This window comes from Lactuca virosa, chromosome 8 (genome assembly GCF_052849685.1).
Source record: "Lactuca virosa cultivar CGN04683 chromosome 8, Lactuca_virosa_CGN04683_v6, whole genome shotgun sequence".
NCBI lineage: Eukaryota > Viridiplantae > Streptophyta > Magnoliopsida > Asterales > Asteraceae > Lactuca > Lactuca virosa.
In genome coordinates, this window is record NC_136433.1 from 246,389,214 (window position 1) to 247,542,646 (window position 1,153,433).

General features: G+C 37.5%; 5 protein-coding genes, 1 non-coding gene and 1 pseudogene across 7 annotated transcripts; 1 reads left to right on the top strand and 6 right to left on the bottom strand.

Annotated features, from left to right (window-relative positions):
* Nucleotides 1–264,566: 264,566 nt before the first annotated feature.
* LOC145133438 (basic leucine zipper 23-like) lies at nucleotides 264,567–266,583 on the bottom strand. The gene is made up of 4 exons (XM_079068385.1): nucleotides 266,342–266,583; nucleotides 266,117–266,157; nucleotides 264,877–265,767; nucleotides 264,567–264,767 (listed from the first exon to the last, which is right to left on the bottom strand). Exons 3-4 carry the CDS (start codon nucleotides 265,670–265,672, stop codon nucleotides 264,742–264,744), a joined length of 822 nt encoding a protein of 273 aa, XP_078924511.1. The 5' UTR covers nucleotides 265,673–265,767; nucleotides 266,117–266,157; nucleotides 266,342–266,583; the 3' UTR covers nucleotides 264,567–264,741.
* A 16,154-nt stretch (nucleotides 266,584–282,737) lies between these two features.
* LOC145131396 (cyclin-L1-1-like) lies at nucleotides 282,738–284,069 on the top strand. Its single transcript, XM_079066085.1, has 5 exons — nucleotides 282,738–282,889; nucleotides 283,070–283,151; nucleotides 283,286–283,426; nucleotides 283,504–283,676; nucleotides 283,781–284,069. The coding sequence occupies exons 1-5, from the start codon at nucleotides 282,738–282,740 to the stop codon at nucleotides 284,067–284,069; spliced, it is 837 nt and encodes a 278-aa protein (XP_078922211.1).
* A 72,199-nt stretch (nucleotides 284,070–356,268) lies between these two features.
* Nucleotides 356,269–359,106, bottom strand: LOC145128503 (putative late blight resistance protein homolog R1A-3). Its single transcript, XM_079063300.1, has one exon. It carries the CDS (start codon nucleotides 359,066–359,068, stop codon nucleotides 356,429–356,431), a length of 2,640 nt encoding a protein of 879 aa, XP_078919426.1. The 5' UTR covers nucleotides 359,069–359,106; the 3' UTR covers nucleotides 356,269–356,428.
* Nucleotides 359,107–437,928: 78,822 nt separating this feature from the next.
* LOC145129736 (putative late blight resistance protein homolog R1A-10) lies at nucleotides 437,929–441,012 on the bottom strand. The gene has a single exon (XM_079064515.1). The coding sequence runs from the start codon at nucleotides 440,843–440,845 to the stop codon at nucleotides 438,215–438,217; it is 2,631 nt and encodes an 876-aa protein (XP_078920641.1). The 5' UTR covers nucleotides 440,846–441,012; the 3' UTR covers nucleotides 437,929–438,214.
* A 288,263-nt stretch (nucleotides 441,013–729,275) lies between these two features.
* On the bottom strand, nucleotides 729,276–729,382 carry LOC145135262 (small nucleolar RNA R71). The gene has a single exon (XR_013719724.1). It is a non-coding gene; the product is annotated as a small nucleolar RNA R71 (small nucleolar RNA).
* Nucleotides 729,383–946,913: 217,531 nt separating this feature from the next.
* On the bottom strand, nucleotides 946,914–947,738 carry LOC145131397 (uncharacterized). Its single transcript, XM_079066086.1, has one exon. The coding sequence runs from the start codon at nucleotides 947,736–947,738 to the stop codon at nucleotides 946,914–946,916; it is 825 nt and encodes a 274-aa protein (XP_078922212.1).
* A 58,550-nt stretch (nucleotides 947,739–1,006,288) lies between these two features.
* LOC145132090 (uncharacterized) lies at nucleotides 1,006,289–1,012,047 on the bottom strand (annotated as a pseudogene). Its single transcript, XR_013717874.1, has 13 exons — nucleotides 1,011,790–1,012,047; nucleotides 1,011,365–1,011,517; nucleotides 1,011,241–1,011,299; nucleotides 1,010,990–1,011,035; nucleotides 1,010,534–1,010,709; nucleotides 1,010,278–1,010,445; nucleotides 1,010,056–1,010,188; nucleotides 1,009,810–1,009,979; nucleotides 1,009,287–1,009,746; nucleotides 1,009,020–1,009,216; nucleotides 1,008,164–1,008,235; nucleotides 1,007,028–1,008,058; nucleotides 1,006,289–1,006,944 (listed from the first exon to the last, which is right to left on the bottom strand). The product of XR_013717874.1 is annotated as an uncharacterized LOC145132090 (transcript).
* Between the last annotated feature and the right edge of the window lie 141,386 nt (nucleotides 1,012,048–1,153,433).

The following is a 1,153,433-nucleotide window of genomic DNA, read 5'->3' on the forward strand; positions in this document are numbered from 1 at the left end:
CAAAAAAATCAATAACAATTCTTTTTGGTGCTTGTGTACCAAGTCTATACACAATATAAAGTTAATTGATGGCAAGGCTATGGCCAAAAAAATCAATAACAATTCTTTTTGGTGCTTGTGTACCAAGTCTATACACAATATAAATTTAATTGGTGACAAGACTATGGCCAAAAAAATCAATAACAATTCTTTTTGGTGCTTGTGTAGCAAGTCTATACACAATATAAAGTTAATTGATGGCAAGGCAATGGCCAAAAAAATCAATAACAATTCTTTTTGGTGCTTGTGTACCAAGTCTATACACAATATAAAGTTAATTGATGGCAAGGCTATGGCCAAAAAAATCAATAACAATTCTTTTTGGTGCTTGTGTACCAAGTCTATACACAATATAAAGTTAATTGCTGGCAAGGCTATGGCCAAAAAAATCAATAACAATTCTTTTTGGTGCTTGTGTACCAAGTCTATACACAATATAAATTTAATTGATGACAAGACTATGGCCAAAAAAATCAATAACAATTCTTTTTGGTGCTTGTGTAGCAAGTCTATACACAATATAAAGTTAATTGATGGCAAGGCAATGGCCAAAAAAATCAATAACAATTCTTTTTGGTGCTTGTGTACCAAGTCTATACACAATATAAAGTTAATTGATGGCAAGGCTATGGCCAAAAAAATCAATAACAATTCTTTTTGGTGCTTGTGTACCAAGTCTATACACAATATAAAGTTAATTGATGGCAAGGCTATGGCCAAAAAAACCAATAGCAATTCTTTTTGGTGCTTGTGTACCAAGTCTATACACAATATAAAGTTAATTGATGGCAAGGCTATGGCCAAAAAAATCAATAACAACTCTTTTTGGTGCTTGTGTACCAAGTCTATACACAATATAAAGTTAACTGATGGCAAGGCTATGGCCAAAAAAATCAATAACAACTCTTTTTGGTGCTTGTGTACCAAGTCTATACACAATATAAAGTTAACTGATGGCAAGGCTATGGCCAAAAAAATCAATAACAATTCTTTTTGGTGCTTGTGTACCAAGTCTATACACAATATAAAGTTAATTGCTGGCAAGGCTATGGCCAAAAAAATCAATAACAATTCTTTTTGGTGCTTCTGTACCAAGTCTATACACAATATAAATTTAATTGATGACAAGACTATGGCCAAAAAAATCAATAACAATTCTTTTTGGTGCTTGTGTAGCAAGTCTATACACAATATAAAGTTAATTGATGGCAAGGCAATGGCCAAAAAAATCAATAACAATTCTTTTTGGTGCTTGTGTACCAAGTCTATACACAATATAAAGTTAATTGATGGCAAGGCTATGGCCAAAAAAATCAATAACAATTCTTTTTGGTGCTTGTGTACCAAGTCTATACACAATATAAAGTTAATTGATGGCAAGGCTATGGCCAAAAAAACCAATAACAATTCTTTTTGGTGCTTGTGTACCAAGTCTATACACAATATAAAGTTAATTGATGGCAAGGCTATGGCCAAAAAAATCAATAACAACTCTTTTTGGTGCTTGTGTACCAAGTCTATACACAATATAAAGTTAACTGATGGCAAGGCTATGGCCAAAAAAATCAATAACAACTCTTTTTGGTGCTTGTGTACCAAGTCTATACACAATATAAAGTTAACTGATGGCAAGGCTATGGCCAAAAAAATCAATAACAATTCTTTTTGGTGCTTGTGTACCAAGTCTATACACAATATAAAGTTAATTGCTGGCAAGGCTATGGCCAAAAAAATCAATAACAATTCTTTTTGGTGCTTGTGTACCAAGTCTATACACAATATAAATTTAATTGATGACAAGACTATGGCCAAAAAAATCAATAACAATTCTTTTTGGTGCTTGTGTAGCAAGTCTATACACAATATAAAGTTAATTGATGGCAAGGCAATGGCCAAAAAAATCAATAACAATTCTTTTTGGTGCTTGTGTACCAAGTCTATACACAATATAAAGTTAATTGATGGCAAGGCTATGGCCAAAAAAATCAATAACAATTCTTTTTGGTGCTTGTGTACCAAGTCTATACACAATATAAAGTTAATTGATGGCAAGGCTATGGCCAAAAAAATCAATAACAATTCTTTTTGGTGCTTGTGTACCAAGTCTATACACAATATAAAGTTAATTGATGGCAAGGCTATGGCCAAAAAAATCAATAACAATTCTTTTTGGTGCTTGTGTACCAAGTCTATACACAATATAAAGTTAATTGATGGCAAGGCTATGGCCAAAAAAATCAATAACAATTCTTTTTGGTGCTTGTGTACCAAGTCTATACACAATATAAAGTTAATTGATGGCAAGGCTATGGCCAAAAAAATCAATAACAATTCTTTTTGGTGCTTGTGTACCAAGTCTATACACAATATAAAGTTAATTGATGGCAAGGCTATGGCCAAAAAAACCAATAACAATTCTTTTTGGTGCTTGTGTACCAAGTCTATACACAATATAAAGTTAATTGATGGCAAGGCTATGGCCAAAAAAATCAATAACAACTCTTTTTGGTGCTTGTGTACCAAGTCTATACACAATATAAAGTTAACTGATGGCAAAGCTATGGCCAAAAAAATCAATAACAACTCTTTTTGGTGCTTGTGTACCAAGTCTATACACAATATAAAGTTAACTGATGGCAAGGCTATGGCCAAAAAAATCAATAACAATTCTTTTTGGTGCTTGTGTACCAAGTCTATACACAATATAAAGTTAATTGCTGGCAAGGCTATGGCCAAAAAAATCAATAACAATTCTTTTTGGTGCTTGTGTACCAAGTCTATACACAATATAAATTTAATTGATGACAAGACTATGGCCAAAAAAATCAATAACAATTCTTTTTGGTGCTTGTGTAGCAAGTCTATACACAATATAAAGTTAATTGATGGCAAGGCAATGGCCAAAAAAATCAATAACAATTCTTTTTGGTGCTTGTGTACCAAGTCTATACACAATATAAAGTTAATTGATGGCAAGGCTATGGCCAAAAAAATCAATAACAATTCTTTTTGGTGCTTGTGTACCAAGTCTATACACAATATAAAGTTAATTGATGGCAAGGCTATGGCCAAAAAAACCAATAACAATTCTTTTTGGTGCTTGTGTACCAAGTCTATACACAATATAAAGTTAATTGATGGCAAGGCTATGGCCAAAAAAATCAATAACAACTCTTTTTGGTGCTTGTGTACCAAGTCTATACACAATATAAAGTTAACTGATGGCAAGGCTATGGCCAAAAAAATCAATAACAACTCTTTTTGGTGCTTGTGTACCAAGTCTATACACAATATAAAGTTAACTGATGGCAAGGCTATGGCTAAAAAAATCAATAACAATTCTTTTTGGTGCTTGTGTACCAAGTCTATACACAATATAAAGTTAATTGCTGGCAAGGCTATGGCCAAAAAAATCAATAACAATTCTTTTTGGTGCTTGTGTACCAAGTCTATACACAATATAAATTTAATTGATGACAAGACTATGGCCAAAAAAATCAATAACAATTCTTTTTGGTGCTTGTGTAGCAAGTCTATACACAATATAAAGTTAATTGATGGCAAGGCAATGGCCAAAAAAATCAATAACAATTCTTTTTGGTGCTTGTGTACCAAGTCTATACACAATATAAAGTTAATTGATGGCAAGGCTATGGCCAAAAAAATCAATAACAATTCTTTTTGGTGCTTGTGTACCAAGTCTATACACAATATAAAGTTAATTGATGGCAAGGCTATGGCCAAAAAAACCAATAACAATTCTTTTTGGTGCTTGTGTACCAAGTCTATACACAATATAAAGTTAATTGATGGCAAGGCTATGGCCAAAAAAATCAATAACAACTCTTTTTGGTGCTTGTGTACCAAGTCTATACACAATATAAAGTTAACTGATGGCAAGGCTATGGCCAAAAAAATCAATAACAACTCTTTTTGGTGCTTGTGTACCAAGTCTATACACAATATAAAGTTAACTGATGGCAAGGCTATGGCCAAAAAAATCAATAACAATTCTTTTTGGTGCTTGTGTACCAAGTCTATACACAATATAAAGTTAATTGCTGGCAAGGCTATGGCCAAAAAAATCAATAACAATTCTTTTTGGTGCTTGTGTACCAAGTCTATACACAATATAAATTTAATTGATGACAAGACTATGGCCAAAAAAATCAATAACAATTCTTTTTGGTGCTTGTGTAGCAAGTCTATACACAATATAAAGTTAATTGATGGCAAGGCAATGGCCAAAAAAATCAATAACAATTCTTTTTGGTGCTTGTGTACCAAGTCTATACACAATATAAAGTTAATTGATGGCAAGGCTATGGCCAAAAAAATCAATAACAATTCTTTTTGGTGCTTGTGTACCAAGTCTATACACAATATAAAGTTAATTGATGGCAAGGCTATGGCCAAAAAAATCAATAACAATTCTTTTTGGTGCTTGTGTACCAAGTCTATACACAATATAAAGTTAATTGATGGCAAGGCTATGGCCAAAAAAATCAATAACAACTCTTTTTGGTGCTTGTGTACCAAGTCTATACACAATATAAAGTTAACTGATGGCAAGGCTATGGCCAAAAAAATCAATAACAATTCTTTTTGGTGCTTGTGTACCAAGTCTATACACAATATAAAGTTAATTGATGGCAAGGCTATGGCCAAAAAAATCAATAACAATTCTTTTTGGTGCTTGTGTACCAAGTCTATACACAATATAAAGTTAATTGATGGCAAGGCTATGGCCAAAAAAATCAATAACAATTCTTTTTGGTGCTTGTGTACCAAGTCTATACACAATATAAAGTTAATTGATGGCAAGGCTATGGCCAAAAAAATCAATAACAATTCTTTTTGGTGCTTGTGTACCAAGTCTATACACAATATAAAGTTAATTGATGGCAAGGCTATGGCCAAAACAATCAATAACAACTCTTTTTGGTGCTTGTGTACCAAGTCTATACACCATATAAAGTTAATTGATGGCAAGGCTATGGCCAAAAAAATCAATAACAATTCATTTAGGTGCTTGTGTACCAAGTCTATACACAATATAAAGTTAATTGATGGCAAGGCTATGGCCAAAAAAATCAATAACAATTCTTTTTGGTGCTTGTGTACCAAGTCTATACACAATATAAATTTAATTGATGACAAGACTATGGCCAAAAAAATCAATAACAATTCTTTTTGGTGCTTGTGTAGCAAGTCTATACATAATATAAAGTTAATTGATGGCAAGGCAATGGCCAAAAAAATCAATAACAATTCTTTTTGGTGCTTGTGTATCAAGTCTATACACAATATAAAGTTAATTGATGGCAAGGCTATGGCCAAAAAAATCAATAACAATTCTTTTTGGTGCTTGTGTACCAAGTCTATACACAATATAAAGTTAATTGATGGCAAGGCTATGGCCAAAACAATCAATAACAACTCTTTTTGGAGCTTGTGTACCAAGTCTATACACAATATAAAGTTAATTGATGGCAAGGCAATGGCCAAAAAAATCAATAACAATTCTTTTTGGTGCTTGTGTACCAAGTCTATACACAATATAAAGTTGATTGATGGCAAGGCTATGGCCAAAAAAATCAATAACAATTCTTTTAGGTGCCTGTGTACCAAGTCTATACACAATATAAAGTTAAGTGATGGCAAGGCTATGGCCAAAAAAATCAATAACAATTCTTTTTGGTGCTTGTGTACCAAGTCTATACACAATATAAAGTTAATTGATGGCAAGGCTATGGCCAAAAAAATCAATAACAATTCTTTTTGGTGCTTGTGTACCAAGTCTATACACAATATAAAGTTAATTGATGGCAAGGCTATGGCCAAAAAAATCAATAACAACTCTTTTTGGTGCTTGTGTACCAAGTCTATACACAATATAAAGTTAACTGATGGCAAGGCTATGGCCAAAAAAATCAATAAAAATTCGGTTTGGTGCTTGTGTACCAAGTCTATACACAATATAAAGTTAATTGATGGCAAGGCTATGGCCAAAAAAATCAATAACAACTCTTTTTGGTGCTTGTGTACCAAGTCTATAGACAATATAAAGTTAACTGATGGCAAGGCTATGGCCAAAAAAATCAATAAAAATTTGGTTTGGTGCTTGTGTACCAAGTCAATACACAATATAAAGTTAATTGATGGCAAGGCTATGGCCAAAAAAATCAATAACAATTCTTTTTGGTGCTTGTGTACCAAGTCTATACACAATATAAAGTTAATTGATGGCAAGGCTATAGCCAAAAAAATCAATAACAATTCTTTTTGGTGCTTGTGTACCAAGTCTATACACAATATAAATTTAATTGATGACAAGACTATGGCCAAAAAAATCAATAACAATTCTTTTTGGTGCTTGTGTAGCAAGTCTATACACAATATAAAGTTAATTGATGGCAAGGCAATAGCCAAAAAAATCAATAACAATTCTTTTTGGTGCTTGTGTACCAAGTCTATACACAATATAAAGTTAATTGATGGCAAGGCTATGGCCAAAAAAATCAATAACAATTCTTTTTGGTGCTTGTGTACCAAGTCTATACACAATATAAAGTTAATTGATGGCAAGGCTATGGCCAAAAAAATCAATAACAATTCTTTTTGGTGCTTGTGTACCAAGTCTATACACAATATAAATTTAATTGATGACAAGACTATGGCCAAAAAAATCAATAACAATTCTTTTTGGTGCTTGTGTAGCAAGTCTATACACAATATAAAGTTAATTGATGGCAAGGCAATGGCCAAAAAAATCAATAACAATTCTTTTTGGTGCTTGTGTACCAAGTCTATACACAATATAAAGTTAATTGATGGCAAGGCTATGGCCAAAAAAATCAATAACAATTCTTTTTGGTGCTTGTGTACCAAGTCTATACACAATATAAAGTTAATTGATGGCAAGGCTATGGCCAAAAAAATCAATAACAATTCTTTTTGGTGCTTGTGTACCAAGTCTATACACAATATAAAGTTAATTGATGGCAAGGCTATGGCCAAAAAAATCAATAACAACTCTTTTTGGTGCTTGTGTACCAAGTCTATACACAATATAAAGTTAACTGATGGCAAGGCTATGGCCAAAAAAATCAATAAAAATTCGGTTTGGTGCTTGTGTACCAAGTCTATACACAATATAAAGTTAATTGATGGCAAGGCTATGGCCAAAAAAATCAATAACAACTCTTTTTGGTGCTTGTGTACCAAGTCTATAGACAATATAAAGTTAACTGATGGCAAGGCTATGGCCAAAAAAATCAATAAAAATTCGGTTTGGTGCTTGTGTACCAAGTCAATACACAATATAAAGTTAATTGATGGCAAGGCTATGGCCAAAAAAATCAATAACAATTCTTTTTGGTGCTTGTGTACCAAGTCTATACACAATATAAAGTTAATTGATGGCAAGGCTATGGCCAAAAAAATCAATAACAATTCTTTTTGGTGCTTGTGTACCAAGTCTATACACAATATAAATTTAATTGATGACAAGACTATGGCCAAAAAAATCAATAACAATTCTTTTTGGTGCTTGTGTAGCAAGTCTATACACAATATAAAGTTAATTGATGGCAAGGCAATGGCCAAAAAAATCAATAACAATTCTTTTTGGTGCTTGTGTACCAAGTCTATACACAATATAAAGTTAATTGATGGCAAGGCTATGGCCAAAAAAATCAATAACAATTCTTTTTGGTGCTTGTGTACCAAGTCTATACACAATATAAAGTTAATTGATGGCAAGGCTATGGCCAAAAAAATCAATAACAATTCTTTTTGGTGCTTGTGTACCAAGTCTATACACAATATAAATTTAATTGATGACAAGACTATGGCCAAAAAAATCAATAACAATTCTTTTTGGTGCTTGTGTAGCAAGTCTATACACAATATAAAGTTAATTGATGGCAAGGCAATGGCCAAAAAAATCAATAACAATTCTTTTTGGTGCTTGTGTACCAAGTCTATACACAATATAAAGTTAATTGATGGCAAGGCTATGGCCAAAAAAATCAATAACAATTCTTTTTGGTGCTTGTGTACCAAGTCTATACACAATATAAAGTTAATTGATGGCAAGGCTATGGCCAAAAAAATCAATAACAATTCTTTTTGGTGCTTGTGTACCAAGTCTATACACAATATAAAGTTAATTGATGGCAAGGCTATGGCCAAAAAAATCAATAACAACTCTTTTTGGTGCTTGTGTACCAAGTCTATACACAATATAAAGTTAACTGATGGCAAGGCTATGGCCAAAAAAATCAATAAAAATTCGGTTTGGTGCTTGTGTACCAAGTCTATACACAATATAAAGTTAATTGATGGCAAGGCTATGGCCAAAAAAATCAATAACAACTCTTTTTGGTGCTTGTGTACCAAGTCTATAGACAATATAAAGTTAACTGATGGCAAGGCTATGGCCAAAAAAATCAATAAAAATTCGGTTTGGTGCTTGTGTACCAAGTCAATACACAATATAAAGTTAATTGATGGCAAGGCTATGGCCAAAAAAATCAATAACAATTCTTTTTGGTGCTTGTGTACCAAGTCTATACACAATATAAAGTTAATTGATGGCAAGGCTATGGCCAAAAAAATCAATAACAATTCTTTTTGGTGCTTGTGTACCAAGTCTATACACAATATAAATTTAATTGGTGACAAGACTATGGCCAAAAAAATCAATAACAATTCTTTTTGGTGCTTGTGTAGCAAGTCTATACACAATATAAAGTTAATTGATGGCAAGGCAATGGCCAAAAAAATCAATAACAATTCTTTTTGGTGCTTGTGTACCAAGTCTATACACAATATAAAGTTAATTGATGGCAAGGCTATGGCCAAAAAAATCAATAACAATTCTTTTTGGTGCTTGTGTACCAAGTCTATACACAATATAAAGTTAATTGCTGGCAAGGCTATGGCCAAAAAAATCAATAACAATTCTTTTTGGTGCTTGTGTACCAAGTCTATACACAATATAAATTTAATTGATGACAAGACTATGGCCAAAAAAATCAATAACAATTCTTTTTGGTGCTTGTGTAGCAAGTCTATACACAATATAAAGTTAATTGATGGCAAGGCAATGGCCAAAAAAATCAATAACAATTCTTTTTGGTGCTTGTGTACCAAGTCTATACACAATATAAAGTTAATTGATGGCAAGGCTATGGCCAAAAAAATCAATAACAATTCTTTTTGGTGCTTGTGTACCAAGTCTATACACAATATAAAGTTAATTGATGGCAAGGCTATGGCCAAAAAAACCAATAACAATTCTTTTTGGTGCTTGTGTACCAAGTCTATACACAATATAAAGTTAATTGATGGCAAGGCTATGGCCAAAAAAATCAATAACAACTCTTTTTGGTGCTTGTGTACCAAGTCTATACACAATATAAAGTTAACTGATGGCAAGGCTATGGCCAAAAAAATCAATAACAACTCTTTTTGGTGCTTGTGTACCAAGTCTATACACAATATAAAGTTAACTGATGGCAAGGCTATGGCCAAAAAAATCAATAACAATTCTTTTTGGTGCTTGTGTACCAAGTCTATACACAATATAAAGTTAATTGCTGGCAAGGCTATGGCCAAAAAAATCAATAACAATTCTTTTTGGTGCTTCTGTACCAAGTCTATACACAATATAAATTTAATTGATGACAAGACTATGGCCAAAAAAATCAATAACAATTCTTTTTGGTGCTTGTGTAGCAAGTCTATACACAATATAAAGTTAATTGATGGCAAGGCAATGGCCAAAAAAATCAATAACAATTCTTTTTGGTGCTTGTGTACCAAGTCTATACACAATATAAAGTTAATTGATGGCAAGGCTATGGCCAAAAAAATCAATAACAATTCTTTTTGGTGCTTGTGTACCAAGTCTATACACAATATAAAGTTAATTGATGGCAAGGCTATGGCCAAAAAAACCAATAACAATTCTTTTTGGTGCTTGTGTACCAAGTCTATACACAATATAAAGTTAATTGATGGCAAGGCTATGGCCAAAAAAATCAATAACAACTCTTTTTGGTGCTTGTGTACCAAGTCTATACACAATATAAAGTTAACTGATGGCAAGGCTATGGCCAAAAAAATCAATAACAACTCTTTTTGGTGCTTGTGTACCAAGTCTATACACAATATAAAGTTAACTGATGGCAAGGCTATGGCCAAAAAAATCAATAACAATTCTTTTTGGTGCTTGTGTACCAAGTCTATACACAATATAAAGTTAATTGCTGGCAAGGCTATGGCCAAAAAAATCAATAACAATTCTTTTTGGTGCTTGTGTACCAAGTCTATACACAATATAAATTTAATTGATGACAAGACTATGGCCAAAAAAATCAATAACAATTCTTTTTGGTGCTTGTGTAGCAAGTCTATACACAATATAAAGTTAATTGATGGCAAGGCAATGGCCAAAAAAATCAATAACAATTCTTTTTGGTGCTTGTGTACCAAGTCTATACACAATATAAAGTTAATTGATGGCAAGGCTATGGCCAAAAAAATCAATAACAATTCTTTTTGGTGCTTGTGTACCAAGTCTATACACAATATAAAGTTAATTGATGGCAAGGCTATGGCCAAAAAAATCAATAACAATTCTTTTTGGTGCTTGTGTACCAAGTCTATACACAATATAAAGTTAATTGATGGCAAGGCTATGGCCAAAAAAATCAATAACAATTCTTTTTGGTGCTTGTGTACCAAGTCTATACACAATATAAAGTTAATTGATGGCAAGGCTATGGCCAAAAAAATCAATAACAATTCTTTTTGGTGCTTGTGTACCAAGTCTATACACAATATAAAGTTAATTGATGGCAAGGCTATGGCCAAAAAAATCAATAACAATTCTTTTTGGTGCTTGTGTACCAAGTCTATACACAATATAAAGTTAATTGATGGCAAGGCTATGGCCAAAAAAACCAATAACAATTCTTTTTGGTGCTTGTGTACCAAGTCTATACACAATATAAAGTTAATTGATGGCAAGGCTATGGCCAAAAAAATCAATAACAACTCTTTTTGGTGCTTGTGTACCAAGTCTATACACAATATAAAGTTAACTGATGGCAAAAGCTATGGCCAAAAAAATCAATAACAACTCTTTTTGGTGCTTGTGTACCAAGTCTATACACAATATAAAGTTAACTGATGGCAAGGCTATGGCCAAAAAAATCAATAACAATTCTTTTTGGTGCTTGTGTACCAAGTCTATACACAATATAAAGTTAATTGCTGGCAAGGCTATGGCCAAAAAAATCAATAACAATTCTTTTTGGTGCTTGTGTACCAAGTCTATACACAATATAAATTTAATTGATGACAAGACTATGGCCAAAAAAATCAATAACAATTCTTTTTGGTGCTTGTGTAGCAAGTCTATACACAATATAAAGTTAATTGATGGCAAGGCAATGGCCAAAAAAATCAATAACAATTCTTTTTGGTGCTTGTGTACCAAGTCTATACACAATATAAAGTTAATTGATGGCAAGGCTATGGCCAAAAAAATCAATAACAATTCTTTTTGGTGCTTGTGTACCAAGTCTATACACAATATAAAGTTAATTGATGGCAAGGCTATGGCCAAAAAAACCAATAACAATTCTTTTTGGTGCTTGTGTACCAAGTCTATACACAATATAAAGTTAATTGATGGCAAGGCTATGGCCAAAAAAATCAATAACAACTCTTTTTGGTGCTTGTGTACCAAGTCTATACACAATATAAAGTTAACTGATGGCAAGGCTATGGCCAAAAAAATCAATAACAACTCTTTTTGGTGCTTGTGTACCAAGTCTATACACAATATAAAGTTAACTGATGGCAAGGCTATGGCTAAAAAAATCAATAACAATTCTTTTTGGTGCTTGTGTACCAAGTCTATACACAATATAAAGTTAATTGCTGGCAAGGCTATGGCCAAAAAAATCAATAACAATTCTTTTTGGTGCTTGTGTACCAAGTCTATACACAATATAAATTTAATTGATGACAAGACTATGGCCAAAAAAATCAATAACAATTCTTTTTGGTGCTTGTGTAGCAAGTCTATACACAATATAAAGTTAATTGATGGCAAGGCAATGGCCAAAAAAATCAATAACAATTCTTTTTGGTGCTTGTGTACCAAGTCTATACACAATATAAAGTTAATTGATGGCAAGGCTATGGCCAAAAAAATCAATAACAATTCTTTTTGGTGCTTGTGTACCAAGTCTATACACAATATAAAGTTAATTGATGGCAAGGCTATGGCCAAAAAAACCAATAACAATTCTTTTTGGTGCTTGTGTACCAAGTCTATACACAATATAAAGTTAATTGATGGCAAGGCTATGGCCAAAAAAATCAATAACAATTCTTTTTGGTGCTTGTGTACCAAGTCTATACACAATATAAAGTTAACTGATGGCAAGGCTATGGCCAAAAAAATCAATAACAATTCTTTTTGGTGCTTGTGTACCAAGTCTATACACAATATAAAGTTAATTGATGGCAAGGCTATGGCCAAAAAAATCAATAACAATTCTTTTTGGTGCTTGTGTACCAAGTCTATACACAATATAAAGTTAATTGATGGCAAGGCTATGGCCAAAAAAACCAATAACAATTCTTTTTGGTGCTTGTGTACCAAGTCTATACACAATATAAAGTTAATTGATGGCAAGGCTATGGCCAAAAAAATCAATAACAACTCTTTTTGGTGCTTGTGTACCAAGTCTATACACAATATAAAGTTAACTGATGGCAAAAGCTATGGCCAAAAAAATCAATAACAACTCTTTTTGGTGCTTGTGTACCAAGTCTATACACAATATAAAGTTAACTGATGGCAAGGCTATGGCCAAAAAAATCAATAACAATTCTTTTTGGTGCTTGTGTACCAAGTCTATACACAATATAAAGTTAATTGCTGGCAAGGCTATGGCCAAAAAAATCAATAACAATTCTTTTTGGTGCTTGTGTACCAAGTCTATACACAATATAAATTTAATTGATGACAAGACTATGGCCAAAAAAATCAATAACAATTCTTTTTGGTGCTTGTGTAGCAAGTCTATACACAATATAAAGTTAATTGATGGCAAGGCAATGGCCAAAAAAATCAATAACAATTCTTTTTGGTGCTTGTGTACCAAGTCTATACACAATATAAAGTTAATTGATGGCAAGGCTATGGCCAAAAAAATCAATAACAATTCTTTTTGGTGCTTGTGTACCAAGTCTATACACAATATAAAGTTAATTGATGGCAAGGCTATGGCCAAAAAAACCAATAACAATTCTTTTTGGTGCTTGTGTACCAAGTCTATACACAATATAAAGTTAATTGATGGCAAGGCTATGGCCAAAAAAATCAATAACAACTCTTTTTGGTGCTTGTGTACCAAGTCTATACACAATATAAAGTTAACTGATGGCAAGGCTATGGCCAAAAAAATCAATAACAACTCTTTTTGGTGCTTGTGTACCAAGTCTATACACAATATAAAGTTAACTGATGGCAAGGCTATGGCTAAAAAAATCAATAACAATTCTTTTTGGTGCTTGTGTACCAAGTCTATACACAATATAAAGTTAATTGCTGGCAAGGCTATGGCCAAAAAAATCAATAACAATTCTTTTTGGTGCTTGTGTACCAAGTCTATACACAATATAAATTTAATTGATGACAAGACTATGGCCAAAAAAATCAATAACAATTCTTTTTGGTGCTTGTGTAGCAAGTCTATACACAATATAAAGTTAATTGATGGCAAGGCAATGGCCAAAAAAATCAATAACAATTCTTTTTGGTGCTTGTGTACCAAGTCTATACACAATATAAAGTTAATTGATGGCAAGGCTATGGCCAAAAAAATCAATAACAATTCTTTTTGGTGCTTGTGTACCAAGTCTATACACAATATAAAGTTAATTGATGGCAAGGCTATGGCCAAAAAAACCAATAACAATTCTTTTTGGTGCTTGTGTACCAAGTCTATACACAATATAAAGTTAATTGATGGCAAGGCTATGGCCAAAAAAATCAATAACAACTCTTTTTGGTGCTTGTGTACCAAGTCTATACACAATATAAAGTTAACTGATGGCAAGGCTATGGCCAAAAAAATCAATAACAACTCTTTTTGGTGCTTGTGTACCAAGTCTATACACAATATAAAGTTAACTGATGGCAAGGCTATGGCCAAAAAAATCAATAACAATTCTTTTTGGTGCTTGTGTACCAAGTCTATACACAATATAAAGTTAATTGCTGGCAAGGCTATGGCCAAAAAAATCAATAACAATTCTTTTTGGTGCTTGTGTACCAAGTCTATACACAATATAAATTTAATTGATGACAAGACTATGGCCAAAAAAATCAATAACAATTCTTTTTGGTGCTTGTGTAGCAAGTCTATACACAATATAAAGTTAATTGATGGCAAGGCAATGGCCAAAAAAATCAATAACAATTCTTTTTGGTGCTTGTGTACCAAGTCTATACACAATATAAAGTTAATTGATGGCAAGGCTATGGCCAAAAAAATCAATAACAATTCTTTTTGGTGCTTGTGTACCAAGTCTATACACAATATAAAGTTAATTGATGGCAAGGCTATGGCCAAAAAAATCAATAACAATTCTTTTTGGTGCTTGTGTACCAAGTCTATACACAATATAAAGTTAATTGATGGCAAGGCTATGGCCAAAAAAATCAATAACAACTCTTTTTGGTGCTTGTGTACCAAGTCTATACACAATATAAAGTTAACTGATGGCAAGGCTATGGCCAAAAAAATCAATAACAATTCTTTTTGGTGCTTGTGTACCAAGTCTATACACAATATAAAGTTAATTGATGGCAAGGCTATGGCCAAAAAAATCAATAACAATTCTTTTTGGTGCTTGTGTACCAAGTCTATACACAATATAAAGTTAATTGATGGCAAGGCTATGGACAAAAAAATCAATAACAATTCTTTTTGGTGCTTGTGTACCAAGTCTATACACAATATAAAGTTAATTGATGGCAAGGCTATGGCCAAAAAAATCAATAACAATTCTTTTTGGTGCTTGTGTACCAAGTCTATACACAATATAAAGTTAATTGATGGCAAGGCTATGGCCAAAACAATCAATAACAACTCTTTTTGGTGCTTGTGTACCAAGTCTATACACCATATAAAGTTAATTGATGGCAAGGCTATGGCCAAAAAAATCAATAACAATTCATTTAGGTGCTTGTGTACCAAGTCTATACACAATATAAAGTTAATTGATGGCAAGGCTATGGCCAAAAAAATCAATAACAATTCTTTTTGGTGCTTGTGTACCAAGTCTATACACAATATAAAGTTAATTGATGGCAAGGCTATGGCCAAAAAAATCAATAACAATTCTTTTTGGTGCTTGTGTACCAAGTCTATACACAATATATAGTTAATTGATGGCAAGGCTATGGCCAAAAAAATCAATAACAATTCTTTTTGGTGCTTGTGTACCAAGTCTATACACAATATAAAGTTAATTGATGGCAAGGCTATGGCCAAAAAAATCAATAACAACTCTTTTTGGTGCTTGTGTACCAAGTCTATACACAATATAAAGTTAATTGATGGCAAGGCTATGGCCAAAAAAATCAATAACAATTCTTTTAGGTGCTTGTGTACCAAGTCTATACACAATATAAAGTTAATTGATGGCAAGGCTATGGCCAAAAAAATCAATAACAATTCTTTTTGGTGCTTGTGTACCAACTCTATACACAATATAAAGTTAATTGATGGCAAGGCTATGGCCAAAAAAATCAATAACAATTCTTTTTGGTGCTTGTGTACCAAGTCTATACACAATATAAAGTTAATTGATGGCAAGGCTATGGCCAAAAAAATCAATAACAATTCTTTTTGGTGCTTGTGTACCAAGTCTATACACAATATAAAGTTAATTGATGGCAAGGCTATGGCCAAAAAAATCAATAACAACTCTTTTTGGTGCTTGTGTACCAAGTCTATACACAATATAAAGTTAACTGATGGCAAAGCTATGGCCAAAAAAATCAATAACAATTCTTTTTGGTGCTTGTGTACCAAGTCTATACACAATATAAATTTAATTGATGGCAAGACTATGGCCAAAAAAATCAATAACAATTCTTTTTGGTGCTTGTGTACCAAGTCTATACACAATATAAAGTTAATTGATGGCAAGGCTATGACCAAAAAAATCAACAACAATTCTTTTTGGTGCTTGTGTACCAAGTCTATACACAATATAAAGTGAATTGATGGCAAGGCTATGGCCAAAAAAATCAATAACAATTCTTTTTGGTGCTTGTGTACCAAGTCTATACAAAATATAAAGTTAATTGATGGCAAGGCTATGGCCAAAAAAATCAATAACAATTCTTTTTGGTGCTTGTGTACCAAGTCTATACACAATATAAACTTAATTGATGGCAAGGATATGGCCAAAAAAATCAATAACAATTCTTTTTGGTGCTTGTGTACCAAGTCTATACACAATATAAAGTTAATTGATGGCAAGGCTATGGCCAAAAAAATCAATAACAATTCTTTTTGGTGCTTGTGTACCAAGTCTATACACAATATAAAGTTAATTGATGGCAAGGCTATGGCCAAAAAAATCAATAACAATTCTTTTTGGTGCTTGTGTACCAAGTCTATACACAATATAAAGTTAATTGATGGCAAGGCTATGGCCAAAAAAATCAATAACAACTCTTTTTGGTGCTTGTGTACCAAGTCTATACACAATATAAAGTTAATTGATGGCAAGGCTATGGCCAAAAAAATCAATAACAATTCTTTTTGGTGCTTGTGTACCAAGTCTATACACAATATATAGTTAATTGATGGCAAGGCTATGGCCAAAAAAATCAATAACAATTCTTTTTGGTGCTTGTGTACCAAGTCTATACACAATATAAAGTTAATTGATGGCAAGGCTATGGCCAAAAAAATCAATAACAACTCTTTTTGGTGCTTGTGTACCAAGTCTATACACAATATAAAGTTAATTGATGGCAAGGCTATGGCCAAAAAAATCAATAACAATTCTTTTAGGTGCTTGTGTACCAAGTCTATACACAATATAAAGTTAATTGATGGCAAGGCTATGGCCAAAAAAATCAATAACAATTCTTTTTGGTGCTTGTGTACCAACTCTATACACAATATAAAGTTAATTGATGGCAAGGCTATGGCCAAAAAAATCAATAACAATTCTTTTTGGTGCTTGTGTACCAAGTCTATACACAATATAAAGTTAACTGATGGCAAAGCTATGGCCAAAAAAATCAATAACAATTCTTTTTGGTGCTTGTGTACCAAGTCTATACACAATATAAATTTAATTGATGGCAAGACTATGGCCAAAAAAATCAATAACAATTCTTTTTGGTGCTTGTGTACCAAGTCTATACACAATATAAAGTTAATTGATGGCAAGGCTATGACCAAAAAAATCAACAACAATTCTTTTTGGTGCTTGTGTACCAAGTCTATACACAATATAAAGTGAATTGATGGCAAGGCTATGGCCAAAAAAATCAATAACAATTCTTTTTGGTGCTTGTGTACCAAGTCTATACACAATATAAAGTTAATTGATGGCAAGGCTATGGCCAAAAAAATCAATAACAATTCTTTTTGGTGCTTGTGTACCAAGTCTATACACAATATAAACTTAATTGATGGCAAGGATATGGCCAAAAAAATCAATAACAATTCTTTTTGGTGCTTGTGTACCAAGTCTATACACAATATAAAGTTAATTGATGGCAAGGCTATGGCCAAAAAAATCAATAACAATTCTTTTTGGTGCTTGTGTACCAAGTCTATACACAATATAAAGTTAATTGATGGCAAGGCTATGGCCAAAAAAATCAATAACAACTCTTTTTGGTGCTTGTGTACCAAGTCTATACACAATATAAAGTTAATTGATGGCAAGGCTATGGCCAAAAAAATCAATAACAATTCTTTTTGGTGCTTGTGTACCAAGTCTATACACAATATAAAGTTAATTGATGGCAATGCTATGGCCAAAAAAATCAATAACAATTCTTTTTGGTGCTTGTGTACCAAGTCTATACACAATATAAAGTTATATGATGGCAAGGCTATGGCCAAAAAAATCAATAACAATTCTTTTTGGTGCTTGTGTACCAAGTCTATACACAATATAAATTTAATTGATGGCAAGACTATGGCCAAAAAAATCAATTACAATTCTTTTTGGTGCTTGTGTAGCAAGTCTATACACAATATAAAGTTAATTGATGGCAAGGCAATGGCCAAAAAAATCAATAACAATTCTTTTTGGTGCTTGTGTACCAAGTCTATACACAATATAAAGTTGATTGATGGCATGGCTATGGCCAAAAAAATCAATAACAATTCATTTTGGTGCTTGTGTACCAAGTCTATACACAATATAAAGTTGATTGATGGCAAGGCTATGGCCAAAAAAATCAATAACAATTCTTTTTGGTGCTTGTGTACCAAGTCTATACACAATATGAAGTTAATTGATGGCAAGGCTATGGCCAAAAAATCAATAACAATTCTTTTTGATGCTTGTGTACCAAGTCTATACACAATATAAAGTTAATTGATGGCAAGGCTATGGCCAAAAAAATCAATAACAATTCTTTTTGGTGCTTGTGTACCAAGTCTATACACAATATAAAGTTAATTGATGGCAAGGCTATGGCCAAAAAAATCAATAACAATTCTTTTTGGTGCTTGTGTACCAAGTCTATATACAATATAAAGTTAATTGATGGCAAGGCTATGGCCAAAAAAATCAATAACAATTCTTTTTGGTGCTTGTATACCAAGTCTATACACAATATAAAGTTAATTGATGGCAAGGCTATGGCCAAAAAAATCAATAACAATTCTTTTTGGTGCTTGTGTACCAAGTCTATACACAATATAAAGTTAATTGATGGCAAGGCTATGGCCGAAAAAATCAATAACAATTCTTTTTGGTGCTTGTGTACCAAGTCTATACACAATATAAAGTTAATTGATGGCAAGGCTATGGCCAAAAAAATCAATAACAACTCTTTTTGGTGCTTGTGTACCAAGTCTATACACAATATAAAGTTAATTGATGGCAAGGCTATGGCCAAAAAAATCAATAACAATTCTTTTTGGTGCTTGTGTACCAAGTCTATACACAATATAAAGTTAATTGATGGCAAGGCTATGGCCAAAAAAATCAATAACAATTCTTTTTGGTGCTTGTGTACCAAGTCTATACACAATATAAATTTAATTGATGGCAAGACTATGGCCAAAAAAATCAATAACAATTCTTTTTGGTGCTTGTGTAGCAAGTCTATACACAATATAAAGTTAATTGATGGCAAGGCAATGGCCAAAAAAATCAATAACAATTCTTTTTGGTGCTTGTGTACCAAGTCTATACACAATATAAAGTTGATTGATGGCAAGGCTATGGCCAAAAAAATCAATAACAATTCATTTTGGTGCTTGTGTACCAAGTCTATACACAATATAAAGTTGATTGATGGCAAGGCTATGGCCAAAAAAATCAATAACAATTCTTTTTGGTGCTTGTGTACCAAGTCTATACACAATATAAAGTTAATTGATGGCAAGGCTATGGCCAAAAAAATCAATAACAACTCTTTTTGGTGCTTGTGTACCAAGTCTATACACAATATAAAGTTAACTGATGGCAAAGCTATGGCCAAAAAAATCAATAACAATTCTTTTTGGTGCTTGTGTACCAAGTGTATACACAATATAAATTTAATTGATGGCAAGACTATGGCCAAAAAAATCAATAACAATTCTTTTTGGTGCTTGTGTACCAAGTCTATACACAATATAAAGTTAATTGATGGCAAGGCTATGGCCGAAAAAATCAATAACAATTCTTTTTGGTGCTTGTGTACCAAGTCTATACACAATATAAAGTTAATTGATGGCAAGACTATGGCCAAAAAAATCAATAACAACTCTTTTTGGTGCTTGTGTACCAAGTCTATACACAATATAAAGTTAATTGATGGCAAGGCTATGGCCAAAAAAATCAATAACAATTCTTTTTGGTGCTTGTGTACCAAGTCTATACACAATATAAAGTTAATTGATGGCAAGGCTATGGCCAAAAAAATCAATAACAATTCTTTTTGGTGCTTGTGTACCAAGTCTATACACAATATAAATTTAATTGATGGCAAGACTATGGCCAAAAAAATCAATAACAATTCTTTTTGGTGCTTGTGTAGCAAGTCTATACACAATATAAAGTTAATTGATGGCAAGGCAATGGCCAAAAAAATCAATAACAATTCTTTTTGGTGCTTGTGTACCAAGTCTATACACAATATAAAGTTGATTGATGGCAAGGCTATGGCCAAAAAAATCAATAACAATTCATTTTGGTGCTTGTGTACCAAGTCTATACACAATATAAAGTTGATTGATGGCAAGGCTATGGCCAAAAAAATCAATAACAATTCTTTTTGGTGCTTGTGTACCAAGTCTATACACAATATAAAGTTAATTGATGGCAAGGCTATGGCCAAAAAAATCAATAACAACTCTTTTTGGTGCTTGTGTACCAAGTCTATACACAATATAAAGTTAACTGATGGCAAAGCTATGGCCAAAAAAATCAATAACAATTCTTTTTGGTGCTTGTGTACCAAGTGTATACACAATATAAATTTAATTGATGGCAAGACTATGGCCAAAAAAATCAATAACAATTCTTTTTGGTGCTTGTGTACCAAGTCTATACACAATATAAAGTTAATTGATGGCAAGGCTATGGCCAAAAAAATCAACAACAATTCTTTTTGGTGCTTGTGTACCAAGTCTATACACAATATAAAGTGAATTGATGGCAAGGCTATGGCCAAAAAAATCAATAACAATTCATTTTGGTGCTTGTGTACCAAGTCTATACACAATATAAAGTTAATTGATGGCAAGGCTATGGCCAAAAAAATCAATAACAATTCTTTTTGGTGCTTGTGTACCAAGTCTATACGCAATATAAAGTTAATTGATGGCAAGGATATGGCCAAAAAAATCAATAACAATTCTTTTTGGTGCTTGTGTACCAAGTCTATACACAATATAAAGTTAACTGATGGCAAGGCTATGGCCAAAAAAATCAATAACAATTCTTTTTGGTGCTTGTGTACCAAGTCTATACACAATATAAAGTTAATTGATGGCAAGGCTATGGCCAAAAAAATCAATAACAACTCTTTTTGGTGCTTGTGTACCAAGTCTATACACAATATAAAGTTAATTGATGGCAAGGCTATGGCCAAAAAAATCAATAACAATTCTTTTTGGTGCTCGTGTACCAAGTCTATACACAATATAAAGTTAATTGATGGCAAGGCTATGGCCAAAAAAATCAATAACAATTCTTTTTGGTGCTTGTGTACCAAGTCTATACACAATATAAAGTTAATTGATGGCAAGGCAATGGCCAAAAAAATCAATAACAATTCTTTTTGGTGCTTGTGTACCAAGTCTATACACAATATAAAGTTGATTGATGGCATGGCTATGGCCAAAAAAATCAATAACAATTCATTTTGGTGCTTGTGTACCAAGTCTATACACAATATAAAGTTGATTGATGGCAAGGCTATGGCCAAAAAAATCAATAACAATTCTTTTTGGTGCTTGTGTACCAAGTCTATACACAATATGAAGTTAATTGATGGCAAGGCTATGGCCAAAAAATCAATAACAATTCTTTTTGATGCTTGTGTACCAAGTCTATACACAATATAAAGTTAATTGATGGCAAGGCTATGGCCAAAAAAATCAATAACAATTCTTTTTGGTGCTTGTGTACCAAGTCTATACACAATATAAAGTTAATTGATGGCAAGGCTATGGCCAAAAAAATCAATAACAATTCTTTTTGGTGCTTGTGTACCAAGTCTATATACAATATAAAGTTAATTGATGGCAAGGCTATGGCCAAAAAAATCAATAACAATTCTTTTTGGTGCTTGTGTACCAAGTCTATACACAATATAAAGTTAATTGATGGCAAGGCTATGGCCAAAAAAATTAATAACAATTCTTTTTGGTGCTTGTGTACCAAGTCTATACACAATATAAAGTTAATTGATGGCAAGGCTATGGCCGAAAAAATCAATAAGAATTCTTTTTGGTGCTTGTGTACCAAGTCTATACACAATATAAAGTTAAGTGATGGCAAGGCTATGGCCAAAAAAATCAATAACAATTCTTTTTGGTGCTTGTGTACCAAGTCTATACACAATATAAAGTTAATAGATGGCAAGACTATGGCCAAAAAAATCAATAACAATTCTTTTTGGTGCTTGTGTACCAAGTCTATACACAATATAAAGTGAATTGATGGCAAGGCTATGGCCAAAAAAATCACTAACAATTCTTTTTGGTGTTTGTGTACCAAGTCTATACACAATATAAAGTTAATTGATGGCAAGGCTATGGCCAAAAAAATCAATAACAATTCTTTTTGGTGCTTGTGTACCAAGTCTATACACAATATAAAGTTAATTGATGGCAAGGTTATGGCCGAAAAAATCAATAACAATTCTTTTTGGTGCTTGTGTACCAAGTCTATACACAATATAAAGTTAATTGATGGCAAGGCTATGGCCAAAAAAATAAATAACAATTCTTTTTGGTGCTTGTGTACCAAGTCTATACACAATATAAAGTTAAATGATGGCAAGGCTATGGCCAAAAAAATCAATAACAACTCTTTTTGGTGCTTGTGTACCAAGTCTATACACAATATAAAGTTAATTGATGGCAAGGCTATGGCCAAAAAAATCAATAACAATTCTTTTTGGTGCTTGTGTACCAAGTCTATACACAATATAAAGTTAATTGATGGCAAGGCTATGGCCAAAAAAATCAATAACAATTCTTTTTGGTGCTTGTGTACCAAGTCTATACACAATATAAATTTAATTGATGGCAAGACTTTGGCCAAAAAAATCAATAACAATTCTTTTTGGTGCTTGTGTAGCAAGTCTATACACAATATAAAGTTAATTGATGGCAAGGCAATGGCCAAAAAAATCAATAACAATTCTTTTTGGTGCTTGTGTACCAAGTCTATACACAATATAAAGTTGATTGATGGCAAGGCTATGGCCAAAAAAATCAATAACAATTCATTTTGGTGCTTGTGTACCAAGTCTATACACAATATAAAGTTGATTGATGGCAAGGCTATGGCCAAAAAAATCAATAACAATTCTTTTTGGTGCTTGTGTACCAAGTCTATACACAATATGAAGTTAATTGATGGCAAGGCTATGGCCAAAAAATCAATAACAATTCTTTTTGATGCTTGTGTACCAAGTCTATACACAATATAAAGTTAATTGATGGCAAGGCTATGGCCAAAAAAATCAATAACAATTCTTTTTGGTGCTTGTGTACCAAGTCTATACACAATATAAAGTTAATTGATGGCAAGGCTATGGCCAAAAAAATCAATAACAATTCTTTTTGGTGCTTGTGTACCAAGTCTATATACAATATAAAGTTAATTGATGGCAAGGCTATGGCCAAAAAAATCAATAACAATTCTTTTTGTTGCTTGTGTACCAAGTCTATACACAATATAAAGTTAATTGATGGCAAGGCTATGGCCAAAAAAATCAATAACAATTCTTTTTGGTGCTTGTGTACCAAGTCTATACACAATATAATGTTAATTGATGGCAAGGCTATGGCCGAAAAAATCAATAACAATTCTTTTTGGTGCTTGTGTACCAAGTCTATACACAATATAAAGTTAAGTGATTGTAAGGCTATGGCCAAAAAAATCAATAACAATTCTTTTTGGTGCTTGTGTACCAAGTCTATACACAATATAAAGTTAATTGATGGCAAGACTATGGCCAAAAAAATCAATAACAATTCTTTTTGGTGCTTGTGTACCAAGTCTATACACAATATAAAGTGAATTGATGGCAAGGCTATGGCCAAAAAAATCAATAACAATTGTTTTTGGTGCTTGTGTACCAAGTCTATACACAATATAAAGTTAATTGATGGCAAGGCTATGGCCAAAAAAATCAATAACAATTCTTTTTGGTGCTTGTGTACCAAGTCTATACACAATATAAAGTTAATTGATGGCAAGGCTATGGCCAAAAAAATCAATAACAATTCTTTTTGGTGCTTGTGTACCAAGTCTATACACAATATAAAGTTAATTGATGGCAAGGCTATGGCCAAAAAAATCAATAACAATTCTTTTTGGTGCTTGTGTACCAAGTCTATACACAATATAAAGTTAATTGATGGCAAGGCTATGGCCAAAAAAATCAATAACAACTCTTTTTGGTGCTTGTGTACCAAGTCTATACACAATATAAAGTTAATTGATGGGAAGGCTATGGCCAAAAAAATCAATAACAATTCTTTTTGGTGCTTGTGTACGAAGTCTATACACAATATAAAGTTAATTGATGGCAAGGCTATGGCCAAAAAAATCAATAACAATTCTTTTTGGTGCTTGTGTACCAAGTGTATACACAATATAAAGTTAATTGATGGCAAGGCTATGGCCAAAAAAATCAATAACAATTCTTTTTGGTGCTTGTGTACCAAGTCTATACACAATATAAAGTTAATTGATGGCAAAGTTATGGCCAAAAAAATCAATAACAATTCTTTTTGGTGCTTGTGTACCAAGTCTATACACAATATAAAGTTAATTGATGGCAAGACTATGGCCAAAAAAATCAATAACAATTCTTTTTGGTGCTTGTGTACCAAGTCTATACACAATATAAAGTGAATTGATGGCAAGGCTATGGCCAAAAAAATCAATAACAATTCTTTTTGGTGCTTGTGTACCAAGTCTATACACAATATAAAGTTAATTGATGGCAAGGCTATGGCCGAAAAAATCAATTACAATTATTTTTGGTGCTTGTGTACCAAGTCTATACACAATATAAAGTTAAGTGATGGCAAGGCTATGGCCAAAAAAATCAATAACAATTCTTTTTGCTGCTTGTGTACCAAGTCTATACACAATATAAAGTTAATTGATGGCAAGACTATGGCCAAAAAAATCAAGAACAATTCTTTTTGGTGCTTGTGTACCAAGTCTATACACAATATAAAGTGAATTGATGGCAAGGCTATGGCCAAAAAAATCAATAACAATTCTTTTTGGTGCTTGTGTACCAAGTCTATACACAATATAAAGTTAATTGATGGCAAGGCTATGGCCAAAAAAATCAATAACAATTCTTTTTGGTGCTTGTGTACCAAGTCTATACACAATATAAAGTTAATTGATGGCAAGGCTATGGCCGAAAAAATCAATAACAATTCTTTTTGGTGCTTGTGTACCAAGTCTATACACAATATAAAGTTAAGTGATGGCAAGGCTATGGCCAAAAAAATCAATAACAATTCTTTTTGGTGCTTGTGTACCAAGTCTATACACAATATAAAGTTAATTGATGGCAAAGCTATGGCCAAAAAAATCAATAACAATTCTTTTTGGTGCTTGTGTACCAAGTCTATACACAATATAAAGTTAATTGATGGCAAGGCTATGGCCAAAAAAATCAATAACAATTCTTTGTGGTGCTTGTATACCAAGTCTATATACAATATAAAGTTAATTGATGGCAAGGCTATGGCCAAAAAAATCAATAACAATTCTTTTTGGTGCTTGTGTACCAAGTCTATACACAATATAAAGTTAATTGATGGCAAAGCTATGACCAAAAAAATCAATAACAATTCTTTTTGGTGCTAGTGTACCAAGTCTATACACAATATAAAGTTAATTGATGGCAAGGCTATGACCAAAAAAATCAATAACAATTCTTATTGGTGCTTGTGTACCAAGTCTATATACAATATAAAGTTAATTGATGGCAAGGCTATGGCCAAAAAAATCAATAACAATTATTTTTGGTGCTTGTCTACCAAGTCTATACACAATATAAAGTTAATTTATGGCAAGGCTATGGTCGAAAAAATCAATAACAATTCTTTTTGGTGCTTGTGTACCAAGTCTATACACAATATAAAGTTAAGTGATGGCAAGGCTATGGCCGAAAAAATCAATAACAATTCTTTTTGCTGCTTGTGTACCAAGTCTATACACAATATAAAGTTAATTGATGGCAAGACTATGGCCAAAAAAATCAATAACAATTCTTTTTGGTGCTTGTGTACCAAGTCTATACACAATATAAAGTGAATTGATGGCAAGGCTATGGCCAAAAAAATCAATAACAATTCTTTTTGGTGCTTGTGTACCAAGTCTATACACAATATAAAGTTAATTGATGGCAAGGCTATGGCCAAAAAAATCAATAACAATTCTTTTTGGTGCTTGTGTACCAAGTCTATACACAATATAAAGTTAATTGATGGCAAGGCTATGGCCAAAAAAATCAATAACAATTCTTTTTGGTGCTTGTGTACCAAGTCTATACACAATATAAAGTTAACTAATGGCAAGGCTATAGCCGAAAAAATCAATAACAATTCTTTTTGGTGCTTGTGTACCAAGTCTATACACAATATAAAGTTAATTGATGGCAAGGCTATGGCCAAAAAAATCAATAACAATTCTTTTTGGTGATTGTGTACCAAGTCTATACACAATATAAAGTTAATTTATGGCTAGGCTATGGCCAAAAAAATCAATAACAATTCTTTTTGGTGCTTGTGTACAAAGTCTATACACAATATAAAGCTAATTGATGGCAAGCTATGGCCAAAAAAATCAATAACAATTCTTTTTGGTGCTTGTGTACCAAGTCTATACACAATATAAAGTTAATTGATGTCAAGGCTATGGCCAAAAAAATCAATAACAATTCTTTTTGGTGCTTGTGTACCAAGTCTATACACAATATAAAGTTAATTGATGGCAAGGCTATGGCCAAAAAAATCAATAACAATTCTTTTTGGTGCTTGTGTACCAAGTCTATACACAATATAAAGTTGATTGATAGCAAGGCTATGGCCAAAAAAATCAATAACAATTCTTTTTGGTGCTTGTGTACCAAGTCTATACACAATATAAAGTTGATTGATGGCAAGGCTATGGCCAAAAAAATCAATAACAATTCTTTTTGGTGCTTGTGTACCAAATCTATACACAATATAAAGTTGATTGATGGCAAGTCTATGGCCAAAAAAATCAATAACAATTCTTTTTGGTGCTTGTGTACCAAGTCTATACACAATATAAAGTTGATTGATGGCAAGGCTATGGCCAAAAAAATCAAGAACAATTCTTTTTGGTGCTTGTGTACCAAGTTTATACACAATATAAAGTTAATTGATGGCAAGGCTATGGCCAAAAAAATCAATAACAATTCTTTTTGGTGCTTGTGTACCAAGTGTATACACAATATAAAGTTAATTGATGGCAAGGCTATCGCCGAAAAAATCAATAACAATTCTTTTTGGTGCTTGTGTACCAAGTCTATACACAATATAAAGTTAATTGATGGCAAGCTATGGCCAAAAAAATCAATAACAATTCTTTTTGGTGCTTGTGTACCAAGTCTATACACAATATAAAGTTAATTGATGGCAAGGCTATGGCCAAAAAAATCAATAACAATTCTTTTTGGTGCTTGTGTACCAAGTCTATACACAATATAAAGTTAATTGATGGCAAGGCTATGGCCAAAAAAATCAATAACAATTCTTTTTGGTGCTTGTGTACCAAGTCTATACACAATATAAAGTTAATTGATGGCAAGGCTATGGCAAAAAAAATCAATAACAATTCTTTTTGGTGCTTGTGTACCAAGTCTATACACAATATAAAGTTGATTGATGGCAAGGCTATGGCCAAAAAAATAAATAACAATTCTTTTTGGTGCTTGTGTACCAAGTCTATACACAATATAAAGTTGATTGATGGCAAGGCTATGGCCAAAAAATTCAATAACAATTCTTTTTGGTGCTTGTGTACCAAGTCTATACACAATATAAAGTTGATTGATGGGAAGTCTATGGCCAAAAAAATCAATAACAATTCTTTTTGGTGCTTGTGTACCAAGTCTATACACAATATAAAGTTGATTGATGGCAAGGCTATGGCCAAAAAAATCAATAACAATTCTTTTTGGTGCTTGTGTACCAAGTCTATACACAATATAAAGTTAATTGATGGCAAGGCTATGGCCAAAAAAATCAATAACAATTCTTTTTGGTGCTTGTGTACCAAGTCTATACACAATATAAAGTTAATTGATGGCAAGGCTATGGCCAAAAAAATCAATAACAATTCTTTTTGGTGCTTGTGTACCAAGTCTATACACAATATAAAGTTAATTGATGGCAAGGCTATGGCCAAAAAAATCAATAACAATTCTTTTTGGTGCTTGTGTACCAAGTCTATATACAATATAAAGTTAATTGATGGCAAGGCTATGGCCAAAAAAATCAATAACAATTCTTTTTGGTGCTTGTGTACCAAGTCTATACACAATATAAAGTTAATTGATGGCAAGGCTATGGCCAAAAAAATCAATAACAATTCTTTTTGGTGCTTGTGTACCAAGTCTATACACAATATAAAGTTAATTGATGGCAAGGCTATGGCCAAAAAAATCAATAACAATTCTTTTTGGTTCTTGTGTACCAAGTCTATACACAATATAAAGTTAATTGATGGCAAGGCTATGGCCAAAAAAATCAATAACAATTCTTTTTGGTGCTTGTGTACCAAGTCTATACACAATATAAAGTTAATTGATGGCAAGGCTATGGCCGAAAAAATCAATAACAATTCTTTTTGGTGCTTGTGTACCAAGTCTATACACAATATAAAGTTAAGTGATGGCAAGGCTATGGCCAAAAAAATCAATAACAATTCTTTTTGGTGCTTGTGTACCAAGTCTATACACAATATAAAGTTAATTAATGGCAAGGCTATGGCCGAAAAAATCAATAACAATTCTTTTTGGTGCTTGTGTACCAAGTCTATACACAATATAAAGTTAATTGATGGCAAGGCTATGGCCAAAAAAATCAATAACAATTCTTTTTGGTGCTTGTGTACCAAGTATATACACAATATAAAGTTAATTTATGGCTAGGCTATGGCCAAAAAAATCAATAACAATTCTTTTTGGTGCTTGTGTACAAAGTCTATACACAATATAAAGTTAATTGATGGCAAGCTATGGCCAAAAAATCAATAACAATTCTTTTTGGTGCTTGTGTACCAAGTCTATACACAATATAAAGTTAATTGATGGCAAGGCTATGGCCAAAAAAATCAATAACAATTCTTTTTGGTGCTTGTGTACCAAGTCTATACACAATATAAAGTTGATTGATGGCAAGGCTATGGCCAAAAAAATCAATAACAATTCTTTTTGGTGCTTGTGTTCCAAGTCTATACACAATATAAAGTTGATTGATGGCAAGGCTATGGCCAAAAAAATCAATAACAATTCTTTTTGGTGCTTGTGTACCAAGTCTATACACAATATAAAGTTGATTGATGGCAAGTCTATGGCCAAAAAAATCAATAACAATTCTTTTTGGTGCTTGTGTACCAAGTCTATACACAATATAAAGTTGATTGATGGCAAGGCTATGGCCAAAAAAATCAATAACAATTCTTTTTGGTGCTTGTGTACCAAGTCTATACACAATATAAAGTTAATTGATGGCAAGGCTATGGCAAAAAAAATCAATAACAATTCTTTTTGGTGCTTGTGTACCAAGTCTATACACAATATAAAGTTAATTGATGGCAAGGCTATGGCCAAAAAAATCAATAACAATTCTTTTTGGTGCTTGTGTACCAAGTCTATACACAATATAAAGTTAATTGATGGCAAGGCTATGGCCAAAAAAATTAATAACAATTCTTTTTGGTGCTTGTGTACCAAGTCTATACACAATATAAAGTTAATTGATGGCAAGGCTATGGCCAAAAAAATCAATAACAATTCTTTTTGGTGCTTGTGTACCAAGTCTATACACAATATAAAGTTAATTGATGGCAAGGCTATGGCAAAAAAAATCAATAACAATTCTTTTTGGTGCTTGTGTACCAAGTCTATACACAATATAAAGTTGATTGATGGCAAGGCTATGGCCAAAAAAATAAATAACAATTCTTTTTGGTGCTTGTGTACCAAGTCTATACACAATATAAAGTTGATTGATGGCAAGGCTATGGCCAAAAAATTCAATAACAATTCTTTTTGGTGCTTGTGTACCAAGTCTATACACAATATAAAGTTGATTGATGGCAAGTCTATGGCCAAAAAAATCAATAACAATTCTTTTTGGTGCTTGTGTACCAAGTCTATACATAATATAAAGTTGATTGATGGCAAGGCTATGGCCAAAAAAATCAATAACAATTCTTTTTGGTGCTTGTGTACCAAGTCTATACACAATATAAAGTTAATTGATGGCAAGGCTATGGCCAAAAAAATCAATAACAATTCTTTTTGGTGCTTGTGTACCAAGTCTATACACAATATAAAGTTAATTGATGGCAAGGCTATGGCCAAAAAAATCAATAACAATTCTTTTTGGTGCTTGTGTACCAAGTCTATACACAATATAAAGTTAATTGATGGCAAGGCTATGGCCAAAAAAATCAATAACAATTCTTTTTGGTGCTTGTGTACCAAGTCTATATACAATATAAAGTTAATTGATGGCAAGGCTATGGCCAAAAAAATCAATAACAATTCTTTTTGGTGCTTGTGTACCAAGTCTATACACAATATAAAGTTAATTGATGGCAAGGCTATGGCCAAAAAAATCAATAACAATTCTTTTTGGTGCTTGTGTACCAAGTCTATACACAATATAAAGTTAATTGATGGCAAGGCTATGGCCAAAAAAATCAATAACAATTCTTTTTGGTGCTTGTGTACCAAGTCTATACACAATATAAAGTTAATTGATGGCAAGGCTATGGCCAAAAAAATCAATAACAATTCTTTTTGGTGCTTGTGTACCAAGTCTATACACAATATAAAGTTAATTGATGGTAAGGCTATGGCCGAAAAAATCAATAAGAATTCTTTTTGGTGCTTGTGTACCAAGTCTATACACAATATAAAGTTAAGTGATGGCAAGGCTATGGCCAAAAAAATCAATAACAATTCTTTTTGGTGCTTGTGTACCAAGTCTATACACAATATAAAGTTAATTAATGGCAAGGCTATGGCCGAAAAAATCAATAACAATTCTTTTTGGTGCTTGTGTACCAAGTCTATACACAATATAAAGTTAATCGATGGCAAGGCTATGGCCAAAAAAATCAATAACAATTCTTTTTGGTGCTTGTGTACCAAGTATATACACAATATAAAGTTAATTTATGGCTAGGCTATGGCCAAAAAAATCAATAACAATTCTTTTTGGTGCTTGTGTACAAAGTCTATACACAATATAAAGTTAATTGATGGCAAGCTATGGCCAAAAAATCAATAACAATTCTTTTTGGTGCTTGTGTACCAAGTCTATACACAATATAAAGTTAATTGATGGCAAGGCTATGGCCAAAAAAATCAATAACAATTCTTTTTGGTGCTTGTGTACCAAGTCTATACACAATATAAAGTTGATTGATGGCAAGGCTATGGCCAAAAAAATCAATAACAATTCTTTTTGGTGCTTGTGTACCAAGTCTATACACAATATAAAGTTGATTGATGGCAAGGCTATGGCCAAAAAAATCAATAACAATTCTTTTTGGTGCTTGTGTACCAAGTCTATACACAATATAAAGTTGATTGATGGCAAGTCTATGGCCAAAAAAATCAATAACAATTCTTTTTGGTGCTTGTGTACCAAGTCTATACACAATATAAAGTTGATTGATGGCAAGGCTATGGCCAAAAAAATCAATAACAATTCTTTTTGGTGCTTGTGTACCAAGTCTATACACAATATAAAGTTAATTGATGGCAAGGCTATGGCCAAAAAAATCAATAACAATTCTTTTTGGTGCTTGTGTACCAAGTCTATACACAATATAAAGTTAATTGATGGCAAGGCTATGGTCAAAAAAATCAATAACAATTCTTTTTGGTGCTTGTGTACCAAGTCTATACACAATATAAAGTTAATTGATGGCAATGCTATGGCCAAAAAAATCAATAACAATGATTTTTGGTGCTTGTGTACCAAGTCTATACACAATATAAAGTTAATTGATGGCAAGTCTATGGCCAAAAAAATCAATAACAATTCTTTTTGGTGCTTGTGTACCAAGTCTATACACAATATAAAGTTAATTGATGGCAAGGCTATGGCCAAAAAAATCAATAACAATTCTTTTTGGTGCTTGTGTACCAAGTCTATACACAATATAAAGTTAATTGATGGCAAGGCTATGGCCAAAAAATCAATAACAATTCTTTTTGGTGCTTGTGTACCAAGTCTATACACAATATAAAGTTAATTGATGGCAAGGCTATGGCCAAAAAAATCAATAACAATTCTTTTTGGTGCTTGTGTACCAAGTCTATACACAATATAAAGTTAATTAATGGCAAGGCTATGGCCAAAAAAATCAATAACAATTCTTTTTGGTGCTTGTGTACCAAGTCTATACACAATATAAAGTTAATTGATGGCAAGGCTTTGGCCGAAAAAATCAATAACAATTCTTTTTGGTGCTTGTGTACCAAGTCTATACACAATATAAAGTTAATTGATGGCAAGGCTATGGCCAAAAAAATCAATAACAATTCTTTTTGGTGCTTGTGTACCAAGTCTATACACAATATAAAGTTAATTGATGGCAAGGCTATGGCCAAAAAAATCAATAACAATTCTTTTTGGTGCTTGTGTACCAAGTCTATACACAATATAAAGTTAATTGATGGCAAGGCTATGGCCAAAAAAATCAATAACAATTCTTTGTGGTGCTTGTATACCAAGTCTATATACAATATAAAGTTAATTGATGGCAAGGCTATGGCCAAAAAAATCAATAACAATTCTTTTTGGTGCTTGTGTACCAAGTCTATACACAATATAAAGTTAATTGATGGCAAAGCTATGGCCAAAAAAATCAATAACAATTCTTTTTGGTGCTAGTGTACCAAGTCTATACACAATATAAAGTTAATTGATGGCAAGGCTATGACCAAAAAAATCAATAACAATTCTTATTGGTGCTTGTGTACCAAGTCTATATACAATATAAAGTTAATTGATGGCAAGGCTATGGCCAAAAAAATCAATAACAATTATTTTTGGTGCTTGTGTACCAAGTCTATACACAATATAAAGTTAATTTATGGCAAGGCTATGGGCGAAAAAATCAATAACAATTCTTTTTGGTGCTTGTGTACCAAGTCTATACACAATATAAAGTTAAGTGATGGCAAGGCTATGGCCGAAAAAATCAATAACAATTCTTTTTGCTGCTTGTGTACCAAGTCTATACACAATATAAAGTTAATTGATGGCAAGACTATGGCCAAAAAAATCAATAACAATTCTTTTTGGTGCTTGTGTACCAAGTCTATACACAATATAAAGTGAATTGATGGCAAGGCTATGGCCAAAAAAATCAATAACAATTCTTTTTGGTGCTTGTGTACCACGTCTATACACAATATAAAGTTAATTGATGGCAAGGCTATGGCCAAAAAAATCAATAACAATTCTTTTTGGTGCTTGTGTACCAAGTCTATACACAATATAAAGTTAATTGATGGCAAGGCTATGGCCAAAAAAATCAATAACAATTCTTTTTGGTGCTTGTGTACCAAGTCTATACACAATATAAAGTTAACTAATGGCAAGGCTATAGCCGAAAAAATCAATAAAAATTCTTTTTGGTGCTTGTGTACCAAGTCTATACACAATATAAAGTTAATTGATGGCAAGGCTATGGCCAAAAAAATCAATAACAATTCTTTTTGGTGCTTGTGTACCAAGTCTATACACAATATAAAGTTAATTGATGGCAAGGCTATGGCCAAAAAAATCAATAACAATTCTTTTTGGTGGTTGTGTACCAAGTCTATACACAATATAAAGTTGATTGATAGCAAGGCTATGGCCAAAAAAATCAATAACAATTCTTTTTGGTGCTTGTGTACCAAGTCTATACACAATATAAAGTTGATTGATGGCAAGGCTATGGCCAAAAAAATCAATAACAATTCTTTTTGGTGCTTGTGTACCAAATCTATACACAATATAAAGTTGATTGATGGCAAGTCTATGGCCAAAAAAATCAATAACAATTCTTTTTGGTGCTTGTGTACCAAGTCTATACACAATATAAAGTTGATTGATGGCAAGGCTATGGCCAAAAAAATCAAGAACAATTCTTTTTGGTGCTTGTGTACCAAGTTTATACACAATATAAAGTTAATTGATGGCAAGGCTATGGCCAAAAAAATCAATAACAATTCTTTTTGGTGCTTGTGTACCAAGTCTATACACAATATAAAGTTAATTGATGGCAAGGCTATCGCCGAAAAAATCAATAACAATTCTTTTTGGTGCTTGTGTACCAAGTCTATACACAATATAAAGTTAATTGATGGCAAGGCTATGGCCAAAAAAATCAATAACAATTCTTTTTGGTGCTTGTGTACCAAGTCTATACACAATATAAAGTTAATTGATGGCAAGGCTATGGCCAAAAAAATCAATAACAATTCTTTTTGGTGCTTGTGTACCAAGTCTATACACAATATAAAGTTAATTGATGGCAATGCTATGGCCAAAAAAATCAATAACAATGATTTTTGGTGCTTGTGTACCAAGTCTATACACAATATAAAGTTGATTGATGGCAAGGCTATGGCCAAAAAAATAAATAACAATTCTTTTTGGTGCTTGTGTACCAAGTCTATACACAATATAAAGTTAATTGATGGCAAGGCTATGGCCAAAAAATCAATAACAATTCTTTTTGGTGCTTGTGTACCAAGTCTATACACAATATAAAGTTAATTGATGGCAAGGCTATGGCCAAAAAAATCAATAACAATTCTTTTTGGTGCTTGTGTACCAAGTCTATACACAATATAAAGTTAATTAATGGCAAGGCTATGGCCAAAAAAATCAATAACAATTCTTTTTGGTGCTTGTGTACCAAGTCTATACACAATATAAAGTTAATTGATGGCAAGGCTTTGGCCGAAAAAATCAATAACAATTCTTTTTGGTGCTTGTGTACCAAGTCTATACACAATATAAAGTTAATTGATGGCAAGGCTATGGCCAAAAAAATCAATAACAATTCTTTTTGGTGCTTGTGTACCAAGTCTATACACAATATAAAGTTAATTGATGGCAAGGCTATGGCCAAAAAAATCAATAACAATTCTTTTTGGTGCTTGTGTACCAAGTCTATACACAATATAAAGTTAATTGATGGCAAGGCTATGGCCAAAAAAATCAATAACAATTCTTTGTGGTGCTTGTATACCAAGTCTATATACAATATAAAGTTAATTGATGGCAAGGCTATGGCCAAAAAAATCAATAACAATTCTTTTTGGTGCTTGTGTACCAAGTCTATACACAATATAAAGTTAATTGATGGCAAAGCTATGGCCAAAAAAATCAATAACAATTCTTTTTGGTGCTAGTGTACCAAGTCTATACACAATATAAAGTTAATTGATGGCAAGGCTATGACCAAAAAAATCAATAACAATTCTTATTGGTGCTTGTGTACCAAGTCTATATACAATATAAAGTTAATTGATGGCAAGGCTATGGCCAAAAAAATCAATAACAATTCTTTTTGGTGCTTGTGTACCAAGTCTATACACAATATAAAGTTAATTTATGGCAAGGCTATGGTCGAAAAAATCAATAACAATTCTTTTTGGTGCTTGTGTACCAAGTCTATACACAATATAAAGTTAAGTGATGGCAAGGCTATGGCCGAAAAAATCAATAACAATTCTTTTTGCTGCTTGTGTACCAAGTCTATACACAATATAAAGTTAATTGATGGCAAGACTATGGCCAAAAAAATCAATAACAATTCTTTTTGGTGCTTGTGTACCAAGTCTATACACAATATAAAGTTAATTGATGGCAAGGCTATGGCCAAAAAAATCAATAACAATTCTTTTTGGTGCTTGTGTACCACGTCTATACACAATATAAAGTTAATTGATGGCAAGGCTATGGCCAAAAAAATCAATAACAATTCTTTTTGGTGCTTGTGTACCAAGTCTATACACAATATAAAGTTAATTGATGGCAAGGCTATGGCCAAAAAAATCAATAACAATTCTTTTTGGTGCTTGTGTACCAAGTCTATACACAATATAAAGTTAACTAATGGCAAGGCTATAGCCGAAAAAATCAATAAAAATTCTTTTTGGTGCTTGTGTACCAAGTCTATACACAATATAAAGTTAATTGATGGCAAGGCTATGGCCAAAAAAATCAATAACAATTCTTTTTGGTGCTTGTGTACCAAGTCTATACACAATATAAAGTTAATTGATGGCAAGGCTATGGCCAAAAAAATCAATAACAATTCTTTTTGGTGGTTGTGTACCAAGTCTATACACAATATAAAGTTGATTGATAGCAAGGCTATGGCCAAAAAAATCAATAACAATTCTTTTTGGTGCTTGTGTACCAAGTCTATACACAATATAAAGTTGATTGATGGCAAGGCTATGGCCAAAAAAATCAATAACAATTCTTTTTGGTGCTTGTGTACCAAATCTATACACAATATAAAGTTAATTGATGGCAAGTCTATGGCCAAAAAAATCAATAACAATTCTTTTTGGTGCTTGTGTACCAAGTCTATACACAATATAAAGTTAATTGATGGCAAGGCTATGGCCAAAAAAATCAATAACAATTCTTTTTGGTGCTTGTGTACCAAGTCTATACACAATATAAAGTTAATTGATGGCAAGGCTATGGCCAAAAAATCAATAACAATTCTTTTTGGTGCTTGTGTACCAAGTCTATACACAATATAAAGTTAATTGATGGCAAGGCTATGGCCAAAAAAATCAATAACAATTCTTTTTGGTGCTTGTGTACCAAGTCTATACACAATATAAAGTTAATTGATGGCAAGGCTTTGGCCGAAAAAATCAATAACAATTCTTTTTGGTGCTTGTGTACCAAGTCTATACACAATATAAAGTTAAGTGATGGCAAGGCTATGGCCAAAAAAATCAATAACAATTCTTTTTGGTGCTTGTGTACCAAGTCTATACACAATATAAAGTTAATTGATTGCAAGACTATGGCCAAAAAAATCAATAACAATTCTTTTTGGTGCTTGTGTACCAAGTCTATACACAATATAAAGTGAATTGATGGCAAGGCTATGGCCAAAAAAATCAATAATAATTCTTTTTGGTGCTTGTGTACCAAGTCTATACACAATATAAAGTTAATTGATGGCAAGGCTATGGCCAAAAAAATCAATAACAATTCTTTTTAGTGCTTGTGTACCAAGTCTATACACAATATAAAGTTAATTGATGGCAAGGCTATGGCCAAAAAAATCAATAACAATTCTTTTTGGTGCTTGTGTACCAAGTCTATACACACTATAAAGTGAATTGATGGCAGGGCTATGGCCAAAAAAATCAATAACAATTCTTTTTGGTGCTTGTGTACCAAGTCTATACACAATATAAAGTTAATTAATGGCAAGGCTATGGCCGAAAAAATCAATAACAATTCTTTTTGGTGCTTGTGTACCAAGTCTATACACAATATAAAGTTAATTGATTGCAAGCTATGGCCAAAAAAATCAATAACAATTTTTTTTGGTGCTTGTGTACCAAGTCTATACACAATATAAAGTTAATTGATGGCAAGGCTATGGCCAAAAAAATCAATAACAATTCTTTTTGGTGCTTGTGTACCAAGTCTATACACAATATAAAGTTAATTGATGGCAAGGCTATGGCCAAAAAAATCAATAACAATTCTTTTTGGTGCTTGTGTACCAAGTCTATACACAATATAAAGTTAATTGATGGCAAGGCTATGGCCAAAAAAATCAATAACAATTCTTTTTGGTGCTTGTGTACCAAGTCTATACACAATATAAAGTTAATTGATGGCAAGGCTATGGCCAAAAAAATCAGTAACAATTCTTTTTGGTGCTTGTGTACCAAGTCTATACACAATATAAAGTTAATTGATGGCAAGGCTATGGCCGAAAAAATCAATAACAATTCTTTTTGGTGCTTGTGTACCAAGTCTATACACAATATAAAGTTAAGTGATGGCAAGACTATGGCCAAAAAAATCAATAACAATTCTTTTTGGTGCTAGTGTACCAAGTCTATACACAATATAAAGTTAATTGATGGCAAGGCTATGGCCAAAAAAATCAATAACAATTCTTTTTGGTGCTTGTGTACCAAGTGTATACACAATATAAAGTTAATTGATGGCAAGGATATGGCCAAAAAAATCAATAACAATTCTTTTTGGTGCTTGTGTACCAAGTCTATACACAATATAAAGTTAATTGATGGCAAGGCTATGGCCAAAAAAATCAATAACAATTCTTTTTGGTGCTTGTGTACCAAGTCTATACACAATATAAAGTTAATTGATGGCAAGGCTATGGCCAAAAAAATCAATAACAATTCTTTTTGGTGCTTGTGTACCAAGTCTATACACAATATAAAGTTAATTGATGGCAAGGCTATGGCCAAAAAAATCAATAACAATTCTTTTTGGTGCTTGTGTACCAAGTCTATACACAATATAAAGTTAATTGATGGCAAGGCTATGGCCGAAAAAATCAATAACAATTATTTTTGGTGCTTGTGTACCAAGTCTATACACAATATAAAGTTAAGTGATGGGAAGGCTATGGCCAAAAAAATCAATAACAATTCTTTTTGGTGCTTGGGTACCAAGTCTATACACAATATAAAGTTAATTGATGGCAAGACTATGGCCAAAAAAATCAATAACAATTTTTTTTGGTGCTTGTGTACCAAGTCTATACACAATATAAAGTTAATTGATGGCAAGGCTATGGCCAAAAAAATCAATAACAATTCTTTTTGGTGCTTGTGTACCAAGTCTATACACAATATAAAGTTAATTGATGGCAAGGCTATGGCCAAAAAAATCAATAACAATTCTTTTTGGTGCTTGTGTACCAAGTCTATACACAATATAAAGTTAATTGATGGCAAGGCTATGGCCAAAAAAATCAATAACAATTCTTTTTGGTGCTTGTGTACCAAGTCTATACACAATATAAAGTTAACTAATGGCAAGGCTATAGCCGAAAAAATCAATAACAATTCTTTTTGGTGCTTGTGTACCAAGTCTATACACAATATAAAGTTAATTGATTGCAAGCTATGGCCAAAAAAATCAATAACAATTTTTTTTGGTGCTTGTGTACCAAGTCTATACACAATATAAAGTTAATTGATGGCAAGGCTATGGCCAAAAAAATCAATAACAATTCTTTTTGGTGCTTGTGTACCAAGTCTATACACAATATAAAGTTAATTGATGGCAAGGCTATGGCCAAAAAAATCAATAACAATTCTTTTTGGTGCTTGTGTACCAAGTCTATACACAATATAAAGTTAATTGATGGCAAGGCTATGGCCAAAAAAATCAATAACAATTCTTTTTGGTGCTTGTGTACCAAGTCTATACACAATATAAAGTTAATTGATGGCAAGGCTATGGCCAAAAAAATCAGTAACAATTCTTTTTGGTGCTTGTGTACCAAGTCTATACACAATATAAAGTTAATTGATGGCAAGGCTATGGCCGAAAAAATCAATAACAATTCTTTTTGGTGCTTGTGTACCAAGTCTATACACAATATAAAGTTAAGTGATGGCAAGGCTATGGCCAAAAAAATCAATAACAATTCTTTTTGGTGCTTGTGTACCAAGTCTATACACAATATAAAGTTAATTGATGGCAAGGCTATGGCCAAAAAAATCAATAACAATTCTTTTTGGTGCTTGTGTACCAAGTGTATACACAATATAAAGTTAATTGATGGCAAGGATATGGCCAAAAAATCAATAACAATTCTTTTTGGTGCTTGTGTACCAAGTCTATACACAATATAAAGTTAATTGATGGCAAGGCTATGGCCAAAAAAATCAATAACAATTCTTTTTGGTGCTTGTGTACCAAGTCTATACACAATATAAAGTTAATTGATGGCAAGGCTATGGCCAAAAAAATCAATAACAATTCTTTTTGGTGCTTGTGTACCAAGTCTATACACAATATAAAGTTAATTGATGGCAAGGCTATGGCCGAAAAAATCAATAACAATTATTTTTGGTGCTTGTGTACCAAGTCTATACACAATATAAAGTTAAGTGATGGGAAGGCTATGGCCAAAAAAATCAATAACAATTCTTTTTGGTACTTGTGTATCAAGTCTATACACAATATAAAGTTAATTGATGGCAAGACTATGGCCAAAAAAATCAATAACAATTTTTTTTGGTGCTTGTGTACCAAGTCTATACACAATATAAAGTTAATTGATGGCAAGGCTATGGCCAAAAAAATCAATAACAATTCTTTTTGGTGCTTGTGTACCAAGTCTATACACAATATAAAGTTAATTGATGGCAAGGCTATGGCCAAAAAAATCAATAACAATTCTTTTTGGTGCTTGTGTACCAAGTCTATACACAATATAAAGTTAATTGATGGCAAGGCTATGGCCAAAAAAATCAATAACAATTCTTTTTGGTGCTTGTGTACCAAGTCTATACACAATATAAAGTGAATTGATGGCAAGGCTATGGCCAAAAAAATCAATAACAATTCTTTTTGGTGCTTGTGTACCAAGTCTATACACAATATAAAGTTAATTAATGGCAAGGCTATGGCCGAAAAAATCAATAACAATTCTTTTTGGTGCTTGTGTACCAAGTCTATACACAATATAAAGTTAATTGATGGCAAGGCTATGGCCAAAAAAATCAATAACAATTCTTTTTGGTGCTTGTGTACCAAGTCTATACACAATATAAATTTAATTGATGGCAAGGCTATGGCCAAAAAAATCAATAACAATTCTTTTTGGTGCTTGTGTACCAAGTCTATACACAATATAAAGTTAACTAATGGCAAGGCTATAGCCGAAAAAATCAATAACAATTCTTTTTGGTGCTTGTGTACCAAGTCTATACACAATATAAAGTTAATTGATTGCAAGCTATGGCCAAAAAAATCAATAACAATTTTTTTTGGTGCTTGTGTACCAAGTCTATACACAATATAAAGTTAATTGATGGCAAGGCTATGGCCAAAAAAATCAATAACAATTCTTTTTGGTGCTTGTGTACCAAGTCTATACACAATATAAAGTTAATTGATGGCAAGGCTATGGCCAAAAAAATCAATAACAATTCTTTTTGGTGCTTGTGTACCAAGTCTATACACAATATAAAGTTAATTGATGGCAAGGCTATGGCCAAAAAAATCAATAACAATTCTTTTTGGTGCTTGTGTACCAAGTCTATACACAATATAAAGTTAATTGATGGCAAGGCTATGGCCAAAAAAATCAGTAACAATTCTTTTTGGTGCTTGTGTACCAAGTCTATACACAATATAAAGTTAATTGATGGCAAGGCTATGGCCGAAAAAATCAATAACAATTCTTTTTGGTGCTTGTGTACCAAGTCTATACACAATATAAAGTTAAGTGATGGCAAGGCTATGGCCAAAAAAATCAATAACAATTCTTTTTGGTGCTTGTGTACCAAGTCTATACACAATATAAAGTTAATTGATGGCAAGGCTATGGCCAAAAAAATCAATAACAATTCTTTTTGGTGCTTGTGTACCAAGTGTATACACAATATAAAGTTAATTGATGGCAAGGATATGGCCAAAAAAATCAATAACAATTCTTTTTGGTGCTTGTGTACCAAGTCTATACACAATATAAAGTTAATTGATGGCAAGGCTATGGCCAAAAAAATCAATAACAATTCTTTTTGGTGCTTGTGTACCAAGTCTATACACAATATAAAGTTAATTGATGGCAAGGCTATGGCCAAAAAAATCAATAACAATTCTTTTTGGTGCTTGTGTACCAAGTCTATACACAATATAAAGTTAATTGATGGCAAGGCTATGGCCGAAAAAATCAATAACAATTATTTTTGGTGCTTGTGTACCAAGTCTATACACAATATAAAGTTAAGTGATGGGAAGGCTATGGCCAAAAAAATCAATAACAATTCTTTTTGGTACTTGTGTATCAAGTCTATACACAATATAAAGTTAATTGATGGCAAGACTATGGCCAAAAAAATCAATAACAATTTTTTTTGGTGCTTGTGTACCAAGTCTATACACAATATAAAGTTAATTGATGGCAAGGCTATGGCCAAAAAAATCAATAACAATTCTTTTTGGTGCTTGTGTACCAAGTCTATACACAATATAAAGTTAATTGATGGCAAGGCTATGGCCAAAAAAATCAATAACAATTCTTTTTGATGCTTGTGTACCAAGTCTATACACAATATAAAGTTAATTGATGGCAAGGCTATGGCCAAAAAAATCAATAACAATTCTTTTTGGTGCTTGTGTACCAAGTCTATACACAATATAAAGTGAATTGATGGCAAGGCTATGGCCAAAAAAATCAATAACAATTCTTTTTGGTGCTTGTGTACCAAGTCTATACACAATATAAAGTTAATTAATGGCAAGGCTATGGCCGAAAAAATCAATAACAATTCTTTTTGGTGCTTGTGTACCAAGTCTATACACAATATAAAGTTAATTGATGGCAAGGCTATGGCCAAAAAAATCAATAACAATTCTTTTTGGTGCTTGTGTACCAAGTCTATACACAATATAAATTTAATTGATGGCAAGGCTATGGCCAAAAAAATCAATAACAATTCTTTTTGGTGCTTGGGTACCAAGTCTATACACAATATAAAGTTAATTGATGGCAAGGCTATGGCCAAAAAAATCAATAACAATTCTTTTTGGTGCTTGTGTACCAAGTCTATACACAATATAAAGTTAATTGATGGCAAGGCTATGGCCAAAAAAATCAATAACAATTCTTTTTGGTGCTTGTGTACCAAGTCTATACACAATATAAATTTAATTGATGGCAAGGCTATGGCCAAAAAAATCAATAACAATTCTTTTTGGTGCTTGTGTACCAAGTCTATACACAATATAAAGTTAACTAATGGCAAGGCTATAGCCGAAAAAATCAATAACAATTCTTTTTGGTGCTTGTGTACCAAGTCTATACACAATATAAAGTTAATTGATTGCAAGCTATGGCCAAAAAAATCAATAACAATTTTTTTTGGTGCTTGTGTACCAAGTCTATACACAATATAAAGTTAATTGATGGCAAGGCTATGGCCAAAAAAATCAATAACAATTCTTTTTGGTGCTTGTGTACCAAGTCTATACACAATATAAAGTTAATTGATGGCAAGGCTATGGCCAAAAAAATCAATAACAATTCTTTTTGGTGCTTGTGTACCAAGTCTATACACAATATAAAGTTAATTGATGGCAAGGCTATGGCCAAAAAAATCAATAACAATTCTTTTTGGTGCTTGTGTACCAAGTCTATACACAATATAAAGTTAATTGATGGCAAGGCTATGGCCAAAAAAATCAGTAACAATTCTTTTTGGTGCTTGTGTACCAAGTCTATACACAATATAAAGTTAATTGATGGCAAGACTATGGCCGAAAAAATCAATAACAATTCTTTTTGGTGCTTGTGTACCAAGTCTATACACAATATAAAGTTAAGTGATGGCAAGGCTATGGCCAAAAAAATCAATAACAATTCTTTTTGGTGCTTGTGTACCAAGTCTATACACAATATAAAGTTAATTGATGGCAAGGCTATGGCCAAAAAAATCAATAACAATTCTTTTTGGTGCTTGTGTACCAAGTGTATACACAATATAAAGTTAATTGATGGCAAGGATATGGCCAAAAAAATCAATAACAATTCTTTTTGGTGCTTGTGTACCAAGTCTATACACAATATAAAGTTAATTGATGGCAAGGCTATGGCCAAAAAAATCAATAACAATTCTTTTTGGTGCTTGTGTACCAAGTCTATACACAATATAAAGTTAATTGATGGCAAGGCTATGGCCAAAAAAATCAATAACAATTCTTTTTGGTGCTTGTGTACCAAGTCTATACACAATATAAAGTTAATTGATGGCAAGGCTATGGCCGAAAAAATCAATAACAATTATTTTTGGTGCTTGTGTACCAAGTCTATACACAATATAAAGTTAAGTGATGGGAAGGCTATGGCCAAAAAAATCAATAACAATTCTTTTTGGTACTTGTGTATCAAGTCTATACACAATATAAAGTTAATTGATGGCAAGACTATGGCCAAAAAAATCAATAACAATTTTTTTTGGTGCTTGTGTACCAAGTCTATACACAATATAAAGTTAATTGATGGCAAGGCTATGGCCAAAAAAATCAATAACAATTCTTTTTGGTGCTTGTGTACCAAGTCTATACACAATATAAAGTTAATTGATGGCAAGGCTATGGCCAAAAAAATCAATAACAATTCTTTTTGGTGCTTGTGTACCAAGTCTATACACAATATAAAGTTAATTGATGGCAAGGCTATGGCCAAAAAAATCAATAACAATTCTTTTTGGTGCTTGTGTACCAAGTCTATACACAATATAAAGTGAATTGATGGCAAGGCTATGGCCAAAAAAATCAATAACAATTCTTTTTGGTGCTTGTGTACCAAGTCTATACACAATATAAAGTTAATTAATGGCAAGGCTATGGCCGAAAAAATCAATAACAATTCTTTTTGGTGCTTGTGTACCAAGTCTATACACAATATAAAGTTAATTGATGGCAAGGCTATGGCCAAAAAAATCAATAACAATTCTTTTTGGTGCTTGTGTACCAAGTCTATACACAATATAAATTTAATTGATGGCAAGGCTATGGCCAAAAAAATCAATAACAATTCTTTTTGGTGCTTGGGTACCAAGTCTATACACAATATAAAGTTAATTGATGGCAAGGCTATGGCCAAAAAAATCAATAACAATTCTTTTTGGTGCTTGTGTACCAAGTCTATACACAATATAAAGTTAATTTATGGCTAGGCTATGGCCAAAAAATTCAATAACAATTCTTTTTGGTGCTTGTGTACAAAGTCTATACACAATATAAAGTTAATTGATGGCAAGCTATGGCCAAAAAAATCAATAACAATTCTTTTTGGTGCTTGTGTACCAAGTCTATACACAATATAAAGTTAATTGATGGCAAGGGTATGGCCAAAAAAATCAATAACAATTCTTTTTGGTGCTTGTGTACCAAGTCTATACACAATATAAAGTTAATTGATGGCAAGGCTATGGCCAAAAAAATCAATAACAATTCTTTTTGGTGCTTGTGTACCAAGTCTATACACAATATAAAGTGAATTGATGGCAAGGCTATGGCCAAAAAAATCAATAACAATTCTTTTTGGTGCTTGTGTACCAAGTCTATACACAATATAAAGTTAATTAATGGCAAGGCTATGGCCGAAAAAATCAATAACAATTCTTTTTGGTGCTTGTGTACCAAGTCTATACACAATATAAAGTTAATTGATGGCAAGGCTATGGCCAAAAAAATCAATAACAATTCTTTTTGGTGCTTGTGTACCAAGTCTATACACAATATAAAGTTAATTTATGGCTAGGCTATGGCCAAAAAAATCAATAACAATTCTTTTTGGTGCTTGTGTACAAAGTCTATACACAATATAAAGTTAATTGATGGCAAGCTATGGCCAAAAAAATCAATAACAATTCTTTTTGGTGCTTGTGTACCAAGTCTATACACAATATAAAGTTAATTGATGGCAAGGCTATGGCCAAAAAAATCAATAACAATTCTTTTTGGTGCTTGTGTACCAAGTCTATACACAATATAAAGTTAATTGATGGCAAGGCTATGGCCAAAAATATCAATAACAATTCGTTTTGGTGCTTGTGTACCAAGTCTATACACAATATAAAGTTAATTGATGGCAAGGCTATGGCCAAAAAAATCAATAACAATTCTTTTTGGTGCTTGTGTACCAAGTCTATACACAATATAAAGTTAAGTGATGGCAAGGCTATGGCCAAAAAAATCAATAACAATTCTTTTTAGTGCTTGTGTACCAAGTCTATACACAATATAAAGTTAATTGATGGCAAGGCTATGGCCAAAAAAATCAATAACAATTCTTTTTGGTGCTTATGTACCAAGTCTATACACAATATAAAGTTAATTGATGGCAAGGCTATGGCCAAAAAAATCAATAACAATTCTTTTTGGTGCTTGTGTACCAAGTCTATACACAATATAAAGTTAATTGATGGCAAGGCTATGGCCAAAAAAATCAATAACAATTCTTTTTGGTGCTTGTGTACCAAGTCTATACACAATATAAAGTTAATTGATGGCAAGGCTATGGCCAAAAAAATCAATAACAATTCTTTTTGGTGCTTGTGTACCAAGTCTATACACAATATGAAGTTAATTGATGGCAAGGCTATGGCCAAAAAAATCAATAACAATTCTTTTTGGTGCTTGTGTACCAAGTCTATACACAATATAAAGTTAATTGATGGCAAGGCTATGGCCAAAAAAATCAATAACAATTCTTTTTGGTGCTTGTGTACCAAGTCTATACACAATATAAAGTTAATTGATGGCAAGGCTATGGCCAAAAAAATCAATAACAATTCTTTTTGGTGCTTGTGTACCAAGTCTATACACAATATAAAGTTAATTGATGGCAAGGCTATGGCCAAAAAAATCAATAACAATTCTTTTTGGTGCTTGTGTACCAAGTCTATACACAATATAAAGTTAATTGATGGCAAGGCTATGGCCAAAAAAATCCGTAACAATTCTTTTTGGTGCTTGTGTACCAAGTCTATACACAATATAAAGTTAATTGATGGCAATGCTATGGCCGAAAAAATCAATAACAATTCTTTTTGGTGCTTGTGTACCAAGTCTATACACAATATAAAGTTAATTGATGGCAAGGCTATGGCCAAAAAAATCAATAACAATTCTTTTTGGTGCTTGTGTACCAAGTCTATACACAATATAAAGTTAATTGATGGCAAGGCTATGGCCAAAAAAATCAATAACAATTCTTTTTGGTGCTTGTGTACCAAGTCTATACACAATATAAAGTTAATTGATGGCAAGACTATGGCCAAAAAAATCAATAACAATTCTTTTTGGTGCTTGTGTACCAAGTCTATACACAATATTAAGTGAATTGATGGCAAGGCTATGGCCAAAAAAATCAATAACAATTCTTTTTGGTGCTTGTGTACCAAGTCTATACACAATATAAAGTTAATTGATGGCAAGGCTATGGCCAAAAAAATCAATAACAATTCTTTTTGGTGCTTGTGTACCAAGTCTATACACAATATAAAGTTAATTGATGGCAAGGCTATGGCCAAAAAAATCAATAACAATTCTTTTTGGTGCTTGTGTACCAAGTCTATACACAATATAAAGTTAATTGATGGCAAGGTTATGGCCAAAAAAATCAATAACAATTCTTTTTGGTGCTTGAGTACCAAGTCTATACACAATATAAAGTTAATTGATGGCAAGGCTATGGCCAAAAAAATCAATAACAATTCTTTTTGGTGCTTGTGTACCAAGTCTATACACAATATAAAGTTAATTAATGGCAAAGCTATGGCCGAAAAAATCTATAACAATTCTTTTTGGTGATTGTGTACCAAGTCTATACACAATATAAAGTTAATTGATGGCAAGGCTATGGCCGAAAAAATCAATAACAATTCTTTTTGGTGCTTGTGTACCAAGTCTATACACAATATAAAGTTAATTTATGGCTAGGCTATGGCCAAAAAAATCAATAACAATTCTTTTTGATGCTTGTGTACAAAGTCTATACACAATATAAAGTTAATTGATGGCAAGGCTATGGCCAAAAAAATCAATAACAATTTTTTTTGGTGCTTGTGTACCAAGTCTATACACAATATAAAGTTAATTGATGGCAAGGCTATGGCCAAAAAAATCAATAACAATTCTTTTTGGTGCTTGTGTACCAAGTCTATACACAATATAAAGTTAATTGATGGCAAGGCTATGGCCAAAAAAATCAATAACAATTCTTTTTGGTGCTTGTGTACCAAGTCTATACACAATATAAAGTTAATTGATGGGAAGGCTATGGCCAAAAAAATCAATAACAATTCTTTTTGGTACTTGTGTACCAAGTCTATACACAATATAAAGTTAATTGATGGCAAGACTATGGCCAAAAAAATCAATTACAATTCTTTTTGGTGCTTGTGTCCCAAGTCTATACACAATATAAAGTGAATTGATGGCAAGGCTATGGCCAAAAAAATCAATAACAATTCTTTTTGGTGCTTGTGTACCAAGTCTATATACAATATAAAGTTAATTGATGGCAATGCTATGGCCAAAAAAATCAATAACAATTCTTTTTGGTGCTTGTGTACCAAGTCTATACACAATATAAAGTTAATTGATGGCAAGGCTATGGCCAAAAAAATCTATAACAATTCTTTTTGGTGCTTGTGTACCAAGTCTATACACAATATAAAGTTAATTGATGGCAAGGTTATGGCCAAAAAAATCAATAACAATTCTTTTTGGTGCTTGAGTACCAAGTCTATACACAATATAAAGTTAATTGATGGCAAGGCTATGGCCAAAAAAATCAATAACAATTCTGTTTGGTGCTTGTGTACCAAGTCTATACACAATATAAAGTTAATTAATGGCAAGGCTATGGCCGAAAAAATCTATAACAATTCTTTTTGGTGCTTGTGTACCAAGTCTATACACAATATAAAGTTAATTGATGGCAAGGCTATGGCCGAAAAAATCAATAACAATTCTTTTTGGTGCTTGTGTACCAAGTCTATACACAATATAAAGTTAATTTATGGCTGGGCTATGGCCAAAAAAATCAATAACAATTCTTTTTGATGCTTGTGTACAAAGTCTATACACAATATAAAGTTAATTGATGGCAAGGCTATGGCCAAAAAAATCAATAACAATTCTTTTTGGTGCTTGTGTACCAAGTCTATACACAATATAAAGTTAATTGATGGCAAGGCTATGGCCAAAAAAATCAATAACAATTCTTTTTGGTGCTTGTGTACTAAGTCTATACACAATATAAAGTTAATTGATGGCAAGGCTATGGCCAAAAAAATCAATAACAATTCTTTTTGGTGGTTGTGTACCAAGTCTATACACAATATAAAGTTAATTGATGGCAAGGCTATGGCCAAAAAAATCAATAACAATTCTTTTTGGTGCTTGTGTACCAAGTCTATACACAATATAAAGTTAATTGATGGCAAGGCTATGGCCAAAAAAATCAATAACAATTCTTTTTGGTGCTTGTGTACCAAGTCTATACACAATATAAAGTTAATTGATGGCAAGACTATGGCCAAAAAAATCAATAACAATTCTTTTTGGTGCTTGTGTCCCAAGTCTATACACAATATAAAGTGAATTGATGGCAAGGCTATGGCCAAAAAAATCAATAACAATTCTTTTTGGTGCTTGTGTACCAAGTCTATACACAATATAAAGTTAATTGATGGCAAGGCTATGGCCAAAAAAATCAATAACAATTCTTTTTGGTGCTTGTGTACCAAGTCTATACACAATATAAAGTTAATTGATGGCAAGGCTATGGCCAAAAAAATCAATAACAATTCTTTTTGGTGCTTGTGTACCAAGTCTATACACAATATAAAGTTAATTGATGGCAAGACTATGGCCAAAAAAATCAATAACAATTCTTTTTGGTGCTTGTGTACCAAGTCTATACACAATATTAAGTGAATTGATGGCAAGGCTATGGCCAAAAAAATCAATAACAATTCTTTTTGGTGCTTGTGTACCAAGTCTATACACAATATAAAGTTAATTGATGGCAAGGCTATGGCCAAAAAAATCAATAACAATTCTTTTTGGTGCTTGTGTACCAAGTCTATACACAATATAAAGTTAATTGATGGCAAGGCTATGGCCAAAAAAATCAATAACAATTCTTTTTGGTGCTTGTGTACCAAGTCTATACACAATATAAAGTTAATTGATGGCAAGGTTATGGCCAAAAAAATCAATAACAATTCTTTTTGGTGCTTGAGTACCAAGTCTATACACAATATAAAGTTAATTGATGGCAAGGCTATGGCCAAAAAAATCAATAACAATTCTTTTTGGTGCTTGTGTACCAAGTCTATACACAATATAAAGTTAATTAATGGCAAAGCTATGGCCGAAAAAATCTATAACAATTCTTTTTGGTGATTGTGTACCAAGTCTATACACAATATAAAGTTAATTGATGGCAAGGCTATGGCCGAAAAAATCAATAACAATTCTTTTTGGTGCTTGTGTACCAAGTCTATACACAATATAAAGTTAATTTATGGCTAGGCTATGGCCAAAAAAATCAATAACAATTCTTTTTGATGCTTGTGTACAAAGTCTATACACAATATAAAGTTAATTGATGGCAAGGCTATGGCCAAAAAAATCAATAACAATTTTTTTTGGTGCTTGTGTACCAAGTCTATACACAATATAAAGTTAATTGATGGCAAGGCTATGGCCAAAAAAATCAATAACAATTCTTTTTGGTGCTTGTGTACCAAGTCTATACACAATATAAAGTTAATTGATGGCAAGGCTATGGCCAAAAAAATCAATAACAATTCTTTTTGGTGCTTGTGTACCAAGTCTATACACAATATAAAGTTAATTGATGGGAAGGCTATGGCCAAAAAAATCAATAACAATTCTTTTTGGTACTTGTGTACCAAGTCTATACACAATATAAAGTTAATTGATGGCAAGACTATGGCCAAAAAAATCAATTACAATTCTTTTTGGTGCTTGTGTCCCAAGTCTATACACAATATAAAGTGAATTGATGGCAAGGCTATGGCCAAAAAAATCAATAACAATTCTTTTTGGTGCTTGTGTACCAAGTCTATATACAATATAAAGTTAATTGATGGCAATGCTATGGCCAAAAAAATCAATAACAATTCTTTTTGGTGCTTGTGTACCAAGTCTATACACAATATAAAGTTAATTGATGGCAAGGCTATGGCCAAAAAAATCTATAACAATTCTTTTTGGTGCTTGTGTACCAAGTCTATACACAATATAAAGTTAATTGATGGCAAGGTTATGGCCAAAAAAATCAATAACAATTCTTTTTGGTGCTTGAGTACCAAGTCTATACACAATATAAAGTTAATTGATGGCAAGGCTATGGCCAAAAAAATCAATAACAATTCTGTTTGGTGCTTGTGTACCAAGTCTATACACAATATAAAGTTAATTAATGGCAAGGCTATGGCCGAAAAAATCTATAACAATTCTTTTTGGTGCTTGTGTACCAAGTCTATACACAATATAAAGTTAATTGATGGCAAGGCTATGGCCGAAAAAATCAATAACAATTCTTTTTGGTGCTTGTGTACCAAGTCTATACACAATATAAAGTTAATTTATGGCTGGGCTATGGCCAAAAAAATCAATAACAATTCTTTTTGATGCTTGTGTACAAAGTCTATACACAATATAAAGTTAATTGATGGCAAGGCTATGGCCAAAAAAATCAATAACAATTCTTTTTGGTGCTTGTGTACCAAGTCTATACACAATATAAAGTTAATTGATGGCAAGGCTATGGCCAAAAAAATCAATAACAATTCTTTTTGGTGCTTGTGTACTAAGTCTATACACAATATAAAGTTAATTGATGGCAAGGCTATGGCCAAAAAAATCAATAACAATTCTTTTTGGTGCTTGTGTACCAAGTCTATACACAATATAAAGTTAATTGATGGCAAGGCTATGGCCAAAAAAATCAATAACAATTCTTTTTGGTGCTTGTGTACCAAGTCTATACACAATATAAAGTTAATTGATGGCAAGGCTATGGCCAAAAAAATCAATAACAATTCTTTTTGGTGCTTGTGTACCAAGTCTATACACAATATAAAGTTAATTGATGGCAAGACTATGGCCAAAAAAATCAATAACAATTCTTTTTGGTGCTTGTGTCCCAAGTCTATACACAATATAAAGTGAATTGATGGCAAGGCTATGGCCAAAAAAATCAATAACAATTCTTTTTGGTGCTTGTGTACCAAGTCTATACACAATATAAAGTTAATTGATGGCAAGGCTATGGCCAAAAAAATCAATAACAATTCTTTTTGGTGCTTGTGTACCAAGTCTATACACAATATAAAGTTAATTGATGGCAAGGCTATGGCCAAAAAAATCAATAACAATTCTTTTTGGTGCTTGTGTACCAAGTCTATACACAATATAAAGTTAATTGATGGCAAGGCTATGGCCAAAAAAATCTATAACAATTCTTTTTGGTGCTTGTGTACCAAGTCTATACACAATATAAAGTTAATTGATGGCAAGGTTATGGCCAAAAAAATCAATAACAATTCTTTTTGGTGCTTGAGTACCAAGTCTATACACAATATAAAGTTAATTGATGGCAAGGCTATGGCCAAAAAAATCAATAACAATTCTGTTTGGTGCTTGTGTACCAAGTCTATACACAATATAAAGTTAATTAATGGCAAGGCTATGGCCGAAAAAATCTATAACAATTCTTTTTGGTGCTTGTGTACCAAGTCTATACACAATATAAAGTTAATTGATGGCAAGGCTATGACCGAAAAAATCAATAACAATTCTTTTTGGTGCTTGTGTACCAAGTCTATACACAATATAAAGTTAATTTATGGCTGGGCTATGGCCAAAAAAATCAATAACAATTCTTTTTGATGCTTGTGTACAAAGTCTATACACAATATAAAGTTAATTGATGGCAAGGCTATGGCCAAAAAAATCAATAACAATTCTTTTTGGTGCTTGTGTACCAAGTCTATACACAATATAAAGTTAATTGATGGCAAGGCTATGGCCAAAAAAATCAATAACAATTCTTTTTGGTGCTTGTGTACTAAGTCTATACACAATATAAAGTTAATTGATGGCAAGGCTATGGCCAAAAAAATCAATAACAATTCTTTTTGGTGCTTGTGTACCAAGTCTATACACAATATAAAGTTAATTGATGGCAAGGCTATGGCCAAAAAAATCAATAACAATTCTTTTTGGTGCTTGTGTACCAAGTCTATACACAATATAAAGTTAATTGATGGCAAGGCTATGGCCAAAAAAATCAATAACAATTCTTTTTGGTGCTTGTGTACCAAGTCTATACACAATATAAAGTTAATTGATGGCAAGACTATGGCCAAAAAAATCAATAACAATTCTTTTTGGTGCTTGTGTCCCAAGTCTATACACAATATAAAGTGAATTGATGGCAAGGCTATGGCCAAAAAAATCAATAACAATTCTTTTTGGTGCTTGTGTACCAAGTCTATACACAATATAAAGTTAATTGATGGCAAGGCTATGGCCAAAAAAATCAATAACAATTCTTTTTGGTGCTTGTGTACCAAGTCTATACACAATATAAAGTTAATTGATGGCAAGGCTATGGCCAAAAAAATCAATAACAATTCTTTTTGGTGCTTGTGTACCAAGTCTATACACAATATAAAGTTAATTGATGGCAAGGTTATGGCCAAAAAAATCAATAACAATTCTTTTTGGTGCTTGAGTACCAAGTCTATACACAATATAAAGTTAATTGATGGCAAAGCTATGGCCAAAAAAATCAATAACAATTCTTTTTGGTGCTTGTGTACCAAGTCTATACACAATATAAAGTTAATTAATGGCAAGGCTATGGCCAAAAAAATCTATAACAATTCTTTTTGGTGCTTGTGTACCAAGTCTATACACAATATAAAGTTAATTGATGGCAAGGCTATGGCCGAAAAAATCAATAACAATTCTTTTTGGTGCTTGTGTACCAAGTCTATACACAATATAAAGTTAATTTATCGCTAGGCTATGGCCAAAAAAATCAATAACAATTCTTTTTGATGCTTGTGTACAAAGTCTATACACAATATAAAGTTAATTGATGGCAAGGCTATGGCCAAAAAAATCAATAACAATTCTTTTTGGTGCTTGTGTACCAAGTCTATACACAATATAAAGTTAATTAATGGCAAGGCTATGGCCAAAAAAATCAATAACAATTCTTTTTGGTGCTTGTGTACCAAGTCTATACACAATATAAAGTTAATTGATGGCAAGGCTATGGCCAAAAAAATCAATAACAATTCTTTTTGGTGCTTGTGTACCAAGTCTATACACAATATAAAGTTAATTGATGGCAAGGCTATGGCCAAAAAAATCAATAACAATTCTTTTTGGTTCTTGTGTACCAAGTCTATACACAATATAAAGTTAATTGATGGCAAGGCTATGGCCAAAAAAATCAATAACAATTCTTTTTGGTGCTTGTGTACCAAGTCTATACACAATATAAAGTTAATTGATGGCAAGGCTATGGCCGAAAAAATCAATAACAATTCTTTTTGGTGCTTGTGTACCAAGTCTATACACAATATAAAGTTAAGTGATGGCAAGGCTATGGCCAAAAAAATCAATAACAATTCTTTTTGGTGCTTGTGTACCAAGTCTATACACAATATAAAGTTAATTAATGGCAAGGCTATGGCCGAAAAAATCAATAACAATTCTTTTTGGTGCTTGTGTACCAAGTCTATACACAATATAAAGTTAATTGATGGCAAGGCTATGGCCAAAAAAATCAATAACAATTCTTTTTGGTGCTTGTGTACCAAGTATATACACAATATAAAGTTAATTTATGGCTAGGCTATGGCCAAAAAAATCAATAACAATTCTTTTTGGTGCTTGTGTACAAAGTCTATACACAATATAAAGTTAATTGATGGCAAGCTATGGCCAAAAAATCAATAACAATTCTTTTTGGTGCTTGTGTACCAAGTCTATACACAATATAAAGTGAATTGATGGCAAGGCTATGGCCAAAAAAATCAATAACAATTCTTTTTGGTGCTTGTGTACCAAGTCTATACACAATATAAAGTTAATTGATGGCAAGGCTATGGCCAAAAAAATCAATAACAATTCTTTTTGGTGCTTGTGTACCAAGTCTATACACAATATAAAGTTAATTGATGGCAAGGCTATGGCCAAAAAAATCAATAACAATTCTTTTTGGTGCTTGTGTACCAAGTCTATACACAATATAAAGTTAATTGATGGCAAGGCTATGGCCAAAAAAATCTATAACAATTCTTTTTGGTGCTTGTGTACCAAGTCTATACACAATATAAAGTTAATTGATGGCAAGGTTATGGCCAAAAAAATCAATAACAATTCTTTTTGGTGCTTGAGTACCAAGTCTATACACAATATAAAGTTAATTGATGGCAAGGCTATGGCCAAAAAAATCAATAACAATTCTGTTTGGTGCTTGTGTACCAAGTCTATACACAATATAAAGTTAATTAATGGCAAGGCTATGGCCGAAAAAATCTATAACAATTCTTTTTGGTGCTTGTGTACCAAGTCTATACACAATATAAAGTTAATTGATGGCAAGGCTATGACCGAAAAAATCAATAACAATTCTTTTTGGTGCTTGTGTACCAAGTCTATACACAATATAAAGTTAATTTATGGCTGGGCTATGGCCAAAAAAATCAATAACAATTCTTTTTGATGCTTGTGTACAAAGTCTATACACAATATAAAGTTAATTGATGGCAAGGCTATGGCCAAAAAAATCAATAACAATTCTTTTTGGTGCTTGTGTACCAAGTCTATACACAATATAAAGTTAATTGATGGCAAGGCTATGGCCAAAAAAATCAATAACAATTCTTTTTGGTGCTTGTGTACTAAGTCTATACACAATATAAAGTTAATTGATGGCAAGGCTATGGCCAAAAAAATCAATAACAATTCTTTTTGGTGCTTGTGTACCAAGTCTATACACAATATAAAGTTAATTGATGGCAAGGCTATGGCCAAAAAAATCAATAACAATTCTTTTTGGTGCTTGTGTACCAAGTCTATACACAATATAAAGTTAATTGATGGCAAGGCTATGGCCAAAAAAATCAATAACAATTCTTTTTGGTGCTTGTGTACCAAGTCTATACACAATATAAAGTTAATTGATGGCAAGACTATGGCCAAAAAAATCAATAACAATTCTTTTTGGTGCTTGTGTCCCAAGTCTATACACAATATAAAGTGAATTGATGGCAAGGCTATGGCCAAAAAAATCAATAACAATTCTTTTTGGTGCTTGTGTACCAAGTCTATACACAATATAAAGTTAATTGATGGCAAGGCTATGGCCAAAAAAATCAATAACAATTCTTTTTGGTGCTTGTGTACCAAGTCTATACACAATATAAAGTTAATTGATGGCAAGGCTATGGCCAAAAAAATCAATAACAATTCTTTTTGGTGCTTGTGTACCAAGTCTATACACAATATAAAGTTAATTGATGGCAAGGTTATGGCCAAAAAAATCAATAACAATTCTTTTTGGTGCTTGAGTACCAAGTCTATACACAATATAAAGTTAATTGATGGCAAAGCTATGGCCAAAAAAATCAATAACAATTCTTTTTGGTGCTTGTGTACCAAGTCTATACACAATATAAAGTTAATTAATGGCAAGGCTATGGCCAAAAAAATCTATAACAATTCTTTTTGGTGCTTGTGTACCAAGTCTATACACAATATAAAGTTAATTGATGGCAAGGCTATGGCCGAAAAAATCAATAACAATTCTTTTTGGTGCTTGTGTACCAAGTCTATACACAATATAAAGTTAATTTATCGCTAGGCTATGGCCAAAAAAATCAATAACAATTCTTTTTGATGCTTGTGTACAAAGTCTATACACAATATAAAGTTAATTGATGGCAAGGCTATGGCCAAAAAAATCAATAACAATTCTTTTTGGTGCTTGTGTACCAAGTCTATACACAATATAAAGTTAATTAATGGCAAGGCTATGGCCAAAAAAATCAATAACAATTCTTTTTGGTGCTTGTGTACCAAGTCTATACACAATATAAAGTTAATTGATGGCAAGGCTATGGCCAAAAAAATCAATAACAATTCTTTTTGGTGCTTGTGTACCAAGTCTATACACAATATAAAGTTAATTGATGGCAAGGCTATGGCCAAAAAAATCAATAACAATTCTTTTTGGTTCTTGTGTACCAAGTCTATACACAATATAAAGTTAATTGATGGCAAGGCTATGGCCAAAAAAATCAATAACAATTCTTTTTGGTGCTTGTGTACCAGGTCTATACACAATATAAAGTTAATTGATGGCAAGGCTATGGCCGAAAAAATCAATAACAATTCTTTTTGGTGCTTGTGTACCAAGTCTATACACAATATAAAGTTAAGTGATGGCAAGGCTATGGCCAAAAAAATCAATAACAATTCTTTTTGGTGCTTGTGTACCAAGTCTATACACAATATAAAGTTAATTAATGGCAAGGCTATGGCCGAAAAAATCAATAACAATTCTTTTTGGTGCTTGTGTACCAAGTCTATACACAATATAAAGTTAATTGATGGCAAGGCTATGGCCAAAAAAATCAATAACAATTCTTTTTGGTGCTTGTGTACCAAGTATATACACAATATAAAGTTAATTTATGGCTAGGCTATGGCCAAAAAAATCAATAACAATTCTTTTTGGTGCTTGTGTACAAAGTCTATACACAATATAAAGTTAATTGATGGCAAGCTATGGCCAAAAAATCAATAACAATTCTTTTTGGTGCTTGTGTACCAAGTCTATACACAATATAAAGTTAATTGATGGCAAGACTATGGCCAAAAAAATCAATAACAATTCTTTTTGGTGCTTGTGTCCCAAGTCTATACACAATATAAAGTGAATTGATGGCAAGGCTATGGCCAAAAAAATCAATAACAATTCTTTTTGGTGCTTGTGTACCAAGTCTATACACAATATAAAGTTAATTGATGGCAAGGCTATGGCCAAAAAAATCAATAACAATTCTTTTTGGTGCTTGTGTACCAAGTCTATACACAATATAAAGTTAATTGATGGCAAGGCTATGGCCAAAAAAATCAATAACAATTCTTTTTGGTGCTTGTGTACCAAGTCTATACACAATATAAAGTTAATTGATGGCAAGGCTATGGCCAAAAAAATCTATAACAATTCTTTTTGGTGCTTGTGTACCAAGTCTATACACAATATAAAGTTAATTGATGGCAAGGTTATGGCCAAAAAAATCAATAACAATTCTTTTTGGTGCTTGAGTACCAAGTCTATACACAATATAAAGTTAATTGATGGCAAGGCTATGGCCAAAAAAATCAATAACAATTCTGTTTGGTGCTTGTGTACCAAGTCTATACACAATATAAAGTTAATTAATGGCAAGGCTATGGCCGAAAAAATCTATAACAATTCTTTTTGGTGCTTGTGTACCAAGTCTATACACAATATAAAGTTAATTGATGGCAAGGCTATGACCGAAAAAATCAATAACAATTCTTTTTGGTGCTTGTGTACCAAGTCTATACACAATATAAAGTTAATTTATGGCTGGGCTATGGCCAAAAAAATCAATAACAATTCTTTTTGATGCTTGTGTACAAAGTCTATACACAATATAAAGTTAATTGATGGCAAGGCTATGGCCAAAAAAATCAATAACAATTCTTTTTGGTGCTTGTGTACCAAGTCTATACACAATATAAAGTTAATTGATGGCAAGGCTATGGCCAAAAAAATCAATAACAATTCTTTTTGGTGCTTGTGTACTAAGTCTATACACAATATAAAGTTAATTGATGGCAAGGCTATGGCCAAAAAAATCAATAACAATTCTTTTTGGTGCTTGTGTACCAAGTCTATACACAATATAAAGTTAATTGATGGCAAGGCTATGGCCAAAAAAATCAATAAGAATTCTTTTTGGTGCTTGTGTACCAAGTCTATACACAATATAAAGTTAATTGATGGCAAGGCTATGGCCAAAAAAATCAATAACAATTCTTTTTGGTGCTTGTGTACCAAGTCTATACACAATATAAAGTTAATTGATGGCAAGACTATGGCCAAAAAAATCAATAACAATTCTTTTTGGTGCTTGTGTCCCAAGTCTATACACAATATAAAGTGAATTGATGGCAAGGCTATGGCCAAAAAAATCAATAACAATTCTTTTTGGTGCTTGTGTACCAAGTCTATACACAATATAAAGTTAATTGATGGCAAGGCTATGGCCAAAAAAATCAATAACAATTCTTTTTGGTGCTTGTATACCAAGTCTATACACAATATAAAGTTAATTGATGGCAAGGCTATGGCCAAAAAAATCAATAACAATTCTTTTTGGTGCTTGTGTACCAAGTCTATACACAATATAAAGTTAATTGATGGCAAGGTTATGGCCAAAAAAATCAATAACAATTCTTTTTGGTGCTTGAGTACCAAGTCTATACACAATATAAAGTTAATTGATGGCAAAGCTATGGCCAAAAAAATCAATAACAATTCTTTTTGGTGCTTGTGTACCAAGTCTATACACAATATAAAGTTAATTAATGGCAAGGCTATGGCCAAAAAAATCTATAACAATTCTTTTTGGTGCTTGTGTACCAAGTCTATACACAATATAAAGTTAATTGATGGCAAGGCTATGGCCGAAAAAATCAATAACAATTCTTTTTGGTGCTTGTGTACCAAGTCTATACACAATATAAAGTTAATTTATCGCTAGGCTATGGCCAAAAAAATCAATAACAATTCTTTTTGATGCTTGTGTACAAAGTCTATACACAATATAAAGTTAATTGATGGCAAGGCTATGGCCAAAAAAATCAATAACAATTCTTTTTGGTGCTTGTGTACCAAGTCTATACACAATATAAAGTTAATTAATGGCAAGGCTATGGCCAAAAAAATCAATAACAATTCTTTTTGGTGCTTGTGTACCAAGTCTATACACAATATAAAGTTAATTGATGGCAAGGCTATGGCCAAAAAAATCAATAACAATTCTTTTTGGTGCTTGTGTACCAAGTCTATACACAATATAAAGTTAATTGATGGCAAGGCTATGGCCAAAAAAATCAATAACAATTCTTTTTGGTTCTTGTGTACCAAGTCTATACACAATATAAAGTTAATTGATGGCAAGGCTATGGCCAAAAAAATCAATAACAATTCTTTTTGGTGCTTGTGTACCAAGTCTATACACAATATAAAGTTAATTGATGGCAAGGCTATGGCCGAAAAAATCAATAACAATTCTTTTTGGTGCTTGTGTACCAAGTCTATACACAATATAAAGTTAAGTGATGGCAAGGCTATGGCCAAAAAAATCAATAACAATTCTTTTTGGTGCTTGTGTACCAAGTCTATACACAATATAAAGTTAATTAATGGCAAGGCTATGGCCGAAAAAATCAATAACAATTCTTTTTGGTGCTTGTGTACCAAGTCTATACACAATATAAAGTTAATTGATGGCAAGGCTATGGCCAAAAAAATCAATAACAATTCTTTTTGGTGCTTGTGTACCAAGTATATACACAATATAAAGTTAATTTATGGCTAGGCTATGGCCAAAAAAATCAATAACAATTCTTTTTGGTGCTTGTGTACAAAGTCTATACACAATATAAAGTTAATTGATGGCAAGCTATGGCCAAAAAATCAATAACAATTCTTTTTGGTGCTTGTGTACCAAGTCTATACACAATATAAAGTTAATTGATGGCAAGGCTATGGCCAAAAAAATCAATAACAATTCTTTTTGGTGCTTGTGTACCAAGTCTATACACAATATAAAGTTGATTGATGGCAAGGCTATGGCCAAAAAAATCAATAACAATTCTTTTTGGTTCTTGTGTACCAAGTCTATACACAATATAAAGTTAATTGATGGCAAGGCTATGGCCAAAAAAATCAATAACAATTCTTTTTGGTGCTTGTGTACCAAGTCTATACACAATATAAAGTTAATTGATGGCAAGGCTATGGCCGAAAAAATCAATAACAATTCTTTTTGGTGCTTGTGTACCAAGTCTATACACAATATAAAGTTAAGTGATGGCAAGGCTATGGCCAAAAAAATCAATAACAATTCTTTTTGGTGCTTGTGTACCAAGTCTATACACAATATAAAGTTAATTAATGGCAAGGCTATGGCCGAAAAAATCAATAACAATTCTTTTTGGTGCTTGTGTACCAAGTCTATACACAATATAAAGTTAATTGATGGCAAGGCTATGGCCAAAAAAATCAATAACAATTCTTTTTGGTGCTTGTGTACCAAGTATATACACAATATAAAGTTAATTTATGGCTAGGCTATGGCCAAAAAAATCAATAACAATTCTTTTTGGTGCTTGTGTACAAAGTCTATACACAATATAAAGTTAATTGATGGCAAGCTATGGCCAAAAAATCAATAACAATTCTTTTTGGTGCTTGTGTACCAAGTCTATACACAATATAAAGTTAATTGATGGCAAGGCTATGGCCAAAAAAATCAATAACAATTCTTTTTGGTGCTTGTGTACCAAGTCTATACACAATATAAAGTTGATTGATGGCAAGGCTATGGCCAAAAAAATCAATAACAATTCTTTTTGGTGCTTGTGTTCCAAGTCTATACACAATATAAAGTTGATTGATGGCAAGGCTATGGCCAAAAAAATCAATAACAATTCTTTTTGGTGCTTGTGTACCAAGTCTATACACAATATAAAGTTGATTGATGGCAAGTCTATGGCCAAAAAAATCAATAACAATTCTTTTTGGTGCTTGTGTACCAAGTCTATACACAATATAAAGTTGATTGATGGCAAGGCTATGGCCAAAAAAATCAATAACAATTCTTTTTGGTGCTTGTGTACCAAGTCTATACACAATATAAAGTTAATTGATGGCAAGGCTATGGCAAAAAAAATCAATAACAATTCTTTTTGGTGCTTGTGTACCAAGTCTATACACAATATAAAGTTAATTGATGGCAAGGCTATGGCCAAAAAAATCAATAACAATTCTTTTTGGTGCTTGTGTACCAAGTCTATACACAATATAAAGTTAATTGATGGCAAGGCTATGGCCAAAAAAATTAATAACAATTCTTTTTGGTGCTTGTGTACCAAGTCTATACACAATATAAAGTTAATTGATGGCAAGGCTATGGCCAAAAAAATCAATAACAATTCTTTTTGGTGCTTGTGTACCAAGTCTATACACAATATAAAGTTAATTGATGGCAAGGCTATGGCAAAAAAAATCAATAACAATTCTTTTTGGTGCTTGTGTACCAAGTCTATACACAATATAAAGTTGATTGATGGCAAGGCTATGGCCAAAAAAATAAATAACAATTCTTTTTGGTGCTTGTGTACCAAGTCTATACACAATATAAAGTTGATTGATGGCAAGGCTATGGCCAAAAAATTCAATAACAATTCTTTTTGGTGCTTGTGTACCAAGTCTATACACAATATAAAGTTGATTGATGGCAAGTCTATGGCCAAAAAAATCAATAACAATTCTTTTTGGTGCTTGTGTACCAAGTCTATACATAATATAAAGTTGATTGATGGCAAGGCTATGGCCAAAAAAATCAATAACAATTCTTTTTGGTGCTTGTGTACCAAGTCTATACACAATATAAAGTTAATTGATGGCAAGGCTATGGCCAAAAAAATCAATAACAATTCTTTTTGGTGCTTGTGTACCAAGTCTATACACAATATAAAGTTAATTGATGGCAAGGCTATGGCCAAAAAAATCAATAACAATTCTTTTTGGTGCTTGTGTACCAAGTCTATACACAATATAAAGTTAATTGATGGCAAGGCTATGGCCAAAAAAATCAATAACAATTCTTTTTGGTGCTTGTGTACCAAGTCTATATACAATATAAAGTTAATTGATGGCAAGGCTATGGCCAAAAAAATCAATAACAATTCTTTTTGGTGCTTGTGTACCAAGTCTATACACAATATAAAGTTAATTGATGGCAAGGCTATGGCCAAAAAAATCAATAACAATTCTTTTTGGTGCTTGTGTACCAAGTCTATACACAATATAAAGTTAATTGATGGCAAGGCTATGGCCAAAAAAATCAATAACAATTCTTTTTGGTGCTTGTGTACCAAGTCTATACACAATATAAAGTTAATTGATGGCAAGGCTATGGCCAAAAAAATCAATAACAATTCTTTTTGGTGCTTGTGTACCAAGTCTATACACAATATAAAGTTAATTGATGGCAAGGCTATGGCCGAAAAAATCAATAACAATTCTTTTTGGTGCTTGTGTACCAAGTCTATACACAATATAAAGTAAAGTGATGGCAAGGCTATGGCCAAAAAAATCAATAACAATTCTTTTTGGTGCTTGTGTACCAAGTCTATACACAATATAAAGTTAATTAATGGCAAGGCTATGGCCGAAAAAATCAATAACAATTCTTTTTGGTGCTTGTGTACCAAGTCTATACACAATATAAAGTTAATTGATGGCAAGGCTATGGCCAAAAAAATCAATAACAATTCTTTTTGGTGCTTGTGTACCAAGTATATACACAATATAAAGTTAATTTATGGCTAGGCTATGGCCAAAAAAATCAATAACAATTCTTTTTGGTGCTTGTGTACAAAGTCTATACACAATATAAAGTTAATTGATGGCAAGCTATGGCCAAAAAATCAATAACAATTCTTTTTGGTGCTTGTGTACCAAGTCTATACACAATATAAAGTTAATTGATGGCAAGGCTATGGCCAAAAAAATCAATAACAATTCTTTTTGGTGCTTGTGTACCAAGTCTATACACAATATAAAGTTGATTGATGGCAAGGCTATGGCCAAAAAAATCAATAACAATTCTTTTTGGTGCTTGTGTACCAAGTCTATACACAATATAAAGTTGATTGATGGCAAGGCTATGGCCAAAAAAATCAATAACAATTCTTTTTGGTGCTTGTGTACCAAGTCTATACACAATATAAAGTTAATTGATGGCAAGTCTATGGCCAAAAAAATCAATAACAATTCTTTTTGGTGCTTGTGTACCAAGTCTATACACAATATAAAGTTGATTGATGGCAAGGCTATGGCCAAAAAAATCAATAACAATTCTTTTTGGTGCTTGTGTACCAAGTCTATACACAATATAAAGTTAATTGATGGCAAGGCTATGGCCAAAAAAATCAATAACAATTCTTTTTGGTGCTTGTGTACCAAGTCTATACACAATATAAAGTTAATTGATGGCAAGGCTATGGTCAAAAAAATCAATAACAATTCTTTTTGGTGCTTGTGTACCAAGTCTATACACAATATAAAGTTAATTGATGGCAATGCTATGGCCAAAAAAATCAATAACAATGATTTTTGGTGCTTGTGTACCAAGTCTATACACAATATAAAGTTAATTGATGGCAAGTCTATGGCCAAAAAAATCAATAACAATTCTTTTTGGTGCTTGTGTACCAAGTCTATACACAATATAAAGTTAATTGATGGCAAGGCTATGGCCAAAAAAATCAATAACAATTCTTTTTGGTGCTTGTGTACCAAGTCTATACACAATATAAAGTTAATTGATGGCAAGGCTATGGCCAAAAAATCAATAACAATTCTTTTTGGTGCTTGTGTACCAAGTCTATACACAATATAAAGTTAATTGATGGCAAGGCTATGGCCAAAAAAATCAATAACAATTCTTTTTGGTGCTTGTGTACCAAGTCTATACACAATATAAAGTTAATTAATGGCAAGGCTATGGCCAAAAAAATCAATAACAATTCTTTTTGGTGCTTGTGTACCAAGTCTATACACAATATAAAGTTAATTGATGGCAAGGCTTTGGCCGAAAAAATCAATAACAATTCTTTTTGGTGCTTGTGTACCAAGTCTATACACAATATAAAGTTAATTGATGGCAAGGCTATGGCCAAAAAAATCAATAACAATTCTTTTTGGTGCTAGTGTACCAAGTCTATACACAATATAAAGTTAATTGATGGCAAGGCTATGACCAAAAAAATCAATAACAATTCTTATTGGTGCTTGTGTACCAAGTCTATATACAATATAAAGTTAATTGATGGCAAGGCTATGGCCAAAAAAATCAATAACAATTATTTTTGGTGCTTGTGTACCAAGTTTATACACAATATAAAGTTAATTTATGGCAAGGCTATGGTCGAAAAAATCAATAACAATTCTTTTTGGTGCTTGTGTACCAAGTCTATACACAATATAAAGTTAAGTGATGGCAAGGCTATGGCCGAAAAAATCAATAACAATTCTTTTTGCTGCTTGTGTACCAAGTCTATACACAATATAAAGTTAATTGATGGCAAGACTATGGCCAAAAAAATCAATAACAATTCTTTTTGGTGCTTGTGTACCAAGTCTATACACAATATAAAGTGAATTGATGGCAAGGCTATGGCCAAAAAAATCAATAACAATTCTTTTTGGTGCTTGTGTACCACGTCTATACACAATATAAAGTTAATTGATGGCAAGGCTATGGCCAAAAAAATCAATAACAATTCTTTTTGGTGCTTGTGTACCAAGTCTATACACAATATAAAGTTAATTGATGGCAAGGCTATGGCCAAAAAAATCAATAACAATTCTTTTTGGTGCTTGTGTACCAAGTCTATACACAATATAAAGTTAACTAATGGCAAGGCTATAGCCGAAAAAATCAATAAAAATTCTTTTTGGTGCTTGTGTACCAAGTCTATACACAATATAAAGTTAATTGATGGCAAGGCTATGGCCAAAAAAATCAATAACAATTCTTTTTGGTGCTTGTGTACCAAGTCTATACACAATATAAAGTTAATTGATGGCAAGGCTATGGCCAAAAAAATCAATAACAATTCTTTTTAGTGCTTGTGTACCAAGTCTATACACAATATAAAGTTGATTGATAGCAAGGCTATGGCCAAAAAAATCAATAACAATTCTTTTTGGTGCTTGTGTACCAAGTCTATACACAATATAAAGTTGATTGATGGCAAGGCTATGGCCAAAAAAATCAATAACAATTCTTTTTGGTGCTTGTGTACCAAATCTATACACAATATAAAGTTGATTGATGGCAAGTCTATGGCCAAAAAAATCAATAACAATTCTTTTTGGTGCTTGTGTACCAAGTCTATACACAATATAAAGTTGATTGATGGCAAGGCTATGGCCAAAAAAATCAAGAACAATTCTTTTTGGTGCTTGTGTACCAAGTTTATACACAATATAAAGTTAATTGATGGCAAGGCTATGGCCAAAAAAATCAATAACAATTCTTTTTGGTGCTTGTGTACCAAGTCTATACACAATATAAAGTTAATTGATGGCAAGGCTATCGCCGAAAAAATCAATAACAATTCTTTTTGGTGCTTGTGTACCAAGTCTATACACAATATAAAGTTAATTGATGGCAAGGCTATGGCCAAAAAAATCAATAACAATTCTTTTTGGTGCTTGTGTACCAAGTCTATACACAATATAAAGTTAATTGATGGCAAGGCTATGGCCAAAAAAATCAATAACAATTCTTTTTGGTGCTTGTGTACCAAGTCTATACACAATATAAAGTTAATTGATGGCAAGGCTATGGCCAAAAAAATCAATAACAATTCTTTTTGGTGCTTGTGTACCAAGTCTATACACAATATAAAGTTGATTGATGGCAAGGCTATGGCCAAAAAAATAAATAACAATTCTTTTTGGTGCTTGTGTACCAAGTCTATACACAATATAAAGTTGATTGATGGCAAGGCTATGGCCAAAAAAATAAATAACAATTCTTTTTGGTGCTTGTGTACCAAGTCTATACACAATATAAAGTTGATTGATGGCAAGTCTATGGCCAAAAAAATCAATAACAATTCTTTTTGGTGCTTGTGTACCAAGTCTATACACAATATAAAGTTGATTGATGGCAAGGCTATGGCCAAAAAAATCAATAACAATTCTTTTTGGTGCTTGTGTACCAAGTCTATACACAATATAAAGTTAATTGATGGCAAGGCTATGGCCAAAAAAATCAATAACAATTCTTTTTGGTGCTTGTGTACCAAGTCTATACACAATATAAAGTTAATTGATGGCAAGGCTATGGCCAAAAAAATCAATAACAATTCTTTTTGGTGCTTGTGTACCAAGTCTATACACAATATAAAGTTAATTGATGGCAAGGCTATGGCCAAAAAAATCAATAACAATTCTTTTTGGTGCTTGTGTACCAAGTCTATACACAATATAAAGTTAATTGATGGCAAGGCTATGGCCAAAAAAATCAATAACAATTCTTTTTGGTGCTTGTGTACCAAGTCTATACACAATATAAAGTTAATTGATGGCAAGGCTATGGCCAAAAAAATCAATAACAATTCTTTTTGGTGCTTGTGTACCAAGTCTATACACAATATAAAGTTAATTGATGGCACGGCTATGGCCAAAAAAATCAATAACAATTCTTTTTGGTGCTTGTGTACCAAGTCTATACACAATATAAAGTTAATTGATGGCAAGGCTATGGCCGAAAAAATCAATAACAATTCTTTTTGGTGCTTGTGTACCAAGTCTATACACAATATAAAGTTAAGTGATGGCAAGGCTATGGCCAAAAAAATCAATAACAATTCTTTTTGGTGCTTGTGTACCAAGTCTATACACAATATAAAGTTAATTAATGGCAAGGCTATGGCCGAAAAAATCAATAACAATTCTTTTTGGTGCTTGTGTACCAAGTCTATACACAATATAAAGTTAATTGATGGCAAGGCTATGGCCAAAAAAATCAATAACAATTCTTTTTGGTGTTTGTGTACCAAGTATATACACAATATAAAGTTAATTTATGGCTAGGCTATGGCCAAAAAAATCAATAACAATTCTTTTTGGTGCTTGTGTACAAAGTCTATACACAATATAAAGTTAATTGATGGCAAGCTATGGCCAAAAAATCAATAACAATTCTTTTTGGTGCTTGTGTACCAAGTCTATACACAATATAAAGTTAATTGATGGCAAGGCTATGGCCAAAAAAATCAATAACAATTCTTTTTGGTGCTTGTGTACCAAGTCTATACACAATATAAAGTTGATTGATGGCAAGGCTATGGCCAAAAAAATCAATAACAATTCTTTTTGGTGCTTGTGTACCAAGTCTATACACAATATAAAGTTGATTGATGGCAAGGCTATGGCCAAAAAAATCAATAACAATTCTTTTTGGTGCTTGTGTACCAAGTCTATACACAATATAAAGTTGATTGATGGCAAGTCTATGGCCAAAAAAATCAATAACAATTCTTTTTGGTGCTTGTGTACCAAGTCTATACACAATATAAAGTTGATTGATGGCAAGGCTATGGCCAAAAAAATCAATAACAATTCTTTTTGGTGCTTGTGTACCAAGTCTATACACAATATAAAGTTAATTGATGGCAAGGCTATGGCCAAAAAAATCAATAACAATTCTTTTTGGTGCTTGTGTACCAAGTCTATACACAATATAAAGTTAATTGATGGCAAGGCTATGGTCAAAAAAATCAATAACAATTCTTTTTGGTGCTTGTGTACCAAGTCTATACACAATATAAAGTTAATTGATGGCAATGCTATGGCCAAAAAAATCAATAATAATGATTTTTGGTGCTTGTGTACCAAGTCTATACACAATATAAAGTTAATTGATGGCAAGTCTATGGCCAAAAAAATCAATAACAATTCTTTTTGGTGCTTGTGTACCAAGTCTATACACAATATAAAGTTAATTGATGGCAAGGCTATGGCCAAAAAAATCAATAACAATTCTTTTTGGTGCTTGTGTACCAAGTCTATACACAATATAAAGTTAATTGATGGCAAGGCTATGGCCAAAAAATCAATAACAATTCTTTTTGGTGCTTGTGTACCAAGTCTATACACAATATAAAGTTAATTGATGGCAAGGCTATGGCCAAAAAAATCAATAACAATTCCTTTTGGTGCTTGTGTACCAAGTCTATACACAATATAAAGTTAATTGATGGCAAGGCTATGGCCAAAAAAATCAATAACAATTCTTTTTGGTGCTTGTGTACCAAGTCTATACACAATATAAAGTTAATTGATGGCAAGGCTTTGGCCGAAAAAATCAATAACAATTCTTTTTGGTGCTTGTGTACCAAGTCTATACACAATATAAAGTTAAGTGATGGCAAGGCTATGGCCAAAAAAATCAATAACAATTCTTTTTGGTGCTTGTGTACCAAGTCTATACACAATATAAAGTTAATTGATTGCAAGACTATGGCCAAAAAAATCAATAACAATTCTTTTTGGTGCTTGTGTACCAAGTCTATACACAATATAAAGTGAATTGATGGCAAGGCTATGGCCAAAAAAATCAATAACAATTCTTTTTGGTGCTTGTGTACCAAGTCTATACACAATATAAAGTTAATTGATGGCAAGGCTATGGCCAAAAAAATCAATAACAATTCTTTTTAGTGCTTGTGTACCAAGTCTATACACAATATAAAGTTAATTGATGGCAAGGCTATGGCCAAAAAAATCAATAACAATTCTTTTTGGTGCTTGTGTACCAAGTCTATACACACTATAAAGTGAATTGATGGCAGGGCTATGGCCAAAAAAATCAATAACAATTCTTTTTGGTGCTTGTGTACCAAGTCTATACACAATATAAAGTTAATTAATGGCAAGGCTATGGCCGAAAAAATCAATAACAATTCTTTTTGGTGCTTGTGTACCAAGTCTATACACAATATAAAGTTAATTGATTGCAAGCTATGGCCAAAAAAATCAATAACAATTTTTTTTGGTGCTTGTGTACCAAGTCTATACACAATATAAAGTTAATTGATGGCAAGGCTATGGCCAAAAAAATCAATAACAATTCTTTTTGGTGCTTGTGTACCAAGTCTATACACAATATAAAGTTAATTGATGGCAAGGCTATGGCCAAAAAAATCAATAACAATTCTTTTTGGTGCTTGTGTACCAAGTCTATACACAATATAAAGTTAATTGATGGCAAGGCTATGGCCAAAAAAATCAATAACAATTCTTTTTGGTGCTTGTGTACCAAGTCTATACACAATATAAAGTTAATTGATGGCAAGGCTATGGCCAAAAAAATCAGTAACAATTCTTTTTGGTGCTTGTGTACCAAGTCTATACACAATATAAAGTTAATTGATGGCAAGGCTATGGCCGAAAAAATCAATAACAATTCTTTTTGGTGCTTGTGTACCAAGTCTATACACAATATAAAGTTAAGTGATGGCAAGACTATGGCCAAAAAAATCAATAACAATTCTTTTTGGTGCTAGTGTACCAAGTCTATACACAATATAAAGTTAATTGATGGCAAGGCTATGGCCAAAAAAATCAATAACAATTCTTTTTGGTGCTTGTGTACCAAGTGTATACACAATATAAAGTTAATTGATGGCAAGGATATGGCCAAAAAAATCAATAACAATTCTTTTTGGTGCTTGTGTACCAAGTCTATACACAATATAAAGTTAATTGATGGCAAGGCTATGGCCAAAAAAATCAATAACAATTCTTTTTGGTGCTTGTGTACCAAGTCTATACACAATATAAAGTTAATTGATGGCAAGGCTATGGCCAAAAAAATCAATAACAATTCTTTTTGGTGCTTGTGTACCAAGTCTATACACAATATAAAGTTAATTGATGGCAAGGCTATGGCCAAAAAAATCAATAACAATTCTTTTTGGTGCTTGTGTACCAAGTCTATACACAATATAAAGTTAATTGATGGCAAGGCTATGGCCGAAAAAATCAATAACAATTATTTTTGGTGCTTGTGTACCAAGTCTATACACAATATAAAGTTAAGTGATGGGAAGGCTATGGCCAAAAAAATCAATAACAATTCTTTTTGGTGCTTGTGTACCAAGTCTATACACAATATAAAGTTAATTGATGGCAAGACTATGGCCAAAAAAATCAATAACAATTTTTTTTGGTGCTTGTGTACCAAGTCTATACACAATATAAAGTTAATTGATGGCAAGGCTATGGCCAAAAAAATCAATAACAATTCTTTTTGGTGCTTGTGTACCAAGTCTATACACAATATAAAGTTAATTGATGGCAAGGCTATGGCCAAAAAAATCAATAACAATTCTTTTTGGTGCTTGTGTACCAAGTCTATACACAATATAAAGTTAATTGATGGCAAGGCTATGGCCAAAAAAATCAATAACAATTCTTTTTGGTGCTTGTGTACCAAGTCTATACACAATATAAAGTTAACTAATGGCAAGGCTATAGCCGAAAAAATCAATAACAATTCTTTTTGGTGCTTGTGTACCAAGTCTATACACAATATAAAGTTAATTGATTGCAAGCTATGGCCAAAAAAATCAATAACAATTTTTTTTGGTGCTTGTGTACCAAGTCTATACACAATATAAAGTTAATTGATGGCAAGGCTATGGCCAAAAAAATCAATAACAATTCTTTTTGGTGCTTGTGTACCAAGTCTATACACAATATAAAGTTAATTGATGGCAAGGCTATGGCCAAAAAAATCAATAACAATTCTTTTTGGTGCTTGTGTACCAAGTCTATACACAATATAAAGTTAATTGATGGCAAGGCTATGGCCAAAAAAATCAATAACAATTCTTTTTGGTGCTTGTGTACCAAGTCTATACACAATATAAAGTTAATTGATGGCAAGGCTATGGCCAAAAAAATCAGTAACAATTCTTTTTGGTGCTTGTGTACCAAGTCTATACACAATATAAAGTTAATTGATGGCAAGGCTATGGCCGAAAAAATCAATAACAATTCTTTTTGGTGCTTGTGTACCAAGTCTATACACAATATAAAGTTAAGTGATGGCAAGGCTATGGCCAAAAAAATCAATAACAATTCTTTTTGGTGCTTGTGTACCAAGTCTATACACAATATAAAGTTAATTGATGGCAAGGCTATGGCCAAAAAAATCAATAACAATTCTTTTTGGTGCTTGTGTACCAAGTGTATACACAATATAAAGTTAATTGATGGCAAGGATATGGCCAAAAAAATCAATAACAATTCTTTTTGGTGCTTGTGTACCAAGTCTATACACAATATAAAGTTAATTGATGGCAAGGCTATGGCCAAAAAAATCAATAACAATTCTTTTTGGTGCTTGTGTACCAAGTCTATACACAATATAAAGTTAATTGATGGCAAGGCTATGGCCAAAAAAATCAATAACAATTCTTTTTGGTGCTTGTGTACCAAGTCTATACACAATATAAAGTTAATTGATGGCAAGGCTATGGCCGAAAAAATCAATAACAATTATTTTTGGTGCTTGTGTACCAAGTCTATACACAATATAAAGTTAAGTGATGGGAAGGCTATGGCCAAAAAAATCAATAACAATTCTTTTTGGTACTTGTGTATCAAGTCTATACACAATATAAAGTTAATTGATGGCAAGACTATGGCCAAAAAAATCAATAACAATTTTTTTTGGTGCTTGTGTACCAAGTCTATACACAATATAAAGTTAATTGATGGCAAGGCTATGGCCAAAAAAATCAATAACAATTCTTTTTGGTGCTTGTGTACCAAGTCTATACACAATATAAAGTTAATTGATGGCAAGGCTATGGCCAAAAAAATCAATAACAATTCTTTTTGGTGCTTGTGTACCAAGTCTATACACAATATAAAGTTAATTGATGGCAAGGCTATGGCCAAAAAAATCAATAACAATTCTTTTTGGTGCTTGTGTACCAAGTCTATACACAATATAAAGTGAATTGATGGCAAGGCTATGGCCAAAAAAATCAATAACAATTCTTTTTGGTGCTTGTGTACCAAGTCTATACACAATATAAAGTTAATTAATGGCAAGGCTATGGCCGAAAAAATCAATAACAATTCTTTTTGGTGCTTGTGTACCAAGTCTATACACAATATAAAGTTAATTGATGGCAAGGCTATGGCCAAAAAAATCAATAACAATTCTTTTTGGTGCTTGTGTACCAAGTCTATACACAATATAAATTTAATTGATGGCAAGGCTATGGCCAAAAAAATCAATAACAATTCTTTTTGGTGCTTGTGTACCAAGTCTATACACAATATAAAGTTAATTGATGGCAAGGCTATGGCCAAAAAAATCAATAACAATTCTTTTTGGTGCTTGTGTACCAAGTCTATACACAATATAAAGTTAATTTATGGCTAGGCTATGGCCAAAAAATTCAATAACAATTCTTTTTGGTGCTTGTGTACAAAGTCTATACACAATATAAAGTTAATTGATGGCAAGCTATGGCCAAAAAAATCAATAACAATTCTTTTTGGTGCTTGTGTACCAAGTCTATACACAATATAAAGTTAATTGATGGCAAGGCTATGGCCAAAAAAATCAATAACAATTCTTTTTGGTGCTTGTGTACCAAGTCTATACACAATATAAAGTTAATTGATGGCAAGGCTATGGCCAAAAAAATCAATAACAATTCTTTTTGGTGCTTGTGTACCAAGTCTATACACAATATAAAGTGAATTGATGGCAAGGCTATGGCCAAAAAAATCAATAACAATTCTTTTTGGTGCTTGTGTACCAAGTCTATACACAATATAAAGTTAATTAATGGCAAGGCTATGCCCGAAAAAATCAATAACAATTCTTTTTGGTGCTTGTGTACCAAGTCTATACACAATATAAAGTTAATTGATGGCAAGGCTATGGCCAAAAAAATCAATAACAATTCTTTTTGGTGCTTGTGTACCAAGTCTATACACAATATAAAGTTAATTTATGGCTAGGCTATGGCCAAAAAAATCAATAACAATTCTTTTTGGTGCTTGTGTACAAAGTCTATACACAATATAAAGTTAATTGATGGCAAGGCTATGGCCAAAAAAATCAATAACAATTCTTTTTGGTGCTTGTGTACCAAGTCTATACACAATATAAAGTTAATTGATGGCAAGGCTATGGCCAAAAAAATCAATAACAATTCTTTTTGGTGCTTGTGTACCAAGTCTATACACAATATAAAGTTAATTGATGGCAAGGCTATGGCCAAAAATATCAATAACAATTCGTTTTGGTGCTTGTGTACCAAGTCTATACACAATATAAAGTTAATTGATGGCAAGGCTATGGCCAAAAAAATCAATAACAATTCTTTTTGGTGCTTGTGTACCAAGTCTATACACAATATAAAGTTAAGTGATGGCAAGGCTATGGCCAAAAAAATCAATAACAATTCTTTTTGGTGCTTGTGTACCAAGTCTATACACAATATAAAGTTAATTGATGGCAAGGCTATGGCCAAAAAAATCAATAACAATTCTTTTTGGTGCTTATGTACCAAGTCTATACACAATATAAAGTTAATTGATGGCAAGGCTATGGCCAAAAAAATCAATAACAATTCTTTTTGGTGCTTTTGTACCAAGTCTATACACAATATAAAGTTAATTGATGGCAAGGCTATGGCCAAAAAAATCAATAACAATTCTTTTTGGTGCTTGTGTACCAAGTCTATACACAATATAAAGTTAATTGATGGCAAGGCTATGGCCAAAAAAATCAATAACAATTCTTTTTGGTGCTTGTGTACCAAGTCTATACACAATATGAAGTTAATTGATGGCAAGGCTATGGCCAAAAAAATCAATAACAATTCTTTTTGGTGCTTGTGTACCAAGTCTATACACAATATAAAGTTAATTGATGGCAAGGCTATGGCCAAAAAAATCAATAACAATTCTTTTTGGTGCTTGTGTACCAAGTCTATACACAATATAAAGTTAATTGATGGCAAGGCTATGGCCAAAAAAATCAATAACAATTCTTTTTGGTGCTTGTGTACCAAGTCTATACACAATATAAAGTTAATTGATGGCAAGGCTATGGCCAAAAAAATCAATAACAATTCTTTTTGGTGCTTGTGTACCAAGTCTATACACAATATAAAGTTAATTGATGGCAAGGCTATGGCCAAAAAAATCCGTAACAATTCTTTTTGGTGCTTGTGTACCAAGTCTATACACAATATAAAGTTAATTGATGGCAATGCTATGGCCGAAAAAATCAATAACAATTCTTTTTGGTGCTTGTGTACCAAGTCTATACACAATATAAAGTTAATTGATGGCAAGGCTATGGCCAAAAAAATCAATAACAATTCTTTTTGGTGCTTGTGTACCAAGTCTATACACAATATAAAGTTAATTGATGGCAAGGCTATGGCCAAAAAAATCAATAACAATTCTTTTTGGTGCTTGTGTACCAAGTCTATACACAATATAAAGTTAATTGATGGCAAGACTATGGCCAAAAAAATCAATAACAATTCTTTTTGGTGCTTGTGTACCAAGTCTATACACAATATTAAGTGAATTGATGGCAAGGCTATGGCCAAAAAAATCAATAACAATTCTTTTTGGTGCTTGTGTACCAAGTCTATACACAATATAAAGTTAATTGATGGCAAGGCTATGGCCAAAAAAATCAATAACAATTCTTTTTGGTGCTTGTGTACCAAGTCTATACACAATATAAAGTTAATTGATGGCAAGGCTATGGCCAAAAAAATCAATAACAATTCTTTTTGGTGCTTGTGTACCAAGTCTATACACAATATAAAGTTAATTGATGGCAAGGTTATGGCCAAAAAAATCAATAACAATTCTTTTTGGTGCTTGAGTACCAAGTCTATACACAATATAAAGTTAATTGATGGCAAGGCTATGGCCAAAAAAATCAATAACAATTCTTTTTGGTGCTTGTGTACCAAGTCTATACACAATATAAAGTTAATTAATGGCAAAGCTATGGCCGAAAAAATCTATAACAATTCTTTTTGGTGATTGTGTACCAAGTCTATACACAATATAAAGTTAATTGATGGCAAGGCTATGGCCGAAAAAATCAATAACAATTCTTTTTGGTGCTTGTGTACCAAGTCTATACACAATATAAAGTTAATTTATGGCTAGGCTATGGCCAAAAAAATCAATAACAATTCTTTTTGATGCTTGTGTACAAAGTCTATACACAATATAAAGTTAATTGATGGCAAGGCTATGGCCAAAAAAATCAATAACAATTTTTTTTGGTGCTTGTGTACCAAGTCTATACACAATATAAAGTTAATTGATGGCAAGGCTATGGCCAAAAAAATCAATAACAATTCTTTTTGGTGCTTGTGTACCAAGTCTATACACAATATAAAGTTAATTGATGGCAAGGCTATGGCCAAAAAAATCAATAACAATTCTTTTTGGTGCTTGTGTACCAAGTCTATACACAATATAAAGTTAATTGATGGGAAGGCTATGGCCAAAAAAATCAATAACAATTCTTTTTGGTACTTGTGTACCAAGTCTATACACAATATAAAGTTAATTGATGGCAAGACTATGGCCAAAAAAATCAATTACAATTCTTTTTGGTGCTTGTGTCCCAAGTCTATACACAATATAAAGTGAATTGATGGCAAGGCTATGGCCAAAAAAATCAATAACAATTCTTTTTGGTGCTTGTGTACCAAGTCTATATACAATATAAAGTTAATTGATGGCAATGCTATGGCCAAAAAAATCAATAACAATTCTTTTTGGTGCTTGTGTACCAAGTCTATACACAATATAAAGTTAATTGATGGCAAGGCTATGGCCAAAAAAATCTATAACAATTCTTTTTGGTGCTTGTGTACCAAGTCTATACACAATATAAAGTTAATTGATGGCAAGGTTATGGCCAAAAAAATCAATAACAATTCTTTTTGGTGCTTGAGTACCAAGTCTATACACAATATAAAGTTAATTGATGGCAAGGCTATGGCCAAAAAAATCAATAACAATTCTGTTTGGTGCTTGTGTACCAAGTCTATACACAATATAAAGTTAATTAATGGCAAGGCTATGGCCGAAAAAATCTATAACAATTCTTTTTGGTGCTTGTGTACCAAGTCTATACACAATATAAAGTTAATTGATGGCAAGGCTATGGCCGAAAAAATCAATAACAATTCTTTTTGGTGCTTGTGTACCAAGTCTATACACAATATAAAGTTAATTTATGGCTGGGCTATGGCCAAAAAAATCAATAACAATTCTTTTTGATGCTTGTGTACAAAGTCTATACACAATATAAAGTTAATTGATGGCAAGGCTATGGCCAAAAAAATCAATAACAATTCTTTTTGGTGCTTGTGTACCAAGTCTATACACAATATAAAGTTAATTGATGGCAAGGCTATGGCCAAAAAAATCAATAACAATTCTTTTTGGTGCTTGTGTACTAAGTCTATACACAATATAAAGTTAATTGATGGCAAGGCTATGGCCAAAAAAATCAATAACAATTCTTTTTGGTGCTTGTGTACCAAGTCTATACACAATATAAAGTTAATTGATGGCAAGGCTATGGCCAAAAAAATCAATAACAATTCTTTTTGGTGCTTGTGTACCAAGTCTATACACAATATAAAGTTAATTGATGGCAAGGCTATGGCCAAAAAAATCAATAACAATTCTTTTTGGTGCTTGTGTACCAAGTCTATACACAATATAAAGTTAATTGATGGCAAGACTATGGCCAAAAAAATCAATAACAATTCTTTTTGGTGCTTGTGTCCCAAGTCTATACACAATATAAAGTGAATTGATGGCAAGGCTATGGCCAAAAAAATCAATAACAATTCTTTTTGGTGCTTGTGTACCAAGTCTATACACAATATAAAGTTAATTGATGGCAAGGCTATGGCCAAAAAAATCAATAACAATTCTTTTTGGTGCTTGTGTACCAAGTCTATACACAATATAAAGTTAATTGATGGCAAGGCTATGGCCAAAAAAATCAATAACAATTCTTTTTGGTGCTTGTGTACCAAGTCTACACACAATATAAAGTTAATTGATGGCAAGACTATGGCCAAAAAAATCAATAACAATTCTTTTTGGTGCTTGTGTCCCAAGTCTATACACAATATAAAGTTAATTGATGGCAAGGCTATGGCCAAAAAAATCAATAACAATTCTTTTTGGTGCTTGTGTACCAAGTCTATACACAATATAAAGTTAATTGATGGCAAGGCTATGGCCAAAAAAATCAATAACAATTCTTTTTGGTGCTTGTGTACCAAGTCTATACACAATATAAAGTTAATTGATGGCAAGGCTATGGCCAAAAAAATCAATAACAATTCTTTTTGGTGCTTGTGTACCAAGTCTATACACAATATAAAGTTAATTGATGGCAAGACTATGGCCAAAAAAATCAATAACAATTCTTTTTGGTGCTTGTGTCCCAAGTCTATACACAATATAAAGTGAATTGATGGCAAGGCTATGGCCAAAAAAATCAATAACAATTCTTTTTGGTGCTTGTGTACCAAGTCTATACACAATATAAAGTTAATTGATGGCAAGGCTATGGCCAAAAAAATCAATAACAATTCTTTTTGGTGCTTGTGTACCAAGTCTATACACAATATAAAGTTAATTGATGGCAAGGCTATGGCCAAAAAAATCAATAACAATTCTTTTTGGTGCTTGTGTACCAAGTCTATACACAATATAAAGTTAATTGATGGCAAGGCTATGGCCAAAAAAATCAATAACAATTCTTTTTGGTGCTTGTGTACCAAGTCTATACACAATATAAAGTTAATTGATGGTAAGGCTATGGCCAAAAAAATCAATAACAATTCTTTTTGGTGCTTGTGTACCAAGTCTATACACAATATAAAGTTAATTGATGGCAAGGCTATGGCCAAAAAAATCAATAACAATTCTTTTTGGTGCTTGTGTACCAAGTCTATACACAATATAAAGTTAATTGATGGCAAGGCTATGGCCAAAAAAATCAATAACAATTCTTTTTGGTGCTTGTGTACCAAGTCTATACACAATATAAAGTTAATTGATGGCAAGGCTATGGCCAAAAAAATCCGTAACAATTCTTTTTGGTGCTTGTGTACCAAGTCTATACACAATATAAAGTTAATTGATGGCAAGGCTATGGCCGAAAAAATCAATAACAATTCTTTTTGGTGCTTGTGTACCAAGTCTATACACAATATAAAGTTAATTGATGGCAAGGCTATGGCCAAAAAAATCAATAACAATTCTTTTTGGTGCTTGTGTACCAAGTCTATACACAATATAAAGTTAATTGATGGCAAGGCTATGGCCAAAAAAATCAATAACAATTCTTTTTGGTGCTTGTGTACCAAGTCTATACACAATATAAAGTTAATTGATGGCAAGACTATGGCCAAAAAAATCAATAACAATTCTTTTTGGTGCTTGTGTACCAAGTCTATACACAATATAAAGTGAATTGATGGCAAGGCTATGGCCAAAAAAATCAATAACAATTCTTTTTGGTGCTTGTGTACCAAGTCTATACACAATATAAAGTTAATTGATGGCAAGGCTATGGCCAAAAAAATCAAACACAATTCTTTTTGGTGCTTGTGTACCAAGTCTATACACAATATAAAGTTAATTGATGGCAAGGCTATGGCCAAAAATATCAATAACAATTCTTTTTGATGCTTGTGTACCAAGTCTATACACAATATAAAGTTAATTGATGGCAAGGTTATGGCCAAAAAAATCAATAACAATTCTTTTTGGTGCTTGAGTACCAAGTCTATACACAATATAAAGTTAATTGATGGCAAGGCTATGGCCAAAAAAATCAATAACAATTCTTTTTGGTGCTTGTGTACCAAGTCTATACACAATATAAAGTTAATTAATGGCAAGGCTATGGCCGAAAAAATCTATAACAATTCTTTTTGGTGCTTGTGTACCAAGTCTATACACAATATAAAGTTAATTGATGGCAAGGCTATGGCCGAAAAAATCAATAACAATTCTTTTTGGTGCTTGTGTACCAAGTCTATACACAATATAAAGTTAATTTATGGCAAGGCTATGGCCAAAAAAATCAATAACAATTCTTTTTGGTGCTTGTGTACAAAGTCTATACACAATATAAAGTTAATTGATGGCAAGGCTATGGCCAAAAAAATCAATAACAATTCTTTTTGGTGCTTGTGTACCAAGTCTATACACAATATAAAGTTAATTGATGGCAAGGCTATGGCCAAAAAAATCAATAACAATTCTTTTTGGTGCTTGTGTACCAAGTCTATACACAATATAAAGTTAATTGATGGCAAGGCTATGGCCAAAAAAATCAATAACAATTCTTTTTGGTGCTTGTGTACCAAGTCTATACACAATATAAAGTTAATTGATGGCAAGGCTATGGCCAAAAAAATCAATAACAATTCTTTTTGGTGCTTGTGTACCAAGTCTATACACAATATAAAGTTAATTGATGGCAAGACTATGGCCAAAAAAATCAATAACAATTCTTTTTGGTGCTTGTGTCCCAAGTCTATACACAATATAAAGTGAATTGATGGCAAGGCTATGGCCAAAAAAATCAATAACAATTCTTTTTGGTGCTTGTGTACCAAGTCTATACACAATATAAAGTTAATTGATGGCAAGGCTATGGCCAAAAAAATCAATAACAATTCTTTTTGGTGCTTGTGCACCAAGTCTATACACAATATAAAGTTAATTGATGGCAAGGCTATGGCCAAAAAAATCAATAACAATTCTTTTTGGTGCTTGTGTACCAAGTCTATACAGAATATAAAGTTAATTGATGGCAAGGTTATGGCCAAAAAAATCAATAACAATTCTTTTTGGTGCTTGAGTACCAAGTCTATACACAATATAAAGTTAATTGATGGCAAGGCTATGGCCAAAAAAATCAATAACAATTCTTTTTGGTGCTTGTGTACCAAGTCTATACACAATATAAAGTTAATTAATGGCAAGGCTATGGCCGAAAAAATCTATAACAATTCTTTTTGGTGCTTGTGTACCAAGTCTATACACAATATAAAGTTAATTGATGGCAAGGCTATGACCGAAAAAATCAATAACAATTCTTTTTGGTGCTTGTGTACCAAGTCTATACACAATATAAAGTTAATTTATGGCTAGGCTATGGCCAAAAAAATCAATAACAATTCTTTTTGATGCTTGTGTACAAAGTCTATACACAATATAAAGTTAATTGATGGCAAGGCTATGGCCAAAAAAATCAATAACAATTCTTTTTGGTGCTTGTGTACCATGTCTATACACAATATAAAGTTAATTGATGGCAAGGCTATGGCCAAAAAAATCAATAACAATTCTTTTTGGTGCTTGTGTACCAAGTCTATACACAATATAAAGTTAATTGATGGCAAGGCTATGACCAAAAAAATCAATAACAATTCTTTTTGGTGCTTGTGTACCAAGTCTATACACAATATAAAGTTAATTGATGGCAAGGCTATGGCCAAAAAAATCAATAACAATTCTTTTTGGTGCTTGTGTACCAAGTCTATACACAATATAAAGTTAATTGATGGCAAGACTATGGCCAAAAAAATCAATAACAATTCTTTTTGGTGCTTGTGTCCCAAGTCTATACACAATATAAAGTGAATTGATGGCAAGGCTATGGCCAAAAAAATCAATAACAATTCTTTTTGGTGCTTGTGTACCAAGTCTATACACAATATAAAGTTAATTGATGGCAAGGCTATGGCCAAAAAAATCAATAACAATTCTTTTTGGTGCTTGTGTACCAAGTCTATACACAATATAAAGTTAATTGATGGCAAGGCTATGGCCAAAAAAATCAATAACAATTCTTTTTGGTGCTTGTGTACCAAGTCTATACACAATATAAAGTTAATTGATGGCAAGGCTATGGCCAAAAAAATCAATAACAATTCTTTTTGGTGCTTGAGTACCTATAAAGTTAATTAATGGCAAGGCTATGGCCGAAAAAATCTATAACAATTCTTTTTGGTGCTTGTGTACCAAGTCTATACACAATATAAAGTTAATTGATGACAAGGCTATGGCCGAAAAAATCAATAACAATTCTTTTTGGAGCTTGTGTACCAAGTCTATACACAATATAAAGGTAATTTATGGCTAGGCTATGGCCAAAAAAATCAATAACAACTCTTTTTGATGCTTGTGTACAAAGTCTATACACAATATAAAGTTAATTGATGGCAAGGCTATGGCCAAAAAAATCAATAACAATTCTTTTTGGTGCTTGTGTACCAAGTCTATACACAATATAAAGTTAATTGATGGCAAGGCTATGGCCAAAAAAATCAATAACAATTCTTTTTGGTGCTTGTGTACCAAGTCTATACACAATATAAAGTTAATTGATGGCAAGGCTATGGCCAAAAAAATCAATAACAATTCTTTTTGGTGCTTGTGTACCAAGTCTATACACAATATAAAGTTAATTGATGGCAAGGCTATGGCCAAAAAAATCAATAACAATTCTTTTTGGTGCTTGTGTACCAAGTCTATACACAATATAAAGTTAATTGATGGCAAGGCTATGGCCAAAAAAATCAATAACAATTCTTTTTGGTGCTTGTGTACCAAGTCTATACACAATATAAAGTTAATTTATGGCTAGGCTATGGCCAAAACAATCAATAACAATTCTTTTTGGTGCTTGTGTACAAAGTCTATACACAATATAAAGTTAATTGATGGCAAGGCTATGGCCAAAAAAATCAATAACAATTCTTTTTGGTGCTTGTGTACCAAGTCTATACACAATATAAAGTTAATTGATGGCAAGGCTATGGCCGAAAAAATCAATAACAATTCTTTTTGGTGCTTGTGTACCAAGTCTATACACAATATAAAGTTAAGTGATGGCAAGGCTATGGCCAAAAAAATCAATAAGAATTCTTTTTGGTGCTTGTGTACCAAGTCTATACACAATATAAAGTTAATTGATGGCAAGACTATGGCCAAAAAAATCAATAACAATTCTTTTTGGTGCTTGTGTACCAAGTCTATACACAATATAAAGTTAATTGATGGCAAGGCTATGGCCAAAAAAATCAATAACAATTCTTTTTGGTGCTTGTGTACCAAGTCTATACACAATATAAAGTTAATTGATGGCAAGGCTATGGCCAAAAAAATCAATAACAATTCTTTTTGGTGCTTGTGTACCAAGTCTATACACAATATAAAGTTAATTGATGGCAAGGCTATGGCCGAAAAAATCTATAACAATTCTTTTTGGTGCTTGTGTACCAAGTCTATACACAATATAAAGTTAATTGATGGCAAGGCTATGGCCGAAAAAATCAATAACAATTCTTTTTGGAGCTTGTGTACCAAGTCTATACACAATATAAAGGTAATTTATGGCTAGGCTATGGCCAAAAAAATCAATAACAACTCTTTTTGATGCTTGTGTACAAAGTCTATACACAATATAAAGTTAATTGATGGCAAGGCTATGGCCAAAAAAATCAATAACAATTCTTTTTGGTGCTTGTGTACCAAGTCTATACACAATATAAAGTTAATTGATGGCAAGGCTATGGCCAAAAAAATCAATAACAATTCTTTTTGGTGCTTGTGTACCAAGTCTATACACAATATAAAGTTAATTGATGGCAAGGCTATGGCCAAAAAAATCAATAACAATTCTTTTTGGTGCTTGTGTACCAAGTCTATACACAATATAAAGTTAATTGATGGCAAGGCTATGGCCAAAAAAATCAATAACAATTCTTTTTGGTGCTTGTGTACCAAGTCTATACACAATATAAAGTTAATTGATGGCAAGGCTATGGCCAAAAAAATCAATAACAATTCTTTTTGGTGCTTGTGTACCAAGTCTATACACAATATAAAGTTAATTTATGGCTAGGCTATGGCCAAAACAATCAATAACAATTCTTTTTGGTGCTTGTGTACAAAGTCTATACACAATATAAAGTTAATTGATGGCAAGGCTATGGCCAAAAAAATCAATAACAATTCTTTTTGGTGCTTGTGTACCAAGTCTATACACAATATAAAGTTAATTGATGGCAAGGCTATGGCCGAAAAAATCAATAACAATTCTTTTTGGTGCTTGTGTACCAAGTCTATACACAATATAAAGTTAAGTGATGGCAAGGCTATGGCCAAAAAAATCAATAAGAATTCTTTTTGGTGCTTGTGTACCAAGTCTATACACAATATAAAGTTAATTGATGGCAAGACTATGGCCAAAAAAATCAATAACAATTCTTTTTGGTGCTTGTGTACCAAGTCTATACACAATATAAAGTTAATTGATGGCAAGGCTATGGCCAAAAAAATCAATAACAATTCTTTTTGGTGCTTGTGTACCAAGTCTATACACAATATAAAGTTAATTGATGGCAAGGCTATGGCCAAAAAAATCAATAACAATTCTTTTTGGTGCTTGTGTACCAAGTCTATACACAATATAAAGTTAATTGATGGCAAGGCTATAGCCAAAAAAATCAATAACAATTGTTTTTGGTGCTTGTGTACCAAGTCTATACACAATATAAAGTTAATTGATGGCAAGGTTATGGCCAAAAAAATCAATAACAATTCTTTTTGGTGTTTCTGTACGAAGTCTATACACAATATAAAGTTAATTGATGGCAATGCTATGGCCAAAAAAATCAATAACAATTCTTTTTGGTGCTTGTGTACCAAGTCTATACACAATATAAAGTTAATTAATGGCAAGGCTATGGCCGAAAAAATCAATAACAATTCTTTTTGGTGCTTGTGTACCAAGTCTATACACAATATAAAGTTAATTGATGGCAAGGCTATGGCCAAAAAAATCAATAACAATTCTTTTTGGTGCTTGTGTACCAAGTCTATACACAATATAAAGTTAATTTATGGCTAGGCTATGGCCAAAAAAATCAATAACAATTCTTTTTGGTGCTTGTGTACCAAGTCTATACACAATATAAAGTGAATTGATGGCAAGGCTATGGCCAAAAAAATCAATAACAATTCTTTTTGGTGCTTGTGTACCAAGTCTATACACAATATAAAGTTAATTGATGGCAAGGCTATGGCCGAAAAATCAATAACAATTCTTTTTGGTGCTTGTGTACCAAGTCTATACACAATATAAAGTTAAGTGATGGCAAGGCTATGGCCAAAAAAATCAATAAGAATTCTTTTTGGTGCTTGTGTACCAAGTCTATACACAATATAAAGTTAATTGATGGCAAGACTATGGCCAAAAAAATCAATAACAATTCTTTTTGGTGCTTGTGTACCAAGTCTATACACAATATAAAGTTAATTGATGGCAAGGCTATGGCCAAAAAAATCAATAACAATTCTTTTTGGTGCTTGTGTACCAAGTCTATACACAATATAAAGTTAATTGATGGCAAGGCTATGGCCAAAAAAATCAATTACAATTCTTTTTGGTGCTTGTGTACCAAGTGTATACACAATATAAAGTTAATTGATGGCAAGGCTATAGCCAAAAAAATCAATAACAATTCTTTTTGGTGCTTGTGTACCAAGTCTATACACAATATAAAGTTAATTGATGGCAAGGTTATGGCCAAAAAAATCAATAACAATTCTTTTTGGTGCTTCTATACGAAGTCTATACACAATATAAAGTTAATTGATGGCAATGCTATGGCCAAAAAAATCAATAACAATTCCTTTTGGTGCTTGTGTACCAAGTCTATACACAATATAAAGTTAATTAATGGCAAGGCTATGGCCGAAAAAATCAATAACAATTCTTTTTGGTGCTTGTGTACCAAGTCTATACACAATATAAAGTTAATTGATGGCAAGGCTATGGCCAAAAAAATCAATAACAATTCTTTTTGGTGCTTGTGTACCAAGTCTATACACAATATAAAGTTAATTGATGGCAAGACTATGGCCAAAAAAATCAATAACAATTCTTTTTGGTGCTTGTGTCCCAAGTCTATACACAATATAAAGTGAATTGATGGCAAGGCTATGGCCAAAAAAATCAATAACAATTCTTTTTGGTGCTTGTGTACCAAGTCTATACACAATATAAAGTTAATTGATGGCAAGGCTATGGCCAAGAAAATCAATAACAATTCTTTTTGGTGCTTGTGTACCAAGTCTATACACAATATAAAGTTAATTGATGGCAAGGCTATGGCCAAAAAAATCAATAACAATTCTTTTTGGTGCTTGTGTACCAAGTCTATACACAATATAAAGTTAATTGATGGCAAGGCTATGGCCAAAAAAATCAATAACAATTCTTTTTGGTGCTTGTGTACCAAGTCTATACACAATATAAAGTTAATTGATGGCAAGGCTATGGCCAAAAAAATCAATAACAATTCTTTTTGGTGCTTGAGTACCAAGTCTATACACAATATAAAGTTAATTGATGGCAAGGCTATGGCCAAAAAAATCAATAACAATTCTTTTTGGTGCTTGTGTACCAAGTCTATACACAATATAAAGTTAATTGATGGCAAGACTATGGCCAAAAAAATCAATAACAATTCTTTTTGGTGCTTGTGTCCCAAGTCTATACACAATATAAAGTGAATTGATGGCAAGGCTATGGCCAAAAAAATCAATAACAATTCTTTTTGGTGCTTGTGTACCAAGTCTATACACAATATAAAGTTAATTGATGGCAAGGCTATGGCCAAAAAAATCAATAACAATTCTTTTTGGTGCTTGTGTACCAAGTCTATATACAATATAAAGTTAATTGATGGCAAGGCTATGGCCAAAAAAATCAATAACAATTCTTTTTGGTGCTTGTGTACCAAGTCTATACACAATATAAAGTTAATTGATGGCAAGGTTATGGCCAAAAAAATCAATAACAATTCTTTTTGGTGCTTGAGTACCAAGTCTATACACAATATAAAGTTAATTGATGGCAAGGCTATGGCCAAAAAAATCAATAACAATTCTTTTTGGTGCTTGTGTACCAAGTCTATACACAATATAAAGTTAATTAATGGCAAGGCTATGGCCGAAAAAATCTATAACAATTCTTTTTGGTGCTTGTGTACCAAGTCTATACACAATATAAAGTTAATTGATGGCAAGGCTATGGCCGAAAAAATCAATAACAATTCTTTTTGGTGCTTGTGTACCAAGTCTATACACAATATAAAGTTAATTTATGGCTAGGCTATGGCCAAAAAAATCAATAACAATTCTTTTTGATGCTTGTGTACAAAGTCTATACACAATATAAAGTTAATTGATGGCAAGGCTATGGCCAAAAAAATCAATAACAATTCTTTTTGGTGCTTGTGTACCAAGTCTATACACAATATAAAGTTAATTGATGGCAAGGCTATGGCCAAAAAAATCAATAACAATTCTTTTTGGTGCTTGTGTACCAAGTCTATACACAATATAAACTTAATTGATGGCAAGGCTATGGCCAAAAAAATCAATAACAATTCTTTTTGGTGCTTGTGTACCAAGTCTATACACAATATAAAGTTAATTGATGGCAAGGCTATGGCCAAAAAAATCAATAACAATTTTTTTTGGTGCTTGTGTACCAAGTCTATACACAATATAAAGTTAATTGATGGCAAGACTATGGCCAAAAAAATCAATAACAATTCTTTTTGGTGCTTGTGTCCCAAGTCTATACACAATATAAAGTGAATTGATGGCAAGGCTATGGCCAAAAAAATCAATAACAATTCTTTTTGGTGCTTGTGTACCAAGTCTATACACAATATAAAGTTAATTGATGGCAAGGCTATGGCCAAAAAAATCAATAACAATTCTTTTTGGTGCTTGTGTACCAAGTCTATACACAATATAAAGTTAATTGATGGAAAGGCTATGGCCAAAAAAATCAATAACAATTCTTTTTGGTGCTTGTGTACCAAGTCTATACACAATATAAAGTTAATTGATGGCAAGGTTATGGCCAAAAAAATCAATAACAATTCTTTTTGGTGCTTGAGTACCAAGTCTATACACAATATAAAGTTAATTGATGGCAAGGCTATGGCCAAAAAAATCAATAACAATTCTTTTTGGTGCTTGTGTACCAAGTCTATACACAATATAAAGTTAATTTATGGCTAGACTATGGCCAAAAAAATCAATAACAATTCTTTTTGGTGCTTGTGTACCAAGTCTATACACAATATAAAGTGAATTGATGACAAGGCTATGGCCAAAAAAATCAATAAAAATTCTTTTTGGTGCTTGTGTACCAAGTCTATACACAATATCAAGTTAATTGATGGCAAGGCTATGGCCGAAAAAATCAATAACAATTCTTTTTGGTGCTTGTGTACCAAGTCTATACACAATATAAAGTTAAGTGATGGCAAGGCTATGGCCAAAAAAATCAATAAGAATTCTTTTTGGTGCTTGTGTACCAAGTCTATACACAATATAAAGTTAATTGATGGCAAGACTATGGCCAAAAAAATCAATAAAAATTCTTTTTGGTGCTTGTGTACCAAGTCTATACACAATATAAAGTTAATTGATGGCAAGGCTATGACCAAAAAAATCAATAACAATTCTTTTTGGTGCTTGTGTACCAAGTCTATACACAATATAAAGTTAATTGATGGCAAGGCTATGGCCAAAAAAATCAATAACAATTCTTTTTGGTGCTTGTGTACCAAGTCTATACACAATATAAAGTTAATTGATTGCAAGGCTATAGCCAAAAAAATCAATAACAATTCTTTTTGGTGCTTGTGTACCAAGTCTATACACAATATAAAGTTAATTGATGGCAAGGTTATGGCCAAAAAAATCAATAACAATTCTTTTTGGTGCTTCTATACGAAGTCTATACACAATATAAAGTTAATTGATGGCAATGCTATGGCCAAAAAAATCAATAACAATTCCTTTTGGTGCTTGTGTACCAAGTCTATACACAATATAAAGTTAATTAATGGCAAGGCTATGGCCGAAAAAATCAATAACAATTCTTTTTGGTGCTTGTGTACAAAGTCTATACACAATATAAAGTTAATTGATGGCAAGGCTATGGCCAAAAAAATCAATAACAATTCTTTTTGGTGCTTGTGTACCAAGTCTATACACAATATAAAGTTAATTGATGGCAAGACTATGGCCAAAAAAATCAATAACAATTCTTTTTGGTGCTTGTGTCCCAAGTCTATACACAATATAAAGTGAATTGATGGCAAGGCTATGGCCAAAAAAATCAATAACAATTCTTTTTGGTGCTTGTGTACCAAGTCTATACACAATATAAAGTTAATTGATGGCAAGGCTATGGCCAAAAAAATCAATAACAATTCTTTTTGGTGCTTGTGTACCAAGTCTATACACAATATAAAGTTAATTGATGGCAAGGCTATGGCCAAAAAAATCAATAACAATTCTTTTTGGTGCTTGTGTACCAAGTCTATACACAATATAAAGTTAATTGATGGCAAGGTTATGGCCAAAAAAATCAATAACAATTCTTTTTGGTGCTTGAGTACCAAGTCTATACACAATATAAAGTTAATTGATGGCAAGGCTATGGCCAAAAAAATCAATAACAATTCTTTTTGGTGCTTGTGTACCAAGTCTATACACAATATAAAGTTAATTAATGGCAAGGCTATGGCCGAATAAAAATCTATAACAATTCTTTTTGGTGCTTGTGTACCAAGTCTATACACAATATAAAGTTAATTGATGGCAAGGCTATGGCCGAAAAAATCAATAACAATTCTTTTTGGTGCTTTTGTACCAAGTCTATACACAATATAAAGTTAATTTACGGCTAGGCTATGGCCAAAAAAATCAATAACAATTCTTTTTGATGCTTGTGTACCAAGTCTATACACAATATAAAGTTAATTGATGGCAAGGCTATGGCCAAAAAAATCAATAACAATTCTTTTTGGTGCTTGTGTACCAAGTCTATACACAATATAAAGTTAATTGATGGCAAGGCTATGGCCAAAAAAATCAATTACAATTCTTTTTGGTGCTTGTGTACCAAGTCTATACACAATATAAAGTTAATTGATGGCAAGGCTATGGCCAAAAAAATCAATAACAATTCTTTTTGGTGCTTGTGTACCAAGTCTATACACAATATAAAGTTAATTGATGGCAAGGCTATGGCCAAAAAAATCAATAACAATTCTTTTTGGTGCTTGTGTACCAAGTCTATACACAATATAAAGTTAATTGATGGCAAGGCTATGGCCAAAAAAATCAATAACAATTCTTTTTGGTGCTTGTGTACCAAGTCTATACACAATATAAAGTTAATTTATGGCTAGGCTATGGCCAATAAAATCAATAACAATTCTTTTTGGTGCTTGTGTACAAAGTCTATACACAATATAAAGTTAATTGATGGCAAGGCTATGGCCAAAAAAATCAATAACAATTCTTTTTGGTGCTTGTGTACCAAGTCTATACACAATATAAAGTTAATTGATGGCAAGGCTATGGCCAAAAAAATCAATAACAATTCTTTTTGGTGCTTGTGTACCAAGTCTATACACAATATAAAGTTAATTAATGGCAAGGCTATGGCCGAATAAAAATCTATAACAATTCTTTTTGGTGCTTGTGTACCAAGTCTATACACAATATAAAGTTAATTGATGGCAAGGCTATGGCCGAAAAAATCAATAACAATTCTTTTTGGTGCTTGTGTACCAAGTCTATACACAATATAAAGTTAATTTATGGCTAGGCTATGGCCAAAAAAATCAATAACAATTCTTTTTGATGCTTGTGTACAAAGTCTATACACAATATAAAGTTAATTGATGGCAAGGCTATGGCCAAAAAAATCAATAACAATTCTTTTTGGTGCTTGTGTACCAAGTCTATACACAATATAAAGTTAATTGATGGCAAGGCTATGGCCAAAAAAATCAATTACAATTCTTTTTGGTGCTTGTGTACCAAGTCTATACACAATATAAAGTTAATTGATGGCAAGGCTATGGCCAAAAAAATCAATAACAATTCTTTTTGGTGCTTGTGTACCAAGTCTATACACAATATAAAGTTAATTGATGGCAAGGCTATGGCCAAAAAAATCAATAACAATTCTTTTTGGTGCTTGTGTACCAAGTCTATACACAATATAAAGTTAATTGATGGCAAGGCTATGGCCAAAAAAATCAATAACAATTCTTTTTGGTGCTTGTGTACCAAGTCTATACACAATATAAAGTTAATTTATGGCTAGGCTATGGCCAATAAAATCAATAACAATTCTTTTTGGTGCTTGTGTACAAAGTCTATACACAATATAAAGTTAATTGATGGCAAGGCTATGGCCAAAAAAATCAATAACAATTCTTTTTGGTGCTTGTGTACCAAGTCTATACACAATATAAAGTTAATTGATGGCAAGGCTATGGCCAAAAAAATCAATAACAATTCTTTTTGGTGCTTGTGTACCAAGTCTATACACAATATAAAGTTAAGTGATGGCAAGGCTATGGCCAAAAAAATCAATAAGAATTCTTTTTGGTGCTTGTGTACCAAGTCTATACACAATATAAAGTTAATTGATGGCAAGACTATGGCCGAAAAAATCAATAACAATTCTTTTTGGTGCTTGTGTACCAAGTCTATACACAATATAAAGTTAATTGATGGCAAGGCTATGGCCAAAAAAATCAATAACAATTCTTTTTGGTGCTTGTGTACCAAGTCTATACACAATATAAAGTTAATTGATGGCAAGGCTATGGCCAAAAAAATCAATAACAATTCTTTTTGGTGCTTGTGTACCAAGTCTATACACAATATAAAGTTAATTGATGGCAAGGCTATAACCAAAAAAATCAATAACAATTCTTTTTGGTGCTTGTGTACCAAGTCTATACACAATATAAAGTTAATTGATGGCAAGGTTATGGCCAAAAAAATCAATAACAATTCTTTTTGGTGCTTCTGTACGAAGTCTATACACAATATAAAGTTAATTGATGGCAATGCTATGGCCAAAAAAATCAATAACAATTCTTTTTGGTGCTTGTGTACCAAGTCTATACACAATATAAAGTTAATTAATGGCAAGGCTATGGCCGAAAAAATCAATAACAATTCTTTTTGGTGCTTGTGTACCAAGTCTATACACAATATAAAGTTAATTGATGGCAAGGCTATGGCCAAAAAAATCAATAACAATTCTTTTTGGTGCTTGTGTACCAAGTCTATACACAATATAAAGTTAATTTATGGCTAGGCTATGGCCAAAAAAATCAATAACAATTCTTTTTGGTGCTTGTGTACAAAGTCTATACACAATATAAAGTTAATTGATGGCAAGGCTATGGCCAAAAAAATCAATAACAATTCTTTTTGGTGCTTGTGTACCAAGTCTATACACAATATAACGTTAATTGATGGCAAGGTTATGGCCAAAAAAATCAATAACAATTCTTTTTGGTGCTTGACTACCAAGTCTATACACAATATAAAGTTAATTGATGGCAAGGCTATGGCCAAAAAAATCAATAACAATTCTTTTTGGTGCTTGTGTACCAAGTCTATACACAATATAAAGTTAATTAATGGCAAGGCTATGGCCGAAAAAATCTATAACAATTCTTTTTGGTGCTTGTGTACCAAGTCTATACACAATATAAAGTTAATTGATGGCAAGGCTATGGCCGAAAAAATCAATAACAATTCTTTTTGGTGCTTGTGTACCAAGTCTATACACAATATAAAGTTAATTTATGGCTAGGCTATGGCCAAAAAAATCAATAACAATTCTTTTTGATGCTTGTGTACAAAGTCTATACACAATATAAAGTTAATTGATGGCAAGGCTATGGCCAAAAAAATCAATAACAATTCTTTTTGGTGCTTGTGTACCAAGTCTATACACAATATAAAGTTAATTGATGGCAAGGCTATGGCCAAAAAAATCAATAACAATTCTTTTTGGTGCTTGTGTACCAAGTCTATACACAATATAAAGTTAATTGATGGCAAGGCTATGACCAAAAAAATCAATAACAATTCTTTTTGGTGCTTGTGTACCAAGTCTATACACAATATAAAGTTAATTGATTGCAAGGCTATGGCCAAAAAAATCAATAACAATTCTTTTTGGTGCTTGTGTACCAAGTCTATACACAATATAATGTTAATTGATGGCAAGGCTATGGCCAAAAAAATCAATAACAATTCTTTTTGGTGCTTGTGTACCAAGTCTATACACAATATAAAGTTAATTTATGGCTAGGCTATGGCCAAAAAAATCAATAACAATTCTTTTTGGTGCTTGTGTACAAAGTCTATACACAATATAAAGTTAATTGATGGCAAGGCTATGACCAAAAAAATCAATAACAATTCTTTTTGGTGCTTGTGTACCAAGTCTATACACAATATAAAGTTAATTGATGGCAAGGCTATGGCCAAAAAAATCAATAACAATTCTTTTTGGTGCTTGTGTACCAAGTCTATACACAATATAAAGTTAAGTGATGGCAAGGCTATGGCCAAAAAAATCAATAAGAATTCTTTTTGGTGCTTGTGTACCAAGTCTATACACAATATAAAGTTAATTGATGGCAAGACTATGGCCAAAAAAATCAATAACAATTCTTTTTGGTGCTTGTGTACCAAGTCTATACATAATATAAAGTTAATTGATGGCAAGGCTATGGCCAAAAAAATCAATAACAATTCTTTTTGGTGCTTGTGTACCAAGTCTATACACAATATAAAGTTAATTGATGGCAAGGCTATGGCCAAAAAAATCAATAACAATTCTTTTTGGTGCTTGTGTACCAAGTCTATACACAATATAAAGTTAAGTGATGGCAAGGCTATGGCCAAAAAAATCAATAAGAATTCTTTTTTGTGCTTGTGTACCAAGTCTATACACAATATAAAGTTAATTGATGGCAAGACTATGGCCAAAAAAATCAATAACAATTCTTTTTGGTGCTTGTGTACCAAGTCTATACACAATATAAAGTTAATTGATGGCAAGGCTATGGCCAAAAAAATCAATAACAATTCTTTTTGGTGCTTGTGTACCAAGTCTATACACAATATAAAGTTAATTGATGGCAAGGCTATGGCCAAAAAAATCAATAACAACTCTTTTTGGTGCTTGTGTACCAAGTCTATACACAATATAAAGTTAATTAATGGCAAGGCTATGGCCGAATAAAAATCTATAACAATTCTTTTTGGTGCTTGTGTACCAAGTCTATACACAATATAAAGTTAATTGATGGCAAGGCTATGGCCGAAAAAATCAATAACAATTCTTTTTGGTGCTTGTGTACCAAGTCTATACACAATATAAAGTTAATTTATGGCTAGGCTATGGCCAAAAAAATCAATAACAATTCTTTTTGATGCTTGTGTACAAAGTCTATACACAATATAAAGTTAATTGATGGCAAGGCTATGGCCAAAAAAATCAATAACAATTCTTTTTGGTGCTTGTGTACCAAGTCTATACACAATATAAAGTTAATTGATGGCAAGGCTATGGCCAAAAAAATCAATTACAATTCTTTTTGGTGCTTGTGTACCAAGTCTATACACAATATAAAGTTAATTGATGGCAAGGCTATGGCCAAAAAAATCAATAACAATTCTTTTTGGTGCTTGTGTACCAAGTCTATACACAATATAAAGTTAATTGATGGCAAGGCTATGGCCAAAAAAATCAATAACAATTCTTTTTGGTGCTTGTGTACCAAGTCTATACACAATATAAAGTTAATTGATGGCAAGGCTATGGCCAAAAAAATCAATAACAATTCTTTTTGGTGCTTGTGTACCAAGTCTATACACAATATAAAGTTAATTTATGGCTAGGCTATGGCCAATAAAATCAATAACAATTCTTTTTGGTGCTTGTGTACAAAGTCTATACACAATATAAAGTTAATTGATGGCAAGGCTATGGCCAAAAAAATCAATAACAATTCTTTTTGGTGCTTGTGTACCAGGTCTATACACAATATAAAGTTAATTGATGGCAAGGCTATGGCCAAAAAAATCAATAACAATTCTTTTTGGTGCTTGTGTACCAAGTCTATACACAATATAAAGTTAATTGATGGCAAGGCTATGGCCAAAAAAATCAATAAGAATTCTTTTTGGTGCTTGTGTACCAAGTCTATACACAATATAAAGTTAATTGATGGCAAGACTATGGCCGAAAAAATCAATAACAATTCTTTTTGGTGCTTGTGTACCAAGTCTATACACAATATAAAGTTAATTGATGGCAAGGCTATGGCCAAAAAAATCAATAACAATTCTTTTTGGTGCTTGTGTACCAAGTCTATACACAATATAAAGTTAATTGATGGCAAGGCTATGGCCAAAAAAATCAATAACAATTCTTTTTGGTGCTTGTGTACCAAGTCTATACACAATATAAAGTTAATTGATGGCAAGGCTATAACCAAAAAAATCAATAACAATTCTTTTTGGTGCTTGTGTACCAAGTCTATACACAATATAAAGTTAATTGATGGCAAGGTTATGGCCAAAAAAATCAATAACAATTCTTTTTGGTGCTTCTGTACGAAGTCTATACACAATATAAAGTTAATTGATGGCAATGCTATGGCCAAAAAAATCAATAACAATTCTTTTTGGTGCTTGTGTACCAAGTCTATACACAATATAAAGTTAATTAATGGCAAGGCTATGGCCGAAAAAATCAATAACAATTCTTTTTGGTGCTTGTGTACCAAGTCTATACACAATATAAAGTTAATTGATGGCAAGGCTATGGCCAAAAAAATCAATAACAATTCTTTTTGGTGCTTGTGTACCAAGTCTATACACAATATAAAGTTAATTTATGGCTAGGCTATGGCCAAAAAAATCAATAACAATTCTTTTTGGTGCTTGTGTACAAAGTCTATACACAATATAAAGTTAATTGATGGCAAGGCTATGGCCAAAAAAATCAATAACAATTCTTTTTGGTGCTTGTGTACCAAGTCTATACACAATATAACGTTAATTGATGGCAAGGTTATGGCCAAAAAAATCAATAACAATTCTTTTTGGTGCTTGACTACCAAGTCTATACACAATATAAAGTTAATTGATGGCAAGGCTATGGCCAAAAAAATCAATAACAATTCTTTTTGGTGCTTGTGTACCAAGTCTATACACAATATAAAGTTAATTAATGGCAAGGCTATGGCCGAAAAAATCTATAACAATTCTTTTTGGTGCTTGTGTACCAAGTCTATACACAATATAAAGTTAATTGATGGCAAGGCTATGGCCGAAAAAATCAATAACAATTCTTTTTGGTGCTTGTGTACCAAGTCTATACACAATATAAAGTTAATTTATGGCTAGGCTATGGCCAAAAAAATCAATAACAATTCTTTTTGATGCTTGTGTACAAAGTCTATACACAATATAAAGTTAATTGATGGCAAGGCTATGGCCAAAAAAATCAATAACAATTCTTTTTGGTGCTTGTGTACCAAGTCTATACACAATATAAAGTTAATTGATGGCAAGGCTATGGCCAAAAAAATCAATAACAATTCTTTTTGGTGCTTGTGTACCAAGTCTATACACAATATAAAGTTAATTGATGGCAAGGCTATGACCAAAAAAATCAATAACAATTCTTTTTGGTGCTTGTGTACCAAGTCTATACACAATATAAAGTTAATTGATTGCAAGGCTATGGCCAAAAAAATCAATAACAATTCTTTTTGGTGCTTGTGTACCAAGTCTATACACAATATAATGTTAATTGATGGCAAGGCTATGGCCAAAAAAATCAATAACAATTCTTTTTGGTGCTTGTGTACCAAGTCTATACACAATATAAAGTTAATTTATGGCTAGGCTATGGCCAAAAAAATCAATAACAATTCTTTTTGGTGCTTGTGTACAAAGTCTATACACAATATAAAGTTAATTGATGGCAAGGCTATGGCCAAAAAAATCAATAACAATTCTTTTTGGTGCTTGTGTACCAAGTCTATACACAATATAAAGTTAATTGATGGCAAGGCTATGGCCAAAAAAATCAATAACAATTCTTTTTGGTGCTTGTGTACCAAGTCTATACACAATATAAAGTTAAGTGATGGCAAGGCTATGGCCAAAAAAATCAATAAGAATTCTTTTTGGTGCTTGTGTACCAAGTCTATACACAATATAAAGTTAATTGATGGCAAGACTATGGCCAAAAAAATCAATAACAATTCTTTTTGGTGCTTGTGTACCAAGTCTATACACAATATAAAGTTAATTGATGGCAAGGCTATGGCAAAAAAAATCAATAACAATTCTTTTTGGTGCTTGTGTACCAAGTCTATACACAATATAAAGTTAATTGATGGCAAGGCTATGGCCAAAAAAATCAATAACAATTCTTTTTGGTGCTTGTGTACCAAGTCTATACACAATATAAAGTTAAGTGATGGCAAGGCTATGGCCAAAAAAATCAATAAGAATTCTTTTTTGTGCTTGTGTACCAAGTCTATACACAATATAAAGTTAATTGATGGCAAGACTATGGCCAAAAAAATCAATAACAATTCTTTTTGGTGCTTGTGTACCAAGTCTATACACAATATAAAGTTAATTGATGGCAAGGCTATGGCCAAAAAAATCAATAACAATTCTTTTTGGTGCTTGTGTACCAAGTCTATACACAATATAAAGTTAATTGATGGCAAGGCTATGGCCAAAAAAATCAATAACAATTCTTTTTGGTGCTTGTGTACCAAGTCTATACACAATATAAAGTTAATTGATGGCAAGGCTATGGCCAAAAAAATCAATAACAATTCTTTTTGGTGCTTGTGTACCAAGTCTATACACAATATAAAGTTAATTGATGGCAAGGTTATGGCCAAAAAAATCAATAACAATTCTTTTTGGTGCTTCTGTACGAAGTCTATACACAATATAAAGTTAATTGATGGCAATGCTATGGCCAAAAAAATCAATAACAATTCTTTTTGGTGCTTGTGTACCAAGTCTATACACAATATAAAGTTAATTAATGGCAAGGCTATGGCCGAAAAAATCAATAACAATTCTTTTTGGTGCTTGTGTACCAAGTCTATACACAATATAAAGTTAATTGATGGCAAGGCTATGGCCAAAAAAATCAATAACAATTCTTTTTGGTGCTTGTGTACCAAGTCTATACACAATATAAAGTTAATTTATGGCTAGGCTATGGCCAAAAAAATCAATAACAATTCTTTTTGGTGCTTGTGTACAAAGTCTATACACAATATAAAGTTAATTGATGGCAAGGCTATGGCCAAAAAAATCAATAACAATTCTTTTTGGTGCTTGTGTACCAAGTCTAAACACAATATAAAGTTAATTGATGGCAAGGTTATGGCCAAAAAAATCAATAACAATTCTTTTTGGTGCTTGAGTAGCAAGTCTATACACAATATAAAGTTAATTGATGGCAAGGCTATGGCCAAAAAAATCAATAACAATTCTTTTTGGTGCTTGTGTACCAAGTCTATACACAATATAAAGTTAATTAATGGCAAGGCTATGGCCGAAAAAATCTATAACAATTCTTTTTGGTGCTTGTGTACCAAGTCTATACACAATATAAAGTTAATTGATGGCAAGGCTATGGCCAAAAAAATCAATAACAATTCTTTTTGGTGCTTGTGTACCAAGTCTATACACAATATAATGTTAATTGATGGCAAGGCTATGGCCAAAAAAATCAATAACAATTCTTTTTGGTGCTTGTGTACCAAGTCTATACACAATATAAAGTTAATTTATGGCTAGGCTATGGCCAAAAAAATCAATAACAATTCTTTTTGGTGCTTGTGTACAAAGTCTATACACAATATAAAGTTAATTGATGGCAAGGCTATGGCCAAAAAAATCAATAACAATTCTTTTTGGTGCTTGTGTACCAAGTCTATACACAATATAAAGTTAATTGATGGCAAGGTTATGGCCAAAAAAATCAATAACAATTCTTTTTGGTGCTTCTGTACGAAGTCTATACACAATATAAAGTTAATTGATGGCAATGCTATGGCCAAAAAAATCAATAACAATTCTTTTTGGTGCTTGTGTACCAAGTCTATACACAATATAAAGTTAATTAATGGCAAGGCTATGGCCGAAAAAATCAATAACAATTCTTTTTGGTGCTTGTGTACCAAGTCTATACACAATATAAAGTTAATTGATGGCAAGGCTATGGCCAAAAAAATCAATAACAATTCTTTTTGGTGCTTGTGTACCAAGTCTATACACAATATAAAGTTAATTTATGGCTAGGCTATGGCCAAAAAAATCAATAACAATTCTTTTTGGTGCTTGTGTACAAAGTCTATACACAATATAAAGTTAATTGATGGCAAGGCTATGGCCAAAAAAATCAATAACAATTCTTTTTGGTGCTTGTGTACCAAGTCTAAACACAATATAAAGTTAATTGATGGCAAGGTTATGGCCAAAAAAATCAATAACAATTCTTTTTGGTGCTTGAGTACCAAGTCTATACACAATATAAAGTTAATTGATGGCAAGGCTATGGCCAAAAAAATCAATAACAATTCTTTTTTGTGCTTGTGTACCAAGTCTATACACAATATAAAGTTAATTAATGGCAAGGCTATGGCCGAAAAAATCTATAACAATTCTTTTTGGTGCTTGTGTACCAAGTCTATACACAATATAAAGTTAATTGATGGCAAGGCTATGGCCAAAAAAATCAATAACAATTCTTTTTGGTGCTTGTGTACCAAGTCTATACACAATATAATGTTAATTGATGGCAAGGCTATGGCCAAAAAAATCAATAACAATTCTTTTTGGTGCTTCTGTACGAAGTCTATACACAATATAAAGTTAATTGATGGCAATGCTATGGCCAAAAAAATCAATAACAATTCTTTTTGGTGCTTGTGTACCAAGTCTATACACAATATAAAGTTAATTAATGGCAAGGCTATGGCCGAAAAAATCAATAACAATTCTTTTTGGTGCTTGTGTACCAAGTCCATACACAATATAAAGTTAATTGATGGCAAGGCTATGGCCAAAAAAATCAATAACAATTCTTTTTGGTGCTTGTGTACCAAGTCTATACACAATATAAAGTTAATTTATGGCTAGGCTATGGCTAAAAAAATCAATAACAATTCTTTTTGGTGCTTGTGTACAAAGTCTATACACAATATAAAGTTAATTGATGGCAAGGCTATGGCCAAAAAAATCAATAACAATTCTTTTTGGTGCTTGTGTACCAAGTCTAAACACAATATAAAGTTAATTGATGGCAAGGTTATGGCCAAAAAAATCAATAACAATTCTTTTTGGTGCTTGAGTACCAAGTCTATACACAATATAAAGTTAATTGATGGCAAGGCTATGGCCAAAAAAATCAATAACAATTCTTTTTGGTGCTTGTGTACCAAGTCTATACACAATATAAAGTTAATTAATGGCAAGGCTATGGCCGAAAAAATCTATAACAATTCTTTTTGGTGCTTGTGTACCAAGTCTATACACAATATAAAGTTAATTGATGGCAAGGCTATGGCCAAAAAAATCAATAACAATTCTTTTTGGTGCTTGTGTACCAAGTCTATACACAATATAATGTTAATTGATGGCAAGGCTATGGCCAAAAAAATCAATAACAATTCTTTTTGGTGCTTGTGTACCAAGTCTATACACAATATAAAGTTAATTTATGGCTAGGCTATGGCCAAAAAAATCAATAACAATTCTTTTTGGTGCTTGTGTACAAAGTCTATACACAATATAAAGTTAATTGATGGCAAGGCTATGGCCAAAAAAATCAATAACAATTCTTTTTGGTGCTTGTGTACCAAGTCTATACACAATATAAAGTTAATTGATGGCAAGGCTATGGCCAAAAAAATCAATAACAATTCTTTTTGGTGCTTGTGTACCAAGTCTATACACAATATAAAGTTAAGTGATGGCAAGGCTATGGCCAAAAAAATCAATACGAATTCTTTTTGGTGCTTGTGTACCAAGTCTATACACAATATAAAGTTAATTGATGGCAAGACTATGGCCAAAAAAATCAATAACAATTCTTTTTGGTGCTTGTGTACCAAGTCTATACACAATATAAAGTTAATTGATGGCAAGGCTATGGCCAAAAAAATCAATAACAATTCTTTTTGGTGCTTGTGTACCAAGTCTATACACAATATAAAGTTAATTGATGGCAAGGCTATGGCCAAAAAAATCAATAACAATTCTTTTTGGTGCTTGTGTACCAAGTCTATACACAATATAAAGTTAAGTGATGGCAAGGCTATGGCCAAAAAAATCAATAAGAATTCTTTTTTGTGCTTGTGTACCAAGTCTATACACAATATAAAGTTAATTGATGGCAAGACTATGGCCAAAAAAATCAATAACAATTCTTTTTGGTGCTTGTGTACCAAGTCTATACACAATATAAAGTTAATTGATGGCAAGGCTATGGCCAAAAAAATCAATAACAATTCTTTTTGGTGCTTGTGTACCAAGTCTATACACAATATAAAGTTAATTGATGGCAAGGCTATGGCCAAAAAAATCAATAACAATTCTTTTTGGTGCTTGTGTACCAAGTCTATACACAATATAAAGTTAATTGATGGCAAGGCTATGGCCAAAAAAATCAATAACAATTCTTTTTGGTGCTTGTGTACCAAGTCTATACACAATATAAAGTTAATTGATGGCAAGGTTATGGCCAAAAAAATCAATAACAATTCTTTTTGGTGCTTCTGTACGAAGTCTATACACAATATAAAGTTAATTGATGGCAATGCTATGGCCAAAAAAATCAATAACAATTCTTTTTGGTGCTTGTGTACCAAGTCTATACACAATATAAAGTTAATTAATGGCAAGGCTATGGCCGAAAAAATCAATAACAATTCTTTTTGGTGCTTGTGTACCAAGTCTATACACAATATAAAGTTAATTGATGGCAAGGCTATGGCCAAAAAAATCAATAACAATTCTTTTTGGTGCTTGTGTACCAAGTCTATACACAATATAAAGTTAATTTATGGCTAGGCTATGGCCAAAAAAATCAATAACAATTCTTTTTGGTGCTTGTGTACAAAGTCTATACACAATATAAAGTTAATTGATGGCAAGGCTATGGCCAAAAAAATCAATAACAATTCTTTTTGGTGCTTGTGTACCAAGTCTATACACAATATAAAGTTAATTGATGGCAAGGTTATGGCCAAAAAAATCAATAACAATTCTTTTTGGTGCTTGAGTACCAAGTCTATACACAATATAAAGTTAATTGATGGCAAGGCTATGGCCAAAAAAATCAATAACAATTCTTTTTGGTGCTTGTGTACCAAGTCTATACACAATATAAAGTTAATTAATGGCAAGGCTATGGCCGAAAAAATCTATAACAATTCTTTTTGGTGCTTGTGTACCAAGTCTATACACAATATAAAGTTAATTGATGGCAAGGCTATGGCCGAAAAAATCAATAACAATTCTTTTTGGTGCTTGTGTACCAAGTCTATACACAATATAAAGTTAATTAATGGCAAGGCTATGGCCGAAAAAATCAATAACAATTCTTTTTGGTGCTTGTGTACCAAGTCTATACACAATATAAAGTTAATTGATGGCAAGGCTATGGCCAAAAAAATCAATAACAATTCTTTTTGGTGCTTGTGTACCAAGTCTATACACAATATAAAGTTAATTTATGGCTAGGCTATGGCCAAAAAAATCAATAACAATTCTTTTTGGTGCTTGTGTACAAAGTCTATACACAATATAAAGTTAATTGATGGCAAGGCTATGGCCAAAAAAATCAATAACAATTCTTTTTGGTGCTTGTGTACCAAGTCTAAACACAATATAAAGTTAATTGATGGCAAGGTTATGGCCAAAAAAATCAATAACAATTCTTTTTGGTGCTTGAGTACCAAGTCTATACACAATATAAAGTTAATTGATGGCAAGGCTATGGCCAAAAAAATCAATAACAATTCTTTTTGGTGCTTGTGTACCAAGTCTATACACAATATAAAGTTAATTAATGGCAAGGCTATGGCCGAAAAAATCTATAACAATTCTTTTTGGTGCTTGTGTACCAAGTCTATACACAATATAAAGTTAATTGATGGCAAGGCTATGGCCAAAAAAATCAATAACAATTCTTTTTGGTGCTTGTGTACCAAGTCTATACACAATATAATGTTAATTGATGGCAAGGCTATGGCCAAAAAAATCAATAACAATTCTTTTTGGTGCTTGTGTACCAAGTCTATACACAATATAAAGTTAATTTATGGCTAGGCTATGGCCAAAAAAATCAATAACAATTCTTTTTGGTGCTTGTGTACAAAGTCTATACACAATATAAAGTTAATTGATGGCAAGGCTATGGCCAAAAAAATCAATAACAATTCTTTTTGGTGCTTGTGTACCAAGTCTATACACAATATAAAGTTAATTGATGGCAAGGCTATGGCCAAAAAAATCAATAACAATTCTTTTTGGTGCTTGTGTACCAAGTCTATACACAATATAAAGTTAAGTGATGGCAAGGCTATGGCCAAAAAAATCAATAAGAATTCTTTTTGGTGCTTGTGTACCAAGTCTATACACAATATAAAGTTAATTGATGGCAAGACTATGGCCAAAAAAATCAATAACAATTCTTTTTGGTGCTTGTGTACCAAGTCTATACACAATATAAAGTTAATTGATGGCAAGGCTATGGCCAAAAAAATCAATAACAATTCTTTTTGGTGCTTGTGTACCAAGTCTATACACAATATAAAGTTAATTGATGGCAAGGTTATGGCCAAAAAAATCAATAACAATTCTTTTTGGTGCTTCTGTACGAAGTCTATACACAATATAAAGTTAATTGATGGCAATGCTATGGCCAAAAAAATCAATAACAATTCTTTTTGGTGCTTGTGTACCAAGTCTATACACAATATAAAGTTAATTAATGGCAAGGCTATGGCCGAAAAAATCAATAACAATTCTTTTTGGTGCTTGTGTACCAAGTCTATACACAATATAAAGTTAATTGATGGCAAGGCTATGGCCAAAAAAATCAATAACAATTCTTTTTGGTGCTTGTGTACCAAGTCTATACACAATATAAAGTTAATTTATGGCTAGGCTATGGCCAAAAAAATCAATAACAATTCTTTTTGGTGCTTGTGTACAAAGTCTATACACAATATAAAGTTAATTGATGGCAAGGCTATGGCCAAAAAAATCAATAACAATTCTTTTTGGTGCTTGTGTACCAAGTCTATACACAATATAAAGTTAATTGATGGCAAGGTTATGGCCAAAAAAATCAATAACAATTCTTTTTGGTGCTTGAGTACCAAGTCTATACACAATATAAAGTTAATTGATGGCAAGGCTATGGCCAAAAAAATCAATAACAATTCTTTTTGGTGCTTGTGTACCAAGTCTATACACAATATAAAGTTAATTAATGGCAAGGCTATGGCCGAAAAAATCTATAACAATTCTTTTTGGTGCTTGTGTACCAAGTCTATACACAATATAAAGTTAATTGATGGCAAGGCTATGGCCGAAAAAATCAATAACAATTCTTTTTGGTGCTTGTGTACCAAGTCTATACACAATATAAAGTTAATTAATGGCAAGGCTATGGCCGAAAAAATCAATAACAATTCTTTTTGGTGCTTGTGTACCAAGTCTATACACAATATAAAGTTAATTGATGGCAAGGCTATGGCCAAAAAAATCAATAACAATTCTTTTTGGTGCTTGTGTACCAAGTCTATACACAATATAAAGTTAATTTATGGCTAGGCTATGGCCAAAAAAATCAATAACAATTCTTTTTGGTGCTTGTGTACAAAGTCTATACACAATATAAAGTTAATTGATGGCAAGGCTATGGCCAAAAAAATCAATAACAATTCTTTTTGGTGCTTGTGTACCAAGTCTAAACACAATATAAAGTTAATTGATGGCAAGGTTATGGCCAAAAAAATCAATAACAATTCTTTTTGGTGCTTGAGTACCAAGTCTATACACAATATAAAGTTAATTGATGGCAAGGCTATGGCCAAAAAAATCAATAACAATTCTTTTTGGTGCTTGTGTACCAAGTCTATACACAATATAAAGTTAATTAATGGCAAGGCTATGGCCGAAAAAATCTATAACAATTCTTTTTGGTGCTTGTGTACCAAGTCTATACACAATATAAAGTTAATTGATGGCAAGGCTATGGCCAAAAAAATCAATAACAATTCTTTTTGGTGCTTGTGTACCAAGTCTATACACAATATAATGTTAATTGATGGCAAGGCTATGGCCAAAAAAATCAATAACAATTCTTTTTGGTGCTTGTGTACCAAGTCTATACACAATATAAAGTTAATTTATGGCTAGGCTATGGCCAAAAAAATCAATAACAATTCTTTTTGGTGCTTGTGTACAAAGTCTATACACAATATAAAGTTAATTGATGGCAAGGCTATGGCCAAAAAAATCAATAACAATTCTTTTTGGTGCTTGTGTACCAAGTCTATACACAATATAAAGTTAATTGATGGCAAGGCTATGGCCAAAAAAATCAATAACAATTCTTTTTGGTGCTTGTGTACCAAGTCTATACACAATATAAAGTTAAGTGATGGCAAGGCTATGGCCAAAAAAATCAATAAGAATTCTTTTTGGTGCTTGTGTACCAAGTCTATACACAATATAAAGTTAATTGATGGCAAGACTATGGCCAAAAAAATCAATAACAATTCTTTTTGGTGCTTGTGTACCAAGTCTATACACAATATAAAGTTAATTGATGGCAAGGCTATGGCCAAAAAAATCAATAACAATTCTTTTTGCTGCTTGTGTACCAAGTCTATACACAATATAAAGTTAATTGATGGCAAGGCTATGGCCAAAAAAATCAATAACAATTCTTTTTGGTGCTTGTGTACCAAGTCTATACACAATATAAAGTTAAGTGATGGCAAGGCTATGGCCAAAAAAATCAATAAGAATTCTTTTTTGTGCTTGTGTACCAAGTCTATACACAATATAAAGTTAATTGATGGCAAGACTATGGCCAAAAAAATCAATAACAATTCTTTTTGGTGCTTGTGTACCAAGTCTATACACAATATAAAGTTAATTGATGGCAAGGCTATGGCCAAAAAAATCAATAACAATTCTTTTTGGTGCTTGTGTACCAAGTCTATACACAATATAAAGTTAATTGATGGCAAGGCTATGGCCAAAAAAATCAATAACAATTCTTTTTGGTGCTTGTGTACCAAGTCTATACACAATATAAAGTTAATTGATGGCAAGGCTATGGCCAAAAAAATCAATAACAATTCTTTTTGGTGCTTGTGTACCAAGTCTATACACAATATAAAGTTAATTGATGGCAAGGTTATGGCCAAAAAAATCAATAACAATTCTTTTTGGTGCTTCTGTACGAAGTCTATACACAATATAAAGTTAATTGATGGCAATGCTATGGCCAAAAAAATCAATAACAATTCTTTTTGGTGCTTGTGTACCAAGTCTATACACAATATAAAGTTAATTAATGGCAAGGCTATGGCCGAAAAAATCAATAACAATTCTTTTTGGTGCTTGTGTACCAAGTCTATACACAATATAAAGTTAATTGATGGCAAGGCTATGGCCAAAAAAATCAATAACAATTCTTTTTGGTGCTTGTGTACCAAGTCTATACACAATATAAAGTTAATTTATGGCTAGGCTATGGCCAAAAAAATCAATAACAATTCTTTTTGGTGCTTGTGTACAAAGTCTATACACAATATAAAGTTAATTGATGGCAAGGCTATGGCCAAAAAAATCAATAACAATTCTTTTTGGTGCTTGTGTACCAAGTCTATACACAATATAAAGTTAATTGATGGCAAGGTTATGGCCAAAAAAATCAATAACAATTCTTTTTGGTGCTTGAGTACCAAGTCTATACACAATATAAAGTTAATTGATGGCAAGGCTATGGCCAAAAAAATCAATAACAATTCTTTTTGGTGCTTGTGTACCAAGTCTATACACAATATAAAGTTAATTAATGGCAAGGCTATGGCCGAAAAAATCTATAACAATTCTTTTTGGTGCTTGTGTACCAAGTCTATACACAATATAAAGTTAATTGATGGCAAGGCTATGGCCGAAAAAATCAATAACAATTCTTTTTGGTGCTTGTGTACCAAGTCTATACACAATATAAAGTTAATTTATGGCTAGGCTATGGCCAAAAAAATCAATAACAATTCTTTTTGGTGCTTGTGTACCAAGTCTATACACAATATAAAGTTAATTGATGGCAAGGTTATGGCCAAAAAAATCAATAACAATTCTTTTTGGTGCTTGAGTACCAAGTCTATACACAATATAAAGTTAATTGATGGCAAGGCTATGGCCAAAAAAATCAATAACAATTCTTTTTGGTGCTTGTGTACCAAGTCTATACACAATATAAAGTTAATTTATGGCTAGGCTATGGCCAAAAAAATCAATAACAATTCTTTTTGGTGCTTGTGTACAAAGTCTATACACAATATAAAGTTAATTGATGGCAAGGCTATGGCCAAAAAAATCAATAACAATTCTTTTTGGTGCTTGTGTACCAAGTCTATACACAATATAAAGTTAATTGATGGCAAGGTTATGGCCAAAAAAATCAATAACAATTCTTTTTGGTGCTTGAGTACCAAGTCTATACACAATATAAAGTTAATTGATGGCAAGGCTATGGCCAAAAAAATCAATAACAATTCTTTTTGGTGCTTGTGTACCAAGTCTATACACAATATAAAGTTAATTAATGGCAAGGCTATGGCCGAAAAAATCTATAACAATTCTTTTTGGTGCTTGTGTACCAAGTCTATACACAATATAAAGTTAATTGATGGCAAGGCTATGGCCGAAAAAATCAATAACAATTCTTTTTGGTGCTTGTGTACCAAGTCTATACACAATATAAAGTTAATTTATGGCTAGGCTATGGCCAAAAAAATCAATAACAATTCTTTTTGATGCTTGTGTACAAAGTCTATACACAATATAAAGTTAATTGATGGCAAGGCTATGGCCAAAAAAATCAATAACAATTCTTTTTGGTGCTTGTGTACCAAGTCTATACACAATATAAAGTTAATTGATGGCAAGGCTATGGCCAAAAAAATCAATAACAATTCTTTTTGGTGCTTGTGTACCAAGTCTATACACAATATAAAGTTAATTGATGGCAAGGCTATGGCCAAAAAAATCAATAACAATTCTTTTTGGTGCTTGTGTACCAAGTCTATACACAATATAAAGTTAATTGATGGCAGGGCTATGGCCAAAAAAATCAATAACAATTCTTTTTGGTGCTTGTGTACGAAGTCTATACACAATATAAAGTTAATTGATGGCAAGGCTATGGCCAAAAAAATCAATAACAATTCTTTTTGGTGCTTGTGTACCAAGTCTATACACAATATAAAGTTAATTTATGGCTAGGCTATGGCCAAAAAAATCAATAACAATTCTTTTTGGTGCTTGTGTACAAAGTCTATACACAATATAAAGTTAATTGATGGCAAGGCTATGGCCAAAAAAATCAATAACAATTCTTTTTGGTGCTTGTGTACCAAGTCTATACACAATATAAAGTTAATTGATGGCAAGGCTATGGCCAAAAAAATCAATAACAATTCTTTTTGGTGCTTGTGTACCAAGTCTATACACAATATAAAGTTAATTGATGGCAAGACTATGGCCAAAAAAATCAATAACAATTCTTTTTGGTGCTTGTGTACCAAGTCTATACACAATATAAAGTTAATTGATGGCAAGGCTATGGCCAAAAAAATCAATAACAGTTCTTTTTGGTGCTTGTGTACCAAGTCTATACACAATATAAAGTTAATTGATGGCAAGGCTATGGCCAAAAAAATCAATAACAATTCTTTTTGGTGCTTGTGTACCAAGTCTATACACAATATAAAGTTAATTGATGGCAAGGCTATAGCCAAAAAAATCAATAACAATTCTTTTTGGTGCTTGTGTACCAAGTCTATACACAATATAAAGTTAATTGATGGCAAGGTTATGGCCAAAAAAATCAATAACAATTCTTTTTGGTGCTTCTGTACGAAGTCTATACATAATATAAAGTTAATTGATGGCAATGCTATGGCCAAAAAAATCAATAACAATTCTTTTTGGTGCTTGTGTACCAAGTCTATACACAATATAAAGTTAATTAATGGCAAGGCTATGGCCGAAAAAATCAATAACAATTCTTTTTGGTGCTTGTGTACCAAGTCTATACACAATATAAAGTTAATTGATGGCAAGGCTATGGCCAAAAAAATCAATAACAATTCTTTTTGGTGCTTGTGTACCAAGTCTATACACAATATAAAGTTAATTTATGGCTAGGCTATGGCCAAAAAAATCAATAACAATTCTTTTTGGTGCTTGTGTACAAAGTCTATACACAATATAAAGTTAATTGATGGCAAGGCTATGGCCAAAAAAATCAATAACAATTCTTTTTGGTGCTTGTGTACCAAGTCTATACACAATATAAAGTTAATTGATGGCAAGGCTATGGCCAAAAAAATCAATAACAATTCTTTTTGGTGCTTGTGTACCAAGTCTATACACAATATAAAGTTAATTGATGGCAAGGCTATGGCCAAAAAAATCAATAACAATTCTTTTTGGTGCTTATACACAATATAAAGTTAATTGATGGCAAGACTATGGCCAAAAAAATCAATAACACTTCTTTTTGGTGCTTGCGTACCAAGTCTATACACAATATATAGTTAATTGATGGCAAGGCTATGGCCAAAAAAATCAATAACAATTCTTTTTGGTGCTTGTGTACCAAGTCTATACACAATATAAAGTTAATTGATGGCAAGGCTATGGCCAAAAAAATCAATAACAATTCTTTTTGGTGCTTGTGTACCAAGTCTATACACAATATAAAGTTAATTGATGGCAAGGCTATGGCCAAAAAAAGCAATAACAATTCTTTTTGGTGCTTGTGTACCAAGTCTATACACAATATAAAGTTAATTGATGGCAAGGTTATGGCCAAAAAAATCAATAACAATTCTTTTTGGTGCTTCTGTACCAAGTCTATACACAATATAAAGTTAATTGATGGCAATGCTATGGCCAAAAAAATCAATAACAATTCTTTTTGGTGCTTGTGTACCAAGTCTATACACAATATAAAGTTAATTGATGTCAAGGCTATGGCCGAAAAAGCAATAACAATTCTATTTGGTGCTTGTGTACCAAGTCTATACACAATATAAAGTTAAGTGATGGCAAGGCTATGGCCAAAAAAATCAATAAGAATTCTTTTTGGTGCTTGTGTACCAAGTCTATACACAATATAAAGTTAATTGATGGCAAGCCTATGGCCAAAAAAATCAATAACAATTCTTTTTGGTGCTTGTGTACCAAGTCTATACACAATATAAAGTTAATTGATGGCAAGGCTATGGCCAAAAAAATCAATAACAATTCTTTTTGGTGCTTGTGTACCAAGTCTATACACAATATAAAGTTAATTGATGGCAAGGCTATGGCCAAAAAAATCAATAACAATTCTTTTTGGTGCTTGTGTACCAAGTCTATACACAATATAAAGTTAATTGATGGCAAGGCTATAGCCAAAAAAATCAATAACAATTCTTTTTGGTGCTTGTGTACCAAGTCTATACATAATATAAAGTTAGTTGATGGCAAGGTTATGGCCAAAAAAATCAATAACAATTCTTTTTGGTGCTTCTGTACCAAGTCTATACACAATATAAAGTTAATTGATGGCAATGCTATGGCCAAAAAAATCAATAACAATTCTTTTTGGTGCTTGTGTACCAAGTCTATACACAATATAAAGTTAATTAATGGCAAGGCTATGGCCGAAAAAATCAATAACAATTCTTTTTGGTGCTTGTGTACCAAGTCTATACACAATATAAAGTTAATTGATGGCAAGGCTATGGCCAAAAAAATCAATAACAATTCTTTTTGGTGCTTGTGTACCAAGTCTATACACAATATAAAGTTAAGTGATGGCAAGGCTATGGCCAAAAAAATCAATAAGAATTCTTTTTTGTGCTTGTGTACCAAGTCTATACACAATATAAAGTTAATTTATGGCTAGGCTATGGCCAAAAAAATCAATAACAATTCTTTTTGGTGCTTGTGTACAAAGTCTATACACAATATAAAGTTAATTGATGGCAAGGCTATGGCCAAAAAAATCAATAACAATTCTTTTTGGTGCTTGTGTACCAAGTCTATACACAATATAAAGTTAATTGATGGCAAGGCTATGGCCAAAAAAATCAATAACAATTCTTTTTGGTGCTTGTGTACCAAGTCTATACACAATATAAAGTTAATTGATGGCAAGGCTATGGCCAAAAAAATCAATAACAATTCTTTTTGGTGCTTATACACAATATAAAGTTAATTGATGGCAAGACTATGGCCAAAAAAATCAATAACACTTCTTTTTGGTGCTTGCGTACCAAGTCTATACACAATATATAGTTAATTGATGGCAAGGCTATGGCCAAAAAAATCAATAACAATTCTTTTTGGTGCTTGTGTACCAAGTCTATACACAATATAAAGTTAATTGATGGCAAGGCTATGGCCAAAAAAATCAATAACAATTCTTTTTGGTGCTTGTGTACCAAGTCTATACACAATATAAAGTTAATTGATGGCAAGGCTATGGCCAAAAAAAGCAATAACAATTCTTTTTGGTGCTTGTGTACCAAGTCTATACACAATATAAAGTTAATTGATGGCAAGGTTATGGCCAAAAAAATCAATAACAATTCTTTTTGGTGCTTCTGTACCAAGTCTATACACAATATAAAGTTAATTGATGGCAATGCTATGGCCAAAAAAATCAATAACAATTCTTTTTGGTGCTTGTGTACCAAGTCTATACACAATATAAAGTTAATTGATGTCAAGGCTATGGCCGAAAAAGCAATAACAATTCTATTTGGTGCTTGTGTACCAAGTCTATACACAATATAAAGTTAAGTGATGGCAAGGCTATGGCCAAAAAAATCAATAAGAATTCTTTTTGGTGCTTGTGTACCAAGTCTATACACAATATAAAGTTAATTGATGGCAAGCCTATGGCCAAAAAAATCAATAACAATTCTTTTTGGTGCTTGTGTACCAAGTCTATACACAATATAAAGTTAATTGATGGCAAGGCTATGGCCAAAAAAATCAATAACAATTCTTTTTGGTGCTTGTGTACCAAGTCTATACACAATATAAAGTTAATTGATGGCAAGGCTATGGCCAAAAAAATCAATAACAATTCTTTTTGGTGCTTGTGTACCAAGTCTATACACAATATAAAGTTAATTGATGGCAAGGCTATAGCCAAAAAAATCAATAACAATTCTTTTTGGTGCTTGTGTACCAAGTCTATACATAATATAAAGTTAGTTGATGGCAAGGTTATGGCCAAAAAAATCAATAACAATTCTTTTTGGTGCTTCTGTACCAAGTCTATACACAATATAAAGTTAATTGATGGCAATGCTATGGCCAAAAAAATCAATAACAATTCTTTTTGGTGCTTGTGTACCAAGTCTATACACAATATAAAGTTAATTAATGGCAAGGCTATGGCCGAAAAAATCAATAACAATTCTTTTTGGTGCTTGTGTACCAAGTCTATACACAATATAAAGTTAATTGATGGCAAGGCTATGGCCAAAAAAATCAATAACAATTCTTTTTGGTGCTTGTGTACCAAGTCTATACACAATATAAAGTTAATTTATGGCTAGGCTATGGCCAAAAAAATCAATAACAATTCTTTTTGGTGCTTGTGTACAAAGTCTATACACAATATAAAGTTAATTGATGGCAAGGCTATGGCCAAAAAAATCAATAACAATTCTTTTTGGTGCTTGTGTACCAAGTCTATACACAATATAAAGTTAATTGATGGCAAGGCTATGGCCAAAAAAATCAATAACAATTCTTTTTGGTGCTTGTGTACCAAGTCTATACACAATATAAAGTTAATTGATGGCAAGGCTATGGCCAAAAAAATCAATAACAATTCTTTTTGGTGCTTATACACAATATAAAGTTAATTGATGGCAAGACTATGGCCAAAAAAATCAATAACACTTCTTTTTGGTGCTTGCGTACCAAGTCTATACACAATATATAGTTAATTGATGGCAAGGCTATGGCCAAAAAAATCAATAACAATTCTTTTTGGTGCTTGTGTACCAAGTCTATACACAATATAAAGTTAATTGATGGCAAGGCTATGGCCAAAAAAATCAATAACAATTCTTTTTGGTGCTTGTGTACCAAGTCTATACACAATATAAAGTTAATTGATGGCAAGGCTATGGCCAAAAAAAGCAATAACAATTCTTTTTGGTGCTTGTGTACCAAGTCTATACACAATATAAAGTTAATTGATGGCAAGGTTATGGCCAAAAAAATCAATAACAATTCTTTTTGGTGCTTCTGTACCAAGTCTATACACAATATAAAGTTAATTGATGGCAATGCTATGGCCAAAAAAATCAATAACAATTCTTTTTGGTGCTTGTGTACCAAGTCTATACACAATATAAAGTTAATTGATGTCAAGGCTATGGCCGAAAAAGCAATAACAATTCTATTTGGTGCTTGTGTACCAAGTCTATACACAATATAAAGTTAAGTGATGGCAAGGCTATGGCCAAAAAAATCAATAAGAATTCTTTTTGGTGCTTGTGTACCAAGTCTATACACAATATAAAGTTAATTGATGGCAAGCCTATGGCCAAAAAAATCAATAACAATTCTTTTTGGTGCTTGTGTACCAAGTCTATACACAATATAAAGTTAATTGATGGCAAGGCTATGGCCAAAAAAATCAATAACAATTCTTTTTGGTGCTTGTGTACCAAGTCTATACACAATATAAAGTTAATTGATGGCAAGGCTATGGCCAAAAAAATCAATAACAATTCTTTTTGGTGCTTGTGTACCAAGTCTATACACAATATAAAGTTAATTGATGGCAAGGCTATAGCCAAAAAAATCAATAACAATTCTTTTTGGTGCTTGTGTACCAAGTCTATACATAATATAAAGTTAGTTGATGGCAAGGTTATGGCCAAAAAAATCAATAACAATTCTTTTTGGTGCTTCTGTACCAAGTCTATACACAATATAAAGTTAATTGATGGCAATGCTATGGCCAAAAAAATCAATAACAATTCTTTTTGGTGCTTGTGTACCAAGTCTATACACAATATAAAGTTAATTAATGGCAAGGCTATGGCCGAAAAAATCAATAACAATTCTTTTTGGTGCTTGTGTACCAAGTCTATACACAATATAAAGTTAATTGATGGCAAGGCTATGGCCAAAAAAATCAATAACAATTCTTTTTGGTGCTTGTGTACCAAGTCTATACACAATATAAAGTTAATTTATGGCTAGGCTATGGCCAAAAAAATCAATAACAATTCTTTTTGGTGCTTGTGTACAAAGTCTATACACAATATAAAGTTAATTGATGGCAAGGCTATGGCCAAAAAAATCAATAACAATTCTTTTTGGTGCTTGTGTACCAAGTCTATACACAATATAAAGTTAATTGATGGCAAGGCTATGGCCAAAAAAATCAATAACAATTCTTTTTGGTGCTTGTGTACCAAGTCTATACACAATATAAAGTTAATTGATGGCAAGGCTATGGCCAAAAAAATCAATAACAATTCTTTTTGGTGCTTATACACAATATAAAGTTAATTGATGGCAAGACTATGGCCAAAAAAATCAATAACACTTCTTTTTGGTGCTTGCGTACCAAGTCTATACACAATATATAGTTAATTGATGGCAAGGCTATGGCCAAAAAAATCAATAACAATTCTTTTTGGTGCTTGTGTACCAAGTCTATACACAATATAAAGTTAATTGATGGCAAGGCTATGGCCAAAAAAATCAATAACAATTCTTTTTGGTGCTTGTGTACCAAGTCTATACACAATATAAAGTTAATTGATGGCAAGGCTATGGCCAAAAAAAGCAATAACAATTCTTTTTGGTGCTTGTGTACCAAGTCTATACACAATATAAAGTTAATTGATGGCAAGGTTATGGCCAAAAAAATCAATAACAATTCTTTTTGGTGCTTCTGTACCAAGTCTATACACAATATAAAGTTAATTGATGGCAATGCTATGGCCAAAAAAATAAATAACAATTCTTTTTGGTGCTTGTGTACCAAGTCTATACACAATATAAAGTTAATTGATGTCAAGGCTATGGCCGAAAAAGCAATAACAATTCTTTTTGGTGCTTGTGTACCAAGTCTATACACAATATAAAGTTAAGTGATGGCAAGGCTATGGCCAAAACAATCAATAAGAATTCTTTTTGGTGGTTGTGTACCAAGTCTATACACAATATAAAGTTAATTGATGGCAAGCCTATGGCCAAAAAAATCAATAACAATTCTTTTTGGTGCTTGTGTACCAAGTCTATACACAATATAAAGTTAATTGATGGCAAGGCTATGGCCAAAAAAATCAATAACAATTCTTTTTGGTGCTTGTGTACCAAGTCTATACACAATATAAAGTTAATTGATGGCAAGGCTATGGCCAAAAAAATCAATAACAATTCTTTTTGGTGCTTGTGTACCAAGTCTATACACAATATAAAGTTAATTGATGGCAAGGCTATAGCCAAAAAAATCAATAACAATTCTTTTTGGTGCTTGTGTACCAAGTCTATACACAATATAAAGTTAATTGATGGCAAGGTTATGGCCAAAAAAATCAATAACAATTCTTTTTGGTGCTTCTGTACGAAGTCTATACACAATATAAAGTTAATTGATGGCAATGCTATGGCCAAAAAAATCAATAACAATTCTTTTTGGTGCTTGTGTACCAAGTCTATACACAATATAAAGTTAATTAATGGCAAGGCTATGGCCGAAAAAATCAATAACAATTCTTTTTGGTGCTTGTGTACCAAGTGTATACACAATATAAAGTTAATTGATGGCAAGGCTATGGCCAAAAAAATCAATAACAATTCTTTTTGGTGCTTGTGTACCAAGTCTATACACAATATAAAGTTAATTGATGGCAAGGCTATGGCCAAAAGAATCAATAACAATTCTTTTTGGTGCTTGTGTACCAAGTCTATACACAATATAAAGTTAATTGATGGCAAGGCTATGGCCAAAAAAATCAATAACAATTCTTTTTGGTGCTTGTGTACCAAGTCTATACACAATATAAAGTTAATTGATGGCAAGGCTATGGCCAAAAAAATCAATAACAATTCTTTTTGGTGCTTGTGTACCAAGTCTATACACAATATAAAGTTGATTGATCCCAAGGCTATGGCCAAAAAAATCAATAACAATTCTTTTTGGTGCTTGTGTACCAAGTCTATACACAATATAAAGTTAATTGATGGCAAGACTATGGCCAAAAAAATCAATAACAATTCTTTTTGGTGCTTGTGTACCAAGTCTATACACAATATATAGTTAATTGATGGCAAGGCTATGGCCAAAAAAATCAATAACAATTCTTTTTGGTGCTTGTGTACCAAGTCTATACACAATATAAAGTTAATTGATGGCAAGGCTATGGCCAAAAAAATCAATAACAATTCTTTTTGGTGCTTGTGTACCAAGTCTATACACAATATAAAGTTAATTGATGGCAAGGCTATGGCCAAAAAAAGCAATAACAATTCTTTTTGGTGCTTGTGTACCAAGTCTATACACAATATAAAGTTAATTGATGGCAAGGTTATGGCCAAAAAAATCAATAACAATTCTTTTTGGTGCTTCTGTACCAAGTCTATACACAATATAAAGTTAATTGATGGCAACGCTATGGCCAAAAAAATCAATAACAATTCTTTTTGGTGCTTGTGTACCAAGTCTATACACAATATAAAGTTAATTAATGGCAAGGCTATGGCCGAAAAAATCAATAACAATTCTTTTTGGTGCTGGTGTACCAAGTCTATACACAATATATAGTTAATTGATGGCAAGGCCATGGCCAAAAAAATCAATAACAATTCTTTTTGGTGCTTGTGTACCAAGTCTATACACAATATAAAGTTAATTTATGGCTAGGCTATGGCCAAAAAAATCAATAACAATTCTTTTTGGTGCTTGTGTACAAAGTCTATACACAATATAAAGTTAATTGATGGCAAGGCTATGGCCAAAAAAAACAATAACAATTCTTTTTGGTGCTTGTGTACCAAGTCTATACACAATATAAAGTTAATTGATGGCAAGGCTATGGTCAAAAAAATCAATAACAATTCTTTTTGGTGCTTGTGTACCAAGTCTATACACAATATAAAGTTAATTGATGGCAAGGCTATGGCGAAAAAAATCAATAACAATTCTTTTTTGTGCTTGTGTACCAAGTCTATACACAATATAAAGTTAATTGATGGCAAGGCTATGGCCAAAAAAATCAATAACAATTCTTTTTGGTGCTTCTGTACCAAGTCTATACACAATATAAAGTTAATTGATGGCAAGGCTATGGCCAAAAAAATCAATAACAATTCTTTCTGGTGCTTGTGTACCAAGTCTATACACAATATAAAGTTAATTGATGGCAAGGCTATGGCCAAAAAAATCAATAACAATTCTTTCTGGTGCTTGTGTACCAAGTCTATACACAATATAAAGTTAATTGATGGCAAGGCTATGGCCAAAAAAATCAATAACAATTCTTTTTCGTGCTTGTGTACCAAGTCTATACACAATATAAAGTTAATTGATGGCAAGGCTATGGCCAAAAAAATCAATAACAATTCTTTTTGATGCTTCTGTACCAAGTCTATACACAATATAAAGTTAATTGATGGCAAGGCTTTCGCCAAAAAAATCAATAACAATTCTTTTTGGTGCTTGTGTACCAAGTCTATACACAATATAAAGTTAATTGATGGCAAGGCTATGGCCATAAAAATCAATAACAATTCTTTTTGGTGCTTGTGTACCAAGTCTATACACAATATAAAGTTAATTGATGGCAAGGCTATGGCCAAAAAAATCAATAACAATTCTTTTTGGTGCTTGTGTACCAAGTCTATACACAATATAAAGTTAATTGATGACAAGGCTATGGCCAAAAAAATCAATAACAATTCTTTTTTGGTGCTTGTGTACCAAGTCTATACACAATATAAAGTTGATTGATGGCAAGGCTATGGCCAAAAAAATCAATAACAATTCTTTTTGGTGCTTGTGTACCAAGTCTATACACAATATAAAGTTGATTGATGGCAAGGCTATGGCCAAAAAAATCAATAACAATTCTTTTTGGTGCTTGTATACCAAGTCTATACACAATATAAAGTTGATTGATGGCAAGGCTATGGGCAAAAAAATCAATAACAATTCTTTTTGGTGCTTGTGTACCAAGTCTATACACAATATAAAGTTAATTGATGGCAAGGCTATGGCCAAAAAAATCATTAACAATTCTTTTTTTGCTTGTGTACCAAGTCTATACACAATATAAAGTTGATTGATGGCAAGGCTATGGCCAAAAAAATCAATAACAATTCTTTTTGGTGCTTGTGTACCAAGTCTATACACAATATAAAGTTGATTGATGGCAAGGTTATGGCCAAAAAAATCAATAACAATTCTTTTTGGTGCTTGTGTACCATCTCTATACACAATATAAAGTTGATTGATGGCAAGGCTATGGCCAAAAAAATCAATAACAATTCTTTTTGGTGCTTGTGTACCAAGTCTATACACAATATAAAGTTAATTGATGGCAAGGCTATGGCCAAAAAATCAATAACAATTCTTTTTGGTGCTTGTGTACCAAGTCTATACACAATATAAAGTTAATTGATGGCAAGGCTATGGCCAAAAGAATCAATAACAATTCTTTTTGGTGCTTCTGTACCAAGTCTATACACAATATAAAGTTAATTGATGGCAAGGCTATGGCCAAAAAAATCAATAACAATTCTTTTTGGTGCTTGTGTACCAAGTCTATACACAATATATAGTTAATTGATGGCAAGGCCATGGCCAAAAAAATCAATAACAATTCTTTTTGGTGCTTGTGTACCAAGTCTATACACAATATAAAGTTAATTTATGGCTAGGCTATGGCCAAAAAAATCAATAACAATTCTTTTTGGTGCTTGTGTACAAAGTCTATACACAATATAAAGTTAATTGATGGCAAGGCTATGGCCAAAAAAAACAATAACAATTCTTTTTGGTGCTTGTGTACCAAGTCTATACACAATATAAAGTTAATTGATGGCAAGGCTATGGTCAAAAAAATCAATAACAATTCTTTTTGGTGCTTGTGTACCAAGTCTATACACAATATAAAGTTAATTGATGGCAAGGCTATGGCGAAAAAAATCAATAACAATTCTTTTTTGTGCTTGTGTACCAAGTCTATACACAATATAAAGTTAATTGATGGCAAGGCTATGGCCAAAAAAATCAATAACAATTCTTTTTGGTGCTTCTGTACCAAGTCTATACACAATATAAAGTTAATTGATGGCAAGGCTATGGCCAAAAAAATCAATAACAATTCTTTCTGGTGCTTGTGTACCAAGTCTATACACAATATAAAGTTAATTGATGGCAAGGCTATGGCCAAAAAAATCAATAACAATTCTTTCTGGTGCTTGTGTACCAAGTCTATACACAATATAAAGTTAATTGATGGCAAGGCTATGGCCAAAAAAATCAATAACAATTCTTTTTCGTGCTTGTGTACCAAGTCTATACACAATATAAAGTTAATTGATGGCAAGGCTATGGCCAAAAAAATCAATAACAATTCTTTTTGATGCTTCTGTACCAAGTCTATACACAATATAAAGTTAATTGATGGCAAGGCTTTCGCCAAAAAAATCAATAACAATTCTTTTTGGTGCTTGTGTACCAAGTCTATACACAATATAAAGTTAATTGATGGCAAGGCTATGGCCATAAAAATCAATAACAATTCTTTTTGGTGCTTGTGTACCAAGTCTATACACAATATAAAGTTAATTGATGGCAAGGCTATGGCCAAAAAAATCAATAACAATTCTTTTTGGTGCTTGTGTACCAAGTCTATACACAATATAAAGTTAATTGATGACAAGGCTATGGCCAAAAAAATCAATAACAATTCTTTTTTGGTGCTTGTGTACCAAGTCTATACACAATATAAAGTTGATTGATGGCAAGGCTATGGCCAAAAAAATCAATAACAATTCTTTTTGGTGCTTGTGTACCAAGTCTATACACAATATAAAGTTGATTGATGGCAAGGCTATGGCCAAAAAAATCAATAACAATTCTTTTTGGTGCTTGTATACCAAGTCTATACACAATATAAAGTTGATTGATGGCAAGGCTATGGGCAAAAAAATCAATAACAATTCTTTTTGGTGCTTGTGTACCAAGTCTATACACAATATAAAGTTAATTGATGGCAAGGCTATGGCCAAAAAAATCATTAACAATTCTTTTTTTGCTTGTGTACCAAGTCTATACACAATATAAAGTTGATTGATGGCAAGGCTATGGCCAAAAAAATCAATAACAATTCTTTTTGGTGCTTGTGTACCAAGTCTATACACAATATAAAGTTGATTGATGGCAAGGTTATGGCCAAAAAAATCAATAACAATTCTTTTTGGTGCTTGTGTACCATCTCTATACACAATATAAAGTTGATTGATGGCAAGGCTATGGCCAAAAAAATCAATAACAATTCTTTTTGGTGCTTGTGTACCAAGTCTATACACAATATAAAGTTAATTGATGGCAAGGCTATGGCCAAAAAATCAATAACAATTCTTTTTGGTGCTTGTGTACCAAGTCTATACACAATATAAAGTTAATTGATGGCAAGGCTATGGCCAAAAGAATCAATAACAATTCTTTTTGGTGCTTCTGTACCAAGTCTATACACAATATAAAGTTAATTGATGGCAAGGCTATGGCCAAAAAAATCAATAACAATTCTTTTTGGTGCTTGTGTACCAAGTCTATACACAATATAAAGTTAATTGATGGCAAGGCTATGGCCAAAAAAATCAATAACAATTCTTTTTGGTGCTTGTGTACCAAGTCTATACACAATATAAAGTTGATTGATCCCAAGGCTATGGCCAAAAAAATCAATAACAATTCTTTTTGGTGCTTGTGTACCAAGTCTATACACAATATAAAGTTAATTGATGGCAAGACTATGGCCAAAAAAATCAATAACAATTCTTTTTGGTGCTTGTGTACCAAGTCTATACACAATATATAGTTAATTGATGGCAAGGCTATGGCCAAAAAAATCAATAACAATTCTTTTTGGTGCTTGTGTACCAAGTCTATACACAATATAAAGTTAATTGATGGCAAGGCTATGGCCAAAAAAATCAATAACAATTCTTTTTGGTGCTTGTGTACCAAGTCTATACACAATATAAAGTTAATTGATGGCAAGGCTATGGCCAAAAAAAGCAATAACAATTCTTTTTGGTGCTTGTGTACCAAGTCTATACACAATATAAAGTTAATTGATGGCAAGGTTATGGCCAAAAAAATCAATAACAATTCTTTTTGGTGCTTCTGTACCAAGTCTATACACAATATAAAGTTAATTGATGGCAACGCTATGGCCAAAAAAATCAATAACAATTCTTTTTGGTGCTTGTGTACCAAGTCTATACACAATATAAAGTTAATTAATGGCAAGGCTATGGCCGAAAAAATCAATAACAATTCTTTTTGGTGCTGGTGTACCAAGTCTATACACAATATAAAGTTAATTGATGGCAAGGCTATGGCCAAAAAAATCAATAACAATTCTTTTTGGTGCTTGTGTACCAAGTCTATACACAATATAAAGTTAATTTATGGCTAGGCTATGGCCAAAAAAATCAATAACAATTCTTTTTGGTGCTTGTGTACAAAGTCTATACACAATATAAAGTTAATTGATGGCAAGGCTATGGCCAAAAAAATCAACAACAATTCTTTTTGGTGCTTGTGTACCAAGTCTATACACAATATAAAGTTAATTGATGGCAAGGCTATGGTCAAAAAAATCAATAACAATTCTTTTTGGTGCTTGTGTACCAAGTCTATACACAATATAAAGTTAATTGATGGCAAGGCTATGGCGAAAAAAATCAATAACAATTCTTTTTTGTGCTTGTGTACCAAGTTTATACACAATATAAAGTTAATTGATGGCAAGGCTATGGCCAAAAAAATCAATAACAATTCTTTTTGGTGCTTGTGTACCAAGTCTATACACAATATAAAGTTAATTGATGGCAAGGCTATGGCCAAAAAAATCAATAACAATTCTTTCTGGTGCTTGTGTACCAAGTCTATACACAATATAAAGTTAATTGATGGCAAGGCTATGGCCAAAAAAATCAATAACAATTCTTTCTGGTGCTTGTGTACCAAGTCTATACACAATATAAAGTTAATTGATGGCAAGGCTATGGCCAAAAAAATCAATAACAATTCTTTTTGGTGCTTGTGTACCAAGTCTATACACAATATAAAGTTAATTGATGGCAAGGCTATGGCCAAAAAAATCAATAACAATTCTTTTTGATGCTTCTGTACCAAGTCTATACACAATATAAAGTTAATTGATGGCAAGGCTTTCGCCAAAAAAATCAATAACAATTCTTTTTGGTGCTTGTGTACCAAGTCTATACACAATATAAAGTTAATTGATGGCAAGGCTATGGCCATAAAAATCAATAACAATTCTTTTTGGTGCTTGTGTACCAAGTCTATACACAATATAAAGTTAATTGATGGCAAGGCTATGGCCAAAAAAATCAATAACAATTCTTTTTGGTGCTTGTGTACCAAGTCTATACACAATATAAAGTTAATTGATGACAAGGCTATGGCCAAAAAAATCAATAACAATTCTTTTTTGGTGCTTGTGTACCAAGTCTATACACAATATAAAGTTGATTGATGGCAAGGCTATGGCCAAAAAAATCAATAACAATTCTTTTTGGTGCTTGTGTACCAAGTCTATACACAATATAAAGTTGATTGATGGCAAGGCTATGGCCAAAAAAATCAATAACAATTCTTTTTGGTGCTTGTATACCAAGTCTATACACAATATAAAGTTAATTGATGGCAAGGCTATGGGCAAAAAAATCAATAACAATTCTTTTTGGTGCTTGTGTACCAAGTCTATACACAATATAAAGTTAATTGATGGCAAGGCTATGGCCAAAAAAATCAATAACAATTCTTTTTTTGCTTGTGTACCAAGTCTATACACAATATAAAGTTGATTGATGGCAAGGCTATGGCCAAAAAAATCAATAACAATTCTTTTTGGTGCTTGTGTACCAAGTCTATACACAATATAAAGTTGATTGATGGCAAGGTTATGGCCAAAAAAATCAATAACAATTCTTTTTGGTGCTTGTGTACCATCTCTATACACAATATAAAGTTGATTGATGGCAAGGCTATGGCCAAAAAAATCAATAACAATTCTTTTTGGTGCTTGTGTACCAAGTCTATACACAATATAAAGTTAATTGATGGCAAGGCTATGGCCAAAAAATCAATAACAATTCTTTTTGGTGCTTGTGTACCAAGTCTATACACAATATAAAGTTAATTGATGGCAAGGCTATGGCCAAAAAAATCAATAACAATTGTTTTTGGTGCTTGTGTACCAAGTCTATACACAATATAAAGTTAATTGATGGCAAGGCTATGGCCAAAAAAATCAATAACAATTCTTTTTGGTGCTTGTGTACCAAATCTATACACAATATAAAGTTAATTGATGGCAAGGCTATGGCCAAAAAAATCAATAACAATTCTTTTTGGTGCTTGTGTACCAAGTCTATACACAATATAAAGTTAATTGATGGCAAGGCTATGGCCAAAAAAATCAATAACAACTCTTTTTGGTGCTTGTGTACCAAGTCTATACACAATATAAAGTTAATTGATGGCAAGGCTATGGCCAAAAAAATCAATAACAACACTTTTTGGTGCTTGTGTACCAAGTCTATACACAATATAAAGTTATTTGATGGCAAGGCTATGGCCAAAAAAATCAACAACAATTCTTTTTGGTGCTTGTGTATCAAGTCTATACACAATATAAAATTAATTGATGGCAAGGCTATGGCAAAAAAAATCAATAACAATTCTTTTTGGTGCTTGTGTACCAAGTCTATACACAATATAAAGTTAATTGATGGCAAGGCTATGGCCAAAAAAATCAATAACAATTCTTTTTGGTGCTTGTGTACCAAGTCTATACACAATATAAAGTTAATTGATGGCAAGGCTATGGCCAAAAAAATCAATAACAATTCTTTTTGGTGCTTGTGTACCAAGTCTATACACAATATAAAGTTAATTGATGGCAAGGCTATGGCCAAAAAAATCAATAACAATTCTTTTTGGTGCTTGTGTACCAAGTCTATACACAATATAAAGTTAATTGAAGGCAAGGCTATGGCCGAAAAAATCAATAACAATTCTTTTTGGTGCTTGTGTACCAAGTCTATACACAATATAAAGTTAATTGATGGCAAGGCTATGGCCGAAAAAATCAATAACAATTCTTTTTGGTGCTTGTGTACCAAGTCTATACACAATATAAAGTTAATTGATGGCAAGGCTATGGCCAAAAAAATCAATAACAATTCTTTTTGGTGCTTGTGTACCAAGTCTATACACAATATAAAGTTAATTGATGGCAAGGCTATGGCCAAAAAAATCAATAACAATTCTTTTTAATGCTTCTGTACCAATTCTATACACAATATAAAGTTAATTGATGGCAAGGCTATGGCCAAAAAAATCAATAACAATTCTTTTTGGTGCTTGTGTACCAAGTCTATACACAATATAAAGTTGATTGATGGCAAGGTTATGGCCAAAAAAATCAATAACAATTCTTTTTGGTGCTTGTGTACCAAGTCTATACACAATATAAAGTTAATTGATGGCAAGGCTATGGCCAAAAAAATCAATAACAATTCTTTTTGGTGCTTGTGTACCAAGTCTATACACAATATAAAGTTAATTGATGGCAAGGCTATGGCCAAAAAAATCAATAACAATTCTTTTTGGTGCTTGTGTACCAAGTCTATACACAATATAAAGTTAATTGATGGCAAGGCTATGGCCAAAAAAATCAATAACAATTCTTTTTGGTGCTTGTGTACCAAGTCTATACACAATATAAAGTTAATTGATGGCAAGGCTATGGCCAAAAAAATCAATAACAATTCTTTTTGGTGCTTGTGTACCAAGTCTATACTCAATATAAAGTTAATTGAAGGCAAGGCTATGGCCGAAAAAATCAATAACAATTCTTTTTGGTGCTTGTGTACCAAGTCTATACACAATATAAAGTTAATTGATGGCAAGGCTATGGCCGAAAAAATCAATAACAATTCTTTTTGGTGCTTGTGTACCAAGTCTATACACAATATAAAGTTAATTGATGGCAAGGCTATGGCTAAAAAAATCAATAACAATTCATTTTGGTGCTTGTGTACCAAGTCTATACACAATATAAAGTTAATTGATGGCAAGGCTATGGCCAAAAAAATCAATAACAATTCTTTTTAATGCTTCTGTACCAAGTCTATACACAATATAAAGTTAATTGATGGCAAGGCTAAGGCCAAAAAAATCAATAACAATTCTTTTTGGTGCTTGTGTACCAAGTCTATACACAATATAAAGTTGATTGATGGCAAGGTTATGGCCAAAAAAATCAATAACAATTCTTTTTGGTGCTTGTGTACCATCTCTATACACAATATAAAGTTGATTGATGGCAAGGCTATGGCCAAAAAAATCAATAACAATTCTTTTTGGTGCTTGTGTACCAAGTCTATACACAATATAAAGTTAATTGATGGCAAGGCTATGGCCAAAAAATCAATAACAATTCTTTTTGGTGCTTGTGTACCAAGTCTATACACAAGATAAAGTTAATTGATGGCAAGGCTATGGCCAAAAAAATCAATAACAATTCTTTTTGGTGCTTGTGTACCAAGTCTATACACAATATAAAGTTAATTGATGGCAAGACTATGGCCAAAAAAATCAATAACAATTCTTTTTGGTGCTTGTGTACCAAGTCTATACACAATATAAAGTTAATTGATGGCAAGGCTATGGCCAAAAAAATCAATAACAATTCTTTTTGGTGCTTGTGTACCAAGTCTATACACAATATAAAGTTAATTGATGGCAAGGCTATGGCCAAAAAAATCAATAACAATTCTTTTTGGTGCTTGTGTACCAAGTCTATACACAATATAAAGTTAATTGATGGCAAGGCTATGGCCAAAAAAATCAATAACAATTCTTTTTGGTGCTTGTGTACCAAGTCTATACACAATATAAAGTTAATTGAAGGCAAGGCTATGGCCGAAAAAATCAATAACAATTCTTTTTGGTGCTTGTGTACCAAGTCTATACACAATATAAAGTTAATTGATGGCAAGGCTATGGCCGAAAAAATCAATAACAATTCTTTTTGGTGCTTGTGTACCAAGTCTATACACAATATAAAGTTAATTGATGGCAAGGCTATGGCCAAAAAAATCAATAACAATTCTTTTTGGTGCTTGTGTACCAAGTCTATACATAATATAAAGTTAATTGATGGCAAGGCTATGGCCAAAAAAATCAATAACAACTCTTTTTGGTGCTTGTGTACCAAGTCTATACACAATATAAAGTTAATTGATGGCAAGGCTATGGCCAAAAAAATCAATAACAACACTTTTTGGTGCTTGTGTACCAAGTCTATACACAATATAAAGTTAATTGATGACAAGGCTATGGCCAAAAAAATCAATAACAATTCTTTTTGGTGCTTGTGTATCAAGTCTATACACAATATAAAATTAATTGATGGCAAGGCTATGGCAAAAAAAATCAATAACAATTCTTTTTGGTGCTTGTGTACCAAGTCTATACACAATATAAAGTTAATTGATGGCAAGGCTATGGCCAAAAAAATCAATAACAATTCTTTTTGGTGCTTGTGTACCAAGTCTATACACAATATAAAGTTAATTGATGGCAAGGCTATGGCCAAAAAAATCAATAACAATTCTTTTTGGTGCTTGTGTACCAAGTCTATACACAATATAAAGTTAATTGATGGCAAGGCTATGGCCAAAAAAATCAATAACAATTCTTTTTGGTGCTTGTGTACCAAGTCTATACACAATATAAAGTTAATTGAAGGCAAGGCTATGGCCGAAAAAATCAATAACAATTCTTTTTGGTGCTTGTGTACCAAGTCTATACACAATATAAAGTTAATTGATGGCAAGGCTATGGCCGAAAAAATCAATAACAATTCTTTTTGGTGCTTGTGTACCAAGTCTATACACAATATAAAGTTAATTGATGGCAAGGCTATGGCCAAAAAAATCAATAACAATTCTTTTTGGTGCTTGTGTACCAAGTCTATACACAATATAAAGTTAATTGATGGCAAGGCTATGGCCAAAAAAATCAATAACAATTCTTTTTAATGCTTCTGTACCAAGTCTATACACAATATAAAGTTAATTGATGGCAAGGCTATGGCCAAAAAAATCAATAACAATTCTTTTTGGTGCTTGTGTACCAAGTCTATACACAATATAAAGTTGATTGATGGCAAGGTTATGGCCAAAAAAATCAATAACAATTCTTTTTGGTGCTTGTGTACCAAGTCTATACACAATATAAAGTTAATTGCTGGCAAGGCTATGGCCAAAAAAATCAATAACAATTCTTTTTGGTGCTTGTGTACCAAGTCTATACACAATATAAAGTTAATTGATGGCAAGGCTATGGCCAAAAAAATCAATAACAATTCGTTTTGGTGCTTGTGTACCAAGTCTATACACAATATAAAGTTAATTGATGGCAAGGCTATGGCCAAAAAAATCAATAACAATTCTTTTTGGTGCTTGTGTACCAAGTCTATACACAATATAAAGTTAATTGATGGCAAGGCTATGGCCAAAAAAATCAATAACAATTCTTTTTGGTGCTTGTGTACCAAGTCTATACACAATATAAAGTTAATTGAAGGCAAGGCTATGGCCGAAAAAATCAATAACAATTCTTTTTGGTGCTTGTGTACCAAGTCTATACACAATATAAAGTTAATTGATGGCAAGGCTATGGCCGAAAAAATCAATAACAATTCTTTTTGGTGCATGTGTACCAAGTCTATACACAATATAAAGTTAATTGATGGCAAGGCTATGGCCAAAAAAATCAATAACAATTCATTTTGGTGCTTGTGTACCAAGTCTATACACAATATAAAGTTAATTGATGGCAAGGCTATGGCCAAAAAAATCAATAACAATTCTTTTTAATGCTTCTGTACCAAGTCTATACACAATATAAAGTTAATTGATGGCAAGGCTAAGGCCAAAAAAATCAATAACAATTCTTTTTGGTGCTTGTGTACCAAGTCTATACACAATATAAAGTTGATTGATGGCAAGGTTATGGCCAAAAAAATCAATAACAATTCTTTTTGGTGCTTGTGTACCATCTCTATACACAATATAAAGTTGATTGATGGCAAGGCTATGGCCAAAAAAATCAATAACAATTCTTTTTGGTGCTTGTGTACCAAGTCTATACACAATATAAAGTTAATTGATGGCAAGGCTATGGCCAAAAAATCAATAACAATTCTTTTTGGTGCTTGTGTACCAAGTCTATACACAATATAAAGTTAATTGATGGCAAGGCTATGGCCAAAAAAATCAATAACAATTCTTTTTGGTGCTTGTGTACCAAGTCTATACACAATATAAAGTTAATTGATGGCAAGGCTATGGCCAAAAAAATCAATAACAATTCTTTTTGGTGCTTGTGTACCAAGTCTATACACAATATAAAGTTAATTGATGGCAAGGCTATGGCCAAAAAAATCAATAACAATTCTTTTTGGTGCTTGTGTACCAAGTCTATACACAATATAAAGTTAATTGATGGCAAGGCTATGGCCAAAAAAATCAATAACAATTCTTTTTGGTGCTTGTGTACCAAGTCTATACACAATATAAAGTTAATTGATGGCAAGGCTATGGCCAAAAAAATCAATAACAATTCTTTTTGGTGCTTGTGTACCAAGTCTATACACAATATAAAGTTAATTGAAGGCAAGGCTATGGCCGAAAAAATCAATAACAATTCTTTTTGGTGCTTGTGTACCAAGTCTATACACAATATAAAGTTAATTGATGGCAAGGCTATGGCCGAAAAAATCAATAACAATTCTTTTTGGTGCTTGTGTACCAAGTCTATACACAATATAAAGTTAATTGATGGCAAGGCTATGGCCAAAAAAATCAATAACAATTCTTTTTGGTGCTTGTGTACCAAGTCTATACACAATATAAAGTTAATTGATGGCAAGGCTATGGCCAAAAAAATCAATAACAATTCTTTTTAATGCTTCTGTACCAAGTCTATACACAATATAAAGTTAATTGATGGCAAGGCTATGGCCAAAAAAATCAATAACAATTCTTTTTGGTGCTTGTGTACCAAGTCTATACACAATATAAAGTTGATTGATGGCAAGGTTATGGCCAAAAAAATCAATAACAATTCTTTTTGGTGCTTGTGTACCATCTCTATACACAATATAAAGTTGATTGATGGCAAGGCTATGGCCAAAAAAATCAATAACATTTCTTTTTGGTGCTTGTGTACCAAGTCTATACACAATATAAAGTTAATTGATGGCAAGGCTATGGCCAAAAAATCAATAACAATTCTTTTTGGTGCTTGTGTACCAAGTCTATACACAATATAAAGTTAATTGATGGCAAGGCTATGGCCAAAAGAATCAATAACAATTCTTTTTGGTGCTTGTGTACCAAGTCTATACACAATATAAAGTTAATTGATGGCAAGGCTATGGCCAAAAAAATCAATAACAATTCTTTTTGGTGCTTGTGTACCAAGTCTATACACAATATAAAGTTAATTGATGGCAAGGCTATGGCCAAAAAAATCAATAACAATTCTTTTTGGTGCTTGTGTACCAAGTCTATACACAATATAAAGTTAATTGATGGCAAGGCTATGGCCAAAAAAATCAATAACAATTCTTTTTAATGCTTCTGTACCAAGTCTATACACAATATAAAGTTAATTGATGGCAAGGCTATGGCCAAAAAAAATCAATAACAATTCTTTTTGGTGCTTGTGTACCAAGTCTATACACAATATAAAGTTGATTGATGGCAAGGTTATGGCCAAAAAAATCAATAACAATTCTTTTTGGTGCTTGTGTACCAAGTCTATACACAATATAAAGTTAATTGCTGGCAAGGCTATGGCCAAAAAAATCAATAACAATTCTTTTTGGTGCTTGTGTACCAAGTCTATACACAATATAAAGTTAATTGATGGCAAGGCTATGGCCAAAAAAATCAATAACAATTCGTTTTGGTGCTTGTGTACCAAGTCTATACACAATATAAAGTTAATTGATGGCAAGGCTATGGCCAAAAAAATCAATAACAATTCTTTTTGGTGCTTGTGTACCAAGTCTATACACAATATAAAGTTAATTGATGGCAAGGCTATGGCCAAAAAAATCAATAACAATTCTTTTTGGTGCTTGTGTACCAAGTCTATACACAATATAAAGTTAATTGAAGGCAAGGCTATGGCCGAAAAAATCAATAACAATTCTTTTTGGTGCTTGTGTACCAAGTCTATACACAATATAAAGTTAATTGATGGCAAGGCTATGGCCGAAAAAATCAATAACAATTCTTTTTGGTGCTTGTGTACCAAGTCTATACACAATATAAAGTTAATTGATGGCAAGGCTATGGCCAAAAAAATCAATAACAATTCATTTTGGTGCTTGTGTACCAAGTCTATACACAATATAAAGTTAATTGATGGCAAGGCTATGGCCAAAAAAATCAATAACAATTCTTTTTAATGCTTCTGTACCAAGTCTATACACAATATAAAGTTAATTGATGGCAAGGCTAAGGCCAAAAAAATCAATAACAATTCTTTTTGGTGCTTGTGTACCAAGTCTATACACAATATAAAGTTGATTGATGGCAAGGTTATGGCCAAAAAAATCAATAACAATTCTTTTTGGTGCTTGTGTACCATCTCTATACACAATATAAAGTTGATTGATGGCAAGGCTATGGCCAAAAAAATCAATAACAATTCTTTTTGGTGCTTGTGTACCAAGTCTATACACAATATAAAGTTAATTGATGGCAAGGCTATGGCCAAAAAATCAATAACAATTCTTTTTGGTGCTTGTGTACCAAGTCTATACACAATATAAAGTTAATTGATGGCAAGGCTATGGCCAAAAAAATCAATAACAATTCTTTTTGGTGCTTGTGTACCAAGTCTATACACAATATAAAGTTAATTGATGGCAAGGCTATGGCCAAAAAAATCAATAACAATTCTTTTTGGTGCTTGTGTACCAAGTCTATACACAATATAAAGTTAATTGATGGCAAGGCTATGGCCAAAAAAATCAATAACAATTCTTTTTGGTGCTTGTGTACCAAGTCTATACACAATATAAAGTTAATTGATGGCAAGGCTATGGCCAAAAAAATCAATAACAATTCTTTTTGGTGCTTGTGTACCAAGTCTATACACAATATAAAGTTAATTGATGGCAAGGCTATGGCCAAAAAAATCAATAACAATTCTTTTTGGTGCTTGTGTACCAAGTCTATACACAATATAAAGTTAATTGAAGGCAAGGCTATGGCCGAAAAAATCAATAACAATTCTTTTTGGTGCTTGTGTACCAAGTCTATACACAATATAAAGTTAATTGATGGCAAGGCTATGGCCGAAAAAATCAATAACAATTCTTTTTGGTGCTTGTGTACCAAGTCTATACACAATATAAAGTTAATTGATGGCAAGGCTATGGCCAAAAAAATCAATAACAATTCTTTTTGGTGCTTGTGTACCAAGTCTATACACAATATAAAGTTAATTGATGGCAAGGCTATGGCCAAAAAAATCAATAACAATTCTTTTTAATGCTTCTGTACCAAGTCTATACACAATATAAAGTTAATTGATGGCAAGGCTATGGCCAAAAAAATCAATAACAATTCTTTTTGGTGCTTGTGTACCAAGTCTATACACAATATAAAGTTGATTGATGGCAAGGTTATGGCCAAAAAAATCAATAACAATTCTTTTTGGTGCTTGTGTACCATCTCTATACACAATATAAAGTTGATTGATGGCAAGGCTATGGCCAAAAAAATCAATAACAATTCTTTTTGGTGCTTGTGTACCAAGTCTATACACAATATAAAGTTAATTGATGGCAAGGCTATGGCCAAAAAATCAATAACAATTCTTTTTGGTGCTTGTGTACCAAGTCTATACACAATATAAAGTTAATTGATGGCAAGGCTATGGCCAAAAGAATCAATAACAATTCTTTTTGGTGCTTGTGTACCAAGTCTATACACAATATAAAGTTAATTGATGGCAAGGCTATGGCCAAAAAAATCAATAACAATTCTTTTTGGTGCTTGTGTACCAAGTCTATACACAATATAAAGTTAATTGATGGCAAGGCTATGGCCAAAAAAATCAATAACAATTCTTTTTGGTGCTTGTGTACCAAGTCTATACACAATATAAAGTTGATTGATCCCAAGGCTATGGCCAAAAAAATCAATAACAATTCTTTTTGGTGCTTGTGTACCAAGTCTATACACAATATAAAGTTAATTGATGGCAAGACTATGGCCAAAAAAATCAATAACAATTCTTTTTGGTGCTTGTGTACCAAGTCTATACACAATATATAGTTAATTGATGGCAAGGCTATGGCCAAAAAAATCAATAACAATTCTTTTTGGTGCTTGTGTACCAAGTCTATACACAATATAAAGTTAATTGATGGCAAGGCTATGGCCAAAAAAATCAATAACAATTCTTTTTGGTGCTTGTGTACCAAGTCTATACACAATATAAAGTTAATTGAAGGCAAGGCTATGGCCGAAAAAATCAATAACAATTCTTTTTGGTGCTTGTGTACCAAGTCTATACACAATATAAAGTTAATTGATGGCAAGGCTATGGCCGAAAAAATCAATAACAATTCTTTTTGGTGCTTGTGTACCAAGTCTATACACAATATAAAGTTAATTGATGGCAAGGCTATGGCCAAAAAAATCAATAACAATTCTTTTTGGTGCTTGTGTACCAAGTCTATACACAATATAAAGTTAATTGATGGCAAGGCTATGGCCAAAAAAATCAATAACAATTCTTTTTAATGCTTCTGTACCAAGTCTATACACAATATAAAGTTAATTGATGGCAAGGCTATGGCCAAAAAAATCAATAACAATTCTTTTTGGTGCTTGTGTACCAAGTCTATACACAATATAAAGTTGATTGATGGCAAGGTTATGGCCAAAAAAATCAATAACAATTCTTTTTGGTGCTTGTGTACCAAGTCTATACACAATATAAAGTTAATTGCTGGCAAGGCTATGGCCAAAAAAATCAATAACAATTCTTTTTGGTGCTTGTGTACCAAGTCTATACACAATATAAAGTTAATTGATGGCAAGGCTATGGCCAAAAAAATCAATAACAATTCGTTTTGGTGCTTGTGTACCAAGTCTATACACAATATAAAGTTAATTGATGGCAAGGCTATGGCCAAAAAAATCAATAACAATTCTTTTTGGTGCTTGTGTACCAAGTCTATACACAATATAAAGTTAATTGATGGCAAGGCTATGGCCAAAAAAATCAATAACAATTCTTTTTGGTGCTTGTGTACCAAGTCTATACACAATATAAAGTTAATTGAAGGCAAGGCTATGGCCGAAAAAATCAATAACAATTCTTTTTGGTGCTTGTGTACCAAGTCTATACACAATATAAAGTTAATTGATGGCAAGGCTATGGCCGAAAAAATCAATAACAATTCTTTTTGGTGCTTGTGTACCAAGTCTATACACAATATAAAGTTAATTGATGGCAAGGCTATGGCCAAAAAAATCAATAACAATTCATTTTGGTGCTTGTGTACCAAGTCTATACACAATATAAAGTTAATTGATGGCAAGGCTATGGCCAAAAAAATCAATAACAATTCTTTTTAATGCTTCTGTACCAAGTCTATACACAATATAAAGTTAATTGATGGCAAGGCTAAGGCCAAAAAAATCAATAACAATTCTTTTTGGTGCTTGTGTACCAAGTCTATACACAATATAAAGTTGATTGATGGCAAGGTTATGGCCAAAAAAATCAATAACAATTCTTTTTGGTGCTTGTGTACCATCTCTATACACAATATAAAGTTGATTGATGGCAAGGCTATGGCCAAAAAAATCAATAACAATTCTTTTTGGTGCTTGTGTACCAAGTCTATACACAATATAAAGTTAATTGATGGCAAGGCTATGGCCAAAAAATCAATAACAATTCTTTTTGGTGCTTGTGTACCAAGTCTATACACAATATAAAGTTAATTGATGGCAAGGCTATGGCCAAAAAAATCAATAACAATTCTTTTTGGTGCTTGTGTACCAAGTCTATACACAATATAAAGTTAATTGATGGCAAGGCTATGGCCAAAAAAATCAATAACAATTCTTTTTGGTGCTTGTGTACCAAGTCTATACACAATATAAAGTTAATTGATGGCAAGGCTATGGCCAAAAAAATCAATAACAATTCTTTTTGGTGCTTGTGTACCAAGTCTATACACAATATAAAGTTAATTGATGGCAAGGCTATGGCCAAAAAAATCAATAACAATTCTTTTTGGTGCTTGTGTACCAAGTCTATACACAATATAAAGTTAATTGATGGCAAGGCTATGGCCAAAAAAATCAATAACAATTCTTTTTGGTGCTTGTGTACCAAGTCTATACACAATATAAAGTTAATTGAAGGCAAGGCTATGGCCGAAAAAATCAATAACAATTCTTTTTGGTGCTTGTGTACCTAGTCTATACACAATATAAAGTTAATTGATGGCAAGGCTATGGCCGAAAAAATCAATAACAATTCTTTTTGGTGCTTGTGTACCAAGTCTATACACAATATAAAGTTAATTGATGGCAAGGCTATGGCCAAAAAAATCAATAACAATTCTTTTTGGTGCTTGTGTACCAAGTCTATACACAATATAAAGTTAATTGATGGCAAGGCTATGGCCAAAAAAATCAATAACAATTCTTTTTAATGCTTCTGTACCAAGTCTATACACAATATAAAGTTAATTGATGGCAAGGCTATGGCCAAAAAAATCAATAACAATTCTTTTTGGTGCTTGTGTACCAAGTCTATACACAATATAAAGTTGATTGATGGCAAGGTTATGGCCAAAAAAATCAATAACAATTCTTTTTGGTGCTTGTGTACCATCTCTATACACAATATAAAGTTGATTGATGGCAAGGCTATGGCCAAAAAAATCAATAACAATTCTTTTTGGTGCTTGTGTACCAAGTCTATACACAATATAAAGTTAATTGATGGCAAGGCTATGGCCAAAAAATCAATAACAATTCTTTTTGGTGCTTGTGTACCAAGTCTATACACAATATAAAGTTAATTGATGGCAAGGCTATGGCCAAAAGAATCAATAACAATTCTTTTTGGTGCTTGTGTACCAAGTCTATACACAATATAAAGTTAATTGATGGCAAGGCTATGGCCAAAAAAATCAATAACAATTCTTTTTGGTGCTTGTGTACCAAGTCTATACACAATATAAAGTTAATTGATGGCAAGGCTATGGCCAAAAAAATCAATAACAATTCTTTTTGGTGCTTGTGTACCAAGTCTATACACAATATAAAGTTGATTGATCCCAAGGCTATGGCCAAAAAAATCAATAACAATTCTTTTTGGTGCTTGTGTACCAAGTCTATACACAATATAAAGTTAATTGATGGCAAGACTATGGCCAAAAAAATCAATAACAATTCTTTTTGGTGCTTGTGTACCAAGTCTATACACAATATATAGTTAATTGATGGCAAGGCTATGGCCAAAAAAATCAATAACAATTCTTTTTGGTGCTTGTGTACCAAGTCTATACACAATATAAAGTTAATTGATGGCAAGGCTATGGCCAAAAAAATCAATAACAATTCTTTTTGGTGCTTATGTACCAAGTCTATACACAATATAAAGTTAATTGATGGCAAGGCTATGGCCAAAAAAAGCAATAACAATTCTTTTTGGTGCTTGTGTACCAAGTCTATACACAATATAAAGTTAATTGATGGCAAGGTTATGGCCAAAAAAATCAATAACAATTCTTTTTGGTGCTTCTGTACCAAGTCTATACACAATATAAAGTTAATTGATGGCAACGCTATGGCCAAAAAAATCAATAACAATTCTTTTTGGTGCTTGTGTACCAAGTCTATACACAATATAAAGTTAATTAATGGCAAGGCTATGGCCGAAAAAATCAATAACAATTCTTTTTGGTGCTGGTGTACCAAGTCTATACACAATATAAAGTTAATTGATGGCAAGGCTATGGCCAAAAAAATCAATAACAATTCTTTTTGGTGCTTGTGTACCAAGTCTATACACAATATAAAGTTAATTTATGGCTAGGCTATGGCCAAAAAAATCAATAACAATTCTTTTTGGTGCTTGTGTACAAAGTCTATACACAATATAAAGTTAATTGATGGCAAGGCTATGGCCAAAAAAATCAATAACAATTCTTTTTGGTGCTTGTGTACCAAGTCTATACACAATATAAAGTTAATTGATGGCAAGGCTATGGTCAAAAAAATCAATAACAATTCTTTTTGGTGCTTGTGTACCAAGTCTATACACAATATAAAGTTAATTGATGGCAAGGCTATGGCGAAAAAAATCAATAACAATTCTTTTTTGTGCTTGTGTACCAAGTCTATACACAATATAAAGTTAATTGATGGCAAGGCTATGGCCAAAAAAATCAATAACAATTTTTTTGGTGCTTCTGTACCAAGTCTATACACAATATAAAGTTAATTGATGGCAAGGCTATGGCCAAAAAAATCAATAACAATTCTTTCTGGTGCTTGTGTACCAAGTCTATACACAATATAAAGTTAATTGATGGCAAGGCTATGGCCAAAAAAATCAATAACAATTCTTTCTGGTGCTTGTGTACCAAGTCTATACACAATATAAAGTTAATTGATTGCAAGGCTATGGCCAAAAAAATCAATAACAATTCTTTTTGGTGCTTGTGTACCAAGTCTATACACAATATAAAGTTAATTGATGGCAAGGCTATGGCTAAAAAAATCAATAACAATTCTTTTTGATGCTTCTGTACCAAGTCTATACACAATATAAAGTTAATTGATGGCAAGGCTTTCGCCAAAAAAATCAATAACAATTCTTTTTGGTGCTTGTGTACCAAGTCTATACACAATATAAAGTTAATTGATGGCAAGGCTATGGCCATAAAAATCAATAACAATTCTTTTTGGTGCTTGTGTACCAAGTCTATACACAATATAAAGTTAATTGATGGCAAGGCTATGGCCAAAAAAATCAATAACAATTCTTTTTGGTGCTTGTGTACCAAGTCTATACACAATATAAAGTTAATTGATGACAAGGCTATGGCCAAAAAAATCAATAACAATTCTTTTTTGGTGCTTGTGTACCAAGTCTATACACAATATAAAGTTGATTGATGGCAAGGCTATGGCCAAAAAAATCAATAACAATTCTTTTTGGTGCTTGTGTACCAAGTCTATACACAATATAAAGTTGATTGATGGCAAGGCTATGGCCAAAAAAATCAATAACAATTCTTTTTGGTGCTTGTATACCAAGTCTATACACAATATAAACTTGATTGATGGCAAGGCTATGGGCAAAAAAATCAATAACAATTCTTTTTGGTGCTTGTGTACCAAGTCTATACACAATATAAAGTTAATTGATGGCAAGGCTATGGCCAAAAAAATCAATAACAATTCTTTTTTTGCTTGTGTACCAAGTCTATACACAATATAAAGTTGATTGATGGCAAGGCTATGGCCAAAAAAATCAATAACAATTCTTTTTGGTGCTTGTGTACCAAGTCTATACACAATATAAAGTTGATTGATGGCAAGGTTATGGCCAAAAAAATCAATAACAATTCTTTTTGGTGCTTGTGTACCATCTCTATACACAATATAAAGTTGATTGATGGCAAGGCTATGGCCAAAAAAATCAATAACAATTCTTTTTGGTGCTTGTGTACCAAGTCTATACACAATATAAAGTTAATTGATGGCAAGGCTATGGCCAAAAAATCAATAACAATTCTTTTTGGTGCTTGTGTACCAAGTCTATACACAATATAAAGTTAATTGATGGCAAGGCTATGGCCAAAAAAATCAATAACAATTCTTTTTGGTGCTTGTGTACCAAGTCTATACACAATATAAAGTTAATTGATGGCAAGGCTATGGCCAAAAAAATCAATAACAATTCTTTTTGGTGCTTGTGTACCAAATCTATACACAATATAAAGTTAATTGATGGCAAGGCTATGGCCAAAAAAATCAATAACAATTCTTTTTGGTGCTTGTGTACCAAGTCTATACACAATATAAAGTTAATTGATGGCAAGGCTATGGCCAAAAAAATCAATAACAACTCTTTTTGGTGCTTGTGTACCAAGTCTATACACAATATAAAGTTAATTGATGGCAAGGCTATGGCCAAAAAAATCAATAACAACACTTTTTGGTGCTTGTGTACCAAGTCTATACACAATATAAAGTTAATTGATGGCAAGGCTATGGCCAAAAAAATCAATAACAATTCTTTTTGGTGCTTGTGTACCAAGTCTATACACAATATAAAATTAATTGATGGCAAGGCTATGGCAAAAAAAATCAATAACAATTCTTTTTGGTGCTTGTGTACCAAGTCTATACACAATATAAAGTTAATTGATGGCAAGGCTATGGCCAAAAAAATCAATAACAATTCTTTTTGGTGCTTGTGTACCAAGTCTATACACAATATAAAGTTAATTGATGGCAAGGCTATGGCCAAAAAAATCAATAACAATTCTTTTTGGTGCTTGTGTACCAAGTCTATACACAATATAAAGTTAATTGATGGCAAGGCTATGGCCAAAAAAATCAATAACAATTCTTTTTGGTGCTTGTGTACCAAGTCTATACACAATATAAAGTTAATTGAAGGCAAGGCTATGGCCGAAAAAATCAATAACAATTCTTTTTGGTGCTTGTATACCAAGTCTATACACAATATAAAGTTAATTGATGGCAAGGCTATGGCCGAAAAAATCAATAACAATTCTTTTTGGTGCTTGTGTACCAAGTCTATACACAATATAAAGTTAATTGATGGCAAGGCTATGGCCAAAAAAATCAATAACAATTCTTTTTGGTGCTTGTGTACCAAGTCTATACACAATATAAAGTTAATTGATGGCAAGGCTATGGCCAAAAAAATCAATAACAATTCTTTTTAATGCTTCTGTACCAAGTCTATACACAATATAAAGTTAATTGATGGCAAGGCTATGGCCAAAAAAATCAATAACAATTCTTTTTGGTGCTTGTGTACCAAGTCTATACACAATATAAAGTTGATTGATGGCAAGGTTATGGCCAAAAAAATCAATAACAATTCTTTTTGGTGCTTGTGTACCATCTCTATACACAATATAAAGTTGATTGATGGCAAGGCTATGGCCAAAAAAATCAATAACAATTCTTTTTGGTGCTTGTGTACCAAGTCTATACACAATATAAAGTTAATTGATGGCAAGGCTATGGCCAAAAAATCAATAACAATTCTTTTTGGTGCTTGTGTACCAAGTCTATACACAATATAAAGTTAATTGATGGCAAGGCTATGGCTAAAAAAATCAATAACAATTCTTTTTGGTGCTTGTGTACCAAGTCTATACACAATATAAAGTTAATTGATGGCAAGGCTATGGCCAAAAAAATCAATAACAATTCTTTTTGGTGCTTGTGTACCAAATCTATACACAATATAAAGTTAATTGATGGCAAGGCTATGGCCAAAAAAATCAATAACAATTCTTTTTGGTGCTTGTGTACCAAGTCTATACACAATATAAAGTTAATTGATGGCAAGGCTATGGCCAAAAAAATCAATAACAACTCTTTTTGGTGCTTGTGTACCAAGTCTATACACAATATAAAGTTAATTGATGGCAAGGCTATGGCCAAAAAAATCAATAACAACACTTTTTGGTGCTTGTGTACCAAGTCTATACACAATATAAAGTTAATTGATGGCAAGGCTATGGCCAAAAAAATCAATAACAATTCTTTTTGGTGCTTGTGTACCAAGTCTATACACAATATAAAATTAATTGATGGCAAGGCTATGGCAAAAAAAATCAATAACAATTCTTTTTGGTGCTTGTGTACCAAGTCTATACACAATATAAAGTTAATTGATGGCAAGGCTATGGCCAAAAAAATCAATAACAATTCTTTTTGGTGCTTGTGTACCAAGTCTATACACAATATAAAGTTAATTGATGGCAAGGCTATGGCCAAAAAAATCAATAACAATTCTTTTTGGTGCTTGTGTACCAAGTCTATACACAATATAAAGTTAATTGATGGCAAGGCTATGGCCAAAAAATCAATAACAATTCTTTTTGGTGCTTGTGTACCAAGTCTATACACAATATAAAGTTAATTGAAGGCAAGGCTATGGCCGAAAAAATCAATAACAACTCTTTTTGGTGCTTGTGTACCAAGTCTATACACAATATAAAGTTAATTGATGGCAAGGCTATGGCCGAAAAAATCAATAACAATTCTTTTTGGTGCTTGTGTACCAAGTCTATACACAATATAAAGTTAATTGATGGCAAGGCTATGGCCAAAAAAATCAATAACAATTCTTTTTGGTGCTTGTGTACCAAGTCTATACACAATATAAAGTTAATTGATGGCAAGGCTATGGCCAAAAAAATCAATAACAATTCTTTTTAATGCTTCTGTACCAAGTCTATACACAATATAAAGTTAATTGATGGCAAGGCTTTCGCCAAAAAAATCAATAACAATTCTTTTTGGTGCTTGTGTACCAAGTCTATACACAATATAAAGTTAATTGATGACAAGGCTATGGCCAAAAAAATCAATAACAATTCTTTTTTGGTGCTTGTGTACCAAGTCTATACACAATATAAAGTTGATTGATGGCAAGGTTGTGGCCAAAAAAATCAATAACAATTCTTTTTGGTGCTTGTGTACCAAGTCTATACACAATATAAAGTTGATTGATGGCAAGGCTATGGCCAAAAAAATCAATAACAATTCTTTTTGGTGCTTGTATACCAAGTCTATACACAATATAAAGTTGATTGATGGCAAGGCTATGGGCAAAAAAATCAATAACAATTCTTTTTGGTGCATGTGTACCAAGTCTATACACAATATAAAGTTAATTGATGGCAAGGCTATGGCCAAAAAAATCAATAACAATTCTTTTTTTTGCTTGTGTACCAAGTCTATACACAATATAAAGTTGATTGATGGCAAGGCTATGGCCAAAAAAATCAATAACAATTCTTTTTGGTGCTTGTGTACCAAGTCTTTACACAATATAAAGTTGATTGATGGCAAGGTTATGGCCAAAAAAATCAATAACAATTCTTTTTGGTGCTTGTGTACCAACTCTATACACAATATAAAGTTGATTGATGGCAAGGCTATGGCCAAAAAAATCAATAACAATTCTTTTTGGTGCTTGTGTACCAAGTCTATACACAATATAAAGTTAATTGATGGCAAGGCTATAGCCAAAAATTCAATAACAATTCTTTTTGGTGCTTGTGTACCAAGTCTATACACAATATAAAGTTAATTGATGGCAAGGCTATGGCCAAAAAAATCAATAACAATTCTTTTTGGTGCTTGTGTACCAAGTCTATACACAATATAAAGTTAATTGATGGCAAGGCTATGGCCAAAAAAATCAATAACAATTCTTTTTGGTGCTTGTGTACCAAGTCTATACACAATATAAAGTTAATTGATGGCAAGGCTATGGCCAAAAAAATCAATAACAATTCTTTTTGGTGCTTGTGTACCAAGTCTATACACAATATAAAGTTAATTGAAGGCAAGGCTATGGCCGAAAAAATCAATAACAATTCTTTTTGGTGCTTGTGTACCAAGTCTATACAGAATATAAAGTTAATTGATGGCAAGGCTATGGCCGAAAAAATAAATAACAATTCTTTTTGGTGCTTGTGTACCAAGTCTATACACAATATAAAGTTAATTGATGGCAAGGCTATGGCCAAAAAAATCAATAACAATTCTTTTTGGTGCTTGTGTACCAAGTCTATACACAATATAAAGTTAATTGATGGCAAGGCTATGGCCAAAAAAATCAATAACAATTCTTTTTAATGCTTCTGTACCAAGTCTATACACAATATAAAGTTAATTGATGGCAAGGCTTTTGCCAAAAAAATCAATAACAATTCTTTTTGGTGCTTGTGTACCAAGTCTATACACAATATAAAAGTTAATTGATGGCAAGGCTATGGCCATAAAAATCAATAGCAATTCTTTTTGGTGCTTGTGTACCAAGTCTATACACAATATAAAGTTAATTGATGGCAAGGCTATGGCCAAAAAAATCAATAACAATTCTTTTTGGTGCTTGTGTACCAAGTCTATACACAATATAAAGTTAATTGATGACAAGGCTATGGCCAAAAAAATCAATAACAATTATTTTTTGGTGCTTGTGTACCAAGTCTATACACAATATAAAGTTGATTGATGGCAAGGCTATGGCCAAAAAAATCAATAACAATTCTTTTTGGTGCTTGTGTACCAAGTCTATACACAATATAAAGTTGATTGATGGCAACGCTATGGCCAAAAAAATCAATAACAATTCTTTTTGGTGCTTGTATACCAAGTCTATACACAATATAAAGTTGATTGATGGCAAGGCTGTGGGCAAAAAAATCAATAACAATTCTTTTTGGTGCATGTGTACCAAGTCTATACACAATATAAAGTTAATTGATGGCAAGGCTATGGCCAAAAAAATCAATAACAATTCTTTTTGGTGCTTGTGTACCAAGTCTATACACAATATAAAGTTAATTGATGGCAAGGCTATAGCCAAAAATTCAATAACAATTCTTTTTGGTGCTTGTGTACCAAGTCTATACACAATATAAAGTTAATTGATGGCAAGGCTATGGCCAAAAAAATCAATAACAATTCTTTTTGGTGCTTGTGTACCAAGTCTATACACAATATAAAGTTAATTGATGGCAAGGCTATGGCCGAAAAAATCAATAACAATTCTTTTTGGTGCTTGTGTACCAAGTCTATACACAATATAAAGTTAATTGATGGCAAGGCTATGGCCGAAAAAATCAATAACAATTCTTTTTGGTGCTTGTGTACCAAGTCTATACACAATATAAAGTTAATTGATGGCAAGGCTATGGCCGAAAAAATCAATAACAATTCTTTTTGGTGCTTGTGTACCAAGTCTATACAGAATATAAAGTTAATTGATGGCAAGGCTATGGCCGAAAAAATAAATAACAATTCTTTTTGGTGCTTGTGTACCAAGTCTATACACAATATAAAGTTAATTGATGGCAAGGCTATGGCCAAAAAAATCAATAACAATTCTTTTTGGTGCTTGTGTACCAAGTCTATACACAATATAAAGTTAATTGATGGCAAGGCTATGGCCAAAAAAATCAATAACAATTCTTTTTAATGCTTCTGTACCAAGTCTATACACAATATAAAGTTAATTGATGGCAAGGCTTTTGCCAAAAAAATCAATAACAATTCTTTTTGGTGCTTGTGTACCAAGTCTATACACAATATAAAAGTTAATTGATGGCAAGGCTATGGCCATAAAAATCAATAGCAATTCTTTTTGGTGCTTGTGTACCAAGTCTATACACAATATAAAGTTAATTGATGGCAAGGCTATGGCCAAAAAAATCAATAACCATTCTTTTTGGTGCTTGTGTACCAAGTCTATACACAATATAAAGTTAATTGATGACAAGGCTATGGCCAAAAAAATCAATAACAATTATTTTTTGGTGCTTGTGTACCAAGTCTATACACAATATAAAGTTGATTGATGGCAAGGCTATGGCCAAAAAAATCAATAACAATTCTTTTTGGTGCTTGTGTACCAAGTCTATACACAATATAAAGTTGATTGATGGCAACGCTATGGCAAAAAAAATCAATAACAATTCTTTTTGGTGCTTGTATACCAAGTCTATACACAATATAAAGTTGATTGATGGCAAGGCTGTGGGCAAAAAAACCAATAACAATTCTTTTTGGTGCATGTGTACGAAGTCTATACACAATATAAAGTTAATTGATGGCAAGCCTATGGCCAAAAAAATCAATAACAATTCTTTTTTTTGCTTGTGTACCAAGTCTATACACAATATAAAGTTGATTGATGGCAAGGCTATGGCCAAAAAAATCAATAACAATTCTTTTTGGTGCTTGTGTACCAAGTCTTTACACAATATAAAGTTGATTGATGGCAAGGTTATGGCCAAAAAAATCAATAACAATTCTTTTTGGTGCTTGTGTACCAACTCTATACACAATATAAAGTTGATTGATGGCAAGGCTATGGCCAAAAAAATCAATAACAATTCTTTTTGGCGCTTGTGTACCAAGTCTATACACAATATAAAGTTAATTGATGGCAAGGCTATAGCCAAAAATTCAATAACAATTCTTTTTTGTGCTTGTGTACCACGTCTATACACAATATAAAGTTAATTGATGGCAAGGCTATGGCCAAAAAAATCAATAACAATTCTTTTTGGTGCTTGTGTACCAAGTCTATACACAATATAAAGTTAATTGATGGCAAGGCAATGGCCAAAAAAATCAATAACAATTCTTTTTGGTGCTTATGTACCAAGTCTATACACAATATAAAGTTAATTGATGGCAAGGCTATGGCCAAAAAAATCAATAACAATTCTTTTTGGTGCTTGTGTACCAAGTCTATACACAATATAAAGTTAATTGATGGCAAGGCTATGGCCAAAAAAATCAATAACAACTCTTTTTGGTGCTTGTGTACCAAGTCTATACACAATATAAAGTTAATTGATGGCAAGGCTATGGCCAAAAAAATCAATAACAACACTTTTTGGTGCTTGTGTACCAAGTCTATACACAATATAAAGTTAATTGATGGCAAGGCTATGGCCAAAAATATCAATAACAATTCTTTTTGGTGCTTGTGTACCAAGTCTATAGACAATATAAAGTTAATTGATGGCAAGGCTATGGCAAAAAAAATCAATAACAATTCTTTTTGGTGCTTGTGTACCAAGTCTATACACAATATAAAGTTAAATGATGGCAAGGCTATGGCCAAAAAAATCAATAACAATTCTTTTTGGTGCTTGTGTACCAAGTCAATACACAATATAAAGTTAATTGATGGCAAGGCTATGGCCAAAAAAATCAATAACAATTCTTTTTGGTGCTTGTGTACCAAGTCTATACACAATATAAAGTTAATTGATGGCAAGGCTATGGCCAAAAAAATCAATAACAATTCTTTTTGGTGCTTGTGTACCAAGTCTATACACAATATAAAGTTAATTGAAGGCAAGGCTATGGCCGAAAAAATCAATAACAATTCTTTTTGGTGCTTGTGTACCAAGTCTATACACAATATAAAGCTAATTGATGGCAAGGCTATGGCCGAAAAAATCAATAACAATTCTTTTTGGTGCTTGTGTACCAAGTCTATACACAATATAAAGTTAATTGATGGCAAGGCTATGGCCGAAAAAATCAATAACAATTCTTTTTGGTGCTTGTGTACCAAGTCTATACACAATATAAAGTTAATTGATGGCAAGGCTATGGCCAAATAAATCAATAACAATTCTTTTTGGTGCTTGTGTACCAGGTCTATACACAATATAAAGTTAATTGATGGCAAGGCTATGGCCAAAAAAATCAATAACAATTCTTTTTGGTGCTTGTGTACCATCTCTATACACAATATAAAGTTGATTGATGGCAAGGCTATGGCCAAAAAAATCAATAACAATTCTTTTTGGTGCTTGTGTACCAAGTCTATACACAATATAAAGTTAATTGATGGCAAGGCTATGGCCGAAAAAATCAATAACAATTCTTTTTGGTGCTTGTGTACCAAGTCTATACACAATATAAAGTTAATTGATGGCAAGGCTATGGCCGAAAAAATCAATAACAATTCTTTTTGGTGCTTGTGTACCAAGTCTATACACAATATAAAGTTAATTGATGGCAAGGCTATGGCCGAAAAAATCAATAACAATTCTTTTTGGTGCTTGTGTACCAAGTCTATACAGAATATAAAGTTAATTGATGGCAAGGCTATGGCCGAAAAAATAAATAACAATTCTTTTTGGTGCTTGTGTACCAAGTCTATACACAATATAAAGTTAATTGATGGCAAGGCTATGGCCAAAAAAATCAATAACAATTCTTTTTGGTGCTTGTGTACCAAGTCTATACACAATATAAAGTTAATTGATGGCAAGGCTATGGCCAAAAAAATCAATAACAATTCTTTTTAATGCTTCTGTACCAAGTCTATACACAATATAAAGTTAATTGATGGCAAGGCTTTTGCCAAAAAAATCAATAACAATTCTTTTTGGTGCTTGTGTACCAAGTCTATACACAATATAAAAGTTAATTGATGGCAAGGCTATGGCCATAAAAATCAATAGCAATTCTTTTTGGTGCTTGTGTACCAAGTCTATACACAATATAAAGTTAATTGATGGCAAGGCTATGGCCAAAAAAATCAATAACAATTCTTTTTGGTGCTTGTGTACCAAGTCTATACACAATATAAAGTTAATTGATGACAAGGCTATGGCCAAAAAAATCAATAACAATTATTTTTTGGTGCTTGTGTACCAAGTCTATACACAATATAAAGTTGATTGATGGCAAGGCTATGGCCAAAAAAATCAATAACAATTCTTTTTGGTGCTTGTGTACCAAGTCTATACACAATATAAAGTTGATTGATGGCAACGCTATGGCCAAAAAAATCAATAACAATTCTTTTTGGTGCTTGTATACCAAGTTTATACACAATATAAAGTTGATTGATGGCAAGGCTGTGGGCAAAAAAATCAATAACAATTCTTTTTGGTGCATGTGTACCAAGTCTATACACAATATAAAGTTAATTGATGGCAAGCCTATGGCCAAAAAAATCAATAACAATTCTTTTTTTTGCTTGTGTACCAAGTCTATACACAATATAAAGTTGATTGATGGCAAGGCTATGGCCAAAAAAATCAATAACAATTCTTTTTGGTGCTTGTGTACCAAGTCTTTACACAATATAAAGTTGATTGATGGCAAGGTTATGGCCAAAAAAATCAATAACAATTCTTTTTGGTGCTTGTGTACCAACTCTATACACAATATAAAGTTGATTGATGGCAAGGCTATGGCCAAAAAAATCAATAACAATTCTTTTTGGCGCTTGTGTACCAAGTCTATACACAATATAAAGTTAATTGATGGCAAGGCTATAGCCAAAAATTCAATAACAATTCTTTTTTGTGCTTGTGTACCACGTCTATACACAATATAAAGTTAATTGATGGCAAGGCTATGGCCAAAAAAATCAATAACAATTCTTTTTGGTGCTTGTGTACCAAGTCTATACACAATATAAAGTTAATTGATGGCAAGGCAATGGCCAAAAAAATCAATAACAATTCTTTTTGGTGCTTGTGTACCAAGTCTATACACAATATAAAGTTAATTGATGGCAAGGCTATGGCCAAAAAAATCAATAACAATTCTTTTTGGTGCTTGTGTACCAAGTCTATACACAATATAAAGTTAATTGATGGCAAGGCTATGGCCAAAAAAATCAATAACAACTCTTTTTGGTGCTTGTGTACCAAGTCTATACACAATATAAAGTTAATTGATGGCAAGGCTATGGCCAAAAAAATCAATAACAACACTTTTTGGTGCTTGTGTACCAAGTCTATACACAATATAAAGTTAATTGATGGCAAGGCTATGGCCAAAAATATCAATAACAATTCTTTTTGGTGCTTGTGTACCAAGTCTATAGACAATATAAAGTTAATTGATGGCAAGGCTATGGCAAAAAAAATCAATAACAATTCTTTTTGGTGCTTGTGTACCAAGTCTATACACAATATAAAGTTAAATGATGGCAAGGCTATGGCCAAAAAAATCAATAACAATTCTTTTTGGTGCTTGTGTACCAAGTCAATACACAATATAAAGTTAATTGATGGCAAGGCTATGGCCAAAAAAATCAATAACAATTCTTTTTGGTGCTTGTGTACCAAGTCTATACACAATATAAAGTTAATTGATGGCAAGGCTATGGCCGAAAAAATCAATAACAATTCTTTTTGGTGCTTGTGTACCAAGTCTATACACAATATAAAGTTAATTGATGGCAAGGCTATGGCCGAAAAAATCAATAACAATTCTTTTTGGTGCTTGTGTACCAAGTCTATACAGAATATAAAGTTAATTGATGGCAAGGCTATGGCCGAAAAAATAAATAACAATTCTTTTTGGTGCTTGTGTACCAAGTCTATACACAATATAAAGTTAATTGATGGCAAGGCTATGGCCAAAAAAATCAATAACAATTCTTTTTGGTGCTTGTGTACCAAGTCTATACACAATATAAAGTTAATTGATGGCAAGGCTATGGCCAAAAAAATCAATAACAATTCTTTTTAATGCTTCTGTACCAAGTCTATACACAATATAAAGTTAATTGATGGCAAGGCTTTTGCCAAAAAAATCAATAACAATTCTTTTTGGTGCTTGTGTACCAAGTCTATACACAATATAAAAGTTAATTGATGGCAAGGCTATGGCCATAAAAATCAATAGCAATTCTTTTTGGTGCTTGTGTACCAAGTCTATACACAATATAAAGTTAATTGATGGCAAGGCTATGGCCAAAAAAATCAATAACAATTCTTTTTGGTGCTTGTGTACCAAGTCTATACACAATATAAAGTTAATTGATGACAAGGCTATGGCCAAAAAAATCAATAACAATTATTTTTTGGTGCTTGTGTACCAAGTCTATACACAATATAAAGTTGATTGATGGCAAGGCTATGGCCAAAAAAATCAATAACAATTCTTTTTGGTGCTTGTGTACCAAGTCTATACACAATATAAAGTTGATTGATGGCAACGCTATGGCCAAAAAAATCAATAACAATTCTTTTTGGTGCTTGTATACCAAGTCTATACACAATATAAAGTTGATTGATGGCAAGGCTGTGGGCAAAAAAATCAATAACAATTCTTTTTGGTGCATGTGTACCAAGTCTATACACAATATAAAGTTAATTGATGGCAAGCCTATGGCCAAAAAAATCAATAACAATTCTTTTTTTTGCTTGTGTACCAAGTCTATACACAATATAAAGTTGATTGATGGCAAGGCTATGGCCAAAAAAATCAATAACAATTCTTTTTGGTGCTTGTGTACCAAGTCTTTACACAATATAAAGTTGATTGATGGCAAGGTTATGGCCAAAAAAATCAATAACAATTCTTTTTGGTGCTTGTGTACCAACTCTATACACAATATAAAGTTGATTGATGGCAAGGCTATGGCCAAAAAAATCAATAACAATTCTTTTTGGCGCTTGTGTACCAAGTCTATACACAATATAAAGTTAATTGATGGCAAGGCTATAGCCAAAAATTCAATAACAATTCTTTTTTGTGCTTGTGTACCACGTCTATACACAATATAAAGTTAATTGATGGCAAGGCTATGGCCAAAAAAATCAATAACAATTCTTTTTGGTGCTTGTGTACCAAGTCTATACACAATATAAAGTTAATTGATGGCAAGGCAATGGCCAAAAAAATCAATAACAATTCTTTTTGGTGCTTGTGTACCAAGTCTATACACAATATAAAGTTAATTGATGGCAAGGCTATGGCCAAAAAAATCAATAACAATTCTTTTTGGTGCTTGTGTACCAAGTCTATACACAATATAAAGTTAATTGATGGCAAGGCTATGGCCAAAAAAATCAATAACAACTCTTTTTGGTGCTTGTGTACCAAGTCTATACACAATATAAAGTTAATTGATGGCAAGGCTATGGCCAAAAAAATCAATAACAACACTTTTTGGTGCTTGTGTACCAAGTCTATACACAATATAAAGTTAATTGATGGCAAGGCTATGGCCAAAAATATCAATAACAATTCTTTTTGGTGCTTGTGTACCAAGTCTATAGACAATATAAAGTTAATTGATGGCAAGGCTATGGCAAAAAAAATCAATAACAATTCTTTTTGGTGCTTGTGTACCAAGTCTATACACAATATAAAGTTAAATGATGGCAAGGCTATGGCCAAAAAAATCAATAACAATTCTTTTTGGTGCTTGTGTACCAAGTCAATACACAATATAAAGTTAATTGATGGCAAGGCTATGGCCAAAAAAATCAATAACAATTCTTTTTGGTGCTTGTGTACCAAGTCTATACACAATATAAAGTTAATTGATGGCAAGGCTATGGCCAAAAAAATCAATAACAATTCTTTTTGGTGCTTGTGTACCAAGTCTATACACAATATAAAGTTAATTGAAGGCAAGGCTATGGCCGAAAAAATCAATAACAATTCTTTTTGGTGCTTGTGTACCAAGTCTATACACAATATAAAGCTAATTGATGGCAAGGCTATGGCCGAAAAAATCAATAACAATTCTTTTTGGTGCTTGTGTACCAAGTCTATACACAATATAAAGTTAATTGATGGCAAGGCTATGGCCGAAAAAATCAATAACAATTCTTTTTGGTGCTTGTGTACCAAGTCTATACACAATATAAAGTTAATTGATGGCAAGGCTATGGCCAAATAAATCAATAACAATTCTTTTTGGTGCTTGTGTACCAGGTCTATACACAATATAAAGTTAATTGATGGCAAGGCTATGGCCAAAAAAATCAATAACAATTCTTTTTGGTGCTTGTGTACCATCTCTATACACAATATAAAGTTGATTGATGGCAAGGCTATGGCCAAAAAAATCAATAACAATTCTTTTTGGTGCTTGTGTACCAAGTCTATACACAATATAAAGTTAATTGATGGCAAGGCTATGGCCGAAAAAATCAATAACAATTCTTTTTGGTGCTTGTGTACCAAGTCTATACACAATATAAAGTTAATTGATGGCAAGGCTATGGCCGAAAAAATCAATAACAATTCTTTTTGGTGCTTGTGTACCAAGTCTATACACAATATAAAGTTAATTGATGGCAAGGCTATGGCCGAAAAAATCAATAACAATTCTTTTTGGTGCTTGTGTACCAAGTCTATACAGAATATAAAGTTAATTGATGGCAAGGCTATGGCCGAAAAAATAAATAACAATTCTTTTTGGTGCTTGTGTACCAAGTCTATACACAATATAAAGTTAATTGATGGCAAGGCTATGGCCAAAAAAATCAATAACAATTCTTTTTGGTGCTTGTGTACCAAGTCTATACACAATATAAAGTTAATTGATGGCAAGGCTATGGCCAAAAAAATCAATAACAATTCTTTTTAATGCTTCTGTACCAAGTCTATACACAATATAAAGTTAATTGATGGCAAGGCTTTTGCCAAAAAAATCAATAACAATTCTTTTTGGTGCTTGTGTACCAAGTCTATACACAATATAAAAGTTAATTGATGGCAAGGCTATGGCCATAAAAATCAATAGCAATTCTTTTTGGTGCTTGTGTACCAAGTCTATACACAATATAAAGTTAATTGATGGCAAGGCTATGGCCAAAAAAATCAATAACAATTCTTTTTGGTGCTTGTGTACCAAGTCTATACACAATATAAAGTTAATTGATGACAAGGCTATGGCCAAAAAAATCAATAACAATTATTTTTTGGTGCTTGTGTACCAAGTCTATACACAATATAAAGTTGATTGATGGCAAGGCTATGGCCAAAAAAATCAATAACAATTCTTTTTGGTGCTTGTGTACCAAGTCTTTACACAATATAAAGTTGATTGATGGCAAGGTTATGGCCAAAAAAATCAATAACAATTCTTTTTGGTGCTTGTGTACCAACTCTATACACAATATAAAGTTGATTGATGGCAAGGCTATGGCCAAAAAAATCAATAACAATTCTTTTTGGCGCTTGTGTACCAAGTCTATACACAATATAAAGTTAATTGATGGCAAGGCTATAGCCAAAAATTCAATAACAATTCTTTTTTGTGCTTGTGTACCACGTCTATACACAATATAAAGTTAATTGATGGCAAGGCTATGGCCAAAAATATCAATAACAATTCTTTTTGGTGCTTGTGTACCAAGTCTATACACAATATAAAGTTAATTGATGGCAAGGCAATGGCCAAAAAAATCAATAACAATTCTTTTTGGTGCTTGTGTACCAAGTCTATACACAATATAAAGTTAATTGATGGCAAGGCTATGGCCAAAAAAATCAATAACAATTCTTTTTGGTGCTTGTGTACCAAGTCTATACACAATATAAAGTTAATTGATGGCAAGGCTATGGCCAAAAAAATCAATAACAATTCTTTTTAATGCTTCTGTACCAAGTCTATACACAATATAAAGTTAATTGATGGCAAGGCTTTTGCCAAAAAAATCAATAACAATTCTTTTTGGTGCTTGTGTACCAAGTCTATACACAATATAAAAGTTAATTGATGGCAAGGCTATGGCCATAAAAATCAATAGCAATTCTTTTTGGTGCTTGTGTACCAAGTCTATACACAATATAAAGTTAATTGATGGCAAGGCAATGGCCAAAAAAATCAATAACAATTCTTTTTGGTGCTTGTGTACCAAGTCAATACACAATATAAAGTTAATTGATGGCAAGGCTATGGCCAAAAAAATCAATAACAATTCTTTTTGGTGCTTGTGTACCAAGTCTATACACAATATAAAGTTAATTGATGGCAAGGCTATGGCCAAAAAAATCAATAACAATTCTTTTTGGTGCTTGTGTACCAAGTCTATACACAATATAAAGTTAATTGAAGGCAAGGCTATGGCCGAAAAAATCAATAACAATTCTTTTTGGTGCTTGTGTACCAAGTCTATACACAATATAAAGCTAATTGATGGCAAGGCTATGGCCGAAAAAATCAATAACAATTCTTTTTGGTGCTTGTGTACCAAGTCTATACACAATATAAAGTTAATTGATGGCAAGGCTATGGCCGAAAAAATCAATAACAATTCTTTTTGGTGCTTGTGTACCAAGTCTATACACAATATAAAGTTAATTGATGGCAAGGCTATGGCCAAATAAATCAATAACAATTCTTTTTGGTGCTTGTGTACCAGGTCTATACACAATATAAAGTTAATTGATGGCAAGGCTATGGCCAAAAAAATCAATAACAATTCTTTTTGGTGCTTGTGTACCATCTCTATACACAATATAAAGTTGATTGATGGCAAGGCTATGGCCAAAAAAATCAATAACAATTCTTTTTGGTGCTTGTGTACCAAGTCTATACACAATATAAAGTTAATTGATGGCAAGGCTATGGCCGAAAAAATCAATAACAATTCTTTTTGGTGCTTGTGTACCAAGTCTATACACAATATAAAGTTAATTGATGGCAAGGCTATGGCCGAAAAAATCAATAACAATTCTTTTTGGTGCTTGTGTACCAAGTCTATACACAATATAAAGTTAATTGATGGCAAGGCTATGGCCGAAAAAATCAATAACAATTCTTTTTGGTGCTTGTGTACCAAGTCTATACAGAATATAAAGTTAATTGATGGCAAGGCTATGGCCGAAAAAATAAATAACAATTCTTTTTGGTGCTTGTGTACCAAGTCTATACACAATATAAAGTTAATTGATGGCAAGGCTATGGCCAAAAAAATCAATAACAATTCTTTTTGGTGCTTGTGTACCAAGTCTATACACAATATAAAGTTAATTGATGGCAAGGCTATGGCCAAAAAAATCAATAACAATTCTTTTTAATGCTTCTGTACCAAGTCTATACACAATATAAAGTTAATTGATGGCAAGGCTTTTGCCAAAAAAATCAATAACAATTCTTTTTGGTGCTTGTGTACCAAGTCTATACACAATATAAAAGTTAATTGATGGCAAGGCTATGGCCATAAAAATCAATAGCAATTCTTTTTGGTGCTTGTGTACCAAGTCTATACACAATATAAAGTTAATTGATGGCAAGGCTATGGCCAAAAAAATCAATAACAATTCTTTTTGGTGCTTGTGTACCAAGTCTATACACAATATAAAGTTAATTGATGACAAGGCTATGGCCAAAAAAATCAATAACAATTATTTTTTGGTGCTTGTGTACCAAGTCTATACACAATATAAAGTTGATTGATGGCAAGGCTATGGCCAAAAAAATCAATAACAATTCTTTTTGGTGCTTGTGTACCAAGTCTTTACACAATATAAAGTTGATTGATGGCAAGGTTATGGCCAAAAAAATCAATAACAATTCTTTTTGGTGCTTGTGTACCAACTCTATACACAATATAAAGTTGATTGATGGCAAGGCTATGGCCAAAAAAATCAATAACAATTCTTTTTGGCGCTTGTGTACCAAGTCTATACACAATATAAAGTTAATTGATGGCAAGGCTATAGCCAAAAATTCAATAACAATTCTTTTTTGTGCTTGTGTACCACGTCTATACACAATATAAAGTTAATTGATGGCAAGGCTATGGCCAAAAATATCAATAACAATTCTTTTTGGTGCTTGTGTACCAAGTCTATACACAATATAAAGTTAATTGATGGCAAGGCAATGGCCAAAAAAATCAATAACAATTCTTTTTGGTGCTTGTGTACCAAGTCTATACACAATATAAAGTTAATTGATGGCAAGGCTATGGCCAAAAAAATCAATAACAATTCTTTTTGGTGCTTGTGTACCAAGTCTATACACAATATAAAGTTAATTGATGGCAAGGCTATGGCCAAAAAAATCAATAACAACTCTTTTTGGTGCTTGTGTACCAAGTCTATACACAATATAAAGTTAATTGATGGCAAGGCTATGGCCAAAAAAATCAATAACAACACTTTTTGGTGCTTGTGTACCAAGTCTATACACAATATAAAGTTAATTGATGGCAAGGCTATGGCCAAAAATATCAATAACAATTCTTTTTGGTGCTTGTGTACCAAGTCTATAGACAATATAAAGTTAATTGATGGCAAGGCTATGGCAAAAAAAATCAATAACAATTCTTTTTGGTGCTTGTGTACCAAGTCTATACACAATATAAAGTTAAATGATGGCAAGGCTATGGCCAAAAAAATCAATAACAATTCTTTTTGGTGCTTGTGTACCAAGTCAATACACAATATAAAGTTAATTGATGGCAAGGCTATGGCCAAAAAAATCAATAACAATTCTTTTTGGTGCTTGTGTACCAAGTCTATACACAATATAAAGTTAATTGATGGCAAGGCTATGGCCAAAAAAATCAATAACAATTCTTTTTAGTGCTTGTGTACCAAGTCTATACACAATATAAAGTTAATTGAAGGCAAGGCTATGGCCGAAAAAATCAATAACAATTCTTTTTGGTGCTTGTGTACCAAGTCTATACACAATATAAAGTTAATTGATGGCAAGGCTATGGCCGAAAAAATCAATAACAATTCTTTTTGGTGCTTGTGTACCAAGTCTATACACAATATAAAGTTAATTGATGGCAAGGCTATGGCCGAAAAAATCAATAACAATTCTTTTTGGTGCTTGTGTACCAAGTCTATACACAATATAAAGTTAATTGATGGCAAGGCTATGGCCAAATAAATCAATAACAATTCTTTTTGGTGCTTGTGTACCAGGTCTATACACAATATAAAGTTAATTGATGGCAAGGCTATGGCCAAAAAAATCAATAACAATTCTTTTTGGTGCTTGTGTACCATCTCTATACACAATATAAAGTTGATTGATGGCAAGGCTATGGCCAAAAAAATCAATAACAATTCTTTTTGGTGCTTGTGTACCAAGTCTATACACAATATAAAGTTAATTGATGGCAAGGCTATGGCCGAAAAAATCAATAACAATTCTTTTTGGTGCTTGTGTACCAAGTCTATACACAATATAAAGTTAATTGATGGCAAGGCTATGGCCGAAAAAATCAATAACAATTCTTTTTGGTGCTTGTGTACCAAGTCTATACACAATATAAAGTTAATTGATGGCAAGGCTATGGCCGAAAAAATCAATAACAATTCTTTTTGGTGCTTGTGTACCAAGTCTATACACAATATAAAGTTAATTGATGGCAAGGCTATGGCCAAAAAAATCAATAACAATTCTTTTTGGTGCTTGTGTACCAAGTCTATACACAATATAAAGTTAATTGATGGCAAGGCTATGGCCAAAAAAATCAATAACAATTCTTTTTAATGCTTCTGTACCAAGTCTATACACAATATAAAGTTAATTGATGGCAAGGCTATGGCCAAAAAAATCAATAACAATTCTTTTTGGTGCTTGTGTACCAAGTCTATACACAATATAAAGTTGATTGATGGCAAGGTTATGGCCAAAAAAATCAATAACAATTCTTTTTGGTGCTTGTGTACCATCTCTATACACAATATAAAGTTGATTGATGGCAAGGCTATGGCCAAAAAAATCAATAACAATTCTTTTTGGTGCTTGTGTACCAAGTCTATACACAATATAAAGTTAATTGATGGCAAGGCTATGGCCAAAAAATCAATAACAATTCTTTTTGGTGCTTGTGTACCAAGTCTATACACAATATAAAGTTAATTGATGGCAAGGCTATGGCTAAAAAAATCAATAACAATTCTTTTTGGTGCTTGTGTACCAAGTCTATACACAATATAAAGTTAATTGATGGCAAGGCTATGGCCAAAAAAATCAATAACAATTCTTTTTGGTGCTTGTGTACCAAATCTATACACAATATAAAGTTAATTGATGGCAAGGCTATGGCCAAAAAAATCAATAACAATTCTTTTTGGTGCTTGTGTACCAAGTCTATACACAATATAAAGTTAATTGATGGCAAGGCTATGGCCAAAAAAATCAATAACAACTCTTTTTGGTGCTTGTGTACCAAGTCTATACACAATATAAAGTTAATTGATGGCAAGGCTATGGCCAAAAAAATCAATAACAACACTTTTTGGTGCTTGTGTACCAAGTCTATACACAATATAAAGTTAATTGATGGCAAGGCTATGGCCAAAAAAATCAATAACAATTCTTTTTGGTGCTTGTGTACCAAGTCTATACACAATATAAAATTAATTGATGGCAAGGCTATGGCAAAAAAAATCAATAACAATTCTTTTTGGTGCTTGTGTACCAAGTCTATACACAATATAAAGTTAATTGATGGCAAGGCTATGGCCAAAAAAATCAATAACAATTCTTTTTGGTGCTTGTGTACCAAGTCTATACACAATATAAAGTTAATTGATGGCAAGGCTATGGCCAAAAAAATCAATAACAATTCTTTTTGGTGCTTGTGTACCAAGTCTATACACAATATAAAGTTAATTGATGGCAAGGCTATGGCCAAAAAATCAATAACAATTCTTTTTGGTGCTTGTGTACCAAGTCTATACACAATATAAAGTTAATTGAAGGCAAGGCTATGGCCGAAAAAATCAATAACAATTCTTTTTGGTGCTTGTGTACCAAGTCTATACACAATATAAAGTTAATTGATGGCAAGTCTATGGCCGAAAAAATCAATAACAATTCTTTTTGGTGCTTGTGTACCAAGTCTATACACAATATAAAGTTAATTGATGGCAAGGCTATGGCCAAAAAAATCAATAACAATTCTTTTTGGTGCTTGTGTACCAAGTCTATACACAATATAAAGTTAATTGATGGCAAGGCTATGGCCAAAAAAATCAATAACAATTCTTTTTAATGCTTCTGTACCAAGTCTATACACAATATAAAGTTAATTGATGGCAAGGCTTTCGCCAAAAAAATCAATAACAATTCTTTTTGGTGCTTGTGTACCAAGTCTATACACAATATAAAGTTAATTGATGACAAGGCTATGGCCAAAAAAATCAATAACAATTCTTTTTTGGTGCTTGTGTACCAAGTCTATACAAAATATAAAGTTGATTGATGGCAAGGCTATGGCCAAAAAAATCAATAACAATTCTTTTTGGTGCTTGTGTACCAAGTCTATACACAATATAAAGTTGATTGATGGCAAGGCTATGGCCAAAAAAATCAATAACAATTCTTTTTGGTGCTTGTATACCAAGTCTATACACAATATAAAGTTGATTGATGGCAAGGCTATGGGCAAAAAAATCAATAACAATTCTTTTTGGTGCATGTGTACCAAGTCTATACACAATATAAAGTTAATTGATGGCAAGGCTATGGCCAAAAAAATCAATAACAATTCTTTTTTTTGCTTGTGTACCAAGTCTATACACAATATAAAGTTGATTGATGGCAAGGCTATGGCCAAAAAATCAATAACAATTCTTTTTGGTGCTTGTGTACCAAGTCTATACACAATATAAAGTTAATTGATGGCAAGGCTATGGCCGAAAAAATCAATAACAATTCTTTTTGGTGCTTGTGTACCAAGTCTATACACAATATAAAGTTAATTGAAGGCAAGGCTATGGCCGAAAAAATCAATAACAATTCTTTTTGGTGCTTGTGTACCAAGTCTATACACAATATAAAGTTAATTGATGGCAAGGCTATGGCCGAAAAAATCAATAACAATTCTTTTTGGTGCTTGTGTACCAAGTCTATACACAATATAAAGTTAATTGATGGCAAGGCTATGGCCAAAAAAATCAATAACAATTCTTTTTGGTGCTTGTGTGCCAAGTCTATACACAATATAAAGTTAATTGATGGCAAGGCTATGGCCAAAAAAATCAATAACAATTCTTTTTAATGCTTCTGTACCAAGTCTATACACAATATAAAGTTAATTGATGGCAAGGCTTTCGCCAAAAAAATCAATAACAATTCTTTTTGGTGCTTGTGTACCAAGTCTATACACAATATAAAGTTAATTGATGACAAGGCTATGGCCAAAAAAATCAATAACAATTCTTTTTTGGTGCTTGTGTACCAAGTCTATACAAAATATAAAGTTGATTGATGGCAAGGCTATGGCCAAAAAAATCAATAACAATTCTTTTTGGTGCTTGTGTACCAAGTCTATACACAATATAAAGTTGATTGATGGCAAGGCTATGGCCAAAAAAATCAATAACAATTCTTTTTGGTGCTTGTATACCAAGTCTATACACAATATAAAGTTGATTGATGGCAAGGCTATGGGCAAAAAAATCAATAACAATTCTTTTTGGTGCATGTGTACCAAGTCTATACACAATATAAAGTTAATTGATGGCAAGGCTATGGCCAAAAAAATCAATAACAATTCTTTTTTTTGCTTGTGTACCAAGTCTATACACAATATAAAGTTGATTGATGGCAAGGCTATGGCCAAAAAAATCAATAACAATTCTTTTTGGTGCTTGTGTACCAAGTCTTTACACAATATAAAGTTGATTGATGGCAAGGTTATGGCCAAAAAAATCAATAACATCTCTTTTTGGTGCTTGTGTACCAACTCTATACACAATATAAAGTTGATTGATGGCAAGGCTATGGCCAAAAAAATCAATAACAATTCTTGTTGGTGCTTGTGTACCAAGTCTATACACAATATAAAGTTAATTGATGGCAAGGCTATAGCCAAAAATTCAATAACAATTCTTTTTGGTGCTTGTGTACCAAGTCTATACACAATATAAAGTTAATTGATGGCAAGGCTATGGCCAAAAAAATCAATAACAATTCTTTTTGGTGCTTGTGTACCAAGTCTATACACAATATAAAGTTAATTGATGGCAAGGCTATGGCCAAAAAAATCAATAACAATTCTTTTTGGTGCTTGTGTACCAAGTCTATACACAATATAAAGTTAATTGATGGCAAGGCTATGGCCAAAAAAATCAATAACAATTCTTTTTGGTGCTTGTGTACCAAGTCTATACACAATATAAAGTTAATTGAAGGCAAGGCTATGGCCGAAAAAATCAATAACAATTCTTTTTGGTGCTTGTGTACCAAGTCCATACAGAATATAAAGTTAATTGATGGCAAGGCTATGGCCGAAAAAATCAATAACAATTCTTTTTGGTGCTTGTGTACCAAGTCTATACACAATATAAAGTTAATTGATGGCAAGGCTATGGCCAAAAAAATCAATAACAATTCTTTTTGGTGCTTGTGTACCAAGTCTATACACAATATAAAGTTAATTGATGGCAAGGCTATGGCCAAAAAAATCAATAACAACTCTTTTTGGTGCTTGTGTACCAAGTCTATACACAATATAAAGTTAATTGATGGCAAGGCTATGGCCAAAAAAATCAATAACAACACTTTTTGGTGCTTGTGTACCAAGTCTATACACAATATAAAGTTAATTGATGGCAAGGCTATGGCTAAAAAAATCAATAACAATTCTTTTTGGTGCTTGTGTACCAAGTCTATACACAATATAAAGTTAATTGATGGCAAGGCTATGGCTAAAAAAATCAATAACAATTCTTTTTGGTGCTTGTGTACCAAGTCTATACACAATATAAAGTTAATTGATGGCAAGGCTATGGCCAAAAAAATCAATAACAATTCTTTTTGGTGCTTGTGTACCAAATCTATACACAATATAAAGTTAATTGATGGCAAGGCTATGGCCAAAAAAATCAATAACAATTCTTTTTGGTGCTTGTGTACCAAGTCTATACACAATATAAAGTTAATTGATGGCAAGGCTATGGCCAAAAAAATCAATAACAACTCTTTTTGGTGCTTGTGTACCAAGTCTATACACAATATAAAGTTAATTGATGGCAAGGCTATGGCCAAAAAAATCAATAACAACACTTTTTGGTGCTTGTGTACCAAGTCTATACACAATATAAAGTTAATTGATGGCAAGGCTATGGCCAAAAAAATCAATAACAATTCTTTTTGGTGCTTGTGTACCAAGTCTATACACAATATAAAATTAATTGATGGCAAGGCTATGGCAAAAAAAATCAATAACAATTCTTTTTGGTGCTTGTGTACCAAGTCTATACACAATATAAAGTTAATTGATGGCAAGGCTATGGCCAAAAAAATCAATAACAATTCTTTTTGGTGCTTGTGTACCAAGTCTATACACAATATAAAGTTAATTGATGGCAAGGCTATGGCCAAAAAAATCAATAACAATTCTTTTTGGTGCTTGTGTACCAAGTCTATACACAATATAAAGTTAATTGATGGCAAGGCTATGGCCAAAAAATCAATAACAATTCTTTTTGGTGCTTGTGTACCAAGTCTATACACAATATAAAGTTAATTGAAGGCAAGGCTATGGCCGAAAAAATCAATAACAATTCTTTTTGGTGCTTGTGTACCAAGTCTATACACAATATAAAGTTAATTGATGGCAAGGCTATGGCCGAAAAAATCAATAACAATTCTTTTTGGTGCTTGTGTACCAAGTCTATACACAATATAAAGTTAATTGATGGCAAGGCTATGGCCAAAAAAATCAATAACAATTCTTTTTGGTGCTTGTGTACCAAGTCTATACACAATATAAAGTTAATTGATGGCAAGGCTATGGCCAAAAAAATCAATAACAATTCTTTTTAATGCTTCTGTACCAAGTCTATACACAATATAAAGTTAATTGATGGCAAGGCTTTCGCCAAAAAAATCAATAACAATTCTTTTTGGTGCTTGTGTACCAAGTCTATACACAATATAAAGTTAATTGATGACAAGGCTATGGCCAAAAAAATCAATAACAATTCTTTTTTGGTGCTTGTGTACCAAGTCTATACAAAATATAAAGTTGATTGATGGCAAGGCTATGGCCAAAAAAATCAATAACAATTCTTTTTGGTGCTTGTGTACCAAGTCTATACACAATATAAAGTTGATTGATGGCAAGGCTATGGCCAAAAAAATCAATAACAATTCTTTTTGGTGCTTGTATACCAAGTCTATACACAATATAAAGTTGATTGATGGCAAGGCTATGGGCAAAAAAATCAATAACAATTCTTTTTGGTGCATGTGTACCAAGTCTATACACAATATAAAGTTAATTGATGGCAAGGCTATGGCCAAAAAAATCAATAACAATTCTTTTTTTTGCTTGTGTACCAAGTCTATACACAATATAAAGTTGATTGATGGCAAGGCTATGGCCAAAAAATCAATAACAATTCTTTTTGGTGCTTGTGTACCAAGTCTATACACAATATAAAGTTAATTGATGGCAAGGCTATGGCCGAAAAAATCAATAACAATTCTTTTTGGTGCTTGTGTACCAAGTCTATACACAATATAAAGTTAATTGAAGGCAAGGCTATGGCCGAAAAAATCAATAACAATTCTTTTTGGTGCTTGTGTACCAAGTCTATACACAATATAAAGTTAATTGATGGCAAGGCTATGGCCGAAAAAATCAATAACAATTCTTTTTGGTGCTTGTGTACCAAGTCTATACACAATATAAAGTTAATTGATGGCAAGGCTATGGCCAAAAAAATCAATAACAATTCTTTTTGGTGCTTGTGTACCAAGTCTATACACAATATAAAGTTAATTGATGGCAAGGCTATGGCCAAAAAAATCAATAACAATTCTTTTTAATGCTTCTGTACCAAGTCTATACACAATATAAAGTTAATTGATGGCAAGGCTTTCGCCAAAAAAATCAATAACAATTCTTTTTGGTGCTTGTGTACCAAGTCTATACACAATATAAAGTTAATTGATGACAAGGCTATGGCCAAAAAAATCAATAACAATTCTTTTTTGGTGCTTGTGTACCAAGTCTATACAAAATATAAAGTTGATTGATGGCAAGGCTATGGCCAAAAAAATCAATAACAATTCTTTTTGGTGCTTGTGTACCAAGTCTATACACAATATAAAGTTGATTGATGGCAAGGCTATGGCCAAAAAAATCAATAACAATTCTTTTTGGTGCTTGTATACCAAGTCTATACACAATATAAAGTTGATTGATGGCAAGGCTATGGGCAAAAAAATCAATAACAATTCTTTTTGGTGCATGTGTACCAAGTCTATACACAATATAAAGTTAATTGATGGCAAGGCTATGGCCAAAAAAATCAATAACAATTCTTTTTTTTGCTTGTGTACCAAGTCTATACACAATATAAAGTTGATTGATGGCAAGGCTATGGCCAAAAAAATCAATAACAATTCTTTTTGGTGCTTGTGTACCAAGTCTTTACACAATATAAAGTTGATTGATGGCAAGGTTATGGCCAAAAAAATCAATAACATCTCTTTTTGGTGCTTGTGTACCAACTCTATACACAATATAAAGTTGATTGATGGCAAGGCTATGGCCAAAAAAATCAATAACAATTCTTGTTGGTGCTTGTGTACCAAGTCTATACACAATATAAAGTTAATTGATGGCAAGGCTATAGCCAAAAATTCAATAACAATTCTTTTTGGTGCTTGTGTACCAAGTCTATACACAATATAAAGTTAATTGATGGCAAGGCTATGGCCAAAAAAATCAATAACAATTCTTTTTGGTGCTTGTGTACCAAGTCTATACACAATATAAAGTTAATTGATGGCAAGGCTATGGCCAAAAAAATCAATAACAATTCTTTTTGGTGCTTGTGTACCAAGTCTATACACAATATAAAGTTAATTGATGGCAAGGCTATGGCCAAAAAAATCAATAACAATTCTTTTTGGTGCTTGTGTACCAAGTCTATACACAATATAAAGTTAATTGAAGGCAAGGCTATGGCCGAAAAAATCAATAACAATTCTTTTTGGTGCTTGTGTACCAAGTCCATACAGAATATAAAGTTAATTGATGGCAAGGCTATGGCCGAAAAAATCAATAACAATTCTTTTTGGTGCTTGTGTACCAAGTCTGTACACAATATAAAGTTAATTGATGGCAAGGCTATGGCCAAAAAAATCAATAACAATTCTTTTTGGTGCTTGTGTACCAAGTCTATACACAATATAAAGTTAATTGATGGCAAGGCTATGGCCAAAAAAATCAATAACAATTCTTTTTAATGCTTCTGTACCAAGTCTATACACAATATAAAGTTAATTGATGGCAAGGCTTTTGCCAAAAAAATCAATAACAATTCTTTTTGGTGCTTGTGTACCAAGTCTATACACAATATAAAAGTTAATTGATGGCAAGGCTATGGCCATAAAAATCAATAGCAATTCTTTTTGGTGCTTGTGTACCAAGTCTATACACAATATAAAGTTAATTGATGGCAAGGCTATGGCCAAAAAAATCAATAACAATTCTTTTTGGTGCTTGTGTACCAAGTCTATACACAATATAAAGTTAATTGATGACAAGGCTATGGCCAAAAAAATCAATAACAATTCTTTTTTGGTGCTTGTGTACCAAGTCTATACACAATATAAAGTTGATTGATGGCAAGGCTATGGCCAAAAAAATCAATAACAATTCTTTTTGGTGCTTGTGTACCAAGTCTATACACAATATAAAGTTGATTGATGGCAAGGCTATGGCCAAAAAAATCAATAACAATTCTTTTTGGTGCTTGTATACCAAGTCTATACACAATATAAAGTTGATTGATGGCAAGGCTGTGGGCAAAAAAATCAATAACAATTCTTTTTGGTGCATGTGTACCAAGTCTATACACAATATAAAGTTAATTGATGGCAAGGCTATGGCCAAAAAAATCAATAACAATTCTTTTTGGTGCTTGTGTACCAAGTCTATACACAATATAAAGTTAATTGATGGCAAGGCTATGGCCAAAAAAATCAATAACAATTCTTTTTGGTGCTTGTGTACCAAGTCTATACACAATATAAAGTTAATTGATGGCAAGGCTATGGCCAAAAAAATCAATAACAATTCTTTTTAATGCTTCTGTACCAAGTCTATACACAATATAAAGTTAATTGATGGCAAGGCTTTTGCCAAAAAAATCAATAACAATTCTTTTTGGTGCTTGTGTACCAAGTCTATACACAATATAAAAGTTAATTGATGGCAAGGCTATGGCCATAAAAATCAATAGCAATTCTTTTTGGTGCTTGTGTACCAAGTCTATACACAATATAAAGTTAATTGATGGCAAGGCTATGGCCAAAAAAATCAATAACAATTCTTTTTGGTGCTTGTGTACCAAGTCTATACACAATATAAAGTTAATTGATGACAAGGCTATGGCCAAAAAAATCAATAACAATTCTTTTTTGGTGCTTGTGTACCAAGTCTATACACAATATAAAGTTGATTGATGGCAAGGCTATGGCCAAAAAAATCAATAACAATTCTTTTTGGTGCTTGTGTACCAAGTCTATACACAATATAAAGTTAATTGATGGCAAGGCTATAGCCAAAAATTCAATAACAATTCTTTTTGGTGCTTGTGTACCAAGTCTATACACAATATAAAGTTAATTGATGGCAAGGCTATGGCCAAAAAAATCAATAACAATTCTTTTTGGTGCTTGTGTACCAAGTCTATACACAATATAAAGTTAATTGATGGCAAGGCTATGGCCAAAAAAATCAATAACAATTCTTTTTGGTGCTTGTGTACCAAGTCTATACACAATATAAAGTTAATTGAAGGCAAGGCTATGGCCGAAAAAATCAATAACAATTCTTTTTGGTGCTTGTGTACCAAGTCCATACAGAATATAAAGTTAATTGATGGCAAGGCTATGGCCGAAAAAATCAATAACAATTCTTTTTGGTGCTTGTGTACCAAGTCTGTACACAATATAAAGTTAATTGATGGCAAGGCTATGGCCAAAAAAATCAATAACAATTCTTTTTGGTGCTTGTGTACCAAGTCTATACACAATATAAAGTTAATTGATGGCAAGGCTATGGCCAAAAAAATCAATAACAATTCTTTTTAATGCTTCTGTACCAAGTCTATACACAATATAAAGTTAATTGATGGCAAGGCTTTTGCCAAAAAAATCAATAACAATTCTTTTTGGTGCTTGTGTACCAAGTCTATACACAATATAAAAGTTAATTGATGGCAAGGCTATGGCCATAAAAATCAATAGCAATTCTTTTTGGTGCTTGTGTACCAAGTCTATACACAATATAAAGTTAATTGATGGCAAGGCTATGGCCAAAAAAATCAATAACAATTCTTTTTGGTGCTTGTGTACCAAGTCTATACACAATATAAAGTTAATTGATGACAAGGCTATGGCCAAAAAAATCAATAACAATTCTTTTTTGGTGCTTGTGTACCAAGTCTATACACAATATAAAGTTGATTGATGGCAAGGCTATGGCCAAAAAAATCAATAACAATTCTTTTTGGTGCTTGTGTACCAAGTCTATACACAATATAAAGTTGATTGATGGCAAGGCTATGGCCAAAAAAATCAATAACAATTCTTTTTGGTGCTTGTATACCAAGTCTATACACAATATAAAGTTGATTGATGGCAAGGCTGTGGGCAAAAAAATCAATAACAATTCTTTTTGGTGCATGTGTACCAAGTCTATACACAATATAAAGTTAATTGATGGCAAGGCTATGGCCAAAAAAATCAATAACAATTCTTTTTGGTGCTTGTGTACCAAGTCTATACACAATATAAAGTTAATTGATGGCAAGGCTATGGCCAAAAAAATCAATAACAATTCTTTTTGGTGCTTGTGTACCAAGTCTATACACAATATAAAGTTAATTGATGGCAAGGCTATGGCCAAAAAATCAATAACAATTCTTTTTGGTGCTTGTGTACCAAGTCTATACACAATATAAAGTTAATTGAAGGCAAGGCTATGGCCGAAAAAATCAATAACAATTCTTTTTGGTGCTTGTGTACCAAGTCTATACACAATATAAAGTTAATTGATGGCAAGGCTATGGCCGAAAAAATCAATAACAATTCTTTTTGGTGCTTGTGTAGCAAGTCTATACACAATATAAAGTTAATTGATGGCAAGGCTATGGCCAAAAAAATCAATAACAATTCTTTTTGGTGCTTGTGTACCAAGTCTATACACAATATAAAGTTAATTGATGGCAAGGCTATGGCCAAAAAAATCAATAACAATTCTTTTTAATGCTTCTGTACCAAGTCTATACACAATATAAAGTTAATTGATGGCAAGGCTTTCGCCAAAAAAATCAATAACAATTCTTTTTGGTGCTTGTGTACCAAGTCTATACACAATATAAAGTTAATTGATGACAAGGCTATGGCCAAAAAAATCAATAACAATTCTTTTTTGGTGCTTGTGTACCAAGTCTATACACAATATAAAGTTGATTGATGGCAAGGCTATGGCCAAAAAAATCAATAACAATTCTTTTTGGTGCTTGTGTACCAAGTCTATACACAATATAAAGTTGATTGATGGCAAGGCTATGGCCAAAAAAATCAATAACAATTCTTTTTGGTGCTTGTATACCAAGTCTATACACAATATAAAGTTGATTGATGGCAAGGCTATGGGCAAAAAAATCAATAACAATTCTTTTTGGTGCATGTGTACCAAGTCTATACACAATATAAAGTTAATTGATGGCAAGGCTATGGCCAAAAAAATCAATAACAATTCTTTTTTTTGCTTGTGTACCAAGTCTATACACAATATAAAGATGATTGATGGCAAGGCTATGGCCAAAAAAATCAATAACAATTCTTTTTGGTGCTTGTGTACCAAGTCTTTACACAATATAAAGTTGATTGATGGCAAGGTTATGGCCAAAAAAATCAATAACAATTCTTTTTGGTGCTTGTGTACCAACTCTATACACAATATAAAGTTGATTGATGGCAAGGCTATGGCCAAAAAAATCAATAACAATTCTTTTTGGTGCTTGTGTACCAAGTCTATACACAATATAAAGTTAATTGATGGCAAGGCTATAGCCAAAAATTAAATAACAATTCTTTTTGGTGCTTGTGTACCAAGTCTATACACAATATAAAGTTAATTGATGGCAAGGCTATGGCCAAAAAAATCAATAACAATTCTTTTTGGTGCTTGTGTACCAAGTCTATACACAATATAAAGTTAATTGATGGCAAGGCTATGGCCAAAAAAATCAATAACAATTCTTTTTGGTGCTTGTGTACCAAGTTTATACACAATATAAAGTTAATTGATGGCAAGGCTATGGCCAAAAAAATCAATAACAATTCTTTTTGGTGCTTGTGTACCAAGTCTATACACAATATAAAGTTAATTGAAGGCAAGGCTATGGCCGAAAAAATCAATAACAATTCTTTTTGGTGCTTGTGTACCAAGTCCATACAGAATATAAAGTTAATTGATGGCAAGGCTATGGCCGAAAAAATCAATAACAATTCTTTTTGGTGCTTGTGTACCAAGTCTATACACAATATAAAGTTAATTGATGGCAAGGCTATGGCCAAAAAAATCAATAACAATTCTTTTTGGTGCTTGTGTACCAAGTCTATACACAATATAAAGTTAATTGATGGCAAGGCTAAGGCCAAAAAAATCAATAACAATTCTTTTTAATGCTTCTGTACCAAGTCTATACACAATATAAAGTTAATTGATGGCAAGGCTTTTGCCAAAAAAATCAATAACAATTCTTTTTGGTGCTTGTGTACCAAGTCTATACACAATATAAAAGTTAATTGATGGCAAGGCTATGGCCATAAAAATCAATAGCAATTCTTTTTGGTGCTTGTGTACCAAGTCTATACACAATATAAAGTTAATTGATGGCAAGGCTATGGCCAAAAAAATCAATAACAATTCTTTTTGGTGCTTGTGTACCAAGTCTATACACAATATAAAGTTAATTGATGACAAGGCTATGGCCAAAAAAATCAATAACAATTCTTTTTTGGTGCTTGTGTACCAAGTCTATACACAATATAAAGTTGATTGATGGCAAGGCTATGGCCAAAAAAATCAATAACAATTCTTTTTGGTGCTTGTGTACCAAGTCTATACACAATATAAAGTTGATTGATGGCAAGGACATGGCCAAAAAAATCAATAACAATTCTTTTTGGTGCTTGTATACCAAGTCTATACACAATATAAAGTTGATTGATGGCAAGGTTGTGGGTAAAAAAATCAATAACAATTCTTTTTGGTGCATGTGTACCAAGTCTATACACAATATAAAGTTAATTGATGGCAAGGCTATGGCCAAAAAAATCAATAACAATTCTTTTTTTTGCTTGTGTACCAAGTCTATACACAATATAAAGTTGATTGATGGCAAGGCTATGGCCAAAAAAATCAATAACAATTCTTTTTGGTGCTTGTGTACCAAGTCTTTACATAATATAAAGTTGATTGATGGCAAGGTTATGGCCAAAAAAATTAATAACAATTCTTTTTGGTGCTTGTGTACCAACTCTATACACAATATAAAGTTGATTGATGGCAAGGCTATGGCCAAAAAAATCAACAACAATTCTTTTTGGTGCTTGTGTACCAAGTCTATACACAATATAAAGTTAATTGATGGCAAGGCTATAGCCAAAAATTCAATAACAATTCTTTTTTGTGCTTGTGTACCAAGTCTATACACAATATAAAGTTAATTGATGGCAAGGCTATGGCCAAAAAAATCAATAACAATTCTTTTTGGTGCTTGTGTACCAAGTCTATACACAATATAAAGTTAATTGATGGCAAGGCAATGGCCAAAAAAATCAATAACAATTCTTTTTGGTGCTTGTGTACCAAGTCTATACACAATATAAAGTTAATTGATGGCAAGGCTATGGCCAAAAAAATCAATAACAATTCTTTTTGGTGCTTGTGTACCAAGTCTATACACAATATAAAGTTAATTGATGGCAAGGCTATGGCCAAAAAAATCAATAACAACTCTTTTTGGTGCTTGTGTACCAAGTCTATACACAATATAAAGTTAATTGATGGCAAGGCTATGGCCAAAAAAATCAATAACAACACTTTTTGGTGCTTGTGTACCAAGTCTATACACAATATAAAGTTAATTGATGGCAAGACTATGGCCAAAAAAATCAATAACAATTCTTTTTGGTGCTTGTGTACCAAGTCTATACACAACATAAAGTTAATTGATGGCAAGGCTATGGCAAAAAAAATCAATAACAATTCTTTTTGGTGCTTGTGTACCAAGTCTATACACAATATGAAGTTAAATGATGGCAAGGCTATGGCCAAAAAAATCAATAACAATTCTTTTTGGTGCTTGTGTACCAAGTCTATACACAATATAAAGTTAATTGATGGCAAGGCTATGGCCAAAAAAATCAATAACAATTCTTTTTGGTGCTTGTGTACCAAGTCTATACACAATATAAAGTTAATTGATGGCAAGGCTATGGCCAAAAAAATCAATAACAATTCTTTTTGGTGCTTGTGTACCAAGTCTATACACAATATAAAGTTAATTGAAGGCAAGGCTATGGCCGAAAAAATCAATAACAATTCTTTTTGGTGCTTGTGTACCAAGTCTATACACAATATAAAGTTAATTGATGGCAAGGCTATGGCCGAAAAAATCAATAACAATTCTTTTTGGTGCTTGTGTACCAAGTCTATACACAATATAAAGTTAATTGATGGCAAGGCTATGGCCGAAAAAATCAATAACAATTCTTTTTGGTGCTTGTGTACCAAGTCTATACACAATATAAAGTTAATTGATGGCAAGGCTATGGCCAAATAAATCAATAACAATTCTTTTTGGTGCTTGTGTACCAAGTCTATACACAATATAAAGTTAATTGATGGCAAGGCTATGGCCAAAAAAATCAATAACAATTCTTTTTGGTGCTTGTGTACCAAGTCTATACACAATATAAAGTTAATTGATGGCAAGGCTATGGCCAAAAAAATTAATAACAATTCTTTTTGGTGCTTGTGTACCAAGTCTATACACAATATAAAGTTAATTGATGGCAAGGTTATGGCCGAAAAAATCAATAACAATTCTTTTTGGTGCTTGTGTACCAAGTCTATACACAATATAAAGTTAATTGATGGCAAGGCTATGGCCGAAAAAATCAATAACAATTCTTTTTGGTGCTTGTGTACCAAGTCTATACACAATATAAAGTTAATTGATGGCAAGGCTATGGCCAAAAAAATCAATAACAATTCTTTTTGGTGCTTGTGTACCAAGTCTATACACAATATAAAGTTAATTGATGGCAAGGCTATGGGCAAAAAAATCAATAACAATTCTTTTTGGTGCTTGTATACCAAGTCTATACACAATATAAAGTTAATTGATGGCAAGGCTATGGCCAAAAAAATCAATAACAATTCTTTTTGGTGCTTGTGTACCAAGTCTATACACAATATAAAGTTAATTGATGGCAAGGCTATGGCCAAAAAAATCAATAACAATTCTTTTTGGTGTTTGTGTACCAAGTCTATACACAATATAAAGTTAATTGATGGCAAGGCTATGGCCAAAAAAATCAATAACAATTCTTTTTGGTGCTTGTGTACCAAGTCTATACACAATATAAAGTTAATTGAAGGCAAAGCTATGGCCGAAAAAATCAATAACAATTCTTTTTGGTGCTTGTGTACCAAGTCTATACACAATATAAAGTTAATTGATGGCAAGGCTATGGCCGAAAAAATCAATAACAATTCTTTTTGGTGCTTGTGTACCAAGTCTATACACAATATAAAGTTAATTGATGGCAAGGCTATGGCCAAAAAAATCAATAACAATTCTTTTTGGTGCTTGTGTACCAAGTCTATACACAATATAAAGTTAATTAATAGCAAGGCTATGGCCAAAAAAATCAATAACAATTCTTTTTGGTGCTTGTGTACCAAGTCTATACACAATATAAAGTTAATTGATGGCAAGGCTAAAAAATAAATAACAATTCTTTTTGGTGCTTCTGTACCAAGTCTATACACAATATAAAGTTAATTGATGGCAAGGCTATGGCCGAAAAAATCAATAACAATTCTTTTTGGTGCTTGTGTACCAAGTCTATACACAATATAAAGTTAATTGATGGCAAGGCTATGGCCGAAAAAATCAATAACAATTCTTTTTGGTGCTTGTGTACCAAGTCTATACACAATATAAAGTTAATTGATGGCAAGGCTATGGCCGAAAAAATCAATAACAATTCTTTTTGGTGCTTGTGTACCAAGTCTATACAGAATATAAAGTTAATTGATGGCAGGGCTATGGCCAAAGAAATCAATAACAATTCTTTTTGGTGCTTGTGTACCAAGTCTATACACAATATAAAGTTAATTGATGGCAAGGCTATGGCCAAAAAAATCAATAACAATTCTTTTTGGTGCTTGTGTACCAAGTCTATACACAATATAAAGTTAATTGAAGGCAAAGCTATGGCCGAAAAAATCAATAACAATTCTTTTTGGTGCTTGTGTACCAAGTCTATACACAATATAAAGTTAATTGATGGCAAGGCTATGGCCGAAAAAATCAATAACAATTCTTTTTGGTGCTTGTGTACCAAGTCTATACACAATATAAAGTTAATTGATGGCAAGGCTATGGCCAAAAAAATCAATAACAATTCTTTTTGGTGCTTGTGTACCAAGTCTATACACAATATAAAGTTAATTAATAGCAAGGCTATGGCCAAAAAAATCAATAACAATTCTTTTTGGTGCTTGTGTACCAAGTCTATACACAATATAAAGTTAATTGATGGCAAGGCTAAAAAATAAATAACAATTCTTTTTGGTGCTTCTGTACCAAGTCTATACACAATATAAAGTTAATTGATGGCAAGGCTATGGCCGAAAAAATCAATAACAATTCTTTTTGGTGCTTGTGTACCAAGTCTATACACAATATAAAGTTAATTGATGGCAAGGCTATGGCCGAAAAAATCAATAACAATTCTTTTTGGTGCTTGTGTACCAAGTCTATACACAATATAAAGTTAATTGATGGCAAGGCTATGGCCGAAAAAATCAATAACAATTCTTTTTGGTGCTTGTGTACCAAGTCTATACAGAATATAAAGTTAATTGATGGCAGGGCTATGGCCAAAGAAATCAATAACAATTCTTTTTGGTGCTTGTGTACCAAGTCTATACACAATATAAAGTTAATTGATGGCAAGGCTATGGCCAAAAAAATCAATAACAATTCTTTTTGGTGCTTGTGTACCAAGTCTATACACAATATAAAGTTAATTGATGGCAAGGCTATGGCCAAAAAAATTAATAACAATTCTTTTTGGTGCTTGTGTACCAAGTCTATACACAATATAAAGTTAATTGATGGCAAGGCTATGGCCGAAAAAATCAATAACAATTCTTTTTGGTGCTTGTGTACCAAGTCTATACAGAATATAAAGTTAATTGATGGCAGGGCTATGGCCAAAGAAATCAATAACAATTCTTTTTGGTGCTTGTGTACCAAGTCTATACACAATATAAAGTTAATTGATGGCAAGGCTATGGCCAAAAAAATCAATAACAATTCTTTTTGGTGCTTGTGTACCAAGTCTATACACAATATAAAGTTAATTGAAGGCAAAGCTATGGCCGAAAAAATCAATAACAATTCTTTTTGGTGCTTGTGTACCAAGTCTATACACAATATAAAGTTAATTGATGGCAAGGCTATGGCCGAAAAAATCAATAACAATTCTTTTTGGTGCTTGTGTACCAAGTCTATACACAATATAAAGTTAATTGATGGCAAGGCTATGGCCAAAAAAATCAATAACAATTCTTTTTGGTGCTTGTGTACCAAGTCTATACACAATATAAAGTTAATTAATAGCAAGGCTATGGCCAAAAAAATCAATAACAATTCTTTTTGGTGCTTGTGTACCAAGTCTATACACAATATAAAGTTAATTGATGGCAAGGCTAAAAAATAAATAACAATTCTTTTTGGTGCTTCTGTACCAAGTCTATACACAATATAAAGTTAATTGATGGCAAGGCTATGGCCGAAAAAATCAATAACAATTCTTTTTGGTGCTTGTGTACCAAGTCTATACACAATATAAAGTTAATTGATGGCAAGGCTATGGCCGAAAAAATCAATAACAATTCTTTTTGGTGCTTGTGTACCAAGTCTATACACAATATAAAGTTAATTGATGGCAAGGCTATGGCCGAAAAAATCAATAACAATTCTTTTTGGTGCTTGTGTACCAAGTCTATACAGAATATAAAGTTAATTGATGGCAGGGCTATGGCCAAAGAAATCAATAACAATTCTTTTTGGTGCTTGTGTACCAAGTCTATACACAATATAAAGTTAATTGATGGCAAGGCTATGGCCAAAAAAATCAATAACAATTCTTTTTGGTGCTTGTGTACCAAGTCTATACACAATATAAAGTTAATTGATGGCAAGGCTATGGCCAAAAAAATTAATAACAATTCTTTTTGGTGCTTGTGTACCAAGTCTATACACAATATAAAGTTAATTGATGGCAAGGCTATGGCCGAAAAAATCAATAACAATTCTTTTTGGTGCTTGTGTACCAAGTCTATACACAATATAAAGTTAATTGATGGCAAGGCTATGGCCGAAAAAATCAATAACAATTCTTTTTGGTGCTTGTGTACCAAGTCTATACACAATATAAAGTTAATTGATGGCAAGGCTATGGCCAAATAAATCAATAACAATTCTTTTTGGTGCTTGTGTACCAAGTCTATACACAATATAAAGTTAATTGATGGCAAGGCTATGGCCAAAAAAATCAATAACAATTCTTTTTGGTGCTTGTGTACCAAGTCTATACACAATATAAAGTTAATTGATGGCAAGGCTATGGCCGAAAAAATCAATAACAATTCTTTTTGGTGCTTGTGTACCAAGTCTATACACAATATAAAGTTAATTGATGGCAAGGCTATGGCCAAAAAAATCAATAACAATTCTTTTTGGTGCTTGTGTACCAAGTCTATACACAATATAAAGTTAATTAATAGCAAGGCTATGGCCAAAAAAATCAATAACAATTCTTTTTGGTGCTTGTGTACCAAGTCTATACACAATATAAAGTTAATTGATGGCAAGGCTAAAAAATAAATAACAATTCTTTTTGGTGCTTCTGTACCAAGTCTATACACAATATAAAGTTAATTGATGGCAAGGCTATGGCCGAAAAAATCAATAACAATTCTTTTTGGTGCTTGTGTACCAAGTCTATACACAATATAAAGTTAATTGATGGCAAGGCTATGGCCGAAAAAATCAATAACAATTTTTTTTGGTGCTTGTGTACCAAGTCTATACACAATATAAAGTTAATTGATGGCAAGGCTATGGCCGAAAAAATCAATAACAATTCTTTTTGGTGCTTGTGTACCAAGTCTATACAGAATATAAAGTTAATTGATGGCAGGGCTATGGCCAAAGAAATCAATAACAATTCTTTTTGGTGCTTGTGTACCAAGTCTATACACAATATAAAGTTAATTGATGGCAAGGCTATGGCCAAAAAAATCAATAACAATTCTTTTTGGTGCTTGTGTACCAAGTCTATACACAATATAAAGTTAATTGATGGCAAGGCTATGGCCAAAAAAATTAATAACAATTCTTTTTGGTGCTTGTGTACCAAGTCTATACACAATATAAAGTTAATTGATGGCAAGGCTATGGCCGAAAAAATCAATAACAATTCTTTTTGGTGCTTGTGTACCAAGTCTATACACAATATAAAGTTAATTGATGGCAAGGCTATGGCCGAAAAAATCAATAACAATTCTTTTTGGTGCTTGTGTACCAAGTCTATACACAATATAAAGTTAATTGATGGCAAGGCTATGGCCGAAAAAATCAATAACAATTCTTTTTGGTGCTTGTGTACCAAGTCTATACACAATATAAAGTTAATTGATGGCAAGGCTATGGCCAAATAAATCAATAACAATTCTTTTTGGTGCTTGTGTACCAAGTCTATACACAATATAAAGTTAATTGATGGCAAGGCTATGGCCAAAAAAATCAATAACAATTCTTTTTGGTGCTTGTGTACCAAGTCTATACACAATATAAAGTTAATTGATGGCAAGGCTATGGCCAAAAAAATTAATAACAATTCTTTTTGGTGCTTGTGTACCAAGTCTATACACAATATAAAGTTAATTGATGGCAAGGCTATGGCCGAAAAAATCAATAACAATTCTTTTTGGTGCTTGTGTACCAAGTCTATACACAATATAAAGTTAATTGATGGCAAGGCTATGGCCGAAAAAATCAATAACAATTCTTTTTGGTGCTTGTGTACCAAGTCTATACACAATATAAAGTTAATTGATGGCAAGGCTATGGCCAAAAAAATCAATAACAATTCTTTTTGGTGCTTGTGTACCAAGTCTATACACAATATAAAGTTAATTGATGGCAAGGCTATGGGCAAAAAAATCAATAACAATTCTTTTTGGTGCTTGTATACCAAGTCTATACACAATATAAAGTTAATTGATGGCAAGGCTATGGCCAAAAAAATCAATAACAATTCTTTTTGGTGCTTGTGTACCAAGTCTATACACAATATAAAGTTAATTGATGGCAAGGCTATGGCCAAAAAAATCAATAACAATTCTTTTTGGTGTTTGTGTACCAAGTCTATACACAATATAAAGTTAATTGATGGCAAGGCTATGGCCAAAAAAATCAATAACAATTCTTTTTGGTGCTTGTCTACCAAGTCTATACACAATATAAAGTTAATTGAAGGCAAGGCTATGGCCGAAAAAATCAATAACAATTCTTTTTGGTGCTTGTGTACCAAGTCTATACACAATATAAAGTTAATTGATGGCAAGGCTATGGCCGAAAAAATCAATAACAATTCTTTTTGGTGCTTGTGTACCAAGTCTATACACAATATAAAGTTAATTGATGGCAAGGCTATGGCCAAAAAAATCAATAACAATTCTTTTTGGTGCTTGTGTACCAAGTCTATACACAATATAAAGTTAATTGAAGGCAAGGCTATGGCCGAAAAAATCAATAACAATTCTTTTTGGTGCTTGTGTACCAAGTCTATACACAATATAAAGTTAATTGATGGCAAGGCTATGGCCGAAAAAATCAATAACAATTCTTTTTGGTGCTTGTGTACCAAGTCTATACACAATATAAAGTTAATTGATGGCAAGGCTATGGCCGAAAAAATCAATAACAATTCTTTTTGGTGCTTGTGTACCAAGTCTATACACAATATAAAGTTAATTGATGGCAAGGCTATGGCCGAAAAAATCAATAACAATTCTTTTTGGTGCTTGTGTACCAAGTCTATACAGAATATAAAGTTAATTGATGGCAGGGCTATGGCCAAAGAAATCAATAACAATTCTTTTTGGTGCTTGTGTACCAAGTCTATACACAATATAAAGTTAATTGATGGCAAGGCTCTGGCCAAAAAAATCAATAACAATTCTTTTTGGTGCTTGTGTACCAAGTCTATACACAATATAAAGTTAATTGATGGCAAGGCTATGGCCAAAAAAATTAATAACAATTCTTTTTGGTGCTTGTGTACCAAGTCTATACACAATATAAAGTTAATTGATGGCAAGGCTATGGCCGAAAAAATCAATAACAATTCTTTTTGGTGCTTGTGTACCAAGTCTATACACAATATAAAGTTAATTGATGGCAAGGCTATGGCCGAAAAAATCAATAACAATTCTTTTTGGTGCTTGTGTACCAAGTCTATACACAATATAAAGTTAATTGATGGCAAGGCTATGGCCGAAAAAATCAATAACAATTCTTTTTGGTGCTTGTGTACCAAGTCTATACACAATATAAAGTTAATTGATGGCAAGGCTATGGCCGAAAAAATCAATAACAATTCTTTTTGGTGCTTGTGTACCAAGTCTATACACAATATAAAGTTAATTGATGGCAAGGCTATGGCCAAATAAATCAATAACAATTCTTTTTGGTGCTTGTGTACCAAGTCTATACACAATATAAAGTTAATTGATGGCAAGGCTATGGCCAAAAAAATCAATAACAATTCTTTTTGGTGCTTGTGTACCAAGTCTATACACAATATAAAGTTAATTGATGGCAAGGCTATGGCCAAAAAAATTAATAACAATTCTTTTTGGTGCTTGTGTACCAAGTCTATACACAATATAAAGTTAATTGATGGCAAGGCTATGGCCGAAAAAATCAATAACAATTCTTTTTGGTGCTTGTGTACCAAGTCTATACACAATATAAAGTTAATTGATGGCAAGGCTATGGCCGAAAAAATCAATAACAATTCTTTTTGGTGCTTGTGTACCAAGTCTATACACAATATAAAGTTAATTGATGGCAAGGCTATGGCCAAAAAAATCAATAACAATTCTTTTTGGTGCTTGTGTACCAAGTCTATACACAATATAAAGTTAATTGATGGCAAGGCTATGGGCAAAAAAATCAATAACAATTCTTTTTGGTGCTTGTATACCAAGTCTATACACAATATAAAGTTAATTGATGGCAAGGCTATGGCCAAAAAAATCAATAACAATTCTTTTTGGTGCTTGTGTACCAAGTCTATACACAATATAAAGTTAATTGATGGCAAGGCTATGGCCAAAAAAATCAATAACAATTCTTTTTGGTGTTTGTGTACCAAGTCTATACACAATATAAAGTTAATTGATGGCAAGGCTATGGCCAAAAAAATCAATAACAATTCTTTTTGGTGCTTGTGTACCAAGTCTATACACAATATAAAGTTAAATGAAGGCAAGGCTATGGCCGAAAAAATCAATAACAATTCTTTTTGGTGCTTGTGTACCAAGTCTATACACAATATAAAGTTAATTGATGGCAAGGCTATGGCCGAAAAAATCAATAACAATTCTTTTTGGTGCTTGTGTACCAAGTCTATACACAATATAAAGTTAATTGATGGCAAGGCTATGGCCAAAAAAATCAATAACAATTCTTTTTGGTGCTTGTGTACCAAGTCTATACACAATATAAAGTTAATTGAAGGCAAGGCTATGGCCGAAAAAATCAATAACAATTCTTTTTGGTGCTTGTGTACCAAGTCTATACACAATATAAAGTTAATTGATGGCAAGGCTATGGCCGAAAAAATCAATAACAATTCTTTTTGGTGCTTGTGTACCAAGTCTATACACAATATAAAGTTAATTGATGGCAAGGCTATGGCCGAAAAAATCAATAACAATTCTTTTTGGTGCTTGTGTACCAAGTCTATACACAATATAAAGTTAATTGATGGCAAGGCTATGGCCGAAAAAATCAATAACAATTCTTTTTGGTGCTTGTGTACCAAGTCTATACATAATATAAAGTTAATTGATGGCAGGGCTATGGCCAAAGAAATCAATAACAATTCTTTTTGGTGCTTGTGTACCAAGTCTATACACAATATAAAGTTAATTGATGGCAAGGCTATGGCCAAAAAAATCAATAACAATTCTTTTTGGTGCTTGTGTACCAAGTCTATACACAATATAAAGTTAATTGATGGCAAGGCTATGGCCAAAAAAATTAATAACAATTCTTTTTGGTGCTTGTGTACCAAGTCTATACACAATATAAAGTTAATTGATGGCAAGGCTATGGCCGAAAAAATCAATAACAATTCTTTTTGGTGCTAGTGTACCAAGTCTATACACAATATAAAGTTAATTGATGGCAAGGCTATGGCCGAAAAAATCAATAACAATTCTTTTTGGTGCTTGTGTACCAAGTCTATACACAATATAAAGTTAATTGATGGCAAGGCTATGGCCGAAAAAATCAATAACAATTCTTTTTGGTGCTTGTGTACCAAGTCTATACACAATATAAAGTTAATTGATGGCAAGGCTATGGCCGAAAAAATCAATAACAATTCTTTTTGGTGCTTGTGTACCAAGTCTATACACAATATAAAGTTAATTGATGGCAAGGCTATGGCCAAATAAATCAATAACAATTCTTTTTGGTGCTTGTGTACCAAGTCTATACACAATATAAAGTTAATTGATGGCAAGGCTATGGCCAAAAAAATCAATAACAATTCTTTTTGGTGCTTCTGTACCAAGTCTATACACAATATAAAGTTAATTGATGGCAAGGCTATGGCCAAAAAAATTAATAACAATTCTTTTTGGTGCTTGTGTACCAAGTCTATACACAATATAAAGTTAATTGATGGCAAGGCTATGGCCGAAAAAATCAATAACAATTCTTTTTGGTGCTTGTGTACCAAGTCTATACACAATATAAAGTTAATTGATGGCAAGGCTATGGCCGAAAAAATCAATAACAATTCTTTTTGGTGCTTGTGTACCAAGTCTATACACAATATAAAGTTAATTGATGGCAAGGCTATGGCCAAAAAAATCAATAACAATTCTTTTTGGTGCTTGTGTACCAAGTCTATACACAATATAAAGTTAATTGATGGCAAGGCTATGGGCAAAAAAATCAATAACAATTCTTTTTGGTGCTTGTATACCAAGTCTATACACAATATAAAGTTAATTGATGGCAAGGCTATGGCCAAAAAAATCAATAACAATTCTTTTTGGTGCTTGTGTACCAAGTCTATACACAATATAAAGTTAATTGATGGCAAGGCTATGGCCAAAAAAATCAATAACAATTCTTTTTGGTGTTTGTGTACCAAGTCTATACACAATATAAAGTTAATTGATGGCAAGGCTATGGCCAAAAAAATCAATAACAATTCTTTTTGGTGCTTGTGTACCAAGTCTATACACAATATAAAGTTAATTGAAGGCAAGGCTATGGCCGAAAAAATCAATAACAATTCTTTTTGGTGCTTGTGTACCAAGTCTATACACAATATAAAGTTAATTGATGGCAAGGCTATGGCCGAAAAAATCAATAACAATTCTTTTTGGTGCTTGTGTACCAAGTCTATACACAATATAAAGTTAATTGATGGCAAGGCTATGGCCAAAAAAATCAATAACAATTCTTTTTGGTGCTTGTGTACCAAGTCTATACACAATATAAAGTTAATTGAAGGCAAGGCTATGGCCGAAAAAATCAATAACAATTCTTTTTGGTGCTTGTGTACCAAGTCTATACACAATATAAAGTTAATTGATGGCAAGGCTATGGCCGAAAAAATCAATAACAATTCTTTTTGGTGCTTGTGTACCAAGTCTATACACAATATAAAGTTAATTGATGGCAAGGCTATGGCCAAAAAAATCAATAACAATTCTTTTTGGTGCTTGTGTACCAAGTCTATACACAATATAAAGTTAATTAATAGCAAGGCTATGGCCAAAAAAATCAATAACAATTCTTTTTGGTGCTTGTGTACCAAGTCTATACACAATATAAAGTTAATTGATGGCAAGGCTAAAAAATAAATAACAATTCTTTTTGGTGCTTGTGTACCAAGTCTATACACAATATAAAGTTAATTGATGGCAAGGCTATGGCCGAAAAAATCAATAACAATTCTTTTTGGTGCTTGTGTACCAAGTCTATACACAATATAAAGTTAATTGATGGCAAGGCTATGGCCGAAAAAATCAATAACAATTCTTTTTGGTGCTTGTGTACCAAGTCTATACACAATATAAAGTTAATTGATGGCAAGGCTATGGCCGAAAAAATCAATAACAATTCTTTTTGGTGCTTGTGTACCAAGTCTATACAGAATATAAAGTTAATTGATGGCAGGGCTATGGCCAAAGCAATCAATAACAATTCTTTTTGGTGCTTGTGTACCAAGTCTATACACAATATAAAGTTAATTGATGGCAAGGCTATGGCCAAAAAAATCAATAACAATTCTTTTTGGTGCTTGTGTACCAAGTCTATACACAATATAAAGTTAATTGATGGCAAGGCTATGGCCAAAAAAATTAATAACAATTCTTTTTGGTGCTTGTGTACCAAGTCTATACACAATATAAAGTTAATTGATGGCAAGGCTATGGCCGAAAAAATCAATAACAATTCTTTTTGGTGCTTGTGTACCAAGTCTATACACAATATAAAGTTAATTGATGGCAAGGCTATGGCCGAAAAAATCAATAACAATTCTTTTTGGTGCTTGTGTACCAAGTCTATACACAATATAAAGTTAATTGATGGCAAGGCTATGGCCGAAAAAATCAATAACTATTCTTTTTGGTGCTTGTGTACCAAGTCTATACACAATATAAAGTTAATTGATGGCAAGGCTATGGCCGAAAAAATCAATAACAATTCTTTTTGGTGCTTGTGTACCAAGTCTATACACAATATAAAGTTAATTGATGGCAAGGCTATGGCCAAATAAATCAATAACAATTCTTTTTGGTGCATGTGTACCAAGTCTATACACAATATAAAGTTAATTGATGGCAAGGCTATGGCCAAAAAAATCAATAACAATTCTTTTTGGTGCTTGTGTACCAAATCTATACACAATATAAAGTTAATTGATGGCAAGGCTATGGCCAAAAAAATTAATAACAATTCTTTTTGGTGCTTGTGTACCAAGTCTATACACAATATAAAGTTAATTGATGGCAAGGCTATGGCCGAAAAAATCAATAACAATTCTTTTTGGTGCTTGTGTACCAAGTCTATACACAATATAAAGTTAATTGATGGCAAGGCTATGGCCAAATAAATCAATAACAATTCTTTTTGGTGCTTGTGTACCAAGTCTATACACAATATAAAGTTAATTGATGGCAAGGCTATGGCCAAAAAAATCAATAACAATTCTTTTTGGTGCTTGTGTACCAAGTCTATACACAATATAAAGTTAATTGATGGCAAGGCTATGGCCAAAAAAATTAATAACAATTCTTTTTGGTGCTTGTGTACCAAGTCTATACACAATATAAAGTTAATTGATGGCAAGGCTATGGCCGAAAAAATCAATAACAATTCTTTTTGGTGCTTGTGTACCAAGTCTATACACAATATAAAGTTAATTGATGGCAAGGCTATGGCCGAAAAAATCAATAACAATTCTTTTTGGTGCTTGTGTACCAAGTCTATACACAATATAAAGTTAATTGATGGCAAGGCTATGGCCAAAAAAATCAATAACAATTCTTTTTGGTGCTTGTGTACCAAGTCTATACACAATATAAAGTTAATTGATGGCAAGGCTATGGGCAAAAAAATCAATAACAATTCTTTTTGGTGCTTGTATACCAAGTCTATACACAATATAAAGTTAATTGATGGCAAGGCTATGGCCAAAAAAATCAATAACAATTCTTTTTGGTGCTTGTGTACCAAGTCTATACACAATATAAAGTTAATTGATGGCAAGGCTATGGCCAAAAAAATCAATAACAATTCTTTTTGGTGTTTGTGTACCAAGTCTATACACAATATAAAGTTAATTGATGGCAAGGCTATGGCCAAAAAAATCAATAACAATTCTTTTTGGTGCTTGTGTACCAAGTCTATACACAATATAAAGTTAATTGAAGGCAAGGCTATGGCCGAAAAAATCAATAACAATTCTTTTTGGTGCTTGTGTACCAAGTCTATACACAATATAAAGTTAATTGATGGCAAGGCTATGGCCGAAAAAATCAATAACAATTCTTTTTGGTGCTTGTGTACCAAGTCTATACACAATATAAAGTTAATTGATGGCAAGGCTATGGCCAAAAAAATCAATAACAATTCTTTTTGGTGCTTGTGTACCAAGTCTATACACAATATAAAGTTAATTGAAGGCAAGGCTATGGCCGAAAAAATCAATAACAATTCTTTTTGGTGCTTGTGTACCAAGTCTATACACAATATAAAGTTAATTGATGGCAAGGCTATGGCCGAAAAAATCAATAACAATTCTTTTTGGTGCTTGTGTACCAAGTCTATACACAATATAAAGTTAATTGATGGCAAGGCTATGGCCAAAAAAATCAATAACAATTCTTTTTGGTGCTTGTGTACCAAGTCTATACACAATATAAAGTTAATTAATAGCAAGGCTATGGCCAAAAAAATCAATAACAATTCTTTTTGGTGCTTGTGTACCAAGTCTATACACAATATAAAGTTAATTGATGGCAAGGCTAAAAAATAAATAACAATTCTTTTTGGTGCTTGTGTACCAAGTCTATACACAATATAAAGTTAATTGATGGCAAGGCTATGGCCGAAAAAATCAATAACAATTCTTTTTGGTGCTTGTGTACCAAGTCTATACACAATATAAAGTTAATTGATGGCAAGGCTATGGCCGAAAAAATCAATAACAATTCTTTTTGGTGCTTGTGTACCAAGTCTATACACAATATAAAGTTAATTGATGGCAAGGCTATGGCCGAAAAAATCAATAACAATTCTTTTTGGTGCTTGTGTACCAAGTCTATACAGAATATAAAGTTAATTGATGGCAGGGCTATGGCCAAAGAAATCAATAACAATTCTTTTTGGTGCTTGTGTACCAAGTCTATACACAATATAAAGTTAATTGATGGCAAGGCTATGGCCAAAAAAATCAATAACAATTCTTTTTGGTGCTTGTGTACCAAGTCTATACACAATATAAAGTTAATTGATGGCAAGGCTATGGCCAAAAAAATTAATAACAATTCTTTTTGGTGCTTGTGTACCAAGTCTATACACAATATAAAGTTAATTGATGGCAAGGCTATGGCCGAAAAAATCAATAACAATTCTTTTTGGTGCTTGTGTACCAAGTCTATACACAATATAAAGTTAATTGATGGCAAGGCTATGGCCGAAAAAATCAATAACAATTCTTTTTGGTGCTTGTGTACCAAGTCTATACACAATATAAAGTTAATTGATGGCAAGGCTATGGCCGAAAAAATCAATAACTATTCTTTTTGGTGCTTGTGTACCAAGTCTATACACAATATAAAGTTAATTGATGGCAAGGCTATGGCCGAAAAAATCAATAACAATTCTTTTTGGTGCTTGTGTACCAAGTCTATACACAATATAAAGTTAATTGATGGCAAGGCTATGGCCAAATAAATCAATAACAATTCTTTTTGGTGCATGTGTACCAAGTCTATACACAATATAAAGTTAATTGATGGCAAGGCTATGGCCAAAAAAATCAATAACAATTCTTTTTGGTGCTTGTGTACCAAATCTATACACAATATAAAGTTAATTGATGGCAAGGCTATGGCCAAAAAAATTAATAACAATTCTTTTTGGTGCTTGTGTACCAAGTCTATACACAATATAAAGTTAATTGATGGCAAGGCTATGGCCGAAAAAATCAATAACAATTCTTTTTGGTGCTTGTGTACCAAGTCTATACACAATATAAAGTTAATTGATGGCAAGGCTATGGCCAAAAAAATCAATAACAATTCTTTTTGGTGCTTGTGTACCAAGTCTATACACAATATAAAGTTAATTGATGGCAAGGCTATGGGTAAAAAAATCAATAACAATTCTTTTTGGTGCTTGTATACCAAGTCTATACACAATATAAAGTTAATTGATGGCAAGGCTATGGCCAAAAAAATCAATAACAATTCTTTTTGGTGCTTGTGTACCAAGTCTATACACAATATAAAGTTAATTGATGGCAAGGCTATGGCCAAAAAAATCAATAACAATTCTTTTTGGTGTTTGTGTACCAAGTCTATACACAATATAAAGTTAATTGATGGCAAGGCTATGGCCAAAAAAATCAATAACAATTCTTTTTGGTGCTTGTGTACCAAGTCTATACAATATAAAGTTAATTGAAGGCAAGGCTATGGCCGAAAAAATCAATAACAATTCTTTTTGGTGCTTGTGTACCAAGTCTATACACAATATAAAGTTAATTGATGGCAAGGCTATGGCCGAAAAAATCAATAACAATTCTTTTTGGTGCTTGTGTACCAAGTCTATACACAATATAAAGTTAATTGATGGCAAGGCTATGGCCAAAAAAATCAATAACAATTCTTTTTGGTGCTTGTGTACCAAGTCTATACACAATATAAAGTTAATTAATAGCAAGGCTATGGCCAAAAAAATCAATAACAATTCTTTTTGGTGCTTGTGTACCAAGTCTATACACAATATAAAGTTAATTGATGGCAAGGCTAAAAAATAAATAACAATTCTTTTTGGTGCTTGTGTACCAAGTCTATACACAATATAAAGTTAATTGATGGCAAGGCTATGGCCGAAAAAATCAATAACAATTCTTTTTGGTGCTTGTGTACCAAGTCTATACACAATATAAAGTTAATTGATGGCAAGGCTATGGCCGAAAAAATCAATAACAATTCTTTTTGGTGCTTGTGTACCAAGTCTATACACAATATAAAGTTAATTGATGGCAAGGCTATGGCCGAAAAAATCAATAACAATTCTTTTTGGTGCTTGTGTACCAAGTCTATACACAATATAAAGTTAATTGATGGCAGGGCTATGGCCAAAGAAATCAATAACAATTCTTTTTGGTGCTTGTGTACCAAGTCTATACACAATATAAAGTTAATTGATGGCAATGCTATGGCCAAAAAAATCAATAACAATTCTTTTTGGTGCTTGTGTACCAAGTCTATACACAATATAAAGTTAATTGATGGCAAGGCTATGGCCAAAAAAATCAATAACAATTCTTTTTGGTGCTTGTGTACCAAGTCTATACACAATATAAAGTTAATTGAAGGCAAGGCTATGGCCGAAAAAATCAATAACAATTCTTTTTGGTGCTTGTGTACCAAGTCTATACACAATATAAAGTTAATTGATGGCAAGGCTATGGCCGAAAAAATCAATAACAATTCTTTTTGGTGCTTGTGTACCAAGTCTATACACAATATAAAGTTAATTGATGGCAAGGCTATGGCCAAAAAAATCAATAACAATTCTTTTTGGTGCTTGTGTACCAAGTCTATACACAATATAAAGTTAATTGAAGGCAAGGCTATGGCCGAAAAAATCAATAACAATTCTTTTTGGTGCTTGTGTACCAAGTCTATACACAATATAAAGTTAATTGATGGCAAGGCTATGGCCGAAAAAATCAATAACAATTCTTTTTGGTGCTTGTGTACCAAGTCTATACACAATATAAAGTTAATTGATGGCAAGGCTATGGCCAAAAAAATCAATAACAATTCTTTTTGGTGCTTGTGTACCAAGTCTATACACAATATAAAGTTAATTAATAGCAAGGCTATGGCCAAAAAAATCAATAACAATTCTTTTTGGTGCTTGTGTACCAAGTCTATACACAATATAAAGTTAATTGATGGCAAGGCTAAAAAATAAATAACAATTCTTTTTGGTGCTTGTGTACCAAGTCTATACACAATATAAAGTTAATTGATGGCAAGGCTATGGCCGAAAAAATCAATAACAATTCTTTTTGGTGCTTGTGTACCAAGTCTATACACAATATAAAGTTAATTGATGGCAAGGCTATGGCCGAAAAAATCAATAACAATTCTTTTTGGTGCTTGTGTACCAAGTCTATACACAATATAAAGTTAATTGATGGCAAGGCTATGGCCGAAAAAATCAATAACAATTCTTTTTGGTGCTTGTGTACCAAGTCTATACAGAATATAAAGTTAATTGATGGCAGGGCTATGGCCAAAGAAATCAATAACAATTCTTTTTGGTGCTTGTGTACCAAGTCTATACACAATATAAAGTTAATTGATGGCAAGGCTATGGCCAAAAAAATCAATAACAATTCTTTTTGGTGCTTGTGTACCAAGTCTATACACAATATAAAGTTAATTGATGGCAAGGCTATGGCCAAAAAAATTAATAACAATTCTTTTTGGTGCTTGTGTACCAAGTCTATACACAATATAAAGTTAATTGATGGCAAGGCTATGGCCGAAAAAATCAATAACAATTCTTTTTGGTGCTTGTGTACCAAGTCTATACACAATATAAAGTTAATTGATGGCAAGGCTATGGCCGAAAAAATCAATAACAATTCTTTTTGGTGCTTGTGTACCAAGTCTATACACAATATAAAGTTAATTGATGGCAAGGCTATGGCCGAAAAAATCAATAACTATTCTTTTTGGTGCTTGTGTACCAAGTCTATACACAATATAAAGTTAATTGATGGCAAGGCTATGGCCGAAAAAATCAATAACAATTCTTTTTGGTGCTTGTGTACCAAGTCTATACACAATATAAAGTTAATTGATGGCAAGGCTATGGCCAAATAAATCAATAACAATTCTTTTTGGTGCATGTGTACCAAGTCTATACACAATATAAAGTTAATTGATGGCAAGGCTATGGCCAAAAAAATCAATAACAATTCTTTTTGGTGCTTGTGTACCAAATCTATACACAATATAAAGTTAATTGATGGCAAGGCTATGGCCAAAAAAATTAATAACAATTCTTTTTGGTGCTTGTGTACCAAGTCTATACACAATATAAAGTTAATTGATGGCAAGGCTATGGCCGAAAAAATCAATAACAATTCTTTTTGGTGCTTGTGTACCAAGTCTATACACAATATAAAGTTAATTGATGGCAAGGCTATGGCCAAAAAAATCAATAACAATTCTTTTTGGTGCTTGTGTACCAAGTCTATACACAATATAAAGTTAATTGATGGCAAGGCTATGGGTAAAAAAATCAATAACAATTCTTTTTGGTGCTTGTATACCAAGTCTATACACAATATAAAGTTAATTGATGGCAAGGCTATGGCCAAAAAAATCAATAACAATTCTTTTTGGTGCTTGTGTACCAAGTCTATACACAATATAAAGTTAATTGATGGCAAGGCTATGGCCAAAAAAATCAATAACAATTCTTTTTGGTGTTTGTGTACCAAGTCTATACACAATATAAAGTTAATTGATGGCAAGGCTATGGCCAAAAAAATCAATAACAATTCTTTTTGGTGCTTGTGTACCAAGTCTATACAATATAAAGTTAATTGAAGGCAAGGCTATGGCCGAAAAAATCAATAACAATTCTTTTTGGTGCTTGTGTACCAAGTCTATACACAATATAAAGTTAATTGATGGCAAGGCTATGGCCGAAAAAATCAATAACAATTCTTTTTGGTGCTTGTGTACCAAGTCTATACACAATATAAAGTTAATTGATGGCAAGGCTATGGCCAAAAAAATCAATAACAATTCTTTTTGGTGCTTGTGTACCAAGTCTATACACAATATAAAGTTAATTAATAGCAAGGCTATGGCCAAAAAAATCAATAACAATTCTTTTTGGTGCTTGTGTACCAAGTCTATACACAATATAAAGTTAATTGATGGCAAGGCTAAAAAATAAATAACAATTCTTTTTGGTGCTTGTGTACCAAGTCTATACACAATATAAAGTTAATTGATGGCAAGGCTATGGCCGAAAAAATCAATAACAATTCTTTTTGGTGCTTGTGTACCAAGTCTATACACAATATAAAGTTAATTGATGGCAAGGCTATGGCCGAAAAAATCAATAACAATTCTTTTTGGTGCTTGTGTACCAAGTCTATACACAATATAAAGTTAATTGATGGCAAGGCTATGGCCGAAAAAATCAATAACAATTCTTTTTGGTGCTTGTGTACCAAGTCTATACACAATATAAAGTTAATTGATGGCAGGGCTATGGCCAAAGAAATCAATAACAATTCTTTTTGGTGCTTGTGTACCAAGTCTATACACAATATAAAGTTAATTGATGGCAATGCTATGGCCAAAAAAATCAATAACAATTCTTTTTGGTGCTTGTGTACCAAGTCTATACACAATATAAAGTTAATTGATGGCAAGGCTATGGCCAAAAAAATCAATAACAATTCTTTTTGGTGCTTGTGTACCAAGTCTATACACAATATAAAGTTAATTAATAGCAAGGCTATGGCCAAAAAAATCAATAACAATTCTTTTTGGTGCTTGTGTACCAAGTCTATACACAATATAAAGTTAATTGATGGCAAGGCTAAAAAATAAATAACAATTCTTTTTGGTGCTTGTGTACCAAGTCTATACACAATATAAAGTTAATTGATGGCAAGGCTATGGCCGAAAAAATCAATAACAATTCTTTTTGGTGCTTGTGTACCAAGTCTATACACAATATAAAGTTAATTGATGGCAAGGCTATGGCCAAAAAAATCAATAACAATTCTTTTTGGTGCTTGTGTACCAAGTCTATACACAATATAAAGTTAATTGAAGGCAAGGCTATGGCCGAAAAAATCAATAACAATTCTTTTTGGTGCTTGTGTACCAAGTCTATACACAATATAAAGTTAATTGATGGCAAGGCTATGGCCGAAAAAATCAATAACAATTCTTTTTGGTGCTTGTGTACCAAGTCTATACACAATATAAAGTTAATTGATGGCAAGGCTATGGCCAAAAAAATCAATAACAATTCTTTTTGGTGCTTGTGTACCAAGTCTATACACAATATAAAGTTAATTGATGGCAAGGCTATGGCCAAAAAAATCAATAACAATTCTTTTTGGTGTTTGTGTACCAAGTCTATACACAATATAAAGTTAATTGATGGCAAGGCTATGGCCAAAAAAATCAATAACAATTCTTTTTGGTGCTTGTGTACCAAGTCTATACACAATATAAAGTTAATTGAAGGCAAGGCTATGGCCGAAAAAATCAATAACAATTCTTTTTGGTGCTTGTGTACCAAGTCTATACACAATATAAAGTTAATTGATGGCAAGGCTATGGCCGAAAAAATCAATAACAATTCTTTTTGGTGCTTGTGTACCAAGTCTATACACAATATAAAGTTAATTGATGGCAAGGCTATGGCCAAAAAAATCAATAACAATTCTTTTTGGTGCTTGTGTACCAAGTCTATACACAATATAAAGTTAATTGAAGGCAAGGCTATGGCCGAAAAAATCAATAACAATTCTTTTTGGTGCTTGTGTACCAAGTCTATACACAATATAAAGTTAATTGATGGCAAGGCTATGGCCGAAAAAATCAATAACAATTCTTTTTGGTGCTTGTGTACCAAGTCTATACACAATATAAAGTTAATTGATGGCAAGGCTATGGCCAAAAAAATCAATAACAATTCTTTTTGGTGCTTGTGTACCAAGTCTATACACAATATAAAGTTAATTAATAGCAAGGCTATGGCCAAAAAAATCAATAACAATTCTTTTTGGTGCTTGTGTACCAAGTCTATACACAATATAAAGTTAATTGATGGCAAGGCTAAAAAATAAATAACAATTCTTTTTGGTGCTTGTGTACCAAGTCTATACACAATATAAAGTTAATTGATGGCAAGGCTATGGCCGAAAAAATCAATAACAATTCTTTTTGGTGCTTGTGTACCAAGTCTATACACAATATAAAGTTAATTGATGGCAAGGCTATGGCCGAAAAAATCAATAACAATTCTTTTTGGTGCTTGTGTACCAAGTCTATACACAATATAAAGTTAATTGATGGCAAGGCTATGGCCGAAAAAATCAATAACAATTCTTTTTGGTGCTTGTGTACCAAGTCTATACAGAATATAAAGTTAATTGATGGCAGGGCTATGGCCAAAGAAATCAATAACAATTCTTTTTGGTGCTTGTGTACCAAGTCTATACACAATATAAAGTTAATTGATGGCAAGGCTATGGCCAAAAAAATCAATAACAATTCTTTTTGGTGCTTGTGTACCAAGTCTATACACAATATAAAGTTAATTGATGGCAAGGCTATGGCCAAAAAAATTAATAACAATTCTTTTTGGTGCTTGTGTACCAAGTCTATACACAATATAAAGTTAATTGATGGCAAGGCTATGGCCGAAAAAATCAATAACAATTCTTTTTGGTGCTTGTGTACCAAGTCTATACACAATATAAAGTTAATTGATGGCAAGGCTATGGCCGAAAAAATCAATAACAATTCTTTTTGGTGCTTGTGTACCAAGTCTATACACAATATAAAGTTAATTGATGGCAAGGCTATGGCCGAAAAAATCAATAACTATTCTTTTTGGTGCTTGTGTACCAAGTCTATACACAATATAAAGTTAATTGATGGCAAGGCTATGGCCGAAAAAATCAATAACAATTCTTTTTGGTGCTTGTGTACCAAGTCTATACACAATATAAAGTTAATTGATGGCAAGGCTATGGCCAAATAAATCAATAACAATTCTTTTTGGTGCATGTGTACCAAGTCTATACACAATATAAAGTTAATTGATGGCAAGGCTATGGCCAAAAAAATCAATAACAATTCTTTTTGGTGCTTGTGTACCAAATCTATACACAATATAAAGTTAATTGATGGCAAGGCTATGGCCAAAAAAATTAATAACAATTCTTTTTGGTGCTTGTGTACCAAGTCTATACACAATATAAAGTTAATTGATGGCAAGGCTATGGCCGAAAAAATCAATAACAATTCTTTTTGGTGCTTGTGTACCAAGTCTATACACAATATAAAGTTAATTGATGGCAAGGCTATGGCCAAAAAAATCAATAACAATTCTTTTTGGTGCTTGTGTACCAAGTCTATACACAATATAAAGTTAATTGATGGCAAGGCTATGGGCAAAAAAATCAATAACAATTCTTTTTGGTGCTTGTATACCAAGTCTATACACAATATAAAGTTAATTGATGGCAAGGCTATGGCCAAAAAAATCAATAACAATTCTTTTTGGTGCTTGTGTACCAAGTCTATACACAATATAAAGTTAATTGATGGCAAGGCTATGGCCAAAAAAATCAATAACAATTCTTTTTGGTGTTTGTGTACCAAGTCTATACACAATATAAAGTTAATTGATGGCAAGGCTATGGCCAAAAAAATCAATAACAATTCTTTTTGGTGCTTGTGTACCAAGTCTATACAATATAAAGTTAATTGAAGGCAAGGCTATGGCCGAAAAAATCAATAACAATTCTTTTTGGTGCTTGTGTACCAAGTCTATACACAATATAAAGTTAATTGATGGCAAGGCTATGGCCGAAAAAATCAATAACAATTCTTTTTGGTGCTTGTGTACCAAGTCTATACACAATATAAAGTTAATTGATGGCAAGGCTATGGCCAAAAAAATCAATAACAATTCTTTTTGGTGCTTGTGTACCAAGTCTATACACAATATAAAGTTAATTAATAGCAAGGCTATGGCCAAAAAAATCAATAACAATTCTTTTTGGTGCTTGTGTACCAAGTCTATACACAATATAAAGTTAATTGATGGCAAGGCTAAAAAATAAATAACAATTCTTTTTGGTGCTTGTGTACCAAGTCTATACACAATATAAAGTTAATTGATGGCAAGGCTATGGCCGAAAAAATCAATAACAATTCTTTTTGGTGCTTGTGTACCAAGTCTATACACAATATAAAGTTAATTGATGGCAAGGCTATGGCCGAAAAAATCAATAACAATTCTTTTTGGTGCTTGTGTACCAAGTCTATACACAATATAAAGTTAATTGATGGCAAGGCTATGGCCGAAAAAATCAATAACAATTCTTTTTGGTGCTTGTGTACCAAGTCTATACACAATATAAAGTTAATTGATGGCAGGGCTATGGCCAAAGAAATCAATAACAATTCTTTTTGGTGCTTGTGTACCAAGTCTATACACAATATAAAGTTAATTGATGGCAATGCTATGGCCAAAAAAATCAATAACAATTCTTTTTGGTGCTTGTGTACCAAGTCTATACACAATATAAAGTTAATTGATGGCAAGGCTATGGCCAAAAAAATCAATAACAATTCTTTTTGGTGCTTGTGTACCAAGTCTATACACAATATAAAGTTAATTAATAGCAAGGCTATGGCCAAAAAAATCAATAACAATTCTTTTTGGTGCTTGTGTACCAAGTCTATACACAATATAAAGTTAATTGATGGCAAGGCTAAAAAATAAATAACAATTCTTTTTGGTGCTTGTGTACCAAGTCTATACACAATATAAAGTTAATTGATGGCAAGGCTATGGCCGAAAAAATCAATAACAATTCTTTTTGGTGCTTGTGTACCAAGTCTATACACAATATAAAGTTAATTGATGGCAAGGCTATGGCCGAAAAAATCAATAACAATTCTTTTTGGTGCTTGTGTACCAAGTCTATACACAATATAAAGTTAATTGATGGCAAGGCTATGGCCGAAAAAATCAATAACAATTCTTTTTGGTGCTTGTGTACCAAGTCTATACACAATATAAAGTTAATTGATGGCAGGGCTATGGCCAAAGAAATCAATAACAATTCTTTTTGGTGCTTGTGTACCAAGTCTATACACAATATAAAGTTAATTGATGGCAATGCTATGGCCAAAAAAATCAATAACAATTCTTTTTGGTGCTTGTGTACCAAGTCTATACACAATATAAAGTTAATTGATGGCAAGGCTATGGCCAAAAAAATCAATAACAATTCTTTTTGGTGCTTGTGTACCAAGTCTATACACAATATAAAGTTAATTGATGGCAAGGCTATGGCCAAAAAAATCAATAACAATTCTTTTTGGTGCTTGTGTACCAAGTCTATACACAATATAAAGTTAATTGATGGCAAGGCTATGGCCAAAAAAATCAATAACAATTCTTTTTGGTGCTTGTGTACCAAGTCTATACACAATATAAAGTTAATTGATGGCAAGGCTATGGCCAAAAAAATCAATAACAATTCTTTTTGGTGCTTGTGTACCAAGTCTATACACAATATAAAGTTAATTGATGGCAAGGCTATGGCCAAAAAAATCAATAACAATTCTTTTTGGTGCTTGTGTACCAAGTCTATATACAATATAAAGTTAATTGATGGCAAGGCTATGGCTAAAAAAATCAATAACAATTCTTTTTGGTGCTTGTGTACCAAGTCTATACACAATAAAAAGTAAATTGATGGCAAGGCAATGGCCAAACAAATCAACAACAATTCTTTTTGGTGCTTGTGTACCAAGTCTATACACAATATAAAGTTAATTGAAGGCAAGGCTATGGCCAAAAAAATCAATAACAATTCTTTTTGGTGCTTGCGTACCAAGTCTATACACAATATAAAGTTAATTGATAGCAAGGCTATGGCCAAAAAAAATCAATAACAGTTCTTTTTGGTGCTTGTGTACCAAGTCTATACACAATATGAAGTTAATTGATGGCAAGGCTATGGCAAAAAAAATCAATAACAATTCTTTTTGGTGCTTGTGTACCAAGTCTATACACAATATAAAGTTAATTGATGGCAAGGCTATGGCCAAAAAAACAATAACTATTCTTTTTGGTGCTTGTGTACTAAGTCTATACACAATATAAAGTTAATTGATGGCAAGTCTATGGCCAAAAAAATCAATAACAATTCTTTTTGGTGCTTGTGTACCAAGTCTATACATAATATAAAGTTAATTGATGGCAAGGCTATGGCCAAAAAAATCAATAACAATTCTTTTTGGTGCTTGTGTACCAAGTCTATACACAATATAAAGTTAATTGATGGCAAGGCTATGGCCAAAAAAATCAATAACAATTCTTTTTGGTGCTTGTGTACCAAGTCTATACACAATATAAAGTTAATTGATGGCAAGGCTATGGCCAAAAAAATCAATAACAACTCTTTTTGGTGCTTGTGTACCAAGTCTATACACAATATAAAGTTAATTGATGGCAAGGCTATGGCCAAAAAAATCAATAACAACACTTTTTGGTGCTTGTGTACCAAGTCTATACACAATATAAAGTTAATTGATGGCAAGGCTATGGCCAAAAAAATCAATAACAATTCTTTTTGGTGCTTGTGTACCAAGTCTATACACAATATAAAGTTAATTGATGGCAAGGCTATGGCAAAAAAAATTAATAACAATTCTTTTTGGTGCTTGTGTACCAAGTCTATACACAATATAAAGTTAATTGATGGCAAGGCTATGGCCAAAAAAATCAATAACAATTCTTTTTGGTGCTTGTGTACCAAGTCTATACACAATATAAAGTTAATTGATGGCAAGGCTATGGCCAAAAAAATCAATAACAATTCTTTTTGGTGCTTGTGTACCAAGTCTATACACAATATAAAGTTAATTGATGGCAAGGCTATGGCCAAAAAAATCAATAAAAATTCTTTTTGGTGCTTGTGTACCAAGTCTATACACAATATAAAGTTAATTGAAGGCAAGGCTATGGCCGAAAAAATCAATAACAATTCTTTTTGGTGCTTGTGTACCAAGTCTATACACAATATAAAGTTAATTGATGGCAAGGCTATGGCCGAAAAAATCAATAAAAATTCTTTTTGGTGCTTGTGTACCAAGTCTATACACAATATAAAGTTAATTGATGGCAAGGCTATGGCCAAAAAAATCAATAACAATTCTTTTTGGTGCTTGTGTACCAAGTCTATACACAATATAAAGTTAATTGATGGCAAGGCTATGGCCAAATAAATCAATAACAATTCTTTTTGGTGCTTGTGTACCAAGTCTATACACAATATAAAGTTAATTGATGGCAAGGCTATGGCCAAAAAAATCAATAACAATTCTTTTTGGTGCTTGTGTACCAAGTCTATACACAATATAAAGTTAATTGATGGCAAGGCTATGGCCGAAAAAATCAATAACAATTCTTTTTGGTGCTTGTGTACCAAGTCTATACACAATATAAAGTTAATTGATGGCAAGGCTATGGCCGAAAAAATCAATAACAATTCTTTTTGGTGCTTGTGTACCAAGTCTATACACAATATAAAGTTAATTGATGGCAAGGCTATGGCCAAAAAAATCAATAACAATTCTTTTTGGTGCTTGTGTACCAAGTCTATACACAATATAAAGTTAATTGATGGCAAGGCTATGGCCAAAAAAATCAATAACAATTCTTTTTGGTGCTTGTGTACCAAGTCTATACACAATATAAAGTTAATTGATGGCAAGGCTATGGCCAAAAAAATCAATAACAATTCTTTTTGGTGCTTGTGTACCAAGTCTATACACAATATAAAGTTAATTGATGGCAAGTCTATGGCCAAAAAAATCAATAACAATTCTTTTTGGTGTTTGTGTACCAAGTCTATACACAATATAAAGTTAATTGATGGCAAGGCTATGGCCAAAAAAATCAATAAAAATTCTTTTTGGTGCTTGTGTACCAAGTCTATACACAATATAAAGTTAATTGAAGGCAAGGCTATGGCCGAAAAAATCAATAACAATTCTTTTTGGTGCTTGTGTACCAAGTCTATACACAATATAAAGTTAATTGATGGCAAGGCTATGGCCGAAAAAATCAATAACAATTCTTTTTGGTGCTTGTGTACCAAGTCTATACACAATATAAAGTTAATTGATGGCAAGGCTATGGCCAAAAAAATCAATAACAATTCTTTTTGTTGCTTGTGTACCAAGTCTATACACAATATAAAGTTAATTAATAGCAAGGCTATGGCCAAAAAAATCAATAACAATTCTTTTTGGTGCTTGTGTACCAAGTCTATACACAATATAAAGTTAATTGAGGGCAAGGCTAAAAAATAAATAACAATTCTTTTTGGTGCTTGTGTACCAAGTCTATACACAATATAAAGTTAATTGATGGCAAGGCTATGGCCGAAAAAATCAATAACAATTCTTTTTGGTGCTTGTGTACCAAGTCTATACACAATATAAAGTTAATTGATGGCAAGGCTATGGCCGAAAAAATCAATAACAATTCTTTTTGGTGCTTGTGTACCAAGTCTATACACAATATAAAGTTAATTGATGGCAAGGCTATGGCCGAAAAAATCAATAACAATTCTTTTTGGTACTTGTGTACCAAGTCTATTCACAATATAAAGTTAAATGATGGCAAGGCTATGGCCAAAGAAATCAATAACAATTCTTTTTGGTGCTTGTGTACCAAGTCTATACACAATATAAAGTTAATTGATGGCAAGGCTATGGCCAAAAAAATCAATAACAATTCTTTTTGGTGCTTGTGTACCAAGTCTATACACAATATAAAGTTAATTGATGGCAAGGCTATGGCCAAAAAAATCAATAACAACTCTTTTTGGTGCTTGTGTACCAAGTCTATACACAATATAAAGTTAATTGATGGCAAGGCTATGGCCAAAAAAATCAATAACAACACTTTTTTGTGCTTGTGTACCAAGTCTATACACAATATAAAGTTAATTGATGGCAAGGCTATGGCCAAAAAAATCAATAACAATTCTTTTTGGTGCTTGTGTACCAAGTCTATACACAATATAAAGTTAATTGATGGCAAGGCTATGGCAAAAAAAATCAATAACAATTCTTTTTGGTGCTTGTGTACCAAGTCTATACACAATATAAAGTTAATTGATGGCAAGGCTATGGCCAAAAAAATCAATAACAATTCTTTTTGGTGCTTGTGTACCAAGTCTATACACAATATAAAGTTAATTGATGGCAAGGCTATGGCCAAAAAAATCAATAACAATTCTTTTTGGTGCTTGTGTACCAAGTCTATACACAATATAAAGTTAATTGATGGCAAGGCTATGGCCGAAAAAATCAATAACAATTCTTTTTGGTGCTTGTGTACCAAGTCTATACACAATATAAAGTTAATTGAGGGCAAGGCTATGGCCGAAAAAATCAATAACAATTCTTTTTGGTGCTTGTGTACCAAGTCTATACACAATATAAAGTTAATTGATGGCAAGGCTATGGCCGAAAAAATCAATAACAATTCTTTTTGGTGCTTGTGTACCAAGTCTATACACAATATAAAGTTAATTGATGGCAAGGCTATGGCCAAAAAAATCAATAACAATTCTTTTTGGTGCTTGTGTACCAAGTCTATACACAATATAAAGTTAATTGATGGCAAGGCTATGGCCAAATAAATCAATAACAATTCTTTTTGGTGCTTGTGTACCAAGTCTATACACAATATAAAGTTAATTGATGGCAAGGCTATGGCCAAAAAAATCAATAACAATTCTTTTTGGTGCTTGTGTACCAAGTCTATACACAATATAAAGTTAATTGATGGCAAGGCTATGGCCAAAAAAATCAATAACAATTCTTTTTGGTGCTTGTGTACCAAGTCTATACACAATATAAAGTTAATTGATGGCAAGGCTATGGCCGAAAAAATCAATAACAATTCTTTTTGGTGCTTGTGTACCAAGTCTATACACAATATAAAGTTAATTGATGGCAAGGCTATGGCCGAAAAAATCAATAACATTTCTTTTTGGTGCTTGTGTACCAAGTCTATACACAATATAAAGTTAATTGATGGCAAGGCTATGGCCAAAAAAATCAATAACAATTCTTTTTGGTGCTTGTGTACCAAGTCTATACACAATATAAAGTTAATTGATGGCAAGGCTATGGCCAAAAAAATCAATAACAATTCTTTTTGGTGCTTGTGTACCAAGTCTATACACAATATAAAGTTAATTGATGGCAAGGCTATGGCCAAAAAAATCAATAACAATTCTTTTTGGTGCTTGTGTACCAAGTCTATACACAATATAAAGTTAATTGATGGCAAGTCTATGGCCAAAAAAATCAATAACAATTCTTTTTGGTGTTTGTGTACCAAGTCTATACACAATATAAAGTTAATTGATGGCAAGGCTATGGCCAAAAAAATCAATAACAATTCTTTTTGGTGCTTGTGTACCAAGTCTATACACAATATAAAGTTAATTGAAGGCAAGGCTATGGCCGAAAAAATCAATAACAATTCTTTTTGGTGCTTGTGTACCAAGTCTATACACAATATAAAGTTAATTGATGGCAAGTCTATGGCCAAAAAAATCAATAACAATTCTTTTTGGTGTTTGTGTACCAAGTCTATACACAATATAAAGTTAATTGATGGCAAGGCTATGGCCAAAAAAATCAATAACAATTCTTTTTGGTGCTTGTGTACCAAGTCTATACACAATATAAAGTTAATTGAAGGCAAGGCTATGGCCGAAAAAATCAATAACAATTCTTTTTGGTGCTTGTGTACCAAGTCTATACACAATATAAAGTTAATTGATGGCAAGGCTATGGCCAAATAAATCAATAACAATTCTTTTTGGTGCTTGTGTACCAAGTCTATACACAATATAAAGTTAATTGATGGCAAGGCTATGGCCGAAAAAATCAATAACAATTCTTTTTGGTGCTTGTGTACCAAGTCTATACACAATATAAAGTTAATTGATGGCAAGGCTATGGCCAAAAAAATCAATAACAATTCTTTTTGGTGCTTGTGTACCAAGTCTATACACAATATAAAGTTAATTGATGGCAAGGCTATGGCCAAATAAATCAATAACAATTCTTTTTGGTGCTTGTGTACCAAGTCTATACACAATATAAAGTTAATTGATGGCAAGGCTATGGCCAAAAAAATCAATAACAATTCTTTTTGGTGCTTGTGTACCAAGTCTATACACAATATAAAGTTAATTGATGGCAAGGCTATGGCCAAAAAAATCAATAACAATTCTTTTTGGTGCTTGTGTACCAAGTCTATACACAATATAAAGTTAATTGATGGCAAGGCTATGGCCGAAAAAATCAATAACAATTCTTTTTGGTGCTTGTGTACCAAGTCTATATACAATATAAAGTTAATTGATGGCAAGGCTATGGCTAAAAAAATCAATAACAATTCTTTTTGGTGCTTGTGTACCAAGTCTATACACAATAAAAAGTAAATTGATGGCAAGGCAATGGCCAAACAAATCAATAACAATTCTTTTTGGTGCTTGTGTACCAAGTCTATTCACAATATAAAGTTAATTGATGGCAAGGCTATGGCCAAAGAAATCAATAACAATTCTTTTTGGTGCTTGTGTACCAAGTCTATACACAATATAAAGTTAATTGATGGCAAGGCTATGGCCAAAAAAATCAATAACAATTCTTTTTGGTGCTTGTGTACCAAGTCTATACACAATATAAAGTTAATTGATGGCAAGGCTATGGCCAAAAAAATCAATAACAACTCTTTTTGGTGCTTGTGTACCAAGTCTATACACAATATAAAGTTAATTGATGGCAAGGCTATGGCCAAAAAAATCAATAACAACACTTTTTGGTGCTTGTGTACCAAGTCTATACACAATATAAAGTTAATTGATGGCAAGGCTATGGCCAAAAAAATCAATAACAATTCTTTTTGGTGCTTGTGTACCAAGTCTATACACAATATAAAGTTAATTGATGGCAAGGCTATGGCCAAAAAAATCAATAACAATTCTTTTTGGTGCTTGTGTACCAAGTCTATACACAATATAAAGTTAATTGATAGCAAGGCTATGGCCAAAAAAATCAATAACAATTCTTTTTGGTGCTTGTGTACCAAGTCTATACACAATATAAAGTTAATTGATGGCAAGGCTATGGCCAAAAAAATCAATAACAATTCTTTTTGGTGCTTGTGTACCAAGTCTATACACAATATAAAGTTAATTGATGGCAAGGCTATGGCCAAAAAAATCAATAACAATTCTTTTTGGTGCTTGTGTACCAAGTCTATACACAATATAAAGTTAATTGATGGCAAGTCTATGGCCAAAAAAATCAATAACAATTCTTTTTGGTGTTTGTGTACCAAGTCTATACACAATATAAAGTTAATTGATGGCAAGGCTATGGCCAAAAAAATCAATAACAATTCTTTTTGGTGCTTGTGTACCAAGTCTATACACAATATAAAGTTAATTGAAGGCAAGGCTATGGCCGAAAAAATCAATAACAATTCTTTTTGGTGCTTGTGTACCAAGTCTATACACAATATAAAGTTAATTGATGGCAAGTCTATGGCCAAAAAAATCAATAACAATTCTTTTTGGTGTTTGTGTACCAAGTCTATACACAATATAAAGTTAATTGATGGCAAGGCTATGGCCAAAAAAATCAATAACAATTCTTTTTGGTGCTTGTGTACCAAGTCTATACACAATATAAAGTTAATTGAAGGCAAGGCTATGGCCGAAAAAATCAATAACAATTCTTTTTGGTGCTTGTGTACCAAGTCTATACACAATATAAAGTTAATTGATGGCAAGGCTATGGCCTAAAAAATCAATAACAACTCTTTTTGGTGCTTGTGTACCAAGTCTATACACAATATAAAGTTAATTGATGGCAAGGCTATGGCCAAAAAAATCAATAACAACACTTTTTGGTGCTTGTGTACCAAGTCTATACACAATATAAAGTTAATTGATGGCAAGGCTATGGCCAAAAAAATCAATAACAATTCTTTTTGGTGCTTGTGTACCAAGTCTATACACAATATAAAGTTAATTGATGGCAAGGCTATGGCCAAAAAAATCAATAACAATTCTTTTTGGTGCTTGTGTACCAAGTCTATACACAATATAAAGTTAATTGATGGCAAGGCTATGGCCAAAAAAATCAATAACAATTCTTTTTGGTGCTTGTGTACCAAGTCTATACACAATATAAAGTTAATTGATGGCAAGGCTATGGCCAAAAAAATCAATAACAATTCTTTTTGGTGCTTGTGTACCAAGTCTATACACAATATAAAGTTAATTGATGGCAAGGCTATGGCCAAAAAAATCAATAACAATTCTTTTTGGTGCTTGTGTACCAAGTCTATACACAATATAAAGTTAATTGATGGCAAGTCTATGGCCAAAAAAATCAATAACAATTCTTTTTGGTGTTTGTGTACCAAGTCTATACACAATATAAAGTTAATTGATGGCAAGGCTATGGCCAAAAAAATCAATAACAATTCTTTTTGGTGCTTGTGTACCAAGTCTATACACAATATAAAGTTAATTGAAGGCAAGGCTATGGCCGAAAAAATCAATAACAATTCTTTTTGGTGCTTGTGTACCAAGTCTATACACAATATAAAGTTAATTGATGGCAAGTCTATGGCCAAAAAAATCAATAACAATTCTTTTTGGTGTTTGTGTACCAAGTCTATACACAATATAAAGTTAATTGATGGCAAGGCTATGGCCAAAAAAATCAATAACAATTCTTTTTGGTGCTTGTGTACCAAGTCTATACACAATATAAAGTTAATTGAAGGCAAGGCTATGGCCGAAAAAATCAATAACAATTCTTTTTGGTGCTTGTGTACCAAGTCTATACACAATATAAAGTTAATTGATGGCAAGGCTATGGCCAAATAAATCAATAACAATTCTTTTTGGTGCTTGTGTACCAAGTCTATACACAATATAAAGTTAATTGATGGCAAGGCTATGGCCGAAAAAATCAATAACAATTCTTTTTGGTGCTTGTGTACCAAGTCTATACACAATATAAAGTTAATTGATGGCAAGGCTATGGCCAAAAAAATCAATAACAATTCTTTTTGGTGCTTGTGTACCAAGTCTATACACAATATAAAGTTAATTGATGGCAAGGCTATGGCCAAATAAATCAATAACAATTCTTTTTGGTGCTTGTGTACCAAGTCTATACACAATATAAAGTTAATTGATGGCAAGGCTATGGCCAAAAAAATCAATAACAATTCTTTTTGGTGCTTGTGTACCAAGTCTATACACAATATAAAGTTAATTGATGGCAAGGCTATGGCCAAAAAAATCAATAACAATTCTTTTTGGTGCTTGTGTACCAAGTCTATATACAATATAAAGTTAATTGATGGCAAGGCTATGGCTAAAAAAATCAATAACAATTCTTTTTGGTGCTTGTGTACCAAGTCTATACACAATAAAAAGTAAATTGATGGCAAGGCAATGGCCAAACAAATCAATAACAATTCTTTTTGGTGCTTGTGTACCAAGTCTATTCACAATATAAAGTTAATTGATGGCAAGACTATGGCCAAAGAAATCAATAACAATTCTTTTTGGTGCTTGTGTACCAAGTCTATACACAATATAAAGTTAATTGATGGCAAGGCTATGGCCAAAAAAATCAATAACAATTCTTTTTGGTGCTTGTGTACCAAGTCTATACACAATATAAAGTTAATTGATGGCAAGGCTATGGCCAAAAAAATCAATAACAACTCTTTTTGGTGCTTGTGTACCAAGTCTATACACAATATAAAGTTAATTGATGGCAAGGCTATGGCCGAAAAAATCAATAACAATTCTTTTTGGTGCTTGTGTACCAAGTCTATACACAATATAAAGTTAATTGATGGCAAGGCTATGGCCAAAAAAATCAATAACAATTCTTTTTGGTGCTTGTGTACCAAGTCTATACACAATATAAAGTTAATTGATGGCAAGGCTATGGCCAAAAAAATCAATAACAATTCTTTTTGGTGCTTGTGTACCAAGTCTATACACAATATAAAGTTAATTGATGGCAAGGCTATGGCCGAAAAAATCAATAACAATTCTTTTTGGTGCTTGTGTACCAAGTCTATACACAATATAAAGTTAATTGATGGCAAGGCTATGGCCAAAAAAATCAATAACAATTCTTTTTGGTGCTTGTGTACCAAGTCTATACACAATATAAAGTTAATTGATGGCAAGGCTATGGCCGAAAAAATCAATAACAATTCTTTTTGGTGCTTGTGTATCAAGTCTATACACAATATAAAGTTAATTGATGGCAAGGCTATGGCCGAAAAAATCAATAACAATTCTTTTTGGTGCTTGTGTACCAAGTCTATACACAATATAAAGTTAATTGATGGCAAGGCTATGGCCAAAAAAATCAATAACAATTATTTTTGGTGCTTGTGTACCAAGTCTATACACAATATAAAGTTAATTGAAGGCAAGGCTATGGCCGAAAAAATCAATAACAATTCTTTTTGGTGCTTGTGTACCAAGTCTATACACAATATAAAGTTAATTGATGGCAAGGCTATGGCCGAAAAAATCAATAACAATTCTTTTTGGTGCTTGTGTACCAAGTCTATACACAATATAAAGTTAATTGATGGCAAGGCTATGGCCAAAAAAATCAATAACAATTCTTTTTGGTGCTTGTGTACCAAGTCTATACACAATATAAAGTTAATTGATGACAAGGCTATGGCCAAATAAATCAATAACAATTCTTTTTGGTGCTTGTGTACCAAGTCTATACACAATATAAAGTTAATTGATGGCAAGGCTATGGCCAAAAAAATCAATAACAATTCTTTTTGGTGCTTGTGTACCAAGTCTATACACAATATAAAGTTAATTGATGGCAAGGCTATGGCCAAAAAAATCAATAACAATTCTTTTTGGTGCTTGTGTACCAAGTCTATACACAATATAAAGTTAATTGATGGCAAGGCTATGGCCGAAAAAATCAATAACAATTCTTTTTGGTGCTTGTGTACCAAGTCTATACACAATATAAAGTTAATTGATGGCAAGGCTATGGCCGAAAAAATCAATAACAATTCTTTTTGGTGCTTGTGTACCAAGTCTATACACAATATAAAGTTAATTGATGGCAAGGCTATGGCCAAAAAAATCAATAACAATTCTTTTTGGTGCTTGTGTACCAAGTCTATACACAATATAAAGTTAATTGATGGCAAGGCTATGGCCAAAAAAATCAATAACAATTCTTTTTGGTGCTTGTGTACCAAGTCTATACACAATATAAAGTTAATTGATGGCAAGGCTATGGCCAAAAAAATCAATAACAATTCTTTTTGGTGCTTGTGTACCAAGTCTATACACAATATAAAGTTAATTGATGGCAAGTCTATGGCCAAAAAAATCAATAACAATTCTTTTTGGTGTTTGTGTACCAAGTCTATACACAATATAAAGTTAATTGATGGCAAGGCTATGGCCAAAAAAATCAATAACAATTCTTTTTGGTGCTTGTGTACCAAGTCTCTACACAATATAAAGTTAATTGAAGGCAAGGCTATGGCCGAAAAAATCAATAACAATTCTTTTTGGTGCTTGTGTACCAAGTCTATACACAATATAAAGTTAATTGATGGCAAGTCTATGGCCAAAAAAATCAATAACAATTCTTTTTGGTGTTTGTGTACCAAGTCTATACACAATATAAAGTTAATTGATGGCAAGGCTATGGCCAAAAAAATCAATAACAATTCTTTTTGGTGCTTGTGTACCAAGTCTATACACAATATAAAGTTAATTGAAGGCAAGGCTATGGCCGAAAAAATCAATAACAATTCTTTTTGGTGCTTGTGTACCAAGTCTATACACAATATAAAGTTAATTGATGGCAAGTCTATGGCCAAAAAAATCAATAACAATTCTTTTTGGTGTTTGTGTACCAAGTCTATACACAATATAAAGTTAATTGATGGCAAGGCTATGGCCAAAAAAATCAATAACAATTCTTTTTGGTGCTTGTGTACCAAGTCTATACACAATATAAAGTTAATTGAAGGCAAGGCTATGGCCGAAAAAATCAATAACAATTCTTTTTGGTGCTTGTGTACCAAGTCTATACACAATATAAAGTTAATTGATGGCAAGGCTATGGCCAAATAAATCAATAACAATTCTTTTTGGTGCTTGTGTACCAAGTCTATACACAATATAAAGTTAATTGATGGCAAGGCTATGGCCGAAAAAATCAATAACAATTCTTTTTGGTGCTTGTGTACCAAGTCTATACACAATATAAAGTTAATTGATGGCAAGGCTATGGCCAAAAAAATCAATAACAATTCTTTTTGGTGCTTGTGTACCAAGTCTATACACAATATAAAGTTAATTGATGGCAAGGCTATGGCCAAATAAATCAATAACAATTCTTTTTGGTGCTTGTGTACCAAGTCTATACACAATATAAAGTTAATTGATGGCAAGGCTATGGCCAAAAAAATCAATAACAATTCTTTTTGGTGCTTGTGTACCAAGTCTATACACAATATAAAGTTAATTGATGGCAAGGCTATGGCCAAAAAAATCAATAACAATTCTTTTTGGTGCTTGTGTACCAAGTCTATATACAATATAAAGTTAATTGATGGCAAGGCTATGGCCGAAAAAATCAATAACAATTCTTTTTGGTGCTTGTGTACCAAGTCTATATACAATATAAAGTTAATTGATGGCAAGGCTATGGCTAAAAAAATCAATAACAATTCTTTTTGGTGCTTGTGTACCAAGTCTATACACAATAAAAAGTAAATTGATGGCAAGGCAATGGCCAAACAAATCAATAACAATTCTTTTTGGTGCTTGTGTACCAAGTCTATTCACAATATAAAGTTAATTGATGGCAAGACTATGGCCAAAGAAATCAATAACAATTCTTTTTGGTGCTTGTGTACCAAGTCTATACACAATATAAAGTTAATTGATGGCAAGGCTATGGCCAAAAAAATCAATAACAATTCTTTTTGGTGCTTGTGTACCAAGTCTATACACAATATAAAGTTAATTGATGGCAAGGCTATGGCCAAAAAAATCAATAACAACTCTTTTTGGTGCTTGTGTACCAAGTCTATACACAATATAAAGTTAATTGATGGCAAGGCTATGGCCGAAAAAATCAATAACAATTCTTTTTGGTGCTTGTGTACCAAGTCTATACACAATATAAAGTTAATTGATGGCAAGGCTATGGCCAAAAAAATCAATAACAATTCTTTTTGGTGCTTGTGTACCAAGTCTATACACAATATAAAGTTAATTGATGGCAAGGCTATGGCCAAAAAAATCAATAACAATTCTTTTTGGTGCTTGTGTACCAAGTCTATACACAATATAAAGTTAATTGATGGCAAGGCTATGGCCGAAAAAATCAATAACAATTCTTTTTGGTGCTTGTGTACCAAGTCTATACACAATATAAAGTTAATTGATGGCAAGGCTATGGCCAAAAAAATCAATAACAATTCTTTTTGGTGCTTGTGTACCAAGTCTATACACAATATAAAGTTAATTGATGGCAAGGCTATGGCCGAAAAAATCAATAACAATTCTTTTTGGTGCTTGTGTATCAAGTCTATACACAATATAAAGTTAATTGATGGCAAGGCTATGGCCGAAAAAATCAATAACAATTCTTTTTGGTGCTTGTGTACCAAGTCTATACACAATATAAAGTTAATTGATGGCAAGGCTATGGCCAAAAAAATCAATAACAATTATTTTTGGTGCTTGTGTACCAAGTCTATACACAATATAAAGTTAATTGAAGGCAAGGCTATGGCCGAAAAAATCAATAACAATTCTTTTTGGTGCTTGTGTACCAAGTCTATACACAATATAAAGTTAATTGATGGCAAGGCTATGGCCGAAAAAATCAATAACAATTCTTTTTGGTGCTTGTGTACCAAGTCTATACACAATATAAAGTTAATTGATGGCAAGGCTATGGCCAAAAAAATCAATAACAATTCTTTTTGGTGCTTGTGTACCAAGTCTATACACAATATAAAGTTAATTGATGACAAGGCTATGGCCAAATAAATCAATAACAATTCTTTTTGGTGCTTGTGTACCAAGTCTATACACAATATAAAGTTAATTGATGGCAAGGCTATGGCCAAAAAAATCAATAACAATTCTTTTTGGTGCTTGTGTACCAAGTCTATACACAATATAAAGTTAATTGATGGCAAGGCTATGGCCAAAAAAATCAATAACAATTCTTTTTGGTGCTTGTGTACCAAGTCTATACACAATATAAAGTTAATTGATGGCAAGGCTATGGCCGAAAAAATCAATAACAATTCTTTTTGGTGCTTGTGTACCAAGTCTATACACAATATAAAGTTAATTGATGGCAAGGCTATGGCCGAAAAAATCAATAACAATTCTTTTTGGTGCTTGTGTACCAAGTCTATACACAATATAAAGTTAATTGATGGCAAGGCTATGGCCAAAAAAATCAATAACAATTCTTTTTGGTGCTTGTGTACCAAGTCTATACACAATATAAAGTTAATTGATGGCAAGGCTATGGCCAAAAAAATCAATAACAATTCTTTTTGGTGCTTGTGTACCAAGTCTATACACAATATAAAGTTAATTGATGGCAAGGCTATGGCCAAAAAAATCAATAACAATTCTTTTTGGTGCTTGTGTACCAAGTCTATACACAATATAAAGTTAATTGATGGCAAGTCTATGGCCAAAAAAATCAATAACAATTCTTTTTGGTGTTTGTGTACCAAGTCTATACACAATATAAAGTTAATTGATGGCAAGGCTATGGCCAAAAAAATCAATAACAATTCTTTTTGGTGCTTGTGTACCAAGTCTCTACACAATATAAAGTTAATTGAAGGCAAGGCTATGGCCGAAAAAATCAATAACAATTCTTTTTGGTGCTTGTGTACCAAGTCTATACACAATATAAAGTTAATTGATGGCAAGGCTATGGCCGAAAAAATCAATAACAATTCTTTTTGGTGTTTGTGTACCAAGTCTATACACAATATAAAGTTAATTGATGGCAAGGCTATGGCCAAAAAAATCAATAACAATTCTTTTTGTTGCTTGTGTACCAAGTCTATACACAATATAAAGTTAATTGATGGCAAGGCTATGGCCAAAAAAATCAATAACAATTCTTTTTGGTGCTTGTGTACCAAGTCTATACACAATATAAAGTTAATTGATGGCAAGGCTATGGCCAAAAAAATCAATAACAATTCTTTTTGGTGCTTGTGTACCAAGTCTATACACAATATAAAGTTAATTGATGGCAAGGCTATGGCCAAAAAAATCAATAACAATTCTTTTTGGTGCTTGTGTACCAAGTCTATACACAATATAAAGTTAATTGATGGCAAGTCTATGGCCAAAAAAATCAATAACAATTCTTTTTGGTGTTTGTGTACCAAGTCTATACACAATATAAAGTTAATTGATGGCAAGGCTATGGCCAAAAAAATCAATAACAATTCTTTTTGGTGCTTGTGTACCAAGTCTGTACACAATATAAAGTTAATTGAAGGCAAGGCTATGGCCGAAAAAATCAATAACAATTCTTTTTGGTGCTTGTGTACCAAGTCTATACACAATATAAAGTTAATTGAAGGCAAGGCTATGGCTGAAAAAATCAATAACAATTCTTTTTGGTGCTTGTGTACCAAGTCTATACACAATATAAAGTTAATTGATGGCAAGGCTATGGCCGAAAAAATCAATAACAATTCTTTTTGGTGCTTGTGTACCAAGTCTATACACAATATAAAGTTAATTGATGGCAAGGCTATGGCCAAATAAATCAATAACAATTCTTTTTGGTGCTTGTGTACCAAGTCTATACACAATATAAAGTTAATTGATGGCAAGGCTATGGCCAAAAAAATCAATAACAATTCTTTTTGGTGCTTGTGTACCAAGTCTATACACAATATAAAGTTAATTGATGGCAAGGCTATGGCCAAAAAAATCAATAACAATTCTTTTTGGTGCTTGTGTACCAAGTCTATACACAATATAAAGTTAATTGATGGCAAGGCTATGGCCGAAAAAATCAATAACAATTCTTTTTGGTGCTTGTGTACCAAGTCTATACACAATATAAAGTTAATTGATGGCAAGGCTATGGCCGAAAAAATCAATAACAATTCTTTTTGGTGCTTGTGTACCAAGTCTATACACAATATAAAGTTAATTGATGGCAAGGCTATGGCCAAAAAAATCAATAACAATTCTTTTTGGTGCTTGTGTACCAAGTCTATACACAATATAAAGTTAATTGATGGCAAGGCTATGGCCAAAAAAATCAATAACAATTCTTTTTGGTGCTTGTGTACCAAGTCTATACACAATATAAAGTTAATTGATGGCAAGGCTATGGCCAAAAAAATCAATAACAATTCTTTTTGGTGCTTGTGTACCAAGTCTATACACAATATAAAGTTAATTGATGGCAAGTCTATGGCCAAAAAAATCAATAACAATTCTTTTTGGTGTTTGTGTACCAAGTCTATACACAATATAAAGTTAATTGATGGCAAGGCTATGGCCAAAAAAATCAATAACAATTCTTTTTGGTGCTTGTGTACCAAGTCTATACACAATATAAAGTTAATTGAAGGCAAGGCTATGGCCGAAAAAATCAATAACAATTCTTTTTGGTGCTTGTGTACCAAGTCTATACACAATATAAAGTTAATTGAAGGCAAGGCTATGGCCGAAAAAATCAATAACAATTCTTTTTGGTGCTTGTGTACCAAGTCTATACACAATATAAAGTTAATTGATGGCAAGGCTATGGCCGAAAAAATCAATAACAATTCTTTTTGGTGCTTGTGTACCAAGTCTATACACAATATAAAGTTAATTGATGGCAAGGCTATGGCCAAATAAATCAATAACAATTCTTTTTGGTGCTTGTGTACCAAGTCTATACACAATATAAAGTTAATTGATGGCAAGGCTATGGCCAAAAAAATCAATAACAATTCTTTTTGGTGCTTGTGTACCAAGTCTATACACAATATAAAGTTAATTAATGGCAAGGCTATGGCCAAAAAAATCAATAACAATTCTTTTTGGTGCTTGTGTACCAAGTCTATACACAATATAAAGTTAATTGATGGCAAGGCTATGGCCGAAAAAATCAATAACAATTCTTTTTGGTGCTTGTGTACCAAGTCTATACACAATATAAAGTTAATTGATGGCAAGGCTATGGCCGAAAAAATCAATAACAATTCTTTTTGGTGCTTGTGTACCAAGTCTATACACAATATAAAGTTAATTGATGGCAACGCTATGGCCAAAAAAATCAATAACAATTCTTTTTGGTGCTTGTGTACCAAGTCTGTACACAATATAAAGTTAATTGAAGGCAAGGCTATGGCCGAAAAAATCAATAACAATTCTTTTTGGTGCTTGTGTACCAAGTCTATACACAATATAAAGTTAATTGAAGGCAAGGCTATGGCCGAAAAAATCAATAACAATTCTTTTTGGTGCTTGTGTACCAAGTCTATACACAATATAAAGTTAATTGATGGCAAGGCTATGGCCGAAAAAATCAATAACAATTCTTTTTGGTGCTTGTGTACCAAGTCTATACACAATATAAAGTTAATTGATGGCAAGGCTATGGCCAAATAAATCAATAACAATTCTTTTTGGTGCTTGTGTACCAAGTCTATACACAATATAAAGTTAATTGATGGCAAGGCTATGGCCAAAAAAATCAATAACAATTCTTTTTGGTGCTTGTGTACCAAGTCTATACACAATATAAAGTTAATTGATGGCAAGGCTATGGCCAAAAAAATCAATAACAACTCTTTTTGGTGCTTGTGTACCAAGTCTATACACAATATAAAGTTAATTGATGGCAAGGCTATGGCCAAAAAAATCAATAACAACACTTTTTGGTGCTTGTGTACCAAGTCTATACACAATATAAAGTTAATTGATGGCAAGGCTATGGCCAAAAAAATCAATAACAATTCTTTTTGGTGCTTGTGTACCAAGTCTATACACAATATAAAGTTAATTGATGGCAAGGCTATGGCCAAAAAAATCAATAACAATTCTTTTTGGTGCTTGTGTACCAAGTCTATATACAATATAAAGTTAATTGATGGCAAGGCTATGGCCGAAAAAATCAATAACAATTCTTTTTGGTGCTTGTGTACCAAGTCTATACACAATATAAAGTTAATTGATGGCAAGGCTATGGCCAAATAAATCAATAACAATTCTTTTTGGTGCTTGTGTACCAAGTCTATACACAATATAAAGTTAATTGATGGCAAGGCTATGGCCGAAAAAATCAATAACAATTCTTTTTGGTGCTTGTGTACCAAGTCTATACACAATATAAAGTTAATTGATGGCAAGGCTATGGCCGAAAAAATCAATAACAATTCTTTTTGGTGCTTGTGTACCAAGTCTATACACAATATAAAGTTAATTGATGGCAAGGCTATGGCCAAAAAAATCAATAACAATTCTTTTTGGTGCTTGTGTACCAAGTCTATACACAATATAAAGTTAATTGAAGGCAAGGCTATGGCCGAAAAAATCAATAACAATTCTTTTTGGTGCTTGTGTACCAAGTCTATACACAATATAAAGTTAATTGATGGCAAGGCTATGGCCGAAAAAATCAATAACAATTCTTTTTGGTGCTTGTGTACCAAGTCTATACACAATATAAAGTTAATTGATGGCAAGGCTATGGCCAAAAAAATCAATAACAATTCTTTTTGGTGCTTGTGTACCAAGTCTATACACAATATAAAGTTAATTGATGGCAAGGCTATGGCCAAATAAATCAATAACAATTCTTTTTGGTGCTTGTGTACCAAGTCTATACACAATATAAAGTTAATTGATGGCAAGGCTATGGCCAAAAAAATCAATAACAATTCTTTTTGGTGCTTGTGTACCATGTCTATACACAATATAAAGTTAATTGATGGCAAGGCTATGGCCAAAAAAATCAATAACAATTCTTTTTGGTGCTTGTGTACCAAGTCTATACACAATATAAAGTTAATTGATGGCAAGGCTATGGCCGAAAAAATCAATAACAATTCTTTTTGGTGCTTGTGTACCAAGTCTATACACAATATAAAGTTAATTGATGGCAAGGCTATGGCCGAAAAAATCAATAACAATTCTTTTTGGTGCTTGTGTACCAAGTCTATACACAATATAAAGTTAATTGATGGCAAGGCTATGGCCAAAAAAATCAATAACAATTCTTTTTGGTGCTTGTGTACCAAGTCTATACACAATATAAAGTTAATTGATGGCAAGGCTATGGCCAAAAAAACCAATAACAATTCTTTTTGGTGCTTGTGTACCAAGTCTATACACAATATAAAGTTAATTGATGGCAAGGCTATGGCCAAAAAAATCAATAACAATTCTTTTTGGTGCTTGTGTACCAAGTCTATACACAATATAAAGTTAATTGATGGCAAGTCTATGGCCAAAAAAATCAATAACAATTCTTTTTGGTGTTTGTGTACCAAGTCTATACACAATATAAAGTTAATTGATGGCAAGGCTATGGCCAAAAAAATCAATAACAATTCTTTTTGGTGCTTGTGTACCAAGTCTATACACAATATAAAGTTAATTGATGGCAAGGCTATGGCCGAAAAAATCAATAACAATTCTTTTTGGTGCTTGTGTACCAAGTCTATACACAATATAAAGTTAATTGATGGCAAGGCTATGGCCGAAAAAATCAATAACAATTCTTTTTGGTGCTTGTGTACCAAGTCTATACACAATATAAAGTTAATTGATGGCAAGGCTATGGCCGAAAAAATCAATAACAATTCTTTTTGGTGCTTGTGTACCAAGTCTATACACAATATAAAGTTAATTGATGGCAAGGCTATGGCCGAAAAAATCAATAACAATTCTTTTTGGTGCTTGTGTACCAAGTCTATACACAATATAAAGTTAATTGATGGCAAGGCTATGGCCGAAAAAATCAATAACAATTCTTTTTGGTGCTTGTGTACCAAGTCTATACACAATATAAAGTTAATTGATGGCAAGGCTATGGCCAAAAAAATCAATAACAATTCTTTTTGGTGCTTGTGTACCAAGTCTATACACAATATAAAGTTAATTGATGGCAAGGCTATGGCCAAAAAAATCAATAACAATTCTTTTTGGTGCTTGTGTACCAAGTCTATACACAATATAAAGTTAATTGATGGCAAGTCTATGGCCAAAAAAATCAATAACAATTCTTTTTGGTGTTTGTGTACCAAGTCTATACACAATATAAAGTTAATTGATGGCAAGGCTATGGCCAAAAAAATCAATAACAATTCTTTTTGGTGCTTGTGTACCAAGTCTGTACACAATATAAAGTTAATTGAAGGCAAGGCTATGGCCGAAAAAATCAATAACAATTCTTTTTGGTGCTTGTGTACCAAGTCTATACACAATATAAAGTTAATTGATGGTAAGGCTATGGCCGAAAAAATCAATAACAATTCTTTTTGGTGTTTGTGTACCAAGTCTATACACAATATAAAGTTAATTGATGGCAAGGCTATGGCCAAAAAAATCAATAACAATTCTTTTTGGTGCTTGTGTACCAAGTCTATACACAATATAAAGTTAATTGATGGCAAGGCTATGGCCAAAAAAATCAATAACAATTCTTTTTGGTGCTTGTGTACCAAGTCTATACACAATATAAAGTTAATTGATGGCAAGGCTATGGCCAAAAAAATCAATAACAATTCTTTTTGGTGCTTGTGTACCAAGTCTATACACAATATAAAGTTAATTGATGGCAAGGCTATGGCCAAAAAAATCAATAACAATTCTTTTTGGTGCTTGTGTACCAAGTCTATACACAATATAAAGTTAATTGATGGCAAGTCTATGGCCAAAAAAATCAATAACAATTCTTTTTGGTGTTTGTGTACCAAGTCTATACACAATATAAAGTTAATTGATGGCAAGGCTATGGCCAAAAAAATCAATAACAATTCTTTTTGGTGCTTGTGTACCAAGTCTGTACACAATATAAAGTTAATTGAAGGCAAGGCTATGGCCGAAAAAATCAATAACAATTCTTTTTGGTGCTTGTGTACCAAGTCTATACACAATATAAAGTTAATTGAAGGCAAGGCTATGGCCGAAAAAATCAATAACAATTCTTTTTGGTGCTTGTGTACCAAGTCTATACACAATATAAAGTTAATTGATGGCAAGGCTATGGCCGAAAAAATCAATAACAATTCTTTTTGGTGCTTGTGTACCAAGTCTATACACAATATAAAGTTAATTGATGGCAAGGCTATGGCCAAATAAATCAATAACAATTCTTTTTGGTGCTTGTGTACCAAGTCTATACACAATATAAAGTTAATTGATGGCAAGGCTATGGCCAAAAAAATCAATAACAATTCTTTTTGGTGCTTGTGTACCAAGTCTATACACAATATAAAGTTAATTGATGGCAAGGCTATGGCCAAAAAAATCAATAACAATTCTTTTTGGTGCTTGTGTACCAAGTCTATACACAATATAAAGTTAATTGATGGCAAGGCTATGGCCGAAAAAATCAATAACAATTCTTTTTGGTGCTTGTGTACCAAGTCTATACACAATATAAAGTTAATTGATGGCAAGGCTATGGCCGAAAAAATCAATAACAATTCTTTTTGGTGCTTGTGTACCAAGTCTATACACAATATAAAGTTAATTGATGGCAAGGCTATGGCCAAAAAAATCAATAACAATTCTTTTTGGTGCTTGTGTACCAAGTCTATACACAATATAAAGTTAATTGATGGCAAGGCTATGGCCAAAAAAATCAATAACAATTCTTTTTGGTGCTTGTGTACCAAGTCTATACACAATATAAAGTTAATTGATGGCAAGGCTATGGCCAAAAAAATCAATAACAATTCTTTTTGGTGCTTGTGTACCAAGTCTATACACAATATAAAGTTAATTGATGGCAAGTCTATGGCCAAAAAAATCAATAACAATTCTTTTTGGTGTTTGTGTACCAAGTCTATACACAATATAAAGTTAATTGATGGCAAGGCTATGGCCAAAAAAATCAATAACAATTCTTTTTGGTGCTTGTGTACCAAGTCTATACACAATATAAAGTTAATTGAAGGCAAGGCTATGGCCGAAAAAATCAATAACAATTCTTTTTGGTGCTTGTGTACCAAGTCTATACACAATATAAAGTTAATTGAAGGCAAGGCTATGGCCGAAAAAATCAATAACAATTCTTTTTGGTGCTTGTGTACCAAGTCTATACACAATATAAAGTTAATTGATGGCAAGGCTATGGCCGAAAAAATCAATAACAATTCTTTTTGGTGCTTGTGTACCAAGTCTATACACAATATAAAGTTAATTGATGGCAAGGCTATGGCCAAATAAATCAATAACAATTCTTTTTGGTGCTTGTGTACCAAGTCTATACACAATATAAAGTTAATTGATGGCAAGGCTATGGCCAAAAAAATCAATAACAATTCTTTTTGGTGCTTGTGTACCAAGTCTATACACAATATAAAGTTAATTGATGGCAAGGCTATGGCCAAAAAAATCAATAACAATTCTTTTTGGTGCTTGTGTACCAAGTCTATACACAATATAAAGTTAATTGATGGCAAGGCTATGGCCGAAAAAATCAATAACAATTCTTTTTGGTGCTTGTGTACCAAGTCTATACACAATATAAAGTTAATTGATGGCAAGGCTATGGCCGAAAAAATCAATAACAATTCTTTTTGGTGCTTGTGTACCAAGTCTATACACAATATAAAGTTAATTGATGGCAAGGCTATGGCCAAAAAAATCAATAACAATTCTTTTTGGTGCTTGTGTACCAAGTCTGTACACAATATAAAGTTAATTGAAGGCAAGGCTATGGCCGAAAAAATCAATAACAATTCTTTTTGGTGCTTGTGTACCAAGTCTATACACAATATAAAGTTAATTGAAGGCAAGGCTATGGCCGAAAAAATCAATAACAATTCTTTTTGGTGCTTGTGTACCAAGTCTATACACAATATAAAGTTAATTGATGGCAAGGCTATGGCCGAAAAAATCAATAACAATTCTTTTTGGTGCTTGTGTACCAAGTCTATACACAATATAAAGTTAATTGATGGCAAGGCTATGGCCAAATAAATCAATAACAATTCTTTTTGGTGCTTGTGTACCAAGTCTATACACAATATAAAGTTAATTGATGGCAAGGCTATGGCCAAAAAAATCAATAACAATTCTTTTTGGTGCTTGTGTACCAAGTCTATACACAATATAAAGTTAATTGATGGCAAGGCTATGGCCAAAAAAATCAATAACAACTCTTTTTGGTGCTTGTGTACCAAGTCTATACACAATATAAAGTTAATTGATGGCAAGGCTATGGCCAAAAAAATCAATAACAACACTTTTTGGTGCTTGTGTACCAAGTCTATACACAATATAAAGTTAATTGATGGCAAGGCTATGGCCAAAAAAATCAATAACAATTCTTTTTGGTGCTTGTGTACCAAGTCTATACACAATATAAAGTTAATTGATGGCAAGGCTATGGCCAAAAAAATCAATAACAATTCTTTTTGGTGCTTGTGTACCAAGTCTATACACAATATAAAGTTAATTGATGGCAAGGCTATGGCCGAAAAAATCAATAACAATTCTTTTTGGTGCTTGTGTACCAAGTCTATACACAATATAAAGTTAATTGATGGCAAGGCTATGGCCAAATAAATCAATAACAATTCTTTTTGGTGCTTGTGTACCAAGTCTATACACAATATAAAGTTAATTGATGGCAAGGCTATGGCCGAAAAAATCAATAACAATTCTTTTTGGTGCTTGTGTACCAAGTCTATACACAATATAAAGTTAATTGATGGCAAGGCTATGGCCGAAAAAATCAATAACAATTCTTTTTGGTGCTTGTGTACCAAGTCTATACACAATATAAAGTTAATTGATGGCAAGGCTATGGCCAAAAAAATCAATAACAATTCTTTTTGGTGCTTGTGTACCAAGTCTATACACAATATAAAGTTAATTGAAGGCAAGGCTATGGCCGAAAAAATCAATAACAATTCTTTTTGGTGCTTGTGTACCAAGTCTATACACAATATAAAGTTAATTGATGGCAAGGCTATGGCCGAAAAAATCAATAACAATTCTTTTTGGTGCTTGTGTACCAAGTCTATACACAATATAAAGTTAATTGATGGCAAGGCTATGGCCAAAAAAATCAATAACAATTCTTTTTGGTGCTTGTGTACCAAGTCTATACACAATATAAAGTTAATTGATGGCAAGGCTATGGCCAAATAAATCAATAACAATTCTTTTTGGTGCTTGTGTACCAAGTCTATACACAATATAAAGTTAATTGATGGCAAGGCTATGGCCAAAAAAATCAATAACAATTCTTTTTGGTGCTTGTGTACCAAGTCTATACACAATATAAAGTTAATTGATGGCAAGGCTATGGCCAAAAAAATCAATAACAATTCTTTTTGGTGCTTGTGTACCAAGTCTATACACAATATAAAGTTAATTGATGGCAAGGCTATGGCCGAAAAAATCAATAACAATTCTTTTTGGTGCTTGTGTACCAAGTCTATACACAATATAAAGTTAATTGATGGCAAGGCTATGGCCGAAAAAATCAATAACAATTCTTTTTGGTGCTTGTGTACCAAGTCTATACACAATATAAAGTTAATTGATGGCAAGGCTATGGCCAAAAAAATCAATAACAATTCTTTTTGGTGCTTGTGTACCAAGTCTATACACAATATAAAGTTAATTGATGGCAAGGCTATGGCCAAAAAAATCAATAACAATTCTTTTTGGTGCTTGTGTACCAAGTCTATACACAATATAAAGTTAATTGATGGCAAGGCTATGGCCAAAAAAATCAATAACAATTCTTTTTGGTGCTTGTGTACCAAGTCTATACACAATATAAAGTTAATTGATGGCAAGTCTATGGCCAAAAAAATCAATAACAATTCTTTTTGGTGTTTGTGTACCAAGTCTATACACAATATAAAGTTAATTGATGGCAAGGCTATGGCCAAAAAAATCAATAACAATTCTTTTTGGTGCTTGTGTACCAAGTCTATACACAATATAAAGTTAATTGAAGGCAAGGCTATGGCCGAAAAAATCAATAACAATTCTTTTTGGTGCTTGTGTACCAAGTCTATACACAATATAAAGTTAATTGATGGCAAGGCTATGGCCGAAAAAATCAATAACAATTCTTTTTGGTGTTTGTGTACCAAGTCTATACACAATATAAAGTTAATTGATGGCAAGGCTATGGCCAAAAAAATCAATAACAATTCTTTTTGGTGCTTGTGTACCACGTCTATACACAATATAAAGTTAATTGATGGCAAGGCTATGGCCAAAAAAATCAATAACAATTCTTTTTGGTGCTTGTGTACCAAGTCTATACACAATATAAAGTTAATTGATGGCAAGGCTATGGCCAAAAAAATCAATAACAATTCTTTTTGGTGCTTGTGTACCAAGTCTATACACAATATAAAGTTAATTGATGGCAAGGCTATGGCCAAAAAAATCAATAACAATTCTTTTTGGTGCTTGTGTACCAAGTCTATACACAATATAAAGTTAATTGATGGCAAGTCGATGGCCAAAAAAATCAATAACAATTCTTTTTGGTGTTTGTGTACCAAGTCTATACACAATATAAAGTTAATTGATGGCAAGGCTATGGCCAAAAAAATCAATAACAATTCTTTTTGGTGCTTGTGTACCAAGTCTGTACACAATATAAAGTTAATTGAAGGCAAGGCTATGGCCGAAAAAATCAATAACAATTCTTTTTGGTGCTTGTGTACCAAGTCTATACACAATATAAAGTTAATTGAAGGCAAGGCTATGGCCGAAAAAATCAATAACAATTCTTTTTGGTGCTTGTGTACCAAGTCTATACACAATATAAAGTTATTTGATGGCAAGGCTATGGCCGAAAAAATCAATAACAATTCTTTTTGGTGCTTGTGTACCAAGTCTATACACAATATAAAGTTAATTGATGGCAAGGCTATGGCCAAATAAATCAATAACAATTCTTTTTGGTGCTTGTGTACCAAGTCTATACACAATATAAAGTTAATTGATGGCAAGGCTATGGCCAAAAAAATCAATAACAATTCTTTTTGGTGCTTGTGTACCAAGTCTATACACAATATAAAGTTAATTGATGGCAAGGCTATGGCCAAAAAAATCAATAACAATTCTTTTTGGTGCTTGTGTACCAAGTCTATACACAATATAAAGTTAATTGATGGCAAGGCTATGGCCGAAAAAATCAATAACAATTCTTTTTGGTGCTTGTGTACCAAGTCTATACACAATATAAAGTTAATTGATGGCAAGGCTATGGCCGAAAAAATCAATAACAATTCTTTTTGGTGCTTGTGTACCAAGTCTATACACAATATAAAGTTAATTGATGGCAAGGCTATGGCCAAAAAAATCAATAACAATTCTTTTTGGTGCTTGTGTACCAAGTCTATACACAATATAAAGTTAATTGATGGCAAGGCTATGGCCAAAAAAATCAATAACAATTCTTTTTGGTGCTTGTGTACCAAGTCTATACACAATATAAAGTTAATTGATGGCAAGACTATGGCCAAAAAAATCAATAACAATTCTTTTTGGTGCTTGTGTACCAAGTCTATACACAATATAAAGTTAATTGATGGCAAGTCTATGGCCAAAAAAATCAATAACAATTCTTTTTGGTGTTTGTGTACCAAGTCTATACACAATATAAAGTTAATTGATGGCAAGACTATGGCCAAAAAAATCAATAACAATTCTTTTTGGTGCTTGTGTACCAAGTCTATACACAATATAAAGTTAATTGAAGGCAAGGCTATGGCCGAAAAAATCAATAACAATTCTTTTTGGTGCTTGTGTACCAAGTCTATACACAATATAAAGTTAATTGATGGCAAGGCTATGGCCGAAAAAATCAATAACAATTCTTTTTGGTGTTTGTGTACCAAGTCTATACACAATATAAAGTTAATTGATGGCAAGGCTATGGCCAAAAAAATCAATAACAATTCTTTTTGGTGCTTGTGTACCAAGTCTATACACAATATAAAGTTAATTGATGGCAAGGCTATGGCCAAAAAAATCAATAACAATTCTTTTTGGTGCTTGTGTACCAAGTCTATACACAATATAAAGTTAATTGATGGCAAGGCTATGGCCAAAAAAATCAATAACAATTCTTTTTGGTGCTTGTGTACCAAGTCTATACACAATATAAAGTTAATTGAAGGCAAGGCTATGGCCGAAAAAATCAATAACAATTCTTTTTGGTGCTTGTGTACCAAGTCTATACACAATATAAAGTTAATTGATGGCAAGGCTATGGCCGAAAAAATCAATAACAATTCTTTTTGGTGCTTGTGTACCAAGTCTATACACAATATAAAGTTAATTGATGGCAAGGCTATGGCCAAAAAAATCAATAACAATTCTTTTTGGTGCTTGTGTACCAAGTCTATACACAATATAAAGTTAATTGATGGCAAGGCTATGGCCAAATAAATCAATAACAATTCTTTTTGGTGCTTGTGTACCAAGTCTATACACAATATAAAGTTAATTGATGGCAAGGCTATGGCCAAAAAAATCAATAACAATTCTTTTTGGTGCTTGTGTACCAAGTCTATACACAATATAAAGTTAATTGATGGCAAGGCTATGGCCAAAAAAATCAATAACAATTCTTTTTGGTGCTTGTGTACCAAGTCTATACACAATATAAAGTTAATTGATGGCAAGGCTATGGCCGAAAAAATCAATAACAATTCTTTTTGGTGCTTGTGTACCAAGTCTATACACAATATAAAGTTAATTGATGGCAAGGCTATGGCCGAAAAAATCAATAACAATTCTTTTTGGTGCTTGTGTACCAAGTCTATACACAATATAAAGTTAATTGATGGCAAGGCTATGGCCGAAAAAATCAATAACAATTCTTTTTGGTGTTTGTGTACCAAGTCTATACACAATATAAAGTTAATTGATGGCAAGGCTATGGCCAAAAAAATCAATAACAATTCTTTTTGGTGCTTGTGTACCAAGTCTATACACAATATAAAGTTAATTGATGGCAAGGCTATGGCCAAAAAAATCAATAACAATTCTTTTTGGTGCTTGTGTACCAAGTCTATACACAATATAAAGTTAATTGATGGCAAGGCTATGGCCAAAAAAATCAATAACAATTCTTTTTGGTGCTTGTGTACCAAGTCTATACACAATATAAAGTTAATTGAAGGCAAGGCTATGGCCGAAAAAATCAATAACAATTCTTTTTGGTGCTTGTGTACCAAGTCTATACACAATATAAAGTTAATTGATGGCAAGTCTATGGCCAAAAAAATCAATAACAATTCTTTTTGGTGTTTGTGTACCAAGTCTATACACAATATAAAGTTAATTGATGGCAAGGCTATGGCCAAAAAAATCAATAACAATTCTTTTTGGTGCTTGTGTACCAAGTCTATACACAATATAAAGTTAATTGAAGGCAAGGCTATGGCCGAAAAAATCAATAACAATTCTTTTTGGTGCTTGTGTACCAAGTCTATACACAATATAAAGTTAATTGATGGCAAGGCTATGGCCGAAAAAATCAATAACAATTCTTTTTGGTGCTTGTGTACCAAGTCTATACACAATATAAAGTTAATTGATGGCAAGGCTATGGCCGAAAAAATCAATAACAATTCTTTTTGGTGCTTGTGTACCAAGTCTATACACAATATAAAGTTAATTGATGGCAAGGCTATGGCCGAAAAAATTAATAACAATTCTTTTTGGTGCTTGTGTACCAAGTCTATACACAATATAAAGTTAATTGATGGCAAGGCTATGGCCAAAAAAATCAATAACAATTCTTTTTGGTGCTTGTGTACCAAGTCTATACACAATATAAAGTTAATTGATGGCAAGGCTATGGCCAAAAAAATCAATAACAATTCTTTTTGGTGCTTGTGTACCAAGTCTATACACAATATAAAGTTAATTGATGGCAAGGCTATGGCCAAAAAAATCAATAACAATTCTTTTTGGTGCTTGTGTACCAAGTCTATACACAATATAAAGTTAATTGATGGCAAGTCTATGGCCAAAAAAATCAATAACAATTCTTTTTGGTGTTTGTGTACCAAGTCTATACACAATATAAAGTTAATTGATGGCAAGGCTATGGCCAAAAAAATCAATAACAATTCTTTTTGGTGCTTGTGTACCAAGTCTATACACAATATAAAGTTAATTGAAGGCAAGGCTATGGCCGAAAAAATCAATAACAATACTTTTTGGTGCTTGTGTACCAAGTCTATACACAATATAAAGTTAATTGATGGCAAGGCTATGGCCGAAAAAATCAATAACAATTCTTTTTGGTGCTTGTGTACCAAGTCTATACACAATATAAAGTTAATTGATGGCAAGGCTATGGCCAAAAAAATCAATAACAATTTTTTTTGTTGTTTGTGTACCAAGTCTATACACAATATAAAGTTAATTAATAGCAAGGCTATGGCCAAAAAAATCAATAACAATTCTTTTTGGTGCTTGTGTACCAAGTCTATACACAATATAAAGTTAATTGAGGGCAAGGCTAAAAAATAAATAACAATTCTTTTTGGTGCTTGTGTACCAAGTCTATACACAATATAAAGTTAATTGATGGCAAGGCTATGGCCGAAAAAATCAATAACAATTCTTTTTGGTGCTTGTGTACCAAGTCTATACACAATATAAAGTTAATTGATGGCAAGGCTATGGCCGAAAAAATCAATAACAATTCTTTTTGGTGCTTGTGTACCAAGTCTATACACAATATAAAGTTAATTGATGGCAAGGCTATGGCCGAAAAAATCAATAACAATTCTTTTTGGTACTTGTGTACCAAGTCTATTCACAATATAAAGTTAATTGATGGCAAGGCTATGGCCAAAGAAATCAATAACAATTCTTTTTGGTGCTTGTGTACCAAGTCTATACACAATATAAAGTTAATTGATGGCAATGCTATGGCCAAAAAAATCAATAACAATTCTTTTTGGTGCTTGTGTACCAAGTCTATACACAATATAAAGTTAATTGATGGCAAGGCTATGGCCAAAAAAATCAATAACAATTCTTTTTGGTGCTTGTGTACCAAGTCTATACACAATATAAAGTTAATTGAAGGCAAGGCTATGGCCGAAAAAATCAATAACAATTCTTTTTGGTGCTTGTGTACCAAGTCTATACACAATATAAAGTTAATTGATGGCAAGGCTATGGCCGAAAAAATCAATAACAATTCTTTTTGGTGCTTGTGTACCAAGTCTATACACAATATAAAGTTAATTGATGGCAAGGCTATGGCCAAAAAAATCAATAACAATTCTTTTTGGTGCTTGTGTACCAAGTCTATACACAATATAAAGTTAATTGATGGCAAGGCTATGGCCAAATAAATCAATAACAATTCTTTTTGGTGCTTGTGTACCAAGTCTATACACAATATAAAGTTAATTGATGGCAAGGCTATGGCCAAAAAAATCAATAACAATTCTTTTTGGTGCTTGTGTACCAAGTCTATACACAATATAAAGTTAATTGATGGCAAGGCTATGGCCAAAAAAATCAATAACAATTCTTTTTGGTGCTTGTGTACCAAGTCTATACACAATATAAAGTTAATTGATGGCAAGGCTATGGCCGAAAAAATCAATAACAATTCTTTTTGGTGCTTGTGTACCAAGTCTATACACAATCTGAAGTTAATTGATGACAAGGCTATGGCCGAAAAAATCAATAACAATTCTTTTTGGTGCTTGTGTACCAAGTCTATACACAATATAAAGTTAATTGATGGCAAGGCTATGGCCAAAAAAATCAATAACAATTCTTTTTGGTGCTTGTGTACCAAGTCTATACACAATATAAAGTTAATTGATGGCAAGGCTATGGCCAAAAAAATCAATAACAATTCTTTTTGGTGCCTGTGTACCAAGTCTATACACAATATAAAGTTAATTGATGGCAAGGCTATGGCCAAAAAAATCAATAACAATTCTTTTTGGTGCTTGTGTACCAAGTCTATACACAATATAAAGTTAATTGATGGCAAGGCTATGGCCAAAAAAATCAATAACAATTCTTTTTGGTGTTTGTGTACCAAGTCTATACACAATATAAAGTTAATTGATGGCAAGGCTATGGCCAAAAAAATCAATAACAATTCTTTTTGGTGCTTGTGTACCAAGTCTATACACAATATAAAGTTAATTGAAGGCAAGGCTATGGCCGAAAAAATCAATAACAATTCTTTTTGGTGCTTGTGTACCAAGTCTATACACAATATAAAGTTAATTGATGGCAAGGCTATGGCCGAAAAAATCAATAACAATTCTTTTTGGTGCTTGTGTACCAAGTCTATACACAATATAAAGTTAATTGATGGCAAGGCTATGGCCAAAAAAATCAATAACAACTCTTTTTGGTGCTTGTGTACCAAGTCTATACACAATATAAAGTTAATTAATAGCAAGGCTATGGCCAAAAAAATCAATAACAATTCTTTTTGGTGCTTGTGTACCAAGTCTATACACAATATAAAGTTAATTGAGGGCAAGGCTAAAAAATAAATAACAATTCTTTTTGGTGCTTGTGTACCAAGTCTATACACAATATAAAGTTAATTGATGGCAAGGCTATGGCCGAAAAAATCAATAACAATTCTTTTTGGTGCTTGTGTACCAAGTCTATACACAATATAAAGTTAATTGATGGCAAGGCTATGGCCGAAAAAATCAATAACAATTCTTTTTGGTGCTTGTGTACCAAGTCTATACACAATATAAAGTTAATTGATGGCAAGGCTATGGCCGAAAAAATCAATAACAATTCTTTTTGGTGCTTGTGTACCAAGTCTATACACAATATAAAGTTAATTGATGGCAAGGCTATGGCCAAAGAAATCAATAACAATTCTTTTTGGTGCTTGTGTACCAAGTCTATACACAATATAAAGTTAATTGATGGCAATGCTATGGCCAAAAAAATCAATAACAATTCTTTTTGGTGCTTGTGTACCAAGTCTATACACAATATAAAGTTAATTGATGGCAAGGCTACGGCCAAAAAAATCAATAACAATTCTTTTTGGTGCTTGTGTACCAAGTCTATACACAATATAAAGTTAATTGATGGCAAGGCTATGGCCAAAAAAATCAATAACAATTCTTTTTGGTGCTTGTGTACCAAGTCTATACACAATATAAAGTTAATTGATGGCAAGGCTATGGCCAAAAAAATCAATAACAATTCTTTTTGGTGCTTGTGTACCAAGTCTATACACAATATAAAGTTAATTGATGGCAAGGCTATGACCAAAAAAATCAATAACAATTCTTTTTGGTGCTTGTGTACCAAGTCTATATACAATATAAAGTTAATTTATGGCAAGGCTATGGCTAAAAAAATCAATAACAATTCTTTTTGGTGCTTGTGTACCAAGTCTATACACAATATAAAGTTAATTGATGGCAAGGCAATGGCCAAACAAATCAATAACAATTCTTTTTGGTGCTTGTGTACCAAGTCTATACACAATATAAAGTTAATTGAAGGCAAGGCTATGGCCAAAAAAATCAATAACAATTCTTTTTGGTGCTTGCATACCAAGTCTATACACAATATAAAGTTAATTGATGGCAAGGCTATGGCCAAAAAAAATCAATAACAGTTCTTTTTGGTGCTTGTGTACCAAGTCTATACACAATATGAAGTTAATTGATGGCAAGGCTATGGCCAAAAAAATCAATAACAATTCTTTTTGGTGCTTGTGTACCAAGTCTATACACAATATAAAGTTAATTGATGGCAAGGCTATGGCCAAAAAAATCAATAACAATTCTTTTTGGTGCTTGTGTACCAAGTCTATACACAATATAAAGTTAATTGAAGGCAAGGCTATGGCCGAAAAAATCAATAACAATTCTTTTTGGTGCTTGTGTACCAAGTCTATACACAATATAAAGTTAATTGATGGCAAGGCTATGGCCGAAAAAATCAATAACAATTCTTTTTGGTGCTTGTGTACCAAGTCTATACACAATATAAAGTTAATTGATGGCAAGGCTATGGCCAAAAAAATCAATAACAACTCTTTTTGGTGCTTGTGTACCAAGTCTATACACAATATAAAGTTAATTAATAGCAAGGCTATGGCCAAAAAAATCAATAACAATTCTTTTTGGTGCTTGTGTACCAAGTCTATACACAATATAAAGTTAATTGAGGGCAAGGCTAAAAAATAAATAACAATTCTTTTTGGTGCTTGTGTACCAAGTCTATACACAATATAAAGTTAATTGATGGCAAGGCTATGGCCGAAAAAATCAATAACAATTCTTTTTGGTGCTTGTGTACCAAGTCTATACACAATATAAAGTTAATTGATGGCAAGGCTATGGCCGAAAAAATCAATAACAATTCTTTTTGGTGCTTGTGTACCAAGTCTATACACAATATAAAGTTAATTGATGGCAAGGCTATGGCCGAAAAAATCAATAACAATTCTTTTTGGTGCTTGTGTACCAAGTCTATACACAATATAAAGTTAATTGATGGCAAGGCTATGGCCAAAGAAATCAATAACAATTCTTTTTGGTGCTTGTGTACCAAGTCTATACACAATATAAAGTTAATTGATGGCAATGCTATGGCCAAAAAAATCAATAACAATTCTTTTTGGTGCTTGTGTACCAAGTCTATACACAATATAAAGTTAATTGATGGCAAGGCTACGGCCAAAAAAATCAATAACAATTCTTTTTGGTGCTTGTGTACCAAGTCTATACACAATATAAAGTTAATTGATGGCAAGGCTATGGCCAAAAAAATCAATAACAATTCTTTTTGGTGCTTGTGTACCAAGTCTATACACAATATAAAGTTAATTGATGGCAAGGCTATGGCCAAAAAAATCAATAACAATTCTTTTTGGTGCTTGTGTACCAAGTCTATACACAATATAAAGTTAATTGATGGCAAGGCTATGACCAAAAAAATCAATAACAATTCTTTTTGGTGCTTGTGTACCAAGTCTATATACAATATAAAGTTAATTTATGGCAAGGCTATGGCTAAAAAAATCAATAACAATTCTTTTTGGTGCTTGTGTACCAAGTCTATACACAATATAAAGTTAATTGATGGCAAGGCAATGGCCAAACAAATCAATAACAATTCTTTTTGGTGCTTGTGTACCAAGTCTATACACAATATAAAGTTAATTGAAGGCAAGGCTATGGCCAAAAAAATCAATAACAATTCTTTTTGGTGCTTGCATACCAAGTCTATACACAATATAAAGTTAATTGATGGCAAGGCTATGGCCAAAAAAAATCAATAACAGTTCTTTTTGGTGCTTGTGTACCAAGTCTATACACAATATGAAGTTAATTGATGGCAAGGCTATGGCCAAAAAAATCAATAACAATTCTTTTTGGTGCTTGTGTACCAAGTCTATACACAATATAAAGTTAATTGATGGCAAGGCTATGGCCAAAAAAATCAATAACAATTCTTTTTGGTGCTTGTGTACCAAGTCTATACACAATATAAAGTTAATTGATGGCAAGTCTATGGCCAAAAAAATCAATAACAATTCTTTTTGGTGCTTGTGTACCAAGTCTATACACAATATAAAGTTAATTGATAGCAAGGCTATGGCCCAAAAAATCAATAACAATTCTTTTTGGTGCTTGTGTACCAAGTCTATACACAATATAAAGTTAATTGATGGCAAGGCTATGGCCAAAAAAATCAATAACAAGTCTTTTTGGTGCTTGTGTACCAAATCTATACACAATATAAAGTAAATTGATGGCAAGGCTATGGCCAAACAAATCAATAACAATTCTTTTTGGTGCTTGTGTACCAAGTCTATACACAATATAAAGTTAATTGATGGCAAGGCTATGGCCAAAAAAATCAATAACAATTCTTTTTGGTGCTTGCGTACCAAGTCTATACACAATATAAAGTTAATTGATGGCAAGGCTATGGCAAAAAAAAATCAATAACATTTCTTTTTGGTGCTTGTGTACCAAGTCTATACACAATATAAAGTTAATTGATGGCAAGGCTATGGCCAAAAAAATCAATAACAATTCTTTTTGGTGCTTGTGTACCTAGTCTATACACAATATAAAGTTAATTGATGGCAAGGCTATGGCCAAAAAAATCAATAACAATTCTTTTTGGTGCTTGTGTACCAAGTCTATACACAATATAAAGTTAATTGATGGCAAGGCTATGGCCAAAAAAATCAATAACAATTCTTTTTGGTGCTTGTGTACCAAGTCTATACACAATATAAAGTTAATTGATGGCAAGGCTATGGCCAAAAAAATCAATAACAATTCTTTTTGGTGCTTGTGTACCAAGTCTATACACAATATAAAGTTAATTGATGGCAAGGCTATGGCCAAAAAAATCAATAACAATTCTTTTTGGTGTTTGTGTACCAAGTTTATACAGAATATAAAGTTAATTGATGGCAAGGCTATGGCCAAAAAAATCAATAACAATTCTTTTTGTTATTGCGTACCAAGTCTATACACAATATAAAGTTAATTGATGGGAAGGCTATGGCCACAAAAAATCAATAACAATTCTTTTTGGTGATTGTGTACCAAGTCTATACACAATATAAAGTTAATTGATGGCAAGGCTATGGCCAAAAAAATCAATAACAATTCTTTTTGGTGCTTGTGTACCAAGTCTATACACAATATAAAGTTAATTGATGGCAAGGCTATGGCCAAAAAAATCAATAACAATTCTTTTTGGTGCTTGTGTACCAAGTCTATACACAATATAAAGTTAATTGATGGCAAGGCTATGGCCAAAAAAATCAATAACAATTCTTTTTGGTGCTTGCGTACCAAGTCTATACACAATATAAAGTTAATTGATGGCAAGGCTATGGCCACAAAAAATCAATAACAATTCTTTTTGGTGATTGTGTACCAAGTCTATACACAATATAAAGTTAATTGATGGCAAGGCTATGGCTAAAAAAATCAATAACAATTCTTTTTGGTGATTGTGTACCAAGTCTATACACAATATGAAGTTAATTGATGGCAAGGCTATGGCCAAAAAAATCAATAACAATTCTTTTTGGTGCTTGTGTACCAAGTCTATACACAATATAAAGTTAATTGATGGCAAGGCTATGGCCAAAAAAATCAATAACAATTCTTTTTGGTGCTTGTGTACCAAGTCTATACACAATATAAAGTTAATTGATGGCAAGGCTATGGCCAAAAAAATCAATAACAATTCTTTTTGGTGCTTGCGTACCAAGTCTATACACAATATAAAGTTAATTGATGGCAAGGCTATGGCCAAAAAAAATCAATAACAATTCTTTTTGGTGCTTGTGTACCAAGTCTATACACAATATAAAGTTAATTGATGGCAAGGCTATGGCCAAAAAAATCAATAACAATTCTTTTTGGTGCTTGTGTACCTAGTCTATACACAATATAAAGTTAATTGATGGCAAGGCTATGGCCAAAAAAATCAATAACAATTCTTTTTGGTGCTTGTGTACCAAGTCTATACACAATATAAAGTTAATTGATGGCAAGGCTATGGCCAAAAAAATCAATAACAATTCTTTTTGGTGCTTGTGTACCAAGTCTATACACAATATAAAGTTAATTGAAGGCAAGGCTATGGCCAAAAAAATCAATAACAATTCTTTTTGGTGCTTGCGTACCAAGTCTATACATAATATAAAGTTAATTGATGGCAAGGCTATGGCCAAAAAAAAATCGATAACAATTCTTTTTCGTGATTGTGTACCAAGTCTATACACAATATGAAGTTAATTGATGGCAAGGCTATGGCCAAAAAAATCAATAACAATTCTTTTTGGTGCTTGTGTACCAAGTCTATACACAATATAAAGTTAATTGATGGCAAGGCTATGGCCAAAAAAATCAATAACAATTCTTTTTGGTGCTTGTGTACCAAGTCTATACACAATATAAAGTTAATTGATGGCAAGTCTATGGCCAAAAAAATCAATAACAATTCTTTTTGGTGCTTGTGTACCAAGTCTATACACAATATAAAGTTAATTGATGGCAAGGCTATGGCCCAAAAAATCAATAACAATTCTTTTTGGTGCTTGTGTACCAAGTCTATACACAATATAAAGTTAATTGATGGCAAGGCTATGGCCAAAAAAATCAATAACAAGTCTTTTTGGTGCTTGTGTACCAAATCTATACACAATATAAAGTAAATTGATGGCAAGGCTATGGCCAAACAAATCAATAACAATTCTTTTTGGTGCTTGTGTACCAAGTCTATACACAATATAAAGTTAATTGATGGCAAGGCTATGGCCAAAAAAATCAATAACAATTCTTTTTGGTGCTTGCGTACCAAGTCTATACACAATATAAAGTTAATTGATGGCAAGGCTATGGCAAAAAAAAATCAATAACATTTCTTTTTGGTGCTTGTGTACCAAGTCTATACACAATATAAAGTTAATTGATGGCAAGGCTATGGCCAAAAAAATCAATAACAATTCTTTTTGGTGCTTGTGTACCTAGTCTATACACAATATAAAGTTAATTGATGGCAAGGCTATGGCCAAAAAAATCAATAACAATTCTTTTTGGTGCTTGTGTACCAAGTCTATACACAATATAAAGTTAATTGATGGCAAGGCTATGGCCAAAAAAATCAATAACAATTCTTTTTGGTGCTTGTGTACCAAGTCTATACACAATATAAAGTTAATTGATGGCAAGGCTATGGCCAAAAAAATCAATAACAATTCTTTTTGGTGCTTGTGTACCAAGTCTATACACAATATAAAGTTAATTGATGGCAAGGCTATGGCCAAAAAAATCAATAACAATTCTTTTTGGTGTTTGTGTACCAAGTTTATACAGAATATAAAGTTAATTGATGGCAAGGCTATGGCCAAAAAAATCAATAACAATTCTTTTTGTTATTGCGTACCAAGTCTATACACAATATAAAGTTAATTGATGGGAAGGCTATGGCCACAAAAAATCAATAACAATTCTTTTTGGTGATTGTGTACCAAGTCTATACACAATATAAAGTTAATTGATGGCAAGGCTATGGCCAAAAAAATCAATAACAATTCTTTTTGGTGCTTGTGTACCAAGTCTATACACAATATAAAGTTAATTGATGGCAAGGCTATGGCCAAAAAAATCAATAACAATTCTTTTTGGTGCTTGTGTACCAAGTCTATACACAATATAAAGTTAATTGATGGCAAGGCTATGGCCAAAAAAATCAATAACAATTCTTTTTGGTGCTTGCGTACCAAGTCTATACACAATATAAAGTTAATTGATGGCAAGGCTATGGCCACAAAAAATCAATAACAATTCTTTTTGGTGATTGTGTACCAAGTCTATACACAATATAAAGTTAATTGATGGCAAGGCTATGGCTAAAAAAATCAATAACAATTCTTTTTGGTGATTGTGTACCAAGTCTATACACAATATGAAGTTAATTGATGGCAAGGCTATGGCCAAAAAAATCAATAACAATTCTTTTTGGTGCTTGTGTACCAAGTCTATACACAATATAAAGTTAATTGATGGCAAGGCTATGGCCAAAAAAATCAATAACAATTCTTTTTGGTGCTTGTGTACCAAGTCTATACACAATATAAAGTTAATTGATGGCAAGGCTATGGCCAAAAAAATCAATAACAATTCTTTTTGGTGCTTGCGTACCAAGTCTATACACAATATAAAGTTAATTGATGGCAAGGCTATGGCCAAAAAAATCAATAACAATTCTTTTTGGTGCTTGTGTACCAAGTCTATACACAATATAAAGTTAATTGATGGCAAGGCTATGGCCAAAAAAATCAATAACAATTCTTTTTGGTGCTTGTGTACCTAGTCTATACACAATATAAAGTTAATTGATGGCAAGGCTATGGCCAAAAAAATCAATAACAATTCTTTTTGGTGCTTGTGTACCAAGTCTATACACAATATAAAGTTAATTGATGGCAAGGCTATGGCCAAAAAAATCAATAACAATTCTTTTTGGTGCTTGTGTACCAAGTCTATACACAATATAAAGTTAATTGAAGGCAAGGCTATGGCCAAAAAAATCAATAACAATTCTTTTTGGTGCTTGCGTACCAAGTCTATACATAATATAAAGTTAATTGATGGCAAGGCTATGGCCAAAAAAAAATCGATAACAATTCTTTTTCGTGATTGTGTACCAAGTCTATACACAATATGAAGTTAATTGATGGCAAGGCTATGGCCAAAAAAATCAATAACAATTCTTTTTGGTGCTTGTGTACCAAGTCTATACACAATATAAAGTTAATTGATGGCAAGGCTATGGCCAAAAAAATCAATAACAATTCTTTTTGGTGCTTGTGTACCAAGTCTATACACAATATAAAGTTAATTGATGGCAAGGCTATGGCCAAAAAAATCAATAACAATTCTTTTTGGTGCTTGTGTACCAAGTCTATACACAATATAAAGTTAATTGATGGCAAGGCTATGGCCAAAAAAATCAATAACAATTCTTTTTGGTGCTTGTGTACCAAGTCTATACACAATATAAAGTTAATTGATGGCAAGGCTATGACCAAAAAAATCAATAACAATTCTTTTTGGTGCTTGTGTACCAAGTCTATATACAATATAAAGTTAATTTATGGCAAGGCTATGGCTAAAAAAATCAATAACAATTCTTTTTGGTGCTTGTGTACCAAGTCTATACACAATATAAAGTTAATTGATGGCAAGGCAATGGCCAAACAAATCAATAACAATTCTTTTTGGTGCTTGTGTACCAAGTCTATACACAATATAAAGTTAATTGAAGGCAAGGCTATGGCCAAAAAAATCAATAACAATTCTTTTTGGTGCTTGCATACCAAGTCTATACACAATATAAAGTTAATTGATGGCAAGGCTATGGCCAAAAAAAATCAATAACAGTTCTTTTTGGTGCTTGTGTACCAAGTCTATACACAATATGAAGTTAATTGATGGCAAGGCTATGGCCAAAAAAATCAATAACAATTCTTTTTGGTGCTTGTGTACCAAGTCTATACACAATATAAAGTTAATTGATGGCAAGGCTATGGCCAAAAAAATCAATAACAATTCTTTTTGGTGCTTGTGTACCAAGTCTATACACAATATAAAGTTAATTGATGGCAAGTCTATGGCCAAAAAAATCAATAACAATTCTTTTTGGTGCTTGTGTACCAAGTCTATACACAATATAAAGTTAATTGATGGCAAGGCTATGGCCCAAAAAATCAATAACAATTCTTTTTGGTGCTTGTGTACCAAGTCTATACACAATATAAAGTTAATTGATGGCAAGGCTATGGCCAAAAAAATCAATAACAAGTCTTTTTGGTGCTTGTGTACCAAATCTATACACAATATAAAGTAAATTGATGGCAAGGCTATGGCCAAACAAATCAATAACAATTCTTTTTGGTGCTTGTGTACCAAGTCTATACACAATATAAAGTTAATTGATGGCAAGGCTATGGCCAAAAAAATCAATAACAATTCTTTTTGGTGCTTGCGTACCAAGTCTATACACAATATAAAGTTAATTGATGGCAAGGCTATGGCAAAAAAAAATCAATAACATTTCTTTTTGGTGCTTGTGTACCAAGTCTATACACAATATAAAGTTAATTGATGGCAAGGCTATGGCCAAAAAAATCAATAACAATTCTTTTTGGTGCTTGTGTACCTAGTCTATACACAATATAAAGTTAATTGATGGCAAGGCTATGGCCAAAAAAATCAATAACAATTCTTTTTGGTGCTTGTGTACCAAGTCTATACACAATATAAAGTTAATTGATGGCAAGGCTATGGCCAAAAAAATCAATAACAATTCTTTTTGGTGCTTGTGTACCAAGTCTATACACAATATAAAGTTAATTGATGGCAAGGCTATGGCCAAAAAAATCAATAACAATTCTTTTTGGTGCTTGTGTACCAAGTCTATACACAATATAAAGTTAATTGATGGCAAGGCTATGGCCAAAAAAATCAATAACAATTCTTTTTGGTGTTTGTGTACCAAGTTTATACAGAATATAAAGTTAATTGATGGCAAGGCTATGGCCAAAAAAATCAATAACAATTCTTTTTGTTATTGCGTACCAAGTCTATACACAATATAAAGTTAATTGATGGGAAGGCTATGGCCACAAAAAATCAATAACAATTCTTTTTGGTGATTGTGTACCAAGTCTATACACAATATAAAGTTAATTGATGGCAAGGCTATGGCCAAAAAAATCAATAACAATTCTTTTTGGTGCTTGTGTACCAAGTCTATACACAATATAAAGTTAATTGATGGCAAGGCTATGGCCAAAAAAATCAATAACAATTCTTTTTGGTGCTTGTGTACCAAGTCTATACACAATATAAAGTTAATTGATGGCAAGGCTACGGCCAAAAAAATCAATAACAATTCTTTTTGGTGCTTGTGTACCAAGTCTATACACAATATAAAGTTAATTGATGGCAAGGCTATGGCCAAAAAAATCAATAACAATTCTTTTTGGTGCTTGTGTACCAAGTCTATACACAATATAAAGTTAATTGATGGCAAGGCTATGGCCAAAAAAATCAATAACAATTCTTTTTGGTGCTTGTGTACCAAGTCTATACACAATATAAAGTTAATTGATGGCAAGGCTATGACCAAAAAAATCAATAACAATTCTTTTTGGTGCTTGTGTACCAAGTCTATATACAATATAAAGTTAATTTATGGCAAGGCTATGGCTAAAAAAATCAATAACAATTCTTTTTGGTGCTTGTGTACCAAGTCTATACACAATATAAAGTTAATTGATGGCAAGGCAATGGCCAAACAAATCAATAACAATTCTTTTTGGTGCTTGTGTACCAAGTCTATACACAATATAAAGTTAATTGAAGGCAAGGCTATGGCCAAACAAATCAATAACAATTCTTTTTGGTGCTTGTGTACCAAGTCTATACACAATATAAAGTTAATTGAAGGCAAGGCTATGGCCAAAAAAATCAATAACAATTCTTTTTGGTGCTTGCATACCAAGTCTATACACAATATAAAGTTAATTGATGGCAAGGCTATGGCCAAAAAAAATCAATAACAGTTCTTTTTGGTGCTTGTGTACCAAGTCTATACACAATATGAAGTTAATTGATGGCAAGGCTATGGCCAAAAAAATCAATAACAATTCTTTTTGGTGCTTGTGTACCAAGTCTATACACAATATAAAGTTAATTGATGGCAAGGCTATGGCCAAAAAAATCAATAACAATTCTTTTTGGTGCTTGTGTACCAAGTCTATACACAATATAAAGTTAATTGAAGGCAAGGCTATGGCCGAAAAAATCAATAACAATTCTTTTTGGTGCTTGTGTACCAAGTCTATACACAATATAAAGTTAATTGATGGCAAGGCTATGGCCGAAAAAATCAATAACAATTCTTTTTGGTGCTTGTGTACCAAGTCTATACACAATATAAAGTTAATTGATGGCAAGGCTATGGCCAAAAAAATCAATAACAACTCTTTTTGGTGCTTGTGTACCAAGTCTATACACAATATAAAGTTAATTAATAGCAAGGCTATGGCCAAAAAAATCAATAACAATTCTTTTTGGTGCTTGTGTACCAAGTCTATACACAATATAAAGTTAATTGAGGGCAAGGCTAAAAAATAAATAACAATTCTTTTTGGTGCTTGTGTACCAAGTCTATACACAATATAAAGTTAATTGATGGCAAGGCTATGGCCGAAAAAATCAATAACAATTCTTTTTGGTGCTTGTGTACCAAGTCTATACACAATATAAAGTTAATTGATGGCAAGGCTATGGCCGAAAAAATCAATAACAATTCTTTTTGGTGCTTGTGTACCAAGTCTATACACAATATAAAGTTAATTGATGGCAAGGCTATGGCCGAAAAAATCAATAACAATTCTTTTTGGTGCTTGTGTACCAAGTCTATACACAATATAAAGTTAATTGATGGCAAGGCTATGGCCAAAGAAATCAATAACAATTCTTTTTGGTGCTTGTGTACCAAGTCTATACACAATATAAAGTTAATTGATGGCAATGCTATGGCCAAAAAAATCAATAACAATTCTTTTTGGTGCTTGTGTACCAAGTCTATACACAATATAAAGTTAATTGATGGCAAGGCTACGGCCAAAAAAATCAATAACAATTCTTTTTGGTGCTTGTGTACCAAGTCTATACACAATATAAAGTTAATTGATGGCAAGGCTATGGCCAAAAAAATCAATAACAATTCTTTTTGGTGCTTGTGTACCAAGTCTATACACAATATAAAGTTAATTGATGGCAAGGCTATGGCCAAAAAAATCAATAACAATTCTTTTTGGTGCTTGTGTACCAAGTCTATACACAATATAAAGTTAATTGATGGCAAGGCTATGACCAAAAAAATCAATAACAATTCTTTTTGGTGCTTGTGTACCAAGTCTATATACAATATAAAGTTAATTTATGGCAAGGCTATGGCTAAAAAAATCAATAACAATTCTTTTTGGTGCTTGTGTACCAAGTCTATACACAATATAAAGTTAATTGATGGCAAGGCAATGGCCAAACAAATCAATAACAATTCTTTTTGGTGCTTGTGTACCAAGTCTATACACAATATAAAGTTAATTGAAGGCAAGGCTATGGCCAAAAAAATCAATAACAATTCTTTTTGGTGCTTGCATACCAAGTCTATACACAATATAAAGTTAATTGATGGCAAGGCTATGGCCAAAAAAAATCAATAACAGTTCTTTTTGGTGCTTGTGTACCAAGTCTATACACAATATGAAGTTAATTGATGGCAAGGCTATGGCCAAAAAAATCAATAACAATTCTTTTTGGTGCTTGTGTACCAAGTCTATACACAATATAAAGTTAATTGATGGCAAGGCTATGGCCAAAAAAATCAATAACAATTCTTTTTGGTGCTTGTGTACCAAGTCTATACACAATATAAAGTTAATTGATGGCAAGTCTATGGCCAAAAAAATCAATAACAATTCTTTTTGGTGCTTGTGTACCAAGTCTATACACAATATAAAGTTAATTGATAGCAAGGCTATGGCCCAAAAAATCAATAACAATTCTTTTTGGTGCTTGTGTACCAAGTCTATACACAATATAAAGTTAATTGATGGCAAGGCTATGGCCAAAAAAATCAATAACAAGTCTTTTTGGTGCTTGTGTACCAAATCTATACACAATATAAAGTAAATTGATGGCAAGGCTATGGCCAAACAAATCAATAACAATTCTTTTTGGTGCTTGTGTACCAAGTCTATACACAATATAAAGTTAATTGATGGCAAGGCTATGGCCAAAAAAATCAATAACAATTCTTTTTGGTGCTTGCGTACCAAGTCTATACACAATATAAAGTTAATTGATGGCAAGGCTATGGCAAAAAAAAATCAATAACATTTCTTTTTGGTGCTTGTGTACCAAGTCTATACACAATATAAAGTTAATTGATGGCAAGGCTATGGCCAAAAAAATCAATAACAATTCTTTTTGGTGCTTGTGTACCTAGTCTATACACAATATAAAGTTAATTGATGGCAAGGCTATGGCCAAAAAAATCAATAACAATTCTTTTTGGTGCTTGTGTACCAAGTCTATACACAATATAAAGTTAATTGATGGCAAGGCTATGGCCAAAAAAATCAATAACAATTCTTTTTGGTGCTTGTGTACCAAGTCTATACACAATATAAAGTTAATTGATGGCAAGGCTATGGCCAAAAAAATCAATAACAATTCTTTTTGGTGCTTGTGTACCAAGTCTATACACAATATAAAGTTAATTGATGGCAAGGCTATGGCCAAAAAAATCAATAACAATTCTTTTTGGTGTTTGTGTACCAAGTTTATACAGAATATAAAGTTAATTGATGGCAAGGCTATGGCCAAAAAAATCAATAACAATTCTTTTTGTTATTGCGTACCAAGTCTATACACAATATAAAGTTAATTGATGGGAAGGCTATGGCCACAAAAAATCAATAACAATTCTTTTTGGTGATTGTGTACCAAGTCTATACACAATATAAAGTTAATTGATGGCAAGGCTATGGCCAAAAAAATCAATAACAATTCTTTTTGGTGCTTGTGTACCAAGTCTATACACAATATAAAGTTAATTGATGGCAAGGCTATGGCCAAAAAAATCAATAACAATTCTTTTTGGTGCTTGTGTACCAAGTCTATACACAATATAAAGTTAATTGATGGCAAGGCTATGGCCAAAAAAATCAATAACAATTCTTTTTGGTGCTTGCGTACCAAGTCTATACACAATATAAAGTTAATTGATGGCAAGGCTATGGCCACAAAAAATCAATAACAATTCTTTTTGGTGATTGTGTACCAAGTCTATACACAATATAAAGTTAATTGATGGCAAGGCTATGGCTAAAAAAATCAATAACAATTCTTTTTGGTGATTGTGTACCAAGTCTATACACAATATGAAGTTAATTGATGGCAAGGCTATGGCCAAAAAAATCAATAACAATTCTTTTTGGTGCTTGTGTACCAAGTCTATACACAATATAAAGTTAATTGATGGCAAGGCTATGGCCAAAAAAATCAATAACAATTCTTTTTGGTGCTTGTGTACCAAGTCTATACACAATATAAAGTTAATTGATGGCAAGGCTATGGCCAAAAAAATCAATAACAATTCTTTTTGGTGCTTGCGTACCAAGTCTATACACAATATAAAGTTAATTGATGGCAAGGCTATGGCCAAAAAAAATCAATAACAATTCTTTTTGGTGCTTGTGTACCAAGTCTATACACAATATAAAGTTAATTGATGGCAAGGCTATGGCCAAAAAAATCAATAACAATTCTTTTTGGTGCTTGTGTACCTAGTCTATACACAATATAAAGTTAATTGATGGCAAGGCTATGGCCAAAAAAATCAATAACAATTCTTTTTGGTGCTTGTGTACCAAGTCTATACACAATATAAAGTTAATTGATGGCAAGGCTATGGCCAAAAAAATCAATAACAATTCTTTTTGGTGCTTGTGTACCAAGTCTATACACAATATAAAGTTAATTGAAGGCAAGGCTATGGCCAAAAAAATCAATAACAATTCTTTTTGGTGCTTGCGTACCAAGTCTATACATAATATAAAGTTAATTGATGGCAAGGCTATGGCCAAAAAAAAATCGATAACAATTCTTTTTCGTGATTGTGTACCAAGTCTATACACAATATGAAGTTAATTGATGGCAAGGCTATGGCCAAAAAAATCAATAACAATTCTTTTTGGTGCTTGTGTACCAAGTCTATACACAATATAAAGTTAATTGATGGCAAGGCTATGGCCAAAAAAATCAATAACAATTCTTTTTGGTGCTTGTGTACCAAGTCTATACACAATATAAAGTTAATTGATGGCAAGTCTATGGCCAAAAAAATCAATAACAATTCTTTTTGGTGCTTGTGTACCAAGTCTATACACAATATAAAGTTAATTGATGGCAAGGCTATGGCCCAAAAAATCAATAACAATTCTTTTTGGTGCTTGTGTACCAAGTCTATACACAATATAAAGTTAATTGATGGCAAGGCTATGGCCAAAAAAATCAATAACAAGTCTTTTTGGTGCTTGTGTACCAAATCTATACACAATATAAAGTAAATTGATGGCAAGGCTATGGCCAAACAAATCAATAACAATTCTTTTTGGTGCTTGTGTACCAAGTCTATACACAATATAAAGTTAATTGATGGCAAGGCTATGGCCAAAAAAATCAATAACAATTCTTTTTGGTGCTTGCGTACCAAGTCTATACACAATATAAAGTTAATTGATGGCAAGGCTATGGCAAAAAAAAATCAATAACATTTCTTTTTGGTGCTTGTGTACCAAGTCTATACACAATATAAAGTTAATTGATGGCAAGGCTATGGCCAAAAAAATCAATAACAATTCTTTTTGGTGCTTGTGTACCTAGTCTATACACAATATAAAGTTAATTGATGGCAAGGCTATGGCCAAAAAAATCAATAACAATTCTTTTTGGTGCTTGTGTACCAAGTCTATACACAATATAAAGTTAATTGATGGCAAGGCTATGGCCAAAAAAATCAATAACAATTCTTTTTGGTGCTTGTGTACCAAGTCTATACACAATATAAAGTTAATTGATGGCAAGGCTATGGCCAAAAAAATCAATAACAATTCTTTTTGGTGCTTGTGTACCAAGTCTATACACAATATAAAGTTAATTGATGGCAAGGCTATGGCCAAAAAAATCAATAACAATTCTTTTTGGTGTTTGTGTACCAAGTTTATACAGAATATAAAGTTAATTGATGGCAAGGCTATGGCCAAAAAAATCAATAACAATTCTTTTTGTTATTGCGTACCAAGTCTATACACAATATAAAGTTAATTGATGGGAAGGCTATGGCCACAAAAAATCAATAACAATTCTTTTTGGTGATTGTGTACCAAGTCTATACACAATATAAAGTTAATTGATGGCAAGGCTATGGCCAAAAAAATCAATAACAATTCTTTTTGGTGCTTGTGTACCAAGTCTATACACAATATAAAGTTAATTGATGGCAAGGCTATGGCCAAAAAAATCAATAACAATTCTTTTTGGTGCTTGTGTACCAAGTCTATACACAATATAAAGTTAATTGATGGCAAGGCTATGGCCAAAAAAATCAATAACAATTCTTTTTGGTGCTTGCGTACCAAGTCTATACACAATATAAAGTTAATTGATGGCAAGGCTATGGCCACAAAAAATCAATAACAATTCTTTTTGGTGATTGTGTACCAAGTCTATACACAATATAAAGTTAATTGATGGCAAGGCTATGGCTAAAAAAATCAATAACAATTCTTTTTGGTGATTGTGTACCAAGTCTATACACAATATGAAGTTAATTGATGGCAAGGCTATGGCCAAAAAAATCAATAACAATTCTTTTTGGTGCTTGTGTACCAAGTCTATACACAATATAAAGTTAATTGATGGCAAGGCTATGGCCAAAAAAATCAATAACAATTCTTTTTGGTGCTTGTGTACCAAGTCTATACACAATATAAAGTTAATTGATGGCAAGGCTATGGCCAAAAAAATCAATAACAATTCTTTTTGGTGCTTGCGTACCAAGTCTATACACAATATAAAGTTAATTGATGGCAAGGCTATGGCCAAAAAAATCAATAACAATTCTTTTTGGTGCTTGTGTACCAAGTCTATACACAATATAAAGTTAATTGATGGCAAGGCTATGGCCAAAAAAATCAATAACAATTCTTTTTGGTGCTTGTGTACCTAGTCTATACACAATATAAAGTTAATTGATGGCAAGGCTATGGCCAAAAAAATCAATAACAATTCTTTTTGGTGCTTGTGTACCAAGTCTATACACAATATAAAGTTAATTGATGGCAAGGCTATGGCCAAAAAAATCAATAACAATTCTTTTTGGTGCTTGTGTACCAAGTCTATACACAATATAAAGTTAATTGAAGGCAAGGCTATGGCCAAAAAAATCAATAACAATTCTTTTTGGTGCTTGCGTACCAAGTCTATACATAATATAAAGTTAATTGATGGCAAGGCTATGGCCAAAAAAAAATCGATAACAATTCTTTTTCGTGATTGTGTACCAAGTCTATACACAATATGAAGTTAATTGATGGCAAGGCTATGGCCAAAAAAATCAATAACAATTCTTTTTGGTGCTTGTGTACCAAGTCTATACACAATATAAAGTTAATTGATGGCAAGGCTATGGCCAAAAAAATCAATAACAATTCTTTTTGGTGCTTGTGTACCAAGTCTATACACAATATAAAGTTAATTGATGGCAAGGCTATGGCCAAAAAAATCAATAACAATTCTTTTTGGTGCTTGTGTACCAAGTCTATACACAATATAAAGTTAATTGATGGCAAGGCTATGGCCAAAAAAATCAATAACAATTCTTTTTGGTGCTTGTGTACCAAGTCTATACACAATATAAAGTTAATTGATGGCAAGGCTATGACCAAAAAAATCAATAACAATTCTTTTTGGTGCTTGTGTACCAAGTCTATATACAATATAAAGTTAATTTATGGCAAGGCTATGGCTAAAAAAATCAATAACAATTCTTTTTGGTGCTTGTGTACCAAGTCTATACACAATATAAAGTTAATTGATGGCAAGGCAATGGCCAAACAAATCAATAACAATTCTTTTTGGTGCTTGTGTACCAAGTCTATACACAATATAAAGTTAATTGAAGGCAAGGCTATGGCCAAAAAAATCAATAACAATTCTTTTTGGTGCTTGCATACCAAGTCTATACACAATATAAAGTTAATTGATGGCAAGGCTATGGCCAAAAAAAATCAATAACAGTTCTTTTTGGTGCTTGTGTACCAAGTCTATACACAATATGAAGTTAATTGATGGCAAGGCTATGGCCAAAAAAATCAATAACAATTCTTTTTGGTGCTTGTGTACCAAGTCTATACACAATATAAAGTTAATTGATGGCAAGGCTATGGCCAAAAAAATCAATAACAATTCTTTTTGGTGCTTGTGTACCAAGTCTATACACAATATAAAGTTAATTGATGGCAAGTCTATGGCCAAAAAAATCAATAACAATTCTTTTTGGTGCTTGTGTACCAAGTCTATACACAATATAAAGTTAATTGATGGCAAGGCTATGGCCCAAAAAATCAATAACAATTCTTTTTGGTGCTTGTGTACCAAGTCTATACACAATATAAAGTTAATTGATGGCAAGGCTATGGCCAAAAAAATCAATAACAAGTCTTTTTGGTGCTTGTGTACCAAATCTATACACAATATAAAGTAAATTGATGGCAAGGCTATGGCCAAACAAATCAATAACAATTCTTTTTGGTGCTTGTGTACCAAGTCTATACACAATATAAAGTTAATTGATGGCAAGGCTATGGCCAAAAAAATCAATAACAATTCTTTTTGGTGCTTGCGTACCAAGTCTATACACAATATAAAGTTAATTGATGGCAAGGCTATGGCAAAAAAAAATCAATAACATTTCTTTTTGGTGCTTGTGTACCAAGTCTATACACAATATAAAGTTAATTGATGGCAAGGCTATGGCCAAAAAAATCAATAACAATTCTTTTTGGTGCTTGTGTACCTAGTCTATACACAATATAAAGTTAATTGATGGCAAGGCTATGGCCAAAAAAATCAATAACAATTCTTTTTGGTGCTTGTGTACCAAGTCTATACACAATATAAAGTTAATTGATGGCAAGGCTATGGCCAAAAAAATCAATAACAATTCTTTTTGGTGCTTGTGTACGAAGTCTATACACAATATAAAGTTAATTGATGGCAAGGCTATGGCCAAAAAAATCAATAACAATTCTTTTTGGTGCTTGTGTACCAAGTCTATACACAATATAAAGTTAATTGATGGCAAGGCTATGGCCAAAAAAATCAATAACAATTCTTTTTGGTGTTTGTGTACCAAGTTTATACAGAATATAAAGTTAATTGATGGCAAGGCTATGGCCAAAAAAATCAATAACAATTCTTTTTGTTATTGCGTACCAAGTCTATACACAATATAAAGTTAATTGATGGGAAGGCTATGGCCACAAAAAATCAATAACAATTCTTTTTGGTGATTGTGTACCAAGTCTATACACAATATAAAGTTAATTGATGGCAAGGCTATGGCCAAAAAAATCAATAACAATTCTTTTTGGTGCTTGTGTACCAAGTCTATACACAATATAAAGTTAATTGATGGCAAGGCTATGGCCAAAAAAATCAATAACAATTCTTTTTGGTGCTTGTGTACCAAGTCTATACACAATATAAAGTTAATTGATGGCAAGGCTACGGCCAAAAAAATCAATAACAATTCTTTTTGGTGCTTGTGTACCAAGTCTATACACAATATAAAGTTAATTGATGGCAAGGCTATGGCCAAAAAAATCAATAACAATTCTTTTTGGTGCTTGTGTACCAAGTCTATACACAATATAAAGTTAATTGATGGCAAGGCTATGGCCAAAAAAATCAATAACAATTCTTTTTGGTGCTTGTGTACCAAGTCTATACACAATATAAAGTTAATTGATGGCAAGGCTATGACCAAAAAAATCAATAACAATTCTTTTTGGTGCTTGTGTACCAAGTCTATATACAATATAAAGTTAATTTATGGCAAGGCTATGGCTAAAAAAATCAATAACAATTCTTTTTGGTGCTTGTGTACCAAGTCTATACACAATATAAAGTTAATTGATGGCAAGGCAATGGCCAAACAAATCAATAACAATTCTTTTTGGTGCTTGTGTACCAAGTCTATACACAATATAAAGTTAATTGAAGGCAAGGCTATGGCCAAAAAAATCAATAACAATTCTTTTTGGTGCTTGCATACCAAGTCTATACACAATATAAAGTTAATTGATGGCAAGGCTATGGCCAAAAAAAATCAATAACAGTTCTTTTTGGTGCTTGTGTACCAAGTCTATACACAATATGAAGTTAATTGATGGCAAGGCTATGGCCAAAAAAATCAATAACAATTCTTTTTGGTGCTTGTGTACCAAGTCTATACACAATATAAAGTTAATTGATGGCAAGGCTATGGCCAAAAAAATCAATAACAATTCTTTTTGGTGCTTGTGTACCAAGTCTATACACAATATAAAGTTAATTGATGGCAAGTCTATGGCCAAAAAAATCAATAACAATTCTTTTTGGTGCTTGTGTACCAAGTCTATACACAATATAAAGTTAATTGATGGCAAGGCTATGGCCCAAAAAATCAATAACAATTCTTTTTGGTGCTTGTGTACCAAGTCTATACACAATATAAAGTTAATTGATGGCAAGGCTATGGCCAAAAAAATCAATAACAAGTCTTTTTGGTGCTTGTGTACCAAATCTATACACAATATAAAGTAAATTGATGGCAAGGCTATGGCCAAACAAATCAATAACAATTCTTTTTGGTGCTTGTGTACCAAGTCTATACACAATATAAAGTTAATTGATGGCAAGGCTATGGCCAAAAAAATCAATAACAATTCTTTTTGGTGCTTGCGTACCAAGTCTATACACAATATAAAGTTAATTGATGGCAAGGCTATGGCAAAAAAAAATCAATAACATTTCTTTTTGGTGCTTGTGTACCAAGTCTATACACAATATAAAGTTAATTGATGGCAAGGCTATGGCCAAAAAAATCAATAACAATTCTTTTTGGTGCTTGTGTACCTAGTCTATACACAATATAAAGTTAATTGATGGCAAGGCTATGGCCAAAAAAATCAATAACAATTCTTTTTGGTGCTTGTGTACCAAGTCTATACACAATATAAAGTTAATTGATGGCAAGGCTATGGCCAAAAAAATCAATAACAATTCTTTTTGGTGCTTGTGTACCAAGTCTATACACAATATAAAGTTAATTGATGGCAAGGCTATGGCCAAAAAAATCAATAACAATTCTTTTTGGTGCTTGTGTACCAAGTCTATACACAATATAAAGTTAATTGATGGCAAGGCTATGGCCAAAAAAATCAATAACAATTCTTTTTGGTGTTTGTGTACCAAGTTTATACAGAATATAAAGTTAATTGATGGCAAGGCTATGGCCAAAAAAATCAATAACAATTCTTTTTGTTATTGCGTACCAAGTCTATACACAATATAAAGTTAATTGATGGGAAGGCTATGGCCACAAAAAATCAATAACAATTCTTTTTGGTGATTGTGTACCAAGTCTATACACAATATAAAGTTAATTGATGGCAAGGCTATGGCCAAAAAAATCAATAACAATTCTTTTTGGTGCTTGTGTACCAAGTCTATACACAATATAAAGTTAATTGATGGCAAGGCTATGGCCAAAAAAATCAATAACAATTCTTTTTGGTGCTTGTGTACCAAGTCTATACACAATATAAAGTTAATTGATGGCAAGGCTATGGCCAAAAAAATCAATAACAATTCTTTTTGGTGCTTGCGTACCAAGTCTATACACAATATAAAGTTAATTGATGGCAAGGCTATGGCCACAAAAAATCAATAACAATTCTTTTTGGTGATTGTGTACCAAGTCTATACACAATATAAAGTTAATTGATGGCAAGGCTATGGCTAAAAAAATCAATAACAATTCTTTTTGGTGATTGTGTACCAAGTCTATACACAATATGAAGTTAATTGATGGCAAGGCTATGGCCAAAAAAATCAATAACAATTCTTTTTGGTGCTTGTGTACCAAGTCTATACACAATATAAAGTTAATTGATGGCAAGGCTATGGCCAAAAAAATCAATAACAATTCTTTTTGGTGCTTGTGTACCAAGTCTATACACAATATAAAGTTAATTGATGGCAAGGCTATGGCCAAAAAAATCAATAACAATTCTTTTTGGTGCTTGCGTACCAAGTCTATACACAATATAAAGTTAATTGATGGCAAGGCTATGGCAAAAAAAAATCAATAACAATTCTTTTTGGTGCTTGTGTACCAAGTCTATACACAATATAAAGTTAATTGATGGCAAGGCTATGGCCAAAAAAATCAATAACAATTCTTTTTGGTGCTTGTGTACCTAGTCTATACACAATATAAAGTTAATTGATGGCAAGGCTATGGCCAAAAAAATCAATAACAATTCTTTTTGGTGCTTGTGTACCAAGTCTATACACAATATAAAGTTAATTGATGGCAAGGCTATGGCCAAAAAAATCAATAACAATTCTTTTTGGTGCTTGTGTACCAAGTCTATACACAATATAAAGTTAATTGAAGGCAAGGCTATGGCCAAAAAAATCAATAACAATTCTTTTTGGTGCTTGCGTACCAAGTCTATACATAATATAAAGTTAATTGATGGCAAGGCTATGGCCAAAAAAAAATCGATAACAATTCTTTTTCGTGATTGTGTACCAAGTCTATACACAATATGAAGTTAATTGATGGCAAGGCTATGGCCAAAAAAATCAATAACAATTCTTTTTGGTGCTTGTGTACCAAGTCTATACACAATATAAAGTTAATTGATGGCAAGGCTATGGCCAAAAAAATCAATAACAATTCTTTTTGGTGCTTGTGTACCAAGTCTATACACAATATAAAGTTAATTGATGGCAAGGCTATGGCCAAAAAAATCAATAACAATTCTTTTTGGTGCTTGTGTACCAAGTCTATACACAATATAAAGTTAATTGATGGCAAGGCTATGGCCAAAAAAATCAATAACAATTCTTTTTGGTGTTTGTGTACCAAGTTTATACAGAATATAAAGTTAATTGATGGCAAGGCTATGGCCAAAAAAATCAATAACAATTCTTTTTGTTATTGCGTACCAAGTCTATACACAATATAAAGTTAATTGATGGGAAGGCTATGGCCACAAAAAATCAATAACAATTCTTTTTGGTGATTGTGTACCAAGTCTATACACAATATAAAGTTAATTGATGGCAAGGCTATGGCCAAAAAAATCAATAACAATTCTTTTTGGTGCTTGTGTACCAAGTCTATACACAATATAAAGTTAATTGAAGGCAAGGCTATGGCCAAAAAAATCAATAACAATTCTTTTTGGTGCTTGTGTACCAAGTCTATACACAATATAAAGTTAATTGATGGCAAGGCTATGGCCAAAAAAATCAATAACAATTCTTTTTGGTGCTTGTGTACCAAGTCTATACACAATATAAAGTTAATTGAAGGCAAGGCTATGGCCAAAAAAATCAATAACAATTCTTTTTGGTGCTTGCGTACCAAGTCTATACATAATATAAAGTTAATTGATGGCAAGGCTATGGCCAAAAAAAAATCGATAACAATTCTTTTTCGTGATTGTGTACCAAGTCTATACACAATATGAAGTTAATTGATGGCAAGGCTATGGCCAAAAAAATCAATAACAATTCTTTTTGGTGCTTGTCTACCAAGTCTATACACAATATAAAGTTAATTGATGGCAAGGCTATGGCCAAAAAAATCAATAACAATTCTTTTTGGTGCTTGTGTACCAAGTCTATACACAATATAAAGTTAATTGATGGCAAGGCTATGGCCAAAAAAATCAATAACAATTCTTTTTGGTGCTTGTGTACCAAGTCTATACACAATATAAAGTTAATTGATGGCAAGGCTATGGCCAAAAAAATCAATAACAATTCTTTTTGGTGTTTGTGTACCAAGTTTATACAGAATATAAAGTTAATTGATGGCAAGGCTATGGCCAAAAAAATCAATAACAATTCTTTTTGGTAATTGCGTACCAAGTCTATACACAATATAAAGTTAATTGATGGGAAGGCTATGGCCACAAAAAATCAATAACAATTCTTTTTGGTGATTGTGTACCAAGTCTATACACAATATAAAGTTAATTGATGGCAAGGCTATGGCTAAAAAAATCAATAACAATTCTTTTTGGTGATTGTGTACCAAGTCTATACACAATATGAAGTTAATTGATGGCAAGGCTATGGCCAAAAAAATCAATAACAATTCTTTTTGGTGCTTGTGTACCAAGTCTATACACAATATAAAGTTAATTGATGGCAAGGCTATGGCCAAAAAAATCAATAACAATTCTTTTTGGTGCTTGTGTACCAAGTCTATACACAATATAAAGTTAATTGATGGCAAGGCTATGGCCAAAAAAATCAATAACAATTCTTTTTGGTGCTTGTGTACCAAGTCTATACACAATATAAAGTTAATTGATGGCAAGGCTATGGCCAAATAAATCAATAACAATTCTTTTTGGTGCTTGTGTACCAAGTCTATACACAATATAAAGTTAATTGATGGCAAGGCTATGGCCAAAAAAATCAATAACAATTCTTTTTGGTGCTTGTGTACCAAGTCTATACACAATATAAAGTTAATTGATGGCAAGGTTATGGCCAAAAAAATCAATAACAATTCTTTTTGGTGCTTGTGTACCAAGTCTATACACAATATAAAGTTAATTGATGGCAAGTCTATGGCCAAAAAAATCAATAACAATTCTTTTTGGTGCTTGTGTACCAAGTCTATACACAATATAAAGTTAATTGATGGCAAGGCTATGGCCAAAAAAATCAATAACAATTCTTTTTGGTGCTTGTGTACCAAGTCTATACACAATATAAAGTTAGTTGATGGCAAGTCTATGGCCAAAAAAATCAATAACAATTCTTTTTGGTGCTTGTGTACCAAGTCTATACACAATATAAAGTTAATTGATGGCAAGGCTATGGCCAAAAAAATCAATAACAATTCTTTTTGGTGCTTGTGTACGAAGTCTATACACAATATAAAGTTAATTGATGGCAAGGCTATGGCCAAAAAAATCAATAACAATTCTTTTTGGTGCTTGTGTACCAAGTCTATACACAATATAAAGTTAATTGATGGCAAGGCTATGGCCAAAAAAATTAATAACAATTCTTTTTGGTGCTTGTGTACCAAGTCTATACACAATACAAAGTTAATTGATGGCATGGCTATGGCCAAAAAAATCAATAACAATTCTTTTTGGTGCTTGTGTACCAAGTCTATACACAATATAAAGTTAATTGATGGCAAGGCTATGGCCAAAAAAATCAATAACAATTCTTTTTGGTGCTTGTGTACCAAGTCTATACACAATATAAAGTTAATTGATGGCAAGGCTATGGCCAAAAAAATCAATAACAATTCTTTTTGGTGCTTGTGTACCAAGTCTATACACAATATAAAGTTAATTGATGGCAAGGCTATGGCCAAAAAAATCAATAACAATTCTTTTTGGTGCTTGTGTACCAAGTCTATACACAATATAAAGTTAATTGATGGCAAGGCTATGGCCAAAAAAATCAATAACAATTCTTTTTGGTGATTGTGTACCAAGTCTATACACAATATAAAGTTAATTGATGGCAAGGCTATGGCCAAAAAAATCAATAACAATTCTTTTTGGTGCTTGTGTACCAAGTCTATACACAATATAAAGTTAATTGATGGCAAGGCTATGGCCAAAAAAATCAATAACAATTCTTTTTGGTGCTTGTGTACCAAGTCTATACACAATATAAAGTTAATTGATGGCAAGGCTATGGCCAAAAAAATCAATAAGAATTCTCTTTGGTGCTTGTATACCAGGTCTATACACAATATAAAGTTAATTGATGGCAAGGCTATGGCCAAAAAAATCAATAACAATTCTTTTTGGTGCTTGTGTACCAAGTCTATACACAATATAAAGTTAATTGATGGCAAGTCTATGGCCAAAAAAATCAATAACAATTCTTTTTGGTGCTTGTGTACCAAGTCTATACACAATATAAAGTTAATTGATGGCTAGGCTATGGCCAAAGAAATCAATAACAATTCTTTTTGGTGCTTGTGTACCAAGTCTATACACAATATAAAGTTAATTGATGGCTAGGCTATGGCCAAAAAATCAATAACAATTCTTTTTGGTGCTTGTGTACCAAGTCTATACACAATATAAAGTTAATTGATGGCAAGGCTATGGCCAAAAAAATCAATAACAATTCTTTTTGGTGCTTGTGTACCAAGTCTATACACAATATAAAGTTAATTGATGGCAAGGCTATGGCCAAAAAAATCAATAACAATTCTTTTTGGTGCTTGTGTACCAAGTCTATACACAATATAAAGTTAATTGATGGCAAGGCTATGGCCAAAAAAATCAATAACAATTCTTTTTGGTGTTTGTGTACCAAGTCTATACACAATATAAAGTTAATTGATGGCAAGTCTATGGCCAAAAAAATCAATAACAATTCTTTTTGGTGCTTGTGTACCAAGTCTATACACAGTATAAAGTTAATTGATGGCAAGGCTATGGCCAAAGAAATCAATAACAATTCTTTTTGGTGCTTGTGTACCAAGTCTATACACAATATAAAGTTAATTGATGGCAAGGCTATGGCCAAAAAAATCAATAACAATTCTTTTTGGTGCTTGTGTACCAAGTCTATACACAATATAAAGTTAATTGATGGCAAGTCTATGGCCAAAAAAATCAATAACAATTCTTTTATGTGCTTGTGTACCAAGTCTATACACAATATAAAGTTAATTGATGGCAAGGCTATGGCCAAAAAAATTAATAACAATTCTTTTTGGTGCTTGTGTACCAAGTCTATACACAATATAAAGTTAATTGATGGCAAGTCTATGGCCAAAAAAATCAATAACAATTCTTTTTGGTGCTTGTGTACCAAGTCTATACACAATATAAAGTTAATTGATGGCAAGGCTATGTCCAAAAAAATCAATAACAATTCTTTTTGGTGCTTGTGTACCAAGTCTATACACAATATAAAGTTAATTGATGGCAAGGCTATGGCCAAAAAAATAATAACAATTCTTTTTGGTGCTTGTGTACCAAGTCTATACACAATATAAAGTTAATTGATGGCAAGGCTATGGCCAAAAAAATCAATAACAATTCTTTTTGGTGCTTGTGTACCAAGTCTATACACAATATAAAGTTAATTGATGGCAAGGCTATGGCCAAAAAAATCAATAACAATTCTTTTTGGTGCTTGTGTACCAAGTCTATACACAATATAAAGTTAATTGATGGCAAGGCTATGGCCAAAAAAATCAATAACAATTCTTTTTGGTGCTTGTGTACCAAGTCTATACACAATATAAAGTTAATTGATGGCAAGGCTATGGCCAAAAAAATCAATAACAATTCTTTTTGGTGCTTGTGTACCAAGTCTATACACAATATAAAGTTAATTGATCGCAAGGCTATGGCCAAAAAAATCAATAACAATTCTCTTTGGTGCTTCTATACCAAGTCTATACACAATATAAAGTTAATTGATGGCAAGGCTATGGCCAAAAAAATCAATAACAATTCTTTTTGGTGCTTGTGTACCAAGTCTATACACAATATAAAGTTAACTGATGGCAAGTCTATGGCCAAAAAAATCAATAACAATTCTTTTTGGTGCTTGTGTACCAAGTCTATACACAATATAAAGTTAATTGATGGCAAGGCTATGGCCAAAAAAATCAATAACAATTCTTTTTGGTGCTTGTGTACCAAGTCTATACACAATATAAAGTTAATTGATGGCAAGGCTATGGCCAAAAAAATCAATAACAGTTCTTTTTGGTGATTGTGTACCAAGTCTATACACAATATAAAGTTAATTGATGGCTAGGCTATGGCCAAAAAAATCAATAACAATTATTTTTGGTGCTTGTGTACTAAGTCTATACACAATATAAAGTTAATTGATGGCAAGGCTATGGCCAAAAAAATCAATAACAATTCTTTTTGGTGCTTGTGTACCAAGTCTATACACAATATAAAGTTAATTGATGGCAAGGCTATGGCCAAAAAAATTAATAACAATTCTCTTTGGTGCTTGTGTACCAAGTCTATACACAATATAAAGTTAATTGATGGCAAGGTTATGGCCAAAAAAATCAATAACAATTCTTTTTGGTGCTTGTGTACCAAGTCTATACACAATATAAAGTTAATTGATGGCAAGTCTATGGCCAAAAAAATCAATAACAATTATTTTTGGTGCTTGTGTACCAAGTCTATACACAATATAAAGTTAATTGATGGCAAGGCTATGGCCAAAGAAATCAATAACAATTCTTTTTGGTGCTTCTGTACCAAGTCTATACACAATATAAAGTTAATTGATGGCAAGGCTATGGCCAAAAAAATCAATAACAATTCTTTTTGGTGTACCAAGTCTATACACAATATAAAGTTAATTGATGGCAAGGCTTTGGCCAAAAAAATCAATAACAATTCTTTTTGGTGCTTGTGTACCAAGTCTACACACAATATAAAGTTAATTGATGGCAAGGGTATGGCCAAAAAAATCAATAACAATTCTTTTTGGTGCTTGTGTACCAAGTCTATACACAATATAAAGTTAATTGATGGCAAGGCTATGGCCAAAAAAATCAATAACAACTCTTTTTGGTGCTTGTGTACCAAGTCTATACACAATATAAAGTTAATTGATGGCAAGGCTATGGCCAAAAAAATCAATAACAATTCTTTTTGGTGCTTGTGTACCAAGTCTATACACAATACAAAGTTAATTGATGGCAAGGCTATGGCCAAAAAAATTAATAACAATTCTTTTTGGTGCTTGTGTACCAAGTCTATAAACAATATAAAGTTAATTGATGGCAAGGCTATGGCCAAAAAAATCAATAACAATTCTTTTTGGTGCTTGTATACCAAGTCTATACACAATATAAAGTTAATTGATGGCAAGGCTATGGCCAAAAAAATCAATAACAATTCTTTTTGGTGCTTGTGTACCAAGTCTATACACAATATAAAGTTAATTGATGGCAAGGCTATGGCCAAAAAAATCAATAACAATTCTTTTTGGTGCTTGTGTACGAAGTCTATACACAATATAAAGTTAATTGATGGCAAGGCTATGGCCAAAAAAATCAATAACAATTCTTTTTGGTGCTTGTGTACCAAGTCTATACACAATATAAAGTTAATTGATGGCAAGGCTATGGCCAAAAAAATTAATAACAATTCTTTTTGGTGCTTGTGTACCAAGTCTATACACAATACAAAGTTAATTGATGGCATGGCTATGGCCAAAAAAATCAATAACAATTCTTTTTGGTGCTTGTGTACCAAGTCTATACACAATATAAAGTTAATTGATGGCAAGGCTATGGCCAAAAAAATCAATAACAATTCTTTTTGGTGCTTGTGTACCAAGTCTATACACAATATAAAGTTAATTGATGGCAAGGCTATGGCCAAAAAAATCAATAACAATTCTTTTTGGTGCTTGTGTACCAAGTCTATACACAATATAAAGTTAATTGATGGCAAGGCTATGGCCAAAAAATCAATAACAATTCTTTTTGGTGCTTGTGTACCAAGTCTATACACAATATAAAGTTAATTGATGGCAAGGCTATGGCCAAAAAAATCAATAACAATTCTTTTTGGTGATTGTGTACCAAGTCTATACACAATATAAAGTTAATTGATGGCAAGGCTATGGCCAAAAAAATCAATAACAATTCTTTTTGGTGCTTGTGTACCAAGTCTATACACAATATAAAGTTAATTGATGGCAAGGCTATGGCCAAAAAAATCAATAACAATTCTTTTTGGTGCTTGTGTACCAAGTCTATACACAATATAAAGTTAATTGATGGCAAGGCTATGGCCAAAAAAATCAATAAGAATTCTCTTTGGGGCTTGTATACCAGGTCTATACACAATATAAAGTTAATTGATGGCAAGGCTATGGCCAAAAAAATCAATAACAATTCTTTTTGGTGCTTGTGTACCAAGTCTATACACAATATAAAGTTAATTGATGGCAAGTCTATGGCCAAAAAAATCAATAACAATTCTTTTTGGTGCTTGTGTACCAAGTCTATACACAATATAAAGTTAATTGATGGCTAGGCTATGGCCAAAGAAATCAATAACAATTCTTTTTGGTGCTTGTGTACCAAGTCTATACACAATATAAAGTTAATTGATGGCTAGGCTATGGCCAAAAAATCAATAACAATTCTTTTTGGTGCTTGTGTACCAAGTCTATACACAATATAAAGTTAATTGATGGCAAGGCTATGGCCAAAAAAATCAATAACAATTCTTTTTGGTGCTTGTGTACCAAGTCTATACACAATATAAAGTTAATTGATGGCAAGGCTATGGCCAAAAAAATCAATAACAATTCTTTTTGGTGCTTGTGTACCAAGTCTATACACAATATAAAGTTAATTGATGGCAAGGCTATGGCCAAAAAAATCAATAACAATTCTTTTTGGTGTTTGTGTACCAAGTCTATACACAATATAAAGTTAATTGATGGCAAGTCTATGGCCAAAAAAATCAATAACAATTCTTTTTGGTGCTTGTGTACCAAGTCTATACACAGTATAAAGTTAATTGATGGCAAGGCTATGGCCAAAGAAATCAATAACAATTCTTTTTGGTGCTTGTGTACCAAGTCTATACACAATATAAAGTTAATTGATGGCAAGGCTATGGCCAAAAAAATCAATAACAATTCTTTTTGGTGCTTGTGTACCAAGTCTATACACAATATAAAGTTAATTGATGGCAAGTCTATGGCCAAAAAAATCAATAACAATTCTTTTATGTGCTTGTGTACCAAGTCTATACACAATATAAAGTTAATTGATGGCAAGGCTATGGCCAAAAAAATTAATAACAATTCTTTTTGGTGCTTGTGTACCAAGTCTATACACAATATAAAGTTAATTGATGGCAAGTCTATGGCCAAAAAAATCAATAACAATTCTTTTTGGTGCTTGTGTACCAAGTCTATACACAATATAAAGTTAATTGATGGCAAGGCTATGTCCAAAAAAATCAATAACAATTCTTTTTGGTGCTTGTGTACCAAGTCTATACACAATATAAAGTTAATTGATGGCAAGGCTATGGCCAAAAAAATAATAACAATTCTTTTTGGTGCTTGTGTACCAAGTCTATACACAATATAAAGTTAATTGATGGCAAGGCTATGGCCAAAAAAATCAATAACAATTCTTTTTGGTGCTTGTGTACCAAGTCTATACACAATATAAAGTTAATTGATGGCAAGGCTATGGCCAAAAAAATCAATAACAATTCTTTTTGGTGCTTGTGTACCAAGTCTATACACAATATAAAGTTAATTGATGGCAAGGCTATGGCCAAAAAAATCAATAACAATTCTTTTTGGTGCTTGTGTACCAAGTCTATACACAATATAAAGTTAATTGATGGCAAGGCTATGGCCAAAAAAATCAATAACAATTCTTTTTGGTGCTTGTGTACCAAGTCTATACACAATATAAAGTTAATTGATCGCAAGGCTATGGCCAAAAAAATCAATAACAATTCTCTTTGGTGCTTCTATACCAAGTCTATACACAATATAAAGTTAATTGATGGCAAGGCTATGGCCAAAAAAATCAATAACAATTCTTTTTGGTGCTTGTGTACCAAGTCTATACACAATATAAAGTTAACTGATGGCAAGTCTATGGCCAAAAAAATCAATAACAATTCTTTTTGGTGCTTGTGTACCAAGTCTATACACAATATAAAGTTAATTGATGGCAAGGCTATGGCCAAAGAAATCAATAACAATTCTTTTTGGTGCTTGTGTACCAAGTCTATACACAATATAAAGTTAATTGATGGCTAGGCTATGGCCAAAAAAATCAATAACAATTCTTTTTGGTGCTTGTGTACCAAGTCTATACACAATATAAAGTTAATTGATGGCAAGGCTATGGCCAAAAAAATCAATAACAATTCTTTTTGGTGCTTGTGTACCAAGTCTATACACAATATAAAGTTAATTGTTGGCAAGGCTATGGCCAAAAAAATCAATAACAATTCTTTTTGGTGCTTGTGTAGCAAGTCTATACACAATATAAAGTTAATTGATGGCAAGGCTATGGCCAAAAAAATCAATAACAATTCTTTTTGGTGCTTGTGTACCAAGTCTATACACAATATAAAGTTAATTGATGGCAAGTCTATGGCCAAAAAAATCAATAACAATTCTTTTTGGTGCTTGTGTACCAAGTCTATACACAGTATAAAGTTAATTGATGGCAAGGCTATGGCCAAAGAAATCAATAACAATTCTTTTTGGTGCTTGTGTACCAAGTCTATACACAATATAAAGTTAATTGATGGCAAGGCTATGGCCAAAAAAATCAATAATAATTCTTTTTGGTGCTTGTGTACCAAGTCTATACACAATATAAAGTTAATTGATGGCAAGTCTATGGCCAAAAAAATCAATAACAATTCTTTTTTGTGCTTGTGTACCAAGTCTATACACAATATAAAGTTAATTGATGGCAAGGCTATGGCCAAAAAAATCAATAACAATTCTCTTTGGTGCTTGTGTACCAAGTCTATACACAATATAAAGTTAATTGATGGCAAGGCTATGGCCAAAAAAATCAATAACAATTCTTTTTGGTGCTTGTGTACCAAGTCTATACACAATATAAAGTTAATTGATGGCAAGTCTATGGCCAAAAAAATCAATAACAATTCTTTTTGGTGCTTGTGTACCAAGTCTATACACAATATAAAGTTAATTGATGGCAAATGCTATGGCCAAAGAAATCAATAACAATTCTTTTTGGTGCTTGTGTACCAAGTCTATACACAATATAAAGTTAATTGATGGCTAGGCTATGGCCAAAAAAATCAATAACAATTCTTTTTGGTGCTTGTGTACCAAGTCTATACACAATATAAAGTTAATTGATGGCAAGGCTATGGCCAAAAAAATCAATAACAATTCTTTTTGGTGCTTGTGTACCAAGTCTATACACAATATAAAGTTAATTGATGGCAAGGCTATGGCCAAAAAAATCAATAACAATTCTTTTTGGTGCTTGTGTACCAAGTCTATAGACAAGATAAAGTTAATTGATGGCAAGGCTATGGCCAAAAAAATCAATAACAATTCTTTTTGGTGCTTGTGTACCAAGTCTATACACAATATAAAGTTAATTGATGGCAAGGCTATGGCCAAAAAAATCAATAACAATTCTTTTTGGTGCTTGTGTACCAAGTCTATACACAATATAAAGTTAATTGATGGCAAGGCTATGACCAAAAAAATCAATAACAATTTTTTTTGGTGCTTGTGTACCAAGTCTATACACAATATAAAGTTAATTGATGGCAAGGCTATGGCTAAAAAAATCAATAACAATTCTTTTTGGTGCTTGTGTACCAAGTCTATACACAATATAAAGTTAATTGATGGCAAGGCAATGGCCAAACAAATCAATAACAATTCTTTTTGGTGCTTGTGTACCAACTCTATACACAATATAAAGTTAATTGATGGCAAGGCTATGGCCAAAAAAATCAATAACAATTCTTTTTGGTGCTTGCGTATCAAGTCTATACACAATATAAAGTTAATTGATGGCAAGGCTATGGCCAAAAAAATCAATAACAATTCTTTTTGGTGATTGTGTGCCAAGTCTATACACAATATAAAGTTAATTGATGGCAAGGCTATGGCCAAAAAAATCAATAACAATTCTTTTTGGTGCTTGTGTACCAAGTCTATACACAATATAAAGTTAATTGATGGCAAGGCTATGGCCAAAAAAATCAATAACAATTCTTTTTGGTGCTTGTGTACCAAGTCTATACACAATATAAAGTTAATTGATGGCAAGTCTATGGCCAAAAAAATCAATAACAATTCTTTTTGGTGCTTGTGTACCAAGTCTATACACAATATAAAGTTAATTGATGGCGAGGCTATGGCCAAAAAAATCAATAACAATTCTTTTTGGTGCTTGTGTACCAAGTCTATACACAATATAAAGTTAATTGATGGCAAGGCTATGGCCAAAAAAATCAATAACAATTCTTTTTGGTGCTTGTGTACCAAGTCTATACACAATATAAAGTTAATTGATGGCAAGGCTATGGCCAAAAAAATCAATAACAATTCTTTTTGGTGCTTGTGTACCAAGTCTATACACAATATATAGTTAATTGATGGCAAGGCTATGACCAAAAAAATCAATAACAATTCTTTTTGGTGCTTGCGTACCAAGTCTATACACAATATAAAGTTAATTGATGGCAAGGCTATGGCCAAAAAAAATCAATAACAATTCTTTTTGGTGATTGTGTACCAAGTCTATACACAATATAAAGTTAATTGATGGCAAGGCTATGGCCAAAAAAATCAATAACAATTCTTTTTGGTGCTTGTGTACCAAGTCTATACACAATATAAAGTTAATTGATGGCAAGGCTATGGCCAAAAAAATCAATAACAATTCTTTTTGGTGCTTGTGTACCAAGTCTATACACAATATAAAGTTAATTGATGGCAAGTCTATGGCCAAAAAAATCAATAACAATTCTTTTTGGTGCTTGTGTACCAAGTCTATACACAATATAAAGTTAATTGATGGCAAGGCAATGGCCAAACAAATCAATAACAATTCTTTTTGGTGCTTGTGTATCAACTCTATACACAATATAAAGTTAATTGATGGCAAGGCTATGGCCAAAAAAATCAATAACAATTCTTTTTGGTGCTTGCGTATCAAGTCTATACACAATATAAAGTTAATTGATGGCAAGGCTATGGCCAAAAAAATCAATAACAATTCTTTTTGGTAATTGTGTACCAAGTCTATACACAATATAAAGTTAATTGATGGCAAGGCTATGGCCAAAAAAATCAATAACAATTCTTTTTGGTGCTTGTGTACCAAGTCTATACACAATATAAAGTTAATTGATGGCAAGGCTATGGCCAAAAAAATCAATAACAATTCTTTTTGGTGCTTGTGTACCAAGTCTATACACAATATAAAGTTAATTGATGGCAAGGCTATGACCAAAAAAATCAATAACAATTTTTTTTGGTGCTTGTGTACCAAGTCTATACACAATATAAAGTTAATTGATGGCAAGGCTATGGCTAAAAAAATCAATAACAATTCTTTTTGGTGCTTGTGTACCAAGTTTATACACAATATAAAGTTAATTGATGGCAAGGCAATGGCCAAACAAATCAATAACAATTCTTTTTGGTGCTTGTGTACCAACTCTATACACAATATAAAGTTAATTGATGGCAAGGCTATGGCCAAAAAAATCAATAACAATTCTTTTTGGTGCTTGCGTATCAAGTCTATACACAATATAAAGTTAATTGATGGCAAGGCTATGGCCAAAAAAATCAATAACAATTCTTTTTGGTGATTGTGTACCAAGTCTATACACAATATAAAGTTAATTGATGGCAAGGCTATGGCCAAAAAAATCAATAACAATTCTTTTTGGTGCTTGTGTACCAAGTCTATACACAATATAAAGTTAATTGATGGCAAGGCTATGGCCAAAAAAATCAATAACAATTCTTTTTGGTGCTTGTGTACCAAGTCTATACACAATATAAAGTTAATTGATGGCAAGTCTATGGCCAAAAAAATCAATAACAATTCTTTTTGGTGCTTGTGTACCAAGTCTATACACAATATAAAGTTAATTGATGGCAAGGCTATGGCCAAAAAAATCAATAACAATTCTTTTTGGTGCTTGTGTACCAAGTCTATACACAATATAAAGTTAATTGATGGCAAGGCTATGGCCAAAAAAATCAATAACAATTCTTTTTGGTGCTTGTGTACCAAGTCTATACACAATATAAAGTTAATTGATGGCAAGGCTATGGCCAAAAAAATCAATAACAATTCTTTTTGGTGCTTGTGTACCAAGTCTATACACAATATAAAGTTAATTGATGGCAAGGCTATGACCAAAAAAATCAATAACAATTCTTTTTGGTGCTTGCGTACCAAGTCTATACACAATATAAAGTTAATTGATGGCAAGGCTATGGCCAAAAAAAATCAATAACAATTCTTTTTGGTGATTGTGTACCAAGTCTATACACAATATAAAGTTAATTGATGGCAAGGCTATGGCCAAAAAAATCAATAACAATTCTTTTTGGTGCTTGTGTACCAAGTCTATACACAATATAAAGTTAATTGATGGCAAGGCTATGGCCAAAAAAATCAATAACAATTCTTTTTGGTGCTTGTGTACCAAGTCTATACACAATATAAAGTTAATTGATGGCAAGTCTATGGCCAAAAAAAATCAATAACAATTCTTTTTGGTGCTTGTGTACCAAGTCTATACACAATATAAAGTTAATTGATGGCAAGGCTATGGCTAAAAAAATCAATAACAATTCTTTTTGGTGCTTGTGTACCAAGTCTATACACAATATAAAGTTAATTGATGGCAAGGCAATGGCCAAACAAATCAATAACAATTCTTTTTGGTGCTTGTGTACCAAGTCTATAGACAATATAAAGTTAATTGAAGGCAAGGCTATGGCCAAAAAAATCAATAACAATTTTTTTTGGTGCTTGCGTACCAAGTCTATACACAATATAAAGTTAATTGATGGTAAGGCTATGGCCAAAAAAAATCAATAACAATTCTCTTTGGTGATTGTGTACCAAGTCTATACACAATATGAAGTTAATTGATGGCAAGGCTATGGCCAAAAAAATCAATAACAATTCATTTTGGTGCTTGTGTACCAAGTCTATACACAATATAAAGTTAATTGATGGCAAGGCTATGGCCAAAAAAATCAATCAAAAGTGTTTGACTTGATATTTCTCAAGTCGAGTCGAAGTTTGGTGGAAAATGTATTAAGTTAACCACGCTGTTTAATAGGGTGATTGGTTGGGGAACAAAACGCACTTTTGGAAGAATGTGTGGTGTGGTGACCTTTCTTTCACAGAGCTATTCCCTAACTTATATGCTACTGAGACCTACAAAGACTGTTTAATAAAAGATATAGTTAATATTGGGGCTGATTTAGATAAATCTTACTGTTGGGGATGGTCTAGAGAGTTGAGAATAGGTCGAGAAGTGATATAATTTTCAGTTTTGACCAATATGATTGAATGATTTTCAATTCCGCGAAATCCTTAAGGCAAATTCTAGATAATTTCAATTCAGATGGCATGACCTCGTTTCAATGGAGTAAGATGGATTCCCTTGAAGATTAACTGCTTTGTTTGGAGATGATCAAAAATAGAATTATGTTATTTCCGAATCTAATGAGGTGTGGTGTCCTTGTTGCTTCCAATCTTTGTCATTGATCATGTTTTCTTCACTTGTACTTACGTTTCTAGTATATGGAATTGGTTGGTGGAGTGGTCGAAGGTTTTACAAGGGCAACCTTCTCCATGCCTTGATATGGTGAAGATGATCACTTCGAATGCTAGTGACAAGAAAATTCACAAGTTGAGGTTGGCCTTAGATTATTATTGTATTGTGTGGTTGATATGGAAAGCTAGAAATGCTTAGGTTGCTTTTCTCATCTTCTCTTTGGTGTTTCGTTGGACAATTCTACCCCTGTGATCTCTAGTGTTTGATGTTTGGCTTTTCTGGATCGTGGTTCCCTCGCTTCTTTCTCCTTCACCTTGCTAGTTGATGCAGCTGTTGTCTTCCTTTTGATTTGGCTTCTTCTTGGTGTTTTGTCGTTTTTGCCCCTGGTGTGTTTTTTTATTGATTGAGGTTGTCTGTTTGTTTAAGTTTTTTGGTAGAGGTGTTTTTATTAGTTCTTTGTACTTCTTGTTGCTTTGTTGTCTTGTACTCTCTGTTTTTTGTCCAGTCTCCACCTGGATCACTAATCTCGTTTTTGCTCCTGGTGTGCTTTTTTATTCTCACATACCCACTTACCAAATTGTTCTAAAAAACATCACTGAATCTCCCAACACATTGCAATTGAAGAATGTAACAAATTTATTATTTAAACTACTTAAAGAAGTTCACATCACTAAAGCAGGAGTTATCTTTTTCTTCCATGGGTTTTCTAAATTCCTCAAATCAAATCTACGATATAAAAAACTTCTGAAAAAACATAGAAACAAGATCAAATCAACTCCTTATATCATCATCATCATCACTAGAGAGGGAGAAAAAGAGGATGGGTGGCAATTGCCAAAGAAGCATTTTCACAAAACATCAGATACCCCAAAAAGAACCAAACACATGCAAGCATCATAAAAAAAACATTTTAATTTCACAAAAACATTATTTAAGCACATGACACATCAAGAAGCATTTTCTTCCATTATGTTTGACTAAACAGAACAAAAACGATACCTACTACTCATAAACCCAACTAACAGAACAATCCATCTTCAAAACCAGAACACTGAAATAATGGCAGATCACTTCATTTAGACACTGCTGTACGAGAACCTGTAGTGAAAAAGTACCTTATCAAAAACTCCTTATTTAAGTCGATAAGTGTTTTAATATTCTAATATCCAAACACTTAAACTAGCTTATTATTCATTTATTCTTTTACCTTTTCGTTTAGTTCGTCCACCTGGCGGATTCGGATTGGCTACAGTAAAACCATCTTCATTTCCACACCCTGGAAGTCCATTCAGCAACGAATTTTGGTTCCCCAAACATTGCAAATTCTCAAACTCACACCCATTAACACCTGGATCATGTATTGAAGCATCTTCTGCACTTTTTCCATCAGGATGAAGGCAATAAACCTGATCCCCACATTGCATATTACAAGGATTCATCACATACCCCCCACCCAAATTAACACTCCCCACATTATTCCCAACTGGATTCTGCTTCTGATAAGGAAAAGACCCGATTTCACCTTCAATTCTCCCTCTAATATCCACAAGCAAACACTTCAATCTTGCCACCTCACCTTCCAACCCTGCTTGACTCTGAATCCTCTTCATTAATTGTTGATTCAAAGCTCTTAATCTAACCACTTCATCTTCCAAAGAAGCAGCACGTGCTTTCTTTTTTTCCCGATATTTTCTTACAGCTTCACGGTTTCCTATAGGTCGTTTTTTACCTTTCTTTTCTGCTGACTCAGCAGTGTCATCTGTGGGGGTTTTGTCATCATCTCCACTAATGGCGGGAACGATTTTGGTGTGGACATGGTAGCAGGTGTGGGTGTGGGAGGAATCAGGGCCTGGTGGGTTGCATGTGTGGGTGTGGGTGCATGCATGTGCGTCCTTGAAAATCTCATCAAAGAAACTGCCCATTGAATCATTGCTGGGAATGTCACCGATGTTTGCAGCTGGAAACATTTCTTGGGTTGAGAAATCGAGTTCTCCGTCCTCCATTGTTGAATTTGGTGATTTGGTTTTATAACTTGGATAAAAGTTTTAACCCATTTGTCTCGATGAATTTCAGTTCTTCTTGTGTCAGAATTGAAACCCTATGAGTTCAAGAAAGATGAATCAACATGTTAGATATTTGAGATAATTCGTGTAAAACAAATTAACTGAAAATCTCGAAAGGGTCGGAATGCGATCAATCAAAAAGTTGAAGACTTCAAACGGATTGTCAGATTAAAAGAGGTGGAAGGAAACCCTAGAAATCTAGAAACCATGGATAATTGCAAAACCAATAACAGAGATAGTAACTCTAGAGTGAAGAATAAGAAAAGCAAAAATTTGCAAAAACAAAGTATGTAAAAGGTCTTGAGCCACGCAATTGTAATGCGTTTCTCAATAATCGAGCTTTGGTCGAATAAAAAAAGTTGAGGGATTAATTAAATGATTTACCTGTAAACAAACCCTACAATCCGGAGAATTGCTCGACTGACCTGTAAATTCAGAAAATAGAGATAATAAGTTTCGAGGAAAAAGAAGGAACGCTAAAAATCCACAAACATTGATTAAAGAACTCGAATAACACCAGTGCTATGCGATTTTCACAAATCGAAGAGAATTTGATTAAAAGTCTGAAGAATTTAAACAGAAATTCGTAAATTGAAAGAGCAAAGTTACCTTTAAGAAACCCCTAGAATTATCAGAATCGCTCAACCGAGTTGTAAGACCTGAAACCAGAGATTGTAAGTGTGCAAGGGGAAGAAACCCTAGAAAAGGGATTGATAATTTGATATCAATGGCGAGATGAAAACGATCGAAGAAGGACCATTCGTTTAAGGAATCTGCAGAAGTACAAAGAACGGGGGAGACTTTTTTTAATAATTGTACGATCAAAAATGTCGATTTAGCGAATTTTAACGAAGGTAAAGGAAAGGGAACGAAAAGAAATTGATGCCGTCTTCAGGGTTATTTTGTTTATCTTAATCTTTATTTTTTAATAGAAAAGTGGTTTTAGCTTAATCTAAGAAAATTTTAAAAAAAATCTCCATATTTTAAGAAAAATTTTAATAAAATCCTAAAAAAAGAAAAGTTCGACTATTTACATTTTTTAATAGAAAACTTCAAAAAAAAATGTTTATTTTTTTTACTTTAGTTCTTTTTGACCTATTCAGCAGGTCATAAGACCAAATCATTAATTTTTCCAAAATAATGGGATGTACAGATTTCGTCAAAATTGTATATATAATGTATAAACATATTTTTTATGTATTTATATCTATTTTTTCGTATTTATGTATTTCTTTTTAAGTTTTTAAATGTATATGTTTACATATTTTTATATATTTTAAATGTATAAATGTATTTATATGTATTTTTAAATATTTTACATATTTTTATGTATTTTTATGTGTTATTTTTTGATGTATTATGTATTTATTGTTGGATTAGGTGTCTAAGCTCATAACTATATTTGATATGTACTTGATCCGATAGTAGCATGGTTTTTTTGGGTTGCCTTCACCAAAGCAACTTGATTGGATGAATAATTGAGAAAGAGGATAAATGTGATTTATTAATATATTATGAGAATAATATATTAAAAGAGAAATCATATTATTTCATTAATATTGGTCAAGAATTAATTTAGAATTAGTTTTGTTGTCAAAAGATGTTAATTAAATTAAGGGGACTGATATTGTGATTATAAGATAATTGAAATATGGGCTGAGGAACCCTTAGGAAAGGGGTGGGCGAAATCTTATGGAAGCCCATAAGGATTTCGTCCAAGACTAGGTGTTGTAGAAGATTCCTATGGGCTGCTTAGGGCTTAAGCAACCAGATTAGGTATTTGACTGAACTCTTCACATATATAAAGACCCCCTTGGTATCTGATTTTCGGCTACACTAAACCCTAAGGATCCCTAGAGCCGAAATTAGCCTTCCTCCTATCTCTCTAATATTCTCCAATTGCTTTTGGTGTTTGTGATCTATTAGAGGCATCACATTTGAGGTGTTAAGTTCTCAAAGGTTTAAGGTTATCAAGCTACAATTGAAAGGTATGTTTCTAACTTGTTTTAGTCATAGTTTTCGATTTATATATGATAGATTTAGGGTTTACAAGCTTTGGATGATTGTTGTATGTACAACTAGAAAAACTTAGATCCAAAGCTTTAGGGTTTGCATGTGCACCATAAGATTGATGTTTTGCTCAAAACCTATCAGTTGTATCAGAGACTAGGTCGTTTTTCTATTATATTTGATGCATAGTTAAATTGTTCAAAGTTGAAAAAGTCGAAAAATCTGCTTCTGCCTGATGAACTCGTCGAGTCCCCTGATGAACTCGACGAGTCAGTGTTGTGACTCGACGAGTCGGCTCGTCTGTTAGCAGATTGTTCGGGATTTTGACTTGAATGGGGTTGGGATAATTACCATAAACATTTTTAACTGATAAAATTCGATTTTTCAATATAGTATTGGTTATCCTCATCTAATTAGAAGATAATTGTTAAATAATAAGATAATTACTTGTTTATATGATAAAATAAATTATTTGTATTATTTAATATGAATTATCTTGCCATAAATTGAATTAGGTCAAATTTAGATAATCACAAGTTATTTGATTAATTAAATTATTTGAAATTTGATCTAGAAGGTTTTGAAAAGTTTCAAAACTTGCCCTCAAGTTTTGGAATTTAAATTTTTGATTAATAGTTTTAATTTTGAAATATTTAAATTCTAAACCCTAGAATTTTACAAATTTAAAATTCAACCCTTATACTATTATAATATTATAAAATTAATATATATATATATATATATATATATATATATATATATATATATATATATATATATATATATAAGATGAGCTGCTCTTACCGTTAGTAAGCCTCATTCACGAAGTTGGTCTATAAGGGTGTTTGAAGAAGCGGCCTATAAAATGACCGTCATTGGGTATCCACTCTTACCCACCGCACTCTTGACTAGTGGAGGGTTGTAACATCCCAAAATTCAAGGCCAAAAATTTCATTTTTAATTAGGTTATTACATAAAACAAAGTGTGAATAATCAAAATATAATATTATGAAACCATATCAGAGTATAATCCCAAGGATCTCGTGTGCGGAAAACATAGTGTGATGCGCTGCGATCAAGCCGGCTCATTTCCTTTGCAAACAAAGCACCTGAAACCAAAACTGTAAACCGTAAGCACGAAGCTTAGTGAGTTCCCCCATCATACCACATACCACATAATACCATCGGTATCTTTCAACCGGTAACTACCATCGGTATCTTTCAACCGGTAACCGGGGACTATTTCACCCCTAGCATTATCACATAGTAATATATCATAAACATACTGATCACGTACTAACATCATAAACATGTTGATCACATACTAACATCATAAACATGTTGATCACACACTAACATCATAAACAGACAAATAAGCATTGTATGGGTTCTGTATACCCCTTCGGTATCTTTCAACCGGTATCCACCATCGGTATCTTTCAACCGGTATCCGCCATCAGTATCTTTCAACATCGGTATCTTTCAACCGGTATCCGCCATCGGTATCTTTCAACCGATATCCGCCATCGATATCTTTCAACCGGTAACCGGGGACTAATTCACCCCCACCACTATCATATAATAACATGTCATAAACATATTGGTTCCATGATAACATAACATAAACATACTGAATCACATAATGGCATATCATAACCATACTGGTCAATTAATAACATATCATACATGGGTTCTGTCTACCCCTTCGGTATCTTTCAACCGGTAACTGCCTTCGGTATCTTTCAACCGGTAACCGGGGACTATTTCACCCCTTACCACTATCACATAATAACATATCATGATCATACTGCTAGGCATGCATGGGTACTATCTACCCCTTCGGTATCTTTCAACCGGTAACTATGGGCTATATCACCCCTACCACTACTAACACATATGTCATAGCATCCTAGCACATAAAGCATATCAGATAACAACACACCAGATAATTATCACAAAGACAATCATCTAACAAATAACTCCTACTAGTGGGTCGGCATTCTGGCCGTAGACCCACTCCTACTGGAAGGTAACTCACCTCACACTGCTGAAGTCCCGTAGACACAATCCCACATTGCTAAAGTCCCGCAGACTCAACCCCAGCTGCTGGCTGACAGATTCCCAAACTGTCCACACCAAAATAACACCCAATTAATAATCGGGTTCCACTACATAACCATGAGTACATACTTTGGATAATTACTACATTACCCCAAGCTTGGCTTTATGCAAGCCCAAGGCCCAATTCATAGGCCCAAAGTCGACTAGGACTCAAAGCCCAACATATGGCCTAATTTTCCAAATTGGGCCCAAGCCTATACATGGTCTCATTCTAAGGCCCAACATCATATAATCATTTAGGCCCAAACTATGGCCCCTCTATGGCCCAATTTTCCAAATTGGGCCCAAACCCCTTACATGGGCCTTACCCTAGGCCCATTAAATATTCTAGTCCATTTGCTTGACTTTGGATGGCCCATTAATAACGCAATCATCAAGGCCCAATAGAAGGCCCAACAATACACCCATGTGAAATTAAGGTTTCACATAAAATGACGATTAGGGTTAAGTGTTTCTCACTTAACCCATTAAGGACTTAATCCATTAAGTCCATCATTCTTCTAAATAAGTCATATGGTGTGATTGAGCTTAATCACACAATTCCATTATTCCAATGGCCCACAAGTGGGTCTCAATAAGTCCAAGCCCATAAATCCAATATTAGGGTTTTCTAAACCCTAATTAGGGTTTCCAACCCATCTTAGCCCAATAGGCCCATTATTTAAGTCCTTGGATCCATTAGGGTCCATTAAGCCCATTAGACACATGTTTGGGCTTTTATGCCCATTAAGCCTCATTGGGCCCATTAGGGTTTTAGTCCCTTGACCAAACATCCCCAAACTAGCAATCCCAACACAACTAAGCACACCACCACCCGACACGGCGGCCGGTGGCGGCAGGAGGCGGCAGCCACCACCCTAAGGTGGTGGTTTTCAATTTCTTTTCATTATACTTTAGCTAATTACACTTTACAATGCCTTAACCAACCATAAACAAACACTAACTACATTAAACATACACAATGGTGGTTCATGGCGGCGGCCACCACCCTATGGTGGTGGTGATGCCATTTCCGAGAACTTCAACTACACACACACACCAACAGTGGAAAAACACAGCCACACACACATGCTCTGGTTGTAAAAGGACCCAGCCACCTTCTTGGTGGCGTATGGCAGCCGGCAACGAAGGTTTGGCGATGACAGCCACCACCTCACGGTGGTGGCAGTGGTTTCTCTCAGTTTCCCGTCAAGCAGCAACACACCCCGTGAATCTAAAACAACAGCGCCCTTGAACCCACGTGAGACATGAACTCGACCGCCTCTCGGGTGGCAACGGTGACCGGAGCAACAACACATTGCACAGGCGGCGCTCTAGCGGCAGCAGCGACGACACCGGCATCCCTTGCTCGGAAAACGAACCCAACACCCACCTGTGGTGGGCGGCGATGGCCGCAGCAACTCATGAAGGCGACAGCAGTGATGTAACCGCCGGAAAGAAACGGAGAAAAAAAAGGTGGTGCGAGACCCACAACCAAACTATGGCTGTCACACGCAGTTGGAGCCCCAACGGTGGCAGGTAGACTTCAGAAAACGGTGGCTTCGTCTTCTCGTCGGAAGTTACCGCAGCGGCAGCAGCGAGGCGGGAAGGCATCAGCCTAGAACAACGGCGTCTGGCTGTCTTGCTCGATCGGAAACATGAGTTAGATGAGTGGCGATAGCAGGCCGGCGGCTAGGAGGTATAAGGTGGTGACATCGGTGGAGAGGATGTAAGGGGGTGAAGTTGGCGGCTGTCATAGTTCTCTAGGGTTAGGGTTAGGCAACGATTATATACTCCCAAACCCCATAAGCATTATTTCCATAATGACCGAATTAGCCCCTCCTTCCACCTTTTCTTTCAAAACGAATCCATAACTTACCGTTTAAACCCTCATCATTAAAATTCATTACAAATCAAGTACAATACTTACCAAACAGCCCTCCGTTCTTGATTTTCTTTGCAAAGCCGGTCCAGAAGTTACCCTTTAAGCCCCCAATATCTCAATTATGACATAATCAGCCCTTCCACCTCATTTCCTTTTAAATTAAATTCAAATAATTATCACGGAGCCCCTGCCTTCATAAATAATTATAAACTGAGTCCGAAAATTACACTTTTAACTCTCAACTTCTAAATTATGCCAATTAACTCCTCGAAAACAACACCCTGCGTATATAATTGTTTATTTTAGGGCTACCATTCGTTCACTAATTTATTTATTTAACTAATAAATAAACGGGTGTTACAACTCTCCCCCACTTAAATTAGATTTCGTCCTCGAAATCATTCCTTACCATTACTTATGCGCCAAACCACTCAGGTAGCATGGTCACCACCCTGGGCACACCCTAGTCTTCCCAGGGTAGATGTGACCAATCTTTGCAAAGCCCTAATATCCTCATATGAACGAATTCCTTGCAACAGGGTCACATCTGCTTCGTCTGAATCTACTATCTCGAGATGGTCTGATTCCCTGACAGACCACTCATATTGATTCATCATCGACGAATCCAGTTAGTTTATCCCTCGACCGACTACTCAACATTTAATAGCTCGAAGCTCCCACTATAAAATAGGTTCACAGACCTAATTATCCTTGCAGACCACTAATACTTGGCCAAGGCTCAGATACTCCCGCTGTGAGTGACTTGTCACTCCCCAAATCATCTAACCATCCGTGTGTACTTGCAACCTAAAACACGGATACTAACACTGCCCAAACGCAGAAATTGCTTGAACACTGAACTGCCTGAGGCAGTATGTTGCCACATGGCTACTTCCAAAATCTAACGAGACCTCCCTAGTCTCTATTCGTTCACCCATTATCTGAAATACCGGGTCCCGGCCCAGCTACGGAGTCAAAGGACTCTCACTTAGTCGCCTCACACGACTTCTGAACGAAATCCTTCTCTGAAGCTAGTTGCCACTAGTTACCCTGCCACTGCGACTCTAACAACTTTCTAATCTAACCGATCGGGTCCATGCGTCGAATCCTGTCATCATCAAATCCAAGGCTAAAAGTGATTGCCACCTAACCGATGGTAGCCTTATATCACAAGCAATCTTATACAGTCCATTGCTTTCCTGATCCCATAACTGTAGTGGCGCTAATACAGTCTTATCACTGGCTCAAACAGATCTAATCCATCTGGGTAACACCGAAATCCAATCTGTGGATTTCCATATCCTCACTGCTGCACCCGAACTGGTGGGTACTACTATTCCTTCCGTGTTCTAACAACACGCTCATTCCATCTACCAACCTAGTGAATGCTACGGCTACACCCGCAGTCTCACGACACTCTATCACTATCTGACCGCTAGTGAATGCTACGGCTACCCCCGTAGTCTTACAACACTTCCCATGCTAACTAACCACTGGTGAATGCTACGGCTACCCCCGTAGTCTTACAACACCTCCCATACTAGTTGATCGCTAGTGAATGCTACGGCTACCCTCGTAGTCTTACAACACTTTCCATACCACCTGATCGCTAGTGAATGCTACGGCTACCCCCATAGTCTTACAACACTTTCCATGATACCTAATCGCTAGTGAATGCTACGGCTACCCCCGCAGTCTTACAACACTTTCCAAACCGGGTCGAACACGCACCCGACCTAACCCTCAACTGAAATTGAGTCCTAACCAGAACTCTAACCTGGTTCCCGAAACCTGCTATCACGTGACCCCACTGTATCAATACCGCACCCATGTCCGTGATCGAAGCGTCACGGTAAACCATGAAATCATCTACACCCTCTGGCAGGGTGAGAATCAGTACCTCGCACAACTGCTGTCTGAGAGCCTCGAAGGCTGCCTGTTGCCCAGGCCCCCATCGAAGGGCCGTCGACTTCTTGGTCAGTCGGGCCAAAGGACCTATAATCTCGGAGAAGTCCCGTAGAAACCTCCAATTATAACCCGCTAGACCCAGGAAACTCCGAATCTCGGTTGGAGACCTCGGAATCTCCCACTGCATCACTGCCTCTATCTTGGCCGGATCAACGAGAATGCCCTTCTGGTTGACAAGGTGCCCAAGAGATTGCACCTCGCGCAACCAGAACTCACAGTTGGAGAACTTTATAAAAAGTCTCTCCCCCACTTAGATTCGACTAAGCCTTCACATTACATGAGAATTGAGAGATTCCCAATCCTCCTCGCTTTCTAATATCCCACTGATGACAACCTGTGCCTGCCCATGCTAGCGTTTAATCACCGATTAAACCTTGAGATCTCCCATCCTTGGAAATCTCGATGAGTACTCTTGAAATCTGATCCTCTTCTGCTGACATGACCAACCCCGCTACCCTGTAGCAGCCTAAACCCTTGGAGTGACAAACTCCCTCGTGTACCTTCTCGTACGCGCTACACTAACTTAGGCCCTGTTGGCCTTTCACCCGATGATCAGAAGTCATGGGTCTCTTCCCGGGACCCTCTACTATACGCACCTGGCACGCACCTCTCTTTCCAGGGTGCTCCCAAATCGATCCCGCATCTGCAACTCTTGGAAATCATATCCTTCAGGGTCTGACACCTTGTCACGCTCACTAGCTCGCTTGCCAATGGCTAAGCTGCAACAACTGGAACATCCTCTGTCCCCACATTGGGTCACAAACTCTTCCCTGAAGCTTCTTAGATTCTCCAAGACTCTCACTGATTTGAGTATGGATCCTGTGCTTTCAGTAGTACGGGCCTAATACTACCTTCCACACCTATCCATACTTTCCTCAGCAATCCTCCCGAATCCTCCAAGTCACTTCCTCAACTGGTACAACCAAGTCTCACTGAACCTCACTACTAACCCACTGAGCATATCCTAGGATTTCCTAGGTTCCCGTACTCACCCAGTCCTCAGCTGCTAAAGAACTTCCCACTAATGTCAACTAGCTACCTTATGAATATAGCCATTCGCGACTTAGCATATTCACTTAGTAGCTAGCTCACATTACTAAGAGTCCCTCAAAGCACCAAGCAAGCAGCATTCAGACAATGGAAAATCTCACCAACATATTCCAATCAGATTAGTCTATCCTCTTGTTAGGGATCTATACTAGCATGCGATTCTAAGGCTCACACAACCAGGCATAACCTAAACAGGCTATCCTATCACTAACTGATCAGCACTATCATGCAGCTCAGCAAGCACATACAGCAGGCATATAAGGCATCTTCCTAGATCCTTAGCCCTAATCTAGCATGCAGTTATCATAATCATATCATATCATAATGCAACATGTATGGGTATCTTGGGGAAAACTTACTTGAGCTCGGCTGATTGCACGCATCACACACCTTGTTCTTTTCAAAGTTCTTTTCTCCTTCCAAATTCTTTTTATAAAATGATTTTCACCTTTGAAAATTTTCATACGAAGCCCTTAGTTTGAGTTCAGATACACCCAAGAGTGTGCCCGAATCCCTCAAACCAAGGCTCTGATACCAACTTGTAACATCCTAAAATTCAAGGCCAAAAATTTCATTTTTAATTAGGTTATTACATAAAACAAAGTGTGAATAATCAAAATATAATATTATGAAACCATATCAGAGTATAATCCCAAGGATCTCGTGTGCGGAAAACATAGTGTGATGCTCTGCGATCAAGCCGGCTCCTTTCCTTTGCAAACAAAGCACCTGAAACCAAAACTGTAAACCGTAAGCACGAAGCTTAGTGAGTTCCCCCATCATACCACATACCACATAATACCATCGGTATCTTTCAACCGGTAACTACCATTGGTATCTTTCAACCGGTAACCGGGGACTATTTCACCCCTAACATTATCACATAGTAATATATCATAAACATACTGATCACGTACTAACATCATAAACATGTTGATCACATACTAACATCATAAACATGTTGATCACACACTAACATCATAAACAGACAAATAAGCATTGTATGGGTTCTGTATACCCCTTCGGTATCTTTCAACCGGTATCCGCCATCGGTATCTTTCAACCGGTATCCGCCATCAGTATCTTTCAACCGGTATCCGACATCGGTATCTTTCAACCGGTATCCGCCATCGGTATCTTTCAACCGGTATCCGCCATAGATATCTTTCAACCGGTAACCGGGGACTAATTCACCCCCACCACTATCATATAATAACATGTCATAAACATATTGGTTCCATGATAACATAACATAAACATACTGAATCACATAATGGCATATCATAACCATACTGGTCAATTAATAACATATCATACATAGGTTATGTCTACCCCTTCAGTATCTTTCAACCGGTAACTGCCTTCGGTATCTTTCAACCGGTAACCGGGGACTATTTCACCCCTTACCACTATCACATAATAACATATCATGATCATACTGCTAGGCATGCATGGGTACTATCTACCCCTTCGGTATCTTTCAACCGGTAACTATGGGCTATATCACCCCTACCACTACTAACACATATGTCATAGCATCCTAGCACATAAAGCATATCAGATAACAACACACCAGATAATTATCACAAAGACAATCATCTAACAAATAACTCCTACTAGTGGGTCGGCATTGTGGCCATAGACCCACTCCTACTGGAAGGTAACTCACCTCACACTGCTGAAGTCCCGTAGACACAATCCCACATTGCTAAAGTCCCGCAGACTCAACCCCAGCTGCTGGCTGACAGATTCCCAAACTGTCCACACCAAAATAACACCCAATTAATAATCGGGTTCCACTACATAACCATGAGTACATACTTTGGATAATTACTACATTACCCCAAGCTTGGCTTTATGCAAGCCCAAGGCCCAATTCATAGGCCCAAAGTCGACTAGGACTCAAAGCCCAACATATGGCCTAATTTTCCAAATTGGGCCCAAGCCTATACATGGTCTCATTCTAAGGCCCAACATCATATAATCATTTAGGCCCAAACTATGGCCCAATTTTCCAAATTGGGCCCAAACCCCTTACATGGGCCTTACCCTAGGCCCATTAAATATTCTAGTCCATTTGCTTGACTTTGGATGGCCCATTAATAACACAATCATCAAGGCCCAATATAAGGCCCAACAATACACCCATGTGAAATTAAGGTTTCACATAAAATGACGATTAGGGTTAAGTGTTTCTCACTTAACCCATTAAGGACTTAATCCATTAAGGACTTAATCCATTAAGTCCATCATTCTTCTAAATAAGTCATATGGTGTGATTGAGCTTAATCACACAATTCCATTATTCCAATGGCCCACAAGTGGGTCTCAATAAGTCCAAGCCCATAAATCCAATATTAGGGTTTTCTAAACCCTAATTAGGGTTTCCAACCCATCTTAGCCCAATAGGCCCATTAGTTAAGTCCTTGGATCCATTAGGGTCCATTAAGCCCATTAGACACATGTTTGGGCTTTTATGCCCATTAAGCCTCATTGGGCCCATTAGGGTTTTAGTCCCTTGACCAAACATCCCCAAACTAGCAATCCCAACACAACTAAGCACACCGCCACCCGACACGGCGGCCGGTGGCGGCAGGAGGCGGCAGCCACCACCCTAAGGTGGTGGTTTTCAATTTCTTTTCATTATACTTTAGCTAATTACACTTTACAATGCCTTAACCAACCATAAACACACACGAACTACATTAAACATACACAATGGTGGTTCATGGCGGCGGCCACCACCCTATGGTGGTGGTGATGCCATTTCCGAGAACTTCAACTACACACACACACGCCAACAGTGGAAAAACACAGCCACACACACATGCTCTGGTTGCAAAAGGACCCAGCCACCTTCTTGGTGGCGTATGGCGGCCGACAGCGAAGGTTTGGCGATGACAGCCACCACCTCACGGTGGTGGCAGTGGTTTCTCTCAGTTTCCCGTCAAGCAGCAACACACCCCGTGAATCTAAAACAACAGTGCCCTTGAACCCACGTGAGACACGAACTCGACCGCCTCTCGGGTGGCAACGGTGACCGGAGCAACAACACATTGCACAGGCGGCGCTCTAGCGGCATCAACGACGACATCGGCATCCCTTGCTCGGAAAACGAACCCAACACCCACCTGTGGTGGGCGGCGATGGCAGCAGCAACTCATGAAGGCGACAACAGTGATGTAACCACCGGAAAGAAACGGAGAAAAGAGAAGGTGGTGCGAGACCCACAACCAAACTATGGCTGTCACACGCAGTCGGAGCCCCAACGGTGGCAGGTAGACGTCGGAAAACGATGGCTTCATCTTCTCGTCGGAAGTTACCGCAGCGGCAGTAGTGAGGCGGGAAGGCATCAACCTAGAACAACGGCGTCTGGCTGTCTTGCTCGATCGGAAACACGAGTTAGATGAGTGGCGATAGCAGGCCGGCGGCTAGGAGGTATAAGGTGGCGACATCGGTGGAGAGGATGTAAGGGGGTGAAGTTGGCGGCTGTCATAGTTCTCTAGGGTTAGGGTTAGGCAACGATTATATACTCCCAAACCCCATAAGCATTATTTCCATAATGACCGAATTAGCCCCTCCTTCCACCTTTTCTTTCAAAACGAATCCATAACTTACCGTTTAAACCCTCATCATTAAAATTCATTACAAATCAAGTACAATACTTACCAAACAACCCTCCGTTCTTGAATTTCTTTGCAAAGCCGGTCCAGAAGTTACCCTTTAAGCCCCCAATATCTCAATTATGACATAATCAGCCCTTCCACCTCATTACCTTTTAAATTAAATTCAAATAATTATCACGGAGCCCATGCCTTCATAAATAATTATAAACTGAGTCCGAAAATTACAGTTTTAACTCTCAACTTCTAAATTATGCCAATTAACTCCTCGAAACCAACACCTTGCGTATATAATTGTTCATTTTAGGGCTACCATTCGTTCACTAATTTATTTATTTAACTAATAAATAAACGGGTGTTACAAGGGTCGTTAGCCGAACGGGTATGATAGGGAAACTAATTTCTCATTAATAAGTATAATGATATATAAAGTAACTAAATGTTTTTATAAATTCTCAATCTTAGTTACTTTAGGAAAAATGTGAAAAATGTTCCAACCCAACATACAATCATGATCCTAGTCTTGGGGCCCATCCTTGGGGTGTATTTCAACCCAAACATGCAATAATGGGCCCAACCCTAGGGTATATCTCAACCCAAACATAAAGTAATGGGCCCAACCCTGGGGTGTATTTCAACCCAATCATACATGCAAGAGTCACAAAGACAACTAACATTCTACATAACACAATCCAGTGTGTTGGTGCCTTCGACCCACAAGTACAGTGAGAAGACTCACCTCAATCTGAAGTCAGGTAACGAATCACACACACCCGAGTCGCCTAGACTGGAACTCCCCACCTTATACAACACATCATAAAACCCTAATTAGAGTTAGGTAACAGCCCTAAACAAAAGTCTTGGTTTTTGATTGACCTACTTGGATAAAAGACCATTTTACCCTTCTATGGCTAAGACCCACCCCTCTTGACCTAACATACACCTTGACCAAAAGTTGGTCTTTTGGAGCTACGCCATGCGTACTCTTGCTCTATACACCGTGTAGAGCCTTTCAATGGAAAAAACAAGGCAAAGCTAGGCTACACTGCGTAGCCAGGATTACGCCCTCATAATCATTCTGTTTGCCAACTTTCATATTGAGACCTTAATACCATAAGACCAAACGTCCAACTCTCAGATTTGAACCTAAAGGACGTCTTAAATGATAAAGTCACAAACTTTTATGCCTTTGCACGACTTAAAAGGGAACAAAACCAAACCCTGGGTCCAAAAACCACTCAAGAGCTCAGGAGTTCATGCATGGATGGATGGGAGTGACAAAGCTCCCATTTTTATGAATTCTCAAACTCAAAACTAGCAGAACATGGTGCTCATAGGGCCTGAAGTAGTTCATACTCCATAAAGCCAAGGTCTTGGGACCAAAAGTATAACAAATCATGAGCTAACTTAAGATCTATAAAAAAAGAACCTAAAGGTTCAAGCTTTATACCTTTTGGGGCTGAATAATACAAGGTAGACTCTGGATCTACAAGCTTGAGCTTCACCAAGCTTCACAGATGGGCTCCTCCTTCTTCAAAATAAACCACAAACACACAAGAGGCTCAAATCTTAGTTAAAGGAAACTAGGGTTTCGAGATGGCTGGTTGGGAAAGTGGAGGCTGATGATAAGAAGGGCCTCAAGGGGTTAGAGTCCTTAAATAGGGCTCAAAACCCCGAAATTAGGGTTTCCTCATTACGCGTCTATGCAGGGCGTACCTTGCCTTACGCCCCATGTAGGGCACTAAACTCCCGCTTTGACTTTGTTGACCTACGCCATGCGTAGGTGATTACCTACACCCTGTGTAGGACCTATTTTCCAAAAATAAAATGAAATTAAAGTTTTAGGAGATGTACCTGCAGAATGGGTGTTACACCAAACTTTTATATGGTTCTTTGAGAGTGATGGCACCACCAACATTAAGCAGCTTGTTCGGCCACTAGAGCCACCATAAGTGAGCCACCGCCCTCCCTCTTATTCTTGGCCACCAAACCCTTCAAAAGTGTATACAATTAAGTGTGTTTTATTAATATATGGATCTCAGAGAGAGAGAGAGAGATTTAAGGGTTCGATTTTGGGAAAATGAAAATTGGTGGCGGTGGTTGAGGTGCGGTTTCCAAAGACGAAATCATAAAAGACGCTATGACAGGATGGGTTTTTTAGAATGATCTTCAATAGTGTATAAAACAACAAAAAAGAAACAAGAAAAGTAAATTGGTCTTTTTACATGTATTTAATGGTCTTGTTAACGATATTAGCCGTAAGACCAACTACGCAAGAAATTGAAAATAGAAGGACTATCCGTGTTAGAAAGTTCCAATAAAAAACTTGTGATGGTATATTATGCCAATTACATGGACCATTTGTGTAATTTTGTCTTGTCTTTATGATTGGATCCTTTTAGCTCTTGTGTTTTACATTAAAAATGATCACATTTGTCTTCCTCAATGCTAATATCTTATGTATCATCTATCAGACATGTAATTTAATATTTTTTATAATTTAAGGAAAATCAGGTAAGATCATGTAATTTACTATTTATTAATAATTTAAGGAAAATCAGGTAAGGAACAATTTTTCATACGTCAGTATTTAAATTCCAAATTAGACAAAGGTACTAACCAAACAAAAAAAAAATATAGGAAGAACATTAAATTGAAAATCATTCGTTCTGTGATCATATGATAAAATTAATAAAATTGAATTTATTAAGATTTCAACATCCCTTTAAAGTATTTGGTATAATAAAATTATTTAAGAAATAACATAGTTGATAAGATCATGAAACTAGTCGGCTCCCATGGCCATAAAAGTTCACTCACAGTGATTTCAGGATTAGGCGGTGTGCTCGAAAACATTTGTTAGAAAAGTTAACTTTCAAGAAAAAAAAAATCAACCATTTATGATTTATCACTTCTTATGAAACAAAATTCCTTTTTATTCGTTAATTCACAATACTTTTACCTTTTAATATTAACTTAATAATAATATATTTATGTTATTACAATATTACTTCAAAACTAGAAAGGTTACCCTCGCTACGCGGGGGCCAGAAGCTTTCAATGTTGTTTCCGAATTGATAAATATGACAGACATAGAAAGTGCAAGGATGAAAAGTCCGGGCTTTGCTTCGGACAAAAAATATAAAAGTTTTGACTGCAAGGACCAGAAGTGTGAAAATGGCTAAAGAATTAAAGGGGTAGGAATTATCAACTTTTTAGAAAAGGGATCAAAGTTGTCAAACCGTTAAAGTTTTGTGGCCAAACTTTAAATATTAAAAGGTTCCAAAAAAGTGTAAAAATATTGATTGCAAGGACCAAAAGTGTCAAAATGAGTAAAGAATAATGACCAAAGTTGCCAAAATACATCCAAATTTAGTATTCATAACTTCCAACAATAATACAGGGACCAATTCTGCCAAAAAAATAGGAAGTTGAATGGAACACAAACAAAAGGACATGAATAAATTAATTAAAGAAGTACAGGGACGGATATGTAAATCAAGAGACCAAACTTGGACAAAGTATCCCAAGTTTACAATTTATTTCTTCCACAACTTTAATATATATATATATATATATATATATATATATATATATATAATATCAGCACAAAAATATATACAAATCAATACACTTATGATCAAATTCGTTTACATATAAATAGGATAATAAAAAGGCGTTATTTAAAATTTCAAAGCTCAATTGGAGGCAGGCGGGCAGCGGGTGGCAGTGGCACTACTGCTAAAATTAAAATTTTCCATCACCAACGATAATCTTAAAAAGCAAATTCATGAATCGGCATCCTCTTCTTTGTTCTTCATCATCGTCGGACGTTTTATACGTTTCTTCAATAACGTAAGTGTCTAACTCTGATTTTTTCCTTTTTTTGTGATTCTTTGTTTACAATTAGCGTTTTGAGTTCTTTTATCAAGGGTTTTAGGGTTTTATTGCAGATCAGATACTTGAGTTTTAACCTCAGTAGGCGTCATACGACGAAATTTACAATGTAAGTGTAACTCTGCTACTTTTTTGTGGTTTTATACTTCGGATTTGTGTTTTTTGTTCTTTTACTCATCTTTGTCATCATAGGAAGTGTCCACCTTTCTTCCTAGGGTTTTCTATCTGTATAGTTAAAATTCACCATCCAAACATAAGGCATTGTATTTATTGGTTCATATGATAAATGTTTTTTGTGTTTATCTTAGAATATGAGTTGAAATATTGATCTTAAAGATGAACAGGAGGCCTAGAGGGCCATTAGTAGTTGGGTTTTTTTTTTCTTGGTGGAACATCATATAACTTTAGTAATTTTGAAAGTCGTCATTCTGAATCTTAAATGTTTGTTGGTGTTCTTGTGACAGTGTGAGCAATGATCAGTGCAGCTGTCGATACCTTCTATCTGACAGATGAACAACTCCATACCAGTCCTTCTAGAAAAGATGGAATAAATGAAGCCACAGAAACAACACTTAGAATCTATGGGTGTGATCTTATTCAAGAGAGTGGCATTTTGCTTAGGCTGTATCCTTTTGACAATTGATATTGTGTTTCTTCGTATAGTAAGTAAATACATTGTCAATGGGGGATGTTGTCATCATTCTAACTTCTAAAAATTTAGCTGTAGACTCTTTATTTCTATGTTTGCTGAATAATTGGACGAATGATAAACATTCTTAACTATATTTCATGTATAATATACAGACCACAACATGTGATGGCAACAGGTCAGGTTTTGTTTCATCGATTCTATTGCAAGACATCATTCGTTCGTTTCAATGTGAAGGTATGCTTGTTAACACTTTTGATGATGTGATTTCAAATTTTGAAAGAGTTTGTAACTTTGTATGTATTGAAACTTTAGCTTAAAATGAGGAAAATTTGTTTGTTTTCTTGTGAGTAACATGTTCCTTATACCAGAGAATTGCTGCTGCTTGTATTTGGCTAGCATCACGACAAGGTGAAAATCCAAGGAGAGCAAGAGACATGATCAATGTATTCCAGAGAATGGAATGTAGGAGGGAGAATCTTACTCTAGATCATTTGGATGCCTCTTTAATGGTAGTTTAGTCTTTTTGCTTTAGTTGAAGGAGGCTGGAGTTTTAATGTTTTATCTTTGATGCTTATATGTTGTGCAGAAAAAGCTACCAGAATTGAAGATGGATTTGATCAGATGCGAAGGACATATCCTAAAGGGGTTGGCTTTCTCATGCCATGTTGAAATTCCTCATAAACTCATGGTAAGTTACATTTTAGTTTTGGGGACAAATCCAAAGTTGATGCAAGAAGCATGGAATCTTGCCAATGATAGGTATGCGATTCAGTATTCCCTATATTGTTGTTATCATCAATTCTTCACATTCTTGTTTGATGAAATGAAGTGACTCTTGTTTTTTCTTTCTTGTGAACAAACAGCTTGCGATCAACTTTATGTGTGAGGTTGAAGGCCAAGGTTGTGGCATGTGGTGTTGTATATGCTGCTGCCCGAAGAGTACATGTTCCCCTGCCCGAAAATCCTCCATGGTGGGAAGCATTTGAGGTTGAGAAAAATGGTATAGATGAAGTGTGTAGAGTTGTAGCCCACTTATATAGTCTACCCAAGGCAAAATATTTACATGTATGCAAAGAAGATGGGTCCTTTACTACAGTTTCTCTTGTCACAACTGTTGTTCATGATTCAAAAGCCAAAGAAACTCTGTTTTAGTTTGACTTTAGTAGATGTTTGTAGGAGGCCTTAGTGAACATAGATCAAACCTATTAGTTGGTTGTTGACTGCCTAGTTGTACCTATTGTTACTTTTTTGGGGTCAATATCAGCAATTTGGTTCATACAAAGAAATCTAATCTAAATTATAGAGCTACAAAACAATCAAACCCAAACAAACATTGTGTAGGTATGACTCCTAAGTAGTATACACTGTAACACCATATCACTGTTTTCTCAATGTACACATAGGTTACTCATAAACAATGTGAAACACATAAGGCATAAGCATTAACCATGCATGATACATATATACTAATAATTAATATGGACTTCTTTAATCCAAACCATTATAAGTTAAGCCTATGTGATAGTGATACATATACATTACTGTACTAAGGCCATCTATACCAATGCAATACGCCTGTCTTTTCAAATATAACATATCAACTTTTGTAGTTACCTCTACAAAGGTGGTCCCCACTGCCACATCAATAACTATATTATACTACTTTTTAGATAATATTATTCATAATTAATAATTATTTAATAATAAATTAATATAGATATAACTATTTATACTTTACTTACCAAAATAACTATTAAATATTTACTAATTGAATAATAATATATTGGTAATAAATTGAAAATAAAAAAGAAGAATGTGGACACTCTGGTTGCGGATGAGGTGGCATTGCAAATTTGTATTTACAGTCAAAAATCGTGGGTTTACATCCAACTTGAGTTGTGCTTTGTGATCAGATGGTTGAAATCAATATTGTGCATAATATATAATTATGCATTTGTATACATGTATGATATGTAATTATGTATGTTCTGTAATTTTCGTGTAGTTGTAACTGGTCCCTTTTGGTTCCATCTTAGGATCCAATTCCATGTTATGATCATAATATTGCAAATCTAAATATCATTTTACGTTGGATCCCAATCTTGACTAATCTTGACAATTTTGAGCTGAATGTTCAAGATTTGGTAGAATTTTGAGCACCTTGATGATAAAGATGGCAAATAATAGGCCCAATGTGGTAGATGTTTGAGGTAGTTTACAGTACATAGAAAACAATGCTTTCAAGACATTGAGTTGTAAGTATTTCAATACTTTGTTTCGGTTGATTTTAATGCTATGTAAATATGTTCTAATTTTTTATTTTGTAATTAGGTCGCATGTAAAAAATGTAGGACAATTTATTGGGACAAGCCCACATGCATGGAAATTTGAACCTTTTCATTTCGATAATGACATAACACGAAAGTTGTTCATAAATTTGGTGCTTAAGAAAGTGCTACTATTTGATTTCTTTAGTGGATCAAACATGGTTAAATTTATTCAAGGAAAACAACATTCCTTGCGTTTTTAAAGAGATAATGTTACTTATGTTGCTTCTTTTGATTTGGTTCATTCCGATTTACTTAGATATAGACAAAGAAAAACTTTATAGACTGCCTTTTATATACAAGAATTTTGCACGCATGATTTAAAAACAATTTGTTAATTACATAAAATTATTTCATGCCTGCCATGGACTACAATGAATGTTATTTCCTTGAATTCCTCAGCCTACAAGGTGCCATATCTGAATACTATTGTCCACACACTTCCCAAAAACATGGTGGAGTTGAGCGAAAACATTGTTATATCCTAGACACTGTCTGTACGTTACTCATCTCCATTCAATGCCCATACATTTTTGGGGTGAGGCTGCTCTTTTAGTAGTCTACACTATCGATATACATCCCTTATCCTTCTGCATAATCAATGTTCACATGAAGCTCTATATGGAAAACCCCTAATTGCAATATTCTTTTTTTTTTGGAAAGGGAACTTCCCTAACGAGGGTTTCCGGGCCAGCTTTCGCGCACCGACTAATCCCCCACTACAAACATAAAGCTTTGCCTCATGCCCTGGAGTCACTGCAGGCGAACCTCCATGACCACAAGGGCTGAGTGGTGCCAGGATTTGAACATGGGTCAATAGGTTATCCACCATATCTTCCACATGCCTTACCAAGTCACCACAACCCAAATGGTTTAATTGCAATATTCTTAAAGTTACAATATTCTTAAAGTTTGGGGTTGTGCTTGCTTTGTCATAGGAAGACACAAAAGTTCAAATTCTTTATAGCATGTGTTGTTTTTGATGGGTTTTGAGCATTACAACATTCCTATGTGCACATGCAACCCTAATTGTTTTGGATATACGTTTTTCTCTATTGAACATACAAATATGAACACTAAAACAATAACCCTAGATCTAGCATATACAATTCGAAATTCACACATAAAATTAGGGTTTGATCATTACCTCACTTGTTATGTAGTAATAACAAGAACCACCTTGACTCTTGAAAGCTTAGTGCCCCAAGTGTTGCACCTCTAATGGAGTGACAAACACCTAATGCAAAGGATGAAGAAGGAGAGAGGTGAAAATCGGCTATACTAGGGTTTCATAAGCATAGGGCCGATTTTACCAAGTATGAGGGTCTATTTGTAGCTGTGGCTACTAGGGTTTTCAGGTGGAAACCCTAATACCTTGCTTAGGCACCAAACAACCCATGGACACTCCTTTAGAAGCCCTTGGATGAAATCTATTGGGCCTCCTAATAGGATTTCGTCCACTCCATACCAAAGGAGTCCAACAGCCCAATTTTGCAACTATCAATGATTTGCAAAACAATCCCTCTATTATTAATCAGTTCATTTAATCCCAAAATTAATATCAAATTAATTTCTGATTAATCACTAATTAATAATATGATTTCCAAAAAATATATTAATCTTGTAATATATTAATAAAATCATTATGAGTACCAATTTTTTATTTCACATAATAAATTCTACTCTCTCTCCACTAGTCATCCTGTCAAGTTGCATGAGTGAAGGCAACCCAAAAGGACCATGCTACATATCAAATCAAGTACATACCAATTATAGTTATGGACTTAGACACCTAATCCAACAGTCTCCCACTTGGATAAGTCTAATAACTATTATTGCAAGTATGACTTCAGAATTTGACTAGCAATCGTAGCTTTCAAAAGCCGCTGTTGAACTCTGATCTTATCAACAGCACGCCCTTTAGATAAGGGATAAAATATTCCTCCGTTCTACAAGATATCGTATGGAAATGAGACATGGATTATAATCATTCTCTCTGTCCATGTGTTGTTTCCCGATTTCCGATTTATGAAGACGGACTAATTGAACAAATCAAATCAGTCCAGGCTTGGCCAAACGCTTCAAGTGTCATCACTAAATCATCGAGGGGCCCATAAATATCGCTTTTATCCCATTTAGGTTAAAGGAATGGATAAACTTCGACTCATATGCTTGTACAATTTACTCATCAAATCACACACAACAATACGTTTTATAATATTAAGTTACTGATGCGTTTACGTATCATCAATGCGCAACCGACTCGTAAACAACAACTATATGTCTCCGTTTCAAGAATATAAGATATTATTGTCTCACAATCACTCGTGATAAAATCCATGAAGTGATTCAAATGAGTGTGGGTTTAATCCAATACTCAAATCCTATTTCAGGAGTACTCATGAACACTACAGCAAACTTGTGCTATATCTAAGAACTTAGGCAATCTACAGTCAGATTCATGACAGTCTAACCTCATTACTTACTTCCATGTGGATGTTTGAATAATCATATTATTCGGGAAGTAAAACATGCGAAGTGAAACACAAGAATAACCTAATCCAATATGGTCTCAAAACGTTTGAATATAAATAAAACACTTGTTATTTAATCACCATATTAATCAGACCTTACTCATTGTATAATGTTTCGACTAATCAACTTAATACTTGAATTAGAACAACAGTTGTCCCATGCTCCAAGCATACACACCATTTTTATCTATAGTCTTCTCTTTGTGAAATAGATCAATTGAACACATTTCCAATTATGCTTATTTCACAATTTCAAATCCTTATCACAAGTGTAAGGATACCAAATTCTTACCACTTCAGGAATCTGTTAGATTTAAACCTATATGCAATGATCCTTTTGTAATGTCAAGGCACTAAAGTCACAAAGACTTTGCCAATGATATTACAAAGCATTTTACTGGAGATTTGTTACAAAACAATTCCATGGAAATGAAGTCTCACATTCAAAGATGTCACACCCCCAAACCGGAACGGCGGAAACGTTTGGGGGCGGAGGACGTCATGTACAGTATCACAACAATTGTATAATAGTAATCAAAACAAACACAACCATTACATTGATAAAATATGGTATTTACATATGTTCATAACATAGCTGGTATGACATCAAAAAGTATAGCAAAAGTATAAAAGACGCGACTCTAAAAGGATCCTTCTTCTCAAAATCCTGCGGGTGTACCTATCTACTAATTCCCTGAGACAACAAGTGATTTTGAAAGTGTATCAACATTTAAGTTGGTGAGTTCATAAGTATGTTTTAGTGATGGAAAACTTGTCTTTGAACTTTAAAAATGCTAGCGTGTTACTCAAGAAAATCCAATATTTTCTATAGTGAATATAATGTAGTCATGTGGGTTCCTTATCTTTGTATACTGTATTAGTGTACTATATGTTTGAAAACAGCGTATTGTATCTGTATTTGTATGAAAGTCTTTGTATGTATATCTGGATACCACCAGTTGTAGTGAAAATAGTGTACTGTATTAGTATTTGCATGAAAACCATGTATGAATGCCTGATTACTACCAACTGTAGTGTAAAGTAGTGTACCATAGTTTTATAAATGAAAGTAAAACCATTTAAGTAGTGTTAATCCCGTAAATAAATGTTTTAGTTATACTGTTGTGAGTTTCATATAACCATGCTAATATAACCTAGTGGCTTCTACGACGTTCTTCAGGCGTCAGTAATATGACATTTGTCACCCCCAGACATGCATGCCTAACTGTAGCTAGCAGTTTGGGTGTGGGATTGTCAATCCCGTATAGATCTATACACAAACCTCACGCTCTCCATCCGGGAGACTCTGGTTATAATTTATAGGACTTGAACCTGTACCCTGGTGGGTACCCGAAGTAGTGCCTCACAACCCTGTATTAACTAGTTTGCGTGTAGTATTGTAGTGTTCTCTTGTACTTTGTAAATGTACGTATAGCCTTGTGGTAATGAACTTTGTAATGTAAAATAATTATACTTAAATAATTATTTAGTAATGCATCCCTTATACTCGGGAAAAATAGTATTGTGTTCCATAAACTAAATCTATGATAGTTTATATGTTCGTTTCTGTATAAAGCTCTTGAGTTAGTGGAATCGTGTAATGTATCCCAAACTATACCTATTATAGTTTGTATGTATATTATGTATTGCATTGAAAACTTTGCAATTATAGTTGTATGTTGTAAACTACCCTTATGCTCAGCATGTTACAAAGGGATAAAAATATCTAAATGTTTTTATAAAATGTAGTGATTTCCCGATTTGTATTAATTGCAAAAGTTTTAAGTCTGTATGAAATCATTTGTATAAAAACACAAAAATTCTTGTGTTTTACTTGTATTCCCCCTGAAAGCATTAAAAACACTAAAAATGTAGGGGTATGAACTCACAGTTGTTTTAGTGTATGTGCTGGACAGCGAGACTGGAAAGATGACCCTCGAGTTGATGTACGCAGAATTAACGGTATCCTAATGATAATTAAACACATAATTGTATTTAGATTAACGAAACCATTAATTAAAGTGTTAGAAAACACTTTTTTTATGCTAGGAATAGTTACCAAGAGTGTTTGAAGTGAAAGGGAGGGTTTTCGGTCAAGGATCAATCCGAGAACCAAGTTCTCGATCCAGAAGAGTTTTCGGTCGGAAACTGGTTTTCGGCCGAACACAGGTTTTCGGCCGAAATCCGGTTTTCGGTTCTGCTGGTGTTTTTGGCCACTTGAAGATATGAAGGCTGTTCTTGGTGGAAAATATGAAGATTTGAAGATTTCCTCTTGAAGACGTGGGTGTTCTTGGATGATCATTGGGAGCAAAATGAGAGAGTTTTCGGGTGAAATGAGTGAGAAATGATCAAGTTTCCGAGGAAAAACCTTTATAGCGGTTGGGTTTTCGGCCGGAGATGGGTTCTCGGTTAAGATCAGTTTTCGGCCCGAAGGTTTTCGGCCGAAAACGATGTGCTGAACGAGTTCGGCTGATTTTCGAGGAAAAATCTTGGTTTTTCGAGTGTTTTTGGTTCCGAAATTTATATAAACTTTATTTATATATTTTAATTTATTTTCTAACCCTTATGAACTTAACGGAAATACACGAAATTCGAAAATTAAATAATCGGGTTTGACTGGGAAAGCATCGGGTTGTCACACCATTCCCCTGTTAGAGGGAATTTCGTTCCGCAATTCTTCTATAGAAAATAATCATGGACTAGGAAAAAGATGCGAATACTTCTGTTGCATCTGGTCTTCTCGCTCCCAAGTGAATTCAGGTCCCCGCTTGGCATTCCAGCGAACCTTCACTATCGGTATGTGACTTTGTTTCGTTCGTTTGACTTCCATATCCATGATTTCGACTGGTTCTTCCACGAAGTTAAGACTCTCGTTTATCTCGATCTCGTCGAGTGGAATCACAAGAGTCTCGTCGGACATACACTTCTTTAAATTAGACACGTGGAAGACAGGGTGTATGTTGCTAAGTTCTTGTGGTAGACGGAGTTTGTAAGCCACTGGGCCGATTCTAGCTAGGATTTCGAACGATCCTATGTACCTTGGGTTTAGCTTCCCATGCTTTCCAAAGCGTATCATGCTTTTCCAGGATGAGACCTTCAACAGAACACGGTCACCCACCTGGAATTCCAAGGGTTTTCGCCTCTTGTCTGCGTAGCTCTTTTGCCTGTCTCTAGAGGCTTTTAGTAGTTATCGAATTTTCACGATCTTTTCGATGGTTTATCGAATGATTTCCGGGCCAGTGAGAGTGCTATCAGGTGCTTGTCTCTTAGCTAGCTGTGTGTCACCTACTTCATCCCGACACAGAGGGGATCTGTACTTACGACCATAGAGGGCTTCAAATGGAGCAGCCTTGATGCTGGTGTGATAGTTGTTGTTATATGAAAACTCGACCAGGGGAAACCATCAATTCTGAGTAAGAGTTACCTCTTCTCAGAACATGTCAATATGGTCCTTCCAAAATTATACTATACTTCCAACTGTCCATAAGAAACCAATCACAAGCAACCAATCTTTGGTAAACCTTAGATTGTTCCTGACATTTTTTTTAACAACATCAGTCATATCCGGTTCTGGTCCTTTTTCCCTCTTAATTCCGTAGAGGGCTTCAAATGGAGCAGCCTTGATGCTGGTGTGATAGCTGTTGTTATATGAAAACTCGACCAGGGGAAACCATCAATTCTGAGTAAGAGTTACCTCTTCTCAGAACATGTCAATATGGTCCTTCCAAAATTATACTATACTTCCAACTGTCCATAAGAAACCAATCACAAGCAACCAATCTTTGGTAAACCTTAGATTGTTCCTGACAGTTGTTTTAACAACATTAGTCATATCCCGTTCTGGTCCTTTTTCCCTCTTAATTCCATAGGCATTTCGAAAATTAGAACGAGTGAATATTATAGCATATGTGATTAATCCTATATTTGAAGCATATGGGATTCGATACATAATGTCTTACATAAAGACATGATACTTTACCTGTCTCTTGCTATAATATTTCCATATATAGAATTTCCAATGTTGAATCATTTCAACATGATATTCATATATGTTCATGACTAAGTTCCATTAAAATTTTCAATCTAAACTTTTAGATTTGAAATGAAGTATGAGTTCCTCTCCCTTAGACTTTCTATAGCGAAACAATATCCAAACTCTGCAACTTTGCAAATTTGTAACCTTTGTTTGCTATAAATAGTATTGCCTACTTGCAACACTTAGTACAATAATTATGCTCCCACTAGCACAACAATTATACTCTTGTTAGCATAACAATTATGCTCCCACTAGCTTTGACATGTACCCAGAAATCAGCTGGACTTCTAGAAATCAATACTTATTGACTTTCTTACCAAAGTTCAGATTTCTGATTGTGGTGCTTCGATAAGTCTTTATCTTGACTTCTCAAGCTCATACACCCTTCATTAGATAGCTTTTATGTGTGTCTAAACCTTTTCAGAACTTATAGTAATAAGTGCTAAATGTTCAAACTATTTGCCATTTCTCATAATTCGAACTATGAAAAGGGATGCCGTAATCATACTCGAATTTGAGAACGCAATTATCACAATTGATAACTCTAATCCTTTAAAATCTACTTAGTTAAAGCGTTTCCTCACAATCATTTTCATGAAGTGGAGAGAAACCTATTGCCACTTATATTTTATGGTGTATGTGTTCCTGTTATCCATGTGAATTTGTCATTTCCAACAATTATCATAAGACAAGGTCTATGACAAATTCAAACTCCTATGGACTGAACTTGTTTAATCTTAATTTCTTGCCATCTAGTAGCACAAGGGCCTACCATTGCTTCCAGGTTGTTGAGAAGCTCACCTATATGGATCAATGTACTTTCACTGATCAAGGTGTTTTGCTTTATACAGTCAAATGAGAACTCATAGAACTCACATGCATAGTCAACTTAACTGGAATGGGCATGGAAATAAGAATATGTCAACACGATAGGTTATCAACCTCAAGTTGTGTGCTAGTGATAAACTAAAAGGTTTATTCTTGATTAGTTCTTGAAACTATTCAAGATCATTTAGACTCCCACTGACCTCTTGACATATAAGATTCTCTGTCAAGAAACATTCCCTGACAAACAAATATTCAAGAGTTAGTGTGAGTTCTTATCAAGAAAACACTTAATGTAATTGGTCTTAGTTGGTCTTTGTTTTATCCAAAACATCACAACTACCAATTTCAAATGTGCAAGAGTAAGAAAACATTTCTACTCCACATTTCATGAGGTTTCATAAACCTACTTAGAATATGTTACTCAAGGTACAAATTGAAGTAACTAGAGACTGACTCTAACCTTGATTTTGGAACGAAGTACAACTCATCCTTTTGATTTAACCATTTCAACAATTCCCGAACCTCTTCTTAGTCATATAAATGCACTAAGGTGTCCTTGAAGGATCAGTTGTGACATGGTTCCATAATCATTAGGATGATCATATTACATGATACAAAAGTACTCTCCTTTCCTTTCAGATTGGAGAAACTTTTATCTTTCTGCCTAGTTTGATTCTTCTTATTCATTCTGCTATACTTTGAAACTTTTCAAGGCATCAGAATTATACTTAATCTTATAAGCATAACCATATTTACTGAATCATCAGTAAATCATGACGAATAGATTTATTATCCTTTGTAGTGGATCTGACCAGTTCACATCAATGTGTACTAGATCCTTTAGTCCTTCACTTGACTCACATACATATGCTAACAAGGAATGAATCCTAATTTCCCAAGGATCAAGATTCTCATACATCACACAGTCAATTGTATGATTCCAAGTTTCTGTCCAATTGAAACTTGGGTGATGAGAGTGTTTCCTTACTTGGTAAAATATGACACTACCACAAACGATATAACTAAGAATCAAATCTATTTTCAACATTTCTAATAATATATAAACACTAATTTTCACAAATGCTATTGCAAGGAAACATAAAATAAGACAAAATCAAAATTTTTTCTTTATTTATAAATGCGGAAAACTTGTCCTTACAATGCAAATTCATATGAAAACTATATTTCTAAATATGCCTAAGCAATTTATCATAACTTCTAAGCAGCAGCTCCAAACCCTGATCAATGAACCATGTGACCGAAATCCATTTCTTCAGATCAGAATTTTCCTTTACTTCTTCTCAAGCTTCCTTAAAGTTAGATATTGGATATACCTGAAGTAGAGCCATACAATTTGACTTTACCATCTCTTAGATCTCTCAGGTAGTTAGGGCAGCTTCGCTTCCAATGTCCCTTCAAATGACAGTAGAAACATATGGCTTCTTTTGCATCGGCGCATGAGACTATCTCAGAACTGGCCTTTCTCTTATGGTCAAACTTTTTGATTTTGGCCAATTTCTCTCCCTTAGGAGAAGAAATAGTTTCTGGACTATCAATGTTGTCATTGCCTATGTCCATGGAAATTTGGGAGGTAGATCTTCCAATCAATTTTGCTTTACCAGTGCGCCAAATCATTGCTGATTTAACAGGAATTAGCAAATATGTTAGATCAATAAGGGTCACGTCGTGGTCTGTCATATAGTAGCCCTTAACGAACTGACTATACGACTTAGGAAGCGATTGAAGAACCAAGTCAACAGCCAGCTTCCTTGGGAATATGACACCCAACATTCCCAGTTTGTCAATGTGCAGCTTCATCTTTAGAACGTGTGCAAACACAGGACTTCCATCTCGATGCTTGCATGGCAATAGGGCTTGAGTGACCTTGAACTTTTCAAGTCGACGAAAACGTGGGTCAGGGAGAATCACTGGAGGAGGTGGAGGAAGTGAAGTATGATTTCCAGTTCCACCAATGCACGAAGAAGGGATTGATCTTTCACCTCAATGGATACGTGGAACATCATCTTCATGAGGAAAGCTTTTTCCAAAAGGATGAGGAAAACCATAGTTGTCAGAACTAGACATCTACAAAGGGAGAAAATTCAGGTTAGTTGATTTAATCCTTAATATATCACCCAAATGAAATATTAAGGCTAGGACCCAACACAATAATTTACAATTCAGAAGAGGGATGCCGTAATCCAATTGCAAATTATTTGAAGGTAGGTAAATGACGATTTACCAATTCCACCACAAAACGAAATATTAACGAATTAGGTTTGAGATGAAATTCCTAGATCTTTTGAGATTCATTGAACTTTTCAATGGCATGTTTAATCTCGATTATGCCATTCAAGTTTGTGACTGGGATACTGAGGATCACAAACAAGCTGTGAATAACCATGCAAATTAGCTTGGTACTCTCGATGTTATTTATCACCTAATCAATTTGCCGGTTAGCCACACACGCTCCATCGATCTATGATAATTTACGAGCTACCCATCGCCATCCTTCATTAGTCCACATTAGTGTTCCGGTTAACCACACATGCTCCACTAACTGGCCAATAAGGTGCAATGTGCAATTTCATGGATTAGCATCAAATTCACATTTTCCTAAAGTAACTAAGATTGGGAATATATAAAAGCATTTAGTTACTTTGTATTTTCATTATACTTATAATGAGATTTAATGTCCTATTAAACCCTGTTCGGCTAACGAACCTCCACTGGTCAAGGGTGCGGTGGTTAAGAGTGGATACCCAATGCCGGTCATTTTACAGGTTGCTTCCTTAAACACCCCTTATAGACCAGCTTCGTGAATGAGGCCTACTAACGGTAAGACTGACCTTTTATCTTATACATATATAATATATTAGACTTTTAATTTTATATAATATAAGGGTTTATTTTAAACATTTAAAATACTAAGTGGTTTAATCCTTTAATAAATTAATCTTTTAATTTAGTTAAATTTAAACCATATTATGGATTTATTAATTCTCTCTTTTAATTAAACACTTAATTAATTTTTATTAATAAAATCCGTGAGGGTGTATTTTTAAACTATTCAAAAAATACTAGGGTTTAACCATTTAAATTTCCAAAAACTAAATCTTTTAATTTCAAATTTAAACTATAAAAGCAAAAGGATGTATTTTAAAACTTTTCAAAATCTAGGTTAAATCTTTGAATCAAAATAATATATATTATCCATATTTAACCAAATCCTTCTATTTTGATAAGTATATGATGATACCAATCATAAAAATCGATTTTAGGCATTAAAACGAATTATGGTAATTATCCAAATAAAAATATGATCAGAAAATCGAAATTTTAGGTAACAGACGAGTCAACTCGTCGAGTTGGGCTCTGAACTCGTCGAGTTCACCCAACTCGTCGAGTTCATGTGTCAGACAGCAAAAAATTCGATTTCTTGTTCTTTGGACAATTCACTCTTGCACCAATTCAATTGAAAAACATCCTAGTCTCGGATACCACTGATGGGTTTTGAGCATTACAACATTCCCATGTGCACATGCAACCCTAATTGCTTTGGATCTAAGTTTTTCTCTATTGAACATACAAATATGAACACCAAAGCAATAACCCTAGATCTAGCATATACAATTCGAAATTCAACATAAATCTAGGGTTTGATCAATACCTCACTTATTATGTAGTAATAACAAGAACCACCTTGACTCTTGAAAGCTTAGTGCCCCAAGTGTTGCACCTCTAATGGAGTCACAAACACCAAATGCAAAGGATGAAGAAGGAGAGAAGTGAAAATCGGCTATACTAGGGTTTCATAGGCATAGAGCCGATGTTACCAAGTATGAGGGTCTATTTATAACTGTGGATGCTAGGGTTTTCAGGTGGAAACCCTAATACCTTGCTTAGGCACCAAGAAGCCCATGGACACTCCTTTAGAAGCCCTTGGACGAAATCTATTGGGCCTCCCAATAGGATTTCGTCCACTCCACACCAAAGGAGTCCAGCAGCCCAGTTTTGCAACTATCAATGATTTGCAAAACAGTCCCTCTATTATTAATCAGTTCCTTTAATCCCAAAATTAATATCAAATTAATTTCTGATTAATCACTAATTAATAATATGATTTCCAAATAATATATTAATCTTGTAATATATTAATAAAATCATTCTGAGTACCAATTTATTATTTCACATAATAAATTATACTCTCTCTCCACTAGTCATCCTGTCAAGTTGCATGAGTGAAAGCAATCCAAAAGGACCATGCTACATATCAAATCAAGTACATACCAATTATAGTTATGGGCTTAGACACCTAATCCAACAATTTTATGGGATAGGGTATTAAATACAAAGGATATCAGTGTTAGGATCCTATATCTAAAAGAATTCGTATATCCAATCATTTTGTGATCTAGAAAAACAAAATGTTATCCTCCAACATATCAATTATAATGTGATTTTTTGCATTTGTTCTTTACCGTCTATTCAGCTATTTCTAGACCAACTGTAACGCCTTGTTTCGAATCGTTTCCCATTGTGGGGTGGTGATCAAGGAGTGGGTATTAGCAGACTTAGAACCCTTAACGAATTGAGTTTGGGCTCATTTGGAGGTTGATGATGTAGTTTAGATGATCCAGGTATTTGGTCTGTGTTTTGGAGCCCAAGGGTATCGGTAAAGGCGTTGGTTCGGTCCTTTTTTGAATTTTGGATTTAATTTTGGTTGGGTTTTAGACTCAATAAAGTTTATAGAAGTGTGGGGCTTCTCGTTACCTTTTCGTGGATTTAAAGAACGTCGAAAATGGATAATGGATGAAAAAGTTATGACCATTTGAAGTTAGAGGGGTGTTGGGCCAAAATGGGTACGCATGACGTACAAGGGAGGTATGCATGGCGTACACAAGAATTTGGACGTGAGTACATTTGGGAACGCCTTGCGTTCCCCAAGGGAACGCACTGCGTTCGTCAAGCCAGATTAACACCCTAAATTAGGATCTTGGACCCTATTTAAAGACCTTAACTCACCTCCAACCCTCATTTCCTTTAGCTTCCATCCTCTCTAACCCTAAGAACGAAACCCTAGCCTCCATTTGAGTGATTCTTGAGCTTCAAAGTGATTTATGTGTGTTTTTGGTGCTTGAGGAAGAAGAAGGAATTTATTGAAGAGTCATTGCTTGACTTGGAGCTTTTGGATCCAGGCTTTGTGCACCTAGATCTATCTTCTGGAGGTATAAAGTCTCAACCTTGACAACTATTTCATGTAGATTTAGCTAAGTGGTATTTTTTTATGGTTTTGGTCCCTTTGAGGTGGTTCTTGTGAGTAGAAGTTACTCCAAAACCTTTGAGCTTCATATTTTGTCCTTGTTGAGGTTTTGGAGTCATAAAGTTTGGATCTTGATGGGTATAAACCTTCCATGCATGATTTGGTAGTTATTTGATGAAGTTTGGGACTTAGGGTTTTGATTTAGGTCCCATTGAGTTATGTTAAGTCATAAAGTTGGAAAATTTATGACTTAAGAAGTCCCTTGAAATTAGATCTGGAAGTTTGGATTGAGGTCTTAAGTTATTAAGAAGTTTTTAAGACATTTTGGGGTGATTTTGACCTTTGGGGTTCATCTTTGGTGTTGGGCTTCATTAAGCTATGCAAAGGCTTAAAGCCTTCGACTTTATGGATCAAGTCACATATATTTAGCTATTCTGAGGTTTTGGACGTTTGGCTTAAGGATTAAGTCAGTGGAATGACTTTTGGGTGGCCGCCGGGAACGCCGTGTGTAACACTGGGGAACGTCGCGCGTTCCGACATTGATGCCCGTTTTTGGACCGGCGACGTACGCCGTGCATACAATCTATGTACGTTGTACGTACGTCTGATCAGATGGGAATTGGGCTTTTTGACTTGGACTCTTTTGGTATGGGCTTCGGTTGGGCTGAGTTGTTTCTTTTGGGCTTAGTTAACTTGGGCTCTGTTGGGCCATTAGGTTTTGGGCTGCTAATTATTTTTAGAAGGCCTACTATGGGTTTGGGCCTAATTTGGAAAATTGGGCCATGGGTTGGGCCATGGATGGTCGTTGGTATTTGGGCCTTTTGGATTATTAGGTTTGGGCCTAAGTCTTTGTCCAAACAAGGTAAGGGGTAAATTGGTCATTTACCCTAGTAATGGATTTATGGTTATGGATTGGAACCCAATTGTTGCTTGGGTGTTGTTTTGACTTTGTTAGTTCGGGGATCTGTCAGCCAGCAGCCATGGATTTTCTGTTTGATTCGGCAGTGCGGGGTAAGTCTTCTCACTATATCCATGGGTTAAAGGCACGAATGTCGACCCATTACTTGTTATGTGGAATGCTAGTTGTCTCTGTGATGCTCGCATGAAAGACCATGGGGGGAGCCCATGACATTCCAAGTATGTTATGTTTGGGTTGAAATATAACCCAGGGCGAGCCCACTATGTTATGTTTGGCAACTGTTTGTATGTGCAAGATATTATGTGGTTACATGTTATGTGCTATTTTGGGTAACTCATTAAACTTTGTGCTTACAGTTTCCATTTTATGTTTCAGGTACTCCAGTGTTCAAATGAAAGAGCTCGGGACGATTGCAAGGCACACACCACATGTTTCCGCATTCTGTGAATTAGTCTGATTTGATGATGTTTTTGCTAACTCTTGGTTACCTTGATTTTATGAGAAAGAAATGTATTAACGATTTATTAATCTAAAAACAAAAAAAATTTATGTCATGGTTTTCGAGACATTACACCAACCTTTGTTTATGTCCTATCTTTTGAGATTATTGTCCTTCCTTCGTCTCCATATATAGACATGTTTTCTAAAACACTATCTATTGTCCACCCTCTGTCTCCATCCATACATTCTGATCTTTCACCATTGTCTACCCGTGAATTTACTCCTAACTCTTCCTCTATGGACTCTTGCGAAATTTCTAAAATGCATGAGGATTCTATGACAAACAACCGTCGATCCAAGCAAGTAAAAGATATACCTTTTTATATTCATGATTACAAGTATTACTTTACTCTATTTTTTCACATACCCATCTTCATACAAAGAAGAACTACCAACCCACTTTGGTAGAAAGCTATATCTACAGGATTGTGAGCTCTTAATAAGGATTAACCATGGGATGTTGTCCCTTTACCTTCAGGAAAGATCATCATTAGCTCTAAACGGGTGTTCAAAGGTAATATAACTTTGATGGCTCTACTGATCGATATAAAGCCATGTTAGTTGCAAAATGTTATAGTCAGGAGTATGAACTTTAGTATAAGGAGACTTTTTACCATATAGAAGTTAAATGCTTTTTCTCCGTAATGGTTTCGTTAAGGAAGTTTATATGAAACTCCCTCTAGATTTTTCTAACAAATGTGATCATATTTTTCGTCAAAAAAACGTTCGTTATGATATCAAATAGTGACTGAGAGTTTGATTTGAGAAATTGACCACCGCCGTTCAGTCTTTGGGTTTTAGTGTTTTACCGCTATCAACTATGACACGAGACAGCTCGTTAAAATAGTTACCTCAAGTACTATTCTTATTGTCATCTATGTGGATGACATGATTATTTTAGGTAGCAATGTTCATGATATAAAAAAGTTGGTTAGTTTTCATTTTGAGCCAGAGTATATGGGTTTATTTTTTTTGGTATGACAGAGGAATATATTAAAAAAATAACTCTTACAAGAAGCTAGAGAAAAACCATTGCAAACCGGTGCAAGTTAAAACTGGGTTATGAAGGCAATCAACCTAGTTAATTTTAGCATTTCTACTCATATTACAATTCCAAAAATACGCCCTATCAACAACATTATAAAACAAATCAGATTTAGATTTTCAAGGAGTAGAAGATCTAAAAAGCAGAAAATTTCGATAATTGCATAAACTCCATAAAGAAGTCATCACCACCGCATCAAAAGCCTTCCAATGACCTCCTGTCAACCGATTCAAATTTACCCAAAGAAATGGGAGTGAATAGAAAGACATTTAGGAACCCTAAACCCCACCGAATACCTATTCTCACCCTCAAATCAATCGAGAGGGAGCAACCTGAAAAAATGGCCAATCGTCTCAACAAGATTAGAACATCACAAACAAAAAATTGAGTCCATTGTAATTCCCTATATGAAAGCCTCTCCCTCATCGAGATGTTGTCCAATATGATGGGCCATAAGAGAATGTTCAACTTGATAGGAACCCAATTATTCCACCGAGTCTCCACCCCCTTTTTCCTTAGCATAACGTTGTCCAAGAAGGCACGAGCGTACGAAACTGAAAAAGAATGATTAACATCCAACAACCACCCGACTTGTCATTCCAATCAAGAAGTGAAACGCATTGCATTAGAGAACCAAAGTCTGACTACTGCTCCTGCTCTACTTCGGCCCTAGGAGACCGCTTAAGGGTATGAAACTCCCAACCAATGTTCACCCGATCTTTAACCAAGACTTCCTTATGCAAGTCCACCGAAAACCCCATGGAAGATTGAGGAAAGGGATTGACGTCCAATCCATGCATCACGCCAAAAAATCCGTGAATACCTCATTACCAACCCGAATAGGCAAAAAGTCCTGCAAATCTGTTGAAAAGTATTGAAACAAGTTTTTCCCAACATCAACGATTCTTATATCATTTAAGGACAAAGAACAAGAATGTTTTCATGTACATACAAAGGAAACCTTAATAGAATCACCTATTCTACTCTCTGAACAAATCACTCAACCTAATCTATACATATTATCAAGAATACATCATAATATCGACGAACCCTAATTTTTGAGAGATGAAAAAAATGAGAGAGAAAGTTACAGAGGAATGTGTATATGTAAAAGAAAAAATGAATCTAATTCCCCAAAAACGTAGCTGCCCTTCCTTTATATCGCCGGGTCAAGATTATGGTTCGGATCCCAAAATCTTTGTGTCCAATTCTGCACAAGTTTGATAAAACGAGCCGCAGCCTAGAAGAACGCCATAATAACATGAACATTCCCTTGAACCAGATTAATAACAAAAAGTGCCACAACAAGGAATAACAATATGTACACAAATAACCCTCTAATAAAAATACACACAAAACTAATCCATAACTAATAAATAACGAGATTGAATGTTAAAAAGAAAAAACACCAAATATTTTCCACAAAATCAAAACCCCGACCTGGTAAATGGGCTAAGGAACAAACAACACCATTCCAATGATGTATGCAGGAAGGCAAAGGAACACGCAAACCCTATCTCCGTTCTGATCCATACATAACATTCAAAGCCTAAACCACAATGCATTCGAACTATGAAAAAAAAATCAACCTCCACTTAAAAAGCATAGCCCTATTAAAGACAAAGAGGCTCCTAACACTCAGACCACCTTCACCTGACTCACCAATACCTTATCCCACCAAACGTAATGCACCTTCCTATCCTGGATCCGCTCCCCAGAAAAAAGTGCTCGAAAAGACTTCAGATTCCTTATAACGGTAAATGAAATCAAAAATATGGACATGAAATAACTCCCTAGACAACCGAGAACTGACTTAAAAAAAGTCAACAAGCCCCTAACAGAAAGAGTCTTCCCTTTCCACACCGAAAGATTGTTAATGAAATAATGAACCATAGGTCTCCAAGCCTCAACTTGACCTATATTCCGCCCCACTGAGATTCCAAGATGCATGAAAGGTAACATGGAAGCATCACACCTAACCAAATCAACGATCATAACCCGATGAAACTGCACCCCAACTCTTTCTTGGTCTTAAAGTGTTTCCTCATGACACTCGTATTTATTTGTCTCAAGCAAAATATGCATATGCTTTTCTTTCATGTGCCGACATAATAGATTTTTAAGGTTTCTAATACACCCTTAGATCTAAAATTTCATCTCTCACATGGTGATAGTTATCTCGTCTCTGATCTTACCGTTTACCATCAACTCGGCGGTTCTATATACCTCACAATTACTTGTCATGATCTTGCCTTTGCTGTTTACATTGTTAGCTACTTCTTGGCTTATCCTTAGATAAATCATTATGTTGTAGTGTTGTGTATCCTATGATACATTAAAGCTACCATACTTCATGGTCACATCTTCTCATACTCCTCATCCCTTGAGCTTCTGAAACATCCAAAAAATATGACCCAAAAATTTCGTTTTCAAATCATTATTAAAATCATAAACCATCCAAAGTCATAAATAAAATCATAAATCATGTATCATAAAACATCGTAGTATCTGTCTCAAATCAAAATCTCATAACAAAACATCAGAGTAAACTCCCAGGCTGTGACTGTGGTGTATGCCATGCGATCATCCCGAGCCCTTCCCTTTGCTAGTGGAAGTACCTGAAACCAAAACTGAAAACTGTAAGCACGAAGCTTAGTGAGCTCCCCCAAACTACCACATACCATACAATAACATATATAACACATATTGGGCCTTGCCCATTGCATCGGGCCCCACCCGGCATCGGACCGAATTCCGACATAAATTGGGCCCCGCCCACTGCATCTGGCCCCGCCCAACATCGGACCGAAGTCCGGAATAACTTGGGCCTTGCCCACTGCATCGGGCCCCGCCCGACATCGGACTGAAGTCCGGAATAAACTGAACATAACATAAACATGAACATATAACATAATCACATATACTGCATCGGGCTTGTCCGTCATCGGACCGGAGTCCGGAACATATAACACATATCATAAACATGCATGAATCATGAAGACATCGAGCATACATAACTACTTATGGGGACCGCCCCGGACTCGGACCGAAGTCCGGAACTACTATCATCTAAAAGGGCCGGCATTGTGGCCGTAGACCCGTTCTTACTGGAAGGAAACTCAGCTCACACTGCTGAAGTCCTGCTGACAAAACCCTAGCTGCTGGATGACACATTCCCGAATCTGTCAACATCAAAATAACACCCAATTAATAATCGGGTTCTAACACTTATCCATAAATCCATGCTTGGGGTAAAAGACTACTTTACCCCTAACTTAGCTTGACTCAAGCCCAAGGCGCAATCCAAAGGCCTACAAGTCTAATAATGAACCAAGGCCCAACTATGGCCTAGTTTTCCCAATTGGGCCCAAGTCTCTACATGGTCTTGCCTTAAGGCCCAACCATTTATTCTTGGTCCAATACTTGACATTCTGATAGTCCAATATCTCATAATCATCAAGGCCCAAACTATGGCCCAATTTTCCAAATTGGGCACAAACTCCTCACATGGGCCTTACCCTAAGTCCATTAAATTATTCTAGACAATTTGCTTGCTCTTGAATGGTTCATTATTATCCCAATCACCAAGGCCCAATAGGAAGGCCCAACTCAAAGTCCAAGTGAAATTAGGGTTTCACATAAAATGACAATTAGGGTTAAGTGTTTCTCACTTAACCCATTAAGGACTTAATCCATTAAGTTCATCATTCTTCGAAATAAACATGGTGTGATTGGGCTTAATATACAATTCCATTCCAATGGCCCAAATGTGGGTCCCAATAAGTCCAAGCCCAAGAATCCAATATTAGGGTTTTCTAAACCCTAATTAGGGTTTCCAACCCCATCTTAGCCCAATAGGCCCAATAGCTAGGTCTTTTGATCAATTAGGGTTCATTAGGCCCATTAGTCATATGTTTGGGCTTTTAGGTCAATTAGGGCTTTATTGGGCCCATTAGGGTTTCATTCGGCCTACTAGGGTTTATTAGGCCCATTAGGGTTTAATCCTTTTATCCAAACATCCCCGACGAGTCACCTTACAAACGAGGCACACCGCCACCCGACACGGCGACAGGAGGCGGCAGCCACCACCCTACGGTGGTGGTTTTCAATTTTCTTTTCATTATTCCAAATTCTAATTACATTTTACTAGGCTAAATCTCAATTAACCACACACACACACACACACTAACATAAGCACACACATACATCCACTCTAATGGTGGCTGGTGGTGGCACACGGCGGCAGAAAAGGTATAAACAGCGACAACCACCATGGTTGGCTGCCATGGTGGTGCACCTGCTTTCCGGCGATGCAACCATTCCATACACACACACACAATAGACATAAAATGATATGAATTCTTCCGAGCGCATACATGTGTGAAACCCACAACCAAGCTGAGGCTGCCACACGCCGAAGTACTTGACAGAGCGCACCAACCGCAAGGCGGCAACAGTGGCAGCGAGCCACAACGACAGCAGCGGCGGGCGGCGGTTCGTGACTGTGGTCTAGCGCCGAAATGACGGAGGAGAAGGGATGAAGCAAATAACATCAACAGCAGCTACGAAGGAGGGCATCCGCTCGGTCTTCATTGACGGCACAAGGGCCACCGACGTCGCTGGGAGATGCGGTGTCCGGCGGTGGCTTCGTCTTCTTCACAGAGGCGGTGCAGCGGCGACTCCGGTCGTTCAAGACCCTTTCGTCAACGGCGACAGCACTCCGTCATCGGTCTTGGGCGGTCCTTCTTTGGCTGTTCATGACTTCACCGGCTACGGGTTATGGTGGCCGACCTTGACTAGGTGGTGGCTGCTGAGGAGGATTGTGAGATAGTGGCGGCTGAAAAACGTAGCTAGGGTTAGGGTTTGTTTCGTTATATATGGACGCTGCATGAGGGGGGGGGGTGACGGGTGAACCCGTGTTTCATCAAACTTATGTCCATTTTAACAATATCGGCCCCTCCCCACTAGATCTTTTTAAATTTAATCCAATATTTACCCTTTTACCCCTGATTCCATAATTTCCTTTCATTTTAGGTCTAAAACTTACCAAATAGCCCCCGTCCTCAGAAATCTTTACAATTTAGTTTCGGAAATTACCATTTAGCCCTTGCCCTCATAAATCTTTACAAAAGGGCTCCAAACTTTACACTTAACCCCACAATCCCAACAATTATGACAATTAACTCCCATGGCTAACATCCCCAAATTATTATGGATTTAGGGCTCGAATAAAATAATATAAAAATACATTTCTCATCCCGAGGTTCATTTATTTATTTAATAAATAAACGGGGTGTTACAACTCTCCCCCACTTAAATTAGATTTCATCCTCGAAATCATTTCTTACCATTCCTTACACGCCAAACTACTCAAGTAACATGGCCACAATCTTGGGCACACCCTAGCCTTCTCAGGGTAACCGTGACCAACCCTCGCAAGGTTGTAAAATCCGCAGATAAATGAATTCCTCACAACAAGATCACATTTACTACGTCTGAAATCTGCTGTCTCGAGATGGTCTGAATCCCTGACAGACCGCCCATATTGAGTCATTATTGCTGAAACGAGTCCACTTGTCTCTCAGCTGCTTACTCAACTTCTGATAACTCGAGGCTCCCACTAGAAAACAGAATCACAACTCCCCTTATCCCTGCGATCCACTTATACTTGGCCAACGCTCCGATAATCCTGCTATGAGTGACTCTCTACTTCCCAATTGATCCGTTACTCCGTCCGTATATGAGGTCCTAAAATACCATTACTGATTGAGACACCGATCTGTCTGAAACAATATGTTGCACCATGGCTGCCTTCCAAAATCTATCGAGACCTCCCTGGTCCCAATTCGTTTACTAGTCATCTGGATACCGAGTTCCTACCTGGTTACTGAACCCAAGGCTCCCATACATCCGTCCCTCGTGACTTCCGAACACACTGCTCGTCTATCAATAGTTTCCATTACTTATCTTGCCACTATGGCTCTAACGACTTTCTGATCTAACCGATCGGGTCCATGCTTCGAATCCTGACGTCACCAATCCAAGGCTAAAAGTGATTGCTACATGACTAATGGTAGCCTTATATCACCAACGACCTTTAGCAATCCATTGCTTCCTTGATCCCATAACTGTAGTAGCGTTCCTATGATCTCATCACTGGCTCAACCAGGTCTAACTCATCTGGGGAAATCCGTAAGCCAATCTGTTGATTTTCCACGCCCTCACTACTGCACCCGTAATGGTGGGTACTACTGTTCCTTACGCGATCTAACAACACTCCCGTGCTATCTACCAACCTAGTGAATACTACAGCTACACCCGTAGTCTTACAACACTCTAGCACTATCCGGCTGCTAGTGAATGCTATGGCTACACCCGTAGATTTACAACACTCTAACACTATCTGGCTGCTAGTGAATGCTACGGCTACACCCGCATACTTACGGCACTCTAACACTATCTGGCTGCTAGTAAATGCTACGGCTACACCCGTAGACTTACGACACGCTAACACTATCTGGCTGCTAGTGAATGCTACGGCTACACCCGCAGACTTACAACACTCTCCATACTGGGTCGAACACACACTTGACCTAACACTCTACCGAGCTCATGTCCTGACTGGAATCCCCAACCTGATTCCCTAAGCTCTGCTATCACATGACCCCGTTACATCAGTACCGCACCCATGCCCGTGATCGAAGCGTCACAGTAACCCACGAAATCATCTACACCCTCTGGCAGGGTGAGAATCGGTGCCTCGCACCACCGCTGTCTGAGAGTTTCGAAGGCTGCCTGCTACTCAGTCCCCCAGCGAAAGGCCACCGACTTCTTGGTCAGTCGGGTCAAAGGAACTGCAATCTTGGAAAAGTCCCGTATAAATCTCCGGTAATAACCAGCTAGACCCAGGAAGCTCTGAATCTCAGTTGGAGACCTCAGAATCTCCCACTACATCACGACCTCTATCTTGGCCGGATCGACTAGAATAATCTTTTGGTTGACAAGGTGCCCAAGATGTTGCACCTCGCGTAACCAGAACTCACATTTAGAGAACCTTGCAAAAAGTCTCTCCCTCCTCAAAGTCTCTAGCACCTCCCTCAGGTGCTTCTCGTGCTGCTCCTCAGTCTTGGAATAAACCAAGATGACGTTGTACTCTCCCAATCTCGCAAGTGCTGCACCGAATCTGGCCCTGAGGCCTCTCAAAAGCTGATATGAAATATAAGCAACTGATCTGGTTCTCTCTTCCCAATGTGCTCCAAGTCAATACCTCATTCTCGTGCTCTAGAAATCATATCATTCAGGGTCTTTCACCTCGAGATACTCGTGATCTCCCTGCTATCATTCTAAGTATGTCTTGATACCTTATCTTTTTCGTTTCCTCATATGTTGCATACTGTGGTACCAAATAAGCTCTTTCCCGAGACTTGGCAGTGATCTCTGCCACAGTCTCAGTCGTCTGGTGGAGATCTAACAACTCTTGCACCAACTGCTGCGCCTCAATCGCCTGGGCACACTATGCCCAGAATCTGGTCTAAAAGTCATCCCATGACATAGCATCAACCGCCTCATCACTCAACCTTCTACCAACCTCTTTCCATCAATCACATGCCCTGTCCTTCTGGAGGCAGGAAGCAAGTCGGTCCTTGTCCCCTTTCGAGACTATGACTGGTACGAAAATATTGGCGACATCCGCCAATCACCTTCTGCTAGCAATGGGGTTCCTAGCCCCATGATAATCTGGAGCTTCTCATGCTCTGAACTCCCGAATCATCAGCGTACACATCCCTATCATGGTTGTTATCTCAGTGCAGAATGAACTCTTCCTCTCATCACAAATCTCTAGAATGCCCTCCTTGATCATACTGAAGATCACAGGAGTCTGGTAAATGATACTGTGCGTACTATCAGATGGAATGAACTCTCTCATCTGACCATCAAGCTGCCCGACTCCAGAGTCCGATCCTGATCCCTCGCCGGCACCAGAACTGCCATATGCTCTACCACGTAGCGTCACTATACTCAGTAATATACCATCACTAACATCACAATACTCATCATAACTCGAGGGATCTCACACACTACAAGTTTCCTGGATTCATCTCAACCTTCCTTGATTCAAGTACGGATCCTCTGCTTTCAGTAGTACGCGCCCATACTACCTTCCACATCTATCCGTACTTTCCTCAAGAACTGTCTCGACTCCACCAAGTCCCTTCTACTGCTACTGCTCTCTGCTACTCTCATCCTAGGCTTGTCCTAGGGTAATCACCATCCCACTCTCCGCCATCAGCTGCATAAGAAATCCCTGCTATCTTCCCCTAACTAGCTTGCGAATACTATTACATATCACTCAGACTAGATAATTCTTCGAATGATAGGTTCCACCCTACAACAGTTAGACTCAAACGAAAGCTGCGAAATAAGGCTAAACCTAACCTTCTGAAATTATTTAGTCCTTGCAATATGTAACTTAACATATTCGTTTACTAGTTAGTAAAAGATAGCTAAAACTCCTAAAAGCACAAAGCAAGCACCATTTGGGCATTGAGTACACATAATCAAGCATATACTACTCTGGCTATCATACTGACTAATCTGTACTAGCATGCAGTTCATAAAGCTGCTACACATATAACATGCACATAAGACATCCTTCCTAGATCCTTAGTCCTAATCTAACACGTTGTTCTCATAAAGCTGATAAACATATCATAACGTAAACTTGTATGGGTAATTTGGGAGTACTTACTTGAGCTCGGCTGATTGCATGCACCACACCCTTTTCTCCTTTTCAAAATTCCTTTTTGCTTTTTCTAAAACTCTTTTCTTTTCTCAAAATCCTTTTTCAAACATGATTTTTCTTTTGAAAACTTTTATACCAATCCTTAGTTTGAGTTCAGACATAACCGAAAGTGTGCCTGAATCCCTCAAACCAAGGCTCTGATACCAACTTGAAACATCCCAAAAATATGACCCAAAAATTTCATTTTCAAATCATTATTAAAATCATAAACCATCCAAAGTCATAAGTAAAATCATAAATCATGTATCATAAAACATCATAGTATCTGTCTCAAATCAAAATCTCATAACAAAACATCAGAATAAACTCCGAGGCTGTGACTCGGTGTGTGCCATGCGATCATCTCGAGCCCTTCCCTTTGCTAGTGGACATACCTGAAACCAAAACTGAAAATTATAAGCACGAAGCTTAGTGAGCTCCCCCAAACTACCACATACCATACAATAACACATATAACACATACTGGGCCTTGCCCACTGCATCGGGCCCCGCCCGGCATCGGACCGAAGTCCGACATAAATTGGGCCCCACCCACTGCATCGGGCCCCGCCCAACATCGGACCGAAGTCCGGAATAACTTGGGCCCTGCCCACTGCATCGGGCCCCGCCCGGCATCGGACCAAAGTCCGGAATAAACTGAACATAATATAAACATTAACATATAACATAATAACATATACTGCATCGGGCTTGCCCGGCATCGGACCGGAGTCCGGAACATATAACACATATCATAAACGTGCATGAATCACGAAGACATCAAGCATACATAACTACTTCTGGGGACCGCCCCGACATCGGACCGAAGTCCGGAACTACTATCATCTAAACGGGCCGGCATTGTGGCCGTAAACCCATTCCTACTGGAAGGAAACTCACCTCACACTGCTGAAGTCCTGGTGACAAAACCCTAGCTGCTGGATGACACATTCCCGAATTTGTCAACATCAAAATAACACCCAATTAATAATCGGGTTCCAACACTTATCCATAAATCCATACTTGGGGTAAAAGACTACTTTACCCCTAACTTAGCTTGACTCAATCCCAAGGCCCAATCCAAAGGTCCAAAAGTCTAATAATGAACCAAGGCCCAACTATGGCCCATTTATTGCCCAATTTTCCCAATTAGCCCCAAGTCTCTACATGGTCTTGCCTTAAGGCCCAACCATTTATTCTTGGTCCAATACTTGACATTCTGATGGTCCAATATCTCATAATCATCAAGGCCCAAACTATGGCCCAATTTCCCAAATTGGGCCCAAACTCCTCATGTGGGCCTTACCCTAAGTCCATTAAATTATTCTAGACAATTTGCTTGCTCTTGGATGGTCCATTATTATCCCAATCACCAAGGCCCAACTCAAAGTCCAAGTGAAATTAGGGTTTCACATAAAATGACAATTAGGGTTAAGTGTTTCTCACTTAACCCATTAATGACTTAATCCATTAAGTTCATCACTCTTCGAAATAAATCATATGGTGTGATTGGGCTTAATACATAATTCCATTCCAATGGCCCAAATGTGGGTCCCGATAAGTCCAAGCCCATAAATCCAATATTAGGGTTTTCTAAACCCTAATTAGGGTTTCCAACCCCATCTTAGCCCAATAGGCCCAATAGCTAGGTCTTTTGATCAATTAGGGTTCATTAGGCCCATTAGTCACATGTTTGGGCTTTTAGGTCAATTAGGGCTTTATTAGGCCCATTAGGGTTTCATTGGGCCCACTAGGGTTTTTTAGGCCCATTAGGGTTTAATCCTTTTGTCCAAACATCCCCGACGAGTCACCTTACAAATAAGGCACACCGCCACCCGACACGACGGCCAGTGACGGCAGGAAGCGACAGCCATCACCCTACGGTGGTGGTTTTCAGTTTTCTTATCATTATTCCAAATTCTAATTACATTTTACAAGGCTAAATCTCAATTAACCACACACACACACACTAACATAAGCACACACACCCACAACCACTCTAATGGTGGCCGGTGGTGGCACACGGCGGCAGAAAAGGTATAAACGGCGACAACCACCATGGTTGGCTGCCATGGTGGTGCACCTGCTTTCCGGCGACACAACCATTCTATACACACACAATGGACATAAAATGATATGAATTCTTCCGAGCGCATACATGTGTGAAACCCAATGCCAATATGAGGCTGCCACGCGCCGGAGTACTTGACAGAGCGAACCAACCGCAAGACGGCAACAGTGGCAGCGAGCCACAACGACATCAGCGGCGGGCGGCGGGTCGTGACTGTGGTCTAGCGCCGAAATGACGGAGGAGAAGGGATGAAGCAAATAACATCAGCAGCAGCTACGAAGGAGGGCATCCGCTCGGTCTTCACTGACGGCACAAGGGCCACCGACGTCGCTGGGAGATGCGGCGTCCGACGGTGGCTTCGTCTTCTTCACAGAGGCGGTGCAGCGACGACTCTGGTTGTTCAAGACCCTTTCATCAACGGCGACAACACTCCGTCCTCGGTCTTCGACGGTCCTTCTTCGGCTGTTCATGACTGGCTGCAGGTTATGGCGGCCGACCTTGACTAGGTGGCGGCGACTGAGGAGGATTGTGAGATAGTAGCGGCTGAAAAACGTAGCTAGGGTTAGGGTTTGTTTCGTTATATATGGAGGTTGCATGAGGGGGGGGGGGGTGACGGGTGAACCCGTGTTTCATCAAACTTATGTCCATTTTAACAATATCGGCCCCTCCCCACTAGATCTTTTCAAATTTAATCCAATATTTACCCTTTTATCCCTGATTCCATAATTTCCTTTCATTTTAGGTCTAAAACTTACCAAATAGCCCCCGTCCTCAGAAATCTTTACAATTTATTTTCGGAAATTACCATTTAGCCCTTGCCCTCATAAATCTTTACAAAAGGGCTCCAAACTTTACACTTAACCCGGCAATTCCAACAATTATGACAATTAACTCCCATGACTAACATCCCCAAATTATTATGGATTTAGGGCTCGAATAAAATAATATAAAAATACATTTCTAATCACGGGGTTCGTTTATTTATTTAATAAATAAACGGGGTGTTACAACTTCATGCCTTCTCTTATGTGGATTGGGATGAGGATATCACATCGTTCTACCATGGGGTTTTGTTTCTTTCCTAGTGATTTGATCATTTCATGGTGATCTAAGGAAGAATGTCTAATGGCCGGATCTAGCATATTGGGATCTTGCAGACACTACTCAAGAGCTCGTATGGTTATGTTGCCTTCTATAATATATGGGTCTTTCTCTCCCACCGGCTGTCATCTGATGTTATAATAAAAGTGTCACTAATATTCTCCGAAATGTCTTGTTTCATGAACACCCCAAACAGAGATTTATTGTCATTTTGTTTGGTGACATGTGACTTGTACTCATATATCCTTAGCGTTTCTCCCATCTCAGGACAAACTCTTTGACTTTTACTAAAACTCATCACCTAAAACTCAATTTGGCCATTCATCAACCATCTTGATTCTGGGGTGAGGGTATTAATACATATAATTGATGGACTCGATATATAATTAGTAATAGAGTTTCTTACAGGTAACCAGAAGGATATAATGTTGATCCATCTTCTTTTACGGAATTTTGCTGCCATGTTACAAATTTTATTAAATTCTTTTATCATTTAATGACAGTTATATATATATATATATATATATATATATATATATATATATATATATATATATATATATATATATTATCAAAATAAGTTTGTGAGGGCAATTTACTATTCATTTCAAATGAACTTCATCTGTTGGATTTGAGACAATGATACCTGCAAGCAAATCAACCGTCCTCTTTCATTTTGTAGTTTTCAATTTTCTCCCTTCAGCTTCATTTGGTTTTACATTCTTATGCCAAACCTAATTTTGAGCGGTCGATTTGAGAGAGTGTACGTGGTAAGGAAGGAGCCGAACTGCAAGATTGGTCCATGTGGTATTTAAAAAACTTTGAATAGGGTCCAAAAAGTTTTCAACTTGAATGGAAGGTCCAAAATCAAAGTTTTTCTAGGTTTTTGGTCCCTGATACACTTGAAAAGTCGATTTTGCCATTTTTTTTTTCTATTTTCTTTATTTATTTTGGTATTTAAATATTTAAAAATAAAAAATAAAAAATAAAATCTCTCTCTCTCTCTCTCTCTCTCATCAAACTCAAAACTTTAGCTTTGCGAATCTCATCTCAAACGAAATACATCCTTTCTGTGTTCAAAAAATTTACTCATCGCAACAACAAATTCTTTTGACCAAGTGTCGATAATCATTAGTCCATATGAAGCTGCAATCAAAGTTTTTCTAGGTTTGTCGGTCTGTGTCGTCTCAAGAACAATTTCAAACAAAGTCAGCAACAACAATCGAGATGGAAGAAGAAGAGGGAAAGAAACATAACAAACACAAGAGCAATAAATTTCTTGGAGTCTAATTTTGAGACTCATAAGAGCATATATACACAAATTTCTTGATTTCTTCTAAAAGTCCTTTTTTTGGACCTCCGATTTTGGATCGGCGTGTTCTTGGACCTCTGATTTTGCTCTGTAACTCAACTCTAGATTTCATCTCCTCCCATAGAACCCCGACGAATAGAATTCGGTTCAAAACTCGATTTCAGAAGTTCAAGCCTTCCAGATCAAAAATCGATTAAAAAAATAGGTTGGAGATTTCAAGAAGATGATAGTGTTGTATATTTGGCAATTGATGTTCCTGAATCGAGGAGGAGGTAGACGAAGACAAAGTTTTGTTGAGAAATCGATATCTTGCCTTCAAATTTCATTTCGTTTTCAGGGTTTTGTTGAGATATAGGCTTTGCAGCACCGCCTGCCATGGAGGTTATCTTCGGATTTGCAGAGCTAGGGTTTACAGCGATGATGAAATAGTTATGATTTTTTTGCTTCATCGTTGTTTCCCAACGCTAAGTAAATGAACGCGACGACGACAAGACGAAGGTGTGGATCGGAAGAGAGGAAGGTATTATACAACTAATTACAAAGCAAATCCTCGCCGGAGCCGGAGTCGAGAGGGGATGTAAGCGAAGAAGATACAACGGTGTTCTTGAATGTTGAAGAACAAAGCAATAAATGTGAGTGTTATTGGTTACTGACGAGAGAGAGAGAGAGAGAGAGAGAGAGAGATTTTATTTTTTATTCTTATTTATTTAAATACCAAAATAAATAAAAAAAATATAAAAAAGAAATTAAAATGGCAAAATTGACTTTTCAAGTGTATCATTGACCAAAAACTCATAAAAACCTTGATTTTGGACCTTCCATGCAAGTTGGAAACTTTTTGGACCTTATCCAAATTTTTTTTGAATACCACAGAGACCAATTTGTCTTTTTTTTTTTACTTCCATTTTTCTACTTTCTCTTTCATTTGTGTTTTCATTTTCAGCCCCTAAGTTTCATTTACTTTTACATTTTTACCTAAACTAATTTTGATCTAACAGTTTTATACTTATAATTTTAAAGTTAAAATGTTCGTATTTTGTAAGTTATAAATTTGATCACTTACACTTACTGTATTTTTAAGTTAGTTTTTGTCTCTTATATAATTTATTTTTAAAGTTTTCGTTTTTATAAATATTACTTTTTAATATTATAATTTTTTAAATAATTGTTATTTTTATAGTGTACCAATCAAAATACAATATCAAAATTTATTTTTACATGCATACTCTATACATAATTGTTTCGGTCAAAATTTTATTTTATATTTTTATGGTTTACACTGCAAAGATGTTCTCCACACCACGGGATTACACAATACTAATTTCAAAAAAATATTTACCTAAATCCTGTAGTTTTCAAATTATTTAAAAGATGCAGTGAAAAGTATTTTCAAATAGAAAATGGACCCACTTTATTATAATAAAATAAAAAACTAAATAAATCCATATCTTTCCTAGTTCTTCATGAATCATAATATGCTCGTCGGAGACCAAGGCCGTCATCATTTTGAAATCTTGTACAAAAGATAAAAGCGACTAACAAGTAATATTCTCAAACGTTATTTAACTGTTGGGGCGACAGAGGAAGAGGCAAGGATTCGTAGGTGATGAGTATGGGCAAGGCGGAATTCACCGACGATGAGCAGAAATGGGTTTCAATGGTACACGAAAGGTTCTTCTAAAGATAATACAAGGAGATCGTTCACCGACCGTTCATCACCTGCTGCGCCTGTGGGGGAAGGGTAGTTCAAAACTTGTTGGAGACTTGGAGGGTTTATCTCCGACGATCTGAACGATGAAGATGGGACCCATGTGCTTTCTCCTTTTCGGTTATTGAACGATCAAGATCAACATCATGGAACTTTATTTTTTCTTGATGATCAAATATCAAGATAGGGAAAAATAAAAGGGAAACCAGGACGAGAGTTACCTTTGTAGCCTCAAGGGCAACCCGTACACCACCGATGAACTTCATGTCCCCCGCTCTCACAACCGATGAACATTCGTCTCCCCATGATCGCCACATGGATCGTCGGTGAATACTTTCTTCTCGCTCCGCTCCACCAACAAATGAAGCTATCAGAAATCAGTCGATTCATATTTCCGTATATTATTTCTGTTTCCGGCGAATGGAGATGGTAACCGGGAAGGAAACAAATAGGTTTATTTATTTTTTATTTTCTTATCAAGTTATGGGGCCCTCATCCATAGAAACTACTTTTACTATCTTTGTGTAAATACTTTTGATCTTTGTGTAAATACTTTCAAAAGTTCCATACTTTGGTATATATTTTTTAAAAATACAAGCCATATGTAGAAAACTCGAGTAGTGAGTAGTGTGAGTTGTAATAATTAAAACATATAACTTGTTGCATAACTAAATAAAATAATAAATAACATGTATTATAGATAGCAATACATATTTACCTATTTGGAAGATAATATATTAAATGGTATCATTTCATCTGCTAGAATATGTTCTTGCCAAAAGAAGTCCGCCGGCTGTCAAAAAAAATGTCAGTGATCTTTTTTTTTCCAGAAAAGATGATAACACATGCCTTTTCCAAAAAAGCTTACTCAGTGCATCATTAATTCATTATAATGAATCAGTTGGCGAATATAGGTTTAACACAGATAATTATTTTTCAAAACTACATACACAATCATAACGAACCTGCACGTCGAACAGTTTTCACACTAAGAAGTCACAGACCGAATAGAAGGGCCGACGTTCGGCAAGAAAAAGTATCATGCGCAATCCAGACTCCACTACATATACAATTCCATGATAGGAGCATCCTCGTTGGAGTGTGGAATTCCAAATAAAAGGTCGAGGTTCAAATCTTGATATATCTACTATCTAGAATATTGTTAACAGTTGACAAGTGACCTCCTAAATAATATATAGGTCTAGGACAGGTTCAATCGTAAGCCTCTAAGATGATATATTTTTCTACTATACTGATCTACACAACCACCGTGAGTGCCGGAAAAGCTGGACTCTCTTAAGAGCGGTGTATCTTTAGACGCACACAGCGTGGCACCATAACCATGAAGACTGCATAGCATGATTAGTATGGTTCCACACTTGTATGCGTCTAAAAAACATCCTCTTAAGCTTCTCTCGTTCTCGGTGCATGTACTTGCCAAAACTTACCTCGATATTCTACGAAACGAGGCCAGATATAACTCTCTGGGAAAACTGAATATGTCTATAAGATGAAGCCATATATATAGCGCACGGATTTGTGACAAGCGTTTGTTCCTGAGGGTGAAGCACCCAAAATCGGTGTTTGCCACGTGACATAATATTTGGAGCACACATATGTTGGCTACGTGGCATGAACAACATTTAAATATTCTAACAAAAGTATACTAAACTTATATATTATTCTTATTTTATAATATTTTTATAAATATATCATATTGTTCTTGACTTTATATTATTTCGATAAAAAAATCTGAAAGTATAATAAAATATACAATTTTAATAAAAAATCTCAATAATATAATTGAAAAAATACAGAAGTTTTTCAAATGTTTTGAGAAATATGGGTTTTCATGTATGGGAACATGATATAAGGGGGCAACTTATTTAAAAAATACCATCACATTTAGCTTTCAATTTTGCATCTCTTATCTTTCTAAAACGTGTGGGGTGTGTGTGGCCACGAATACAATTCATTTTTTCTTTCCAAAGAAAAATTAGGTTTTTTTATTTTATTATTATTATTATTATTATTTTTATTTTATCCATCTTCTTATATTTTTTTAAATAATGATAAGGATAATAAAAATTTATTAATCTTATTAAATATAATAAATGTCACAACCTTAAGTGTATAAGAAAATAATAAAAAGAAAAAATAAGAAATTATTTGATTTCTCATTTCCAAATATATATTCTCTTACATGAGACGTAGGAGAAGGGGTAATATATATATATATATATATATATATATATATATATATATATATATATATATATATATATATATATATATATAGGGAAGGTTATTTGGAAAACAAAAAAACCCTAAAAAAACCTTAAAAATCATAAAAATGCATAAAAAAAATATTTAGAGATCACAACTTTTTTTTGAAAAAATCGCAGCTTTTTATACAAAATCGGTGAAAAAAATTTTGAATTTTTTTTTTTTACAAAAGAAAAAAAAATTGATTTTTTTTTCAGCGAATTTTAACAAAAACCTGCGATTTTTTATAAAAAAAATTCAAAAATATTTTTTGTGATCTCTAAGTATTTTTTTTATGCATTTTTATGATTTTTAGGGTTTTTTTTAGGGTTTTTTTGTTTTCCATAGAACCTAAACCTATATATATATATATATATATATATATATATATATATATATATATATATATATATATATATATATATATATATATATATTGATGACGTGCCATTGACACAAATGAAGAAGAGTTGCGTTTAGATGCGACAGAAAATGCTCCCAGACACGTCACGCATGGTGGATCGAGCCCGACGGAACTTAGCGTTCGCTAACGCCCTTAAGAGCAGGGCGCCCATAAAGAAGGCCCGACCCAGCCAGGGGTGCCTTCCACTCTGCGAAAAAAGTATAACGGCTCCAGGCGACAAGGCAAATGCTCAAAACATTACCACATGAACCAATCAGATTAAGGAGCACGATTATCTAATCAACATCCCTGATCTTGTTGGGACTGACGTCCTTGTCCCGTACAGACTAACAGAAGGGTTCAGTATAAAAAGCCAACCCCGGTGTCTTGGAAAGTAAGTGGCTCTCTCCTGTTTTATCCCATATACTCCCACGTCTATCAACTGACTTGACCGTCAGAGCATTTTCCCGGGAGTTGCCTCCCAGAGAACGACTGACGTTTTTCTCTTGTTGTGACCTCGCAGGCTCATCAGAATCATCATAGACTTACGACGTTATCGTTCGGTGACCAAGTCACATCACACACACACACACACACACACACATATATATATATATATATATATATATATATATATATATATATATATATATCAAGGTTGTAAAAAACGCTCAACGTTAGCTAGTCGGTAGACTGTGGTTAAGGGATTAATGGGCTAGGCGGAGATTAATCGGGGACCATTTGTAACGTTCCAAAAATAAGACCCAAAAATTTCATTTTTCAATTAATAAAACAACATCCCAAAACATCATCACAAATCCCAAGTAGAACAATTGTATAAAACACATCATAAAATATCAGAGTTATCATAAAAAGCAGAACAATATTGTGTGTACACTACAATCATCCCGAGCTCTTTCCTTTTGCAACAAAAGTACCTGAAACATAAACTAAAAAACCATAAACATGTAGCTTATTGAGTTTCCCCCAAATACCCCATACCACACATATCAAACATATAATGGGCCCCACCCGATGAGTGTAACGGGCCCCGTCCTGACTCGCCTAACGGGCCCCTCCCACTGAGTATAACGGGCCTCGCCCTAACTCGCATAACGGGCCCCGCCCAGTGAGTATAACATGCCTCGACCTAACTCTCACAACGGGCCCCGCCCAGCATACAATCATACAAGTATAACAAGTAATGACATACAGGTTACCCATTGGGCCTCGCCCGTTAAGCATACATACACATGCAAGAGTCACACATACATCTAACACACTAACATAATAAACCATGGGTCGGTATTGGTGCCTTCAACCCGCTAAACACATTGAGGAAGACTCGCCTCAGACTTGCTGAATCTCAAAGATAAATCTCTGGATGTTGGCTCGCTAAAATTCCCGAGTTATTACCAAAAAAATAACATCCAATTAATGATTGGATCCCGACTCACACTAAGAGTCTAAACTAGAATAAAAGACCTTTTTACCCTTTTCCTAACTTGGCCCAAGGCCAAGGCCCAAACTAACTGTCTAAAGGACTAAACTCCCAAAATTATCATCCAAGGCCCAAATATGGCCCAATTTGCAAATCCCTTCGTGGGCCTTCAACCAAATGAGTCCAAACTAGAAATATGATGGCCTAACAAAGCCCCAAAACTCGTAAGGTCCACACATGGCCTAAAATCGAGAAGCCCAAAACCAAAGCCCATCTGCTGAGTACGCTGGGTGTACTCAGCTCGTACGCTTAGCGTACACACTCTGGGGCTAGTACGTGTGTGGACTCAACTGATATTTCAACCTTAGTTTGAGAGCTAGTGCCAACTATAGATTCATTGTCGGTCATATCTCGAATTTCTTCAAGGTCAACATGACTCCCACTGACTTCTTGATATGTATATGTTCTTTCTCTCAATGAACACTCCTTTCGAGCTACAAGCACCACATTCTCATAGGTCTTTAAAAAAATATCAAAAGTCTTTAGTGAATACCCGCCATGGAACAGTTATCAGATCTCAATTCAAGCTGGCCATTGGTTTCTCATCTAACGAATGACCTCACAACACTATATCTAAATATGAGGAAAATTTCCAAGTCCACATTTCATGATGTGTTGTTAGCAACACCATTACTTTATGGTGTTCTTGGAGAAGCCAATTATGGAAACCATTCCACAATCTCTAAGATGATCATATAACTTGATACTAAGTTATTATCATTTTCTTTCGAATCAGAGACCCTTTATCTTCTTGCCCAATTGATTCCCCTATTTGTTCTAATATTATATGAAACTTTTCAAAGTGTCATACTTATGCTTAATCAGATAAACATAATCACATCTACTAAAACTATTAGTAAATAACTAAATATGACGTAGTAGTGTTTGCCGTTCCTTGTGGCGGATCTGAAGGGTCCACACACATCATTATGCACAAGATCCAATAATCATTCACCTCCTTCACGTTTCCATGTGAATGGTGATTTAGTCATCTTGCCAACAAGATTCATATACATCATTCAACTCGAAGTTGAATGATTCCAAGTCCGGTCCAATTGGAGCTTAGCGATGTGATTCTTATTTATGTGACCAAGGCTATTATTGTTAGATTAGGTGTCTAAGCTCATAACTATTTTGGTATGTACTTGATCCGATTATGAGCATGGTCATTTCGGGTTACCTTCACTCATGCAACTTGATAGGATGATGCGAGGAGAGAGAGTAGAATTTATTAAATGAATAATAAATTCATACTTAAAATGGTTTTATTAATATATTACAAGATTAATATTTTATTTGGAAATCATATTATTTAATTAGTATTGGTCATAAATTAATTTGGTGATCAAAAGAGACTGATTAAATAAAGGGGACTAATATTGTAATTATTTGGTAGTTGCAATTGGGCTAATGGATTACCTTGGAATAAGGTTGGACGAGTTCTATGGGAAGCCCATAAGGAATTCATCCAAGGGTTGTTCTAGAAAGGGTCCATGGGTTGCTTAAGGCCTAAGCAGTCACATTAGGGTTTCCACCTAAAACCCTAGCAGCCACAAGTATAAATAGACCCCATTACAAGGGATTTTAGTCAAAGGGTTTTAAGAAACCCTAGAGTGGTTGAAATCCTCGTCTCCCCTCCATCATCCTTTGCATAGAGTGTTTGTGACTCCATTAGAGGTGTAACACTTGGGGCACTAGGCTTTCAGAAGTCAAGATCAAGAAGGATTAAATTTGTTATTGCTACATAACAAGAGAGGTAAAGATTCTAACCCTAATCATATGTCAATTTCGAAATATGTATGCCAGTCATAGGGTTTATTGCTTTGGTATTCAATGTTGTATGTTCAATTTAGAAAAAAAACTAGATCAAAGCAATTAGGGTTGCATGTACACCATAGGAATGATGTTATGCTCATAACCCAACAGTGGTATCAGAGACTAGGTCGTTTTTCTATTGAATAGATGCAAATGTGAACTACCAAAGATCAGAAAATCGAAATTTTTTGTCTGACTGGCTGACTCGTTGAGTCCATGTATGGAATCCATGAGTTGCATGAACTTGACGAGTTCCATAGTGGACTTGACGAGTCCAGGGCTCTGGTGCTGGGATTTTCGATTTTCTGGACAGATTTAGATGAAGATAACTACCAAAACTCGTTTTTCTTGCCAAAATTCGATTTTTTTCAGTTTGGTATGGATATCCTTATCCAAATTGGTGGATTTGGATAAATATGGATAATATAGGATTATTATGATTCAAATTGAAAGAACCTGAACTTTCTAAACTTTCGTATTTCTGAAAGACCCAAACTTTCATACTTCACAATATTGTTACTCCAAAACATGCTACATGCATATTCATAAAACAATATTTTACATTGATAGTTTATTTACATAGACTGGATACAAACCGACTATTAAGATTTTTACAAAGTTTTATATATGTTACATACATTCCCATGAATACAATACAAAAGTTATAATATTATCTATTCTACATCTTCTACCACTACAAAACTATATTGGATGCTTATCACCTGCAATAGTTTAAACATTGAGAGGGATAAGCGGGTGACGCTTAGTGAGTTCAATAACAGTTACAATATAACATTATGCCATATACATATCAATATGATAGAAGCAAAGAGGGACAAGGAACAAGAAAGGCAAAATGAGTATCATATGACAGGCTTTCCATATCAACGAATAATCAGATTCAAAGATTTGTAATCAATGAGACATAACAATTTCAATACTTGATATACATCAATAAGACTTCAGCCAAAGTGGCGCAGAAAATATAATTTCAGAATGTCATTTTGCTAGAATACACAGGCTTTCAGCCTTGTCTTTGTATTCTGCTAATGCCAAAGTGATGCTTATGTCATACACTTCATGGCCAAATGCTACATACCAGTACCCAAGTGATGCTTATGTCATACACTTCGTGGTCAAAGGAATAGCCCATTATCATAATAACATGGGAAAGCACATTGAACATATAACACATAACATACAATTGTCCATATATTGAACTCACCGTGAAATAACCGGAGGAATAAATGATAATTTGGGCAGCACTTCGGCTCTAAATATGACTTTATGTGACGAAACCGGGGATTTTAGTTGAAAACCAGCCTTACACGGGCAGAGTTTCGACTCGAAAATATAATTTTCTCGGGAAATTCAGAGCGTCGGGAATGATACCAGGGCTTCGGGGGTGTTAGGGTAAATTGGGAGAGAGTGGGAGGTGTAAAAGTGTGAAAGAAATGAGATTTTCTAAACAAAAATATGGCAGCCTCAGATTCTATTTATAGGGCAGCGAAGCTGCTGACTACGCTGGGCGTAAGTCCTCGGTACGCTGGGCGTACAGCGAGGTGGTCTTCTACGCGGGGCGTACCTGCGAGGTGTCATCTGATCGGAACTCGGGCTCGGACGTGGCAATCCAACTTGATACGTTTGCTTCGTGCGAAGAGAGAAGGACGTGGCCGACTTCTGATCCTGCATGTGCGAAGTACGCTGGGCGTACTCTTCGGATAATCCTTGGATTTTTGATTTATTTTTATTTAAAAACTTTAAAAATTCGTATCTTTTGCATACGCTCTCCGTTTTTGACGTTCTTTATATCCACGAATAGGTGAGATTATGCTCTACAACTTTCGTTTAGACTCCGTTCGCTAAATTTGATTTCATCTTTAATATTATATTTTTTAACGGGCCGTGACAGAAAAAGTCCGTTAAAAAATTCATAACTTCTTCATCCGATGTCCGTTTTCGTCTGTCGTTTTACCGTTGTACTACTATTGACGAGAACTTCGATTCTCGTTTAGGTTGTGTCGGCTAAAAATCACTCGATCTTTATTTCGAGTTTTTAACTGTCTACTGCTATTCCGAAACTTAGAAAAATCATAAATTCCTCATACGAAGTCCGATTTGGAAGTTATTTTTTTGAAAAATTTCGGTTTAACAAGTACTACGACTTTCGTTTAGATCACTAATGCTGAAAAGTAGTTTATCGAAAACTCACTTTTTACGTCATTCGATGTTACGCTGGTTCTGTCGCGAAACTTCAAATAGTCATAACTTCTTCGTTATAACTCGGATTTCGATGAGGGTTTCGCCTAAATGTTTCTAACGAGATTCCCTACAACTTTCAATAATAAAACTTTACTTATTTCAAATTTTATATTTTCGTTAAATTTCAATATTTGACATTAGATTGGAATCTCATAAGACTTCCAATATTTTCTGAGTGATTCTAAACATAGTTTTACTTCAATTCTAGTGAAAACTATCTGTTGGAACTCAACACTCAATATTACATATATTTCATAATATTATCTACTTTTAACATTTATAAAACACGATTTCAAAACGTGTATGTTACAAATACCTCCTCCTTTTGAGGATTTCGTCGCCGAAATTACATTGATTAAAATAAATGGGGATATTTCACTCTTATCTCATTCTTATTTTCCCAAGTATAATTTGGGCCTCGATGGTGTTTCCATTTGACAAGCACCAACTCTACTTCTTTATTATGTAGCTCAGTCGTTCTTTCGTTTACGATCTCTTCAGGCTCTTCTACATAAGTTAACTTATTATCCAGTTTCACCTCGGATAACGGAACTGCTTCATCATATATGCTTAAACATTTACGCATATAGCTCACATGAAACAAATCATGAATACTTGCCAAATCTTCCGGCAATTCCAAGCGGTATGCTTGTTTACCGATTCTCTGGATGATTTTGAAAGGTCCAACAAATCTGGGACTCAACTTTCCTTTCTTCCCAAATCGCATAAGGCCTTTCCATGGGGATACCTTTAGCATTACAAAATCACCCACCTGGAATTCTATGGGTCGTCTCCTCTTTTCTGCATAAGACTTTTGTCGATCCTGAGCCGCTTTCATTCTTTCTCGTACAATTTGAATCTTGTCGGTGGTGTCTTGAATCATTTCAGGGCCTCCAAGGATCTTCTGTCGTACATCACGCCAACATAATGGCGTACGGCATTTGCGACCATATAATGCTTCATATGGTGGCATTTTGATTGAAGTGTGGTAACTGTTATTATACGAAAATTTGACAAGAGGTAAGTATTTATCCCAGTTACCACCAAACTCTAAGACACATGCACGAAGCATATCTTCTAATGTTTGGATTGTTCTCTCTGTCTGACCGTCTGTCTGGGGATGATAAGCTGTACTAAGAGCAACTCGAGATCCCAATTCACGTTGCATACTCGCCCAAAAGTGAGAAGTGAAGCGAGTATCACGATCGGAAATGATCTTTAGTGGCACGCCATGTTTCGCAACAATTTCATCCAAGTATACTTGTGCGTATTTCTCCATTGGAGCCGTTTCACGCATGGCGAGAAAATATGCATTCTTAGTCAGGCGGTCGGCGATTACCCAAATGCTATCATGCTGTCTAGCAGTCTTTGGCAATTTGGTAATAAAATCCATGGACATCTCTTCCCATTTCCATACAGGAACACTAAGACTTTCTGGGGTTCCGTAAGGCTTTTGGTGTTCTGCTTTGACTTGTAAGCATACTAAGCATTCCTGTACATATATTCCAATGTCTCTCTTTAATCCAGGCCACCAATAATCAGCTCGTACATCATAGTACATTTTACTTGTACCAGGATGTATTGACAACTTAGACTTATGGGTTTCATCTAAAATCTTCCGTCTTAATCCACCAATCTTTGGAATCCATAGCCGATTCTTAAATACCTTCAATCCTTGTGGATCATCAAGTAAAACATCAGTATAATGTATCATCCTTTCTTTGTTCACATTTTTCTGGCTTTAAGGCCTCTACTTGTTATTTCTCTAGTTCATCAAGAATAGTGAACTCTACTGTAGTGTGAGTAATAGTATAACACACGCTGTTATGATAAACCTTTCTGCTGAGTGCATCGACAACTACATTGGCCTTTCCGGGATGGTACAAGATTTCACAGTCATAGTCTTTGATCAGCTCCATGGCTCGCTATTGTCTCATATTAAAAGTTTGCTGACTGAATATATACTTGAGACTTTTGTGGTCGGTAAACAATTGGCATTTTGTACCAAAAAGATAATGCATCCAAAATTTTAGGGCAAATACCACTGCAACGAGTTCGAGGTCATGGGTGAGATAATTCTTTTCATACTCCTTCAGTTGTCTTGAGGCATAGGCTATCACTTTACCACACTGCATCAACACGCAACCTAGTCCTAACCTTGAAGCATCGCTATATACAGAGAAATCATCATCACCTTCTGGGAGTGATAAGATTGGAGCATGAGTCAAAAGATCTTTTAAAGTTGAGAAATCTTTTTCTTAGGCTTCACCCCATTCGAACTTCACTTCCTTCCGTGTAAGACTCGTGAGAGGTACAGCTATACGAGAAAAGTCTTTAATGAATCTCCGGTAATAACCCGCGAGACCCAAGAAACTGTTAATTTTAGAAGCATTACGGGGCGCTTACCAATTTTGAATGGCTTCGATTTTGGTAGGATCTACGGATACACCATCACCAGAAATAACATGGCCGAGAAATTGAACTTGGCGAAGCCAAAATTCACATTTCGAGAATTTAGCATATAATTTCTCCTTTCAAAGAAGTTCTAATACTACACGAATATGAATGGCATGATCAACTTCAGACTTGGAATAGATTAGAATATCATCAATGAATAAAATGACAGATTTATCGAGCATTGGGCGACACACGCGATTCATCATATCCATGAATACAGCAGGAGCATTTGTCATACCGAATAGCATGACAAGGAATTCATAATGTCCATATCGAGTACGAAAAGCAGTCTTCGGTACATCCTGCTCATGTACTTTCAACTGATGATAGCCAGATCTCAAATCAATCTTTGAGAAATAGCTAACACCCTGAAGTTGATCAAATAAATTGTCAATGCGAGGTAGTGGGTACTTGTTCTTGATAGTCACCTTATTTAGCTCACGATAATCAATACACATTCGCATTGATCCGTCCTTCTTCTTGACAAACAACACCGGAGCACCCTAAGGAGAGGTAATCGGCAGAATAAAGCCTTTGTCAAGTAATTCATGTAGTTGGATCATCATTACTTTCATCTCTGGCGCAAGATAATAAGGAGTCTTCGCAATCGGAGCAGCACCAGACACAAGGTCAATTCAGAATTCTATTTGCCTATCCGGAGGAAGTCCAGGAAAATCTTCTAGGAAAACATCAGGATATTCATTGACAACAGGAATGTCATTCACAATTTTATTCTCCTCTTTTAAGATATCAATCGTGTTAGCTAGATAGATAGAACACCCCTTCGATATGAATTTACGAGCTATTAGGAAAGAGATTATTTTTAAGTTTCTTTGTTCACCGTAGACATAAATAGGATTCTCCCCTTCAATAGGAATACGTACTATCTTTTCATAGCATAAGATTTCTCCATGGTTCTTTGACAACCAATCCACGCTCAGAATAATATCAAAGTTGGGCAAGGAGATAAGAATCAGGTTTGCAAGAAAATTATAGCCTTCAATTTCTACGACACAATTCCTATAGATTTTATCAGCAAGTAATGATATACTTCCCGCAGTATCTACGTGCAATGGTTGCGCAAGTGCATAACAAGCAATTTGAAAGGAATGCGCAAATTCATGAGACACAAAAGAATCTGAGGCACCAGAATCAAATAAGATGTGAGCAGGTCTAGAGTTGACAAGAAATGTACCCGTCACAACATTCAGGTCCTCACGTGCCTCCTATGTGGTAATCTGGAATGCACGGGCCTTACCTTTTGGCACATCCTCCTTTTTAGTTGGAGTACTCTTTGATTGTTGAACAGGAGCTTGACTTCTCACTGGTTATTGAACAGAAGCTTGAGTCCCCGTCACCTGACTAGTAAGAGTAGGACATAAGCGCTTTCTGTGGCCAGTAATACCACAAGAAAAACATGTAACATCCTTCATTGGACAAACGGGCTTCTTGTGGCCTATTTCTCCACATCCAAAACAGACCACTGATCCTTTTTCTAGTCTGCATTCGCCCGGATGATTCTTTCCATAATTTCGACATGATGGCGGCCACGAGAGGTATTATGAGATTGCACTTGCTTGCTAGGTTCAGTTTGAACGGGTTGAGCTGGTGGAATAGAGGAAACAAGAATAGTTCGATCGATACGTGGATGCTTTGAGACAGAAAGAGTGGCACCACGTATCTCCAAGTCATGCTCGCATTTTCGAGCATACTCAACAACTTTATCAAATGATAGAACATCCTGATTACTCACGAAATTATGGATTTCATATCGTAATCCTTCCATGAATAACTGAATTTTATTATCTTCAGTTGGAATATACTTTGTAGCAAACCGTGCTTTTTGATTGAATTGCGTTTCATATCATTCACGGTCATTCCTCCTTGTTTAAGTTCAAGGAACTCCTTTTCCAATCTTCTTCTCATATCTATAGGACAATACTTTTCAAGTAAGCGAGTTTTGAACATTCCCCAAGACAAATTCTCCTGATCATACTCTTTAAGAGCTTCAAATGTTGCTTCCCACCAGACCAGGGCCTCTCCGGTGAACATTGCGGAGGCATAATTAAATTTGTCTTCATTTATCACATGAGATATACGAAATACTTTTTCCGTATTCTGTATCCAGGTAAGAACAACAATAGGATTAATGTCACCTGAAAACTCCATAGCACCACTACTCTTGAAATCTTTGAACGAGGGACGCTTCACCTCTCATTTTGAAGATTCTCCAGTGGCTTTCTCTTTGCCTTTATCATTATTATTCTTGTGTTCTTTGAGAGTTTGCCGAATAATACCAGTGAATTACCCAAGAGTCGCTCTTCACGAGGGAATACTAGAGTATTTACTTCCTCAGGAAGAGGATCTCCACCCACTTCTGGTGTATGGATACCTTCCTGTTCAACCATTCTTCTGAAAATTTGGAGCAACATAGTATTTAGAATATTAGGATTTATTATTACCTAATACTTTACTTAAATCTTTCCTATGGTTTGTATCCATATACTCCTAATGAATCCGTTCATATATTGAACTTCCAACGGTTTAAGTCTAAATACCAATCCGTGATATTTAGTTCACTTAAACTATTGCTCTGATACCATGATTGAAAGAACCTGAACTTTCTAAACTTTCGTATTTCTGAAAGACCAAAACTTTCATACTTCACAATATTGTTACTCCAAAACATGCTACATGCATATTCATAAAACAATATTTTACATTGATAGTTTATTTACATAGACTGGATACAAACCGACTATTAAGATTTTTACAAAGTTTTATATATATTACATACATTCCAAGGAATACAATACAAAAGTTATACTCCTTCAGTTGTCTTGAGGCATAGGCTATCACTTTACCACACTGCATCAACACGCAACCTAGTCCTAACCTTGAAGCATCGTTATATACAGAGAAATCATCATCACCTTCTGGGAGTGATAAGATTGGAGCATGAGTCAAAAGATCTTTTAAAGTTGAGAAATCTTTTTCTTAGGCTTCACCCCATTCGAACTTCACTTCCTTCCGTGTAAGACTCGTGAGAGGTACGGCTATACGAGAAAAGTCTTTAATGAATCTCCGGTAATAACCCGCGAGACCCAAGAAACTGTGAATTTCAGAAGCATTACGGGGCGCTTCCCAATTTTGAATGGATTCGATTTTAGTAGGATCTACGGATACACCATCACCAGAAATAACATGGCCGAGAAATTGAACTTGGCGAAGCCAAAATTCACATTTCGAGAATTTAGCATATAATTTCTCCTTTCAAAGAAGTTCTAATACTGCACGAATATGAATGGCATGATCAACTTCAGACTTGGAATAGATTAGAATATCATCAATGAATAAGATGACAGATTTATCGAGCATTGGGCGACACACGCGATTCATCATATCCATGAATACAGCAGGAGCATTTGTCATACCGAACAACATGACAAGGAATTCATAATGTCCATATCGAGTACGAAAAGCAGTCTACGGTACATTCTGCTCATGTACTTTCAACTGATGATAGCCAGATCTCAAATCAATCTTTGAGAAATAGCTAACACCCTGAAATTGATCAAATAAATCGTCAATGCGAGGTAGTGGGTACTTGTTCTTGATAGTCACCTTATTTAGCTCACGATAATCAATACACATTCGCATTGATCCGTCCTTCTTCTTGACAAACAACACCGGAGCACCCTAAGGAGAGGTAATCGGTCGAATAAAGCCTTTGTCAAGTAATTCATGTAGTTGGATCATCATTTCTTTCATCTCTGGCGCAAGACAATAAGGAGTCTTCGCAATCGGAGCAGCACCAGACACAAGGTCAATTCAGAATTCTATTTGCCTATCCGGAGGAAGTCCAAGCAAATCTTCTGGGAAAACATCAGGATATTCATTGACAACAGGAATGTCATTCACAGTTTTCTTCTCCTGTTTTGAGATATCAATGGTGTAAGCTAGATAGATAGAACACCCCTTCGATATGAATTTACGAGCTATTAGGAAAGAGATTATTTTTAAGTTTCTTTGTTCACCGTAGACATAAATAGGATTCTCCCCCTTCAATAGGAATACGTACTATCTTTTCATAGCATAAGATTTCTCCATGGTTCTTTGACAACCAATCCATGCTGAGAATAATATCAAAGTTGGGCAAGGAGATAAGAATCAGGTTTGCAAGAAAATTATAGCCTTCAATTTCTACGACACAATTCCTATAGATTTTATCAGCAAGTAATGATATACTTCCCGCAGTATCTACGTGCAATGGTTGCGCAAGTGCATAACAAGCAATTTGAAAGGAATGCGCAAATTCATGAGACACAAAAGAATCTGAGGCACCAGAATCAAATAAGATGTGAGCAGGTCTAGAGTTGACAAGAAATGTACCCGTCACAACATTCAGGTCCTCACGTGCCTCCTATGTGCTAATCTGGAATGCACGGGCCTTATCTTTTGGCACATCCTCCTTTTTAGTTGGAGTACTCTTTGATTGTTGAACAAGAGCTTGACTTCTCATTGGTTATTGAACAGAAGCTTGACTCCCCGTCACCTGACTAGTAAGAGTAGGACAGAAGCGCTTTCTGTGGCCAGTAATACCACAAGAAAAACATGTAACATCCTTCATTGGACAAACGGGCTTCTTGTGGCCTATTTCTCAACATCCAAAACAGACCACTGATCGTTTTTCTAGTCTGCATTCGCCCGGATGATTCTTTCCACAATTTCGACATGATGGCGGCCACGAGAGGCATTATCAGTTTGCAGTTGCTTGCTAGGTTCAGTTCGAACGGGTTGAGCTGGTGGAATAGAGGAAACAAGAATAGTTCGATCGATACGTGGATGCTTTGAGACAGAAAGAGTGGCACCACGTATCTCCAAGTCATGCTCGCATTTTCGAGCATACTCAACAACTTTATCAAATGATAGAACATCCCGATTACTCATGAAATTATGGATTTCATATCGTAATCCTTCCATGAATAACTGAATTTTATCATCTTCAGTTGGAATATACTTTGTAGCAAACCGTGCTTTTTGATTGAATTGCGTTTCATATTCATTCACGGTCATTCCTCCTTGTTTAAGTTCAAGGAACTCCTTTTCCAATCTTCTTCTCATATCTATAGGACAATACTTTTCATGTAAGCGAGTTTTGAACATTCCCCAAGACAAATTCTCCTGATCATACTCTTTAAGAGCTTCAAATGTTGCTTCCCACCAGACCAGGGCCTCTCCGGTGAACATTGCGGAGGCATAATTAACTTTGTCTTCATTTATCACATGAGAGATACGAAATACTTTTTCCGTATTCTATATCCAGGTAAGAACAACAATAGGATTAATGTCACCTGAAAATTCCGTAGCACCACTACTCTTGAAATCTTTGAACGAGGGACGCTTCATCTCTCCTTTTGAAGATTCTCCAGTGGCTTTCTCTTTGCCTTTATCATTATTATTCTTGTGTTCTTTGAGAGTTTGTCGAATAATACCAGTGAGTTTACCCAAGAGTCGCTCCTCACGAGGGAATACTAGAGTATTTACTTCCTCAGGAAGAGGATCTCCACCCACTTCTGGTGTATGGCTACCTTCCTGTTCAACCATTATTCTGAAAATTTGGAGCAACATAGTATTTAGAATATTAGGATTTATTATTACCTAATACTTTACTTAAATCTTTCCTATGGTTTGTATCCATATACTCCTAATGAATCCGTTCATATATTGAACTTCCAACGGTTTAAGTCTAAATACCAATCCGTGATATTTAGTTCACTTAAACTATTGCTCTGATACCATGATTGAAAGAACCTGAACTTTCTAAACTTTCGTATTTCTGAAAGACCAAAACTTTCATACTTCACAATATTGTTACTCCAAAACATGCTACATGCATATTCATAAAACAATATTTTACATTGATAGTTTATTTACATAGACTGGATACAAACCGACTATTAAGATTTTTACAAAGTTTTATATATATTACATACATTCCAAGGAATACAATACAAAAGTTATACTCCTTCAGTTGTCTTGAGGCATAGGCTATCACTTTACCACACTGCATCAACACGCAACCTAGTCCTAACCTTGAAGCATCGTTATATACAGAGAAATCATCATCACCTTCTGGGAGTGATAAGATTGGAGCATGAGTCAAAAGATCTTTTAAAGTTGAGAAATCTTTTTCTTAGGCTTCACCCCATTCGAACTTCACTTCCTTCCGTGTAAGACTCGTGAGAGGTACGGCTATACGAGAAAAGTCTTTAATGAATCTCCGGTAATAACCCGCAAGACCCAAGAAACTGTGAATTTCAGAAGCATTACGGGGCGCTTCCCAATTTTGAATGGATTCGATTTTAGTAGGATCTACGGATACACCATCACCAGAAATAACATGGCCGAGAAATTGAACTTGGCGAAGCCAAAATTCACATTTCGAGAATTTAGCATATAATTTCTCCTTTCAAAGAAGTTCTAATACTGCACGAATATGAATGGCATGATCAACTTCAGACTTGGAATAGATTAGAATATCATCAATGAATAAGATGACAGATTTATCGAGCATTGGGCGACACACGCGATTCATCATATCCATGAATACAGCAGGAGCATTTGTCATACCGAACAACATGACAAGGAATTCATAATGTCCATATCGAGTACGAAAAGCAGTCTGCGGTACATTCTGCTCATGTACTTTCAACTGATGATAGCCAGATCTCAAATCAATCTTTGAGAAATAGCTAACACCCTGAAATTGATCAAATAAATCGTCAATGCGAGGTAGTGGGTACTTGTTCTTGATAGTCACCTTATTTAGCTCACGATAATCAATACACATTCGCATTGATCCGTCCTTCTTCTTGACAAACAACACCGGAGCACCCTAAGGAGAGGTAATCGGTCGAATAAAGCCTTTGTCAAGTAATTCATGTAGTTGGATCATCATTTCTTTCATCTCTGGCGCAAGACAATAAGGAGTCTTCGCAATCGGAGCAGCACCAGACACAAGGTCAATTCAGAATTCTATTTGCCTATCCGGAGGAAGTCCAAGCAAATCTTCTGGGAAAACATCAGGATATTCATTGACAACAGGAATGTCATTCACAGTTTTCTTCTCCTGTTTTGAGATATCAATGGTGTAAGCTAGATAGATAGAACACCCCTTCGATATGAATTTACGAGCTATTAGGAAAGAGATTATTTTTAAGTTTCTTTGTTCACCGTAGACATAAATAGGATTCTCCCCCTTCAATAGGAATACGTACTATCTTTTCATAGCATAAGATTTCTCCATGGTTCTTTGACAACCAATCCATGCTGAGAATAATATCAAAGTTGGGCAAGGAGATAAGAATCAGGTTTGCAAGAAAATTATAGCCTTCAATTTCTACGACACAATTCCTATAGATTTTATCAGCAAGTAATGATATACTTCCCGCAGTATCTACGTGCAATGGTTGCGCAAGTGCATAACAAGCAATTTGAAAGGAATGCGCAAATTCATGAGACACAAAAGAATCTGAGGCACCAGAATCAAATAAGATGTGAGCAGGTCTAGAGTTGACAAGAAATGTACCCGTCACAACATTCAGGTCCTCACGTGCCTCCTATGTGCTAATCTGGAATGCACGGGCCTTATCTTTTGGCACATCCTCCTTTTTAGTTGGAGTACTCTTTGATTGTTGAACAAGAGCTTGACTTCTCATTGGTTATTGAACAGAAGCTTGACTCCCCGTCACCTGACTAGTAAGAGTAGGACAGAAGCGCTTTCTGTGGCCAGTAATACCACAAGAAAAACATGTAACATCCTTCATTGGACAAACGGGCTTCTTGTGGCCTATTTCTCAACATCCAAAACAGACCACTGATCGTTTTTCTAGTCTGCATTCGCCCGGATGATTCTTTCCACAATTTCGACATGATGGCGGCCACGAGAGGCATTATCAGTTTGCAGTTGCTTGCTAGGTTCAGTTCGAACGGGTTGAGCTGGTGGAATAGAGGAAACAAGAATAGTTCGATCGATACGTGGATGCTTTGAGACAGAAAGAGTGGCACCACGTATCTCCAAGTCATGCTCGCATTTTCGAGCATACTCAACAACTTTATCAAATGATAGAACATCCCGATTACTCATGAAATTATGGATTTCATATCGTAATCCTTCCATGAATAACTGAATTTTATCATCTTCAGTTGGAATATACTTTGTAGCAAACCGTGCTTTTTGATTGAATTGCGTTTCATATTCATTCACGGTCATTCCTCCTTGTTTAAGTTCAAGGAACTCCTTTTCCAATCTTCTTCTCATATCTATAGGACAATACTTTTCATGTAAGCGAGTTTTGAACATTCCCCAAGACAAATTCTCCTGATCATACTCTTTAAGAGCTTCAAATGTTGCTTCCCACCAGACCAGGGCCTCTCCGGTGAACATTGCGGAGGCATAATTAACTTTGTCTTCATTTATCACATGAGAGATACGAAATACTTTTTCCGTATTCTATATCCAGGTAAGAACAACAATAGGATTAATGTCACCTGAAAATTCCGTAGCACCACTACTCTTGAAATCTTTGAACGAGGGACGCTTCACCTCTCCTTTTGAAGATTCTCCAGTGGCTTTCTCTTTGCCTTTATCATTATTATTCTTGTGTTCTTTGAGAGTTTGTCGAATAATACCAGTGAGTTTACCCAAGAGTCGCTCCTCACGAGGGAATACTAGAGTATTTACTTCCTCAGGAAGAGGATCTCCACCCACTTCTGGTGTATGGCTACCTTCCTGTTCAACCATTATTCTGAAAATTTGGAGCAACATAGTATTTAGAATATTAGGATTTATTATTACCTAATACTTTACTTAAATCTTTCCTATGGTTTGTATCCATATACTCCTAATGAATCCGTTCATATATTGAACTTCCAACGGTTTAAGTCTAAATACCAATCCGTGATATTTAGTTCACTTAAACTTTTGCTCTGATACCATGATTGAAAGAACCTGAACTTTCTAAACTTTCGTATTTCTGAAAGACCAAAACTTTCATACTTCACAATATTGTTACTCCAAAACATGCTACATGCATATTCATAAAACAATATTTTACATTGATAGTTTATTTACATAGACTGGATACAAACCGACTATTAAGATTTTTACAAAGTTTTATATATATTACATACATTCCAAGGAATACAATACAAAAGTTATACTCCTTCAGTTGTCTTGAGGCATAGGCTATCACTTTACCACATTGCATCAACACGCAACCTAGTCCTAACCTTGAAGCATCGTTATATACAAAGAAATCATCATCACCTTCTGGGAGTGATAAGATTGGAGCATGAGTCAAAAGATCTTTTAAAGTTGAGAAATCTTTTTCTTAGGCTTCACCCCATTCGAACTTCACTTCCTTCCGTGTAAGACTCGTGAGAGGTACGGCTATACGAGAAAAGTCTTTAATGAATCTCCGGTAATAACCCGCGAGACCCAAGAAACTGTGAATTTCAGAAGCATTACGGGGCGCTTCCCAATTTTGAATGGCTTCGATTTTAGTAGGATCTACGGATACACCATCACCAGAAATAACATGGCCGAGAAATTGAACTTGGCGAAGCCAAAATTCACATTTCGAGAATTTATATAATTTCTCATTTCAAAGAAGTTCTAATACTGCACGAATATGAATGGCATGATCAACTTCAGACTTGGAATAGATTAGAATATCATCAATGAATAAGATGACAGATTTATCGAGCATTGGGCGACACACGCGATTCATCATATCCATGAATACAGTAGGAGCATTTGTCATACCGAACATCATGACAAGGAATTCATAATGTCCATATCGAGTACGAAAAGCAGTCTGCGGTACATCCTGCTCATGTACTTCCAACTGATGATAGCCAGATCTCAAATCAATCTTTGAGAAATAGCTAACACCCTGAAGTTGATCAAATAAATCGTCAATGCGAGGTAGTGGGTACTTGTTCTTGATAGTCACCTTATTTAGCTCACGATAATCAATACACATTCGCATTGATCCGTCCTTCTTCTTGACAAACAACACCGGAGCACCCTAAGGAGAGGTACTCGGTCGAATAAAGCCTTTGTCAAGTAATTCATGTAGTTGGATCATCATTTCTTTCATCTCTGGCGCAAGACAATAAGGAGTCTTCGCAATCGGAGCAGCACCAGACACAAGGTCAAGTCGGAATTCTATTTGCCTATCCGGAGGAAGTCCAGGCAAATCTTCTGGGAAAACATCAGGATATTCATTGACAACAGGAATGTCATTCACAGTTTTCTTCTCCTCTTTTGAGATATCAATGGTGTAAGCTAGATATATAGAACACCCATTCGATATGAATTTACGAGCTATTAGGAAAGAGATTATTTTTAAGTTTCTTTGTTCACCGTAGACATAAATAGGATTCTCCCCTTCAATAGGAATACATATTATCTTTTCATAGCATAAGATTTCTCCATGGTTCTTTGACAACCAATCCATGCTGAGAATAATATCAAAGTTGGGCAAGGAGATAAGAATCAGGTTTGCAAGAAAATTATAGCCTTCAATTTCTACGACACAATTCCTATAGATTTTATCAACAAGTAACGATATACTTCCCGTAGTATCTACGTGCAATGGTTGCGCAAGTGCATAACAAGCAATTTGAAAGTAATGCGCAAATTCATGGGACACAAAAGAATCTGAGGCACCAGAATCAAATAAGATGTGAGCAGGTCTAGAGTTGACAAGAAATGTACCCGTCACAACATTCAGGTCCTCACGTGCCTCCTATGTGGTAATCTGGAATGCACGGGCCTTAGCTTTTGGCACCTCCTCCTTTTTAGTTGGAGTACTCTTTGATTGTTGAACAGGAGCTTGACTTCTCACTGGTTATTGAACAGAAGCTTGACTCCACATCACCTGACTAGTAAGAGTAGGACAGAAGCGCTTTCTGTGGCCAGTAATACCACAAGAAAAACATGTAACATCCTTCATTGGACAAACGGGCTTCTTGTGGCCTATTTCTCTACATCCAAAACAGACCACCGATCCTTTTTCTAGTCTGCATTCGTGCAGATGATTCTTTCCACAATTTCGACATGATGGCGGCCACGAGAGGCATTATGAGATTGCACTTGCTTGCTAGGTTTAGTTCGAACGGGTTGAGCTGGTGGAATAGAGGAAACAAGAATAGTTCGATCGATACGTGGATGCTTTGAGACAGAAAGAGTGGCACCACGTATCTCCAAGTCATGCTCGCATTTTCGAGCATACTCAACAACTTTATCAAATGATAGAACATCCCGATTACTCACGAAATTATGGATTTCATATCGTAATCCTTCCATAATAACTGAATTTTATCATCTTCAGTTGGAATATACTTTGTAGCAAACCGTGCTTTTTGATTGAATTGCGTTTCATATTCATTCACGGTCATTCCTCCTTGTTTAAGTTCAAGGAACTCCTTTTCCAATCTTCTTCTCATATCTATAGGACAATAATTTTCAAGTAAGCGAGTTTTGAACATTCCCCAAGACAAATTCTCCTGATCATACTCTTTAAGAGCTTCAAATGTTGCTTCCCACCAGACCAGGGCCTCTCCGGTGAACATTGCGGAGGCATAATTAACTTTGTCTATATTTATCACATGAGATATACGAAATACTTTTTCCGTATTCTGTATCCAGGTAAGAACAACAATAGGATTAATGGCACCTGAAAACTCCGTAGCACCATTACTCTTGAAATCTTTGAACGAGGGACACTTCACCTCTCCTTTTGAAGATTCTCCAGTGGCTTTCTCTTTGCCTTTATCATTATTATTCTTGTGTTCTTCGAGAGTTTGCCGAATAATACCAGTGAGTTTACCCAAGAGTCACGCCTCACGAGGGGATACTAGAGTATTTACTTCCTCAGGAAGAGGATCTCCACCCACTTCTGGTGTATGGCTACCTTCCTGTTCAACCATTCTTCTGAAAATTTGGAGCAACATAGTATTTAGAATATTAGGATTTATTATTACCTAATACTTTACTTAAATCTTTCCTATGGTTTGTATCCATATACTCCTAATGAATCCGTTCATATATTGAACTTCCAACGGTTTAAGTCTAAATACCAATCCGTGATATTTAGTTCACTTAAACTATTGCTCTGATACCATGATTGAAAGAACCTGAACTTTCTAAACTTTCGTATTTCTGAAAGACCAAAACTTTCATACTTCACAATATTGTTACTCCAAAACATGCTACATGCATATTCATAAAACAATATTTTACATTGATAGTTTATTTACATAGACTGGATACAAACCGACTATTAAGATTTTTACAAAGTTTTATATATATTACATACATTCCCAGGAATACAATACAAAAGTTATAATATTATCTATTCTACATCTTCTACCAATACAAAACTATACTGGATGCTTATCACCTGCAATAGTTTAAACATTGAGAGAGATAAGCGGGTGACACTTAGTGAGTTCAATAACAGTTACAATATAACATTATGCCATATACATATCAATATGATAGAAGCAAAGAGGGAGAAGGAACAAGAAATGCAAAATGAGTATCATATGACATGCTTTCCATATCAACGAATAATCAGATTCAAAGATTTGTAATCAATGAGACATAAGAATTTCAATACTTGATATACATCAATAAGACTTCAGCCAAAGTGGCGTAGAAAATATAATTTCATAATATCATTTTGCTAGAATACACAGGCTTTCAGCCTTGTCTTTGTATTCTGCTAATGCCAAAGTGATGCTTATGTCATACACTTCATGGCCAAAGGCTACATACCAGTACCCAAGTGATGCTTATGTCATACACTTAGTGGTCAAAGGAATAGCTCATTATCATAATAACATGGGAAAGCACATTGAAATATAACACATAACATACAATTGTCCATATATTGAACTCACCGTGAAATAACCGGAGGAATAAATGATAATTTGGGCAGCACTTCGGCTCTAAATATGACTTTCTGTGACGAAACCGGGGATTTTAGTTGAAAACTAGCCTTACACGGGCAGAGTTTCGAATCGAAAATATAATTTTATCGGGAACTTCAGAGCGTCGGGACTTTCTTCGGGTGTCGGGAATGATACCAGGGCTTCGGGGGTGTTAGGGTAAATTGGGAGAGAGTGGGAGGTGTAAAAGTGTGAAAGAAATGAGATTTTCTAAACAAAAATACGGCAGCCTCGGATTCTATTTATAGGGCAGCGAAGCTGCTGACTACGCTGGGCGTAAGTCCTCGGTACGCTGGGCGTACAGCGAGGCGGTCTTCTACGCGGGGCGTACCCCTCGTACGCGGGGCGTACCTGCGAGGTGTCATCTGATCGGAACTCGGGCTCGGACATGGCAATCCAACTTAATACGTTTGCTTCGTGCGAAGAGAGAAGGACGTGGTCGAATTCTGACCCTGCATGTGCGAAGTATGCTGGGCGTACGAAGCGAAGTACGCTGGCGTACTCTTCGGATAATCCTTGGATTTTTAATTTATTTTTATTTAAAAACTTCAAAAATTCGTATCGTTTGCATACGCGCTCCGTTTTTGAAGTTCTTTATATCCACGCGTATGTGAGATTATGCTCTACAACTTTCATTTAGACTCCGTTCGCTAATTTTGACTTCATCTTTAATATTATATTTTTTAACGAGCCGGGACAGGAAAAGTCCGTTAAAAATTCATAACTTCTTCATCCGTTGTCCGTTTTCGTCTGTCTTTTTACCGTTGTACTACTATTGATGAGACCTTCGATTCTCGTTTAAGTTGTGTCGCTTAAAACTACTCGATCTTTATTTCGAGTTTTTAGCTGTCTACTGCTATTCCGAAACTTAGAAAAATCATAAATTCCTCATACGAAGTCAGATTTGGAAGTTCTTTTTATGAAAATTCTCGGTTTAACAAGTACTACGACTTTCGTTTAGATCACTAAGGCTGAAAAGTAGTTTATCGAAACTCACTTTTTACGTCATTCGGTGTTATGCCGGTTCTGTCGCGAAACTTCAAATAGTCATAACTTCTTCGTTATAACTCGGATTTCAATGAGGTTTTCGCCTAAATGTTTCTAACGAGATTCTCTACAACTTTCAATAATAAAATTTTACTTATTTCAAATTTTATATTTTCATTAAATTTCAATATTTGACATTAGATTGGAATCTCATAAGACTTCCAATATTTTCCGAAAGATTCTAAACATAGTTTTACTTCAATTCTAGTAAAAACTATCTGTTAGAACTCAACACTCAATATTACATAATATTTCATAATATTATTTACTTTTAACATTTACAAAACACGATTTCAAAACGTGTGTGTTACACAAATAATTGACCTAGTAAGTTTGAAAAATTTCAAATTGCACCCTTTTGGTTTTATAATTTAAATTTGAACTTAAAAGTTTTAGTTTTTGAAATTTAAATAGTTAAACCCTAATATTTTGAAAAGTTTCAAAATTTGTCCTCAAGTTTTAGAATTTAAAATTTAATTAAAAATTATTAATTTTGAAATATTAAATTCTAGAACCCTAGTATTTTGAAAAGTTCAAATTACACCCTTATGAATTTTATTAAATTAATTAAGAGTTTAATTAAAAGAGATAATTAATAAATCCATAATAATATGGTTTAAGATTAATCAAATTAAAAGTCTAATTTATTAATAGTTAAAACCACATAGTATTTTAAAAGTATAAAATACACCCTAATACTATATAAGATTAAAAGTTTAACATATTATATATGTATAAGTAATGTGAGTTTTACTGTTAGTAGGACTCATTCACGAAGCTGGTCTATAAGGGGTGTTTAAGGAAGCGGCCTGTAAAATGACCGCCATTGGGTATCCACTCTTACCCACCGCACCCTTAACTAGTGGAGGGTCATTAGCCGAACGGGTAAGATAGGACACAATCTTCCATTATAAGTATAATACGAACTAACTAAACACTTTTATAAACTCCCAAATCTTAGTTACTTTAGGAAAAATATGGAGTTGGTGCTAATCCATGAAATTGCACATTGCACCTTGTTGGTCGTTAGTGGAGCGTGTGTGGTTAACCGACACACTAATATGAGACCAATGAAGGATGGAAATGAGTAGCTCGTAGATTATCATAGATCAATGGAGCGTGTGTGGTTAACCGGCACATTGATTAGGTGATAGACATCTTCAAGAGTACCAAGCTAATTTGCATGGTTATCCACACCTTGTTTGTGATCCTCGGCATCCCAGTCGCAAACATGAAGGGCGTAATCGAGATTAAACATGCCATTGAAAAGTTCAATGAATCTCAAAAGATCTAGGAGTTTCAATTCATTTAAAACCTAATTTTCAATTTTCGTTTTTCATGGTAGAAATTGGTAAATCGTCATTTACCTACCTTCAAATATTTTGCAATTGGATTACGACATCCCACTTCCGAATTGCAGAATATTGTGTTGGGTCCTAGCCTTGATATTTCATTTGGGTGTTATATCAAGGATTGAATCAACTAACTTGAATTTCTCCCGTTTTGTAGATGTCAAATTCTAACAACTATGGTCTTCCTGAATCCTTTGGAATACATTTTCCACATGAGGATGATGTTCCACGATTGGATTGTGGAAATGGAAATCATGCTTCACTTCCTCCACATCCTCCAATAATTCTCCGTGACCCACGTGTTCGAAGACTTGAAAAGTTCAAGGTCACTCAAGTCCTGTTGGCAAGCAAACACAAAGATGGAAAGTCTGTGTGTGCACACGTCTTGGAGATGAAGTCACACATTGACAAGTTGGGAATGTTGGGTGTCGTTGTCTCAAGGAAGCTGGCTGTTGACTTGGTTCTTAAATCACTTACCGAATCATATAGTTAGTTCATTAAAGATTACTATATGATGGACCACGACGTGACCCTCATTGATCTTACCTATTTGCTTATTGTTGCTGAATCAGCAATGATTTGGCGCACTGGTAAAGCAAATTTCACTGGTAGATCAACCTCCCAAACTTCCATGGACATTGACAATCGCAACATTGGAAGTCCGGAAAAGTCTTCTCTTCCCAATGGAAAGGGATCGACCAAGGTCATACCGTTTGACCGGATGGTAAAGAGAAAGGCTGAATATGAGATTGTCCCATGTGCTGTTAAAAGGTCCATTTGATTCTATTTCCAAGAGAAGGGGCATTGGTTACGAAGCTGCCATATCTACCTGAAGGATCGCGAAGATGGGAGAGTTAAGATGTATGACTCTGCTTCAGGCAAATCCACTATCTAACTCTATTAAGTTCCTATTTGTAGATTCTTAATACATGATGTGATAGGATTGCATTTTGATGTTTTTTAGGATCGAAGAAAAGAAAGGAAGCTTAAAGGAAGAGTGAGCTGAGTCTGATCACGAAGATATGGATTTTGATCACATGGTTTGAAGATCGAATTTTTGATCTACTGTTTAAGAGTTAGAATAGATTGCTTAGAAATATTTAGTAACATAGTTTTCATTTGTAATTGCGTTGCAAGGACATGTTTTTCCGCATTTTTATAAATAAAATAAATTTTGATTTTTGTCTTATTTATATATATCCTTGCAATGACTTTTGTGAAAATTGATGTTTGTATGTTTCTATTGTTAGCAATATTGTAATGGATGTAATTCTTTATTATGTTGTTTGTGGTAGTGTCGAAAATTTACCAAATAAGGAATGATTCTCATCACCCAAGTTTTAATTGGATAGAAACTTGGAATCAACTTGTTTTGTGTGATGAATGAGAACCTTCGTATTTGGGAAATTTAGACTAATTCCTTGTTCACATAAGTATGTGAGTCAAGTGAAGGACTAGGGGATCTAGTACTCATTTTTGTGCACTAGGTTAAGTCCACCACAAAGAACGATAAGAACATTCGTCATGATTTTCTAAAAGTTTAGTAAATATGGTTATGCTTACAAGATTAAGTGTAATTCTGAATCGTTAAAAAAGTTTTCAATGTGAAGCATAACGAATAGGAAGAATCAATTAGGCAGAAAGATAAAAGTTTCTCCAATCTAAAAAGAAGGGAGAGCACTTAAGTATCGTGTTTTATGATTAACTTAATGGTTATGAAATCGTGTCACAATTGATCATCTAAGGACACCTTAGTGCACTAGTATGGCTAAGGAGAGGAATCAGAAATTATTGAATTGGTTAAATCAAAAGGTGAATCATGCTTCGTTACAAAATCGAGTCTTAGAGTCATACTCCAATATTGTGACTTGAGTGACACGTCTTAATAAGGTTTATAACACTCATCAAATGTGGAGTAGAAATTTTCTTACTCTCGCGCATTTGAAATTGGTAAGTTGTGATGTCTTGAATAAGACAAAGACCAACTAAGACCAATTGTGTAAAGTGTTAGTCTTGATAAGAATCCACACCAACTCTTGAATATTTGTTTATCAAGAAATGATTCTTGAAAAGAGAATCTTATATTTAAGATGTCAGTGGGAGTCTTAAAGATCTTGAAAAAGATTTCAAGAACTTATCAAGAATTAACCTATTGTTTTACACTAGCACACAACTTGAGGATTGTAGCCTATCGTGTTGACATATTCTTGTTTCTGTGCCATTCCAGTTAAGTTGAATATACGTGTGAGTTCTATGAGTTCTCATTTGGTTGCATAAGGAAAAGCACCTTGATCAATGGAAAGTACATTGATCTGTTTGGGTGGTCTTCTAAACAACTTGGAAGACATGGTAGGCCCTTGTGCTGCCGCCAGATGGCAAGAAATTAAGATTAGATAAGTTCGGTCCATATGGTTTTGGATTTGCCACAACCATGTCTTATGATTATGGTTATGACAAATTCGCATGGATAGGAACGCATACACCATAAAATCTAAGTGATAAGGTTTCTCTCCACTTCATAAAAATGATTGTGAGGAAACTCTTTCACTAGGAAGATTTTAAGGAGATAGCGATTGTGTAAATTGCATTCTAAAAATTCGATTATGATTACGACATCCCTCTTCATAGTTCGGATTGTGACATTTGGCAATTAGTTTGAACATTCGAGACTTACTGCTATGAGTTCTGAAATAGTTTAGACACACATATGAGCTTTCTAATAAAAGGTGTATGAGCTTAGATAAAGTCTTATCGAAGCATTACGTATCAGAAATATGAATCTTGGTAATGAAAGTCAATAAGTATTGATTTCTGGAGGTCCAGTTGATTTCTGAATACATGTCAAAGCTAGTGGGAGCATAAGTGTTATGCCGGTAAAGATATAATCATCATGTTTGTGGGAGCATGATTATTATAACTGTTGCGAGCTAGCAATATTAATTATAGAAAACAAAAGTTTCAATTCGCAAAGTTGCAGAGGTTGAAAAGTTGTTTTGCTATAATTAAGGGAGAGGAACTGATACTTCATTTCAAATATAAAAGCTTAGATTGATAAATTTTAATCAAATTTAGTCAAAGAACATATATGAATGTTATGTTGAAAAGTTTCAACATAAGGAAATTCTTTATATGCAATATTATAGCAAGAGCTGGTAAAGTATCATGTCTTTATGTAAGACATGATGTATCATATCCCATACGCTTCGGGTATAGGATCGATTACATATGCTTTAATATTCGACCGTTCTGTCTATACCAAATGCCTAGGGCGTTAAGAGGGAAAAGGACAAGAATTGGATATGACTAGTAGTTAAACAACTGTCAAGGACGATCTAAGGATCGCCAAGGATTGTTCACTTGTGGGCAGTTGGAAGTATAGTAATGAATGGACCATATTGACATTATTATTATAGATAGGATTCTATTAGGAATGAGTTGTCGTATGGAAAATATGGAAATGTTTCCATAATGGGAGTTGGATATTAAGAATCTATGTGTAGATTAGAAACTTTTATGCAAGAAGGATGTTCGAAGGAATGTACTTTGAATATGCGACTTCGTATCTATGGAGTTGTCTTGTAACAATCTCTAATAGAATACTTTGTAATTTAATTGGCAAAGTTTTGGTGACTTTGGTGCTATGACGTTACAAAAGGATCACTGCGTAAAATATTAGAATCTAACATATTCTGTTAGTGGCAAGAATTTGGTATTCTTACACTTATAATAAGGATTAGGAATTGTGAAATGAACATCATTGGAAATGTGTTCAATTGATATATTTCACAAAGTAACGATCGTAGGTAAACATAGTCTGCATGCTTGGAGCATGGGATGACTATTGTTTCATTTGAAGTATTAAGTTGATTTTCCAAAACATTATTCATGAATAATGTGTAATCGATATGGTGATTAAATAAGTTTTTTATTTATAATCAAAAGTTTTGAGGCCATATTGGATTCGATTATTCTTGTGTTTCATTTCGCATGTTTTGACTTCCCGAATAACTAGGTTATTCAAACATCAATAGTCGATCATACGTTGGAAGTAGGTAATGAGGTAAGACTGTCATGAATCCGAATGTAGATTGTCTAAAGTGTTTAGACATAGCAAAAGTCTGCTCCAGTGTTCATGAGTGCTCCTGAAATAAGATTTGAGTATTTGATTAAACCCACTCTCACGTGAATCACTTCATGGATTTTATCACGAGTAATTGTGAGACGATAATATCTTATATTCTTGAAACGGAAAGATATGAGTTGTTGTTTGCGAGTCGGTTGCACATTGATAATACGTAAACACATCAGTAACTTGATGTTATAAAACGTATTGTTGTGTGTGATTTGATGAGTAAATAGTGGAAGCATATGAGTTGACGTTTATCTGTTCTTTTTACCCAAAGTGTGATAAAAGCAATATCTGTGGGCCCCTCAATGATTTAGTGATCACACCCTAAGCGCTTGGCCAAGCCTGCACTAAGTTGATGTGTTCAATTGTAGTCTGTTGTCAGTCGTCATAAATCGGAAATCGGGAAACAACACGTAGATAAAGAGAATGATTATAATCCATGTTTCATGTCTATACGATATCTAGAATGGAGGAGTATATGATCCCTTATCTAAAGGACGCGTTGCTGATAAGATCAGAGTTTGACAACGGCTTTTGAAAGCTATGATTGCTAATCAGGTTCTGAAGTCGTACTTGCAAAATAGTTATTAGACTTATCCAAGTGGGAAACTATTGGATTAGGTGTCTAATCCCATAACTACTTTGGTATGTACTTGACCCGATTACGAGCATGGTCCTTTTGGGTTGCCTTCACTCATGCAACTTGATAGGATGACGTGAGGAGAGAGAGTAAAATTTATTATATGAATAATAAATTCATACTCAAAATGTTTTTATTAATATATTACAAGATTAATATATTATTTGGAAATCATATTATTTAATTAGTATTGATCATATATTAATTTGGAATTAATTTGGTGATCAAAAGAGACTGATTAAATAAAGGGGACTAATATTGTAATTATTTGGTAGTTGCAATTGGGCTAATGGATTACCTTGGAATAAGGTTGGACGAGTTCTATGGGAAGCCCATAAGGAATTCATCCAAGGGTTGTTCTAGAAATGGTCCATGGGCTGCTTAAGGCCTAAGCAGTCAAATTAGGGTTTCCACCTAAAACCATAGCAACAACAAGTATAAATAGACCCCATTACAAGGGATTTTAGTCAAAGGGCTTTAAGAAACCCTAGAGTGGCCGAAATCCTCCTCTCTCCTACATCATCCTTTGCATAGAGTGTTTGTGACTCCATTAGAGGTGCAACACTTGGGGCACTAGGCTTTCAGAAGTCAAGATCAAGAAGGATTAAACTTGTTATTGCTACATAACAAGAGAGGTAAAGATTCTAACCCTAATCATATGTCAATTTTGAAATATGTATGCTAGTCATAGGGTTTATTGCTTTGGTATTTCAATGTTGTATGTTTAGTTTAGAAAAACCTAGATCAAAGCAATTAGGGTTGCATGTACACCATAAGAATGATGTTATGCTCATAACCCAACAATTATGCCACAAACACGTTCTTATCTAAACTATTAGAGGAATCAAAATGAAAGTCATGCTTACTATTATTAGAAACACAAACTACAATTTCACGAATGCCAATTGGAATAAGATGTTATAAACATAAAACAACCATCTTTATAAATTAGAATATTACCTTTCCATTATCAAATGAAATTAATATGCATGTTTATACAACACATAAAATGGAATTTGGTTGTAGACATCTCCAAAAAGTAATATCAAATAACTAGATTTATCCTAACTTCATTACTAAGCACAAGTTTGGAATCCTCAATCATCGAGACATGCAACACTCATCCATTCCAATGATTAGTTTTAGCTCTGGATGCTTAACTTCCTTCATTCCTTAAGATCCTACAATAATATCCAAATGTGATTACCACATCATGCACAAAGGATCCACAAATTGGATGTATCTGGAGTTTGATTATTCAAGTACTTGATGTAGAGTCAAACATTTGACTTTACCATTTCAAGCACTTAGCGTAGCTTCATTTCTTATGATCCTTGTCATTGCATTGATTGCAATTTGCCTCTTTCAAATCATGGTTTCATAGAATATAGGACATACCAATTCCATTCTATCATAATGGGAAGTTCCGGTCGAAACCGTTCCTTTCTATTTTGGATTTGAACATTTCCTCTTCTTTCCGCCAACATTCAGAAATATGATAACTGGAACTGGATAAAAAAATCTAATTTCTTTTTTGTTTCCACGTTTTGGAGAAAGTTTAAGAATTCCATCAATGTCTTCTCCATACTATTCATATGATAAATCATGTTGAAATTATCATAAGAACTAGTGAGAGATGCAAGCACAAGATTTATAGCAAGACTCTTGTCACGGGCAACATTGAGATTCTCATGTTTATCTATGTAGCTCTGATTGAGCACATACAAAACGTTATCCTTTAGCTTGCATGCAATTAGGAACTTTTTAATGGTTTTCAAATCATTATTTCCTTGCCTTTTGGTGAAACATTTCACTTAATTGCAAATCCATTTCATAAGTTCACATGTTCACAAAAGATCCTTTTGGAACATCAAGGACATAAAAATAATGATGCAAGAGACCTTATTTGACAAATCTACATGTTTATGGGAATACCAACTTCTTCAAAGTTGACCCATTATTGATTTGAGGGATATGCTCATTGAGGACATCTTTGATAATTTTTAATCGAGGATGATTCCATAGCCAATAACCTATTCTCGATGGAGAACATAGAGAAGATAGAATTTGAAAGTATGGGAGTAGGTGGCGGAGGATTTCCATCTAATCTATGGAAGAAGGTTTAAAGAAGTTGATTCAATCCTTAATTATTAACCCAATTTTAAATTAAGGCTACAATCCATATTTTTGATTTGAACTTTAAAGAGGGACGTCGTAATCAAATTACAAATCTATTTTAGGTAGGTAGGACTTTTGAAAAATTTCAGTTTATTTTGAAACTCCGAGATCTTTTAAGATTCATTGAACTACCAATGGCATGTTAATCTCATATTATGCTCTTACATTTGTGACTGGAATGCCGAGGATCACAAACAAGATGTGGATAACCATGCAAACATGTGTGACACCCTCGATGTTTATGATATCATATTGACGTGTCGTTTAACCACACATGCTCCATCAACTTTGTAGTCCCAAATTAGTGTGCCAGTTAACCACACACGCGCTACTAACGACTCACAAAGAAACGATATGCGTTTTCATGGATTAGCATACAATTTCACATTTTTTTCCTAAAGTAACTAGAGTGAGATTTTAATGTATATTCTAGTACTTATATGTTATACTTTTAAAGTGATTAGTGTCCTATCAATACCCTTTCGGCTAACAAAAATACACTATGAAAAGAAGTGGTGGGTGAAAATGACACTCATTCGACGTTCATTTTATAGGCCTTCTTATATTTCTCTCTTACAGCATAGTTTTATGAATGAGGCGTAGTCTTGGTTTGACTAAAATTATTAATCTAATACGTAGATTATTATAAACTCTTATAATATATAATGATGTATTTTAAACATTTCAAACTTACAAGGTTTGAATCTAATTAATTTATTTAACTATTCAACTATTAATATTCAAATGAGATAATGTCATAAAAAGCCTTAATTTTTCAAGAAAAAGTCGGTTTTACCCTCCGGCAGGTTTTTGGGTCGTTAATGCCGCATACTTGTCTCATTTTTTGCGTTTATGCCAAATAACCGGTTGCAAGAGGGTTTACCGGTTACCCCTCCACTTACCCCTCAACTGTAGAAGACTTTTCCCCTGTTTCTTAACCAACGACGAAATTAACCCCGTTTGGTAAACGTTAGACATAGAGCTCCACACCCTCTCTCTGAAACGTCAACTCAATCTCAGTAAATCGTACTCTAAAAATATTTGGATTTTGGGAGGGAATCATCACAAAATTTGGGTATTTGAAGAGGATTAGGTCTACATTGTTGGTATCGTTGTTCAAGCAAGAAGAAAGTTGGGTGATAGTCTCGTTGAGTTGTTTGTAAAATCTGTTTGATTTTGTAGGTAACTGTAATGGCTTCATCGGATGACGTTTTCAAAGAACTCTTTGCTAGTATATACGAGCCCTTCTTTGGACTAAATGAGATGGATTATGAGCTCCATGGTATTTATATGGATCACGAACCAGAGCATGAGTTCGTGACTGCACTTGATAAATGTAGGGATGTCTTTCTCAATGTTCTACTTAGTGATGAAAACTTAAGGAATTCAAGCATGGATGATGAAATCAGAGCACACGTTTATCATGCTAATGAATGGCAAAGTGATGACGAAGGTGAACAAGAGGCGATGAAGAATAAGTACAAAATTCATGATCCAAACACACCATGGGATAAGATGGAACCTAAGGTAGGTGATATGTTTCAGTCTCCTGCACAACTTAAGTTTTGTATTCAAAATTATGGGGTGTCAAATGGATATCAGATATACTTTGAAAAATGTGATAAAACTAGAATAGTTGCAAGATGTGGGAAGAGGACAGAGATGAATGATTGTCCTTTCATATTGTATGCTGGATGGATGTACAATGAAAAATCATTTCAAGTTAAAAATTTGGTTGGAGAGCATCGTTGCAGTAGGAAGTTCAAATTTGGAAGTCTTGTTTCCCCTGAATGGATAGGTAGGCATTACATTATTGAAATTGCAAACACACCTAAGATGGAACTTAGGGACATGATTGCTGATATCAAACAAAGGTTGAGATGTGTAGTATCCATTGGGCAAGTCCGTAGGGCAAAAAAATGGGCTACTGAGTTAATTGAAGGAAAACTAACTGAACATTATGCTAGGGTATGGGATTATGCTGATGAATTATTAAGGTCCAACCCAGATTCTACATGAAAAGTTAGTGTCACTGTCAATCCAGATGTGAAGAACTACTTCCACAGATTTTACATAGGTTTCAAAGCTCTAAGTGATTGATGGAAATTAGGGTGTAGAAGAGTAATTGGGTTGGATGGATGCTTCCTGAAAGGACAAGTGAAGGGTGAGTTGTTGACTGCCATTGGTAGAGATGCTAATAACTAGGTATATCCTATAGCATGGGCTGTTGTTGATGTTAAAAACAAGCCTAACTGGACTTGGTTTATTGAGCTTCTTAGAGACAGTCTAGACCTTCATGATGGAAGAGGATTGGTTGTGATATCTGACCAACATACGGTTTGTTTTCAATACTCCATTTTATATAAATGTTAACACAATTTAAAAGGGATGCATATTGAGTTGAATGTTCTTGTCTTGTAGGGATTGGTTGAAGCTGTAAAAGATATACTCCCAAATGTTGAGCACAGACAATGTGCCAGGCACGTTTATGCCAATTTCAAAAAAGCATACACAGGGCTGGAGTTCAAGAAATTATTTTGGGTTGCATCAATGAGTTGTGTAGAAAGTGACTTTATGAGGCACATGGAAACCATCAAGAAGTTGAGCCCATCTGCATATGAGTACTTGATGTCAAGACAACCAAAAACATGGTGTAGAGCTTATTTTGATAGGGGTTATGCATGTGAAGCAGTTGAGAATGGAATCTCTGAGTGTTTCAACTCAATCATTGTTGATGCTAGGAAAAAACCCCTTATCACAATGCTTGAGGATATCAGGATATATATAATGGACATGTTTTCCCACATGACAGAGGAAAATGTCAAATGGAAATCAAATGTTTGTCCTGCTATACTTAGGAAAATGCAGTTGTTTGGGAAAAATATGAGGTATGCATCAAAGAAATTTAACATTTGTTGTTTCTTTTTATTATTCTTACTTACTATACCAATTTATGTAGGTTATAAGTTGTAGTTCATAGTGAAGGACATGTTTTTGAAGCTAGAAGAGGATGTGACAGCTATATGGTGGACTTGGACAGTAGGGCTTGCAGTTACAGATTATGGGATTTGTCTGGGATCCCATGTGTACATGCAAATGCAGCCATCAACTACATCAATCAAACACCAGATGTATATATTGATAGGTACTTTTCAAAGGAAAATTTTAAACAGTCTTACTCCTCTAATATCAAACCAGTTAATGGGAGTAATCTTTGGAGCCAAACTGGATTCATAAAGCCATTGCCTCCTTTGGCTAGGAGAATGCCAGGTAGGCCTGCTACAAAAAGGAAGAGGCATACTAGTGAACAAGAGGGGATGTTTTCATCAACAAGGGTATTTGTACCAAGAACAGTAAGATGTGGGAAGTGATTAGAGTATGGCCATAATAAAAAAAGTTGTAAGAATGAGAAAAAGCCAGTAGTACCCTTGCCATCAAAGAAAAGAGGCAGACCAAGGAAAGATCCATTGTTAACTGAATATGATGAATCATTAAGAGCTTCTTAATCCAGTCAGCCTCCAAAGAAGAAAAACAAGTCAAAGAAAGAAGCATCAAGTTCCAAGGTTTTAAAAGCATCAAGGTCCAAAAAAGAGGCTACTGAATATGATGAATCATTAAGAGCTTCTCAATCCAGTCAGCCTCCAAAGAATAAAAACAAGTCAAAGAAAGAAGCATCAAGTTCCAAGGTTTTAAAAGCATCAAGGCCCAAAAAAGAGGCTACTTCAACTCAGAAAGAAGATGTTTCTCCAACTGAAAAAGAAGTTGTTGTTGATGGTATTCAGATTGGGGAATGTGATGGTATTTAGATTGGGGATCATGGTGATAGTATTGAGACTGGGGGATCATGGTGATGGTATTCAGATTGGGGATCATGGTGATGATATTCAGATGGGGGAAGGTGATGGTATTGATACTGGGGATCATGGTGATGGTATTGAGACTGGGGATCATGGTGATGATATTCAGACTGGGGATGTTAATGATGTTATTGTTGAAGATGGTCATATTGTTGAAGAAGTTGAAGTGGTTGATGTTGGAAAAGAAGATGTTTTGCTTCCAAGGGTTGGTTTAGAGTCACACAAGGTACTTGATGAGGTTGAGCAGCGGTTGGACGAAATATTAGGGGAGGGTAGTTTTCAACAACAAATTAGAAACCTATGATGCTACCCAATCAGATTATGGGGGTAATGTTGAGTTTAATGATGGAAAAGATGATGGTGTCCTTGTAGATAAGGTAAAGCTGGATGTTGAACAGATTGCATTGATGTTGGAAGCAGGATATAGCATGGAAGAAATTGAAGGTATGGAAGGGTTAGAACTGAAACTGGATGACATGCCACTCGTTGAGTTGGTAAGAAATTACTTTTTTGTAACTGTTTTTCATTATTTTTCTCCAATTTAATTTATTTATGTAATTATCAATAACATGATATGGAAGATGTACTGGATCATCCATCTGATAATGATGATGATGCTATTATTGATGATGTTGATGGTATTGTTGATGATGCTATTATTGAGGTTGATGGTGGTGGTGAACAAGAAGAAGGAGGTGATGATGGTCACTTGGGTGATGATGAAGGTGAACAAGAAGAAAGAGGTGATGATGAAGGTCCTGATGATGTCCCTAGAGTGACAAAGTTGAGAAAACCCTCTGAAAGGATCATTTTGCAGAAGTTGAAGAAGACGGTGTTTTACAAAAAATGGAGGTGGTTCATCTGCTAGAAATCCAGTTAGGTTGGAGTAGTTGGTTAAGTGCTTTGGGGGTGGAGTGGGGAGGGTAAACACGGGCAGATGGAGCCCTTTTTGCTAAATCTTATTGTCATTCCACCCACTAAATGCAACATACATCCACTTGTTTTATGTTATAAACCTGGTTGCCTTTTTTGATAATCTATTTAGGCTTTTGGATACAATTAGATGGCTGCTACGTATTAGTGAAATGTAAAAACCCTTATGCAATTAATACACCCCCTTTTATTTGTGTTATGATGAATGTGTTATCTATTGTTGTCAATTTTTATTACCATATAAGAATCTTACTTTTCATTTATGTTATGTTGAATATGTTTACCAGTATTGTCAACTTTGATAACCATTTATGCATCTTACTTCCCATTTGTGTTATGGTGAATATGTTTACCATTATTGGCACATTTGATTACCAATTTATGCATCTTACTTTGCATTTGTGTTCTGCTGAATGTGTAGTTACCATTTTCACAAAACCATTCATAAAATAGATCATAACCATACAAACTTTAATACCATTGCACCATTCAAACTTTTACAAATTCAATACATCTACCAATGTAATAAACTACACTACAAACTAGTTATCAATTCATCTAACTTACATCTTAATAACCACAACAACAAGATATACCAAAATACTCACTAGCAGCCCTACAATCAATTTGAGCAACATCACATATTCGACATCTTTATGTTGAAGGTTCAATTGCTTCTTAAAAGCCCTAAATTCGTCTTCTTCATCAACCCATTTGAAATGACCACAACCACCATCTTCATCCTACAAAAAGAAGAATAAAATTACATAAAGAGGGGACGATAGTAGAGAGAGCATAATTAGGGCAAACATCACAACAATTACCTGGTAATTAGGGCAGCCACGAAACTTTCGTCCTGGGTTTTCTGGAGTGCGTGAAACATAAATAGGGCAAATATCACCACAGCTACATCGGATTATCTCCCGATTTTTCCTTCTTGATGTGCCGCTCCAGCTTGAATTTGATTTCGACGTTGTCATTTGGTGTAGAAATCTGATTTTGTTTTGGTGATGTTCTTCTTCAAAAACCCAACTTCGCCGTTTGGTAAATGGGGTTAAGAAACGGGGGAAAAGTCTTCTACAGTTGAGGGGTAAGTGGAGGGGTAACCGGTAAACCCTCTTGCAACCGGTTATTTGGCATAAACGCAAAAAATGAGACAAGTATGCGGCATTAACGACCCAAAAACCCGCCGGAGGGTAAAACCGACTTTTTATTGAAACATTAAGGCTTTTTATGACATTATCCCTATTCAAATATTTGGATTAATAATATTTTATGGACTATAATTATCTTAATAAAACAATTAACTTAAATAATATTAATTCCATATTTATCTTCCTTTATTTTCGAATTTTGATATATCTTATTACATAATTAAATTTCATATTGTAAACGATTTAAGATAACTATTAATTATCAAGTAATTATCATCAAAGACGAAAAAGGAAAGTAAATATGGATCTGGTAGAAAATGAGGCGCGCCACACCAGGTAAAGGGCGTGGCGCGCTCGACAAACATAAGAGTTATTCGATTTTTCCAGTTTTGATTCCAGTTTCAATTATACACTTATAATAAAAAGAACCCTAGGTTCTGATATCACTGATGAGTTTTTTAGTTTACATTAAACTTTTTTGCACAACGGAAACATCATAAAATCTAATTATGAGAACATACAACCTATAGATCTATGTCTTTTCTCATTATAACAACATAATATTGAAACTATCATAAGCCGTAGCCCATATCAAAATCAATAGATTGAATTACATACCTTTAGTGCTATGATCGTATATAAACTCTTAAATCCTCCGACCTGCTTCAGAAGGTAGCACCAAAAGTATGGTTGCCTTTAATGACTCACACCTAAAACCCTAAAATACTAGAAATCAATAGGAGAAAGAATGTGACTTGTGAATTTCGTTTTCCACCTTGTGGGAAGTAAGAACCATGAAATTTGATGCCCAAAGGGTCCTATTTATAGCTATGAAATCATTAGAATAAACCCTAATTTAAATAATAAGATAATTTGATTTTATCTATTCAAGGTAATGTATCCTTATCAACTCGAGGAGGCTTCCGAAACCTTAAAATCGTCCATACCATGGATAATTCCAGATTTGCCTTTTTTTGCTCGGTTATGAACAATTACAATTCAGTCTTTGTACCTTTAATTAATTTCAATTAATCTCAAATTAATTCCAAATTAATTCTGATTAGTAATTAATTAATTGCAATTATTTTCTAATTAATTTATTAATCATATAACAAATTAACAAATCATTTTATCTCCCTCATAAAGTCATTTTAGCTATTTCTGGATTTTGAGGGCAACCATCAATGACTTTATTTTTATTCCATTAAGTTATACCAATTTAGTTTTCACTTTGACCAATTTAGTTATGCATTTGGACACCTATTCTAACATAAACTTCAAAATTTATTGACATAACAAAATATTTTGTCCATGTAACATTACATCATAATAGGCATTGTTGCGCCTGGAGCCCCATTGAAAGTAGAGGGTTGTTTAGGAGCTAAATATTAGGAAAGATTGGTTTGACATGAGCCTTGGTGACAATGAGGGAAGAAGAGGAAGTACAAACAAGAATAGAAGCAAAGGATGACTTAGGAGCACATTGGGGAATGATTTGAGTTAGTCATGTGGAAATTTTCTTCTGATTTCTTTGGTGTTTGTACAAAATGACCTTTAAAAAATCTTAAATAAACACCCAATAAACCGAAAAATTGGAAAATTTATAGAATTACTATCCGAATCAGAATCTGAAAAATTGGATATACAAAAATTTGGATAATGTCAAACACCCCTAAATATGTGTGCGTGTCGGCCAAGGAAGGTGGGGACGGGATGATTAGGTCGACACCGTGTCGAAACAGCGGAATGAATTTTTGGTGGGAGCCCTTTACAGCTCTGCGACCATATTAGGGTTTAATATATTTTCTCAATTAGTATAAATACATGTACAGTACAATGGGCTAGCATTGGGCTACTCTATAATGGGCTGAGATACAAACAATACAAATAATAATTTACTACTTTGGGTATTGAAACTCACCATTGTCACTTGATTCAATAAGGACAGCGTTCTAATTTACATTTGAGTGTTCATCTTCTTCCCCATTTTTTCGTTTACAGAACACAACATAATTAAAAAATACAAGTATTTACATACTTTCTTGCTGCCTATCCAGAACAGTAGAAATCATCTTATTGATGTCAAAAAACCTATCACATTGATCTTCAACTCATAATTTCCCATTTCATGCTGCTTTTCCTGTATTCTATTAGCAGATTTGACGACAGTGTGGTTCCGTTTATCAATATCAATCATCTCAAGCGTGGGGATGTCTCCTATATTCTCTGGAATACCCTTAAGATAGTAGCATTCTAGCAACACCAATCTTTTAAGGCAGGGGAAGTTGCAGCTATAGGCGTCCCATTGATGAACATCCAGATTCTGCAATTTCAAGAACTTTAGTTGGCGAAACTGCCCCTCACCAGTGTCCCACGAGGGTCCTTCAAAAGCATAGTTTAGCAACTTGAGAACTTCAAGGTTAGGCAACCATTGAATATTTGACATACAAAACCAAGGAAGACGACATCCTGATAGAGTAAGCTTTTTTAGGGTTACTGGGAAACTAAAGTATTTATTTGACAACAGTGATTCCACCTGCAGAACTTCCGGCTGGATCACCTTTAATGTTTCAAGATGATCTAGTAAGGAAAAATTCGGGAATGAGTATTCTTTTTGATCCCCATAGACAGCACAACCAAGCTTCCTGATATTTGGAATCCTTTTCAACAAACTTTCAGCTCTACCATCTAATCTTACCATGGAAAGAGTTTGCAAGTTGGAAAACACATCAGATTTGGTTGGGTTGTGAATATCAGGAATAGAAATGATCATTTCAATCCACAAATGCCTCAAACTAATCATCTTTGGAATGTTTTCAGGTAAGTTCATGAAACCAGAGTAATTTTCTTTAAGAATGAGAGTTTGAAGTTTCCACAGATTACACACTGCGGAGGGGAGCTTTGTGACCTCAGACCAAAGAGCTAAGTGCCTAAGATGAACTAGAAATTCTAAAGCAAGAGGAACTGTGGATGTGTGAATAGTTTGTAGATCAAGTACTCTGATAAGTAGAAAGGGATGGAAACACCTTTCAACTCCTAAACTGAAGTACCATTCCTTGTTAAAGCACAAAAACGAGCGAATATGTGGGGCAGAATTGTCAGAAGAAATCTTAGATAAAAATTTAGAGTCCGCAAATAAACGCCGTTGCTTATCTCTACATGAAATAAACTTAGATGATGAAAGGTAACCTGACCTTGAGAAAAAATTCTCTTCTGTAGCTTTTTTCAAACATAGCTCCCTCAGTAGATCATGGATACGACAAGCCTTGACCCCACCATTGGACCTTCTTTTTGCAACAATCAGTAGACTTCTATCTATTAAATCCATCAAGTATTCTTCAGCCACTTCTTCCATGAGTTTAGGGCAATCTTCATGTATAAATCCCTCAGCCACCCATAACCAGATTAACCTTCGCACTGGGATTTTATAGTCCTCTGGGAAACCCCCTACATAGAGAAAACAGTCTCTTAAATGCCTAGGTAAATGGTCGTAACTCAAAGCCAATGTGTCCAAGTATCCATTCGGATCCCCAACAATGTATGAAGTTACACTTTCAGCAACTTTTTCCCACAAGTCTACGCTCTTCTCTCCCTTTACTAACAATCCAGCTATGACAACTACTGCTAGTGGTAATCCCTGGCATTTCTTGGCAATTTTAATTCCAGACTTGATCAATCTTTGAGGACAGCCATCTTCCTGAAACACTTTCTTGCACAATAGCTCCCAACTCTCCTCTTCGGTCAGAAATTGTAGGTGGTGTGTGAAGCCATCTGGTTTTGCGTAAAAAGCTATTTCGGAGAGGCGAGTGGTTAGCAGAATTCTACTCCCGGTGTTGTCATTTGGGAAATAAAGTTTCAAATCATCCCACGCCTTTGCACTCCATACATCATCAATGACAATTAGATATCTCTTCCCTTTCAAGCTCTTGTACAGCAATTCTGAGATTTTATGATCCTTCAACTTATCAAGATCTTCTGGCTCTAGTTTACCAATGGATGTTAAAAGGGAAATTAACAGATCCTTTTTATCATATGCTTGAGACACTGTAACCCATGCACGAACATGGAAATGATAGACAATATACCGATTATTGAAAACTTTTGTTGCCAATGTAGTCTTACCTAGTCCACCCATACCAACAATGGACATGACATCTAATTGCTTTCGATTTCCCGTAAGTCTGTCGAGTAAAACCATTGAGTCGTCTTCAAGACCCACTATGATTTCTTCCTTTAGTACTCCACTATATTTTCTGGTAGGCGAAGTTCCTGCAGAAGTTGGCTGCAGGCCTTGAGTTTGATGAGACTGCATCTTGGTATCCATAATCTCTCTCTTAATTGACTTGATCTCTTGTATAGCACTATCAAGGTTTGGGGAGAGATCACAGTTGTCAGCTACACACATCGTCATGCTTGCATTGTTTCTGATGATAGCACTGGTGAGGAATAGATCGACAATGTCCTCAGCATCATCTACCACATCTTTGAGCCTTCTCTTCAAGTTTCTAGTCTTTTCGAGCTCAAGGGGTTCCTTTGTGACCTCCATATCAATAACAAAGTTTCTCAGGGACTCAAGTTCCTCATACAAAGACTGGATCTGTGACCTCTTGTCCTGAACAAATGGGTTCTCATTGATCGATGGGTTGTGGTCACAGTATATTAGTTGCTTCAAGTTCTCCATTAATAATTCTAGACCGGTGTTTTCCATCTTATTTTCTTTATTTCTGTCTCTCTCTAAACACAATTCTTAAGTTCTCAATTACTCAAAAGTAATGATTTTAAACGAGACCTTTTTCGTGTAAAATCTTATTGATGGGGACTTGTTAGAATTAAATTAGTCTATTTAGAAGATAATGGTTTTTTATTTTTCGAATTGACGATTAACAGATTCTCAAATAAGCTGATGTCGGTTTGAGTCAGAAAATAGACTAATAAAAGTATTCTAACTGTTAGCTATATTTTAGTTCACATTAGACGATGTTTACACAATGTTTTAATAATCCAGGTGGAGTCTTCACAATGAGGTGAAGACAAGAACAATCAAAACATGGATCTTTCTTGGTAACTCCTTGTTTGATGTTAAGTTTGCATGCATACTTTTCTTTCTCAGGAAGTTAAACTTAATTATTACAATAATGTATCAATGTTGACTTTGGTTTAGGTGTAAATAGACGTTAAAAGTATCGGATGGGCATATTCTATACCCATATACTGTTAGTTCATTGGATATTTGAGTTCATATGCACATCCGGTGGATATTTCAAAGTGACATTCGTATCTTCATCCAACAATTGTTAAATCGATTATTTCTACTTTTACAAATCAAAACTAGTAATCAACTAATTTTGAGGGAGGTAGAAACTATTATTTATTGAACCGTATTATTGTTAATTTTGATGATGCGGTAGTAAGATTTTTTATTTTGTTCTATTGAATGACATTTAAGAAGTAAGATTTTTTATTTTGTAATGTTTCTTTTCTAGCTCCTTGCTAGGTTTTTAATAATACCCCTGCCCTTCAAAAAAAATACCAACTAATACTTATTAGTAAGGCTATAAACGAACCAAACGAACATGAACGAGGCTTGTTCATGTTCGTTCGTTTAAGTTAACCGAACAAATAAACGAACACGAACTGTTAAACAAACGGGTTTTCTTGTTCATGATCGTTCATTTAACAAATTATATTGTTCATGTTCGTTCGTTTATGTTCGTGGACATGCTAAATGAACATAAACAAACGAACATAAACGAAAAAAGATAAACAAACATATTTATGAAAATAAATAAACATATAATATAACAATGTAATCAAACATAATTAAACATATATGAAGACAAAATGAACTTATATGAATGAACATAAATAAACGTAAATGAACAACATAAACGAACGTTCACGAACATAACCGAACGAACGAGACAATTGTTCATATTCGTTCGTTTAACTAAACTAATGAGAATTTGTGTTCATGTTCATTCATTTATTAAATAAATGAACACAGGCCGACCTTGAGATTTTGAAGACCCTGTGCGATTTAACAAAAAATAGACCCTAAAATTTGAAAAATCTCAAAATTTAAACAAAAAAAATTATAAATTATAATTTTCTATTGCAAATACATAAAATTATCAGCAACAGATTAGAAAATTGTAGATTTCTTCTTAGAAACTTGGTTCTATATGTTGAAACTCAAGCAATAAAGGGTATGAAAACTATAAAAGCAGCAGATCAGAAATTTATCAGATAACAAATTAGAAACATATCAGAAACGAATAAAGGGTGCCTTCTGAATTTTGTCACTTAAAATCAGCAAGAAAGAATATCAAAAACTGTAAAAAAACAGAATTCAAATACGAACTTGATCAGAAATACAGAAACCAAAAAGAAACTGATTTACATCTTAAAACTTGATCATAAACGAAACAGAAACAAATGTTCTCGTTCAAAACTTATCGGATAACATATTAGAAATTTATCAATTATCAGTTAGCAAAAGGAAATTTATCAGCAACAGATCAGAAATTTATCATACATCAAATCAGAAGCGAATAAAGGATACCTTATGATTCTGATTTTCGTCACTTAGCTTCATAAATGGACCTCCTCAATGCCTTTCCTTCTAATTTTCTAAACTGATGTGCTCAATGTTCTTGTTCCTTTTTATTTTCAAAACTCAATTCTTGTTCCTTCATAAATTAGAAATAAAAAAATTAAGCAGAAGAAAAAGAACACATGAAGAACATGAAACCACAAGTCTAGAAATTAGAAATACCTTAATCCCTATCTTCTATCATTCTCCTTCTGATTTCGAAACCACAAATCCACAACATGAAATCTGATTTTCGAGAAGAGAGAGAGATTGTAGGATCATTTGTATTTTGTAACTTTGTTTCGGAAATTAGAATTTTGTGAAGAAGGGTGAAAGAAGAAGATTGTTCATAGCTTTGCAGATTTAATTCCTTTGCAAATTTAAGCAAACAATATCGTTGCAGATTTAATTCCTGGCCCATGCGTAAACAAAGAAGAAATCGAAGCGTTTTCCTTTTCCCGAAATTTTCTTTTTTCCCGCTACTTCTTACGTGATTACTGATGCGTCACTCGCAGGAGCCAGGAGGTGATCCAACCGAACCTAGGGTAACATAAAAGCTATAATAATTTTGGGCCCTCCGATTTTTTGGGCCCTGTTCTTCAGCACCTTTTGAACTTGGCAAGGGCCGGCCCTAAATGAACATAAACGAACTTTTGCCGAACGGTTCACGAACAGTTTGTTGAATGATCAGTTCATTTACAGCCCTACCTATTAGGATTTAGTTATTAAGGTTAGGCTAATACCCATTGTCATTTGAGTCATTAACATTTTATAACATAAAATGATATAGCTTTAGGTTAAAACCTTACTGGTGACTACAATCCCCAACCTTCGCGAAGGGCGAGGCTATGTATAAGTAAGGTGGGTCCAAGGACCCACCTAATTTTATAGTTTATTTAGTGACCTATCTTAAAAAAATTTAGCCCTTCCTAATTCATAAATTTTTTGATTTTGTATAGAGAATTTTCTATAGAAAAATAAGTGAACCATGTAGTTTTCTATTCCAGACTCGCCACTAAATGCCGCCTTCCACCTTCGACGATCACCGTTAATAGTCGTTGGATGTGCATTCTTTATGCTTCATATTTCCTCCTTTCTTCTTTTTCCTTCTAAATATAAAACAGATGTCGGCACCAAACAATAGCTCGTTCATCTGCTTCTTCCACTGCCTTGTCTACTTCTGCCTCATCCTCAGATAACCCCTGCCTCCGAACCTTATGGCTTATCCCCGACTGGCCTCTTCTTCTTCATATCTCTTTTTCGAGTCAGCCTTTTCCATTGATGTTGCTGCCTCCCTCCAACGACTTTATCACTAAAATTGTTATATGGTATTTATATACCAACTAAAGTAATTAATCTAAGCATACAACTACAATTTGAAACTATACATATTGATGTGTCAACGAGTTGATGTGTTAACGAGTAGTGTTGGAACACTTATTTACTTTTAAAGACTATTGAGAGTATCTAAATTAGTATATGAACATTCACTCAACCATCAAATGCAACATAAAAGTTAACGTAACTGAATATGGTGAACTAAAGACAAGTTACATTTTTTTTTTGAAAATATGTTACAAAATGGTCATATCTCAGACATCAATGGTGATGATTTATCCAACAAACTGGATTTATTACAAAAAATTACAAATTGAACCTAACATAACTAACAAAATACTAAATCTCTTACGAAAACAATTATTTAGCATAAAGAATATTGTTCATTTTTTCGATTATATATAGTTGAATTAGTGGAAGAAAACTCTTCAAAATTAAAACTTTTAAAATATTGTTTGCAATCTACCATGCCTTAAGAGAGATTAAACACTTTGGATTTTATTTTGATTAAACATATTGATTATGAAGTTGTAATCGATATATTTGCTTCTAAAAATGCTAGATTAATGTTTAGATGATAACAAGGTTCTAAATAACATTAGGCGTGACTTGGCGGCAATGTCAATGTAAAACGAATGATAGAAGATAATGTAGAATAGTTTGAATTATAAGTTTGTTATATAGATAATAACAATTGAATGTAACCTTATCAAGTAACGATCGTATATTTATGATAATGATACCTACGGGTTTTGTGTGGAAAATATTTTGTCTCACTTGGTATCAGAGTCCTATCTTTCTAGGGTTCCACTTCCTACCCTCTCTATCTTCTTCCTGTTGGTGTTCTAATCATTCCTATTTTAAATCGCATCTCCATGGCACCCTATTTTTTTAATTCATCCAAACTGGCCACTGCAATCATATGCAAGCTAACCCGCACAAACTTTTTGATGTGAAAAGCCCAACTTATCCCCATTCTACTAGCTGTTAAACTCTATGGGTATCTTGACGGTACCATTGCAGCTCCTGCTGCAAAAGTAACTATTGGAATAGGTAATGATGCAAGAGAAGCTCCAAACCCATAATACGAAACCTGTTCAGTTCAATATCAGGCCATTATCGATGGGTTGCTATCTTCAATGACGGAGGACGTATTAGCCCAAATCACCCGCTACATTGATATGTCGATCTAACTCTCGACATCCCTTCACACTACGTTCTCTTCTCAACATAAAAGGTAATTCTATCCAGATAAGTACACAACTCTCAACTACGAAAAAGGGTGATATGAGTGCCTCAGAATACTATCAAAATATGACAAGATTAGCGGATACTATGGCCAATATCGGACATCCTATGACCGATGAAGAGGTCATAGGCTACATTCTTTTTGGCCTAGGACCTGGTCATGGTGATCCTTTCACAGCTATTACAGCAGTCAGTAACCAACAAGACATAACTCTACCAGAGTTCTATTTGTATATCATTCCATACAAAGCACAAGCCACTGCTATGAATGGTTCAGTGGAGTTCTCATCCTCTGTTAACAATGTTGCAAAACAAGAAACAACCGGTTCAAGTTCACCTCGTCGAAATTTCAACAACAATAGATATAACGGGTCTAATAATCAGCAACAAAGTAATTATGGTAGTCGTAACAGTCGTGGTTGTGGTAGAAGTTATGGTGGAGGACCACATTGTCAAGTATGTGGTATTCCTTGCCACACAGCTTTGAGTTGCAGAAATTGATTCAATCACGCATACCAGTCAGAAGAATATTGTGGTAGCCACAACACCACTTCTTGGAATTACAATAATGAACAAAACTTGTATCTTGATACTGGAGCAACAAAACATCTCACAAGTGATCTTGCTCGTTTGACTATGCAAGACTGTTACCATGGAAAAGATCAGGTTTAAGTGGCCAATGGTGCAAGTTTGCATATTTCTCATATCGGTCATTCTATGATTTCCGGTTTAAATAATCACTCACTTGATCTTAGAAATATTTTACATGTTCCTAAAATCAATAAGCATTTGCTTTCTGCTCACAAACTTGCATCTAACAATAATGTATTCATTGAAATTCATCCAAGTGCTTTCTTTGTTAAGGACAAGGTCATGAAGAAAACTCTTCTATTTGGTAGAAGAAAAGGAGGTCTCTATCCAGTGCTTATTCGCCATTCCTCTAGTTATGTTGTAGCTAATGCTAAAGTGTCTCCATCCTAGTAGCATCAAAGGCTTCATCATCCTACTCTAACAGTTATCAAGTCCATTTTAAAGTCAAATAATTTAGTTCATTCTTTTAATAACAAGTCTTCTGTCTGTGATGCATGTGAGTGTGCAAAGAGTCATCAACAACCTTATAATAAGTATGTTCATGTCACTTCATCTCCACTCGAGCTTTTCAAACGTATGTGTTGAGACCTGTTCAATTGTCCATTGGAGGTTTTAGATATTATGTTAGTTTTGTGGATGATTAGAGTCGATATACATGTATCTATTTAATTAAGCATAACTCTAATTTTGAGCAAATCTTTTATAATTTTCAAAATCATGTTGAGTGTCTCCTGAATGCAAAAATCTATGTAATTTAATCTGATTGGGATAGTGAATACCACAAACTTCATAAATATTTTCAACAAACAGGTATATCTCATTGAGTTTCATGTCCACATACATCACAACAAAATGGAATGGTTGAATGAAAGCATCTCCATATTGTTGAAACAGGTTTAGCTCTTCTAGCACACTCTTTTCTTCCTCTTCGATTTTGGGATGAGGCATTTTTAACTGCATGTTATTTAATAAATTGCATGCCTAGTCGTGTCACAAAGAATTCTACACCCATTACTCATCCTCTCAATATTCAACTATATTATTCCTTTCTTCATAACTTTATTTGTGTGTGTTGGCCAAGTCTTTGTAAGTATAATTATCGAAAACTTGAGTTTTGATCCAAGATATGTGTCTTTATATGGTACAACTGTTGGGTTTTGAGCATTCTAACACTCCTAAGATGTACATGCAACCCTAAATACCTTGGATCTATGTTTTTTCTATTATAAATGCAAATATACATTTTCCAAGGTATTACCCTAACTAGCATACAATCATATGTACTAGGATAACAAAACTAGATAAAATACATACCTCTTTGTTGTAGCTGGATTCCATGGAGCTTAAGAGCCTAGTGCCCCAAGTGTGACACCTCAAATGGTTCACACAACATCATCAACATTTGGAATAACCTTGAGAAGAGATACTTGGCTCCTAGAAATCGGCTTGCCCTCTTGTGTATTCACTAGTGCCCATTTCACCAACTAATGGGGTCTTTATATAGTGTGCACATTAGGGTTACACCATGTAACCCATATCTTTACCTATTCCTTATGCTCCATGGGTTTTAACCTCCATGGAGTATCCATGGGTCACCCCATGGATATAGCCCAACATAAGGAATCATGGATCATAAGCCCACATATATAAGAATGAATGATTTACACAATCAATCCCCATATATTTAATTAGTCTCTTTTGATCACAAAATTAATTCCAAATTAATTCTTGATCAATACTAATTAAATAATATGATTTCATATTAATATATTAGAACTTATAATATATTAATATGTCACAAATATCCTTTTCTCACAAAAGGTCTATCCAAATGTTCCGATGCCATGCAACCCAAATGGACCATGCCGGGTCGGGTCAAGTATATACAAATTATAGTTATGGACTTAGACACTAATCCAACAGTCTCCCACTTGGATAAGTCTAATATCTATTATTGCAAGTACGACTTCATAACCTGACCAACAATCGTAGCTCTTAAAAGCCGCTGTCGAACTCTGAACAAATCAATGACACGTCCATTAGATAAGTGATAATATATTCCTCCATTCTAGATATCATATGGACTGAGACATGGATTATAATCATTCTCTCTGTCCATTTGTAATTTCCCGATTTTCGATTTTTGATAACTGACTAATTGAAGAAATCAAATCAGTCCAGGCTTGGCCAAGCACTTAGGGGTGTCATCACTAAATCATCGAGGGGCCCACAGATATCACTTTTATCCTTATGAGGTAAAAGGAATGGATAAAATTCGACTCATATGCTTGTACTAACTACTTGTTGAATCATACACAAAGGCATGTTTTATAACATCGAGTTACCAATGCGTTTTCGTGCAATCAATGTATAACCAACTCATAGTGATTACTCATTATTCATTGTATACTGTGTCGAATTTATCAACTTTATACTTGAATTAAAACACTAGTCGTCCCATGCTCCAAGCATGTACACTATGTTTTCTAAACAATAGTTATGTCATACACCAAGTATGCACACTATGTTTGTCTATGATCTTTGCTTTGTGGAATAGATCGATTGAACATAATTCCAATGATTCTCATTTCACAATCCCAAATCCTTATCGTAAATGTAAGAATTCCAAATTCCTACCATTTATCGAAATTTGTTAGATTTTAAACTTATATGCACTAATCCTCTTGTAATGATTATGCACAAAGTCATAAAGACTTGTCAACAGTCATTACAGAGTATTCCAATGGAGATTAACTCCATGGAAACAAAGTCTCATATTCAAAGTACATTCCTTTGAACATCCTTCTTGCATTAAGTTTTCCAACTTTACACAGATTCAAAGAATAACTTCCACCTATGGAAACATTTTCATATGCCCATTTTGACTATCACTTGTGAACAAAAGTTGCCTATTTTCAGAGTATGTAAATATGGTTCTATCTCAATACTTCCAACTATCCATGAGCAACCAATCTTTGGTAAACCTCAGATTGTCCTCGACAATTGCTTAATCATTTTAGTCATATCCAATACTAGACTTTTTCTCCTCTTAATGCCCCAGGCATTTGGAAAATTTAGAAAGGATAAATATTATAGCACATGCAATCGATCCTATACCCGAAGCATATGGGACACGATTTATGCTATAAATTTTTTTATTTGCCATGTTCTTACAATTCGAACTATGAAGAGGGATGCCGTAATCATAATCGAATTTTGAGAATGCAACATATATAGAATTTTCTTATGTTGAACCATTCCAACATAACATTTATATATATCCTTGACTAAAGTTGATTAAAATCTCAATCTAAGCTTGTAGTTTTAGAATGAAGTATAAAATCATCTCCCTTAATTATAGCAAAACAACTTTTCAAAGCGAATTGAAACTTTTGTTTTCTATAATTAACATTGCTAACTTGGAACACTTAACATAATAATCATGCTCCCGCTAACATGATAACTATAATCTAACTAGCATAACACTTTATGCTCCCACTAACTTTGACATGTACCCATAAATCAGCTGGACTTCTAGAAATCAATACTTTATTGACTTTCTTTCCAAAGTTCAGATTTATGATACGAGATGCTTTGATAAGATTTTATCAAAATCATGCACCTTTCCTTAGATAGCTCACATGTGTGTCTAAAAAATTATGAAGAGGGATGCCGTAATCATAGTGTTTAGACCTTTTGCCATTCTCACAAGTCCATGTTAGTGTGCCGGTTAACCACACGCGCTCCACTAATGACTTTGAGAATGCAAATATCACAATTGCTATCTACTTAAAATATACTTAGTGAAAGTGTTTCCTCACCATCATTTTCATGAATCGGAGAGAAACCTTATGAAACTTAGATTTTTATGGTGCATGTGTTCCTATCCATGTGAATTTGTCAAAACCATAATCACACGACAAGGTTAGTGACAAATCCAAACTCATATGGACTGAACTTGTTCAATTTTTATTTCTTGCCACCCGGCAGCACAAGGGCCTACCATTGCTTCCAGGTTGTTATGCAACCAATTGAGAACTCATATAACTCATATGCAAAGTCAACTTTCAACTGGAATAGACACATAAATAAGAATATGTCAACACGATAGGTTACAAACCTCAAGTCGTGGCTAGTGATTAATAATACTCTTGATTAGTTCTTGAAACTATCTCAATATCTTTTAAGACTCCCACTGAGCTCTTGACATATAAGATTCCCTTTGTCAAGAATCATTTCTTGACAAAACAAATATTCAAGAGTTAGTGCAGATTCTTATCAAGTTAAACACTTCACACAATTGGTCTTAGTTGGTCTTTGTTTTATCCAAAACATCACAACTTACCAATTTCAAATGTACAAGAGTAAGAAACATGTTACTCTACATTTGATAAGTGTTATAAACCTTCTAAAGATTATGTCACTCAAGTTACAATCTTGGAGTATGACTCTCAGACTTGATTTTGGAACGAAGTATGATTTATCTTTTGATTTAACCATTTCAACAATTCACGATTCCTCTCCTTAACCGAACAAATGCACTAAGGTGACCTTAGAATATCAATTGTGATATGGTTTCATAATCACTAAGATAATCACGAAACGAGATACTCAAGTAGTTTCCCATCTCTTCAGATTGGAGAAACTTTCATCTTTCTGCCTAATTTGATTCTTCTTTTTCGTTCTTGCCAATCATTGAAACTATTCCAATGTTTCAGAATTACACTTAAACTTGTAAGTGTAACCATATTTACTAAACTTTAGTAAATCATGACGAATAGTCTTATCGACCATTGTGGTGGATCTGACCAGCGCACAACCTAGTGTACCCAATCCTTCAGTCCTTCACTCGACTCACACATACATGTGAACAAGGACTTAGTCTTAATTTCCCAAAAATGAGAATTCTCATTCATCATTCAATACAACTTGCATGATTCCAAGTTTCTATCCAACTGAAACTTGGATGATGAGAATCTTTCCTTATTTGGTAAATTATGACACTACCACAAATGAAAGAATCAAATCCATTTTCCAATATTGCTATAAATGGAAACATATAAACAACAATTTTTCACAAATGTCATTGTAAGGATACTTAAAACAAATAAAATCAAAACTTTTTTTTCTTTTATTTTAAAACTTGCGGAAAAAACTTATCCTTACAATGCAAATACATATGAAAAACATATTGTTGTTAATTCCTAAGCAATCTATCATAACTCTTTAAGCAGCAGCTCAAAATTTTGATCACTGAACCATGCGTTTGAAATCCATCTCTTCACGATCAGAATCAACATACTCTTCTTTTACGCTTCCTTTGATTCTCCAAAACATCAAAATGCAATTACATTACATCGCGTATTAGGAATCTCCAAATAGGAACTTAATAGAGTTAGATAATGGACTTTAACCTGAAGTAAAGTCAAACCCTTTTTGACTTTTACCATCCTTATGAACTTTCAGGTAAATTCGGCAGCTTCGCAACCAATTCCGCTTCTTTTGGCAAAAGAAACATACGGACTCTTTGGAAATAGTACACTTGATTGTTCATACTTAGCCTTTCTCTTTACCGTTGAGTCAAACGACTTGACCATGGCCGATCCCTTTACATTGGGAAGAGAAAGCTTTTCTGAACTTCTAATGTTACCATTGTCAATTTCCATTAAAGTTTTGGGAAGTGGATCAATCAAATTTGCTTTACCAGTGCTCCAAATCATTGTTGATTTAGCAGCATCAAGCAAATAGGTAAGGTCACTAAGGGTCATGTCGTGATTTGTCATCAGGGAGTGACTGAAGAACCAAGTCAACTACCAGCTACCTCGAGACTTTGACGCCCGACTCTCCCGGCTTGCCAATATGTGACTTAACCTCCAAGATGTAAGCACATATAGTCTTTGCGTGCCAATAGGGATTGAGTGACTTAGAACTTTTCAAGTCTTGAAACTTGTGGGATAGAGAGAATTATTGGAGGAGGTGGATGAGGTGAAGTATGATTCCAGTCCTATTAACGCACAACAAAGGTATTAATCTTTCACCTTGATTGCCATGTGGGATATCATCTTCATTAGGAAAGCTTGTTCCTAAAGATTTGGGAAGACCATAGCTGTCTAAACTAGACATTTATAATGGGAGAAATTCAAGTTAGTTGATTTAAAGTCCTTAATATAACACCCAATATGAAATATTAAGGCTAGGACCCAACAAACTATCTATAACTGGAAGAGGGATGCCGTAATCCAAGTTATAAAATATTTGAAGGTAGGTAAGTGACGATTTACCAATTTCCACCATGAAAACGAAATATAATTAAGTTTTAATTGGATTTGAAACTCCTAGATCTTTTGAGATAGATTGAACTTTCATTGGCATGTTCGAATCTCGATTGTGCCCTCTCAAGTTTGTGACTGGGATGCCGAGGATCACAAACAAGGTGTGAATAACCATGCAAATTAACTTGGTACCTTTAACTTTATCACCTAATTGATGTGCCGGTTAACCACACGCGCTCCACCAATCTATGATAAACATTAAGTTACCCTTTGCCACACATTGTCAGTCCCAAGTTAGTGTGCCGGTTAACCACACACGCTCCACTAACGACTTAACAAAGGTGCAAAGTGCAATTTCATGGGTTAGCACCATTTCACATTTTCCTAAGTAACTAAGATTGGGAATTTATAAGTGTTTAGTTACTTAGTATTTATCATTATACTTTTAATGAAGGGAGAATTATAGTCCTTTCCTACCCGTTCGGCTAACGACCCTCCACCAGTCAAGGAAGCGGTGGGTGAGAGTGGACACCCATTAAACTGCCATTTTATAAGCAGTAACGTTATACGCCCCTTAGAGACTGACTTCGTGAATAAGGCCTACTAACGGTAAGATTGACTTTATCTTATACATATCTATATAATTAAAATTATAATAATAGTATAAGGGTTGAATTTTAAACTTTTTAAAATTCTAAGGTTTAATTTGGAATTAAAGTATACATGGGGAGGTAACTTTGCAAATTCCAAAACTTGAGGGCAAGTTTTTGAAACTTTTCAAAACTCTTAGATTTTCATAACTTATGAGTTTAATTAAAGTTTTAAAGACTTAAATGAAGAGACTCTTGAACATCCATAACTTGAGGACAAGTTATGGAGTTCATAAAACTATTTATGACAAAAAGACTCTTCATTTTGTAACCTATGGCAATTTTATGAGTTTTAAGATTCATAAATGTGACTTTTCATATAACTTGAGGACAAGTTACAAAAAAAACACATTTTATGAACTACTTTTAGATCAATTTGGATTGAAAGCAACTAACACATAATTTTTTTCATCAATCTAAATTAACTCATAAAACAAGGTAACACAAAAAACTTTTTGGTAATCCATAACTTGAGGACAAGTTATGGAGTCCATACAATTTCATTAAGATCAAGATTTACACTAACAAACAGTTTGCATATAATTCCTATGATCTACCAATACTCATAAGCATGAATAATTCATATCAACAATTTTCAAGAATCATATAAACATATATAAAACTTGAAACTTTGATAATAACTTTGAAATTGGTTTACCATAATCATTACCACATCAAAACCATGTTTTATAAGTCCACAACAGTTTAAGTTAATGATTCTAGACCAATTCCAACCTTAAAACTCGAAGATATGTTGTCTGGGGGTCCAACTCGTCGAGTGCATGAACCAACTCGACGAGTTGGATGATTTTACACATGGATTTGTCGAGTCCATCAGTCGACTCGGCGAGTCCCCAGCCCAAAACAACAAAAACTTTGATTTTCAGCAAATATAAGCAAGTATAATTGAAAACAAGCCTAGGCTCTGATATCACTGTTGGGTTTTGAGCATTCTAACACTCCTAAGGTGTACATGCAACCCTAAATACCTTGGATCTATTTTGTCTCTATTATACATGCAAATATCAATTTTCCAAGGTATTACCCTAACTAGCATACAATCATATGTACTAGGATAACAAAACTAGATAGAATACATACCTCTTTGTTGTAGCTGGATTCCATGGAGCTTAAGAGCCTAGTGCCCCAAGTGTGACACCTCAAATGGTTCACACAACATCATCAACATTTGGAATAACCATGAGAAGAGATACTTGGCTCTTAGAAATCGGCTTGCCCTCTTGTGTATTCACTAGTGCCCATTTCACCAACTAATGGGGTCTTTATATAGTGTGCACATTAGGGTTACACCATGTAACCCATGTCTTTACCCATTCCTTATGCTCCATGGGTTTTAACCTCCATGGAGTATCCATGGGTCACCCCATGGATATAGCCCAACATAAGGAATCATAGATCAAAAGCCCACATATATAAGAATGAATGATTTACACAATCAATCCCCATATATTTAATTAGTCTCTTTTGATCACAAAATTAATTCCAAATTAATTCTTGATCAATACTAATTAAATAATATGATTTCATATTAATATATTAGAACTTATAATATATTAATATGTCACAAATATCCTTTTCTCACAAAAGGTCTATCCAAATGTTCCGATGCCATGCAACCCAAATAGACCATGTCGGGTCGGGTCAAGTATATACCAATTATAGTTATGGACTTAGACACTAATCCAACAACAACTCCATTCATAAGGGGTACAAATATCTATATAAAAGTTCTGGTCGAATTTATATATCACGAGATGTGATCTTTGACGAGTCATGATATCCTTTTGCAGTCTCAACTGTTTCCAACTCCCCATCATCCATATCTAAAATTGGATATTTTCCTCAAAGTAAACCGCCAATTATAAATGATCATATGCAGAATTATGATTTATCCTACTTGTGCATTAATGTTTCTAATGTAGTTGTTGCACCACTTGCTCTTATTCCTGCTCAACTGATACAAAATCAAGGATCAAATGCAGCCGAACAACAAGGTCCAACACTGCCAATACCTCCAACAACATCTCAAGATAATCTACCTGAGCTGATACTTCAGCTCCTGTTACAACACCTATTACTGCCGACAGTGGTGCCTCGGCTAGCACTGATGAACCGACAACTTCGCCTCCACCACCACAAGAAGTTGTGAAACATGCCCAAACTAGAAAGGTGTTTCCAAAAACATATGCTGATGGAACTGTTCTATATGACACCAAGAAGTAAGCATTTTTTGCTGATCATATCTCTCATTGTCAAGTCTCTCATACCTAATATGGCGACTAGCCATGAAAGCTGAAATCGATGCACTTCACAAAACACACACCTGGGTTCTATTCCCCCGGCCTTTTGGTGTTAATCTTGTCAGTTGTAAATGAGTTTTATGCTCAAACGACATCCGGATGGCTCTATTGACAAACATAAGGCTCGTCTATTTGCTCGTGGATTCACTCAACAACATGGCATCGATTATCATGACATGTTTAGTCCAGTTGTAAAACCAGCCACAATGTAATGTCTCGATTTCCATGTATTTTACATTTTGACCCTGGACATGAGTATTGTTTGCAAATTTGGTCCCGTATGAAAATTTTGTAATATTTGGAAGCTGCTTGCGTATGCTAGGCGTACCCAAGCGTACATCGGGCGTACGTGGCCTAGACCGAAAACCCTAATATTTAGGGTTTTTGCACTATTTATTCACCCTTAACTCTCAAGGCTCCCTTCATTCATCATCCTCCAGCCTCATATTTGACCCTTGCAAACCCTAATCCATTTTTAGAGCATCTTTGAGCCTTGAGTGTGTATTTTGTTGATCTTGAAAGAGGAAGAAGGAAGAGGAGACCATCTTAGAAGAGTGAAGCGCTTTGGATCCAGAAACACATCATCATTTGGCACTACTTGGAGGTAAAAAGCTCTGATCTTGATGAAGTTTTGCTTAGATCTTGATTGTCCATGGATTGTGTTCATTTTGGTCCCATAAGCTTGATGTATTTGAGTATGGGTTACTCTAATTTGTTTGAGTTGTCCTTTTAGACATTTTGGAGTGTTTAGAGCCATAAAAATGTAATATTGGTACTTAGCTTTCCCCCATGCATTGACTATGATGTCTTAATGAGTTAAGAAGTTAAGGTTTTTGGTATTGAGCACCTTATAGCCATGCAGGATCATAAATTTGGAAACTTTATGATTAAGGACATCATTTGAGGACTAGATCTAGATTTGGATGAAAGGGCTTAAGGGATTAAGCTCTTAATCGAAGATGTAGCTTGTTGGTACATACATTGGGGGTACGTTGGAGTATGTCACGTGTACATGGTTAACATCCTAACTTTAATCAACCCTTGTGTACACTGAGCGTACAAGTTGGTACGTTCGGCGTACTCAGTTGAGTCAACTCGGCTAACTTTTTTTTGACTTTTGACTTTGACCCAGTTTGTCCTAGCAGTATTTTGTGTGTTTTGAATTGTAGTTGAGTTTGGTTATTTTCATGAATAGGCGACCGATTAAGCTAATATTCAAAGCATTGACCTGTTCAGCTAACTTGTGGGACGAAGGCACCAATGTCAGCCTACTAGGTTATCTGTATCATGGTATATAGGATGTTGCTATATGATTTTTTAGATCTATATCCTTGTATATAGGATGTTGTTATGTTTAGTAATCTGTTAGATCAGTATCCTGGTATATAGGATGTTGCTATGCGGCAGTGATCTGTAGATCTACCTGTTTTGCCCACTGACTGGTTATATGTTATTCTGTTGTTTATGTCAACATAATATGTTTTGGGTTAAGGTTTTACTACTATGTGCGTGAGCCAACAGACCGGGGGTAATCCAGCCCGATGGCTATGGACCCGAGGATATTTCAGTCTGATGTCTGAATGGACTCGTTATATGTTGGCATTCTAGTCCGATGACTGATTGGGCCGAGAGTAATCCAACCCAATGGTTGTGATCCCAAGGGTATTCTAGTCCGATGACTGAGTGGACCCCGTATGGATGATTGTATATGTTATATGTTGTGTGGTGGTAATTTGGGGGAACTCACTAAGCTCTGGCTTACAGTTTCAGTTTATTGTTTCAGGTACTTCAGATGACCGTGGCAAGGCGAAGGTGTGATTGTACACATCCTTCGATGACATGTTTTTGGGATTTATAATGTATTGATCTTGGGGATATTTGTATTTTATACTTGGTTTTGTTATGGGTTGTTTTTAAACAATGGTTTCCTTGATTTAAAAATGAAAATTTTTATCGTGATTTTTGGGATGTTACAAGTTGGTATTAGAGCCCTGCTTTGAGAGAGCTGGATGAGCATTCGTGCGAATCCATACTCAAACTAAGGATCTGTAACAGTTTTCAAAATGATTTTCAAAGTAACCAAAGAAGGATGAGATGTGTAGGATCAGTTGGAGCAAGAAAGTATACCCCAAGTTACCCACACTTTTATTCGTAATTGATGATCATGATAGCACTGCATGCTAGTGATAGGCTATAGATCTTCAGGGATTGCATGATAGAATTAACTGATGTATGATGCCAGATAGCCTAGGAGGATTTCTTGTATGTTATATTAAACTGGCATCATTAATGTAGTTGCTTAGTGTGTGCATCATAGTCGTACATAACTAAGATTCTATAGCTTGTGAATGTTTGATTTAACCTTATTTCATGTTCTTGTCTGATTCAGTGAATCAAGTTTTCAATTATTTATTGGATCCAACGTTATGTATGATTAACATGCATGAGTAGCTATAGGGTTGGTGGAAGTTTCATAAGTGAGTATTGTTGGGTTTTAAGTACTATAACACTCCTATGGTGCACATACAACCCTAATGCTTTGGATCTATGTTTTCTCTAGTTATACATGCAATTTCATTTTATCCAAGCATATACCCTAGCTAGCATGTAATTGGAGATATACAACATAAAAACTAGTTAGAAGAATACCTCTTAATTGTAGCTTGTAGTTCTTGGCCTTTCAAGAGCTTAGCACCTCAAATGTGATGCCTCAAATGTGTCAAAAACATCAAGAACAATGGATGAATATGAGAGAGAGGCTAGGAGACACCAAAAATCGGCTAAGGTTACTTTTAGGAACACAAGTGCCGATTTTTGGATGATCAGGGTTACTTTTATAGTGTGGAATTCCTAGGGTCTCTTACATGTAAACCCTAATTCACCATGACCCTTTACATTTGATAGGCCCTTTGGATTAAAACTTCATGGACTCTCATATAGGTTTAGTCCATCCCTAATCAACATGGATCATTAGCCCAACCTATAAGTATTACTAATTTACCTAATTAGTCCCTGTATATTTAATCAGTCTCTTTTGATCACTAAATTAATTCCAAATTAATTCTTGATCAATACCAATTAAATAATATGATTTATCAATTAATATATTATTCTTATAATATATTAATAAATCACAAATAACCTCTTTCTCAAATATCCATCCTATCAAATTACTCTGGTGAAGGCAACCCAAAATGGACCATGCTACTGTCGGGTCAAGTACATACCAATTATAGTTATGGGCATAGACAGCTAATCCAACAAGTATGTGGGTGTAAAAGGGCAAATGAGAATGGATTTTCCACTCTCGAGAGAGTGAGGATAGGGTTTATGAGTATTCTATTTGTGGATTTGTTTTCGGGCAGTTTGTGATGGTCCATATATACAAATACGGGTATGTGTGGAAGGTTGTATGAGCACGTACAACTGAAAGCACAGGACCCGTATGCGTAGCAGGGAACTCACCAACCCCCGAGGGTTAGTGTTGTCGTGAAGGTTATAGTAGTATTAATTGTGGCCTTTCTGAGGTATATCTTGGTTTATTTTTCAGTATGGCAATTACAAGAGGTTCTGGTTCGGGAGCTGGTAGCTAGGATAGACCGAGACTAACTGATGATGACATTTGAGATTCGATCGCTACTGTGGTAGCTGCTGCTGTCCGGAGCTCTATTTTCGGAGCTGTTTGGGTCTATCAAGACCGCTATGATTGAGCTTTTTGATGACCGCTACACTACAATCACTGATGTTGTTGTTGCTACAGTTACCGCGGCTGTTGTTGGGGTTCGAGCGGAGAGATCATTTCATTATCGGGACTTCGATAATATGAAGCCCCCACAGTTTGATGGGGTCAAGGATGTGATTGTGGCAATGAGATGGTTTTTTGATGTGGAGGGTTGTTTCTTCACATGTTCTTGCTCGGATAACCAGAAGGTCAAGGGCGTCGTGAACCTTCTCCGGTTAGGGGAGAAGGACTGGTGGAGATTGGTGACTGGTTCGTACACTCTTAAGTAGAGGGCTGTTGTTAATATGGGTGCTTTTCGATCTTCTTCTGGGGGACAGAGGGGCCACACTTGTGGCAAGTGCATAAATGTTAATATGCATGCTTTTCGATCTTCTTCTGGATGCCACAAATATGGCAGGGAGGGCCTCATTGCTAGGGACTGTCGTCAGCGGGCCCTATCGTTGTGCACCAGGATTTATTACCATTGTGTGCAGGTTGGCCATGTGAAGGCCAGTTGTCCCTTGCTCCATGCGAGACCGACGCAGGATCCAGCACCAGCTACTTTGAGGATCACAGATGGACGTCGGGGTAGGGCGGAGCCCCTGAGGGCTCGGGGTCGTGCTTTCCATCTCACTACAGAGGAGGCCAGAGCGGCGTCGGAGGTCGTTGCTGGTATGTTTTCATTTTCTATTATGTCAGTTATTTTATAGTAAGCTTATGTTTATGATTCTACTAGGTACCTTCTTATTGAACTCCTTGCCTGCTCTAGTGCTTTTTGACTCGGGTGCAAGTCGGTCTTTTGTATATCAGTCTTTCAGCAGGAGTTTTGATATGGCCCTGGAAGAGTTGGAGTGTGCTTTGCATGTTCTATCGGCAATGAGCACGAGGTTTCTGCATTGAGCATTTATCGTGGTTATGTCATGAAGATTTTCGGGGTGCCTTATCTGATTGACCTGATCCCTTTTCCTATAGGGGATGTATGCGTGATTGTAGGGATAGACTGGCTGAGTTTGTTTTTTGCGATGATTGATTGCGAAGGCTTCGGGTGATAGTTCAAACCCTAAGTGGGTGAGAACTGGTTATTTATGGAGAGGGCACAATGATTGGATCAACCTTTCATTCTACTGCTAGGGCCCATGAGTATCTACAACATGGGTGTATGGGTTATCTCGTGTATGTGGTTGACACTCGGGTTGAGAAGGAGGTTTCAGTTTTGGATGTATGTATAGTTAGGGAGTTCCCTAATGTGTTTCCAAAGGAGTTACCTGGTGTGCCTTCTGAGAGGCAGGTGGAGTTCAGGATCGATTTGGTCCCCAGTGCGGCCCTAATTGCTAAGGCGTCGTACCGTTTGGCATCACCAGAGATGCAGGAGTTGTCCTCTCAGATTCAGGAGCTATTGTGCAAGAAATTTATTATACCGAGTAGTTCGCCGTGGGGAGCACCGATCTTGTTCATGAAGAAGAAGAAGGATGGGTCTCATCGCATGTGTATTGATTATCGGGAGTTGAACAAGTTGACGGTGAAGAACCACTATCCACTTACACGGATTGATGACCTCTTCAATCAGTTGTAGGGTGCATCTTGGTTTTCCAAGATTGATTTGAGGTCAGGGTATTATCGGATGAGGGTTAGAGAGGAGGACATAGGTGAGACCACATTTTGGACTCGTTATGGTCATTGCAAGTTCGTGGTGATGTTGTTTGGGCTCACCAATGTGCTGACATCATTCATGGATTTGATGAATCGAGTGTTCAGGCTGATGCTCGATCGTTCAATCATTATTTTCATTGATGATATCTTGGTCTATTCCAAGACCAGAGAGCAGCATGAGGAGCACCTTCGAGAGCTTCTGGGATTTTTGAGGTGGGAACGACTATATGCCAAGTTCTCGAAGTGTGATTTTTTGTTATGGAAGGTCCAGTTCTTGGGACACCACATTAACCAGAACAAGATTTTGGTCGACCCCGCCAAGTTCGAGGCGGTAATTCAGTTGGAGGTTCTGAAGTATCCCTTGAAGATCAGGAGTTTTATGGGATTAGACAGGTATTATTGGAGATTTATTTAGGATTTCTCCAAGATAGTTTTACCCCTCACTTGTCTGATGAGGAATGGCGTGGATTTCCACCGGGGCGCTGAGCAGCAGGCTGCATTCGAGACTCTAAGGCAGAAGTTATGTGAGTCCCCAGTGTTGACCCTCCCTGAGGGTGTTGAGGATTTTGAGGTATTCTTTGATGCATCCAACACTGGCTTAGGGTTAGTTCTTATGCAGTGATGGAGGGCTTTTTCTTATGCTTGTCAACAGCTAAAGCCGCATGAGGTTCGTTATCCGACTCATGAGTTGGAGTTGGGAGCAGTGTCGTTTGCTCTCAATATTTGGCAGCATTATTTGTATGGGTTTAGGTATACTATCTACACAGATTACAAGAGTTTGACATATCTTATAAATCAGCTGAATCTGAACATGAAACAACGGAGGTAGCTTGACGTGGTCAAGGATTATGATTGTGAGATTCTATAGCACCCAAGAAAAGCGAATATGGTCGCTGATGCTTTGAGCCGCAATTCGGCTAGTTCCTCGGTTGGGAGTTTATGTATGAGGATTTTGATTGTATCGCCACTTCTGGATTTGATTAAGGAGGAGCAGGCCGAGGGGGTCAAGAAGGAGCACTGGAAACAGGAGAGGATTAGGGGCGAGATTGATAGTTTTTCAACCAATAGTCATGGATAGTTGACCTGATGTGGTTAGATTTTAGTACCGAATTTTAGTGGGATCAGACAGACTATGCTGGAGGAGTCACACAAGTCCAGATTTTTGATACACCCTGGTGCTACCAAGATGTATCGGGATTTGTGACTTAACTATTGGTGGTCGTGTATGAAGAAGGAGATAGCCTGGTATGTTGAGAGGTGCTTGACCTGCCGGATGGTCGAGGCCGAGCACAAGAGGCTGCATGCCAAGCTTCAGCCCTTGGAGGTTCCCATGTGGAAATGGGAACTTATCACCATGGATTTCATCACCAAGCTACCTCCGACGACTAATGGGTTCGATGTGATTTAGGTAATAGTGAACCGTATAACCAAGAGTGCTCACTTCTTAGCTATTTGAGAGAGTTCCTTGGCTGAGAAATTGGCCGATATTTATGTGCACAACATCTTCGCCCGTCATGGTGTTCCAGTTTTTATTGTTTCGGATCCAGATGTTCAGTTCACTTCCTGGTTTTGGCAGAGGTTCCACGAGGAACTGGGTACGAGGTTGCCTTTTAGCACTACTTATCGTCCACATACTGAAGGTCAGAGCTAGCGAACTATCCAGACACTTGAGTACTTGGTGCGAGCCTATGTGATCGATTTCAGTGGGAGTTGGGACTCCTAACTTCCCATAGCTTAGTTTTCATATAACAATAGTTATCACTCTAATATCCGTGCACCGCCATTCGAGCTTCTCTGTGGGAGGAAGTGTCGTACCCTAGTCTGTTAGGGAGAGGCCGGTTACATGATTATGGGAAGGACCAAATTAGTCTATCAGACGACAGAGCTTATTCAGTAGATCAGACAGAGGTCGCAGACAACTCAGAGTCGGCAGAAGAGTTATGCCGACAGACGTCGATCGGAGTTGGAGTTCCAAGTCAGTGATATGGTTATACTAAAGGTATCACCCTGGAAGGGTGTAATACGCTTCAGGAAGAGGAGCAAGTTGGGGACTAGGTTTATTGGTCCGTTTCGAGTGATTTCCAGGGTTGGCAGGGTAGCTTATCGGTTGGATTTCCCATACGAGCACAGTCAGATCCACAACACCTTCCATATTTCCAAGAATTAGAAGTGTGTGACTGATGATTCAACAATTGTTCCTTTAGATGATATTCAGGTTGATGATTGCCTGAATTATGTTGAGAGACTAGTGGCGATTTTGGATAAGAAGACGAAGGCCTTGCACAACAAGGTGGTATCATTGGTCAAGGTCCAGTGGCAGCATTGGAAGGGTTCTGAATGGATTTCAGAACCCGAGACAGAGATACAGGAGCATTACCCTGAATTGTTCACAATATTGGACTTTGAGGATGAAGTCTAATTCAAGTGGGGGAGAATTCTAACCGCTCGATTTCTAGGTATTTTACATTTTGACCTTTGGCATGAGTGTTGTTTGCAAATTGGGTCCCGCATGACATTTTTTTAATTTTTGGGAGCTTCTTGCGTACGCTGGGCATACCCAAGCATACATCTGTCGTACGTGGCCTGCACTTATAACCTAATAATTATGCTTTGTGCACTATTTATTCATCCTTAAGTCTCAAGGATCCCTTCATTCATCAGCCTCCTAGCTCATATTTGACCCTTGCAAACCCTAATCCAATTTTAGAGCCTCTTTAAGCCTTGAGTGTGTATTTTGGTGATCTTGAAGGAGGAAGAAGGAAGAGTAGACTGTAACATCTTGATTTTTATGTATTTCACATTTTGACCCCTAGCATGAGTATTATTTGCAAATTTGGTCCTGCATGGCATATTTGCAATTTCTGGGAGATGCTTGTGTACACTGGGTGTACCCAAGAGTATGATGGGCTTACTTGGCATGGGCCTAAAACCCTAATATTTAGGGTTTGTGTACTATTTATTCATCCTTAATTCTCAAGGCTCCCTTTATTCATCAACCTCCAGCCTCATATTCGACCCTTGCAAACACTAATCCTTTTTAGAGCATATTTGAGCCTTGAGTGTGTATTTTGGTGATCTTAAAGGAGGAAGAAGGAAGAGGAGACCATCTTAGAAGAGTGAGGCACTTTGGATCCAAAACACATCAACATTTGGCACTACTTGGAGGTAAAAATCTCTAAGCTTGATGAAGTTTTGCTTAGATCTCTATTATCCATGGATTGTGTTCATTTTGGTCTTATAAGCTTGATGTATTTGAGTATGGGTTACTCTAATTCATTTGAGTTTCCCTTTCATACATTTTGGAGTGTTTAGAGCCATAAAAATGTAATCTTGCTCCTTAGTTTTCCCCCATGCATGGACTAGGATGTCTTAATAAGTTAAGAAGTTAAGGTTTTTGGTATTAAGCACCTTATAGCCATGCAAGATCATAAAGTCGGAAACTTTATGATTAAGGAAATCATTTATGGACTAGTACTAGATTTAGGACGAAAGGGCTTAAGGGATTAAGCTCTTGATCGAAGGTGTAGCTGGTTAGCACGTACATTAGGCGTACGTTGTAGTACGTCGTGCATACGTGGTCAACATCCTGACTTTGGTCAAGCCTTGTGTACGCTGAGCGTACATGCTGAGTCGCTAGGCATACTCAGCTGAGTCAACTCGGTTGACTTGTTTTGACTTTCGACTTTGACCAGATTTGTGACCAAGTTTGACCTAGGGTATTTTGGGTATTTTGAATTGTAGTTGATTTTGTTCATTTTTCATTAATAAGTGACCGGTTAAGCTGATATTTGGAGCAACATCCTGTTCAACTATCTTTTTAGACTGAGAGGTGCGTTTTCCTCACTATACTTGTGGGTGGAAGGCACCAATGTCAGCCCACTAGGTTATCTGGTTCTTGGTATATAGGATGTTGCTATGTTATCTGTTAGATATGTATCCTCGTATATAGGATGTTGTTATTGTCACACCCCCAAACCAAGGATGGCAGAAACGTCCGGGGGTGGAGGACTTCATGTATAGTATCACAACAACGAGTATAATAGTGCTCAAAGTAAATACAACCATCATAAATATAATTGAAAAGGTTACACCATAGTATATGTTTACATGTTTTAAGATCAATTACATTATGATGACAAAATGAACTGTTCGACGATTTAACGTCCCATCCTCAAAATGCTGTTGATTTCCTGTTTCACTGATTTCCTGAGAATACAAGTAGTTTTGAAAAGTGTCAAAAATTAAGTTGGTGAGTTCATAAGAGTTTTGTTTGAGAAAGAAACCGTTTTCCTTGTAAAAGCGACATAGTATGTTTCCAGAAAATCTAATATTTTCTTTATTAAGTGTGAAATGAATGCTCCTATGTTATACGATAATGTACCCTAGAAGGACCCATAGATTCCTTCTATAATCGCCCAGCGTATATAAGTTATATAAAATTTAAGTTAAATAAACCGTTGAATATAATGGGTCTGCCCTAGGTCCACAACCAAACAAGGAACAGGAGATAAGGCGGGCCCACCAATTCTAAGTCGATTGAGACTAGATTCTTATATAACTCTAGCATATACACTTAGCAATTATAGCTGAAGTCTAACAATTGTAGATGAAATGTAGTATTAATAGAAATATGTTTCCAAAGAAAATCCAATATTTTCCTTACAAAATTGATGTGTACTCTTTAATTCCAAGACCGAAAGTGCACAGTAATATCCATACTTATTGATATAAAAAGTGATTTTAAATCGACATAAAACCCTTTTTGATTTGAGAAAAATCCCCGCTAAATTTATGTGTTGTTAACTCCCTATGTGTGTCGCTATAACCATACTATGACTATGAACCTGCCACGACGTTTCTCAGGCGTCGAAAAAGATAATGACACTTGTCACCTCAGACCTGCCGGTCTAGCTGTAGCTAGCAGCTCAGGTGTGGTTTGTCAAACCCAATATAGATCTATACACAATTATCACGTTCTCTCTACAAGAGACTTTGGTTATAACTACTAGGAATTTTAACCCGTACTCTAGGAGTACTAAGAAGAATGTCTCACAATTTACGTTAACAAGTTTACGTGTAGTGTGCGTGAGTGTAAAACCTTTTTCGTCTAGTAAAAATCCATAAACTATGCTTATTGTAGTTTATTATATGTGTTCGAAATGAATGAAGAATCATTATCATGAATGACTAAATTTCAGTTTATGATGATAAACTAACAAGAAAATACATTGATATTTAGAACTTATTGCTATACACTGTGCTCAACATACTACAAAGTGTAATGAAAGTTGTAAGCTATTAACTAGTTTTTAACCTTTCTGCACTGTCTTAGAAAAATCATAGAAAAATCATACGAAGTCGAAAACTAAATCCGTAAATTCCGAGAGTTTAGAAAATGTGTCTAGTTTATTCATAATTTTTATTATGATTTTAGAAGTCTTTAACTTGTGTTAAAATGTTCACGTTCACAGACTGGTCCGAATTCGTTTTTGAAATGATAGGCAGTTTTGTAAAAATCACCATAAATCGTAGAAAAATCGTATAGTGATGTGCAAGTAGTCATTTTAAAGGTATGAACCTGAACTATTTTCATATTAAACAGTTTTGAAATATATTAAGTTTAAGATAGTAAAAACAAGTCCGTGAATAAGACTCAACTTTTCTGATGAAAGCTGTTGTTTGAGTTTAGTTAAGTTTTTGTTGTTTTAACTTGTAACCCCCCCCCCCCCCCCTAAAACTTGAAGAAAACATGAAAATGTAGGGGTATGAACTCACCTTGAGTGATTTCAGTAGATGGATGATGGAGAAAAGAAGTGTTCAACTCAAGGACACTTGGGAGATGCTTGAAGATTTGAAGATCTAACACAAATATGACGATATTTGTGTAAGCAATCTATGATTTGGATGAAGGATAGAAGAATATCTAAGTGTAGGAGGAAGATACTTACCAAATGTGGGGGAAAAACCCAAGACCAGCCTTTGAACCTCGAATTTTTAGAGAGAGAAAGTGGAAGAGAGGTGTTTGTTCTTCTTGAGAAAGAGTGAATAAAGTGGGAGGAGAGATAAGGATATCTCCAGCTTTTGTTCAAGATTATGGCTGAAAAAGAGTGGGAAAAAGGACAATGATTGACTAGGTATGGATGAATAGTGACTAGGGGTTGTACTATGAAGGTATGGGGAGGTTGCTTGTGTCCTTGTCCAAAGGATAAGTCAACACTCCACCTAAATATCTCACCAAATAGATTTTATTCTTAGGCAAGGATTTTCCCCAAAATATAGTTAAAATATGAATATTTGGGGTTTATTATGTTAAAATTCGAGTTTGGGTGAAAAACTCGCATTAAAATCTCGAAAAACGGGCTTAAAACGAAGTTTGGGTCAAAAACCGACAATAGGGACCGAACCTGCGAGGTTCGGCTCTTAGGAGTATGAGAACCGAGAGGAGGGGAGAAGGAACCGAGAGAAGAAGGAGAAGACCGAAGGTGCGAGGGGGAGGGCCGAAGGTCAGGCCTCGGTCCGAAGTAGCTAGGGAACCGAAATAGACCGAACCCTCGGTCCATTTCGGTTGAGAGGGTTTCGGTTCTGATGCATGTTCGGTCCGAGAATGGGAGGTTCGCTTCTGACAGGTTCGCTTCTGACAAGTTCGGCTCCTAAGTGGTTCGGTTCCTAAGAGGGTTTGGCTCCTTAAGAGGGTTCGGCTCCTTAAGGCTGTTTTTCGCGTAGACTTCCGTTTTCGAGTTGTTTTTGTCTAATTCGAGGGTCGGGATGCCCCCGAGTGATTATAAGAAGTTGAGAGAGATTTTGAGAGAGATTTGAGAGAGATTTGACATACTTGGAGAGATTTGACATACATAGAGAGATTTGGGAGAGATTTCACATACTTGGAGAGATTTCTCATACAGAGAGAGATTTGGGAGAGATTTCACATACTTGGAGAGATTTCTCATACAAAGAGAGATTTGGGAGAGATTTCACACACTTGGAGAGATTTGGGAGAGATTTCACATACTTGGAGAGATTTCTCAAACAGAGAGAGATTTGTGAGAGATTTCACATACTTGGAGAGATTTCTCATACATAGAGAGATTTAGGAGAGATTTCACATACTTGGAGAGATTTGGGAGAGATTTCACACACTTGGAGAGATTTCTCATACAGAGAGATATTTGGGAGAGATTTCACATACTTGGAGAGATTTGGGAGAGATTTCACACACTTGGAGAGATTTCTCATACAGAGAGAGATTTGTGAGAGATAGAGTGAAGGTTGAGAGAGACTTCGTTTGCGATCTTTTTAAGTGTTTGGCTTCATAACGCAAGGTTTGTACATCCCGTTAAGTCTCGTTATGATTGTTATATGCCCCCGAGGGTTAAGGAATAAGGTTTTATCGAATAGATTCATCACTTGCCCTGATTAGGGTTTAGAATTTCCGAACACGTGAAAACTCTAAGTGATACTTTGTATTAAGATTGCGAGTAGTACAATATGAATCATATTGGAAACCCTGATATACAAGGGTTAGATGAATTGATCGGTTTGACTTGTTGACTTTGGTTGACTTTGACTTGACCAAAAATTGACGGTTGTCACAGTTATGATGTAATTATATGTTAGATCTATATCATGGTGTATAGGATATTGTTATGCGATAGTGATCTGTAGATCTACTTGTTTTTCCTACTGCCTGGTTATATGTTATTTTGGTTTTTATGTCAGCATAGTATGTTTTGGGTTGAGGCTTTACTACTATGTATGTGAGCCAACAGACCGGGGGTAATCCAGCCCGATGGCTATGGAGTTAAGGGTATTCCAGTCCGAAGACGGAATGGACCCGTTACATGTTGGCATTCCAGTCCGATGACTGATTGGGTCGGGGGTAATCCAGTCCGATGGCTGTAGACCAGAGGGTATTCCAATCTGATGACTGAGTAGACCCCACATGCATGATCGAATATGTTATTTGTTGTGTGGTGGTACTTTTGGGGAACTCACTAAGCTTTGGCTTACAATTTCAGTTTATTGTTTCAGATACTTTGAATAACCGTGGCAAGACGAAGGCGTGATCGTACACATAATGCGATGACATGTTTTTTTGGGATTTATGATATGTTGATCGTGGGGATATTTGTATTTTATACTTGGTTTTCGTATGGGTTTTGTTTGAAAACAATGGTTTCCTTGATTTGAAAATGAAAAATTTTATCGTGATTTTTAGGATGTTACAAGTTGGTATCAAAGCCCTGGTTTGAGAGAATTGGATGAGTGTTTGTGCGAATCCAGACTCAAAGTAAAGATCTATAAAAGTTTGCAAAATGATTTTCAAAATTGTTTTCAAAGTAACCAAGGAAGGATGAGATGTGTACGATCATTCGGAGCAATAAAGTATATCCAAAGTTACCCATACTGTTATTTGTTATTGATGATCATAATAGCACAAAATGTTAGTCATAGGTTAGGGATTTTCAGGGACTGAATGATAGAACCGGATGACGTATGATGCCTGATAATCTAGGAGGACCTCTTCTATGTTAGATTAAACTGATATCATTATTGTAGTTGCTTAGTGTGTGCATCATAGGCGTACATTCTATAGCCTGAGAATGTTGTATTTAGCCTTAATTCCTGTTCTCTTCTGATTAAGGGCTTAGGGTAGAATAAAGTATTTGACTGTCTACAGGATCTAGCGTTATGTATGATTAGCATGTACAAGTGGCTGCAGGTTTGGTGGAAGGTTCATAAGTGAGTACGTGGGTGTAGCATGCTAGTTTAGAAGGGATTTTCCACTCCTGAGAGAGTGAGGACATGGTTTATAAGTTTCTATTTGTTGGTTTGTTTTGAGGTAGTTTGTGATGGTCCATTGTTACAAATACGAGTAGGTGTGGAAGGAAGTATGGGCCCGTACTATTGAAAGCACAAGACCCATACACGTAGCAAGGAAGTCACAAATACTGATAACAGTATGAATTGTGACATTTTCGATGTATATCTTGGTATTGTGATTACGAGAGGTTCCAATTCGGGAGCTGGTGGCCAGGATAGGTCGAGACTGACCGATGATGACATTCGTTTGTTAATCACTACTAAAGTAGTTGCTGTTGTTCAGAGCTCTATTATGGAGCTATTTGGCTCTATCAAGACCGTTACGATATCTCTTTTTGATGATCGCTACGTTGCACTCACTGATGTTGTTGATGTTGCAGCTACCATGACTGTTGCTATAGTGGAGATTCATGGGGAAAGATCAGTTCAGTATCGATACATTGATAATATGAAGCCCCCACAGTTTGATAGGGTCAAGGACCCGATTATGGTGATGAGATGGTTGTCTGATGTGGAGGTTTGGTTCTTCACATGTTCTTGCCCAGATGACCAGAAGTTCAAGTGCGCCCTGAACCTTTTACGGTTAGGGGCGGAGGATTGGTGGAGATTGGTGATTGGTCAGTACAGTCCTGAGAAGAGTGTTGCTATTACTTGGGAGAAGTTCTCGAAGATGTTCTGTTTAAGATATGTTCCCTTGGTGGAGAGGGAGAGATTGGCTCATGAGTACTTGGATCTGAGATAGATGACTGAGACGGTGACGGAGATCACCAAGATGTTTCTAAAAAGGGCCTTTTTTTGTCTTGAGTTCGCTGCTTCAGAGCAGGCGTATATGACGCGGTACTTAAGTATGCTCAAGACCGAAATCCGGCAGTTCGTGTCGCCACAAAGTTATGGTACCCACACCAAGCTTCAAGATGTTGCGAGGAGGCGAGATCGAGATAGATCTTCAGAAAAGGGAGCAACGGGAGGCTCCCATTCAGTCACAGCCCGCGATAAAGCGGTTCAAGCCTGTTGATTATTGTTCTGGGGGACAGAGGAGCCGCACTAATGGTAAGTGCAACAAGGTTCATGAGGGTGTTGTTCGATATTCTTCTGGATAGAACAAATGTGGCAGGGAGGGACACATTGCTATGGACTTTTGTCAGTAGGCCCTGCCTGTGAGCAACAGAATTTGTTACCACTGTGAGCAAATTGACCATGTAAAGGCAAGCTGTCCCTTCCTCGCTGCGAGACCGGCATAGGCTCAAGCACCGACTACTTTTAGGATCACGGATAGACGTCATGGTAGGGCGGAGCCCCCGAGGGCTCAAGCTTGTGCTTTCTAGCTCACTGCATAGGAAGCCAGAGCTGCACCGGATGTCGTTGGTTGTATGTTTTCATTTTCTATTCTGTTAGTTATTTTATAGTATGCGTATGTTTATGATTCTGCTTAGTACCTTCTTAGTGATTTCCTTGCATGCTATAGTGCTTTTTGACTCGGGTGCGAGTCAGTATTTTCTATCACAGTCTTTCAGCACGAGTTTTGATATGACCCTGGGAGAGTTGGAGTGTCCGTTGTGGGTTTCTATCGCCAAATAATATGGGGTTTATGTATTGAGCATTTATCAGGGTGGTGTCTTAGAGATTTTCGATGTGCCTTATCCGATTGAATTGATCACTATTCCAATGGGGGATGTATGAGTGATTGTAGGAATGGACTGGATGAGTAGGTTTGGTTGATGATTGACTGCAAAGGGAAGCGGTTGATAGTTCAAACCCCAAGTGGGGGAGAACTGGTTATTTATGGTCACGGCACCAAGATTAGATCAGCCTTTTGTTCCACTGCTAAGGCTCATCAGCATCTATAACATGGGTGTATAGGTTATCTCGCATAAGTTGTTGACACTCGGGTCATAAACGTGGTTTCAATTTCAGATGTACCAATAGTTAGGGAGTTCCCTGATGAGTTTCTAGAGGAAAAACTCAGTGTGCCACCTTAGAGGCAGGTGGAGTTCTGGATCGATTTGGTCCCCGGTGCGGCTCCGATGCTAAGGCATGTACCGTTTGGCACCACCGGAGATGCATGAGTTGTCCTTTCAGCTTTAGGGGCTGTTGGGCCAGCATTTTATTAGAACAACTAGTTCTCCATGGGGAGCACCGATCTTGTTCCTAAAGAAGAAGGATGGGTCTTGTAACTCCCCGACTTTCAGGTATTGGTTATGTGAGAATTTTCTTGATTTCAAGGTCTACTCGACGAGTTGGCTGCCCTACTCGTCGAGTAGCAGCGGGTTGGTCCGGGTGTTTTAGTGATCTACTTGCCGAGTCCAAGAAGGGACTCGACGAGTAGGAGCTAGCAGATGAAACCCTAAATCCCGGGGGTTTGCACCATATTTAAAGGATCATTGGCCTTCCCCAGCCTCCCCTTTACAGCTTCTTGGCACCCTTAAACCCTAATCATGTGTGTGTGTGTGTTTCTTTGGTGTGATAGAGATTTAAAGAGAGATCTTGGTGAGGAACACTTGGGGAAACAAGTAAATCGAAGCTAGGAACTCGTGGGAAGCAAGGATATACATCAGTTGACATTCTCTGGAATGTATTAAGCTATCTCTTTGGCTCATCTCATCTTTAATCTCTTTTTGGGTGGGTTTTAGGAAAGCCTTTTGTGTTTGAGCCAAGATCTGAAGCTGAAACTTCAGACTTGGACTCCCTTTGGTCTCTAGATCCATAAAGGTATCAGTTTTGGCAAGTATGAGCCTTCCCTTAAGTGTTGGACTTCATTTCAAGCTTAGTTTTGTCATTTTAGGGCCTTAAAGCTTTGTATGCATGTAAAGTTTGCAACTTTACGTGATAAGCAGGCCTTGGAAGGTTGGTTCTACAATCTGGAGTCTTTGCATGGCTTAAAAAGCATCTGTATGGATGAAGGTTTGAAGGGACTCGGCGAGTGGCAAGGTCGACTCGGCGGGACCGATGAAGTTGGTCGTGGGCTCGGCGAGTCGGATGAGTAACTCGACGAGTCCGATGAAGATTGCCTTGTACTCGACGAGTCAGTGAGTGACTCGGCAAGTTGGTAAAATTAGACAAGAACTCAGCGAGTAGTTGAGGATGCTCGACGAGTTGAGGTCAACATGGACTGTTGACCTTGACAGTTGACTTTGACTTTGATCAAGGGTTGACCAGTTGACCTCTGGGGGTATCTCGGGAATTTATGAACTTTGGATGTGTTGGATATAGGTGGTGGCGTTGGTGGCGGTGATCCGAGACTTGAGCTTTCTATTTCCAGTCGGCAGTTGCAAGGTGAGTTATCCTCACTATAGTTAAGGGTTTAAGGCACCAAGGCCGGCCCTTTGGATTGTTATCTGGTTATGTTATGCTAGTATGATCTGTTAGATCGGTATCCAAGAGGGTAGGATAATATTATGTGGTATGTGGTATGATCTGTTAGATCGGTATCCTAGAGGGTAGGATAATATTATGTGGTATGTGGTATGATCTGTTAGATCGGTATCCTAGAGGGTAGGATAATATTATGTAGTATATGGTATGATCAGTTAGATCGGTATCCTGGTAGATAGGATGGTATTATGCGTTATGTTGTATGATCTGTTAGATTGGTTGTTGTCTATAGACTGATATATGATTATTTGTTATATATATGTGTACATGTTTGTTTGGCGGTTGAGGCTTATCTGCTTTATGCGGAGGCCAATAGACCTGGGCATTCCAACCTGTTGGTTGTGGACCGTGAGTATTCTATCCCGAGGATGATTGGACTCATAGTATGTGGGCATTCCAACCTGTTGGTTGTAGGCCTGAGGTATTCCATCCCGAGGATGATTGGACCCATAGTATGTTGGCATTCCAACCTGTTGGTTGAGGGCCTGGGGTATTCCAACCTGATGGTTGACTGGACCCATAGTATGTTGTTTATGATTCTATGTGTATTACTGTGAGTATGGGTATTTTGGGGGAGCTCACTAAGCTTTCGGGGTTACAGTTTTAGTTTATTGTTTCAGGTACATCAGGGGATCGCGGCAAGGCGAAGGCGTGATCGTACAGCTCCTCATATTTTGTTATGGTTTCTGGGAAAAACTCTGATATAGACTATTTGGAAACAAAATTGTAATAACTATTGGCTTTAAATGTTTTTGAAAAGTTTAAAATTGGCTTGAAATTTTTAGGTGTTACAAGTTGGTATCACAGCCTTGGTTTGAGTGAATTGGAGGAACACTTGTGTGAATCCAGTCTCAAATCGAGGAAGGATTTTCAAAATAAATTCTAAATGGTTTTCCGAAATAAGTAAAGGAGGATGCAGAGTGTACGATCAGCCAGAGCCAGTAAGTAAACCCCAAAATTGTTGGATAAGGTGTCTAAGTCCATAACTTATTTGGTATATACTTGACCCGACCCGGCATGGTCCATTTGGGTTGCATTTCACCCGAACTATTTATATGGATAACATTATGAGAAGAGTATATTTGCGGCCTACTAATATATTATAAGTTATAATATATTAATATGAAATTGTATTATTTAATTAGTATTGATCTTAAATTAATTATGAATTAATTTAGTGATCATAAGGTGACTAATTAAATAATGGGCTATTGTACTTATATAGTGTGGGCTAACACTCATTAGGGAATGGGCTAAGCTTAAATGGGAGTCCATGGATGATCCATGGAGCTTTTAACCCATGGATCCTTGGAATAGGAAAAGACATGGGTTATTAGGGTTTGCATGGTTCATAACCCTAATCATCTACACTATATAAAGAGGCTTATGGTGCTTGAGAAGACATTATGTGTGTGTGCATAAGGTGTGGCCGATTTCTAGAGTATTAGAGTGCTCTCTCATAAGTTTTCCAAGTTTGTGGTGATTTGTGATTTCCATTTGAGGCATTCACATTATTGGTGCTTGGCTCTCAAACTCCCAAGGAATCAACTCACTAACAAAAGGTATGTAATTCTTCTAGTATCTTTTATGTTTAAAAGTACCCCATGTATGCTAGATAGGTTATGAACCTTGGAAAATTATTTTGCATGTATTTTAGACAAACATAGATCCAAGGTTTCTAGGGTTGCATGAACACCTTAGGAGTGTTAGTTTGCTCAAAACGCAACAGTGGTATCAGAGCCTAGGCTTGTTTGTTTGATACTTGATGCAAACTTGTTGAAAAACTCAAGTTTTCTGCATTCTGCAGCATGAACTCGCTGAGTCCATGGGGGGACTCGCCGAGTCCATGAGTAAATTCATCCTACTCGCCGAGTAGGTTCGTGCACTCGACGAGTAGGAGCCTCAGAATGCAGATTTTCGAGTTTTGCTGCTGGAAATGGACTAGAAACATTACCCTAAACTGTTTTGGTGTTATAAAACCTGTTTTAGATGGTGTAATGTTTATGCTAATCCATTTACAATGGCTTATATCAAAATTGCATGATGATATGTGTTCATATGTTCTTGGAATTTTTGATATGATGTTCATGTTCTTATGAATTATTGTTAGATCATAGGAATTATTTGCTAAATTGTTTATTGATAATTCTTGATCATTTATGTGTTTTAATGGAGTCCATAATTTGTCCTCAAGTTATGGATTTCCAAAGGTCACTTTCATTTATGCACACTTAAAACACATAAGTTACATGAAAATGAAGAGTCTTCATTTTATGAACCTTTAATTCATAAGTTATGAAATGAAAAGATTTGAATAGTTTCAAAACTTGTCCTCAAGTTTTGGAATTTGTAAAGTTACACACACTTTAATATACTTTAATTCCAAACCCTTAGAGTTTTAAAAGTTAAAATTCAACCCTTATACTATTTATAACATTAATGGTTAATTATTATATATATGTATAAGATTAAGTCGTTTTACCGTTAGTAGGCCTCATTCACGAAGCCGGTCTATAAGGGGGTATAAGGTTGTTGCCTATAAAATGGCAACTTAATGGGTGTCCATTCTCACCCACCGCTTCCTTGATCGGTGGATGGTCGTTAGCCGAACGGGTAGGACAATGACTTTAAATTCTCATTAAAAGTATAATGAATATTATAAAGTAACTAAACCTTTAATAAATTCCCAATCTTAGTTACTTTAGGAAAATGTGAATATGGTGCTAACCCATGAAATTCACACTTTGTACCTTACCAAGTCGTTGGTGGAGCGTGTGTGGTTAACCGGCACACTAACTTGGACTAGTAAGGATCACGAAGGGTGACTTAATGTTTATCATAGATCGGTGGAGCGTGTGTGGTTAACCGGCACATTGATTAGGTGATAATATTAAGGGTACCAAGTGAATTTGCATGGTTATTCACACCTTGTTTTTTGATCCTCGGCATCCCAGTCACAAAATTTGAAGGGCACAATCGAGATTGAAACATGCCATTGAAAAGTTCAATGAATCTCAAAAGAATCTAGGAATTTCAAAACCAATTAAACCTAATAATTCATTTCGTTTTCATGGTGGAAATTGGTGAATCGTCATTCACCTACCTTCAAATATATTATAGCTTAGATTACGGCATCCCTCTTCTAAGTTATAATATATTGTGTTGGATCCTAGCCTTAATATTACATTTGGGTGTATTATTAAGGATTCAATATATCTAATCTAAACTTGTTTTCTTCTTTTCAGATGTCTTCCACCAACAAAGCTTCGGGCTCTAACCCTACTGGCTCCTTTTCCCTCATGAACCTTTGTGGGAGGGTCATCTTTGATGGTTCCAACTTCATGGATTGGATCCGGAACATCAGGATGGTCACTCGTTACGAGGACAAGGAATATGTCCTCGATAAGGAGCTAAAGGAGCTTGATGAGTCCACTGCTACTCCTGAGGAGGTCGCTGAGTATCAGGCACATGAAAGAGATGCCACCAAGGTGGCATGCATCATGATGGCCACCATGACAGCTGAACTCCAAAAGTCCTATGAGGACTATTACCCTTTTGAGATGCATCAGGATCTGATGGAAAGGTACCATCAGAGTGCTCGTCAAGAGCGGTATGAAATAATCTCCTCCATGATCACTACCCGTATGAAGGATAGCGAACCAATCACGAGCCACATGCAGAAAATGCAAAGGTATGTGGACCGTCTAATGAAACTGAATGTGAACTTCCCTGAGGAGTTGGCAATTGATATCATTTTGCACTCCTTGCCATCGTGTTATGATCAATTTCGTATGACATACCACATGAACAAGGAGGAAGTCACACTCAGTAAGCTTCAAGGACTTCTGAAGACTACCGAAAGTGGTCTTAAGAGTAAGTCGGTTACTACTCCTACTCCTACTACTACCCCTGTTGGCTATCGGGCAAGGCAAAGGGAAGAAGAGGAAGCACCCTTCGAAGGGTACCAAGGGAAAGTCCCTTGAAGGCTCCTCATCTGGAACCAAAGTTGGTTCTATCACTCCTTCTGCCATCCCTAAGGATGCTGAATGCTTCTACTGTCAAAATAAGGGGCACTGGAAGCGAAACTGCCCAAAGTACTTGCAGGATGTCAAGGATGGGAAAGTGAAACCATCCCATGCAGGTGATTACACTATATTGTCTAATAACTCACCATATTCTAATTCTTGGGTTCTTGATACAGGTTGTGGTATTCACATCTGTTGTGACATTCAGGGCCTAAGAAGAAGTGAGGATGTGGAGCACGGAAAGATAAACTTAATCATGAGGAACAAGAAGGTTGCACCTGTTGCCAAGATTGGAGTTTATACCTTGTTGCTAGATAGTGGGTTAAAGTTAGATTTGAACAAATGTGTGTACTCGTCTGAAATGGCGAGGAATATTATTTCCTTTCATGCTTTGTACAAACAAGGTTTTACCTTTTCTTTTGATAATGAAGTTCGTAGTATTAATGCTTTCTTTAATAATGTTCTTTATTTTAAAGCAATACCTTGTGATGGTGTGTATGAAGCTGTATCGGTTGTAGATAATTTAGGAAATAATGTATTATGTATTGATTCTTCTACTAGCTTGGATAAAGCATCTTTGTGGCATTGTCGTCTTGGACATGTAAGCAAGAAACGCATAGGCCAGCTCCAAAAGGATGGAGTCTTGGAGTCGTTCGACCTCAAGTCGGATGATAGTTGTGAGTCTTGTCTACTTGGAAAAATGACAAAATCACCCTTCACTGGTACTTGTCCAAGGGGTGAGGGTTTGTTGGACCTTATACATACTGATGTATGTGGACCATTCAAAACCGCCACAAGGGATGCTGATCGCTATTATGTGACTTTTATTTGTGATTTTAGTAGATATGGTTATGTCTACTTAATCAAACATAAGTCAGAAACTTTTGAAAGGTTTAAAGAGTTTAAACAGGAATTAGAAAAACAACTGGGCAGGAACATTAAGATGCTTCGATCCGATCGAGGTGGTGAGTATCTTAGTACTGAGTTCCTCGACTATCTTAAGGAGTGTGGGATTCTCTCACAATTGACACCTCCCAGGACACCACAGCTGAATGGTGTAGCTGAGAGGCGTAATCGAACTTTGTTGGACATGGTTCGCTCTATGATGAGTCGAGCTTCGCTACCAATCTCTTTTTGGGGGTATGCCTTAGAGACTGCCGCCCACATCCTTAATCTAGTCCCTACAAAGAAGGTTGCCAAAACACCTCATGAAATGTGGACTGGGAAAGTTCCCAATTGGACCATATCAAGATTTGGGGTTGCGAGGCTTTCGTGAGGCGCGAGACTCATGACAAGCTCGAACCTCGAAGTGAAAGGTGTATTTTCATCGGCTACCCACAAAAATCCTTTGGTTACCTCTTCTACAGACCCAATGAGAATGTGGTCTTTGTGGCTAGGAGAGGGGTCTTTCGAGAGAGAGAATTTATAAACCAAGGAGACAGTGGGAGGCAAATTGACCTTGAAGAAATTCAAGACTCAATTGGTGAATGAACCTCAGACACTAGCAATCTACTTGAGGAGGAAATTCTTGTTGATCCAGCTGACGAGTCTATACTTCCGAGGCGTTCCACAAGGGTTAGGAACACACCTGAGTTTTATTATGGATTTCATATTACTACGGAAGGTGATACATTTATCAGTGACAGTACACTGGTAAATCTGGATGAACCTAATAGTGTTAAGGAAGCCATGGCAGGCCCAGAGTCCGCTAAATGGAAGGAGGCTGTGGACAGCGAGATACAGTCCATGTATGACAATCAAGTTTGGAACTTGGTTGACAATGTACCAGGCCGTAAAACAGTCGGGTGCAAATGGATCTTCAAGAAGAAGACCGACATGGATGGAAAGGTGCACACTTATAAGGCTCGACTGGTTGCGAAGGGTTTTACTCAGACTCAGGGTATTGATTATGATGAAACCTTTTCACCAGTAGCAAAGATTAAGTCTATTAGGGTTATGCTAGCCATTGCTGCATTTCATGATTATGAAATATGGCAAATGGATGTCAAAACCGCTTTCCTTAACGGAAAGTTGGTTGAGGATGTTTACATGAATCAGCCAGAAGGTTTTGTCAGTGCAGAGTACCCCAACAGAGTGTGCAAGCTTGATAAATCCATTTATGGATTGAAACAAGCATCTCGAAGTTGGAATCTTTGTTTCGATGAGAAGGTCAAAGAGTTTGGTTTCTCAAGAAGTGAAGATGAGTCCTGCGTGTATGTCAGAGCTAGTGGGAGTATAGTTAGCTTTTTGGTACTGTATGTGGATGACATACTACTCATAGGAAATGACATCCCAACCTTGCAGGAGGTTAAGTCTTGGCTTGGGAAGTGCTTTGCTATGAAGGACCTTGGAGAAGCTGCCTATATCCTAGGGATAAGGATATTAAGAGAAAGGAGTAAAAGACTAATTGGACTTAGTCAGAGTATCTACTTGGATAAGGTGTTGAAAAGGTTCAACATGTAGAATTCCAAGAAAGGAGAATTACCGATCCAAAGCAATGCCAAACTGAGCAAGGCTTAGAGCCCGAGTACAGAAGATGAGATAGCTGAGATGAGTCGATTACCTTATGCTTCCGCTGTTGGTTCGATCATGTATGCTATGACTTGTACCCGTCCTGATGTGGCCTTCGCTTTGAGCATGGTCAGCAGATATCAGGGGAATCCTGGCAAGGCTCATTGGACTGCGGTAAAGAATATTCTCAAGTACCTGCGGAGGACTAAGGATTGGATCCTTACCCTTGGTGGGAGTGATGACTTGAGAGTAGTAGGGTATAGTTATGCTAGCTTTCAGACTGATAGGGATAACTTCCGCTCTCAGTCGGGCTGGGTCTTTACCTTAAGTGGAGGGGCAATCACTTGGAAGAGTTCCAAACAGGAGACTGTAGCTGATTCAACTTGTGAATCAGAGTACATAGCAGCGAGTGAAGCGGCAAAGGAGGCGATATGGCTGAGGAACTTCATCGGAGACCTTGGAGTTGTACCAGCTATTAAGGAGCCTATGGAGATTTTCTGTGACAGCAATAGTGCGGTTGGCTTAGCCAAGGAACCAAGAGATCATGGCAGATCCCGACACATTGACAGAAAATATCACTTCATAAGACACAAGATAGAAGAGGGACTCCTCGTGGCAAAGAGGGTATCGTCAGATGAGAACCCTGCGGATCCCCTTACGAAGGGACGGACGAGGGTGAAGCATTTGCAGCATGCGAGATGCATCGGGCTGAGGGACGATATTAGTTTTACAGATTAGATAGTTATTACTGAAACTTGTAAAATGTAATCGACGTTTGATGATGAATAAAAGTTGTGATTTATTTATGAGTAAAGTGTTGCTATCATTGTCAATTATTTACTATTGTTTCAGCTTTGCATGTTTTGACTTCCAGAATAATAAGTTTATTCAAACTCTCCACAGTCGGTCATATGTCGGAAGTAGGTATGAATCAAGACTGTCATGAATTGGGATTGTAGATGACTAAAGGTGTTTAGCCATAGCAATGGTTGCTACAACATTCATGAGTACTCATAAGTTATGAGTATTGGAATAAACCCACGCTCACTTGTATCACTTCATGGAATTTATCTCGAGTGATCGTGAGACGGTAATATCATATATGTCTTCAAACCTAGAGATATGAGTTGTTACCTATGAGTTGGTTGTGCATTGATTGCATGTAAACGCATCAGTAACTTGATGTTATAAAACGTGCCTTTATGTGCAATTCAATAAGTAGTAGAACAAGCATATGAGTCGAAGTTTATCTGTTCCTTCTAGAAATAGAAGCGATATATGGGCCCCTCGATGATTTTGTTTTGACCCATGTACCGGGCCCGGTCAGAACTAAATTGATGTGTTCGATTAAGTTCTTTGTCAAACAAATCGGAAATTGGGAAACAAACTGCTGGACAATAAGTAAGACATTGTTCCATGTATTTGTCCGGCTGATATCATGAGAGCATAGGATTATGTGATCACTTATCTAAAATGGCGCTTCATAGTTCAACAGAGTTTTCGAGAGCTACGATTGTCGGTTGGTTCCTGAAGCTATATAGGCAAATATAGTTATCAGACTTATCCAAGTGGGAGACTGTTGGATAAGGTGTCTAAGTCCATAACTTATTTGGTATATACTTGACCCGACCCGACATGGTCCATTTGGGTTGCACTTCACCCGAACTATTTATATGGATAACATTATGAGAAGAGTATATTTGCGGCCTACTAATATATTATAAGTTATAATATATTAATATGAAATTGTATTATTTAATTAGTATTGATCTTAAATTAATTATGAATTAATTTAGTGATCATAAGGTGACTAATTAAATAATGGGCTATTGTACTTATATAGTGTGGGCTAACACTCATTAGGGAATGGGCTAAGCTTAAATAGGAGTCCATGGATGATCCATGGAGCTTTTAACCCATGGATCCTTGGAATAGGAAAAGACATGGGTTATTAGGGTTTGCATGGTTCATAACCCTAATCATCTACACTATATAAAGAGGCTTATGGTGCTTGAGAAGACACTATGTGTGTGTGCATAAGGTGTGGCCGATTTCTAGCGTATTAGAGTGCTCTCTCATAAGTTTTCCAAGTTTGTGGTGATTTGTGATTTCCATTTGAGGCATTCAAATTATTGGTGCTTGGCTCTCAAACTCCCAAGGAATCAACTCACTAACAAAAGGTATGTAATTCTTCTAGTATCTTTTATGTTTAAAAGTACCCCATGTATGCTAGATAGGTTATGAACCTTGGAAAATTATTTTGCATGTATTTTAGACAAACATAGATCCAAGGTTTCTAGGGTTGCATGAACACCTTAGGAGTGTTAGTTTGCTCAAAACCCTACAAAAATACCATACAATTATTTGATTATATGATATGTTAGAACAGCATGCTAGTACTAGGCTAGGGATCTTCAGTAATTGCATGATAGAATTGCCTGATTACGTGATGCCTGCTAGCCTAGGGTTTTCCTTATATGAGATTGACATCATTACTGTAGTTGCTTGTGTATGCATCACAGCTGTATGTAATTAAGATCTTATAGCCTGAGAATGTTTGATTTTGACTTATGTTCTGTTCTTATTGATTAGGGATTAGGGTAGGATTGGACATTCGAAAGTCTATAGGGTCCAACATTATGTATGGCTAGCATACATTAGTGCTACAGGGTTGGTGGAAGTTTCATGGGTGGGTTGCGAGAGGCCCGGGGGCCAATTATGAGATAGTTATTCCTCTAGGGGTGAGGATTGAGCGTTCTCTATGTTTGTGTATATGGATAGGGTGTTGTGGTGATACTTGAGACAAATAAGGGTAGGTGTGGAAGGTAGTATGGGCCCGTACTACTTAAAGCACAGGACCCATACGCGTAGCAAGGAAGTCACAACCCCTAGGGTTTGGTCGGGATTTAGTCCCCAGTTATTTGTGCGGACTATCTAATGTCTTCCTGTTGTATTTTCAGTATGGTGGTTACGACGCGTTTTGTGTCAGGATCCGGATCGGGATCAGGGCAGGGTGATCAGGAGGCCCCAATAGCCCCTGAGGTTATCAGTCGGGAGGAGCCAGTGTTGGCAGAGGATCGAGTCAGGAAGATCATCCACCAGGAGGTGGTTGAGATTGTCCGGGATCAGATTCCGGAATTGTTTGGGACTACTAAGTCCGCCATGATGGAGTACTTTGATGACAAATACGCGGCCCTTGCGGAGACAGGTGCCGCTGCAGCTACATCAGCTGTAACAGCGACAGGAGGTAGAGTTGGAGTCGGTCGGGGTTTCCAGTACAGGGACTTCGACAATACGAAGCCCCCAACTTTTGATGGGACTTAGGACCCCATCAAGGCTATGAGATGGGTTTCCGATGTGGAGGGATGTTTCTTTACCTGTTCATATCCTGCTGACCAGAGGATCAGATGTGCCCTGAACCTGCTCAGGCTCGGGGTCAAGGACTGGTGGAGGCTGACGATAGGGTCGTACACTGATGATCAGAGAGCTGTTGTTGTTGGGTTTTGAGCAAACTAACACTCCTAAGGTGTTCATGCAACCCTAGAAACCTTGGATCTATGTTTGTCTAAAATACATGCAAAATAATTTTCCAAGGTTCATAACCTATCTAGCATACATGGGGTACTTTAAACATAAAAGATACTAGAATAATTACATACCTTTGTTAGTGAGTTGATTCCTTGAGAGTTTGAGAGCCAAGCACCAATAATGTGAATGCCTCAAATGGAAATCACAAATCACCACAAACTTGGAAAACTTATGAGAGAGCACTCTAGTACTCTAGAAATCGGCCACACCTTATGCACATACACATAGTGTCTTCTCAAGCACCATAAGCCTCTTTATATAGTGTAGATGATTAGGGTTATGAACCATGCAAACCCTAATAACCCATGTCTTTTCCTATTCCAAGGATCCATGGGTTAAAAGCTCCATGGATCATCCATGGACTCCCATTTAAGCTTAGTCCATTCCCTAATGAGTGTTAGCCCACACTATATAAGTACAATAGCCCATTATTTAATTAGTCACCTTATGATCACTAAATTAATTCATAATTAATTTAAGATCAATACTAATTAAATAATACAATTTCATATTAATATATTATAACTTATAATATATCAGTAGGCCGCAAATATACTCTTCTCATAATGTTATCCATATAAATAGTTCGGGTGAAGTGCAACCCAAATGTACCATGCCGGGTCGGGTCAAGTATATACCAAATAAGTTATGGACTTAGACACCTTATCCAACAGTCTCCCACTTGGATAAGTCTGATAAATAGATTTGCCTATATAGCTTCAGGAACCAACCGGCAATCGTAGCTCTCGAAAACTCTGTTGAACTATGAAGCGCCATTTTAGATAAGTGATCACATAATCCTCTGCTCTCATGATATTAGCCGGACAAATACATGGAACAATGTCTTACTTATTGTCCAGCAGTTTGTTTCCCGATTTCCGATTTGTTTGACAAAGAACTTAATCGAACACATCAATTTAGTTCTGACCGGGCCCGGTACATGGGTCAAAACAAAATCATCGAGGGGCCCAGATATCGCTTCTATTTCTAGAAGGAACAGATAAACTTCGACTCATATGCTTGTTCTACTACTTATTGAATTGCACACAAAGCCACGTTTTATAACATCAAGTTACTGATGCGTTTACGTTCAATCAATGCACAACCAACTCAAAGGTAACAACTCATATCTCTAGGTTTGAAGACTTATATGATATTACCGTCTCACGATCACTCGAATAAATTCCATGAAGTGATACAAGTGAGCGTGGGTTTATTCCAATACTCATAACTTATGAGTACTCATGAATGTTGTAGCAACCATTGCTATGGCTAAACACCTTTAGTCATTTACAATCCCAATTCATGACAGTCTTGATTCATACCTACTTCCGATATATGACCAACTGTGGAGAGTTTGAATAAACTTATTATTCTGGAAGTCAAAACATGCAAAGCTGAAACAATAGTAAATAATTGACAATGATAGCAACACTTTACTCATAAATAAATCACAACTTTTATTCATCATCAAACGTCGATTACATTTTACAAGTTTCAGTAATAACTATCTAATCTGTAAAACTAATATCGTCCCTCAGCCCGATGCGTCTCGCATGCTGCAAATCCTTCACCATCGTCAGTCCCTTCGTAAGGGGATCCGCAGGGTTCTCATCTAACGATACCCTCTATGCCACGAGGAGTCCCTCTTCTATCTTGTGTCTTATGAAGTGATATTTTCTGTCAATGTGTCGGGATCTGCCATGATCTCTTGGTTCCTTGGCTAAGACAACCGTACTATTGCTGTCACAGAAAATCTCCATAGGCTCCTTAATAGCTGGTACAACTCCAAGGTCTCCGATGAAGTTCCTAAGCCATATCGCCTCCTTTGTCATTTCACTCGCTGCTATGTACTCTGATTCACAAGTCGAATTAGCTACAGTCTCCTGTTTGGAACTTTTCCAAGTGATTGCCCCTCCATTTAAGGTAAAGACCCAGCCTGACTGAGAGCGGAAGTTATCCCTATCAGTCTGAAAGCTAGCATCACTATACCCTACTACTCTCAAGTCATCGCTCCCACCAAGGGTAAGGATCCAATCCTTAGTCCTCCGTAGGTACTTGAGAATATTCTTTACCGCAGTCCAATGAGCCTTGCCAGGGTTCCCCTGATATCTGCTGACCATGCTCAAAGCGAAGGCCACATCAGGACGGGTACAAGTCATAGCATACATGATCGAGCCAACAGCGGAAGCATAAGGTAATCGACTCATCTCAGCTATCTCATCTTCTGTACTCGGGCTCTGAGCCTTGCTCAGTTTGGCATTGCTTTGGATCGGTAATTCTCCTTTCTTGGAATTCTGCATGTTGAACCTTTTCAACACCTTATCCAAGTAGATACTCTGACTAAGTCCAATTAGTCTTTTACTCCTTTCTCTTAATATCCTTATCCCTAGGATATAGGCAGCTTCTCCAAGGTCCTTCATACCAAAGCACTTCCCAAGCCAGGACTTAACCTCCTGCAAGGTTGGGATGTCATTTCCTATGAGTAGTATGTCATCCACATACAATACCAAAAAGCTAACTATACTCCCACTAGCTCTGACATACACGCAGGACTCATCTTTACTTCTTGAGAAACCAAACTCTTTGACCTTCTCATCGAAACAAAGATTCCAACTTCGAGATGCTTGTTTCAATCCATAAATGGATTTCTCAAGCTTGCACACTCTATTGGGGTACTCTGCACCGACAAAACCTTCTGGCTGATTCATGTAAACATCCTCAGCCAACTTTCCGTTAAGGAAAGCGGTTTTGACATCCATTTGCCATATTTCATAATCATGAAATGCAGCAATGGCTAGCATAACCCTAATAGAATTAATCTTTGCTACTGGTGAAAAGGTTTCATCATAATCAATATCCTGAGTCTAAGTAAAACCCTTCGCAACCAGTCGAGCCTTATAATTGTGCACCTTTTCATCCATGTCGGTCTTCTTCTTGAAGATCCATTTGCACCCGACTGTTTTACGGCCTGGTACATTGTCAACCAAGTTCCAAACTTGATTGTCATACATGGACTGTATCTCGCTGTCCATAGCCTCCTTCCATTTAGCAGACTCTGGGTCTGCCATGGCTTCCTTAACACCGTTAGGTTCATCCAGATTTACCAGTGTACTGTCACTGATAAAAGTATCACCTTCCGTAGTAATATGAAATCCATAATAAAACTCAGGTGTGTTCCTAACCCTTGTGGAACGCCTCGGAAGTATAGATTCGTCAGCTGGATCAACAGGAATTTCCTCCTCAAGTTGATTGCTAGTGTCTGAGGTTCCTTCACCAATTGAGTCTTGAATTTCTTCAAGGTCAATTTGCCTCCCACTGTCTCCTTGGTTTATGAATTCTCTCTCTCGAAAGACCCCTCTCCTAGCCACAAAGACCACATTCTCACTGGATCTGTAGAAGAGGTAACCAAAGGATTTTTGTGGGTAGCCGATGAAAATACACCTTTCACTTCGAGGTTCGAGGTTTTCATGAGTCTCGCGCCTCACGAAAGCCTCGCAACCTCAAATCTTGATATGGTCAAAATTGGGAACTTTCCCAGTCCACATTTCATGAGGTGTTTTGGCAACCTTCTTTGTAGGGACTAGATTAAGGATGTGGGCGGCAGTCTCTAAGGCATACCCCCAAAAAGAGATTGGTAGCGAAGCTCGACTCATCATAGAGCGAACCATGTCCAACAAAGTTCGATTACGCCTCTCAGCTACACCATTCAGATGTGGTGTCCTGGGAGGTGTCAATTGTGAGACAATCCCACACTCCTTAAGATAGTCGAGGAACTCAGTACTAAGATACTCACCACCTCGATCGGATCGAAGCATCTTAATGTTCCTGCCCAATTGTTTTTCTACTTCCTGTTTAAACTCTTTAAACCTTTCAAACGTTTCTGACTTATGTTTGATTAAGTAGACATAACCATATCTACTAAAATCATCAATAAGAGTCACATAATAGCGATTAGCATCCCTTGTGGCGGTTTTGAATGGTCCACATACATCAGTATGTATAAGGTCCAACAAACCCTCACCCCTTGCACAAGTACCAGTGAAGGGTGATTTTGTCATTTTTCCAAGTAGACAAGACTCACAACTATCATCCGACTTGAGGTCGAACGACTCCAAGACTCCATCCTTTTGGAGCTGGCCTATGCGTTTCTTGTTTACATGTCCAAGACGACAATTCCACAAAAATGCTTTATCCAAGCTAGTAGAAGAATCAATACATAATACATTATTTCCTAAATTATCTACAACCGATACAGCTTCATACACACCATCACAAGGCAATGCTTTAAAATAAAGAACATTATTAAAGAAAGCATTAATACTACCAACTTCATTATCAAAAGAAAAGGTAAAACCTTGTTTGTACAAAGCATGAAAGGAAATAATATTCCTCGCCATTTCAGACGAGTACACACATTTATTCAAATCTAACTTTAACCCACTATCTAGAAACAAAGTATAAACTCCAATCTTGGTAACAGGTGCAACCTTCTTGTTCCCCATGATTAAGTTTATCTTTCCGTGCTCCACATCCTCACTTCTTCTTAGGCCCTGCATGTCACAATAGATGTGAATACCACAACCTGTATCAAGAACCCAAGAATTAGAATATGGTGAGTTATTTGACAATATAATGTAAATACCTGCATGGGATGGTTTCACTTTCCCATCCTTGACATCCTGCAAGTACTTTGGGCAGTTTCGCTTCCAGTGCCCCTTATTTTGACAGTAGAAGCATTCAGCATCCTTAGGGATGGCAGAAGGAGTGATAGAACCACCTTTGGTTCCAGATGAGGAGCCTTCAAGGGACTTTCCCTTGGTACCCTTCGAAGGGTGCTTCCTCTTCTTCCCTTTGCCTTGCCCGATAGCCAAAACAGGGGTAGTAGTAGGAGTAGGAATAGTAACCGACTTACTCTTAAGACCACTCTCGGCAGTCTTTAGAAGTCCTTGAAGCTTACTGAGTGTGACTTCCTCCTTGTTCATGTGGTATGTCATACGAAATTGATCATAACACGATGGCAAGGAGTGCAAAATGATATCAATTGCCAACTCCTCAGGGAAGTTCATATTCAGTTTCATTAGACGGTCCACATACCTTTGCATTTTCTGCATGTGGCTCGTGATTGGTTCGCTATCCTTCATACGGGTAGTGATCATGGAGGAGATTATTTCATACTGCTCTTGACGAGCATTCTGATGGTACCTTTCCATCAGATCCTGATGCATCTCAAAAGGGTAATAGTCCTCATAGGACTTTTGGAGTTCAGCTGTCATGGTGGCCATCATGATGCATGCCACCTTGGTGGCATCTCTTTCATGTGCCTGATACTCAGCGACCTCCTCAGGAGTAGCAGTGGACTCATCAAGCTCCTTTAGCTCCTTATCGAGGACATATTCCTTGTCCTCGTAACGAGTGACCATCCTGATGTTCCGAATCCAATCCATGAAGTTGGAACCATCAAAGATGACCCTCCCACAAAGGTTCATGAGGGAAAAGGAGCCAGTAGGGTTAGAACCCGAAGCTTTGTTGTTGGAAGACATCCGAAAAGAAGAAAACAAGTTTAGATTAGATATATCGAATCCTTAATAATACACCCAAATGTAATATTAAGGCTAGGATCCAACACAATATATTATAACTTAGAAGAGGGATGCCGTAATCTAAGCTATAACATATTTGAAGGTATGTGAATGACGATTCACCAATTTCCACCATGAAAACGAAATGAATTATTAGATTTAATTGGTTTTTTGAAATTCCTAGATTATTTTGAGATTCATTGAACTTTTCAATGGCATGTTTCAATCTCGATTGTGCCCTTCAAGTTTTGTGACTGGGATGCCGAGGATCACAAAACAAGGTGTGAATAACCATGCAAATTCACTTGGTACCCTTAATATTATCACCTAATCAATGTGCCGGTTAACCACACACGCTCCACCGATCTATGATAAACATTAAGTCACCCTTCGTGATCCTTACTAGTCCAAGTTAGTGTGCCGGTTAACCACACGCGCTCCACCAACGACTTGGTAAGGTACAAAGTGTGAATTTCATGGGTTAGCACCATATTCACATTTTCCTAAAGTAACCAAGATTGGGAATTTATTAAAGGTTTAGTTACTTTATAATATTCATTATACTTTTAATGAGAATTTAAAGTCATTGTCCTACCCGTTCGGCTAACGACCCTCCACCGATCAAGGAAGCGGTGGGTGAGAATGGACACCCATTAAGTTGCCATTTTATAGGCAACAACCTTATACCCCCCTTATAGACCGGCTTCGTGAATGAGGCCTACTAACGGTAAAACGACTTAATCTTATACATATATATATATAATAATTAACCATTAATGTTATAAATAGTATAAGGGTTGAATTTTAACTTTTAAAACTCTAAGGGTTTGGAATTAAAGTATATTAAAGTGTGTGTAACTTTACAAATTCCAAAACTTGAGGACAAGTTTTGAAACTATTCAAAACTTTTCATTTCATAACTTATGAATTAATGGTTCATAAAATGAAGACTCTTCATTTTCATGTAACTTATGTGTTTTAAGTGTGCATAAATGAAAGTGACCTTTGGAAATCCATAACTTGAGGACAAATTATGGACTCCATTAAAACACATAAATGATCAAGAATTATCAATAAACAATTTAGCAAATAATTCCTATGATCTAACAATAATTCATAAGAACATGAACATCATATCAAAAGTTCCAAGAACATATGAACATATATCATCATGCAATTTTGATATAAGCCATTGTAAATGGATTAGCATAAACATTACACCATCTAAAACAGGTTTTATAACACCAAAACAGTTTAGGGTAATGTTTCTAGTCCATTTCCAGCAGCAAAACTCAAAAATCTACATTCTGAGGCTCCTACTCGTCGAGTGCACGAACCTACTCGGCGAGTAGGATGAATTTACTCATGGACTCGGCGAGTTCATGCTGCAAAATGCAGAAAACTTGAGTTTTTCAACAAGTTTGCATCAAGTATCAAACAAACAAGCCTAGGCTCTGATACCACTGTTGCGTTTTGAGCAAACTAACACTCCTAAGGTGTTCATGCAACCCTAGAAACCTTGGATCTATGTTTGTCTAAAATACATGCAAAATAATTCTCCAAGGTTCATAACCTATCTAGCATACATGGGGTACTTTTAAACATAAAAGATACTAGAAGAATTACATACCTTTGTTAGTGAGTTGATTCCTTGGGAGTTTGAGAGCCAAGCACCAATAATGTGAATGCCTCAAATGGAAATCATAAATCACCACAAACTTGGAAAACTTATGAGAGAGCACTCTAATACTCTAGAAATCGGCCACACCTTGTGCACACACACATAGTGTCTTCTCAAGCACCATAAGCCTCTTTATATAGTGTAGATGATTAGGGTTATGAACCATGCAAACCCTAATAACCCATGTCTTTTCCTATTCCAAGGATCCATGGGTTAAAAGCTCCATGGATCATCCATGGACTCCCATTTAAGCTTAGCCCATTCCCTAATGAGTGTTAGCCCACACTATATAAGTACAATAGCCCATTATTTAATTAGTCACCTTATGATCACTAAATTAATTCATAATTAATTTAAGCTCAATACTAATTAAATAATACAATTTCATATTAATATATTATAACTTATAATATATTAGTAGGCCGCAAATATACTCTTCTCATAATGTTATCCATATAAATAGTTCGGGTGAAGTCCAACCCAAATGGACCATGCCGGGTCGGGTCAAGTATATACCAAATAATTTATGGACTTAGACACCTTATCCAACAGTTGTTACTTGGGAGCAGTTCAAGGATATGTTTTGCGCCCGATACATTCCGCGGGTTGAGTGGGAGCGTTTGTCACAGGAGTTTCTGAGTTTGAGACAGGAGGGGGAGTCGGTGACGGAGATCACCCGCATGTTCACAGAGAGGGCGATGTTCTGCCCAGAGTTTGCTTCAGAGCAGGATCAGATGACCCGTTATCTGATCATGTTCAAGACTGACATCCGTCAGTTTGTGTCTACCCAGCAATGTGATACTCTTTTGGAGTTATAGGATGCCGCTAGGCGGCGTGAGTTGGAGATAGAGCTGCAGTTGAGGGAACAGCGGCAGGCCCCAGCACAGAAGCGGTCCAAGACCGCCGTGTGACATCCCGAAATTCACGACCAGAAAATACCGGTTTAATTTATGCTTTTAAAATAATTTCAGAGTAATCCTTTGATTAAAAGAGTTGCGGAATTTGTTCCCAAAACACAATATGATAAAATAAAGTTTATCAAAGCATTTCTTAAAGAAATGTATTTTCATATATAACAAAACTCGGGATGTCATGTTCCGATACAGACCAAAAGCATAAACAGTACAACATAGACCTTTCAACAGTTATTTACAACTACCGGTCTATAAACAAAATATCTTCACAAGTTGTCCAACTTATGCTCTTGCGCCACTACCTGTAATTCAAAGAAACTGAGTGGATCAGGCTTGGGAGCCTGGTGAGCATATAGGGTTTTCAACCCACAATAAATATTTATATTTAATTTCACCAACCAACAATAACCCGATTACCCATTCCCGTTATCCTCACTTTACGTCCCTAAAACAACAACTATCACAAGGGACCTAGTCTAAGATTTTCATCGGGATGGACATTACTGCAAAAGGGTTTCCTCAATAATAGATGTCCTAAAGGCAACCATGAGGGGGATAGAGTACACCGGTGAACACATCGTTCACAACACCTGTAGGTTATGAACCTGCCAGCGTTCCACTGGACAGTCTAGAAAGAGTCTGTGGTCATCATCCATACTCCGCTAGATGACTAGATCAACAACAACATCGAGGTCTCTCATCATTTTATTTCATCACACATCAACTATCTACCCATGTTATACCCAACAGTTTTGTAGATAACATATATATATATATATATATATATATATATATATATATATATATATATATACACATACTTATACAACTTTAAAAACCTGTATAATATATCCATTCAATACTCATTCCAGATAACAGATAATATATAAACACGTAGCACGTATTTTATAGAGGATAATTCATATCTATGTGTTAGAAGAAAGCAACTACACAATCACTCAAAACGTATAATTAATACATTCAAACAATACTTGTATTAAAATCGTGTTTATGAAAGAGACTATGCACTCACATGATAAGACGATTATCGGACAGCACTACAGCTCTTCGAGTAGTGTGCTTCGATGAAACCGGGATATCTTCACACACTGGGCTTCTCGCCGGCAGAGCTTCAACTTAAAACTCTTTTCTTCTCGGGATCTTCGGAGCTTCGGGACTGGCTTCGGGTGTCGGGATGATACCGGGGCTTCGGGGGTGCTTCAAGAGGGTGAGAGAGGTTATCGGGAGTGAGAGAGTAAGAAAGTAGCAACCAAAATCGGATGCCCTTCGATTTCTATTTATAGGGCTGATTTTCTGGATTCACGTCGTGAATCTCAAACATTCACGTCGTGAGTTTGGTCAGGAATAGGTCATTGCGTTCGTCATCAGACCACTTGCTCTGGAACGCGTCCATCACCTGTTCACGTCGTGAACACTATGTTCACGTCGTGAACTCTGACACATGCCTCGAAGTTTGTGTTCCGAACTTCAGACTTTCATATCTCTTGTATACGAGCTCTGTTTTTGACGTTCTTTATATCCACGCGTAGGTGAGATTATTCTCTACAACTCTCATTCAGACTCCGTCGGCTAATTTTGATTTTATTTTTATTATATTATTTTTAGTAGGCCGGGACAGGAAAACTCCGTTAGAAATTCATAACTCCATCTGACGTCCGTTTTCGTCTATCTTTTTACCGGTGAACTACTATCGATGAGATCTTCGATTCTCGTTTAGATTGTTTCGGCTAGAATTCACTCGATCTCATATTCGAACTTTGGGCTGCATACTGCTAAGTCGAAACTTAGAAAAATCATAACTTCCTCATACGAAGTCAGATTTAGACGCTCTTTTTAAGTATGCTCTCGGCTTAACGTATTCTAAGACTTTTGTTTAGATCACTAAGGCTAAATATCGCTCTATCGTAAATTCACTATTTACGTCACACAGTGTCGTATCGGTTCTGTCGCAAAACTTCGACAGGTCATAACTTCTTCGTTATAACTCGGATTTCGGCATTCTTTATATTTTCAGAATCCTCGTCACGACCACTACAACTTCCTTCATAGATAACGGGTTTATCTAATATTTTATTTTATCGCTTATTTTTATTCTTAATACATTTAAGTCACACAATTAAGCATAAAACACATAATACTCAAATAATACATTTTTATTATTTCAAAACGGGTTACAAAGGTTAACCTAGACTATAACATCAACATTAATGCCTAGCCTAGAAACACAGGTGTTACACGCCGATACTAGGATTGGGGGACAGCCAGGCCCCACTTGTGGAAAGTGCGGAAAGGCTCATTCTAGGACGTGTCGATCAGGGAGTGTGTGCCATCGATGTGACAAGCACGGCCATTTGGCCAGGGATTGTAGACAGCAGACTCCGGCCTCCGGAGTCCGACTTTGTTATCACTGTGAGCAGGTGGCCCATATGAAGGCCCAATGCCCTCTTTTAGCCGCCAAGTCGACGCAGGCTTTAGCGCCGGCTACTCTGAGGATTGCAGACGGGAGGCCAGTCAAGGTAGAGCCTCCAAAGGCTCAGGGTCGTGCCTTCCAGCGTATGTCCGAGGAGGCCAGGACAGCATCGGATGTGGTTGCTGGTATGTTTCTATCCTTTACCTCATTTATTATATATGTGTTATGCTTATCTGTTATACCTGTGTTTAGGTACGTTTTTAGTGAACTCATTGCCCGCTTTGGTTCTATTTAACTTGGGGGCGAGTCGGTCTTTCGTATCTCAGTCGTTTAGTAGTGAGTTCGGTGTGCTAGAGGGCGAGTTAGAGTGTCCGTTGCGAGTCTCTATCGCCAACGAACACGGGGTTTCTGCTTCTTCGGTCTACCGAGGGTGTGAGTTGGAGATTTTTGGGGTATCCTTTCTGATAGATTTGATTCCGATCCCCATGGGGGAGGTGTGTGTGATTGTGGGCATGGATTGGCTCAATCGGTGCGGTGCTATGATTGACTGTGAGGGCCAGGGCTCGGCAGTACATTCAGCACGGGTGTGCGGGTTTTCTGGCGTATGTGGTGGATACGCGAGCCAGGGATAAGATTTCAGTTTCCAAGGTCCCTGTAGTTACGGAGTTTGCAGACGTGTTTCTGGAGGAGTTGCCAGGGATCCCTCCGGAGAGGAAGGCCGAGTTTAGGATCAACCTGGTGCCTAGCGCGGCCCCTATCGCCAAGGCGTCGTACCGGTTGGCACCGCCTGAGAGTGCAGGAGCTGTCGTCGCAGCTGTAGGAACTGTTGGGCAAGCAGTTCATTCGACTTAGCAGTTCTCCATGGGGAGCACCGATCCTCTTCGTCAGGAAGAAGGATGGTTCGCACCGGATGTGCATTGATTATAGCGAGTTGAACAAGTTGACGGTAAAGAACCGTTATCCACTCCCGAGGATAGATGACCTCTTCGATTAGTTACAGGGTGCATCTTGGTTCTCCAAGATTGATTTGAGGTCGGGATATCATCAGGTCCGGGTCAGAGAGGAGGACCTGGAGAAGACTGCGTTCCGGACTCGTTATGGTCATTTTGAGTTCGTGGTGATGCCGTTTGCGCTCACCAACGGAACGGTAGTATTCATGGACCTGATGAATCGGGTCTGCATATCGATGCTTGATCGCTCGGTTATCGTTTTTATTGATGATATCTTGGTATATTTTAAGACCCGAGAGCAGCACGAGGAGCACCTCATGGAGTTATTGGAAGTTCTGAGACGAGAACGGCTGTATGCTAAGTTCTCAAAGTGCGAGTTTTGGTTGCGAGAGGTCCAGTTCCTAGGACATCTCGTCAATCAGGCGGGGATTTTGGTCGACCCATCCAAGATCGAGGCAGTCATGCGGTGGGAGGTACCGAGATCTCCCTCCGATATCAGGAGTTTTCTGGTTTTAGCAGGGTACGACCGGAGATTTATTCGAGATTTCTACAAGATTGTGGAGCCCCTCACTCATCTGACGAGGAAGGGGGTGGATTTCCGGTAGGGCCCTGAGCGGCAAAGGGCGTTTGAGACCCTCCGTCAGCGGTTGTGCGAGGCCCCAGTTTTGACACTCCCAGAGGGAGTAGAGGATTCTGTGGTGTTCTGTGATGCATCCATCACAGGTTTGGGGGCAGTCCTCATGTAGAGAGGACGGGTGATAGCCTACACGTCACGGTAACTGAAGCCGCATGAGATGAGATATCCTACTCATGATCTGGAGCTGGGAGCGGTGGTGTTCGCTCTCAAGATATGGAGACATTACTTATATGGGGTTCGTTGTACCATATACACGGATCACAAGAGCTTGAGACACATCATGGATAAGCCAAACCTGAACATGACGCAGCGCAGGTGGCTGGATGTAGTCAAGGACTACGACTGCGAGATCCTTTACCACCCCGGTAAAGCGAACGTGGTGGCGGATGCTTTGAGCCGCAAGGCAGCTAGGTTTTCCACCCCAACAGTATGTATGAGGATAGCGTTGGATTCTCTGCTTATGAGCTTGATCGGGGATGCTCAGGTTGAGGGCATGCGACCGTAGAATTGGAAGTTGGAGAGGATCAAGGGTGAGAACACCTGGTTTGTGCAGGATAGCCGAGGATTATTGACCCGATGCGGCCGGGTATGGGTTCCGATGTCTGGTGGGGTCAGACAAATAGTCATGGAGGAGGCTCATAAGTCTAACTTCTCTATTCACCCGGGAGCCACCAAGATGTATAGGGATCTGAGTTTGAGTTACCGGTAGCCATCTATGAAGCGAGAAATCGCTTGGTACGTCGAGAGGTGCTTGACCTGTAGGATGGTCAAGGCCGAGCATTAGAGGCCGCATGGTATGCTGCAGCCCCTAGAGATTCCCATGTGGAAATGGGAGCAGATCACGATGTATTTCATTACCAAACTACCAAGGACGGCAAAATGGTTTGATGCTATATGGGTCATCGTAGATCGATTGACCAAGAGTGCCCATTTCTTGGCTATACGGGAGAGTTCTTTGACTGAGAAGTTGGCCTACATGTACGTTCGCGAGGTCATCGCTCGCAATGGGGTTCCGGTCTCTATTGTTTCTGACCGGGATGCTAGATTTACCTTTCGTTTCTGGCAGAAGTTCCACGAGGAACTGGGCACACGGTTGCATTTTAGTACTGCATTTCATCCTCAGACCGATGGTCAGAGAGAGCGAACCATTCAGACCCTCGAGGATATGTTGAGGGCATGTGTCATTGACTTTGGTGGGAGTTGGGATTCCCACCTACCGTTTGTAGAGTTTTCCTACAACAACAGTTATCATTCCAACATAGGCGCCCCGCCTTTCGAGCTGTTGTATGGGCGGAGATGTCGCACCCCGGTTTGTTGGGGTGAGGTTTGACACAGGGTGATGGGACGGACGGAGGTGGTTCTGCATACTACCGAGAAAATTCAGCAGATTAGGCAGCGATTGCAGACCGCCCAGAGTCGGCAGAAGAGTTACGCCGACAGACGCCGATCAGAGTTAGATTTTTGAGGTGGGTGACATGGTACTCCTGAAGGTCTCACCCTGGAAGGGTGTGATCCGCTTCAGGAAGAGGGGGAAATTGGGTCCCCATTTCATTGGTCCATTCAGGATCCTTGCCAGGGTTGGTAAAGTAGCATATAGGCTAGAGCTACCGGAGGAGCTTAGCCGAATTCACAACACTTTCCACATTTCGCAGTTGCAAAAGTGCATTATGGATCTGGAGGCAGTAGTGTCATTGGATGATATTCAGGTCGATGAGCGCCAGAATTATGTGGAGAGGCCTGTGGCCATTCTGGAGAGGAAGATGAAAGTTCTACGGAACAAGGAAATACCTTTGGTGAAGGTGCAGTGGGAGCATCGGAGGGGATCCGAGTGGACATAGGAGCCAAAGGTAGAGATGCGGGAGCACTATCCGGAGCTGTTCGCCACGGAAGACTTGAGGACGACGTCTAGTTCAAGTGGGGAAGAATTGTAATGCCCCGAATTTCAGGTATTGGTTATGTGAGAATTTTCTTGATTTCAAGGTCTACTCGACGAGTTGGCTGTCCTACTCGTCGAATAGCAACGGGTTGGTCCGCGTGTTTTAGTGATCTACTCGCCGAGTCCAAGAAGGGACTCGACGAGTAGGAGCTGGCAGATGAAACCCTAAATCCCGGGGTTTTGCACCCAATTTAAAGGATCATTCGCCTTCCCTTTACAACTTCTTGGCACCCTTAAACCCTACTCGTGTGTGTGTGTGTGTGTGTGTGTTTCTTTGGTGTGATAGAGATTTAAAGAGAGATCTTGGCGAGGAACACTTGGGGAAACAAGTAAAACGAAGCTAGGAACTCATGGGAAGCAAGGATATACATCAGTTGACATTCTCTGGAAGGTATTAAGCTGTCTCTTTGGCTCATCTCATCTTTAATCTCTTTTTGGGTGGGTTTTAGGACAGGCTTTTGTGTTTGAGCCTAGATCTGAAGCTGAAACTTCAGATCTAGACTCCCTTTGGTCTCTAGATCCATAAAGGCATCAGTTTTGGCAAGTATGAGCCTTCCCTCAAGTGTTGGACTTCATTTCAAGCTTAGTTTTTATCATTTTAGGGCCATAAAGCTTTGCATGCACATAAAGTTTGCAAATTTACGTGATAAGCAGGCCTTGGAAGGTTGGATCTACAATCTGGAGTTTTTGCATGGCTTAAAAAGCATCTGTATGGATGAAGGTTTGAAGGGACTCGACGAGTGGCAAGGTCGACTCGGCGGGTCCGATGAAGTTGGTCGTGGGCTCGGCGAGTCGGATGAGTAACTCGACGAGTCCGATGAAGATTTCCCTGTACTCGACGAGTCAGTGAGTGACTCGACGAGTTGGTAAATCTAGGCAAGAACTCAGCGAGTGGTTGAGGGTGCTCGACGAGTTGAGGTCAACATGGACAGTTGACCTTGACAGTTGACTTTGACATTGACCAAAGGTTGACCAGTTGACCTCTGGGGGTATCTCGGGAATTTATGAACTTTGGATGTGTTGGATATAAGTGGTGGCGTTGGTGGTGGTGATCCGAGAGTTGAGCTTTCTATTTCCAGTCGGCAGTTGCAAGGTGAGTTATCCTTACTATAGTTAAGAGTCTAAGGCACCAAGGTCGGCCCTTTGGATTGTTATATGGTTATGTTATGCTAGTATGATCTATTAGATCGGTATCCAAGAGGGTAGGATAATATTATGTGGTATGTGGTATGATCTGTTAGATCGGTATCCTAGAGGGTAGGATAATATTATGTGGTATGTGGTATGATCTGTTAGATCGGTATCCTAGAGGGTAGGATAATATTATGTAGTATGTGGTATGATTTGTTAGATCGGTATCCTGGTAGATAGGATGGTATTATGCGTTATGTGGTATGATCCGTTAGATCGGTGGTTGTCTATAGACTGATATATGATTATCTGTTATATATATGTGCACATGTTTGTTTGGCGGTTGAGGCTTATCTGCTTTGTGTGAAGGCCAATATACCTGGGCATTCCAACCTGTTGGTTGTGGGCTGTGAGTATTCCATCCCGAGGATGATTGGACTCATAGTATGTGGGCATTCCAACCTGTCGATTGTGGGCCTGGGTATTTCATCCCGAGGATGATTGGACCGATAGTATGTTGGCATTCCAACCTGTTGGTTGAGGGCCTGGGGTATTCCAACCCGATGGTTGACTGGACCCATAGTATGTTGTTTATGATTCTATGTGTATTATTATGAGTGTGGGTATTTTGGGGGAGCTCACTAAGCTTTCGGGCTTACAGTTTCAGTTTATTGTTTCAGGTACATCAGGGGATCGCGGCAAGGCGAATGCGTGATCATACAGCTCCTCATATTTTGTTATGGTTTCTGGGAAAAACTCTGATATAGACTATTTGGAAACAAAATTGTAATAACTATTGGTTTTAAATGTTTTTGAAAAGTTTAAAATTGGATTGAAATTTTTGGGTGTTACAGGTCTCATCACATGTGTATTGATTGCCGGGAGTTGAACAAGTTGACGATGAAGAACCGTTATCCACTTTCGTGAATTGATGACCTCTTCGATCAGTTGCAGGGTGCATCTTGGTTTTCTAGGATCGATTTGAGGTCAGGGTATGATCAAATGAGGTTTAGATAGGAGGACATGGAGAAAACCATGTTTCAGACTTGTTATCGTCATTATGAGTTCGTGGTGATGTTTTTTAGGCTCACCAATACGCCTGCAACATTCATGGAATTGATGAATCGATTATTAAGGCCGATGCTCGATCGTTCACTCATTGTTTTCATTGATTTTATCGTGGTCTATTGCAAGACTAGGGAGCGGCATGAGGAGCACCTTCGAGAGATTCTCAGAGATTTGAGGCGGGAAAGGCTATATGATAAGTTTTCGAAGTGTGAGTTTTGGTTATGGGAGGTCCAGTTCTTGGGACACCTTGTTAACCAGAATGAGATTTTGGTCGACCTGGACATGATCGTGGCGGTTATGTAGTGGAAGGTTCTGAAGTCTCCCTCAGAGATCAGGAGTTTTCTGAGATTCGTTGGGTATTATTGAAGATTTATTCAGGGCTTCTTCAAGATTGATGTACCCCTCACTCGTCTGACAAGGAAGGGCATGGATTTCCATTAGGCCCTGAGCAGCAGGCTACATTTGAGACTCTAAGGAGAAAGTTATGTGAGGCCCCAATGTGGACCCTACCTGACGGTGTTGAGGATTTTGTGGTATTTTGTGATGCATCCATCACTGCCTTGGGGACAGTTCTTATGCAATGAGGGAGGGTTATTTCTTATGCTTCTCGGAAGCTGATGTCGCATGAGGTTCATTATCTGACTCATGTCTTGGAGTTGGGAGCAGTGGTGTTTGCTCTCAAGATTTGGAGGCATTATTTGTATGGGGTCCGGTGTACTACCTACACGGATCACAAGAGTTTGATATATCTCATGGATTAGCCGAATATAAACATGAGACAACATAGTTGGCTTGACATGGCCAAGGATTATGACTGTGAGATTTTGTACCACCTGAGAAAAGAGAATGTGGTCACTGATGCTTTGATCTGCAAGTTGGCTAGTTCCTCGGTTGGGAGTTTATGTATGAGAATTTTGATTGTCTTGCTACTTCTAGATTTGATTACGGAGGCGCAAGCCAAGGGGGTCAAGAAGGAGCATTGGAAATAGGAGAGGATCAGGGGCGAGATTGACAGGTTTTCCACTAATATTCGTGGATTGTTGACCCGGTATGGTCAGGTTTGGGTACCGAACTTTGGTGGGATCAGACAGAATGTGATGGAGGAGGCACATAAGTCCAGATATTTGGTGTATCGGGATTTGCGAGTTAGCTATTGGTGGTTGTGTATGATGAGGGAGATAGCCTGGTACATTGAGAGGTGCTTGACCTATCGGATGGTAAAGGACGAGCACCAGAGGTCGCATGCAAAGCATCAGACTTTGGAGGTTCCCATGTGAAAATAGGAACAGATCACCATCGATTTCATCACTAAGATACGTTAGACAACTAAGGGGTTTGATGCGATTTTGGTAATATTGGATCGTTTGACCAAGAGTGCTAACTTATTAGCTATTCGAGAGAGTTCCTCTGCCGAGAAAATGGCCAATGTTTATTAGCTATTTGAGAGAGTTCCTCTGTCGAGAACTGGGTATGAGGTTGCGTTTTATCACGGCTTATCATCCGCAGACTAGCGGTCAGAGCGAGAAAACCATACAAACACTTGAGGACATGTTGCAGGCCTATGTGATCGATTTCAGTGGGAGTACTGTGACATTCCCATTTTCACGGCCATAAAAGACCGGTTTTGTTTATGCTTTGTTTGAAAATCAGAGTAACATTTTAAATAAAAGAGTTGCGGAATTTGTTCCCAAAATAAAATATGATAAAGATTTATCAAAGCATTTCCGTAGAAATGTATTTCATTAAAAAACCTCGGGATGTCATGTTCGATACATATCAAAAGCATAAACAGTACAATACAAGCCTTACTACATTTATTATATCTATAGGCCTATAATTTGTAATCCCTCATCCAAACATCATAACTATGCTCGGGCGCCACTACCTGTAATACACGAAACTGAGTAGGTCAGGCTTGGGAGCCTGGTGAGCACATTGGGTTTTCAACCCACAATAAATAAGTTTATTAATTTCATCAACCAACAATAACCCGATTACCCATTCCCGTTATCCTCACTTTACGTCCCTAAAACACCTATCATAAGGGACCTAGCCTAAGGATCATCATCGGGATGGACACTACTACCAAGTGGGTTCCTTAGTAATAAATGTCCTTAAGGAAACCATGAGGGGGATGTAGTACACCGGTGAACACATTGTTCACAAACACCTACAGGTTGTGAGCCTGGTAGCGTTCCACTAGACTGTCTAGAAGAGTTCGTGGTTGTCATCTATACTCTGCTAGATGACTGGATCACCAACAACATCGAGGCCTCTCATCATTTTATCACACATCGTCTTATTACATCTACCCATGTTTTACCCCAACATTTTTGTAGATATAAAATACATATACAGTTTAAATCATTTAAAATGTGTATAAAAATCATTCATCCAACATAGACAGCAAGTATTCAGATAATATGCACACATAGCACGTAATTTATATAAAATACTTCATATCTATGTGTAAGATGAAAGTAACTATGCACTCGCCTGGTAAGGTGGTGACTTGGTACTCGGACAGCACTTCGTTACTCTTAAAACATTTTTCCTTAGACAAAACCTAGTATCATTACCACTAGAGTTTAGTCTAATATTCACCGAGACTAATTAATAGTCTAGCTATTATTACTATTATACAAGCGTTAAACAATACTCTTCACCCACTATGTACAGACAGGGGCCAGACATGAAACACTGGAGGGCAGGATCATTTTGGCATATAGCACTTCTGAATCCAGCAACCCAAGCGGCCCTCCAAACCGGATTCCCCGTACCACATGTGGTTAAAAAGATATCATAACGACACTTATATAACCCATAATAATATCCCAAATAATTATTCTAAGGTCCTAATAACATTACTATAATTTAATAAAAGATATATTAAAAATAGCGTAGGCGTAGCTCACTTACAGCGGGTTTTTTTCTAGAAAACCAGGCTTCGCTCGGAGCAGCGTTTCCGAGCCGAAAGGCTCTTTATTCGGGGCTTCGGGAGCCTTAGGGCTTCCTTCGACTGCTAGGGGGTTTACCTAGGCTTTAGGGGGGTTAGGATAGGCTAGAGAGAGAAAGTAGTGAGAGAGTGAGAAGATTTTGGTGTAAAAAACTGGGACAATTTCGCACCCTATTTATAGGTGCTCATCCTCGGACGTACGCTGGGCGTACTTCAGATATGCTGGGCGTACTGCGGATACGCTGGGCGTACATCGAGGTTCGTACGACACGTGTCATCGAGCTGCTGGGGCGACGTGGCTTAAGGTAGACCGAGGAAGCTGAGATCGTTGGGCGTAACCGAGCCTCGTACGCGAGGCGTACTCGGATGTTGGGCGTACTTCGGATACGTTGGGCGTATGCGAGGCCAGGTGTCCGAATCCGAAGGCTCATCCATGATCAGCAAGCGACGGCCCAGATGCGGCCACGTCAGCACATCTCGTATCAGCTTCGCAAATCGCATGCTCAACTTTTAAAATTCGTAACTTTCGCATACGAGCTCGATTTTCGACGTTCTTTATATCCACGCGTAGGCGGGATCGTAATCTATAACTTTCGTTTAGACTCCGTCGGCTAATTTTGACTTTATTTTTAAAGTTATATTTTTAACAGGCCGGGACAGGGTTGGTCCGTTAAAAATCCATAACTTCTTCATCCGACGTTCGTTTTCGTCTGTCTTATTATCGTTACGCTACTATTAACGAGGTCTTCGATTCTCATTTAGGTTGTGTCGGCTAAAAACCTCTCGATCTAATATTCGAACTCCGGGCTGCATACTGCTAAGCTAAAACTTCGAAAAATCATAACTTCCTCATACGAAGTCAGATTTGGGCGTTCTTTTTATGCATGCTCTCGGTTTAACGTGTTCTACGACTTTTGTTTAGATCGCTAAGGCTAAAAATCGCTCTATCATAAATTCACTATTTACGTCACGCAGTGTTGTGCCGGTTCTGTCGCGAAACTTCGATAGGTCATAACTTCTTTGTTATAACTCGGATTTCGGCGTTGTTTATATGTCCGAAATCCTTGTCATGACCACTACCACTTCATGTATCGATATCGGGTTCATTCAAAACTTAAATTTTGAAGCTTATTTTTATTATTTCTTTATAAACGAATATATAAGCATATAATTCACATAATACTCAAATATTTCATCTTTATTACTTCAAAAAGAGTTACAATAGTTGACCTAGACTATTACATCATCTACCAATGCTTAGCCCCGAAACACGGGCGTTACAGTTGGGAGTCTTAGCTTCGCTTAACTGAGTTTTCATACAACAACAGCTATCATTCCAGTATCGGTGCACCGCCATTCGAGCTTCTTTATGGGAGGAAGTGGCATACCCTAGTCTGTTGGGGAGTGGTCGGTCACAGGGTTATGGGAAGGACTGAAGTAGTCTTTCAGATGACAGAGACTATTCAGCAGATTAGGAATTGGTCGCAAACAGCTCATAGTTGGCAGAACAGTTATGTCGATTGTCGCCGATCGGAGTTGGAGTTTTAGGTCAGCGATATGGTTCAACTGAAGGTATCACCCTGGAAGGGTGTATACGCTTTAGGAAGAGGTACAAGTTGGGGCCTGATTTATTGGGTCGTTTCGAGTGATTTCCAGGGTTGGCAGGGTAGCTTAACGGTTGGATTTGCCTGAGGAGCTCAGTTAGATCCACAACACCTTCCATGTTTCCCAGCTTCGGAAGTATGTGACTGATGATTAAGCAGTTTTTCCTTTGGATGATATTCAGGTTGATGATCGTCTAAATTATGTTGAGAGACCAGTGACGATTTTGGATAGGAAGATGAAGGCCTTGCGCAACAAGGTGGTATCTTTGGTCAAGATCCAGTGGCGACATCAGAAGGGTTCTGAATGGAACTGGGAACTCAAGGAAGATATGTGAGATCATTACCCTGAGTTGTTCAGAGTAGCGGACTTCGAGGACGAAGCCTAATTTAAGAGGGGGAGAATTTGAGGAACTCGAGGAATGGAACTGGGAACTCGAGGAATGGAAATGGGAATTCGAGGAACTCAAGGAACTCAAGTGGGGGAGAACAACAAGGTGGTATCTTTTGTGAAGATCCAGTGCCAACATCGGCAGGATTCTGAATGGAACTGGGAACTCGAGGAAGAGATGCGAGATCATTACCCTGAGTTGTTCACAGTAGCAGACTTCGAGGACGAAGTCTAATTCAAGTAGGGGATAATTGTACCATCTCGATTTGCAGGTATTTTACAATTTGACCCTTGGCATGAGTATTGTTTGCAAATTTGGTCCCGCACGACATTTTTTTAATTTTTCGGAGTTACGCTGAGCATACCCAAGAGTACGCCAAGTGTACGTGGCCTGGACCTAAAACCCTAATATTTAGGGTTTGTGCACTATTTATTCATCCTTAACTCTCAAGGTTCCCTTCATTCATCAACCTCCAGCCTTATATTCGACCCTTGCAAACCCTAATCCATTTTTAGAGCATCTTTGAGCCTTAAGTGTGTATTTTGGTGATCTTGAAGGAGGAAGAAGGAAAAGGAGACTATAAAATCTTGATTTCCAGGTATTTTACATTTTGACATGTGGCATGAGTATTGTTTGCAAATTTGGTCCCGCATGACATTTTTTGTAATTTTTGGTAGATGCTTGTGTATGCTGGGCGTACGTGGTCGGGACCTAAAACCCTAATATTTAATGTTTTTGCACTATTTATTCATCCTTAACTATCAAGGCTCCCTTCATTCATCAGCCTCTAGCCTCATATTTGACCCTTGAATACCCTAATCCATTTTGAAAGCATAGTTGAGCCTTGATTGTATATTTAGGATGAAGAAGGAAGATGAGACCATCCTAGAAGAGTGAAGCACTTTGGGTCCGAAAACACATCTTCATTTGGCACTACTTGGAGGTAAAAAGCTCTGATCTTGATGAACTTTTGCTTAGATCTTGATTAGCCGTGTATTGTGTTCATTTTGGTCCCATAAGCTTGATGTATTTGAGTATGGGTTACTCTAATTCGTTTGAGTTGTTATTTCATACATTTTGGATTGTTTAGAGCCATAAAAATGTAATCTTGGTCCTTAGTTTTCCCCCATGCATGGACTAGGATGTCTTAATGAGTTAAGAAGTTAGTTTTTTTTTGTATTGAGCACCTTAGAGCGATGTTAGATCATAATGCTAGAAAGTTTATGATTATGGACATCATTTGATGACTAGGTCTGGGTTTTGGACGAAATGGATTAAGGGGTTATGTTCTTAATCGAAGGTGTAGTTGGTTGGCACGTATGGTGGATGTACGCTGGAGTACGCCGTGCATATGTGGTCAACATCCTGACTTTGGTCAAGCCTTGTGTACGATGAGCATACAAACTGAGTATTTTGGGAGTACGCGGCTAACTTTTTTTGACTTTCGACTTTGACCAGATTTTTGAACAAGTTTGACCTAGGGGTACTTTTGGTATTTTGAATTGTAGTTGAGTTTGTTCATTTTTCATGAATACACCACCTGATGAGCTGGTATTCAGAGGAGTGTCCGGTTTAGCTATCTTTTCAGACTGAAATGTGAGTTTTCCTCACTGTACTTGTGGGTGGAAGGCACCAATGTAACATCCATAAAATTCAAGCCAATTTAAAACTTTTTAAAACATTTAAAAGCGTTAGGTTATTACAGTTTGTTTTCAAAATAGTTTAAACATCAGAGTATCCCCATAATCAAATCATAAAATCATGAAATATGAGGAGCTATACGATCACGCCTTCACCTTCCCACAGTCATCCGAAGTACCTGAAACGATAATCAATAAATGTAATCTCGAAGGCTTAGTGAGTTACCCCCAAAATACCGATACACATACAGTCCACATAACGATATCAACAATATAGTAACATCACAAACCGAATAGCATGCAATGGGTCTATAGCTTTAGAGACTGGATTACCCATGAGCCCACAATATGAGTCTGGTTTTCCTTCCGGGCCCACAGCTCACATCTGGATTGCCACTAAGTCCACCGTACGAGTCTAGTATGCCCTGGCCGGCCCTCAGCTCATATCTGGAATGTCCCTAAGCCCACAGTACGAGTCTGGCATGCCCTTCCCGGCCCTCAGCTCGTATCTGGAATGCTCTGAGTCCTCAGTATGAGTCCGGCATGCCCTGTACGACCCTCAGCTCATATCTGGAATACTCCAGGGTTTGTTGGCTACTGCACAGAGCAGTACAACCTCAACCCATCCCACATAACAGGTCGACATATAACTTAACCAATGCACATACAGATAATCAGATAGTAACATAGGTAGTCCTACAGATCTACCAAACTGGCATAGCAACTAGCATGCATAACTAATTCATACTCAACATATCACCAACTACTAGGATATCAGATCCAATGGGCCGACATTGGTGCCTTAGACCCCTTAGTATAGTGAGGACAACTCACCTGGAATACAAAAGCTTTCTGAAGGAAATCCTTAGCTGACGCCCAGTCCACTTCCTGAGCTATCAATATCAAATCAATATACCCAATTAGTAATTGCGTCTCAAACCATAATCCTTAATCCATGCATGGGGTAAAATGACCATTCTACCCCCGACCTAGTATGATAAAAAACTAAGGTCCAAACCCAAAACAAGAGCCCAACACAAAAATGTCCATAAATCCATCAATGGCCTAATTTTCCAAACTAGCCCAAACCCTCCCAATGGGCCTTAACCTAAAGCCCAATAATTTCCCTAGTCCATAATCTTGTTTCCAATCGGCCCACGAAGGCCCACAATAACCTACTCTAAGAATTGGCCCAAACCGAAGCCCACAAATATGAAGACCATTTCTATATTAGGCCACAAGGTCCAATAGGCCCAACTATTCCAATATTGGCCCAAAGATACATTCAGGCCCAACTATCAGCAAATCCAGACCCAAAGGTCTGAAGTACACTAAAGCCCAAGTCCTCCTGAGAGCGTATGCCTAGCGTACCTCCTCTGTATGCTTAGCGTACTGGGAAAATGGGTTGTACGCGCAGCGTACTACATAGTACGCCCAACGTACAAACAACTCATGCACAAAATCCATTAAGTGCTTAATACTCTATCCAACATGTCCAAATCACAGATTCGAGCTCTACTTGACGTCTAAACCCATAAAGTCACTGACTTGGTGACTTTGCATGCCCCAAAAAAGCCCAAATTCCAAAAATGGCATTCTTCTTCCATAAAAGCGACCTTAACTCATGCATGAACCCATTAAGACCTTTAAGATGGCAACTTTCTATCTTAGGGACTAAAATAGAACCAAGGGTGGCAACCCTGAGCCTAAGAATCAGATTTGAACCATAAAGCTTCATCCTTGGGACCAAAAAGGAACCAAAACCCATAAATGGTAGATCTAAGAGATGAATGAACAAGTTCCAAGCTTTTTACCTTTATGAAGGTGAGAATGAGTCCCAAAATCCAGATCCATAAGCTCCTCCTTGATTCCTATCTTTGCAACAAGCTCCATCTTCTTGAATATGGGCCAAACATCCCAAAAAATGGACTTCATAAGCTCAAAAACGTCACCATAGATATTATATGACGATTTATAGGGTTTAAAGGGGTGGAGGCTGAAGGTATTAGGGTTAGGTTATGAGATAACGAGCTTAAATAGGGTCCAATACCCTAAAATAGGGTTTTATCTGTCTGACGTACGCCCAACGTACATATGGTACGCCCAGCGTACTCCGAAGAACCTTCGCGACCATCCTAGTCAGTACACCCAGCGTACTCCAGGGTACACTCCGCGTACTGCCTTCTTCACTAGTACGCCCAACGTACTATTTTTGTACGCCCCGAGTACTCGGCTAAGCCTGAAAACCATGAAACTTCCGAAGGCCATAACTTCTTCGTTATCAACCCGATTCCGACGATCCTTATATCCACGGAAAGGTAACGAGAAGCCCTACACTTCTATCAAGTCAAACTTTTCTCAAAACCTTCCAAACAAAAATCCATTTTCCACAAAAACCCAAACTGACACTTTACCGAAATACCCCTAGGCTCCAAAACATGAACCGAACACCCGGATCACTTCTAATACATCACCCACACCCAAATGGGCCTATATCTTACCTTTTCAAAAGCCCTAATCCTTATGATGAATGATCTTCGGGCCTCAATCTCAAAATAGGAATCGATTCAAAACATGATGTTACAACTCTCCCCCACTTGAATTAGATTTCGTCTTTGAATTCCGTTCTTACCTTCCCATCACATCCAACAATTTGGTCCATACCTCCACAATCCGGAATAACAAACCCTTCCCAAGGCAACTTGATACCAACCCTAAATGAACTTACCTGCCTGAAAAAGAAAGAACCTTAAACCCTCTTGCATAAAACCACCTTTATCCTTCCGAAACTCGAAACTTCAAATTGACCTAGCTTTCCGACAACTGCCCACACTGAACCATCATCGAACTTATTCCATAAGAAAACCCGCCTAAACAAGATAGTTTCCACCCATAATACTCTGAGGCTTCCAAAAGAACAAAATCACTGACCAAATGTGGCTGCATGACGCCCAACTTGACAGGAGGCTCAAATAATACTTCGAGTAAAAGATTCAACCCTGCAACGGTTAGACTCCGACGAGAGCTGCGCAACAGGGTCGAATCAGCCACTCTGAGATTATTTAATCCAACTGCAAACAAATTAGCCTATCTCCCTGAATAACAAGCAACTCCACACACGAATCCCAAGTCACTGAACCCTCTTCGACTCATCTTGCTACCACATAGCTGATTTTCAGAAGCGGTCGAAACTTCTCTGATCCCACCTTATGTGACAACCACTCGAAACATCGGACACCTAACCGATGCTGGGCCAAAAACACACACCACAGCCCCGCACTTCTCCCGAGAATATAACTAACTGGCCGGGCTCGCTTACACACCTTGTCATCAAACTTCTGCTATCAGAATAAACGCTACATGACCCACTGCAATTTCATTTCATACCCGGTCTCCAACAACCCATCCTTTACCCTCGAACCTTGTGATTGATACTCTTAGTGTATAAATATCTCCATCCTTATCCCGATGGTATGAAAATTCATGCACAAAACATGTGCGGTACCCGACTCGGGATCTTACCCAAAAATGATTCGATACCCGCTCATAACCCTACATCTACGAATCTGCACCTGCATTTCACACCACATCCTCTTGATTTCCAACCCTTTTACCTAACTGATGGATTGGTATACCCAACTGTCTTCGAGATTTCCAATCTCACACCTGGTCCAACCATCAAGTTCCCTAGAGATCAAAATCAAGGCTACCCAGCCTAAACCGTACTGCGTCCCATACTAATTATCCATATGATCCTGCACTCAATTCATGACTGGAACCCCAACCTGATTCCCAAATTTTGCTATCAAGCACCGAGAAGACGCGATTCACATGCTGGGGAGTTTTATTGAACCCCCAACTCTCACAATCCTAAAACCAAACAGCCACTTGGGCCGCCTTCCTCCCTGACAGGAATGCGAAACTTATCCCAGTTTCGAACCGCTCCTGTTTCTGCATTCTGGGACGATTCTCCCCCACTTAGATTTGACTAAGTCTTCACAGTACATGAAAATTGGAGAATTCCCAATCCTTCTCACTTTCCAACGATCGATCCGATGACAACCAGCTCTTTCCAAATTGTGCTCTATTACTAGTCATTCCCAAAAGATCACACTCTTCTAAGAACCAGATGAACACTTCTTGAATCCCACTGAAACCGACAGTCCCTAATGCTCGAGTGATCCAACTAATACCTCAGCACGAACTACTTCCTGTGGCGCTCTCATCCGCCAATCAAAAACGGTTACTAAGACCATCGAATCCTGACAATGCTGAATAACCATCCTATAGGACCCTGTCCGCAGACCTCTCACATAATATCCCTCTTCCCAAGTTGCTCCCAACAAAACTCCCGCTCTCGAGTCTAGAAATCATATCATTCAGGGTCACGCACCCTGACTCACTCACCAACTCAATCATCCACAACTGAACTGCAGTAGTTGAAACAACCTCTGCCCAAAACCGGGCTACAAATACTCCCAAGACATAGTCTCCAATCCCGAAAGTGCAATAAGCCATACAATCAATCCTTGTCGCCTGATACAAGAGATCCAAGGCGAATCAGATCTTAGCTCCTATGGGTTGGAACGGTAATCGTGTACGCCTCATAAGCTACTCATGCCACATCGACCCACCTGCGCTCACCAGCGCTGAAATACTATCGTCCATCCCTGCGACCAACTGACCCTGAGCTGGAATACAACTTGACCCTGAGGTCACAAGCCTGCTCGCTCCTTCGAGCTCGAAAAACTGAAAGGGCATAACCCTTGCCCTAGAAAACGACATTCCACTCCATCATTAACCATTCTACCTCTAATTATAAAACTCCAGCTGATCATAACCATCACTCCCTCCCAGAGTCCCCGCGACTCGAATCCCAGCCTCGAACAAAAGCCCCGAAGCCTCAAAACAGAAACTCCTATGCCAACCTCTCCCGCTCAACCCGCGGAATGTAATAAACACGAAACTTCTCCCTAATCCCAAGTAACTGCATCCCTCTGCTCATCAGAATATGTCCTAGTAACAAGTCCCGGTACTGGAAAGCTCAACCATCTCCTCCCCCTGTCGCCGTTACAGCTGTTGCAGCTGCCGCGGCAATCGTCTCAGTAATGGCTACATAACGATCATCGAAATAACCAACCAGGGCGGTCTTAATAGACCCAAACATCTCCGGCAACTATCCCCGGACAATCTCGATCACCTCCTCCCAGATGATCTCACTGACACGATCTTCTGATAATACTGGCATATCCTGGCTGCCAGCTCCCGATCCTGACCCGGATCCGGTCTCAAGACGTCTCGTAACCACCATTCTGATAATACACCAGAAAGATCTTTGATAACCCATATGATGCCATGGAACCAACTCCCAACCAAACCCTAGGGGTTGTGACTTCCTTGCTACGCGTATGGGTCCTGTGCTTTCAGTAGTACGGGCCCACACTACCTTCCACACCTACCCATATTTGTCTCAAGTATCACCAACGCCCTAACAATATACCTAAATATAGGGAGCGCTCAATCCTCACTCCTAGAGGAATGCTAAATATCTCATAATTGGTCGGCTGATCCCGCACAACTCATCCATACCACACTTGCCACACGACCCTCCATTGGTGGCAGGTAACTATTGTATGAATACAATCACATGTCGCACAGCTTAAACAACCTTAGGCTAAGAGATTTAACCCTACAACGGTTGGACTCATACAAGAGCTACGCAACAGGACCAAATCCCTCATCCTAATATCATTTAACCCATGTAGCATGTGACTTGGCGCATTCACCCAATAGCTAATTCACACGTGAAAGAGTCACGCAACAGTCAAACAAGGAATCACTATATGAACTAAGGCATCACATAATCAGGAAATTCTATCATGCAATTCCTGAAGATCGCTAGCCTATCACTAGCATGTTGTTCTAATATATCACCATATCAGATAATTGTATGGTATTTTAGGGTCTACTTACTGGCTCCGGCTGATCGTACACTTCGCATCCTCCTTTGTATTTTGAAAACCATTTGAAAATCATTTTAAAATCCTTTTTCCTTAGTTTGAGACTGGATTCACACGAGTGTTCCTCCAATTCACTCAAACCAAGGCTCTGATACCAACTTGTAACATCCATAAAATTCAAGCCAATTTAAAACTTTTTAAAACATTTAAACCCGTTAGGTTACTACAGTTTGTTTTCAAAATAGTTTAAACATATGAGTATCCCCAGAATCAAATCATAAAATAATGAAATATGAGGAGCTGTAAAATCACGCCTTCGCCTTCCCACGGTTATCCTAAGTACCTGAAACAATAATCAATAAATGTAAGCTCGAAGGCTTAGTGAGTTACCCCCAAAATACTGATACACATACAGTCCACATAACGATATCAACAATATCATAACATAACAAACTGAACATCATGCAATGGGTCCACAGCTTTACAGACTGGATTACCCCTGAGCCCACAGTATGAGTCTGGTTTGCCTTCCAGGCCCACAACTCACATCTGGCTTGCCACTGAGTCCACAATACGAGTCTGGTATGCCCTATCCGGCCCTCAGCTCGTATCTGGAATTCCCCTAAGCCCACAGTACGAGTCTGGCATGCCCTTCCCGACCCTCAGCTCGTATCTGGAATGCTCCTGAGTCCTCACTATGAGTCTGACATGGCCTGCCCGGCCCTCAGCTCATATTTGTGGAATACTCCATGGTTTGTTGGCTACCGCACAAAGCAGTACAACCTCAACCCATCCCACATAACAGGTCGACATATAACATAACCAATGCACATACAGATAATCAGATATTAACACAGGTAGTCCTAAAGATCTACCAAACTGGCATAGCAACTAGCATGCATAACTAATTCATACTCAACATATCACCAACTACTAGGATATCAGATCCAATGGGCCAGAATTGGTGCCTTAGACCCCTTAGTATAGTGAGGATAACTCACCTCGAATACAGAAGATTTCTGAAAGAAATCCTTAGCTGCCGCCCAGTCCACTTCCTGAGCTATCAATATCAAATCAATAAACCCAATTAGTAATTGCGTCCCAAACCATAATCCTTAATCCATGCATGTGGAAAAATGATCATTCTACCCCCGGCCCAGTATGATCCAAAACTAAGGTCCAAACTCAAAACAAGAGCCCAACACAAAAATGTCCATAAATCCATCAATGGCCCAATTTTCCAAATTGGCCCAAACCTTCCCAATGGGCCATAACCTAAAGCCCAATAATTTCCCTAGTCCATAATCCTGTTTCCAATCGGCCCACGAAGGCCCACAACAACCTAGTCCAAGAATTGGCCCAAACCGAAGCCCACAAATGTGAAGACCATTTATATATTGGGCCACAAGGTCCAATAGGCCCAACTATTCCAATATTGGCCCAAAGATACATTCAGGCCCAACTATCAGCAAATCCATGCCCAAAGGTCCGAAGTCCACTATAGCCCAAGTCCTCCTGAGAGCGTACGCCCAGTGTACCTCTTCTGTACACTTAACGTACTGGGCAAACATGCTGTACATGCAGCGTACTACATAGTACGCCCAGCGTACAAATAGCTCATGCACAAAATCCATTAAGTGCTTAATACTCTATCCAACATGTCCAAATCACATATCTGAGCTCTACTTGACGTCTAAACCCATAAAGTCTCTGACTTGGTGACTTTGCCTGCCCCAAACAAGCCCAAACTCCAAAAATGGCATTCTTCTTCCATAAAAGTGACCTTAACTCATGCATGAACCCATTAAGACCTTCAAGATGGCAACTTTCTATCTTAGGGCTCAAATAGAACCAAGGGTGGCAACCCTAAGCCTAAGAATCGGATTTAAACCATAAAGCTTCATCCTTGGGACCAAAAAGGAACCAAAACCCATAAATGGTAGATCAAAGAGATGAATGATCAAGTTCCAAGTTTTTACCTTTATCAAGCTGAGAATGAATCCCAAAAGCCAGATCCATAAGCTCCTCCTTGATTCCCATCTTTGCAACAAGCTCCATCTTCTTGAATATGGGCCAAACATCCCAAAAATGGACTCCATAAGTTCAAAAATGTCACCATAGATTATATATGACAATTTCTAGGGTTTAGAAGGGTGGAGGCTGAAGGTATTATGGTTAGGTTATGAGATAAGGAGCTTAAATAGGGTCCAAGACCCTAAAATAGGGTTCTGATCTGTCTGGCGTACGCCCAACGTACTCCGAAGAACCTTCGCAACCATCCTGGTCAGTATGCCTAGCGTACTCCAAGCTACGCCCCGCGTACTGCCTTCTTCACTAGTACGTCCAGCGTACTATTTATTTACGCCCCGCGTACTCTGCTAAGCCTGAAAACCATGAAGCTTCCGAAGGCCATAACTTCTTCGTTATAAACCCGATTCCTTCGATCCTTATATCCATGGAAAGGTAACGAGAAGCCCTACACTTCTATCAAGTCACAATTTTCTCAAAACCTTTCGAACAAAAGCCCGAACTGACACTTTAGCGAAATACCCCTAGGCTCCGAAACACAAACCGAACACCCATATCACTTCTAATACATCATCCACACCCAAATGGGCCTAGATCTTAACTTTTTAAAAGCCCTAATCCTTATGATGACCGATCTTCGGGCCACAATCTCAAACTAGGAATCGATTCGGAACAGGATGTTACAACCAATGTCAGCCCACTAGGTTATCTGTATCTTTGTATATAGGATGTTGCTATGTTATCTATTAGATTTGTATCCTGGTATATAGGATGTTGTTATGCTATAGTGATATGTTAGATCTATTTCCTGGTATATAAGATATTGCTATGTAGTAGTGATCTATAGATCTATCTGTTTTGCCTGCTGACTAGTTATATGTTTATCTGTTGTTTATATCAACATAGTATGTTTTGGGTTGAGGCTTTACTACTATGTGCGTGAGCCAACAGACAGGTGGTAATCTAACTCGATGGCTATGGACCCGAGGGTATTCCAGTCCGATGATTGAATGGACTCGTTACATGTTGGCATTCCAGTCCGATGACAGATTGGGTCGGGGGTAATCCAGCCCGATGGTTGTGGACATGAGGGTATTGCAGTCCGATGACTGAGTGGACCCCGTATGCATGATTGTATATGTTATCTGTTGTGTGGTAGTACTTTGGGGGAACTCACTAAGCTTTGGCTTACAGTTTTAGTTTATTTTTTCAGGTGCTTATGATGATCGTGGCAAGGCGAAGGCATGATCGTACACATACTTCGATGACATGTTTTTGGGATTTATGATATATTGATCTTGGGGATATTTGAATTTTATACTTGGTTTTGTTATGAGTTTTGTTTGAAAACAATGGTTTCCTTGATTTGAAAATGAAATTTTTATCATGATTCGTGGGATGTTACACACAGTGCATCTCGTTCTTGCTCTTGGTGTCCCTTGGGGATGGAACCTATGCCAAATCGATGTCAGTAATGCTTTCCTTCATGGTTTTTTTGATGAGGAATTTTATATGCAACAACCCCGGGGTTTGAGAATCCTCTACGACCACATCATGTGTGCAAATTATAAAACATGATTTATGGGCTAAAACAATAACCACGTGCATGGTTTTCCAAACTAAGTAAGAAATTACATAAGCTTTGTTTTCAATCGTCCAAAGCTGAAACATATTTGTTTTTATTTTGTTATGCAGACATTACTATCTATGTGATTGTTTATGTAGATGACATTGTCATGGTTGGTTCTTCACAACAAGTTGTTGATCAGTTGATTCATAATTTGTCTGTTTCATTTCCAATAAAGGATCTTGAAAAAATGAAACCCTTTTTGGGAATTGAAGTCGCTCACAATTCAGGGGAATAACCTTGTTGCAACACAAATATGATTTTGATCTCCTTCGTCGTGTTCACATGGAGAATTGTAAGAGCGTTTCAACTCCCATGTCAGTTACAGATAAACTTACCCGTGATTATGGAAAAGCTCTCAGTGATGATGATACCTGCAGATACAGAAGCATGGTTTGTGGTTTACAATATCTTACACTAACACGACCAGATATCTTCTTTGCGGTCAACAAGGTTTGCCAATATATTTCAAGACCTACTGACATTCATTGGGAAGCAGTCAAACATATCTTGAGATATATAAAAGGCACGATAACTACTTGGATCCACATCAGAAAATCGATTTCTAGATTGTTAAGTATATTCACAGATGCAGAGATGCGGACTGAGCATGATGTTTGGATAATTGCAGATCTACTGGTGGGTTTGCAGTGTTTCTAGGACCAAATATGATTTCATAGAGGTCGCATAAGCAACCTACTGTGTCTCGATCAAGCATAGGGGTTGAATACAAAACTTTAGCTAATGGTACAGCTTAAGCAATATGGGTACTATCTATTCTCAAGGAATTAGGTGTGTGTTTGCCTCGCCCGCCGGTACTATGGTGTGATAACTTGGGAGCCACTTACTTGACAACTAATCCGATATTTCATGCTCAAACTAATCACATAGAAGTAGATTTTCATTTTGTTAGAGAAAGGGTAGCCATGGGTGCTCTTGATGTTCGATTTATAGCCTCTAATGATCAGGTAGCAGACGGGTTCACTAAGCCAGCAACTTGTAACATGCTTCACCGTCTAAGATACAATTTAAACATTGTTCCGGTTAAGATTGAGGGAGAATGTAAAACGAAGGATAGAAGATAATGTAGAATAGTTTGAATTATAAGTTTGTTATATAGATAATAACAATAGAATGTAACCTTGTCATGTAACGATTGTATATATATGATAATGATACCTACGGGTTTTGTGTGCCAAATATTTTGTTTAACTGTCAAGCCTCAAGCTTTACAATTCGTGATGAGTCATGTCGTTTGTAAGGCCTGACGGTCAAAGGCGGCAATTTTGTATTATTTGTATATGAATTTATTACTATTATTCATAAATGTATACATATATGACTTAAAACGACATTTTGTTAAAGTTTGACATCAAGTACAAGCCTTGGAGTCATGTCGCGCCATGACGAACTTTTTAGAACCTTTGATAATAGTAATATGTTGTTTGTTTATCATATTTTGGGAATTTGTTAGTAACATTTTCAATATATTATTACTAAGTAAAAACATGTAATGGTTCTAAGGTATGAAATTTACAAGATGATCAACTTTAATTTTGAATTTAACCGTAGATAATATAGTTAATAAAATTATATAAAAATATTTTAAAGCTTCAATTTTAACTTTCACACAAGGTCTCTGAAATGTGAAATATCATCTGCTATTGAATGGGAGGAGGAGGTAGTAGTTGTAGTGTTGGATATAATTTTCTGAACATCAAAATGAATGATATTATTAAATGTACAAAAGCTAGCAAGAAGATAGGATTAGATTTGGCTTATTGTTTGTTAATTAATAATGATATTTTTTTAACGGCAAATCTAATCTACTCCTAAACTACTCCTTAATCCATCTATGTCTCAGACGATACTTGAACCCTCGACCTCAAGGGAGAAGGAGCATCACCTGATACAACTGAGCTAAAAACTCTTTGGTAATAATGATATTATTAAAGATGTGACTTTTAATGTTTGATATGATTAGATTTGGTTTATTTGATTGGCAATGGAGTTTTCGTTATCAGTTTAGCAATTTTAATTAGATAAATAAATAATTAGTGAACGTGAGTTGGTTAACTTATGTATATTATGTTGAATGACACTTCCATTGAGGACATATGTTAATATTTGTTTTCGAATAGTTTGGCATTTAAAGTCACGATTTATCACCATCGAAGAAAGGTGGGGATGTGGGATTGATGTTATTATATGGTGATTATCTTTTAATCATTTAGCTAATTAGTCAGAAAGGTTAAATGTAATCAATAATACTGTAATTTCATTTATTTTTGTATTATAAAATTTTATTTCTATTTCTTTCTATTACAACATTATAACATTGTAAATGACAGACTTCCCGTGAACCATACCCTATGCTAGGTATCGTATTACAAAAAAAAAAATGAAGAAAAATCAAACTAGCCCCGCAACGACACCACTATTAAGGCTTCTTTCTCTTAGTGCACTCTAACATATTTACTAAGGTACATGACAAAAATGCATCAAAAGGTTGTAGCTAAGGATTAGTTAGTCATTATTAATTTATTATCACATTCTAGCAATCAACACAACATACATAAGAATCTAGATAGGGTGTAGATTTCCTAACATTAAAATGTACATTGATAATTGTTTTGTTAGAGTTTTTAGTTTTTTAACGATGATACCAAATTGCACAAAAGTCATTATATTTTGGATCTTAGTTTCCTTAATCTAAAATATTTTCCCATCATGTCATTTCTTTCAAAGGGTAGAAGATTGAGAACCATTCTCTCTCTCTCTCTCTCTCTCTCTCTCTCTCTCTCTCTCTCTCTCTCTCTCTCTCTCTCTCTCTCTCTCTCTCTCTCTCTCTCTCTCTCTCTCTCTGTGTGTGTGTGTGTGTGTGTGTGCATGTCCTTCTCTTCATCACAAAACGGTTGATCAATTGTAGGAAGTAGGTCACTAGAATCACCCCATAATATTCAAAAATGTTGATTTACTTATGACACAGTAACATGTTGATCTGGAATAAATAAAATAATAAATTAATTATTCAACTAAACCCATAATTATATGCAAGCTAATAACAACGTTTTAAACATGGAAAATAGAGAAGAATTGAAGTGAATGATTTAATTAAGGTAAATTATTACAACAATTCTTCCATTTCAGAGGGTATGCTCGACACTTAACCAAAGTTTTAAGGTAAATGACTAAAATACCCTTATCTAGGTATCTTATTATACAAAATCAAACAAAGTCAAACTTCTCGCCACCCCCCATAAGGACACCACTACTAAGACTTTTTTCCTACTGTACTTTAAATGACTTAGTAATATACATGATTAAAATACCCTCATCGTTTGAACTTATTTTTTTATTTATATACAAAGGGACAAACCATGGTTCGAGCTCATGTTCATGTGAATCAAGAAAAGTTTTGGGTATGGGGAAATCATGATGCATGAAAGGGTTGTACATAAGGACTAGTTATCCATTATCATCACAATATAACAATCAACACAATACACATAAGAAGGCCATATACATGTATATTGTCTAACATTAAAAACATAAGGACTAGTTATCCATTATCATCACAATATAACAATCAACACAATACACATAAGAAGGCCATATACATGTATATTGTCTAACATTAAAAAGTACACCGATGATTTGTTTTTTTGGAATTGTCATTATTTTTATGATGAGACTAAATTGAACAAAAGTCATTAAATTTTGGATATCACAAAGTCCCTATATTTTAATTGTTTTGTCGATTTTGACACCCTCAATATGATGTCAACAAATAGTGACACATCAGCATGCCACTTCATAAAAAGAGTGTCATGTTAGCAATCCCGCGTCAATTGGAAATCGGGTGACCAAGTAAGTGGTAAAGATTGAAACAAAATGGAAAAATTACTATTTTAATTGAAACAAAAAACGTAGTGTAAAAATCGAAAAAAATAAAATAAAAACATAATAACTTTTATGCAATTTACTATTTATTTTTTATGGAGATAAAGCAATATTTTCCAAATAGTGAATCCAACATCATTGAAGACAGTAGCAACAAGAATTGAATTTGGATTAGTGGAAGGTCCAAGTAGAAAGGACTTGGAACATATAGGTAAAATACATGCACGATACAATGGCCCAAACTATAGACTATACACAATGGGCCTAATACAAACAAAATACAGTAAATACAATCGAAATATAATGCTATGCTAACAACTGGAAGTCAATTCATCAGATCAGACATGACATGATGAAAGTGATTGAATTTGAAGAGGGTTAAAGAAAGGATCAACAAGAATTACGAATATGATACCATGTAGGGAATCCAGATGAGAGAAAGATGAAAGAAAGATCTCATTGATTGAAAGAAAACGTACATGAGAAATACAGGCTAGTAAAATACATACACAAGATCTAACCAACTATACACAAAGCTCATTACTAGCATAACTAACTCTAACAACCCTTATAACGACTTCCTAAAGAACCACGCAACAGAAATGAATACTTAAGCAAAAAACTTTTGCTTCCATTTATCACAACACAACGTACAAAGAAAATAGTACAGAATTGTTACTAGATATCTATAACTAGTCATGGTAGCATCCATTGAAGCTCAACTTTGATTCTCTTGATCTGGAGGGAAGACAAGAAGCTTAAAATTCTTTTGAAGCAGACGTGCAGATGCAACAGCAGAACGACAAATCCAAGACAACTCCACAACCTGAAGTGTCGACATGTCCCCTAGACCCGAAGGCATGGCCTCAAGCTGTTCACAGTGCTTCAAACTAAGTCGTTGAAGTTGAGGAAACTGATTGCCAGCTGCCTCCCAATGCACCAAATCCGTCTTCCCAATTTGAAGAACTCTTAGCTGAATAAAACTCCCATCAGGTGTCACCCAACGTTCACCCATGAATGAATTGTCACCTAACTTCAGAACCTCCAAACCTGGCAACTTCCCAAGAACTGACATGTGTTCCCAATCGAGCATCGTGTCAGAAAGAGTCAGTTTCTTAAGTTTTGGTGGGAATTTATACCATTCAGGAAGGGCCCGCAGTTTACCATCTAATGGTGGAGTAGGGTATGTATCATTCGACAATTTCAAATTCTCAAGGTGAGTTAGCCTCGTAATGTTATCAAACTTACAACTACCCTTTTTCTCTTCCAAAAGCAAGAGCAATTTCCCACGAATGCCTAGTTTTTGAAGATTAGGCGTCCGAGTTAAGATCACATCCGTACAACTACTTGGCGACACTTTTGACATGGTTATTAGGTTTTCGTTAACCAAAGGATCTGTAACAGTCTTTCGTGATGATTTTGAAGATGGAGTGGGCAAATCACTAGCTGCACTTGTGTAAACATGTCGCAACTGCAATAATTTCCAAAGATCGGCTTGAACTGTAATGTTACGAGAGGATGTTTCTACAACAAGCGTTTGAAGGTTCCAGAGGTTAGAGATGGCTGAAGGAAGAACCTTGAAATTTCCTACTAATGCAACGTATCTCAAATGAACGAGTTGGATGTTAGGGAAACGAGGGAAATTGATAGAGCGAACATCTAACACTCTAAGCAATTTAAAGCTCCCTGGAAAGTATGTTATGAGATCGTTGGGTAAAGCCTTTTCTTCTTTTGAGTAACATAAGAAAGAGCGAACATGTGAAGCGTCAGGCTTTGAAGAAATGTAATCAATAACTCGAGAATGGACACAAAGACGACGAAAGACGTTTGGATCAATAGATACGTAAGAAGATGGTTCTAAACCCTTGATGTCCTTGAAGAAGTTTTCTTCTTCGGCTTGTCTGATACACATGTCATGCAACATATCATGGATTCGACATGTTTTCATTCCACCATCGGCCTTTCTCTTTTCAACCAAAACCAGGTTCCTGTCCACAAGATCCTGTAAGTTCTCTTCTGCCATTTCTTCTGGGCTTGCATCACCAATTCGCTGAATAAACCCCTCAGCAACCCAAATATGGATCAGTTTCCAAACGGGTATCTCGAAATCCTCAGGGAACACACCAAAGTAGAGGAAACAAGCTTTTAAATCGTAAGGTAAATGGTTATAACTTAATGCTAATACATCCATACATTGCTCTGATTCCATGGCTACATAAGTACTCACCTTCTCCTTTACTTTCTCCCACCACCCACGTGTTTTATCTTTCTTTCGAAGGATTCCTGCAATCACCACAAGTGCAAGAGGTAATCCGTAGCATTTTTTTGCAATTTGCTTCCCTAGAATCTCCAGTTCACTTGAGCAACGGGATCCTTTAGGGAAGACCTTCTTCTCCAAAAGCTCCCAACTTTCATCATCAGTCAAGAACCGAAGCTGATAAGGAGGGAGATTTGTGTTCGCGTGTAGGGCTACATCCTTGTTTCGACTGGTCAACAAGATTCTACTCCCGTTCTTGGTGTTGGGAAACACCATTTTTAGATCATTCCATGCCGTTTTGGTCCAGACGTCATCTAAAACGATTAAGTACCTCCCATCTGTCAATTGCCTACGGAGTTCATCAGCTATGGTGTCAACGTTCCACTGTGATGTATCTTTGTTTTCTCGAGTAACATCATACAAGATTTTTGAAAACACTTCCCTCCTACTATACACTTGAGAAACATAAACCCAAGATCGAATGAAAAACTCATATTGAATCGCTGAGTCATTAAAGACTTTCTTAACAAGAGTTGTTTTACCTAAACCGCCCATACCCACGACGGAGATAACCTCCAGCTCCTCTGTCTCCGCCTTGAGCCACCCGATGACTTTTTCCGCTTCTTTTTCGAAACCCACAACGTTTTCCTCCTCCACAGATGGAGGAGACCTGGTAAAAGACTCTGTTTTCCTGAAAACCTCATTTGCGAACAATTTATTATCGTAGATCTCCTTCACGCGCCGCCGTATATCTTCAATCTCTTTTCCAACAGTTCTTAGTTTCAGGGGGTAGTCTGTGAAGTGAATTGCTCTTTCGAAACTGCTTCGAGATTTCTGGATCGATGCGTGGAAGACGTACATATCCACAATGTCTTCAGCTTTATAGACTTCGATTCTGATGCGTCTAACGAGTTCTTTGACGATGGCGTGCTTGCTCCGGCTCTCGGTTGTTTCCTTGACGAAAGCTGCAAGTAGACGGAGGTCGTTGCACAGAGAGTCAACTTGGTCTTTGACGCTTGAGATCAAATTGGCGTTGTAGACTAATAGTTGTTTCAGATTACCCAGCAGGAATTCCACAGCCGCATCCGCCATTGAAATCTCGAAAGTATAAACTTCAGGGAGAAAGAAGATTGAAATCTCGAAAGTATTAACTTCAGGTAAAAGAAGATTGAGAGCTCGAATTGTTTCGGCTGATAAATTGTTGAATTACTTGGAAGAAATGTGGAAGCATTCCCCGAAACTGCAGTTGACCGTTGACTCTGGTTATAGTCGTCCTAATGGTTCCTCCTAAATTTTGTGAAAAATAATTGTTACCTTCTCCGATTCAATTTCATTTTTTATTTTTTTTCCGATTCTTTTCAAACCCTTTCACATTTAGGGTCCGTTTGATAGTTGCTGTCTGGGAAAGTGCTGTATGAGAAAGTGCTGTCTGGGAAAGTTTTCTGACTGGTAAAGAAACAATGCTGTTTGATTGTACATATGACTGACTGTGCTGAATGATGAAAAATGACCATATTATCCTGTTGTTCTATTCTGTGATGGATGAAGTTGCTGAATGATTATAAAAACATATAAATTATCATACAAAATCAAAATTACACAATAATCATTTAAAAATCCGAATACAAATTGTCTTACAAAGTAATTAAACATAAATCAATCAAAATCCAAATAGAAACATACTGAAATTGAAAATAACATACTAATTTGCATACATCTCTAAAGTAAACCGGGTGAAAGTAGTTGATTAGCAATCTGCTCACGCAAAGTAGCCATGTATTCAACGGCTTCTGAACCCCATTTTATGTCTTTTGTGTTTTCGTCTTCAATTCCTCCACCGTGCACATCAAGATTAACCATAACGTTCTCTTCAAAATTTTCAAATAACTCATCTTGGATATTGTATTTCCTTATAAAATTATGGACCGCGACACAAGCAATGACGATGTCTCTTTGTATCGGAAAAGGATAAGGAGCCATTTGTTTTAAGATTGGGAATCTCGCCTTCAATACACCATAAGCACGCTCAATAACATTTCTAAGTTGTGCATGAGCAAGATTGAATCTTTCTTCTTTAGTTAAAGGTCGACGTCCTCGAAAATCGGCTAACCAATACCTAGTGCCACGGTACGGAGCTATGGACCCACGAGTGTTGGTATATGCGGCATCACAAATATAATATGTATCTGTAGGCGAGTGACATTTATTATATAAAGAATATAGATAATAAAACTTATATAAAGAATATAAATAAACTTATATAAATATTAGAAACCTGGTGGAGGGAATGGAAATCCGGAAGACGGATTGAATGCAACTTCTTTCAAAACTCTTGAATCATGTGCTATGCCTTCCCATCCAGCCCATACAAAGGTGAATATCATATCAAAATCACAAATTCCTAATACATTTTGATAACATTCACCTTTTCCTCTTCCCCTATACCTCGTTTGTTGATCAACGGGCACAACTGCATGTACAAGAGTTCCATCTAGTGCACCTATTGCTCCGGAAAATATAGCTTTTAACCGTCTTTGTCGTTCTGAGGCATGTCTTGTTGGATTAGGATTTGTTGGTACTATAATTTCTTTTGCAAAACACATCATTGCATTTAAGACCTCATGAAAACATTGATGAATGGTTTGTGTGGAGTGATGAAATCTTCCTTTAACCGCTCGAAAACATTCATTATGTCCTATAACATGTAAAAACATAGCCATCTTCTCTTCAATGCTTATCGTTCTACTAGCTTGCAACCAACTTCTTTGCGTAAAATGATTGCATAATAATACAAATGCCTCTTGTGTAAGACGCATCATATCGTAACATTCGATAGGGTCCCCGTGTATCAAATCTTGCGTATACGCATAATCTCTCGAATCGTTATCTCTTATTCTATGAATTTTTTTAGCCTTGGCCGGTTTAACCTCAACCAATACAAGACAAGTAAAAGAAAAACTAAAGCTTCACCATTAGAAATCATACTTGACCTGTAAAATACAATTACATATAACATGTCAAATATAAAATAAACAACCAAAATATTTATAACATGACAAGTATAAAGTAAATAACAAAAAAATATTTATCTAATAACACAAAAGTGATGCATCAAAAATTATCCAATAAAAAAACTCATGCATATAAAATTCATCAAACGTAACATAACAAAAGTCATAGAAAAAGCCATCAAACCTAACATCCAAAAGTCATGCAAAAAAGAAATAGTAAAAGTAATCAAATGTAACATCTAAAAAGTCATCAAAGGTAACCAAACTTCATTCCTGCACTCCTCACCCACGACTCACAAGTAGTAGGCGTAAGTCGTAACCAAACTTTCCTAATATCGGCACTTTCAGCAAATAACAAAAGAGCGGTCTTGTGTCTTTCATCTTCTTCTCCCCATCCCATTTTTGCCAATTTCTCCATACATGCATCTATGTCCTTATCCATTTCACTTCTTTGGTTTTGTTCCACAAGCGTCCTTGCAAACTTGATGATTTCCTCCTCAACTTCTAGTACCCTTGCGTTTCTCTTGTTTCCACCAGCTCTTTTGTTTCCACCCACTCTCCTATTTTTCGAATGTCCAGAGGATTCTTCACTTGCAGCTACGTGTTGGGTTGAGTCGGGAGTTTCCGTTTGGGTGCATTGAACCTCATCAAAGTCATGCTCAGTGTATTCAGGAGTAGGACGGGGGAGTGTAGAAGATGACCCCCAACTATCAAAGCCGGTAGAGGTTGAACCTTCAAATAATTGTGTGCACAGATCAGGGAAAAGGAGGGGCACAGTTTTCAAAGCTCCTACAATCTTGTTCAACTGTTTAACATTTTGAAATTATCAAACCATTAAAAGAAAATAATCATATTTCTACTATTTTGTTTTATAATTAGACGAATATATATTACCTTCGTCTCCGTCTCCCATTGTTCGTCAGTCAAATTAAATTTATTTGTTAGAGGATCATATATATTTCCGGTTTTGCTTTTAAGTTTCACCCAAGCTTGATACTTTCCTTTGTAGTAGTCGTAGTGGTTTCTCATCTGTTTTTGGTCAACGACTAAACCGTGTTCCTTTAATAATTTTTCGGCTACAGTTTTCCATGAATTTGGTTTTAGGGCACTACCCTCACGACCATATGTGGTTACTTCTTGGATACAAGCATAAAGAAAAGTTTTGTCTAAACTTTGGTCCCAAATGATTCTAGATTTTCTTTATGACATGTCTATAATAAAAAATAGCAATAACTATGAAATTTCAGCATATATATTCAAAAAAAACAGCATGTATATACACAATTCAGCATATATATTCAAAAAAAAACAGCATGTATATACACAATCAACATATATATTCAAAAAAACAGCATGTATATACACAATTCAGCATATATATGAAATTCAACATGTATATTAAAAAAAACAGCATATATATACACAAATCAGCAAGTATTTTCAAAAAGCAAAAAACAAAAAACAAAATCAACATGTATATACACAAATCAGCATGTATTTTCAGCATCTATGTAAAAAATACATCATATATCGGCAGAAAAAAAAACAAAAAACAACATGTTTCAACATTTTTGTTCATCTTTCCGAATCAACACGTATTTTCTTCACCTATGCACGAAAATCAAAAGAGAAAAGAAAACAAGATGAAAAACATGAAACAAATTCTGATTTTGATACAAAAAGATGAACAAAAATCAGATTTCTAACATACAACTGAAAGAGATGAAGCATAAAAATCAGAAGAAAAAAAACATAACACAAATGAAACATACAATCGAAATACAATCAAAAGAAATCATAATTTCTGATTTTAATCCCCAAAAGAAATCGACAAGAAATCGGCAGAAAAAAAGGAAGAAATTACCTGTGGGAGGAGCTGCAGGGCGGAGCCGGTGGCAATGGAGGCTGCTTGGCGGGGGGAGGCTGACCGGAGAAGACGAGTGATGAAAATCGACGAAGGGAAGACGATGATGACGGATGGAGGCGACGCAGGGAAAGGGAATACGCTTCTTTTTTTTGCTAGGGCATAATTGTCCAACGCCTTTTCTTTTCCATACAGACTTGGGTTTATTGCTTTGTGGGAAAGACGCATCTTAGCAAGAAAGATGATTTTTTTGGTCCAAATCAAACGGTCTTTCCGGCCCATTCAGCTGGAAAGATCTTTATGAGTCGGGAAAGACGTTTATCAAACGGGACCTTATTGGATATCAATAATATTTTAACGGCAGTTTGACAATCTATGTAAAAAGAAATTATAAATGATATAATCTTATTTATTTATTATTATTATAATAAAAAAATTATAAATTATATGTTTGTTAAAACCAAATTAATATAAACTATGTGATTGACAATCTATGTAAGTTGGAAGATTGAAATATACTAGGAATATACTTTTTGGAGAAAAATAGAGTAACAAATAGAATAGGGTTGGAGATGAAACACTATTTACCCTATTTTTTATTCCATTTTTTAAGGAAAAAATAGAAATAGGTTGGAGATGGTCCAATGAATAACGACGTTTGTGATATTCTAAAGTCACAGATTAAGTTAATGAGATGATAACATAGTTTTCCTTTTCTTGTAAAAATAAGTCATTTAACATATTTTTTTTCACATTTAGTTCTTATTTTTTACACATATAATCACTAATGTTCTTTATTTATTTATTTTTTTCCAAATAAGTCATTTTTCATCCTACGTGGGACAATAACTAATAATGTATTCTCATACGTGACTCATCTGAATACTGAAATCATGTGTTACTTGTCCCAATGTTAGTAATAGCATTGTACGATTGATATTAGTAACTATGATAGTATAATAACAATTATATTTAATACCAATACAAATATAATTTAATAGCAATACCAACTACATTATATTAGCTGAAAAAAAATACATTAGCCATAATGATTAATTGTTGGAAATGATGTTAACATTTATAATTGTTGCTTATGCTATTAATAATAATAGTAGAGTCATTTTGGGTTACACATAAAGACATAAAACCTCATCTTGAATAGTTGCAACCCCATCTTTAAAATTTACGATAACTTTAAAAAGAATTAAAAAAAACTTATTTGTTGAAAAATTGTCAAAATCGATATACCAAGGAATTATGGAAGACTCTAAATTTTTTTTTCAAGATGTTATTTTGTCTTGGAAGTCCAAATTCAAGTTCGGAGAAAGCAATTACAAATTTCAAAAATTACAACTTAAGTTCGGAGAAAGCAATTACAAATTTCAAAAATTACAACTTAATCTAGGTTGTATGTAATAATGAATTAATTAGATAAGTAAAATAATAATAATAATAATACTTCAACATAGATATTGAAATACTTCCTTGTACATGATTGCTACAAATTTCAAAGTAGGTTGTTTTTTTGATACATTATTGAAGTTGTTCAATATGTGAAAAGAGGAACATACTTTGAGAATATATATAGAGAAGGTTATAAATAAAAACAATTAATGAAATTGCATAGTAAACAATGATTACATGCAAATTAAGTACCTTTCTTTCCGAATCACATATTATTTTCTCATCATTTGTTACCATTGAGGTCAAGTACACAATATTTTTAAATCTTATATTATATTCGATAACATTCACTTTAAAAGCTATTGTTTATTTTTTTTTTAAATTAAGCTTAAGCGGAAATAAAGATTAACTAAATCTAATCTGAAAAAATAGCAAAATTAATGATTCCATAATCCTTCCTAATAAATGAAAATAATTTTGTCACTTGTCAATCTCTCATGAGTTTTGACACTTGTGATTTTATGGTACTTTTAAAATAAATATTATCCACTTGTCAATTTCTGATTTGTTTCAAATTTTAAAATTAAAGTCATATACTTATATATGTAAAGTATTATATATATATATATATATATATATATATATATATATATATATATATATTAGGTTATTCTATTTTAACTAATTATTGTGTGAATGTATGAATCATTGTGAGCCAATCATTTTACTTATTTTAAGAAATTGATTTACCTATTATTAAATAAAAGAAAAATAGAATAATGTCATTTTATTAAAAGAAGGGTAATATTGTACATTTGCATTGCCTTAAAATTAGGAAAACCAAATTTAAAAAACAAATTTTTAGATTTTAATGGATCTTTGATTATCTTAATTTTTGAATTTTGATTTTTTTTAAATTAATTTAGTTTAAATAATTCTAACATAATTTTTAATCATACCCGGTTTATTTTGTCAGAATGGCATTCTTTTTATAATGATATTCTATGAAAATGCAAGCCATAAACTAATAAAGAGACTTACTTCTCGCAGAATAAACAAATTTTTAGATACAAGTTAAACTTTTTCTATCACATCCTTGAAAAAATAAAAAACTTTAAATTTTATTCCATAATAATGTAACACTCCCTAATAACAAACAAATATAATGTGTAGATTATTCTATTGGAATATACTATTACATATACTCTTATCATTCTATTATAGATTAATCTAACAGAATATGTCAATGAGTAGTGCATTTTTGTGGAAGATCAGTGACTATTGAGGATTGTTCATGTCTATCCGACACACATTCATCCAACCTTCGGGTCATTGATCATCATGTACTTCATTCATTCTATAAGAATAACTGTGATGAAATTGAATTATGTAAGTATAAAACTATGTGAGAATGCTTTTATACGACAAAAATAAAACAAATTTTAGTAATTCTAAGAGAACTCATACTACATGTTAAAATCAAGTAACACAAATAACGAACTCATAAATTATTTTTGTGTTCTTCAAGAATTTAAACATCAAGTTCTCTTTCAGGCATTTCTACAAACACTTGGTGTGCAATATTCTCATAGAATTATTTTTGTGTTCTTTAAGATTTCTGAACCGCCATGACTTGTTAGAATCACATAATTACTGTTCACGAGAAATATTTCCACGAAAAAAATCAAAAAAAGAAGATGAAAATACTTGCAAAATCAGAACATGACAATACGAGAAATCTTACCATGTATTTCGATCCAGGGAGAAAACTTTCAAGAGGTAGAGTGGAGGTGATTTGGAAGAATCAGAATCAGAGATGTGATTCAGATAAAAGGCAGGTAAAATTGAAGGGCAACGAGATAAAAAACCGACTTTTTAAGCTTATTTAATGATCTGAATCAGAAGCATGATGATCTAATGCCATGTACAGATGAACTAAAAACGATTTCAGAAAAAAAGGAGAAAAAAACGATCTCTGTTAAGAAAAGTCGATTACCTAAATCTGTCGGAGTCGATGGCAGAGGAGTGTGTACGAGAGTGAAATGAGAGGGAAAAGCTTGAGGGCGACGATGAATAGAAGAGAAGAGGGAAGAGGCGGACATGTGGATATATATACAAGAAATTGGGTTTTAAAACTGATATTCCTAAATTAAAGGGATATTAGTTGATTTATATATTTACCATATTTAATCAAATGTAAGATTACATATTTACCCTTTTGAAATGTTTGGCCTACATTGATTCATACATTCACACAATAACTGCTTAGAATACATGAACCTAGCTATATATAGGCCTGTCGAAAAAACCCGAAACCCGTTCTACCCACCCGACCCGTTCCGAATTCGGGTAGAATGGGTCGGGTAGAACGGGTAACGGGTATGAACATTCGGGTAATAGGTTAACCCGATAATAGTATAGGTCGGGTTTTAGGTATGAATATTTATTTTCGGGTATACCCGAATACCCGAATTCGTTTTTTAAGTAATACCAAATATACAATGCAGTCACGTACGCACACTTCAAATAAAACAAAACCCTTCGTTTCCTTCTTATGAACGACAGCTCGACAGTCGACGCAAACTTGCAAAGGGAATACGACGCTGAAGCTGAAGTCCTGAACCGTCATCACAATTCTCAGTTTCTCACTATCGCACGGAATGGAATTAAAAAAATACATAACATATTATAATGATTTGTATTGTTATTATATATGTACTTGTTAATTGTATGAAGTATTTTCTACCCAATTCTTTATTAAACCAACCAACATGTAAAAATAAAAAATAAAAATTATCAATAAGTGTCATTTAAGAAATTTTCGGGTATACCCGATAATTACCCGACCCGACCTCAAACCCGAATACCCGAAACCCGAAAATTTTACCGTTCGACACCCCTATATATATATATATATATATATATATATATATATATATATATATATATATATATATATATATATATATATATATATATATATATATATATATATATATATATATATATATATATATGAAATTAAATTGCAATGAATACTTTTCTTCATTTCTTAATTTAAAGTTTTATATCAAAAAATATTTACTGCTTACACTTTACTGTTTAATATTTTTTTTTAAATTAACACGTATAATATACGGGTCTCACGCCTAATAATAATAAATTTGATAAAAACGATAGTGTTTTTTAGGAAAATAAAAAAAAATACACAAAACAGTTTAAATAAGTAATTGCTTACAAAACTATATTTGGATGAAATGGTAAATATAATTATATATAAAAAATGTAGATTATACATACTGGAGTGTGTTTTCGGCTAAATCTCCGAGAGCCCCACTACTTTCCGATCAAACATAATTAAGACTATAGATGCAGACGCATCTTGTACACACTGGAATCATGAATCTAAGTTAAAATAAAAAAAAGTATTACTTAACATGTAAAACCAAATGTGTAAGGTAAAATGTAAACAAATAAACCGTGGAACTACGAATCTACTGGACTTCTTCAATTAAAACTTTATACATTCAAAAAACTTTAGTTCTTCATTTCTACCTAATGCATCACTATAATTCGTTACCTATATTTCTATTGCTTTTGAGTGACAGTCTGAAGAACTTTAGTAAACCAATGTTTGTTTTAGCGGATTTCAATTGTAGTACTAACAATTATGAAGTTTTAAACTTATATAAAAGAAAGTAAGATAATAAAAAATGACTTTTTATATAAAGATTTGTTATACAAAATTCTTTAATTTACCCGAACTAGTTCCAAAATTTTTAAAATTGTTTTAACCTCATGATAATTTAGGAAATCATTATGGATTAAAACTTGTTTAAACGGAATTATGTTGATAATATTGGATGACTGTGAAGCTCCATTTTATTTAGTCGGTCTGATTAAATTGTAAATATAAAGATGTACATGTTGAAGTAATTCCATTTAACTATTATATGTAAACGAAAAAATTACCAAAATAAAAAAATCAAAACATTTTTTTTTTCTGAAAAGTAAGAAAATAAACCTAAAAATAGCAACATAGTTTGGTTAAAATGTAGAAACATGTTATTTGAATATTTTTCAAAGTAGGTTACTAATTTTACACATTTCCATGGTTGGATTATACTGAAAAAAATAGAAAATAAAGTAACCAAGTGTTCTCTAAACTCATTGATTTCATCAATCTCATTGTTGATGAACATCGTTGTCACGGACGGTTTTTGATAAGATAAAAACAATTTTTTTATAAAAACAATTATAACTGCAAACTAAAGCTTTTTGCAATAACTACTTTACTTTTAGATCATTTTAACAAAACCACCAAGATGATCCAAATACGTAAAGTAGAAAGATAATAAGAACCATATGAAGTTAAGTAGATAACCTTTGAAGCCTTTGATCCCACTTGTAATTGGGGAGTTGATGAAGATAGCAAAAGAACAAGAAGCTTAATCTTCTTTATAATGTATCTACCATCAAGATTAAGACACTTGGAATGCTAGTTCCTATCTTGTATTTGAAGTACTTCTTAATCCTTAATTTCTTAACACAATTAAGAATTAATGATAAGCACTTTTGCATCACTTGAACGTGCAACTAGCTTCAAAAGGGAGCAAGGGAGGGAAAGAAAGAAAGCCATACTTTTGGGAGTTCTTTTTAAGATAAAGAGTAGTGATTTTGCAAGGATCACTCTCTTTTATTTAATATCATGCAAATTCAAAGTCTACACATTATTAAATTATAAAGTATTGGTGTTATCTAAAGTAAGAGACAAAATGATTTTCTAGTTTCTCCAACTAGTTAGAAGCAACCAATTAGTTAAACCAAAAGGTAACCGATGTGTCCAAAACATTATACACAACTTACTAAAGTATACCATATTATATAATAACTTGCTTTCCTTTCTTTCATTATTATTTTTCATAAAATAATAATTCTTCTCTAATTAAATACAAGAGTTGATAATATTTATTAATAATCATATTAATAATAAACATTTAGAATGTGTCAACTTGTTAAAGGTGTGACCCTATAAGATCATATGTTATTAACAATATCATTTAATAATGATTCTTGAGCATATAGATCCAAGATCTCTCACTTTCACAAGATTCATTACAGATCAACATAGATAGTAGATGGCGTCTAGCAATGGGGTACTGCCCCAAAGAACACACGAAGGGTGTCATCTTATCAACAGCCAATTCCAGGAGCTCAAAGCTATAATTGTTACTAAATGTGTGGTATAAATTATTCATTTATCTTATACATCATGTTGAACATGAGATATGAATCGCGATCAATCCCATGTGGTGTTCAACTATTAGTAACGCCTTAGTGTTGTTTTTATTCAAAAATTGTTTCAAAATATACACAGAGCAATGAAAGACTTAAGATTTGAACAAAATATAACTAGTTTTATTCCTACAAAAAGATAATTTTGCAAGACTTAGAAATATTAAACATAACCAAAGAGGAAGAAAGTGAAACAACCGTCGAAGACTTTGGTTCCTTTTTGTAATTAGGAAGTTGATAAAGATAACTTTAAGCTCCAAGGAAGAAGCTCTTTAAACGTATCCACAAACATTTAGTGAACTTGATAAGATGGTATTCTTCATCGTGTAATAAAAATACTTTCTTAAGCCTTTAAGAACAAAACAAGGATTTTGATCTAAATGAGAGTTTCAAGTAAAGTATCAAAATTCTTCTTACTTTGATCTTAACACTTTAAAAGACAAAACAAGAGAGAATATGGAGAAGGGAAGGCTCAATTTTCTTGGTTTTGGCTTAGTCAAGGAAGGAAGAGAGATAACTAGTTTATATGCTCTTAACTTTATGTCTTTATCCCATGGGTCTTAACCTTTAAGAACCCGACTTCGTCAAATCAACTAGCCTTGCTTTCTAAGAGCATGTTGTATTGAATAAATTAATTAAAAGCAAGTCTTATTTCTTCTTAAATATAACACTTAGATATGGTATTAGCTAAATGTTGGATTAGGTGTGTAAGTCCATAATTGTATTTGGTATGTACTTGATTTGATTATGAGCATGGTTCTTTTGCGTTGCCTTCACTCATGCAAGTTGGTAGGATAACAAGTGGAGAGAGAGTAGGATTTATTATATGAATAATAAATTGGTACTCAGAATGATTTTATTAATATATTATAAGATTAATATATTATTTGGAAATCATATTATTAATTAGTAATTAATCAGAAATTAGTCTAGTATTAATTTTGGGATTAAAAGGAACTAATTAATAATTGAGGGATTATTATGCAAATCATTGATAGTTGCATAATTGGGATGATGAAGTCCATAATTGGGATGACCTCTCACTCCTTTGGTGTTAAAAAACTTTTTCCAGATCTTCTCCTCTGCTAAAATTCGTCTTTTGGAAACCCTTTCTATCTCCCAAAAGTTTTTCACGTCGTAATGGACAAGGGTATTTATAATAAACACGAAATTTGTATTTCTCGTCGTGGAAGGGTGCTCCATGTCGTGGTTTATGAGATATCCTTATTCGGCACGAAATCTTTCTTCGCACATATTTTTCTTCTGGAAGATTCATGCCACGTCGTGGGCTTATTATTCACGTCGTGGATTAGGTTGAATCCGTGAATTTCTTCATCTTTTGTACTCCAAGTCTCGAATGTTCCAAGTATTGTCAGTTTTGGTCCCTTTCTTCGAAAATGCTTCACTTTGGCTGCAAATAACAATTTATCCTTAAAAGTACCATAATTCTATGCAAATAACCAAAATATTAATAAAAATGTAAGTAAATATTGCCTAAAAATATGTATAAATATGACAATATCAAAATACCCCACACTTGTGCTTTGCTTGCCCTCAAGCAAATCTACTTAATTTAAACTTAAACCTTCATCACCAACATCACATAGAACAATCCAACTCCAGCTCAGCCATTATGCCAAGACCTCAACGCATGCATTTGTGTCTAAAATTTTTCCTAAGGAACCCCCCATACTCAAAATACTCATAATCTTCATAAACACTCACCCACTTCATTCGAGCAATGCTCATTTTATGCAACCCTTCGAATCCATCCCCAGAAATCTTACTAACCTCAAGGTATTTTTCTAAAGCTACCTAAGCATACATAATCTAGAAATTACAACTTTTGATACCATTACTTGGAGCTCTTGAATTCTTCACTTTCCTTGATATTTGATCTTTAACTTCTTTGAATTCACCACCTTTTGGATTTTTGGAATCTTCAACTTTTTGATTGTTGGAATTTTGATCATTTGATCTTCAAACTTGATAGCTCCAAAATTCTTCAATTTTTACTTTTTTTTTAGTAATTTTTCTCTCTTTTTTTTACTCAAAACCCTACATGCTTAAGCAGGGGCGCTTAACTTCAACCTTTATTGGTTAAGACATAGCTTCCCTGGATAGATTTATGGTTTAGGCGGCTAAACATATCGCATTCCTTAAACTAAGCGGGGTTGTGTTTTTGTTCCATTATTCCACTAAAATAAGGGAGGCCACAAATGTACTATAACGTGTAACGGCTCAACTAAACATTTGAGCTCTTATCGGATTACCCCGTATAACATTAGCAACTACAGTTCAAATTATTATGAAAATTTAAAATTTACCAAATTTCCTAGTAATTTTACTTTTTCTACCTCCTACCCCACACTTATTACATTCAATGCCCTCATTGTATGCGTAAAATAAATTAAAAGCATAAAAGGGAGAGAAAGGAACAGACTCCTTTGGAATAGTGGTGTGATCGAACTCCATAAGTTTGGATAAAATGTGCATCTCGAATTTGGACCTCTTCTGAACAGGAAATCGGACCTTCAACTCGATAGATAAATAAATGAGCCATCAAGCAATGAATTGAAACTTCAATCTTCAATAAAAGTGGATGAAAATGTGTAAAACGTGTAGAATAATGTGGGAAAGCATACACCACATTATATAGTCGAGGAAACAAGCCATAAAAGTCTCCATAATGACCCCAAGAAGAAACGTGGCAAGCCATAAAGTAGAGTATGCCAATGCTCTTCAAATTTGAGAAAAAAATTAGAAACCACATCGTAGCGAAGACGACCGCGTCGTGGTGTCGCACAAAATCGCGTGTAATATTTCTCATTTATACCAGCTCACGACATGAAATGAGGCGCCACGTCGTGAAAACTGGGCAATCCATAACTAAGATTTCCCACTTCTTCATTCAGCTTGAGGTTTTGACCAATGTCTTAAATAGCTAAGACACTTCTTATTTAGTATTCTAAAGACCCTTCATGACTCTATCCTCTCTCTTTGACGCACCCCACACTTATTTCCAATTGTCGGTTTCAACTCTTGACTCTAGAATCTAACCGACTCTTGGGTAGACGTATTTACTTTCGACTTGACTCTACTCCCGATACTCCTTAGCAATCTGAAATTAAACCACCAAAAAGAAATAAAAGGGTAACATAATAATCAAACAAAGTCTTACAAACCATAAGTTTAAAAACAATTTAAAAACCACACAAAACAATACCAAATAAAAACTAAATAAAAACTAAGAAAAAGGAAATCAATCATCATCGGCATGTCCTTGTACTCCACTAGGTCATTCTCTATCTCCCCTCGGTATCCAAAGCTCCTCCCAAGTAGGTATGTACGGGCACTGTGGCGACACGGCAGCTGGTCGGACCACGCCCATGTGAGAAAACATGGTCTTTAACATCTGCGTGTTGTAAGTCATCCCACCACGAAGATTATCCAAATAGGACCCAACCCGGCTTTGAAATGGATCGGTGGGCATTCCCCCCTCATGCTGTTGAGCAGCACGTCCTCTCTCAACTTCTCCCTGGTCTCTGACATTTCGTCTACGGGGCCTCGCTGGAGGTTGATGCTCCGGTTGCTCCTCCTCTTGCTTTCCATCCTACAGGGGTATAACATAGACGCCCCCGACATTTACCACAATCCGCATAACTCCCAACATTTGACTCGACAATTCATTGTCGGGAAGACGTGTAAGATTCCGCACAAACTCATGAGACAAAATACCATACGACCGAGCAAGGCGGGTGACCAAATGTCCACCCGTTATCGGAATCCCTTGCCTAGAACCGGCCGCTTTCTTCCCCATGAATCTCGCAAGCATATATGGAAAATCACAACAAACCCCGGGAGTAATGATAATCCATAGACAGAACAAATTCTGAATGGAAACTTTATCACCATGGTGCTTGTGATTGATAGAAAAGGTGACAAGGCGATGAAGAAAATGATACACAAGATTCCGAATTTTCGCTTCACTAGAGTCACGATAATTGTACTCATGACTTGAGATAGTCCGCCAAAACTAAACATCAAAAGTGCCGTGAGTAAAATCCGAGCACACCCAAGTAGAAAAGGCACAAAGAATGGGGATTGAGTCTCCACTTTTGTATATAACCCCATGCGCCAAGCGAACTCACGAAGACTGCACTCTCGATAAACCCCACCTAATCGGAATACTAGCGCCTGTCTGTAATCAAAGTCCACAATACTCTCTTCAAAACTAATGGTAGCAAAGAACTGTACCGATAATTCCCGATAAACGCGTTCTTCAAGTGCAAACAGGTTCCTCCACCCATGACAAGTAAAAGAAAAATCATTCCCTTCATATACCATCGTCCAAAAACACTCCAATTCTGAAATCATACCCACACCCCTAACCCAATTCCAATTCACAATGGGTGCTATTGCAAACTCCCGATTGTATAACCATCCTAACCGGTTCTCATATGTGTTCAATAATGCTCGCGAGATGTTTTGAGGAAACCGATACAATGGATGAATACTTGCCACATCAATCGGGTCATTCTCCTGTTGAACAGCACGTCTAGGAGCCATGCCTGAAATCAGAAATGAACCAAAACAAACAAAAGCACCCAAAGCATTATAGAAAAGACGAAAATGAATTATGTATGCCCAGAATACACGACGTGGTTTGGCGCTCCACGTCGTGGGACGTAGTCGGGACGTGGGGTACAGATCGAGTAACATACTGTCAATATCCGACAAAAACAACACTTGGGGTTTGTTTAATCTACTAATTTTATTATTTATAACCTAACTAACTTAACTAACTAAATGCACCTAGGCAGTGTACCTAGTCGATTTATAGAATAGTTTGGTAAGTCGGGTGTCGATCACAGGGAACGGTGTTACTAATTAATCTATTTACTACTAAATTAACCTACTTATTAATAAGCTAAAAGGGTTTTATCTGATTTTGCAAGATCAGACGAACTTAACTCAAATTCAATCAATAACTAAAAACACTCTTGCTTAGTTCGAATCCACTTCTTCTTTATGGTTAGTTATCAACTATGGATTATCAAAGTTGGTTGTCTAATTTATATTATATTAGTAATTTAGGTCTAAATTTACCAATATTTAACCTATTCATGTAAAACTATGCATGGTCACACAATCAAACACATAATTAGTTATGATTATGAAATTGCTATGTAAGATTTATTATGCAAACAAAATTATGGTCATAATTTATGTTCTCTAGCATAGCTAAACTTATTTACTTCAATTACTATCTAGAATTTTGGTCGATCCTAGCTCTAGCAATTCAATGTTCATTAAATCACTAGGTAAACAAGTTCATGCAGTTTAATGGTCACTAAGCTACACAGAACATGAATTCAAGTAACTAAAGAAACAAATGTTAACATGCTAGGTGGTAACAAATCAAACATAAGCAATTTACCAACTAAGGAAATCCATTATCAATAAGCTAATCCATAAGTCAAAAGCTTCATCTAGCTAAACAAGAGTAGCTAGATTCAGCTGCTCATAGCAACTAAAAAGCAATTACAAATCAAATAACAAGACATGTTCAAGTATCAAACAAATAAACTTAATTATGACCTCTCACTCCTTTGGTGTTGAAAACCTTTTTCCAGATCTTCTCCTCTGCTAAAATTCGTCTTTTGGAAACCCTTTCTATCTCCCAAAAGTTTTTCAAGTCGTAATGGACAAGGGTATTTATAATAAACACGAAATTCGTATTTCACGTCGTGGAAGGGTGCTCCACGTCGTGGTTTATGAGATATCCTTATCGGGCACAGAATCTTTCTCCGCACGTATTTTTCTTCTGGAAGATTCATGCCACGTCGTGGGCTTATTATTCACGTCGTGGATTAGGTTGAATCTGTGAATTTCTTCATCTTTTGTACTCCAAGTCTCCAATGTTCCAAGTATTATCAGTTTTGGTCCCTTTCTTCGAAAATGCTTCACTTTGGCTGCAAATAACAATTTATCCTTATAAGTACCATAATTCTATGCAAATAACCAAAATGTTAATAAAAATGTAAGTAAATATTGCCTAAAAATATGTATAAATATAGCAATATCAAAATACCCCACACTTGTGCTTTGCTTGCCCTCAAGCAAATCTACTTAATTTAAACTTAAACCTTCATCACCAACATCACATAGAACAATCCAACTCCAGCTCAGCCATTATGCCAAGACCTCAACGCATGCATTTGTGTCTAAAATTTTTCCTAAGGAACCCCCATACTCTAAATACTCACAACCTTCATAAACACTCACCCACTTCTTTGGAACAATGCTCATTTTATGCAACCCTCCGAATCCATCCCCAGAAATCTTACTAACCTCAAGGTATTTTTTTAAAGCTACCCAAGCATACATAATCTAGAAATTACAACTTTTGATACCATTACTTGGAGCTCTTGAATTCTTCACTTTCCTTGATGTTTAATCTTTAACTGCTTTGAATTCACCACCCTTTGGATTTTTTGGTATCTTTAACTTTTTGATTCTTGGAATTTTGATCTTTTGATCTTCAAACTCGATAGTTCCAAAATTCTTCATTTTTTACTTTTTTTTTAGTAATTTCTCTCTCTTTTTTTACATGTATACCTCACTTTTTTTTCCTCAAAACCTACATGCTTAAGCAGGGGCGCTTAACTTCAACCTTTATTGGTTAAAACATAGCTTTCCTGGATAGATTTTTAGTACATGCTGCTAAACATATCGCATTTCTCAAACTAAGCGGGGTTGTGTTTTTGTTCCATGATTTCACTAAAATAAGGGAGGCCACAAATGCACTATAACGTGTATCGGCTCAACTAAACATTTGAGCTCTTATCGGATTACCCCGTATAACATTAGCAACTACAGTTCAAATTATTATGAAAATTTAAAATTTACCAAATTTCCTAGTAATTTTACTTTTTCTACCTCCTACCCCACACTTATTACATACAATGCCCTCATTGTATGCGTAAATTATATTAAAAGCATAAAATGGAGAAAAAGGAACATACTCCCTTGGAATAGTGGTGTGATCGAACTCCATAAGTGTGGATAAAATGTGCATCTCGAATGTGGACCTCTTCTGAACAGGAACTCAGACCTTGAACTCGATAGATAAATAAATGAGCCATCAAGCAATGAATCGAAACTTCAATCTTCAATAAAAGTGGATGTAAATGTGTAAAACATGTAGAATAATGTGGGAAAGCATACACCACATTATATAGTCGAGGAAACAAGCCATAAAAGTCTCCATAATGACCCCAAGAAGAAACGTGGCAAGCCGTAAAGTAGAGTATGCCAATGCTCTTCAAATTTGAGAAAAAATTTAGAAACCACGTCGTATCGAAGAGGACCGCGTCGTGGTGTCGCACAAAATCGCGTGTAATATTTCTCATTTATACCAGCTCACGACGTGAACTGAGGCGCCACGTCGTGAAAACTGGGCAATCCATAACTAAGATTTCCCACTTCTTCATTCAGCTTGAGGTTTTGACCAATGTCTTAACTAGCTAAGACACTTCTCATTTAGTATTCTAAAGACCCTTCATGACTCTATCCTCACTCTTTGATGCACCCCACACTTATTTCCAATTGTCGGTTTCAACTCTTGAGTCTAGAATCTAACCGACTCTTGGGTAGACGTATTTACTTTCGACTTGACTCTACTCCCGATACTCCTTAGCAATATGAAATTAAACCACCAAAAAGAAATAAAAGGGTAACATAATAATCAAACAAAGTCTTACAAACCATAAGTTTAAAAACAATTCAAAAACCACACAAAACAAAACCAAATAAAAACTAAATAAAAACTAAGAAAAAGGAAATCAATCATCATCGGCATGTCCTTGTACTCCACTAGGTCCTTCTCCATCTCCACTTGGTATCATAAGCTACTCCCAAGTAGGTATGTAAGGGTACTGCGGCGGAACGACAGGTGGTCGAACCACGCCCATGTGAGAAAACATGGCCTCCAACATCTGCGTGTTGTAAGTAATCCCACCACGGAGATTATCCAAATAGGACCCAAGCCGGCTTTGAAATGGGTCGGTGGGCATTCCCCCCTCATGCTGTTGAGCAACACGTCCTCTCTCAACTTCTCCCTGGGCTCTAACATTTCGTCTATGGGGCCTCGCTGGAGGTTGTTGCTCCGGTTGCTCCTCCTCTTGCTTTCCATCCTACAGGGGTATAACATAGACGCCCCCGACATTTACCACCATCCGCATAACTCCCAACAATTGACTCGACAATTCATTGTCGGGAAGACGTGTAAGATTCCGCACAAACTCATGAGACAAAATACCATACGACCGAGCAAGGCGGGTGACCAAATGTCCACCCGTTATCGGAATCCCTTGCCTAGAACCGGCCACTTTCTACCCCATGAATCTCGCAAGCATATATGGAAAATCACAACAAACCCCGGGAGTAATGATACTCCATAGACAGAACAAATTCTGAATGGAAACTTTATCACCATGGTGTTTGTGATTGATAGAAAAGGTGACAAGGCGATGAAGAAAATGATACACAGGATTCCGAATTTTCGCTTCACTACAGTCACGAGCATTGTACTCGTGACTTGAGATAGTCCGCCAAAACTAAACATCAAAAGTGCCGGGAGTAAAATCCCGAACACACCCAAGTAGAAAAGGCACAAAGAATGGGGATTGAGTCTCCACTTCTGTATATAACCCCATGCGCCAAGCGAACTCACGAAGACTGCACTCTCGATAAACCCCACCTAATCGGAATACTAGCGCCTGTCCGTAATCAAAGTCCACAATACTCTCTTCAAAACTAATGGTAGCAAAGAACTGTTCCGATAATTCCCGATAAACGAGTTCTTCAAGTGCAAACAGGTTCCTCCACCCATGACAAGTAAAAGAAAAATCATTCCCTTCATATACCATCGTCCAAAAACACTCCAATTCTGAAATCATACCCACACCCCTAACCCAATTCCAATTCACAATGGGTGCTATTGCAAACTCCCGATTATATAACCGTCCTAACCGGTTCTCATATGTGTTCAATAATGCTCGAGAGATGTTTTGAGGAAAACAATACAATGGATGAATACTTGCCACATCAATCGGGTCATTCTCCTGTTGAACAGCACGTCTAGGAGCCATGCCTGAAATCAGAAATGAACCAAACAAACAAAAGCACCCAAAGCATTATAGAAAAGACGAAAATGAATTATGTATGCCCAGAATACACGACGTGGTTTGGCGCTCCACGTTGTGGGACGTAATCGGGACGTGGGGTACAGATCGAGTAACATACTGTCAATATCCGACAAAAACAACACTTGGGGTTTGTTTAATCTACTAATTTTATTATTTATAACCTAACTAACTTAACTAACTAAATGCACCTAGGCAGTGTACCTAGTCGATTTATAGAATAGTTTGGTAAGTCGGGTGTCGATCACAGGGAACGGTGTTACTAATTAATCTATTTACTACTAAATTAACCTACTTATTAATAAGCTAAAAGGGTTTTATCTGATTTTGCAAGATCAGACGAACTTAACTCAAATTCAATCAATAACTAAAAACACTCTTGCTTAGTTCGAATCCACTTCTTCTTTATGGTTAGTTATCAACTATGGATTATCAAAGTTGGTTGTCTAATTTATATTATATTAGTAATTTAGGTCTAAATTTACCAATAATTAACCTATTCATGTAAAACTATGCATGGTCACACAATCAAACACATAATTAGTTATGATTATGAAATTGCTATGTAAGATTTATTATGCAAACACAATTATGGTCATAATTTATGTTCTCTAGCACAGTTAAACTTATTTACTTCAATTACTATCTAGAATTTTGGTCGATCCTAGCTCTAGCAATTCAATGTTCATTAAATCACTAGGTAAACAAGTTGATGCAGTTTAATGGTCACTAAGCTACACAGAACATGAATTCAAGTAACTAAAGAAACAAATGTTAACATGCTAGGTGGTAACAAATCAAACACAAGCAATTTACCAACTAAGGAAATCCATTATCAATAAGCTAATCCATAAGTCAAAAGCTTCATCTAGCTAAACAAGAGTAGCTAGATTCAACTGCTCATAGCAACTAAAAAGCAATTACAAATCAAATAACAAGACATGTTCAAGTATCAAACAAATAAACTTAATTATGACCTCTCACTCCTTTGGTGTTGAAAACCTTTTTCCAGTTCTTCTCCCCTGCTAAAATTCGTCTTTTGGAAACCCTTTCTATCTCCCAAAAGTTTTTCAAGTCGTAATGGACAAGGGTATTTATAATAAACACGAAATTCGTATTTCACGTCGTGGAAGGGTGCTCCACGTCGTGGTTTATGAGATATCCTTATCGGGCACGGAATCTTTCTTTGCACGTATTTTTCTTCTAGAAGATTCATGCCACGTCGTGGGCTTATTATTCACGTCGTGGATTAGGTTGAATCTGTGAATTTCTTCATCTTTTGTACTCCAAGTCTCCAATGTTCCAAGTATTATCAGTTTTGGTCCCTTTCTTCGAAAATGCTTCACTTTGGCTGCAAATAACAATTTATCCTTATAAGTACCATAATTCTATGCAAATAACCAAAATGTTAATAAAAATTTAAGTAAATATTGCCTAAAAATATGTATAAATATAGCAATATCAAAATACCCCACACTTGTGCTTTGCTTGCCCTCAAGCAAATCTACTTAATTTAAACTTAAACCTTCATCACCAACATCACATAGAACAATCCAACTCCAGCTCAGCCATTATGCCAAGACCTCAACGCATGCATTTGTGTCTAAAATTTTTCCTAAGGAACCCCCATACTCTAAATACTCACAACCTTCATAAACACTCACCCACTTCTTTCGAACAATGCTCATTTTATGCAACCCTCCGAATCCATCCCCAGAAATCTTACTAACGTCAAGGTATTTTTTTAAAGCTACCCAAGCATACATAATCTAGAAATTACAACTTTTGATACCATTACTTGGAGCTCTTGAATTCTTCACTTTCCTTGATATTTAATCTTTAACTTCTTTGAATTCACCACCCTTTGGATTTTTTGGTATCTTTAACTTTTTGATTCTTGGAATTTTGATCTTTTGATCTTCAAACTCGTTAGCTCCAAAATTCTTCATTTTTTAATTTTTTTTAGTAATTTCTCTCTCTTTTTTTACATGTATACCTCACTTTTTATTCCTCAAAACCTACATGCTTTAGCAGGGGCGCTTAACTTCAACCTTTATTGGTTAAAACATAGCTTTCCTGGATAGATTTTTAGTACATGCTGCTAAACATATCACATTCCTCAAACTAAGCGGAGTTGTGTTTTTGTTCCATGATTTCACTAAAATAAGGGAGGCCACAAATGCACTATAACGTGTATCGGCTCAACTAAACATTTGAGCTCTTATCAGATTACCCCGTATAACATTAGCAACTACAGTTCAAATTATTATGAAAATTTAAAATTTAGCAAATTTCCTAGTAATTTTACTTTTTCTACCTCCTACCCCACACTTATTACATACAATGCCCTCATTGTATGCGTAAATTATATTAAAAGCATAAAAGGGAGAAAAAGGAACAGACTCCCTTGGAATAGTGGTGTGATCGAACTCCATAAGTGTGGATAAAATGTGCATCTCGAATGTGGACCTCTTCTGAACAGGAAATCGGACCTTCAACTCGATAGATAAATAAATGAGCCATCAAGCAATGAATCGAAACTTCAATCTTCAATAAAAGTGGATGCAAATGTGTAAAACGTGTAGAATAATGTGGGAAAGCATACACCACTTTATATAGTCGAGGAAACAAGCCATAAGAGTCTCCATAATGACCCCAAGAAGAAACGTGGCAAGCCATAAAGTAGAGTATGCCAATGGTCTTCAAATTTGAGAAAAAAAATTAGAAACCACGTCGTAGCAAAGAGGACCACGTCGTGGTGTCGCACAAAATCGCGTGTAAAATTTCTCATTTATACCAGCTCACGACGTGAAATGAGGCGCCACGTCGTGAAAACTGGGCAATCCATAACTAAGATTTCCCACTTCTTCATTCAGCTTGAGGTTTTGACCAATGTCTTAGCTAGTTAAGACACTTCTCATTTAGTATTTTAAAGACCCTTCATGACTCTATCCTCTCTATTTGACGCATCCCAAACTTATTTCCAATTGTCGGTTTCAACTCTTGACTCTAGAATCTAACCGACTCTTGGGTAGACGTATTTACTTTCGACTTGACTCTACTCCCGATACTCCTTAGCAATCTGAAATTAAACCACCAAAAAGAAATAAAAGGGTAACATAATAATCAAAAAAAGTCTTGCAAACCATAAATCTAAAAACAATTAAAAAACCATACAAAACAAAACCAAATAGAAACTAAATAAAAACTAAGAAAAAGGAAATCAATCATCATCGGCATGTCCTTGTACTCCACTAGGTCCTTCTCCATCTCCCCTCAGTATCCAAAGCTCCTCCCAAGTAGGTATGTACGGGTACTACAGCGACACGACAGGTGATGGAACCACGCCCATGTGAGAAAACATGGCCTCCAACATCTGCGTGTTGTAAGTCATCCCACCACGGAGATTATCCAAATAGGACCCAACCCGTATTTGAAATGGGTCGGTGGGCATTCCCCCCTCATGCTGTTGAGCAGCACGTCCTCTCTCAATTTCTCCCTCGGCTCTAACATTTCGTCTACGAGGCCTCTCTGGAGGTTGTTGCTCCGGTTGCTCCTCCTCTTGCTCTCCATCCTCCAGGGGTATAACATACCCGCCCCCGACATTTTCCACCACCCGCATAACTCCTGACACTTGACTCGACAATTCATTGTCGGGAAGACGTGTAATATTCCGCACAAACTCATGAGACAAAATACCATACAACCGAGCAAGGCGGGTGACCAAATGCCACCCGTTATCGGACTCCCGTGCCTAGAACCGGCCGCTTTCTTCCCCATGAATATCGCAAGCATATATGGCAAATCACAACAAAACCCGGGAGTAATGATACTCCATAGATAGAACAAATTCTGAATGGAAACTTTATCACCATGGTGCTTGTGATTGATAGAAAAGGTGACAAGGCGATGAAGAAAATGATACACAGGATTCCGAATTTGCGTTTCACTAGAGTCACGAGAATTGTACTCGTGACTTGAGATAGTCCGCCAAAACTGAACATCCAAAGTGCCGGGAGTAAAATCCCAAAGACGCCCAAGTAGAAAAGGCACAAAGAATGGGGATTGAGTCTCCACTTTTGTATATAACCCCAAGCGCCAAGCAAACTCACGAAGACTGCACTCTCGATAAACCCCACCTAATTGGAAAACTAGTGCCCGTCCGTAATCAAATTCCACAGTCCTCTCTTCAAAACTAACGGTAGCAAAGAACTCTACAGATAATTCCCGATAAACGGGTTCTTGAAGTACAAACAGGTTCCTCCACCCATGACAAGTAAAAGAAAAATCATTCCCTTTATATACCTTCGTCCAAAAACGCTCTAATTCTGAAATGATACCCATACCCCTAAGCCAATTCCAATTCACAATGGGCGCTATTGCAAACTCCCGGTTATATAACCATCCTAACCGGTTCTCATATGTGTTCAATAATGCTCGAGAGATGTTTTGAGGAAACCAATACAATGGATGAATACTTGTCACATCAATCGGGTCATTCTCCTGTTGAACAGCACGTCTAGGAGCCATGCTTGAAATCATAAATGAACCAAAACAAACAAAAGCACCCAAAGCATTATAGAAAAGACGAAAATGAATTCTGTATGCCCAGAATACACGACGTGGTTTGGCGCTCCACGTCGTGGGACGTAGTCAGGACGTGGGGTACAGATCGAGTAACATACTGTCAATATCCGACAAAAACAACACTTGGGGTTTGTTTAATCTACTAATTTTATTATTTATAACCTAACTAACTTAACTAACTAAATGCACCTAGCCAGTGTACCTAGTCGATTTATAGAATAGTTTGGTAAGTCGGGTGTCGATCACAAGGAACGGTGTTACTAATTAATCTATTTACTAGTAAATTAACCTACTTATTAATAAGCTAAAAGGGTTTTATCTGATTTTGCAAGATCAGACGAACTTAACTCAAATTCAATCAATAACTAAAAACACTCTTGCTTAGTTCGAATCGACTTCTTCTTTATGGTTAGTTATCAACTATGGATTATCAAAGTTGGTTGTCTAATTTATATTATATTAGTAATTTAGGTCTAAATTTACCAATAATTAACTTATTTATGATGGGGTCAATGTTATGACAAGGCAACTTCTTGATTCTCAAGGACCGTTGACAAAGAAAAATCCAAGGGAGGTCAAGGAGTTAGTTGAAGAATTCGCAAAACACTCTCATGAGTATCACAACCCGAGGCAAGATGGCACAAAAGGCAGTGGAGGCACGCAGTCTGAAGAAATAGCTGCTATGATGGCAATGCTGGATAATATGGACCGAAGGTTGACACAAATGGACTAATCAATTCATGCAATTAGAGTTGGGTGTGAACGATGTAATGGTCCATACTTGACTAAAGATTTCAACTTGGAAGAGTATGGGAACAAAAGAGCTCAAGTTTGCTACTCGAATGGGGATAAGTATGATGAATACTGGAGAAAGCCAAAGAAGGAGTGGCTGCCATATGATGAATACAAGAAGCAAAAGGAAGAAAAATTCAAGCAGACATGCAGAGGCTTCTACCAAAAAGAGCAACCACCAGCTGAGAAAAAAGTAGATTTGGAAAACATGTTGACCCGATTTCTGGAAGCTTCCGAGAAAAGACATGATGATACTGATGTAGTGCTAAAGGAACACATGAAAATGATGAAAGAACAGCAGACAGTGATGCTTGACTAGCAAGCTTTATTAAAAAACTCATTAAGCATCAATCCATAATCTTGAAGTCCAAATTAATCAACTAACTACTTTGGTGAGTAATAAATTATCTTCACAGTTTCCCGAGAAGAAGACTCAACCGCAAGTGATGGCCATTGATACTGAAGAAGAGGCAATCTCTGAGTTTTTAGAGGCACTAGAAGTGGAGCCACAACAGTCCGATCCAAGGCCGAAGAAGCAAAAACTCGAAAACGCGAATGTTGCTGGAATAACGAGACCATGTCGTGAGACGTATTTGTCCACGTCGTGGGCCATGTGTGAACAGAAAAATTCAGAATCCGTCCCGGCTTACCGAACGCCTTTTCCATTCCTGTCTCGAGCTAATCTTAGTCCACTGGAAAGGGAACATCCGGAGTTTATCAAGCAAGTAAAGGGTATTCCTATTAATACCCCTTTTATCGAGTCACTGTCAAAAATTCCAGAATACACAAAGTTTCTTCAAGATTTAATAGACACTCGTCAGCAACTAAACAAAAATTCTAAGGTCATTCTTAGTGAACAAAGCTCAAGAGCTGTATTGGGAGAGTTGCCAAAGAAGATGGGAGATCATGGACGCCTCACTCTCCTATGTGAATTTGGAAACAACTTGAAGACTTATGCTTTAGCCGATTCTGGAGCTAGCATAAATTTAATGCCTTACACATTCTATGAGAAGTTCAATATTCAGAAAATGAAGGCTACAAAGATGACAATTCACATGGCCAATCGTTCAGTGACTCATCCAAGAGGGATTGTAGAAGACATCCTTGTTAAAATTGGGAAATTCTTTTTCCCAGTTGACTTTGTTATTATGGAGATGAAGGAGGATACTAATGTCCCAATCATTCTTGGTCGCCCCTTGCTAAATACTACTGGTGCTTTAGTGGATGTTCGTGAATCCAAGCTTACGTTGAGGGTTGGTGATGATAAGGAAGATTTTGGTATACAAGATGGGTTACAAGGAAGTGATGTTCAAGATGAAGTGTTCAATATTGATGAAGACAATGAACTTGAAGAATTGGAAAAGCTAATGGAGGAAGAAATCAAGACAATTAATCAAGTCAAACGCACTAAACCAAGAGCATCTGTTCCATTTCTCGTTGAAGTCATTGCCTACACAACACCAACATCTTTGATAAGCGAGGAAAGCAGTGAGTTGTCAAGTGATGAAGACGAGGCTACTTCGAAGGAGACAGTTCCAATGGTCAAGGAAGAAAAGGTCCCTATTGAGCTAAAGCACAATGAAGAAAGATTGGGAACAAAAAGGAAGCTTGATATAGATGAGACGAGGGCTAAAAAAGAAAATTCAAAAAAGGCATACAATCGACGTGTTCAAGCATACAAGAGGCGATGGAAGGAGCAGAAAATCCAGCTAGTGATGGACTCATCTGAAGAATCAATGTAGGAAGCACGGAGTCCGGCGCACGACTCCATAAAAAAGAAGCGCTTCTCGGGAGGCAACCCGAGTTTGGTTTGCATTTTCTTTTCTTTTTAGTTTTTGAGTTTTTGATTAGGAAAGTTATCAAGTCATCATCCAAAAACTATTAATTGGTAAAAAAATTAGTTGTGGGGTACTTTGGAATTAGGTGAAAAACAATTAAAATAAAAAATATAATTAATTGAATCAATTTTATGTACAGACTAAAATCACGTCGTGGCTGTGTTCTCCACGCCGTGAACCTAGATAGATCATTATCATTTTTGCTTATTATAAAATCACGTCGTGGTATAGCCTTCCACGACGTGGCCTTTAAAAGCCAGGGGGAGTCCATAAACACTTTGACCACAATTCTTTTTCCCCATTTGTTTACTATCGCACGAACGGAAGCAACCCCACAGTTGATTTCTTCCATTTTTCTTCCATTTTTCTTCCACAATTCTTGCATTTTCTTGTCTTCTAACTCAATTTGGTATGTATTTCATCTTTTAGGTGTTGGCATTGCTCCAATTTTTATGCATTTTGATGGTTAGGGTTTGTATATAAATTAGAAGTCCCCAAATTGATTAAATTAGTTGGTGTTATATGGATGCATGGTCTTAGATTAGTAGATTAAACAAACCCTAGGTGTTGTTTTTGTCGGATATTGAATTTATGATACTCGAACTGTACCCCACGTCCCGATTGCGTCCCACAACGTGGAGCGCCAAACCACGTCGTGTATTCTGGGCATATAGAATTCATTTTTTTTATAATGCTTTGGGTGCTTTTGTTTGTTTCGGTTCATTTCTGATTTCAGGCATGGCTCCTAGACGTGTTGTTCAACAGAAGAATGACCCGATTGATGTGGCAAGTATTCATCTATTGTATCGGTTTCCTCAAAACATCTCTCGAGCATTATTGAACACATATGAGAACCGGTTAGGATGGTTATATAATCGGGAGTTTGCAATAGCGCCCATTGTGAATTGGAATTGGCTTAGGGGTATGGGTATGATTTCAGAATTAGAGCGTTTTTGGACGAAGGTATATGAATGGAATGATTTTTCTTTTACTTGTCATGGGTGGAGGAACATGTTTGCACTTCAAGAACCCATTTATCGGGAATTATCGGTAGAGTTCTTTGCTACCGTTAGTTTTGAAGAGAGGACTGTGGAATTTGATTACGGACGGGCACTAGTTTTCCGATTAGGTGGGGTTTATCGAGAGTGCAGTCTTCGTGAGTTCGCCTGACGCATGGGGTTATATACAGAAGTGGAGACTCAATCCCCATTCTTTGTGCCTTTTCTACTTGGGTGTGTTCGGGATTTTACTCCCGACACTTTGGATGTTTAGTTTTGGCGGACTATCTCAAGTCACGAGTACAATTCTCGTGACTCTAGTGAAGCGCAAATTCGGAATCCTGTGTATCGTTTTCTTCATCGTCTTGTCAGCTTTTCTATCAATCACAAGCACCATGGTGATAAAGTTTCCATTCATAATTTGTTCTATCTATGGAGTATCATTACTCCCGGGGTTTGTTGTGATTTGCCTTATATGCTTGCGAGATTCACGGGGAAGAAAGCGGCCGGTTCTAGGCAAGGGAGTCCGATAACGGGTGGACATTTGGTCACCCGCGAGGCCCCGTAGACGAAATGTTAGAGCCCGGGGAGAAGTTGAGAGAGGACGTGCTACTCAACAGCATGAGGAGGGAATGCCCACCGAGCCATTTCAAAGCCGGGTTGGGTCCTATTTGGATAATCTCCGTGGTGGGATTACTTACAACACACAGATGTTGGAGGCCATGTTTTCTCACATGGGTGTGGTTCGACCACCTGTCGTGCCGCCGCAGTGCCCGTACATACCTACTTGGGAGGAGCTTTGGATACCGAGGGGAGATGGAGAAGGACCTAGTGGAGTACAAGGACATGCCGATGATGATTGATTTCCTTTTTCTTAGTTTTTATTTAGTTTTTATTTGGTTTTGTTTTGTGTGGTTTTTGAATTGTTTTTAAACTTATGGTTTGTAAGACTTTGTTTGATTATTATGTTACCCTTTTATTTCTTTTTGGTGGTTTAATTTCAGATTGCTAAGGAGTATCGGGAGTAGAGTCAAGTCGAAAGTACATACGTCTACCCAAGATTCGGTTAGAGTCTAGAGTCAAGAGTTGATACCCACAATTGGAAATAAGTGTGGGGTGCGTCAAAGAGAGAGGATAAAGTCAGGAAGGGTCTTTAGAATACTAAATGAGAAGTGTCTTAACTAGTTAAGACATTGGTCAAAATCTCAAGCTGAATGAACAAGTGGGGAATCTTAGTTCTGGATTACCCAGTTTTCATGACGTGGCGCCTCATTTCACGTTGTGAGCTGGTATAAATGAGAAATTTTACACGCGATTTGGTGCAACACCACGACGTGGTCCTCTTCGCTACGACATGGTTTCTATTTTTTGTCAGATATTGACTGTATGATACTCTTCCCCAACAACGGCGCCAAAAACTTGATGTGAACAATAGTACCCACTAATTTTATTATTGATAACCTAACTAACTTAACTAACTAAATGCATCTAGGCAGTGTACCTAGTCGATTTATAGAATATTTTGGTAAGTCGGGTGTCGATCGCAGGGAACGGTGTTACTAATTAATCTATTTACTACTAAGTTAACCTAATTATTACTAAGCTAAAAGGGTTTTATCTGATTTTGCAAGATCAGACGAACTTAACTCAAATTCAATCAATAACTAAAAACACTCTTGTTTAGTTTGAATCCACTTCTTCTTTATGGTTAGTTATCAACTATGGATTATCAAAGTTGGTTGTCTAATTTATATTATATTAGTAATTTAGGTCTAAATTTACCAATAATTAACTAATTCATGTAAAACTATGCATGGTCACACAATCAAACATAGATCATTAGTTATGATTATGAAATTGCTATGTAAGATTTATTATGCAAACACAATTATGGTCATAATTTATTTTCTCTAGCACAGCTAAACTTATTTACTTCAATTACTATCTAGAATTTTGGTCGATCCTAGCTCTAGCAGTTCAATGTTCATTAAATCACTAGGTAAACAAGTTCATGCAGTTTAATGGTCACTAAGCTACACAGAACATGAATTCAAGTAACTAAAGAAACAAATGTTAACTTGCTAGGTGGTAACAAATCAAACACAAGGAATTTACCAACTAAGGAGATCCATTATTAATAAGCTAATTCATAAGTCAAAAGCTTCATCTAGCTAAACAAGAGTAGCTAGATTCAGCTGCTCATAGCAAGTAAAAAGCAATTACAAATCAAATAACAAGACATGTTCAAATATCAAACATATAAACTTAATTATGACCTCTCACTCCTGTGGTGTTAAAAACCTTTTTGCAGATCTTCTCCTCTGCTAAAATTCGTCTTCTGGAAACCCTTTCGATCTCCCAAAAGTTTTTCAAGTCGTAATGGACAAGGGTATTTATAATAAACACGAAATTCGTATTTCACATCGTGGAAGGGTGCTCCACGTCATGGTTTATGAGATATCCTTATCGGGCACGGAATCTTTCTTCACACGTATTTTTCTTCTGGAAGATTCATGCCACGTCGTGGGCTTATTCTTCACGTCGTGGATTAGGTTGAATCCGTGAATTTCTTCATCTTTTGTACTCTAAGTCTTGAATGTTCCAAGTATTGTCAGTTTTGGTCCCTTTCTTCAAAAATGCTTCACTTTGGCTGCAAATAACAATTTATCCTTATAAGTACCAAAATGTTAATAAAAATGTAAGTAAATATTGCCTAAAAATATGTATAAATATGGCAATATCAATATCTAAACCCTAGTTTACTTATCAATTTTGAAAATTGTATGCTAGTCATAGGGTTATTGTTTTGGATTATTATTTGCATGTATAAGTTGAGAAAAACCTAGATCCAAAACATTAGGGTTGCATGTACACCATATGAATGCTGTAGTGCTCAAAACTCATAAGTGGTATCAAAGGATAGGGTGTTTTTCTGTTATATTTGTTGCATTAATGAATTGTTCAAAGCAAAAGAAAAATCGTTTTTTGGTTCTGCCTGATGATCATGATGTGGTCATATTGGACCACAACGTGATGGCTCTCTCGACGTGAAGTCGGATGGCTCTCATGACCGTGAAGTCGAGTGTGATAGCAGTTTTTCGGGGTTTTGGCTTAAATTAGGTTTGGATAATTACCATAAGTTGTTTTACTAATTAAAAATTCGATTTTTTGATATGGTAATTGATATCCTAATCTATTTAGAAGATAATAGTCAAATTTTAAGATAATTACAAGTTTTTGTGATAAACTAATTATTTGTAAAAATTGATTTGTATTTATCTTACCAATTAAAATTGGATTATGTCAAATTTAGATAAAGATAAAATTATATGATTATTTTAATTTTTTAAATTTGATCTAGAAGTTTTGAAAAGTTTCAAAACTTGCCCTCAAGTTTTAGAATTTAAAATTTGATTAAAAGTTTTAATTATGAAATATTAAATTCCAAGTGTTTTAAAAGTTTTAAAAATACACCCTCATGGTTTTATTAATAATTTAATTAAAAGATTAATTAAGAGACAATTAATAATTTCTTGACATGGTTTAAAATTAATTAAATTAAAAGCTTAATTTAGTAAAAGATTAAGCCACCTAGTATTTAAATGTAACACCCAATTTAAAATATAATAATTAAATAATAACTTGGGACCCGAGAAGCAATTTGTACTATTATTATATGTTGGGTGTTGGCTTCGGGGTTCCAAATGATATATTTTTGATTCCGAGGGTTAAAGAGTAGATATCGGACTTATTCTGGGAAGGATTCTTGAAGCCAGAGTGGAAATGGAAATTCATCGATCTTAATTGAGAATAATTTGTAGAGGAAGGATTGTTTTGTGACTATTGGACTTATCTTGAAAAGAATTATGAGGACAAGGGTTGAAAGGGTAAATTAAGGATTTGTTTTGATAAAAAAATAAAGGAGGAGGGACCATTCTTGTTATTATGGGAAAAAGGCTAAGAGAGCTGGGGGTATATAAACCCGCTACCATCATTCAAACCCTAACCCTAAAACATTATGTTCAGCCGCCATGAGTAGCTTCTAGCCGCCGTCGATTTGCTGCTGTGAACCACCGAGGCAACTACCTCCTCCCTTGCTACACCGAGTTATAGATCAATTGCGGCTACCTTCCTTCTGGCGACTCGAGTGAGCATCCATTCTAGTTACCTTTTTCTCCCTCTCTTTCTCCAACCGCTATATTAGAGCCTTAGCCGCCACTGCTGTCAAGTCATACTCCGGTGGAGGCGCATCCTCCCTTCCCCATTTGCAGCGGCCTTCTTTTATGACTTCTATTGCCACTGTGAAGCCATAAAAATCACCAATAAGCCGTCGTGTTGTCTCACCGCACCACCATAGTCGCCACTGCCGCCAGAAACGCCGCCATCATTGTTTAATGTCACCAGATGGGGTGGCTGGGCTCGTGTTCGATCAAAAGAGTGTGTATGTGTTCTGGTGGCTGGTGTGTGTAGCTGCGTGTTTGGAAACCAAAAGAGACCACTGCCACCACCGTAAGGTGGTGGCTGCCATCGTGAGACAGACGTTGTCGCCGCCAAACGCCACCAGGAGGGTGGCTGAATCCATTGCAAGCAAGAAATGTGTGGGTGTTTGTTTCTGCTGTAGTGTGTGTTATGTGTGTAGTTTATTTGGCTGGAAAACCAAGAGCCACCACCACCACCACCGTGAGGTGGTGGCTGCCACCATGCACCACCGTGGGTGTGTGAGGTGGTGGCTGCCGCCTCCTGCCGCCGTGTCAGGTGGCGATGTGCCTTGTTTGGTTTGTGACTAATTTGGATGTTTGGTCAAAGGGACTATTAAACCCTAATGGGCCCAAAGAAACCCTAGTAGGCCCAATGAGACCTTAATGGGCCCAATGAAGCCCTAATAGACCTAAAAGCCTAACCATTTGATTAACGGGCTAGTATTGGGTTGGAAAACCCTAATGGCTTCAAACCCTAATTTTGGGGAATTATCGGGACCCGCACTTGAATTAATTAACAAACTCAAAATATTAAATTATAATCATTGGCAAATTCACCTAAGACAATAATGGACTTAATGGATTAAGTCCTTAATGGGTTAACTAGGAACACTTAACCCTAAATGTCATTTCATGTGAAAACCCAAATTTCACTTGGGCCTTGAGTTGGGCCCTTCTATTGGGCTTTGGTAATGGGATTATTAATGGGCCATCCAAGAATAATCATATGGACTGGAATATGTTGATGGGCTTAGGGGAAGGTCCATAAGAGGGTTTGGACCTAATTTGGAAAATTGGGTCGTAGATGGGCCATAGTTGGGCCTTGATGATTATATGATATTGGGCCATTGGAAATGCCAAATGTCTAGACTGGACTAAGTCGTTGGGCCTTTAATTATGACCATGTAAAGGTTTGGGCCCAATTTGGAAAATTGGGCCATATGTTGGGCTTTGGCCATTACTTGACTTTTGGGTCTTTGGAGTGTGAGTTGGACCTTGGGCTTGGAACCCAATTATTAATTGGGTATTGTTTGATGTTGATAGTTCGGGAATTTGTCAACAAGAAGCTGTAGTTTTATCTGCGGGACTTCAGCAGTGCCAGGTGAATTATCCTCACTATACTCAAGGGTCTAAGGCACCAAGCCGACCCTTTGGATTGTTATCTGGTCATGTTATGCTGTTATGATCTGTTAGATCAGTATCCTAGTAGATGGGATGTTATGTGCTGTTATGATCTGTTAGATCAGTATCCTGGTAGATAGGATGTTATATGCCGTTATGATCTGTTAGATCGGTATCCTAGAGAGTAGGATAATATTATATGGTATGCGGTATGATCGGTTAGATCGGTATCCTAGTAGATAGGATGGTATTATGTGTTATGTGGTATGATCCGTTAGATCAGTTGATGTCTGTAAATTGTTATGTGATTATTTGTTTTATGTGCACATGTTTGTTTGGTGGTTGAGGCTTATCTGCTTTGTGTGAAAGCCAATAGACCTGGGCATTCCAACCTGTTGGTTGTGGGCCGTGAGTATTCCATCTCGAGGATGATTGGACTCATAGTATATGGGCATTCCAACCTTTTGGTTGTGGGCCTGGGGTATTCCAACCTAATGGTTGATTGGACCCATAGTATGTTGACATTCCAACTTGTTGGTTGAAGGCATGGGGTATTCCAACCAGATGGTTGATTGGACCCATAGTGTGTTGGCATTCCAACCTGTTGGTTGAGGGCCTAGGGTATTCCAACCCGATGGTTGATTGGACCCATAGTAAGTTGTTGGTGATTATATGTGTATTGTTGTGTGTATGGGTATTTTGGGGGAACTCACTAAGTTTCGTGCTTACGGTTTTAGTTTATTGTTTCAGGTACTTCAGATGACTTGGCAAGGCGAAGGCGTGGTCGTACATTGTCACACCCCAAAACCAAGAACGGCGGAAACGTTCTGGGGCGGAGGACATCATGTAAAGTATCACAACACAGTATAATAGTAAACAAGTAAACAACATCATCCATTGCATTAAATATATATAATTTTAATACAAGTGTGTTCTGAACAGTTATAGACACCAAAATGTGAATCAAAACATAAGATGAGTTTTGTATGCGCTCCATCTTCTCAAAAACTGGCATCGGTACCTGTCTACTGATGACCTGAGAATACAAGCTCGCATCGGTACCTGTAGCTAGCAGCAAGGTGTAGGATAGTCAATCCAGTATAGATCTATACTCAAACTCACGCTCTCCCTCCAGGAGATTCTGGTTATAACTCGGGCAACGATAATGAAGGCGTGCTCCGATACAGTGGATCACATTTATGTTATAGTATACTTGTATATGTAATGTATGTACTTGTGTAATGAATGTATTGTTTCTCGTCATAGTATCGTTGTATATGTTCTCATCATAGTATAGTTGTATATCTTCTCATCATAGTATAGTTGTATATGTTCTCATCATAGTATGGTTGTATATGTTCTCCTAGTAGTAAGTAATGGCTCATGAATGAACTGACTCTTGTATGCTTCATTGGACTAGAAGTAGTAAGTAGTATAACCCTAAACTATACCTATTATAGTTTATTAGTAGACCTGTTCGTATGACTGAATGTACTGAACTGAGATAAAAGTCTTTATATTTATACATATACATATATATATATATATATATATATATATATATATATATATATATATATATATATATATATAATATAACTAAGGGTTCAACGATACTCGGACAAACAACCGGGTACTTTAAGTCCACAACCAAACAAGGAACAGGAAGTAAAGTGGGTTATCAGTTCTAAGTCCTTCAAACCTTATTTATATAACTATATATGTAGTAGACATGGTTTTAACAATATATAAGTTTGAAAACTGTAAAAGAAAGGTTTAGTATACAAAAGTGAATTTGATAAAGAGTTTGACATGTAAAATAGTTTGATAAACAGTTTGAAGTCATTTGTTTGGTAAAACAGTTTAAAGTATAGAAAATCCATTAGTATGCTAGTTATTAATCACATGTGATTGATCCAATAACTAACATGGTTCAACTTGTATTCCCCCCCTAAAAGCATTTAAAAACATTTCAAAGGTTAATTAAGGGGTAAGAACTCACCTGTAGTGAGTGGTTTGGATGAACGGATTGTATAGGATGTTAAGTGTCAAGTGAAGACTTGAGCACACACACGGATCCTATATAACATATGATAACACATATATGTAACCAATTAATCATTTAACAATTAATTAACCAAGTTAAGACACCCTAGGACATGGAAAACACTTTGATTCAAGTGTTAGAAGTACCAAGGGTTGCATCTAAGGGTTTTATAGCTACCAAATGGAGCTTTCGGTCCAAGTGGTATTCGGTCCTAATGACCTTTCGGTCATGGAGGGTTTCGGTCCAAATGACCTTTCGGTCATGGAGGTTTTCGGTCCAAATGACCTTTCGGTCATGGGGGTTTTCGGTCTCAGGATATTCAACTGAAAACTCCTCCAATCTTGTAAAAACGATGTTCTTCAAGGAGCCTTGCTCAATGGGATCGGTCTCTAGGGTTCACGCTTAGCCTTAGGAAAGGTTTAAGGCCATTTTGCACCCTTCATGAGGGTTTTCGGTCTATGGAGATTCACTAGACCGAAAACTCCTCTTTTTCATGGATCTTGATGATTTCTAGGCCTTTAAACATGTGATTGAACTAAATAACAAGTTTAAGCAAGTGATACTTACACTTTCGAAGCTAGAAGAGTTGATTTTCGGCCAAAACACAAGTGTGTGTTCTTGGTGTTCTTGGTGAAACTAAGAACACTTGAAGATCTACATGAATGGAATGATTTCATGGATGAAATCATGTAAAAACACTTGAATATGGAAGGAATCAACTAGATAGGGTAAGAAACACTTACATTTTGAAGATTTAGAAGGAAAAATCGGATGATACTTGAGAGGATTTCGGTTCTTGTTCTTGAAAGAGTGAAAAGTGACAAATATAGCTAAGTGTCATATATATATATATATATATATATATATATATATATATATATATATATATATATATATATATATATATATATACTCATGGGGGTTTTCGTTCCAAATACTATTTGGGCCGAAAACTCCTAACTCTTGGAGTTTTTGCGAAAATGATGCACAATGAACCTAGGGCATCCTCTCTCCTGTTATTCCTTGAAGTACTAAGCTTCAAAACACTTAAACTGACTCCAAAAATGCTTAACAGATAACAAGAACAGTTCTGATTTCTATTGAAGTGAATGATTGTTCATAATAGAAATTTCGGGTTGTCACATCATCCCCCCGTTAGAAGGAATTTCGTCCCGAAATTAGAGTTTAAGCAAATAAGTAGTTACAAATAACTAAGCAAATAGATAAGGATATTTCAGTTTCATCTGATCCTCTCGCTCCCAAGTGAATTCAGGTCCTCGCTTGGCGTTCCAGCGAACCTTCACTATCGGGATACGGCTTTGTTTCGTTTGCTTGACCTCTCGGTCCATGATCTCTACAGGTTCTTCCACGAAGTTGAGGCTCTCGTTGATTTCGATCTCATCGAGTGGAATTACAAGAGTCTCGTCGGACAGGCACTTTTTCAAGTTCGAGACGTGGAAAGTAGAATGTACGTTACTGAGCTCGCGGGGTAAGTTAAGTTTGTAAGCTACGAGGCCGATTCTAGCAAGAATCTCGAAAGGCCCTATGTATCGTGGATTGAGCTTCCCACGTTTTCTGAAGCGTATCAAGCCCTTCCAGGGTGAGACTTTCAATAGAACACGGTCTCCCGCCTGGAATTCCAAAGGTTTTCTTCGTTTGTCTGCGTAGCTTTTCTGTCGGTCTCTAGAGGCTTTCAATCGTTCACGAATTTGAACGATCTTCTCTGTCGTTTCCCGAATGATCTCCGGACTAGTGAGAGTGCTCTCAGGAACTTGTCCTTTAGCTAACTGTGTGTCACCCACTTCAGCCCAGCACAGAGGGGATCTGCACTTCCGGCCATAGAGGGCTTTAAATGGAGCAGTCCTTATGCTCGTGTCGTAGCTGTTGTTATAGGAAAATTCGACAAGGGGTAAGTGAGTATCCGATGCCTTCCCAAAATCAATCACATAGGCTCTCAACATATCCTCCAGTGTTTGTATCGTTCTCTCACTTTGTCCGTCGGTTTGTGGATGATATGCTGTAATCATGTCCAGCCTCATTCCAAGGGAGCTTTGTAGCGACTGCCAGAACCTCGAAGTGAACCTACTATATCTATCGGAGATAATGGATATAGGAACACCATGCAGTCGTACGATTTCCCTAATGTATGTTCTCGTAAGCTTCTCCATCTTGTCAGTTTCTTTGATAGGCAGGAAGTGTGCAGACTTGGTCAATCTTTCGACGATGACCCATATGGTATCAAGTCCACCCGTTGTCTTGGGCAACTTGGTTATGAAATCCATAGTGATCCGCTCCCACTTCCGTTCTGGTATCTCTGGTTGTTGTAGTAAACCTGATGGTTTCTGGTATTCGACCTTAACCTTTGCGCAAGTAAGGCATTACTCACGAAGGTAGCAATCTCTGCTTTCATGTTAGGCAACCATTATTGCTTTTTAAGATCCAGATACATCTTATCTGAACCTGGGTGGACGGAATACCGAGTGTTGTGCGCCTTGGTCATGACCAAGTCTCGGAAGCCACTGTGTTTCGGTGTCCAGATTCGGTCTATGAGAAATAAGGCTCCGCCACCCTTGACTTCCAAATTCTTCTCCATCCCTCGCAGGGATTCGCTTGCCACATTTTCGGGTTTCAAGGATTCAAGTTGAGCCTCTTTGTTTTGTGTGGACAGATGCGAATGGATAGTCATAGTCATTGATTTGACTCTTTGACCAGAATATTCCTTCCGACTTAGGGCGTCTGCTACTACATTGGCTTTACCCGGATGATAACGAATTTCACATTCGTAGTCATTGAGTAGCTCGACCCACCATCGTTGCGTCATATTGAGTTCCTTCTGGTTGAAGATATGTTGTAGGCTTTTGTGATCTGTAAATATCGTACTTTTTGTACCATACAGGTAATGTCTCCAGATCTTCAGAGCAAACACAACTGCTCCTAGCTCAAGATCGTGGGTGGTGTAGTTCACTTAATGTGTCTTCAGCTGTCTAGAGGCATAGGCGATGACCTTACCTCGTTGCATCAGAACACATCCGGGCCCTTGGTTTGACGCATCGCAGTAGACTACGAAGTCTTCTATTCCTTCGGGAAGGGATAGTATCGGTGCAGTGCACAAAGCTCGTTTCAACGTTTGGAAAGCCTTTTCTTGTTTCTCTTCCTAGTCAAAGGCCACGCCCTTCTGGGTCAGTGTTGTAAGAGGCTTCACAATTCGAGAGAAGTTCTGTATGAATCGGTGGTAGTAGCCAGCGAGGCCTAGAAATTGATGAATTTTGGTAGGAATCTTCGATGCTGACCAATTCTCGATGGCCTTAATTTTGGATGGGTCCACGTGGATTCCCTCTTCTCTAACCACGTGTCCTAAGAATTCGACTCTTCGGATCCAAAATTCGCATTTCAAGAACTTCGCGTAGAGCTTCTCCGTTCGTATGGTTCCTAGGACTTGCCGCAGATGGTCACTATGTTCCTCCTCACTTCTGGAGTAGATAAGTATGTCATCGATGAAGACGATGACGAACTGATCTAAGTAAGGACGACATACTCGATTCATTAGATCCATAAATACTGCGGGTGCATTCGTCAATCCGAATGGCATCACTACGAACTCGTAGTGTCCGTAACGAGTTCGAAAGGCTGTCTTCGGGACATCCTCCTCTAATACTCGCAACTGGTGATACCCAGATCTCAGATCAATCTTTGAAAAGTAATTCTCCCCTTGCAGTTGGTCGAACAAATCGTCTATGCGAGGCAGAGGGTAACGATTTTTAATCGTTAGCTTGTTGAGCTCTCTGTAGTCGATACACATACGGAACGATCCGTCTTTCTTCTTTACAAACAAGACCGGTGCTCCCCATGGTGAGAAGCTTGGTCTAATAAAATCCTTGTTGAGCAGTTCGTTAAGTTGACCGGACAGTTCCTGCATCTCGGCTGGTGCTATACGATAGGGCGATTTGGCTACTGGGTTAGCTCCTGGGACTAAGTCGATTCGGAACTCGACTTATCGTTGCGGAGGTAAACCCGGTAGTTCTTCTGGAAAGATGTCGGGAAAGTCGCATACTACTGGGATGTTCTTCAGGTCTTTGGTTTCTTGGCTCGTATCAACAACGTGTGCAAGGAATGCACGATATTCCTTACGCAGGTACTTTTGAGCTTGAATACTTGAGATGATGCTAAGGCTCATGCCGGGTTTGTCGTCGTAGATAATGAGAGTTTCGTTAAACGGAAGATTAAGACGTACGACCTTTTCGAAACATATAATGTCGGCACGATGAAGACTCAACCAATCCATGCCGATGATAACGTCGAAGCTCTTAATCGAAACTGGCATGAGATCGATCGGAAATGAATGGCTATCTAGAGTTAGAGTACATCCTATGTATATACTACTAGTGCTCTTAGTTTTCCCATTTGCCATTTCTACAGTGAATGGTTCTTTAAGTGCGCGTGCTTGTTGTTTAAGTAAGCGTGCAAATTTCTGGTTTACGAAACTTCTTTCTGCCCCACTATCAAATAGTATGCATGCATAAGAGTTTTCAAGGAGAAACATACCGGTCACCACCGTAGGGTCAGCAATTGCTTCCCCGTGGCCTATGGCCAGTACCCTTCCCGCTCCACCTGCATTTCCTGCTTTAGGGCAGTCCCTTTTGTAGTGGCCCACCTCGCCACATCCATAGCAAGCCAGGCCTAAACCAGTGCCGGGAACTTGAGTGATCGGCCTTGCCGGAGATTTGCAGAAACGAACAGTGTGTCCTTTCTTGCTGCAGTTGGAGCACTGCATTTCCCGGCAGGGGCCGTTGTGGTGGAAGTTGCATTTGTTGTACTTTGGCAAACTTCCAGCATACTGCTTTACCGGAGCAGCAGCGGCGGGTGCTATCGCGGCATGAACTGCCACAATCATCTGCTTTTTGGCAGCTTTCTGTTTCTTCTTGTCATCCCATAATTTCCGCTTGTTGTCAGCGGGTTTGGAGGGTTCTGAGATGGCCAGGGTTGTTGTTGATGATGGAGATTGGACTCCATGATCAATGAGTCGCTGTGCCAGTCGCTTGGCACTGTCGAAGGTACTAGGGTTTGAAGATAGCACATTTCCTTGATACGGAGGCACCAGCCCCCAGATGTACCTCTCGATTTTCTTTCCCTCGATGGGAACCATGTTGGGACAGAGGGCCACCAGTTCGGTGAACCTGGCGGTATAGGCGACTATGTTGGAGCCGTTCATTTTTAGGCCCCATAGTTCCTGTTCCAAATTCTGGATCTCGCCCCTCGGGCAGTATTCCTCTATCATGAGGTCTTTCAAAGTTTCCCAACCCATGTCGTTTGCCACTACGAGAGTTAGTTACTTGACATGGCTATTCCACCATGTCAGGGCTTTTTCCTCAAATTTGCAAGCGGCAAATTTGACCTTGCTCGCTGCAGGGCAGGAGCAAATCTCGAAGATCGACTCCGTCTTTTCGAACCATTGCGAGAGGGCAATGACTCCGCCAGTCCCTTTGAAGGACTTTGGCTTGCAGTTTGTGAAATCTTTGTAGGAGCACTCTCGCGAGTGCACAGGGATTTCACCATGAGTAGAATGAACCGGCGTTCTACCTCCGCTGGCACTGGTGGAGTGATACTGAGCCATGGCTGTTGCCACAACCGCAGCTACTGCAGCATTCAGGGTTGCTGTGTCGATTACCGGAGGAGGAGGCGGTGGTGGTGGTGGAGGGTTATGTCTTGTTGATTTGCAAGGAGGCATCTTTCAGCTATAAGTTTACAAAGATGAACACAATGGTAATAATCAATTGTAAGCAGAGTGAGAGTGACCCATGGACTAAATCACCATAGTCCAACAATTAAATGAGAGTATGTTTTGAAATAGCAGTATAGTAGGAGAGTAGGGAAAACACAAGAGTACAAATTTTTCCAACAGACTAGATAACTGTCAATATTACTGGTATTATTGATGCAACAAGTTCAGGAAAATTGACCTAACAGTAGGTTTTACATCATACCATAAGGGAAAAAGGTTGACAGTTCTTAGATTCCTAGTTAGAGTACTTAGGACGTAGGAATATTTTACAGACAAAAGCTTCATAGAGCATAGTTAAGAAGGCTATTCCTTGAGTTAAAAGAAAAGATGCACTAAACATCTTCTAACGGTGATGAGAATTTCTCGGGTGAACCCTCAGGTCTGCCAGTTGGTGAACCACTTCTTGAAGGTGTCGCTCTTGATCCCTCTGACGAACTCGAAGTTCTATGACTTCGGCTCGGGATGCGGTTAACTGTTGCCGCAGTGTGTCATTGGCTCTTCTCGTCCCTTCGACTGCTTCTTCCAGATGTCGAATGCGGACGGTGTTAACGCCTTAGTTGGCATCAATTTCCATGACCCAGTCGATGGCTGCTCGACCTTGTTCGACGTTACGAGCAATTCTGCGGACCATGACAGGCAGAGCTCGATCCGCAGAGCCACCTTCGCTAAGGTTGTAAAAGCCTCGGTCCCCATAGTAAGGTAAGGGTTGACCCTGTTCGTCGCTCCAGCGATTCAAGTTGGTTGCCCACAAGGGTGTGGGGCTTGGAAAAGCTGGTCGGGGGTTGTTGTTTGGGGCTTGACCTACTTGGAGTAGGTTGTTGACTTCAGGCTCAGAGTCGGAACTATCAGAAAAACCTTCAGCATGGTGATCATCCAAAGGGATTGGGTGATCATCTTCTGGTTCTTCCTCCAGCCATCCAACATTGCCTTCGTTGGGAAAGTACGGGTCGCCATGATGGAATCCAGCCATGATATCTACGCGAGAAAAAGGGGTATAAGAATCTTATATTAAATAGACGTACTATTTAAGATAATTATAAGATGATCTTTACCAGTTATTCCAATACTTGTATAGTGTATACTAATTATATGAGGTCAAAAGTATGACAGACCTTCGAATAGGTGATCCTAACTCCAAATCCACAACCAAACAAGGAACAGGAAGTAAAGCAAAGACCACAGATTCTCAGTCTATGACACCTTAATTTCATATAACCTTAGTGTATACACATAACAACTATCGACCTACTTGATAAAGACCTTTTTAGTTTTCAAAAAAGTAATTATAGTAACACAAAATACTCCTATAGTATTTTTAGATCTATGTTTTGTTCTAATGTTTTCATTGTAGTAGTGTTGGTAAGTTTTTAGACTTGTTGCCATATCACAACCATTCTTGGGCATATGCTAATCACTCCTCGGACCAGCATAGTTGATCAGGCTATGCCACTCCCAGGACTGACCATACATCCCCGAGCTTACTTGTGATATTCAACAATCGTAATACTTTTGTTCTTGTCATTGTGGCACTGATTTTAGTATGAATGCAGTTATGGATACTTAGTTAAATATTTTATTATTTAAAAGTATAAACTCTTGGTCAGAGTATTTTAATCCCATTGTGTTTATAGTTAGTATATCTTTTATGGGTTGATATACTAGATTCACTATAAACGATGCTCTTATACCAATCTGTCACACCCCAAAACCAAGAACGGCGGAAACGTTCTGGGGCGGAGGACGTCATGTACAGTATCACAACACAGTATAATAGTAAACAAGTAAACAACATCATCCATTGCATTAAATATATATAATTTTAATACAAGTGTGTTCTGAACAGTTATAGACACCAAAATGTGAATCAAAACATAAGATGAGTTTTGTATGCGCTCTATTTTCTCAAAAGCTGGCATCGGTACCTGTTTACTGATGACCTGAGAATACAAGTTATTTTGAAAGAGTTTATCAGCATTAAAGCTGGTGAGTTCATAAGTATTTAGTGTCTATGTTTGTATCAAAATGTTTGAAACAATGTTTGGAGTACGAATTTGTAAAGGTTTGTAGTAAAAGTATGAATATGTTTGTAAGTGTTTGTAAAAGTTTGTAACTCCTAGAAAATCCTATATTTTCTACTAAAAGTAGCCTTCTACCAAGGCACAACTGTTTTGTATGCTTGTTTCTTGTAAAAGTGTGTAATTTTCCCAAGTGTAACTATCATTATCAAAATATAGTTTGTACATTAATGTTTAAGTGAAGTAATCCCCAAATAAATGTAAAGGGTAAATTAATGTAGTACTGTAGTGTTGTATTATAGGAACTACTGCTGTACTAACTACCTTAAAACGGATTTATATCAAGGTATTATGTGATAAATTGTACCATACTATCGACTATGAAACACGACTATGTAAGTCGTCGAAAGGTATGACATTTGGCACCCGAAGACCTGCCGGTCCCACTGTAGCTAGCAGCAAGGTGTAGGATAGTCAATCCAGTATAGTTCTATATGCAAACTCACGCTCTCCCTCCAGGAGATTCTGGTTATAACTCGGGCAACGATAATGAAGGCGTGCTCCGATACAGTGGATCACATTTATGTTATAGTATACTTGTATATGTAATGTATGTACTTGTGTAATGAATGTATTGTTTCTCGTCATAGTATCGTTGTATATGTTCTCATCATAGTATAGTTGTATATCTTCTCATCATAGTATAGTTGTATATGTTCTCATCATAGTATGGTTGTATATGTTCTCCTAGTAGTAAGTAATGGCTCATGAATGAACTGACTCTTGTATGCTTCATTGGACTAGAAGTAGTAAGTAGTATAACCCTAAACTATACCTATTATAGTTTATTAGTAGACCTGTTCGTATGACTGAATGTACTGAACTGAGATAAAAGTCTTTATATTTATACATATACATATATATATATATATATATATATATATATATATATATATATAATATAACTAAGGGTTCAACGATACTCGGACAAACAACCGGGTACTTTAAGTCCACAACCAAACAAGGAACAGGAAGTAAAGTGGGTTATCAGTTCTAAGTCCTTCAAACCTTATTTATATAACTATATATGTAGTAGACATGGTTTTAACAATATATAAGTTTGAAAACTGTAAAAGAAAGGTTTAGTATACAAAAGTGAATTTGATAAAGAGTTTGACATGTAAAATAGTTTGATAAACAGTTTGAAGTCATTTGTTTGGTAAAACAGTTTAAAGTATAGAAAATCCATTAGTATGCTAGTTATTAATCACATGTGATTGATCCAATAACTAACATGGTTCAACTTGTATTCCCCCCCTAAAAGCATTTAAAAACATTTCAAAGGTTAATTAAGGGGTAAGAACTCACCTGTAGTGAGTGGTTTGGATGAACGGATTGTATAGGATGTTAAGTGTCAAGTGAAGACTTGAGCACACACACGGATCCTATATAACATATGATAACACATATATGTAACCAATTAATCATTTAACAATTAATTAACCAAGTTAAGACACCCTAGGACATGGAAAACACTTTGATTCAAGTGTTAGAAGTACCAAGGGTTGCATCTAAGGGTTTTATAGCTACCAAATGGAGCTTTCGGTCCAAGTGGTATTCGGTCCTAATGACCTTTCGGTCATGGAGGGTTTCGGTCCAAATGACCTTTCGGTCATGGAGGTTTTCGGTCCAAATGACCTTTCGGTCATGGGGGTTTTCGGTCTCAGGATATTCAACTGAAAACTCCTCCAATCTTGTAAAAACGATGTTCTTCAAGGAGCCTTGCTCAATGGGATCGGTCTCTAGGGTTCACGCTTAGCCTTAGGAAAGGTTTAAGGCCATTTTGCACCCTTCATGAGGGTTTTCGGTCTATGGAGATTCACTAGACCGAAAACTCCTCTTTTTCATGGATCTTGATGATTTCTAGGCCTTTAAACATGTGATTGAACTAAATAACAAGTTTAAGCAAGTGATACTTACACTTTCGAAGCTAGAAGAGTTGATTTTCGGCCAAAACACAAGTGTGTGTTCTTGGTGTTCTTGGTGAAACTAAGAACACTTGAAGATCTACATGAATGGAATGATTTCATGGATGAAATCATGTAAAAACACTTGAATATGGAAGGAATCAACTAGATAGGGTAAGAAACACTTACATTTTGAAGATTTAGAAGGAAAAATCGGATGATACTTGAGAGGATTTCGGTTCTTGTTCTTGAAAGAGTGAAAAGTGACAAATATAGCTAAGTGTCATATATATATATATATATATATATATATATATATATATATATATATATATATATATATATATATATATATACTCATGGGGGTTTTCGGTCTAAATACTATTTGGGCCGAAAGCTCCTAACTCTTGGAGTTTTTGCGAAAATGATGCACAATGAACCTAGGGCATCCTCTCTCCTGTTATTCCTTGAAGTACTAAGCTTCAAAACACTTAAACTGACTCCAAAATGCTTAACAGATAGCAAGAACAGTTCTGATTTATATTGAAGTGAATGATTGTTCAAAATAGAAATTTCGGGTTGTCACATACATCTCCTCATGTTTTGGACTTATGGTTTATGGGATACTCTAATAGTAAACTATTTTGAAAATATTTTGTAATAACTAATGGCTTTTGGGTGTTTGAAAAAGTTTTAAATTAGCTTGATTTTTATGGGTGTTGCATTAAATGTTTAAAATACACCCTTATACTATTATAACATTAAAAGTTTAATTTATATATGTATAATAAAAGAGCAGTCTTACCGTTAGTAGACCACATTCACGAAGTTGGTCTATAAGGGGTATTTGGAAGCGGACTGTAAAATGACCGCCATTGGGTATCCACTCTTACCCACCGCACCCTTAACTAGTGGAGGGTCGTTAGCTGAACGGGTAGGATAGGACACTAAGCTCTCATTAAAAGTATAATGAAAATACAAAGTAACTAAACCTTTTATAAATTCCCAATCTTAGTTACTTTAGGAAAATGTGAATTTGATGCTAACCCATGAAATTGCACATTGCACCTTATTGGTCGTTAGTGGAGCGTGTGTGGTTAACCGACACACTAATTTGGGACTAATGAAGGATGGCAATGGGTAGCTCCTGAATTATCGTTGATCAATGGAGCGTGTATGGTTAACCGGCACATTGATTAGATGATAAATGACATCAAGAGTACCAAGCTAATTTGCATGGTTATTCACACATTGTTTGGGATCCTCGGTATCCCAGTCACAAACTTGAAGGGCATAATCGAGATTAAACATGCCATTGAAAAGTTCAATGAATCTCAAAAGATCTAGGAATTTCATTTAAAACTTAATTCGTTTAAAAATTTGTTTTCGTGGTGGAATTGGTAAATTGTCATTTACCTACCTTCAAAAATTTTGTTTTCGGCATCCCTCTTCCGAATTGTAAATTATTGTGTTGGGTCCTAGCCTTAATATTTCATTTGGGTGTTATATTAAGTACTTAATCAACTAACTTGAATTTCTCCCTCTTGTAGATGTCTAGTTTTGACAACTATGGTCTTCCTCAATCCTTTGGAAAAGGCTTTCCGTTCAAAGATGATATTCCACATGTCGATCAAGGTGAAAGATCAATCCCTTCTTTGTGCAAAGGTGGAATTAGAAATCATACTTCTCCTCCTCCACCTCCTCCCATAATTCTCACTAACCTACAATTTCATCGACTTGAAAAGTTCAGGGTGACTTAAGCCCTATTGGCAAGCAAACACCAAGATGGAAGGTATTTGTGTGTACACGTCTTGAAGATGAAGTCACACATTAATAGACTAGGAATGTTGGGTGTCGTGTTCCCGCAGGAGCTAGCTATTGACTTGGTTCTTCACTCGCTTCCTGAGTTATATACTCAGTTCGTTAAAGACTACTATATGATAGACCACGATGTGACCCTTAATGTTCTGATATATTTGCTAATTGTTGCTGAATAAGCAATGATTTGGCGCACTGGTGAAGAAAAATTGATTGGAAGATCTACATCCTAAATTTCCATGGACATTGGTGATGACAAAGGTGATAGTTCAGAAATGGTTTCTCCTCCTAACGGAGAGAAATCGGCCATGGTGAAAAAGTTTGACCGGAAGAGAAAGGCTGATTCGGAGACAATTCCACGTGTCACTCCTAAAGAGTCCATTTGTTTCTACTGCCAATTGATGAGGCATTGGAAGTGAAGCTACCCTGACTACCTGAGAGATCTAAGAGATGGCAAAGTCAAGTTGTATGGTTCTACTTCAGGTACATTCACTATCTAACTCTATTAAGTTCCTATTTATAGATTCTTATTACATGATGTAAAGTTACATTTTGATGTTTTGCAGAATCGAAAGAGAAAGAAGGAAGCTTAAAGGAAAAGGTAAGTTGAGTCTGATCATGAAGAAGTGGATTTTGGTCGCATGGTTCAATGATCATATCTTGAGCTGCTGTTTAAAAGTTATGATAGATTGCTTAGTACTATTTAAAAACATAGTTTTCATATGTATTTGCATTGTAAGGACAAGTTTTTTCGCACACCATTAGTAAAATTGTTTTATTTACTTTATGTTTCCTTGCAATGGCATTTATGAAAATTGGTGTTTATATTTCTATTGTTAGCAATGTTGAAAATAGATTTGATTCTTAGTTATATCGCTTGTGTTAGTGTCATAATTTACCAAGTGAGGAAGGATTCTCATCACCCAAATTTCAAATTGGACAGAAACTTGGAATCATACGATTTAAATTGTGTGGTGTATGACAATCTTGATCCTTGGGAAATTGGGACTGATTCCTTGTTCACATATGTATGTGAGTCAATTGAAATGCTAAAGGATCTAGTACACATTGATGTGCACTGGTCAGATCCACCACAAAGGACGATAAAGTCTATTCATCATGATTTACTGATAGTTCGTAAATATGGTTATGCTTACAAGATTAAGTGTAATTATAATGCCTTGAAACGTTTCAAAGTATAGCAAAATGAGTAAGAAGAATCAAATTAGGCAGAAAGATAAAAGTTTCTCCAATATGAAAGGAAAGGATAGTACTTTAGTATCATGTTTTATGATCATCCTTCCTATTGATTATGGAACCATGTCACAATTGATCCTCTAAGGACACCGTAGTGTATTTATATGACTTAGAAGAGGAATCGGGAATTGTTGAAATGGTTAATCAAATGGATGAATCATACTTCATTCCAAAGTCGAGTTTAAATGTTGTACTCTAGTTACTTCAAGTTGTACCTTCAGTAACATGTTCTAAGTAGGTTTATAACATCTCATGAAATATGGAGTAGAAATGTTTCTTACTCTTGCATATTTGAAAATGGTAGACCAACTAAGACCAATTACATGAAGTGCTGTCTTTATAATAATCTACACCAACTCTTGAATATTTGTTTGTCAAGGAATGTTGCTTGAAAGAGAATCTTATACGTCAAAAGGTGAGTGGGAGTCTTAATGGTCTTAAATAGTTTCAAGAACTAATCGAAAATAAACCTTTTATTAATCACTAGCACATGACTTGAGGTTGAACACCTATCGTGTTGACATATTCTTATTTTTGTACCTGTTCCAGTTAAGTTAACTATGTATGTGTGGGTTCTATGAGTTCTCATTTGATTGCATAAGGCAAAGCACCTTGATCAGTGAAAGTACATTGATCAGTGTAGGTGAGCCGATCAATAACTTGGAAGCAATGGTAGGCCCTTGTGCTACCAAATGACAAGAAATTGAGAATAAACAAGTTCAGTCCATATGAGTATGAATTTGTCATAAACCTTGTCTTTAAGATAGTGGTTGGAAATGACGAATTCACATGGAAAGGAACACATACACCATAAAATTTAACTAGTAAGAGGTTTTCTCTCTACTTCATGAAAATGATTATGAGGAAACGCTTTCACTAGTAGATTTTAAAGGATTAGAGTAAGCAGTTGTAGTATTTGCGTTCTCAAATTCGAATATGATTACGACATCCCTTTTCATAGTTTGAATTGTGAGAAATCGCAAATTATTTGAACATTCGGGACATATTGCCATAAGTTCTGAAAAGGTTTAAACATACACATAGGATATCTATTGAAAGGTCTATGAGCTTGAGAGGTCTAGATAAAGACTTATCGAAGCACCACATATCGCAAATCAGAACTTTGGTAAGAAAGTCAATAAGTATTGATTTCTAGAAGTCCAATTGATTTATGAGTATATGCCAAAGCTAGTGGGAGCATAATTGTTATGTTGGTAAGAACATAATTGTTATGCTAGTGGGAGACTGATTATTATGTTAAGTGTTGCAAGTTAGCAATGCCATTTATATAAAATAAAGTTCTAAATTTGCAAAGTTGCAGAATTTGGAAAATTGTTTCTCTATAGTAAGGCTTAAAGGAGAGGACATTTATAATTCATTTCGAATCTAAAAGCTTAGATTGAAATTTTAATAGAACTTAGTCATTAACATATATGAATGTCATGTTGAAATGTTTCAAAATAGGAAATTATATATATAGAAATATATAACAAGAGACTGGTGTAGTATCATGTCTTTATGTAAGACATTATGAATCGTATCCCATATGCTTTGAGTATAGGATCGATTGCATATGCTATAATATTAACTTATTCTAATTTTGAAAATGCCTAGCGCATTAAGAGGAAAAATGACTAGAACCAGATATGACTAAAGTTGTTAAACAACTGTCAAGGACAATCTAAGGTTTACCAAAGATTGGTTACTTGTGGATAGTTGGAAGTATAGCAATTGATGGACCATATTGATATAACTATGAATAGATAGGATTCTATAAAGAATAGATTGTCATATGGTTATTATGGAAATGTTTCCATAATGGGAGTTGGATATTAAGAATCTAAGTGTAAGTTAGAAAGTTTTATTCAAGAAGGATGTTCAAAGGAATCTACTTTGAATGTGAGTCTTCATTTCCGGGGAATTGCCTTGTAACAATCTCCAATGAAACGCTTTGCAATATCGTTGTCCAAGTCTTTGTGACTTTGGTGCCTCAACATTACAAAAGGAACATTAAGTGAAAGTTTAGACTCTAACGGACTCTATTAGCGGAAAGAATTTTGTATTCTTACACTTATAATAAGGATTAGGGAATGGTGAAATGAGCATCATTGGAAGTGTGTTCAATTGATCTATTTTACAAGGAAAGGACCATAGATAAACATAGTGTGAATGCTTGGTGCATGGGATGACTATTGTTTTAATTCAAGTATTAAGTTGATTGTTTGAAACATTATACAATGAATAAAGTCTAATCAATATGGTGATTAAATAATAAGTTTTTTATTTATATTCAAAAGTTTTGAGACCATATTGGATTAGGTTATTCTTGTATTTCACTTCGCATGTTTTACTTCCCGAATGACTAGGTTATTCTGTTGGGTTTTGAGCATTCTAACACTCCTATGGTGTACATGCAACCCTAAATACCTTGGATCTATGTTTTCTCTATTATACATGCAAATATCAGTTTCCAAGGTATTTATCCTAACTAGCATATTATGAAGTACAAGTAATATAGAAACTAGTAGAAATACATGCCTCTTTGTTGGTGCTTGATTCCATGGAGCTCAAGAGCCTAGTGCCCCAAATGTGACACCTCAAATGGTTCACACAACATCATATGCACTTGGAATAACTCAGAGAGAAATTATCACTTCATGAAATCGGCTTGCCCTCACTTGTTTCTTCTAGTGGTCGATTTTGCACAAATAAGATGCTTATATAGTTGTTACAATTAGGGTAAACCCTAATTGTCATGGCTTTCCATTTCCTTGGATCCATGGGTTCAAATACACCATGGAGCATCCTAATGGGTTTTAGCCCAACTTGATAATCCATGGAGCATTAGCCCACTATATAAGTATGGATGATTTACACAATCAACCCATATATTTAATTAGTCTTCTTTTTATCACTTAATTAATTCTAGATTAATTCTTGATCAATACTAATTAAATAATCTTATTAATATATTAGAACTTATAATATATTAATAAACCTTAAGTGTTATTTCTCTCATTTTAGTCTATCCAAATGCACGATGCCATGCAACCCAAATGGACCATGCCGGGTCGGGTCAAGTATATACCAATTATAGTTATGGACTTTGACACTAATCCAACAGTCTCCCACTTGGATAAGTCTAATAACTATTATTGCAAGTACGCCTTCACAACCTGACCAACAATCGTACCTCTTAAAAGCTGCTGCCGAACTCTGAACAAATCAATGACGCGTCCATTAGATAAGTGATCATATATTCCTCCATTCTAGATATCATATGATCTGAGACATGAATTATAATCATTCTCTCTATCCATTTGTTGTTTACCGATTTCCGATTTATGACGACTGACTAATTGAACGAATCAAATCAGTCCAGGCCCGGCCGAGCACTTACGTTTTGTCATCACTAAATCATCGAGGGGCCCACATATATCGCTTTTATCCCGAAGGTAAAAGGAATGGATAAACTTCAACTCATATGCTTGTACTGACTACTTGTTGAATCATACACAAAGGCACGTTTTATAAGATCGAGTTACCAATGCGTTTACGTGCAATCAATGTATAACCAACTCATAGTCAACAACTCATATCTCTAGGTTTGAAGAATATAAGATGTTATCGTCTCATGATTCACTCGTGATAAATTCCATGAAGTGAATCCAAATGAGCGTGGGTTGAATCCAATACTCAGAACTTATGAGCACTCATGAATGTTGTAGCAACCATTGCTATGTCTAATGCACATTAGACAAATCACACAAGCCAAATTCATGACAGTCTTGATTCATATCTACTTCCAACATATGACCGACTGTGGATGGTTTGAATAACTTAGTCATTCGGGAAGAATGACCTAGTTATTTTGGAAGTCAAAACATGCAAAGTGAAACACAAAAATAATACTAATCATGTATGGCCCCAACACTTTGAGTGTAAATAAAAACCCATTTTATCTAAGCACCATATTGATTACTCATTATTCATGTTTCGATTAATCAACTTAATACTTGAATTGAAACAATAGTCATGCCATGCTCCAAGCATGCACACTATGTTCGTCCAAACAATAGCTATGCCATACTCCAAGTATGCACACTATGTTTACATGTGGTCCTTTCTTTGTGAAACAGATCGATTGACAATATTTCAATGATGCTCATTTCACAATCCAAATCCTTTACAATAAATGCAAGAACACCAAATTCTTGTCATTTAACGTAATCTTGTTAGATTCTAAACTCATATGCAATGATCCTCTTGTAATGACTGTACCCAAAAGTCACAAAGACTTGGCAACAAACATTACAAAGAATTCCAATAGAGATCAATTTCATGGAAACGAAGTCTCAAATTCAAAGTACATTCCTTTGAACATCCTTCTTGCATTAAGTTCTCTAATCTTACACATATTCAAAGAACAACTTCCACCTATGGAAAAATTCCACATTACCATTTTGACCATCACTTTTGAACAAGAGTTGCTTCTTTTCAAAATATGTCAATATGGTCCTTACTCTATACTTCCAATTGTCCATGAGTAACCAATCTTTGGTAAACCTCAAATTGTCCTCGACAATTGCTTAATCATTTTAGTCATATCCAGTTCTAATTCCTTTTCCCTTATTAATGCCCTAAGCATTAGGAAAATTTAGAAAGGATAACTATTATAGCTCATGAAATCGATCCTATACCCGAAGCATATAGGACATGATTCATGCTAAAAATTTTTATTTGCCATATTCTCACAATTCGAACTATGAAGAGGTATGCCACAACCATAATCAAAATTTTGAGAACGCAACATATACAGAATTTCCTTATGTTGAACCATTCCAACATAACATTCATATATATCCTTGACTAAAGTTCATTAAAATCTCAATCTAAGCTTGTAGAATTGGAATGAAGTATAAAATCCTCTCCCTTAATTATAGCAAAACAACTTTTTCAAGGCGAATTGAAACTTTTGTTATCTATAATTAACATTGCTAACTTGCAACATAATCATCCTGCTCCCACTAGCATAATGATTATTATCTTACTAGCATAACACTTATGCTCCCACTAGCTTTGACATGTATCCAGAGATCAGCTGGACTTTTAGAAATCAACACTTTATTGACTTCCTTACAAAAGTTCAGATTTCTGATACACAATTGCTTTGATAAGACTTTATTAAAATCATACACCTTTCCTTAGATAGCTCACTGGTGTGTCTAAACAATTATGAAGAGGGATGCCGTAATCATAATGTTTAGACCTTTTGTCATTCTCACAATTGCTATCTACTTAAAATCTACTCAGTGAAAGAGTTTCCTCACCATCATTTTCATGAATCAGAGAGAAACCTTATGACACTTAGATTTTATGGTGTAAGTGTTCCTATCCATGTGAATTTGTCATAACCATACTCACAAGACAAGGTTAGTGGCAAATCCAAACACATATGGACTGAACTTGTTCAATCTTAATTTCTTGCCACCCGGTAGCACAAGGGCCTACCATTGCTTCCAGGTTTTTATGCAACCATTTGAGAACTCTCAGAACTCATATGCAAAGCCAACTTTAATTGGAATGGGCACAGAAATATGATATGTCAACACGATATGTTACAAACCTCAAGTCGTGGGCTAGTGATTAACAAAACTCTTGATTAGTTCTTGAAACTATTTCAGGATCTTTTAAACTCCCACTGTCCTCTTGACATATAAGACTCTCTTGCCCAATATTCAAGAGATAGTGCGGATTCTTTTACAAACACTTCACACAATTGGCCTTAGTTGGTCTTTATTTTATCCAAAACATCACAACTTACCAATTTCAAATGTACAAGAGTAAGAAAACATTTTACTCTACATTTGACAAGTGTTTTAAACCTTTCAAAAGACTATGTCACTCAAGTTACAATCTTGGAGTATAACTCCAGGATTTGTTTTTGGAACGAAGTATGATTTATCTTTTGATTTAACCATTTCCACAATTCACGATTCCTCTCCTTAGCCAACAAATGCACTAAGGTGTCATTAGAGGATCAATTGTGATATGGTTTCATAATCACTAAGATAATCATAAAACAAGATACTCAAGTACTCTCCCATCTCTTCAGATTGGAGAAACTTTTATCTTCCTGCCTTATTTGATTCTTCTTATCCGTTCTGTCATATATTGAAACTTTTCCAATGTTTCAACATTACACTTAAACTTGTAAGCATAATCATATTTACTAAAATTTAGTAAATCGTAACGAATAATCTTATCAACCTTTGTGGTGGACCTGACTAGTGCACAACCTAATGTACCCGATCCTTTAGTCCTTCGCTTGACTCACATGCGAATGTGAACAAGGAATTAGTCTTAATTTACCAAAGATGAAAAATCTCATTCATCACACAATACAACTTGCATGATTCCAAGTTTCTAGCCAACTGAAACTTGGGTGATGAGAATCTTTCCTTATTTGATAAATTATGACCCTACCACAAACGAAAGAATCAAATTCATTTTCCAATATTGCTTATCAATGGAAACATATAAACAACAGTTTTTTCACAAATGCCTTTGTAAGGATACTTAAAATAAATAAAATCAAAACTTTTCTTTTATTTTAAAACTTGCGGAAAAACTTATCCTTACAATGCAAATTCATATGAAAACTTTGTTGTTATCTATTCCTAAGCAATATCTCATAACTATTATGCAGTGGCTCAAAATTCTGGTCATCGAACCATGCAATCAGAATCAGCACACCTTTTCTTTAAGCTTCCGTTGATTCTTCAAAAACATCAAAATGTAATTACATTACATCATGTATTAAGAATCTCCAAAAGAGACTTAATAGAGTTAGATAACGGACTTTACCTGAAGTAGAGTCAAACTTTTGACTTTACCATCCTTATGAGGTTTCAGGTAAATTCGGCAGCTTCGCAACCAATTCCCCTTTCCTTTGGCAATAGGCACATATGGACTCTTTGGGAATGGTACATGGGACTATCTCAGACTTAGCCTTTCTCTTTACCGTTTGGTCAACCGAGTTGACTATGGCCGATCCCTTTCCATTGGGAAGAGAAAGTTTTTCTGGATTTCCAGTGTCACCATTGTCAATGTCCATGAAGTTTTGAGAAGTCGATCTTCTAATCAAATTTTCTTTTCCAGTGTTTCAAATCATTGCTGATTCAGCAGCACCAAGCAAATAGATAAGATCATTAAAGGGTCATGTCGTGATCTGTCATCAGGGAGTGACTGAAGAAACAAGTCAACAGCCAGCTACCTCGAGACTTCGACACCCGACTCTCCCGGCTTGTCAATATGTGACTTAATCTCCAAGACCTAAGCACATATAGACTTTGTTTGCCAATAGGGATTGAGTGACTTAGAACTTATCAAGTCTTGAAACTTGTGGGATAGGGAAATTTATTGGAGGAGGTGGAGGAAGTGAAGTATGATTTCCAGTCCCACTAATGCACAACAAAGGGATTGATCTTTCTCCTTGATTGCCATTTGGGATATCATCTTCATTAGGATAGCTTGTTCCTAAAGATTTGGGAAGACCATAGTTGTCTGAAGGAGACATCTATAAGGGAGAAATTCAAGTTAGTTGATTTAAAGTCCTTAATATAACACCCAATATGAAATATTAAGGCAAGGATCCAACAACCTATTTATAACTGGAAGAGGGATGCCGTAATCCGAGTTATAAAATAGTTGAAGGTAGGTAAATGACGATTTACCAATTTCCACCATGAAAACGAAATATAATTAAGTTTTAATTGGATTTGAAACTCCTAGATCTTTTGAGATACATTGAACTTTCAATGACATATTTGAATCTCGATTGTGCCCTCTCAAGTTTGTGATTGGAATGCCGAGGATCACAAACAAGGTGTGAATAACCATGCAAATTGACTTGGTACCCTTAACTTTATCACCTAATCGATGTGCCGGTTAACCACACACGCTCCATCGATCTATAATAAAGTCAAGTTACCCTTCGCCACTCTTACTAGTCCTCATTACTGTGTCGGTTAACCACACACGCTCCACTAACGACTTGGTAAGGTACAAAGTGTAATTTCATGGGTTAGCACCTATTTCATATTTTCCTAAGTAACTAAGATTGGGAATTTATAAGTGTTTAGTTACTTAGTATTTTTCATTATACTTTTAATGAAGGGAGAATTATAGTCCTTTCCTACCCGTTCGGCTAACGACCCTCCACCAGTCAAGGAAGCGGTGGGTGAGAGTGGACACCCATTAAACTGCCATTTTATAGGCAGTAACCTTATACCCCCCTTATAGACCGGCTTCGTGAATGAGGCCTACTAATGGTAAGATTGACTTGACCTTATACATATCTATATAATTAAAATTATAATAATAGTATAAGGGTGTATTTTAAACATTTAAAATACTTGGTGGTTTAATCTATTAATTAAACTATACTCTTAATTTAATTAAACTTAAACCATGTCTTTATGGAATTATTAACTCTTTTAATTAAACACATTAATTAATTTAATGAAGTCCATAAAGTTTGAATTTTAGCTTTTAAAATTCTAAGGGTTCAATTTTGGAATTAAAGTATACATGAAGAGTAACTTTACAAATTCCAAAACTTGAGGGCAAGTTTTGAAACTATTCAAGACTTTTCATTTCATAACTTATGAGTTTTATGTACATTAAAATGAAGACGCTTCATTTTTATGTAACTCCTTATCTTTTAATGACATCTTTTAAAGTAGTGACCCTTTAACATGAATAACTTGAGGACAAGTTATGGAGTCATAATACTATTTAATGAAAAAGACTCTTCACTTTTATGTAACCTATGACACTTTTATGAGTTTTAAGATTCATAAATATGACTTTTCATATAACTTGAAGACAAGTTACAAAAACATATTTTATGAACTAACTCTAGATTAATTTGGATCAAAAACAACTAAAACACAATTTTTTTCATTAATCTAAACTAACTCATAAATCAAGGAAACATAAAAAACTTTTGGTAATCCATAACTTGAGGACAAGTTATGGAGTCCATACAATTTCATTGAGATCAAGAATTATAATAACAAACAATTTGCACATAATTCCTATGATCTACCAAAACTCATAAGCATGAACATTCATAATCAACATTTTTCAAGAATTACAGAAACACATATAAAACTTGAAACTTTGATTATAGCATTGAAATTGGTTTAACCTAATCATTACCACATTAAAAACATGTTTTATAAGACCAAAACAATCAAAGGTAATGATTCTAGACCAATTCCAGCACAAAAACTCGAAGATATGCTGTTTGGGGGTCCAACTCGTCGAGTGCATGAACCAACTCGGCGAGTTGGATGCATTTTGTCTTGGACTCGTCGAGTCCATCAGTGCACTCGGCGAGTCCACTGTCCCAGCAGCAAAAAACATCGATTTTAAGCAGTTTACATCAAGTATAAGTGAAAACAAGCCTAGGCTCTGATACCACTGTTGGGTTTTGAGTATTGTAACACTCCTATGGTGTACATGCAACCCTAAATACCTTGGATCTATGTTTTCTCTATTATACATGCAAATATCAATTTCCAAGGTATTTATCCTAACTAGCATATTATGAAGTACAAGTAATATAGAAACTAGTAGAAATACATACCTCTTTGTTGGTGCTTGATTCCATGGAGCTCAAGAGCCTAGTGCCCCAAATGTGACACCTCAAATGGTTCACACAATATCATATGCACTTGGAATAACTTAGAGAGATATCATCACTTCATGAAATCGGCTTGCCCTCACTTGTTTCTTCTAGTGGCCGATTTTGCACAAATAAGATGCTTATATAGTTGTTACAATTAGGGTAAACCCTAATTGTCATGGCTTTCCATTTCCTTGGATCCATGGGTTCAAATACACCATGGAGCATCCATGGAGCATCCTAATGGGTTTTAGCCCAACTTGATAATCCATGGAGCATTAGCCCACTATATAAGTATGGATGATTTACACAATCAACCCATATATTTAATTAGTCTTCTTTTGATCACTTAATTAAATCTAGATTAATTCTTGATCAATACTAATTAAATAATCTTATTAATATTAGAACTTATAATATATTAATAAACCTTAAGTGTTATTTCTCTCATTTTAGTCTATCCAAATGCACGATGCCATGCAACCCAAATGGACCATGCCGGGTCGGGTCAAGTATATACCAATTATAGTTATAGACTTAGACACTAATCCAACATATTCAAACATCCATAGTCGGTTATACTTTGGAAGTAAGTAATGAGGTAAAAATGTCATGAATCTGACTGTAGAATGTCTAAGAGCTTAGACATAACACAAGTTTGCTGAAGTGTTCATGAGTACTCCTGAAAAAGGATTTGAGTATTGGATTAAACCCATGCTCATTTGAGTCACTTCATGGATTTTATCACGAGTGATTGTGAGACGATAATATCTTATATTCTTGAAATAGAGAAATATAGTTGTTGTTTACAAGTCGGTTGCATATTGATAATACGTAAACAGATCAGTATCTTGATGTTATAAAACATATTGTTGTGTGTGATTTGATGAGTAAATAGTACAGGCATATGAGTTGAAGTTTATCCATTCCTTTTTCCCTAATGGGAAAAACGATATCTGTGGGCCCCTCGATGATTTAGTGATGACACCCTAAGTGCTTGGCCAAGTTTGGACTAAGTTGATGTGTTCAATTATAGTCTGTTGTCAGTCAGCATAAATCGGAAATCGGGAAACAATACATGGACAGAGAGAATGATTATAAATCCATGTCTCATGTCCCTACAATATGTTGTAGAATCGAGGAATATTTGATCCCTTATCTAAAGGACGTGTTTCTGATAAGATCAGAGTTCGACAGCGGCTTTTGAAAGCTACGATTGATGATCAGATTCTGAACTCATACTTGCAATTATAATTATTAGACTTATCCAAGTAGGAGACTATTGGATTAGGTGTCTAAGCCCATAACTATATATAGTATGTACTTGATTTGATTATGAGCATGGTCCTTTTGGGTTGCCTTCACTCATGCATCTTGATAGGGTGGCAACTGGAGAGAGAGTAGGATTTATTATATGAATAATAAATTGGTACTCAGAATGATTTTATTAATATATTATAAGATTAATATATTATTTGGAAATCATATTATTAATTAGAAATTAATCAGAAATTAGTCTACTATTATATTTGGGATTAAAAGGAACTAATTAATAATTGAGGAACTATTATGAAAATCATTGATAGTTGCATAATTGGGATGATGGAGTCCATAGAGTGGAGTGGATGAAATCCTAAGGGGGAAGCCCTATAGATTTTGTCCAAGGGCTCTAAGGAGGGAATCCATGGGCTTCTTGGTGCCTAAGCAAGGCATTAGGGTTTCCACCTGAAAACCGTAACAACCACAGCTATATAAAGACCTCATACTTGATGAAATCGACCCTAAGCTTCAGAAACCCTAAGGTGGCCAATTCTCACCTCTCTCCAAGTCTTCCTTTGCATTGAGTGTTTGTGACTCTATTAGAGGTGCAACACTTGGGGCACTAAGCTTTCAAAGGTCAACGATTTTCAAGGTGAACTTGTTATTGCTACATAAGAAGAAATATAACATCTAAACCCTAGTTTACTTGTCAATTTTGAAAATTGTATGCTAGTCATAGGGTTATTGCTTTGGATTATTATTTGCATGTATAACTTGAGAGAAACCAAGATCTAAAGCAATAGGGTTGAATGTACACCATAGGAATGTTGTAGTTCTCAAAACCCATCACTAAATTCCCTAATTTTTTGTATTTTCAATGGGGATTCGACGAGTTGGAAGCTCCAACTCGTCGTGTCGAGGGGTTTTTGGCCGCGGGCATTTTTGGGCGAACTCGGTGAGTCGGGGTGTCTCAACTCTGCGAGTTGATGGCTGTGAAGAAAACCTTTATTTTAGGGTTTTTCACCATATTTAAAGACCTTAAATCCCTTGGATGGCCTCCTTACTAGCATCCTCTTTCTAGAAACCCTAATTTCGTGTATTATCCTCCAAGATTGAGTGTGTGAGCTTGTGGTGAGCTTGAAGAGTTGGTTTTTGGTATTCATGGGAAGAAGTTTTATGTTGAAGGTGCGTAGTTTGGAAGGAAGGCTTTGGATCCAAATACTCTCCATTTGTTCCATTTATTTTGAGGTATAAAGTCGATTCCGTGTGTTGTTATCTTCTACATCTCTTTGTTGGAAGTTTTATCTTGATTTTTGGGTTTATGGTTGGTTTGTCCAAAAGGTTGAGGGTTCTAGGGGTTATTATGTTAGATCTGACCCTTTCATGACCTCTTTTGGCTTAAAGTTTCAAGCTTTGCTAGGTCCTAAATCCCATCCATGCAATAAGTCCTTTATTAAGCCATTTTGGGTCTTAGGGTTCCTTTTCAGCATGCATGGACGTAAAGTTGTAAACTTTATGTAACGACCAAAAAATCAAGGGTAAAATTTCATTTTTATTAGAGTCAAAACATAGATGTCGTTTAATACAAACATTCCAAAAACATTGCTAATTAAAAACATTTATCACAGTTCATCCCAAAATATCATATAGCGAAAAACAAGGGTGTGTGCATTGCGATCAAGCTGGGCCCTACCTTTCCACACCGGTGATACCTGAAACCATAAACAAAACTGTAAGCAAGAAGCTTAATGAGTTTCCCCCAAAAATACCACATAGTATACAATCACAGAATAACGTCCACAAAATATCATCCATAGTATATCATGTAACATACATATAGTTGCTGTAACACCCGTCAAAATTAGGTCAATAACAATCACATGTGATTATGCCAATCATGTAATGTGATTTTGTTAAAACTATTAAAGTGAAAAACTGACTATGTAATTCGTGATAAATTCTAATACAATTATGAACTTTTATGATACAACTCAAAGTATACGTCCATGCGATTCCAAAAATATAGAGAACGTCTAAATCTGACTTCGCGTGAAGAAGTTATGATAAACCGAACACTATAAATCTCTATAATAAGAGGAATTTAAAATAGACTTAGAATAAGCTGTTGGAGTCTAAACGAGAGTTGTAGTGCTCGTAAATACATACACGTGGATATAAAGAACGTCAAAAACGGATTTCGTATGCAAAAGTTTTGGCCTTCCAAAGACGTCGCTGTCAGAAACCCTAATTTGACTGAACTCACGATGTGAGCATAAAAACTCACGACGTGTGGAGTCAAACCGCCACATTTTGAAGCTAGAAGTCTACGGAACGATAACCCAAAAGCTGACGACGTGAGCAAGGTTTTCTCACCACGTGAGGACGCTGCAGGACACAAATCGGGGCTAGAAAATACGTGTTAAAGCTATGGGATAACTCTTACCATAATTCACGACGTGAACCTATCATTTCTCACGTCGTGAGGGCCAAAAATCAGCCTATAAATAACCATTTCGTCCCTAAGCTTCCTTACACCTTAACTTCTTTCCTTCTCTCTCGTTTGCTGAAGCCATTTTGCTTCTCGAGCCCGGTGATCGCGAACCGCTTACTGTTTTCAGTTAGATTCTATCGAAGCACGATATTAAGGTGATTTTCACGTCCCCACTTTCTAATATTTTCGGGGGAAAACGCATGCTAAATATTGTATATACGTTACTATTATGTCTATATGATAGTATATTAGTATCAACGTAAATAGTTATATTAACCGAGATATAGTTGTTCTAAAAATAATATTTTGAATATATACAACTATTATCAACTTATTAGCATGTTATTAAACTAATGTAGATCATGAGTTATACTTAAGATTCTCTCTCTCTCTCTCTCTCTCTCTCTATATATATATATATATATATATATATATATATATATATATATATATATATATATGTATGTATATATTTATTGATTGTGTGCGATATAGTTCAAGAGTTATACTCGGAAGTTCTATATGTTAATTGATATGTATGTTGTTATTATAGATTTTATGTCAATATAAAGCTAGGAATGTTATATGTTGTTATTATTGGTTTTATGTTAAGATAAAACTTGGTTTTTCCACAAGTTATGGTTGTTGTACTGCCTAAAAGTATTATGAATTTAGGAGTAAAGTTTAAAAGCATAGTCTAGTAACTTATGGTTTTAGACACGAAAATGTTTTTGTTGTTAGAGCTATAAGAAGTCGTTGAAGTCTACATGAGTTATTATATTCATCAACTAAGATTGGAAATCTTAGTGAAAGTCCTCTGACCTGTATTCATTAATCCCGTGTGAGCGTGACAACCCTACCCGTGGTTGTTAGCTACAACCAATATTTGGCGGGTGACGAACATGCCTAATTTACTACCTTCCGACGTCAATGAAGCGTATGGAAACTACCATAAGGTGTGATCCTTGTACTACCGCAAGGTGCGATCCTTGTACTACCGCAAGGTGTGATCCTTGTACTACCGCAATGTGTGATCATTGTAACTAACACAAGGTTTGATCCTTGTAATAATAAAAAGAGGTATAAAACTAAGTCAAACAGTCGCAACTACAGACTTATGGTAGCACAACCTTAGAAGCATTATACTTTTTTGATATACAAGTATGAATGTTAAGTATAAGTTTCCCAAAGACTTATACTCTAAGTATAAGAATCTAGTAGGTATATTACTTGTATATTAAGTAGACCACTATACCTATTCTACTTACTCGTATAGAATTGAAATAGATTTATACGTAGCGGTTTTACTCATATAGAATTGATATGAGATTTATACGTAGCAACTTAGTTTGTATGGAATTTCAAACATTTATATTTTTAATATATAAGAATTATAGGTATATACTTATTTGGTAAGTAAACCATTATACCTAGGATATATATATATATATATATATATATATATATATATATATATATATATATATATATATATATATATATATATTAATTGTTTGAGAGTCAAAATGATACTTTCAAAATTAAACTTTTGAACTTGGAATATGTATTATTTTATAGGGAGTCAAAACCTGTGAACTCACCAACTTTATGTTGACGTATTTTTAAAAGCATGTGTTTTCAGGATATTGATAAGTATGATACAAGAAATGAAGTTACACCGCCCGGTGTTTCCGCCGACGGCCGGGGTGTGACAGATTGGTATCAGAGCTATTAACTATAGTGAATTAGTACTATCTTAGGAAAGCACGACTATAGTTTAGGGCTTACTCTGTTATGTTTAGGTATATCCCTTAACCTACAATATAAACTATTATTAAATATTCTACTGAAGGACTACTTACGGGAGCGGTGACAGGATAGACATGTCGATTTGGGTTGCTGGATTTCAGAACGGCTATATGCTAAAATGATCCTGCCCACCGACTGTCCTGACTGGTCGGTGCCTTATCAGCTAGACCTGAAGTAACAAACAATAATTAATAATACTCGGGAATACAACAAACACAAAGATATAGAGTTATGTATGAACTCAGTCCCACGATGAGAACACATGTATATAACCCAAAAATATAGAAAACCCAAACCCTCGATAAGAATTCAACGCAAGGTTTTAGGTCAAACTATTTAGTTGAGTTTTATTGTACATGGTACGAACCACAACTAAACATAGACTGATCACCTATGTTTAATTTTGGTCAGACCAATTCATGACTAAACTTGGATACGGTGGTTGATAGACTAAAACACGTGAAGATTTTAGAAGATTAAAGATAGATCTCAGATCAGGATACCATCAACTCGGAGTACAAGAAGACGATGTTCCGAAAACAACATTTAGGACTTGATATGGTCATTAAGAGTTCCTAGTTATGCTTTTGGATTGACCACCTCCCCAACAATATTCATGGATCTCATGAATCATGTTTGCAAATCGTACTTGGATAAATTTGTGATAGTAGTAATCGATGATATATTGATATATTCACAAACCAAGGAAGAACACAGTCAAAACTTGCAAATAATCTTGGAACTACTAAGAAAAGAAAATTTGTATGCCAAATTCTCCGAATGTGAATTTTGGATTAGAGAAGTACAAATTTTTAGAACATGTAGTTAGTAACAAAGGGATTCATGTCGAACCCTCCAAGATTGAAGCAATTAAGAATTGGGAAGCACCAAAGACCCTAACAGAGGTGCGTCAATTCTTAGGACTTGCTGGCTATTACCGTAGATTCATAGAAAATTTCTCCAAGGTAGCCAAGCCACTTACAACACTAACCCAGAAGGATATGAAGTTCAACTGGGAAGATAAACAAGAAGCTACTTTTCAGAAACTAAAGCAAATATTTATTATTTTATATGGAGTCAAAACCATTATACCAAGGATATATATATTAATTGTTTGAGAGTCAAAATGGTACGTTCAAAACTAAACTTTTGAACTTGGAAAATTTATTATTTTATATGGAGTCAAAACCTGTGAACTCACCAACTTTATGTTGAGGTATTTTTAAATGCGTGACTATGATACAAGAAATGACGTTACACCGCCCGTTGTTTCTGTCGACGGCCGGGGTGCGACACTTGCCATTGGCTCCCCCTTGGCCTTAACCAGGAATGCGATGGGTTCCCCCATGGTCTTATATCCAAATGCAATGGGCTCCCCCCATGGTCTTATATCCAAATGCAATGGGCTCTCCCCATGGTCTTGAAGGGTTTTGAGCATTCTAACACTCCTATGGTGTACATGCAACCCTAGAAACCTTGGATCTATGTTTTCTCTAAAATACATGCAAATAATAATTTTTCAAGGTTCTCATCCTAACTAGCATGGCAAGAGGAACTTGAATCATAAAATACTAGTAGAATGACATACCTTTTGTTTGTGATTGGTTGCTTGGATTTTGAGAGCCTAGCACCAATAATGTGGATGCCTCAAATGAAATCACAAATCACCAAAACACTTGGAAATACTTTGAGAGTGTATGTGCACACTTAGAAATCGGCCCACTCTTGATTCACACACACTAGTGTCATTTCATGTGCCAAGGACCTCTTTATATAGTGTGGTGGATTAGGTCACATTCATGTAAACGCTAATAACCATGACCTTTCATTTCCATAAGATCCATGGCTTAAACATAGATGGACTAGCCATGGACTTCCATACAAGCTTAGCTCATTCTAAATAAGCATTACCCACTCGATATATATATATATATATATATATATATATATATATATATACATAAGAGTCCTTATTTAATTAGTTACTTTTGATCACTAATTTAATTCCAAATTAATTCTTGATCAATACTAATTAAGTAATATGATTTCATATTAATATATTATACCTTATAATATATTAACAAACCATAAGTATACTATTCTCAAAAGACTATCCAAATTGTTATGGTGAAGTGCAACCCAAATGGACCATGCCGGGTCGGGTCAAGTACATCCCAAATATAGTTATGGACTTAGACACCTTATCCAACAGTCTCCCACTTGGATAAGTCTAATAACTATAGTTGCAAGCATGACTTCAGGAACCGACCAACAATCGTAACTCTTAAAACTCTGTTGAACTAGGAAGCGCCATTTTAGATAAGTGATCGTATAATCCTATGTTCTCAAGATATCAGTCGGACAAATACATGGAACAATGTCGTACTTGTTGTCCAGCAGTTTGTTTCCCGATTTCCGATTTGTTTGACATAGAACTAAACTGAACACATCAATTTGGTTCTGACCGGGCCCGGTACATAGCTCAAAACAAAATCATCGAGGGGCCCAGATATCGCTTCTAATCCTCCGAGGACTAAAAGGAACATATAAACTTCGACTGATATGCTTGTTCTACTACGTGTTGAATAATACACAAAGGCACGTTTTATGACATCAAGTTACTGATGCGGTTTCGTACAATCAATGCATAACCAACTCATAGGCAACAGCTCATATCTCTAGGTTTGAAGAGTTATGATATTACCATATCACGATCACTCGAGATAAATTCCATGAAGTGATACAAGTGAGCGTTGGTTTAATCCAATACTCAGAACTTATGAGCACACATAAATGTTGTAGAAACTCTTGTTATGTCTAATACCTTAGACATCTACAAGCCAACTTCATGACAGTCTTGATTCATACCTACTTCCAACATATGATTGAGTGTGGAGAGTTTAAATAACTCAGTCATTCAGAAAGAATAACCTAGCTATTCTGGAAGTCAAAACATACAAAGTGAAACACAATAATAATCGAATCCAATATGGTCTCAGAACTTATGAATATAAATAGAACACCTTTTATTTATCACCATATTGATTACACATTATTCATTGCATAATGTTTCAAATAATCAACTTAATACTTGAATTAAAACAACAGTTTTCCCATGCTCCAAGCATGTACATTGTGTTTTTCTAAACGATATTTATGCCATACTCCAAGTATGCACACTATGTTTGTCTATGATCCTTACTTTATGAAATCGATCAATTGAACATGATTCCAATGATGCTCATTTCACAATCCGAAATCTTTATTGCAAGTGTAAGAATTCCAAACTCTTGTCACTGCTCGAATTTGTTAGATTCTACACTATTATGCAATATTGTTTTGTAATGTCCAGGTACCAAGAGTCACAAGGACTTGACCAATAATATTACAATACATTCCACTGGAAATTGTTACAAGATAATTCCAAGGCGACGAAGTCTCAAGTTCAAAGTACATTCCTTTGAACATCCTTCTTGCATAAAAGTTTCTAACTTTCTCATAGATTCTTAATATCCAACTCCCAATATGGAAAACATTTCCATATTCTCATTTTGAGTATCATTTATGAACAAGAGTTGCCTCCTTTCAGAATATGTCAATATGGTTTCTCTCCAAAATTTAGCACCAATCTTTGGTAAATCTCAGATTTTCCTCAACAATTGCTTAATCATTTTAGTCATATCCAATTCCAGACCTTTTCCCCTCTTAATCCCCTGGGCATTTGGAAAATTTAGAAATGATAGATATTATAGCACATGTAATCGATCCTATATCCGAAGCATATGGGACACGATTCATGATGTCTTACATAAAGACATGATCCTAGGTCAGTCTTTTGCTACAACATTTTTTTATTTGCCATGTTTTCATAATTTGACTATGAAGAGGGATGCTGTAATCATAATCGAATTTGAGAACGCAATATATATGGAATTTCCTTATGTTGAACCATTCCAACCTAAAATTCGTATATATATATATATATATATATATATATATATATATATATATATATATATATATATATATATATATATGCATGACTAAAGATGATTAAAATCTCAATTTAAACCATTTAGAATTGAAATGAAGTATCATTTCATCTCCTTTAATTATAGCAAAACAACTTTTCCCAAATGGAATTTTTGTTTTCTATAATTAACATTGCTAACTTGCAACACTTATCATAATTGATTATGCTCCCACTAGCATAACAATTACTTAGTATAACAATTATGCTCCCAGTAGCTTTGACATGCACCTAGAAATCAACTGAACTACTAGAAATCAATACTTTATTGACTTTCATTACCAAAGTTCAGATTTCTGATATGAGATGCTTCGATAAAACTTTATCTAGGATTCTCATACTCATACACCTTTTCTTAGATAGCTTACATGTGTGTCTAAACAATTATGAAGAGGGATGCCATAATCATAATGTTTAGACCCTTTTGCCATTTCTCACAAGTCCATGTTAGTGTGCCGATTACCCACACGCGCTCCACTAACGACTTTGAGAATGCAAATTTCACAATTGCTATCTACTTAAAATCTACTTAGTGAAAGCATTTCCTCACCATCATTTTCATGAATCAGAGAGAAACCTTATGACACTTAGATTTAATGGTGTATGTGTTCCCATCCATGAGAATTTGTCAAAACCATAATCACAAGACAAGGTTAGTGACAAACTCAAACTCATATGGATTGAACTTGTTCAATCTTAATCTATTGCCACTTGGTAGCACAAGGGCCCACCATTGCTTTCAGAACACACATGCATAGTCAACTTAATTGGAATAGGAACAGAAACAAGAATTATGTCAACACGATAGGTTACAAACCTTAAGTCGTGTGCTAGTGATAAAATACAGGTTTTATTCTTGATTAGTTATTGAAACTCTTTCAATATCTTTAAAACTCCCACTAATCTCTCGACATATAAGTTTCCCTTGTCGAGGACCATTCCTTGACAAACAAATATTCGAGAGTTGGTGCAGATTCTTATCAAGATAAACACTTCACAAAATTGATTCTAGATGGTATTTGTCTTATCCAAGATATCACAACTTACCAATTTCAAATGTTCAAGAGTAGGAAACATTTTACTCTTCATTTGATAAGTGTTTCAAACCTTCCTTTATGTCACTCAAGGTTACAATCTTGGAGTATGACTCTAAGAGTTGTTTTTGGAACGAAGTATGATTTATCTTCTTGATGTTAACCATTCCAACAATTCATGATTCCTCTTCTTAGCCATACATTAGCACTAAGATGTCCTTAGAGGATCAAATTGTGATATGGTTCCATAAGCATTAAGACGATCATAAAATATGATACTAAAATACTCTCCCATCTCTTTAGATTGGAGAAACTTTTATCTTTCTACCTAATTTGATTCTTCTTATTCGTTCTGCCTTACATTGAAACTTTTCAAATGTTCCAGAATTACACTTAAACTTTTAAGCATAACCACATTTACTAAACTTTAGGAAATCATGACGAATAGTATTATCGTTCTTTGTGATGGACCTTAACCAGCACACACCCAGTGTACCCGATCCCTAGTCCTTCACTTGACTCACATATACATGTGATCAAGGTATTAGTCTTAATCTTTCCAAAGATGAAAATTCTCATTCATCATACAACACATCCTGCATGATTCCAAGTTTCTGTCCAATTGAACCTTGGGTGATGAAAATATTTCCTTATTTGGTAAATTTAGACACTAACATAAATGAGAGAATCAAATTCATATTTCCAATATTGCTAGAAACATACAAATATCGATTTTTCATAAATGCCATTCTAAGGAGATATAAAATAAAACAAAAACATTTATTTCTTTATAAAGTGCGGAAATTTTTTTTCCTTACAATGCAATTACAAGTGAAAAACTATGCCATTACATATTTCCTAGCAATCTATCATAACTCCTAAGTAGTAGCTCAAAAATCCAATCTTCAAACCATGCGATTGAAATCCATCTTCGCGAGCAGGTTCATCATACTCTTCCTTTAAGTTTCCCTCCCCTTGCTTGACCCTGCAAACATAAAAATGCAACCTAGTCACATCATGTATTAGGGATCAACAATTAGGAATTTAACAGAGTTAGATAGTGGACTTAGCTGAAGTAGAGTCAAACATATTGTCTCTACTTGCTTTCAAATCTTTCAGGTATTCAAGGCAGCTTCGCTTCCAATGTCCCTTCTCATGACATTAAAAACATATAGACTCTTTGGGAATGGTACACGAGGCTATCACAGACATAGCCTTTCCCTTTACCTTTTGGTCAACCGGGTTGACCAAGGCTGATCCCTTTCCATTGGGAAGAGAAAGATTTTTTGTACTTCTAATGTGACCATTGTCAATGTCCATGGAAGTTTGAGAAATTGACATTCCACCCAAATTTACTTTTCCGGTGCGCCAAAACATTTCTGATTCAGCAGCAATAAGAAAATAAGAAAGATCAATAAGGGTCATGTCATGATCTGTCACATAGTAGTCCTTAATGAACTCACTATACGACTCAGGAAGTGACTGAAGAACCCAGTCAATAGCCAACTTCCTTGGGACAATGACACCTAACATTCTCAACCTGTCAATATGTGATTTCATTTCTAGGACATGAGTACACACAGGTCTTCCATCTTTATGTTTCATTGCAAGTAGGGCTTGAGTGATCTTGAACTTTTCAAGTCTTCGATCTTGTGGGTCAGTGAGAATAATTGGAGGAGGTGGAGGAAGAGAAGTACGATTTCGACGATCCAATCGCGGGACATCATCTTCATTAGGAAAGCTTGTTCCAAAAGATTTCGGAAGATCATAGTTTTCTAAACCAGACATCTACAATGGGAGAAATTTAAGTTAGTTGATTTAAGCCCTTAATATAACACCCAATATGAAATATTAAGGCTAGGACCCAACATAATATTTTATAACTTGGAAGAGGGATGCCGTAATCCAAGCTATAAAATATTTGAAGGTATGCAAATGACGATTCACCAATTTCCACCATGAAAAACTAAATAAAAATTAGGTTTTAATTGGTTTGAAACTCCTATATCTTTTGAGATTCATTGAACTTTTCAATGGCATGTTTAAGTCTCGATTGTGCCCTCTCAAGTTTGTGACTGGGATGCCGAGGATCACAAACAAGGTGTGAATAAACATGCAAATTAACTTGGTACCCTTAATTTTATCACCTAATCGATGTGCCGGTTAACCACACACGCTCCACCGATCTATGATAAACATTAAGTTACCCTTCGCCACTCTTACTAGTCTATGTTAGTGTGCCGGTTAACCACACACGCTCCACCAATGACTTGGTAAGGTACAAAGTGTAAATTTCATGGGTTAGCACCAAATTCATATTTTCCTAAAGTAACTAAGATTGGGAATTTATAAAAGGTTTAGTTAATTTATATTTATCATTATACTTATAATGAGAATTATAGTCCTTGTCCTACCCGTTCGACTAACGACCCTCCACCAGTCAAGGAAGCGGTGGGTGAGAGTGGACACCCATTAAGTTTCCATTTTATAGGCAACAACCTTATACCCCCTTATAGACTGGCTTCGTGAATGAGGCCTACTAACGGTAAAACTGACTTGCTCTTATAGATATATATTATTAATTTATAATACTATAATGTATAAGGCTTGAATTTTAACTTTTAAAACTCTAGGGTATGGAATTAAAGTTTGTGTGAGTCTTTACAAATTCCAAAACTTGAGGGCAAGTTTTGAACAATTCAAAAAATTTTAGATTTTCATAACTTATGAGTTTAATTAAGGTTTTAAAAAAAACTTTAATGAAGAGAGTCTTGGACATCCATAACTTTAGGACAAGTTATGGAGTCCATTAAACTATTTATGAGAAAAACTCTTCAATTGTGTAACCTATGACTCTTTTTAGAGAAAAGACATTTGGAATTCAATAACTTGAGGACAAGTTATGGAGTCCATTCAATCTCATCAAGATCAAGAATTACACTAACAAACAATTTGCACATAATTCCTATGATCTACCAAAACTCATAAGCATGAATATCCATAATCAACAACTTTCAAGAATCATATAAACATATATAAAACTTGAAACTTTGATTATAACTTTGAAATTGGTTCACCATAATCATTACCACGTCAAAAACAGGTTTTATAAGTCCAAAACAGTTTAAGGTAATGATTCTAGACCAATTCCAACACCAAAACTAGAAAAATCTGCACTCAGGCCTGCCAACTCGTCTAGTGCATGAACTGAATCGGCGAGTTGGTTGAATATATGCATGGACTCGTGGAGTTCCATGATGGACTTGGCGAGTCAACTGGGCAGTGTGCCGAATTTCAACATTTTTAAGCATTTTTCATCAAGTATCAAGAAAACAAACCTAGGCTCTGATACCACTGAAGGGTTTTGAGCATTATAACACTCCTATGGTGTACATGCAACCCTAGAAACCTTGGATCAATGTTTTCTCTAAAATACATGCAAATAATAATTTTTCAAGGTTCTCATCCTAACTAGCATGGCAAGGGGAACTTGAATCATAAAATACTAGTAGAATGACATACCTTTTGTTTGTGATTGGTTGCTTGGAGTTTGAGAGCCTAGCACCAATAATGTGGATGCCTCAAATGGAATCACAAATCACCAAAACACTTGGAAATACTTTGAGAGAGTATGTGCACACTTAGAAATCGGCCCACTCTTGATTCACACACACTAGTGTCATTTCATGTGCCAAAGACCACTTTATATAGTGTGGTGGATTAGGGTTACATCCATGTAAACCCTAATACTCATGACCTTTCATTTCCATAAGATCCATGGGTTAAAGATCCATGGACTTCCATACATGCTTAGCCCATTCTAAATAAGCATTAGCCTACTCTATATATACATACATAAGAGTCCATATTTAATTAGTTACTTTTGATCACTAAATTAATTCCAAATTAATCTAGATCAATGCTAATTAAATAATATGATATCATATTAGTATATTATAACTTTTAATATATTAACAAATCATAACTATACTATTCTTAAAAGACTATCCAAATTGTTACGGTGAAGTGCAACCCAAATGGACCATGTCGGGTCGGGTCAAGTACATCCTAAATATAGTTATGGACTTAGACACCTTATCCAACATGTCTTATATCCGAATGCCATGGGCTCCCCCATGCTCTTATATCCAAATGCCATGGGCTTCCCCAATGGTCTTTCATGCAAGTATCAAAGAGACAATTAGCATTTCACATAACAAGTAATGGGTCGGAATTGGTGCCTTCGACCCATGGATATAGTGAGAAGACTCACCTCACACTGCCGAATCACACAGACGAACCCCGGGTGCTGGCTGACAGCTCTCCGAACTATCAATAATAAAACTACACCTAATTAACATTTGGGTTCCAATACATAACCATAAGTCCATACTTGGGGTAAAAAGACCATTTTACCCCTAACCTAGCTTGGTCCACGACCAAGGCCCAAACTCACACTCTGAAGGCCCAAAAGCCAAATATTCAACTAAGGCCTAATTATGGCCCAATTTTCCAAACTGGGCCCAAACCCCTTACATGGGCCTTACCCTAAAGCCCATCCAAATATCCTAGTCCATATACTTGTTCTCAGATGGCCCAACGAGAACCTAAACACCTAAGCCCAAAATAAAGGCCCAACTTGTAGCCCAAACACAATTAGGGGTTTCACATAAAATGACAATTAGGGTTAAGTAAGAACACTTAACCCATAAAGGACTTAATCCATTGATCCCATCACTCTACTAGGCCAATCATTCAACGTGGTCTGGCATCACTCATAATTCCAAACTAACAGTCCAAAATGCGGGTCCCGACAGGTCCAAAGTAAAAGTCTCCAAGATTAGGGTTTTGTAAACCCTAATTAGGGTTTCCAATCCAAACACATGCCAACTAGATCCAAAGTTCGGTTTTTAGGTTAATTAGGGTTTCACTAGGTCGGGCACCACCCACTACCACTTCGGGCGGTGGTGGTCAACGGTGGTTCATGGTGGTAGCCACCACCTCATGGTGGTGGTGGTGGTTTTCAAGTTAGAATCCGACTAAGCAAGCTTCTACTGCATCAACCACTTAAAATATATACACCCATACAATGATATACTCACAAAACCACCACCTCACGGCGGCTAGTGGTGGCAGAAAATGGTATCAAGGAAGCAACCACCATGGTCGGATGCCATGGTGGGTTTTTCCTTCATTCTCCAGCCAAGCAATTACACACACACACACACGACATACACAATTAGCAACATCATCACACGTCTAAAAATGCAAAAAACTAACGCAACCATCCACCGGGCGGCGTACGGCGGCAGGAGGATGACAACGGGTGGAACAGTTGCTGGAGAAGCGATAATGAGTGCGGAAAGGCAACGTCAAAACGAAGACGGTGGAAGGAAGCAGTTTGTGCCGCTACCGGAGGGGACAACGGCAGCCATAGACCCGCTCTTCACCTTCGTTGACATCAACAGCGTTGGCCTCAACTTGATTCCTGATCTCCAAACTGAAACGACGTCCAAACGTCGGTATTCGTCCTCAGACGTAACAAAAATGACGACAGCGGTGTTAACCTGGTGGTTCCCGGCTTCGACAGCGGTGGCGACGGTTGGAAAGTCACGAGCGGTGGCTTCCATAAGGGTAGGGTTAGGGTTTTGAGGGATAATGGTGAAAGGTTATAAGCCCCCATTTAAATTCAAACCTTTAACCATATGAACACTTTTATCCCCTCCATCTATTTTTCTTTTCAATTCAAATCTAGTAATTACCCAATAGCCCCGCCTCTCCAAAATATTTCACATTCCAGATCCTAATGTAACAGTATAGACCCCAATTTCTGGAATTATATCATTTAACTCCCTTGGCTAATGATGACACACAGTTTATTTGACTTACTCTAGTCCAATGTCATTGGCCGTGTACCAACAACATCATACTGGGGGACTAGAGGATATATGTGATGGTTTTTGAGAAATATAACATCCCTATGGTGCACATACAACCCTTATGCTTTGGATCTAAGTTTACTCTAGTTATACATGAAAATGACAATTTTCCAAACCATGAAGCCTATCTAGCATACAACTTGATATATGAATCATAGAAACTAGTTAGAACATTACCTCTTGTTGTAGTTTGTTGAATTTGGCATTTCAAGAGCTTAGCACCTCAAGTGTGATGCCTCTAATAAGTCACAAACACCACCAACAATTGGAGGACTTGAGAGAGAGCTTCTAGGCACCTAAAATCGGCTATACTCTTGCTAGAATACTTGAGTGTACAGATTTTGGCCCAGGGGTTACATATATATAGTGTAGAATTCAAAGAGTCATATGTAACCCTAATTCTTACACTTAGGCTTATGATCCATAACTCATGTGGACTAACTCTTCATGGACTCTCACATAAACTTAGCCCATCATGGATTAATAGTCTCTTTTGATTACTAAATTAATTCCAAATTAATTCTTGATCAATACTAATTAAATAATATGATTTCTCCATTTATATATTATTCTTATAATATATTAATAAATCACAAATAACCTCTTTCTCAAATATCCATCCTATCAGATGGTTCTAGTGAAGGAAACCCAAAAGGACCATGCTACTATCAAGTTAAGTACATACCTATTATATTTATGGGCTTAGACACCTAATCCAACAGTCTCCCACTTAGATAAGTCTAAGAACTATAATTGTAAGTAAAACCAATTAGCAATCGTAGCTCTCAAATGCCGCTGTTGAACTCTGACGCGTCCTTTTGATAAGGGATCATATAATCCTCTATTCTTCAAGGTGGACAAATACATGGAACGTAGTCATACTTATTCTCCTGTAGTTTGTTTCCCGATTTCCGATTGGTTTGACATAGAACTTAACTGAACACATCAGTTGAGTCCTGACCGGGCCCGACATATAAGTCAAGACAAAATCATCGAGGGGTCTAACATATCGCTTTCAATCCTCCAAGGATTAAAAGGAATAGATAAACCTCAACTCATATGCTTGTACTAACTACTCGTTAAATCACACACAACAACACGTTTTATAGCATCTAGTTACAGATGCGTTTTCGTACTATCAATGCACAACCATCTTGTAGTCAACAACTCATATATCTTTGTTTGAAGACTATACGATATTATCATCTCACAATCACTCGTGATAAATTCTATGAAGTGATTCATGTGAGCGTGGGTTTAATCCAATACTCAAATCTTATTTCAGGAGCACTCATGAATGTTGTAGCAAACGTTTGCGGTGTCTAAACACTTTAGACAATCTACAAGCCAAATTGATGACAGTCTTGCCTTAATACCTACTTCCAAACTATGATCGATTGTGGATAGTTTGAATAATCTTATTATTCTGGAAGTCAAAACATTCAAAAAGAAACAGTAGTAAACAATTGACACAAGATAGTAACTTTACTCATAAATAAAAATCCTTTTATTTAATCATCAAATATCAATTACATTTTATCTATTACAAGTTTCTAAACAACTATCTAATCATTAAAACTAATATCGTCCTTCAGCCCAATGCTCTTCGCATGTTGCAAGTACCTAACCCTACCCAGTCCCTTCATAAGGGAATCTGCTGGGTTCTCCTCTGAGATACCCTCTTTACTATGAGGACTCTTTCTTATACCTGATGTCTTATGAAGTAATATTTTCTGTCGATGTGCCTGGATCTTCCATGATCCCTTGGTTCCTTGGTTAAGGCGACTACACCCTCGTTGTCATAGAAAATCTCCACAGGCTCCTTTACAGCTGGTACAATTCCAAGGTCTTTGATAAAGTTCTTCAGCCATATCGCCTCCTTCGACGCTTCTCTTGCTGCTATGTTCTCTTATTCGCATGTTGAATCAACTACAGTCTGCTGTTTGGAACTTTTTCAAGTTATTGCTCCTCAATTCAGAGTAAATACCCAGCCCAACTGAGAACGGACATTATCTCTGTCGGTATGAAAGCTGGCGTTACTATACCCTGTCACTCTTAAGTCATCACTCACACCGAGGGTAAGGACCCAGTCCTTAGTCGTTCGCAGGTACTTAAGAATGTTCTTTACCGTAGTCCAGTGAGCTTTAATAGGATTCCCTTGATATCTGCTGACCATGCTCAAAGAAAAGTCCACATCAAGGCAAGTACAAGTCATAGCATATATGATTGAGCCAACTGCGGAAGCATATGGTACTCGTCTCATCTCTGCTATCTCGGCCTCTATACTCGGACTCTGAGTGTTACTCAGTTTAGTATTACTTTTTATAGGTAAGTCACCTTTCTTGGAATTCTCCATGTTGAAACACTTCAACACCTTGTCCGAGTAGGTACTTTGATTAAGTCCTATTACTCTTTTACTCTTGTTTCTCAATATCCTAATCCCTAGAATATAATCAGCTTCCCCAAGGTCCTTCATAGCGAAACACTTCCCAAGCCAGGACTTAACCTCCTTCAAGGTTGGAATGTCATTTCCTATGAGAAGTATGTCATCCACATACAACACCAAAAACCAAACTATACTCCCACTAGCTTTGACATATACACAGGACTCATCCTCGCTTCTCGAAAATTCAAACTCTTTGACCTTATCATCGAAATAAAGATTCCATCTGGGAGATGCTTGTTTCAATCTATAAATGGATTTCTCAAGCTTACACACTCTATTAGGGTACTTTGCATTGACAAAACCCTCTGGCTGACTTATGTAAACATCTTCAACTAACTTCCCATTAAGGAAAGTGGTTTTGACATCTATTTGCCATATTTCATAATCATGAAATGCAACTATGGCTAGCATAACCCGTATAGATTTAATCTTCTTTACTAGTAAGAAAGTATCATCATATTCAACTCCATGTGTTTGAGTAAAGCCATTCACAACTAGTCGTGCCTTATATGTGTGTACTTTCCCATCCATGTCGGTCTTTTCTTGAAGATCCATTTGCACTTGACTGTTTTACGACCTAGTACATTGTCATCAACCAAATTCCAAACTTGATTATCATACATGGACTGAATCTCCATATCCATAGCCTCTTTCCATTTTGTAGACTCAGGTCCTGTCGTGGCTTCCTTGTAGTTATTAGGTTCATCAAAATTATCAATGTACTATCACTGATAAACATATCACCTTCAACTGTTATATGAAAACCATATAACACAGGTGGAATACTAATTATACTGGAACGTCTCAGAGGTACGGACTCGTCAATTGGATCTAATGGTTTTTAAACAAAACAACATCCTATGTGTTCATGCAAACTCTAAAGCTTGGATCTAGGTTTCTCTATTGTACATGCAATTCATCCAAGACTTTCTAACCCTAGATCTTGCATATGAAATTCGAAATTAACATAATAAACAGATCTAGATGTTTACCTTGTTGTTGATTGAAGATCTTGAAGCCTTGAGAACTTTAACACCTCAAGGGTTGTGCCTATAATGAATCACAAACACCAATAGCAATTGGATGGAACAACAGAGAGGGGGAGAGGAGAATTTTGGCTCTAGGACTTCTAGGGTTCAAGTGGCCGAAAATCCCATGCCCAAGGGTCCATTATATAGGTGTAGGAATTAGGGTTTCAGTCATTATCCTTATCTGATTACTTAGCCATCAAGCAGTCCAAGGATAATTATAGAATCCCTATCATGGACGAATTCCTAAGGCTTTATCCTTAGAATTCGTCCACCCTATCGATTAGGGTTTCCTTGCCCTACTTTGTAACTATTACATAATTACAGTTCAGCCCCTTAAGTTCAATTAACTTCTTTTGATCACAAAACTAATTCTTAATTAATTATTGATCAATGTTGACTAAACATATATGATTTCTCCTTTAATATATTATTCTTATAATATATTAATAAACCATAATAACCTCTTTCTATATTATTCCTCCAGTTAAGTAGCTTTGGTGAAGGCAACCCAAAAGGACCATGCACACCCGAGTCAAGTACATACCAAATATAGTTATGGACTTAGACACTAATCTAATAGTCTCCCACTTGGAAAAGTCTAATAACTATAAATCCAAATGCTACTTCTCGATCCGATTCGTAATCGTAGTTTTTAAAACTCTTGATCTTATCAATAACCTGTCCTTAAGATAAGGGATCCTATAATCCTCTATTGTAGATATCGTGTGGACAATTACATGGAACATAGTCATACTTATTGTCTAGTAGTTTGTTTCTCGATCTCAGATTCATTTGACATAGAACTTAATTGAACACATCAATTCAGTCTTGACCGGGCCCGACACATAAGTCAAACCAAATCATCGAGGGGCCCTAATATCGCTTTTACCCTCTTAGGATAAAAAGAACAGATAAACTTCGACTTATATGCATTTACTATCCACTAATCAAATCATACACAACAATGCATTTTATAACATCAAGTTACTGATGCGTTTTCGCATTATCAATGCACAACCAATTAGCAAAAAATAAACCATATATCTAGGTTTTAAGACCATATGATATCATCGTCTTGCGATCACTCGTGATAAATTCCATGAAGTGATTCCAGCAAGCGTGGGTTTATTCCAATGCTCAAAACTTGTTCATAAGCACTCATGAACGTTGTAGCTAACTTTTGTTATGTCTAATACACTTTAGACAATCTACACACCAATTCATGACAGTCTTCATTCATACCTACTTCCAACATATGAACGACTGTGGACCATTAGAATAATGTTAATTATTTAGGAAGTTAAAACATGCAAAATGAAACAATAGGTAAATAATTAACATAAGACAGTAACTCTACTCATAAATAATACCCATTTATTTAATCATCAAATGTCAATTACATTTATCTATTACATGTTTCTAAACTATCTAATCTAAACTAATATCGTCCTTCAGCCCGATGCTCCTAGGGTGCTGCAAGTGCTTAACCCTACTCAGCGCCTTCGTAAGCGGATCTGCTAGGTTATCCTCCGACGATACCCTCTTCACTACGAGGAGTCCTTCTTCTACCCGATGTCGAATAAAGTGATATTTTATGTCGATATGTCGAGATCTACCATAATCCCTCGGTTCCTTGGTCAAGGCAACCGCTCATTCGTTATCACAGAAAATTTCCATAGGCTCTTGTATGGCCGACACAACTCCAAGGTCTCCACTACGAGGAGTCCTCCTTTGACGCTTTGCTCGCTGCAATGTACTCTGATTCGCACGTTGAATCAACCACGGTCTCTTGCTTGGAACTTTTCCAAGTCACTGCTCCTCCATTAAGGGTAAAGACCCAGCCCGACTCCGAACGGTAGTTGTCCCTGTCGGTCTGAAAACTAGTGTCACTGTACCCTCACACCTTTAAGTCATCACTCCCACCGAGGACTAGAAACCATTCCTTGGTCCCCCTAAGGTACTTAAGTATATTCTTGACTGCGGTCCAGTGTGCTTTGCCAGGGTTCCCTTGATATCTGTTGACCATGCTCAAAGTGAAGTCTACATCAGGGCGAGTACAAGCCATAGCGTACATGATTGAGCCAACTGCGGAAGCGTAAGGTACTCGACTCATCTCTGCTATCTCAACTTCGGTACTCAGACTTTGAGTCTTACTCAACTTGGCATTACTTTGGATTGGTAACTCCTCTTTCTTGGAATTCTCCATACTAAAACGTTTTAGTACCTTATCCCAATAAGTATTTGGACTAAGTCCTATTAGTGTTTTACTCCCGTTTCTCACTATCCTTATTCCCAAAATATAGGCAGCCTCTCCGAGGTCATTCATAGCGAAGCACTTCCCAAGCCAGGACTTTACTTCCTGCAGCGTTAGGATGTCGTTTTCTATGAGTAGTATATCATCAACATACAATACGAGGAAGCTTACTATACTCCCACTGGCCTTGACATATATGTTGGGTTTTGAGCATACTAACACTCCTATGGTGTACATGCAACCCTAGAAACCTTGGATCTAGGTTTTTTCTCTAAAATACATGCAAATTTGATTTCCAGGGTTTACAACCTAACTAGCATGTGATGGGGTACTTGTAATAAAAAACTTTAAGTAGAATAACATACCTTTCTTTTGTGCTTGATTGCTTGGAGTTTAGAGCCTAGCACCAATAGTGTGGATACCTCAAGTGGTGTCACAAATAACCCAAAAAAATTTGGAAATACTTGAGAGAATCTAATGCTTGCTAGAATCAGCCCACCCTTTGTTTCTCACACACACTAGTGCCAGTTCAAGGACCTCTTTATATACTATGGAGGATTAGGGTTAAACCCTAATACCCATGACTCTTCATTTATCTAGGATCCATGGGTTAAAAGCTCCATAGGCTATCCATGGACTTCCATATACTCTTAGCCCATCCTAAATAAATCTTAGCCCAATCCATATATATGTAAGAGTCCATATTTAATTAGCCTCTTTTGATCACTAAATTAATTCTTGATCAACACTAATTAAATAATATGATTTAATATTAATATATTACAACTAATAATATGTTAGTATATCATAAACATCTTATTCTAAAAAAGATATCCATACAAATTGTTAGATGAAGTGCAACCCAAATAGACCATGCCGGGTCGGGTCAAGTTCATACCAAATATAGTTACAGACTTAGACACCTTATCCAACAGTCTCCCACTTGGATAAGTCTGATAACTATAGTTGCAAGTATAAGTTAAGGAACCAACCAGCAATCATAGCTCTTTTAAAACTCTGTTGAACTATGAAGCGCCATTTTAGATAAGTGATCATATAATCCTCTGTTCTTAAGATATCACCCGGACAAATACATGGAACAACTTAGTCTATTGTGCAGTAGTTGTTTCTCGATCTCTGATTTGTTTGACATAGAATTAAATTGAACACATCAATTAGGTTCTGACCGGGCCCGACACATAAGTCAAAACCAAATCATCGAGGGGCCCAGATATCGCTTCTATTGCTAGAAGGAACAGATAAACTTCAACTCATATGCTTGTACTAACTACTAGTTGAATTATGCACAAAAGCACGTTTTATGACATCATGTTACTCATGTGTTTTCGTACAATCAATGGATAACCAACTCATAGTCAACGACTCATATCTATAGGTTTGAAGGTATATATGATATTACCGTCTCACGATCACTCGAGATAAATTCCATGAAGTGATACAAGTGAGCGTGGGTTTAATCCAATACTTAGAACTTATGAGCACTCATGAATGTTGCAGCAACCATTACAATGCCTAATGCACCTTATAAAAATCCTACAAGCCAAATTCATGATAGTCTTAATTCAATACTTACTTCCAACGTATGATCGACTGTGGAGAGTTTGAATAAAATAATTATTCTGGAAGTCAAAACATGCAAAATTGAAACAATAGTAAACGATCAACATAGGATAGTAACATTTAACTCATAAATAAATAACTACTTTTATTTAATCATCAAATGTTAATTACATTTTACAAGTTTCAGAAAGCTATCTAATTATTAAAACTAATATCGTCTCTCAGCCCGATGCTCCTGGCAAGCTGCAAATGCCTAACCCTAGTCAGTCCCTTCGTGAGGGGATCTACAGGGTTCTCTTCTGACGATACCCTTTTTGCCACGAGGAGTCCTTCTATTTTGTGTCTTATGAAGTGATATTTTCTGTCAATGTGTCTGGATCTGCCATGATCTCTTGGTTCCTTGGCTAAGGCAACCACACTATTACGGTCACATAAAATCTCCATAGGCTCTTGTATAGCTGGTACAACTCCAAGGACTCCAATGAAGTTCTTCAGCTATATCACCTCTTTTTCCGCTTCACTTGCTACTATGTACTCTGATTCAGAAGTAGAATCAGCTACTGTCTCCTGCTTGGAACTTTTCCAAGTAATTGCTCCTCCATTTAGGGTAAAGACCCAGCCTGTCTGAGAGCGGAAATTATCCCCATCAGTCTAAAAGCTAGCATCACTATACTCTGCTACTCTCAATTCATCATTCCCACCGAGGGTAAGAACCCAGTCCTTAGTCCTCCATAGGTACTTGAAAATATTCTTTACCGCAATCCAGTGATCCTTGCCAGGGTTTCCCTGATATCTGCTGACCATGCTTAAAGCAAAGGCCACATCAGGACGAGTACTAGTCCTAGCATACATGATCGAGCCAATAGCGGAAGCATATGGGAATCGACTCATCTCAACTATCTCAGCCTCTATACTCGGACTCTGAGTCTTACTCAGTCTGGCATTGTGCTGGATTGGTAAGTCTCCTTTCTTGGAATTCTCCATGTTGAACCTCTTCAACACTTTATCCAAGTAGGTACTCTGACTAAGTCCAATTAGTCTTTTACTCCTGTCTCTCAATATTCTTATCCCTAGGATATAGGAAGCTTCTCCAAGGTCCTTCATAGCGAAACACTTCCCAAGCCAGGATTTAACCTCCTACAAAGTTGGGATGTCATTTCCTATGAGCAGTATGTCATCCACATACAGTACCAAAAAGCTAACTATACTCCCACTAGCCCTAACATATACACAAGACTCATCCTCGCACCTCGAAAATCCAAACTCTTTGACTTTCTCATCAAAGCAAAGATTCCATCTACGAGATGCTTGTTTTAATCCATAAATGGATTTATCAAGCTTACACACCCTATCAGGGTAGTTTGCATTGACAAAACCCTATGACTGAGCCATGTAAACATCCCTAGCCAACTTCCCATTGAGGAAAGTGGTTTTGACATCCATTTGCCATATTTCATAATCATGAAATGCAGCTATGGCCAGCAAAACTCTAATAAAATTAATCTTTTCTACTGGTGAGAAGGTCTCATCATAGTCAACTCCCGGAGTTTGAGTAAAGCCCTTTGCCACCAATATTGCTTTGTAGGTGTCTACCTTCCCATCCATTAGGTCTTCTTTTTGAAGATCCATTTGCACCCAACTGTCTTACGACCTGATACATTGTCAACCAAGCTCCAAACTTGATTGTCATACATGGACTGAATCTCGCTATCCATGGCCTCCTTCCATTTAGCAGACTCAGGGCCTGCCATGGCTTCCCTGTATTTATTAGGTTCATCCAAATCTATTAGTGTACTATCACTAATAAATGTATCACCTTCAGTAGTGATGTGATAAACATAATAAAAATCAGGTGTGTTCTTAACTCTAGTGGAATGCCTCGGAGGTACGGAGTCATCTATCGTCTCAACAGGAGTTTCCTCCTCAGGGTGGTTGATAGTGTTTGAGGTTCCTTCACCACTTGAATCTTGAAGCTCTTCATGCTTACACACCCTATTAGGGTACTCTACATTGACAAAACCTATTAGGGTACTCTACATTGACAAAACCCTCTGGTTGAGCCATGTAAACATCCTCTGCCAACTTTCCATTAAGGAAAGGGGTTTTGACATCCATTTTCCATATTTCATAATCATGAAATGCAGCAATGGATAGCAGAACCCTAATAGACTTAATCTTCGCTACTGGTGAGAAGGTGTCATCATAGTGAACTCCTAGAGTTTGAGTAAAGCCCTTCGTCACCAGTCGCACTTTGTAAGTGTGCACCTTCCCATCCATGCAGATCTTCTTCTAGAAGATCCATTTGCACCCAACTGTCTTACGACCTGGTACATTATCAACCAAATTACTAACTTAATTGTCATAGATGGACTGAATCTCGCTGTCCATAGCCTCTTTCCATTTAGCAGATTCGGGGCCTGCCATGGCTTCCCTATAATTATTAGGTTCATCCAAATTTATCAAGGTACTATCACTGATAAATGTATCACCTTTAGTGGTGATATGATAACCATAATAAAAGTTAGGTGCGCTCCTAACTCTAGTGGAACGCCTTGGAGGTACGGACTCATCTATCGGCTCAATAGGAGTTTCCTCCTCAGTTTGGTCGCTAGTGTTTGAGGTTCCTTCACCACTTGACTCTTGAAGCTCTTCAAGGTCAGTTTTCCTCCCACTGTCTCCTTGGGTTATAAATTCTCTCTCACGAAAGACTCCTCTCCTTGCCACAAAGACCACATTCTCACTGGGTCTGTAGAAGAGGCAACCAAAGGATTTCTGTGGGTAGCCGATGAAAATACACCTCTCACTTCGAGGTTCGAGCTTGTCGTGAGACTCTCGCCTCTCGAAAGCCTCGCAACCCCAAATCTTGATGTGATCTAGATTTGGAACTTTCCCAGTCCACATCTTGTGAGGTATTTTGGCAACCTTTTTAGTAGGGACTAGATTAAGGATGTGGGCGACAACCTCTAAGGCATACCCCTAGAATGAGATTGGTAACGATGCTTGACTCATCATGGAACGAACCATGTCCAACAAGGTTCGATTGCGCCTCTCAGCCACACCATTCAGCTGTGGTGTCCTAGGAGGTGTTAATTATGAGACAATCCCACATTCCTTAAGATAGTCAAGGAACTCAATACTAAGATACTCTCCTCGCCGATCGGATCAGAGCATCTTGATGTTCCTGCCCAGTTGATTCTCCACTTCTTGCTTAAACTCATTGAACTTTTCAAAGGTTTCTGACTTATGTTTGATTAAGTAGACATATCCATATCTACTGTAATCATCAGTAAAAGTCACATAGTATCTATTAGCATCCCTTTTGGTGGTTTTGAAGGGTCCACACACATCTGTGTGTATGAGGTCCAAGAAACCTTCACCCCTCTCACAAGTAATAGTGAAGGGTGCCTTTGTTATTTTTCCAAGTAAACAAGATTTGCAACTATCATCTGATTTAAGGTCAAATGATTCCAAAACTCCAGACTTTTGGAGTTGGCCTATGCGCTTCTTGTTGACATGTCCAAGACGACAATGCCACAAGGATGCTTTATCCAAGATAATCAAAGAATCAATATGAAGTACATTATTCCCTAAGTTGTCTACAATCGACACAGTTTCATATACACCATCACAAGGTAATACTTTAAAATAAAACACATCATTATAATAAGCATCAACAACACCAATTTTATTATCAAATGAAAATGTGAATCCTTGCTTGTACAAACTATGAAAGGAAATAATATTTCTCGCCATTTCCGACGAGTAACAACATTTATTCAAATCTAAAGTTAACCCATTATTAAGCAATAAATAATAAACTCCAATCTTGGTCACAGGTGATGCTTTCCTATTGCCCATGATTAGGTTTATCTTTCCGTGCTCCACTTCTCCACTACTTCTTAGGCCCTGCAAATCAGTACACATGTGAATACCACAACCTGTATCAAGCACCCAAGAGTTAGTATGCAATGAGTTTTTAGACAATCTGGTATAAATACCTGCACGGGAGGGTTTAACTTTCCCATCCTTTACATCTTGCAAGTACTTAGGGCAACTTCGCTTCCGGTGCCCCTTTTCGTGGCAGTAGAAGCATTGTGCTTCCTTTAGGTTTGGAGGAGGAATTGAACCTTTCTTGGTCCCACTTGAAGAGGAGACATCAAAGGACTTTCCCTTGGCACCCTTCGAAGGGGTCTTCCTCTTCTTCCCTTTTCCTTGCCTAATTGCTAGAACAGGGGCTGTTGTAGGAGTAGGAGTAGAAGTAACAACCGATTTACCTTTAAGGACATTTTTAGCGGTCCTTAAAAGTCCTTGAAGCTTGCTAAGTGTAACTTCCTCCTTGTTCATATGATAAGTCATACGAAACTGATCATAACTTGGAGGTAAGTAATGGAGAATGATATCGATTGCCATGTCCTCAGGGAAGTCCACATTAAGCTTTAGCAACCGGTCCACGAACCTTTGCATTTTTTGCAAGTGACCGGTGATGGGTTCACCATCCTTCATCATGGTTTTTATCATGGAGGAGATGATTTCATACCTATGTTGACGCGCTCTTTGATGGTACCTTTCTATCAGATGCAGGTGCATCTCATAGGAGTAGAAATCTTCATAGGATTTCTGGAGTTCGGGAGTCATGGTAGCCAACATAATGCAGGACACTTTAGTAGCATCCCTCTCATGTGCAACAAACTCCGCAATCTCCTCAGGAGTAGCAGTGGACTCATTGATAACCTTAAGCTCCTTGTCAAGGACATATTCCTTGTCCTCATAGCGAGTAATCATTATGATGTTCCTAATCCATTCATTGAAATTAGAACCATCAAAAGTGACTTTCCCACACAAGTTCATGAGGGAAATGGAGCCTGTAGGGTTTGAGCCAGTAGTAGTGTTGGAGGACACCTAAAAGAAAGAAGGACAAGTTTTGATTAGATAAGAAATCCTTAATAAGTCACCCGAATGAAGTATTAAGGCTAGGATCCTACAAACCATTTCATAACTTGGAAGAGGGATGCCTTAATCCAAGCTATAAAATATTTGAAGGTAAGTAAATGACGATTTACCAATTTCCACCATTATAAATGAAATAAATTATTAAGTTTTAATTGGATTTGAAACTCATAGATCTTTTGAGATACATTGAACTTTCAATAGCATGTTTAAATCTCGATTGTGCCCTCTCAAGTTTGTGACCGTGATGCCAAGGATCACAAAAAAGATGTGAATAACCATGTAAATTGACTTGGTACCCTTAATTTTATCACCTAATCGATGTGCCGGTTAACCACACGTGCTCCACCGATCTATGGTAAAACTTAAGTCATCCTTTGCCACTCTTACTAGTCCAAGTTAGTGTGCCGGTTAACCACCCACACTCCACTAACGACTTTGTAAGTTACAAAGTGTAATTTCATGGGTTAGCACCTATTTCACGTTTTCCTAAAGTAACTAAGATTCGGAATTAGTAAAGGTTTAGTTACTCTATAATTTCATTATACTTTTAATGAGGATTAAGGTTCTATCCTACCCGTTCGGATAATGACCCTCCACCAGTCAAGGAAGCGGTGGGTAAGAGTGGACACCCATTAAACCACCATTTTATAGGCAGTAACCTTATACCCCCCTTATAGACCGACTTCGTGAATGAGGCCTACTAACGGTAAGACTGACTTATTCTTATACATATATATAATAATTAACCTTTTAATATTATAGAAGTCTAAGGGTTGAATTTTAAACTTTTAAAATTCTAAGGTTCAATTTTGGAATTAAAGTATTAATGTGTGAGACTTTACAAATTCCAAACTTGAGGGCAAGTTTTGAAACTATTCAAGACTCTTCAACTTCATAACTTATGAGTTAATGGTTTATTAAAATGAGAGACTTTTCCTTTTATGTAACCTATGTGTTTTAAATGGACTTTTAAAAGAGTGAATTTTGGTAATCCATAACTTGAGGAAAAATTATGGATTCCATTAAAACACATAATTGATCAAGAATTAATCATTAAACAATTCAGCAAATAATTCCTATGATCTATCAAGAACTCATAAGAACATGAATATTTATATCAAAATTTCTAGAACATATGAACACATATAAACATGGAATTTTGATATTAGCCATTGTAAATGGATTACAACAACCATTACACCATCTAAAACAAGTTTTAAAACACCAAAGCAGTTTAGGGTAATGTTTCTAGTCCATTTCCAGCAGCAAAAATCGAAAATCTGCACTCTGCATGGCCAACTCGTCGAGTGCAAGAACTGACTCGCCGAGTTGGTTGAAGATACGCTCGGACATGTCGAGTCCCCCCATGGACTCGGCGAGTCCCCTGTGCAGACAGGAAGAATTTCGACTTTTTCAGCTATTTTGCATCAAGTATCAAGAAAACAAGCCTAGGCTCTGATACCATTGTTGGTTTATGGGCATATTAACACTCCTATGGTGTACATGCAACCCTAGAAACCTTGGATCTATGTTTTCTCTAAAATACATGCAAATTTGATTTCCAGGGTTTACAACCTAACTAACATGTTACGGGGTACTTGTAATACAAAACTTTAAGTAGAATAACATACCTTTCTTTTGTGGTTGATTGCATGGAGTTTTAGAGCCTAGCACTAATAGTGTGGATGCCTCAAGTGGTGTCACAAATCACCCAAAAAAATTGGAAATACTTGAGAGAATCTAATGCTTGCTAGAATCGGCCCACCCTTTGTTTCTCACACACACTAGTGCCAGTTCTAGAACCAAGGACCTCTTTATATAGTATGGAGGATTAGGGTTAAACCCTAATACCCATGACTCTTCATTTACCTAGGATCCATGGGTTAAAAGCTCCATGGACTATCCATGGACTTCCATATACTCTTAGCCCATCCTAAATAAATCTTAGCCCAATCCATATATTTGTAAGAGTCCATATTTAATTAGCCTCTTTTGATCACTAAATTAATTCCAAAATTAATTCTTGATCAACACTAATTAAATAATTTGATTTCATATTAATATATTACAACTAATAATATATTAATATATCATAAACATCTTATTTTCAAAAATATATCCATACAACTTGTTAGATGAAGTGCAACCCAAATGGACCATGCCGGGTCGGGTCAAGTTCATAACAAATATAGTTACGGACTTAGACACCTTATCCAACAATATATACATGACTCATCTTCGCTTCGCAGAAAATTCAAACTCTTAGTCTTTCTCATCAAAACAAAGATTCCATCTGGGAGACGCTTGCTTAAGTCCATAAATGGGATACTTCGAATTGACAAAACCCTCTGGCTGAGCCATGTAAACATCCTCAACCAACTTTCCATTAAGGAAAACGGTTTTGATACCCATCTACCATATTTCAAAGTCATGAAATGCAACAATGGCGAGCATCACCCTAATAGACTTTATCTTCGCAACTGGTGAGAAGGTCTCATCATAGTCAACTCTGGGATTTTGAGTGAAACCCTTCGCAACTAATCGCGCCTTATAAGTGTGCACAGTCCCATCCATGTCGGTCTTCTTCTTGAAGATCGATTTGCATCCGACCGTCTTATGACTTGGTACATTGTCAACCAAATTCCAAAATTGGTTGTCATACATGGACTGAATCTCGTTGTCCATCGCCTCTTTCCACTTCGTAGACTCCGGGCCTGCCATGGCTTCCTTATAGCTGTTAGGTTCGTCCAACTTTATTAGTGTACTATCACTAATATACGTATCCCCTTATATAGTAATATGAAAACCATATAATTAGGGTTAAAACCTAACTCTTTCGGAACGTCTAAGAGGTAAGGACTCAGAAATTGGTTCAACTGGAGTTTCCTCCTCGGGTTGAGCGCCAGCGTTAGAGGTTTCTTCATCATTCGATTCTTGAAGCTCTTCAACATCGATTTGCCTCCCACTTTCCCCTTGGCTTATGAGTTCTCGTTCTCGGAAACCCCTCTCCTTGCAACGAAGACAACATTGTCACTCGGTCTATAGAAGAGGTATCCAAAGGACTTCTACAGGTAGCCGATGAAAATACACCGCTCACTACAAGGCTCGAGCTTGTCGTGAGTCTCTTGTCTTACGAAATCCTCGCAACCCCAAACCTTGATATGTGCCAACGAGGGAGCTTTCCCTGTCCACATCTCGTGAGGTGTTTTGTCAACCTTCTTAGTAGGGACTAAGTTAAGGATATGGGCGGCAGTCTCTAAGGCATACCCCCAAAATGAGATAGGTAGTGAAGCACGACTCATCATGGAACGAACCATGTCTAGCAAGGTTCGATTACGCCTCTCAGCCACACCATTCAACTACAGTGTCCTAGGTGGCGTCAATTGCGAAACGATTCCGCATTCCTTGAGGTAGTCGTGGAATTCAAGCATCTTGATTTTCCTGCCCAACTGATTCTCGATTTATTATTTAAACTCTTTGAACTTTTCAAAGGTTTCTGACTTGTGCTTGATTAAGTAGATATACCCATATCTGTTATAATAATCAGTAAAAGTCACATAGAAGCGGCTTGCATCCTTTGTGGCGGATCTAAGGGGCTCATACATATCAGTGTGTATGAGATCCAATAAACCCTCACCCCTTTCACAAGTGCCAGTAAAGGGTGACTTGGTCATCTTTCCAAGTAAACAAGACTCACGCCCGTCATCGTCCCAAAGGTCGACTGACTCCAACACTCCATCCTTTTGGAGTTGGGCTATGCGTTTCTTGTTGACATGTCCAAGACGACAATGCCACAATTATGCCTTATCAATACCATTGGAAGTATCAACACACAACACATCATTTCCTAAGTTATCTATAACCATCACAGTCTCATATATTCCATTACAAGGCAATGCTTCAAAATATAAAACACTATTAAGATAAGCATAAATAGAACCCTTTTCATTATCAAATGAATATCTAAATCCTTGTCTATATAAACTATGAAATGAAATGATGTTTCGTGCCGTATCTGGCGAATAGCAACAATTATTTAAATCTAAACCTAATCCATTACTAAGCACTAAGAATAAACTCCAATCTTGGTGACAGGCGACGATCTTCTGTTTCCCATGACTAGGTTTATCCTTCCACGCTCCACATCCCTATTTCTTCTTAGTCCCTGCAAATCAGAACATATGTGAAAACCACATCCTGTATCAAGAACCCAAGAAACATCATATGATGAATCATTAGATTTAATAGTGTAAATACCTGCGAAGGACGACTTGATCTTGCCTTCCTTGATAGCTTGCAGATATTCTAGGCAACTTTTTTTATAATGCCCAATCTTGTGGTAGAGGTGGCACTCTGCCCCCTTAGGGTTTGAGTTGGGTTTAGTAGAACCAATTTGGTTCCAATAGCAGAGGTACCATCTTGGGACTTTCCCTTATGGTTGCTCTTTGAGGGAGCCTTCCTCTTTTTACCCTTCCCTTGCCCAATTGCTAAGACAGGGGCAGCAGTGGGAGTAGGAGTCGGTGCAACAGAATTATCCTTGAGATTGCTCTCAGCAGTCCTTAAGAAGCCTTGAAGCTTGCTCAAGATGACCTCTTCCTTATTCATGTGGTAGGTCATGTGGAACTGGTTGTAGCAGGGAGGCAAGGAGTGAAGGATGATGTTGATTGCCAGCCTGTCATCGAAGTTAACATTTAGCTTCAGCAGGCGATCAACATATCTCTGCATCTTTTGCAGATGTGCGGTTAGGGACTCTCCATTACCTATTTTGTCAGTGATCATTGAAGTGATGTTCTCATACCTTTCTTGCCTCGCGCTTTGGTGGTACCGGTCCAGCAAGTCTTGATGCATTTCATAGGGATACATGTCCTCATAGGACTTTTGGTGTTCTACAGTCATGGTCGCTAGCATGATGTAATTGACTTTCGTGGCATCACGCCCATGGGCCTCAAAGGCAGCGATCTCTTCAGCAGTAGCAGTGTTGATGTTGATCTCCTTTAGCTTTTCATCTAGGACATACTCTTTGTCTTCATAACGAGTGACCATTCGAATGTTTTAGATCCAATCATTGAAATTGGACCCATCAAATATCACTCTCCCACATAAGTTCATGAGTGAGAATGAGCCGGAGGAGTTCGAGCCGGAAGCATTGTTGACGTTCGACATCTGAAAAGGAAAAAGAACAAATTTTGATTAGAAATGAATACCCAATTTAACACCCAAATGAGAAATTAGGGCTAGGATCCAACAAAATTATTTACAAATTAGAAGAGAGATGTCGTAATCTAACAAGTAAATAATTTGAAGGTAAGTGAATGATGATTCACTAATTTTCCATCATGAAAAACGAAAAAAAAGATTAAGTTTTAAATGTATTGAAAATTCCTAGATATTTAGAGATTCATTGAACCTTTCAATGGCATGTTTAAATCTCGATATGCCCCTCTAGTTTGTGACTGGGATGCCGAGGATCACAAAGCGGGTGTGAATAACCATGCAAATATACATGGTGCCCTCATTGTTACAGTCACCTATTCGATGTGCCGGTTAACCACACACGCTCCATCGAACTATGACAAACAATGAGTCACCCTTTGCCACCTTTGCTTAGAACCAATTAGTGTGCCGGTTAACCACACACACTACACTAACGTCTTAGCAAGGGTACAAAGTGTAATTTCATGGAATTGCATCAAATTCACTTTTGCCTAAAGTAACTAAGATTGGGAATTTTTTGAAAAACATTTAGTTACTTTTATAGGTCATTATACTTATTAATGAGGAAAGGGTTGCCATATCCTACCCGTTCGGCTAACGACCCTCCACCAATCAAGGAAGCGGTGGGTGAGAGTGGACACCCATTAAACGGCCATTTTATAGGCCATAACCTTATACCCCCCTTATATATATATATATATATATATATATATATATATATATATATATATATATATATATATATATATAAATCTTGTAGTAATATAATAGTATAAGGTGAATTTTAAACTTGTAAAATTCTAGGGTTTGAAATTTAAATAATTCAATTAAACTTTCAAGCAAATAATTTAAATTTCAAAACTTGAGGACAAGTTTTGAACTTTTCAAAACACATAGGATCAAATAGCAAATAATTTAAAATTAAGCATTTAATTTAATGATTATCTAAATTTGATCTAATCCATTTTATTTACAAGATAATTCAACAATTCATTTAAGTAATCAAATATTATCAAATAAGGAATTTATTATTCAAACAATTGGTAATTATCTTTAGTTTTGGCACGGATAATCATATACTAACATTAAAATTCGGATTTTATTAGATAAAAACGATTTAGCCAATTATCCTTAAGCAAAACATCAAGAAATCTCGAAAATCCATCTGCCAGACGCTCCGACTCACCAAGTCACAAACTGGACTCGCCGAGGTGGACTGACTCGCCGAGTCCAGATAGTGACTCTCCGAGTCAGGTCGGGCAGAAGGCTCAAAATCGATTTTCAAAGAGGATGAACGTACAAGGCATCAATACAAAATAACATCCTATGTGTTCACGCAAACCCTAAAGCTAGGATCTAGGTTCTCTCTATTGTACATGCAATTCATCCAAGACTTTCTAACCCTAGATCTAGCATATGAAATTCGAAATTAACATAATAAACAGATCTAGATGTTTACCTTGTTGTTGATTGAAGATCTTGAAGCCTTGATAACTTTAGCACCTCAAGTGTTGTGCCTCTAATGAATCACAAACATCAATAGCAATTGGAGGGTACAAGAGAGAGGGGGAGAGGAGAATTTCGTCTCTAGGACTTCTAGGGTTCAAGTGGCCGAAAATCCCATGCCCAAGGGTCCTTTATATAGGTGTAGGAATTAGGGTTTCAGTCGTTATCCTTATCTGATTACTTAACCATCAAGCAGTCCAAGGATAATTCTAGAATCCCTATCATGGACGAATTCCTAAGGCTTTATCCTTAGAACTCGTCTACCCTATCCATTAGAGTTTCCTTTCCCTACTTTGTAACTATCACATAATTACAGTTCAACCCCTTAAGTTCAATTAACTTCTTTTGATCACAAAACTAATTCTTAATTAATTAGTGATCAATGTTAACTAAACAAATATGATTTCTCCTTTAATATATTATTCTTATAATATATTAATAAAAAATAATCACCTCTTTCTATATTATTCCTCCAATCAAGTTGCTTTGGTGAAGGCAACCCAAAAAGACCATGCACAACCGGGTCAAGTACATACCAAATATAGCTATGGACTTAGACACTAATCCAACAGGATCAACAGGAGTTTCCTCCTTAGGTTCAACGCTAGTGGTTGAGGTTCCTTCATCACTTAACTCTTGAAGCTCTTCAAGGTTAATTTTCCTCCAACTGTCCTCTTGGCATATGAATTCTCTTTCGTGGAAGACCCCTCTCCTAGCAACGAAGACAACATTGTCACTCGGTCTATAGAAGAGATATCCAAAGGACTTCTGTAGGTAGGTGATGAAAATACATCGCCCACTACGAGGTTCGAGCTTATCCTGAGTCTCTCGTCTTACGAAAGCCTCGCAACCCCCAAACCTTGATATGTGTTAACAAGGGAGCCTTCCTTGTCCACATCTCGTGAGGTGTTTTGGTAACCTTCTTTTTTGGGACTAGATTAAGGATATGGGCGACAGTCTCTAAGGCATACCCCCAAAATGAGATAGGTAACGAAGCTCGACTCATCATGGAACGAGCCATGTCCAACAAGGTTTGATTGTGCCTCTCAGCCACACAATTGAGCTGTGGTGTCCTAGGTGGCGTTAATTGTGAAACAATTCCACATTCCTTAAGATAGTTGTGGAACTCGATACTAAGATACTCATCAACTCATTCCGATCGGAGCATCTTTATCTTCCTGCCCAACTGATTCTCCACTTCTTGTTTAAACTCTTTGAACTTTTCAAAGGTTTATGACTTATCCTTTATTAGGTAGATATAGCCATATCTGCTATAATCATCAGTAAAAATTACATAGAAGCAGTTAACATCCCTTGTGACGGATCTGAAGGGTCCACACGCATCAGTGTGTATGAGATCCAACAGACCCTCACCTCTTTCACAAGTACTAGTGAAAGGTGACTTGGTCATCTTTCCAAGCAAACAAGATTCGAAAGTGTCATCCGAATTTAATTCGAATGACTCCAAGAATCCATCCTTTTGGAGTTGGGCTATGTGGTTTTGTTCACATGTCCAAGACGACAATGCCACAAGCATGTTGTAGCGCTAGCAGATTCGGACTAGTCAATTTAGAGACGATAAGCGTCAAAATTGAATTTTTTTATAGACGATTATTTAGAACAAATAATCTTAACTAAGTTCTAGTATATATATTACAAGGTTTCTGTACATATAACGAACGTTGAAATCTGAGTTATAACGAAGAAGTTATGACCAGTCAAAGTTTCACGACAAAGCCGGCACGACACCAGGAATCATAAAAAGTGAGTTTATGATAGTGTACTTTTTAGTGTTAGCATTCTGAATGAAAGTTGTAGAGTATGTCTCCACCTTCGTGTGGATATAAAGAACGTAAAAACGGAGCTCTTATGCAATAGTTATGGCGTTCTGAAGATGTAGCTGTCTCAGAGCATGACACGTGTCAGAAACCCTAATTTGACTGGATTCACGACGTGGGCATTATTTGTCACGACGTGAGGAGTCAAAAGAACACTAATCGAGGCTAGAAAACACCTGGTAAGGCCACAGGATGACTCATGGAAGCTCACGACATGAGCATGTGAGGCTCACGACGTGAGAGGGCTCCTAGCAGTCTATAAATAGAAACGCACGCCCTCTTCATTCCTCACACCTTACCCATTATTTCTTCACTCTATACACTCTCTAATACTCCCTAAACCCCCTAAAAAGCCTAGGGAACCCCCTAGCATGAGAAGGAATCCCCGGAGCTCCCGACGGCTCCGAGAAGAAGAGCTTTCGGCTCAGAAGGTCTGCTTCAGCGAACCCCGGTTTTGAGAAAAATCTGTTGTAAGTAAGCTACGCCTAGCCTTCCTTAAGTATAGCTTATGTTTAAATTTAGTAATGTTATTAGGACCATATAATGAGTATTTGGGCTATTATGATGAGTTATATAAGTTTCGTTAAAATATCTTTTTAACCACTCGCGGTACGGGGAATCCGGTTTGAAGGGCCGCTTGGGTTGCTGGATTCAGAAGTGTTATATGCCAAAATGATCCTGACCTCCATTGTTTCATGTCTAGCCCCTGTCTGTACATAGTGGGTGAAGAGTATTGTGTTAACACTTACATAATAGTAATAATAGCAAGACTATTAGTTAGTCCTGGTTAATATTAGACTAAACTCTAGTGGTAATAATACTATGTTTTGTCAAAGGAAAAAATTGTTTTAAGAAGCGAAGCCCTGTTTGAGTTCGGAATCACCACATTATCAAGTGAGTGCATACTTACTTTCATCTTACACATAAATATGAAGTATTTTATATAAATTATGTGCTATGTGTGCATATTGTCTGAATACTTGTTGTTTATGTTGGATGGATGATTTTATACATGTTTTAAATGATTTAAAATGTATATGTATTTTATACCTACAAAATATGTTGGGTAAAACATGGGTAGTTGAAATATGAGTTGGATGATGAGATGAGAGGTGATATAGACTATGAGATAAGGGTGAGAGGTGAACAATGAGAGAAGCCTTTTACCCAAGTGTTGGCCCCGTCATCTAGCAGAGTATGGATGACAACCACAGACTATTCTAGACAGTCCAGTGGAACACTAGCAGGATCGCAACCTGTAGGTGTTGTGAACGATGTGTTCACCATGTGTACTCTAAACCCAGGTGACTTTACAGACTTAGTGCCTAAACCCTGGCGACTATGCAGACTTAGTGCCTAAACCCTGGCGACTAAGCAGACTTAGTGCCTAAACCCTAGAGACTATGCAAACTTAGTGCCTAAACCCTGGCTACTATGCAGACTTTATGCCTAAACCCTGGCGACTATGCAAACTTAGTGCCTAAGCTCTGGAAACTATGCAGACTTAGTCATTATTGTGTAAGCCGTGGCAACGATATATTTCATGCCTATTCCTTAGGATTACCCTTAGGGATGAATGAACGAGGAATAGCTGATTCTTAGGGTAGAATAAAGAAGATACTGGGGATGGGTAATTGAGTTGATTGTTTGATGTTTAAACATAATAATTTTATTATTGTGGGTTGAAAAACCTATGTACTCACCAGGTTTCCCATCTTGACCCACTCAAGCTTATTTATATCACATGTGTCGATATGAAGTTACATTACACTGAGAGATTAAGGAGATATAAATCACTAGTGATAATAAATGTATGTTCTGTTTATGCTTATGTTTCTGTATTGACGATGACATCCCAAATGTTTTAAATTGAGTAAAAATACATTTCTTCGAAAATGCTTTGATAACATATTTATCATGTTTTACTAGGAACAAATTCTGCAACACTTTTATTTAAAATGTTACTCTGATTTTCAAACAAAGCATAAACAAAATCAGTCTCTTTCTGGCCGTGAAAATAGGGATGTCACAGTTGGTATCAGAGCAATAATTTAAGCGAACTAGGAATTTGTAGGATTTTTAGACTTAAACTTAAAATGCTAAGTGATGATTGTGAGATAAGTGTCTACTATATTTTAGACACAAACACTAGTTTATTTTAGGAAAGATGTCTAAAATGTTTTATGTTATAGCTATAAAGATGCCTTATATGCTATTATTTGTTTGGATCTATGGTCTGTTGCCGACCTGTTCTGGAAATTTTATGTGTTCAGATTTCTAAATGTTTGATTACGGTATTAAAGCTGGCATATAAGTTTTCGGGGTGACTAGGAGATTTATACGTTTATCGTAAATAAAATCTTTCCTATCTTAATTCTCTTCATTACACACCGAGCGTATGATTTGGTGTATAGATCGAAATGGAAAGAACCCGAAGTGGAGTTGGAAACATGAAAGAAATAGGAGTCAAAAACCTCAACCCCAAGTAATTGAGCAAGTACCAGTCGCAGCAGCTGGACCTGAGCCAATCACAATGGCTGGAGTGCAAGCCATGATTCAGGCTATGTTAGCCGAACAAAAGGAAGAGATGAGGCAGATGTTTCATGAGAACAATAGGGATGAACCCACGATGCCTGTCTAACAGCCAAAACTGAATGATGGGCAATCAGAAGAGGGGAACTATAGCAGGACCATTGGTCAAGGTGATCCGCCAGTGGTTAGACGGAATAACCCAGACGGAGGAAATGACGGATGTGGATGTAAATACAAGGATTTCATGGCATCCAAACCACCGTGTCTTTCTGGAATCCCAACACCGGTGCAAGTTATGGAGTGGATCTATGAGATGGAGACAATGTTTGATAGTTGCGAGTGTAGCAACAGACAGAAGACCGCTCTCGCGGTTCCTCTGTTAAAGTCTGGAGTACTGAGCTGGTGGAAGCTACTAGCTAATACGATGCTCAAGGGAGAAGCAAGCAAGATGTCTTGGGAGAATTTCCTGGTGCAACTAAAAATACAGTACTACTCTGAGCAGGATCTTCTACAGATCAACAATGTATTCCAGAATCTGAAGAAGGGAAGGATGAGTGTCACTGAGTATGCTGTGAATTTTACAGAGACGATGAAGCTTGTTCCTTACCTAGTTGCAACTGAGCTCTCCAAGGTTAAAAAGTTTTCACATGCATTACCAGCGGACTTTGGTCAAATGGTCAAGCAAGCAACCACTTTAAAAGCCGCCATCTGGGCAGCCATGAATGTTGAGACCCAGATCAGGGAAAAGGGTCTGGAGAGAGCTGAAGTTGGTGAGAAAAGGAAGTATGAAGGATCTTCAAAGTCCAACAAAGAAAGAAAATTCTCAAAGTTTGAAGGAGGAGGATGAGGAGGAGGAGGTGAAGCTAAGTGTTGCGAGAAGTGTAAAAAGAAACACTTTGGGAAATGTTGTGAGGAAGTGACTTTCTACAAATGTGGAAAGACAGGGCGTTACGCATGCAAGTGTGCGTCCAACAAGAAGGTGTGCTACGAATGTAATAAAGAAGGGCATATTTCTAGAGACTGATAAAAGAAAAACGAGGCAGCAAGGCAAAACACACTACCAAGGCCAAGGGGATTCCACGTGATCCTCGACGAAGCAGAAAACAACGCGGGGAATCGAGGATGAGGAATTCATATCCAAAGATCGACTTATGCAGTAACCATGTGGATAGTATCGTATAGTGTAGCCTATTAGAGTCATAGTCTAGGGTAAACTTGAACACCTATGTAATCGTTTCAACGAATAATATAAAACCTTCGTTTTGTTTTATGGTATGTTAAGTTGTTATGTGATTTTCTTATATGGTGACTTGGAAATCTGCGAGACAATAGCTGGGACGAGTATGGGTAGGTGTGAATGTTAGTAGAGGCCTATTCTACTAAAAGCACAAGACTCGCACTTGGATCAAGGAAAGTCACAAGGTTACCAAGAAGCTAGTAATTGATTCTGTTTTGTTCAAGGATGTCGTTACCATCGTTTCGGTAATGACTAAGAAGATGATTGATATTCCGACCCTAGTGGTCATATCAAATCGAGTTTGACTAAGACGAGTATGTTACGTGGTTCAGAGAACCAAGTTCAATGTAGCATTCGACTTAAGCTAGAAGATTGAAGTGAAAGATAATCGAAGCGATCAATAGAAGCATCGCTATCACTATTAAGTAAGAAGATTTTAGCTAGAAGTGCTACATGCTAGAAAGTGATTATATCACATTAGAACATGAAGGAAGGTATATTCCATTCTGGAATTTGACTATAAGAGTCCTGAGTCAAAGCGTTGCATCGTACAATGAGAGCTCATTAGAAAATGACCCATCGGTCTGTTATGATAATCGAAGTAAAGAACTTCTCCTAATTTAAGTCTGTTTAAGAAGAAGTATGATTCTCCAATAAGGATCGATTTTGTAACTCGAAGGTTATGATTGAATGTCCAATATAGGATAAAGAGCGGGTGCAAGATTGAGCATCGCATGCCGTTAATAAGTCCAAGAGTTAGAAACTCATTCAAAGGAACATAAAAGTTACAGTTATTACCAAGGATGAAGATAAAATGCATGGAGTCATTAACAAGCCCTGTTTGTTTATGATTCCGGTACGTAATCATCCTAAGGGGGAGATAGTTGTAGTGCCCACAGATTCAGGCTAGTCAATTTAGAGACGATAAGCGTCAAAAATGAATTTTTTATAGATGATTATTTAGAATAAATAATCTTAACTAAGTTATAGTATATGTCACAACGTTTTCGTACATATAAAGAACGCTGAAATCCGAGTTATAACGAAGAAGTTATGACATGTCAAAGTTTCACGACAAAACCGGCACGACACCAGAAATCATAAAAAGTGTGTTTATTATAGAGTACTTTTTAGCCTTAGGTTTCTAAATTATAGTTTTAGTGTACGTCTCCACCTTCGCGTGGATATATAGAACGTCAAAAATGGAGCTCGTATGCAAAAGTTATGGCCTTCCGAATATGTAGCTGTCTGAGAGCGTGACACGTGTCAGAAACCCTAATTGGACTGGACTCACGACGTTAGCATTATTTCTCACAACGTAAGGAGTCAAACAGACACTAATCGAGGCTAGATAACACTTGATAAGGCTAGGGGATGACTCATGGAAGCTCACGACGTGAGCATGTGAGGTTCAAGACATGAGACGGCTCCTGGCAGCCTATAAATAGAAACGCAAACCCTCTTCATTCCTCAAACCTTACCCATTCTTTCTTCAATCTATACACTCTCTAATAACCCTTAAACCCCCCAAAAAGCCTATGGAACCCCTCTAGTACGATAAGGAAGCACCGGATCTCCCGACGGATCTGAGAAGAAGAGCTTTCGGCTCAGAAGCTCTGCTTCAGCGAAGCCCAGTTTTGAGAAAAACCCCTTGTAAGTAAGCTACGCCTACCTTGCCTTAAGTAAAGCTTATGTTTAAATGTAGTAATGTTATATGACCTTATAATGAGTATTTGGGTTATTATTATGAGTTATATAAGTGTCGTTATAATATCTTTTTAACCACTTGCGGTACGGGGAATCTGGTTTGAAGGGCCTCTTGGGTTGCTGGATACAGAAGTGTTATATGCCAAAATGATCCTGCCCTCCGATGTTTCATGTCTGACACCTGTCTGTACATAGTGGGTGAAGAGTATTATCTTAACACTTATATAATAGTAATAATAGCAATATTATTAATTAATCTCGGTTAATGTTAGACTAAACTCTAGTGGTAATAATACTAGGTTTTGTCAAAGAAAAAAATTGTTTTAAGAAGCGAAGCACTATCCGAGTCCGGAATCACCGCCTTATCAGGTGAGTGCATAGTTACTTTCATCTTACACATAGAAATGAAGTATTTTATATAAATTACGTGCTATGTGTGCATATTGTCTGAATACTTGTTGCCTACTCTGGATGAACGATTTTATACATGTTTTAAATGATATAAACTGTATATGTATTTTATATCTACAAAATATGTTGGGTAAAACATGGATAGATGAAATATGAGTTGGGTGATGAGATGAGAGGTGATATAGACTATGAGATAAGGGTGAGAGGTGAACAATGAGAGAAGCCTTTTACCCAAGTGTTGGCCCCGTCATCTAGCAGAGTATGGATGACAACCACAGACTATTCTAGACAGTCCAGTGAAACACTAGCAGGCTCGTAACCTATAGGTGTTGTGAACGATGTGTTCACTCGGTGTACTCTAAACCCTGGCGAATATGCAGACTTAGCGCCTAAACCCTGGCGACTATGCACACTTAGTGCCTAAACCCTGGCGACTATGTAGACTTAGTGCATAAACCCTGGCGACTATGCAAACTTAGTGCCCAAACCCTGGCGATTGTGCAAACTTAGTGCCTAAGCTCTGGGGAGTATGCAGACTTAGTGCTTGTTGTGTAAGCCGTGGAAACGATGTATTTCGTGCCTATTCCCTAGGATAACCCTTAGGAATGAATGAACGAGGAATAGCTGATTCTTAGGGTAGAATAAAGAAGATAATGGGGATGGCTAATTGGGTTGATTGTTTGATGTTTAAACATGATAATTATATTTGTGGGCTGAAAACCCTATGTACTCACCAGGTTTCCCAACCTGACCCACTCAAGCTTATTTTTATCACAGGTGTCAATATGAAGTTACATTAAACTGAGAGATTAAGGAGATATAAATCACTAGTGATAATGAATGTAAGTTTTGTTTATGCTTATGTGTCTGTATTGACGATGACATCCCAACTGTTTTAAAATGAATAAAAATACATTTCTTCTGAAATGCTTTGATAACGTATTTATCATGTTTTACTGGGAACAAATTCCACAACACTTTTATTTAAAATGTTACTCTGATTTTAAAACAAAGCAAAAACAAAATCGGTCTTTTCTGGTTGTGAAAACGAGGATGTCACACATGCCTTGTCCAAACCATTGGATGAAACGATGTGCAATGCATTATTTCCTATGTTGTCTACAACCATCACAGTTTCATATATACCATTACAAGGAAATGCTTTAAAATAAAATATACCATTATAAAAAGCATTAATAGAACCAATTTCATTATCAAATAAAAATCTAAAACCTTGTTTATACAAACCATGAAAATAAATAATGTTTCTCGCCATATATGACAAGTAGCAACAATTATTCAAATCTAGTTCTAACCTACTACTAAGCAATAACGAAAAACCTCCAATCTTGGTGACAGGCGACACTTTACTATTCACCATGATTGAGTTTATCTTCCTGTGCTCCACATCCCTACTTCTTTTTAGTTCCTACAATCAGAACAAATTTGAAAACCACTGCCTCTATCAAGGACCCAAGAATTAGCATATGATGAGTTATTAGATAGAGTAGTATAAATACATGCATGGGTAGGATTTATCTTCCCATCCTTTATGTCTTTCATGTATTTGGGGCAGCTTCGCTTCCAATGCCCTTTGCCATGACAGTAGAAACACTCTACTTCCTTTTGGTTGGAAAAGGGAGTAGCAGTTGCTTCATCAATCTCCTTAAGCTCTTTTTCGAGGACATATTCCTTGTCCTCGTGACGAGTGAGCATCCTAATGTTCCGAATCCAATAATTGAAAATCGAACTATCAAAGATGACCCTCCCACACAAGTTCATGAGGGAGAAAGAGCCAGGAGGGTTTGAGCTAGAAGCGGTGTTGGAAGACATCTGAAAAAGAAAGACAAAGATTAGATTGGATAAGAATCCTTAATATAACACCCAAATGAAATATTAAGGCTAGGACCCAACACAATATTTTACAATTCGGAAGAGGGATGCCATAATCCAATTGCAAAATATTTGAAGGTAGGTAAATGACGATTTACCTATTTCCACCATGAAAAATGAAATTGGTTAGTAAATTTTAAATGAATTGAAATTCCTAGATTATTTTTAGATTCATTGAACTTTTCAATGGCATGTTTAAATGTCGATTATGCCCTTCAAGTTTGTGACTGGGATATCGAGGATCACAAACACGGTGTGAATAACCACACAAATATACTTGGTACTCTCGATGCTAATTATCACCTAATCAATGTGCCGATTAACCACACACAGTCAATTGATTTATGACAAACATCAAGCTACCCTTTGCCACCCTTCTTAGTCCAAGTTAGCGTGCCAGTTAACCATACACGCTCCACTAACGACTTGGCAAGGTGCAAACTGCAATTTCATGGAATAGCATCATTTTCACATTTTTCCTAAAGTACTAAGATTGGGAATTTTATAAAAACATTTAGTTACTTTATAATTATCATTATACTTTTTAATGAGAATAAATGTCCTATCCTAGCCGTTCGCCTAACGACCCTCCACCAGTTAAGGAAGCTGTGGGTGAGAGTGGACACCCATTCAATAGCCATTTTATAGGCAATTTCTTTATACCCCCCTTATAGACCGGCTTCGTGAATGAGGCATACTAACGGTAAGACTCACTCGTCTTATATATATATATATATATATATATATATATATATAGGTATTAACTTTTAATATTATAATAGTATGAGGGTTGAATTTTAAACTTTTAAAATTCTAAGGTTTGGAATTAAATGTTTCATAAGTGAGACTTTACAAATTCCAAAACTTTAGGGCAAGTTTTGTAACTCTTCAAAACTTTTGGTTTCCATAACTTATGAGTTTAATGTTCATGAAAGAGACTTTTCATATTTCATAACTTGTGGACAAGTTATGAAAGTGTCTTCAAGAATCATTCAGATCAAATATAACTAATTCAATTATCACATAATTTATTATTTACCAAGTTCATCTAATGTAACTCACATAGCAAGGAAATTCAAATCAAATAATACAAATAATCAGCTTGTTATCGTAAAACTTGATAATTGTCCATTAATTGGATGAGGATAATCACTACCATATAAAAAACGAATTTGTTGATACAAAACAGTTTGTGGTAGTGATCCTAATCCAATTCTGGCCAAAAATCTCGAGAATCTGTTGGCAAAAGATTCTACTCGTCGAGTGCATGAACTGGACTCGTCGAGTTGCCAGTCTGTGAGTGAACTCGTCGGGTCAGATCATTGGAATCGTCGAGTCTATCAGTTAGAGGCCATAAATGTGACTTTTTCATCTTTGATGTCTTGTAAGTATTTGGGGCAGCTTTGCTTCCAGTGCCATTTGTCATGACAGTAGAAACACTCTACTTCCTTTTGGTTGGAAGAGGGAGTAGCAGTTGCTTCATCAATCTCCTTAAGCTCTTTATCGAGGACATATTCATTGTCCTCGTAACGAGTGACCATCCTAATGTTTCGAATCCAATCATTGAAATTCGAACCATCAAAGATGACCCTGCCACACAAATTCATGAGGGAGAAAGAGCCAGAAGGGTTTTTGAGCCAGAAGCGGTGTTGGAAGACATCTGAAAAAGAAATATAAAGTTTTGATTAGATAAGAATCCTTAATAAAACACCCAAATGAAACATTAAGGCTAGGACCTAACACAATATTTTACAATTCGGAAGAGGGATGCCGTAATCTAATTACAAAATATTTTAAGGTAGGTAGATGACGACTTACCAATTTCCACCATGAAAAATGAAATTGATTATTAAGTTTTAAATGAATTGAAATTCCTAGATTCTTTTTAGATTCATTGAAATTTTCAATGACATGTTTAAATCTCAATTATGCCCCTCAAGTTTGTGACTGGGATACCGAGGATCACAAACAAGGTGTGAATAACCATGCAAATATACTTGGTACTCTCGATGTTAATTATCACCTAATCTATGTGCCGGTTAACCACACACGGTCAATTGATTTATGAAAAACATCAAGCTACCCTTTGCCACCCTTCTTAGTCCAAGTTAGTGTGCCGGTTAACCACACACGCTCCACTAACGAATAGACAAGTTGCAAACTATAATTCCATGGAATAGCATCGTTTTCACATTTTTCTTAAAGAAACTAAGATTGGGAATTTTATAAAAACATTTAGTTACTTTATAATTATCATTATAATTTTTAATGAGAATTAATGTCCTATCCTACCCGTTCGTCTAACGACCCTCCACCAATCAAGGAAGCGGTGGGTGAGAGTGGACACCCATTCAATCACCATTTTATATGCAATTTCCTTATACCCCGCCTCCCCTTATAGACCGACTTCGTTAAAGAAGCCTATTAACGGTAAGACTGACTCGTCTTATATATATATATATATATATATATATATATATATATACAGGTATTAACTTTTAATATAATAATAGTATAAGGGTTGAATTTTTAACTTTTAAAATTCTAAGGTTTGGAATTAAATGTTTCATAAGTGAGACTTTACAAATTCCAAAACTTGAGGGCAAGTTTTGGAACTTTTCAAAACTTTTGGTTTCCATAACTTATGAGTTTAATGTTCATGAAAGAGACTTTTCATATTTCATAACTTGAGGACAAGTTATGAAACTCTCTTCAAGAATCATTTGGATCAAATATAACTAACTAAATTATCATATAATTTATTATTTACCAAGTTCATCTAATCTAACTCACATAGCAAGGCAATTCAAATCAAATAATACAAATAATCAACTTATTATCTTAAAATTTGATAATTGTCCATTAATTGGATGAGGATAATCACTACCATATAAGAAAATAAATTTTATGATACAAAACAATTTGTGGTAATGATCCTAATCCAATTCTGGCCAAAAATCTCGAGAATCTGCTGGCAAAAGATTCTACTCGTCGAGTGCATGAACTGGACTCGTCGAGTTGCCAGTCTGTGAGTGAACTCGTCGAGTCAGATCATTGGACTCGTCGAGTCCATCAGTCAGAGGCCATAAATGTGACCTTTTCATCTTTGAAAAACAACCATGCATCAATATAACAGCAAACTACCCTAGGCTCTGATACCACTGATGGGTTTTGAGCACTATAACATCCCTACGGTGTACATACAACCCTAATGCTTTGGATCTAAATTTTCTCTAGTTAAACATGCAAATTATGATTTTCCAAAGCATGAAGCCTATCTAGCATCCAACTTTATATATGAATCATAAAAACTACTTAGAAGATTACCTCTTGTTGTAGCTTGTTGATTTTGGCCTTTCAAGAGCTTAGCACCTCAATTGTGACGCGTCTAATAAGTCACAAACACCACCAACAATTGGAGGACTTGAGAGAGAGCTTCTAGGCACCTAAAATCGGCTATACTTTTTCTAGAATACTTGTGTGTACCGATTTTGGCCAAAGGGTTACATATAAATAGTGTAGAATTCCACGAGTCATATGTAACCCTAATTCTTAAATTTAGGCTTATGATCCATAACTCATGTGGACTAACTCTACATGGACTCTCACATAAACTTAGCCCATCATAGATCAATAGCCCAAACCATATGTATCACTGATTTACATAATCACTCCCCGTTAATTTAATTAGTCTTATTTGATCACTAAATTAATTCCAAATTAATTCTTGATCAATACTGATTAAATAATATGATTTCTCCATAAATATATTATACTTATAATATATTACTATATCTCAAATAACCTCTTTCTGAAATATCCATCCTATCAGATTGTTTTGGTGAAGGCAATCCAAAAGGACCATGCTACTATCAGGTTAAGTAAATACCTATTATAGTTATGGGCTTAGACACCTAATCCAACAGTCTCCCACTTGGATAAGTCTAATAACTATAAATGTAAGTAAAACCGATTAGCAATCGTAGCTCTTAAAAGCTGATGTCGAACTCTGACAAGCCCTTTAGATAAGGGATCATATAATCCTCTGTTCTTCAAGATATCATGCGGACAAATACATAGAACATAGTAATACTTATTGTTTAGCATTTGTTTTGCGATTTCTAATTTGTTTGACATAGAACTTAACTGAACACATCACTTGAGTCCTGATCGGGCCCGACACATAAGTCAAGACAAAATCATCGAGGGGCCCAACATATCGCTTTCAATCCTCCAAGGATTAAAAGGAACAGATAAACCTCAACTCATATGCTTGTACTAACTACTCGTTAAATCACACACAAGAACACGTTTTATAGCATCTAGTTACAGATGTATTTTCGTACTATCAATGCACAACCAACTTGTAGTCAACAACTCATATATCTTTCTTTGAAGACTATACGATATTATCGTCTCACAATCACTCGTGATAAATTCTATGAAGTGATTCATGTGAGCGTGGGTTTAATCCAATACTCAAATCTTATTTCAGGAGCACTCATGAATGTTGTAGCAAACTTTTGCTACGTCTAAACACTTTAGACAATCTACAAGCCAAATTCATGACAGTCTTGCCTCAATACCTACTTCCAAACTATGATCGACTATGGATAGTTTAAATAATCTTATTATTCTGGAACTCAAAACATGCAAAAAGAAACAATAATAAACAATTGACACAAGATGGTAACTTTGCTCATAAATAAAACTCCTTTAATTTAATCATCAAATATCAATTACATTGTATCTTTTACATGTTTCTAAACAGATATCTAATCATTAAAAATAATATTTTCCTTCAGCCCAACACTCCTCGCATGCTGCAAGCGCTTAACCCTACTCAGTCCCTTCGTAAGGGGATTTGTTGGGTTCTCTTCTGACGATACCCTCTTTACTATGAGGAGTCCTTCTACCCGATGTCTTATGACGTGATATTTTTTGTCGATGTGCCCGGATCTGCCAAGATCCCTTGGTTCCATGGTTAATGCGACTGCACCCTCGTTGTCATAGAAAATCTTCATAGGCTCCATTACAGCTGGTACAACTCCAAGGTCTCCGAAGAAGTTCTTCAACTATATCACCTCCTTTGACGATTCACTTGCTGCTATGTACTCTGATCCGCATGTTGAATCAACTATAGTCTCCTGTTTGGAACTTTTCCAAGTTATTGCTCCGCCATTAATAGTAAATATCAAACCCGCCTGAGATCGGAAATTATCTCTGTCGGTCTGAAAGCTGGCGTCACTATACCCTGTCAATCTTAAGTCATCACTCCCACCGAGGGTAAGGGCCCATCCTAAGTCCTTTGCAGTTACTTAAGAATATTCTTTACCGCAGTCCAGTGAGTTTTACCAGGATTCCCTTGGTATCTGTTGACCATGCTCAAAGCAAAGTCCACATCAGGGCGAGTACAAGTCATATCATACATAATCGAGCCAACTGCGGATGCATATGGTACTCGACTCATCTCTGCTATCTTGGCCTCTGTACTCGGACTCTGAGTGTTACTCAGTTTGGTATTGCTTTGGATAGGTAAGTCACCTTTCTTGGAATTCTCCATGTTGAAACACTTCAACACCTTGTCTAAGTTGGTACTTTGACTAAGTCCTATTAGTCTTTTACTCATATTTCTCAATATCCTAATACCAAAAATATAAGCAGCTTTCCCAAGGTCCTTCATAGCGAATCACTTCCCAAGCCAGGACTTAACCTCCTGCATGGTTGGAATGCCATTTCCTATGAGGAGTATGTCGTCCACATAAAACACTTGAAAGCTAAATATACTCCCACTAGCTTTGACATATATACATGACTCATCCTCGCTTCTCGAAAATCCAAACTCTTTGACTTGCTCATCAAAACAAAGATTCCATCTGCAAGATGCTTGTTTCAATCCATAAATGGATTTCTCAAGCTTACACACTCTATTAGGGTACTTTGCATTGACAAAACCCTCTGGCTGACTCATGTAAACATCTTCAGCCAACTTCCCATTAAGGAAAGCGGTTTTGACATCTATTTTCCATATTTCATAATCATGAAATGCAGTTATGGCTCACATAACCCTTATAGATTTAATCTCTGCTAGTAGTGTAAAGGTATCATCATAGTCAACTCCATGGGTTTGAATAAAGCCATTCGCAACCAGTCGCGCCTTATATGTGTGTATTTTCTCAACCATGTCGGTCTTCTTCTTGAAGATCCATTTGCACCCGACTGTCTTAAGACTTGGTACATTGTCAACCAAATTCCAAACTTGATTGTCATACATGGATTGAATCTCACTGTCCATAGACTCTTTCCATTTTGCAAACTCTTGGCCTGCCATGGCTTTCTTGTAGTTATTAGGTTCATCCAAATTTATCAATGTATTATCACTGATAAATGCGTCACCTTCAACTGTTATATGAAAAACATATAACACAGGTGGCACACTAATTCTAATGGAACGTCTCAGAGGTACAGACTCGTCAATTGGTTCAACAAGAGTTTCCTCCGTAGGTTGAGCGCTAGTGGTTGCAGTTCCTTCATATCTTAACTCTTGAATCTCTTCAAGGTTAATGTACCTCCCACTCTCCTCTTGGCATATGGGTTCTCTTTTGAGGAAAACCCCTCTCCTAGCAATGAAGACAACATTGTCACTCGGTCTATAGAAGAGATATCAAAGGACTTTTGTGGGTAGCCGATGAAAATACATCGCTCACTACGAGGTTCGAGCTTGTTGTGAGTCTCTTGTCTTATGAAAGCCTCGCAACCCCAAACCTTGATATGTGCTAATGAGGGAACCTTCCCTTTCCACATCTCATGAGGTGTTTTGGTAACCTTCTTAGTTGAGACTAGATTAAGGATATGGGCGGCAGTCTCTAAGGCATACCCCCAAAATGAGATAGGTAACGAAGCTTGACTCATCATGGAATGAACCATGTCCAATAACGTTCGATTGTGTCTCTCAGCCACACCATTGAGTTGTGGTGTCCTATGCGGCGTCAATTGTGAAATAATTCCACATTCCTTAAGATAGTCGTGGAACTCGATACTAAGATACACACGACTTCGATCGGATCAGAGCATATTTATCTTCCTATCCAGCTGATTCTCCACTTCTTGTTTAAGCTCTTTGAAAAGTTTCAAAGGTTTCTGACTTATGCTTGATTAAGTATATATAGCCATATCTGTTGTAATCAACAGTAAAAGTCACATAGAAGCAGGTAGCATCCCTTGTGACGGATCTGAAGGGTCCACACACATTAGTGTGTATGAGATCCAACAGACCCTCACCCCTTTCACAACTACCAGTGAAGGGTGACTTGGTCATCTTTCCAAGCAAACAAGATTCGCAAGTGTCATCCGACTTTAAGTCAAATAACTCCAAGACTCCATCCTTTTGGAGCTGGGCTATGTGCTTCTTGTTGACATGTCCAAGACGACAATGCCACAAGCATGCCTTGTCCAAACCATTGCACGAATCGATGTGTAATACGTTATTTCCTAAGTTGTCTACAACCATCATAGTTTCATATATACCATTACAAGGCAATGCTTTAAAATAAAATATACCTTTATAAAAAGAATTAATAGAACCAATTTCATTATCAAATGAAAATCTAAAACCTTGTTTATACAAACCATGAAAAGAAATAATGTTTCTCTCCATATAGGACGAGTAGCAACAATTATTCAAATCTAATTCTATACCACTACTAAGCAATAAAGAATAAACTCCAATCATGATGAAAGGCGAAACTTTCCAATGCCGCATGACTAAGTTTTTCTTCCCGTACTCCACATCCATACTTCTTTTTAGTCCCTTCAAATTAGAACAAATGTGAAAACCACAATCTGTATCAAGGACCCAAGAATTAGCGTGTGATGAATTATTAGATAGAATAGTGTAAATACCTGCATAGGTGGGATTTATCTTCCTATCCTTGATGTCTTGAAAGTATTTGGGGCAGCTTCGCTTCCGGTTCCCTTTGTCATGAAAGTAGAAACACTCTACTTCCTTTTGGTTGGTAGAGGGAGTAGCAGTTGCTTCATCAATCTCCTTAATCTCTTTATCAAGGACATATTCCTTCTCCTCGTAATGAGTGACCATCCTAATGTTACGAGCCAATCATTGAAATTTGAACCATCAAAGATGACCCTAGCACATAAGTTCATGAGGGAGAAAGAGCCAGAAGGGTTTGAGCCAGAAGTGGTGTTGGAAGACATCTGAAAGAAAGACAAAGTTTAGATAGGATAAGAATCCTTAATATAACACCCAAATGAAATATTAACCAAATGAAATATTAAGGCGAGGATCCAACACAATATTTTACAATTCGGAAGAGGGACGCTATAATCCAATTGCAAAATTTTTAAAGGTAGGTAAATGACGATTTACGAAATTCCACCATGAAAAATGAAATTGATTATTAAGTTTTAAATGAATTCAAATTCCTAGATTCTTTTGAGATTCATTGAAATTTTCATTGGCATGTTTAAATCTCAATCCCTTCAAGTTTGTGACTGGGATACCAAGGATCACAAACAAGGTGTGAATAACCATGCAAATATACTTGGTACTCTTGATGTTAATTATCACCTAATCAATGTGCTGGTTAACCACACACGCTCCATTGATCTATGAAAAACATCAAGCTACCCTTTGCCACCCTTGTTAGTCCAAGTTAGTGTGTCGGTTAACCTCACACGCTCCACTAACGACTTGGCAAGGTGCAAAGTGCAATTTCATGGAATAACATTATTTTCTCATTTTTCCTAAAGAAACTAAGATTGGTAATTTTATAAAAACATTTAGTTACTTTATAATTATTATGTTACTTTTTAATGAGAATTGATGTCCTATCCTACCCGTTCGGCTAGCGACCCTCTACCAGTCAAGGAAGCGGTGGGTGAGAGTGGACACCCATTCAATAGCCATATTATAGGCAATTTCCTTATACCGTCCTTTTAGACCGACTTCGTGAATGAGGCCTACTAATAGTAAGACTGACGCGTCTTATATATATATATATATATATATATATATATATATAGGTGTTAAATTTTAATATTATAATAGTATAAGGGTTGAACTTTAAACTTTTAAATTTCTATGGTTTGGAATTAATTGTTTCATAAGCGAGACTTTACAAATTCCAAAACTTGAGGGAAAGTTTTCTAATTCTTCAAAACTTTTGGTTTCCGTAACTTATGCATTTAATGTTCATGAATGAGACTTTTCATATTTCATAACTTCAGGACAAGTTATAAAACTCTCTTCAAGAATCATTTAGATCAAATATAACTAATTCAATTATCATATAATTTATTATTTACCAAATTGATCTAATGTAACTCACATAGCAACGCAATTCAAATCAAATAATACAAATAATCACCTTATTATCTTAAAATTTTATAATTATACTTTAATTGGATGAGGATAATCACTACCATATAAAAAATGAATTTTATGATACAAAACACTTTGTGGTAATGATCCTAATCCAATTCTGGCGAAAAAAGCTCGAGAATCTGCTGGCAAAAGATTCTACTCGTAGAGTGCATGAAGTGGACTCGTCGAGTTGCCAGTGTGTGAGTGAAATCGTCGATTCAGATCATTGGACTCGTCGAGTCCATCATTCAGAGGCCAGAAATGTGACTTTCTCAGCTTTGAAAAACAACCATGCATCAATATAACAGAAAACTACCCTAGGCTCTGATACCACTGATGGGTTTTGAGCACTATAACATCCCTATGGTGCACATATAACCCTAATGCTTTGGATCTAAGTTTTCTCTAGTTATACATGCAAATTACAATTTTACAAAGCATGAATCCTATCTAGCATACAACTTGATATATGAATCATAAAAACTAGTTAGAAGATTACCTCTTGTTGTAGCTTGTTGAATTTGGCCTTTCAAGGGCTTAACACCTCAAGTGTGATGCCTCTAATAAGTCACAAACACCACCAACATTTGGAGGACTTGAGAGAGAGCTTCTAGGCACCTAAAATCGACTATACTCTTGCTAGAATACTTATGTGTACCGATTTTGGCCAAGGGGTTACATATATACTTATATAGTGTAGAATTGCAAGAGTCATATGTAATCCTAATTCTTACACTTAGGCTTATGATCCATAACTCATGTGGACTAACTCTTCATGGACTCTCACATAAACATAGCCCATCATGTATCAATAGCCCAAACCATATGTATCATTGATTTACATAATCAGTCCCTGTTAATTTAATTAGTCTCTTTTGATCACTAAATTAATTCCAAATTAATTCTTGATCAATACTAACTAAATAATATGATTTCTCCATTAATATATTATTCTTATAATATATTAATAAATCACAAATAACCCCTTTCTCAAATATCCATCCTATCAGATTGTTCTAGTGAAGGCAACCCAAAAGGACTATGTTACTATTAGGTTAAGACATACCTATTATAGTTACGGGCTTAGAAACCTAATCTAACAATATAGTCCATTAGCATGGCCTCGACTGCTCTAGAGTGCCAGCTTGGCCTGGCGCGCTCCTGCCAGCCCTGCCTGGTGTTCCCTTGCCAGCCTTACCTGGCGTTCCCTTGCCAGCCGTGTTGGGGACTCCCATGCTAGCCCGGCCCAGCGCTCCCTTGTCGGCATTTCCTTGTGCGCGCCCGCCAGCCTTGCCTAAGGCACGCCCGCCAGCCCCGCCTGACGCCTCCGGGCGGTCTTGCCCAGCTCCTTTCCAGTTGGGCCTGAATTATGCTGGCCCAAGTCTTGACCCAATTCCCCTTGACCTAATTGTCCCCTATAAATAGAATAGTGCCTCCTCCATAGCGGGGGGGACTCTTCCTGAAGAGGCTTAGCCGCCACTAGACTTCCCTCATGGCTCAGCCACCACACTATACACCACCACCAACACCATGATGGTTCTCTCCAGTCATGGAGGACCATCTCAGATCTACGAGCTGATCTAACTTGTTCGTCGAAGTCCGCTCCCGGGACACAGTCCCTTGGGCGGCTCTAACGACTTTGCTTTGTGATGTCTAGATCTCCGCCGCAGCAGAAGATTAAAGGAACCATGCTAGAGGTCGATGTCGCATCATTTGGCACCATCCTGAACTCGAACGAGCAGCCATCATCTTGTTTTTGCCTAGATCTACTCAGATCTGTCGTTTTAGCTTAGGTTTTCCTTAGATCTGTTCATTTCTAGCACCATTTGGTTCATATCCATTTGGCTTTTGCCAAGATCTGTTCAGATCGATTTGGTTCTTGACAAGATCTCTTCAGATCTGTTTAACCATCATTTAGATCTTTCAATCTACTTATTTTTTCGTTCAAATGTCTTGATATGTTGAGTTTTTCTACCTCAGATCTTAAGATCTGCCACATTTTTTGCTCAGATGTCTAGATATGTTCCGTTTTAGTTCATTTGAGCAACTCTCAAGTTTTAAAAGACTTTATCAGATCTAATTTTTGTCTATATTTTGATGGGTTTTTCAGTAAACGGATGAAAAAGAGTCTCTTATGAGTTCTTAACCCATCTTTGTTTATATTTGTGTTTTAACAAACAACTTGAGAAGAAGAGAAATTTTTTGTGGTTATTTATCTTATCTCTAGTTATTTTTTATCAAAGAAACCACTCTTATTTTGCAATTTTATGTGTACAACTTCATTCAGGTTGTTTATTTGGTGTTTCCTTTAGAGGCTCCGAAAAAAAAACGAAAATTCATCAGATCTGTGTCTTTTTCATATTTTAATGGCTTGTTAAGTGAGCTGAAGGTAAAAGAAAGTTTTATAAGAAGAAAAATTTGTCAAACCCGTTTCCTGTTTATATTTTGGGGTTTTCCCAGTAAGTTGAGAAGAAAATAAGTGTTTTATGAGTTTTACCCTATCTTTTGTTCATACATTATCAGAAAACTCTTCCCTAGTTGTGCATTTTCGTATACATTTTTATCCACTGTAAAAACTATTTGTACACACAACCATATGGCTTGTACATTTTACAACACCTTCAACAAGAGAGAGAGAGAGAGAGAGAGAGAGAGAGAGAAGGGATGAGAAGTTTTGATGGATTTTAACCCACTTTCAGTTCATATATTTTCAGAAAATCTCATTTAGTTCATGATTTTCTGTAGAAAAATTTACTAAAGTTGTTTAAAAGTTTGAAGAAAGAAATAACTTATTTTTGAGCCTTCTCAAACTTTCAGAAAACTCATGTTCCATTTGAGCATGAATTTTTACCATCTGTTTCAATTCATATTATAAAAAATTCATTTCAGCAATGATTTGTGAGTACAAATGTGTTTAAGTTGTAAACATAGTTGTGTTACTTGTACTATTCAAAACCTATCAGATGGCATTTTTACCTCAAGATGTACCCTATCCTTTCCATGGTTTACTACTCAGTAAAAAAATGGTGGAAGATGGAAGTATTCAGTGTATACGTTAATCTACAAGACCCTCTCAGATATGTCTTGTTTATGCTTTGGGATTTGTCCAACAAGATTGAGGAGGAAATAAGTTTGTTTAAATCAAGAAACAGATGAAAGTTATCTTTACCCTATACTTTTACCATTTTAGTTAATGGTTTCAAAAAAAGGGAGAGGAGTAGAACCGACCAAAACACAAATACAAAAAAAAGGGGGAAAATGACTTAAAACCCAACGAAGTTTTCAAACCATTCAAAAAACCCCAATTATGTTTTGTCTGTTTAAAAAAACCCAATAAACTTAACATTTTGTCTAAAAAGCCCAACTAAGTTACACTTTCCTGAAAGTCAAATTAGAGAAACAGATGACGTGGCTTATTACCGTATCAGAAAAATGACTTGTTAGGCCAACAAAGTTTTCAAAACGTTTAAAAAACTTAAATCATGTTTTGACTGTTCAAAAAAACCCAACGAACTTAAACAAAACAAAATTAGGATTTTTTGAACGGTTTGGAACTTTGTTGGACTTTTTAGACAAAAGGTTAAGTTCGTTGGGTTTTTTTGAATAGACAAAACATAATTGGAGTTTTTTGAATGGTTTGGAAACTTGGTTGGGCTTTTAAGTCATTTTCCCAAAAAAAAAATGAAAAATCTAGTGCCCTATAGCATAGGATACACAAAATGCCAAAATGCACAGTCCTAGTAAAATTTACAGTTAATAAGCGTATAAATCTGATATAAAGATTACAATAATGATCAATATATGGTTGTCTTCACCAGACAACGGTACAAAATAGAACGTAGATGGGGACCATCTGTATACGGTACCATAGAAAAAAAACGTGATATGTCGTTTGGAGAAGACAAAAAACAATGTGTGTGGCCCCACCTCGTTAATCTCTACCCGTCGTACCTCTTGACCATCTTAAATCGACGAGTGTTTTCTCCAAAGCCTATCCCGCCGCCGACAACCCAAGACCATCGACAACGACCTCCAAAATTCAACGGACTGAAGATGATAGAAGTATCCGCTCCAATCTCCGACCTTAGTTCGTCAACGGAAATCAAAACCACAACATCACTGGCCATCCCGGTCACCGCCGGCCAGTTTCAATCGACGACCCACCATCAACAAAAGCTTCAACTCCTATCATCATCAACACCGCCCACCGAATGATACCGAATCGCCAGACAACCATCTGCTGCTTCGATCCGCCATCTCTTGTCACCGAACAATTTCAACGGCAACTAAACGGCTCCACGACGCTGACGAAATCCCACCGGAGTTCTACTCCACAGCCGGCGACGAAAAAGAGCCCCACGCCGCCAGTTCTTAATTTCTCTTTGTTCGCCCTTGGGAAATATAGTGAGAGCATAGTCTAATGGGAGTGGGGGTCGCCAAGACCCTCACTAGCCTCGCTAGCACAATGCAAACACCACCCCTTAGCATGTGCTAAAGGAGGTGTCAAGAAAAACTCGCTATTTGCTTAGCGTGAAGAGAGAGAGGGAGCAACAGAAAAATGAAAGCTATTATTAGTCCATTCCTTTTGTATTTGTTTTTTATTTTTTTTTCTAAAAACAAATGGTTCTCATTGGTTCTTCTCCATTTATTTTTTTTGTTTTTTCTTTTTTTATAATCCAAGTTTTTGTGTTTTTTAAGAAAAGCTTAGGTGGAAAATAAAATGTATGATGTGGCATGTTTTAGCATGGTGTTCACCACTCCCCCTAGCCTAAGGGGGAGGCGGCTGCAAGATGAAACAAAAACAAGCAGACCCCCGCATGATACCCTTTGCACGTTCAGACGCACAAAAAATAGAATTTGGGCCTACAGCTCCAAAACCCTAATGGGCTGCATTGTTGTATTTGGTCTATAACAATCAGTTTGAGCCTCTCATACATTTTGGTATCAAGGCTGCCTAAAAAACAATTAAAATAGCCTAGTTATTGTAAAAATAAATTAGCCTATTAGTCAATGCTCAAGTAATGTGATTTCGCTCAATTATTTATGAGGCCAAACAAAACAAAAATGATTTTGGGCTGTAACACATTTGGGCTCCTCCTACGACATAGGGGATATGACACTTCAGATGGACTCTTTTAAGTTGTCGGGCCACATCAACAAAACATGTGTCAGTTCTACAAGACAAGAATTAGCAAGTTAATACTCGCGCACCACAAGCTCCGCTCAACAGAATACGTTGCAACTCGAACTCTCGCGATATTAAAAAAAAAAGAGGAAGAGAATATGAATTTGGGCTGATTATTGGCAGGCTCTAACAAAAAATGATAGCAATATTAGGTTGTAGCAATTCGGGCTTCATATAAATTGGTGTTTAATGGGCTACCTACATAAAAAAATGACACATTTTTGCAAGACAAAAATCAACAATTTAGTACTCGCGTGCTGCAAGCCTCGCTCAGCAGATACGCTTTTACAACACGCGTTGCGACCCGAATCACTCGATATTTTCAAAAAGAATAAGAAGAAGAAGAAGAAGAAGAAGAAGAAGAAGAAGAAGAAGAAGAAGAAGAATTGGAGGGAGAAGAGTAGTACGCTGCTACTACTACTCATGAAATGTTCTTAAATAACCCTCAACAGCTGTGCTGTCCAGCTACTAGTAGCTGTGTTGACCAACTTCAGACAGTCTCGCTACTCAGCCCTCACCATTTATGTTGACTGGCCACCACTAGTCTCGTTGCTCAACTCTCAACACTCGCGTTGTCTGGATCTCAACAGTCGTGCAACTCGTCCCCGGCAGCTGTGTAACCCAGCTCAGCTGTCGCGAAGCCTAGTCATCAGCAGTTACGTGGTCCGAATCCCAGTAGTTGCACTGCCTAGCTCTCAGCAGCCGCACTACCCAGCCTTTGTCGACACTTGTGTCGCCTAGCTTTTCCAACAACTATGTCGCCCAGTTTCTAACAGCTATACATCCATTGTTCCCATCCTCTACCCCCTTAAGGAAATAGGAGGGAGAAGAGTAGTGCATTATTACTACTATTACTACACGCGAAGCATTTCAAGAGCATCACAATTTTAATCAGTTTATTATTGCAAGAAAGTATACTAACTACCAAATCTGAATGTGTTTTCTTTTCAGATAATTGCTCTGGTCCCGCGACAATCAGAGCTCATTGACGGAGCAAAGCTCGGTCTGTAAGACATGAGCAGGGAACTTGCAGACCTATACAAACGAATGAGACTCGAGCGTATGAACAACAAGCCAATATACTATATCCATTTGTTTTCACTCCTCGTATTTTCTAAAAAGCGTGGGGTAGGAGGGTTAACACGACATTATGTGAAAGTGTTGTTTCTAATTTGAGTATAGAGCGTAACTACATAACGAGTTGACGTTATATACGATTGTGCATCCCTGGGAAGAAATTGGTGTTATGAATAAAGAAGAAGCTCCATGGCCCAATACCAAATGTCAACCATGTTGTCTGGCTATTAGCAGCCGTGGTCACCGGCCCCAGGCAGTCTCGCGGACCAGCTCTCAGTGGTCGTGTTGCTTGCATCCCAACAGTTATGATGTCCAACTCTTCTTAGTAACCATGCAGCCCAAATCCCAGCAGCCATGCTGCCTAACTCTCATTAGCTATGATGTCCAACTTTTCCAAGCAGTCGTGCTAACTGGTCCTTGGCAGTCTCCTCGATAACTTCCAGCAACCGCACCACCCGGCTATCAGCAGCCGTGTTGACCAGTTTTAGGCATTCTCACTACACGTCTCTTGGCAACAACTCCATAGTCTAGCTCTCAATAGCCTCGTTGCATAGCTCTCGACAATATCATTAGAAGAAGAGGCATGAATCATCGCTACAGTTAGTGATACGGCAGAGCACCATGTGTTATTACATTTCAACTGCTCCTGATAACCTGGTCCGAACACATAGATTGTCGGCCGCTGCGCCCAATCATGTAGGGTTTAGCACCCTTGCCTTGAGTCACTTGGCTTCTTAGCCCGACTCCATTATAGCGGTAAGCTCCACCGAAAAAGTTCAGTACCTTTTCCTTGAGTCGACTGGCATCTTAGCCCGAGTCCATTATAGCCACGCTCCGTCGGCAAAGTTCAGTACCTTTGCCTTGAGTCGTCTGGCTTCTCAGCCCGACTCCATCCTAGCGGCAAGCTCCGCATGCAAGGTTCAACACCCTTGCCTTGAGTCGCCTGGCTTCTCAGCCGGACACAATTCTAGCGGCAAGCTCCGCATGCAAGGTTCAGCATCCTTGCCTTGAGTCGCTTGGCTTCTCATCTCGACTCCATTCCAAAGGCATGCTCCGCCGACGAGGCTCAAAGGTTTGCAACCTCTGCCTATATGATTCTACGCGATGCTCTCCTGCGTGATGTTTCTACGATCACTGGCAGCTAAGCTTGTTCCATTCCACGCTATGCTCTCCCGCGTGATGCATCTACGATTGCTGGCAACTAAGCCTGATCCATTCCACATGATGCTCTCCCGCGTGATGTATCTACGATCACTGGCAGCTAAATCTGATTTGTTCCACGTGATGCTCTCCCGTGTGACATCCCCATGATAGCTAGATGCTAAGCCCGAATTATTCTTCTAAGCCACGCTACATTAGTCGTGTATCGTCGCGCGTCGTAAGTCGCGCATCATAAGTTTATGTCATGCTTAGTACCACATTTGGTGTCTCTTCTCTTATAATCAACACGGTTTTCCTATGCTCGGATGATCAATAAGGCGTTTCCTACATTACATCTTGCTATATCAAGGTTACTCTTCAAGAAGAATGCTATCTACAACAACACTATCACTAATAATCTATCAACATCTATGTTGTCTGGCTCTTAGCAACAGTCTGGTCGTCTATTATCATAGAAAACAACCTCGTTGTGTATTCTTTTAATAGGCTTGCCATGTGCACCATAGTCTGATACGACTACCTACGCTACCCACATCAGACTAGGGGGAATCCAGCTAGGTATAGCTCGAGTAAGAAATACCTTCAAAATGGTTATCAGTGCTCATCCAAAACAGACTACGAAGATAATTATCGATGACATTTCCCCAAGATGATAGAAATGTCGTGACATCATTGTCGCGTAACACTCTTTAGCAGCCTCGCTCTGCATAACATTGCCAGTAATAGTTATGATTCATCTCACAGAACGGATCACACTACTCTCAATGAAGGAGTATCAAGTCAGCTCAAGCTACATAAGCAATGTTTGGCTCATCGGTGTTGAATCATGGAAGTGACCCTCTTAAAATTTGTCACAACTAGGAATTCTATACCTTGTAACAACAACAATGATAACATTTGTGAACCAAAAATGTGAAAACATGTATGATGCTTATTCAATAACAACAAAAATTTCCATTAAACACCCTATTCAAACTTTCAAATAGTCAACGAAAGTTGGAAACCCTAAAAATCTTGGTTTAAATCCATTTTGGACTAGGACTTCCTTATTGGGCCTAATGGGCCAATATGTTTCCAATTTGACTATTTTGGGCTTAGAACCCTTAAATGGACCCTAATTGGACCCATTTGCATGAAACTTAACATTCTGGGCCTCATAAGCCTAGAATGGACTAGTTATCTTTAATGGGCCTTATTGGGCCATAACAAATATAATTAGCCCTAATGGGCCATAAAACTCATACTTGATGAATATTGGGCCGTGAATTTCTCTAAAAGGGCCAATGGGCCGAAAACCATCAAATTGGGCCCATATTATGGACTCAAACACAAAAAGGCCCAAACATTCCTCTCCTTAGCCCATTCTCGGCCAACATATATATATATATATATATATATATATATATATATATATATATATATATATATATATATATATATAAAAGAGGGAAATGGAGGCTGACTTTGGAGGTGTCACCTCCATATTACACGACAAATAATAAAACAATTACATCCCATACTACCATGCAAGACTCATGTATCCATGAAACTCTCTCTCTTCTCCCCTCTCTTTTTCTTCTTCTGTCGAGAACACAAGGAGAACACACCCACACCAGTTTAAACTCTCATTCCAAGTTCTCTCAAGAACACTTTCCTTTCCTCCACCAAAAGTTCGAGATCTAGGGCTTTTCAAGAAGGTTATTCCACAATAATCATCATCATTGGTAAGTTATTGTTTAGATCCATAACCTAGACTCTTTACTTCATCAAAACTTCTTCCTAACTCACACAATTTTCATGATCTACTCCTTAGAAGCTTCTTAAGTTTGACATCAACCCAAGAAAGCTTGCTAGGGCTGAAAAATAGCATCAAACTCTTCCTTTTCTCCTTCAAATCGAAAACAACAAGCAAAGGTGAGTTCATACCCCTCTATTTTCGGTTTTCACATGTTTTATGGGGGAGAATACAAGTAAAATGTGTAGATCTATGTGTATATGTATGCTATGTGTGATTTCATGTGTTTATGTGGTAAATGTGTAACAAAAAGAATAGAAATTCGAGATCTATGGCTTTAAGAGAAAGATAAACATGATCTAAGATGTATTACACAAAGACAAGTCAAGAAAAAATACCCTCTAAGATTAAAGTATACTTATTGCAACATAAAACTCACTTTTGGGCTAAAATTGTCAAACAAACAGAAGTTGGGTTGAAAAATTGCTATTCACGGTTTTCTCAAGGATTAAAAGAGTCAAAACAGTAAAAATAAGTGTTTTTATGAATGTCATACTCTTTTAAAGGTTAGAAATGAAATTTATGGCTTAATGGGCCAAATTTTGGGCTTTTCGGCCCAATGAGCCTAAGCATGCGAAAATTACAATTTTCAAGGGGTCGAAATGATAAACTTCTCAAAACAGGGGGGTAAAAGGGTAAAAAAACTATTTCAAGGGTTTAAAATGATTTCTTTTCAAACAAGGATCAAAAATGTAAACTTTTTGGATTTTGGGCCAAAATTGTAAAAGTTGCAAAAAGTTTGGGCTTTACCCGAAAAATACTTTTCTGGAAGGGCTGAAACTGCCAAAGAATAAGTTTTGAGCTAAAAATATCACTTGAACAAGTCTTTGGGTCAAAAGTGTCAAGAAAATGGTTTAAGGGCTTAAAATGTCTTTTTTATATATAAAGGACTAAAATTGTCAATTTTACCAAAGGGCTGAAAGGGGTTCAAACCAAGATTTATGAGTCAATTATTTTGTTTTTAAGATATTTGAGTTAGAATAAAAATACCGAACTACAATTCATGAAAATGGAAAGATGAAAATACGTAAAATTCCAAACATCGTTAAAAATAACCGACCGGCCTTGTTCCGGTGTGAAATTAACAATCACCCAATGAAACTTTCCAACAATTAAACTATACCTAAAACAAGTAAACATTCAAATCTTTGGGCTTGAAAGTTCCAATCATGCTTGTTGGGCCTTTGTGACCCATTAACATGATTTTTGGGCCCAAGGGATAATAATAAATGTTATTGGGCCTTCTATGACCCAATTTCATATATAAGGGACCCTCAATGGCTTTTAAGTGCTTGTAACGGTCGACTTCTAAGGTATAAATTAATTTAAATTCTTAAGTTTTATTTGGGCTACGATTGGAATTATGCATATTGGATTGGACCTCTTTGGCTTTTGGGCCGAGTAGTAGGCTGCCCATAAGCTGTACGCGGGGCGTAATGCCTAATGATACGCGGGGGATTAGAAGCATACACGCAGCGTACCATAAGGTACGCCCAGCGTACGCGGCCAGATGCAAACCCTAATTTCCGGGGTTTAAGGGCTATATAAACCCCATAATAGCCTCCCTCCCTGGTTTCTCACCAGTCTCCTCACCCACAAGAAAACCCTAACTTGTTCTTATCCTCTCTTTTGTGTGTGAAGTAGCTTTTGTGAGTGTTTTAGTGAAAGGAAGTGGTGGATAAGGAAGAGAAAGGTTGGAGAAGAAGCTTGAGCTCAGAGATCTGGACTAAACACACACTTGGTCATCAAAGGAAGGTATAAAGTTCTGAACTTTCTTCCTTTTCATTCTAGATCTAAGGTTATGGAAGTTTGGACCTTTTTAGGTCCAAAGGTTGAGTCTTGATTTTGTAAATCGGTTTTGGAGCTTGGGTTGCCATCCTTAGGGCTCAAAAACACTTTCCTAGCAATAAAGTTTCAATCTTTGAAGCTTACATGAAGCCATGCATGAGATCTAGTTAACTCCATAGAAGTAGAATGTTATTTGTGGGAGTTTGAGCCTTTATGAGACTTGTAAGCCATCAAGTAAGCAACATTATGGCTTAAGTCATGGAATAAGCTTAGGATATGGGTTTGTAGCTTCTGGATCGAGATATTAAGCACTTAATGAGAAAGTGGCTTAACAGGGCTGTACGCTGGGCGTACAAGGAGGTACGCGCCGCGTACAAGCCAGCAGCCAGTACGCTTACCGTACCTTGGTGTACGCCCCGCGTACGCTGCCAGTATGGGCTTCGAGTGTCTTAGGCCTCGGTGTGGGCTGAGTTTTAGACTTAGGGTCTTTGGGCCTTAGTGGCCATCATATTTCAGTTGCTATGGACCAAGGATTTAGTATTGGGCTTGAGTAAGGCCCAATAAAAGGTTTTGGGCCCAATATAGAAAATTGGGCCATTAGTGGGCCTGTAGTGGGGCCATTGATGGACTTAGAGGGAATTGAGGGTTTGGGCCATGTTGTGACCCATGCCATAGCAGGGGTAAAAGGGTCATTTTACCCATAGGAGAATCCCTATTCTGATTTAGTGTTTTATTTCCCATGATAGCCGGGAAGCAGCCGGAGCAGCAGTCAGGGATTTCTCATTCAGGAGTTCAGCAGTCAGCATCACGAGGTGAGTTTCCTTCCAGTAGGAACGGGTCTACGGCCACAATGCCGACCCTTTTAGTTAGCAGTAGTTCCAGACTTTGGTCAGATGCAGTAGTTCAGGATGCTTGGTGTCTTTGTGATTCAAGCATGTCTATGTGTTATGTGTTCCGGGCTTCGGTCCGATGCAATATGCAGTATATGTGTTTATGTTAGTTGATATGTTATGCTATGCTATGTTCAGCCAGTTCCGGACATCGGTCCGATGCAGTTAGTTCCGGACTCCGGTCCGATGCGGTTAGTTCCGGACTCCGGTCCGATGCGGTTAGTTCCGGACTCCGGTCCGATGCGGTTAGTTCCGGACTCCGGTCCGATGCAGTTTCTGGACTTCGGTCTGATGCAGAGGGCAAGGCCCTGGTTAGTTTCCAGACTTCGGTCCGATTCAGTTTCCGGACTTCGGTCTGAGGCAGTGGGCAAGGCCCAGTATGTGCTTTATATGTTATTGTATGGTATGTGGTAGCTTGGGGGAGCTCACTAAGCTTCGTGCTTATAGTTTCAGTTTTTGGTTTCAGGTACTTCCGCAAGTAAAGGGAAGAGCTCGGGATGATGGCATCGCACACACACATCTTCAGTTTTTGTCCTGGGAGTTGATTTAGCTTTTCATAGATATCATTTGATACAGTCTTGATATAGTTTTTCTCGTGATACTTTATTATGGTTTTGAGATATTGACGTATGGGTTTTTATTTTATGATACTGATATAATGATTTTAGTAATGATTAAACAAAAAATTTTGGGTCGTATTTTGGGATGTTACAAGTTGGTATCAGAAACCTTGGTTTGAGGGATTCGGATACACTTGCGAGTGTGTCTGATCTCAAACTAAGGACACGGTAAAAGATTTTTAAAAGAAAACATTTTCGAAAAGGATTTTTTAAAAAAGAACTTAGAAAGAAAAAGAGTCTTTATAAAGAGAAAAGGGTGTGGTGCATGCTATCAACCGAGCTCGAGTAAGTACTCCCAAATTACCATACAAGTTTATATTATGATTATCTGTTTCAGTTTCAGTAGAACAACATGCTAGAATAGGACTAAGGATCTAGGAAGATGCCTTATGTGCCTGCTATATGTGTTCCAACTTTATGAGAATTTTATGCTAGTTTTGAGTAGACAGCAGTAGGATAGCTTGTTTAGGTTATGCCTGATAGTATGAGCTTAGCATGGTATGCTAGTACAGTTTCTTGTTATGAGGATAGAATTGCTTGAGTAGTTTCCTGTGTCCGAATGATGCTTGCTTTGTGCTTTGTGGGACTTCGAGTAATGGGAGTTAGCCATTAGGTGAATACGTCACATCACATGTGATCAGGGTTGAATAATCTTAGAGTGCTGGATTTGGCCCCACTGCGCAGCTCTTGTTTGAGTCTAACCGTCGTAGGGACGAGTCTTTTACTCGAAGGATTATCCGAGCCTCGTCACATGTGATGGTATTCAGGTAATGGCTAATTGGCATTAAAAGGAGGCCTTCAGCGGCTGAGGACTGGTTTTGGTTGAGTCAAAGATTTCCCTAGGGCAAGCCTAGGATGAGAGTAGCAGAGATAAGCAGTAGTGGTAGTGGCTTGGTGGAGTCGAGGCGGTCCTTGAGGAAGGTACGGATAGACATGGAAGGTAGTAGGGGCCCATACTACTGGAAGTAGAGGATCCGTACTTGAATCGAGGAAGGCTGAGACAAGACCGGAAAGCCTGTAGTAGTAGTGATCCCTCGAGATATATCAGTGTTTCTGACGTTTATCGTAATGTGTTTTTCAGAATGGTGGTTTTACACCCTAGACCAGCAGGCGGCAGTTCAGGTGTCGGGGAGGGATCAGGATCGGCTCGGGGGCCGAGCAGTTGGATGAGGAGACTAGAGAGTTCTTCACTTCAGAGGTTACTCGTATCATTCTTGAGCAGACTCCAGTGATCTTTGGTTCGATCAAGGAGGGTATACTAGAGTTGATGGAGGAGAAGCTAGGCACATTTCGTGCTGAGGTGGCGGCTATGGTGGGGTCGCACACGCTTACTTTCAGGGAGTTCCGGGCATGTGGAGCTCCAAATTATCACGGGGCGCGGGACCCCATAGCGAGTACCAGATGGTTGGCGGATGTGGCCAACGCATTCCGCACCAGCAGGTGTCCCGAGGGGGACAAGGTCAGATTAGCGTCCTGTCTCCTGAAGGACAGGGCACGAGATTCGTGGGAGGAGGTTGGACATGTCATTGGAGATGACACAGCTTTGGATGCTATGACTTGGGCTGACTTTACTGCCAGGTTCAAAGCTGAGTTCGCACCAGTTATTGAGGTGCAGCAGTTAGCCAGGGAGTTTCAGGACCTCACCCAGACTACAGAGACAGTGGCAGAGATTACCGCCAAGTTCAGGAGAGGGCACTTCTCGTTCCTCAGTACGCAGCTGATGAGGAAATGAAGAAGGCTCGTTATCACGAGATGTTACAGAGTGATATCCGCCAGTTTGTGAGCCGGTCCAGCTGTAAAACGCTGGATGACATGATTGCTAGGGCTCGAGAAAGAGAGATTGACCTTGAGATGGAGAGAAAGAGGAAGTCGGAGGCGGCTTCGGGTACAGGGAGTTCGGGCAAAAAGCCCAAGGTTTCAGATCACAGATCCAGGAGTCAGTAGAGCCACGGTCGGTGTGGCAAGTGTGGGAGATTACACGATGGGGCGTGCAAGGCAGGGAGTGCCAGCTGCTATAAGTGCGGTCGGACTGGGCATATAAGCAGAGATTGTACAGCGACTACTACCGCCACCGCGGCAGCTGATCTGATTTGCTTCCATTGCAATCAAAGGGGACATAAGAAGTCCCAGTGTCCGAGTTTAGCTGCAGCAGAGAAGGTGTCAGCACCTGCCCCTGCTACCTTGAGGATTACAGACGGCCGCCACGGCCGAGTTGAGACGCCAGTGGCGAAGAGTAGGGCTTTTCAGCTGACAGCAGAGGAGGCGCGAGCGACTCCTGATGTGGTGACCGGTATGTCTTTTTTCTTATCTCTGCATTTATTATTGATTGTTTCTTATGGTTATATGTTTTGTATAGGGTCGTTCCTAGTGAACAGAATTTCAGCCACAGTATTGTTTGATTCGAGGGCTACCCGATCATTCGTTTCGCTTGCGCTTAGCAAGAGGTTTAGCAGAGCTCTAGGGGAGCTGGATTGTCCACTTGAGGTCGAGATCGCAGATGACAGGACCGTTAGGGTTGCGAGAGTACACAGAGGATGTTCTCTTCAGGTATTCGATGAGCAGTTTTCGGTGGACTTGGTCCCTATTCCCCTGCGAGGGAATAAGGTCATAGTAGGCATGGATTGGCTGAGCCCCATTGAGGCGATGATTGATTGTGAACTACAGTTAGTGAGGGTTCGCACTCCCAGTGGGGGAGAGTTAGTGATTCAGGGCGAGAGGCCACAGCGCGGACCAGTTCTTTGTTCAGCAGCGAGAGCGAGGCGCTACTTCCAACAGGGTTGCGCCGGTTACATTGCCTATGTTTTAGATGCCCGGGAAAAGGGCAAGACGACAGTTGACGATGTTCCGGTAGTGTGAGACTACCCGGATGTATTTCCAGAGGATTTGCCGGGAGTACCCCCGGAGAGGCATGTTGAGTTCAGGATTGACTTGATTCCTGGTGCGGCTCCAATAGCCAAGGCACCATATCGGTTAGCTCCCCCAGAGATGCAGGAGTTGTCTATGCAGCTGCAAGAGCTACTGGACAAGGGTTTTATCAGGCCGAGCAGTTCGCCCTGGGGAGCACCGATTTTCTTCGTAAAGAAGAAGGACGGGTCGCACCGTATGTGTATAGATTACCGAGAGTTGAATAAGGTGACGGTGAAGAACCGTTACCCACTCCCAAGGATAGATGACTTGTTTGATTAGCTTCAGGGAGCATCTTGGTTCTCCAAGGTTGATTTGCGCTCTAGGTATCATCAGATGCGGGTTAGGGATAAGGATGTGCAGAAGACCACTTTCAGGACCCGCTATGGTCATTACGAGTTTGTGGTGATGCCGTTTGGGCTCACCAACGCTCCAGCCGCGTTCATGGACCTCATAAACCACGTATGCAGGCCGATGCTGGATCGGTCTGTGATAGTATTCATAGACGACATCTTGGTTTATTCCAAGATGCAGGAGTAGCATGAGGAGCACCTGAGGGAGGTGCTAGAGACCTTGAGGAGGGAGAGGCTTTTCGCGAACTTCTCCAAGTGCGACTTCTGGTTGCGCGAGGTGCAGTTCCTTGGGCATCTCGTCAACCAGAAGGGTATACTGGTAGATCCGGCTAAGATAGAGGCCGTGATGCAGTGGGAGGTCCCGAAGTCTCCATCTGAGATTCGGAGCTTCCTAGGTTTGGCAAGGTACTACAGGAGATTCATCCAGGATTTCTCCAAGATAGTTGTACCGCTCACCCGACTGACTAAGAAGTCGGTGGTGTTTCGCTGGGGGCCTGAGCAGCAGGCAGCATTCGAGACCCTCACGCAGAGATTGTGCGAGGCACCGATTCTTACCCTGCCAGAGGGGGTAGAGGATTTCGTAGTCTACTGTGATGCTTCGATCACAGGTATGGGAGCAGTGTTGATGCAGCGAGGCCATGTGATAGCTTACGCCTCTAGACAGTTAAAGCCTTGCGAGGCTAACTATCCGACGCATTATTTAGAGCTGGGAGCACTAATGTTTGCTCTCAAGATTTGGAGACATTACCTCTATGGGGTCCGTTGTACCATCTACTCGGATCATAAGAGTCTGAGGTACCTCATCGATCAGCCGAATCTTAACATGAGGCAGCGGCGGTGGTTAGATGTGGTAAAGGATTACGACTGTGAGATCCTTTATCACCCGGGGAAGGCCAACGTGGTGGCCGACGCCCTGAGCCGCAAGGCGGCAGCAGCCTCGATCAGGGATATATGTCTGAGGATAACAGTGATTACTCTATTGTTGGAGCAGATCAGAGAGGCACAGGTCGAGGGCCTCAAGGAGGAGAGGCAGAAGTGTGAGAGAATCGTGGGCCGAGTAGCTTCATTTGACTATGACAGTCGAGGACTGTTGACCCTTCATGGGAGAGTTTGGGTACCGTACTGGGGCGGTGTGCGGCAGGTATTGATGGACGAGGCCCATAAGTCTCGATTTTCCATCCATCCAGGGGCGACGAAGATGTATAGGGACCTTCGAGCCTATTATTGGTGGCCCTGCATGAAGCGGGATGTCGCCTGGTATGTAGAGAGGTGCCTGACCTGCAGGAAGGTCAAGGCAGAGCACCAGAGGTCCCACGGCAAGATGCAGCCGTTAGACATTCCAGTGTGGAAATGGGAAGATATCACCATGGATTTCATCACTAAGCTTCCCACGACCGCACGTGGAGTGGATTCGATTTGGGTTATTGTGGATCGGTTGACGAAGAGTGCTCATTTTATATCGATCCAGGAGAGCATATGGGCTGAGAAGCTAGCCGATATTTATGTGAGAGAGGTGGTGGCACGGCATGGAGTTCCTATTTCGGTGGTGTCAGACCGAGACGTCTGTTTTACTTCCAGATTCTGGAAGCGGTTTCACGACGAGATGGGTACTCGTCTCCATTTCAGCACCGCTTTCCACCCTCAGACGGACGGGCAGAGCGAGAGGACGATTCAGACTCTCGAGGACATGCTTCGAGCGTGTGTCCTAGACTTCGGTGGCAGTTGGGATACGTATCTTCCATTAGCGGAATTTTCGTATAACAACAGTTACCATGCGAGTATTGACCGTCCTCCTTTCGAGATGCTCTACGGGAGGAATTGCAGGACCCCTATTTGTTGGGGCGAGGTCGGTCAGCGAGTCATCGGGAGCACCGAGGTGGTGCTCAAGACCACAGAGATGATACAGCAGGTTCGTAGTAGACTGCAGACTGCTCAGAGTCGGCAGAAGAGTTACGCCGACAGGAGGCGTTTAGACTTGGAGTTTCAGGTGGGCGATATGGTCCTCCTGAAGGTGTCACCCTGGAAGGGTGTTATTAGGTTCCGTAAGAGGGGGAAGCTGGGCCCCAGGTTCATCGGTCCTTTTAGGGTTTTGGCCCGGGTGGGTCGGGTCGCTTATCAGTTGGATCTTCCGGCAGAGCTTAGCCAGATCCACAACACTTTCCATGTTTCCCAGTTGAGGAAGTGTTTGGTGGACGAGTCAGCAGTTGTACCCTTGGAGGATATTCAGGTTGATAGCAGCCTGAATTATATTGAGGGACCGGTTGCGATTTTGGATCGGAAAACAAAGACCTTGAGGAATAAGGTGATTCAGCTAGTGAAGGTGCAGTGGCAGCACCAGAAGGGTTCAGAGTGGACGTGGGAATCAGAGGAGGAGATGCTGGAGCATTATCCGGAATTGTTTTCAGATTCAGTAGCAGCAGACTTCGAGGACGAAGTCTGATTGAAGTGGGGGAGATTTGTAACGGTCGACTTCTAAGGTATAAATTAATTTAAATTCTTAAGTTTTATTTGGGCTACGATTGGAATTATGCATATTGGATTGGACCTCTTTGGCTTTTGGGCCGAGTAGTAGGCTGTCCATAAGCCGTATGCGGGGCGTAACCCGTTGTACGCGGGGCGTAATGCCTAATGATACGCGGGGGATTAGAAGCGTACGCGCAACATATCATAAGGTACGCCCAGCATACGCGGCCAGATGCAAACCCTAATTTTCGGGGTTTAAGGGCTATATAAACCCCATTAGAACCTCCCTCCCTGGTTTCTCACCAGGCTCCTACCCCACAAGAAAACCCTAACTTGTTCTTATCCTCTCTTTTGTGTGTGAAGTAGCTTTTGTGAGTGTTTTAGTGAAAGGAAGTGGTGGAGAAGGAAGAGATAGGTTGGAGAAGAAGCTTGAGCTCAGAGATCTGGACTAAGCACACACTTGGTCATCAAAGGAAGGTATAAAGTTCTGAACTTTCTTCCTTTTCATTCTAGATCTAAGGTTATGGAAGTTTGGACCTTTTTAGGTCCAAAGGTTGAGTCTTGATTTTGTAAATCGGTTTTGGAGCTTGGGTTGCCATCCTTAGGGCTCAAAAACACTTTCCTAGCAATAAAGTTTCAATCTTTGAAGCTTACATGAAGCCATGCATGAGATCTAGTTAACTCCATAGAAGTAGAATGTTATTTGTGGGAGTTTGAGCCTTTATGAGACTTGTAAGCCATCAAGTAAGCAACATTATGGCTTAAGTCATGGAATAAGCTTAGGATATGGGTTTGTAGCTTCTGGATCGAGATATTAAGCACTTAATGAGAAAGTGGCTTAACAGGGCTGTACGCTGGGCGTACAAGGAGGTACGCGCCGCGTACAAGCCAGCAGCCAGTACGCTCAGCGTACCTTGGTGTACGCCCCGCATACACTGCCAGTTCGGGCTTCGAGTGTCTTAGGCCTCGGTGTGGGCTGAGTTTTAGACTTAGGGTCTTTGGGCCTTAGTGGCCATCATATTTCAGTTGCTATGGACCAAGGATTTAGTATTGGGCTTGAGTAAGGCCCAATAAAAGGTTTTGGGCCCAATATAGAAAATTGGGCCATTAGTGGGCCTGTAGTGGGGCCATTGATGGACTTAGAGGGAATTGAGGGTTTGGGCCATGTTGTGACCCATGCCATAGCAGGGGTAAAAGGGTCATTTTACCCATAGGAGAATCCCTATTCTGATTTAGTGTTTTATTTCCCATGATAGCCGGGAAGCAGCCGGAGCAGCAGTCAGGGATTTCTCATTCAGGAGTTCAGCAGTCAGCATCACGAGGTGAGTTTCCTTCCAGTAGGAACGGGTCTACGGCCACAATGTCAACCCTTTTAGTTAGCAGTAGTTCCAGACTTTGGTCAGATGCAGTAGTTCAGGATGCTTGGTGTCTTTGTGATTCAAGCATGTCTATGTGTTATGTGTTCCGGGCTTCGGTCCGATGCAGTATGCAGTATATGTGTTTATGTTAGTTGATATGTTATGCTATGCTATGTTCAGCCAGTTCCGGACTTCGGTCCGATGCAGTTAGTTCCGGACTCCGGTCCGATGCGGTTAGTTCCGGACTCCGGTCCGATGCAGTTAGTTCCGGACTTCGGTCCGATGCAGTTTCCGGACTTCGATCCGATGCAGAGGGCAAGGCCCTGGTTAGGTTTCGGACTTCGGTCCGATGCAGTTTCCGGACTTCGGTCTGAGGCAGTGGGCAAGGCCCAGTATGTGCTTTATATGTTATTGTATGGTATGTGGTAGCTTGGGGGAGCTCACTAAGCTTCGTGCTTACAGTTTCAGTTTTTGATTTCAGGTACTTCCGCAAGTAAAGGGAAGAGCTCGGGATGATGGCATCGCACACACACAGCTTCAGTTTTTGTCCTGGGAGTTGATTTAGCTTTTCGTAGATATGATTTGATACAGTCTTGATACAGTTTTTCTCGTGATACTTTATTATGGTTTTGAGATATTGACGTATGGGTTTTTATTTTATGATACTGATATAATGATTTTAGTATTGATTAAAGAAAAATTTTTGGGTCGTATTTTGGGATGTTACAGTGCTATTGGGCCTTAGTGGCCCATTAGCATTGCTAGTAAGATCCAAGTAAATCAAATGTGAAATGGGCCAACGTGTCCTTCATATACCCAATAGCCATAAATAATACGTGGGATTAGTAGGACCTTGTAATCCTCTTCTCCTCGTTTATTAGGCATATCGTCAATCCAAGTAAACAAATACAGGTCGATAATCAATAGTAATCAAATTCAGTTGGGATTTAGTGAGTAATAACGGGTGGCACCAACGTGTTTCGGTCGTAGTCTGTAGTTATAATCAAAGTCTCCTGGATGGAGAGCGAGAGTTTGTGTATAGATCTATACGGGGGTGACTCCCCCACACCTCAGCTGTTCGCTACAGTTAGACTCGGCCAGTCTAGGGTGACAAAAATCTTAAGACCAATTCTGGCATTCACCAGAGTGCCAAGACAGACGAACTAGTCATTATCATGCATGGTTATAATGACTCACATAAATAAATCCAATACTAATCGAGTAATCAAGGCAAATCAAAATCATTCACGTGATGGAATAACAATTAGAATAGTTATATGATATTTTTGTTATCGGAAAACATCGGGTTTTCCGGGGAAGTTCAACATTTTTCACTGGTACTTTTAATACAAAGCTTTTCAACTATACACGTTTGGAAATTATCATGCATATATTTACGGATCTTCACACTTTTATATAAACAATGGTCTTTTCAGAAAAGATCGGATTTTCTGGGTTGTTTTCTTTCAAACTACACAAAACATTTTCATATCAAACCTGCTTATGAACTCACCAACATTCCATATGTTGACCGTTTTCAAAATAACTTGTATTCTCAGGTAACAGGTAAGCTGAGGAGTAGTACCAAGTATGTTAGGGTGTTGTTCTTTTGAAAACTATCAAATAATTTATGTTGTGGATTTTTAATGTTAAAACAATGTACTTGATGTGAACAATGTCAGTTGTAATATATTGATGCATGGTGATGTTTATGTTATGATTCATGTATATTCATTGTGATGATATTCAATTTAAGTCACGCGAGCCCTCGGACGTTTCCGCCGTCCGGTTCGGGGGTGTGACAGGTTGGTATCAGAGCACTGTTTATAGTGAACTAGCATATCTAACCACACATTGATGTGCAACTATAAACCAAAGAGGGGCAAAACAACTCTGAACAAAACAAACAAATAACAATAAAACGTCTTTACTTGTACGATATAGGGAAAATAACATAATACCAAATCAAATAAGATAATGCTAGCATCTCGGTTAAGCCGGGACTGTTCATAGTCGTATTAAGGAGTGAATGTAGCCTGATCAACTACATTTCCTCTGAGGTACAACTATCACATGCCCCGAGGAAATCACGATGGTTGGTAAACCTAAAAACATACCCCTTTATTACCAAGAAGAGAACATCAACTCATTTCATATTGCAATTAAAACGTCTTAGGAATAATATTAGTATATTTATACACTCTCGCAGACAGCATGGCCGACTTCCATCACCCTGGAGAGCCGTATTTCCCTAATCAGGGGAATAACGGATTGTTGGAGGAATCTGAAGAGGAACCTGAAGAAGACCCTGAGGAGCAGTCTGAAGAGGAACCTGAGGCGGAAGCCGAGGGCGGACCTGCCGAGCCAGTGGTGGACCCGGGGGAAGAGGGAGCTAAAGAAGACCTCAAGGAGGAACCCATCGATGACGATGACGGTGATTCGGACGTCGAGTCCGAAGTCATCAACCCCCTTTACCCGACCAGGATGCACGCTCATCGGATGGGCCCGACTGGTCCTACACCACCCTGGGGTATCGACCTTTGGAGGTGGAGCAGACAGCAGGGACAACAACCCCCGTACGGCATGTCACGCGAGTTCTACGACTTGAGGGAGGGAGGACCGGCCGATCGCACGCTCCCGATCATGGTGAGACGATTGCGGAACACAGGTGATCTAGCTCAGAGCACCGCTGATCAGATACACCAGATGCGGACTAGGGCTGAACATGCAGAGCAGGAGACGTGAGAGGTTATCCGAGAGTTCCACATGAGGCAGGTGGGAGGCTCATCTCCGAGACACAGAACGACAGGTGGCTCGCCTTCAGGGAGCATCCACTTCCTCAGCACCACCCCCTAGCACATCCCACCATGACTAGGACTAGTCGTACCCTCCTTTAGTATTATGTTACTATGATCTATGCTATGTACCACCGAATCTATGTTTAAGTGATTACACTACTCGTAGATTCGTTATGCTGCCGAACTTATATCTTATATGTATGCTCTCTCGAGCAAATTTTCATGTATCAAAGTACGAATATTATTAATGTAAAATATATGTGTTCGATTGTGATGTTGTTATCTGTTATGTGCTATGCTTCTATGATTATATGTTGATATCCAAAACTACTTAAATACATGATATAAACCTAGTCATAAGTCCACGAACCCATAAAATTTAGGCACTCAACATCTTTCCGTTTCGTGACAGAAAGATGCCTCAACGACCAACCCGTGGAAACCCTGGGCCAACCCCACCCGAAGTCAACTCAGTTGCATTCCAGGCAGTTGTATCTGCTGCGGTAACCACAACCATGGCACAAATTCACCAAGGGAACAATGGAGGAGGCAATGGACAAGGGGCTGGAAGTTCGAACAACGGAATAAATCAAGGACCTACCAAGACATGCTCCTACAAGGATTTCACCAATGCCAAGCCACGAACCTTTAATGGCACCGGGGGAATGATAACCCTAAAAAGATGGATTGAGAAGGTGGAATCAGTGTTCGAGATATGCGAGTGCCCTGAGGAGATGAAGGTGAAGTTTGCCGCATTCACGTTCGTTGATCAAGCTCTCACCTGGTGGAACGGACACGTGGAAGCCATGACTCTCCCCGTGGCAAGCGTCATGCCCTGGGTGGAGATGAAAGAAATGCTGATGGCCGAGTATTGCCCACGAGGCGAAATTTAGAAGATGGAACAGGAGTTGTGGAATCTCACCGTCCGAAATTCCGACATTGACGCATACATATCAAGGTTTAGCGAACTGTCTCTGTTGTGCCCTCGCATGATTACTTCGGAGGGAAAGAAAATCGAACGATTCATCTGGGGATTAACCTCCCAAATCCAAGGAAATGTGATAGTTGCAAATCCTGAAACCTTCGACAGTGCCAAGAGATTGGCCAAGAAGCTGTACGACCATAACAACAAGAAGGGCGAGAAGCCCGGAGAAACCGAAAACAAGAAGGAGAGTGACAACAAGAAGGGAAAGAATAACAAGTGGAAGGGACGACAAGGCTCGGAGTCGTCAAAGAAGCAACAACCAGTGACAGTCAATGCAGCAACCACCCAAGTTCCATCCAAACCACATGCTCCAGTCTCGGCTACTCCAAGTGCTCCTGGGCAGTGTTTCGGAAATCTCCCAAAGTGCAACAAGTGCAGTCTCCATCGTAATGGCGAATGCAGGGAGATGCATTGTACCAGTTGCAATCGAAAGGGTCACACGGCAAAATATTGCAGTACCTGTCCTTCACAGAACCAACAGCAAGGAAACAACAACAACAACAACAACAACAACCGCAACAGCAACAACAACAACAACAACAACGCCAACAACAACGGCAACAATGCAGGACCAAGCCCCACCTGCTATGGATGTGGAAAGACTCGGCATTTCCGTCGAAACTGCCCCAACAACAGCAACCCTGCGAATGGAGGAACAGGAAGAGTGCTGACCATGGGTCAGGGAGAAGCGGTTCAGGATCCTGCTGTTGTCACCGGTACATTTCTCCTAAACCAAACTTATGCATGCATCCTATTTTATACCGGAGCAGAACGAAGCTTTGTGAGCAATAGATTTAAACACTTGTTAAAACAACAACCCCAGAAGCTTAATGAAACCTTTACGGTGGAAATGGCCAATGGAAAAACAGAATCCACTGGGGAAATCTATATCGGATGTACCCTAACCTTGAACCAACATGTCTTTCAAATAAACTTAATGCCTGTTTCTATTAGGAGTTTTGATGTGATTATTGGCATGGATTGGTTAAGCCCCCACCATGCTGAAATTATGTGTCACGAGAAGGCCGTTCGCCTTCACCTTCAAAATCGCGAAACCCTAATTATATACGGAGACAAACCCAACATGAACCTTCGTCTTATCTCGTGCATTAAGGCACAGAAGTATCTACGAAAGAAAGACTTGACGTTTATGGCTCATATAGTGGATAAGTCCAAGGAAGAGGTCAGTATTCGAGACATTCCAGTAGCTTGTGAGTTCCCGGATGTATTTCTTGAAGATATTCCGGGGATACCCCTAAAAAGACAAGTCGAGTTTCGAATTGATCTTGTGCCAGGAGCTACACCCATTGCCAAATCGCCCTACAGATTGGCTCCTGCGGAGATGCAAGAATTGTCCAGCCAACTCAGTGAGCTTTTGGACAAAGGATTCATCCGACCCAGTTTCTCACCCTGGGGAGCTCCGGTTCTCTTTTTTAAGAAGAAAGACGGATCCTTTAGGATGTGCATTGACTACAGGGAACTAAATAAGCTCACTGTCAAAAATCGATATCCACTTCTGCGAATCGAAGATCTATTTGACCAACTTCAAGGCGCAAGCTATTTCTCCAAGATAGATCTGCGATCTGGATACCATCAACTCAAGGTCTGGGAAGAGGATATCCCCAAAACCGCTTTCCGAACTCGTTATGGACATTATGAATTTGTCGTAATGTCCTTCGGTCTAACGAATGCCCCTACCGCATTCATGGACCTAATGAATCGAATCTGCCGCCCATTCCTCGACAACTTTGTCATCGTTTTCATTGACGACATTCTAGTTTATTCTCGAAGCAAAGAGGAGCATGGCCAACATCTCCAACAAATCCTGGAAACCCTGCGAACCGAAAAGCTATACGCAAAACTCTCTAAGTGTGAGTGTTGGCTTCGTAGTGTGAACTTTTTGGGTCATGTTGTTAGTCAAGAAGGGATACATGTGGATCCTTCTAAGGTCAAAGTCATCGAAGGATGGGCGATTCCAACGACACCCAAAAAAATTCGCCAATTTTTAGGTCTCGCATGCTATTACAGGAGGTTCATCCAGAACTTCTCTAAGACAGCCAAGCCACTTACCATGCTTACACAAAAGGGAGTACCCTTTGAATGGTCAGATAAGCAAGAAGCTGCATTCCGAACTCTGAAGCGAGCACTCTGTAGTGCACCGATACTATCGCTACCAGAGGGGACAGAGGACTTCGTAGTTTACTGCGATGCGTCGAATCAGGGTTTAGGTTGCGTACTCATGCAACGTGGGAAGGTGATAGCTTATGCATCCCGACATCTAAAGACACATGAGGTGAATTATACAACCCATGATCTAGACTTGGGAGCTGTGGTCTTCGCCTTGAAAATTTGGAGGCACTACCTTTATGGTACAAAGTGCACCATTTTCACGGACCACAAGAGTCTCCAACACATTTTAAATCAAAAAGAGTTGAACCTGAGGCAACAAAGATGGGTTGAGCTACTATACGATTATGTGTGTGAAATCAAGTACGACCCAGGCAAGGCTAACGTGGTAGCTGATGCCTTGAGTTGGAAAGAATACTCAAATCTTCGTGTAAAGACTCTCTCCATAACCATTCAATCCCACCTGACCTCACAAATCAGAGCGGCCCAGTCTGATGCCATGAAGACAGAAAACAAAACAAGTGAAGCATTACGTGGGATGGAAAAGAATTTCGAGGTGAAGGAGGACGGAGCATATTATTTCGTGAACCGCATTTGGATCCCTAAACTTGGGGGATTCAGAGAAGTAGTCATGAATGAAGCCCACAAGACACGATACTCAATCCATCTGGGTTCAGATAAAATGTACTTGGATATCAAGCAACATTATTGGTGGCCCAACGTGAAGGCAGAGATTGCCACCTATGTTAGCAAATGCCTTACTTGTGCTAAGATAAAAGTGGAATACCAGAAGCCCTCCGCATTACTACAACAACCAGTAATTCCCGAGTGGAAATGGGAAAGGATTGCTATGGACTTTGTGACCAAACTACCCAAGACGACAGATGGTTTGGATACCATATGGGTAATAGTCGACAGGTTGACAAAATTCGCTCATTTCCTGCCAATTAAAGAGTCATACAAAATGGAACGTTTGACAAGAACCTACATCAAGGAAATCGTGAGACTTCATGGAGTGCCCATATCTATCATCTCCGACCGAGATAGTAGATTCACTTCATGTTTTTGGCAATCACTTCAAAAGGCTATGGGAACACGTCTCGACATGAGCACTGCTTATCATCCGCAAACGGATGGTCAAATTGAGTGGACCATTCAAATGCATGAAGACATCCTTCGCGCGTGTGTGATAGACTTTGGAAAGTTGAGGGATACCCACTTGCCTTTAATCGAATTCTCATACAACAACAGTTATCACTCAAGCATCAAAGTTGCTCCTTTCGAAGCACTATACGGGCGTAAATGCAGATCACCGTTGTGTTGGGCTGAGGTAGGTGATACTCAGCTAGCATGAAGACAGACATCAAGAAATGCATTAACGAGACCAGAGATCATACGCGAAACAATAGAGAAGATAATTCAAATCAGAGCTCGACTACAAGCATCACGAGACCGGCAGAAGAGCTACGCTGATAAACGACGAAAGCCCTTGGAGTTTCAAGTCGGGGATTGGGTGTTGTTAAAAGTCTCTCCCTGGAAAGGGGTTATTCGTTTTGGAAAACGGGGAAAACTGAACCCACGATATATTGGACCCTTCGAGATCCTTGCCCGAATCGGTCCAATGGCTTACAGACTGCAGCTACCCGTTGAGCACAGTAGTGTACACCCTGTGTTCCATGTTTCCAATTTGAAAAAGTGTTTATCCGACGAAACCCTTTTCATTCCACTTGAAGAAATTGAAATCAACGAGAATCTCCTGTTCGTCGAAGAACCAGTCGAAATCATGGACAGGGAGGTGAAGCGTACTAAACAAAGCCGCATTCCGATTGTGAAAGTACGGTGGAACGCGAAGCGTGGGCCAGAATTCACAGGGGAACGCGAAGACCAGATGAAGCAGAAGTACCCTCACCTATTCTCACATTCTTGAATCTAGCTTTACAAAGAATTTCGGGACGAAATTCCCTCTAACAGGGGGATGATGTCACAACTAGGAATTCTATACCTTGTAACAACAACAATGATAACATTTGTGAACCAAAAATGTGAAAACATGTATGATGCTTATTCAATAACAATAAAAATTTGCATCAAACACCCTATTCAATCTTTCAAATAGTCAACGAAAGTTGGAAACCCTAAAAATCCCGGTTTAAATCCATTTTGGACTAGGACTTCCTTATTGGGCCTAGTGGGCCAATATGTTTCCAATTTGACTATATTGGGCTTAGAACCCTTAATTGGACCCTAATTGGACCCATTTGCATGAAACTTCACATTTTGGTCCTCATAAGCCTAGAATGGACTAGTTACATTTAATGGTCCTTATTGGGCCATAACAAATCTAATTAGCCCTAATGGGCCATAAAACTCATACTTGATGAATATTGGGCCGTGAATTTCTCTAAAAGGGCCAATGGGCCGAAAACCATCAAATTGGGTCCATATTATGGACTCAAACACAAAAAGGCCAAAAACATTCCTCTCCTTAGCCCATTCTCGGCTAACATATAAAAAATGGGGAAATGGAGGTTGACTTTGGATGTGCCACCTCCATATTACACAACAAATAATAAAACAATTACATCCCATACTACCATGCAAAACTCATGTATCCATGCAACTCTCTCTCTTCTCCCCTCTCTTTTTCTTCTTCGGACGAGAACACAAGGAGAACACACCCACACAACTTCAAACTCTCATTCCAAGTTCTCTCAAGAACACTTTCCTTTCCTCCACCAAAATTTCGAGATCTAGGGCTTTTCAAGAAGGTTATTCCATAATAATCATCATCATTGGTAAGTTATTGTTTAGATCCATAACCTAGACTCTTTACTTCATCAAAACTTCTTCCTAACTCACACAATTTTCATGATCTACTCCTTAGAAGCTTCTTAAGTTCGAAATTAACCCAAGAAAGCTTGCTATGGCCGAAAAATAGCATCAAACTCTTCCTTTTCTACTTCAAATCGAAAACAACAAGCAAAGGTGAGTTCATACCCCTCTATTTTCGGTTCTCACATGTTTTATGGGGGAAAATACAAGTAAAATGTGTAGATCTATGTGTATATGTATGCTATGTGTGATTTCATGTGTTTATGTGGTAAATGTGTAACAAAAAGAATAGAAATTCGAGATCTATGGCTTTAAGAGAAAGATAAACATGATCTAAGATGTATTACACTAAGACAAGTCAAGAAAACTTACCCTCTTAGATTAAAGTATACTTATTGCAACATAAAACTCACTTTTGGGCTAAAATTGTCAAACAAACAAAAGTTGGGTTGAAAAATTGCTATTCACGGTTTTCTCAAGGATTAAAAGAGTCAAAACAGCAAAAATAAGTGTTTTTATGAATATCATACTCTTTTAAAGGTTATAAATGAAATTTATGGCTTAATGGGCCAAATTTTGGGCTTTTCGGCCCAATGAGCCTAAACATGCGAAAATTACAATTTTCAAGGGGTCGAAATGATAAACTTCTCAAAACAGGGGGGTAAAAGGGTAAAAAAACTATTTCAGGGGTTTAAAATGATTTCTTTTCAAACAAGGATCAAAAATGTAACTTTTTGGATTTTGGGCCAAAATTGTAAAAGTTGCAAAAAGTTTGGGCTTTAACCGAAAAATACTTTTCTGGAAGGGCTGAAATAGCCAAAGAATAAGTTTTGAGCTAAAAATATCACTTGAACAAGTCTTTGGGTCAAAAGTGTAAAGAAAATGGTTTAAGGGCTTAAAATGTCTTTTTTTATATATAAAGGACTAAAATTGTCAATTTTACCAAAGAAGGGCTGAAAGGGGTTCAAACCAAGATTTATGAGTCAATTATTTTGTTTTTAAGATATCTGAGTTAGAATAAAAATACCAAACTACAATTCATGAAAATGGAAAGATGAAAATACGTAAAATTCCAAACATCGTTAAAAATAACCGACCGACCTTGTTCCGGTGCGAAATTAACAATCACCAATCAAACTTTCCAACAATTAAACTATACCTAAAACAAGTAAACATTCAAATCTTTGGGCTTGAAAGTTCCAATCATGTTTGTTGGGCCTTTGTGACCCATTAACATGATTTTTGGGCCCAATGGATAATAATAAATGTTATTGGGCCTTCTATGACCCAATTTCATATTTAAGGGACCCTCAATGACTTTTAAGTGCTATTGGGCCTTAGTGGCCCATTAGCATTGCTAGTAAGGTCCAAGTAAATCAAATGCGAAATGGGCCAACGTGTCCTTCGTATACCCAATAGCCATAAATAATATGTGGGATTAGTAGGACCTCGTAATCCTCTTTTCCTCGTTTATTAGGCCTATCGTCAATTCAAGTAAACAAATAAAGGTCGATAATCAATAGTAATCAAATTCAGTTGGGATTTAGTGAGTAATAACGGGTGGCACCAACGTGTGTCGGTCGTAGTCTGTAGTTATAATCCAAGTCTCCTGGAGGGAGAGCGAGAGTTTGTGTATAGATCTATATGGGGGTGACTCCCCCACACCTCATCTGTTCGCTACAGTTAGACTCGGACAGTCTAGGGTGACAAAATCTTAAGATCAATTCCGACGTTCACCAGAGTGCCAAGACAGACGAACTAGTCATTATCGTGCATGGTTATAACGACTCACATAAATAAATCCAATACTAATCGAGTAATCAAGGCAAATCAAAATCATTCACGTGATGGAATAACAATTCGAACAGTTATATGATATTTTTGTTATCGGAAAACATCGGGTTTTCCGGGGAAGTTCAACATTTTTCACTGGTACTTTTAATACAAAGCTTTTCAACTATACACGTTTGGAAATCATCATGCATATATTTACGGATCTTCACACTTTTATATAAACAATGGTCTTTTCAGAAAATATCAGATTTTCTGGGTTGTTTTCTTTCAAACTACACAAAACATTTTCATATCAAACCTGCTTATGAACTCACCAACATTCCATATGTTGACCGTTTTCAAAATAACTTGTATTCTCAGGTAACAGGTAAGCTGAGGAGTAGTACCAAGTATGTTAGGGTGTTATGCTTTTAAAAACTATCAAACAATTTATGTTATGCATTTGTAATGTTAAAACAATGTACTTGATGTGAACAATGTCAGTTGTAATATATTGATGCATGGTGATGTTTATGTTATGATTCATGTATATTCATTGTGATGATATTCAATTTAAGTCACGCGAGCCCTCAGACGTTTCCGCCGTCTGGTTCGGGGGTGTGTCAAACTTCGTCTACCGCAACCCTCAAGGATCCGCAGTCAAACCCTCTTCAGCAACCTCATCCAAAGTCATCATCCAACCACAATCTTACTTACTCTTTACTTAGTTTAGCTTTATCTACTTTTCTGTAATACTCTCTATTGTCCAGTATGCCTTGCATGGCTACTCTTACAGATTTGATCCAATGTAATTCTTGAGTCTCTATATATAGAGCTCATTCTTTCTCAGTTAATACAATCTTCAAGACTATAAATTACATCTCTCTATTACGCATCTCATATCTCTCCTTACTCTCAAAATCCTCTAGAACATAACTGAATATTATTTCTCTTCGGAGCAAGTCATTCTTGACTTAATCACTAAGCTTGATCTCGCTTACTAACTTAGTCTGAATGCATTCCAAGTTATGAATCAACTTATGTGTATACTTGATATATCACCTGTTGTCATTTATATTTCCTTACATTTTCGCAACTAACTCTCTAATTATCTAATTCGTTAACTTATTATTGTTGAGCTTTTAGGTCCTTTGAGATTAACTATTCCACAACTATACTTGTTCTAACGTCTGTTCAAGTGTGTCTCAAGTTTTTCTCCTAACAATCGCACAACCCCACGGCTCTCGTGGGCGAGGTTCGATCATTCTTTCTATTATTTAATGTATTAGTGCTTTATCTAGTCCGATCCGATTGTTAACAATTCAATCACATCGGAATAGGGGGACTTGATGACACACATTTGATTTGACTTAGTCCAGTCGAATGTTATTGGACGCATACCAATAACATCAGACTGGGGGGACTTGATGATATATGGTCAATTAGCAAGGCCTAGACTGCTCTAGAGCGCCAACTTGGCTTGGCGCGCTCCTGCCAGCCCTGCCCGGCGTTCCGTTGCCAGCCTTGTCCGATGTTCACTTGCCAGCCGTGTTGGGGACTCCCCTACCAGCCCGGCCCGCCGCTTCCTTGTTGACCTTTCCTGGAGCGTGCCCACTAGCCCCGCCCGGCAACTCCCGGCGGCCTTGCCCAGCTCCTTTCTAGTTGGGCCTGAATTAGGCTGGCCCAAGTCTTGACCCAATTCCCCTTGACCTAATTGTCCCCTATAAATAGAAGAGTGCCTCCTCCATAGAGGGGGACTCTTCCTGAAGAGGCTCAGCCGCTACTAGACTTCCCTCATGGCTCAGCCGCCACACCATACTCCGGCCGGGTGGCTTAACCGCCATCCGCAACCGTCAACCACCATACATCACCACCAACACCATGATGGTTCTCTCCAGTCATGGAGGACCATCTCAAATCTACCAGCTGATCTAACTTGTTCGTCAGAGTCCGCTTCCGGGGCACGGTCCCTGGGGCGGCTCTAACGACTTTGCTCTGTGATGTCCAGATCTCCGCTGCAGCAGAAGACCAGAGGAACCACGTCGGAGGTCGATGTCGCATCAGCTAACACTGATCAATTATTTCGGATTCATACCTAAAAATAAATAAAATGTAAAATACATCCAGGGTTTTTAGGGCTTATTAATTAGACAAAATTACAAAAATGGTCATTGTGGTTTACTAAAAGTCACAAACTCAGTCCCTGTAAATTTGTTTTGATGCAAATGGTCATTATGGTTTGCAAAGCTTGTGTAGATGTCCCTTTTTACTAGGGGTGAACATGATGCGGTTCGGTGCGGTTTTCGGCCAAAATCGAATCAAAAACCGCAACTTCAGTTTTTTCAAATTTAGAAACCGCGCCGTTCGGTTTTATGCGGTTCGATTTTGGCGGTTTTTTATTGCGGTTCGGTTAGTTTTTTGCGGTTTTTTGTTGGTTTTTTTTTTGTTTTCGTTTTGCCTTTTTACTAAAACTCAAGTAACTCAGCAAGTTACTTTGATTCAAATGAGGAGTGCTAATCATTTATTGGAGATAAACCGATACCACCACCTCTTGTTTTGAAATCAAATTACATAACCACTCATCCAACATTTTTCTAATGCTTGAATATAATACAAATTTAATATAATATTTGTTTCACAAGTGCATACGATAATATCAATTAATGTATTAATAAAAATGATACTATATCACTAGTACTCTTCATATTTAAATGTTAAAAAATGTCATAAACATTATTTATTATTGTAAATACCAATGAATGTATGCTTTTATATATATATATATATATATATATATATATATATATATATATATATATATATATGCAGTGCGGTTCTTTGTGGTTTTTGAGAGACTAGAAACCGCACCGCACTGAGTATTTTTGGTTTTTGCCAAACTAAAAAGCGCACCATCGGTTTTCATTTCGGTTTCGGTTTATACGGTTTTTTCGGTTTGCGGTTCGGTTTTTGCTGACCCCTACTTTTTATTAACTAGGTCAAAATTTTGCCGTTAGTGCTTCCCATGTGGAGGTATTTTAGTTTGGTTACATTTAAACCACAAGGATAATTTTTTATCTTTGCCTTAAAAAGTAAATATTCTAAGGTGATGAGGTTCGAACTCAATACCCGACCTTTGAATAGGAAATGCCTTAACCAATTACAGTGAACAGTTCTTTATTTTTATTTTCCTAAAACTAGTTTATATGGTAATAAAATCGTTAAAATATAAATAATAATAATAATGCACTAACATATTTTGACATGAAACGTTTTCTTTAAATAAAACAAATATATTTTTGACGTATTATAAAAAAAAATTATACAAATATTTTTTATGTTTTTTATGTATGTTTTTATGAAAATATGTCTTTTTATGTATTTAAAAATACATTTTCATATAATATGTTATTACGTTGTATTGGAACGTAAAATCAGTTGAATTGTTTTAAATATTAAAATATATTGCATTAATTTTGGACAAACCACATTTTCTTAAATGTTTCTTTACATATATTTGACAATAGTAATCCGGGTATTGTTCCGTTGGTATTATAATAACATATTTCCAATTTATGATGAAAAATATACTTATATCCTTACTAAGCTAACGCTTATAATAAAATTTATTTTTTATTTTTCATTTTTATAAACATAAACAAAATCTCATAAACTCCGTCAAAAAAATAAGTTATGTTTTTTTAATACGTATTTTTTATACCAAAAAGCAGTTTTTAGAAAATTGAATGCAAAATCGTTCGAATAAGTTATGTTTTTTTTAATACGTAATTAGAAATATATTAATATAATACCAGCGAAACAATACCCAAATTACTATTGTCAAACATACATAAAGAAACATGTAAGAAAATGTGGTTGTTCAAAAATTAATGTTATATATTTTAATTTTTAAAACAATTCTAACGATTTTGCACTCCAATACAACGTAACAAAATATTATGTGAAAAATGTATTTTCTAAATACATAAAAAACATATTTACATAAACAACATAAAAATTATTTGCATAAATTTATTTATTTTATAATACGACAAAAATATATTTTTTTTATTAAAAAAAAGTTTCATGTAAAAGTATGTTTTTGCATTTTTTTATTATTTATGTTTTAACGATTTTCTTAGTATATAAATAAGTTTTAGGAAATATTAATAAAAAAATGTTCAGACCACTTGGTTAAGCTATCTCTTAACCATAGGTGAAGGTCGTGAGTTCGAACCTTACCACCTTCAAATCTTTATTTTTCAAGGCAAATAAGAAAAATGGTTCCTCTTGTTCAAATTTAATGAATTGAGTTCCCTCCTATACTTGAAAAGACTAAAATACCCCCACATAGGAGGCGCTAACTGCAGAATTTTGACGATGTTAGTAAAAATGGTCATCCATGCAAGCTTTACAAACCACAAGGACCATTTGCATCAAAAAAAATTACAGGGACTGAGTTTGTAACGACCCAATTTTTACAAAGAAAATTTTCATTTTTCAATAATCAAACCATTTGCATAAACCATAAATTCCCAAAACATCTGTTTTCAAATTCACATTCATTACATCAATATCTTCTTTTTAAAACATCAGAGTGTCCCGAAACACTCTAGTAAAGGAGAGATAGAGTGTACGTTGCGCCATCACGCCTTGTCCTTGCCCTTGGGCTCAGATGTACCAGAAAAAAATCCACAAACGGTAAGCTTGAAAGCTTAGTGAGTTCCCCAGAGCACACCTACACAAACACGTATAACATAACATACTAGCTAAATAGCTAATCAAAACACATAAACCATGCATGTCAATCACATAAGGAAGCCCTGGAAACCCTATAGGGTCTTACTCGGGGTGTCATGGGAACCCCCACATGTTCTTAGCCCAATGCCTCGGGAACCCCCTGAGGTCTTTGACCTAGGATGCCAAGGAAACCCTCCAAGGTCTTATACCTATGTGCTTCAGGAACCCCCTGAGATCTTTCATACAAACACAATCACATAACATATCAAATCACAGGATGTCTAACACGTGTATCATAATCACATAATAGGTCGGCCATGGTGCCTTAGACGCATTGGTATGGTGAGGAGACTCACCTTTGTCTGTCGAATACAATAGCTGCTCTTTTAACAGTCCAAAACCTCATAAGTTGAATGATAATATTAATCAATGTTAGAACTTTGGTTAACCAAAGGAACCTAGCTCCCAACCTTTCCACAAGGCCTAATGTCCATCCTTTGCTAATGGGCCCAAAGCCCAAGTCCAAAATCCTTAATGGGCTTCTTGGCCTAATAAAGGCCCAACACTAATTCCATGGCCCGCAACAATTATATGACTCATAATTCCCAGATTACACCAGGCCCAATAATCAAATGAGGCCCAAATAACCTAAGGGCCCAAAATAGGTTCGACCCATCTGTATTGCATATGCTCGGCGTACCATCTTGCTACGCACAGCGTACTCGGACATGGGACTAATCCCCACGTACACTGAGTTACGCCCAGCATACCCTCAGTTTAAGCACTTTCCCCATTAAGTGCTTAATACTCGAGTCATTTACGTCCAAAAGCCAGATCTAAGTCTGTAAAGATGTCCTAAGGCATAAAGTTGGCAACTTTATGCCTTTCCATGACTCAAACACCCCCAACTTCTCCATTAAGACCTTTCCAAGGTCTTTAACCCATGCATGAGGCCAAAGCTCTCATCAAGCTTCCATTTTATGGTACTAAATGACCAAAGGGCCTCAGATCTATCTATCCCTTCTCCTGGAGTTGCTTAACTCTCAAAGGAGGTACAAAATCATCCAAAAAGGGACCAAACAAGAAACCCTAGCTAGATCTAGAGATTAAGATGGAAACGTGTAAGCTTTATACCTACAGAAGCTTTGCAAGATGACTAAGATGCAGAATCTTGAAGCACCAACTCGTTCCAAGCTTGTAAAACCACTTCTTCTTCTTGGAATGGACACTAAAAGAGTCACAAAGCACTTCTCTAAGCTCAAAATGGTCTCACACAAGTTCTCTGGAGTATAAGGGCATTCTAAGGCAGTGGAGGCTCTCTAGGGCTAAGTCCAAGGGACTTAAGGTTGCTTAAATAGGTCTCAAGCCCGACAATTAGGGTTTTGACTCTCTGACGCGTATGCTCGGCGTACCCTCATGTACGCCCAACGTATGTGAGGCTCCTCCACGATCAATCATGCAGAGTACGCTAAGCGTACCCATAGGTACGCCCAACGTACTCGAGGGACCAATTATGCTCATAAGTAAAATCTTGAGGGTTTCAAGACATACCAGATTTAGGGTGTTACGGAGTTTATGACTTTTAGTAAACCACAAGGACCATTTTTGTAATTTGTCTATTAATTATTTACTTATTTTATTTAATTTCAAATGGAATGCTACATTTTACATGATATTCCAGCCTTGAGATGTCAGATCTGTGTTTTGGGACTATGTTTTGATAGTTTAAGGGCTTAATGGGTTAAGCCTCACTCTATCGAGTCTAGGATTCGGGTTTGGGTTCATTTTGGTGGTTTTTAAGGGTAAAGTTGAAAACTTTACCCTTCTAGACATCAATTTGGAGGAGATCTGAGATTTGGAGTTACTAGATTTGATGGAAACAACTTAATGCATTAAGCCGTTGTATTTATGGCCAACTCGACGAGATCATTAGTGAACTCGACGAGTTGATAGAAGTTTTCACGATTCGTGTAGTTAAGGGATGTGTTCGACGAGATGAAGTAAAACTCGGCGAGTTGGGTCAACTTGGACCGTTGACTTTGACCTTTGACTTTAGTCCTTGACCAAGTTTGGCTTTTAAGGGGTTTTAGGGCATTTGGAGTTGTATTTAAGGAATTGTTTCGGTTTAGGGGTTGATTAGAGCTGATATTGGGAGCCGAGACCTAGTCAGCTATCGTCCGATATTGAGGTGAGTCTTCTTACCACACTCATGGGTCGAAGGCACCAAGGCCAACCCATTATTAATTATGAAATGTTTCGTATAGGAATATGTAATTGTTTGTTAGTGGAATTGTATGTGGACTTATGTGTAGACCATGGGGGGGCCCATGACATTTGGCAAGACCATTGGAGGAGCCCATGGCACGGGGACACAAGACCATGGGGGTAGTCCATAGCATTCCATTGAAGACCATTGAGGGAATCCATGGCAAACTTGTATGTATATATGTGTGCATGGTATTAGTGATTATATGATTTGTGTGTTTGGGAAGCTCACTAAGCTTGTGCTTACAGTTTTATTAAATGTTCTCCTAATGATAAGGGCAAGGGCCCGCCTTGACGGTGTGGCGTGCATTCTCTATTGTTTTCACATTTAGCATTTTTGTACTCTGATTTTTAAAATAATATGGCTATGTAATGGTATTTTTGTACTCCTTATGAATGATGTTTATGAAATTAAAAGTTTACAAAATTTCTAAAAATTGGGCTATTACATTTAAGGTCTCCTTGAATAATTATAGAAAGATGAAGCTAGTTCAATAAAAAATCTTCTCTTTTTTAAAACTTAAAACATATAAATTCATATAAGACAAAAAAACATTTTTGCTCCAAAAAGATGTACATGACATAATAAATCATAACTTATGATATATTATGATATATTTTGATACTTAACATTGAAAATTAATATTTCCATGAAATAAATAATTACAGTTAATTACAAGATATATATTTATTTATCAAGAATCAAATTCTTATAAATAATGTATTTGCATCAAGTTTTTGTTATTGTGACCCTTTAGGATCATAAATTATCAAGCAATATCATTCTATAATGACTTCTGGGCATATAAATCTTTCAATATCCTACTTGCACAAGACTCATCATAGTTTGATATAGACGGTGGTGAATGTCTAGCAACATTTCACTACCCCTAGAAATATATGACTTGGTGTCAATCTATCAACATCCAATTCCAAAAAGCTCAAAGCATCAATTGATGTATAAGGTAAGTTTATCAGTTATCCATTTGTTAGAGACATTTTGTTGAACATGAGCCTTGGATCGTAATCAATATCATTTGTAATTCAACTTTGGCTAACGCACATTAGATGTCTAACTCTCAACATATAAGAGGAACAAATCTCATCTTGACTACATAAGCCTCTTGCATAGTTCACATCATATCTGAAAACAAATTTTATAACTGCCCGGTTAAGGATTAGTATTTGACCATATCAAAGCACAACACTTCATACACTTAAGTCTTACTATGTACCTCAGGTGTTAAGGATACAAACATAGTACCTTTTAATAAAGTATCTCTCATAATTGCGATCTATGAATTGATCTTGATGTGATTCAGTTCAGTATTAGTTCTCTGACATGTACCTATGAACTTGGTTACAACCATTTGCCTACTTTCATCTAGTGAGACTCTACCAATCCAATTCATATTAGTCTTACTTCATAATTGCTCCCACAATTATAACCGACTATGAACTTTTAGAACAAAAAGATTATTCATGGATTAAACATGTTAATATAGAACACAACAAGTACTAATGTGATGATCATATCCCAATGTATCAAAACATTATGTAATAGTTGTTGTTACAATGTTCAAATATCCAAATACTAAATCCAAATCAAAATCCCATTTCTAAAATAATAAAGTCCAATAGTTAAAGGAGGACTACTCATACTTAGCTTAAAGAAAGACTTTATTAATGGGTTTGACTAAATTTAGTTTGTGTTAATTCTGCAAATACGATCATCTCAATATTTTGACTTTACTCCAGGTATAATTAAATATCTTAGAGAATATGATTCGTGTTCTTTCATGATATAGAGTCTCTTAGCTTGATTAGGTATACTCTCGAAGTCACAAAGATTTCTATGTGATCCTTGAACGGCAGAAATCAACACAAATTTTCAATGAACTCATTTATCCAATCATATTTGACTTCAACTTCTAAATTATTGTATTCCTATTTTGTAGTAGATTGTGTCATTGTGTTTTGCTTGGATCTCATTCCAACTAAATTTACTCTTCATTCCATAATGAAGTCATAATCAAGTTAGAATTCATAATTATCTGTATTTGTTTAGAAAGCATAATCATATGTAGCACTTTAAATGAAGATTTTATTATAAACTATTTATCTCATATACATTTTGTAACGCCCGCAGATTCAAGCTAGTCAATTTAGAGATAATAAGCGTTAAAAATGACTTTTTGATAGAACATTATTTAGCATAAATAAACTTAACCAAAGTTATAGTATATGTCACAAGGATTTTGTACATATAAAGAACGTTGAAATCCAACTTACATCGAAGAAGTTATGACCCTTTGAAGTTTTGCTATTAAACCGGCATGGCTTCGCCTAACGTAAAAAGTGATTTTTTGATAAATTAATTTTTAGCCTTAGTGATCTAAACAAAAGTCGTAGTAGATGTTAAACCAAGAGCATGCATATAGAGAACGTCCAAATCTGGCTTCGTTAGAGGAAGTTGTAAAATTTCTAAGATTTTGCATAGTAGTACACAGCCCATAAATCGAATTTTAGATCGATCGAATTTTAGCCAATCCAACCTTAACGAGAATTGAAGATCTCGTTAATAGCATCTCAATGATATAAAGACAGTTGAAAACGAACATCAGACGACAAAGTTATAAGTTTTTAATGGACTGTAACTGTCTAAGACTGTTAAAATATAACTTTAAAAATAAAGTTGAAATTAGCCAATGGAGTCTAAATGAAAGTTGTAGATCTTGTCAATACCTACGCGTGGATATAAAGAATGTCAAACACGGAGCTCGTATGTAAAATTGATGAATTTTTTAAAATTGGTTGTTTTGCCTACGTCTTACGCCATGTGTCAGCACCAGGCGAAGCCGTGGTGCCTACGCAAGGTCACAACGCGAATGTAAATTTCATGACGCAAAGCGCCCCTGGACAGCCTATAAATAGAATGCGCAAATCATCAGTTCCTCACACCTTTCTAACCAACTCTCTCCTAAACACCCCCAAACTCTCTAAGCCTTTCTCCCTTTCCCTCGCACCTCCTAGGTTTTAGTAGCAAATCCCGAAGCACCGGAAGGCCCAAAGAAGAAGAGATTTCAGCTTAGAAGTTCTGCCCATGCAGATCCCAATTTCTTGCTAAACCACCTGTATGTAACGCCCCGATTCACAGCTTGGAAGAGGGATTTTTGGAGTAAAAAGCTTGGAGTTCAAGAAGTTGGAGGAATGGGCTGTTGTAGATCCGGATTCTTCTCTGTCTTGGCATCATTTTGGAGGTAACAATTTGTTACCTTGGCTCTCTTTTAGTTAGATCTCTTCATTTATGGGTTTGGGGCCCTTTTTAGGGTTTTGTGTGGTGGTTCTCCGATTTAGGTCAAGATCTGAGGTTGTAACCTCAGATCTGGACTCCTTTAGCCCCTCCCTATCATAAAGTTTCAGTCTTTGCCAAGCTATGATCTTTCCCTTACCTTAATCCACTCCTTAAGCTTGTTTTGGGCCATTATCATATTGGATGCACGTAAAGTTTGCAACTTTACCTGATAAACATGCCCTAGGAGCTTAGATTTGCAGTATGGAGCCTTTGCGTGGCTTAAAAAGCATCTGTATGGATGAAGGATTGAAGTGACTCAGCGAGTCGCATGGTCGACTCGGCGAGTCATATGAAGATGGTCCTGAACTCGACGAGTTGGATGAACAACTCGCCGAGTCCGATGAAGATTGCCGTAGACTCGGCGAGTCAATAGAGTGACTCGGTGAGGGTTTTTCCCAACCGTTGGATGCGTGAGAACTTGTCGGGTTGCAAGGGGGAAAACTCGACGAGTGGCCAAGGAGCTTCGACTGCGAGCCTTATGAACTCGACGAGTCACTCTGGTGACTCAGCGAGCAAACGAGTTATGTAAGGAACTCGGCGAGTGACTGGTTTCACTCGACGAGTTCAGGGAAACATGGACTTTTGACCCTGACATTTGACTTTGACTTTGACCAAGGGTTGACCAGTTGACTTCTGGGGGAATCTGGGAATTTATGAACCTTGTGATGTGTTGGATATATGTGGCGGAGTTCGTGGCGGTGATTCGAGAGCCGAGCTTTCTATTTCTGGTCGGCAATTGCAAGGTGAGTTATCATCACTATATCAACAGGGTCTAAGGCACCAAGACCGACCCTTTATGGATTGTATTTGGATTATTGCATGTTATGCTTACTTTTTTACATCCGTGTAGTTAGGATGGTGATGTACTATGCTTTAGTGACCCGGTTGGGTTGGTATCCTGGTATATAAGATGATGCTATATTAGTGACATGTTAGGTCGGTATCCTAGTTATAGGATTATTGTTATGCTTTGTGATCTGTTGATCAGTTTGACTGCCATGTCTGCTAGCATATGATATTTGTGTGCACATGATTATTTGTTTGGGGGTTGGGTTGAGGCGGTCCTGCTTCGTGCTGAAGGCCGACATACCCAGGGCGGTCCGGACAGACTACAGGCCCAGGAGGGACGTTAGTCAGACCGAAGGCCCAGCGAGCGGTCCGGATAGGCTGAAGGCCCTGCGAGGCGGTCCAGACGTGCCTAAGGCTCGGAGAGCGGTCCAGATAGACTGAAGGCCTGCGAGGTGGTCCAGCCAGCCTGAAGGCTCATTATACATGCCATTATGTATTTGATGATATGATATGATATGATTATGATTTTATGAGAATGATATTTTGGGGGTAGCTCACTAAGCTTTTGGGCTTACAGTTTTAGTGTAATGTTTCAGGTAATTCTAGTAATCGTGGCAAGGCGAATGCATGATCGTACCGCTCCTCCTGCTGTTATGATTTTGTGAATTGATACTGGGATATTCTGATACTTATTATTTTGAAAACAAATTATGTAACGTTAAATGGTTTTAAGTGTTTTGAAAAGTATAAATTTGGCATGAGTTTCATGGGTGTTACAAGTTGGTATCAGAGCCTTGGTGTGAGTGAATTGGAGGAACGTTCGTGTGAATCCAGTCTCAAATCAAGGAAAGATTTTAAAAATCTAGTGATATCTTGTCAATGACAATGACAATCAATCTAACCATAACATGGATATCTAATGCTCTCTAACACAATCAAAGTCTCAGGCATACCAGTCTAATGATCATAGATTCATATGATTCAAGCACATCAAGATAGAATGATCATCTAATCCTAATAATACTCAACAATATATAATAAAAATCATAACTTTAACATGAAAGGTAAAGCAATCAATCAAACACAAGTAAAAACCAAAATTCAGTTAATCCTACTAACGAAATCAAAGCATATCAAGTAGGGTTCATCAATATCTAACAAAATCAAGCACAAGAAAACCCGAAGTGAAATATCGATTCAATAGTGCTTGAATCATCAAATCCTTGCTCCAATTGAATCTCTAGCTTCAAAATCGACCCTTAGAGGGTTTTTCCTCTTGAATAATCGCAACCCTAAGGCCTCAACCTCTTGGACACAACCTAATGATTGGAATATATATACTTGCCAAATTATGATCACCACGTTGTGGTTAATAGGCACCACGCCGTGGTCTTCATGGATATCATGTATTCTCCAAGTCGGCTTAATAATCGAGAAGATTCCATTTACCATGTCGTGGTGGTTGGATTTCACATTTTGGATGAAACACGAAACTCGTCCGAAATTTATCTAGTTTTCAGAACATTTTAAATCTCGTCAATCAGAGTTATGAGTCATGAGATATGACTAAAACACCGACGAGGGGCAAGTTGTCTAGCAACATCGTTTTTGCGTCGTTTTAGCTCATTTCTCCTCCTTTTGCATTCCAGCTCCCATTTTAACTGTAACTGAACATTTCAAAGCATATTGAGTATCATATATCTTAAAATATAACATGTTTACTCAAATACATTAGGATAATGGCATAAAATATATAGTTAAATATGACCATATCAAAATACCCCACACGATTCTTTTGCTTATCCCCAAGCAAACTAGATTGTTATTATGTTATATCAAAACTTTGCCCACCAACATCAAATCGAGTAACCCAATTTAAATTTGCAAATTATGTATCGCCTCAATGCATATATTTGTGCCTAGACCCTAATTACTTCCCATGTCCAAAATACTCACAGTCCTCATAAACGTTCCCCACTTATTTTGAACAACACTCATTTTTGCGTCCCTCCAAATACATATTTAGAAAACATTTTCTTAACCATAAGGTAATTTTTGTTATGTTCCTAAGCATACTATGATAAAATAACCTAGAAAGAAAAAATAGAAATCAAATAATCCCTTGGCAATTTTCCTTATTCTTCACTTCATAAAGATCTTCATACTTTGCAAACTTTTATTAACTCAACTTTTGACAATCTTTTTTCTTTTTTTTTCCTTTTATAGTCTAATATGCAATGAATAAATAAGCTTTCCTAGATACATTTCACGTACATAATGCAAAACATATTATGTCCCTAAACTACATAAGTTTGCGTTTTTGTTTCATGATTTCACTAGAACTGGGAAGCCAGAAATATACTATAACTGTAACACATTGTTTTGAGTTGTTTCTTAATTCGGAGTCATGACTTGAAGATCAGTTGTTATAAGTATTCGGTCCTTGGGGAAAGAGAGAATTAGACCTTTTATTGAATCTAAAGATTTTAATTCGATTTGTTTTAAGTCAAAAGTAAATAGATAAGGTTGTAGACTCCTCAACGCCTTTCTGAGGATATAAGGATTGCCGAACACAGACTTGGGACACAGAAGTTATGGCCTTCGGAAGTTAGAATGTTAAAAGGGCTAGTCGGGAACGATGGGCGTACAAGGAATGTACGATGGGTGTTCGTGGCTGGGGGATCACGAAGGTTCCTTCGGGAACGCTAGGCGTACCATATGAACGATGGGAGTTCGCGACTTAAACTCAAACCCTATTTTGAGGTCTTGGACCCTCTTTCAAGGCCTGAACTCATTTCAAAACCTCCTTACCTTCAGCGTCCACCCTCTTAAGTTGTTTCCTCGAAACCATAGCCTCATATGGAAGATTATTGAACCATTGAGTGACTTGGGTGGGTTTTTGGTGCATTTGGAAGAAGAGCTCATTGGAGAATAGTTGGATTTCTTAGAGCTTGTAGATCCAGACTTTGTTCACCTTGATCCTTATTCTAGAGGTATAAGGCTTGAATCTTGATGATGCATATGTTAGATCTAGCTACTTTTGGGTGCTATGAGCTTTTGGTCATTTTAGTGCATAAAGTTTAGATCTTGAAAGTTTGTGAGCTTGTTATGGATAAAGTTGGAAACTTTATCCATCTAAACGTCATATTGATTGAGATCTAAAGGTTGGAGTGTAACGTTCCAAAAATAAGACCCAAAAATTTCATTTTTAATTTAATAAAAAGAATATTAAAGACATCATCACAAATACCAATTGGAACAATTGTATCAAAACATCACAAATATAAGAGTTATCATGAAATGTGGAATAATAATGTGTGTGCATTGCGATCATCCTGAGCTCTTCCGTTTTGCACCAGGAGTACCTAAAACATAAAGTGAAAACCGTAAGCACGAAGCTTAGTGAGTTTCCCCCAAATACTACATACCATACGTATCATACATATAATGGGCCCCACCCGATGAGTATAACGGGCCCCGCCCTAACTCGCATAACAGGGCCTGGCACACTGAATATAAAGGGCCCCACCCACAGAGCTTAATGGGGCCCACCCAAACTCATATAATGAGCCCCACCCAACATACAAATCATATAAGCATACCAAGATAATAATATACAAAATAATCATCGGGCCCCGCCCAGTAAGCACACTGTAGAGACCCATTTTTGTAACGAACGGTGAGTGCGGAAGAAGGATATCTCGAGATTAATCGTGTTTTTGGAAGTATGAACACGAAGAACATATTATGAGTTCATAAGAAAATAATAAGAATAAAGAGAGATAATAATATTGATGCATGAAGAACTTGGTGGGAGAGAAACTCTCCCTGGGTGGGAGAACCCACCAACTTTTTCTCTCTAGAATTACATTGTGAGAAAAGTAACTCTAACTAAGAAAAGAAATGAGCTAGCTAAAAAGGAATAAATGACCAACTCTCCCTTTATATAGGAGGGAGAGTTTTTACACCATAAATACAATAAAGGGAAAATACAACCTAATAAACACTCATTATTTGTGGAGCATTTCCATGCACCAACATTCTCTCCCTAAATGCTTACAAATGATGAGAGATACAATAAGTGATACAAGGCTATAATACAGTAATCCGACTAGCAAGTGTGGTGATAAAATGAAACCAAGTGCTGAAATGTCTCTGAAACTCTGAAGTGTCTGTGAAGTCTGAAACTGGCCATGAATCTCTAACAATGAAGGTCTTCGGCTTCAAAGCATAACCAATGAAGCAGAAAAAATATAAGATCCAAATCTTCAAACCAGTCATAATCACCCGAAGAAGGAGGTCACCATGAGCAAGTAGAAGATTCAAGAAAAGAAAAACTTCGGCTTCAAAAGTCTGAAGAACATCTCGAGTTCTCGAATCATAATACACCGAAATTCTTCAAAGAATAACCTGCTAAAAATGTGAAGCATCCATAAAATGAAGTCCGGATAAAAATAATGTGAGTCCAAAAACATGGTCTAGCAATGCCGAAAATTTGATCCAAGGACCAAAAATAAGTGCCACGTCACATTGCCAAAATAATCTTCATCTTCAACATATCACAAATCCAAACTCGTGAAACCATAAGATCTGAACCAGATGCGAACACAAAATCATCCTGTGGTAGAGTCCGAATAATAAATAATCTGAATCGGAAAAGATCGAGTAATGCCAAAAATTTGATCCGTAAGACCAAAAAGAAGTGTCACATCACATCACTAAATAAATAATCATCTTCAGAAGTCTTCAAAATCCAAACTCAAACAATCATAATAACCAAATCCGGATGATATTCTCTCCCTATTTTTGATAACCAATGACCGGATATCAAAAATCAACAAATCATCGGATGGAGAGTGTCGGATACCAAGAGCTAACAGAGAAGCTCTCCCTAGATGTATGAAGGGTCTCCATAAGAAACGAGACAGAGTAAAAGAGATACTCTTGCGGTCATGAGGAGGTGGGTGACATAGTTGCTGAAGCTGTGCTGAGAATAATCTGTTGTGCCAAAAATATATGCAAATATCCAAACTGCGGTGCCGGAACACTTGAAGTGGTCTTCAATAGAGAATAAAGTCCACATGCTCAAGATACATGATTCGTCAACCAAAAATCAAGAGCGACAAGTCATAAAATCCCATAATGTGAAGAGTGCGAAACAACTTTGTTGATTAATCGTCGTTGCGGTGCAAGCATCACAAAAATAATATGAAGTCCGACTGCGGTATGAGTATTCTTCCAATAATAATAACCGGCATGAAATGAACCAATGTGACAATCCAAGGGTGCGGTTGTGGCAAAAATTGGTGTTAAAAATAATTGGCGTAATCAAAAAATTGGTTTTTTTTTAAAAAAATGGCTAAATTAAATAATTGGCTAAAATAAAAAAATTGGTGTTAAAAAAAATTAATCAGCTAAATAAAAAAAAATTGGCTGAAAAAAAAATTACTTAAAAAAAATAATGCAGAAAAAAATCTGAATAAAAAAAATAATTCTAGAAAAAAAAGGGTTTAAAAAAAAGAAGGGAAAAAAAGGGGGGGGGGGAGGGGAGGAAAAAAAAGGAGGAAAGGAGGGGGGAGGAGGAGGAAGAAGGAAGAAGAGAGGGGAGGAGGGGAGGGGCTGAAGGAGGGTGGAGAAGGGAGGAGGGAAGGTCTGGTCGAAGGAAGGAGGAGGGTGCTGATGGAGGATGGTTGCGGGTGTAGTAGCTTGCGGATGAGAGGAGATGGTTTGGGTGGGAGGAGGTTGCGGTAGGAGGTGATTCTTGGGTGCAAGGGCTGGGTGCGGGTCTAGGCTGAGTGCGGATGAAGCGAAGGCTGGTTGCGGTAGTAAAGGATGACATTGCGGTAGCAGCGATGCTATAGGTAACTGTGGTATGCGAGGTGCAGGCTGCTGCGGATGCGAAAGAAGCTGGTTGCGGTAGGCGCGCCTGCGGTTCGAGCCAAGAAGGAATCCGAACCGAGGTTGCGGTACAGCTGATGGACTTCGGTCAGCAGGGACTGTGGTCCGAGACTTTTGACTTCGGTTCAGCAGTCAGGAAGAGTTGGTTGCGGTCTCTTGGCTGCTGACCTCGGCTACGGATGAGACCTGAGAGGACCGCGGATCATGGCTAAGAAGTGGCTGCGGGTAGGCTTCTAAGGGGACTCCGGTAGGCAGTTTTTGGCTGCGGTTCTAGGGTCCGGAAAGGGCTGAACAGGTGACGAAAAATGCTATTTTTCCATGAAAAATGGTACCGCAAAGGCCATTTATTCATATTTTAATAAGGGAATCTTTTTATAAAGCATTTTAAGTCAAAGGTGGGTCTTGGGAAGGCAAAAAGAAGAGTGTGCAGGGGGTTTTTAGGGACAAAAGGTGATGGGAAAGGACAATGTCACATGGTTTTTGTCTTTTTGAGGGAGTAAATAGTGGAGTACTCTTTACCCAAAAGAGTAACAAGGACAATATGCTTTTCACAAACACAATTTACGTCCAAATTTCTTCAATTAAAGATCTACAGCAAGAGTAAATGAGGAGTAAAAGTCTTCATACCTCAAGAAGATTTCAAGCTGCTGGGTAAAAAAAAGCACCACTTCAATGAAAATAAGCCCATAATTGTGTCTTCTCATTTCCAAGGCATAAATAAAATGCCTGGAGCAAATTCTTCAACAAATTGGAGACCACAAAAGTAATTTCTCTTCCCATTTGCTAAGATAGAATCACCCGGAAGATAGAAATAAGAAAGAACATCATAAAAAAAATTCCGGTTTGCAACCCGAAATTTTTTTCTTGCAGAAACACGGAAAAATCACAAGATAATCACCGAACGGGAGTCGTTCCCTTGAAATAATCGTGAGATCTTCAAGGTACGGCTCTGATACCAATTGTAGAGACCCATTTTTATAACGAACGGTGAGTGCGGAAGAAGGATATCTCGAGATTAATCGTGTTTTTGGAAGTATGAACACGAAGAACATATTATGAGTTCATAAGAAAATAATAAGAACAAAGAGAGATAATAATATTGATGCATGAAGAACTTGGTGGGAGAGAAACTCTCCCTGGGTGGGAGAACCCACCAACTTTTTCTCTCTAGAATTACATTGTGAGAAAAGTAACTCTAACTAAGAAAAGAAATGAGCTAGCTAAAAAGGAATAAATGACCAACTCTCCCTTTATATAGGAGGGAGAGTTTTTACACCATAAATACAATAAAGGGAAAATACAACCTAATAAACACTCATTATTTGTGGAGCATTTCCATGCACCAACACACACAAGCACATACATAACAAGAGTCACACATACATCTAGCATCCTAACATAAAAGATCATGGGCCAACATTGGTGCCTTAGATCCGCTAAGCCCAGTAAGGAAACTCACCTCGAACTGCTGAATCACACTGATAAATCTCTGGCTGCTGACCTGACAAATCCTTGTGCTATTAATACCAATAACATCTATTTAATAATTGGATTCCAATACATAATCATCAAACTAAATAGGGTAAAAAGACCATTATACCCTTTTTCCTAATCTGGCCCAAAGCCAAGGCCCAAATCAACTATACAAAAGGCCCAAATCCAACATGGTTACTTAAAGCCCAATTATGACCTAATTTTTAGAATTGGGCCTAAATCCATTTGTGGGCCTTTAACAAAGTGAACTCAAATAAAAACATTAGCCCAAAATAAAACTTGATGCCCCAACAAGGCCCTAATCACCTAAAGTCCAAACATGGCCCAACACCGAGAGATTAAATAATTTGAAGCCCATGTGCTGAGTACGCGGGGCATTCTCAACGTACACGTCCTTGGGCAAGTATGCGCAACGTACCATCTTGGTATGCCTAGCGTACTCATAAGTTTTCTAACCCAATCAAATAAGCACTTAATCCATTTAGTCCCTACTCCATACTCTCAGATCTAGTCGCAAAAAGATGATTTATCACGTAAAATTGGCAACTTTACATGCATGCATGGCTTAACGGGGCTATAGAGCTCAAAAGAGATTAACAAATGTCTTAACACATGCATGACTTCATAAAAACCATAAAGTTTGCATCTTCATGCTTAAGGAACCCTTAATATGTCCAAATCTAAAAGGTTAGACTCCAGAAACGGCCTTAGCTCACAAGGACCAACTAAAAAGGACCAAAATGACCATAAACAAGCCAAAGAGTAGATCAATGTAAAGAGTTGATAATGTATGAACTTTATACCTCCAAATTCATGAAATGATGAAGCTAAAGCTGGATATCTAAGCTCTTTTCCAAAGAATGAGTCTTCAAGCTTCTTCTTCTACCACTTCAAGATGCACTAAACCCACTAAGGTTCAAAACAATAGCTCAAAAACCCCACACAAGGCAAATGGGTGAACTAGGGTTTTAAAAGTATGGAGATTGGTGTAAAATGTCCAAGAGGTGGGTTAATCATGCTTAAATAGGGTACAAAACATAAAAATTAGGGTTTGCCCCTGGACAACGTACGCCCAACGTACGTGGTCGATGCCCGCGATCAGACTTCAGCTAGTACGCCAAGCGTACTCATAGAGTACGCCCCACGTGCTAGACAAAAGGGACAACCTGAAATGTTTTGTAATTCAAGGGTAAAAAGGGAACTAACAATGGTCCGAATGTTACATGGATACTTGGACTTAAATAGATTAAGTTGGAAAAAGATGCACTTTTGGTCGCTTTGAGACTTAAAGACTAGATCTTAGTGGTTTGGACCATTCCAATGGGTAAATTTCGAAACTTTATCCATTATGGAGTTATCTGGAACCAATAAAATGTGACCTTGGTTGTTAGTTTTCCTCCATGCATGAGTTACAAGGTCTTAATGGGTTAAGTAGTTAGAGTTTTTATGCTTGGACACTTTATGGCCATGCAAGACCATAAAGTTGCAAACTTTATGGTTAATGACGTTTTTTTATGGTTGGAACTGGATTATAGATAAAAGAGCTTAAGGATTAAGCTCCTAATAAGAAAGCAATGAAGCCCTCGCAAATGTTGGGTGTTCCCCAGGAACATTGGGCTTTCGTGGTCAACCATCCCGTTTCTTTTTGGTCAAGCCGTGTAAGCTTAGCGTACAAGCTTAGTACGTTGGGTGTACCCATATGGGTTGACCATGTTCAACTTTTTGGCTTTTTGACCAAGTTTGACCAAAGGTTATTTTGGGTATTTTGTGTTATAGTTGAGATTGGTCACTATTTGATGAATAGGTGACAGTTAAAGCTAATATTCGGAGCAGTGTCCTGTTCAACGACATTTTTAGATTGAAATGTGGGTTTTCCTCACTATACTTGTGGGTTGATGCATAAAATTTATTATGCTAGTTTTAACCAACTAATTAACTAACTATTACGTCTATGGTAGTTGAACTAATCACAAATAGTATATCACAAATAGTCGGGTATCGAACTCAGGGAATGGATTTAGTATACTAAAGTAACTACTAAAAATTAATCTAAAAGCAAGCAATAATTAAAAAGGGGTTTTATCTGATTTTTCAAGTTCAGAAAACCTTAAGAATTAAACTAAAAATGGTTTTACTCAATTTATTAAAAACACTTTCTTTTCATTTCGAATCCAACTTTTTCCTATGGTTGGTTACTATTTATGGATTAATAAAGTTGGTTACCAATTTATATGTCAATAGCAATTTTGGTCCAATATACTAATATTTTCACCAATTCATGTACTACTATGTATGTTCATACACAAGAAAACACATAATTAGTGATTAGTTATAATTCGGACACGTAAGATTTATCTAAGGCAATTAAGCAAACACAATTGTGATCACAATTATGTTCTCCAACACAACTAGGTTTGTTACTTTTATTACTTAATCTAAATGTGGTCACTCTTAGCTATATCAATTTAATGGTCACTAAATTACTAGGTGAACAAGTTCATGTAATTTAATGGCCACTAAACTACACTAAACATGAATTTAAGCAACAAAGATAAAACTTTAACATGCTAGGTAATGATAATCAAACACAAGCATAGATCCTACTTCATAAAATCCATAGAATAATAAATTAAACCATAGTTATAAGGTCTCATCTAGCTTAATGAAAGAACACTAGTTTAGCTACTCATAGTTGAAAGTAAACACACAAGTTCATAAGAAATTGACATGACTAAATTAATGCAAACCGAATGTAGAGTTATAGTCTTCAAATTCTTGATCTTTAATAAAGCTCTCCTTGCAAATATATTTTTCGTAGGTTTTTGACCTCCAAATTCGAGTATCGTAGAATATCCCTCCTCCCCAAAGCTTCCTCAATCGATAAGCAAAGGGATATTTATAGTTTTCACAAAATCGTGACTCACGTCGTGAGCTTGGTGTTAATCATATCGTGCAAGGATTCTGGCTTCCGCATACTAGTCTTCTAGAAACACTCTCCTCACGTCGTGAGAATTGGTGGCTCACATCATGAGCTTGGTATTTTTCTGAAGTCTTATTCTTTTAAGCTTCAATCCTCCAAAGTTCCAATGCTTGTCACTTCTAGTCCTTATCCTTCAAGTGTGTCTTGATTGGCTGCAAAATGTAAGTTAATTCAATAAGTATCACATATCTTTAACCAAAATATTACATAAATGTATTAAAATATTGCCTAAAAATATGTATAAATATCGCAATATCATGGGTCGAATGCACCAATGCCGGCCCACTGAGTTACGTATCCTGGTTTAGAGGATGTTGTTATGTTGTATTGATTTATTAGAACCGAGTCCTAGTATATAGGATGTTGTTATGCGATAATGATTTGTGGATCTGCTTGTGATTCTGTTGACTGGCTATATTATGATATATTTCATGAATATATGTTATATGTTATATGTCGACTTAGTATGATTGGGTTGAGACTATACTAATTCGTATAACCTGTAAACAAACCCAGGGCAATCCAACTGGGAGGTTGTGGACCAGGGTAATCCAATCAGGAGGTTGTGGACCCAGCTCATTATAGTATCATAACACATGAGTGTAATAGTGAATTCATGTATAGTATCATGTGTAGTATCATAACACATGAGTATAATAGTGAAGAAAGAGAACACAACCATCATAGATGTAATTTAAAACGTTACATTGTTTCATGTGTTCCATGTTTCCAAATAAATTATAGTATGATGACAAAATTATGTTTTGAACTAACGCCTTAGCGTCCCGTCTTTTAAAAGCTATTGGTTACCTGTCTACTGATTTCCTGAAAATACTAGTTTTGAAAGAGCATCAACAATTAAGTTGGTGAGTTCATAAGAGTTTTGTTTAGGAAAAATGTCGTTTTCCTTGTAAAACTAATAGTGTGTGATTCCATAAAATCCAATATTTTATTGTAAAATGTTTTGTAGTCTTAGATACCCTAAGACCAGTAAATGTATGAATGCTACTGTGCTTGAACGTAGTATGATTACATTTTTCATTTGATTAAAACTCATTGTATGTATGTTTTCCTGAGTTACTAGTTGAGTGGTAGTAGTAAGTAATATAATATATTCATTGTAATGTAACAGAGTGTACTCCTAGAAATCCCATAGCTTCCTTCTATAACCCCTTAGTGTATACAAGTTATATATAATTAAGGTTAAATAAACCGTCGAATATAATGGGTCTGCCCTAAGCCCACAACCAAACAAGGAACATGATCTAACGCGGACCCACCAATTATAAGTTGATCGTGTCTTAATTTTATATAGCTCAAACGTATATACATAGCAATTATAGACGGAATCTAACAATTCTAGAAGAAATGTAGTCTTAGCTACCCTAAGACCGATATGTGTGAAAGTTGTACTTGAATATAGTATACTGTAGTTTTGTATAAATAAAAACCCCTTTTTACATAATTCTAAGTTCCTGTAACCATATGTATTGTTAATACCCCATGAGAGTTATTATAACCATGCTATGACCCAGTCGGCCTGTAACGATGTTCTTCAGGCATCAGACACGTTATGACATATGTCACTCCAGACCTGCCGGTCTAACTGTATGTAACATCCGGAATCCTAGGTATACTAATGGTGTGTTTATTTTGGGGTTTGTTAAGTGACTCGACGAGTAGAGTTGAGATGACTGCGTTGGTTTAATGAGCGCACTGGACGAGTCGGAGAGTCGACTCGCCGAGTAGGTGCTGTGTAGTGAAACCCTAATTACCCGGATTTGGGGCCTATATAAGGGAACTTATAGCCTCCTTTGCGGCCCATGAGTTGCCCAACTTCACTAAGAGAAACCCTAGTCGCCTTTTTGTGCTAAAAGAGAGAATGTTGAGCTTATATTGAGTATTTTGGTGCATTTTTGGAGGGGAAGAGATGGAATTCAAGCAAGGAACGAGAAGAGGCTGTTATATATGTTGCTTGTCATCCAAGAGCTTCTGTAAAAGGTGAAAAGTTCATACCTTTATCATTCTTATGGATAGATCTCATGAATTTGGAAGGTTAGGGTTTATGCCACCTTTATTTGGGGTTTTGAGCTTACAAAGTTGTCTTGAGCTTTAGACCTCAGATTTGGACCTTGCGAGGTCCCTAGAGTCCAAAGGTCCCAACTTTATTCACCTATATGAAGGATATTGTGCTTGGCACATTGTGAGAGCATGTTTTGGTATGTTGGAGCAAAAAACTACCATGAATGAACGTAAAGTTGTTGGTTTTTGAGCATACTAACTCGCCTATGGTGTACATGCAACCCTTGAAACCTTGGATCATTGTTTTCTCTAAAATACATGCAAATTTGATTTCCAAGGCTTACAACCTAACTGGCATGTTATGGGGTACTTGTAATACAAAACTTTAAGTATAATAACATACCTTTCTTTTGTGGTTGATTGCTTGGAGTTTATGAGCCTAACACCAATAGTGTGGATGCCTCAAGTGGTGTCACAAATCACCAACACAAGTTGGATGCTCTTGATAGAATAAGAATCACTATAGAAATCGGCTCACACTTATGCTCACACACACTAGTGCCAATTCTAGAACCAAAGACTCATTTATATAGTATGGATGATTAGGGTTAAACCCTAATACCCATTACTCTTCATTTTCCTAGGATCCATGGGTTAAAAGCTCCATGGACTATCCATGGACTCCATGTACTCTTAGCCCATCCTAAATAAATCTTAGCCCAATCCATATATATATGCAAGAGTCCATATTTAATTAGCTCCATTTTGATCACTAAATTAATTCTAAATTAATTCTTGATCAATACTAATTAAATAATTATGATATCATATTAATATCTTATAACTAATAATAGATTAATATATCATAAACATCTTATTCTCAAAAGTATATCCATATAAGTTGTTAGGTGAAGTTCAACCCAAATGGACCATGTCGGGTCGGGTCAAGTTGATACCAAATATAGTTACAGACTTAGACACCTTATTCAACAGTCTCCCAATACTCAGGACTTAGGTGCACGCATGAATGTTGTAGCAACCATTCCTATGTCTAATGCACCTTAGACATATCTTACAAGCCAAATTCATGACAGTCTTGATTCATATCTACTTCCGACATATGACCGACTGTGGAGAGTTTGAATAAAATAATTATTTTGGAAGCAAAACATGCAAAATTGAAACAACAGTAAACGATCAACATATGATAGTAACACTTTACTCATAAATAAATAACAAATTTTATTTAATCATCAAATGTCAGTTACATTTTACAAGTTTTAGAAATCTAATTATTAAAACTAATATCGTCTCTCAGCCCGATGCTTCTTGCATGCTGCAAATACCAAACCCTCGTCAGTCCCTTCGTGAGGGGATCTGCAGGGTTCTCTTCTGACGATACCCTCATTGCCAGGAGGAGTCCGTCTTCTATCTTGTGTCTTATGAAGTGGTATTTTCTGTCAATATGTCTGGATCTACCGTGATCTCTTGGCTCCTTGGCTAAGGCAACCGCACTATTGCTGTCACAAAAAACCTCCATAGGCTCTTGTATAGCTGGCATAACTCCAAGATCTCCAATGAAGTTCTTCAGCCATATTGCCCCCTTTGCCGCTTCACTCGCTGCTATGTACTCTGATTCACAAGTAGAATCAGCTACTGTCTCCTGCTTGGAACTTTTCCAAGTAATTTCTCCTCCATTTAGGGTAAAGACCCAGCCTGTCTGAGAGCGGAAATTATCTCTGTCAGTCTGAAATCTAGCATCACTATACCCAATCACTCTTAAGTCATCACTCCCACCAAGGGTAAGGACCCAGTGCTTAGTCCTCCATAGGTACTTGAGAATATTCTTTACCGCAGTGCAGTGCGCCATGCCAGGATTTCCCTGAAACCTGCTAACCATGCTCAAAGCAAAGGCCACATCAGGGCGAGTACAAGTCATAACATACATGATCGAGCCAACAGTGGAAGCATATGGAAATCGACTCATCTCAGATATCTCAGCCTCTGTACTCGGACTCCGAGTCTTACTCAGTTTGGCATTGTGCTGGATCGGTAAGTCCCCTTTCTTGGAATTCTGCATGTTGAATCTTTTCAACACCTTATCCAAGTAGATACTCTGACTAAGTCCAATTAGTCTCTTACTCCTATCTCTCATTATCCTTATCCCTAGGATATAGGCAACTTCTCCAAGGTCCTTCATAGCGAAACACTTCCCAAGCCAGGACTTAACCTCCTGCAAAGTTGGGATGTCATTTCCTTTGAGTAGTATGTCATCCACATACAACACCAAAAAGCTAACTATACTCCCACTAGCCCTAACATACACACATGACTCATCCTCGCTCCTCAAAAAGCCAAACCCTTTGACTTTCTCATCGAAGCAAAGATTCCATCTACGAGATGCTTGTTTTAATCCATAAATGGATTTATCAAGCTTACACACCCTATCAGGGTAGTTTGCATTGACAAAACCCTATGGCTGAGCCATGTAAACATCCATAGCCAACTTCCCATTGAGGAAAGCGGTTTTGACATCCATTTGCCATATTTCATAATCATGAAATGCAGCTATGGCCATCAAAACTCTAATAAACTTAATCTTTTCTACTGGTGAGAAGGTCTCATCATAGTCAACTCCCAGAGTTTGAGTAAAGCCCTTTGCCACCAATATTGCTTTGTAGGTGTGTACCTTCCCATCCATTTAGGTCTTCTTTTTGAAGATCCATTTGCACCCAACTGTCTTACGACGTGATACATTGTCAACCAAGTTCCAAACTTGATTGTCATACATGGACTGAATCTCGCTATCCATGGCCTCCTTCCATTTAGCAGACTCGGGGCCTGCCATGGCTTCCCTATATTTATTAGGTTCATCCAAATCTACTAGTGTACTATCACTAATAAATGTATCACCTTCAGTGGTGATGTGATAAACATAATAAAAATTAGGTGTGTTCTTAACTCTAGTGGAATGCCTCGGAGGTACGGACTCATCTATCGTCTCAACAGGAGTTTCCTCCTCAGGGTGGTTGATAGTGTTTGAGGTTCCTTCACCACTTGAATCTTGAAGCTCTTCAAGGTCAATTTGCCTCCCACTGTTTCCTTGGCTTATGAATTCTCTCTCACAAAAGACTCCCCTTCTTGCTATCCCACATTCCTTAAGATAGTTAAGGAACTCAATACTAAGATACTCTCCTTCCTGATCGGATCGGAGCATATTGATATTCCTGCCCAACTGATTCTCGAATTCCTGCTTAAACTCTTTGAACTTTTCAAAGGTTTCTGACTTATGGTTGATTAAGTAGATATATCCATATCTGCTATAATCATCAGTGAAAGTCACATACTACCGATTAGCATCCCTAGTGGCGTTTTTGAAGGGTCCACATACATCTGTATGTATGTGGTCCAACAAACCTTCACCCCTCTCACAAGAACCAGTGAAGAGTGACTTCGTCATTTTTCCAAGTAAACAAAACTCGCAACTATCATCCAACTGTAGGTCAAATGATTCCAAAATTCCATCCCTCTGGAGTTGGCCTATGCGCTTCTTGTTAACATGTCCAAAGCGACAATGCCACAAGGATGCTTTATCTAAGCTCATCGAAGAATCGATATGATATACATTATTTCCTAAGTTGTCTACAATCGACACAGTTTCATATACACCATCACAAGGTAATGCTTTAAAATAAAACACATTATTATAAAAAGCATCAATAGCACCAGTTTTATTATCAAAACAAAATGTGAAACCTTGTTTGTACAAACTACGAAGGGAAATAATATTCCTCGCCATTTCTGACGAGTAACAACATTTATTCAAATCTAAAGTTAACCCATTATTAAGCAATAAAGAATACACTCCAATCTTGGTCACAGGTGATGCTGCCCTAATGCCCATGATTAGGTTTATCTTCCCGTGCTCCACTTCTTCACTACTTCTTAGGCCCTGCAAATCTGTACAAATGTGAATACCACAACCTGTATCGAGCACCCAAGAGTTAGTATGCTATGAGTTACCAGACAATATAGTATAAATACCTGCATGGGTGGGTTTAGCTTTCCCATCCTTCACATCCTGCATGTATTTGGGGCAGCTTCGCTTCCAGTGCTCCTTTTCGTGGCAGTAGAAGCATTGTGCTTCCTTTGGGTTTGAAGAAGGTGGAATGAGTCCTTTCTTGGTCCCACTTGAAGAGGAGCCATCAAGAGAATTTCCCTTGGTACCCTTCGAAGGGGTCTTCCTCTTCTTCCCCTTTCCCTGCCCAATTGCCAGAACAGGGGCTGCTGTAGGAGTAGGAGTAGAGGTAACAACCGACTTACCTTTAAGGCCACTTTCAGCGGTCGTTAAAAGTCCTTGGAGTTTGGTAAGTGTAACTTCCTCCTTGTTCATATGATAAGTCATACGAAACTGATCATAACTTGGAGGTAAGGAATGCAGAATGATATCAATCGCCATGTCCTCAAGGAAGTCCACATTAAGCTTCAGTAACCGGTCCACGAACCTTTGCATTATTTTCAAGTGACTTGTGATGGATTCACCCTCCTTCATTCTGGTTGTTATCATAGAGGAGATGATTTCATACCTCTCTTGACGCGCGGTCTGATGGTACCTATCCATCAGATCCAAATGCATCTCATAGGGGTAGAAATCATCATAGGATTTTTGGAGTTCGGGAGTCATGGTAGCCAACATGATGCAGGACACTTTGGTAGCAACCCTATCATGTGTAGTATACTCCGCAAGCTCCTCAGGAGTAGCAGTGGACTCATTGATGACCTTAAGCTCCTTATCAAGGACATATTCCTTGTCCTCATAGCGGGTAATCATCCTGATGTTTCCAATACATTCATTGAAATTAGACCCATCAAAAGTGACTTTCCCACACAAGTTCTTGAGGGAAAAGGAGCCTATAGGGTTTGAGCCAGCAGCAATGTTGTTTGACATCTGAAAAAGAAAGAAGGATAAGTTTAATTAGATAAAGAATCCTTAATAAGTCACCCAAATGAAATATTAAGGCTAGGACCCTACAAACTATTTCATAACTTGGAAGAGGGATGCCGTAATCCAAGCTATAAAATATTTGAAGGTTGGTAAATGACGATTTACCAATTTCCACCACGAAAAACAAAATGAATTATTAAGTTTTAATTGGATTTGAAACTCCTAGATCTTTGAGATACATTCAACATTCAATGGCATGTTTGAATCTCGATTTTGCCCTCTCAAGTTTGTGACTGGGATGCCGAGGATCACAAACAAGGTGTGAATAACCATGCAAATTGACTTGGTACCCTTAATTTTATCACCTAATCGATGTGTTGGTTAACCATACGCACTCTACTGATCTATGATAAAACTTAAGTCACCCTTTGTCACTCTTACTAGTCCTTGTTAGCGTGCCGGTTAACCGCACGCGCTCTACTAACGACTTGGTAAGGTACAAAGTGTAATTTCATGGGTTAGCACCTATTTCACATTTTCCTAAAGTAACTAAGAATGGGAATTTATAAAGGTTTAGTTACTTTATAATTTTGTTATAATTTTAATGAGGATTTAGGTCCTATCCTACCCGTCCGGCTAACGACCCTCCACCAGTCAAGGAAGTGGTGGATGAGAGTGGACACCCATTAAACTGCCATTTTATAGGCAGTAACCTTATACCCCCTTATAGACAGGCTTCGTGAATGAGACCTACTAATAGTAAGATTGATTTATTCTTATACATATATATAATAATTAAACTTTTAATATTATAGAAGTATAAGGGTTGAATTTTAAACTTTTAAAATTCCAAGGATCTATTTGGAATTAAAGTATTAATGTGTGAGACTTTACAAATTCCAAGACTTGAGGGCAAGTTTTGAAACTATTTAGGACTCTTCAATTCATAACTTATGAGTTTTAATGGTCCATAAAAATGAGGACTCTTCATTTTACGTAACCTCTTATTCTTTAATGACACTTTTAAAAAAATGACTTTTGGTTATCCATAACTTGAGAACAGATTATGGACTCTATCATTAGCCATTAAGATCAAGAATTATACTACAAGCAAATTACACATAATTTCTATGATCTTCTAAAAACTCATAAGAACGTAACCATTCATATCAAAATTTCAAGAATCATATTTACACATATAAAACATGGAATTTTGATATTAGCCATTGTAAATGGATTAGCACAACCATTACACCATCTAAAACAAGTTTTAAATCACCAAAACAGTTTAGGGTAATGTTTCTAGTCCATTTGCAGCAGCAAAACTCAAAAATCTGCATTCAGGGGCTCAAACTCGTCGAGTGCAAGAACCTACTCGACGAGTAGGTTGAAATATCACATGGACTCGTATAGTCCCTCCATGGTCTCGGCGAATTCATGCAGCAGATAGCCGATTTTTGAGCTTTTTCAACAAGTTTGCATCAAGTATCAAGAAATCAAGCCTAGGCTCTGGTACCACTGTTGGGTTTTGAGCATACTAACACTCCTATGGTGTACATGCAACCCTAGAAACCTTGGATCTATGTTTTCTCTAAAATACATGCAAATTTGATTTCCAAGGCTTACAACCTAACTAGAATGTTATAGGGTACTTGTAATACAAAACTTTAAGTAGAATAACATACCTTTCTTTTGTGGTTGATTGCTTGCAGTTTATGAGCCTAGCACCAATAGTGTGGATGCATCAAGTGGTGTCACAAATCACCAACACAAGTTGGAAGCTCCTGAGAGAATAAGAAACACTATAGAAATCGGCTCACACTTATGCTCACAAACACTAGTGCCAATTCTAGAACCAAAGACTCCTTTATATAGTATGGAGGATTAGGGTTAAACCCTAATACCCATGACTCTTCATTTTCCTAGGAGCCATGGGTTACAAGCTCCATGGACTCCATGTACTCTTAGCCCATCCAAAATATATCTTAGCCCAATCTATATATATAAACAAGAGTCCATATTTAATTAGCTCCATTTTGATCACTAAATTAATTATTGATCAATACTAATTAAATAATTATGATATCATATTAATATATTATAACTAATAATATATTAATATATCATAAACATCTTATTCTCAAAAGTATATCCATACAAGTTGTTAGGTGAAGTGAAACCCAAATGGACCATGCCGGGTCGGGTCAAGTTGATACCAAATATAGTTACGGACTTAGACACCTTATCCAACAAAAGTTTGAAGCTTTACGTGACAATGGAGTATTGGGATGCTAGATCTAGTGTTTAAAGTAGTAGAGCTGCTTTGAATCGTCTGAATGAGAAATAAGATTGAAGGGACTCGCCAAGTCTATGAGCTGACTCGACGAGTCGGCTGGGGTGTCTCCCCGATGTGTTTGGATATGGGTGACTCGGTGAGCTGGTGAGACAACTCGATGAGTCAAGGTGGATTTTCGCGATATGACAGAAGAAAACAAAGGGACTCGACGAGTCACATAGATGCACTCGATGAGTCGGGTCAAACATGGACTGTTGACTCGAGTTTGACTTCTGTTGACTTTAGGGTTTGGTCAAACATGAGTAATGGAGACCATGGAGGGGTAAAATGGTCTTCTACCCAACCAGGATTTAGAAAGAAAAAGAGAGGGAAACCTTTTGGTATTGAGAATGAATAGAGTATTAATTAGAGATATTTATCCTATGTGATAGCCGGAGGCTAGTTCGAGATTTTCGTGTGTGAGATTATTACTTGTAAGCTTTCGAGGTGAGTCTTCTCACTATAATTACCATGTGCGGTATCTTTGTGCGAACAAGATGTATTATGTGTTTATTTGTATATCATGATAGCACAAACAAGATGTCTTATGTGCTTATCTGTATATCGTGATATTCTGCATTATGTATTTGTGATTTATGCTGAGTATTATTATTATGAGCTTCCTGAGTTAGGACCGGAGAGTCCACCCGAGTTATGGGACCGGAGAGTCCCACTGAGACACATTGACCGGAGGGTCTTATCTGAGTATAGTCACGAGAGGCTACAAAGATGTGTGTGGTATTTTGGGGAACTCACTAAGCTTCACGCTTACCGTGTTAGGTGTTATGTGTTTTAGGTACTTTTCATGATATCGGGAAGGCGCCGACTTGATTGTACACACGAGAGAAAGAGTTATGTTTGGAGGATCCTGGATTTGTGGTAAACAATTTTAAATAAAAATATGTTGAAAATTTGTTACTAGTGATTTTGAGGAAAAGTGAAATATGTTTATTGTGTTTTGAAATGAAAAATTGGTTTTAATTTTTACAGTGTTACAAGTTGGTATCAAAGCCTTGGTTTGAGATACTCGAATGCACCCTCGGGTGTGTCTAGACTCAAACTGAGGATTTGAGAAAAGTTTTCAAAAGAAAAGATTTTTTTGAAATGAGTAAGAGTTTTAAGAGAAAAACGAGAAGAAGTAGTGTGTACAATTAGCCAGAGCCCGAATGGTGATTTCCCAAAATACCCTTACCTACTTATTTGTGTTATGAGTTATTATTGAGATATTAGTGATGCATAGTAGAAGATAGGCTAGGTATTTCATATATTAGGGCTAGAGTTACCTGATTTGTGATGCCTTAGCCTATGGATTGTTGTTATGTGTTATGTGCCTTTAGTATGTGCTGAGTAAGAGTATCTAGAAGGAATCACTTAGAGAGAGAGTTCTGAGTCGAGAGATAGTCTAGGAGAGATACCTAGATGAGCATTGAGGAGTTTGTTGAGAAGAGTAATTAGATACCATGAGAGGTGAGGTAGCTTGAGTTCAGTGATGCCTTTTTGAGAGAAAGTTGAGCAAATATAGTTCTAACCTAGAGTGGTTTTACGTGTTGGTGGAGATTATTCAACGCCCGAATGCTGCTTGCTTTGTGCTTTGTGGAACTCTTCATGATGGGAGTCAACTACTAAGTGAATATGACGATATTCAGGAGATAGATGGCTGGCATCATAAGGAGTTCTTCAGCAACTGATGACAGAGAAGTGTGAGAACCTAGGAAGAGCCTAGGGAGTGTCTCTAGTCAGAAGAGCATGCTGATAGAGGAGAGTATTCACTGGGTAGCGACCAAGTATATCAGGATTGGTGATCGAGAATGGTTGAGTAGCTACTTAGGAAATCTGGGACGATCCGTGTGGAAAGTATGAGTAGATGTGACAGGTAGTATGGGCCCATACTATTGAAAGCAGAGGACCCGTACTCGAAACAGGGAGTATTCCATAGGTTCTAAGTAGCGAATTGAGAGGTGATAACATGGTTCGGGTACCATGATTCGTGGCAGATTGAGAGGTGATAACATGGTTCGGGTACCATGATTCATGGCAGATTGAGAGGTGATAACATGGTTCGGGTACCATGATTCGTCGCAGATCGAGAGGAGATAACATGGTTCAAGTACCATGGTTCGTGGCGATTAGTGCTTCAGATTTTATCAGTTATTCCATTGTGATTGATCAGACTGAGAGCATATATGATAGAGTGTGGGGCCAGAGGGCCAATTCGAACAAGTGTCAATGGAGCATACCTTGAGAGGGAAATCAGGTTAGTTTCTGAGATATTTTTGGAAGTGCCAGTTAGAAATGCAAGACTGAGGGATGAGTAGAGTTGATGCTTATTAGAGGATCGCGATCTGAGTTGAGCAAACGATCGATAGATGAGACATCACCTTCTGTGACAAAGGTTACATTGTCCTCGTTTTAAGGGAGAAGCAAAAGGGATAGCGAGTTCCGGTTTCAGATTTTGGAGGCAAGCTTTGTGGGGTAGTATAGGGTTGCAACCTTTCCGCCAGAGTATTTGGGTAGTATGTTGCTACGAGGTATTTCGTATGCCATGAGAGAGCCGTTAGTGAGACTGAGATGGGAGAGACTAAAAAGGTGCCTTCGTGCGTGAGGCATGTTTTTAGCAGTAGTTCTAGGCGATCAAGAGGAGTACATCGGGGCAGTGGCCCTCATTGTTTACTTTATGTATCGACTGTGAGAGTGAGGTCTCTTGCTTTTGTAATTTCCCACGATGGGAGGCTGTCGAGGAATCAGAGATGAGGTGCGTGATACTGCATTCTTTCTAGATTGAGAGTCATGACTGTTTCAGAACAGTCGGGGTATCCGGCGGTGTATCAGTCTGAGGCATTCGAGATGACTAGAGGCAGTCACGTTGGAAGGATTCTAAGGTTTTGTCTGAGATACGGGATATTTGGAGTTGCTTGGCTTCCATCGGGAATATCATTGAATGATGGCGTGGTTCATTTCAAGAATCGAGTGTGATGTACCTGGTGAAACAATCTATGGAGTAGATTGTTGGTATGCCTAGGGTGATGGTTCGAACCCTAAGTGGGGGAGATCCATGTATTTTATTGAAAGGATTAGAGATTTGTTCAAGGGCGGTTAAAGAACTGTATATAAAGACCTGTGGTACGAATACATAAGACCAGGCTTTATTGGTGGTCGAGGCGAGGTGCAAAGCAAGATAATGTATGTGATACGTGTTCGATAAAGGACAAGTGTCTCCATGGTAGGTGGCCGTTGGTCTGAGACCTTGTGGTGGTTAGGAATTTTTCAAGGTTGTAATGGTAAATTCGAGGTGGTTGGCTCGAAGGGATAGTTTCGGCGGTTGAGAACTTCGGGCTCAACGTATTAGTTGTTATATGCACCTTGGGAAAGGGCAGAAGTTGATTAGGCAACCAACTTCAGGGTTGGTATGAGTATTCTTGCATGGGTTTTTGAGCAATAGACGAGTGAGTCTCGGACTGTCGTCAAATGTTATGGGTCATTCATGATTCCTCCGTTTTTCAAATTGAGAGTTGGGATATTTCGAAGTTACGAGTTGTACGAGAGGAAAATCTGTTGTGAGGTTCTGAAAGGATGCATTGCGGTATCTGAGTATGGTGCCGTAAGTAGGAGGTCAGTGGTTGAGGTAAGACATCATGAGTTTCTGTGATGGTGTACCTAGGTATCCGCGTATGATGCCCTGAATTCCGGATCATTCTGAGACTTGAGTTATGGGATGGCAAGAGGAGCATCAAGTGACTATGGCTCCAGCGTGAGCCCTTCAGTTATTGTCATCAAACGGGAGTATCCAAGAGTGTAAACTTCAGCAAGAAAAGTGTTTGGTCACGACGGTCGTCGTCAGGAGTGGTGATGCTTAACCTGGGTGGGTGTATGTACCTATCTATGTTGGACCGTGGATTATTTGGTAGTGAAATCAGTGGGGTGATGACTCGAGAATTAGATTATAGGGTGATAAGAGGGTGAGTGGATTTGAGTGGGAGTAATCACTTTGGGTTTTCAAGAAAGATCATGGAGTGAGCCCATGGTGAGTCAACGAGAAAGTGTTGTGATACTGCAGGGAGCCGTAGTATTCACCAGTCAGCGAGAAAGTGTTGTGATACTGTGGGGAGCCGTAGTATTCACCAGTCAGCGAGAGAGTGTTGTGATACTGCGAGGAGCTGTAGTATTCACCAGTCAGCGAGAGAGTGTTGTAATACTGCGGGGAGCGGTAGTATTCACCGGTCAATGAGAGAGTGTTGTGATATTATAGGAAGCATTAGTATTCCTGAGTTAGCTAGATAGTGACGTAGGCCTGCTAGGAGTCGTAGTCTTCTCGGGTTAGTGAAAGGGAATGTTATGATACTATGGGGAGACGACTTATTCTCTAGTCAGAGCATGATGCAAAAGAGTTTTTAGGCTTGGGTAGCCTTATTATTTGAGTTTTCGGGAACTTGGTGGTCAGACCAGGGGGACGAGACTGGGGTCTCCATATTGGTCCAGAATCGTCATAGGTTGAGTTGAGGCGTGGTTATCGAAAATGGAAGGAATTGGAGAAGTGATCTACGTGTGGATAGCGGGTCATGGGTCATGGTTTGAGTGCTTCATTGGGACGAGTGGTTCCAATTCTGTGTCAGATCAGACTCTCGAGTTTGAGTTTGACTCTAACAGTGTATTGAGTAGGCGAAATGAGATTCCGGATTCAGAGATGGGTCTCCTTTTTTTGGAGGTGTATTGTTTATCATCTAACGTGTTAGACCTGAGTGGGTCAGTTCGTTGGTATGTGAAGGACTGAGACACGCATGTAACTTATGAGTAGTAGACGACAAAGGTCAAGGATGAGACGATTTCAATTGGGATTTCAGTATTCTCTTGGGGTAAAGCGGACTTCGTAGCTCGTGTGACAGAGTGGGCCGAGATAGTTATTGTGAGAAGGAAGCCAATGAGATGTTTTGGGAATGCTTTGGGTAACCTTTAAAGGTTCAACTGTTGAGTCCGGAGTTGACCTGGTGCTCAAGTGTTGAATGGAATATTTGAAAGGAAGCTTGGGATTATGATTATAGATATCATTGGATACGTCCGAGCGAGCATGATCATTTTCTTATGTCTGAGGACAGGGTGTTGGGAGTTTATTGTTCAGACGGGTTCCGATAGCATTTCAGTGGATGAGTCCCCGGTGGAATGTGACCACCCTTTTGATCCTTTGGAGTATGGACTGGATTGATTAGTATATCTGGTATGAGTGATTGGTAGCTAATTATTGGCCATAGGATTCTATCAAGTTGCAGCAAGAGAATCAGAGGGACAGTGAGTTATCTGGGTCTATTATTCTAGGAGCGATAAGCATGGTGATATCGTGCGAGGGCGGTCTGACAGGGAGATAGACCACTAGAGTTTTTCCAGGTTCTGGAGAGTCAGATAGGGTATCGTAGCGGCAGAGGAGTCTGTGCTTATTCGGGATTAGGAGCTCTTATTTGGGTTTAGGTGTCATTGGAGGAAGATATTTGTGTGGTATGAGATCCTTTCGGTGGTGTTTGCGGGTTTTTGGATTTGATCTATGTGTCGCTAAGGAGCGATTTCGAAGGCGAAATCTAAAGTGGGGGAGAATTATAACATCTGGAATCCTAGGTATATTAATGGTGTGTTTATTTTGGGGTTTATTGAGTGACTCGATGAGTTGTGAGTCAAACTCGTCGAGTAGAGTCGAGATGACTGCATGGGTTTAATGAGCGGACTGGACGAGTCGGAGAGCCGACTTGCCGAGTAGGTGCTGTGTAGTGAAACCCTAATTCCTCGAGTTTGGGGCCTATATAAGGGAAATTATAGCCACATTTGCGGCCCGTGAGTTGCCCAACTTCACTGAGAGAAACCCTCGTCGCCTTTTTAAGCTAAAACAGATAATGTTGAGCTTATATTGAGTATTTTGGTGCAGTTTTGGAGGGGAAGAGATGGAATTCAAGCAAGGAATGAGAAGAGGCTGTTAGATATGTTGCTTGTCATCCAAGAGCTTCTATAAAAGGTGAAAAGTTCATACCTTTATCATTCTTATGGATAGATCTCTTGATTTTGGAAGGTTAGGGTTTCTGCCACCTTTATTTGGGGTTTTGAGCTTACAAAGTTGTCTTGAGCTTTAGACCTCAGATCTGGACCTTGTGAGGTCCCTAGATTCTAAAGGTCCCAAATTTATTCACCCATATGAAGGATATTCTTCTTGACGCATTGTGAGAGCATGTTTTGGTATGTTGGAGCAAAAACCACCAAGCATGAGCGTAAAGATTGAAGCCTTACGTGACAATGGAGTCTTGGGATGCTAGATATAGTGTTTGGAGTAGTAGGGCTACTTTGAATCGTCTGAATGAGAAATCAGATTGAAGGGACTCGCTGAGTCTATGAGCTGACTCGACAAGTCGGCTTGGGTTTTTTCCCGATGGGTCTGGATATGGGTGACTCGACAAGTTGGCAAGACAACTCGACGAGTCAAGGTGGATTTTCGCGATATGAAAGAAGAAAACAAGGGGACTCGATGAGTCACATAGATGCACTCGGCGAGTCGGGTCAAACAGGGACTGTTGACTCGAGTTTGACTTCTGTGAATTTAGGGTTTCGTCATACATGAGTAATGGAGACCATGGAGGGGTAAAATGGTCTTTACCCAATCCAGGAGTTATAAAGAGAAAGAGAGGGAAACCTTTTGGTATTGAGAATGAATAGTTTATTAATTAGAGATATTTATCCAATGTGATAGGCGGAGGCTAGTTCGAGATTTTCGTGTGTGAGATTATTACTTGTAAGCTTTCGAGGTGAGTTTTCTCGCTATACTTACCATGTGTGGTATCTTTGCGTGAACAAGATGTCTTATGTTCTTATCTGTATGTTGTGATATTCTGCATTATGTCTTTGTGATTTATGATGAGTATTATTATTATGAGCTTCCTGAGTTAGGACCGGAGTGTCCACCCGAGTTATGGAACCAGAGGGTCCCACTGAGACACAATGACCGGAGGGTCTTATCTGAGTATAGCCATGAGAGACTACTGAGATGTGTGTGGTATTTTGGGGAACTCACTAAGCTTCGTGCTTACTGTGTTATGTGTAATGTGTTTCAGGTACTTTTCTTGATATCGGGAAGGCGCTGGCTCGATTGTACACACGAGAGAAAGAGTTATGTTTGGAGGATCCTGGATTTGTGATAAACAATCTTAAATAAAAGTATGTTGAAAATTTGTTATTAGTGATTTTGAGGAAAAGTGACGTATGTTTAGTGTGTTTTGAAATGAAAAATTCGTTTTAAATTTTATAGTGTTACATTGTAGCTAACAATTTAGATGTGAGATTGTCAGTCCTGTATAGATCTATACACAAGTATTATGCTCTCCCTACAAGACATTCTGGTTACAATTACATGACTTTAAATGCAGTACATTAAAAGTACTATGAAGCCAAAAGTGTCACAAATTTATTCATTAACATGTTTATGTAAAGTGAAATGAAAACCCTTTTCGTTGTAGATGTAAGTATTACCCTTTCCTAGTGTTCGTATAGTATGAAAATAAATTTATTTTAATATAACCATTTCTTAGTCCCGAAAGGGTAAAATAATGTAATATCTCTCCAAACTATACCTATTATAGTTTATATGTGTATGTTTCATCGAAATGAAAAACTTTGCGTTTTAACAACTTCTGCATGTAAACGTTTTTAATTGTGGTAGTAATGTCGTTTTACATATTTGATATTTTCACGTAAAAGATACATAGAATGTAAGAAAACAAAAATAATGGTTTTTATTTTAACACAATTTTCCTTGTTGTTTACTTGTACCCCCCTTAAAACATAGAAAAATCATTGAAAAATGTAGGGGTATGAACTCAACTTATGTGCGGTTGCGACTAGATATCGAGATGAAAACGGTGACCTTAGAGACTAGAATATGGGAAGCTAGTCGTATCCTAATAGTTAGAACACATATTAATGTTTGAATATATGGAACTAGAAATGCAAGTGTTTCATAACCCTAGATAACATAAGAAGTTATAATGATCTTATAATATATACTGCCTGAAGAAAATAAAGCTCCAGGAGATGTTGATCTTTAAGTTTGTAAAGGAATGAGGTTTGAGATTTGAGAGAGAATTGAGGTGACGTTGTTCACTGGAAAGTGTTGAATGATCCCCATTTCTTAACTTAAATAGGAAGGACATGATAGGAGTATGAGGTAATATTTTCCTTGGTTTGTGTAATTATCACATTGGGAAATTAAATCAGCCAATCAAGTTGCATAAATATCTAAATCTTTAAGGAGATTTCAGCCTAACTATGGGTGATTTCGGCCAAGGTGTGACCGAAATCACCTAGTACACACTCACAATAGTTGATTTCGGTCTAAATGGCTTCAAACAATGAGATTTCGGTCCATGTATGAAGGGATTTCGGCATTAGTGGGCTTTAGCTAGGTATTTTCGGTCATGTTGTGGTTTTAGCATTGTGTTTTCGGTCTTAGGTTATTCCATGAAGGAGATTTCGGTCCTATATGACCAAAAACTCAAAGGTGGTGACCTAGAAATCGAAAACACTCAAACAATGTAGTTCATTAGGCTTTTGTTGACCCTTTTGACTCTTTAATGTCTTCTTAACTTGTATTAACTTCAAAGGTTTATTACTACATAATTTTTCAATATATACTTATATATAATTTATATAAGCATGGTTTTCAATTTATATATACATAATAACATATATATATATATATATATATATATATATATATATATATATATATATATATATAAACATGCCCTCATGGCTAATGGTGATTTAATGTAACAAGGTTACAATATGGTTTTCACTTATACATGGTACATCTTTTGACTTGGTTTGATCGAAGAATTTTCCAATTGTTACATCATCCTGTGACAACCCGATGTTTTTCCAATCAATGTAGCATTCAAAAAGTCAAATATAATGAACTATTTAGAATCAATGAAATCAGCGTAAAAAATGAAGGGTTCTAAAATCTAAATTGGGATGCATAAAGTGTTAGATATCGTGCCAAGGTTTCCAAAAATATAAAGAACACTCAAATCCGAGTTATAACGAAGGAGTTATGACCAATCGAAAATCCACGACACACCCGGTAAAACACTGCTAAACATAAAAAGTGAAACTTCAATAAAATACTTTTTAGCCTTAGGTATCTAAACGAAAGTCATAGATTACGTTAAACCACGAGCATGCATAAGAAGAACGCCCAAATCTGACTTCGTATGGGGAAGTTATGATTTTTCGAAGTTTCGGATACAGCGGTAGACAGCTAAAAACTCGAAATAAAGATCGAGCGATTTTTAGCCAACGCAACCTAAACAAGAGTTCAAGGTCTCTACAATAGTAGTACAATGGTAAAAAGACAGACGAAAACAGACGTCGGATAAAGAAGTTATGGATTTTTAACGGAACTATCGTGTCCCGGCCTATTAAATAAAATATAATTAAAAATAAAGTCAAAATTGGCCGACGAAGTCTAAACGAAAGTTGTAGAGTATTTTCTCACCTTCGCGTGGATATAAAGAACGTAAAAACGGAGCTCGTATGCGAAAGTTACGCATTTTTGAAGTTTTTGGCACACATTTCAAAGCTTATCCGAAGGAGTACGCCCAACGTACGCGATGCACGGACTCGGACCGGCCACGTCGTCCCTACACCCTCTACGGCAGTCCCATCCAAAGACCAGAGATCGGAGACGTCATTGCTGACGTACGCCCCGCGTACGAGGGTACGCCCAGCGTACGAGGTACGCCCAGCGTACGAAGCCTGGCAGCTCACCTATAAATACCTTGCGAGACCTCCGACTTTCCTTGCTCATTTCTCTCTTCTCTCTCACATTTACTTCCCGTTTAGCATCCTGAGACGACCCTGAAACCCCGGTTTCATACCCCAGCCACGACGAAGGTCCGAAGCCCCGAGATTCCGGAGAATCTCGCCTCTTTCCGGTCGAAGTGCCGCCCGAGAACAAGCTCGCTTTCTTCGAATCGTCACACTTTCCAAGTGAGTTCATACCCCTACATTTTCACGTATTTTTCATGTTTTAGGGGGGGGGGGGGGAAATACAAGTGAAACACGAGATAAACTTATACTGAAAATACACGTCGTTAGAAATGTTTTCAAATACTTTATCTAGATTTTTGTTATGGATAATACACAACATTTATACTAATATTACACTTCACATGCAAAGTTGATATTACACCAATTTTATGTTATCAAATGGAATACGCTTTTAATAAACTATAATGGGTATAGTTTACGGGTTATTCATTTCATCTTTACGTAAACATTGTGAAAAATGAAATACTTTCATCTACATGAAATATAGACTTTTCCTTTCGTAAATCTATTAATACTAAGTGTTGTGAGATATTCAACTTCAACGTACTCACAAGTACGCATTTCAAGTCCTGTATTATAAACCATAATCTCTTGGAGGGAGAGCGTGATACTTGTGTATAGATCTATACGGGATTGACAATCCCGCACCTAAACTGTTAGCTACAGTTAGACCGGCAGGTCTGGGGTGACAAACGTCATAACACTACAACGCCTGAAGAACGTTATTACAGGCAGTCTGGGTCAATAGCATGGTTATAAAACTCACACGGAAGTATTAAAATAAGTTTGATTTACGAGACTTTTGAATGCATTCAGTAAATACATTATTCGAGTATAAATACACATTCACCATTTTAGCACGAAAGATACTATTGCACTCCAGCCTTTGGAACTTTTCAAACTATATGTAGAAAATATTGGATTTTCTGGGAAACACGTTCGGTTATTTTTACTAAAGGACATACAAATTTCAGTACAAAAACGCTTATGAACTCACCAACTTAATTGTTGACACTTTTCAAAACTACTTGTATTTCTCAGGGAATCAGTAATACAGGTAACCATCAGCTTTTGGAAAAGGAACGCTAAGGCGTCTATTATTAAAACATTTTGAATCATCATATTTGTAATATTCTTTTGAAACATGTAATACACGCAACAATGTAAGTTTTTATTATATTTATGATGGTTGTGTTACTTTCTTTACAATATTCAACTGTTATGGTACTACATGAAGTCACCCACCCCCGAATGTTTCCGCCATCCTGGTTTGGGGGTGTGACAGAATGGTATCAGAGCATTGTTTATAGTGAACTAAGTATATCGAACCACATAAGATATACAAACTATAAATGCAAAGGGACCAAAAACCCTCTGACAAAACATTTTCATAAACGATACTTTTAATAAAATAAAGTGATATACATTTTTTTTATAAAAGTATAAGTACACGCATGCATCGGTCTCGTATCATAGCAAAATTTTATAAAAAGTATTAAGGCAAGTTGCGACACTACGACTAGGCCTCGGGGTATGTAATCAAATCGAGAATAAATATAGCCTGATCAACTATATTTATCCTGGATGTGACCAACGTATGTCGTGGAATGGTCGTAGTAAGCAACAAGTCGAAAACTTACCAAATTAAATACTAGAATCAAACTTACAAATTTGAAATACTATAGGATTATTTTGTAAAAACAAAAGGAACTATTATAATCATGCGAATCTCGGTATTTAATTAGAAATAGGAATCGTCGAATAAAATTTATCCTTATCGAAAATTTCCTTTCTTACTCCAAAGTTTTTATAAAATTCTCTTACCTCTATTTCTCGACTAGACAAAATGGCAGGATTTCACATTCCCGGGGACCCCTACTACCCCAACCAAGGAAATGGAGGTTGGATTGAGGACGACCCAGAAGAGGATTCCGAAGAGGAAATTCTCGAGGAAGAACCAGAAGAAGAATCCGAAGAGGATCCCGAGGAAGACCCAGACGAAGATACAGAAGAGGAAGGAGATGGTGGGAGCACAGACTCGGAGCCTGAGGTCCACAATCCTCCCCGAGTTGCAGCAATTCCCCCAAGGAACTTTCAGGGCCCGACACCCCGCTGGGCTGTGGATCTGAAGCGATGGAGCAGGGAACAAGCGCAACGCCCACCCTACGGCATGGCACGAGGCTTTTATAACCTCCGCAACGGGGGTTCGGCTGACCGGGCGCTTCCTGTCATGGTCCGACACATTGCCAACCAAGGCGAGCAAGCAAGAGCAAATGCCAACCAAATCTTGGACATTGGGGTCACCGCTGCTGTCACCGCGGTACGTCTTCGTCGTCTGGACGAAGAACATGAGCGAACAATAGAGCACACCTTTTCCCTGCAGAAGGACATCACTGCTACTAGAAACGAAGTGAGGGAGCTCCATAGGAACCAAGTCACAATGGAGAGGCGCGTCATCGAGGCTGAACGTCAAGTAGCCCGAGCTAAGGCTTCCACAACCACATACCATGGTCCGCAGCGTGCCACCTGCTCAGAGTAGAGCGCGTACTTCTGGCGCTATGTATATACCTATTAAATAAGTGTTGGTGCTACTCTTTCCTTTAAGAATGTAAACCCGACGAATTGTGAGAACGCAGTTCGGGGGTCGGAATGCGGTCAAATTTTCCCATTTTCATTGATGTACTCTAGACCTATAAAAAGGTCAAATTTTCCTGATCGTTGTATCATATACTAATATCAATGAAATTGACACGTTTTTATTATTTCCTTGAGTATTCCATTAAATTCTTAAAAGGATCATACACTTATTTTCTTTTGAAAGTTTCCATTGACATGCAAAACCAGAAATATTCAGGACTAAAACTAATAATACTAAAACCTTCCATAATCATTTCTAATAACTTATCAAAATTCGTCTCTTAACTTGTGGCAGAATCATGCCACCAAGGAGAAATCCCCGACGTTTCAATACAAACGAAGCACCAGCACCACCTCCACCACCCCCTCCATCAATGGATGCTGCTACCTTTCAGGCTGCTGTAACAGCTGCCGTAACCGCAGCAATGGCACAAGTAAGTAACAATGGGTCAGGAGGAGGAATAAATAGCTCTACTAATGGCCAAAACCAAGGTCGCTCCGGGGAATGTACTTACAAAGACTTCTCCAACAGCAAACCCATCCCCTTTAATGGAACTGGGGGAGTGATGGTTCTATCCCAATGGATAGAGAAAACGGAAGTTGTGTTCGAGATATGTTCATGCCCCGAAGAAAGCAAAGTAAAATTTGCCGCCTGTACTTTCTCCGAGCGAGCCCTAACGTGGTGGAATGGCCACGTCAAGTCACTAACCCTGGTGGTGGAAAACTCATTGGGTTGGTAGAACCTGAAACGGATGCTACTACAAGAGTATTGCCCAAGGGGCGAGATTCAGAAGCTCGAGCAGGAGCTTTGGGGCCTTACGATGGTAGGCTCGGACATCACCAGCTATACGAATAGGTTCAGTGATTTAATGATACTTTGCCCAGGAATGATGATTCTGGAAAGCCAAAAGGTGGAAAGGTATATCTGGGGGCTGTCGCCCCAGCTTCGAGGAAGTGTGCTAGCTTCCAAACCCACGACGTTCGACAGCGCCAAGGAACTGGCACAATCTCTCGTTGATCATGGGGTCTGCCAAGGTATCACGACCGTCGTCCCGGAACCAACCAAAGGAAGCAACAACAATGACAGCAATGCCAACAACAACAAGAAGAAGAAGTTTTGGAACAAGAGGAAAGGTCAAACTTCGCAAGAACCATCAAAGAAACAAATGGTGGCGGTCCATGCCGCTACAACCCCCACTGCTGTTCCCGCTACCCCCGCGCCGACAAAACAATATGCGGAGAATCTGCCAAAGTGCAACAAATGCAATTACCATCACCACGGTAATTGCCGGGAGATGCACTGTAAAAACTGCAACAGAAAAGGGCACACTGCCTGTTTCTGTAAGGCACCGACGCGACCAATCACCCAAGTTCCTGGTACTGGAGTAAGCCAGACATGTTATGGGTGTGGGGAAAGTGGCCACTTCAAGAGGGATTGCCCTAAGGCGAAGAATGTTGGCGGTGTAGGAAGAGTGCTAGCAATAGGGCAGAACGAAGCAATAGCCGATCCCACGGTGGTTACGGGTATGTTTCTCCTCAACGACATTTATGCATGCATACTCTTTGACTGTGGTGCGGAGAGAAGTTTTGTGAGTCTTAAGTTCAAACACTTACTTAATCAAAAACCCCAAACACTCAATAAAATATTCACGGTAGAAATGGAAAACAGAAAAACGGAAAGCACAAACGATATGTACATAGGCTGTACGTTAAATTTAAATGAACACTCATTTCAAATCGACCTTATGCTGATTACTATAAGGAGTTTTGATGTCATCATCGGTATGGACTGGTTAAGCCTTCGCCAAGCCGATATACTTTTTCACGAAAGGGCCGTTCGCCTCAATCTGCCAAGCGGCAAAACTCTTGTCATTTATGGTGACAAACCCAGTACAAATTTACAAATCATCTCATGCGTCAAAGCCCAAAAATACCTTCGCAAGGAATATCATGCCTTTCTAGCCCACGTGGTAGACAAGAAACGAGAAGTGAAGGACATTAAAGACATTCCGGAAGTCTGCAATTTCCCCGACGTTTTCCCTGAAGATCTTCCAGGAATCCCACCGGAACATCAAGTCGAGTTCAGAATCGACTTGATTCCCGGAGCTACCCAAGTAGCAAAATCGCCGTACCGTCTAGCATCGGCTGAAATGCAGGTGTTATTTAGCCAACTGAATGAACTTCTAAGAAAAGGATTCATTAGACCAAGCTTCTCACCATGGGGAGCACCGGTCCTGTTCGTAAAGAAGAAGGACGGATCCTTCCGCATGTGCATTGATTACCGAGAGCTGAACAAACTCACGATCAAGAACCGATATCCCTTACCATGCATAGACGATCTATTCGACCAACTACAAGGAGCGAGCTACTTCTCAAAGATCGATTTACGGTCTGGGTATCACCAGCTGCGAGTCCTGGAAGGAGACATTCCCAAAACGGCATTCCGAACTCGCTATGGTCACTACGAGTTTGTAGTGATGCCCTTTGGATTGACAAATGCACCGACGGTGTTCATGGACTTGATGAACCGAGTATGTCGTCCTTTCCTGGACAAATTTGTAATCGTTTTTATAGATGATATACTCATCTATTCAAGGAGCAAGGAGGAACATAGCCAACATCTCCGACAAGTCTTAGAAACATTAAGGACAGAGAAGCTTTACGCAAAATTCTCCAAGTGCGAGTTTTGGATTCGGAAAGTAGATTTCCTAGGTCATGTGGTCAGCAAGGAGGGGATACACGTGGACCCTTCCAAAATCAAGGCGATCGAGAACTGGACAACTCCAAGGACTCCCACGGAGATCCAACAATTCTTGGGCCTCACCGGGTATTACCAAAGGTTCATACAAAACTTCTCAAAGATTGCTAAGCCACTTACCACCCTGACTCAGAAGGGTGTAACCTTCAGCTGGGGAGAGAAACAAGACGTTGCATTCCAAACATTAAAGCGAGCCCTGTGTAGTGCACTTATATTATCTTTGCCAGAAGGAACAGAAGACTTCGTGGTCTAATGTGACGCGTCAAACCAAGGACTTGGATGTGTCCTGATGCAACGAGGGAAGGTCATCGCCTACGCCTCAAGACAACTGAAGACGCACGAGGTAAACTACACCACGCACGATCTCGAACTAGGAGCCGTCGTTTTCACTCTAAATATCTGGAGGCACTATCTCTACGGCACAAAATGTACAATCTTCACTGATCATAAAAGCCTTCAACACATCCTCAATCAAAAGGAACTCAACATGAGACAAAGACGTTGGGTAGAACTACTAAACGATTACGAATGTGAAATTCGTTATCATCCTGGGAAAGCTAACGTAGTAGCTGATGCCCTCAGCCGAAAGGAATACTCGAGCCGCCGAGTGAAATCCTTAACCATGACTATCCATTCACACCTGTCCACACAAATCAAGGAAGCCCAAATAAAAGCCTTGAAATCCGAAAACGTGGCAAGTGAAGCCTTAAGAGGAATGGATAAGAATCTTGAAATCAAGGATGACGGAGTTCGTTACCTCATGAATTGGATCTGGACGCCGAAGTTTGGCGGATTCAGAGATGTTGTCATGGAGGAAGCCCATAAGACACGATACTCAATACATCCCGGTTCAGATAAGATGTATTTGGACCTCAAGAAATTGTACTGGTAGCCGAACATGAAAGCCAAAATTGCTACCTACGTAGGCAAATGTTTGACTTGTGCCAAAGTCAAGGTGGAATACCAAAAGTCCCCGGGATTGTTGCACCAACCATAAATACCTGAGTGGAAGTGGGAGCGGATAACCATGGACTTCATAACCAAGTTACCCAAGACGACAAGCGGACTCGACACCATCTGGGTGATCGTCGATAGGTTAACCAAATCCGCGCACTTCCTACCAATCAAAGAAAAGGATAAACTGGAGAAACTAACTAGAACATACATCAGGTAGATTGTAAGACTGCATGGTGTGCCAATATCCATCATCTCGGACCGAGATAGTACATTCACCTCGAGGTTCTGGCAGTCGCTACAGAAATCTCTAGGAACGAGGCTAGACATGAGTACCGCCTACCACCCACAGACCGACGGCCAGAGTGAGAGAACCATACAAACCTTAGAAGATATGCTAAGAGCTTGTGTGATCGATCTTGGTAAGGCGTGGGACACCCATTTACCATTGGTCGAGTTCTCGTACAACAATAGCTATCACACTAGCATCAAAGTTTCCCCATTCGAAGCCCTCTACGGCCGTAAGTGCAGATCACCTCTGTGCTGGGGTGAAGTGGGTGACACACAACTAGCAAGAGGACAAGCAACCGACAACACTCTCACTGGACCATAAATCATAAGGGAAACTACGGAGAAGATTGTTCAAATCCGGGAGCGACTGAAAGCTTCAAGTGACAGACAAAAGAGTTATGCGGATAAAAGACGGAAACCCTTGGAATTCCAGGTTGGAGACCGAGTACTACTAAAAGTCTCTCCCTGGAAGGGATTAATACGTTTTGGGAAGCGTGGGAAACTAAACCCAAGGTATATCGGGCCATACGAGATCCTTCCCAGGATCGGCCCAGTGGCGTACAAACTTCGATTACCGCAAGACCTCAGTAACGTACACCCTACCTTTCACGTATCGAACCTAAAGAAGTGCTTGTCCGATGAGACCCTCGTTATCCCTCTGGACGAAATTGAAATCAATGAAAATCTCCAATTCGTAGAAGAGCCAGTAGAGATCATGGATCGGGAAATTAAAAGAACTAAACAAAGTCGCATACCTATTGTGAAGGTCCGCTGGAACGCCAAGCGAGGACCTGAATACACCTGGGAACGCGAAGATCAGATGAAACAAAAGTACCCGCATCTTTTTCCTAACCCATAAACTCTGTCTTAGATTAAATTTCGGGACGAAATTCCCTCTAACGGGGGGATGATGTGACAACCCGATGTTTTTCCAATCAATGTAACATTCAAAAAGTCAAATATAATGAACTATTTAGAATCAATTAAATCAGCGTAAAAAATGAAGGGTTTTAAAATCTAAATTGGGATGCATAAAGTGTTAGATATCGTGCCAAGGTTTCCAAAAATATAAAGAACACTCAAATCCGAGTTATAACGAAGGAGTTATAAAAAGTGAAACTTCAATAAAATACTTTTTAGCCTTAGGTATCTAAACGAAAGTCATAGATTACGTTAAACCCCGAGCATGCATAAGAAGAACGCTCAAATCTGACTTCGTATGAGGAAGTTACGATTTTTCGAAGTTTCGGATACAACTGTAGACAGCTAAAAACTCGAAATAAAGATCGAGCGATTTTTAGCCAATGCAACCTAAACAAGAGTTCAAGGTCTCTACAATAGTAGTACAATGGTAAAAAGACAGACGGAAACGGACGTCGGATACAGAAGTTATGGATTTTTAACGGAACTATCGTGTCCCGGCCTATTAAATAAAATATAATTAAAAATAAATTAAAAATTAGCCGACGAAGTCTAAATGAAAGTTGTAGAGTATTTTCTCACCTTCGCGTGGATATAAAGAACGTCAAAAACGGAGCTCGTATGTGAAAGTTACGCATTTTTGAAGTTTTTGGCACGCATTTCAAAGCTTATCCGAAGGAGTACGCCCAACGTACTTCGGAGTACGCCCAGCGTACGCGATGCACGGACTCGGACCGGCCACATCGCCCCTACACCCTCTACGACAGTCCCATCTGAAGACCAGAGACCGGAGACGTCATTGCTGACGTACGCCCCGCGTACGAGGTACGCCCAGCGTACTTCGGAGTACGCCCAGCATACGAAGCCTGGCAGCTCACCTATAAATACCTTGCGAGACCTCCGACTTTCCTTGCCCATTTCTCTCTTCTCTCTCACATTTACTTCCCGTTTAGCATCCCGAGACGACCCTGACACCCCGGTTTCATACCCCAGCCCCGACGAAGGTCCGAAGCACCGAGATTCTCGAGAATCTTGCCTCTTTCCGGTCGAAGTGCCGCTCGAGAACAAGCTCGCTTTCTTCGAATCGTCACACTTTCCAAGTGAGATCATACCCCTACATTTTCATGTATTTTTCATGTTTTAGGGGGGGAAATACAAGTGAAACACGAGATAAACTCATACATAAAATACACGTCGTTAGAAATGTTTTCAAATACTTTATCTAGATTTTTGTTATGGATAATAAACAACATTTATACTAATATTACACTTCACATGCAAAGTTGATATTACACCAATTTTACGTTATCAAATGGAATACGCTTTTAATAAACTATAATGGGTATAGTTTACGGGTTATTCATTTCATCTTTACGTAAACATTGTGAAAAATGAAATACTTTCATCTACATGAAATATAGACTTTTCCTTTCGTAAATCTATTAATACTAAGTGTTGTGAGACATTCAACTTCAACGTACTCACAAGTACGCATTTCAAGTCCTGTATTATAAACCATAATCTCTTGGAGGGAGAGCGTGATACTTGTGTATAGATCTATACGAGATTGACAATCCCGCACCTAAACTGTTAGCTACAGTTAGACCGGCAGGTCTGGGGTGACAAACGTCATAACACTACAACGCCTGAAAAACGTTGTTACAGGCAGTCTGGGTCAATAGCATGGTTATAAAACTCACACGGAAGTATTAAAATAAGTTTGATTTACGAGACTTTTGAATGCATTCAGTAAATACATTATTCGACTATAAATACACTTTCACCATTTTAGCACGAAAGATACTATTGCACTCCAGCCTTTGGAACTTTTCAAACTATATGTAGAAAATATTGGATTTTCTGGGAAACACGTTCGGTTATTTTTACTAAAGGACATACAAATTTCAGTACAAAAACGCTTATGAACTCACCAACTTAATTGTTGACACTTTTCAAAACTACTTGTATTTCTCAGGGAATCAGTAATACAGGTAACCATCAGCTTTTGGAGAATGAACGCTAAGGCGTCTATTATTAAAACATTTTGAATCATCATATTTGTAATATTCTTTTGAAACATGTAATACACGCAACAATGTAAGTTTTTATTATATTTATGATGGTTGTGTTACTTTCTTTACAATATTCAACTGTTATGGTACTACGTGAAGTCACCCACCCCGAATGTTTCCGCCATCCTGGTTTGGGGGTGTGACACATCCCCCCGTTAGAGGGAATTTCATCCTGAAATGTAAATTTGAGTGTGACTTCAAGTATTGGGGGAAAGATGTGGGTACTTTTGTTTCATTTGGTCTTCTCATTCCCAGGTGAATTCAGTTCCTCGCTTGGCGTTACAACAGAGCTTTAGTATCGATATACGACTTTGTTTTGTTCTCTTATTGTCTCTATCCATGATTTCCACTGGTTCTTCTACGAAGTGTAGACTCTCATTTACCTCGATTTCATGGAGTGGAATTATAAGAGTTTCATCGGATAAACACTTCTTGATATTGGACACGTGGAAGGTAGAGTGTGTTGGATTAATGTATAAGTCCATAACTATAATTGGTAAGACTTGACTCGACCCTGCATGGTCCATTTGGGTTGCATGGCATTAGGACAATTGGATACACAAGATGAGGAAAAAGGATACTAGTGATTTATATTAATATATTATAAGTTCTAATATATTAATATATAATCATATTATTTAATTAGTATTGATCAAGACTTAATTTATAATTAATTTAGTGATCAAAAAGAACTAATTAAATATGGACTCTTAGATATATATGTGTGATGGGCCAAGTTCATTTAAGTTGGGCTAAGCTTTCATGGATAGTCCATAGAGTGTTTAACTCATGGATCATAAGAAATGAAAGGTCATGGGTATTAGGGTTTAACCCTAATCTCCACACTATATGTGACAACCCGAAATTTCTTGTAACAATCGTCTTCCGAGGTATAAATTTATTTAGATTCTCAAGTTTTATGTTGGGCTAGAATAGAATTGTATATGGGATTGGGCCTCTTTGTTTTGGGCCGAGCCATTAGTCTGCCCATAAGCCGTACGCGGGGCGTAAACCCGTCGTACGTTGGGCGTAGCGATTAAATGAAACGCGGGAGGAGGAGCGTACGCGCATCGTACCATATGGTACGCCCAACATACGCGGCCAGAGGAAAAACCCTAATTTTAGGGGTTTAAGGCTATATAAACCCCATTATAGCCTCCTTCCTTGTTTTCCCATCAACCTCCTCACTCTCAAGGAAACCCTAATTCGTTCTTATCCTCTCTTTGTGTGTGAAGAAGCTTTTGTGAGTGTTTCAAGGAAAGGAAGTAGTGTAGAAGGAAGGGAAGAAGTTGGAGAAGAAGCTTGAGCTCAGGGATCTGGACTTAGCACCCTCTTGGTCAGCAAAGGAAGGTATAAAGTTCTGAACTTTCTTCCTCTTTCCTTCTAGATCTAGGTTATGGAAGTTTGGACCTTTTTAAGTCCAAAGGTTGAGTCTTGATCTTGTAAGTCGGTTTTGGAGTTTGGATTGCCATCCTTAAGGCTCAGAAACATCTTCCTAGCAATAAAGTTGCAATCTTTGTGGCTTATATGGAACCATGCATGAGATCTAGTTAGCTCCATGGAAGTAGAATGTGTTTTATGGAAGTTTGAGCCTTTATGAGACTTGTAAGCCATCAAGTAAGCAACTTTATGGCTTAAGACGTGGAACAAGCTTAGTATCTGGATTCGTAGCTTCTGGATCGGATTATCAAGCACTTAATGAGATTTTGTCTTAACAGGGTTGTACGCTGGGCGTAGAAGGAGGTACGCGCCGCGTACAAGCCAACAGCCAGTACGCTCAGCGTACCTTGGTGTACGCCCCGCGTACGCTGCCAGTTTGGGCTTTGAGTGTTTTGGGCCTCGGTGTGGGCTGAGTTTCAGACTTAGGGTCCTTGGGCCTTAATGGTCCATCAGAATTCAGTTGCTAAGGACCAAGGATTTAGTATTGGACTTGAGTAAGGCCCAATAAAGGGCTTTGGGCCCAATATAGCATGTTGGGCCATTAGTGGGCCTATAGTGGGGCCAAGGATGGACTTGGAAGGAATTGAGGGTTTGGGCCATGTTTTGACCCATGCCATAGTAAGGGTAGAATGGTCATTTTACCCATAGGAGAATCCCTATTCTGATTTAGTATTTTATTACCCTTGATAGTCGGGAAGCAGCCGGAGCAGCAGTCAGGGATTTCTCATTCAGGAGTTCAGCCGTCAGCATCACGAGGTGAGTTACCTTCCAGTAGCGGTGGGTCTACGACCACAATGTCGGCCCACCAGTAGGGATCGTATGTTAGATGTTTGTCTTTGTGATATTCATCTGTGTTGCTACTACCTGATATGTTATATGCTAGCGTGATATGATATGTGATAGTGATAGAGTTCGGTTGTTAGGACCGAAGGGTAGGTTAGGCACCCCAGATATGCCTAACAGTATGTTATGATATGTTTAGCAGCTAGCATGATACGTTACATGAGCTAGAGGTAGTAGGAGGGGGAAAAGTCCCCGAGATTCGGTTGTTAGGACCGAAGGGTAGGTCGGACACCCCAGATATGTCTGACAGTAGATTATGCTATGATATATGTGATAGTAGTGGTATGGGGTGAAATAGTCCCCGAGGTTCGGTTGTTAGGACCGAAGGGTAGTCAGCACCCCAGAATGGCTCGACATGGGTAGGTCAGCACCCCAGAATGGCTTGACATGGGTAGGACGGCACCCCAGAATGGCCGCATGGGTAGATCGGCACCCCAGAATGGCCGTACGGGTAGGTCGGCACCCCAGAATGGTCGTACCGGGTAGGTCGGGCACCCCAGAAATGCCTGACAGTATGTATGCTATATGATTGTATGGTATGAGGACGATGGGGGAACTCACTAAGCTTTGTGCTTACAGTTTACAGTTTTGTTTTTAGGTACCTCTTCTTCGAAGGGGAAGGAGCTGGCGTGGTAGCGGCACATCATACACACACATTGTTTTCCGCATCATGAGTTATTCTGGGATTTTGTACTCTGACATTATGGTTGTATGTGTATGTTGGATTTCAGACACGAAATATGTTTATGAAATGATATGATCAGGCGATGTTTATTCACTATTGTTTTTCCAAAACATTGATTTAAAAATGAAATTTTTGGCCTGTATTTTTGGGATGTTACAAGTTGGTATCAGAGCCCTGGTTTGAGGGATTCGGACACACTTTCGGGAGTGTCTGGTCTCAAATCGAGGGATTAAAAGATTTTTATAAAGAAATGAATTTCTAAAGGATAAGTAAAAGAGTTTTGAGAAAGAACGAAGTGTGTGATTTGCGCGACCGACCGAGCTCAAGTATGTTTTCCCCAAAGTACCCATACAAGTTTATGTTATGATTATCAGTTTCAGTTTCAATAGAACAACATGCTAGAATAGGACTAAGGATCTAGGAATGATGCCTTATGTTCCTGCTTTATGTGTTTCAGCTTTATGAGAACTGTATGCTAGTACTGAGTAGACAGTAGTAGGATAGCCTGTTTAGGTTATGCCTGATAGTATGATCTTAGCATTGTATGCTAGTACAGATCAGTCAGTATGATAGCCAGAGTAGTATATACTTGATTATGTGGACTCAATGCCCGAATGCTGCTTGCTATGTGCTTTTAAGAGTTCTAGTTGTCTTTCACTAACTAGTAAACGAATATGTTAAGTTACATATTACAAGGACTAAATAATTTCAGAAGGTTGGGTCTAGCCCTATTTCGCAGCTCTTGTTTGAGTCCAACCGTTGTAGGGTAGGACCTCTCATTCGAAGAATTATATAGTCTGAGTAATATGTAATATTATTCGCGAGCTAGTTAGGGGAAGAAAGCAGGGACTTCTTACGCAGCTGATGGCAGAGAGTGGGATGGCGATTTCCTAGGGGAAGCCCAGGACGAGAGTAACATGAGATCAGTAGTAGTAGTAGAAGGGACTTGGTGGAGTCGAGGAAATTCTTGAGGAAAGTACGGATAGATGTGGAAGGTAGTATGGGCCCGTACTACTGAAAGCAGAGGATCCGTACTTGAATTGAGGAAGGCTGAGGCGAGACCAGGAACCTTGCAGTAGATGTGATCCCTCTAGATATATCAGTACCACTGACAGTTGTTGTCCTGTATTGCAGAATGGTGGTACTACGTTCGAGGCCAACAGTCGGCAGTTCAGGAGAGGGGTCGGGTTCGGGTTCAGGTTCCGAACCAGTGGGCGAGAGGCTACGCGAGTTTATCGCGTCAAAGATCACCAGAGGCATCCTTGAGTCGACCCCCATCATTTTCGGGTCGATCAAGGAAGGGATAGTTGAGCTGATGGAGGACCGCCTCAGGACGTTCAGGAGTGACATGGCATCTGGCCAGTCAGGATCTCGCACACTGTCCTTCAAGGACTTCAGGAGCAGCGGTGCGACGGATTTCCATGGGGTGAAGGACCCCATTGTGGCCAGACGATGGATCGCAGACATTGAGTCTGCACAACTGACCAGCTTCTACCCTGAGGGGTCGAAGGTGAGATATGCAGCAGGGTGTTTGAGTGACCGAGCTAGGGATTGGTGGGAGTCTGTTGGTGACTCATTGGGAGCCTCGGCTGTGGAGGCTATGACATGGCCAGACTTTGTGACCCGGTTCAGAGCGGAGTTCGCACCTGCGGTGGAGCTCCAACAGTTAGCCAGAGAGTTTTTGGACATGAGACAGACGACGGAGACTGTGGCGGAGATCACCGCCAAGTTCCGGGAGAGGGCGTTACTGGTGCCCCAGTATGCGGGTGACGAGGATATGAGGAGGACCCGCTACCACGACATGATGCGAGCCGACTTTCGGGAGCATGTCAGTTTTTCAGCTTGCCCTACCCTGGATTCTATGATTGCCAGGGCGAGGGAGAGGGAGATAGATCTGGAGCACATCCGGAAGAGGAAGGTAGAGGAGGGACATGTGACTGGGGCTTCGGGGAAGAAGCCCAAGGGATCAGATGGTAGGCCGAAAGGCCAGTCAGGATCAGGCCGCTGCAGGAAATGCGGCAGGCCACATGAGGGGGCATGTAGGTTGGGATCGTCAGGCTGCTTTAAGTGCGGCAAGACAGGGCACTTCAGCAGGGATTGTACCACCCTTGCACCTGTGTTACAGACGTCAGAGTTGCTGTGTTTCCACTGCAACCAGAGGGGCCACAAGAAGGCCAATTGCCCCCAGTTGACAGCAGCAGCGCCAGTGAAGGCGCCGACTCCAGCGATCCTGCGGATTACAGATGGCCGGCAGGGAAAGGCAGAGGCTCCAGTGGTGAGGAGCCGGGCTTTTCAGTTGATGACCGAGGAGGCACGCACCGCACCCGATGTGGTGACGGGTATGATTCCTTCCCTCTGAATTATTTATATGATGTTTATGATATTGATATGTGCTCTGTTTAGGATCGTTCCATGTGAACGGTATCCCTGTCCAGGTATTGTTTGATTCGGGTGCTACCCGATCGTTTGTTTCTCTTGCGCTTAGCAAGAAGTTTTCTGAGTCTTCGGGCATGTTGGATTGCCCTCTAGAGGTCGAGATTGCGGACGACCGGTCAGTGCGAGCATCTGAGGTCTTCAGAGATTGTGTGCTGAGATTATTTGAGGAGCGCTACTTGGTAGACTTGGTTCCCATTCCGTTGCGTGGGAACAAGGTGATTATAGGCATGGATTGGCTCAGCCCCAATGGGGCGGTGATAGATTGCGCACAGCAGCTAGTGCGAGTCAGGACCCCAGGTGGGGGAGAGTTAGTGATTCAGGGCGAGAGGCCACATCGAGGACCAGCTTTGTGTTCAGCAGCGAGAGCTAGGCGTTACCTTCAGCAGGGTTGCGCAGGTTATGTCGCGTATGTTATGAATACCCGGGAGGCGGGTAGGGCGACGGTGGGTGATTTGCCCGTAGTGCGAGAGTTCGCGGATGTATTCCCCGAGGAGTTGCCAGGGATACCTCCGGAGCGACAGGTAGAGTTCAGGATCGACCTAGTTCCTGGTGCGGCTCCGATAGCCAAGGCACAATATCGGTTGGCTCCTCCTGAGATGCAGGAGTTGTCTACACAGCTGCAGGAGCTGTTAGACGAGGGTTTTATTAGACCGAGCAGTTCACCCTGGGGGGCCCCGATTCTGTTTGTGAAGAAGAAGGACGGGTCGCATCGTATGTGTATAGACTATAGGGAGCTGAATAAGGTAACAGTGAAGAACCGTTACCCACTCCCGAGGATTGACGACCTCTTTGACCAGCTACAGGGAGCATCTTGGTTCTCCAAGATTGATTTGCGTTCAGGATATCATTAGATGAGGGTCAGAGAGGAGGATGTACAGAAGACCGCGTTTCGGACGTGTTATGGCCACTATGAGTTCGTGGTGATGCCTTTCGGGCTCACCAATGCTCCTGCCGCATTCATGGACCTCATGAACCGCGTGTGTAGACCGATGTTAGACTGGTCTGCAATAGTTTTTATTGATGACATCTTGGTTTACTCCAAGACGCAGGAGGAGCACGAGGAGCATTTGAGAGAGGTTTTGGAGACTCTGAGGAGGGAGAGCTTGTACGCCAAGTTCTCCAAGTGTGAGTTTTAGTTACGCGAGGTGCAATTCCTTGGGCATCTTGTGAACCAGAACGGTATTCTGGTCGACCCGGCCAAGGTAGAGGCCGTGATGAGATGGGAGGTTCCGAAGTCTCCATATGAGATTCGGAGTTTCCTGGGATTAGCGGGCTACTATCGGAGATTCATTCATGATTTCTCCAAGATAGTCGTACCCCTGACGCGGCTGACTAAGAAAGCTGTGGTCTTTCGATGGGAACCTGAGCAGCAGGCAGCGTTTGAGACTCTGAGACAGAGATTGTGCGAAGCGCCAATCTTAGCCCTGCCAGAGGGCGTAGAGGATTTTGTAGTATATTGTGACGCGTCCATTTCAGGTTTGGGCACGGTACTGATGCAGAGAGGGCATGTCATTGCCTACGCTTCGAGGCAGCTGAAGCCTCACGAGGCGAACTACCCACCGCACGATTTAGAGTTGGGGGCGGTTGTCTTCGCCCTCAAGGTTTGGCGGCATTACCTCTATGGAGTCCGGTGTACCATTTACACTGACCACAAGAGTTTGAGGTACCTCATGGACCAGCCGAATCTAAACATGAGGCAGCGTCGGTGGTTGGATGTGGTGAAGGATTTCGATTGCGAGATCCTGTACCACCCGGGGAAGGCCAATGTCGTGGCCGATGCGCTTAGCCGCAAGGTAGCACCGATCAGGGATATTTGTCTGAGGATGACAGTGGTGACTCCACTTTTGGAGCGAATCCGGGAGGCTCAGCAGGAGGCTATGAAGGAGGAACATCGAAAGAGCGAGCGGATTGTGGGACAGGTTTCCTCCTTCGACTATGATAGTCGGGGGTTGTTGACCCTTCACCGTAGGGTGTGGGTCCCTTATCATGGAGGCGTGCGCCAGATCCTGATGGAGGAGGCGCACAAATCCCGATTCTCCATTCATCCCGGGGCAACGAAGATGTATAGGGATCTTCGTCTGGACTATTGGTGGCCCTGCATGAAGCGGGATGTGGCATGGTATGTGGAGCGGTGCTTGACCTGCAGGAAGGTCAAGGCCAAGCATCAGAGACCATACGGCAAGATGCAGCCGTTGGATATCCCGCTGTGGAAATGGGAAGACGTCACGATGGATTTTATCACCAAGCTTCCCAGGACCGCGCGGGGAGTGGATTCGATCTGGGTCATCGTCGATCGTATGACCAAGAGCGCCCACTTTATCCCGATTCAGGAGAGCATCTCGGCCGAGAAATTAGCCGATATCTATATCAGGGAGGTGGTGGTGCGGCACGGAGTGCCAGTTTCGGTGATTTCGATAGGGATGTACGGTTCACTTCCAGGTTTTGGAAGAAATTCCACGACGAGTTGGGTACTCGTCTGCATTTCATCACCGCCTTTCACCCGCAGACGGATGGCCAGAGCGAGCGGACCATCCAGACTCTGGAGGATATGCTGCGGGCATGTGTTTTAGACTTCGGAGGTAGCTAGGATACCTACCTTCCGTTGGCGGAGTTTTCATATAATAATAGCTATCATGCGAGTATCGACCGTCCTCCCTTCGAGATGTTGTATGGGAGGAGGTGCAGGACCCCGATATGCTGGGGCGAGGTTGGCCAGAGGGTCATGGGGAGTACCGAAGTAGTGCTCAAGACGACAGAGAAGATTCAACAGGTCCGGAGCAGGCTTCAGACTGCTCAGAGTCGGCAGAAAAGTTATGCCGACAAGCGCCGATCAGACCTGGAATTCCAGGTCGGGGATATGGTTCTCCTAAAGGTGTCGCCATGGAAGGGCGTCATCCGATTCAGGAAGCGGGGCAAGTTGGGCCCCAGGTACATTGGACCCTTCAGGGTTGTAGCCCGGGTGGGCAAGGTGGCGTACAGGCTGGATCTGCCAGCCGAACTCAGTCAGATCCACAACACGTTCCATGTTTCCCAGTTACGGAAGTGTTTAGTGGACGAGTCAGCGGTTGTACCCTTGGAAGACATTCAGGTTGATAGCAGCCTGAATTACATTGAGAGACCAGTTGTGATTTTGGATCGGAAGACAAAGACCTTGAGGAACAAGGTAGTTCAACTAGTGAAGGTGCAGTGGCAGCACCGGAAGGGTTCAGAGTGGACGTGGGAATCTGAGGAGGAGATGTTTGAGCATTACCCAGAATTGTTTTCAGATTTAGTAGCAGCAGACTTCGAGGACGAAGTCTGATTCAAGTGGGGGAGATTTGTAACAATCGTCTTCCGAGGTATAAATTTATTTAGATTCTCAAGTTTTATGTTGGGCTAGAATAGAATTGTATATGGGATTGGGCCTCTTTGTTTTGGGCCGAGCCATAAGTCTGCCCATAAGCCATACGCGGGGGGTAAACCCGTCGTACGATGGGCGTAGCGATTAAATGAAACGCGGGAGGAGGAGCGTACGCGCAGCGTACCATATGGTACGCCCAGCGTACGCGGCCAGAGGAAAAACCCTAATTTTAGGGGTTTAAGGCTATATAAACCCCATTATAGCCTCCTTCCTTGTTTTCCCATCAACCTCCTCACTCTCAAGGAAACCCTAATTCGTTCTTATCCTCTCTTTGTGTGTGAAGAAGCTTTTGTGAGTGTTTCAAGGAAAGGAAGTAGTGTAGAAGGAAGGGAAGAAGTTGGAGAAGAAGCTTGAGCTCAGGGATCTGGACTTAGCACCCTCTTGGTCAGCAAAGGAAGGTATAAAGTTCTGAACTTTCTTCCTCTTTCCTTCTAGATCTAGGTTATGGAAGTTTGGACCTTTTTAAGTCCAAAGGTTGAGTCTTGATCTTGTAAGTCGGTTTTGGAGTTTGGATTGCCATCCTTAAGGCTCAGAAACATCTTCCTAGCAATAAAGTTGCAATCTTTGTCGCTTATATGGAACCATGCATGAGATCTAGTTAGCTCCATGAAAGTAGAATGTGATTTATGGAAGTTTGAGCCTTTATGAGACTTGTAAGCCATCAAGTAAGCAACTTTATGGCTTAAGACGTGGAACAAGCTTAGGATCTGGATTCGTAGCTTCTGGATCGGGTTATCAAGCACTTAATGAGATTTTGGCTTAACAGGGTTGTACGCTGGGCGTACAAGGAGGTACGCGCCGCGTACAAGCCAGCAGCCAGTACGCTCAGCGTACCCTGGTGTACGCCCCGCGTACAGTGCCAGTTTGGGCTTCGAGTGTTTTGGGCCTCGGTGTGGGCTGAGTTTCAGACTTAGGGTCCTTGGGCCTTAATGGTCCATCAGAATTCAGTTGCTAAGGACGAATGATTTAATATTGGACTTGAGTAAGGCCCAATAAAGGGCTTTGGGCCCAATATAGCAAGTTGGGCCATTAGTGGGCCTATAGTGGGGCCAAGGATGGACTTGGAAGGAATTGAGGGTTTGGGCCATGTTGTGACCCATGCCATAGCAAGGGTAGAATGGTCATTTTACCCATAGGAGAATCCCTATTCTGATTTAGTATTTTATTACCCTTGATAGTTGGGAAGCAGCCGGAGCAGCAGTCAGGGATTTCTCATTCAGGTGTTCAGCCGTCAGTATCACAAGGTGAGTTACCTTCCAGTAGCGGTGGGTCTACGGCCACAATGGCGGCCCACCAGTAGGGATCGTATGTTAGATGTTTGTCTTTGTGATATTCATCTGTGTTGCTACTACCTGATATGTTATATGCTAGCGTGATATGATATGTGATAGTGATAGAGTTCGGTTGTTCGGACCGAAGGGTAGGTTAGGCACCCCAGATATGCCTAACAGTATGTTATGATATGTTTAGCAGCTAGCATGATACGTTACATGAGCTAGAGGTAGTAGGAGGGGGAAAAGTCCCCGAGATTCGGTTGTTAGGACCGAAGGGTAGGTCGGACACCCCAGATATGTCTGACAGTAGAATGGCTCGACATGGGTAGGTCGGCACCCCAGAATGGCTTGACACGGGTAGGCCGGCACCCCAGAATGGCCGCATGGGTAGATCGGCACCCCAGAATGGCCGTACGGGTAGGTCGGCACCCCAGAATGGCCGTACAGGGTAGGTCGGGCACCCCAGAAATGTCTGACAGTATGTATGCTATATGATTGTATGGTATGAGGACGATGGCGGAACTCACTAAGCTTTGTGCTTACAGTTTACAGTTTTGTTTTCAGGTACCTCTTCTTCGAAGGGGAAGGAGCTGGCGCGGTAGCGGCACATCATACACACACATTGTTTTCCGCATCATGAGTTATTCTGGGATTTTGTACTCTGACATTATGGTTGTATGTATATGTTGGATTTCAGACACGAAATATGTTTATGAAATGATATGATCAGGCGATGTTTATTCACTAATGTTTTTCCAAAACATTGATTTAAAAATGAAGATTTTGGCCTGTATGTTTGGGATGTTACATTTCTATTCTGTACAACATTTCAATTCAATAGAAATCAGAACTGTTGCTGCTAATTTTCAAGCTTTTTGGAATAAGTTTGAGTATTTTAGGATTAGCACTTTAGGAGATATCAGGAGAGAGGATGCTCTAGGGTTTATTGTGCAACAATAATACCCCAAAGATCCAAGAGTTTGGAGTTTACGGCCTAAACAAAGGTGTTTACGGTCGTAAACCCTAAATTGAGGGTATATAAGTTACACTTAGTCATTATTTACCACTTTTTCACTTTTCAAGATCCAAAACCCAATTCTCTCTCAAGTATCTTCGACTTTTCTTCTTGATCATCAACATTGTAAGTGTTTCTAACCCTTTTAAGTTGAGATATTACTTAATCTAGTGTTTTAACACACTTCCACCCGTGAAATCATTCCAAAAGGTTAGATCTTCAAGTTTCACCAAGAACACCAATAACACACACTAGTGTTCTTGGACTTTTAGCACCTTTTCAAGCCTCTATCTTGTAAGTACTTCTATCCTAGAGTATCTTAAGGCTTGTTACACTTCCATATATCAAGAAATCACCCAAGAAACACCAAGATCAAGGTGTTTACGGTCCAAGATGTTCTTGAACCGTAAACCCTAAAAAGGGTGCCAAAGTGTGCCCTAGTCCTTCCTAAGCCTTGGAAACTTGCATAGATCCCTTCCTTGATGAGTTAAGGGCTTGAAAACATCAAAAGACCATAAACCATATGGGTTTACGGTCGTAAACCCAAAGGAAAATGGTCTAAGGACCGTAAACTCCATTTAGGAGTGAAATGGTGCCCTAATCACTTCCATAGGCTTATACTTCAAGTAGAAATGCTTCTAAGGACTTGTAGAGCTTCAAAACAACACATGGTCAAAGAAGCATGAGTTTACGACCGTAAACTCAATGGGTTATGGTCATAAAACCGTAAACTCAAATAAGGGGTTCCCTTGAACCCTAAACTCAATAGCAATATCCTACAACACTTGGATGCAATCCTAGGGACTTTTAACAGTTATATAAGGTGTTTAACATGTCCTAGGATGTCTTAACTTTGTTGATTAGTTGTTTAAAGACTAATTGAGTACACATATGTGTTATTATATGTTAACTAGGATCTTTGAGTGTGTACAAGTCTTTACTTGACACTTAGCATCCTATACAGTCCGTTCATCCAAACCACTCACTACAGGTGAGTTCATACCCCTTATTTAACCTTTTAAATGTTTTTAAATACTTTTATGGGGGGGGGGGGATACAAGTTGAACAATTATAGTTATTATGTCAATCACATGTGATTAATAGCTACCAATCAAGTGGTTTTCTTACTTTTCAAACTGTGTTATCAAACTGTTTTGCTTCAAACTATTTTACAAACTCTTTTGCTTGTCAAATACTTTTACTTAAACTCTTTTACACTTTGATATTGTCAAATGCATGCCTATATATGTATAGTTATATAAGAAATGTTTAAAGGACTTACAACGACTAGCTCGCCTTATTTCCTTTTCCTCGTTGGGATGTGGCCTTAGGGTATCGGTTATCCGTCCGAGTGTCGTCTAAATATTAGTTATATATCATGTATACCTATATAGACATAAAAGTTCCTAATTTCATTCAGTTCATTACCTTTCGGTAGCAAAGGCATACATATATGTTTATACATTCAAATCATATTACTAGTAAGCTACTATAGGTGTAGCTTAGGGAGTTACTAATGTTAGAACAATGAATCATACAGTGAGTCAGTTCATACATGAGTCAATACTTGCTAGATAGGAAGAGAACACACAATACAGCTAGCACGCACAGTACATTACAATACAGGCTAGACAGAGGGAGAACATACATTACAGCTAGCACATTCATTACATATACAGTTTTGCAGTTATGTGAGCCACAATCTGGGGCATGGCACTACCTACCATGGCCGTTCATGTATCTAGAATCTCCTTGATTGGGGAGCGTATGAGTTTGCGTATAGCTATACTGGATTGACTATCCTACACCTCGCTGCTAGCTATAGTAAGACTTACAAGTCTATAGGTGCCAAATTTCATTTTTCTCCGACATCTTACATTGTCGCGTACTATAGTCGGTAGCAGGATACAGGCCGATCAATGGTACTTTAAATTATAATTAATTTAAGGTAGTTAGTACAGTAGTGGTTACCTATTACAATACTACAGTACTATTTCATTTTCCCATTGCAATCACCTTGTGAGTTTCACACAATATACAAAAATGTGAAAACTATATTTTTGATAAATGATAGTCAGATTTGGGAAAATACACACTCTTACAAGAGACACACACATATACTAGATGCCTTGGTAGAAGGCTACTTTTAGTAGGAAACATAGGGTTTTCTAGGAGGTTCAAAACTTTTACATACTTATACTTCACATACTTACAAATACATTCTTACAAATACAGACACTAAAATACTTATGATCTCACCAACTTTAAAGCTGATAAACTCTTTCAAAATAACTTGTATTCTCAGGTCACCAGTAGATAGGTACGATGACCAGGTTTTGAGAAGACGGAGCACAGACAAGACTCGTCTTTTATTTTGATTACATATTTTGGTGTCTTATTACAATGAAAGAACACTCTTGTATTAAAATTATATTATTAATGCAATGGATGATGTGTTGCTTGTTTACTACTATTCATTGTTGTGATACTGTACATGACGTCCTCCACCCCCGAACGTTTCCTCCGTTCCAGTTTTGGGGTGTGACAGATTGGTATCAGAGCATTGTTTATAGTGAATTGAGTATATCAACCCATAAAAGATATACACAGACTATAAATACAATGGGATTAAAACACTCTGACCAAGAGTATATGCGTTTAAATAATAAAATATTTAAATAAGTATACGTGCCTGCATTCATACTAAAATCAGTGTCACTAGGACAGAACAAAAGTATTACGATTGTTGGGCAGCACAAGTAGACATAGAGACATATGGCCAACCCTGGGAAGATGTAGCCTGATCAACTACATTATCTGAGGAGTGACTAGCATGTGCCTAAGTGTGGTTGTGATGTTGCAACAAGTCTAAAAACTTACCAACACTACTACAATGAGAACAATACAACAGAACCTAAACTTAAAATACTATAGGAGTATTTTGTGTTACTATTAATTACTTACCTGAGAACTAAAGGTCTTTATCAGTATATCAATGGTTGCTTAGTGAATACATATAACTGCTATGCTCTAAACAAGTATTGGAATAACTGATAAAGATCATCTTATAATTATCTAGTTAGTTCGTCTATTAATTATTTCCTTATCCCTTTTCTCGCGTAGATTTAATGGCTGGATTCCATCTTCCCGGAGACCCGTACTACCCCAACCACGACAATGCTGGATGGCTGGGAGAAGAACCAGAAGAGGATCACCCAATCCGTTTGGATGATCATGAAGCTGAAGGCTTTTCTGATGGTTCTGACTCGGAGCCGGAAGTCAACAACCTACCCCCAGCGGTTCAAAACCCAAACCACCGTCCCGCATTTCAAGGACCCACACCTTTGTGGGCCACAAACTTGAATAGGTGGAGTTAGGAACAGGGGCAGCCTATACCCTACAATGGAGACAAAAGCTTCTACAACCTCACTGAGGGAGGTTCAGCTGACAGAGTCCTACCCATCATGGTTTGTAGGATTTCTCGGAACACTGAGCAGGGTCGAGCAGCTATCAACCGAGTCATGGAGATTGACGCCAACTCTGGCGTTAACACAGTCCGTATTCGCCAGCTAGAATCTGCTCATGAAAGGACTCTGGTCCACAATACAGCTCTTCAGAGGGAACTCACTGAAACCCAAACTGAAGTCAGGGAACTTCGAGCTCAGCAAGCAAGATCTGATAGGCGCGTAAGGGACATAGAACGCCTGCTGTCGGGATCGAGAACTCCCTCTAGTAGTTCTCGTCGCCGATAGAATCTCATCGACTTCTCTTTTGGATATAACCTAGTTATGTAAAACTCTGGTCTAATTCCCTATCTTTGTAAATCTTAGACCAGTTAGGTCAAGGTTAGGTTGTAGTCCTGTCAAAATTTTCCCATTTTGGTTGATGTAAGGCCTCCTTCTGTTGGCCATTTTTCCCGAACTTGTTACATCTATAATTCCAGTAATATTGACAGGTACCGAATCTCATGGGAATTATTATCCAAATGCTATCATTTGTTAGTTCTAGATCTGCATTCAATCATACTGTTGGGCTATGAAGAGTTAGTCCATGAATCATTCTCATCAAGTTTTCCTATCGATTTCTTACCAATATCTTCATCTTTGTAAACTTATAGTTAAAAGATGCCTCCTCGTAAATCCACAAGCCGCAATCCTCCCGCACCAACACCACCTACTCCTCAGTTCGACGCGGCAGCCCTAAATGCTGTTGTAGCTGCAGTTGTGGCTACAGCTATGACTCAATATCATTCATCGGGTTCCACTGGAGGAGGAACCCCTGTCCTATCTACTCATGGTGAAATCCCTGTGCGCTTGAAAGAGTGCTCCTACAAGGACTTCACTAACTGCAAACCATTATCCTTCAAAGGTCAAGTTCGCCGCTTGTACCTTTGAAGGCAAAGCCCTGACATGGTGGAATAGCCATGTCAAGTCACTATCTCTCGTAGTAGCTAATGCTATGGGCTGGGAGACTCTGAGAGATTTAATGATAGAAGAGTACTGCCCGAGGAGCGAGATCCAAAAGCTGGAGGAGCAACTATGGAGCCTAACCATGAAGGGCTCCGACATAGTATCTTATACCGCCAGATACTGTGAGCTAGTGGCCCTCTGTCCCAACATGGTTCATACCGAGGGAAAGAAGATCGAAAGATACATATGGGGGCTGGTGCCTCCATTCCAGGGAAATGTGTTGGCTTCAAACCCCACTACATTTGATAGTGCCAAGCGATTGGCACATCGGCTCATAGATCATGGGGTTCGTACCTCGGCCGCAACAACAACCCTGGCCATCTCAGAACCCGCCCGAACCGCTGATTCCAAGCAGAAGGTCTGGGAAGACAAGAAAAGGAAGAAGGCTGCCAAAAAGCAGCGGGTCGTGGCAGTTCATGTTGCGATAGCACCTGCCACTGCTGCTGTTGCTCCGATAAAGCAGTACTCCGGAAGTTTGCCAAAGTGCAACCAGTGCAACTTCCACCATGTGGGAGCCTGTCGTGAAATGCAGTGCTCTAACTGCAGCAGGAAGGGGCACACTGCCCGTTTCTGCAAGGCTCCAGCAAAACCAATCACCCAAGTCCCCGACGCTGGTGTGGGCCAAGCTTGCTACGGTTGTGGCGAGGCGGGCCACTACAAGAGGGACTGCCCCAAGGCAGGAAATGCCGGTAGAGTGGGAAGAGTTCTGGCCATAGGCCACGAGGAAGCTGTTGCCGACCCCACAGTGGTCACTGGTACGTTTCTCCTCTATAACTCTTATGTATGCATACTATTCGATATTGGAGCGGAGAGGAGTTTCGTGAACCAAAAGTTTGCTCATTTACATAAGCAAAAATCACGAGCACTTAAAGAACCGTTCACTATAGAAATGGCTAATGGCAAGAAAGAGAGCACTAGCAGTATATTCATAGGGTGTACCCTAACTTTAGATAGCCATTCATTTTCGATCGATCTCATGCCGGTCTCAATTAAAAGTTTCGACGTCATTATCGGCATGGATTGGTTGAGTTTTCATCGTGACGACATCATGTGTTACGAAAAGGTTGTTCGCCTTAATCTGTCTTCTGGCTAAACCCTAGTAGTTTATGGCGACAAACCCGGCACGAACCTTCGTATCATCTCAAGCATTCAAGCTCAGAAATTCTTGCGAAAGGAATGTCGCACATTCCTTGCTCATGTGGTCGATGTGAGCCAAGAAATGAAGGACATTCAGAACATTCCAGTAGTACGCGACTTTCCCGACATCTTTCCAGAAGAACTCCCAGGATTACCTCCGCAACGTCAAGTCGAGTTCCGAATCGACTTAGTTCCAGGGGCTACCCCCGTAGCCAAATCGCCCTATCGTCTAGCACCTGCAGAGATGCAAGAACTGTCCTGTCAACTTAACAAACTGCTCAGCAAGGGCTTTAGAAGACCAAGCTTCTCACCCTGGGGAGCTCCAGTCTTGTTCGTCAAGAAGAAAGATGGATCGTTTCGTATGTGCATCGACTATAGGGAGCTCAACAAACTGACCGTCAAAAATCGTTATCCGTTGCCTCGTATCGACGATTTATTTGACCAACTGCAAGGGGCGAATTACTTTTCCAAAATTGATCTAAGATCCGGATATCACCAGTTACGAGTGCTAGAGGAGGATGTTCCAAAGACAGCCTTCCGAACTCGTTACGGACACTACGAGTTCGTGGTGATGCCGTTCGGATTGACCAATGGGCCTGCAGTGTTCATGGACTTAATGAATAGAGTATGTCGTCCTTACTTGGATCAGTTCGTCATCGTCTTCATTGATGACATCCTGATCTACTCTCGAAGTAAGGAAGAGCATGGCGATCACCTGCGACAAGTTCTAGGAACTTTACGAACGGAGAAGCTCTATGCGAAGTTCTCTAAATGTGAATTTTGGATCCAAAGATTCGAATTCTTAGGACACGTGGTTAGCGAAGAGGGAATCCACGTGGACCCATCCAAAATTAAGGCCATTGAGAACTGGTCAGCACCGAAGACGCCTACGGAAATTCGTCAATTTCTAGGTCTCGTTGGCTACTACCGCAGATTCATACAGAACTTCTCTCGGATTGCGAAACCTCTTACTACACTGACCCAGAAAGGAGTGGCCTTTGACTGGGAAGAGAAACAAGAAAAAGCATTTCAAACGCTGAAGCGAGCTTTATGAACCACACCGATACTATCCCTCCCCGAAGGGATAGAAGACTTCGTTGTATATTGCGATGCATCCAACCAGGGGCTCGGTTGTGTTCTGATGCAACGAGGTAAGGTCATCGCCTACGCCTCGAGACAGCTGAAAACACATGAGGTCAACTACACGACCCATGATCTTGAACTGGGAGCAGTTGTGTTTGCTCTGAAGATCTGGAGACACTACCTGTACGGTACAAAAAGCACCATCTTTATAGACCACAAAAGCCTACAACACATATTCGACTAAAAGGAGCTCAACATGAGACAACGATGGTGGGTCGAGCTACTCAGTGATTACGAATGCGAGATTCGTTATCATCCGGGTAAAGCCAATGTAGTAGCTGGCGCCCTCAGTCGGAAAGAATATTTTGGTCGTAAAGTCAAATCATTGACTATGACTATCCATTCACACTTATCCACGCAAATTAAGGAGGCTCAGCCCGACGTTTTGAAACCTGAAAACGTGGCGGGTGAATCCATGAGAGGGATGGAAAAGAATTCGGAAGTCAAGGGTGGCGGGGCCTTATACCTCATGGATCGGATCTCGACACCGAAACACGGTGGCTTCAGAGACTTGGTCATGACCGAGGCACACAACACTCGTTATTCCGTCCACCCAGGTTCAGATAAGATGTATCTGGATCTTAAAAAGCTATACTGGTGGCCTAACATGAAAGCAGAGATTGCTACCTTCGTGAGTAAATGCCTTACTTGCGCAAAGGTAAAGGTCGAATACCAGAAACCCTCCGGTTTACTACAACAACCGGAAATACTGGAATGGAAGTGGGAGCGGATCACTATGGACTTTATAACCAAGTTGCCCAAGACGACGGGTGGACTTCATACCATATGGGTCATCGTTGATAGATTGACCAAGTTTGCACACTTCCTGCCGATCAAGGAAACAGACAAGATGGAGAAGCTTACAAGAACTTACATACGAGAGATTGTACGACTGCACGATATTCCCATATCCATTATCTCGGATATAGATAGTAGGTTCACTTCAAGGTTCTGGCAGTCGCTACAAAGTTCCTTAGGAACTAGGCTGGACATGAGTACAGCCTACCATCCACAGACCGACGGACAAAGTGAGAGAACTATCCAAACCTTGGAAGATATGTTGCGAGCCTGTGTGATCGACTTTGGGAAAGCATGGGATACTCATTTACCCCTTGTCGAATTTTCCTACAACAACAGTTATCACACGAGCATAAAGGGTGCTCCATTCGAGGCCCTCTATGGCCGAAAGTGCAGATCCCCTCTGTGCTGGGCTGAGGTGGGTGATATCCAGTTAGCTAAAGGACGAGTTCCTAACAGCACTCTCACAGGTCCGGAGATCATACGGGAAACGACAGAGAAGATCGTTCAGATTCGTGAACGATTGAAAGCCTCTAGAGACCGACAGAAAAGCTACGCTGATAAACGAAGGAAACCATTGGAATTCCAGGTTGGCGACCGCGTTCTATTGAAGGTCTCACCCTGGAAGGGCTTGATACGCTTCAGAAAGTGTGGAAAGCTAAATCTAAGGTACATAGGGACTTTCGAGATTCTCGCAAGAATCGACCCTGTAGCTTACAAACTTAACTTACCAAGCGAACTCAGTAACGTATATTCTACCTTCCACGTCTGGAACTTGAAAAAGTGTCTGTCTGACGAGACTCTTGTAATCCCACTCGACGAGATCGAGATCAACGAGAGCCTCAACTTCATGGAAGAACCTGTAGAGATCATGAACCGAGAGGTCAAGCAAACGAAACAAAGCCGTATCCCGATAGTGAAGGTTCGTTGGAACGCCAAGCGAGGACCTGAATTCACTTGGGAGCGAGAGGATCAGATGAAACTTAAATATCCTCTTCTTTTTACTTAGTTATTTGTAACTACTTATTTGCTTAAACTCTAATTTCGGGATGAAATTCCTTCTAACGGGGGGATGATGTGACAACCAGAAATTACTATTGTGTACAACATTTCAATTCAATAGAAGTCAGAACTGTTGCTGCTAATTTTCAAGTTTTTTGGAATAAGTTTGAGTATTTTAGGATTAGCACTTTAGGAGATATCAGGAGAGAGGATGCTCTAGGGTTTATTGTGCAACAATAATACCCCAAAGATCCAAGAGTTCGGAGTTTACGGCCTAAACAAAGGTGTTTACGGTCGTAAACCCTAAATTGGGGGTATATAAGTGACACTTAGTCATTATTTACCACTTTTTCACTTTTCAAGATCCAAAACCCAATTCTCTCTCAAGTATCTTCGACTTTTCTTCTTGATCTTCAACATTGTAAGTGTTTCTAACCCTTTTAAGTTGAGATATTACTTAATCTAGTGTTTTAACACACTTCCATCCGTGAAATCATTCCAAAAGGTTAGATCTTCAAGTTTCACCAAGAACACCAATAACACACACTAGTGTTCTTGGACTTTTAGCACCTTTTCAAGCCTCTATCTTGTAAGTACTTCTATCCTAGAGTATCTTAAGGCTTGTTACACTTCCAAATATCAAGAAATCACCCAAGAAACACCAAGATTAAGGTGTTTACGGTCCAAGATGTTCTTGAACCGTAAACCCTAAAAAGGGTGCCAAAGTGTGCCCTAGTCCCTCCTAAGCCTTGGAAACTTGCATAGATCCCTTCCTTGATGATTTAAGGGCTTGAAAACATCAAAAGACCATAAACCATATGGGTTTACGGTCGTAAACCCAAAGGAAAATGGTCTAAGGACCGTAAACTCCATTTAGGAGTGAAATGGTGCCCTAATCACTTCCATTGGCTTATACTTCAAGTAGAAATGCTTGTAAGGACTTGTAGAGCTTCAAAACAACACATGGTCAAAGAAGCATGAGTTTACGACCGTAAACTCATGAGTTTACGACCGTAAACTCAATGGGTTATGGTCATAAAACCGTAAACTCAAATAAGGGGTTCCCTTGAACCCTAAACTCAATAGCAATGTCCTACAACACTTGGATGCAATCCTAGGGACTTTTAACACTTATATAAGTTGTTTAACATGTCCTAGGATGTCTTAACTTTGTTGAGTAGTTGTTTAAAGACTAATTGGGTACATATATGTGTTATTATATGTTAACTAGGATCTTTGAGTGTGTACAAGTCTTCACTTGACACTTAGCATCCTATATAGTCCGTTCATCCAAACCACTCACTACAGGTGAGTTCATACCCCTTATTTAACCTTTTAAATGTTTTTAAATACTTTTATGGGGGGGGGGGGATACAAGTTGAACAATTATAGTTATTATGTCAATCACATGTGATTAATAGCTACCAATCAAGTGGTTTTCTTACTTTTCAAACTGTGTTATCAAACTGTTTTGCTTCAAACTAGTTTACAAACTCTTTTGCTTGTCAAATACTTTTACTTAAACTCTTTTACACTTTTATATTGTCAAATGCATGCCTACACATGTATAGTTATATAAGAAATGTTTAAAGGACTAAGAACGGCTAGCTCGCCTTATTTCCTTTTCCTCGTTGGGATGTGGCCTTAGGGTATCGGTTATCCGTCCGAGTGTCTTCTAAATATCAGTTATATATCATGTATACCTATATAGACATAAAAGTTCCTAATTTCATTCAGTTCATTACCTTTGGGTAGCAAAGGCATACATACATGTTTATACATTCAAATCATATTACTAGTAAGCTACTATAGGTGTAGCTTAGGGAGTTGCTAATGTTAGAACAATGAATCATATAGTGAGTCAGTTCATACATGAGTCAATACTTGCTAGATAGGAAGAGAACACACAATACAGCTAGCACGCACAGTACATTACAATACAGGCTAGTTAGAGGGAGAACATACATTACAGCTAGCACATTCATTACATATACAGTTTTGCAGTTATGTGAGCCACGATCTGGGGCATGGCACTACCTACCATGGCCGTTCATGTATCCAGAATCTCCTTGATTGGGGAGCATATGAGTTTGTGTATAGCTATACTGGGTTGACTATCCTACACCTCGTTGCTAGCTACAGTAAGACTTACAAGTCTATGGGTGCCAAATGTCATTTTTCTCCGACATATTACATTGTCGCGTACTATAGTCGGTAGTAGGATACAGGCCGATCACATGGTACTTTAAATTATAATTAATTTAAGGTAGTTAGTACAGTAGTGGTTACCTATTACAATACTACAGTACTATTTCATTTTCCCATTGCATTCACCTTGTGAGTTTCACACAATATACAAAAATGTGAAAACTATATTTTTGATAAATGATAGTCAGATTTGGGAAAATAGACACTCTTACAAGAGACACACACAGATACTAGATGCCTTGGTAGAAGGCTACTTTTAGTAGGAAACATAGGGTTTTCTAGGAGGTTCAAAACTTTTACATACTTATACTTCACATACTTACAAATACATTCTTACAAATACAGACACTAAAATACTTATGATCTCACCAGCTTTAAAGTTGATAAACTCTTTCAAAATAACTTGTATTATCAGGTCACCAGTAGACAGGTACGATGACCAGGTTTTGAGAAGACGGAGCACAGACAAGACTCGTCTTTTATTTTGATTACATATTTTGGTGTCTTATTACAATGAAAGAACACTCTTGTATTAAAATTATATTATTAATGCAATGGATGATGTTGTTGCTTGTTTTACTACTATTCATTGTTGTGATACTGTACATGACGTCCTCCACCCCCGAACGTTTCCGTCGTTCCGGTTTTGGGGTGTGACACTATATAAAGAGGTCCTTGGTTGGTGAAATGGGCACTAGTTCATGGTGTTGTGTGAACCATTTGAGGTGTCACACTTGGGGCACTAGGCACTTAAGCTTCATGAAGACAAGTTACAACAACAAGATATGTATTCTATCTATTTTATTACCCTAGTATCAATGTTTTGGTATGCTAGTTAGGATAATACATTGGATATTCATATTTGTATGTATAATAGAGAAAACATAGATCCAAGGTATATAGGGTTGCATGTATACCTTAGGAGTGTTAGAATGCTCAAAACCCAACAGTGGTATCAGGGCCACAGGTTGTTTTCTGTTTTATTGATGCAAATGTTTTATTTTCAAAGTTGAAAAAAAAGGGAAAAAAACATGACGTTTGTCAAATTTTTAGATAATTACTTGTTTTTTTGAAAAAATAATTATTTGTAAAATTTGAATCATTTGCTATATGAGTTGAATTAAGTCAAATTTAGTAAAAAATAAAATGATATGATTATTTTATTAGTTTTAAAAGTTTGATCTAAAGAGTTCTTTTTTTGAAACCTCCATAAGTTATTGATATGAAAAGGTTTTAAAAAAATTGATTCAAAGTTTTTATGGAGTTACAAAATTTGGTGTTAATGTTTTAAAGAATTCCATAACTTATTCTTAAGTTATGGAACATGAAAAGTTTCATCATAAAACAAGCATTTAACTCCATAAGTTATGGATTACCAAAAGTTTTATGTTTCCTTGATTTATGAGTTAGTTTAGATTAATGAAAAAAAAAATTGTGTTTTAGTTGTTTTCAATCCTAATTAATCTAGAGGTACTTCATAAAATGTGTTTTTGTAACTTGTCCTCAAGTTACATAGAAGGTCACATTTATGAATCTTAAAACTCATAAAAGTGCCATAGGTTACGTAAAAAATGAAGAGTCTTTTTCATTAAATAGTATTATGACTCCATAACTTGTCCTCAAGTTATGAATGTTTAAGAGTCACTTCTTTAAAAGTATTATTAAAGAATAAGAGGTTACATAAAAAATGAAGAGTCTTCATTTTAATGAACCATTAAACTCATAAGTTATGAAATGAAAAGTTTTGAATAGTTTCAAAACTTGCCCTCAAGTTTTGGAATTTTAAGAAGTTTTCACTTATGAATACTTTAATTCCAAGTTAAGCCCTTAGAATTTTAAAAGTTAAAATTCAACCCTTATACTTTATAATATTATAAGTTAATAATATTTATATATATGTATAAGAGTAAAGTCGTCTTACCATTAGTAGGCCTCATTTACGAAGCCGGTCTATAAGGGAGGAATAAGGTTACTGCCTATAAAATGACAGTTTAATGGGTGTCCACTCTCACCCACCGCTCCCTTGACTGGTGGAGGGTCGTTAGCCGAACGGGTTGGACAAGGACTATAATTCTCCCTTCATTAAAAGTATTAATGATAAATACTAAGTAACCAAACTCTTATTAATACCCAATCTTAGTTACTTAGGAAAATGTGAATTTGGTGCTAACCCATGAAATTACACTTTTCACTTTGCTTAAGTCGGTTAGTGGAGCGTGTGTGGTTAACCGGCACACTAGCTTGATTTAACAAGGTAGGCAAAGGGTAACCTAATGTTTATCATAGTATCAGTGAAGTGTGTGTGGTTAACCGACACATCGATTTAGGGGTAAATATTAAGGGTACCAAGTATATTTTTATGGTTATTCACACCTTGTTTTGTGATCCTCGGCATCCCAGTCACAAAACCTGAAGGGCACACTCGAGATTGAAACATGCCATTGAACAGTTCAATGAATCTCAAAAGAAACTAGGAGTTTCAAAACCAATTAAAACCTAATAATACATTTCGTTTTCATGGTGGAAATTGGTGAATCGTCATTCACCTACCTTCTAATATTTTATAGCTTGGATTACGGCATCCCTCTTCCAAGTTATAAAATAGTTTGTAGGGTCCTAGCCTTAATATTTCATATTGGGTGTCATATTAAGGACTTTAGATCAACTATCTTGAATATCTCCCAAAAGATGTCTAGTTGAGACATCTATGATCCTCCCAAATCTCTTGGAACTTCACTTCCTCCACCTCCTCCAATTATTCTCCCTATCCCACAAGTTCAAGGTCACTCTAGCCCTATTGGCAAGCAAGGTCAATGTGTGCACACATCTTGGAGATGAAGTCACATATTAACAAGCTGGGAGAGTTGGGTGTCAAAGTCTTGAGAAAGTTGGATGTCCAATCACTTTCTAAGTCACATAGTGAGTTCCTTTGGGACTCCTATGAAACAGACTATGACAAAACCCTTAATGATCTTATCTATTTGCTAAGATCAACTTCCCAAAACTTTATGGACATTGACAATGATAACATTGGAAATCCATAAAAAACATTCTCTTCCCAATGGAATGGGATCGACCATAGTCAACTCGGTTGACAAAATGGTAAAGAGAAATGCTAAGTCTGTGATAGTCCCATGTACCATTACCAAAGAATCCTTACGTTAAATTGCCAAAGGAAGGGGCATTGAATGCGAAGCAGCCTAGTTTCCTAAAAGATCATAAGGTTGATCAAGTCAAGAAGATTGACTCTACTTCAGGTAAAGTCCACTATCTAACTCTGTTAAGTTTCTATTCTGAGATTCGTGTTACATGATGTGACTGGGTCACATGTTGATGTTTTAAGAATCAAAGAAAAGTGAAGAAACTTAAAGAAAGAGTATGTTGAATCTGATCGCGTAGATAGATTTCTATCGCATAGTTTGAAGATCAGATTCTTGAGCTACTTCTTAGGAGTTATGATATATTGCTTAGGAATAGATAACAACAAAGTTTTCATGTGCTTTTGCACTGTGAGGATAGTTTTTCCGCAAAGTTTTTAAAAATAAAAGGAAATTTTTTTTGATTTTATTTATTTTAAAATATCCTTACAATGACATTTGTGAAAAAATTGTTGCTTATATGATTCCATTAATAGCAAGAGTGGAAATATGAATTTGATTCTTTCATTGGTGGTAGTGTCTAAATTTACCAAATAAGGAAAGTTTCTCATCACCCAAGTTTCAATTGGACCGAAACTTGGAATCATGCAAGTTGTATAGTATGATGAATGAGAACTTTAAAGCATTGGAAAATTAGGACTAAATACTTGTTCACATGGATGTGTGAGTCAAGTGAAAGGACTAAGGGATCGAGTACACACTCTTGTGCACTGGTCAAGTGCACCACAAAGATCGATAAGACTATTCGACATGATTTACTAAAGTTTAGTAAATATGGTTATACTTACAAGTTTAAGTACAATTCTGAAACATTGGAAAGATAAAAGTTTCTCAAATTTGAAAAGATGGGAGAGTACTTTAGCATCATGTTTTGTGATCATCTTAATGATTTAAAAATCATGTCACAATTAGTCCTCTAAAGTCATCTTAGTGTATTCTTATGACTAAGAAGAGGAATCTTGAATTGTTGAAGTGATTAAATCAAGAAGATGAGTCATGCTTCATTCCAAAAACAATTCTTAGAGTCATATTCCAAGATTGTAATTGAGTGACACATCTTAAAGAAGGTTTATTAACACTTGTCAAATGTAAGAGTAAAATGTTTTCTACTCTTGTACATTTGAAATTGGTAAGTTGTGATGTTTTGGATAAAACAGAGACCAATTAAGGCCAATTGTGTGAAGTCTTTGTCCTTATTAGAATCCACACTATCTCTTGAATATTTGGCAAGGAAGTATTATAGGTCAAGAAGACAGTGGGAGTCTAAAAGATCCTGAAAGAGTTTCAAGAACTAATCAAGAATAAAACCTGTATTTCATCACTAGCACACGACTAGAGGTTTATAACCTATCGTGTTGACATTTCTGTGGCCATTCCAGTTGAAGTTGGCTATACATTTGAAGTTCTACATGTTCTCAATTGTTTGCATAACTACTTGGAAGCAATGGCAGGCCCTGTACTGCCAGGTGGAAAGAAGTTAAGATTGCATAAGTTCAGTCCATATTAGTTTGGATTTGTCACTAACCTAGTCTTGTGATTATGGTTTTGACAAATTCTCGTGGATAAGAACACATATACCATAAAATCTAAGGGTCATAAGGTTTCTCTCCGATTCATGAAAATGATGGTGAGGAAACACTTCCACTAAGTAGATTTTAAGTATATAGCAATCTTTGCATTCTCAAAGTCGATAGTGGAGCTTGCGTGGTTAACCGGCACACTAACATGGACTTATGAGAAATAGAAAAGGTCTAAACAATTGAGACTATGATTATGGCATCCCTTTTCATAGTTCTGAAATTAGACACACCTGTGAGCTATCTAAGATAAGGTGTATAATTTTGATAAACTATTATCAAAGCAATCTCATATCAGAAATCTTAACTTTGGTAAGAAAGTCAATAAAGTATTGACTTCTAGAAGTCCAGTTGTTTTCTGGATACATGTCAAAGCTAGTGGGAGCATAAGTGTTATGCTAATAATCATCATGCTCGTGGGAGCATGATAATTATGATAAGTATTGCAAGTTATCAATGTTAATTTTAGAAAACAAAAGTTTCAATTCGTGAGGTTGCAGGGGTTGAAAAAGTTGTTTTGCTATAATTAAGGGAGAGGAAATTATGCTTCATTTCAATTCTAAAAGGCTTAGATTGAGATTTTAATCATCTTTAGTCAAGAATGTATATATGAATTTTTATGTTGGTTTGGTTCAACTTAAGGAAATTCTATATATTGCTTTCTCAAAATTCGATTATGATTACGGCCTCCCTTTTCATAGTTAAATTTTGAGAATATGCAAACAAAAATTATTATGGCAAAAGACTGGTCTAGAACCATGTCTTTATGTGAAACATCGTGAATCGTGTCCCATTTAATTTGGGTACAAGATCGATTACATGTGCTATAATATTTATCCTTTCTAAGTTTTCCAAATCCCTTGGGGCATTAAGAAGGGAAACGGTCTAGAATTGGATATGACTAGAGTGATTAAGCAATTGTCGAGGACAATCTAAGGTTTTACCAAGGATTGGTTGCTCAAGGACAGTTGGAAGTATAGTGTTGGCTTTGGAAGGACCATATTGACCTAATCTGAAAAGAGGCAACTCTTGTTCAGAAGGGGTAGTCAAAATGGGAATATGGAGTTGTCTCCATAGGTGGAAGTTATCTGTGTAAGATTAGGAAACTTAATGCAAGAAGAATGTTCAAAGGCAATGGACTTTGAATATGAGACTTCGGTTCCATGGAGTTGATCTCCGTTGGAATACTCTGTAATGTTTGTTGACATGTCTTTGTGACTTTATGCATAATCGTTACAAGAGGACCAATGCATATAAGTTTAAAATCTAATAGATTTCAATAAATGATAAGGATTTGGAATTCTTACATTTACAATAAGGATTTGGGAGTGTGAAATTAGAATCATGGTTCAATTGGTTTATTTCACAAAGTAAGGATCATAGACAAACATAGAGTGCATACTTGGTGTATGGCAAAGCTATTGTTTAGAAAAACATAGTGTACATGCTCGGAGCATGGGACAACTATTGTTTTAATTCAGGAATAAAGTTGATAGCTAAAACAGTATGCAATGAATAATGTGTAATCATATGGTGATAAATAAAAGGTGTTTTATTTATATTCATAAGTTCTGAGACCATATTGGATTCAATTATTCTTGTGTTTCATTTTGCATGTTTTGACTTCCAGAATAACTAGGTCGTTCTTCCTGAATGACTAAGTTATTCAAACTATCCACAGTCGGTCATATGTTGGAAGTAGATATGAATCAAGATTGTCATGAGTTTGGCTTGTAGTGGTCTAAGATGTTAGACAAGGTGGTGCTACAACACTGATGAGTGCTCATAAGTTCTGAGTATTGGATTCAACCCATGCTCATTGGAATCACTTCATGGATTTTATCACGAGTGATCATGAGACGATAATATCTTATATTCTTCAAACTTAGAGTTATGAGTTGTTACTATGAGTTGGTTGTATATTGATTGCACGAAAACGCATTGGTAACTCGATGTTATAAAACGTGCCTTTGTATATGATTCAACAAGTAGTAGAATAAGCCATATGAGTCGAAGTTTATCCATTCCTTTTACCTTCGGGATAAAAGCGATATCTGTGGGCCCCTCGATGATTTAGTGATGACACATGTGAGTGCTTGGCCAAGTCAGGACTGATTTGATTTGTTCAATTAGTCAGTCGTCATAAATTGGAAATCGGGAAACAACAGATGGACAGAGAGAATGATTTATAATCCATGTCTCAGTCCATATGATATCTAGAATTGAGGAATATATGATCCCTTATCTAATGGACAAGTTATTGACAAAGGTCAGAGATCATCGGCAAGGTCAGAGTTCGACGGAAGCTTTTGAGAGCTACGATTGCCAGTCGGTTCTTAAAGTCATATGCAATAATAGTTTTAGACTTATCCAAGTGGGAGACTGTTGGATTAATGTCTAAGTCCATAACTATAATTGGTAAGACTTGACCCGACCCGGCATGGTCCATTTGGGTTGCATGGCATCAGGACAATTGGATAGACAAGATGAGGAAAAAGGATACTAGTGATTTATATTAATATATTATAAGTTCTAATATATTAATATATAATCATATTATTTAATTAGTATTGATCAAGAATTAATTTAAAAATAATTAAGAGATCAAAAGGAACTAATTAAATATGGACTCTTAGATATATATGTGTGATGGGCCAAGTTCATTTAAGTTGGGCTAAGCTTTCATGGATAATCCATGGAGTGTTTAACCCATGGATCATAAGAAATGAAAGATCATGGGTATTAGGGTTTAACCCTAATCTCCACACTATACAAAGAGGTCATTGGTTGGTGAAATGGTCACTAGTGTGGGTACACTAAGAGGGCTAGCCGATTTCTCTAAAGTGAACCAAGTATTCTTATTCTCAAGGTTATTCCAAGTGTTCATGGTGTTGTGTGAACCATTTGACGTGTCACACTTGGGGCACTAGGCACTCAAGCTTCATGAAGACAAGTTACAACAACAAGGTATGTATTCTATCTATTTTAATACCCTAGTATCAATGTTTTGGTATGTTAGTTAGGATAATACCTTGGATATTCATATTTGTATGTATATTAGAGAAAACATAGATCAAAGGTATTTAGGGTTGCATGTACACCTTAGGAGTGTTAGAATGCTCAAAACCCAACATGGTGTACATTATTAAGTTCCTGCGGTAGTCGAAGTTTATAAGCCACCGGACCGATCCTAGCGAGAATATCGAATGGTCTGATGTACCTTGGATTTAGTTTCCCGTGTTTTCCAAAACGTACCATTCCTTTCCACGGTGAGACCTTTAACAGAACTCGGTCACCCAACTGGAATTCCAAGGGTTTGCGTCGCTTGTCTGCGTAGCTCTTTTGTCGATCTCGAGAGGCTTTCAGTCTTTCTCGAATTTGGACAATATTCTCCGTTGTATCTCTTATGATCTCGGGGCCGGTAAAAGTGATTATAGGAACTTTCCATTTCGCTAGTTGCGTGTCACCCACTTCAGTCCAACACAAAGGTGATATGCACTTGCGGCTATAGAGGGCTTCAAATGGAGCAACTTTGATACTAGTGTGATAACTATTATTGTAGGAGAACTCGACGAGTGGAAAATAGGTATCCCAAGCTATACTAAAGTCTATCACACAAACTCTCAACATGTCTTCCAATGTTTGAACAGTTCTCTCACTCTGCCCATCGGTTTGTGGGTGATAGGCTGTATTCATGTCCATCCTAGTTCCCAGGGATTTTTTGTAGTGACTGCCAAAACCGTGGGGTAAATCTACTATCTCTGTCAGAGATAATGGATATGGGCACACCATGCAGTCGTGCGATCTCTTTAATGTACGTTCTGGTCAACTTTTCCATCTTGTCAGTCTCTTTTATCGGTAGGAAATGTCTGGATTTGGTTAACCTATCAACGATCACCCAAATGGTATCAAGACCACCCGTAGTCTTGGGTAACTTGCTTACTAAATCCTTTTTTATCCACTCCCACTTCTACTCAGGTATCTCTGCTTGTTGTAACAAACTCGAGGGATTCTGGTATTCTACCTTGACCTTGGCACAAGTCAGGCACTTTCCCACATAGTTAGCAATTTTGGCCACCAATAAAGCTTCTTGAGGTCCAGATACATCTTGTCTGAACAAGGATACATAGAGTATTAAGTCTTGTCGGCCTCATTCACGATAACATCTCTTAATCCACCGTATTTCGGTGTCCATATCCGATTCATGAAATAACGAACTCCATCTCCCTTCACTTCTAGGTTCTTATCCATTCATATTAAGGCTTCACCCGTCACATTCTCGGGTTTCAAGGCTTCTAGCTGAGCCTCCTTGATTTGCATGGATAGGTGTGAATGGATCGTCGTGGTTAATGACATTACTCCACGGCCCGAGTATTCCTTTTTGCTCAGGGCATCTACTACTACATTATCCTTGCCAGGATGATAACAAATCTCGCATTTGTAATCATTTAGTAGCTCTACCCATCGTCTTTGCATCATGTTGATCTCTTTTTCTCTGAGGATGTGTTGAAGGCTTTTATGATTGGTGAAAATGGTGCATTTCGTACCGTAGAGGTAGTGTTTCAAAATTTTCATTGTGAATACCATTGCTCCTAGTTCGAGGACGTGCATAATGTTGTTGACCTCGTGAGTCTTTAGTAGTCTCGAGGCATAGGAAATGACCTTTCCCTATTGCATTAGCATGCATCCAACACCTTGGTTTGACACGTCGTAGTAGACTACGAAATCTTATGTTGCTTCTGGTAAAGACAAGATCGGGGTGCTGGATAAAGCTTGTTTCAGCGTTTGGAAAGCAGTTTCTTGTTTCTTCTCCCAGTTGAAGGTTATGCATTTCAGAGTCAAGGTGGTGACTGGCTTAGCGATCTTGGAGAAGTTCTGTATAAATCGTCAATAGTAGCCAGCGAGGCCTAAGAATTGACGGATTTTTTTGGTGTTCTTGGTGCTGCCCAACTTTCGATTGCCTTGATTTTGGAGGGGTCCACGTGTATTCCCATCTCAGTGACTACATGACCGAGCAAGTCCACTTCTTGGATCCAGAATTTGCATTTAGAGAACTTTACATATAGCTTCTCTGCCCTTAGTGTCTCCAAAACCTGTCATAGGTGTTGTGACAACCCGAAACTTTTTCCGTTATCTTTACCCGATTTCCGTTAATAAAATTTGAGTTTTATTGAATTCCGTCAAATTCCTTGGTTTGGAAAATTTTTACGTTTCATACGAGTCATAAATAAACTGGAAATCGCACGAAAAACTCGAACTCTACTCGAAAATAACATGTTCTCAGCCAGGATGAGTTTACGGCCGTAAACTCGTGTACGGCCGTAAACCCGTTTGCGGTCGGTGCCAGGTGGTACCCGCCACCGACCATACCCTACAACCTATAAATATAGGACCCGACCCTCATTTGAACCTTCTTGGCCGAAAACACCCTCCTTCTCTTTCTAACTTTCTTGACCGTAAACACCTAAAAACCCTCATTTCTTCCGAAAAACACAAAAAAATCGCCATTTGGGACCGTTTGGGAGCATCTGGAACACGTTTTCGTCGAAATGAAGCACCCTTGTTCTTGAGATTACGGCCGCAAACCTTCAAGATCTTCAAAGGCCGTAAACCCTGCAATGCACAGTTCACGGCCGTAAACCCTATTCACGACCGCAAACCCAGTTCTCGGCCGTAAACTCTGTTCACGGCCGCAAACCAAGTTCACAGCTGTAAACACCTCTTAAGTGGTTAAAAGCCTGTTCCCTCTATTCAACCAAGTCCCGGTAACATTCCTTAACCGAAAAAGAATGTTTTTCTAACACTTTTTTTAACGAAATCGCTAATTTAGATACATATATGTATTTATTGATATTAGGATTCCGTTAAGTGTCACGTGCGTCGACTAGGGGATCTCCCAGTTCAATCCTTTGCATCCAACAAACTGTGAGTTCATACCCCTATGCTTTTACGACTTTTAAATGTTTTCAGGGGGGGGGGGGGGAATAGAAGCCAAACACAAAAGTTTTCAACAAGTCAAACTTATGCAATTATACAAACCAACGAGTTTCATAAAATATTTAGATATTTTATCCCTTTTGTATTATGCGGAGCATAAGGGACGTTTTCTAAACTTAATTGCATAAGTCTTCAGAACCATTCACGAACCTAACTTTTCAGTCAAACTATAATAGGTATAGTTTGGAGAACACATTACGATTTTTACCAATACACACTACCTACTTAATCAAACAAATAAACTATGACATATTTAGTTTATCGTATTTATTTCTATGTTCCGAAAAACAAAAGTATAATACTAAATAATTATTTTACGTATAATTATTTATACTCTATCAATTATACAAATGATTTCAAGTATGGGAACACGATATCTAACTACACGTAAACTAGTTAATACATGATTGTGACAGATCTCTTCATTTGTACCCTTTAAGGTACTGTTAAAATCCTCTACATTTAGTATAACCAGAGTCTCCTGGAGGGAGAGTGTGAGATTTGTGAATAGATCTATTCGGGACTGACAATCCCATACCTAAACTGCTAGCTACAGTTAGGCAGGCATGCCTAGGGTGACAAATATCATACCATAGGACGCCTGAAGAAACGTCGCGGAGGTCATTGATCATATTAGCATGGTTATACAAACTCATAACAGTATAAACTAACCTTTGTTTATGGGATTTCAATCTTCATTAGTTTTATTTAATTTTATAAAACTACAATACATACTGGTGGTAGCCAGGGTTTTCAAACAGAACATACAATACATACTGGTGGTAGCTAGGGTTTTCAAACAAAACATACAATACATACTGGTGGTAGCAAGGGTTTTCAAACAGAACATACACTACAAACTGGTGGTAGCCAGGGTTTTCAAACAGAACATACACTACATACTGGTGGTAGCCAGGGCTTTCAAATAGAATACATTTCACAATCTGGTGGAACCAGGGTTTTGATACAAACGATATTTACCTATAATGAAACTGAATTATTTTCACAAATTCAGTGACTAGTTTTCAGTACAAAAACATGCTTATGAACTCACCAGCTTTATGCTGATACATTTTCAAAACCGCTTGTATTCTCAGGACAGCAATAGACAGATACCCTTGCCATCTTTTGGAGAAGACGGAGCATTTTGGAGTCTCGTCTTTTACTTTTGTACTGGTTGTGTTTACTTTGATTACTATGATGCAATTGTTGTGATACTACGCATGACGTCATCCACCCCCGAACGTTTCTGTCGTTTGTCCTACGGTTCGGGGTGTGACAGATTGGTATCAGAGCTATTGTTTATAGTGAACTAAGTATACTGAACCTTACATGGTATACAACTATAAACACTAAGGGGGCCGAAGTGCTCTAAACTAAAAGTATACTCTAAAATATAAGTATTTTGCGAGAGGTATACAAGTATATCCACATACCAGAAACAATATCGCGAGTAGAACAAAACAAAAGTATTTGGATGTTGGACGCTGCGGTTAAACCTGGGCAGTTATGTAATCATGTCTAGGGTCAATATAGCCTGATCAACTATATTTATTCGAGACATGACCAACATGTACTTGGGAGTGACTGTGCTGTTGCGACAGGCCTAAAACTTACCAAGTGTCCATACAACAAGATATTGATACAACAAAATGCAAAATACTATAGGAGTATTTTACTAGAGTCAAATTCATTGCAGAGATTCACTTCCAAGTGTTGCTGCTCATTCCTTTTTAGCGATAATTTACTTGCATTAGTAGCTTTTCCTTGTTTATCGTTTAGTAGAACACTATATCTATCAGGCTGAGATCTACTTTGTTTCATGTCTCTTTATTCAAAATCTTGGGGACTTACCATCCTCTTATTCCTGATTACTTTTAGAACAAGATGCCTCCAAAGAAAAGACCCAGCAAAAAGAGCAACAATCCCCCACCGCCACCTCTTCAATTCGACCCCGCTATGTTCCAGGCAGCTGTTACTGCCGCTGTGGGTGCCGCAATGTCACATATTAACTCTGCTGGCTCTAGCGGGTCAGGAAGTGGTACCCATTCCCTCAATCTTGACAGAAGCCAAGGACACCAAAAGGAGTGTTCCTATAAAGACTTCATGAACGCAAACCCACACCCTTGAACGTCAATGGAGGTGTTATTGCTCTGACTCGATGGTTGGAGAAGATCGAATCCATCTTCAAAATTTGTTCCTGTTCCGAAGCCAACAAGGTGAAATTCGCCGCTTGCACTTTCACCGACAGAGCATTAACCTGGTGGATGAAGTCAAATCACTAACCCTGCCAGTAGCCAATGCAATGGGTTGGGAAAGCCTAAAGGAACTCATGCTTGCCGAGTACTGCCCAAGGGGTGAGATGCCGAAATTGGAGCATGAACTCTGGAATATGAAGATGAAGGGTTCCGACATTGCCTCCTACATAGCTAGATTCTGCGATCTGGATCTCCTCTGTCCGGGAATGGTCACCCCAGAAAGCAAGGAAATAGAGAGTTTCATATGGGGATTGACGCACCCAACGCAAGGAAATGTCTTGGCTGCTAAGCCGACCACTTTTGACAGCGCCAAGTGCCTGACACAGACTCTCATAGATCACAGAGTTGATCTAGATGCAACAACAACCACTCCCGAACCATCAAAGGTGAGTGGCGGGAAACAAAAGTTCTGGAAGCAGCATAAGGGCCAGTCTTTGTAGGAGCCCTCAAAGAAGCAGCAAACGGTGGCAGTTCAGGCTGCTACTACTCCTTCCGCTGCTCCTGCCACTCAAGCACCTACCAGTGGATATGCTGGTACCCTTCCTCGGTGCGACAAGTTCAATTACCATCACAAACCCGGCCCATGCCGCAAAATGCTCTTCAACAACTATGGCAAGAAGGGTCACACAGCCCGAGGTTGCAGAACGCAAGTCCAACCCACTAACCAGGCCTCTGGAGTAGGCATTGGGCAAGACTGTGATGGTTGTGGAGAAGTCGGGCACTACAAGAGAAATTGCCCCAAGGCAACAACAGCTGGCAGCACGAGGAGAGTTCTAGCGATGGGTCAGGAGGAAGCAATTGCAGATCCCACCGTTGTTACGGGTACGTTCCCCCTTGACAACTCTTATTCATGCATTCTTTTCGATTCTGGTGCGGAGAGAAGTTTTGTTAGTCATGCATTCAAACATTTTCTCAAACATAAACCTCAACCTTTGACCGAAACATTTACCGTTGAGATGGCTAACGTTGAGAAAGAGAGCACTAACAATATATTCATCGGCTGTACCCTTACCCTAAATGATCACTCCTTTCCGATCGATCTCATGCCTGTTTCTATAAAGAGCTTCGATGTCATCATCGACATGGATTGGTTGAGCCCCAATCGTGCTGATATCCTCTGTTACAAAAAGCAATCGGTCTCAATCTTCCCTCTGGAAAAACCCTCATGATCTATGGTGATTAACTCAGCTCCTACCTCCGCATCATTTCGTGCATCAAAGCCAAAAAATTTATGCGAAAGGAGTGCCATGCATTCCTAGCCCATGTGGTTAATGAGAAACAGGAAGTTAAAGACCTTGAGATTATCCCCGAAGTCTACAATTTTCCTGATGTCTTTCCCGAAGAGCTTCCGGGAATCCCTCCTGAGCGCTAATTCGAATTTCGCATCGACTTAATCCCCGGAGCTACCCCCGTAGCTAAATCCCCATACCGCCTAGCGCCAACAAAAATGCAAGAGCTATCCAGCCAGCTCAATGAGCTCCTCAACAAAGGATTCATCAGACCGAGTTCCTCACCCTGGGGAGCCCCGATTTTATTTGTGAAAAAGAAGGATGGATATTTCCGGATGTGCATTGACTACCGCGAATTGAAGAAGCTCACCATCAAAAACCGTTATCCACTTCCTCGGATCGACGACCTCTTCGATTAACTTTAGGGAGCCAACTACTTCTCCAAAATAGACCTAAGATCAAGGTACCCTCAACTGCGAATTCACGAGAGTGATGTTCCTAAGACAACATTTCGGACTCGGTATGGTCACTACGAGTTTGTAGTAATGCCCTTCGGTCTAACCAACGCACCGACGGTATTCATGGACCTGATGAATCGGGTGTGCTGTTCTTTCCTGGAAAAGTTCATAATCGTGTTCATCGACGATACACTTGTCTATTCCAGAAGCGAGGAGGATCACATACATCACTTGAGATTGGTGCTGGAAACTCTAAGAACGGAGAAGTTGTGCGCGAAATTCTCCAAGTGCGAATTCTGGATTCAAAAAGTAACCTTCCTCGGTTACGTGGTAAGAGAGGAAGGCATACACGTAGACCCTTCCAAAATCAAAGCAATAGAGAACTGGTCAGCACCGAAGACGCCCACAGAAATCCGTCAATTCTTGGGTCTCGCTGGCTATTATCGCAGGTTTATCCAGAATTTCTCCAAAATTGCCAAACCCTTAACCACTCTGACTCAGAAAGGTGTACCCTTTTGTTGGAGTGAAAGGCAAGACACTGCATTCCAAACATTGAAGCAGGCCTTATGCAGCGCACCTATCCTGTCTCTGGCCGAAGGGACGGAGGAATTTGTTGTTTACTGTGATGCATCCAATCAGGGCCTAGGCTGTGTGCCATGCAGCAAGGAAATGTTATTGCTTATGCCTCAAGACAACTGAAAGCACATGAAGTCAACTATATAACTCACGATCTAGAAATGGGAGCAGTGGTCTTCGCGTTGAAAATATAGAGACATTATCTCTACGAAACCAAGTGCACTATCTTCACTGACCATAAAAGCCTGCAACATATTTTCGAACAGAAGGAGCTGAACATGAGACAACGACGATGGGTAGAGTTACTCAGTGATTACGAGTGCAGAATACGCTACCATCCCGGCAAGGCCAATGTGGTGGCAGATGCCCTTAGCCAGAAGGAATGCCTAGGTCGTAGAGTGAAGGAACTGACAATGACTATCCATTCGCACTTATCCGTGCAAATCAAAGAGGCTCAGCTGGAAGCCTTAAAACCAGAGAACATGCCAGGTGAAGCCCTGAGAGGAATGGAAAAGAACATAGAAATCAAGGGAGACGGAGTCTATTATTTCATGGACCGGATCTGGACCCCAAGGTTCGGTGGATACAGAGAAGTTGTCATGAACGAAGCTCACAAGACTAGATACTCCATTCATCCAGGATCAGACAAGATGTACCTTGATCTCAAGAAACTATACTGGTGGCCAAAGATGAAAGCGGAAATTGTTACCTTTGTGGGCAAGTGTCTGACTTGCGCCAAGGTGAAGGTCGAATATCAGAAGAATTTAGGTTTACTTCAACAACCGGAAATACCTGAGTGGAAGTAGGAAAGGATTACTATGGATTTCATCACAAAATTACCCAAATCTCCGAGTGGGTACGATACCATCTGGGTAATTGTCGATCGATTGACAAAATCCGTTCACTTCTTTCCAATAAAAGAACTGTTCAAAATGGAAAAGCTCACACGAATCCACATCCAAGAGATAGTTCGACCGCACGGGGTGCCTGTGTCCATTATCTCCGATCGAGATAGCATGTTCAATTCGAAATTTTGGCAGTCCCTGCAGAAAGCTCTTGGAACTAAGCTGGATATGAGTACAGCTTACCACCCTTGGAAGACATGCTGAGAGCATGTGTCATAGACTTCGGTAAGTCCTGGGACAACTATTTGCCCTTGGTTGAGTTTTCCTACAACAACAGTTATCACACCAGCATCAAGGCTGCACCGTTCGAAGCCCTCTATGGCCGTAAGTGCAGATCCCCTCTGTGTTGGGCTGAGGTGGGCGACACGCAGCTAGCCAATGGGCAAGTTCCTAATAGCACTCTCACAGGCCCAGAGATTATCCGTGAAACCACCGAAAAGATCGTACAAATCCGAGAACAACTAAAAACCTCACAAGAGAGACAAAAGAGCTACGCCCATGAACGACGAAAACAATTGGAGTTCCAGGTTGGAGACCGTGTTCTGTTGAAGGTCTCACCCTGGAAGGGCTTGGTACGCTTTGGAAAGCATGGAAAGCTGAACCCAAGATACATAGGACCGTTCGAGATCCTTGCTAGGATCGGTCCCGTAGCATACAAACTTCGTCTACCTCAAGAGCTTAGCAACAACCATCCCGTCTTTCATGTCTCGAATCTTAAGAAGTGTTTATCCTACGAAACCCTGATGATTCCTCTCGATGAGATTGAAATTAATGAGAACCTCAACTTCGTGGAAGAACCGGTCGAAATCATGGACAGAGAGATTAAACGAATAAAACAAAGTTGCATCCCGATAGTGAAGGTTCGCTGGAATGCCAAGCGGCGACTTGAATTCACTTGGGAGCGCGAAGATCAGATGAACCAGAAATATCCACATCTCTTTCAAAATCCATGATTTGTATTCCATATTCGAATTTTGGGATGAAATTCCCTCTAACGGGGGGATGATGTGACAACCCGAAACTTTTTCCGTTATCTTTACCCGATTTCCGTTAATAAAATTTGAGTTTTATTGAATTCCATCAAATTCCTTGGTTTGGAAAATTTTTACGTTTTATACGAGTCGGAAATAAACCGGAAATCACGCGAAAAACTCGAAATCTACTCGAAAATAACATGTTCTCAGCCAGGACGAGTTTAAGGCCGTAAACTCGTGTATGGCCGTAAACCTATTTGCGGTCGGTGCCAGGTGGACCCCACCACCGACCATACCCTCCAGCCTATAAATATAGGACCCCGACCCTCATTTGAACCTTCTTGGCCAAAAACACCCTCTTTCTCTCTCTAACTTTCTTAACCGTAAACACCTAAAAACCCTAATTTCTTTCGAAAAACACCAAAAATCGCCATTTGGGACCGTTTGGGAGCATCTGGAACACGTTTTCGTCGAAATAAAGTACCCTTGTTCTTGAGTTTACGGCCGCAAACCTTCAAGATCTTCAAAGGCCGTAAACCCTTCGATGCACAGTTCACGGCCGTAAACCCTATTCACGACCGCAAACCCAGTTCTCAGCGGTAAACTCTGTTCACGGCCGCAAACAAAGTTCACGGCTGTAAACCCCCGTTCACAGCTGTAAACACCTCTTAAGTGGTTAAAAGCGTGTTCCCTCGATTCAACCAAGTCCCGGTAACATTCGTTAACCGAAAACGAGTGTTTTTCTAACACTTTATTTAACGAAATCGCTAATTTAGATAGATATATGTATTTATTGATATTAGGATTCCGTTAAGTGTCACGTGCGTCGACTAGGGAATCTCCCAGTTCAATCCTTTGCATCCAACAAACTGTGAGTTCATACCCCTATGCTTTTATGATCTTTAAATGTTTTCAGGGGGGGGGGGGGGAATAGAAGCCAAACACAAAAGTTTTCAACAAGTAAACTTATGCAACTATACAAACCAACGAGTTTCATAAAATATTTAGATATTTTATCCCTTTTGTGTTATGCGGAGCATAAGGGACGTTTTCTAAACTTAATTGCATAAGTCTTCAGAACAATTCACGAACCTACCTTTTCAGTCAAACTATAATAGGTATAGTTTGGGGAACTCATTACCAATTTTACCAATACACACTACCTACTTAATCAAATAAATAAACTATGACAGATTTAGTTTATGGTATTCATTGCTATGTTCCGAAAACAAGAGTATAACACTAAATAATTATTTTACGTATAATTATTTATACTCTATCAATTATACAAATGATTTCAAGTACGGGAACACGATATATAACTACACGTAAACTAGTTAATACAGGATTGTGAGACATCTCCTCATTTGTACCCTTTAAGGTACTGTTAAAATCCTCTAAATTTAGTATAACCAGAGTCTCCTGGAGGGAGAGCGTAAGATTTGTGAATAGATCTATTCGGGACTGACAATCCCACACCTAAACTGCTAGCTACAGTTAGGCAGGCATGCCTGGGGTGACAAATATCATACCATACGACGCCTGAAGAAACGTCGTGGAGGTCATCAGTCATATTAGCATGGTTATACGAACTCACAATAGTATAAACTAACCTTTGTTTATGAGATTTTATTCTTCATTAGTTTTATTTAATTTTATAAAACTACAATACATACTGGTGGTAGCCATGGTTTTCAAACAGAAAATACACTACATACTGGTGGTAGCCAGGGTTTTCAAACAGAACATACAATACATACTGGTGGTAGCCAGGGTTTTCAAACAGGACATACACTACAAAATGGTGGTAGCCAGGGTTTTCAAACAGAACATACACTACATACTGGTGGTAGCCAGGGCTTTCAAATAGAATACATTTCACATTCTGGTGGAACCAGGGTTTTGATACAAATGATATTTAGCTATAATGAAACTGAATTATTTTCACAAATTCAGTGTGTAACGACCCAAAATACAACCCAAAATTTTTTGTTTTAAACATTACTAAAAACCACATCATCAAATGTTATATAGTAAAACCATACATCGTACGTCTAGAAATGCCATAGTAAATGTATCAAATAAAACTGAAGTCAATATCATAACAAAATATCTGAATAAAACCCCCAGGATAAAACTGTAACTGTGGTGTGTGCCATGCCATCATCCCGAGCTCTTCCCCTTGCTAGCGGAAGTACCTGAAACCAAAACTGAAACTACAAGCACAAAGCTTAGTGAGCACCCCCAACCTACCACATACCACACAAATAACATATAAAGCACTTACTGGGCCTTGCCCACTGCATCAGACCGAAATCTGGAAACTGCATCGGACCGAAGTCCGGAAACTAACCAGGGCCTTGCCCTATGCATTGGACAGAAGTCCGGAAACTGCATTGGACCGAAGTCTGGAACTAACCAGGGCCTTGCCCTCTGCATCAGACCAAAGTCCGGAAACTGCATCGGACCGAAGTCCGAAAACTGACTAGGGCCTTGCCCTCTGCATCGGACCGAAGTCCGGAAACTGCATCGGACCGAAGTTCGGAAACTGACTGAACATAGCATAGCATAATCATAACTACTAACATAACACATATACTACATACTGCGTCGGACCGAAGTCCGGATCACATAACACAAAGACATGCTTGAATCAGAAAAGACATCAAGCACACTGAACTACTGCATCGGACCGAAGTCCGGAAATACTGCTAACTAAACGGGTCGGAATTGTGGCCGTAGACTCGTTCCTACTGGAAGGAAAACTCACCTCGTAATGCTGACTTCTGAACACCTGAATAAGAAATCCCTGACTGCTGCTCCAACTGCTTCCCGGCTCTCATGGAAAATAAAATACTGAATCAGAATAGGGATTCTGCTATGGGTAAAATGACCATTTTACCCCTGCTATGGTGTGGGTCACCAACATGGCTCAAACCCTTAATTCCTTCTAAGTCCTCCAATGGCCCAATATAGGCCCACTAATGGCCCAATCTTTTACATTGGGCCTAAATCTATTTATTGGGCCTTACCCTAGGCCCAACACCTACACTAGGCCCATACTCACTGACTTTTGATGACCCCTATGGCCCAAAGACTCTAAGTCCAAAGCACAGCCCTCACCGAGGCCCAAATGCTCGAAGCCCAAACTGATGCCGTATGCGGGGCGTACCCCCTAGGTACACTAAGCGTACTGGCTGCTGGCTTGTACATCGTGCGTACCTCCTTGTACACCCAGCGTACAACCCTGTTAAGCCAACTTCCTATTAAGTGCTTAATACTTCGATCCAGAAGCTACAAATTCAGATCCATGTCTTATTCTCTGTCCTAAGCCATAAAGTTGCTTACTTGATGGCATGGATGACTCAAAAAGGCTCAAACTTCAAAAAAGCAATATCCTAACTCCATAGAAATGACTAGATCTCTTGCATGGCGTCATGCAACCCTCCAAGATTGAAACTTTATTGCTACGGAGGTGCTTTGAGCCTAAAGGATGGCAATCCCAAGCTCAACTACGAAACTCCATGATCAAGGTCCAACCTTTGGACCTGAAAAGGTCCAAAACTTCAATAACTTTAGATCTAACATATGAGGAAGAACGTTTAGTGCTTTATACCTTCTTTAGGTGACAAAGAGTGAGTCTAGACCAGATCTCTGAGGTCAAGATTCTTCTCCAACCTTTTCTTTCCTTCTTCACAACTTCTTCCTCACTAAAACTCTCATAAGGAGCAAAATCACACAAAAGAGAAGGTAAGGACGTATTAGTGTTTCTTTGGGGGGTGAGGAGGCTGGTAAGAATCTAGAGGGAGGCTATAATGGGGTTTATATAGGTCTTAAACCCTTAAATTAGAGTTTTCTTATCTTCTCACTTACGTTGCGCGTACCTAGTGGTACGCTGCGCGTAAGTGTGCGCGTCCCCGATTCCATCGCGGTCCATTACGCCCCGCGTACGTCTTATGGGCGGCCCAAAACTTGGCCCAAGAGCATAAATCCAAACCAATACTCTTTTTCTTCCAAACTAGGCCCAACAATAAATTAAAAGAATTAAATAATTAATACCTCTGGAGACGGGCGTTACAATTCACCCCACTTGAATCAGACTTCGTCCTCGAAGTCTGCTGCTACTGAATCTGAAAACAACTCTGGATAATGCTCCCGTATCTCCTCCTCGGACTCCCACGTCTACTCTGAACCCTTCCGGTGCTGCCACTACACCTTCACTAGCTGAACTACCTTGTTTCTCAAGGCCTTTGTCTTCCGATCCAAGATCGCAATTGGTCTCTCGATGTAACTCAGGCTACTATCAACCTAAATATCCTCCAATGGTACAACTGCTGATTCGTCCACCAAACACTTTCGCAACTGAGAAACATGAAAAATGTTGTGGATCTGGCTGAGCTCTGCTGGAAGATCCAAACGATAAGCAACCCGGTCCTCCCGGGCCAAAACCCTAACCAGGCCAATGAATCTGGGGCCCAGCTTGCTCCTTTTCCGGAATCTGATGACACCCTTCCAGGGTAATACCTTTAGAAGGACCATATCGCCCACCTAAAACTCCAAGTCCGAACGCCTCCTGTCGGCGTAACTCTTCTGTCGACTCTGCGTAGTCTGCAGTCTGCTACGGACCTGCTGGATCAACTCTGTGGTCTTGAGCACCACCTCTGTAATTCCGATGACTCTCTGACCGACCTCACCCCAACAAATCGGGGTCCTACACTTCCTCTCGTAAAGCATCTCGAAAGGAGTGCTGTCAATGCTGGTGTGGTAACTATTGTTATACGAAAATTCTGCTAATGGAAGATACGTATCCCAACTGCCACAAAATCTAGAACACATGCCCACAGCATGTTCTCGAGAGTCTGGATCGTCCTCTTGCTCTGCCCGTCCGTCTAAGGGTGGAAAGCGATGCTGAAGTGAAGACGAGTCCCCATTTCTTCATGAAACCGCTTCCAAAATCTGGAAGTGAACTGGACGTCTTGATCTGATACTACTGATACAGGCACTCCATTCCGTGCCACAACCTCGCGCACATACATATCGGCTAGCTTCTCTGCCGAAATGCTCTGCTGAATCGGTATGAAATGGGCGCTCTTGGTCAGTCGATCCACTATGACTCAAATCGAATAAAATCCTCGTGCGGTCCTAGGAGGCTTAGTGATGAAATCCATAGTGATATCCTCCCATTTCCACACGAGAATGTCTAATGTTTGCATTTTGTCGTGGGTCTCTGGTGTTCCGCCTTGACCTTCCTGCAGGTCAGACATCTCTCCACATGCCAAGCCATGTCCCGCTTCATGCAGGGCCACCAATAGTCGGGTCGAAGATCTCTGCACATCTTCTTCGCCCCAGGGTGGATGGAGAAACGAGACTTATGAGCCTCGTCCATCAACACTTGCCGTACTCCACCCCAGTACGGTACCTAAACTCTCACATGAAGGGTTAACAATCCTCGACTGTCATAGTCAATGGAAGCAACTCGGCCCACGATCCTCTCACACTTCTGCCTCTCCTCATTCATGCCCTCAACCTGCGCCTCCCTAATCTGCTCCAACAAGGGAGTAATCACTGTCATCCTCAGACAAATATCCCTGATCGGGGCTGCTACCGCCTTGCGGCTCAGGACGTCGGCCACTATGTTCGCCTTGCCCGGATGATAAAGGATCTCACAATCATAATCCTTTACCACATCTAACCATCGGTGCTGGCTCATGTTCAGATTTGGCTGATCCATGAGGTACCTTCAACTCTTGCGATCCGTGTAAATGGTAGAACGGACCCCATAGAGGTAATGCCTTCAAATCTTGAGGGAGAACACCACTGCCCCCAACTCTAAATCGTGCGTCGGATAGTTAGCCTCGTGAGGCTTCAACTGTCTAGAGGCATAAGCTATCACATGTCACCGCTGCATCAACACTGCCCCCATACCTGTGATCGAAGCATCACAGTAAACCACAAAATTCTCTACTCCCACTGTCAAGGAAAAAATCGGCGCCTCGCACAATCTCTGTCTGAGGGTCTCAAATGTTGCCTGCTGCTCAGGCCCCCAACGAAACACTACCGACTTCTTGGTCAGTCGGGTGAGCGGAACTGCTATCTTGGAGAAATCCTGAATGAATCTCATGTTGTACCCTGGTAGTCTTAGGAAGCTCCGAATCTCAGATGGAGACCTCGGGACCTCCCACTGCATCACAGCCTCTATCTTGGCCGGATCTACTAGTATTCCCTTCTGGTTGACGAGGTGCGCAAGGAACTGCACCTCGCGCAACCAGAACTCGCACTTGGAGAACTTTGTGAAAAGTCTCTCCCTCCTCAGCGTCTGTAGCACCTCTCTCAGGTGTTCCTCGTGTTGCCCCTAAGTCTTGGAATAAACCAAGATGTCATCAATGAACAATATCACAGACCGATCCAGCATCGTTCTACATATGCGGTTCATGAGATCCATAAACGGGGCTGGAGCGTTGGTGAGCCCGAACGACATCACCACAAACTCATAATGACCATAGTGGGTCCTAAAAGCAGTCTTCTGGACATCCTCATCCCTGACCCGCATCTGATGATAACTTAACCGTAGATCAATCTTGGAGAACCAAGATGCTCCCTAAAGCTGGTCAAACAAGTCATCTATCATCGGGAGTGGGTAACGGTTCTTCACCATTACCTTATTCAGCTCTCGGTAATCTATGCACATACGGTGCGACCCATCCTTCTTCCTTACGAATAGGATCGGGGCTCCCCATGGCGAACTACTCGGCCTAATGAAACCCTTGTCTAGCAGCTCCTGCAGCTGCGTAGACAACTCCTACATCTCTGGAGGAGCCAACCGATACGGTGCCTTAGCTATCAGAGTGGCACCCAGAATCAGGTCAATCCGAAACTCGACCTGTCTTTCCAGAGGTATCCCAGGTAAGTCCTCTGGGAATACGTCCGGATACTCTCGCACTACTGGTATATCGTCAACTGTCGCCTTACCCTTCTCCCGGGCATCTATAACATAGGCGATGTACCCTGCGCAACCCTGCTGAACGTAGCGCCTTGCTCTCGCCGCTAAACAAAGGACTGGTCCGCGCTGTGGCCTCTCGCCCTGAATAACTAACTCTCCCCTACCGGGAGTGCGAATCCTCACTAACTGCAGCTCGCAATTAGCCACTGCCCCATTAGGGCTCAGCCAGTCCATACCCACTATAACCTTATTCCCTCGCAGGGGAATAGGAACCAAGTCTACTGAAAAGTGCTCATCAAATAGCTGCAGCGAACACCCCTATGTACTTTCGTGACCCTAACGGTCCTGTTGTCCGCTATCTCAACCTCAAGTGGACAATCCAGCTCCCCTGGAGCTCTACTAAACCTCTTGCTAAGTGCAAGTGAGACAAATGATCGGGTAGCCCCCGAGTCAAACAATACTATAGCTGAAATGATGTTCACTAAGAACAACCCTATACGAAAACATATAATCATGAGAAACAATCAGTATCAATAAAGAGATAAGAGAAAGATACATACCCTCACCACATCAGGAGTCGCTCGCGCCTCCTTTGCTGTCATCTGAAAAGCTCTACTCTTCCCCACTGGCGCCTCACTCTCGCCCTGACGGCCATCTGTAATCCTCAACGTAGCAGGGGTAGGTGCTACCACCTTCGCTGCTGCTGCTAAACTCGGACACTGAGACTTTTTATGTCCCCTCTGATTGCAATGGAAGAAAATTAGATCAGATGCTGTGGTGGTGGTGGTAGCTCTACAATCTCTGCTGATATGCCCGGTCCGGCAACACTTGTAGCAACCGGTACTACCTGCCTTGCACGCCACGTCGTGCAATCTCCCACACTTGCCACACTGACTGTGGCTCTGCTGTCCTTTAGATCTGTGATCTGATACCTTGGGCTTTTTGTCCGAACTCCCTATGCCAGATGCCAGCTCTGGCTTCCTCCTCTTCTCCATCTCCAAATCTATCTCCCTCTCGCGAGCCATCACAATCATATCATCCAACGATTTATAGCTGGACCGGCTCACAAACTGGCGGATATCACTCCGCAACATCTCATGATAACGAGCCTTCTTCATTTCCTCATCAGTTGCGTACTGAGGAACAAGAAGAGCCCTCTCCCTGAACTTGGCGGTAATCTCCACCACTGTCTCTTTAGTCTGGGTGAGATCCTAGAACTCCGTGGCTAACTGTTGCATCTCAATAACCGGTGCAAACTCGGCTATGAACCTGGTAGTAAAATCAGCCCAAGTCATCGCGACAAGTGCTGCGTCATCCCCGATGACATGCCCGATCTCCTCCCACCAATCTCGTGCCCTATCCTTCAGAAGATAGGATGCTAGTCTGAACTTGTCCCCTTCGGGACAACTGCTGGTGCGGAATGCGTTGGCGACATCTTCCAACCACCTAGTACTCGCTATGGGGTCCCACGCCCCATGGTAGTGTGGAGCTCCACATGCCCAAAACTCCCTGAAAGTGAGTGTGCGCGACCCCATGATGGCCGCGACCTCAGCATGGAATGTGCTCAACCTCTCGTCCATCAGCTCTAGAATACCCTCCTTGATCGAACCTAAGATCACAGGAGTCTGCTCAAGTATGGTGCGAGTAACCTCTGAGGTGACGAACTCTCTGGTCTGCTCATTTAGATGCTCGGCCCCGAGCCTGATCCTGATCCCTCGCCGGCTCCTGAACTACTGACTACTGGCCTAGGGCGTAAAACCACCATTCTGAAAACACAACACGATAATGTCAGAAACACTGATATATTTCGAGGGATCGCTACTACCACAAGTTTTATGGTCTCATCTCAGCCTTCCTTGATTCAAGTACGGATCGTCTGCTTTCAGTAGTATGGGCCCATACTACCTTCCACATCTATCCGTACTTTCCTCAAGAACTGCCTCGACTCCACCAAGTCACTTCCACTACTACTGATCTCTACTACTCTCATCCTAGGCTTGCCCTACAGAAATCTCTGAGTCCACCCAAACCAGTACTCAGCTGTTGAGAGCCTCCTTTTAATGCCAATTAGCCATCACCTGAATAACATCACATATGACGAGGCTCAGATAATCCTTCGAGTAAAAGACTCGTCCCTACAACGGTTAGACTCAGACAAGAGCTGCGCAATAGGGTCAAATCCATCACTCTAAGATTATTCAACCCTGATCACATGTGACGTGACTTATTCACCTAATGGCTAACTCCCATCACTCAGAATCCCACAAAGCACAAAGCAAGCGACATTTGACCTTAGGAAACTACTCAAGCAAATCTATACTCATAACAAGAAACTGTACTAGCATGCAATGCTAAGCTCATGCTACCAGGAATAACCTAAACAGACTATGCTATTACTGTCCACTCAATACTAGCATGCAATTCTCATAAAGTTGAAACACGTATAGCAGGCACATAAGGCATCATCCTAGATCCTTAGTCCTATTCTAGCATGCTGTTCTACTAAAACTGAAACTGATAATCATAACATAAACTTGTATGGGTAATTTGGGAGTACTTACTTGAGCTCAGCTGATCGCATGAACCACACCCTTTTTCCTTTCTCAAAAACTCTTTCAAAAACATTTTTCTTTTGAAAACCTTTTACCATTTCCTTAGTTTGAGTCCAGTCATAACCGAAAGTGTGCCTGAATCCCTCAAACCAAGGCTTTGATACCAACTTGTAACGAACCAAAATACAACCCAAAAATTTTTGTTTTAAACATTACTAAAAACCACATCATCAAATGTTATATAGTAAAACCATACATCATACGTCTAGAAATGCCATAGTAAATGTATCAAATCAAACTGAAGTCAATATCATAACAAAATGTCTGAATAAAACCCCCAGGATAAAACTGTAACTGTGGTGTGTGCCATACAATCATCCCGAGCTCTTCCCCTTGCTAGCGGAAGTACCTGAAACCAAAACATAATCTGTAAGCACAAAGCTTAGTGTGCTCCCCCAAACTACCACATACCACACAAATAACATATAAAGCACATACTGGGCCTTGCCCATTGCATCAGACTGAAATCTGGAAACTGCATCGGACCGAAGTCCGAAAACTGCATCAGACCGAAGTCCGAAAACTAACCAGGGCTTTGCCCTCTACATCGGACCGAAGTCCGGAAACTGCATCAGACCGAAGTCCGAAACTAACCAGGGCCTTTCCCTCAGCATCGGACCGAAGTCCGAAAACTGCATCGGACCGAAGTTCGGAAACTGACTAGGGCCTTGCCCTCCGCATCGGACCGAAGTCCGGAAACTACATCGGACCGAAGTCCGGAAACTGACTGAACATAGCATAGCGTAATCATAACTACTAACATAACACATATACTGCATAGTGCATCGGACCGAAGTCCGGAACACATAACACAAAGACATGCTTGAATCACAAAGACATCAAGCACACTGAACTACTGCGTCGGACCGAAGTCCATAACTACTGCTAACTAAACAGGTCGGCATTGTGGTCGTAGACCCATTCCTGCTGGAAGGAAAACTCACCTCGTAATGCTGACTACCGAACACCTGAATAAGAAATCCCTGACTGCTACTCCGGCTGCTTCCCGACTATCATGGAAAATAAAATACCGAATCAGAATAGGGATTCTGCTGTGGGTAAAATGACCATTTTACCCCTGCTATGGTGTGGGTCACAAACATGGCCCAAACCCTTAATTCCTTCTATGTCCTCTAATGGCCCACTAAAGGCCCACTAATGGCCCAATATTCTATATTGGGCCTAAATCTCCTCCCACCAATCTCGTGCCCTATCCTTGATCGAACCTAAGATCACAGGAGTCTGCTCAAGTATGGTGCGAGTAACCTCTGAGGTGACGAACTCTCTGGTCTGCTCATTTAGATGCTCGGCCCCGAGCCTGATCCTGATCCCTCGTCGGCTCCTGAACTACTGACTACTGGCCTAGGGCGTAAAACCACCATTCTGAAAACACAACCCGATAATGTAAGAAACACTGATATATTTCGAGGGATCGCTACTACCACAAGTTTCCTGGTCTCATCTCAGCCTTCCTTGATTCAAGTACGGATCGTCTGCTTTCAGTAGTATGGGCCCATACTACCTTCCACATATATCCGTACTTTCCTCAAGAACTGCCTCGACTCCACCAAGTCACTTCCACTACTACTGATCTCTACTACTCTCATCCTAGGCTTGCCCTACAGAAATCTCTGAGTCCACCCAAACCAGTACTCAGCTGTTGACAACCTCCTTTTAATGCCAATTAGCCTTCACCTGAATAACATCACATGTGACGAGGCTCAGATAATCCTTCAAGTAAAAGACTCGTCCCTACAACGGTTAGACTCAGACAAGAGCTGCGCAATAGGGTCAAATTCATCACTCTGAGATTATTCAACCCTGATCACATGTGACGTGACTTATTCACCTAATGGCTAACTCCCATCACTCAGAATCCCACAAAGCACAAAGCAAGCAACATTTGGACATAGGAAACTACTCAAGCAAATGTATACTCATAACAAGAAACTGTACTAGCATGCAATGCTAAGCTCATGCTACCAGGAATAACCTAAACAGACTATGCTATTACTGTCCACTCAATACTAGCATGCAATTCTCATAAAGTTGAAACACGTATAGCAGGCACATAAGGCATCATCCTAGATCCTTAGTCCTATTCTAGCATGCTGTTCTACTGAAACTGAAACTGATAATCATAACATAAACTTGTATGGGTAATTTGGGAGTACTTACTTGAGCTCGGTTGATCGCATGAACCACACCCTTTTTCCTTTCTCAAAAACTCTTTTCTTTTAAGTTTCTTTTCAAAAACTCTTTCAAAAACATTTTTCTTTTGAAAACCTTTTACCATTTCCTTAGTTTGAGTCCAGTCATAACCGAAAGTGTGCCTGAATCCCTCAAACCAAGGCTTTGATACCAACTTGTAACGAACCAAAATACAACCCAAAAATTTTTGTTTTAAACATTACTAAAAACCACATCATCAAATGTTATATAGTAAAACCATACATCATACGTCTAGAAATGCCATAGTAAATGTATCAAATCAAACTGAAGTCAATATCATAACAAAATGTCTGAATAAAACCCCCAGGATAAAACTGTAACTGTGGTGTGTGCCATACAATCATCCCGAGCTCTTCCCCTTGCTAGCGGAAGTACCTGAAACCAAAACATAATCTGTAAGCACAAAGCTTAGTGTGCTCCCCCAAACTACCACATACCACACAAATAACATATAAAGCACATACTGGGCCTTGCCCATTGCATCAGACCGAAATCTGGAAACTGCATCGGACCGAAGTCCGAAAACTGCATCAGACCGAAGTCCGGAAACTAACCAGGGCTTTGCCCTCTACATCGGACCGAAGTCCGGAAACTGCATCAGACCGAAGTCCGAAACTAACCAGGGCCTTTCCCTCTGCATCAGACCGAAGTCCGAAAACTGCATCGGACCGAAGTTCGGAAACTGACTAGGGCCTTGCCCTCCGCATCGGACCGATGTCCGGAAACTACATCGGACCGAAGTCCGGAAACTGACTGAACATAGCATAGCGTAATCATAACTACTAACATAACACATATACTGCATAGTGCATCGGACCTAAGTCCGGAACACATAACACAAAGACATGCTTGAATCACAAAGACATCAAGCACACTGAACTACTGCGTCGGACCGAAGTCCATAACTACTGCTAACTAAACAGGTTGGCATTGTGGCCGTAGACCCATTCCTGCTGGAAGGAAAACTCACCTCGTAATGCTGACTGCCGAACACCTGAATAAGAAATCTCTGACTGCTGCTCCGGCTGCTTCCCGACTATCATGGAAAATAAAAAACCAAATCAGAATAGGGATTCTGCTGTGGGTAAAATGACCATTTTACCCCTGCTATGGTGTGGGTCACAAACATGGCCGAAACCCTTAATTCCTTCTATGTCCTCTAATGGCCCACTAATGGCCCAATCTTCTATATTGGGCCTAAATCTCTTTATTGGGCCTTACCCTAGGCCCAACCTACACTAGGCCCATACTCACTGACTTCTGATGACCCGAAAGGCCCAAAGACTCTAAGTCCAAAGCACACCCCACACCGAGGCCCAAATGCTTGAAGCCCTAACTGACGGCGTACGTGGGGCGTACCCCCTAGGTACGCTGAGTGTACTGGTTGCTGGCTTATACGCCGTGCGTACCTCCATGTACGCCCAACGTACAACCCTATTAAGCCAACTTCCTATTAAGTGCTTAATCCTTCGATCCAGAAGCTACAAATTCAGATCCATGTCTTATTCTCTGTCCTAAGCCATAAAGTTGCTTACTTGAGGGCTTGGATGACTCAAAAAGGCTCAAACTTCAAAAAAGCAATATCCTAACTCCATAGAAATGACTAGATCGCTTGCTTGGCCTCATGCAACCCTCCAAGATCGAAACTTTATTGCTAAGGAGGTGCTTTGAGCCCAAAGGATGGCAATCCCAAGCTCAAATACGAAACTCCATGATCAAGGTCTAACCTTTGGACCTAAAAAGGTCCAAAACTTCAATAACTCTAGATCTAACATATGAGGAAGAAATTCCAGTGCTTTATACCTTCTTTAGGTGACAAAGAGTGAGTCTAGACCAGATCTCTGAGCTCAAGTTTCTTCTCCAACCTTTGCTTTCCTTCTTCACAACTTCTTCCTCACTAAAACTCTCACAAGGAGCAAAATCACACAAAAGAGAAGGTAAGGACGTATTAGGGTTTCTTTGGGGGGTGAGGAGGCTGGTAAGAATCCAAAGGGAGGCTATAATGGGGTTTATATGTCTTAAACCCTTAAATTAGGGTTTTATTATCTGCTCACTTACGCTGCACGTACCTAGTGGTACGCTGCGCGTAAGTGTGCGTGTCTCCGATTCCATCGCGGTCCATTACACCCTGCGTACGTCTTATGGGCGGCCCAAAACTTGGCCAGAGAGCATAAATTCAAACCAATACTATTTTTCTTCCAAACTAGTCCCAACAATAAATTAAAAGAATTAAATAACTAATACCTCGAGAGACGGGCGTTACACAGTGACTAGTTTTCAGTACAAAAACATGCTTATGAACTCACCAGCTTTATGTTGATACGTTTTCAAAACCGATTGTATTCTCACGACAGCAATAGACAGATACGCTTGCCAGCTTTTGGAGAAGACGGAGCATTTTGGAGTCTCGTCTTTTACTTTTGACTCATTATGATGTATACGAACTATGTTTCAAACAGATGTAAATATTCATATTATAATGTACTGGTTGTGTTTACTTTGATTACTATGATGCAATTGTTGTGATACTACGCATGATGTCATCGACCCCCGGACGTTTCCGCCGTTTGTTCTACGGTTCGGGGGTGTGACAGGTGTTGACCATGCTCTTCCTTGCTTCGCGAATAGACCAGAATGTTGTTGATGAATAAGATCATGAATTTGTCTAAGTACGGATGGCATACACGGTTCATCAAGTCCATGAACACCACGAGTGCATTTGTTAATCCAAAGGGCATCACTACAAACTCGTAGTGACCATAACGAGTTCTGAATGCAGTTTTCGGAGCATGTTCCTCCTGGACTCGTAGTTGATAGTATCCCGATATATGGTCTATTCTTGAGAAATATTTGGCTCTCTGATGTTGGTCGAATAGGTCGTCGATTCGAGGTAGAGGATATAAGTTCTTGATGGTGAGTTTGTTCAGTTCTCTGTAGTCGATGCACATGATGAACGATCCATCTTTCTTATTCACGAATAGGACCGGTGCTCCCCAAGGCGAGAAGCTTGGTCAGATGAATCCTTTTCTTAGTAGTTCGTTTAGTGGGCTTGACAATTCCTACATTTTGGCTAGTTCTAAGCGATATGGGGCTTTGGCTACAGGGGTGGCTCCAGGAATTAGGTCGATTCGGAATTCGACTTGTAGCGAGTGTGGTACTCCTGGAAGATCTTCTAGGAATACGTCAGGGAAATTACAGACTTCCGGGATGTCCTTCAAGTCTTTCACTTCTTGTTTCCTATTCACTACTTGGGCTGGGAAGACGTGGTATTCCTTGCGGAGATACTTTTGATCCTTTACGCAAGAGATGATCTGTAAATTTGTATTGGGTTTGTCGCCATAAATGACGAGAGTTTTGCCACTAAGCAGATTAAGGCGAACGGCCCTTTCATAACATAAGATATCGGAATGGTGAAGGCATAACTAATCCATGCCAATGATAACATCGAAACTTATTATTGTGATCGGCATCAAATCAATTTGGAAGGTGTGTTCATTTAGAGTTAGTGTGCATCCTATGTACATATCTTTAGTGCTTTCCGTTTTACCATTTTCCATTTCTACTATGAATGTTTTGTTGAGTTATTATGGTTTTCGATGGAGTTTGTGTTTAAATTTGTGGCCTACGAAACTCTTATCCGCTCCACTATCAAACAAAATGCATTCATAAGTGTCATTGAGGAGAAACATACCGCTAACCACCATGGGGTCTTCAACTGCTTCTATGTGTCCTATGGACAAGACTCTTCCCACTTCACCGACATTGGTGTTTCTTGCATTTGGGAAATCTCTCTTGAAATGCCCGGTCTCTCCACAACTGTAGCAGGCTCGGCTTGCCCCAGGTCCTGGCGTATGGAAGACTGTGGAACTCGTCAAGTTCAAGGATGTACTCGATGAGTTGCCCGAAAATGTCCTGTTGATGCGATAGAAGGAACTAGACGAGTTGTGGAAAGACTCGTTGAGACTTCGGAGTGATCTGATATTTAGAACTCAGCGAGTTTGCGAAAAGACTCGACGAGTTGACTTTGTTTATTATGATTTTATATGGCATAGGAAATCGACGAGTTAGGAAGTAACCTGACGAGTAGGGTCGACTAGGAGTTGACCTTGACTTTGACTTTGACCAAGGGAATTAACATTGACCAAGGGTAAAATGGTCATTTTACACTAAGAAAGATTGTCAGATTTTTGACTAAGTATTATTGTATAGTGATAGTCGGGGTGTCGTGGGAGCAGCCAACAGAGATTCCTCACGCACGAGTTCAGTACCTAGTTTAAGAGGTGAGTCTTCTCCTATAGGAACGGGTATAAGGCGCCAAGGCTAGCTCATTTATATATGTTAGTGTATGTCGGGTTAGTTAGATGTAGATTATATGTTTCTGGATTTCGGACTGATACCGGGGTAAGCCCGTGGAATCTTTGTATGCTTGATGTCTTTGTGATTCTTCCATGTGTTTGTATGTGTTCCGGACTTCGGCCCGATGCCGAGGAAAGCCCAAGGAATGTCTAGCTTATATGTTTCTATGTTTATGTTATGATATATGGCTGTTGATATGCTATATGTATACCGGATTTCGGCTCGATGCCGGGAGGGGCCCGATGCCGGATTTGTCCGATTCTGGGCGGGGCCCGATGTAATGGGCTAGGCCCAGTTATGTGATTATGCGTATGGTATGTGATATCTTGGAGAGGATCACTAAGATTTGTGCTTACAGTTTTCAGTTTTGGTTTTAGGTACTTCCGGTAGCAAAGTAAAGAGCTCGGGGGAATTGTCGCGCACACACCTTAGTTCAGCCTGGGATGTTTTAGACTTTGATATTTTATCAAATCTTGTTGATACAGTATTTGATATGATATTTGAGATATATAACTTATGGTTTTCAGAATAATGTTTGATGATTTATGGTTTTCTTTAATATTTAAAAACAAAATTTTTGGACTGTATTTTTGGGATGTCTTAAGTTGGTATCAGAGCCTTGGTTTGAGGGATTCGGGCACACTCTCGGGTGTGTATGAACTCAAATTGAGGACTTGGTATGGAAATTTTCAAAAGGAAATCATTTTTTTAAAAAGAATTTAGAAAAGAGAAAAGAATTTGAACAGACAAAAGAACTTTGAAAAGAGAAAAGGGTGTGGTGCATGCGTTCAACCGAGCTCAAGTAAGTACTCCCAAATTACCCATACAATTTATTGTTATTATATGACATGAGAACTGCATGCTAGAGTAGGACTAAGGATCTAGGATGGATGCCTTTTGTACCTGTTATATGTGTATCAGCCCTGTGAGAACTGCATGCTAGATTAGGGCTAAGGATCTAGGAAGGATGTCTTATATGCCTGTTATATATATCTCGACTTTTAGAACTACATGCTAGTACAAATTATGCAGGGGTGGCCTGAATGAGATTTGCTTGATCATGTTTACCCAATGCTTGAATGCTGCTTGCTTTTTGCTTTTAGGAGTTCTAGTTTTCTTTTACTAACTAGTAAAAGAATATGTTAAGTTACAAATTGCAAGGACTAAATAATTTCAGAAGGTTAGGTTTAGCTCTATTTCGCAGCTCTTGTCTGAGTCCAACCGTTGCAGGGTCGAACCTCTCATTCGAAGAATTATCTAGTCTTAGTGATATGTAATGGTATTTACGAGCTAATTAGGAGGAGATAGCAGAGACTTCTTATGTAGCTGATGGCAGAGACAAGATTGATTACCCTAGGGCAAGCCTAGGATAATATTAGTATTAGACTAACAGTAGTAGTTGAAGGTTCTTGGTGGAGTCAAGGCAGTTCTTGAGGAATGTACGGATAGATATGGAAGGTAGTATGGGCCTGTACTACTAAAAGAAGAGGATTTGTACTCAAATCAAGAAAGGCTAAGATGAATCTAGGAAGCTTGTAGTCAATGTGATCCCTCGAGATATGATTAGTATTCTAATATTTTTATGGTGTATTTTTCAGAATGGTGGTATTATGCACTCGACCAGTCGGCAGTTCAGGCACCGGTGAGGGATTAGGCTCGGGCTCTAGAGCCAGGCAGCTGGACGTTCAGACGAGGGAGTTCATTTCATCTGAGATCACGTGCAACATCCTGGATCAGACTTATGTGATCTTTGGCACGGTCAAGGAGGATATTTTGGAGCTTTTTGGATTAGAGACTGAGTACATTTCGCACGGAGGTGGCAGCCATGGTGGGGTCGCGCACACTGACCTTCAGGGAGTTCAGAGCTTGTGGAGCTCCCGATTACCATGGGGCTCAGGAGCCTATTGCTAGCACCAGGTGGTTAGCTGATGTCGCCAACGCATTCCGCACGAGCAGGTGTCCCGAGGGGGACAAGGTTCTACTTGCATCCAATCTTTTGAAGGACAGAGCACAGGACTGGTGGGCGGAGTTTATGCATGCTGTGGTTGATGTTCCCCTTGATGTTATGACTTGGACTGATTTCTCGGCTAGATTCAGGGCCGATTTTGCACCTGTGATAGAGGTACAACAGCTAGCTAGGGAGTTCCAGAATTCACAACAGACGACTGAGACAGTGGTAGAGATTACCGCCAAGTTCAGGGAGAGGGCATTTCTCGTTATGCAGTATGTGGCGGACGAGGAGATGAAAAAGGCCCGATATCACGAGATGTTGAGGAGCGATATCAGACAGTTTGTGAGCCGCTCTAGCTGCAGGACGCTGGAGGATATGATAGCGAGGGCTCGTGAGAGAGATTGATTTAGAAATGGAGAGGAAAAGGAAGTCGGAGGTGGCGTCTGGCATGGAGGGCTCGGGAGAAAAGCCCAATGTGTCATACCACAGGTCTACGAGTCATTAGGATCGCAACCATTGTGGAAAATGCGGCAAGTTGCACGATGGGGCATGCAAGGCAGGGAGTTCAGGCTGCTTCAAGTGCGGCCGAACTGGTCGTGTGAGCAGAGATTGTACAGCCACAACCACTACAACTACAATATCAGATATGATCTGCTTCCGTTGAAATCATAGGGGACATAAGCGGTCCCAACGCCCGAGTTTAGGAGCAGCAGGGCAGGTGGCAGCACCCAATCCTGCAATGTTGAGGATCACAGACGACAGCTAGGGCCGGACAGAGTCTCATGTGGCAAGGAGCAGGGCCTTTCAGTTGATAGCAGAGGAGGCACGAGCAGCGCCCGACGTGGTATCGGGTATGTGTCTTCCCCTTATCTCTTTATTATTACTGATTATTGCTTGGTATTGTTCGATTCGGGGGCTACCGGATCATTTGTGTCACTCGCGCTCAGCAAGCGATTCGTAGGGGCTCCAAGGGAGCTGGATTATCCACTTGAAGTACAGATAGCATGTGATCAGACCATTCGGGTCACGAAGGTTCACCGAGGGTGTACACTAAAGATTTTCGACGAGCAGTTTTCGGTGGACCTAGTCCCTATTCCCTTGCGAGGAAATAAGGTTATAGTGGGTATGGACTTGTTGAGCCCCAATTGGGGAATGATCAACTGCAAGCAACAGCTAGTGAGGATTCAGACTCCTAGTGGGGGTGGGTTAGTGATTCAGGGTGATAGACCATAGAGTGGATCGACTCTATGTTTAGCAGCGAGAGCGAGGCGCTATATTCAGTAGGGTTGCACAGGTTATGTCCCCTATGTCATAGATACCCGGGATAAGGGTAAGGCGACAGTGGATGATGTACCGATTGTGCGGGAGTACCCGGATGTATTCTCAGAGGATTTTCCTAGGATACCTCTAGAGAGACAGGTTGAGTTCAGGATTGACCTAGTTCCTGGTACGGCTCCGACAGCCAAGGCACCATACCGATTGGCTCCTCCCGAGATGCAGGAGTTTTCTACGCAGCTGTAGGAGCTTCTAGACAAGGGTTCATTAGACCTAGTAGTTCTCCTTGGGGAGCCCCAATCATGTTTGTGAAGCAGAAGGACGAGTCATGTTGCATGTGTAAAGACTATCGGGAGCTGAATAAGGTAACGGTGAAGAACATATATCTCCTCCAGAGGATCGATGATTTGTTTGACCAGCTCCAGGGTGCATCTTGGTTCTCCAAGATTGATCATGGTCAGGGTATCACCAGATGCGAGTCAGGGATGAGGATGTGCAGAAGACAGCTTTTAGGACTCGATATGGTCATTACTAGTTTGTGGTGATGCCGTTCGGGCTCACCAATGCTTCAGTCGCGTTCATGGAGATCATGAACTGCATATGCAGACCGATGCTAGACCAGTCTGTGATAGTTTTCATTGACGAAATCTTGGTTTATTCCAATACCCAGGAGCAACATGAAGAGCACCTGATAGAGGTGCTAGAGACATTGAGGAGGGAGAGACTTTTTGCAAAGTTCTCCAAGTGTGAGTTCTGGTTGCGCGAGGTGCAATTTCTAGGGCACCTTGTCAACCAGAAGGGTATATTGGACAATTCGGCCAAGATATTGGCCTTGATGCGATGGCAGATTCCAAGGTCTCCATCTAAGATTCGTATTTTTCTTGGTTTGGCGGGTTACTACCGGAGGTTCATTTGTAACATCCCAAAATCCAGGTAAAGCTATGTAAGTCCTTCCATTTTGTCCAATTGTCAAGAGTGGTCCCTTGAAAGAGTTTTAGTAGCAAACGAGTACGTTGGGTGTACTGGGGTGTACGATGCGCGTACTCATGCGCTTAATTTGGACGCAGACTCACCTGGGTACGCTGGGCGTACCCAGGGTTACGTTGGGCGTAATGTGTCCAGATGCAAACCCTAATTTTTGGCTTGTGCACTATTTAAAGGATGCTAAGGCTCATTTCTCAGCCTCCATATCAGTGAGTAAAACCCTAAGAGAGAGCCTTCCATTGTCCTTAGTGAGTGTGTGTGATTTTTGAGCTCAAAGTGCCTTGGTGTGATAGTGAAGAAGAATGAAAGGAGCTTGTGGAGGTTAGAGCTTGAAGTGCAAGTTTCGATCTGAGATCTATAGAGAAAGTAGCTGCATTTAGAGGTATAAAGTTCAAAACTTTCCTCTTCATTTTGATTTGTTGGTGCATGGGCCATTATTAGGGTTAAAAGTCCCAAAGGTGGAGACTTTATGAGTGTAAGTGCTCCATGGTCCGAGATCTGTCCCTTTGCAGTGAAATTTGTGGTTTAGATCCATAAAGTTTCCATCTTGGTCGTTGATATGAGGACATGCTTGAGTTTTGAGCTTTCTAGGGTTAGAAATGACATGCGATGGGTGTTAGTGACTTGTTCAGCCATGCAAAGGCTTAAAGTCATCGACTTTATGGATTACGAGGCTTAGAAATGGTCAGATCTAGAAGTTGGACGTGAGTCTTAACTGTTTAAGACCTTAAAAGTTGAATGACTAAAACTGGGAGTTACGATGGGCGTAATCCCAGTACGCACAGCGTAAGGGGTCGTGCACCCCGGTTCTGTGAGGGCACCGGGTACGCCCAATGTACATGTTTGGTACGCGCAGCGTAACCCGGAGGGTTGACTTTTGTTGACTTTTAGGGTTTGGTCAACTTTAGGGTGTTTGAGCCATGAGAGGGGTAAAATGGTCTTTTACCCTCCTGAGAGTGCTAAGAGAAGGAATGGTCTAGCCTTGGGAAATGTGTTGATACTGAGTGTTTTTTTTCATATGATTAGGCAGAGGCTAGATCCTATTTCACAGAGTCCGAGATTTCCGAGTTACACGAGGTGAGTCTTCTCACTATACGTTACCTAGAGTGGTATTTATGTGTTGACTGGAGGGTCTTATGTGCTATGTATGAGATTATGTGCTATGTGATATATGTATGTTATATGCTTGTATAGACCGGACTGGAGGGTCCAACGATTTAGACCGGACCGGAGGGTCCAACGATACAGACCGGGCCGGAGGGCCCAACGAGCTATGACCGGACCAAAGGGTCCAACGAGCTACGAGACTGGAGGGTCCCGCTGGGACACATTGACCGGAGGGTTGTACTGTAGCCTAGAGTGGCGTATGTGTTGTATGCGGTATTTTAGGGAACTCACTAAGCATTTATGCTTATAGTTGTTGTGTTATGTGTTTCAGGTACTAGCGATGACCGTGGAAAGGCGCCGGCGTGATCCGTACACACAGTCAGGAGATTTTATTTGTGATCTTGGGATATGTTTTATTTGATAACTACTGTGGAACATGTGTTTTGAGAATGTTTTAAATATAGATTTTGGTTGCTGAAAAATGAAAAATTGTTTTGAAAATTTACGTTGTTACATCATTCAGGACTTCTCCAAGATAGTTGCTCCTTTGACCCGACTAACCAAGAAGTCGGTGACATTCCGTTGGGGGCTTGAGCAGCAGGCAACCTTTGAGACTCTGATACATCAGTTATGCGAGGCACCGATTTTGACCTTGCCGGAGGGAGTTGATGACTTCGTAGTTTACTGTGACGCTTCGATCACAGGCATGGGAGCAGTTTTGATGCAGCGAGGTCACGTGATAGCTTACGCTTCTAGACATTTGAAGCCTCACGATGTGAACTATCCGACGCATGATTTAGAGCTGGGGGTGGTTTTTGCCCTCCTGATTTAGCAAAACTACCTCTATGGGGTCCGTTGTACCATTTACACGGACCACAAGAGTTTGAGGTATCTCATGGATCAGCTGAATCTAAACATTAGGCAGCGTCGGTGGTTTAATGTGATAAAGGATTATGATTGTGAGATCCTTTACCACCCGGGCTAGGCCAACGTGGTGGCCGATGCTTTGAGCCGCAAGGTGATAGCGACTTCGATACGGGATATATTTCTGAAGATGACGATGATTACTCCATTACTGTAGCAGGTCCGAGCAGTGCCGGTTGAGGGTATGAAAGAAGAGTGTCGGAAGTATGAGCGAATCATAGGCCAGGTGGCCTCGTTTTATTATGACAACCATGGACTTTTGACCCTGCATGGGAGGGTCTGGGTTTCTTACTAGGGCGGGATACGAAAGGTGCTGATGGAGGAGGCCCATAAGTCGAGGTTCTCCATCCATCTTGGAACGATGAAGATGTATCAGGATCTTCGCCCTGATTATTGGTGGCCCTACATGAAGCGGGATGTAGCATGGTTCGTAGAGAGGTGCTTGACTTGTAGGAAATTCATGGCTGAGCACCAGTGACCGCAAAGCAAGATGCAGCTGTTAGAGATTCCCGTGTGGAAATAGGAAGATGTCACCATGGATTTCATCACAAAGCTTCATAGGACTGCATGTGGAGTGGATTCGATATGGTTCACTATGGATTAGATGACCAAGAGCGCTCATTTTATCCCGATTCAGGAGAGTATCTCAGCCGAGAAGCTGCCCGAGATTTATGTGCGAGAGGTGGTGGCACGCCTTGGAGTGCCAGTGCCGGTCGTTTCAGACCGGAATGTCCGATTCACTTCCAGATTTTGGAAGTGGTTTCACGACGAGATATGTACTCGTCATTATTTCAGCACCGCGTTCCACCCTCAAATAGACAGATAGAGCAAGAGGACAATACATACTCTTGAGGACATGCTATGCGCATGTGTTTTGGACTTCGGTGGCAGTTGGGATACATATCTTCCGTTAGCGGAATTTTCGTATAACAACAATGATCACGATAGCATAGACTGAGCTCCCTTTGAGATGATCTATAGGAGGAAGTGTAGGACCCCAATCTGTTGGGGCGAGGTTGGTCAGAGGGTCATGGGTAGTGTTGAGGTAGTACTCAAGACCAGAGAGATAATCCGACAGGTCCGGAGCAGACTGCAGACTGCTCAGAGTCGTCAGAAAAGTTATGACGACAAGAGCCGATCAGACCTTGAGTTCTAGGTGGGGGATATGATACTCCTAAAGGTGTCACCTTGGAAAGTTGTCATCCAATTTAGGAAGAGGGGCAAGTTGGGCCCCAGGTACATCGTTCCGTTTAAGAATATGGCCCGGGTAGGCCGTTTTGCATATCGATTGGATCTGCCAGTCGAGCTCAGCCAGATCCACATTACATTTCACGTCTCTCAGCTGCGGAAGTGCTTAGTTGATGATACCGCAGTTGTGCCTTTGGAGGACATTCAGGTGGATGACCACCTAAATTACATTGAGAGACCCATTGCGATTCTAGATCAGAAGACGAAGACCTTGAGGAACAAGGTGGTCCGATTAGTGAAAGTGCAGTGGCAGCACTGCAAGGGTTCAGATTGGACGTGAGAGCTCAAGGAAGAGATGAAGGAGCCCTACTCAGAGTTATTTTCAGGCACAACAGACTTTGAGGATGAAGTCTGATACAAGTGGGGGAGAGTCGTAACGCCTGGTTTCCAGTATGCATTTAATTTATTTATTTTTTTCATTTTAGAGGAGCTAGTCGACGAGTTGGTGGCCCTAACTAGTCGAGTAGAGGGTAGATTATGCGTGGGTTTTAAGTGACCTACTAAGCGAGTCAGGAGCCTGACTCGACGAGTAGGGCTGTCAGGATGAAACCCTAAATTTCATGGTTTACAACCTATTTAAGCACCTTATTCGGCCTCCACCTCAGCCCTTATCACCTCCAAACCCTATTCTTGAAACCCTAATCAATCTTGTGTGTTCTTGAGCTATTCTATTGCCATTTTGTGTTTTGAAGCTAGAGGAATGAAGGAGAGACTAGAAGCTCCAAGGAAAAGGCAAAAGATCTAGAGCTTGGGTCACATTTCAGACTTATTAGAGGTATAAAGCTTATACCTTGGCTCCTTTTCACATAGATCTTCATCTATGCTTGTGTGTTTTCATTTTTTGGCCATTTCCAAGGCTATGCTCGAGATTTGAGCTTTTGGTGGAGTAAGTACTTCAGATCTGGGCACCCTTGAGCTATAGGATCTTAGAGTTGTCACCTTTATTCAGCCATGGCCCTATTCTATACCATAGTTCTCCATTTTTGTTTTGGTTTGGTGTTTTATCTTCGTAACACCATGCATGCACGTAAAGTTAGCAACTTTACGTGTTATGCTGGCCTAAGGAGTCCAGATCTGCGAATTTGTGGCGTTAGAATCGATTAGAATTGACTGGATTAGTTTAGGCTTGAGGGGACTCGACGAGTTGGATATTCTACTCGGTGATTCAGATCGTAACCCTTACTTGTCTGATCCTGGACCAACCCAATGAGTATAGGAGACGACTGAGTGAGTTGGCCAAGGGTCCTGATGTATGGAAGACAATGGAACTCGTCGAGTTCAAGGACGTACTCGACGAGTTGCTCAAAAAAGTCTCGTTGATGCGATAGGAAGAACTCGACGAGTTGTGAAAGTCTCGTCGAGTTGAGCCGAGACTTCAAAGTGATCTGATATTTAGAACTTGGCGAGTCTGTTAATAGACTCGACGAGTTGACTCGGTTTATTACGATTCTGCATGGCATAGGAACTCGACGAGTTAGGAAGTAACCCGATGAGTAGGGTTAACTTGGAGTTGACCTTGACTTTGACGTTGACCAGGGAATTAACTTTAACCAAGGGTAAAATGGTTATTTTACACTAAGAAAGATTGTCAGATTTTTGATTATGTATTATTGTATAGTGATAGTCGGGGTATCGTGGGAGCAGCCAGCAGAGATTCCTCACGCACGATTTTAGTACCTAGTTTAAGAGGTGAGTCTTCTCCTATAGGAACGATTCTAAGGCGCCAAGGCCGGCTCATTTATGTATGTTAGTGTATGTCGGGTTAGATAGATGTAGATGATATGTTTCCGGATTCCGGACTGCTTCCGTGGTAAGCACGTGAAATCTTTGTATGCTTGATGTTTTTTTGATTCTTGTATATGTTTGTATGTGTTCCGGACTTCGGTCCGATGCCGGGGCAAGCCCGAGGAATGTCTAGCGTATATGTTTCTGTGTTTATGTTATGATATATGCCTATTGATATGCTATATGTATATCGGACTACAGTCCGATGCCAGGCGGGGCCCGATTCCAGATTTTGGTCTGATGCCAGGCGGGGCCCGATTCTGGATTCGTCCGATGCCGGGCGGGGCCCGATGCAGTGGGCTAGGCCTAGTTATGTGATTATGTGTATGGTATGCGGGAGGTTGGGGAGGCTCACTAAGCTTTCTGCTTACAGTTTTCAGTTTTGGTTTCAGGTACTTCCGGTAGCAAAGTGAAGAGCTTGGGATGATTGTAGCGCACACACCTTAGTTTACCTTGGGATGTTTTAAACTCTGATATTTTATCACATGATGTTGATACAGTATTTAATATGAGCTTTGAGATACATAACTTATGGTTTTCAGAATAATGTTTGATGATTTATGGTTTTATTTAATATTTAAAAACAAAATTTTTGGACTGTATTTTATGGATGTCTCACCTTCTTGTTGCAGTTGTTGCAGTGCATCTCCTGACAACCATTAGTGGGGTCGCAGGAGTAATGGGAGCGTGGACGGCAACCATTAGTTGTTTCTTGCCAGGGTCCTGTGCCGGCTGGTTCTTCTTTTTGTTCCAGAACTTTCATTTATTGTTGCCTCCTTTTGCTTGCGCAGGGACTGGGGCCATTATGCCTTGGCAGACTCCGTGATTGATGAGTCTCTAGGCCAAGCGTTTGGCACTGTCGAAAGTAATTGGGTTCGAAGCTATTACGTTCCCTTGAATCCAGGGATATAGCCTCCAGATGTATCTTTCCATCTTTTTAACCTCCGGGATGACCATCCCGGGACATAGAACTGCTAGATCACTGAATCGGGAAGTATAGGCTACAAGGTCAAAGCCTGTCATCTTGAGGTTCCATAACTCCTACTTTAGCTTTTGCACTTCGCCCCTTGGGTAATACTCTTCTGGCATTAAGGTCTTCAGGTCCACCCAACTCATCGAATTAGCCACTAGAAGAGTCAACGACTTGACATGGCCTTTCCACCATGTAAGGGATCTGTCAGAGAAGGTGCAAGCTGCAAATTTAACTTTTCTTGTTTTTGGGAAGGCACAAATTTTGATGACTGATTCAGTCTTCACGAACCTTTGCATTAGAGCGATGACACCTCCGCTCCTATTGAAGGTTTTGGGTTTGCCGTTAGTGAATTCTTTGTAGGAACACTCCCTTGATCGTCCCTGGTTGTCTCCTTGATTGTAATTTGTAGTACCATTTCCCGCCCCACCAGCACCATTTGTGTTGATATGTGACAATGCAGCTGCCACTGCGACTGTTACGGCAACCTTATAAATGGCGGGGTCGAATTGTGGAGGTGGTGGATTTGCCGACGTGTTGTTGACTCGCCTGATTGATCTACGAGGTGGCATTTATCTTCCATAATGTTTAAAAGTGACAATACGGTAAGTCTTTGATAGTGGTTATAAGTCGGTGTCATTAAACTAAACTTTATCAGTTTCTACACGCATCATGTTCCAACTTTTTAAGTACTTTGTAACCAATTCATAATAGAAGTTTATGTAACAATAAACTTATGAATTTTGATTGCAATGCCTCAATGAAATTTTGTGACTTGATCCATAAAAGGTCCCTCTAAAATCACTTGGTGTATACAAGTTGTATGTAATTAAAAATTTAATAGATCGTTAAATTTAATGGGTCTGCCCTAAGCCCACAACCAAACAAGGAACATGATCTACGGCGGTCCTATCATTTCTAAGTCGATTGATTACATATAACTTTAAGGTATACACTAAGAAATCATAGATTTACCATGAGTAAATAATTTGTAAAACGAAGTTATGAAATTCGTGGTAACTCTCATTGAAATAAAATAGATATCAATTTCATTAATATAATTTTAGTACATAGTGTTTGGAAAATTTGACCATGATATAGGTCTACATTACATCAATGTAAGGGAAAATTTTGACAGCATTACGATCCCTCGATTAGTGTATCCACTTAATCGCAGGGTCGAATATAGATAGGGGTAGTATTAAAATTCATACTTGTAGTCCTAGTCTATATCAAAATGTGAGTAGTGTAAACACTACTCGCAACGGGAGATGTTCGATGGGCCATGGAATGAAGACATGAAAGTCTGCATTGCCCTGGTCTCCGCCCTGGCTTCTATCACTTGACGCTCTGCTTCTATCACGCATCCCTCTAATGCTGCTTGACGTTCTCGATATTCTTTAACCTCGACTCAAGCTGCGGTCACTTCTATCTAAAGAGCCTTGGTGTGGTTCTGGGTCTGATCATGGTCTTCTTCCAGGCAATGAAGGTGAACTGCGATGATCTTGATGGTAGTGCCAACCTCTATGATTCGGTCGACCGATACTTGTACTTTTTCTACATGGCGAGCGATGTGGCATATTATGACAAGAAAGGTCATGTCCGCTGATCCTCCTCTGTCCAGGTTGTAGAAGCCTCTTTCCATTCCGTAGGGTGGGCGTTGTCCTTGTTCTTGACTCCATCTCCTTAAATCCACTACCCATCTGGGTGTTGAGCCATGGAAGTTTTTTCTGGGCGCGGGGACAGGAGACGGATGTAGATCTCAGGATACTCGTCAAAGTCTTCTTCCATTTCCTCTTCGTCTTCTTCTGGGTCCTCCTCCTCAAGTTCTTCCTCTGAATTGTCTTCCTTAATTATTTCCTCAGGATCCTCTTAATTATTTCCTCAGGATCCTCTTTGGAATCCTCAGGATCCTCTTTGGAATCCTCTACGATCCTCTTTGGAATCCTCTTGGTAGGTGAAATCCTTCCATGGCGTCCATGCGAGAATAAGGATATGAGAAATACATGAAAACTTAAGTATGATTTTTGTAATATTTTTAAAGGATAGAAATATTTTTAATAATATTTTTGTACTGAGACCTATACCAGTCTTCCTATAATTACTTAGTGTATACTAGTTGTATACAATCAAGATTCAATAGGCGGTTGAATTTAATGGGTCTGCCCTAAACCCACAACCAAACAAGGAACATGACTTAAAGCGGACCCACCAATTCTAAGCCGATCGAGTCCTAATTATATATAACCCTAGCGTGTACACCTTCGTAATTATAGATCTACCAGTAAGGGTCCTTAATTTTTATGTAAAGGATTTTTATTTATCATCTGGCGAGAAGGTTTCCTTATGACTACTAGTTCCAATAACTATCGAGGCCTAAACAGTTGTTGTTATGGTTTATAGTATCGTAAAATACTCCTATAGTATTTTAAGCTTTATGTTTGATTTGGGAGTTTCTTGGTATTTAGGGTTGGTAAATTTTAGACTTGTTTCCGAGTACGACTATCCCCTATCATATGCTAGTCACCTCTCGAACAAATATAGTTGATCAGGCTATATTTATCCCATACTTGATTACATATTCCAAAGCATGCTTGCAGTGTTCAACTCATCCTTTTAATTTTGTATTGACCTAACTATGACACTATGCTGGCATGTATGCATGTATTTATACTTTTATAAAATATTATCATATTAGAAAAGTATAACTCTTGGTCAGAGTGTTTTAGTCCCGTTGTATGTATAGTTGTATATCTTATATGGTTCGATATACTTACTTCACTATAAACAATGCTCTGATATCAATCTGTCACACCATAAACCAAAAAAGCGGAAACGTCTGGGGACGGATAACTTCATGTATAGTATCATAACACATGAGTATAATAGTGAAGAAAGGAAACAAAACCATCCTATATATAACTTCAAATGTTACATTTTTTCATGTGTTACATGTTCCCAAACAAATTATAGTATGATGACAAAATGATGTTTTGACTAACGCCTTAGCATCCCATCCTCAAAAGCTATTGGTTACCTGTCTACTGATTTCCTAAGAATACAAGTAATTTTGAAAGAGCGTCAACAATTAACTTGGTTAGTTCATAAGAGTTTTGTTTGAGATTAATGTCATTTTTCTTGTAAAAGTGATAGAGTGTGAATCCAGAAAATCCAATATTTTCTTGTAAAATGTTTTCTAGTCTTAGATACCCTAATACCGGAAAATGTATGAATGCTATTGTACTTGAACGTAGTATGGTTACAGTTTTCATTTGATTAAAACTCATTGTATGTATGTTTTCCTGAGTTACTAGTTGAGTGGTACTAGTAAGTAGTATAATGTATTCCTTGTAATGTAACAGAGTGTACTCCTAGAAATCCCATAGCTTCTTTCTATAATCCCTTAGTGTATACAAATTATATAAAATTAAGGTTAAATAAACCGTCGAATATAATGGGTCTGCCCTAAGCGCACAACCAAACAGGGAACAATATATAAGGCGGACCCACTAATTCTAAGTCGATTTGTGTCTAAATTTTATATATCTCTAACGTATACACGTAGCTATTATAGACGGAATCGAACAATTCTAAACGAAATGAAGTCTTAGCTACCCTAAGACCGATATGTGTGAAAGTTGTACTTGAAAATAGTATACTGTAGTTTTGTATAAATAAAACCCCTTTTTATGTAATTGTAAGTTTCTGTAAACCATATGTATTGTTAATACCCCATGTGAGTTATTATAACCATGATATGAGCCAGTCGACCTGTAACGATGTTCTTCAGGCATCGGAAACGTTATGATATTTTTCACCCTAGACCTGCCAGTCTAACTGTAGCTAACAGTTTAGGTGTGGGATTGTCAGTCCCATATAGATCTATACACAAGTATCACACTCTCCCTACAAGAGATTTTGGTTACAATTACAAGACTTTAAATGCAGTACATTAAAAGTACTGTGAAGCCAAAAGTCTCACAAGTTTATTCATTAACAGGTTTACGTAAAGTGAAATGAAAACCCTTTTCATTGTAGATGTAAGTATTACCCTTTCCTAGTGTTTGTATAGGATGAAAATAATTATATTTTTATATAACCATTTCTTAGTCCCGAAAGGGTAAAATAATGTAATATCTCTCCAAAATATATCTATTTTAGTTTGTATGTGTATGTTTCGTCGAAATGAAAACCTTTATGTTTTAACAACTTTTGTATGTATATGTTTGTAAATGTGGTAGTAATGTTGTTTTGCATATTTGATATTTTCACATAAAAGATACATAAAATGTAAGAAAACATTAATAATGGTTTGTATTTTAACAAAAGTTTCCTTGTGTTTTACTTGTATCCCCCCTTAAAACATAGAAAATTCGTTGAAAAGTGTAAGGGTATGAAATCACCTTATGTGCGGTTACGACTAGATATCGAGATGAAAACGGTGACCTTCGAGTCCAGAATACGGGAAGCTAGTTGTATCCTAATAGTTAGTACCAGTGTTGTAGAAATCAGCCTTGCCGGCCGATTAATCGGCGATTAATCGCTTAGCGGCCTTAATCCGATTACGATTAGGGTATTTGGCGGAAATTGATCAAAATCGGTCAAAGTCGGCCTTGGCGGTCCTTGGCGGCCCTTGGTGGTCTCGACGGTCATAGGCGGAAATTTTTTTTAAAAATTCAAAAAATTTTAATTTTCAAATATTACACAAAAACTTTAAATTTTCAAACTTTTAAGCTTTCAAATTTTAAAATATTAAACTAAAATTTTCAAAATTTTAAATTTTCAAATACTTAGCTTTTTAGGGAATATTAATTTTTTAAATAATTTTATTAATAATTAAGGGTCCCCGATTAATCTCCGCCTAGTCCGATTAATCGCTTATCGCTAGTCAACCGCCGAGCTACTGCCGAGCGATTTTTACAACCTTGGTTAGAACACATATTAATGTGTGAATACATGGAACTAGAAATGCTAATGTTTCATAACCCTGGATAATATAAGAAGTTACAATGATCTTATAATATATTGCTTGAAGACAAAAAAGCTCTAGGAGATGTTGATCTTTAAGTTTGGAAAGAAATCAGGTTTGAGTTTTGAGAGAGAATTGAGGTGAAGTTGTTTACTGGAAATTGTTGAATGATCCCCATTTCATAACTTAAATAGGAAGGAAAGGATAGGAATATAAGGTGATGTTTTCCTTGGTTTGTGTAATTATCACATTGGGAAATTAAATCAGCCAATCAAGTTGCATAAATATCTAAATCTTTAAGGAGATTTCAGCCTAACTAAGGGTGATTTCGACCAAGGTGTGACCGAAATCACCTAGTACACACTCAAAATAGTTGATTTTGGTCTAAATGGCTTCAAACAATTAGAATTCGGTCCATGTATGAAGGGTTTTCGACCTTAGTGGGCTTTAGCTAGGTGTTTTAGGTCATGTTGTGGTTTTAGCATTGTGTTTTCGGTCTTGGCTTATTCCATGAAGGAGAATTTTTTCCTATATGACCGAGAACACAGAGTTGGTGACCTAGAAATCGAAAACACTCAAACAATGTAATTCATTTGGCTTTTGTTCGCCCTTTTGATTCCTTAATATCTTGTTAACTTGTATTAACTTCAAAGGTTTATTACTACATAATTTTTCAATATATACTTATATATAACTTATATAAGCATGGTTTTCAATTTATATATACATAATAAGATATGTGTATGTATATATATATATATATATATATATATATATATATATATATATATATATATATATATATATATATATATATATATATATAAACATGCGCTCATGGCTAACGGTGATTTAATGTAACAAGGTTACAATGTGGTTTTCACTTATACATGGTACATCTTTTGACTTGGTTTGATCTAGAGATTTTCTTGTTGTTACACAGGGCAATCCAACTGGAAGGTTGTGGACCAAGTACATTATATTTAGGGCAATCCAACTGGGAGGCTGTGGGCCAGGGTAATCCAACCGGGAGGATGTGGACCCAAGGGTATTCCATTATGATAACTGATTGGAGGTAGCATGCATGATTGTATATGTTATATGTTGTGTGATGGTACGTTGGGGGAACTCACTAAGCTTCGTGCTTATAGTTGCAATTTTTTATTTTAGGTACTTCAGATGATCGTTGTAGCATCCATGTTGCTAGGTATGAAGTCTTCGATTTAATCTATTTCTTTATTCAAGTTAAGGTGGTGGAAGGATGGTGAGTAGGTTGAGTGTACATTGTGTATGCATGGCGTACTCACTGTATGCATGCCATCTAGAGATCCTCAGCATACGCTGGCCGTACCCATGCGTATGCTGAGCGTAATCAAGTCAGGGGGAAACCCTAATTTTTCGTTTTTCACCCTATTTAAATCTCTTAAGTCCTTCATGATCTCTATCCTCTCAGCCCCCATTGTCCTTTTAGTGCAAAACTCGAACCCTAACTTGCTTGAGTGCATCTTTGAGCTTACATTGGTTATTTTGGTGATCTTTGTTGGTTTTGAAGAAGAAGGAAGGTTGGCAAGAAGCAAAGGAGAAGAAGGAGCTTGTAGATCCAGAAGTTTGACACTATTTCTAGCCTATTAAAGGTATAAAGTCTAAACCTTGATTGTTACAAGCTTAGATCTAGGTTTAGGGTACAAATGGTATCTTTTGGTCCCATAGTTTGGATTCTTGTAGTATGAGCAATTTCAGAATATATGAGTTGTCCTTTTGGTCTCTTGGAAGTGTTTTGAATCATAAAAATTAGATCTTGGTGGTTAAGACCCAACCATGCAAGTATTAGTAACCATCCAAGTGAGTTAATGGATAGGATTCATGATTTGAGCCCCTTTTCCTTGGATGCAAAAGCATAAAATTTGCAACTTTATGGCTTAAGATGTTATCAGGGACTTGGATCTTAGTTTTGGATGTTAGGACTCAATGGATTAAGTCATGGTGGTATGTTTGGGTTGGCTGACCAGTACGTCATGCGTACTACAGTGTACGCTGGGCATACTGGGTCAGCACCCCAACTCCGGATCAACACCAGCGTACGCTTGTTATACATGCCAAGTACGCCCCGCTTACACGTATAGTGGGCCTAGAAGAGTTTTGGGCTCATTTTGTTGTTGGACTTTGGACTTGTGTAAGTTGGTCCTTAGGCCCACCTGTTTGTAGCAGGTCATTTTTGGGCCTAAGGCCATGTTTGGCGTTCTTGAGCCATATTGGGCCTTAGAAGCTTTACAGTTAGGCTTGGATGCCCTTTTTGGGCTTCTTATGGATTTGGGCCTTGAAGGGGTGAAAGAGGCCCAATATGGCAAAGGTATAGGAACCCTTTTTTCCTTAAGTCAAGAATTGGGGTTTTGGACTTTCGAGTTAGAGTGTGGCCTAATTTCTAATTGGGGTTTTATGTTTGTGCGTTAGGAATAGGATTTTGCGAGTCATCCGCTGAGTGTGATTTGGTACCTACAGTCTAAGGTGTGTCTTTCTTCATAATATTTGTAGTTCGAAGGCACCAATGTCAGTCCACTAGTTTATGATGTAGGGCGATGATTGTCTTTGTGACAATTGTCAATTATGTCTGTATTTGCTTGATGACTTTGTGATTTTTATTATGATATTATTGATGGGATATGAGAACTCTAACACCCCTAAGTGTACCTAGAAAATCCCTAGAAAATCCTATATTTTCCAGTAAAAGTAGTCTTCTACCAAGACCCGGTGGTTTGCATGTTTGCTCTTTTGAAAATGTAAAAGTTTTCCCAGTGAAACTATCGGTATGGAATATAGTTTTAGGCTCCGTTTATGTAAGGTAATAGGGAAAATAATGTTTTACCCCAGCAGTATCGCTGTCGGCCAATGAAATGAAAATGCAGGTTCCAGGTAGTATTAAATGTACAATACACCTCGGGGAGTCTGTTTTGCGCTTAATTTTAATGTATTAATTAAAGGTCGGAATGTGAACTCGTATGTAACCATGCTAATTGACGATCGAATAACTGATGACCCTCCAGGTCACACGTAGTATGGTGACATTTTGTCACCCCTGGGCCTAGTCGGCTCGGACTGTAGCTAGCAGTCAGGGTGTGGGAGTGTCTGTCCCATATAGATCTATTCACATAATACCCACTCTCCCTCCAGGAGACTCTGGTTACACGGTGATAGTATAACGAAGTGTCGTATCGATATATAGTATGTCACATTCTATTTTAGTATTTCCTCTTGTATGTTGTACAATGTACTTTCTAGTATAATGTATAGAGTGTTCTCTTGTAGTATTCTCTTTGTATAGTATATAGTATTCTCTTTGTATAGTATATGGCATTCTCTTCGTATAGTATATAGCATGTATTGACTCACAACTGAACTGACTCTGGTAGTTTTCATGGCAATAGTAGTAATGAGTAGTAATCCTTAACTATACCTATTATAGTTAAATAGTAATGTTGGTTGCATGCCTTTGATACACCAAGGCACTGAACTGAAATGAAGACTTTTATATCTAACACCAATATATAAGATATATAACTAGGAATTTGTGACAACCGTCAAAATTCGAAACAGTTCTAGATTTGAATAAACTTAGCTGCACATATAGGCACGACACATAATAGACATAGTAACTAGAAGCTAAGTTATAACCTACTAGAAACTTGGAAACAAGTAGGATCGAATGATAGTTTACTTAGATTTCACATTGATATGTGAATTCTACTACTACTTAACTGTAGTGACTATCGATATTTGGGTCACTCTTTGACTCGAACACCATTTCATGAATCATATACACACATCATGCAGTTGACCTAGAAGTAGAAGTTAGGTCAAAGTCTCATAGAAACTTAAGTCAAAGTTGAAGAGTAGGACTAGTATACTTGATTCCTCAATTTCGCTTGAATCTCGAAACCACTACATAGAATGCCAATAAACCGATAAAATAAGTTACAAACATTATTTATAACTATAAAAGAGTTATAATACCATAAGATAATTTAAAGTCTCAAATATTCTATTTATTTTGATATTCAAAGTTTATTAAACTCCAAAACCCTAAAAGCCATAAAAACTCATATTTATGAACTTTAACCTTAAAATTTCTATAAAACTAATTATGAAACTTATAATATTATCTTAAAACAATTAAATTCAGGGAAATATAATCAAGGAAAATAAAAATTGAAGTCATTAACATTCATCCTTAATTTATAAGTCAAAAATCAAGGTTTCATGAATAAAAACTTGATTTTAGTGCACATTTTATATAAAATTTAGATATTTTATAAAATAATTTAAATTTTATAAAGAAAAATGAAAGAGAGAGGGATATTATACCCTCAAAAGTCGGCCCCCTCTCTCCAATGCATCATTTCCCCAAACCATTATTCATTTTTCACTTTCCCATACTCCATCTTCTCTCTCACCTTTCTCTCTTCTTCTCTCATTCTCTCTCACACTCCACTCTTCACACACACAAACTCTCTCTTCCTCTCTCCAAACCCACGAAAATCTTCAGCCAAGAACACCTCTCACCACTCAAATCTTCACCTTCTAAGGTTGTTCTTCAAGGTATTCACGAAAATCTTTCATTTTCCTTCACTTTTCTTTCTTGTTTTAAGGAGTTTTCTTGCACTTCTCATTCTTCTACACCATTCTTTATGAACATTCATGAACATATCCATGAATGTCGAGTTTGATGATGATGGTGGTAGGGTTTCACTCAAGAACAACATGCATGTTGTTTAATGGTGAAATCCAAGGACCAAAACCTATGTCAAACACTAAAATACGGATTTTTACAAGTTTTGAAGGTTCATATACCTTATGCATTCAAGTATTTCCTTTGAAAACATCACTATGACCAACATATGTCCATGCATGGTCTTCAAACCGTGATGCATGTGATGAACACCAAGCTAAAGAGCTTGATGATTAAAGTACATTGTTAATAGTGCATGTAAATGATTTTATTTATAAAAAATATCTAAAAGTTCTTTCTGTTCGAAATAAAAATTTTCCCAAATTCCCATTAAGATAATATGAATATCTGGAAAATCCCAAGAGTTTTTACCATTTCTTTGATTTATTAAATTTGTTACAAGAAAACAAGGGCATAAATCACATAAAATACTTTCTGAGGTCTATAAATCCTAGAAATATTCTTGGATGACCCTCATAAAATTTCATCGATTTTTGTTACTGTTTGATGTGTCTTTTGATTTTCTTTTTCTGTGGTTCCAATAAATCACAAAACCACTTTAGAGAGTGTGAAAATGCCATCTAGCAATTTTCGCACCTCTTACCAGAGGTGGAAGACTCAGAAACATAATTTCAAGATTTTTCATAATACATTTCTATTTTTCCCCAATTTTTGTAATTATAATGGCCTAAAAATAGAAAAAATAGTTCTGATCATCCAAAATTAATGAAAAATTACCAGAACCTCTTGTTGTACACTAGGAGCCTACATAAAAATGTTTATGATTTTTATCTTCTGTATACTATTTTTCTCCTATTTTCTAAGGTTAAATACATTTAAATACCCAAAACCGGATTATACAATATGAAAACCACCTTTGGTATTTTTACCAGATTACTTACACTGTAGATGATGTTACAAAATTTTTTGGTAATTTATTTTAACTGTTTATTATTTATTCTTCAATTAATGATTATTTAAGGGGATAAAACAAAGAAAAATAGAAATACCAACTGAAAAATATCTTTTATATTTTTCCCAGCTCCTATATGTATAATAACAGTAAAATAAAAAGTTTGAGTAATTTTGGAAACTGTTCTCTATTTATTTCAATTTTTATTGGAATAAATGCCCAAAAATCATAAAATTGGGTTAAGCAGCTTGGAAATCCGTTTTTATATTTTTCCTAGCTTAGTAATGTGTAATAACAGTAAAATAAAAAGTTTGAGAATTTTTAACCCTTGAATGCTATTTTTCGTGAATTTATGTGCTTATGAAGGCTTAAAAACTTGGAAAAATAGTTAACCATATCAAAAATTCAAGAAAAATTTTCTGGAAAACCTCTATTGTATTTAGAATGAAAATACAAGGTTTGACAATTTTTGGAAACTGTTTGATAATATTTTACATTTTTAGGAATTTAAAACACCTTTAAATGTGCTGAAATACCCTCAAATTATATTACTAAATCTGGAAAATTAATATCCAAAATTGTCTTAATCACATGACTTATAGAATTTCACCATTTCAGAAAAATTGGAACCAATTAATATAAAACCGATATTAGAACATAAATTTGGCATTTCTCTATATGTAGAGTTTAGTATATTAGCATTAGATTTCGACATGGAAACTCACTAGTGTGTGTTTGATGTCGTAGGATCCTGGTAGTAAGGCGTTGGTGTATTCCGAGGCACTACTTGTACCTACTCGAAACATTGTGAGTATTCACGCACTCCCATATTTTCAGTTCTTATGTTTTGGGGTGGAAAAGCATGTCCCGAAAAACTATTATTTGAATGTTGTATTTAAATTGATTTGAATCAAACATGATTGCTATTTATTGCTATATCTCTCTATGTATGTCTATGCAACACGGAACATGAGAACTTATCGTATTAAGGCTCTTCCCTTATCTCTAACCATTAACTCTTTGAGCCAAGGGTCATTATGGATAGCGCTATTAGGAATTGACAACTCCTCACTCGCCCTATTGCTGGAGTGCATGATACCATATAATCTATGGAACGATAAGCATAGATCTTGATAGGGCTTCAGTCATAGGTTTGGTTGAGAACTCATTGTTTGCTCATACACATACAAACTCGTTTCTCATTATAACAATAAACTTTTTATTTATTATGGCAATAAACTCGTTTGTCAATTATGGCAATCAACTTTGTTTCTCAATATAGCAATGAACTTTGTTTCTCATTATAGCAATGAACTTTGTTTCTCATTATATCAATGAACTCTATTTCTCATTACAACAACGAACTTTTACTACTGGAAACTTATATACATGTTTTAGCAATGAAATTGTTTGCTCCTTGTAGCAACGAAATTGACTGCTCATTTTAGCAATGAAACATGTGTACTCGTTTGAGTAACGAACTTTATCTTCCATGAGAATATGAACGTTGCATCAAATTTGGGCAACATACTTTATCTCTCATGATGACAAAGAACTTTGTTTTTACAAACTTATTTACTCCTTTAACAATATACTTTTATTATTGGAAACTTTTATCAAAACTTTGATTTCAATTCATGAACCAATATTATTTTGTTAAACTTGTGAGTACTCACCAACTATTTTTATAGTTGACGCTCGTTTTACATGCTTTTTCAGGAACCATCGAGTAAGTGGCACTTAGGGACACTTCACTTTTAGGAGCATTCGCATGTGTTGTATTTCAATTTACATTGTAATTTCTTTTAAAAGTTATTCAAACCCATTGTAAATTTGTAATGATTTTCAATACTATGGTTGGTGTTGTCTTTTAACATTTGCTATGAAACCTTTTGTACTGCCACGCCCTGTGTTTCCGCTTTAGCGGGGTGTGACAGAATTCAACGACAGTCGGACTAATAACAAAATACCCTAAGCCCACAATCAAACAAGAACAGGAAGTAAGGTGAGCTATTAGTCCTAAGTCCTTCAAGTCTTACTTATATAAATATATTAGTGTATATATGGTTTGGAAATAACAGAAGTTTAAAATGGTTTAGAAATAGTTTTTCAACAATTTAACATGAAAATGAGTTTGATAAGCGTTTAAAGCAGTTTTGTTGGCAAAGCAGTTAAAAGTATAGAAAATCCTTTTGGTTGCAAGTTATAAATCATATGTGATTGATACTATAATTTATTTGATTCAACTTGTATTCCCCCCCATAAAAGTATTTAAAAACATTTAAAAGGTTAATTAAGGGGTATGAACTCACAGTTTATCATAGGATCTGAAAGCACAATTTGTTACGAGTGTGGAGTGTCAACCGATGTCTCGTACGCGAGTGGATCCTATTAACATGTGGCAACACATATATGATTACATTTAGGGTCTATAGTCACTATTAGACACATGTACACATCTTAGGGACGTGAAAACACTTAGGTTTAGGTGTTACAAACACCTATTGAAGTCCCCAATTGAGTTTGTAAGGTCACCAAACTCGACTTTTATGTGTGTATGGCCAGGTGTGCGGCCAGGGTATGTGGCCAAACTATGTGTGCGGTTGCACACAGGAGTGTGCGGCCGTACAGAGGGTGTGTGCGGCCGTACACAGGAGTATGCGAGCGTACACTCCTCATTTGCGTCTGAAATGTCGATTTTAAGGCCAAAACTCTTCACTTTGGAGAGTTTTGTGTGTGTGCGGCCACTTTATGAAGGTGTGCGGCCGTACACCTTCAAAGGACGAAGAACACGAAGAACACTATGAGTTTTAAGCTTAGATTCAAGTGTCTTACCACTATAACAAGCTGAATGATGAAGTGGTTCACGTTTTTGAGTGTTCTTGGATGAAGTTCTTAGAGAGGGAAAGTAGTGAGAGTGAGTGGAGTGGAGCCAAAGGAGGAAAAGAGTGAGTGAATGAAGGGGTCTCCTCCAATATATATAGGGTCGGGTGTGAGGCTGGAGGGTGTGTGCGGATGGGTGTGCGGCTGGCTGGCCGCACACACGGGTGTGCGGCCGCACACACCTTCTTTGGTGTGTTTGGCCCGATTCTGTCATGCTACACACTTTCTAACCCTTCTTAAGACTCATATCCAAGTTATACTAATCCTAGAACGCTTAAATGGACCCTTAAATGGCGTTAAAATATGATAAAATCGAGTTTAACATTGATATATAGATCAATTGCACAGGATAAAAGTTTCGAGTTGTCACATCATCCCCCCGTTAGGGGGAATTTCGTCCCGAAATTCGAATATAGAATACAATTCATGAACTAGGGAAAGAGATGCGGATGCTTCTGTTTCATCTGATCTTCGCGCTCCCACGTGAATTCAGGTCCTCGCTTGGCATGCCAGCGAACCTTCACTATCGGGATGTGACTTTGTTTCGTTCGTTTGACCTCTCGGTCCATAATTTCCACTGGTTCTTGCACGAAGTGGAGGCTCTCGTTGATCTCGATCTCGTCGAGTGGGATTACAAGTGTCTCGTCGGATAGACACTTTTTCAAGTTCGAGACGTGGAAGGTAGGATGTACGTTACTGAGTTCGCGGGGTAGGTTGAGTTTGTAAGCTACGGGGCCGATTCTAGCGAGAATCTCGAAAGGCCCTATGTATCTTGGACTCAGCTTTCCATGCTTTCCGAAGCGTATCAAGCCCTTCCAGGGTGAGACTTTCAAAAGGACTCGGTCTCCCACCTGGAATTCCAAAGGTTTCCTTCGTTTGTCTGCGTAGCTTTTCTGTCGGTCTCTAGAGGCTTTTAATCGTTCACGAATCTGAACGATCTTCTCTGTCGTCTCCCGAATGATCTCCGGACCCGTGAGAGTGCTGTCAGGAACTCGTCCTTTAGCTAACTGAGTGTGACCCACCTCAGCCCAGCATAGAGGGGATCTGCACTTCCGGCCGTAGAGGGCTTCGAATGGAGCAGCTTTGATGCTTGTGTGATAACTGTTGTTGTAGGAAAATTCGACAAGGGGTAAGTGGGTATCCCAAGCCTTACCAAAGTCGATCACACAGGCTCGCATCATATCTTCCAGAGTTTGGATGGCTCTCTCACTTTGTCTGTCGGTCTGTGGATGATAGGTTGTACTCATGTCCAGCCTCGTTCCCAGGGAGCTTTGTAGGGACTGCCAGAATCTCGAAGTGAATCTGCTATCTCTATCGGAGATAATAGATATATGAACACCATGCAGCCGTACGATCTCCCTGGTGTATGTTCTTGTGAGCTTCTCCATCTTGTCAGTTTCTTTGATGGGTAGGAAGTGCGCGGACTTGGTCAATCTATCGACAATGACCCATATGCTATGAAGCCCACCCGTCGTCTTGGGTAGCTTGGTTATGAAGTCCATAGTGATCCGCTCCCACTTCCATTCAGGTACCTTCGGTTGCTGGAGTAGTCCTGATGGCTTCTGGTATTTAACCGTGACTTTGGCACAAGTAAGGCATTTACTTACGAAGGTTGCGATCTCCGCTTTCATGTTAGGCCACCAGTATGACTTTTTGAGATCCAGATACATCTTATCTGAACCTGGGTGGACGGAATATCGAGTGTTGTGCGCTTCCTTCATGACCAGTTCTCTGAAGCCACCGTGTTTCGGTGTCCAGATCTGGTCCATGAGATACAGGGCTCCGTCACCCTTGACCTGTAGGTTCTTATCCATTCCTCGCAGGGATTCTCCCGCTACATTTTCAGGTTTCAAGGCTTCGAGTTGAGCCTCCTTTATTTGTGCGGAGAGATGCGAATGGATAGTCATTGTCAATGACTTGACTCTTCGACCATAATATTCTTTCAGACTTAGAGCGTCTGCTACTACGTTGGCTTTACCCAGATGATAACGAATTTCGCATTCGTAGTCATTAAGTAGCTCGACCCACCGTCGTTGTCTCATGTTGAGCTCTTTCTGGTTGAAGATGTGTTGGAGGCTTTTGTGGTCGGTATAGATGGTGCTCTTTGTACCATACAGATAGTGTCTCCAGATCTTTTGGGCGAACACGACCTCCCCTAGCTCGAGGTCGTGTGTGGTGTAGTTGACCTCGTGTGTCTTCAGCTGTCTTGAGGCGTAGGCGATGACCTTACCTCGTTGCATCTGAACACAGCCGAGCCCCTGGTTGGATGTATCGCAATATACTACAGATTCTTCTATTCCTTCAGGGAGGGACAGTATCGGTGCGGTGCATAAGGCTCGTTTTAGGGTTTGGAATGCCTTCTCTTGTTTCTCTTCCCAGTCAAAGGCCACGCCTTTCTGGGTTAATGCCGTAAGAGGCTTCGCAATCCGAGAGAAATTCTGATTGAATCTCTGGTAGTAGCTAGCGAGGCCTAGAAATTGACGAATTTCTGTAGGCGTCTTCGGTGCTGACCAGTTCTCTATAGCTTTAATTTTGGATGGATCCACGTGGATTCCTTCTTCGCTAACCACGTGTCCTAAGAATTCGACTCTTCGGATCCAAAATTCGCACTTAGAGAACTTCGCGTATAGTTTCTCTGATCGTAGGGTTTCCAGGACCTGTCGCAGATGATTGTTATGCTCTTCCTTACTTCGAGAGTAGATAAGTATATCATCAATGAAGAAGATGACGAACTGATCCAAGTAAGGATGGCATACTCTATTTATCAAGTCCATGAATACTGCGGGTGCATTGGTCAGTCCGAACGGCATTACTACGAACTCGTAGTGCCTGTAACGAGTTCGGAAGGCTGTTTTCGGAACATCCTCCTCGAGCACTCGTAGTTGGTGATATCCAGACCTCAGATCAGTTTTGGAAAAGTAACTCGCCCCTTGCAGTTGGTCAAACAAATCGTCTATACGAGGAAGAGGGTAACGATTCTTGACTGTCAACTTGTTGAGTTCTCTGTAATCGATGCACATACGGAACGATCTGTTGTTCTTCTTTACGAACAAGACCGGTGCTCCCCAAGGTGAGAAGCTTGGTCTTATAAAGCCCTTGCTGAGCAGTTCGTTAAGTTGACCGGACAGTTCTTGCATCTCAGCAGGTGATAAACGATAAGGTGCTTTGGCTACGGGGGTCGCTCCTGGGATTAAGTCGATTCGGAACTCGACCTGCCGTTATGGAGGTAAGCCCGGTAGTTCTTCAGGAAAGACGTCGGGGAAGTCGCATACTACGGGAAGATCTTTCGGGTCTTTTGTTTTCCGGCTCGTATCTACAACATGCGCCAGGAATGCACGATATTCCTTACGCAAGTACTTCTGGGCTTGAATACTCGAGATGATACGAAGGCTCGTACTGGGCTTGTCTCCGTAGATCATCAAGGTTTCGTTGTTGGGTAGGTTTAGACGGATGGCTTTGTCGAAACACAGGATGTTGGTACGGTGGAGACTCAACCAGTCCATCCCTATGATGACATCGAAGCTCTTGATCGCTACTGGTATGAGATCGATAGGAAACGAATGATTATCTAGTGTGAGGGTACAACCTATGTAGATTTCGTTAGAACTCTCTGTCTTGCCGTTATCCATTTCTACGACGAAGGTTTCTTTCAGTGATTGCGGTGATTGTTTGAGCAAGTGTTTAAAGTTTTGGTTTACGAAGCTTCTTTCTGCCCCACTATCGAATAGAATACAAGCATAAGAGTTATCGAGAAGGAACGTACCCGTGACTACGGTGGGGTCTGCTACAACCTCATTGTGACCGATAACAAGTAGTCTACCTGCTCCTCCCGCGTTTCCAGCCTTTGGACAGTTTCTTTTGAAATGTCCTACCTCGCCACAGCCGTAGCAGGCCTGGCTTGCTCCTGAACTGGGGATTTGGGAAATGGGTTTGGGAGGTGCTCTGCAAAACCGGACAGTATGGCCCTTCCGGTCGCAATTGGTGGAGTGCATCTCACGAAAGGAGCCGTTATGATGAAAAGAGCACTTATTGCACTTGGGTAGATTTCCCGCATATGTTTTGGCGGGTACAGGGGCAATAGGAGTAGTGGCAGCATGGACAACCACTGTTTGTTGGTTATTGGAAGAGGATTTGGCTAATTTACCCTTCTTTCGATCCCACCGCTTTCTCTTGTTGTCGGAGGTGTGGGTTGGGGCAGAGGTGGTGGTTGCAGTAGCTGATGGAGTAGAGGGAACTTCATGATCAATCAGCCTTTGGGCCAATTCCTTGGCACTTTCGAAGGTCGCAGGTTTTGATGATAGAACGTTCCCTCGATATGGGGGTACCAGACCCCAGATGTATCGCTCGATCTTTTTGCTTTCGGTGGGCACCATGTTAGGGCATAGAGCCACCAAGTCGCAGTACCTGGCCGTATAGGCTACGATGTCAGTACCCTGCATTTTGAGGTTCCAGAGTTCCTCCTCAAGCTTCTGAACCTCGCCCCTCGGGCAGTACTCCCTCATCATGAGGTCCTTCAGCGTGTCCCAGCCCATGGCGTTGGCTGCGACCAGGGAGAGTGATTTGACATGGCCATTCCACCATGTTAGGGCCCTTTAGGTGAAGGTTCAAGTAGCAAATTTTATCTTGCTTCCCTCAGGGCAGGAACACATTTCGAACACTGCTTCGGTTCTTTCAATCCATTGGGATAGCACAAGGATCCCTCCGGTTCCATTGAAGTAGGTAGGTTTGTAGTTGATGAAGTCTTTATAGGTGCACTCCCGAGCACGTAGGTGGGTTTCACCGTGGCTAGAGTCAGTGCCCATTCCACCTCCGCTGGCGCCACCAGAATTGACTTGCGCCATAGCGGCGGTTACAGCTGCAGTCACAGCTGCTTGGAACATCACCGGGTCGAATTGCGGAGGAACCGGTGGTGGAGGAGGTGGAGGTGGTGGAGCTTGAGTTGTGGGTGTTTTCCTGACTGGACGCTTGCGAGGCGGCATCCTTTACTGAAAGTCTATAAAATTGATGACAATAGTGAGAAACAATTGTAAGAATGATGGGAGTGTTTCATGGACTAAATCGCCATAGTCCAACTATAAGATAGAAAACATACTAATAGATTAGGGGAAACACAAGAGTACAAACTTTCCCATAGATTAGATAACTGTCAAATCACTGGTATTACTGATGTAAAATGAGTTCAGAAAAGTTGACCTAACAGTAGGTCTTACATCAAACCATAAGGGAAAATGTTGGCAGTTTACAAGTCTAGTTAGAGTACTTTCAAAGTTAGGAATGTTTACAGACTAGTGCTCTATAGAGCATGGAAAAGGAAGACTATTCCCTAATCAAAAGAGAAGGATAAGTTGACATCCTCTACTGGCGACGGGTATCCCTTGGGCGAACCCTAAGATCAGCCAGTTGGCGTACAACTTCCCCAAGATGTCGTTCCTGAGCCCTCTGACGCACTCGGAGATCCACGATTTCGGCTCAGGATGCAGCTAGCTGTTGCTGCAGAGCCTCATTTTTCCTCCTAGTCTTATCTATAGCTTCTTCGAGTTGACGGATACGGACATTGTTAAGGTTAGAGTTGGCGTCAATTTCCACAACTCTGCCGATGGCTGCATGACGTTGCTCGACGTTTCTAGCAATTCTACGGACCATGATAGGCAAGACGCGGTCAGCTGAACCTCCTTCGCTTATGTTGTAAAAGCTTCGGTCTCCGTCGAAGGGTAAAGGCTGACCCTACTCATCACTCCATCGATTCAAGGTTGTTGCCCACATAGGAGTGGGACCTTGAAATGCTGGACGGGGGTTGGGGTTTGGAGCTACTGGGGTAGGTTGTTGACTTCTGGTTCGGAGTCGGAGCTATCCGAAAAGCCTTCGGCACGGTGATCATCCAAAGGGATAGGGTTATCATCTTCTGGCTCTTCCTGAAGCCATCCTCCAATGCCTTGGTTCGGATAGTATGGATCGCCGGGAAGGTGGAAGCTAGCCATGCTATCTACGCGAGAATGGGGAAGGAAAAGTTAATAGGCGTGCTAATCTAAGATACTTATAAGATGATCGTTATTAGTCGAACCAATACTTGCATAGTGCATACCAATTACATGTAACCGAAGTAGGATAGACCTTCGAATAAGTGACCCTAACTCTAAGTCCACAATCAAACAAGAACTGGAAATGAAGCAAAGATCACAGATTCTAAGTCTATAGCGCCTTAGTCACTTGTAACCGTGGTGTATCCACTTAGCAACGATTGCCCTACTAATAACGACCTTTTTAGTTCACACATATATAAATTACAGAAACGCAGAATACTCCTATAGTATTCTTGTTAAATGTTGTTGTAGTCGTATCGGTAAGTTTTAGACTTGTTGCAACACCACAACCATTCTTAGGCACATGCTAGTCACTCCTAGGAAAATGTAGTTGATCAGGCTACATCCACCCAGATTTGACTATATGTCTCTAAGCCTAATTGTGCTGTTCAACAATCTTAATACTTTTGTTTTGTTCTAGTATGATACTGGACCTTTGTATGAATGAATGTATATATATACTTAGTTAAATATTTTATTATTTAAAGTATATATTCTTGTTCAGAGTGTTTTAATCCCGATGTGTTTATAGTTCGTATATCTTTTATGGGTTGATACACTTGATTCACTATAAACAGTGCTCTGATACCAATCTGTCACACCCCAAAACCGAAAACGGCGGAATACGTTCTGGGGTGGAGGACGTCATGTACAGTATCATAACAATGCATAATAGTAAAGACAAGCAACAACATCCATTGCATTAATATAATAGTTGTAATACAAGCGTGTTCTATATAGTTTGTTAGACACCAAAAGTATAATCAAAATAAGGAGGAGTCTTGTATGTGCTCCAACTTCTCAAAAGCTGCATCTGTACCTGTCTACTGATGACCTGAGAATACAAGTTATTTTGAAAGCGAGTATCAGCATAAAGCTGGTGAGTTCATAAGTATTTTAGTGTCATTGCTTGTATAAAATGTTTACAACAATATAATGTAATAATTGATTTCGATGTTTTGAAAATAGTATATTCCCTAGAAAATCCTATATTTTCCAGTAAAAGTAGCCTTCTACCAAGACCCGGTGGTTTGCATGTTTGCTCTTTTGAAAATGTAAAAGTTTTCCTAGTGAAACTATCGGTATGGAATATAGTTTTAGGCCCCGTTTATGTAAGGTAATGGGGAAAATAATGTTTTACCCCAGCAGTATCGCTGCCGGCCAATGAAATGAAAATGCAGGCTCCAGGTAGTATTAAATGTACAATACACCTCGGGGAGTCTGTTTTGCGCTTAATTCTTAATGTATTAATTAAAGGTCGGAATGTGAACTCATATGTAACCATGCTAACTGACGATCGAATAACTGATGACCCTCCAGATCACACGTAGTATGGTGACATTTTGTCACCCGTGGGCCTAGTCGGCTCGGACTGTAGCTAGCAGTCAGGGTGTGGGAGTGTCTGTCCCGTATAGATCTATACACATAATGCCCGCTCTCCCTCCAGGAGACTCTGGTTACACGGTGAGAGTACAGCGAAGTGTCGTATCGATCTATAGTATGTCACATTCTATTTTAGTATTTCCTCTTGTATGTTGTACAATGTACTTTCTAGTATAATGTATAGAGTGTTCTCTTGTAGTATTCTCTTTGTATAGTATATAGTATTCTCTTTGTATAGTATATGGCATTCTCTTCGTATAGTATATAGCATGTATTGACTCACAACTGAACTGACTCTGGTAGTTTTCATGGCAATAGTAGTAATGACTAGTAATCCTTAACTATACCTATTATAGTTAAATAGTAATGTTGGTTGCATGCCTTTGATACACCAAGGCACTGAACTGAAATGAAGACTTTTATATCTAACACCAATATATAAGATATATAACTAGAAATTCAACGACAGTCCGACTAATAATAAAATACCCTAAGCCCACAATCAAACAAGAACAGGAAGTAAGGTGAGCTATTAGTCCTAAGTCCTTCAATTCTTACTTATATAAATATATTAGTGTAGATATGGTTTGGAAATAACAGAAGTTTAAAAAGGTTTAGAAATAGTTTTTCAACAATTTAACATGAAAATGACTTTGATAAGCGTTTAAAGCAGTTTTGTTGGCAAAGCAGTTAAAAGTATAGAAAATCCTTTTGGTTGCAAGTTATAAATCATATGTGATTGATACTATAACTTGTTTGATTCAACTTGTATTCCCCCCCCCCATAAAAGTATTTAAAAACATTTAAAAGGTTAACTAAGGGGTATGAACTCACAGTTTATCGTAGGATCCGAAAGCACAATTTGTTACGAGTGTGGAGTGTCAACCGATGTCTCATACGCGAGTGGATCCTATTAACATGTGGCAACACATATATGATTACATTTAGGGTCTATAGTCACTATTAGACACATGTACACATCTTAGGGACATGAAAACACTTAGGTTTAGGTGTTACAAACACCTATTGAAGTCCCCAATTGAGTGTAGGGCTTTAGATTTGAGTGTAAGGTCACCAAACTCGACTTTTATGTGTGTATGGCTAGGTGTGCGGCCAGGGTATGCGGCCAAACTATGTGTGCGGTTTCACACAGGAGTGTGCGGCCGTACAGAGGGTGTGTGCGGCCGTACACAGGAGTGTGCGGCCATACACTCCTCATTTACGTCTGAAATGTCGATTTTAAGGCCAAAACTCTTCACTTTGGAGAGTTTTGTGTGTGTGCGGCCACCTTATGAAGGTGTGCGGCCGTACACCTTCAAAGGACGAAAAACACGAAGAACACACGAAGAACACTATGAGTTTTAAGCTTAGATTCAAGTGTCTTACCACTATAACAAGCTGAATGATGAAGTGGTTCACGTTTTTGAGTGTTCTTGGATGAAGTTCTTAGAGAGGGAAAGTAGTGAGAGAAAGTGGAGTGGAGCCAAAGGAGGAAAAGGGTGAGTGAATGAAGGGGTCTCCTCCAATATATATAGGGTCGGGTGTGAGGCTGGAGGGTGTGTGCGGCTGGGTGTGCGGCTGGCTGGCCGCACACACGGGTGTGCGGCCGCACACACCTTCTTTGGTCTGTTTGGCCCGATTCTGTGATGCTACACACTTTCTAACCCTTCTTAAGACTCATATCCAAGTTATACTAATCCTAGAACGCTTAAATGGACCCTTAAATGGCGTTAAAAGATGATAAAATCGAGTTTAACATTGATATACAGATCAATTGCACAAGAAAAAAGTTTCGGGTTGTCACAGATAAGTCTAAAACTATTATTGCAAGTATGACTTCATAACCCGACTAGCAATCGTAGCTCTCAAAAGCTTCTGTCGAACTCTGACCTTGCCGATGATCTCTAACCTTTGTCAATGACTTGTCCATTAGATAAGGGATCATATATTCCTCCATTCTAGATATCATATGGACGGAGACATGGATATAATCATTCTCTCTGTCCATTTGTTGTTTCCCGATTTCCGATTTATGACGACTGACTGATTGAACAAATCAAATCAGTCCTGGCTTGGCCAAGCACTCACATGTGTCATCATCAAATCATCGATGGGCCCACAGATATCGCTTTTATCCCGAAGGTAAAATGAATGGATAAACTTCGACTCATATGGCTTTTTCTACTACTTGTTGAATCATACACAAAGGCACGTTTTATAACATTGAGTTACCGAATGCGTTTTCGTACAATCAATGTACAACCAACTCATAGTAACAACTCATATCTCTAGGTTTGAAGAATATAAGATATTATCGTCTCATGATCACTCGTGATAAAATCCATGAAGTGATTCAAATGAGTGCGGGTTGAATCCAATATTCAGAACTTATGAGTACTCATGAGTGTTGTAGCACCACTTTGTCCACCAACTTGGACCTCTACAATCCAACCCATGACAGTCTTGATTCATATCTACTTACAACATATGACCGACTGTGGATGGTTTGAATAACTTAATCATTCAGGAAGAGCGACTTAGTTATTCTAGAAGTCAAAACATGTGAAGTGAAACACAAGAATAATTGAATCCATTATGGTCTCAGAACTTATGAATATAAATAAAACACCTTTTATTTATCACCATATGATTACACATTATTCATTACATACTGTTTCAGCTATCAACTTTATTCTTGAATTAAAACAAAAGTTGTTCCATGCTCCAAGCATGTGCACTATGTTTTCTAAACACTAGCCATGCCATACACCAAGTATGCACACTATGTTTGTCTAAACATTAGTTATGCCATACTCCAAGTATGCATACCAAGTTTGTCTATGATCTTTACATTGCGAAATAGATCGATTGAATATAACTCCAATGATTCTCATTTCACAGTCCCAAGTCCTTGCGGCCATGCACGAATTCCAAATTCATGCCTTTTACCGAAATCTATTCGATTCTAAACTTATATATATTGGTCCTCTTGTAACGATTATGCACAAAGCCACAAAGACTTGTCAACAAACATTACAGAGTATTCCAATGGAGATCAAATCTATGGAACCGAAGTCTCATATTCAAAGTTCATTGTCTTTGAACATTCTTCTTGCATTAAGTTTCCTAATCTTACACAGATAACTTCCACCTATGGAGACAACTCCATATTCCCATTTTGACTACCCCTTCTGAACAAGAGTTGCCTCTTTTCAGATTAGGTCAATATGGTCCTTCCAAAGTTAACACTATCCTTCTAACTGTCCTTGAGCAACCAATCCTTGGTAAAACCTCAGATTGTCCTCGACAATTGCTTAATCACTGTAGTCATATCCAATTCTAGACCGTTTCCCTTCTTAATGCCCAAGGCATTCGTAAAACTTAGAAAGGATAAATATTATAGCATATGTAATCGATATTGTACCCAAAGTAAATGGGACACGATTCTTGATGTTTCACATAAAGACATGGTTCTAGACCAGTGTTTTGCCATAATAATTTTTTATTATTTTCCATGTTCTCAAAATTTGTCTATGAAGAGGGATGCCGTGATCATAATCGAATTTTGAGAACGCAATATATAGAATTTCCTTATGTTGAACCAATCTAACATGAAATTCATATATATATATATATATATATATATATATATATATATATATATATATATTCTTGACTAAAGATGATTAAAATCTCAATCTAAGCTTAAAATCTCACTCTAAGCCTTTTAGAATTGACATGAAGTATAATTTCCTCTCCCTTAATTATAGCAAAACAACTTTTTCAACCCCTGCAACTTCACGAATTGAAACCTTCTCTTTTCTATAATTAACATTGCTAACTTGAAATACTTATCATAATTATCATGCTCCCACTAACATGATGATTATTAGCATAACACTTATGCTGCCACTAGCTTTGACATGTATCCAGAAAATAGTTGGACTTCTAGAAGTAAATACTTTATTGACTTTCAAAGTTCAGATTTATGATACGAGATTGCTTTTATAAGTCCTTATCAAAATTATACACCTTATCTTACATAGCTCACAGGTGTGTCTAAACAATTTCAGAACTATGAAAAGGGATACCGTAATCATAGTCTCAATTGTTTAGACCTTTGCTATTCCTCATAAGTCCATGTTAGTGTGCTCTACTAACGAATTTGAGAATGCAAAGATCGCAATCGACTTAAAACCTACTTGGTGGAAGTGTTTCCTCACCATCATTTTCATGAATCGGAGAGAAACCTTATGACCATTAGATTTTGTGGCGTATGTGTTCTTATCCACATGAATTTGTCAAAAACATAATCACAAGACTAGGTTAGTGACAAATCCTAACTCATACGGATCGAACTTGTGCAATCTTAACTTCTTGCCACCTGGCAGTAGAAGGCCTGCCATTGCTTCCAAGTAGTTATGCAAATAATCTTAGAACATGTAGAACTCAAATGTATAGCCAACTTTAACTAGAATGGGCACAAAATATGTCAACACAATAGGTTATAAACCTCAAGTCGTGTGCTAGTAAAGAACTTCAGGTTTTATTCTTGATTATTTCTTGAGACTTTCAAGACCTTTAAGACTCCCACTGTCCTCTTGACATATAAGACTTTTTTGTCAGATATTCAAGAGATAGTGTGGATTCTAATCAAGACAAACACTTCACACAATTGGCCTTAGTTGGTCTTTGTTTTATCTAAAACATCACAACTTACCAATTTCAAATGTACAAGAGTAGAAAACTTTTACTCTTATATTTGAAAAGTGATACAAACCATCTTTAAGACATGTCACTCAAGTTACAATCTTGGAGTATAACTCTAAGATTTGTTTTTTGCAACGAAGCATGACTCATCTTCTTGATTTAATCATTTCAACAATTCAAGATTCCTCTTCTTAGTCATAAGAATAGACTAAGATGACTTTAGTGGACTAATTGTGACATGATTTTTAAATTATTAAGATGATCACAAAACATGATGCTAAAGTATTCTCCCATCTTTTCAGATTTGAGAAACTTTTATCTTTCTGTGTAAGTTGATTCTTCTTATTCACACTGCCATACATTGGAACCTTTTCCGATGTCTCAGAATTACACTTAAGCTTGTAAGTATAACCATATTTACTAAGTTTTAGTAAATCATGACGAATAGTCTTATCGATCTTTGTGGTGGGCTTGATCAGTGCACAAGAATGTGTATTCGATCCCTTAGTCCTTTACTTGACTCACGCATCCATGTGAACAAGTAATTAGTCTTAATTTTCCAATACTTGGAAGTTTTCATTCATCATACTATACAACTTGCATGATTCCAAGTTTTGGTCCAATTGAAACTTAGGTGATGATAATCTTTCCTTATTTTGTAAATTTAGACACTGCCACAAATGAAAGAATCAAATTCATATTTCCACTCTTGCTATTAATGGAATCATATAAGCAACAAAATTTCCACAAATTCCATTGTAAGGATATTTTAAAATAAATAAAATCAAAAATTTCCTTTTATTTTTAAAAACTTTGCGGAAAAACTATCCTCACAGTGCAAAAGCACATGAAAACTTTGTTGTTATCTATTCCTAAGCAATATATCATAACTCCTAAGAAGTAGCTCAAGAATCCGATCTTCAAACTATGCGATAGAAATCCATCTACGCGATCAGATTCAACATATTCTTTCTTTAAGTTTCTTCAATTTTCTTTGATTCTTAAAACATAAACATGTGACCAAGTCACATCATGTATCAAGAATCTCATAATAGAAACTTAACATAGTTATATAGTGGACTTTACCTTAAGTTGAGTTGAACTTATTGACTTTAACATCCTTAGGTAAAATTGGCAGCTTCGCAATCAATGCCTCTTCCTTTGGTAATATAAACATATGGACCCTTTCGTAGTGGTACACGGGACTATGACAGACTTAGATTTTCTCTTTACCATTTGGTCAACCGAGTTGACTATGGCCGATCCCTTTCCATTGGGAAGAGAATGTTTTTTTTCTGGATTTCCAGTGTTACCATTGTCAATGTCCATAAAGTTTTGGGAAGATGATCTTAGCAAATAGATAAGATCATTAAGGATCTTGTCATAGTCTGTTTCATAGGAGTCCCAAAGGAACTCACTATGTGACTTAGAAAGTGATTGGGCATCCAACTTTCTCAAGACTTTGACACCCAACTGTCCCAGCTTGTCAATATGTGACTTTATCTCCAAGATGTGAGCACACATAGACCTTGCTTTCCAATAGGGCTAGAGTGACCTTGAATTGTGGGATAGGGAGAATAATTGGAATAATTGGAGGAAGTGAAGTTCCAAGAGATTTGGGAGGATCATAGATGTCTGAACAAGACATCTTTTGGGAGATGTTCAAGATAGTTCATCTGAAGTCCTTAATATAACACCCAATATGAAATATTAAGGCTAGGACCCAACAAACTATTTTATATCTTGGAAGAGGGATGCCGTAATCCAAGCTATAAAATATTTGAAGGTAGGTGAATGACGATTCATCAATTTCCACCAAGAAAAACAAAATGTATTATTAGGTTTTAATTGGTTTTGAAACTCCTATATTCTTTTGAGATCCATTGAACTTTTCAAAGGCATGTTTCAATCTTGAGTGTGCCCTTCAGGTTTTGTGACTGGGATGCCGAGGATCAAAACACAAGGTTTGAATAACCATGCAAATATACTTGGTGCCCTTAATATTTACCCCTCAATCGATGTGCCGGTTAACCACACACGCTCCACCGATACTATGATAAACATTAAGTTACCCTTTGCCTGCCTTGTTAAATCAAGCTAGTGTGCCGGTTAACCACACACGCTCCACTAACCGACTTAAGCAAAGTGCAAAGTGTAATTTCATGGGTTAGCACGAAATTCACATTTTCCTAAGTAAGTATGATTGGGTATTAATAAGAGTTTAGTTACTTAGTATTTATCATTAATAATTTTAATGAAGGGAGAATTATAGTCCTTGTCCTACCCGTTCGGCTAACGACCCTCCACCGGTCAAGGAAGCGGTGGGTGAGAGTGGACACCCATTAAATTGCCATTTTATAGGCAGTAACCTTATACCCCCCCTTATAGACCGACTTCGTGAATGAGGCCTACTAATGGTGAGACGACTTGCTCTTATACATATATATGAATATTATTAACTTATAATATTATAAAGTATAAGGGTTGAATTTTAACTTTTAAAATTCTAAGGGCTTAATTTGGATTTAAAGTATTCATGGGAAAACTTTACAGATTCCAAAACTTGAGGGCAAGTTTTTGAAACTATTCAAAACTTTTCATTTCATAACTTATGAGTTTAATGGTTCATTAAAATGAAGACTCTTCATTTTTTTTATGTAACCTCTTATTCTTTAATAACACTTTTAAAGAAGTGACTCTTAAACATCCATAACTTGAGGACAAGTTATGGAGTCATAATACTATTTAATTAAAAAAAAACTCTACATTTTTATGTATACTATGGCACTTCTATGACTTTTAAGAATCATAAATGTGACATTTTATGTAACTTGAGGACAAGTTACAAAAACACATTTAATGAACTACCTCTAGATTAATTAGGATTGAAAACAACTAAAACACAATTTTTTTTCATTAATCTAAACTAACTCATAAATCAAGGAAACATAAAACTTTTGGTAATCCATAACTTACGGAGTTAAATGTTTGTTTTATGATGAAACTTTTCATGTTCCATAATTTAAGAATAAGTTATGGAATTCTTTAAAACATTAACACCAAATTTTGTAACTCCATAAAAACTTTGAATCAATTTTTTTAAAACCTTTTCATATCCATAACTTATGGAGGTTTTGAAAAAAAAAAACTCTTTAGATCAAACTTATAAAACTAATAAAATAATCATATCATTTTATCTTTTACTAAATTTGACCTAATTCAACTCATATAGCAAATGATTCAAATTTTACAAATAATTAGTTTTTTACAAAAACAAGTAATTATCTTAAAATTTGACAAACATCATGTTTTTTTTCCTTTTTTTTCAACTTTGAAAATAAAATATTTGCATCAATATAACAGAAAACAACCCATGGCTCTGATACCACTGTTGGGTTTTTTGAGCATTCTAACAATCCTAAGTGTACATGCAACCCTAAATACCTTGGATCTATGTTTTCTCTATTATACATGCAAACATGAATATTCCAAGGTATTACCCTATCTAGCATACAATCTATGATACTTGGGTAATCAAACAAGTAAGAATACATACCTTGTTGATGTAGCTTGTCTTCATGAAGCTTGAGTGCCTAGTGCCCCAAGTGTGACACCTCAAATGGTTCACACAACACCATGAACACTTGGAATAACCTTGAGAATAAGGATACTTTGGTTCTCTCTAGTGAAATCAACATTGCCCTTTTCTGTACACACACTTGTGTCAATTTCACCAACCAAGGACATCTTTATATAGTGTGGAGATTAGGGTTAAATCCTAATACCCATGACCTTTCATTTCATATGATCCATGGGTTAAACACTCCATGGACTATCCATGAAAGCTTATCCCAACCTAAATGAACATGGCCCATCACACATATATATATATATCTAAGAATCCATATTTAATTAGTTCCTTTTGATGACTTAATTAATTAAAAATTAATTTTTGATTAATACTAATTAAAATAATATGATTATATATTAATATATTAGAACTTATAATATATTAATATAAATCACTAGTATCCTTTCTCCTCATCTTGTCTATCCAATTGTCCCGATGCCATGCAACCCAAATGGACCATGCCAGGTCGGGTCAAGTCTTACCAATTATAGTTATGGACTTAGACATTAATCCAAAAACTTGCTCAACTAAAGGGGATCCCCTTCTACGGAAAAGATCACGAAGATGCTTATAAACACTTGGATGAGGTCAACGATGTATGCTTCCAGTTACATTCAAAGGTGCTGCAAAGGATTGGCTCAAATCATTACCTCCAAGATCTATCACTACATGGGCTAAAATGAAGGAAGAGTTCATTGATCAATTTTGTCCCCCCTCAAAGATAGCCAAATTGAAGAAAGCCATTGCCAACTTTGAACAACAAGCTGGAGAGTCCTTATACGAGGCTTGGGAGAGATACAAGGGCTTACTAAGGAATTTCCCACATCATGATCTAAATAGCCAACACTAAGTTCTTTAATCTTACACAGATTCAAAGAATAACTTCCACCTATGGAAACAATTCCATATTACCATTTTGACCATCAATTTTGAACAAGAGTTGCCTCTTTTCAAAATATGTCAATATGGTCCTTACTCTATACTTCTAATTTTCCATGAGCAACCAATCTTTGGTAAACCTCAGATTGTCCTCGACAATTTGCTTAATCATTTTAGTCATTTCCAGTTCTATTCCTTTTTCCATCTTAATGCCCTAGGCATTTGGAAAATCTAGACCGGATTATAGCACATGTAATCGAACCTATACCCGAAGCATATGGGACACAATTCATGCTATAAAATTTTTATTTGCCATGTTCTCACAATTCGAACTATGAAGAGGTACGCCGTAATCATAATCGAATTTTGAGAACGCAACATATATAGAATTTCCTTATGTTTAACCATTCAAACATAACATTCATATATATCCTTGACTAAAATTGATTAAAATCTCAATCTAAGCTTGTAGAATTGGAATGAAGTATAAAATCCTCTCCCTTAATTATAGGAAAACAACTTTTTTCAAAGCGAATTGAAACTTTTGTTTTCTATAATTAACATTGCTTACTCGCAACACTTAATATAATAATCATGCTCCCACTAGCATAATGATTAGTATCTTATTAGCATAACACTTATGCTCCCACTAGGTTTGACATGTACCCAAAAAATCAACAGGACTTCTAGAAATCAATACTTTATTGACTTTCTTACCAAAGTTCAGATTTCAGATACAAAATTGCTTTGATAAGACTTTATCAAAATCATACACCTTTCCTTAGATCACATGTGTGTCTAAACAATTATGAAAAGGGATGCCGTAATCATAATGTTTAGACCTTTTTGTCATTCTCACTATTGCTATCTACTCAAAATCTACTTAGTGAAAGAGTTTCCTTACCATCATTTTCATGAATCGAAGAGAAACCTTATGACACTTAGATTTTTATGGTGTAAGTGTTCCTATCCATGTGAATTTGTCACAACCATAATCACAAGACAAGGTTCATGACAAAATCAAATTCAAATGGACTGAACTTGTTCAATCTTAATTTCTTGCCACCTGGTAGCACAATGCCTACCATTGCTTCCGGGTTGTTATGAAAACAATTGAGAACTCATAGAACTCATAAGCATGGTCAACTTTTACTGGAATAGACACAGAAATAAGAATATGTCAACACGATAGGTTACAGACCTCAAATCGTGGGCTAGTGATTAACAAAACTCTTGATTAGTTCTTGAAACTATCTCAATACTCCCACTGTCCTCTTGACATTTAAGATTCTCTTTGTCAAGAACCATTCCTTGACAAAAAAAATATTCAAGAGTTAGTGCAGATTCTTATCAAGTTAAACACTTCTCATAATTGGTCTTAGTTGGTCTTTGTTTTATCCAAAACATCACAACTTACCAATCTCAAATGTACAAGAATAGGAAACATCTTACTCTACATTTGACAAGTGTTATGAACTTTCTAAAGATTAAGTCACTCAAGGCTCAATCTTGGAGTATGACTCTAAGATTTGATTTTGGAACGAAGTATGATTTATCTTTGATTTAACCATTTCCACAATTCACGATTCCTCTCCTTAGCCAACAAATACAATAAGATGTCCTTAGAGGATCAATTGTGATATGGTTCCATAATCACCAAGATAATCATTAAAACAAGATACACAAGTACTCTCCCATCTCTTCAGATTGGAGAAACTTTTATCTTTCTGCCTAATTGATTCTTCTTATTCATTCTGCCAATCATTGAAACTTTTCCAATGTTTCAGAATTACACTTAAACTTGTAAGCATAATCATATTTACTAAACTTTAGTAAATCATAACGAATAATCTTATCAACCTTTGTGGTGGACCTGACTAGTGCACAACCTAATGTACCCGATCCTTTAGTCCTTCGCTTGACTCACATGTGAATGTGAACAAGGTCTCAGTCTTAATTTCTCAAAGATGAAAATTCTCATTCACCACACAATATAACTTGCATAATTCCAAGTTTCTATCCAACTGAAACTTGGGTGATGAGAATTTTTCTTTATTTGATAAATTATGACACTACCACAAACGAAAGAATCAAATTCATTTTCCAAATATTGCTTATCAATGGAGACATTTAAACAACAATTTTTCACAAATGCCTTTGTAAGGATACTTAAAATAAATAAAATCAAAACTTTTCTTTAATTTTAAAAACTTGCGGAAAACTTATCCTTACAATGCAAATTCATATGAAAAATTTGTTGTTATCTATTCCTAAGCAATATCTCATAACTCTTATGTAGTGGCTCAAAATTCTGGTCATCGAACCATGCGATCAGAATCATCACACCTTTTCTTTAAGCTTCCTTTGATTCTTCAAAAACATCAAAATGTAATTACATTACATCATGTATTAAGAATCTCCAAAAGAGACTTAATAGAGTTAGATAACGGACTTTACCTGAAGTAGAGTCAAACTTTTGACTTTACCATCCTTATGAGGTTTCAGGTAAATTTGGTAGCTTTGCAACCAATGCCCCTCCTATTGCAAAAGGAAACATATGGACTCTTTGGAAATGGTACACAGGACTATCACAGACTTAGCCTTTCTCTTTACCATAAGGTCAAACGACTTGACCATGGCTGATCCCTTTCAATTGGAAAAGATTGTTTTATGGACTTCCATTGTCACCAATTTCAATGTCCAAATAGGTTTGGGAAGTAGATCTTCCAATTTAATTTGCTTTACCAATGTTCCAAATCATTGCTGATTCAGGATCATCAAGCAAACATGTAATATCATTAAGGGTCATGTCATAGTCTGTTATCAGGAAGTGACTAAAGAACCCAGTCAATAACCAACTTTCCTCAAGACTTTGACACCCGACTCTCCCGACTTGTCAATATGTGGCTTAACCTCTAAGATGTAAGCACATATAGACTTCGATTGCCAATAGGGATTGAGTGACTTAGAACTATTCAAGTCTTGAAACTTGTGGGATAGGGAGAATTATCGATGGAGGTGGAGGAAATGAAGTATGATTTCTAGTCCCATTAGTGCTCAATAAAGGGATTAGTCTTTCACCTTGATTGCCCTTTGGGATATCATCTTCATTAGGAAGCTTGTTCCTAAAGATTTGGGAAGACCATAGTTGTCTAAACTAGACATCTATAAGGGAGAAATTCAAGTTAGTTGATTTAAAGTCCTTAATATAACACCCAATATGAAATATTAAGGCTAGGACCCAACAACCTATTTATAACCAGAAGAGGGATGCCGTAATCCGAGTTATAAAATAGTTGAAGGTAGGTAAATAACGATTTACCAATTTCCACCGTGAAAAACGAAATATAATTAAGTTTTAATTGGATTTGAAAATCCTAGATCTTTTGAGATACATTGAACTTTCAATGGCATGTTTGAATCTCGATTGTGCCCTCTCATGTTTGTGACTGGGATGCCGAGGATCACAAACAAGGTGTGAATAACCATGCAAATTGACTTGGTACCCTTAACTTTATCACCTAATCGATGTGTCGGTTAACCACACACGCTCCACCGATCTATAATAAAGTCAAGTTACCCTTTGCCACTCTTACTAGTCCTTGTTAATGTGTCGGTTAACCACACACGCTCCACTAACGACTTGGTAAGGTACAAAGTGTAATTTCATGGGTTAGCACCTATTTCACATTTTCCTAAGTAAATAATATTGGGAATTTATAATTGTTTAGTTACATAATGAAGGGAGAATTATAGTCCATTCCTACCCGTTCGGCTAACGACCCTCCACCAGTCAAGGAAGCGGTGGGTGAGAGTGGACACCCATTAAACGGCTATTTTATAGGCAGTAACCTTATACCCCCTTTTAGACCGGCTTCGTGAATGAAGCCTACTAACGGTAAGATTGACTTTATCTTATACATATCTATATAATTAAAATTATAATAATAGTATAAGGGTGTATTTTAAACATTTAAAATACCTGGTGGTTTAATCTATTAATTAAACTATACTCTTAATTAATTAAATTTAAACCATGTCTTTATGGAATTATTAACTCTTTTAATTAAATACTTTAATTAATTTAATGAAGTCCATAAAGTTTGAATTTTAACTTTTAAAATTGTAGAGTTTGGAATTAAAGCATTAATGTGTGTGAGACTTTACAAATTCCAAAACTTGAGGGCAAGTTTTGAAACTATTCAAAACCTTTCATTTCATAACATATGAGTTTAATGGTTCATTAAAAATGAAGACTCTTCATTTTATGTAACCTCTTATTCTTTAATGACAATTTTATAGAAGTGACTCTTTAAACATCCATAACTTGAGGACAAGTTATGGAGTCATAAAACCATTTAATGAATAAGACTCTTCATTTTGTGTAACCTTTGGCAATAATTATGATTTTTAAGATTCATAAATATGACTTTTCATATAACTTGAAGACAAGTTACAAAAACATATTTTATGAACTTCTTTTAGATCAATATGGATTGAAAACAACTAAAACACAATTTTTTTTTGTTCATTAATCTAAACTAACTCATAATTCAAGGAAACACAAAAAAACTTTTGGCAATCCATAACTTGAGGACAAGTTATGGAGTCTATATAATTTCATCAAAATCATGAATTATACTAAAAAGAATTTGCACATAATTCCTATGATCTAACACAACTCATAAGCATGAACATTCATAATCAACATTTTTCAAGAATTACATATACACATATAAAACTTGAAACCTTGATTATAGCATTGAAATTGGTTTAGCATAATCATGACCACTTAAAAAATAGGTTTTATAAGTCCAAAACAGTCAAAGCTAATGATTCTAGACTAATTCCAACACCAAAACTCGAAGATATGTTGTTTGGGGGTCCAACTCGTCGAGTGCATGAACAAACTCGGCGATTTGGATGAGTTTACACTTGGACTCGTCGAGTCCCTTCATGGACTCGACGAGTCTGCTGTGCAGAGAACACCAAAATTCGATTTTCAGCCAATTTGCATCAAGTATAAGTGAAAACAAGCCTAGGCTCTGATACCACTGTTGGGTTTTGAGCATTCTAACGCTCCTAAGTGTACATGCAACCCTAAATACCTTGGATCTATGTTTTCTCTATTATACATGCAAATATCAATTTTCCAAGGTATTGTTCTAACTAGCATAATATAAAGTAGACATAATATAAAATCTAGTAGAATAACATACCTCTTTGTTGGTGCTTTATTCCATGTTTCTTGAGAGCCTAGTGCCCTAAGTGTGACACCTCAAATGGTTCACACAACATCAAATGCACTTGGAATAACCATGAGAGAAACTAGAACACTTCTAAAATCGGCTTGCCCTCCATACATTCACTTAGTGGCCGATTTTGACAAGAAAGAGATCCTTATATAGTGTGTCATAATTAGGGTAAACCCTAATTGTCATGGCTTTCCATTTCCTTGGATCCATGGGTTCAAATACACCATGGAGCATCCTATGGGTTTTAGCCCAACTTGATAATCCATGGAGCATCAGCCCACTATATAAGTATGGATGATTTACACAATCAACCCATATATTTAATTAATCTTATTAATATATTAGAACTTATAATATATTAATAGACCTTAAGTGTTATTTCTCTCATTTTAGTCTATCCAAATGCATGATGCCATGCAACCCAAATGGACCATGCCGGGTCGGGTCAAGTATATACCAATTATAGTTATGGACTTAGACACTAATCCAACAACATACTCTTGAGAGGTCTCACACACTCTCCAAGTTCCCTGGTTCTTTCTTAGCCCTTCTGGATTCGAGTACGGATCCTCTGCTTCCAGTAGTACAGGCACATACTACCTTCCACATATATCTATACTTTCTTCAAGGATTGCTTCGACTTCACCAAGTCTCTTATACTAATTCTGCTTTCCAAGCTAATCTCATCCTAGGCTTGTCTTAGGGTACTCTCCGACCTACTCTCCGCCATCAACTACACAAGGAGTCCTTACCACCCTTCCCTAACTAGCTTGCAAATACTATTACATATTCTCTTCTTAGTTAGCTAAAGCTAGCTTGAACCCCTATAAGCACAAAGCAAGCAGCATTTGTGCATCGAGTAATGTCACACCCCAAAACCGAGAACGGCGGAAACGTTCTGGGGTGGAGGACGTCATGTAATGTATCACAACAATGCAAGGTAGTAAACAAGCAACAACATCATCCATTGCATTAATAGTATAATTTTAATTACATGTGAGTTATTTCATAGTATAAATCAACATAATAAATATTCAAAATAAAAAGACGAGTCTTGACGGCTCCGTCTCCACAAAACCTGGTCGTCGTACCTGTCTATTTGTGACCTGAGAGTACAAGTTATTTTGAAAGCGAGTATCAGCAATAAAGCTGGTGAATTCATAAGTATTTATGTGACTTTGATTTGTAAAACTGTAAAGAAAGACCTGTAAATGTTTGGAGAAAAATTTGTATCAATGAACATGTTTGTCAGTAATTGTAAACGTTTGAAAACCCTAGAAAATCCCATATTTCCTACTAGTATAAAAAGTAGCCTTCTACCAAGACCCGACTGTTTTGAAAGTATGCATTACTGTAAATGTGACGGTTTTTCCCTTGTATAACTATTATTATTATAAAACTATCGTCTACCTCATCGTTTATGTGAATGTGTCACAAAGTAAAGGTAAGGAGGAAAAATAATATAATAACTAAAATTGTATCCTTTTGCACTAGGATATTCACGGCGTGGTAACTCGCCGAACAGTACAACCGTAGACATCCGTCGATGTGCATTTTCCCTACTGTAGCTAACAGCCTTGGTTGTGGAATGGTTAGTCCCGAAACACATGTAATAGAATCTATGTAATAGTATCTATGTAAACGTATCTATGTAATCGTATTTATGTAAACGTATCTATGTAATCGTATCTCTTGTAATTGGATGTCTTGTAACTGTATGTCCTGTAATTGTATGTCTTGTAATTGTATGTGATCGTATCTCTTCATATAGTATGTAATGTGTTCGTATTTCATATAGTATGTAATGTATTAGTATAGACTCATGAATGAACGGACACTTGTGTGATTCCTTGTACTTGGAATAGTAAGTAGTATCTCCTAACTATACCTATTATAGTTAATAGTAATGTATGTGTATAACCAAAGTATGCCTTCGCTACCCAAAGGTATTGAACCAACTAATGAAACTTTTAGGTCTATATATGTATACATGATATTTAACTAATATTTAGACGACATTCGGACGAATAACCGATGCTCTAAGGCCACATCCCAACGAGGAAAAGGAAATAAAGTGAGCTAGCCGTCCTAAGTCCTTTAAACATTACTTATATAACTATACATATATGGGCATGCATTTGACAATATAAAAGTATAAAAAAAGTTTTCTAAAACCTTTGAAAAGTTTAATAACTAAGAAATGTTGACTTGATGTCAGTTTCTAAAACGATTTGTAAACAGTTTTAAGTATAAGAAAAACCTTTGTTTGAAACACAATTGTAACAGAGTTTGAAAGGAAACATACAGTATGTAAGACAATTTGATAAAGAGTTTTATTATGTAAAAACGTTTTGGTAAGTCATTTGGAAGTAGTATACTGAGTAAATAGCTAAAAGTGTAGTAATCTGTTTGTATGCTAGTTGTAAATCACATGTGATTGATATAATAATTAGCATGATTCAACTTGTATTCCCCCCCATAAAAGAATTTAAAAACATTTAAAAGGTTAATTAAGGGGTATGAACTCACTTGATAGGTTGAAGAAGGTGAGACGAAAACCGAGCAGAACTTCGACTAGAAAAGCTGATTTATTTCTCGGGAACTTCGGGGTATCGGGCCTTGCGTCGTGTACTAGGGGTGTATCGGGACTTTCAGGTGGTTTAGAGGGGCTTTAGAGGGGTTCCAAGGTGAAAGAAATGAGTAAGGAAGCAAATAAACCCGGGCAGCTTCGCATGTTATTTATAGGGTGATGAAAGAGGGATTACGCTGGGCGTAATTTCGGAGTACGCTGGGCGTACTTCGGTTATGCTGGGCGTTCGCATGCGTCATGGATTACCACATCCTCGGATGGAGAATTGGAGCGACGTGGACGAACCGAGGCCTAGCACCCGAGTACGCTGGGCGTACGTGGTACGCTGGGCGTAAATCGTCTTGGTGTGTGTGCCTCGAACTTGTAAAATCTGTAACTTTCGCATACAAGCTCTGTTTTTGACGTTCTTTATATGAACGCGTAGGTGAGAATGTACTATACAACTCTCGTTTAGACTTCGTTGGCAAATTTTGACTTTATTTTTAATTATATATTTTTAATAGGCCGGGACACGAAAAGTGTGTTTAAAATCCATAACTTTTTCATCCGATGTCCGTTTCTGTCACACTTTTTACCGTTGTGCTACCATTGACGAGATCTTCGATTCTCGTTTAGGTTGTGTCGGCCACAAATCACTCGATCACTGTTTCGAGTTTTTAGCTGTCTACTGCCACTTCGGAACTTAGAAAAATCATAACTTCCCCATACGAAGTCAGATTTGGATGATCTTTTTATGCATGCTCACGGTTTAGCGTAATCTACGACTTTCGTTTATACACCTAAGGCTAATAATTATTGTATTGAAACTTCGCGTTTTACATTTACCAATATTGCCGGTTTTTGCCGCGAATCTTAGATTGATCATAACTTCTTCGTTATAACTCGGTTTTTAGTGTTCTTTATATTTCTGAAACCCTTGAAACGATATCTATCATTTTATGCAACCCAATAGAAGCTTTTGAACATTTTATTTTTTTTGACGAAAATATCATTATATCAAAAGATATTACTATTCTTGACTTTTTAGGTCATTACATTGATTCGAAATATCGGGTTGTCACTTCATCCCCCCGTTAGAGAGAATTTCGTCCCGAAATTAGAATTCACGCTTGATAACTACGTTACAGATAGAAGTTTCATTTGATCCTCGCGTTCCCAAGTGAATTCAGGTCTTCACATGGCATTCCAGCGAACCTTTCGCTATCGGGGAACGGCTTTGTTTCTTTTGTCTTCCTTCACTGGGGTGATGATTCTTCCTAGTAACTCGTTAAGCTGACTGGAAAGTTTATATATCTCAGCTGGAGCTAGACGATAAGGCGATTTGGTGGAAAAGTTGCGTACTTCTAGAATGTTCTGAATGTCTTTCACTTCTTGTCTCGTATCGACGATGTGTGCAAGGAATATATGCCATTCCTTTCGTAAGCACTTCTGGGCTTGCATACACGAAATGATGCGAATGTTCGTACTTGATTCGTCGTCGTAAATAACTAGAGTTTCGTCGTTAGGGAGGTTAATACGAACTGCATTCTCAAACAACATGATGTCAGCTCGATGTAGACTCAACCAATTCATACTGATTATGATGTCAAAACCTTGGGGTGGATTAGATGTCATGAAGATCTAAAAGAAAGTATGATTAATCATGAATTAGGGAAAAGGATAGGTACTTCTAAGTTTATTCTCACGGAAACACGATCACTCGCAGTCTTGGGCAGTCTCCGTCCTGAAGTTCATAGTAGAACTCATACCTGGTTCATCAATCACAGTCTCAGGTATACGAGTCGTATATAATTAAGATTGAAAAGGTGGTCGAATAAATGATTCTTCTCTAAGCTCACATCCAAACAAGGAAAAGAAGTTAAAGCAAAATCATCAATTCTAAACCTGTAGAACCTTAATTATGTACCACCCTTGCGCATACATTCCTCAGTGATAGATTAACCGTAAGGGCCTTCGGATTGAACTTGACGTACTATACGAGTGTTATTTCGGGGAGGTTTGCTGAGGTTACTTCGGGAAGGCTACGAAACATAAGGCAATCTATGCATGAGTGCCTCGGAGTTATGGAATGACGGCTTCGCTAGAAAGACGTTTACGGAGAAAGAGATGTACGCACGAACTGGTATCGTGAGGGTCGAATTGACTCCAGTTATCTGATAGTATCGGACTCACTTGGAAAATAAGGGCATTAGATTAGATCATAAAGGTGTTACAGACAAAAGACAACAGTGCAACTTTTAACAGAGTTACAGTACTTTGGATTAACTACAAGACTACTGCTGCGAACAAGGTATACTACCAAAGACAAGTATATGCAGCACGTAGGTCCCTTTGACTGACGGGATTTCGCAAAAGATAAGACTCGAGTTGCACTAGTTTTAAACAGTTTAGGAGTCTGTTACAACGAAACGCCTTAACTACTTTAACGTGGGTCCGAAGTAGCCTCTCCTGCGGCGGTGATCCTTAGTATCTTCCCGTCTGCGCCAGAGTTCTTTGTTATTGGAAAATCCTTCTTGAGGTGCCCTCTCTCACCGCATTGGTGACATATTTGGCTAGTACTAGCATCGGTGGTGGAAGTGATGTGTCGAGTCAGAGTTATGTAGACATGGGTGTGTTCTTTGTTCATCCACTTTGAACATTTCCTTTTATAGTGTCCGGTTTCACCACCACTATAGTAAGCCTGGTTGACTCCGATGTCAGGGGCTTGAGTGATGGGTCGTGCCGGTGCTCCACAGCTGTAACACCCAAATTTTCAAAACAATTTTTCACATTTTATAAAACATATTCCCATTCATCATTGTCATAAAAATACCATTGTATCATATTATCAAGTCATAACATCACATCCCAAGATCATAATACAAAAACTCCTCGTGTGTACGAATAATGCCGGTGCCTTACCGCGATCCTCACTAGTACCTGAAACACATCACACAACAACTGTAAGCATAAAAGCTTAGTGAGTTCCCCATTATACCACATGCCACCCATACGCCACTCAAGGCTATAATACGACCCTCCGGTCCGATGTATCTCAGCGGGACCTTCCAGTCCCGTAGCTCGTTGGAGCCTCCGGTCCGGTCATAGCTCGTTGGACCCTCCGGTCCGGTTTGTATCATTGGACCCTTCGGTCCGGTCTTTATCGTTGGACCCTTCGGTCCGGTCTATATCGTTGGACCCTCCGGTCCGGTCTGTACAACACATAGCATACATATAACACAATGCACATCCTCTCATACATACACATAGCACACAAGACCCTCTGGTCTACACGTATATACCACTCTAGGTAATGTATAGTGAGAAGACTCACCTCGATGTCTCGGTAAATAGCTGACTCGGAAGTAGTGTGATCTAGCCTCTGCCTAATCACATAAAGTAATAATCTCATAAATACAACTGTACTCCACCCTAAAAGTCAACAAGGTCATCGGTCAAACTTTGGCCCGACTCGTCGAGTGCACTAGGGCGACTCGGCGAGTCTACACGTGTCCAATGACTCTCTTAGATCCTCTCTTGGCACGTCGAGTACTTCCCTTGACTCGACGAGTTCCACCTAGCATGAATCGCGGGGCCACCCCGACTCAACTCGCCGAGTCTCAAGAACAACTCGGCGAGTTCCAACTTGAACTCGGACCCTTGACCCTCCCTGACTCACCGAGTCATTCCCCCAACTCGACAAGTCCACTCACTGAGTGATTAACGGGCAACGTTCATACTACTCGCCGAGTCTGTTCTTTGCACTCGGCGAGTTCATGCCATGCACAAACTCAAAACAACTTCTGAGGTCAGATCTGTTCCATACAATCATAGATCTGGCCTCCCCAAGCATGATAATCACGTAAAGTTCGGACCTTGACACACATATAACATCTAAATGGTCAAAAATGATGATTTAGCCCCAAAAATGACATTCTAAGCTCATGACTCCCACAATTGTTGGATTAATGTCTAAGTCCATAACTATAATTGGTAAGACTTGACCCGACCCGACATGGTCCATTTGGGTTGCATGGCATCATGCATTTGGATAGACTACAATGAGAGAAATAACACTTAAGGTTTGTGAATATATTATAAGTTCTAATATATTAATAAGATTATTTAATTAGTATTGATCAAGAATTAATCTAGGATTAATTAAGTGATCAAAAGAAGACTAATTAAATATATGGGTTGATTGTGTAAATCACTCATTCTTATATATGTGGGCTTGTGATCCAAGATTCCTTATGTTGGACTAAGTCCATGGGGTAACCCATGGATACTCCATGGAGGTTAAAATCCATGGAGCATAAGGAATGGGTAAAGTTAGGAGTTACATAGTGTAACCCTAATAGCCACCATATAAAAGAATCCAATGGCTCAAGAAATCGTGCACGAGTGTGTGTGAATATGAGGGATACACGATTTCAAGAAGTGTTCAAGTTTCTCCCAAGTCATTCCATGTGTATTTGGTGTTGTGTGAACCATTTGAGGTGTCACACTTGGGGCACTAGGCACTCAAGCTTAATGATGACATTCTACATCAAAGAGGTATGTATTCTATCTTGTTATATTCATTGTTTTGTACGCTAGATTAGGATAATACCTTGGATGTTCATATTTGCATGTATAATAGAGAAAACATAGATCCAAGGTATTTAGGGTTGCATGTACACTTAGGAGTGTTAGAATGCTCATAACCCATCAGTGGTATCAGAGCCTGGTTATTTTTCAATTTTACTTGATGCAAGTTGCTGGAAAAAAAACTGAAAAAAAATCGAATTTTTTTTTTGGCCTGTTTTGGATTAGAATCATTACCGCAAAGTGTTTTTGTTCATAAAATTTGTTTTTTGATACTATGGTAATGTTTATTCTCATACAAATAAAGGATAATAATCAAAGTTTCAAGTTTTATACATGTTTATATGATGCTTGAAAAATGTTGATTATGGACGTTCATGTTTATGAGTTTGTTTAGATTAATAGGAAAAATTATGAGATAGTTGTTTTCAATCCATTTTAATCTAAGAGTTGATTCCAAAGTGTGTTTTTGTAACTTGTCCTCAAGTTATATGAAAAGTCACATTTAAGAATCATAAAACTCATAAAAGTTGGCAAAGGTTACAAAATGAAGAGTCTAGTTCTAATTAAATGGTTTTATGACTCCATAACTTGTCCTCAAGTTATGAAGGTTCAAGAGTCTCTTCATTAAATTAAAAAAAAAAGGTGTAACCTTAATTAGTTCCATAAGTTACAATAAAAAAAAAGTTTTTTTTTATTAATTAGTTTAAAGTCTTCCATAACTTGTCCTCAAGTTATGGAACTTGAAGAGTTTTTTTTTTAAATTAAAACTACTTTAAATTCATAAGTTATGGAATTAATTAGTTTTGAATAGTTTCAAAACATGCCCTCAAGTTTTGAAATTTGAAAAGTTTTCACTTATGAATACTTTAATTCCAAGTTAGCCCTTAGAATTTTAAAAGTTAAAATTCAACCCTTATACTTTATAATATTATAAGTTAATAATATTATATATATATATATATATATATATATATATATATATATATATATATATATATATATATATATATATATATATATATATATATATAAGAGTAAAGTCAGTCTTACCGTTAGTAGGCCTCATTCACGAAGCTGGTCTATAAGGGGGGTATAAGGTTACTGCCCATAAAATGACAGTTTAATGGGTGTCCACTCTCACCCACCGCTTCCTTGACTGGTGGAGGGTCGTTAGCCGAACGGGTAGGACAAAGACTATAATTCTCCATTCATTAAAAGTATTAATGATAAATACTAAGTAACTAAACTCTTATTAATACCCAATCTTAGTTACTTAGGAAAATGTGAATTTGGTGCTAACCCATGAAATTACACTTTGCACTTTGCTTAAGTCGTTAGTGGAGCGTGTGTGGTTAACCGGCACACTAACCTGGACTTAACAAGGTAGGCAAAGGGTAACTTAATATTTATCATAGTATTGGTGGAGCGTGTGTGGTTAACCGGCACACAGATTAAGGGGTAAATATTAAGGGTACCAAGTATATTTGCATGGTTATTCACACCTTGTTTTGTGATCCTCGGCATCCCAGTCACAAAACCTGAAGGGCACACTTGAGATTGAAACATGCCTTTGAACAGTTCAATGAATCTCAAAGATCTAGGAATTTCAAATCCAATTAAAACCTAATAAATTATTTCGTTTTTCATGGTGGAAATTGGTGAATCGTCATTCACCTACCTTCAAATATTTTATAGCTTGGATTACGGCATCCCTCTTCTAAGTTATAAAATAGTTTGTTGGGTCCTAGCCTTAATATTTCAAATTGGGTGTCATATTAAGGACTTTAAATCAACTATCTTGAATATCTCCCAAAAAGATGTCTGGTCTAGACATTTATGATCTTCCCAAATCTCTTGAAACAAACTTTCCTAAATGAAGATGATGTCCCATGGATATTATACTTCTTTCACCTCCTCCAATTATTCTCCCTAACCCACAAGTTCCTAAAAAGTTTAAGGTCACTCAAGCCCTATTGGCAAGGCAAGGTCTAGGTGTGATCACATCTTGGAGATGCAGTCACATATTGACAAGCCGGGAGAGTTGGGTGTCAAAGTCTTGAGAAAGTTGGTGGCTCAACTACTTTCTAAGTCACATAGTGAGTTCTTTTGGGAATCCTATGAAACAGACTAAGACAAGACCCTTAATGATCTTATCTATTTGCTAAGATCAACTTCCTAAAAACGCTATGGACATTGACAATGATGACATTGGATATCCAGTAAAGCTCTCTATTCCCAATGGAAAGGGATCGGCCATAGTCAACTCGGTTGACCCAATGGTAAAGAGAGAGGCGAAGTCTGAGATAGTCCCATTATCAAGGGTCCATAGGTAACTATTGCCAAAGGAAGGGGCATTGGTTGCGAAGCTGCCAAATTTACGTAAGGATATTAAAGTCAATAAGTTTGGCTCTACTTCAGGTAAAGTCCATTGTCTAACTCTATTAAGTACATGCTGATTCTGATCGCGAAGATGGATTTCAATCGCATGGTTCGGTGATCAGAATTTTGGGCTATTACTTAAGAGTTATGATATTTATATTGCTTATGAATAGATAACAACAAGGTTTTCATATGGATTGTAAGGATAAGTTTTTCCGCAAAGTTTTAAAACAAAAGAAAAAGGTTTTGATTTTATTTATTTTAAGTATCCTTACAATGGCATTTGTGAGAAGTTGTTGCTTATAAGATTCCATTGATAGCAATATTGGAAAAAAATGGATTTGATTCTTTCGGTTGTGGTAGTGTCTAATATTACCAAATAAGGAAAGATTCTCATCACCCAAGGTTCAATTGGACCGAAACTTGGAATCATATAAGTTGTATAGTATGATGAATGAGAACTTTCAGCTTGGAAAATTAAGACTAATTCCTTATGTGAATAAGGAAAGGACTAAGGGATCGAGTACACATTCTTGTGCACTGGTCAAGTCCACCACAAAAGATCAAGAAGACTATTCGTCATGATTTACTTAAGTTCAGTAAATATGGTTATACTTATAAGTTTAAGTATAAGTCTGTAGCATTGGAGAAGTTTCAATGTGAGACAGAACGGATAAGAAGAATCAAAGTATGGTAGAAAGATAAAAGTTTCTCAAATCTGAAAAGATGGGAGAGTACTTTAGTATCATGTTTATGATCATCTTAATGATTAAGATACCATATCACAATTGGTCCTCTAAAGTCATCTTAGTGCATTCTTATGACTAAGAAGAGGAGTCATGAATTGTTGAAATGGTTAAATGAAAAAGATGAGTCATACTTCGTTCCAAAACAATTCTTAGAGTCATACTCCAAGATTGTAACTTGAGTGACATATCTTAAAGAGGGTTTGTTAACACTAGTCAAATGTAAGAGTAAAAGGTTATCTACTCTTGTACATTTGAAATTGGTAAGTTGTGATGTTTTGGATAAAACAGAGACCAACTTAGGCCAATTGTGTAAAGTGTTAGTCTTGATAAAGAATCCACACTATCTCTTGAATATTTGACAAGGGAGTCTTATATGTCAAGAGGACAGTGGGAGTCTTAAAGCTCTTGAAAGTTTCAAGACTTAATCAAGAATAAAACCTAAAGTCCTTCACTAGCACACGACTTGAGGTTTATAACCTATCGTGTTGAAATTTTTGTGCCTATTCAAGTTGGCTTTGCATAGGAGTTCTGAGAGTTCTCAATTGGTTGCACAACTACTTGGAAGCAATGACAGGCACCTGAGCTGCCAAATGGCAAGAATTTAAGATTGCACAAGTTTAATCAATATGAGCTTGGATTTGTCACTAACCTTGTCTTGTGATTATGGTTTTGACAAATTCACATGGATAAGAACACATACACTATTAAATCTAAGTGTCATAAGGTTTCTCTCCGATTCATGAAAATGATGGTGAGGAAACACTTTCACTAAGTAGATTTTAGCTAGATAGCAATTGTGATATTTGCATTCTCAAAGTCGTTAGTGGAGCGTGTGTGGTTTACCGGCACACTAACATGGACTTGTGAGAAGTGGCAAAGGTCTAAACAATTGAGACTATGATTACAACATCCCCTTTTCATAGTTTTAAAATTGTTTAGACACACATGTGAGCTATCTAAGAGAGGTGTATGATTTTGATAAAGTTTTATCAAAACAATCTAGTATCAGAAATCTGAACTTTGGTAAGAAAGTCAGCTGATTTCTGAGTACATGTCAAAGCTAGTGGGAGCATAAGTGTTATGCTAATAATCATCATGTTAGTGGGAGCATGATAATTATGACAAAGGTTGCAAGTTAGCAATGTTAATTATAGAAAACAAAAGTTTCAATTCGTGAGGTTGCAGGGGTTGAAAAAGTTTTTTTGCTATAATTAAGGGAGAGGAAATTATACTTCATTTCAATTCTAAAAGCTTAGATTGAGATTTTAATCGTATTTAATCAAGGATATATATATGAATTTCATGTTGGAATGGCTCCACATAAGGAAATTCTATATATGGGTCCATTATTTGCGTTCTAAAATTCGATTATGATTACGACATCCTTTTTCATAATCTGAATTTTAAGAACTTGGCAAATTGAAATGGAAATATTATAGCAAAAGGCTGGTTTAGTCTTTATGTGAGACATCATGAATCGTGTCCCATATGCTTCGGATATAGGATCGATTACATGTGCTATATTTATCCTTTCTAAAATTTTCCAAATGCCTGGGGCATTATGAAGGGAAAAGGTCTAGAATTGGATATGACTAAAATGATTAAGCAATTGTCGAGGACAATCTAAGGTTTACCAAAGATTGGTTGCTCAAGGACAGTTGGAAGTATAATGTTAATTCTGGAAGGACCATATTGACATAATCTGTAAGGAGGCAACTCTTGTTCAGAAGTGATAGTCAAAATGGAATATGGAAATGTTTCAAAGTTAGAAATTGTTCAATAAATCTGTGTAAGATTAGGAAACTTAATGCAAGAAGGATGTTTCCAAGGAGTTGATCTCCTTTGGAATGCTCGATAATGTTTGTTGTCAAATCTTTCTGACTTTGTGCATAATCATTACCAGAGGATCAATGCATATAAGTTTAGAATCTAACAGATTTTAGTAAATGGCATGAATTTGGAATTCTTGCATTTGCAGTAAGGAATTGGGAATATGAAATGAGAATCGTTGGAGTTATGTTCAATTGATCTATTTCACAAAGTAAAGATCATAGACAAACATAGTATGCATACTTGGTGTATGGCATGACTGGTGTTTAGAAAAACATAGTGTACATGCTTGGAGCATGGGACAACTATTGTTTTAAATTCAAGAATAAAGTTGATAGCTGAAACAGTATACAATGAATAATGTGTAATCATATGGTGATAAATAAAAGGTGTTTTATTTATATTCATAAGTTCTGAGACCATATTGGATTCGATTATTATTGTGTTTCACTTTGCATGTTTTGACTTCTAGAATAACTAGGTCATTGTTCTGATGGACTAAGTTATTCAAACCATCCACAGTCGGTCATATGTTGGAAGTAGATATGAATCAAGACAGTCATGGGTTGGCTTGTAGAGGTCTAAGATGTTGGACAAAGGGCTACAACACTCATGAGTGCTCATAAGTTCTGAGTATTGGATTCAACCCGTGCTCATTGGAATCACTTCATGGATTTTATCACGAGTGATCATGAGACGATAATATCTTATATTCTTCAAACCTAGAGATATGAGTTGTTACTATGAGTTGGTTATACATTGATTGCACGAAAAAGCATTGGTAACTCGATGTTATAAAACGTGCCTTTGTGTATGATTCAACAAGTAGTAGAACAAGCCATATGAGTCGAAGTTTATCCATTCCTTTTACCTTCGGGATAAAAGCGATATCTGTGGGCCCCTCGATGATTTGGTGATGACAAATGTAAGTGCTCGGCCGGGCCTGGACTGATTTGATTTGTTCAATTAGTCAGTCATCATAAATCGGAAATCAGGAAACAACAAATGGACAGAGTGAATGATTATAATCCATGTCTCGGTCCATATGATATCTAGAATGGAGGAATATATGATCCCTTATTTAATGGACAAGTCATTGACAAAGGTCAGAGATCATCGGCAAGGTCAGAGTTCGACGGAAGCTTTTGAGAGCTACGATTGCCAGTCGGTTCCTGAAGTCATACTTACAATAATAGTTTTAGACTTATCCAAGTGGGAGACTGTTGGATTAGTGTCTAAGTCCATACCTATAATTGGTAAGACTTGACCCGACCCGACATGGTCCATTTGGGTTGCATGGCATCATGCATTTGGATAGACTACAATGAGAGAAATAACACTTAAGGTTTGTGAATATATTATAAGTTCAAATATATTAATAAGATTATTTAATTAGTATTGATCAAGAATTAATCTAGGATTAATTAAGAGATCAAAAGAAGACTAATTAAATATATGGGTTGATTGTGTAAATCACTCATTCTTATATATGTGGGCTTGTGATCCAAGATTCCTTATGTTGGACTAAGTCCATGGGGTAACCCATGGATACTCCATGGAGGTTAAAATCCATGGAGCATAAGGAATGGGTAAAGTTAGGAGTTACATAGTGTAACCCTAATAGCCACCATATAAAAGAATCCCATGGCTCAAGAAATCGTGCACGAGTGTGTGTGAATATGAGGGCTACACGATTTCAAGAAGTGTTCAAGTTTCTCTCAAGCCATTCCATGTGTATTTGGTGTTGTGTGAACCATTTGAGGTGTCACACTTGGGGCACTAGGCACTCAAGCTTCATGATGACATTCTACATCAAAGAGGTATGTATTCTATCTTGTTATATTCATTGTTTTGTATGCTAGATTAGGATAATACCTTGGATGTTCATATTTGCATGTATAATAGAGAAAACATAGATCCAAGGTATTTACGGTTGCATGTACACTTAGGAGTGTTAGAATGCTCATAACCCATCAACAATGACTCATAAAGCTCCAAGGGTTAAGGTCTCTGGACCCCCTTGGGTCCAGATCCAGAACACAACTCGAGAAGGGGCCAAATACTCCACTTAATCATCCTCTAAAAGGGTTAGAAAACCTTAACACTAAGAGTCAACACCAAAACTGAAGAAGGTCCGAGAATAATACCTCAATACAATCTCTATGAGCTCAAAAACCACCAAAACTGCACCTCCTTCAGCTTCCTTTTGCCTTGAACACTTCCTTCTTGCAAAAATACCCACAAAAGTTCAAGATTGGCCTCTCCTTCCTCACAAGCACTCTAGATCACTTAGGGTTTCTCTCTGGGGGTTGATGGCCGCAAATGACGGCCATAAGGGCCTTTAAATAGGTCCCAAACCCGGAAAAATTAGGGTTTCATTAAACAGCGTGGACTCGCCGAGTCCGGTCATTAATCCGGATGAGAAATCGCGACCCTACTCGGCGAGTCTAAGCACCAACTCGCCGAGTCCCTCAACAAATTCCAAAATAAAATAATAAAATAATATACCTGGGAATCCGGATGTTACAACAGCTATGACCATGGTGCCCTATTTTGTGCCAATTGCAGCATTGCATTTCATGGCAAGCCCCATTATGATGAAAGCTACACTTGTTACACTTCGGGAGTTTTCCTTCGTATGGTCCGATCGGTGCTCGAATGGCAGGGGTTGCCACTTGTTTCTGTTGCATGGCAAGTCTTTGGGATTGCATGCGCTCCTTTTGGGCTTGGCCCTTTCGTTTCTTCCTCTCGGTTTTACGACTTTGCAAGTCCGTGACTGTTGTCATTTGTTGGCTTCTCGGATCGATACAACGATCGGAATTGTCAACTCCTTTGCCAGTATTGATTGCGTTGACAGAGTTGAGGTGTGCAAGGAAAACTGTCACTGCAGCTGATACCGCGGTTTGGAATGTAGCGGCATTGATAGGAAGGATAGGGGTTTCGTTGTTCGGTTGACTATGTCTGGATGACGACATGATTCTGTAACACGAAAGGAAAGGAGTTCGTGAGCTATTATGGTTGAACCTAGATGTATTCCGATCGTTCATGTAAATAGTAGAAGTATGTTCTCGAGGGTTTGACCCACATCCCTATGATGCAGTCCTAGTACAGAGCAAAAGTAAATTCATAGAATGGTCTCAAGACGTTTGACGTTCAAACCAGGGTACCATCGGTTGGTATATAACATGATCCAACCTTTGAAAGAGAATTGGGAATGATCCCTAAGCTAAATTACCCTAGTCCAATAACTTGACTAGATGGGGTTTCAGATAGACTCCAACGATAGTATGATGAAAGTATCTGAACAAAGAGTGACACAGAATTTAGCCGACTGTCAATATCGATATTCATGACGTAATAAGTTTGGGAAAATTGATCTTGAAGAAGGTCTTACATCATATCCGGAGTAGAAAGGTTTTGGCCGTATAAAGGCCTAACTAACATTACTTACAGTACAAGATGGCTACATAGAAAAATGTTACATAGGACATATACAGGAAAACGATTCCTTTAAACAAGGAAGGAAAATAAAGCATTTCCTACTGGTGGCGTTCATCCCTCTGGTGAACTCTCAGTTCAGCTAATTGACGTTCCATATCAAGCACGTGTCTTTCGTACACTCTCTGGCGTACTCGGAGCTCTATGACTTCGGCTCGTGTTTCAGCTAGTGCTTGTAGCAGGGTCTCATGGTCTCTCTCAGATCTCTCATGAGTGTGTTCAAGGCGATTGGTGCGGATGGTATGCATTCCTGCATTGGCATCACCCTCTGCGATACGATGGAGAGCTGTCCTGCCCTGAATCTCGTTTCGGGCAACTCTAAGGACCAGGATTGGCAGAACTCTGTCTGCTGAGCTTCCTTCGCTTAAGTTGTAGAAGCTTCGGTCTCCATTAAACGACATAGGTTGATCTTGCTCTTCGCTCCATGTCTCCAAACACTCAACCCAAGGAGGTGTCGGGTCTTGGAAAGCCGGACGAGGGTTAGGATTTGGATTGGGAGCCACCGGGAGTAAGTTCTCAACCTCGGGCTCGGAATTAGCACCGTCCAAAGGGATTGGATGATCATTTTCTAGCTCTTCTCCAAACCATGCAGCATTGCCTTCGTTCGGGAAATACGGGTCGCCGTGGGGATGGGGTCCAGCCATGTTATCTATGCGATAATTGGGGTATAAGAATCTAACACATAAGTAGTTTATAGTAACACACAAAATACTCCTATAGTATTTTAGGTTTATGTTCCATTGTTCTCATTGTGGTATTGTGGGTAAGTTTTTAGACTTGTTGCAACCTCACAACCACACTTAGGCACATGCTGGTCAACCCTCGGATAATATAGTTGATCAGGCTATATCTTCCCAGTTTTGACTATATGTCTCTAAGTCTACTTGTGCTGCCCAACAATCGTAATACTTTTGTTCTGTCCTAGTGACATTGATTTTAGTATGAATGCAGCCATGTATACTTAATTAAATATTTTATTACTTAAAAGTATAGACTCTTTATCAGAGTATTTTAATCCCTATTGTATTTATAGTCTGTATATCTTTTATGGGTTGATAGACTCAATTCACTATAAACAATGCTCTGATACCAATCTGTCACACCCCAAAACCGAGAAGGGCGGAAACGTTCTGGGGCGGAGGACGTCGTGTAATGTATCACAACAATGCAAGGTAGTAAACAAGCAACAACATCATCCATTGCATTAATAGTATAATTTTAATTACATGTGAGTTCTTTCATATTATAAATCAACATAATGAATATTCAAAATAAAAAGACGAGTCTTGACGGCTCCGTCTCCACAAAACCTGGTCGTCGTACCTGTCTATTTGTGACCTGAGAATACAAGTTATTTTGAAAGCGAGTATCAGCAATAAAGCTGGTGAATTCATAAGTATTTATGTGACTTTGATTTGTAAAACTGTAAAGAAAGACCTGTAAATGTTTGGAGAAAAATTTGTATCAATGAACATGTTTTTCAGTAATTGTAAACGTTTGAAAACCCTAGAAAATCCCATATTTCCTACTAGTATAAAAAGTAGCCTTCTACCAAGACCTGACTGTTTTGAAAGTATGCATTACTGTAAATGTGACGATTTTTCCCTTGTATAACTATTATTATTATAAAACTATCGTCTACCTCATCATTTATGTGAATGTGTCACAAAGTAAAGGTAAGGAGGAAAAATAATATAATAACTAAAATTGTATCCTTTTGCACTAGGATATTCACGGCGTGGTAACTCGCCGAACAGTACAACCGTAGACATCCGTAGATGTGCATTTTCCCTACTGTAGCTAACAGCCTTGGGTGTGGAATGGTTAGTCCCGAAACGCATGTAATAGAATCTATGTAATAGTATCTATGTAAACGTATCTATGTAATCGTATTTATGTAAACGTATCTATGTAATCGTATATCTTGTAATTGTATGTCTTGTAATTGTATGTCCTGTAATTGTATGTCTTGTAATTGTATGTGATCGTATCTCTTCATATAGTATGTAATGTGTTCGTATTTCATATAGTATGTAATGTATTAGTATAGACTCATGAATGAACGGACACTTGTGTGATTCCTTGTACTTGGAATAGTAAGTAGTATCTCCTAACTATACCTATTATAGTTACTAGTAATATACGTGTATAACCAAAGTATGCCTTTGCTACCCAAAGGTATTGAACCAACTGATGGAACTTTTAGGTCTATATATGTATACATGATATTTAACTAATATTTAGACGACATTCGGGCGAATAACCGATGCTCTAAGGCCACATCCCAACGAGGAAAAGGAAATAAAGCGAGCTAGCCGTCCTAAGTCCTTTAAACATTACTTATATAACTATACATATATGGGCATGCATTTGAAAATATAAAAGTATAAAAGAAGTTTTGTAAAACCTTTGAAAAGTTTAATAACTAAGAAATGTTGACTTGATGTCAGTTTCTAAAACGATTTGTAAACAGTTTGTTCGATAAGAACAGTTTTAAGTATAAGAAAAACCTTTGTTTGAAACACAATTGTAACAGAGTTTGAAAGGAAACATACAGTATGTAAGACAGTTTGATAAAGAGTTTTATTATGTAAAAACGTTTTGGTAAGTCATTTGGAAGTAGTATACTGAGTAAATAGCTAAAAGTGTAGTAATCTGTTTGTATGCTAGTTATAAATCACATGTGATTGATATAATAATTAGCATGATTCAACTTGTATTCCCCCACATAAAAGCATTTGAAAACATTTAAAAGGTTAATTAAGGGGTATGAACTCACTTGATAGATTGAAGAAGGTGAGACGAAAACCGAGCAGAACTTCGACTAGAAAAGTTGATTTATTTCTCGGGAACTTCGGGGTGTCGGTCCTTGCGTCGTGTACTAGGGGTGTACCGGGACTTTCGGGTGGTTTAGAGGGGCTTTAGACGGGTTCCAAGGTGAAAGAAATGAGTAAGGAAGCAAATAAACCCGGGCAGCTTCGTATGTTATTTATAGGGTGCTGAAAGAGGGATTACGCTGGGCGTAATTTCGGAGTACGCTGGGCGTACTTCGGTTACGCTGGGCGTTCGCATGCGTCATGGCTTACCGCATCCTCAGACGGAGCATTGGAGCGACATGGACGAACGGAGGCCTAGCACCCGAGTACGCTGGGCGTACGAGGGTACGCTGGGCGTAAATCGTCTTGGTGTGTGTGCCTCGAACTTATAAAATCCGTAACTTTCGCATACGAGCTTCGTTTTTGATGTTCTTTATATGCACGCTTAGGTGAGAATATACTCTACAATTCCCGTTTAGACTTTGTTGGCAAATTTTGAATTTATTTTGAATTATATATTTTTAATAGGCCGGGACACGAAAAGTCTGTTTAAAATCCATAACTTTTTCATCCGATGTCCGTTTCTATCAGACTTTTTACCGTTGTGCTACCATTGACGAGATCTTCGATTCTCGTTTAGGTTGTGTCGGCCACAAATCACTCGATTACTGTTTCGAGTTTTTAGCTGTCTACTGCCACTTCAGAACTTAGAAAAATCATAACTTCCCCATACGAAGTCAGATTTGGACGATCTTTTTATGCATGCTCACGGTTTAACGTAATCTACGACTTTCGTTTAGACACCTAAGGCTAATAATTATTGTATTGAAACTTCGCGTTTTACGTTTACCAATATTGCTAGTTTTTGCCGCAAATCTTAGATTGGTCATAACTTCTTCGTTATAACTCGGTTTTTAGTGTTCTTTATATTTCTGAAACCCTTGAAACGATATCTATCATTTTATGCAACCCAATAAAAGCTTTTGAACATTTTATTTTTTTTGACAAAAATATCATTATATCAAAAGAGATTACTATTCTTGACTTTTTAGGTCATTACATTGATTCGAAATATCGGGTTGTCACAAGTAACCACAACCAAGCATAACTTAATCAGGCTATCATACTGCTGACTAACCATCCCTAGCATATAGCTCAATAAGCTCATATAATAGGCATATAAGGCATCCTTCCTAGATCCATAGCCCTAATCAAGCATATAGTTCTCATAATCACATAACAGGAATATAAGGCATCCTCCCTAGATCCTTAGACCTAGTCTAGCATGTAGTTCTTATAATCATATCATATAACACAACATAACATGTATGGGTATCTTGGGGAAAACTTACTTGAGCTCGGCCGGTCGCACGCATCACACACCTTATTCTTTCTTAAAACTCGTTATTTTTTGATTTTAGAAAACTATTTTCTTGAAAAATGTTTCAAGCCCTCGATTTGAGTCCAGACACCCCCGAAGGTGTGCCTGAATCCCTCAAACCAAGACTCTGATACCAACTTGTAACATCCCAAAATCCGAGACCAAATTTTTTTGTTTTAATTATATTACTAATAAAACTTGTTTGAGGAAAACATTACTGATATCATATCAATTAATAAACTATAGTACATGTCTCAAAAACCATATCGTCAATTAGTAATAATGTGAGAGTACAATCCCAGAAATCTCAGTGCGGAATCATGTGTATGCGATACGCTGCTACCTTGCCGGCTCCTTTCCCTTCAACGAAGAGGTACCTGAAACCAAAACTGAAAACCGTAAGCACAAAGCTTAGTGACTTACCCCATCATACCATATACCACACCGTCATACATATTGCCGGGCAATTCTGGGGTACCCGACCTACCCATGTCAAGCCATTATGGGGTGCTGACCAACCCATGTCAAGCCATTCTAGAGTGCTGACCTACCCGTGTCAGGCCATTCTGAGGTGCCTGCCTACCCTCCGGTCTATCTCAACCGACCACGGGGACCGTTTCACCCCTACCACTATCACATAATAACATATCATAATCATTCTGTGAGACATATCTGGGGTGTCCGACCTACCCTTTGGTCCTAACGACCGAACCGGGGGACTATACCCCTTCTACTAACACTATCGCATATAATATAACGTACATGCACACAGAACACATCAGGTGGTAGCAAACCTATAGAATCATCATAAAGACAATCATCTAAAGACAACTCCTGCTGGTGGGCCGACATTGTGTCCGTTAACCCACCTCTAATGGAAGGTAACGCACCTCGATGTCGTGTAGTGTCTGCACTGTCCTCGGTATGGAAATCAACTCTTCTAGACTCCTCAATCCCTACACAACATCCTTTCTAGATTACCATTTCAAACTCACAACCCTCACAAGGGTCAACTCAAGTCCAAGTCAAAGTTAAGGTCAAACCCCTGGTTAAAGTCAACATATGGTTGACTAGACTCGCCGAGTTGGTCCACCAACTCGTCGAGTCCCCATATCCTCAAAATGCTACAACCACGTCCCTAATCGTCGAGTCTAGCAAGAGCTGGATGATTTTGCCTTCAACAAAACATTAGGACCTTCATCAACTAACTAGTCGAGTTCATCCTTGAACTCTTCGAGTTCATCTTCATCCGTATGAAGGTGTTTAGTCTATGACTCGTCGAGTTCTCCTTGAACTCGCTGAGTCCGTCTTCATGTGGTTAGGACATTGCCTTGAACTCTCCGAGTTCCTCCTTGAACTCGTCGATTCCTTTGATCTTCAAGTACATAATAAACCCCAACAGGCTGAGTTTTCCTTCAACTCAACCAAAGACCGTTTCTAGAAGTCGTTTGGGGGAAAATTGCGACCCGACTCGCCGAGTCACCTAAGAGACTCGTCGAGTCCCTCTTTGTCCAAAACTATACAGTTGATTTTAATCGGTCTTAATGCATCCAAATCATAGATCTGACCTCCTCCGGTCCATAGTATATGTAAAGTTCCAATTTTGACGTCCATGCATGAGGTTTTTGGCTTAAAAGGCTCTAAAATGGGGTTAATATGGTGCATGGGGTTCTTATGGCAATAAAGTTGGTACCTTTATGCCATAGGAACCCCCATTGGTTCCAGATCTGATGTTCTTATCCCAAAGTGGTGGTTGCATCCAAGAATGGCTCCAAAATGGCTTCCAAAAACCCTAAGTTACTGCAAAAAGAGTATCTAATGAAAGTAGAAGCAAGGTCTGGACTTTTTACCTCCAATAAACAGAAAATGAAGCAAAACCTCTGGATCTCCTTGCTCCTTCTGAAATCCCAAGCTCCTTCTTCTTCTCTTCAATCTTATAACTTGCACAAAATAAAACAAAGAGCTCAAAATCACTCAAAATGGATAGGGTTTCGTGGGGGGTGGTCTGAGGGTGTGGAGGCAGTAAAGGGAACCACTTAAGGTGTATAAATAGGGTGCAAACCCTAAATATCTGTGTTCCACCAAGACTGATGGGTTAAGTGCATAACATTAATCCGATGGTGTACATGCAACTATAATTACTTTGATCTAGGTTTTTCTAACTAAACATACAACATTGAATACCAAAGCAGTAAACCCTAGTTCTAGCATACTATAATCGAAATTGACATTTGATTAGGGTTTAGATCTTACCTTTATTGTTATGTAGCAATAACAATCACAAACCTTCTTGATCTTGACTCTTGAAAGCTTAGTGCCCCAAGTGTTTCACCTCTAACGGACTCACAAACAACATTAGCAACAAGGATAAACAAGAGAGAAAAAAGATGGTAAAATCGTCTCTAGAATGCTTCTTAGGGTTTGGTTAGCCAATTTTAGATGCCTGGGGTGTCCTTATATAACTGAGGAATTAGGGTTTCACTTAAAGGCCTTATCTAGTTGCTTAGGCTCTAAGTAGCCCACAAGATCCTTCCAGAATGCGTCCTTTAGATAAGGGATCATATATTATTTCATAACCTGATCAGCAATCGTAGCTTTGGAAAGCCGCTGTCAACTCTGATCTTATCAGTAATGCGTCCTTTAGATAAGGGATCATATATTACTACATTCTAGATATCGTATAGACATGAGACACGGATTTTAATCATTCTCTCAGTCTATGTGTTGTTTACTGATTTTCGATTTATGACGACTGACAACAGACTACAATTGAACACATCAACTTAGTCCCCGCTTGCCAAGCGCTTAGGGTGTCATCACTAAATCATCGAGGGGCCCACAAATATCGCTTTTATCCCACTTTGGGTAAAAGGAATGGATAAACTTCGACTAATATGCTTGCTCTATTTACTCATCAAATCACACACAACAATACATTTTATAACACCAAGTTACTGGTGCGTTTATGTATTATCAATGTGCTACCGACTCGTAAACTACAACTATATGTCTCCGTTTGAAGAATATAAGATATTATCGTCTCACTAATCACTCGTGATAAAATCTATGATGCAATTCAAGTGAGCATGAGTTTAATCCAATACTCAAATCTTATTTCATAAGTACTCAAGAATGTTGCAGCAGAGTTTTGCTATGTCTAATACACTTTATGTATTATCAATGGCCCCAAACCTTTTGAGTATAAATAAAACTCCTTTAATTAATCACCATATTGATTACTCATTATTGATTGTATAACGTTTCGGATAATCAACTTATTTCTTGAATTATAACAACAACTGTCCCATGCTCCAAACATGCACACTATGTTTAGCCATGGTCCTTACTTTGTGAAATAGATCAATTGAAAGCATTTCCAATGATGCTCGTTTCACAATTCCTAATCCTTATCACTAGTGTAAGAATACCAAATTCTTGCTACTATTAGAATATGCTAGATTTAACGTTTTATGCAACGACCCTTTCGTAATGTCATAGAGCCAAAGTCACCAAGACTTTACCAATGAAATTACAAATTTCTCTATTGGAGATTGTTACAAGACAATTGCATAGATACGAAGTCTCACATTCAAAGTACATTCCTTTGAACATTCTTCTTGCATAAAAGTTTCTAATCTAGACATAAATTCTTACTGTCCAACTCCCAATATGGAAACATTTCCATATTTTCCATATGACAACTCATTCTAAATAGAGTCTTATCTATTCATAATAATGTCAATATGGTCCATCCATTACTATACTTCCAACTGTCCACAAGCGACCAATCATTGGCTAACCTTAGATCGTCCTTGACAGTTGTTTAATTATTTTAGTCAAATCCGGTTCCAGTCCTTTTTCCCTCTTAACGCCCTTGGCATTTGGAAAAATTAGAACGGTCGAATATTATAGCATATGCAATCGATCCTATACCTGAAGCGTACAGGACACGATTCATAATGAAAAACGTGATACTTTACCAGTTTCTTGCTATAATATTGTCATATATAGAACTCCCTTATGTTGAATATTTTTAGCATAACATTCATATATATCTTTTTACTAAATATGATTAAAATTTGTCTATCCAAGCTTTTGGATATTGAAACAAAGTATAACATTCTCTCCCTTAATTACAGCAAAACAACTTTTCAACCCCTACAACTTTGCAAAGTGAAACTTTTTTTTTTCTATAATTAATATTGCTATCTTGCAACACTTAAAACAATAATAATCATGCTCCCACAAACATGATAATTATATCCATACCAACATAACATTTATGCTCCCACTAGCTTCGAAACGTATTCAGAAATCCACTAAACTTCTAGAAAACAATACTTATTGACTTTCTTAACCATAGTTCATGCTTTTGATACGAGATGCTTCGATAAGCCATTATCTAGGCTTCTCAAACTCATACACCTTTCCTTAGATAGCTCACATGTGTGTCTAAACTATTTCAGAACCTACAACAATAAGTCCCAAATGTTTAGACTAATTGCCAAATCTCATAATTCGAACTATGAAGAGGGATGTCGTAATCATAATCAAATTTGAGAATGCAACTTACACAATCGCTATCTCCTTAAAATCTTCCTAGTGAAAGCGTTTCCTCACAATCATTTTCATGAAGGAGAGAAACCTTATGACACTTAGATTTTATGGTGTATGTGTTCCTATCCATGTGAATTTGTCATAACTATAATCATAAGACAAGGTTTGTGACAAATCCAAACTCATATGGACTGAACTTGTTCAATCTTTATTTACTGTCGCATGGCAGCATAAGGGCCTACCTTGTCTTCCAAGTAGTCAGGCAGCTTACCCATACTGATCAGTGAACTTTCATTGATCAAGGTGAATTGCCTTTATGCATTCAAAGGATAACTCTAAGAACTCACATGCATAGTCAACTCTACTCGAATGGCACAAAAACCAAGAATATGTCAACCCGATATAAACCTCAAATCGTGTGCTAGTGATAAAAAACTATGTTTACTCTTGAATAGTCTTGAAAGTTTTCAAGACCATTTATACTCCCACTAACCTCTTGACATATAAGATTCTCTTGTCAGGAACCATTTCTTGACAAACAAATACTCAAGAGTTAGTGCACATTCTTATCAGGACAACACTTCACACAATTGGTCTTAGTCGGTCTTTGTCTTATCCAAGACATCACGACTTACCAATTTCAAATGTGCAGGAATAAGAAAACCTTTCCTACTCCACACTTGATGAGTGTTTTAAACTTACTGAAGACGTAACACTCTATATCACAATCTTGGAGTACGATTCTAAGACTTGATTCTGGAATGAAGTATGATTCACCTTTTGATTTAACCACTTCAACAATTCCTAATTCCTCTTCTTGGCCATACTAGTGCACTAAGATTTACTTAGAAGATCAATAGTGACGTGGTTTCATAATCAATGAGACGATGATAAAACATGATACTAAAGTACTCTCCTATCTTTTCATATTGGAGAAACTTTTATCTTTCTACCCAACTGATTCTTCTTATTTGTTCTGCCATTCATCAAAACCTTTTAATGATTCCTAATTGCACTTAATCTTGTAAGCATAATCACATTTACTACACTTTTAGTAAATCGTGACAAACAATCTTATTGTTATTTGTGGTGGACTTCACCAGTGCACAACATTGCGTACCAGATCTCCTAGTCTTTCACTTGACTCACATACTTTTGTGAACAAGGAGTCAGTCTTAATTTCTTAAGTACGAAGATTTCCATAAATCACATGAATCAAATCATATTATTCCAAGCTTTTGTCCAATTGTAACTTGGGTGATGGGAATCTTTCCTTACTTAGAAAACTATGACACTACCATAAATAGCATAACTAAGAATCACATCCAATTAATATTGCTTATAATATAAATACACAAGCATCAATTTTCACAAATGACATTGCAAGGAGATATAAATAATGCAAAACTCAAATTTTATTTTATTTATAAAAGGCGCGGAAAACTTGTCCTTACAATGCAAATTCAAATGAAAACTATGCTATTACATATTCCTAAGGAATCTATCATAACTCTAAGAAGCAGCTCAAAAACCGATCATCGAATCAAGCAATCGAAATCCATTTCTTCGTGATCAAACTCAGCTCACTTCTTCCTTTAAGCTTCCTTTCATTTCTTCGATCCTAAAACACATCAAAATGTAATCTTATGACATCATGTATTAAGAATCTCCAAATAGGAACTTAATAGAGTTAGATAGTGGATTTACCTGAAGAAGAGTCATACATCTTGACTCTCCCATCCTCTTGATCCTTCTGGTAGGTGCGGCAGCTTCGCAACCAATGCCCCTTCTCTTGGCAATAGAAACAAACGGACTCCTTCGGAATGGTACACGGGAAAATCTCAGACATAGACTTTCTCTTGCGTAGAGAAAACTTTTCTGGACTTCTAATGTTGTTATTGTCCATGGAAGTATGGGAGGTTGATCTACCAGACAAATTTGCTTGACCAATACGCCAAATTATTACTGATTCAGCAACAATAAGCAAATAAGTAAGATCAATGAGGGTCACGTCATGGTAGATCATATAGTAATCTCTAATTAACTCACTATACGATTCAGGAAGTGATTGAAGAACCAAGTCAGCAGCCAACTTCCTTGAGACAATGACACCCAACATTCCCAACTTGTCAATGTGTGACTTCATCTCGAAGACGTATGCACAAACAGACCTTCCATCTTCATGTTTACTTGCCAATAGGGATTGAGTGACCTTGAAATTCTCAAGTCTTCGAACACGTGGGTCAGGGAGGATTATTGGAGGAGGTGGAGGAAGTGAAGCATGATTTACATTTCCACAATCCAATCATGGAACATCATCTTCATGTGGAAAAGTTTTTCCAAAGGATTTGGGAAGACCATAGTTGTCATAGCTAGACAAATACAAGGGGAGAAATTCAAGTTAGTTGATTGAGTCCTTAATAAAACACCCAAATGAGATATTAATGCTAGGACCCAACACAATATTTTACAACTCGGAAGAGGGATGTCGTTATCCAGGTGCATAATATTTGAAAGTAGGTAAATGATTATTTACCAATTTCCACCATGAAAAATGAAAAGAAAATTAGATTTTAAATGTTTCCAAACTCCTAGATCTTTTGAGATTCATTAAAATTTTCAATGGCATGTTTAATCTTGATTATGCCCTTCAAGTTTGTGACGGCGATGCCGAGGATCACAAAAAAGGTGTAGATAACCATGAAAATTAGCTTGGTACTCTCAAAGATGTCACCACCTAATCAATGTGCTGGTTAACCACACACACTCCATTTATCTATGATAATCTACGAGCTACCCATTGCCATCCTTCATTGGTCCCATATTAGTGTGCCAGTTAAGCACACTCGCTCCACTAACGACCAACAAGGTGCAATGTGCAATTTCATGGAATAGCACCTATTCCACATTTTTCCTAAAGTAACTAAGATTTGGGAATTTGTAGAAGTGTTTAGTTACTTTGTATTTCATTATACTTATAATGGAAGGTTGTGTCCTATCCTACCTGTTCGGTTAACGACCCTCCACTAGTCAAGAGTACGGTGGGTAAAAGTGGATACCCAATGGCGGTCATTTTACTGGCCGCTTCCTTAAACACCCCTTATAGACCAGCTTCGTCAATGAGGCCTACTATCGGTAAGACTGACACTTTACTCACACGTATATAATATTATACTTTTAATTTTATATTGTATAAGGATGTATTTATTTTACACTTTTAAAATACTATGTGGTCTAATTTAATAAATTATACTTTTAATTTAGTTAAATATAGACCATATCATTATGGATTTATTAGCTCTCTTTTAATCATACACTTAATTAATTTAATAAAACCATAAGGGTGTAATTTGAACTTTTCAAAATACTAAGGTTTTAGAATTTAATATTTCAAAATTAAGACCTTTTAATTAAATTTCAAATTCCAAATCTTGAGGATAAATTTTGAAACCTTTCAAAATATTAACGGTTAACTATTTAAATTTCAAAAACTAGAACTTTTAAGTTCAAATTTAAACTATAAAACCTAAAGTATGTAAATTAAAACTTTTCAAACTTACTAGGTCAAATATTTGACTTATAATAATCCAATATTATCCATAGTTAACCAAATCCATCAATTTTGATGAGGATAACCATTCCAAACATAAAAAATCGATTTTTGGCAAGAAAAACGAGTTTTGGAAGTAATCCTCAACAAAATCTGGCTAGAAAATAAAAAATCTCGGGACTAGACCCTTGGACTCGTCAAGTACACTATGGAACTCGTCCAGTAGGACCTACTCGTCGAGTCTATGCATGGACTCGGTGAGTCAGCCAGTCAGAAGCGAAAATTTTCGATTTTTGTGATCTTTGGTGGTTCACTTTTGCATCTATTCACTAGAAAAATGACCTAGGCTCTGATACCACTGATGGGCTAAGTGCATAACATCAATCATATGGTGTACATGCAACCCAAATTACTTTGATCTAGGTTTTTTCTAAGTAAACATACAACATTGAATACCAAAGAAATAAACCCTAGTGCTAGTATACTATAATCAAAATTGGCATATGATTAGGGTTTAGATCTTACATTGATTGTTATGTAGCAATAACAATCACAAACCTTCTTGATCTTGACTCTTGAAAGCTTAGTGCCCCAAGTGTTGCACCTCTAATGGAGTCACAAACACCATTAGCAACAAGGATGAACAAGAGAGAGAAGAGAGGGTAAAATCAGCTCTAGAAGTCTTCTTAGGTTACGTTTGCTGATTTAGATGCCTGGGGTGTCCTTCTATAGCTGAGGAATTAGGGTTTCAGTTAAAAGGCCGTATCTGGTTGCTTAGGCACTAAGCAGCCCACAAGATCCTTCCAGAATACTCCCTATGGACGAAATCTTATGGGCTATCTATAAGAATTTCGTCCAACCCCTTTCCAAGGGTTTCTCAGCCCATAATGCAATTATCTTATAATTACAATATTAGTCCCCCAAGTTTAATTAATCTCTTTTGACCACAAAACTAATTCTAAATTAATTCTTGATCAGTGTTACTTAAACAATATGATTTCTCTTTTAATATATTATTCTTATAATATATTAATAAATCATAATTAATCCTCTTTCTCCTAAATTCATCCTATCAGTTCCTATGGTGAACGTAGCCCAAAAGGACCATAATTGGGTCGAGTACATACAAAAATAGTTATGGGCTTAGACACCTAATCCAACACATACAACCCTACTCGTCGAGTCAGGCTCACGACTCGTCGAGTAGGTCAGTTAACCTCCAGGTCAAAATCGAGTCCCAGAGCAAAACTTGAAATTACTTGAATTTAAATACGTACCAGGAACCCGGTGTTAGACATAGTCCTCTGAAGTACCTGAAACAAAACAAAAACTGTAAGCCAACAGTTTTTGATTTCCCACAAAGTATCACCACACAAACAACACAAGCAACTACATACATACAGAGCCTTCAGCATGACTGGACCGCCTCACAGGGCCTACAACGTATCTGGACCGCTCTACGGGATTTCGGCCTAATTGGTCCGCCTTGTAGGCCTTCAATCTATCCGGATCGCCCTGGGTATCTTGGCCTTCAGCACAAAGTAGGACCGCCTTAACCCAATCGACCATATCATATCAACATATACCATAACAATCAATAGCTATCATATACATGTAATCATACATATCTAACAGATCACTCTAGCATAGCAACATCCTATATACTAGGATACATATCTAACAGATCACTACAACATAACAACATATGGTAAACCAATATATTAATCCAATGTTCCGACCTTGGTGCCTTCGACCCATAAGTATAGTGAGGAAAACTCACCTCACAGTCTGACGAAAAGCTGAACAATAAACTGCTCCAAATACTGGCTCTACAGGTCACTTATTCAACAGATAGAGACTGAACCTCAACTGTAGCTCAAAATACCCTGAATTCAAACTTGGTCGACCTTGGTCAAAGTTAAAGTCAACGGGTCAAGAAGTCAAATCTGACCAAGCATGCCCAATGTACTCGGCACATACAGCTCGCGTACTCATGATCTAGATTGAGGCTCCCTCCAGTGTACGACCACCGTAAGCGATGTCTTACCAACCTCACTTTTAAGTACTTAACCCCTTAATCCACTTTGCCTAATTCTCAGTTCTAGTCCCAAATAACACCCCAAACCATAAAGTTTCCAACTTTATGGTTCTACATGTTTAATCAAGCCCAACAACAAAACCCTAACTTTTCTTAACCTCTAAAGCTCTTAATAACTTACATGGGGGAATCTAAGGGGCCAAGGTCATATTTTTATGACTCTAAACATGGAAAAACGTCCAAAAGGACATCCCATATGTTCTATAACATGCGATGCACAAGAAAGTCATAGTTTGGGGACAAAGCTCATAAAGTTATCATATAACCAAGATCTAACAAGTTAATCATCAAGGTATGAACTTTATACCTTCTAGAGATGGAGAATAATGCAAGCTTCCAGATCCAAGCTTGCTTCTAGCTTCCAAGCTTCACCACCACCTTCTTCTTCCTTAGGAACACACAAAAAACACACTCAAACTTCAAAATACAATAATGGGGCTAAGGTTTACAAGAGAAGACGTTTCTAATGATGGAGGCTGGAAATGGGGTGGGGAAATTGGGCTTAAGGTTCAATATATAGGGTCCAAACCCTCAAGATTAGGGTTTTCGCCAAGACAGAGTACAACCAGTGTACGCACTGTACGCCCAACATACTCCCAAAATGGGATTGTTCCTTTAAATGTTCCTTATGCTCAGCTTATGTGTGTTCGGCCCATATTTACAACAATGCCACTATGGGCCATTTGCAACACTTTCCATGCACAAGGCTAAAATACAAATAATCTTCATACTAAAGGACAAAATTAAAAGTACCTCATCATTAGGATGTTATAATTCTCCCCCAATTAATCTAGACTTCGTCCTCTAAGTCGGACATCTCAAACAACTAAGGATAATGCTCCCGGATCTCTGCCTCCGGCTCCTAGGTCCACTCGGAGCCTTTTGCGATGTTGCCAATAAACCTTTACAAAAGGTATCTTTTTGTTGCACAGAATCTTCATCTTCCTTCCCACTATCGCTACCGGCCTCTCAAGATAATTCAGGAGCTCATCGACCTGGATATCATCCAAGGGAACCACTTCCTCATCGTCCAACATGCACTTCTGCAATTGTGAAACATGGAAAGTGATGAGCATCTGGTTGAGCTCACTCGGAAAATTCAACCGATAGGCTACCCTGCCTACCCTAGAAATCACTAAGAACGGTACCTTGGGCCTAATTTACCTCTCTTCTTGAAGCTTATCATACCCTTCTAAGGTGAGACCTTCAGTACTACCATATCGCCGACCTGAAATTCCAACTATGATCGGTGACGGTCGGCATAGCTCTTCTTACGACTCTAAGTTTTCCAAAATCTCTGTCTAATATGTTGTATAAACTTCGTGGTCTAAAGGAATACCTTAATCCTTCCCATGACTCTCTGACCAACCTCCCCCTAACAAACTGGGGTACGATACCTCCGACCATAAAGGAGTTCAAAAGGCGGGGAATAAATTTTAGAATGATAGTTGCTGTTGTAGGAAAACTCCGCAATAGGTAGGTTGGAATCCCAACTCCCACCAAAATCTATACACAAGCCCACAACATATCCTCAAGTGTCTGGATGGTCTGCACACTCTAACTTTCGGTCTGCAGATGATAAGCAGTGCTGAAATGTAGCCTCATGCCCAGTTCCTCGTGGAACTTCTGCCAGAATTGGGAAGTGAACTGAAAATCTCGGTTTGAAACAATGGAGAGCAGAACCCTATAACAAGCAATAATATCCTGAACATACATATCAGTCAACTTTTCAGCTGAGGAGCTCTTCCGCATGGCCTAAAATCGGGAAATCTTGGTTAATGGATCCAAGATGACCCATATAGCGTCAAAATCCTTGGCAGTCTTCGACATCTTGGTGATAAAATCCATGGTGATATGTTCCCACTTCCACATGGGAACCTCCAAGGGTTGCAGCTTTCCATGTGACATCTGATGCTCAGCCTTAACCATCGTATAGGTCAAGAAACTCTCAATATACCAGGCTATCACCCTCTTCATACACCGCCACCAGCAACTTAATCTCAAATCCCGTTACATGTTGGTGGCTCCCGGGAGTATAGAAAAGCAAGAATTATGAGCCTCTTCCAACACTATCTACATGATCCCACCGGAAATCGGGATTCAAACCCGACCCCACCGAGTAACCAATCCTTGACTATTGGTGACAGACATGTCGATCTCACCCTGATTCTCTCATGCTTCTAGTTCTTCTTCTAAACTCCCTCTGCCTGTGCTCCTCTCATCAAATCTAAAAGTGGAGAATCAGTGGATATCCTCATATACATCTCCCCAGCTGAAGATCCATACGACTTGCGGCTCAAGGAATCCGCTACCACATTCGCTTTATCCGAATGGTAAAGGATCTCGCGTTCATAATCCTTGACCATGTCCAAGCACCTGCGGAACCTCATGTTCAGGTTCGGCTGGTCCATAATATATTGCAAACTCTTGTGATCCATCTAAACAGTACAACGGACCCCATATAGATAATGTCTCCAAATCTTGAGAGAAAACACCAATGCCCCCAACTCCAGGTGATGAGTAGGTTGTTGCGCCTCATGTGGCTTCAGGTGCCGAGAAGCGTAAGCAATCACTCTTCCCCTTTGCATCAGAACCACCCCCAAACCAGTGATGGATGCATCACAAAATACAATGAAATCCTTGACACCATATGGAAGGGTCGATATCGCTGCCTCACATAACCTTTGATAAAGTGTCTCAAATGCCGTCTACTTCTCAAGGCTCCGCCAGAAATCCACTCCCTTCCTCGACAGAAGAGTGAGGGGTACAACAATCTTGGAGAAATCCTGGATAAATCTCTGATAATATCCTGCCAAACCTAAGAATCTCTTGATCTCTGAGGGAGATTTTGGAACCTCCCACTGCATCACGACCTTGATCTTAGTCGGATCAACCAAAATCTTGTTTTAGTTAATGAGATGTCGTGGGACCTGGACCTCTCGTAACCAAATCTCACTCTTCGAGAACTTGGCATACAGCCGTTCCCGGCTAAATACTCCTGAAATCTCTCGAAGATGCTCCTCGTGCTGCTCTCTGGTCTTGGAATACAAAAGATATAATCAATGAACAAAATAACTGATCAATCGAACATCAGCCTGCATACCCGATTCATCAAGTCCATAAATACTATAGGCGCATTATTGAGACCAAATGGCATCAAAACGAACTCGTAATGTACATAACGAGTCTGGAATGCGGTCTTCTCCACGTCCTCCTCTCTCACCCTCACCTGATGATACCCCGACCTCAAGTCAATCTTGCAGAACCATGATGCACCCTGCAACTAAACAAAGAGGTCGTCAATCTGCGGAAGGGGATAACAATTCTTCACCATCAACTTGTTTAATTCCTGATAATCAATGCACATCCGGTGTGAACCATCCTTGTTCTTGAAGAACAAGATCGGTGTTCCCTACATCGAACTGCTCAGTCTGATAAACTACTTGCCTAACAACTCCTGAAGTTGAGAGGAAAACTCCTGCATCTCGGGTGGTGCCAAGTGGTACGCGCCTTGGCAAACAGAGCCACACCTGGTACTAGATCAATCTTGAACTCAACCAACCTCTTGGGAGGCACACTGGGCAACTCCTCCGGAAACACATCAGCAAGATCCCGGATAACTGGACCCTCCTAAACTGAAGTCTACTCCCCTGCCCGAGTATCAACCACATAGGCAAGATAACACATATACCCATGTTGAATATGTTGGATAAGGTGTCTAAGTCCATAACTACATTTCGTATGTACTTGACTCAAAAGTAGCATGGTCCATTTGGGTTGCATTTCACCAGAACAATTTGTAAGGAAGGACTTTTGAGAAGAGGTTATTTTGATTTATTAATATATTATAAGTTCTAATGTATTAATATGAAATCATATTATTTAATTAGTATTGATCAAGAATTAATTTGGAATTAATTTAGTGATCAAAAGAGACTAATTAAATATAAAGCGATTGATTTGGTAAATCAATGATTCTTATAGTGTGGGCCTATGGTTATTTAGGTTGGGCTACACCAACATGGTAGTCCATGGATAGTACATGGAGGTTTAATCCATGCACATTAGGGTTTACATGGATGTAGCCCTAATCCTAGCCACACTATATAAGAAGTCCCTTGGTTCATGAAATCGGCACTAGAGTATTCTTGGAGAGCCATAACCGATTTTAGAGTGCAAGTATTCTCTCTTAAAAGTTCTTCATTGTTAGTAGTATTTTTTGAAGTATTTGAGGCATCACACTTGGGGTGCTAGGCTCTTAAAGGACCAAGTCAACAAGCTAGAAGAAAAGGTATGTCATTCAACTAGTTTTGTTATGCAAGTACCCATAGTTTTGTATGCTAGTTAGGACAATGATTTGGAAAATCAAATTGCATGTATAATTAGAGAAAACATAGATCCAAAGCATTTAAGATTGTATATGCACCTTAAGGTTCTTAGAGTGCTCAAAACCTATCGATGGTATCAGAGACTAGAAATGTTTTCTATTATACTTGATGCTAATTGTTTTTCAAAGTTGAAAAAAATTGTTTTTCTGCCTTCTCGACAGTGAAATAGCCGAGTCCACTGGGTGACTCGACACGTCCACTCAGAAAAGTGCCAACTCGACGATTCCAGTTCATGTATTCGCCGAGTTGGTGCTCCAGTGTGCATAATTTTTAATTTTGGTCAGAAATTGGATTAGTATCATTACCCCAAACTATTTTTTGAATCATCAAATATGTTTTTCATAAGGTAATGATCATGCTTGTCCAAATAAAGGATAATTTTCAAAGTTTCAAGATTTGTATTAGTTTATATGATTAACTAATTTCTTGAAAATTGTTGATGTGAATTATCTTTGCTTATGAGTTTAACTAGATCATAGATATTATTTGACATTTCTTGTTAGTTTAATTGTTGATCTAAATGATTTTAATGGACTCCATAACTTGTCCTCAAGTTATGGAAAACCAATAGTTTTTTCTTTTAAAAGTCATTAAACTCATAAGTTATGGAAATGAAAGGTTTTGAATAGTTTCAAAACTTGCCCTCAAGTTTTGGAATTTATAAAGTCATACTTTTAAATACTTTAATTCCAAACCGTAGAATTTTAAAAGTTTAAAATTCAACCCTTATATATATATATATATATATATATATATATATATATATATATATATATATATATATAAAAGTTTAAAATTCAACCCTTATATATATATATATATATATATATATATATATATATATATATATATATATATATATATATATATATATATATATATATATATATATATATATATATATATATATATATATATATATATATAAGACAAGTCAGTCTTACCGTTAGTAGGCCTCATTCACGAAGTTGGTCTATAAGGATGTATAAGGTTATTGACTATAAAATGGTGGTTTAATGGGTGTCCACTCTTACCTACCGCTTCCTTGATTGGTGGAGGGTCGTTATCCGAACGGGTAGGATATGACATTAATTCTCATTAAGTATAATGATAATTATAAAGTAAGTAAATGTTTTATTAAAATTCTCAATCTTAGTTACTTTAGGAAAATGTGAAATTGATGCTAATCCATGAAATTGTAATTTCCACCTTGCTAAGTCATTAATGGAGTGTGTGTGGTTAACCGACACATTAACTTGGACTAGTAAGGGTAACAAAGGGTAGCTTGATGTTTTTCATAGGTCGGTTGAGCGTGTGTGATTTACCGGCACCTCGATTAGGTGATAAATGACATCAAGTGTACCAAGTAAATTTGCATGGTTATTCACACCTTGTTTGTGATACTCGGTATCCCAGTCACTAACTTGAAGGGCATAATCGAGATTTAAACATGCCATTGAATAGTTCAATGAATCTCAAAAGAATCTAGGAATTTCAATCCAATTAAAACTTAATAATCTATTTCGTTTTTCGTGGTGGAAATTGGTAAATCATCATTACCTACCTTTAAATATTTTGCAAGTTGGATTACGGTATCCCTCTTCCAAATTGTAAAATATTGTGTTGGATCCTAGCCTTAATATTTCATTTTGGGTGTTATATTAAGGACTCTTATCTAATCTAAACTTTGTCGTTCTTTCTTTTTAGATGTCTTACAACGCTGCTTCTGGCTTAAACCCTACTAGCTCATTCTCTCTCATGAACTTGTGTGGGAGAGTCATCTTTGATGCACTAACTTTAATGATTGGATTAGGAACATCATGATGGTCACTCGCTATGAGGACAAGGAATATGTCCTCGAAAAGGAGCTTAAGGAAATCAATGAGTCTTCTGCTACTCCTGAGGAGATCGCTGAGTTTAGGACTAATGAGAAGGATGCCACCAAGGTGTCTTGTATCTTGTTGTCCACCATGGCAGCTAAACTACAAAAGTCCTATGAGGACTTCTACCCTTTTGAGATGTACCAAGACCTGATGGAAAGATACCATCAGAGTGCTCGTCAAGAGAGGTATGAAATCATCTCTTCCATGATAACAACTAAGATGAAGGAATGAGAGTCCATCACGACCCGCTTGTAGAAAATGTGAAGGTTTGTAGACCGTTTCCTAAAGTGGAATGTGAACTTCGTTGAGGAGATGGCTATAGATATCATTCTACACTCCTTACCTCCATGTTATGATCAATTCCATATGACTTATCATATGAACATGGAGGATGTCACACTTAGCAAGCTTCAAGGGATTTTGAGGAATGCTAAAAGTAGTGTCAAGGGTAAATCAGTTGTTACTACTCCTACTACTGCCCCTGTTCTAGAAATTAGGAAAGGTAAAGGGAAGAAGATGAAGGCTCCCTCCAAGAGCCACATGGGAAAGTCTCTTGATGGATCCTCTTCAAGTGGGACCAAGGCTGGTTCTGCTGCTCCCTCTACTATTCCTAAGGAAGCAGAGTGTTTTATTGTCATGATAAACGACATTGGAAGCGAAGCTGCCCCAAGTACTTACAGGATGTTAAGGATGGGAAAGTTAAACCCACTCATGCAGGTATTTACACTATTCTATCTAAAAACTCATCACATGCTAACTCTTAGGTCCTTGATACAGGTTGTGGATTTCACATTTGTTCTAATATTCAAGGACTAAAAAAAATTAAGGATGTGGAGCAAGGGAAGATAAACTTGATCATGGGGAATAGGAAAGTCTCACCTGTCACCAAGATTGGAGTTTACTCTTTATTGCTTAGTAGTGGGTTAGAAATAGATTTGAATAATTGTTGTTACTCATCTGATATGGCATGAAATATTATTTGTTTTCATGGTTTGTACAAACAAGGTTTTAGTTTTTTATTTGATAATGAAATTGGAGCTATTAATGCTTTCTATAATGATGTATTTTATTTTAAAGCATTACCTTGTAGTGGTGTATATGAAACTGTGATGGTTGTAGACAACTTAGGAAATAATGTGTTACATATTGATTCTTCCAATAGTTTGGATAAGGCATCCTTGGGGCATTGTCATCTTGGACATGACTACAAGAAGCGCATAGGCCAAATCCAAAAGGCTGGAGTCTTGGAATTATTCGACTTAAGGTCGAATGACACTTACGAATCTTGTTTGCTTGGAAAGATGACCACATCACCCTTCACTGGTACTTATGAAAGGGATGAAGGTTTGTTGGATCTTGTACACACCGATGTGTGTGGGCCATTCATAACCGCCTCAAGGGATGCTAACCGCTTCTATGTGACTTTTACTGATGATTACAATAGATATGACTATGTCTACTTAATCAAGCATAAGCCAGAAACCTTTGACAAGTTCAAAGAGCTTAAGCAACAAGTGGAGATTCAATTGGACAGGACGATAAAGATGCTCCGATACGATCGGGGTGGTGAGTATCTTAGTTTCGAGTTGCTTGAGTATCTTAAGGAATGTTGAATTGTTTCACAGTTGACGCCACCTAGGGTACCATAGCTTAATGGCGTGGTTGAGAGGCACAATTAAACCTTGTTGGACATGGTTCATTCCATGATGAGTCGAGTTTCGATACCTTTCTCATTCCGCGGGTTTCGAGGCTTTTGTGAGACTTGAGACTCACGATAAGTTCGAACCTTGCACTGAACGTTGCATTTTCATCGGCTACCCGCAAAATTCCTTTGAATATCTCTTCTACAGACCGAGTGACAATGGTGTCTTCGTTGCCAGGAGAGTAGCCTTTCGTGATAGAGAGTTGTTATGCCAAGGGGACAGTGGAAGGCAAATTGACCTTGTAGAGCTTCAAAAGTCAAGTGGTGAAGGAACCTCGAACACTAGCGATCAACCTGAGGAGGAAACTCCTGTTGAGCCAATTGACGACTCCGTACCTCTGAGGCGTTCAAGTAGATTTAAAGTTCCACTTGAGTTTTATGGTTTCCATATTACTGTAGAAGGTGATACATTTATCAGTGATAGCACATTGGTAAATTTGGATGAACCTAACAACTACAAGGAAGCCATGGTAGGTTGCGAGTCTGCTAAATGGAAAGAGACGATGGGCAGTGAGATTCAGTCCATGTATGACAATCAAGTTTGGAACTTGGTTGATGTGACATCCCCATTTTCACGGCCAGAAAAAGACCGATTTTTTTATTCTTTATTTTGAAAATAAGAGTAACCTTTTAAAGAAAAGTGTTTCAGAATTTGTTCCCGGAAAAACATGATAAATATGTTATCAAAGCATTTCCGAAGAACTGTATTTTATTCATTTTAAAACTTTGGGATGTCATTGTCAATAAAGAAGCATAAGCATAAACAAACCTTACATTTGTTATCACTAGTGATTTATATCTACTTAATCTCTCAGTGTAATATAACTTCATATCGACACCTGTGATACAAATAAACCGAGTGGGTCAGGTTGGGAAACCTGGTGAGTACATAGGGTTATCAACTCACAATAATATAATTATTATGTTTAAACATCAAACAATCAACCCAATTACCCATCCCCATTATATTCTTTCCTCTTAAGGATATACCCTAAGAATCGGCAATTCCTTGTTCGTTAGTTCCTTTATACAACAGGCACTAACTCCATAGTCGCCAGTGTTTATACAATAGGCACTAAGTCCATAGTCGCCAGGGTTTAGGCACTAAGTCCATAGCCGCCATGGTTTATACGATTCACACTAAGTCTACAATCACCAATGTTTACTTATATCCTCTTTCATCCCTCCTCATTCATGTACCCATGTTTTACCCAACATATTCGTAGATATAAAATACATATACAGTTTAAATCACTTAAAACATGTATAAAATTATTCACCCAACATAGATCTGAAATAAACAGATAATATGCACACATAGCACGTAATTTATATAAAATGTTTTATATCTATGTGTAAGATGAAAGTAACTATGCACTCACTTGTTAAAGTGATGATTCCAAACTCGGACAACACTTCGCTTCTTAACAATATAATTTCCTTAGATGAAACCTAGTATTATTACCACTAGATTTTAGTTTAATATTACCGTGACTAATTATTATTATTATTATTATTATTATTATTATTATTATTATTATTATTATTATTATATAAGCATTTAAACAATATTTTCCAACCACTATATACAGATAGGGGCCAGATATAAAACACCAAAAGGCAGGACCATTTTGGCATATAACACTTCTGAAATCCAACAACCCTATGCGGCCCTTTAAACCAGATTCCCCGTACCGCGAGTAGTTAAAAAGATATTATAACGACCCTTATATAAGTCATAATAATAGCCCAAATATTTATTATAATTTCATAATAACAATACTAATTTTAAATATAAGCTATATTTAAAATAGGGTAAGCATAACTTACTTACAAGGGAGATTTTGCTCGGAGCTAGGCTCTGCAGGGGCAGAACTTTGTCGCTGAATCTTTCTAAGAATGATTTTTGCAGCGCTTCAACGCTTACCTTACTATACAAAAATTACAGAAAGAGAAGTTGAATCACGAGGGACCGAAATGCTCGGGGGATAAGAAGAGAAGACTCTTGAATCAAGAGAATGGTGCAAAAAATAAGAAAGCCTAGAGGCTCTTATTTATAGTAATTGAATTTTCAAAACCACCCTCTATATTTACTTAAATGACTAAACACCCCTTCATAATAATATTTTAAAAAAATTTAATGATATTTGTACTAAACTAATGTCGAAAGTACTCAACATTAGTCTTATAATGACCGCATCGTTGATACCTTTCTAATGATATATACATATGTATATATATGTAGACGTATATATGATTTACGCTTTATTTTAATACGTAAATGTGCTATTAAAAATTATAACTCGTTCATACAAACTCCATTTTTGATGTTCTTTATATATACGGGTTGGTATTTACAAGTACTACAACTTTCATTTAGACGCAATCAACTAATTCTCATTATATCTCAGATTTACAAAACTGTATCAAATTTATCGCGCTTGAAGAGTAAGGACCAAGTTTCGTCCATATATTTAACATACGAGCTCTATTCTTGACGTTATTTATATCCACACATTGGTATTTATGAGTACTATAGCTTTCATTTAGACTCCATCGGCTAACTCTCATTCTATCTCGAATTTACAAATCTGTATCGAATTCGCCGCGCTCTAAGAGTAGGGATTAAGTTTCGTCCATATATTTTGCATACGAGCTCTGTTTTCGACTGTATTTTTATCGTTGAACTCCTATTAATGATATCTTCATTTCTTGTTTAGAAATTTTTACTTAAAAATCGAACGATGTAAAGTTCGAATTTCGGGCTGAGCACTGCTATGCTAAATATTAGAAAAATCATAACATCCTCATACGAAGTCAGATTTGGACGTTCTTTTTATGCACACTCTCGGTTTAACATATACTATGACTTTCATTTAGATCACTAAGCATAGAAAGTATTTTATCGTATATTCACTCTTTACGATTCCCGGTGTCGTGCCGGTTTTGTAGTCAAACTTCGATGGGTTATAACTTCTTCATTATAACTCGGATTTCGGCGTTCTTTATATGTACAGAACCCTTGTGAAATATACTATAACTTGGTTAATATTATTTATTCTAAATAATCTTCTATTAAAAAGTCATTTTTGACACTTATTGTCTCTAAATTGAGTAGCCCGAATTTGCGGGCGTTACAGTTGACAATGTACCGGGTCGTAAGACAGTCGGGTGCAAATGGATCTTCAAGAAGAAGACTGAAATGGATGGGAAGGTACACACATATAAGGGGCCACTGGTTGTGAAGGGCTTTACTCAAACTCTAGGAATTGACTATGATGAGGCCTTCTCGCCAGTAGCGAAGATTAAGTCTATTAGGGTTATGCTAGCCATAGTTGCATTTCATGATTATGAAATATGGAAAATGGATGTAAAAACTGCTTTCCCTAATGGAAATTTGGCTGAGGATGTTTACATGAGTCAGCCAGAGGGTTTTGTCAATGCAAAGAACTCTAATAGAGTGTGTAAGCTCGAAAAATCCATTTATGGATTGAAACATGCATCTCGCAGATGGAATCTTTGTTTCGATGAGAAAGTCAAAGTGTTTGGTTTTTCGAGAAGCAAGGATGAGTCCTGTGTATATGTCAAGGCTAGTGGGAGTACAATTAGCTTTCTGGTGTTGCATGTGGATAACATACTTCTCATAGGAAATGACATCCTAACCCTGTAGGAGGTTAAGTCCTGGCTTGGGAAGTGTTTCGCTATGAAGGACCTCGGAGAAGCTGCCTATATTCTTGGGATAAGGATATTGAGAGGCAGGAGTAAGAGACTAATTGGACTTAGTCAAACTACCTACATGGAAAAGGTGTTGAAAAGGTTCAACATGATCGATTCCAAGAAAGGTGACTTATCGATCCAAAGCAATGCAAGACTGAGTAAGGATCAGAGTCTGAGTACAGAGGCTAAGTTAGCTGAGATGAGCTGTTGGCTCGATCATGTATGCTATGACGTGTACTCGCCCTGATATGGCTTTTTCTTTGAGTATGGTCAGCAGATATCAAGGGAATATTGGTAAGGCACACTGGACTGCGGTAAAGAACATTCTTAGGTACCTGCGGAGGACAAAGGACTGCGTCCTTACCCTCGGTGGGAGTGATGACTTGATAGTAGTGAGGTATAGTGACACCAACTTTCAGACCGACATAGATAATTTGCGCTCTTAGTCGGGCTGGGTATTTACCCTGAATGGAGGAGCAATCACTTGGAAAAGTTCCAAGCAGGAGACTATAGTTGATTAAACGTGCGAATCTGAGTACATAACAGCAAACGAAGCGGCAAAGGAGGCGATATGGCTGAAGAACTTCATCAGAGACCTTGGAGTTGTACCAGCTATAAAAGAGCCTATGGAGATTTTTTATGACAGCGATAACGTGGTTGCCTTAGTCTAGGAACCAAGGGATCATGGCAGATCTAGGCACATCGACAGAAAATATCACTTCATAAGACATTAGATAGAAGAAGGACTCCTCGTAACAAAGAGGGTATCGTCAGAGGAGAACCCAACAGATCCCCTCACGAAGGGACTGAGTAGTGTTAAGCACTTACAACATGTGAGGCGCATGTAGCTGAAGACGATATTAGTTTTAATGATTAGATAGTTTTCAAACTTGTAATAGTTGAAATGTAGTTGACATTTGATGATTAAATAAAAGGTGTTTTTTTATTAACAAGTAAAGTTATTGACTTGTGTGAATCATTTACTATTGATTCACTTTGCATGTTTTGACTTCCAGAATATTTATATTATTCAAATTGTCCATAGTCGATCATATTTTGGAAGTAGGTATTGAAGCAAGACTGTCATGAATCTGTCTTGTAGGTGTGTGAATTGTTTAGACATAGAAAAGGATTTCTACAACATTCATGAGTGCTCATAAGGTTTGAGTATTGGATTAAACCCACGCTCACTTGTATCACTTCATGCAATTTGTCTCGAGTGATCATGAGACAATAGTATCATATAAGTCTTCAAACCAAGAGATATGAGTTGTTGACAATGAGTTGGTTGTATATTGATAGTGCGAAACCGCATCAGTAACTTGATGCTATAAAACATGCTATTATGTACAGTTTAACGAGTAGTTAGAACAAGCATATGAGTCGAAGTTTATCTGTTCCTTTTTCTCCTTGGAGGATTAAAAGCGATATCTTGGGCCCCTCGATGATTTTCTTTTGACTTATGTGTTGGGCCCGGTCAGAACTCACTTGATATGTTCGATTAAGTTATATGTGAAACAAATCATAAATTAGGAAACAAATGATAGACAATAAGAATGACTGTGTTACATGTATTTGTCTGGCTAATATCTTGAGAACAGAGGATTATATGATCCCTTATCTAAAATGGCATGTTATAGCTTGACAAAAGCTTCTAAGAGTTATGATTGCTAGTCGGTTCCTGAAGTCGTACTTGCAGATATAGTAATTAGACTTATCCAAGTGGGTGACTGTTGGATAATGTGTCTAAGTCCATAGGTATATTTGGTATGTATTTGACCCGAAAGTAACATGGTCAGTCTGGGTTGCATTTCACTGGCACAATTTGTAAGGATGGACTTTTGAGAAGAGGTTATTATGATTTATTAATATATTATAAGTTCTAATATATTAATATGAAATCATATTATTTAATTAGTATTGATCAAGAATGAATTCGGAATTAATTTAGTTATCAAAAGAGACTAATTAAATATAAAGGGATTGATTTGGTAAATCAATGATTCTTATAGTGTAGGCGTATGGTTATTTAGGTTGGGCTAAACCAACATGGTAGTCCATGGATAGTCCATGGAGGTTTAACCCATCGATCCTAAGTAAAATGAAAGGTCACACACATTAGGGTTTACATGGATGTAACCCTAGTCCTAGCCACAATAAATACGATGTCCCTTGGTTCATGAAATCGGCACTAGAGTGTTCTTGGAGAGCCATAATCGATTTTAGAGTGCAAGTAGTCTCTCTCAAAAGTTCTCCATTGTTGGTGGTGTTTTCTGAAGCATTTGAGGCATCATACTTGGGGTGCTAGGCTCTTAAAGGTCCAAGTCAACAAGTTACAAGAAAAGGTGTGCCATTCAACTAGTTTGTAATGCAAGTACCCATAGTTTTGTATACTAGTTAGGACAATGCTTTGGAAAATCAAATTGCATGTATAATTAGAGAAAACATAGATCTAAAGCATTTAGGGTTATATGTGCACCTTAAGGTTTTTAGAGTGATCAAAACCCATCAGAATATACTGTCGAGCCCTGGCTGCCGAACAAAACCCTGATCCAACCCTGGTAACCTCTCTGTAGATGACCAGTACTCCTGCAATTGGGTTCGAACTATCACTTGCTGACCCTCACAATCGATCATAACACCAAACCTGGTCAACCAATCCATCCCTACTATCACGCATACATCTCCCATGGGAATAATGATTAAATCAATCGGATAAGGTACCCTGAAGATCTCCAATACACAACCCTGATACACTCTGGATCCAGAAATACCATGTTCGTTGGCGATAGAAACCTGCAATGGACACTCCAACTAGCTAAGGGGTATACTAAAATCCCTACCAAAAGATCAAGACACAAAGGACTGACCCATGCTCAAGTCAAATAATGCAAGAGCGGGCAAAACGTTCACTAAGAATGTACCTATTAGAAACATAAACATAAGCATACCATAAAATAATCGACAGAACAATAAATATAAACATACCAGTCACGATGTTTGGTGCTGCCCTGGCCTCCTGAACAGTGAGCTGTAAAGCACGACCTAGATCCCTCAGGGGCTCCGCCCTACCGTGGTACCCATCGGTGATCCTCAGAGTGGATGGCGCCAAGGCTTGTGTCGGGTTGGAGGCGAGCAATGGACAGTTGACCTTCATATGGCCAACCTGATCACAATGCTAAAAAATCATGGTAATCGAAACAAGGGTTGGTTGGCGATAATCCCTCATATACCGCCCCTCCTTTCCACATGTGTGGCATCCATAAGTAAAACGACAAGGACCCTCATGAAGCTTGCCGCACTTACCACAAGTTTGGCCCCTCTAACTCCCAGATCTCACATCAGCGTCCTTAAATCTCTTTTTTGTAGCTTGCGACTACATAGGGGCCTTCCACTACTCCTTTGTCTCGAGCTTCATCTGAATCTCACATCGCCTTGTGGCCTCCTAGAAATAAATGAGTAAACCATAGCATTAGGTAGACACAAACTGGTGGATATCCGTTTTGAGCATGCTCAAGTACCGGGTCATCTAAGCTTGCTCAGAAGCAGCAAACTCTGGCAAAACAACACTCTCTTAGTAAACAACTTGGTGATCTCCTTCACCAACTCAGTACCCTGCCGCAGGTCCAAATATTCATGAGCTAATCTCTTTCTCTCTCTCTCTCTCTCGCTCTCTCTCTCTTTCTCTCTCTCTCTCTCTCTCTCTCTCTCTCTCTCCACCAAGTGGACGTATATCAAGCAGAACATGTCAGAAAACTGCTCCCAGGATACTACAACTGTCTGCTATGAAATATACAAACTACTCACCAACCTCCACCAATCCTTTGCCCCAGACCAAAGAATGTTCAGAGATCAGTTGAACTTCTGGTTAGCGGGGCAGGAGTAAGTAAAGAAACATCCCTCAACATCATACAAACACCTCATGGAAAAGATCGGATCCTAATCTCCATCAAGCACCAAGGGTTTTGTATTGTCGAAGTCCCGGTACTGGAAGGCTTTCCCCTGCCAATCCTTGTAGTAGCGATGACCATGCTGGCTGCAAAAACAACAACTGTAGCACCCGGTTCCTGTTATGTAATTTATTTTGTTGTATTTTGCATTTTTGGCCTGGGACTCGGCGAGTTAAAGGCCCAACTCGTCGAGTAGGAGTGAGATTGGACACGGGATTTAAGTGATGGACTCGTCAAGTCGACGACCAGAGTTGACGAGTAGGCTCTGACTGGACAAAACCCTAATCTGAGGGTTTGCACCCTATTTAATCACCTCTTTCAGCCACCACTTACCCCTATTGCTCCCAAAGACCCTCCATAGCGAACCCTAGCCGAGTGTGTGTAAATCTAAAGGCATTTCTGGTGATTTTGGTGGTTTTATTCACAAGGAAGAAGGAAGAGCATAGAAGGATCAAGAGGAAGCTGAAAGATTCGAGTTTGGTTCATCATTTGAAGTCTTTGAAAGGTATAAAGTTTGTACCTTGCTTACTTGTTTGTTAGATCCCTTTTTGGGGAAGATTTAGGGCTTTTAAGCCATATGAGGTGACCAACCATGATTTGCAAACATGGTTGGGGGTCAAGACTTCGGATCTAGCACTTGGGAAGAGTCACAAGGCAGATTTGGGTTGCTTTTTCACCCAAGGAAGGCCCCATGCAACAAAAGAGCTATTTTAGATCCTTTTTGGGTCAAAAGTCCCATGCATGCACATAAAGTTCGTAACTTTACGTGCTAGATCGAGCTTAGGGGCTTGGATCTATCATTTGGACAAGTGTTGCACATCACAAATCGAGGGTTTAGGGTGTGCACGTTATCGACTCGGCGAGTTCGTTCTTGGGACTCGACGAGTCCAAGGCTTTGAGTCCCATATCTGTTAAGGGTCAAAAGTATTCAGTTGGGTATTAGAAGGGTTGTAGCTGGAAAGAAAGAGTGACCCAACGCATTGGACTTAGTTTTAGACATGGAGTTCATGGGACTCGACGAGTGCTAGAACAGACTCGGCGAGTCCAAGGCAATGTCCTTAAGATTGAGGATGAACTCGACGAGTTGTTCATACAACTCGGCGAGTCGAGGACAGGACTTGTTCATCAGATGAAGGTGAACTCGACGAGTTGTTCATACAACTCGGCGAGTCGGATGAGGTTCATACGATGTTCATATAAGAGAGGAACTCGTCGAGTCGTTGCCAAACTCGACGAGTCGAGTCGTGGATAAGGACGGGTAAAGGGTTAAGGACTCGACGAGTTGACGGCCCAACTCGGCGAGTCAGGTCAACCTGAAGTTGACTTTGACTGAACTTGGACTAACCCTGTTTAGGGTTACATGTGCTATGTTTTGACTTGAAGGTTGTCGTGTAGGGATCGAGGAGTCGAAAGGAGTCGACTTGTATGCCGAGGATAATTCAAACACTACACGACATTGAGGTGAGTTACCTTCCAGTAGAGGTGGGTCTAAGGCCACAATGTCGGCCCACCAAAAAGGGGTATTTAGAAGATGATTGTCTTTGTGATAATTATCTTGGTCTGGTTATGTGCTTTGGTCATGAGATTTATCTGTATGATATGTTATGTGTATAGTAGGGATTAGTTTCCCTGACACCGGTCCTTAGGACCAAAGGGTAGGTCAGTACCCGGATATGCCTGACTGTATGCTTATATCTGTTGTTGTATGCTAGTGGTAGGGGGTGAAAGAGTCCCCAGTTACCGGTTGAAAGATACCGATGAAGGTTACCGGTTGAAAGATACCGATGAGGGTTACCGGTTGAAAGATACCGATGATGGTTACCGGTTGAAAGATACCGATGAAGGTTACCAGTTGAAAGATACCGACGATATTGTATGGTATGTGGTATGATGGGGGAACTCACTAAGCTTTGTGCTTACGGTTTTGGTTTTGGTTTCAGGTACCTCTTCGTCGAAGGGGAAAGAGTCGGCGGTGTAGCAGCGCATCACACACACACATGGTTTCTGCATTGAGTTTCTGGGATTGTACTCTGATTTTCATTACTTTTGATGTCATGGTTTGAGACACAATATTATGATTTTGTAATGTGTTGTTTTATCGACAATGTTTTGGTAAAATGTTTATTAAATTTATTAATTCAGAAATGAAATTTCCGGGCTTGAATTTTGGGATGTTACAAGTTCGTATCAGAGCCCTGGTTTGAGGGATTTGGACACAACCTCGGGGTGTCTGGACTCAAACCGAGGGACTAAAAGATTTTTACAAGGAAAATGGTTTTCTAAAATCCAAATTGTGGAATTTTAAGAAAGGCAAAGTGTGTGATGCGTGCGACCGGTCGGGCTCAAGTAAGTTTTCCCCAAGATACCCATACTTGCTATGTTATGTTATATGGTTTTGATTCAGAGAACTGCATGCTAGAATAGGACTAAGGATCTTGGAGGATGCCTTGTGTGCCTGATATATGATTCTGAGAATTGCATGCTAGTTAGGGCTAAGGGTCTAGGAAGGATGCCTTATATGCCTATTGTATGAGCTGTATGCTAGGACTGTTTAGTTAGCAGTAGGATGGCCTTTGTAGGCTATGCCTGGTTTGGTTACTCAACACATGAATGCTGCTTGCTTTGTGCTATGGGAGTTCTGGCCAACTTCAACTAACTAAGGAACGGATATGTAATAGTATCCGCAAGCTAGTTAGGGGGAGGTGGTGGGGACTCCTAGTGCAGCTGATGGCGGAGAGTAGGTCGGAGAGAGTGCCCTATGGAATCCTAGGATGAGGTCAGTGGAAAGGGTATTGGTGAAAGGGACTTGGTGAAGTCGAAGCAATCCTTGAGGAAAGTACGGATAGATGTGGAAGGTAGTATGGGCCCATACTACTGGAAGCAGAGGATCCGTACTCGAATCAAGGAGGGCGTAGATACAACCTGGAAACTTGGAAAGTGTGTGAGACCCCTAAAAAGTATATGTGACCCTGACATTCGTATGTTTATTTTTCAGAATGGTTGTCACGCGACATGGAGCAGGAGGTTCAGGATCTGGGTCAGGATCGGGCTCGTGTGCAGGATCCGAGCATGTGGATGATGGGTTGCGCGAGTTCATCGCGTCCGAGAACATGAGAGGTATCGTTGATGTGATGCCAGTTATCTTCGAGTCGATCAAGGAGGGGATCATTGAGCTGATGGAGGATCGCCTCAAGGCGTTCAGGAGTGACATGGCGACCAACCAGTCAGGATCACACACACTATCCTTTAAGGACTTCAGAGGGAGTGGTGTGCCGGATTTCCATGGGGTGAAAGACCCCATTGCTGCTAGGAGATGGATCGCAGACATCGAGTCTGCGCAACTGACGAGTTTCTGCCCGGAAGGGTCGAAAGTTCGTTTCGTTGTAGGGTGTTTGAGAGACAGGGCCAGAGATTGGTGGGAGTCGGTTGGTGACTCTCTGGGAGCCTCGGCTGTTGAGGCTATGACCTGGTCAGACTTTGTGACCAGATTCAGGGCGGAGTTTGCGCCAGTGTGGAGCTTCAGCAGCTGGCCAGGGAGTTCTTGGATATGAGACAGACTACAGAGACTGTGGCGGAGATCACCGCCAAGTTCCGTGTGAGGGCATTGCTGGTGCCCCAGTATGCGGGTGATGAGGACATGAAGAGAAACCCGCTACCATGACATGCTACAAGCTGACATCTGGGAGCATGTCAGTTTCTCAGCTTGCCCTACCCTGGATTCCATGATTGCCAGGGCTAGGGAGAGGGAGATTGATCCGGAGCACATACGGAAGAGGAAGGCAGCGGAGGGGCTGACGACGGGGGCTTCGGGGAAGAAGCCCAAGGGATCCGATGGTAGGCCAAAAGGCCAGTCAGGGCGGGACCGCTGTGGGAAATTCGGTCGGTCACACGAGGGAGCTTGTTGCACTCGGTCGGGTTCAGGCTGCTATCAAGGTTGGGCATTTTGGCAGAGATTTAACTGCCCCTACTCCAGTGATTCAGATATCAGACCTGATTTGCTTTCATTGCAATCAGAAGGGCCATAAAAAGGCCAATTTCCCTAGATTGACAGCAGCAGCGGCGCCGGCAGTGGCGCCGACTCCAGCGACAACACGGGTTGTGGATGGCCGGAAGGCCAAGTTGGAGGCTCCAGTGGTTTGAAGCAGAGCATTTCAGCTGACAGCCGAGGTTTACTGACACTACACCGTAGGGTGTGGGTGTTGTACCACGGGGGTGTGCGCCAGGTTATGATGGAAGAGGCGCACAAATCTCGATTCTCCATTCATCCCGGAGCGACGAAGATGTATAGGGACTTTACTTGGACTACTGGTGGCCCTGCACAAAGCGGGACGTAGCATGGTACGTGGAGCAGTGCTTGACCTGCAGGAAGGTCAAGGTCGAGCACCAGAGGCCACATGGCAAGATGCAGCCGTTAGATATCCCGTTGTGGAAATGGGAGGACATTACGATGGATTTTATCACAAAGCTTCCCAGGACCGCGCGAGGGGTGGATTCGATTTGGGTCATCGTTGATCGATTGACCAAGAGCACTCATTTTATTCCGATTCAGGATAGCATCTCGGTCGAGAAGCTGGCCGACATCTATATCAGGGAGGTGGTGGCGCAGCATGGGGTGCCAGTGTTGGTGATTTCAGACAGGGATGTTCGGTTCACTTCCAGGTTTTGGAAGAAGTTTCATGACGAGCTAGGTACTCGTCTACATTTAGCACCGCCTCCCACCCGCAGACCGATGGTCAGAGTGAGCGAACCATCCAAACTTTGGAGGACATGTTGCGGGCTTGTGTCTTAGACTTCGGAGGTAGTTGGGATACTTACCTTCCGTTGGCTGAATTCTCGTACAACAATAGTTATCACGCGAGTATCGATCGTCCTCCCTTCGAGATGTTGTACGGGAGGAAGTGTAGGACCCCAATATGTTGGGGCGAGGTTGGCCAGAGGGTAATGGGGAGCATTGAAGTAGTGCTCAAGACGACTGAGAGGATTCAGCAGGTCTGGAGCAGGCTTCAGACTGCTCAAAGTCGGCAGAAAAGTTATGTCGATAAGCGCCGATCAGACCTGGAGTTCCAGGTCGGGGATATGGTTCTCCTGAAGGTGTCACCATGGAAGGGAGTCATCCGATTCAAGATTATAGCCCAGGTGGGCAAGGTGGCGTATAGGACTGTTCAGGGTTATAGCCCAGGTGGGCAAGGTTACAGCCCAGGTGGGTCCCAGGTATATTGGACTGTTCAGGGTTATAGCCCAGGTGGGCAAGGTGGCGTATAGGCTGGATCTGCCAGCCGAACTCAGTCAGATCCACAACACTTTCCACGTCTCCCAGCTGCGAAAGTGCCTGGTGGACGACGCGGAAGTAGTGCCCTTGAAGGACATTCAGGTTGATGGCAGTCTGAATTACATCTAGCGACCTGTGGTGATCCTCGACCGTAAGTCGAAGGATCTGAGGAACAAGAAGGTGGAACTAGTGAAGGTGCAAGGCAGCACCAGAAGGGCTCAGAATGGACTTGGGAGCCGTTGGATGAGATGATGGAGCATTACCTAGAACTTTTCCAGGAACGAGAAGTAGACTTCGAGGACGAAGTTTGAAATAAGTGGGGGAGATTTGTAGCACTCGGTTCCTGGTATGTAATTTATTTTGTTGTATTTTGCATTTTTGGCATGGGACTCGACGATTTAAAGGCCAAACTCGTCGAGTAGGAGTGAGATTGGACACGGGACTTAAGTGACGGACTCGTTGAGTCGGCGACCAGACTCGACGAGTAGGCTCTGACTGGCAAAAACCCTATTCTGAGGGTTTGCACCCTATTTAATCACCTCTTTCAGCCACCACTCGCCCCTATTGCTCACAAAGACCCTCCATAGCAAACCCTAGTCGAGTGTGTGTAAATCTAAAGGCATTTGTGGTGATTTTGGTGGTTTTGTTCACAAGGAAGAAGGAAGAGCATAGAAGGATCAAGAGGAAGCTGAAAGATTCGAGTTCGGTTCATCATTCGCAGTATTTGAAAGGTATAAAGTTTGTACCTTGCTTACTTGTTTGTTAGATCCCTTTTTGGGGAAGATTTAGGGCTTTTAAGCCATATGAGGTGACCAACCATGATTTGCAAACATGGTTGGGGGGTCAAGACTTCAGATCTAGCACTTGGGAAGAGTCACAAGGCAGATTTGGGTTGCTTTTGCACCCAAGGAAGGCCCCATGCAACAAAAGAGCCATTTTAGAGCCTTTTTGGCTCAAAATTCCCATGCATGCACATAAAGTTCGTAACTTTACGTGCTAGATCGAGGTTAGGGGCTTGGATCTATCATTTGGACAAGTGTTGCACATCAGAAATCGAGGGTTTAGGGTGTGGACATTATCGACTCGGCGAGTCCGTTCTTGGGACTCGACGAGTCCAAGGCTTTGAGTCCCATATCTGTTATGGGTCAAAAGTACTTAGTTGGGTATTAGAACGGTTGTAGCCGGAAAGAAAGAGTGACCCAACGCATTGGACTTAGTTTTAGACATGGAGTTCATGGGACTCGACGAGTGCTAGAACAGACTCGGCGAGTCCAAGGCAATGTCCTTAAGATTGAGGATGAACTCGACGAGTTGTTCATACAACTCAGCGAGTCGAGGACAGGACTTGTTCATCAGATGAAGGTGAACTCGACGAGTTGTTCATACAACTCGGCGAGTCGGATGAGGTTCATACGATGTTCATATAAGAGAGGAACTCGTCGAGTCGTTGCCAAACTCGACGAGCCGAGTCGTGGATAAGGACAGGTAAAGGGTTAAGGACTCGACGAGTTAACGGCCCAACTCGGCGAGTCAGTTCAACTTGAAGTTGACTTTGACTGGACTTGGACTAACCCTGCTTAGGGTTGCACGTGCTGTGTGTTGACTTGAAGGTTGCCGTGTAGGGATCGACGAGTCGAAAAGAGTCGACTTGTATGGCGAGGATAATTCAAACACTGCACGACATTGAGATGAGTTACCTTCCAGTAGAGGTGGGTCTAAGGCCACAATGCCGGCCCACCAAAAAGGGGTATTTAGAAGATGATTGTCTTTGTGATAATTATCTTGGTCTGGTTATGTGCTTTGGTCATGAGATTTATCTGTATGATATGTTATGTGTATAGTAGGGATTAGTTTCCCTGACAGCGGTCCTTAGGACCAAAGGGTAGGTCAGTACCTGGATATGCCTGACTGTATGCTTATATCTGTTGTTGTATGCTAGTGGTAGGGGGGTGAAATAGTCCCCAGTTACCGGTTGAAAGATACCGATGAAGGTTACCGGTTGAAAGATACCGATGAAGGTTACCGGTTGAAAGATACCGATGAAGGTTATTGGTTGAAGGATACCGATGATGGTTACCGGTTGAAAGATACCGATGAAGGTTACCGGTTGAAAGATACCGATGAAGGTTACCGGTTGAAAGATACCGACGATATTGTATCGTATGTGGTATGATGGGGGAACTCACTAAGCTTTGTGCTTACAGTTTTGGTTTTGGTTTCAGGTACCTCTTCGTCGAAGAGGAAGGAGCCGGCGGTGTAGCAGCGCATCACACACACATGGTTTCCGCATTGAGTTTCTGGGATTGTACTCTGATTTTCATTACTTTTGATGTCATGGTTTGATACATAATATTATGATTTTGTAATGTGTTGTTTTATCGACAATGTTTTGGTAAAATGTTTATTAAATTTATTAATTCAAAAATGAAATTTTCGGGCTTGAATTTTTGGATGTTACGACAACCTCTAAAAGTGCAGCATATCAGTCATTGAAAAACTCCATCATATCGGTCTTGATAGACCCAAACAGCTCTGGTATCCACCCTTGAACATTAGAAACAACTTCATCATGAATTATCGCCCTAACTCGATCCTCAGTATATCCTGGCCCATCATGGACACCCGCTCCGACTCCTGATCCAGATCCTGACTCTAATCGCCTCGTGACCACCATACTAAAAATAAACGAGAAAACATCAGATGAGGCGCATATCATACCATATGAGCCATTCCACAACAAAATCCTAGGGATTGTGACTTCCTTGCTACGCGTACGGGTCCTGTGCTTCCAGTAGTACGGGCCCACACTACCTACCACACCTACCCGCATTTGTCTTAGAGGATCATCACAATAACTCTACCAATACGCACTACAATGCACATACATCCCATCCTCACTCCCTAAAAAGGCTAAACATTCCACAACTGGTTGGCTGACCCCACATAACTTATCCATGAAAATTCCACCAACCCTGCAGTACTCATGTTTGCTAATTATATATAACAATGGATCCTATAGAGATTCAGATACTTGATTCTACCCTAAGCCCACAACCAAAAAAGGAACAGGAAATAAGGCCAAATCAAACATTTTTCGGCTATAAATTCTTAGATATGTATAATTTTGGTGCATTTACTAAGTAACTATAGTAATGATCTCAATTTCATATAAGGAAGAAAACCTAGGCTATCAGGCATTATATAATCAAGAAATTCTAGCATGCTATTCCTGACGATTCCTAGCCTATCACTAGCATGTTGTTGTATCATAACATAATATCAAATAACAGTGCGGTAACTTGGGCTCTACTTAATAGCTCCAGCTGATCGTACACATCACATCCTTCCGTGATTAGTTTTAAAAATCATTTTTTCAACTTTTGCATTTCCCTAGGTTGAGACTGGATTCACACGAATGTTCCTCCAATTTGCTCAAACCAAGACTATGATACAAACTTGTAACGTCTAAAAAATCACAAGAAATTTAAACTTTTTAAAACAACCCATTTATTGAAAAGAAGTGTTTACATAACCGTTGTTTTCAAAACAATATTCAAAACAGAGTCTCCCAAGATTAACATCATAAAAATCAGGATGTGTACGGTCACGCCTTTGCCTTGCGACGGTCCTCTTAAGTACCTGAAACAACACAAAAATTATAATCCAACACTTAGTAAGTTCCCCCAAAGTACCTCCACACAAACAACACAAGAAGAAAGCTACATACAGAGGCTCTAGCATGACTGGACTGCTTCACATGGCCTACAACCTATCTAGACCGCTCTCTAGGCCTTCGGCCTGACTGGTCTGCCTCGCTGGCCTTCAATCTATTTGGACCGCCCTGTGTATCTTAGCCTTCAGCAAAAAGCAGGATATAATCAAGAAATTCTAGCATGCTATTCCTGACGATTCTTAGCCTATCACTAGCATGTTGTTGTATCATAACATAATATCAAATAACAGTGCGGTAACTTGGGCTCTACTTAATAGCTCCAGCTGATCGTACACATCACATCCTTCCGTGATTAGTTTTAAAAATCATTTTTTCAACTTTTGCATTTCCCTAGGTTGAGACTGGATTCACACGAATGTTCCTCCAATTTGCTCAAACCAAGACTATGATACAAACTTGTAACGTCTAAAAAATCACAAGAAATTTAAACTTTTTAAAACAACCCATTTATTGAAAAGAAGTGTTTACATAACCGTTGTTTTCAAAACAATATTCAAAACAAAGTCTCCCAAGATTAACATCATAAAAATCAGGATGTGTACGGTCACGCCTTTGCCTTGCGACGGTCCTGTTAAGTACCTGAAACAACACAAAAATTATAATCCAACACTTAGTAAGTTCCCCCAAAGTACCTCCACACAAACAACACAAGAAGAAACCTACATACAGAGGCTCTAGCATGACTGGACTGCTTCACATGGCCTACAACCTATCTAGACCGCTCTCTAGGCCTTCGGCATGACTGGTCTGCCTCGCTGGCCTTCAATCTATTTGGACCGCCCTGTGTATCTTAGCCTTCAGCAAAAAGCAGGACCGCCTCAACCCAATCGACCATATCTGTAACACTCTGGTGTTCAGGTACTTTTAAATTCTTCATTATAATTTAAATTCATGTCATTTTGGTCCCTGTAGTAGAAGGAAGTATCCATGGGAAGCCCTAATGACAAAACCATAATTTGGATGGAATGGGAGTATACAATGTGTACGTGTGTATGCTTAACGTACTAGGGCGCGCCCTAGTACACCGAGCGTATATCAACGTACGTGTGGCATACTCATCAAATGTTGAAAACCCTAATTTTTAGGGTTAAGCCCTATATCATCCCCCTTATAACCCCATTTCCCTTACCCCTTAATCCTCCATCCTCCTTGAGACGATCTAACAAGCCCTACCCTTGTGTGAGTTGAGCTTAAGTGTGTGTGTGTGTGTATGTGTGTGTTCTTGGTGTTGAAGAAAGAAGAAAGGACTCTTTAAGAAGCTTTGGTGTGGGATTCAAGCTTGCAGATCTTAGATCTTCATCTATTTGGGAAGCTCCAAAAGGTACAAAGTCTTGATTTTTACTTGTATTCTTAGAGATCTATCCTTATGGAGTTTTGTCCCTTTTTCTTGGACTTAATGAGTAAATGCTACTTTAAGACCAAAGGACCTGCCTTTTTAAAAGATTTGAGTTGTGTTAAGTCATAAAAATGCTTTCTTGACTCATTTAGTGCTTGCATGCAATTATAGAGGTCTTTAGTGGTTAAGACAAATTAGGAGGTTGGTTTGGGTCTTATTGATGCACACATAACCATAAAGTTGGAAACTTTATGGCTATCAGCACCTTCCTGGACTTGCATCTGGAGTTTGGACGTTTGGACTAAATAGATTAAGCGCTAATTTGAAAATTTGCATGACCACCGCGTACGTTGGGCGTACCATGGCGTATGCTGGGCGTAGGTGGTCAGTAGTGTGTTTGTTGGTCAAGGAGGAGTACGCTGAGCGTACAGCTGGGTACGCCCCGCGTACTCAGTCTGTTGGGTTTAGCAAGTTTGGGCTTCAAGTTGGCCCACCTTTTTAGGCTTAGATGCTTGGGCCCTAATTGGACCATCTGAGTATTGGTGTTTTGGGCTAAGTGAAGGGATGGACTTTAGGGTAAGGCCGAAGTAGGATTTTTGGGCCAAATTTAAAAAATTGGTCCAAATATGGGCTTTGAGTAATTACTTAGTTTTGGGCCTTTTGGATCCAGATTTATGCATGGGTCTTAGCCGAACTATGGAAAGGGTAAAGTGGCCTTTTACCCTAATTATGGCCTAATAGCTAAGGGTTGTAATCCAGTTATTAATTGGAATATTATTTTTATTTTGATAGCATGGGAATTTTAGTGAGCCAGCAGCCGGAGACTTTCAGTGTGATTCAGCAGTGTGAGGTGAGTTCTCCTCGTTGTACTTACGGGTCGAAGGCACCAATGCTGACCCATTGGTTTGATAACCTGATATTCATTGTATTGATATGTACGGAATAGATATGCATGCTAGTTTTGATGTGCTAGTCTGGTAGATACGTAGGACTACATATCATACTATCTGATTATATGTGTATGTTATCATTTGTTATATGTCGACATATTCGGTGGGTTGGGTTGAGATTGTACTGCTTCGTGCGGTAGCCAACAAACCCTGGAGGAAGCCAGATATGAGCTAAGGACTGGGGAGGGGATGCCAGACTCATACTGAGGGCTTATGACCATTCCAGATACAAGCTGAGGGTCAGGAAGGGCATGCCAGACTCATACTGAGGGATTAGTGATATTTAGTCTGACGACTGATTTGGCCAGAGAGCACGCCAGACATAAATTGTGGGCCGAGGGCAAGCCAAACTTATGTTGTGGGCTCAGGGATAATCCATTATGTTAGTTATGGACCCATTGTATATTATTATTGTATATTTACTATTTGTTTGTGGGTTGGTATTATGGGGGAACTCTCTAAGTTTTGGGCTTACAGTTTTGGATTATGTTTCAGGTACCTCAGAGGATCGCGGGAAGGCGAAGGTGTGATCGTGTACCTCATCGTGTTTTGTTTTATGATTATGGGAAAACTCTGAATTTAAACCTGTTTAGAAAACTATTTGTAAACAATGATGATTTATGGGTTGTTTTAAAAGTTTAAATTTTTCATGGATTTTATAGTGTTACAAGTCGGTATCAGAGCCTTGGTTTGAGTAAATTGGAAGAACACTCGTGTGAATCCAGTCTCAAACTAATGAACAAGATTTTAAAAATGATTTTCAAATGGTTTTCAAAATAATCAAGGAGGATGCGATGTATACGATCAGCCAGAGCCAAGAAGTAGACCCCAAATTACCACACTGTTATTTGATAATGTGATATGTTAGAACATCATGCTAGTGATAGGCTAGGGATCATCATGATTTTGCATGATAGAATTGCCTGATTATATGATGCTTGATAGCCTAGGGTTTCTTCTTCAACGGAATTGACATCATTACTGTAGTTGTTTAGTGTATGCATCATGGTTATGCATAAATAATATTCTATAGCCTGAGAATGTTTTGTTTGGCCTTATTTCTTGTTCTTGTTTGAGAATGAGATTAGGGTACGATCAGATATTCGACTGTCTATAGCGTCCAGTGTTATGTATGACTAGCATACACCTGTGCTGCAGGGTTGGTGGAAGTTTCATGGATGAGTTGTGTAGGTGTTGGGCTTATTATGTGTTGTGTCAATTGTATATCCTAGTATAGTCTCGTTTATATCGTATTGGGCATGTCCATCTGTGATTATGTTTTGCTAGGGTTAGACTATTTTATGTGTATGCATGTGACAATTAGGGTTTAACGATTGTATCGCCCTACCTTGCTTTCACAGAGAAGTTCGCGTTGAACTCTTCTAAATCTATCAATAAAAGCGTTCAACACTATTTGATCTTCATTGATCTTGTTATTTATTTCACATCGTTTATAGAATCTGTCGATCTAAGTATTTATTGTTTCAACAATTAGTATCAAAGCAGGAGATAGTGTAACTCAGTCACTACTCTGTTTTCGAGTTCGATTATGGTTTTTGTGTTTTTCTGGGATTTGTTCCGGTCGTCTCTATCGTTTTTATCTATTGTGGACGTCAGATCTAAATCTTTGAATATTACCCTAAAACTCGGAGTTTCATTTTACACATATGATTCTATATTCGTGTTTTTGTGAATCTTTAACATCATGTAGAACACAGATCCTCATACTTTATTTTTCAATCTCTCTAGAAGCATTGGATCCACAACCAGTATTCAAATCCTCTTCCCTCAGGATTATGAGCTCTGGGCGTTGCACTTCAAAGACTATGTTCTTGGTCTGGAAGAACATGGATCAACCATATGGCAGGCGATGACTCAGGAGACTTTCTCACTCACCGCAACCAGGAAGGTTATCAAGACTCAGGCTGATTATAATGCAATTCTTGTTGAACACGCTACTCTTCCTCGGGATGAAAAGGAGAAGCTATTAAGCAATATAAAGGCGATGAGAATTATATGGTTTGCTCTTCCACAGGTGTGACAACCCGTTATTTTCAAACTTATAAAACTCAACCAAAGTCAAAAAAGGTCAAACATATCTAATAAAAGTCAACTTTGTTGTTTTGATAAATTAATGAAGTTAAATCGTAGTGTTGTTCTGCATAAACCTTTTTAGTAAAAATGTTACAAAAAGATAAGAAGAGTAATGCTAAAAAATCTGAGAAATCTCGCCCAGCCGAAAACCGTCGGACTACCTCATCGCTTCGGGCCAAAAATGAGCCTCTGGCCGCAAACATGCGAGACCAAAAGCCATTTTCAGCTGTAAACCCCTCGTACCATAAACTCGCCACGCAACGCAAACGCCCTCGGTCCAAACATATCTTCTCAGGCAGAGTCCCTGACTGAAAACCTTTTTCCTCAGTTTGTGTTCTTGGCTGAAAGCATATAATATCTAGATATTTATGTTAAAAACCACCATTTTATACTCATATATATGTGTATGAACCGCAAACACTCCTCATTCTAACACAATTCAGTTGAAATCAACACCATTTTCTCTCAAGAACAACAACCGAAATCACCTTTTCCTATCAAGAACACATGCAAAATCCCTCAATCTTCTTGAATTTCATGCAGAAATCCTTTTGAATCTTCTTAGGATCTTGCGAGAATAATCTTTTATCATCCAAAAACACACTCCAATCTTCAAATCATGGACCAAAAACACCCAATATCATTAGTTTTCTTCAAGAACACACTAAGAACACGAAGAACACACCAAGAACAACCTTCAAATCTTCAACCTCCAGCTGAAAACTCCCCATCTAAAACCAAAAACACCTAGAATTAATTCCTAAGGCTATTGTAAGTATTCCTTAAATACTTAATTGTTGTTTAACACTTTAATTTGTTATTCATATATTTAAATTAATATCCTATTAATTTATATGCGATATCAGACATAAATATTATTAGGATTCGACAACTTTCACGTATTCTATCACGAGGATTATTCGCAACAAATTAGAATCTACACAAGAACACGCACACAAGGTGAGTTCATACCCCAACTTTTTACCATTTTTTTAAAATTATTTTAAGGGGGAATACAAGTAAAACACAAGAAATATTGTGTTAGAAATATAAAATGTTTATTATATTGCGTTACCATTAATACATAAGTTGTATGTGAAATATATTAACATACAAAGAATAATTGTGCTAATACTTATATACAATTTGAAAATAATCAAAATAGATCATATGCTTATATAAATATTGTCAAAACCATTTTCAAACTGTTTTCAACTAATTAGATTGTTGTTATTATCAAAATCATATTCATTTGTATCGTTATGTATAATTAGGCTTTAACAGACTTAGGGCTATTGTTATTGCCTTAACTCAGGTTCCTCTCCTGGTTTTGGGTTTAGGGTAGGATCACAGTCCAATTGTCGGTGAACTCATAATTATACATGCTAAAGATATATATGAGTATTAAAACTCATTTCGTTAACAAACTTAACTCATTTGTATATGCTGAGCAAATGAGTCTTTTCTCCAAGTCCTTTACAGTACAAACAAACATACTAGTAAACTATAATAGGTATAGTTTAGAGATCAATTCATATAATTTTCTAGATCAATGAAGCATTACATGAATCAATACATACATACTATTACTTTTCATTACAATACAGAAAATAAACTTATAAATAAAAATAGATTTGGTTTATGAAACAAACAATCTATTTTTACAAAGTTACATGTTATAAACAAAAGGGTTTTTTAGTTATTACTCGTAATGCATTGATGCCATTTGTGAGACGTTCTGTACTTGTCTAAGTACGGGTAAAAGTCCTGATTTTTATAACCAGAGTCTCTTGTAGGGAGAGCGATGATATGAGTGTATAGATCTATGTTGGGACTGACAATCCCACATCCCGACTATTAGCTACAGTCAAGTCTGCAGACTTGGGGTGACAAATGTTGTTAACATTTTTTACGCCTAATTAGCGTTGCCATCAGGCTGACATGGTTAGTATGGTTATAAGGACTGACAACGGAAAAATACTTATTTACGTATAATATATATTCAAATAACTTCACTTGATTACAAAAAATACAATTCAATTACAGGACCAATTGTAACAACCCGTTATTTTTCAATGTAATAGAATAGATCAACTTGTAGTTCTTTTTAAATAATAAAGAGAAATTTTTTGAATAGTATCTGCATTTACATAATCGAAAAATGAAATGTTAAATAAACTTGTTTGGGATCAACAAAGTGGTAGAGATCGTTTTAAGGATTTCAAAAATATAAAGAAAGCTCAAATCCGAGTTATAACGAAAAGGTTATGACCTATCGAAGATCCGCTACAAAACCAGCAAAACGCTGTATGACGTAAAAAGTGAAAATTCAATAAAATACTTTTTACCTTTAACGATCTAAATTAAATTCGTAGAATACGTCAAACCAACAGTGTGCATAAAAAGAACATCCAAATCTGACTCCGTATGATGACGTTATGAATTTTCTAAGAATTGGCATAGTAGTATACAACTTGAAACTCGAAATTTAGATCAAGCAACTTTTGGCCAAAACAACCTAAACAAGAATCGGAGATCTTGTCCAAAGAAATCCAACGGTAAAATGACAGACGAGAACGACGTCAGAAATAGAAGTTATGAATTTTTAACGGACTTTTCCTGTCTAGGCCTGTTAAAAATATAACTTTAAAAACTCAATTCAAAATTAGCCGACGGAGTCTAAACAAAAGTTGTAGAAAATGATCGTACCTAGGCGTGGATATAAAGAACGTCAAAAACGGAGGTCGTATGTGAAAGATATGATATTTTGAAGTCTGAGAAACATGAGTACGCCCAGCGTACAAGTGTATGCCCAACGTACTCAAAAGCAAGGCCTCGGAATGACCATGTCCCCTCCTTCTTCTCCTGTAACATGTATCTTGCATTATCGACACGTTTGAAGCCAGCTAGCCATTACGCCCAACGTACAATAAGATTACGCCCAGCGTAATAGGAGTAGCCTTGATGTGCATCTTGTAGCCTCGCCTCGTCCGAAGATAGGATAAGAATCATACTAGTACGCCCAGCGTACTAAGGGTTTCATTAGTACGCCTAGCGTACATGAATTTTACGCCCAGCGTAATCATGGACCTCAGCCCCTATAAATAGGATGCGAGGCCTCCGAGTTTTGTTTTCCAAAATCAAACTCTCTCTCACATTAAACACTCTTTCAAGCCACTTTTAAGCTCCCAAAGTCTAGAATACCCCCTTAGCACCCGAAGAAAGCCAGGAGCCCCGAAGTTCTCGAGAAAAGAACCTTTTCCAGTGGAAACTCTACCCGCGTGAAGCCCGATTTTTTATCAAAAACTGTCAGTTTCATCAAGAAAAATCCTACCTAGAAACGAAATGCTGCCCAAACCACCACAAATCAAATGAGTTCATTCCGCTACGTTTTTACTATTTTTCAATATTTTAAGGGGGGGGGGGGGGGGAATACAAGTCTAACACAATAATATTGTGTTTACAATAAATGATTTCTAAATATTTCCAAAATGACGATAAGTCACTGAAACTCTTTTAAATATCTTACAAACGTATTTTAATTTATATTTTGTCAAAATCATGTTTATATATGTATATTTATATAAATAAGATTTAAAGGGCTTACGACTGATAATTCGCTTTATCCCCTTTTCATTGTTTGGATGTGGGCTTAGGGTAAAATTATTTGTCCAAAGGTCATTTGAATTTAAATTTTATATATACATACATACATATATATATATATATATATATATATATATATATATATATATATATATATATATATATATATATATATATATATATATATATATATATATGAATATAAAAGTTAGTTTAAACAAATTCATATTCCCTTTGTAACATGTCGAGCAAAGGGGATATTTTCATGAAGACTCATATTCAACAGAACATACATATAAATTATAATATGTATAATTTATAATACAAGAACTCTATTTTACTAGTCAAATATAGAAGATTACATTATTTTACTATGACAGTGATACAATTCAATGCTAAACATGTATGTACAATTCACTTTACACTTCAAGTATACTAAAGAAGGAACATATTATTGGTTATTTATTTATGAATGAACATGATTTCATTTTTATACACATAAACGTCAATATGTTTTTGTGAGACAAAGTTCAGTTGCTGATTCATTTAGGCAATACTATTAAAGTCCTGATATTATTACCAGAACCTTCGGATAGAGAGCGAGGAAAATGTGTATAGATCTATATGGGTTGACAATCCCGCACTCAGACTGTTCGCTACAGTTAGGCTGGTATGCCTGTGAGTGACAAATGTCGTTAACAGTTCTGGCGCTTGCAAAGTGTCATATCGTGCCATCTAGTCATAGTATGGTTATAATAACTCATAAAAAGATATGAAAAAATACGATTAGTGTATAATTTGTCAAACCAAAGAGTAAGAATACAAAGTACTGGTTTTACAATAATACAACTTACAGTATTACATTATAATTTACAATTACAGCTGGTGGAGCCAGGCGTATTCACTTTTACAAGGTTTTCAAAGAATACAATTACAAAATATGGGAAACATAAACAATACAGAAAACATTCTTTTTATAGTTTTATTGAATTAAAACAATATTACACTACATATAGTACAACAACACTCATGCAGAACAGTTTTATGGTATTAAAACTACATTTCACTTATATTAGAAAATATTGGATTTTCTGGATCAATATATATGATTATTATTTCAAGAAACAAACAACAAACTTTTAAACAAAAATTCTTATGCACTCACTCAACTTAAATGTTGATACTTTCTTTTCAAAATACTTGTATTCTAAGGGAACCAGTAAACAGGTACATTCCGGATCTTTTGAGAAGACGGAGCAGTATAGAGTTGCGTCTTTTATCGTTTGCTATATTTTGGTGTCAATGTACTTTGATTGAACACATTATGTAAAACTATTATTTCTTTAAATGTAATGGTTGCTGTACTTTGATTACTATAATGCATGTGTTGTGATACTTAACATGAAGTCCTCCACCCCCGGGCATTTTCGTCGCTCCGGTTTGGGGGTGTGACACCAATTTACTTTAGTGGTTTTATTTTAAACAAAAATATTGTAAATCATTATTTTCCATTATATGCATACATCGATGTTCGTACGAGAAGGGTATACTATTTTCCTAGTGAAAATAGTCTACAAATATGGAAAAACATACATTTACACTATTTTCAGTGTACAAAACACACAAACATTTGGGTCTTAAGGTTGAAGACAACTTCTCAGTTACTACATTACATTAACTGAACGAACTAAATATCAAAAGATAAGCATCTTATTTTCATTTGGAGCTACCACAATGTTTGTAACATTTTGACTATCCATGATAAATCTATAATTATTTAATGTGTGTAAGTTTTATGTAATTAAAAATTTATCGACCTAGAAATGGTAGGCCCGCTTTAGACCATGTTCCTTGTTTGGTTGTGGACTTAGGCAGACTTATTATGTTCAACAGTTTGTTCAAATTTTAATTACATATAACTTGTATACATTAAATAAGCATAGAAGAACCTAGTACAAAATACATTATACAATACAACTGTTGCTATAAACAAAAATTTGCGACTATTTACTTATATTAGTAGACATTTATTGTAAATCACTTAATAGAACACTATGTCAATCGGGGAATAGTACAATTCGAATTAAAATATGTTTTATTCAACATCACCTGGCTCATGATCACTATAGAATGCTTATCATCATTGTTCATAAATCATTATAGACAAAGATGCCTCCAAGAAGAAATCCAAGGTGTGTCAATGTCAATGCAGCTCCAACACCACCTCCACCACCACCTCCATAGTTTGACGCTGCTATATTTCAAGCATCGGTCACTGCAGCTATGGCAACCGCTATGTCCCATATAAATACAACTGGTGCCAGTGGATCTAGGAGTGGTGCTCATCCCTCCAATCATGGTGAAAGTCTGGGACACCCACAGGAGTGTACTTATAAGGACTTCACAACTGGCATCCCTAGAACCTTTAATGGGACTGGGGGAGTCATGGCTCTAACCCAATGGATTGAGAAAACTTAAGAATTCTTTGAGATATACTCATGCCCTGAAGGGAGTAAAGTAAAATTTGATGCATGCACCTTTCCTGACCGAGCTCTAACATGGTGGAATGGTCATGTTAAGTCACAAACTCTTATAGTGGCTAACTCAATGAGCTGGGAAAATCTGAAATCAATGATGATGCAAGAATACTGCCCAAAGGGAGAAGTTCAAAAGCTTGAGCAAGAGCTTTGGGGACATATCATGACAGGTTCCAACATAGTGACATATACCAATAGATTCAGCGATTTAGCGATCTTATGTCCTGTAATGGTTGCTCTGGATAGCGAGAAGATCGAAAGTTATATCTGGGGATTATCACCATAAATTCAAGGAAGTGTACTAGCCTTAAAGCCTGTTACATTTGATAGTGCCAAACAACTGGCACATTCACTAGTTGATCATGGAGTCCGTCAAGGCTTCATGACTGCCATTCCAGAACAACCCAAAACAAACAACAACATCAACAACAATAACAACAACAGCAAGAAAAAGCCCTGGAACAAAAGGAAGGTTTAATCCTCCCAAGATCCTTCCAAGAAACAATAGATAATGGTAGTTCATGTTGATACCACTCCTACTACCATTCCTGCTACACCTACACCAACAAAGCAATGTGTTGGTAAACTACCGAAGTGAAGCAAGTGTAATTTCCCTTACAATGGAAATTTTCGTGAGATGCAATGTAGGAACTGCAACAGAAAAGGACACACTGCCCAATTCTGTAGGTCACCCCCGCAACCGATCAATCAAGTTCCTAGCGTTGGAGTAAGCAGGGCATGTTATGAATGCAGTGACACTGGGCATTTCAAAAAGGATTGCCCAAAGGCAAGGAATGTCGCTGGTGTGGGAAGAGTACTGGCTGTTGGTCACGAGGAAGCCATTGCGGACCCGACGGTGGTAACGTGTACGTTTCTTCTCAACAATTCACACGCCTGCATTCTATTAGATAGTGGTGCAGAGAAAAGTTTTGTGAGCCATAAATTTGAACACCTACTTAAAGAAAATTCTCAACCACTAAAAGATACCTTTATTGTAGAAGTGGCCAATGGTGAAACCGAGTGTGTTAACAATATATACATAGGATGTACCCTCACTCTAAATAATTTTTCCTTCTCAATTGACCTAATGTCGGTATCCATAAAAAGTTTCGACATCATCGTTGTTATTGATTGCTTAAGTCATAATCATGCCGACATTCTATGTTATTAGAAAGCAATTCACCTTAACATACCCGGTAACGAAACCCTTATCATTTACGGCGACAAATATGGCGCGAACCTACAAATCATTTCTTGTATCAAGGCACAAAAGTATCTTCGCAAGGAGTATTGTGCTTTTCTAGGTCACATAGTAGACAAGAAATGAGAAGTGAAGGACTTCGAGAGTATTCCCGAAGTTTGTAATTTCCCTGACATTTTTCTCGACGATCTTCCAGGAGTACCGCCAGAGAGACAATTCGAATTCAGAATCGACTTAATACCTGAAGCTACTCCCGTAGATAAATCCCCTTTATGTCTTGCACCATCAGAATTACAAAAACTATCCAGCCAGCTGAACGAACTTCTTAGTAAAGGATTCATTAGACCAAGCTTCTTACCTTAGGGAGTACCGGTCTTGTTCGTGAAAAATAAGGATGGATCGTTTCGCATGTGTATAGACTACAGGGCATTGAATAAACTTACCATCAAAAACCGAAACCCTTTTCCTCGAATCGATGACCTAGTCGAACAACTTCAAGGGGTGGGTTTCTTCTCAAATATTGATCTGAGATCAAGATACCATCAACTGCGAGTCCAGGAAAATGATATCCCAAAAACTGCTTTCAGAACTCTCTACGGTCACTATGAATTCATAGTGATGCCTTTTGGTTTAGCGAATGCACCTGCCGTATTAATGGACTTGATGAATAGAGTGTGTCGACCTTACATAGACAAGTTTGTTATCGTTTTCATTGACGATATGCTAATCTATTCCCAAAGTAAGGAAGAACACAACCAGCACTTGCGAAAAGTCTTAAAAATCTTAAGGGCAGAGAAATTGTAGGCAAAATTCTCTAAATGTGAATTCTGGATTCTAAAGTTGGAATTCCTAGGTCATGTAATCAGCAAGGAAGGGATACATGTTGACCCCTCGAAGATCAAAGCTATTGAAAGTTGGGCGACCCCACGAACCCCAACATAAATTCGTTAGTTTCTAGGTCTTGCTAGCTACTACAAGAGATTTATTCATAACTTTTCAAAGATCGTGAAGCCACTCACCACCCTAACTCAGAAGAGTGTAACCTTCAGCTGGGAGGAGAAAGAAGAAACTGTTTTCCAGACCCTAAAGCAAGCCCTATGCAGTGCACCGATCTTGTCCCTCCTAGAAGGGACGGAAGATTTCATAGTTTACTGTGATTCGTCCAAGCAAGGGTTAGGCTGCGTTCTTATCCATCGAGGAAAGGTCATATCTTATGCCTTGAGGCAACTTAAGAACCACGAGGTCAACTATACCATGCATGATCTCAAACTAGGAGCCGTGGTTTTCACTTTTTAAGATCTGGAGACATTATCTATATAGTACATAATGCACAGTCTTTACTAATCACAAAAGCCTCCAGCACATCTTTGATCAGAAAGAACTGAACATGAGACAACGACGTTGGGTGGAACTACTAAACGATTACGAATGTGAAATTCGTTATCATCCTGGTAAAGCCAATATAGTAGTTGATGCCCTTAGCAGAAAAGAATACTCGGGACATCGAGTAAACTCGTTGACCATGACTATCCATTCCCACCTGTCTACACAGATCAAGGAGGCTTAGCTGGAAGCCTTGAAACCTGAGAACATGACATGAAGCCTTAAGAGGAATGGAAAAGAACTTGGAAATCAAGGGTGATGGAGCCCGATATCTCATGAACCGGATCTGGAGACCAAAGTTCGGTGGTTACAGAGAAGTTGTCATGAATGAAGCACATAAGACACGATACTCCATTCATCCAGGATCAGATAAAATGTATTTGGACCTTAAGAAACTTTATTAGTGGCCTAACATGAAAGCTGAAATTGCTACCTTTATTAGTGGACCTTAAGAAACTTTATTAGTGGCCTAACATGAAAGCTGAAATTAGTGGGCAAGTGTCTTACTTGTGCCAAAGTCAAGGTAGAATACAAAAAGCCTTCGGGTCTACTCTAGCATCCAGAAATACCCTAATGGAAGTGGGAGTGAATTACAATGGATTTCATAACCAAGTTACCCAATACAATGGGTGGTTATGATACCATTTGGGTTATTGTCGATAGATTAACCAAATCCGCACACTTCCTACCAATAAAAGAAACTGATAAAATGGAGAAGTTAACAAGGACGTACCTTAAGGAGATAGTACGATTGCATGGTATGCCGATATCTATTATTTCTGACAGAGTTAGTAGATTTACCTTGCGGTTTTGGCAATCATTGCAAAAGTCCGTGGGAAAAAATCTTGACATAAGCACATCGTACCATCCTCAAACCAATGGGCAAAGCGAGAAAACAATTCAAATGCTGGAAGATATGTTAAGGGCTTGTGTGATAGATTTTGGTAATGCTTGGGATACCCATTTACCACTTGTTGAATTCTCTTACAACAACAGCTATCATACTAGCATCAAAGTTGCACCGTTTGAGGCTCTCTATGGCCGTAAGTACAGATCCCCTCTGTATTGGGATGAAATGGGCGATACGCAACTAGCCAAGAATCAAATAACTGAGAATACTCTAACCGGTCTCAAGATCATCCGAGAGACCACAGAAAAGATTGTACAAATCCAGGAACGGTTGAAAGCTTCTAGAGATAGACAGAAAAGTTATGCAGAAAAACGATGAAAAACCTTGGAATTATAGGTTATTGATCATGTCTTGTTAAAGGTCTCACCCTGGAAAGGAATGATACGCTTTGGCAAAAGTGGAAAATAAGTCGAAGGTACATCAGACCATTCAAGATTCTTACTAGAATTGGTCCAGTGGCATATAAACTCAAATTACCGCATGAACTCAGTAACATTCTGAAAGACCCATACTTTCATATTTGTGACATTGTTACACCAAAACATGCTACATGCATATTCATAAATAATATTTTATATTGATAATTTGGATACAACAGACTAGATACAAACCGACTATTACAAAGTGTTATATATTAGATAGCGACCCAGGATACGATAGTTTTTATACATACATGTGTACTAAATACAAAAGTAATAGTTTTAAATTATTCAAAATCTTCTATCGGTATATATAACTATACTGGATGCTTCTTACCTGCAATTGTTAAACATTGAGAGGGTTAAGTGGTGACGCCTAATGCGTTCAATAATGGATACAATATTGTTGGATTAATGTCTAAGTCCATTACAATAATTGGTAAGACTTGACCCGACCCGGCATGGTCCATTTGGGTTGCATGGCATCAGGACAATTGGATAGACAAGATGAGGAAAAAGGATACTAGTGATTTATATTAATATATTATAAGCTCTAATATATTAATATATAATCATATTATTTAATTAGTATTGATCAAGAATTAATTTATAATTAATTAAGTGATCAAAAGGAACTAATTAAATATGGACTCTTAGATATATATATATATATATATATATATATATATATATATATATATATATATATATATATATATATATGTGATGAGCCAAGTTCATTTAAGTTGGGCTAAGATTTCATGGATAGTCCATGGAGTGTTTAACCCATGGATCATAAGAAATGAAAGGTCATGGGTATTAGGGTTTAACCCAAATCTCCACACTAAATGAAGAGGTCCTTGGTTGGTGAAATGGGCACTAGTGTGAGTACACTAAGAGGGCTAGCCGATTTCACTAGGGAAAAACCAAAGTATCCTTATTCTCAAGGTTATTCCAAGTGTTCATGGCGTTGTGTGAACCATTTGAGGTGTCACACTTGGGGTACTAGGCACTCAAGCTTCATGAAGACAAGCTACATCAAACAAAGGTATCTGTTATATCCATTTAATTACCCAAGAATCAATTATTGTATGCTAGATAGGGTAATACCTTGGAAAGTTCATAATTGCATGTATAATAGAGAAAAACATAGATCCAAGGTATTTAGGGTTGCATGTACACTTAGGAGTGTTAGAATGCTCAAAACCCAACAGTGGTCTCAGAGCCTAGGCTTGTTTTCTTGTTATACTTGCAAAATTGGCTTAAAAATCGAATTTTGGTGCTGTCAGCACAGCATACTCACTGAGTCCACTGATGGACTCGCCGAGTCCAAAGCTAAAATCATCCAACTCGCCGAGTTGGTTCATGCACTCGACGAGTTGGACCCCCAGACAGCACATATTCGATTGTTTTGGTTGGAATTGGACTAGGAACATTACCCTAAGATGTTTTTGGACTTATAAACTTGTTTTTAGATGTGGTAATGTTCATGCTAATCCAATTTCAAAGATAAATTTCAATAGATTCATGTTTTGTATTAGTTTAAAAGTTATGCTAATCCAATTTGAAAGATAAATGTCAATAGATTCAAGTTTGATGTTAATTATCTTTGTTCAAATGAGTTGCTTAGATTAATAGATAAGTTAATTGATTATCTGCTTTCAATCCATTTTAATCTAAGAGATGATTCTAAAATGTGTTTGTGTAACTTGTCCTCAAGTTACATGAAAGGTCATATTTAAGTTTCTTAAAACTCATAAAAGTTGGCAAAGGTCACAAAAACGAAGAGTCTTGTCCTCATTAAATGGTTTTATAACTCCATAACTTGTCCTCAAGTTATGGAGGTTCAAAAGTCACTTCATTAAATCATTAAAATGTGTAACCTTAATTAGTTCCATAAGTTACAAAAGAAGAAAAGTTACATTCTTTAATAGTTTAAAGTCTTCCATAACTTGTCCTCAAGTTATGGAACTTGAAGAGTTTTTAATTAAAACTACTTTAAACACATAAGTTATGGAATTAATTAGTTTTGAATAGTTTCAAAACTTGCCCTTATGTTATGGAATTTGAAAAGCTTTCACTTATGAATACTTTAATTCCAAGTTAGCCCTTAGAATTTTAAAAGTTAAAATTCAACCCCTATACTTTATAATATTGTAAGTTAAAAATATTTATATATATGTATAAGAGTAAAGTCAGTCTTACCGTTAGTAGGCCTCATTCACGAAGCCGTTCTATAAGGGGGTATAAGGTTATTGCCTATAAAATGGTAGTTTAATGGGTGTCCACTCTCACCCACCGCTTCCTTGACCGGTGGAGGGTCGTTAGCCGAACGGGTAGGACAAGGACTAGAATTCTCCCTTCATTAAAAGTATTAATGATAAATACTAAGTAACTAAACTCTTATGAATACCCAATCTTAGTTACTTAGGAAAATGTGAATAAGGAGCTAATCCATGAAATTACACTTTGCACTTTGTTTAAGCCGTTAGTGGAGCGTGTGTGGTTAACCGGCACACTAACCTGGACTTAACAAGGTAGGCAAAGGGTAACTTAAAATTTATCATAGTATCGGTGGAGCGTGTGTGGTTAACCGGCACATCGATTGATGGGTAAATATTAAGGGTACCAAGTTTATTTGCATGGTTACTTCACACCTTGTTTTGTGATCCTCGGCATCCCAGTCACAAAACCTGAAGGGCACACTCGAGATTGAAACATGCCATTGAACAGTTCAATGAATCTCAAAAGAATCTAGGAGTTTCAAAACAAATTAAACCTAATAATACATTTCGTTTTCATCGTGGAAATTGGTGAATCGTCATTCACCTACCTTCAAATATTTTATAGCTTGGATAACGGCATCCCTCTTCCAAGTTATAAAATACTTTGTTGGATCCTAGCATTAATATTTCATATTGGGTGTTATATTAAGGACTTTAGATCAACTATCTTGAATATCTCCCAAAAGATGTCTAGTTCAGAATTCTATGATCCTCCCAAATCTCTTGGAACTTCACTTCCACCACCTCCTCCAATTAGTCTCCCTGTCCCACAAGTTCAAGGTCACTCTAGCCCTATTAGCAAGCAAAGTCTATGTGTGATCGCATATTGGAGATAAAGTCACATATTGACAAGCCGGAAGAGTTGGGTGTCAAAGTCTTGAGAAAGTTGGATGTCCAATCACTTTCTAAGTCACATATTGAGTTCCTTTGGGACTCTTATGAAACAGACTATGACAAGACCCTTAATGATCTTATCTATTTGCTAAGATCAACTTCCCAAAACTTTATGGACATTGACAATGATAACATTGGAAATCCAGAAAAAACATTCTCTTCCCAATGGAAAGGGATCGACCATAGTCAACTCGGTTGACCAAATGGTGAAGAGAAATGCTAAGTTTGTGATAGTCCCATGTAGCATTACCACAGAGTCCATATGTTAAATTGCCAAAGGAAGGGACATTAATTGCGAAGCTGCCAATTTTTACCTAAGGATGTTAAAGTAAATAAGTTTGACTCTACTTCAGGTAAAGTCCACTATCTAACTCTGTTAAGTTTCTATTCTGAGATTCTTGTTACATGATGTGACTGGGTCACATGTTGATGTTTTAAGAATCAAAGAAAAGTGAAGAAACTTAAAGAAAGAATATGCTGAATCTGATCGCGTAGATGGATTTCTATCGCATAGTTTGAAGATCGGATTCTTGAGCTACTTCTTAGGAGTTATGATATATTGCTTAGAAATAGATAACAAAAAAGTGATCATGTGCTTTTGCACTATAAGGATAGTATTTCCGCAAAGTTTTAAAATAAAAGGAAAAATTTTGATTTTATTTATTTTAAAATATCCTTACAATGGCATTTGTGAAAATTTTGTTGCTTATATGATTTCATTAATAGCAAGAGTGGAAATATGAATTTGATTCTTTCATTTGTGGTAGTGTCTAAATTTACCAAATAAGAAAAGATCCTCATCACCCAAGTTTCATTTGGATAGAGACTTGAAATCATGCAAGTTGTATAGTATGATGAATGAGAACTTTCAAGCATTGGAAAATTAAGACTAACTACTTGTTCACATGGATGTGTGAGACAAGTAAAGGACTAGGGGATCGAGTACACATTCTTGTGCACTGGTCAAGTCCACCACAAAAGATCAATAAGACTATTCGTCAAAATTTACTAAGGCTCAATAAATATGGTTATACTTACAAGCTTAAGTGTAATTCTGAGACATTGGAAAAAGGTTCCAATGTATGGCAGAGCGAATAAGAAGAATCAAATTATGGCAGAAATATAAAAGTTTCTCAAATCTGAAAAGATGGGAGAGTACTTTAGCATCACGTTTTGTGATCATCTTAATGATTTAACAAAATCATGTCACAATTAGTCCTCTAAAGTCATCTTAGTGTATTCTTATGACTAAGAAGAGGAATCTTTAATTGTTGAAATGATTAAATCAAGAAGATGAGTCATGCTTCGTTCCAAAAACAATTCTTAGAGTTATACTCCAAGATTGTAACTTGAGTGACACATCTTAAAGAAGGTTTATTAACACTAGTCAAATGTAAGAGTAAAAGGTTTTCTACTCTTGGACATTTGAAATTGGTAAGTTGTGAGGTTTTGGATAAAATAAAGACCAACTAAGGCCAATTGTGTGAAGTGTTTGTCTTGATTAGAATCCACACTATCTCTTGAATATCTGACAAGAAAGTCTTATACGTCAAGAGGACAGTGGGAGTCTTAAAGGTCTTGAAAGTCTAAAGAACTAATCAAGAATAAAACCTGAAGTTCTTCACTAGCACATGACTTGAGGTTTTCGTGTTGACATATTTTGTGCCCATTCCAGTTAAAGTTGGCTATACATTTGAGTTCTACGTGTTCTCAATTATTTGCATAACTACTTGGAAGCAATGGCAGGCCCAGGCCCTGTACTGCCAGGTGGCAAGAAGTTAAGATTGCACAAGTTCGATCCATATGAGTTAGGATTTGTCACTAACCTAGTCTTGTGATTATGGTTTTTGAAAAATTCATGTGGATAAAAATACATACACCACAAAATCTAAGGGTCATAAGGTTTCTCTCCGATTCATGAAAATGATGGTGAGGAAACACTTCCACCAAGTAGATTTTAAGTAGATAGCAATCTTTGCATTCTCAAAGTCGTTAGTAGAGAACACTAACATGGACTTATGAGAAATAGCAAAGGTCTAAACAATTGAGACTATGATTACGGCATCACTTTTCATAGTTCTGAAATTGTTTAGACACACCTATGAGCTATCTAAGAAAAGGTGTGTGATTTTGATAAAGTCTTATCAAAGCAATCTAGTATCAGAAATCTGAACTTTGGTAAAAAAAAAGTCAATAAAGTATTGATTTCTAGAAATCCAGCTGATTTCTGAGTACATGTCAAAGCTAGTATGAGCATAAGTGTTATGCTAATAATCATCATGTTAGTGGGAGCACGATAATTATGATAAGTATTGCAAGTTAGCAATGTTAATTATAGAAAACAAAAGTTTTCAATTCATTGAAAAAAGGTGTTTTGCTATAATTAAGGGAGAGGAAATTATACTTCATGTCAATTCTAAAAGGCTTAGAGTGAGATTTTAAGCTCAGATTGAGATTTTAATCATCTTTATTGAAGAATATATATATGAATTTCATGTTGGATTGGTTCAACATAAGGAAATTCTATATATTGCTTTCTCAAAATTCGATTATGATTACGGCATCCCTCTTCATAGTCAAATCATGAGAACATGGCAAATAAAAAAATATTGTAGCAAAAGACTGATCTAGAATCATGTCTTTATGTGAGACATCATGAATCGTGTCCCATTTGCGTTGGGTACAGGATCGATTGCATGTGCTATAATATTTATCCTTTCTAAATTTTCCAAATGGCTGGGGCATTAAGAGGGGAAAAGGTCTAGAATTGGATTTGACTAAAGTGATTGAGCAATTGTCGAGGACAATCTAAGGTTTTACTAAGGGTTGGTTGCTCAAGGACAGTTGGAAGTATAGTGTTAACTTTGGAAGGACCATATTTACCTAATATGAAAAGAGGCAACTCTTGTTCAGAAGGGGTAGTCAAAATGGGAATATGGAGTTGTCTACATAGGTGGAAGTTATCTGTGTAAGATTAGGAAACTTAATGCAAGAAGAATGTTTAAAGGCAATGAACTTTGAATATGAGACTTCGGCTCCATGGTGTTGATCTCCATTATAATACTCTATAATGTTTGTTGACAAGTCTTTGTGACTTTGTGCATAATCGTTACAAGAGGACCAATGCATATAAGTTTAGAATCGAACAGATTTCGGTAAAAGGCATGAATTTGGAATTCTTGCATTGCCGCAAGGACTTGGGACTGTGAAATGAGAATCATTGGAGTTATATTCAATCGATCTATTTCACAATGTAAATATCATTGACAAACTTGGTATGCATACTTGAAGTATGGCATAAATAATGTTTAGACAAACATAGAGTGCATACTTGGTGTATGGCAAAGCTATTGTTTAGAAAAACATAGTGTACATGCTCGGAGCATGGGACAACTAGTGTTTTTTCAAGAATAAAGTTGATAGCTGAAACAGTATGCAATGAATAATGTGTAATCATATGGTGATAAATAAAAGGTGTTTTATTTATATTCATAAGTTCTGAGACCATATTGGATTCCATTATTCTTGTGTTTCATTTTGCATGTTTTGACTTCCAGAATAACTTGGCCGTTCTTCCTGAATGACTAAGTTATTCAAACCATCCACAGTCGGTCATATGTTGGAAGTAGATATGAATCAAGACTGTCATGAGTTGGGCTTGTAGAGGTCTAAGATGTTGGACAAGGTGGTGCTACAACACTCATGAGTGCTCATAAGTTTTGAGTATTGGATTCATCCCACGCTCATTGGAATCACTTCATCGATTTTATCACGAGTGATCATGAGACGATAATATATTATATTCTTCAAACCTAGAGATATGAGTTGTTACTATGAGTTGGTTGTACATTGATTGCACGAAAACGCATTGGTAGTAGAACAAGAAGTAGTAGAACAAGCCATATGAGTCGAAGTTTATCCATTCCTTTTACCTTCCGGATAAAAGCGATATATGTGGGCCCCTCGATGATTTAATGATGATACATGTGAGTGCTTGGCCAAGCCAGGACTGATTTGATTTGTTCAATCAGTCAGTCATCATGAATCCAAAATCGGGAAACAACAAATACACAGAGAGAATGATCTATAATCCATGTCTCAGTCCATATGATATCTAGAATAGAGGAATATATGATCCCTTATCTAATGGACAAGTCATTGACAAAGGTCAGAGATCATCAGCAAGGTCAGAGTTCGACGGAAGCTTTTGAGAGCTACGATTGCCAGTTGGTTCTTGAAGTCATACTCAATAATAGTTTTAGACTTATCCAAGTGGGAGACTGTTGGATTAATGTCTAAGTCCATAACTATAATTGGTAAGACTTGACCCGACCCGGCATGGTCCATTTGGGTTGGATGGCATCAGGACAATTGGATAGACAAGATGAGGAAAAAGGATACTAGTGATTTATATTAATATATTATAAGTTCTAATATATTAATATATAATCATATTATTTAATTAGTATTGATCAAGAATTAATTTATAATTAATTAAGTGATCAAAAGGAACTAACTAAAAATGGACTCTTAAATATATATATATATATATATATATATATATATATTTATATATATATATATATATATATTTATACATATATATATAAATATATATATATAGATACATACATATATATATATATATATATATATATATGTGTGTGTGTGTGTGTGTGTGTGTGATGGCCCAAGTTCATTTAAGTTGGGCTAAGCTTTCATGGATAGTCCATGGAGTGTTTAAGCCATGGATCATAAGAAATGAAAGGTCATGGGTAATAGGGTTTAACCCTAATCTAGACACTATATAAAGAGGTCCTTGGTTGGTGAAATGGGCACTAGTATGAGTACACTAAGAGGGCTAGCCGATTTCACTAGGGAAAAACCAAAGTATCCTTATTCTCAAGGTTATTCTAAGTGTTCATGGTGTTGTGTGAACGATTTGAGGTGTCACACTTGGGGCACTAGGCACTCAAGCTTCATGAAGACAAGCTACATCAAACAAAGGTATGTGTTCTATCCATTTGATTACCCAAGAATCAATTATTGTATGCTAGATAGGGTAATAGCTTGGAAAGTTCATAATTGCATGTATAATAGAGAAAAACATAGATCCAAGGTATTTAGGGTTGCATGTACACTTAGAAGTGTTAGAAGCTCAAAACCCAACAAATATAACATTAGGCCATATATATACTTCAATATGGAAGAAACCAAGGGAACAAGGAACAACAAAGGCATATGTGAATCATGTGAAAAGCTTTCCATATCAATTGATGATTTGATTCAAAGATATACAATCAATGAGACATAACAATTCCAATACTTGATAAACATCAATAAATCTTCGGCCCAAATGGCACATAAGACAGACACTTTCTGATTAAACATTTTGGTAGATTTCAAGCTTTCAGCCCTAGCTAACCATCTGCCAATGCCATAGGGGTAGAAGTCATTCTATTACGAGGCATACTCTACACGGCAGAGGCTACATACTAATACCACTGTGACTCTAAGTCATTTTACTGATCACATGGTCAGAGGTACAACTTTTCTACCATAATAGCACGAAATAACAACACGAGATAATAACACAGAAAAGAACATAGTACACATAACACATAACATACAATTGTTCCTATATATTGAACTCACTGTGAAATATAAGGGGGTTAAAGTATTAATTTGGGTAGCACTTTGACTATAAAAATGACTTTCTGTGACGAAACCGGGGATTTTTGTTGAAAATCGGCCTTACACAGGCAGAGTTTCGACTTGAAAATATAATTTTCTCGGGAACTTCGGAGCGTCGGGACATGCTTCTGGTGTCGGGGATGATACTGAAACTTCACTGGGTTAAAAGTGGGCTAGAGAAGAAGTAGAGAGTGAGAGAGAATAGATTTTCTAACATAAACATGTAAGTTTTCGGTTTCTATTTATAGTAGGAGGTCTGGTGCTCGTACGCTGGGCGTACCTATGAGAATGCGGGGCGTACCACTCATACGCGGGGCGTATCTGCGAGGTGTCGACTGTTCGAAAACCGGGCTTCATTTGTGATATGAATGTATGATGTGTGTCATCTGAGTGAGGAATAGAGCGACGTGGTTGGCCTCGGACCGTGTATATGAGTACGCAGGGGGTACGGCTTCTGACCATTCTCGTAATTTGTGCCATAAACTTAAAAAATTCGTATCTTTTGCATACGAACTTCTGTTTTGACATTCTTTATATCCACGCATAGGTGAAATTATGCTCTACAACTATCGTTTAGACTCTGTTGGCTAATATTGAATTCATTTTTAATATTATATTTTTAACAGGCCGGGACATGATAAGTTTGTTAAAAATTGATAACTTCTTCATCCGACGTCCGTTTTCGTCTGTCTTTTTATCGTTGTACTAATATTAACGAGACCTTCAATTCCCGTTTAGGTTGTGTTGGATAAAAATACTCGATCTTTATTTCGAGTTTTTAGCGTTCTACTGCTATACCGAAACCTAGAAAAATCATAACTTCCTTATACGAAGTCAAATTTTGACGTTCTTTTTATAAAAAATCTCGGTTTAACGAATACTTCGACTTTCATTTAGATCATAAGGGCTAAAAAGTAGTTTATTGTAAACTTACTTTTTACGTCATATGGTGTCGTGCAGGGTGGAAAAACTTCAATAAGCCATAACTTCTTCGTTATAACTCAGATTTCAATGAGGTTTTCGTCTAAATGTTTCTAATGAGATTCTTTGCTACTTTCATTAACATTATTTTCACTTATTTCAAACTTCATATTTTCATTAATTTCAATAACTAACATTTGATTGGAATCTCATAAGACTTCTATTACATTTCAAATGATTCTAAAAATAGTTTCACTTCAATTGTAGTATAAACTATCTGTTAGAACTCAATACTAAAATTCATATAATATTTCATAATATTATTCATTACAAAACATGATAACTGAACGTGTATGTTACAAATACCTCCTCCTTTTGAGGATTTCGTCCCTGAAATCACAACGATTCAAATAACCGGGGATATTTCTCTATTAGCTCATTCTTATTTTCCCAAGTATAATATGGTCCTCGATGGTGTTTCCACTTGACAAGCACCAACTTCACTTCTTTATTATGTAATTCAGTCCTTCTTTCGTTTACGATCTCTTCTGGCTCTTCTACATATCTTAATTTATTATCCAGTTTCACCTCGGATAACAGGACCGTTTCATCATAAATGCTTAAACATTTATGCAGATAACTCACATGAAACACATCATGAATACCTGCCAAATCTTTAGGCAATTCCAAGCGGTATGCTTCTTTACCAATTCTCTGGATGATTTTGAAAGGTCCAACAAATATGGGACTCAACTTTCCTTTCTTCCCAAACCGCATAAGGCTTTCCATGGGTTTACCTTCATCATTACAAAATCACCCACCTGGAATTCGATAGGTCGTCTCCTCTTTTCTACATAGGACTTCTGTTGATCCTGGGATGCTTTCATTCTTTCTCGTACGATTTGAATCTTATCGGTGGTGTCTTGAATCATTTAAGGGCCTCCAAGGATCTTCTATCCTACATCACTCCAACATAATGGCATACGACATTTACGACCATATAATGCTTCATATGGTGGCATTTTGATTGAAGTGTGGTAACTGTTATTATAGGAAAATTCGACTAGAGGTAAGTACTTGTCCAAGTTACCACCGAACTCCAAGATACATGCACGAAGCATATCTTCTACTGTTTGGATTGTTCTCTCCATTTGACCATCTGTTAGGGGATGATAATCTGTGCTGAGAGCAACTCGAGATCCCAATTCACGTTGCATACTCGCCCAAAAATGAGAAGTGAAGCGAGTATCATGATCGAAAATGATCTTTAGTAGCACACCATGTCTCGCAACAATTTCATCCAAGTATACTTGTGCATATTTCTCCATTGGAGTCGTTTCACACATGGCGAGAAAATGTGCACTCTTAGTCAGGCGATTGACAATTACCCAAATGCTATCATGTTGTTTAGCAGTCTTTGTCAATTTGGTAATAAAATCCATGGACAATTCTTCCCATTTACACACAAGAACACTAAGACTTTCTGGAGTTTCGTAAGGCTTTTGTTGCTCTGTTTTGACTTATAAGCATACTACGCATTCCTGCACATATCCTCCAATGTCTCTCTTTAATCCAGGCCACCAATAATCAACTCTTACATCATAGTACATTTTACTTGTACCAGGATGTATTGACAGTTTAGACTTATAGGCTTCATCTAAAATCACCTGTCTTAATCCACCAATCTTTGGAATCCATAGCCGATTGTTAAATACTTTTAATTCTCGTGGATCATCAAGTAAAACATCAGTATAATGTACCATCCCTTCTTCCTTCACATTCTCTGGATTTAAGGCCTCTACTTGCCATTTCTCTAATTCATCAAGAATAGTGAATTTTACTATAGTGTGAGTAATAGTATAACATACTATTACGATAAACTTTTTCTGCTCGGAGCATCAGCAACTATATTGGCCTTTCCAGGATGATACAAGATTTCACAGTCATAGTCTTTGATAAGCTCTATCACTCGTTGTTGTCTGATATTCAGAGTTTGCTGACTGAATATATACTTGAGACTTTTATGGTTGGTAAACAATTGGCATTTCGTACCAAAAAGATAATGTCTCCTATGTTTTAGGGAAAATACTACTGCAACAAGTTGAAGGTCATGGGTGGGATAATTCTTTTCATACTCTTTCAGTTGTCTTGAGGCATAGGCTATTACTTTTCCACATTGCATCAACACGCAACCAAGTCCCAACCTTGAAGCATCGCTATAAATAGAAAAATCATTATCTCCTTCTGGGAGTGATAAGATCGGAGCATGAGTCAAAAGATATTTTAGAGTTGAGAAAGCTTTTTCTTGGGCTTCACCCCATTCGAACTTTGTTTCTTTTCGTGTAACACTTGTGAGAGGTATAGCTATACGAGAAAAGTCTTTAATCAATCTCCGGTAATACCCCGTGAGACCTAAGAAACTGCAAATTTCAGAAGCATTACGAGGCGCTTCCCAATTCTGAATGGCTTCAATTTTAGTACGATCTACGGATATACCAACGACAGAAATCACATGGACGAGAAATTGAACTTGGCGAATCCAAAATTCACATTTCGATAATTTAACATATAGTTTGTCCTTTCGAAGAAGTTCTAATATTTCATTAATATGAATATCATGATCAGATTCAGACTTGGAATAAATTAGAATATCATAAATGAATACGATGACAGATTTATCGAGCGTTAGACGACACACCCGATTCATCATATCCATGAATACAGCAGGAGCATTTGTCAAACCGAATGGCATGACAAGGAATTCGAAATTCCCATAACGAGTACGGAAAGCAGTCTTTGGTACACCCTGCTCATGTACTTTCAACTGATGATTGCCAGATCTCAAATCAATCTTCGAGAAATAGCTAACACCCTGAAGTTGATCAAACAAATCGTCAATGCGAGCTAGTGGGTACTTGTTCTTGATAGTTATCTTATTTAGCTCCCGGTAATAATACAAATTCGCATCGATCTATCTTTCTTCTTGACAAACAATATTGGAGCACCCCAAGGAGAGGTACTCGGTCGAATAAAGCCTTTGTCAAGTAATTCCTGCAGTTGAATCAACATTTCTTTCATTTCAGTTGGCGCAAGACGATAAGGAGTCTTTGCAATCGGAGCAGCACTAGGCATGAGGTCATTTCAGAATTCTACTTGCCTATCCGGAGGAAGTCCAGGCAATTCATCAGGTAAAACATCGGGATATTCGTTAATAACGGGAACATTATTTATAGTTTTCTTCTCCTCTTTTGAGATATCAACTGTGTAGGCCAGATAAGTAGAACACCCTTTTGATATAAACTTACGAGCATTGAGGAAAGAGATTATTTTTAAAATTCTTTGCTCACCATAGACATAAATAGGATCTTCCCCTTCAATAGGAATACGTGCCATTTTTTCGTAGCACAAGAGTTCTGCATGGTTCTTTAACAACCACAATGACAATAAGTCATTGAAACTCTTTTAAATATCTTACAAACTTATTTTAATTTATATTTCGTCAAAATCATGTTTATATATGTATATTTATATAAATAAGATTTAAAGGACTTAGGACTGATAGTCCGCTTTATTCCCTTTTTCTTGTTTGGATGTGGGCTTAGGGTAAAATTATTTGTCCGAAGGTCATTTCAATTTTAATTATATATATATATATATATATATATATATATATATATATATATATATATATATATATATATATATATATATATATATATATTGTATTTATATATCTATATCTCTCTCTCTCTCTCTCTATATATATATATATATATATATATATATATATATATATATATATATATATATATATATATAAGTTAGTTAAAACAAATTCATATTCCCTTTGTAACATGTCGAGCAATGGGGATATTTTCAGTAACAGTCATATTCAACAGAACATACATATAAATTATAATAGGTTTAATTTATGAAACAAGAACTCTATTTTACTGGTCAAATATACAAGATTAAATTATTTTATTATGACAATGATACAATTCAAAGCTAAACATGTATGTACAATTTACTTTACACTTCAAGTATACTAAAGAACAAACATATTATCAGTTATCTATTTCAGAATGAACATGATTTCATTTTTATACACGTAAAGGTCAATATGTTTTTGTGAGACAAAGTTCAGTTGCTTATTCATTGAGGAAATACTATTAAAGTCCTGATATTATAACCAGAATCTCCGAACAGAGAGCGGGGAAAATATGTATAGATCTTTACAGGATTGACTATCCCGCACTCAGACTATTCGCTATAGTTAGGCTGGTATGCCTATGACTGACAAATGTCGTTAACAGTTCTGGCGCTTGCAAAGCGTCATATCATGCCATCTAGTCATAGTATGGTTATAATAACTCATAAAAAGATATGTACAAATACGATTAGTGTATAATTTATCAAACTAAAGAGTACGAATACAAAGTACTGGTTTTACAATAATACAACTTACATTATTACATTATAATTTACAATTACCGCTGGTGGAGCCAGGCATATTCAATTTATAGGGTTTTCAAAGAATACAATTACAAAATTTGGAAAACATAAACAATACAGAACGGTTTTATGGTATTAAAACTATTTTTCAGTTATATTAGAAAATATTGTATTTTATGGATCAATAAACATGACTATTATTTCAAGAAACAAACATAAAACTTTTGAACAAAAATTCTTATGCACTCGCTCAACTTAAATGTTGATACTCTCTTTTCAAAATACTTGTATTCTCAGAGAACCACTAACAGGTACATTCCTAAGCTTTTGAGAAGACGGAGCAATATAGAGCTGAGTCTTTTATCGTTTGCTATATTTTGGTGTCAATGTACTTTGATTGAACACATTTTGTAAAGCTATAATTTCTTTAAAGGCAATGGTTGTTGTACTTTGATTACTATAATGCGTGTGTTGTGATACTTAACATGAAGTCCTCCACCCCCGGACGTTTCCGCCGCTCCGGTTTGGGGGTGTGACACCAATTTACTTCAGTGGTTTTTCTTTAAACAAAACTAATGTAAATCATTATTTTCCATTATATGCATACAGTGATGTTCGTACGAGAAACGATATACTATATTTCTAGTGAAAATAGTCTACCAATATGGAAATACATACTTTAACACAAGTTCAGAGTACAAAACGCACAAACATTTGGGTCTTAAGGTCGAAGACTACTTCTTAGTTACTACATTACATTATATGAACGAACTAAATATCAAGGATTATACACTATTATACACAAAGCAAAACATTTTACAAAGAGAATTTCAGGGAAACATATATCGAGTATTCTTTTACTAATATCTATGACTAATTAATGTATATGTTAAGATAATGCATGATAAATATCCGATAGGCAGTGAAATGCGTGATTCCGCTTTTCTTCATGTTCCTTGTTTGGTTGTGGGCTTAGAGCAGAATCACCCAATTGACCGTCTGTTTGATTTTACTTATATATAATTTGTATACACTAGATAATCATAATAGGTAACAAAATAGGTCTTATAAATTTCAATAATCGGAACCTCGAATATTAATTTATAAATATGAAGAACTAATACTTTTGGGTCTTAAAATACTAAGATTTCGATTTAGTTACTAAGACAATGGTGGATTTTCTAGGAGAACACAGTAACGTTTTCAATAACAAAGAATGTTGAAACATATAAGTGACCCTCTTAAACTTGACATATCCAAAGCCATCTCCAAATATGCAATCTATATCTCAACCGCAATCAAGAACCGCATTCACAATCGTCATCATCAATACTTAGTCTTATTTTTATCTGTTATCTTTTTTCTTTACATTGTTTTACCAATGTGCCTCGCATGGCCACCTTAGACAGATAAGACTTGTAATCTTCGAGACTCTATAAATAGGGTTCTCTTTCTGAATGAAAAAAGCACATCTCTTGAATCTCAAATCTTATCTTACTCTCTTCTTACTCTCTCATCTTCAAGTATCTTCAAAACTTAACTGATCGTAATCTCTCTTCGGAGCAAGTCATTTTTTACTTCATCACTAAGTTTGATCGCACTCACTAACTTGTATCGATTGCAATCCTCGTTAAGAATCAACTTAAGTGTATACTTGATATAATATTTGTTGTGATTTATATTTCCTTATATTTCCGCACCTAACTATCTAACTATCTAACTATCAAACCTTTAACTTATTATTGTTGAGCTTTATAATCCTTTGAGTTAAACTTTATTCTGCAATATTACTTGTTCTAACGTTTGTTCAAGTGTGTTTCTCAATTTTTCCTCTCGACAATTGGTATCAGAGCCAAATTGGTTGCTTTTTAAACAAAAACTCTAATTTTAAAAGGCCTTCTATACCACTGAAGCTCGTTTCTTAAAAAAACACAAAAAAATCTTTTCAAAACAAGGAAATATGGCACAAGCATTATCTCTCAATGTTTCCAACATTGTCAGTGGTTCGAATAGAGAACCAATACTGGTGGCAAACGAGTATCATCATTGGTCTCAAATAATGGAAAGAAATCTAAGGAGACTTGGAAGAGATGTATGGAGATTCGTAGAAAAGGGACCTCATGTCCCTGTTCTTACCCCGGTTCAAACTGACGGTGCTCAAGTCGGACTAGGAGGAGGTCAACCAGCCACGAAGCGTCCCACCAAAGATGATCTTTATAAGATGGAAAATGATGTTGTTGCATTTTATGAGATATTCTGCGGAGTTGCTCCTGACAACTTCAACATCATCATAAATTGCAAGTCAGCCAAAGATATCTGGGATATTCTCAAGAATTTGTATGAAGGTTCAGAACAAGCTCAAGATAAGATGCTCACAACTGCACCAAATGAATGTTTGGAAGACTCCTTCAAAGCTCATGCTGGTGAACGTCTGAAATACTCCTTCAAAAAGTTCAACCTGATTGTCACAAAGTTATCAAATGTTAGCACCGTCCAAAGTAACCACGAGTCAAATCTTCAATTTCTAAATGGCTTGGGTAGACACTGGACTACGGCTAAGAAGATAGTCCAAGGAGATAGAAAATTTCATTCTTTATCTTTATACAAGCTCTATGGTGAATTACAAGCACAAGAATCAACCGTACTCAAAGAATGTGTTGATTTCGGTGGACCACGTGTTCTCATAGCACAAGCACCGCACAATCAATCTTACTCTCCCTCGTTTGACAATCCACCTCAGTTATATGAAGTTGATTCAGAGTATGATGATGAAGAACAATTTCAAAACGCCATTGCCCTGGTAAGCCAACAATTCAATCGGCTGCTACCCTCATCTCTCTGCAAAAATCAGCAATTTACTAAATCTCCCTTTAACCGCAACTTCAATCCTCAAAATAATCACTCTCGATATCCCAAAAACCCTCACCCATCACCGTAACCTCAAAACATTCAATCCAAAGATGCACCGCAGCCTGTCATGTCAAATGACTTTGGTACCTCAACTGAAGACAAAACTGATCTCATAATTTGTCACAAGTGCAACAAGGAAAATCACTTTGCTAAAGATTGCAAAGCCAATGTGATGAAAGATAAAGAATTCTACATTAGAATGGCTCAAGATATGGAGGAAAAGGAGAAAGCAAGAGTATACGTAGCCCAAGTCAAGATAGACCATCAAGTGTGGTCATCCGGAGATGAGGATGAAGATGTCAACAACATCAAGGGAAAAGGCAAGATCGGCATGCTGGCAACTGCGGATGAGGATGGGTCAACCAAGATGGAAAAGAACTATTGCTACATGGCTAAGCATGGAACTCTGAGCATCGTTGAACAGGTAAAACTCATGATCCAAACTCTTAATTATAGCATGCATGATTGTTAACCATTCATAGACAACCTAAATGACACGTGTGTTGCCGTCCTTTTAGACTATAACAAAGCCTTGGATGAGAAGAATATAGCATCCCAAGAGATGTTTCATGTAAGAGGATGAATGGAGGACAAGAGGCTCAAAGTAGCTATCTTAGAAAGGGATCTAGTGTTAGAAAAAGATGCTAGAATGTTATGTGAAACGCAGTTAGGAATAGCTTTGAATCAAAGAGATTTAGCTCAAACTGAAAATGTATGTTTAAATCGTTTAATAGAAAAGTTATTTAATGAAAGCGAAGCTATTGAAAACCTTGTGAATAATGGAAGGGTAGATAACACTTATAATTGGGGTTGGTCCAATGGGTACTCTACCGCAAAGGATTCATCACCCCGATTTAACAAAGACCATCCCTATGTCCCTCCGGACCGAGATTTCCATTGTCCAGTCAATGACAAAACCTTTCCAGAGGACATCAGAGCCCACTTTGGTTGACTTCATGATCTGAGCAATAATTGTGTTATTGAGGAAATTCTTCCTGAATTTTCGGATCACCCAAGTGATCAAATTCCTATCATTGACACAATTGATCCAGACTCTCTGACTTCATCAGTTGTTGATGAAGAAATTCTTGTTGAAGGACTCGAGGCTCCTATCAACTTTCCATCTCTACCTTCGGACCGCAGTTCCTCTCACTGCAGTCCTGAACCGCAGTCTGACCCACTGTCTCTCATAAATGTTCCATGCCTCAGACTTACTCTGTGGTAGTCCAATCTTCCTTACCATAGACCGCAGTTAAGAGTTCAATAACCATTCAGCCAATCCATCATGAGTGTTCTATAGAAAATTTCGAGTATGGTCAATGTTCCAAGAACCCTAGATCTTCTAGTTCAGATGAGTCAAGCCCTCATTTTCAAAAACAATATAAGGAATCTAAGAAACCGCAGTTGAATCTCACTCACTATGGTTCTCTAATAACACAGGCAAAAATGGCTTTCAAAGAGGAATCTCAATCTCGTGATAAAAAATGGAAAACCTTTTACGAAAACAACAGACAAGTCAAAATTTCAAATCCCAATAGTCCAGAAAAGCCAGTTTTCTCAAACTATCTTTCTAAAATCACGACAGTCAATAAATCAAACAAAAAGTAATGTACAGTTCCTAAAACCTTTTTCAAAATTTTTTGACAAAACCCAAAAGCAAGTAAAGTCTTTTCGAAGCAATGGTTTTATAATCTATTCCTTAGACGACCCTAAATGGAAAGGGATTTTGCCAACTCAAACACTTTTCAAGTCACCTCAACCTTTTACAAAATCACATCCTAAGACATTCACATGTGCAAATTGCACTGTTTCAAAAATAAAACGCACTCATACTGGTCACAAGACTAATCCCACAACCTCCGGACCACTGACCAAAAGTAATGTCAGGGTAAATGTCAAAAACTCATCATCTGAATTTCACTGTCAAAAGGGGTCATCTCGAGCCCCACCTCGTTCTTTTCAAGAGAATCATACTTTTCAAAAACCTTGTACTTGTCAAAAATCTCATACTTTTCAAAAACCTGACACTTTTCAGAAGTCTCGTAACTTTTCAAAATCTCACAACACTCCAAAAGCTCACAAGTACCCTGAACATCGCAGTAAACCTCTCCCAAGTCACGACAGTGTGCTCTCCAGGAGTAAAATGAGCTGTCACAAACTTCCACCAATCCTTCGCCCCCAAGCGAAGCTGGTTCAGTGCGAACCGTACCCTCAAGTGCTCTGGACATGAACAAGTGTAGAAACACCCCTCAATATCTGAAATCCATCTCATTACAGCAATCGGGTCCTGTGTCCCATCAAACTCTTGTGGCTTCGTGTTGCTGAACTCTCGGTACAGCAACGAGTCACCCCCCTGTGGCCTGGCAGCAGCGACAGCTGCTGCAGCAGCCGCCTCGGTAACAACAGCATATCGCTCATTAAATGTCTCAATCAAAGTGGTCTTAATAGACCCAAATATCTCTGGGATGGCCTCTCGAATAGATGCGGCCACCTCATCATGAATCTTCCTGCGAAGCTCGTCATCGCTAGCACTGCTACTCCTTGGGTTGTGGTGCGTACCAACCATGATGTCTCTGAAACACAACACAGAATAATCAGGGATTCGCTCGAGTATACTTAAACTCGATCACTCAACCATACATGTTCCTTAGCACCCTCAGGGTTCTTACTTGTACTGCTTACCGATCTGGTGTTTCCAGTAGCACGGGCCCAATACTACCTTCCACACCGCATCCGTATTCACCCCAAGTCCTCCTCCTAGGATCCCAGATCGCAAGTACTCTAGGCCTATCAGGACACAGTCTACTCTCTAGTAGACCTCTCATAAGCTCCTTTCTGCTACCTATTGGCACTTAAAGCATCTCATAGCAACAATAACTCCTACGCCAAGGCATCACAAATCAGGCTACTCTAGTCCTAACATATGAAATACCTATCCTACTCTCTAGGATGCATAATATCTCATAACACATAATAGTAAGGGTATTTTGGGAAATCACCGTTCGGGCACTAGCTGATTGTACACACTGTTGTTTTCCGCTTTTCTCTTAGAAACTCTTACTCATTTTCAGAAAAATCGTTTTTCTTGAAATTTTTTCTCAAATCCTCAGTTTGAGTCCAAACATACCCGAAGGTGTATCCGAATCCCTCAAACCAAGGCTCTGATACCAACTTGTAATGACGTAAATTGTCAACCAAATTTTTTATTTTAAAAATACACAAAACTCATATATTATATTTAAAGAAAATCATAAGTGTATAAATGTCGACATAAAATCTCAATCAAAAGTCAAATCCCAGAATCCTCAACGTCATCCCGAATTGATGTGTATAATCATGCCGGTGCCTTCCCGCAATCCTCTGGGATACCTGAAACACATGACACATAACACGGTAAGCACGAAGCTTAGTGAGTTCCCCAAAATACCACGTACAACATATTAGCCACTCGAGGCTATAACTCTGTAACACCCTCTGGTCAATGTATCTCAGTGGAACCCTCCAGTCCCATAACTCTGATGGACCCTCCGGTCCTAACTCTGTGGACCTTCCGGTCCTAACTCTGTGGACCTCTCGTTCCTAACTCTATATATCACATAAAGTAAATCACACAAACATAATGCAGTAATATCACAGTACTCAAGTAAACACATAAGACCCTCAGGTCACACATAGATACCACTCTATCTAAAGTATAGTGAGAAGAATCACCTCACAGCTAGTAAGAAATAGACATGCACTCGAGAATCCCGAACTACCCTCCGCATAACACATTAGACAACCATTTCAATCAATATCCCTCTTTTCCTCATTTACACCTAAAGTACTCTTTTCTCTTTCTACTCACTTGGATGGGTAAAAGACCATTTTACCCCTCCATGGTCTCAATGTTCCTAATTGATCTACTCTCCAGTCAATAGAAGTCAATATGAATCAACAACCAAGGTTGACCCGAATCGCCGAGTACACTCAGGTGACTCGCCAATTCCACTTGTATCCTCTGAATTCTTCCAAGGGTCTCACACAGCTCGTCGAGTTAACTCCTAACTTGACGGGTTATCACTGGGTCGCGAATCGTTGTGGCAACCTGATCCGACTCGTCGAGTCATCTCATAGACTCGTCGATTCATCTCATAGACTCGGCGAGTTGACTCATCTAGATGTCTCATATGGACATCTGAGGTCAGATCTGCAACTCCAACCTCTAGATCTAGCCTCCTAGTACATAAAAGTCACATAAAGGTTCGATCTTGATGACCATGCATGGCATAAATGCTCCATAAAGCCATAAAAAGCTCTAAGGAAGGTCAAATGCATGGGGACCTGCCTCTAACTCAATAAGGTTCGAATCTTTGGACCCTTAAGGTCCTCTCTAGTACAGATTTGAAATTCTAAACTCAAACCATGCCCAAATAGCTCAAGAACGCAATATTTTGAGAGAAAACCCTAAAAGCTTCCCAAAAATGAGATCTAACGAACAAGAGGTCAAGATGAGAGCTTTTTACCTCTGAATAGTACCTAATGACACAAGAATGCAAGATCCACAACCTTCGCTTGATTAGATCCACCAAACTCTTCCAATATTTCCTCCAAAAAGCTCAAGAATGCTCAAGATGGTCTCTCTCTCTCTCTCTCTATACAATGAAAAATACAGGTTAGGGTTTCTCTCTGGGGAAGGTTGCCGCAAAGGGAGGCCATAAGGGCCTTTACATAGGCCACAAGCCCGAGAAATTAGGGTTTCCTTCGGCAGCGCTGACTCGGTGAGTCGGCTCACAGACTCGTCGAGTCCACTCATTAATCCATGTCACCGATCGCGACTCTACTCGACGAGTTGGGGCACCAACTCGTCGAGTCACTCCACATATCTCAAAATAATTACTTCAAATATTATACCTGGAAATCCGGATGTTACATATAAACATAGAAAAATATCAAAAATTGATTTTCATGCAATGGAATCTGATTTTTTTGGATATATGGGTGTTTAATCTTAGGAAAATAGAAATAAGTAGCAAACAATTGTAATAAATCCTCAAACTTTTCACTTTTGATTAGAATATACTCAAGGAAGCTCTAATCAGTTTATTTGATTTTTGGAAGGGAAAAATCACTAAACGTTTTATTTACTATCCTACTGTAATAGAAGAGGTTCTGGTAAATTTTCAAGATTTATGGAAAAGTATAGCTTTTTTTCTCCAATTTAGTCCATTAAATACAGAGAAATCATGGAAAAACAGAAATATGTTATGCAAACTTCTCAAAAAATTTATCTGATTGTTATACAATGTCTAGAGGCTGCAAAATTTATTAGATGTTCACTTGATATCTTAGAACTAGGTTGTACGATTTATTTATGTTAAACGCAAGGATAATTTAAAATATAGCAGACAATTACAAAAACAGGTGAAACTTCATAATGATGTTTATGTGCCTTATACGTAATCCAAAATTTTATATAGGATTATAGACCTCAGAAAGTATTTTACGCAAATTACGGCCTTATTTCATTGTAAAACGTACAATAAATCAAGGAAATCAAAACATTTTTTTTCAAAATTTGTAGATTATCTTATTTTGTTACTGGGATTCTGAGAAAATTTTCATTTGAACATAAAAGGATGTTTAGACTTTTTTGTGAATAAAATTCTTTATAAACATTTTTAAAAATGTACTTTGATCATCAAGCCTTTAAGCTCGATGTTTATCACATGCACCATGGTTTAAAGACCATGCATGGACTTATTTAGTTCAAAAATGATGTTTCTAAATGAAAAACATGAATACATGTGGTTGATGAACATTAAAACTTGTGAAAACTAAAGTTTTGGGTTTGACATAGGTTTTGGTCATTGTATTTCACCATCAAGCAGCATGCATGTTGATTATGAGTGAAATCCTACCACCATCAACATCAAAACCATATGTATGTGTACATGTTCATGATTTTTCATTATAAAAGGCGTAGGAGAAGAAGATATGCATGAAAATCTTCATGAAATGAAGTAAAAGTCAAGGGAGAGTTAAGGATTTTTGTGTTTACCTCAAGAACAACACTTGAAGATGGAAGTTTTGAGTGTCTTGAATATAAATTTTCTAGAAAATTTTGGGTATGGTAGAGCGAGAGAGAGAGAGAGAGAGAGAGAGAGAGAGAGAAAGAAGATTAACGAGTGATGGTAGAGTGTGTGTGTGTGTGTGTTTGTGTGTGTGTGTATGAGAGAGAGAGAGAGAGAAAAAGAGAGAGAAAGAGAGAGAGAAAGAGAATGAAGAGAAGAAGATTTTGCACAAAGAGAAATGATTTTGTGCTTTGGGGAGAGGAACAGTGTCTTAGGAGAAGGGAAGCCAAAAATTTTGAGTGAGAGAGGCTCCCACTCTTTTGTTTCTTTTATATAATTTCCCCCTTATTCTATAAAAATGATCCAAATTTTATAAAATATATAGTTGCTTAGTCTTTAGTTCATAAACTCTTGATTTTTTTTTTTACTTTTAAAATTCAAGGTAAATGTTAATGACTTAAACTTTATTTTCCTAAAAATAATTATTTTAGATTAATATTCTAAGGTTCGTAACAAGTTTTATGGAGTTTTATTGTAAGTTTTTATAAAATTTTGGTTTTTTATGGCTTTTTTGGGTTTTGGGACATTATTAGCTATTTATCAATATAATGAAGTGAAATTAGAAGATTTTAATTTATTTTAGGGTTTCATACCCTTTATCCATCATAACAAATGTTTGTAATTTGTTCAATTTTAGGCATTGGCTTTTCATACAGTAGTCGAATAATTCACTTGAATTGTAAGAGCTAAGTATATTAGTCCTAGATTTTAGTCGAATCCAAGCTTCTACAAGCTTTTTGTTGGGATCTTAATGTTGCGTCATGGGCTTGTTCCATTTAGTCCAGTTTTGTAGCCGGTTTGGGCCTGTCCAACCGTGCATCATTTCTAGGGTTTTAGTATTTAAGATGCATGCATGCATCCTTAGAAAGTAACGATTTTGATAATTCTCATCATAGTATTGTAAACCCTAGCTCGCCTCTACAGTGGAAGTTCTTAGTCGAGCTCTGCTGAGGCGTGACTACGTTTGAATCATAAGCTCTATATTGATTCTATATTGTGTTCTTTGTCCTGTTTGATTTAATAGTTTGTTCTTCATTAACATACCTGTGAAAGATCTAAACGATCAAGAGTTGATATCTCTTCAATTGGTATCAGAGCAGGAGGCTGTGTAATTCATACACATCTCTTCTGTTGAAGAAGTTATTAGGGTTTTCCGCATTTATTGATATTAATTGAGCCGTCATTCTTCATTGGCGTATCTCATTAATTATTGATCTTGCCCTAACAATGAATTACAAGTCTGATCTTAAACAGGTTATCGATCTAACGTCATCATAATGTCTATGGACGATTCGCAATCGAGTCCAATCAACATCTCCAACAGTATTTGATCAACAACAAGGATTCCAATCCTATATACTCAGGATTATGAAGTCTGGACGCACCACTTCGAAGACTATGTAATCGGCTCAGAAGATAATGGGTATTTGATCTGGGAAGCAATCACAATTGGTCCGTTTGCTCATTCCAGTACTTCAAAAATTGTCAAAACTCAAAAGGAGTACAATCAGCTCGTGAATGATGTGAAAGACATTCCTCAAGACGAGAAAGAAAAGTTTCAGTGCAACATTAAAGCCCTAAGAATGATTAGATTTTCTTTACAATCGGACACGTTTCTTTTGGTGAGTTCTTGTGCCACAGTAAAACAAATATGGGATAGGTTAAAGGAATTATATTCTACCGATGAAGATCTGGAACATTCGATTCAAACCTTGCTGCTTTCTGAATTTGGTGACTTCAAACAGAAGCCCGAAGAGAAACTCATTCAGGCTTTTGATCGATTTAATCATCTCCTCAGTAAGATGATAAAGCATGGGATCGAAAGGAAGGTTATTGAGCAGAAAGTTACCTTCATGAATGGTCTTAGACCCAAATGGATGGTAGTTGTGTCTACAGTAAAGGCACACGAACAATTCAAATCCTACTCTCTTGCGAAGCTGGTGGGAATTCTGAAGTCCCATGAAAGTGTGGTGTCAAAGGAAACGAATGTGGTTTCCAGCTTGGGTTCGTTTGCTCTTATTTCAAAAGGAAAAAGTGTTGTTGAAGAAGAAGAAGAATTAGATCTTGCTGACTATGATCAAACTGGTGAAGGGTATGCCCTAATGGTTTCCAATCCAAGGAAGTTTATCAAAAGGAAATTCCCCACCAACAAGAACCGAAATTGGCGGGGAAGTTATAGTTCTAAAAAAGTTTAGGAGGAACCAAAGATAGTTTCGAAGTCTGAAGAATCTAAGAAGGAAACAATGATTGGTGGTGATTCAGGTTTTGACTGTCATTATTGTGGAGGCAAGAATCACTTCACAAAAGACTGCATGCTGAAGAAGAAATATGAAAGAACTGATGAAGACGATGAGGAAGCGAACCTTCTAAGACGATTGGAGGAGATCAAGAAAAAGAAATCAGCAGCTAACAATAACACCATGAATGCCTTGATTGTACAGGATACATGTGATAATGATGAATTTGGTGGAGTGTAGGCGTGGTCCACAGATTCGGAGGATGAAGAAGTAAGAAAGCCCACTCATGGCAAGACCCTGCTGGTGAAAGAAGGAAAGGTTGAGGGAAGATGTTTGATGGTGACAGAAGGTGTATCTCAGATGCGAGGGTACACAACAGATGGTGGAATGGATAACGAGAAGGAGCGAGAGGATAGATGTTTCGCTGCGAAACCTGTCAGTGCACAGATCAACGAATGTGATGAGTTGATCAAGAAGGTACAAAATGTTCTCACTTCTCTGAAAATTCCTATTACTAACTATGAAAAGGAACTGAATGGCTTAAAATCTAAATTTTCTAGTTTAAGTAGTAGTCTTACACAAACTCGTGTCACAAACTCTAACCTGACTGATCAATTAGCAGGATATCGTCGAAGAGTGAGGAGAGGAGAATCTGGATTGAGCAGAAGGAGAAGGAATTAATTAGGTCTAGGGATGAGTCAATCTATTTGCAACGAGACAATCTTAAGCTTTTAAAACAACGAAATGTCTTTTGTTTGATTACGAAAAGATTATATTTTAATTTCACTCAATTACATCTTGATTGTGAAATAGGAAAGAAGATACATCGCATGATTTTACCCTTCCTTGAATTGAAGGAGGATGAAGTCGATGCCGAAGCTTACAACTGTGAAAATGTTGTATCTTCTGATGAAATATCTGCTGCCCACAAAATTGGTCTTGACAAAATAGAGTCCTACATAAAGTCAAAAGACCATAAGGACATGCTCAAAAATCTGTTAGATGAAAATGATAAATTGAAACTGAGAACCGAAACTGTACAGAAGTTTGACTCGTTGAATGCCAAATTAAGTTCAGAAATTAAAATTGATGTTGAAAATGCATCTGAACTTAATGAGGATGATGACGTGAGTGAAATCTCTGTAGAGGATGAGGTGGACTGTTCTGAATTTGTCAGGAGCAAACCTGAAACTAATAAAAATCTTATCTCTGAAAACTTTGTTGAGTTCGCTCGCTCATCTTTAGACTAGACTAAAGTCCTCAAGGCAAAAGCTGTTGTGTATGAAAAGGTTCAAACAACTCCAAATCAAGTTTACACAGTTCAAGGAGTCACACCTCAACAAACAGCAGAACTGACAGCATTGGTAGAAGAAGATAATGCTAATGGATGTGAGGCATTTTTCTGGTCAGCACCAATAGATAATGCTGATGAAACAGAAGGTCTATCTCAGAAAACCTCATGGAGAGTGAAGGGTAGGTATGTGGCAGAACCACTTAATGAACCTACACGATATGATGTGCCTAGCACAAGCGGCACCAAACCGGTGATAGCATCCAGTGAGACATGTTCGTCAAAGAGCGAAAGCCTTGCTCAAGTACCAAAGAAAAAGGCCAATATTCATAAAAATCCAAAACACGTGGCAGAACGAAAACATCAACGTAACCTGAGATACAAGAAGAAACTCTCAGAAAGAAAACAATTTTGGCGATCCCAGAATCCTCACTACGCTATGTATGAAAAGACAAATAAGTCACAAGGAGAACCACGAAACAACCGAAAGGAAGGTTTCGGTCCTCAACATGTACACAACCAAAAGGAAGGATTCGGTCCTCAACATGTAAACAACCGAAAGGAAGGTTTCGGTCCTCAACATGTAAACAACCAAAAGGAAGGTTTCGGTCATCAACAAAATAGCAACTGAAAGGATGGATTCACTTCCTGATCCAATTATCAGAAGGACATAAGGAAAGAAAGTCTTCATACTCAACAAAAGAAGAGCAAGAATCAACAACCGAATCTTGCTTCTAAACCTTATTCTTCTCATTCTTATTCTAATTCTTATTCCTCTAAAGACTCAAAGGGGAAAGAAAAGCTCTTTCCAGAAGACGATAAACGTCCAAAAGAGAACCTAAAGTATGCAGATGTCAAAACCACAAATCCTACGTCTAAACCAAATGAGTCTAAGTCAAACAAAATCAAAGTTTTTACAATAAAAAGAAAAGATGAAACAACTCTAATAAAAAGAACTTATTTGGTTGATGTTTCTCTTACTATTCCCTGTCCTGTAAAAGGCTCACAAGGACCCAATAAACTTTGGGTTCCTAAATCTGCTTAATATTTTGCAGGTTATTCGTGACGAGCAATTTGCGAAGAATGGTACATTGATAGTGGCTGCTCGCATCACATGACAGGAAGAAGGGAAGAACTGAGCGAGTTTCGGTCTCTCGAGGATGGTGGAACGGTGAAATATGGCAATAATTCGTTTGGAACTATCAAAGGATATGCAATGATTACAAATGGCGACTTCTCAATTAGAAAGGTAGCATACGTTGAAGGGTTGCAGCACAACCTCATTAGTGTCTCACAGCTGGTGATTGGCACCGGATTGAAGGTCTCCTTTGATGACGAAGGCTCAGAGATTATTGAAAAGAAGTCAAATAATATTTTGCTGAAGTCGAAGTGAAAGGGGGAAATGTACCCTTTAAATCTCAATCCAATTCGAGGGAAACCAGTTGTTTGCTTAGTGACGAAGGCACACTCAGACGAAAGTTGGTTATGGCATCGAAGGCTCTCTCATCTTAATTTCAAAGATATCAACAAGCTGGTACTTGGAGATCACGTTCGAGGTCTTCTAGTTCTAAAATTTGACAAAGAAAATCTATGTGCAGCTTGTGAAATGGGAAAGCAAAGTCGGCAAAGTCATCCGTCTATTATCAACACAAAGGTGATAGAACCACTAGAGCTGCCACATATCGATCTATGTGGTCCCTCTTCTATCGAAAGCATTGGTGGAAACAAGTACATACTTGTTATCGTAGACGACTTCTCTCGCTTTACATGGGTATTTTTCTTAAAGCAAAAATCAGAGGCTACTCCCAAGCTCAAGCTCTTCATAAAGCAAGTAGAGGTTCAACTACGAAAAGTGGTTCGTAATGTAAGAAGCGACAATGGCTTGGAATTCAAGAACAAGGATTTTGAAGCTTTTCTAGCTAAGAAAGGAACGACTCACAATTTTTCTGCTCCATATACCCCACAACAGAATGGAATCGTCGAAAGGCGAAATCGTTCTCCGTACGAAGCGGCTCGAACTATGCTGAGCTTTGCTTCCTTGCCTTTATATTTCTGGGCAGATGCTATTGCTGCTGCTTGTTACACTCAAAATAGATCATATCTGAACAAGCGTTTCTCAATCACTCCTTATGAGATCTTGAACAACCGCAAGCCTAATGTGAAGTTCTTTCACGTGTTCGGATCAAGATGCTTCATCTTCAACTCAAAGGAAAATCGGAACAAGTTTGATGTTAAGGCCGATGAAGGGATCTTTTTGGGCTACTCCTTGAACTCAAATGCATATAGACTTCTGAACAAACGTTCAAAGAAGATTGAAGAAACATCCTATGTCAATTTTGATGACTGTTATGTCAAGAAGTTGAAAAGAACTGAAGATGCAATGGAGGAAATCTTTCCAAAGTCTGGTCTAGTCACAGTGACAATTTCAAATCTTTTCGAGCAATATATGCTACTCTTCGATGACCCAGAAAAAGCTATTGATTCTGAATCCAAGGCTAAAGATAACCAGGTCGACAATTTGAAGCAAATTATTGATGATGCTGCAAAGAAGATGGCTGATGATCAACCAAAGGTAACCGAAAGGCCAGACTCAACCGAACCGTCAGGTGATTGTCCTTACATCTAGGGGGAGGGTTCGACTCTACCAAACAATCAAAGTTCATCACTCCAGGGGGAGAATTCTTCATCACAGTAATCCGGTTCAACCGAAAGTCCAAACGAAGGGGAGAGTTCTGATTCAGATCTCGTGCCATCATTCGAGGGGGAGAATACAAATGTCAATGATGATGATACACAATCAGAATTTCAAGAAGAAATAAATGCAAAACTGGATCCCTCTTGTGATCCAAATTACCCTCCTCTCATTAAATGGACCAAAGACCATCCTCAAAGTCAAATCGTTGGGGAATCTTCTGAAAAGGTATTAACTCGATCACAGTTGAAAACGAAGGAAGATGCATTATTCTCTTAAGTGGAATTTTGCATGTTTAACTCTTTCGTCTCGAAAGTTGAACCGAAGACGGTGAATTCAGCTCCTGATCATTCTAATTGGGTTCAAGCCATGCAAGACGAGCTGAACGAGTTTGAAAGAAACAAAGTATGGCGTCTAATTCCCACTCCAAAAGATGCTTCGGTTGTTGGTCTCAAATGGGTATTCAGGAGTAAGATGAACAAGGAAGGGAATGTGATTCGCAACACGGCCCGGTTGGTGGTGAAAGGATACTGTCAAGAGGAAAGTATAGATTATGAAGAGACCTTCGCTCCAGTTGCAATATTAGAGTCGGTTCAAATCTTTCTTTCTTATGCTACACACAAGAATTTTGAAGTCTATCAAATGGACGTAAAGTGTGCCTTTCTCAATGGATAACTTGAAGAAACTGTGTACGTTGAGCAACCACCAGGCTTCGTGAACGAGAAGTATCCAGATCACTGCTACATTCTGGACAAGGCTGTATATGGACTAAAGCAGGCTCCCAAAGCATGGTATGAAACCCTTACTCGATTCTTGAAAATGTCTAAATTTAAACAAGGTTCGGTTGACCCAACCTTCTTTCGTAAGAGAGAAGGTAACCACCTTATGATAGTCCAAATTATGTTGATGACATCATCTTTGGCTCCACGAATCCCAGCCTAACAGTTGAATTCAGGAAGTTGATGGAAACTAAATTTGAGATGAGCTCAATGGGTCCAATTAACTTCTTCCTTGGCTTGAATATTAGACAGGGACCTGAAGGCATTTTTATCAATCAGGAGACGTACAAAAAGACATTGATTGCCAAGTATGGCATGATGGGAGACTCTAAGGTGAAAGTTCCTATGGCATTTGGAACTAAGCTTACACCATCATTGGAGAAACCAGCTGCTGACATGACTCTTTATCGTCAGATGATTGGGTCACTGATATATCTCACTGCAAGCAGGCCAGACATCATGTTCTCAGTTTGCTATTGTGCCCGATTCCAAGCTAACCCTCGCAAACCTCACATGTTGGCAGTGAAGAACATCTTTTGCTATCTGAAGCGAACTTCCTCTCTCGGTCTATGGTATCCAGCCAACTCAGGCTTCTTTGTCCAAGCATTTTCAGATGCTGACCTAGGAGGTTGTGGGTTGGATCGTAAAAGCACGACTGGAGGATGCCGATTTCTTGATGGCAAATTAGTTAGCTGGAAATCAAAGAAACAAACATGTGTTTCACTCTCCACGGCTGAAGCTGAATATATAGCCGTTGCCTCATGCACATCTCAAATCGTCTGGATACAAAGTCAGCTTAGGGACTATGGACTGAACATGAAGAAAATCCCACTATATTGCGACTCAGAAAGTGCAATTAGGATTTGTCATAACCCAGTGCAACACTCGAAGACAAAACACATAGCACTGCGGTATCACTTCATCAAAGATCATGTGGAAAATGGTAACGTAGAGAATCACTTCATTAGAACCACTGATCAATTAGCAGATATCTTCACAAAAGCCTTACCTGAAGAAAATTTCAATAAGATCTTACAAGGTCTGGGAATGATGGAAGCTGATTCCGTACCAAAATTGCCTTCGCTTTATTAAAAGTTAGAAGCGAAATAGAGCGAATGCTTGGTCTATTTCGAGTTCGATTCACCCGGGAACCGAAATGAACCGAACGCTCGGTCTATTTCGGGTTCGGTCCTACTGAACTCAGTTCGCTTCTTTTTCATTAAAAAGGTATTTCGGTTGTATTCGTTTGTACAATCTTTTCCGTACTCATTTTTATGTTTTTCTTTTCATTTTTTTTATTTTTTATTTATTTTATTCATAAACTCTAAAAATATTTTTCTATTTGTTTAATTATTTGTTTTTGTAAATACAAAAGTATTTTTCCTTTTATTTCATTTTTTCTCATGGTTTTCTTTGTATCAAAGATATTCTCAATGATGAAGCTCAAGCAGGTATAAATTCTTTTCTATGAATTAGTTAAGTGTCCCTAGATGCATGCTGTTGCATGTTGACCAAAGCCTCTAAAGATTTTGAGTGAAGCTTTAATAATGTGATATATACAAATCATGTTTTCCCAAACTAGGCTGTTACATTCACTCTAATCGTGAGCTACCTTACTCTTCTCATATTGAGTTTAGAGTTTTCTGCTTAGTCCCTATTTTTTTATAGTAGAGGTACATTCGCTTCTTAAACCACCTACATAATTTTTCTCCATATCACTTCATATCATTTATGTAACCCTTGAGACTCTCAGCATCTACCACTGAGGTTTATGGTTACACAAAAATCTGTGTTTATGATCTTAGTCTCGTGTCACCACGTACTAAGTGAACCCCACAATTCAATACCCTTAATGCATTGACGGTGAACAATTACTATGTTCTAGATTTCATCAATGAAATCTCTTTTCATTTTGAGTCATCCTTTTTAAAATGTCTATGACCAAGACTTTTCTTCCCAAAGGATCCAGTTATATTTTTTTTGGGATTTCTCTGTTTCCACAAGTCACTAAATATATATCAAACCTACTTGTTCAATAGGCCACATTGGTCTCACACGTACATCTTTCTCTTTCGGTCTTATATTAAATACTGAAACTTGAACTGAAGCAAAAGCCACCCATACAAGCCTAATATATAAAAGATGCCTTTCATTGCCTCTTAAAAGGCACTTGATCATATTCTAACGGGAAACCACACAGACACTTTGAAGTCTCTCTTGACTTGAAAGGAAGAGATCCGTGCCCGGGATCTACTGTTTCATGTCTTAATCGACATCACACTATCCCACAAAATTTGATTTATTTCTTTATCTTTCACACTCTATGCACGAAAATCTTTGATTTTCCAAAAGTCTGGTTCTATTTTATAAGAGCTATTTTTTATAGCTTGGGATATGGTGTTTTCCAATGAAATAAACGGGGTAACAACGGTTCATGTTATTTATGTTGGTGACGTTTCAGATAAAGCATAATAGATGAGTCAGCAATTATCCAATCGTTTCGTTGATTTGAAAAAGGTACTTTATATGGAAAGGCGCGTAAAAAGTGAACCGTCTTTTCTCTCTACTGCGTCATCATCGGGTTTGCCAACAGTCTACTTCCCATCGCATCAGGAACCGTTTCACAAAAGGATAAGATTTTAGGCGGATCTTTCTCTCTCCTACTCTCATGTCTAAAAGGGGTTTCACGATCAACTTTACTCTTTAACCGCTCTCAAATATTCTAAAAGCAAACGGCACTTTCTCTCACTGTTCATCATCTTCTTCTTGAGCTTCAACCATGGCGGAATCCTCTTCTGTTCAAGATACCTCTGTTCACTCTAACCTTCTGACCATCAAGCCTAAAAAAAAACTCATCATTGACCTTACACCATTCATCTATGAACCCTACATGTTGTTTGTGGTGGAATGCCTCAAATACTCTCCACTTGTTGATCCTCTTACAAAGGTGGAAGTCGTCCCCATGTCTTGCCTCTCTCACGTCTTCTCCACTGCTTACTACGACAAGGCTGCTAAGAGGATTCACTTTGACATTCACAACAAGAAGACCTCGATTTCCAAGAATCGCTTTTGTGCCCTACTTGGTCTTGCTCATGAACCCTCTATGGTAAATCCTGACTCTATCACCACTGGTCAATTTTTCTCCATGTTCTACCAAATGGAGTACACTGAAACCCTAACCACTGTCACGAAGTTCAAGAAATCATGCCTTCCCCCACAATGGAACGGCCTCTTTACTCTCTTGTTCAAGGGCCTTTCAGAGCGAAGCACTGGATCAGATGGGGCAATCAAGTCGTTCATGAGTATGATTTGTGGATTGTACAATAGGTAAATCTGGACTTTGGGGCGGTCATATGGCAACAGCTTGTTCAGAGTTTATACACCTCCTCTCATCATTCTAAAATTTTGTGTGGCAGATTTTGGTCGATTATCACAAAGTGGGCTATGGATCGTCTTCACGTACCAATCATGGCGGACACTCTTCTCTCATCCATCTCAACATTCCATACAACGAAGATTATCGTTACTTATCCGTCCAAGTTTCTCTTCATTGGATCGATTCCAGAAGTCATGTATGCCGGTGTGCCTGAAGCAAGTAAAGTCCTTCAAGAACTCAAGAAGCTTCCTTCTTCGGGTCCAAGGGAACTCACTCCTGATATGATTCGCTCAATAGAGGAAGCAAACAAACCTGTAAAAAAGGGAAAGAAACCAGCCAAGGGACAAACCCCAAGGAATCAAAAGTTGGTCAAGGAAGCTCCTTCCCAGCCTAAGCAAAAGAAGGTCAAAAAGCCAGCCCGGAGGCTCATTCTTCAATCCTCTACTGATTCAGACTCTGAATACCTTCCTTCAGGTAACAAACCACCTACTCCCACCGCATCATAAAGCGAAAGCTCTGACGAGGAGGTTTCGGTTCGTGGTGATACTCCACCTAGATCACCCACACATGAGGTACCTGTTCACTCCCTAATTCCTTCTTCTCCACCTGCTTCTATTCCTGTTTCCCTACCAACAACCTTTCCAGAAATCACATCTCAACCTACCTCTACCATTCCCATTCCCACACCTCCCTTTACTAACGCCACAACAACAACCACCATTGGAGTTCAAACCAACGTATCTGATACGTGGGTTCGCTCTTCAGTCCCTGAAACAACCAAACCACTATCTCCCACACCTTCTACCGAAACCAACACTGTTCTTGGTGGTGAAGACATGGAATTCGATTCTTTATACTACAGCCCTTACCGAGTTCAGAGTGATGAAGATGATGATGCTCCTGTTACCAAAAGACACATCAAGGAGCTGAATGACAAACTTGACACTCTCATGGCCTCTTCTTCCTCTCACACTCCTAGTTCTGCAATTGCTATTCACACTATGCTTGATTCCTTTGTCAAGACTCATGAAGCTTCTATCTCTAAAGCAACCGAAGCCATTGCAGCTTTAACCAAAGCTTGCACAGACGCGACCGAAAAAGTCGATAAACTAATTCAAGATGCTAACATTTTTCTTGAGTCTTTACAGGGAGCAGCTGAGTTGAACGCTTCTAAAGTGACCTACTCAATCACTAAGTTAGAAGAAGCTTTTACAGCTGAGAAGCAAAATTTTGTCACTCTTCGCAAAGAGATTCAACAAGAAAATGTTGCACACTTGTCCTCTCTCAATGATCGTTTCAATAAACTTCAAGCTGATCTTGCCATGGAGAACTCAGTCATGGATGGGCTTGCTCGCAAGACTACTCAGCTGAAGACCAAGAATCTTCTACTTTCTCAAGAGAACAATGAGGTCAATCACCTTCGCCCTAAAAGGGCTGTCGTCAAAAGCTGTGTCTCCGATGTCCATGCTATTCTCTTAAATGTTTTGGAGGCCCATGGTCCAATTCTGACTATCACCATTAGACGCCATCTTGCTGACAAATTCCGTCCTGCTCTTGGGATGTTGAGTCGCATTGAAGGTGTTTCAGAGGCGGTGGTACCTCCGAAACAAGGGGGAGAAGGACTCTCATCTCCTCCTAAGTCTCAACCTCATTCTACTTCCCATCCGGAACAACATAAAACCGAACATGCTTCAGGTTCGGGTCCTAAGGACAAAGGCAAGGGTCCCATAGTGGATGACAGTGATGAGGAAGAGGAAACAATTGCTGACACGTTGAAGCGAATGGCTAGGGAAAGGGAAATCGATCTCAATGCCAAAATTGTAAAAGAAGCTGAGGAAAAAGAAATAAGATTAAAGGAGGCACATGATCTCTTAGAAAGCAAGAAACCCCTTTTTCTTGATTGGACTCTGGAGAGATTAATGAAAGAGGCTATCGATTCTCCTAGCACTCATTGGCTTGAACTAGTAGTGTCTTTGGACTGTGAAAACACAAAAGACTCTCAATATGATATGCCTATCACCCGAAAGGCATTTGTGTTTCATTCTTTTCTTCCGATTGCATAGGTCCCACATCCAGACCCGAAGGTTGATCGTGAGCTTATCGACTACTATTTGGAGTTCGCTCAACCACAATATCAAACATGGAGTGCTCAGAAGATAATTACAGTTCGAGTCCTTAAGCCTCAGGTAGCCGGAAAGTTCATCAATGTTAAGTTCAAAGTCACCAGAGGTTCGGCCTTGTCTGAGCATATCTTCTCCCTGGCTGATCTACCCAATCTCAATCCTCATGATTGGATTGTTCTTCATAACTTTCTTCCCTCCAACCAAGCGGAGTATGAACCAATTATTGATCATCTGAAAAGAATGTTAGTCTGCTACGTTTTGGAGGTTGCTAAAATGGATCAAGAGATCGCTTAAGCTCTCAGGAAGAAGCCAACTATTTTGCCAGTGTGGTCTGCAAGTGATATCAACAAAATGAAGATGGGAAAGATCGTTCTGGTATTAAACTCCGTGATGTTTACCAAACATGATGGTAAGAAGTGCTTGTTCGCTCTCACTGATAAACATCTCTTTACCACTTCGTGCTTGGAGTATGTACTAGGGATTATTCACAGGTGCGAGCAAAATAATGATAGCGACAAGAAGTACTTCACGGATATGATTAGATGGTATATCCAATTTCGCCATGTTATTCTGGCTGTGATTCCATGCTTATTCAAAGTGGTGAAGCGAACTACTGCTAATCAACCAAAATGAAGGTCTCGCCCCAATTGACGCAAAGGGGGAGATTGTTGGGATCTTAATGTTGCGTCTTGGGCTTGTTCCATTTAGTCCAGTTTTGTAGCCGATTTGGGCCTATCCAACCGTGCATTATTTCTATGGTTTTAGTATTTAAGATGCATGCATGCATCCTTAGAAAGTAACGATTTTGATAATTCTCATCATAGTATTGTAAACCCTAGCTCGCCTCTACAGTGGATGTTCCTAGTCGAGCTCTGCTGAGGCGTGACTACGTTTGAATCATAAGCTCTATATTGATTCTATATTGGGTTCTTTGTCTTGTTTGATTTAATAGTTTTTTCTTCATTAACATACCTGTGAAAGATCTAAATGATCAAGAGTTGATATCTCTTCACTTTTGACCTAATTTCTACTACGAGGTCAAATGTATGAGGTGTGTATATGATCTATGCAAAGGTGATCAAGTCAAAAAAATGACCTAAATTTGACAGTTGTCATAGAATCCCCAAGTCGAAAGAATTGCGTCCTGAAATTCAGTTAATGTCATCATTTGTCATCATATGGAAAAGTTGGGGATATTTTTTCTTCTTTTAATACTCACGCTTCCATGTGTACTCTGACCCACATTTCGAGTTCCGTCGAACTTTTGCAATTGGAATCTTGCTCCGCTTGAGCTGTTTCACCTCTTTGTCAAGGATTTATATCGGTTCCTCGATGAAATTTAGCTTATCATTGATATAGATAATCGAACTTTCGCAATTTGAGACGTGGAAGGTGTCGTGAATAGCCTCAACTTGTAGGGTAACTTGAGCTTGTATGCTACTAGACCGATCCTTTCAATGATCTCAAATGGTCCCAAATATCTTGGGCTTAGTTTCCTTTCTTTCTAAAGCATACAAGCCCTTTCCAAGGTGATACCTCTAGAAGTACCTTGTCTCCGACTAGGAATTCTAAAGGTTTCCGACGGTTGTCTGCGTAATCTTTCTGACGATTCCTAGCGGTTTTAAGCCTATATTTGATGATAGCAATCATGTCAGTTGTTTCCTAGATAAGGTTGAGTCTAGTTAACTATCTGTGTCTGATTTCAAAACCAATACAAAGTAGAATGACACTTACGTCCATACAATGCTTCATACAAAGAGAATTGGATTCTTACGTGGTAACTTTCATTGTAGGAAAATTCGATTAGAGGGAAATGAGTATCCCAATTTCCTTTGAATTCAAAGGCACACACACGTGGCATACCTTCCAAGGTTTGTATCATTATCTCTGTCAGACTGTCTGATTGAGGATGGTAAGCTATGCTCAAATTTATTTGGGTTCCTTGCGCCTTCTGTAACATCCAGCAAAATTGTGATGTGAAATGGTTGTTTCTATCATAAATGATCGATAGAGGTACACCATGTAGAGCCATAATTTTGTCAATGTAGATTTGGGCCAGTTTTTCCATCTTGAAGTCTTCTCGAATAGGAAGAGAGTGAGCATATTTTGTCAATTGATCCACTATGACCCAAACTGAATCATGACCTTTACATTCTAGGGAGTTTGGTGACGAAATCCATGGATATTTGATCCTATTTCCATTATGGAATTTCAGGCTATTTGCAATAGGCTGGTTGGTTTATGAAACTCACCCTAGACTTTAGAGTAAGTAAAACACTTCCCGACATACAAAGTAATATCCTTCTTAATCCTGGACCTCCAATATTACTCTTTAAGATCTTTATACATCTTATCCGCTCGAGGATGAATTCATTATCTAGATCGATGAGACTCTTAAACTATTATGTCCCTTCGTTTGTGAACCCTTGGAATCCAAACTATGTTCTTAAAGTAGAAGACTACGTTAGGTTTGATTTCAAATCGTGCTTCTAACCCATACAGAGTTTCATCTTGCAAATTTTCCTCAATCAAAGCTTTCTCCCGGGGTTTAATGATTTGAGATTTTAAGCTCATTTATACCACTATTCCCAAAGCTCTCACACTAGAAGGTTTCATTATTTCCTTCTTGCTAAATGCGTCGACTACTATGTTAGCCTTACCTGGGTGGTATCGTTTTCACATTCATAATTACTAAACAAATCTACCCATATTTTTTGTAGCATATTTAATATTTTCTTATATGTGATATGCTGTAGGCTTTTGTGATTGGTATAAATGATGTATTTTGTACCGTACAATTAATGTCTACAAATCTTAAGAGGAAAAACTATTGCTCCTAGTTCTAGATCTTGTGTTGTATAACTCTTCTCAAGTGGATTAAGATGTTTGGAAGCATAGACGATGACCTTGTCTTTTGGTATCACACTTAATGAACTTGGAATACAATTTATGCTCCTTTAGTAGCTCCAACATCAGCTTCATATGTCGTCCATGATCTTATTTGGTTTGTGAGTAAATGAGTATGTCATCAATAAATAAGATCACAAACTTGTCTAGGTACGGTCTACAAAACATGTTCATCAAATCCATGAAAACAACAAGTGCATTCGTTAGCCCAAAAGGCATGACTAAGAATGCATAGTGTTCGTAATAGATTCTAAATGTTGTTTTATGAATATCTCCTTTGTGAACTCTTTGTTGATGATATCAGGACTGAAGATTTATCTTTGAGAAGTATTAAGCGCCCTACAGGTGATCAAACAAGTTGTCAATTTGAGGAAGGGGATATTGATTCTTGATCGTCAACTTCTTTAATTCTCTATAATTGATAAACATCTAGAACGATCAGTCTTTCATCTTGACGAATAGCACTAGGGCTCCCCAAGGTGAAGAACGTGGTCAAATGAATCCTTTGTCAAGAAGTTCTTGAAGTTGCCCTGATAGCTCTTGCATATCGGATGGTGCTAAGAGATATGTAGCTTTTCCTATAGGTGTCGCTCCAAGAATTAGGCCGATCCAAAATTCAACTTCTCTATGTGGGGGAAGACCGGAAATTCCTCCGAAAACACTTTGGGATAGTTATACACCACCGGGATATCTTTGATTTTCTTTACTTCGGGTTCTCTTTCTACCACATGGGCCATGAATGCAACCCAATACTCCTTCAGGTACTTGTGAATCTTCATGTTTGACATAATGTCCATGCTTCTTCCCGGCTTCTCACCATGTATGATAAGATTTTCCCGTTTAGAAGAGGTATTCTAATGACTTTCTCGTAGAAACCAATGTATGCCCTATTCTTGGATAACCAATCCATACCTACTATTATGTCAAAACTTCCTAGCTCTATCAGAATTAGGTCAATGCTAAAGAATTTATCTACAAAGTTCAAAGTACAACCTTGAATTATGTCACTAGCCCAAATTTCATACCCATCAGCAAGTTTAATAGCATAAGAATTCTTCATCTTTCTCGATTGCAAGTCAATTAACGCTCTAAAATCCAAGGAAACGATACTCCTATCTTCTCTCGCATCGAATATTACTGATGAAAAGTGATTGTCTAGGAGGAATGTACATGTAATCACTTCATGGCTTTGACGAGCTTCTTCTACACCAATCACAAAGGCTACACCTCTAGCCTACCCACCTTGCTTTCCCGGGTAATTCTGCCTAGCCTGGTTCTGACCATTGTTACCGAGCCCCTTGATTAGTCTGGGGCAAGCATTTTGGAGGTGATCAGTAGACCCACACTCATAGCATGCCCTTTTTTCCATCCTTAAATTGCTCACAATACTTTGGGAAATGACCTGTCTGGTTACATTTGTAGCAGGCAAGACAAGCTCATTCATGATAGAAGTTAGACTTGTTGCACTTCGAATATGCTCCATTGTATTGCTTTTGTTCCTAGGTCTTCACTATTCTTTGTTCTTGAGTTTTCACCACGAACTTTCATGAGACTTTCTGCTTCCCTCTTGACTTACCTCCAGAATGTTGGCTTTTATGTACTATAATACTCCTATGGTGCATATACAACCCTAAATGCTTTGGATCTAAGTTTTCTCTAGTTGTACATGAAATAAAATTTCAAAGCATGAAGCCTACAACTAGTATACAATTTGACATATGAATCATAAAAGTAAATTAGAAGATCACCTCTTGTTGTACCTTGTTGTATTTGGCCTTTAAGAGCTTAGCACCTCAAGTGTGACGCCTCAAACAAGTCACAAACACCATGAACAATTAGAGAACTTGAGAGAGAGGTTTCTAGGCACCAAAATTGGCTATAGTATCTCTAAGATCACTAGTGTCACAATTTCAGGCCAAGGGGTAACATATATATAGTGTAGAATTCGAAGGGTTATATGTAAACCCTAATTCTTACAATTGGGCTTGTAATGGACTAACACTTTATAGATTCTTACATAAGCTTAGCCCATCACTAATCAATCATGGATTATTAGCCCAACTTATATATATCATTGATTTACATAATCAGTCCCTGTTAATTTAATTAGTCTCTTTTGATCACTAAATTAATTCCAAATTAATTCATGATCAATACTAATTAAATAATATGATTTCACAATTAATACATATTATACTTATAATATATTAATAAATCACAAATAACCTCTTTCTCAAATATCCATCCTATCAGATTGTTATGGGCTTAGACATCTAATCCAACAGTCTCCCGCTTGGATATGTGTAATAACTATAACTGCAAGTACGACTTTTAAACACCGACTAGCAATCGTAGCTCTTAAAAGCCACTGTCGAACTCTGACACGTCCATTAGATAAGGGATCATATATTCCTCCCTTCTAGATATCGTATGGACTGAGAAATAGATTATAATCATTCTCTCTATCCATCTGTTGTTTCCCGATTTACGATTTATGACGTCGACTAATTGAACAAATCAAATTAGTCTAAGTTTGGCAAAGCGCTTAGGGTGTCATCACAAAATCATCGAGGGGCCCAAAGAAATCGCTTTTACACCGCTAAGGGTAAAAGGAGTGGATAAAATTCAACTCATATGCTTTCTCTATGTACTCATCAAATTACACACAATAATATGTTTTATAACACCAAGTTATTGGTGCGTTTACATATTATCAATGTGCAACCGACTTGTAAACTGCAACTATATGTCTCCGTCTCAAGAATATAAGATGTTATCGTCTCACCAATCACTCGTGATAAAATCCATGAAGTGATTCAGATGAGAGTGGGTTTAATCCAATACTCAAATCTTATTACAGGAGTACTCATGAATATTGTAGCAAACTTATGGTATGTCTAACACTTAGACAATCTACAGACGGATTATTACCTACGATAAGTTTGCTACGATTATTGCCTCAATACCTACATCCAAAGTATGATCGACTGTGGATAGTTTGAATAATCTTATTATTCGGGAAGTCAAAACATGCAAAGTGAAACACAAAAATAATCTAATCCAATATGGTCTCAAAACTTTTGAATATAAATAAAACACCTTTTATTTAATCATCATACTGATTACACATCATTCATTGTATAATGTTTCGATTAATCAACTTAATACTTGAATTAAAACAATAGTTATCCTATGCTCCAAGTATGAACACTCTGTTTATCTATGGTCCTTACTTTGTGATATAGATCAATTTGAAACACATTTCCAATGAAGCTCATTTCATAATTCCAAATCTTTATCACTAGTGTATGAATTCCAAATTCTTGCCATTATTAGAATGTGTTAAACTCTAAACTATCATGCAATGATTCCTTTTGTAATGTAGAGGTACAAAAGTCACAGAGACTTTGACAATGATATTACAAAGTATTCCTTTAGAGATTGTCACAAGAACAATTCCATGGAAGCAAAGTCTCAAATTCAAAGTACATTCCTTTGAACATCCTTCTTGCACAAAAGTCTCTAACCTACACATAGATTCTTAATATCCAACTCCCATTATGGAAACATTTCCATATTTTCCATATGACAACTTATTATTAATAGAATCTTGTCTATTCATAATAATGTCAGTATGATCCATCCATTACTATACTTCTAACTTCCATAAGCAACCAATCCTTGGCGAACCTTAGATTGTCCTTAAAAGTTGTTTAACCTCTTTAGCCATATCCTGTTCTAGTCCTTTTTCCCACTTAATGCCCTAGGCATTTGGAAAAATAGAACACGTGAATATTATAGCATATGCAATCGATCCTATGGCCGAAGCATATAGGATACGATTGATAATATCTTACATAAAGACATGATACTAGACCAATCTTTTGCTGTAATATTTCCATATAGAATTTTCAATGTTGAAACATTCTAACCTGATATTCATATATGCTCATGACTAAGCTTGATTAATATTTCAATCTAAGCTTTTAGATTCAAAATAAAGTATAAGTATCCTCTCCCTTAATATAGCGAAACAATTTTTCAAATTCTACAGCTTCGCAAAATTCTTAACCTTTGTTTCCTATAACCAGTATTGCTAACCTGCAACACTTCACATAATAATCATGCTCCCACTATCATGATGATTATATTTTTACCAGCATAACACTTATGCTCCCACTAGCTTTGACATATACCTAGAAATCAGTTGGACATCTAGAAATCAATACTTATTGAAGTTCTATCCAAAGTTTAGATTTCTGATACGAGATGCTTCGATAAGCCATTATCTAAGCTCATACACCTTTTATAAGAAAGCTCATATGTGCGTCTAAACTTTTTCAGAACTTACGACAGTAATTACCGATTGTTTAAACTATTTGCCATTTCTCACAATTCGAACTATACAGAGGGATGTCGTAATCATAAACGAAGTTAAGAATGCAATTAACACAACTGCTATCTCCTTAAAATCTACTTAGTAAAAGTGTTTCCTTACAATCATTTTCATGAATTGGAGAGAAACCTTGTGACACTTAGATTTTATGGTGTATGTGTTCCTATCTATGTGAATTTGTTATTTCTAACCATTATCATAGGATAAGGTCTATGAAAAATTCAAACTCATGTGGACTAAACCTACTCAATCTTAATTTCTTGCCTCTTGGCAGCACAAGGGCCTACCATGTCTTCCAAGTTATTGAGCAGATCACCCTTACCAATCAATGAACTTTCATTGATCAAGGCGCTTTGCCTTATGCAAACAATTGAGAACTCATAGAACTCACATGCATAGTCAACTTTAACTGGAATGGACACAGAAACAAGAATATGTCAACACGATAGGTTACGAACATCAAGTCGTGTGCTAGAGAGTAATAATAGGTTTATTCTTGATTAGTTCTTGAAGCTTATCATGATCTTTAAAACTCCCATTGTCCTCTTGACATATAAAATTCTCTTGTTAAGAACAATCCTTGACAAACAAATATTCAAGAGTTAGTGTGGATTCTTATCAAGAACAACACTTCACACAATTGGTCTTTGTTGGTCTTTATTTTATCCAAAACATCACAACTACCGATTTGAATATGTTATAAACCTACTTAAGATATGTCACTCATGTCATAGTCTTGGAGAATAACTCTAAGACTCGATTTTGGAGCGAAGTATGACTCACTTTAATTGATTTAACCATTTCAACAATTATAGATTCCTCTTCTTAGTCATACAAATGAAATATGGTGTCCTTAGATGATCAATTGTGATATGGTTTTCGTAATCATTAACATGATCATAAAACACGATACTAAAGTACTCTCCTTTCCTTTCATATTGGAGAAACTTTTATATTTTTGCCTAATTTGACTTTTCTTATTCGCACTGCTACACATTGAAACTTTTTCAATGATTCAGAATTACACTTAATCTTGTAAGTATAACCATATTTACTAACTTTACTAAATCATGACGAATAGTCTTATTGTTCTTTATGGTGGACCTAACCAGTGCACAACAATGTGTACTAGATCCTTTAGTCCTTCGCTTGACTCATATATACATGTGAACAAGGATTAGTCTTAATTTCCCAAAGATGAAGGTGCTCATTCATCATACAATACAAGTTGCATGATTCCAAGTTACTGTCCAAATGAAACTTGGGTGATGAGAATCTTTCCTTATTTGGTAAATTTTGACACTACCACAAACGAAAGAATCAAATCCAGTTGCTAAAAATAGAAACATACAAAAATCAATTTTCACAAATGCCATTGCAAGGAAATATAAATAAGATAAAATCAAAATTTTCATTATTTATAAAAATTGCGGAAAACTTGTCCTTACAATGCAATTACAAATGAAAAACTATGTTACTACATATTTCTAAGCAATCTATCAAAACTCTTAAGCAGCAGCTCAAAAATCTGATCATCGAACCATGCGATCGAAATCCATCTCTTCGAGATTAGATTCATCTTACTCTTCCTTTAAGCTTCCTTTCTTTTTTTCGATCCTACAAAACATCAAAATGTAATTACATTACATCATGTATTAAAAATCTACAAATAGGAACGTAATAGAGTTAGATTGTGGACTTACCTGAAGCAGAATCATACACTCTGACTTTACCATCCTTATGATCCTTCAGGTAGATAAGGCAGCTATGTAACCAATGCCCCTTCTCTTGGCAGTAGAAGCAAACAGATTCGTTTGGAATGGCACACGAGACAATCTCAGACTTAGCCTTTTGTAACATCCCAATTTTCAAGACCAAAAATTTCCTTTTTGATATAATGATTTAGAAAAACATTTATATGAAAACATCCTCAAGTCACATCATTTCATAAAACCGTAGCGTCTTGTCTCAAAACCATACCATAAAAACAGTAACAACGTCAGAGTAAAATCCCAAGAATCTCATAATGCTTAAATATTGAAAACAAAACTAAAAACTGTAAGCACGAAGCTTAGTGAGCTCCCCCACCATACCACATACCACATAATACAATCATACTGCCAGGGATATCGGGGAGTCCGACCTACCCTGCTAAGCATACCAGGGTGCTCAACCTACCCTGTTAGGCATACCAGGGTGCCTAACCTACCCATGTTAGACATACCGGGGTGTCCGACCTACCCCTCTAGTTTATCTCAACCGGTTATGAGGACTATTTCACCCCTACTACTACCACATAAAAACGTAACATAATCATATTGTTAGGCATACGCCCGACCTACCCCTTTGGTCCTTTTGACCGGGTACGGGGACTATTCCCCCAACTACCACTATCACATAACATCATACCATGCTAGCACATAAAACATAACATAACAAATAGTGGCATACCAAACGATTATCACAAAGACAATCGTCCAATTAACAACTCCTAATATTGGACCGACATAGTGGTCTTAGACCCACTTCTACTGGAAAGTAAGTCACCTCGATGTCGTGTAGTATCTGAATTGTCCTCGATGCTGGGATCAACTCCTCTCAAACTCCTCAAACTCCTACACATAACAACCTTCCTTAATTACCATTTTATACTCACACCCCTTTCAAGAGTCACTCAGGTCAATGTCAAAGTCAAGGTCAACACCCTGGTCAAAGTCAACTTTTGGTCAAAGTCAACATCTGGTTGACTCGACTCGCCGAGTTGGTCCACCAACTCGTCGAGTTCCATAATCCACAAAATACTGGAACTTCGATCCTACTCGTCGAGTCTTTCAAGAACTCGTCGATTTCTCCTTCATACAAAATCGGGACCTTTTGCTCATGACTCTCCGAGTTCATCCTTGAACTCGTTGAGTCCTGCTTCATATCAGTTGGGGCGTTTAGCCCTTGACTCATCAAGTTCTTCCTTGAACTCGTCGAGTTCATATTCATATTAGTCGGGACATTTCCCTTGGACTCGCTGAGTTCATCCTTGGACTCATTGAGTTCTTTGATCTTCAGTTCCATATTCACGTCCATCTTGTTGAGTCCTCTTCTAGACTCAACCATATTGCTCGGATGAGAAAAGGTTGGGGAACCATGACCCGACTCGCCATGTCCTATGAGCGATTCGTCGAGTTCCTTAATGTCCAAGTCCATACAGTCGATTTCAGTCGGGCTTATTGCATCCAAAGTGTAGATCTGACCTCTCACGATATAGCATGTAAAGTTACAAACTTTACGTGCATGCATGGGTTAACTAGCTCATAAGGACCAAAAAATTAAGTCTACAAGGTGCATGGGACTCCCACGGCAATAAAGTTGGCACCTTTATGCCATGGGAACCCTCAAAGGTTCAAGATCTAAAGTACAACTCCATTGGTACACACAATCCCGAATATGGCTTCACTAAGACTTAGAAAAGGTAGAAAATAGCCCTAAATAGAGATCTAAGAAATGAATAGCCAAGGTATCAGCTTTATAACTCAAATGAGCTGGGAATGTGCCAATACCTATGGATCCTCTTGCTTCCTCTTGATCTCCAAAGCTTCCTCTTTCTTTTCAAGCTTCAAAGACACACGAATGGCACAAAAAGCTCAAGAACACTCAATATTCGATTAGGGTTTCGTGAAGAGAGTCTGAGGGTGATGGAGGATGGAGAGGAGACCCTATAAGTTGTTTCAATAGGATGCAAACACTCAAATTTAGGGTTTTATCCAGACAGGTCTACTCGTGGAGTCGGGGTTTCCGACTCAGCGAGTAGACTCTTCCACCCGCATCCAAAATTCACATCTACTCGACGAGTTGGGTTTCCAACTCGTCGAGTCCCTGTGTAAAAATATATAAACTTATATTTAAAATATGTACCGGGAAGCGGGTGTTACACCTTTCCGTTTCCATTTGGAAGAGAAAACTTTTCTGGACTTCCAATGTTTCCATTGTCAATGTCCATGGAAGTTTGGGAAGTAGATCTTCAAATCAAATTTGCATTACCAGTATGCCAAATCATTGCTGATTCAGCAACAATTAGCAAATATGTAAGATCGATAAGGGTCACGTCGCGGTCTATCATATTGTAATCTTTAATGAACTCACCATGTGACTTAGGAAGTGACTGAAGAACCAAGTCAATAGCCAACTTCCTTGACACAACGACTCCTAACATTCCCAACCTGTCAACGTGTAACTTCATCTCCACGACATGTACACACATACCTTCCATCTTAGTGTTTGCTTGCCAATCGGGCTTGAGTGACCTTGAACTTTTCAAGTCTTTCAACATGTGGGTCAGGGAGAATTATTGGAGGAGGTAGAGGAAGTGAAGTATGATATCCATTTTCACGATCCAATCATGGAACATCATCTTCATGAGGAAAGCTTTTTCTAAAAGATTCGGGAAGACCATAGTTGTCTGAACTAGACATCTACAAGGGAGAAATTCAATTTTAGTTGATTTAAGTCCTTAATATAACACCCAAATTAAATATTAAGGCTAGGACCCAACACAATAATTTATAATTCTGAATAGGGATGACATAATCCAATTGTAAACTATTTGTCGGTAGGTAAATGATGATTTACCAATTCCACCATGAAAATGAAATTTTCAATGAATTAAATTTTAAATGAAACTCCTAGATATTTTGAGATTCATTGAACTTTTAAATGGCATGTTTAATCTCGATTATGCCCTTCAATTTTGTGACTAGGATAGCAAGGATCTCAAACAAGGTGTGAATAACCATGCAAATTAGCTTTGTACACTCGAAGTCGTTTATCACCTAATCAATGTGTCGGTTAACCACATACGCTCCATTGATCTATGACAAACAACGAGCCACCCTTTGCCACCCTTACTAGTCCAAGTTAGTGTGTCGGTTAACCACACACGCTCCATTAACGACTTGGCAAGCCGCAAAGTGCAATTTCATAGCTTAGCATCAAGTTCACATTTTTCCTAACTAACTAATATTGGGAATTTATAAAACATTTAGTTACTTGGTATTTTCATTATACTTTTAATGAGAATTTGTGTCCTATCCTATCCGTTCTACTAAACCCTCCACCAATCAAGGAAGCGGTGGGTGAGAGTGGACACCCATTAAACCACCATTTTATAGGAAGTATCCTTATACACACCTTATAGATTGGCTTAGTGAATGAGGCATACTAACTGTAAGACTGACATTTTACTTATACATATATAATATATTAAGCTTTTAATTTTATATAGTATAAGGGTGTATTTTAAACTTTTAAAATACTTGATGGTTTAATTAGTAAATTAAAATCTTAATTTTATTAAACATAAACCATGCTATTTATGGATTTGTTAATCTTCTCTTTTAATTAAACACTTTAATTAATTTAATACAATCCATAAGAGGTAATTTGAACTATTCAAAAACATCAAGGTGCTAAATATAAAAAATTCAAAATTAAAAATTATTTAATTAATTTTTAGGTTATGAACCCAAGAGTTGCACCTTTTAATTACAAGAGTTTTAGAATTCAATGATTCATAATTTGAGATTTTTCAAATATCAAAACATGAGGGCAAGTTTTGTAACTCTTGAAAACTTTTAGTTTCCATAACTTATGAGTTTTAATGTGTATTTTATGAATGTGACTTTTCATGTTCCATAACTCGAGGACAAATTATGGAACTCTTCAAAAAACATTTAGATCAATTTTAACTAGCAAAATTATCATATAATATCTCATTGATCTAACTAAACTCACAAGGCAAGATAATATCAAGTCAACAATTTACAAGTATTTACCTTCTCATATAAAGTAACAAATATCTTAAAATTTTGACAATTATCTTTTAATTGGATGAGAATAATCACTACCACATCAAAAAAACGGATTTTATGATATAAAACAGTTTGCAGTAATGATCCTAGTCCAATTTAGGCCAAAAAACCCAAAAAACTGCAAACAACCTATCCAACTCGTCAAGTCAGATATTGGACTCGTCGAGTTGGCTTGATTTTTAATTGACTCATCGAGTCAGATCATAGGACTCGTCGAGTCCCCTGTTCAGACAACAGTTTTTCAAATTTTTCAGCTTTGAGCAATTAAGCATGCATCAATATAACAGAAAACTACTCATGGCTCTGTTACCACTGTTGGGTTTTAATGTACTATAACTCTCCTATGGTGCACATACAACCCTAAATGTTTTGGATCTAATTTTTCTCTAGTTATACATGCAATAAAATTTCCAAAGCATGAAGCCTACAACTAGCATACAATTTAACATATGAATCATAAAAGTAAATTAGATGATTACCTCTTGTTATAGGTTGTTGTATTTGGCCTTTAAGAGCTTAGCACCTCAAGTATGATGCCTCAACCAAGTCACATACATCATGAACAATTGGAGACCTTGAGAGAAAGGTTTCTAGGCACCAAAATCAGCTATACTATCTCTAAGATCCCTAGTGTCATAATTTTAGGCCAAGGGGTAATATATATATATATATATATATATATATATATATATATATATATATATATATATATATATATATATATATATATATATATATATAGTGTAGAATTCCAAGGGTTATATGTAAACCCTAATTATTAGATTTGGGCTTGTAATGGACTATCACTTTATGGATTCTTTCAAAAGCTTAGCCCATTACTAATCAATCATGGATTTACATAATCAGTCCCCGTTAATTTAATTAGTCTCTTTTGATCACTAAATTAATTCCAAATTAATTCTTGAGCAATACTAATTAAATAATATGATTTCACAATTAATATATATTATACTTATAATATATTAATAAATCACAAATAACGTTTTTCTCAAATATCCATCCTATCAGATTGTTCTGTTGAAGGCAACCCGAAATGGACCATACTACTCTCGGGTCAAGTACATACCAATTATAGTTATGGACTTAGACATCTAATCCAACACAGACTTCTTCTCTCCTTGATTTTCTGGCCTCCTCTTGCTACCAGAGTTTTCTTTTACTATAGCTCCAGTTTGAATAACATCATTGGTCTGTCGATTTTCTAGAACCATTACACTCTGAATGATAGTTGGATTTGCTGAAGTAAACATTCCCCGAATGGTTCTATAATTTAGATTCAAGCTTTTGCATGTTCATAGTAGTTGGATTTGCTGAAGTAAACACTCAAGAGTGACCATGTGATGTACCAGTTTTGCAAGTTCATGGAAACGGATTGTGTACATCTCTATCTGTGTTCCAACCATGGAATGGTTCCAGAATTAAAATTCAATCTTTTGAATTTCATCATTGGGACAATACTCTTTTGTGAGAATTTCTTCAAATCCACCCAAGTTAGTTGATATGTTGTTGCACGACCTCGAGTTTTCACTTGGGTGTTCCACCAGGTCAATGCCCTATCTTGGAGTAGACAAGTTGCATACTCCATTTTGTTGAGTTCAGGGCATTTGCTAATATGAAGGACCGATTCAGTATAGGCAATCCATTTTAGTAATCCGATTGTGCCTTCTTTCCCGTGGAATTCTTCTAGTTTTGCATGCCATAAAGGACTTGTAGTTTCATTCCCTCTCATTGTTACCCTCATTTCCTCTAAGATTTACTTAAGTTTCATTTAAGCCCGTAGTCACTTGTTTGACAATGTTTGGTGTTTCTGCCATGAGTTGTTGTGCTACCAACTGAGCAACATCGGGTGTTTTCTTCTGAGGGTTTTTGTGAGTAGACCTTCTTGGAGGCATGGTTCTAAGACACAAAAAATAAAATGGGTATACATAATTTTTTCTTTAAATAATGAACGATTTGTAGTTCATCATCATTTTTCAAACATTGTATGTTGTCAAAATGATACTTTGCATTACTCTTATGCATATAAATTTGAAGCCTACATAATAATTTATTCGATGACAAACATTTATTATAAATTTTTGGGTTTAGACTTCACTTTTGAAACTCTTGCAAACATAACATAAATTTTTCTTCACACACATTTGAATAGTTTTTAATACCAAAATAGTACATCATCACTAAAACAAGGTTTTTAGTTTTCCTCCAAAATACATCCCACATGGTTATTCAAAACATGAGAAAGTAAAATACATAAATCAGAACCAAAGATAAATCACGATCCTAAAAAGAAACATCATAATCATGATTAACAATAGCCCTCTAAATACACAGCAAGCAGTCAGAAAACGGCTTGCGGCTCCTTCTACAGCCCTGGCAGTATCGGTGGCCTCTATTGCATACTGATAAGGACACTCAATTCTGACATCATCTCATCCAAGATCTTTTGATGCTTAGCAATCATTGTGCGACTCTAACATAACTTTGTTTCTATGAATGGGATCCTTCAGGACTCCTCCGAGGTCATACTTTCCTACCGAACGAGTATCCCAATAACTCGCTGTGGTAGGAGTACCCTCGATCCTGCTAGGTCGGGTCCTGCCATGCTAGGTCCTACTCCCTCAGATGTCATCCCCACATGCATGGGGATGTTCTTCCTCGTCGTGTGTCGGGTGCAAAGCCCAGAGAGTGGCGGCTGTGGTAACACCGATGCAGGGGAAGCTCCATGTTGCTGACTCGAGTTGTTGTAGCTACTAGTGTCTAGTGAGTCTCCCATGTCCCTCATATCTTCGGAGGAATCTTCCTCCATAGAGGTGGGTGGGTGGCTTCGCGGGAATTCCATAATGTAGCCGGACTCATCAGCCGAAAAGGTAGTGTAGGATGATGACGATTTCAACATAATGGACCGAGACATAGGTATAATGATCTATAGAATGCATAATAATGAATGCCGATAGTATGCAATGACTACACACACCAAAATTCGCCTTTTTCGATTTGAATTAAAATTTATTTTTTTTAAAATTAGTTTTAACATAATCCTATTACAATTAGTTCAAGTCTTGCATAAATGTTTCCTTAATTAAACATAGGTGATCAGGTTATGTTTAGTTGATATCCAATAATACAATTTCTGACCCAATTACGTTAGTAGAATGCTCGATGTTTAAAATCTATGAGTTTTGGTTATAGTTTGGGTTTTCTAAAAGAAAACAGATGTTTCTATAACTTTAGCTCTGATACCACTTTTGTCATACCCCGCTATAGCGGAAACACGAAGTAATGACAATGACAAAGGTTTCATAGCATAAGATAAAGACACATCATCATAGTAGTAAATTTTAAAGTTTACATCCCAAAAACAAACATAAACAAGACAATCTTTTGTTTCCTAAAATAATATTGTTCAAAAATCAATTCCATCATATAACTTTCCGCTCAATGCAACATGCTTTATGATGATGAATCTTTACTATCACTTACTAATTATTCCCTGAAAAAGCATATAAAACGAGGCTCATCTATAAAAATAGTTTGTGAGTTCACAAGTTTACAAAATAGTAGTATATGATTTAGATTCAAAGTTTTAATATAAGTTTTCATGAATAGATGTTCATTGCTAAAATGAGTAAACATGTTTATTGCTATAATGAGTAAACAAGTTTGTATAACAAAGTTCGTTGCTATCATGAGAAATAAAATTTGTTACCATGATGAGAAACAAAGTATGATGCTAACATGAGAAACAAGTGTATATGCGTACAATAAACAAATAATGAGTTCTCAACAAAGCCTATAATTGCCGCCCTATCAAGATCTATGTTTATCATTCTATATATAAACATGTTATTATGCACTCAAGCATTCGGGCGAGTGAAGAGTTGTCAATTCTTAATAGCGCTATCCATAAAGAGCAGTGGCTCAAATAGTTAATGGTTGAAGTAAAGTCTAAGAGACATAGACGATAAGTCCTCAAGTTTCACAAACGCATACACATACATAGTAAAACATAGCAATCAAGTTTGATACAAGTAAATTTAAAGAGAATGAACAATAACTAGCTTTTGGACATGCTTTTCCACCCCAAAATGTAAAAACCAAAATAAGGGCCGTAAATAGTCACGATGGTTTGATAACTTACAAACGATGCCTTGGGATACCTCCGAACGTTTTTGTACCAAGGTCCTATAAATATGAATAGACACTAGGGATTTTGTAAATTGAATAACTAACACTAATATACATAAACCTACACATAGGGAAATGCTAAGATTGTTTAAAATTTAGTATTGCATAGGTTGTAACCATTTTTCTGAAATTATCAAATTTATATAAGCTATTCAATTTAAGGATAATTTCAAGTAATAATTGCAAATTTTGTGATATTGTTTTTAATGTGTTTTAGCATTTTTCAATTATGTTTTAAAGGCTAAAAATTAGAAAATAATATTAAAACAACTCCACAAATTTCCTAAAATTTTCCTTCAGATTCTATTGAATGGAGAACCCTCACGAAAGTTTTCATGATTTTTAAATATATTTAATTATTTTTCTTCCATTTAATTCCTTGAAATCACCATGAGATCGTGAAAAATACTACACAGATAAGAAAAGTTTCCAGTCTTTTTGTACAACTTATAAAGTCTTTTTGTACAACTTATAAACAATGTATATAAACTGGGAAAATTGTCAAAAGTGGTTTTCAAGCCTCGGAATCCGATTTTTATGATTTATGGGTGTTTAATGTAAGAAAAATAAAATAAGTAGCAAATAGTTAATATAATTCCTCAAAAAAAAATATTTTATAATGCATATAAAATAGGAAATTTTTCAAAATTGATTTTCAAGTAGAGGAATCCGATTTTTGGTTTTATGTGTGAGTAATGTAAGAAAAATAGATTAAATAGCAAGAAGTTAAGATAATTGCTCAAAAAAAATTCAAATCTGCTTTATAAAACATATATACTGGGAAATATATCAAAATTGGTTTTCAAGCAGTGGATGGGTTTATGGGTGTTTAATGTAAGAAAAATAGAATAAATAGCAAAAAGTTAAGATAATTCTTCACAAGTTTTTTGAAACTGTTTTAGAATGCATATAAACTGGGAAAATATCATTGATTTTCAATCAGTGGGATACAATTTTTGGATATATGGATGTTTAATATTAGGAAAATAGAAATAAATAGAAAATAGTTGAAATAAATCCTCAAACTTTTCACTATTGATTAGAATATAATCAAGGAAGTTCTGGTCAGTTTATATGATTTCAGAAAGGGTTTGAATATTTTTCCTTATTTATTCCATTAAATAAGCATTTAATTCGAAAGCAAATAGTAACCAATGGGTAAATATCAGTAAACAGTTTATTTACTATCTTACTATGATAAAAGATATCGTGGTAAATTTTCAGGATTTATGGAAAAGTGTAACTATTTTCACCCGATTTAGTCCATTAAATACATAAAAATCGAGTAAAAATACAAATGTGTTATGAATAATTCTCAAAAACTTTATCTGAGTGCTATATAATGTCTAGAGGCTGCAAAAATTATTATATGTTCATTTCATATGTCAAAATTTGGTTGTAAGATTTATTTGTGTTAAACACAAGGAAAATTAAAAGTCATAACAAACAGTAAAAAAAATAGGTGAAACTTCATGGAGGATGTTTATGTGATTTACGGGTCATCCAAGAATTTATTTAGGATTTATAGACCTCAGAAAGTATTTTATTTGAATTATGGCATCATTTCGTAGTAAAAAATTAAAAAAAAATCAATGAAATGAAAATAATTTTCTGGAATTTCCAGATCATATTATTTTGCTACTGGGAGTCTGAGAAAAATTTATTTTGAACAGTAAACGATATTAGATTTTTATTGAATAAAATCCTTTATAAATTTTTAACAATATAATTTGATCATCAAGCCTATAAGCTTGATGTTTATCACATGCACCATGGTTGAAGACCATGCATGAACTTATTTTTGTTCAAAATGGTGTTTCTAAATGGAAAACATCAATACATGTGGTTGATGATTATAAAAACTTGTAAAAACTAAAGTTTTTTGGGTTGACATATGTTTTGGTCATTGGATTTCACCATCAAGCAACATGCATTGATTTTGGGTGAAATCCTACCACCATAATAATCAAAATTGTATGTGTGTGTGTTCATGATTTTTCATTAGAAAGGGTAGGAGAAGAAGATATGCATGAAAATCTTAATGAAATTAAGGAAAGTGGATGTAGAATGGAGGGTTTTAGTGTTTACCTCAAGAACAACACATGAAGATGGAAGTTTTGAGTGTCTTCAATTTAAATTTTCTGGAAAATTTCCTGGGTCATAGAGAGAAGGATAAAGAAGATCAATAAGTGATGTTAGAGAGAGGTGTGTATGTGTGTGTGTGAAAGAGAGAATGAGAATGAAGAGTTGAAGAGTGTGGAGAAAGAGAAATGATTATATGCCTAGTCTTTAGTTAATAAACTCTTGAGTTTTTTTTTTTTTGACTTTTTAAATTAAAGGTAAATGTTAATGATTTAAATTTTATTTTCCTAAATGTAATTATTTTATATTAATATTATAAGGTTCATAATAAGTTTTATGGAGTTTTAGGTGTCACATTTTATAAAATTTTGGTTTTTACGGATTTAAGTGTTTCGGGACTGTATTAGCTATTTATCAACATAATGAAGTAAAATTATAAGATTTTAATTTATTTTAGGGTTTCATACCGTTTTTCAATTATAAGAAATGTTTGTAATATGTTCAAATTCGGGCATTGGCGTTTCCTACAGTAGTTGAACAATTCACTTGAATTGTAAGAGTTATGTATATTAGTCTTAGATTTTAGTCGGATCCAGTTCTACAAGCTTTTGACCTAATTTATACTACTAGGTCAAATATTTGAGGTGTATATATGATCTATGCAAAGGTGATCAAGTTGAAGAATTACTAGAATTTGACAGTTGTCACACCTTTTCACACACACACACACACAATGTTTGTCACACCCCCAAACCAGAACGACGAAAATGTTCGGGGGCGGAGGACGTCATTTGCAGTATCATAAAAATGATTAGTAAAGAAAGGAAATACAAACATCATAGATATAATTTAAAAGGTTACATTGTTTCAAAGCTTATATGTTTCTAAATAAATTATCATATGATGACAAAAGATGTTTTGAACTAATGCCTTAGCGCTTCGTCCTCAAAAACTATGGTTACATGTATTACTGATTTCCTAAGAATACAAGTTATTTGAAAAAGTGTCAACAATTAAGTTGGTGAGTTCGTAAGTATTTGTATGAAAAGTTGTATGTTATGAAGTCATGTTTGTTTCCAGAAAATCTGATATTTTCTATAAAATGAGTTGTAAGCCTTTTGTCGTAAATTGAAAGTGTTTAACCCGTAAAATCTTATATTTTCGAATAAACTTGATTTGTAGTCTTAAAAGTTCCAAGACCGAAAAGTACAAGTATAAATGTCATACTTAGTTTATTAACTTGTAGTTTTATTTGTAAATAAAACCGTTTGAAGCGATATGTTTTTACGTAAAATAAGTGTATTGTCGATTTCACGTAAAAATAATGTTTTGTCGTTTATCATGTGAGCATTCATAATCGTGCTAATAATGAATTGTCTGCCTCGACGTTCTTCAGGCGTCGAAATGATATGACATTTGTCACCCATAACCTGCCGATCTGACTATAGCTAGTAGTTAGGGTGTGGTATCATCAGTCCCATATAGATCTATACACAAGTATCACGCTCTCCGGAAGGAGACTCTGCTAATAAAACAGGACTTCCATGTATACCTTTGGTAGGTAAACATGAAGATGAATGACTCACAAATTTCCATCGAGATCTATGCTTTTGTAAAAAAAATATTTGTATATGAAGTTGTTATCCCTTTCATTATGTTTATAATATAAAAATAATCGTATTTTTATATAATCGTTTCTTAGTCCCGAAAGGGTAAAATAATGGAAATGTTTACCAAACCATACATATTATAGTTTAAAGAGTAAATTACACGAATGGTCCCTAAGATTTATGGTAATTTGCACGCTTGGTCCATAACTTATTTTTAACTAGGAAGGTCCCTAATGTTTGTTTTTCTTACGCTTTTGGTCCCTAATGTTTGTGTATGTTACGCGCTTGCTATCTGTCTTACCTAAAAAGACTATTATTTAAATAGGGAAAATTATGGGTTATGTAATGTAAGGTGAGAGGGGGTGGGCTGGGATTGTGTTCATTTAAATAAATTTAAAAATCAAAAGAAAATATTATATTTAGGTAAGACACAGACCAATCTCGTAACAAAATCAAACAGTAAGGTCCTTCTCAGTTAAAGAAATAAATCAAGGACCAAACTCGTAAATTACCCTAAATCATAGGGACCATTCGTGTAATTTACTCAAGTTTAAACTATATATTTCATCAAAATGCTAACTATTTCATTTCAATATGTTTTGCATGTGAACGTTAGTAAATTTGGTAATAACGTTGAATGATGTTTTCACATAATATATATATATATATATATATATATATATATATATATATATATATATATATATATATATATATATATATATATATATATATATATATAGCAAAACATAAATAATGATTTGTATATTAACACAAGTTTCCTTGCGTTATAATTGTATTCCCCCCCCCCCCTCCCCGCCTAAAACATAGAAAAAGTTATGAAAATGTAGGGGTATGAACTCACATTTTGTGTGATAACGGTTTTGCTAACGGTTAGAAAACGGTGAACTTCAGTTTAGAAAACATAACGATAGTTGTATCCTAATGATTTTAAACACATGATAACGTGTGATTATGATGATACAAGTAATATAAGTGTTGAATAACACTAGTTTTAAGAGTAAAGCTTACCAACTTGTAAGGACAATGGAAGCAAAATGCTTCTTGCAGTTGGTTTTTGATATTGGAAATGAAAGAAACTTGAGAGGAAATAAGGGTAATTTCGATTATGGAGGTGTAAAAAGTGTCAGATATGTTCAAAATGTGCCTTAATTATGAAGGAAAAATAGGTGGTTTAAGGAATAATATCTTGATATTTATGTGTTTTTGGTGTGGAACTCTACCTGGGGAAAAGAAGTTTTCGGCCGAAAAGGGTTGCCCACCAAGGAGGGTTTGCGGTCCGAGGGTTTTCGGCCGAGAAGGGGTTTTCGTTCAGTTGGTTTGCGGTCCGAAGAAACAGGTGGCTTCGGACGTTTTCAGTGGCTTGTTTTCGGTCCAAGGAGAGGGAATCAACGAGGGTTTCGGTCTTCAGATAAACTTAACTTTGGGTGACTTAATTCTCAATGTCGAAATATTTAAAATGTTTAAATAATAAAAATGTTATTTGACTTAATATTTGACATGTTTGACTTTTGTTGACCTTGGTTGACTTTCAGAGACTTGAAAATAACAGGGTGTCACATTATCCCCCCGTTAAAGGGAATTTCGTCCTGAAATTATGTCTAAAGTGATACACATGGACTAGCGAAAAAGATGTGGGTACTTTTGTTTCATTTGATTTTCCCTTTCTCAAGTGAACTTAGTGTTGGATTAATGTCTAAGTCCATAACTATAATTGGTAAGACTTGACCCGACCGCACATGGTCCATTTCGGTTACATGGCATCGAGACAACTGGATAGACAAGATGAGGAAAAAGGATACTAGTGATTTATATTAATATATTATAAGTTCTAATATATTAATATATAATCATATTATTTAATTAGTAGTGATCAAAAATTAATTTGTAATTAATTAAGCGATCAAAATGAACTAATTAAATATAGACTCTTAGATATATATGTGTGATGGGCCAAGTTCATTTAGGTTGGCCTAAGCTTTCCTGGATAGTCCATGGGGTGTTTAACCCATGGATCATATGAAATGAAAGGTCATGGGTATTAGGGTTTTACCCTAATCTGCACACTATATACAGATGTCCTTGGTTGGTGAAATGGAGACTAGTGTGTGTACACAAAAGGGCAAGGCCGATTTCACTAGAGAGAACCAAAGTATACTTATTCTCAAGGTTATTCCAAGTGTTCATGTTGTTGTGTGAACCATTTGAGGTGTCACACTTGGGGCACTAGGCACTCAAGCTTCATGAAGACAAGTTACAACAACAAGGTATGTATTCTATCTATTTTATTACCCTAGTATCAATGTTTTGGTATGCTAGTTAGGATAATACCTTGGATATTCATATTTGTGTGTATAATAGAGAAAACATAGATCCAAGGTATTTAGGGTTGCATGTACACCTTAGGAGTGTTAGAATGCTCAAAACCCAACAGTGGTATCAGAGACATATGTTGTTTTCTGTTATATTGATGCAAATGTTTTATTTTCAAAGTTTAAAAGAAAAGGAAAAAAAATGACGTTTGTCAAATTTTAAGATAATTACTTGTTTTTGTGAAAAACTAATTATTTGTAAAATTTGAATCATTTGTTATATGAGTTGAATTAGGTCAAATTTAGTAAAAGATAAAATGATATGATTATTTTATTAGTTTTAAAAGTTTGATCTAAAGAGTTCTTTTTTTTGAAACCTCCATAAGTTATGGATATGAAAATGTTTTAAAAAAAATTGATTCAAAGTTTTTATGGAGTTACAAAATTTGGTGTTAATGTTTTAAAGAATTCCATAACTTATTCTTAAGTTATGGAACATGAAAAGTTTCATCATAAAACAAGCATTTAACGAAGTTATGGATTACCAAAAGTTTTATGTTTCCTTGATTTATGAGTTAGTTTAGATTAATGAAAAAAATTGTGTTTTAGTTGTTTTCAATCCTAATTAATCTAGAGGTAGTTCATAAAATGTGTTTTTGTAACTTGTCCTCAAGTTACATAAAAGGTCACATTTATGAATCATAAAACTCATAAAAGTGCCATAGGTTACATAAAAAATGAAGAGCATTTTTCATTAAATAGTATTATGACTCCATAACTTGTCCTCAAGTTATAGATGTTTAAGAGTCGCTTCTTTAAAAGTGTTATTAAAGAATAAGATGTTACATAAAAAATGAAGAGTCTTCATTTTAATGAACCATTAAACTCATAAGTTATGAAATGAAAAGTTTTGAATAGTTTCAAAAACTTGCCCTCAAGTTTTGGAATTTGTAAAGTTTTCACTTATGAATACTTTAATTCCAAGTTAAGCCCTTAGAATTTTAAAAGTTAAAATTCAACCCTTATGCTTTATAATATTATAAGTTAATAATATTTATATATATGTATAAGAGTAAAGTCGTCTTACCATTAGTAGGACTCATTCACGAAGCCGGTCTATAAGGGGGGTATAAGGTTACTGCCTATAAAATGGCAGTTTAATGGGTGTCCACTCTCACCCACCGCTTCCTTGACCGGTGGAGGGTCGTTAGCCGAACGGGTAGGACAAGGACTATAATTATCCCTTCATTAAAAGTATTAATGATAAATACTAAGTAACTAAACTCTTATTAATACCCAATCTTAGTTACTTAGGAAAATGTGAATTTGGTACTAACCCATGAAATTACACTTTGCACTTTGCTTAAGTCAGTTAGTGGAGCGTGTGTGGTTAACCGGCACACTAGCTTGATTTAACAAGGTAGGTAAAGGGTAACTTAATGTTTATCATAGTATCGGTGGAGCGTGTGTGGTTAACCGGCACATCGATTGAGGGGTAAATATTAAGGGTACCAAGTATATTTGCATGGTTATTCACACCTTGTTTTGTGATCCTCGGCATCCCAGTCACAAAACCTGAAGGGCACACTCGAGATTGAAACATGCCTTCGAAAAGTTCAATGAATCTTAAAAGAATCTAGGAGTTTCAAAACCAATTAAAACCTAATAATACATTTCGTTTATCTTGGTGGAAATTGGTGAATTGTCATTCACCTACCTTCAAATATTTTATAGCTTGGATTACGGCATCCCTCTTCCATGTTATAAAATAGTTTGTTGGGTCCTACCCTTAATATTTCATATTGGGTGTTATATTAAGGATTTAGATCAACTATCTTGAATATCTCCCAAAAGATGTATGGTTCAGACATCTATGATCCCCCCAAATCTCTTGGAACTTCACTTCCTCCACCTCCTCCAATTATTCTCCCTAACCCACAAGTTCAAGGTCACTCAAGCCGTATTGGTAAGCAAGGTCTATGTGTGATCGCATCTTGGAGATAAAGTCGCATATTGACAAGTCGGGAGAGTTGGGTGTCAAAGTCTTGAGAAAGTTGGATGTCCAATCACTTTCTATGTCACATAGTGAGTTCCTTTGGAACTACTACGGAACAGACTATGACATGACCCTCAATGATCTTATCTATTTGCTTGGTGCTTCTAAATCAGCAATGATTAGGAGGACTAGTAAAGCAAATTTGATTAGAAGATCAACTTCCCAAACTTCCATGCACATTGAAAATGGTACATGGTAAGGGGCATTGGTTACGAAGCTGCCAAATTTACCTGAAAGATGTTCAGGTAAAGCCCACTATCAAGCTCTATTAAGTTTCTATTCTGAGGAAGTATATGCTGATTCTGATCGCGAAGATGGATTTCGATCGCATGGTTCGGTGATTAGAATTTTGAGTTGTTAATTAGGAGTTATGTAATATTGCTTAGGAATACATAACAACAAGTTTTTCATATGCTTTTGCATTGTAATGATAACAACAAGTTTTTTATTTATTCTAAGTCTCCTTACATAACAACAAGTTTTTTATTTATTCTAAGTATCCTTACAATGGCATTTGTGAAAAACTGTTGTTTATATGACTCCATTGATAGCAATATTGGAAAGTGGATTTGATTCTTTCATTTGTGGTAGTGTCTAAATTTACCAAACAAGGAAAGATTCTCATCACCCAAGTTTCAATTGGATAGAAACTTGGAATCATGCAAGTTGTATGATGAATGAGAATTTTCATCTTTGGAAAATTAAGATTAATTTCTTGTTCACATGTTTAAGTGAATCAAGTGAAGGACTAAGGGATCGAGTACACATTCTTGTGCTCTGGTCAGATCCACCACAAAAGATCGATAAGACTATTCATCATGATTTACTAAAGCTTAGTAAATATGGTTATACTTACAAGTGTAAAGTATAATTCTGAAACATTGGAAAGGTTTCGATGTATAGTAGAACGAATGAGAAGAATCAACTTAGGCAGAAAGATAAAAGTTTCTCAAATCTGAAAAGATGGGAGAGTACTTTAGCATCATGTTTTGTGATCATCTTAATGATTTAAAAATCATGTCACAATTAGCCCTCTAAAGTCATCATAGTGCATTCTTATGACTAAGAAGAGGAATCTTGAATTGTTCAAATGGTTAAATCAAGAAGATGAGTCATGCTTCGTTCCAAAAACAATTCTTAGAGTCATACTCCAAGATTGTAACTTGAGTGACATATCTTAAAGGAAAGTTTCTTAACACTAGTCAGATGTCAGAGTAGAAGTATCCTACTCGTGTACATTTGAAATTGGTAAGTTGTGTTTTTTTGGATAAAACAAAGACCAACTAAGACCAATTGTGTGAAGTGTTTGTCTTGAGAAAGAATCCAAACTATATCTTGAATATTTGGCAAGTGAGTCTTATGTGTCAAGAGGATAGTGGGAGTCTTAAAGATCCTGGAAGAATTTCAAGATCTAATCAAGAATAAAAACCTTTAGTTTAACACTAGCATACGACATGAGGTTTATAACCTATCGTGTTGACATATTTTTATTTCTGTTCCCATTCCAATTAAAGTTGTCTTTGCATATGAGTTCTTAGAGTTCTTAATTGGTTGCATAACAACTTGGAAGCAATGGTAGACCCTTGAGCTGCCAGGTGGCAAGAAAATAAGATTGAGTTCAGTCCATATGAGTTTGGATTTGTCATTATCCTTGTCTTGTGACTATGGTTTTTGACAATTCACATGGATAAAAACACATACACCATAAAATCTAAGGGTCATAAGGTTTCTCTCCGATTCATGAAAATGTTGGTGAGGAAACACTCCACCAAGTAGATTTGAAGCAGATTGCAAAGATCTAAACAACTGAGACTATGATTACGACATCCCTTTTCATAGTTCTAAAATTGTTTAGACACACCTGTGAGCTATCTAAGATAAGGTGTATGATTTTGATAAAGTCTTATCAAGGCAATATCGTCTCAGAAATCTGAACTTTGGTAAAAAAGTCAGTAAAGTATTGACTTCTAGAAGTCCAGCTGATTTCTGAGTACATGCCAAAGCTAGTGGGAGCATAAGTGTTATGCTAATAATCATCATGTTAATGGGAGCATGATAATTATGATAAAGGTTGCAAGTTAGCAATGTTAATTATAAAAAACAAAAGTTTCAATTCGTGGAGTTGTAGGGGTTGAAAAGTTGTTTTGCTATAATTAAGGGAGAGGAAATTATACTTCATTTCAATTCTAAAAGCTTAGATTGAGATTTTAATCATCTTTAGTCAAGAATATATATATATATATATATATATATATATATATATATATATATATATATATATATATATATATATATATATGAATTTTATGTTGGTTTGGTTCAACTTAAGAAAATTCTATATATTGCGTTCTTAAAATTCGATTATGATTACGACATCCCTCTTCATAGTCAATGTTTGAGAACATGGAAAATAAAAAAATATTGTAGCAAAAGACTGGTCTAGAATCATGACTTTATGTGAGACATCATGAATCATGTCCCATTTGCTTTGGGTACAGGATCGATCACATGTGCTATAATATTCATCCTTTCTATAATTTTCCAAATGCATGGGCATTAAGAAGGGAAAATGTCTAGAATTGGATATGAATAAAATGATTAAGCAATTGTTGAGGACAATCTAAGGTTTACCAAAGATTGGTTGCTCAGGAATTGTTGGAAGTATACTGTTAATTTTTGGAAGGATCATATTGACATATTCTGAAAAAATGCAACTCTTGTTCAGAAGTGATAGTCAAAATGGGAATATGGAAATGATTCCATAGGTGGAAGTTGTTCAATTTGTGTAAGATTAGGAAAACTTAATGCAAGAAGGATGTTTCCATGGAATTGATCTCCATTGGAATACTCTGTAATGTCTGTTGACAAGTCTTTGTGACTTTGTGCATAATCATTACAAGAGGATCAATGCATATAAGTTTAAAATCTAACAGATTTCGATAAATGATAGGAATTTGGAATTCTTACATTTTCGATAAGGATTTGGGAGTGTGAAAAGAGAATCATTGAAATTATGTTCAATCGACCTAGTTCACAAAGTAAGGATCATAGACAAACACAGAGTGCATACTTGGTGTATAGCAAAGCTATTGTTTAGAAAAACATAGTGTACATGCTTGGAGAATGGGACAACTAGTGTTTTTAATTCAAGTATAAAGTTGATAGTTTGAAACAGTATACAATGAATAATGTGTAATCAATATGGTGATAAATAAAAGGTGTTTTATTTATGTTCATAAGTTCTGAGACCATATGGGATTCGATTATTATTGTGTTTCATTTTGCATGTTTTGACTTCCAGAATAAACAAGATCATTCTTCTCGAATGACTAAGTTATTCAAACTATCCACAGTCGGTCATATGTTGGAAGTAGATATGAATCAAGACTGTCATGGGTTGGCTTGTAGAGGTCTAAGATGTTGGACAAAGTGGTGCTACAGCACTCATGAGTGGTCATAAGTTCTGAGTATTGGATTCAACCCACGCTCATTGAATCACTTCATCGATTTTATCGCGAGTGATCATGAGACGATAATATCTTATATTCTTCAAACCTAGAGATATGAGTTGTTACTATGAGTTGGTTATACATTCATTGCACGAAAACGCATTGGTAACACGATGTTATAAAACATGCCTTTGTGTATGATTCAACAAGTAGTAGAACAAGCCATATCAGTCGAAGTTTATCCATTCCTTTTACCTTTGGGATAAAAGCGATATCTGTGGGCCCCTCGATGATTTAATGATGACACATGTGAGTGCTTGGCCAAGCCAGGACTGATTTGATCTGTTCAATCAGCCAGACATCATGAATCCAAAATCGGGAAACAACAGATGGACAAAGAGAATGATTTATAATCCATGTCTCGGTCCATATGAGGTCAGAGATCATCGAAAAGCTTAGAGTTTGACAGAAGCTTTTGAAAGCTACGATTGCTAGTCGGGTTATAAAGTCATACTTGCAATAATAGTTTTAGACTTATCCAAGTGGGAGACTGTTGGATTAATGTCTAAGTCCATAACTATAATTGGTAAGACTTGACCCGACCCCGCATGGTCCATTTGGTTTGCATGGCATCGGGACAATTGGATAGATAAGATGAGGAAAAAGGATACTAGTGATTTATATTAATATATTATAAGTTCTAATATATTAGTATATAATCATATTATTTAATTAGTATTGATCAAGAATTAATTTGTAATTAATTAAGCGATCAAAAGGAACTAATTAAATATGGACTCTTAGATATATATATGTGTGATGGGCCAAGTTCATTTAGGTTGGGCTAAGCTTTCATGGATAGTCCATGGGGTGTTTAACCCATGGATCATATGAAATGAAAGGTCATGGGTATTAGGGTTTAACCCTAATCTCCACACTATATAAAGATGTCCTTGGTTGGTGAAATGGAGACTAGTGTGTGTACACAAAAGGGCAAGGCCGATTTCACTAGAGAGAACCAAAGTATCCTTATTCTCAAGGTTATTCCAAGTGTTCATGGTGTTATGTGAACCATTTGAGGTGTCACACTTGGGGCACTAGGCACTCAAGCTTCACGAAGACAAGTTACAACAACATGGTATGTATTCTATCTATTTTATTACCCTAGTATCAATGTTTTGGTATGCTAGTTAGGATAATACCTTGGATATTCATATTTGTATGTATAATAGAGAAAACATAGATCCAAGGTATTTAGGGTTGCATGTACACCTTAGGAGTGTTAGAATGCTCAAAACCCAACATTTAGGTCCTCGCTTGGCATTCCAACGAACTTTCACTATTGGTATACGAATTTGATTGGTTCTCTTGATTTCCCTATCCAATATTTCTATTAGTTCTTCCACGAAGTTGGGGCTCTCATTTCATCGAGTGGGATCACAAGAGTCTCGTCGGATAGATACTTCTTTAGTTTTGACACGTGGAAGACAGGGTGTATGTTGTTAAGTTCTTGTGGTAGATGGAGTTTATAAGCTACTGGACCAATCCTTGCGAGGATTTCAAATGGTCACATGTACCTTAGATTTAGTTTTCCCCGCTTTTCGAAGCGTATCATGCCTTTCCAGGGTGAGACCTTTAACAAAACATGGTCACCAACCTGAAATTCCAGGTGTTTTCGTCTCTTGTTTGTGTAGCTCTTTTGTCTTTCTCGAGAAGCTTTTAGTCGTTCTCGAATTTGAAAAATATTCTCGGTCGTTTCCCTGATGATCTCCGGACCAGTGAGAGTGCTATCAGGAACTTCTCCTTTAGCTAACTGTGTATCACCCACTTCCGCCCAGCACAGAGGTGATCTGCACTTGGGGTCATAGAGGGCTTCAAATGGAGCAACCTTGATGCTGACATGATAATTGTTCTTATATGAGAACTCGACCAGATGTAAATGGGTATCCCATGCTTTCCCGAAGTCGATCACATAGGCTCTCAACATGTCTTTTAGTATTTGAGTAGTTCTCTCACTTTTCCCGTCTGTTTGAGGGTGGTAAGCTAGACTCATGTCCAGCCTAGTTCTCAGGGATTTCTTTAGTGACTGCCAAAACTTTGAGGTGAATCTACTGTCTCTATTTGAGATAATAGATATAGGTACATCATGCAATCGCACAATCTCTCTGATGTACGTTCTGGTCAGTTTCTCCATCTTGTATGTTTCTTTGATTGGTAGGAAGTGTGTGGACTTGGTTAACCTGTCTACAATCACCCAAATGGTGTCTAGACCACTTGTTGTCTTGGGAAACTTGGTTATGAAGTCCACTCATGTAACGACCTGTTATTTTCAATCAATGTAATAGTTTAGATTAACTTGTAACTAGTTTTTTTTAAAAGTAATAAAGATAAATTTTTGAATATTATGTGCATTTACTTAATCGATCCTCAAAAATAAAATGTTAAATAAACATGATTGGGATGAATAAAGTGGTAGAGATTGTAATAAGGATCCCGAAAATATAAACAACACCGAAATCCGGGTTATAACGAAGAAGTTCTGACCTATCGAAGTTCCACGACAAAACCAACAAAATGATGTGTAACGTTAAAAGTGAATTTACAATAAAATGCTTTTTAACCTTTGGTATCTAAATGAAAGTCTTAGAATATGTAAAACTATGAACGTACATAAAAAGAACGTCCAAATCTGACTTCGTATGAAGAGGTTATGATTTTTCTAAGATTCGACATCGCAGTACACAGCCCGAAATTCGAAATAAAGATCGAACGATTTTTAGCCGACACAACCTAAATGAGAATCAAAGGTCTCGTCAATAGTAGTACAACAGTAAAAAGACAGACGAAAGTCGACTAAGTCTAAACGAAAGTCGTAGAGTATAATCTCACCTACGCGTGGATATAAAGAATGTTGAAAACGGAGCTCATATGCAAAATTTATGAATTTTTAAACTTTTGGGCACAAAACCCGAGAAATTTTGCATATGTTAGGCCCGGGTTCAGCCATGTCGCCCTACACCTCGCGAGCAGCGTGTCGCACCCGTGGAGCGTCCGAGCCGAGACACATTGCGCCTGCTAGCCTCCTACGCATGTCCATTCCCTTCGCATGCGAGCCGACACATGTCCCCATTCCCCTCTTCGGCCGAGACCTCGCACACTTTATAAAGGTGCGAGATCTCTCGGTTTTCTTGCTAATTTCACACCAATTTTCACTCCTTTTCACTTCTAACCCCCGATGAACATCCCCAAGCACCTTAAGTCCAAAAGAAAAGAGTCTTTCGGTTTCTAACTCGACCCTCATAAAGCCCGATTTTAAGCAATAAAGTCTTTTCTAGCAACGAAGAGCTTTCCAAATCACCATCTTTCTCAAGTGAGTTCATACCCCTATGTTTTTACTATTTTTCACCGTTTTATGAGAGGGGGGGGGATAGAAGTCTAACACAAGAATATTGTGCTTTCAATCAAATAATTATTAAACATTTTTATAACGTCTTTAAATTACTAAGACTCTTGTTAAAACTTATATTTTGTCAAAATCATATTTATATAAATAAGATTTAAAGGGTTTAGGACTAATAATTTGCTTTATTTCATTTTCCTTCTTTGTATGTGGGCTTATGGTAAGATTATTTGTCCGAATGCCGTCTAAATTATATATATATATATATATATATATATATATATATATATATATATATATATATATATATATATATATATATATATATATATATATATATATATATATACCTTATAAAGCATTTTTAGTCAAATGCTGAATTTTAAGTCGTTCAAGTACTTATGCAATATGTACAATAATTTTATGCATCGAATATTGTTTAGTCAAAGGCTGAATACATAGTCTCACTTTTATCCATTAGAAATTTGCACCTTTAAATATCGATGGGTCTTGACCAGGTGCATTCCCTATCCGGTCCAACAACCTCCCCGTTATATCATCTTTTTTTCCGCCCTATAATTTTGTACATATGTTAATCTTCTTTTCCATTTATATAACCCTCCCCCTCATCTTCACTCTTCTCCCATTCAACATTGACTACCTGCCGCCTTTAACCACCGGCTTCCCTCACTGCCTCCAAACCATTCTTTCTCTCAATCTCAATCTCAAACCCTAATCATCTTTATCCGGTCGATTTGTCAGTCTCGATCTTAGCTTGGCTTGGTCATTCAAACGATATTGCAGCCATGAGACCTCAGGTAAGCATCAATTAAGATAAAGATACATTTAATTTAGCAGAGATTTGTTTCATTTTTTCAATTTTGCATCGGATTTGTGTTGGAACAAGAACACGGTGGTGAAAGTTATCAGTTGTCACACACCCCTCACCAACACTATGTATTCTCATCCGTTTACCACTCTCTCTCTCTCTCTCTCTCTAGAGGAAACCTTATAGCTTTCTCTAATTGTGTGTGATTATAGGTACCGAAAGAAAAGATCTTTTCACTGGTTTTTGTCTTAGGTTTGTTTGGTTACATGTATTTCGATGAAGGTATCTCTCACACACACACACACACACTTCCATGTTTTTTCTTCTCTGATTATAATAAAAAGTTTGTACTTTTTGTTGGTTAAAAACCATAATCCCTCTGTATTCCGAACTTGATTGTGATTTGAATTGTACTTTCTTTCTTTGATTCTTGACTTTGGAATGTGATTTTCCTTTACAAAGGGCCAAGACATTGGTATGATGAATCGAGGCCAAACAACAATAAGTAGAAGACGGAATGTAATCTCGGGAAAGAAGATAGTGGAATGAGTACATATACATTACTATTTTGTATTTTACCTAAATTGAATTTTGTTTGTTTTTTATTTAATAAAATCGATATATTAATTAGAAAACTCAACAAGAAAAATGCAATTATCAACATGACACAAATGATGTGCCAACTGGTGAAAATGTTTGTGATGATTTCCATATGACTTAAACTTATTCCTAAGGTAAGTTTAAGTTATTCCATGTCCCATATTCTGTAATGGGCTATAATACGTGTTTTTGTTATGGGAATTAGGATTGCAATAGCTTTGTGTATAGAAAGTGTTTAGGCTCAATCTGGGGATGCTAGAGAAGATATAAATGACATAAATGCGCATGCTACATTGGTTGTTTGAGATAATAAATGCTATAAGTTGTTGTTTTAGGGATAATTCCTTATTGGACCATAATTTTATCCTTTCAGATAATAATTTTGATGCTGTTTTTGGAACTACAAGTATGTGAATGACTATCAAGAAACAAGTGGGAAATCAAAATTCTGATTAAAAAACAGGTTTGTCACCTACCCTTGTACAACATTATGTAAATCGATAATTACAATTGGTTATGATCTTCTACTTATGCTTTCTTATTTATTTTTTCTTCTCCATTTGCAGGTTTCGATTTGTGTCTGATACTTGATTGGATGTGAAGCAGATGGTTGTAACTTTGAAATACATGTGTAAAATCCAAATTTCGAGGCCAAAAATTTCATTTTTTTTTCAATTAAGATATCCATAATATAGTTTACCAAATATTGCAAATGTCATAGCAATTTACAAATAAAACATAACAACGTGTCTGAAAACCATGTCATCAAAGTTATGAAAATCAGAGTGCAATCCCAGAAAACTCTTTGCGTAAATCATGTGTGTGTGTGTGATGCGCTGCTACGCTGCCGGCTCCTTCCCCTTCGATGAAGAGGTACCTGAAACCAAAATTAAACTGTAAGCACAAAGCTTAGTGAGTTCCCCCATCATACCACATACCATAACATCACATAGCATATGTTCTGCCAGGTATGTCTGGGGTACCCAATCTACCCATGTCAAGCCATTATGGGGTGCTGACATACCCATGTCAACCATTCTGGGGTGTTGACCTACCCATGTCAGGCCGTTATGGGGTGTCGACTACCCACCGGTCAATCTTAACTGGACACGGGGACTATTTCACCCCTACCGCTATCATACAATAACATATATAATCATTTGGTCAAGCATATATGGGGTACTGACCTACCCTTCGGTCCTAACGACCGAGTCAGGGGGAAACTATTCTCTGCTACCACCACTATCTCATATAACATATCACATAAGCATATCTCATAAGCATATCACATAAGCATATCTTATAATCATATCATAGAAGCATACCAAGATAATTATCACAAAGAAAATTATCTATCAATTACTCTTGTGGGTGGGCCGGCATTGTGGCCTTAGACCCACCCCTACTGGAAGGTAACTCACCTCGATGTCGTGTAGTGTCTGTACTGTCCTCGGTGTGAAAGACGGCTCTCCTCGACTCCTCAATCCCTACACGACAACCTTGCTAATTTATCACTTTGTACTCACAACCCTTTCAAGGGTCAATCTTGAATCCAAGTCAAAGTCAAAGTCAAAGTCAAACCCTGGTCAAGTCAAATCTTTGCTTGACTAGACTCGCCGAGTTGGTCCGCTAACTCGTCGAGTCCCTTCGTCCACATAATACTACAAACACGTCCCCGCTCGTCGAGTCTAGCAAGAGCTTGACGAGTTCACCTTCAACAACACCTCAGTCAATCTTCAACCGACTCGGCGAGTTCTTCCTTGAACTCGTCAATTTCATCTTCATCCTATGAATGCGTCCAGTCTATGACTCGCCGAGTTGTAAGAACAACTCGTCGAGTCCATCTTCAAAGATTAGGAGATTTCCTTGGACTCGCCGAGTGTGTTCTAGCACTCGTCGAGTCCCATGATTCCCAGGTCCCTTAAGAACCTAAACAACTGGGGAACCTTCCACACTATCATCTGGTCCTTCGCCAGAAGGGATTTGGTGGTCAATACACCCAGAATCGCCGAGTCCAAAGAACGACTCGCCGAGTCCATCCTTGACCATTAATATACAGTCGATTTAAATGCGTCTTAACACATCAAAACTATAGATATGGCCTCCTGATGTCCAGTTTACAAGTAAAGTCTCAAGCTTGGTGCACATGCATGGGACCTTTGGCTCAAAAAGCCATAAAAGATGGTTTACAAGATGCATGGAGTGTTTATGGCAACAAAGTTGGCATCTTTATGCTACAAAGACCCTCAATGGCCCCAGATCTGAAGTCATAACTCCTTATTACGCTTCACAACCCGAAAATGGCTTAGAAAGCCCTAAATATACAAAGATCCAAGCCCTAAAGATGATTATTTACATGGAAGATCAAGATAGGAGCTTTTTACCTTAAATGAGCTGGAAATGGAACACAATCTCTGGATCTCCAAGCTCCCACTTGAACTCCCAAGCTCCTTTCTTCTTCTTAAGCTTCACAAACCACCAAAATGCAAAAAAATAACCTTAGAACACTCACACAAGGCTAGGGTTTCAAGTTAGGGTTTGCTTTGGACGATGGGGGCTGAGTTGAGGGGGTTATAATGTGTTTAAATAGGGTGCAAACCCTCAATTTAGGGTTTCACTAAAACATCGTCTACTTGCCAAGTCGGTCTCCCGAATCGTCGAGTAGGCTACTTAAACTTCCCGCGGATCTACTCGACGAGTTGGGCCTCCAACTCGTTGAGTCCCAAAGCAAAACATAATAAATACATGAATTAAAGGCATACCAGGAATCAGGTATTACAAATATCCCCCACTTATCTTAGACTTCGTCCTCGAAGTCTTCTGCTTGGTTTTTAAAAAGCTCGGGGTAGTGCTCCCTCATCTCGTCCACCGGCTCCCAGGTCCATTCCAAGCCCTTGCGGTGCTGCCACTGCACCTTTACCAGCTCCGCTCTCTTGTTCCTCAGATCCTTTAACTTCCTGCCAAGGATTGCCACTGGCCACTCGATGTAGTTCAGGCTGTCATCAACCTTAATATCCTCCAAAGGCACCGCCGCCGAATCGTCCACCAGACACTTCCGCAACTGGGAGACGTGAAAAGTGCTATGAATCTGACTGAGTTCGGCTAGCATATCCAGCCTATATGCCACCTTGCCCACCCGGGCTACAACCCTGAAGGGTCCAATATACCTGGCACCCAACTTGCCCCGCTTTCTGAATCGAATGACACCCTTCCATGGCGACACCTTCAGGAGCACCATATCTCCGTCCTAAAACTCCAGGTCCGATCGTCGCTTCTCAGCATAACTTTTCTGCCGACTCTGAGCAGTCTGAAGCCTGCTCTGAACCTGCTGGATCCTCTCTGTTGTCTTGAGTACCACTTCGGTACTCCCTATAACCCTCTGACCAACCTCACCCCAGCATATCGGGTTCCTGCACTTCCTCCCATACAACATCTCGAAAGGAGGACGGTCGATACTCGCGTGATAACTATTATTGTAGGAGAACTCTGCCTGAGGAAGGTAAGTATCCCAACTACCTCCGAAGTCCAATACACACGCTCGCAGCATATCCTCCAGAGTATGGATGGTCCGCTCGCTCTGACCATCCGTCTGTGGGTGAAAGGTGGTGCTAAAATGCAGTCGAGTACCCAGCTCATCATGAAACTTCTTCCAAAACCTTGAAGTGAACCGCACATCCCTGTCGGAAATCATTGAAACCGGCACCCCATGTCACGCCACTACCTCCCTGATATAGACGTCGGCCAACTTTTCGGTCGAAATGCTCTCCTGATTCGGAATGAAATGGGCACTCTTGGTCAACCGATCAACGATGACCCAAATTGAATCCACTCCTCGCGCGGTCCTAGGAACTTTGTGATGAAATCCATAGTAATATCTTCCCATTTCCACAGTGGGATATCCAATGGCTGGACTTTACCGTGAAGTCTCTGGTGTTCAGCCTTGACCTTCCTGCAGGTCAGGCACCTCTCCACAACCCAAGCTACGTCTCTCTTCATATAAGGCCACCAATAATCAAGACGAAGATCTCTGTACATCTTCCTCGCCCCGGGATCGATAGAGAACCTGGATTTGTGTGCCTCCTCCATCAATACCTGACGCACACCTCCATGATATGTGACCCACACCCTACGGTGAAGAGTCAACAATCTCCGACTATCATAGTCGAAGGAGGAAACCAGACCCAAAATTTGCTCGCTCTTCCGATGTTCCTCCTTCATGGCCTCCAGCTGGGCCTCCCGAATCTGCTCCAACAGCGAAGTCACAACTGTCACCCTTAGACAAATGGCCCTAATCGGTGCCGCCTTGCGGCTCAGCGCGTCGGCCACGACATTGGCCTTCTCCGAGGGTAGAGGATCTCACAATCATAATCCTTTACAACATCAAGCCATCGGCGCTGCCTCATGTTCAGATTTGGCTGGTTCATGAGATACCTCAGACACTTTATGTTCCGTGTAAATAGTACAACGAACCCCATAGAGGTAATGACGCCAAATCTTGAGGGCGAAAAAAACGATCCCCAGCTCGAAATCATGTGTCGGATAGTTCGCCTCATGAGGCTTCAGCTGCCTCGAAGCGTAAGCGATAATATGCCCTCTCTGCATTAATACCGCGCCCAACCCTGAGATGGACGCATCAAAATATAATACAAAATCCTCCATGCCCTCCGGCAGGGCTAAGATTGGTGCCTCGCACAATCTCTGCCTCAACGTCTCAAACGTGGCCAACTGCTCAGGCCCCCAACAAAAGACCACTACTTTCCTCGTCAATCGGGTCAGGGGCACGACTATCTTGGAGAAATCCTTAATGAATATCCGATAGTAGCCCACCAGTCCTAGAAAGCTCCGAATCTCAGATGGAGACCTCGGAACCCCCCATCTCATCACGACCTCCACTTTGTTCGGGTCAAACGAAATCCCGTTCTGGTTGACGAGGTGCCCAAGAAACTACACTTTGCGCAACCAGAACTCACAATTTGAGAACTTAGCATACAATCTCTCCCTCCTTAATGTATCCAGAACCTCCCGCAAGTGCTCCTCATGTTGCTCTCATATCTTGGAATAAACCAAGATTTCGTCAATGAAAACTATCACAGACCGATCCAACATCGGTCTGCACACGCAGTTCATGAGATCCATGAACGCGGCAGGAGCATTAGTGAGCCTGAAAGGCATAACCACAAACTCATAGTGTCCATAACGCGTCTGAAAGGCTGTCATCTGCACATCCTCCTCTCTGACCCTCATCTGATGATAACCTGAACGCAAATCCATCTTGGACAACCAAGATGTTCCCTGTAGCTGGTCAAAAAGGTTATCAATCCTCAGGAGCGGGTAATGGTTCTTCACCGTTACCTTATTCAGCTCCCGATAATCTATACACATCCGATGCGACCCGTCCTTCTTCTTCACAAATAAAATCGGGGCTCCCCTGGGTGAACTGCTCGGTCTAATGAATCCCTTGTCTAACAGATCCTACAGCTATGTAGACAACTCCTACATCTTAGGAGGAGCCAACTGATACGATGCCTTGGCTATCGTAGCCGCACCCGGGACTAGGTCGATCCTAAACTCTACCTGCCTCTTCGGAGGTATCCCAGGAAACTCCTCAGGGAATACATCCGCGGACTCTCGTACTACAGGCACATCGCCCACCGTCGCCTTACCCGCTTCTCAGGTATCCACAACATACGCGACAAATCCCGCGTAACCCTATTGAAGGTTGCGCCTAGCCCTCGCTGCTGAACATAAAGCTGGTCCTCACTGTGGCCTCTCGCTCTGAATCACCAGCTCTCCCCCACTTGGGGTTCTGATCTGTACCAACTACTGCATGCAGTCGATCACCGCCCCATTGGGGCTTAGCCAATCCATACCTATAATAACCTTCTTCCCCTGCAACGGTATGGGAACCAAGTCTACTAGGTAAGGCTCCTCGAACAACCTCAAAACACAATCCTTGAAAACCTCTGATGCTCGCACTAACCGGTCGGCCGCAATCTCGACCTCTAGAGGGCAATCCAACATGTCCGAGGACTCAAGAAACTTCTTGCTAAGCGCAAGAGAGACAAACGATCGGGTAGCACCCGAATCAAACAACACATGAACTGGGATACCCTTTACATGGAACGATCCTAAACATAACATACATATCACATATCAAAAATCACAGCGACATAACATAAAAGATTAGAGAAAAGAAATCATACCCGTCACCACATCGGGTGCGGCGCGTGCCTCTTCGGCTGTCAACTAAAACGCTCGGCTCCGCACCACTGGAGCCTTTGCCTTGACCTTCTGCCCATCCACAACTCGTGCTGTCGTTGGAGTCGGCGCCACCACTGGCGCTGCTGCTGATACTGCTGACAATCTAGGGCAGTTGGCCTTCTTATGGCCCCTCTGATTGCAATGGAAGCAAATCAGGTCTGATGTCTCAACTGTGGGGCGGGGGCAGTACAATCCCTGCCAAAGTGCCCCGTCTTGCTGCACTTGTAGCAGTCTGGCGATCCCGCTCTACAAGCTCCCTTATGCGGCCTGCCGCACTTCCTGCAGTGGCTCTGGCCCGGCTGGCCCTTCGACCTGACGTTGGATATGTTGGGTTTCTTCCCCGAAACCCCTGTAACCTGCTCATTCTCTTCCTTCCTCTTCCTGAGGTACTCCAAATCAATCTCCCTCTCCCGCGCCCTGGCAATCATGGACTCCATGGTCGGACAGGCTGAATAGCTAACATGCTCCCGAATGTCAGCCCTCAACATGTCATGGTAGCGGGTTTTCTGCATCTCCTCATCCCCAGCATACTGAGGTACCAACAAGGCCCTCTCCTTGAACTTGGCGGTGATGTCCGCCACTGACTCCATAGTCTGTCTCACATCCAGAAACCCCCTGGCCAGCTGCTTAAGCTCCACAGCTGGCGCAAACTCCGCACAAAACCTAGTCGCAAAGTCTGACCAAGTCATAGCCTCCACAGCTGGGGTTCCCACCGAGTCACCGATTGACTCCCACCAATCCCTAGCTCTGTCCCTCAAACAACCCGCAGCAAAGAGTAACTTCGACCCTTCCGGGCAGAAGCTCGTCAAATGCGCAGACTCGATGTCTGCGATCCATCTTCTGGCTCACCACTCCCTTAAAAATCCTTAAAGGACAGTGGGCTCGTACCTGACTGGCTGGACGCCAAGTCACTCCTGAATGCTCGGAGGAGATCCTCCATCAGCTCAACAATCCTGATGAGTTTATAGTGCAACTACATCGATAGATTCTAAACAAAATAAACAAGAATGAAGCAATAAAAGAACAAAAACGGATCAAAAGATGTTGAATGATTAATAACTCACACCTCAGAAGAGCTTGATGAAGAACTTTGATTGTAGAGGTGTGTTTAGGGTTACAATGCAAAAGATATTGATGAGAACGTTAGCCTTAAAGCTATACATGCATGCATAATATATAAGCTAACCCTAATGCTTAAACCACGGTTGGACAGGCCCAAACCGGGTAATCAAAATATTAACATTAAGCCCATATGACGCAACACTCCAAACCCAACAATCTCCCCCTTTGCGTCAATAGAGGCGAGAGTTTAGTTCGGTTGAGAAAGAGCAGACTTCTTCACTGTCTTGAACACCTTCGGTATAATGGCCAAAAGAGTATGACGAAAAGTTATATACCACCGAAGCATCTCAAAGAAGTTCTTCTTATCCACATCATTGTTCTGTTTACACTTGTGAGTTATATCGATTACATACTCCAAGCAGGAAGTGGAGAATAGGTGTTTGTCAACTAGAGCGAAAAGGAATTTTTCACCTTCGCCTCTAGTGAACATAACAGTGCGATGAACCGGATCAATCTTACCCAACTTTGTCTTATTCAAATCACTTGGCTTCCCAATGGGCTTCACAGTTGGCTTCTTTCTGAAAACATTTGCAACCTCCTGATCTATCTTAGCAACTTCATGGATGTAGGAAGCCAACATTCTCTTGATGTGATCTAGGATCGGCTCATACTCCTCTGAATTGGTAAGTAGAATGTTGAACAACAAAATCTAGTGGTGTGGATTCAGGTTGGGAAGATCAACCAATGATATCATGTGAATAGAGTTAGCAGTCGGTTTCAATTCCTTGACAGAGGTAGTTTTCTGAGCACTCCATGTCAAGTATTGGGGTTGTGCGAATTCAAGATAATAATCGATCAGATCTTGATCAACCTATGGGTGAGGAGAAGGGACTTCAACAGTAGGATCAAAACAATGGAACACAAAAGCCCTGTAAGTGATGGGCATATCAAATTGAGAGTCCTTTGAATTAACACACTCAAACGAAGCAACTGGTTCCAGCCATTGAGTGCTTGGAGACTCAACTACTTCTTTAAGTAATCTTTCCCTGGTCCAAGTAGGAAAGAGAGCCTTTTTGCAAGTCAATTCATATTGAGCTTCTTTCTTCTTTCGCTCTTACTCTTCTTCCTCTCTGGCTATTCTCAAATTTTCATCAATCTCTTTATCTCGTTTCTTTCTCTTTAAAGCTTCAACAATCGTTTCTTCTTCATCATCATCACTATCTTCCATAACCCCCTTCAGTTTTTCCTGTCCACTCGAACCCGAAGCTACATTAACCTTCGGTTCGTTTGTGATAACGACTTCGGGTGGAATTGGAGAATTTTTTTAAGCTTCTCCCCCTTGTTGCAGAGTGACCACTAGCTCTGTAACACCCTGAATCTGACTCAGTATCTGAATTGCTGGCAGAAGTTTAGCAGTCAAGTGATTTCTGATTGTAAGGTTGAGAACAGGATCATGAGCATTAACAAGATGACCGAGAATCGAGAGAACATCCCCAACACTACTTTTAAGAACTGTCGCTCAGTCTTAAGTGATACAATTTCCTTTTTAGCTTGAGCAAGATGAGTAGCCTGGACTTGAACTTGTGTAGTCATTCTAGCAAGTTCATAATCAAGGCGAGAGTTGAGCGAAGTAAGAAACGAGGAGTGATTAGTTTTGATGTTAGCACGAACATAATCAAACTTTGCTTTCTCTTCTTGAAGGGACTTGGAAAGAGAATCAACATAAGTGTTAACCTTCGCTGCATTAGAATCTGCATGACCTTTTAAGGAATCCAAAAAGATTTTTGAATCATGAACAAGGTCTATAACTTCAGTTGTTGCCTTTTGACAGGTAGATGTAGAGGCATCCACAGCCTTTGTAGATTTATCAATGGAGATTGTATATTGCTGAAGAGCAGTGTCAAGGAAAGCTTTTAAAACGACATTGGAATAAGGTTTTGGGGAGTCAATCAATTTGTCAAGCTTCTCATGAATATCTTTTAAATGATGCTTTGTCACTGGAACAACATCGTCATCTTCACTCGGTAGGCGATAAGGACTATAGTAAGTGGAGCCAAACTCAAAGTTATCTCCACCAAGACTAGGTGCAGACTCTGTGGAAGGAGATGGTGAAATTGGTTTGGTAGTAACAAGGGTTTCAGTGCCAACGGGTTGTGCCCCCGTATCAGATACGTTGACATTCACCAAAGGTCCAGTTGTTGTGGTTGTAGCTTGAATAAAGATTGGAGGTGGTAGTGGAGTGGTAGTGGTAGGTTGAGAAGTGATAGGTGGTGGAATGGGAGCAACAGAGACTGGAATTGTAGTTTGTTTTGGAGAAGGAGGAGGAGAAGGAACATCAATTTGTACCTCAGGAGTTGGAGATCTGGGAGGAGTGTTTCCCCTTGGTGATCCTTCGTGTTGAACTTCCTCATCTTCTTCAGGTGATTGATCCTCTTCATCGGAAGCAGTAGGCGACGGTGCCTTCGGTCGTCTTGCCATCTTTTTGACCTTTTTCTTTTTGGAAGCCGAAGGTGCCGCTTTATCAGCCTTACCCTTTTTAGGAGATGAGGTACCTTCGGTTTCAGCTTTCTTAGACTCCTGTTTCTTCCCCCTCTTGGCAGGCTTGTCAGCAACATCCAAAGCACTCTGCATCTCAGGAGTTAGTTGGGTGGACCCGAAGGTGTTAATTTCTTGTAATCAGCCATGAGTTTACTTTCACTTGAGACACATCGACTCATTGTTTTAGGAATAGAACCAATGTGTGAGAACTTTGTAGGATCAGAGAATATAATCTTGGTTGTGTGGAAAGTAGCAACAGAAGACAATAGAGCATCCACCATGACAGGAATTTGAAAAGTTTCAATGGCTCTGCCAGTAACTAAAGTCCAAAAACGACTGCAGGAAATCTCTGAATGTTTGGAGGAGGAGTTGAGGCTCTACACTAGTTGTGACCAGATTAAGGAACCATAATCTAGATTGATGCCATTGCACAAACAATAAAGAATGGTCATGAACCCTTTACTTGCTCCATCTGACCCTACAACCCTTTCTGTTAATCCCTTGTAGAGAAGTGTGAACAAAACCATTCCACTGTGGTGGTAAACAGGACTTCTTAAACTTCGTCACAGTAGTAAGAACGTCTGTATATCCCATTTCATAGAACATCAAAAATAGATGAGCTGTTGTGATGAAGTCCGGAGAGATAACAGATGCATCAGCAGCAAGCCCTAGAAGAGAACAGAAGCGTGCTTTGGATACAGAAGTCTTGTGGTTAAAGATATTGAAGAAGATCCGTTCCTTGCGTTTGTCGTAGGAAGCAGTGGAATAGACCTCTGATAGAAGGGACATGGGAACTGATTCGACTTGTATAAGTGCGATCACCAATGGAGAATACTTGAGACATTCTACGACGTGAAGCAATTAGGGATCATAAACGAAAGGACTTAGTTGAATAACGAGATACTGATAGGGTTTGATCGTAAGCAAAGAGGATGAAGTTGTTTGATCTTGAAGAGAAGATGAATCCGCCATTGTTGTAGTGAAGAAGAAGATGAACAGTTGTAGATCACTTGTTGGATACGAGAGAGAAGTTGAAGAAGGTTAGGAGGTACAGTATGTGTGAGGTATAGTATGATACGATCTCTAAAACGGCGTAGGAAAAAGCGGGATTTGACAGCTTGGTTTCCCTAGATATACGTCAGCAGGCGTGGGTATAGGAACCGTTTCGAATTCACGCGCCAAATACACATTCTTATCTTGTGATCATGTGGAATTCTTATCCAATAACCATGTCTTCTATTTTGAAAATGCTTCAAATTCCATAACAATCAATTACAAGCGAGACCCATCTTTTCTCTTTATTTGAAGCAACCTTCGCTCCTTCAAAAGAAAGTGAACCACCATATATGTTAGAACCGAAAGCTCAAATCTGAAAAGTGCCATTAGTACCACTATAAAAAGTTTGGAAAATCATAGAGATCTTCGTGCAAGAGTGTGCCAACGAAAAAGAAATAAAGCAATATGTGTGTGGGATATAAGTGATGTCTTTGAAGACATGAAACAAAGGATCCCGGGCACGAATCTCTTCCTTCAAAGTCAAGAGAGACTGAGAAGTGTATGTGTCGTTTCCCGTGAAATACGATCAAATGTTTGTTAAGAAACATTGAAAGGCATCTTTTCAAGTATAGGCTTTAGTGGGTGGTTTACCTTCAACCAAACTTCGATACTTAAAATAAGATCGAAAGTAAGATGAAGTACTTGTGAGACTGATGGGGTCTGTTGAACAAGTAGGTTGGAGAATATATTTAGTGACTGGATGATAACAAGAAATCTCATAAAAAATAAAAATGGATCTTATGGGAAGAAACATCTTGGAGATAGATAATTTCATAAAGATCACTCAAAAATTAAAAGGAGATTTCTGGAGGTACATGTAATAACTTGAATATTTTTGTTGGGTTATAAGCATTCTAACACCCTTAAGTGTACATGCAACCCTAGAAAACCTTAGATCTATGTTTGTCTAAGAATACATGCAAAATTTGATTTCCAAGGTTCATAATCCTATCTAGCATACATGGGGGGACTTTTAACATAAAAGTTGGCTAGAATTACATACCTTGTAGTTGATTTGATTCCTTGAAAACCTTGAGAGCCTAGCACCCCAAGTGTGATGCCTCAAATGTTTCACACAACACCGAGTGATTTGGAATAACTTTGAGAGAATGTATAACACTCTAAAAATCGGTCTGGCCCTCTCTTTCTCTTAGTGTAGCCAATTTTGGTGTATGTCATGTTCTTTATATAGTGTGTCACATCTAGGGTTACACCATGTAAACCCTAATGTGACATGACTCTTCATTTCCATGACCCATGGGTTTTTAACTCCCATGGAGCATCCTATGGACCTTAGCCCAACTTGATAATCCATGGAGCATCTAGTCCACTATACAAGTATGGATGATTTACACAATCAACCCATATATTTAATTAGTCATCTTTTGATCACTTAATTAATTCTTGATCAATACTAATTAAATAATAATATTAATATATTTGAACATATAATATATTAATAAACCACAAGTGTTATTTCTCTCATTTAGTATATCCAAATGCATGATGCCATGCAACCCAAATGGACCATGCCAGGTCGGGTCAAGTACATACCAAATATAGTTATGGACTTAGACACCTTATCCAATAATTTTAACATTCACCGTCAATACCTTAAAGGTGTTGGATTTTGGGTCTCACTTAGCACGTGGTGAACGTATCTAAGATCATTAACACAGATGTTGCGTAACCATAAACCTTAGTGGTAATTGCTGAGAGTCTTAAGGGTTATGATTGTGGAACGAAACGTGATGAAGAAAAATGAGGTGGTTAAAGAGCCAAAAGTACCTCTACTAATAAAGAATGATAAAGCAGAAAACTCTTAACTCACTATGAGAAGAGTAAGGTAGCTCACGACTTGAGTGAATTTGGTAGCCTAATTGGGAAGAAACGATAGGTGTCAATCGAATCATTAAGGCTTCACTTAGAGTCTTAGAGGCTTCGATCTACATACAGCAGCATGCTTCTAGGGACACTTAATCTAGGACAAAGATAAGAGTGTAATACATGCTGTAGCTCCAAATGGAATTGAGATAGCATCAGTGATTGTCAAACCTTAAATAGAAAAGAAACATTAACGAAACGAAACACAATATTTTTGAAATTATTGGAATTTCTGAAAAATATTAAAAAACAGAAAATAAAATATTTTTGGAGTTTTTGGAATATCTGAAAAAATAATAAAAACAGAAAATAAAATATTTTTGGAGTTTTTGGAATTTTTGAAAAATAATAAAAACAGAAAATAAAAGGTAAGTGAAAATATGAACAAGATATACAAAATATACAAACGAAACCAAACGTCAAAAAGATGAAGCGAAATAGACCGAGCGTTCGGTTCATTTCGGTCCCCGAAATTTCCGGAATCGAAATAGACCGAGCGTTCGCTCTATTTCGCTTCTCCTGAAATTTTAGTGAAACGGAAGTGGTTTCGGTACTGACTCAGCTTGCATCATTCCTAAGCCTTGTAGAATTTTATTAAAGCTTTCTTCTGGTAAAGCCTTAGTGAAGATGTCAGCCAGTTGATCTGAGGACCGAACGAAGTGAACTTCAACGTTACCATCTTCTATATGGTCCTTGATGAAGTGGTATCTTAGTGCAATATGTAAAGCCTTAGTGAAGATGTCAGCCAGTTGATCTGAGGACCGAACGAAGTGAACTTCAACGTTACCATCTTCTATATGGTCCTTGATGAAGTGGTATCTTAGTGCAATATGTTTAGTCTTCGAATGTTGCACCGGATTGTGACATATCCGAATTGCACTTCCTGAGTCACAGTAGAGTGGAATCTTCTTCATGCTCAAGCCATAGTCTCTAAGTTGACTTTGTATCCATATGACTTGTGATGTACACGATGCTGCTGCGATGTACTCAGCTTCGGTTGTAGAAAGAGACACCCATGTTTGTTTATTTGATTGCCAACTAACTAGTTTGCCATCGAGAAACTAGCACCCACCAGTTTTGCTCTTTCGGTCTAATCCACACCCTCCGAGATCGGCATCAGAAAAGACCAGAGACCGAGAGATGAGGTTCGCTTCAAATATCGGAAGATGTTTTTCACTGCAACCATATGAGGTTCTCCTGGGTTAGTTGAAACCTGGCACAATAACAGACAGAGAACATTATGTCCGGTCTACTCGCCGTTAGATACATTAGTTACCCTATCATTTGACGATAGAGAGTCACATCAACAACTGGTTTCTCAAGAGATGAAGTTAGCTTCATGCCAAATGCCATTGGAACCTTCACTTTGGAATCTCCCGTCATGCCGAACTTTGCCAACAGAGTCTTCGTGTAAGCTTCCTGATCAATGAAGATGCCTTCTGGTCCCTATCTAATATTCAATCTAAGGAAAAAGTTTATCGGACCCATTGCGCTCATTTCAAATTTAGTCTCCATCAACTTCCTGAATTCAGCTGTTAAGCTAGGATTCGTGGAGCCGAAGATGATGTCATTGACATAAATCTGAACTATCGTTAAGTGTTCACCTTCTTTCTTGCGAAAGAAGGTTGGGTTAACCGAACCTTGTTTGAATTTTGACATTTTGAGAAAACATGTTAGAGTTTCATACCAGACTCTCGGGGCTTGCATCAAACCATAGACTGCTTTATCCAATATGTAGCAGTGATCAGGAAACTTCTCGTTCACAAATCCCGGTGGTTGTTCAACATAAACCATTTCTTCTAGTTCTCCATTCAAGAATGCACATTTTACATCCATTTGGAAAACTTTGAAGCTTGTATGTGCAGCATATGCCAGAAAGATTCTTACCGATTCCAACCTTGCTTCAGGAACAAAGGTCTCTTCATAATCTATTCCTTCTTCCTGACAATATCCTTTCACCATAAGCCTTGCTTTGTTGCGAATTACGTTGCCTTCTTTATCTAACTTATTTCTAAAAACCCATTTTAGACCGAAAACAAAAGCATCCTTTGGTGAGGGAATCAATCTCCAAACACGATTTCGTTCAAACTCATGGAGTTCGTCTTGAATAGCTTGCACCCAATCAGAGGGATCAAGAGCAACATTTACCGTTTTCGATTCAATTTGGGAGACAAACGAGTTAAACATGCAGAATTCTACTTGAGAGAATAAAGCAGCTTGCTTCGCTTTCAGTTGAGAGCGTGTAAGAACTCCCTCAGATGATTCACCAATGATTTGAGTTTTAGGATGATCCTTTGTCCATTTGATGAGAGGATGGTAATTTGGATCATATGCTGGATCCAGCTCTACATTTACTTCTACTTCAAGTTTTGATTGATCTCCTTCGTTATTTGTATTCTCATTCTCCCCCTCAAATGGCAGAGCATATCCCATGTCAGAATCTAGATTCTCCCCCTTAAATGAACCTTCATGGATTGGGTTTTGTGATGGATTCACATCTTGGTCAGGCAATTCGGTTGTTTTTGTTGTAGACAAACCCTCCCCATGAAGTGTAGTGCTTTCTCTTGGAGGGTCATCGGAAGCTGGATGATTACCTGATCCAGGAGGTTCGACTGGAGTCTGCTTGTCGGTTTCATGTTGAGGTTCGTTTTCCATGTCTTTAGCAGCTTCGCCGATGATCTTCTTCAATGTATCGATTTTGTTATCCGCTTCCGAGTGGATCGCCTTCTCTGGTTCATCAAAGAGCAACATGTACTCTTCAAACAGATTGAAAATAGGAATGGAGACTTGACCTACTTCCGGAAAGATTTCCAGGGTTGGTCCTTCGCTTTCTTGAATCTTCTTCATGTAGTTATCATCAAAAGTTACATAGTAAGTTTCTTCAATTTTCCTTGAGCGTTTACTCAGAACCGTATATGCCTTTGAAGTAAGCGAATAGCCAAGAACGATCCCTTCATCTGCCTTTACATCAAACTTGTTTCGGTTCTCTTTGGAGTTGAAAATGAAGCATCTTGAACCAAACACGTGGAAAAATTTTACATTAGGCTTTCGGTTATTCAAAATCTCACATGGAGTGATGGATAATTTCTTGTTGAGGAAGGACGGGCTCTGTGTGTAACAAGCAGTAGCTATTGCATCAACCCAAAAGTATAGTGGAAGAGAAGCGAAACTCAGCATAGTTCGGGCGGCTTCACACAATGAACGGTTTCGACTTTCGACGATCCAATTTTGTTGTGGAGTGTAGGGATCAGAGAAGTTATGAATTACTCCCTTTTCAGCCAGAAACTCTTCGAAGTCTTTATTCTTGAACTCTAGACCATTAACGCTTCTGATGCTTCTTACCACCTTTCGCAGCTGTAATTCCACTTGCTTGATAAAAACCTTCAGCTTGGGAATGGCATCTGATTTTTGTTTAAGAAAGAAAACCCAGGTGAAGCATGAAAAATCATCTACAATCACAAGTATAAACTTACTACCACCGATTCTTTCGATAGCCGAAGGGCCACATAGGTTGATGTGCAGTAATTCAAGAGGTTCGATGATCTTTGTATTGATACGAGAGGGGTGACTCTTTCGGCTTTGCTTGCCCAACTCACATGTTGCACATAGATGTTCCTTGTCAAATTTAAGAACAGCAAGTCCACACACGTGATCTCCAAGCACCAGTTTATTAATGTCTTTGAAGTTTAGGTGTGAAAGTCTTCGGTGCCATAACCAACTTTCATCTGAGTTCACCTTTGACAGCAGGCATACAACTGGCTTTCCTCTTATTGGGTTGAGATTCAGTGGATACATCTCTCCCTTGCACATGGATTTCAACAGAACTTTCTTGGATTTCATCTCAATGATTTCTGAACCCTCGTCACCGAACGAAACCTTTAATCCAGTTCCAACAACTAGTTGAGAGACGCTGATTAAATTATGCTACATTCCTTCCACGTAAGCTACTTTATGAATCGAAAATTCATTGTTTGTAATCATCCCGTATCCTTTGATCGTTCCATAAGAGTTGTTTCCATATTTTACACATCCACCATCTTTAAGGGACCGAAACTCCCTAAGCTCTTTCCTCCTTCCTGTCATGTGACGAGAGCAGCCACTATCAATATACCATTCTTCGTCAAACAGCTCGTCACTGATAACCTGCAAAATTAAGCGGATTTAGGAACCCAAAGTCTCTTGGGCCCTGGTGAGTCTTTTACAAAATAGAGAATTGCAACGGAAATATCAACCATATATGTTCTTTTTATTAATGTGGTTTCATCTTTTCGTTTGATGGTGTAAACTTTGATTTTAATTTTATCTTGCTTCAATTGGGGTGTGTTATTGTTAGTTGATTTTTCAGTTGAGTTTTCCTTTGGAGCCCTTAGGTTAGATGTCTTTTTCTTATCTTGAGCTTCATTATTAGAGACAAGATTTCCCTTTCCTTAAATATCCTTCACCGGGTTTGATTTTGGTTGTGAGTGAGTAGAATGGGATTTAGGACCAAAACTTGACTTTCGGTTCTTGGCGTAGTAAGATTTGGGACCGAAACTTCCTGTTTGGTTTGTCTGACTACTTGCGTGACAATGACTGCATGAAGGAGATTTGTCCCCTGATTTATCATTTTCTTTTGGATTTGACGCCTTTTTGGAGTGAACATAAGTAGGGTTTTGGGACTGCCAAAGCTCTTTTCTCTCATTGAGGTTCTTCATGTATCTTTTGTTCCTCCGGTGTTTCTGTTCAGCAAGTTGCTCTTGAGATTTGTGAATATTCGTTCTTGGTTTTGGTTTCTCCTCATGTTCTTCGGTTGTTGTTGAAGATATGTTGGATGCTTTCATTGGTCCGTTTGGTATCTCTTTCGTGCCGCTTGAACTTGGCTTATCGAAACTTGAAGGTTTGTTGATGGGTTCTGCCACGTATCTACCCCTGACTCTCCATGAGGTTCGGTTCGATAGTCCAACTGTTTCATCAGCATTGTCTATGGGTGCAGACCAGATGAAGTTGCCACAACCTTCAGAGTTATATTCATTAACCATGGAGGTCAACTCTGCCGTTTGTTTCTTAGTTATTCCTTTAATACCATACACATGGTTTGGCACTGTTTGCACCATTTGATAAACCACCGCCTTCTCTTTAAGGATCTTGGACTTATCCTTGGAGATACGAGCGAACTCAACAAAATTTTTAGATAGAAGTGATTTTGCTATTCCGGATTCGCTCTTGAGAAATTCTGAACAGTGAATTTCATCCTCTACTGAAATTTCGTTCATTTGACTTTCCTCATCAAATTCAGAAGTTGTATCTTAATTCATTTTATTTTTTGAACTTAATTTGGCATTGGATGAGTCAAACTTTTGTATGGTCTCGGTTTTGATTTTTAATTTATCATTTCCGTCCAGCAAATTCATTAACATACATTTATGTTCTTTGGACTCGATAAAAGATTCAATTTTGTCTAGTCTGTATTTGTAGGTCATTGATATTTCATCTGAGGACATAATAGATTCACACTCAGCAATGACTTCATCTTCATTAAATTCAAGGAAAGGCAAAATCATGTATGAATCTTTTTACCTATCTCACAATCTAGATGCAACTGGGTGATATTAGTATATAATCGTTTAGCAATCAAACAGAAAACATTTCGTTGTTTTAGTAACTTTAAATTTTCTCGTTGCAAATAAATAGCCCTAACTAACTCTGACTCCTTCTGTTGTATCCACATCCTTCTCTCCTCACTCTTGGAAGACTCTCTGCTGAGTTGGTCAGTTAGGTTAGAATTTGCTAAGCGAGTTTGCATAAGACTGCCACTTAAGCTAGAAAACTTGAATTTTAATTCATTTAATTCTTTTTCGTAGTTTGTTACTTGTATTTTAAGTGATTCTAGGATAGATTGTTGTTGGATAAGGTGTCTAATTCCGTAACTATATTTGGTATTAACTTGACCCAACCCGGCATGGACCATTTGGGTTGCACTTCACCTAACAACTTGTATAGATATACTTTTGAGAATAAGATGTTTATGATATATTAATATATTATTAGTTATAATATATTAATAGGATATCATAATTATTTAATTAGTATTGATCAAGAATTAATTTAGTGATCAATATGGAGCTAATTAAATATGGACGCTTGTTTATATATATGGATTGGGCTATGATTTATTTAGCATGGGCTAAGAATACATGGAGTCCATGGAGAGTCCATGGAGATTTTAACCCATGGATCCTAGGTAAATGAAGAGTCATGGGTATTAGGGTTTAACCCTAATCCTCCATACTATATAAAGGAGTCCTTGGTTCTAGAATTGGCACTAGTGTGTGTGAGCATAAGTGTGAGCCGATTTCTATAGTGTTCTTATTCTCTCAAGAGCTTCCAACTTGTGTTGGTGATTTGTGACACCAATTGAGGCATCCACACTATTTGTGCTAGGCTCATAAACTCCAAGCAATCAACCACAAAAGAAAGGTATGTTATTCTACTTAAAGTTTTGTATTACAAGTACCCCATAACATGCTAGTTAGGTTGTAAACCTTGGAAATCAAATTTGCATGTATTTTAGAGAAAAGATAGATCCAAGGTTTCTAGGGTTGCATGTACACCATAGGAGTGTTAGTATGCTCAAAACCCAACAGCGGTCTCAGAGCCTAGGTTTGTTTTCTTGATACTTGATGCAAACTTGTTGAAAAAGCTCAAAAATCTGCTATCTACTGCATGAACTCGCAGAGTCCATGGGGGGGACTCGATGAGTCCATGTGGTATTTCATCCTACACGTCGAGTAGGTTCTTGCATTCAACGAGTAGGAGCCCCTGAATGCATATTTTCGAGTTTAGCTGCTGGAAATGGACTAGAAACATTACCCTAAGCTGTTTTTAAATTTTGATTTGAATGGTTATGTTCCTATGAGTTTTTAGAAGATCATAGGAGTTATGTGTAATTTGCTTGTAGTATAATTCTTGATCTTAATGGCTAATGATGGAGTCCATAACTTTTCCTCAAGTTATGGATAACCAAAAGTCACTTCTTTAAAAGTGTCATTAAAGAATAAGAGGTTACATAAAATGAAGAGTCTTCATTATAAAGGACCATTAAAACTCATAAGTTATGAATTAAAGAGTCTTGAATAGTTTCAAAATTTACCCTCAAGTCTTGGAATTTGTAAAGTCTCACACATTAATACTTTAATTCCAAATAGATCCTTGGAATTTTATAACTTTAAAATTCAACCCTTATACTTTTATAATATAAAAAGTTTAATTATTATATATATGTATAAGAATAAGTCAGTATTACCGTTAGTAGGCCGCATTCACGAAGTCGGTCTATAGGGGGTATAAGGTTATTGCCTATAAAATGGCAGTTTAATGGGTGTCCACTCTTACTCACCACTTCCTTGACTGGTGGAGGGTCATTAGCTGAATGGGTAGGATAAGACCTAAATCCTCATTAAAAGTATAATGAAATTATAAAGTAACTAAACCTTTATAAATTCCCATTCTTAGTTACTTTAGGAAAATGGGAAATAGGTGCTAACCCATGAAATTACACTTTGTACCTTAGCAAGTCGTTAGTGGAGCGTGTGTGGTTAACCGACACGCTAAAAAGGACTAGTAAGAGTGACAAAGGGTGACTTAAGTTTTATCATAGATCGGTAGAGCGCGTGTAGTTAACCGGCACATCGATTAGGTGATAAAATTAAGGGTACCAAGTCAATTTGCATGGTTATTCACACCTTGTTTGTGATCCTCGGCATCCCAGTCACAAACTTGAGAGGGAACAATCGAGATTCAAACATGCCATTGAAAGTTCAATGTATCTCAAAGATCTAGGAGTTTCAAATCCAATTAAAACTTAATAATTCATTATGTTTTTCATGGTGGAAATTGGTAAATCATCATTTACCTACCTTCAAATATTTTATAGCTTAGATTACGACATCCCTCTTCCAAGTTATGAAATAGTTTGTAGGGTCCTAGCCTTAATATTTCATTTGGGTGACTTATTAAGGATTCTTCATCTAATTAAACTTGTCCTTCTTTATTTTCAGATGTCAAACAACACTGATGCTGGCTCAAACCCTACAGACTCCTTTTCCCTCATCAACTTATGTGGGAAAGTCACTTTTGATGGGTCTAATTTCAATGAATGGATTAGAAACATCAGGATGATTACCCGCTATGATGATAAGGAATATGTCCTTGATAAGGAGCTTAAGGTCATCAATGAGTCCACTGCTACTCCTAAGGAGCTTGCGGAGTACACTACACATGAGAGGGATGCTACCAAAGTGTCCTGCATCATGTTGGCAACCATGACTCCCGAACTCCACAAATCCTATGAAGATTTCTACCCCTATGAGATGCATTTGGATCTGATGGAAAGGTACCATCAGAGCACGTGTCAAGAGAGGTATGAAATCATCTCCTCCATGATAACAGCCAGGATGATGGAGGGTGAATCCATCACCAGTCACTTGCAAAAGATGCAAAGGTTTGTGGACCGGTTACTGAAGCTTAATGTGTACTTCCCTAAGGACATTGTGATTGATATCATTCTCCATTCCTTACCTCCAAGTTATGATCAGTTTCGTATGACTTATTAAATGAACAAGGAGGAAGCTACACTTAGCAAACTCCAAGGACTTTTAAGGACCGCTGAAAGTGGCCTTAAAGGTAAGTCGGTTGTTACCTCTACTCCTACTCCTACAGCAGCCCCTGTTCTGGCAATTGGGCAGGGAAAGGGGAAAAAGAGGAAGACCCCTTCGAAGGGTACCAAGGGAAAGTCCCTTGATGGCTCCTCTTCAAGTGGGACCAAAAAGGTCTCATTCCTCCTTCTTCAAACCCAAAGGAAGCACAATGCTTCTACTGCCACGAAAAGGGGCACTGGAAGCGAAGCTGCCCCAAATACATGCAGTATGTGAAGGATGGGAAAGGTAAACCCACCCATGCAGGTATTTATACTATATTGTCTGGTAACTCATTGCATACTAACTCTTGGGTGCTCGATACAGGTTGTGGTATTCACATTTGTACTGATTTGTAGGGCCTAAGAAGTAGTGAAGAAGTGGAGCACGGGAAGATAAACCTAATCATGGGCAATAGGAAAGCATCACTTGTGACCAATATTGGAGTTTATTCTTTATTGCTTAATAATGGGTTAACTTTAGATTTTAATAAATGTTGTTACTCGTCAGAAATGGCGAGAAATATTATTTCCCTTCATAGTTTGTACAAACAAGGTTTCACATTTTCTTTTGATAATAAAATTGGTGCTATTGATGCTTTCTATAATAATGTGTTTTTTAGTTTAAAGCATTACCTTGTGATGGTGTATATGAAACTGTGTCGATTGTAGACAACTTAGGAAATAATGTATATCATATCGATTCTTTGACGAGCTTAGATAAATCATCCTTGTGGCATTTTCGTCTTGGACATGTTAACAAGAAGCGCATATGCCAACTCCAGAAGTCTGGAGTTTTGGAATCATTTGACCTAAAGTCGGATGATAGTTGCTAGTATTGTTTACTTGGAAAAATGACGAAGTTACCCTTCACTGGTTCTTGTGAGAGGGGTGAAGGTTTGTTGGACCTCATACACACAGATGTGTGTGGACCCTTCAAAACTGCCACTAGGGATGCTAATCGGTACTATGTGACTTTCACTGATGATTATAGCAAATATTGATATATCTACTTAATCAAGCATAAGTCAGAAACCTTTGAAAAGTTCAAAGAGTTTAAGCAGGAAGTTGAGAATCAGTTGGGCAGGAATATCAAGATGCTCCGATCCGATCGGGGAGGAGAGTATCTTAGTATAGAGTTCCTTGACTATCTTAAGGAATGTGGGATAGTCTCACAATTGACACCTCCCAGGACACCACAGCTGGATGGTGTTGCCAAGAGGCACAACCGGACCTTATTGGACATGGTTCGTTCCATGATGAGTCGGGGGTCGTTACCAATCTCATTCTTGGGTATGCCTTAGAGACTGTCGCCCATATCCTTAATATAGTCCCTACTAAGAAGGTTGCCAAAACACCTCACGAGATGTGGTCTAGGAAAGTTCCCAATCTGGACCACATCAAGATTTGGGGTTGCGAGGCTTTCGTGAGGTGCGAGTCTCATGACAAGCTTGAACCTGGAAGTGAGCGGTATATTTTAATCGGCTATCCACAAAGATCCTTTGGTTACCTCTTCTACAGGCCTAGTGAAAATGTGGTCTTTGTAGCAAGAAGGGGAGTCTTTCGTGAGAGAGAATTCATAAGCCAAGGAAACAGTGGGAGGCAAATTGACCTTGAAGAGCTTCAAGAGTCAAGTGGTGAAGGAACCTCAAACACTATCAACCAACCTGAGGAGGAAACTCCTGTTGAGACGATAGATGATTTCGTACCTCCGAGGCGTTCCACTAGAGTTAGGAACACACCTGATTTTTATTACGGTTATCACATCACTACTGAAGGTGATACATTTATTAGTGATAGTACACTAATAGATTTGGATGAACCTAATAATTACAGGGAAGCCATGGCAGGCACTGAGTCTGCTAAATGGAAGGAGGCCATGGACAGTGAGATTCAGTCGATGTATGACAATCAAGTTTGGAACTTGGTTGACAATGTACCAGGTCGTAAGACAGTTGGGTGCAAATGGATCTTCAAAAAGAAGTCTGACATGGATGGGAAGGTACATACCTACAAAGCAAGAATGGTGGAAAAGGGCTTTACTCAAACTCTGGGAGTTGACTCTGATGAGACCTTCTCACCTATAGCAAAGATTAACTTTATTAGAGTTTTGATGGCCATAGCTGCATTTCATGATTATGAAATATGGAAAATGGATGTCAAAACTGCTTTCCTCAATGGGAAGTTGGTTGAGGATGTTTACATGGCTCAGCCAGAGGGTTTTGTCGATGCAAAGTACCCTAATAGGGTGTGTAAGCTTGAGAAATCCATTATGGATTAAAACAAGCATCTCGCAGATGGAATCTTTGCTTCGAGGAGAAAGTCAAAGAGTTTGGCTTTTCGAGGAGCGAGGATGATTCTTGTGTGTATGTTAGGGCTAGTGGGAGTATAGTTAGCTTTCTGGTGTTGTATGTGGATGACATACTACTCATAGGAAATGACATCCCAACTTTGCAGCAGGTTAACTCCTGGCTTGGGAAGTGCTTCGCTATGAAGGACCTTGGAGAAGCTGCCTATATCCTAGGGATAAGGATAATGAGAGACATGAGTAAGAGACTATTTGGACTTAGTCAGAGTACCTACTTGGATAAGGTGTTGAAAAGATTCAACATGCAGAATTCCATGAAAGGGGACTTACCGATCCAGCACAATGCCAGATTGAGTAAAACTCAGAGTCCGAGTACAGAGGCTGAGGTAGCTGAGATGAGTCAATTTCCATATGCTTCCGTTGTTGGCTCGATCGTGTATGCTATGACTTGTACTCGCCCTAATGTGGCCTTTGCTTTGAGCATGGTTAGCAGATTTCAGGGAAATCCTGGCATGGCGCACTGGACTGCGGTAAAAAATATTCTCAAGTACCAATGGAGGACTAAGGACTGGGTCCTTACCCTTGGTGGGAGTGATGATTTGAGAGTGATTGGGTATAGTGATGCTAGCTTTCAGACTGACAGGGATAATTTCCGCTCTCAGTCAGGTTGGGTCTTTACCCTAAATGGAGGAGCAAGTACTTGGAATAGTCCCAAGTAGGAGACAGTAGCTGATTCTACTTGTGAATCAGAGTACATAGCAGCGAGTGAAGCGGCGAAGGAGGCAATATGGCTGAAGAACTTCATTGGAGATCTTGGAGTTATGTCAGCTATACAAGAGCCTATGGAGATTTTCTATGACAATAATAGTGCGGTTGCCTTAACCAAGGAGCCAAGAGATCACGGTAGATCCAGACATATTGACAGAAAATTCCACTTCATAAGACACAAGATAGAATAAGGACTCCTCGTGGCAAAGAGGGTATTGTCAGAAGAGAACCCTGCTGATCCCCTCACGAAGGGACTGACTAGGGTTAGGCATTTGCAGCATGCAAGAAGCATCGGGCTGAGGGATGATATTAGAGTTAATAATTAGATTTCTGAAACTTGTAAAATGTAATTGACATTTGATGATTAAATAAAAGTTGTTATTTATTTATGAGTAAAGTGTTACTATCCTATGTTGATTGTTTACTATTGTTTAAATTTTGCATGTTTTGACATCCAGAATAATTATTTTTATTCAAACTCTCCACAGTCGGTCATATGTTGGAAGTAGATATGAATCAAGACTGTCATGAATTTGGTTTGTAAGATTTTTCTAAGGTGCATTAGACATAGCAATGGTTGCTACAACATTCATGAGTGCTCATAAGTCCTGAGTATTGGATTAAACCCACGCTCGCTTGTATCACTTCATGGAATTAATCACGAGACGGTAATATCATATATATCTTCAAACCTAGAGATATGAGTTGTTGACTATGAGTTGGTTATCCATTGATTGTATGAAAACGCATCAGTAACTTGATGTCATAAAACGTGCTTTTGTGCATAATCCAACAAGTAGTTAGTACAAGCATATAAGTCGAAGTTTATCTGTTCCTTCTAGCAATAGAAGTGATATCTGGGCCACTCGATGATTTGGTTTGACTTGTGTGCCGTGCCCGGTCAGAACCTAATTGATGTGTTCAATTTAGTTCTATGTCTGACAAATCAGAGATCGAGAAACAAATGATGGACAATAAGTTAGACCATGTTACATGTGTTTTTCCGGCTGATATCTTGAGAACAGAGGAGTATATGATCACTTATCTAAAATGGCGCTTCATAGTTCAACAGAGTTTAAAGAGATATGATTGCTGGTTGGTTCCTGAAGTTATACTTACAACTATAGCTATCAGACTTATCCAAGTGGGAGACTGTTAGATAAGGTGTCTAAGTCCGTAACTATATTTGGTATTAACTTGACCCGACCTAGCATGGTCTATTTGGGTTTCACTTCACTTAACAACTTGTATGGATATACTTTTGAGAATAAGATGTTTATGATATAATAATATATTATTAGTTATAATATATTAATAGGATATCATAATTATTTAATTAGTATTGATCAATAATTAATTTAGAATTAATTTACTGATAAATATGGATCTAATTAAATATGGACTCTTGTTTATGTTGGGCCTATTATGTTGCGTCATGAGCTCGGTCCATAACTCAGTTTTGTTTGCCAGCTTGGGCCTGTCCAACTGTGCATGTTTATCTAGGGTTTTGTATATAAGCTGCATGCATGTAGTCTTAGGTATTAACGCTTGGAGAATTATTCTTTGTTTTGAAGTATTGTAAACCCTAGCTCGCCTCTACAGTGGAAGTTCTTCATAGAGCTCTGCTGAGGCGTGACTACTTTTGAATCATAAGCATATAGTTGATTCTTTCTTCTGTTCTTAATATTATTGTGATTGTGTTGTTTGATATTCATCATTACCTGTGAAAGATCTAATCGATCAGAGATTATATCTCATCAATTGGTATTAGAGCAGGAGACTGTGTAATTCATACACATCTCTTCTGTCGAAGAAGTTAATAGAGTTTTTCCGCTTTGATTGATATTAATTGAGCCGTCATTCCATATTGACGTATCTCATTAATTGTCGATCTTACTCTAACAATAGATTACAAGTCTGATCTTAAAACAGGTTATCGATCAAACTTCATCACGATGTCCATGGATGATTCACAAACCAATCCAATAAACATCTCCAACAGTATCGGATCAACGACAAGGATTCCAATTCTGTATACTCAGGACTATGAGGTCTGGACGCACCACTTTGAAGATTACGTGATTGGCTCAGAAGATAATGGGTATTTGATTTGGGAAGCCATCACTGTTGGTCCATTTGCTCATTCGAACACCTCAAGGATTGTCAAAACTCAAAAGGAGTACAATCAGCTTGTGAGTGACGTGAAAGACATTCCTCAGGATGATAAAGATAAGTTTAAATGTAACATAAAAGCCTTAAGAATGATTATGTTTGCACTGCAGTCAGATACGTTTCGTTTGGTGAATCCTTGCACTACGGCTAAGGAGATATGGGATAGGCTAAAAGAATTATATTCCACCGACGCAGACCTGGAGCATTCGATTCAAACTCTCTTACTTTCAGAGTTTGGGGATTTTAAACAAAAGCCCGAAGAGAAACTGATTCAGACCTTTGATCGGTTTAACCATCTTTTAAGTAAGATGATAAAGCACGGCATAGAAAGGAAACTTATTGAACAGAAGGTTACTTTCATGAACGGTCTCAGACCCGAATGGATGGCAGTTGTGTCGACGGTAAAGGCACATGAACAATTTAAGTCATACTCTCTGGCGAAACTGGTGGGAATCTTGAAATCCCATGAAGGTGCACTGACTAAGGAAACGAATGTGGTTTCAAACTTGGGATCGTTAGCCCTAGTTTCTAAAGGAAAAAGTTCTGTTGAAGAAGATGAAGAATTGGATCTTGCTGACTACGATCTGACCGGTGAAGAGTATGCCCTAATGGTGTCCAATCCCAAAAAGTTCATTAAAAGGAAATTCCTAGCCAATAAGAACCGAAACTGGCAGGGAAGCTACAGTGCCGAAAAGGTTCAGGAGGAACCGAAGACGGTGTCAAAGTCAGACGAGTCCAAGAAAGAGGTTAAATTTGGTGGAGACTCAGGATTCGATTGCCATTAATGTGGAGGCAAGAATCATTTTGCCAAGGACTGCATGCTGAAGAAGAGGGAAGAAAGGTCTGAAGTTGATGATGAGGAAGCGACCCTCCTGAGACGAGTGGAGGAAATCAAGAAAAGAAAGTCTGCTGCTAATAATAAAACTATGAATGATTTAATTGTGCAGGATACAGACAACTGTGATGAATTTGGTGGCGTGGAAGTGTGGTCCACAGACTCAGAGGATGATGAAGTAAGAAAACCCACTCATGGCAAGGCGATGCTGGTAAAAGAAGAACAAGCTACAGGAAGGTGCTTGATGGTGACAGAAGGTGTATCCCAGATGAGAGGATATACAACTGACGGAGAAATAGAAGGCGAGAGAGAGCGAGAGGACAGGTGTTTTGCTGCAAAACCTGTTAGTGCACAGATCAACGAATGTGATGAGTTGATCAAGAAGGTACAAGATATTCTTACTTCTCTGAAAATTCCTGTTGCTAACTATGAAAAGGAACTAAACTGCTTAAAAACTAAATTCTCTAGTATAAGTAGTAGTCTTTCCCAAACCTGTGTCACAAACTCTAACCTGACTGATGAAATTAGCAGGGTATCGTCAAAGAGTGAGGAAAGGAGGATGTGGATAGAGCTGAAGGAGAAAGAGTTGATTAAGTCTAAGGATGAGTCGATTTATTTACAGAGAGACAATCTTAAACTTTTAAAACAACGAAATGTGTTTTGCTTGATTGCTAAAAGGCTTTATTTTAACATCACTCAATTGCATCTCGATTGTGAAATAGGAAAGAAGATACATCGCATGATTTTGCCCTTCCTTGAGTTAAAGGAGGATGAGATCGACGTTGAAGCTTACAACTGTGAAAGTGTTGTATCATCTGATGAGATCTCTCCTACATATAGTTTCGGTCTTGACAAAATTGAATCATACATAAAGTCCAAAGACCATAAGGACATGCTCAAAAATCTGTTAGATGAGAACGATAGACTGAAGTTAAGAACCGAAACTTTACAGAAATTTGACTCGTTAAATGCCAAATTAAGTTCAGAAAATAAAATTGATGTTGAAAATGCATCTGAACTTAATGAGGATGATGAAATGAGTGAAATCTCTATAGAGGATGTGGTGGACTGTTCTGAGTTTGTCAAAAGCGAACCTAAATCAAATAAAAATCGGATTTCAGAAAATTCAATTGAATTCGCTCGTCTTTCGAAAGATAAGACCAAAGTTCTTAAATAAAAAGCGGTTGTGTATCAAAAGGTACAATCTACTCCAAATCAGGTATACAAAGTTAATGGAGTAACTCAACAACAAACAGTTGAATTGACGGCGATAGTGGCAGCAGATAATGCTGACGGATGTGATGAATACTTCTGGTCAGCACCTATTGACAATGCAGATGAAACCGAAGGTCTGTCACAGAAGACCACATGGAGAGTGAAAGGAAGATATATACCCGAACCACTTAATAATCCTACTCGTTTTGATAAGCCGAGCACAAGTGGAACTCAAAAGTCTTCAGAAGAGCAAGTGGTTATTTCAAACGAATCCAAATCATCTAAGTGCAAGGTCAATACTCAAAGTTCGGAGAAAAAGGCTAACATTCACAAAAACCCAAAGCAGGTGAAAGACAGGAAGCATCAAAAAAATGAGAGGTACAAGAAAAACCTTACAGAAAGGAAGCAGTTCTGGAGGTCTCAAAATCCTAATTACGTTCGCTATGAAAAACCTTCTAAGCAAAAAGAGGTGAGAAACAAAGAGGAACGCTTCAATTCCCCAACTCAAATCAACCGAAAGGAGAGTTTCGGTCGCCAGCATCACATCAACCGAAAGGAGAGTTTCGGTCCAAAGCATCACATCAACCGAAAGGAGAGTGTCGGTCCTCAGCATCACATCAACCGAAAGGAGAGTTTCGGTACAAAGCATCCCATCAACCGAAAAGACCATTTCGGTCCTCAACCAAGCAAGATCAATCACACGAATAGAAGATCCAATGTTGCTTCTAAACCCAATTCTTCTCATTCTTCCAAGGATTTAAAGGGAAAAGGAAAGCTCTTTCCAGAAGATGTCGGACGTTCAAAAGAGACTCAAAAGAACGTAAATATCAACGCCACTAATCCTACGTCTACCGAAACTAAGTCTAACAAAATTAAAGTTTTTACAATAAAAAGAAAAGATGAAACAACTTTAATTAAACGTACTTATATGGTTGATGTTTCTCTCACTATTCCTTCTCTTGTAAAAGGCTCACAAGGACCCAAGAAACTTTGGGTTCCTAAATCTACTTGATATTTTGCAGGTTATGCGTGACGAGCAGTTTGACGAAGAATGGTATATTGACAGTGGCTGCTCACGTCACATGACAGGAAGGAAGGAAGAGCTGAGGGAGTTTCGGTCACTCAAAGATGGAGGTATTGTAAAGTATGGCAACAACTCGTTTGGAACTATTAAAGGCTATGGTATGATTACGAATGGTGATTTCTCCATAAGAAAGGTCGCGTATGTTGAAGGGCTTCAACACAACCTCATCAGCGTATCACAGCTGGTGGTTGGAACAGGATTGAAGGTTTCATTTGATGATGAAGGCTCAGAGATTGTTGAAAAGAAGTCCAAGATCGTTCTATTAAAATCAAAGCGAAAGGGAGAAATGTACCCTTTAAACCTCAACCCAATTCGAGGAAAACCAGCAGTCTGCTTGCTCACGAAGGCTCATTCTGATGAAAGCTGGTTATGGCATTGGCGACTCTCTCATCTTAATTTCAAGGATCTTAACAAGTTGGTTCTAGGCGATCATGTTCGAGGTCTTCCAGTACTCAAGTTCGACAAAGAACATCTATGCACATCATGTGAAATGGGGAAGCAAAGTCGACAAAGTCATCCCTCTATTATCAACACAAAGGTGATAGAGCCATTGGAGTTATTGCACATCGATCTGTGTGGTCCATCCTCAATTGAAAGCATTGGTGGAAACAAGTACATTCTGGTCATCGTTGACGACTTCTCTCGCTACACATGGGTATTTTTCTTGAAGCAAAAATTTGAGGCTACTCCAAAGCTCAAGCTCTTCATAAAGCAGGTACAAGTTCAGCTGAGGAAGGTTGTCCGTAACGTAAGAAGTGACAATGGTTTAGAATTCAAAAATAAAGACTTTGAAGACTTTCTTGTGGAAAAAGGAACAACTCATAATTTTTCAGCCCCATATACTCCTCATCAGAATGGCATCGTTGAAAGACGAAACCGATCTCTATGTGAAGCGGCTCGAACGATGCTATGCTTCGCCTTCTTGCCCTTATATTTCTGGGCTGATGCAATTGCTGCTGCTTGTTATACTCAGAACCGATCATATCTGAACAAGCGATTTTCCATCACTCCTTACGAAATCTTGAACAATCGCAAACCGAACGTGAAATTCTTTCATGTGTTTGGATCAAGGTGCTTCGTCTTCAACTCTAAAGAGAATCGGAACAAGTTTGATGCTAAGGCTGATGAAGGTATTTTCTTAGGTTACTCCCTGAATTCTAAGGCGTATAGAGTTCTAAACAAACGATCAAAGAAGATTGAAGAAACATACTATGTCACTTTTGACGATAGATATGTTAAGAAGTTGAATGGAACCGAAAGTACAACTCTGGAAATCTTTCCAAAGACTGGTCAAGTAACAGCCCCTATTTCCAATCTTTTCGAGTAATATATGCTTCTTTTTGATGAGCCTCAAACAGCAATTAATTCTGAATCATCGGCAAAAAGATAACAAAGTTGACAGTCTTAAGCAAATCATCGATGATGCTGCTCAAAAGATGGCTGCTGATCAACCGAAAGCAACCGAGAAGCCAGTCGCAGGCGAGTCTTCAAATGACCGTCCTTCTGTCCAGGGGGAGAGTTCTAATCCTCAACAAGATCAAGGTCCTTCATTCCAGGGGGAGAATCCATCGTCACAATCATCAGGCTCAGATGAAAGTCCAAACGAAGGGGAGAATTCTAATCCAGAATTCGTGTCATCATTCGAGGGGGAGAAAGTTCATGATGATGATACTCAATCGGAACCTGAAGTGGAAGTTGATGCTGAACTGAATCCCACGTATGATCCTAATTATCCTCCACTCATCAAATGGACCAAAGATCATCCTCAAAGTCAAATCATTAGAGAATCTTCTGAAACGGTGCTCACTCGCTCCCAGATCAAAGCGAAACAAACTGCACTCTTCTCTCAAGTAGAGTTCTGTATGTTCAATTCATTTGTTTCTAAAATTGAACTGAAGACCATTAATTCAGCACTTGATCATTCTGATTGGGTTCAAGCAATGCAAGATGAGTTGAATGAGTTTGAAAGAAACAAAGTATGGCGCCTTATTCCAACTCCTAAGGATGCTTCGGTTGTCGGGCTCAAATGGGTATTCAGAAACAAGATGGATAAGGAAGGGAATGTGATCCGTAATAAGGCTCGTTTGGTGGTGAAAGGCTATTGTCAGGAAGAAGGGATTGATTATGAAGAAACTTTCGCTCCCGTTGCACGATTAGAGTATGTTCGTATTTTTCTTGCCTATGCTGCACACAAAAACTTTCAGGTCTATCAGATGGACGTCAAATGTGCTTTTCTCAACGGCGAACTAGAAGAAACTGTGTACGTTGAGCAACCGCCAGGCTTCGTAAACGAGAAGCATCAAGATTACTGCTATATTCTTGACAAAGCGGTATATGGCCTAAAACAGGCTCCCAGGGCATGGTATGAAACTCTCACTCGATTTCTAAAAATGTCTAAATTCAAACAAGGTTCGGTTGACCCAACCTTCTTTCGAAAGCGAGAGGGTAACCACCTTATGCTAGTCCAAATTTATGTTGATGATATCATATTCGGCTCCACGAATCCCAGCTTAACAGCTGAATTCCGGAAGTTGATGGAAACTAAATTTGAGATGAGCTCAATGGGTCCAATTAATTTTTTCCTTGGCTTAAATATTAGACTGGGACCCGAAGGCATTTTTATTAATCAGGAGGCATACACAAAGACATTACTCGCCAAGTTTGGCATGATGGGAGATTCCAAGGTTAAAGTTCCAATGGCGTTTGGGACAAAGCTTACACCTTCATTAGAGAAGCCAGCTGTTGACATGACGCAATATCGTCAAATGATTGGTTCCTTAATGTATCTCACGGCAAGCAGACCTGACATCATGTTCTCAGTTTGTTACTGCGCTAGATTTCAAGCTAACCCTCGTGAACCACATATGCAAGCTGTGAAAAACATCATTCGCTATCTGAAGCGAACTTACTCTCTCGGTCTGTGGTATCCAGCCAACTCCGGATTTTTTGTCCAGGCATTCTCAGATGCTGACTTAGGAGGCTGTGGATTAGATCGTAAAAGCACCACTGGAGGATGCCAATTTCTGGACGGTAAATTAGTCAGCTGGCAATCAAAGAAACAAGCCTGTGTCTCGCTTTCCACAGCAGAAGCTGAATACATTGCTGCTGCCTCTTGCACATCTCAGGTCGTATGGATACAAAGTCAGCTTAGAGACTATGGGCTGAACATGAAGAAAATCCCTCTATATTGCGACTATGAAAGTGCCATTAGGATTTGTCACAACCCAGTGCAACACTCCAAGACCAAACATATAGCATTGAGGTATCACTTCATCAAAGATCACGTTGAAGATGGTAACGTCGAAATTCACTTCGTAAGGACAACTGATCAACTGGCAGATATATTCACTAAGGCTCTTCCTGAAGCAAGTTTCAACAAGATTTTGCAAGGCCTAGGCATGATGGAATCAGAATCAGTACCAAAATTGCCTTCGCATCAATAAAGGTACGAAGCGAATCTGAGTGACCCGAAATGAACAGAGCGTTCGGTCTATTTCGGGTTCGGCTCGACCATGAACCGAAATGAACCAAACGTTCGGTCTATTTCGGGTTCGGTCCTTGTGAACTCATTCGCTTCGTTTTCATATCAGGGCATTTTTATTGTATACTTGTATCTTTTATCTTTCTGTTTTTATTCTTTTTCAGAAAATCTCAAAATCCGAAAATATTTTATTTTTCTGTTTTTATTCTTTTTCAGAAAATCTCAAAATCCAAAAATATTTTACTTTTCTGGTTTTATTTTATTTATTTTGGAAAATCTCAAAAAGTCAAAATAGTCTCGTTTGTTTGTTTGTTTTGTGTGTTTCTTTGTTCTTCTCAGGTGACATGAGTACCAGTACAACTGAATGTGGATCTAAGGAAGGTATATTTCAATATGAACTAGTTAAGGGTCCCTAGAAGCATGCTGTTGCATGTTGACTTAAGCCTCTATGACTTAGAGCAGGCCTTAATGATTCGATCTATACCTATCGTTTCTTCCAAAACAGGCTAATTAATATTACTCGGTCTAGAGCTACCTTACTCTTCTCATATGAGTTAAGAGTCTCTCTGCTTTGTCACGCTTATATAGCAGAAGGTACTTTCGGTTCTATTGCCACCTCTCTTACATTCTCCATTTACTTTCGATTCACTATTGTAACCCTTGAGACTCTCGGTTCTTACCACTGAGGTTTATGGTTACACAACTTCTTTGTTTATGATCTTACGTTCGTTCACCACGAATTAAGTGAAACCCACTATCCAACACCTATAATGAATTGTCGGTGAAATTCTTTTTCAAGATCTTACTGGTTACCTAATGGAATCTCTTTTATTTTTTGTGTGATCTTTATGAAATTGTCTACTACCAAGGCGTTTCTTCCCAAAAAGATCCAGTTTATATTTTTTTTGAGATTTCTGTTTTCTCTATAGTCACTATATAATATATCCAACCTACCTGTTCAATAGACCACATTGGTCTCACAGGTACTTCTTCCAACGTTCGGTTTTACGTTAAGACTCGAAGTTCGGTTGAAGATAAGCTACCCTAAGCCTATAATTAAAAGAAGCCTTTCAATGTTTATTAACAAACAGTTGATCGTATTTTTCGGGAAACCACTCAAGCACTTCAAGTCTCTCTTGACTCTGAAGGAAGTGATTCTTACCCGGTATCCTCTGCTTTTTGTCTAACATAAGACATCACTCACATTCCATACACATTTGCTTTATTCCTTTATCTTTTTCACTCTATGCACGAAAATCTTTGATTTTCCAAATTCTGGTTTTATACTCGGTGTTTCGATGCTCGATAAAAGTTAAAAAGGTGATGATGCTTCATGTAACCAATGGGGTGGCCTTAGAGATCATGTTACAAGCGGACTCAGATTTCTCTAACGGCAGTAACGATTTGAAAAAGTGCTTTTATGGAATGGCGCGTCAAACGGAAACGTCTTTTCTCTCTCCTGCGTCATCAGTGGGTATGCCAACTGTTCATCAATCAAATCAGGCGACGTTTCGAATAAATCCAAGATATTAGCCGGATTTTTCTCTCTCCTCCTTCTAAGTATAAAAGGAATTGGCACGCTCATCTTTACCCTTTTATCACTTTCAAAACTCTCCAAGAACTCAGGCGATTCATCTTACTGTTCATCTTCTTCTCCAAGTTTCTACAATGGCAGAATCCTCTTCAGTTCATGAAACCCCTTTACACCCAACCCTTCTCACTATCAAACCTCAACAAAACCTGATCATTCATCTCACACCCTTTGTCTATGAACCATACATGCTGTATGTTGTCGAGTGTCTCACATACTCGCCTCTTGCAGTAGCTCTGTCAAAGGTCGACAGTGTCCCCATGTCCTACCTATCACTTCTCTACTCCACTGCTTACTACGACAAAGCCGCTGAAAGGATTCACTTTGAAATCCACAACAAGAAGTCCTCAATCTCCAAGAACCGCTTATGTGCCCTAATTGGTCTCTCTGAAGAACCCACCATGGTAAACCCTGAATCGATCACTACCGGTCAATTGTTCTCGATGTTTTATCAAATGGGGTATACTGAAATCCTAACCACCATCACCAAGTTCAAAAAGTCATGCCTTCCTCCTCAATGGAATGGCTTATTTACTCTGCTGTTCAAAGGACTCTCTGAACGTAGTGCCGGCTCCGATGGTGCCAGCAAGTCCTTTATGACTCTGCTCTATGGTCTATATCATGGGCTTAATCTGGATTATGGATCTATAATCTGGCAACAACTGGTCCAAAGCTTGATTCTTCTTCAAGATACTCTGAAATTTCGTGTGGACGGTACTGGTCAATAATCACCAAGTGGGCAATGGATCGCCTTCATATTCCAATCATGGCAGATTCTCTTCTCTCCTCTATTGGTACATTCCATACCATGAAGATCATCATCACGGATCCCACCAAATACTCTTTCCTTGGATCCATCCCTAAAACCATGTTGGCTCGTGTGCCTACTACAAGAAACATTCTGCAACAATATAGGGAACTTCCATCTTCGGGTCCACGGGAGCTAACCCCTGACATGGTTCGTTCCATTGAAGAGGCTGACAAGCCAACCAAGAGAGGAAAGAAGGCTGAGGTTCAGAAGGAAAAGCAGGTATATAAAACAACCAAGGGGAGAACCCCTATGAAGCGAAAGACTGAAAAGGCAGCTCCGCCGCCGCCCCAATAGAAGAAGTAGAAAAAGCCCGCTCGGAGACTCATACTCCAATCTTCAAGTGATTCAGACTCAGAGTATGTTCCTCCTCAATACAAATCTGCTCCTCCTTCCGCATCGGAAAGTGAAAGCTCTGACGATGAGGCTTCGGGTCGTGGTGATACCCCGCCTCGTTCGCCTACCCCAGATGCTCAAGTTCGCTCCCCACCACATTCTACTCCACCTATTTCTACACCTGTTTCGGTACCTATCTCTTTCCCTCCCACTTTTCCTATCAATACATCTCAACCCTTTTCCACTATTCCCATTTCTACTCCTATCTTCACTTACACCACTACCACAACCACTACTGGAGTACGAACCAACGTATCTGATACGGGGGCTCGTTCTACAGCAACCGAACCTCCTATCACAACCGAAACCACTTTCACAACCGAACCACCTACAACTACCAAACCACTATCTCCTTCTCAATCTACTGACACCAACACCGTTCTTGGCGGTGAGGACTTGGAATTTGATTCCACTTATTTTAGTCCTTACCGTGTCCAAAGCGATGACGACGATGATGCACCTGTTACCAAACGTCATCTTAAAGCAGTCAACGATAAACTTGATCAACTGCTTTCCTCCTCTTCCTCTGGAGCTTATTCTGATGCTGCTCTCAAAGCTTTATTCTCCTCTGTTGTCAAGGAGCATGATGCATCACTCGCTGTTGCTGCTAAAGCAATCGACGCCTCCACTTCTCACTGCCAAAAAGCCTCTGTTGCTGTTGAAGCTTCCACAAAGGAATGCAAAGATGCGACCGAAAAAGTCAAAAAAACTAATTTCTGAAGCTAATCTGTTTTTAGAATCTTTGCAGGCCGCAACTCAAAAGAACGCTCAGTCAGTCAATGCTTCGGTTCAAACTCTTCAGAGTTCTCTTGCAACCGAAAGGGCTAATCTTGAGGTGGCTCGAAAGGCTATTGAAACTGCCAATGCCAGTCTTCATAAGCAGGTGGATGAGCGCTTGACTCAGATGGAAAAAGAGCTTGTCGTGGAAAATCGAATAATGGATGAGCTTGACAAGCGAACCTCTCAACTGAAGATGCAGCGTCTCAAGCATCGCACTGCCACAGCCGAACTCAATGATTTGAAATCTGAGAGGGAGGTTATACGAAGCTCAGTTGGTGACGTTCATTCCATTCTCTTACACCTTATTGAAGCCCATGATCCTATCTTTACAATTACTACTCGACGGCATCTGGCTGAGAAACTCAGGCCAGCACTGGCCATCCTCAGTCGTATTGAGGGTGTTTCAATGACCCCGGTTCAGCCGAAACAAGGGGGAGAAGAAGAAGGAAAAGAAAAAGAGAAAGAACAGGAGCAATCTCAACCTCCTCCCAAACCTGGTGCACCGAAGGATAATGAAGCTTCGGGTAGCCAAAGGTTGAAAAAGAAAAGGATGATTGGTGAAGATGATGAGGATGATGATGATGATATTGAAGAAACTTTTCAAGCAGATCCCACCAATATCTTCCAGAAAACGAAGGCAATTGACAAAGAGCTTGAAGAAAAGCTTAGAAAAGAGTCGATTAAACTTGAAAAAGAGCAAAAGGAAAAGGAGCTCCTGGAAAAGAAAAAGTCTATCTTTCCTGAGTGGACTTTTGATTTGCTCCAAAGGTGCGCAATTGACGAACCGAATACACTATGGCTTGAGCCTGTGATGTCATTCGGGCTTGAAAATACAAAGGATGCACAGTTCGACATGCCTATCACTCGAAAGGCATTCGTTTTCCATTGCTTCAATTCCACTGTGCCAATTCCCTCTCCAGACCCGAAGGTTGATCGGGATCTTCTGGAATTCTATCTGGAATTCGCTCAACCACAGTATCTGACATGGAGCTTACAGAAGATTACTACTGTCAAGGTGATGAAGCCTTACTCAGCAGGGAAATTTGTTAATGTTAAATTCAAGGTGACACGAGGCTCTGAAGGCTCTGTTCATACCTTCTCCCTAGCTGATCTGCCGAATCTAAATCCCCACGATTGGATACTGCTCAACAACATTCTGATGTCTAATCCACAAGAGTATCAACCAATCATTGACCATATCAAGCGAATGCTTGTCTGCTACATACACGAAGTGGCGAAAATGGATCAAGAAATCGCCTCTGCTATTCATAAGCAACCAACGATCAAACCTTCTGGCAGAATTGGCGATGTAAATGTTATGGTCAAGGGAAGGATTGACCCCCAGTCTCACACTGTGATGTTTGTAAGGGGTGAAAAGCAAAAATGTGGCTTTGCTTTGTGTGATAAGCACTTATTTTCAACTGCTTGTTTGGAGCATATTTTGGAGATTATCCACAAGTGCAATCAGAACTCTGCAGCCGACAAGAAGCTGTTTACTGACATGCTACGATGGTACATTCAGTTTCGGCAAACACTTCTTGCAATTGTCCCTCGGCTGTTTAAGGTGGTCAAGTCTGTGAAGCCTACACAAAAGAAATGATCTCTCGCCTCATTTGACGCAAAGGGGGAGATTGTTGGGCCTATTATGTTGCGTCATGAGCTCGGTCCATAGCTCAGTTTTGTTTGCCAGCTTGGGCCTGTCCAACTGTGCATGTTTATCTAGGGTTTTGTATATAAGCTGCATGCATGCAGTCTTAGGTATTAACGCTTGGAGAATTATTCTTTGTTTTGAAGTATTGTAAACCCTAGCTCGCCTCTACAGTGGAAGTTCTTCATAGAGCTCTGTTGAGGCGTGACTACTTTTGAATCATAAGTATATAGTTGATTCTTTCTTGTGTTCTTAATATTATTGTGATTGTGTTGTTTGATATTCATCATTACCTGTGAAAGATCTAATCGATCAGAGATTATATCTCATCAGTTTATATATATGGATGGGGCTAAGATTTATTTAGGATGGGAAAAGAATACATGGAGTCCATGGATAGTCCATGGCGCTTTTAACCCATGGATCATAGGTAAATGAAGATTTATGGGTATTAGGGTTTAACCCTAATCCTCCATACTATATAAAGGAGTCCTTGGTTCTAGAATAGGCACTAGTGTGTGTGAGCATAAATGTGAGCCGATTTCTATAGTGTTCTTATTCTCTCAAGAGCTTCCAACATGTGTTGGTGATTTGTGACACCACTTGAGGCATCCACACTATTGGTGCTAGGCTCATAAACTCCAAGCAATCAACCACAAAAGAAAGGTATGTTATTCTACATAAAGTTTTGTATTACAAGTAGCCCATAACATGCTAGTTAGGTTGTAAACCTTGAAAATCAAATTTGCATGTATTTCAGAGAAAACATAGATCCAAGGTTTCTAGGGTTGCATGTACACCATAGGAGTGTTAGTATGCTCAAAACCCAACAATTGTACCTTCTTGATCAACTGATCGCAATCGCTGCTCTTTTCACTCACAGGCTTGGCAGCAAAATATTTGTCTTCCTTAAGATTTGCTTGCTCATGCTTACCTTCAGTTGTATATTCTCTCGTTTGTGTCACACCAACTGTCACCATTAAGCATCTTCCAGCCGACTCAGTAACTCCTTCTCCCGCCACATAAGCTCTTCCATGCGAGGGTCTGTGTACATCTTCATCTTCAGTGTCTGTAGACTAGACTTCTACTCCACCAAATTCATCATCAACAACATGTTACTGCACAATTAAAGCATTCATAGAAACGTTAGTTGCTTTCTTCTTATTTATTTCCTCCATCTTTCGCATATGGTAAGCTTCGTCATCTTCATCATCATTTTTCTCAGACATCTTTCTCAGCATGCAGTCCTTAGCAAAGTGGTTCTTTCCGTGACAGTAGTTGTAGTCATATCCTGAATCTCCTACAAGCTTGCTCTCCTTCTTCTCATCGTCCTTCTGAGTATTAATTTTGCTCTCCTCTTTCGTCTTTTCAGAGCTATAGCTTCCCTTCTAGTTTCGGTTCTTGTTGACAGGGAACTTCTTACGAGCAAACTTCTTTGGGTTTGTAACCATCATTGCATATTCTTCATTAGTTAGATCACACTCTGACATATCAGATTCTTCCTCTTCTTCTGCCACACTCTTGCTCTTAGAAACAAGGGCCAAAGAACCCACACCTGAAACTACCTTCGCTTCCTTAGTTACCACACTTTCATGAGATTTGAGTATACCCATTAGTTTCGCAAGCGAGTAGGACTTAAATTGCTCATGTGCCTTCACAGTTGAGACCACTGCCATCCATTCGGGTCTTAGGCCATTCATGAACATGACCTTTTATTCGATCACCTTCCTTTGAATACCATGCTTCATCATCTTGCTAAGCAAATGGTTGAAACAATCAAATGTCTGAATGAGTTTCTCTTCAGGTTTTTATTCGAAAGCACCGAACTCAGAGAGCAAAAGGGTTTGGATCGAGTGCTCTAGATCCTCACCAGTTGAATTTAATTCTTTCGACCTATCCCATATTTCTTTAGTTGTAGTGCATGAACTCACTAGATGGAAAGTATCGGCTTGCAAAGGATATCTGATCATTCTCATTGCTTTGACGTTGCATAACACCTTGTATTTTTCGTCTTGAGGGATCTTCTCTTCGTCCACCAAGAGTCGGTTATACTCTTTTTGAGTCTTGATCATTCTGTTCATTCTAGAGTGAACAAACGGACCCAATGTTATTGCTTCCCAGATGAGATAGCCATTATCTTCAGATCCAACAACGTAGTCTTTGAAGTGATGTGCCCATAATTCATAATCTTGAGTATAGAGAATGGGAACCCTCGTAGTGGATCCTACACTATTGGAGATGTTGATATGATTGACTTGAGAATCGTGGTGAGACATGATGAAAACCTGCTTCTTTTAATCTGCTCGAATCAGACTCGTAAAGTTGAAACTAGGGTTGTATCGAACACCTGATACACAGTCGACAAGAAGAAGACGGCTTCTATATATTCGATAAAAGCGAAAACCCTAAGAGATTCTTCAAACAGAAGAGATGTGTATATACTACGCAGTCTCCCGCTCTGATACCAATTGATGAGTTTATAGCGCAACTAGATAGATAGATTCTAAACAGATAAACAAGAATGAAGCAACAAAAGAACAAAAGAACGGATCAAAAGATGTCGAATGATTAATAACTCACACCTCAGAAGATCCCGATGAAGAACTTCGATTGTAGAGGTGTGTTTAGGGTTACAATGCAAAAGCTATTGATGAGAACGTTAGCCTTAAAGCTATACATGCATGCATAATATATAAGCTAACCCTAATGCTTAAACCACGGTTGGACAGGCTCAAACCGGGTAATCAAAATATTAACATTAAGCCCATATGACGCAACACTCCAAACCCAACAAATCCCTTCCTTGATCGACCCGAAAATAACCGGAGTCCCCTCAAGGATACCTCTCGTGATCTCGCACGCAATGAACTCGCGTAGCTCGTCATCGACCTGCTCGGACCCTGAACCCGATCTCGATCCAGATCCTGAACCTCCTGCTCCATGTCGTGTGACCACCATACTAAAAATAAAACACGTACACGTCAGGATCATACATATTTTCGAGAGGTCTCACACATTCTCCAAGTTTCCTGGTTCCACCTTGGCCCTCCTTGACTCGAGTACGGATCCTCTGCTTTCAGTAGTACGGGCCCATACTACCTTCCACATCTATCCGTATTTTTCTCAAGGATTGCCTCAACTTCACCAAGTCCCTTAACCATTATCCCTCTCCAACTGATCTCTTCTAAGGCTTTCCTAGGGCACCCTCCGACCTACTCTCCGCCATCAGCTACACTAGGGGTCCCTACCACCTTTCCCTAACTAGCTTGAGAATACTGTTACATATTCGCTTACCAGTTAGTTAAAGTTAGCCAGAACCCCTATATCACAAAGCAAGCATCATTCATGCATTGAGTAACCAAATTGAGCATAACCTAATCAGGCTATCTCACTACTAACTAACAGCTCTAACATACAGCTCAATGAGCTCCTATAGCAGGAATACAAGGCATCCTTCCTAGATCCTAAGCCCTATTCTAGCATGCAGTCCTCATAAACACATAACAGGCATACTAGGCATCCTCCTAGATCCTTAGCCCTAATCTAGCATGCAGCTTACATAAACATATCATATAACTTAACAAGTATGGGTATCTTAGGGAAAACTTACTTGAGCTTGGCTGGTCGCACGCATCACACACCTCGTCCCTTCTCAAAATTCCTTAAGTTAGATTTTAGAAAACTATTTTATTGTAAAAATATTTCAAGCCCTCGATTTAAGTCCAGAGACCCCCGAGGGTGTGTCCGAATCCCTCAAACCAAGGCTCTGATACCAACTTGTAACATTCCAAATTTCGCAGCCAAAAATTTCATTTTTTTTTCAATTAAGATATCCATAATATAGTTTACCAAATATTGCCAACATCATAGCAGTTTACTAATAAAACATAACAAAGTGTCTGAAAACAATGTCATCAAAGTTATGAAAATTAGAGTACAATCCCATAAAACTCTTTGCGGAAATCATGTGTGTGTGTGATGCGCAGCTACGCCGCCGGCTCCTTCCCCTTGGATGAAGAGGTACCTGAAACCAAAACTAAAACTGTAAGCACAAAGCTTAGTGAGTTCCCCCATCATACCACATACCATAACATCATATAGCATAGATACTGCCGGGCAATTCTGGGATGCCCGATCTACCCATGTCAAACCATTCTGGGGTGCTGACCTACCCATGTCAACCAGTCTGGGGTGTTGACCTACCCATGTCAGGCCATTCTGGGGTGCCGACTACCCGCCAGTCTATCTCAACCGGCCACGGTGACTATTTCACCCCCTACATCTGTCATATAATAACAGATATAATCAGACGGTCAGGCATATCTGGGGTTCTGACCTACCCTTCTGTCCTAACGACCGAGTCAGGGGGAAACTATTCTCTACTACCACCACTATCTCATATAACATATCACATAAGCATATCTCATAAGCACATCACATAAGCATATCTCATAATCATATCATATAAGCATACCAAGATAATTATCACAAAGACAATTATCTATCAATGACTCATGTGGGTGGGCTGGCATTGTGGCCTTAGACCCACCCTTACTGGAAGGCAACTCACCTCGATGTCGTGTAGTGTCTGTACTGTCCTCGGTGTGAAAGTCGGCTTTCCTCGACTCCTCAATCCCTACACGACAACCTTGCTAAGTTATAACTTTGTACTCACAACCCCTCCAAGGGTCAATCTTGAATCCAAGTCAAAGTCAAAGTCAAAGTCAAACCCTGGTCAAATCAATTCTTTGGTTGACCAGACTCGTCGAGTCCCTTCTTCCACATAATACTACAAACTTGCCCCACTCGTCGATTCTAGCAAGAGCTCGAAGAGTTCACCTTCAACAACACTTCAATAAATCTTCAACCGACTCGGCGAGTTCTTCCTTTAACTCTTCGAGTTCATCTTCATCCTATGAATGAGTCCAGTCTATGACTCGCCAAGTTGTAAGAACAACTCGTCGAGTCCATCTTCAAAGATTGGGAGATTGCCGTGGGCTCACCGAGTGTGTTCTAGTACTCATCGAGTCCCATGATTCCCAGGTCCCTTAAGAGCCTAAGCAACTGGGGAACCTTCCATACTATCATATGGTCCTTCGTCAGAAGGGATTTGGTGGTCAATACACCCCGACTCGCTGAGCCCAAAGAACGACTCGCTGAGTCCATATTTGACCATTACTATACAGTCGATTTAAATGGTTCTTAACACATTAAAACTATAGATCTCGCCTCCTAATGTCCATTTTACACGTAAAGTCTCAAGCTTGGTGCACATGCATGGGACCTTTGGCTCAGAAAGCCATAAAAGATGGTCTACAAGATACATGGAGTGTTTATGGCAACAAAGTTGGCATCTTTATGCCATAAAGACCCCCAATGGCTCCAGATCTGAATTCATAACTCCTTATTACGCTTCACAAACCGAAAATGGCTTAGAAAGCCCTAAATATACCAAGATCGAAGCCCTAAAGATGATTATTTACATGGAAGATCAAGATAGGAGCTTTTTACCTTAAATGAGCTGTAAATGGAACACAATCTCTAGATCTCCAAGCTCCCACTTGAACTCCCAAGCTCTTTTCCTCTTCTCAAGCTTCACAAACCACCAAAATGCACAAAATGACCTTAGATCACTCACACAAGGCTAGGGTTTCGAGTTAGGGTTTGCTCTGGACGATATGGGTTGAGTTGAGGGGGTTATAATGTGTTTAAATAAGGTGCAAACCCTCAATTTAGGGTTTCACTGAAACATCGTCTACCCGTCAAGTCGGTCTCCCGACTCGTCGAGTAGGCTACTTAAGCTTCCCGCGGATCACGACTCTACTCGACAAGTTGGGCCTCCAACTCGTCGAGTCCCAGAGAAAAACATAATAAATAATTGAATTAAAGGCATACCAGGAATCGGGTGTTACAACATGCCTACATCTATAATAGTTTCATATTTCATCTTTTTTTTCCTTATTTTTTATTTGATTTTCGCCCGGTTGATCAGTTTTTAGAAAAAAAAAATACCAGGTGAATAGGAAGAATTTATGGAAGAAGGATAATTTGGTCTTTCTTTTTATTTTCAGTTTAGGCACCCTGCCTATTTGATATAATGTCTAAGTGTAGGTAAGGTATTCTTTTTAATTTATTTTTTTATTGCATCTGACATTATGTATATTTTCTTTTCAAAACATTTGATTGTAACACATGTTTTGTTTCTTTTTATTGTTTTTCAACAGGTTGATGATACACCTGAGTACCCGATAAACATAAGAAGGCATATTTGGGCAACATGTAATGATAAAGAGGTAATTCTAAGTGATTACATTTTTTACAGCTTTAGTGTTTGATGACTTAATGCCCGTGTTTATGACTCATTTACTAAATCGGATTTAAAATATCAATTATGGAAATTAGAATATAGATAGGATGATATGGAAGAAAAAACCATACCCATTCTGCCCTTAATCACATGTGTAGGTCCAAAATGGGTGTTGTAGGGAAAATCGACGACTTTACCCTTGGTTATATTCTTATATCTTTGACCTCAATTTATGTTTGAAGTCTTAGTAATGTGATTTTTCTTTTCTTTACTGATTTACATGGAGTGCATAGGTACAGTGACCCAACATTCAGATAAGGAACATTTTAGAGGTTTACATTAAAAAATACTCACATTTGGATTTTCAAGGCTTCTTACCTGAGATATGAAGGATATCAACTCAGGAAAGGACAGAAACCCCTTAAGGCCTAGTTAGAAACAAAAATAAAAGATTTTAGAAGAATTCAAACAGAATACAGTGAAAAATGTGAGCTTTATAATTATGTTAAGAGAGAAAATGATGAGTTAATTACCGAGCTTGATACATTAAAGAAAAGTTTTTATTCTACAAACTTTGCTATTCAAAAATTTGATGGATCAAGCGAGGTAGTTGCCACCATGATTGATCACTGCATGGATTTTAAATGAAATCAGTCTAAGGGTTTAGGATATGATAGTGTACCTCCTCCATATAATCATACCTATCAGTATCAACCCCTATCCAAGGATGAGATTGCCAATGAATCTTTCATGGTTTATGGCAAGCCAACTGGTTTCGTCTCAGGAGGATTTATTCATGTTGAAAGTACTGATGTTTCTACTTCCCCTGCAGATCAATCCTTAGATCAGTCAAAGCACAAAGTTAAAGAACCTGATGTTTCTGTTTCCAATGAACAACCTTCTGTTTCTGATGTTAAAGTTGATGATACATCTTGTGATGCCTTTGATGCTTTTGCATCGGATCATGTTGAGTTAAATTTTTTTGACATATTTGATTATTTGTTTGAAAATACTGATGTTCCTGTTTCTAGCACATCTACTTCATGTACAGGTAAAGTAGCAGAGGATGAGAATAAGGAGAAAACCACTGACCAAACCAACATCTCCTTGAGCCCTGAATCTATTGCTTCGAACTCAGTTGCTTCTAATCAACCTGTTGTTGAGAAATACAGGCCACCAATTCCAGTGAAACAGAGTGCCTGTTGTAACTGTGCGTGTGGGAAAAGCAAGAAACAAGGCAAGGCTACGCCACCAGGGGCAGGAAGAAACAACTTCACAGTGAAGAAAAAGACATGTTTTCACTGTGGAACACCTGGACACATTGCCCGGAATTGTCCAAATCGCGCATACGTTCCCTACTATCCACAAGGGTGGCAGAACGTGCCAAGAGGAAGATACTTCAAAAGAAACCCCTCAAGGTCACGTTCAGACCATGATGACTGGAACACGCAGAAGGCCAAGAATCCAACTCCCAAGGGCAAGAAGGAAATGTCGGCCAAGAAGCCAAATCAAAGAGATGCTCCCGTGAAGCCAAAATCAAAGTCATCTCAATGGCCGACATCAAGTTCAAAAGCAAGTACTGAGCCACCCATCAGATCGAAAAAGAAATGGGTTAAACCCAACAACAAATGTGTTCCAAAGGCTCACTCTCCCAAATCAACTAATGACTCTAATATTTCTTCATCTTCTGTTTGTGATAAACATAATATGTCATGGGAGAGAGTACCGTGCAAGGATGACAAAGGTCGACCCAGTTTCAAAATGGACTGGGTTCCAAAGACCAACTGATCCCGCTCTGTGTCGGAGCAGCTATGGAGGCATATCATCAAACTTCGGTTTGTTGGTAGTGGCTGTTCCTGACACATGATAGGGGACATCTCTCAAATGTACAACATTCATAACTTTGTCTGGGAGTATGTGTCCTTTGCGGGAAAGGAAGAAAAGAAGGGATCACACATGGGGTTAGTGCTTAATGACATGAAGAATTTTCGGATCTGTTCTGAGATTACACGTGCTGTTCTCAGACCTTCTGGATGCAAGTTCAATCGGTGACTTACGGTTTGAGTTTTCTTCTCTATACTCCTGAGTTTTTCGTAAGTTGATTCACTTTAAAGACTAATTTTTGTTTTAGGATAGTTTAAATATGCGCATTTACTTTCGTTTCTCTCCTATGCACAAATTTAGGGGGACAAATAAAAACAAAACAAAAAATTAGAAAGTTTTAAAAAAAATCCAAAAACATTAGAAAATCAGAAAATCCAAAAATATGTTGGTTAATGAAATGAGTTTGAGTGAGATGTTTTGGGAAGTGATATTATCAAGTGATAACAGGCAATCTGAGTCTGCGTAACGTACCCAAAATTGAAGGGTCTTTACTCTGGGCTGATGCGTCGGTAGGCACGAAAGATTATAAATGGACTTGACTAGGCAGAGTTAAACTTAAGAAATTCTTAGTCCTAACAAATGTTGACCTAGTTAGATCCGTTTAGCCTGACAATACGACGCTCGGATAGATTGAGCAGGGAGATATATATGGGAATCCACTCGTCACATTAAATGAACCCGTACTTGGAACCATGGATTAACTTTTCCTTGATGTGTGGATTCTGTCCTTAATTCCGGTATTGATGGGGCGACTGGTAAATTCCAATAAGTTAGGTCTGTAGAAAATTGTTTTCTTTCTCTTCCTATTTGTCAGTCATATGTTGCCTCCTCTGCGTGATTGGAAGAGATCCGACCTGGACAGCAACATATGCAAATCTATTTCTCTGCATATTAAATCTATGAAATTCTTCCCATCTGTTAGCCATATACTGTCTCCTTTGCGTGACTCATAATCCGACCTGGTACACAGTATATGCACCCTTATACATCTTAATCCCTCTAAAAACTATAATTAATAATAATTTGAATCCATCTTCTTTCTTAATGATTGTCTGCTCACCCGATGTAAGGAGTACTCTGGAAGTTCTTGATTACGGGGGCATATCAGGAAGCGGGAAACATGTTCCAGTACAATTAACAATACAACACTTACAGATTGTCTATAGATCTCGTTGCTCAATTTAGGTGGACAACAATATCCCTGGTCGTCGTCAGCTGAATGGTCCTTAAGATATAGTATCTAGGAACTTAGGATCAGATATAGTATCTAGGAACTTAGGATCACCTTGTCTTGTAACTAATAGTATGTCCTAAATTTGTCACAATTTTTGGTGCTTAAGTGGACCACAATACCGGCGATCAACCAGACAAAGACGTGAATATGAAAGGTACCGACAAGCGGATAAAGGCTGTCTAAAAACTTTGATCCCAAATCACTCTTAAAGTTAGATATCATTTTATTTTTGTTAAATTTGTTCATAGTTTTCTTCTAATTTAAATATTAGGGGAGAATTAAAAAATTTAAAAACCAAACAAAAATCAGAAAATTAAAAAAAAAATCCAAAAATAGTGTTATTTATGTTTTATTTCTTTTTCAGAAAATATGAAAAATCAAAAAAAAATATTGTGTGCTAAATTTTCTTTTAGTTTTGTTTTGTCTTGAAAAGTAAATTCAGGTGAAGATGAAACTCATGGAGTTTGTGTCGAAGATTTCTGAGCCAAGGCTTCATCCTTGATCATCGAAGAATTCTCATTCGAAGGAGCAAGAAATGAAGATTATTCTTTCGACATTCAATCTTTCAACCCCAGAAGCAAGGTGAAGCTGACTTGAAGATTATGTGACAGATTGCATTGAAGCCTCCTCAATCAGTCTGCTGCTATTTTAAACCTGCTGAGGTGATCCAGAAGATTTGTTCTCTCTGACATTCTCTCTGAAGATTCTCAAGCTGAAAGCGCTATCTTTCAAGAATCAGTACAAGATGCCTCCTCACCCAATGTGCGTTCAATGTCAAATGTTGAAGAAATTCCCAATTACTCAAGATGAAGTCAATTATTGAAGATTCATCATGTTCATCTTGAAGTCATGAAGAATTTGAAGTTTAAAGCTGAAGCCAAGCTCCCAATGAAGATTATCAAGAAAGGCCAGCTACTTTTTAGGGGGAGCTTGTTGGGTCATTTAAGAAAAGAAAAGAAAGCTATAAACCAAGGGGGAGATTGTTGGGTCAAAAATATGGTTTATACTTTGCTTTTCTAGGAAAATGTATTTTTGTGTCTTGGACCGTAAACAGCTTGGTGTTTACGGTCGTATACGTGTTTACGGTTGTGTTTACGGCCGTAAACAGGTTTACGGCCGTAAACCCATTTACGGCACATGTTCACCAAGCCCATGTTTCTTATGTATAAATATAGGTGTAAGGGGTGAGGAGTAGAGTGATGAACACATAGAATAGTGGAGAGCTTAAGTGTGTGAAACCCAAGGTGTTCTAGAGAGAGAAAAGAGAGTGTGTGTAAGTGTGTGTGAATCTTGTATCCAGATCTTCATTCATATCAATACATACAAGATTCATCATCTTCTTCTTCTCCTTCTCTTCTATTTGATCTGACATCATCCGTTTGATTGGGATTCCGCACCATCAAACGGATCTGATTGATACACAAGCAGATTAGGGACTTACACCATGGAGTTCGTCAGGCTTTATGGTACCTATCCCAGAGCAACCCAATGAAAGGGGCAGCAAGAAGAAATTCTGGAATAATTGAAAGGGGCAATCATCTCAAGAGACCTTGAAAAAGCATCAAACAGTGGCATCACATGCTGCTATTGTTCCTGATACTGTTCCAGCTCTTGTTCCTACCACTGTGTCTGCTACTCCAGCAACCCCAAGTAGATACGCTGGAACATTCCTAAAGTGCAATAAGTGCAACTACCATCATAAGGGAGTATGCAAAGAAATGCACTACCAGAACTGTAACAGAAAAGGACATACTGGCTGTTTCTATAAGGCACCAACACAACCCGTTTCTCAAGTCCTTGCCACGGAAGTGAGCCAAGCTTGATATGAATGTAGGGAAGTAAGACATTTCAAGCGAAACTGTCCTAAGTTAAGGAATGCTGGTGATACAGAAAGAGTCTTGACTATTGGCTATAAAGAAGCAGTAGCAGATCCTAATGTGGTGACCGGTACGTTTCTTCTCAACAATTCTTACGAATGCATTCTTTTCGATACCGGTGCGGAGAAAAGTTTCATAAGCCATAAATTCAAACATCTGCTAAAACAAAACCCCAAAGCACTAAAAGATACATTGACAGTTGATATGGCCAATGGAAAAACCGAGAGTACCAATGACATATACATAGGATGCACACTTACTCTAAATAACCATTCATTCCAAATTGACCTGATGCCGGTCTGAATTAAAAGTTTTGACATCATAGTTGGCATGGATTGGTTAAGCCTCCACCGTGTTGATATCCTTTGTAACAAAAAACCCATCCATCTTAATCTGCCAAGTAACGAATTACTCGTTATCTATGGTGACAAATCTGGTGAAAATCTTCAAATCATTTATTGCGTCAATGCCAAGAAGTATCTTTGCAACGATTACTGTGCCTTCTTTGCTCATGTTGTTGATAAAACACAAGAAGTGAAAAGCATCAAGGATATCCCTGAAGTCTGTGATTTCCCTGATGCATTCCTTGAAGATATTTTAGGAGTTCCTCCTGAACGCCAAGTCGAATCCCGAATCAACTTGATTCCCAGAACTACCTTTGTAGCTAAATCCCTGTATCGTCTTGCACCTTCAGAAATGCAGGAACTATCCAGCCAGTTGAACGAACTTCTTAGTAAAGGCTTCATTAGACCAAGCTTCTCATCATGGGGAGCACTGGTTTTGTTCGTGAAAAAGAACGATGAATCGTTTCACATGTGCATAGACTACCGGGAATTAAACAAACTCACCATTAAAAACCGATACCCTTTACCACGAATAGATGACCTCTTCGATCAACTCCAAGGAGCTAGTTTGTTCTCCAAAATTGACCTAATATTTGGATACCATCAGTTACGAGTCCAGGAGACAGACATTCCAAAGATTGCTTTCAGATCTGGCTATGGTCACTACGAATTCGTAGTGATGCCCTTTGGTCTAACGAATGTGCCCTCAGTATTCATGGACCGGATGAATAGAGTGTTTCGACCTTACTTAGACAAGTTCATCATAGTTTTTGTTGACGATATACTAGTCTATTCTCAAAGTAAGGAAGAACACAGGCAACACTTGCGACAAGTCTTGGAAACTTTAAGGGTAGAGAAATTGTAAGCGAAGGTTCTCAAAATGTGAATTCTGGATTCAAAAGGTGGAATTCCTAGGTCATGTAGTCAGCAAGGATGGGATACATGTTGATCCTTCCAACATCAAGGCAATCGAAAGTTGGGCGACCCCACGAGCACCAACAGAAATTCGTCAGTTTCTAGGTCTCGCTGGCTACTACAGGAGATCCATTCAGAATTTTTCAAAGATCGTGAAGCCACTCACCACCTTGACCCAAAAAACGTGTGACATTTAGCTGGGAGGAGAAACAAGAAACTGCTTTCCAGACATTAAAGAAATCCCTTTGTAGCGCACCGATCTTGTCCCTCCCAAAAGGGACGAAAGATTTTATAGTTTACTGTGATGTGTCCAAGCAAGGGCTAGTTTGTGTTCTTATGTACTGAGGAAAGGTTATATCCTATGTCTCGAGATAGCTTAAGAACCACGAAGTTAACTATACCACATACGATCTCGAACTGGGACCAGTGGTTTTTGCCTTGAAGATATGCAGGAATTACCTGTATGGTACAAAACGCACAGTCTTTACTGATCATAAACTCAACATGAGACAACGACGATGGGTAGAGCTACTAATTGATTATGAATGTGAGATTAGTTATCACCCTGGAAAGGCCAATGTGGTAGCAGATGCCATTAGTCGGAAAGAGTAATCGGGCTGATAAGTAAAGTCTCTGAACATGACTATCCATTCCCACCTATCTACACAAATCAAGGAGGCTCAGCTGGAAGCCTTGAAACCTGAGAAGATGACAGGTGAAGCCTTAAGGGGAATGGAAAACAACTTGGAAATCAAGGGTGATGGAGTTCGTTATTTCATGAATCAAATCTGGACACCAAAGTTTGGTGGCTACAGAGACGTTGTCATGAATGAAGCCCATAAAACTCGATACTCCGTTCACCCAGGTTCAGACAAGATGTATCGGGACCAAAAGAAACTATATTGTGTAGGGTTTTGAGCAAACTAACACTCCTAAGGTGTTCATGCAACCCTAGAAATCTTGGATCTATGTTTATCTAAAATACATGCAAAATAATTTTCCAAGGTTCATAACCTATCTAGCATACATGGGGTACTTTTAAACATAAAAGATACTAGAAGAATTACATACCTTTTGTTAGTGAGTTGATTCCTTGGGAGTTTGAGAGCCAAGCACCAATAATGTGAATGCCTCAAATGGAAATCACAAATCACCACAAACTTGGAAAACTTATGAGAGAGCACTCTAATACTCTAGAAATCGGCCACACCTTATGCACACACACATAGTGTCTTCTCAAGCACCATAAGCCTCTTTATATAGTGTAGATGATTAGGGTTATGAACCATGCAAACCCTAATAACCCATGTCTTTTCCTATTCCAAGGATCCATGGGTTAAAAGCTCCATGGATCATCCATGGACTCCCATTTAAGCTTAGCCCATTCCCTAATGAGTGTTAGCCCACACTATATAAGTACAATAGCCCATTATTTAATTAGTCACCTTATGATCACTAAATTAATTCATAATTAATTTAAGATCAATACTAATTAAATAATACAATTTCATATTAATATATTATAACTTATAATATATCAGTAGGCCGCAAATATACTCTTCTCATAATGTTATCCATATAAATAGTTCGGGTGAAGTGCAACCCAAATGGACCATGCCGGGTCGGGTCAAGTATATACAAAATAAGTTATGGACTTAGACACCTTATCCAACAGTCTCCCACTTGGATAAGTCTGATAACTATATTTGCCTATATAGCTTCAGGAACCAACCGGCAATCGTAGCTCTCGAAAACTCTGTTGAACTATGAAGCGCCATTTTAGATAAGTGATCACATAATCCTCTGCTCTCATGATATCAGCCGGACAAATACATGGAACAATGTCTTACTTATTGTCCAGCAGTTTGTTTCCCGATTTCCGATTTGTTTGACAAAGAACTTAATCGAACATATCAATTTAGTTCTGATCGGGCCCGGTACATGGGTCAAAACAAAATCATCGAGGGGCCCAGATATCGCTTCTATTTCTAGAAGGAACAGATAAACTTCGACTCATATGCTTATTCTACTACTTATTGAATTGCACACAAAGGCACGTTTTATAACATCAAGTTACTGATGCGTTTACGTGCAATCAATGCACAACCAACTCATAGGTAACAACTCATATCTCTAGGTTTGAAGACTTATATGATATTACCGTCTCACGATCACTCGAGATAAATTCCATCAAGTGATACAAGTGAGCGTGGGTTTATTCCAATACTCATAACTTATGAGTACTCATGAATGTTGTAGCAACCATTGCTATGGCTAAACACCTTTAGTCATCTACAATCCCAATTCATGACAGTCTTGATTCATACCTACTTCCGACATATGACCGACTGTGGAGTGTTTGAATAAACTTATTATTCTGGAAGTCAAAACATGCAAAGCTGAAACAATAGTAAATAATTGACAATGATAGCAACACTTTACTCATAAATAAATCACAACTTTTATTCATCATCAAACGTCGATTACATTTTACAAGTTTCAGTAATAACTATCTAATCTGTAAAACTAATATCGTCCCTCGGCCCGATGCGTCTCGCATGCTGCAAATGCTTCACCCTCGTCAGTCCCTTTGTAAGGGGATCCGCAGGGTTCTCATCTGACGATACCCTCTTTGCCACGAGGAGTCCCTCTTCTATCTTGTGTCTTATGAAGTGATATTTTCTGTCAATGTGTCGGGATCTGCCATGATCTCTTGGTTCCTTGGCTAAGGCAACCACACTATTGCTGTCACAGAAAATCTCCATAGGCTCCTTAATAGCTGGTACAACTCCAAGGTCTCCGATGAAGTTCCTCAGCCATATCGCCTCCTTTGCCGCTTCACTCGCTGCTATGTACTCTGATTCACAAGTCGAATCAGCTACAGTCTCCTGTTTGGAACTCTTCCAAGTGATTGCCCCTCCACTTAAGGTAAAGACCCAGCCCGACTGAGAGCGGAAGTTATCCCTATCAGTCTGAAAGCTAGCATCACTATACCCTACTACTCTCAAGTCATCACTCCCACCAAGGGTAAGGATCCAATCCTTAGTCCTCCGTAGGTACTTGAGAATATTCTTTACCGCAGTCCAATGAGCCTTGCCAGGATTCCCCTGATATCTGCTGACCATGCTCAAAGCGAAGGCCACATCAGGACGGGTACAAGTCATAGCATACATGATCGAACCAACAGTGGAAGCATAAGGTAATCGACTCATCTCAGCTATCTCATCTTCTGTACTCGGGCTCTGAGCCTTGCTCAGTTTAGCATTGCTTTGGATCGGTAATTCTCCTTTCTTGGAATTCTGCATGTTGAACCTTTTCAATACCTTATCCAAGTAGATACTCTGACTAAGTCCAATTAGTCTTTTACTCCTTTCTCTTATAATCCTTATCCCTAGGATATAGGCAGCTTCTCCAAGGTCCTTCATAGCAAAGCACTTCCCAAGCCAGGACTTAACCTCCTGCAAGGTTGGGATGTCATTTCCTATGAGTAGTATGTCATCTACATATAGTACCAAAAAGCTAACTATACTCCCACTAGCTCTGACATACACACAGGACTCATCTTCACTTCTTGAGAAACCAAACTCTTTGACCTTCTCATCGAAACAAAGATTCCAACTTCGAGATGCTTGTTTCAATCCATAAATGGATTTCTCAAGCTTGCACACTCTATTGGGGTACTCTGCACTGACAAAACCTTCTGGCTGATTCATGTAAACATCCTCAGCCAACTTTCCGTTAAGGAAAGCGGTTTTGACATCCATTTGCCATATTTCATAATCATGAAATGCAGCAATGGCTAGCATAACCCTAATAGACTTAATCTTTGCTACTGGTGAAAAGGTTTCATCATAATCAATACCCTGAGTCTGAGTAAAACCCTTCGCAACCAGTCGAGCCTTATAAGTGTGCACCTTTCCATCCATGTCGGTCTTCTTCTGGAAGATCCATTTGCACCCGACTGTTTTACGGCCTGGTACATTGTCAACCAAGTTCCAAACTTGATTGTCATATATGGACTGTATCTCGCTGTCCATAGCCTCCTTCCATTTAGCAGACTCCGGGCCTGCCATGGCTTCCTTAACACTATTAGGTTCATCCGGATTTACCAGTGTACTGTCACTGATAATTGTATCACCTTCCGTAGTAATATGAAATCCATAATAAAACTCAGGTGTGTTCCTAACCCTTGTGGAACGCCTCGGAAGTATAGACTCGTCAGCTGGATCAACAGGAATTTCCTCCTCAAGTTGATTGCTAGTGTCTGAGGTTCCTTCACCAATTGAGTCCTGAATTTCTTCAAGGTCAATTTGCCTCCCACTGTCTCCTTGGTTTATAAATTCTCTCTCTCGAAAGACCCCTCTCCTAGCCACAAAGACCACATTCTCACTGGGTCTGTAGAAGAGGTAACCAAAGGATTTTTGTGGGTAGCCGATGAAAATACACCTTTCACTTCGAGGTTCGAGCTTGTCATGAGTCTCGCGCCTCACGAAAGCCTCGCAACCCCAAATCTTGATATGGTCCAAATTGGGAACTTTCCCAGTCCACATTTCATGAGGTGTTTTGGCAACCTTCTTTGTAGGGACTAGATTAAGGATGTGGGCAGCAGTCTCTAAGGCATACCCCCAAAAAGAGATTGGTAGCGAAGATCGACTCATCATAGAGCGAACCATGTCTAACAAAGTTCGATTACACCTCTCAGCTACACCATTCAGCTGTGGTGTCCTGGGAGGTGTCAATTGTGAGACAATCCCACACTCCTTAAGATAGTCGAGGAGCTCAGTACTAAGATACTCACCACCTCGATCAGATCGAAGCATCTTAATGTTCCTGCCCAATTGATTTTCTACTTCCTGTTTAAACTCTTTAAACCTTTCAAAAGTTTCTGACTTATGTTTGATTAAGTAGACATAACCATATCTACTAAAATCATCAATAAAAGTCACATAATAGCGATTAGCATCCCTTGTGGCGGTTTTGAATGGTCCACATACATCAGTATGTATAAGGTCTAACAAACCCTCACCCCTTGCACAAGTACCAGTGAAGGGTGATTTTGTCATTTTTCCAAGTAGACAAGACTCACAACTATCATCCGACTTTAGGTCGAACGACTCCAAGACTCCATCCTTTTGGAGCTGGCCTATGCGTTTCTTGCTTACATGTCCAAGACGACAATGCCACAAAGATGCTTTATCCAAGCTAGTAGAAGAATCAATACATAATACATTATTTCCTAAATTATCTACAACCGATACAGCTTCATACACCCCATCACAAGGTCATGCTTTAAAATAAAGAACATTATTAAAGAAAGCATTAATACTACCAACTTCATTATCAAAAGAAAAGGTAAAACCTTGTTTGTACAAAGCATGAAAGGAAATAATATTTTTCGCCATTTCAGACGAGTACACACATTTATTCAAATGTAACTTTAACCCACTATCTAACAACAAGGTATAAACTCCAATCTTGGCAATAGGTGCAACCTTCTTGTTCCCCATGATTAAGTTTATCTTTCCGTGCTCCACATCCTCACTTCTTCTTAGGCCCTGCATGTCACAACAGATGTGAATACCACAACCTGTATCAAGAACCCAAGAATTAGAATATGGTGAGTTATTAGACAATATAGTGTAAATACCTGCATGGGATGGTTTCACTTTCCCATCCTTGACATCCTGCAAGTACTTTGGGCAGTTTCGCTTCCAGTGCCCCTTATTTTGACAGTAGAAGCATTCAGCATCCTTAGGGATGGCAGAAGGAGTGATAGAACCACCTTTGGTTCCAGATGAGGAGCCTTCAAGGGACTTTCCCTTGGTACCCTTCGAAGGGTGCTTCCTCTTCTTCCCTTTGCCTTTCCCGATAGCCAAGACAGGGGTAGTAGTAGGAGTAGGAGTAGTAACCGACTTACTCTTAAGACCTCCTCAGGAGTAGCAGTGGACTCATCAAGCTCCTTTAGCTCCTTATCGAGGACATATTCCTTGTCCTCGTAACGAGTGACCATCCTGATGTTCCGGATCCAATCCATGAAGTTGGAACCATCAAAGATGACCCTCCCACAAAGGTTCATGAGGGAAAAGGAGCCAGTAGGGTTAGAGCCCGAAGCTTTCTTGTTGGAAGACATCTGAAAAGAAGAAAACAAGTTTAGATTAGATATATCGAATCCTTAATAATACACCCAAATGTAATATTAAGGCTAGGATCCAACACAATATATTATAACTTAGAAGAGGGATGTCGTAATCTAAGCTATAATATATTTGAAGGTAGGTGAATGACGATTCACCAATTTCCACCATGAAAACGAAATGAATTATTAGGTTTAATTGGTTTTGAAATTCCTAGATTCTTTTGAGATTCATTGAACTTTTCAATGGCATGTTTCAATCTCGATTGTGCCCTTCAAGTTTTATGACTGGGATGCCGAGGATCACAAAACAAGGTGTGAATAACCATGCAAATTCACTTGGTACCCTTAATATTATCACCTAATCAATGTGCCGGTTAACCACACACGCTCCATCGATCTATGATAAACATTAAGTCACCCTTCGTGATCCTTACTAGTCCAAGTTAGTGTGCCGGTTAACCACACACGCTCCACCAACGACTTGGTAAGGTACAAAGTGTGAATTTCATGGGTTAGCACCATATTCACATTTTCCTAAAGTAACTAAGATTGGGAATTTATTAAAGTTTTAGTTACTTTATAATATTCATTATACTTTTAATGAGAATTTAAAGTCATTGTCCTACCCGTTCGGCTAACGACCCTCCACCGATCAAGGAAGCGGTGGGTGAGAATGGACACCCATTAAGTTGCCATTTTATAGGCAACAACCTTATACCCCCCTTATAGACCGGCTTCGTGAATGAGGCCTACTAACGGTAAAACGACTTAATCTTATACATATATATAATAATTAACCATTAATGTTATAAATAGTATAAGGGTTGAATTTTAACTTTTAAAACTCTAAGGGTTTGGAATTAAAGTATATTAAAGTGTGTGTAACTTTACAAATTCCAAAACTTGAGGACAAGTTTTGAAACTATTCAAAACTTTTCATTTCATAACTTATGAATTAAAGGTTCATAAAATGAAGACTCTTCATTTTTATGTAACTTATGTGTTTTAAGTGTGCATAAATGAAAGTGACCTTTGGAAATCCATAACTTGAGGACAAATTATGGACTCCATTAAAACACATAAATGATCAAGAATTATCAATAAACAATTTAGCAAATAATTCCTATGATCTAACAATAATTCATAAGAACACGAACATCATATCAAAAATTCCAAGAACATATGAACACATATCATCATGAAATTTTGATATAAGCCATTGTAAATGGATTAGCATAAACATTACACCATCTAAAACAGGTTTTATAACACCAAAACAGTTTAGGGTAATGTTTCTAGTCCATTTCCAGCAGCAAAACTCGAAAATCTGCATTCTGAGGCTCCTACTCGTTGAGTGTACGAACCTACTCGGCGAGTAGGATGAATTTACTCATGGACTCGGCGAGTCCCCCCATGGACTCGGCGAGTTCATGCTGCAGAATGCAGAAAACTTGAGTTTCTCAACAAGTTTGCATCAAGTATCAAACAAACAAGCCTAGGCTCTGACACCACTGTAGGGTTTTGAGCAAACTAACACTCCTAAGGTGTTCATGCAACCCTAGAAACCTTGGATCTATGTTTGTCTAAAATACATGCAAAATAATTTTCCAAGGTTCATAACCTATCTAGCATACATGGGGTACTTTTAAACATAAAAGATACTAGAAGAATTATATACCTTTTGTTAGTGAGTTGATTCCTTGAGAGTTTGAGAGCCAAGCACCAATAATGTGAATGCCTCAGATGGAAATCACAAATCACCACAAACTTGGAAAACTTATGAGAGAGCACTCTAATACTCTAGAAATCGGCCACACCTTATGCGCACACACATAGTGTCTTCTCAAGCACCATAAGCCTCTTTATATAGTGTAAATGATTAGGGTTATGAACCATGCAAACCCTAATAACCCATGTCTTTTCCTATTCCAAGGATCCATGGGTTAAAAGCTCCATGGACTCCCATTTAAGCTTAGCCAATTCCCTAATGAGTGTTAGCCCACACTATATAAGTACAATAGCCCATTATTTAATTAGTCACCTTATGATCACTAAATTATATCATAATTAATTTAAGATCAATACTAATTCAATAATACAATTTCATATTAATATATTATAACTTATAATATATCAGTAGGCCGCAAATATACTCTTCTCATAATGTTATCCATATAAATAGTTCGGGTGAAGTGCAACCCAAATGGACCATGCCGGGTCGGGTCAAGTATATACCAAATAAGTTATGGACTTAGACACCTTATCCAACATATTGGTGGCCAAAAATGAAAGCCAATATAGCTACTTTTATGGGCAAGTGTCTAACTTGCGCTAAAGTCAAAGTGAAATATCAAAAGTACTCAGTTTTGCTTCAACAACCATAAGTACCTGAGTGGAAGTGGGACCGGATTACAATGGATTTCATAACCAAGTTACCTAGGAAAATGGGTGGTCATGATCCCATTTGGGTTATTGTCGATAGATTAACCAAATCCGCACATTTCCTGCCAATAAAGAGACTGACAAAATGGAGAAGTTATCAAGGATTTATATTAAAGAGATAGTCCGATTACATGTTATTCCAATATTCATTATCTCTGACCGAGATGGTAGATTTACCTCTCGTTTTTGGCAATCCTTGCAAAAGTCCTTAGGAACAAGTCTTGACATGATTACAGCTTACCATCCTCAAACTGATTGACAAAGTGAAAGAACCATACAAACGCTGGAAGACATGTTAAGCGCTTGTGTGATAAATTTTGGTAAAGCTTGGGATACCTATTTACCACTAGTTGAATTCTCCTACAACAATAGCTACCAAACTAGCATCAAACTTGCACCCTTTGAAGCTCTCTATGGCCGTAAGTGTATATCTCCTATGTGATGGGCTGAAATGGGCGGTACGCAACTAGCCAAGAACCAGGTATCTGATAGAACTCTAACCGGTCCCGAAATCATTCATGAAACCACAGAAAAGATTGTCCAAATCCGGGAATAGTTGAAAGCTTCTCGAGATAGACAAAAGAGTTATGCGGACAAACGACGAAAACCCTTGGAATTCCAAGTTGGTGACCGCGTCTTGTTAAAGGTCTCGCCTTGGAAAGGAATGATACGCTTTGTCAAAAGTGGGAAACTAAATCCAAGATACAACGGACCATTGGAGATTCTTGCTAGAATTGGTCCGGTTGCTTATAAACTCAAGCTACTGCATGAACTCAATAACATTCATCCCACTTTTCACGTCTCAAATCTCAAGAAGTTTCTATATTGTGAGACTCTTGTAATTCCACTCGATGAAATCGTATTAAACGAGATTCTACGGTTCATAGAAGAACCAGTGGAGGTCATGGATAGGGAAATCAAAAGAACAAAACAAAGTCGTATACCAATAGTGAAGGTTCACTGGAATGCCAAGCGAGGGCTTGAATTCAATTGGGAACAGGAAGATCAGACGAAACAGAAATATCCACATCTTATCCCTAATTCATGAGTACCACTTTAGAAATAATTTCGGAACGAAATTCCCTCTAAGGGGGGATAACGTAACGACCCGTTATTTTAAATCAATGTAATAGTTTGTAACTAGTTTTTCTTAATTAATGAAGAGAAATTTTTGAATACTATGTACATTTACTTAATCGATCCTCAAAAATAAAATGTTAAGTAAACTTGATTGGGATGACTAAAGTGGTAGATATTGTAATAAGGATTCTGAAAATATAAAGAACACCGAAATCCAGGTTATAACGAAGAAGTTATGACCTATCGAAGTTCCACAACAAAACCGGTCAAACGTTGTGTAGCATAAAAAGTGAGTTTACAATAAAATGCTTTTTAACCTTAGGTATCTAAATGAAAGTCGTAGAATACGTTCAACCGTGAAAGTACATAAAAAGAACGTCCAAATCTGACTTCGTATGAAGAAATTATGATTTTTCTAAGATTCGACATAGCAGTACACAACCCGAAATTTGAAATAAAGATTGAACGATTTTTAGCCGACACAACCTAAACGATAATCAAAGGTCTCTTCAATAGTAGTACAACGGTATAAATACAGATGAAAATGGACATCAGATGAAGAAGTTATGAATTTTTAACGGATTTTCCTATCCCGGTTTGTTAAAAATAATAATATTAAAAATAAAAGTCAAAATTAGCCGACGGAGTCTAAACGAAAGTCGTAGAGTATAATCCTACGCGTGGATAAAAAGAACGTCGAAAACGGAGCTCGTATGCAAAAGTTATGAATTTTTAAAGTTTTGGGCATGAAAACCCAGAAATTTCGCATATGCTAGGCCCGGGTTCAGCCACGTCGCCCTACACCTCGCGAGCATGCCGTGTGTGCGACCAGTGACTCATTCAAAGCGACGTACAACCCGATTCCAACGCGTGTCGCACCCGTGGAGCATCCGAGTTGAGACATGTCGCGTCTGCGAGCCTCTGACGCGTGTCCCTTCCATTCCCATGCGAGCCGACGCGTGTCCCCCTTCCCCTCTTCAGTGGAGACCTCGCACCCTATATAATGGTTCGAGATCTCTCGGTTTTCTTGCTAATTTCACACCGATTTTCACTCTTTTTCACTTCTTTCACTCCAATAAACCTCCTTACAACCCCGCGAAGACCCGGTAACATATCTAACCCCCGAAGCACCTAAAGTCCACAAGAAAAGAGTCTTTCGATTTCTAACTCGACCCTCGTAAAGCCCGGTTTTCAGCAATAAAGTTTTTTCTAGCAACGAAGTGATGTCCAAATCACCATCTTTCTCAAGTGAGTTCATACCCCTATGTCTTTACTATTTTTCACTATTTTAAGGGGGGGGGGGATACATGTCTAACACAAGAATATTGTGTTTACAATCAAATAATTTCTAAACATTTTTATAACGAATTTAGATTACTAAAACTCTTGTTAAAACTTATATTTTGTCAAAATCATATTTATATAAATAAGATTTAAAGGGCTTAGGACTAATAATTGGCTTTATTTCCTTTTACTTGTTTGGATGTGGGCTTAGAGTAAGATTATTTGTTCAAATGTTGACTAAATTATATATATATATATATATATATATATATATATATATATATATATATATATATATATATATATATATAATACCTTTATAAAGCATTTATAATTATAGTCCCACCACTTTTAAGACTTTGTCTTAAAAAAAAAGGAAAAAGATTTTGGGCCATTCGATCAAAATGAATGGTCTGATTATAATAAGCATCAAGCATGACTGATAAGCATCAAGCATGACACGGATTGATGACATGGATATTATTACAGCATTATAAAGCCCCTAGACAAAGCTATTCCACCTTTATATTCCTTCTAAAAAGTAAAACCCTAATTTCTACCACCACCCGCCTTCGCCATGCGCCACCACCCGTCTCCAAGATGCTCTCTGCAAACAACACCTAACTCACAACCCCAACACATCTCCTTCATATCCACCCATAGAACTTGTACTGCCACCCTCAGCCACCATTGATGTTTTAATAGTCCGCCAAGAAGATCTCCTTCTTTCCTGCCTCTACTTCTGAACATAAGTCCAAAACATCCACCATCATCGACTCCTCCACCATAACCGTTTATTGCCACCACTGTTTCACCACCATAGTTTAGAAGAAAACCTTTTATCCAAAATGACAATGTCATTTTAAGTCTCTTCTGCTACTACTGGTGTTAAGCCACCTTTATTGTGTGGTTTGTTTGTTGGATTTGTATATTAATGTGTGTTTGGTGTAGAAAGTTGTACGTCGGTGTGTATGCTTTATTTGTTATTGTTAGTCCCAAAACTATAGATCCAAATCAGTAATCAGTGAAGTAATAACAATCAAAATAGAGTGTATAAGAAGTAGAAGAGAAATAACATCAACCATGCACACATCTATAGCTCATAAATGTCAAGTACACCTTGAAAGTACACACAGATAAATCACTGTTCATTCGTCACTCACATCTGACATACTGACACAAACTAAAACTATTTATACCACCTGTAGCAGCACACAAGAGTGCAGCCGCACACGCGTGTACGGCAGCACACACTCACAACCAAGCTATAATTACTACAACACTCCCCAACATCCTACCAAGACCTATACAAAAGAATGCCTAGCCCAAACCATAAAATCATAGACCATCAATCTCCCCCTTGGTTTATGGCTAGCATGAACTCAGTTCTTCATTCTCCAGGAGCTTTGGACAGCTTCATGTCAGCTTTTCCCATTGATCCCATCCATAGCTTTCCATTTATGATAGAGGCGACCATTCTAGTGAATTCCTTCGCAGCAACCTCCATGACATCTTTTCTGCAAATAATTTAGTGACGAGATAGGGTTCGAATGTCTCTCTCCATAAATCTCAGAATATCCTTTGCGCAGACGAGTCTCAGAACAGTGTCCCTATTTTTGAACTTGATAGCTGCAGTTGTTGTTTCGTCATCAAAAGCCCAAAACTCCATATCATCAAGATATCCCTCCTGAAAATGTTGTGGAATGGGAATCTCTTTGACTTGATTGGTAGCAGGCCACAACATGATCTTCATTGGTCGGTTAGTCTCAGGATCAAGAATATCTTTATCCTTTACAATCATGGCTTTTGACGTCTTCATTGATGGGAAGTTATCCCTAACTTGTCTGATCAGGAACTGATGGAAATTCGTAGCGCTTTGATTATTAGAGGAATTGTGGAATGGGGCTCTTGAGAGTTCAGAGAGATCGACCTTTTTCCATGAGTGAAAATCATGGATGTTTTTGTAGTGTTCTGAGTGACCAGAATTCCTCTTAACCACCCATAGCTTAGACTCAGGATCATAACCCCACATTCTAATCCCAGAGCGATCTCCATACTCATCACCAAATTTTCGTTTTTTAAGATCCGTAACTGTTAATTCAGGATCCTTTGTCTTCCGATTTTCATTTGAATTTTTCATGAAGAGTAACCCTTCGCTTTTGTTGGCCATAACAGTCCTCTTTCCCTGTTTGATTGTGATGCGGGCTCTGCTGCCTTCAGGTTCCTTTTCAAATCTATTGACAGTTGTAGTTGTTCTAATAGAAGGAGGATCAACTGGAAGGTCACCTGAAGTAGATTGTGTGGAGGTCATGGGAGGATCCTCAATTCTGTGTGGCTGCTGAAATAATGCTTTAACTTTATCCCCGAAAGCATCATACAGAACGTTCTTCAAATTGAAGTAGAAGGCAGTCACAGAGCCAAGATTCGTCTGCAGATCCTTAATCTGTTCTGACTTCTCTTCATCCTTTTCTTTAAGCTCTTCTATGTGAGAAGTGAGTTGATCCATTTGAATGTTCTTTTCAATCAGTTCTTGCCTGAGAACACCAATCTCTTCTCGAAGTTCTGACACAGCAGACTTGTCATCACCTAAATGCTCTTCTCTGAAAGATATACCTTTGCCACGAGAGGAAGAGGTTGGACTGTGTTGAGCAAGGTGCTTGGCGAGTCTGATAGAGGCCTCATCAAGCGACGGTCTCGTTGGGGAATATGCCGGAACACTAGATGGTTCGCCTGTCTCATGCATGGTACTTGGACCTTCATGGGATTGGAGGGGTGGGGTTGCAACAGCTGTGGTGATAATAGTGGCTGAAACAAGTGGTGACTGGTTTTGAGTGAATACTCCCTGCCTAAAATTCTGATCCATTCCTTGTACGGGAGGCAGAGAGGTATGTGCATGTGTCGAGATAAATGTAGGAGTAGCGGAGTCTAAGGGAGGAATCCTTGAATCTGTACCCTGTTGACTTGAATTTTCTTCCATTTGGGTAGACGAAGGAGGCATAGGATTGAGAGTCTTCTTTGCAGCCCTAGTCTTGGTTGCAGTTTGAGCAACTTCATCGACCTTTTTGAAAAACCTGTCAGAGAGGTCCAGATCTGTGTCAAGTTCATTTTCCTGTTCAAAATCAAAGTTGAGGGGAATGGCAACATTGTCAAGGCCTGAGAAGTCCATATCATTTGGAAATTCGTCATTTCCTTCATGTTCTTCTCTATCTCCATTAGAATCACTCTCATCTTCCACAATGTGTATCATATCATGTTCTGATGCAACTCTGGCCACAGGAGATTTTAAACCTCCTTCAATTTCAGGTTCAGAAGTAGAGATGACCACATCGTCAGTCTCTGTAGGACAAGAAGATTCGTTTGGTTCTGATTGATCATTCTCCTCGGCAAAGATACCAAATCTGATTAAAGGAAATTTTCCTTCAAAGTTGAGCTTTCCTGATCTCTTTTGCTTCATTAAACCAAAAGCACTTGGGCCAACTGACTTGATATCCAGGGTCTCTCCATTCCTTTCAATCTCAGGATGCATGACGTTAAGGATCAGTTGGATAAACCTTGGATACATCAGAAACTTGTCCCTTTTGTTTCCTTCAACATTCAAAATCATCTCATTCAAGATAAATTTTGAAAAGTTAAAGTTTACTCCAGAGGCCAAAGCAGTGATGGCACCAGTATTCGCCAGAGATATCTCGTTAGCACCAGATCTGCGTCCTGAAATACAGCTCACAAAAACATGAGCCAGATATTTCCAACAAGGTGGCAACAGCTTCTTGTGGGTTGGTGGAAAGGTTCCTTCATAGCCCATTTGTCCAAGAACTTCCTTAATCTGATTATCACTAATCTCTCTTGGATATTCATGTTTATCATCGATTTGAAGGGCTTCTCGAATGATGTCTTCCGTGACTAAAACTTTTTTTCCTTGTATATATGCCTCAAGATATTCCTCATCGTTATTGTTCCTCTTTACAGAAGCGCTCCCCCAAAATTCTTTAATCAGATATTGATAAATTGTTGGACTAAATGTGAGAGCAGAGACCAAGCAACATCTTCTCAGACCATCAACAATAAATTTGAGATCGAGGTGGGCCATTGGAGGATCTTCTAGTAAGATGGCCAAGTTGTGCACTTTTGCGAACTCAGAGTCTCCCATGATTTTCTAAAAAATAAAATGAAATAAAAAATTAGAAAAAATTAAGAGATTTCCAAAAAAAAATTAAATCAACATTAGATACTTATTAACAACACACGAGTCCAACCGCACACGGATGGTGCGGTCGTACACGGGTCAACTCCACACGTGGCAACCACACACAGACCAACCGCACACGGTCAGCCGCACACGGTCAGCCGCACACAGCCAGCCGCACACGCACAAATGATATCGATTTCAATGTCGTTTTTGATCAAAAAACAGTATTATGGCAGTCGATTTTATGATACTAACGAGTATTAACCTTAAGTTTCAACGAAAATGAGGAGAGATCTTGAAGATAAGAAAGAGAGAGAATCAGAGGAGTGTGCGGTCGAGTAATGGTAAAAAGTGAATTATGACCGCACATTCCTCCTTTTATATGGTCCAATAATGCTGCGCCGGCCCTTCATCTTTCATCTTTTGCCAATAAAAGCCCAAAACTCAAAATATTTCGAAACAAATCATTTTGAGGATTAATTTCAAAATAAAATAAAATTAAATTAAAATTAAAAATAAAATAGAATTTTCAAAATATTATTAACCTTTAAAAATTAAAGACTAAAAATAAAATAAAAGAAAACATTTTCTAAAAAATAAAAATAAAAAAAAATATTAAAATTTTAATTTTAACAGATTTTAATCATCTATCTTGAAATTGATTAATCTTTTGAGATATGGGATCAAAGTTGTTAGACAATCGTTTTCAATTTATCAACACCTCCCCTTTCATGAATAGATCTGGTCGATCGCCGGTATTGTGGTCCACTTAAGCACGAAAAATTGTGACAAATTTTGGACATGCTATAAGTGACAGGACAGATTGATCCTAAGTTACTAGATAAAAATTACTAAGGACCATTTATCTGACGACGACCAAGGATATTGTTGTCCACCTAAATTGAGCAGCGAGATCTACAGACAATCTAGAATTGTTCAATTTTAGATGTACTAGAACATGTTTCCCGCTTCCTGATATACCCCAATAATCAAGAACTTCCGAGATACTCCTTACTTTAGGTGAGCAGACTATTATTCATAGAGAGAGGACAGATTTATAATATTTATTATTAATCAGAGATTTAGAGGGATTTAGAAGTAGAAGGTTGCAAATGTTGTGTACCAGGTCGGATTATGAATCACGCAAAGGAGACAACATATGGCTAAAAGACAGCAAGAATAGCATATATAAAATCCATATAGACAGAGTCGCATATGTTGCAGTCCAGGTCGGATCTTTTCCAATCACGCAGAGGAGGCAACATATGACTAACAGTAAGAGAGAAAGAAAATAATTTTCTACAGACCTACTTTATCGGAATTCCCCAGTCGCTCCGTCAATACCGGAATTAAGGACAGAATCCGTACATCGAGGAAAAGTAAAACCACAGTTCTAAATACGGGTTCTTTAGTGTGACTGGTGGATTCTCATGTATATCTCCCTGCTCAACCTATCCAAGCGTCGTATTGTCAGGCTAAACGGATCTATCTAGGTCAAGATTTATCAAGTCTCTAGATTCCTTAAGTTCATCTGCACCTAGTCAAGTCCATGTAGATCCCTCGTGCCTACCAGCACATCGAACACAGAGCCTAGACAATTCAGCTTTGGTACTTTACACAGACTCAGATTGCCCGTTATCACTTGTTGATATCACTTCCCAAATGATCACTTCACAAAACTATTTTTGATTTTTTTTTTATGATGTTTTTGGATTTTATAGATTTTTTAATTTTTGTTTGGTTTTTGTTTATTTCTCCCCCTAAATTTGTGCATGGGTGAGAATGAAATTAAAATGCGCAAATTTAAACTAACCTAACAAAAATTAATCCTCAAAGCGAATCATTTTTAGAAAATTAACTAGCACATCGAATCGAGCTTTGTTAAATGGCTTGGTGAACAGATCCGCTACATTATTATCAGAGCGGACCTGTTCTAGCCGAATGAGCGAGCGCTCAAAACATTCTCTGATGAAATGAATTTTGATATCGATATGCTTGGTTTTTGAGTGCTGGACCGGATTTTTGGCAATTTGGATCGCAGCCTCATTATCACAAAATATAGGGGTTTCTTGAAAATTCAAACCGTAGTCCAACAGCTGATGTTGGATCCATATCACTTGAGAACAACAGGCAGACGCAGCGACATACTCCGCTTCTGCTGTTGAGGTTGAGACGGTATGCTGCTTCTTGCACTGCCATAAGACCAGTCTATCTCCCAGAAATTGGCATCCTCCTGAAGTCGATTTTCTATCAAGCTCGCACCCGCCATAATTGCTGTCTGCAAAAGCGTAAAGATCAAATTCTGGATTTTTCGGATACCAAAGACCCAGTTTTGGGCAACCTTTGAGGTACCGAAAAATCCGTTTAACAGCATTTAAATGAGAAAGTTTAGGATTAGCCTGGTAGCGAGCGCATTGACAGACCGCAAACATTATGTCTGGGCGACTAGCAGTTAGATACATGAGTGACCCGATCATTGATCGATAGTACGTCTGATCTACGGATTCACCTTCAAGCTCAGGAGCCAGTAAAGGTCTCTCCGCCATGGGTGCAAGAGCAGGTTTCGCATCTCGGAACCCGAACTTCTCCAAAACATCATCCACATACTTTGCTTGGTGAATAAGGATTCCGGTTGAAGATTGTTGGACCTGAAGCCCCAAAAACGTGGTCATTTCCCCAAGCGAACTCATCTCGAACCGCTTCTTCATCACGGCTTCGAACTCCTTGCAAAGTTGTTGGCTTGTCGACCCGAAAATAATGTCGTCCACATAGATTTGAACAAGAATTTTATCCGGACCGACATGTTTGATAAATAAGGTTTGATCAATGGTGCCTCGGGAATAGCCGTGTTTAAGCAAATGTTGTGTTAGGGTAGCGTACCAAGCTCTAGGAGCTTGATGCAGCCCATATAAAGCTTTGTCTAACTTGTAGACATGGTTGGGAAGCTTTGAGTTAACGAAACTGGGTGGTTGGTCAACATAAATCTCCTCCTTGACCTTGCCATACAAGAAAGCCGTCTTGACGTCCATTTGGTATAATGTAAAGTTCATATAGGAAGCATATGCGAGGAAGATACGAATAGCCTCCAATCGCGCCACCGGTGCATAAACCTCCGTATAATCAAGACCCTCAATTTGCCGAAACCCGCGAACCACTAATCTCGCCTTGTTACGCACAATGATACCTGAGTCGTCTTGCTTGTTCCGAAAGACCCATCTGGTGTCAAGAGATTTCTTTCCTTTTGGCAGCTCCACCAACTTCCAAACCCCGAGCTTCTCGAATTGATTAAGTTCTTCATGCATGGCATCAACCCAGCTGGGCTCATTCAGAGCCATTTCGACATTTTTGGGCTCTATTTGAGAAATAAAGCAAGTGTAGAGACACGTATTAACGTCTCCACTCTGACTTCGCGTTTGAACACCGTCGCCTAGCTGGCCAATGACGTTTTCTATTGGATGGTCACGCTGAATGTGTGCAGGGATCTCGTAGCTGATGTCAGTGATAGAGACTGGAAGATTATGGATGTTAACCGCTCCGTCATTTCCTGTATGATCCACAGTAGATGAACAAGGTTCGTTTGTCGGATCTGCTACAAACTCTTCAGCAATGCTTTCTGGAAAGAGAAGTTCCATCAGATTTGAAGTTACAGCGGAAGTCTCTTGGTTCATGAACTCTCTTTCCACCGGAGTTAGAGGAGTAGCAACAGCATCAGGAGAAGTTTGTTGAGGAGAGGACTCAGAAGAATCAGTGTGAACAGAGGGCACCATTGGAGGATCAGAAGAAACCAGTGGTGGTCGGTAGACAACTTCCTCCTCTTCGTCTTCAATAATGATCTTCGAACTAGATGTAGACCCTGCTTGATTATCTGACGACACATTGAAGAATTTGAAAAGAGATGTGTAATCAAATAGCCAGTCTGGACCCACTCTAGCGTCTGTCTCATTTTCTTCAAGCCAACGAACGTCGAAAGACTCCACAATCTGTTTTGTCTTCTTATTATAAACCCTGTACGCAGTTCGAGCAGCATATCCAACAAAATAACAATCATCGGCTTTTGCATTGAATTTGGGGTTGGATTCCAAGTGGAGAAGGGTGCAAGGACAGCCAAACACTCGGAAATGGCTGACAGATGGCTTGTGTCCGTATAGAATTTTATACGGTGTTTTCATTTTGGCTTTGTTGATCAGCACACGATTCTGAACGTAGCACGCCGTGTTAATCGCCTCCGCCCAAAAGAACACAGGAAGTTTGGAATCACAAAGCATCGTCCTTGCGGCGTCTTTAAGAGTTCGATTCCTGCGTTCGGCAACACCGTTTTGTTTTGGTGTGCGAACAGAACTGAATTGACACACAATCCCTTTCTCAGCGCAAAAATGGTTAAGAATAGCATTCTTGAACTCTATTCCGTTATCAATACGCAGCGCTTTCACTCGGTTGTTAGTCTGATTCTCGATCATTACAATGAACCTTTTGATGAGGTAAGCGATCCCAGCTTTGTTGGACAGAAAGAAAACCCAAGTGAACCGAGAGTAGTCGTCTATCACAACGAGGCAGTATGAATTGCGATTGATGCTGAGAACGTTAACCGGACCAAATAAATCCATATGTAATAGCTCGAGCACATGACTAATGGAGTTGATCTGCTTTGGAAAGTGTGGTTTCCGATGATGTTTTCCTTGAGCACATAAAACACATTTTTCAAATGTAATGAAATCTCTGACAGGTAGACCTCGGACCAATTCGTTCTTTGCAAGCCGATTCAGGTTCTTTGCATTAGCGTGACCGAGACGACGATGCCACAACATCGCATTTTGTTCTGAGACTTTGGAGAATAGGCAAGTGACTTCGTTGGGGATGTTACTGTTCATGTCTATGATGTAGGCATTCCCATCCCGTTTAGATTTTACAAGAATCCACTCTTCCGGAATGACAACACCTGGCTTTAAGATCAGACATTCTTTATCTGTGAAATGCGTTGAATATCCCTTGTCGCAGATCTGGGACACGCTCAATAGGCTATGTTTCAATTCAGGGGCATAGTTAACATTCTCAAAATTCAGCACTCCATTTGAAACTGTTCCCTTTTGAGTTATCTTTCCTCCTTCGCCTCCCGCAAAAGAGACATATCCCCCATTAAATGTCTGAATGTCGTGCAATTGGGATATATCTCCGGTCATGTGCCGGGAGCAGCCGCTGTCGACATACCAGGGTCTGACGACATTCCTCCGCAACTGTCCCTACACGATGACCGGAATTATTTAGATTTGGGGACCCAGGTCATCACAGTCCTGGGTTTACCCTTCAGTTTCACAGATTTTTCATTTGATTTTTCGTTTTCATGAGATTCCGAGGTAAATGGTGACTGATCTGAATTCAGTTTAGGTATCCACTGAAAGTTAGGTTTTAAAAATTTATTAGTTTGCTTCGAGCCGGTGGATTTTCTACTCGAAGAGTTTGAAGATCCGTTCCTGCTTTTTGACAAAATCGACTTGGGCTTAGCCTGAGTTGATTTTGGCAAACTATTGTTGAATTTATGAAAAACCTGTTTATTCTTTTGAAAATTGGTCATTTTCTTGTTTGGTTTTGTGTTTAAGTCACCATTTCGAGAACGAGTTCTGGGGAATGTTCTAGTTAAAGATCGTCCCCGAAATTCATTCTCTCCTCTTCTTGATGTGTGAGATACAAACATTCGATTCAAACAGTTTCTTGCAATATGTCCAGCAGTGCCACAGTTAAAACAGGTTTGTTTCTTATCAATGATTTTGGCACTGCTATTGACAGATTTCTTTCGTTTATTGTTGTTTCTAACACTTTCACATTTGCAAGAAAGATCACAAGTTTTTGAAGCAGATGTGGAAGGTGTAGAAACATTTGAATCAGACATAGAAACATTAGCAAGCACATTATTATCAGTTGCAGTCTTATCAAAGTAAACAATACCACCAGACACAAAGTTGTCTAATTTCGAGTTTAATGTGGACTCATTACATAAACTAACACCAAACTTTGACACATCATTATCACTAGACTCAAGAACATCAAACTTTTCATCTCTTTGCTCCCCCTGAGCTATGGACTTATCTCCACTCAAATTGGAAACGTTAGTACCCAAAACCTTATCATTTGTCTGTATTGCTTGCTCAGAAGCTGACTTTCCATATACCATGTAAGATTCTCTGTCAATTTCTTCTTGAGACAAGGGAATAGCAGTGTAGTTATGATGGAAGGGAGGGGGGACACTCTCAAATCCTAATCCAACTTTTATCTGATTTCCATGAGTGATATCTCTCCAGTGCATTTGTCCCTCAATCATTTTTGCAATTGTTTCACTTGACCCATCATATTTTTTAAAATTAAATTCAGCATTTTCAAAACGTGTTTTCAATGAGTCAAGTTCAGTGGACACGGCTTCAAATTTTCGTTTGAGATGATCATAGTTCTCACATTTGTTGCTGTAGTCTTCTTGCAATTTCCTAAAATCCTTTATTTTATTTTCTAGTTGAGTTTTTAAGGGCTTTTGGTTTTTCCTAAGTGTGTATCCCTCATATTTCAAGTCCTCATTCTCTCTATTGATTAATTCTATTGATTCTCGCAAATATTTAATAGTTTTAGCACAAGATGGAGAACAACCAGATTCACTTACCTCGGGCTTGGATGGCTCAGAAGTAGTTTGCACCATGAAGGAAAACTGGAGATTCATCATTTCTTCTTCGGGATCTGCCTCCGTCTCTTTCTCCTTACAATCCTCGATCTGGGCCAGAAAGGTATTTTCAGGTCCTGAGATATTCAGGGCTTGAATTTGATCTTCCCAATCAAAGGATTGGGCCACCATTGCCAAATTTGCAGATTGATTGGTTGATGATGATCCTTTGTTGTTGTTGTGGACGTAGGTAACTGGCACCACGGTTCGATCAGAATTTTCCCTTTTGTCAGGCTTTGGACATTCCCTAGCAAAATGCCCTGGCTCATGGCAGTTGTAGCAGCGAAGTTTTCCTTTGTTAAACCCAACCTTTTTGTCAGAATTCACACTCCAGTTGTTTTTACCAGTTTTCTTGGAGAACAGCTTTTCCCTGAACATAGCCATAGCCATTTGCCATGTTATATCCATCTCTTCTATATCTTCAGGATGAATTTGATCAAGATCGACAAACGAAAGTTGTGGAGAGAGTTCTCCAGCCATGAAAGCATTATAGCAGTTTACCAAACCTGTAGCAAGAGCCATATTTTCTTCCTTTTCTTTCATGTTTGACATCTGAGAGCTGAAAACATGAGACTGAGAAGGTACAACATTAGATGATCCAGCATTGAGATTAACTTGCTGAGGCATGATCTAAGGTTGAGAGACTTGAACTTGTTGCATGGAAAGGGGAACATAGGATGTAGGTTGAATCGATTAATGAGTCATGAAGGGTTGAACTTGTGGAACATGTGTAGTTGGGGTAACTTGAGGAGCTTGTGCAACTGTGAAGCTTGAAAAAGCATTGTTGTTTGAGGTTTGGATCCCTAGATTTGCAGTGGAATAAGAATTAACATGATTAATCTCCCTCTGCTTGTCATCAAGATCACAAGCCTTGATGATAGCCATTGTTTCTGCCAAACTCAGCCTGTTTAAGTCTTTTGTTTTCTTAATCACTGAGACATTCATGTCCCAGGATTTTGGAAGAGAGTTTAACAATTTCTTATTGAGTTCTGATCTTGTTACTGAAACACCTGCAGAACTCATTTCTGTAGTGAGAGTAATGAACCTTTGGAGCTGATTCTCAAGAGTTTCACCCAGGACATAGTTGAACATGTTGAACTTTTGTCGAAGCATGTCCTGACGACTCTGCTTCATATCCTCATTACCCTCATAGACTTCGATTAGGGCTTCCCAAAGTGCCTTCGTAGATGTATAGTCACGGAAACCCTGAGCAATTTCTGGAGATAATGCCATTGTAAGCGTAGCAAGGGCTTTCTCCTGTTCTTCAACCCTTTCGAAATCCTCATCCGTATAATTTTGAATTCGTTTGTCGACAATGACTTCATCCACTACTGTAGTGATTCGAATTGGTCCTCTAAGTATACTGTGCCAAATCTTGAAGTCTTTCATTTTAATATACTTTTCAATTCGGTATTTCCATTCTGGAAAGCCTTCAGCATTCAAAAGTCGAGGAATCCGAGAAGTTGTTCCCATGATGGAGTCAAGCTCTTGATGTACTGTCATGCTTTGAGATTCCATGTTTAAAACTTTGAACAACTTAAATGATTGAAACCGCACACACAATCTTCACAACCGTACACTCAGTAACAAACACAACCGTACACAAAGCAGCAAACTCAACCGCACACACAACAGCAAACTCAACCGCACACACAGTAGCAAACCCAACCGTACACGCAACCGTACTCCTTCAAAGTTCCAACCGCACACCTTCAAAAACTCCAGCCGCACACTCAAAAAACACAACCACACAGTCAAAAGAACTGGATATTTTGGACAAATTTTAATTCCAAACTAGTAAACACAATGATTTAGTAGTTGTTCTTCAATTCAAAAGAATGAATGTATCTCAAAAACCACAATTTTCTTCAACCGCACAGTCAAAAATACTTCAATTGATACCAAATTGGCTCTGATACCAATTGTTAGTCCCAAAACTATAGATCCAAATAAGTAATCAGTGAAGTAATAACAATCAAAATAGAGTGTATAAGAAGTAAAAGAGAAATAACATCAAGCATGCACACATCTATAGCTTATAAATGTCAAGTACACCTTGAAAGTACACACAGATAAATCATTGTTCATTCGTCACTCACATCTGACACACTGACACAAACTAAAACTATTTATACCACCTGTAGCAGCACACAAGAGTGCAGCCGCACACGCGTGTACGGCCGCACACACAGTGTGCGGCCGCACACACAGTAACAGCAGCACACACCCACAACCAAGCTATAATTACTACAACACTCCCAAACATCCTACCAAGACCTATACAAAAGAATGCCTAGCCCAAACCATAAAATCATAGACCATCAGTTATAAATTTGTGTATCTATCATATATATATTCGCGTGTTTGATGGGTTTTCCGTCTTCTTTTGTTCTGACAGATCTACATACAAAGGCAGATCCACACACATGAAGATATAAAATCTTCTTTTTGATTTTCAAGTTGAAGATCATATCTTTTAACTCTTATTTTTTTTTGTTATTCTAAATATGATAGAGTATATTGTAGATTTTCTTTTTTCAGTTCATGTATCACATCGTTAACTGCAACTCTTATTGAGTATTTTTTGAAGCTTGTAAAGTGTATTTTGTTGATATTTGATTTGGTAAAATAAAAGCGATGTAAGGAGTATATATGACTTTGGTATTGTTGGTTGCTAATGTACATTTTTTTTGTATTTATGGCTTTGTAAGGAGTATCACATTAATCTTCAATCTTAGGTGATGCAACTGATATATTTATTTTTATTTTTGGAAATTAATATTCGCAAAACGGATATCAAGACAAAAAGTAAATTTTATCATTTACTTGTAATTTAGGTTTAATAATGTTAAAAAGGAGGTGTGGACCTTCCTTTTTCTGTAGTAAATGATAAAATGTTTTTATTTACCATAAAAGATCAATTTTCAGAAGTAACTGTGGTTAAACACCTTAAAAATATTAGTTTTATAAAATACTAAAAGGTTTTATATAAAATAAAGTTTGTATATAAATATAATATGTTAGAACTTTTATTGTGATCAAGTTATTAATAAAAAAATATGAAGTAAGTATTTTTTTTTTTTGTTTTCAAGATTATTAAATATATTAAATCAAGATATCTAATATTGTAAAAGTTTTGAATGGTATTCATTGTCAAGTACACAAAATATCTTTATGTATGACCAAGTAAAAATCTGATTTTATGGAAAGCCGGGATGCCATTCAGGTCCTGATTTTAATATATATATATATATATATATATATATATATATATATATATATATATATATATATATATATATATATATATATATATATAATTTTAATATATATATATATATATATATATATATATATATATATATATATATATATATATATATATATAGAGAGAGAGAGAGAGAGAGAGATATGTCTAGAAGGTAGGTAGGGCAGTATATGGGCTATAGTCCAGGACTTCTAAATTTTCTGAGCTTATTTTTATTTATTTACTTGTATAAACAATATTACTAAAGTTGTCTATTTGATATGTTTATGTTATTATAGTCATATTACAATTGATTATGATATACATATTTTTTTTATAATTTTTATTTTTATTAAAATATCATATAAATAATAATTAAGTTTTTTCAAATATTAAAAAAATTAAAGAAGATAAGACGTTTGTGTGTGTGAGCAAGCAAAAAATAAAGAGTGTTACCCTATTCCTATTGCAAAGTTTCTTTAATTTCTTATATATAAACTACAAATAAACGCTTAAATCCAAATAAATTATTTTTAAAAATCATTTTTATTTTTGTTGATAAAAAATTATTGTTTTAAGATCTTAATACTAAAAAAATGTTTTTATAATACACAATTTTTATGAATGGCTGTAATTTAAAAGACTTAATATACATAGTGTTATAATGGAGTATATATTTAGTATTTGTATTTGTAATCTAAATTAAAAACAAATTTTTATTTTCATTGTTAGTTTTATTTTTAGCTAAAAATTACATATCAATTTTAATCTAAAACATGTATATATTTTGTAATATTTACCTCAAAAAAGCACAATATAACTTTACTTTTACAACAAAATAACATAAAAGATATTGAGTAAATTACACGGATGGTTCCTATGGTTTGGGGTAATTTGCATGTTCGGTCCCTAACTTATTTTTCTACCTCCGAAAGTCTTTATTGTTTGTTTTCGTTACGCGTTTGATCCATACTATTTACTTTTGTTACACGCTTGGTCGAACTATTTGAAACCTTAGAAATCACCGTCGTATGTTTTCTCAAACCCACCACCTTGACAACGGTTGCCGCCCCCATTGGAAAACTGATTATAGAGAGTCGTCGTAGATCCACCATTAGATCGCAATCTTAACATTATTCGTTAAATGAAACTAATCGTTGTCCGCTACCAGATAAATAGTAATAGACGAAAATTAGTATTTGCTGCCCGTCTAGAGAGAACTGATCGACGAAAGGAACAAATCGTCGGAATGAAACAAGTCGAAAGAAAACAATTTGACGACCGCTGAAATGACACTAATTTTCGTTGGGAAACTAATCGCCAGAATGATATAAATCACCGCCGCCGCATCGCGCGGGTACGCTACTAGTGTGTGTGTGTGTGTGTGTATATATATATATATATATATATATATATATATATATATATATATTTCAAAGTCACTGCAATCAGTTTCATTACCTTTTGTATTATACCGAGCAAGGGGGTACAAACATGAACAATCATACTAAACACAACATATATATAAATTATAATAGGTATAATTTATGATACAAGAATTCTATTTTACTAGTCAAGCATACAAGGTTACACTATTTTGCTAAGACAATGATACAATTCAAATTAAACACATATGTACAATTCACTTTACATTATACTAGAAAAGGGACATACTATCAGTCATTTATTTTAGAATGACTATGATTTCATTATTATACACGTAAGCGTCAATATGGTTTTTGTGAGACAAAGTTCACTCGCTTATTTATTCAGTTAACTAAGCAAACACTATTAAAGTCGTGATGATTATAAGCAGAATCTCCCAATAGGGAACGAGACAAATGTATATAGATCTATAACGGGATTGAATATCCCGCACTCATACTGTTAGCTACACTTAGGCAGAAATGTCATATGAGTGACAAATGTCGTTACAGTTCTGGCGCCTACAAAGCGTCGTATCAGGCTTATTAATCTTAGTATGGTTATAATAACTCAGAAAAACATATGAACAAATACGATTAGTGTATAATTAAACCAAAGAGTACGAATACAAAGTCCTGGATTTACAATAATACAATTTACAGTTTTACATTACAACTTACATTTCAGCTGGTAGAGCCAGGCGCACTCACATTTACAGGTTTTACAAAGGAATACAAATATAGAACACTAGTTTACAAAATAGAGAAGCATACAATACGTAAAAAATTCTTTTTATAGTTTTTATTATGAACTAAAACTATGTTGCACTATTTTTATAATACAACAACACTTACACAGAATGGTTTTATGAGATTAAAACTACTTTTCAGTTACATTAGAAAATATTGGATTTTCTAGAACAATGAACATACTCACTATTTCAAGGAACCGAAAAAAGCCTTTAAACATAAATACTTATGCACTCACTCAACTTACATGTTGATACTCTCTTTTCAAAATACTTGTATTCTCAGAGAACCAGTAGACATGTACATCCCCGAGCTTTTGAGAAGACTGAGCAGTATAGAGTTGTGTCTTTTAGCATTTGCTATATTTTGGTGTCAATATACTTTGATTGAACACACTATGTAAAACTATTATTTCTTTAAATTCAATGGTTGTTGTACTTTGATTACTATGATGCATGTGTTGTGATACTAAAAAATGAAGTCATCCACCCCCAGACGTTTCCACCGCCCCGATTTGGGGTGTGACAATTGTAATTTGCTCCCACTTTCACTCAGGTATCTCTGGTTGTTGTAGTAAACCTGAGGGCTTTTGATATTCTACCTTGACGTTGGCGCAAGTTAGGCATTTGTGCACGTAGGTAGCAATCAATGCTTTCATGTTCGGCCAACAATACAGTTTCTTGAGGTCCAGATACATCTTGTCTGAACTTGGACGAACAGAGTATCGAGTCTTGCGTGCTTCGTTCATGACAACCTCTCTGTACCCACCGAACTTTGGCATCCAGATCTGGTTTATGAGATAAAGAACTCTGTCACCCTTGATTTCTAAGTTTTTATCCATCCCTCTTAATGCTTCACCTGTCATGTTCTCTGGTTTTAGGGCTTCTATCTGAGCCTCTTTGATGTGTGTTGACAAATGGGAATGGATTGTCATGGTTAGAGCTTTTATTCTGCGTCCTGAATACTCTTTTCGGCTAAGGGCATCTGTTACAACATTGGCTTTGCCGGGATGATAACGAATTTCGCATTCGTAGTCATTGAGTAGTTCTACCCATTTTCGTTGTTTCATATTAAGCTCTTTCTGGTCGAATATATGTTGAATACTTTTTGTTGGATTAGGTGTCTAAGGACATAACTATTTTGGTATGTACTTGACACGATTGTGATTATGGTTCTTTTGGGTTGTCTTCACCATAGCAACTGATAGGATGAACTAAGGAAAAAGAAGATTAATTATGATTTATTAATATATTATAAGAATAATATATTAAAAGAGAAATCATATTGTTTAATTAATATTAGTCAAGAATTAATTAAGAATTAGTTTTGTGACAAATACAGATTAATTAAATAAAGGGGACTGATATTGCATTTATATGATAGTTGCACTTAGGCTACGGAATCCTAATGGAAAGGGGATTGGATGAAATCTATGGGAAGCCCATATGGATTTCGTCCAAGGGCTTTCTACAGGGACTCCATGGGTTGCTTAAGGCATAAGAAGAGAATTAGGGTTCACCTGAAACCCTAGCAGCCCTCACAAGTATATAAAGACTCCTAAGGCTCCCAAAAACATGACTAACACTTCTAAGAGAACCCTAGACTTTTTTTGGTGCCTCCTTCTCCTTCTCCTAAGTCATCTTGTTGCTCATGGTGTTTGTGATTCCATTAGAGGTGCAACGTTTGAGGCACTAAGCTTTCAAGAGCCAAGATCAAGAGGAATTGAGATTGTTATTGCTACATAACAATCAAGGTAAGATCTAAACCCTAATTCATATGTTAATTTGATTATAGTATGCTAGATATAGGGTTTATGAGCTTTGGATTATTATTGCATGTTCATTAGACAAACTAGATCCAAAGCTTTAGGGTTTGCATGCACACCATAGGATTGATATTTTGCTCAAAACCCATCACTTTTGTGGTCTGTGAAGATGATGCACTTTGTACCATAAAGATAGTGCTTCAAAATCTTCAGAGCAAACAAGACTGCACCCAGCTCCAAGTCACGAGTAGTGTTGTTGACCTCATGTGTTTTTAGTTGTCGTGAGGCATATGCAATAAACTTTCATCGCTACATCAGCATACAACCGAGTCCTTGATTGGATGCATCATAGTATACTACGAAATCTTCTGTCCCTTTTGGGAGAGACAAGATAGGTGCGTTGCACAGGGCTTGCTTCAGAGTTTGGAATGCAGTGTCTTGTTTCTCTCCATAGCTGAATGTTACACCCTTCTGAGTCAGGGTAGTAAGTGGTTTTGCCACCCTTGAGAAGTTATGTATGAATCTGCGGTAATAGCCAGCCAGGCCTAAAAATTGACGGATTTCTATTGGCGTTCATGGTGTTGACCAGTTCCTGATTGCTTTAATTTTGGAGGGGTCCACATAAATTCCCTCTTCGCTGACCACGTGACCTAGGAAATCTACTTTCCTAATCGAAAATTCGCACTTGGAGAACTTCGAATAAATCTTTTCTGCTCTTAATATTTCTAAGGCCTGTCGAAGGTGCTGACTCTGTTCCTCTTTACTTCATGAATATATGAGTATATCATCTATGAATACTATCACGAACTTGTCAAGGAAAGGACGGCATACCCTGTTCATTAAATCCATGAACATTGCGAGAGCATTGGTCAGTCTGAAGGGCATCACTACAAATTCATAGTGACCATAAGGAGTTCGAAATCCATTTTTGGGAACATCACTTTCCTGGACTTGTAGTTGGTGGTATCCGGATCTCTGGTCGATCTTTGAAAAGTAGTTCGCTCCTTGGAGTTGATCGAACAAGTAGTCTATTCGTCGTAGAGGGTATCGGTTCTTAATGGTAAGCTTGTTTAGTTCACGGTAGTTGATGCACATGCGGAACGATCCATCCTTTTTCTTAACGAACATGACCGATGCTCCCCAGGGTGAGAAGCTTGGTCTAATGAACCCTTTGTTGAGTAGTTCGTTTAGTTGGCTGGATAACTCTTGCATCTCTGCTGGTGCTAGACAGTAAGGTGATATGGCTACTGGGGTAGCTCCATGAATAAGGTCGATTTGAAACTCGACTTGACACGTAGGTGGTACCCCTGGAAGATCTTTAGGACATATATCAAGAACATTACAGACTTCAGGAATACTCTTGAGGTCTTTCACTTCTTTCTTTTCATTCATGAAATGTGCCAAGAATACTTGGTATTCCTTGCGTAGATATTTTTGAGCTTTGACGCAAGAGATAATGCGAAGGTTTATACTGGGTTTATCGTCGTAAATGAAGAGGGTTTCGCCACTTGGCAGATTAATGCGAACGGCCTTTTCGTAGCATAGAATATTAGCACGATGGGGACTTAGCCAATCCATGCCGATGATAATGTCGAATATTTTTATAGAGACTGCCATAAGGTTAATTTTGGAAAAAATGGTTGTTTAGGTTCTTTCTGTCTTTCCATTTGCCATTTCGATGGTGAACGTTTTGTTTGGTGATTTTTGTGTATGTTTGACTAAATTTTTAAATTTGTGATCACGAAACTCCTCTCTGCACCACTATCAAACAGTATACATGCATAAGAGTTATCGAGGAGAAACGTACCTGTGACCACAGTAGGATCTGCTATTGCTTCCTCCTGTCCCATTGCTAGTACTCTTCTCATTGCCCTGTTTCTCCGAATCCATAGCAAGTGCGGCCCACTCCTAAATTTGTGGTTGGAGTGGCCTGTTGGGCTTCATCCTTGCAAAAACGGACAGTGTATCCTTTCTTCTTGCACTTTGTGCAATACATTTCCTGGCATGCACCAACATGATGGTAGTTACATTTATTGCATTTCGGTAGATTTCTAGCATATTGTTTTGCTGGCGCTGGGGGGGGGGGGGGGTACAGTGAAAGTGTGAGCTACCACTATTTGTTGCTTTTTGGGATTTTCCTTTGTTGTGTTGCCCTTTCTATTGTTCCACGGTCTTCTTCTGTTATCACTTTCCTTCGGTTGTTCAGGAATGGCTGTTATTATGCCCTGGCAGACTTTGTGATCAATGAGTCGTTGTGCCAATCGTTTTGCGTTGTCGAAATTAATAGGGTTGGAAGCTATTACATGTCCTTGGATCTGGGGTGCCAAACCCCACATGTATTTATCCACCTTCTTTGCTTCCGGAGTAACCATCCCGGGACACAATACAGCTAGATCACTGAATTTGGTCGTGTAGGTGGCGAGGTCGGATCCCGTCATTTTAAGATTCCACAAACCATTTTCCAAATTTTACTCTTCTCCCCTTGGGCAATACTCTTCTAGCATTAAGATCTTCAGGTCTTCCCAGTTCATGGAATTTGCCACCGGAAGGGTTAATCTTTGACATGGCCCTTCCACCAAGTAAGAGCTCTTTTAGAGAAAGTTTAAGATGCATATTTGACTTTACTTGTTTCTGGACACACACATATTTCAAATACTGATCAGTCTTCTCGAACCATTACATTATTGCGATTACACCTCCGCTACCGTTGAAAGTTTTAGGTTTTCATTTGGTGAAGTCTTTATATGAACATTCCCTTGGGTGTCTTTGACTTTCTCCGTTGTTAGAAGGGTGAGCACCACTACCCAACCCACTGGAACCAATTGTGTTAACGTGTGACATGGTTGCTGCCATGGCGGCTGTGACTGCTCCTTGGAACTTAGCAGGGTCGAACTGTGGAAGTGGTGACGGTGGTGAAGTTGGTGGATTATTATTGAAACGTTTGGGATTCTTTATTGGTGGCATCTTTCTGCCATAGAGTTAAAAGTGAAAAGATGGTAAGTATTCAATAATGATTGTAAGTTGGGTGTTAATAAACTAATTTTATTAGTTTCTACATGCATTATGTTCCGACTCGTAATGTATTCAATTCATAATGGAAATCTATATAAAATATAAACTTCTGAATTTCAATAGTAATTCCTTCAATGAAATTATGTGATTTGATCCATACCCGGCCTCTCTAAAATTACAATAAGTAATTATAGGTTACCATGGGTAAATAAATTGTAACAATGAAGTCATGAAATCGGTCTTAACTCCCAATGTAGTAAAATGCTTGTCAATTTCTTTGATATATTTGATACATATGTTTTGGAAAATTTGACCTTGATACCGGTCTACTATACCTCAAAGTTTAAAGGAAAAATCTTGACAGTACTATGGTCCCCCGAATAGTATAAACACCTAATCACAGGGTTGAGTTTATATGTAGATAAGAGTAGTATTTAACGCATATCTGCAATCCTAGTGTATATAAAAAATAGGGGTTGTGCAAAACATTACTCGTGGCGGGCATTGCCCTGAGTATTGGACTCTGCCTCATGGGCTCTGTTTCCATCAAACGCCTCTCTAGTGTACCCTGACGCTCCCAAAGTGCTCTTATTTCAGCTCGGTCAGCATTCATCTCTTCTTGAAGAGATTCGGTATAGTTGTTGGTCTGATCATGGTCTTCATCCAGACGACGAAGGTTAACTGTGTTGACTTGGGCAGTAGCGTTTACTACCATGATTTGGTTGACTGATGCTTGTGCTTGTTCCATTTTACGAGCTATGTTGCGTACTACGACATGAAGATCCCTGTCAGCTGAACCTTCTTGAGAGAGGTTATAGAAGCCTCTTTCCATTCTGTAAGAAGAGCGTTGGCCCTGTTCTTGGCCCCATCTCCTTATGTCCACAACCCAAATGTTTGTTGTGCCGAAGAAGTTTTTGCCTAGGTGCAGGGTATCGGACAGCTCGCGGTGGGTTGTAGGCTTCTACGTCCGAGTCAGTGTCATCTGAATCTTCCTCTTCTTCGTCTTCCATTGGTTCATCCTCTTCATCGTCCTCCATTGTTTCCTCTTCTATTATTTCTTCAGGATCCTCCTCCGGATCCTATTCAATCCCTCCACCGTTGCCTTGATTTTGGAGATAAGGGTCTCAATGTAGGTGAATTCCTGCCATTTAGTCTGTGCAAGAATAGGGATGTGAGAAATACATGAAAAACTTAAGTGTATGTAACTAATTATCGAAGTCTAATTGTTGTTTTTATGCTTCTTATAGTATCATAAAATACTCCTATAGTATTTATGTTTGGTTCTAAAGTTTATAGGGTTGGTAAGTTTTTAGACTTGTTGCTCGCTACGGCTATTCCAAGGCATATGCTAGTCAACTCTCAGACAAATATAGTTGATCAGGCTATATTAATCCCAAACATGATTACATAATACAAGGAACGCTCATAGTGTTCAACGCATCTTGAATACTTTTGTTTTGTTCTTATTATGACGTTGTTTAAGTACAAATGTATGCATGTATACTTTTTATAAAACTACTATTATATTTAAAAAGTAGAACTCTGGGTCAAAGTGTTTTAGTCCCATTATATTTATAGTTGTATATCATATGGTTTGATATACTTAGTTCACTATAAACAATTCTCTGATACCAATCTGTCACACCCCCAAACCGGAACGACGGAAACGTTCGGGGGCGGAGGACGTCATGTACAGTATCATAACAATTGAATAGTAAAGAAAGCAAACACAAACATCATAGATATAATTTAAAAGGTTACATTTTTTCAAAGTTTACATGTTTCCAAATAAATTATCATATGATGACAAAAGATGTTTTGAACTAACGCCTTAGCGCTCCGTCCTCAAAAGCTGTGGTTACCTGTATTACTGATTTCCTGAGAATACAAGTTATTCGAAAAAGTGTCAACAATTAAGTTGGTGAGTTCATAAGTATTTGTATGAAAAGTTGTATGTTATGAAGTCATGTTTGTTCTAAAAAATCTGATATTTTCTTTAAAATGAGTTGTAAGCCGTTTGCTGTAAAACGAAAGTGTTTAACCCAAAAAATCCTATATTTTCCAATAAAGTTGATTTGTAGTCTTAAAAGCTCCAAGACCGAAAAGTACAAGTATAAATGTCATACTTAGTTTATTAACGTGTAGTTTTATTTGTAAGTAAACCCGTTTGAAGCGATATGTTTTTACGTAAAATAAGTGTATTGTCGATTTTACGTAAAAATAAAGTTTTGTCGTTTATCATATGAGTTTTCATAACCGTGCTAATAATTAATTGCCCGCCTCGACGTTCTTCAGGCGTCGAAATGATACGACATTTGTCATCCATTGAGAGAAAAACATTTGAGAAACACTTTAACAAACGTTAGTACAACTTATAGATTACAGAATAAAGTTAATATCAAAGGATCATAAAGTTCAACAATAATTAGAAGTTAGAGTTGTTAGATAGTTAGTTGCGGAAATGTATGTTCGAAAATGTAAGGAAATATAAATGACAGCAAGTTATATATCAAGTAAACACTATGCTTATTCGTGACAAGGTTTGCAATCAAACACAAGTCAGCAAGAGTGATCAGCTAAAATGAAGAAGTCTCAAGGAATTGATCCGAAGGAGAGTTTGAGAGTTTGATCTTAAAATATAAGTGTAAGTTTAGAAAGAACTTTGAAGGTAAGAAACAATTTAGAGAGAGTAATTCAGATAAAGAGAGAACAGATATGTTAGAGATGTAAGGGATGTGTTTCATTCAAAAGATGAGAACTCTATTTATAGAGTCTCGTGAAATTACATGGAGAATAAACAAAGACTAAAATTCTGACAAAGTGTCCATGCAAGGCACAATAGATAATACAATGTAAACGGATAAGTTAAATAAAGAAAATAAATAAGTCTTTGTTGCTGATGAAGACATTGCGGATAACGTCTTTGGGAGAGCTTGCGGTAGAGAAGTTCATTGCGGTTGAGGAGATGGCTTCGGATTGACAAGTTTAAGAGGGTCACTTTCTTGCATCAAAAATTTCCCCTAAGTAACCTCTTCAACTTTTTCTTCATTTGTCAAGCTTCAAGAATTTGACGAGAAGCCACCAGAATTTTCTGACTTCTCCGAGCCATTGGATTCTCCTTGAGATTTCAAACTTAACTTCATTGGTTGTGTGTTTAGATCTCTGGACTGCGGTTTGAGTAATCTCCAGCTGCTTGCGGGTCAAGCAATGCATTGCAGTCATTGGAATGAACTATTTGATCTCAGTGTTTGATCGTTTGAAAATGACTCCAAGATGAAGGAAGTTTGTCGCTCCTAAGGATCTTTCTTGGAAACCTTCAGTGAGCACCGGAGCAGGATAAAGGGATTGGAGATTGAACTTCTGGACAGGATCCATAAGAATGTCTGCATTGATTTTTGCAAAATCACACACTTTTTCCTTGAGATATATGCATGCTTTTTCGTATGCAATTTTCATCTTTGGATATTTCTCAGACTTGATCTGAAACACCCTAGCAATCAGAAATACTTCCTCCGAATTCATACAAGGGAAGTCTGCTTGGATTTGGATGTAATCTTGATCTTTTCTTGTCAGTGTGTATTGGATGAAGTCTGTCTTCATGAACTTCCATGGCTTGAAACTCTTGACTACGGAAGGTTTGTCATTGGACCAGATGCTCTCAAATTTAGATCCATGCTTGGCATGAAATCTGTTAAGTCATTCAAATTCGAGAGGTAGCCTTTGAACATCAGGGAGGTTGCGGTTGAATGGTTCTGTAACATCCATAAAATTCAAGCTAATTTAAAACTTTTTAAAACATTTAAAACCATTAAGTTATTACAGTTTGTTTTCAAAATAATTTAATCATCAGAGTATCCCCAGAACCAAATCATAAAATCATGGGATGTGAGGAGCTGTACGATCACGCCTTCGCCTTCTCGTGATCATCAGAAGTACCTGAAACATAATCAACAACTGTAAGCCCGAAGCTTAGTGAGTTTCCCCAAAATACCAATGTCATACAAATATAACCGTATCATATAACAAATACAAAAAAACATGTATAATGAGCCTTCAGCCTGACTGGACCGCCTCGCAAGGCCTATAGCCTATCTGGACAGCTCCCGAGCCTTCGGCATGACTGCACTGCCTTGCAGGGCCTACAGCCTATCCGGACCGCTCACCGGGTACGTTGGCCTACAACACAAAGCAGGACCGCCTCAACCCAACCCCCAATCAAGAAAACATCTGCACATAAATATCATACGCTAGCTCATATCATATAACAGTCAAACTGATTGGTATAATGAGGATAACTCACCTAACACTGCTGAAATCCCGAAGATAAAACTCCAGCTGCTGGTTGACAGATTCCCGAACTGTCAACATCAAACAACACCCAATTAATAATTGGGTTCCTTGCCCAAAGTCCAATTCACACACTAAAGGCTCAATAATCAAGTAGTGGGCCAAAAGCCCAATATATGGCCCAATTTTCCAAATTGGGCCCAGACCTCTACATGGTCATTCTTTACAGCCCATCCAATTATTCTAGTCCAACTCTTTTTATTCCTATGGCCCAATATCACATAATCATAAAGGCCCAATTATGGCCCATCTATGGCCCAATTATCCAAATTGGGCCCAAGACTCTCACATGGGCCTCATCCTAAAATTCATACAATTATTTTAGTCCATTTACTTGTTCTTGGATAGCCCATCAATAGTCCAATCACCAAGGCCCAATAGGAAGGCCCAAGTGAAATTAGGGTTTTCACAAGAAATGACGAGGGTTAAGTGTTCCTACTTAACCCATTAATGACTTATTCCATTAAGGTCTTAATCCATTAAGTCCAATATTGCCCTACGTTAATTTGCCAATGATTATAATTTAATATTTTAAGTTCATTAAATAATTCTGATGCGGTCATGCTAAGTCCCAAATTAGGGTTTCATGGCATTAGGGTTTTCCAAACCCTAATTAGGGTTTCCAACCCATATTAGCCCAATAGGCCCAATAACTAGGTCCTTTGACCAATTAGGGTTCATTAGGCCCATTATGATTCCACTAGGCCCATTAAGATTTCACTAAGCCCATTAGGGATTCATTGGGCCCATTAGGGTTTCAAGCATCCCAATCGAATCAACACAACAAGGCAAAGCCCACTACCACCCGACACGGCGGCCGGTAGCGGCAGGAGGCGGCAGCCACCACCTCACGGTGGTGGTTAGAGTTTCATTTCATTATTCCGATCGATTACAACTTACAATACAATCTAAAAAATACACACACGCACAAAACTAATAAAAATACACACAGACAAACATAGCCACCTAATGGCGGCAGACGACTGTTCATGGTGGCAACCACCACCCTGCGGTAGTGGCGGTGGTCTTTCTTCGGATCTCTGGCCAAGGGGCACTCCAACGACCTTCTCCCATCATGGACACAACCCACAACACGCACATAAGTCCCTTTTTTCTCGAAAAATAAACCCACCACCCACTGAGGTGGGTGACGAAGGCGGCATGACAAGAAACGAACAGCGGCAGCGATAGCTTCGCGATTCCATGAACTCAACCACCATTCCACGGTGGCTTGCGGTGGACGGAGGGAGTCAGCCTCAAAACGGCAGTAGTGAGGCAGCCATCAGGAGGGAAATGAAGAGGGAAGAAGGTGGTTCGAACCCACCAAGTACAGCAGCAGCACCAGCAAAGAGACGACGGTTCGCTAACCTCGTCGGCAGCTTCGTCATCAACAGTAACGACATAACAACGGCTGGTGGTAAGGACCCGACTATAGGAGGATCATCCGTTATCCCCTGGTGGTCTTCAGTTCCTCCGGTCATAGAGGATTTCATCGTTGGTCTTGGGTGATCGAAACAGGCGACATGGTGGTGGCGTCGGGGTTAAGAGATAGAAGATGGGGGTGACGACAGGAGGGAGGTTGGAGGGAGAGTGGTGGCCGGTACATGATATTAGTGTTAGGGTTAGGTTGCATGAGGGTTAGGAAGAATTTATATGAAGGCTAAATACGGTGACGGGTTCATCCGTGTCTATCTTCAAACATATATATATATATATATATATATATATATATATATATATATATATATATATATATATATATATATATATATATATATATTACACATCTAGTTCCTTTCCATAAGAAAGCCTTTCCGTTAAAGTCCCCAAAACTTACTCCTTCAGTCCCTGTCTTTTTAAAATCTTTTCATAATAAGAACACAAAGTTACCAATCATACCCTGGCTTCTGAAAATCTTTACAATTTAGTCTGAATTTATCAAACAACCCCTCCCTCTACAAACTCTTTTCAATTTAAATCCAAATGATAGCAAACACCCCTTGACTTATGAAAATCTTTACAAATTAAGTCCCAAATTATAATTTAACCCCTAGAGATTCAAATCTTGCCATTTGGCTTCCAGAAACCAACACCCCACTAATTATTATTTGGTTTCGTATTATTATAATATTAAATAATAATTAGAATTACTTCTCGGGGTCCCGGGTTGTTATTTAATTATTATATTTTAAATGGGATGTTACATGTTCAAAGACAGTGAAGTAATTTGAATTGGGTGAGATCGAAATATCCCAATATTCGTCAGAGGGGGGTTATGCATTGGTCAAAACAGGCCTATAATCTTCATCGAGTAGTCTGTGGGTTGGATTAACCCAGATGTTGATCAAGGTTTCACCTATGGTGGTGTCGAAGCCGTGTTCTCTACATATTAACTTTGCAAATTTTCCTGATTTCTGATCTGTTTTCTTCTATCGAGTTGCAGGGGAGTCATTGGAGTGCTTAGATGACATGGTTGGTGCAAGGTTCTTGAACTGTGGGGGAGTCTCTGGGTGAGGAGAAGACTGATGTTGATCATCTTGTTGAATCTGTTACAGAGGATATTGATGAGGAGAATGAACTAGACTTTGAGTAGGTGAGTGCACATGACTTTTCTTTGGAGAAGGTTGAGGTGATGGTTGCGGTGTGGGAACCTTCTGTTGAATGATTAGTTGTTGATGACTTGAGCCAATTCGGATTGGTGATGTTAGATGCTGATGCGGAAGAGAATGTTGATGTGTAACAACCCGTTATTTCCGGTCAATGTAATGACTAAAAGTTGAGTCTTGTAACCTCTTTGTAAAGTAATAAGATTATCATCGAAAATGAAAGGTTCAAAAAGCTCTGTTTGGGTACACTATGTGGTAGATATCGTGATAAGGTTTCCAAAAATATAAAGAACGCTAGAATCCGAGTTATAACGAAGGAGTTATGACCAATCAAAGATTCGTAACACTACCGGTAAAGCGCTGTTAAGCATAAAACGAGAAATCTCAATAAAACACTTTTTAGCCTTAGGCATATAAATAAAAGTTGTAAATATCTTTAAACCGCGAGCATACATAAAAAGAACGCCCCAATCTGACTTCGTATGAGGAAGTTATGATTTTTCGAAGTTTCTGACCTAGCAGTAGACAACTAAAAACTCGAAATAGAGATCGAGCAGTCTTTAGCCAACACAACCTAAACGAAAGTTGAAGACCCCGACAATAGGAGTACAACAGTCAAAAGTCTGACGAAAATGGACATCAGATGAAGGAGTTATGGAATTTAAACGGACTTTTCCAGGTCCAGCCTGTTAAAAATAATATAATGAAAATAAATTCAAAATTAGCCGACGAAGTCTAAACGAGAGTTGTAGAGCCTTTTCACACCTACGCGTGCATATAAAGAACGTTGATATCGGAGCTCGTACGCAAAAGTTACGGATTTTACAAGTTCGGGACACAAAATCCGAGGCTGACTCAGCCTCACGACGTGAGGGGACCATGCTCACAACGTGAGCTCGTGATTGATGGGTTCCAGAGTGTCAGCCACGTCAAATCATCGAAGAGGATCATGCTGACTAAGCCTCACGACGTGAGACCCCAAATTAGCCACTATAAATAGAAGCTTAAGGGTGCCGGGTTTGGTGCTCATTTCTTTACTTCTAAGTGCTGTTACTCTGCGAAATTACCTCGATAAGCCTTCCCGAAGCCCCGGTTTTTCATACTCAAGTCCCGAAGGAAGTTCTACACTCCCGAGATCCCTGAGAATCCCGAGATTTCAACTCTCTCTAGTCGAAGTTCTGCTCGATTCTTCTCTCGACTACTTCAAAACAACCACTTCAATCAGGTGAGTTAATGCCCCTTTTATACACCTTCAAATACTTTATAATGTACTTTTAATACATTTCGGGGGAGAATACAAGTAAACACCAGGTTAATCCCGAGTGAAAACGTGAAAACTCTTGTTATATCTTGCATGCACTAGGTTTATACAAAATGCATAGTATTCAGGGTAGCCATCCTTGTTAAACCATTTTATGCAATCAAAGAACTTAAGATTTATGCTTAGTCAAACATTGTTAAAGAGAATAAACATTGTATACAAAACTATCACCTTAATACAGACTTAGTTGAGAATCCGTGAGACATTTACATCTTCAACGCTACCTTTTTGCGAAAAGGTACAACTTAAAGTCCTGTCTATTATAACCAGAGTCTCCCGTTTGGAGAGCGTGTCAAATGTGTATAGATCTATACGGGAAGTCATGATCCCGCGCCCTGACTGTTAGCTACATTCCTTTGGGTGACAGTTTGTCATAAACGTTTCAACGCCTGAAGACCGTCGCCACAGGCATATTATGTTTAGTATGGTTATAAAACTCATCGGATATACAATTATTATGGTATTCTGCTTTTCTGAATGGGTAGCTATTAAAACTATCCTTCATCTAACAAGTGCGATCTTTTTATAGCTTTATTATATAAAACTATGCCTCAACCTTTAAGCATGTCAGTTGCTTGCGATTTTCGGTCTTGGACATTAGAGACTGCCTTTTACTTTAGGAAAATAAGGGATTTTCCTGTATCTAAAACAATCAACTCATAGGAAAATAAGGGATTTTCCTGGTACAACTATTTACAATTCACAACGCGAACATTCATATGCATTTCATACTTTTATAAGAAAATAAGGGATTTTCGTGGAAAACGCACGAACTTTGGAATGGCATACCTTTTCTAAAAACCGCTTATGAACTCACCAACTTAAATGTTGACACTTTTTCTTTGAAATAACTTGTATTCTCAGGGAACCGCTAAGCAGGTTTGGAAACCGACTTTTGGGGATTAACGCTCCGACGTTAATTACTTCTTTTGAAAGATGTTTATGTAATTATCTTTTGATCATGTAACAAATACAATTATGTAAACATTTTGAAACCTTTTTATATATATGGTGGTGTGTACTTTCCTTACTTTGAACTGTTATGATACTGAATATGACGTCCTCCGCCCCCGAACGATTCTGCCGTTCTGGTTTGGGGGTGTGACAGATTGGTATCAGAGCATTGTTTATAGTGAATTAAGTATATCAAAACCATTTTTGGTATACAACTATAAACACAGCTGGGCAAAAACACTCTGAGTAAGAGTCATACTTTTAAAAATTAAATTTATTTAATTTTTGTAAAGTAGGCATGCATTCATTTCATATTAATAGCAGTGTCATAAATAGATCAATATAGAAGTATTATAAATAAATTGTACAGTTCAGGTGTGCCTTGGGATATGCAATCGAAACTGGGATGAATATAGTCTGATCAACTATATTTGTCCGAGAGCCGACTAACGTATGCCAGGGAGTGTCTGCAGTGGACAACAAATTTAAAACTTACCAAGAGCATATCATTAGGAATACTATGGGAGTATTTGGATATCTTCAACCGTCAAACTTAAGGGTAAAACTTTACATGCTTTAGCTTATAGTCAATTCTTAACCCTATTCTCGTATAGACTCAATGGCTGGATTTCATCACCCCGGCGACCCCTACTACCCCAACCAAGGTAACGAGGGATGGATTGTAGACGACCCCGAGGAGGAACCCATGGAAGACGAGGAAGATGAAGATTCAGATAGCTCAGCCTCAGAGCCCGAGGTAATCAATCCGCCAGCCGTCCGACCTCCATCCGTTCAACCTCCGTTCAGGATGGGATTTCAAGGACCCACTCCCGTCTGGGGAAGCCACATCCATCATTGGAGCCAGCAGCAGTAACCGCCGCCCTCTCTCAAATAAACTCCAATGGAAATGGAGGGGCGGGAAGCAACACGAATCATCCCAACCATGGCACTGGTCATGGTCAAGTAAGGGAATGTACTTACAAGGAGTTCTCCAACGCAAAGCCAAAAGCTTTTAATGGCACAGGGGGAGTCATTGCACTAATGCAATGGTTCGAAAAGACCGAAACGGTCTTTGAGATCTGCTCTTGCCAAGAAGCGAGCAAAGTCAAGTTCGCCGCTTGCACCCTCACTGATCGCGCCCTCACCTGGTGGAAAAGCCATGTGAAGTCCGTGACTCTCACCGTCGCAACGCCTTAAGTTGGGAGGACTTAAAGGTCTTACTACTGGAAGAATACTGCCCAAGGGGCGAGGTACAAAAGCTAGAGCAAGAGCTCTGGAATCTGAAGATGACTGGGTCTGACCTAGTAGCCTACACGGCCAGGTTCAGCGACCTTGCCGCCTTGTGCCCTACCATGGTCAACCCAGAACCGAAAAAGGTTGAAAGGTACATTTGGGGGTTGTCACCCCAGATTCAAGGTCATGTCTTGGCCTCCAACCCTATCACTTTCAACAGCGCTAAGCGCTTGGCTCAGCGACTCATCGACCATGGGGTCAAACAGAGTACTGTTGCAACTACTGCCGATCCATCAAAGGTGGTATAAGGCCAGGGAAGGCCTTGGAACAAGAGAAGGGGGGAAAACCTACAAGGGAACACCAAGAAACAACAAGTGGTAGCGGCTCTCGCTGTTACTGTTCCTGCCACCACTGCACCCACAAGTTCTTACAGTGGGAGATTTCCGAAGTGCAACCAATGCAGCTTCAACTACCACGGTCTTTGCAGTGACTTCAAATGCACAAGGTGCAATAAGAAGGGGCATACGGCCCGCTTCTGCAAGGAGCCAGCCCAACAAGCCGCCCCCACTGCTAATGCTGGAGTAAGCCGCGCCTGCTTTGAGTGCGAAGCCACAGGACACTACCGCAGGGACTGCCCGAAGGCAAACAACAGGGATGCCGGCGGAAGGGGCCGAGTGTTTACAATGGGACACGATGAAGCCGTTGCAGACCCCACTGTTGTTATGGGTACTTTTCTTCTCGATAACTCGTATGCATGCATTTTGTTTGATAGTGGAGCGGAGAGGAGTTTTGTGAGTCATAACTTTAAAGGCCTGTTGAAACACACACCCCAATCATTAAGTGAACCGTTTATAGTAGAAATGGCCAACGGTAAAACAGAAGGCACTAAAGAGATATACTTAAACTGTACCCTAAATCTAAACGATAATCCCTTTCCAATCAACCTCATGCCAGTCTCGATTAAGAGTTTCGATGTCATCATTGGCATGGACTGGCTGAGTTCTCATCATGCGGACATTTTATGTTACGATAAGGCCGTTTGCCTTAATCTGCCAACCGGCGAAACCCTCATTATCTATGGCGACAAACCCAATACCACTCTTCGTATCATCTCGAGTATCCAAGCTCAGAAGTGCCTATGCAAGGAATGTCACGCGTTTTTGGCACATGTCGTGGATGTGAAACACGAAGTCCAGGACATCAAGAGCGTGCCTGACGTATGCGAATTTCCCGATGTTTTTCCCGAAGATCTTCCAGGAATACCACCCGCGAGACAAGTCGAATTCAGAGTCGATCTGATTCCCGGAGCTACCCCAGTAGCCAAAGCGCCCTATCGTTTAGCCCCAGCGGAGATGCAAGAGCTATCCAGCCAACTGAATGAGCTACTCAGCAAAGGATTCATCAGGCCGAGCTTCTCGCCTTGGGGAGCACCAGTGTTGTTTGTGAAAAAGAAGGATGGATCATTTAGGATGTGCATCGACTACCGAGAGCTCAACAAACTTACCATCAAGAACCGATATCCTCTACCACAAATCGACGACTTATTCGACCAACTCCAAGGAGCCAACTACTTCTCTAAGATCGATCTAAGATCGGGATATCACCAGCTGCGAGTCCTGGAGAGTGATATTCCCAAGACGGCCTTCCGAACAAGATACGGGCATTACGAGTTTGTAGTGATGTCGTTCGGACTAACCAATGCCCCTGCCGTATTCATGGACTTAATGAATCGAGTGTGTCGTCCATTCTTGGATAAATTTGTGATAATATTCATAGACGACATACTCATTTATTCAAAGAGTAAAGAAGAGCATGGCCAACATCTGAGACAAGTCTTAGAGACATTACGAGCTGAGAGACTTTATGCGAAGTTCTCAAAATTCCAGTTTTGGATTAAGAAGGTGGACTTCCTAGGTCACGTGATCAGCGAAGAAGGAATCCACGTGGACCCATCTAAGATCAAGGCTATCGAAAATTGGTCTGCACCAACTACACCAACGGAGATTCGCCAATTTCTAGGCCTTGTTGGTTATTATCGAAGGTTCATTCAGAACTTCTCCAGCATCGCAAAGCCTCTTACCTCCCTAACTCAGAAAGGTGTGACCTACAACTGGGGAGAAAAGCAAGATGCTCCATTTCAAACCCTGCAACAGGCCCTATGCAGTGCACCCATTCTTTCTCTTCCAGAGGGGATCGAGGATTTTGTGGTGTATTGCGATGCTTCGAACCAAGGGTTGGGATGTGTGCTAATGCATCGAGGAAAGGTTATTGTGTATGCCTCACGACAACTGAAAACACACGAAGTCAACTACACCACGCATGACTTAGAACTTGGAGCTGTGGTCTTCGCTCTAAAGATTTGGAGGCACTACCTTTACGGTACCAAGTGCACCATATTTACGGACCACAAGAGCCTCCAACACATACTCGACCAGAAGGAGTTGAACATGAGACAACGACGTTGGGTCGAATTTCTCAACGACTACGAATGTGAGATTCGATACCATCCGGGAAAGGCGAATGTAGTAGCTGATGCCCTTAGTCGTAAGGAGGACTCTGGTCGAAGAGTGAAGTCATTAACCATGTCGATCGATCCCATCTGTCGACACAAATCAAGGAAGCTCAAATAGAAGCCTTGAAACCCGAAAACGTGACAGGTGAAACCCTTAGAGGGATGGACAAGAATCTGGAAATCAGGAGTGACGGAGTACGCTACCTCATGAACCGAATCTGGACACCAAAGTTTGGTGGGTTCAAAGAGATAGTTATGAACGAAGCACACAAGACCCCATACTCCGTACATCCAGGTTCAGATAAGATGTATCTGGATCTCAAACAACTCTACTGGTGGCCAAACATGAAAGCAGAAATTGCTATCTATGTGAGTAAGTGCTTGACTTGCGCCAAGATAAAAGTAGAACACCAGAAGCCCTCAGGTCTACTCCATCAACCCGAAATACCTGAGTGGAAATGGGAACAGATTTCCATGGACTTCATAACAAAACTACCCAAGACTCAAGGTGGTCACGACACCATTTGGGTGATCGTCGACAGACTAACCAAGTCTGCTCATTTCTTACCGATTAAGGAAACTGATAAGATGGAAAAGCTAACGAGAACCTACATCCGAGAGATCGTGCGACTACATGGAGTGCCGAAGTCTATCATCTCGGACAGAGACAATAGATTCACATCCAGATTCTGGCAATCGTTGCAAAAATTCATGGGAACAAGGTTAGATATGAGTACAGCCTATCACCCACAAACTGACGGACAGAGTGAGAGAACGATCCAAACCCTAGAAGACGTGTTGCGAGCATGTGTAATCGACTTTGGTAAAGCGTGGGATGTTCACTTACCATTAGTCGAGTTCTCTTATAACAACAGTTATCATACTAGTATCAAGACTGCTCCATTTAAAGCCCTTTACGGCCGTAAGTGCAGATCACCTCTGTGTTGGGCGGAAGTAGGTGACACGCAGTTGGCAAAAGGTCTAGTCCCTGATAGCACTCTCACTGGTCCGGAGATCATTAGAGAAACAACGGAAAAGATCGTTCAAATTCGAGAACGTCTGAAAGCCTCGAGGGATAGGCAAAAGAGCTATGCCGACAAAAGACGAAAACCCTTGGAATTTCAGGTTGGTGACCGCGTTCTACTGAAGGTCTCACCCTGGAAGGGCATGATACGCTTTGGGAAGCGTGGAAAACTAAATCCAAGGTACATTGGACCCTTCGAAATTACTTCAAGGATTGGTCCAGTGGCATATAGACTTCAACTTCCGATCGGGCTTAACAAAGTACATCCAGTGTTTCACGTATCTAACCTGAAAAAGTGTTTGTCTGACGAAACTCTTGTGATTCCACTAGACAAAATCGAACTTAACGAAAATCTTAACTTTATGGAAGAACCCATCGAGGTCATGGATAGGGAAATCAATCGAACTAAACAGAGTCGCATACCAATAGTGAAGGTCCGCTGGAATGCTAAGCGGGGACCTGAATTCACATGGGAGCGAGAAGATCAGATGCATCAGAAGTATCCGCATCTCTTCCCAAGTCCCTAAACTTTTATTTTGTAATTAATTTCGGGACGAAATTCCCTCTAACGGGGGGATGATGTAACAACCCGTTATTTCAGGTCAATGTAATGACTAAAAGTTGAGTCTTGTAACCTCTTTGTAAAGTAATAAGATTATCATCGAAAATGAAAGGTTCAAAAAGCTCTGTTTGGGTACACTATGTGGTAGATATCGTGATAAGGTTTCCAAAAATATAAAGAACGCTAGAATCCGAGTTATAAGGAAGGAGTTATGACCAATCAAAGATTCGTAACGCTACCGGTAAAGCGCTGTTAAGCATAAAACGAGAAATCTCAATAAAACACTTTTTAGCCTTAGGCATCTAAATGAAAGTTGTAAATATCTTTAAACCGCGAGCATACATAAAAAGAACGCCCCAATCTGACTTCGTATGAGGAAGTTATGATTTTCCGAAGTTTCTGACCTAGCAGTAGACAGCTAAAAACTCGAAATAGAGATCGAGCGGTCTTTAGCCGACACAACCTAAACGAAAGTTGAAGACCCCGACAATAGGAGTACAACAGTCAAAAGTTTAACAAAAATGGACATCAGATGAAGGAGTTATGGAATTTAAACGGACTTTTCCAGGTCCGGCCTGTTAAAAATAATATAATAAAAATAAATTCAAAATTAGCCGACGAAGTCTAAATGAGAGTTGTAGAGCCTTTTCACACCTACGTGTGCATATAAAGAACGTTGAAATCGGAGCTCGTACGCAAAAGTTATGGATTTTACAAGTTCGGGACACAAAATCCGAGGCTGACTCAGCCTCACGACGTGAGGGGACCATGCTCACGACGTGAGCTCGTGATTGATGGGTTCCAGAGTGTCAGCCATGTCAAATCGTCGAAGAGGATCATGATGACTAAGCCTCACGACGTGAGGATCCAAAACTCACGACGTGAGACCCCAAATCAGCCACTATAAATAGAAGCTTAAGGGTGCCGGGTTTGGTGCTCATTTCTTTACTTCTAAGTGTTGTTACTCTGCGAAATTACCTCGATAAGCCTTCCCGAAGCCCCGGTTTTTCATACTCGAGTCCCGAAGGAAGTTCTACACTCCCGAGATCCCCGAGAATCCCGAGATTTCAACTCTCTCTAGTCGAAGTTCTACTCGATTCTTCTCTCGACTACTTCAAAACAACCACTTCAATCAGGTGAGTTCATGCCCCATTTATACACCTTCAAATACTTTATAATGTACTTTTAATACATTTCGGGGGAGAATACAAGTAAACACCGGGTTAATCCCGAGTGAAAACGTGAAAACTCTTGTTATATCTTGCATGCACTAGGTTTATACAAAATGCATAGTATTCAGGGTAGCCATCCTTGTTAAACCATTTTATGCATTCAAAGAACTTAAGATTTATGCTTAGTCAAACATTGTTAAAGAGAATAAACATTGTATACAAAACTATCACCTTAATACAGACTTAGTTGAGAATCCGTGAGACATTTACATCTTCAACGCTACCTTTTTGCGAAAAGGTACAACTTAAAGTCCTGTCTATTATAACCAGAGTCTCCCGTTTGGAGAGCGTGTCAAATGTGTATAGATCTATACGGGAAGTCATGATCCCGCGCCCTGACTGTTAGCTACATTCCTTTGGGTGACAGTTTGTCATAAACGTTTCAACGCCTGAAGACCGTCGCCACAGGCATATTATGTTTAGTATGGTTATAAAACTCACCGGATATACAATTATTATGGTATTCTGCTTTTATGAATGCGTAGCTATTAAACCTATCCTTCATCTAACAAGTGCGATCTTCTTATAGCTTTATTATATAAAACTATGCCTCAACCTTTAAGCATGTCAGTTGCTTGCGATTTTCGGTCTTGGACATTAGAGACTGCCTTTTACTTTAGGAAAATAAGGGATTTTCTTGTATCTAAAACAATCAACTAATAGGAAAATAAGGGATTTTCCTGGTACAACTATTTACAAATCACAACGCGAACATTCATATGCATTTCATACTTTTATAAGAAAATAGGGGATTTTCTTGGAAAACGCACGAACTTTGGAATGGCATACCTTTTCTCAAAACCACTTATGAACTCACCAACTTAAATGTTGACACTTTTTCTTTGAAATAACTTGTATTCTCAGTGAACCGCTAAGCAGGTTTGGAAACCGACTTTTGGGGATTAACGCTCTGACGTTAATTACTTCTTTTGAAAGATGTTTATGTAATTATCTTTTGATCATGTAACAAATACAATTATGTAAACATTTTGAAACCTTTTTATATATATGGTGGTGTGTACTTTCCATACTTTGAACTGTTATGATACTGAATATGACGTCCTCCGCCCCCGAACGATTCCGCCGTTCTGGTTTGGGGGTGTGACATGATGAGACATGGGATCTGAGTCTTGACCTTCACTTCCTCCTTTTGAGGAAGGAACTTGTTGTTGCTCCTCAAACCACTATTGAAGACCATCTATTTTTTAGAAGATGTCGTTAAACTGCGACTTGAGTACGTCACTCATTTGTTGATTATTGGGGATAGTGGTGTTGAAAAGGAGTTTTTGAATCTCCTTTGTGAGCTTTAGAATCTCATGGCCATGTGAGCTTGTGGACAGAGAGCGCATAAAGCTATTTATGGTGGACTGGGGGACCGCAATTGTTTATTCATAAGCGTTGCGAGTTTCGTCCACAAGCTTCTTTGATTGAACAGCCTGATCCGTAATGGTAGAATTGATGTCGTTTTTTATTGCAGACACCTCTTAAATCAGGCGTTCCGTGGGAGACATAAAGTCCTTGTGATCAGCAGTTCTTTTATTATCCAGAGCTCTAATACCCATTTCAATCTTCATAGAAATCCTCTCAGCATCCATTCTTTCACGAACTTCCAATCTTTCGACACGTTATGCTAGAGATTGTGGTCCAGGCAGATCATCAGACTGCGGTTGGCTGATTTTGACTGTTGCTAGGACTTGATCAACTTTGGCTTGCAGGTTGAGAAATTCCTTTCTTGTCACAGCTACTTTCTTCTTCTTCTTCTTTTCCTTCAGCTTGGAGGTGGAATGCTGAGATCCACTGGAGTGTTCTTCGTGAAAAATCATCATTAACTAATCTGATTGTTCTGGTTGATTCAATTCATTCATTTCAAGATCATCAAGACCAAACATTGGTCCGTAGTTGATATCGATTGCGGTGCCATCATCATTTGATTCTTGAATTTCAGTAGTACGAGGGGGATTGGATGGACCTGCACCACCTGGAATATTTTGAGCTTTCTGGATTGTTTCTGTCATGGTGGTCATCCAATTTTGAACCTTTAAAATTGTATCAAAAGTTTTGGCGTTGTTGATAGCATCAGCCCAATATTTTGCAACTTTTTGAATGTCTTGCTCCTTTTGTTGCTATTGTTTTGTTTGTTGATCCTTGCAAGCTTGAAAGGCCCTGTGGAAAGCTTCATATTTCTTGATACCGGACTTAATGGTGGGATGATCCCGAGTCCATGTATCATCATAATCATAACCGTCAATTCCTTGTGTTTGCATCGGGGTGTCCCCCAGGTTCATGGATCATTGCACATTTGTGCTCACCATGCCTAAGCCACTTGTCTGTAATGAAAGCAGAGTAGGATTTCCCAGGCTTCCTTGGTCTCATTGACCCGTAGTCAAGCTCGGCCCGGTTCTGGCAAGGGCTGAAGAAGTGCCCTGCAGTTCGTTAGGCGTATCAAGTGTTTGGGTGACAAAAAGAAGGATGGAGAGCAACTCCTCTGGATAAAATATATAAAGGCGGGATGCCCTGGAGACCTTACGGCGTTGTGAACCAATTTGATCCTCTTGGGATTCAACTGGGATTGTGTCTCCACTATCAGATGAAACAAACACACTTTATGTGTCTGAATAGTCAGAGAGGGTTGTAGCGAATAAGCATGCAGGGGCTCCAAGGACTACCGGAGTCTTTTGAGAGACTGCGGTATCAGTCCAGTCATGCATTTGGCTGTGGCTGGGGATTGTCTTCTGCCTTTTGAGTCTGAGTATAGGACCGGAGTCTTCATCATATTCTTCTTTGACATTGACAGCAACGTCTTCTTGAGAGTTGGAGGGGAAGGCGGGAGCTTTATCCGAAGATTCAATGGTTCTGAACTTGCTTTCTTGAGTTTGTTGTGGGGAGCTTTCTTGGATGATACTATCCTCTTGAGACGTTTAGATTTTGGTTGGCTTGATTGCGCTTCGGTATGGAGAATAGATGTTGTGATAGCAGGTGTGGATGTTGAAGGACCTTGGGTTGCGGCAATGGCTATAATAGGCTGACTAGAATGAAGCAGGGAAGAATGGTATGGGTCAATACCATCCGTAGCCTCCATGTGATCGGTGACATCACGAGTTTCAAGTCCAATAGTCTTTAGGATCTGTGTAGGCAGTCTCCTAAGAGGTCCAAAAATTGATTGATCTTTGGAAAGAGTATACCTTTTCAAATCGCGGGTGACAAAGAAGTAGATGTCATTTCCCATGCTGAGTTTAGCATCTTTGTGTAGATCCGAGATGCACAGAGACCAGAAGCGTGCAAAGGTGAGTTCATTTGGGTCTTCTCTCGGATTCTCCTTGGGAACATATTGAAGGAAATCATCCCAGAGAATTTGACCGTAGTTTACAGCATTGCCTGTGAAGATGCTCCACAAAAATTCTAAACGTTTGAGACCCATGTTGTCTGTGCCTCCGGTTCTGCTAGAGAGACTCTGGATGATGAAGTGACAGACAAATTGCCATACTGCAGGCAATTGGTTCTTCTTGAATTCCCCAATTCCTTTTAGCTTCTTCTGATAACCCATCTAGTATAGGGTTGAAGTGATGTCATTGACACTTGGAGAGTAGATTCTTGTTGAAGGAAGAACCCTGAGATTGATTGCATTCAGAAACTTTTCTTTAGTCAAGACGACTAAGAATCATCCACCAGATTTAAGTGGACTTCTTGGAGATTGTTGCTTGGGCGAAACGGAGAGAATTCACATTTGAACAGAGTGGAAAGAGGCACCACGTCTGTGAAGGAGTTGAATGCACCAAACAATGGATGAGATGACAGAAACTTGATAATCAGTCGAATCGATTCATTGTATGAAGGATGATCTTCAAATACAGCCCTAAAAATGCTTGAGGCTATCGTTGGAGATTGATTCTTTGTTGTTGAGTCGGAACTAGTTGGTTGAACCGAAGAAGACGCTTTTGATTGTTTTCTCGAGATATCGGATTTCACCATTTTTAAAAAAAAATAGGAACTTACAGAAAACAGAGAGCAACAAGGTGAAGAAGAGAAAGATCGTCTTTAAGGGTTTAGAAAGCGTAAAGCTTTCTTGCAGAAAATATAGCACCGTATTTCAAATGATTATGTGATTTAACTTGTTAGCAGTTCTTAATGGTAAAAACCCTTGGGTTTTAAGCATTATCAGCCACAAATAAAATTAAATCAAAAGGAAATATTTATTTTTTGAAAATGGGGCATTTAATGGAATGGTAGGCCCATTATCACACGTTTGAAGAACGTGTGGTGAAAGGGCTTTAATCCGTTGAATAAAGGTAGAAGTTGAAACGAATTAGACAGCTTGGGGGCAAAAAGATTTGACAGTTTAAGGTAAAAGATGTATTAAAAGATTTCTTTTATGGGAAAAACAATTTATTTGCCATTTATCCTAAAATAGGTATGACACAAAAATATGCTTTTGAGAAGAACTAAAACGTTGTATGCTACAAAATGAATGTTTTTTTAGAATGTTTTTCTTTATTTAATGAAGATCATTAAATAGCACACAATATTAACAGTGAATTTATGAAGTTGTTGAGGATTCATTAAATGTGACTGCGGATGGTTTGATGACTGTGGTGGAAGGCAGTGTAACTAGAGTAGCAAGATCTGAAAGGAACGCTTGATAAAAGATCAGAATCAAAAAATAATAAAGACCCAAAGAATTTAAGTATGATATATGGTTGCGGTATACAGAGTATACTGAAACCATGTATGATAGATATATTATTCTAGGATCACAACGGAGACTAGAATTGGTATGCGATTCCTATCAATCTCTTCGTGAATTGGTCTGAAACCATGTATGAAAGATATATTATTAATCATCCCTAACATTTGCAGAAAACTGTTAAGTTTTGTTGCATCAAGTGCCTTTGTAAACATATTGGCAATCTCTTCGTGTGTTGGGATAAAAATTAGTTTGATGTTACCTTTGAGAATGTGGTCCTTGATGAAATGGTACCAAATTTCAATGTGCTTCGTCTTCGACCGGTGAATAGGATTATGAGAAATCGCTATGGCACTCTCTAAATCACAATAAATCAGTATCTGCAGCATTCTGTATCCGTATTCCATCAGTTGGGTTTTCGTCCATAAGACTTGAGAATAGCAGTTGGCTGCGGCTACATACTCAACTTCTACGATAGACAAAGAAACACAATTTTGTTTTCTTGAGGACCAGCTAACCAGTCTTCCAACAAGAAATTGACAACCACCGAAAGTACCCTTTCTATCTGATCTGCATCTAGCATGATTCGCATCTGTGAAGGATTCAAGGCTGAAGTCGTTCCCTGCAGGATACCAGAGGCCTAGAACTTTGCTTCCTTTCAAGTATCTGAGGATTTGCTTGACTGTGGTGAAGTGTGATACTTTAGGATCGGCTTGGTACCTGGCACATAAGCCTATTTCAAAGAGAATATCTGGTCTGCTTGCAGTAAGATACATCACTGAACCAATCATCCCTCTATAATTTTTGTGATCCACTGATTCTCCGGAAGGATCTGCAGAAATCTTATATCCGAAGGCCATAGGAACCTTGGTTGAGGAACAGTTTTCCATTGCATATTTCTTCAGCAATTCATAGGTATACTTTTCCTGATGAATCAATATCCCTTGAGGGACTTGTTTCACTTGGAGTCCTGGAAAGAAATTGATCTCTCTATTCATGCTCATTTGGAATTTGTTAGTCATGAGCTTTGCAAATTCTTCCACCATACCCTGATCTGTTGACCCAAATATGATATCATCCACATAGATTTGGACAAGCATAAGGTGATTACCATTTTCCTTTCTAAATAATGTGGGGTTAATCACACCTATTTTGTATCTGGACGTGACAAGAAACTCAGAGAGAGTCTCGTACCATGCCCTTGGTGCTTGTTGAAGACCATAGACTGCTTTCTCAAGCGTGAAAACCTCTTCTTTCGGTTCACAATTCAGGAAGGCAATTTTGACATCCATTTGATGCACTTTAATGTTTTTATGTGCCGGATATGCTAAGAAGATGCATATTGCTTCCATCCTGGCTACGGGGGTATAAGTTTCATCATAGTCAACACCTTCTAGTTCACTATACCCCTTAGCAACTAATCTTGCTTTGTTTCGCACGACCGCACTAGATTCATCAAGTTTTTTTTGTACACCCATCTTGTTCCAACAACAGTGTGACCTTTTGGCTTTGGAATGAGTTTACATACTTTATTTATTTAAACTCTACGAATTCCCCTTGCATTGCAGCTATCCAGTCGGGTTCCATAAGTGCTTCTTTTATGGTTCGAGGCTCGATTGAGGACATGAACGTTGCATGGTGACAATGGTTAGTTAAATATTTAGAGGAACGAGCTTGTAGGTGATCAGCGGCTGTGGTGGAGGGAATGTCTTCAATATCAGAAGAATCTACGGTTGGGGAAGGCAGTTCCCCCTCGACTTGTGAGCAACCCGAATAAGTGTCTTGGACTATAGGATTTTGATCAGCATTTGATTGACATCCCCCCTGGATTGCGGATGGGAGTTCCTTCTGAACCTGAGATAGTTCCCCCTAGATTGATGAGATACTGATAATCCTTGGATCAGCTCTTTTATCGATGTTCTCTATTTCTTCATCGTCAGAGTCTGAGGAGACATTTGATGGGATTGTGACTCTATGGGTATAGATCGGAGCTGCTTCTTCAAGAATTGGAACCTTGATGGTTGTTACTTGAACCGGAGTTGAACTTTTCCCCACAACCAGCAAGGTGGAAGTGTTGAGTGACGAACATTCGGATAGATTTGGGCTAGAGACTTTGGCATGTTGTTGTGGAGCTACCGAAGACACAAGAATTTTAGAGAGATGAGCAGTCTCTGCAAGGTCGAAATGGCCATCATGGTTTATTTCAACTATGTTTAAGGGACCCGAAGAGGCTGGGATATCACTTTCTAGGATTGCTTTTGTTTCACTTGATGGAGCAGTGTTGCGGACATAATAGTCATCGAATTGTACATCGAAGCTTTTGACTATCAGTCTTGTGCGTCTGATGAGAACCCTGTAGGCCACTTTGTTTGTTGAATAGCCAAGAGAAATGCCTTAATCTGACTTCGGTGAAAATTTGTTAAGGTGATCCTTGTTGTTGATCACAAAACATCTACACCCAAAGATGTGAAAGAATCTGACATTCGGTTTACAATTGTTGAGGCCCTCATAAGGAGTTTTGTTTAGACGCTTGCAAATGATGCTTCAGTTTTGAACAAAGCACGCAGTTGAAACTGCTTTGGCCCAGAAGTATAGAGGAAGGTTTGTAAAGTTTAGCATAGATCTGGCTGCTTCGACCAAAGTATGATTTCTTCGCTCTACAACTCCATTTTGTTGCGGTGTGTAGGGAGCTGAGAAGTTGTGATTGATGCCTTTGGAAACCAAGAAACTTTACAAGAGATGATTCGTAAACTCGGTTCCATTATCACTTCTGATTCTTTGTATCGGTAACTTGATTTGGAGTTCAATTTCTTTGATGAAGTTGATCAGAACCTGCGGTGTTTCGGATTTGAACCTCAGGAAGAAAACTCAAGTGAAACGAGTGAAGTCATCAACTATAACCAGTATATACTTCTTGTGATGCAGACTGGCTATGGTAGATGGACCACAGAGATCAATGTGCAAGAGGTCTAAAGGTTCATAATTAATGAATCAATTATGAGTGGATGGCATCCCTTCGACTGTTTACCACACACGCAAGCTGGGCAGAGTGTCTCGTTGTTGTACTTTAGAATGGGGAGACCTCGGACGAGTTCACCAGTGACAAGGTTGTTAATATATCTGAAGTTTAGATGAGCTAGCTTGTGATGCCACAACCAATTGACTTCGGATACTGCTGTGGACAGAAAACACAACTGCGGTTTCCCAATGATCAATGAGACATCCAAAGGATACATTATCCCTTAGGACTTAGATTTGATCAAACAGGTGCTTCTATCACTTGTCATAATGTAGCAGTATTCATTATCAAACACAACCCGATGGCCTGCTTTGCATAGTTGGCCTATACTGATGAGATTATGCTTGAGGTCTTCTATATAAGCAACCTTTTGTATTGAGAAGTTCCCTGTTGTTAATACACCGTAACCTATGATTATTCCATTCGCATTTTTCTGAATGTGACATTTCCACATTACATATAGGCCTGAAATCCTGAAGGTATTCTAACCTTCCGGTCATTTGCAAGGAGCAGGCACTATCGATCAACCACTCCTTTTCTTGTTCCTCTTTGCACATTGCCTGAAAATTACACTGTTAGTTTAGGCACCCAAGCCAGTTTGGATCTTGGGGTTACAAGTGAATTCTTCTTCTTAGATGCATGAACAGGGACAGGTTTTGTGTCAACGTTGAGACCAAGACCTGGGTGTTTGTGATCTTTTGGAGTGTTACGAGGTTTTGGAAACTTACGAGGTTGGGCTTGAAATGACCCTTTTTGATGATAAAATCCAAAGGAAATATTTTTCTCATTCATCCAGACACTGTACTTGGTCAGCGGTCTGGAGGGTGTAGTGTGAGTCTTATAACCAATCTGAGAGTGAGTTCTGAAACTTCTGACTGCGGTGCCCGCGGGAATTTTAAAAAGTGTGATTTAAAACGGTGTGAGCACGTGAAATCCTCCTAGGTTGCGTTCTTCTGAAAAGTTGACGTGACTTAAAAAATGTAGGAGTTGGTAAAATCCCTTCCCATTTTGGGTCATCTAAGGAATAGATTTGAAAAAGATACCTTTGAAATGACTTAACTCTATTTTGGGACTTGTCTTTTGGTACTGTACATTCCTTTTTGTCTGATTCCTTGACTGCAGTGTTTTTCGAAAACTGATTTGAGATAACATGTTTTTCAGGAATCTTTTGTTTTGAAACTTTGGCTTGTTTTTTGTTTTTAGAATTGATTTCCCGCTTTTTACCACGAGATCTAAGTTCCTCTTTAAAAGCCAGTTTTGCTTGAGTTTTTGGAGAACCGCAGTCAGTGATGTTCAACTGCGGTTTCCAGGAAACCTTTGATTCATTTTGAAAAAAGAGGAATTGCGTCATCTGAACTAGAAGATTCAGGACTCTGAGAGCATCGGCCGTATTCGAAATTTTCCATGGGCAACTCATGAAGACTTAGCTTAATAGTCACTATTCTCATGGTTGCGGTTTGCGGTAAATTAGACTTGACTACCAGAGTAAGTCAAAGATGGTTCTTTAGTGGGACACTTTATGGAAGGCAGTTGGAGAGATTGTGGTTCGAGACTGTAGTGAGAGAGACTGCGGTTCGAAGGCAAAGGTGGATAGTTCACAAGAACTCTGGGTCCTTCCATAGTTATTTCTTCATCAACAACTGAAGAAGTCTGAGAATTGGGATAAATTGTGCCAATGATGGGTATTTTATCACATGGATGATTCTCGATGACACAATTATTGCTCAGATTATGAAGTCTACCGAAATGGGCTCTGATGTCTTCGGGGAATGTTTTGTCATTTACTGGGAAATGAAACTCTCGATTCGGAGGGACATAGGGACAGTCTTTGATAAATCGGGGTGATGAATCCTTTGCGGTGGAATACCCATTGGACCAACCCTAATTATATGTGTTATCTACAGTCTTATTATTCATAAGATTTTCAATAGCTTCACTTTCATTAAAAAACTTTTCGATTAACAGATTTAAACATACATTTTCTTTTTGAGCTAGATCTCTTTGATCCAAGGATATTCCTAACTGAGTTCACACAACATTCTGGCATCTTTTTCTAACACTAGATCTCTTTCTAACATGGCCACTTTGAGTCTCTTATCTTCCAGTCGTCCTCTCACATGAAACATTTCTTAGGACGCTATGTTCTTCTCATCTAGGGCTCTGTTATAGTCTGAAAGGACATCAGCACAAGTGTCATTAAGGTTGTCTAAGAATGGTTGACAATCATGTATGTTGTAATTATTAGATTGGATCATGAGTTTTACATGTTCAACAATGCTCAGAGTTCCATTTTTTCCATGTAGCTGTAGTTTTTCTCCAGCTTTGTTGACCCATCCTCATCAGCAGTTGCCATCATGCAAAATTTTCCCTTGCCCTTGATGTTGTGGAAATCTTCATCCTCATCTCGTGACGACCAAACTTGATGATACCTCTTAACTTGGGCCACGTATGCCCTTTCCTTTTCCTTTTCTTCCATCACTTGAGTCATTCTAAGATAGAATGCTCTGTCCTTCACCATATTGTCTTTACAGTCTTTAGCAAAGTCGTTTTCTTCATTGCATTTGTGACAAATGATAACATCATTTTTGTCCTCGGTTGAGGTACTAGAGTCAGTTGGCTTGACAGGTTGTGGTGTCTCCTTGGATTGATGAGTGTTCTAAAGTTGTGGAGACTGGTGAGGGTTTTTAGGATATCGAGAATGATTATTCTACCATTGAAGTTATGGTTGAAGGGAGGTTTAGAGAACTGCTGATTTTTGCGAAATGATGAGGTTGGTAGCCTGTTGAACTGTTGGCTAACTAGGGCAATAACATTTTGGAATTCTTCTTCATCATTATATTCTGAATCAGCTTCGTATGACTACGGTAGGTTGTCATACGAGGGAGAGTAAGGATGGATGTTTTTGTTTTGAGGGGTTTAAGCTAAGACAGCGAGTGGGCCTCTGAAGTCTGCACAATCTTTTAGCATGGTTGATTCTTGTGCTTGAAGTTCACCATACAACTTAAAGAGAGATAATGAGTGAGTCTTTCTATCTCCTTGGTCTATCATTTTTGTCGTAGTCCAGTGTTTACCCAAACCATTAAGAAACTAAAGGTTTGTTTCATGATTACTTTGGACAGTACATGCATTTGACAGCTTTATGACAATCAGGTTGAATCTTTTGAAGGACTCTTCAAGACTTTCACCAGCATGAGCTTTGAAGTTGTTGAACTCGTTGAGTGCGGTGGTGAGTTTCATATCTTGAGCTTGCTCAGAACCTTCATACAAGTTCTTGAGAACATCCCAGATTTCTTTGGCTGATTTGCAATTGATGATAATGTCGAAGTTATCAGAAGCAACTCCGCAGGATATTTCACAGAAAGCAACAGCATCACTTTCCATCTTATCAAGATCATCTTTAGTGGGAAGATTCATGGCAGCTTGACCTCCTCCTAGTCTAGCTTGAGCATTATCGGCTTGAACTGGAGTAAGAATAGGGACATGAGGTCCTTATTCTACGGATCTCCACACATCTCGTCCAAATCTTTTCAGATACCTCTCCATCCTCTGGGACCAGTGATGATACTCATTTTCCACCTATATTGGAGCTCTATTAGAACCTCCAACACTGTTGGAAACGTTAAGTGGGAATTCTTGTGCCATATTTCCTTGTTTTTTTAGAAAGAAATGAGCTTCAGTGGTATTGAAGGCTTTTCAAGATCAGAGTTTTGGTTCAAAAAGCAACAACTTTGGCTCTGATACCAATTTTGGAGAGAAAAACTTTTGAGAAACACTTGAACAAACATTAGTACAAGTTATAGATTGCGGATTAAAGTTAATCTCAAAGGATCATAAAGCTCAACAATAATTAGAAGTTAGAGTTGTTAGATAGTTAGTTGCGTAAATATAAGTGCGAAAATGTACGGAAATAAAAATGACAGCAAGTTATATATCAAGTAAACATTAAGCTGATTCGTGACAAGGTTTGCAATCAAACACAAGTCAGTAAGAGTGATCTGCTAAAGTGAAGAAGTCTCAAGGACTTGATCCGGAGGAGAGTTTAAGAGTTTGATCTTAAAATATGAGTGTAAGTTTAGAAAGAACTTTGAATGTAAGAAAGAATTTAGAGAGAGTAATTCATATAAAGAGAGAATAGAGATGTTAGAGATGTAAGGGATGTGTTTCATTTAGAAGATGGTAACTCTATTTATAGAGTCTCGTGAAATTACATGGAGAATAAACAAAGACTAAAATTCTAACAAAGTGTCCATGCAAGGCACACTGGATAATACAATGTAAACAGATAAGTTAAATAAAGAAAATAACTAAGTCTTTGTTGCTGATGAAGACATTGTGGATGACGTCTTTAGGAGATGTTGTAGTAGAGAAGTTTATTGCGGTTGAGGAGATGGCTTCGGATTGACAAGTTTAAGAGGGTCACTTTCTTGCTTCAACATCACCCATAACCTGCCGGTCTGACTATAGCTAGTAGTCTGGTTGTCGGATCATTAGTCCCGTATAGATCTATACACAAGTATCATGCTCTCCGGAAGGAGACTCTGGTTATAAAATAGGACTTCCATGTATACCTTTGGTAGGTAAAAACGAAGACGAATGACTCACAAATTTCCAACGAGATACGTGTTTTTGTAAATAAAATATTCGTAGATGAATTCTTTATCCCTTTCATTATGTTTGTAATATAAAAGTAATTGTATGTTTATATAATCATTTCTTAGTCCTGAAAGGGTAAAATAATGTAAATATTTCCCAAAGTATACCTACAACAGTTTAAACTGTATATCTCGTCAAAATACCAACTGTTTCATTTCACTATGTTTTGCATGTGAATGTTTGTAAAGTTGGTAATAATGTTGACTGATTTTTTCACATAATATATATATATATATATATATATATATATATATATATATATATATATATATATTAAAAATATAACAAAACATAAATAATGGTTAGTATATTAACACAAGTTACCTTGTGTTGTACTGTCACACCCCCAAACCTGAACGACGGAGACATCCGGGGGTGGATGACTTCATGTTTAAGTATCACAACAAATGCATAATAGTAATCAAAGTACAACAACCATTGCATTAATAATGTATAAGTTTTACATAAGTATTCAAGTCATTGTATATATGACATCAAAAGTAGATATATAGCAAAAAGCTAAAAGATGTGACTCTATACTGCTCCGTCTTCTCAAAAGTTTGGGAAGGTACCTGTCGACTAGTTCCCTGAGAATATAAGTGTTTTGAAAAAGAGAGTATCAACATTTAAGTTGGTGAGTTCATAAGTATTTATGTTTAGAAGTTTGTTATCTTTTCATTGAAAAGTGAGTATGTTTATTGTTCCGGAAAATCCAATATTTTCTAATATAACTGTAAAGTAGTTTTAATACCATAAAATTGTTATGTGTAAGTGTTGTTGTACTATAAAATAGTGTAACATAGTTTTAGTTCACAATAAAACTATAAAAAGACTAGTTTTTATATTTTTATGTTCTCTTTGTTGTAAAACGGTACGTTGTATTTGTAACCCTTTAGTGTAAACCGGTACGTTGTATTTGTACCCCTTTTGTGTAAACCAGTAGGTTGTATTTCTACCCCTTTAGTGTAAACTGGTGCGTTGTATTTGTACCCCTTTAGTGTAAACCGGTACGTTGTATTCGTACCTCTTTTGTGTAAACCGGTACATTGTATTTGTACCACTTTAGTGCAAAATATTTGTACGAGAGTATATAGTTAAACTTTGTATACTTGACTAGTGAAAATAGTGTGAATTCTCCATAAATTATACCTATTATAATTTATATGTGTTTTCTGTTTGATATGAATTATTCGTGAAAGTACCCCCTTTGCTCGGCATGTTACAAAGGGAATATGAATCTGATTGAAATAACTTTATATATATATATATATATATATATATATATATATATATATATATATATATATATATATATATATATATATATAATTAAAATTGAAACGACATCCAGACAAATAAAGCTACACTAAGCCCACATCCAAACAAGGAAAATGAAATAAAGTGAATTACTAGTCCTAAGCCCTTTAGATCTTATATATATATATATATATATATATATATATATATATATATATATATATATATATATATATGATTTTTGGCAAAATATATGTTTAAAAGAGTTTTTAAATCATTTAAAGGAGTTTGACAATATTTAAAAGAGTTTTAGTAACTTGAAATCGTTTTAGAAATATTTAGAAGTCATTTAATTGTAAACACAATATTCTTGTGTTAGACTTGTATTCCCCCCCCCCCCCCCCCCCCCCCGTAAAACAGTGAAAATAGTAAAAACACAGGGGTATGTACTCACCTTTTATAAGTGTCCGAGCGAAGATATGGTGTAGTAGAGTTAATTCCACAAGTTAGAACTCGTGACAAAACCGAATCCTAATTTATATTAACATCATACCGAGTGTAAGTTAGATAATCTAATAAAGTTTAAAGTGTTAAACAACACTTAATTATTGTAAGAAGACTTACAATAATCCTTAGCATAGTGTGTGGGTGTTCTTCGTGTTCTTTGTGTGTTCTTGATGTGTTCTTGGTAAAAACTAGTGATATTGGGTGTTTTGGTCCAAGATATGAAGATTGGAGGGTGTTTTCCAAAAGATAAGAAGAATACTTGAAGAATTCGATATGATCTTATAAAGATTCAAGTGTTTTCAGATATAACTTGAAAGAAAAGATGATGATTTCGGTTGGTGTTCTTGAGAATAAAAGAATGATTTCACATGTTTTTCTTGAGAGAAAGGAGGGTGTTTTCAGTGTTAAGGTGAGAAAATGAACTTGAGTTCTCGGCCATGTATATATACATGTGTTTAAAGTGTGGCGGTTTAGTCAAATAAATATCTAGATATTATTGTTTTCGGCCGAGAAAGGAAACCCACCGAAGAGGTTTTCTGTCCGAAAGCGTTTGCGGTCAGGAGGTTCTCGGTCCGGAAGAGATAAGATTTGCGACGGTTCTCAGCCGTGAACTCAATGTCGGCTTTGCACATTTACGGCCAAGAACTCGTTTTCGGTCCGAGGGTTTTCACTTATGCGAGATTTCTCGGTTTTTGAAACATTTTGATTTACTTTATTTTTGCAACACTTTTTAAATAAGGTTTATACACATCAAATTGTTTAATTTAACTTTAATAAATTAACAAAACAACCATTTTGACTTTTATTTGATATGTCTGACTTTTGTTGACTTTGGTTGACTTTTACAAGATTGAAAATAACGGGTTGTCATATCATCCCCCCGTTAAAGGGAATTTCGTCCCAGAATTAAGTTTATAGAGATACACATGTACTTGGGAAATAGATGCAGGTATTTTTGTTTCATTTGATCCTCCCGCTCCCAAGTGAATTCAGGTCCCTGCTTGGCATTCCAGCGAACCTTCACTATCGGGATACGACTTTGTTTAGTTCTCTTGACTGCCCTGTCCAGGATTCCTACTGGTTCCTCCACAAATTTGAGGCTCTCATTTATCTCGATTTCATCAAGTGAGGTCACAAGAGTCTCGTTAAATAAGCACTTCTTTAGGTTAGACACGTGCAAGGTAGGGTGTATGTTGCTGAGTTCTTATGGTAATTTGAGTTTGTAAGCTACTAGACCGATTCTAGCAAGAATATCAAATAGTCCTTGGATTTAGTTTTCAACGCTTTCCGAAATGTATCATTCCTTTCTAGGGTGAGACCTTCAACACGACGCGATCACCATGTGACGCCCGCAGATTCGGGCTAGTCAATTTAGAGACAATGAGCATCAAAAATGAGTTTTTGATGGAAGATTATTTATAAGGAGTAATCTTAACCAAGTTCTAGAATATGTCACAAGGGTTCCGTACATACAAAGAACCCTGGAATCTGAGTTATAACGAAGAAGTTATGGCTCGTCGAAGTTTCATGACAAAACCGGTACGAAACTACGTGACGTAAATAGTGAATTTACGATAGAGGGATTTTTCAGCCGTAGCAATCTAAACTAAAGTCGTAGAATACGTTAAACTGAGAGTGTTCATAAAAAGAACGCCCAAATCTGACTTCGTATGAGGAAGTTATGATTTTTCGAAGTTTCAGCTTAACAGTATGAAGCTCGGAGTTCGAATATTAGATCGAGCGATTTTTAGCCGACACAACCTAAACGAGAATCGAAGATCTTGTTAATAGTAGTGTAACGATAAAAAGACAGACGTAAACGGACGCCAGATGAAGAATTTATGAATTTTTAATGGATTCTTCCTGTCCCAGCCTGTTAAAAATATAATTTTAAAAATAAATCAAAATTAGCCGACGAAGTCTAAACAAAAGTTGTAGAGTACGGTCCCGCCTACGCGTGGATATAAAGAACATTAAAAATGGAGATCGTATGCGAAAGTTATGATTTTTTTAAGTTGGGAAAGCAAATGGCGAGACTGGTTGCGAGGCTACGCCCAGCATAGCCAAGGAGCGCCTCGCGTACGAGGTACGCCCTACGTACGAAGAAGGAGCACAATGCGTTGAAAACCTCGGCCTCGGATGGACCACGTCGCACCATGGAGCTTCGGACATGTGATAGTACCAACGCGCAGCGTAGACCAAGAGCGCCCTGCGTCCGAGGAACGCCCTAGGTACCTCCATGGAACGCAACGCGTAGACCGCAGCTCAACGCCTATATAAGGCATGCGAGGGCTGTCGGATTTCACACACCATTCCATCACTTCTTTCTATCTCTCTACTTTCTCTCTCTATCCCCTAAACCCACTTAAAGCCTAGGAAAACCCCGTAGCACCCGAAGGAAGCCCTAGAGCTCCCGACGGCTCCGAGAAAAAGAGTTTTTCGGCTCAGAAACGCTGCTCCAGCGAAGCCCGCTTTTTAATAAAAACCTGTTGTTATTGAGATACGCCTACCGTACTTTAAATATAGCTTATATATAAATATAATATCCTTATTATGGACCTATAAATAAGATTTATCAGTGATTCAAAGTGGTTTTACTAATTGATCTACTTACGGGGATGATATCTAGTGTGACACCCATCAAATTTGAAAGAGTTTAGATTTGAAAAAACTTAGTTGCACATATAGGTACTACACATACTAGACTTTGTAAGTATATGCTAAGTTATAACCTACTAAAAACTAGGAAACAAGTAGAATCGATAGATAGTGTACTTAGATTTCACATTGATATGTGGCTTCTACAACTACTTAACTGTAGTGACTATCCAAATTCGGATAACACTTTGACTCGACCACCTTTTCATGAATCATATACAAAATCATGCACTTGAACTAGTGGTATAAATTATGTCCGAGACTCGTAGGAACTTAAGTCAAAGTTGAAAACTAGGACTAGTATACTTGATTCCTCAATTTCGCTTGAATCTCGGAATCGCTACATAGAACGCCAATAAACCAATAAAAATAAATTACAAACATTATTTCTAACTTGAATAAGATTTAGGAAACAAAAAAATAATTTGAAGTCTCAAAGATTGAAGTTATTTTGACATCCAAAGATGTATTAAACTCCAAAACCCTTAAAGCCATAAAAACTCATATTTACAAACTTTAACCTTAAAAATTCTATAAAAATAATTAAGAACCTTATAATATTATCTTAAAATAATTAAATTCAGGAAAATATCATCAAGGAAAATAAAAATTAAGTTATTAACATTTACCCTGATGAATCATTAATCAAGTAATGCGAATCAAATCAGAGTGAAAACGAAATGAAAGAACACGAGATGTAAATATGATCTTGTTTCAGCTCTATTATACTTTCACAGTATTACAGAGAGTACAAAGATAAGTTTTGTAAAGACTTCTTATCTATCTCTAAGTAAAGTTCCTATTTATAGGGAACAGGAAAGTATACAAAAAATACTAAGACATGCCAATTAAGCTTCGAACATATAATACGCCTTAGTAAATACATAACAAAGTACACGAAGGGTTTGGTCTTTGACTCATTACAAAATGTCTTCGACCCTAACAATCTCCCCCTTTGGAATGATGTCGAATTCTCAGGTTCTGAGAATCTGGATGGCATACATCATTACCCTTCGAATTTCCGTGTATCAGGATATAATCTTCTTCAGCTCCTTCTTATCTCCTTCGTTATTTTTCTTGCAATTATTCATACAAACAATGAAGTTCGTATATTGAGACGTTGTATATCTTTCGATTTCAGCGGCTTGGAACAAAAATCTCTTCGACTTTCCAGCTTTATCTTTACCAGAAAATACCAAACCGAAAGGCTTTAAACATATTTCCCCATCAGCATATTTCTTCAATTCTTGTTGAGACTTGGAAGGTTCCATAGGTACTTTGACTTCAAGTCCTTTCACTGTTGCTAGCTCCACATCTGTAAGTGCTAAACACTCGTAATAATTCTCCAAGAAAATCTTGATGTGAGTCACTTCCAATCGAAAAACATCAGGATCTGTTTCTCGAACGTATGAGGAATTTTTATCTTTTAGGAGAAGAGCCATTTGTATAATGTCATACAGATTCATGAGAGGAAAATTTGCGATTGTGAAATCACAAGTTTGACCATTCGCTCTTGCAACAATGTATCTTACATTCTGCGTCATGTCTTCGAATAAAACATCTAGCTTGATGCTTATAACCTTCTTGATTTTTATCAGTGACCAAATTTCTTCAGGAGCCTTCGTAAGAACTGCATGAAAACGAAGCTTCATGTAGTTTTTGTCATCTTCGCTTTTGGATTTATTAGATATTTTGAATTGGGGAATGAGGAACATCATCTCATTAATCGGAAAGTCCAGCTGGCTCATGTCTATATTTGAAACCATGTAACTCTGTTTCGGTTTCTTCTCAAATGCATACATATGGTTGTAAGCCACCTTTGCTTCTATCATTTCGTAGTTATAAACTTTAGCAGGATCTGCTTTGTTCAAACCTGGAGGATCACTCGCCCTTTGCCTCATTATGCTCTAAACTACCCTTAGCTTTTCCATCTATGCTTCAACTTCTGCTTTCTTCTCTTCTTTTGATTTTTCAATAACAATTGTCTTGCCTTTATCTGTTGACTTATCTGTTGCATCCTTTGTTTTCGAAGCTTCACCTTGACCAGTAGATGATCCAATAACAATCCCCTTCGTAATCGACTTTATGATTGGCATGGATGTTACAACAGTTGAAGTAACTGGTCCAGTACTCGAAACTGTAGGCTTAGTCGACGAAATTTACGAAGGATAAACTTTACCCACAACCTTAGCTTCTCCATACGAAGCATCACCTCCAACCTTTGCATGAGATCCTTCTCCAACCCTCTTTTCTCCCCCTAGTACCCCTGTTCGAACAGGTGGGGCACCGGTTAGCAGAAGATTTAAAATAGTTGACAGAGGAGCTAGTTGTTTATGAATAATGGCTTCGAACTGTGTAAACTTTTGTGAGAGGAACTCAGGAGTAATTATCGAAGATGTAACAGGCGTTAGCACTGACTTCTTTAGATCTTTGAGCATCGAGATAATTGTCCCAAATTGTTGATTGTCATTTGTAGAAAGTTGAGTAATTTGAGGACTCAAGTTTTCATACAATGAAACATACTTCGTGACAGCATCACAAATGATATCAATTTTCTTATGCAGAGTGGCATAAGCATTCTGAACAACTACAACTTCAGGAACCATTTCATCACGAAGCTCTTGAAGCTTCAAATTTACATCTTCTCTCACCTTCTTCACATCCATTACGAACAAAGTATGTCTTTCTTTTTGAACAGTTGTTAGCTCTTTAACAGCTCCCACATATTTTGAATTAAAAGAATTTATCCTCAACTCTGTTGACTGATCAGCATGATCTACCTTCTCCAGGATTCTGCACTCAGTATCTCTAAGCATACCAGACATCTTGCTCACCATTCGCGCCTCACAATCCTTCAGCAGTCCATCAATTTCGAAACTGGACACTGAACTTCCCCCCCCCCCATGTCTGCTTGAGAAAACAGTAAACTCTTAACTCAGGTGAGAAGAGTAAGGTAGCTCATGTGACTAATGTGAATATAAGCCTGACATGGGAAGAAATTTTTGTATGAAATATTTCATTAAGGCTTTCGGTAAATACACATAGAGTCATTCGAGGCTTTGGTCAACCTGCTGCAGCATGCTTCTAGGGACACCTTAACTAGTTCAAGAGTGTCGAAGGATTTACCTGACCCTAGAACTGAAAGCATTAAGCATTGAAAATCATCTTTATTACCTGAAACAAAATGTGAAGACAAAATAATACAAAACAAAATATTTTTGTGATTTTTGATTTTTCGAAAATAAAAGAGAAAACAAATAAAAATCTTTTTGTTGTTTTTCTGTTTTTCGAAAAGAAATGACAAAACAAACGAAAAATCTTTTTGTTGTTTTTGAGTTTTTCGAAAATAAAAACTACTTAACGACAATATTTGAAATGTATCGGACACACAAATTTTTCAGTTTCAATTTTCGAAGACGAAGGGTAACGAAGTGTTGACTATGAACAGTAACCGTTGAATTTGACAGTTGTTCCCCATTATCGCTATTCTTTCGAAATAGAACCCCCTTCGACCATTCCAAGTCCACCTAAAATTCTCACAAACGATTTTTCATCTAACGGTTTTGTGTAAATATCAGCTAACTGATCAGTGGTTTTCACGAAATGCACTTCAATATTACCATCTTCTAGATGATCTTTTATGAAATGATAACGAAGAGCAATATGCTTAGTCTTCGAATGTTGCACAGGATTATGAAAAATACGAATTGCACTTTGTGAATCACAATATAAAGGAATTCTCTTCATGTTTATGGCATAATCACGCAATTGACTTTGAATCCAAATTATTTGTCAAGTGAAAGCAGCAGCAGCAACATATTCTGCTTCAGCAGTCAAAATTGAAACACATGTTTGCTTTTTCGATTGCCAGCTCACCAATTTTCCATTAAGTTATTGACATCCTCCACTCGTGCTTTTTCGATCATGATTGCAACCTCCCAAGTCAGCGTCTGAAAAAGCTTGAATAAAGAAACCAGTTTTCGAAGGATACCACAATCCTAACGAAATTGAGCCTTTGAGATAACGAAAAATATTCTTGACTGCAGTAAGATGTGGTTCTCGAGGATTTGACTGGTACCTAGCACAATTACACACAGAAAACATGATATCAAGTCTACTTGTAGTGAGATAAGGTAATGAACCTATCATGCTTCGATAAAGAGTTAAGTCAACTGTTGGTTTGTCTAACGAAGGTGTCAGCCTTGTTCTAGTTGCCATCGGTACTTGTAATTTTTTGCTATTCGTCAATCCAAAATTTTCAAGCAAAATCTTCGTATACTTTTCTTGGTTGATAAAAATTCCTTCTCTGCTTTGACGAATATTTACACCAAGAAAATTATTAATTTTTCCCATCATGCTCATTTAAAATTTGCTTTTCATCAGATTTTCAAATTCATTATATAAAGCAGGGTCAGTAGAGCCAAAAATAATATCATCGACATAAATTTGAACAAGCATAAGATGATTCCCAACTTTCTTTCGAAATAATGTGGGGTCAACTGATCCTTGTTTAAATTTTGATTGTTTTAAGAAAGATGTAAGAGTTGCATACCAGGCTCTAGGTGCTTGTTTTAACCCATAAACTGCCTTATCTAAAATATAACAATAATCAGGATAATCTTTATTGACAAAACCTGGGGATTGTTCCACATATACTGTTTCTTGAAGTTCTCCATTCAAAAATGCACACTTCACATCCATTTGATACACATAGAAATCTTTGTGAGTTGCATAAGCCAGAAATATACGAACAGCCTTGAGTCTTGCGACAGGGGAGAAAGTTTCTTCATAGTCTATTACCTCTTGTTGTGACTAACCTTTTACAACAAGTCTGGCTTTGTTTCGAATAATGTTTCCATCTTTGTCGGTTTAATTTTTGAAAATCCATTTTAACCCAGCAATCGAAATATTTTCAGGTTTAGCAATTAATCTCCAAACCTTATTTCGTTCAAACTCAGCCAATTCAGATTGCATTGCAACAACCCAATCAGAGTGTTCCCTTGCATCCTTAATTGTCTTTGGTTCATTTTTCGAAATGAAAACATTGAACATGCAAAATTCTTGATGAGTATTTAATACCTCATTCTTTGCACGAAGTTGAGTTCTCGTTAAAACTCCATCTTGTGGATTCCCAATTACTTGTTCTTTCGGATGATCTTTTGTCCATTTTTCGAGTGGTGGATATGCTGGATCAAAATCTAAATGTGCATCTTCGTATAAATCTTCATTTTCCGATCCTGCAACAAAAAGATTATCATTAATATCGTAAAATTCATCATTTAGATCAAGACTTATTGTATCATTGTTATTTTGATTCTGTTGCTCCCCCTCAACATCTTCATTCATTCTCCCATTCTCCCCCTCGAAAGAATGCTCCCCTTCAATTTGAGTATTCAAATGCAAGTGCTCCCCCTCCACTGGATTATTTAGCATACTTTCGCCAATTCTTAGAGAATTCGATGTTGAATTATTATCATCAAGAATTTGGGTAATATCTGATCCCTCCAAAAACTTCGAATATTCAGATTGAGTATTATCATTCGCATGAGCTTCAGCATTCACAGCCCTGTCAGGAACACCAAAACTTAAGTCATAATCAAAATCAGATGATGTTATAATTTCTGTTTCATCATTTGATTCATTAATAATCGACTTTTGTTCGAAGATTTTGTCAACTTGTTTAACAAAATAGTCATCAAAAGTAAGATTTAATGTTTCTTCGAATTTTCGCGTTCGTTTATTTAACACACGATATGCAACCGAATTGTTCGAATATCCCAAAAATATTCCTTCGTCAGCCTTAGCATGAAACTTCGAAAGATTATCCTTTAGATTCATGATACAGCACCTACAGCCAAACACATTGAAAAATTTAACATTTGGTTTTCGATTATTGATTATTTCATATGGAGTGATATTGAAACGTCGATGAATAAATGAACGATTCTGAGTAAAACATGCTGTGGATACTACTTCAACCCAAAAATATTGAGGAAGATTCGCATATGCCAACATAGTTCTTGCTGCTTCGCAAAGTGACCTATTCCTTCGTTCAACGACACCATTTTGTTGTGGTGTATATGGTGACGAAAAATTATGCGAAATCCCTTTTTCAATTAAGAACGAATCTAGCACTTTGTTCTTAAACTCAAACCCATTATCACTTTTGATCTTTCGAACACACTTCTTCAGACTTTTCTCAATTTGCTTGATAAATTCGATCATCGTCTGAGCGACTTCAGATTTTAACCTGAGAAAATACACCCACGTAAATCGTGAAAAATCACCAACAATAACCAAAATGTACCATTTCTTGTTGAGAGTTTCAAAATTTGATGGTCCACAAAGGTTAATATGAAGAAGTTCCAACGGTTCCATGATTTTCGAATCTATCACAACTGGATGTCATTTTCGATGTTGTTTCCCTTGTTCGCAAGCTGCACATAAAGTATCATTATCAAATTTTAAAACTGGTAAGCCTCGAACAAGATCTTCAGTTACCAACTTATTTAAATTCCAAAAATTTAAATGAGATAACCAACGATGCCACAACCAGCTAACATCAGATTTAGCTTTCGAAAGTAAACAAACTGAAGGTTTCCCAACAATTGGTTTGATATCAAGAGTAAACATATCGCCATGTCGTTTTGATTTCAGCAACACTTCATTTGTTTCAATCTTCGAAATAATATTGCCTGCTTCATTAAACACAACTTGATTGCCAGTGCCCACAACTAATTGCGAAACACTTATCAAATTATGTTTAAGGCCTTCGACATACGCAACGCGATTTACAGTGAATTGTCCATTCGTTACTTTTCCATAGCCTTTGACTTGACATTTATGATTGTTGCCAAACTTCAAAACTCCATCATTATCCAGACTTCGATAATCTCGCAAATTCTCCTTTCGTCCAGTCATGTGACGTGAGCAACCACTATCGATATACCATTTCTCATCATATTGCTCGTCACATACTGACATCATCCTTCTTCCTCTTAGATTGTGATTCGACATTCGTTGCTTTCACAACTGCTCTCCACTTCTTTATTAAGACATTCGAATCATTTGACGATGAGCTTTCAGTTGATAAAATATTCACATACTTCGCATAAGCATCTTTGATTTGTTGTTGAGAGTAGTTCCTTGATTGATACATTCGACCTTTTCCTTCAAGCCAGTGATCAATATTTTTCTCTTGAGACAACCCTTTAGTATACGAAACTTTTGAATGTTGTTTCACCGAAGGGTTTGGAAAATTCGGTTTTTGTGGAACAAAATCAACATTAGATTTTTGACGAAATGCATAAGCATATCTACCATTATCCTTGTTGTCAACTTTTGAATTCTTATTTTTAATAAATCTTTGTGATGGTTGAGATAAAAAAACGATTTTCAATCTTTTGATTTTGAAATGATTTTGATATTTTCTAATGTTTCGAAAAATTATGATGTTGATATGATTTAGACAAAGATTTATTACCCGAAATGAAATTTTTCTTTTTGTCAGAAGACAAAAACTTGTTCTTAACAAATTTAGTGTTTGTGTGTACAAATGTTTTCGATGTCAAATCATTTTGTTTCTTTTGAGGCTTAATGGTTTGCCAGAAAATCTTCTTTCGAGCTTTCCTTTTTGAGATTTCATTGTCTTTTGAAAAATTTTCAGTTTGTGCTTTGAATTCTTTAGAATTTAATTTGACAACCTTTTCGTTTTCAACAACAACTGGTTTTAAAACCTCTTCCACAATTTTTGATTTTTCAACCCATTTGCGTTGAGATTTTTGTCTTTGAAAAATATTTGAATTCTTTGTTAGATTATTTTCGACAATGTTTTGATTTGAAAAGAATCCTTCATCTGTTGTTTTCTTATTGTCTTCTTCGATTATTTTCTTGAATTCCGGTTTGACGTTCTCAACGTTCCCAGTAGTAACAAACACTTGATTAGGAAATATCACATCATCAGTGCACTTAAAATTCGGATAAACCACAGTGTTGGTTTCCAAATACTGAGCACCTTTTTCAGACGACACTTTTTCGAATTTTTCAGTGTCTCCATACACTTGATCAACAACTTTTCATGGAATTTCTGTTTCTTTCGAACTGTTGTTAAGGACAAATTCCTTTTGAATTTCTTCATCATTTTCATCATCACTATCATCGGGTTGACTATCTCGAACATCAACCAAATCAGAATCACAAACTTTCGAAGTTGAAGGTTTGTCAGTTTCAATCTTAACATTCGAATCCTTAAAAATTTCTTTTCCTTTAGATTTTGATGCAACATTAATGACAGACAACTGAGAACAATCTACATCCTCAAACTCACTGATTTCACTAATATTATCAGAATCGTCTTCAATATCAGCAAAATTAGTTTGTAAGTCAGATGTTGAATTCTTAGTCTTTTTCAAAATTTTGATTTGTTCAGATTTAGTTAAAGTATCATTCACAATGTTAATCAAATCATTTGAATCAAGACATTCATCAATTTTGACAATTCCATATGCATATCTATCATCAGGAACCTTGTCAAATTCAGTAATGGTTTTCTCACAATCATAAGAAATATTATCTACCTTCTCTCTTTCGTATGCTAGAAAAGGCAATAATTTTCTATGTTGTTCTTTGCTAATGTCACTTGAATGATGTAAAGCTGTAAGTTTTCCATATAGTCTCTTAGCAGAATTACAATAAATGTTTCTTTGTGTTAATAAGAGTTTTACATCACTTGAAAGAGAATCTCTATCGCACATGATGTTTGTTACTTGCAGTTCTAAGCACTTTATCTTAGTTATTTTCGAATCTAGCTTCTTCTATGTCTCTAACAATTGTGTGCTAAGTTTCTTAGCTTCGTTACTAGCAGACACAACAATTGAATCGAAGTAAGCAATCGTGTCATCAAAAGCAACAATTTTAGAATTATATGCATTTAAAGGAATATTGAAAGATTCGAGAATAGAACGTACCTTCGTAGTCATCGGAGACTTGTCAGCTGATTTGGTTACGAAGCATCTTCCTGAGACCTCTTTGTCAGAATCATCTTCGAATTTTGCGTATAGAGCACCATGCATCGGATTACGCATTTCATCATCATCTGATCCAGAAGACCAGATCTGATAGGTACAATCTTCTTCCTGTTCGCCTTTTTCCACCAAAGAGATACCTTTCGCCTTCGCTCTTACTTCTTCCAGTCTCTCCGTGTAGTACGCCTCATCCTTCACCTTATTCTTCTTCTCCTCTTTCTTACGAATCATACAATCATTTGCAAGATGATTGGCCCCGTTGCAATAGTGACAATCTATTCCAGAATCTCCTTTCAATTTCTTCTCTCTCTGCTCCTCAACAACTTTCACTTCTTTCTTTTCTATCTTCTTCTTCTCCTCTCCACCAGCCTTGTTCAGAAAATCTCCTCTTCATTCACTTTGCCTCAACTTAGGATTAAACGGTTTCTTAAAGAACTTTTTGACTTTGTTGTTTGAGTAGAATGCAATTGCTTCATCATCCGAATTCATTAAAAGTCCTTCTTCAGCATCCGATTCACCACTTTCAACAGTTTCTTTTTTAGTTACATTCGAGAAAAGTGCCAAAGGACCACCTAGATTAAGTTTCGACTCCACAGCCATCTCATTGACCTCAATTTCGTGAGTTTTGAGTTGATTATACAAATCATTCAATGGAAATGTATCGAAACTTTGCTGATTTTTAACCATCATACTCACGCTTCTCCACTCTTTTTAGAGTCCCATCACAAACGTAAGATTGAATTCCATTGCAGAACGAGTGATACCATATCGATTGCATCGATATATCAGCTCGTTGAAGCGATCATAGTAGACTTTGATTGTCTCATTTTCCTTCTGTCGAAATTCCTTCAGCTCCACCAAACATTGCTTTACTGAGTTAATTTTCGTCTTTTCACTTCCTTGATACTTATCCTTAAGAGTGTTCCATATTTCCTTCACACTTTTATAACCACGAACATAGTTGTAAACCACTGGTGGCAATGCACCTCTCAACTCCCTTAGACATCGTTTCTCAAGATTCTTCATTCTATCAGCACGTTCATCAACAGCAGCAGTTGAATTCAAAGAACCAATGTTTTGAACATTTGTAGGAGGTTATGTAGTTCCAGAGATGCAACTCCATAATTCTTCATCTAGGCCGTTTAGATAATCCTCCATTCGGTCAGCCCATTGATCATAATATTCTGGAATCAGCATTGGAATTTTAATAGAAGATCCTAAGAGATGCGAGAAAGAAGTCATCGTGTTCATGTTAAAATTCGCCATTGTTGTACGGATTTGAATTTTTCAGAAAGTTTGAAGAATTTTGTATTTGACTGAATGAATTGAACAAAATTTCAAAAACAAACACTTGATTAAGCAGATTCAATGCAGAATCGAATCAAAACTTATGATCCTTGATGATTTTATGAATCTAATTGTGCGGAAACTATTGAATCCAATTTTACGATTCAAATACAACAAATTCAACAGAAAATCATATCGCAGTTATGAATCATGCACTGATACCAATTAATGAATCCTTAATCAAGTAATGTGAATCAAATCAGAGTGAAAACGAAATGAAAGAATATGAGACGTAAATATGATCTTGTTTCAGCTCTATTATACTTTCACATTTTTACAGAGAGTACAAAGATAAGTTCTGTAAAGACTTCTTATCTATCTCTAAGTAAAGTTCTTATTTATAGGGAACAGGAAAGTATACAAAAAATACTATGACATGACAATTAAGCTTCGGACATATATGACGCCTTAGTAAATATATAACAAAGTACACGAAGGGTATGGTCTTCAACTCATTACAAAATGTCTTCGACCCTAACATACCCGTTATTTATAAGTCAAAAATCAAGAGTTTTATGCATAAAACAAGGTTAAGGTGCACATTTTATATAAAAATTAAGATATTTTATAAAATGTTTGAATTTTATAAAAACGGATGAGAGGGAAACCCTTTCTTATCACCCAAAACCGTCCGCCTCTTTCCAAAGCACCCTCTTCCCAACACAAAATCATTTTTCTTCACTCTTACACTTTTTCTCTCACTTTCTTTCATTTTCCATCATCACCATCACCCAAATTCTCTCTCACCCTCTCTCAAACCATGAAAAACTCAGTGAAGTTCAGCCCTTTCTACTCAAAAACTTCAACATTTGAAGTTGTTCTTGAGGTAAAAACGAAAATCCTCCACTCCCCCTTCAATCTTCCTTCAAAATCTCAAGTTTTCTTGCATATCTTCTTATTCTACACCATTATATGGGTGGATTATGAATCATATCTTCATAACCATGATTTTTATAATTATGAGGGTAGTATTTCACCCAAAAACCAACATGCATGTGATGCTCTTCAAGCTTAGATGCTTGATGATAAAAGATTGTTGTTAAAAGCTTTCAAATATGTTCATGAAGGATTTATTCCCAAATAAATATCTAAAACTTCTTTTCTGATCAAATCCGATTTTTCCCAGAATTCCACCAACAAAGTGAGATGTTCTACAAATTTTTAGAAAATAATTCATTTTTCTTGAATTGTTATAATTATTGCAAGAAAAGAGGGCAATAATTCATATAAAAGAATTTTAGAGGTCTATAAATCCTAGCTAAATTCGTGGACGACTCCTAACCTAAATGATGACATGTCAGTGAGTTTCATCGATTTTGGTTACTGTTTGGTATGATTTTGAATTTTCTTTTTCTTTATTTCTAATAATTCATAAAACCACTTTAGGTAATGTGAAAAGGCTATCTAAGATTTTTTGAAGATCCTACCTCCATTGTAATACTCAGAAAAAGATTTTCAGAATTTTTAATAATGCATACCTATTTTTCCCCAATTTTTGTATTTATAATGGACTAATAATGGGAAAAATACTTCAGTATGCTATATTTCTTTTATTTTTTAAGATTAAATACACTTAAATCCACAAAATCGGATTACAATATATAATAATCACCATTGGTAATTTTCCCAGATTATGTACACTTTAAGTGAAGTTAATTTTTTTTTTTTTGTAATTTACTTTAACTGTTTGATAATTATTCACCAATTACTGATTATTCAAGAGAATTGAGCAAATAAAAATAGCAAAACTAATTGAAAAATATCTTTCATATTTTTCATGGCTTATATATGTATAATAATAGTGTTACAAAAGTTTGGGCAATTTTGGAAGCTGTATTCTATTTATTTCCATTTTTGTTAGAATAAATGCACAAAAATCATAAAATCGGGTTAAAATGTTAAGAAACCGATTTTAATATTTTTCCTAGCTTAAGAATGTTAATGGCAGTATTATAAAAAGTTTGGGAATTTTAATCATCGGGATACTATTGTTCACGAATATATATTGTTATGAAGGCTTAAAAATTTGGAAAAATAGTTAATCACATCAAAAATTCAAGGGAAATTTTCTAGAAGACCTCTACTGTATTTAGAATGCAAATGCAAAGTTTGAGAATTTTTGGAAACTGTTTGATAATATTTTGGATTTTTAGGAGTTTAAAACACCTTTAAATGTATTTAAATACCCTTAATTAATATTACGAAAATCTGGAAAACAATATCCAAAATTATCTAATCACATGAGTTATAAAATTTCACCATTTCAGAAAAATGTTTGTAACTTAACAATATTAAATTTTGATGCAATATTGGCATAATTGTATTGTAGTAGTAAGTATACTAGTGTTAGATTTTGATTAGAGACTCACTAGTGTATACCATTATTGTAGGAATCGGTATTGGTACAAGTGGAATGTGGTTCAAGGAACCATTTGCATCATCTCAATACATTGTGATTATTCACGACTCCCCTTATTTTCGGGTTTTAAATGTTTTGGGGTGGAAAAGCATGTCTAAAGACTGTTTATTGTTCATTGTATTTAATTTGACTTGTATCAAACTTGGTTGCTATATTTTGTTGTGTACGTGTGTGCTATTGTTAACTCATGAGGCCTTATCATGTTTAAGTCCCTGGAATCAATTCACACAACTAATTAACTCATTTGAGCCCATGGTCCTTATGGATAGCGTTATTAGGTGGTAGACAACTCCTCACTCGCACGATTCGCTTGAGTGCATTTTACCATATTTCCCTATGTTAGCGATAGACATAGAAGAGGGCACCCCCGGTCATTAGGCTTGGGTTATGAACTCATGATATAATAATTATGCACATACGAACCTTGTATCTCGTTTTAGCAACAAACTTTAATTCCTATGAGAATATGAACGTTGCATCTTAATTGGGCAACATACTTTATCTCTCGTGATGACAACAAACTTTGTTTATGCAAACTTATTTACTCATTTTTGCAATATATATCTATTTATGGAAACTTTATTTCCCATGAGAATATGAACGTTGCATCTTATTTGGGCAACATACTTTGTCTCTCATGATGACAACGAACTTTGTTTATGCAAACTTATTTACTCATTTTTGCAATATATTTCTATTTATGGAAACTTTATTTCCCATGAGAATATAAACTTTGCATCTCATTTGGGCAACATAATTTATCTCTCATGATGACAACGAACTTTGTTTATGCAAACTTATTTACTCATTTTTGCAATATATTTCTATCTATGGAAACTTTATTACTCGCTTTAGCAACAAACTTCTTTTCATGCAAACTTATTTACTTATTTTAGAAAAGAACATTGTTTATGGAAATTGTTATCAATATCCTGATTATCATGATTTCAAACTATACTATGTTATAAACTTGTGAGTACTCACCAACTATTTTTATAGTTGATGCTCGTTTTACATGCTTTTTCAGGAATCGTCTAGTAAGAGGCACATAGAGACACATCACTTTTAGGAGCATGCGCATGTGTTGTATTTCAATTCACATTGTAATTTCTTTTAAGTTGTTCAAACCTATTGTAAAATTGCAATGCTTTTGAATACTATGGTTGGTGTTGTCTTTATCTTTTTCTATGAAACCATTTGTACTGCCACACCTTGTATTTCCGCTTTTGTGGGGTGTGACAGAAATGGTATCAGAGTCAAAGGTTATAGAGAATACTGGTTTTCCTTTGGAGAACCACAACTATGGCCAAAAAATTTCAAAATGTTTTTAAAATTTTGAACATACTACTGGTATAACTAATTCGAGTAAGCATTATTAGACTTTAATTACAGATAGTCTGGCCAACTAAGCTTAATTAAGGAAAGTTAATGCGAGACTGGAAACGGTTATCGTAGAATTATGTTCAAAACAATTTTCAACTTAAACTTTTGAAAAACAAAATTTTTTCGGTGTGCGTACGGGCATTGCATATTATAGGCATTCATATTTAACACTTAGAAACTAAGTTCACTTTTATAACAATCCCTTTATTTAGAAATATGCTTATCCATTATCAAGTGCTAGGTTAACCACTTAGGTTATATCACTAGTCACTCTAGGAGAAATGGACTTAGTACTGAGAATGAGTATTCCTCAGTTGCTATTGACTTTAGATGTAAGGTTAGTAGCTAGATATACACTAGTAATAATCATAAGTCGAAACCTATACCAATTATTCCTCAATACATCTTCATCGTCTTCGTACTAGAGTTACAACTAGGAAAGAGTTTCGATACCGTCACGGATGAAAATTGGAGCATCGCGTAAGGAGGTAGATGAGTCGCCACTAAGTAATCACTTGGATACCATCGGTGGGCATTTCGGATTCAACTCACGAGGAGACACGGAGATTTAACCCATACATGAGACCTTATTACTACGCTACGATTTAGCTCTAGGTTGTCTCCCACTTTGAGCTTAAAACTTAACATAGGATATCCCTTTGAACTCTATAAAAGGTCGTAAACTACATTGACACCATAAAATGTTTTTCAAACAATTTTTCTTGTCCTTTATTTTGGGGAAAAGACACCGGTACTCGCCTTAGACTCGCCTTGTACTCTCCTTAGTATTTAGGTACGATCAGCTACACCAATATACCTATTCCTTACTTCTTAATCTTCCATCGAAAAGTTATTTCGCTTCATCGATTTTATTTATCATCAATAAAATACTTTATAACCACTTCATACAACTTACTAGACCTTTCCTAACAATGTAAGCCATATTCTCGCTAAAATCTCTTGACAACTTGCTTTAACTTAACACTTTTATTGAAAACTCAATTTAACCAATATTGGTTTTAACCTTGCTATTTCAATTTCATTTCAAATCCATTTCAATGGATAGATGTGCTTTTAAGGACATATAAACCATTTTAAATCTTGCTTACCATTTTGGCATGTTTTCGAAAAACTTAGAGACATTTTCTTTTATAAAAGTGTTTAAACACTATGCTATAAAACTTAAACATATAACATTGAAGTCATATTATATGTAAAAGCCTCCTCAGATTTCCCAAACCACTTTTGTTTTGACACATTCAACCGCTTTCTCTTTTAAGCATTGTACTTTACTTAAATGTGTTTTCTTGAAACCCAACATGGTATTTTTACAACTTTCTAATTCAAACATATTTATAAAAAATCTCTAATTCCTACATTTCCAACATACCTCATTTGTTTATTTTATTTCAAATTATTTCAAACTATTTTTACAACTTTCTAATTCAAACATATTTCTAAAATTTAAAGCATTGCAAAACTTAGTGTTCACTTTTAAACTTCCAGTGACGCACTTTCGACAATGCACAATTGTTCATCCAAATATATTAAGTCTTTACTTTATCCAATTTAACCATTGTTGGACTACATCCTAAAAAATCAAATTGTAAGATTTTTAATTACTAGTTATGGTGTTTCTTCTTTTTCACAAATGGAGTTTAACTTAATAAGATAACTCATGATTTTTGGCAAACACTTTAAAACTTCCACATGTCTATTTAATCCTCAACATATATCAAGTATTGAAGTTCAAATTACATCTCATCCTAGTTTTAAATCGGCATATAATTATTGATCTTAAAAATTTAACAATAGCAAATATTGTTGCTCCCTTCCTTTTCTGTCCCCCGCACTTGATTTCTTGCTCTCCTTCTGATTTCAGATCTTGAACACCCATAATAATAACATAATATATTGCCTAACTTTGTTTCTGTGTATTTTGCTTCTCTTGGTACCATGTTCTTACACATGTAGATTAGAAGTCTACCATTTCGTTTTGAGTAATTAATATGTGTATAGTTGTGAGACATAATTTTGATTTAGTCAACTTTTATATATTCAATTACGCCATTTATCACATACATTTTATTTTTATTATGAAATCTAAAGTAAGTAAGTAATCTTTATTTACATTCTCTCTTTTTTTTCTAAATTTAAAAACTTGATTTAAAGTGCAATTTTCATTGTATTTTTCTTACAATTAATACACAACTAGGTGGGGACCCCCGCGTTGCGGGGGTCGGATGCGACAATTTTTTCCGTTGTTTGTTCTTTGTAAATGTCATTTGATCAACTATTGATAAACACAGAATTCCTAAACACCCTGTAATGAAGAACACATAAATCAATTTTCTCACCAAAATACTAAAAAATAGATTTCAAAATAATCACAATTTAAGCCGCAACTTTCCATCTGACCATAGCAGCCTATTATTATGAAAAATTGCCTGAAATATCCCTTAAACAGCTTCAGTAATAAAGTCACAAAATAAAATAATGTTTCGGTTTAATAAAACAGGTTGCATATCTTTTAATAAAACAGCCTATTATTACGATCAGAAGTTTTACGGGAAAAAATTTCAATAAAAACAGGAAATATTTTTTAAATTTGAAGTACAGTGCTATTCACTGCATCTATAACCTAAAATGGAAAACTAATCAAAATGACAATGCAAAAAACAGGAAAAGAAAAATAGGTACAACTTCAAAGTACATTGTTACTTAGGACATTTTAGTACAAAAAATAAAAAATGTACCTAATGGCAATGTAGTTAGGTTTTTGGAAAAAAGAATCAAAGAAAAATGGAAAAAAAAGAAGAAAAACGTGAAAATTCAAAGTATGTTGCTATTTACTACAATTATACAAATGCTTCCATGTCACATGCAATATTAAAACAAACAGTTATTAAAAATTAGTAGTTGTAAAAATTAGTAGTTGTAATTGGAGGTCAATAACAAACAAAATGATAGTATTAGTTTAAATTTAGCAAAAAATAAAAAATGTTCCAACCTTGCAATTATAAATGTATAAATGCAAAGTTCATTGCTATTTAGAGCATATTACTCCTAAAAATGGAAAATGCACCTAATGCCAATGTAGTTAGGTTTTTGGAAAAGAAAAATCAGAAGAAATTAAAAAAAAAAGGGAAAAATTTGTAAATTCATAGTATGTTGCTATTTACTACATTTACAAACTAAATATGGAAAAGTTTAATGTGATACAAGTGTCAAATATAGATCACATGCCTTATTTTCCAATTGATTATCAAAGAAAAACAATAATTTTTATTTATAATCCTCTAGTTAACTGTCCAAGTTACATGGTTGGAACTCAATAGGGGCTTAGGGGGGCCATGGTTGTAACTCAATATGCCACCTTTCTTGTGGATCATCCTGAAAACCACTTGTTGAATCAACCGAAGATCTCCCCATCAGCAGATATCTGCCAAAAACAAATAAATAAATAAACTTGTGCACCAACGGGAACAGGGAATGTGAGATTATGGAGGAAGCCATTGATGTTACGTGTAAAAATAATCAAAAACTATTTATTATCTAATAAACTACGAAATCAGCAGGAATATCCAGCCGAGCAATGTTGTCGCCTCGAAAGGACTTGGCAGCTTTTGACTTTGAGTCGGTTTTCTACTATTCGCTGCTGCCCACAAACTTCTACGATAGCTTTGTAATTTCCATTAATGCCAACAGACTTAATCAAAGGGATACACAGCACAAAACCATACGTTGTAAAATCATGAATCCACAGACCTGAAATTCCCAAGAAATGCCTAAAAATGTTCAAATGAGAATTTAAGAATTTAGCATATTCAAAGGACCTATCATACAAGTTGAAAATAGTTCAGATTGATACCTCTTACAATTATGTGGGGGAAGTGTAATATCATCAACCTCCAAAAGAACATGAAATCATGCCAACCATTAGATAACGGAAAACTGTTTCATACTTGAATTACATTGCTATAATTATGCTAAATGTTAATAGTAGAATGTTGTAATAGGAGTTAAGAATGAAAGAATGATGATATAAGGAACAAATCAGTAGAATCACATTGCTAATTGTTGCACCTAACCCTAACTATGAATCTTAATTACCCCCTAAAATACCCTCTATACAGGGTCTAGGAAGGTGTCACTTTTTGTTTACCCCTTCCATCCATCTACCTGCATAGGAACAACGCAAATATCAACACAAACATTTTTGCCACTAATAGTAACATGATAGTAACAAAGAGATAGAAGGGCATCGATATGAGGTTTAGAGTACAATATTGAAATAGGAGAATATCAAAGTAGGATGGTATAATTGGTCGTACCGGTGGCTCTGATACCAACAACAGTAGTTTGGTAAACCTATAACAAAATGAAAAAACCAAAAAAAAATGTTTGCATTCTCACACTTCTTTTCCACCTTCTTACCAACAGCAGTACAATATTTCTGGTGTTTTTACGATATTGCCCTCAACTAACTTTGTTGTTGAATTAAATTTTGGGGGTCGTGAAGGAGGTGGCATCATTCCATCGGTCATCGGAATTGGAATAGGTGATTCCATCTTTGTACTACTTTTGGAATCATATCCATTTGGAATTGATTTTCCAGCTGGCTTCTCAACTTTTGGCAAGAGGAGCACCCATTTCACCCCTGTAGTGGAATCAATAATCATTATAATTGCATATTCAAATATATTTATAACATTATACTTTTAGATTATTTCTTATTAGGGTAAATGAAAATGGACTTAGTATAATCTCTTTTTTTATTAGATAACAATATCAAATAAGCTAAAGTGTGATGATAGTAAATTTTTATGGAAAATAGGGAAGAAATGTTCGGTCGTATGTCCTTATCATTTTGGGAAATTGATTCGGTGGTCCCATGGTTGCCTACACAATTTAAAAAACACAAAAACATAATTCAATTCAGAATGGGTAAAATATGTAATGAGAGGTACATTGCGAAGAAAAACAATCATAAAAAGTTAGGATTACCATATAAGAGTTCGAATCATTAGAATATGAAGATGAAGGGATCCTGTGAAAATACAAAGATAATTCATTCCCCTGTCAATGAAGAAGCAAAAAGCATGAAATAAGATATACATCATTTCTATATCATTATCATATGAATATGAATCCTTTAAAATCAGACATTTTGACTTTTTCAAAAGCTTATTTATTAATTTTCTTTCCTTTAAGTCACCTCATCAGTCATAACCAGACAGAAAAAACACGAAAAATGAAAAAAAAATCTCTAACTACTTAATCCAAGGGTTGATATCACTTCAGTAGCACCAAGAAGTAGTCCATCCCAATTTACATAGAAAACATTCCCTGATTTATGAACTTAAAAGTCATTTTAACCTTAGTCATGCTATTTGACTGGTATTATCCAGCATTGTTGTTTGTTGTTAAAAAGACAAAGTACATTTCTAGAACTTAAAATTATGTTAATGTTAATGATAGTTAATTGAGTAAACATAAACCAACACTAACACATTAAATTTCTCAACAAAAAAATATGTTTAGCTTTTCAGGTTAATGGTGATTTTTTTTACTTCAATTTTTCCTGTTTTAAGGCTTTTTGTGTAATCTTCCTGTATGTAAATAGTGGGTGTTCACTTAGCCATCAGGCTAACAGGAACTCCACAACACCAGAAAAATGAGAACACCAACTTACACAGTTGAGAGCATGAACACCAAAATTAAAAAGCAATGCAGTTTTGAAGAACATGTATGTAATTCTTCACTTATCCTTAAAAAAAGCACACATGAAAAAAAAGCCTCATAGAATATTATTTATTACAAGAACAGAAAATACTTAATTTAGCATAGCATAATCAGTCACCTGCACAGGGTATACATTCCACAAAGAATGTTTTCGAAAAAGATTTGCATGGATTTTTGCCTCTGACAATTCTGACCCGGTTCCGGTTTAGCAAATTTTGGCTCTTCATGTCTTTGAAACCACGTGTTGTATTTTTTATGGTACCTCCATGATTGTTTCTTTAATTCTTTTGCAGCCAGATAGTGTTGATAAGCATTCTGCATGAAATCACACACACATTTTAGAAAATTTAAAATAAAAATTACAAATGATATAAAATAAAAATACCTATTGATAATAAATGCAAAAAATAAAGTATCGATCCCAATGTTGTCGGATCCAAGACGTTCCCAAAAGGCTGAGTTGTTCACAATTGGAGCTTGCACTTGTGGATAGCTTTACGGGGTCACCGCAGGTTGCCTCTGTAAAAGAGTTAAATAAAAAATAAAAAATGAAAGTATGATGTAATAATATGTACTGCAGTGTAGATTTTGGGACGTTCTGAGTCTCGGGGTTGGGGGAGTTTGTAGAAGGCGGACTCAAGCATTTGGAGGTTGTATTGTTGGTCGTGGGTCCCACCTAGGGACACGGCTAACCCACTAACGTTGTCTCCAATTGCACCCAAGTCAGACAGGATTCTTCTACCAATCACACATAGGCTAACCGACTGGTTTGATTGTAATGGCTGACCAGGTGACAGGTCAACATCGCGTGTGCTTTGTGCTGCTACTGTCATAGTCCCAGATCCCTAAAAAAATTATATTATAAAATATAAACCGTAGAAGAAAAATGAATTAAAAATAAATTATACCTGCTGCATGTCTAATGCATATGAGACGTTTAAATCTTCTTCATTGGAAGTGTTCTTGTTAAGGACAGGAGATTGTGCAGGATCAGGTATTGAGTCATCAGATGTAACGCTTTGTTGGTGTATTTGTTGTTGCTGTTGTTCAATCTCATCAACTTTTGAATTATTATTTGCTGCTTCAAATCGTAATTTGTTTTTAAATTTCATTTATCTTTGACAATAATGTTAAAAAAAAGTCAAAGAGTTTACCGCTATCTTTAGAACCGGTTGACATTTGTTGACTTGACTGTAAATGGATTAGATTTTTTTGTTGTGCTGACGTGGCAGTGTTGGGACTTGCTGGCGGTGGCCCACCCAATCCACTTGAGCTTTGGGAATTAAACTGTGAACATATTAACATAACAATAACATCATTTATTTAAAATAAAAATAATCTAAAGAATTACAAAATATGAAATATGAAGGAGAAACCTGCTGTAGAAGAGGGTTTTGCTGTGTTGAAAATTGCTTATAGGTTCCTCAAGAAATAGGCGGCATTCCAGGAGGGGTGCCGCTTCCTTGTTGTTGTACTTGTTGGAATCTCTGCAAAAATTTCTCCCTTTGATCTGGTGCTATTTCAGTTCTTCCACGGAGTCGTCCCTGTTAAAATTAAAATTAAAAAAAAAAAAGTAAATACATTAATAGTATTTTAGTTAATGTAGATACAATATAATGTACAAGTGCATACCCCTTCATGCAGAGTTTGGAAGGAACTTCCAGGTCTCTACTGAATGCCAGGAACACCAGAAGGTGAAAAGACTCTTGTAGACCAAGTAGGTGATAGAATATGGTCCGAATTCTCATATTGTAAGGAACCAATAACTGAAACATGATAGTAGATACGGCCTGGTTCCACATTGCAACCTACACAATGAAAATAAATTTGAACACATTATAAACATAATATCATAAGTAAAAGGAAATCTTAAAGAGGGGTAGAAATGTCTTTTTCAGAGTACTTATTTTACAAAAGATGAATTAACTACTGAACTCTTAGAACTCATAACCAAGTAATAGAGTGGAAGTAGGTTTAAGCCTGCCATTTTCTTGAATTTGCACAAAAATAGACAAATAATAATGAATTGATAAAATGATATGGTAAAACCCCAAAATCATATAAAATGTAATGTTAAAAAATTAATACCTTTTGAAGAAGGTTCATACAGAGCTTCTGAATTTCGTGACTTCAACTGCAAACATTTTCCATAAGCTATCATGATTTCAATCACTACTAACATAACCAAAACTACATTAACTATAACAGAAGGGAAAACAATTTTGTTGAGAAAAGAAACATTTAGAACACTAATTAATCTATCCAATAAATTAATATAAAATACAAGTAAAGCGATGATAACAACATAGAAAAAGAGACCTAGGAATTTCATCGAATACCTGGTGGGCAGCAGCCAAAACTTCATCCATAACAGTAAACCTCTCTTTATATAGAGCAACTATAAAAAGATAGAAGATTTGTAAAAGACCTGAATAAAAAAGTGCAAAAAAATTGATTAATTACCTCTGGCATCATCAACGACTGCAGTACGCCTAATCAAGTTAGAGAACCAAAAATCCATGGATGAAGATGAGAAGCCCGCAGTCGGAAGTCTTGAGCCAAAAATCCTAATTTTGGGAATCAAGCAATCATCGTGTTGTCCGTAACTTTACACACCTATATGGTTTATAGAATCAAGAAAGAAACATAACTGGGATTAAAAAAAACCCGAAAATGAAATCATATTGAGAAATTCGGAGTGTTATCAGGTTTGTTTTGGTTGTCGATTTGTAGAAGAAGCAAAAGCCCTAAAATTGAGAGCGATTAAGCGGTTTGGTGATACTTTTTTTGTTGGTTCGGTGGTTCCATTGTGTGTTTTTTTTCCATGATCGACATAGGCAATAAAAGAGAATTTTGTGTGCAAATTCGTAGCAAAAACTAAAACATACTTGATGGAGAAAGGGTGTGCCATCACCGGAGCCATTGGGGAGTGGTAGCTAGAAGAAGAAGTGAGAAGCGTATACTTAATCACCCACCGGAACTTCAAAGCACCACAGCTGAAGTGAGAGGAGGCGGTGGAGGTCAGAATGGAAGCAGGGAAAACACACCTGTGCCACCAAATCCATGGCAGCCATTGAAGGCACCGTAGTAGAAGGAGCAAAATCGATCGGTGGGGTGGGGTGGGGTGGGGTGGGGTGGGGTGGTTTTAGGGCTTCTAGACGATTTTGATGGGAGAAGAAAAGGTTGGATAAGAACAAAGAAACTGAAGACATTCCTTACCATGGTCAAGGAGCGAACCCAATGAACAGTAGCCTAGTTAGTACCTTTGTTAGGCACTATTCGTAAGAAGTGTCCTCCTTTAATATATATATATATATATATATATATATATATATATATATAAAAGAATATGAAAAACATTGTTCTTATCATTTTTCTAAATCCATAAAATATATGTGAAAGAATACATTTTCTTATGTTTCTTCTTCTCTTTCAAATTCTAAAAAGTTTTAAATGTTATGATTATTTATCCCTCAAATGATTGTTTTTGTAAGATCACTAATTAATAAATGCATTATTTTCAATGATCGATATTTTTATACCTTTCTTAAAATAGTGTTCTACTTTGGAATTTTCAGTGAGTTTCTAAACTCTCAAACTTGTTTTCATAAGTATTATGGCTCCTAGTAAGCTTGAATTTGTCCTTACTTAAATAATTGGACAATTTTTCAAAAAGTGTAATACCAATATTTCTATACCATTTCCTTTAATGACGAATTAAACATTTAACCTTAATTAATCTGTCTAGTATATTACTACTTCGTTTGATCGTCACTCGTGTATCTTCATTCTCTTGGAATTACTATACATTTTAATACTGGTGAGATTACTTATTATTTCTAAACACTCAAAATGTTATCTAGACAATGTGAATTAATTTATCATAAACTTTCATCGCCTCCATTTGCAAAAATGACTCTCTAGATATATACATTCTTTGAATATGGGTTTATGTAGCAAGACTAAATTAGTAGTAAATATAGCCTCTAAGATCCTTGATCATTTCGTAATTTATTGTGTAAAACGACACTTGTATAATCTTCACATTTGAAATGCACCAAAACTTTGATGCCTACCCTTAATACGTATTTGTAGGAACTTACCCTCGATTGCTTCTCTTTCATTCGTGCTACCCCTTCTTATTTCGAAATATATCTTTTCTAGATTTAGTAGCCAACCTGCAAGTGAACAAATTGTTCCTAACCTTTTTTTCCAGGCGACAAATTTACACTTAGTGTTGATTTAGAATGCAACTGAAGAATCAATGCGAACTTAACGCTCAATGCAGTTGGTGCTTCATAAATGAATTATAATGATCTTTTAAGTTAGATAATATCTAACGGGATAATCCTTTTTGAACGAGGTCGCCATGGTTGGGTCATGATTTCCATGATCCTATTTTCCCACAATCTAGACCGTAGAACTCTAATTAGGGAAACATTAGTTTGATTATAGATAAAGAATTGGGCTCTTCCCTTGAGGAATTCACCCAAAATAATCAAAGATTTCTCCAAGTCACCATCTCTCCAACTATACATTTGTAGTCGGCTGAGTTCTAATAGAATACGTCACGAATTGAATTTCAGGACGAAATTCTTTCAACCAGGGGAGACTGTGACAACCGTCAAATTTGAGAGAGTTCTAGATTTGAATAAACTTAGTTGCACATATAAGCACTACACAAAATAGACTTTGTAAGTAGATGCTAAGTTATAACCTACTAAAAACTAGGAAACAAGTAGAATCGATGGCTAGTGTATTTAGATTTCACATTGATATGTGGATTTTACAACTACTTAACTGTAGTGACTATCCAAATTCAGATCACACTTTGACTCGACCACCTTTTCATGAATCATATACAAAAATCATGCACTTGAACTAGTGGTATAAATTAGGTCCAAGTCTCATAGGAACTTAAGTCAAAGTTGAAAACTAGGACTAGTATACTTGATTCCCCAATTTCGCTTGAATCTCGGAATCACTACATAGAATGCCGATAAACCAATAAAAATAAATTATAAACATTATTTCTAACTTGAATAAAAGTTAGGAAACACGAAAATAATTTGAATTCTCAAAGACTCAATTTATTTTGATATCCAAAGATGTATTAAACTCCAAAACCCTAAAAGCCATAAAAACTCATATTTACAAACTTTAACCTTAAAAATTCTATAAAAATAATTATGAACCTTATAATATTATCTTATAATAATTAAATTCAGGAAAATATCATAAAGGAAAATAAAAATTAAGTTATTAACATTTACCCTTGATTTATAAGTCAAAAATCAAGAGTTTTATGCATAAAACTAGGTTAAGGTGTACATTTTATATAAAAATTAAGATATTTTATAAAAGGTTTGAACTTTATAAAAATGGAATGAGAGGGAAATGCTTTCTTATCACCCAAAACCATCCACCTCTTTCAAAGGCACCCTCTTCCCAACACAAAATCATTTTTCTTCACCCTTACACTCTTTCTCTCACTTTCTTTCATTTTCCATCATCACCACCACCCAAATTCTCTCCCACACTCTCTCAAACCACGAAAATCTCAGCAAAGCTCAGTCATTTCTACTCAAAAACTTCAACATTTGAAGTTGTTCTTGAGGTAAAAAAGAAAATCCTCTACTCCCCCTTCAATCTTCCTTCAAAATCTCAAGTTTTCTTGCATATCTTCTTCTTCTACACCATTCTATGGGTGGATTATGAATCATATATTCATAACCACGATTTTTGTAATGATGGTGGTAGTATTTCACCAAAAAACCAACATACATGTGATGATCTTCAAGCTTGGATGCTTGATGATCAAAGTTTGTTGTTAAAAGCTTTCAAATATGTTCATGAAGGATTTATTCCCAAATAAATATTTAAAACTTCTTTTCTGATCAAATCCGATTTTTCCCAGAATTTCACCCACAAAGTGTGACGTTCTACAAATTTTCAGAAAACAATTCATTTTTCTCGAATTATGATAATTATTGCAAGAAAATAGGGCAATGATTCATATAAAATACTTTCTGAGGTCTATAAATCCTACATAAATTCGTGGATGACTCCTAAACTAAATTATGACATGTCAGTGAGTTTCATCGATTTTGGTTACTGTTTGGTATGATTTTGAGTTTTCTTTTTGTTTATTTTTCATAATTTATAAAACCACTTTAGGTAATGTGAAAAGGCTATCTAAGATTTTTCGAAGATCCTACCTCCTATGTAATACTCAGAAAAAGATTTTCAGAATTTTTAATAATGCATACCTATTTTTCCCTAATTTTTGTATTTATAATGGACTAATAATGGGAAAAATACTTCTACGAATCCAAAATTCATGAAAATTTACCAAAAGACCTTATAATACATTAGAACTTTAAATAAAAATTTGGATGATTTTTATTTTCAGTATGTTATATTTCTTCTATTTTCTAAGATTAAATACACTTAAATCCACAAAATTGGATTACAGTATATAAAAATCATCATTGATATTTTTCCCGGATTATGTGCACTGTAAGTGAAGTTAAATTTTTTTTTTTGGTAATTTACTTTAACTGTTTGATAATTATTCACCAATTAATAATTATTCTCGAGAATAAAACAAAGAAAAATAGCAAAACTAAATGAAAAATATCTTTTATATTTTTCACAGCTTATATATGTCTAACAACAGTGTTACAAAAAGTTTGGGAAATTTTGAAAACTGTATTTTATTTATTTACATTTTTGTTAGAATAAATGCACAAAAATCATAAAATTGGGTTAAAATGTTTAGAAACTCATTTTAATATATTTCCCAACTTAAGAATGTTAATGGCAGTATTATAAAAATTTTGGGAATTTTTTTCATAGGATACAATTTTTCACGAATTTATATTGTTATGAAGGCTTAAAAATTTGGAAATATAGTTAATCACATCAAAAATTCAAGGGAAAATTTCTAGAGGACCTCTACTAGATTTAGAACGAAAATACAAAGTTTGAGAATTTTTGGAAACTGTTTGATAATATTTTGGATTTTTAGGAGTTTAAAACACCTTTAAATGTATTGAAATACGCTAAATTAATATTACCAAAATATGGAAAGCAATATCCAAAATTATCTTAATCACATGAGTTATAAAATTTCACCATTCAGAAACATGTTTGTAACTTAACAATATTAAATTTTGACGCAATATTGGCATAATTCGAATAGGAACGTGGTTCAAGGCACAATTTGCATCATCTCAATGCATTGTGAGTATTCACGACTCCCCCTATTTTTGGGTTTTAAATGTTTTGGTGTGGAAAAGCATGTCCAAAGACTGTTTATTGTTCGTTGTATTTAATTTGACTTGTATCAAACTTGGTTGCTATATTTTGTTGTGTATGTGTATGTTATTGTTAACTCATGAGGCCTTATCGCGTTTAAGTCCCTAGAATTAGTTCACACAACTCATTAACTCATTTGAGCCCATGGTCATTATGGATAGTGCTATTAGGAGGTAGACAACTCCTCACTCGCACGATTCGCTTGAGTGCATTTTACCATATTTCCCTATGTTAGCGATAGACATAGAAGAGGGCACCCTCGGTCATTAGGCTTGGGTTGTGAATTCATGATATAATCATTATGCATATACGAACCATGTATCTCGTTTTAGCAACAAACTTTAATTCAAATGAGAATATGAACGTTGCATCTTATTTGGGCAACATACTTTATCTATCATGATGACAACGAACTTTGTTTATGCAAACTTATTTACTCATTTTTTTCGATATATTTCTATTTATGGAAACTTTATTTCCCATGATAATATGAATGTTGCATCTCATTTAGGCAACATAATTTGTCTCTCATGAAGAAAACGAACTTCGTTTATGCAAACTTATTTACTCATTTTTGCAATATATTTCTATTTATAGAAACTTTATTTCCCATGAGAATATGAATGTTACATCTCATTTGGGCAACATACTTCATCTCTCATGATGACAATGAACTTTGTTTATGCAAACATATTTACTCATTTTTGCACTATATTTCTATATATGAAAACTTTATTACTCGCTTTAGCAACAAACTTCTTTTCATGAAAAATTATTTACTTATTTTAGAAAAGAATATTGTTTATGGAAACTGTTATCAATATCCTAATTATCATGATTTCAAACTATATTATGTTATAAACTTGTGAGTACTCACCAACTATTTTATAGTTGACGCTCATTTTACATGCTTTCTCAGGAATCATCTAGTAAGAGGCACGTAGAGACATATCACTTTTTGGAGCATGCACATGTGTTGTATTTCAATCCATATTGTAATTTCTTTTAAAAGTTGGTCAAACCCATTGTAAAATTGTAATGCTTTTTAATATTATGTTTGGTGTTGCCTTTATCTTTTGCTATGAATCCCTTTGTACTGTCACGCCCTGTATTTCCGCTTTAGTGGGGTGTGACATCTAGGCTGTGATTTAGTGATGTGTTTAAAATGGGATTTCCAAACAGTATACTTCATATATTAAATGGACCCTACCTCCGATATGATCCTACCTAGTTGTTCCTTACTTGATAGCTCATGAAGTAGACTCTGAGTTAATGAGAAATCTAGACTAATAATTAGTCATGGTAAATATTATACTAAATTTTAGTGGTAATAAACTAGGTGTCAATATGAAGTTACATTACACTGTAAGATTAAGGAGACATAAATCACTAGTGATAATGAATGTAAGTTCTGTTTATACTTATGTTTATGTATTGAAGATGACATCCCAATGTTTTAAAATGAATAAAACGCATTTCTTCGGAGATGCTTTGACAACGTATTTATCATATTTCTCTAGGAACAAATTCCGCAACTCTTTTCTTTAAAGGTTACTCTGATTTTCAAAATAAAGTATAAACAAATTGGTCTTTTTTGGCCGTAAAAATGGGGATGTCACATTTGGTATCAGAACATTAGTTTAAGCGAACAGGAATAAGGATTTATTTCTAGACGTAAACTTATAATGCCAAGCGTTGATCGTAAGGAGTGTGTCTAATATATTTTAGGTAGTACACCTAAATAGACACAAACACTAGCTTAATTAAGGAAGATGCCTAAAATGCTTTTATATGCTAAATGATTTGTAATGCTTTAGGCTATCGTTTGATCGGATCTATGGTCTGTTGCCGACTGGATCTGGAAACTTTATGTGTTCATATTTCTAAACGTTTAATTACGGTATTAGAACTGGCATGTAACTTTTTGGAGTTATAACGAGATTTTACACGTCGATTATAAATAAAATCTTTCATATCTTAATTCTCGTCACTACACACCGAATAGTTAAATTGGTGTATAGATCGACATGGTAAGAACTAGAAGTGGGTTAGGAAAATGCTAATGGAAACCATCGGCCTAAGCCACAAGTGATTGAGCTTGTGACGGAGATAGCAGTTGCACCCGAGTCAATCACAATGATAGGTTTCCAAGAAATGATTCGAACTATGATGGCCGAACAAAGGTAGGAGATGAGGAAAATGTTGCTTAATAGTGATGAACCTACGATGTCTATCGAACAACGAGAGCTGAATGATGGGCAATCAGAAGAGGGGAACTACAGCAGGACCGTTGGTCAAGCTGAACCGCTAGTGGTTAGACAGAATAACCCAGATGGAGGAAATGACGGACGTGGATGCAAATACAAGGATTTTATGGCCTCCAAACCACCGTGTCTTTCTGGAAGCCCAACACCGGTGGAAGTTATGGACTGGATCTCCAAGATTGAGACAATGTTTGAGAGTTGCGAGTGTAGTAACAGACAGAAGACCGCTCTCGCGGTTCTTCTATTAGAGTCTGGAGTATAGAGCTGGTGGAAGCTACTTGCTAATACGATGCCCAAGGGAGAAGCAAGCAAGATGTCTTGGGAAGATTTCCTGGTGCAACTAAAAATACAGTGCTGCTCCGAGCAAGATCTTCTAGAGATCAACAATGAATTCCAGAATCTGAAGAAGGGAAGGATGAGTGTCACTGAATATGTTGCAAGTTTTACGGAGAAGATGAAGCTTGTTCCTTACCTAGTTCCAACGGAACTCTCCAAGGTCAACAAGTTTGCCCATGGATTACCAGCGGACTTTGGTCCAATTGTCAAGCAAGCAACCACTTTGAAAGCCGCCATCTGGGCAGCCAGGAATGTTGAGACCCAGATTAGGAAAAAGGGTTTGGAGAGAGCTGAAGTTGGCGAGAAAAGGAAGTAGGAAGGATCTTCAAAGTCCAACAAAGAAAGAAAATTCTTAAAGTCTGAAGAAGGAGGAGGAGGTGAAGCTAAGTGGTGCGAAAAGTGTAAAAAGAAACACTTCAGGAAATGTAGCGAGGAGGTAACTTGCTACAAATATGGAAAGACAGGGCATTATGCCAGCAAGTATGCGTCCAACAAGAAGGTGTGCTACAGATGTAACAAAGAAGGGCATATTTCTAGAGACTGCCCAAAGAAAAATGAGGCAGCAAGGCCAAACACACCACTAAGGCCAAAGGCATTCCATATAATCCTCAACGAAGCAGAAAACAACACGAGGTATCGAGGATGAGGACCTCATATCCAATGATCGAGTTATGCAGTAGCCATGTGGATAGTATCGTATGGTGTAGCCTATTAGAGGCATTGTCTAGGGTGAACTTGAACACCTATGTAATCGTTTCAAGGAATAATATAAAACCTTCATTTTGTTATCTGGTGTGTTAAGTTGTTATGTGATTTTCTTGTATGGTGACTTGGAAAACTGCGAGACAATACTTTGCACAATTATGAGTAGGTGTGAATGGTAGTAGAGGCCTATACTACCGGAAGCACAGGACTCGCACTTGGATCAGGGAAAGTCACAAGGTTACCAAGAAGCTAGTAATTGATACCGTTTTATTCAAGTATGTCGTTACCATCGTTTCGGTAATGATTGAGAAGTTGCTTGTTATTCCGAACCTAGTGGTCATATCAAATTGAGTCCGACTACGATGAGTATATTACATGGTTCAGAGAATCAAGTTCGATGTAGCATCTGACTTAAACGAGGAGATTAAAATGAAAGATAATCAAGACGATCAGTAGAAGTATTGCGATAGTTGTTAAAGAAGCTTGTAGCTAGAAATGCTACTTGAAGATATGATTATATCACATTAGAACATGAAGGAAGGTATAGTTTGTTATGTAGTTCTACTCTAAAAGACCTGAGTCTAAACGTTGCATCACATGATGATAGGTCGTTAGAATATGACACATCGCTCCATTGTGGAAATCAAAGAACTTATCTCAAGTTTGTTAAAAAGAAGAAGGATTCTTCAACAGAGATCGATATTGTGACTCGAAGGTCATAATTTGGAATCTAACATAATATAGGGATCGGGTGCAAGATCAAACACCACTTGCGGTCAAGAAGTCCAAGAATTAGATACTCATTGAAGGAAGCATAGAAGTTAAGATCATTACCTAGGATGAAGAGATAACGTATGGAGTCATTATACAACCCTATTTCGTTGATGATTATGGGACGTAATCATCCTAAGGGGGAGATAATTGTAACGCCCGCAGATTCGGGCTAGTCAATTTAGTGACAATGAGCATCAAAAATGAGTTTTTGATGGAAGATTATTTAGAAGGAGTAATCTTAACCAAGTTGTAGAATATGTCACAAGAGTTCCGTACATATAAAGAACGTGGAAATCCGAGTTATAACGAAGAAGTTATGCCCCTTCGAAGGTTCGCGACAAAACCGGCACGCCACTACATGACGTAAATAGTGAATTTACGATAGAGCAGTTCTTAGCTTTAGCAATCTAAACAAAAGTCATAGAATATGTTACAACGAGAGCGTCCATAAAATAACGCCCAAATCTGACTCCGTATGAGGAAGTTATGATTTTTTGAAGTTTCAACTTAACGGAATGCTGCCCGGAGTTCGAGTATTAGATCGAGCGATTTTCAGCCGACACAACCTAAACGAGAATTGAAGATCCTTTTAATAGTAGCGTAACGATAAAAAGATATATGAAAACGGACGTCGGATGTGTAACATCCCATTTTAAAGAGAGTAATTAAATAATAATTCAGGAACCCCGGGAAGTAATTATTATTATTATTTTATAGTATTAGAGCTCAGAAATCAAATAATAAATATTGGGATGTTAGTTTCGGGGATTAAAGAATAACATTGGATTTAATTTAAAAGGAAATGAGGTGGAAGGGCTGATTATGTCATAATTAAGATAATGGGGGCTGTTTGGTAGTTTATGGGACTTAATTTGTAAGGGATTTCCATGGATTCGGTTGAAAATGTAAATTTTGGATTAATCTTGTAAAGATTTTAGAATATGGGGGTTGTTTAGTAAAATTCGGAGTTATCTTGTAAAGATTTACAAAAGGAGGGGTTAAATGGTAAATATTGGATTTATTTTGAAAGAAATATGGGAAGGAGGGGCCATTTTGGTTGTTATGGGATACATTTCATATGGGGTTCGGGGTATTTAAATGTATTATACCCATCACCCTCAAAACCTAACCCTAAATACTTGGATGCGGCCGTTTCCCCCCTCACCTACTAGCCTCAGCCGCCACCCTCACTACATTTTCCCTTCAACCGCCGCTATCGACCACCAACGTCTACCTTGAACCGCTGATACCAGCAAGATAATCAGGGGCGTTGTTCCATTGCTGACGAGGACGGACCATGGCTTTCGTTGTTGCCTTTCGTGGTTGAAGAGGAACTATTTCGGTGCTTCACCATTGTTGCGGTTCCGACGACCATTCCACCGCAGCCTTCGCCATCTGTTAAGGCGTCAACACCACTCCGAGCCGTCGCCAATGCTGCTCTCCACGAAGACGAGAGCTTCCTTGGACGACAGGGCAGTGGATGTGTTGGAGAGTCGGTGTTGTGACCCATCGTGGCTATTGTTTGAAAGAGGTAGTCGTCGCCTTCTTCGCTTCTCCATTTTCTGTTGCATCGCCACCACCGTGAGGTGGTGGCCGTCGCTGTGCACCACCGTAAGGTGGGTGATTATGTGTGTGGTTCTGTTTATGTCAGCGTATGGGTGTGTTTGTGTGCCAGCCGTGTCTCACAAACCTGTAGGTGTCTCGGGTTGCTGCTGCCGGAGAAAAGTCAAGGAAAAACCACCATGGCCGTCGGCCATGGTGGCTGCTGCCTCAAAGACCGTCTTGGAGGGTGTGTATACTACTGTAGGGTGTTATTTCTTAGAATGTGTGTGTGTTATTTTGAGATTTCATTGTAAAGCTGTAATAGTGTAGGAATAATGAAAAAGAAAAAGTCAAAACCACCACTGTAAGGTGGTGGTTGCCGCTTCCTGCCGCCACCGGCCGCCGTGTCGGGTGGCGGTGTGCTTTGATTGCATTTGGACCTCGTTTGGGGGATGTTTGGACAATGTGGGATCAATAAAACCCTAATGGGCCCAAAGAAACCCTAGTGGGCCCAATGAGGCCCAAAGTGACCTAAAAGCCCAACCACCCCAAGCTTCTAATACGAATGAATAAGAGACTAAAGCATAATTTAATTACCAATTAGACTAGTAATTGATTAATGGGCCAAGATTGGGTAGGAAACCTTAACTAGGGTTTGGAAAACCCTAATGTCATAAAACCCTAATTTTGAAAATTAATCGGGACACACACGAGATTATTTAATAACTTGAAATATTAAATAATAATCATTGGCATAATTAACCTAAAAGCAATATTAGACTTAATGGATTAAGTCCTTAATGGGTTAAGTGAGAAACGCTTAACCCTAATAGTCATTTTATATGAAACCCTAATTTTACATGGGTCTTGAGTTGGGCCTTCCTATTGGGCTTTGACGATTGGACTATTGATGGGCCACCAAAGAACAAGTTAATGGACTAAAGTAATTAGATAGGCCTTAGGATAAGGCCCATGTGAGGACTGAGGCCCAATTTAGAAAATTGGGCCATAGATGGGCCATAGTTTGGGCCTTTATGATTATGTGATATTGGGTCATGGGAATTGGATTGGAATAATTGGATGGGCCTTAAGGATAGACTAGGAAGAGGTTTGGGCCCAATTTAGAATATTGGGCCAAATTTTGGGCTTTGGCCCATTATTGGACTTTTGGACTTTTGTAGTGTGAGTTGGACCTTGGGCTTAGAACCCAATTATTAATTAGGTACTGTTTGATGTTGACAGTTCGGGAACCTGTCAACCAGCAGCTGGAGTTTTATCTGCAGGACTTCAGCAATGCCAGATGATTTATCCTCACTATACTAAGGGGTGTAAGGCACCAAGGCCGGCCCATTGGATATGTTATCCTAGTAGTGTTAAATGTTGAGTATGAGTTAGTGTTGCATGCTAGTGGTTATGCCAGTTAGGTAGACCTATAGGACTACCTGTGATGTTATATGATTATTGCATGCTAAGTAGTTATGTTATATGTTTTGTGGGTTGGGTTGAGGTTGTACTGCTCCATGCGGTAGCCAACAAACCCTAGAGTATTCCAGATATAAGCTGAGGGCCCGGTAGGCATTCCAGACTCATACTGAGGACTCGGGAGTATTCCAGATATGAGCTGAGGGCACGGTAGGCATTCCAGACGCATACTGAGGACTTGGGAGCATTCCAGATACGAGCTGAGGGCCCGATAGGCATTCCAGACTCGTACTGAGGGCTCGGTGGCAATCTAGATGTGAGCTGAGGGCTCGGTAGACATTCCAGACTCACGCTCTAGGCCCAGGGGTATTCCAATATGTAAAGCTGTGGACCCGTTACGTGCTATTCTGTTCAGTTTGTAATGTTATGATATTGTTGATATCGTTATGTGGACTGTATGTGTATCGGTATTTTGGGGGTAAGTCACTAAGATTTCGGGCTTACAGTTTCAGTTTATTGTTTCAGGTACTTCAGGGGATCGTGGCAAGGCAAAGGCGTGATCGTACAGCCCCCTCACTTTTTATGACTTTGTTTCTGGGATACTCTGATATGATACATTTTGAAAACAAGTTTGTAATAGTTAATGGATTTGAAATTTTTTTAAAAGTTTAAATTGGCTTGAATTTTTCGGGTGTTACAAGTTGGTATCAGAGCCTTTGTTTGAGTGAATTGGAGGAACATTCGTGTGAATCCAGTCTCAAATCAAGGAAAGATTTTCAAAATGGTTTTAAATGGTTTTCAAAATAAGTAAAGAAGGATGCAGGGTGTACGATCAGCCGGAGCCAGTAAGTGACCCGAAAATACCATACAGTATTTGATTATGTGATATGTTAGAACAGCATGCTAGTACTAGGCTAGGGATCTTCAGGAACTGCATGATACAATTTCCTGATTATATGATGCCTGATAGCCTAGGGTTTTTCCTTATTTGAAATTGACATCATTATTGTAGTTGCTTAGTGTATGCATCACGGTCGTACATAATTAAGATCTTATAGCTTGAGAATGTTCGATTTGGCCTTATGTTCTGTTCTTGTTTGATTGGGAGCTTAGGGTAGGATTGGATATTCGAAAGTCTATGGGGTCCAGCGTTATGTATGGCTAGCATACACTAGTGCTGCAGGGTTGGTGGAAGTTTCATGGATGTGTGGGTTGCGTGAGGCCAGGAGGCCAGTACGAGATATTTAGCATACTTCTTGGAGTGAGGATTGAACGCTCGCCATGATATATATATATATATATATATATATATATATATATATATATATATATATATATTGTCAGGGTGTTGTGGTGATACTTGAGACAAATATGGGTAGGTGTGGAAGGTAGTATGGGCCCGTACTACTGAAAGCACAGGACCCATATGCGTAGCAAGGAAGTCACAACCCCTAGGGCTGGGTTGGGAGTTGGTCCCCTGTCATTATATGGGTTATCAGAGATCTTTCTGGTATCTTACCAGAATGGTGGTTACGAGACGTCTTGACACCGAATCCGGGTTAGGATCGGGAGCTGGCAGCCAGGATGGACCAGCATTGTCAGAGGACTGTGTTAGTGAGATCATCCCGGAGGAGGTGATTGGGGTTGTCAGGGAATAGTTACCGAAGATGTTTGGGTCTATTAAGACCGCCATGGTTGAGTATTTCGACGAGCGCTATGCAACCTTTGCCGAGACGGTTGTCGCGGCAGCTATAACAGTTGTAACGATAGCAAGGGGAGGAGCTGGTCGAGCTTTCCGATACCTGGATTTGTTACTGGGACATATTCTGATGAGCAGAGGCCTGCAGTCACTTGGGATCAGAGGGATGTTCTGTACTTGTTACATTCCACGGGTTAAGCGGGAGAGTCTAGCATATGCGTTTCTAGATTTGAGGCTTCGGGGGTTTTGCTCGAGGCCGGAATGTGAGTTGCGGGGACTCCGGGAAGGAGTAATGATTATGTTCGCTGGATTTATGAAGTTGGGGTTAGAATGGTTAATTGATAGGATTGGAATGTTGTTTTCTAGGGCAAGGATTGTGCCCTTTTCAGCTTTGCGAGCTTAAAGGAATGAGCAGGCTCGTGACCCCAGGATCAGGTTGTATTTCCAGCTCGGGGTCAGTTAGTCGCAGGGGTTGGCGACAGTATTTCAGTGCTGGTGAGCGCAGGTGGGTCGATGTGGAATGAGAAATCTTATGAGGTGTACGCAATTACCTTTCCGACCCATAGGAGTTAAGATCCGATTCACCTTGGATCTCTTGTATCAGGTGGTAAGGATTGATTGTGCAATCTATTGCATTTCAGGATTTGAGACTAAGTTATGGGAGTAGTTTGTAGCCCGGTTGGAGCAGAGGTTGCTTCAGTTACTGCAGTTCAATTATGGACGATTGAGCTGGTAAGTGAGTCAGGGTGCGAGACCCTGAATGATATGATTTCTAAAGCTCGAAAGCGAGAGATTTATTTGGAGCACTTGAGAAGAAGGGTATTATGTTGGAGGTGGCAGACAGAGTCCCATAGGTTAGTTATTCGACATTGTCAGGGTTCAATGGTGTTAGTAATCGTTATTGATTAGCGTATGAGAGCGCCAAGGGAGATAGCTTGTTGCTGAAGTATTAGTAGAGCATCTATCTTTGAACTTCCAAATTTGAGAGTGGGATCATTCAAGCATCAGGGATTGTCAGCTAAGTTATGTTGGGCTTCACACCAGTGGGTGGTGATTAGTGTCCTAAGTGGGGGAGAATTGGGAATTCTCAGGTTGAGCATCAGCTATAGAAGGTTTTGTTGGTTGCTGATCAGACTATGGGTTCTAGAATGAACGGACAAGCATTAGTCGGTGAATCTCTCAGGGAGCGGGAATCCTCCGAAGGAATTCAAGAGGCGATAGTTGAGAAGCTAGGAGCATGTCACCAATTCCCTTATGCAGTGTGCTTATGTTTCCTAAGTTTTTGGGGTATGTTTTCCCTTGATGATGGAATAGAATTTTGATTCGTATCGGACTCGGATTTTGGTAACTTTCGGGATAATTGTGGAAATCTTCTCGGACTAGTTTTGTATTAGTAGAATCGTGTAACAATAGTCAACTTCGGGTCAAGTCAAAGTCAACGAGTCAAACCGGTCGACTCAATTAGCCCTTGTATATTAGGGATTACGTTATGTAATTACTGTACAACTCGCTATTTTAATGAGAAAGCATAATTTGGAAAATGCGTGTGTTTAATTTTCCTTAGCCTTGATAGTGCTAAACAATGAATCAAAGCGATAAAACACTATTGCACACTCACCGGGAGTGTGTAGGGCACTAAACCATGGCTTAACGGGGTTCACGGACCTTGCGTTGCGAAGCCGGACACTCAAAAAGGTCATAATCGGAACCTCTCTGAATCTCTTTCACTCTATCTCTCCCTATTTCAAATCTCTCCCAAATCTCTCCAAGAATGGCGAATCTCTCCTAAATCTCTCTCAAAAACCTCTTTTGAGTTTTATAATCATTTGGAGCAATCCCGACACTTGGCTTGGTGAAAAACCACACAAAAAGGGGAGATATCTTGGAAAATAGCCCCTTAGGACCGAAGCCTCTCTATAGGGGCCAAGTCCTCCTTGAGCCGAGGCCACAAGATCCGAGACCGAGGCCCCTTGATTAGCCGCAGCCATCCGGCCGCAGCCACCGAGCCGAAGTCTCTAAGCCGCAGCCGTCAAGCCGCAGCCACCAAATCCGGAGCCACCGAACCCGGAACCAAGACCCGCATCAAACCTCACCTTCGGACCGCATCCCTCTTCTCCTCGGACCGCAGTCATGCGACCCAACCACTCCGGTTATAGGCTGCTGAGGCCGAAGCCTCGCCAGACTTCAGATTCTCCACCATATTTCCCGGTTTTCGACCCCGACTCCGTTTTAAGCCCATTTTTAATTATTTTAACGGGGGATTTCCACCCAGACTTATATTTTGACATATAAGGTTCCAAATATTCATAAATTCAACATATTTTTAAGGAAATCCTTATTTAATAATAAAATCCATTAAATAAGATTTTGTGGTGGAGTGTTGACTCTTCCATAAGGTTTGACACAAGCAACCACCCCCATACCCACTCCATGACCAACCATTGTCCTCCCCACCATCCCTAGTCACTTCATAGTCCTTTCCCCCTCATTTTTGCAGCCATAATCACGTCCAAAGAGCTGAAAGACTCTCCTTATCTCTCTCTCTCTCTCTCTCTCTCTCTCTCTCTCTCTTCATTTCACACACTTTACTCATTTCCACCAAAAATCAAACACCACTTTTCTCTCAAATTCTCTCACACAAGTTCGAGATTTCGAAGGCATTTTCCAGATTTTCTCCTTCTTTTGGTAAGTATCATCACCCTCATTATGGTTATTTCATTTCCTTTTACTCAAATCATTGATTCCTTACACAAACTCCATCATTATGGTGTTAGATTCTCGAATCTTCAAGACAATCTTCTAAGTGTTCTTGAGTTGAACACTCCTTTTCCTCAACATCCATCCACTAAAATCACACAAGGTGAGTTCATACCCCAATATTTTCATGTTTTCTTAAGTTTTAAAGGGGGGAATACAAGTTAGAACACCAAGAATACAACTAAATTCTTCTAACAGCTTTCATCAGAAAAGTTGGACTCCATTCACGGACTGTTTTGATCAACTTAAACATTTTAGTTTTCTAAAGTGTTTCCGGTGCATGTAGCCCAAGTTCTTATCTTTAAAATGAATACTTGCACATCTCCATACGATTTTTCTACAATTTATGGTGATTTTTACAAAACTGTCTATCATTTCAAGAACCGATCCGGACCAGACTGTGATTATGGACTTTTTCACACATGTTGGAGATCACTAAAAATCATGGAAAAATTTATAAACAAACTAGACTCAATTTCCAAACCCTCAGAATTTACGGATTCTGATTTGGACCTTTGATGATTTTTCTACGAATTTTCTAAGAACAGTAATAGAAAATGTTATCAACAGAAAAATGCTATCAATTGCGTTTCACCTTGTAACATGTTGAGCAAGGTGTATATCTTTACGTGAATGTATATTGTTGCAATATATGACATTTTGTCTTAGTATATAGACATGCATCAGTTAACAAATGGATTTTTGATATATAGAACATAGAAGATAACGAATTGTTATAATCAAAGTATCCATTACATACAAACATTTGGGTAAACTATGTTAAGTATAGTTTACGCACATTACTATTACTACCCTTGTTTTGATAAGCTATAATAGGTATAGTTTATGATACATTACATAACACACTCATTACAAAAAAAAGGTACATTTATACAAAAAAGGGATTTTCATTACACTACACGTAAATTCGTTAATGACTTTTGTGAGACATTCGCTTCACACTACCGATAAGTCCTGTATTGTAACCATAGTCTCCTGGAGGGAGAGCGTGATAGTTGTATATAGATCTATATTGGGTTTGACAAAACCACACCTGAGCTGCATGCAACAGCTAGACCGGCAGGTCTGAGGTGACAAATGTCATAACATTTCCGACGCCTGAAAAACGTCGTTTCAGGCCAACTAGGTCATAGCATGGTTATAATAACTCACATTAAGTATTAACAAACATAGAATTTACGGGGATTTCATTGAAATCAAACGAGTTTATGTCGATTTAAACTTGCATTATTTTACTATAAATATGACGAATTATTTGTACATTCCGGTCTTTGGGTTTTAAGACTATATTTACACATTAAGGAAAATATTGGATTTTCTGGAACGGACACTACTTTTACAAGAAAAGGTTTTTCATAATTGCATACAAAAACTTATGAACTCACCAACCTTTGTGTTGACACTTTTTCAAACAACTTGTATTCTCAGGAAATCACTAAACAGGTAACCAAGTGCTTTTGAGGATGGGGCGTTAAGGCGTCAAACATTTCACATTTTGTTCAACATATTGTAATTGATTTGGAAACATGTAATTCATACAATGATGTAACTCTTTCAATTATATATATGTTGGTTGTGTTTGCTTTAATCACTATTGCAATTGTTGTTATGATACTATACATGAAGTCCTCCACCCCCGGACGTTTCAACCCTCCCTACATCGCCAGGGTGCCTGCGAACCGCTTTGGCCACAACGGGCCTGAGCCCCGTTGGGCAACAATGATCGAGAGGTGGAGCCGACAACAACGCCAACGGTCACCATATGGCGACCAACGTGGTTACTACGACCTCAGCCACGGGGGACCGGCTGACAGAGCCTTCCCTATCATGGTCCAGCATATCACGAATTTGGGGAACCAGAGTATGGAAATGGCAGATCAAGTTCGAAATCTCAGCGTTGTTACGGCAGCCACCGATGCACGCACCAGGGATTTGGAAAGGGACTTCTATCCAGTGGACCAATTTATCGAGGACCTTACCACTGCTCGAGCGGAGGTAAGGAAGTACCAGGAGAGGCACGCAGCTCTTGAGGAGAGAGTGATCGCGGCCGAACGCCGGATTGCGGAGCTTCAGGGAGCCTCGACCTCATCTCAGGGCCACCATGGACCAGATGCCACCCGTCGCGAGTAGTGTTTGCACTGCTCATGTTTTGTTATAAAACTAGGATTCGAGTATGCGTTGGTGCTACTCTTTCATGCGAATAGGTTGACCCCGCGATTAAATGATTTCACTAGTCAAAGGGCTTTTGTGCTGCCAAAACTATCTTTTACCTTGATGTAATGTAGACCTTGGTGAGGTCAAATTTTCTCCAAAACAATATGTACTAAAAGTTTTATCAATGGAATTGGCATGCATTTTATTTCATTGGATGTTTGGCATTTGATCTCACTACTTGACATTGAAAACTATTTGCAACTGATAAATCTAAGATTTTAAGGTGTATCTCACTGTTATGTGTAGTTAAGAAATGACTGGCCTAGAAATGATAAGTCCGCCTTAGGACCTGTTCCTTGTTTGGTTGTGGACTTAGGGCAGACTCATTAGGATCAACAGCTTATTAAAATTTTTAAATTGCACATAATTGGGGCACGTTGAGTGACTCTTAGGAGTGGGTCAGATACGGAACCGAACTCATGACTCCGTTTGAATCACCACTATTTAATTCATAAGTTTAATTGCATAAACTTTTTCTATGAATTACTTGCTAATGCAATAAAGTCGGGATATAATACAAATGAGATAAAACAAGTAACACTCGACTCGTTATTACTATTGAAGTCTTACCGACTTGTCATTTTAAAACTTATGACAGAACTATGCCGCCAAGGAAAAGACCAAGACCTTCCAGCAGCGCAACACCACCTCCTCCGCCGCCGCCTCCACAATTTGATCCGACAATGTTCCAAGCTGCAGTAGCAGCAGCTGTGGCGGCAACTATGTCGCAAATCGGCACAAATGGCAATGGTGGATCCGGATCTGGTGCTACACCCTCTAACCAGGGTGACAGTTCGGGGCGCACAAAGGAATGCACCTACAAGGACTTCACCAATGGCAAACCCGATACCTTTAATGGGAGCGGGGGCGTCATCATACTGATGCAATGGTTCGAAAGGACCGAAGCAGTCTTCTAAATCTGTGCTTGTCCCGAAACGAGCAAGGTCAAGTACGTGGCATTCACTTTCACCGGTAGGGCTCGCTCTCACTTGGTGGAATGGCCGAGTTAAGTCACTTATTCCAGCAGTGGCTAACTCCATAAGCTGGGAAGACTTGAAAACATTGATGCTAAAGGAGTATTGCCCGAGGGGTGAAATACAAAAACTCGAAGAAGAACTCTGGAACCTCAGAATGTCGGGCACAGATCTTGAAACTTATACTGCCAGCTTCAATGACCTAGTACTCCTCTGTCAAGCAATGGTCACTCCAGAAGAGAAGAAGGTGGAACGATACCTCTGGGGACTGTCATCCCAGATTCAAGATAGTGTACTGGCCTCGAAACCCGCTACCTTTGAAAGTGCCAGGGAATTGGCACAACAACTTATCGATCACAGGGCCAGCCGTGGTACCGTGATCGCCACCACCGACCAGGCAAAAGGAGGGAACAACAAGAGGAAGTTCTGGAACAATAAAAAGAAGCAACCGAAGCAGGATCCTGCCAAGAAGCAACAGACTGTTGCTGTCCATGCTGCCACTACTGCTACCACTCCAGCACCTCCGAAACAATATGCTGGAAATCTCCCTAATTGCAACAAGTGCAACTTCCACCACACTGGTGCTTGTCTGCGACAGGAAGGGGCATACCGCTCGTTTCTGTAAAGTGCCAGCACGACCGATAAACCAAGTTGCCAATGCAGGGGCAAGCCAAACCTGCTATGGATGTGGTGAAGCAGGACACTTCAGGAGAAACTGCCCCAAAGCACAAGCTCCTAATGCTGGTGGTGTATGGAGAGTCCTGGCGATAGGACATGGGGAAGCAGTCAAGGATCCTACAGTGGTTACCGATACGTTTCTCCTCAATAACTCATATGCATGTGTACTCTTTGATAGTGGAGCGGAGAGGAGTTTTGTGAGCCACCAATACAAACAATTACTTGAACAAAACCCACAACCACTAGAAGATACATATGTAGTAGAAATGGCAAGGAAAAGTAGAGCGCACTAATGATATATACTCAGGGTGTACCCTCACTCTAGACAACCATTCATTTAAAATAGACCTGATGCCGGTCACAATAAAAAGTTTCGACATAATCATCGGTATGGATTGGTTAAGTTCTCATCGTGTCGACATTCTATGTTACGAAAGGGCCGTTCGCCTTAATCTGCCAAATGGCGAAACCCTGCTCATCTATGGTGATAAACCCCGTACAAATTTACAAATCATCTCTTGCGTCAAAGCCCAAAAGTATTTGTGAAAGGAATACCGCGCTTTCCTAGCCCACGTAGTAGATACGAAACAAGAGGGGAAGGACATTAAAGACATTCCTGAGGTGTGCAACTACCCTGATGTATTCCCAGAGGATCTTCCTGGTGTACCACTCGCGCGACAAGTCGAATTCCGAATCGACTTAATTCCCGGAGCTACCCCCGTCGCCAAAGCTCCATACCGCCTAGCACCAGCAGAAATGCAAGAACTGTCCAGCCAGTTGAATGAACTGTTGAGCAAAGGATTCATCAGACCAAGCTTCTCACCTTGGGGAGCACCGGTCCTGTTTGTAAAGAAGAAGGACGGATCTTTTCGCATGTGCATAGACTATCGGGAGTTAAACAAACTCACTATTAAGAACCGATACCCCCTACCCCGAATCGATGACCTCTTCGACCAACTCCAAGGAGCAAGCTACTTTTCAAAAATCGACCTGAGGTCGGGTTATCATCAGCTACGAGTTCAAGAAGAAGATATTCCCAAGACTGCATTCAGAACTCGCTATGGGCACTACACGTTTGTAGTAATGCCATTCGGATTAACAAACGCATCGGCGGTATTCATGGACCTGATGAATCGAGTGTGCCGACCCTACTTAGACAAATTCGTGATCGTATTCATCGACGATATTTTGGTCTACTCCCGAAGCGCGGAAGAACACCGCCAACACCTATGACTAGTCTTGGAAACACTAAGGGCGGAGAAGCTTTATGCCAAACTCTCTAAGTGCGAATTCTGGATCAGAGAAGTGAATTTCCTTGGCCACGTGGTCAGCAAGAAAGGGATACATGTGGATCCCTCCAAAATCAAGGCCATCGAGAACTGGTCAGCACCTACAACGCCGACAGAAATTCGACAATTTTTAGGACTCGCTGGCTACTACCGAAGATTCATACAGAACTTCTCCAAGATCGCCAAACCACTCACCACCTTGACTCAGAAAGGTGTGGTGTTCAAGTGGGAAGATAAACAAGAAGTTGCTTTCCAAACGTTAAAACAAGCCCTGTGCAGCGCGCCGGTCTTGTTTCTTCCAGAAGGAACCGAAGACTTCGTTGTGTACCGCGATGCTTCGAATCAAGGTCTCGGATGTGTGCTCATGCAAAGAGGGAAGGTCATCTCTTATGCGTCAAGACAACTTAAGACGCACGAGGTTAATTATACCACGCACGACCTTGAGCTGGGAGCAATAGTGTTCGCCTTAAAGATCTGGAGGCACTACCTCTACGGCACAAAGTGCACTATCTTCACCGATCACAAAAGTCTTCAGCATATCCTCAATCAAAAAGAGATCAACATGCGACAAAGGAGATGGGTAGAGCTGCTGAACGACTACGAGTGCGAAATCCGCTACCATCCGGGCAAGGCCAATGTAGTGGCCGATGCCCTAAGCAGAAAAGAATATTCGGGCCGCCAAGTAAAATCTTTAACCATGACGATCCATTCACACATGGCCGCACAGATTAAGGAAGACCAACTAGAAGCCTTGAAACCAGAAAATGTGGCAGGTGAGGCATTAAGAGGAATGGATAAGAACTTAGAAGTCAAGGATGACGGAGCACGTTATCTCATGAACCGGATCTGGACACTGAAGTTTGGTGGATTCCGCGACGTTGTCATGAATGAAGCACACAAGGCCCGATACTCCATCCATCCCGGGTCAGATAAGATGTATCTAGACCTCAAAAAGTTATACTGGTGGCCAAACATGAAAGCCGAAATTGCTACTTATGTGAGCAAGTGCCTGACTTGCGCCAAGGTCAAAGTAGAATACCAGAAGCCATCAGGACTACTACAACAGCCGGAAATACCCGAGTAGAAGTGGGAACGGATAACCATGGACTTCATAACCAAGCTGCCCAAGACGTCGGGTGGGCTTGATACCATATGGGTAATCGTAGACAGGTTGACCAAGTCTGCGCACTTCCTACCGATAAAGGAAATCGACAAGATGGAGAAGTTAACCAGGACGTACATCAAGGAGATTGTGCGACTACATGGTGTACCAATATCCATTATCTCCGACCGAGATAGTAGATTCACCTCATGGTTCTGGCAGTCCTTACAGAAATCTATGGGAACTAGACTTGACATGAGTACGGCATACCATCCACAAACCGACGGGCAGAGCGAGCGAACCATACAAACATTGGAAGACATGTTGAGAGCTTGTGTGATAGACTTTGGTAGGCATGGGATACCCATTTACCGCTTATCGAGTTCTCCTACAATAACAGCTATCACACTAGTATTAAAGTCGCTCCATTCGAAGCTCTCTACGGCCGCAAGTGCAGATCACCCCTGTGTTGGGCTGAAGTGGGGGATACACAGCTAGCTAGAGGGCAAGTCTTTAATAGCACCCTCACTGGTCCTGAAATCATAAGGGAGACTACGGAAAAGATAGTCCAAATTCGAGAAAGACTAAAAGCATCTCGCGACCGAAAAAAGAGTTACGCAGACAAACGACGCAAACCCTTGGAATTCCAAGTAGGTGATCGTGTGCTACTAAAAGTTTCCCCTTGGAAAGGAATGATACGTTTCGGCAAACGCGGGAAACTAAATCCAAGGTACATCGGTCCATTCGAAATCCTTGCCAGGATTGGGCCAGTAGCATATAAACTTCGGTTACCTCAAGAACTTGATAAAGTACATCCTACATTCCATGTATCGAACCTAAATAAGTGTCTGTCTGACGAGACACTCGTAATACCACTCGACGAAATCGAAGTTAACGAAAACCTCTACTTCGTGGAGGAACCAGTCGAAATCATGGACCGAGAGATCAAAAGAACGAAACAAACTCGTATCCCCATCGTGAAGGTCCGTTGGAACGCTAAACGAGGACCTGATTTCACCTGGGAACGCGAAGATCAAATGAAACAAAAATACCCGCATCTTTTCCCAAACTCTTGAAGTCCCAGCCAGAATGTAAATTTCGGGATGAAATTCCCTCTAACGGGGGGATGATGTGACAATAGTCAACTTTGGGTCAAGTCAAAGTCAACGAGTCAAACCGGTCGACTCAATTAGCCCTTGTATATTAGGGTTTACGTTATGTAATTACTGTACAACTCGCTATTTTAATGAGAAAGCATAATTTGGAAAATGCGTGTGTTTAATTTTCCTTAGCCTTGATAGTTCTAAACAATGAATCAAAGCGATAAAACACTATTGCACACTCACCGGGAGTGTGTAGGGCACTAAACCATCGCTTAACGGGGTTCACGGACCTTGCGTTGCGAAGCCGGACACTCAAAAAGGTCATAATCGGAACCTCTCTGAATCTCTTTCACTCTATCTCTCCCTATTTCAAATCTCTCCCAAATCTCTCCAAGAATGGGGAATCTCTCCTATATCTCTCTCAAAAACCTCTTTTGAGTTTTATAATCATTTGGGGCAATCCCGACACTTGGCTTGGTGAAAAACCACTCAAAAAGGGGAAATATCTTGGGAAATAGCCCCTTAGGACCGAAGCCTCTCTATAGGGGCCAAGTCCTCCTTGAGCCGAGGCCACAAGATCCGAGACCGAGGCCCCTTGATTAGCCGTAGCCATCCGGCCGCAGCCACCGAGCCGAAGTCTCTAAGCCGCAGCCGTCCAGCCGCAGCCACCAAACCCGGAGCCACCGAACCCGGAACCAAGCCCCGCATCAAACCTCGCCTTCAGACCGCAGCCCTCTTCTCCTCGGACAGCAGTCATGCGACCCAACCACTCCGGTTCTAGGCTGCTGAGGCCGAAGCCTCGCCAGACTTCGGATTCTCCACCATATTTCCCGGTTTTCGACCCCGACTCCGTTTTAAGCCCATTTTTAATTATTTTAACGGGGGATTTCCACCCAGACTTATATTTTGACATATAAGGTTCCAAATATTCATAAATTCAGCATATTTTTAAGGAAATCCTTATTTAATAATAAAATCCATTAAATAAGATTTTGTGGTGGAGTGTTGACTCTTCCATAAGGTTTGACACAAACAACCACCCCCATACCCACTCCATGACCAACCATTGTCCTCCCCACCATCCCTAGTCACTTCATAGTCCTTTCCCCCTCATTTTTGCAGCCATAATCACGTCCAAAGAGCTGAAAGACTCTCTCTCTCTCTCTCTCTCCCTCTCTCTCTCTCTCTTCATTGCATTCACTTTACTCATTTCCACCAAAAATCAAACACCACTTTTCTCTCAAATTCTCTCACACAAATTCGAGATTTCCAAGGCATTTTCCAAATTTTCTCCTTCTTTTGGTAAGTATCATCACCCTCCTTATGGTTATTACATTTCCTTTTACTCAAATTATTGATTCCTTACACAAACTCCATCATTATGGTGTTAGATTCTCGAATCTTCAAGACAATCTTCTAAGTGTTCTTGAGTTGAACACTCCCTTTCCTCAACATCCATCCACTAAAATAACACAACGTGAGTTCATACCCCAATATTTTCATGTTTTCTTAAGTTTTAAAGGGGGGGGGGGGAATACAAGTTAGAACACCAAGAATACAACTAAATTCTTCTAACAGCTTTCATCAGCAAAGTTGGACTCCATTCACGGACTGTTTTGATCAACTTAAGCATTTTAGTTTTCTAAACTGTTTTAGGTTCATGTATTTCAAGTTCTTAGCTTTAAAATGACTACTTGCACATCTCCATATGATTTTTCTACAATTTATGGTGATTTTTACAAAACTGTCTATCATTTCAAGAACCGATCCGGACCAGTCTGTGATTATGGACTTTTTCACACATGTTGGAGATCACTAAAAATCATGGAAAATTTTATAAACAAACTAGACTCAATTTCCAAACCCTCAGAATTTACGGATTCTGATTTGGACCTTTGATGATTTTTCTACGAATTTTCTAAGAACAGTAATGGAAAATGTTATCAACAGAAAAATGCTATCAATTGCGTTTCACCTTGTAACATGTTGAGCAAGGTGTATATCTTTACGTGAATGTATATTGTTGCAATATATGACATTTTGTCTTAGTATATAGACATGCATCAGTTAACAAATGGATTTTTGATATATAGAACATAGAAGATAACGAATTGTTATAATCAAAGTACATCCATTACATACAAACATTTAGGTAAACTATGTTAAGTATAGTTTACGCACATTACTATTACTACCCTTGTTTTGATAAGCTATAATAGGTATAGTTTATGATACATTACATAACACACTCATTATAAAAAAGGTACATTTATACAAAAAAGGGATTTTCATTACACTACACGTAAATTCGTTAATGACTTTTGTGAGACATTCGCTTCACACTACCGATAAGTCCTGTATTGTACCCAGAGTCTCCTGGAGGGAGAGCGTGATAGTTGTATATAGATCTATATTGGGTTTGACAAACCCACACCTGCGCTGCATGCAACAGCTAGACCGGCAGGTCTGAGGTGACAAATGTCATAACATTTCCGACGCCTGAAGAACGTCGTTTCTGGCCAACTAGGTCATATCATGGTTATAATAACTCACATTAAGTATTAACAAACATAGAATTTACGGGGATTTCATTGAAATCAAATGAGTTTATGTCTATTTAAACTTGCATTGTTTTACTATAAATATGACGAATTATTTGTACATTCCGGTCTTTGGGTTTTAAGACTACATTTACACATTAAGGAAAATATTGGATTTTCTGGAATGGACACTACTTTTACAAGAAAAGGTTTTTCATAATTGCATATAAAACCTTATGAACTCACCAACCTTTGTGTTGACACTTTTTCAAACAACTTGTATTCTCAGGAAATCACTAGACAGGTAACCAAGTGCTTTTGAGGATGGGACGTTAAGGCGTCAAACATTTCACATGTTGTTCAACATATTGTAATTGATTTGGAAACATGTAATTCATACAATGATGTAACTCTTTTAATTATATATATGTTGGTTGTGTTTACTTTAATCACTATTGCAGTTGTTGTTATGATACTATACATGAAGTCCTCCACCCCCGGACGTTTCCGCCATCCTTGGTTTGGGGGTGTGACAAATCGGATCAGTTTCGATCGGGTATGGGCTTTGTCGCGAGTAAGTATCGAGTTAGGGATTCTCAATTATGTGCATGGCAGTGATTCTTCGTGTGTATCTATGGGTCTTCAAGGTGGCAATAGAGTTGGTTTGGATTACATGCTTGATCAGGTTTGGGTTATAGTCTGCAAAGTTGAATCTAGAGTTGGACTATCCTTCTATTCTGGATCGTGTGCGGCCAAGGTCGTAGGATTTTGCTCGGATAAGCAACTTGTTCTATAGGTGGATCGTGCATAGTGGAATTTCAGCATGTTGTGAAGGATATTGGTTAGGCCTTTTCTTTTGGACAAGGTTGATACTTTATCAGGAGCATTCCGGCCGTAAGCTGAGGGCCAGGTAGGGCATACCAGACTCATGCTGTGGGCTCAAAGGCAATCCAGACCTATGCCGAGGGCCTCGTAGGGGGTATTCTAGTCATAGGCTGTGGGCCTAGTGATCTTAGTATTCTATTTCTTCTATTTGAGCGCTTTCGGAATGGAAATAATGTTGGGATTCGGGCGAGCCATAATCGGCCAGGAGGAATCAGAAGATTTTGTGAGAAATACAAGGGCAGGTTCTTGAACCTCAAGTTATGAATTTAGACCAACGTTTTGTATATAGTGGTATTATCATCTAGGGTATTCCATCTCGAGGATGACTGGACCCTATGATTGGTTGGACATGGCGTGTTGGTATTCCAACCCGAGGGTTGATTGGGCCAAACATGCGCAGGATACGAGGGTATTCCATCCTGAGGATGACTGGACCCATCGTAGGTAAGCCTGGTATTCCATCCCGAGGCTGATTGGACCAGGTATTAATGTTCGTGCTTATGAGCCGATTATTATAGGTATGTTGTTCGGGAACTAAAGAAAACATTGTTTTGTTGATCCAGAAAGGGGTTCATCACCCAGTTTACATCCCGCTGTTCAATATATCGCTAGGGATTGGTTATCAAAACGAATTTCTCTAGAAGGAGTACCTAATCTCTTGTCGAGGAGAGAGTTATAGGTAGCAGTGTGGGATTGTGATTATTTTTTCGGGTGGGAACCCCAGGGTTTTGGCAGTTGAGTAGCTAGTTGGGAGATAAGTGCAATGAACTCGGCAATAATTCAGTGTGGGCAGTCTGTCAAGGAGCCAGAACATCTCGAGACTTCAGAATTCAGATTAAGTAAATGTGATCATATTGCAAGGGAATTGTTTATTTTCAGGTTGTGAAACCCGGAAAGGGTTGGTTGCGGTTTCCTTGGAAAGGCTAGGGTTATGCTCGGGATTACAGCCAAGTAGTTCAAGCTGTTGGCGTGTAAAGGATGCTAAGAAACGATTTCGAGGACGAAATCAAATTTAAGTGGGGGAGAGCTGTAACATCCCATTTTAAAGAGAGTAATTAAATAATAAATCAGGAACCCCGAGAAGGAATTATTATTATTATTTTATAGTATTAGAGCTCAGAAATCAAATAATAAATATTGGGATGTTAGTTTCGGGGATTAAAGAATAATATTGGATTTAATTTAAAAGGAAATGAGCTGGAAGGGCTGATTATGTCATAATTAGGACAATGGGGGCTGTTTGGTAGTTTATGGGACTTAATTTGTAAGGGATTTCCATGGATTCGGTTGAAAAGGTAAATTTTGGATTAATCTTGTAAAGATTTTAAAATATGGGGGTTGTTTAGTAAAATTCGGAGTTATCTTGTAAAGATTTACAAAAGGAGGGGTTAAATGGTAAATATTGGATTTATTTTGAAAGAAATATGGGAAGGAGGGGCCATTTTGGTTGTTATGGGATACATTTCATATGGGGTTCGGGGTATTTAAATGTATTATACCCATCACCCTCAAAACCTAACCCTAAATATTTGGATGCGGCCGTTTCCCCCCTCACCTACTAGCCTCAGCCGCCACCCTCACTACATTTGCCCTTCAACCGCCGCTATCGACCAGCAACGTCTATCTTGAACAGCTGCTACCAGCAAGATAATCAGGGGCATTGTTCCATTGCCGACGAGGACCGGACCATGGCTTTCGTTGCTGCCTTTTGTGGTTGAAGAGGAACTATTTCGGTGCTTCACCATTGTTGCGGTTCCGACGACCATTCCACCGCAGCCTTCGCCATCTGTTAAGGCGTCAACACCGCTCCGAGCCGTCGCCGATGCTGCTCTCAACGAAGACGAGAGCTTCCTTGGATGACACGGCAGTGGATGAGTTGGAGAGTCAGTGTTGTGACCCATCGTGGCTACTGTTTGAAAAACGGAGTCGCCGCCTTCTTCGCTTCTCCATTTTCTATTGCATCGCCACCACCATGAGGTGGTGGCCATCGCTGCGCACCACCGTAAGGTGGGTGATTATGTGTGTGGTTCTGATCATGTCAGTGTATGGGTGTGTGTATGTGCCATCCGTGTCTCAAAAACCTGTAGGTGTCTCAGGTTGCTGCTGCCAGAGAAAAGTCAAGGAAAACCCACCATGGCCACCGGCCATGGTGGCTGCCGCCTCAAGGACCGTCATGGAGGGTGTGTATACTACTGTAGGGTGTTATTTCTTAGTATGTGTGTGTGTGTGTGTTATTTTGAGATTTCATTGTAAAGATGTAATAGTGTAGGAATAACGAAAAAGAAAAAGTCAAAACCACCACTGTGCGGTGGTGGTTGCTGCCTCCTGCCGCCACCGGCCGCCGTGTTGGGTGGCAGTGTGCTTTGATTGCGTTTGGACCTCGTTTGGGGGATGTTTGGACAATGTGGGATCAATGATACCCTAATGGGCCCAAATAAACCCTAGTGGGCCCAATGAGGCCTAAAGTGACCTAAAAGCCCAACCAATTGATTAATGGGCCAGGATTGGGTAGAAAACATTAATTAGGGTTTGGAAAACCCTAATGGCATAAAACCCTAATTTTGAAAATTAATCGGGACACACACGAGATTATTTAATAACTTGAAATATTAAATAATAATCATTGGCATAATTAACCTAAAAGCAATATTAGACTTAATGGATTAAGTCCTTAAGGGTTAAGTGAGAAACACTTAACCCTAATTGTCATTTTATGTGAAACCCTAATTTTACATGGGTCTTGAGTTGGGCCTTCCAATTGGGCTTTGACGATTGGACTATTGATGGGCCACCAAAGAACAAGTTAATGGACTAAAGTAATTAGATGGGCCTTAGGATAAGGCCCATGTGAGGACTGGGGCCTAATTTAGAAAATTGGGCCATAGATGGGCCATAGTTTGGGCCTTTATGACTATGTGATATTGGGTCATGCGAATTGGATTGGAATAATTGGACGGGCCTTAAGGAAAGACCATGAAGAGGTTTGGGCCCAATTTGGAAGATTGGGCCATATGTTGGGCTTTGGCCCATTATTGGACTTTTGGACTTTTGTAGTGTAAGTTGGACCTTGGGCTTAGAACCCAATTATTAATTGGGTATTGTTTGATGTTGACAGTTCGGGAACCTGTCAACCAGCAGTTGGAGTTTTATCTGCGGGACTTCAGCAATGCCAGGTGAGTTATCCTCAATATACTAAGGGGTCTAAGGCACCAAGGCCGGCCCATTGGATATGTTATCCTAGTAGTGTTAAATGTTGAGTATGAGTTAGTGTTGCATGCTAGTGGTTATGCTAGTTAGGTAGACCTGTAGGACTACCTGTGATGTTATATGATTATTGCATGCTCAGTAGTTATGTTATATGTTATCTGGGTTGGGTTGAGGTTGTACTACTCCATGCGGTAGCCAACAAACCATAGAGTATTCCAGATATGAGCTGAGGGCCTGGTAGGCATTCCAGACTCATACTGAGGACTCAGGAGTATTCCAGATATGAGTTGAGGGCCCGGTAGGCATTCCAGACTCATACTGAGGACTTGGGAGCATTCCAGATACGAGCTAAGGTCCCGGTAGGCATTCCAGACTCGCACTGAGGGCTCGGTGGCAATCCAGATGTGAGCTGAGGGCTCGGAAGGCATTCCAGACTCACACTGTGGGCCCAGGGGTATTCCAGTCTGTAAAGCTGTGGACCCGTTACGTGCTGTTCTGTTCAGTTTGTAATTTTATGATATTGTTGATATCGTTATGTGGACTGTATGTGTATCGGTATTTTGGGGGTAACTCACTAAGCTTTCGGGCTTACAGTTTCAGTTTATTGTTTCAGGTACTTTAGGGGATCGTGGCAAGGCAAAGGCGTGATCGTACAGCTCCTCACTTTTTATAACTGTGTTTATGGGATACTCTGATATGATACATTTTGAAAACAAGTTTGTAATAGTTAATGGATTTGAAATGTTTATAAAAGTTTAAATTGGCTTGAATTTTTCGGGTGTTATAGGATGAAGAAGTTATGAATTTTTAATTGACTATTCCTATCCCGACCTGTTAAAAATATAACTTTAAAAATAAAGTCAAAATTAGCCGACGGAGTCTAAACGAAAGTTGTCGAGTACAGTCCCGCCTACGCATGGATATAAAGAACGTCGAAAACGGAGCTCGTATGCGATTGTTATGAATTTTTTAAGTCGGGATTGCAAATTGAGAGACTGGTCGTGACGCTACGCCCAACGTAGCCAAGGAGCGCCTTGCGTACGAGGTACACCCTGCATACAAAGAAGAAGCACAATGCGTAGAAACACTCGGCCTCGTTTGGACCATGTTGCACCATGGTTCTTCGAACACGTGATAGTACGAACGCGCAGCGTAGACCAAGAGCGACCGGCGTCCGAGGAATTCCCCGCGTAGCTCCGAGGAACGTAGCGCGTAGACCGCAGCTCAGCTCCTATATAAAGCATGCGAGGGCTGCCGGATTTCACACACCATTCCATCACTTCTTTCTCTCTCTAGCCCCTAAACCCCCTAAAGCCTAGGAAAACCCCCTAGCACCCAAAGGAAGCCCCAGAGCTCCCGACGGGTCCGAGAAAAAGAGCTTTTCGGCTCGGAATCACTGCTCCAGTGAAGCCCGATTTTTAATAAAAACCTACTGTATGTGAGATACGCCTACCGTACTTTAAATATAGCTTATATATAAATATAATATCGTTATTATAGACCTATATATAAGATTTATCAGTGCTTCAAATTCGTTGTACTAATTGATCTACTAACGGGGATGATGTCTATGTTGTGATTTAGTGAGGTGTTTAAAGTGGGATTTCCAAAGAGTATACTTCGTATACCAAACGGACCCTACCTCCGATATGATCCTACCTGGTTGTTCCTTAATTGATAGATCATGAAGTAGACTCTGAGTTAATGACAAATCTAGGCTAATAATTAGTCACGGTAAATATTAGACTAAAATCTAGTGGTAATAATACTAGGTTTCGTCGAAGGAAATTATATTGTTAAGAAACGAAGCGTTGTCCGAGTTTGGAATCATCACTTTAACAAGTGAGTGCATAGTTACTTTCATCTTACACATATATATGAAGTATTTTATATAAATTACGTGGTATGTGTGCATATTGTCAGAATACTTGCTGTCTATGCTGGATGAACGATTTTATACATGTTTTGAATGATTTAAACTGTATATGTATTTTATATCTACAAAATATGTTGGGTAAAACATTGGTAGATGAAATATGAGTTGGATGATGAGATGAGAGGTGATATAGACCGTGAGATAAGGGTGAGAGGTGAAAAATGAGTGAATCCTTTTACCCAAGCGTTGGCCCCGTCATCTACAATAGTGTGGATGACAAGCACGGACTATTCTAGATAGTCCAGTGGGACACTAGCAGGCTCGCAACCTGTAGGTGTTGTGAACGATGTATTCACCCGGTGTACTCTAAAAACCCATTGACATGTATTGCGAGTGGACTCTCGAAAATTATACTGTCAATAAACGAGATAAAACCTGGCGACTATGCAGACTTAGTGCCTAAACCCTGGTGACTATAGACTTAGTGCCTGTTGTATAAACCCTGGCTACTATTCAGACTTAGTGCCTAAACCCTGGTGACTATGGAATTAGTGACTGTTGGGTAAACCGTGGCGACGATGGACTTCGTATCGATTCCTTAGGATAATCCTTAGGAAAGAATGAACGAGGAATAGCTGATTCTTAGGGTAAATCCTTAAGAGTAAATAAGATAATGACGATGGGTAATTAGGTTAATTGTTTGATGATTAAACATAATAATTATATTATCGTGGGTTAAAAACCTATTTACTCACCAGGTTTTCCAACCTGACCCACTCAGTTTATTTGTATCATAGGTGTCGATATGAAGTTACATTACACTGATAGATTAAGGAGACATAAATCACAAGTGATAATAAATGTAAGTTCTGTTTATGCTTATGTTTCTGTATTGATGATGACATCCCAATGTTTTAAAATGAATAAAATAAATTTCTTCATAGATGCTTTGATAACGTATTTATCATGTTTTTCTGGGAACAAATTCCACAACTCTTTTCTTTAAAGGTTACTCTAATTTTCAAAATAAAGCATCAACAAATCGGTCTTTTCTGGCCATAACAATGGGGACGTCACACACCAACCTAGAATTCCAAGGGTTTTCTTCTCTTGTCTGCGTAGCTCTTCTATCTGTCTCTGGAAGCTTTAAGTCGTTCCTGGATTTGTACAATCTTCTTTATAGTTTCTCGAATGATCTCAGGAACAGTGAGAGTGTTGTCAAGAAGTTGACCTCTAGCCAGTTGCGTGTCTCCCACTTCAACTCAGCATAGAGGTGATCTGCACTTACAACCATAGAGGGCTTCGAATGGAGCAACTTTAATGCTAGTATGATAGCTATTGTTGTATGAAAACTCGACTAGCGGCAAATGGGTATCCCATGATTTACCAAAATCGATCACACAAGCTCTTAGCATGTCTTCTAGTGTTTGTATTGTTCTCTCACTAGGTACGTCAGTTTGTAGATGGTAGGTTGTACTCATGTCCAACCTAGTTCCCAGATATTTCTGAAGTGACTGCCAGAATCGTGAGGTGAATCTACTATCTCGGTCAGAGATAATAGATATTGGTACACCGTGCAGTCTAACTATCTCCTTAATGTATGATCTAGTTAACTTCTCCATCTTGTCTGTTTCCTTTATAGGTAAGAAGTGCGTGGATTTGGTTAATCTGTCGACGATTACCCAAATGGTATCATGACCACCCGTTGTCTTGGGTAACATAGTTATGAAATCCATTGTAATTCGTTCCCACTTCCATTCGGGGATTTCCGGTTGGTGTAGTAGACCCGAAGGCTTTTGGTACTCTACCTTGACTTTGGAACAACTAAGACACTTGCCCACATAGGTAGCAATCTCAGCTTTCATTTTAGGCTACCATTAAAGCTTCTTAAGGTCCAGATACATCTTGTTTGAACCAGGGTGAACGGAGTATCGCGCCTTATGTGCTTCGTTTATGACAGCCTCTCTGTAACCACCGAACTTTGGTGTCCAAATCCGGTTCATGAGATATCGGACTCCATCACCTTTGATTTCTAAGTTCTTATCCATTCCTCTTAAAGTTTCACCTACCACATTCTCGGGTTTTAAGGCCTCTAGTTGAGCCTCTTTGATCTGTGTGGACAAATGTGAATGGATCGTCATGGTCAATGACTTTACTCGATGACCCGCGTATTCTTTTCTGCTGAGGGCATCAGCTACCACATTAGCTTTGGCGGGATGATAACGAATCTCACATTCGTAATCATTAAGTAGTTCCACCCAACGTCATTGTCTCATGTTTAGCTCTTTCTGGTCGAATATATGTTGAAGACCTTTATGGTCCGTGAATATTGTGCATATCGTGCTATAGAGGTAATGTCTCCAGATCTTCAGAGAAAATATCACTGCTCCCAGTTCAAGATCGTGTGTTGTATAGTTGACCTTATGTGTCTTGACTTGTCTTGAGGCATAGGATATGACCTTGCCTCGCTGCATAAAAACACAACCTAGACCTTACTTGGACGCATCGCAGTAAACCACAAAATCTTTTGTCCCTTCTTGGAGGGACAAGATCGGTGCACTGCAGAGGGCTTGCTTTAGTGTCTGGAATGCAGTTTCTTGTTTCTCCTCCTAGTTGAAGGTTACACCTTCTACGTTAGAGTGGTGATTGGTTTCGCAATCTTTGAAAAGTTTTGAATGAATCTCCTGTAGTAGCCAACGAGACCTAGAAACTGACGAATCTCGATTGGGGTTCATGGGGTCGTCTAGTTTTTGATAGCCTTGATCTTGGAGGGGTCAACATGTATCCCTTCCTTGCTGACTACATGACCAAGGAATTCCACCTTTGAATCTAGAATTCACATTTTGAGAACTTCGCGTACAATTTCTCGGCCCTTAAGGTTTCCAAGACTTGTCGCAAGTGTTGGATGTGTTCTTCCTTACTTCGGGAATAGACTAGTATATTGTCAATGAAAACTATAATGAACTTGTCTAAGTAAGGTCGACACACTCGATTCATCAGGCCCATGAATATTGTGGGTGCATTCGTTAGACCAAAGGGCATCAATACAAATTCATAGTAACCGTAACGAGTTCTGAAAGCGGTCTTTGGAATATCAGCCTCCTGGACTCATAGCTGATGGTATTCTGATCTTAGGTCAATCTTGGAGAAGTAACTTGCCCCACTGAAGTTGATCGAAGAGGTCGTCTATTCGAGGTAGAGGGTATCGGTTCTTAACAGTAAGTTTGTTTAGTTCGCGATAGTCTATACACATTCAGATTGATCCATCCTTCTTTTTCACAAACAAGACAGTGCTCTCTAGGGTGAGAAGCTTGGTCTCATGAAACCTTTACTGAGAAGTTCGTTCAATTAGCTGGATAGTTCCTACATCCCTGATGGTGCTAGACAATATGGGGACTTAGCTACAGGGGTAGCTCCAGAAATCAAGTCGATTCGGAATTCGACTTGTCGTTCAGGAGGAACTCCTGAGAGATCTTCAGGGAATACATCAGGAAAATCATAGACTTCAAGAATATCCTTGATGTTTTTCACTTCTTGTGTCTTGTCTACTACGTGAGCTAGAAAAACACAGTACTCCTTGCGAAGATACTTTTGCGCTTTGACGCAACAAATGATTTGTAGGTTCCACCAGATTTGTCGCCATAAATGATGAGGGTTTCGTTACTTGGAAAGTTAAGGTGAATGGCTTTTACATAACATAGGATGTCAGCATGATTAGGACTTAACCAATCCATACCAATGATGGCGTCGAAGCTTTTTATGGAGACCGACATAAGGTCAATTTGAAATGAATGGTCATTTAGAGTAAGTATGCATCCTATGTATATGTCATTTGTCCTCTCGGTTTTTCCATTGCCCATCTCAAATGTCAATGTATCTTTTAGTGATTTGGGATTTGGTTTTAGTAGGTGTTTGAATTTATGGCTCACGAAGCTTTTCTCTGCACCACTATCAAATAGAATTAATGCTTATAAATTGTTGAGAAGAAACGTACCGGTAACTACGGTAGGATCTGTAATGGCTTCTTCATGACCAATAGTTAGTATTCTTCCCACACCACCAGCATTCCTCACCTTTGGACAATCCCTTTTGAAATGTTTGGTTTCACTGCACTCATAACATATCTGCCCTACTCCAACGCGAGGAACCTGGCTGATTGGCTGCGCCAGTGATCTGCAGAAACGGGCGGTGTTCCCCTTTTTGTTGCAGTTCTTGCAGTGCATCTACCGGTGATTTCCATTGTGATGGAAATTACATTTGTTGCACTTCTACAGATTCCCAACATATTGCTTGGCTGGGGTAGGGGTAATAGGAACAATAGCATGAATAGTAGCAGCATGAACAACCACTATCTATTGTTTCTTGGAGGGCTCTTGAGAAGATCGTGTAGGGTTTTGATCATTCTAACACTCCTATGGTGTACATGCAACCCTATAAACCTTGGATCTATGTTTGTCTAAAATACATGAAAATTTTGATTTCCAAGGTTCTTAATCCTATCTAGCATACATGGGAAACTTTAAACATAAAAGTTTGCGCCATCCTTGGTTTGGGGGTGTGACAAATCGGATCAGTTTCGATCGGTTATGGGCTTTGTCGCGAGTAAGTATCGAGTTAGGGATTCTCAATTATGTGCATGGCAGTGATTCTTCGCGTGTATCTATGGGTCTTCAAGGTGGCAATAGAGTTGGTTTGGATTACATGCTTGATCAGGTTTGGGTTATAGTCTGCAAAGTTGAATCTAGAGTTGGACTATCCTTCTATTCTGGATCGTGTGCGGCCAAGGTCGTAGGATTTTGCTCGGATAAGCAACTTGTTCTATAGGTGGATCGTGCATAGTGGAATTTCAGCATGTTGTGAAGGATATTGGTTAGGCCTTTTCTTTTGGACAAGGTTGATACTTTATCAGGAGCATTCCGGCCGTAAGCTGAGGGCCAGGTAGGGCATACCAGACTCATGCTGTGGGCTCAAAGGCAATCCAGACCTATGCCGAGGGCCTCGTAGGGGGTATTCTAGTCATAGGCTGTGGGCCTAGTGATCTTAGTATTCTATTTCTTCTATTTGAGCGCTTTCGGAATGGAAATAATGTTGGGATTCGGGCGAGCCATAATCGGCCAGGAGGAATCAGAAGATTTTGTGAGAAATACAAGGGCAGGTCCTTGAACCTCAAGTTATGAATTTAGACCAACGTTTTGTATATAGTGGTATTATGATCTAGGGTATTCCATCTCGAGGATGACTGGACCCTATGATTGGTTGGACATGGCGTGTTGGTATTCCAACCCGAGGGTTGATTGGGCCAAACATGCGCAGGATACGAGGGTATTCCATCCTGAGGATGACTGGACCCATCGTAGGTAAGCCTGGTATTCCATCCTGAGGCTGATTGGACCAGGTATTAATGTTCGTGCTTATGAGCCGATTATTATATGTATGTTGTTCGGGAACTAAAGAAAACATTGTTTTGTTGATCCAGAAAGGGGTTCATCACCCAGTTTACATCCCGCTGTTCAGTATATCGCTAGGGATTGGTTATCAAAACGAATTTCTCTAGAAGGAGTACCTAATCTCTTGTCGAGGAGAGAGTTATAGGTAGCAGTGTGGGATTGTGATTATTTTTTCGGGTGGGAACCCCAGGGTTTTAGCAGTTGAGTAACTAGTTGGGAGATAAGTGCAATGAACTCGGCAATAATTCAGTGTGGGCAGTCTGTCAAGGAGCCAGAACATCTCGAGACTTCAGAATTCAGATTAAGTAAATGTGATCATATTGCAAGGGAATTGTTTATTTTCAGGTTGTGAAACCCGGAAAGGGTTGGTTGCGGTTTCCTTGGAAAGGCTAGGGTTATGCTCGGGATTATAGCCAAGTAGTTCAAGCTGTTGGCGTGTAAAGGATGCTAAGAAACGATTTCGAGGACGAAATCAAATTTAAGTGGGGGAGAGTTGTAACATCCCATTTTAAAGAGAGTAATTAAATAATAATTCAGGAACCCCGGGAAGGAATTATTATTATTATTTTATAGTATTAGAGCTCAGAAATCAAATAATAAATATTGGGATGTTAGTTTCGGGGATTAAAGAATAATATTGGATTTAATTTAAAAGGAAATGAGCTGGAAGGGCTGATTATGTCATAATTAGGACAATGGGGGCTGTTTGGTAGTTTATGCGACTTAATTTGTAAGGGATTTCCATGGATTCGGTTGAAAAGGTAAATTTTGGATTAATCTTGTAAAGATTTTAAAATATGGGGGTTGTTTAGTAAAATTCGGAGTTATCTTGTAAAGATTTACAAAAGGAGGGGTTAAATGGTAAATATTGGATTTATTTTGAAAGAAATATGGGAAGGAGGGGCCATTTTGGTTGTTATGGGATACATTTCATATGGGGTTCGGGGTATTTAAATGTATTATACCCATCACCCTCAAAACCTAACCCTAAATATTTGGATGCGGCCGTTTCCCCCTTCACCTACTAGCCTCAGCCGCCACCCTCACTACATTTGCCCTTCAACCGCCGCTATCGACCAGCAACGTCTATCTTGAACCGCTGCTACCAGCAAGATAATCAGGGGCATTGTTCCATTGCCGACGAGGACGGACCATGGCTTTCGTTGCTGCCTTTTGTGGTTGAAGAGGAACTATTTCGGTGCTTCACCATTGTTGCGGTTCCGACGACCATTTCACCGCAGCCTTCGCCATCTGTTAAGGCGTCAACACCGCTCCGAGCCGTCGCCGATGCTGCTCTCAACGAAGACGAGAGCTTCCTTGGATGACACGGCAGTGGATGAGTTGGAGAGTCAGTGTTGTGACCCATCGTGGCTACTGTTTGAAAAACGGAGTCGCCGCCTTCTTCGCTTCTCCATTTTCTATTGCATCGCCACCACCATGAGGTGGTGGCCATCGCTGCGCACCACCGTAAGGTGGGTGATTATGTGTGTGGTTCTGTTCATGTCAGTGTATGGGTGTGTGTGTATGCCATCCGTGTCTCAAAAACCTGTAGGTGTCTCAGGTTGCTGCTGCCAGAGAAAAGTCAAGGAAAAACCACCATGGCCACCGGCCATGGTGGCTGCCGCCTCAAGGACCGTCATGGAGGGTGTGTATACTACTGTAGGGTGTTATTTCTTAGTATGTGTGTGTGTGTTATTTTGAGATTTCATTGTAAAGATGTAATAGTGTAGGAATAACGAAAAAGAAAAAGTCAAAACCACCACTGTGCGGTGGTGGTTGCTGCCTCCGGCCGCCACCGGCCGCCGTGTTGGGTGGAAGTGTGCTTTGATTGCGTTTGGACCTCGTTTGGGGGATGTTTGGACAATGTGGGATCAATGATACCCTAATGGGCCCAAAGAAACCCTAGTAGGCCCAATGAGGCCTAAAGTGACCTAAAAGCCCAACCAATTGATTAATGGGCCAGGATTGGGTAGAAAACATTAATTAGGGTTTGGAAAACCCTAATGGCATAAAACCCTAATTTTGAAAATTAATCGGGACACACACGAGATTATTTAATAACTTGAAATATTGAATAATAATCATTGGCATAATTAACCTAAAAGCAATATTAGACTTAATGGATTAAGTCCTTAAGGGTTAAGTGAGAAACACTTAACCCTAATTGTCATTTTATGTGAAACCCTAATTTTACATGGGTCTTGAGTTGGGCCTTCCAATTGGGCTTTGACGATTGGACTATTGATGGGCCACCAAAGAACAAGTTAATGGACTAAAGTAATTAGATGGGCCTTAGGATAAGGTCCATGTGAGGACTGGGGCCTAATTTAGAAAATTGGGCCATAGATGGGCCATAGTTTGGGCCTTTATGACTATGTGATATTGGGTCATGGGAATTGGATTGGAATAATTGGACGGGCCTTAAGGAAAGACCATGAAGAGGTTTGGGCCCAATATGGAAGATTAGGCCATATGTTGGGCTTTGGCCCATTATTGGACTTTTGGACTTTTGTAGTGTAAGTTGGACCTTGGGCTTAGAACCCAATTATTAATTGGGTATTGTTTGATGTTGACAGTTCGGGAACCTGTCAACCAGCAGTTGGAGTTTTATCTGCGGGACTTCAGCAATGCCAGGTGAGTTATCCTCAATATACTAAGGGGTCTAAGGCACCAAGGCCGGCCCATTGGATATGTTATCCTAGTAGTGTTAAATGTTGAGTATGAGTTAGTGTTGCATGCTAGTGGTTATGCTAGTTAGGTAGACCTGTAGGACTACCTGTGATGTTATATGATTATTGCATGCTCAGTAGTTATGTTATATGTTATCTGGGTTGGGTTGAGGTTGTACTACTCCATGCGGTAGCCAACAAACCATAGAGTATCCCAGATATGAGCTGAGGGCCTGGTAGACATTCCAGACTTATACTGAGGACTCGGGAGTATTCCAGATATGAGTTGAGGGCCCGGTAGGCATTCCAGACTCATACTGAGGACTTGGGAGCATTCCAGATACGAGCTGAGGTCCCGGTAGGCATTCCAGACTCGCACTGAGGGCTTGGTGGCAATCCAGATGTGAGCTGAGGGCTCGGAAGGCATTCCAGACTCACACTGTGGGCCCAGGGGTATTCCAGTCTGTAAAGCTGTGGACCCGTTACGTGCTGTTCTGTTCAGTTTGTAATTTTATGATATTGTTGATATCGTTATGTGGACTGTATGTGTATCGGTATTTTGGGGGTAACTCACTAAGCTTTCGGGCTTACAGTTTCAGTTTATTGTTTCAGGTACTTTAGGGGATCGTGGCAAGGCAAAGGCGTGATCGTACAGCTCCTCACTTTTTATGACTGTGTTTCTGGGTTACTCTGATATGATACATTTTGAAAACAAGTTTATAATAGTTAATGGATTTGAAATGTTTTTAAAAGTTTAAATTGGCTTGAATTTTTCGGGTGTTATAGGATGAAGAAGTTATGAATTTTTAATTGACTATTCCTATCCCGACCTGTTAAAAATATAACTTTAAAAATAAAGTCAAAATTAGCCGACGGAGTCTAAACGAAAGTTGTCGAGTACAGTCCCGCCTACGCATGGATATAAAGAACGTCGAAAACAGAGCTCGTATGCGATTGTTATGAATTTTTTAAGTCGGGATTGCAAATTGAGAGACTGGTCGCGACGCTACGCCCAACGTAGCCAAGGAGCGCCTTGCGTACGAGGTACGCCGTGCATACAAAGAAGAAGCACAATGCGTAGAAACACTCGGCCTCGTTTGGACCATGTTGCACCATGGTTCTTCGAACACGTGATAGTACGAACGCGCAGCGTAGACCAAGAGCGCCCGACGTCCGAGGAATGCCCCGCGTAGCTCCGAGGAACGTAGCGCGTAGACCGCAACTCAGCTCCTATATAAAGCATGCGAGGGCTGCCGGATTTCACACACCATTCCATCACTTCTTTCTCTCTCTAGTCCCTAAACCCCCCTAAAGCCTAGGAAAACCCCCTAGCACTCAAAGGAAGCCCCAAAGCTCCCGACGGGTCAGAGAAAAAGAGCTTTTCGGCTCGGAATCACTGCTCCAGTGAAGCCCGATTTTTAATAAAAACCTACTGTATGTGAGATACGCCTACCGTACTTTAAATATAGCTTATATATAAATATAATATCGTTATTATAGACCTATATATAAGATTTATCAGTGCTTCAAATTCGTTGTACTAATTGATCTACTAACGGGGATGATGTCTATGTTGTGATTTAGTGAGGTGTTTAAAGTGGGATTTCCAAAGAGTATACTTCGTATACCAAACGGACCCTACCTCCGATATGATCCTACCTGGTTGTTCCTTAATTGATAGATCATGAAGTAGACTCTGAGTTAATGACAAATCTAGGCTAATAATTAGTCACGGTAAATATTAGACTAAAATCTAGTGGTAATAATACTAGGTTTCGTCGAAGGAAATTATATTGTTAAGAAACGAAGCGTTGTCCGAGTTTGGAATCATCACTTTAACAAGTGAGTGCATAGTTACTTTCATCTTACACATATATATGAAGTATTTTATATAAATTACGTGGTATGTGTGCATATTGTCGGAATACTTGCTGTCTATGCTGGATGAACGATTTTATACATGTTTTGAATGATTTAAACTGTATATGTATTTTATATCTACAAAATATGTTGGGTAAAACATTGGTAGATGAAATATGAGTTGGATGATGAGATGAGAGGTGATATAGACCGTGAGATAAGGGTGAGAGGTGAACAATGAGTGAATCCTTTTACCCAAGCGTTGGCCCCGTCATCTACAAGAGTATGGATGACAACCACGGACTATTCTAGATAGTCCAGTGGGACACTAGCAGGCTCGCAACCTGTAGGTGTTGTGAACGATGTATTCACCCGGTGTACTCTAAAAACCCATTGACATGTATTGCGAGTGGACTCTCGAAAATTATACTGTCAATAAACGAGATAAAACCTGGCGACTATGCAGACTTAGTGCCTAAACCCTGGTGACTATAGACTTAGTGCCTGTTGTATAAACCCTGGCTACTATTCAGACTTAGTGCCTAAACCCTGGTGACTATGGAATTAGTGACTGTTGGGTAAATCGTGGCGACGATGGACTTCGTATCGATTCCTTAGGATAATCCTTAGGAAAGAATGAACGAGGAATAGCTGATTCTTAGGGTAAATCCTTAAGAGTAAATAAGATAATGACGATGGGTAATTAGGTTAATTGTTTGATGATTAAACATAATAATTATATTATCGTGGGTTAAAAACCTATTTACTCACCAGGTTTTCCAACCTGACCCACTCAGTTTATTTGTATCATAGGTGTCGATATGAAGTTACATTACACTGATAGATTAAGGAGACATAAATCACAAGTGATAATAAATGTAAGTTCTGTTTATGCTTATGTTTCTGTATTGATGATGACATCCCAATGTTTTAAAATGAATAAAATAAATTTCTTCATAGATGCTTTGATAACGTATTTATCATGTTTTTCTGGGAACAAATTCCACAACTCTTTTCTTTAAAGGTTAATCTAATTTTCAAAATAAAGCATAAACAAATCGGTCTTTTCTGGCCATAACAATGGGGACGTCACACACCAACCTAGAATTCCAAGGGTTTTCTTCTCTTGTCTGCGTAGCTCTTCTATCTGTCTCTGGAAGCTTTAAGTCGTTCCTGGATTTGTACAATCTTCTTTATAGTTTCTCGAATGATCTCAGGAACAGTGAGAGTGTTGTCAAGAAGTTGACCTCTAGCCAGTTGCGTGTCTCCCACTTCAACTCAGCATAGAGGTGATCTGCACTTACAACCATAGAGGGCTTCGAATGGAGCAACTTTAATGCTAGTATGATAGCTATTGTTGTATGAAAACTCGACTAGCGGCAAATGGGTATCCCATGATTTACCAAAATCGATCACATAAGCTCTTAGCATGTCTTCTAGTGTTTGTATTGTTCTCTCACTAGGTACGTCAGTTTGTAGATGGTAGGTTGTACTCATGTCCAACCTAGTTCCCAGATATTTCTGAAGTGACTGCCAGAATCGTGAGGTGAATCTACTATCTCGGTCAGAGATAATAGATATTGGTACACCGTGCAGTCTAACTATCTCCTTAATGTATGATCTAGTTAACTTCTCCATCTTGTCTGTTTCCTTTATAGGTAAGAAGTGCGTGGATTTGGTTAATCTGTCGACGATTACCCAAATGGTATCATGACCACCCGTTGTCTTGGGTAACATAGTTATGAAATCCATTGTAATTCGTTCCCACTTCCATTCGGGGATTTCCGGTTGGTGTAGTAGACCCGAAGGCTTTTGGTACTCTACCTTGACTTTGGAACAACTAAGACACTTGCCCACATAGGTAGCAATCTCAGCTTTCATTTTAGGCTACCATTAAAGTTTCTTAAGGTCCAGATACATCTTGTTTGAACCAGGGTGAACGGAGTATCGCGCCTTGTGTGCTTCGTTTATGACAGCCTCTCTGTAACCACCGAACTTTGGTGTCCAAATCCGGTTCATGAGATATCGGACTCCATCACCTTTGATTTCTAAGTTCTTATCCATTCCTCTTAAAGTTTCACCTACCACATTCTCGGGTTTTAAGGCCTCTAGTTGAGCCTCTTTGATCTGTGTGGACAAATGTGAATGGATCGTCATGGTCAATGACTTTACTCGATGACCCGCGTATTCTTTTCTGCTGAGGGCATCAGCTACCACATTAGCTTTGGCGGGATGATAACGAATCTCACATTCGTAATCATTAAGTAGTTCCACCCAACGTCATTGTCTCATGTTTAGCTCTTTCTGGTCGAATATATGTTGAAGACCTTTATGGTCCGTGAATATTGTGCATATCGTGCTATAGAGGTAATGTCTCCAGATCTTCAGAGAAAATATCACTGCTCCCAGTTCAAGATCGTGTGTTGTATAGTTGACCTTATGTGTCTTGACTTGTCTTGAGGCATAGGATATGACCTTGCCTCGCTGCATAAAAACACAACCTAGACCTTACTTGGACGCATCGCAGTAAACCACAAAATCTTTTGTCCCTTCTTGGAGGGACAAGATCGGTGCACTGCAGAGGGCTTGCTTTAGTGTCTGGAATGCAGTTTCTTGTTTCTCCTCCTAGTTGAAGGTTACACCTTCTACGTTAGAGTGGTGATTGGTTTCGCAATCTTTGAAAAGTTTTGAATGAATCTCCTGTAGTAGCCAACGAGACCTAGAAACTGACGAATCTCGATTGGGGTTCATGGGGTCGTCTAGTTTTTGATAGCCTTGATCTTGGAGGGGTCAACATGTATCCCTTCCTTGCTGACTACATGACCAAGGAATTCCACCTTTGAATCTAGAATTCACATTTTGAGAACTTCGCGTACAATTTCTCGGCCCTTAAGGTTTCCAAGACTTGTCGCAAGTGTTGGATGTGTTCTTCCTTACTTCGGGAATAGACTAGTATATTATCAATGAAAACTATAATGAACTTGTCTAAGTAAGGTCGACACACTCGATTCATCAGGTCCATGAATATTGTGGGTGCATTTGTTAGACCAAAGGGCATCAATACAAATTCATAGTAACCGTAACGAGTTCTGAAAGCGGTCTTTGGAATATCAGCCTCCTGGACTCATAGCTGATGGTATTCTGATCTTAGGTCAATCTTGGAGAAGTAACTTGCACCACTGAAGTTGATCGAAGAGGTCGTCTATTCGAGGTAGAGGGTATCGGTTCTTAACAGTAAGTTTGTTTAGTTCGCGATAGTCTATACACATTCGGATTGATCCATCCTTCTTTTTCACAAACAAGACAGTGCTCTCTAGGGTGAGAAGCTTGGTCTCATGAAACCTTTACTGAGAAGTTCGTTCAATTAGCTGGATAGTTCCTACATCTCTGATGGTGCTAGACAATATGGGGACTTAGCTACAGGGGTAGCTCCAGAAATCAAGTCGATTCGGAATTCGACTTGTCGTTCAGGAGGAACTCCTGAGAGATCTTCAGGGAATACATCAGTAAAATCATAGACTTCAGGAATATCCTTGATGTTTTTCACTTCTTGTGTCTTGTCTACTACGTGAGCTAGAAAAACACAGTACTCCTTGCGAAGATACTTTTGCGCTTTGACGCAACAAATGATTTGTAGGTTCCACCAGATTTGTCGCCATAAATGATGAGGGTTTCGTTACTTGGAAAGTTAAGGTGAATGGCTTTTTCATAACATAGGATGTCAGCATGATTAGGACTTAACCAATCCATACCAATGATGGCGTCGAAGCTTTTTATGGAGACCGACATAAGGTCAATTTGAAATGAATGGTCATTTAGAGTAAGTATGCATCCTATGTATATGTCATTTGTCCTCTCGGTTTTTCCATTGCCCATCTCAAATGTCAATGTATCTTTTAGTGATTTGGGATTTGGTTTTAGTAGGTGTTTGAATTTATGGCTCACGAAGCTTTTCTCTGCACCACTATCAAATAGAATGAATGCTTATAAATTGTTGAGAAGAAACGTACCGGTAACTACGGTAGGATCTGTAATGGCTTCTTCATGACCAATAGTTAGTATTCTTCCCACACCACCAGCATTCCTCACCTTTGGATAATCCCTTTTGAAATGTTTGGTTTCACTGCACTCATAACATATCTGCCCTACTCCAACGCGAGGAACCTGGCTGATTGGCTGCGCCGGTGATCTGCAGAAACGGGCGGTGTTCCCCTTTTTGTTGCAGTTCTTGCAGTGCATCTACCGGTGATTTCCATTGTGATGGAAATTACATTTGTTGCACTTCTACAGATTCCCAACATATTGCTTGGCTGGGGTAGGGGTAATAGGAACAGTAGCATGAATAGTAGCAGCATGAACAACCACTATCTATTGTTTCTTGGAGGGCTCTTGAGAAGATCGTGTAGGGTTTTGATCATTCTAACACTCCTATGGTGTACATGCAACCCTATAAACCTTGGATCTATGTTTGTCTAAAATACATGAAAATTTTGATTTCCAAGGTTCTTAATCCTATCTAGCATACATGGGAAACTTTAAACATAAAAGTTTGCTAGAATCACATACCTTGTAGTGATTTGGATTCCTTGAAAACCTTGTGAGCCTAGCACCCCAAGTGTGATGCCTCAAATGTCTCACACAACACCAAATGCTTTTGGAATGACTTGAGTGAAATGTCACACACTTAGAAATCAGCTATGTCCTCTCACTCTTGCTTAAGTGCCAATTTTGGTGAACATAAGGATCCTTATATAGTGTGTTACATTAGGTTTACACCATGTAAACCCTAATTGTCATGACCTTTCATTTCCATGACCCATGGGTTCTACAAACACCATGGAGCATCCTATGGGTCTTAGCCCAACTTGATAATCCGTGGATCATTTAGCCCACTATACAAGTATGGATGATTTACACAATCAACCCATATATTTAATTAGTCACCTTTTGATCACTTAATTAATTCTAAATTAATTCTTGATCAATACTAATTAAATAATATTATTAATATATTAGAACATATAATATATTAATAAACCATAAGTGTTATTTCTCTCATTTTAGTCTATCCAAATGCATGATGCCTTGCAACCCAAATGGACCATGCCAAACCGGGTCAAGTGCATACCAGAAATAGTTATGGACTTAGACACCTTATCTAACAGTTTCCCACTTGGATAAGTCTAATAACTATAACTGCAATTATGACTTCAAGAACCGATCCGCAATCATAGCTCTTTCAAGGTCTCTCGGAACTGAGATGATGATGATATGCCATTTAAGATAAGTGATCATATAATCCTCTATTCTAGATATTAGGCAGACAAATACATGGTGCAATGTCTTACTTATTGTCCAGCAGTTTGTTTCCCGATTTCCGATTTGTTTGACAAAGAACTTAATTGAACACATCAATTTAGTTCTGACCGGGCCCGATACGTAGGTCAAAACAAAATCATCGAGGGGCCTAGATATCGCTTCTAATCCAAGAAGTAACAGATAAAATTCGACTCATATGCTTGTTCTACTACTTGGTGAATCACACACAAGCACGTTTTATAACATCGAGTTACCAATGCGTTTTCGTACGATCAATGCATAACCAACTCATAGGCAACAACTCATATATCTAGGTTTGAAGACTTATATGATATTACCATCTCACGATCACTTGAGATAAATTCCATGAAGTGATACCAGTGAACGTGGGTTGAGTCCAATACTCAGTACTTATGAGTACTCATGAAGTGTTGTAGCACCACTTTGCTATGTCCAACAAATTAGACATCTACAAGCCAACCTCATGACAGTCTTGATTCATATCTACTTCCGACATATGACCGACTGTGGAGAATTTGAATAATGTAACACCCGTCACAATTAGGGCAATAACAATCATATGTGATTATACAAAATATGTAATGTGATTTTGTTAAACTAGTAATGTGATAAACTTACTATGTAGTTCATGATAAATTCTAATATAAATATGAACTTTCATACATATTTTATGATTCAACTCAAATTATACGTCCATACGATTCCAAAAATATAGAGAACGTCTAAATCTGACTTCGCGTGAAGAAGTTATCATAAACCGAACACTATAAATCTCTATAATAAGAAGAATTTAAAATAGGCTTAGAATTAGTGATAGGAGTCTAAAAGGGAGTTGTAGTACTCCTAAATACCTATGCGTGGATGTAAAGAACGTCAAAAACGGAGTTCGTATGCAGAAGTTATGACCTTCCGAAGTTACAGCTGTCTGAGAGCATGACACGTGTCAGAAACCCTAATCTGACTGAACTCACGACGTGAGCATAAAAACTCACAACGTGAGGAGTCAAACCGCCACATTTTGAAGATAGAATTCTACGGAACGATAACCCAAAAGATCATTGTTGAATCATGAAAGTGACCCTCTTGAACTTCAGCTACCGCATCCAAATCAGCTACCGCAACCAGTCCAGCACCCGCAGTCATTTCTGTATCAGCAACCGCAATCAGAGCTTTTTGCTACCGCAGTCATTTTAGCTAGATTACTTTACTTGTCTTATTGTAATACACTCTATGGACCAGTATGCCTTGCATGGCTACTATAGAGATGTAATCTAGTATTCTTCATGAGTCTCTATAAATAAGAGCTCATTCTTTGTATTCCTCACGGATAACTTATGATCTATTCTGAATACATTTCTCCAAAGTTATCTTCTCTATTTTTCTATCTTTCTACTCTTCACTCTTCACTTCTTACACTCAATTGTTAGTAGAACTGATTATAACCTTTCTCCTGAGCAAGTCTTTAAGACTTAATCACTAAGTTTGATCTTCCTTATTAACTCGGTTTGAATGCATTCCTTGTTATGAATCAACTTTTGTGTATACTTGATATAACAACTGTTGTCATTTATATTTCTTTACATTTCCGCAACTAACTCTCTAACTAGTTAACTCTAACTTATTAATATTATTGTTGAGCTTTTAGATCCTTTGAGATTAACTATTCCGCAATATACTTGTTCTAACTTTTGTTCAAGTGTGTCTCCAAGTTTTTCTCTCAACAATTGGTATCAGAGCCATAGTGGTTGCTTTTTGGAAAACGGAACTCTGATTTTTAAAAGGGCCTTCTATACCACTAAAGCTCATTTCTTCAAAAAAAAACACAGTTTCAAATGGCACAATCGTTATCTCTGAATGTTTCCAACAGTGTTGGTGGTTCTAACCGAGCCCCAATACTGGTAGCAAATGAATATCATCACTGGTCACAAAGAATGGAAAGATACTTGAGAAGACTTGGTAGAGATGTATGGCGATCCGTAGAAGAAGGACCACATGTTCCAGTCCTTACACCAGTCCAAACTAACGGCGCTGCAACCAGGCTAGGAGGAGGACAACCAGCCATGAACCGCCCCACCAAGGATGACCTCGATAAAATGGAAAATGATGCTGTTGCTTTCTATGAAATCTCCTGCGGAGTTGCTCCTGACAACTTCTATATTATCATCAATTGCAAATCAGCAAAAGAGATCTGGGATGTTCTCAAGAACCTATACGAAGGCTTAGAAAAAGCACAAGACAAGAAGCTTACTACCGCACTCAACGAGTTCAACAACTTCAAAGCTCATACTGGCGAAAGTTTGGAAGACTCCTTCAAAAGATTCAACCTGATAGTCACCAAGTTTTCCAATGCGGGCACCGTCCGCAGTAACCATGAAACCAATCTTCAGTTTCTTAATGGTTTGGGAAGACATTGGACTACGGATAAGATGATAGTCCAAGGCGATAGAAAGATTCACTCGTTATCACTCTACAAGCTCTATGGAGAGCTGCAAGCACAAGAATCCACCGTACTCAAAAAATGTGCTGACTTCGGAGGACCACTTGCTCTCATAGCACAAACTCCACCGCAGTCACCTTACTCTTCCTCGTATGACACTCCACCGTAGTCATACGAAGCTGATTCAGAGTATGATGATGAAGAAAAATTTCAGAAGGCTATTGCTCTGGTTAGCCAACAGTTCAATCGTCTACCACCTCCTTCCTTCCGCAAGAATCAACAGTTCAACAAACCTCCATTCAACTGTAACTTCGGTTCCCAGAATAACCATCCTCGATATCCCAAAAGTTCTCATCCACCACCGCAATCTCAGAATAATCAACCAAAGGAGGTACTGCAGTCTCCTCAAACCACTGACTCCGGTACTCCTTCAGAAGACAAGACTGATGTTGTAATTTGTCACAAATGCAACAAAGAGAATCACTTTGCAAGAGATTGTAAGGCCAATGTAGTGAAAGACAGAGCATTCTACCTCAGAATGGCTCAAGAGTTGGAAGACAAGGAAAAGGCAAGGGAATACGTGGCCCATGTCAAAAGAGACCATCAAGTTTGGTCATCCGGAGACGAAGATGAAGCCATCAGCAGTGTCAAAGGCAAAGGGAAAATCTGCATGCTGGCCACTGCGGATGATGATGGGTCTACTATGTTGAACAAGAACTACTGCTACATAGCAAAGGATGGAACTCTAAGCATCGTCGAACAGGTAAAACTCATGATCCAAACTCTAAATTATAGCATGCATGACTGTCAGCCCTATATAGATGATCTTAATGACACTTGTGCTGCCGTCCTTACAGACTATAATAAAGCCTTAGATGAGAAGAACATTGCGTCCCAAGAGATGTTCCACGTGAGAGGACGACTGGATAACAAAAGACTTAAGATGGCTATGTTAGAGAAGGACCTAGAGTTAGAAAAAGATGCAAGAATGTTAAGTGAAACCCAATTAGAGATAGCTTTGAACCAGAGAGATTTAGCTCAGAGAGAAATTGTACGCTTAAATCTCTTAATTGAAAAATTGTTTAATGAAAGTGAAGCTATTGAAAATTTGGTAAACAATGGAACCGTGGACAATACATACAATTGGGGTTGGTCGAATGGATATCCTACCGCAATGGATTCCTCACCCCGGTTCAACAAAGACATACTGTATGTCCCTCCAGACCGAGAATTTCATTTCCCAGTCAATGACAAGACCTTTCCCGAAGATATCAAAACTCACTTCGGTAGACTGCACAATCTAAGCAATAATTGTGTCATTGAGGAAATTGTGCCTGAGGTTTCGGGTCACACATGTGATCAAATTCCTATATGTGGCAACGTTTATCCAAATTCTCAAACTTCATCCGTAGTTGATGAAGAGATTGTTGTTGAGGGCCCCGAAGTTTCCAAAGACTTCCCATCTCTGTCCTCAGACCGCAGTGTCTCTCATTGTAGTCAAATGTCGCACAAATGTCCCACCGAAGTCCCATCTAAGACTTACTCTGCAGTAGTTAAAACGTCACTACCGCAGTCCTCAGCAAAAGGAACTGTGACTCTTCAGGCGATTCATCATGAATTACCTATAGAGAACTTTGAAGTAGGACAATGCTCTTAGATCCCAGAATCTTAAAGTTCTAATGATTCAAGCCCACGTTTTCACAATCATTCTAAGAATTCCAAGAAAGCGCAGTTGAACAACCATGACTGCGGTTCACCAAAATCTTAGGCCAAAAAGGCCTTCAAAGAGGAAATTAGATCTCGAGGCACAAACAAACAAACTTTTTCAAAAAACAAGAAGCATGTCAGAATTCCAAAGTCTAAGAGTCCAGAAAAATTTGTTTTCTCACACTACACTTCAAAAAACTCTTCTTTCAAGAAAACAAACAAAAAGGAAAGTTCAGTTTTAAAAGTCATTCCTACTCCTTCTAACACAACCCAAAAGAGTGTTCAATCTTTTCAAAACTATGTTTTTCAAGTCTATTCCTCAAATGATCCTAAATGGAAAGGTATTTTACCCACTCCAACACCTTTAAAGTCACGTCAAAACTTCAACAAATGGAAGGGTATCTTACCAAATCCACCAAAAAGAACTCAAAGATTTGCACGTGCTAAACCTTTTCAAAAACAAACTTTTTCAAAACCCAACAACACTCATGTCAGGAATTACCCACCTCGGACCGGTAACAGGTCCAATTCATCTCTCAAACCGCTGACCAAGCATAGTGTCAGATCAAATGACAAAGTCCCTTTCTGCAAATGTCAGTGTAGTTGTCAAAAGAATTTATCTCATGTCAAATCGCGTCAGAGTCAGAAACCTCGTATTTTTTCAAAAACTCACAACACTCCAAATCTGAACAAACACCCAGGACTAGGATTAAAAGTTGACAAGAGACCCGTCCCTGCAACCTCGGTCCGTGCATCTTTAAGAAATTCACCAATTGCCCCAGGCTCCAAACTAGTTTGGATGCCTAAACTAACCGTGTAATTCTCAGGCCTTGTGCAAGGAGGAACAAGAGGAAGAATGGTTAATTGACAGTGCCTGCTCCTTGCACGTGACCGGAAGGTTAGAGTACCTTCGGGATTTCAGACCTATATGCAATGGTGGAAATGTCACATTCGGCAACAATGCTAATGGTGTCATCCGAGGTTACGGTGTTCTCACTACGGGGAACTTTTCCATTCAGAAGGTTGCTTATGTAGAAAGCCTTAAACACAATCTCATCAGTGTTGGCCAACTATCTAAAGCAGGACATCGTGTTGAATTTGATAATCAGTTTTGTTACGTGATGACAAGTGATAGGAACACATGCCTGATCAAATCCCGATCCGAAGGTACCATGTACCCTTTGGATGTCTCTCTGATCATTGGTAGACCGCAATTGTGTTTTCTGTCCAAAGCTGTATCCGAAGTCAGCTGGCTATGGCACCGCAAGCTAGCTCATCTCAACTTCCGGTACATCAACAACTTAGTCACTGGAGAACTAGTCCGCGGTCTCCCTATTCTCAAATTCAGCAACGATACTCTCTGTCCGGCTTGTGATTGTGGTAAACAGTCCAAAGCAAGTCACCCTCTGATAATGGACTCTTATGTTTCTGAACCACTGGAGCTATTGCACATTGATCTCTGCGGTCCATCAACCGTAGCCAGTCTCCACCACAAGAAGTACATACTGGTTATTGTTGATGACTATACACGCTTCACATGGGTCTTCTTCCTCAGACTCAAATCAGAGACACCGCAGATCTTCATCAACTTCATTAAAGAAATCAAACTTCAGATCAAGCTTCCAGTTAGACGCATCCGCAGTGACAATGGAATCGAGTTCACTAATCATCTTCTCAACAGTTTCTTGGTATCCAAGGGCATTTCTCACAACTTCTCAGCACCCTACACACCGCAACAAAATTGTGTAGTAGAAAGAAGGAACCGCACACTAGTAGAAGCAGCCAGATCCATGCTTAACTTTGCCCACCTTCCTCTCTACTTCTGGGCTGAAGCTGTAGCAACCGCATGCTTTGTCCAAAATCGAAGTATCGTGTGCAAACGCCTCAATAAAACACCATATGAGGGCCTTAACAACCGCAAGCCAAATGTTCGCTTCTTTCATATTTTTGGGTGTAGATGATTCGTGATCAACAACAGAGATCAGCTCAACAAGTTTGCACCGAAGTTTGATGAAGGCATCTTTCTTGGTTACTCCACTAATAAGGTTGCTTATCGGGTGCTCATCAGACGTACTAGGCTGATCATTGAAAGCTTCGATGTGAAATTTGATGATTCTCACATCCACGACGCCCCTCCATCCACTGAAACCACTGCAATCATGGAAAGTGATATTCTTGCCTCTTCAGGTCCTTTAAATCTAGTTGAAGTCAATTATGACAATCTTTTCGACCCTGTTGAAACGACGAAACTATCCGAAGTTCTTGTGTCACCCGCAGCTCAACAACAACATGCTGATTTTTCTGGACCATCTCTATTTGAAGTAGCATCTCTCAATACTTCCACCTCTCCGGTTGAGGGGGAAAGCTCTACTCCGGATCTAGCCGCAACCGTCGAGGTTCCAGTACTTGATGTTGTTCAAATACCTGCCCGAAGAGAAGCTTTACCATCAAACGCATCTTCAGATTCGGATGATGAACTCATAGAGAACATTGACACTAGAACCGATCCAAGGATTTTCACTCTCCCATCCGCAGTCCAGGGGGAACCTTCTCAGGTTCCAGAGGAACTCCCATCAGCAATCCAGGGGGAACCTCTCCCATCTGTTCAAAAAAACTCCATTCTCGTTCCAACTAACCAAGATGACTCAGCAGGATGCTCTCAAATCCAGGGGGAACTGCCATCTCCAACCGCAGATTCTCCTGATATTCAAGATATTCCCTCTACCGCAGCTGCTGATCATCTGCAACCCCGTCTACACGTATGGACGAAGGACCACCCACCAGGTCAAATCATCGGCAACCCATCCGCAGGCATCCAGACTCGATCTTCCCAGGACCTATCTGACCACTGCCACTATGCAGCATTTATGTCCTCGGTAGAACCTAGAACAATCAAAGAAGCATTGGTTGAACCTGACTGGATAGCCGCAATGCAAGAAGAGCTAGAAGAATTTCAAAGAAATAAAGTTTGGCAGCTCGTTCCGAAGCCACGTGGTCACTCCATTGTTGGCACTAGATGAGTGTTCAAAAATAAGCTGGATGAATCTGGTGCGGTAGTCAGAAACAAAGCAAGACTAGTTGCAAAGGGCTATAGTCAACTTGAAGGCATTGACTACGATGAAATGTATGCTCCGGTAGCACGCATGGAAGCTATCCGGATCTTCCTAGCATATGCAGCCCACAAGAACGTCAAGGTACACCAAATGGACGTTAAAAGTGCCTTTCTCAATGGGGAACTAAAAGAAGAGGTTTATCTTCAGCAACCTCCAGGCTTTGAAAATATTGAATTCCCAGACCACTGCTACAAGCTTGAAAAAGCGGTCTACGGTCTGAAGCAAGCCCCAAGAGCATGGTATGAGACTCTTTCTGAATTCCTCGTCTCATTCGGGTACAAGAGAGGAGTGATTGATCCCACATTATTTAGAAAAGCAAATGGTGACCACCTTATGATGGTACAAATATATGTGGATGATATCATCTTCGGCTCGACTGATCAAGACATGGTGGATGAATTTGCTAAGCTCATGACCAACAAGTTCAAAATGAGCATAAATAGAGAGATTAATTTCTTTCTAGGTCTTCAAGTGAAACAAGTACCGCAAGGCATATTCATTCATCAAGAGAAATACACCACTGAAGTATTAAAGAAATATTCTATGGACAACTGTTCTTCTGCTAAGGTCCCCATGGCTTTTGGTTATAAGATCTCTGCTGATCCCTCAGGCGAATCTGTGGATCACAAGACTTATAGAGGCATTATAGGCTCCTTGATGTACCTCACCGCAAGCAGGCCAGACATTGTCTTTGCAACTGGTGTATGTGCAAGGTATCAGGCTGACCCAAAAGTGTCACATATGACCGCAGCCAAACAGATACTAAGGTACCTGAAAGGAAGCAAATCTCTTGGTCTATGGTACCCCGCAGGCAATGACTTCAGCCTGCAAGCTTTCACAGATGCGGATCATACCAGATGCAAATTAGACCGCAAAAGTACCTCAAGAGGATGTCAATTCTTGGGTGGAAGACTTGTCAGCTGGTCTTCAAGAAAACAAAGTTGTGTCTCTCTATCAACTGCAGAAGCTGAGTATGTGGCCGCAGCCAGCTGTTGCTCTCAAGTCCTTTGGATGAAAACTCAACTATTGGACTACGAGTATAGAATGTTGTGGATACCGATCTACTGTGACTCTGAAAGTGCTATTGCTATTTCTCACAATCCAATTCAGCACTCCAAGACTAAGCACATTGAACTACGGTATCATTTCATCAAAGACCACATCTTCAAAGGTAACATTGAACTCATCTTTGTCCCTTCTCATGAAGAGATTGCTGATGTGTTCACAAAAGCGCTCGACTGCACAAAACTTAACACCTTCCTGCAAATGTTAGGAATGATGAATCCAGACCCGCAATTCTTTTTGAATTGTTAGCTACTGCAGACCATCCTTGGTCTCCGTTGCGGTTCTAACTGAGAGTTACTTATGATATATGGTTTTGGTACCACAGTCTAGGTACCGCAACCATATATCATACGTATCTCTCATGGGTCTTTATTGTCTGTTATTACTAATTTTTATACAAGTTTTTTTTCTCAGTTCCTCACTGCAGTCTTTCATTTTTCCATCCGCGATGACGTTCCCAACCGCAATGAAATTTCCATCCGCGATGACGTTCCCAACCGCAATAAAGTTTTCATCCGCGATCATCGTGATAATCTCTCAACTGCTTCATCAACCCTTGAAGCTTTGTGTGCTATTTAATGATCCTTCATTAAGTAGAACATTAAAGACAAAAAACATTCCCTTTAGAAACTGTCTCATTCTCTTTCTGAATAAACTTGTGTCAGACCTATTTTAGGGATGATGACAAAAAGAACGTGTTTCCATAAACTCATCCTTAATCTGTCTTTTCCTCTCCCCAACACGTCCCATCCGTTACAACTTCCTCTCCCTCACCCCACGTCCACCTGACACATTGATAGATGTCTGACTTTTCATTAAATGCAGCCCTCTTTTAGTAAATCTCTCAAATCTTTTTCAAACCACTTCTTTTTCTGTGGCTACGATTTAATCCCAATTCAAAAGATTCCCCCCAAATCCAAACGACGTTTTATCCTATTTTCACCATTTACCTAGGGTTAAAAACTTTTCACCCCCCTTTATAAACCCATCTTCTTCCCCAAATTCACTTTACGCTTTCTGGATATTGATCATTCCCTCTCAAAACCTTCAAGAACTCTGTTTTCTACTTCTTCTCAAATCCTTCAAGATCCTACAATGGTGAAATCAGGTGCATCAAAGAAGCAATCCAAGGCTTCAGGATCAGCGAATCCCACCGGTTCCGACTCTCCAACAATCGCGTCAAGCAATTTTCGAGCAGTATTTGAAGATCATCCTTCATACAATGCTCCAACCAAGCTCATGATCAAATTTATGAAGAATCATCCTCTATTTGGTCCATTCGACGCTTTCACAGATGTTGTCCCTGTTTCAACTCTTTTCAAATGTGCATTCTCTGCTTATCGCCCTCTTGAAAACCCCTAAGAAGTTCACCTCAACCTCATTAACGATTCATTGGTCATCTTGTCCAAAGAAAAGTTCTTATCTGCCATTAATCTTCTGGTTCATCCATCCATCAAGATTTTCTCACCTTCAATGGCGGACGTTACATCAGCACTCTATCAAATGGGGTATCAGAAACCAATCAGAGGGATTGGTGAATTCAAGAAGAATCAGCTGCCTGCGGTATGGCAGTTTGTGTGTCACTTTGTCATCCGCTGCCTATCCGGCAGAACCGGATGCATTGACAATATGGGACTGAAGCTACTAGAATTGGTGTGGAGCATCTAGACAGGCCACGACGTCAACTACGGGCAGATCCTATGGGACGACTTTCTTCAGTACATTCCCAAGGAGAGCCAAAAGGAGAACCCAACAGAGCTCATATTTGCACGATTCTGGTCTCTCTGCATATCAGACCTACATGCGGACGCTGGAATAGACATGGGCAGTGACATCAACTTCTTTGTCACTAAGGATCCAAAAAGGTACAATCCCTCTTCCAATCAATCTGTTTTTAGACCAATCCGCAGACTCCCTACTCACATTCTTTCAACCCTTGGTCTTGATACTGCTGATGTCTCAGACCACATAGAGGCTACGGAGGGTATTGCCCCGTACCCTTCTACCCCGCCTCCTCCATCCGTAGCCATTAACCCTGAGGGTACCGCAGTCCCCTCTTCCACTACACTATCCAATCTTTCTCAAAGAAGAAAGTAGTTGGCAACCAAGAAGCAGAGAACCCCAAAGAAAAACGCTCCCAAACGAACAGCACCCACCAGGAAATGCAAAACCAAACCTGCCCCAACCATATCTAGCAGTGATTTAGATGAGGATAGACAACCAATTTCTATCCTCAAGAAAAGAAAAACCGATACCTCTGGCCATATGCGTGACCGGACAGATGCTGAAGCCTCTCAAAAGGCTCCAGTAGTCCTTGGGGTGGCCGCAGACCCACTCAACACCACCATCATTTTCCAGTCAGACTCAGAAAGTGAGTCTGATTCTCAACTTCGTGTAGACTCCCCTCCAGTTCACTCCCAAGAGGATGATACTGGTGCTCACCCTAAGGTCTCCAGGGCTTCCCGACTGCATTTATTTTCTCCCGAGGAGTTGCGCTCCATCCTTTCGAACGTCACCCAAACACTCCAAACACCTTCCCACCCGCAGGGCACTTCTTCCGCCCATGCCAGAGCTGAGCTGAGGCCAGACTTGACCACGGGTCAAGGAGACCGAGGAAGCTCAGGAAATCCTACTCTGCTTACATCTTTTACAGGTGGTTTAGGCACGGTGAGCACAAATGTGCAAGGATCCGTGGACCCGAAGGACACTTCGGTGCGTTTTGAAGGATTTGACGGAGATGAATCTAATGACTCTTGGTTACAGTACAATCCGGTAACCGAGTCAGATAAAAAGAAGTATGCTGCTTTCAAAAGAGCAATTCAAGCCCACAAGGAACAACAGATCAAGCAGCAACAGCTAAAGGAGCAAGAAATCCTGTCCGTGGCCAAGTATTGGGCAAATGCTATCAGCAATGCCAATACCGTAGCCACCATTCTCAAAGTTCAAAACTGGATGGATGAGATGGCTGAAACAATTTTAAAAGCTCAAGCTTCAGGTGCAGCCACAGGTACTTCCAGAGCAACTCCAACTCCCAATCCAATTCCCACTCCATCAGTCCATGGATCACAAGACGAAGGAACCGCAATCAAACTCAGTTCAGCTCCCACCTTCGGTCTTGATGATGAAGACATCCAGGAGGTAAACAAGCCCAACCCTTCTGATGATGACCTCATGATGTTTGATGAGGAAGAGGAGTCCAGCGGTTCTCAACATTCAACTTCCAAGCCAAAAGAAAAGAAGAAAAAGAAGAAGAATGTTGTCACCAGGAAGGAGTTCATGAGTTTACAAGCCAAAGTCGATCAGATCCTGGCTGCGGTCAAGCCAACACAACCGCAAACAAAAGATACTCCGGGACTGCAGTCCCTGATCGAACGCATTGAACGTCTGGAAACAAGGGAACGCATGGCTGCAGAGAGAATCTCTCTCAAAGTAGAGATGGGGATCCGGTCCCTTGACAACAACCGCAAGGCAGACCACAAAGACTTTATGGCTGCAGCGGAATGCCTCATCACTGAGGTGACCGCAATCAAAACGGATCTCCAAGCGGCCATCGCGGATCAAGCTTCTCAGTCTCAGAAATTGATAGATGAGACTCATACTGCTTATAAGTCCACTATCTCTGTTCTTCAAGCCACAATTACCAGACTGCAGAAATCCCTTTCCTCCAACTTCCATGGTCCAGAGTTCCTCCAGCTCACAAAGGAAATCCACAAGCTGCTCTTCAGCTCCTCCGCACCCAGCAATCAGCAACTGGCAGAAGCCCTCAAAGCTCAATTCCAAGAAGTCTGTGCCAAGGTTGATGGACTTAAACAATGGCTTGAGGAAGCCCCTCCGTTGCATCCCTCAAGAGGGGGAAATTCCCACACCGCAGCCCTCACCGCAACCATCTCAACATACTCCATCTCCTCACACTTCACCTCAAAAGGATACTCCCAAAAATCCTGAGACTCCTCCTCACTTCAAAAACCTTGAGGAGAATATGTCATCCCCAAGCTCTTCAGACTCCCCTGCCACCGCTCAGAGAAAACATGACTGGAAGGCAGCCAAACTGGCTGAACTTATTTGGAATGAATGCGGATTTGACACCGTCATGGACGAATCATTGATTAATTCTTGGGTCAATCCGCACCGCAGGCTGCTGGATGAAGACTACCGACCACACCTCACTTATGCTGAACCCCCTGCTGATGGATACTGGGATGTCCCAATCTCTCCTAAAGCCAAATACTTTGCAGTGTTTGAGCCATTCGATTGCAGCCTTCCTGACCACAAACGACTACCAATGGAGTTTGAGCGACTTAATCGTTTTCATGCTAAACATGCCTCCTCCATTGAGAAAATATGGTCCAGCGACAGACCATCCGCAGTCAAGAACTACAAGATCCGGAAGTTCATGAAGGCTGACTACATCCAGTATACCCTCACCAGAAGGGAGCATGACTACATCCACACCCATGCAGACTTTCCTTGCATGAATCCGGGAGAAATCTTCCTTATTGCCAGGGTGTTCCAAAACAAGTCAGAAAAGCACCCTAAAATGCAGATAGCGCTTGAAAAAGCCAACTCTTTTATGAGGGATACGGTCTGTGACTTTGCCAAGATAGATGCGGATATCTACCCCACCATCCTCAAGAAGTTTGATATCCCACCTCTTGAACCTGTGCCAATGCCTACCGAAGGCTTTGATGAAAGATCTCTAGGCGCAACAAACTTTCCTGAACTTGGAGTCATATTCAAAAGGAAGACTGACAATGTCAAATACTTCATTCCTATGACTGCCATGCATCGCCTCACCAGGAAACAACTTGACATCTGCCGGACCGCAGTTGAAAGATCGAAGCACACTACCGAAGAAGTCAAGTTCGAGATCACAAGAAGAATCACATGGCTGGAAAACGTCAGGAAGTTTTGGTGGATCCTGATCAAGTTCCTCAAACTTGACAGTTGAACCAAAGTTAAAGAGGTCACTTAGGGGGAAATTGTTGAATCATGAAAGTGACCCTCTTGAACTTCAGCTACCGCAACAGCTACCGCAACCAGTCCAGCACCCGCAGTCATTTCTGTATCAGCAACCGCAATCAGAGCTTTTTGCTACCGCAGTCATTTTAGCTAGATTACTTTACTTGTCTTATTGTAATACACTCTATGGACCAGTATGCCTTGCATGGCTACTATAGAGATGTAATCTAGTATTCTTCATGAGTCTCTATAAATAAGAGCTCATTCTTTGTATTCCTCACGGATAACTTACGATCTATTCTGAATACATTTCTCCAAAGTTATCTTCTCTATTTTTCTATCTTTCTACTCTTCACTCTTCACTTCTTACTCTCAATTGTTACTAGAACTGATTATAACCTCTCTCCTGAGCAAGTCTTTAAGACTTAATCACTAAGTTTGATCTTCCTTATTAACTCGGTTTGAATGCATTCCTTGTTATGAATCAACTTACGTGTATACTTGATATAACAACTGCTGTCATTTATATTTCTTTACATTTCCGCAACTAACTCTCTAACTAGTTAACTCTAACTTATTAATATTATTGTTGAGCTTTTAGATCCTTTGAGATTAACTATTCCGCAATATACTTGTTCTAACTTTTGTTCAAGTGTGTCTCCAAGTTTTTCTCTCAACACTCATGACGTGAGCAAGGTTTTCTCACAACGTGAGGACGCTGCAGGACACGAATCGGGGCTAGAAAACACGCGTTAAAGCTACTGGATGACTTTTGCCATAGCACACGACGTGAATCTATCATTCTCACGTCGTGAGAGGCCAAAAATCAGCCTATAAATAGCAAGTCCGGCCTCCTCTCTCCTTACACCATTTCTTTTTTCTCTCTCTCTCTCTCTCTCTCTCTCTCTCTCTCTCTTGTTTTTTGAAGCCGTTTCGCTTCCCGAGCCCCGACGACCTCGTACCGCTGACCGTTTCTGCTTTGATTACATAAAATCACGCTACTAAGGTGAGTTTCATGGCCCCACTTTCTAATATTTTCGGGGGAAAAAGCATGCTAAATATTGTATATCCGTTACTACTATGTCTATATGATAGTATATTAGTATCAACGTAGATAATAACCGGGATATATTTGTTCTAAACATAATATTTTGAATATATACAACTATTATCAACTTGTTAGCATGTTCTTGTACTAATGTAGATCTTAAGTTATACTTAGGATTCTATATATATTTCATGTGCAATATAGTTCCAGAGTTGTACTCGGAAATTCTATATGTTAGTTGATAGGTACGTTGTTATTGTTGGTTTTATGTCAAGATAAAACTAGGAACGTTATATGTTGTTATTTTTGGTTTTATGTTAAGATAAAACATGGTTTTTACTAAAACTTATAGCTATTATACTGCCTAAGTATTATAAATATTAGGAGTAATATTTAAAGCATAGTCTAATAACTTAGGGTTTCAGACGTGAATATGTTTTTACTACTAGAACTAACAGAACTCAACAAGTCCACATGAGTTATTGTATTCATCAACCAAGATTTGAAATCTTACGGAAAATCCTCTGACCTGTAACCGTTAATCCCGTGCGAGTGAGGAAGTCGTGTATGAATAAGATACAGGTTGACAACCCCACTCGTGGTTGTTAGCTACAACCAAACTTAAGCGAGTGACGAACTGTCCTTTTATGTGTTTATTGTTCCGACGTTGATGAAGCATATGGAACTTATATTAAGATGCGAAACTTGTAGCATCAAGCAGAGGTTTGAAACTAGTCATACAGCCGCGGTTACGGACTCATGGTAGCAAATTGTTAGAAGCATTATACTTTGTCGATATACAAGTATGAATGTTAAGTATAAGTTTCCAAAACACTTATACTCTAGGTATAAGGAACTTGTAGGTATACTACTTGCTCATTAAGTAGACAACTATACCTATTCTACTTACTCGTATAAAATTGAAATAGATTTATACATAGCGGTTTTACTCGTATAGAATTGAAATAAGATTTATACGTGGCGGTTTTACTCGTATAGAATTGGAATAAGATTTATACGTAGCAACTTAGTTTGTCTGGAATTACAAACATTTATATTTATAATATATAAGACTTATAGGTATATACTTATTTGGTAAGTAAACCATTATACCTAGGATATATATACTAAATGTTTGAGAGTAAAAATGATACTTTCAAAACTAAAGTTTTGAACTCAGAAAAAGTATTATTTTTATATGGAGTCAAAACCTGTGAACTCACCAACTTTATGTTGACCTATTTTTTAAATGCATGTGTTTTCAGGAAGTTGATAACTATGATACGAGAAATGACGTTACACCGCCCGGTGTTTCCGCCGACGGCCGGGGTGTGACAAATAATATGTAATACATAACATAAATATTCTGGAAGTCAAAACATGCAAAAGAAATAATAGTAAACGATTGACAAAGGATAGAAACACTTTACTCATAAATAAACACACCTTTTATTCATCATCAAATGTCAATTACACTTTACAAATTTCAGAGCTATCTAACTACTAAAACTAATATCATCCTTCAGCCCTATGTGCCTCGCATGCTGGAGATGCTTAACCCTACCCAGTCCCTTCGTGAGGGGATCTGATTGGTTCTCATCCGATGATACCCTCTTTGCAACGAGGAGTCCTTTTTCTATTCGATGTCTGATGAAATGGTTTTTTATGTCGATGTGTTTGGATCTTCCATGATCCCTTGGTTCTTTCGCTAAGGCAACTGCACTTTCACTATCACAGAAAATTTCCATAGGCTCCTTTATAGCTGGTACTACTCCAAGGTCTCTAATGAAGTTCTTCAGCCATATCGCCTCCGTTGCTGCCTTTCTTGCTGCTATATACTCTGATTCGCAAGTTGAATCAGCCATTGTCTCTTGCTTGGAACTTTTCCAAGTAATTGCTCTTCCGTTTAAGGTAAAGACCCAGCCTGACTAAGAGCAGAAATTATCCCTATCAGTCTGAAATCTAGCATCACTATACCCTACAACTCTCAAGTCATCACTCCCACTGAGGGTAAGAACCCATTCCTTAGTCCTCCGCAGGTACTTGAGAATATTCTTTACCGCAGTCCAGTGAGCCTTGCCAGGGTTCCCCTGATATCTGCTGACCATGCTCAAGGAAAAGGCTACATCAAGACGAGTACAAGTCATTGTGACAACCCGAATATTCTTTTTCTATGAACCGTTTAAAAATCAATCAATTCAGATTTATTTCTGCTCTCGTTAGCATTATTTTGGATCTAATTAAATATCCTAAGCTCAGTGCAATCAAGGTTTGGTTCCAAGAACGAGTTTCTCTAAATCATAACTTAGCATCCGGGCCGAACACCCCTTCGAGAGGAGTGTACGGCCGCAAACTCGAGTTTACGGCCGTACACCCCCACCCCACCCCCATGGCCGAAACTCCACCCTATATATAGGGTACTTGGCCTTCATTTGTCACTTTACACTCTTCAAACTAAGAACTTTCTCTCTCTCTCTCTCTCTCTCTCTCTCTCTCTCTTCCTTCATTGATTTTCATCAAGGCTTCTCAAGAATGTAAGTGTTCCTCCATCTTGATTGTGCTTTAATCCCTTATCTAGTGTAGAATCCATGATTCCTACCTCATTATTTCCATCCTTGTTTAGATCTTCATCTCTCACCAAGAACACCAAGAACACACACTAGTTCTTGGTGGATAAAAATCCTCTACAAGCTTCCTAATAGTAAGTAACTGTTTCCTATGCTTGTGATCTACTAGAAATCTTTGATTTTCACCTAGAAATCGACCCAATAAGCATGAACACGAAGGGTTTACGGCCGTAAACCCATGTGTACGGCCCTACACCCCTCATTGACTGCAAACCCTAGTTTTTCATCAAAGATTGGCCTTAAACTCTCCTTTAGACTATGCATGGGACTTAGAACAATTCTGGGAGGCTAGAAAGGACCTTAAAACACCGCAAATCGCACCTTTCATCGAGACTGTACGGCCGAAAACTCATGGGCCGTAAACCCATAGGCCGTAAACCCATGGGCCGTAAACCCATGGACCGTACACTCTTGGGCCGTAAACTCTTGGGTCGAAAACCCCATTGGGCCGCAAACCTATGACCGTAAACCCCTTGTTGTGACCGCAAACTTCCTTCCATCAATCACATGTGATTCTAATACTTAGTTTCAAGTGTTTCCCAGTCTGTAGGGTGGTTTCCTTCCATAATTAGTGGTGTTATGCCCTAAATATAATACATATATGTGCTATTATATCTTGAATAGGATCCGTTTGTGTTAGAGACTTCATTTGATTCTCAGCATTCCTATCGACTTACATTCGAATCCCACGACAAACAGTGAGTTCCTACCCCTATGCTTTATGAGTTTTAAACATTTTTAGGGGGGGAATACAAGCCAAACATAAAGGTTTTCAACAAGTCGAACTTATGAAATTTATACAAATCATTGGTTTTCATAAAGCATTTAGATACTTAATCCCTTTTGTGTTATGCGGAGTAGAAGGGACATTTTTCTAAAATTAATTGCATAGTTTTCCGAACATTTCACGAACATAACATTATAGTCAAACTATAATGGGTATAGTTTGGGGATTTCCATTACCAGTTTTACAGATGCAAACTACTTACACGGTCGAGTATAAACTATGACAGATTTAGTTTATAACATTCATTACTACGAGAGCACAACAGTTAATAATTATTTAAGTTTAATTATTTTTACTCTACAAGATACTCATCGAATTTAAGTACAAAAGAACATTATGTTTCATATATTATTACTTGTAAAGTCGTTAACCTAGTTTGGAGACAAGTCCTTGGGCGCTTACAACCTTAACTAAGTGGAGGACTACCCTTATGAACCAGAGTCTCCCGAAGAATATGTTAGAAAATATTGGATTTCAAAACGAATCATACTTCACTTACTGTATCAAAAAAATATGTTAGAAAATATTGGATTTTCTTGGAAAACATACATACCTTTTATAGATCTCTTCACAAGTTTTCATTACAAAACATGCTTATGAACTCACCAGCTTTATGCTGATATGTTTTCAAAATCGCTTGTATTCCCAGGTGATCAATAGACAGGTACCTCCTCGAGTTTTGAGAAGACGGAATATATAGAGCCACATCTTTTACTTTTGTTATATTTTTGATGTATACAAACTATGTTTTCAAACAGATGTAAATATTCATATGTAATGTAATGGTTGTGGTTTCCTTGATTACTATGATGCAATTATTGTGATACAACGCATGACGTCCTCCACCCCCGAACGTTTCCGCCGTTTCGGTTTGGGGGTGTGATAGATTGGTATCAGAGCTATTGTTTATAGTGAACTAAGTATACTGAACCTTACATGGTATACAACTATAAACACTAAGGGGCCTAAGCGCTCTGAACTAAAAGTATACTTTAAAATATAAGTATTTTACAAGAAGTATACAAGTATACATACGTACCAGAAACAATATCATGAGTAGATCAAAACAAAAGTATTTGGATGTTGGACACTGCGATTAAACTTGGGCAATTATGTAATCATGTCTAGGGTCAATATAGCCTGATCAACTATATTTATTCGAGACATTACCAACATGTGCTTGGGAGTGATTGTGATGTTGCAGCATGCCTAAAACTTACCAAGTATTCATACCACAAGATATCGATATATTGCAGAGGTTTATTTGCAGTGTAACTCTTCCTTGTTTATCGCTTAGTAGAACACTTTATCTATCAGGTTTAGATATATCTTGCTTCATATCTCTTGATTCAAATCCAGGGGTCTTACCATCCTCTTCTTCCTGATTGTTTTTTTAGAACAAGATGTCTCCGATGAAAAGACCCTGCAAAAAGAACAACAATCCCCCAACAGATCCGACACCGCCACCTCCTCAGTTCGATCCTGCCATGTTCCAGGCAGCTGTTACTGCCGATGTGGCTGCCGCAATGTCACAGATAAATCCTGGTGGCTCTAGCGGGTCGGGAAGTGGTGCTCAACCCCTCAATCTTGATGGAAGCCAAGGACACCAGAAGGAGTGTTCCTACAAAGAATTTATGAACACAAAGCCCAAATCCTTCGACGGCAATGGAGGTGTTATTACCCTAACTCGCTGGATCGAAAAGAAAGAATCAGTTTTCGAGATCTGTGCGTGTCCCGAAGCCAACAAAGTGAAGTTCGCCGCTTGCACTTTCACAGACAGATCACTGACCTGGTGGAATGGTCGAGTCAAATCCCTAACCCTACCAGTGGCAAATGCCATGGGTTGGGAAAGTTTGAAGAAACTCATGCTTGCTGAATACTGCCCAAGGGGCAAGATGCAGAAACTGGAGCACGAACTTTGGAACCTGAAGATGAAGGGTTCCGACATTGCCTCATATACAGCTAGATTCTGTGATCTGGCTCTTCTCTGTCCGGGAATGGTCACCTCGGAAAGTAAGAAAATAGAGATGTACATATGGGGATTGACACCCCCAACCCAAGGAAACGTTTTGGCTGCTAGGCCTACCACTTTTGGCAGCGCCAAGTGCCTGGCGCATACCTTGATAGATCACGGGGTTGATCTTGATAAAGTGGCAGCCGCTCCCGAACCAGCAAAGGCAAGTGCTGGAAAGAGAAAATTCTGGAAGCAACGAAAGGGCCATCCTTCGCAGGAGCCCTCCAAGAAACAGAAAACAGTAGCAGTCCACGCTGCTACTACTCCTGCCATTGTTCCTACAACTCAATCACCTACCAGTAGGTATGCTATGCTGGTACCCTCCCTCGGTGCGACAAGTGTAACTATGATCATCATCTCGGCCCATGCCGGGAAATGCTCAGCAACAGCTATAGCAAGAAGGGACACACAGCACGAGTTTGCAAGACACCAGTCCAACCCACTAACCAGGCCTCTGGAGCAGGCGTTGGTCAAGCATGTTATGGTTGTGGAGAAGTCGGGCACTACAAGAGAAATTGCCCCAAGGCAACAACAGCTGGCAACACCGGGAGAGTACTTGCAATGGGCCAGGAGGAGGCAGTTGCTAATCCCACCGTTGTTACCGGTACGTTCCTCCTTGACAACTCTTATGCATGCATTCTTTTCGATTCTGGTGCGGAGAGAAGTTTTCTCAGTCATGCATTCAAGCATCTTTTGAAACATAAACCTCAACCCTTAACCGAAACATTTACCGTCGAGATGGCTAACGGAAAGAAAGAGAGCACTAACGACGTATTCATCGGCTGTAACCTTACCCTAAACGATCATTCCTTTCCAATCGATCTTATGCCAGTTTCTATAAAAAGCTTTGATGTCATCATTGGCATGGATTGGTTGAGCCCCAACTGTGTTGATATCCTCTGTTATGAAAAAGCCATCCACCTTAATCTTCCCTCTGGTGAAAATCTTATGATTTATGGCGATAAGCTTAGCTCAAACCTCCGAATCATTTCTTGCATCAAAGCTCAAAAATATATGCGAAAGGAGTGTCAGGCATTCCAGGACCATGTCGTAAACGAAAAACAGGAAGTTAAAGACCTCGAGAGCATCCCCGAAGTTTGCAACTTTCCTGATGTCTTTCCCGAAGAGCTTCTTGGAATTCCTCCCGAGCGCCAAGTCGAGTTCCGAATCGACTTAATCCCCAGAGCTACCCCTGTAGCTAAATCCCCATACTGTCTAGCGCCAGCAGAGATGCAAGAGTTATCCAGCCAGCTTAATGAGCTCCTCAACAACGAATTAATCAGGTCGAGTTCCTCACCCTGGGGAGCCCGGGTCTTATTTGTGAAAAAGAAGGATGGATCTTTTCGGATGTCATTGATTACCACGAACTGAACAAGCTCACCGTCAAAAATCGTTATCCTCTTCCACGAATCGACGACCTCTTCGACCAACTTCAAGGAGCCAGCTACTGTGACAACCCGAAATTTCTATCTTGTACAGTTGTTCAACTCAATCACAGTCAGACTTATTTTTGCTAAACTTTTAGCACTGTTCAGAGTCTGTTTGGGTGCTCTAATCATATGGCATTCAAGAATCAAGTGTTAGGAAGTATCTTCTAGGGTTCAATGTGAAACAAACAAGCCTTAAACCCATTATGAGGTGTTTATGGCCAAACTTCATGAGTTTGGGCCGTAAACTCATCCTTGGCCGTGAACTCATGCTATATGCATGAGTTTACATCATTTTTCCTCATTTCCTTCATTTCAAGTCAAAGAACTCCCATTCTCTCTCAAGTATCATCAAGTTCTTCATATTGATCTTCCAAAAATGTAAGAATTACTTCCTTTGATTTGTTGTTACAACACTTTATCTAGTAAGGTTCATTGATTTCATCTATGAAATCACTCCATTTTGATAGATCTTAAAGTGTTCTTCATTTCGCCAAGAACACCAAGAACACACACTAGTGTTTTTGGACTTTAATCACCCTATCAAGCTTCTATATTGTAAGTACTCTTGCCTTAGCTTGTTATATGATTGAATCACTTAGTTTACACCTTGAAAACAACATGAAATCAAGATCAAAGGGAGTTTACGGCCAAGGCAATCTCCTTGGGATGTAAACCCTAATTTGTGGTGAAAAGTTGCCACAACACCTTCCTAAGCCTTGGAACTAAGTCTAGAACACTTCCAAGATGATTATAGGACCTTGGCACACAAAATGGTACAAGATACCATGAGTTTACAGCCGTAAACTCATTGGTCCGTAAACCCATGGGCCGTAAACTCATGGGGGTTTACACTTGGGCCGTAAACTCCAAAGTGAGGTCCTACACCCTTTATATGTAACCCTATGTGGTTTAACACTTCAAAATAAGTGTTTACTAGTCCCTAAGGTTGTTTCATTTCATGACTAGATGTTATAAACACTAATTAGATGCATATATGTGTCATTATATGCTAAATAGGATCCGTGTGCGCTCAAGTCTTCACTTGACACTTAGCATCCTATGCCGATCGTTCATTCACATCACTCACTATCAGGTGAGTTCATAGCCCTTAAATTATCTTTTAAATGATTTTAAATGCTTTTATGGGGGGGGGGATACAAGTAGAAAACATGTTAGTTATATAATCAATCACATGTGATTTATAACTATTTTTCAAACAAAGGATTTCATATACTTCAAACTGTGTATCAAACAAATGATTTCTTATACTTTAAAACTGTATTATGAAACAAACTGCTTTTAAATCGATTTATAAACTGACATCAAGTCATTAATATTTATTGTTAAACTCTTTAAAATGTATTACAAAACCTCTTTTAAACTTATATATTGTCAAAAGCATGTCTATATATGTCTAGTTATATAAATAGTGTTTAAAGGATTTAGGACTGCTAACTCGACTTATTTCCTTTTCCTTGTTTGGATGTGGACTTAGGGTATCGGTTATTTGTCCTAAGGTCAACTAAATATTAGATATATATACTATATACATATGTAGATATAAAAGTACTATCAATCAGTTCAGTACTCTTGGGTAGCAAGGGTATACATTCAGTCATTTATTCAATTACAAAAATCACTAGTAAACTATAATAGGTATAGTTTAAGAGAATACTATCATATACAAATACTATAATAGAGAATACTATAACAGAGAATACTATAACAGAGAATACTATAATAGAGAATACTATAACAGAGAATACTATACAGAATACTATAGATACAATACTATTACTATAACAAGTATACTATAACAAGGTTCAGAGATAACATAATGTGAGATACTACTTCATGACACATCGACCATTTTGTTGTGTCACGTTTTGTAACCAGAATCTCCTGGAGGGAGAGCGTGAGTTTTCGTATAGATCTACACTGGATTGACTATCCTACACCTTTGATGTTCGCTACAGTGGGATTTGCAAGTCTACGGGTGCCAAATGTCATTTATTCCGACGTCTTTCATCGTCGTGTTATAGTCAGTTTAGTATGGTAACAATCTTGTCACATTTTGCCTTAATTAAACCATTGGTTTTAAGGTAGTTATTACTTCAGTAGTTAATACAAATAATACTGCAGTACACATACATTTTCCCATTATATTCAAATTGTGATCTTCTCACATAAAGGGTAATATAAAACTATACTTTGGTAATGATAGTCATATTTGGGAAAAGCATCCACTTTTAGAGAGAAACAAATACATGAAACAGTCGGGTCTTGGTAGAAGACTACTTTTTATACTAGTAGAAAATATAGGATTTTCTAGGAGTTTTCAAACATATACAAACATTTACATTGAACATTTACAAACATTTTCATCAAACTTATACAAACATTGACACTAAATACTTATGAACTCACCAGCTTAAATGCTGATCTACGCTTTCAAAATAACTTGTATTCTCAAATCACCAGTAGACAGGTACCGATGACCAGGTTTTGAGAAGACGGAGCATTTTCAAGACTCGTCTTTTATTTTGATTATTCATTTTTGGTGTCTTACTACTATTAATGAACACACTTGTATGAAATTATACTATTAATGCAATGGATGATGTTGTTGCTTGTTTACTAGTTTGCATTGTTGTGATACTGTACATGACGTCCTCCGCCCCAGAACGTTTCCGCCGTTCTGGTTTTGGGGTGTGACAGATTGGTATCAGAGCATTTTTTTATAGTGAATCGAGTATATCAACCCATAAAAGATATACAAACTATAAACACAACGGGATTAAAATAGTCTGACCAAGAGTTTATACTTTTAAATGATAAAATATTTAACTAAGTATACATACCTGCATTCATACTAAAATCAGTGTCAGTAGGACAGAACAAAAGCATTACGATTGTTGAACATCACAAGTAAGCTTGGGCATGTATGGTCAGTTTTGGGAATGACATAGCCTGATCAACTATGTTGGTCCGAGAAGTGATTAGCATATGCCCAAGAATGGTTGTGATGTGGCAGCAAATCTAAAAACTTACCAACACTACTACAATGAGAACATTAGATCCAAACATAAACTTAAAATATTATAGGAGTATTTTGTGTTACTATAATTACTTATTTGAGAACTTAAAAGGTCTTTAGTAGTAGGTCAATAGTTCCTAAGTGGATACACTAAGGTTATATGGGACTAAGGTGTCATAGACTTAGAATTTGTGATCTTTGCTTTACCTCCTGTTCCTTGTTTGGTTGTGGATTTGGAGTTAGGGTTACTTATTTGAAGTTCTATCCTGTTTTGATTTCATATAACTGGTATGCACTATGCAAGTATTGAAGTAACTGGTAAGGATCATCTTATAATTATCTTAGGTAGTACGTCTATTTATATAAGATTCTTATACCCCTTTTCTCGCGTAGATATCATGGCTGGATTCCATCCTCATGGCGATCCATACTTCCCAAACCAAGGCAATGTTGGATGGCTTGAAGAAGAGCCAGAAGATGACCATCCAACCCCTTTGGATGATCACCTCGCAGAAGGCTTTTCAGTTGGTTTTGACTCCGAACCAAAAGTCAACAACCTACCTCAACAGGTTCAAGTCCCAAATCTCAACCCTCGACCTGCATATCAAGGTCCTACACCCTCGTGGGCGACAAACTTGAACCGTTGGAGTGACGAACAGGGTTAACCTTTACCCTTCAATGGAGACTGAAGCTTTTACAACCTCAGTGAAGGAGGTTCAGCAGACTGAGTCCTGCTCATTATGGTCCACAAGATTGCTCGGAATGGCGAACAAGGTCGGGCAGCCATCGACCGAGTCATGGAAGTTGATGCCAATTCGGGCGTTAGCATGGTCTGCATTCGTCATCTCGAAGAAGCTATGGAAAGGACTAGGAAAGCCAATGAGGCTCTGCAGCAACAGCTAGCTGCATCCCGAGCTGAAGTCATAGTACTTCGAGTGCGTCAGAGAGCTCATGAGCGACATCTTCAGGACGCAGTACGTCAACTGGCAGATCTGAGGGTTCGCCCCAGGAGTACCCGTCACCAGTAGAAGATGTTTGACTCATCTTTTCTTTTGGTTTAAGGAATAGCCTTTCGTATTGGTGCTCTATGAAGCACTTTTCTGTAAAATATTCTTGTCTTTCAAGTACTTAAACTAGACTTCTAAGCTGTCAAAATTTTACTACTTCTGATATGATGTAAGACCTACTCTTAGGCCAATTTTTCCCCAAACTTATTACATCCTTAATATCAATGATATTGGCAGTCAACTAATCTTTTGTAGAAATCATTGTTCAAATACTTTCATTCTTATAATTCTAGAACTCTATGGAACTCACACTTTTATCTAGTTGTTGAACTATGGCGATTTAGTTCGTGGGACTCATTCATTAATTTCACTATTGGATTCTTATCATTGTTCTCATCTTTTAAACTTATAGTTGAAAGATGCTTCCTTGTAAGTCAACACGGCGAGATCCTTCGATAAATTCAACTCAACCACCTCTACCACCTCCTCCACAATTCGATACGGCAGCTCTAAATGCTGCGGTAGCTGCGGCTGTTGCTACAGCTATGGCACAATACCACAAGAACCAGGGTACTAGCGGAGGTGGAACAGTTGTTCATTCCACATCAGGTGACGTCATCATGCTCTCACGAGAGTGCTCTTATAAAGACTTCACCAACTATAAACCCCGAATCTTCAATGGAATCAGTGGAATCATTGCTCTGTCGTAATGGTTCGAGAAGACAGAATCGATCTTTGATTTCTGTTCCTGTATTGAAGGAAGCAAGTCAAATTTGCTGCTTGCACCTTCAATGATAGAGACCTGGTGTGGTGGAATAGCCATGTCAAGTCACTAACTTTAATAGTGGCAAATGTTATGGGCTGGGAAGCTCTTAAAGGGCTGATGATTGAAGAATACTGCCCGAGGGGCTAAGTTCAGAAAATGGAACAAGAACTCTGGAGTCTGACCATGAAGGGCTCCAACATAGTGGCTTACACTGTCAAATTCAGTGATCTGTAGCACTATGTCCCAATATGGTTCCCACTGAGGGAAAAAAGATCGAGAGGTACATTTGGGGGCTAGTGCCTTCATTTCAGGGGAATGTCTTAGCTTAAAACCCCACTACTTTCGACAGTGCAAGTGATTGGCACAACGACTCATTGATCACGGAGTCCCTACCCGACAATGACAACAACACTGGCTATCTCAGAACCCTCCAAAGCCACTGACAACAAGCGAAAGTTCTGGGATAACAAAAAGGGCAAGTCGGCGCAGAACTCTGCCAAGAAGCAGCAAGTTGTGGTTGTTCATGCCGCAATTGCACTTGTTGCTACTGCGCCGAGGAAGCAGTATATTGGAAACCTGCCCAAGTGCAACAAATGCACTTTCCATCATAACGGTGCCTGCCGGGAAATGCAGTGCGCTAACTGCAACAGGAAAGGGCACACTGCCCGTTTCTGCAAGGCTCCGGCGAGGCCAATTAACCAAGTCCCCGACATTGTTGTGGGCCAGGCTTGCTGTGGTTGTGGAGAGGTTGGTCATTTCAAAAGGGACTGCCCGAAGGCAGGAAATGCTGGAGGAGTGGGAAGAATTCTGGCGATAGGCAACGAGGAAGCCGTAGCTGATCCTACGGTGGTTACTGGTACGTTTCTCCTCGATAATTCATATGCATGCATACTATTCGATAGTGGAGCGGAGAGGAGTTTCGTGAATTAGAAATTTGCTCACTTACTCAAACAAAAATCACGTACACTAGAGGAATCATTCACTGTTGAAATGGCAAACGGAAAAACGCAAAGCACTAACTACAAATACATAGGTTGTACTTTAACTCTAGATGGCCATTCTTTCCAAATCGACCTCATGCCGGTCTCAATTAAAGGTTTCGACGTCATAATCGGCATGGATTGGTTAAGTCATCTTCGCGCCGACATCATGTGCTTTGAGAAAGCAGTCCGTCTTAACCTCCCTAACAACGAAACTCTCTTTATCTACGACGACAAATCAAGTATGAACCTTCGCATCATTTCGTGTATTCAAGCTCAAAAATGCGTCCGAAAGGAATATCATGCATTCCTTGCACACATCGTCGATACGAGCCAAGAAGTGAAAGACATTCAGAACATTCCAGAAGTACGTGACTTTCCCGACATCTTTCCAAAAGAACTACTGGGATTACCACCACAGCGTCAAGTCGAGTTCCGAATCGACTTAGTTTCAGGGGCTACTCCAGTAGCCAAATCTCTTTGTCGTCTGGCACCAGTAGAGATCCAGGAACTTTCCAGTCAGCTTAATAAACTTCTCAGGAAGGGATTCATTAGGCCAAGCTTCTCACCATGGGGAGCACCGGTCTTGTTCGTGAAGAAGAAAGACGGATCGTTTCGTATGTGCATCGACTACAGAGAGCTGAACAAACTTACCGTCAAAAATCATTATCCTCTACCCCGCATTGACGACTTATTTGATCAACTTCAAGGAGCGAACTACTTCTTGAAGATAGATCTAAGATCTGGGTATCACCAGTTACGAGTACTAAAGGAGGATGTCCCCAAGACAGCCTTCCGAACTTGTTATGGACACTATAAGTTTGTAGTGATGTCGTTCGGATTAACCAACGCACCATTTGTATTCATGGATCTAATGAATAGGGTGTGCTGTCCTTACTTGGATCAGTTCGTCATTGTTTTCATTGATGACATACTTATCTACTCTCGAAGTAAGGAAGAGCATGGTCAACATCTACGAAGAGTCTTAGAAACATTACGATCAGAGAAGCTCTATGCGAAGTTCTCTAAGTGCGAGTTTTGGATTTGAAGAGTCGAATTTTTGGGCCACGTTGTTAGCAAAAAGGGAATTCACATGGACCCTTCCAAAATCAAGGCCATTGAGAACTGGTCAGCATGGAAGACACCTACAGAAATTCGTCAATTTCTAGGTCTCGCTGGCTACTATCGCAGATTCATAGAGAACTTCTCTAGCATCGCGGAACCGCTTACTTCATTGACCCAGAAAGGCGTGGCCTTTGACTGGGAAGAGAAACAAGAGAAGGCGTTCCAAACACTGAAACAAGCCTTGTGCACCGCACCGATATTATCCCTCCCAGAAGGGATAGAAGATTTCGTCGTGTATTGCGATGCATCCAACCAAGGGCTTGGTTGTGTTCTTATGCAAAGAGGAAAGGTCATTGCCTATTCCTCCCGTCAGCTTAAGACACACGAAGTCAACTATACGACACACAATCTTGAGTTAGGAGCAGTTGTATTTGCTCTGAAGATATGGAGACACTACCTATATGGTACAAAGAGTACTATCTTCACAGACCACAAGAGCCTTCAAGACATATTCGATCAGAAGGAGCTCAACATGAGACAACGACGGTGGGTCGAGCTACTCAATGACTATGAATGCAAAATTTGTTATCACCCCGACAAGGCCAATGTAGTAGCTGACGCCCTGAGTCGGAAAGAATACTCTGGTCGGAGAGTCAAATCTCTGACTATGACTATCCATTCACACTTTTCCACACAAATTAAGGAGGCTCAACTAGAAGCCTTGAAACTTAAAGATGTGGCAAGTGAATCCCTAAGAGGAATGGATAAAAACTTAGAAGTCAAGGGTGACAGAGCCTTATATCTCATGGATCGTATCTGGACACCGAAACACGGTGGTTTCAGAGACTTGGTCATGACTGAAGCACACAACACTAGATATTCCATCCACCCAGGTTCAGATAAGATGTATCTGGATCTTAAGAAACTATATTGGTGGCCTAACATGAAAGCAGATATTGCTACCTTCGTGAGTAAATGTCTTACTTGCGCAAAGGTTAAGGTCGAGTACCAGAAACCCTTAGGATTAATACAACAACCGGAGATACCGGAGTGGAAATGGGAGTAGATTACTATGGACTTCATAACCAAGTTGCCCAAGACAACGGTTGGAATTGATACCATTTGGGTCATCGTCGATAGATTGACCAAATCCGCGCATTTTCTAACAATCAAAGAGACTGACAAGATGGAGAAACTAACAAGAACTTACATTAGGGAAATCGTACGACTGCATGGTGTTCCTATATCCATTATCTCTGATAGAGATAGTAGATTCACTTCAAGGTTTTGGCAGTCCCTACAAAGTTCCCTAGGAACTAGGTTGGACATGAGTACAGCCTACTATCCGCAAACCGACGGGCAATGTGAGAGGACGATACAAACTTTGGAAGATATGTTGCGAGCCTTTGTGATCGACTTTGGGAAGGCATGGGATACTCATTTACCTATTGTTCAGTTTTCCTACAACAACAGTTATCACACGAGCATAAAGGATACTCTATTTGAAGCCCTCTATGGCCGGAAGTGCAGATCCCCTCTGTGCTGGGCTGAGGTAGGTGACACATAGTTAGCTAAAGGACGAGTTCCTGATAGCACTCTCACAGGTCCGGAAATCATACGGGAAACGACAGAGAAGATCGTTCAGATTCGTGAACGATTGAAAGCCTCTAGAGACCAACAGAAAAGCTACGCTGACAAAAGGAGGAAACCTTTGGAATTCCAGGTTGGAGACCGCGTTCTATTGAAAGTCTCACCCTGGAATGGCTTGATACGCTTTGGAAAGCGTGGAAAGCTAAATCCAAGATACGTAGGGCCTTTCGAGATTCTCGCTAGAATCGGCCCTGTAGCTTACAAACTTAATCTACCTCGTGAACTCACTAACGTACATTCTAGTTTCCACGTCTCGAACTTGAAAAAGTGTCTGTCCGACGAGACTCTTGTAATCCCACTTGATGAGATCGAGATCAACGAGAGCCTCAACTTCATGGAAGAACTTGTAGAGATCATGGACCGAGAGGTCAAGAAAACGAAGCAAAGCCGTATTCCGATAGTGAAGGTTCGCTGGAATGCCAAGCGAGGACCTGAATTCACTTGGGAGCGCGAGGATCAGATGAAAATGAAATATCCACATCTTTTTACTTAGTTATTTGTAACTACTTATTTGCTTAAACTCTAATTTCGGGACAAAATTCTCTCTAACGGGGTGATGATGTGACAACCCAAAATTTCTATCTTGTACAGTTGTTCAACTCAATCACAGTCAGACTTATTTCTACTAAACTTTTAGCACTGTTTAGAGTCTGTTTGGGTGCTCTAATCATATGGCATTCAAGAATCAAGTGTTAGGAAGTATCTTCTAGGGTTCAATGTGCAACAAACAAGCCTTAAACCCATTATGAGGTGTTTACGGCCAAACTTCATGACTTTGGGCCGTAAACTCATCCTTGGCCGTGAACTCATGCTATTTGCATGAGTTTACATCATTTTTTCCTCATTTCCTTCATTTCAAGTCAAAGAACTCCAATTCTCTCTCAAGTATCATCAAGTTCTTCATATTGATCTTCCAAAAATGTAAGAATTCCTTCCTTTGATTTATTGTTACAACACTTTATCTAGTAAGTATCATTGATTTCATCCATGAAATCACTCCATTTTGATAGATCTTCAAGTGTTCTTCATTTACCAAGAAGACCAAGAACACACACTAGTGTTTTTGGACTTTAATCACCCTATCAAGCTTCTATATTGTAAGTACTCTTACCTTAGCTTGTTATATGAATGAATCACTTAGTTTACACCTTGAAAACAACATAAAATCAAGATCAAAAGTGAGTTTACGGCCAAGGCAATCTCCTTGGGCTGTAAACCCTAATTTGTGGTGCAAAGTTGCCACAACACCTTCCTAAGCCTTGGAACTAAGTCTAGAACACTTCCAAGATGATTATAGGACCTTGGCACACAAAATGGTACAAGTTACCATGAGTTTACGGCCGTAAACTCATTGGTCCGTAAACCCATGGGCCGTAAACTCATGGGGGTTTACACTTGGGCCGTAAACTCCAAAGTGAGGTCCTACACCATTTATATGCAACCCTATGTTGTTTAACACTTCAAAACAAGTGTTTACTAGTCCCTAAGGTTGTTTCATTTCATGATTAGATGTTATAAACACTAATTAGATGCATATATGTGTCATTATATGCTAAATAGGATCCGTGTGTGCTCAAGTCTTCACTTAACACTTAGCATCCTATACCGATCGTTCATTCACATCACTCACTATCAGGTGAGTTCATACCCCTTAACTTATCTTTTAAATGATTTTAAATGATTTTATGGGGGGGGGGGGGGGAATACAAGTAGAAAACATGTTAGTTATATAATCAATCACATGTGATTTATAACTATGTTTCAAACAAAGGATTTCATATACTTCAAACTGTGTTTCAAACAAATGATTTCTTATACTTTAAAACTGTATTATCAAACAAACTGCTTTTAAATCGTTTTATAAACAGACATCAAGTCATTAATATTTATTGTTAAACTCTTTAAAATGTATTACAAAACCTCTTTTAAACTTATATATTGTCAAAAGCATGTCTATATATGTCTAGTTATATAAATAGTGTTTAAAGGATTTAGGACTGCTAACTCGACTTATTTCCTTTTCCTTGTTTGGATGTGGACTTAAGGTATTGGTTATTTGTCCCAAGGTCAACTAAATATTAGATATATATACTATATACATATGTAGATATAAAAGTACTATCAATCAGTTCAGTACTCTTGGGTATACATTCAGTCATTTATTCAATTACAGAAATCACTAGTAAACTATAATAGGTATAGTTTAAGAGAATACTATCATATACAAATACTATAACAGAGAATACTATAACAGAGAATACTATAGATACAATACTATTACTATAACAAGTATACTATAACAAGGTTCAGAGATAACATAATGTGAGATACTACTTCATGACACATCGACCATTTTGTTGTGTCACGTTTTGTAACCAGAATCTCCTGGAGGGAGAGCGTGAGTTTGCGTATAGATCTATACTGGATTGACTATCCTACACCTTTGTTGTTCGCTACAGTGGGATTTTCAAGTCTACGGGTGCCAAATGTCATTTCTTCCGAAGTCTTTCATCGTCGTGTTATAGTCAGTTTAGTATGGTAACAATCTTATCACATTTTGCCTTAATTAAACCATTGGTTTTAAGGTAGTTATTACTTCAGTAGTTAATACAAATAATACTGCAGTACACATACATCTTCCCATTATATTCAAATTGTGATCTTCTCACATAAAGGGTAATATAAAAGTATATTTTGGTAATGATAGTCATATTTGGGAAAAGCATCCACTTTTACAGAGAAACAAATACATGAAACAGTCGGGTCTTGGTAGAAGACTACTTTTTATACTAGTAGAAAATATAGGATTTTCTAGGAGTCTTCAAACATATACAAACATTTACATTGAACATTTACAAACATTTTCATCAAACTTATACAAACATTGACACTAAATACTTATGAACTCACCATCTTAAATGCTGATCTACGCTTTCAAAATAACTTGTATTCTCAGGTCACCAGTAGACAGGTACCGATGACCAGGTTTTGAGAAGACGGAGCATCTTCAAGACTCGTCTTTTATTTTGATTATTCATTTTTGGTGTCTTACTACTATTAAAGAACACACTTGTATGAAATTATACTATTAATGCAATGGATGATGTTGTTGCTTGTTTACTACTTTGCATTGTTGTGATACTGTACATGACGTTCTCCGCCCCAGAAAGTTTCCTCCGTTTCGGTTTTGGGGTGTGACAGCTACTTCTCAAATATACACATAAGATCAGGGTACCATCAGCTACGAGTCCTTGAGGGTGATGTTCCCAAGACAACATTTTGGACTCGATATGGTCACTACGAGTTTGTAGTAATGCCCTTTGGTCTAACCAACGCACCAGCGGGATTCATGGACCTAATGAATCGGGTGTGTCGTCCTTTCCTGGACAAGTTCGTAATAATGTTCATTGACGATATACTTGTCTATTCTAGAAGCGAGGAAGATCATAGACAGCACTTGAGGTTAGTGCTGGAAACTCTAAGAGCGAAGAAGCTATACGCGAAATTTGCCAAGTGTGAATTGTAGATTCGAAAGGTAACTTTCCTTGGTCACGTGGTAAGCGAGGAAGGCATACACGTGGACCCTTCCAAAATCAAAGCGATAGAGAATTGTTCAGCACCGAAGACACCCACAAAAATCCGTCAATTCTTGGGCCTTGCTGGCTATTATCGCAAGTTTATCCAGAATTTCTCCAGGATTGCCAAACCCTTAACCACCCTGACTCTGAAAGGCGTACCCTTTTTTTGGGAAGAAAAGCAAGACACTACGTTTCAAACATTAAAGCAGGCCCTATGCAGCGCACCTATCCTGTCTCTTCCCAAAGGGACAGAGGACTTCGTTGTCTACTGTGATGCATCCAATCAGGGCCTGGGCTGTGTGCTCATGCAGCGAGGAAAAGTCATCGCTTATTCCTCAAAACAGCTGAAAGCACACGAAGTCAACAATACAACTCACGATTTGGAGTTGGGAGCAGTGGTCTTCGCATTAAAGATATGGAGACATTATCTCTACGGAACCAAGTGCACTATCTTCACTGACCATAAAAGGCTACAACATATTTTTGACCAGAAGGAATTGAACATGAGACAATGGCGATGGGTAGAGCTACTCAGTGATTACGAGTGCGAAATACGCTACCATCCCGACAAGGCCAATGTGGTGGCAGATGCTCTTAGCCGGAAGGAATGCTCAGGTCGTAGAGTGAAGGCACTGACGACGGCTATCCATTTCCCACTTATCCACGCAAATCAAAGAGGCTCAGCCAGAGGCCTTGAAGCCAGAGAACATGCCGGAAGAAGCCTTGAGGGGGATTGAAAAGAACTTAGAGATCAAGGGAGATGGAGTCTATTATTTTATGGACCGGATCTCGACCCCAAAGTTGGGTGGTTACAGGGAGGTTGTCATGAACGAAGCTTGCAAGACCATATACTCCGTTCACCCAGGTTCGGATAAAATGTACCTCGATCTCAAGAAGTTTTATTGGTGGCCAAACATGAAAGCGGAGATTGCTACCTTCGTGGGAAAGTGCTTGACTTGTGCCAAGGTGAAGTTTGAATATCAGAGGCGCTTGGGTCTACTCCAGCAGCCGGAGATACCAGAGTGGAAGTGGGAGAGGATTACTATGGATTTTATCACAAGGTTTCCCAAATCTCCAAGTGGGTATGACACCATATGGGTAATAGTCGAGCGATTGACAAAATCCGCTCACTTCCTACTGATAATGGAAACCTTCAAGATGGAAAGACTTACACGGATCTATATCCAAGAGATAGTTCGTCTGCATGGTGTGCCTGTGTCCATTATCTCTGATCGGGATAGCAGATTTACCTCAAGATTTTAGCAGTCACTGCAGAAGGCTCTTGGAACTAAGATGGATATGAGCACAGCTTATAATCCTCAGATAGACGGGCAGAGTGAGAGGACCATTCAGATATTGGAAGACATGTTGAGAGCATGTGTCATAGATTTCGGAAAGTCATGGGACGTCCATTTTCCCTTGGTCGAATTCTCCTACAACAATAGTTATCACACCAGTATCAAGGTTGCGCCGTTCGAAGCCCTCTATGGCCATAAGTGAAGATCCCCTCTGTGCTGGGCTGAAGTGGGTGACACACATCTAGCCAAGAGGCAAGTCCCCGACAGCACTCTCATTGGTCCATAAATCGTCCGCGAAACTATAGAAAAGATCGTACAGATCCGGGAACGACTGAAAGCTTGAAGAGATAGACAAAAGAGCTACGCCGATAAGAGACAATAACCCTTGGAGTTCCAGGTTGGTGACTGAGTTCTATTGAAGGTATCACCCTAGAAAGGCATGATACGCTTCGGAAAGAGTGGAAAGCTGAATCCAAGATACATAGGACCATTCGAGATCCTTGCTAGGATCGGTCCTGTAGCATACATACTTCGTTTACCCTAAAAGCTTAGCAACATCCATCCCGTCTTCCACATCTCGAATCTTAAAAAGTGTTAATCCGACGAGACCCTTATGATCCCTCTCGATGAGATTGAAATCATCGAGAACCTTAACTTCGTGGAAGAACTAGTCAAAATCATGGGCCGGGAGATGAAACGAACAAAGCAAAGTCACATACCAATAGTGAAGGTTCGCTGGAATGCCAGGCGGGGACATGAATTCACATGGGAGCGCGAAGACTCAATGAAAAAGAAATATCCGCATCTCTTTCTGAGTCCATGATTTGTATTCTATGTTCGAATTTTGGGACAAAATTCCCTCTAACGGGGGGATGATGTGACAACCCGAATATTCTTTTTCTACGAACCGTTTAAAAATCAATCAATTCAGATTTATTTCTGCTCTCGTTAGCATTATTTTGGGTCTAATTAAATATCCTAAGCTCAGTGCAATCAAGGTTTGGTTCCAAGAACGAGTTTTTCTAAATCATTACTTAGCATCAGGGCCGAACACCCCTTCGAGAGGAGTGTACGGCCGCAAACTCGAGTTTACGGCCGTACACCCCCGCCCCACCCCATGGTCGAAAACTCAACCCTATATATAGGGTACTTGGCCTTCATTTGTCACTATACACTCTTCAAACTAAGAACTTTCTCTCTCTCTCTCTCTCTACTCTCTCTACCTTCATTGATTTTCTTCAACGCTTCTCAAGAATGTAAGTGTTCCTCCATCTTGATTGTGTTTTAATCCCTTATCTAGTGTTGCATCCATGATTCCTACCTCATTAATCTCATCCTTGTTTAGATCTTCATCTCTCACCAAGAACACCAAGAACACACACTAGTTCTTGGTGGCTAAAAATCCTCTACAAGCTTCCTAATAGTAAGTCACTGTTTCCTATGCTTGTGATCTACAAGAAACCTTTGATTTTCACCTAGAAATCGACCCAATGAGCATGAACACGAAGGGTTTACGGCCTTAAACCAATGTGTACGGCCGTACACCCCTCATTGACCGCAAACCCTAGTTTTTGGTCAAAGATTGGCCTTAAACTCTCCTTTAGACTATGCATGGGACTTAAAACACTTACGGGAGGCTAGAAAGGAGCTTGAAACACCAGAAATCGCACCTTTCATCGAGAGTGTACGGCCGAAAACTCATGGGCCGTAAACCCATAGGCCATAAACCCATGGACCGTACACTCTTGGGCCGAAAGCCCCATTGGGCCGCAAACCTATGACCGTAAACCCCTTGTTGTGACCGCAAACTTCCCTCCTTCAATCACATGTGATTCTAACACTTAGTTTCAAGTGTTTCCTAGTCTGTAGGGTGGTTTCCTTCCATAATTAGTGGTGTTATACCCTAAATCTAATACATATATGTGCTATTATATGTTGAATAGGATCCGTTTGTGTTCGAAACTTCATTTGATTCTCAGCATTCCTATCGACTTACATTCGAATCCCACGACAAACAGTGAGTTCAAACCCCTATGCTTTTATGATTTTTAAACATTTTTAGGGGCGAATACAAGCCAAACATAAAGGTTTTCAACAAGTTGAACTTATGCTATTTATAAATCAATGGTTTTCATAAAGCATTTAGATACTTAATAGCTTTTGTATTATGCGGAGCATAAGGGACATTTTTCTAAATTTAATTGCATAGTTTTCCGAACATTTCACGACCATAACATTACAGTCAAACTATAATGGGTATAGTTTGGGGATTTCCATTACTAGTTTTACAGATGCAAGCTACTTACATGGTCGAGTATAAACTATGACATATTTAGTTTATAACATTCATTACTACGAGAGTACAACAGTTAATAATTATTTAAGTGTAATTATTTTTACTCTACAAGATACTCATCGAATTTAAGTACAAAAGAACATTATGTTTCATATATTATTACTTGTAAAGTCGTTAACCTAATTGGGAGACAAGTCCTTGGGCGCTTACAACCTTAACTAAGTGGAGGACGACCCTTATGAACCAGAGTCTACTGGAGGGAGAACGTGACTTTTGTGTATAGATCTATACGGGATTGACTACCCCGCACCTTGCTGCTAGCTACAGTCGGACCGGCAGGTCTACGGGTGACAAAGTCATAAAGGATATTGGTGTCAGATTCACGTCGTATCAAGTTTAGTATGGTCATAAAACTCGCTAGTAGTAACGATATATTTACGTAGTAATATAATTCTCACGAACAATTGCTTTAATAACATAAGTGTGGTACTTATGCCTTACAGTTTCAGAACCATTAAAGCAACAACACACGTATACAAGGGAAAATAAGGGATTTTCCCAGACTAAACCTCAGTACATTACACCCTGGCGGTAGCCAGGGCTTTCAAAACAAAACAAACATTACATACTGGTGTTAGCCAGAGTTTTCAAAACGAATCATACTTCACTTACTATATCAAATAAATACGTTAGAAAATATTAGATTTTCTTGGAAAAACACACATACCTTTTATAGATCTCTTCAAAAGTTTTCATTACAAAACATGCTTATGAACTCACCAGCTTTATGCTGATATGTTTTCAAAATCGCTTGTATTCCCAGGTGATCAATAGACAGGTACCTCCTGGAGTTTTGAGAAGACGGAATATATAGAGCCACATCTTTTACTTTTGTTATATTTTTGATGTATACAAACTATGTTTTCAAACATATGTAAATATTCATATGTAATGTAATGGTTGTGGTTTCCTTGATTACTATGATGCAATTGTTGTGATACTACGCATGACGTCCTCCACCCCCGAACGTTTCCGCCGTTTCGGTTTGGGGGTGTGACAGTCATAGCATACATGATCGAGCCTACAGCAGTAGCATAAGGTACTCGACTCATTTCTACTATCTCAGCCTCGATACTCGGGCTTTGAGTCTTACTCAATCTGGCGTTACTCTGGATAGGTAACTCTCATTTCTTGGAATCCTGATTGCTGAACCTCTTCAGCACCTTATCCAAGTAGGTACTCTGACTAAGTCCAATTAGTCTTTTACTCTGGTCTCTCAAAATCCTTATCCCTAGAATATTGGCAGCTTCTCCTAGGTCTTTCATAGCGAAACACTTCCCAAGCCAGGATTTCACTTCCTGCAAGGTTGGGATGTCATTTCCTATGAGTAGTATGTCATCCACATACAGTACCAAAAAGCTAACTATACTCCCACTAGCCTTGACATATACACAAGATTCATATTCACTCCTCAAAAAGCCAAACTCTTTGACTTTCTCATCGAAACAAAGATTCCATCTGCGAGGTGCTTGTTTCAATCCATAGATAGATTTCTCAAGCTTACACACTCTATTAGGGTACTCTGTACTGACAAAACCCTCTGGCTGACACATGTAAACATCTTCAGCCAAACTTCCATTAAGGAAGGCGGTTTCGACATGCATTTGCCATATTTCATAATCATGAAATGCAGCAATGGCTAACAGGACCCTAATAGACTTAATCTTTGCTACCGGTGAAAAGGTCTCATCATAATCAACTCCCGGAGTTCGAGAAAAGCCCTTTGCAACCAGTCGCACCTTATACGTGTGTACATTACCATCCATGTCGCTTTTCTTTTGAAGATCCATTTGCACCCAACTGTCTTACGACCTGGTACATTGTCAACCAAGTTCCAAACTTGATTGTCATACATGGACTGTATCTCGCTGTCCATTGCCTCTTTCCATTTAGCAGACTCGGGGCCTGCCATGGCTTCCGCATAGTTGTTAGGTTCATCCAGACTTACCAGTGTCTCACCTTCCGCAGTAATATGGAAACCATAGTAGTGCTCAGGTGCATTCCTAACCTTTGTGGAACGCCTCAGAGGTACAAACTCGTCAATTGGATCAACAGGAGTTTCCTCCTCAGGTTAACTGCTAGGGTTTGAGGTTCCTTCACCACTTGACTCTTGAGTTTCTTCAAGGTCAATCTGCCTCCCACTGTTTCCTTGGCTTATGAACTCTCTCTTGCGAAAGACTCCCCTCCTTGCTACAAATACTTCATTATCACTGGGTCTGTAGAAGAGGTAACCGAATGATTTCTGTGGGTAGCCGATGAGAATACACCTCTCACTTCGAGGTTCGCGTTTATCGTGAGTCTCGCGTCTCACAAACGCCTTGCAACCCCAAATCTTGATGTGAGCTAGATTATGAACTTTTCCAGTCCACGTCTTATGAGGTGTTTTGGCAACCTTCTTTGTTGGGACTAGATTAAGGATATGGGCGGCAGTCTCTAAGGCATACCTCCATAATGAGATTGGTAGCGAATCTAGACTCATCATGGAACGAACCATATCCAACAAGGTTCGATTACGCCTCTCACCCACACCATTCAACTATGGTGTCTTGAGAGGTGTCAATTGTGAGACAATCCCACATTCCTTAAGATAGTCGAGGAACTCTGTACTAAGATACTCACCACCACGATCAGATCGAAGCATCTTAATGTTCCTGTCCAATTGATTCCCGACTTCTTGTTTAAACTCTTTAAACCTTTCAAAAGTCTCTGGCTTATGCTTGATTAAGTAGACATATCCATATCTACTATAATCATCTGTAAAAATCACATAATAAGGATTAGCATCCCTTGTGGCAGTTTTGAAGGGTCCACACACATCTGTGTGCACTAGATCCAATAAACCTTCATCCCTTGCACAAAAACCAGTAAAGGGTGACTTTGTCATTTTTTCAAGTAAGCATGATTCACAACTATCATCTGACTTTAGGTCAAATGACTCCAAGACTCCATCCTTTTGGATTTGGCCTATGCGTTTCTTGCTTACATGTCCAAGACGACAATGCAATAATGATGCTTTATCCAAGTTATTATCATTAGAAGAATCAATACACAACACATTATTTCCTAGGTTATCTACAACTGACATGGTTTCATACACACCATCACAAGGTAATGCTTTAAAATAAAGAACATTATTAAAGTAAGCATTTATTCCACCAATTTCATTATCAAAAGAAAAGGGAAATCCTTGTTTGTACAAAGCATGAAAGAAAATAATATTTCTTGCCATTTCAGGTGAGTAACAACATTTATTCAAATCTAATGTAAACCCACTACTTAGCATCAAAGAATAAACTCCAATCTTGGTGACAGGTGAAGCTTTCCTATTCCCCATGATCAAGTTTATCTTTCCATGCTCCACATTCTCACTTCTTCTTAGTCCCTGAAAATCAGAACATATGTGAATTCCACAACCTGTATCAAGGACCCAAGAGTTAGAATAGGGTGAGTTATTAGACAATATTGTGTAAATACCTGCATGGGTGGGTTTTACTTTCCCATCCTTAATATCTTGCTGGCACTTTGGGCAGTTCTGCTTCCAATGTGACTTTTCATGGCAATAGAAGCATGCATCCTCTTATGGGTCAAAAGAAGGAGTGACGAAACCTTTCTTGGTTCCAGTCGAAGAGGAGCCATCAAGGGTCTTACCCTTGGTACCCTTCGAAGAGTTTTTCCTCTTTTTCCCTCTAATTTTCCCGATTGTCAGGACAGGGGCAGATTTTGATGTAGGAGTAGGAGTGGTAACAACCGACTTACCTTTAAGACCAGTTTCAGCGGTCTTAAGGAGTCCTTGAATATTGCTGAGGGTAACTTACTCCTTATTTATGTGGTATGTCATGTGGAATTGATCATAACACGAGGTTAAGGAGTGCAAAATGATATTTGTTGCCAACTCCTCGGGGAAGTTCACATTAAGTTTCAGCAACCGGTCCACATATCTTTGCATTTTCTACAAGTGGCCGGTGATGGGTTCACCATCATTCATTCGGGTTGTTATCATGGAGCAGATGATGTCATACCTCTCTTGTCGAGAACTCTGATGGTAGCGGTCCGTCAAGTCCTGGTGCATCTCGAAAGGGTAATAGTCCTCATAGGACTTATGGAGTTCAGCTGTCATGGTAGCCAGCATGATACATGCCACTTTGGTGGCATCTCTTTCACGAGCCCAGAAGTTAGCGATCTCCTGAGGGGTAGCAGTGGACTCATCAATTTCCTTCAGCTCCTTATCAAGGACATATTCCTTGTCCTCATAGCGAGTGACCATACTGATGTTCCGGATCCAATCCATAAAGTTGGAACCATCAAAGATAACTCTCCCACAAAGGTTCATGAGAGAGAAGGAGCCGGTAGGGTTTGAGCCAGAAGCAGCATTGTTTGAAGTCATCTGAAAAGAAGAACAAATCTGGATTAGATATAAAGATAGTCCTTAATAAAACACCCAAATGTAATACTAAGGCTTGGACCCAATCACAATATATTATAACTTAGAAGAGGGATGCCGTAATCTAAGCTATAACATATTTGAAAGGTAGGTGAATGACGATTCACCAATTTCAACCATGAAAACGAAATATAACTTATTAGGTTTTTATTTGGTTTTTTAGAAACTCCTAGATTCTTTTGAGTTTCATTGAACTTTTCAATGGCATGTTTCAATCTCGAGTGTGCCCTTCATGTTTTGTGACAGGGATGCCGAGGATCACAAAACAAGGTGTGAAGTAACCATGCAAATTACTTGGTACCCTTAATGTTTTTCACTCAATCGATTTGCCGGTTAACCACACGCGCTCCACCGACCTATGAAAAACCTTAAGTCACCCTTTGCCTACCTTGTTAAGTCCAAGTTAGTGTGCCGGTTAACCACACACGCTCCACTAACGACTTAATCAAAGTGCAAAGTGTAATTTCATGGGTTAGCACCTTATTCACATTTTCCTAAGGTAACTAAGATTGAGAATTCATAAAAGCATTTAGTTACTTTATAATAATCATTATACTTTTAATGAGAATTTTTTAAGTCGTTGTCCTACCCGTTCGGCTAACGACCCTCCACCAGTCAAGGAAGCGGTGGGTGAGAGTGGACACCCATTAAGCTGCCATTTTATAGGCAACAACCTTATACCCCCTTATAGACCGGATTCGTGAATGAGACCTACTTTTGGTAAAATGACTTGATCTTATACATATATATATATATATATATATACATATATTATTAACTTATAATATTATAAACTATATGGGTTGAATTTTAGCTTTTAAATTTCTAGGGGTTGGAACTAAAGTTTACTAGATAACTTTACATGTTCCAAAACTTGAGGGCAAGTTTTGTAACATTACAAAACTTTTCATCTTTCATAACTAATGAGTTATTATTTATTAAAAATGAAGACTCTTCATTTTTGTAACTTATGTGTTCTTTGAATGGATTTAAAACAAAGTGACTTTTGGTTATCCATAACTTGAGGACAAGTTATGGACTCCATTAAAATACATCATGATCATGAATTAACTACCAAGTAATACCACATAATTCATATGATCTTCCAAGAACTCATAAGACATGAATATTCATATCAAAATTTCAAGAACATATGAACACATATAAACATGGAATTTCGATATTAGCCATTGTAAATGGATTAGAACAACCATTACACCAACTAAAACAAGTTTTAAAACACCAAAATAGTTTAGGGTAATGTTTCTAGTCCATTACCAGTAGCAAAAATCGAAAATCTGCACTTTGCCTGACCAACTCGTCGAGTGCAAGAACTGACTCGCCGAGTTGGTTGCAGATTCGCTTGGACTCGTCGAGTCCCCCAATGGACTCGGTGAGTCCCCTGTGCAGACAACAAGAATTTCGACTTTTGTTTCACTATTTTGCATCAAGTATCAAACAAACAAACATGGATCTGATACCACTATAGGGTTTTGAGCATTCTAACACTCCTATGGTGTACATGCAACCCTAGAAACCTTGGATCTATTTTTGTCTAAAATACATGCAAAATTTGATTTCCAAGGTTCTTAATCCTATCTAGCATACATGGGGAACTTTAAACATAAAAGTTTGCTAGAAATACATACCTTGTAGTGATTTGGATTCCTTGAAAACCTTGTGAGCCTAGAACCCCAAGTGTGATGCCTCAAATGTCTCACATAATACCAAATGCTTTTGGAATGACTTGAGAGAAATGTCACACACTTAGAAATCAGCTATGCCCTCTCACTCTTGCTTAAGTGCCGATTTTGGTGAACATAAGGATCCTTATATAGAGCGTTACAATTAGGGTTACACCATGTAAACCCTATTTGTCACGACCTTTCATTTCCATGACCCATGGGTTCTACAAACACCATGGAGCATCCATGGAGCATCTTATGGGTCTTACCCCAACTTGATAATCCACGGAGCATTTAGCCCACTCTACAAGTATGGATGATTAATTAGTCATATTTTGATCACTTAATTAATTCTTGATTAATACTAATTAAATAATATTATTAATATATTAGAACTTATAATATATTAATAAACCATAAGTGTTATTTCTCTTATTTTAGTCTATCCAAATGCATGATGCCATGCAACCCAAATGAACCATGCCTAACCAGGTCAAGTGCATACCAGAAATAGTTATCGACTTAGACACCTTATACAACAGATTGACCCTTCCTTTTGTTCCAGTACTTTTTCTTACTGTTGTTGTTGTTGTTTGCTTAGGGTTGTTCTGGAATGACATGAAGGGTTTTGAGCATTCTAACACTCCTATTGTGTACATGCAACCCTATAAACCTTGGATCTATGTTTTCTCTATTATACATGCAAATATTCAATATTCCAAGGTTTCATCCTAACTAGCATACTATGAAGCAAATATACTACAAGAATCTAGTAGAATGACATACCTTTTGATGGAGCTTGAAGTCTTGAACCTTTAAGAGCCTATTGCCTCAAGTGTTACACCTCAAATGGTTCACACAACACTAAGAACTCTTGGAATAACTTGAGAATAAGGATAATTGCACCAAATCGGTTTTGCCCTCTTGTGTATACACACTAGTGCCATTTCATGAACTAGGGACCTCTTTATATAGTGTGGAGGATTAGGGTTACATTCATGTAAACCCTAATACCCATGACCTTTCATCTCCATAGAATCCATGGGTTAAACACTCCATGGACTATCCATGAAAGATTAGCCCAACCTAAATGAACTTGGTCCACCACATATATAAGAGTCCATATTCAATTAGTTCCTTTTGATCACTAGATTAATTCTAAATTAATTCTTGATCAATACTAATTAAATAATACGATTTCATATTAATATATTAGATCTTATAATATATTAATATAAATCACTAGTATCCTTTTTCTCATTTTGTCTATCCAATTGTTCCGATGCCATGCAACCCAAATGGACCATGCCAAGTCGGGTCGAATACATACCAATAATAGTTTGGGCTTAGACATCTAATCCAACATTCTCCCACTTGGATAAGTTTAAAACTATTATTGCATATGACTCCAAAACCCGACTGGCGATCGTAGCTCTTAAAGCTGCTGTCGTACTCTGAACAAATCAATGACGCGTCCATTAGATAAGGGATCCTATATTTCTCTATTATAGATATCATATGGAATGAGACATGGATTATAATCATTCTCTCTGTCCATTTGTTGTTTCCTGATTTCCGATTTATGACGACCGACTAATTGAACAAATCAAATCAGTCCAGGCTTGGCCAAGCACTTCGGGGTGTCATCACTAAATCATCGAGGGGCCCATAGATATCGCTTTTATCCCTTTTAGGGTAAAAGGAATGGATAAACTTAGACTCATATGATTGTTCTACTACTTTTTGAATCATACACAAAGGCACGTTTTATAACATCGTGTTACCAAGGCGTTTTCGTACAATCAATGTATAACCAACTCATAGGCAACAACTCATATCTCCAGGTTTGAAGAATATAAGATATTATCGTCTCATGATCACTCGTGATAAAATCCATGAAGTGATTCAAATGAGTGTGGGTTGAAACCAATACTCAGAACTTATGAGCACTCATGAATGTTGTAGCAACTCTTGATATGTCCAATACCTTGGACATCTACAAACCAGCTTCATGACTGTCTTCCCTTAATACATACTTCAAACGTATTATTGACTGTGGATGGTTTGAATAACTTAGTCATTCGGGAAGAATGACCTAGTTATTCTGGAAGTCAAAACATGCAAAGTGAAACACAATAATAATTGAATCCAATATGGTCTCAGAACTTATGAATATAAATAGAACACTTTTATTTATCACTATATTGATTACAAATTATTCGTTGTATAATGTTTCAAATTTATCAACTTAATACTTGAATTAAAACAATAGTTGTCCCATGCTCCAAGCATGTGCACTATGTTTTCTAAACACTTGTCAAGCCATACACCAAGTATGCATACTATGTTTGTCCAAACATTAGTTATGCCATACACTAAGTATGCACACTAAGTTTTTCTATGATCTTTACTTTGTGAAATAGATCGATTGAACATAATTCCAATGATTCTCATTTCACAGTCCCAAATCCTTACCGCAAATGCAAGAATTCCAAATTCCTGCCATTTACCAAAATCTGTTAGATTTTAAACTTATATGCACCGATCCTCTTGTAATGATTATGCACAAAGTCACAAAGACTTGTCAACAATCATTACGGAGTATTCTAATGGAGATCATTCCATGAAAGGAAGTCTCAAATTCAAAGTACATTGCTTTGAACATCCTACTTGCATTAAGTTTCCTAATCTTACACAGATTTAATGAATAACTTCCACCTATGGGAATATTTCCATATTCTCATTTTGACTATCACTTCTGAACAAGAGTTGCCTCCTTTCAGAATATGTCAATATGGTCCTTCCAAAATTAACACTATAATTCCAACTGTCCCTGAGTAACCGATCTTTGGTAAACCTTAGATTGTCCTCGACAATTGCTTAATCATTTTAGTCATATCCAATTCTAGACTTTTCCCCTCTTAATGCCCTGATCATTTGGAAAATTTAGAAATGATTAATATTATAGCACATGCAATCGATCCTATATCTGAAGTATAAGGGATACGATTCATGATGTCTCACATGATACTAGACCAGTCTTTTGCTATAATATTTCTATTTCTATTTTCCATTTTCTCATAATCCAGATTATGAAAAGGGATGTCGTAAACATAATCGAATTTTAGAATGCAAATAATGGACCCATATATAGAATTTCCTTATGTTGAGTAATTCCAACATAAAATTCATATATATATATATATATATATATATATATATATATATATATATATATATATATATATATATATATATATATATATATATATCCTTGACTAAAGATTATTAAAACTCAATCTAAGTTTTTAAAATTGAAATGAAGCATCATTTCCTCTCCCTTAATTATAGTAAAACAACTTTTCCCAATTGAACTTTTGTTTGTTCTATAATTAACATTGCTAACTAGCAACACTTATCATAATTATCATGCTGCCACTAACATGATAATTGTAAGCATAACACTTATGCTCCTACTAGCTTTGACATGTACTTAGAAATCAACTGGACTTCTAGAAATCACTACTTTATTGACTTTCTTACCAAAGTTCAGATTTCTGATACGAGATGCTTTGATAAAACTTTATCAAAATCACACACCTTTCCTTAGATAGCACACATGTATCTCTAAACAGTTTCAGAACTATGAAAAGGGATGCCATAATCATAGTCTGAATTGTTTAGACCTTTTCCATTCCTCACAAGTCCATGTTAGTGTGTCGGTTAACCACACATGCTCCGCTAACGACTTTGAGAACGAAAATATCACAATTGCTATCTACTTAAAATCTACTTAGTGAAAGCGTTTCCTCACCATCATTTTCATGAATCGGATAGAAACCTTATGACACTTAGATTTTATGGTGTCTGTATTCCTATCCATGTGAATTTTTCAAAACCATAATCACAAGACAAGGTTAGTAACAAATCCAAACTCATATAGACTGAACTTGTGCAATCATAACTTCTTGCCACCTGGCAGCACAAGGGCCTGCCATTGCTTCCAAGTTGTTATGCAACCAATTGAGAACTCTCTGAACTCATATGCAAAGCCAACATTAACTAGAATGGGCACAAAAGTAGTAATATGTCAACACGATAGGTTATAAACCTCACATCGTGTGCTAGTGATAAACTCTAGGTTTCTATTCTTGATTAGATCTTGAAGCTTTTTCAAGATCTTTAAGACTCCCACTGTCCTCTTGACATATAAGACTCGCTTCCCAAGACCCATCCCTTGACAAACAAATATTCAATAGATAGTGCAGATTCTTTATCAAGACAAACACTTCACACAATTGGCCTAAGTTGGTCTCTGTTTTATCCAAAACATCACAACTTACCAATTTCAAATGTACAAGATTAGGACACATTTTACTCTTACATTTGACTAGTTTTAATAAACCTTCTTTAAGATGTGTCACTCAAGTTACAATCTTGGAGTATGACTTTAAGACTTGTTTTTGGAATGAAGTATGACTCATCTTCTTGATTTAACCATTTCAACAATTCATGACTCCTCTTCTTAGCCATAAGAATGCACTAAGATTTCCTTAGAGGATGAATTGTGATATGGTCTCACAATCCTTAAGATGATCATAAAATATGATACTAAAGTACTCTCCCATCTTTTCAGATTTGAGAAACTTTTATCTTTCTGCCAAATTTGATTCTTCTCATTCGTTCTGCCATACATCGAAACTTTTCCAATGCTTCAGAATTATACTTAAACTTGTAAGTATAACCATATTTACTAAACATTCGTAAAACATGATGAATAGTCTTATGGATCTTTTGTGGTGGACTTGATCAGTGCACAAGAATGTATACTCGATTCCTTAGTCCTTCACTTGACTCACATATACATGTGAACAAGGAATTAGTCTTAATTTTCCAAAGATGAAAATTCTCATTCATCATACAACTTGCATGATTCCAAGTTTCAGTCCAATTGAAACTTGGGTGAAGAGAGTATTTCCTTATTTGGTAAATTTAGACACTACCACAAATGAAAGAATCAAATTCACATTTCCATTACTGCTAGAAACATACAAACATCAATTTTCCATAAATGTCATTGCAAGGAGATATAAAATAAAACAAATTTTATTTATTTATAAATACGAATTTTTTTTTCCTTACAATGCAACTTTAAATGAAAACTATGCTATTACATATTTTCTAACAATCTATCATAACTCCTAAGTAGAAGCTCAAGAATCCAATCTTTGAACCATGCGATTGAAATCCATCTTCGCGATCAGATTCAACATACTCCTCTTTTAAGCTTCCTTCCCTTTGCTTGATCCTGCCATACATCAAAATGTATTAAGAATCATCAATAAGGAACTTAACAGAGTTAGATAGTGGACTTACCTGAAGTAGAGTCAAACTTTTTGACATGACCTTCTCTCATATCTTTCAAGTAGTTAGGGCAGCTTCGCAACCAATTCCCCTTCCTTTGGCAATAGAACAATATGGACTCTGTGGTAATGGTACATGGGAATATCTCATACTTAGCCTTTCTTTTTACCATTTGGTCAACCGAGTTGACTATGACTGATCCCTTTCCATTGGGAAGAGAAATTTTTTTTGGATATCCAATGTTACCATTGTAAATGTCCATGGAAGTTTGGGAAGTTGATCTTTTAATCACATTTGCTTTACCAGTGCTCCAAATCATTGCTGATTCAGCAACACCAAGCAAACAAATAAGAGTCATGTCATAGTTTGTTACATAGTATTCCCAAACGAAACTCACTATGTGACTTAGAAAGTGATTGAAGAACCAACTTTCTCAAGACTTTGACACCCAACTCTCCCGGCTTGTCAATATGTGACTTCATCTCCAAGATGCGATCACACATAGGCCTTGCTTGCCAATAGGTTTTGAGTGACCTTGAACTATTCAAGAACTTGTGGGTTAGGGAGAATAATTGGAGGAGGTGGAGGAATTGAAGTATGATTTCAATGATCCAACCACAGGACATCATCTTCATCATGAAAGTTTGTTCCATGAGATTTGGGAAGATCATATTTGTCTGAACCAGACATTTACAATGGGAGAAATTCAAGTTTGTTGATTTAAAGTCCTTAATAAAACACCCAGTATAAAATATTAAGGTTAGGACCCAACACAATATTTTATAACTTGGAAGAGGGAAGCCGTAATCCAAGCTATAAAATATTTGAAGGTAGGCGAATGGCGATTCACCAATTTCCACCATGAAAAACAAAATAATTTATTAGGTTTTAATTGGATTTGAAACACCTAGATCTTTTGAGATTCATTGAACTTTTCAATGGCATGTTTCAATCTCGATTGTGCCCTCTCAATTTTTGTGACTGGGATGTCGAGGATCACAAAACAAGGTGTGAATAACCATGCAAATATACTTGGTACCCTTAATTATTTATCACTTAATCGATGTGTCAAATTACCACACGTGCCCCACCAATCCTATGATAAACATTAAATTACTCTTTGCCTACCTTGTTAAATCAAGCTAGTGTGTCGGTTAACTACACGCGCTCCACCAATTGACTTAAGCAAAGTGCAAAGTGTAATTTCATGGGTTAGCACCAAATTCACATTTTCCTAAGTAACTAAGATTGGGAATTCATAAGTGTTTAGTTACTTAGTATTTATCATTATACTTATAATGAAGGGAGAATTATTGTCCTTTCAAACCCGTTCGGCTAACGACCTTCCACCAGTCAAGGAAGCGGTGGGTGAGAGTGGACACTTTATAGGCAGTAACCTTTTACCCCCTTATAGACCGACTTCGTGAATGAGGCCTACTAACGGTAAGACTGAATTTGTTCTTATACATATACATATTATTAACTTATAATACTATAAATTATAAGAGTTGAATTTTAACTTTTAAAATTCTAAGAGTTTTACTTGGAATGAAAGTATTCATGAGGGGAAAGTTTTGAACTATTCAAAACTTTTGGACTTTCATAACTTATGAGTTTAATTAAGGTTTTAAAACTTTAATGAAGAGACTCTTGAACATCCATAACTTGTTATGGAGTTCATAAAATAAAAAGACTCTTCAATTTTTGTAACCTATGCATTTTAATGGGTCTTTAAAAGAAATGACTTTTGGTAATCCATAACTTGAGGACAAATTATGGACTCAATTAAAATACATTTAGATCAAGAATTAACTAACAAACAATTTTGCAAATAATTCCTATGATCTACCAAAACTCATAAGTGTATGAACAATCATATCAACAATTTCAAGAATTACATAAACACACATAAAACTTTGAAATTTTGACAATAACCTTGAAATTGGTTTACCATAATCATTACCGCATCAAAAACAAGTTTTATAAGTCCAAAATAGTTTAAGGTAATGATTCTAGACCAATTCCAGCCTTAAAACACGAAAATCTGCAAACTGGAAGGCCAACTCGTCGAGTTTTATAAGCAACTCATCGAGTTCATGCCTTAACTCATGAACTCGTCGAGTTTTTGGCCAGAACTCGGCGAGTTTCTAGTCTGGGTAGTTTTGGGTTTCGAAAAACAAGTTTGCATCAAGTATAAATGAAAACAAGCCTAGGCTCTGATACCACTAAAGGGTTTTAAGCATTCTAACACTCCTATGGTGTACATGTAACCCTATAAACCTTGGATCTATGTTTTCTCTATTATACATGCAAATATTCAATATTCCAAGGTTTCATCCTAACTAGCATACTATGAAGCAACTATACTACAAGAATCTAGTAGAATGACATACCTTTTGATGGAGCTTGAAGTCTTGAACCTTTAAGAGCCTAGTGCCTCAAGTGTTGCACCTCAAATGGTTCATACAACACCAAGAACCCTTGGAATAACTAGAGAATAAGGATACTTGCACCAAATCGGTTTTGCCCTCTTTTGTATACACACTAGTGCCATTTCATGAACTAGGGACCTCTTTATATAGTATGGAGGATTAGGGTTACATTCATTTAAACCCTAATACCCATGACGTTTCATTTCCATAGGATCCATGGGTTAAACACTCCATGGACTATCCATGAAAGCTTAGCCCAACCTAAATGAACTTGGTCCACCACAACTTGGTCCACCACATATATATAAGAGTACATATTTAATTACTTCCTTTTGATCACTAGACTAATTCTAAATTAATTCTTGATCAATACTAATTAAATAATACGATTTCATATTAATATATTAGAACTTATAATATATTAATATAAATGGACCATTCCAAGTCGGATCGAATACATATCAATAATAGTTTGGGCTTAGACATCTAATCCAACACGACAGTCATGAAGCCTTGACGAACTCAATGATCTACTAGTGACTGTGCCAGAAGTTTGGCACTATCGAACGTAAGAGGTTTTGAGGCTAGCACATTACCTTGGATCTGAGGTGTCAGTCCCCATATATACCTCTCAATCTTTTTACTCTCCGGGGTAACCATCCCGGGACATAGGATTGCTAGATCACTGAATCTAGAGATGTAAGTCTCTATGTCGGAGCCTATCATAGTAAGCCTCAAAGTTCTTCCTCAATCTTTTGTACTTCACCCTTCGGGAAATACTCTTGCATCATCATTGTTTTTAGATTCTCCCAGCCCATTGAGTTAGCCACTATAAGAGTTAGTGACTTGACATGGCCATTCCACCATGTGAGGGCTCGGTCAAAAACGGTGCAGGTAGCAAACTCTACTTTGCTCCCTTCAGGGCACGAGCAGATTTCAAACACTGCTTTAGTTTTCTCTATCCATTATGTTTAGGCAATGACTCCCCCAGTTCCATTAAAGTATTTGGGTTTGCCATTTGTGAAGTCTTTATAATAACACTCCCTCGGATGTTCCTGACTTTCACCATGATTGGAGGGATGAGCACCACTCCCAGATTCACTAGTGCCAGTTGTATTTATGTCTGACATGGCGGCTGCCACAGCTGTAGTGACTGCTACTTAAAACATAACAACATCAAATTGTGGAGGTGGTGGCTGAGGTGGAGGTGGTGTTGGTGCTGCATTGACATTGATATGCCTTGGGTTTCTTCTTGGAGGCATCTTTTTCTTTAACATTTAAAGAGGAAAATGTGGTAAGACATCATTAGTGATATAAGTAAGATGTCTTTGAAGTAATTACACTAGTTCAGCATGTATTCTAAAAGGAGTTATAATAGAAGTCTACCACAAGTAATAACTTTTAAAGTAAAAATATGTAATTGGATAGTGATTTTTCAAAGGAAATGTGATGCCTATCAATTTCATTGGTATATTAAATGCATAGAGTTCAAAAAATTCGACCTTGAAGTAGGTCTACAATATAGCAACTTAACGGAAAACTTCAACAGCATACCGACCTATCGAAATAATGAAATTTCGAGGTCGTACTATAAACATGAAAAACATCACTAGTGCATATACGTAGACTGAATCTATATCCAAAAGAGTGAGTAGAGTATACCCTACTCGCGAGGAGCGTTGTTCGAATTCCTACTAGTTTCAACCCTGGATTTAGTCAATTGGCGTTCTGTTTCAAACATACGCCTTTCTAGTGTCACTTGGCGTTCAGAAAGTTCTTTGACTTCAGCTTGGGTTGTAGACAGTTCCCTTTGTAGGAACTCGGTGCGATTCCTGGTTATTTCATGGTTGTTATGTAGGTGGAGACGGCGAACTGTGTTGACTTCAGTCGTAGCACCAACTTGCATGACTCGGTCGATGGCTGTTCTTGCTTGTTCATCATTACGTGCAACTCGACACACTAACACAGGGAGGGCTCTGTCTGCTGAACCTCCCTCGTCATGGTTGTAAAAGCTTCAGTATCCGTCATAGGTCAGGTGCTGACCCTGTTTATGACTCCATCTTTCCAAGTTCACTGCCCACTGAGGTGTCGGGCCATGGATATTATGTCGAGGATTGGGATTTTGGGCAACTTCAGGTGGATCATATACTTCTGATTCTGAGTCAGAATCCTCTGGAACTTCTTCTTCATCCTCTTCTTCCTCGAAGGCTTCTTCTATTGGAACTATAGGGTCGTCTTCCGGTTCTGCGTCGAGCCATCCTCCATTCCCTTGATTGGGAAAGTACGGGTCTCCCGGTAGATGAAATCCATCCATGTTATCTATGCGAAAATAGGGGTATAAGAGACATCTAATAGATTTAGTAAAGTCAAATAAACAATTTTCAAGATTCCATATAAGAACTTATAGTCATATTGTCAATGTATTTTGTATTGTATGAATGATATTGGGTCCCCCTATAACTACATAGTGGATACTAATTATATATAACTCGGGTTGAATAGGCCTTCGAATAAATGATTCTTCTCTATATCCACATCCAAACAAGGAAAAGGAAGTAAAGATAAACCACCCATTATAAGTCTATAAAACCTTAATTATATATAACTGTAAGGCATACACTTAGTACTTATAGATCTACCAGCAAGGGTACTTTGTTTTCACATATTTGGTTCTTAGTATTATAGTGCCTAAAATACTTCTATAGTATTTTAATTTTATGTTCTGTTCTAGAGTTCCTTTGTATATAGTTGGTAAGTTTTAGACTTGTCGCAACACTACCATCACTCCCCAACATATGTTGGTTGTATCTCAAATAAATATAGTTGATCAGGCTATATTTATCCCAGATATAATTACATAACTGTCCAGGTTTAACTACATTGTCCAACATCCAAATACTTTTATGTAGTTACGACTGTGATACTTTTTCTGGTATGTATGAGTGTTAGTATATACTTCTTATAAAATACTAATATTTTAAAAGTATACTTGTAGTCAGAGCTCTTTAACCGCAATGTATTTATAGTTGTATATCTTTTACGGACTGATATACTGAGTTCACTATAAACAATACTCCGTTACCAGTCTGACACACCCCCAAACCTGAACGGCAGAAACGTCCGGGGGTGGATGACTTCGTGTTTAAGTATCACAACAAATGCATAATAGTAATAAAAGTACAAAAACCATTGCATTAATAATGCATAAGTTTTACATAAGTGTTCAAGTCATTGTATATATGACATCAAAAGTAGATATATAGGAAAAACCTAAAAGACGTGACTCTATAGTGCTCCGTCTTCTCAAAAGCTTGGGAAGGTACCAGTCTACTAGTTCCCTGAGAATATAAGTGTTTTGAAAAAGAGAGTATCAACATTTAAGTTGGTCAGTTCATAAGTATTTATGTTTAGAAGTTTGTTATCTTTTCATTGAAATAGTGAGTATGTTTATTGTTCCAGAATATCCAATATTTTATAATATAACTGTAAAGTAGTTTTAATACCATAAAATCGTTTTGTGTAAGTGTTGTTATACTATAAAATAGTGTAACATAGTTTTAGCTCAAAATAAAACTATAAAAAGACTGTTTTCTATATTGTTATGTTCTCTTTTTTGTAAACCGGTACGTTGTATTTGTACCCCTTTAGTGGAAACCGATACGTTGTATTTGTACCCCTTTAGTGTAAACCGGTACGTTGTATTTGTACCCCTTTAGTGTAAACCGGTACATTGTATTTGTACCCCTTTTAGTATAAACCGGTACGTTGTGTTTGTACCCCTTTAGTGTAAACCGATACGTTGTGTTTGTACCCCTTTAGTATAAACCGATACGTTGTATTTGTACCCCTTTAGTGTAAAACGGTACGTTGTATTTGTACCCCTGTAGTTTAAAATATTTGTACGATAGTGTATAGTTAAACTTTGTATACTTGACTAGTGAAATTTGTGTGAGTGTTCCATTAATTATACCTATTAAAATTTCTATGCATTTTTTTTATGTGAATTATTCGTGAAAGTACCCCTTTTGTTCAACATGTTACAAAGGGAATATGCATCTGATTGAAGTAACTTTTTATATTCATATATATAACATATATAATTAAAATTGAAATGGAATTCGGACAAATAAAGCTATCCTAAGCCCGCATCCAAACAAGGAAGAGGAAATAAAGTGAATTACAAGTCCTAAGCCCTTTAAATCTTGTGTGTGTGTGTATATATATATATATATATATATATATATATATATATATATGTATATATATATATATTATTTTTGGAAAAATATAAGTTTAAAAGAGTTTTTAAAACATTTAATGGAGTTTGACAATATTTAAAAGTGTTTTAGTAACTTGAAATCGTTTTAGAAATATTTAGAAGTCATTTAATTGTAAACACAATATTCTTGTGTTAGACTTATATTCCCCCCCCCCCTAAAATGGTGAAAAATAGTAAAAACACAGGGATATGAACTCACATTTTGTGAGTGTCTGAGTGAAGATAAGGTGTAGTATAGTTAATTCCACAAGTTAGAACCCGTGACAAAACCAAATCCTAATTTATATTAACATCATATTGAGTGTAAATTAGATAATCTAGTAAATTTTAAAGTGTTAAACAACACTTAATTATTGTAAGAAGACTTACAATAATCCTTAGAATAGTGTGTGAGTGTGCTTGGTGTTCTTCGTGTTCTTAGTGTGTTCTTGGTGAAAACTAGTGATATTGGGTGTTTTTGGTCCAAAATATGAAGATTGGAGGGTGTTTTCCCAAAGATAAGAAGAATACTTGAAGAATTCGGTATGATCTTATGAAGATTCAAGTGTTTTTGCATACAATTTGAAAGAAAAGATGATGATTCCGGTTGCGGTTCTTGAGAAAAAAAGAGTGATTTCGCATGTGTTTCTTAAGAGAATGGAGGGTGTTTTCGGTGTTAAGGTGAGAAAATGAACTTGATTTCTCGGCCATGTATATATACATGTGTGTAAAGTGTGGAGGTTTAGTCAAATAAATATCTAGATATTATTGTTTCTGCCTAAACTACATCGAGAGGCCGTAGTCGTTTCGTTAGACGATATTCAAGTGGATGGGAGCCTGAACTACATCGAGAGGCCAGTTGCCATCTTGGATAGGAAAACAAAGGGTTTTCAGAAAAAGGAGGTGAAGCTGGTAAAGGTGCAATGGCAACACCAAAAAGACTCCGAATGGACTTGGGAGCCGGAGGAGGAGATGCGGGAGCATTATCCCGATCTATTCACAGCTACTGACTTCAAGGACGTAGTCTAGTTCAAGTCGGGGAGAGTTCTAACACTCCAAATCAGGTATCACATTGAAGCCCTTGAAGAATATTAAATATAGCATAACAAGTCCCTTAAGTATGCAGGGCGTACTTATGGGTACGCTTAGCGTACTACGCAAGGGTGATAGCGAAGGGGCAACACGTACGTTGGGCGTACCAAAAGTACATTAGGCATACGTGCCGGATGTCCAAACCCTAATTTCTAGACTTGAGGCCTATTTAAACGTCCTTAAGCCCCTTCTACTTAACCCTAGAGAGCCTCCATAGCCTTAGTACGTCCTTATACTCCAGAGAAAGCTTGTGAGACCATTTTGAGCTTAGAAAGGGTGTTGGTGGCCATTTTTAGTATCATTCAAGAAGGAGACGTTGTCAAGGAAGTTTGGAGTGACATTGGTCTTCAAGAATCTACATCTATTTCACCTTGAGGAGCTTCTGGAGGTATAAAAATTGGACCTTTCCACCTTAATTATTAGATCTAGCTAGGGTTTTCTAGTTTTGTCCCCTTGGTTGGTTTTCGATCTCCTATTTCTTGAGCAACTCCAGAGGATGAAAATCTTAGATTTGAGGTCCCTTGGTCCATTTATAACATAAAAATGAAGTCTTGGTGGGTGTTTTGACCTCATGCATGAGTGAAGACCCTTAAAAAGGTCTTAATGGGAGTGTTGGGAACATATGAGACATGCAAAGCCATAAAGTTGCCAACTTTATTGCGCTAGGTCATCTAAATAAGCTTAGATCTAACTTTTAGACGTGGGAAAATCGAGTATTAAGCACTTAATGGGGAAAGCGCTTAATATGTTAGTATGTTGGGCGTAACCTAGTTTACGCAGCACGTAAGTCCCAAAGACTCTGTACGATGCACATACCAGGGTGGTACACTAAGCGTATGCACAACAGATGGGCTTGAATGTCGTTTTGGGCCTTTGAACTGTTGGGCCTCAATTGGTTATTGGGCCTAGTCGTATTTTGGGATGGTGGGCCAGTTCATCTGTTTTGGGCCATGGCTTTTTTGATTGGGCCATGAGGCCCATTAATGATTTTTGGACATGGAATTTGGGCCCGTTAAGAAAGGAAGAGTATATGGGCCTTTATAGAAGGACTTGGAGTTTGGGTTTCCCTTGGATCATGTGAAGTCCTAACATTGGTTAATATTACTATTCAGTGCGGGTGGCTACAGACAGTTAGGAGAGCAGCTTTCGGATTCTTCGGACAGAGGTGAGTCTTCTCACCATACCAATGGGTCTAAGGCACCAAGATCGGCCTATTTTATGTTATGTGATTATGTATGTTATTGCATGGAAGACCCTGGGGGGAGCCCGTTTCAATTGGATATAAGACCATGTGGGGTAGCCCAAGGCATTCCTAGGTAAAGACCATGTAGGGTAGCCCATGGGACAATGGTATAAGACCGTGGGGGGAGCCCACGACATCCTTACAGGTTTATGTATGTGTTATGTGTAGATACTTATGTGATATATGTAGCTTTTATAGCTAATATGATATGTGATATGTGGACTCTGTGTGTGGTATGCTCTGGGGAACTCACTAAGCATTAGCTTACAGGTTGTAGATTTGTTTCAGGTGCATCGGATACCAAGGGCAAGGGCAAGGCGTGATGGCGCGGCGCACACTCTCACACAGGCGTTTTATGAACACTTTGATATTTTAAATAAAAATTGTATTCGATATGAGTTTGAAAACAATTATATATGGGATTTTGTAATTTATAAAAATGTGTTTGGTAAATTAAAAATGAAAATTTTCCTTTGAAAAAATCGGGTCGTTACAAGTTGTTATCAGAGCCTTGGTTTGAGGGATTCGGGCACACTCTTGGGTGTGTCAGGACTAAAAAAATAAGGAAATGGTAAAACAAATTTCAAAAATAAAATAAAATGCTTTTAAAGAAAGGAAAATATGAGAGTGCAACGTGCGTGATCAGCCGAGCCAAGTGAGTACTTCCCTAATGTGTTAGCCATGTTATACTGATATTTGAGCTTTGATGATCGTATGGAACTTGCTATGTGTATGCTTTTAAAATTGTATACGAATATAAGCTTATAGCCTTAGCCTTATTTCCTGTTCCTTGTTTGGTTGTGGTCCTAGGGTAGAATCTGTTATTCGAAAGTCTATTTGATCCTTTTCTGTGTATAATTTTCATCTATAAAGGCAACCTGTTATGATCGGTCTGATTAATGTGAGTAGAGAAAATCTTAGGACAACCTGGGATTTGATGTATGCGATAGTCAGTGGGATATGACTTATTTTGGAACGAATTGGAGTTATCAGGTAGAGCATTGGAAAAGGTAGAGGTAGGTGTGGAAGGTAGTATTGGGCCTGTACTACTGGAAGCACATGACCTGTACCCGAACCAATGTTAGATCTGACGACTTCAAGGAGGACTGGTGTGGGAAGATCCCTTATATAGAAATCCTGATCGTTATGACTTATGACATTTCAGTTCAGCATGGTGGTGACACGATTTGTAGCAGGGGGATCAGGTTCGGGATATGGATCTGGGGCAGGATCAGGCGACACTACCGATGTCATTATTGAGAGGCTGCGCGAGCTTATTGAAACCAAGGTTACCAGAGGCATCCTTGACGCTACACCAGTAATTTTTGGGACGGTCAAGGAGGGCATGATGGAGATTATGGAGGAGAGGCTCAAGGCATTCAGAGCCGATATCGTTGCAGGCCAGGTTGGGGCCCAAACTCCCTCATTCCGGGAGTTCAAGGCGTGCGGCGCTCCGGAGTTTTTCAGGGTCAGGGACCATATTGTTAGCCAATGCTGGGGGGAGGATATTGAGAATACCCAACCCACGAGTTCTTGTTTGGATGAGGCAAAGGTAGGATTTGCTTATTGTATGCTGAGAGACAGGGCCCGAGATTGGTGGGGCGAGGTTACTAGCTAGGTGGGAGCAGTCGGTGTGGCTAAGATGAAATGGACTGAGTTCGTTCGACGATTTGACTTAGAGTTTGCACTAGCCATTGAGGTGCAGAGGATGGTGAGGGAGTTCCAGGAACTCCAGCAGACCACCGAGACTATGGCGGAGAGCATCTTCAAGTTTCGGGAGTGAGCATTATTGATCCCACAGTATGCTACCGATGAGGATATGCGGAGGAAGAAATATCATTCCATACTAAGGGATGATATCTGGGAGTTCGTGAGCTATACAGTGTACAAAACCCTCAATGAGATGGTGGAGAAGTCCCTGGAATGGGAGATGGAGTTGGACTTCTGCACCAAGCGGAAGCCGGAGCAGGCACAGGCAGCGGTGGGTGAGGCTAAGAAGCCTAAGACCTCAGACACTTCCAGCAAGGGCCAACAGGGCTTGGGCCGGTGTGCCAGGTGTGGTAAATCGCACAGTGGGTCTTGTCGGACAACAGGGATATCAGGATGTTACTCTTGTGGTTAGCAGGGCCATTTGAGCAGGGATTGCCCCAAGAAGGGCTTGATATGCTTCCACTGCAACCAGACGGGCCATAAAAAGGCCAATTGTCTGAGTTTTCAGGGAAGGGGAGAAGTAGTGGCGGCACCTGCGCCCACCACAATGAGGATTACTGATGGATGCCCTGCTATGGAGGATGCTCCAGCGGTGAGGAGCCGCACATTTCAGCTGACTACCGAGGAGGCTCGGGCAGCGCCAGATGTTGTGGCTAGTATGTGTCTATTATTCTCTGCTCATTATTATTTGTATTACTTATGTGTACATTATTCTTGTATAGGGACCTTCTTGATCAATGGTATGTCGGCGCACGTTTTGTTTGATTCGGGTGCTACCCGATTGGTGTCTCTTGCACTTAGCAAGAAGTTCAGGGACGCGCCGGGAACTCTGGATTCGACACTTGAGGTAGATATTGCAGATGACTGCATCGTTAGTGCTTGAAGGGTGTATCAGGACTGCGTCCTAAATGTGCTTGGCGAGAGGTATCGCGTTGATCTAGTCCCGATACTGTTGCGAGGGTTGAAGGTGATTGTCGGGATGGATTGGTTGGGAGCCAACGGGGCCATGATTGATTGTGAGCACTAGTTGGTGAGGGTTCAAACCCCAAGTGGGGGAGAACTGGTTATACATGGTGAGAGGGCCTCGCAAGGGCCAACTCTCTGTTTGGATGCGAGGGCCAAGAGATTTCTGCAACAGGGATGTACAGGTTTTCTAGCTTATATCTCGGATACGAGGGTTGAGACCACGACGGATGTGGGCAGTATGCCGGTTGTACAGGAATTTCGAGATGTTTTTCCCGAAGAGTTACCAGGAGTGCCTCCGAAGAGGCAGGTGGAGTTTCGCATCGATTTGGTGTCGGGTTCCGCTCCGATAGCGAAGGCATCATACCGGTTGGTACCGCCCGAGATGCAGGAGATATCTATGCAGCTTCAGGAGCTGCTAGACCGAGGGTTCATCCATCCGAGCAGTGTCCCGTTGGGAGCACCAATCGTGTTTGTGAAAAACAAGGATGGATCACATAGGATGTGCATTGATTACCGAGAGGTGAACAAACTAACGGTGAAGAACCATTATCCGTTGCCGAGGATCGATGATTTGTTCGATCAGCTGCAGGGTACGTGGTGGTTCTCGAAGATTGATCTTCGGTAGGGGTACCACCAGATGAGGATTTCGGGATGAGGATATACCGAAGACTGCTTTTCGGACTCGGTATGGGCATTATGACTTTGTGGTGATGTCGTTTCGGGTCACCAACGCACCAGCAACGTTCATATATCTCATGAACAGGGTATGTAGGCCGATGCTGTATCGATCGGTGATCTTTTTTATTGATGATATCCTGGTCTATTCTAAGACTAGGGAGCAACATGATCAACATCAGAGGGAGGTATTGGAGACCCTGAGAGTGGAGAGGTTGTATGCCAAGTTCTCCAAGTGTGATTTTTGGCTGCGAGAGGTACAATTTTTCGGGCACATCATCAACCAGGAAGGTATTTCGGTTGATGTAGCCAATGTTGAGGCAGTAATATGGTGGGAAGTACCAAAGAACGCATCATGGATTCGTAGCTTCTTGGGTTTAGCGGGATATTATTATAGATTTATCTAGGATTTCTCCAAGATTGTTGTGCCACTGACCCGCTTGACCCAGAAGAATGTGACATTTTGGTGGGGCACCGATCAGTAGTTAGCCTTTGAGACCTTGAGACAGAGGTTATGCGAAGCTCTGATCCTAGTACTACCCGAGGGGTTAGACGATTTGGTGGTGTACTGTGACACATCGATTACAGGGTTAGGTGCGGTACTGATGTAGAGGGGGCACGTGATAGCTTACGCCTCGAGGCAGTTGAAGCCTCATGAGGCGAATTACCCCACTCACGACCTAGAACTAGGGGCAGTGGTGTTTTCCCTCAAGATTTGGAGGCACTACTTGTATGGAGTGTAGTGCACCATTTATACTGATTACAAGAGTTTAAAGTATTTGATGGATCAGCAGAACCTGAACATGGGACAGAGGAGGTGGTTGGATGTGTTGAAGGATTATGATTGTGAGATCCTATAACATCCAAGGAAGGCCAACATAGTGGCCAATGCTTTGAGCTGCAAGACGGCGGGGTCCTCGATTGGGAACATTTGTATGAGGATGATGGTGATCTCTCCATTGTTGGTTACGATCATGGAGGCCTAGGTCGAGGGGGTGAAGAAAGAAAATTGGAAGATAGAGCGAATTCAGGGACAATATCCTTTGTTCGTTAAGGATAGTCGTGACCTTTTGACACAGCGTGGACGGGTGTGAGTACCGCTGACTGAGGGAGTGAGACAGAGGATATTAGAGGAGGCATGCAAGTCCAAGTTCTCTATACATCTAGGGGCTACAAAACCGTATAGGGACTTGAGACTGAGTTATTGGTGGCCCTGCATGAAGCGGGAGGTCGCTTGGTTCGTGGAGCGGTGCTTGACCTGCAGGAAGGTCAAGGCCGAACATCAGCGGCCTCATGGCAAGGTACAACCACTACCCATTCCCATTTGGAAATTGGAAGAGATCACTATGGACTTCATCACGAAGTAAACCTAGGATGGCGAGGGGAGTGGACGCCATATAGGTGGTCGAGGACAGACTGACGAAGAGTGCCCACTTTCTTCTGATTTCCAAGAGTATATCCGCAGAAAAGTTAGCGGATATTTATGTACTAGAGGTAGTGGCTAGGCACGGGGTGCCAGTTTCGGTAGTCTCTGACAGGGATGTTCGGTTTACATCTAGCTTCTGGAAGAAGTTCCATGAGGAACTGGACACTCAGCTACATTTTAGCACGGCGTACCACCCCCAGACCGATGGCCAGAGTGAGAGGACAATCCAGACATTAGAGGACATGCTTCAGGAATGTATGTTGGATTTTGGAGGGAGTTGGGATACGTACCTCCCATTGGCAGAGTTTTCGTACAATAACAGTTATCATGCCAGTATCGACGGAGTTCCATTCGAGATGTTATATGGTCGGAGGTGCAGGACCCCAGTTCGTTGGGACGAGGTTGGGCATCGGGTCATGGGGAGCACTAAATTAGTGCTCAAGACTACCGGGATGATTCAGCAAGTGTGCGACCGACTGCGGGTTGCGTAGAACCTTCAGAAAACTTATGCTGACTGACAACGATTGGATTTTGAGTTTCAGGTAGGGGACTTTGTGTTACTGAAGGTATCGCCCTGGAAGGGGATCATCAGGTTTCGGAAGAGGGGTAAGCTGGGGCCTCGATACATAGGCCCGTTCAGGATCACGACCTGGGTGGGCAAGGTGGCATATTGCTTGGATCTACTGGAGGAGCTTAGCCAGATTCACAACACCTTCCACGTGTCTCAGTTCTAGAAGTGTGTCACTGATGAGTCGGCACTCGTTTCGTTGGACGATATTCAAGTGGATAGGAGCCTGAACTACATCGAGAGGCCAGTTGCCATCTTGGATAGAAAAACAAAGGGTCTTCGGAACAAGGAGGTGAAGTTGGTAAAAGTGTAATGGTAGCACCGAAAAGGCTCTGAATGGACATGGGAGCCGGAGGAGGAGATGTTGGAGCATTATCCCGATCTATTCACAACTACTGACTTCGAGGACGAAGTCTAGTTTAAGTGGGGGAGAGTTGTAACACTCCAAATTAATTATAACCTTGAAGCCCTTGAAGAATAGTAAATATAGCATAATAAGTACCTTAAGTATGTAGGGCATACACTACAAGAAAAACGCGATTTTGCTAGGGAAGATCTCTATGGAGCGTATTTTCGTTGTTAATCTGCAATGGATCGTGCTATGAAATGTTGTTCCATAGAAATGTTGCTACCACATTGTCTACGGATTTTATTTCTGGTAGCGAGAGTTGGAGTTGCTACGGAAAATGCTACCGACTCCATATCCGTTGGTATTATGCTACCGATAGTTCTATGGAACAAAAATTCGTAGCAATTTTCCAACGCCATTTGTTACCAAATCATTTTCCGTTGTACTGCTGCTATGGAATTCATCATCGTGGTTACTATGCAACGGAATTTGTGACGCAAACGAATTCCATAGTTGAATTGCTATGGAAGTACCATTCCTAGGTATTTGCTAGGGAATTCTGCTATAGAGTATGATTTCGTTTGCTTGTTTTGCTATGGAACAAAACGCATAGCTAATTGGTGACGATATTTATTGGTTTGAATGAAATGTTTTTGAATTGGTAATATGTGGCATAAACTAATGGAAAAAAAATGTAAAAATGAATTATAAAGTAGATATTGCTGGCAAGCAGACTCAAACTTAAGCTTATGCTAGAAAAGGGCGCGGTTAAGCCAGTTGTGCTAATCAAGTTATGTATAATTTCTTGAAAACATAGTATATAATGAATAATTAACAACGAATTCACTACAAAGTTATTTTTAATTACATTAATCGGGCATGTTAAAGTATATAATCTATGTAGATTATTTTCCTTAATAACGAATTCATTACAAACTAATTTTTAATTACATTAAGTGTACTTCATCACAAAAATAACATGGGTTTTACAAATACTTCATCCTACTCAAACAACATAGCAAGCAAAAATGACTAAAATGACCTTTTAACAGAATGATGTAAACACAAAAAAACATCCCCGAGCGAAGCCCGGGCTTTCTTCCTAGTTTACATTTATATATTGATATTAAACCAAACTACAAATTCACTTCATCGCAAAAAACATTAAACACAAAAACATCTAGTCATTATCTTCTTCCTCCTCTTCTTCTTCATTCCTCGATGTAGTATACTCATAACTACCCTCGCTATCAGGAATACCATCATTGTCATCCTCATGAATTTCAACTTCTTCATCAATATTATTTTCATTATTTGAACCGTTGCTCGACATTTCGTGAGCATCATCATGATAGTCTGTATCGGGTAGACTTGGTATCATGGTTTCATTTTATTCGACTTCGTCTTATTGGAAAGCAACGTCTTTCTGAGGATGATTTTCATCGGTCCAACCACGAGGTTTAACTTTAAATACAGCCCACCAGTCCAAGTTGTTTGTTTTAGAACTTGGGCAGGGAATGTAACACACTTGAGTGGCTTCCATGGCTAAAAAATGGCTCGAACTTGTTGTATTTTCTTTAGACGTTTATCTCGATCAAGTTATATTGTTTGTGAACCTTAACTCCTATGTTAGGTGTTGGATCGTACCAATGACATTTAAACAAAACCGTGGTTTTAATTGGGTAACCAGGGTACTCGACTTCTAAAATTTCCTATACCTTACCATAATAATCACCTCCTTGGCTACTAACACACAATCCGCTATTGGTTGTTGATTTTTTCATACTATGAGCTTCTGTGTGAAACTTGTAACCATTGACAAAGTATACACTATATAATTTCACTTTTTTGAATGGCATTTTGGATAGGTCAGATATAGACTTGTTGTTTATCGGGATCTTACGTGCCTATATGAATAATGGTAAAGCACTTAATTAGATTTAATTATAACCATAACAAAAAATAATAAATTTTAAAAAATACAAAAATAACACCCACATAGTTTTGAAACCATAATGCAAAGTTCTTGTCAACTTCAGCTGCAAGGACCTGTTCATCCATATCCCCCATAAGTTCATTCAAATGTTCTTCAAATATTTTGTATCAACATTTCAATAAAGTTTTAAAGTAACTATGAATGTAATAAACAAAATCATGCATGTAAATGTTATTCAATAATAGCAATTACACAGCAAATTATTATAATTAAAAGTGATGCATATGTTACGTACGAACCTGATGTAATGCTTGATCTTATCTTCGTTAAGGAGTATGTAAGTTTGGGCAGCATGCACTTCCTCATCAGACATCATTCTATTCGTGAATCTTCCATAATGACGCCCAGGATATGAAAATATATCTAACATGTCGTTGTTAGCATCCGCTTGCTCATCTCCTCCTTCATCATCATTTCGAGGAAACTTTCTATTACGTGTGGGGACACCAGTCTCGAAATATTGAGAGCAAAATATTGATGCTTCATGTAACAAGTACGCGTTAACAACGGACCCTTCCACTCGAGCTTTATTTTTCACATCTTTTTTCAACTGATTTAGATACCTATATTAAAGATTGTTTAAATTACCTTACAAAAATAGCAACATACATTACGATGTACCATACAAACCTTTCAAATGGATACATCCACCTATATTGGACAGGACCGGCTATCTTCGCTTCGTATGGCAAATGTACTGGTAAATGGTCCATGGAGTTAAAAATACCAGGGACAAAGATGGTCTCTAATTTACATAATATTATTGGGATCTCGTTTTCAATCATTTCCATGTATTTTGTTGTGATTGATGTTGCTGTTAATGTTTTGAAGAAAATACTCAACTCTGTTAATGCTTCCCACACTTGTTTTGGCAACATCTCACGAAATCCAATTGGCATCAATCTTTGCATAAAAACATGAGAATCATGGCTTTTCATTCCAAACAGTCTACACCCTGTTAAATCAACACACCTCCCCAAATTAGAAACATAACCATCGGGGAAATGCAATTTATCCACCCATTGGCATATGGCTTTCTTTTGATTCTTATCCAGAGTGTAGTATGCTCTTTCATTATCTTCGACTCCTTTTCTCTTCCTACAATAGAGCTTCAGATCTCTTATGGCTACTACATTGTCCTTCGTCTTCCCCTTGACATCCATTACAATGTAAAAAAAGTTTTCAAATACATTTTTAACAATATGCATAACATCAAAATTATGTCTAATAAGGTTTGTTTTCCAATATGGTAAATCCCATAATATGCTTTTCTTTTCCAACCCTGATTGCCACATCTTTTGTTTACATCATTAGCATTTAGTTTAATCACTTTTACCAAACCTAATTGTTCAATCTCCCTTAAAGTTTCTTCACCATTCTTACTTGGAGGAGGACCTTCACTTGACGATTCTTCCTGAACTTATTTTTATCCTTTCTATATGGGTGATTTACCTGTAGAAATCTTCTATGGCAGTCAAACTATGACAACCGTCAATTTCTGGTCAAGTCAAAGTCAAATAAAGTCAACAAGTCAAACCGGTCAACTCAACTAACCCTTGTATATTAGGGTTTACCTTATGTTTACTATTGTACAACATGCCATCTTAATACAAAGCATCGCTTAGAAGTTTCACGTGTTCAGAAAATCCACACCCAAATTAGGGTAAGAGATGGAACTACTCGATAAAAACATTAATACATACCCTTCGAGGGCGTATAAAGCTCATAACAAGGGAAAACGGGGTTTACACACCTTGCATAGCGAAGCTAAACATCCAAAAAGGTCTCAAACAAAGTCTCTCTCAAATCTCTCTCGCTCTATCTTTCGCTAACACAAATCTCTCCCAAATCTCTCTCTGTATGAGAAATCTCTCCAAGTGTGTGAAATCTCTCCCAAATCTCTCTCTGTATGAGAAATCTCTCCAAGTGTGTGAAATCTCCCCCAAATCTCTCTCTGTATGAGAAATCTCTCCAGTTGTGTGAAATCTCTCCCAAATCTCTCTCTGTATGAGAAATCTCTCCAAGTGTGTGAAATCTCTCCCAAATCTCTCTCTGTATGAGAAATCTATCCAAGTATGTGAAATCTCTACCAAATCTCTCTCAAAATATCTCTCAACCTCTTATAATCACTCGGGGCATCCCGACCTGTAATTTAGTCGAAAACCGCTCGAAAACGGAAGTTTACGTGAAAAACAGCTTTAAGGAGCCGAACCCTCTTAAGGGACCGAACCCTCTTAAGGAACCGAACGCTCTTAAGGAACCAAACCCTCTTAAGAGTCGAACCCTAAGAAGCGAAACCCTAAGAAGCCTCCTGGACCGAACTTCACCTTCGTTTCCGACAAGATTCGCTTCTGACAAGATTCACCTTCGGTCCCTTCTGATGAGTCGCCTGCGAGATCTCTCGGTTCCAATACACAACCGAACCCTACCTTCGGTTCTATGCTCCTAAGACTGAACCTTCGCACCTTCGGTTCCTTCTCCCAACCTTCGGTCTACCTTAGGTTCTCATCTCCTAAGAACCGAACCTCGCAGGTTCGCTCCTAAATGTCTGGTTTTCGACTACTTTCGCCTGTTAAGCCCGTTTTTGACATTTTTGACGAGGATTTTCCACCAAATTCATATTTTTATCATTTTAAACTCCCTAAACTCATATTTTAATCAATTTCGAGGGAAATTCTTAGTCTAAGAAATAAAATCTAGTTGGTAAGATATATGGGTGGAGTGTTGACTTTACTTTAGTGTATGACACAAGCAACCACCCATGCCCACTCCTTGAACAGCCCTTTTCCTTCCACCATACCTAGTCCTTTCATTGTATTCTTTCCATCATTTTTCCAGTCACATCCTTGATCAAAGGCTGTAAAACTCCCATCTCTCCTCACATTTCTCTCATTTTCCACCAAAGAACAAACTTCATTCTTTCTCACTTTCTCTCTCTAAATTTCGAGATTCAAGGCTATTCTCCAAGCTTTTCTCCTACTTTTGGTAAGTAATATCATCCTCCATATGATTATTTCACTCCTTTCTACTCAAATCATAGATTTCTTACAAAAACTCCCTCATATTTGTGTTAGATCTTCGAATCTTCAAGCAACCTTCCAAGTGTTCTTGAGTTGAACACTTCCCTTATGCAACATCCATCCACTGAAACCACACAAGGTGAGTTCATACCCCTATCTTTTCATGTTTTTCTTAAGTTTTAAGGGGGGAATACAAGTTAAAACACCAAAAGCACAACTAGACTCATCCAACAGCTTTCATGAGAAAAGTTTAACTCCATTCACAGACTGTTTTGGTCAACATAAGCATTTTAGTTTTCAAAACTATATTAGGTGAAATAGCTCAGGTTCATACCTTTAAAATGACTACTTGCACATCCCCATACGATTTTTCTACAATTTATGGTGATTTTTACAAAACTGTCTATCATTGTAGCTACGATTTTGGACCAGTCTGTGAATATGAACGTTTTCAGGCCAGTTGTAGACTTCTAAAAATCATGAGAAAAACTATGAACAAACTAGACAAAATTTCTAAACTCTCAGAATTTACGAAATCAGTTTTCGACTCCGTATGAATTTCCTATAATTATTCCAAAAACAGGAACATAAAGGATAAAAGTAGCAAATTGTTATTTACTCATTTACACCTTGTAACTTGTTAAGCAAGGTGTGTAGTATCATATATAAATACATGTTGTTTATATTACATGTCTTTTACCTCATTGTAGAGGTTTACATCATATGCAAAGAGTATTTATACCATTACAAAACGTTTTTGATAAGCTATAATAGGTATAGTTTATGTCTCGTATACATTACAAACATTTATGATAAACTAGGGTAAATATAGTTTATGTTTCATATACATTATAAACATGTTTCCATTAACACAACAAACACATTTCGAAAGGTTTTATTCCCACGGAAAAAGGTTTACACTCACGCACACTACACGTAAACTTGTTAACTTAAATTGTGATACATTCTTCTCAGTACTCCTAGAGTACAGGTTAAAATTCCTGGTAGTTATAACCAGAGTCTCTTGTAGGGAGAACGTGATAGTTGTGTATAGATCTATATTGGGTTTGACAAACCACACCTGAGCTGCATGCAACAGCTAGACCGGCGGGTCTGAGGTGATAAGTGTCATTATCTTTTTTGACGCCTGAGAAACGTCGTGGCAGGTTCATTAAGCATAGTATGGTTATAGCGACTCACATAGGGAGTTAACAACACATAAAGTTTACGGGGATTTTCTCAAATCAAAAAGGGTTTTATGTCGATTTAAAATCACTTTTTATATCAATAAGTATGGATAATTACTGTATAGTTTCGGTCTTGGAATTAAAGACTACACATCACTTTTGCAAGGAAAATATTGGATTTTTCTTGGTATCACACAAATCATTACAAATATCGGTTTCCAAACTCTTCATCTAAAAAGCTTATGAACTCACCAACTTAATTGTTGAAACTTTTTCAAAACTACTTGTATTCTCAGGAAATCAACGAAACCAGGTAACCACAAGCTTTTGAAGATGGAACGCTACGACGTTGAACAACTATTTTTATATCATGTTGTAATCAATCATTGAAATATGTAACACTTGAAACCATGTAATTCTTTTCTGATTATATTTATGATTAGTTGTATTTACTTTGAGAACTATTATACTCGTTGTTGTGATACTATACATGAAGTCCGCCACCCCCGGACGTTTCCGCCATCCTTGGTTTGGGGGTGTGACACAAACCATGACATATTATTACCATTCTCTAGTCTGAATGCTTGTGTATGTTTCCCACAGTGTGGACATGCTAGCTTACCTGCTGTAGACCATCCGGACAACATTGCATATGCTGTAAAATCGCTTATTGTCCACATCAAAGTTGCTCTTAGATGGAAATTTTGTTTTAAAGATATATCATATGTTACTACGCCTTCTTCCCATAATTGCTCCAACTCTGCAACAACTTGTTGCAAAAATACATCTATTTTATGCTTAGGGTTTGACGGTCCTGGCACAAGTGCGGTCAAAAACATGTAAGGTTCTTTCATGCACATAGAAGGTGGCAAATTATAAGGTGTTATAATAATGGGGCAAGATGAATATTGTTTTCCAAATGCTCCATGTGGTGCAAACCCATATGTACTTAGGCCTAACCTTACGTTACGTACTTCTGCTGCAAATGAAGGATGACTTTTGTCAAAGTGCTTCCAAGCTTCTGAATTGGATGGATGACACATTACTCCAGCATCATATCCATGATTCTCGGAGTGCCATCGCATGGAAGCGGCTGTGCCTTGTTAAGCATACAGTCTCTTCAACCTTGTAGTCAAAGGAAAGTAATGCATTTTCTTGAAGGATACGCGAGAACATCTAGCCAAATTTTTTGACCGTTTATACCTATCTGCATTGCAGAATTTGCACCGATAAAGATCTTCGTCTTGCCTACAATATATCATACATCCAGATCTACAGCAGTCAATCATCTCCACAGGCAAACCTAGTGCTTGTATTAACTTTTTGCTCTCGTATAAACTACCTACCATATTATTCTCCTCCGGTAACACATCATTTATCAACTGGAAGATAGCACCATAACTTTGCTCAGGTATGCGATACTCTGATTTTATATTCAATAGTCTAGCTACAACAGATAGTAGTGTCACTTTTTTACATCTAGGCCATAATTCTTTATCGGCTGCATCTAGCATATAAAAGAATTTTTTATCTAGTGCATTTGGCTCCTCTTCAGGATCACTATTATTTAAATCAGGAGCCGTTGCATCTATTACCATATCTCTATAAGAACATGCACCTTCACTAAAATTTTTGTTTGAATCATCCACCCCTAAAAATGTATTATCATCATCAATTGATTTTTCCCCATGTTTATCCCAACACCAATATTCCTCAACAAAACCAAACTTGTACAAATGAGTCTTAACCGTATCAACTTTTGTATATGGTATGTTACGACATTTTATGCGTGGGCATTTGATTTTATTTTCGTCCATGAACCTATGTTGACTGGTAGCAAAAATCTATAAGTTTTTTCACTCCTTGTACAAGAACATGCGGTATACAACTACTACTATCTTTTCTTTCATACATCCACTCTCTACTTGGATTGTTCATTGCCTTAAATTTGTAAAGTATAAATGTAAATAACACAATATTAATTGTATGTTCATTAATGTTGATTTGAATTCATATATGACATTTGAATTAAATATATAGTTACCATATAAACATCAGAAAGGTACCTTCACAACGACTCGTTTCACAAAGCTAATGACCGAACGATGAACAAATCTTCAAAGTTTTCTAATTTGAATGGTTAAACAACTTTTGTAATTGGATAATGGCTTAGAATATTAGTATAATGCTTTAATTGAGATCGGCACTGCAGAACATATATTCAAACTGAGTTTGTATCGATTAGGGAACCTTCGACAACCCTTGATTTCAATGTGTTGGATGGATACTAGGTCATATTATTGGGTCGATATTATTCAATAAGAGGTTAAAATCCATATAGTATACGGGTAGTTATAAATTTAAATAACATTCATAATAAATATAAAAATATAGATCTACTTAAAATATAAATTCTATATATATAGCATTTTTCTTAATAACGACTTGATTAAACAATTTTTTTTCCATAACAAAAATGTCGCCTTCACTTTATAACTTGTAAATAGACCAAAGTGCCCTTGAAATCTAACCAAATAGGAAACAATGAACTTTTGGTTAGTAAAATGGAAAAGACAAAAATAACATACATATCAAAAGTAACATATATATACATACATATCAAAAGTAACACCAAATTACACATACAATATGCATCACTAATTGAGTGAATCAAACAACTATCATGTATACAACTACTCAAAACTAATGTCAAACATCCTTGCAAACTTTACAAAACATGCATCCCACAAACAAATTTCACAATTCAACAACCAAGTGTATTGATTCATAAAAGCTATTCCATAACTGCTCACAGAAGGATGCTTTGCACAACTTCTATGTAAGCCATGGAATTTTATCCGCTTTGACCTCCTTACCAAGTGGTTTTGAACCTTGTTACATGTATGCCTTAGATTCCAACTCCTTCTACTATTAAGGTAGGCATTATTTAACATGATCAGAGCTTCTTGCTTCCTTTCAATGCCTTCGGCCATAAACATCATTCCCAAGACGAAGATCGCATCCAACTGCCCCTGATCGGTTGCATTTTGAAGCAACTGTTTCCCTACTATTTCTTCCCCTAACGTAAAATACTTCGCCTGACATACAAATAAGAAATCATAAAATTTTAAAAATACAAATATAGAAAACTAATTGAATTTGCAATAATCCAATTGGTTAAAAAAAGATTACCATTCCATCGTTGAATTGTACGTGTGGGTTGTTCAACATTCTGCATCTGGTTATGACTTCATACTGTCAAATACTTAAGGGACGAAACCTTAGTCGATTTGTGTCTATGATTTTATATATTGCGTCTGATGAAACAGAATCCTTAAATAGTTTGCAACTATAATTCACACAAATCAACAAAGTTAATCTATTAACCACTAAATTAAATATGTATATAAGTATAATATATAATACACATCATACTTACACTAACTAGCACTTAAAAGCATCGATTGGTGAATTTCCTCCAACCGTAGTTACTATTTTTTCGATCAAGTGCGATGGCAAAGCAGTAATTCTTGTTCCTTGTTGTCTTGTTTGCATTATTTCTGATGAACAACTCGCTGCCATTATGTTGAAGTGTGTCGAATATATTCAAATTATATAACAACAACGAGTTTAGGGTTTATCGATCAACGTGCCGGAATTTTGACTGTTGGGGATGGAATGTAGATGATCAATCGCCGATAAACTGAATCGACGGCATGACTCTGACTACAAATTATGGCGCCTAAATATATAGATTGTGAATTGACATAATTGCCCATTAAGTAACAAAGATTACTACGTAAATGGTTAGGGTATTTTTGTAAATACCTACAAGCATTTTTGTAAATAAATTAACAGTTTAAATTTAAAAAGATGAAGTTAAATAAAATTATTGATTAAAGTTATAGAGACAAAGTTAAATTAAATTATTGATTAAAATCATCCATATGTCTACCATGGACACCATAAGCCACTACCATGTCGACCAATGGCCCATATGTCATCCATGGACACCATAAGCCATTACCATGTTGACCAATGGCCATATGTCACCCATGTACACCATACGCCACTACCATGTCAACCACTGGCCCATATGTCATCCATGCACACCATAAGACACTACCATGTTGACCAATGGCCCATATGTCATCCATATGTCAACAATGGACACCATAAGCCATTACCATGTGGACCAATCAACCATGTATCATCCATGCAAACCATAAGCTATTACCATGTTGACCAATGGCCCATATGTCATGCATGCACACCATAAGCCACTACAATGTCGACCAATGGTCCATATGTCATCCATGGACACCATAAGCGATTACCATGTCGACCAATGGCCCATATGTCATCCATGCACACCATAAGCCACTACCATGTCGACAAATGGCCCATATGTCATCCATGCACACCATAAGCCACTATCATGTTGACCAATGGCCCATATGTCATCCATGCACACCATAAGCCACTACCATGTCGACCAATGGCTCATATGTCATCCATGGACACCATAAGCCATTACCATGTCGACTAATGGCTCATATGTAATCCATAGACACCATAAGCCATTACCATGTTGATCAATGGCCCATATGTCATCCATGCACACCATAAGCCACTACCATGTCGACAAATGGCCCATATGTCATCCATGCAAACCATAAGCCACTACCTTGTCGACCAATGGCCCATATGTCATCCATAGACACCATAACCCATTACCATGATGACCAATGGCCCATACGTCGTCCATGCACACCATAAGCCACTAACATGTCGACCAATGGCCCATATGTCATCCATGGACACCATAAGCCACTACCATGTTGACCAATGGCCCATATTTCATCCATAGACACCATAAGCCATTACCATGTTAACCAATGGGCCATATGTCATCCAAGCACACCATACGCCACTACCATGTCGACGAATGGCCCATATCTCATCCATGGACACCATAAGCCATTATCATGTTGACCAATGGCCCATATGTCATCCATGCACACCATAAGCCACTACCATGTCGACCAATGGCCCATATGTCATCTATGCACACCATAAGCCACTACCATGTCGACCAATGGCCCATACGTCATCCATGGTCACCATAAGCCACTACTACGTTGACCAATGACCCATATGCCATCCATATATCAACCATGGACACCATAAGCCATTACCATGTGGACCAATCAACCATATGTCATCCATGGACACCATAAGCCATTACCATGTGGACCAATCAACCATATGTCATCCATGGACACAATAAGCCAGTACCATGTCGACCAATAGCCCATATGTCATCCATGGACACCTTAAGCCACTACCATATATATTGACATGACCCGTACGTATTTTGTATATAAATATCGGTTTAAAAAGAAAAGCATAAAAATGTATAGTTTATTAATATTTAGTCCTCATATATAATTTTAAGTTAAAATTATACTATGAACACATCGTTAGTCTATGTTCTTTCTTGATGTTATTTATATGTATATACCATATCTATCAATCTGTAACTACTTTAAATAAATTTGAATTACTAAATATTTAATGGTAATTAGCACAGTTCGAATTTTTTAAAAGCGGAGGTTCAAAGTATTTCATAATTCGTTTCCGTCAAACCTACACACATTTATGCTGCATATTAGGGAAATTAAGTTTACCGATTAGAAATAGGGTTTACATTTTCTGTAATCATCATCTCTGGCAGCTTATTGATCGAAATCTTTGTTCGTTATACGTTTGTGCACTGACTTTGGCGATATAGGTTGTCACTCATCTAAAATTTATATTTATTTAAGTTAGTGTTGTCGTGATAATCGATCATTTTTTGTTCTCTGATCATCTTCATGTAAATTGGTTTTGATTGTATTCAATAGTTTGCATGATGCCTTCATATATAATTTATTTTTATTGTTTGTGTCGGAGAGATGTCAACCTCGAAAGCAAAAGGAGCATCTGGTGTGAAGGCAACTAAATTCATTGCACCACAAGTTATCAAACGCAACAGGATTTCTGTTGCAAAATTCGTAAACAGACAGTTACAAGATGAAGAAATCGACTTCCCAATACCAACAACCACATCCAAATTGATTGAGAAGTAGTGGTCAAAGTTCATCTTCTTCTGGGTTTCTAGATCAGTTAGCACATGTTCGTATCAAATTTCTTGCAAGTATTACTTCTACTTTGTATTTTTTTTGGTCAATTGATTTATTTTCTCTATTGAAATTATTTTTCATATGTTTTGCTTGCTGTTTTACAGGTTGTATTTTTTTGCTGCACTATTTTGCATTTTTCATGTACTTCATGTTTCTATTGCTCGATTAGAATACATCTAATTACACGGGTTCATTGAAGCTACTACTTTCATGTGTACCTTGTGGAACATTGATATGCATACAACCTGTTTGTTTAAATGCCTAACGAGGGTACAGTGGCCATGACATCTTTATTAGTATTGTTATGATTTATCTATATTAATATTGTTATGATTTATCTGTATTAATGTATTACATATTTCATGTCATGTTTGTGTTAGTGTGTGTAGAGAAAGGGAGTGATGGAGAGAGTTTCCAAGTAAACAAAAAGAGGAAAACAAAGAACTTATGGAAATAATGAAAGCCAAAGATCAACAACACAAAACAAAACGCAAGCAACTTGAATGACAACTACAATCGGCAAAGAAAATTGTTAAGGCTTTTAAAGAACTGCAAAAATAGTAGATAATATAGTGTTGATTTTTTTATCGCAAAGTATTCATTTTAGATTAACCGCTTTTCATTTTCCATGTAATACATATTTATTGTTTTATTTTATGATATAAACGTTATTTGATTTTTTTTATTTTTCTTTATATATATTATTACAAATTAATTAGGATTTAATTTGTAAATTAATTATCCATTCATAGCTATCCAGCTTTGCAACGAAAATATTTCTACGTTATTTTCTATGGAATATAAACCATAGATTTTGTTAGGGATTCATTACAACGACTTTAGCTAGATATTTATCACTATGGATTTTGCTAGGGATTCATCACACCGTATTTAGCTAGGGATTCATCACAACGGATTTAGCTAGGGATTCATCACCATGGATTTAGCTAAGGATTCATAACCACAGATTTAACTAGGGATTCATCACTACGGATTTAGCTAGGGATTCATCAGCACAGATTTAGCTAGGGATTCATCACCACGGATTTAGCTAGGGATTCATCACCACAGATTTTGCTAGGGATTAACTACAACGGAAATTGTGACGGAAGAACTACCACGGAATTTGTGATGGAAACCTACTACAGAATACACGACGGAATACCATCTACCACAGATTTCATTACGTTGTCACAATTGAGATGGAATTATCGTTTCCGTTGCAAACCCCTCGCTACGGCGTTGTTAGGGACGGAAATAGGTCATTGCAAACTCCGTCGCTATTCGTCTTTTGCAACGAAATTTCAGATTTTCGCAACGGATTCCTTCCGTAGCAAAATCGCATTTTTCTTGTAGTGTTACTTATGAGTACGCTTAGCATTCTACGCAAAGGTGATCACGGAGGGGCAACACATACGTTGGGCGTACCAGAAGTACGTTAGGCGTACGTGCCAGATGTCCAAACCCTAATTTCCGGACATGAGGCCTATTTAAACATCCTTAATCCCCTTGGACTTAACCCTAGAGAGCCTCCATAGCCTTAGTACGTTATTCTACTTCAGAGAAAGCATGTGAGACCATTTTGAGCTTAGAAAGGGTGTTGGTGGCCATTTTTAGTGTCATTCAAGAAGGAGACGTTGTCAAGGATGCTTGGAGTGACATTATTAGGCTTCAAGAATCTACATCTATTTCACCTTGAGGAACTTTTGGAGGTATAAAGCTTGGACCTTTCCAACTTAATCATTAGATCTAGCTAGGGTTTTCTAGTTTTGTCCCCTTTATTGGTTTTGGATCTCCTCTTGTGAGTTGAGCAACTCTAGAGGATGGAAATGTTAGATATGAGGTCCCTTGGTCCATTTATAACATAAAAATGAAGTCTTGGTGGGTGTTTTGACCTCATGCATGGTTTAAGACCCTTAAAAAGGTCTTAATAGGAGTGTTGGGAACATATGAGACATGCAAAGGCATAAAGTTGCCAACTTTATGCCCTAGGTCATCTTAATAAGCTTAGATCTGACTTTTGGACATGAGAAAATCGAGTATTAAGCACTTAATGGGGAAAGTGCTTAATCTGTTAGTACGTCGGGCGTAACCTAGCGTACGCAGCGTGTAAGTCCCAGAGATTCAGTACGTTGTGTGTACCAGGGTGGTACGCTAAGCGTACGCACAATAGATGGGCTTGAATTTATTTTGGGCCTTTGAACTATTTGGCCTCAATTGGTTATCGGGCCTGGTCATATTTTAGGATGGTGGGCCAGTTCATCTGTTTTGGGCCATGGATGTTATGATTGGTCCTTATTGGGCCATGAGCCCCATTAATGATTTTCGGACAAGGACTTTGGGCCCATTAACAAAGGAAGGGTATTTGGGCCTTTATGGAAGGACTTGGAGTTTGGGTTTCCCTTGGATCAAGTGAAGTCCAAACATTGGTTAATATTACTATTCAGTGCGGGTGGCTATGGACAGTTAGGAGAGCAGCTTTCGGATTCTTCGGACAGAGGTGAGTCTTCTCACCATACCAATGGGTCTAAGGCACCAAGGTCGGCCCATTTTATGTTATGTGATTACGCATGTTATTGCATGGGAGATCCCAGGGGAGCCCGTGGCAATTAGATATAAGACCATGTGGGGTAGCCCATTGTATTCCCAGGTAAAGACCATGTGAGGTAGTCATGGCACAATGGTATAAGACCCTTGGGGGAGCCCACGACATCCTTATAGGTTTATGTATGTGTTATGTGTAGATACTTTTGTTATATATGTAGCTTTTATAGCTAATATGATATGCGGTAAGTGGACTGTGTGTGTGGTATGCTCTGGGGAACTTGTAGCACCTGGTTCTTGGTACGCATTCTTTTATTTAATTCTTGGAACATTTTGCATTTTTGGCCTTGGACTCGGCGAGTCAAAGGACCGACTCGCCGAGTAGAAGCAGAAAGGGACACGGGGCTTAAGTCATGGACTCGCCGAGTCGGGTCCCGGACTCGGCGAGTAGCCGCTGTCTGGACAAAAAACCCTAATCCAGGGATTTGCACCCTATTTAAACAAACTTATGCAGCCTCCATCACCCCTTTATGCTCCCAAACACCCCTCACTGAAACCCTAGCCATTTTTGAAGTAATCTAAGCCTTGTTGGTGGATTTTGGTGCTTGTGATCTTAGAAGGAAGGAGAGAAGCTTGAGGAAGCAAGTAGAGAACAAGAGAATCTGAGTTTGTGCACCTTCTACAGCTCATTGAATGTAAAAAGTTGTAACCTTGCTCATTCATTTGTTAGATCCCTCTTTGGGGAGGTTTAGGGCTTTTATGAGCCATTTTGGTGGCCAACCATGTTTGCAAACATGGTTGGGGGTTTAAGCTTCTGAATCACATCTTCAAGGGAGCCACCAGGCAGAATTGGGTGGCTTTTGCACCCATGAAAGGTCCCATGTGCCATTTGAGCTTGTTTTATGCCCTTTTGAGCTTAAAGTCCCATGCAAGCACGTAAAGTTTGTAACTTTGCGTGCTAGATCGATTGTAGAAGCTTGGATCTATCTTTTGATCAAAGCATGTACATCAGAAAGCAAAGATCTAGGGCATAAACGTGACCAACTCGGCGAGTCCATTCTTGGACTCGGCGAGTCTAAGGGTTTTCCCCCTTTCTGTTGACGGTCAAAAGAACCCAGTTGAGTGTGGAAAGGTTTTAAGGGGGGTCCCAGGGAGTGACCCAATGTTCTGGACTAAGCCATTATTCTAGAAGTTCATGGGACCCGGCGAGTGCATGAACGGACTCGGCGAGTCCAAGGCAATCTCCTTAGAACTCGGCGAGTTGTTCATCAACTCGGCGAGTTGAGGACAGATCTTGTTCATCAGATGAAGGTGAACTCGACGAGTTGTTCATCAACTCGGCGAGTCGGATGAGTTTTCATGTGGCATTCGAATGAGAGAAGAACTCGTCGAGTTGACGGCCCAATTCGACGAGTAGGGTCACGGATGAGGACGAGTAGAGAGTGAGGGACTCGACGAGTTGACGACCCAACTCGGCGAGTCGGGTCAACTGGAAGTTGACTTTGACTTTGACTTGACTTGGTTAGGGGTAAAATGGTCATTTTACCCGAAGTATAGAGATTAGTTTCTAACTGAGTGTTTGTGGGGTTTGTAGCCGGAGGATTTCCGGAGCAGCAGCGGACGGAGGTTTCCCGCACAGATTATCAGCAGCTACTTGTACGAGGTGAGTTACCTTCCAGTAGGGGTGGGTCTAAGGCCACAATGCCGGCCCACCAATGAGGAGTATTTTGAAGATGATTGTCTTTGTGATAATTATCTTGGTCTGGTTATGTGTTTGGTTATGAGTTATATCTGTATGATATGTTACGTGTATGATAGGGATAGTTTCCCGGATAGCGGTCCTTAGGACCGATGGGTAGGTCAGTACCCGGATATTCCTGACTGTATACTTATATCTTGTTGTTGTATGCTAGTGGTAGGGGGTGGAATAGTCCCCAGTTACCGGTTGAAAGATACCGATGATGCTTACCGGTTGAAAGATACCGACGAAGGTTACCGGTTGAAAGATACCGATGATGTTTACCGGTTGAAAGATACCGATGGTATTGTATGGTATGTGGTATGATGGGGGAACTCACTAAGCTTTGTGCTTACGGTTTCAGTTTTTGGTTTCAGGTACCTCTTCGTCTAAGGGGAAGCAGCCGGCGGCGTAGCATAGCATCACACACACATATGATTTTCCGCACGGAGTTTTCTGGGATTGTACTCTGATATGATATTTGTTTATGACGTGGGTTTCAAACATGATACATTGTTTTATGAAATGACGTGTTGGTACAGTATTGTCTAATGAATGCTTTTATGAAATAGTTAATTAAAATGAAATTTTTGGGCTTGAATTTCGGGATGTTACAAGTTGGTATCAGAGCCCTGGTTTGAGGGATTCGGACACGCCCTCGGGGGTGTCTGGACTCAAACCGAGGGGCTAAAAGGTTTTTACAAAGAAAATAGTTTTCTAAAATCTAAATGAAAGGATTTTAAGAAAGTCAAAGTGTTTGATGTATGCGACCGGCCGGGCTCAAGTAAGTTTTCCCCAAGATACCCATACTTGTTATATTATGCTATATGGTTTTGATTCAGAAAACTGCATGCTAGAATAGGACTAAGGATCTAGGAAGATGCCTTGTGTGCCTGATATATGATTCTGAGAATTGCATGCTAGTTAGGGCTAAGGATCTAGGAGGATGCCTTGTATGCCTGTTGTATGAGCTGTGTGCTAGGATTGTTTAGTCAACAGTAGGATGGCCTGTATAGGTTATGCCTGATTTGGTTACCCGATGCACGAATGCTGCTTGCTTGGTGCTATGGGGGTCCTGGCTATTTCCATCTAACGAAGGAGCGGATATGTAACAGTATCTGCGAGTTAGTTAGGGGGAAGTAGTAGGGGCTCCTAGTGCAGCTGATGGCGGAGGGTAGGTCGGAGAGTGCCCTAGGGAAGCCTAGGATGAGGTCAGTGGAAAGGGTATCAGTAAAAAGGACTTGGTGAAGTCGAAGCAATACTTGAGGAAAGTACAGGTAGATGTGGAAGGTAGTATGGGCCCGTACTACTGAAAGCAGAGGACCCATACTCGAATCAAGGAGGGCCTAGATGGAACCGGGAACCTTGGAGAGTATGTTAGATCTCTCAGGAATATGTATGATCCTGACATTGTGCGTGTATTTTCAGCATGGTGACCACGCGACATGGAGCAGGAGGTTCCGGATCAGGATCAGGATCGGGCTCGGGTGCAGGATCCGAGCAGGTTGATGGCGGGCTACGCGAGTTCATCGCGTCTGAGATCACGAGAGGCATCCTTGAGTCGACCCCTATCATTTTCGGGTCGATCAAGGAAGGGATTGTTGAGCTGATGGAGGATCGCCTCCGAGCATTCAGGAGTGATATGGCTTCTAGCCAGGTGGGTACGCGCACACTGTCCTTTAAGGACTTTCGAGGGAGTGGTGCACCAGATTTCCATGGGGTGAAAGACCCCATTGCTGCTAGGAGATGGATCGCAGACATCGAGTCTGCGCAGCTGACGAGCTTCTGCACGGAGGGGTCGAAGGTGAGATATGCAGCAGGATGCATGCGAGACAGGGCTAGAGATTGGTGGGAGTCGGTTGGTGACTCGTTGGGAGCCTCGGCTGTTGACGCTATGACCTGGTCAGACTTTGTGACTAGATTCAGGGCGGAGTTTGCGCCAGCTGTGGAGCTTCAGCAGCTGGCCAGGGAGTTCTTGGACATGAGACAGACTACGGAGACTGTGGCGGAGATCAACGCCAAGTTCCGGGAGAGGGCATTACTGGTGCTCCAGTATGCGGGAGATGAGGATATGAGGAGGACCCGCTACCATGACATGCTACGAGCTGATATCCGGGAGCATGTTTGTTTCTCCGCTTGCCCTACCTTGGATTCCATGATTGCCAGGGAAAGAGAGAGGGAGATTGATCTGGAGCACATCCAGAAGATGAAAGCAGTGGAGGGGCTGACGACTGGGGCTTCGGTGAAGAAGCCCAAGGGATCTGATGGTAGGCCGAAAGGACAGTCTGGACGGGACCGCTGTGGGAAATGCGGTCGGTCACACGAGGGAGCTTGTCGCACTGGGCCGGGTTCAGGCTGCTATTAGTGCGGCAAGGTTGGGCATTTTGGCAGGGATTGTACTGCCCCCGCCCCCACGGTACAGATGACAGACCTGATTTGCTTCCATTGCAATCAGAGGGGCCACAAAAGGGCCAATTGTCCGAGATTGACAGCAGTGTCGGCAGCAGCGCCAGCAGCGGCGCCGGTCTCAGCGACGACACGGGTTGCAGATGGCTGGAAGGCCAAGACAGTGGCTCCAGTGGTGCGGAGCCGAGCTTTTCAGCTAACAGCCGAGGAGGCACGCGCTGCACCTGATGTAGTGACAGGTATGATTCCTACTTATGCTTATATGTTATGGCGCTGTGATCTTGATATATTATGTGTGCTCACGGTTCAGGATCGTTCCATGTGAACGGTATCCCGGTTCAGGTACTGTTTGATTCGGGTGCCACCCGATCGTTTGTCTCTCTTGCGCTTAGCAAGAAGTTTCCTGAGTCTTCGGGCATGTTGGATTGCCCTCTAGAGGTCGAGATTGCGGATGACCGATCGGTGCGAGCGTCGGAGGTTTACCGAGATTGCGTCCTACGACTGTTTGAGGAGCGTTATCTGGTAGATCTGGTTCCCATACCTTTGCGGGGGAACAAGGTTATTATTGGCATGGATTGGCTGAGCCCCCAATGGGGCAGTGATCGACTGCGCGCAGCAGTTGGTGCGGATCAGGACCCCAAGTAGGGGAGACCTGGTGATTCAGGACGAGAGGCCGCAGCGAGGACCAGCTTTATGTTCAGCAGCAAGAGCTAGGCGTTACCTGCAGCAGGGTTGCGCAGGTTATGTCGCCTATGTTGTGGATACCCGGGAGGCGGGTAGGACTACTGTGGACGATGTGCCCGTGGTACGAGAGTTTGCGGACGTATTCCCCGAGGAGTTGCCTGGGATACCTCCGGAGCGACAGGTGGAGTTCAGGATCGACCTAGTCCCTGGTGCGGCTTCGATAGCCAAGGCACCGTATCGGTTGGCTCCTCCTGAGATGCAGGAGTTGTCTACACAGCTGTAGGAGCTGTTGGACAAGGGTTTTATTAGACCGAGCAGTTCACCCTGGGGAGCCCCGATTCTGTTTGTGAAGAAAAAGGACGGGTCGCATCGGATGTGTATAGACTATAGGGAGCTGAATAAGGTAACAATGAAGAACCGTTACCCACTCCCGAGGATTGACGACCTCTTTCACCAACTACAGGGAGCATCTTGGTTCTCCAAGATCGATTTGCGTTCAGGGTATCATCAGATGAGGGTCAGAGAGGAGGATGTGTAGAAGATGGCGTTTCGGACGCGTTATGGCCACTATGAGTTCGTGGTGATGCCTTTCAGGCTCACCAATGCTCCTTCCGCATTCATGGACCTCATGAACCACGTGTGTAGACCGATGTTAGACCGGTCTGTGATAGTCATTATCGACGATATCTTGGTTTACTCCAAGACGCGAGAGCAGCACGAGGAGCACCTGCGAGAGGTACTGGAGACTTTGAGGAGGGAGAACTTGTATGCCAAGTTCTCCAAGTGTGAGTTCTGGTTGCGCGAGGTGCGGTTTCTTGGGCACCTTGTCAACCAGAACGGGATTTCGGTAGATCCGGCCAAAGTGGAGGCCGTGATGAGATGGGAGGTTCCGAGGTCTCCATCTGAGATTTGGAGTTTCCTAGGATTAGCTGGCTACTATCGGAGATTCATCCAGGATTTCTTCAAGATAGCCTTACCCCTGACCAGGCTAACGAGGAAGGCCGTGGTCTTTCGTTGGGGGCCTGAGCAGCAGGCTGCATTCGAGACGCTGAGGCAGAGATTGTGCGAGGCGCCAATCTTAGCTCTGCCAGAGGGCATGGAGGATCTCGTCGTGTACTGTGATGCGTCCATCTCGGGCTTGGGCGCAGTATTGATGTAGAGAGGGCATGTCATCGCTTACGCTTCGAGGCAGCTGAAGCCTCACGAGGCGAACTACTCGACGCATGATTTGGAGCTGGGGGCTGTTGTGTTCGCCCTCAAGATTTGGCGTCATTACCTCTATGGGGTTCGTTGTACGATTTACACGGACCACAAGAGCATGAGGTATCTCATGGATCAGCCAAATCTGAACATGAGGCAGCGTCGGTGGTTGGATGTGGTAAATGATTACGATTGTGAGATCCTTTACCACCCGGGGAAGGCCAATGTCGTGGCCGATGCGCTTACCCGCAAGGCAGCGCCGATTAGGGATATCTGTCTAAGGATGATAGTGGTGACTCCGCTTTTGGAGCGGATCCGGGAGGCTCAGCAGGAGGCCATGAAGGAGGAACATCGGAAGAGTGAGCGGATTGTGGGACAGGTTTCCTCCTTCGACTATGATAGCCGAGGGTTATTGACTCTTCACCGTAGGGTGTGGGTCCCTTATCATGGAGGCGTGCGCCAGGTTCTGATGGAGGAGGTGCACAAATCCCGGTTCTCCATTCATCCCGGGGCGACGAAGATGTATAGGGATCTTCGTCTGGACTAATGGTGGCATGGTACGTGTAACACCGTAAAAATTTAAAACAATTTTTCACTTTTTAAAACCATATAAATTCATTCATAATTACTTTCAAGAAAACAATGTATCAACATTATCTCATTACAAATCCCAAGATCAGATCATAATAAACTCCGCGGGTGTGTGTACAGATCATGCCGGCACCTTCCCGCGATCCTCACTGGTACCTGAAACACATAACACATAACACTGTAAGCATAAAAGCTTAGTGAGTTCCCCAAAATACCACTCTAACACATATTATCCGTTTAAGGCTATAACTCTACTGACCCTCTGGTCAGTGTGTCTCAGTGGGACCCTCCAGTCCCAACTCTTTGTGGGCCCTCTAGCCCTAACTCTATGGACCCAAAGGTCCTAACTCTGTTGACCCACTGGTCCTATCTCTGGAAACTCTGAATCATGCATATCACAATAACACATAAATAGCATACAAATACACTGGCACATAACTCAACAGTACACTAGCACATAACTCTGTTACCACTCTAGGTAAAGTATAGTGAGAAGACTCACCTCAGATGTCTCGGTAAATCTCTGACTCGGTAGGAATATGGCCTAGCCTCCGCCTAATCACATAAAGTAAACACTCTCATAAATATAACTCTCGAGACTAGACCCAACACTCTCTTAGTACCCTCAGAAGGGTAAAAGACCATTTTACCCCTCTCTTGACACAAAGACCCCTTTGTTGACCAAACCCTCAAAGTCAACAAAAGTCAACGGTCAAACTTGACCCGACTCGCCGAGTGCACTTGGGCGACTCGACGAGTCTACACGTGTCCACTATCCCTCTAGTCTCGCATGACACGTCGAGTCTTTCCCCTGCTCGATGGGTTACACCTGGCATGAATCGCGGAGCCACCTCGACTCAACTCGCCGAGTCCCATTATGAACTCGGCGAGTTCCGCCTTGAACTCCAGTCCTCTAATTCCCTCTGACTCACTGAGTCATTCCCCCAACTCGGCAAGTACACACTGAGTGAACTATGGGAAACCCTATCCCTACTCGCTGAGTCTGTTCTTGGGACTAGGCGAGTCTACGCCATGCTCAAGTTCAAAAGACCTCCTGAGGTCAGATCCGTTCCTCTAATCTATAGATCTGACCTTCTTAAGCAATATAAACACGTAAAGTCTGGATCTTGATGCCCATGCAAAGACCCAATGGCTCTATTTGAAGAAATGGCCTCAATATGTCACCCTAAGCTCATATCACCCAATGTCACCCCATAAAGATCAGGGAGTTAAGGTCTCTGGACCTCTTTGGATCCAAATCCGAAGCCTCAACACAAGAAGGGACCAATTGCACCATCAATCATACTCTAAATGGGCTAGAAACCCTAACTCTCAAGGATTAACACCCAAAACTGAAGAAGGATCGAAATATACCTCAATATGAAGTTCTCAGGCTATGAAATCCATAGAATAACACCCTCTTCAGCTCCTTCTTTGCCTTGGTCACCTTCTTCTTGAAAAAACACCCACACAAGGATCAAAAAGGGCCTCTCCTTCCTCACAATTGCTCTAGATCGCTTAGGGTTTCACTCAGGGGTCTGGTAGCCGCACTTGGTGGCTATAAGTGTTGGGTTTTGAGCAAACTAACACTCCTAAGGTGTTCATGCAACCCTAGAAACCTTGGATCTATGTTTGTCTAAAATACATGCAAAATAATTTTCCAAGGTTCATAACCTATCTAGCATACATGGGGTACTTTTAAACATAAAACATACTAGAAGAATTACATACCTTTATTAGTGAGTTGATTCCTTGAGAGTTTGAGAGCCAAGCACCAATAATGTGAATGCCTCAAATGGAAATCACAAATCACCACAAACTTGGAAAACTTATGAGAGAGCACTCTAATACTCTAGAAATCGGCCACACCTTATGCACACACACATAGTGTCTTCTCAAGCACCATAAGCCTTTTTATATAGTGTAGATGATTAGGGTTATGAACCATGCAAACTCTAATAACCCATGTCTTTTCCTATTCCAAGGATCCATGGGTTAAAAGCTCCATGGATCATCCATGGACTTCCATCCAAGCTTAGCCCATTTCCTTATGAGTGTTAGCCCACACTATATAAGTACAATAACCCATTATTTAATTAGTCACCTTATGATCACTAAATTAATTCATAATTAATTTAAGATCAATACTAATTAAATAATACAATTTCATATTAATATATTATAACTTATAATATATTAGTAGGCCGCAAATATACTCTTCTCATAATGTTATCCATATAAATAGTTCGGGTGAAGTGCAACCCAAATGGACCATGCCGGGTCGGGTCAAGTATATACCAAATAAATTATGGACTTAGACACCTTATCCAACAATAAGCCCTTTAAATAGGTCTCAAACCCCGGGGATTAGGGTTTCATTAAACAGCGCGGACTCGCCGAGTCCACTAGTCGACTCGCCGAGTCCGGTCATTAACCAGGATGGAATTCGCGACTCTACTCGGCGAGTCTAAGCACTAACTCGCCGAGTCCCTCCCAAAATCTCCAAAATAAAGGATAAATAATGTACCAGGGAATCCGGATGTTACAATTCTCCCCCACTAGAATCAGACTTCGTCCTCGAAGTCTTACTCTGAAAACAACCCTGGATACTGCTCGCGCATCTCTCGCTCCGGCTCCCAAGTTAGCTCGGAACCTTTCCGATGTTGCCACTGGACCTGCACTAGGGGCCCTTCCTTGTTTCTCAGAACCTTGATCTTCCGATCCCTAATATCCACCGGTCTCTCAACATAGTTCAGGCTCGCATCCACCTGAATATCCTCTAATGGTACCACTGCCGACTCGTCGATAATACACTTCCTCAGATGTGAAACGTGAAAGGTGTCATGAATCTGGCCCAACTCTGCATGTAGCTCCAACCGGTAGGCTACCCGGCCTACCCTCGCAATCACTCGGAATGGACGAATATAACGGGGTCCCAGCTTGCCCCTCTTCCTAAATCGGATCACTCCTTTCCAAGGAGATACCTTCAGGAGTACGAAGTCTCCAAATTGGAACTCGAGCTCTGACCGTCGTCTACCTGCATAACTCTTCTGACGGCTCTGGGCCGTCAGTAACCTCTGTCTGACCTGCTAAATCTGCTCGGTCGTTTGAAGCACAATCTCTGTACTACCCATCACACGTTGCCCTACCTCTCCCCAACAAATGGGAGTCTGACACCTCCTCCCATACAACAGCTCAAAGGGTGGCATACCAACGCTCGAATGATGGCTGTTGTTATAGGAAATCTCAGCCAAGGGTAAGTACGTGTCCCAACTCCCTCCGAAGTCCAATACACATGCCCGAAGCATGTCCTCGAGCGTCTGAATCGTCCGCTCGCTCTGTCCGTCAGTCTGTGGGTGGTATGCGGTACTAAAATGCAACCTCGTACCCAATTCCTCATGAAATTTCTTCCAGAACCTGGAAGTGAAACGCACATCTTGATCTGAAACAATCGAGACCGGTACTCCATGCCGCGATACCACTTCTCTCACATACAACTCTGCCAACCTCTCAGTAGAAGAGCTCTCACTAATAGCAAGAAAGTGAGCGCTCTTCGTCAACCTGTCCACAATCACCCAAATTGCATCGACACCTCTTGCAGTCCTCGGTAATTTGGTGATGAAATCCATGGTAATCTGTTCCCACTTCCACTCGGGAATCTCTAGTGGTTGCAGCTTACCATGGGGACGCTGGTGCTCGGCCTTAACCTTGTGACAGGTCAAGCATCTCTCTACAAACCATGCGACATCCCTCTTCATACAGGGCCACCAATACTCCTTTTTCAAGTCCAAATACATCTTAGTGGCCCCGGGATGGATCGAGAACCTCGATCGATGCGCCTCCTCCATCAAGATGGTACGCGTCCCGCCCACAAACGGTACCCAAATCCGACCCTGAAAGGTCATAAGCCCTCGGCTATCGGTGATGAACTCCGATACCTGCCTGATAACCCGCTCTCTCTTACAGTTCTCTGGTCTCACGGCCTCAGCCTGGGCCACTCGAATGGCGTCAAACACTGGAGTCATCACTATCAGTCTCATACAAACATCTTGTATCGGGGCGCCTTCCACCCTACGACTCAGGGCATCGGCTACAACGTTAGCCTTACCCGGGTGGTATAGGATCTCACAATCGTAATCCTTCACCACACCAACCATCTCCTCTGTCGCATGTTCAGGTTGGGCTGATCCATCAAATACTTCAGGCTCTTGTCGTCTGTGTATATGGTACGCCGAACCCCATACAGGTAGTGACGCCAGACCTTGAGGGCGAACACCACTACCCCCAACTCCAAATCGTGGGTGGGATACCTCATCTCATGAGGCTTTAGCTGCCTCGATGCGTATGCTATCACATGCCCCCTCTGCATAAGCACCGATCCCAACCCTGATATCGACGCGTCACAATACACTACGAAGTCCTCCATCCCCTCCGGAAGGGCTAACACCGGGGCTTCGCATACTCTCTGGCGAAGTGTCTCGAAGGAGGCCTGCTGCTCTGGGCCCCATGAAAAAGCAACACCCTTCCGGGTCAATCTGGTGAGTGGCACGACGATCTTGGAGAAATCCCTTATGAATCTCCTATAATAGCCGGCCAACCCTAGGATACTCCTGATCTCGGTGGGGGATCTCGGTACCTCCCAACTCATCACTGCCTCAATCTTGGCCGGTCGACCAATATCCCATTCTGGTTAACGAGGTGCCTTAGGAACTGGACCTCTCGTAACCAGAAATCACACTTAGAGAATTTGGCATAAAGCCTCTCTGATCTCAAAACTCCAAGTATCTCTCTCAAATGCTCCTCATGCTGCTCTCTGGATCGCGAATACACCAATATATCATCGATGAACACGATCACCGAACGATCCAACATCGGTCTGCACACTCTGTTCATGAGATCCATGAACGCCGCCGGTGCATTGGTGAGCCCGAAAGGCATCACCACGAACTCGTAATGCCCGTAACGAGTCCTGAACCCTGTCTTCTGGATATCCTCATCTCGTACTCTCATCTGATGATATCCAGACCTCAAGTCGATCTTGGAAAACCAAGACGCTCCATGCAACTGATCGAATAAATCGTCGATCCTCGGTAAGGGGTAACGGTTCTTGACCGTCAGCTTGTTCAGCTCCCGGTAATCAATGCACATCCGGTGTGAACCATCATTTTTCTTGACAAAAAGGATCGGCGCTCCTCACGGCGAGCTACTCGGCCGTATAAACCCCTTCCCCAGCAGCTCCTGAAGCTGCGAGGACAACTCCTGCATCTCTGGTGGCGCAAGGCGATAGGGCGCCTTGGCGATAGGCGCTGCCCCCGGAACCAAATCGATACGGAACTCTACCTACCTCTCGGGAGGCACACCCGGCAACTCCTCGGGGAAAACATCCGGGAACTCACGCACTATCGGGACCGCATCGACCGACCTCGGTATCTCTGCATCAACCCTCGTATCCATCACATACGCCACAAACCCTTTACAGCCCTGCTGTAGACTTTGTTTCGCTCTAGCGGCCGAACAAAGAGTTGTCGTACACCGTAAGAACTCCCCCACTAGGGTCTCGTATGGTCACCAGCTGTCGCTCGCAGTCGATAACCGCCCCAAATCTGCTCAACCAGTCCATGCCCACGATGACACAAACATCTCCCATCGCGATAGGAACTAAGTCAATCGGAAACTCCACTCCGAAAATCTCGAGTACACAACCTCGAATCACCTCTGTGGCATACACCGCCCTCTCATCAGCTATGGAGACTCTCAGAGGTCGACTCAACGCCTCTCGACTAATACTGATGTGCTGGATAAAAGCCAAAGATACAAAAGACCGACTCGCACCCGAGTCAAATAACACTAGAGCAGGTACAGAACTCACAAGAAAAGTACCTACGCATATCATAATATAAGCACAATATCTCAACATAAAAAAAATAATACATGAAAGATTACATACCAGCCACGACATCGGGCGCTGCACGGACCTCCTCCGCGGTCAACTGGAAGGCTCTCCCTCGTGCCTTCGGTGCCTCAGCCTTTACGGGCCGACTGTCTGTAGCTCTCACTGTAGCAGGGGCAGATCCCTGAGATGCTCCCTGTGCTGTCCCTCGCAACTGTGGACACTCTGCCTTCCGGTGTCCAGTCTGGTTGCAGTAAAAACATACTGCAAACCCCTTGGGGCAATCCTTGGCCATATGCCCCTCCTTGCCACATTTGTAGCAAGACCCCGCTCTGCACACCCCATCGTGGCTCTTGCCGCACTTGCCACAAGTGCGGCCCCTCTGACTCCTAGATCTCGAATCAGTGGGCTTGGCTCGCTTGGCGGCCGGCTGAGACTGTACCGGTCGCCGATCTCTCCCCAGAGACTCAGCCTCCTCCCTAGCCTGGGTCTCCAGCTCCATCTCCCTCTTCCGGGCATTTGCCTGAAGCTCATCAAATGTCTGGTACGTCGAGTTCGCCACGAACTCTCATATATCCCTCCTCAACACACTCAGATATCGGCTCATACGTGCCTGCTCGGAGGACACGTGCTCTGGGCAGAACATCGCCCTCTCATGGAACATCCGAGTAATCACTGTAACAGACTCGGTACCCTGCTTGAGGGTCAGAAACTCCTGGGCCAAACGCTCCCTCTCCACCTGGGGAATGTACTCATCTCGGAACATAGCAGTGAATCTCTCCCAGGTCACTACAGCAAGCTCAGTAGGGGAATAGTGCGCCGTCACAAACTTCCACCAGTCCTTCGCTCCCAAGCGAAGCTGGTTCAACGCGAACCGGACTCTCAAATGCTCTGGAGATGAGCAAGTAAAGAAACACCCCTCTATGTCTGATATCCACCTCATCGCTGCAATCGGGTCTTGGGTCCCATCAAACTCCGGTGGTTTTGTGTTGCTGAACTCACGAAACAGCAACGCATCACCACCCTGCGGCCTAGTCGCAGCTATAGCTGCAGTGGCCACAGCAACCGCAGCCTCAGAAAGGGCAGCGTATCTCTCGTCAAATGTCTCTATCAGTATGGTCTTGATAGACCCGAACATCTCTGGTATCTCTGCCCTGATGGCCGCAGCCACCTCCTCATGAATGATCCTACGGATCTCCTCATCACTGGTACCGCTGCTCCCTGGTGTGTGGCGTGTCCCAACCATGATCTCCCTCTGAAATATGACATAAGAATATTAGGGACTCGCCCGAGTATACCCACACTCGATGACTCCACCCTACTTGTTCCTTAGTACTCTAAGGATTCTTACTTGGACTGCGCACTGACCCGGTGTCTTCAGTAGTACGGGCCCAATACTACCGTCCACACCGCATCAGCATTCATCCCAAGTCCTCCTCCCAGAGTCCCAGATCCCAAGTACTCTACTCTCTTTAATTATATGCTACTCACTAGTAGATCTCTCATAAGCTCCTCGCTGCTATTTAAACACTCTCAAGCATCCCTAGCAGCAGAACTCCTAGACTAAGGTATCACGTATCAGGCCACTCTAGTCCTAATAAGAATACCTAGTCTACTCTAGCATGCATAACATAACTCATCATATATCATAACATAATATATCTCATAACACTTATTGCAAGGGTATTTTGGGAAATCACCGTTCGGGCGCTGGCTGATCGTACACACTGCTCTGCTCTGCTCTTTCAAAAACTTTTTACTCTTGTGAAAAATTTTGCAACTTTTATTTTGAAAATCTCTTAAATCCTCAGTTTGAATTCAGGTACGCCCGAAGGTGCACCCGAATCCCTCAAACCAAGGCTTTGATACCAACTTGTAACACCGTAAAAATTTAAAACAAATTTTCACTTTTTAAAACCATATAAATTCATTCATAATTACTTTTAAGAAAACAATGTATCAACATTATCTCATTACAAATCCCAAGATCAGATCATAATAAACTCCGCGGGTGTGTGTACAGATCATGCCGGCGCCTTCCCGCGATCCTCACTGGTACCTGAAACACATAACACATAACACTGTAAGCATAAAAGCTTAGTGAGTTCCCCAAAATACCACTCTAACACATATTAGCCGTTTAAGGCTATAACTCTGCTGACCCTCTGGTCAGTGTGTCTCAGTGGGACCCTCCAGTCCGAACTCTCTGTGGGCCCTCTAGCCCTAACTCTATGGACCCAAAGGTCCTAACTCTATGGACCCACTGGTTCTATCTCTTGAAACTCTGAATCATGCATATCACAATAACACATAAATAGCATACAAATACACTGGCACATAACTCAACAGTACACTAGCACATAACTCTGTTACCACTCTAGGTAAAGTATAGTGAGAATACTCACCTCAGATGTCTCGGTAAATCTCTGACTCGGTAGGAATATGGCCTAGCCTCCTCCTAATCAAATAAATTAAATACTCTCATAAATATAACTCTCGAGACTAGACCCAACTCTCTCTTAGTACCCTCAGAAGGGTAAAAGACCATTTTACCCCTCTCTTGACACAAAGACCCCTTTGTTGACCAAACCCTCAAAGTCAACAAAAGTCAACGGTCAAGCTTGACCCGACTCGCCAAGTGCACTTGGGCGACTCGACGAGTCTACACGTGTCCACTATCCCTCTAGTCTCGCATGACACGTCGAGTCTTTCCCCTGCTCGACGGGTTACACCTGGCATGAATCGCGGGGCCACCCCGACTCAACTCGCCGAGTCCCATTATGAACTCGGCGAGTTCCGCCTTGAACTCCAGTCCTCTAATTCCCTCTGACTCACTAAGTCATTCCCCCAACTCGGCAAGTACACACTGAGTGAACTATGGGAAACCCTAGCCCTACTCGCCGAGTCTGTTCTTGGGACTCGGCGAGTCTACGCCATGCTCAAGTTCAAAAGACCTCCTGAGGTCAGATCCGTTCCTCTAATCTATAGATCTGACTTTCTTAAGCAATATAAACACGTAAAGTCTGCATCTTGATGCCCATGCAAAGACCCAATGGCTCTATTTGAAGAAATGGCCTCAATATGTCACCCTAAGCTCATATCACCCAATGTCACCCCATAAAGATCAGGGAGTTAAGGTCTCTGGACCTCTTTGGATCCAAATCCGAAGCCTCAACACAAGAAGGGACCAATTGCACCATCAATCATACTCTAAATGGGCTAGAAACCCTAACTCTCAAGGATTAACACCCAAAACTGAAGAAGGATCGAAATATACCTCAATATGAAGTTGTTAGGCTCTGAAATCCATAGAATAACACCCTCTTCAGCTCCTTCTTTGCCTTGGTCACCTTCTTCTTGCAAAAACACCCACACAAGGATCAAAAATGGCCTCTCCTTCCTCACAATTGCTCTAGATCGCTTAGGGTTTCACTCAGGGGTCTGGTAGCCGCACTTGGTGGCTATAAGCCCCTTTAAATAGGTCTCAAACCCCGGGGATTAGGGTTTCATTAAACAGCATGGACTCGTCGAGTCCACAAGTCGACTCGCCGAGTCCGGTCATTAACCTGTATGGAATTCGCGACTCTACTCGGCGAGTCTAAGCACCAACTCGCCGAGTCCCTCCCAAAATCTCTAAAATAAAGGATAAATAATGTACCTGGGAATCCGGATGTTACAGTACGTGGAGCGGCACTTGACCTGCAGGAAGGTCAAGGCCGAGCATCAGAGACCACACGGCAAGATGCAGCCGTTGGATATTCCGTTGTGGAAATGGGAAGACATCACAATGGATTTTATCACCAAGCTTCCCAGGACCGCGCGGGGAGTGGATTCGATCTGGGTCATCGTCGATCGATTGACCAAGAGCGCCCACTTTATCCCGATTCAAGAGAGCATCTCGGCCGAGAAATTGGCCGATATCTATATCAGGGAG

Coding starts and splice junctions, on each gene's coding strand:
- LOC145133438 (XM_079068385.1), bottom strand. CDS start 265,672: ATGGAGGACGGAGAACTCGATTTCTCAACCCAAGAAATGTTTCCAGCT. Junction 264,768..264,876: donor TGGACGAACTAAACGAAAAG/GTAAAAGAATAA, acceptor TTTTCACTACAG/GTTCTCGTACAGCAGTGTCT.
- LOC145131396 (XM_079066085.1), top strand. CDS start 282,738: ATGATCAGTGCAGCTGTCGATACCTTCTATCTGACAGATGAACAACTC. Junction 282,890..283,069: donor AGTGGCATTTTGCTTAGGCT/GTATCCTTTTGA, acceptor TATAATATACAG/ACCACAACATGTGATGGCAA. Junction 283,152..283,285: donor TCGTTCGTTTCAATGTGAAG/GTATGCTTGTTA, acceptor TCCTTATACCAG/AGAATTGCTGCTGCTTGTAT.
- LOC145128503 (XM_079063300.1), bottom strand. CDS start 359,068: ATGGAAAACACCGGTCTAGAATTATTAATGGAGAACTTGAAGCAACTA.
- LOC145129736 (XM_079064515.1), bottom strand. CDS start 440,845: ATGGCGGATGCGGCTGTGGAATTCCTGCTGGGTAATCTGAAACAACTA.
- LOC145131397 (XM_079066086.1), bottom strand. CDS start 947,738: ATGGAATCTCAAAGCATGACAGTACATCAAGAGCTTGACTCCATCATG.